Below are 1,140,572 nucleotides of genomic sequence, written 5' to 3' on the forward strand. Positions count from 1 at the left end.
TTAATTCAGTAGGCAAATTGTACAGATCATTTTGTCTCTTTTGTTTAAACTGGAGATTTTTTTAACTCTTTATGTACAGTGTGCTGATTTGCGTATCATTCTATGTGCTGTATTCCAGAAATTGTATTTGTACTAACTTTTTTGAAAAATTATTTTATTTGCATTTCAACATAGCACCATTCTTCACATTCCCCGTTTCTGCCTCCAACGCATCTCCGCTGGCCCTATAGGATTTAGTTGCTTAAATGGTTTGTCCTACCTTTTGTAAAATACTGGTTTATATTTTGGCCACAAAAATGTATATCTCTAAGTCCCGGGATTAAGACATTGAATGCGTAAATAATGCTTGTAAAATACCCGTGTCTCTCTCTCTCTCTCTGTATATATATATATATATATATATATATATATATATATATATATATATATATATATATATATATATATATACTAGTAAAACAGGCCCGTTTCTGACACAAATGAAATGGGCGCTAGCAAGGTTTTCCTCAGAGTGTGTATGTTTGAGAGAGTATGTGTGAGATTGACTGTGTGTGAGAGAGAGAGAGTATGTGTGAGATTGTGTGTGTGTGACAGAGAGAGAGTGAATGTGCGAGTGTGTGTGTGACAGAGAGAGAGTGAGACTGCTGGGTGTGAGTGTGTCTCCTCTATCCCCCCTCCAGCCACCCAGCGATTCTCCTCTCTCCCCTGCTCCCCCTCCAGCCACCCAGCGATTCTACTTTTTCCCTTGCCCCCCTCCAGCCACCCACCGATGCTCTTCTCTCCCCTGCCCCCCCCCCGCAGCCACCCACCGAGTCTCCTCTGTCCCCTGCCCCCCTCCAGCCACCCAGCGATTCTCCTTTTTCCCTTGCCCCCCCCCAGCCATCCAACGAATCTTCTCTCTCCCCTGCCCCCCCTCCAGCCACCCAGCAATTCTCCTATCTCCATGGTCCCCCCTCCAGCCACCCAGCGATTCTCCTGTGTCCCCTGCCCTCCTTCCAGCCACTCAGCGATTCTCCTCTCCCCTGCACCCCCTCCAGCCACTCCTCCACTTTAATCAGCATATATTAAATTCCCCCCATGTGCTACAGAAAAGCACCGAGCACATGCTATATAATAAAACGCACCTCCAACGTTCTGAAGCCGAGAAAGTGAAGCCTTCAAGCCTTGAAGCATTTGTGCGCTCTGTAATGCTCCATCTCCTCAATTGACGACACGTAGTTCCGAAACATTGCAGGAATGCTTCAAGGCTTCACTTTCTCGGCTTCAGAACGTTGGAGGTGCATTTTATTATATAGGATGTGTGTGTGTGTGTGTGTGTGTATATATATATATATATATATATATATATATATATATATATATATATATATCATGTAAAATCTTAAATAACTGGGGTTAACAGTAAAATAACATAGCTGTTAAACCGATAAGTTCCATTTAGACCTGCTGAGTAGTAACTCTACACCCATATGGACAGAGCCAGTGCAATCTGCAGCCAATCTATATATTCAGCACAGCTACCTGTGTAGATAATGGCACTGAATAGACTTCCTTTCTCCTCAGTTCTTCTTTCTTCTTTCTTCTCTCTATTCTTTCCCTGTCCTATGAACCATTGTAGTTCTTCTCCTTGCTATGAAATTTTCATATATTTTATTGTAAACTGCCCTGAAAGGCCCGTCTTGGGCAATAAAGCCTGAATAGACTTGAAACTTGAATTGTTTGCACCTCCTCACTACTCCAGGGTGGTATAATCCTGTTCTCTGGAGCATACTGGGATAATGAGGATCCCAAAGAGCTCCTTACAGCTGCTTTCAAACCTGTCCTACTGTGGCCACCATAGATATTCCTACTTTCCATTGTTCGTCTGTCTTCCACTGAAATTATATTCAACTGTTTAAATTAACATATTTGAATTCAGCACATCAAAACCCTTAATAAATACCACATGTGGAGGGGCATTTTCAATATGACGTCTAAGTCCAACTTTGCACGTTTTGCACAAAACATTCAAAATCCGAATAGGAAAGAAGGTCATTTTAGATAAAAGGAAAATGTCTTTTTTTCCATTACAAACAAGATTTTGTGCTTTGTACATTTTTTTTTGGACCATTTTTGAAGAAAAAGTATCCTAATGAAAAATGTAGAAAATCAAGCCATTAGGATGTAGGAGAGGCCAGCATATTTACTAGACTGGTCCCCCAAACGTCCTAGGACAGCAGTGAGGAAACCTAGGGGGCACTGCAGTGGGCTTCAAATAAATGCTCCCAGGTACACATCTCACCATTGTTCCCTTATTTTGGGCCCTGTTTACTAAGCTGCGCTAAAGACACATTATTATTTTTAGCACACGCTAACTTTTAGCATGTGCTAACTGTGTAGGCGCCCGTAGGAATATTGTGGGTGCCTACACAGTACGCGCTAATGGTTAGCGCGTGCTAATTTTGTGCACACGCTAAAAACACTAGCACACCTTAGTAAACAGGACCCTTTCCAACTTATTTTCGAAAGAGAAAGACGCCCATATTTCAACCCAAATCAGGAGATGGGCGCCTTTCTCTCATGGGCACCCAAATCAGTATAATCGAAAGCCGATTTTGGGCGCCTCCAACTGCAATCTGTCGCGGGAACGGACAAAGTTGATGGGGGCGTGTCGGAGGCGTGGTGAAGGCTGGACTGGGGCATCTTTATTGCCCGAGGAGAGATGGGCGCGCTCGACCAATAATGGAAAAAAGAAGGGCACCAGAAGTGAGTTTCACGAACAAGTCCCCAAAAAGTGCCCCAACTGCCCAGATGTCCACCGGAGGGAATCGGGGATGACCTCCCCTGATTCCCCCCAGTGGTCACTAACCCCCTCCTACCAAAAAAAAGAACTTTAAAAACTTTTTTCCAGCCTGTATGCCAGCCTCAAATGTCATACCCAGCTCCATCACAGCAGTATGCAGGTCCCTGGAGTAGTTGTTAGTGGGTGCAGTGGACTTCAGGCAGGTGGACCCAGACCCATCCCCCCCTACCTGTTCCACTTGTGCTGGCAAATGGGAGCCCTCCAAACTGCCCCCAAAACCCACTGTACCCACATCTAGGTGCCCCCCCTTCAGCCATAAGTGCTATGGTAATGGTGTAGAGTTCTGGGGCGTGGGTTTTGGGGGGGATTTGGGGGGCTCAGCACCCAAGGTAAGGGAGCTATGGACTTGGGAGGTAATTTAATTTTTTTTTAATTGTTACAAGTGCCCCCTAGGGTGCCCGGTTGGTGTCCTGGCATGTGAGGGGGACCAGTGCACTACGAATCTTGGCCCCTCCCATGACCAAATGCCTTGGATTTGTTCATTTTTGAGTTGGGCGCCTTCAGTTTCCATTATCGCTGAAAACCGATACTGCCCAGCTCAAATCCACCCAAATCCGATGCATTTGCCTGGCACCAACCGTATTATCGAAACAAAAGATGAACGCCCATCTTTTTCGAAAATACGGTTTGGCCCGCCCCTTCGCGGACCCATCCTCGGAGATAGACGCCCATGGAGATGGGCACTCGTGTCCGATTATGCCCCTCTTTGTCTGCTAAGTCCCCCTCTTTGTCTGCTAAGTCCCCTAAAACCCACTACACCCAACTATATTTGGGTACAGTGGGTTTCTGGTTAGTTTTGGAAGGCTCATTGTTTCCACCATAAATGTAATAGGTAGGAGGAGGTATGGGCCTGGGTCCACCTGTCTGCACCCACCACTAGACTACTCCAGGGTCCTGAGTATAACACTGAGGCTGGCATAGAAGCTGATAAGTAATGTTTTTAATCACATTTTGAGGGGGTGGATGGAGTCAGTGACCATTGGGGAGTAGGGGGAGGTTATCTCTAATTCCCTCCAGTGATCATCTGGTCATTTAGGACACCTTTTTGTGCCTTCTTCATTATAAAAACAGGTTTAGCTGAAAACATCTTAGTTTTAGACCTGGACAGTTTTGTTTTGTTCCATTATGGATGAAAAACGTCCAAGTCTTAGGAATGCCCAAATCCCGCCCTTAACATGCCCCTTTGAGATTTGGATGCACTGCAGATGAACAGCATAGAGAAATATCTGAAAAATAGGTTTTGAAAATACTGATTTGCATGTTTCTGTGAAAAAAAACATCCAAATACTGCTCTGAATAATTGCATAAGTATATAAGTATTGCCATACTGGGATAGACTGGCGGTCCATCAAGCCCAACATCCTGTTTCCAAGTGGCCAATCCAGGTCACAAGTACCTGGCAAGATCCCAAAACAGTACAATACCTTTTATGCTGCTTATCCTAGAAATAACCAGTGGATTTTCCCCAAGTCCATTTTAACAATGGCTTATGGACTTTTCTTTTAGGAAGCTATCCAAACCTTTTTAAACCCTGCTAAGCTAACTACTTTTACTACATTCTCTGGCAACAAATTCCAGAGTTTAATTACACATTGAGTGAAGAAATATTTTCCCTGATTCATTTTAAATTTACTACTTTGTAGCTTCATTGCATGCCCCTTAGTCCTAGTATTTTTGGAAAAAGTAAACAGGCAATGCCCAGTCTCCCAGTCTCATAAGATCCTCTTGTAATTTTTCACAATCTTCTTGCAATTTAACAACTTTGAATAACTTTCCAGCTTATTTTCAAAGGAGATCGCTGGCCATCTTCCGACACAAATCGGAAGATGGCCGGCGATCTCCTGAACCCGGTCAAATCAGTATAATCGAAAGCCGATTTTGGCTGGCGCCAACTGCTTTCTGTCGCGGAGCTGGCCAAACTTTAAGGGGGCGTGTTGGTAAAGTAGCGAAGGCGGGACGGGGCCGGACAGGGGCATGCTCACGAGATGGCCGGCTTCACCCGATAATGGAAAAAAGAAAGGCAGCCTTGACGAGTATTTCACCGGCTTCACTTGGTCCCTTTTTTTTCAGGACCAAGCTTCAAAAAGGTGCCCCAACTGACCAAATGACCACCTGAGGGAATGGGGGATGACCTCCCCTTACTCCCCCAGTGGTCACCAACCCCCTCTCACCCAAAAAAATATATTTTTTCTTTTGCCAGCCTCAAATGTCATACCCAGCTCCCTGACAGCAGTATGCAGGTCCCTGGAGCAGTATTTAGTGGGTGCAGTGCATTTCAGGTAGGTGGACCCAGGCCCATCCCCCCTACCTGTTACACTTGTGGTGGTAAATGGGAGCCCTCCAAAAAAAACCAAAACCCACTGTACCCACATGTAGGTGCCCCTTTTCATCCCTAAGGGCTGTGGTAGTGGTGTACAGTTGTGGGGAGTGGGTTTTGGGGGGCTCAGCACCCAAGGTAAGGGAGCTATGCACCTGGGAGTTATTTTTGAAGTCCACTGTAGTGCCCCCTAGGGTGCCCGTTTGGTGTCCTGACATGTCAGGAGGACCAGTGCACTACAAATGCTGGCTCCTCCCACGACCAAATGCCTTGGATTTGGCCGGGTTTGAGATCGCCGGCATTAGTTTCCATTATCGGTGAAAACCGATGCCGGCCATCTGAAACCTTGCCATGTCTGACATTTGGCTGGCCCCAACCTTATTATCGAAACGAAAGATGGCCAGCCATCATTTTCGATAATACGATTCGGGACTGCTCTTTGCGGCACCAGCCAAATAGATGGCCGGCCATCTATTTGGCTGGCGCCGTTCGATTATGCCCCTCTTTGTGTCATCAGCAAGTTTAATTGCCTCACTAATTACTCCCATTTCTAGATCATTTACAAATATGTTAAAAAGCAGCGGTCCCAGCACAGACCCCCTGGGGAACCCCATTATCTACCTTTCTCCATCAAGAATATTGACCATTTAACCCTACTTTCTATTTTCTATCTTTTAACCAGTTTTTAATCCACAATTGAACACTACCTCCTATCCCATGACTCTCCAATTTCCTCTGGAGTCTTTCATGAGGTACTTTGTCAAACGCCTTTTGAAAATCTAGATACACAATATTGACCGGCTCACCTATCCACATGTTTGTTCACTCCTTCAAAAAAATGTAATAGATTGGTGAAGCAAGATTTCCCTTCACTAAATCCATGTTAGCTTTGTCTCATTAATCCATGTTTTTGAATATACTCTGTAATTTTGTTCTTTATAATAGTCTCTACCATTTTGCCCAGCACTGAGATCAGGTTCTCTGGTCTATAATTTCCCCGATCACCTTTGGAACATTTTTAAAAAATTGGCATTACATTGACCACCCTCCAATCTTCCAGTACCATGCTTGATTTTAAAGATAAATTGCATATTACTAACAATAGTTCTTCAGGTTCATTTTTCAATTCTATCAGTACTCTGGGATGAATACCATCCTGTCCAGGCGATTTGGTACTCTTCAAATTGCACCATTACATCTTACAGGTTTATAGAGATTTCATTTAGTTTCTCTGACTCGTCAGCTTTGAATACCATTTCTGGCATGGGTATTTCTCCCAAATCTTCCACAGTGATGATCGAAGCAAAGAATTCATTTAAACTATCCGCTATGGCTTTGTCTTCCCTGAGTGCACCTTTTACCCCTCGGTCATCAAGCAGTCCAACTGATTCTTTTGCCGGCTTCTTGCTTTTATTATACCTAAAAAAAAATTTTACTATCTGTTTTTGCCTCCAACTTAATCTTTTTTTCAAAGTCCCTCTTTGCCTTCCTTATCAGTGCTTTGCATTTGACTTGTCATTCCTTATGCTGTTTCTTATTATTTTCAGTGTGTTCCTTCTTCCATTTTCTGAAGGATTTTCTTTTAGCTCTAATAGCTTCCATTACCTCACTTTTTAACCATGCCAACTCTCATTTGGTCTTCTTTCCTCCTATTTTAATACACAGAATATATTTGGCCTAGGCTTCCAGGATGATATTTTTGAACAGCATTCACGCCTGGTGTAAAGTTTTGACCTTCGCAGCTGCTCCTAAATTTTTTTCACATTTTTCTTCTCATTTTATAATAGTCTCCTTTTTTAATATTAAGTGCTAAAGTATTGGATTTCTTGTGTGTACTTACTCCAAAGCCAATATGAAATCTGATCATATTATGATCACTTTTATCAAGCGGCCCCAGCATCATTACCTCCTGCACCAGATCATGCGCTCCACTAAGGACTAGGTCTAGAATTTTTCATCCTCTTGTTGGCTCCTGTACCAGCTGCTCCATAAATCAGTCCTTGATTTCATCAAGGAATTTTACCTCCCTAACATGCCCTGATGATACATTTACCCAGTCAATATCAAGGTAATTGAAATCATCAATTATTATTGTGTTCACCAGTTTGTTAGCCTACTTAATTTCTGATAACATTTCTACATCTGTCTGTTCATCCTGGTCAGGTGGATGGTATTACACTCCTATCACTATCCTTTCCCCCTTTACACATGGAATTTCAATCCATAGGGATTCCAAGATGTGTTTTGTTTCCTGCAAAAATTTCAATCTATTTGATTCAAGGCCCTCCTTAACATACAATGCTACCCCTCCACCAATTCAATCCACTGTATCATTACGATATAATTTGTACCCTGGTATGACAGTGTCCCACTTTTTATGCCACTTTTTGCCACTTTTTAAACGTTCTTCTCTTTCAAAAATGAGCCCCGTTATCTCTGAAGCAGAAAACTTGTAAAAAAAACTGTAGACTCTCCAGCAGTACATGTGGTTTGGATCCATGCTCCATCTGCGCCATCTTAACACTTAGGGGGCTATATCTAGGCACCATGATGTAAGCACCACAATGGGATGTACTGAGTGCCAGTTGTATAATGGCACTTATGCACACCTTAGCCATTATAGAATATTCACGCAAAGCCACATTGACACATTTGAAATGTAGACAAGCCAACTTATGATAGGTCAATGGCTTGGATAAGTTGGCATCTCTAAGTGTGCCATGTAATGTCCGCAACTGATACATGCCGCATCCACAGTTATGCGCTAAGCAACTTTGATGTGTATGTATAAGCCTATCACTTACAAACATATCCTCTAATTCTATAAAAGTTGCTACAAATTGTGCACACAATTTAATTGAATAACAAGCTAATTAGTGCCAATAATTGGCTTTTTAAAAAGCAATTATTGGTGCTAATTAGATTCATGCGCAAGCATAAATTTAGTTGCGGAATCCACGAGTCAAAAAAGGAGGTGTGGAAATTGGAGGGTCATGGGTGAATCAGAGGCATTCCTTTAAGTTACAGGCATAGTTAGAGAATAAGGACATCAGTGCCTAAATTTACATGTGGGTATTTACACCACTCTTTAATTGCTGCAAATGGCACAATTCCCGGGCATAAGCACTATTCAACAAACTGTGCCTAACTTTAAGTGTGTTTTGTAGAATAGCGTTTTTTTCTACACTGATTTTTTTGGTGCCTTTGACAAAACAGTAGGTTTTAAGCCTGTAAATGTATTGATTATTTCTTCAAGTGTATTTCTCTAGTTTGGCCAGCAGGTGTTGCATGTTTATGTTTAAAGCAGTTACAGAGAAATGACTGTTTTTTTTCTTTAGTCTAACACAGGAAATAAGATGCAGTATACTTTTGAAAACTTGTTGTTCTGGGCTCTGATTGGCCCAGGAGCTCAATTCATCTAGGATATGCTGGCTTTTTTTCTCCAGTCTTAGCCAGGCAGAAGAGAGAGAAAGATCTCTTTGCTGAGGCCCTGTGAACAGTTATATTTGATAACCTGTGAGCAGCTATATGTCCTGAACTCCCCAGGTATTATTTAGATAGTAAAGAAATGGGAGTGTGGCCCCAGTAACCTAGAAATCACTGGGGATAATTTGAGAGCAAGAGACTCGCCCACAGGCAGTTGGGACCCCGACAGTGGGAGGAGGGTGCTAGTGTAGAGCACGAGCGGCAGGTGCAGGCGGACCTGAGCTATGCTGGGGATAGACCCTCTAAGTGGCCGCAGGGTAACCCAGGCAGGTGGCTAGGTATTTCATGACAATGCCAAACATAGAATTTACTCCACAACTGCCAATTATTGGCACCTCTGGCACATGTAAGTACTTTTATCCTATAACACACTTAGCATCTAACATTATGCATCAAGTTATAGAATGAGGATGTTAGTCTTTAGATGACAGATAGACTCAGTTCAATAATCAATGCATCATTAGCAAAAGGATAGTTATATTCCAATCTTAAGCAAGCATCTTTCCACCCAGTTCTGAAAAACCAACCCCATGACCCACTGAATTCTAGTGACTGTCGCAAAGGAAGTCAAGCAGGCCGTATATATCAGCAACTTCAGGAACAGAGAGGAAAATGAGATATTAGATTAATACCAATTTGACTATAGAGCTAGCCTTAGTGTTGAGATATTATCAGGCTCCGTAGATGATGTTGCCTGATGCAATTAGAATCTGAGTGGCTATAGTAATGTTCTTATTAGATATCTTTGGATTCCTAGTTTAATGCTGCCGAGAATATCAAGTTATGGAATTGGTTCAACTGTTTCAGAATGGTTTTGATCCTGACATATGCCTTAAAATAAAAAACAGTTTGGAGAGATATGAAGACATATGGGAACATTGTTGGACTTGGCATCGTTCATGTAGTGCATAATGTACTATGTTTGCTACTGAAAGAGCTGTGTATGTTGAACTTTTGTATATAAAGGCTGAGGAGTGAGGAGATGTTATTTTCAAGATAAGCAGAACTCTTATTGATTGTAGAATATCATTGGATTTACAGATTGTATATGAGAGTGCAAGGAATTATGAATTGTGCATGGACATTTTTAGACCTGTAATATGAAGATTCTGGTCTTTCTGAAAACATTTTTGTATACATGTGGTGAGTGGAGTTTTTTTCTGACCAATGCCTAGACTGAGTCAGTAAAAGTCTGCTGTAACTGTGTGAAATTGCTCTGGTGGACTGAGGCCTTTTTCTGCACATTCTGTTTTTTTGATAGGTTACTATTATTATTACTATTAAAAGAGTCCCGTTTCAGAGCAAATGAAACGGGCGCTAGCAAGGTTTTCATCGCCAACACCCCCCCTTCCCTCCCTCCCTCCCGGCCAACCCCTTCGTTGTTCAGCCATAGCTCCGCCCCCAACGTCATGACGTTCGACGCGAGGGCGAGGCCCAGAGCGATTTCCCACCCCCCCCCCCCGCCTCCCTGCCTCCCTCCCTGCCAACCCCTTCGTTGTTTTGCCATAGCTCCGCCCTTGAGGGCGGGGCCCAGAGCGATTTTGGTGGCTTCACCACCACGCACCTTCGAACCTTTTTGAAGGAAGTCAGAGCTTGGCTTCACTGACGTCAGTGTCCTCAGAACGTTGAGGGTGAGTTTTATTATAGTAGATTATTATTATTATTTTTAATTTTAATTTTAAAAACTTCTACCCCACTTAAACGTAAGTGGCTAACAAAAAAGAACATACACAATAATAATAATCATCACAAACATACAAACAACAAATGCAGTATTATCTCCCCCAACAAGTCTCTCAAAAACAATAGCTGCTATTACCTGCCATCATCAAAGAGCAAAAAGGGCTTGGACAAAAAAGTTAGTTTTTAATAATTTCCGAAATTGTCCCACATTAGCACAAAGGCGCAAATGACAAGGCAGAGCATTCCACATTACTGGACCTGCAATTGAGAATGCTGTAGCCCTCGTCAGAGCATAACATGCGGTTGCTAACAAATCAGTTGCTAACCTCTTCACAGAATCAAACCCCTAGAAGATACAAACAACAACAGAATGCAAATACCCAGAACCTTCCCATAAATAGTCTGATGGAGAAGACACAAAACTAAACTGGATTCTAAAACTCACAGGCAACCAATGTAGCTGTTTCAAAGTGGAAGTAATAAGATCCCACTTTGAAACACCTACAACCACCCTTGTGGCAGCATTCTACACCACCTACAATGCTTTGACCCTAGCAGTAAATAAAAAGAATTACAATAGTCCATCTTTGATAGGACCATACTTTGTACAATAGAACAGAAGTCAGATAAAGTCAACATCGGCTTTAATCAATACAGCAAACGTAACTGATTAAATGACGCTCATATCACATTTCCAATCTGAGCTTGCATTGTAAGCTGAGCATCTAACACCACCCCCAACAACGTCATTTCACTTCTAACAGGCGCTGCTAATCCACACACTTGTACTGTCTGCGGCCATCTATCATCCAACACTTTTCCCACAACCATGATTTTAGTTTTCTCCAAATTCAAGGCAAGCTTGTTCACAGCCATCCACTCACCTACAGCCTTCATATAGATGATATCTGATTTGACAGATCAGACTCCCACGAAACTATCAGAAAAAAAAATTGAACATCATCAGCATACAAGCAATACTCAACCCCCAACCGCTCAAACACTAGACACAATGGGAATATGTAGATATTAAACAAAAGAGCAGAAAGAGCTGATCCTTTTAGGACACCTTTCTGAACCCCCAATAGGTTCAGAGATCTTTCTCCCACTACGAAGCAGTGGTGTAGCCATAGGTGGGCCTGGGCCCCCCCCCCCCCCACACTTTGGACTCGGGCCCACCCAAAATTGTGACACTCTTGTTATTGCTGGTAGGGATCCCCAAACCTTGCCAGCTGAAGATTTTCTCTCCTTGGGCGGCCCTCGCTCTTCCAAATGTCAGCCAGCAGCACTTGCCTTGAGCTCATGCTGAGACCAGCCCTTCTGCACATGCCCAGTTTTCGCACATGCAAAAGCACTTTCAAGCATGCACGGCCTGCCACCAGCAGCATCAGTTTGAGGCAAGTGCTGATGGTTGCCATTTGGAAGAGTGCTGTCTGCTTGAGGAGGAGGAGGAGGAAATCTTCAGCTGGCATGGTTTGGGGATCCCCGCCAGCTCAAGTATTTAATATTTGGGGTTTGTCAGCAGGGAGGGGTGGAGAGAGGAGCAAACCAGAGGGGAACAGGGGGTGAATTCCATGCCCACCCACCTTGGGCTCAGGCCCACCCAAAATTGGCCATATGGCTACGCCCCTGCTATGAACCTGCATGACACATCCAGACAAATAGGAGGCAAACCACTCATATACTTTACCACCTATTCCTGTTTCAATCTAAACAATAACATAGTAGCATCAACTGAATCAAAAGTGGAGGAAACATCCAGGGATTCAGACAGAAACACTGATTCCTGTCCAATCCCCATCTCAGCACATCCACTGTAGATAGCAACAACGTCTCCACTCCATGAGCTCTCCTAAAGCCAAACTGGAAATGACCTAAACAATCATGCTGCTCCACAAAATCTCCAACTGTTGTAACACTAATTTTTCCACAACCTTCCCCACAAAGAGAATCACTGAAAAAAGGTCTATAATTGGACAAAATTGTAGAATCCAAGTTTTCTTGCTTCAATAAAGGTCTAACAGCAGCCTGTTTACATATATCATGTAAACAACCTTCTTCCAAAGTCTTATTCACAATAGATGACAATGCTGGAGCAACCATACCCACCATCAAACACGTTACAGCAGATGAACAGGGATCCAATAAGGACCTTATTGGTGTAATTGAAGATTACTTCCCACAATAGTAGAACTTTACCACTTCTCTACTGAATGTACATCCTAATTCGGGGTAGTAAATTAAGTTTTTTTCAAGTTTTTCTTGAGATGGACTTCTCTAGAAAATGGAATTTCCTCTCAGGAAAATGCCTGAATATCAGCGATCTGTATATTTACTCTTCACAGATACGCTGAGTCACTGCTCTTCATTGGCAAAAAACCTGGTGTAGATTTATCATTCCCGTTCACTAATCATTTGAATTCTCAACAATTTAGTGAAGCAAACACTTTTCCACTTCTCTGTATATAAAACGCACCTCCAACGTTCTAATGAAGCCTCAAGTCTCCAAACATTCTAAATTTGTAGTTGTATAGATCGCTGTTCCTCCATGAGTGTCTGCCCCACCCTCGCATCACAACGTGATGATGTCGAGGGCGGAGCACTGACACTCAACGAATCGCATCGCCCACCTGTTGCTACGCGACGAAACGTGACATCAGACGCATCGCAAACCTATGCGAATGACCTGCAAGAAAGGAGGACTACCATCGCCCCGCCCTCGCGTCACAACGCGATGACGTCAATGGCGGAGCACTGACACTCAACGATTCGCATCGCTCATCCAAAACACGCTTCCTGGTTACTGTAAAAGCAAGAAGGACTCCTTCTCCCTCCCCGCCTGAGTCTTTATCTTCTCACCCTCATGGACAGACCAGCGTGAGCTTTTGCAAAAAGCAGCAGACCACAAACAAAGGCAGGCAGGCAGCCTGAACGTCGGAGGGTGGGAGGGAGGGAGCCAGCCAGCCAGCCAGCCTGAATGTGGGAGTGGGACTGAGGGACCCTGAACATGGGAAGGAGGGCCATGACCCTGAAAGGTGGAGGGAGGGGGGGCCACGACTCTGAAGCTGGGAGGGGGGAGGGGAGGAAAAAACTTGAAAAAAACTTAAGTTACCACCCCAAATTAAGGTGTAATCGAAGACACAATCTTTTCCACTACCTATTCACTAACCAACTCAAACTCTTTCTATTTCACATCCAAAATCTCCAACACCCTCCCTCACTTCCTTTACCACACTTCCCACTCTCCCATCCAACTGAACCATCTTATTTTCCAAAAACACTGCATATTCTCTTGCATCAGGGCCCAAATTCTCCTCCCCAACTCTAGAACCATCAATCAAAAATTTCACTGTTTGATATAATTTGTGAGGCCTGTTCAATGTGTCATACACCCTCTGCCTGGAATATTCATTCTGTAATCTCTCACAAAAACCAAGATACTCAGTAAGTCGTGACTTAAAACTGTCTAAATTATCCACATCACAAGACTTTTGTCATTTTCTTTCAGTTTGTCTCAACTCCTTATGCACCTGCTTCACAGCTTCAGTTCTCCAAGGACGAGGCTTACTCCCTATATTCTTTACCACTGTTCTCATAGGTGCAACTTCATCCAAAGCAGAAGATAAATTTCTATTTCAAATCTCAAACGCTTCATCCACAGAATACTCTCATCAATATTCAGCATGGGTACCCAACAATCTCCTAACTTTTTAACATCCAATTGGGTCCAAACCTGTATCTCTCTCTTCCTTCTTCAACTGAGTAGCCACCTTATTAGATTGTAAGCTCTTTGAGCAGGGACTGTCTTTCTTCTATGTTTGTGCAGTGCTGCGTACGCCTTGTAGCGCTATAGAAATGCTAAATAGTAGTAGCAGTAACAAACCACAAGGCAAAGGAAATCAAATAGTGATCTAACCACAAAATCACATGTATAATCAGAGACTGACATAAAACTGCCATCAACCCCAATGATAAGAATGCCAAATCCAACATATGTCCTACACAATGGGTCACCTCCAAAAACAACTGATTCAAATGCAAGGCAGACAGAGAATTAAAAAATCACATGATCCCACTGCACAAGCACCTCCCCTTAGCAGCCGATCCTTTTAGTTTCTTTTTAACCATTTTCCTCATTTTATTATAGTTGCCCTTTCAAAAATGAAATACAGCTACAGTAGGGTCTTCTTTTACAAAGCTGCGCTACTGATTCTCGGTGCAACAAATGAGAGAAAGCCCATTCAATTCTTATGGGCTTCCTCTCATTTGCCACGCGGGAATTGCTAGCATGGCTTTGTAAACAAAGCCCTAGATTTCCTTTGTGGGTTCATCCCAGATAGTAGCTCAAACTTGATCATGTTATGATCACTGTTTCCCAGGGGACCCAATATCGCCACCACTCACACTATGCCATGCACACCATCAAGGACCAGATCCAAAATGGCTCCTTGGTGGCAGACCAAGGAGGCTCTTGCTGCTCCCGCACTAACCTGGCCTTCTTCATCCTACTCCCTAGAATGATATCAATCAAGGTGCAGGGTTAGCACTAGTCCTGACCAGGTTTGGCTGCTGACTCACATGAAGGGAATCCCAAACTAGGTGTTCCGGGGACCTCAGCAGCTTCAGGCAGCACTTCGGGCTCCACAGATGACAAGCAGGCAAATAACAGCAGCAGACTTAATACTGTAGGCAGGTAGACTTTGTGGATGTTCTGTTTTTGGGTCTACTATTACTTTCTTTATTTTTGCAGATGTTGTAAACACACAACACCACCACCACCACCACCACCATCACATTCCTGCAAAGTATTTTTGTGCCTTGGAGTAAAATAGTTTTTTAAAAAATAGACAGCAGCAAGTAAGAATAGAATCAGAGATGTCAGCTTGGTTTAGTATGCACAAAAGAGTCTCTCCAGGCTCTGCACATTCAACAACATTGTTTGATTTATGCCTGCACCTTCATTGTGGTGTGCTGGTCACTGGATTCTCCCTTTCATAAGTATACATATGATATGAAGCAGACACATCATATCATATTTATCTGGTTCGTACTACAAATGTGAATATCACTCTTCTAGAAAGCATCTCTTCCTTTTTTTAGACACATGACCAAGAAGCAGGAAGACAAGCAAATGCAGATAGAATGTGCTGGCTCTCTTTCTCCTGCACTAGCCTTTTAGTTTCCTATGCTAAAACCAAGCTGCCCAGGGTTTCAACTTTTGCCCCCGTGGGGTAAAATGTGCCTGCCTGATGAATGCATTTTGAAGCACTGTCTCACTCTCCTCCCCAACCAATCTCTCTCTCTTTCTCTCCATCTCTCTCTCATCTTTAGAGTTGAATTGTGACCTGAACTTATCAGTAAATGTCAGGAATTTGCATTTCTTATCCATATGCAGATCTTAGTCTGAAACTTCCTAGGCATTCCTTCCCAGGATTCACAGCTGGTGTCTGATTCCCTGCACTATCAACCCCATTTTAGACAACCCATAAAAGTAGAAATTAAGATGTGTAAGTCAGTGTGTCTGAAGTTTCATCAGTATGTTAGAACACAATCTACCAACATAATACCTGTTCTGAAATACAGGAAAAAAATTGATATTTATGCACTGGGTGTATGCAACACAAATATCCATTTTAGAAAAATAGTTACGTGCCACCACATAACCGGTTGTCCTTGCGACCTTAGAAACATAACCAGGTATTATCCTGACGCTGTCACAATGATCAGTTTCCCTTGCCAGTTTGGCATTTAGGGGGGACAAAACCACAGAGGGATTAAGGGGGCAACCCCCCCCCCCCCATCCCTCCAGCAGAGTATAGCTCAATAGCAGCTATTTAGCAAATCCTAAACATGCTTGGTAGCAAGTGTTAACTCCCAACACTAATCTTATAGGACATAGACATTTAATCCCCTTCTGAAATGGGGAATAAACATCTATGAACTTGTCATATCTTTGTCCTACTGAAAACGCACCAAGACCATGCCTCCTTGCCATTTGCATGCACATAGGTTTCATAGGGCCCGATGCACAAAGGCAGCCATAAAAGATGGCTGCCTCAGTAAAATGTAGTGCGAACAGTGAAAGATGCACAAAGGGAATTGCATGCAAATGAGCTGCATGGATCCCCCTTTGTGCATCGCTCGCTGTTTGCAAGTCCAAGCTGTGAAATGCATTTGACAGCTCTGATGCACCGTACCACCCCGAACCCCACGCTTTTTTAAATTTTTCCCTGGTGGTCCAGTAGACCCTGACCCCTCCCCCAGATCTTTTTTAAAAATTTTCCATGATGGTCCAGTGAACCCTGATACCCCTCCCCGCAACCCTCCCCAAATCTCTTTTTTTTTTAATTTTCCTTGGTGGTCCAGTGAACCGGACCCCTTCCCCCATGCATGCACACACACCCCTCCTGGTCCCACCCCTGACCCCACCCGCACCCCTCCCTGTACCTTTACAAGGTGGAGGTAGGAAGGCAGGTGCAACATCTCCTCCCTCCTGCCTTGGGCCCGCCCAGAACAAAATGGCGGCACCCAGGCCCTGCCCAGTGCATTTTTGGACAACCAGAGGCACCTTCTTTCCAACTGGAAGGAATAGGCTCACTCTATTCCCTCTTCCAAAAGAGGTACAGCCTCCTTGGCTACACCTTTCTGCTCCTTTTGGTTGGCAACACACTGTGACTCATGGAATCCTCTCTGACCTCCACCCTTAGGAGAAAAGATAGCACCTCTCTCTCTCTCTCAACCTCTCAAGCATAGCAAATTCCTGCACACTATTGATAGGACAGCACAAATATCATCTTAGGGCTCTAAGGGTCCCCACACAATTTTTAGCAGGAACTTACAAAATTGATAATGTTCCCAATATTTCAGTATGGCCAAGGCGGTAACAATTACAAAATGCTTACACCACTGCCGTTGCATACACCACATTTCTGATTTGAGGCTATTACCCAGTTTTAAAAGCACAGTGAAATGCTTCTGCTCTGGCCAGCTGTACCTTTTTCAAATAATTAGATGGAATAGATTCATTACTGCAACACACTGGAAAACCTCACATATTGCTTTGCCCTTTTCTGAATGCTATTAAGATCCCATTATGCTCCCACAACATGAAGCTTGGGAACACTTACCTCTTCTGAACATTTCTACCCTGATGTGCATGACACTGAACTAAATAAGTACAGTGCTTCAGACTGCCAATGGCTTTGCTCGACCTGCTGAAGTTCAAGCTGCTTATCAAGAGATGGTAGATGAGGTTTTCCCTTCCTCCACCCCCCCCCCCCCAACCTTACTGAGAGGCCACACATGCATCTTATTTTTACTGGATCCAAAGAAAACAAGACAATGTTAGCTTGCACAGAGTTCCACAGATGCTACCTTCTTCAGAACAGGCTATGGATAAATTCCTATATCTACAGAGCAAAAATTTCAATGCGAACTGGCCAGCCTGAAAACTGCCCTTCTCTGTCTGGCTAAAAGTACTCACCAGCTTCTATGCAGTGTTGTTCAGAGTACTAGATAAAAGTGCTTAAGTAAAAGTAAAAATACAGTGAAGAACACATTAAAAATGTACTTACGTGAGTTAAAAAAAAGTTATTGCCTAATATACTTTTTGAGTAAAATGTAAAAGCATCACAACCACAATCAATGCAACTATTATTAATGTTTTTATCCTAACAACTTTATTGCCCTACAATTCAATCCTCTTTGCTTTTAGTAAAACTAAATTTTTGAAAATAACTGTCACTCATGCGAGTGTGCTTGTGAGTCATTAATCCAGCACAACTGAAAATGTTACTGCACTAGCAGAAAGTGGATTGTTCAATCTGATAAAAAGTGCCTTCAAATCAAGCCAGGTTGCAATATTGCTGATGTCTTCTTACTGGGTTGCAGGCGAGGGAATCTGTGAAACACTTGACTTCCGTATAGCAAAGAATACTTTATCATCATTATTGTCATTTATCACCTGCATTAGAAGTAGTGCTGTCTAATTCATCACTTACATCCTCACCTTCATCTTCGTTATCATTGCCATGCTGTCCAATTACAACAAAGGCTTTCACTAAGTTGGAATCATTGTCTGTTGTTCTAATCATTTTTCACCTGTTGGCAAACTCTGTTTGAATATCTTCGAGAACTGATGCAAGAATGTCAAATGTTTGGAAATCCTTTAGTCTTAAGGCCAGACAAACAGACTTCCTTTCTAATGACTCTATAAATCTAATGGACAGTCACTCCAATGTAAAATTTACCATGGAATGGCTAGCAATCTGTTGCTGTAGCGACATAGGTTTGTTTACCAAGAATTGCTAAAAGATTCAGCTTCATCTCCACTTTAAAGTGATCCAAGTCATCACTGTTCTGTTTGGCTAGAAACCAGTAACCAATTCAACAAACACAGGCAACTCCACTGTTCTTAAAGGCTATATTCACTGAACAGCAACATTTAAGATGAGATGATTCACTGTTTACATGACAAGATTTGCATTAGCAAAATCCTGTTCCCAGTTTTGCTGTTTCATTTGTTTTACTGTGAAATTGTCATTTACATAGTAATGTGGAGGAGCATAATCGAACGGGGGCGCCCATCTCTAAGGGCACCCATCTCTAAGGATGGCGCCACGAAGGGGCGGGGAAACCCGTATTATCGAAACAAGATGGGCGTCCATCTTTCATTTTGATAATACAGTCGGCGACGCCCAAATCTCAACATTTGGATCGACCTTAGAGATGGCCACCCTTAGAGATGGCCAGCCTTGGTTTTCGCCGATAATGGAATCCAAAGACACCCATCTCAAAAACAGCCAAATCCAAGCCATTTGGTCGTGGGAGCCAGCCAGCATTTGTAGTGCACTGGTCCCCCTCACATGCCAGGACACCAACTGGGCACCCTAGGGGGAAATTGCTCCTAGGTGCATAGCTCCCTTACCTTGGGTGCTGAGCCCCCCAAACCCCCCCTCCCAGGTCCACCTGCCTGAAGTACACTGCACCCACTACAACTGCTCCAGGGACCTGTATACTGCTGCAATGGACCTGAGTATGGCATAGAGGCTGGCAAAAAAGTATTTTAACCTGTTTTTTATGGTGGGAGGAGGTTAGTGACCACTGGGGGAGTAAGGGGAGGTCATCCCCAATTCCTTCCGGTGGTCATCTGCTCAGTTCGAGCATCTTTTCATGGCTTGGTCATGAAAAAAAATGGACCAAGTAAAGTCGGCCAAGTGCTCGTCAGGGCCGCCCTTCTTTTTTCCATTATCGGCTGAGGACGCCCATCTCCTAATCAAGCCCCAGTCCCGCCCTTGCTACCCTGCCGACACACCCCCATGAACTTTGGTCGTCCCCGCGACGGAAAGCCGTCGAGGGTGTCAAAAAATTGGCTTTCAATTATGCCGATTTGGGCGGCCTTGCGAGAAGGGCGCCCATCTCCTGATTTGTTCTACCACCTTCCCATCTCCGGAAAAGGTTCGTTTTGCGGATTAATACCTTTCAAATATTTGAACGTCTGTATCATATCACCCCTGTTTCTCCTTTCCTCCAGGGTATACATGTTCAGGTCAGCAAGTCTCTCCTCATACGTCTCGCTTCCGCTTTTAATTTTTACTTTTAACTGCAAAAAACAGATATAACTGAGTAAAAGTAGTAAACATTGGTGAAATTATTACTTCAGTAAAAGTGACAAATGTCATCCTGTACTTCCTTACAAGTAAAAAAGTAACAAAACTTTTACTTAAGTACAGTAACTATGCAACACTGCTTCTATGGCATACCTACTTTTAGTAGGGTTAAAAAGAATAGTATGTTTAGGTGTGTTTCAAGTAATGCTGTTTAGACATCTACAAAGTCTTTTTAACTTTACTCCAACCTTGTAAGCAGTCTTGGTAACTGATCTCTCTCTGCCACTATTGGAGACTCTATGATCCTCTCGTCTCTCTGGGTCTCCTCACTTGCCATTTCTTCTTTCAGTCCCTACTTCTATTGCAGGTACATATATATTGCTACAAGGTAGAAGGAAAAAAGCAGCTCATATATAGGTTTATTTTTTTAAACTATGTATGCTGATTTAACAATCAAACCCCACTCCCCCCTAGTATTCACCTAAATAGCAGGTACAAATACACAGACATTTTACATACTACCTGACTAGCTCTTCCTGGAAAATTTGAAGCATGTACACGTGTTAAAAGTGCCAGTGTTCCTGGACGCTACACAGGCTATTTGAAAATTGACTCTACTACATCTCTAACATCTTGCAATATGTTAATGAACAAATCATGATGTTTATTTTTCGAAATCAGCTGTCTTCTGACTGAAGTTGCATATAGCTTCATAGCAAGGTTGGGAGAAAGGTGTGAATATTCTGCAGGGAACTTAGTAATTATGGCTCTTGCAGTAATATTAGTGCAAAGCATTAGGGGTCCTTTTACCAAATGGTGGTAAAAGGTGGCTCAGGGTGGCACCGGCATGCGGGTTTGCCATGCACCAAGGCCAACTTTTACCGCCATCGGTAAAAGGGCATTTTTTTCATGATGACCGGTAAATGGCTGTGCGGTTAGCAAAATATTGCCATGTGAACATTTACAGCTGGACCCCTGGTAAGGGTTCCGGTGCTAACCTGGCAGTAGCCAGGCAGTGCACAGCGCTTCCTGATTACCGCTAGGCACACAACCCCCCCTCCCCCCCCCCCCCCCCCCCCCCCCAGTGCTAGAAAATAAAAACGTATTTTCTAGCATCTGAAGTGGCACACGGCAAAGATGGGACTACTGCCGGGCTCCTGGGCAAGCCCAGGTGTAGACCCGATTTGCCGCATGCCAAGCCCATGCTACCTCTTCCACCCTTTAGAAAAAGGGCCCCTAGATGTTAATGCCATTTGCTGAGATGTATTATGCTAGCTGTTGAAAAGCAGCTCACGTTTGTATAAATAACATCAGCTATTCATATTATACTATTTATAGAGCAAATCATTAGGGATTACTCTTATAGCAGGTATTATCTTGCAATAGAAAAAGCAGTTTAATGCCAAAAGACAGCACACCTAAGTACAATAAAACACTAGGAAGCATGGTCAAAATTAAAATGCTTTCATGCTGAGGATATAGAACGAGTCCATTGAAAAGAAGTGTTGCTGTTTCCACTCCAGCCAGGAGCTGCTGTAGAAGCTATAATGGACCTCATACAAGTCCTTAGAGTGGTCTCCTGGCAGGATATCCAGAATAATTGGGCTTTTTAGATATTTAGTAAGAGCTGAATAAAATGCAGTGCTGTGTTACCACAGAGAAGAGCAAGCTCTATCCATCAAAAGACAAATGAGTATTTTTTTTCATTATATCTAGTCTTCTATCACCAGGGAAATCTTCTTTGTCTGATGGCCATGGACACTTTCTTGCACAGGTTTATTGATCTTGTTGTCAATTCTGTACAGGCAGTTCTTTCTGGACAGATCTCCCGGGCTGAATCTATAGAAGACCTAGAAAATGAGACCTTTACTTTAAGGAGCCAAACACTGGCTCACTTTCCTAGGTCGGCAGACTTCAATGACATTCAATTCATCATCAAAAGGAGTATACTGTCATGTCATCATGTTGGTCTGGAAACATAAAACCCATCTTTGTGCTTTATTAGCTGCTGGCTATGGGTAGGTGTTCGATGAACAGGTCTACTGCAATCTGCTGATTACAGATAACAATCTTATTATGGGCTTAAGAGAATGACACAAAACTACAGGGAGGCATAAATGATGCGTAGCCTGGCTTTCTAAGAATACATAAATGTTGTTTCTCAGACATTACTGTTTTGATAGAGCTATATCAAAAATATAATGACTGGCTTTTGAAAGCAAAGGCTTTATCAAACATGAATAACTGACTCTGCTGTATGGCAAGAAGAGTGCCTGTAAGACAGGCAGAGGAAAAACTGTCTATTGTTTAGGGGTCACAGGATTGCTTCCATTTTGCACTTCTTTAAATTTTATTTCTTTAGGACCATCTCATCTTTTAGGGGAACAGCGGTAACTGAGCTGAGTTCCATGCTTTGGGCGGAGTAGGGAATGACACAATGACTTCCAGTAGGCAGTTCAGTGTCAGACTCAGGGGTCAACAACACTGTAAAGTACAAATGCTATGTCCATGGTGTAAGACACTAAAATGACAGTGGCTTATCCAACTGTGTGGTGCAGAGATTGATGTAAATGGTGCTAGTCATTAAAAGGCAATATTCTATCAGCATGCAGCTGAGACCAAACAAACACTGAGCCACAGGGCGCAGAAAGGAAAAAGTTGGATGAGCCGCTGTCATTTCAGTGTCGTAGCATTGACATAGCATTTGTACTTTACAGGTTTGTTGACTCCTGAGGCAGGTGGTCTTATCCGCTGAAACACGGTCCCATGTCAGGTCCTGAATTGCTGCTTGGCACTGAACCGCCCACTGGAAGTCATTGTGTCATTCCCTAGGCCTTCTTTTGTATCTTGGACACGGCGTAGGGATCCTTTTCCTGTTTTCAATGTTGTGTTTCCATGCTTTGGGGCACATATGTCAGCAAATTTGGGTGCTGAAATTTGCACACAGATCAAAGATGCACATGCAAATTTGTTAGCTAACAAGATGTTAACTAGCAATAAATTGATGTCAACGATCAATTATTGCAGTTAATTGGCATTAATTAGATTTTGTGCACTCATTTTCCTGTATTCTATTCTATAAACCCACACGCCTAAGTCCCTCACCCTGCAACTCAAAAGGGGGCATGGCCAGGGGCGTGGTAAATTTGCACACGGAGTTATAGAATACCACCATTCCTGTGCCAGCATTTACACCAGGTTTCAGCTGGCATAAATACCGATGCCCACATTTGGATGCTGGAATGTGCTCTATGTGTTCTATGTGCTAGAGAACGTTCAACTCGGAGTACTTATTATAGAATAGTGCTCTGCGCTGACTATTCCTGGCACCCAAATTTGGGCATCATTTGAGGGAATCCAGTCCATACTGTGCCTGTTGAGCAGCTTGGAAATATTTGCATCTGTAAATAAAAATCTGACCTGTTTTGGAACTAGAACTGTAGGTGGTATCTGCAGTCATTTCAGGTCCTAACAGAAATCAGAAGTGGCATGCAGCAAATTGGGTCTACCGCTGGGCTTGCCCAGGAACCCGGCAGTAGTCCCACCTTTGCCGCATGCCAACTCCAATGCTATAAAATACATTTTTATTTTCTAGCACTGGGGAGTGGGCGGTTATATACCCAGCGGTGCACTAGAGCTCTTACTGCATGGCCATTTACCGGTCCTCCTGAAAAAAATGCCCTTTTACTGATGGTGGTAAAAGGTGGCCTTGCTTCTGAATGGCGTCACACACACACCCATGATCTACTACACAAAAGAACTCTTAGGCCATTCTGCACATTCCCCTAGGTACCAGTTATATGTATGCAAAAATACCCAGGGGTAAGAAAACAAGAAGGCAATTGGTCCACGGTATTCACCGTGGAACAAAAGTCAAAGAGCAGACCTTGATGAAGAAAATTCAGTCCTTAATAAGTTATATTAAAGCTCCCAAGGTTTATACTCTCAAATGCCCGACATGGCCATGTTTCACCTAGAACACAGGCTGCGTCAGGGCCATAAAATACCAGTTGGTGCAAATCTAAACACTCCACTAACATAGATCAGCATGTATCCTCCTGGGTCCACTGAAAATTGCTGAATACTATAAGCCAAAGTTGCCCATGTGTGTAATAGCCTGTGATAGAGTAGATTTATGAGAGGAAGGATAGGAGCCATCACTGTTCCCTCTAAACTGAGCAGGAGTCCTCCACCTACAGTCCGGCCAGTGGAGGGTGCTATTTCACTATCCCATGTTCAATAGTGAGACATAGGCAAGTGCTGGGATGAAAGTGAGAAGGGAACGGCTTGAGAATAAGAAAGTATTTTATACAAACAGGAGAATGCATGGAACAGCCTTCTGATAAAGGTGGTGAAAACTGTATCTGAAATCAAGAGAATATGAGATATGCTAGAGCTGAGGTCCTAGGAGAATCCTCTCTGCTTTAGCCAAATGGCTCACACTGTTCCCTCTAAGCTGAGCAGGAGTCCTCCAACTGCACTGCTGCCAGTGGGGGGTGGTGTTTCAATATTGTGTTTGTTCAGAGAGGGGTGGTTGCAGGCTCCTGAATTGCTTTGCTTCCATGCACCTGTTTCTGCTCTCTCTCTCTCTCTCTCTCTCTCTCTCTCTCTCTCTCTCTCTCTCTGGCTTCCAAGCTCCTTGATTGCTTTGCTTCCACCCACCTGGGTCTGCTCTTCCTCTGCCTGGCTTCCCTTGCTTCTCTCCTATTGGTCTTCCGGTTCCTCCTTCTCCTGCTCTTGTCCTATGGCTGTGCCCCTTCTCCCTGCTGATGTCAGACACCAGGAGAGGAGGGGGGCAGGGGAGAGAGGAGAATTGCTGGACATGGATGGATGGAGGGGAGGGCAGGGGAGGGCAGGGGAGAATGGAGAGTTGCTGGACATGGATGGATGAAGGGGAGGGCAGGGGAGAGGAGAATTGCTGGACATGGATGGATGAATGGGGGCAGGGGAGAGAGGAAATTTGCTGGATATGGGTGGATGGAGGAGAGGGCAGGGGAGAATGGAGAGTTCCTGGACATGGATGGAGGGGAGGGCAGGGGAGAGAGGAGAATTGCTGAACATGGATGGATGAATGGAGGGGGCAGGGGAGAGAGGAAATTTACTGGATATGGGTGGATGGAGGAGAGGGCAGGGGAGAATGGAGAGTTGCTGGACATGGATGGAAGGAAGGGAGGGAAGTCAGGAAGGAGATGCACATGGATGGAGGGTAGGGAAGAGAGGAGAAATGCTGGACAAGGATGAAGGGAAGGAAAGACAAAGGAAGGAGATGCACACGGATGGAGGGGAAGGGAGAGAGGAGAAATGCTAGATATGGATGGAGGGGAAATTGCTGAAATTAAGGGCTAGATCGTAACACTTTGAGGGCAGATGCTGAAACTGGAAGAAGGATAGGGACAGGGCTGGTAGACAGGACACTTTAGGACACAGGAGGATGGTGGACTTGGTGAGAGAAAAAAATATCAGATGGAAAGAAACACTGCATAAAACAGAAGTCACTGGGACCAAAGTGAATAGAAAAACTAAATGCTCAGACAACAAAGGTAGAAAAAAAGTATTTTATTCAGAATTTATTAATTAGAATATGTCAGCTTTTGGAAATGTGCATCTGTGATATTTTTCATGTAAGTTTCAATTTTTCTAGTATTGCTGCATGCTGAGTCTGACTTCTTGAGGTCATTTTCCAATTCAGTATTTTGCCTTCATATTTTTTATATCTAGTTCCTTGTGTCATATCTGTTGTGTCATGTGTTTTTCATGTGTGATCAAGGTGCAGTATTCTGCTAGTATTAGCTAGTGTAGTATTTGCAGCCCTTTTTGTTTTGTTTTTGTCACTAGGTAGTGTACTGGTGTTTTAGAGCCCGGTGTAATTATAGTGCTGCCTTTCCACACATAAGGTTGTAGCTCGTCCTGTCCTTGGAATTAGTGCTGTTATAGTTTGGTAAGGTTATGAGTGGGGTTTTGCACAAGTTTGTGTATAGTGTTTTGCAGTGGAGAGATTGTGTGTTGGCCTTACTGAGGTAGCACCAAAACATCAGAAAGGGTGTAGAGCCTAAATCATGACACACTACCTCTTGAAGGATCTTCATATAACGCTTATGCATTTCTAAGGTCTACACTGGCATGGTATGGGAGAGGGGGTGGGGAAATACTACTGGAGAGGAAGAGGGAGTTCTGGATAAGGAGGAAAGAAGGAAGGAAGAGAGAAAGAGCTGGCTTTTTTGGGAATAACCATAATGAATATGTATGAAATATCTCATACATATTCATTATGGTTATTTGCAAAAAAGCCAGCTCTTTCTTTCTTTCTTTCTTTCTTTCTTTCTTTCTTTCTTTCTTTCTTTCTACCTTCCTTCCTTCCTTCCTCCATATTAGCATATTCATTTGTGTGTGTGTGTGTGTGTGTGTGTGTATATATACATATATATATACACACACACACACACAAATGAATATGCTAATATGCCCCGTCCCATCATTTCTCCCCCCCCCCCCCCAAAAAAAAGGAAACAGTCAAACTACGCCCATTCTTACTGCATGTAGTAAGGTGAAGCAATACAGGATGAGTCTTTGGTAACTGGATGCTGATCAATTGGCTGACAGACTGCCAGACTGAAGGGGTGGGTGCTGAGTGACTGGAGAGATAGATTCTGAATTATTGCTGAGGTAGATACTGAATTGATTGGAAAGATAGATGTTTGTATGACTGGATGAATGCTGAGCCTCACTGAAAGAGAGTTGCTGGGCTTCAGGTAAAAGAAGGGTGCCTTTTCAGACAGTAGAGAGGAATAGAGAGGATGTAGACTGCTTTCTCTTTGAGCCCAAGATGGAGATTTCTGCACTGCAGCCAGGTAGGGAGGGCAAATAATACCCATAAGGCTAGGGGGCTGAGGAAATGATCACTAGGGTCAGAAGTTGTACCCTGAACTGGGGCTTTAAGCCAGGCAGGCCTCAAAGAGACTGGAGGAATGGATCACATGCAAGATTTAACCTATAAGAACAGAGATTATAAACTCTAACAAGAAGTTGCTGCTATCTTGACTTATATACTGTAAATACAATACAAAATAAAATGTAAACATGAACATACAACTCTGGAGGCAGAGCAGGGGGCACCAACCACAAATGACAGCAGTGAAACGAATCACCACTATCCTGCTTATTTTCGAAGGAGAAGAGCGCCAATCTTCCGACACAAATCGGGAGATGGGCGTCCTTCTCCTAAGGTCGCCCAAATTGGCATAGTCGAAAGCTGATTTTGGGCATCCTCAACAGCTTTCCATCGCGGGGACGACCAAAGTTCAAGGGGGCGTGTTGGCAGTGTACTGAAGGTGGGATGGGGGCGTGGTTAATAGATGGGCGTCCTCGGCCGATAATGGAAAAAAGAAGGGCATCCCTCATGAGCATTTGGACAACTTTACTTGGTCCATTTTTTTTCATGACGAAGCATCAAAAAGGTGCCCAAACTGACCAGATGACCACCGGAGGGAATCGGGGATGACCTCCCCTGACTTCCCCAGTGCTCACTAACCACCTCCCACCCTGAAAAAAACAACTTCAAAAACTTTTGTCTTTATTTTAGAGTATGTGCTTTGCTATGCCTGTCCAAAATGTGGATGTTTCTGTGAGAAGGAGATCCATGCCTTTACTATGCCTCTGTCACCCTCTTTATGTAGATTTTGGATCACACGTAGCAGTAGTGGGATTTGAACCAGTCATCTCTGGATTGCAAGACCAGTACTCTAACCACTAGGCCACTCCACGCCCTTGAAATTTGGCCATCCCTGTTGGGGGGGGGGGCAGTATGCAGGTTCCTGGGGGGAGGTATGTGTGTGTGTCAGCGGAGGCATAATGGAGGCGTGAACATCCTTCTTTCAAACATTTTGGACGTCCTCAACTCCCCCCCCCCCCTCACAGGGACAGCCAAATTTCAAGGCAGTGGAACAGAGTGGTAGAGTGGCCTAGTGGTTAAAGCACTTGTCTTGCAATCTCAAGGTGGCTGGTTCAAATCCCACTACTGCTACTTGTGATCCAAAACGGAAAGGCTAAAGAGGTTAGGGCTCTTTAGCTTGGAAAAGAGATGGCTGAGGGAGGATATGATTGAGGTCTATAAAATCCCAAGTGGTGTAGAACAGGTAAAAGTGAAAAAAAATTTCATTCTTTCAAAAAGTACAAGGCTAGGGAATAAAATTGCATGGAAATACTTTTAAAACAAATAGAAGAAAATATTTTTTCACTCAAAAATTAGTTAAGCTCTGGAACTCGTTGTCGGAAGATGTGGTAACGACGGTTAATGTATCTGGGTTTTAAAAAGATATGGACAAGTTCCTGGAGGAAACATCCATAGTCTGCCATTGAGACACACATGGTAAAGCCACTGCTTGCCCTGGGATTGGTAGCATGGAATGTTGCTGCTATTTGGGTTTCTGTCAGGTACTTGTGACCTGGATTGGCCACTGTTGGAACCAGGATACTGGGCTAGCTGGACCATTGGTCTGACCCAGTATAGTTATTCTTATGTTCTTAAGCATGCATTTGTGTGCTTTGCATCTCATTCCTTAAGCTGCACTGCATTAAAATAAATTGTGTGCTAAGGGCAAATAATGCATGATTTTGCCATTTAACAGCAGTTATTTGACAAAGAATATGCTTTACTCCCTTAACATATGTTAGTAACAGCCTCTAAATTAAACATAATTAGAGCCTGAATCACAGTTCACATAGGGGTCATTTTACTAAGTTGCACTGGGGCAAAAGAAGCTTAACGCAGGACAAGATAATGCAATTCCTCGTTAGTTTTGGGATGTGCATGTGCAAAACCATCTGCTAAATTTTTTTTTGAGAGGACGGAGAGTGGGCATTCTTACGCTAACCAGTTAGCATATCTACATTACCACGTGCTTACTGGTTAGTGCATGAATAATACAGGTGGCAACATTAGCATACGATAATGAAATAATGAAGAGTCCGGTAATAGTACAAAGATATATGATATTATTTTTTTAAAAAACAAGGAAAAGACCTCAAAACACCCAAACGCCTACTACAATTTCAGCGTCTTTCACTGGGGTTGTAGTATTCATCACAGGTCTAAAAAAAAACCCGTAACACTCGATTTTTTTTGTTTTTTATTTCGATAATTACTTTGTTTAGTTTATTATTTATTTGTCCTTTGTTAAAATAACTTTTACTTCTTTCTTACTTTTTTTAATTTTAGCACAAGAATCACTCTCTTCTGACAATGCAATAGCAACTATGACCTTGTCTATCAAAATAACAAGAAGAGTCGAGCACTTAACTGACACCCAACAGCAGCCAGACCCATTTCACTCCAATGGCTTCAGGGGTTGTGCCTCAACATTTGAAATAACAAAGGATGGTATCATTCATTAAATGATCACATTTCGTTTTGCTGACTGCTTGTTATATGGGATGTCAGGAACTCTTCATTATTTTGTTCATTTGATTTTTAGAGCCTCAGTTGTTTCCGCTAATTTTTTACTGAATTATTAGCACACGGCCATTAATGAAATAACTACAAAATTCGGGGGTTTATGGCCATGGTAAAAATATTCTTTGGGCATAGAAAAGACCACATAAGGACATGCTAAGGCCAATTTTACCACACCTTGTAAAAGATCAATAAAAGGACCCCAAAATAAGGAATAGAGCGTTCTGGAAAATTAGAACGTCATAGGGCTGGGACTTTCATTGTCATCAAGCAGAACAAGAGTATGGTAAGTCCAGGCACTTTCCAGAGAAGTGACGTTTGGATTTGGATTTTAGATTTTTACGTTTTAACGTTTTTATTGATGACTCAACAGCAATACAATAAACAGCACTCAAGGCTATAACAATAATGCAACCATTAAATGAACAACATGCAAGATTACATGAACAATAATCATCACATTTTACTTATTCCTATCTCTCCCCTCCCAACCCACCTACTCTTCTCCCCCCCCCCCTTTTTTAGGAAACCCCCTTTCCCCACCCCCCATGTTCCAGGCAGCCGCCAGCCCTACAGTAGTGAAATTGGAATCATCTTTCATTAACCAAGTCCCTTAGCTAGCTTTACTAGGTCTAGGCTCAAGCGATTCAGGATGGAGCTGCGGGTTCTAGGAGCTAGGGTATTAATGTATGACTCCCATATTAGGTAAAATCTGCGTTGTAATTTAGGCTTATAGTAAGAAGCTCTCAGCTCCATTAATAATAGCGCATGCCAGCGAATGCGCCATTGCCAGTATGACGGTGCTTCCGATTGTTCCCAGTTTACTAGGATGCATTTCTTCCCCACTACACATGCTTTGTAAATTAATAAGTTATGACGGACAGTACCAACCCCCCTTAGCAAATCAACCCCTAAAATGGCTGTCTCCGGTGTGAATGTCACATTTCGACCCAAAAGGCCTCCTAAATAGGTCCCTATCTGTGACCAACAGTCACGGATCCCTTCACTTGGATTTTAGATTTAATGACTAACCTTTTCAAATCTGAGCTCATGGAGAGTTATAATTCAACTACTGTGGTTATTTTTCTGCCCTAGAGAGCTTGCAATCGAAGAGGCCCTTATACCAGACTGCAATAAAAAGCGGTCTTATTGCATCCTTACACAGGTCATTCCTGTGCACTAAGGGGGTCTTTTACTAAAGCTTAGCTCAAGTTATCTGCAGCAGAGCCCATTTTATTCCTGTGAGACGTGCTGCAGATAACTCGAGCTAAGCTTTAGTAAAAGGCCCCCTAAGACCATTTGTACCACAGGGGATAAAATGGCTGATTTTTCTATTTTCTGTATGATGGCCATGAGCTAATTTTCCCATTAGTGCATGAGTCCCTACCAGCACCTATTTTGTAGGTGGTAAAGGTTTAGATGCTAACCAAGCGCTAATTTGGTTATCGTGTAGCAATGTAGCTGCACTATGCACAGAGCACACACACTCTCTGCCCCAGACCCGCCCAAGTACTAAAAAAAAAATTGTAGCATGTGGATAGCGCACGCTGATACCAAAATTACTGCTGGATGCCTGGGCACAACCCACAGTAAGGCAATTTTAGCTGCAGTAAGTGCGAGTTAGTTTGTACCTTAGACAAAGGAGGGTGAAATGACTTGACTAAGGTGAAGGGATGTGTATGTATAATCATTTTTATTTGTGATGTATGGCATTTTTAATTATGTGTGTATATTTGTTCACCACATAGAATGGTCTTAACCAGTAATGTGGGTTATAAATATGTTAAATAAATAAGAAGTTGTATTTGAACTCTGACTTCCCTGATTCTCTATGCCTAAATCTATAAGAGTGTAAGCATTGCCACACTGGGACAGACCAAAAGTCTATCAAGTCTAGTATCCTGTTTCCAACAGTGGCCAATCCAGGTCACAAGTATCTGGCAAGATCCCAAGGAGTAAAATAGATCTTATGCTGCTTATCCTTGAAATAAGCAGTGGATTTTCACAAGTCCAATTTAATAATGGCTTATGGACTTTTCTTGTAGGAAATTAGCCAAACCTTTTTTAAACCCTGCTAATCTAACTGCTTTTACCACATTCTCAGGCATTGACATCTAGAGTTTAATTATACATTGAGTGAATAAATATTTTCTTGGTTTTAAATGTACTACTTAATAGCTTCATTGCATGTCCCCTAGTCCTTGTATGTTTGGAGAACATAAACAAGCGATTCATGTCTATCCATTCCACTCCACTCAGTATTTTATAGACCTCTATCATATTCCCCTTCAGCCATCTCTTCTCCAAGCTGAAGAGTCCTAGCCTCTTTAGCCTTTTCTCATAGGAAAGTTGTTCCATACATTTTATCATTTTCATAGACCTTCTCTATTCCTTTTCTAATTCTACTATATCTTTTTTGAGATGTGGAGACCAGAATTGCACACAATATTTGAGGTGTGGTTGAACCATGCAGCAATACAAAATAATTATAATATCCTCAGTTTTCTTCTCCCTTCCTTTCCTAATAATTCCTAATATTGTATTTGCTTTCTTAGCTAGGGCTTCGACAAATCATCAATGACGACACCTAATTCCTTTTCCTGGGTGGTAACTCCTAATGTGGATCCTTGCATCACATAGCTGTAGTTTGCGTTCCTCTTTCTTGCATGCATCACTTTCAACTTGTCCACATTGACCTTCTAATTCTATAAGTCATCAAAAATTGCATGCACAAATTTAGGATAGTGCCACTCCTAATGTGGATCCTTGCATCACATAGCTGTAGTTTGCGTTCCTCTTTCTTGCATGCATCACTTTCAACTTGTCCACATTGACCTTCTAAACTTGCATGCACAAATTTAGGATAGTGCCCAGTTTGCACTCAATTTAATGGAATAATGAGCTAATTAGCACCAATATTTGGCTTTTTAACAAGAAATTATTGGCACTAATTAGATTTGATTGGCATTTACGCATAATCTGAAAAAGGGGGCACAGAAATGGGAGAGTCATGGGCATAATGGGGAATTCCTAAAATTAATGCAAGTTGTATAGAATAATGGGGACAATCATTATAGAATAACGAGGATACTCATCTAATGCAGGTGTGCACATTTGCATCATTTTTCAGTTGGTGCAAATGGCCGCCCCTAAAGCCAGACACAGTTCACGGATGTAAGCAGTATTCTATAAACTGCGCCTAACTTTAAGCATGGTCAATAGAATGGTGCTTTTTTTGGCGCCATATATAGAATCTAACCCTAAATGTCATCTGCCATTTTGATGCCCAGTCTCTCAGTCTCATTTACAGGGGCGTAGCCAGACTTCGGTGGGAGGGGGGTCCAGAGCCCGAGGTGAGGGGGCACATTTTAGCGCCGCCGACCCCCCCTGCCATTTTTGACCCCCTCTACCGCCGCCACCACCCTCCCCCACCACCGCCGTCACCATCACTGGCGGGTACCTTTGCTGGCGGGGAACCCCAACCTCCGCCAGCCGAAGTCCTCTTCTCTGGTGCAGCCGCATTGCTGGCTGATCTGCAAGGCTTCGTTCTGTTTCTGTGAGTCTTGCAGATCAGCAACGCGGCCACGCCAGAGAAGAGGACCTCGGCTGGCGGGGTATGGGGTCCCCCGCCAGCAAAGGTACCTGACAGTGACAGCGGCAGGTTAGCGGTGGGAGGGGGTCGAGAGGGTCATCTGCGGGGGGGCAGGGCCAAATCTACAGGGGCCTATCCCCCGTGGCCCCACGTAGCTACGTCCCTGGTTTCATAAGGTCATCTTGCAATTTTCTACAACCCTCTTGTGATTTAACAATTTTGAATAACTTTGTGTAAATCCACTATTTATTACAGCGGTGGTTCTCAAACCTGGGGGTCCTTTTACTAAGCCGCATAGGCGCGTATGCGCATCCTACATACGTCGATTTAGAACTACCGCCCAGCTACATGCGCGGGAAGTTGTTTTTTATTTTCCGGCACACGGTGCTAACAGGGTGGTAATCAGCATTGTACATGCGCTGACGATTACCACCGGTTAAGACATGAGACTTTACCGCTAGGTCAATGGGTGACAGTAAGGTCTCAAGCCCAAAATGGACATGCACCCATTTTCATTTTGCCGCAAGTCCATTTTCAGCCAAAAAAAAGGCCTTTTTTGCAGGCACGCTGAAAAATGGACTTGTGTATGCCCAATACACGCATCTACACCAGCGCAGACCATTTTTTTGCGCACCATAGTAAAAGGACCCCCTGGTCCTGGAGGCACCCCAGCCAGTCAGGTTTTCAGGATACCGACAATGAATATTCATGAGAGAGATTTTCATGCACTGCCTTCACTTCATGCAAATCTCTCTCCTGAATATTCATTGTGGGTACCCTGAAAACCTGACTGGCTGGGATTCCTTCAGGACCAGGTTTGGGAAACAGTGTATTAGACCATGAAAAAATCTATTTTTTAACTAATACCTTCAACTTAGTAAAAGTAATTCCAAATACAAAGCAAGATAAAAACAAGTAGAAAATTGTGATTTTACAAAAAGAATACTAAGTATTCACAACCTTCTGATCTCCATAAATGTTGCCTTAGTAGTGGAAATCTTCTATCAAAATTAAATTACCAACACCTTACCATACCTCAACATATAAATTAAATTTGCCATTTCAAACTGCTTTAAAATTAAGTGATTATCAATTTAAATGTCAGACAAAGTAATTACAGAGGTATAACTAAATAGGTATATTTTAAGAAACCCACTATCATCTATTTAAAAAAAATTATAGCTGGAATGTAACGTTGCCGTCTTTAATTTATTATAACAAAGAAGCACAGTACAAAACATGCTTCCTTGTAATGCAATTAGATTATGGGTAAGATGCATTACCTTGACCTCATTTAACTATTTTACCCACTCCAACAATAAAGCACACATAAGTCTTTTAGTCACCTGAGCATTTCAAAATAAAAAACAGTGAAGTAACTATTCTTCTCATGGCAATTTTAGTATCCACTAAGCAGCTGGCTCTGACCCTCATCTTTTGTTCCAACATAGCATTCTTGCCTTCTTGACAGATGAACAGGGCTTGGCATCCTTTCAAACATTATGAAGAGCAGTTAAACAAGGCATAGCATCCATCCTGCCTCCTACAACATGCTCTGCTCTCCTGCTGCTTGGCTGTTTTAATAAGATGGCTAAATACACCTTAAACATTTCATCATTTCCACCAAAAAGTTTAATGCAGGTGAATTGACCCTTTTACCTAGCTGTGCTTAGGAGTTATAGCATTGATTGATCACATACAAAATGATATGGCCTGTATGTTCAGATGGAGATCACAGACCATACAAGATTCTCACCCACTCTTCCATTCAGGTTCATAAGTGTTTTCCAGGTCATAAGAACATAAACATCACTATACTGGAACGACCAAAGGTCCATCAAGCCTCGTATCCTGTTTCCAATAGTGGCCAACCCAGGTCACAAGTACCTGGCAAGATTCCAGAATAATAAAATATATTTTATGCTGCTTATCCCAGGAATAAGCAGTGAATTTATCCAAGTCCACCTTAATAATATTTTTTTTTCTTTATAACAAATACATTAACCTGGAAATGCACTTAGGAAAAAGGTAGACACAAGACAACCAAAAATAGTAATTTTTTGACCCTACTTTCCAAAGTGAAAAAAGTCTCAGGGATTACCACATATGTGCATAAGTGGTTTAGGGGTGACTCAGCTTGTTCATCTACTTCTATCCCCTTCCTGTCCCCCCTAGTAACTTTTCGGGTCAGTATTCAAAACCTTTATCCAGGTAACAGCATCCACTCTCTGGAAAAGGGCTACTAACTAGGATATTCAGAGGTACTCTCCAGATAGTGCCTCTGAATATTCTTACAGACCACCTCCTGCACTATGAGGCAATTGTACAGGTGGAGACTTCAATTTAGGCACTCCAAGGACATGCGGTAGGAGTCTATCCTATAACAACACCTGGGCACCGAGGTTCCATTATAGAATATTAGCATAGAGACCATAGAGTCCTGCTATATTGGGATCCCACAGTGACCTCTAGTGGCTCTGCTGAAGGTTTGATTTTACTTATACCTTGCAGTTTCCAAAAAGAAGGAATCAGGGGAGGGGTCTAGTTTTGGAGGGCACTTGGCAGGAGTATTAAACCCTGTGCTTAATTCAAATTCTTGTCTTTGGCTTCTGCCTCCCTATGTGAGGGAGAACCCTTCCAGCCCAAAGAACCTAGCTATCTACACCAAGCAGACATAGGAGACATGGGACAATCTATAATGGAAAAACCTAGGATCCTTCAGCAGCAACAGCAGCCACTTAATTCTTTACCATCCCTGGGATACTGTGAAAGGGAAACCATTGTACCCACTCCTGGAGTAAAGGAGAAGCTAGGCATAGTTGTGTATTTCTAGCAGGGCGCCCAGGACCACCTATCACCTAAAAGGATCCTGGGACAGCTACAGAGGTTGAGGAAATAAAAAATATTTACAATCTGTCTCCTGGAGACTATTTCACATCCTAACAGGACCAAATTACAGTGCTGCTTTGGAGCCTCAATATCCCTGATCATTCCAGCACATATAACAAAAAACTAAGTAATAATCTTCTTTAACACTACTTATACTACCTGCTGTACCCTTAGGGGGGAAAAGTTAAGGAGTAGAGAAAAGTTGAAAAGGAGATTGAGACTTTTGAAATAGCGGAATTAGAAAAGGAACAGAGAAGGGTGACAAAAATGATGGGATGACTTCCCTATGAGGAAAGGTTAAAGTGGCTAGGGTTCTAAAGCTTGGAGAAGAGACGACTGAGGAGAGATATGATAGAGGTCAATAAAATACTGAGTGGAGTGGAACGGATAGACGTGAATTCCTTGTTTACTCTTTCCAAAACTACAAGGACTATGGGGCATGCAATGAAGCTACTAAGTAATAAATTTAAAGCAAACCGGACAAAATATTTCTTCACTGAATGTGTAATTAAACTCTGGAATTCGTTACCAGAGAATGTGGTAAAAGTAGTTAGCTTAGCAGGGTTTAACAAAGGTTTGGATAATTTCCTAAAAGAAACATCCATAAACCACTATTAAGATGGACTTGGGAAACCCCACTGCTTATTTCTAGGAGAAGCAACATAAAGTCTGCTTTACTGTTTTGGGATCTTGCCAGGTACTTGTGACCTGGATTGGCCACTGCTGGAAACAGGATACTGAGCTTGATGGACCTTTCCTCAGTCCCAGTATGGCTATGCTTATGTTCTTAAATACTCTTTAAGTACTGCCTCTGCAATTGTATATGTCCCAGTTATTTGTCTAAAGTGACTTGTTAGTTCAGAACTCCAGACATGGAGTGGTCTGTCTCACTGATTGAAAGGAGTATGCAGCATGTGTAGTAAAACTGCCCAAATCCTCCCAATTTGTGCTCATTCTGACTCTGATCTCAAAGCAGTAAATGTTGTTAAGGGAGCAGTCCCTATTATTTTATGTAGGCTTACCTTACTCTATCATAACCCAGTATCTGTACACCTACCAATGGTGTAAGTGCAGGTGTCTAAATATGACAGGGACACTCTCTACGTTATGCAGGTACATAAGTACATAAGTAATGCCACACTGGGAAAAGACCAAGGGTCCATCGAGCCCAGCATCCTGTCCACGACAGCGGCCAATCCAGGCCAAGGGCACCTGGCAAGCTTCCCAAACGTACAAACATTCTATACATGTTATTCCTGGAATTTTGGAGTTTTCCAAGTCCGTTTAGTAGCGGTTTATGGACTTGTCCTTTAGGAAACCTTTTGGAGTTTTCCAAGTCCGTTTAGTAGCGGTTTATGGACTTGTCCTTTAGGAAACCGTCCAACCCCTTTTTAAACTCTGCTAAGCTAACCGCCTTCACCACTTTCTCCGGCAACGAATTCCAGAGTTTAATTACACGTTGGGTGAAGAAAAACTTTCTCCGATTTGTTTTAAATTTACTACACTGTAGTTTCATCGCATGCCCCCTAGTCCTAGTATTTTTGGAAAGCGTGAACAGACGCTTCACATCCACCTGTTCCACTCCACTCATTATTTTATATACCTCTATCATGTCTCCCCTCAGCCGTCTCTTCTCCAAGCTGTATAGCCCTAGCCTCCTTAGTCTTTCTTCATAGGGAAGTCGTCCCATCCCCGCTATCATTTTAGTTGCCCTTCGCTGCACCTTTTCCAATTCTACTATATCTTTCTTGAGATGCGGAGACCAGAATTGAACACAATACTCAAGGTGCGGTCGCACCATGGAGCGATACAACGGCATTATAACATCCTCACACCTGTTTTCCATACCTTTCCTGATAATACCCAACATTCTATTTGCTTTCTTAGCCGCAGCAGCACACTGAGCAGAAGGTTTCAGTGTGTTATCGACGACGACACCCAGATCCCTTTCTTGGTCCGTAACTCCTAACGTGGAACCTTGCATGACGTAGCTATAATTCGGGTTCTTTTTTCCCACATGCATCACCTTGCACTTGCTCACATTAAACATCATCTGCCATTTAGCCGCCCAGTCTCCCAGTCTCGTAAGGTCCTCTTGTAATTTTTCACAATCCTGTCGCGATTTAACGACTTTGAATAACTTTGTGTCATCAGCAAATTTAATTACCTCGCTAGTTACTCCCATCTCTAAATCATTTATAAATATATTAAAAAGCAGCGGTCCTAGCACGGACCCCTGAGGAACCCCACTAACTACCCTTCTCCATTGTGAATACTGCCCATTTAACCCCACTCTCTGTTTCCTATCCTTCAACCAGTTTTTAATCCACAATAGGACATTTCCTCCTATCCCATGACCCTCCAATTTCCTCTGTAGCCTTTCATGAGGTACCTTGTCAAACGCCTTTTGAAAATCCAGATACACAATATCAACCGACTCCCCTTTGTCCACATGTTTGTTCACTCCTTCAAAGAATTGAAGTAAATTGGTCAGGCAAGATCCACTCCCAGGCTCCACCCATGTGTATGCCCCTCCCCCTGATTTTATGCACTAAGTTAGGAACACAGTTAGAGTAGCATTTAGGCGCTCTGCCAGCATCTTCATATGTAAGCACACGCTTACATGCATAAGTGCTAGTATTCTATACATTTATAAGCACAATCCAGGCGCCTAGGTCATAGAGATGCCCTCCATGTGGGTAGTGCTGGGATGGAATGAAGGCAGTCTCTGAATTCATCTACATATTGGCAATATTCCATCCACTATCTGGATAACTTAGGACACATAGGAAGAGTAGTGGAGGGTTAGAGCCAGGGCGGACTGACCATTCGGGCAACTGGGCAGTGCCCAAGGGCCCAGAGGCTCTAGGGGTCCCAGATACCCGGCGCACCACTGGTGATCTAGTGGTCTCAGCAGGGGGAAACATGTTCCTTCCTGCCCAGCCCGCTAGGCTGCTACTATCCCCCCCTTCCCAGCACCAACGTATTTTAAAAATGGCGGCCGAAACTCTGTGGAAGTCTCACGAGACTGTCAAGACCCACGAGACTACCGCGGGAAGTGTCGGCTGCCATTTTGAAAACACAGCGGCATTGGCAGGCGGAGGAATAGTGACAGCAGAGCGGGCAGGAAAGAACATGTGCACACACACACACCCCCGCAGAGGCCACCAGACTACCAGGACCCCTCAGGTAGGACCAGGGCAGCGAGGGTGGTGACAAAGCCGGAAGGGGGTGTCTGGCAGCAGCCAGGCAGGGGGCCCAGACCACCCTCAGTCCGCCCCGGTTAGAGCAGTGGGCTGGGAGCCAGATTTGATTCTCCTTGCAGCTCCATGTGACCCTGGAAATCCTCCATTGCCCCAGGTACAAAAAAAAAAACCTAGATTTGAGCCCATGTAAAGCACTTTGGGTGTATCACATAGAGGTGGTATATCAAATGCCTTACCCTTACCCAGTGTGTTTTTACTAGCAAAAAAGGTGCCGGTACTCAAATGCTAGACCACCCTTCAGGGGTGAGGTGGTCACTGAGGGACCCACCCCACAATAGCCAGGCCCCCTGCAACCAGTCACAGAATCTATGACAAGGCAGAATTGGTGTGTAGAGCCTGAGATCTTTCATTAAAACTTGGGATCCATGGGTCAATTTTAGCAGACAATGGAAAAGGTGCCAGTACCCCCATGTACCCCCTCAAAAAAGGTCCTGCCCTTACCCTTACTACCTATCCCAGGGACCACATCCTGTACTGCATAAAGATGAAAAGCTTGGTGTGGTCAAGAGCCATTTTAAAGTTAAGAATAATCTTGCCAACAAGGCATTGCAAAATGCGAACACTTCAATCTCTTTCTTCAGCTCCTGGGGGCAGCTGATTAACACACTGGCAGCCCTGCATAATTACAGATCCCACTCCTCTCTTATGCCCCAATGCTCAAAAGTAAACGTGGGCACTAGAAGCCAGTAGTGCCAGACTAATGCCCACATTGACCTGCACAGGATGATCAGAGGCCCAGAGTGCAGGAACAAACGAGCACACAGACAAACAGCGCAAGTAGCATAATATCTGATTTCTGGAGCAGGGGCCACATTCTGTCTGCATTTGGCAGCCTGTTACATGTGTTTGCAGTAAAATATGTATGAAAAAACATGAACTTGAGAGGATGTGTAGGGTTTGAGATGGACCGTGATTGCCTGAGAACAGCAACAACTCATCGCATACCCTCAAAGTGTGAGGGGACAGAATAGCACTATGTTATAGTGCAGTAAGATACAAGACACCTGAGGTATGAGGAAAAGTCATCTTTTAAACAGGCAAAATGCAATGAAGAGCTTTGTTTGTGTGTTTGTTTTTGAGAAAAGATAACTGCGGTTTATTTTCAATCTCATTCTGTCTATATGATGACAAGTCCATTGACCATATGAAAAAGATCTTACACTGTAATTGTTTGCTGATTTCTGTTTGCACCTTATTTTTTAAATTCTATCTTTTTCATAAAAAGCGTCAGCATGCACAGGAAGAGCAAGAAGAAAGAAAAGCAGGGGACAGGCAGCGAACGCGGCTACACTGGAGACCAGCACTGAAGAAGGCTTCGGCTGGCGGGGGTTGGGGACCCCCGCCAACAAAGGTATTTGTTTGTGAGGGGAAGCGGCAAGGAGGCGAGGCGGTGGGGGGAGGTGAGGCGAAGCGTGGTGGTGGGGGTGGGCGGCAGGGCGGCACTCAAAATGTGCCCCCAATCTCAGGCTCTGGCCCCCTCCCGCTGTGAGGTCTGGCTACGCCCCTGTAATGAACACCTGTCTTATAACCCTAAATTTCTACAAAACAGAGACCAATGGACACCGAGGTTTACCTTCATCCTTCACCTTGACTTAATCTCTAGTTCATGGTGAATTGGACTATGTTGTTTTACTAGGCAATGCAAAACAAAACCACTGATACTCTGATCTGATGCTGTACCTCTTCTGGAAAACTGTGAATCAAATAGGCATTCTGGAGTCCTTTTACAAAGGTGTGCTGAAAAATGGCCTGCGGTAGTGTAGACATGGGTTTTAGCCGTGCGCAGTATCATTTTTCAGAGCACCTACAAAAAATGCCTTTTTTTATTTTTGCCGAAAATGAACATGCAGCAAAATGAAAATTGCCACTTGTCCATTTTGGGTCTGAGACCTTACCGCCAGCCATTGACCTAGCAGTAAAGTCTCACGCATTAACCAAGAGGTAATGATCTATGCACGCCAAATGCCACTTGGCGCAGATCCAATACGTGCGGCAGAAAATAAAAATTATTTTTGTCCGCGCATATCAGACGCGCACCAATAATGAAATTACCACAAGAGCCACATAGTAGCCGTGTGGTAACTGCATTCTGTTGTGCGTTGGGCGTGCATAGATGCTTACGCAGCTTAGTAAAAGGACCCCTTAAAATCTTTTTGGGGAAAAATGCTGTTCCAGCAAATAGAGGAGCCCTTTTACTAAGCTGCATAAGTGTCTACACGCACCCAACACACGGCAAAATAGAGTTACCGCATGGCTCTTGCAGTAATTTAATTTTTGGCACGTGTCCGATACGTGCGGATGAAAATACTTTTCGGACGCGCCTTATCGGACGCGAACCAAGTGGCATTTGGCACACGTAGGTCATTACTGCCCGGTTACCGCATGAGACTTTACCGCTAGGTCAGTGGCTGGCGGTAAGGTCTCAGACTCAAAATGGACATGCGGCAATTTTCATTTTGCAGCACGTCCATTTTCGGCAAAAACTTTTTTTAAAGGCATTTTTTGTAGGTGTGCTGAAAAATGATTCTGCACGAACCCAAAACCCATGTCTACACTACCGAAGGCCATTTTTCAGCACGCCTTTGTAAAAGGACCCCAGAATAATCTAATGTGTTGCTGTCTGTAGTACCTTGAGGCATTGTCACTGAATTTCCCCTTTAATCCTTTATGACTACAGATTTACAATTGGCTGCAGAAAGGTCTTCTAATATCCACAGAGAATAAAATGGATTGATTTATGATTTTAACAAGCATGGCTGAGTACAGTATCATGCCTAGATGGCTGGGAAGTCACGAAAAAATATTAATCTTAATTAAAGCTCCTACGAGAAGACATCTGAACCACTGGACTGATTCCGAGCTAATTGATTATATAACTAAAAGATAGTTGTTCCTACAGAGACAGTCAAAGGACAGTTTAGATGCTGTATCTAAATGTTTAATACCAGATGGGAACCAGAGAAATGGAAGAAAGGGCATAATAGGGAATAAGAAAAATCAGTTAGGAAAACTGTAGACTTGTCTGCATTGATTATGTAGCATGTAAAGAGAGTGAGTTATTAATAGAACAAATAAATGAGAAACAGTGGTGACATTTTTAGTGCTGTCAGCTTAAAGTCATTCACTCGCAAAGGTCATATCTTTCATCTGGAAATGAAATACAGGCCTAACAGGAAACTAATTTCGCCTTAAAAATGAAGACTGGGCAGTGATTCTTGTTCTTTTAAGGCTTTCTTAATTTCTTTGTCTTGATGCGTTAGACCTTTGTAACTTCAATCTTTTCATATGAAATGCTAACCTACAGGTCCATATTCAGAAGCCACCATGCAGGAAAGTCAACTGGAGAACTTCGTCTGGCCTACAAATTTGTCCAGTTAACCCAAGGACAAGTAATTTTTATTTTCTAGTGCGGGGGATGGGATGTAGGTATTCCCAGCAGTAATTGGACAGTGCACGGCCATTGCTGTACGCTGCCCGATTACCACAGGAATAGCACGTGAGCCCTTACCACCACCTATTTAGCAGTAAATTGCCACACAACAATTGGAAAATTAGTGCACGGCCATTAAGGACCTCGATTTTTAAAATAGAGTTTTTCCCACTGTAGTAAAGAGTGGCCTTGGCACACAGTAATCCCATGTGGCCACATGATTGCAGACCATTTTTACTGCAGCTTGGTAAAAGTGGCCTTTAATGCACTCTAATGTCTGTTAGCACGCGCTAAATTTTAGTAAAAGCTCCAAAATGTTTGTACAAGGTAATGAGCTTGTTAAGGTACCTAGTATTGTCTGTGTGAATACTGTAGGCCACAGACCTTACAAGTTGATTGTGTACCCACCTCCAGAGTGACCCTTAGCCCCGACTCCCAAGGAAGCTGCTTATTAAAAGACCCCTATATATATTAGTATTTTTCCAGACTTGGCTAAAGAGACCCAATTGAGAAGGAAGGAGCTCTTGACATTTCGGTCAAGGGTAATAGCCCTAGGGGCTACCTTCTTCATAAAGTTTCCTAGCAGATGTTGTATTTCCTTTGAATCTAATAATTACATTTTCTCTGACCCCAAGAAATTGCAAGAATTTGTGGAGCAGTTTTAGTGGGTGCAGTGGACTTCAGGCAGGCAGGCCCATTTCCCCCCCCCCCCCCCCCACCTGTTACACTTGTGGTGGAAAATGGGACCCCTTCAAAACCCACCCAAAACCCACTGTACCCACATGTAGGTGCCCTTCTTCACCCCTTAGGGCTATGGTAGTGGTGTATAGTTGTGGGGAATGGGTTTTGGGGGGGGGGGGGTTGGGGGACTCAGCACCCAAAATAAGGGAGCTATGCACCTGGGAGCTTTTTTTTTTTTTTAATTTTTAGAAGTGCCCCTTAGGGTGCCCAGTTGGTGTTCTGGCATGTGAGGGGGACCAGTGCACTATGAATCCTGGCCCCTCCCACGACCAAATGCCTTGGATTTGTCCAGGTTTGAGATCGCTGGCCTCGGTTTCCATTATGGGCGAAAACCGAGGCCGGCCATCTCAAACCCGGCCATCTCTGACATTTGGGCGGCTCCAACCGTATTATCAAAACAAAAGATGGCCAGCTATCTCGTTTAGAAAATACGGTCGGCCCCACCCCTTCGCGCCGCCGTCCTGGGAGATGGGCGCCCTTAGAGATGAGCGTCCCCGATCGAAAATGCCCCTCCACGTGTTTTAAAAGTCAATAACATTTCATGGAAAAATATAATAGATATATTATACACACATGGACTTGTGCATTTTAAAAGTACTTACAAGTACAGGTTATACAAAACCCACACTGTTTCAACCATTTCTCCTTAGTTAATACTTCCTCTCTGGAAAAGAATGTTCTGTACAGAGACGTACTATGAAACAATCTAATAAAAAACATGGTACCATTGATCAGCACTTTCTAAATAGGTTTGTGTATTTGGATGAGTGGCTGTAAGAAAAAGGGAGCTGCAGTTCAAATGAATTTCAAATCACTCAGCCTTTAATGTACAAATAATTCAGGAGCGCTGGGTTTTGCTGGTTAGAGGAGGCTGATTTCATACCTCACTTGTTTCTAAGAAATGTGACAAAACACCGTTAAGGGTTTTGTTTTCCTAATCAGTGAATATTTGATAGAAACGTTCCCTGCTTTGAATGTTTTACATGATCCATGTTAAAGCAGTTGTCAGCATGAAAGAGGAGGGAGCCTTTGTTTCTCGACTGAACATCTATACTCAACCAAGCGTGCCCCGATTTTTTTTATTTTCTACAGAATATCAGATTTTTATAGCAAAGCTGCCTCTGTGGGGGACAACGAGACCATTAACGGCAACATTGAAAGAGAAACAGCAGTTGTACAGCATTCCCTTCAATGAAAAGCAGTGCATTCTCAAATAGAGAGAAACCTGTCTTCCTGATTTCGAGGTGAATCGTGGTAAAGCAGTCAGCTAGTACGTTGGTTATTCTATATTATTTACTATATAATGAAGTACTAGCCCCAGATTGTCTAATAACAACCAGTTGTACCTCAAAACTTGAAATACTGACTCACAACAGAGTTCAATCATTTTGAGGGTAATTTTATAACCTCAGCTACACTGACGGAGAAAGAAGATGCCTAATTTGGGCCTATTTTACATGGCTCCTAATTGTGCCACCTATGTGGCTTTGTAAAATTAAATGACAAATCCTGTATAAATCACAGCTAAAGTGAAGCTGCAGACATTTATGCTTTTTAAGGAGCAGGTATAAACGTTTGCGCATCTCGGCCAGGATCAGCATAAGGTGTCCTCTGCTTCTCCAAAGCTCTCTTTCCTTCCCTGCAATCCAATTCCTCCTCCCTCCCACCAGGCGCCTAGCAAATACCACGAAGCTTCCACTAGAGGTTGCAGCAGCCATTTTATTTATTTATTTATTTGTAGCATTTGTATCCCACATTTTCCCACCGATTTGCAGGCTCAATGTGGCTTACATTTGCCGTAATGGTGGTTGCCATTTTCGGGTAACAGAATTACAAAAGGCATTGCATTAAGGTGCATACATACATGGAAAAGAAGAATACGTTATAGTATTGTATATTGGTTCATGAGTGATAGATTGGAATTGTAACATACATTAGGTCATCGACTATAGAGATACCATAATCGACATAAGGATTAAAGTGGTAGTGCTTGATCATGATTAACAAAGAGGTTATTCATTTAAGTGGTAAAGAGTTCGGTTTTTCTAGTTCATGTGCAGTCTTATTATTTAGCATTGAGGATGGATGTTATTGGTATGCCTTCTTGAACAGTTCAGTTTTCAGTAGCCTTCGGAAGATAGTTAGGTCTTGCATTGTTTTATACTGCGTTGTTTTATACTGACTACCATGAAGGGCAGGAGCGAGTGGTCATCACTCCTGCCTACACGACCTCACTGGACCACCAGATATATACAAGAAGGCCAAAGCGGCCTACAGGGGTGGGGGTGCCTCATTTGGCTCTTAAAGACGTGCCTGGTGGGAAGGAGGAGGGATTGGGCTGCAGGGGCAGAGGGGCAATTGTTCAATAGTTAGACCAATGCCTGGTTAGCTTTGCAGCTAAAGTTAGGACAGCCTTTTCGCTGTCCTAACTTTAGTCGCGTACCTAAGAAGTTAGCAGACTGAATATGGCCACTAACTGGTTAAGTCCTGGCTCCTCCCATGCTCCACCCAAGGACCCCCCAGTACTAATCAAACAGTGAAGGGGTGGTCTGTGGTGATATTCAGCAGCACTGTCTGATGAATTGCAGCTGAATATCACCACTTAGGCAATCAGAAGCGATTTAACCAGGCAGGAGAAAAATCGCTTTGAATATGAGCCCTGTGATATATATATATATATATATATATATATATATATATATATATATATATATATATATATATATATATATATATGGGGGTTGAGTAAGCATGTCATGAGCAGAGAGTGGGTTTTCTTAACACACACTAACTGAATAATGCAGAGTTAACATGGTTTTGTGCTAGTATTCTATATGGATTAGGCATACCTTAATAACATAAGATTAGCCATAATGGGTCAGACCAATAGTCCATCTAGCCCAGTATCCTGTTTCCAACAGTGGCCAATCCAAGTCACAAGTACCTGGCAGAAATCCAATTAGTAGCAACATTCCATGCTACCAATCTCAGGGCAAGCAGTGGCTTCCTCCATGTCCATCTCAATAACAGACTATGGACTTTTCCTCTAGGAACTTGTCCAAACCTTTTTTTAAACCCAGATACGCTAACTGCTGTTAACACATCCTCCGGCAATGAGTTCTACATCTTAACTATTCTTTGAATGAAAAAATATTTCCTCCCATTTGTTTTAAAAGAATTTCCACATAATTTCATTGAATGTCCCCTGGCCTTTGTACTATTTGGAAGAGTTAAAAATCGATTCACTGTTACCTGCTCTACACCACTCAAGATTTTGTAGATCTCAATCATATCCCCCCTCAGCATTCTCTTTTCCAAGCTGAAGATCCCTAACCTCTTTAGCCTTTCCTCATATGGGAGGAGTTCCATCCCCCATTATCATTTCGGTCACTCTTCTTTGAACCTTTTCTAGTTCTGCAATATCTTTTTTGAGATACGGCAACCAAAATTGAATGCAATACTCACGGTGAGTTTGCACCATGGAGTGTTACAGAGGCATTATCTGTAACTGAAACTGAACATGTCCAAGACTGAGCTTATCGTCTTTCCACCAAAACCCACTTCTCCTCTTCCTCCACTTTCTATCTCAGTTGATAACACCCTCATCCTCGGAGTCATCTTTGACTCCTCTCTCTCCTTCTCTGCGCATATCCAGCAGATAGCCAAGACCTGTCGCTTCTTCCTCTTTAACATCAGCAAAATTTGCCCTTTCCTCTCTGAACACACCACCCGAACTCTCCACGCTCTCATTACCTCTCGCCTGGACTACTGCAACTTACTCCTCACCGGCCTCCCACTTAGCCATCTATGCCCCCCTTCAGTCTGTTCAGAACTCTGCTGCACGTCTCATATTACGCCAGAACCGATATACTCATATCACCCCTCTCCTCAGGTCACTTCACTGGCTTCCGATCAGATACCGCATTCAATTCAAGCTTCTCCTTCTTACCTACAAATGCACTCAGTCTGCTGCCCCTCACTATCTTTCTACCCTCATCTCCCCTTACGTTCCCGCCCGTAACCTCCGTTCACAGGATAAATCCCTCCTCTCAGTACCCTTCTCCACCACCGCCAACTCCAGGCTCTGCTCATTCTGCCTCGCCTCACCCTATGCTTGGAACAACCTTCCTGAACCCTTACGCCAAGCCCCCTCCCTGCCCGTCTTCAAGTCTTTGCTTAAAGCCCACCTCTTCAATGCTGCGTTCGGCACCTAACCCTTACTGTTCAGTGAATCCAGACTGCCCCAATTTGACTGCCCCTATCGGACCGACTGTTCACTTGTCTATTAGATTGTAAGCTCTTTGAGCAGGGACTGTCTCTCTTTGTTAAATTGTACAGCGCTGCGTAACCCTAGTAGCGCTCTAGAAATGTTAAGTAGTAGTAGTATTATAACATATTGGTCTTATTTTGCATCTCCTAATAATTCCTAGGATTCTGTTTGCTTTTTTGGCTGCCACCATACACTGGGCAGAAGATTTCAGTGTATTGTCTACAATGACACCTAGATCTTTTTCTTGAGTGCTGATTCTTAAGGTGGACTCTAGCATCAGGTAACTATGATTCGCATTATTCTTCTCAATGTGCATCAACTTGCATTTGTCCACATTAAATTTTGTCTGCTATTTGGATGCCCAGTCTTACAGTTTCATAAGGTCTTCCTACAATTTTCATAATCAGCGTTTGTTTTGACAACTTTGAATAGTTTTGTGTCATCTGGAAATGTAACTACCTCACTTGTAGCTCCAATTTCCAGATCATTTATAAGAATGGTAAATAGCACCAGTCCCAGTACAGATCCCTGTGGCACTCTACTATTCACCCTCCTCCATTGAGAAAAATGGCCATTTAACCCTACACCTTGCAGTTCAAAGCTGGTAACAGCAACATCAAGAGCCAGAATAATCCTCTGGAAAGACAGCTAAAAAAAAGAGCAACAATTAAAATTAAAATTATGGTTAAAAATGTTTTTGTAGTACAAATTTCTGAAAACAGCAGAGTCTTAATATTCTTCCTAATGTCAGATAAGAATGAATTAACCAAAATGTCCCGGCATACTGTTTTCAAAGACTGGTGGCTTGAAATGCCAGTGTCATTTCAAACATTTTTAGTCTTTTCCTTCCTCTTGGCGAAGAAAAGGAAAACACAGATGGACAATTTAGCCTTCTGTTTCTTAAGGAGACAGCAATTTGGAAATGTGAGTATAAATACTTTGGTGCCAGTCCATGTAATATCTTATATAAAAATTAAAATAAAAAAAACAGGCTAGTTTAAAAAGAACTCTAGCCACAATGGAGCCTCAATGAAGTTTAACATAAAATAAAGAAATTCTGTCATATTTAGTTAAACCCAAAATCGGATATACTGCTATGTTCTGTATAGTCTGTAGTCATTTCAGTAGACCCTTAGTACAGTCCAAGTAACCAAGATTATAGTAATCTAATTGCAAGAGTAAGAATGCCTGTATCAGGAGTTTGAATTGCTCTTTCTCAAAGTAGTAATAATTTCCTCATCAGAAAAAAATGATTTCTTTACTATTGTATAATTGGCACTGAGGACTAGATTCAGTAAATGATGCTCAAAATTCAGCGCTGAAAGAAAAACGTGCGGAGCACTATTCTGTAAATGGCACTCTTAGGGGCCCTTTTACTAAGGCGCGTAGGCGCCTACGCACGTCAAATGCATGTCAATTTGGAACTGCTGTCCGGCTACCACATGCCCCAGGCAGTAATTCCATTTTTTACGCGCATCCAATATGCACGTCAGAAAATATTTTTTAATTTTCTACCACGTGGATCTAACTGGGCGGTAATCGGCAGTGTAGGCACACTGACAATTATCTCCTGGCTAATGCGTGAGACCTTACCGCTAAGTCAATGGGTGGCGGTCAGGTCTCAGGCCCAAAATGGATGCACTCCAATTTTTATTTTGCCGCACGTCCATTTTCGCCCCCCCCCCCCCCCCCCCAGAAAAGCCTGTTTTGCAGGCGCACTGAAAAATGGACCTGTGCATGTCCAATACATGCGCCTAAAACAGCGCAGGCCATTTTGGTGCACCTTAGTAAAAGGACCACTAAGTTGGGCACCGCTTATAGAACAGTGCTTAGAGCCAAGTTCCATGACAAACTTTGGGTGCGAGGATTTACACCAACTGAAACCTGGAATAAATCCTGGGGTGTAACTTAGGCACATATCCATGGTATTCAGCAATACTGCATGCATCTTTACTGCAGGCCCTTAACCTCCCCCTTTTGAGTTGTTCACTTTCAGGGGCATTTTCAAAAGAAAAGGGCGCCCATCTTCCGACATAAATCGGGAGATGGGCGTCCTTCTCTCAGGGTCACCCAAATCGGCATAATCGAAAGCCAATTTTGGGCATCCTCAACTGCAGTCCATCGCGGGGATGACCAAAGTTCACGGGGGCGTGCGGGAGGCATAGCGAAGGCGGGACTGGGGCATGCATAAGTGATGGGCATCCTCCTCGGCTGATAATTGGAAAAAGAAGGGCGTCCCTGACAAGAATTTGGTCGACTTTACTTGGTCCATTTTTTTTCACAACCAAGCCTCAAAAAGGTGCCCAAACTGACCAGATGACCACCGGAGGGAATCGGGGATGACCTCCCCTTACTCCCCCAGTGGTCATCAACCCCCTCCCACCCTAAAAAACAAAATATGCAGGTCCCTGGAGCAGTTTAAGTGGGTGCAGTACACTTCAGACAGGCGGACCCAGGCCCATCCCCCACCCACCTGTTACACTTGTGGTGGTAAATGGGAGCCCTCCAAAACCCACCTAAAACCCACTGTACCCACATGTAGGTGCCCCCCCTTCATCCCTAAGGGCTATGGCAGTGGTGTACAGTTGTGGGGAGTGGGTTTTGGGGGGCTCAGCACACAAGGTAAGGGAGCTATGCAGCTGGGAGCAATTTGTGATGTCCACTGCAGTGCCCCCTAGGGTGCCTGGTTGGTGTCCTGGCATGTGAGGGGGGCCAGTGCACTACGAATGCTGGTTCCTCCCATGACCAAATGCCTTGGATTTGGTCGTTTTTGAGATGGGCATCCTTGGTTTCCATTATCGCCGAAAACCGGGGACGACCATCTCTAAGGACGACCTAAGGACGACCATCTCTAAGGACAACCTAAGGACGACCATCTCTAAGGTCGACCTAAATGTTGAGATTTGGGCTTCCCTGACCGTATTATCGAAATGAAATATGGACGCCCATCTTGTTTTGACATTAGCAGTTTCCCCGCCCCTTCGCCGGGACGTCCTTAGAGATGGGCACCCTTAGACATGGTCGTCCCTGTTCAATTATGCCCCTCTTTATAGAATATTGCATAGCAAGATGCACACACAAACCCAAATTGTTTCCAATTAATACCAATAATTGATTGTTAGCACCCAATTATTGGCACTGATTGGTTCATTAGCCAATTTAGTTAGCGCACATCTCAGAACAGCAATTTCGTACATAGATATTTGCACGCCATTTATAGAATCTGAGGGTAAGCCTGCTTCTTTGACATACCTACATTTAGACGCCACTTTATGGAATTGTCCCAAGTCATTTTAAAAACCTTTTCTCACGTACACAAAAGAATTCTTTAAAAATATATTTAAAATTTATCATACAATAATTAGGCTTAAAATGTAAGCTAACATTAATTGCATAACATGCTTAAAATGTAATTTATATAAAGGTCACAATAGATATCATTAAACCAAAATGAAGACTATCCCCCCCCGGTTACTGAGCCACGCTAGCAGCTGCTGCGTGGCAATGCCAATACAGCCCATTCAAAGTGAATGGGCTGTGTCGGTATTGGGGAGGTTTGTTATAACCTAAAATCCAAAATATCTGGTAAAAAAAATCTATTTAAAATACATTTTATATACACATACATCTTCTCAGCCTAAGAAAATTCCAAGAAAAAAAAATAAGCAGCTAAAATGCCATTTGTGTGACAAATGAAAAATATATACATAGATCTTCTAAAAAGCTAATACATACATGACAGCTCTACAACCAATAAATAATACTCTCCTAATGAAATCTAGATATCTGTCTACTTAGTCTTGGTGTTCCAAGAAAATAGTTGCTTAATCCTTTGCTATAAATATTGTTAATCTAAATGTGAAGGGCAACTGTATAACCTAAGAACTAACATTTACATGCCCAATGCATTCATGAAGAAGTATTCCCTCAGGTTACTTCTAAGTCTATCCCCTTTCACTTTCATCTTATGCCCCCTCATTCCAAAGCTTCCTGTCAATTGAAAGAGACTCAGGTACTACTACTACTTCTACTATTTAACATTTCTAAAGCACTACCAGGGTTGCACAGTGCTGTACAATTAACAAAGAAGGACAGTCCCTGCTCAAAGGAGCTTACAATCTAAAGGACAAAAAGTGCAGTAATCAAGATTGAGGCAGTCTAGATTTCCTGGATAGAGGTACAATGATTAGGTGCCGAAAGCGACATTGAAGAGGTGGGCTTTGAGCAAGGATTTGAAGATGGGTAGGGAGGGGGCTTGGCGTATGGGCTCAGGGAGTTTATGCAAGGTAGTGATATGCTTGTCGTTGAACTTATTCTCGCAGTAGCGCAGCACCAGTGACGTTTTGCCCACGCAGCCTTCCCCCAGCAGCACCACCTTGAACGAATAGGTCGTGTTAGGCTCGGTTCCGCCGCCACCGGCCGCCATAGTAACCCACTTCCAGGCACCAGCAAACAAGGAACAGCCGAGACTCACATGAGACGCCTACCGGTGGGAAGTGGGGGGAGAGAAGAGACGGAGGCTCCGGGACAAGGCGTCAACCCTTCCCCGCCTACCAGACTCGGAGAACGAACTAGGAAGGCGGCAGCAGCACGTCCTGTGCATTTATGCAACGTAGGTGTTTAAGCATCTCTATCATATCCTCCCTCTCCTGCCTTTCTTCCAAAGTATACATATTGAGCTTTTTAAGTCTGCCCCATACTTTTTATGACAAAGACCACTGACCATTTTAGTAGCCATTCTCTGCACCAACACCATCCTGTTTATATTTTTTTGACGGTGCGGTCTCCAGAACTGCATACAGTATTCTAAATGAGGTCTCACCAGAGTCTTATGCAGGGGCATCATCACCTCCTGTTTCCTACTGGCCATTCCTCTCTTTATGCACCCAAGAATCCTTCTAGCTTTTGTCATTCCATATGTCTGTCTATCCATCCATTTGCACAGATTTGTTTGGGCATGTGCAAACTTAGGAGAGTAGAGAAAGAATGAGCCAACATCAGGGGCTGCACTGTTGCAGAGAAATCAAAAACTGAAGAAAGGAGCTGGGATATGAGTAACCTACCCCTGCTAGCAAAGAACATGAAGAGAACTATCAGCACAATAAGAGACCTGCTGATGAGGTTCCCAACCTAGCCAACAGGAGACTGAAGTGGGCCATAGCTACAACAGAAAGAAATGCAACCAACCATCTTCTTTCCCCTGTCTCCATCAACAATAATAAACTTGTCACTGTCAATTGCCCTTTAAAAAAAAAGGTAGTACTAATAAAATAAAACATTCCGATCCACCAGCCTGAATTCTTAGTCTTTGAGATATAATAGAACTTAAAGCCATTGAAGGGTTTCGTCAATGTTAGAAAAGCCTAGATCACTGGAATTTAAGATCAGCTGTCAAAGACCTAAGGCTTTTTGCAGTAAGCAGATCTGTCAGACCAGAAAACAAATTACCAGGGGTGTAGCCAGACCTCACGGTGGGAGGGGGCCAGAGCCCGAGGTTGGGGGCACATTTTGAGTGCCGCCCCCACCACCATTGCCACACCTCGCTTCCTCTCCCCCCCCCCCACCACCGCCTTACCTTGTTTTGCCCCCTCACAAACAAATAGCTTTGCTAGCGGGGGTCCCCAACCCCCGCCAGCTGAAGCCTTCTTCAGCGCAGTGTCCAGCACAGTCATGTTCACTGCCTGCTCCCTGCTCTTCTTTCTTCTTGCTCCTTCTGTGCACGCTGACGCTGAGCGTCAGCGTGCACAGGAGGAGCAAGAAGAGCAGGGGGCAGGCAGCAAACGCGGTTGCGCCAGAGACCGCTGAACATCAGCGTGCACAGGAGGAGCAAAAAGAAAGACGAGCAGGGGTAGGCAGCGAACGCGGCTGCGCCGGAGACCGCGCTGAAGAAGGCTTCGGCTGGCGGGGGTTGGGGACCCCCTCCAGCCAAACCAGGGGCCCCGATGAAATTTGCGGGGGCCCAGGCCCCCAAGGCCCCCCATAGCTATGCCCCTGCCATATACTGAGCACCAATTCTAAAAAAGCATCTTGTTACGGAGCACTAGTGTATGCTGGCACTGGTACACTCATGTTTAGACGCACCTTCTTATGCCATGCCACAAGTGATGTGTATAATTTATAGTATTCTATAAACTATCTGGCCTATATTCAGTGCTATTTAACCAGCCAGGAATAGCTCCTAGTAGGTTAAATAGCACTTAACCTGCTATCTGCGAATAATCAGCAGGGGATAGCTGGCTAGCGCATAGGAGGAGATTCTATATATGGCGCCTAAAAAAATCGGTGCTGAAATCAGTGCCAACTAAGAGTATTCTATAATTGGCACCTTAGTTGATATTTCAGCGCCGATATCTGTGCGCATCCATTTACGCCAATGAAAACAGTGTAAATCTCAGCGCATAGATTTAGGTGCACCGGGCCATATTCTATAACAAAGTGTCTAAATTTTGGAATGCCCATGAAGCGTCCATTTCCCCACCCATAACCATGCCCCATTTTGCCTACGCATGTTAGAAGTTCGGCGCACATTGTTACAGAATATGCCTAGCGAGTTGTGCACCTAAATTTCAATCAGTGCCAATTAGTGCTCATAATTGCTTGTTAAGTGCTGTTATCAGCACTCATTATTTATTTATTTATTTATTTTAGTGCATTTCTACCCCACATTTACCCACATGAGCAGGCGCAGTGTGGCTTACAATAAATCAAGTGGATACAATACAAGACAGGAGGAGAAGGAACAGGGGATAACACAGGGTAAATGACCTGGGTGAAGCGACAGCAAGAGGGAGAGGTTAAACATTGGAGTTGTCAGTGGAGTAGGCCTTGTCGAATAAGAACGTCTTTAAGGACTTCTTGAACAGTTGGTGGTCGCAGGGGCGTAGCTACGGGTGGGCCTGGGTGGGCCCAGGCCCACCCAATTTCAGTCCAGGCCCGCCCAGCGCCAGCTCCCATTGCCGGCCACTGCTGCTTTTCCTGATGAGCAGCAGGGCCGGCGCTACAAAAAGAAGAAGCGCTCAGCTGACTGAGCTGAGCACCAACGCGTCGCTAAGGACGAGAAAAAATGTTTTTAAAAAAATGCGGCACCGCAGGCAGCCTCGAAGCATTGGCTGCTGGCTCTGCAGGCTCCTCCCGTCTCTTACATCACTGCCCCTGTAGCGAAGCAGAGAAAGAGGGAAAATGGAAGGATGGGGAGAGAAAGAGGGAATACAGATGGGAGGATGGCAGAGAAAGAGGGAAACGGAAGGATGGGGAGAGAAAGAGGGAAAACAGATGGCAGGATGGCAGAGAAAGAGGGAAAACGGATGATGGGGAGAGAAAGAGGGAAAACAGATGGGAGGATGGCAGAGAAAGAGGGAAAACGGATGATGGGGAGAGAAAGAGGGAAAACAGATGGGAGGATGGCAGAGAAAGAGGGGAGATGGATGAAAGGATGCAGAGAAAAAGGGGAGAGATTGGAAGGATGTGGAGAGAGAAGGGACACTAAACAGAAAAGGGTAGAAAGATAGACACTGGTTAGAAGGAGGGAGAGAGACATTAGATGGAAGGATCAGGAGAGAGGGTAGATGGGTGGAAGGATGGGGAGAGAAAGAGGGAAGACGCTGGATGGAAGGGTAGGGAGAAAGAGGTGACACTGGATGGAAGGATGCAGAAAGAAAGAGGGGAGACTACTGGAAGGATGGGGAGAGAGAGGGGAGACACTGGAAGGATGGGGAGAGAAAGAAGAGAGCTGCTGGATGGAAAAGGAGAGTAGTGAAAGACTGAGAATAAGAGGAAGGGGCATGGAGAGAACAAAGGTGAGAAAAAGATGAAAAGCCATAAGTAGATGAAGGAAATTAAAGAATGGATAGTAAGAATGAATTAAATCTAGACACAGAGAGAGGCAGAAAAATATTGAAGAAAGCAAAGAAAAAGGAGAGAAAAATGACAAATGGCCAGGAAACCCTGGCAGAAGAGTTAAGCGAAAACGAAGGAAAGCAGAATCTAGAGACTGGGAGCAACACAATGAGAAAAAGTAAATGGCCATACAACAAAGGTAAAGAAAATAATTTTATTTTTAATTTAGGATAAAGTAATATGGTGTTAATAAAGTTTCAGAGACCAATACTTCCTTCCTTAGGTCAGGAGAGGATACCGTAACAGCATTATACTGACCTGAGGCAGGAGGTTTTGGCCTCTGAAAGCTCACTGAAAAGGATTAGGCTATTAAATAAATTGTCTGAAATCTGATGCACTGAAAAGCAGCACTTTACCCTGTGTGACAAATGCATCTGAGTGTGACTACATTTTGCTGGGGGGGGGGGGGGGGGTGGGTAGAGAGAAAATTTTGTGCCCACCCACTTTGGGTTCAGGCCCACCCAAAATTGGCAGTCTGGCTACGCTGCTGGGTGGTCGGCGAGCTCCTTAAGTTGTTTTGGTAGGACATTCCAATATTTCAGACTGATGTAAGGGAAGGATGATGCAAAAAGAGTCTTGTATTTAACATTCCTACAGGTTGGAAAATGGAGAATGAGGTAGGTCCTTGCAGTTATTAAGGCATTTCTAGATGGTAGATCAATGAGATTGAGCATGTATTCTGGAGCTTCACCATATATGATCTTGTGTGCAAGTGAGCAGATTTTGAATGTGCTACAGTCTGCTACGGGGAGCCAGTGTAGTTGAAACCGAAGAGGCTGAGCAGGTTCAAAGCGCGATTTCCCCAGTATGAGCCTTGCAGCTGTGTATTGGACTGTCTGAAGCCTTTTCAGTATGTAATCCTGGCATCCAGCAGAGATCCCACTGCAGTAATCTTAAGCCAATTAAGTTATGCACAGTGTTATAGAATCGGTGCCAATTTTGGTGCACTATATAGAATCCAGGGGATAGCGGCTAACCGGCTACTTTGCATGATATAGCCTGCTATCCACGAATATTCAGCACATCGCTGGCTAAGTTTGGCGGGCAAATCAGGCCACCCAAGTAGCAGGCCTATCTTTGGTCACTATAAACTTAACTAGCCAGCGCTAAATATTACATAGCTGGTTAAGTTTAAGCCAGTCAATAAAAACCCCAGATATTCAATGGCAGTCACTCTGCATTGAATGTCTGGGTTTAGTGCTGGCAGTCGGCGGCTCTTTCTATGGGCCACCACTGCACTGCCCCACCCCCACTTCATGCATGCTCAGTGTTAAAACTGGTTTAGTGATATATAAAATTTAGCACTGGGGAATACTTATCTGACCAGGTCCAATGAAGTAACCAGGGTATTCTTGGAGAAGCTAAACAGTTTTTTAAAAACATACTAATGTGCAAAATTTAAATTGTTACATATTGAAGCCCTTTTTCTAAAGTGTGTTAAACACTTAATGCACGGCTTACCACACGGTAACTGCTAGTGCACAACTGCATTGATGCTTTGCGGTATTTTAGCAGTTAATGTGCAGTAACCTGTAAGGGGGTGTGGCATGGGTGGAAAATGGGCATGGAAGCGTTAACCAGGTAGTGCGCTGTAATTACGACACACTAACTGGTTAACATGCAGTTAATTCGGGACCACTTACTTTCTCCTAAATAGGAGGTGCTAAGTGCTCTCATGTTAACTGTGGCCAGGTACCATGTACTAATTGGCACTTTAACATGGAACCTACGTAAGAATATGCAGGCTCTGCCCCCACTGGTTGCTGTGTAAAATTTACAGCTTCCACGCAGTAAGGTCCCATGATAAGCTGCAGTAATTGCAAATTTTATCATACTTTAGTAAAAGGGCCTCGTTGTGCTATGTAAGAGTTCTACTGTGTTGAGTAACAAGTTTTATTGAGCAGTGGCGTAGCTATGGGTGGGCCTGTGTGGGCAGAGGCCCACCCATTCTTGCCTCAGGCCCACCCAGTCTAGTGGCTAATGAGGCCCCTAAAACACCTCAGTGGTGGCACCTCACTCCCCTCTCTCCCTCTTCTCTGCTTACGGTTCAGCATCTGTCCCACCCTTGATGATATCACTTCCTGTTTCATCACTGACAGGGAAATGGTAGAGGGAAGCCTGCAGGGCCAGCACAGGTTGCCTATAGGAATCACCTCCGGCAATGGCTCTGAGGTAGACCAGGGGGATAAGGGGGAAGGGTTGAGAGACAGACAGGGAATTGCTGGGCTGTGGGTGGGGGGAAGAAGAAACGTGAAGACATGTGACTAGGGGGCAGTGGGGATGGAAGGGAAGAGAGAGGAAGAGAGATGCTGGGGTGGAGAGGAAGCATAAAAAACTGTATTGTATATATGTATGAGGGTGGGGGTGGGGTGGGGTGGGATGGGAAGGGCAGGATAATATTACATCAATTGCCTCATAAAACCTTCATTAATAAAACGTTTTTTGTAAATACAATTCTTTATTTCTCAGTATTCTACCACTCTTTAAAAACCTGGTAGTAGAGAAATTTGTTTTTCTTTTTTGTTAAGATCACTTCTCTGAGTACAACATCTGGGGAATGACTTTCATAATCCATCTTGCCCTTGACCACAACTTATTCTATAGCAGGGAAAGTCCCAGCACAGGGTGATCTACAGATGTTTTTTATCTTAAGAAATTAAGCATCACTTGGATGAGGTTTTTTTCATAATTTCTGATTCAAGTGCTGTCTCTGTAATGAGGATCATTTTTATTTTAGTAGAAAACTTCCCGTTCTCATTGAAACCCTTACCGTGCAACACAATTTAAAGTGTGTGATTACCCTGCCACCTAGCTTCCAAATAGTGCATGGCATTGATAAAGCTATCAGCAGACCTAATATTGTTGTGATGGTATTAACACAATGCTATAAAACTGAGAAAGTGTATTGGTTCAAATACATTGTTTAACAAACATAAATACAACATGACCAATATAAAACACCACAATATCTGAAAAATTAGGAGGAAAAGACCTCAGAGGTCAACAGACATAATGGGCTAAATTGGAAAAATCAGCATGGAAAAAAATGTACTTAGCACGGTTCTATAAATCATACCTAACATTAGGTATGGTTTATAGAATACACGTAGCACCCGGACCCAAGACTAAATTTAGGTGTGACAAACTAAAACCTAGTGTAAATGCCCATGCCTAACTTAGGTGCAGATCAGGAATATTCTATAATGGTGCACATGCCCCTCCCATGAAAACAACCCTTTTGAGATCCACACATTAGAATTTACGCGCACCACATTACAGAATATACTTGGAGAGTTGCGCATGAAATTCTAATTAGTGCCAATTAGTGCTAATAGCTCATTATTGGCCAATTATCAGCACTGATTAGCTTGTTAAACAATTAAATTACATGCACAATTTTGCCGCACTGCCAAATTTGCACATGCAACTTTTTGTCGCCATATATAGAATCTGGGGGTATATTTTCTTATGTCTGATTCTAGGCTCCCAATTTCCACTCATTGGTGATAAATCTACACAACCACTTTATTAAACTGTATATATGTATATAATGCTACACTATGGCTTCAAAATCACATTAATTAAAAAATAGCCAGAAAGACTTATCTGGGCTTGTTATGCTGTGGGTGCCTAGAATCAGACATAAGAAAATATAATGTCTGTTGGCCTCTGAAGTCTTTTCCTCCTAATTTTTGAAATATTATTGTGATCTTTCCAGTGCATTTTTTTTTTAGCAAAAAGGTGCTGGTACTTAAATGCTAGGCCACCCTTCAGGGGTGGGGAGATCACTGAGGGACCCACCCCACAATAGCCAGGCCCCCTGCAACCAGTCACAGAATCAATGACAAGGCAGAATTGGTGTGTAGAGCCTGAGCTCTTTCATTAAAACTTGGGGACCATGGGCCAATTTTAGCAGACAATGGAAAAGGTGCTGGTATTCAGTACCCCCAAGTACCCCCTCAAAAAAAGCCCTGGGTCTTTCATACTTTGGCCATTAACACAATGCTGACATTCTTTGGAACTCTGAAATATAAAGTTCTATTTTAGGTTCAACTAGAAAGTAACCTAATGAACAGTACAAGATATGTTTTTTGCTAAATTGTCTGGAAATAAAAACCTGGGGCCCTGTTTACTAAGGTGCGGTAGCGTTTTTAGTGAGCACGAAAAATTAGCACACGCTAACGCTAGGAATATATGGGTGCCTCTAGCATTAGTGCATGCTAATTTTTAGCACACGCTAAAAATGTTAGCGCATCTACAGCGCAGCTTAATAAACAGGGCCCCTAATTTATTTATCTATAAAATATATAACCCGCACCATCAGTTTATAAAATGACATTCATAATAATACCAGACACTTCAATAGTAACATTTACAAATAAAAACATCATAAAAACTGAATAATTCATACAAATCAGCAAAACAGAATTATATAGCATCAAAAAGCCTGTTGAAAAAAAAAACCCTTCAACTGTTTCCCAAAAGGAAGAACTAACTGAGCGTCACACAATTGCTACAGCAGGTTATTTGATTATTTAGGTGCTGTAATCATAAATATCTTCTCCCTAAATATGGACACCAAATGGAATTCTTCCGAACTTAGATGGAGATGATAGTAGAGGTGCGGAAGACACCATTTCATGAGTTGTCACAGGAGGTTAAAAATTGGTTCGGATAACTCTCTAGGACATCAAGATTGGTTACATATAACAGTTACATCATGAAGCCCCCTGTGTATATGCACTGAAATTTTGAGCCTGAGTAAAACATCTCTCTTCTATCTAGCCCCGATTCACATAAGCCATCAAAATAGATAACGAATTAAAATAAATGGCTCTCCCTAGGAGTCAGCACCCAAGAAAATATCTAGGTGTCATCGTAGACACTATGTTGAAATTTTCTGCCCCGTGTGTTACGGTGGCCAAAAGTGCAAACAGAATGCTAGAAATAATTAGGAAAGGGATAAAAAATAAGATAAAAAATATTATAATGCCTCTATATCGCCCCATGGTACCACCACACCTTGAGTATTGTCTGCAATTCTGATTGCCATATCTTAAAAAAAGATGTAGCAGAATTACAGAATTTCGAAGAAGGGTGACCAAAATGATTAAGGAGATGGAACTCCTCTCATATGAGGAAAGGATAAAGAGGTTAGATCTATTCAGCTTGGAAAAGAGACAGCTGAGGGAGATATGATAGATGTCTACAAAATACTGACTGATATTGAACAGGTAAATGTAAATCGATTTTAAACTCTCTCAAAATGTACAAAGACTAGGGGGACACTCAAGGAAGTTACATGGTACTACTTTTCAAACGAACAGGAGGAAATAGTTTTTTCACTCAACAAACAGTTAAGCTCTGGAACTCGTTGCCAGAGGATGTGGTATCAGTGGTTAGTGTATCTAGGTTTAAAAAAGGTTTTGACAAGTTCCTGGAGATAAAGTCCATAGACTGCTGTTGTGATATGGGGAAGCCACTGCTTGTCCCTGGGATCAGTAGCATGAATCTTGCTACTATTCGGGATTCTGTCAGATACTTGTGACCTGAATTGGTTACTGTTGAAAGCAGGATACTGGACTAGATGGACCATTGGTCAAACCCAGTATGGCTATTCTTATGTTCCCACTGCTATCTCCCATATATGAAAGTCGTTGATAAATGGTAAGTTTTTACTTTCTTTTGATATGTCAGTTATTTGGAAGAGCACTTCACAGCTGAACACTAACCACTGAAAAAATCTTGGACCTTTTTCAATGTAGGACATACCAACAGGTCCTTTTGGCTTGAGCATAACTAATAGCATAACAATAACAATAACAATGCTGCGTTCGGCACCTAACCCTTACCGTTCAGTGAATCCAGACTGCCCCAATTTGACTGCCCCTATCGGACCGACCGTTCACTTGTCTATTAGATTGTAAGCTCTTTGAGCAGGGACTGTCTCTCTTTGTTAAATTGTACAGCGCTGCGTAACCCTAGTAGCGCTCTAGAAATGTTAAGTAGTAGTAGTAGTAGTAGTAATGCTTTATTAACTGCAGGAACTCTAAAGGTCTACCCTCACAAATTGCCCTAAAAACCATAACTAGCATTTTAAAGTGAATGCAATACTTTGGGGCTCTTTTACTAAACTGCTGTAAAATTTGTGTGACCCTCCCCCCCTCCCCTCCCCCCCCCCCCCCCCCCCCCCCCCCACCACCAGAAGAAATTCTCTGGCATGGGGCTGGAGGCGGGAGGATCTTCTGGAGGTCAGTAAAACAACAAGGGCTGGGATTGCCAGCCTGGTGGGCAGACATGGGAGGGGCCAACCCTAGTGGGCAGGGCCAGGAGTTGATAAGAGTTTGGTTTTGTGAAAGCGTGGTCTTTGGTTGTCCACTTCCGCCGAGACCCAAGTGCCAAAAGGGAAATCCCGGGATAAAGAAGGAGGAATTTGTAGCGCTTGGAGGATGAGACCCCTACCACAGGGCAGTGGGTGCCTGCAGTTGTTTCCCCAGAGGGGGGGATCTTAAAGGCAAGGAATGCCTGTGAGAAAAGACACCCCAGGTAGGAGAGAAGTGTGAGCAGAGGAGCCTCACTTCTGGCAGGACATTTGTTGGTGCTCAGACAAATCCTGACCCCAGAGGAGACAGAGAGGATAGGAGATAAAGATTGAAACTGATTCTTGTATCCAAGGAATTGATGTTTCAAGATGACCTGTGATTGTGATAAGCCTTCCTCCAGCATAGTTCTCCGCCACATAGCCTGGCCTGTGGCTGCTTTTCACAAGTCGTGCATGCTGAATTTCATCAAAACTGAACACGCGCAATGTGAGGGGAAAAGCAGCCACAGGACAGGCAACGTGGTGGAGAACTATGCTGGAGGAAGGCTTCTGCTGGTGGAGTTGGGGGACCCCCACCAGCCAAGGTATGTGGAGTTGTGGCAGGGGGCAGGGAGGTGGAGCAAAATGTGCTCCAAGCCTCTGAGCATTGTGCGCTAGTAAATGCGGATGATCAAGCTTCCCCCTCTGCAGAGCCCACTCCCAGACCCCCCTCCCCCAGCTTCAGGCTCCCTCATCCCCAAAAGGCCCCAGATCCCTGAAAGGGCCTGCCATGTTATTATTAGTGGTCCAGGGGTTCTTCAGGCAGGAGTGATGATGCCCAGTAACTTCTGCCCAATCTTGCGCCATCATCACAATGGCACCCCTAACAGTAGGGTTGTGCAACTACCACTAGGAGTCATGTTTCTGTGTAACAGGTATAAGGAGCTTACCAAGGTGTGTGTCTTTCTGCCACATTTTCTTGGTCTCCCACTGCATTGCTTGCTACTTAAAGATCTCTTCATTCTCCACTTGTTGCATAGAATAATTACTTGCCACTACCACCTCAGTTATCAATACTGTTCTCATGTTTTTCTCATTTACCACAATGTCTGGCTTTCTTATGGTTTATTTGATAGAACTTTCTTGTATCAAGCTTTTTATTAATTGGAATTTAAATGTCCCAGGTGATCATAACCTCTTCCCAATGCTTTTCTGGTACAGCAGTGTTTTAATATTAGTGGTTTACTGTTGTAGGAAGGTCAAGCAACCACCAGAAAATACATTGAGGACACTGAAGATGTTTTTGTATCCTTATCCAGATTAGAATCCAAGCCTGTTGTCTAATAACTCTCTTCTTTTAATTTTCTTTCTTGTATCAACTTAACCAAATGTATTTCAGCATCTGCACTTCTGTACAAATGTTTTTATAATGTATTCACTCACACTACATGCGTCAGATCATTTATATTTATAGTACAGAGGCTAATCCTAAAGGATATGTAAATATATCACCTACAACTTTGAAAATTCCTTTTGAAACATCTGGCTGTCAAATTCTTATCTGATTTATAATGCCATATTATCTGTGGGCTTTTCACACATTCAAAATTACGCATATGAAAAGCACTTAAACAATCATAGGTTTATATAAAGAAAAAAATATGAATGCATCAATGTCTTTTATTTATCCTCTGATACAAAAATGTATTTCCCTTCAGGCTGACCTACAAGAATTTGGAGCTGATTGGTATTAATGTATGAGTTGTTGAAGAATACTTATGCTGTACCTGTGCTGGAGGAAAAAATAGTGACTCAGTTATAACTCCTTTTGCCTCTAAATAAGTTCTGATGCCTTTCTATTAGGAAGAAGAGTGATTTGTTTCAATCCATTTTTAGAAGAAACAATGGAATTTGTATAGTGAGTTGAGGAAACTTGTAGTTTTGGCACCTGTCTAAAAAATAATCAAGACACTAATAAAATAAGTACAAAAGTATTGCCACACTGGGACAGACCAAAGATCCATCAAGCCCAGCATCCTGCTTCCAACAGTGGCCAATCCAGGTCACAAATACCTGGCAAGATCCCAAAAAAGATCAATACATTTTATGCTGCTTATCCCAGAAATAAGCAGTGGATTTTCCCCAAGTCTATTTTAATAATGGTCTATGGATTTATCCTTTAGGAAGCCGCCCAAACCTTTTTTTAAACCCCACTAATCTAACCACCTTTACCACATTCTCTGGCAATGAATTCCAGAGTTCAATTACACGTTGAGTGAAGAAATGTTTTCTCTCATTCGTTTTAAATTTACTACTTTGTAGCTTCATTGCATGCCCCCTAGTCCTAGTATTTTTGGAAAGAGTAAACAAACGATTCACGTCTACCTGTTCCACTCCACTCATTATTTTATAGACCTCTATCATATCTCCCCTCAGTCGTCTTTTCTCCAAGCTGAAAAGCCCTAGCCACTTCAGCCTTTCCTCATAGGCAAGTTGTCCCATCCCCTTTATTATTTTTGTTGCCCTTCTCTGTACCTTTTCTAATTCCACTATATCTTTTTTGAGATGCAGCGACCAGAATTGAACACAATATTCAAGGTGTGGTCGCACCATGGAGCATTATAACATCCTCATTTTTGTTTTCCATTCCTTTCCTAATAATGCCTAACATTCTATTTGCTTTCTTAGCCACCGGAGAAGACTGAGGAGAGGGTTTCAACGTATCATCAAGAACGATGCCTAGATCCCTTTCTTGGTCGGTGACTCCTAACGTGGAACCTTGCATTACATAGCTATACTTTGGGTTCCTCTTTCCCACATGCATCACTTTGCACTTGCTCACATTAAACATCATCTGCCATTTAGACGCCCAGTCTCCCAGTCTCGTAAAGTCCTCTTGTAATTTCTCACAATCTGCTTGCAATTTAACAACTGGGAAAAAAAGAAAAGAAATGCAGCCAGGAGTTTCTCTAGTGGCTAGTGGGCAGTCAGGAGCAATCACAGTTGCTTCTGTTCCATTGAGCAGCTGAGTTCCAAATGATGCTGGTTGACCCCTAGCAGTAAGCTTGCAATACTATTGTCAGGGGTCAAGTTGCCAATAAGGTTATATTTAAAAGGTGTCCTAAATTAATCGGCTTAGCTACATGCATTGCAGCTGAATATCAGCACAATATATATATAGCCAGTGGTGGTGACTACCTTACAAGTATATTCTGTACTACTGCCTATCCACATAGTGGTGCTCAATATAAATAAAATACATGGTCATTTTATAACATATTAGGCATAAATACTAATTTAAAACCCTCCTTATATAATCATCCAAACTAAATATTATATTAAATACCTGTTTAAGTTCAACACTAGCTTAACTGGTCAGCCGATCTATGGATTGAGATGCCGTTTTCCAGTAGCGGATAATTTGGGAGTTTTCTCAAGTGATACATGTGCAGTTTGTTTGGTAGAGTGCATGTTTTTGTGTACTTCATGATAGGACCCCTGAAGAAGGCTATAACTTTTACTAAAACACTGCAGTGTTGAGTCATTTTTATCATTCGAAGTACCTTCTGTACACTACCTTCATTGTGATGAAGATTGACAATTTGTGAATAAAGTAAGCCTGTTTTTTTCATGTCTTGTGGATATTGGCTCCTTCCGTCCCCTTTTTTCTTGATTGACTTTACCAAGGGAAGAGTTTTCCTTTTGGTTGTTTGATTAGATCTGACCTGGAAATTGTTGCTTGCCAAATGTCTGATTTTCTTTCTTTACATGTTTTCTGCTCTAGTGCCCTCCTGGAAGTTGATCCTTAGCAATGGAAGAATTTTATGGCTTTATTGCTCAGAATTCTTTACAATTAACATGTAACTTGATTTTAGGAGATATAAATATTAATCTGAAGAATTACACTGATTCTAAAGTTAAAGATCTTGTTTTACCTTTGGATGCATTTAATTATTATTCACCTCCATCACAAACTACTCATGAGGAGGATCACTATTTAGACCTATTTACTTATACACACTCATCTGGCCTTAAACTAGGCAACACTATCTTCTCATAGACAGTTTGGTCAAAGGTGATTTGATCTAACCATTTTATGCTTCAGTTTAAAACCTGTTGGGCTTGCCCTAAGGGGGAAATAGTTAAGCCTAAAGTACAATTCTCCTTTAGAGGGAAAATAAACAAGACTGTTTTGGAATAAGTTCAATCTTGGGTTGTTGTGGATCCTCTCAGTTTTGAAGATAACTGGAGACAATGTAATCAGATGATAGTATATACATTGCTCCAATTCATAATAAAACTAAAAATAGTAGACAGAGTAATGATTGGTTTGACAAAGAACTCTCTAGTTTTAAAAGAAGATGTAGACAGAGTGTAAATGGATTAAAAGTAGGATTTAAGAAGATGAATCCAATTGGAGATCAGCTGTTTGCACCTATAAAACTATGCTTATATTCAAAAGAAATGCCTCTTTATTCAAAGAAAATTGGACTGGATGTAATTGATACTAAATATCTTTTTCAATTAGTGTGAAGAGGAGGACGAAGGGGTGGATAAAATGGAAGTGGAAGGGGATGAAGTGAGGAGGGTCAAGAGAAAAGGGAGACGGAACACAGCCTTGCCTTTACTACTTCCCAGAGAGAGAAAAGAAAAGGGTTTCTCCCCACAGGAAAATGGAGGATGGAGAAAAGCCACAATACCCAGCAGCCCCGGGGAAAACCCTGGTACAGGAACTATCCTCCCCAGCAACCTCCAGGGGAGAACCTTGACAAGGCCAAGGAGTTGTCCCCAGGGGGCAATCAGGAGAAGGAGGAACAGCTGAAAAGTGGGTGGGACGAGGAACCCATGGAGTGGCAAGAGGCCGAGGAGAGAGGGAGAGAGGAGAGCCTGGAGGAACCAATGGACATAGCAGCATGGGCTCAATCATTGGGGAAAAAGCTGAGAAAGCAGGTGGCCTCTTGGTATGGCAGCTGGGCTGAAAGGGGAAAGAAGAAGGGTCATGCGGGAGAAGAGTCAGTGATATTGAAGGTGTGACCTAGAAAGGGTGGACCCTTGCATCTCCCCAGAGAGAGTTCAGGCTGTTTTTTGAACTGTGGAATACGTCTGATCCACACATAATTTAGACACAGGGATTTACACCTGGTTTGTTGGTATAAACTCTTTTGCTGTTCCTGGCCCTGGATGCTATTCTATAAATGGGAAATAGGACTTGATATACTGCCTTTCTGAGGTTTTTTGCAACTACATTCAAAGCGGTTTACGTATATTCAGGTACTTATTTTGTACCAGGGGCAACGGAGGGTTAAGTGACTTGCCCACAGTCACAAGGAGCTGCAGTGGGAATTGAACTCAGTTCCCCAGGATCAAAGTCCACTGCACTAACCACTAGGCTACTCCTCCACTAGCAACATTCCATCTATGTCACGTTCACTAAACAGGAACTGGGTTTGTGAGCCCTTGGGCCACTGCCGAGGAGCAGCAGTGGCAGGCAAAACCACCCCACACCAGAAGCAAGGCAGAACAGACGTACCGGCAAATCTAGGCAAGGTCTCTGGCGGTCAGCCAGCAAGCAGAAGACATGTCCAGGCAAAGGTTCAAAAGGCAGGTGGCAAGCAAAACAAAGTCCAGGTCCAGGCAAAGGTTCAAAAGGCAGGCTACAAGCAAAAACAAAGTCCAGGTCCAGGCAAAGGTTCAAAAGGCAGGAAACCAGCAAACACAGAAACAGGTCCAGACAAAGTCTCTCAGGCAGAAGTGCACAAGCACCCACGACCAGGGCCTAAGACACAATGCAAAGGCAAAGCAGCCAGGTTTCAGAATGGCTAATAAGCCCAGCAGCACCTGGAGCTCAGCTGCAACCATCACCAGGAAACTACGGGTGCTGTGTAGGTTCAATCTGAGCAAGCAAGTCTGGCAGCCCGGAAGATCCGGACCAGACTGGGCTGAAATCTGGAACGGGTGACGGTCCACAGCAGCCACCGGTTCTAGCCACCAGAGGGTGAGGTGAGCACAGACGTAACAGTACCCCCTCCTCAAGGTCCCCCCTACCTCCACGGGGAATTCAGGTTTCCACAGGTAGCAATGATGGAATCTACGGAGGAGCCTCACAACATGACCAGGGGTAGCTTGGCTGGAGCTTGAACCAGAGTCAAGACTGGCATCCGGACAGGCATCAGCGCCGGCCCTCAGACCACTCTCAGGACTAGACCTCGAAGCAGACTCAGGCACAGCTTGGCTGGAACTCGAACTCAGAGCGGACTCAGCATCCTCTTGACTGGAACTCAAAGCAGACTCCGGCGCTTGGCTGGAACTCAGAGCAAGCTCAGGCACTTGGCTGGAACTCAGTGCAGACTCAGGAATATCTTGGCTGAAACTCAGGGCAGGCTCAGAAGCTTGGCTGGAACTCAGGACAGGCTCAGAAGCTCGACCGGAACTTGGAGCAGACTCCGGCGCTTGGCTGGAACTCAGAGCAGGCTCAGGCACTTGGCTGGAACTCAGTGCAGACTCAGTAATATCTTGGCTGGAACTCAGGGCAGGCTCAGAAGCTTGGCTGGAACTCAGGACAGGCTCAGAAGCTTGGCTGGAACTCAGGACAGACTCCGGCGCATGACTGAAACTCAGAGCAGGCTCAGGCACTTGGCTGGAACTCAGTGCAGACTCAGAAATATCTTGGCTGGAACTCAGGGCAGGCTCAGAAGCTTGGCTGGAACTCAGGACAGGCTCAGACTCCGCATCTCGGCTGGAGCTGGAACTCAGCGGGGACTCAGCAGCTTGGCTGGAACTGTGAAAAAGAGCTGAACCGAGACCCAGACTGGAATCAGGAACTGAACTGAGACTGGCCTTCAGAAGGCTCCACAGAAACTGCGTATAAGCCTTGTACTCGGGACTTCCACAGCGCCTTCTTTCGGTGTCAGCTTCTGGAGTATCCCGCAGGGCTGGATCTGAGAGAAGTTGGTAGCGGTAGTACGCCAACATGATAGAAGAATCAATCGCCGAAACTGGGTTTGCAGAAAACCCAAACCCCCAGGCCCGCTTTCTCTCAGCTGCAGCTTCAGGAGTATTCCTCAAGGCTGGATCAAGAAAAAGTTTATCAAGGTAATCTTGGAGCGTCATCAGTTCATCAAGAGCAGAAACTGGGTCCAGACCGAAATCTAACCTGGGACTAGAGACTGGACCTTGGCTTAAACCCGGATTACCAACAAAAGAAAAAGTCTTAGGCTGGAAACCCAGCTGGAAGGGTGATCTTGCCGAGCTCATGGCCTTTGCATTCTGTCACGTTCACTAAACAGGAACTGGGTTTGTGAGCCCTTGGGCCACTGCCGAGGACCAGCAGTGGCAGGCAAAACCACCCCACACCAGAAGCAAGGCAGAACAGACGTACTGGCAAATCCAGGCAAGGTCTCTGGCGGTCAACCAGCAAGCAGAAGACAGGTCCAGGCAAAGGTTCAAAAGGCAGGCGGCAAGCAAAACAAAGTCCAGGTCCAGGCAAAGGTTCAAAAGGCAGGCGGCAAGCAAAACAAAGTCCAGGTCCAGGCAAAGGTTCAAAAGGCAGGCTGCAAGCAAAAACAAAGTCCAGGTCCAGGCAAAAGTTCAAAAGGCAGGCGGCAAGCAAAGCAAAGTCCAGGATCAGGCAAGGTTCAAAAGGCAGGAAACCAACAAACACAGAAACAGGTCCAGACAAAGTCTCTCAGGCAGAAGTGCACAAGCACCCACGACCAGGGTCTAAGACGCAATGCAAAGGCAAAGCAGCCAGGTTTCAGAATGGCTAATAAGCCCAGCAGCACCTGGAGCTCAGCTGCAACTATCACCAGGAAACTACGGGTGCTGTGTAGGTTCAATCCGAGCAAGCAAGCATGTCTGGCAGCCCGGAAGATCCGGACCGGACTCGGCTGAAATCTGGAACGGGTGACGGTCCACAGCAGCCACCGGTTCTGGCCACCAGAGGGCGAGGTGAGCACAGACATAACAATGTAGAAGCCTGCCCTTGCAGATCAGCAATGCGGCCACGCAGGCTTCTGTTTCTGTGAGTCCGACGTCCTGCACGTATGTGCAGGATGTTAGACTCACAGAAACAGAAGCCTGTGCGGCCGCATTGCTGATCTGCAAGGGCAGGCTTCTACATGGAATGTTGCTAGTGGAATAGCAACATTCCATGTAGAATCTCAAATAGTAGCAACATTCCATCTAGAATCTCCAATAGTAGCAACAGAACTCTCAATATTCCATTTAGAATCTCAAATAGGGAAAGGGAAATGGGACTTGATATACTGTCTTTCTGAGGTTTTTGCAACTACATTCAAAGCAGTTTATATATATTCAGGTACATATTTTGTACCAGGGGCAATGGAGAATTAAGTGACTTGCCCAGAGTCACAAGGAGCTGCAGTGGGAATCAAATTCAGTTCCGCAGCATCAAAGTCCACTGCACTAACCACTAGGCTACTCCTCCACTCAACCAGTGCCCAACTCAAAGCGCCATTTATAAAATAGCCTTTAGCACTTATTTTTTTTCAGCACCACATACAGAATCTACTTCTAAGTTCTATGTGGCCCATAAGTATAAAATAGGACATGCAGCATTTAGCATGTGCTAAACTTTAGTAAAAGGGCCCTTTAATCCTGCATTGCCTCAGGTACAGCCCTAGGCTGTGAACCTTCCCAGTGACAGAATAAAACCTACTGTGCCCACATTTACATCACTTTCATACTTTCAGGCTTGCACACAGTAAGCACGCAGTATATAAGAAATTAAAATAAATACTAGAAATCCTATCTGAAAACTTGAGTCTTCCCTTTTGTGTGATCCTGAATTTAAAATAAAGACACAGAATGCAACTGACAAGTATTTCTTTTTTTCCTAATAAGGCTTGAGGGGTATCTACTCCTATTTTATGTACAGCTCTTAATGTTACTTTGCGAAGAGAAATCATTAGTTTTAATGCACATATAAATAAGTAAAGATCTAGGGAGTTGCTCAATTAAGAAAAAGAGATTGGCCATCTGGTGGAAACCCACATTAGGTTGTAAAATAATTGCTTATGATCACAACTATATACTCTAATGTATAAATACAACAAATTATCTGTTAACAAATGGGCAATAACAATAATTTTACAGAAACCCACTATTACTCAATGAGTAACAAGGGTAGCTATTTGTTAGTACAATATCTCAAGATTAGAAAGAACAGAAGTAGAATGCAGAGCCAGCAAATAAGCTGACGTAAACATGGAACACCATCATGTTGAATCATTCCAATACAGTCTCATTTCAAGCAAAATGTCTGCCTGAAACCTTTAAAAAAAAAGAGAGGGAGGGGAAGAATAATTGTCATGTTTTGTTTATATTGTGAATTAAAGGGCCCTTTTACAGTGGAGTGGAGGAGTGGAGCAGCCCAGCAGCCAGCACAGCAGACCCTGATCCTGGGGAACTGGGCTCAACCCCCACCACAGCCCCCCATGACCATGGGCAAGTCACCCAACCCTCCATTGCCCCAGGCACAAAATAAGCACCTTTATATATGTAAACCACCTTGAATGTAGTTGCAAAATACCACAGAAAGGCAGTATATCAAGTCCCATTTCCCCTTTACCAAATGGCATTAGAATCTGGGCTTAGCACCTCTTAACACAGGATTTTTCTAAGTGATAAACCCAGATTCAACGCAGCAGTGTTTGGAGGTGTTTTTTTGTTGTTTTTTTTTTACTTTATTTACCTGGCAGGTCCATGCTAAAAAATGCAGGGTCCTTGCATTTGGGCTGCAAAAACCCAAGGGAATGGTACAGTCTAAGGGTAAAGAACTTTTGTGCATGAAGGTGGCCAAACAGAAAAGGCGACAGCAAACGCTAGAAGGATGCTTGGAAAACACAAAGGAATCCTGTTTAGAAGGAATGGATCCAATGAATCTTAGCAGAGATTGGGTGGCGACACCAGTAATTGGGAAGCAAAACTGGTGTTGGACAGACCTCTAAGGTCTACACCCTGATAGTGACTGAATAGATATGTGTGGGCTTGAGTGCAAATTTCAAGGGGCTTTGACATTAGCTTCAGAACTTTTAGTACAAGAAGTCTGCTTGGCAGACTTCTACTGTCTGTGCCCTGAGAATGGCAAGGACAAATCAAACTTGGGAATAAAGTATCACATATCATGCAAAAGGAAAGGGGATGAGATTTAATATGCCATCTTTCTGTGGTTACAATCAAAGCCATTTACATATTATATACAGGTATTTATTTTGTACCTGGGGCAATGATGGAGGATTAAGGGACTTGCCCAGAGTCACAAGGCGCTACGGTGGGAATCAAACCCAGTTCCCCTGGTTGTTAGGCTACTGCATTAACCTGGGTGCATAGGGAGAGGAATTGGTGCATAGGGAGAGGAATTGGCAGTAGAAAAAAGGAGGAGATGCCACCTATGTATAAGACTCCGACTCTGGTGAGATCTCATATAGAATATTGTGTACAATTCTGGAGATTGCACCTCCAAAAACATATAAGCAGGATGGAGTCAGTCCAGAGGGCGGCTACTAAAATGGTCAGTGGTTTTTGTCATAAAGCATATGGGGACAGACTTAAAGATCTCAGTACGCATTTCATTGGAAGAAAGGCAGGAGAGTGGACATATGATAGAGACATTTAAATACTTGCTTGGCATAAATGCACAGGAGTTGAATCTCTTTCCATTGAAAGGAAGCTCTGGAAGCATGGGATGAAGATGAAAGAGGATAGACTCGGAAGTAACCTGAGACAATACTTCTTCACAGAAAGGGTGGTGAATTCCTGGAACAGCCTCCCAGTAGAAGTACTGGAGACAAAAATAGTATCTGAATTCAAGACAGCAACCACTGTGTGAAATTCTGCCTGGAGTTCAAAACTAACCTCTTTGCTCCTAGTGGGCGTTTCAACATGTTGTTATACAATACCTTTTAAAACAGTCACATGACAAAAAGACTTTTGCCAAAACATCTGTCCAACACAGGGCAGGATAAGATGCATGACACTAGACCAGTGGCTTCAATACCAGTTTGTTTGTTTTTTTTCTTTCAGCCTGGCTGCAGAAACGGGGAGTGATAACTTTCACACTTAAACACCCTCCTCCCCAGTCCCGTCCAATCTTAACCAATACATTTAAGAATCTTCAGGCTATTGACCCGTCTACTCTCTGTCCTCCAGTGTTTCAAATCTCTTCTCTACCACTATGTTATCCAAGTCTGTCAAGGAGGCTGTCTCTTCCTATAATACTATTCTCTCCTCTGCCCTGGATACTCTCACTCCTCCCATTCCCCGTTCTGTATAACGTACCAAACCCCAGCCTTGGCTGACCTCTAGAATCTGCTACCTACCGTATTTTTCGGACTATAAGACGCACTTTTTTCCCCAAAAATTTGGGAGGAAAATGGGGGGTGCGTCTTATAGTCCAAAGGTAGAGATTTGGCCGGCTGGCTGACTAGCCGGCTGGCAGGCCGCCCGCCCTCCCTCCCTCCGAGTTCGGGATCGCCCTCCCCCAGGCCCTGTCACCACTTCTCCCCTCACTCACGCGATCTTCCCTGGTGGTCTAGTGACGTCGGGGCAAGAAAGAGCCCCCTCTTTCCTGCCCAGCGCGCTGCTCTCCATCCTCCTGTATGCAGCCTGACGGTCTCGGCGAGATTCAAAATGGCCGCCGTGACTTCAATTCTCGGCGGCCATTTTGAATCTCGCCGAGACCGTCAGGCAGCAATGCATACAGGAGGACGGAGAGCAGCGCGCTGGGCAGGAAAGAGGGGGCTCTTTCCTGCCCCGACGTCACTAGACCACCAGGGAAGATCGCGTGAGTAAGGGGAGAGGTGGTGACAGGGCCGGGGAGGGGGGAGGAGGTAACCCTGAGGGCGATCCCGAACTTGGAGGGAGGGATTCGGACAAGACGCACTGGAGCACCTAGGTTTTAGAGGAGGGAAAAAGCAAATTTTTTTTTTCCTATTTCCCTCCTCTAAAACCTAGGTGCGTCTTATGGTCTGGTGCATCTTATAGTCCGAAAAATACGGTATGTTCCTGTGCCCGCTCTGCCGAACGCCTTTGGCTGAAATCCCGTGCCCATGCTGACTTCATACATTTCTTGCTGACCTCCTTCCAGTCTGCTCTTTCACTTGCCAAACAGGACTATTACATCCAGTTGACAAATTCTCTTGGCTCAAACTCTCGACGTCTCTTTGCCACACTGAACTCTCTCCTCAAAGTGCCTTCACCTCCAACCCCCCCCCCCCCCCCCCTTCACTTTCCTCCCAGACTTTGGTTAAGTTCTTTCATGATAAGGTTCACAAAATTAAACTTGAATTCTCAACCAGGTCACCTCCACCTCTCCTTCCCTTAATCCATTCTCTCAACCCTCCAACCCCTGCCTCCTTTTCTGAAATCACTGAAGAGGAACCTAAACATCTTATTTCCTCCTCAAAACTAACTACCTATTCCTCTGATCCTATTCCCACCCATCTACTTAACACTATCTCTCCTACTGTCATCCCTTTTATCTGTCATATCCTCAATCTTTCATTTTCCACTGTGACTGTTCCTGATGCCTTCAAACATGCCATAGTCACACCATAGAAAACCTTCATTGGACCCTACCTGTCCTTCCAACTATCGCCCCATCTCCCTCCTCCCTCTCCTATCCAAGATACTTGAACGTGCTGCTCACCGCCGTTGCCTTGACTTTCTTTTATCTCAAGCTATTCTTGATCCACTTCAATCTGGCTATCGCCCCCTTCATTCAACTGAAACAACGCTTGCTAAAGTCTCCACTGATCTGTTCCTGGCCAGATCCAAAGGTCTCTATTCGATCCGCATCCTTCTCGATCTATCTGCTGCTTTTGACACTGTTGATCACAGCCTACCCCTTGAGTGAGAGGAGCAGCCTAGTGGTTAATGCAGTGGACTTTGATCCTGGGGAACTGAGTTCAATTCCCACTGCAACTCCTTGTGACTCTGGGCAAGCCACTTAACCCTCCATTGCCCCTGGTACAAAATAAGTACCTGAATATATGTAAACCACTTTGAATGTAATCACAAAAAACCTCAGAAAGGCAGTATATCAAGTGCCATTCCCCTGTCTTACAATTCCCCAATGTGTCTGTCACACATGAACTTTACTTTACCACAACCTCACTTTGTATTTGTTATAACCGGTATTGGCGATCGCCTCTATGGTACTATGTAAGCCACATTGAGCCTGCAAATAGGTGGGAAAATGTGGGATACAAATGTAACAAATAAATAAATATGCTGTCTTCACTTGGAATTCAGGGCTCTGTTCTTTCCTGGTTTTCTTCTTATCTCTCCCAGCGTACCTTTAGTGTATACTCTAGTGGATCCTCCTCTATTTCTATCCCACTGTCAGTTGGTGTACCTCAGGGATCTGTCCTGGGACCTCTTCTTTTCTCCATCTATACTTCTTCCCTTGGTACTCTGATCTCGTCCCATGGTTTTCCGTATCATCTTTACGCTGATGACTCCCAGATCTACCTCTCCACACCAGAAATCTCAGCTGAAATCCAGGCCAAAGTATCAGCCTGCCTTTCTGACATTGCTGCCTGGATGTCTCAGTGCCATCTGAAACTAAACATGACCAAGACTGAGCTTCTTATCTTTCCTCCTAAACCAACCTCTCCTCCTCCCCCATTCTCTAGTTCTGTGGATAACACTCTCATCCTTCCTGTCTCATCAGCTCGTAACCTTGGGGTCATCTTCGACTCCTCCCTCTCCTTCTCTGCACATATTCAGCAGACTGCTAAAACCTGTTGTTTCTCACCAAAATTCACCCTTTCCTTTCTGAGCACACAACCAGAACCCTCATCCACACTCTTGGTGGTGGATGCTTGGAATGCCCTCCCGCGGGAGGTGGTGGAGATGAAAACGGTAACGGAATTCAAACATGCATGGGATAAACATAAAGGCATCCTGTGCAGAAGAAAGGGATCCTCAGGAGCTTAGCCTAGAATGGGTGGCAGAGCTGGTGGTTGGGAGGCGGGGCTAGTGTGGGCAGACTTATACGGTCTGTGCCAGAGCCGGTGTTGGGTGGCAGGGATAGTGCTGGGCAGACTTTTATACGGTCTGTTCCAGAGCTGGTGGTTGGGAGGCGGGGATAGGGCTGGCCAGACTTATACGGTCTGTGCACTGAAGAGGACAGTACAAATAAAAAAAGTAGCACATATGAATTTATCTTCTTGGGCAGACTGGATGGACCGTGCAGGTCTTTTTCTGCCGTCATCTACTATGTTACTATGTTACTATGACCTCTCGCTTAGACTATTGCAACTTGCTTCTCACAGGTCTCCCACTTAGCCATCTCTCTCTTCAATCTGTTCAAAATTCTGCTGCACAACTAATATTCCTCCAGTGTCGTTCTGCTCATATTAGCCCTCTCCTCAAGTCACTTCACTGGCTTCCTATCCATTTCCGCATACAATTCAAACTCTTCTTATTGACCTATAAGTGCATTCATTATGCAGCTCCTCAGTACCTCTCCACTCTCATCTCTCCCTACACCCCCCCCCCCCCCCCCGGGAACTCCGTTCACTGGGTAAATCTCTCTTATCTGCACCCTTCTCCTCCACTGCTAACTCCAAACTCCGTTCCTTTTTTTCTTGCTGCACCATATGCCTGGAATAGACTTCCTGAGCCAGTACATCAAGTTCCATTTCTGGCCATCTTCAAATCTAAGCTAAAAGCCCACCTTTTTGATGCTGCTTTTAACTCCTAACCCTTATTCACTTGTTCAAACCCTTATTTTATCCTCACTTTAATATTCCCTTATCTCTTATTTGTCCTGTTTGTCTGTCCTAATTAGATTATAAGCTCTGTCGAGCAGGGACTGTCTCTTCATGTTCAAGTGTACAGCGCTGCGTATGTCTAGTAGCGCTTTAGAAATTATAAGTAGTAGTAATAGGGAGGGGGCCACCTGTCAGTCTCCTTGATATCACAGACAAGAACAGACACAGAACCAACATGTTTGCTGGTCTCTGTGTGACAGCTGCATGGGGAAAGGAGAGGGGCAACAACTGTAAAGCTCAGGCAGCAGGCCCTGCGCTGGGAGGAGGGGGAGGGAGGTCTGGGGTTATCATCATGCACTTAAACATACTTTAGAACTTGGTGTCATAAGTCCAAACAGATTTTCAGGCACAGTTGTTCAATGTTTGTTAAAACAAGCCTACAACAAGCTTGATTCCCTCCTAATTAAGTTTTTATGGAGGCAGAAGCCTCCCCGCATTGCGCTCAAGAAGCTTAAATTACCGAAAGACTTGGGAGGTCTTAATGTTCCTGATTTTAAACACTATCACAAGACTTTTCGGCTTGCCCAGTCTTTACGGTGGTTCCAAAGGGAATTATCTCATCTCACGCCTCGATGGCAGATTTTTGAGGCAGCGTTGGTGCACCCTTGCCCTTTATCTCTTCTCCCATATTCAGATTTGTACCCCTATACCAGACGCATTCGGCTGTTAAAAGCCTCTGCCTCTAATATCCGTACGTTTAGGGCTGGCCTTGGAATCCGTGCTATCTCTTTGGAAGATATATCTCTCTGGTATAACTCTGGTTTTCCAGCTGGTCTCCTGCAGTCTCAAACAGCGGAATGGCAAGAGAGGGGTGTATGGCAGCTGTCGCAACTGTATATTGCTGGTACTCTGTTATCGCCTGCTGCTCTGTCTGCATTGTATAATGTTTCTTTGCTAGATTCTGGCACATGGAAGGACATCTCCACATATATTGCAACCTTTCAGGTCTCCAATTCACTTATCTCGAATCCTTCAGAGTTTATCTTTTGTCACACCATTACATCAGGTCGTAAGAAGGCTTCTCTGCTATATAAAAAACTTCAGGATCTATATGCCGATGCAGTTGTTCCATTGAGGATGACTTGGGAAGCGGAATTTGGTTTGGATGCGTCTGAATTTGATTGGTCTACTTTCTGGGTTAACTCCATACGTCCCACAAAGTCAGCAGCAATATCTCAATCCTCATATTTCATCTTCCACAAAGCCTATTGGACTCCTGCTCGAGTGGCCAGAATCACTAAGAGTGTCAACTTCAACTGCTGGTCTTGTCAGGAAAGAGATGGTTCACTGGCACATATGGTTTTCTACTGTAAAAACGTCAGAGCTTACTGGCAACTAATTTGGTCAAAAATGTTCTTCTTTCACTTGCCTGAGTCCACTGCGCTCTCTTATGAGGTTGTCCACTGCACTCTCTTACGAGCTTCTTGTCCTACTATCCCTCTTTTGGAGTCTGATAAGAAATTGTATAACATACTGTTAGCTGTTGCCTTGCATTTAATTGTCTACAATTGGAAAAATAATGTGTACCTGAATTATGAATGGTGGAGTTATGTATGCATGATCAGAAAATATGAAACAATTTTGGCCCATAGACGTCGAAACATTAGGTCTGTTTTGAGGACCTGGGCTCGTTTAGACCTTTTTTGTCAGGAGCCACATAGCACTCCTTGAACTTGTGTAACCCTGCAATTTGTCTCCGGGTATTGCCATGGAACTTTGACTTTGATTATGCTTATTTTTTTTTTTTTTGGGGGGGGGGGGGGGTTTGTTTGATTTTGTGTTTACTTTTGTATTCTCTGTATGACAAAACCTTTAATAAAAATATAATTTAATAGGAGAGAAAAAAAAAAAAACAAGCCTTTTTGCTGCTAACTGGACTATTCAAAAAAGGAGTTTAAAAAGCCAGCATGACAGTCTTTGCTTAAAGCCCACCTCTTCAATGCTGCTTTCAGCACCTAACTCTTACCTTCAGGATATCCAGACTGCCCCAATTTGACTGCCCCTATCGAACTGACTATTCACTTGTCCTTTAGATTGTAAGCTCTTTGAGCAGGGAATGTCCTTTTAAGTTAAATTGTACAGCGCTGCATAACCCTAGTAGCACTTTAGAAATGTTAAGTAGTAGTAGTATCAGCAAAAGCCTGACAAGCCAGACCCCAGGGCCAGTCTTAGCAATTGCAGAGCCCTGTGCAGACCAGTTCAGTGGGCCCCGTCCCCCCTAGCCCCAACCCTTGTTGACAAGATGTGTTTTAAACATTTTTTTTTTATTTCAAATAAAAACAAATCAAGCAAAACTTGTACAGAAAAACTAATTCAAATATGTACAATGCTATCATAGGAAACATTTGAGTTTAAAAAGCAAGACCATGTGAATGTAAGGACTGGGTAAGTGAATTAAAACAAATCCCCTTAATATGCAAAACTTGGTAGCAATAATTAAACAGTGATTGAATTTTCACATAGCAAGCAGCCTGAACCAACAGATTTATTTTCCACTGAACATAATTAACTTTGTATGAACTTGGCTGCTAATAGTGAGCTGAACTGGACAATGTTGGCACACTTAGACTGATTCTGGACAATCCTGCACGAAGGAAACCCTTCCCTCATTACTACTACTACTACTACTTAACATTTCTATAGCGCTGCTAGGGTTACGCAGCGCTGTACAATTTAACATAAAAGGACAGGCCCTGCTCAAAGAGCTTACAATCTAAAGGACAAGTGAGTAGACGATACGATGGGGGCAGTCAATTTGGGGCACTCCAGATATGCTGAAGGTAAGAGTTAGGTGCCGAAGGCAGCATTGAAGAGGTGGGTTTTAAGCAGAGACTTGAAGATGGGCAGGGAGGGGGCTTGACGTAGGGGCTCAGGAAGGTTGTTCCAGGCATAGGGTGAGGCAAGGCAGAATGGGCGGAGCCTGGAGTTGGCAGTGGTGGAGAAGGGTACTGAGAGGAGGGATTTGTCCTGTGAACGGAGGTTTCGGGTGGGAACATAAGGGGAGATGAGGGTAGAGAGGTAGTGAGGGGCAGCAGATTGAGTAATCAATACCTTCTCTGTGAAATAGTAATAATAAAAAAAAAGGCAAGTGAATTTTTATAATATACCACTGCATTCCACAGAGCAAAAGGAGCAAGTTCCCACATGCCATTTTTTTTTTTTTATGTAGGCACAGAAAATAAAAAAAAAAGATTTTAAATGCTACCAGGTTTCAATCTAATTCATGTTTAATGCGGAATAAAATGCCATAAATAAGGGGGTCTTTTACTTAGGCATGCTGGCGTTTTTAGCATGCATTAAAAATTGGCATGCGCTAAACACTAGACACCCATAGGTGACATTGGTGTCTTTAGTGTTTAGCGCACACTTATTTTTAACATGCACTAAAAACCCCAGCTCACTTAAGTAAAAGACCCCCCAAGTAAATAAATGTTGAGCACCTAATTCTCATAACATGATGTCTGTTCAGTGGCCCTTTAACAGGAGAAAAAAAAATCTCTGCATGAATATAATAGTACTAGGGTGTCCCCAAATGACAGATATTACCTTGATTTTTTTTTTTCAGTATCCTCCCCTCCAAATGAGATATTACCTTGATTTTTTTTTTTTTTTTTTTACAGTATCCTCCCCTCCCAGTCCCTCCAGATTTTACTTTTTTTTTTTTTTTTTACAGTATGCACCCCTCCCCATATGTCTGAAGCCACCCTGGCAATCTAGTGGATTCTTCAAGGCAGGAAAGATCCTCAGTCTTTCCTGCCTGCTGCTGACCCTCTAGCTGCTGGATCTTCTTTAAAATGGCTGCTAAGACTTCAGCAGGGTCAGCTAGAAATAAGCAGTGGATTTTCCCCAAGTCAATTTAATAATGGTCTATGGACTTTTCCTTTAGGAAGCCATCCAGGCCTTTTTTTAAACCCAGAGCCATCCAGGATCTGCATATCTATGCAGCAGCCACTAGTGAATAACCAGAACCCCAGACCAGCCCACCTCCACTTTACCTCCAGCCAGCCAGGTGGCCTGATTTTCAGGGAGCAGCTGAAGCAACAAGCACCTCAAGCCCCACAGGGGAGGACAGAGGCAGCAGCTGCTGGTGAGGGTTTTGGTAGATGAGCTGCCTCAGAGGATGGGGAAGGAGAATGTAGGCATAGTGCCCTTTGTGGTAGGCTGTGGTGGGGATGGGATGTAAGTGAAGAGGGGGAGGTGTGACAGAGTGGCGGGGGGAGTGTGGGGTTGGTGTGCTGTACAAAATAAACATTATATACCTTCTCTAAAAATTGGTCTGTACGAGTCTTTCCCCAACTCAAACCCCCAGCTGCTGTGCACTCTGCTCTGTGGGCATGAAGACCTTGGTGACCTTTTCAGGGCTATAAAGGATCTCCCACCTGCACTGATCAAGACATCGGAACCTGCTCTCAGCTGGCAAAATTCACACTCTATGATGCCATGTGTGTGGTCCAATGGCTGTTGTTATAGTCTTCCTCCACCATAGTTTGGGGGTGCATTAATGAGGTCATGAGCCTGGTCCACTGTATCCTCTGTCACTTGTGAGGGGGAAGCAGAATGAGACATGGATGGGTGTGTCTTGGCTGGTCTGGGTACCTTGTGGAGGTGGGGTAGGAATTATGAGTTGTGGAGACACCTGGAGGGAGGCAGTGCTGAAGGTTTGTGGGTAGAGGGGGTATGGGGCTACAGATCCCCGTTGTGCTTATCTAGGAGTCAGCCACCAGTGATCTCCCTTCAAACCTACTGACAACACGCAGCACTCACTCTCCCACCACCAGCAAACAATCCTCACACACAGACACAGCAGCAATCACTCCCCAATACCAGCACACAATCCTTCCAAATAGCTGCAACACAAATCACTCACTCTTCTCCCACCAACAAACAGTTCTTACAAACACAGCAACACAAGAGCAGTGACAAACTGGGACTGGACAAACAGAGGACAAGAAGGTAAGGGGTATAATGGAGAGTATGGAAGAAGGGGAGAGATGCAGAGGAAGGGATGGGAGTGGCGGAGAAGGAAAGGAAGGAAATGTAAAGGGTACAAGGTTGAGACTGGGGCAGACAAACAGTAAGACAGCACTCAGCAACTTTCTCAATAACCAAATGCCCTAGCTCTCCACTCCAACTTCACAAAAATCACAAATGAGTCAAAAGACAAGTTGGCTCTTACCCTCTAATTGTGAATGTTTTTCTTCCCACCAGAAGCAAAATCATTTGCTGTTATGGGCTGGAGACCTCCATTTTGTAAGACCATCCACGTCACGCCTACGAAACATCACCTCTAGGAATGTTCAGTTTTAGATGTACTGGCGTTTTGGAACATTTTGGTCTTTTTTCTTTTTTTATACACACTTTGGATGTTTTTCTGTGAGAAAAACATTTAACTGGCCACTACTACTTTCAGTTCGGTTTTATTCGCATTTATTAAACTCAATATGCTACTCAGGTATGTTGACAATCAACTTTATTTTATGTACAAAAACAGTGATGGTTCAACAAATTTTGGTTCAACCAAGTCCAACTGATTGGGGCATGATCATCATTCTTGGATACTGCCAGACATCTTTAATCCAACTGAAAAAAAAGATACAAAATGGGAGATTTTAGAGAATTGTTCAACATTCACAAAATATCCTACAGTATAACTAAATTTCATAAACATTCATATATAGTTATTTAAGAGAACAAGGCATTTACTGTAAACAGACCAGCCAGTATGCACCACCAACATATATCCACTTTTTAAACTACTCCAAGTGTTCCACTGTGGGACTATTAGAATTGGGTACTCTTAAATGTTTGTCTCACAGACAACCTCCCACCTTTCCATTCCCAGGTGAGTCGCCCCCTCCCCCCCCCAATAGGAAGTTGCAATAAACACATAATAGTAATGCTTTAGTATTAAAAAGGTAATAGAAAAAATTTTTGAACTGTCACAACTTTTGAGATACAGTACATACTAGACTAGTAAAACATACAACCCAAGAGTCCTATTCCTTTAAGCCAAACTGCTGAGCATTAAAATGAAGTGTTAACAGAATTGCCATCCTGCAGCTTATGTGGCATTCCAAACAAAGACCTTATGAGATACCTTATTTCTTTTATGCGAGACACAGAATATACCTACTACTACAGCTGTTGAGAAACACGACATTGTACTAAAGTCATTTTTAAGCAAAACAATCATCTCCTATAGGTAGTCATTCAGTGAGAAGGGACCCCTTGTGCCAGTATTCATGTGCTCTCTCAGCTTTTTGTCTGAATGACAAAAACAAGCCTTCTTGAAGAAGACAGTGTTAGAAGCAATAGAACTGAATTATAGAATAAAAAAATAGTCTCAAAATCAAGAAGTTATGTAGAAAAGAAATTTTATAATCACAGGCAGGTTTCAGAGAAGTCATAGTAGAAAAGCCATATTGACAGTTGAGTGGAGGAGTGGCCTTGTGGTTAGGGTGGTGGACTTTGGTCCTGGGGAACTGAGGAACAGAGTTCGATTCCCACTTCAGGCACAGGCAGCTCCTTGCGACTCTGGGCAAGTCACTTAACCCTCCATTGCCCCATGTAAGCCGCATTGAGCCTGCCATGAGTGGGAAAGCGCTGGGTACAAATGTAACAAAAATAACATAGATACTATTGGAGATTCTACATGGAATGTTGCTATTCCACTATCAACATTCCATGTAGAAGGCTGCGCAGGCTTCTGTGAGTCTGACGTCCTGCAGGACATCAGACTCACAGAAGCAGAAGCCTGCGCGGCCACAATGGTGATCTGCAAGGGCCGACTTCTACGTGGAATGTTGCTAGTGGTTAGGGTGGTGGACTTTGGTCCTGAGGAACTGAGTTCGATTCCCACTTCAGGCACAGGCAGCTCCTTGTGACTCTGGGCAAGTCACTTAACCCTCCATTGCCCCATGTAAGCCGCATTGAGCCTGCCATGAGTGGGAAAGCGCGAGGTACAAATGTAACAAAAAATTAAATTAAAAATTGAGAGAACATGTAGTTTGGTGGTTCAGAAGCAGCAGATTTTACTGATGTCAGCTCTGTGGTTGCTAATATCCATCATACCACACAGTTATTTACATTTAGGTTAAAAGACGATGGTATTAAGGTAAAATTATGTATCATACCTGATAATTTTCTTTCCATTAATCATAGCTGATCAATCCATAGACTGGTGGGTTGTGTCCATCTACCAGCAGGTGGAGATAGAGAGCAAAGCTTTTGCCTCCCTATATGTGGTCATGTGCTGCCGGAAACTCCTCAGTATGTCGATATCAAAGCTCCATCCGCAGGACTCAGCACTTAGAGAATTACACCCACAAAGGGACACTCTGCCCAGCTCACCACAGCCGAAACGGGGGAGGGGAATTAACCCAGCTCATCCCCACATAAGTGGGGGAGGGGAATCTGTCCAGCTCATCCCCGCGGAGCGGGGGAGGGACACCACCCCGCCGATGCGGGGGGATATGGCTTATCCTGCAACCGCAACCGCGGGAGGAGCTGACTGACCCTAACACCGCCGAAGCGGGAGGGGTACAAAGCTGCCCTACAGCCGCACGAAGCGGGAGGGAGCGCCGGCAGAATTTAGGTCTCAATCCAGCCCCGTAAAACGGAGGGGAGAGGAATGCAGCAGCTCACTGTAACACAAAATCGTCTCAACTCTTGAAGAATCCAATTGAAAAAACTTGAACACGAAGTCCTCCTGAACAGGAACTGAAGACTAAACTTGAACCTGAAATGCAACCAGAATATAACCAGTACAGATATCTGGGAGGGGCTATGGATTGATCAGCTATGATTAATGGAAAGAAAATTATCAGGTATGATTATACATAATTTTACCTTCCATATCATCATGCTGATCAATCCATAGACTGGTGGGATGTACCGAAGCAGTACTCACCCAGGGTGGGACATTGAAATCCCTGACCGCAACACTGAAGCTCCAAACCGGGCCTCCGCCCGAGCAGCCACAGTCAAGCGGTAATGCCTGGAGAAGGTATGGGCCGATGCCCAAGTTGCCGCCTTGCAAATCTCTTCCAAGGAGACGGACCCGGCCTCTGCCATCGAGGCCGCCTGAGCTCTAGTGGAGTGAGCCTTCAGCCGGATAGCCGGCACCTTCCCCGCGGCCACATAAGCCGCTGCAATGGCTTCCTTGACCCATCTTGCCACTGTAGGCTTAGCAGCCTGCAGACCCTTACGAGGACCTGCAAACAGGACAAACAGATGATCCGACTTCCGGAAATCATTGGTCACTTCCAAGTATCTGATGATGACTCGTCTCACATCTAGATATTTGAGAGCAGAGTATTCCTCTAGGTAGTCCTCCCTACGAAAGGATGGGAGACAGAGCTGCTGATTCACATGGAAGCGAGAAACAATCTTGGGCAGGAAGGAAGGCACTGTGCGAATAGACACTCCTGCCTCAGTGAACTGCAGAAAAGGCTCTCGACATGATAGGGCCTGGAGCTCGGAAACTCTTCTGGCTGAAGTGATAGCCACCAAAAAGACTGCTTTCAACGTCAGGTCTTTCAGAGATGCCCTCGACAAGGGTTCAAAAGGCGGCTTCTGCAAGGCTCTTAGCACCAGGTTGAGATTCCACGCAGGCACCACTGAGTGCAGAGGAGGGCGCAGGTGATTAACTCCCTTGAGAAAACGTACCACATCTGGCTGCGAAGCCAGGGAAGCACCCTTCAAGCGGCCCCTGAAGCAAGCCAGAGCCGCTACCTGGACTTTAAGGGAACTGAGCGACAGGCCTTTCTCCAGACCTTCTTGCAGGAACGCCAACAGTGACGAGATTGGAGCAGTGAAGGGAGAAAGTGAGCCTGCTTCACACCACGCTGCAAAGGTACGCCAAACCCTGGCGTAAGCAGTAGAAGTAGAGCGCTTCCTCGCTCTCAGCATAGTGGCGATGACCTTGTCTGAGAAGCCCTTCTTCCTCAGACGCTGCCGCTCAATAGCCAGGCCGTAAGACCAAAGGGGGAGGGATCCTCCATCACCACGGGACCCTGATGCAACAGGCCCTGCTCCATTGGCAGTCGCAGAGGGTCGTCCACAGAGAGCCTGATCAAGTCCGCATACCAGGGACGTCTGGGCCAGTCCGGACCCACCAGGATTATCCGGCCCGGATGCTTTGCCACCCGGTCTAGCACCCTGCCCAACATGGGCCAGGGCAGAAACACATAGAGAAGCTCCTGTGTCGGCCACTGTTGGAGAAGAGCATCTACTCCCAGAGATCGAGGGTCCCGTCCTCTGCTGAAAAAGCGCGGCACTTGGCAATTGGCCGATGACGCCATCAAATCTAGGCTCGGCTGGCCCCAGCGCTTCGTGATGTCCAAGAACGCCTGAGCCGATAACTGCCACTCTCCGGGATCCAAGGTATGGCGACTGAGAAAGTCCGCCTTGACATTCATGACTCCGGCAATGTGGGCCGCTGACAGCTGTTCCAGGTTCGCTTCCGCCCACTGGCATAGATTCATGGCCTCCTTGGCTAGAGGGGCGCTCTTGGTACCTCCCTGGCGGTTGACATAGGCCACTGTCGTGGCATTGACCGACAGGACCCGTACTGGCTTCAACGCCAGTACCGGGAGGAACTCCAAAAGCGCCAACCGAATGGCTCTGAGTTCCAGGAGGTTGATAGACCACTTTGCCTCTGCAGGAGACCAGAGCCCCTGCGCTGTCCTTCCCAAGCAGTGGGCTCCCCAGCCCGTCAAAGAGGCGTCCGTCGTGACGACAATCCACTCCGGGGTCACAAGAGGCATTCCTGCAGACAACTTGTCTGTCTTCAGCCACCAGCTCAGCGCCTTGCGCACCGCTGGGTCCAAGGGAAGGCGCACAGCATAATCCTCCGACACTGGAGTCCAGCGCTGCAGCAGAGAGTGTTGTAGTGGTCTCATATGAGCCCTGGCCCAGGGCACTACTTCCATCGTGGCCGTCATAGAGCCCAACAGCTGCACATAGTCCCAAGCCCGAAAAGGAGAGGCTACTAGGAACTGGTCCACCTGAGCCTGAAGCTTGACAATCCGATTGTCTGGCAGGAACACTCTGCCCACTTGGGTGTCGAATCGAACTCCCAGATACTCCAGGGACTGAGTCGGGCGCAGCTGGCTTTTCTCCCAGTTGATGATCCACCCCAGGGAGCTCAAAAGAGCAATCACCCGATCCACAGGTTTGCTGCACTCTGCATAAGAGGGGGCTCGGATCAACCAGTCGTCCAGATAAGGATGGACTTGTACTCCTTCCTTTCGCAGGAAGGTTGCGATGACCACCATTACTTTGGAGAAGGTCCGCGGAGCAGTAGCCAACCCGAACGGGAGGGCTCTGAACTGGAAGTGTCGGCCCAGGACTGCAAAACGCAGAAAGCGTTGATGAGGAGGCCAGATGGGAATATGCAAATACGCTTCCTTGATGTCCAAGGATGCCAGGAACTCCCCTGCCTTCACTGCCGCTATAACAGAGCGGAGTCTCTCCATGCGAAAGTGCCGAACTTTCAAGGCCCGATTGACCCCTTTGAGGTCGAGGATAGGCCGTACAGAACCTCCTTTCTTTGGTACCACAAAGTAAATGGAGTAACGTCCCTTGCCAAGCTGATTTTCTGGCACCAGAACGACCGCACCCAGGCGGATCAGATTGTCCAAAGTCTGCTGCACTGCCACAGCTTTGACCGGAGACTTGCAGGGAGAGAGTACAAACCCGTCTCTTAAGGATCGGCAGAACTCTAGCTTGTAGCCGTCTCTGATGACTTCCAGCACCCAAGCGTCTGAAGTTACTCTGGTCCACTCGCCCAGAAACGAGGACAGGCGTCCTGCAATCTGCACTGGGCCATGGACCAGGGCGCACCTCCGGGACGGCGGTCTCTGCGAAAGGAATGCTGCTTGGAGGAGAAGTTCCTTTTGAAGGAAGAGGGGGCAGAGGAGCCCGACTTGCCCGGGCGGTACCGACGGGCTTCCTGAAACCGTCCTCTGGAGTTACCGGGGCGAGCACTGGCCCGAGCCCTGACCTCTGGTAACCTCTTGCCCTCAGACGTGCCGAGATCGGTCACAATTTTGTCCAGCTCGACCCCAAAGAGCAGCTTGCCTTTAAAAGGCAACTTAGCCAGGCGGGACTTAGAGGCGTGGTCAATGCTTCAGCCAAAGCCACCGCCGCACAGAGACTGTCTGAGCCATAGCTTTAGCCGAGGCTCTCAAGACATCATACAGCAAGTCTGCCAAATAAGCCAAGCCCGATTCCAGGGCCGGCCAATCAGCCCTCAAGGAAGGATCCGAGGGGGAAGCCCGCTGCACAATCGTCAGGCACGCCCTGGCCACATAGGAGCCGCAAACTGAGGCCTGCAAACTTAAAGCAGCCGCCTCGGACGACCTTAAGGCTGCCTCCAATCTTCTGTCTTGGGCGTCCTTTAGGGCCGTGCCACCTTCCACCAGCAACGCCGTTTTCTTAGTCACCGCAGTGATTAAAGAATCCACGGTAGGCCAAAGAAAAGCCTCCCGTTCACTTTCAGGCAGAGGATAGAGGCGGGACATAGCCCTAGCCACTTTGAGGCTCGCTTCCGGGACATCCCATTGAGCCGAAATCAAGGTGTGCATGGCATCATGCACGTGGAAGGTTCTAGGCGGGCGCTACGTCCCCAGCATAATGGCGGAGCCAACAGGGGCTGAGGGAGAGACGTCCTCCGGAGAGGAAATCTTCAAAATGCTCATGGCCTGCACTAACAGGTTGGGCAAGTCCTCTGAGCGAAAAATCCGCGCTGCAGAGGGATCATCCGCTCCATCCAAGCGGGAATCCGTCTCCTCCAAGGAATCCCCAAAGGACCGTTGGGAGAACCCAGAACGCTGCCCTCATCTACATCAGAGGAGACAGAGTCCTCTAAGGCCTGGAAATCAACCCCAGGGCGTTTACTTCCGGGGGTCTCAACCCCTTTACCGGACAAGGGAGCCGGGGCAGCGTTTTGCATAAGGAAGGCCTGATGCAGCAGCAAAATGAACTCGGGGGAGAAATCCCCCAGACTGTGCACTTCAGCAGCCTGGGCCACAGCCCTAGACGCACCCTCAACCGGCGCTCGCAAGAGCGGGGGAGAAACATGGTGCGCATCCAAAATGGCGTCCGGCGCAACACTCCGCGAAGGAGCCGCGCGGGAAGAACAGCACTTAACTTTGGCCGCTTTTTTGCCGTCGCCCAAATCAAGGGCGGCCATAGAATTAACGTCTCCCACCTCAAGGGCGGCCCAAGAAGAAGCCGTCCGAGCAGAGTAGCCGGCCAAGATGGCGGAGGCGAGCAGCGGGGGATGGGCGTTTATGGCGGGAAAAACCGCCGCACCGGAGGAAGAACCGGGACACTGACCGGCCTCCAAACTGACACCCAACAAGGGCGAATCAGACTTTAAGACCCCCGCATCCCCGCTAGAAGCGCACACGCGGTCCGGGGAGCGATTCTTTGCGCCCTCGCCCTCCGACGCCATAGGCCACGGGGAGACCGATCGGGGAACCCCCTGCCCGCTACAAAAAGGTAAAAATTACCTGCTTCTCGCTCCGAGCTGTAATGAACTGGTGTCCCAGTGAGTAGCTGCAATAAACGTTGAAATAAACGTTGAAATAAACGCCCTTAAGGACGTCCAAAATTTTTTTTTTTTCCAACGGAGCCAGCGGGAGGGGGGAGAAAAGGAGGGGCCTGGCACCACCAGGTTTGCACTTGCTCAAGAAGAGCCCTCAACCCCAGGTACTCAACAAAACCTAAAAATTAGGCTTGGAGACCTAGCCAGAGCTGCTGCTGTGTGTGACCACCACCTGCTGAGATAGAGAACATACTGAGGAGTTTCCGGCAGCACATGACCACATATAGGGAGGCAAAAGCTTTGCTCTCTATCTCCACCTGCTGGTAGATGGACACAACCCACCAGTCTATGGATTGATCAGCATGATGATATGGAAGGGAGAGGTTGAGTTTTCTTCATTTCTGATGGACAGAATCACAAGTTGTGGCAATAACGTGGCCCATTCCCCAGGGTTACTTCCTCTACTTACTGCATACAAGACCTTTAGCAAAAGATTTTGAAAATTTAAGGTCAGCTTTTTTTGCAGATGGCATACAACTTTATATTTAATTGGGAGATAGACAGAAGCAGCTACAATGGATGTTTCTGGTTGAAAGGCTGATGTTAAGAAGATGGTATAGAATGAGAGCACTCAAATCTGACAAATTTGGAAGTCCAATGTGAAATTCACCAAATCTTTAACCAAGACTCAGGAGTAAAACAATGTGTCTTAAAACCACTTCCTATAACTTAAAAACTTCCCACAGGACAGGGAAGTTATAATTTAGTATTTTCTACTGATTCTTTACAGAACTTTTTACGTATTTGCAGTGAAGTCTACAAAGGCATTCTCAATTGCCAAAGTGCAAAACGACATCCATGCTGAAACTTCCTAAGATTCAGTATATGATTTTGCTAAATGCTTTCTAAATCCTACTAGAGATCCAGCCAACAGAAAAAGAGGTAAGTTTTATTCTAGCATCATAGAAGCAGAGGATTGTTTATGCATTGCCAGCAAAGACTTAGTGAAACTGTATATTGGCACACGCATCTTTACACGCTTGCAGTGAAAGCTACCTACTGGACTGATAGTTTTTGTTTTTAGGTGTATGGCATCACATATACCTTTTCTTCACCCCCAAAATGTATAAGAAAATCATGTAGTGAACTTCATATGGGACTTAGATTTCTCAGATGTTTTTCAGTTCTCTGTCAGGCTTATTTTCGAAAGAGAAGGACGCCCATATTTCAACAAATTAGAAGATGGGCGTCCTTCTCACAGGGTCGCCCAAATCGGCATAATCGAAAGCCGATTTTGGGCGTCCCCAACTGCTTTCCGTCGTGGGAACAACCAAAGTTCTCGGGGGCGTGTCAGAGGCGTAACGAAGGCAGGACTTGGGCGTGCCTAACACATGGGCGCTCTCGACCCATAATGGAAAAAAAAAGGGCGTCCCTGACGAGCACTTGGACGACTTTACCTGGTCTTCTTACGACCAAGACACAAAAAGGTGCACGAACTGACTACATGACCACCGGAGGGAATCTGGGATGACCTTCCCTTACTCCCCCAGTGGTCACTAACCCCCTCCCACCCTCAAAAAATATCTTTTAAAATATGTCGTGCCAGCCTCAAATGTCATACTCAGGTCCACTGCAGCAGTGTGCAGGTCCCTGGAGCAGTTTTAGTGGGTGCAGTGCACTTCAGGCAAGCAGACCAAGGCCCACCCCCCCCCTACCTGTTACGTTTGTGATGGTAAATGGGAGCCCTCCAAAACCCACTGCATCCATATCTAGGTGCCCCCCTTCACCCATAAGGGCTATGGTAGTGGTGTACAGTTGTGGGTAGTGGGTTTTGGAGGGCTCAGCACACAAGGTAAGGAAGCTATGTACCTGGGAGCAATTTATGAAGTCCACTGCAGTGCCCCCTAGGGTGCACGGTTGGTGTCCTGGCATGTCAGGGGGACCAGTGCACTACAAATGCTGGCTCCTCCCTTGACCAAATGGCTTGCATTTGGTCATGTCTGAGATGGACGTCCTTGGTTTCGAAAATCAGAAACAACCATGTCTAGGGACATCCATCTCTAAGGAGGACCAAATTTAAGTATTTGTACGTCCCTGACGGTATTTTCGAAACGAAAATACGGCTTTCCCCGTCCCTGGATTGGGACGTTTTGCAAGGACGTCCTCAGGAAAACTTGGGCGTCCCTTTCGATTATGCCCCTCTTTGTTTACTAAACTAGCCCATATGACACTAATACAACCGCTTTCTTTTTCTCTTCACGAAATGTAAGACCAGTGAAAATCATGTTAGGACAAAAATCAGGAAGTTAGGCTGGGAATAAAGACGGTGGATTGACAATGGCTCAACAGGCACCAAATGTACTGTGTAAAATAAGAGTTAGTTTGAGAACCTTTACTTGTATTACAGTGGTGTAGGTAGAAATGAATAGGACCCAGGCAGAAAAACTGAGGTGTGCCTACTATACCACCATCGCTCTCTGTGGGGACAGGGGCGGGAAAAGATGCAGAGTGGAGGAGTGGCCTAGTGGTTAGGGTGGTGGACTTTGGTCCTGGGGAACTGAGTTCGATTCCCACTTCAGGCACAGGCAGCTCCCTGTGACTCTGGGCAAGTCACTTAACCCTCCATTGCCCCATGTAAGCCGCATTGAGCCTGCCACGAGTGGGAAAGTGCGGGGTACAAATGTAACAAAAAAATAAATAAATAAAAAATAAATTAAGAAAATACTTTTGTTCTACTATTGTTGTCTTAGCAACGCTTTGGTCCTAGTGTCTCTTCTGCTCCAGGGCCTCTATATTCCTAACCATAAGAACATGAGTAGCCACACTGGGTCAGCCAATGGTACCATCTAGCCCAGTATTCCCGTTTACAAAAGTGGCCAAGCCACATTACAAGTACCTGGCAGAAACCCATCTTTCCAGCGTCCCTATCCAGCTGTCTCTCCTCTGTATCCCTGTTCCTATCCTCCCCTTCCCACATGTTCAGCATATCACATCTGAATCCTCTCTCCCCTAATGTCCAGTATTGACCCCTCTCTCTTGTCCCTATGCTTCCTCCACAGCCAGCATTTCTTCTGTGCCCCTGCTTCTCTCCTCTCTTCCCTTCTTCCTGCATCCTCCATGGTGTAGCATCTCTCTCTACCTCCCTCCATTGGTCCAGCATCAGTACCCATCTCTTATCCCCCCCGCCCCAGTCCAGCACTTTGCTCTCTCTTCTCCATCCCATTTGGTCCAAATCTCTATGATCTCTTCTCTACCCCCTGTCCAGCATCTGACCCCTTCTCCATTTCCTTTGGTCCAGGTCTCTCTTACTCTTCTATCTGCCCCTTCCCCCAATGTCCAGCCTTCCTCCCTCTCTCTTCCCATTACTCTACAATCACTCCCTCTCTCACTCCCCATGGTGTCCCTGGCTTCTCCCCGGTGCTGCAACGGGTCGCCTACACAGGCAATACTGAAAACCAGCTATAGCTGGCCGATAGGGCCCTTCCTCTGCCATGTCCCACCTCTCTGATGCTAGTTCCTGTGGGTGGGATGTGGCAGAGGAAAGGCCCCGCTGGCCAGAGAGCCAGTTTTCAGTGCTGCCTCTGCTGGCCAACCACCACAGCACTGGGGTGGAGCAATGCTGGGCAGATCATTTTGGGGGGGGGGGGGGGGGGGGGGGGGAGAGGAGGAAGAGAAGACGGTAGGGATGCCAGACCTGCAGGCAGGAGCAGCTTCAGGTAGCCCCTACCACAGGGCAGCCCTCAGCATTTTGCCAGGCCTGCTCAATGGTACCTATGCCCCTGATGTATTGCACATAGAACTATAAACTTCCAGCTTGTATTAGACTCCCCAATAAGGTGGCGAGGAAAGACTGGCGAGTTAATTTCTCTCCAGCCTTGGCTGACCGTAACTAACTTCAACTTGAAGTTCAAGGCATTAGAGCATTGACATTAACCTATACATTAACCAAGGAAAGGGAAGACCACATTTGGAAACTATATTGATATCTTAAATGCCCACTCAGCCACAGCATTCTCAGGTAAAGAATTTGTTTGGATAAATCTGTTCAGAAGAGAAAATAAAACAAAAAGAGAATTTAGCTATGCTGTTCTATTCCAGTGGAATAAGTTACCTATAGAGAAGTAAAACAAGCCCATAAAACATGGCTTTTGAATTACTGTACATGAGTTTTGAAGGAAATGTGTAAAAATATGTTTTATCATCTAAATTATTTTTATTTTGAAGGAAACAATGGCAACCGGGTAATTTTGTACTACTGATTCAACAGATTAAACACCCATGTGTAAAACTAGACCCCATTCCAGTTTCATGGGTTCAGATGACTAGATGTTGTTTAATCCCACTACTACTACTACTGATGATAAATAATAGTTTACAGGGAGGCTTAGAACCATCCATTTGTAAGTGTGCTAGTGTCTGCCCAGTATTAAAGGCTTCTTCCAGAGACCCACTATAATGGGAGATTTAAAGGATTGCTTTTCAACCCTGCTTTGATCGATAATGAACTCCAAAATCTTCTGTCTTTGACCGAAAGTAACTTTTCTTGTAAATACAAAAACAAGTTGGGATGCAGAAGATAAGACACAGCTCTAATGAATTTGTTATGTGAAGGGAAAGATGGAGCTTGTTTTCGGGTTCAGACTGGCTACCTGCTACGAAACATGTGACCATGTTCCCACAGTATGGCTTGTTTACCTAAACAGAGAAGCATTCTGTAATTTTCCGTAGCTCTGAACATGAGCTCTAAGCCTAATAAAAAGGGGGACTTGTTACAGCAGAGTGGGGGCTCATCTGTGAGTGGACGTACTGCGCAGAGGATCTGTTCCTCGTCTAAAAAGCTCCTGGCTTTCGCTGTAACAGGCCCCCCCAGCTGATGTTAAGAGCCTGGGTGATATAAAGACCAGTGATGATGTATGTATGTATTATTGCTTCTTTGTTCTGGTCTAAGAACTCTTAGCATTGCTTAGATGTAGAGACCAGTGATGTAATGATTGTTTAGCTAATCATTATATATGTCTTAACCATTGTATATATATCTTAATCAATGTAGAATTTAGCTCCTCTAATAAAGGTTTCATTTATCTAATACAAATCCAAAAGAATCCACAGTAATTATTGAGTAGTCTGTGTCAGTGAAGCAGGCTGTAAATTCATAGCAGTACACCCACATAATTTTCAGAACTACAGACTTATTTCAAATTTGTGCCAGCCAAGTTGATTGAGCACGTAATCCTGAAACAAGCGATTGATTTTGTGGAAAATATATTGCATCCAAGATACTCAGGTTTCAGAAAAGGACATAGTACACAGACTATTCTACCAGCAGTAGTTAGTGAAATGTGGGAGTCACTAGATAACAGTCATCCTGTCTTAGCAGTATCCCTAGACTTGTCAGCAGCCTTTGATCTACTGGACCGCTCTTTGCAACACATAGGTATCATGGGCACAGCTTTAACATGGTTTCAATCTTTCCCCTGGGAGAGATCTTATATAGTGAATGCAGGCGATAAGAATTCAGCCTTAATACCACTGGACTGTGGAGTACCACAGGGCTCGGCATGGTCACCATTATTGTTCAACTAGCAAAAAAAAAAAGGCCTGTTTCTCAAACAAATGAAATGGGCGCTAGCAAGGTTTTCCTCTGAGTGTGTATGTTTGAGATAGTGTGTGCGCGAATGACTCTGTGAGACAGAGTGAATGTGCAAGTGTGTGTGTGACAGAGAGAGAGGGTTCAAAGGTAGGGAAGGATGCTGGATGCTGTGGGAGTGGGATGACTATAGGATGGTATGTAAGGGGATCGGGGTGGAGCTTGGCCCTGTAGGGGTATTTTACTGCTCTCTCATCTTTGCTGGTCTGGGGCCTAATATGGATTCTACAGCCTGTGGTCTGAATACATCTGAAACCATCAGAAACCAGCTTTTCTACAAAGGAAAATCAGTGCTTGGCATACCCATGATGACTTCATCCAAGGACATGTTTATTGCAAACTAGCCTCCAGTTATCTCCTGGGAAGAGTGGAGGAGCTTACCCCAGAGACGAGTCTCCAGGAGTATGAGAATCGAGAGGGAGGTTTGCTATCGTCTGATAAGAGTTTCTTTGCTAATAACAAGGCCTGTCTTCATGATCAAGAATTCTGTCCATTGATAACTTTACTAGAGGAACATGGACTAATTGTTTATTGCTATGCAGATGGCATCCTTATTGCAAAGATTTCAAATACTATGAACTTATCCCATCTTCAAGCAACATCAGCTTTTTTTTTTTTTTTTTTTAATTAAAACAAGACTATAACCTGTTGGGTATCAGGAAATAATGCTTGCCCTAATAAGAGTTTTGTTCAATAAACCAATTTCACCAGTTACTAGTTTCAAATATTTGGTGGTGATTGACTCTATCCTATTTTTTGCGGGTCAAATATCCTCAGTCACCAAAAAGGCTTTATACTTCCTGAGACAGTTATGATCAATTAAGGGATACTTTAATGAACCAGGAATGCAGACATTATTGCATGCTTTACCTCTAGATTGGACTATGGTAACATAGTATGTTCAGGTTTATCAAGTTCTCAGATTAGATGACTGCAGACATACAAAACACAGCAAATAGGCTCCTTGGAAAGGATCAGGCATTTGATCATGTTTAATTAAATAAATATCACTGGCTACCCATAACTTTTAGAAACATATTTAAGATTCTCTGTATAGCACATGGGAACAGAAGCCACTGTACTTAAGTAGGTGGACAATTTTGTATACACCAGTGAGATGCATTAGATCCCTGCAGGACAGGCATCTCAGAGACCTAGTGGAAGGAGAACAAATCAATGGGATACTGTATTATCAGGGCAAATTATATCACAATGATAGAATGGATCAAACTGGGGGGGGTTACGCTACATGTTAAAGAGGGTATTGAGTCAAATACAGAAATTAGGAATGCTGGCAAATCGGGCAACTTCATAATAATAGGCAATTTCAATTACCCCAATACTGGCTAAATAAAAGCTGTATCACAGCACGCTAGGGAGGTAAAATTCTTAGATGTAATAAATGGCTGCTTCTTGGAGCAACTGGTCCAAGAACCGACAATAGAGGGCGCTACTTTAGATCTAGTCTTTAGTGAAATGCAGGGCATGGTACAAGAGGTAATGTGTTGGATCCACTGGGAAAGAGTGATCATAACATGATCAAACATGAGCTATCTGGAGTGAAGTCACTGAAGAAATCTACAGCTGCAGCATTTAATTTTCAAAAGAACAACTATGGCAAAATGAGAAAAATGTTTAAAAAGAAGTTGAACGGGTTGGAAGCAAAGGTTACAACTTTAAAAATCAGGCATGGACATTGTTTAAAAATACCATCGTGGAAGCCCAGATCAGATGTATTCCACGTATTAACAAAGATAAAAAGAACAGCAAACGACTGCCAGGGTAGTTAAAGGTGAAGCAGAAAAGGCTAGTAGAGCCAAAAGAGCATTCTTCAAAAATTGGAAAAAAGGATCCAAATGAAGAAAATAAGAAGCAATACAAGCAGTGTCAAGCTAGATGCAAAGCACTGATAAGGCTAAAAGAGAATATGAAGAAAAACTTGCGGTGGAGACAAAAAACATTCATTTTAACACCTTTCTCAAGTACATCAGAAGCAGAAAGCCTGCGAGGGAATCCGTAAGATAATGAAGGAGCAAAAGGGGCACTCAGGGAAGACAAGGTAAAAGTGGAGAGATTGAATGAATTCTTTTACATCTTTACTTCGGTCAGAGCTCATTTTCCTATCACGGTAGCAGCTAATGAAAACAGAATGTAAAGCTATGAGCTAATTACTATACAAATGTGCATGCAAGGTGATGCACAGCCATTTTCCGACCCCAGCTCCAGACCTCCCATTAAACTATCAGCGTGCATCAAATTGCCGCCTCTGCTGCCTTCAATTCGAATTCCAACATCGTAACTATTGGGAGCCATGTACAGTATCATTTCCGTATAAATAAGGAACAGATGCAGTGACACAAATATGGCAACGTCAAATTCCCTCCCTGATAAGTTCCATTCAGCTTCTTGTTTTATCTAGTGCTTTCTGCTTACGACCAAAGCAACATGCACAAATTGATCATATAGTCATCTGCAGGGGTTCAGTTTAGAGAAAGTTGCTCTCACTGGAGTTTGAATATTGTCACGATAATTAAGAATCCACAGAACAAGCCAATGACAAGCTCCTTTTCATTAAAGGCAAGGATCTGGGAAGTAGAATGTTAGGCAGGAACCAACTCCAGGCTCCTGGCATCAGCAGATTCCCCCCCCCCCCCCCCCCCCAGAAAAAGAATGCAGGCTCCTGGCTTATTTTGAAGGGGGGGAAGCTGTGCAGGCTCTCATACACACAACTTTGAAAATATGAATAGATTCTTAACAGGAATCTTTGGGTATCTGGGCCTAAGTTCTCTCCCTTAAAAGATCGCTGTTTTTCCTTACCTCAATGTTAAAAATAAGCTGACTTATTGGATTACCTTAAATATGTAAATGTTGACAAACATAAAAGCATTCCAATGAGTTTCACAGGAAGAGGGTGGAATGGGTGAGATGAGCAACAGGGAGAATTCAGTGGGTATTATAATGGGTTAGAAAACCTAAATCTTTGGATAATTTTAAAGTTTCCTTACCTTGATAAAGCCGATGTCTTTGGCATATTGCCTGAAGCACTGCCGACACATATTCAGTCCATATTTACGAATTAGCCCGTGTCTATTTGAGCACACACGGCTGTAAAATAATGAAAATAAAATATAACCAAGGTATTTCAACAAGTTGTATAATAAAGACAAACAGCATAGTCACCCCTCCTCACAAATTAAAAATCTGAATCGACTCTTTCAGCATATTAAAATGTTAAACTATTTATTATCTTTGCTATCCCCACGTTCGTCTTTCCTCCCAGATATTCTCTAGTATCCTTATTCGCCTTCCAAGCCTGTTTGTGGTTTACTATTTCTCCTAGCGAAGCTCCAAAACACATTTTTGATTTTAGAGTATGCATTAAAGTCCAGAAAGGGGGTCCAAATCCTGGGCGGAAATCACTACTACACCGACAACCTGGAGAGGCCCAGTCCGCCGCCATTACCAGCCACACGCGTGCGGCAAACACCGCGCTCCATCCCACCCTTCACTCTCATTCTCCTCGTCCCAGATCCCCTCCTCTCCCACCACGCCGCTCGGGAACGGGCTGGAGTCTACATAGCCCCCCACACATGTTCAGCACTAACCAAGAACGGGAACCCTGTCCGAATTTCCGGGGATGGCTCCAGTACAGCTGCTGATGGCCCATTTTGTCTTTCTCGGAGCTCACCAAAAGGAAGAAAGAGTGCTGCGCATGCGCTAATCAATCCACGACTCCAGGACCCTGTCCCAGACGCCACCGCGACTTCGTGTGTCGAGGCTGAACATTAGACCTCCTATTTCTTTTACTATGCTAAATCAATGAGGTTTAATGACAGGAGCCGGCATAATCCTATCTGACCCATTATCTGGGCTGAAGGCAGTGGGCGGAGCTTGCCGCCATATTGGCTAAAACAATTGTTATCGCGACGCTATTGAACACAAACAATACCTTCCATCTTGAGTAGAGTGATCAGTAATGTGGTAGCCGTGTTCGTCCACTTTTTGAGGTAATCATCAATAGAAATAAAACATGGAAAAGAAAATAAGATGATACTTTTTTAATTGGATATAACAATAATGTATTATGTCCAGTAAAAAGGTATCATCTTATTTTCTTTTCCATGTTTTATTTTGTTTTATTTCTATTGATTACCTCGAAAACAATACCGAAATGGATCCGCGGGGTCCACGGTTCCACGTTTTACCCAAACCCGTTTTTGCATTCTCTCTGTTTGGAGAGGATCGGGGCGGGGAATGTCAAGGGAGTTTCTTTGGTGGGGGGTTGGGAACTTTTCGAGGGGTTTGTGAAAGGGGGAGGGTTATATTAAAAAATCGTACAGCATTGCAAATAAGAAACGAAGCTCTGGAGCAGTGAACTGACCAAATATTTGAATAACCCTCCCCTCCTCGGAAACTCCTTCCCCCTTTATCCCCTCCCAAGGAGGTTTACTTCTTGTCCCTCTTCCTATCCTAACAGAGAGAATGCAAAACCCAATCGTTTTGTTCAAGCTACCAATATGGCGGCGACGTGGTGGGAATGGCTTCAATTTTTGACATCATGCGGACTCCTGTCATTTTAAATTACTTTGCAGTGGTTGATAATTACCAAGGAAGTTTAACCTCCACCTTGGTAATCATTTTGGTAACCACGTCTAAGGGGGGGAGGAGCTTAATATTTCCTAGTCGCCATATTTCTTTGGGGAAAAATATCGTCATAGTCTGTAAATGGGTATCATCGTTTGTTGTAGGGGTGCAAGTGATAAAATCAACCTTTAGCGGAAAATTGGTTTCGATTTTCATAAATGGAAAAGCTAACTGGCCTTCAAATACATAAGTATTGATGTTATAAAATTTAAAAAAAACTGTACTGGGAGGCAAGTAATGGAATGTGGAGGAGGTAGTCATTCAATGAGTCCCCCTTTAATGGTGCAGTCTGTAAGACTTCTTGGGGAAGGCGGGGCCGGGGATATGAATGGAAGATTGCGCGCTGAAAACTGTTCGAATAGTGGGGGGTGACTGGGGCTCTGCGGTACGATGGATTAGCGGCAAAGGAGTGGTTGCATATTGTACAGATATGATCTGGTAGTAAATGAACGTCAGTATATTGTCAATTTAAGTGGTTGTTTTTCATACTTTTGCAGAGCTGGATTTGAGCATCGATTGTGTTTGTTTATTAGGTTATGGAGTTTGTTGCCGGCGGATTTGGTCAGTGTATTTAACTAGGTTTAAAATGTGTTTGGACAAATTTATAAGGCAGTTTGTATCGAAAAGCTACTGCAGGTCCCTGAGAGAGGACCTCATGAAAGGTCTATGCTTTGAAATCTGCCGGGAGCTGCCTAGTGATCTAAATTAACTACTGCTTGAGATAAGACAATGGGCTTGATGGACCAGCAGTAGCTTTCCAATGTCTACTTGGCAGTGCAATTTTTTCCCTACTCTGCTTTTTCGCTGAAGGATGCATTCACACTCTACAAGCATCCCATATTGGTGGCTACAACAAAACAATTGGGTTTTGCATTCTCTCTGTTAGGAGGAGGCTGGACAAGAAGTAAACCTCCTTGGGAGGGGATAAAGGGGGAGGAGGGGGTAGTGGAACCATTCTCCCTGGAAATTCGGACAGGGTTCCATTTCTTGACCTTGTTGACTTTGTGTGTGGGGGGGGTCCATGTAGCCTCCAGCCCGTTCCCGAGCAGCGTGGTGGGAGAGGAGGGGATCTGGGACGAGGAGAATGAGAGTGAAGGGTGGGATGGAGCGCGGTGTTTGCCGCATAAGTGTGGCTGGTAATGGCGGCGGCGGCGGCCTGGGCCTCTCCTGGTTGTCAGGGTAATAGTGATTTTCGCCCAGGATTTGGACCCCCTTTCTGGACTTTAATGCATACTCTAAAATCAAAAATGTGTTTTGGATCTTCGCTAGGAGAAATAGTAAACCACAAACAGGCTTGGGAGGCGAATAAGGATACTAGAGAATATCTGGGAGGAAAGACGAACGTGGGGATACCAAAGATAATAGTTTAACATTTTAAAATGCTGAAAGAGTCGATTTGGAATTTTAATTTGGGAGGAGGGGTGACTATGCAGTTTGTCTTTATTATACAACTTGTTAAAATATCTTGGTTATATTTTATTTTCATTATTTTACAGCCGTGTGTGCTCAAATAGACATGGGCTAATTCGTAAATATGGACTGAATATGTGCCGGCAGTGCTTCAGGCAATATGCCAAAGACATCGGCTTTATCAAGGTAAAGAAACTTTAAGATAATCCAGGAACCTAAGATCTTTGAAGTCAAAAAGATGAGATAGCCACCAGATAGGATTTAACAAAGGTCTAGGGGCAAGATGCACAAAAGTCCTCGTTAGAGCCGTTCCGTACCGAATTCCATAACGAATCGGTACGGAACGGCTATGCACGAAGGAAAGGGAACGCAAATGAGTTGCTCGTTGCAGCTCACTTGCATTCTCTAACCCTTCATTAAAACCGTCGATAATCGGCCCATAAAGCATGCGCAGAGCAGCCAAGCGTTATGCTGGCTGCTCTGCGCATGCCAAAAACGTTTTTTTAAAAACCCCAAAACACGTCCTTTATGGACAGCCTTGCCCCGCCCAAGGTCGCCGTTGCTCCCGCTCCCCCCTGCATTAAAATCGTGACTTTTTTTAGGCAGCCCCGGCCCCCCTCCTGCCCTCCCTTCCTCTCTTCCTCTCTTTTTCCTTTTTTAGAAAAAACAGCTCCCGCCATCCTCCGCCCCCGCCGTGAAAACTGTAAGTATAATGTGAACCAGTTTGCAGAACTTGCCCGGCAGTCCTAAAGGCTTACTATTCAACAGTCCACATCCCATCACAGGTGGAAATAAGCTAATAATCTCCAAAACCAATCCAAACACCATAGTCCCCCGGGCAGGACCACCATATATGAATAAAAGTACCCCGTGACCTACATCCCTGCCAACAGGTCTGAAGAGGAAGGGTAGATGGTATGTAGACAATCTGGGGTATAAGAACATAAGCGTAGCCATACTGGGTCAGACCAATGGTCCATCTAGCCCAGTATCCTGTTTCCAAACAGTGGCCAAGCCAGGTCACAAGTACCTAGCAGAAACCCAGTTAGTAGCAACATTCCATGCTACCAATCCTGGGGCAAGCAGTTTCTTCCCTCTGTCTGTCTCAATAAACTATGGACTTTTCCTCCAGGAACTTGTCCAAACCTTTTTAAACCCAGATACGCTAACCGCTGTTACCACATCCTCTGGCAAAGAGTTCCGGAGCTTAACTATCCATTGAATGAAAAAATATTTCCTCCTATTTGTTTTTAAAGTATTTCCATGTAACTTGAACGTCCCCTAGTCTTTGTACTTTGGGAATGAGTAAAAAATCGATTCACTTGTACTCGTTCTACACCACTCAGGATTTTGTAGACATCAATCATAGCTCTCCTCATCCAAGCTGAAGAGCCCTAACCTCTTTATCCTTTCTTCATATGAGAGGAGTTCCACCCCCTTTATCATTTTGGTCGCTCTTCTTTGAAACTTTTCTAATTCCACTATATCTTTTTTGAGATATGGCGACCAGAACTGAACACAATACTCAAGGTGTGGTCGCACCATAGAGCAATACAGAGGCATTACAGTATTTGTGGTCTTATTCACCATCCATTTCCTAATAATTCCTAGCATCCTGTTTGCTTTTTTGGCTGCCGCCACACACTGAACAAAAGATTTCAGCATATTATCTACAATGACACTTAGATCTTTTTCTTGAGTGCTGACCCCCAAGGTGGACCCTATGCATTGGGTAACTATGATTCAGATTATTTCAAATGTGCATCACCTTGCATTTGTCCACATTAAATTTCATCTGCTATTTAGATGCCCAGTCTTCCAATTTCCTAAGGTCTTCCTGCAATATTTCACAGTCCACACGTGTTTTAACAACCTTGAATAGTTTTGTATTAGAGAGTTGCATGGGGACAGAAATCTAACCCATCCCCATGGGAAATCTAATCTGTCCCTGCCCATCCCCACCGCAAGTAATCTCCATCCCAGCTCACCTGCCAGCCTTTGCCGTGCCGCAGTCACTTTGACCCCCCCCCCCCCTTAAGAAAACCAGATTCTACAAGCAGTAAAAATTCTAGTAAAAGTAACATAAATCATTTTCTTCTGTACTCTACTAAGACAGCAGATGTACAGATTAGCAAGACCCAAAGCGGTCCAAAACAAGTAAAGTCAGAAACAACACAGTTTATACTTAATTGTTCAACCACCCTTAGGAATCACCTTTGGGTTTAAAAAGCAAAACCATGTGCATGTAAGGACTTGATAAACGAATTAAAGCAAAGTTTAAAGCAAATGCCCTTAATATATAATACTTGGCAGCAATGCTAGAATATTTACATAGTAGGCAGCCTGAGGCAACAAATTTATTTTCCACTAAACATAATTAACTTTGTATAAACTTGGCAGCTAATATTATACTGAACTGGACAATGTTGGCACATTTAGACTGACGTTGGACAGAACTTCTGCATGAAGGAAACCCTTCCCTCATTATTCAATACCTTTCTGTGAAATAGTAGTAATAAAAAAGGCAAGTGCATTTTTATAATATACCACTGCAATCTACAAAATGTAAAGAGCAAATTCCCATATGCTATCTTTTTCTTTTAATATAGGCACAGGGAAAAAAAAAGATTTTAAATGCTCCCGGGTTTCAACCCAATTCATGTTTAATGTGGGATATAAATGTAATAAATAAGTAAATACATAGTCTGAATGTTGAGCACCTGATTCTCATAACATGATATCTGTTTTAGTGGCCCATTACCAGGAGAAAAAAAATCTCTGCACAAATGTAACAGTGTTAGGGTGTCCCTTTAAACAACTCCTCCAAATAACACACTGATTACAATTAAAAAAATAAATAAATTACTACTCTACCTGTGAAAAATTATTCCATTATTATACTTCCTCTATGTACATCCGTATGTTGCACAAGTCGATATGTTTGAAAATATAAGTGAGATTAAGTTAAAAAAAAATGCTATGAACAATAAAGAACAACATGAACGCAACCGCTCATAGGTTTGTTTGCTTTATTTTGCAGTGCGGGGTATAAATGTTACAAATAAATAAATGTATGGCGATGACAGCTGTGCAAGGAAAGGGAAACGGAGACTACCCTGTCTTCAACTCCCTCCCGTTCACCTCTCCTCCATTCCTGGATGTCCTCCGCGCACATACCTCGCATCACACTGGCGGTCTAGTGGCTTGCTTCGGGGCAGGAAAGATCCCCACGCTTTCCTGCCCGCTGCCGCTGATCCCCTCGCTTCTTCCGCTTGTTTAAAACAGCTGCTGAGAGTTCAAGTGGCAGCCTCACGTGCAGCTCTCTATTAATATCTGCAAATTTAATCACCTCATTCGTTCCCATTTCCATATCATTTATAAATGTTAAATAGCACTGATCCCTGTGGCACTCTACTGTTCACCCTCCTCAATTTGAGAGAAATGACCATTTAACCATACTCTCTGTTTTCTGTCTAATAACCAAATTCCTAATCCACACCAGAACCTTGCCTCCTATCCCATGACTCTTTAATTTTCTCAAGAGTCTCTCATGAGGATCTTGATCAAAAGCTTTCTGAAAATCTAGATACACTATCAGGCATATTTTCAAAGCACTTAGCCTTCCAAAGTTCCATAGAAACCTATGGAACTTTGGAAGGCTAAGTGCTTTGAAAATATGCCTATATCAACCGGCTTACCTTTTATCCACGTTTATTCACGCCTTCAAAGAAATGAAGCAGATTGGTGAAGCAAGATTTTCCTTGGATGAATCCATGCCAACTCTGTCCTATTAAACCATGTTTGTCTATATGTTCTATAATTTTATTCTTTATAATGGTTTCCACTATTTTGCCCAGCACTGACATCAGGCTTACCAGTCTGTAATTTGCCGGATCACCCTAGAATCCCTTTTAAAAATTGGCATCATATTGGCCACCCTTCAATCTACAGGTACTATGGATGATTTTAGCAACAGGTTACATATTGCTAATAGAAATCAGCAATTTCATGCTTGAGTTCTTTGAGTACCCTTGGATCTATGCCATCCGGTCCAGGCGATTTACTACTCTTTAATTTGTCAGTTTGGCTCAGTACATTTTCCAGGTTCCCCATTTTCCACCCTATGACTGTCCACTGACACTTTAAGCAATTTCAAGAGTTCTCTCCCTTTCCTGTAAAATATATCCTTCCCCCACTACTTGTATCCCATTGGTGAATATATTTGATTGGGGATGCTTGCTGCTAAGTGAGTGCTCGGTAGAATACAGTCAGGAAAGATGTTTGGACAAATTCCTGGAGGAAAAGTCCATAATTTATCAGCCAAGTAGAATTTGAGAGAGCCTTGGAAATGACCTATAAAACTTCTGTTTTTTGGGGCTCTACTAGATACTTGTGACCTGGACTTTTGTTATATTGCTTAATTGTAAAGTTTTATTTTGAATGTGCAAAATTATACAAGTTGATGCATATATGCTTCATAATTGCAGCTAAATTTGCTTCTTGCAGCAGAATCCTGAACAAAACTGTTTTAGGAAGACATATGCTGTGCCTCTACTAAGTGTACATGGGAGCTGTTTGGCACATGCACAGAGAGGGTGGTTTCTGGAGCAGGGCCATGTAGGTTAATTAGTAAAGTGCATGCGCTACTCTGTTTTAATTTTTGTGGGCTGTGTGAAACAGAAAATGGGATTTCAGCAATTGTACAGGTGTCATCCTTGCAAATTGTGGACGGGGTTCCCAGTCATGGTTAGTGTTAACCCCATGTGGGGAATATTTGTGGCCCCCTCCCTGTGCCCGTGCAGTATGGCTGGAGTGGAGGCAATTTGGGTCGAGTAGAACAAGCGTGAAAGATGGAATGGAGTGTAGTGTCTGTTGCCCCTGTGTGGCCTTTAAAGGCGGTGGCCTGGGCCTCACCTGGCTTAGAGTTTCGGTAGTCAGGGATAATTGTGGCTCTCATGGAACTTGGATCTGGTCCCTGGACCTGAGCACCTGACCTAAAATGGAAACAGCAGGAGAAGTAATGAACTAGGAACTGCCTTCATGAGAGACGCGTAGCTACACTAGAACCAGCTATGGGAGAGGAGACTAACATGAGGGTATTAGAGGGCAAGTGCAGAGGGGTAATGTATTTTTGTCTTTAGCTGTAATAAATCATGTTGAATATTGTAGTTATTCTTGTATTTTTCCTGTTGTAGATGTGTGTGTGCTGAAGCAGGCTGTAAACACGGTCTGAACGTGTACCGTCAATTTATACTCGGCTCTGAAGTGGATTTCAGTTGCAAATAGAAATGAAGTTGCAGTGTGAAGTAGAAGTGATCAATCGGATGCTGCCAACCTATGGCATGAAGAATCGAGGCAGAGGCACTCAAGCAGTCCTGTCCATCGGGCGACAACAGGAGAAGGTTCCTGGCAGGGCCAGTACTGTCTGCCTGATGATCTGCACCCAGAAAGATAGGGTGGGCTCAAAATACAAGGTCAGATATTGCAATATACAACAGGCATTGCCCCAGGTTTATATTTATTTCATAAGTAGCCTTGGGATAACAGGGTTGTCTTCAGCAGTTAAATCAGGGGTCTCGATCTACAATCCTGGGGGCTGGCACAGAAGGGCTTGCAGTCGAGCCACATGAGAGTCTGAGGGCCTGGCTTCTACCGTGAGTGTAATACCATGTCATGCAGAAAGTTTTAAGTGTATTCTAATTTTATGCATGGGGGAACGTGCTGGACGCGTGTGAAGAACATTCTTGCGCGCATGCCTAAAACAGAAGTGCCAGTACACATCTGCTCCTGTTCTGCATCTAAATATGAACCTCGTAAAAATTTATGTGCAAGCAGTTTTTGTGTGCCTCATATTTTAAGCGCAGAACAGAGCTGGTTTTAGGAATTGTGGGACCCTGTGCAGACCAGTTCAGTGAGGACTCCCGGCCTTCGCCCGCCACCATAAGCCATAATTTATCAGAGTTTAAAAGGAGGTTTAGAGCTCTCGGAGCCCCACCTCACCCCGTACCTTGATGTGCATCCACCACATTTCAGTAGAGAGTGGCAGTGATTTTCATATCCTGTCAGTTGCCGAGCCCAGAGCCTCCTCACTGCTGCATCCTGCCCTCTTTTGATGTCTCTTCCTGTTTCCACAAGGGCAGGATGCAGCAGCGAGGAGGCTGTGGGCTCGGCAGCTGACAGGATATGAAAATTGCTGCCTGATGCTACTGAAATGTGGATGCACATTAAGGTGTGGAGCAGGGAGGTGTTCTGAGATAGGAGGATGGTCGTGCTAGAGATGTGGAGTCCCTAGGAGCGCGGGGCCCTGTGCGACCACCCCTGCAGAAGAACAGCTGCCGTTGTGTTCGTTCACTTTTTCAGTTTTGTTCGGATATGCACACATACCTTCTGTCTTCCTTTGAACCTTACAGGAACTTTTTTCAGGTTGCAAAATGAGACAAAAACTGTCATGAAATCCTCTTTGCAAACCCTTGTAGGCAGCCCTGGACCTGGCGAAAAAATTTTCACAGTAACCGTGCATCAATAGCCCCTGTTTACCTCTCTGCAATGCTGTGGAATACTTAATTGCCTCATTAGCATTCATTTTAATGCAATGTGCAACCATGTATTCCATGTGGATTAACACCTGTACTCAATCCCTCTCTGTGCTGCTTGGCATGGACAAGCCACGTTCAGCCCTCAGTAGCTCTCTTCGTCGGCCCCCCTGGAGAGCTACAACCTATCATTTTTTGAGACTACCCAAAGAATATTCACAAGATATTTGCCTCCATTTTATGCAAATACATATTAATACATTATTAAAACTTGATATACCATTTAGGTTTAATAGAACACAGTGGTTTACAGTAGGTATTTTTCTGTCCCTGGAGGGCTCACAATCTAAAGAAGACTGGTTTGTGGGATTCCCATGGAATCTGCAGGAATCCTGTAGGATTCACCTCCAGGTCTGAGGGGTTCCTGTGGGGATGGAAGCAGTTCCCTGTAGGGTTCCTATAGAAGTATAAGTGGCACTTGTGCCAGCCTCTCACCTACCAAGTTCTTTGAGTGCCACCTCCTCCTCCTTTTTGCTTTAACAGCGCAGATGTAGAAAGTCTTCCATTAACCTTCTCTGCTCTCAGGCTGATGCACGGACCTCAGCTCTGACACAGACATCAGCATCGGAAGTCACCTGACCTATTGATGCGTGCATGTGGCGCCCTCTTAGCACAAAGAGCCAGCGAATCACAGTTATGGAACAAGCAACCTCCACACTTATGGACTGAGCTGTCTTTTAAGCAATTTAAAATGTTATGGAAGATGCACCATTTTAATTTGGCATTTGGTATGGGAATTTTGGAGAATTGGGTGGCCCTCTGTCTACATGATATCTTTTTCCTTCCCCTACTTGAGTCCTGATTTGTTTCTTTGGAATGAATGTTGCTGTCATATCTGAAATTAGAATTCATTTTTGTGCTTTTTATGTATTTAGTGTGTAAACCTCCTAGACCTGTCCCCCAGATGAGGTGGGATGGTAAATATGGAATAAACATGAGGAAAATCCACTGCTTGTTGAACTTTTTTGGGATCTTCCAGGTATTTGTGACCTGGAATGGCCACTGTTGGAAACAGGATGCTGGGCTTGATGGACCTTTGGTCTGTCCCAGTGTGGCAATACTTATGTACTTAAGACTTAGTGAAGCTGGGCAAATGATCCAGAATTTGTCAGCTAAGATTTAATGATAAAAAATGCAGGGTCATGCTTTTGGACTGCAAAAACCTGAGGGAACGTTACAATTTAGGGGTAAAGAACCTCTGCGTGCAAAAGAGGAGCAGGACTTTGATGTGATCATATGTCATGATCTTAAGGTGGCCAAACGGGTAAAAAAAAAAAAAAAAGGCAATGGTGAAAGCTACAAGGATGCTTGGGTGCATAGTGAGAAACAGAAATTAAAGAAGAGGAAACTGTAGTCTGCAAATGATGCCAAGCAGTCCACAAAAAAGCAGAATAAACATCTTATAGTGTTGGAGAACTTTATTCCAGTCAATTTCAAAGACCAAAGAGCCCTTTATTGCAGTTAGTTTTAAAATACCACAGAGCCCTGTGATGTTTAAAAATTGACTGCAATAAAGGGCTCTAAATTGCCCGGAATAAAGCTCTCCAACACTGTAAGACATGTATTCTGCTTTTGGCCTGTAGGAAAAAGGAGGTGATGATGCCCCTGCAAAAGACTCTGGTGAGACCTCATTTAGAATATTGTGCACAATTCTGGAGACCGCACCTTCAAAAAGATACAAACAGGATGGAGTCAGTCCAGAGGGCAGCTACTAAAACGGTTAGTGGCCTTCGTCATAAAGCGTATGGGGACAGACTTAAAGATTTCAATATGTATACTTTGGACCCAACCTAACCCCTCTACTAATTAGTAACCCCAATCCCAATGGCTGTAAGCCACATTGAAACGATAACTGGTTCACTGTGGGATATAAGACTGTATAAATAAAAAATAAAATAAATAAATATGATTAGACATGTGTAAATACTTATGCAACATAAATGCACAGGAGGCGAGTCAATTGAAAGGAAGCTCTGGAACGAGGGGGTATAGGATGAAGGTGAAAGGGGACAGCCTCAGAAGTAATCCAAGGGAATACTTGTTCATGGAAAGGGTGGTGAATTTGTGGAACGGTCTCCTGGTGGAGGTGGTAGAAACAAACTGTGAGAAGAAAACTTCCTCAAAAGCAGCCACAGGTCCAAAAGAAACAGTGCTGTTCTTTTTGGACCTTGGAGATGAAAACTGTACCTGAATTTAAGAAAGCTTGGGACAAGTATATAGGATATCTAAGGGAGTGAAAGGGAGAATAGATGACATGGATGTGCAGACTGGATAGGCCATATGGTCTTTATCTGCCTTAATTTTTCTCTGTTTTTCTGTTTCTAGTGCCAATTTTACTCCAATTAATTGATAGCACCTATTTGACTAATTAGTTTGTGTGCACATCTGTGATCCACGTCCAACTCTGAGCGACCTATTTAGAACCCGGGGAACTGTGTCCACAGCATTCTCAGCTCTGATTGACTCAAAAAATGAAATATTTCAGCCAGGAACTGAACCCAGGTCACTTTGCATGATAGTTCAATGCGCTACCATCAGGCCTGCTTCTAATTATAAATGAATGTGCTTCCAAATGAATCTGGCTGTTCCTTACCTGCACTGCCACCAGGACTGTTAACTGTCAGTTTCCAAGACAGATATAGAGGTTTATTGGTTGTTTTGCCTTAATATTTGCTCTCAGTACTGGCCAAGTTGAATAGGCTACTTTTTCTCTTGTCTGTATCGTTGCATCTTCCCTTAGTGGCCATCCCAAGGTTGCATGGAGGGAAATTTTCGGTTTGATGTCTAAGTCCGACTTTGGACGTTTTGCTCAAAACATCCGGAATCCAAATAGCAAGCATAGCCATTTTCGAAACAGCAAAACATCCATCTTTTTATTTTGAAAATGGTCAATTGCTAGGTGTTTTTGTGCTCTGTGTGTTTGTTTTGATCCATTTTTGAATAAAAAAAAATGTCCAAGTGAAAAATGCACAAAATCAAGCTGTTGGGATGTAGGAGGAGCTGGCATTCTTAGTAGACTGGCCACCCAGACATCCCAGCAGAGCAGTGGGGCACTCTAGGGGGCGCTGCAGTGGACTTCACATAAATGCTCCCAGGTACACATCTCACTGTTGCTCACTTATAGTGTATAGTGAGCCCACCAAAAACCTATTGTACCCAACTGTACCAGTGGCGTAGCTACGTGGGGCCTGAGGGGCCCTGGCCCCCTCCCGACAATCCCCTTGAACCCCTCCTCCTGCCACCAACTCTCCCCCGCCGCCCGCCCCGCCACCGCATCAGATACCTTTTTTGCAGCAGAGAGTCGTCTTCAGCGCCCGAGTAGCGCCTTCATTCAACGAAGTTCCTGCGATCAGCTGTTTTGACGCCTTACGTCCTGCACCGTGCATGTAGCCCCGTGTAGGACGTAAGGCGTCGAAACAGCTGATGGCAGGAACTTCATTGAACGAAGGCGCTACTCGGGCGCTGAAGAAGACTCTCGGTTGCAAAAAAGGTATCTGATGCGGGGCGGGCGGCGACGGCGGGGGAGAGTTGGTGGCGGGAGGGGGGTTCAAGTCTTGCATGGCATGCTGTTAATAAGCAGGGGGGTCCAAAGCGGCAGTAGTGGCGGGCGCGCGCGGGGGGGGGCGGCCAAACAGTGCCCCCCCCCCCTCGGGCGAGGTCTGGCTATGCCCCTAACTGTACACCACTACAATGATTCTTATGGCTGCTGGTGTCACCTATATATGGGTACAGTAGGTTTGTGATGGGTTTTGGAGAGCAACAGGTAGAGCAGATTATGGGCCTGGATTCCCTTCTCCATGGTGCATTGCACTGACCACTAGGCTACTCCAGGGATCTGCTTGCTTCTTTAATAGGACTGGCTATAACACCTGAGGCTGGTATGTTCCCTTTTCTTTCAAATGTTTGGGCGGTGGGAGGGGTCAGTGACCACAGGGGTAAGGAGGGGGTCATTTAGGGCACTATTTTGTGGCTTAGTCATTATTAGAACCGGTCTGTCTCAAAACCTCTTAGTTTTAGTCCTGAACATTTTCGTTTTGTTCCATTATGACTGGAAAAACGTCCGGGTTTTAGGAACGCCCAAATCCTGCCCTTGACGTGCACCCTTGAGATTTGGATACTGGGTTTGAAAATACTGATTTGGACATTTTGCTGAGAAAAAGTCCTAATGCTGCTTTATGCCACTTTTTAGATGTTTTTTTCCTTTCAAAAATGAGCCCATAAATCTATTCTTCCCAGCTGCAGGGACCTGACTGACTAAACTCCACAATAAAGGAGTTAGTAGGGTGGAAGTTCAGCTTTTCACAAGAATTGATAAGTACATAAGTATTGCCACACTGAGACAGATCAAAGGTCCATCAAGCCCAGCATCCTGGTTCCAACAGTGGCCAATCCAGGTCACAAATACCTGGCAAGACCCCAAAAAAGATCAATACATTTTATGCTGCGTATCCCAGAAATAAGCAGTGGATTTTTCCCAAGTCATTTTAATAATGGTCTATGGACCTTTCCTTTAGCAATCCATCCAAACCTTTTTTAAACCCCGCTAAGCTGGCCACCTTTACCACATTCTCTGGCAATGAATTCCAGAGTTTAATTACACATTGAGTGAAGAAATATTTTCTCCGATTCATTTAAAATTTACTACTTTGTAGCTTCATCGCATGCCCCCTAGTCCTAGCATTTTTGGAAAGAGTAAACAAACGATTCACGTCTACCCATTCCACTCCACTCATAATTTTATAGACCTTTATCATATCTCTCCTCAGCAGTCCTTTCTCCAAGCTTAAGAGCCCTAGCTGCTTCAGCCTTTCTTCATAGGGAAGTGGTCCCATCCGCTTTATCATTTTCGTTGCCCTTCTCTGTACCTTTTTTAATTCCACTATATCTTTTTTGAGATGTGGCAACCAGAATTGAACACAATATTCGAGCTGCGGTCGCACCGTGGACCAATACAAAGGCATTATAACATCCTCATTTGTGTTTTCCATTCCTTTCCTAATAATACCTAACATTCTATTTGCTTCCTTAGCCGCCGCAGTAGCACACTGAGCAGAGGGTTTCAACATATCGACGATGATGCCTAGATCCTTTCCTTGGTCAATGACTAGTAACGTGGAACCTTGCATTACGTAGCTATAATTTGGGCTCCTCTTTCCCATATGTATCACTTTGCACTTGCTCACATTAAACGTCATCTGCCATTTAGACGCACAGTCTCGTAAGGTCCTCTTGTAATTTTTCACAGGGAGATTTAACAACTTTGAATAACTTTGCATTGTCAGCAAATTTTATTACCTCACTAGAGGAGGAGATGTAGCAAACTCGTTGCTTTTAAGCCCTGGCTAACCTGGCAATATTTTAGAACATAAGAATAGCCATATTGGGTCAGATCAAAGGTCTGTGTAGCTCAGCATCCTGCTTCCAACAGTGGCCAATCAAGGTCACAGGTACCTGGCAGAAACCCAATTAGTAGCAACATTCCATGCTACCAATCCCAGGGCAAGCAATGGCTTCCCTATGTCTGTCTCAATAGCAGACTATGGACTTTTCCTCCAGGAACTTGTCCAAACCTTTCTATAAATCCAGATACGCTAACCGCTGTTACCACATCCTCCGGCAGCGAGTTCCAGAGCTTAACTATTCATTGAGTGAAACAAATATTTCCTCTTCTTTGTTTTAAAAGTGTTTCCGTGTAACTTCATTGAGTGTCCCCTTGTCTTTGTACTTAAGTGTAAAAAATCTATCACTTCTACAGCGCTCAGGATTTTGTAGACCTCAATTATATCTTCCCTCAGTTGTCTCTTTTCCAGGCTAAAGAGCCCTAACCTCTTTAGCCTTTCCTCATATGAGAGGACTTCTATCATTTTGGTTGCTCTTCTTCTTTTTTTTTATTTTATTTTATTTTATTTATAACCATTTAACTTTTTACAAGTGATAAAACAACTTGCCATAAATACAGAGAAGGTAATATATAGGAATTATTTCAATCAGGTAATTCTATTCTCTTCCTTAGACCACTAAATAGGGAGAGTGAAACAAGATAAGGAGATCAATTAAACAGTAAACAGAAAAAAAACCCCGTGGTATTAACCTGATTATCCCCAGATATTACTCATCTAATTCATTATTCCACATTGATCATCTGGTTGGCTTCTTCAAGCCCAATACGGTGTATAGTCAATTCATTTCATTGAAAACATCCTTATTATCCAATATTAGTTAGAAATAATACATCTGATTACATTCTTTCTCTTTTAAAAACCAGAAGTTATTTAACAATACATATACTTAAGTCTCTAACTCAGATCCCACTGATTAAAGTAATCCCAGTTTTCACAGGCTTCACTCCTTTTAAAGTAATAATTGAGGAAATATTTCTGAGGAAAACTTTAGGAGTCATACCCGGAACTCTGGGAAAAACAATCTCGATATTAATCATCTATAATAATATTCATTTTATTATTCAAAGTTTCTGGTCTATTATCATTTTCAAGATCATAACCACTTCTTGCTCGTGTAGAACTTCATTTGTTATATCAATTTTTCACTCTCAAGGGTTCAGTTAAATTGTTGCTCTTCTTTTTAATTCCGCTATATGTTTTTTGAGATACGGCAATCAGAATTGAACACAATACTCAAGGTGAGGTCAGAGGCATTATAATTCGTATTTTCTATCCTTTTCCTAATAATTCCTAGCATCCTATTTGCTTGCTTTTTTTTTTTTTTTTAACACAGCTGCACACTGGGCAGAAGATTTCAGCATATTATCTATGCTGAAGCCTAGATCTTTTTCTTGGTTGCTGACTCCTAATGTGGACCCTAGCATCAGATAACTAGATTTGGATTATTCTTCCTAATGTGCATCACTTTGCATCATTTTGTCCAAGTTACATTTCATGGCCATGCCCCATCTGTTCACCCATTATTCCTCTTCTTCCATAGGGCTAAGCTGACCACATGGCCTGGTTACAGACAGAAGCAACTATTTTCCTATCATAGCAGGCCAGCAGCAATTTCCTTTGGCTAAACAAACCCCCATTATTCTCTCTCTTTCTTTCATCACCTTTTCTGTGCTTAATTCTAAAATAGTTCTTAAGGTTTGGGGGAAAAAAGTGCCACATGTTGAGAAAACTATAGCACCATTTCAAAGAGGACAGGCTGATCTGCTCAATTTTACCCCATCACATACATTTTTCATAATGAAACCCAAACGGTATCACCAAGAGCAAAGATCGTTTCAACACGTTCCATTGGACAAGAAGCCTTTGCAGTCAACCTGGCATTCTGCATGGATTCTGAAGATACTGCTTTGGGATGTGTTCTTAGTAAATGCATTTCCAAGTATTGCCAGGAGATGACATGATATAATTATTGCCACTGTGGAGACAATAAGACAAAGTGCTCTACCTTCCTGACATAGAAAATTAATTTATTGCTTATTTGTAGAATGAAAACCAGAGTACAAATGTGAAATTTCCCAGGCTGGTCAGTCAGGCATAAACAGGATGTGTGTCATGTTCTTCAGCTTAGGAAAATGTCATTTCCTATTGACCCTCTGCTTCCCTGTTTTGCTGCAAATGTAAGCTCAGTTCAAATGAATGATGTCTGTTGCCTACACCGTGCTCAAATTTTAATAATGCTAATGCTGAAAATCTGGCACTTCATTGAAAAAATCACCAAATTTGTTGAATAGCTGTAGAGAGTTACTTAAAGCTGATTTTTTTTCAGGCTTTTTAGATGGTCAGCTTAGGTTATTTGCCTTATTAGCATGTACTAACTGTGTAGACACCCATAGGAATATTATGGGGCATCTACACAGCACATGCTAATAACGCTAACGCGCCTCTAGCACAGCTTAGTAAACAGGGCCCGTAATAAACTATAACTGTCACATATTCCAACAAACCTATGATTTCAAGGACTAAAATGCACATACACCGCAGTGTCTCTGAATATTCACTATTTCTGGAAGCGTAGAATTAAACGAAATATTTGCATTGCATTGCAATATGGACTCAAGCTGTTGTATAACCTATAAGAAAATGTGATAACATGTTTAGCACCAAGTAATAGCATGTGTACACTGGTGAAATTTTGGATTCTCCGAGGACAAGCAAGGCTGCTTGTTCTCGCATGTGGGTCGACGTCCGCGTTGGCCCAGGAAACGCTATAGGCATGCTAACATTTTAGCGTGCGCCAATTCTAGACACACCCATATATTCCTATTTGGTATCTCTAGCATTGGCGTGCTCTAATTTTTAGCACACGCCAAAAGGTTAGCGCGCCTATAGCACGGCTTAGTAAACAGGGCCCTTAGCCTTGAATTCAGATTATCCTCATCAGGATATTCAGAAGGGTTTAACTGGGCAGGAAAGGCTCCTGTTGAGTGACTTGGCACACAATATTCAGCAGCACTTAACTGATTAGGGCCACTAAATATCGCCGCTGTCATCTTCTAACCGGTTAGGTTAGGGGCAGAGTGCAAACTTAGCTGGCTAGTGGTGATTTTCAGTCTGCTAACCGGCTAAGTAACTGCATAAAGTTAGAACAACCTTTTTGCTGTTTCAACTTATGCGGTGAAGATATCCAAGCGCCGGTCTGAATGGCGGCTGGTGCCCGGTTAACTTCCAGTTGACCGTTGAGACTAGATCTTCAATGCCGGGAGTCGCACATGTCCCAGCATTGAATAACCAGGGTCAGTTCAGCCTGCGACTCACTTACCATCGTGGGCTGTGTTATACAGAACAGACCAGTGGTACAGAATTAACCAGATCTGAGTTTGTGAAGAACTTGATTATAAGGAAGAAGATCCCATGGTTTTTGCTTTTGTCTTGTCTAGGTATCTTCTGGTTTTCTAAGGAAGATACAGTAATTAACATCAGCACATAATGAAAATATTAAACAAAAATCTTACAAGCATTACAATTTACAGTCATCCCAACCTTGGATCTGCTTGAGGTGGATGCTCAAAGGAGTAGTAGGAAAACTGTGGATCAATAAAATCAGCTTAAGAAAATTCACTTTTTTGTGTTCTGATAAGTTCCTGCTGCTTTGTGTGGTTTTTTTTTTTTTTTTTTTACTCGTGTTTCAAGGTGCTTTGAAGGGGGAGAATTGGATGTTTTGATATATTTATACATTATATGATCTAAACTCGTGTACTAAATGACCTTTGGGTCATTCTCTGATGTGTATGGAGTGGTGGGGGGGATAGGGTATATGCCTACGTATATTGTATAGTACTTAACTCATTTAGTATTACATTATTCAGCCCTCGAGAGTCAGCAATACATCTCACCTGTTGGGTTGTTTCCTTCCAGTTAAAGGAGAATATAGAACAATTTTTCACAAAATTTGTGGAAGAAGGAAAAGCCACAGTTCGACTGAAGGAGCCTACGGTGGACGTGTGCCTTAGCAAGGTATTGATCCTGGAATATGGGGTCTCAGCGTGCTCTTCATATCTTGCCTATTATTGCTTTTTCCCACCCGGAACAGGACTTGGTGGTGGGTAATAGTTTGATAGGTCCCCTCAGCAGGGAATTTGAGGTTGCTATTAATGCATCTGTGTACTGTTTCTTAAGTCTATTTCCTATTGAGCTTTGTGGAAAATGAATACTGAAGGTTGAGCCTCCAACTTTGTACATAAGGGCTTTCGTCCAAAGTATTCGAGCATCCTCCATGGGTAGGAATTCCTTTATTTTTCGGATCACTGGAAAAGTATCTGAAGTTTCCCACCCTTAGATGAAAAGGCAAGTGCTACCCTAGGATAAGTTGTGAGGGCTGGAAACACATGCCCCTGGATTCTCTATAGGTTGCCCAAATTTAAGCACAGATCCCAGATGCTTGCAGAAACTAATTGTTTGTTAGTGCCTAACTGGCTAATCAGTTAGTGGAGTTAATTGGCACTAATTAGGGGTTACGCATGCTTGGGCCCCTAAATTTCATAGCGTGCAACTCAACAGAGGAGCATGGCCATGGGAGGGGCATAGGTGGATCAGGGGCGTTCCTAGGAATGAGGTGTGGTGATTTAGACTACGTGGTATGTGCGCATCCAACTGCCGTTAGTTGTGCGTCAGGATTTACACTGGCTTTTGGCATGCATAAGTCCTCGCAGCACACTAATATTATGTAAAGGGTGCTCTGCGCAAAGCACTGTTTACAGAATACTAGCTTAATGCAGATCTTAACGGCGTCTTGACTTTGGGCCCCATTTACTGAATCCGGCCCTTGCTGTGCACTATTGAGTCACTTGCAGGGTCTGCACAAAGAGTATGAAAACAAATGATCCACTTTTGCTAATGTGTAATCAATGTCAAAGCCAACAATGAGGTGACAGCATATGAAGTGTGAAGCTAGAAATGTGTGTTTTTTTCAGTGATTGTCAGAGGACACAGACAGATACGTTGTATGAATTACTTCTTGGCTATTTTTCATTGTCGGCAAGCACAGGAGACAAACTGCTAGGAAAATATTTCTGAATGCTAATGTGAGAAATTATGTATATGCATATTGGACGCTTGATAACAAACAACCAATTTTTGAAACATGAGAAGTAGCACAAATAAGGCTTCAGCCCTGGGTGTTGTCCATTCGTGCATTTTTCTTATGCATTCATAATTTGGTCACCTGTAGACAATGTCTCCTAAATGATGAGTATTAGAGAATGACACGGAGACAGGGACAAACTTTGTCCCCATGTCACACACTAGTACAAAATACAACCTGCTTTGTATGCCCTAGCAGGGGAGAAATATGCCCTAGGAAGCACTGTTATGGTTTTTATTATCTGTAGATTAATAATAAGTCATCAACATTCTCAGGATTCAGTCTAGCTCTCCTGTCTTCCGTAGAAAATGTGCTGGTAGCAGGAATGCACAGGATTCCCCATGCAAATTTTGACAGTTGTGGCCAGCATTTTTGCTTGTTTTTCCAGAAAAAGAAAACATTGTGATCTGAATCACTCAAACATAAATAACTGTCCAATTCATTAGCAGCCTGTATATCAATAGAAATTTGAATATATAGAAAAGATGTGCAGCCTAGTAAAGGGTAGATAAACTATTGCTCCTAAGTTCCAAACTTGTGCAAATTCAGCCCCCTGTTCCCCCAAGTTCCATAAAAGGCCTAAAAAATTGGGTGCACAGGGGTCATTTACATATATAACTAAATTAGTAAATTAGTATTAAGTACCAATTTTTGTCGACAAGCACTAATCAGGCACCAATTTGTACTTAACGTGCATAATTGACTTAGGCCCCTATTCTATGGCGTGCTACTCCATGGGGGTGGGGCATGGATGTGGGAGGGGACATAGACGATCAGGTGCATGCCAAGCATTTAGGTGTTAAGTTACAGAATACTGTCAGTTGCTTGCTTAATTACCAGTATTTGGGCACATTTACACCAGCCTTTCACATTGCATAAGAGCTCGTGTTTAGAGTTGCCGAAATGCGCACTTGCGGCCTAATTCTATATATGGCGCATGGAAATTTCTGCACACTTTAATTGAATAAGAAACCAATTAGTGTCAATAATTGGGCACTAATAATTATCAGCATTAATTGAAATTTGTGCGCACATTTTTAGGCACCAGGATCTGTGTGTCCAAAAAAGGGGAGTGGCCATGGGAGGGGCATGGGTGGATCAGGAGCACTCCTGAAATTTATGTGCAGTCATATAAAACAAGGGAGATGTGCGTGTAATTTAGGGGTGAGAATTTGCACTAGGTTTTACTTGGTGTAAATCCTTGTGCCTAAAATTGGACGTGGATCCCTGCGCCAAATGCTATTCTATAAATTACACCAAACTCTGCATACTGTTCGTAGAATAGCGCTTAACGCAAAATTTTATCGGACCAAATTTTTCGGCCCCGTATATAGAATTTTGGCCTTAATGCTAATATTCTATAACAGAAGTGACACACAGGCATATTTTCAAAGCACTTAGCCTTCCAAAGTACCATAGGTTTCTATGGAACTTTGGAAGGCTAAGTGCTTTGAAAATATGAGTATCACCATTCTAGAACTTGCGCTTGACACATTTATTGGAGCCTAAGGGGTTTTTTGGGTTTTTTTAGTGCCCGTTACTGAATTCTGGCATAGAAATCAGAAAATGGTTTGTCTTATGCTTGGATTATTTTGTTTTTAGGCCAATGTTAGCACTTTGAAAACCTTCCTTTCTGCAGTGAAACTGGCTCACCAGGGTAATGTTGCTGAAAAGTTACCCCTCTCCATCTTGACCCCTGCAAAGACCTCAGAAGTTACAAAACCAAAGACCAAGCTGTCCATTGTGTCCAAACAAGACTATCCTCTGACCCAAAGCTTTCCCTATTCCCTAGAGCAGCTCCAGGTCTCCTACTGCAAACTCGCTAGAGTTGATATGAGAATGCTTTGTCTTAAAAAGCTCCGGAAACTGGACTTGAGTCACAACTCTATCAAAAAGCTACCTGTAACTGTTGGGGACCTGGTCCATCTTCAGGAGTTCATCCTGCATGATAACCGCTTGGAAGTATTTCCAGAAGTGCTGTGCAGCTCCACACTGCAGAGATCTCTTCAATCACTGGATCTCAGTCAGAATAGACTGAAAGCTCTTCCCCTTCACTTCTGCCGGTTTCAAGAACTTGTACAATTAAAGGTCGATGACAATGAGCTGATAAGACTGCCATTTAATATCGGGCAGCTGATAAAACTGCGTGTGTTTTCTGCAGCCCGCAACAAGCTTCTGTTTCTGCCCCATAGTTTTCAAGGTTTGGCACTGGAAAATTTAGACCTCTTTGGGAATCCGTTTGAAGAAGCAAATCCACTTGTTCCTAACATAGAACTGAAAATCCCACTATCTTTATTCGAATGTGCAGCAAGAGCGGTAGTAAATTACAGGTACGTGTCTTCTAGCTGGTGTTTCTTTGGTTTCAGAAGGGTTTAAGGTAAAGGTTCAGAGCTTAGCAAGGGCTGTTAAGTGGCCTGACATAAAAGACCTTTTTATATTTCAACTGTTTTTATTGATGATTCAACATTGTAAACATTTTAAACATTGCCAGTATATCTAACATTTGACATTGTAAATAATACAGCATATTAACTTGCATACATCGATAAATTCCATCATCAATGTTTTTGTCATTCCCCCCCCCCCCCCCTTCCCCTACCTACCCTCCCAAACATTCTCACTAACATCCAAACATTTATGGGGTGTTTGTTAAATAAACATCACAGTCATCTTATGCATTTTTTACCCACCTTTCCCCCCTTCAGTTCCTCCCCCCACCCTTCCCCTTCCTGATGTTACAAAAGACCTTTTTAAATAAGGCAACATTCTTCTTTCTCAATCAGCAGTAGCACTTGTGAGATTTAGTGAAAAACAGTCTTTTTCTCAGACAGGAAAATGAGCTTGAGTCATGAGAAGCCTGTGGCTGGAAGAGTCATGGTTGCATAGTTTCATATCCTGTAGTATGTTGTTTTTGCCATTGCCTGTTGGAGGACCAGCCCAAAATGCAAATATTCTGTAAGTCTGTCCTGGGAGAGTATTGCACAAAAACATTTTAAAATACAGTAAAGTTTTTGAAAATTATTTACACAGGGTTTTAATTCTGCAGAATTTTGCATTTTAGCCCTCTGTTTTTGTTTTAGGTATAGAATACCCCCATCATAAAGGCCTGGCTCCTCCCTCACCCGATAACCCCCAGCTTTCTTCTCACCTAACTTAGCTGGAACCCCACCCTAGGCTAGAATTCTCAGATTCCCCTCCTACCCCGTTCCCCAACAGGTTCAGGCAGTTTTCCCATGGCACTTTTCTGAAGCTTTCCCCACCCCACGCAGCCCTCACGCCATCATAGCGCTCTCTGAAACCTATATGCCATAGCTCTTTCTCCTGAATCCCCCCCCCCCCCCAATACCCATGAAAGTTCATACTACAAGACAATCAGGTTATAACTTCTCCTATTCCTTCCTGCCCCCCCCCCCCCCCCAGCCAAAGCAGACCAGCCGGTTAATACATTTGAACTGTGCGGGAAAATATATCGAGTTCTGCTGCTGAAATGCTGCAGTCAGTCCAAGGACTTGTGCTGATTGGGCTCCAGTGTGAGAGGGGGAGAGTAGGGGAAGATTACAAGTTGTCTGTCTTGCATGGAGGGTGAGGAGAATGCTAACAGTGTGATTGTCTGCTGCCTTCTGGTCCCTGTTCAGAGTTTTGCAATGCCCAGTGGCACAGAATTCCTCAGAAGTAATAAATGTCATGCACAGTATTGTACTGTCTCTGAAAGCAGTGATTTATAAAGTGGGACCCATTTTAAGGATTACCTATGCTCTTAAAATATTGTTCAAAGGGCAAATAGAGCAGTGTTGAACATTTTATTATGGGGTCCAGCCCATTTACCCAGACTGAGAGACAGTGTAACTGTGCAGATGTTTTTATCTGCTATCTAAAGAAGCCAGCAGTGCCTGGGTGAGTCCCTTGAGCCCTGGGTGGGGGAGAATCAACTGCTGCTACTTTGTCAGCCACAAAACAGCACTGAATGATAGGCTCACAAGAGACCAGGCTCTAACCTTTCTGAAATTTCAGCCTGTCGTCTGGAATGAAGGATGAAGAAATTAAAATGGGTCTCAATTCCTGAACCAGGTTTCCGCTGTGACGAGACTGCTTCCATGCTAGTTGTGCTGAATTAGGAGAAGGTGATAACTATTGTATTTGTGAAAATGTTGGTTCTGCTCTTGTGTGCTTTCAGCTCAGTCAGAAGGAAACTGCCAAGACAGGGGGTTCTCAACTCAGTCCTCAGAACACACCTAGCCAGTCAGGTTTTCATATAAACATACATGAAAGGTTTATTTAAAAGGTTTTTCATTTGTTGGTTACATTGACACCTGCATCTTTATTTTTTGTTTAATAAATATACGAGATAAATTTGCATGTATTACCACCATTTTATGCAAATTTATCTCATGTATATTTATTAAACAAAAAATAAAGATGTAGGTGTCAATGTAACCAACAAACGAAAAGCCTTTTAAATATATATTTGTGTGCTCAGAACACAGTCTTACCCAAACTGGGCAGCGCCCACCACTCCCATCATTGCACACTGAAAGGTAATAAAGTCTATATCGGTCTTCTCTATGGATACTGATGTCACCAGAGATATGAAAACAGTCTTTCCAATCAAAATCTTGAAATCAGGTTGATCACCAAATATTATAACCTCTGGGCCCAATCATAAACTTACTGTAATAAGCACTTATCTGTAAATCCAATTATTTTCAATGGGAGAAATCAGACCGGTGTGTTCCACTGTATTCTTAAATGCCATCTATGCGTGAACGAAAATCCCCAACACTAGTTGTGTTTCACTTTGTTTCTTCAGGGGCATGTAAAACCGTACAAAAATAATAACTAAATGTGAGAAGAAATACATGATGAACTGTGAAAAAATCTTAATAATGTAAAGAAAAATGTTTTTTACCATTTTATTTATCATGTCATAATCAGGTGCTCCTTGGACTGAGCACCCTCCAGGTCTGACAAGTCAACGGCCTGAAAACACCAACTATTTAAACAAAACCGCCCCCTAAAAAAGGGCTGTTCTAATTGGATGAAGAACCTGATTGCTGGAGTGTTTGGGCCAATCACCCCCTACAGAGTTAGCCATTCAACCTCTTTTTCCATATCATCAAGCTGATCAATCCATAGACTGGTGGGTTGTGTCCATCTACCAGCAGGTGGAGATAGAGAGCAAACTTTTGCCTCCCTATATGTGGTCATGTGCTGCCGGAAACTCCCCAGTATGTTCTCTATCTCAGCAGGTGGTGGTCACACACAGCAGCAGCTCTGGCTAGGCCTCCAAGCCTAATCCTTAGGTTTTGTTGAGGCCTGGGGTTGAGGGCTCTTTTGAGCAAGTGCAAACCTGGTGGTGCCAGGTCCCTCCTTTTCTCCCCCCTCCCGCTGGCTCCGTTTAAAAAAAAAAAAAAAAAAAAAAAAAAAAAAAAATTTTTAAACGTCTTTAAAGGCGTTTAATTCGACGTTTCTTTAAACGTTCATTGCAGCTACTCACTGGGACACCAGTTCGTTACAGCTCGGAGCGGCAAGCAGGTAATTTTACCTTTTATAGCGGGCAGGGGGTTCCCCGATTCTTCTCCTCGTGGCATATGGCGTCGGAGGGCGAGGGCGCAAAGGGTCGCTCCCCGGATCACTGGAGCGCTTCTAGAGGGGATGCGGGGGTTTTACAACCTGATTCGCCCTTGATGGGTGACAGTTTAGTGACCGATGAATGTCCCGGTCGTTCCTCCGGCGTGGCGGTTTTTTCCCGCCATAAACGCCCATCCCCCGCTCCTCGCCTCCGCCATCTTGGCCGGCCACGCGGCTCGGACGGCTTCTTCGTGGGCCGCCCTTGAGGTTGGAGACATTAATGCCATGAACGCCCTTAATTTGGGCGACGGCACAAGCGGCTAAAGTTAAGCGCCGTTCTTCCCGCGCGGCTCCTTCGCGGAGTTTCGCGCCGGACGCCATTTTGGATGCGCAGCATGTCTCTCCCCCGCTATTGCGAGCGCCGGTTGAGAGTGCGTCTAGGGCTGTTGCCCAGGCTGCGGAAGTGCACAGTCTGGGGGGTTTCTCCCCCGAGTTTGTTTTGCTGCTGCATCAGGCTTTCCTCATGCAAAACGCTGCCCCTGCTCCCTCTTCTGATAAAGAGGTTGAGGTTCCCAGAGGTAAACGCCCTCGGGTTGATTTCCAGGCCTTGGAGGACTTTGTCTCCTCCGATGTAGATGAGGGCAGCGTGTCTGAGGTCTCCCAACGGTCCTTTGCGGATTCCTTGGAGGAGATAGATCCCCGCTCGGATGGAGCGGATGACCCATCTGCAGCGCGGCTTTTTAGCCCAGAGGATTTGCCCAACCTGTTTTTACAGGCCATGGACACTTTGAAGATTTCCTCTCCGGAGGACGTCTCTCCCTCAGCCCCTGTTGGCTCTGCCATTATGCTGGGGACGAAGCGCCCGCCTAGATCCTTCCACGTGCATGATGCCATGCACACCTTAATTGCGGCTCAATGGGATGTCCCGGAAACGAGCCTTAAAGTGGCTAGGGCTATGTCCCGCCTCTATCCTTTGGCTGTGAGTGAACGTGAGGCCTATCTGTGGCCTACCGTGGATTCTTTAATCACTGCGGTGACTAAGAAAACGGCGTTGCCGGTGGAAGGTGGCACGGCCCTAAAGGACGCCCAAGACAGAAGATTGGAGGCGGCCTTAAGGTCGTCCTTTGAGGCAGCTGCTTTAAGTTTGCAGGCCTCAGTTTGCGGCTCCTATGTGGCCAGGGCGTGCCTGACTATGGTGCAGCGGGCTTCCCCCTCGGATCTTTCCTTGAGGGCTGATTGGCCGGCCCTGGAATCGGGCTTAGCCTATTTGGCAGACTTGCTGTATGATGTCTTGAGAGCCTCAGCTAAAGGCATGGCTCAGACAGTCTCTGCGCGGCGGTGGCTTTGGCTGAAACATTGGTCTGCTGACCACGCCTCTAAATCCCGCCTGGCTAGATTGCCTTTTAAAGGCAAGCTGCTCTTTGGGGTCGAGCTGGACAAAATCGTGACCGATCTCGGCACGTCTAAGGGCAAGAAATTACCAGAGGTCAGGGCTCGGGCTAGTACTCGTCCCGGTACTTCCAGAGGACGGTTGCTGGAAGCCCGTCGGTACCGCCCGGGCAAGTCGGGTTCCTCTGCCCCCTCTTCCTTCAAGAGGAATTTCTCCCCCAAGCAGCATTCCTTTCGCAGAGACCGCCGTCCCGGAGGTGCTCCCTCCGGTCCTCCCCCAGGGTCTCGTACCCAATGACGGGGCCTTGGTCCACGCCCCAGTGCAGATTGGAGGACGGCTGTCCTCGTTTCTGGGCGAGTGGACCACTATAACTTCAGACGCGTGGGTGCTGGAAGTCATCAGACGGCTACAAGCTAGAGTTCTGCCAACCCTTAAGAGACGGGTTTGTACTCTCTCCCTGCAAGTCTCCGGTCAAGCTGTGGCAGTGCAGCAGACCTTGGACAACCTGATCCGCCTGGGTGCGGTCGTTCCGGTGCCAAAAAAATCAGATTGGCAAGGGACGTTACTCCATTTACTTTGTGGTTCCAAAGAAAGGAGGTTCTGTCCGGCCTATCCTCGACCTCAAAGGGGTCAATCGGGCCTGGAAAGTGAGGCACTTTCGCATGGAGACTCTCCGCTCTGTTATAGCGGCAGTGAAGGCAGGAGAGTTCTTGGCTTCCTTGGACATCAAGGAAGCGTACCTGCATATTCCCATCTGGCCTCCTCTCCAACGCTTTCTGCGTTTTACAGTCCTGAGACGACACTTCCAGTTCAGAGCCCTCCCTTTCGGGTTGGCTACTGCTCCGCGGACCTTTTCCAAAGTAATGGGGGTCATAGCGGCCTTCCTGCTAAAGGAAGGAGTACAAGTCCATCCTTATCTGGACGACTGGTTGATCCGAGCCCCCTCTTATGCAGAGTGCGGCAAAGCTATGGACCGGGTAGTTGCTCTTGTGAGCTCCCTGGGATGGATCATCAACTGGAAGAAGAGCCAGCTGCGCCCGACTCAGTCCCTGGAGTATCTGGGAGTTCGATTCGACACCCAAGTGGGCAGAGTGTTCCTGCCAGACAATCGGATTGTCAAGCTTCAGGCTCAGGTGGACTAGTTCCTAGTAGCCTCTCCTATTCGGGCTTGGGACTACGTGCAGCTGTTGGGCTCTATGACGGCCACGATGGAAGTAGTGCCCTGGGCCAGGGCTCATATGAGACCACTACAGCTATCTCTGCTGCTGCGCTGGACTCCGATGTCGGAGGATTATGCTGTGCGCCTTCCCGTGGACCCAGCAGTGCGCAGGGCGCTGAGCTGGTGGACGCAGACAGACAAGTTGTCTGCAGGATTGCCTCTGGTGACCCCGGAGTGGATTGTCGTCACGACAGACGCCTCTTTGATGGGCTGGGGAGCCCACTGCTTGGGAAGGACAGCGCAGGGGCTCTAGTCTCCTGCAGAGGCAAGTGGTCTATCAACCTCCTGGAACTCAGAGCCATTCGGTTGGTGTTATTGGAGTTCATCCCGGTACTGGTGTTGTAGCCTGTACGGGTCCTGTCGGACAATGCCACGGCTGTGGCCTATATCAACCGCCAGGGAGGTACCAAGAGCGCCCCTCTAGCCAAGGAGGCTATGAGTCTTTGCCAGTGGGCGGAAGCGAACCTGGAGCAGCTTTCAGCGGCCCACATTGCCGGAGTCATGAATGTCAAGGCGGACTTTCTCAGTCGCCATACCTTGGAGCCCGGAGAGTGGCAACTATCTGCTCAGGCGTTCTTGGACATCACGAAGCGCTGGGGCCAGCCGAGCCTAGATCTGATGGCGTCATCGGCCAATTGCCAAGTGCCGCGCTTTTTCAGCAGAGGACGGGACCCTCGATCCCTGGGAGTAGATGCTCTTCTCCAACAGTGGCCGACACAAGAGCTCCTCTATGTGTTCCCGCCCTGGCCCATGTTGGGCAGGGTGCTAGACCGGGTGGCAAAGCATCCCGGCAGGGTAATCCTGGTGGGTCCGGATTGGCCCAGACGTCCCTGGTATGCGGACTTGATCAGGCTCTCAGTCGACGATCCTCTGCGGCTGTCAGTGGAGCAGGGCCGGTTACATCAGGGTCCCGTGGTGATGGAGGATCCCTCTCCCTTTGGTCTTACGGCCTGGCTATTGAGCGGCAGCGTCTGAGGAAGAAGGGCTTCTCAGACAAGGTCATCGCCACTATGCTGAGAGCGAGGAAACGCTCTACTTCTACTGCTTACGCCAGGGTTTGGCGTATCTTTGCAGCATGGTGTGAAGCAGGCTCACTTTCTCCCTTCACTGCTCCAATTTCTTCAGTGTTGGCGTTCCTGCAAGAAGGTCTGGAGAAAGGCCTGTCGCTCAGTTCCCTTAAAGTCCAGGTAGCGGCTCTGGCTTGCTTCAGGGGCCGCCTGAAGGGTGCTTCCCTGGCTTCGCAGCCAGATGTGGTGCGCTTTCTCAAGGGAGTTAATCACCTGCGCCCTCCTCTGCACTCAGTGGTGCCTGCGTGGAATCTCAACCTGGTGCTAAGAGCATTGCAGAAGCCGCCTTTTGAACCCTTGTCGAGGGCATCTCTGAAAGACCTGACGTTGAAAGCAGTCTTTTTGGTGGCTATCACTTCAGCCAGAAGAGTTTCCGAGCTCCAGGCGCTCTCATGTCGAGAGCCTTTTCTGCGGTTCACTGAGGCAGGAGTGACTATTCGCACAGTGCCTTCCTTCCTGCCCAAGATTGTTTCTCGCTTCCATGTGAATCAGCAGCTCTGTCTCCCTTCCTTTCGTAGGGAGGACTACCCAGAGGAGTACTCTGCTCTTAAATATCTGGATGTGAGACGAGTCATCTTCAGATACTTGGAAGTGACCAATGATTTCCGGAAATCGGATCATCTGTTTGTCCTGTTTGCAGGTCCTCGTAAGGGTCTGCAGGCTGCTAAGCCTACAGTGGCAAGATGGGTCAAGGAAGCCATTGCAGCGGCTTATGTGGCCGCGGGGAAGGTGCCGCCTATCCAGCTGAAGGCTCACTCCACGAGAGCTCGGGCGGCCTCGATGGCAGAGGCCGGATCCGTCTCCTTGGAAGAGATATGCAAGGCGGCAACTTGGGCTTCGGCTCATACATTCTCCAAGCATTACCGTTTGACTGTGGCTGCACGGGCGGAGGCCCGGTTTGGAGCTTCAGTGTTGAGGTCAGGGATTTCAATGTCCCGCCCTGGGTGAGTACTGCTTCGGTACATCCCACCAGTCTATGGATTGATCAGCTTGATGATATGGAAGGTAAAATTATGTATAATCATACCTGATAATTTTCTTTCCATTAATCATAGCTGATCAATCCATAGCCCCTCCCAGATATCTGTTCTGTTTTTATTCTGGTTGCATTTCAGGTTCAAGTTTAGTCTTCAGTTATTTCAGAAAGACTTCGTGTTCAAGTTCTTTCACTTGGATTCTTCAAGAGTTGAGACGAGTTTGTGTTACAGTGAGCTGCTGCATTCCTCTCCCCTCCGTTTTACGGGGCTGGATTGAGACATAAATTCTGCCGGCACTCCCTCCCGCTTCGTGCGGCTGTAGGGCAGCTTTGTACCCCTCCCGCTTCGGCGGTGTTAGGGTCAGTCAGCTCCTCCCGCGGTTGCGGTTGCAGGATAAGCCAGATCCCCCCGCATCGGCGGGTGTGGTGTCCCTCCCCCGCTCCGCGGGGATGAGCTGGACGGATTCCCCTCCCCCACTTGTGTGGGGATGAGCTGGGTTAATTCCCCTCCCCCGTTTCGGCGGTGGTGAGCTGGGCAGAGTGTCCCTTCGTGGGTGTAATTCTCTAAGTGCTGAGTCCTGCGGATGGAGCTTTGATATCGACATACTGAGGAGTTTCCGGCAGCACATGACCACATATAGGGAGGCAAAAGTTTGCTCTCTATCTCCACCTGCTGGTAGATGGACACAACCCACCAGTCTATGGATTGATCAGCTATGATTAATGGAAAGAAAATTATCAGGTATGATTATACATAATTTTACCATTCAACTCGTGCGGCTGCATAGTATCCTGCTCAAACATAAAGATTTTTCATTTGTTGGTTACATTACCACCTAGATCTTTTTTGTTTTGTTTACTTATAAAATATTTTTAAGCCCCGGTTATATATTTTTTCATTATATATATTTATTAGATACCCTGAAAAGGCTTGATGTGTCCTGAGGACTGGGTTGTGAACCCGTCCTAAGAAGAGGTATAAACATTTCATGGAATAGAGCAGTACTTCTCTACCCAGTCAGTGCACACCCAGACAGTCAGGTTTTCAGGATACCCTATAATGAATATACATATGAGATATTTGCATTCCAAGGAGGAAGTGCATGCAAATATCTCTCATGAGGAGGGGGATCCAAGATGGCGTGTCAGAGTAGGATGCATTTGGAAGAAGCTCCTGCCCTCTTCAGCTTTTATCTTGTCTTTGCTGTTTTCTTATCAGACTCGATGTTGAAGCGTTGAGGGAAACAGCGGGCTTTTCCTCCTGCAGCCCCATTGATTCTTCCCTGTGTCAGGCACTTATTACCTCCTTTGTGGTCCCCACATTGGGCAAATCTGCTGTTGGGTTCACAAAGGAGCCTGACTTAGATAGTGAAGTTTCGCTGAGCCCTACTTGAGCCTTCCATTCCCCCCCCCCCCCCCCCCCCCCCCCCCCCCGGGAGTATTGCAGGAGTTTTAGGAGCGGTGGCAAGAGGAGCTCGGGGGGGGGGCGGGGGGGTCCAGACTTGTCGCTTTAGTCTTCCAGTCGTCCCCAGAAGAAATGCAGCCAGTGGAGGTATTATCCCTCCGCTATTTCGGGTGGAGTGTCTTCCCCGGCGGTCAGTAATGGTGAGTTGCAAGTTTTGGATGGGTCAACTGCACCAGCTGGCAGTGTTGCTGCTCCCAGCATGGTTATTTCTATTTCTCTCAAGCTACTGGTTAAACCCGCCATGGTGGATATGAAAACCATATTGGGAGCCCTAGAAGGCCTTCATCAGGTGTTCACTGTAGAAATGAAAGTAGAGCACAAGTCTTCTTCTCGGCTGTAATCCTTGGAAGATAACCTAATAACATTCTGCTAGGCTGGGAACACTTGAGACATTGTAATCTGAAACTAAAACAGCAGTAGATCAGCATTCTGGAGATAAGACTGTATTTCTATAGAAAATGCAAGCAGGAATTATTGCATCTACTTAACTTTCCAATTTCAAGATTACTGTCACCAAAGGAACTGTTTAATAACTTTTTAATATCAGAGGGCATTTGCTCCTGCCTCCCAATGTTGGTGTTGAGGGGGGGGGGTCCCAGAGGCGGTTATCAGGTCCCCCATTATCTTCTGTTGGGAGTAGATGCAAGGGTCCACCAGGAAAATCTTGGGGATAGGAGGTGAGGGCAGCAGAAGCCAGCAGGGATAATGAGGGGGGGAGGGGGTGTTGGGGAGTACTGGGGAGTCAGGATTGGTACAATGGAGAGTCATCGAATCACACCATTTCAGCTACCCCTTTTGTTCCCAGGTGCATCTTTACACCAGCCCTAAGCTGCCATATATATTTAGTGATAAATGGAAAAGTAAAAATACTGTGCTGAGTTTCAGTCCACATCATTACATCAGGGTTAATTTTCCATTTGGTCTTTTGCATACACATTGCACTGTCCTTTGGTGCAGTGGTTTTCCTTGAAACCTTTCCTAGCTAGAAGTCTTTTGCATCAGGAGTAAGACTCATAGGAAAATATCTAGCGAACCACTACACTAAACCACAGCAGTTTATTGCATTGCCTCCTTAGACATTCAAGGTGCACTAGGTAACATGTTTTGAGCTACTGCTGAAACAGTGTGAACTAAAAATCCAAAAATAAAAAAAATATATATTTATTTATTTTGAGTGTAGTAGCTGTCATTTGGTCAAAGGATACTGCAAACTGTCTTCTGCAGTAAACAGAGTGGCCAGAGGTGTCACTATATAAGTCGGCAGTGAGCTCCAAGCCCCAGGAGGCAGTTGATATCTAAGCACTTTGGGGGTCATTTTCAAAAGAGAAAAACGTCCAAGAAGCCTCATAAAGCAACTTCTGGCCAGATTTCTGCTTTGCAGACGTTTATGCATATTTCTGCAATGCATCTAAATCACAAGTTCCAGTGGCATTTTGAAGGCAGAATTAGCGTGGGCTTAGGGTGTGCCTAACACTTGGATGTTTTACAGCCATAATGGACAAAACAAAAACGTCTAGGGTGAAAACTTCAACATTTTGGTCTAGACCTGTTTTCAGAACGAATAAGAAACAAAAAGGTGCCCTAAATAACCAGATGAGAGAATCAGGGATGACTCCCCCAGTGCTTACTGATCCCCCTCCCACACCCAAAAAATGTTAATAAAAATAGTACTCACCAGCCTCTATGACAGCCTCAGACGTACATTAGAGTAGCATTCAGGCCCCGTGGTAGTGTAGTGGTGGGTGCTGTGCATTGTAGATAGGTGGATCCAGGCCCATACCTTCCCCTACCTGTTACAGTTGTGATGAAAACTGTGAGCCCTCCAAAACCCACTAGAAACCCACTGTACTCGCATATAGGTCCTCCTTCACCCATAAAGGCTATTGTAGTGGTGTGCAGTTCGGGGTAGTAAGTTTTGGAGGGCTCAGATAAGGGAGCAATGGTGAGATGTGTACCTGGGAGCATTTATATGAAGTCCACAGCAGTGCCCCCTAGGGTGCCTCAGCATCCTAGGATGTCTGGGGAAACAGTCTACTAAAAATGCTGGCCTCCTCCTACACCTCAATTGCTTGATTTTCCATGTTTTCCACTTGTATTTTGAAAAAGGCCTGAAAAGATAAATGCACAGAGCACAAAGCCTTGTTACAAATCGTATTTTTTTTTAAAAAGGATAGACATTTTGCAGTTTTGAAAATGGTATCTTTTTTGTTAGATTTAGGACGTTTAGCACAAAACGTCCAACGTAGATGTCATATTAAAAATGCCCCTTTTTGTGCAGCAAGTATGGTTCTGTACTACTGCATTTCTGTGAATATTGCCAGTGTTCAGTGCACTATTCCAGCCATGTGTATTGTTAATTTATGCTGTAACTCTTCTTTGACAGGATCCCATATGCCTCTCATATTCTTCCTGCTCACCTGTGTCAAGAGTTGAATGTGTCAAAAACATGCAAATGTGGCCGATCCTGCCTCAGCTCTTTCATTTGTGTCACCGTTACCATGAATCTCCATAAAGTGTCGCATACTGTAGTCCTGGTGGATAACATGGGAGGTACCGAAGCTCCTGTAATCTGCTACTTTTGTTCTCTTGACTGTTACTCCCAGTTTCTGGACAGATATCTGCAAAGCAACAGATGATTCGCAGACAGTGGTAACATGAAAATAGCAGCTTAGTGGGATACTGAGAATAAAGGAAAAGGGGAGTTCTTCAGTTGCCCTCTCTGGCTTTTATCCAAAACACTGATGATGAGACATCTGACATAAAATAACAGCAAAGCCCTTCCTGCCAGTTTGGTGACTTTTATGTTGCTTTTCCTAATAATTATTCACTCAAATTATTTTTCTTTTCCTGTTTTATTTTGAGACTCTGCCACTAGAGACTGTGTGTTTCAGAATGAAGCAGGGCGTTCAAATTCCCCGGTGCCAGGCCTTTGGAAGGCACCAACAATCACCGCAGATATAGGAACAAAACATTTTACCGCCCTGCAGGAATGGTAAAAAGTTTTGTTCCCACAGGTCTCACCTACAGCATCCTGCAGCTGGCAGCAATTCAGTCAGAGGCTGTCTCCGTGTCACATGCGTGTGGGACACGGCAGAAGGAAGGTCACGGAGACGGCCTCTGATTATAAATCGTTTGTAGGTAAAACCTGCGGGGAGGAGGAAGGGAGGGGAGAAAAGCGGCAGAGGCTGGCGAAGAGCAGTGGGGGGGGGGGGGGGGGGTAACAGTGAGGAGTGGCCTGAAGATTTTTTGTCCCAGGTCCAGCTTTGCCTCTCAGCAGCCCTGGAATCAGGGATTAGATGAAGAAACTCTCATTTGTTCTGTTCTAACTTCCTCTTGAGTTTGGCTGTTCATTGTAACTTCGGCACCATTTGGCACAGTAATTCAGTTCCAGGTCCAAGTATGATAGACATTTCTGTCAGTATAATCTTTGTTTCATGTGAATGTGCAACTCCAAGAAGGGCTCAGTACTATTTGTAGAAACCCAACTTTCAAAGGCATTGGTTGCTTGGTGCAGTGTTACACGAGACATGGTTATATGCTTAAAGATCCTGCTCCATCGTAGCAGAGCTTAGGCCCTGCAAACTTTTCTGCTGTTGTTCCTTTACTACCTTCACCCTTTTCCCAGACCATTTGGCCACTGGTGGATTAAGGAGATGCATCGGTGCTCAGGTAGAGGAGTGAGGGACTGCTGGTTAGCAGTGCAGTGATGGTCTGATCAAACTATGTTTAGGTGTGAGAATATCAATTTCTTCTGCAGCGCATACCTCACCGAAGTCAACCACAGACTATAGACTGGTTGGTTTCTTTGTATTGAACATACTTCTCTCTTTTAGAATTTTCAGAGCTTATAACTGTCTGTATACATGTATAAAATATCTAGAAAAATAGGGAAATCTATTTGCAAAAGTATATTTCTGTCAAGCTGTAGCAATCTTAGCTTGAACGCTAGACATATTTAAGAGGAAAAGGCCTCGAGAAGCCCCCAGCTCTATTATAGCTTCAGGGGCTGGACTGCTTCATCATCGGCCAAAAATCCTCTACCTTAATAGCTTTGCATTAGTTGTTATTTTGAGCATGCAATCTTAATGAATCTTATAGATTACTTAGCTTGTATTGTTGCTTGCTTATTCTTTGCTCGTTTCACTTCTTATGCGAGTCTTGCGGCCTTTCCACCACCTGGAGTTCTGACTACTAAAGGCAGAGATATTAACGGAGACCACAGACCCTGGTCGTGGTCAGAACTCCAGGTGGTGGAAAGATGATGAAGCAGTCCAGCCCCTGAAGCTATAATAGAACTGGGGGCTTCTTGAGGCCTTTTCCTCTTAAATACGTCTAGCGTTCAAGCTAAGATTGCTGCAGCTTGACAGAAATATACTTTTGCAAATAGATTTCCCTATTTTTCTAGATATTGTTTACTTATAAGAAGGGATATCACCTCTAAGTGTGTTTATAGTTACATGTATCTTGTCATTTGTAAGTATTTTGCCAGGGAGTCAAGTAAAAGACTTTTGAAAATACAAAAGAGAATAAACTCTTCAAATCTATTTACATATTTGAGTTTCTGTTCTTACCAGGTGTGTCAGGGCTGTAGTGGGTTGTTTTAATAAGGTGATTAATTGCTGATTCCCAGCCTTGAGTGTCTACATTTCTTGTCCCGTTTGCCTAAGCCTGTTTATCTACTACTCTGCCACTGTAAATACTGGCTTCAGGAATATTAAGTCAAAAAATGTAGGAATGGCCTAGTGGTTAAGAGCAGAGTTTGAGAAGCAGGGAAGCTAGGATTCAAATTCCCCTCATGCTAGGTTTTCATCCTGTTGCATTTTTGGAGAGTTATTTTGTCCCCAAACAGACATTCTCACTTTCCTTTTGTACAATTCTTTCCGATGTCCATGGGGTTGGAAACAATTTTTTAAAACAATAAAAAGGTTGTCACGGTGCCAGCGAGGCCGAGGCCAATAGGTATCAAAGGCTTGGCTGAAAAAAAAAGTGTTTTAATCCTCCTCTTAAATTTCAAAAGAGACAGTTCAAAAGATGGAAGGGCAAGGTATATTACAGAATAACATTCAGAACCGTGAAGATACTATGATGAGTACCTTCAAAATGGATCCTGGCTGCAGGAGGGGCACAGAGCAAATTAGCCAAAGAATACGGCCAGGCTTGAGAGGGCCCATAAGGAAAAAAATTATCTGAAAGATAATGCAATTGATCAGGAGAAAAAAAAAAAAGCTCGAGGAGCCAAAACTAACAATGCAAATCAAATGATAAAGACAACAGAAAGCCAATGCAGGCTGACTCATATCTATGAGCCGTAAGAATTTTGGCTGTTAAATTTTGAATTTAGTTGTTTATAATGGATTACCTGGAATGTTATTTAAAGAGCATTACGAGAATCAATCCTACTAAGCCGAAGATCCCCAATCAATCATCTATACACACATGCATAGATATATATTTGTGGGTATATAAAGATATTTAGAGCTGTACCAAATAGTATATTTTACTATGTGGATGAATACAAATAATGGGCATTGAGCTTTAACAACAAATAATAAAAGAAGCAAAGTGCAATCCGAGATCAAGTGTTTATTTCAGTAGAATTTAGCACAGTACAGCCCTGCATTATTTGTATTTAAATCACTATTCAGCCAAATATGAATAATGTATTTGGACACTATTCTGGGCAAAATCAAAATCTTGGTATAGCCCTAGATAATAGATATATATAGGGAGAGAGATCCTTGATAATCCTGTTGCCATGAAGACTTGCCAGTGGGCCCAGGAGAGCTTTGGGGTGTTAATGCATACCCTGCTGCATACACAACCAGTCACATGGCCTGCTTGTGCACAGTATTACACACTCCAACAACGAAAAAGACTGCCAACTGCTGAACACAGCAAAAATGAGCCTGTACACCAATAGGCCGATGATCAATTTCCCCGCGCTGTTCTGAACAGCGCTTTAAAATTAGTGCTGGAAAAGCACGGGGAAATAAAGCCCCGATGATCTATGCGTGCTATTAGCTTCGATCATCGGAGCACTTCTGAAGAAGGACTGTGCCTGGACATGCACCCAAGGCACAATCCCTTCCGCACAAGTTGTTCAACAGGTCCAGGCTGTCAAAAAAAAAAAAAAAAGCCCAGACCTGTCAAACAGACCAATGCCGGATTGAACCTCCATCTCCCCCACCCCTCAATCTGAACACAAGGGGGTTGGATGTGTCTTAACACTGCCCTTAAGCTTCCCATTGTCTCCTCCCAAAGACTCAATGTTGATGTCCCATTGTGATATTCCTAATTATAATTTGATTATCTCGCATAACTTGTACAATGTAACCCATAACCAATTTGTAACAACTGTATTCTCATTATTCATATCTTATTGTAAGCCACACTGAGCCCACAAATAGGTGGGAAAATGTGGGATACAAATGCAAACAATAAAATAAATAAATGTCCATCTCTCCCCACAAAAAAGGTTTCCCTGGTGACCCAGTGGGCACCCCCTGCCATCCGGCCTAGTGCCCCCCAACTCCCCTCTCCCTGTACCTTAAAGCAGGAGGAGGGAGTTGCACTGCCTTCAAAATGGTGGGGTGATGCACTGGGCAGCGCTTCAGTACCATATAAGGGAGTTTCTTCCTCATGTGGTATTGAAGCACTGTCAGCGCATCTCAGGATACACAAGGCAGAACACCACCATTTTAAATGCAGCACTCACAGGAGAAGAGAGTGCAACTCCCTCCTCCTGCTTCAAGGTATGGGGGGGACACTAGGCCACCAGGGCGGGTGGCAGGGGATGTCCACTGGGCCACCAGGGAAACCTTTTTGAGTGGAGGTCCACTGGACCTTCAGCCCCTTGTGTCCAGGGGCGTGGGGGACCTGTAAGCACAGGGTTCCCCATTCTTCCCTGGTGCTCTGCAACCCCTAACTCCAGCTCTGAGCTGGAATAGGGTTTGCTGCAGGAGCAGCGTCAATATTTGGCACACTGCCTGCTGAGCATTGAGGAGGAATACCTAATGCCCTGTTTAGCAAGCTACTTGCGCTCAGAGCCGGCGGCTCATTGTTACACTCACCATCTCTGATCATAGGGTGCAGGCAAACACGGGTGCTAGTCCAGCGCTAGTGGCCTGTAGCACCCGCATGCCTTTGTTCACCTTGCCCATGAGATAAAAAGGGAGTGTGAGACAAAGGCAGGGTTGTGTGATGAGTAGGAGTGTGTATGGGAATGTTTGTATTTATATATATAATTGGCTCTGGACAAAAGAGAGTACCTAATACAGAAAAAAAAGAACAATGAAGGGTGTGCAGAGAAAGGGTGTAGAAAAGAAGACCTGTGTGGGCATTTGAAGGAAAATTTGGACAACAGATACGAGAAAGGGGAGGAGTTGGATTAATTTTTGTTTTTAAGGCAAGTTATATTCAGGAACATTCGATATTTTGATGCCCGAATGTGCTCACAATCTAATCGAATCTGGCAGCAGGGAGGCTCTCCTTCATGTCAGTCAGTACTAATGTGGTTAAACTTGTGTCATTCACAATAGTGGCATTGCCTGTCTCTCCTCCAGGAAGTTGTAATATAATACACTGTGAGCGTTTGAAGTTAAACAATGTTATTGGTTAGGAAACCTGTGTCTTAGGTCATAATTGCTTCTTCAATCCCAGCTCTAGAATGAACTAGCAAGAAATCTCAGCCTCATCTCTGAGATTCTGCCCCAGAGACTGTTACTGGAATTCCCCTAGACCCTGGCTAATTGAAGTAAATCTTAGTGTTTACTGTATAATTTCTGTTCTTTTTCCATGTTCTTTGGTGGTTATATTTAGAATTCACTGTATTTCCTTTTTTATTTTCTAGTAAAACATTTTAGTTTGTTAGCCCTGTATTTGATTGATCATGAATTCTACTGCTGCTCCTTGTCATCTTGAGCAAGTCACTTAACCCTCCAACCCTAAGGTACAGCATTAGATTGTGAGCCTTCCAGGGATGGGAAAAGTGTAGCTGAATGTAACTCACCTTGAGCTATTATTGAAAAACGTGTGAGCAAATAAAATCCCACATTTAAAAAAAAGCTTTCCTAGAAGGGACAGAAATCCCAGTTGGCAGGTGAGAAGTTTTACTATATAAGTTGTAGTACAGCACAGTTCACCTGCTTATAGGGAAGGGAATGGAACTTGATATACCGCCTTTCTCTGGTTTTTGCAACTACACTCACCTGGGGCAATGGAGGGTGACTTGCCCAGAGTCACAAGGAGCTGCAGTGGGAATTAAACCCACTTCCCCAGGATCAAAGGTTTTGTCCCTTTAATTTTCATTAAAACATGTCTAACTCCCCCCCCCCCCCCTCCTTTTATCAAGCTGCACGGTAATGCCAACACAGCCCAATTGGGTTTGTAAAAAGGGGGAAGGGGGTAAAGTTTTTGTTCCTCTGAACTGCTCATATTCAAATCCACCAGCTGGATACAGTTCCAAACGACTGCTTGATCTAGCCTTGACAAAATTACATTTTTGTAAAATGTAATTTCTTATATACTGTCTGCAAGTCAAAAACAATTAAAACAGTATAGGTTCAGCTACAATGGGCTCAGTCTGAATTTCTACCTGCGGCAGAGGTGTAGATAGGTGGGGCACCAGAAGAGTGACTGCTCCCCCAAACGGACTTCCGATGGTGCCAGCACCTAGTTTTCAGGTGCTCTGATGTGCCTATTTCATGCGTGTGTATGCCTACATAGTCTGCTCTCTGCTTCCCCTGGTGTCACAACGTGCCTACGCTTCTGATCCGAGGCAATGACGGGCTAAGTGACTTGCCTAAGATCACAAGGAGGCTCAGTGGGATACTGCAGGGTCATTTCATGGATGAAAAATAATAATAATTGCTAGGTTAGGTGTGTTTTAACAATGCTAACAAATTTTGGTTAATTGATTATTTGACCCTCCTCGTTACTAAAATTTATAGGCAAATCACTACCACATATGGAAAATCGAGTAAATTTGTAGTGGCCTATCTAGGGCCAAAACAAATGTTTAGGTACCCTGTGCAGGAGGCTGATTTGTCTTCTTTTCTATATGGAAGCTCTTATTAACTGTAATCTGCCCAGAAGCTTTATGTTAACGAGCATATAAATCTTTGTTAGACCCAGTCCATATTGTATTGTATTATCATCTACACACCTACTCCAGCACCAGTGGAGTAGCTATGGGGGGCCACGGGGGCCTGGGTGTGCACAGCGCTGAAAGCAGGACAGGGTACCAGCAATGTAAGACCAGTGCGGGACAAACGATTTAGCTGGTGGGGGTTGGGGACCCCTGCCAGCCAAGGTACTCTCCAGGGGGGGGGCATTGGTGGCAGCAGGGAGGCAGAAGTGGTGGCGGGGCGGGGGGGGGGGGCAGCAGCAGACAGGCTGATCAGAATGTGTCCCCCCCACCTTGGTATATGGCCCCCCTCCCCTCAAAGTCTGGTTACCCCCTGTCCAGCACTATGAAAGTTGAGGTAGTCAATAAGGTGGCCGTTCAGAGTATGAGTACTACAGAAAAAGAACAGGAGTTGTATTTTGTTTTCTCTCTACTAACATTTATAGAAAACTATGTTAATCAAAATACAGGAAGTTGCTGACTGGCACACTAACATATTTGTTTTCAAATAATACCATTTAACGGCCAGTCGGCACATTAACAAAATACTGTACCTTAAAAACAGCAGAGCAAAGGTACAGTGACAAAAACGAACGAGAAGGATTTGCATATCTTCGATAATATGCTGATCGTGTTGAATTCTCATTGGATCAGCTCTGCATTCTCGTTTTTAGATGGTCCTGGGTAAAAAAAAAAAAGGATTTGCCAGGTAAATCCGAGTAATCCGGTTTTTAGTTTGTTCCTTTGCTAAGGGTTTTCTGACTAAGACAAACAAAAGAAACTAGCGCTATAGAAATGCTAAGTAGTCGTAGTAGAAGTAACCAATTAGCGACGTTGCATTTTGAGGAGTTACAGACTGCAGCAGTAAGTTGTTTTTTTTTTAACTCTGTACCCATGGAATCAAGTCGCTTGTGACTTCAAATCATTTTGTTTAGGTTCTTGGATACGCTTATCTAAAATTAGTATTTATACAAAAATTGTGCTGAGCGCATTCGACATCCAACATTGTACAGCCACGAGAAGTTTTCTGCTTACTCCCTTTTTTGAGTATATAACAGTATTAAAATAGTTTGAAAAATCATGCTGGTGATGACGCCACTAGTTGACCTTTCATATTTGTCTTTTTTTCCCCCCCGACAGTCATCCCAAAACCCCTCTTGACTTTGAAGCATTTTTGCCTACATCAAAAATGGCTGTTCAAGCTTCACGCCCCGCCCATCTTCTCTGTAAAACATCATTGACCACGCCCTTTCCGTACCACAACCCAGCCAGATTGTGATGGTCAACCTATGGTCCAATCGCTACTTACTTGTGGGTCTAAATAGTTGGATTTCCATTTGGGAGGAGGGAATATTGGGCTGAGTTCGATAGGCGACGACGATGGGCAGGGCAGGAGCAGGACTTTGGAGTGAACGTGGTATAAAAAAAAATGTGTGTAGACTGTGTAGAGCGCGAGCAGGCAGATAGCAGACCAGTAGCCTAAGCCTGGCTTCAACTAAGTCACGGTGCGCGAGAGCCGCGCATGCGCAGAAGAAAGGAAGCGCGCTAGGTATCCGGTGGAAGGAGCACACCGTGTGCTTCCGCGGCTTCCGCCGTTAAGCCGCTCAAGGCAGGTGAGGAGAAGGGAGTTGCGGTTGGACGGCTCTTCCTGCAACACGAGCTTGCTCGGTGCTTTTCGGCTCCTGTTGGAATGGAGGTGGAAATTAGCCGGGCTTCTTATTAACCGGAGGAGGCAGAGGCCGCGCTTACACAATGCAAGGGTGGCAGCGCCGAGAGCCCGGGTGGCGGTTGATATGAGGTGGCCGTTTCTCTCCTTCCTCGACGGGCGTGTGTGAGCCGGAAGCGGCGGCCACACGTCCCTGTCCCTTGGGAGCCGCAGGTCTGCTCCGTTCTGTGATTTCTTGTCCCTCTGGAGGCTGCCTCTGCTGCTGATATACCATGAGGTTTCGCATCTATAAGAGGAAGGTGTTTATACTGACCCTGGTGGTGGCTGCTTGTGGTTTAGCCTTCTGGAACAGTGGCCGGCAGAAGAAAAATGAGCTGTTCGTGCAGGACTCGGACCCGAACAGGAACGGCAAAGGCTTCGTATCCGTCGGCAGTCGCAGGATATCCAACGAGACTGCGGGAGACAAAGTGCCAAAGCCTGACGTGGACAATGCAACTCTAGTTCATCGGTCGATTGTGTATCAATTAAACTTTGACCAAACTATTAAAAACTTGGACAAGATACAAAATCGCCCCCGGGATGATCTTGTGGTCGTTGTGCAAGTGCACGATAGGCCAGAATATCTGAAACTGCTTATTGAATCTCTCAGGAAAGCCAAGAACATTGAAAACGTTTTACTCATTTTTAGCCATGATTTCTGGTCTCTAGAGATTAACCAGCTCATTTCAAGCGTGAATTTCTGTCAAGTTCTTCAGATATTTTTCCCCTTTAATATTCAGCTGTATCCGAACGAATTTCCAGGGAATGACCCCAAAGATTGTCCGAGGGATATAGAGAAATCAGCTGCGGTGAAGTTGGGTTGCATTAATGCTGAGTACCCCGATTCTTTCGGACATTATCGAGAGGCCAAATTCTCACAAACGAAACATCATTGGTGGTGGAAGCTTCATTTTGTATGGGAAAGAGTGAAAGTCTTGAAAGACTATAGTGGTCTGGTTTTGTTTATAGAAGAGGATCACTACTTGTCTCCAGATTTCTATCATGTCCTTAAAAATATGTGGAGCGAAAGAAACAAAGAATGTACAGACTGTGATGTATTGACCCTAGGGAATTATGCTCGGGTCCATACCTTTTCTGGTAAAGCTGACAAACTGGAGGTGAAAACCTGGAAGTCCACAGAACATAACATGGGAATGGCACTAAACAGAGAGACATACCAAAAACTAATCCAGTGCACTGATGCATTCTGCACTTACGATGATTACAATTGGGATTGGACTCTTCAGTATTTGACTGTGACTTGTCTTCCTAAATTTTGGAAAGTCATGATTCCTGAAGTTCCCAGGATATATCATACTGGAGATTGTGGCATGCACCACAAGCAATCTTGTAGCCCATCCACAGAAAGTGCCAAAATAAAATCACTGTTAAACAACAATCAACAGTATATGTTTCCAGAAAGTATGAGTATTAGTAATCGCTACTCAATGACGGCACACTCCCCTCATGTGAAAAATGGAGGCTGGGGAGATATAAGAGACCATGAACTCTGTAAGAGCTACCGCAGACTACAGTGAAAAATCTAAATGTCATGAAAGTTCATTTTGAATGGCTGCATACTGGCTATTTTTTCCTGAATATACAACTGTATGATAAGGTGGATTGGTTTCTGCTTTAATATGAATAAACATTCTTGTAAAAATTGTTCAAAATAGTGCATTCTCATGTGTGGAAGTTTTTGAATTTTTAAAACAAAGTATTAAATTGTAATTATTTTTAATCAAGTATTTTGAGAAAGAAACCATCACCAAAATGCTCATAAATTGAAAACTTGCCATTTAATAACTCTTAAAATGCACACATTTTAAGTTTTATTGGGATATTTTTGCACATAACTGATAGATTTGGACTGGTAAACGGGGATTATTTTAACATGATTATCAGTTATCATTAGTTCCATTTTATGCAGTGGCAGATTTGAATCATTTGATTTACCTTGAAATTGAGACAGCCAGTTAACACCCACACACACACAGCAGAGGAGGAGGGCTCCCTCCAAAGTTATGAATTGTGGATGCCCATTGGGGTTCCCTTTTGTCATATTCTTTTTTTTTTTTTTTAATTTATTAGGATTTATTAACTGCCTTTATGAAGAGATTCACCCAAGATGATGAACAGTAGGTACAGTTTAATATTAAACTTACAATTCTGTTAACAGCATAACAATAGTAAATATGTACAAATATAAACATAAATACAATGAAAGAGGAAACTTGAAAACAGCAAATTGAAACCTAATAATAAGACTATCATGAAACAGGATCAAAAATATACACATTAACTGGCCTGCCTAAAATAATAACAGGCCATTCCAACGATAGGGCCAGACTTTTAGTAATAAGGCACCTGTTCTGGTTATTGAGAAGTTACCCCTGTTCCTATATTTATCTAATAATTTATCAAAACTGAATCACGTCAGCTTCCATACACCCTTTATTTTCCCAGATGCAGTACTGTAGAAAGATATTACCAAATAGAATAATTATAATAAAGGTAACAATTCATAATTGTAGTTTCAGGACAGTAGAAGTGATAGGTGATTCTTCATACTGCAGAACCTATATTCTGCTCTGCTGAACCTTCTTAATATTCTGTGCCTTCTGGTATCTAGCTAAAGGCATGGAAAATGTGCTAAAAAATCATACAATCATACATTATCTTTTATGTACATATGTTTTAATTTTTTTTATTTAGTTGCTCCAATATAAAGTTCTCACTTTAATTCCAAAGATGTTTTTAATATCACAATTTTTATGGTTTTATCACTATTGTACATTAAAATGTATCATTTATAGAATCAGGTATTTGTACATAGAAAAACATGTTTAGTGTAATTAAAAAATAATAATAATCACACACAGGGCTGTGTAACTTTGTAAGTACTGAAATACCACATCACCAGAATGAATTTAGACGTTGCCTCTGAAGTACATTGACAGAAAACTTTGCAACATTTTACATGACTAGCAGATAGCAAAATGTAAGGTATCCTGGTCTCTAATTTGGAGCTTAGCCGTGTGTAACTATAATGTAATGAGCACTCTACAAGTAGCTACCTGATTACTCAAAGGCCAGCAGGAGAGTGCACTACCTGATACTAACTCCTGTACAATGAAAGGAATAAACTATTTAACATAGTAATTCCCCCCCCCCCCCCCCCACCAACCATACTGAGTGCTGTATAACACAATTCATGCTGAAGTAGCTGACACTGAGGCATATTTTCAAAGCACTTTGGGAGGCTAAGTTCCATAGGTTTCTATGGAACTTTGGGAGGCTAAGTGCTTTGAAAATATGCCTCTTTGTCTCCTTCCGTGGGGATGTGGTTTTAATCTATTGTGCTGGATATATAGCACCATTAGATAGTGCCATGAGTCCCTTCAACAAGGAAATAACTTCTTATGAAGGTTGTGCCATTTTGTGTTTCTCTACCTCAAAGCTGCTCTTTGACTTAGATCCACTCAAAGATTAGGCAAATGAAAAGCCAAATTACTTGTAGTAATTGATCTATCTGGAATTTTTAATTTTGTAAAATCCATCATTAATTGCCCTGTCTGCAGTGTTTGAGTTTATAAATGCATACCTATTGTATTTACTTTAGTTACTGTGAAATTTAGTAGCAAAATCTTAGGTTGTGCTTGATGGTCAGAGAGTTCATGGAAAGGAGCAATTCTCTACACTGTTTTTAAGGTTAATGATGCAACAGATGGGCCTACACAGAATTGCTACTTTTGTTACTAGGTTGGAATCATGGACAGCTCTGTTAGTCTTTAGTACTGCAAAAAGAAAAGATATAGTGTTTTTATTTATAATGGTTTCGACTTTTTAAATGCTCTCTTTGTAGTAGTATGCAGCAGGACTCTGTCTACTTTTTACTCTTTTTTTTAAACATTGTATCAGTTCCTCTGCATTCTTGTCAAAGATAATGCAGTACTACAAGCCCGATTCTCCAGATTATCATTGCCTCCTTTTTTTCTTATTCCTAGTTCTTTTTCTTGTATGTACCATTCTGTTCCTTAAATAGTCATTGTTATAGACTCTAATAGTGCACATTATTAGTCTAATGTGAGACCTTCACCAGGTGTTGTATTAGGACTAAAATGTTGGACTGTGGATTAATTACAACTTTTTATTATTATTATTTGGTATACTGTTTTTATAGACTCTTTCCCCATCTCCATTTTAACAAAAAAAAAAAAAGAGAGATAAAACAAAAATAATTAAACTATCTTATCAGACAATTGGATTTTCTAAAGCTTGATTTCTTAGCTGCAGTTCAGCAAGCTGTCTTATTCTGGTTGTGTAAAACCTTTGCTGTATGGCCCTGAAACTACATAACAGGGAAGAATACAAGTAAACAACAATAAAAGATATTTTGCTTCATAGCACGCTTGCATTTCTCTTCTTTCTTGTGCTTTAATGACCTTTGTTTCCACACATGACTAAGGGCACAAAGCTTATGTGTTTGCAATGTTTCCTTTAGACTGGTTATTAGATTGTAAGCTCTTTGAGCAGGGACTGTCTTTCTTCTTGTAGAAATGCTAAATAGTAGTAGTGGTTGTAGCCAGTCTGAAGCAACCTTTATAATGCACAAGGGTTCTGCGTCCATTTTACCATTTGCCATAGAGCAGCTACCGCTAATCCTTTGCAAATGTATTACAAGTTCAGCAGTATTAAAATGAGCATTCTGAGCAATGCACAAACATTTCCATGCACCGAGCACCTACCTTTAATGTGCAAAACTTTACGGCAGGGCTGGAGCTGTTGTTATGGGGAAGCAGTCTGCTTGCACTGGATGGTGTTGAGGAAGGAACTTTAATTGACTTTACATTAGTCACTTGGCTTTGTTTTGCCCATTGTAAACCGTTCAGTTGCCTGCTTGGAATCAATTGTGCTGTATATCAAATGTCTGGAAATAATAATCATAATAATAAGGCTATCTGTACTTCAGGAAGCAGGTGAAAGCCTGGCTGATATGAAAAAAGCAACTAACTATAGATAAGGGCTCATTTTCAAAACACTTAGACTTATACACAGGGACTAATATCGGTTGCACTTACTGCTGTAGGACCTGCATAACCTTTTATGACTCCATGTGCAATTTTCCCTTACGTTAGTCATGTTTATCTTCTATCGAAACTCCTGCTACTCTATCTTATCTGTCTGTGTGTTTCATTTCTGCTTTCTCCAAGGGCAGTTTATTAAGATGTTGTAATGTGTGTTTTGTTGACATAAGTAGCTTTGTTTTTGGTTCTTAACATAGAAGGGTGGTATATCAAATACATTTGAGTGCTAATTGACTATACCCAGGTTATTCTTGCTGGACACCATACTACTAACAAATAATAATAGTAGTAATAAAATACTTCATGTAAAGTCATTTCTTTATCCAGAACCTTTGGGTTTGGGCTTGTGTGATGGAGGAGATATCTGTATCTTTCAATAACTATAACTGAGTGCTTTATTTTAAAATCTTGTGTATAAAGTTCTCTGAGACAGGATCCAAATCTCTGTGGTAGCTGGGGTATTTTGTTAAGCATAAACCATTCTTTTATCCTACATTTATTCCATTCTACTTGCATTTTCCTTAAACAGAATGCCAAGATTTTGTCTGCTTCATTACTGTCTCAGTAATATCACTTAAGTCTAAACAGGTTAAATGCCAAATTCTCTTTGGCAAGGAAATCCAAATTATGCCAGGCCTCTTCATCGTTCTCTGAGGGCCTTCTTGAATCCTGACTCTTTATGATGTTTATCATAGCTATAGACTTGCTCTCTCCAATATTTACTTTGCTCTAACTTAGTCCTCTTATAATGTGATGCTTTGCCAATAAAGAAGGCCTATATTAACACTTTTAAGGTGCCACAGAGATTATTGGGGAGAAGGGCACAAGAGAGAGACATAGGAGGTTAAGACAATGTACTGGGAATCAGGGAGGGGAAAGGGTTGGGAGAAGATAGAAGGAAAACATGAAGGTGAGGTAAAGGAGACATGGCCAAATGGGGAGAATTAATTTTTTGTGTGTGTGTGGGGGGGGGGGTGCCTAGGAATTAAAGATTAGACCTGGTATTGGGGGGGGGGGCTAAAATGGTAAGTGATAGGGAGAGAGAGGATCCAAGGTGCAGATATAGAGACTAGAATGGAAAGGATTAGGGATGAGTGGGTAGGGTGTGAAGGGAAGGAGAGATAGATGAAGAAGGAGCTGGAAGACACAGGAAAGGATGGAAGAGGAGAAGAAATAAGGGAGAAGGGGGTGAAGAAGAAATTTCACTTGAAGGGGAAGAAAAGGAAAGCATGAGGAAGGAGTTGGGAAGGTAGAGGGGAAAGATAGGAGTGATGAAGGGGAGGGACAGAGAAGAGATGAAGAAGGAAGGTAGAGATAATTGTAGGAAAAGAGATTAGATGTTTGATAGAAGCAGGAGGACAGCAGTATGTGTGAGGTGGGTATGAGAGACAGTGGAGAGAGAAGAATGGAGGAATATAGGTCAGATAAAAAAAATAAAGGGGCCTCACAATGACATAAGCAAAAGAAAGATGATAGCATGATGGAAATTCTAATGGAAAGGCTGAAAGAATTGAACAAGTTGCAAAAAAACCCACAACAAAGTGGAGAAGGAATAAGGAAAGGCTAGAAAATATTTAATTGAACTTCTCTGCTGCAGCTGAACAGGTGGGAGGTTTGAAACTAGTGAGAATGAAGAAAGAGTGAGTTGGAGGCTGGAGCATAGCCACACATGGGCCCAGGAGGGCCTCGGTCTGTCTACTTTCAGTTGAGGCCCACCAGAAGCAGCACATTCTTGGTGTAGATGGCAGAGATCCCCAAGCCCTGACAATTGAAGACAGCCACAGTCTGCCATAACTCCCCTCAGACAATCTTGGCAGTTAGTGGGAGTGTTCCTGAGCTACTAATACCAGCACCCCATGCATGCTTATTTCACGTGCATGCTCAAATGCTGTGTAAGAACAGAGCATGCGTAGGGTGCTGGAATTGGTGGCTGGGAGCTCTGCCACTGAATTCCATGATTGTCTAAGGCAGAGTTTCAACCTTTTTGACCTCACAGCACACTTACAAGGTGCAAAAATTGTGAAGGCACACCACTGGAATCTAACCCATCTCTGCCTGTCCCTATAAAGATCCATTCCATTCCCACCTATCCCCACAAATAATCTCCTCTATCCCTACCTGTAACCTTCAGAAGTAGTTATTTAATTTAATTATGCTGCTGCAATACATTAGAGCCCCAATTACCTGCTACTGGGAAACCAGAACAAGATGGATTGTTAAAGATTCCTACACAGACACCATATGCCAGCAGAATCCTTTACCTCAGTTTCAGATGTAGAACATGACTCTTACCTGACAAAATAGGGAACCACAAAAAAAAAAAAAAACATGCAGACAAAAACTAAAACCCAGAGGCACAAAGGTCCTGGTAAAGAATCGCTCTGTATTTCCACTTCGATAAAAGTTACCAATTTGGAAATACAGAGAGATTCACAAAGCAAATCACATGCAAATGAGCTGGTCACTGCTTTTGCAATCAGCTCATTTGCATGCAATGGGGGGGGGGGGGTGAACCCAGTCGGTGAGCTGAGCATCCGCAGATCAGTCAATTGCTAAGCGTGGCTGCTCTGCACAGGAGGCTGGAGCTGATTTGGGACTTGTAAAGTTTGGTTTTGGGAGGGGTGGGGGGTTATGAGGGCCTTGGTTTTCTATATGTTTTTTATTCTGTTGTTAAACACAAAGGAATCCTGTTTAGAAGGAATGGTTCTGTGGAATCTTAGTGGAGATTGGGTGGCGACGCCGGTAATTGGAAACAAAACGGGAGCTGGGCAGACTTCTACGGTCTACGCCCTGATCGTGACTGAATAGATAGGGATGGGCTGGAGTGTATATTTTAAGGGGCTTCGATGTTAGCTTCAGAACTTAGTACAAGAACAGTACTGGGCAGACTTCTACGGTCTGTGCCCTGAGAAAGGCAAGGACAAATCAAACTCGGGTATACATATAAAGTATCACATACCATGTAAAATGACTTTATCTTGTTGGGCAGACTGGATGGACCGTAAGGTCTTTATCTGCCATCATTTACTATGTTACAGATGACTTTCATACACCCATACAGGCTACGTGTAAGAAAGCAGTTTTTAATAGCCTTTTGTTGTTTTCCCTTTGAAAGAACAAAGGGCACACTTGTGACATCAACGTCTCCCTTTCTCGCCCTGTGCTAATAATGAATCATAAATAATACCATAGAGTGACAGCAGTTACCGTGCATGGCAGGAGAAGGAAAAGGCGGCGGCTGAAAGTGGCACAGGGCACAGTTCCGCAGGCTGCTCAGGAAGAAATATAAGATGTATTCTGTGGTGGTAGCTTTGAAGAGATTGGGGCGAGCCTCTGCCCAGGGATCATGTTAGGAGAGCAGTAAGTGCGTCTGTCGAGAATGCTGCCTGGGGATGTTGTGTTTGGACACAAGCTCTCTGCTATTCCTTTTTAGTGAAGCAATCACAACACCAATGTTTATTCTGCCCCAGAGCAATTCTGATTGTGTTTGTTGGTCCAAGTTTTCCCTGAGTGGGGATCGCAAACTTTGTGGCTCTTCTCCACATCAGAGGTGTGTAAATGTGTATTTGGAAAGCTTGGCTCAGTGCAAAGTTTTCCCTCTTTTCTTTTTCCTGTTTCTCGTGTCAGCTCCATGTGCCTCCCTTCCCTATAGTAAAGCAGCTGAGCTCACTAGTATACGGAACTGCCAGGGGGGAAAAAATAACTGGACTTTTTGTAAGGCTCAGAAGCAATCTCCGCCCAAGCTTCTTATCACAGTTTACCAGCCTGCATGCTGTTAGCCTTGAAACTTGTGAAAGCCTTCTAAAAAGAGTGCCCAACTCTGTAAAGATCGCATCAAGGTGCCCTTTATATATTTCTCCTCCTCTGTTGCAGTCCGCAGCTCAGTACTGACAGCTCCTGAGCACCCGTTAAAAATTCCTCGTTTGGGTAGGCAGTCCTTTCTGTGCATTTGAATGGTAAGTAGCTCATTTTAATATCTTAACATGCAATTATCGTTAGCTGTTACCGTGGCAGGAAAACTGCCCTTTAAAATCAAGTGTGGTACCGGAAGATTGGAGGGTGGCCAATATAATGACGATTTTTTTTTTTTAAGTTGCAGAGGAGATCCAGGAAATTATAGACCGGTGAGTCTGACAGTGCCAGGCAAAATGGTAGAGACTATTATAAAGAACAAAATTACAGAGCATATTCAAAAGCATGGCTTAATAAGACAAAGTCAACATGGATTTAGTGAAGGGAAATCTTGCCTCACTAATCCAGTACATTTCTTTGAAGGGGTGAACAAACTTGTGGATAAAGATGAGCTCTTTGATATTGTGTATCTGGATTTTCAAAAGGCGTTTGACAAAGTACCTTATGAAAAACTCCAGAGGAAATTAGAGAGTCATGGGATAGGAGGCAGTGTCCTTTTGTGGATTAAAAACTGGTTAAAAGAGAGAAAACAGAGAGTAGGGTTAAATGGTCAGTATTCTCAATGGAGAAGGGTAGATGGTGGGGTTCCCCAGGGGTCTGTGCTGGGACCGCTGCTTTTTAAAATATTTATAAATGATCTAGAGCTGGGAGTAACTACAGATGTAATTAAATTTGCTGATGACACAAAGTAATTCAAAGTTGTCAAATCGCAAGAGGATTGTGAAAAATTACAAGAGGACCTTACGAGACGGCATCTAAATGGCAGATGACGTTTAATGTGAGGAAGTGCAAAGTGATGCATGTGGGAAAGAGGCACCCGAACTATTCCATTGTCCACCTCTACAATTCCCAAGCCCTTGGGTAAAGCTCAGATTGCCAGTGCATAAAACCAGCCAAGACTGAGAAAAGCAACTCAAACTCTGATAAATATTGCCTATACATATACGTGTGTATATGCAAGGTTTCACATTAGGAGTCACCAATCAGGAAAGGAATCTAGGCGTCATCGTTGATGATACGTTGAAACCCTCTGCTCAGTGTACAGCAGTGGCTAAGAAAGCAAATAGAATGTTAGGAATTATTAGGAAAGGAATGGAAAACAAAAATTAGAATGCTATAATGCCTTTGCATTGCGCCACAGTGCAACCACACCTCGAATATTATGTTCAATTCTGGTCACTGCATCTCCAAAAAGATATAGTGGAATTAGAAAAGGTACAGAGAAGAGCAATGAAAATTATAAAGAGGCTGGAACGACTTCCCTATGAGGAAAGGCTAAAGCGGCTAGGGCTCTTCAGCTTGGAGAAAAAACAGCTGAGGGGAGATATGATAGAGGTCTATAATATAATGAGTGGAGTGGAACCGGGTAGATGTGAATTGATTGTTTTCTCTTTCCAAAAATACTAGGACTAAGGGGCATGCAATGAAGCTACAAACTAGTAAATTTAAAACAAATTGGAGAAAAGTTTTCTTATTTTTCTTCACTAAATGTGTAATTAAACTCTGGAATTCGTTGCCAAAGAATGTAGTAAAAGCAATTAGCTGGGTTTCAAAAGGTTTGGATGGCTTCCTAAAGAAAAAGTCCGTAGACCATTATTAAAATAGATGGGGAAAATCCACTGCTTATTTCTAGGATAAGCATCATAAAATGTATTGTACTTTTTTGGAATCTTGCCAGGTACTTGTGAGCTGGATTGGCCAGTGCTGGGAATAGGATGCTGACCTTGATGGGCCTTTGGCAATACTTATGTGCAAAATTTGCCATCTGGCTACACCACTGGTTGGAGGGAATGGGGCTCCATAAAGTTTGCCTCTTGTTTCGTTGCCTTCCTTCAGTCTGAGAGGGGAGGAGACATAGTTAACACTCCCTTCCATTCTGACCTCCCTAGTTCTTGCCCCCCACCTTAACTAACCCGCTAAGCCTACTATGCTGAAGGGATATAAGGAAATTAAGAACTTCACTGCATGCAAAAGACACATCTCAATGCCTTTGATGTACAATTTTTCAAAGACTCCCTAGGAGACAAAATAAAGATCAGAACTCAAATGAGAGAATTTTAGCTGGCAACTAAATTATATTCCTACTGCTGCTTAAGGCAGCATTTTTGTGCTATCTGTTCATCTATTGGGTAGATAAAGCAATTCACAGAGTAATTATTTCAAGCAAAGGACATAAACCTATTGACTCATGACCCTGTCTTATGATCGTCTTAATTTAAAACAATTATTTAGTTTTCCGTTCTCCTCATGACTCTTTAGGGTAGGAACCTTTGTCAGTTCATTGGTGTAAAGTGCTACATACATTCTGAAGGTTTCACAGTGTTTCCTGTATATTAATGTTTGTGTGAAGAGTCACAGGGATACAAATAATCCTATTTACTAACCAGTAGAACCCCCCCCCACCACCAAGTCTGCATTTTAAATTGCACACTTTCTCCAGTCCCCTAGGGACTACCACATCCGGAACTTTGCTTTTAGGCATTAAGTTTGGACACTCAAGGGAGGGAAGGGGGGGGGGGAGAATACTAAAAATTGATGATGTTGTTTAGTGAAAGCATAACCGTGAAGTAACTATGTTATTGTTAGAATGCTACTTACCTGTTGGTGTGGACTACTTTTGTGTGTCATCAATAAAAAAATGATTGAATTTAAATTGCACACTTTCAGATCTGACTTTTTGAAAATGATATTTTATAGCTTTGGACAGCAACAGAGAATTTGATTTTCCTGTGGGTTTCCTGCTTATTGTCATGCTTTAAGTATTTCAAATCAATTTTGGAGTTATTTCATGTACATCTCTCGTCCCTAGTCCCCTCTTTTAGGCACTCACTAATCTCCAGTGTTCAAGCCGTATCTTTATCAGATTACATTTTATTAGTGATTTTTATATTATGTAAGTGATAGGAGTGAAATGGCCAAATTGCTACTGTACAGTTCATAAGATCTTCACAGCAGCTAAAATAAATTACCAAAATAGCCTTTGGACAACTTTATTCACCACTGCAGACATTTTATTGACATACTGTTTTCTTCTTATGGTTTATTGTTGATCCCAATTGCTCATACCATGAAAATGTTTCTTATATTTTTGTAAACAGCATAAATATCTGTATAGCAATATGTCCACTTTAAAACAGTATTGCTTTGGGGTTTTTTTTTTCTCATTTAGGGGTCCTTTTACTAAGGTGCGCTAATGATTAGTGTGCGTTAAATGATAAGAAGCCCATTATATTCCCATGGGCATCTTATCATTTAGCTCATACTAATCATTAGCGCACCTTTCTTTCTTTCTTTCTTCCTTCCTTTATATCTTCCTCCTTTGGTTGGTTGCCATGTGGTTGGTTAGAACAGTTTGAGATTTCATCTATAAAACAGGAAGTCAGCAACAGGCAGGTGCAGTAGCTGCTGAAGGAGGTGGGGAGGAACAAATATCACTCCCACAGTTGGAAACTGCTACTGCTGAAAGGAGACAGATGTAGGAAGAGAATAAATGAGTTTGTTTTTTTAAACAGTAAAGATTTGCCAAGCCTCAGTAAGGCCTACCTCTTGCAGCACAAGTTACTGGGGTCTAGGATGGGGTGGCCAGCCAGTTTTTATTTACTTACCTGAATGGCAGCAGGTCTGGGGGTTTGTGCGGATTGACAGCAGAAAACAAAAGTAGATTGTCAGGGTAGTTTACTTTGGTAAACAAGAACAACCATTCCTAAAATTTTTGAAGTGTAATTGAAGTTGTTTGGAGACTGCGGCAGTCAGGTGCAGTTATCTGAGGCACCACTGGCCTCGTGTGTGTTGCAATTGGGAGAAAAATCTCTTCCATGAGCAGTAGATTGTTTCAGTTGATGTTTGCTGCATCTTAACACCTGTTGAGGCAGCAGGGGAGCAGTAACAGTGACTCCTCTTTTCTGGAAAAAATTAAGTTAGCAGCAGTGCATCTACCTCAACTGCCCCATGAAAAAGTATCAGGAGGGCAACCAGACTGGTAGTGCTACAAGAATTTGTCTCCTAACAGTGCTAGATCACACGGTGCATACTGTATTTGTAAGCCCCTCTTATGTAGGAATTACTCAGAAGAGTGAGTCCTTGTGAAGAGTCATTGAGGGGAGTGACTGGGAGGTCCCTGGGTGGAAGGAAGCCCAGCCCATTGGAGTAGTTTGAAAATAAAATGCAAAGAGAAAGTGCACTGAGGGCAGGGTTGCCAGGTCTGCGGGGTTCCCACCCAATTGGGTGGCTTTCCGTGACCCGTTGTGGGCAATTTTTGCCGGCTGCGGGAAATTGGGCGGCTTTTAAAAAGCCACGTTGCGCATTTGGGGGGTTTTGTGGGGCTTCTATTGGTCCAATTTGGTCCAATAGAAGCCCCGTAGAGGCTGGGTTAACGACGTCGGGGGCAGGGATAGTGACGTCGGCGGCTATGTCAGAGGTAGGATTAGTGACGTCGGCGGCTACATCGGGGGCGGGGTTAGTGGCATTGGCGGCTACGTCGGAGGCAGAGTTAGTGACGTCGGCGGCAACGTCGGGGCGGGGTTAGTGACATCGGTGGCAACGTCGGGGCGGGGTTAGTGACGTCGGCAGCTACATCGGGGGCGGGGTTAAAGACGTTGGAGGTGGGGTTGATGACGTCGAGGGTACATCGGGGGCGGGGTTTAACTTTGGGCGGGGAAAATTTTTTCAACCTGGCAACCCTGACTTGAGGGTGAAGAGTGACAAGGGGGGAGAAGACTAGCAGGAGATAAAGTGTTTACCTTTTAGGAGAGTCTTTGGTTGCTTGCAGTTTGAAGCTGCCTGATGTTCCTCTGCCACTGAACAGGAAGAGTAAAGTGGAGTCTCAGATTAGAAGAAGCGAGCCCACTGGCTAAGGATAAAGAGAGTTGCTACTAGGAAAAACAGCAACTGTGAGGAGAGCTCTGGGTGGGTAGTGGAGAGACTCAGCCCAAGAGCATGGGATCAGAGCCAGGGAGTCCCCAGCCCATAGCAAGGGTGAGCCAACACAAAGGTCATCCTCTCTGGAGGTCAGACCATGAGGGTCTGGACCAGAGAGGAGCCAAGCCTTTGGAACATTATCTTTGAGGATGGGAAGTTCAACTTATTTAAAGACTACATCAAGTGTTGGAGAGGTTATGCAGTTGGAATGCATGAACTGAGCATGCTCGGGGAGTACCGTAATCGGCGGCTGGAGGTATCCTGCTGACTTCCTCTCTCCCGAGGCAGCACAAGGAGGAAGGGGGCTGGTTTGGCAGTGGATTTCTTTGGTGGGGCTTTAGTATACCCACTAGCAAAGGAATGATATCTAATGTGGGGTAGGGAGGGAGAGGAAATGCGTGCCCCTCACCCCAGTAGACTACTGGTTACGTCCTGCAATTAATCACGATTAAAAATTGTAATCGAAATGCAGCCCTAAAGAACATTAACCTTATCCATTTCAAATCAAAGGAAACAAGTAGAGTTGCTCAATCTTCCACATTAGTTAAATACATGTCTAAGATGTCAGTGATGTTTAAACTACCTGGTGAGACTCCCAATAGTCTTCTTCCAACCTCATCTTGTTTTCCAGCCAAGGTACCTTCACAGTGGTGGGGGGGGGGGGCGGAAGCGGTAGCAGGAGGCCAGTGGCGGGGGGGGGGCTGGCGGTGGTAGGGAGGCAATAGTGGCCGTGGCGGCGGAAGTGGCGGTGGGAGGGCGGCAGTAGGGAGGCGGGCCAAAATGTGCCCCCCTTACCTTGGGCTCTGGACCTTCCCCCTCCCATCAAGGTCTGGCTACATCCATTACTACTCCTCCCCCTGTTTACTAAGCTGTGTGTATTGGGTCACAATTAAAAATGGGTCAAAACCACCCCAGTTCTCCCCAGCACACTTACCCCAACTGTATATTGGGATGAACACCAATAACCTAGTCAGTCTGGGTCACAAAAGTAAACTACAAACAGGAAGAAAGAAGGGGATGGAGGGGGGTGCCTTCTGCTGAAAATCCCTTCTGTTTGAATCTTACTGTACAATTAAGCCAATCACAGGATATTATACCCTAAGAAGTACAAAATCAGAAAAATAGTACTGAGAAAGAAGAAAAAGTACAACGATAATTTGGATACGTCCATTAATTCCACAAGGAGCAAATAACATCTTGAAACATTAATGTGATAGTGTGTGGTATAAATGTCCTGAATTTAAGAGGAATCGTGAGGTGCTGACTTCGCTGTAGAAATATGATGTCACATATCTGAGTCCTGGATCTGGTGTGGAGGCTGCAATCTGGAAAGGTCCTTTATATCTGGGTTTTGTCCACAACTCAGGGGGGTGATTTTTCAGGTAGACAAAGTCACCAAATGAATGCTGGAAATCTGGGCGGGCCTCTCCCTGCTCTGCTGTGAAAGATACCGTGGAAGCGTGATCTTCTATCCACAGATGGATGAGATCTCTTGCCACCTGTAAAGCAGAAAGAGAGATCAGCAGCAGAGGAGACAGGAAAAGGTGTGCAGTGACCCTGCATGTCACATCCTGTGATTATCTGGTGAGGTATCAAGCTTGACTTCCTCAGACATCTGTTTCTGAAGGAAAAACTGCCAGTGGCAGAGCCTGCAACCAAATCAGGTGTGGAGTTTCCAGTAGGATTTTCCTTCAAGTCATTTTCAGAATGCCATTGGTGCACTCCACTAGCCCATTAACTTGGTGTCGGTAAATTCACAGGCAGTGATGTGGGACATGCAGACCATCAGTTATCTCCTGTAAAAGAGAGTTACGGAAGTGTGTCCCATTGTCCATGTGTATCCTGGAAGGAAAACCAAATCTGGGGAAGAAAAAGTCAGTAAACATGTTGCCACTGCTGATTTATTGGAACATAGAAATGATTTCACCACTGCAAGAATGGACATACGTGTACCAGTAAATACGTTTTACCTTGGTATCGGGTCTGCATATCTGTGAAATCAATGTGTAAGTCTAGAAAGGGCCCTGCTGCTTTTTGTAGAACTGCAGGGAGCAAAGGTATCTGTTTCCTGTGGTGGGGGGTAGCTTGCTGGCACACTGAACAGGAAAACAAAAAATTCTGTGCAATCTGCTTCAAATTAGGAGCCCACCCTTTCTGTCATATGCCATTTACCAAGGTAGAAGCTGGGGTATGTAGTGGCAAATGCCTCTGGCCTAACATCATTGTCAGAGCCTGAAAAGAAATGCAAGGGTTACCTGAGGGATGAAACCATATCCCCTCCTGAGACTGACATCCTGCACTTTCCCATTGTTTCAGCTCAGTCTGGAGTCTTTCATGATATCTATAGGTTGTGATGGCTGAAACTGTTTCCCTGAACGTAATGTGATCAGCTGTAAAGGCCTAGCTTCCTCCTCCCAGGGTTCTGGCCAACAATGCTTTTACATCTCCCACAGCCAAAGTCTGCCCTGATGTAATCTGTTCAACTTTGGCAATAAAAGCTGATGCTTCCTTCTCTAGAGGAAGTAATGATCTATAGACATTTTCAAGATCCATAAAGGACCAGGGAACATATCTCATAACCGGGTTACCTTACCTGTCCTAGTTAGGTGTGCTTAATAATTGGTTCATTTTCACAGCCGGACATGCAGACTGTCCAGCGAACTTATTGCAGAAGGGATCGGTGTAATAGTTGCTATTATCCATAGCCACAATTTGTCTTGGAGAGTCTGTGCCCTTTGAGGATCGCTCCATTCTACGCTGAACACCCTGTAAATTTGTTTCTCCATCAAAAGGTTTATTTTGACTGCATGTGATGGGCCCTTTCCTCCCATCTGTGCCTCCATCCGCTACCTGCAGTTCTGTTTCCTCCTTCTGCTCATCTTTCTCACCTTGCTCCTCCTGTTATCCTAAGGTAATGTTCCTAACGTCCTCCTTAAACCCTATATCTTCTACCCATCCTCTTATCCACTCATCTGCAACCAAGGTGTGATTTAAACCTTTAAGATGTAAAAAAAAAAACACGAGCCGTAGTCCACATGCTATTCTTTTCTCCCTTGGTATCTGGATACTGGATTGGTCCACTGTCTCTCTGCAGGTTAGGGACATCCCTAAGTTCAGGGCCCAGGGGATTAGGATCAAAGGCAGGTGTAGACAGTCCCAGAGGTTTGGGGACCTTAAATCCTACCGCCACAGGCCATACAGGTGACTCTTTCATCGGAGGCGCTTTAGGGCATGCCGTTGATGATGAGTGTGTATTATTCTCTAACATACACTGTTTTGTGGGTGCTGCATAAGGCGAAAGGGGCTACACACCCTGACCACGAACAGATTTTGCTATTGTGTCCCATAGTTTCCACATGTGTAAGTGTTTCTCTCTGCTACGCTTCATCTGCAGTTTTAATGCTATGAGAGCCTCTTTGTCAAAACGTCCTGACTCTGGCCATATAATGCTCAAATCGTTTGTACCTTTGACCCATTTGGTTTGGCACACTAAAATTAACTTGTTACATGAAGGGGCTGCCTCTAAAACCTGCTCAAAAGGGGTGGGCATGGCTACAAATAAGCAAATTCTAACTTAAGACTTAAATCAAAAGAAAGCAGAAAAGAGAAGACAGGATAAAAATAAACCCCAACTACTCACCAATGTCGTTGTCTTCTCACCGTCTGTTCCAAGGAAAACACTTCAATTATAACAGCAAAACGGGTCAGAGAACCTGGCACCCCAGACACTGGCTGTGTGCACTCAACTCAGAATCAGCGTAACCCAGTCTTCTGGCTGGCTCACCAATTGTACCACGCAATGATTAGGACTGGGTCAGAACCACCCCAGTTCTCCCCAGCACACTTACCCCAATAACCTGGTCAGCCTGGGTCACAAAAGAAAAGTACAAACAAGAGAATCTTCTCACATTAGTAAAGCTTTATTCTTACAACATTAGTAAAGAAAAAAAAATAACTAGTTGTGGAGCAAAACTAAAGCAGGGTGATAGGGTTACATAACAAAAGGGTAAAGCTGCTGATTCCCCAACAGCAATGAGAGTCAATGCTCTCCCAACCAAGTCTTTTTTTTTTTTTTTTGTTATATTTGTACCCTGTGCTTTCCCACTCATGGCAGGCTCAATGTGGCTTACATGGGGCAATGGAGGGTTAAGTGACTTGCCCAGAGTCACAAGGCGCTGCCTGTGCCTGAAGTGGGAATTGAACTCAGGACCAAAGTCCACCACTCTAACCATTAGGCCACTCCTCCATGCCCTGAGCTTATACACATTTTTCTCTCATCTCAGAATGGATACAAGAACACCAGTTCTAATTAGCTCTGCAATTAGTCATTTCTTTGTTGTGTAATTGGAAAAAAAATACAAGAAAAGTTTCTCTTTTCCTGTTTTCCTAATTTCACACATTCTTGTTACCTTCTTATCTCACTTCACACCAAGAAAGAAGTTTAGGGTCCGGTTATATTCTCACAAGTAATAAATGACCTTTCTTTCTCCAGTGCTTCAGGTTGCTCCCATGTTTACTCTGATCTCTGTCTCAACTTCCTCTCATCCCCTTTCAAAGCTAATAAGCACTTAGCTGATGGCCAAATGCTTGCATCCCCTTGCCTCACATATGACCTCTCCAATGTGTTTTTTTCTAGCAAAAAAAGGTGCCAGTACTCAAATGCCAGGCCACCCTTCAGGGGTGGGGTGATCACTGAGGGACTCATCCTACAATAGCCCCATGCAACTAGTCACAGAATTGGTGTGTAGAGTCTGAGCTCTTTCATTATAACTTGGGGACCATGGGTCAATTTTAGCAGACAATGGAAAAGGTGCTGGTACTCAGTACCCCCAAGTACCCCCTCAAAAAAAGCCCCAGACCTCTCAGATCACAGGTGTCATAGACAGTAGTGCTCTGAGTCATTGCCTCTCACAGGAAGAAAAGAGGGGGTGGAGGGGGATGTCTTTTGGTGCCTTCTGCTGAAAATCCCTTCTGTTTGGCTTAATTGTACAGTAAGGTTCAATCACAAAGAGGAATAGCCATTTCTCTGCCTGTAGATAATTAACCCTATGATCTACTCATTACCAGCACATACCATCGGTTACTGACCCTGCAGCACTGACTTGGCTCCCACGTGCACTAGCAGCTGCTGACGTGCTGATGCTGACACAGCTTATTGACTTTGAATGGGCTGAGTTGGCATTGCCGGATGGCTTAGTAAACAGGGGGGTAAATGTTTCGAGTGGGACTTTTGCAGTTAACATTAAAATTTGAAGTCAGGTCCCTTGAAACAACAGTTTAACAGGGACCTAGGACCATACAAGCTCAGTGGCATTTTATGACATTTTATTCATTATCATCGCCGGCCCCCTGAGCACCGTTGCATAAAATCAGCCGCCGGTGTCAAGGTTCCGTCCTCATAAGGTTGCACGTTATGGTATGTATAAAGAAAAACATGTGGACAATATAAGACCAAGTCGGTCTGCACTGGTCCTTAAGAAAATCTATGCGCATTTACAAAAATATTTTATTATTTATCAATTGAAGGTGTTTATACAATTCTTGTCAAAACAAGAATATATGGGAATTGTATTAGGTGATTTAATTGTTTTCCCATATACGTTATCTATTTCCCATTGGTTTGTAATTGATTGCTAGCACTCAATTATTGCTGTTAATTGGCTTGTTAAGCAATTAAGTTGTGCATGCATCTCAGGATCATGCCCAAATTTTGGCATGTAACTTTGGGTAACTTTTATAGAATCCAGGGGTTACAGGCATCAGTTATTTTGGTCAAAAATGCTTGAGGAGAAGAAATGAACATCCGGAGCAAACATTTACACTGTTGCTCCTATAAGAGAGCAGAGTGTGTTAACGTTTTAATATCATTCATCAGAATACCTAAGCCAACCCCCATTGTAGTTGAATATTTTAATCTTCCATTTTTATTTTTTGGATTTGTAAGCCACTTTATGTCTCATGACACTTTGTGGTATACCAAATGTACACATAAAAAAGTATATAGAGACTTTTTCATTTGAACATTTGGTATACCACCAAAGTGTCATATACTTTATTAAACTTTATATAAAGTTTAATTTCAACACTGTACAAATATTGGACCACCAGGGATATGAGGCTAATGAAGATGGAGGGGAAGCAGGGTGCAAATAAATATATTGGCCTCCGGGTGCTGGAAACCCATGGTACGTCCCCGACTGCAGGAAAGAAGGGTGGGGGGGACGACAGAGAAATACAACTGAGCAGATGAGCGAAAAAAAAAAGGCAAAGATAAAACTTTCTCTAGGGAGCAGATCTGATATGGGAATGGAAAAAGCACGAAGGGCAAGACAAACTTCCACATTTACTTTGGAAACTAAGCAACAAGGGATTAGGGAAAAGGGTGAAGGGGGGGGGGGGGTAAATGAACTTTTTGTGACAGAGAGAGAGGATGGAAGAACTCAGGATAGGAAGGAGAGTGGACTGTATGTACTGTAAAATATGTAACCCATCTGGAAATGTGCCTAAAATGTACTTTCACAATGCAAAAACATCAATAGGTGAAGATTTGTAGTAACTGCCTAAGCGCTTAAGGGTCCTTTTACTAAGCTGCAGTAAAAAGTGGCCTTAGCAAGCCCTTACATAGGTTTTTCCCCACAGCTGGAAAATTGCCAAGTTCCTTTTTCTTTTCTATTAATGGCATTGCACTGTTACCATTAGCACTTGGTCATTAAACTGCAGTAATCCTGACTAACCAGTTAGTGTGCGGAAATGCAGACACACTGATTAGTGCAGGACTGTGTACTCTCCACCCACAAACATGCCTCCTCCAACAAAAATTTAAAAATATTTTTTTAGCAGGTGGGTAGCATTTGGAACTTACTGCAGGACGCCTAAGCACATGTCAAGGAAAGAAATTTTAAGCTGCAGTGTTAGCGCTTACTGCAGCTTAGTAAAAGGACCCTTTAATTAGACTGTATTTACGAATCAGGAGCCCTTCCTTACTCACAACCCATCATTCTGCCATTTGTACCAGTACACATCTCATCCATGAAGTACACATGAAGTCAACTAAGTGCAATGATTATTAAATATTTACAGGACAAACACCATTAAACATTTAAACAGCTGATTCACCACAGGTTCCATCAATGGATCGTATAGCAGGCTGTGTTTGGGATACTAGAGGGCTTCTCTCTCCCTCCTCTGCATCCTGCTCCTTCTCCACCAACCTCACCAAAAGGATTTTATAGTGTGGCTGAAAAAAATATATCACAATCACAAGCTATCAAGTGCTTATCCATAATCATGCAATATAGCTAATGACTTTCAGTTTCAGATTTTATTTTCTACTGGATTATGTTTATTTGGATGTAATGTTGTTATTACAAGAAAACAAATGGGAGAAAATCAGTGTGAAAACTGATATTTACTTGGAAAACCAGGTGGAGTTTATGTTCAACAGAAGTCAGGAGAAGAAAGAAAAATATTTTGTTCCCTGAAAGCAAAAGTGTTGAGGGTGAACTTGATGTGAAATAAAGAAAGTGAGAATGAATTTTAATGTACTTATTATAAATCACATTTTAATTTGTTAACAATAATGTAGTAAAGTAGCAGAACAATAGTTTGGCATTCAAAAAGATCATACAGCAGTGAACTGAAATATATGTCTATTTAATTTCATGCAAAAATTACATATATGACACTTTTGCTTTCAGGCAGTGATTTAGCAAAAGAGAAGTGAGGTCTGCCAGGGAGAGGTCAAGACCCTAGGGCAATGTTTATGAGAAGGGTCACACAACATATCAACATCATTGACAGGACCAGATGAAAATCTTGATGATCTCTTCTTCCAGTAGCTACAGTCTTCTTTCCCTCCCCCTTCCCCAGTGCCTTCCCTTTTCATTCCCTCTTTCTCAGCTATTCACTCCTCTCACTCCTTCTTCTCATCCAACATCTCTCCCTTCATTCCATTTTTATTCTGGCATCTTCCTTTCCTTCCAGTGTTTCCACTCCCTCTCCAGCATCACCTCATCTTCTCCCATTGTCTCCCCCATTCTCTCTCATCCATTTTCTTCATCTTTTGTCCCCACTTCCCTCAGCATCTCCATTTCATTCATAAGTGAGTTCAGTAATCATAACCATAACCCTAGTCCTGCTTTTTAAAACTAGTTAGATGAGTATTATGCAGTAGGTAAATGTATGTGCCAAAGGAGGGCAGCCCTGCATGTTGTAGACAGAGAGCATGAAACAAGAGGCAGTGGCAACAAGGAAAATATGGAGTGTGGAAATGGCAGAGTACTGATAGAACTGAAAAATGAACTTGCAGAGCTATTCTTAGTAATATGTAATTTATCCTTAAAATCGAGCATGGTACCGGAAGATTGGAGGGTGGCCAATGTAACACCGATTTTTTAAAAAGGTTCCAGAGGAGATCTGTGAAATTATAGATCGGTGAGTCTGACGTCGGTGCCGGGCAAAATGGTAGAGACTATTATAAAGAACAAATGAGAAAAAGTCAACATGGATTTAGTGAAGGGAAATCTTACCTCACCACTCTAGTACATTTCTTTGAAGGGGTGAACAAACATGTGGATAAAGGTGAGCCAGTTGATACTGTATATCTGGATTTTCAGAAGGCGTTTGACAAAGTACCTCATGAAAGACTCCAGAGGAAATTGGAAAGTCATGGGATAGGAGGTAGTGTCCTATTGTGGATTAAAAACTGGTTAAAAGATAGAAAACAGAGAGTAGGGTTAAATGGTCAGTATTCTCAATGGAAAAGGGTAGTTAGTGGGGTTCCCCAAGGGTGTGTGCTGGGACCGCTGCTTTTTACATATTTATAAATGACCTAGAGATGGGAGTAACTAGTGAGGTAATTAAATTTGCTGATGACACAAAGTTATTCAAAGTCGTTAAATCCCAGGAGGATTGTGAAAAATTGCAAGAGTACCTTACGAGACTGGGCGTCTAAATGGAGGATGACGTTTAATGTGAGCAAGTGCAAAGTGATGCATGTGGTAAAGAGGTACCCAAATTATAGCTATGTCATGCAAGGTTCCAAAGACCAAGAAAGGGATCTAGGTGTCGTCATTGATGATACGTTGAAACCTTCTGCTCAGTGTGCTGCTTCGGCTAAGAAAACAAATAGAATGTTAGGTATTATTAGGAAAGGAATGGAAAACAAAAATGAGGAATGTATAATGCCTTTGCTCCATGGTGCAACCACACCTCAAATATTGTGTTCAATTCTGGTCGCCGCATCTCAAAAAAGATATGGTGGAATTAGAAAATGTAACCCTATGGGTTAAATTTTAAAAGATTACCTGGCTCCTTCTAGATCTGGTGTAGAGACAGTGAGCAGCAGTGCAGTGAAACTGAGTAGTCTGTGTGCATGCACTGAGTGTTCCGCATGCTGATGGAACTTTCAGGAGAGTGACAAACAGCTCAGGCTGGCAGTTGGGCAGTAAGAGTGATACTGAGTGGACCTGTGTTAGGGTCTGTGATCAGCTGTGGCAGAAAATCCGCTTTAAAAGCGGATTTAAAGTGCTTTAAGAGTGACTGTGAGAGGAAAGTGTGATTAAGGTTAATTGCTTATTCTTAAAAAGCCTGCCGCAATTTTAAAGGCTTTAAGAAGGTTGTCTGACTGCTGCTTGGTAACTAAAAAAAACAGTAGCCCAATACTTTAGACTAAAAGAGTTAATGATATATTAAACTGACAGTGGGCTCAGCTGTGTGATAGTCTCCTCTGGTGTTGTGGTGAAAGTGCTGACTGGGAGGCACATTAAAACTTATTAAACCACAAAAGTTTTCTGGAAAATATTAAAAGGGAAAAAATCTCTTTCCTTAGCGTCCCTCTGGACTGGACCAGGATTGGACTGATGGGTTGTGCTCGCCTACCAGCAGGTGGAGACTGAGAAAAAACTCTGACTCTAGAGAGCCAATAGGAGCCCTGGTCATGTGACCTTAGCCTCAGTATTTTCTCAGTCTCCCAGCAGGTAGGAAGCGAGCCCATAGGCGGTCGGTGGCCCAACTGTTTGGGGAGGCTAAAGGGGGCGGGGTTAGGGGTGGGGCCAGGGGTGGAGCTTAAATCCATAATTGTCTGATCACACACAGAAAAAAAATAAATAAATATCACAATTAATACCTTTTATTAAATTTAGATATTAGTTATGTATCATATGTCAAAGAATAAAGTGGTTGCTCAAAGCATATACTAACCACAATTGCTCAACTGCAAAACACTATGCACAACTTTGTGCAAAAACACACTCTGAACCTTACTGTACCATAAATATTACACTGGGCAGAACCTAATACACCAATATACCACCCATACGGAAAATGCAGACCGTCAACAATATTGAAACAAGGGATCATAATATCACAATTCTCATGTAGAGCCACAAAACATCCTAATTCATGTTTAATGTGGGATAAAATGTCATAAATAAGTAAATAAACTTTTAATGTTGAACACCTAATTCTCAAAGTGGACATATTCCAAACACTATAATGAAAATAAATTGATCTTTTCTACCTTTGTTGTCCAGTGACTTTGTTTTTCTGATTGTGCTGGCCCAGTATCCGATTCTGCTGCTATCTGTCCTCTTAACTCCGTTTCCAGGGCTTCCTTTCCATTTATTTGTTTACTTTCCGCCTTTCTTCTTCATTTCTTGTCCTACATCCCTAAGTAAAAGCTGGGTCCTCCGCAAACTTGACTGTCCAGTGGATCCAGCTTTTGCCTATTTTCTTCATCCATGTGCAGTTTTTCTACTCTCTTCCTTTTCCGTCATCTCATCTCCTTCCTCACTCCACCCTCCCCTCCATCCACCCATGTCCAGCAACTCTCCTCTCCCCTGCCCTCTCCTCTCCTCTTCATCCACCATGTGCAGCAACCCTCCTCTCCCCTCCCCTCCATCCACCCATGTCCAGCAACCCTCCTCTCCCCATGTGCAGCAACCCTCCTCTCCCCTGCCCTCTCCTCTCCCCTGCCCTCTCCTCTCCCCTTCTTCCACCATGTGCAGCAACCCTCCTCTCCCCTTCCCTCCATCCACCCATGTCCAGCAACCCTCCTCTCCCCTGCCCTCTCCTCTCCCCTTCTTCCACCATGTGCAGCAACCCTCCTCTCCCCTTCCCTCCATCCACCCATGTCCAGCAACCCTCCTCTCCCCTGCCCTCTCCTCTCCTCTCCCCTTCTTCCAACATGTGCAGCAACCCTCCTCTCCCCTTCCCTCCATCCACCCATGTCCAGCAACCCTCCTCTCCCCTGCCCTCTCCTCTCCCCTTCATCCACCATGTGCAGCAACCCTCCTCTCCTCTCCCGTCTGCCCTCGTTTCCTTCCTGGCCCCCACCCCCCGCCGTACCTTTAAATATTATATTTTTGCTGGAGTCGTGGGCAGCGTTGGCATTGAAGACATCAGCAGGCTCATCGCGCTTCCAGCAGCCTTCCCTCGCAAGTCGGATGATGGCTCCGGCTCCGCCCTCATAGAAACAGGAAATACGTCAGAAGAGGGCGGAGCCATCATCCGACTTGAGAGGGAAGGCTGCTGGAAGCGCTATGAGCCTGCTGATGTCTTCAATGCCGGTGCTGCCCGCGACTCCAGCAAAAATATAATATTTAAAGGTACGGCGGGCAGACGGCCGGCGGGGGCGGCGGCGGCGGGGGGGGGGCGGGGCAGTGGCAGTGGCGGGCTGGGGAGGCTTAGCCTCCCCAAGCCTCTTATACGGGGCGCCTATGAGCGAGCCCATTAGTCTCTCTCTTTATCTTTCTCTTTTAGAGGTTAATAATAAGAACTACAATGCTACCTCTTCTTCTGTGCCTAGGAATTCTCTGTTAGACGCTGGTCAGGTAGGGATTTCTTTTCCTTTCTTTCTTTTACAGCCTCTGGGGGTGTTAAACTCGGGTGTCCCCGGGTCCCTCCCCCCTTCCTCCCCATCTCCCATACGTAGCTGGGAAGGGCTACCCTTTGTTTAGAAAGGTTTATGTCTTTGGGAGAGGCAGCCACTATGGAAAGTTAAAAGTATAAGTTTTTTTTTTTCCTTCCCCAGCATTTTAAACGAGCAAGTTGTTTAAAAAAAAAAAAAGGACAAGAATTTAATGGTGTCTGGGTTTTTTTGACGCGACGTTTTCTTCCTCAGCAGTTGTTTCTCCGTTTCTGTACCCTTGGGCAGCGGGAGCCAGCTTGTTTAAAAAAAAAAAAAAAGAGAAAACGGCGCGAAGCATTGTTGCTCAGTCAGACACAGCTCCGCCATGCAGATGAGGCTACAGCATCTGCTGGGTCAGCGCCGGAGTTTTGTGTTTTCTTTAGGGCCTCTTCAGGTACAGTCAGCGATGTCCAGCTCGTTTAAAAAAAAAAAGTGGCGCGAAGTGTTGGGGCTAGGCCAGACAGAGCCCTGCCAGGTTGAGGAGCCGTGTTTTTATTTGTCAGCGCCGGAGCTTTGCGAAAAAGGTTTAAAAAAAAATACTGTCTGTCAGCAGCGCGCAGTTGCCGTAGTCGGTGCTTATAAATTTTGCTTTTCTTTCGGAGTTTCGTCGGGGCTGGTGTTGTATACGGATCTTGGAGCCGATTTCGCAGGCTTTTATTTCTCGGCCTTCCTGCTCTACTCCGCTTGTTGCGGAGGTGTTAGGCGCGCTGTCGGGGATTGCCTCGGGGCAAGTGGCGTGAACAGCGACCATTTTCAGTCACCCTCCGTCGTCTCGGTCGGGGTTTTTTGTTTCTCCTGTAGGCAATGCGTCAGTTTTAAAGGGCACTTCAGCTCCAAAGTGTACTTTTTTCCATCTCTGCGCACTCTTTATCTGTGATAAAAATCCACATCGTATATGCAGGCAATACTTAGAGGAAATTCTTTTTGGGTTAAGTTCCTATATACATCTTCACTATTAACTCTGGTCTTCTTTTGTCATTGCCATTGATTGGGGGACAATCTGGGTCAATCTGCATTGTCTGTTCTGGTCAATTGATTGAAACTTTCCACATAGTAACATAGTAGATGACGGCAGTAAAAGACCTGCACGGTCCATCCAGTCTGCCCAACAAGATAAGCATCTTTCTATAATAGCTTAGTTCTTTTCAAGAATTTCCCTCGTTGTTTTAGGAACGTAAGAATTTTCTCTATTGGAATAGAGTGGGTTGTTCTCATGCCATGGGCATATATAAGCTTTTCTTATTTTGTGAGGGACAGTCCTGTCTATTAAGCACCCAATCTCTCAGCTGCCTTAGAGGGCATGCCCTATTATACTTACTCGTGACTCCTGTCTTATTGGTTCATTTAAGAATTTCTCTTAATAGCTGTAGTATTATTATACAGTGTTCTTTTAACAATTTAATAAGTTTTCTCTATAGGCATAGAGTATATTGTTTTAGTTACTATAAGAATATATAAGCTCTCTCATATTCTCTGAGGGACTGCCCTGTCTATTAAGCTCCCAAATCACTCAACTGCAGGCATGCTTTATTCATGTTTTTCCCTTATTTTCCAACAGTCTTGAAGCCTCTCACTATCAGTTCACCATTGGCAAATTGTAATTTTTCTGAGTTGGTTCAGTATGCCTATACATATCATCTCCTAGCCCTTCCTCTTCCTTAGAGGTCAGTCTTGTCTCCACCGCCTTCTCCAAGTGGCTGTGGCACTAATTCACCTTTTCAGTTAAAGTATTTTACAAGTCTGTCTTTTTCTTTTTCCATTTTCGTTCTATGCGCCCTCACTCCAGAGCTTCCTTTCAATTGGAAGGGAACTCGCTTACTTCTTGTGCATTTAGGTCTTCAGTACATAAGTATTGCTGTAATGTGAAAGACCAAAAGTCCAGCATTCCTTTCTAAGGAGTGTGGGTTTGGTACATGTCCGTGAGGGAGGAGACATGGCCATGGTACGAGGATTGGGGAGATCCAGGGAATTAAAGGCCAGTGAATCATATGTCCATACTGAGCAAATGGTTGAACCTACTAAAAAAATAAATAAATAAATAAAAACAATAAATAAAAATATAAAAATAAATAAATTTTCCTGCCCAGAGCTTGCTACCAGAACTGGTGGACACCTATAGACAGAGTTTAACCAGCTATGAGACGCCACAGGGATAGGGCTGGGGTTTGCAGCCCTATTTAGGTAGGGTCCTTGGTCACCCTTCCTCTTCTCCCCAGACCCCAGAAAATGGCTAGTTTTTTGCTTAAGCATTAACCGGTCATTGTCGGCAGTACTCTTCCTTCCATTCTATTTTAGATCTAATAGGATGTTCATCGCGCTCTTAGGGTCACAATTTTTTGTATGGGGAATCCTCGGTCAGTCATGGTGACAGTTCAGTGAGGGGAGTATTTAACGGCCTTGCATATGTCAGAGGCTTAGTTTCATGTTCCTATTTGGCAGGTTCATTGCAGATTCTGGCGCTTTACGATTCTAGGTTGACATTCCTAGTTTCATGCCCTGCTCTTCGGTCTCGCGGCAGCTATGCGCACTTTCTCCTAAGTTACGGTCGTAGTAGCAGCACCGCTCATGAAACAAGGGATCCTCGTTTTCATCCTTACCTAGACGATGGGCTAATTGGAGAGAGTCTTATCAGCAGAGTTCTCAAGTCATGCACCGGGTGGTGCATTTCTTACAGTCTCTAGGTTGGGTGGTGCATGTAGCCAGGCCTCTTATTGGATCTCTCTTCAGATATCTCTAATGTTCTCCCTTTAGTCAGGTTGGCGCAGAGTCTTTCGTCTCCTCTGCAGCTTTATATTTTTCTTGGGGACCTTGAGTCTTTGGCCATTTCCTCGCTCTATTCTACAGAGTACAATTTTCCGGTCTAGTTCCCAAGAAGGACTTTTTCCTTCATCCTATTTGGAATCTCAGGGTCATCAATCGTGATATTTAAGTATCATCTACTTATCACAAGAACTTTAGTTCAGTCATAGGGGTGCTTCGTGCAGTATACCTTTTGGCAGAAGCTTGTTTGTATATGGTATTTTCTGGGGGACCACAGCATTTCGGTTACCTGCGGGTGAAGTTTGTTCCCTTACGGACAAACAAGGCGGGGAGAGTTATGTTGGTCTTTGCCATGGCAACCGGTTCTGCCATCCACCGCGGAAGAACTAACAGTATATTCTTGAGTTTGTAATCAGTGAGGCTGTTGTCATGGGTGGATATTCGTTTAACTGCCTTTTCAGCTGACCATGTGGCGGCAGTCGAATCATTACAAGTCATTTTTTCTTAGTTGTCTCACCCTGCATTTAAGTGAATGGATGCTCATCCTTTCAGCGTTGCTACCTCACTGCGACTCTTCAGGGCTATCTCTTTTTTGCCTTCAGCTTCACAAATATTTATTGCTTCTTCCGTCCAGCAACACTCTTGGCGGAGACAGGGATAGACACCATCGTTTAGCAGGGGCCTTTCTTCCGTCAACTCACTAGGCGTTGTCTTATATTTTAGAAATATATATATATATATATATATATATATATATATATATATATATATATATATTCCATCTTTCATCCATACCACACTTTATTTGGTCTTATGGTTTGACTCTTTTGTGAGTTTTCTTACTTAAGAACGCATTTTTACGCTTCAGTAGTTCTTTCTATGCAGCGGTTGCGTTGTTGAGCCTCGTCTCTCTTATTTGTTCTTGATTCATTTTTTGTTGGTTTTCATAAAGGATTATTCTCTTTTCTTCTGCAGTTTTTTTTTTCCTGTTTCTGAGGCCCGATATGGCTTCGTCCTTTTGGAAGTTCTTGTTTACTTTAAGGATCTTAGTCTCACAATCTTAATCTTTCAGCTCTCGTAGGTCCTCTGTTTGGCTTGTTTTCTTCTGGGGTCCTTTACAGTTTTTTCTCTTACAGCACTGTTTTTCGGGTAGCCCTTGTTTTTTCTTTCAGGGCCTTCACCTAAACCACGGTTTTCTTTCAGGTTTTCCTCTTAAACTACTGTTTCCTGGTAGCCATAGCCTTTTTCTATAATGTTTTTCCTCTTCAAGCAGTGTTTCCTAGTAGCCATTGCAGTAAGTAGATCTATGTGTGGAGTACTCCTACAGTTGGTTACTTCTTTTCGGCCTGCTGTAGTTTCGCGTTTTCACCTTTCCCAATTGGTGTTTTTCTTATTTGTTTCGTCCTTCTAGCCAGTACACGTATGGGTTTGGTTGTTTCTAAACCGCTATATCTCGACGGATTGAGGAAATGAGAACTTCTATTTGTCTTCTCACTGAGAGGGCAGTTCCACAGAGTATTACAACATATCCCACAATTTCAGAAACAGGCCCTATTCTTACTACAGCGATTTTTGGTGCTCTCGGTGAGCATTGGTAAGATGGCCACCTACTCTTAGCTTCATTCTTTTGCTCATTGAGCCACACTACATGTTAGTTGTTGCCAGGAGGCAGCCTATGCAGTATGAATATTTCTATGCGGTTTTTGTAGGGTCCCTCCCTTCAGATTACTGCTTTGGTACTTCCCATCAGTCCAATCCTGGTCCGGTCCAGAGGGACGCTAAGGATGGAGAAATTAGATCTTACCTGTTAATTTGCTTTCCTTTAGTCCCTCTGGACCGGACCAGGCCCCGCCCAGGTTCTGTCCACTCTTTCGATTCTTTTATTCAGTAGCAAGTGTATCCATTCCCTTACAGTTCGTGGAACGATTAGAAAAAAAACAAAAACAAAAAACAGATGTTTAGATACTGCTATGTATATAAAACTTTATGAGATCCATACCACTTCTCTGGTGGTTGCTGGTGAGCTCAGTTGCTGGAATATAGATATACATCCTTAAATATGCCATACCACTTTTCTGGTGAGAGTTGCTGGTGAGCTCTAATATGAATGGGCCATGCCACTTCTCTGGTGAGAGTTGCTGGCGAGCTCTAATACAAATGACCCATACCACTTCTCTGGTGAGAGTTGCCGGTGAGCTCTAATATGAATGGGCCATGCCACTTCTCTGGTGAGAGTTGTTGGCGAGCTCTAATACAAATGAGCCATACCACTTCTCTGGTGAGAGCTGCTGGTGAGCTCTAGTACTCGGTTTTGCCGAGGAATTTTGTGGCTGCTAGGATTCCATACGGCACAGAAGGTCTATCTTTCTTTCCTGCTTTGTTATTCAAATACTGAGGCTAAGGTCACATGGCCAGGGCTCCTATTGGCTCTCTAGAGTCAGAGTTTTTTCTCAGTCTCCATCTGCTGGTAGGCGAGCACAACCCATCAGTCCAATCCTGGTCCAGTCCAGAGGAACTAAAGGAAAGCAAATTAGCAGGTAAGATCTAATTTCTCCTTAGGTGGGCTAATTTAAGAATTGAAGGCTCAGATATTTGAAAGATCCTATATGTATATGTATATGAATTTATAAAATGCACTGAACTTAGAGCTGCAGTGTATGTAAACAGCTGAGAGCCATATAGATCTCAAAGATTCTCATTCTCGCAGTAACTGGGAGTATGAGAAAATTAACTCACACTATTCCTTTGATTTATTAAATGGGGAGGGATAGTGCAGGGTCTAATAATTATTCGTTCTTTTACTGGGACAGCTAGATAGAAACGTATGGTTTTAGTTGTCAGTGATGATTGCTTAACTCACTGTGATAGTTAGAATTTAGGATTTTTTGAGTTGCTTAAAGTTTAGAGTAGTAGGTACTCTGGAGTGGTCCTGGTTCCTGTTTTCATCAGATCTGTTATCAATAAACATCAAATGATACCCAACGATCAAAGAAAGGAGAAGAAAAGAAGAAAATACAAGAAAGCTGGAAAAGTATCCTTTTAACCATCTTTGCAAGCACATTAAAAAGGGATTCATCAGTGACTTCTTATAGAGAAATAAAAATAAAACATAGACTTATACTTACCTGATTGGTTGACCTGAAAGTACCTGAAAAGAAGAACCAAACAAAGAATTAGTTCTTACAATTTAAAAGAGTACAAAAATGCATTTCTGGTGTGTTATACTTGTTAAATAATAGGGTTTTGCTATGTTCATGCAAAATACTTATCTGATATTTGTCTTTGAAAGTTGGTGATATTAATTAAACTCTGGAATTCGCTGCCAGAGAATATGGTAAAGGTGGTTAGCTTAGCGGAGTTTTATAAAGGCTTCCTAAAGGAAAAGTCCATAGACCATTATTAAATGGACTTGGGAAAAATCCACTATTTCTGGGATAAGCAGTATAAAATGTTTTGTACATTTTTGGGATCTTGCCAGGTATTTGTGACCTGGATTGGCCACTGTTGGAAACAGGATGCTGGGCTTGATGGACCTTTGGTCAAAAGACATGTTTCAATAATGACACAAAACCTTCCTTAACAGTTTGTTATGACTATCACATTTGATGTCTTAGTCAGCATTATCTTTGTTTACCTTTCATGTCTTCTGTTTCCTGTTTTATATCTGTCTGTAAGTACACAAAACATTTTAGATGATATTTAAATGAGGTTGAACAAGTATGGGCCATTATTTCTTTTTGTTCTTTTTAGGTCATACTAACAGCACACTGTAGGTATGACCTGTATCTTTTTTTTCACCAGATATTGCCGAGCTCCTGAGAATTACTTTATATGACAGGAATCTCTTGCATATTGTAATGTAGACAATTTTATATCACACACTTTATAGAGAAGAGATACAAAACTCCTCAATGAATTTAGTTGGGTTTTCTAAGGCATCCTGAGCCTCTCACTGGCTTTTGTCCTAACCTAGGTAAATAAATGGATTCTTAGCCTAAGGTAGCAAATAAATTTTTGGTCAAAACTATTCAAATCCTCAGATATATTACATTACATAGTAACATAGTAGATGACGGCAGAAAAAGACCTGCATGGTCCATCCAGTCTGCCCAAGATAAACTCATGTGTATACCTTACCTTGATTTGTACCTGTCTTTCTCAGGGCACAGACCGTATAAGTCTGCCCAGCAGTTTTTCCTGCTTCCCAACCACCTGTCCCGCCTTCCATCACCGGCTCTGGCACAGATCGTATAAAAGTCTGCCCTCCCCTATCCTCGCCTCCCAACCACCAACCCCTCTTCCCCCCACCTGCTCTGCCACCCAATTGTAGCTAAGCTTCTGAGGATCCATTCCTTCTGCACAGGATTCCTTTATGCACATCCCATGCATGTTTGAATTCCGTTACTGTTTTCATCGCCACCACCTCCCGCGGGAGGGCATTCCAAGCATCCACCACCCTCTCCGTGATGACTACTGATTAACAGATATCTCTCTACAAAATGTCATACAGACCGTCCCTATATGATGAGTACAATCTAGTTACTAATATCAATAACGCCCTTCAAAATTAACTAAACATTTTATTTTCTACACAATTTTATTAATTTTTCAAACAACTTTTTATCAGATCCAATATATATTAAGTACAGTTTCCCTTGCCAATAATACCTCAATGATACACAATCATGCACTCTCATACTCACTAACACACATCCTTTCTCCTAATTAAAATACAATTTAACTCTTTCCCTTGAAGTGATGAACTCAATATGTATGCCTATTACATTTACTAAATCCCAGATAGCTTTAACATAACTTCTATACTCTCATGTCATCTTCAGTTCTTATATATGTCTTATATTAGTGTTATTTTTATCAAAAGCAAGAGCATGTTTTGCTGGCGATACTCATAAATCCAATGAGATCCAAAATTAGGAAACTGATTCAAATACCAGATGGTTTATACCACATAATCCTTATCACAATCCACAGTTCTTTCACTTCTTCAGTAATCGAGTGGCATATACAAAATCCAGTTCTATGGTTGTTTCGCTTTGCAACGCTCCTCTCATATACTCTGTTGAATTTATCCAGTAATGGAAGCTGGCGTCAAACCCAACGTAGTCGCTGCGTTTCACTCAAGCTGGATGCCATTGCTCCAGACATCTGTGGGAGGCAGTGGCGTACCGAGGGCGGGGCGGTGGGGCCCCGGGTGCACGCTTCTGGAGGGGTGCAGAGAGCAGTCGCGTGGGCAGAGGGAGCAGGGAACCAGCAGAGCCGACAGCCGCGTGGCTGCTACCAGAATGCACCCGGGGGGGGGTGCACCGCGGCGATCTGCCCCAGGTGGCAGCCAACCTAGGATCGTCACAAAATTTCATAGAGAAAAAACGGAACTTGAGCTTAACATGTTGCTTTTCAGCTGACAGAAGGTGTTAGGAAGTGAAAGCAATTATCAGTTACCTACTTTCAAATACTTTTAAGTCCACAAAAACAAAAGGCTATTAATTATTAACATGATGCAAATGCATTGTTCTCTGTGAGGGAAAGGAATCACAAGGCAATATAAAGACTTCCAGGAAAAGTCACTGTAGATAAGAGAGGTCATGCTGCACAGAGCAGAGAACACCCTGAAAAACACAGTTAAGAAAAAACAAACCATGCTGCCACGAAGCTCTCCTCCAGAGCTGCTACTTGACTGCTGCTTTCTGGGTTTATTATTATTATTATTCTCACAGAGGAAACAAAACAAGGAGATAGCAGGCACAGAGAAACAATAGTGGGAAGAAGATGGGCATAAGTCCTGGAACCCTCAACCAGCTATCCAACTAATCACACATATCAGGGGTCCCAGGAATGGCAACTGCCAGTATCCACTCCACCAGGGTACAGACCTACAGGCTGAGGCCTGGGAGCTCCCAAAGGAGACACATGCTCAGTCAGCATACAGGTCTGTAAAGCAATCCTTACAAGCACCCCTACCACAAAATCCACTCAACCACAGAGCACAATTCATTCATCCTGCTGCACCATGTGCTGGCAAGAGAACATTGGGAAGTTCCAGGGCTGCACCACTTCTTATCCTAGCAATGATGGCATGGGAAAAGACACTCCAGCTGGTATTCAGCACTATTTAACCAGCCAAGAACGACATCTGGCCAGTTAAACAGCCCTTAACTGGCTAAGTACCAATTTTCAGCACAAGATAGCTGATTATCTCCGCTAAATATTAGTGCTTATCAGCTAACAGTAAATATTCACTGCTTCGCCAGCTAAGTTTAGTGGCCAAATCGTACTACTGAAATAGCAGTCCTATCTTTGGCCACTATGAGCTTCTTTTACAAAGCTGTGCTAGCGATTCCTACATGGCAAATGAGAGGAAGCCCATAGGAATTGAATGGGCTTCCTCTCATTTGAAGCACCGAGAATTGGTAGCATGGCTTAAAAAAAAAAGCCCTATAAGTGTAACTGGCCCACGCTGAATATTAACTTGGCTGGTTAAATTTAAGCCACCAAAAAAAAAACAAACAACCAGATATTTTTTTTTTTTTTTACATTTGTACCCCGCACTTTCCCACTCACGGCAGGCTCAATGCAGCTTACATGGGGCAATGGAGGGTTAAGTGACTTGCCCAGAGTCACAAGGAGCTGCCTGTGCTGGGAATTTAACTCACTTTCTCAGTTCCCCAGGACCAAAGTCCACCACCCTAACCACTAGGCCACTCCTCCAGAACAGCCAGAACCAGCCCAGCATTGAATATCTAGGCTGTGTCGATCATGGGACTTAGCCGGCCTGCCTCCCATGAGCTGAATAATGGCGGGACTGTCTGCTGGCAAGATGGCACCTGGATCTATCTAGCAGCATAATAAGGAAAAGCATATTGTGAGAGCCAGGTGCTCCCAGAATTGTTTTTAATTTTAATTACCTTATCATAGCTCCTTTAAGGACTGGGCTGCAGAGGCCCCTGTCTCAGCTACACCAAAGGCAGGAAGATCTATTGTCAGTGGCGTACCAAGGGGGGGGGCGGTCCGCCCCGGGTGCACGCCGCTGGGGGGGTGCCGCGCGCCTGTCTGCTCTGCTCATTCCGTGCTCCCTCTGCCCCGGAACAGGTTACTTACTGTTCCAGTGCAGAGGGAGCATGGAACGAGCGAAGCCAACAGGCGTGCTGCACCCCCCCCCCCCCAGCAGGTAAAAATGCACCCGGGGGGGCAGTGTCCTTTCGCCGGGGGAGGCGTGTCCTTTCGCCGGGGGGGGGGGGGGCGCATCGGTGATCTGCCCTGGGTGTCAGCCACCCTAGGAACGCCACTGTCTGTTGTAGTAGCAGCAGCAGCAGGACAACACAACTGAGCTGAACTGCTTTAGTGTCACGAGAGGCATTGGGTGGCATCAGCAGTAGAGCTAGAAGGGCTGCATTGGTTCAGACCACAGGAGAGTGGGATAGCATATCAGACAGACCAGTCTAGCACCTGCCACTGCAAAGACAGTGTAGGATTCAGGTCAGTGTTGGTGAAAGTACTTAAGTCAAAATAAATGTATATTTTAATATTTAAGTAAAAGTACAGTGAAGAACACATTAAAAAAAATCTACATTAAAAAGTTATTGCCTAATATAATACTTTTTGAGTAAAAAGTAAAAGTACTGCAACTGTTAACATTCTTATCCCAATAACTTTATTGCTCTACAATTCAATCCACTTTGCTTTTAATAAAACTACATTGTTCAAACTGTCACTCCTGTGAGTGCGCTTCTAAGTTATTAATCCAGCACAGCTGAAAAGGCTTTCAACAACTGCATTAGCAGAAAGTGGATTGTTCAGTCTGATAAAAAGTTCCCTCAAATCAGGCCAGGTTGCAGTATTACTGGTCTTCTGACTGGGTCTGCAGGTTATGAGCAAGGGAATCTCTGAACCACTTGACTCTCATAGAGCAAAGACTAATTTATCATCATTATTGTCACTATCTTCTGCATTAGAAGTAGTGCTAATTCATCACTTGCATCTTCATCTTTATCTTCATTATCATCATCACGCTGTCCAATTACAAAGAAGGCTTTCACAAAGCTGGATCATTGCCTGTTGTTGTTCTGATAATTTTTCATCTGCTGATAAACTCTGTTTGAATATCTTTGAGAACTGATGCAAAAATGTCAAATGTGTGGGAACCCTTTAGTCTTAAGGCCAGACAAACAGACATCCTCTCTAATGACTCTATAAATCTAATGGACAGTCACCCCAATGTAAAATTTTCCATGGGATTGCTAGCAGTCTATTGTTGCAAAGACATATGTCTGTTCACCAAGAATTGCTAAAAGCTTCAGCTTCATCTCTGCTTTAAAGTGACCCAACTCACCGCTGTTCTGTTTGGCTGGAAACCAGTAACTAACAAACACAGGCAACTCCACTGTTCTTTATAGGCTATATTCACTAAACAGCCAAATGTATGATGAGATAATCCACTGTTTACATAACAAGATTTGCAATAGCAAAATCCTGTTCCCAGTTTTGCTGTTTGATTTGGTTTACTGTGGAATTGTCATTTACGTCTTGCTTCTGCTTTTACTTTTAACTGCAAGCATCATATGTAACTAAGTAACATAGTAACAATTGGTGAAATTATTACTTCAGTAAAAGTAGAAAATGTTATCCTGTATTTCTTTACAAGTAAAAGTAACAAAACTTTTACTTAAAATACAGTAGCTAGTTACATTTACTTAGGACCTCTCTTACAAAGCTGCACTACCGATTCCCGGTGCAGCAAATGAGAGGAACCCATTCAATTCCTATGGGCTCTCTCTCATTTGCTGCATGGGAATCAGTAGCATGGCTTTAAATAAAGCCTTTAATTATTATACAACACTGATCATAGGAGCCAACTTTTCAAAATTATTGGGGGTGCTAAGCCCAGTGGCAATAACCCCTTCCTGGACACATCCAAGGAATTTTCTCAATATTGGGGGGGTGCTCAAGCACCCACAGAGTCGGCTCCTATGACACTGATTAAAGTTGAAGAAAGTGGTGAGGAACCATGCTATGATTGTACTTTTAGGACCACAGACAGAGGTTCCATTAGTAGGCACAGCAGGTTGTCACAGGCGTGGGCAGATAAAGGTTTGATGTTCTGACTGGCCTAGAAATGGAAGCTTCTTGTGATGAGTGGCTGGCGCTATCCCTTTGAGTCAGTCTGGCTCTCACGCACCTAAGCTGAGCAACTCAGGTCTGATGACAAGATCTGCAACCCACTCTTTGGAGATCCATATTGGTTCTCAGGGTTTCCAAAGAGGTTTGGGTCCACAGCAAAGGTATTCCCAAAAATTAGATGGCTGTGAGGGCCATGCTGAGGCATCATAGAAAAGACCTGTGAGTTCTCATATCTGTAAGTGTCTGAAGTATTGATGTACTGGTGACCAAATCCTGAATAGGATTAGGAGCTTGGAAAAGTGAAGCTGTTTACCTGTAACAGAGGTTCTCCATAGAAGCAGGGGAAAGCAGCCACATTATCACTCCCTCCAGCCCCATTTAATTCTTATACCGCCTTCTCCTCCTCGCATTGCTACAGTACAAACTGACCTCACTCTGCACTGGCGGGCTGTTTTCAAGCAGAAATTCCTGCACATTCCTACACCTGCAAAAGTCTGAATTTGCTAGCTGAGAGCTTTGGCATGTTTGAGTTACCTAATATGTGTGCAGTGCTGCAAGCTAGGTCTTATGCTAAATAAACTATTTAGACACATTTATATCCCACCAAATGCTATTGGTTTTAGGTGGTGGTACAACAGAACACAAATAATACTAAAACAAATTTAAAACAATGGACAATATAAACAAGTAACCCCCCACCCCATCCCATTAGATTTAACATGTAACAAGAAGCTTGGCCAGATATCAAGGAACATAACTTGAAAATAACCAAAGCTTCTATTGGAAGCCAAGGTAATTTAATAAAGAAATATCTGAAGTACACAATCCAGAGACTTTGAGATAGTCCAAACGCATACATGGCAGAATATGAACTCTGCTGATGACGGGCTGAACAGATCTCCTCTGTTTTTAGGGTTCTGGGACATAACTGTCTCTGGAATAAGATTCATACCCAGAATCACTATCCATCCAACCAGTTGGCAAGGACAAATCAAGTATGCACTCTGTTATACCTGTGGTGGAAAGTGTCAGCCCCAAAAACCTACTGTACCCACATATAGGTGACTCCTGCAGCCATAAGGGCTATTGTAGCGTTGTATAGTTGGGTACAATAGGTTTTTGAGGGCTCCCCTTACAATATAAGAGGGTAACAGTGAGATGTGTACCTGGGACCTTTTAAGTGAAGTCCACTGCAGTGTCTTCTATGGTGCCCCACTGCTCTGCTGGGATGTCTGTGTGGCCAGTCTTAATGCTGGGTTCTCCTCCATGCCAATGGCTTGATTTTATGCGTTTTTCACATGGACGTTTTTTTTTTAATGTAAAAAATGAAACAAAAAGATAGACAGAGCACAAAAACATCTAGCAAGTGGGCATTTTCAGGGGGGGGGGGGGGAGGAGTGGCCTAGTGATTAGAGCACCGGTCTTGCAATCTAGAGGTGGCCCGTTCAAATCCTGCTGCTGCTCCTTGTTATCTTGGGCAAGCCACTTAACCCTCCACTGCCTCAGGTACAAACTTAGATTGTGAGCCCTCCTGGGACAGAGAAACATCCAGTGTACCTGAATGTAACTCACCTTGAGCTACTACTGAAAAAAGGTGTGAGCAAAATCCAAATAAATTTTGCTGTTTTGAAAATCGCTATAATTCAGATTCTGGATGTTTAGAGGAAAATGTCCAAAGTTGGACTTAGACATCATATTGAAAATGCCCCTCATAGTGAACTACATAACCCAGTACTGGCGCAATCAATGCCTGCAGCACAGAACAAAAGCCTTGCACATCAAATAACAGTATTAATATATGCAGTAGTTGCGGTTGATAGAAACATACTTGGTTAACACTCCTCAATTGGGACCTAAGAGAAACTCATCATGGATAACACGTAAGTAATGTACACCAAGGATCTTCATTTTTTTAATATAATGAACAGTTATTTAAAAAATGAAATAAAACAAACCAGAGCTGCTTTTAACAAAATTTAATAGCAGTTTTTTTGACAAGCAGCCACTTCGACATTCTGTCAACAGCAGAAATGGATAAAAACAGGATGCCTTTAGCAGGAATAACAACTGAGTAGTCAAATGAAAGACTAATGCTGGACAGCTGTTTCCTATTGTAGTTTTGTTTTTAAATGCAGGTGCTGAATAAAAGATTTAGGGCCCCTTTTACCAAGCTGTGGCAAAAGGGAGCTGGCGATGGTGCGTGTTTTACACGTGCGCCGAAGCCCCCTTTTACCGTAGCTGGTAAAAGGTAAGTCTTGCTTTCCTACAGGAAATGGCCGGGCAGCAAGTAAAGCACTTGCTGCGTGGCCATTTTTTTTGGTGGGGGGGGGGGGGAGCCCTTACTGCCACCCATCCCCGTGTTAACCTGGTGGTAACCAGACAGTGCGCAGCACCGCCCGATTACAAAAATACATTTTTGTAGAACTGGAAATGACGGTGTGCTAGGGATGGGAAGTACCTCCAGGCTGCTGTGGTAGCTCGACCGTACTTCCTGTATAGCAAGCCCATGTTGGGCTTACCGCCACTTAGTAAAAGGAGCCCTAAATTGTTATGAGACCTGTGAAGTGTAAAAGGCATTAAACAACTGATGCTTCATTTTGCTGAATGACATGTATTTTAATTTTATTTTTGTTACATTTCTACCCCGCGCTTTCCCATTCATGGCAGGCTCAATGCGGCTTATATGGGGCAATGGAGAGTTAAGTGACTTGCCCAGAGTCACAAGGAGCTGCCTGTGCCTGAAGTAGGAATCGAACTCAGTATGAAGTTCCAGTGGACCTAACTAATCAGAAAGTTCATTCAATCTGGGTTTTGTTTGATGTTTCTTTAATATTTCCTCATATACACATATGAAATCTAAAACAACCCCAGGAACTATTCTTTGGGGTAATATAAAAACTGCATTTAAAAAAATAACATTTTAGGTATAAAAGATTAGATTTCTATATTTGGGTTTCACTAAAACACGTCAATATTTGCCATTAGCAAAGCTTAATACAGGATTTTCCCTCATGTTAACTGCAAATTTAGCATGTTTGTTTCATAGGGCTTTTTCTTTTTAGATTTTATTTTTCTGGTGGTACATGAACCTGAAAAAATGAATTGCAGGAGCGCTGCATTCACCAGTTAGCACATATTCCCCCAGATCCTATATAGTGCAACCAGAGCTGCATGCGCAAATCAGGTCGTATTCCGATTAGCGCATGCAACTTAATTATCCTAACAAGCCAATCAGCGCCAATAATTGCCACTTCACAGGCAATTGACACAAATTGGCATTAATTAGAATTTACAGAACTTTCTAAGTGTATTCTGTAAAGTTCTGCGAGTAAATTCTAAGACACAGAACTGGAAAGGGGGTGTGGTCATGGGCGTTTCTAAAATCTATACGCGCCAATACAGAATATACCCACTCCATGCCTAACTTAGTTGCCAGCAGTTACACCAAGTTTTACTTGGCGCAAATACTTGCGACTAAATTTAGTTTTGTGAACAGGTGCTAGGCGTATTCTATAAACCGTGCCTAACTTTAGGCATAGTTTACAGAGTACACCTTGGTGTATTTTTTTTTTGTCGCCAATTTTTATGGCACCATATATATAATTTATTCCATGTCTACAACTTGTTCAGTCCACTGCAGTTAAGCTCCTCCACAATGCTCACTGATTTGACCAAGTCACTCCCCTCCTTCGTACTGAACACTGGCTTCCCATCTCTGCTCAGATCAAAATTCTCCTACTGGTTTTTTAATCTAGGTTTCCTTCTCCCTCTTCGTATCTCATTAGGCTCCTCATTCTTTATGCTCCCCTTTGTTGTCAGCAGAGCGAAGACAGCGATCTCCTAGCTCTCGCTTCACTTACACTGCTGCACCTCACCATTTCCAGTGGCACTGCGTTTAGGTATCTTGGCCTTAAACTCTGGAGTGATTTACTGCTTCACATCAGGAATCAGCCATCACTCCTGGCCTTTAGACAAGCTCTAAAGACTCCATCTTTTCTCTACCTCCTTACCTTATTTCCCTGTTGTTTGCTTTTCTTTGTAAACCACTTAGTTGCCTATGTGTAGGCCTTTGGCTCTGTATCAAGTGCATTGAAATAAATACATAAAATAAAACATGCTATCTGGTTAATGCAGACAGGCCCATTCCCTACCCATACCACCCCCCTCCCCTCCCAAAAATATTTTTTAACAATTCATAGCAAATGGTTTAGCATGCAAAAACAGGGAAGCAGTATAACTTACATACTATTTGTCAAACTAATTGATTTTGACAATGCCGTGTCCACTTCTAGGTTGTTAGCCAGAATAGAAGATAAGCCCAAGCCCACCCGCCCCTTTTGATGATGTTACTAGATGTCACACAATAGCCCTGCCCCTTTTGCATGGCCCAACCCAAGCCCCATCTTTCTTGCACAACCCCACCCCTTTCAGTGACATCACAGGGCATAGGATGAAGGTGAACTTCACAGCTCATTATCTCTCAGGAGCAAAAGGACATGCCTGTCTTAAAAAGACTCATATCTGACTGTTTCTCAGCAATTGCATCCCCATCAGAAGCATAGCAAGAAAACGCAGAATTCACTACATTGAAAAGAGAAAAAAAGGAGCGAGTTTAAAAAAGTGTGGGCATATAAAAAGTTATTTTCTTTCAGAGTTCTACAAAACATGATTTTTATTTTGCTGTTTATTCCACGATGCCTGCTTTTTTTCACAAGGAAAGAGGAAAGTGGGGGTGTATGGGGAGAGGGTAGAGGGATTTCAGCTGTAATGGACATCTCCCTGCTGAAAAGTGTTGTAAAAACCAGAGGGCTGAAAAAAAACAACAACAGGGAGTGAAAGGATAAAAAAAAGAAACGGTTTAAGGGGCAGGGGAAAAATAAACTGCACATGTGCCTCCCATCAAGTGATTAATCTAAGATAGCAGCGAGTAGTGTGAAATGAGAAGTGCCCATAGGAGCATCCACTACACACCACCATCTTGAAAAAGGGCATGGTATGGGCAGCGTTATCATGTCACTTCCCATGACATAAACAAAAGGGGTAGGGTTTGGGGTAGGGCTATGCAAAAAAGGTATGGCTATAGAGTCACACCCAGCCGTGTCATCAAAAGGGCAGGATGGGACAGGGAGTGGGCATGGCATAGGGCAGATCCTCAATTTTGATTGGCTGCCAAACTGGACATGGGTGTGGCACCTATCAAAATCAATTTGTTTGACAAATGGTAAGTTATACCACTCAGGGAAAATACTGCAAAACGCTTTCATGTTTTTATGAAGTAGCCTGTTCTCATGCGCTAGCCATGCGTTAAAGGCTTAACATCCTTTACTAAAAGGGCCCCTAAATGAGTAAAAGTTATAGAACATTGGCATCTAAAACTACATTTACGTAGTTTAAATTTTCAATATTTATATATACCATCTTTTTATACAAATAACAGAGAGGTTTACATAAATTCATAAATTATAAGAAAACAAGACAAGAGAAGACTTCTGCAACCCAATGGCAGCAATCATGACTCCTGATACACCTGCACATATAGGAAAGCTATTAAACCAGCTATAAAGTGAGTTCTAGGTGGATTCCCACTCTATGAGATAGGCAGTACGTTCCAGTAAACTGGGGCAAAATAACTAAAGGCTGATCCTGGGTAGATTCCTATCATATAACAGGTGAAGATAGAGAAAGCTGGTTCATGTACTTAGAACAGAGAGAGAGATCTAGTAGGCTGACAGAGAATCAAAAGGCATGCCAAAGAAGCTAGGCAGCATGAAAAAATTGCTCTGCATACAAGAAGAATCTTAAACCATATCTGAAACATTATTAGAAGCCAGAATTGGGCAGATAAAAGAGATGTTAAAATTGTCATATCTTTTGGTTCATTTTAACAGCCTTGCAGCAGAATTCTGAAGACACTGAATATAACAGAATTGAACATATTTTAGGCCTGCATACAATGAATTACAGTAACCCAACTGATTAAGCAAAAGAACAAAATATGAGGGTGTAAAGATCTTGTACAGAAAGAAACGGTCTTATTGCGCAAATCTACCTGAGTAATTTTATTTATTTTTGTTACATTTGTACCCCGCGCTTTCCCACTCATGGCAGGCTCAATGCGGCTTACATTGCTTAAAGTTGTAATCTGAAAGTTTAAACATAAGAAGAGAATCTAGATAGAAACCCAAAGGCCAAAGGCACACCCTTAATAAAGGGGGATTGTGGGGGCAGAGGGAAGTGTCTTACTACCCACACTGCCTCTGACTTTGCAGCATCTCAATTACACTGCAGTTCATCCATCAATGTTTTAACAATACTGTAATAAAAACAAATATTTTGTATGTAGAAAACTCTGAAAGGAAGAAAACAAAATTTTATTTATTTTATTGCAGTTTCAGGATAGGTATTCAGCATCCTATGAAAGTCAAGAAGGCTATACAATCCTACTGCAAAGAACCAAATGCTGACGGAGCTGCATCAAAGTTTGCCCTCAGCTACTACAAAGAATAACTTGAGCTGACCAACAGATGAACAGTTCTAATCAGAATTAAATGAAATCAAAATTAAATAATACTAAATTTAATATACAGAACCTTAGAAAGTACAAAGGGATCACTCATGCTTTTATCCTCCCCAGGAATCTGCTCCCTATCCTGTAATGATTCTACGAGGCTGAGTGTGGGAAGCAGAAAAGTTAAAATGATTACTTACTAGTGACAGCAGATAAAGGCCATATGACCCATCCAGTCTGCCCATCCTCTGTAACCCCTAATTCTTCCTGTTCCTAAGCGATCCCACATGCTTATCCCATGCCTTTTTTAAATTCTGAAACAGTCCTCAACTCCACCTCCTTCACTGGGAGGCCATTCCACGCCTCCACCACCCTTTCTGTGAAATAATACTTCCTTAGGTTACTCCTAAGCCTATTCCCTCTTAACTTTGTCGTATGCCCCCTCATTCCAGAGCTCTCCTTCATTTGTATTCTGAGCAAGTCCTGGGTTGTCCTTAAAGACCTAGTAAAACAATCACAGAAACACAGCATTTCCAATATCATTAGACAATATGTAGGTGGTTGTAAATAACAACTAATTTGTCCAGTTGTTTCACACTGACATCCAAGTGAAATGCTCCTATTGTCTCATCTTGTTGTTTCTGGTCTTTGCTGTATAAAGTTAAAACTATATGGCATGTAATAGATACAAACTATTGAAATCATACCATCTTTCTGCCTCATTATTCTCTCCCAACCTTAGAAGAACCACAGATTGAATGGGTTATCCACCACTTTACTCCTCAATAGGAAAGCAAATAGTGGTTGAATATCACCCCTTTCCACTGTATCCCTTGGGGTTCCTATTGGTTTCTTACATCTATAACTTGAAGCCATGCAGACTGTGGAAATAATCTGTTAGGCTTAAGAGTTGGCAATATTATACATGAACTCTGAATCTCATAAATCAGAATTTCAAGCCTATGGATACTGTTTTTTATGTTCCTGTTAAAGCACAGTGGTATTAAAGCTGTCATTCAGTGCCACTAAATATGAGGTAACTTTTCAACAATCCAGATTGAGTTTACCTTTTCTTCATAGGATTCAAGTTCCATTCTGTATGTTGTTAAAAATCTAGGGTAAAACTACTGCAGTAAGGGCCATAAAAAACCTATATGTGCCCCTCCAAACTCTGGGATGGAGTACTGGTAAAAATCAGCAGGCCAGAAGTACCTATAAATAATAACTTTAAAAAGAATACAGTTTTATCAAGGCACAGCAGTACCACACAGAGCTTTGTATGAACTATTAGATAATGTAAGCAATTTATTAGAAAAAATAATCTACAATTCCCCTTTAATAATAAATAACAGCATAAAACCTACTAGTCTAAGTCATATAAAAGTGAATTCTGAAATGTGAAGGCACAGTGGGTGGTGTGATCTGTAATAACTTGCACACTACCATCTTGCGTGTTTATTTCTTTTATGGATGGAGCGACAGTGCCACTGGTTAACACTCTGTTGCTGTCACCATCTTGCTGCTTGATGAGTGCATCATCCTCATACAGTTCATTCTTGTCTGCGGCTTCTCCAAACTGGGGAAACGTTTCTTTCCCGCAGCTTACTGATGCAGCACTTATGTCTCCAGCTGCGGCAGGATCACATTTGGGTTCAGATACCTGACATTCCTCAGCAAAGGATAAACTGCCATTACTGGATTTAGGATGCAAAAGAGATTCAGAACCAAGAACTGCTGGAAGTGTCAAAGCCTCATTATCTTCTACAGAATGTTCCCCTGTAGCACTATCAGTTGCAACGACTGCAGACTCTGTTCCAGGATTATCGCCATTGAGTACCTCGCTGGTAGCCGTAACAGTAGCCCCTTCTTCCTTTTGGCCACGCTGATTAGGTTCATGTTCCTGCAGGGAAGGACCAAACGAGTGAGAAGCATGTGCATGACTGAGGGAGCAGAAGTAGCTTGGAAACAGAAGATATGAACGCAGGGTATTTTAATTAAGTATAAGTTAAGTACTATAGGATCTATTCAGCCCATTCCTCCCTCACAAGGCTTTCAGCCTCACTTGAGCAAATAGCAGCAGATACTCTGGTCTTTTACAAGAGTGACTGTCATTAAAAAAAAAAAAAAAAAAAAGAGTCCCCCGATTTTCAGCCGGTGGCAGGCAACACTGAAAATGTCCGCCAGTGGCATTGAACCCAGATATTCAATGATGAGCCATAACCAGTCATCAGCACCAAATATCTAGTTTTTTAAAGCTGGCTAGCACATGCCCAGTTAGCGCGATATTCACAGCTAACCGACCATTCGTTAGCGTATAAAGATAGGACTGCTATTTATGCGCTAATGCTGGCCAGTTGGCTCTGAATATCGGGAGCTAACTGGATTCCAGGCCCAAAACGCCCCCAACATAGCCAGCTTTCACTTCGGCGCTAGCTGGTCATTTTCAAAGAAGAAAAAAGGTTAAACACCACTGAAAATGACCAGATAGCTGCCAATAAGCAAGTTAACTGGTCGGTAGCCATTCCCGACCGGTTAACTCACTTTGAATATCGGCCAGAGTACGTTTAGGATGGACCCCCAGAAAGATATTCACTACAGCTTGACAAACAATGGAGCTCCCAACAGATATTTCCTTACTGCCTTCCAGTTTTCTCCTGACCTGGCTCACAATTTACTCATTCACACTCTTATGCAGGTTTTTAGTCATCTCGAGAAAGTGGTGAACTTAAACATGTTTAGGCAGAAGAAAGTCTCACTGACACAACTTCAAGATAAAATGTATACAAGGGTTATGAGAATTATTTGGTGTTTCACTGATTCAAACACTATTGGGATGCAAAATGAAAATTACTAAAAAGCATAATTACAAAAATAATGAACAATTCAAACCATGTTTCATCCAAATAAAAACAAACTAACAATCTAATGCTGAGAGGTTCTGAGAGAAGAGGACATTTTGTTTAATCCAAATGAAAACAAACTAACAATCTAATACTGGGAAGTTCTGAGAGAAGAGGACATTTCTCTGGGTAAGTGGACATTATTTTGCTCTGAGATTTGGTGATTTAAACATTGGGATAAAAGAGAAACTGTAGGTTAATTGATAAAGAAAGTTTGAATTAAAATAGAGCAAACTTTATTAATTAGCTAGTTTCCATAGTATAAAACCCTTTTCCCTACAGTTTTAAATGAACTTTTTACCAGAGTTAGAAACTTAACTGTCACAGCCAACAGCATTAACAGATAGCCTCTAGAAGGCACAGCAGGACCTAGAGTTCAATCTTCATTCCTGTCAACCCCTAGCACATCTCTTTATATATAGTCTTAATTTATAGTCAATTATTCTAATTAGGATAACAAGAGGGGAGTTTTCATTACAGAGTTTTTATTACATTTCACTACTTGTCGAGAAGCAAATAATAAAGCACAAATATACCATGCGATTTATTTATTTTGACATTCATACCCCCCACATTATCCCAAACATACTCGAGTTCAATGTGACTAACAGTAAATAAACAGACAAAGAGGGGCATTTTCGATATAATGTCTAAATCTTAATTTGGAAGTTTTACACAAAACATCCAAATTCTGAACAGGAAAGAAGGTCATTTTCAACAAAAAAAAAAGTCTATCTTTTCCTTTCGAAAATACTGTTTTGAAAAATGGTTTGTGATTTGGACGTTTTGTTTTTCAGTCCATTTTCGAACAAAAAACTTCCAAATGCAAAATGCACAAAATCAAGCCATTAGGATCCAGACCATAAGAAAAGCTTCAGTCACAGGAAAGCATTCATATAGAATAACAAAGTTCAAACTGCTGTAGAATCAGTCCTCTTACACTTGTGGAGGAAACTGTGAGCCCTCCAAAACTCACCAGAAACCCACTGTACCCACATATAGGCACCCCCTTCACCCGTAAGGGATATGGTAGTGGTGTACAGTTGGGGGTAGTGGGTTTTGGGTGGGTTAGCAGACAAGGTAAGGGAGCAATGGTCAGATGTGTACCTGGGAGCATTTTACGAAGTCCACTGCAGTGCCCCCTAGGATGCCCTATTGCTTTCCTGGGATGTCACTTTTCCATTATTCTACCTGATGCCAAGCTTTCTATTTTTTATAACATTGCAACTGAAGCTTTTACCTCCTCAGTGCATGTACATAGTTTCATCCCTGTGTGGATTCTCTGATGGCATGCGAGGCTTTCTTTCCAACCAAAGCTTTTACCACACTCAGAACATGTACATGGTTTCACTCTATTGTGGATTTTCTTGTGTATTGTGAGGTCTGCCTTCTGCCTAAAGCCTTTACCACACTCAGGGCATATATATTGTTTCACTGCAACATGGATTCTCTGGTGGACTGTGAGGCTGTCCTCAATGATGGATTTAGGGTGGAATTTTATAAAGAAGCTTTAGCGAAACCCTTACTGCCATGTTCAATCACATTTTGGAATTAAAAGTTGCCTGAGAGTTTAAATTCTGAAACTAAGTTACTGGTTAAAATCATGGCCAACTGATTGGCTTGTATCCCAGCCATAATTCATGAATCTCACATAGGGCTTGAAGAAATCAAGCGCATAAGAAAGCCTTCTCCACTGATTAGTTTTGATGCAGAGAAGGTTTCTGACTACGTTCAGTGGGACTTCATGAATGGACTCTCGGAGAAATATAGGCCAGTTTGTGGATACTATATGTGCACTGTATCATAAGCTGAAGGCAAAGATCTAGGTGAATGGGATGCTTTCAGATACATTTTCAATTTACCGAGGCACAAGCAGAATTTCCACTTATGCCACCTTTTTTTTCTACCCTAGACCTGCTTATTTGGGAAATTCAGGCTAACCCAGAAATTCATGGAGTGTATGTGGAAAGCCAAGTATTTAAAATTTCAGCCTTCACAGATGATTTGTTGGTACATATATCAGACCCACAGAGATAACCCTTTGAGTACTAAAGGAAAGTCTTACTAAAAATGGAGACTTTGCTGGATTTAAATTAAATTTCTCAAAGTCGGAAGCCTTATCTAAAATGATAATTTATGGACAGATAAGGGGAGGCTTTGCGGTGGGCAGAGGGTTATTTTCATTATCTGGGAATACAGCTCTCACTTAAAGCTAATCTATATATATAAAAGGCACCACTGAAGCCTCCAGCCGGAAGTGTGAAGCGCCAGAGATATCCGGTTTCCCCATGAGTGAAGGAAAATCAGAGGGGGGAGGGGTGGAGAGAGATGCCCTCACTCTCTCTGTAACACAAACACAGAACAGCAGGAAACTTAACACTGAAGGATTGAACTCAGAGGGGGAGGGGGAGGGGCAGGGACACACACACTCCCACATGCTTGCTAGCCCCCGTTTCATTTGCATCAGAAACGGGGCTTTTTTACTAGTATATTATACTTTCTCAATGTGAATAGGCTATTAGAAATAACAATTAAATAGTTGGAAATCTCTCTCCCCTTGTCACTAACTGGCAGAATTAGTTTATTTCACGCAATGATATTTCCAATGTGGCTATACATTATGCAAGTACTCACAATTTATTTGCTGAACAAAGATTTCGTAATATTCAACAGATGCGTCTCCAAATTTTGCTTGAGCGGGGGGATGAAGGTGGAAACTAAAATGAAATTACATCTTCTATATGGAAATTAGCAAAATGGTGATTTGGGACTTCCAGTTTTAAAAAGTATAATCATGCATGCTTACTAAGACAGCTAAGAGATTGGATGATGGATTTTCACAATTATACCTCTTTATTGTATGAAAAAGCTTTTCTAGCACCTTGCCATTTTAATTACTTTTTACATGCATCATATAATTCATTGCCCCTTTATTTCAAAAACAGTATAATAACCCGACCATTACAGGAATCTGACAAAGAAAGCTACAAAAACATTTTCAAATGAGTCATAAAAAAATAAGACTTAAGATAGCAAACCACTGTAAAAAGCCCCTTTAAGTTTAACCACATGCCCTCTTTCCCTCCTTTGTTTCCCTTCACAACCATGCCCTCGCCTCCCCTCTATACAGTAACACAGTAAATGACAGCAGATAAAGACCTGCACGGCCCACCCAATCAGCCCAGCAAGGTGACCCTACGCCAACACACAATCCTCCAAAACACTATGCACAAACTTACGCAAAAAATGAGTTGGAACTTTACCATACCATAACAGCACTAACTCCCAGGACTCAAAAAGCAAAACCTTATGTGTGAAAAAAAAGATATTACACCAGGTCCTAAAACACTAAAACATCACCTAGTGAGTAAACAGAACAAATGGAACTCCTACAAGATCTCTACACAGAAACTACATGCTAGCAGAAGACCACACCCTGGTCACACACGAAAGACACAGACTGTCAACGTAGTATATGAAGCAAGGGACCACAGATCAGTAATAGAGATATGAAGGCAAAAAACTGAACTGAAAACCTCAAGGAGTCAGCCTCTGCATATACAGCAATACTAGAGAAACAGAAATGAAAGATATCGGAGATGCATATTTCCCAAAGCTTACACGGTCCCAACTGATAAATTCAAAACAAAATGTTTTTTTTTTCTACCTTTGTAGTCTGGGCATTTTATTTTTCCATTTGATTTGGTCCATGTCTCTTCTGCTCTTCTCCATTTTTCCTAGCTTTTTTAGGGTCTACTGTCCATTTGACATATCTTCTCTTTCCATGTCTACCATCCATCTTCCCTCTGTGTCCCTATCTGTCCTGTCCAACATCTACTCTCTATGTCCTAGTCCCTTTGTTCCCCCTATGTTCAGCATCTTCCCCCTGCGATCAGTGTTGCCCCTCTATGTCTCTGTGCCTATGCTCTCTGCATGCCCTACTCTCTTCTCTGTGCCTCTTTTCCTTGCATCTCTCTTCTTTTCCCACCCACACCCCCTCCCCCCTGCCTGTGGCTATTATCTCTCCCTTTCTCGTCCTTGCCCTCTCCCTGCAGTCCGCATCTCTCCTACCCCTGAGTCCAGTGTCTCTTCCCCTCTCCCACAGTCCAGGACATCCATTTTGGTCTTTTGAGATGTCCATATGCTTCAAAAATAAGTGCTATAGAGACTAAACCATGTGGTTTGCAGCTACTTGCTGTGTATAGCCTCCTAGTGGTGAGGCACAGTACTTATGGTTTCAATATAAAATCCATCCTATGAAATCTGCCGACAGTGACACATGGTACATATATTATCACACTTGGTTTCTTTTATTATTTTTTTCCAAACCAATACAATGTTTGTGAATCACTCCATTTAAACTGTCCCTATCCCCTCCCCTCCAGGCACACAGAAATGTGGTGCACACACACATACATACATACAGAGAAGCTGGAAAGAAATCCATGGGCCGTGCTCTGCACGCCTTTCTCACTTAATTTTTAGTTTAGTATGCATTTGGGTTCCATGAGACCAAAGTAATGAGCATTTCTTCTTGCTAAACGGATTTCTAAATCAGTATATGGGGAGTATAGCTCTTTTTAAAGATAATACTATGCAATCTGCATCCTAGGAGTTACATATGCCTCTTCTATACCATAGAATCAATTAATATTAATACTTAAATGCTAAGGTTACAAAAGAAGAAAATTTGTAAACATGGCAATCCATTTCACTGCTAGATGTGGTTTACTGTGTCACAAGCATATTAGGTTCAGCCATCCAAATCAAAGCTATTCTTCATCTCAAACATCTGCGAACTATTTTTGACAAGTGAAACTACACATGCATGCACATTAGCAAGGGATTCTCAAATCACTTCAGCGCCATAATGAAGAGGTTAGAAGTATAGTCACACATTTACAGGCTTATATTTCATTTCATTTAAATGGTAGTTTCTGATATTAAGTTAATGAAAGCATTCTAGCGCTTTCTAAACACAAGGAATCCTTAACGTTTTTCAAACAAAAGCCAGGTTTTCAGCAGAGAATTAGCCCTCTAGTAAATTCTGGTATTCATCAAAACTAGCCCCTTCTCTACTTCAGACCCTTAACAGCACGCACTGTTTTTTTTTTTCCAACAGAAGTCTTTATTAAACTTAGTAAACAGTGCACAACTCATAAGAAAACATAATGATGGTACATATCAACGAAGAAAAACATCATCCTAAAAAAACCTTCCTGTTTTTAAACATTTCCTCCCATAAAGATAGAATAAGAATGAGGAAAAAAAAAAAAAAAAGGAGGTGTGTGTAGGGGGCAGTATCTAGACAGAGGCTGCAAGTACTATTTAACAGTGTTCAGAAAATTCACAAGAAATTTTGAGCACATTGTCAAGTTTCCTACAAAACAATTTATTTTTGACTATAATTCATGAGATCTGTGGGGAAAACAAACTTCACCCTGGCCCTGTGTGAATTAGGGGTTGGGGAACTTCTGAATAGACCATTATGACTAATGATATTTCAAGAGAAATGGAGCCTATGGGAGGAGAAGGAAGGTAAAGTTGCTGCAAGGACTGTGGTAAAAGGCAGCTCATGGTACTGTACCAAGGACAATATTACTGTCAGCAACACTAAAGAGAAAACAGCCCTGCACACCTCAGCCAGCTGATGACCAGCTGACAAAAGCACACAGGAAGTGGAGCTGCTGCAGTCACAAAAAAAGAAAAACATCTGTATTATGCAAGCTTGCAGGTAGCATTTTTGGGAACTGTCTGAATACACGTTCAAGTATTTCACTTCTGTGCTAAATCAACCCTCTTACCTTCAGTCTGATATGACTGTGGCTATCAGTAACTTTCAGAACCTCAATTAATGGCTGTGTCCATGAAGCAGACTGTTTCATATCTACAGCGTGCAAAACGTCTTCCAGGAATTCATCAACATTTCCTTCACTGACAAACAGCTTTTCCTGAAGAAGAGAAAGAATGATAAATTACTACACATTATTATTTGTAACTCTAGCCAAGAAAACCCAGAATGAATAGAACTGCAATTCTTGGACATCCATAGCTAGCATTATAAGAGTTCTATATGAAGTCCATGAGTTATTTACAAGGAATTTCTAATAAACATGCTAAATTGTTGTTAAATAGGGGAGTTTAGTGGTGGACTGATAGGATTATTCTTAGAATAATGTCTTATTGTCATTTAGTGCAACTGTGTTTTCAGTTATGTATTGGGTAGTTTTCATTTATTTGATTTTGAGTGGATCTTCCCTTGGTGTTTTAAGGGAAAGGTGAATATAAAAATCTGGGGAAAATAAATAATAGCACTAGTAAAATATAAAACGGGATCCTACATATAACAATGTGCATCTACTAAATAAAGTAATCCAGTGATTAAAGCCATCTATGTAATATCGATAATTTCAGGCATTACATTGTAACTGAAGCACAAAGATGTTAATCCAAATTGTTTGGATGTGCCTTTTACTAATGCTAAAAAGCAAAGGGGTCCTTTTACCAAGCTGCAAGAAAAGTTGGTCTTAGTGCATCCTTATGCGAGATTTTCCCCGAGTACTAAGGCCATTTTTCTGCAGTTAGAAAATGGCTGATTTTCTATTTTTTTAAATTAATGGCCATGTGCTAATGTTGCCATTAGCACGTGGCCATTAACAAAAATGAATGTATGAGCACTTATTGCCGAAACACCCCCTCTCTGTTCTCCATATAAAAATTGTAAAACTTTATTTGCGCGTGCTAATACCAAATTAACTGTAGGATACCTGACAGCATCCTGTGGTAAGCCCTTTTAAGCTGCGTTAGGCACTCATTAGGGGCCTAACAGTTTGTAAAAAGGCCCCAAATTGTTATATAATAAAGAAGTCAAATACTTGACTGTCTGGAAAAACACAACTAAAGTAGTGGATCCAAAAGGCTGAGAATGGACAATTATTCCTGTCATGGGTCCATAAACAGTCTCAAAAAATTATATGTTTCAACTTCTGTAACTTTGAAAAAAATGTTTCACAAAGGATGGGGTTTGGATGGTTGTATTACAAATTGTTTGCTCTCACAGAATTAAAACCTCTTTTTTTGTTTGTTGATTTTAGTCACCTTTTCCCCCCAGAGATGGTCATATATTTGCAATTAGCTGCAATTCTGATGTAAGAAGTTGAATAAATGTCCATATACTGCTATCTCAGTCATTGCTGTCTGGTTGACACTCACTGGGCAGCACACAGGCACACTTTTATTTAAACCTGGTGGATGGGTGGCAAAGGAGTCCATCTCCAAGCAAGTGTCTTTTTAGTATTATATCTACAAGCGTTATCGTATGTGCTCTGCACAGGACATGTTTATGTTCTGTTGAATTTTCTTCATCCTAGGTTACCACTTTGTTCATTCCCACCCCTTTTTGTGCATTCCTTCTGGAACCCAATACATAAGCCCCTGAACTCCGACAGAACGGTCTTTTTCAAATGTTTCACAGTACAGCAGAGCAGTGCCAACATTCTGAGCATTTATAAGGCTCAACTTCTAGAAATAACAAATTTCAATGTACGATAAATCCTTAAAAGCAAAAGATGAAAATCAAAAAAGGAGTATCAACAATGTGAAGAAAACAAATGAACTACGATTATGGTATGTGGAAATAGTGAACCATACTTCAATGAGAGAGGTGTACAAAATCTCCAGAATATAGAAGGTAAAATTATGTATAATCATACCTGATAATTTTCTTTCCATTAATCATAGCTGATCAATCCATAGACTGGTGGGTTGTGTCCATCTACCAGCAGGTGGAGATAGAGAGCAAACTTTTGCCTCCCTATATGTGGTCATGTGCTGCCGGAAACTCCTCAGTATGTCGATATCAAAGCTCCATCCGCAGGACTCAGCACTTAGAGAATTACACCCACGAAGGGACACTCTGCCCAGCTCACCACCGCCGAAACGGGGGAGGGGAATTAACCCAGCTCATCCCCACACAAGTGGGGGAGGGGAATCCGTCCAGCTCATCCCCGCGGAGCGGGGGAGGGACACCACACCCGCCGATGCGGGGGGATCTGGCTTATCCTGCAACCGCAACTGCGGGAGGAGCTGACTGACCCTAACACCGCCGAAGCGGGAGGGGTACAAAGCTGCCCTACAGCCGCACGAAGCGGGAGGGAGTGCCGGCAGAATTTATGTCTCAATCCAGCCCCGTAAAACGGAGGGGAGAGGAATGCAGCAGCTCACTGTAACACAAACTCGTCTCAACTCTTGAAGAATCCAAGTGAAAGAAGAACTTGAACACGAAGTCCTCCTGAAGTAACTGAAGGCTAAACTTGAACCTAAAATTCAACCAGAATATAAACAGTACAGATATCTGGGAGGGGCTATGGATTGATCAGCTATGATTAATGGAAAGAAAATTATCAGGTATGATTATACATAATTTTACCTTCCATATCATCAAGCTGATCAATCCATAGACTGGTGGGATGTACCGAAGCAGTACTCACCCAGGGCGGGACATAGAAATCCCTGACCTCAACACTGAAGCTCCAAACCGGGCCTCCGCCCGTGCAGCCACAGTCCAACGGTAATGCTTGGAGAATGTATGAGCCGAAGCCCCGTTGCCGCCTTGCATATCTCTTCCAAGGAGACGGATCCGGCCTCTGCCATCGAGGCCGCCTGAGCTCTCGTGGAGTGAGCCTTCAGCTGGATAGGCGGCACCTTCCCCGCGGCCACATAAGCCGCTGCAATGGCTTCCTTGACCCATCTTGCCACTGTAGGCTTAGCAGCCTGCAGACCCTTACGAGGACCTGCAAACAGGACAAACAGATGATCCGATTTCCGGAAATCATTGGTCACTTCCAAGTATCTGATGATGACTCGTCTCACATCCAGATATTCAAGAGCGGAGTACTCCTCTGGGTAGTCCTCCCTACGAAAGGAAGGGAGACAGAGCTGCTGATTCACATGGAAGCGAGAAACAATCTTGGGCAGGAAGGAAGGCACTGTGCGAATAGTCACTCCTGCCTCAGTGAACTGCAGAAAAGGCTCTCGACATGAGAGCACCTGGAGCTCGGAAACTCTTCTGGCTGAAGTGATAGCCACCAAAAAGACTGCTTTCAACGTCAGGTCTTTCAGAGATGCCCTCGACAAGGGTTCAAAAGGCGGCTTCTGCAATGCTCTTAGCACCAGGTTGAGATTCCACGCAGGCACCACTGAGTGCAGAGGAGGGCGCAGGTGATTAACTCCCTTGAGAAAGCGCACCACATCTGGCTGCGAAGCCAGGGAAGCACCCTTCAGGCGGCCCCTGAAGCAAGCCAGAGCCGCTACCTGGACTTTAAGGGAACTGAGCGACAGGCCTTTCTCCAGACCTTCTTGCAGGAACGCCAACACTGAAGAAATTGGAGCAGTGAAGGGAGAAAGTGAGCCTGCTTCACACCATGCTGCAAAGATACGCCAAACCCTGGCATAAGCAGTAGAAGTAGAGCGCTTCCTCGCTCTCAGCATAGTGGCGATGACCTTGTCTGAGAAGCCCTTCTTCCTCAGACGCTGCCGCTCAATAGCCAGGCCGTAAGACCAAAGGGAGAGGGATCCTCCATCACCACGGGACCCTGATGTAACAGGCCCTGCTCCACTGACAGCCGCAGAGGATCGTCGACTGAGAGCCTGATCAAGTCCGCATACCAGGGACGTCTGGGCCAATCCGGACCCACCAGGATTACCCTGCCGGGATGCTTTGCCACCCGGTCTAGCACCCTGCCCAACATGGGCCAGGGCGGGAACACATAGAGGAGCTCTTGTGTCGGCCACTGTTGGAGAAGAGCATCTACTCCCAGGGATCGAGGGTCCCGTCCTCTGCTGAAGAAGCGCGGCACTTGGCAATTGGCCGATGACGCCATCAGATCTAGGCTCGGCTGGCCCCAGCGCTTCGTGATGTCCAAGAACGCCTGAGCAGATAGTTGCCACTCTCCGGGCTCCAAGGTATGGCGACTGAGAAAGTCCGCCTTGACATTCATGACTCCGGCAATGTGGGCCGCTGAAAGCTGCTCCAGGTTCGCTTCCGCCCACTGGCAAAGACTCATAGCCTCCTTGGCTAGAGGGGCGCTCTTGGTACCTCCCTGGCGGTTGATATAGGCCACAGCCGTGGCATTGTCCGACAGGACCCGTACAGGCTACAACACCAGTACCGGGATGAACTCCAATAACACCAACCGAATGGCTCTGAGTTCCAGGAGGTTGATAGACCACTTGCCTCTGCAGGAGACTAGAGCCCCTGCGCTGTCCTTCCCAAGCAGTGGGCTCCCCAGCCCATCAAAGAGGCGTCTGTCGTGACGACAATCCACTCCGGGGTCACCAGAGGCAATCCTGCAGACAACTTGTCTGTCTGCGTCCACCAGCTCAGCGCCTTGCGCACTGCTGGGTCCACGGGAAGGCGCACAGCATAATCCTCCGACATCGGAGTCCAGCGCAGCAGCAGAGATAGCTGTAGTGGTCTCATATGAGCCCTGGCCCAGGGCACTACTTCCATCGTGGCCGTCATAGAGCCCAACAGCTGCACGTAGTCCCAAGCCCGAATAGGAGAGGCTACTAGGAACTAGTCCACCTGAGCCTGAAGCTTGACAATCCGATTGTCTGGCAGGAACACTCTGCCCACTTGGGTGTCGAATCGAACTCCCAGATACTCCAGGGACTGAGTCGGGCGCAGCTGGCTCTTCTTCCAGTTGATGATCCATCCCAGGGAGCTCACCAGAGCAACTACCCGGTCCATAGCTTTGCCGCACTCTACATAAGAGGGGGCTCGGATCAACCAGTCGTCCAGATAAGGATGGACTTGTACTCCTTCCTTTAGCAGGAAGGCCGCTATGACCCCCATTACTTTGGAAAAGGTCCGCAGAGCAGTAGCCAACCCGAAAGGGAGGGCTCTGAACTGGAAGTGTCGTCTCAGGACTGCAAAACGCAGAAAGCGTTGGAGAGGAGGCCAGATGGGAATATGCAGGTACGCTTCCTTGATGTCCAAGGAAGCCAAGAACTCTCCTGCCTTCACTGCCGCTATAACAGAGCGGAGAGTCTCCATGCGAAAGTGCCTCACTTTCCAGGCCCGATTGACCCCTTTGAGGTCGAGGATAGGCCGGACAGAACCTCCTTTCTTTGGAACCACAAAGTAAATGGAGTAACGTCCCTTGCCAATCTGATTTTTTGGCACCGGAACGACCGCACCCAGGCGGATCAGGTTGTCCAAGGTCTGCTGCACTGCCACAGCTTGACCGGAGACTTGCAGGGAGAGAGTACAAACCCGTCTCTTAAGGGTTGGCAGAACTCTAGCTTGTAGCCGTCTCTGATGACTTCCAGCACCCACGCGTCTGAAGTTAAAGTGGTCCACTCGCCCAGAAACGAGGACAGCCGTCCTCCAATCTGCACTGGGGCGTGGACCAAGGCCCCGTCATTGGGTACGAGACCCTGGGGGAGGACCGGAGGGAGCACCTCCGGGACGGCGGTCTCTGCGAAAGGAATGCTGCTTGGGGGAGAAATTCCTCTTGAAGGAAGAGGGGGCAGAGGAACCCGACTTGCCCGGGCGGTACCGACGGGCTTCCAGCAACCGTCCTCTGGAGGTACCGGGACGAGTACTAGCCCGAGCCCTGACCTCTGGTAATTTCTTGCCCTTAGACGTGCCGAGATCGGTCACGATTTTGTCCAGCTCGACCCCAAAGAGCAGCTTGCCTTTAAAAGGCAATCTAGCCAGGCGGGATTTAGAGGCGTGGTCAGCCGACCAATGTTTCAGCCAAAGCCACCGCCGCGCAGAGACTGTCTGAGCCATGCCCTTAGCTGAGGCTCTCAAGACATCATACAGCAAGTCTGCCAAATAGGCTAAGCCCGATTCCAGGGCCGGCCAATCAGCCCTCAAGGAAAGATCCGAGGGGGAAGCCCGCTGCACCATAGTCAGGCACGCCCTGGCCACATAGGAGCCGCAAACTGAGGCCTGCAAATTTAACGCAGCTGCCTCAAAGGACGACCTTAAGGCCGCCTCCAATCTTCTGTCTTGGGCGTCCTTTAGGGCCGTGCCACCTTCCACCGGCAACGCCGTTTTCTTAGTCACCGCAGTGATTAAAGAATCCACGGTAGGCCACAGATAGGCCTCACGTTCACTCACAGCCAAAGGATAGAGGCGGGACATAGCCCTAGCCACTTTAAGGCTCGTTTCCGGGACATCCCATTGAGCCGCAATTAAGGTGTGCATGGCATCATGCACGTGGAAGGATCTAGGCGGGCGCTTCGTCCCCAGCATAATGGTAGAGCCAACAGGGGCTGAGGGAGAGACGTCCTCCGGAGAGGAAATCTTCAAAGTGTCCATGGCCTGTAACAACAGGTTGGGCAAATCCTCTGGGCTAAAAAGCCGCGCTGCAGAGGGGTCATCCGCTCCATCCGAGCGGGGATCTATCTCCTCCAAGGAATCCGCAAAGGACCGTTGGGAGACCTCAGACACGCTGCCCTCATCTACATCGGAGGAGACAAAGTCCTCCAAGGCCTGGAAATCAACCCGAGGGCGTTTACCTCTGGGAACCTCAACCTCTTTATCAGAAGAGGGAGCAGGGGCAGCGTTTTGCATGAGGAAAGCCTGATGCAGCAGCAAAACAAACTCGGGGGAGAAACCCCCCAGACTGTGCACTTCCGCAGCCTGGGCAACAGCCCTAGACGCACTCTCAACCGGCGCTCGCAATAGCGGGGGAGAGACATGCTGCGCATCCAAAATGGCGTCCGGCGCGAAACTCCACGAAGGAGCCGCGCGGGAAGAACGGCGCTTAACTTTAGCCGCTTTGTGCCGTCGCCCAAATTAAGGGCGTTCATGGCATTAATGTCTCCAACCTCAAGGGCGGCCCACGAAGAAGCCGTCCGAGCCGCGTGGCCGGCCAAGATGGCGGAGGCGAGGAGCGGGGGATGGGCGTTTATGGCGGGAAAAAACCGCCACGCCGGAGGAACGACCGGGACATTCATCGGTCACTAAACTGTCACCCATCAAGGGCGAATCAGGTTGTAAAACCCCCGCATCCCCTCTAGAAGCGCTCCAGCGATCCGGGGAGCGACCCTTTGCGCCCTCGCCCTCCGACGCCATATGCCACGAGGAGAAGAATCGGGGAACCCCCTGCCCGCTATAAAAAGGTAAAATTACCTGCTTGCCGCTCCGAGCTGTAACGAACTGGTGTCCCAGTGAGTAGCTGCAATGAACGTTTAAAGAAACGTCGAATTAAACGCCTGTAAAGACGTTTAAAAATTTTTTTTTTTTTTTTTTTTTAAACGGAGCCAGCGGGAGGGGGGAGAAAAGGAGGGACCTGGCACCACCAGGTTTGCACTTGCTCAAAAGAGCCCTCAACCCCAGGCCTCAACAAAACCTAAGGATTAGGCTTGGAGGCCTAGCCAGAGCTGCTGCTGTGTGTGACCACCACCTGCTGAGATAGAGAACATACTGGGGAGTTTCCGGCAGCACATGACCACATATAGGGAGGCAAAAGTTTGCTCTCTATCTCCACCTGCTGGTAGATGGACACAACCCACCAGTCTATGGATTGATCAGCTTGATGATATGGAAACTGGAAATTTACAGTTGACTTTAAATTCCAAAGTAAGACATACCCCTATGTTCTTTATAACCAGTAATAGTGTCACTGACAGCACATGGACTATTGTGCTGCCAAATCAGGGTAAACTGATTACCATAACACCTAATCCCTATCAAAATCTCTCACTTTCTGGGACCACGTGGAGTAAAAATGAACAGGTCAAATTTCAGTGTCCTAAACAGCTCTGTTGGCTGTTATTGGGTATAATCCTACAGATTTCACTCATTCTAGGCACTATTAATGGAATAGAATTATGTATTTAGCACGAGAGTCATCTTGAGAAACTAAAAGATCACCCAGAATGATTTAAGGAATGGGTTGGTATGATCTTATGGCATCATATGAAGAGATTATTGCTAAACTTCAGGGCAAATTTTTAAAGTTTAAGAAAGGTTATGTTTAGTGTTATGGAGGTATGAATGAAGATACCTATTTCAGTAGAAATTGATCAATGTTATAATGAGTTTCTTCCTGAAGGCTTGATGGGTAAGTGGAAGATGGAGGTTTGTAGAAGGTTAAAAATAAAAATAACTGTTTATTTGTGTTGTTTTACCAATAAAAATCTTTGGTAACAAAGACAGATCAGATGCTACCAAAGGCTGGGAGTAACTAGTGAGGTAATTAAATTTGCTGATGACACAAAGTTATTCAAAGTCGTTAAATCACGGGAGGATTGTGAAAAATTACAAGCGGACCTTAGAAGACTGGGAAACTGGGCGTCTAAATGGCAGATGACGTTTAATGTGAGCAAGTGCAAAGTGATGCATGTGGGAAAGAGGAACCCGAATTATAGCTATGTCATGCAAGGTTCCACGTTAGGAGTCACGGACCAAGAAAGGGATCTAGGTGTCATTGTTGATGATACGTTGAAACCTTCTGCTTAGTGTGCTGCTGCGGCTAAGAAAGCAAATAGAATGTTAAGTATTATTAGGAAAGGAATGGAAAACAAAAATGAGGACTGTATAATGCCTTTGTATCGCTCCATGGTGCAACCGCACCTCGAATATTGTGTTCAATTCTGGTCGCCGCATCTCAACAAAGATATAGTGGAATTAGAAAAGGTGCAGAGAAGGGCGACGAAAATGATAAAGGGGCTGGGACAACTTCCCTATGCGGAAAGGTTAAAGCGGCTAGGGCTCTTCAGCTTGGAGAAAAGGCAGCTGAGGGGAGATATGATAGAGGTCTATAAAATAATGAGTGGAGTTGAACGGGTGGATGTGAAGCGTCTGTTCATGCTTTCCAAAAATACTAGGACTAGGGGGCATACGATGAAGCTACAATGTAGTAAATTTAAAACGAATCGGAGAAAACTTTTCTTCACTCAACGTGTAATTAAACTCTAGAATTTGTTGCCAGAGAATGTGGTAAAGGCGGTTAGCTTAGCAGAGTTTAAAAAAGGTTTGGATGGCTTCCTAAAGGAAAAGTCCTTAGACTGTTATTAAATGTACTTGGGGAAAATCCACTATTTCTGGGATAAGCAGTATAAAATGTTTTGTACATTTTTGGGATCTTGCTGGGTATTTGTGACCTGGATTGGCCACTGTTGGAAACAGGATGCTGGGCTCGATGGACCTTTGGTCTTTCCCAGTATGGCAATACTTACTACTACTACTACTAATCATTTCTATAGCGCTACCAGTCGTACGCAGCGCTTCACAAGTGATCATGAAGAAAAGACAGTCCCTGCTCAAAAGAGCTTACTACTACTACTACTACTATTTAGCATTTCTATAGCGCTACAAAGCATATGCAGCGCTGCACAAACATAGAAAAATCAGGACAGACTGGACAAATAAGAGATAAGGGTAGGACAGACAGAGAGGACACATAGGGAAAAGGGACTATTGAAGAGAAGGTTAAGAGCAGGTGACAAGTTAGAATTAAAAGCAGCATCAAACATGAAGAATGACCCACAAGAAAAAGGAGGTGATTTAAGCCTTTATATAAGTCTCTGGTGAGATCTCATTAAGAGTACTGTGTACTCTGTATTGCACCTTCAAAAAGATGTAAACCGGTTGGAGTTGGTCCAGAAGGCAGCTACTAAAATGGTAATTGATTTCATCATAAAGCATAAAGAGACAAACTTAAAGATCTCAATTTAAGAATGTAAGAGTTACCAAAGGTCCATCTGTCCGTTAATCTGTTTCCAACAGTGGCCAATTCAAATCACAATAACCTGGTGGGGCCCTAAAAATTAGTAAGATTTCATGTTATTTAACCCAAGGGATTAGCAGTGTGTTCCCCAGGTCTTCCATAATAAAGGTTTTTGGACTCTTCCTCCAGGAATTCGTGCAAACCATACTTATGTACTTATGTTTTGTTTCATTATTGCAGTACTCTGAGATGTATGCAATATGCTTTTTACTGGAAGTATGATAATTTTCAGATAAGTCTGTGCAATAATGTGATTGTTATGTTAGATCTGGAGGGTTAGTAAAAGGCTCCTTATTCTGAAAATTGGTTGAAAGACCTTTAAAATCTGGTGATCATTTAAAACAGGGCATTACCTGCAAACTATCACTGTTTAAACCAAAATATAACTTTCTCCAATGTCCAGTGCTTTCAGAAGATTTGGACAATTGTATCACAGCATTATTCTTGGAGATGCTAACAGTGGTTCCTTTGGTGTTCAACTTGTGAGGAGGAAATTGTATAATTAAGTAATACAAAATATTGTCTCTAGAACAAAACCTAATGCTATATTGATTAGCATCGACATCTTCTTTCAAGCTTTCTTTCTCTATGTTAAGCACATGCAACACCAAACTAATGGACAAATTATCTTGGATACATTGAAATTTTGGGCATTTGGGACAATTATTCTTCCCATCAGTGGGAATCAACTCATTAGTTTGCAAATTAGATTGTTCTGAAAAGTCCTCTTGGCTAGAAACTGTGGTTGTTTCTTTTGACTTCTCTAACTCGTCAGAAAAATTATTGCTTAAATGGGTGGAATCTCTTTCTGTTCCTTCTTCAATTTTCTCAGTGGTCTCTTTCTTTCCTACTGTCTTCTCAGGCTGGTCTTTTACTAGTTCTCTTTCAGAAGACATGGCTCTGTTTTGCAGCTTCTCTTTGACACACATCTGGGGCTCTGCAGCTGGAGGGCATCCAGACTGAGTCTCCTCTTCAGAGTTTTGGGTCACAGACTCTGCTTGCCACTTGACCTCAGATCCAGCTCCATCTGCTGGTTCATTTGCTATAAGGTCATGATTGACGCCATCATTGTCATTCTTTGGGGCATCTGAAACCAATTTCTGGTCTTGTGTCATGTAGCATTGACTATAAGACATCTGGGGCACCACTGGCAGAGTAATAACTAGCTGTTTTTTGGCTTTATTAAATTTAGCTGTACCCTGGTTTTCATCCACACGATAGGGGAGAGAAATTTGGAGACAGTAATCAGGTTTCCGAGACTCCAGACTCAGATGCTTTTCAGTGACATCTAGAGTGGCCTGTTCTGCTGACTTCAGCAAGGGCAGGTCGATGGTGACTATAAGCTCCTTGGGTATAGGGCCAGGGGTGGCGTCTCTCGCATACCTGTAATCTTGTAAATCGAAATGAGACCTGTGCACAACGGTGTAACGCGGTGTGGTGGGTTTAGCAAGTTTTAGTTCTCTGTCCTCATCTGTTTGATGTGCAACCGTTGCGTGTTTTTTCGCCTCGGTTTGCCCACGCTCTTTTCTATTGGTGTTTACCCTAGGAAAACCACATTTGTCTGTCTCGTAAGGGTTGGGGAACCGTAAAGGATCATCGGCATCATCCACAGCTTGTTGCGGCTTGCTAGGCAACGGCGTGCGGAGCACTGCGGCCTGCGGCACACCTTTGTACTTAAGCTTCAGCACTTTCGCATTTTTCTCATCCAGTTTGACACCGAATTGTTTCTCTATGGCCTCCACAGCAGTAGAATCCACCATCTGCTTGAATCTTTGGCTCTGTCCAGCGATGTACAGCGTTTCTGGATGGAAAACCACATCGTAAATCATGTGCTTCCTGCCCTCCTTACATAGGTCTTCCCGGCCGGGGGCCAGGCTGTACGGTAAACTCCAGTGTTGCCCCTTTCGGTTGCCCTTCCCCTCGCCAGCTTTACAGCCAGGCTTCTGTATCAGCTCGTTGCTGCAGACGTTGATGTAGCACTGCTGAACGCCGTTGAGGCTGGTCTTCAGAACGTGCCCCGGCTGCGGATGAACAAACTTGACATCCATGCCTCGTTCTTTCTCCATGAGGGTGATCTCCTCTTCGTACTTCTTCTTGTTCTCAGGATCAGAGATTTCGTCCGCGTAGGCCTGGAACAGTTCCCTGAACTTTTCGTCTTTGAAAGCTTTGCTGAGCCGCTCCACTTCCTCGGTGGTTAGATCTAAATCCTCTAATTTACTTCTCGTAGCCATTTTACTTTGGGGAAATTCGGTGCGCCGCCCGACGCGAAGTTTTGACCAAAGAAGCGGCGGCTGCAGCGGCGGCGCATGAAGATGAAGTCACACCGAGCTGAGCTGCGGAAGAAGTTGCGACACCGGTCTGTGTAGCTTGACCGCTGGTTTAGGAGCTGAAACGCCGGCGGGCTTGCAGCTCTTCGGTTGCTGTGGCGACCTGACACCTGACCAAGCCAAGCAGCCAAACATTCGCACTAGCGAAACCGAGGTTGTTGCAAGTCCTCATTTATTTCAACCCTAGTATCCTCTAGCGTCGATCTGCCAAGTTCCTTATTTTACCAGTTTGCGGGGATCCGTCCCTTGACCCTTACTTTCTTCCGGTTTAAGAGTTTCCCTGGAACTTCGTCTAAAAAGATATCGAGCTTGCCCAGGGCCACCCTTCACTCCATTGGAGCGGCCTCTGTGGGTGCCATCTGAGAGCTCCTCTCCCCTCTAACCAACCAACCATTGAGCACGCTTTTTTCAGTGTTTCCCAGCGAATGGGTAATTTACTGTGTTTGACACACCCCCTTGTTTGGAAATGGTACCTATTCTTCACTCATACCTGCTCTTGGGGGGGGGGGGGGGGGGTTATATGCCAAGCTAGAGCAATTTTTCAGAGGGAGATTTTTAGCATAGGGCCCCCAACTCGCCTCACTCTACCTTCTATCCCACCCTAACCCCCACGCATTTCTAGAAAATGCCATATTTATAGCGGTGAGAATAGGGGGGGCAGGGGTGGATAATAACTAGAGATAACCATTGCGCCAGTTTTTCTTGGCCTCTCTTTTCACAACTCTTCTTTTAACTTTGCTTACCTGTCAGTCACGTTCGATGTTGTAGGATTATTCCCGGGTGGGGGGGTTGGCTGGGGATTCTGTTACGGCATGACACGGGGATAAAGTTTGTTTGTCCCTATCTACACAAGCCTCAAATACTTAGTACACTACTACTCCTGCTGGAATTCTTGCACCAAAAAAAAACAATTCTGCACACAAAATTTACAAATGCTGTAGGTTTATTGGTCATAATTTCACCCCCTGTACACAGATAACAGCCATATTTTTCCCTCCCTGCACCCACCCACACATACCATTCACCTTTTTTTTAACAGCTCCCCCCCCCCCCCCCAACACACAGCATTCACCTTTTATTTTCCACCCACACATAACATTCACCTTTTTTAACAGCTCCCTCCCCCCCCCCCAAACACACAGCATTAACCTTTTTTTTTTCAGTCCCCTCCCTCCACACACCTACAACTCACCCACAACTAGCATCCAGCTTTTTTTTTTAACAGCCCCATCTACCCACAGCATCCACTTTTTTTTTAAACAGCCCCCCACTTCTCCTTCCTACCTACCCACATAGATATCTTTTGTGGTGTTGTTTTTTCAGCTTCCTCTTTGCCTGCCTGCACACTATCAATATTTTTTTTTTCAGTGTGGCCCAGTGGCGTAGCCAGACTGCCAATTTTGGGTGGGCCTGAACCCAAAGTGGGTGGGCACAAAATTTTCTCTAGACCCCCCCCCCCCCCAGCAAAATTTAGTCACACTCAGATGCATTTGTCACACAGGGTAAAGTGCTGCTTTTCAGTGCATCCGATTTCAGACAATTTATTTAATAGCCTAATCCTTTTCAGTGAGCTTTCAGAGGCCAAAACCTCCTGCCTCAGGTCAGTATAATGCTGTTATGGTATCCTCTCCTGACCTAAGGAAGGAAGTATTGGTCTCTGAAACTTTATTAACACCATATTACTTTATCCTAAATTAAAAATAAAATTATTTTCTTTACCTTTGTTTTATGGCCATTTACTTTTTCACATTGTGTTGCTCCCAGTCTCTAGATTCTGCTTTCCTTCGTTTTCGCTTAACTCTTCTGCCAGGGTTTCCTGGCCATTTGTCATTTTTCTCTCCTTTTTCTTTGCTTTCTTCAATATTTTTCTGCCTCTCTCTGTGCCCAGATTTAATTCATTCTTACTATCCATTCTTTAATTTCCTTCATCTACTTACGGCTTTTCATCTTTTTCTCACCCTTGTTCTCCCCATGCCCCTTCCTCTTATTCTCCAATCTTTCAATACTCCCCCTTTCCATGCAGCAGCTCTCCTCTTTCTCTCCCCATCCTTCCAGTGTCTCTCCTCTCCCTATCCTTCCAATAGTCTCCCCTCTTTCTTTCTGCATCCTTCCATCCAGTGTCACCTCTTTCTCCCTACCCTTCCATCCAGCGTCTTCCCTCTCTCTCCCCATCCTTCTACCCATCTACCATCTCTCCTGATCCTTCCATCTGTCTCTCTCCCTCCTTCTAACCAGTGTCTATCTCTCTACCCTTTTCTGTTCAGTGTCCCTTCTCTCTCCACATCCTTCCAGTCTCTCCCCTTTTCTCTGCATCCTTTCATCCATCTCCCCTCTTTCTCTGCCATCCTTCCATCTGTTTCCCTCTTTCTCTGCCATCCTCCCATCTGTTTTCCCTCGTTCTCTCCCCATCCTCCATTTCCCCTCTTTCTCTGCCATCCTACCATCTGTTTTCCCTCTTTCTCTTCCCATCCTTCCGTTTTCCCTCTTTCTCTGCCATCCTCCCATCTGTTTTCCCTCTTTCTCTCCCCATCCTGCCATCTGTTTTCCCTCTCTCTCCCCATCCTCCATTTTCCCTCTTTCTCTGCCATCCTCCCATCTGTTTTCCCTCTTTCTCTCCCCATCCTTCCATTTTCCCTCTTTCTCTGCCATCCTCCCATCTGTTTTCCCTCTTTCTCTCCCCATCCTTCCATTTTCCCCTCTTTCTCCCCATCCTGCCATCTGTTTTCCCTCTTTCTCTCCCCATCCTTCCATTTTCCCTCTTTCTCCCCATCCTGCCATCCATTTTCTCTCTCCCGATTCAGGCCCACCAGCCCCAGCTCCCATTGCCGGCCACTGCTGCTTTTCCTGATGAGCAGCAGGGCCGGCGCTACAAAAAGAAGAAGCGCTTAGCTGACTGAGCTGAATGCCAACGACTCACTCGACGAGAAAAAATGTTTAAAAAAAAAACGCGGCACCGCAGGCAGCCTCGAAGCATTGGCTGCTGGCTCTGCAGGCTCCGCCCATCTCTTATGTCACTGCCCCTGGAGCGCAGGGGCAGTGACGTAAGAGACGGGAGGAGCCTGCAGAGCCAGCAGCCAATGCTTCAAGGCTGCCTTCGGTGCCGCGTTTTTTAAAAACATTTTTTCTCGTCGCGTTAGCGTTGGCGCTCAGCTCAGTCAGCTGAGCGCTTCTTCTTTTTGTAGCGCTGGCCCTGCTGCTCATCAGGAAAAGCAGCAGTGGCCGGCAATGGGAGCTGGGGCTGGCGCCGGCGCGGGCCTGAAGGAAAAGTGGGTGGGTGGGCCAGAGCTGAAAATGGGTGGGCCCCGTAGCTACGCCCCTGGTCTGGCCCTGCACCCAACCATAGGAGCAGGAGGAGCTGCATAGGAGTACCTCTTTAAGGCAGGAAAGAAGTCTACTCTCATGCCCCTGCTGCTGCTGTGGGCCTGGGCCATTGCTTTTTCCCAAATAACTGCCACAACTTCCTGCAGCAGTCTCTGCAGCAGTGAGCAGGAAAGAGTGAGGTTCTTTCCTGCCCCTGAAGAGGACACTAGATCATCAGGGTGTAAGCAGGTAGGGCCAGGAGGGCAGTGGAAACCACCCCTGTCAGCCTTAGCCATGGACTGGCTTAAAGTGCAGATTCTGTGCAAAAATGCAGAATTCTACTCAAAGTCTGCACTCCACAGTCACACAGAATTCCAGCAGGAGTAAACACCAGAGATATAGAAATATATGCATTTATTCCTGTACTGTGCAAAATATAAAGATAACGGCACCCAGACATAATAGCCCTTGACCAAATGGCTCCTCCCACAACATAGCCTCCTAGAAAAAAATAACATCACAAAAAAAGATGATCACTGATAAAGGCTCCTACCACTATTGCATTGTATAAAGCATATATAAATAATATTCTATAGCTACCAACTGGTATTCATGATCTGTTCTGCTGTTTAAGGAAACTATTCTTCCATTAACATGCTAATTAAAACCCCAAACAATATTGTCATCAATTTCATAGTCTTACCAACCTTATCCTGTTTGGCAAGGTAAGATTATTAGGAAAAAAAATGCAGGGCCATATTCTGGCCAGTCTGATTGGGTCCTTCTGTCAGGGGGCTAATTTGTCAAGGGCTATATTGTGGGCAGGCTGTTTTGACAGTGGCTGTTAGGTTAGGGGCTAGTAAGTTGGGAGCTTTTTTGTCAGCTAATTTGACCGGGTACCAAAGATAACATATGCAAGGGCTGGTGTTAAGAGAGTATGACTAGGGCAACTGCCCTTGGCCCCTGACCAGAGAGAGCCCCAAGCCTGATGAAAGCTGAAGAAAGTGCAACCTGGTAGTGGGCTTTGGGGTCCCCTCCCAAATTCCTGCCCTGGGTCCCAACAAAGTCTAACACCAGCTCTGACAAGATATACATTTCAAATCTGACATACACTAATCACAAAATGGAAAATATCATTATTTTTTTCTACCTTTTGGCTGGTTATTGTATTTTTAAAATCAAGTCAGGCTCATGATGTGGTTTCTGCTTCTGTCTTCTCTTAACTCACCAGGTGCTCCTGCCCATTTGACTTCTCTTCTCGCTCCATGTGCACCATCCATCTTCTATTTCTGTGTCCCTATCGTCCCCCACATTCAGCAAGCATCTCCCTTCAGTGTCCCTATACGGGCCCCAGTGCACGTAGCCCCACATCCATCATCACCTATTTCCCTATTTTCTCCCCCCCGTGTAGAACATCTCCCTTCTGTGTCTGGCATTGCCCCTCTGTGTCCACATACCATCCCAATGCTGCATCACCCCTTTGTGTCCCTGTTCCTGTGCTTCCCCACCCCCATGCATATCATTTCTCCTCTGTTTCTGTTACCGCTCTTTGTTCAGCTTCTCCCCTCTCTTCCTCACCAATGTGTCTCTCCAACCCAACTTCTCTCTTTCTGTTCCCCCACCCATTGCAGCATCTGGTTCACCTGCCTGCTCTCTTTCCTTTTCTCTTTCCCGCCTTGGGTTCAGTATTCAACTCCTCCTTCCTTGGTCTGTCATCTCTTTCCCTTGTCTGTAGCCCCCCTCCTCCCAGGGTCCAGCCAGCACCTCTCTCCTTTCCCACCAGCCCCCTCCTCTTCCCTCAGGTCCAGCCAGCCTCCACTTCCTTTCCCTCCAGCCCCCCCCCTTCTCCTCCCCTGGGTCCAGCCAGCACTTTTCTCCTACCCTCCGCACTACACGGCTGTCACTCAAGGCAGTATTGGAGTCACACTTTCCTACAGCCAGCTGGCAGCGATTCACAGGCTGGCTCCATGGCCTTCCTCCTGCCAAGTCCCACCCTCGCTATTGCAACTTCCTGTTTGACACTAAGGGGCAAGTATGATCCACTACCTTCTTCTTAACAAAGCGCTAAACGATCGAAGCACGATCCACCTACTCCTGAGAAAATGGTGCCGGGTAAGTCAGCTTCTCTGGCAGTGGATGTTGTGCTTGATGAGCTTAAATCCTTAAGGGATCTTTCTTCTCGGCACTATGAAACGACGTGCAATTTACAAACTGAACTTTCAGCTATCTCGACTTCTCTAGCAGTACTTCAATTGTGCTTAACTGATTTGGAACATAAAACAGACCAAACCGCACTGCAAATAGCACAACATCAGGGAATTATAGAAAAGTGTTTCAAAAAGCTCAAGCTAGAATTGGAAGACCTTGCCAACTGGTGTCGCCGAAATAATATAAGAATTTTGGGTCTCAAAGGAGTTGAAGGCTCTAATAAGATTACTTTTCTCACCAAATGGATTCCGGCTCTCTTGAATATCTCCTTCGACCCTCCATTAGAATTTGAACGAGCCCATCGAGCACCATCTGACATGAAACAGGCCCTAACCACTTCAAGGCCTGTAGTTGCCAAACTCTTCCGTTTCCAGCATGCGCTCCAAATTTTGTCAGTGGCTTGCAATACTCCAGCTCTCCAACTTGAAGGAAAAAAGATCCTCATAGTTCCAGATTTAGCGAGAACCACAGAAAAGGAAAGTCTTTTTGGAAATGACAGCGTGTTTGAAATTGATGGGGGCAAAGTATGGGCTTCAATACCCTGCCCGTATGGCTGTTACTATTAATATACAACTCAATTCTTTGATTCACCCCATCAGCATTTGGATGACTTTCAACCAGGTGAAATGACATGATGTTATTTGCTACATTGAAATCGCAATTTTTTTTTTACAAGACTCTTGGATTCTCTACTCATATCTTTCATTTGGATTTGAATTTTTCAGTTTCTCCACTTGGACGCGAATGTTCGTTCCTCCTTTGTCATTTTGCTTCATTGTTAGAATGATTGATCTAATAATCCCTATTTTCCAAGAATAAAGGGGTAGACTATTTATTTGGATTTATTTACCGCCTTTTTGAAGGAACTCAAGGCAGTGTACAGTAAGAATAGATCAAACATGAGCAATAGGCAATTACAGCAATAAAAATATTTAAAAACAATATTTATTTTATTTTGCTGCATTTGTATCCCACATTTTCCCACCTATTTGCAGGCTCAATGTGGCTTACATTATGTTGCAATGGCATCATCATTAACAAAGTAAGTGGTTCAGCATACTGTTACAATTAATGTTCAATATTAGGTAAATAAAATGATTATACATAACATGTAAGTACGAGCAGGTTAAGGTACAATATTCGATAATGATACTATGATAAAATAATCAAATTTAAGCATCAATAATAGTTGGTTCTGGTACAGATTAGGAATCAAATCATTAAGGATAATTTTTGTAAGTCTCTTTGAACAGGTGTGTCTCAGCAGCCATGACTCCAGACGTCGATGCATCCCTTGGATATCGATGCCGCCAGAGGACTGGACCAAGTCCCAAAATGTTTTGGTTTTTTTTTTTATTTTTAAACAAAGGGAGGAAAAAAAAAAGAGACTTTGAGCCAAGATAGGAACCACAGAAACAGACTGTTGCTCCTCGCATGGAAGAAAAAGAACTGAGGAGCATGACTGCACAGCCGGTGGGAAGACGATCGGCGCATGCGCAGTCCGATGCGCAGCACACTCAGAAGTCTCTACCAAACTTTTTGCTGTGTTGCGGATCGCAAACCCACTTGTATGATACAACCTGCTTGTTCTCAGAGAAATCTTAGTTTTCTCCGCATTTGAGTCGCATAAAAATAGACCAATCTACTATTTCTTAATACATGTATGAATAGTAGAAGAGATAGTATCAGCGCTCTGTCTAACCAGAATTAAAATATAATCAGCATAGGACTAACAAACCAGTAGGGGGCGCATCACAGATCTTTTTAGTGTTGTTGGCAGTTGCCCTTCCATAAGAGAGGAGTCAACAATTTTAGTGGCCCCTTCAATGACGCCTGTGCTCGCTCCTTGTACAATCTTTGTTGGGCAGGGATCAAGAGGGCAAGTTATAGACCATGGACCTTTCAGAATATATTTACAAGAGCTTTCTCTGTGACCTGGTTGAATGAGTCCTAGATGGCTGTGCATAGTGGGAAGAGGGAGTGTTCTCTTCATAAGCTGGTAGGAGCTTTGATGGGACTGTCTGTAGGTCCTGATGGAGACCTTTATTTTGCTGGCAAAGTGACAAAATCATTGCTGGTTAGTTGTGACTGGGAAGGCTGGTTCTGTTGTGGGGTTTGCAGTAGGCTGTTTACTATTTTAAATAGCTACTGGGTTGAATTTACAGCTTGGTCTGTCTGTTGAGAAAAATATTGTTTTTTGGCAATTACAGCCTGGCGGTACATTACCATGTGTTTCTTACAGCTGAGTCTTCATCTAGGCGAGATTTTCTCCATTTACTGACCTGTAAGGTGCCACAGGAATCCATACTGTCTCCCATTTTATTTAATATCTACCTCAAGCCTCTGGCTGAGCTGCTTCGGTTAATGGACACAAAATTCTACATCTACGCTGATGATGTGCAACTACTCATACCCATGGAACCAGATCTACCCATAGCTCCGAGTAAACTGACTGCCTAACAGCAACTCAGAAATGGGCAAACAACAACAAACTTTGCCTGAACCCAAATAAAACAGATTCTTTGGGTTTCAAACACAAGTGGCCAAATACCCAACTTCAAAATACCTTTTGGGAATTATGAACTCTCCCTAAAATCACACATCAGGAATTTTGGGATACTGCCAGACTCATCACTCACTCTGATCCCATAGATTGAAACAACCTTCAAAAATGGTCTCTATCACCTACGTCAGCTACGAAATCTCTCTCCATATATTGAAAAGACAAGTCTGACCACAGTGGTCTATGCCTTGATTATCATCATGACTAGACTACTGAAATGCCCTGTACACTGTCCAAACCAAAAAGATTTTGTATCAGGTCCAACTAATTCAGAATGCTGCAGCACGACAGAGAGAAGGCTGCAAGTGGTGTGACCACATCACTCCCTTCCTGCAAAGGCTACCAGTACATTACAGGGCTAAATTTAAAACTCTGTTTGATTTTCAAGGTCCTCAAACAAAATGGGCCAGAGTACTTAAAGAATAAATTAGCCCTTTACACACCTTTAGGACTTCTAAGGTCCTGTCAAGGATCATCACTATCTGCACGCTCATCAAAAGAAATCGTACGATGTGATACCCACCAGCTAGCCTTCTCAGGAGTAGCCCCCAAGCTCTGGAATTTACTCCCAGAGGGGCTACATGTAACTCGAGACTACCTCTACTTCAGGAAGCAGGTGAAAGCCTGGCTCTTCTCCCAAGCCTTTAATACATAGGGTGACTGACTATACACTCATTCTGCACCTGGACCAGTTTGCTACACCATACTGTAACTTAGATCATCATATTTTATCCTCTTATTCATTGCTCTTTTTGCTATATCACTGATGAATTATGTTAAACAACACAGATCCCTGTACAGACCATTGAGGCACTCCACTATTGACCTTTTCCAATTGGGAAAACTGCCTTTAGTCGTGAAGTTATCACTGTAGGCTACTGTTAAGTTGGGTTATTTTAGTACAGGGTCCCATTTTATGCAATGAGACCCTGTGCTAAAATAACCCTTGTGGTAAAATATCCCAGCTTAACAGTAGCCCACATAGATAACTTTCCCCTTAGTCCTACTCTGCTGTATTTTAGCTAATTTCCAATCAACAATAGGGCATTGCCTACTATCACATGATTTTTTAAAGTTTCCAAGAAGCATCTCCTGCAGAACTTAGTCAAATGCCTTTTGCAATGTTCACCTTTATCCACATCCTCAAAAAAGTCTATTATGGTATCATTTGCATTGTTCTGACATTTATCATATTTCTGTTATATGATTGTTCTACAGTGCTGTTAAATGTTTATGTTTCTGATACAGTTTCATGTTAATTCTATTGTTATATTTCAATTTGCCATTTCCAAGTATATCACTTATTGTATTTATGTTTATATTTGGTTATTTCACAATTGTTATGCTGTTAAAATTGTAAATCTTATGTTAAACTGAATCTGCTGTACACTGCCTTGGGTGAATCTCTTCATAAGGGCAGTTACTAAATCCCAAATAAATAACTAATAAATAAGCAGGGCAAGACTTGCCTTTGCTAAACCCATGCTGCTGACTCTCTCTCATGGTTATCTATATCAAACAAGGGCTGGCCCAAGGGCTTAAGGTTGCCCCAACCCCATGTCCAGCATCTTCCTTTCCTACCTACCAAGCCACAAGGTGTTCAACAGCTTCATTTCCTTTCCCTACCCCTTCCGGGGAGGCACCGCATGGCAGCTAGCTTGTTTAAAGAAGACTCATTGTGGCGTGTCCAGGACTTTGTGCACCCATGCGTACTAAAGTCCTCCTGGTCCTGCTCTATCTAAAATAGGTAGTTTGAAGGGGGAAGACCTGGCAGGCCTTGAGTATGCAGAGGCCCTGCCCTGGTCACAATGGGTCTTCTGTAAAACCAAGAGCTTACTCAGTACTGCCCTAGGTGGATACCTAGACCAGTTAGTGGTTGGACCAGCCCTGATGTAAAATATTTAGTTCAAAGAGCTCTTTGATCTGGCACACTAGTAATAATAATAAAAGAAATTTCTTATATACCATCAAATACCAAAAAGCTCTGGATGGTTTACAATAGCAAATTCTATTTAATAATATTGCATTAAATATTTTTGAAATAACCAGCTCCCCTGTTTACTATACCATGCTAGTGGCTGCCATGCGCTAATGCCTACACAGTCCATGCACTTTGGGCTCTGTCGGCATTGCTGTGCAGCTTAGTAGATGAGGGGGGGGGGGCACATTTTTAGCAATTTACAAAATTTAAGATAAACTTGTTCAGTTCTCAGGGGAGAGAATTCCACAGACCAGGAACTACCACCTTGAATAATTAGTTACGAGTCAATGACAGACATATAGCAGTAACTGTTGGAAAATTCAGCTTATTTAGCTGAGACAGTTGGTAAGAACTTCATCTAGTTCCCATAAAAATGACGATAAATAAACAGGACTCAACCCATACAATATCTTTAAAGGATAAAGAAAATACTTTAAATTTTATATGGGTAGAAATCAGCAACCAATTTGACAAATCGACCATAATCTAACAAAAATTACAGAAATAATACAACAAATTTGTGCTTCATCAGTCAACATAGAGTCTAGTATCACTCCCAGACTACGAGCACTTGACTGTAGTAGAGGTCGAATGAGTTTTGGTTTTGGTGCTCAATAAAAATAAAACATGGAAAAGAAAATAAGATGATACCTTTTTTATTGGACATAACTTAATACATTTCTTGATTAGCTTTCGAAGGTTGCCCTTCTTCGTCAGATTGGAAATAAGCAAATGTTGGTAGATGACAGTATATATAAGTGAAACATCAAAGAATTTCAGTGACAGTCTAACAGGGTGAGAGTAGATAGGTGAGAGACAGGAAGAGTCGGGGTGGATGAGGGACAGGAAGATATGCATGGAGATAGGAGGGTGACAAAGCAGTACAATTTTATGGTTTATAATGGGCTAGAAAACCCAGATCTTTGTTAAGTCCTGTTTGGTGGGTGTCAAAATATGTAATCATTCTGACTTCAAAGGTCTTGTGTTCCTGTATTGTTTTAAAGTTCCCTTTCAGGATTCTTACCATTAAATCACTGGTACAGTGTTCTGGTTTTGTAAAGTGCTGCCCCACAGAGGTGACATCCTGATTGGTACTAGCATTTTTCATATGGTGTCTATGTAAATTAAATCTCCTCTTTAGCATCTGAGTTGTTTCTCCAATGTAGCAGCCTTCGTTGCATTTTTTACACTGAATGATATATACCACATTGGAAGATAAGCACGTGAAAGATTCCTTAATGTTGAATATTTTTCCTTTGTGAATGACAGTGGGGTCCTGTGAAATGTTTTGGCATAGTTTGCAGCTGGATATATTGCAAGTATGTGTGCCATTCTCTTCTTTTTGAGTCTGTGTTGGGAGCTTACTTCTAAATTAGCTTGTGTTTTAAGTTGGGTGGCTTTCGGAAGGCCAGCACTGGTGGGGATGGGAATATCTCTTTCAGTAATTCATCCTCCTGGAGTAGAGGCTGTAGATCTTTTATGATTTTTCTTAATTTTCCAGCTCTGGGTTGTATGTCACTATAAGGGGGTTTCTGTCTGTGGCTTTTTTTTCTTTGTACTGTAGCAGATTTTCCCTGGGTATTTTGAGGGAGGAGGCAATACTCTTGGAGATTATTTTGGGGTTGTAGCCTTTCTGTTCGAAGGATGCAGTCAGGATTTCAAGGTGACTGTCTTTGTCCCCTGTGTCAGAGCAGATACGGTGGTACCTTGTGGCTTGGCTGTAAATAATGGATCTTTTTGTATGTGAAGGGTGGAAGCTGGAGTTGTGGAGGTAGCTGCATTTGTCTGTGGGTTTCTTGCATATGGATGTTTGTATATATGTATGTATGTATGTTTCAGTGCTGAAACCTGCTTGAAATCTGGATTCGGCCATGCTTCGGTTTTGGCTGAAAACGTCAGTGCATTATTGTCTGAAACCAAAAGCCCCCCCCTCCACCCAACTACAAGCATGACTATTCTCTGCCCTCCCCTACCACAAGCTCAACCTTACTATCACCCGCAGACCCTCCCCAGGCCTACCTTAGAAGTCCTGGTAGGCCCCAGGGAGGGCTTACAGGTGGTGGGATGGCAACGTTTGTAGACAGGGGAGGCTGTCTGCTGGGGTAGAGGGTTGATGGTCGCCTTCTAACTGCTAACCATAAGGGTATGGTTTTTACTATCCAACATCAGCTTTATTTTTCCTTCAACCCATAATAATGTAGTTTTCTCTGTATTTAATTTTAATAAATGGCTAGACATCCTCTGAAGACATTCTTCTTCAACAAGGCCTACAATGAGAACCTATAGCCTCACTAAGTCATCTCACCAACCCACTCAATTATGAACGCCTACCCTCTATAACTACCCTAACCACTCTCTCCCTTCTTCTTTCTTCCCTTCCGAATCGCCACACATTACTAACTGTATCTGATATCCTGCAATGACAATGTTAACAAATCAATGTAAGCCACATTGAGCCTGCAAATAGGTGGGGGAATGTGGGATACAAATGCAATAAATAAAATAAATAAATAAATACATGTGAAATTATAAAAAAAACAAACAACTCACTCAGTTGCAAAATGAAATGTGTCCACTATCAAAAACTTTTCTCAGAAAAATAATCTGCACAGCACCAGCATTTATATAAAATAAGCGCAAAGATGAAACAATGTCCCCAAGAAAACAAAAAACACCACAACATAAAGAATAGGATACGGTGAGGAATCCTGTGGTACCCTGCATCCTGGTTGCCAAGTTGCAGAGACTTCACTACATCTCCTAACCCTATAACAGCAGTTTCTTACAATAAAAAAAAGAAGCAGAAAACCATGGCCACATCGTTCCTAAGATCCCAATGTCATCCAGTTTAGATAGTAATAACTCATAATCTACAACATCAAAGGCTGAAGACATAAAAAGTACTGAAGAAATACATGCTTTAAAGAGGACCTCCCTGGTTGTCCCCCCTTTCTTTTTGACTAGATGCAGAGAAGACAGTGCTATCTGCTATAATTTTTTTCCACATAAGTTTACTTACCTCAGTACAGTGGTTCCTCCTTTCATTCGTACTAGGGTTGTAGACATGGTGTCTGGAGCAATTCTGTTACTTTTTGCTCCCCTTACCCTAATACTACAGCTCCATTTCCTTTTCAAAAAAGAAAAAGAGGGGCTCTGGCTGAGTCACCGCCAAGCCCACCTTCTGAGTGTGAACAAGGAGGCAGCAACCCAGACTGCAAGATCTGTCAGCCCCAACAGCTGCAGGAAACAATCCCATAGGATCCATAAGTGAAGCCTGTTCTAACTGGCAATCACAGAAGCAGCAGTTTTACAATTCAAGGCTGCAATTCTAATCTCATACATCTTTTCATTGGATTTTTAGGCGATTCTTGTATAAACAGAGCAGATTCATGTTGCAAGTTACATTTATTTACAAAATTTCCAGCATATAAAATACAGACTAACAAGCAAAAGCCAGTGATATCTTATGAACAAAAACTGGTACATGGATGTAGAAGGTTCATTTTTTACTCTGTTTTCTGGAATTCAAAGACCTTGAAGTTTACTGTAAACAAAGCAGAAAGAAATGTGTGATAGTAAACAATTCACAACACACATAATTATGCAATAAAATTTTTGATCAAATAAATCTAGTCTCTTATGTTCCCTCTCTACTCTCCCATACCAAGGGCAGACCGACAGTGGTCTAGGCCCCAGGCAATAAGGGTCAAGGGCCCTTTAATCATCCATCCAATATATATATTACAGATTAAAGGAGAGTAGGCCCCCTACTACTGCGGGCCCTTGGACACTGCCCTATCGACTGACTGGCCAGTCCACCCCTGCCCCATACTATAACCAATGTTTATCAATCTGAATCCCAGAGGGCTCATAAGATACCATTATAGCATCTGAGTGCACAGCTCTTTACAAGGAAAACCCAAGATTTTGGCAGATCTATGATGAAGATGTCATGCAGTCACTCTGGGCAATCATTTTCTCTGAAATTACGCATTTTTCACATATTTAAAGTGTATCTACATTTTGTTACATGACCTCCACTATAGATAGATGTGAGCATATCCAAATGGATTATTTTCACTAATGTTTAAGGCATGTCAGTTCTGAGTGAAAATAATTCAGCTGGCTGGAGCTCCACTTACTAGTAAAAATGATATTGTTCCACTTCCTGCCTCTTTAATGTGATTTGCATACAACATGAATAGACACTTAAATTTTTCCATCTGCTGCTGATGCTAGGGAACTTTCATTTTCTATATCTGAATAGGACTTTTCTTTTTATGCTACTATTTTCTTCTGTACCATGTCATTTCATATTTTGCCTTTGTAAATAAAACCTTTATTTTTCTATATTGTATTGTAAGTTCTTGCTGCTTATCAGTGAAAAGGGAGATTGAGCTCTGATCAGCTAAATAAAGGAGTGGGGTTTCCAGATTGCTAAACAGTTATTTTATACACGCCTTTATCCTACCACCAACACCTAGTAGTGATTATTGGTACCCTCACAGGGAGACAAAATTCATCAGTATGGGCAGGTTTAGCAGGATAAGGAAAATATTTTTAAAATAAATAAATAAAAAGAAATATAGCTATTTAGATCAGGCCATGATTACAGAATCAAACTAGCAGTTGGATATATCAGGCAGGCTGAAGATTTTGTAATAAGTAGAAGTCCTAGCAAAAATGAGGCTCTAGAATATATTTGGGAAACAACCATGCTATTACTGGAGATTACAGAACTTTATGGTTAAGCCTGTGAAAGATCCATAGTGGAGAGACTGTCCTGGATAAGGAAAAATCTTGCAGGTGATCAAAGCATGGCTGGCAGCTGCTGGAATGTATCCTCAGCAGTATACCCAGAATACTATCATGATGTATGCACCAAAATTATGTTTTTTGTTAAAACTCTTGAACTATTTGAGGCCATATTGTGGTTGTTTCTTTCAGTCTTCTCAGTTGCTTACATCTTTGCAGATAAAATTATTCTAGTTTGCTTTGATATTTTTTAGTGAAACAAACTGGCAAGGCTAACGATTGCTGCCAAACAGATTTTTTTTTAATGTACACCGCTAAAAACCCATAAAGTAAAAAAAACATGGCTGTACTTATATTAACAAAAAAAACGCTATATAAAAAGACTAGTAAAAGAGGCCCGTTTCTGCCTGTCATGAAACGGGTGCTAGCGGGCACGGGACTCCCTTCCCCTCCCCTTATGCTAGTATCCCTGGTGGTGTTGAGGTACCTGTTCGCTTGGGGCAGGAAAGAAAGAGCCCCCTCTTTCCTGCCCGTAGCGCTGCTGCTAGCTGCCCTGCTGCATCCTGTGCGAGTCCGGCTCTCGGCGTTTCAAAATGGCCGCCGAGAGTTGAAGTCTCGCGAGGCTGCTTCAACTCTCGGTGGCCATTTTGAAATGCCGAGAGCTGGACTCACACAAGATGTAGCAGGGCAGCTAGCAGCAGCGCTCCGGGCAGGAAAGAGGGGGCTCTTTCTTTCCTGCCCCGAGTGAACAGGTACCTCTAGATCACCAGGGATAGTAGCTTAAGGGGAGGGCAGGTGACAGGGGGGAGGGAAGGTGATGGGGGGCGGGGCGATGGCGCGAAAGGGGGCGGGGCGATGGGCACGTCCTCGGCGGCAGCGATTCGTTGGAAGGGGAGGAGTACTCCTCCCCGTTCGTTCATTTGCGTGTTTGTATACCTGTCCCGCCCTCGACGTCATCACGTGTGATGCGAGGGCGGGGCATGGAGACATGGTGAGTGTTGTGGCTTCACCACCATGAACTTACAAACCACTGTCTGAGTGCCTGCAGTGACGTCAGTGTCCTCAGAACGTTGAGGGTGCGTTTTATTATAGTAGATTACATCCTGATTTTTTTCTCCCACTGGACAACGAGAGCATACTACATTCAGAATATATTCACCTCTGTGCATTAGCAGGCTCACAGCTCATTATGATGACTCCAAAACTGTAAACGTATGCTAATTCAATCCTTTAAATTAAGAAATATGGATCCATCTGAAATCGAATCTAATCTAAATACAGTCAGAGGTGAGCACAGGAAAAGTTTACTAGAATAATGCTTACTAATATTGGCCACTACATTATGACTAAATAACTCTACCACAGGGTATTTAATTTCATATTTCGCTGTGAAAGTTAGGAAGCCAAAGGACCTTCTAAGCTATGTCATACTTTTGTTTACAAAACAAATGTTAGACTCCAGACATAGTTACCTGTCCTCAACTGTTTTATTGGAAGGATAATACACCTTGAATGAAAATCCACTTCTTGGAAATGAGCCCTGCAATAAAAATACAGAAATGTTTTGTCAACTGATTTGCCTGTAATGCTTCATGGTATTTCCAATTATACAGAGAATTATGACATCCAAAATAATTGTAATTTTAGCAGGCATTCCTTATAGATTTACTCTTTTTTTCAGTCACTCCAGACCAGTCCTGACATGTACTCCTACCAACAGATGAAGGCTGAAAACTACTAGCTTCGAACCCTATAAGTATCCTGATTCCTGTGTAGTCTCCAGCCAGCCAGTAGTTTCGTACCAAAGCAAGACTGTCCAATAACCCACATAGTAATCCTATATAATAAAACTCACCCTCAACGTTCTGAGGACACTGACGTCACTGTCAGGTCCTCCGGGCACTTCCTTCCGCTTCGAAGCCTTCGTGGTGGTGAAGCCACCAAAACCACTGTGTTGGGGCCCCGCCCTCGCGTCAAACGTTATGACGTCGAGGGCGGAGCAATGGCGTCAGTGGCTTCACAACCAACGAAACAGCAGATTGAAGGTGGCGTGCCGAGGTCCGCAACAATGGCAGTCAGTGCCTTCAGAACGCCGAAGGGGTGAGTAGGGAGGGGGGAGGTTCGGAAGGAAACCGTGCTAGCGCCCGTTTCATTTGCGCAAGAAACGGGCATGTTTTACTAGTATATTAATAAACCACAATTCAACTAGGGATGGACCTGCAACTGTCAAACTAGTAATAACTCTCCAAGTTACAGTATGCTGTCAAGTGATGAAGATGGAGCCAAGTGAGACCAAGTCCACCAAACCATGTAGGCTTTTTTTTTTGTTAAATACTTATCAAAAGCCAATTCATACAGAACAGTAAATAGAAATGTATAACTAATCCACATAGTTAAACTAACAGCCTGAAGATTCACTAATTATTTGTATGGGTGGGTTCTGGACTAATGGAAAGAAAATTAGCAGGAAAGATTTGATTTCTCCCTCCTTTGCATTCCTCCAGACCAGTCCAGATGTGTGGGAAGTACCAAAAGCAGTTCCTAAGAGCAGGAACCAGACATCCAAAATCTGCATTCTATTGCATAAAGGAATGTAACAACAACTAAGTAGCTGCCCTACAAATTTCCAGTAGAGGAATAAGACCATACTCTGCCTACAATGCAGTCTGTCCCCTTGTGGAATGCACCTTCAACAAGAAAGGAACCTCCCAACCACGTACAACACATGCTGCCGCAATAGCCTCTTTAAACCATCAAGCCATGGTCACCTTTGAAGCTATTTCTCTTTTCCTTGGGCCCTCAAATAGGAAACAAAGGATCAAACTGATGGATTTCTTCAGTCCTCTTGAAATAACACACTGCTCACCACATATCCAAATGATATGTGTCTGGCATTCTCATGTTCCACCCCCCTCCCCACCCCAGAAGCTCTGATTAACATGGAATGAAGACACCACCTTCGGAAGGCAGGAAGGAACAAGCCAAAATTGCCAATTTCTCCTTCAAAATCACCAGCACAAGGTATGCAACTCTGAAATCCTCCTAGGCAACAGAACGGCCACTACAATGTTCTTCAACTGGTGTGCCCGTGGCACAGTTGGGCCAGCTTAATTTGTAATGGAATAGAATAAGTTTCTTGTCTCTGGTGGTCAGCAGCAGCAAGCAGCTATTCATACAGCCTGCTTGCGCCAACCCTGGAGCCTTCTCTCTGATGTAGCTTCCTAATTCCACATAGGTGGGAAGTGTCAGAGAAAAGGCTCCAGGGTTGGTGCAAGCAGGCTGTATGAATTGCTGCTCATTGCCGCCAACCACTAGAGACAAGAAAACTTTTAAAAGGTACATGGGGGGGGGGGGGGGGAAGTCAAGAGAGAAGGTAAATGCTGGACTACTAATGGGGATGGGGGAAGAGAAGGTAAATGCTGGACTATTTGTGGGGAGGGGGAGGAGAACAGTGGCGTACCAAGGGGGGGGGGGCGGTGGGGGCAGTCCGCCCCGGGTGCACGCCACTGGGGGGTGCCGCGGCGCGCGCCTGTCAGCTGAGTTTGCTAACTTCGCTGCAGCTCCCTCTGCCCCAGAACAGGTTACTTCCTGTTCCAGCCGGGGCAGAGGGAGCTGCAGCGAAGTTAGCGAACTCAGCTGACAGGCGTGCGCCACGGCACCCACCCCCCCAGCGGCGTGCACCCGGGGAGGGGGTGTCATTTCTCTGGGGGGGGGGGGGGGGGGCGCATCGGCGATCCGTCCCGGGTGTCATGCAGGCTAGGATCGCCACTGGAGGAGAAGGTAAAATGCTGGACGCTGTGTGTATGTGTGTGGGTGGGGGGTGGGGCTTGACAATTTAACACCATGTAAGTATACCATGAGATGAAAAAGGTTGAAAATCTATGGGCCACTAAAAGCATGTTTTCAAGGTGAAATCCTTCAATGTAGAATTCTTAAGGTGCTCAAAGGGTGCCTGCACTAACACTAACAACACTAAATTTAAGCTCCATGGTGGTGCCTGCACTAACACTGACAACACTAAATTTAAGCTCCATGGTGGCACCACCAGCCACCTCTGAGGTCTCTCAAGCTTCACTCTTCTCAGATGTCTCCCAATATCCAGATAGGAAGCTAGCACTCTGCCTTGCACTAAACCGCTGTAGTATGCCAGAGTGAAAATCTGCCACTTAAGGGAGGCTAAGGTTCCAGGAACCACCTTTGAAAAGGTTTCCACACCCTGACATATGCCAAGGAAGTAGAAGCCTTCCTGGAACACAACAGAGGAGTTATAACTTGACCAGAGTAACTATGCTTCCTCTGCTCTTTCAAGAACCAAGTTATAAGACAAAAAACAGATGGACTCTGTATCCTGACTGAACCCTGAACCAAGAGACCTTCCTTATGGGCAGCCAAAACAGGTCTTCAATTGACAATTTCATCAGATCTCCATACTATGGCTCCTAGGACAATCCAGTGCCACCAGAAGAAACCAGGCCTGCAAGATTCCCTATCTTCTGAATGACTGCCCACCAAGACCCCAACGGGGCCACTCCTACACCAAAGTGTATATTTCTGCTGACCTTTGCTCTCTCCAGCAACTGAAAAACCTGGAAATGTTTACACTGGCAGTAAGGAGTTCATGACTGGACACCTCCATCACTGCTTGATGATGGCAAAGGCCTTATCCATCAGACTTCATCCTCCTGGATCCAGCATATATTTATGCTTAGGAAGTCTGCTTGGATTTTTTCCACCCAGCCATGTATGAAGCTGACAGCTCTAATAGGTGCCATTCCACTCAATGCATTAGCACCATTATCTCTTCTGCTACAGGTTGGCTCTTTGTGCTGCCCAGGCGATTCACATAGGATATTTCCATTCATAACCACCTTGTTCTGGATCAGAGGCAGAAAGATCCATACGGCTAACCTGAGGTTCTTGCCTCCAGTTGATTGGCGAAGCTGCTTCCTCAGCTGACCAGCGACCCTGGGCTATCTCACCCAATGCACTCTCCAGATTTTGAGACTGGTGTTTATCATTCACTATTCTCCACTCTTTTCTTTCTCCAGATTGGAACATCGAAGCTACCATGCCAGGCTTTTCCTTGTCTCTGACAGCAGGGCTAGATATATTTCCAGAGTCTGAATCTATGGTGACCTACAAGACAGCAGGGCCTTCTGCAAGGGGTACATGTAGGTCCTGTATGTACCCTGGCCAATTGCACCACTCTAGAGTGACTGCCATAAATCCCAGCACCTGCAGATAAAGCGAAGTTTCTTACCTTAAACAGGTATTCTCCGAGGACAGCAGGCTGGATATTCTCATGTGTGGGTGACGTCACGTCGGCCCCCGGAGGATTTTAGCAAAAAATCGTAGAAGTCTCTTCTGGAGCATTCTACCGCGCGAGGTGCCCGCACTGCGCATGCTCGCACACGATTTCCTGTCCGTTGCACAGTCACGCTCCTCAGTTGAATCCAATAGATGAAAAGAAATCAACTCCAAAGGGGAGGAGGGAAGGTTTGTGAGAATATCCAGCCTGCTGTCCTCGGAGAATACCTGCTTCAGGTAAGAAACTTCGCTTTCTCCGAGGACAAGCAGGCTGATATTCTCACGTGTGGGGTATCCCTAGCCCCCAGGCTCACTCAAAACAACAAACATTGGTCAATTGGACCTCGCAACGGCGAGGGCATAACAAAGATTGACCTTAAACAAGAAACATCTAACTGAGAGTGCAGCCTGGAACAGAATAAAAATGGGCCTAGGAGGGTTGGAGTTGGATTCTAAACCCCAAACAGATTCTGCAGCACCGACTGCCCAAACCAACTGTCGCGTTGTCTATCCTGCTGAAGGCAGTAGTGAGATGTGAATGTATGGACTGACGACCACGTCGCAGCCTTGCAGATCTCTTCAATAGTGGCTGACCTCAGATGAGCCACTGACGCAGCCATGGCTCTAACATTATGAGCCGTGACATGGCCCTTTAAAGTCAGCCCAGCTTGGGCGTAAGTGAAGGAAATGCAATCTGCTAGCCAATTAGATATGGTGCGTTTCCCGACAGCAACTCCCCTCTTGTTGGGATTAAAAGAAATAAACAACTGGGCGGACTGTCTGTGGGGGCTTGTCCGCTCCACGTAAAAGGCCAATGCTCTTTTGCAGTCCAAAGGGTGCAGCTTGCTTTCGCCAGGAAGATAGGCACAAGCTGTCTTCGTGCACAACAGAGCCCCTATGAATTCCAATTTTTGAACCGGGTGGAGATGGGACTTTGGGTAATTGATGACAAACCCTAGTAGCTCCAGCACTTGAATAGTCATCCGCATGGACTGTAAAGCTCCTTCCTGGGAGGTGCTCTTCACCAGCCAATCGTCGAGATAAAGGAACACATGCACTCCCAGTCTGCTTAGAGACGCTGCAACAACTGCCAAGCACTTGGTGAATACCCTGGGTGCAGACGCCAAGCCAAAAGGCAGCACACAGTACTGAAAATGCTGCATTCCCAGCCAAAACCGTAGATACTTCCTGTGAGCTGGAAGTATTGAGATGTGAGTATAAGCATCCTTTAAGTCCAGAGAGCATAGCCAATCATTTTCCTGAAGCATGGGAAGAAGGGTGCCCAGGGAAAGCATCCTGAACTTTTCTCGAACTAGATATTTGTTCAGGCCCCTTAGGTCTAAGATGGGACGCATCCCCCCCTGTTTTCTTTTCCACAAGAAAGTACCTGGAATAGAATCCCAGCCCTTCCTGCCCTGGTGGAACGGGCCCGACCGCATTGGCGCTGAGAAGGGTGGAGAGTTCCTCTGCAAGTACTTGCCTGTCTTGAGAGCTGAAGGACTGAGCTCTCGGTGGGCAATTTGGAGGTTTGGATTCCAGATTGAGGGTGAATCCTAACTGGACTATTTGAAGAACCCACCGGTCGGAGGTTATGAGAGGCCACCTTTGGTGAAAAAATTTTAACCTCCCCCCGACAGGCAGATCGCCCGGCATGGACACGTTTACAGTGGCTATGCTCGACTGGAGCCAGTCAAAAACCTGTCCCTGGTTTTTGCTTGGGAGCTGCAGGGGCCTGTTTCGGCGCACGCTGTTGACGAGAATGAGCGTGCTGTGGCAGAGCCTGAACCGGCTGTCGAGAAGCAGGAGTGTACTTACAGCCTCTAGAGGCATAGGGTGCACTTCTCTTCCCTTTAAAAAACTTCCTAGATGAGGAAGCGGATGCAGAAGGCGCTCGGCGGGAGAGAGAGTCCATAGCGTTGTCACACTAATAGAGATGATCAATCAACTCCTCGACCTTCTCACCAAAAAGATGATCCTCCCGGCAAGGGACATCTGCAATCTTCTGCAGAGTTCGTTCCTCCAGGTTAGAGGCAAGCAGCCATGAGAGTCTGCGCATCACTAAACCCATAGCAGAAAATCTGGATGTCACGTCACAAGTATCGTAAATGCCCCTGGACAGGAATTTGCGACACGTCTTCTGCTGCCTGACCACTTGACAAAAAGGCTCGGCCTGCTCCGGTGGGAGCGCATCAACCAAGCTCTCAAGCTGCCTGAGTTCCGCAAATGAATGCTCGTGAAGAGCTGGTACGATTCAATTTTGGATGCGAACATGCCAGCCTGATACGCCTTCCTCCCAAAAGAATCCAAGGTTCTATGTTCTCGCCCCGGGGCCCCGAGGCCCCGAGGCAAAGTTCCTAGAACTCTTGGCTCTTCTGAGAGCGGAATCCACCACCGGAGAATCATGAGGCAACTGAGGCCGGACGAAACTGGGTTCCCCGTGGATCCGATACTGGGATTCAACCTTTTTGGGAAAAGTTGGACATGAAAGAGGCTTCTCCCAGTTCCTCATCAGCACTTCCCTGAGTGTATCATGAAAAGGAGCTGTGGTAGAAGACTTAGGTGGAGATGGATAATCCAGGACCTCGAGTATCTTGGCCCTGGGCTCATCCACAGTCTCCACAGGGAAGGGAATGGCCTCAGACATTTCCTGCATAAAAGATGAAAAAGACAAGCTCTCCGGAGGGGAGAGCTGCCTCTGAGGTGAGGGGGTTGAATCAGATGGAAGACCTAGAGAATCCTCGGCAGAGAAAACTCCATGACCCCCATCTTCATCAGATAAGCCATCATCGTATGGGGCTATAACAACCCAGAAAGAGCAGCCTGGATCCGAGCCCGTCTCGACATGGAGGTGCGGTGACCTCGATGACGGTGTCGAGAAGTCAACTCCCTAGGAGACTCCAGTGAAGCTTCCTCCAGCGAAGGCAATGGAGAGTCGACCTGGGAAGCTACTGACCCCGATACCGGAAGCGGTACTGGAGAAGGGGACCTCAACACCGGCAAAAGGCTAGGTGCCACAGGAGCCTCGGGCACCGTCGGTACCGGTACCTCCGGTGCCTGATGCAAATGGTGTAGCACCGCTTCCATAAAATCAGGAAAAATAGCCTTGATACGCTCATCTACAGAATCTGTCGGGGAAGGCTGCGGTGTTGGTGCGGGCTTCAGAGGCAGAATCTGCAGAGGCTGGGGAGCCGGTACCGGGCTGCCAGATGACCTGCGTGTCGATACCTCCATGACAGAGGGAGAGCGATCCTCTCAGCATCGACGCTTCTCGGGTGCTGAATGCCTCGACGACCCGGAGCTCGTGGTACCATGTCGAGAAGGAGAACGATGACGGTGCTTCTTGGCCTTCACCCGACGCCCATCATCGAGACTCCTCGGTACCGGTGAGGAAGACGTGGAATCCACACGCTTCCTCGGGGCCGGGTCCGATAGAGGTCGGTCCTGGGGGGCCTGCAAAGCAGGAGGCGCCGAGGCAGGTGAAGACCCGCTCAATGCATCACTGCTCCCAGCGTGCATTGGTCTTTTGGCAGCCTGTACCCGGTCTCCCGATGCAACGCTACCCTCGACGTCGACGGTACCGATGTCGACGCCGAGGTACCGGATCCAAAAAGCTTTTCTCTTTGGGCCTCTCTAGAAAGCTGAGTGCGCTTTTTGATTTTTAGGCACAACTTACAGCTTTCCTGAAGATGGTCGGGCCCAAGGCACTGAAGGCACCAGGAGTGCGAATCAGTGCCAGAGATGGTCCGGTTGCAGCGGGCGCATGGCTTGAAGCCGCTGGGTGTCTTTGATGACATCGCGGGGAAAATTGCCTCCGCAAAATCAAAGGACGCGACTGTGTCAGAAAAAAAAAAAAGACACAAAAAAAAAAAGGGAAAAATACCCGATCGAGTGACCTAAGAACGGTCGCAACTAAAAGAGAAAGGAAACTTAGAAAATGAAAAAAACTAAGAAATAAAGGAACTAAATGTTTTTGTTTTTTTAACACGAACCCTCGAAAAGGGTAAAAACGAACTTCGTAAAGAAGAGAAAAAGAACTTCCACTCCGAAGGCCTAGAGAACGCGAAGCGCTGATCACAGAACTCCATGTCTCCTCAGATGCGGAAAAGAACTGAGTGTGACCATGCGACGGGCGGGAAATCGTGTACGCGCATGCGCAGTGCGGGCGCCTCGTGTGGTAGAACGCTCCAGAAGAGACTTCTACGATTTTTTGCTAAAATCCTCCGGGGGCCAACGTGACGTCACCCACACGTGAGAATATCAGCCTGCTTGTCCTCAGAGAATCCCTACTAGGAAGGACCATGATCTGAGACCTCTCTCTTCAGTAAGGAACATTTGCCCTTGCAGGGGGTCAAAGTGCACCTCCAAATACCCTATGGTCTAAGATGGTTGCAGCTTGCTCTTAGATGAGTTGATCATCCATCCCAACTCCTGTAGGACACAATCCTTGGTCATCTTCTTCTCCTAGAACAAATTTGTCCAAATGAACCAGTCATTTTAATAGGGGTGCATCAGAAATCCCTTTAGAAGAGGGTATGCTGCAGATATGCTGTCTGCTAAGCACTTGGAAATCTTTAGGGCCCAAAGGACTTGGTAGACCAGTGTGGGTAGCATATCACCATGGGATCCTTCCCTGCGGACGCCTCCTCTTTTTTCCTGAGAGTCCACCCTGAGGTCCTCCCCTAGGCTCTGGGAACTGGCTGAAAAACAACTCTGCATCCTCTAGGCCATCTTCCTGAACACCACATGGGTGCTTTACCACCAAAGGACCTTCTTCCAATAGAAAAACAAGCTCTAGAATGGAACATCCACCTGCTTCCCTCATCAGAACGCCTTGTGCATTAAAAGAATAAGTTCAGAGACAACCCCCTGTACTGTCCCAGGGCCCAGCATCGAGGGCTCTTGTAGTGCCATGCGCAACAAGCTCTAAGGTCCTGCCTGCCTCTGCTCTGATGTCCCTGATTCCAAGATGGCAGCAGTTCCTGCCAGCAACCACCTCAGAGCTCAGATAAGTTCCTGGGCTGTGGCTAGCACCATCATGTGACAATGCTTCTAATGTGTCCCCTACAAGAAGTCTGCCAGTATGATCATCTTCATACTCATGGAACCACCCACTATCTGCCAAACTGCTCTCTGCGCTGCCACAACCAAGACAGTGCCAACTTTTCTCTCCCTGTGCTGCCATTCTCAGAAGCGCCTCACAACACACATGGCTCTCAAGCAGTCCTCTCCAAGGAAGTTTAAACTTTGCCTCTAACTGCCCCTAAGCACATCACAATCAGCACAAATGGACTTCCATCACTCTCTGGTCCTTTCTTCTTCTGTTGTTACTGGTGTGCCTGTCTGCAGCAAGATTCCACAGGAGGGTACTCATAGGACTCCCTCCAGGGAACAGGGGAGGGGGCCAAGGGGCAGGCAGCTCAAGTCCCAGATGTATCTGCTCCATGTTTCCCAGTCTCCTCCCCTGCTAATTTTTCTAATAGAACTTTTAAAATATTGTTCTATTTTTGTTTGTTTTATAATTATCCTAGCTAGCCCTAACGAGACTCACCTGACTAGCCCAAGACTGCACAGAATAGCTCACCTGCCATCTGTGGAGACTGAGAAATACTGGCTGGCTGGGGGCTGCACAGGATACTTTTAGGGATCAAAGTCAGTAGTTCTTGGTTGCCATCTGCAGGTAGAAATTCATATTCCCACGTCTGGCCTGGTCTGGAGGGATGTTAAGGAAAATCCACTTCAATATAATTGGCTCAAAATTTGTTATCTGTTTTTCCTTTAGATGCAATCCAGTCAAGACCTTTCTATTGGCTACAATGAATGATTTAATTATTTGAGGGTTTGTGTAGATTTTTTGAGACAAAATATACAGACTGAATCTTCAGATGCTTTGATGTACTTTTATACGAGAGACTGGATATACTCTTTTTAGTATGTTTGATATCATGTATTTCACTTCATTTACATTTGGGTGATGTAAAGGATTAATACCATTGTAATTTGTGATGTGTTTCTACAGGAATATGATTGATGGAAGGATTAACTTCAGACCCCTGAAGCAGACAGAAACGCACCAAAACACTTTTTAAGATGATAAGGGTATTGGATTGAGTGCAGTGCACCAGTTATTTTACTATAGGGATCATTACTAAAGGTTAGCATAAGCTAACGCATTATCATACATTATCTGTTGTAGGATCTATTTTAGGCACTAGGTCCTGTAGCAGATACTGTGTGCTAATAATTAGTAAATGACTCCCTATATTGGGAATCTGAGGATTAATAGTGGCACAACAGATAATTCACTACATCAAGAGCTGATAGTTTTCTCCCCTGATTGGGACCACAAGATGCCTAAGCCACTATTTATAGAAACAGAAAGCTTATCAATGTTTTGTTCATGTGGAGGAAGTTTCTATGAATTAGGCAGAATATTCTTTTTGACACAAATCTAAAAGCTCAAACGTTTGGACTTTTTGAGGTATATGATTATTCTTGAGTGGTAGTTGTCGGACAACAAAATTCAAACTATCATGTTGCTCTGCTCACTGATATCAATCAAAGAATACATACATGATACTTCAAATAATGTTTTGATGTGGAAATATTTATAGTTCTTATTTGGTTACAGAACAATTGAAATAGGTGTCCATTTTTTGCTCCTTATATTTGATGAAACTTAGAAGTTGTGTTTTGCCATGATTTGGGATATGTTTCAAAAAGAATGTGGATCCTACCCATCAGGTTTTCAAATTCCCCAAAAAGTTTACTAGGAATCTGTGCACTCGCATAGACATCTGTATGACACCGCACCAGATCTCTATGGTGATATCTGTTTTCAGAATTTGCTCTTTACTTTGATGGGCATACTATAGAAATGGACAAAAAATTGGAAACTATAAAAAAAGAATAACTTCTACCTAATCACTTTTTTGCTAGGTTAACAATACTCATCAAATCCTCATAATAACAGACATGCTTACAGGATTGATGATAAGGCAGTCAGTGTTGTTGGCAGTGAACGGGTCATACTTGTCTGCGATTACAATAAGGTCTGGCACAGGGTACACTCTCAAAGCATAATCATATGCCCAGTATACAGGGCTGACAAAAAGTGGAAGAGGAGTCAGATGTCCTTGGGATAATAAGGTCTTTACAAACTACAAAGAAAAAAAACAGTAAAAGACTGAACATTTTATATTTAAATCACTGTCAAATTACCTCTATAAGTTCACACCATTTAAAAAAATACATTAAATTACAACAGATGGAAACACTGGAATAGAAGACCCCAAACCTATATTATAAACCATTCTTTTCTACTTAACTAAGATATTCTCCAAACATTACATCAGCAATTTTTACAATGCAGGGGCTGTCTTACACAAGGTTTGATCCTAGCCCAGAGGGTTAGAAATTGCCTTATAATTCAGCCTCAATAAAGTAGAAATCAAATAAAGAATGGATTTTGAATTTTCTTTCTAAAGGTTTTCTGAAGACATTCATACTTTCCCTTATGTATAAAAGGATGCTCCAAACGTTGTTTTTGGAAGATGTAAAGCAAAATATTATAAAATCATATCTTACAAACAATTTAAGCTTTACATCACAGACATGCACTTAACATTCTTCATTAAGGACCAAATTTTATAACAAAGTAATGGCATTCTAAAAAGTCCTATAATACATTAACATGAAAGCAGGTTATTTACAAAGACACAAAAAATCAAAAGGAAAAGCAACACAGAGGGGCATAATCGAGCGTCGCCGGCCAAATAGATCGCCGGCGATCTATGTTGGCGGCGGCGCTACAGCTGGCCGGAACCATATTATCGAAAAAAAGATGGCCGGCCATCTTTTTTTCCGATAATACGGTTTAGCCCAGCCAAATGCCTTGGAGTTCGCCGGGTTTGTTTTTCAGTGATAATGGAAAGTTATGTCGGCCATCTCAAACCCTGGCCAAATTCAAGGCATTTGGCCGTGGGAGGAGCCAGCATTTTTAGTGCACTGACCCCCTGACATGCCAGGACACTAACCAGCCACCCTAGGGGTCACTGCGGTGGACTTCAGAAAAGCTCCCACGTGCATAGCTCCCTTACTTTGGGAGCTGAGCCCCACAACCGCCCCCCCCCCCCGAAACCCACTACCCACAAATGTACTGTACCCACTAAAATTGCTCCAGGGACCTGCATACAGCCTCTAAGACTTATTGCTGCTGTATAACTTTGGCACACCAGTTCACACCTGAAGACTAATCTCTCTGAAAAAGTCCTTTCTTGAAATAACCACGTTTACTCACAGTTAACTGCAGATCAGAGGTTGTGCCCCACTGGCAAAGAGTCCCCTGGTACTAAGATTAGCAGTAGGTCAGAGCTGGCACAATGGTGTACAATGCCCTCTTTCAGCACCATTCAAGGTAAGAACTACGTTCTCTAACGTGGGTAACACAGGAAAGGGAACTCAAACTGGCTTACAAAAATGGCCACTACTGCATGGACTACAACAGGAAACAAAACAGGGCACACTCTGACCCAGTTAGCAGGGGGGAAAAGCACCATGGGAGTAGAGCCCAGTACCCTACACCCACCACAATGCATTGCTAATGTGACTCTGCAGGGCACCTAACAGAAAAGGTGTCACACTCACCTGAGAGCCACATCGCAACCAGGGAAAGGCTGTCGGAGGATACAACACATTCTGCTGTCATGGAGGTGGGTACGGCATTTGAGGCTGGCATACAGGCTGGCAAAAAAGGTTTTTAGTTTTATCTTTTTAGTATGGAAGGGGGTTGGTGACCACTGGGGGAGTATGGGGAGGTCATCCCCCATTCCCTCCAGTGGTCATCTGGTCATTTGGGGCACCTTTTTGAGGCTTGGTCATGAAAATAAAAGGACCAAGTAAACCCGGCGAAATACTGCTTAACGCCGCTTTTTTTTTTCATTATCGGCGAAAGCCGGCCATCTGGTAGCCACGCCCATGCCCGCCCATGCCCCGCCTTCGCTAATCTACCGACACGCCCCCTTGAACTTTCGCCGGCGAAGCGACGGGAAAGCGGCAATGCTGTCTAAAATGCTGCTTTCGATTATACCGATTTCGCCGCTTTTAAGAAATCGCCGGCCATCTCCCGATTTGTGTTGGAAGATAGCCGGCGATCACTTTCGATTATAAGCTGGACAGTCACATAAACAAGTGTAGAAACAATACATGGTTTGATTTAATTATTCTACAAATATATGAAATATAGAAGAAAAACTTTAGCAAATCAGGCGCTTACCAACTGAAATCTAGATATGCATCATTTTGACCCAATACTATTTTCAAAGTGTGAGAACTGCCTTATGACACCTGGTAACTTCTTAGAAGACTACACTTCCAACTTCAGAATGGCTTTAAAGAAAACTGTACCCGTGAGAGTGGGATACCTGAGAAGGATTTGTTATGATAAAAAGAATATTGAAAAATACCAAAGGAATAGACAACCCAAGTGGCTGAAGTAGTATGCTCAAGCCCTAAAAATATGCATACAGCCATGTGTACCACAAGCAAGCCAGCCATCTATTCCTTACTTACGTGGTTAGGGATATCCAAATTACTACCAGGAAACCGAACACAATTTCTACACATTTTATTTACTAAATCTTCACGAAACACAACAATTTCCTGTGAGCAGTACTGAATTCTGAAATGAAAACATTAGAAACAATTAAAAACTGCATACCCAGTTTGTTCTTTTGTAAACTAAAAAACAAGAAAAATAAAGTACATCAGTTATTGTACCAGGGCAAATCAGTATTGTTTAAGTGATTGCATTTCCTTCTAACACATTGTAAAATGCTGATATTTCCTTCCATGTGGGTAATTTTATAAAAGTATTGTTCAAATAAGGTGAAATTAGATCTTACCTGCTAATTTTCTTTCCTCTAGACCCTCCAGACCGGTCAAGACGCGTGGGTTATGTCCTCCTACCAGCAGAGGGAGACTGAGAAAACACTAAGCTTTTGAAGCCTGTATATATAACCTATGCAGAACCTCCACTAGCCAGTATACCCCTGACAAAGCAGAGAAACAAAAAACACTAACAACAACTAGCAACCCTGTACGTGGTCACAGTAAACTGCAAAAACAAGAAACATCTTCCGCTTGCTCTTACGGAAACATGTTCCTTTGCCTTTGATAAAACAGTTGGGCTTCTACAGGTGGACTATCAAAGAAGAGCCCCACCTGTCCCGGACTATCACAAAACAGAAATAAACAGTCTGCAATTAGAGAAACAACAATCTACAGCAGCCAAGAATTATCCAACAAACACACCTCCTGGCCTCCAATACAGACAGGGCGGGCTCTTGACCGGTCTGGAGGGTCTAGAGGAAAGAAAATTAGCAGGTAAGATCTAATTTCACCTTCCTCAGCGACCCTCCAGACCGGTCAAGACGCGTGGGACGTACCAGAGCAGTAACTAACTTACGGGAGGGACCTACTAAGGCCAGAGGTCAAAACTGCTGCCCCAAAGCGCACCTCGTCCTTTGCATGCACAGGAATCCTATAATGCTTCACAAAGGAATGCAACGAAAACCAAACCGCAGCCCAACAAATATCTAACAGAGAAATCATACTATTCTCCGCCCACGAGGCTGCCATTCCCCTAGTGGAATGAGCAGACCAGCCCCTAGGCACCACAGGACCCTTCACCAAGTAAGCAGATGCAACCGCCTCCTTCAACCACCGTGCTATGGTCACCTTAGGAGCCGCTGCACCCTTCTTTGGGCCACCATGAAGAACGAACAAACGGTCAGAGGCTCTGATGTCCTGAGTTCCAGAGAGATAACTCAAAACTCTCCTGACATCCAGCTTGGCAATACCACGCTGCTCTGAATCTCCAGCCATATCACCCAACACTGGCAGAGAGATGACCTGATTAACATGGAACTCGGAAACCACCTTGGGCAAAAAAGGAAAGCACCGTCCGCAACGAAACCTTTCCCTCAGAAAGGACAAAAATGGTTCCCTACAAGACAAAGCCTGAAGCTCTGAAACACTCCGTGCTGAAGTAATCGCCACCAACAAGACCGTCTTTAAAGATAAATCCTTACAAGATGCCGATACCAGCGGCACAAACGGAGGCCTGATCAAAGCATCCAAAACTAGCTTCAAATCCCACGGAGGCACCATCCGTCACTGAGGTGGACGCAGCAACCTAACACCCTTCAAAAAACGCACTACCTCAGGCACAGACGCGAAGGACTTTCACTGAAGCTTCCCACGAAAACATGACAAAGCTGCCACCTGAACCTTCAGTGTAGACAAGGCCAGACCCCTATCAACACCATCGTGCAAAAATTCCAAAACTTCCGCCACCGAAGAGTGAAACGGCCGAACTCGATGGTCTTCACACCAGTGCTCAAAGATTCTCCAAACCCGGACATACGCCAAGGAAGTGGATCGTCTACGGCAACTCAACATCGTAGCAAAGCCACTGGACGAAAGCCCCTTCTTCTTCAACTTGTGCCGCTCAAGAGCCAAGCCATAAGCGAAAACCGAGCCGGATCCGGCATGATTATCGGGCTTTGACACAGAACTGATCCCAACAAAGGCAGGGCCGCCGCCCCTGCCAACCGCACCAGGTCTCCGTACCATGGTCGATGCTGCCAATCCGGAGCTACCAGAATCACCCGACCGAAGTGATGTTCGATGCGCTATATTACTCGACCGACTAACAGCCACGGAGGAAACACATACAGTCACTCCCGAGGCCAAGGCAACAGAAGAGCGTCGATTCCCTCCGCTCAAGGGTCTCTTCAGCGACTGAAAAAAAAAAAAAAATCTCTGAACTTGCGCATAGCGAGCCGTTGCCCTAAGATCACCGAAAGTCCCCAGACCGACACAACTCACTGGAACACTGACCGAAGAAAAGACCACTCTCTGGGATCTAGAGTGTGCCTGCTGAGATAATCTGCATCTATGTGACCTACCCCGGCCACATGCGCTGCCAAGAGAGCCTGAAGATGAGTTCAACTGCGCCGCCAAGGCTCTTCGTCCCCCCTTGACGGTTGACATATGCTACTGCCATGGCATTGTCACAGAGCACTCGGACTGCCTTGTGGCGAACCACCGACGTGAAGGCCTGGAGCACCACCCGAATGGCCCGAGTTTCCAGCCGGTTGATGGACCACTCTGCTTCTGCCCGAGACCACCGGCCTTGAGCTACCTGACCGAGACAATGTGCCCCCCAACCTTGCAGACTGGCATCCGTGACCATTACCAGCCCCTGTGGGGACTCCAACGGCCTTCCTGTTCCCAAATTGCGCGGGTTGAGCCACCAGCGGAGACTGAGACGAGGGGCCACCGACAGCGGACAACACATTTCCAAGTCCTGCGACAGAGGGGACCAACGACTGAACAGAGCTGACTGTACCTGACGCATGTGCGCCCTGGCTCACGGAACTACCTCTATGGTCGCCGCCATCAGGCCCAGGACCTGACGATAAGTACGGGCCGTCGGCGCCTTCTCTGCAAGGAACCGACAAATCGGACCCTGTAACTTGGAACCAAAAGGCTGCACGAAGGAAAGTGAAGATAAGCTTCCGTCAAATCCAGGGAAGTGAGAAACTCTCCTTTCCGGACCGCACCAGTGACCGACCGCAACGTCTCCATCCGGAAAGAGGGCACCTTGAGTGCCGCATTGACCCTTTTGAGATCTAAAATGGGACGAAAAGTGTCCTCTTTCTTGTGGACCACAAAATAGATCAAATAGCACCCTGAGCGTTGCTGATCTGAAGGAACAGGAACCACGGCTCCCAATGCGAGCAGCCACCGCAGAGTGTCCCTCACTGCTGCCCTCTTGCTCCAAGACCGACAGAGGGATTCCAGAAACACTTCGGGAGAACAGCGTATATCCGCCTCGAAACACCTTGAGAACCCACTGATCTGACCTGATTTGGGCCCAGCTCTGGTAAAACAGACTCAGCCGAGCCCCAACATGCACCAGAGCCTGAGCCCGCACACCTTCATTGGGAATTGCGGCGTGAATACTAACCTCCTACGGAAAAGCCACGCCCTCCACGACGATTCTCACGAAAGAACTGTGCGCGCTGGAAAAACCGACCCCTAGAGGTCCTACTACTATTAAACATTTCTATAGCACTACTAGACTTATACAGCGCTGTCCAAATTAACATGAAAAGACAGTCCCTGCTCAACAGAGCTCACAATCTAAATTGGACAGACAAACAGACAGCTAGGGGTAGGTCCCACTCGATCTGCCCGGCCTATACCGCTGAGCCTCCCTAAACCGTCCCCGAGAGGAACTAGTTCTGGCCCCTGCCTTGAACCGAAAATCTGGAAGCCATAGAACCTTGGTATCACTAAGACCTCACACTAACTTGTCCAAATCTTCTCCAAAGAGCATAGCTCCCTTAAGTGGCAGAGACCCACAACCATAGCCATATTTTTTGTCTGAAGTAGGCAACAAATCATAAAAGCCTCAGACAAAAAGGATGAACCCATGTCCAAGTCGGCTAACTCCTGACCCCCAGAAGAACCAACATCTACCGAATCATCCAGGAGCTTCTCAGCCCAACGAAAACATGCCCGAGCTACCAGACCCCCACAAACCGAGGCCTGCAGGGCTAGAGCCGACAAAACAAAACTACGCTTGAGAAAAGATCCCAACTTCCTATCCTGAGGATCACGGAGGGCCGTTCCTCCATCAACCGGGATAGCCGTAGCTATAATTACTGCCGTCACTACTGCATCTACTGTGGGAGCCTTAAAGGAATCCCTATCGTCCTGAGGGAGGGGATAAAGCCTCGCCATTGCCTTTGCCACCTTACACGGCAAATCCCATTCCTGACAAATCATCTCCCGGAGATCCTTGTTCATAGGGAAGGATCACGCCTGACGCTGAATGCCCTTCACCAACGGATCCTGGACAGTTTCCCCGAAAGCCACCTCAGGACCAAACTGAAGGGTGGACGACACCTGATCTATGAGTTCTGACAGCTCATCTCTATGGAAAATCCGCACTATTGAAGGATCCTCTCCAGGAATCCACCAATCCTGCTCCTGAGAGCCGTCAATTCCATCTGACTCCCCCAGATCACTAAGCACAGCTTCTGCAGTTACAGGAGAAAAACATTGCCTGTCCTCTGACCACTCTAACAGTGGTCTCTCAGCCAAGACGGAAATAGCCCCCTCTTCCAATTAGGGGGGGGGGGGGGTCCCGATCTCCAGGCCTGATACCGCGTCCAGACAAAATCTGGAGGAAAGCCCACCATTCCTGGACCGTCATTAGGCCCTTTTGTGCCAAAAACGGAGGCCGCAGGCCCAAAAACAGCTGGCTCCACGGGCCGCGTCAGACTCAAGATGGCGGCTGTTCCCGCCGAAACTGTTCCCGCTGACAGCGGCCCTGCCTACGCTCCCGCTGACCCGGAGACTCCCGACACCATCGATCCCTCCGCGGTCAAGTCGGGGGGTGCCGCAGCCACCTTTATAGGTGCACCGCAAAGCTACACTGAGCACCCGGCGCCTCTACCCCTCGCCACGAGCACGCGCGACATCGGAGGAGCTGGGCCGCCATAAACCACGAGGGAAGGGAAAAGCTGTTCCGCAAACGCGCCAAACCAAAAACTCCCTCACACTGCAAAAGCACTGAAGAAAGCGCTGCTCTCTCGTTCCAGCAAGGAATCGAAACCCCTGTTCGGTCCGCTGAAAATAAAGAAATAAATGCCCTTAAAGGCACAGTACTCCAACTCTGGCAGCTGGAAATTGTAAGGCACTCAAGGCTACAATACTGAGAAAGCAGCCGAGGCACAAAGCTGCCAAGCAAAACGAAATAGAATAACTGACCTTAAAGGCACAGTACTCTAATTCTGGCATCTGGAAATTGTAAGGCACTCAAGGCTACAATACTGAGAAAGCAGCCGAGGCACAAAGCTGGCAAGCAAAATGAAATAGAATAACTGACCTTAAAGGCACAGTACTCTAATTCTGGCATCTGGAAATTGTAAGGCACTCAAGGCTACAATACTGAGAAAGCAGCCGAGGCACAAAGCTGCCAAGCAAACAGAAATAGAGAGCAGCACAGGGGGAGGGACCCAAACATAGGTGTAACACCCCAGGGGGAAAAACTGGGCCCCACCAGACCCAGGGCCCCAAAGCACTTTTTTTTTTTACACACACGTACAGGGTACTGCAACAGAATAAAGTTTGGAAGGAAAAAATCCTACGACCCAATGACAAACTACCTCACCAGATTATTGGAGACTGCACAGGCTGTCAACTGCTACCTCTGCTGAGACTGAGAAAATACAGGCTAGTGGAGGTTCTGCACAGGTTATATATACAGGCTTCAAAAGCTTAGTGTTTTCTCAGTCTCCCTCTGCTGGTAGGAGGACATAACCCACACGTCTTGACCGGTCTGGAGGGTCGCTGAGGAATTTCCAATTGAGAGTCTGAATTAACAGTCAAAGCACAATAACTCTCACAAAAACCAGGACTTTGAAAATAGTTGTTAGCCTTAACAAACTCACTCTCTTCAAATCAAACATATAAATGAGACGTGACCGACTCACCTGCAAATGCGCAGTAGAGTCCGAACGTTGAAAGAGCAACAGTCTAGAGGCGGGGCGACTCCGCCCCGACCACCCGTCGAGTTCCACTCTCCCTCCCTCAGAATTGTAACGTCATCAAAATTACGTCGTCGGGGTTAAGGCGGCAGGCAGTGGCAGTGAAAAGCGTGCGAGCTGTTGGATGCGTGTTTTAGGCGGGACTAGGGTGGGCTTACGATTTGGACGTTTTTCTGCGATAATGGAACACTAAAAAAATACCCAGGACAAAAAAATAGAACACTTTTGGTCAGACCTGTTTCAATAATGACTATATGCCAAAAAGGTGCCAAAATTGACTAAAGGACCAATGGAGAGATAAAGGCATGACCCCCTTTTAATCCCCCAGTGGTCACTGACCCCCTCCCACCCCTAAGAGATGAAAATGGCAGTATATACCAGGCTCTAGACAGCTGCAGATAAAACAGCCATTCCTCTTAGAGCAGCACCACAGTCCACATAAGTATATCTTATTAGTTCACCTTCAGGCTTATTTTCGAAAGAGAAAGACGCCCATATTTCGACCCAAATTGGGAGATGGTCGCCCTTCTCTCATGGGTGCCCAAATCGGTATAATCGAAAGCCAAGTTTTGGGCGCCTCCAACTGAAGTCTGTCGTGGGAACGACCAAAGTTGATGGGGGCGTGTCGGAGGTGTGGTGAAGGCGGGACTGGGGCGTGTTTATCGGCCAAGGAGAGATGGGCGCCCTCGGCCGATAATGGAAAAAAGGACGGCAGTAGCGAAAATTTGGGCCCCTTTTTTTCACGAACAAGTCCCCCAAAAGTGCCCCAACTGCCCAGGTGACCACCGGAGGGAATCGGGTATGACCTCCCCTGACTCCCCCAGTGGTCACTAACCCCTTCCCACCACACAAAAAAAAAGAACTTTAAAAACTTTTTTTTGCCAGCCTGTATGCCAGCCTGAAATTTCATACCCAGCTCCATGACAGCAGTATGCAGGTCCCTGGAGCAGTTGTTAGTGGGTGCAGTGGACTTCAGGCAGGTGGACCCAGGCCCATCCCCCCACTTGTTACACTTGTGGTGGTAAATGGGAGCCCTCCAACCCCCCCCCACAAACCCACTGTACCCACATGTAGGTGCCCCCCTTTACCCCTTAGGGCTATGGTAGTGTTGTACAGTTGTGGGTAGTGGGTTTGGGGGGGATTTGGGGGGCTCAGCACCCAAGGTAAGGGAGGTATGCACCTGGAAGCAATTTTTGAAGTCCACTGCAGTGCCCCCTAAGGTGCCCGGTTGGTGTCCTGGCATGTGAGGGGGACCAGTGCACTACGAATCCTGGCCCCTCTCACGACCAAATGCCTTGGAGTTGTTCGTTTTTGAGCTGGGCGGCTTCGGTTTCCATTATCGCTGAAAACTGTTACCGCCCATCTCAAATCCGCCCAAATCCGATGCATTTGCCCGGCACCAACCGTATTATCGAAACAAAAGATGGACGCCCATCTTTTTCGAAAATATGGTCTGTCCCGCCCCTTCGTGGACCCGTCCTCGGAGATAGTTGCCCATGGAGATGGGCGTCCGATCATACCCCTCCTTGTGTATTCTTATTTCATTTTCTTTAAGTTGGTTCTATTATCACTCCTTGTCCACTAAGGTCTATCCACACTATATGTAATTGAATACATCATTTTTATCATTTTTTTTAAACCCTTTATGTTTTTCATATGTTCATGTGACTGTAGTTATTAGTTTTTATTGTAATTTTTTGACTCCTGAGTCAGGCACTTTTGCCAAAACATGGTGCCGTGTCAAGTTCAACACGAATATAGAATAAAGAGCACATTTCCTCAATACGTCTCCTTGGCTTTTTGGAAGAAGTCTTATTGATCACGCTACTCTCCCCTGTTTTAGTGATATTATTAAGTTGGACATTATGGGGCTCATGTTCAAAAGAGAAAAATGTCCGAAAAGTGTCAAAGCAGCATTTGGATGTTTTTCTTCTCAAAATATCCAAATTGGTATTTTCAAAACCAGTTTTGCAGATGTTTACCTACCTACATTGTATGCAAATTTTTCTCATCCATATTCATTGTGGATATCCTAAAAATTGACTGGCTAGATGTGTCCCGAGGACTGGGTTGAGAACCCCTGCACTAGAGCATCGGAATGGATCAATGATGGCTTAGAATTCTTATCTTGCTACTTGGCTAGCAGTGAGAATAAGCTGCAGCCTGTATGGCAAAAAAAGTTTATCAATTATGACTTTTGCTCTGAGATCCGCCCCTTTTATTAATAATTTGAGGACAGTGAGTTTTGGTTAAAGCTAATAACTATTTTAATGTTTAATAAGTATTTATTGAGGCAAAGGCTATATCATATTTCTCTACATGGAATTATTTTTTCTTGTTGATTTCTAAATTTCATTTAAAAAAAAAAGAATGAAAAGGTAGGAAACACATTCATTAAAAAGACTCAAGGAACGTATCTGGACCCCATCATTGAGAGGAACAAGAGGCATTTACCATATGTGTACTTTGGACAGTTCTCTTTTTATCTTTATGAAAGGAGACATGCTTACACTAAAATTTGGATTGCTGTACATAACTGAGTATCCAGGTCTATGGATAAAGCGCTGGTGGTCCAGTGGGGGAAGGCTAGAACCACCCCCCCATGAAGTTTACCCTAGTGGCCTATCTGTGGCCCCCCAACCCCATCATATCTGTGAGAAGGGAAGGAATCCTACTCCCTCCTGCTGGGCACATCATCAAAATGGCGGCATCCTGCCCTGCCTGGTACATCTTGGGATGCACTAGGCGGGGCCTAACTCCCTATGGTAGTTAGGCCCTACCCAGTGCATCCTAGAATGCATTGGCCAAGGGTGCTGCCATTTTGATGACACGCCCAGCAGGAAGGAGTAGGACTCCTTCCTTCTTCCATCTTGCAGGTATGATGGGGTTGGGGGGGGGGCACTGCTAGGCCACAAGGGTAGACTTTGTGGGGGGGGGGAGGGGGCTTGGCCCGGCCCTCACTGGACCACCAGTGCTTTATCCATTTGGGGGAGGGCTGGGCCAGGCCAGGTTTTTTTTTTGTTTAATAGGGAAGGTGTTGGGGTAAGCACTGCAACAATCCTCCCCCTTAACTCCCTAATGCTCAACACTATGAGTGCACCTATATTTGCATCTCATTAGCGTTGAGCATTAAGGAGTTGTTCCGACGCGCTCTTCTGGTTGTATTTCTCCGGCATTGTTCAGTACAGCGCTGGAGTTTTGAGCATCGGGCCCTCAGTCCGTAGGCATTCCTGTCTCCTATTGTTACAGCCAAGAAAAATAAGGATTCTTATTGCCATCTGCTCTGCATAGCTCAAACTCACTGAGAACTGTGCAGTACAGGTAATCCCAAGCTGGTCCCACAGTATCATCTCAAGCTCTCCAGTAAAAGGGTAAATACTGGAGAGCATAAGATCACAGGCACCATAGTGCAAATCCTAACAGTGACATCATGCTCATGATTTGTCGGGCCCTGCTTTAAGGAGGGAAAATTAAGTTACATAGGAAAGGAGACCAAGGGATAGAACACAAGAAGAAACTAAACAAAAAAACAGACAAGTTCTCTCCAATAATATAGCTGATTTTGCCATTTTAATAGAATCCTACACCATACCTGCAAGGATTCGTTGTGAACATGGAGAAAGGAACACGCTGCCGGAATTCCTCAGTGATGTTCTCAGCTAGAGGTGGCCTACAAAATAGATTAGAAATCCATGAACTGATTAGAAATCCATGAACTGTTCCCAACTCAAGCAGTGCATGTGCACTAAAGTAAGGCAGACTTTCAAAACCATGGCTGGCCAAAACTTACTTCCTGAAGCTGTATGGTACTTACATGGGCGTAGTTTGACAGTTTCATTTTTTTTTTGGGGGGGGGGGGGGCGCATCTCTCTCCCGCTGCCGTCCCCCTCTGGAGTCTTCCAGTGGCACACGGTATCACCCTCCCCCGCCTTTCAATCCCCCAAGCCGAATGAATCATGCACGCTGCTTTAGACCTGCCCCTGAGGTCCTTCTCTCTCCTACAGCTTCTCGCCTGCACTGGAACAGACAGTTGAAGGAGAAAGAAAGGCTTCTAGGGGCAGGTCTAAAGCAGTGTGTGTGCTGCTTTCTCGCAGAGGCTGCTGGCGGCTCGTAGATTGGAGGATGGCGTGGCAGCTCATCTGGGGGGCACTGCCCCCCTCGCCCCCCAAAAAACTACACCCATGGGTACTTATAGCTCCTGAATCTACCCACTGAAATCAGAGTTGCAGGTCCCATGACGAATCAGGATGGGGCTGTCATAAATCCAAGACTGGCTCAAAATTTCTCTCCTAAAACCGGGCAATTTGTCAGCTCTGATAAGGGAATATGGCAGACAAAGTCTAATCAGACATACCTTACAATCACATCTACCCTGTGGCTCAATACCACTTCTATGGATTTAAATGACTAGAAACTGAAAACAAAAATAAATCAAACAAAATTTTTATTCTAGTGATATCAAGGAATATAGACCATAATTTTATACTATTTAAAACAAGGAATATAAACGACAATTTTATACTATTTAAAAACACTAAAAGCAAGTAGCCCTAATGAAAAGAAATTAAGGCATCACAAACCACCCCCTGATTCTCACATGAGATATTGTGAGCACAGCAGCTCTTTCACCAGAGAGACAATGAAAGAAGACTGCTTTCTCAAAAGACAAGGCAAAAATTAGATTGCTATTGGATAATTATCAGCCTCTAGTTGTTGGAAAAGCTAAGGTTATTTTGCGGGTAAGATTTCATGATCCTTAAATCACCCTAGAAAGTTATTTCATACTATAAAAGCTTGACATGTTCCAAAAAGATAGAAATGGCTATTGCCTCAGTGTAGAAACATAGAAACATGACGGCAGATATAGGCCAAATGGCCCATCCAGTCTGCCCATCCTCTGTAACCTCTAACTCTTCCTTTTCCTAAGGGATCCCATGTGCTTACGCCTTCTTAATTTCTGACACAGTCCTCGACTCCACGACCTCCACTGGGAGGCCATTCCATGCTTCCACCACCCTTTCCATGAAATAATACTTTCTTAGATTCCTCCTAAGAACTATTCCCTCTTAACTTCATTGTATGCCCCCTTGTTCCAGAGTTTTCCTTCAGTTGAAAAAGGTTCACTTCCTGTACATTAATGCCCTTGAGATATTTAAACATATCTCATCTCTCCCTCCTCTCTTCCAGCGTATACATGTTGGGTTCATAAGCCTGTCCCTATATTTTTTGTGTTCAAAAACACTTACTAATTTTATAGCTGCCCTCTGGACTGACTCCATCCTGTTCATATCTTTCAGTAGGTGCAGTCTCCAGAACTATACACAGTACTCTAAATGGGGCCTTCACCAGAGACTTATATAAGGGAACTATCGCCTCCTTTTTCCTGCTGGTCATCACTTTCTTTATGCTTTTTCTACCTGTTTGGAAGCTTTAAGGTCATCAGACACAATTACTCCCAAGTCCAGCTCTTCCATTGTACACAGAAGCATTTCATCCCCATATATTGTACCGGTTCCCTCGGATTCTTGTGACCCAAGTGCATGACCCTGCATTTTTTTAGCATTAAATCTTAGTTGCCAAATATTAGACCATTCCTCCAGCTTTGCTAGGTCCTTCATGTCATTCACACCCTCCAGGGTGTCCACCCTGTTTCAGAGTTTGGTATCATCCACAAAGAGACACACCTTTCCAGACAGCCCTTCCGCAATATTGCTCACAAAGACGTTAACATGAGCCGGCCCAAGGACCGATCCCTGCAGTATTCCCACATCCCTTTCTTCAGAGCAAGCTCCATTTACCACTACCCTCTGTTCCATTCAACCAATTTTTAACCCAATCAGTTACTCTAGGTCCCATACCGAGGGCAATTTATTTATCAGTTGCCTGTGTGGAACCTATACTGTGAGGATCTAGCTAGAGACTCTCTCTCAAAGATGGACATTAATTGTGAGGTATCTCAATGAGCACAAATGCTGATGATGGACAATGACAAGCTGCCGGTGTTGTGGTATACTTTAACTGTTGATCGTAATTAGGCAGTTGAGATTTTGGCATGGATGGTAAATAGCACCTGTATTTAATCAATGTCCAGGAGTTTTTTTTTAACAAATTATTGAGTTTTTAATAAAGGTAGTAAATGCCTCAACTTTCACAAGGGATTTGTCATGTAACGCCTAGCAACCACCTGGGACTAACCCTGCGGCCCACCTAGAGGGTCTGTCCCAACACTACTCGGGCCTACTACCACCTGTGCACATGCTGTACTCTGGCATACCCTTCCTCCCACCTGCTGGGTTATGCATGCTTCTGGGTGAGTCTCCCACCCGCAACTTAACTCTCCATTGGTTTCTAAGGACACTGGGGCCACACTTCCAGGGGTCCCACAGTTCCTAGAAAGCACCCACAGACCCCAAACACACATCACCAGGATCCTTAATCAGTCCAGAACAAACCAATTAATTGATTTATTATCATAACAATTTAGAACAGTGAACGGATGAACAGGGTGTAATTAGCAGACAATAACAGGTAAATTAACCATGAATCAATATTAAACTAACTAAACACTCATTCACTACCGAAGAAGTACCTGGGGAGATCAGGAAAATTAACTGAGTGGCCTAGTGGTTAGAGCACCGGCCTTGCAATCCAGAGGTGGCCAGTTCAAATCCCGCTGCTGCTCCTTGTGATCTTGGGCAAGTCACTTAACTCTCCATTGCCTCAGGTACAAACTTAGATTGTGAGCCCTCCTGAGACAGAGAAATATCAAGAGTACCTGAATGTAACTCACCTTGAGCTACTACTGAAAAAGGTGTGAGCAAAATCCAAATAAATAAACTGCTCACAGTCTTTGAACAGAGTCTCAGTATAGAGGTCTGCACCTTCCACATTCCCACTCCATGACACAAGATTTCCAGCAGATTCAAATCTGGGCCCAGAGCATAAACACTAAGGGGCTTCTTACCAACAGCAGTGCAGATGACTTTTCCTCATCTTAGGAAGGAAGAAGAAACTGTTACTTCTGTAACAACTTTACAAAGGACAGACACCATCTGCTGGCCAAACAAGGGAAATGCACATCATAAAAAATAGCTATACAATTTACAAGCAGGAAAACCCCCTGTTTTGCCACAGGATTCTACCCTTCTCACTCAAGCTGGTGTTTTTGCCGTTCTAAAGAAAGCAAACTTGGATCCCAACTTACCAGGGAACTATCGCTCTAAATCCACTTACCGCTGCCTGCACTATTAATTAAATAAACAGTGCTAAGTTAGCCGTATTGATGATAAGTACATAAGTATTGCCATACTGGGAAAGACCAAAGGTCCATCGAGCCCAGCATCCTGTTTCCAACAGTGGCCAATCCAGGTCACAAATACCTGGCAAGATCCCAAAAATGTACAAAACATTTTATACTGCTTATCCCAGAAATAGTGGATTTTCCCCAGTCCATTTAATAAGTCTATGGACTTTTCCTTTAGGAAGCCATCCAAACCTTTTTAAAACTCTGTTAAGCTAACCGCCTTTACCACATTCTCTGGCAACGAATTCCAGAGTCCAACTACACATTGAGTGAAGAAATATTTTCCCGATTTGTTTTAAATGTACTACATTGTAGCTTCATCGCATGCCCCCTAGTACTAGTATTTTTGGAAAGCGTGAACAGACGCTTCACATCCACCCGTTCAACTCCACTCATTATTTTATAGACCTCTATCATATCTCCCCCTCAGCCACCTTTTCTCCAAGCTGAAGAGCCCTAGCCACTTTAGCCTTTCCTCATAGGAAAGTCGTCTCATCCCCTTTATCATTTTTGTCGCCCTTCTCTGCACCTTTTCTAATTCCACTATATCTTCTTTGAGACGCGGCAACCAGAATTGAACACAATATTCGAGGTGCGGTCGCACCATGGAACGATACAAAGGCATTATAACATCCTCATTTTTGTTTTCCATTCTTTTCCTAATAATACCTACCTAACATTCTATTTGCTTTCTTAGCCGCAGCAGCACACTGAGCAGAAGGTTTCAACGTATCATCGACGACACCTAGATCCCTTTCTTGGTCCGTGACTCCTAACGTGGAACCTTGCATGACGTAGCTATAATTTGGTTCCTCTTTCCCACATGCATCACTTTGCACTTGCTCACATTAAATTTCATCTGTCATTTAGACGCCCAGTCTCCCAGTCTCGTAAGGTCCTCTTGTAATTTTTCACAATCCTCCCTCTTAAGTAGAGGAGTGTGGTAGCCGTGTTAGTCCACTCTTAAGGTTATCAATAGAAATCAAACAAAATAAAACATGGAAAAGAAAATAAGATGATACCTTTTTTATTGGACATAACTTAATACATTTCTTGATTAGCTTTCGAAGGTTGCCCTTCTTCGTCAGATCGGAAATAAGCAAATGTGCTAGCTGACAGTGTATATAAGTGAAAACATTCAAGCATTACTATGACAGTCTGACAGGGTGGGAGGATGGGGGTGGGTTGGAGGTATGCATGGGGACATCAAAGCATATCATTGATATTCTAACAGGATGGGTGTGGATAGGTGAGGGGTGGGGTGATCAACAGAGACATACAGCTTTATGGCTTATAATGGGCTAGGAACCCCAGGTCCTTGTTAAGTCCTTTCTGTTGGGTGTTAAAATATTCAATCATTCTGACTTCAAAGGTCTTACGTTCTTGTATGGTTAAAGCCAGATGCTTAAGACAAGATTCAATTTACATAGACATCACATGAACAATAAAGCCAATAGGGGCCCCACCCCGGTGGCTGTAGCACTTCACAGAACCAGGACACTGTACCAGTGATTTCACAGTGAGAATACTGAAAGGTAACTTTAAAACCATACAAGAACGTAAGACCTTTGAAGTCAGAATGATTGAATATTTAACACCCAACAGAAAGGACTTAACAAGGACCTGGGGTTCCTAGCCCATTATAAACCATAAAGCTGTATGTCTCTGTTGATCACCCCACCCCTCACCTATCCACACCCATCCTGTTAGAATATCAATGATATGCTTTGATGTCCCCATGCATACCTCTGACCCACCCCCATCCTCCCACCCTGTCAGACTGTCATAGTAATGCTTGAATGTTTTCACTTATATACACTGTCAGCTAGCACATTTGCTTATTTCCGATCTGACAAAGAAGGGCAACCTTCGAAAGCTAATCAAGAAATGTATTAAGTTATGTCCAATAAAAAAGGTATCATCTTATTTTCTTTTCCATGTTTTATTTTGTTTGATTTCTATTGATCACAATCCTCCCGCAATTTAACGACTTTGAATAACTTTGTGTCATCAGCAAATTTAATTACCTCACTAGTTACTCCCATCGCTAAGTCATTTATAAATATGTTAAAAAGCAGCGGTCCGAGCACAGACCCCTGGGGAACCCCACTAACTACCCTTCTCCATTGAGAATACTGTCCATTTAACCCTACTCTCTGTTTTCTATCTTTTAACCAGTTTTTAATCCACAATAGAACACTACCTCCTATCCCGACTCTCCAATTTCCTCTGGAGTCTTTCATGAGGTACTTTGTCAAACGCCTTCTGAAAATCCAGATACACAATATCAACCGGCTCACCTTTGTCCACATGTTTGTTCACCCCTTCAAAGAAATGTAATAGATTTGGGTTTGGGGCCAGATTCGGTACTCAAGGAAAACTATTGTGATAGCATTTCTAGATGTACCCACAGCCTTTAACACTACAGATTATACCATCCTGATTGGTACTGGGTACAATCAAGTGGTTCCAGTCATATCTATTTTTTCATTAGATGTAGCAAGTGTATCTAGGAGATGATGCATCCTGATGACATACAATGCTGTTTTTGCTGGGAGTGATAGGACTAGATATTGCTCTAAAGTCCCTGACTGAATGTAATAAAGTTGTCTCAGTATGGCTTAACACTAACAACTTGCATCTAATTTTTTTTTAATTTCTCTTAATTGAACAAATAAACTACAGTACAACAAACAAACGATAGCAACCTGAAAAACAGTCCATCAATACTTTTCGCTCTAATTAGGACATGTGCAAATTTTATACCCTCCCCCCCACTTCTAAGGACAATGTCAAACATGGAACCAACGGGGCAGACTACAGTTAATAGGTCTATACAGCCAAGAAGATATAATTTATTTCTCAAATGCCAATAGGATAGCGGGTCTGCTCCCACCCAGTACTGCATAATAGATTTTTTTGCTACTGTGTAAACTTTCACCAAAAGTAATCTTTCTCCTTTATTCAATGAATCACATTCTACAGTTTTCCCAAATAACAAACCAAGCTGTGACAATTTAAGACTTTTCTCCATCAAGAAAGACAAGTATCAGATAATCTGGACCAGAAACTTTGTAGCTTAATGCAACTCTATAATGCATGGGCTACTGTGCAATCCATGGATCCACATTTGGGGCAATTAGGTGATACAGCTGCCCCTACTCTATAAGCTTGTCAGAATGTGAAAATGACACACTCACATGCTGGCGCAACAAGAGACAGGGTGTCTGACCAAGCAGCTGTATAAACTCTTTGGGGTTCTTTATCAAGCTGTGGGAACAAAGGCCCTGCACTAGCGACAGGGGCTGTTTTTCCCGCACCCCAGGGTCCTTTTTATCACAGCAGGTAAAAAGACCCCAGGCACACATGGCCATGCGGTAAGAGAACTCTTACCGCATGGCCATGCGACGGGGAGCCTTTACAAGGGCTCCTGTGTTAACCGGGCAGCGCGTAGTAATACCTAATTACTGCCGGGTTATCGCCGCGCAAGCCATTTCCTCTGGAAACGGCGCGCACTCGGGGTGGGACTACCACTAGTGGCCACATTGGGCTGGTGGTAGTCCCAAAAGAGCAAGCTGTAAGCCCGTGTTGGATTTACTGCCACTGTAAAAGGGCCCCTCAATTTGTTATCCTAATACCCATTTCTACGGTCCAGAATCTAAGTGTCTCTATGTAGTTTTTCATTAAGACTACGTTACATAGCTGCTTATGTAGTATCGAAATGGATTGAGCTTGTGGTGCCGCAACTTGGAAGAATTCAGTGAGATGCATGTATACAGCTTTAGTGAGGTATCTTCCTGCAGTGATGTCATATAGTGTGCTGTGTGGAAAAATGGCATTCCAGTCCCGTCCCGTCCCCCCCCAAGGAAAGTTGGTAACAGCAATGAGCCAATTTACTTAAATAATAGGCCACCCAGAGGTTAGGGTGACACTTCTTCCTGTAGTAATGCAATAGTTGTCCAGCATCGAGCTATTTCCCTTCATAGGACAGCAAAAGCATCTAAAAATGCTGAGTAGGTAGGTCTACCAGTTTCCATTGTAATAACCACAGCTTAGGATCAGAAGCCACTGTAACGTGCAACATTGAAGAACAGATGTGTACAATAAATCAAGAAACTCTGGACTCTAGGACAGGTCTACCATGAGATAATAAGTGCCAAAGCCTCCACACCCTCTCCAACAATTTGCAGACTGTTTAATTGAGACAAGAGAGGCACAAACAGGATACACAACAGTGATATACTGCCTTGACTCCCTGCTCCACAAGGTTAGATGATATAGATACTCAGTTTATATTTTCATGAATATTCTGCCATTCCTTTTCCCCAGTTGAGAATCCTAAAACCCGCTCCCAACATATACTTAAGATGATTTATGCTCCCTAGTCAGCAATATATCATACAATTTAGAGATTAGCTTTTTCTGAGTGGAACCTATAAGTAATACCTCCTCAAAAGGGAGCATCTTGTGAGTCAAATACTCCTGAATGGAGGAAAAGATGCTGGACCTGAAGATATACAAAAAGGTCTGTGGCTAGGAGTGCATATTCCTCTCTCAATTGCTAGGAGGGTAGCATTACCCCTTCAGAGTATAAGTCTCCAACTCGCAATATGCCCTTCCGCCACCCCTCTAACAATCAGGGCCGCCGAGAGGGGGGGACAGGGGGGTCAAAAGTCCTGAGGCCCTGGCCTCCAGCAGGGCCCGGCGCCGCCACCGCCTGGCCCGCCCTCCGTCACTCCCGGAACTAACCTTAAGCCTCCTTTCACTTCGCAGCAAGCAGCAGCAGGTCAGGCCACTCCTTCCTTCCATGTTCCGCCCTTGCCTGACGTAACGTCCGCGAGGGCGGGGCACGGAAGGAAGGAGGAGAGGTCTGCCCTGCCGCTGCTTGCTGCGAAGTGAAAGGAGGCTTAAGGTTAGTTCCAAGGGCTCGGCCCGATAGCGGGTGGAGGGGGGCCCGGCGACCTCGGGTGGGTGGGCGGCAGGGGGTCCGGCGATCTCGGGTGGGCGGTAACTTCGGGTGGGGGGGGCCTGGGGGCGGCCTTGTCCCGGGCCCGGCTCCGGCTCTCGGCGGCCCTGCTAACAATCTAGCATCTCATTCAGGTGCAAAAGACAAAAGGATAATCAGTGAGGAGATTATAGAGAGATGCTTATTCCCCAGCATTAGTTTCCTAACTCTTGCGCACAAGGAAATTAAGTGTTGCAAAAATAGGGAAAAGTTCAAAAAGTGAGTTTGTATTCCCCTGGGGCCCCAAATCAAGTTAGTTCATTGATAAGAGGATTACATGTTACTTTCTATCCTTACCCACACTTTTGGGTGGGGGTCATACCCGTCCAAGATCGCTCAAAGTCGTGATGCCCTGCAATAACTCTCAAAATCAAGAACCTCTAACCCACCCTTAATGTGACAGCGTTGTAATACATATCTAGTGACCCAAGGTGGTCTCCATTTCCAAATGTGTGAGAACATTTTCCTCAAACTAAGAAAGGGTTGCCCTTGGAACTGCGACAGGTAGTGTCTGGCAAAGGTAGATAAAGTGGGGCAGCATCATTTTACATGTAGACATACAGCCTAACCAAGTGTGCTGTCATCTGGACCAGTAATCTAAGATCCTGGATAGCTCTGGTAATAATCTCCCAAAGTTCAGCCTGTATAAAGCAGTAAGATCTGCCAATATCCTCACTCCCAGATTTGAAATATGCCCTTTAGCCCACCCAAAAGGTAACTGAGTTTTTAGTTCTTCAACAACTGGTAAGGGAAGTGTGATATTTAACAATTCAGATTTCAAAGCATTAATTTTAAAGCCTGAAAGACTACCATATACCTGTAGCTCTGTCAATATACAGGGTAATGATTTCCAGGGTTCCCTGACAGTAAGAAGTATATCATCAGCAAATTCCTCACCTCCCACGCATACTCCTTTAATTTGCTGATGACGACTAATTGTTGCCACAAGGGGTTCAATCACTAAAGCAAAAATAAGAGAAAGGAGGGGGGGGGGTACATTGCCCCAACTGGGGCCCAAGAGTACCAGGAAGAGAGACTACATCTAGACATCCATTGGTGGCCTAAAGGTACCAGAAAGGCCCACAGCGACCGTGATATAATGCAGCAGATGGAAACTCCCATGATGATTTTCCTCCCAAAGAATAGAGAAAACAATGGCTGATTAATGGAAATGTGTATACCACCACAGGCAACAATGGCGGGACCGTGCTCAGAGTCACCCTTGACTCTGAGACATGAATAAGAGATCTGCACAGATCAAATTAGCAATAGAACCAAGCAAAAAAACCAGCTGGAGTCATGATGGCCATGCAGAAATGGAACCAATTCAAGCATGAAGGCACATAGGAGAACTCCGATGCAAGATGAGAAGGATGGGCTGAGGCCCAGGATAAGGTGAGGTTGCGCCTCAGGCTCGGAGCAAAGCAGAACCCTATAAACATAGGATGAGCTGAAATATGATGCCAGCTAGCGACATTCTGAAAAGAAAAGGCTGAGCTGTGCGGTACAGAACACCAGAGGCGCGCTCCCCAGTTAGAACAAATTCACCAACAAAGTGGGAAAGTCAAAGATGACAAGAACGAGACCAGGCCGAGAGTCAGATATGAAATAGCATCAAAGCTGTTGTGCATATTCAGAGATGGGTGCACTTCGACCTTCATGAATGACGCAATGCTCCTCATCCAGAGATGCAGCTGTGCCCAGATCCAGAGAAAGAGCTGCACCCCAGAGCCAGACAAGGAGCAATGCTCCAAAACGAGAGACAGAACTGAACTAGGCACCCAGAGACAGAGCTTTGGACAACTCCAAGGATGAAGCTATGAGGCATAACCAGAGGAAGAAGGTGATCAACTTCCTGCAATGAAACCTTCCCTCATGCTCAGAGGTGGAGTTGAAACCAGAAGGTAACTGAACAAAAAAGGTCCCATGGGACAGCAATAATATACAAAGGAGTGGGAACAGAGGAAGGCTTGATAAACTTCAGGAACAATACAATCAAAATTTATTACTTAAAATACATATATGATATATATATAAAATAACACACAATAACATAAGTATAATAAAAATCCAATAATGTGCATTAAAATTAATGTCAAAGCTCAAGACTCGACATGGCACCGTGCCTGCCTCAGGAGTCTTACAGTAAAATATCAAAAAAGCTGTTAGGTGGAAAAAGCAAGGAGGTCTTTAAAAAAAACCATGCATGCATGAAGTTAATGCACAAAAAGGTAAAAAAGCCTGACATGATGCTACATTGTACTTTTGGTATGATTGCCTTTGTTTTTTGACACTATTGTTTCCTTTTTGTGCATTAACTTCATACATACATGTTTTTTTTTTTTAAAAGACCTCCTTGCTTTTTCCGCCTAACAGCTTTTTTGATATTTTACTGTAAGACTCCGGAACGTTACATGCCGAAACACTGTGCCATGTAGAGTCTTGAGCTTTGACATTAATTTTAATGCACATTATTGGATTTTTTGTATACTTATGTTATTGTGTATCATTTTATATACATCATATATGTATTTCAAGTAATAAATTTTGATTGTATTGTTCCTGAGGTTTGTCTAGCCTTCCTCTGTTCCTACTCCTTTGTATATCAGAGGTGGAGTTGGGCATACATGCAGAGAAGGAGCCATGCCCTTAAATCGAGGAGGAAGCTGTGTCCCATAGACAGAGACACAGCCAATTATATCGGACAGATACGTAAGAAGCAGAGTTGAAGCCGTGCTCTGCACCCCAAGATAGCACTATGATCCATTTTCAGAGATGAAGCCATGCCCCACAGACCATGCCCGAGTCGGAGCCCAAGCTGGAGCCCAATCCGTGCCCCAGAGACAGCACCATGCTCTACATGCAGAGAAAGTGAGCTTCGCTAGACATACAGAGATGATACAGATATATTCAGAGATGGAGATGTACTCTACATGCAGAGATGGAGCGGTGGTCTCCATTCAGTGATGGAGTTGCATTCAACATGCAGAGACAGAATCTTGCCCACCAGGCAAAACTGGATCCGCACCCAACCGACATATATGGAGTTGAGTTCAATAGTCATAGATGAAGCTGTGCTCACCAGGCATAGAAGACTCAGCATATAAAGATGAAGCAACGCTCAACAGGCAGCGATGGAGCTGAGCCCATTAAGCAGAGATAGAACTGCACCCAGTCATCAGAAATGGAACCATGCTCCACAAAGGAGCTGCACCCACACAGGAAAAAGAAGGGGTTTGCTCCCTATTCAGATATGAAGCTGTTCCAATCTACAGAGAGGAAACAGGGAATGGCATCCTAACATGGAACCGAACTAGGACTGGGACCAGCGATGCATGAGTGGACCATGCTAGATATGGTGATGTGGCTACCAGGTGTAGCCAGAACCATGCTCCACAGCCAAATACCAAGCAGCTCAGCATGTGGAAAGGGGAGATCATGCTGTACAGACAATGATGGAGCTGCACTTCACATGTACCAACATAAGAAGCTCAACAGAAATGAAAGAGACGAATTCTGCCGATTCCATAGAGCCATGAGCTAGCCAACCAGTCGTAGCCGTGCATTGAACTGAAGCTGTCACTGTGAGGCTAAGGCCGACAATGGCCACAGGAACTGCCAGAGGCCGACACAGCTGAAGCTGCCAATAGCAAAGGAGTGCCTGTAGAAGCAAAAAGACACAACCATGCATGCTGCCTGCCCAGTGGTGATAGGGCACTTAAGACAGCAAGAACCTGACAGTGGGCAGTGAGGCCAGGCAGCCTGTGTAGCCCCAAACAAGAGGGTGGCCACGAAGAGGTCGGTGGAGTCACCACAAACTGTCTTCCATGATCATCAGCAAAAAACAGAAAGCTGCAACCTGCCAGGTGACCAGGGGGCATCCCACCTGGCACCTAACAAGCCACAAGGCTACAGTGGCCCGAAGGCCAACAGTGTAAGCACTAAATAATCTGAAGGGCAATCAACCATGCCAGAACAGCTCCAAGACGGCTAAAGGATGTGCACAAAGATTTTGAATTCTGCACACATAGGGCTGAATTCTATAGATGGCGCCCAAAGAAATCTGTGCGGAAGATATTTCTGCCTAGACGTATTCTGTGGTTGGCACTTGGATTTGGGCACGGTGTGTGGAGTGCGATTGGTTGATATCCTAATACCTAGGACTGCACGCCTCCATTTGCACTGGCGCAGGCGTGGTGTAGGTCCGGGCTCATGGATTTGGACACAGAGGGCCATGTTATATAACAACTTGCTTAAATTTTGGGATGCCCACGGTGTGCCCATTTCCCCGCCCATGGCTATGGTCCTTTTTGCCCTCACGCATTGAAATTTGGGCGTAGTGTATTGCAGAGTACACTTGGGGATTTGTGTTTGTGGAGTCTGATTATTGCCAATTAGTGCTCATTGTTGCTTGTTGAGTGCTGTTAACACTGATTGGCTTGTTAAGCCAAAAGCCTTGAAAACGACATTACGACCACCTAAACTTCCGGAAATCACTAAAAACCAACCTGTTTAAAAAGGCATACCCTACCAATCCAACTTAAATGCCTGATCTTTGCAACACAACCAAACTAAAGTACGTGATGGACACAACACAACTCTTCCATTCTCCGATTCCCTAATGTGGATGTGCCACATGAACTTGATCTTACTACAACACCACTTTGTATTTGTTCATACTGGAGCCTGCAAAGGCCTCTCCGGTACTATGTAAGCCACATTGAGCCTACAAATAGGTGGGAAAATGTGGGATACAAATGTAACAAATAAATAAACAAAGGTGCAGAGAGCCATGAGGTGGAAATGCCGCCATATGCTGAAGTCAAAGTCCACGAATGCAGTTGGGAGCTGAAAGCTGACAATGCTGCAAGGGACTGAAAAACAGGCCGGACAACCATGAGTCTAAGGCTCCCGACACCTCATGGAATTGCCACCTTAGGGAGGCCACGCCAGTATGACCAACGTGTCCCGAAGGCAGCTGCTACAGCAGTGCACCACTAGGTGCTCATGCGGACATGGGCCGCCATCTGCACCCACATCAGAGAGGAGAAAAATGGCAATACCTCAGGAAGGAGAAAAAACAGTCCAAGTGGCACAACCACCAAAACAATGAATCCCGCAATCTAGTATCTGGAACAAACACAGCAGATGGCAGCAAAACGCCCCTGCAAGCACGGGCACAAGCCGAAGGCTGCCTATACATTCAGGAAAAGGCAAGCCAGGCAACTGTGAGGAGAGGCGAGAAGGAAATACACTCCTCCCAACAAAAAAAGGACAGCCCACACCAGCATTGCCAAGGCCTCAGAAAGAGAAGTGAGCTGCAGACTGAAAACACAGCTAGGAGGAGTAGCCTGGAGAAGGCTGCTGAAGAAAAGGCTAAAAGCGTAGCCAAGAAGCCAAGAGTGACCTGGGAGTATCAAGGTCCAGGCTTCTTCTGTGCGGGAATTCACCATGTGAGAAGAAGCCGAGAACCGAAACCACAACGGCTGACAAAAAAAACCTCTGCCAATCATGGGAACTGGCGCTGTCCGCACCACAATGGCCCGAAAGCTGTGAAGACAGAAAAGGAGAAAGAGCAATCTATTATTGTAGTCTGTGATCAAAATGGCTGCCACCGACTGAAGAAAGGTACTGTAAAAAAGCGCACCAAAATCGCTCCCCAAAACATAGGCAAACCCCCATACAGGCTGCTCAAAAAGAAGTAGTGTACCGCCGCAGGAAGTGGCGGGGGGGGGGGGGGGGGGGGGGGGGGGAGAGGGATAAGGTACCACTAGGTGCACCCCAATTCAGACACCTCTAATGGCCTAAACACCTCCAAACTCAACAATCAGGGAACCTAGAACAGGAGCCACAGAAGCAGGAGAAACCAGGAGCTTGTGAGAGACCATCCACTGCCTGCTGGAAATAGAGAATACTGACTGACCAATGAGAATACCGTTCTATGTGGCAGAGTTCAGTTTGGTACTCTCTATCTCCACCTGCTAGTAGATGGTCACAACCCACAAGTCTCTGGATTAGTCTGCTGCTGATGACAAAAAAAGACAATTATTAAAAGAGAGCACACTCACCGTGGTAAAATGAACCCAGGACCTGGGTCTTCAGGACCAGGAACAAACACAAAACGACTTCTGCAGATAAAGTCACATTTGTCAATTTTATACTGTACTGGGGGGAATGAGATTAGTAACTATAATGAATCTTTAACATCATTGTAGAATATAAACTGGGATCCTAAGAGAAATTACTGCTGCTCTCACTTAAGTCAATGATTACTGCTGTATGCTAACTGCCAGTCTCAGGAGAGGACTCTGTTTAGATACAGACATTAGTTACAAGTGTGAAAAGGTACTATATGTGGCCAAGAATCTAAGCAAGGAAGGTAAAAATCAGGTTGAGGTTTCTGATGAAGTCATGCACTTAGGCTCAAGGACTACAAGACAAAATTATTCAGATTTTCAAGGTAAAAGGAAATACTGATTACTTAGTACATAAATTTGCACAGTAATATATTTGTAACATATTTAGTCATATTTTATATATTAAATCTGACAGGAGGGAAAGAAAAAAAGGAGGGGGTTCAGTGGCAAACATGCATTTCTATTTTTAACTCAGTATGAGATCAAAACATGTTTAAAAAATTGTACCTCAAAAATCCATAGATATGAGACACATATTAAATTGTATTCTCTGAAACTGTACAGTCAATGTTGAAGCATTTTAAAGATTTCAATAAAGATGTTCATCATACTTTCAAATAAAAAACTTGCTCTTTTCTTTCATGAAGCGAAACAACCACAGAAGGTGATCTCGCCACAGGAGAAATGAAGAACACCAGGTACACACAGTGGATCCAAAAAAGAATCCTCTCTCATGTAATGTCTTCCAAAACAATGTCTTTATTAAAATCAATAAAAGCCCGACACGAATCGTGTTTCGGCCACACCGGCCTGCATCAGGGTTTTATCAGCTTTGGTTGGAACAGATGAAACAGCTGAATTACAATGAAATTGTAAAGAACAAGGATGTCTGCTAAAATATCAAATCATTAGATGTCATTGGCAAGAGATTTCAAAGGATGGATATTATAAACCAAGCAGAGTGCTTCTGTTTTGTCCCATATTGCTCTGCTTGGTTTATAACATCCATCCTTTGAAATCTCTTGCCAATGACATCTAATGATTTGATATTTTAGCAGACATCCTTGTTCTTTACAATTTCATTGTAATTCAGCTGTTTCATCTGTTCCAACCAAAGCTGATAAAACCCTGATGCAGGCCGGTGTGGCCGAAACACGATTCGTGTCGGGCTTTTATTGATTTTAATAAAGACATTGTTTGGGAAGACATTACATGAGAGAGGACTCTTTTTTGGATCCACTGTGTGTAACTGGTGTTCTTCTTTTCTTTCATGAAACACTATCTATGAACCAAACATGTATTAGGAAGAAATGTGTTCCCCTGTGCTATAAGCTGGAACACATATTAGGTTTCAATGCAATTAGAGTTCTTTTTTTTTGTCAGTATATATTTTTGAGATTTGTACATATTTTGTTGTAAGGAGCAATTAGATCTTACTTACTAATTTTCTGTCCTTTGGTCCCATCAGACCAGTCCAGAATTTGCAAGTGTTGTGTCCATTATGCCATCAGGTGGAAACAGAGAACACTGACTTATGGACCATGCTAATGGGGCATTGTGCAGCTCCATCTGTCAGTATTTCAGTAAAGTAGTGGACAACCCTCTAAACTATAGTATATAGAACATCTTTACTCCTTCTTACGCATCCTCTAAATAATAAAATTCATTAAAGATGTCAAGATTCAATTTCAGATGAGGAATTGGCGAGTAAGGTGGGAGACTCCTGGGGTAATAGATTTGCTATAAGACAGGTGAGGCACTATGTTGCTTCCCTGATGGGAGATCCTTTGAGAACTCAGCTGGGGTGCAAGCTCCGAGATTTTTTTCAGTCAATGGGTGAGGGAGAGTTCACTATTTCGTTGCTTTTTAAGACGCTATCCAGATGGCAGCCCCCCAGGGACTATGAGCCTTTGAAGAGCGCTTGGGAAAAGTAACTGGGCTTGTCAGTAGTGTCATGGGATATAACAAAATCAGTAGCAAGCATACCCTTGTTAGTGTCAGATACCAGATTGAGAGAATGCACAAATCAATGTATTTACAGAGGGTATGTAGCTACTTCTCAATTGGCACACATGGGAGGGAACCAAAGTCCAGACTGTCTTAAGTGTGGGAGGAGCCCCGGCACTCTGCTACATATGTTTTGGAGTTGCCCAACCTTGAGAAGGTTTTGGACTCAAGTCCGATGTTTCTGGGAGGGGCGGTTGGGGATTCTGGTTTTGGGGACAGCTGAACAATTACTTTTGGATATTTCGAGGTCCTTTAGAGGCAAGAATCGGTTTGAAACATTGATGTTCCGCAAGATGTGCTTTTTAGCTAGGAAATGTATCTTACAGTATTGGACGGTTAAAGACCCTCCAGCGTATTGGCACTGGAGGAACCAGTTGCACTTGTTGGTATCTTGGGAGGCTGGAGAGTCTAGGCTCTCAAAGAGGAAGAGAACCACCTTTCTGGCAATTTGGGGTCCCTATCTGCGAATCTTAAGCCCTAGAGGTTGCAGTCTACTCCTTAATGAAGGGTGAGCTTCACATTCTGTTAGTGAATGGTTCCTTCAGGTTCCTGGGGGGGTAGAGGGGTGGGTGGGGGGGGGGAGGGGGGTGGAGAGGGACAAAGTACAGATAAGCTTTTATGTTAATGCAGAGCCCATGTCCAAGATGGGTGTGGGGGTTAAACGATGAGTTAAGGCATTGTACCATCAGTTTGAGAAAAAGGAAAAATTGAAGAATGGCTGTACATTTGTATGGTGTACCGATTGACATATATGGGTTATTAACACTGTGATGCATGAGTCTGTACACCTGTGGAGTTCTTAATAAAAATATGTTTGAAATAAAGATGTTAGATTCAAAAAAATACTAACTAGAAGAACATGAACTCTAAATTGAGAACATGTTTGATAAAACATAGATCATCAAGTTACTTATTCTGAATTAGGGTGGGAATCTAGATATGGTCTGTTGGGATTAAAGGATAGAAAATTAGCCAGTAAGATCTAATTTCTCCTTCCTTAGCATCTTCACCAGATCACTCCATAACTAAGTGATTTGTTTTATCTTGTCATCAACTGGATTAAATGAAGAATTAGATTAAGGACTGGAGTCTTGTCTTGGCAATAGCAGCCCCAAGTTTAACTCTCCGGTAGTCGTCTTAGTGACAGCTGTTATCAGTACATTCACCTTGGGTTGCCCAAACTAATCATTTTCCTCAGGTCTAATGGATAAATCTTAGCCATGGCATGGTCAAACTAAGCCCTGCCTCAGGGAAATCCCATTCAGCTGAAATTAGACCTGAATGGATGGATATATGGGGAAAGCCTGATGAGGCTTTCTAATTCCATCTAAAATTGAATCCCCTGGAACAGAAGATTCACCAGCTAGTAAGGCAAAATACTCAAAGGATTTAGAATCAGAGCAGAGTTCATCCCTATGGAATAATCTAACTACTGTAAGATCATCCTTCGTATCCACAGGAATCTCCCCCAGCTCTCATGAGGTCTTTTAAGAAAGAGTATCTCAAAGCTACTGAAGGCAAATGGCCAGAGGGAGAAACTGAAATGAGATATTCAGATTCTCAGCCTTCAAGCTGATCCAGTCTCAGAAGCAGTAGCCTCCTGAGAAGTTTGCTGAACTTTCTCTTCAGGAGTTTGAGCTCCTTTAAATATAGAAGCACGATTCAGAATGTTGTTTCCTTTAGGTATCCTTGGCTGTTCCACGACGCTTCAATACAGTGGGATTTCCTACAGCACTGCCTACTTCATCTTCTCTATTCAGTCTCCTGCCACTTGTTGTTCCAGTTCTGTATGACTCCTGTTACTTGGGATCAAGGAGTTCTTTCCCCGGATTCAGGGGTAGATCTCTATGTGCTTGGGCAAGCTCAGTATGGATCATTCCATCCCGCTTACTTGATGTGAGGGGAGGTTGCAGTTGCCTTTGGCCAAGCAGGAACAGTGAGGTTCTGCATATTGGCTCCAAGAGTTTGCCTGTTTGGAATTAACTGTGTTTTCTTCTAGACTTCAGAGAACCATTGCTTGGCTATTCGAAATACTGAACATTCCAGGCTGTACGATACCCTTAAGGGGCGGTTTACTTGGAACTATTTTCTCTGTCTCCTTCCGCTGGAAGATGGACACAACCCATTAGTCTGGACTGGTCTGGTATGATTAAAGGAAAGAAAACTATCAGGTAAGAACATAATTTTTCCATTGAAGACGTGTGTCCACACAGCATAATTATTACATGAACTCGGAGAGTTGTGTGGGGCTCATTGATAGCACTTCTTTTGGGAGGCATACCGCAAGTTACAGTAGTTAAAATACAACCACAAAAGAAAGAACTAAATACATAAAAATGAAAAGGGGGTGACTTATGATGTAAGGAGAGTGACACTTTAGGGCTTATTTGAGCTTTGTATTTTGTCTTATCATGGTGTATGCTGTCCTGTGAAAATGTTCACACTTATATTCTCTCCCTTTATATAAAAATTTAAGTCTTCCAACATTCAAGCTCAAGTTAAACATTTTATTTTGTCAGTAGTTTGGATCCCTTTGGTATATTTTGAGCTTTTTGTTATAGTGCTATCATACTTGTTGAATAGGAAATGTCTCAGCACATTTAAGAGAATATAGCTTATTTTTAATGTATTAGTCCTCTCTTTACAAAACTACTTATTGTTGAGATTGTTCTTCAATATCATAAGCATTAAGCAAAACGTAATCACTCTTTAAAATAAGCTTTTTATATAAATGTTCTCTTTCAACTCTTTATATCTAAAGTTATTTTTATAGCTGCATTTTATTTCTGTACCTTTCCCGGATATCTGGATATTCACATATTATGTCTGCAAGATTCTTCAGCGACTCTAAAATTAAAAAGCATGCATTTGCATATTCATTAAGATTTGGTATTTCTACAATGGAATCACTAATCAAGCACATAAAATGCCCCACTCATCATGGACTTTTCTCCAAGATCTAAAGAGGAATAAAAATGTTTGTGAATTAGTTTCCAAAATCATAACAATCAAGACCAAATGCACAAAATGAAATGCTCTATTTCATATGGAAATGAGAGCAAATTTATACTATTATACTACCGGTAAATTTGTTGAAGTGCTCTTCTTCTAAAACTATATAGCAATTGGCAGGCTTTCTCTAAGTGATTAGTGTGGCATAGGATAATATACAATACATTCTAAACATAGCTGAAAACTGCAGTAGAGCTGCCACCTCATTCAGATCAATCCAGAATAGTTGAATCAGTCTTGATTCAGCCCTCCTAGCATACATGGAGATGCCCTAGGGTAAACACAAGACTGGATCAACCTTTCTACATTGACCTGAAAGAGAAGGCAAACCTAGACAATTGTGAAGCCCAACTATGGCTGGTCCCAGATTCACTGTGATGCAGGTAATGCTGACATGACAGCGCCCAAGAGAAACAGAAACAGACTGAAGACATCAGAAACCAAAGCAGCCACAGTAACAGCTGACAGTTATTCAGCTTCACACTGGCCTATTATCTGTTGCATAAGACCATTTTTAAAACAGTGACATTTAACTATTTTGAATGATTAATCTGCAGCACCCAGGTCCACAGTTGTCATTTACCCAGAAACTGTAAATTGCTATTGTTTGGGGGGGGGGGGGGGGGGGACCAGCACTACATAAAGTTTCCTTAAACATTTTAATATCCAATACATTATCAAGCTAGGTATCTCAATACCTTTAAGTGACTTAACATGATTTTTCCCATATGGTGCCGATGAAAAATTTCCACACAAGATGAAGCAAGTTGGAGGCACTGCAGAATAACCTACAGAGCACAGACAAAACATAAATGGTATTATTGCGCATCATAGATAAATCTTTGGATAGTATTTTACTGGAGTTGGTAGAGGCAAAAGTTTGAGCTACAGTGCTGAAATTATTAGCTGCAGAATGTTAAAATCTGCAACAAAAATGACGTACCAGGCTACTATGACAACACAAATTCATTAACATTGGGGATGTATGCAAAGTTCAGCAAGGATCCTGTGATTGAAGATAAAAAGGAAGTTACACCAATACACTCACACAAAACATGGACCCACATTGTGTTTATTGTTTCAGTGTATGAAATGGACTGATACAGTGATAAGAAACATATAAGAAATAGATAAGTAGACTTGAGAGAGAAAGCAGCCCAGTTGTTAACAGCATTGGATTGAGATCTAGGGAAGAGTGGATTCAAATCCCCTTTCTGCTATTAACACTCCCCTGGGCAAGACACCATTTGCCATTGCCTCAGGTACCTACTTAGACTGTAAGCTCTTTGTGGCAGTGACAAATAGAGAAATATGGTCTTACCTGTTAATTTTCTTCCCTCATGTCCTAACAGACCACTGCAGATGGATGGGTTTGCCCCTCTATTACAAGATGGAGACACAACAAATACTTGTGGAGGAGTAACCTACTGGTTAGTGCACTGGGCTGAGAACCTGGGGAAACTGGTTCAATTCCCATTGCAGCTCCTTGTGACCCTGGGTCATTCTGGAGCCACAAGATCATGATGCTACTCTCTTCAATATTCTTCCCAGCAGAGGCCACAGGGGAAGCAAATACAGTAAGTCCTTCTATGGCCAACATTGTAGCAGAGCATTTATCTCAAGTGATCCCCACTCCTTTCAAAGACTGAAGAACCAGGAGAACCTTTGCCAGTCTTCCTCAGCCATTAAGTCCATCAGTTCAAAATAAGGGCAAGAGCCTCCTTTTACATTTCCAACTCCCCTGGGTCTAGGAAATGCCTGCTCAAGAAGTCCACCTGGATATTGTTGCCCTTCCCCCCCTCCCAAGATATGAGCTACTGACAGTGCCTTCAGCTGAATTTTGGCCATCTGAACAGAGAGATTTCTCGAGCCACCAATATGCATCTTGTGCCTCCCTGTCCATTGAAATATGACAATCCCATGGCATTGATGGAGACAATCCTGACAGCTTTATCCTGAACTAACTGCTCAAATGCTTATACACCCTTCGTACAGCTCTTGCATCCAGTCTGTTTATAGACAAGTTGGCCTAAGAAGCTGTTGGCTGCATTTGAGACACTTGGCCATTACAATGGGCTATTTCATCTTGACAGCCTGGTTTCCATTACCAACAACAGTCATTCTGGCATCTTAAGGTCCACACCCTTGGCCAGATTCCACATGCATTACCACCAAGCTAGCATGGCCCTGGCCTCTTAAGTCCATGGAATACTGATCTCATAGCTGTGCATCTATGCAGACCATCAGCCTCTGAAGCTGTCTCTTATGAGCCTGAGCCCATGGTACCAACTACTGTTGCTGTCATAGATCCTAGTTCCATGCAGGGGTGTAGCTAGGTGGGGCCATGGGGGCATGGGCCCCACAGATTTAGCCCTGGCCCCCTCTACTTTTGACCCCCCCCCCCCGTCACCGACCCTCCCCCGCCCCGCTGCCAGGTACCTTTGCTGGTGGGGGTCCCCAACCCCCACTAGCCGAAGTCTTCTTCAGCGCCAGTCTCTGGCGCGTTAGCTGATCTGTTTTTGTGAGTCCTGTCTTCTGATGTCCTGCATGCCCCTTTACGAAGGTTTCAAATTAGCCCCTGACGCAGCCCTAGGTGGGCGAAACACGGCCTGTATCTTCAATAAAATCTTTTTGTTGTGATATTGATCTGCTGGCTTTCTTTCCCATATTGGATTTTGCAGATCGTTTGCCTTGTTGTTTTTTGGGACCCAAAGCATCTACCCAGCCAAACCCCATTCCTTGCAACGACTGAAAAAAATGAGAGGAACTTGCATGCCACCATGTCACTATCACGTCCAGAGTGAGAACACACCATCAGGCCCTCATGAGGAAGAAGACTTACCTGGACGACTGCCATTCCCTCCAAGCCTAGAGCGCTCCTGCTGAGAAAATCTGTCTACATTTTGATGCCTACAATGTTGGGTCATGGAGGGGTAAGCCCCGTTTCCCATAAGAAAGGTCTCCTTCTTCCAGCAGCTCCCAGGAAAACTCAGATTGACCATCATTAGGATACCACCATCAACCATGCCTCATAATCCTCCGATGGGTCCAAGCTGAATCTTCTGAAAGGCCCCAGCCCTCTGCTCTTACCCAAAGCTGTGGGATAAGTCTCTGCCACTGAAATAACAGATTTGCCTCCCAAGCGGCTGAAGAACTCATACCTCCCACCATGGTATTGTCAAACAGCACCCTGGACAAGCTTGCCCCAGATTAGTGGCTCAATGGCTCATAATTCCATGAGAATGGTTCTCGCTTCCAAATGGTCTTTTGATCAGCCAGTCTCTAATGCTAACTACCGGCTCTGAGACACTTGGCCCTGGATAAAGCGCCCCCCAACCATCAAGCTGGCTTCTGTTATCTCCACTATCCACTTAGAGCTTCCCAAGTGCATTCCATTCCTCAAATTCCTTTTCTTCAATCAGGATCTCTTGAAAGGCCCCAGACCACTGCTCTTACCACCCCAGGCTACAAAGGACCCCTGGATTGGTGCAAGATATACGCTCGATGAAGTGAGAAGATCTGGGGGAAAACACAGTTTTGCCATCTGGGACATCACCTGTCCCCAAAATACTCCCTCACCCCCCCCCCCCCCCCAGGTGATCACTGGGAAGTTATAACCCATGTCTCTCCTTCTTCCTCTGAAGTCAGTGCTGGGGGATCAAAAGAGTGCAGCCCTGTAGAAACGGCTGCCTCCCAAATGGCCACTTTTGCTATGTTTCCATATGTCTCAGCATTGTGCTGAAGTAAAATGGAAACAAATCTCAAAACTACCTCACCTCCTCTATTGGGTTGTGCAATAGCCCAACAATGTCACATTATAGTCTTGGCTAGTGTGGCATGAACTGCAAACATCTGAGCTGTTGTGTTCGCCCTGCAGGGAGAGCAGTCCTTAAGCACTTCACATGTGCCTCCACTTATCTGGTATGGCCGTGCACTCTGTGGTACATTCTCTCCTGTTCGTCACTCAATGGTATTTCAAAGAATTGCTCTGCCTGTGCGCCTACTGATCATACCACTCCTGATATCTGGGCCACTTCCCATTCTTGCTCCCCCAACTGAACCTTCAGTATAGGAACTCCTTCCGACCTCAGCCACAGAATAGGGCTGTATGGCTCTTGCGCTCCCCACCAAAGATCAGTTCTCTTTTGAATAAGCCTTGCTTCCCCATCTGACTCCCTGCTGTTTGGTTATCCTCTTGTTCATTACTATATTAAAATTTAAAAAAAAAAAAAACCCACAGTGCTGGGGGGAAAGGATGAGGGAAGAAAGAGAGGATAGAGCAGCAACAATAGAGAAGGAACTTGAATTTCTTCAGCTAATCCCCCTGCAGCTCAGGCAGAAGTTGTTCCAACAGCCTCCACCTGACTGGTCTCAGTTGGATACCCAGCTCTCCAACTGGGCCCAAGAATCCTGCCCATAATCAGTAGACCACCAGTGAATGGTGTGCCAGTCTATCATCCATTTGAGACAGAGAAATACTGAGGAGCACATGGTGGCACACTGCCCTATTTAAGGAAGGTTCACAAGCCTTTGTTCTCTATCTCCATTTGCTGGGAAAACCCATCCATGTTTGGACTGGTCTTGTAGATAATAAGGAAAGAGCAAGTGTTCACATTTCTGCAACTTGCAACCAGGATATATTCTTAACAGTGTAGACTAGAAAAACTAGACAGACCAGATGGGCCAATAGGTCTTTATCTGACATTGCCTACTAATATTACATTGTCAATCTCTCTTTGGCAGCTTCATTTCAGCAACTTTTAATTCCTCTGTGTGGGCTGGTAATGTTCAAAAAAGAAATATCTATGCACCCCATGTACAATATGCTCTATTATATATGGCTAAAAACAATTTAGATGGGATATGAGCAGAAAAAGCAGTCATACTATTCCACATATAAAAGCTGAATGTTATGAAGCTTAAATAGTTCAACAGTTTTAATATCTATTTAGCAAGAATCATTCTGTGTTTTGCATACTTATAATATGCATTGGCACCACTGTTCCAGCACTCCTCAGCGAACAGTTGAAAAAGAATTCAAATTATATGCGCCTGAAATCTCCAGCTAAGTAATCTGTCAGGTGACAACTAAAGAACTATTTAATGAGTAGAGCTGCAGACAGGCATGAATTAGTCCGGCACTTACAAAACATCCTCCCATTTCACTCTCTATGGAGCACATTCCCACCTTGTGCATATGTCCCAGCTAAGGCAGCCATACAAGCAGAGGAGGTGTTTTTGTTTTTTTTTTAATCAATAACCAAATGTAGTATGGGTGTCTGGGTTATTTCACAGATAAACTGAGTCCTATATTTTTATTAAGGCTCAGTCTGACCTGACTTGTAAGCAGATTTTCCATGACACAACAGAGCTAAACAGGGGCACTGATAGAGATAACATGTCCTTCATGTACCTGCAAACATAATACGAAGCTTTTCTAGCACATCCACTTGATCTAGCCAGATGTCAGAGACAAACACAAACATGGCATCTTCATTCTCCTCCTCCAGCTGTTTTAGTTTCACAGAAGCTTTGACTGATGTTGAAGAAGGACCTCCAAAAAAATTTACATTCCCATAATAAGCCCTAAAACAACAAACAAAAAAAATATTTTGTTATTTCAAATTCAAAATTTGCAACACTCATTTTTGTGTTCTTTTTTCTATTGTGGAAATTGTTGGATTTGGAGTTGACATTTCTGGAACGTGGTCCTGATTGAACAAACCCTTTCTTGAAATACATGCTCAGCTCTACATTACTGTTTTTTGGTTGATGGCTTATTTTTCAGTTGTTGACCTATTTGTATCAGCACTCAATTTTCAGTTTTACTATTTCTGTATCAGGGTGTGACAGTGCACTACTTTCATTTGGGGGAGGCTTTCCATGCAGCTTCAACTTACTGTAAAACACACAGCAGTCTGTACTACTAGTCCCTTGTTCCCGCCTCATTTTTCCAACTCAGTTGCCACAGCTCTGTACTTTCCTCCTGTTGAGAGGGGACCACCAGCAATGCTACTCCACAGAGCATTCATAATACAGTTATATGGTCATTTCCAGAGCCTGACAGTCATTACATATTTTAATGACTACCAGGCTTAATATTTCAAAAGATATTAAATGAAGCAGCATCTCACACTGGAGAAGAGGAAATGCCTGCCTACTACAGCAGAGACACAATAAACCATCTTTTTGGTCTAAGATGACAGAGCTAATATTCAGAGTATTGGGGGCTCATAGTATACCATTCTTTACACTAATCTCCTTTGCAAAACAGAAGTTAACTGTATCAACTGAACCAGTCTGAAAAGTTCATCATCCATCTCATAGTTCTGCCCACCACTAAAAAAGGGAATCTGCTGAAGAAAGTTAAATTATACAAACAGTGTTACCCTCCGAGGTGGAGCAAACTTAATTTCTAGAAGTTAGCATAGTAAATATTTCAAGTAAGACAGACCATAAATTGGCAGGTACCTTAAGACTAAGGTTCCCCCATACTTTTAAGGTCATGCTGCTTTTATCCCTGTGCCCCTATAAAAAAAAAGGGTATCATTAGGTTTTTAAAAAAAAATATGTTTCAATACTGGCTGAATAAGCACTACAGCAGTGATTTAATCCATCCATCCAGAGGTTAAAAAATAGCTTCTATTAAAAACTGTACCATCAGCTCAAAACTACTCTGATGATCCACCATACTTGTACAAATTAGGCTATTGAAAAGGACCATAACCTGGTGAGGTTCAGGTTATTTTCAATACGATAATGTTGAAAAGTACTAGAACATTAATTCAAATGCATAGTTTTCATGTTTGCTCTTGTTTAATTTGCAACACAATGGACTACAGTTAAAATTATGTCAATCCGTGAGTATCCAAGGCCCTCAATCTGAGAACCTTTGAATTGAACCATAGGCCATGACGGTATACACACCTAGTGGTACTAGACGGTTCAGTGGGTGGAAATCCAAAGGCATTGACATGAAATATTTGGTCTTCATACCATCCTATCAAAATAAAATACAAATCTCATTGAAAATGAAATCAAACCACTTGTCTAATCTGCTAGGATACTACATGCTGCTTTTAACTATGTTAACACATTATCTGACCATTTTACTCCCTGATTAGACTCCTTCACAGGCTTTCTGCTTATGTATCTGATAAAGATTTTACTATATATTTTTGTCTATATGCAAGCTTCTTTTCAAATTCTCTTTTTGTCTCTCTTACCAATGTTTTGCTATCTTGCCAGTGCTTATACTGCTTCTTGTTTTCTTCATTCAGATCATTTTTCCATACTCCTTTAAAGCAGCCCTGGAGGAAGCTACTACACAGCTGACTATAATGAGGGCCATATTCTGCAAGCTGGCAAATTGCAAAGTTATCTGGATAAAGTTGCTTGGACAAATTTATTCAGATATTCTGCGGAACTTAGCTGGATAAGTTTTACACTGAATATATCCAAATATAAATAGTTATCTGGATAACGTCAGGTCTGCTGTTTGTGCAGCCTGACTTAGCTGAGTAACTGCCCAGACAGCACTGAATATAAAGCACTGCTCATACAAAATAAAACTGCACCCCAAAAGTGCCCCCCAGCACCATCTTACCCTGCTAAATTTAGTAGGAAAGCAGGGGGAGGGGGATACATTGAACATATTGGAGTTTATTCAGCTAATTCCAATGTCAGCTGACCCCCCCCCCCCCCCCCCCACCCAGTATAACTACTATAATAAGTAAAAGATAATGGATAATGTTTAAGAAAATGAACTTCACCTTCAGCCAATACAAAACATGACTCTGTATATAAACCACTGTGAAACTGGTGAGTGGCAGTTAAGGAAAATTAGAATTCTTTCCTTGGACCTTAAGACAAACATAGCATTCATTTTCAAAAGGAGAAAAATAACTTCACAGTTAAAGTCTGCGAGCTTTTTTCCAGGTGCTATGTACCCAACAGATGTCTAAGCTCTTCTAGGCATAAGAAAAGTACTACAAGAGTGTGGGGTCCTTTCATTGGCTCCAGCAAAGACTGGAGCATCATCAGAAGAGAAAAATAATATCTCCTGGTACACATCAAGCCCTAAATTCTTTAGAAATTAGCTTTTACATAAACGGCACACAGGTGTTCTCATGGCATAATCTGGGTGGAGCTGAGGTGTATACACATTTTATTCACAAACTGCCTCAGAGCAGGCGTAAACATGTGTTCTTCTGGGCATTATTGTACAAGCCTATTTTATAAAGACACATATTTTTGAGAACTGTTAAAAAGTAACTATTTATAAAATTATTCTCATTTGGTCTGGATGCTTCAACGTTTGGAGATCCCATGTGGTAGCAATGGCAGATATTCAAATGAGGAACCTCCATGGAAAGCGGGAATCTACCCTAAAAGAGCAGCTATTTCGGTGAGGAGGGGTGGGGGTCATTCTTTGGGCCCTACTACAGTACAGAGGCTGCTGGGGTAGAATTTATCCCACTGTCTGGAGGTAAAACTATGTGATTTTAAGCCTCTGAATAGTTCATGAGATCCCTTTTTGTGTTTAGAGAGCCTACAGGTCTCATAAAAGAACTGTAGTGAATTCTGCAGAAGGCAGCTAAGAATCTCTCTCTTCTGGTTAACACCTGCCTGAGCCATAATGGGCTTAAATAATGCCCTCAAGAAGAAGATTCAGTACATCCTACATATTTATTTATTGGGATTTAACTGTCTTTATGAAGAAAGTCCTTTCCAGGAGTCTCTTGTACAGTCAGTATCTCACAACGTAATTATTGTTACAGTCAGAACCCTTAAGCAGGAACACCCTGGCCTTTTCTGGACTTTCTAAATTTTTACGTAGGATCAAACAGTAACTTGTCTACATCTAAGTTTTTGACTTGTGGAGATGCTGTTAAGGCCCAACTTGATCAATATTTGTTTCTGTCACTGGTTTTGTTGGTGTGTACTTTTGATTTTCCTTTTTTTACATACGCTGATGATATACAGATACCCACAGGATTTTCCCATGGTGATTTTAAAACTAAATCATTGCTCGACTAAGGTTGTGTCATGGGTGAAAGATAGCTGATTAGAGCTCATTACAGGGAAAGAGACTTCAAATCTGGATGAAGTACATAAGTAATGCCATACTGGGAAAAGACCAAGGGTCCATCGAGCCCAGCATCTTGTCCACGACAGCGGCCAATCCAGGCCAAGGGCACCTGGCAAGCTTCCCAAACGTACAAACATTCTATACATGTTATTCCTGGGATTTTGGATTTTTCCAAGTCCGTTTAGTAGCGGTTTATGGACTTGTCCTTTAGGAAACCGTCCAATCCCTTTTTAAACTCTGCTAAGCTAACCGCCTTCACCACATTTTCCGGCAATGAATTCCAGAGTTAATTAAATGTTGGGTGAAGAAAAATTTTCTCCGATTTGTTTTAAATTTACTACACTGTAGTTTAATCGCATGCCTCCTAGTCCTAGTATTTTTGGAAAGCGTGAACAGACGCTTCACATCCACCTGTTCCACTCCACTCATTATTTTATATACCTCTATCATGTCTGCCCTCAGCCGTCTCTTCTCCAAGCTGAATAGCCCTAGCCTCCTTAGTCTTTCTTCATAGGGAAGTCGTCCCATCCCCGCTATCATTTTAGTCGCCCTTCGCTGCACCTTTTCCAATTCTACTATATCTTTCTTGAGATGCGGCAACCAGAATTGAACACAATACTCAAGGTGCGGTCGCACCATGGAGTGATACAATGGCATTATAACATCCTCACACCAGTTTTCCATACCTTTCCTAATAATACCCAACATTCTATTCGCTTTCCTAGCAGCAGCAGCACACTGAGCAGAAGGTTTCAGTGTGTTATCGATGACGACACCCAGATCCCTTTCTTGGTCCGTAACTCCTAACGTGGAACCTTGCTTCCCTTGCTGAATTATCAATAGTGGAAATTGATGAAGTTTTAATTAAGGTACTATAGAACACATGCTTGGAAGTGGAAACCATTGCTGCCATGGCACTATGAGAATCAGGATGCTTAGCATTTGTTGGAACTTGAGAAGGGACTTTTCAATGAGAGGACGTTGGGGTAAGCACACAGGAAGGGCCAGGTCCATGGAATCAATAAATCTGGTATTCCCACTGGTGGCCAAATTGTCAATCTGAGGTGTCTCCCATTCTTGGAAAATAGAATTGAGAAAAGGTATGTCCAAAAGGTCACTCATGGGGTTGAAGGAGTCTGCCAAGCTTGTCTGCAACTTGCTTTTGCACTCCTAGGATGTAAGTCATTTGAATCTGAATGCCATTCACTATGGCATAGTCCCAATCTTCTTTCAACAAAGGAGCAGAGAGCTTGTCCTCCTTGCCTACCAAGACAGCAATTTTAGATTTGGATTTAGCTCACAACTTAACACCAATAAACCTTGAGAATATGAATTAATACCCTGAGAGCATAACAGACTGCCCTGAGCTCCAAGAAGTTGATGTGAATGACCTCTCGTAATTTGACTAACTTCTTTGGGAATGATTAATTTGGTGTGAGCTTCCTAGCCCACGGTCAATGCATCTGTAGTCAGAACTGATACTGGTTCTGTTGAAAAGGAACTCCTGCAAAGATGTTGGTTGGGGGGATCTACTGGCGTAGCATTAGTTGGAGTTGAGGTGGTGGATAAAGAATTGATACGAGAGGCTGAGATAATCAATTCAATGGAATTTTAAGCCTGTATATGCCTCATTTTTAGACAGGCAAGAGACACCATGTGGACAGTAGCAGCCATGTGACCAACAATCTGCTCTATTTGTAACTTTGGGTGCTGTTTGCATAGCATGCATATGAGAAATAAGGGCTTGTATTCTGTCTTGCAGTAGGAAAATCCTTGCTCAACTCGTGTCCAAGGTAGCACCTATAAAGGAAATTAGTGTTTGTGGGACATAAATTCAACTTCTGAAAACTGATCTGAAACCTTTGAGACTAGAGGTGGTGTATATTATCACTTAAAGCTTGAGCTTCTGAAAGAGACCACTAGGAGCCAGTTGTTGAGATATGAGATTACCAGTTGATGGAGCAGGCCACTACTACCACCACCAGGCATTTTCTGAAGACTCTGGCTGAAGTCAGGCCAAAAGGACATTGTACTAGTGGTGACTGGTCTGGAGGCAGAATCTGAGATATTTCCTCTAGCCAAGATGAACTGGGATCTTTGAGATACAGTATGCAGAGGCCAAGCTCCTTTTTTCAGAATTTGTAGAACAGAAGAAAACATTTATTTTGGATTTCTCTTTCCACAAGAAAAAAATTGGTCTCTAAGTTCTGTATTCTGGAAGGGTTTTGACTGCTGGAGACAGATGATAGCCAAAAGAAGGCTGCTGTTTTGGTGGAGCAAGTGTTGATTGCTTAGGCTTCTCTCTGACAATGTCTCTGAGAAACAGGATGTTAATACTGTGGCAGCTATTTTGATAGAAGAACCCAATGCAGTACCAGTGAAAAGATGGATGTCAGCTTGATGAACCAGAAGAGGATGGAATGGCCGAGAGATGCTGCAGAGTGAAAAACAGATTCTTTATAGTATCAAAAGTCTGACTGTCTCCAAAGATGGAGTCTCCCATGCAGAACAGTGTGAGAAGCATGTATTCTATAATGGTATCTGTGCACACAGATTCTGTTATAGAGTACTACTACTACTACTACTAATCATTTCTATAGCACTACTAGACGTACACATCGATGTACTCTTGAACATGAAGAGACAGTCCCTGCTCGACAGAGCTTACATCTAATCAGGACATACAAACATGACAAATAAGGGATAAGAATACTTTTACACCTATTTGGCTGACTCATTGTATGAAACGTACTATCCTGCAATGAGAAATATTTGTCAAACCTCTCTTGGAGCTTACTTTTGGCTATCAGGGCACATCAATTTGGAATCTGCTACTTCTTCAAATAAGGCAAACTGATTTATATTCTCTGTTCAGGAAGGCTTTGAAAACTCATCTACTTGAAGTTGAAACCTGTTGATTTTGTATGAATTTTTTGATTTTGAATGAATTTAGTATGAATTCTTAATTGTTATACACCTTGACTAGAGAACTTCTTTATTATGTCATCCATGTTGAACTTTTGGGATAATTGTGGAATAGAAGAATAGAAAAAGAACAGAACTGCATAAGTTAGCAGAAACATGCTTACATTTAGGCATGCCCACTTACATGCATAATTTACAGTATTCTGTATATTGTGAGTGTAAATGGGAGACACATTTATATTCTGCCATGCTTTACCATGTGTAGGCACCCTTTGCATTTATGCACTAAGGCAGTTGTATGTGTATGAATAACGCTGTGTGCGCAGCTTGAATTTTGTGCGTATGTGTACAATATACGTATATGTTTATGCTTATTTAAAATTTTACATACTGCCTTTTCTAAAAACAAGGAAGTTCACAAATACAAATAATATTCTAGTGGGAAAAGAACTCTATTTCATATAGAACATGGAAACAGAAGAAAGAAGATGGAGATCAGGGCAGAGGAGAGGAGGCCAGTGTGCTTTATTGAACCACTATCAAATAACACTCCCATATGCTAAGGTAAAAAACAGAGAAGGATGATTCAATGTGCTAATATTCTTAGGTACCCTGTTATAAAATGAGGGGGCAAGTCTGCAACTGTGGACGCAGAAACCCTGGACAAGATCTTGAATACATCATAGATAGTACATATGAGGTGTGTACCATACTCATCTATCTTTGCTAGCGTGGCAGCTATGTTTGAGATTGTGAAAAAGGACTCAGAAAACTTGGATTTTCTAAGACCGTGCATGAATTGAACTGTATAGAGCTGATGAATTGCTATACAGGCTGACAATATTGCCCCTTGGGGGAGGGAGAGGAACCTTCCTGCCAAAGTGATCTAGCATTCATGGATCTCTCCTGGGTAGAAAGTTGGACAAATCACTGCATTTCTTGGCTTTTCTCATAGCCACTTTAACCGCCACAGAGGCTGTACTTTATATTTCAAATCCAATTTTTTTTTAGAGACTTACTGAACAGTGAGTGGATTTTACCATATATGGAACTGCTAGTAGGCCATGAATAGGAACAGCAACAGTTGCTTTTGGTGCCCAAATATATTTGACGAGGCCAGAAATGTCTGCTGTTGGCTCAGCACCCTATTGCAGAGGAAAAGTCACCTCCTTAGCCATTTTCTGAATGAACCTCAGATAAGAATGCCCTCATATATGGATTTATTCCTGGTCAAAAGAGAAGATGGGTCAGATGAAATTACTGTATAATCCTTCAGTATCATCATTTGGTGGCGGGTGAGTATCAGAAAGGTCTAACAGTCCATCTGTGTGATAAGCACCAGAGTCTGGAGAGGATGGTGGTAGCAATGTGCTGGCTCCTGCTCAGAATCAGATGTAGCTAGTGAAGACACTATAGGGACTGGAGAAAACCTTTACTCTCTCTATGAAGGGTTAATTCCTGTAAAATTGGAAAGGTATGTCCGAAAGCTCCGGATATGTGATGTTAGGCAAACACTTTGAAAAACTTGAACATATTTTGTAAAATTAGTGCAGTTGATCCTGAAGGGGCATTGAGACAAATGAGGAAGATTCATCAGCAACTGTATGTGGCACCAGAGTAGAAAGGAGCTGTTGCAGAGGCATAACAGAGATAGCACTGAATAGATCTGCAATGTGTCCATTGGTTCTGCATAGGCGGAAAGTGAACTGAGCTGAGGAAACAACTCTATAGAAGAATCACAGTGCCATTTTTTGGCTCAGAGGCGAGAATGTATTGATGCGCTTACGCTTTTCTAAGTGCAATGGAGGAGCAGAAACATCTGCCTTCCCTTCAGACTTTCCCGATAAATCAATTTAAGCAGTCTTCAATCTCAGTAGTGGAGGCAAGCAACTAAATCAAATGAAATAACCCTGCACAATCAAACCTTAGGCAAAAATTGTCATACAAACAGACCTTGGCAGCGACTTCTTTTGCACAAGGCACTCACCTTGTGACTTACTAAAATCGTCATCGGGCTGCCTTATCTTTATTACTTATAAACTCTTAGCTTGTGTAGATTATTTAGCTGAATGCTCTATGGACCCATGCCAACATGGCCCATGTTTCATCATGCCGCATCAGGGCTGGTCCAATGTTGTGCCTCAGCGTCTCTGTTCAGAGACAGTTTTCCAATCCCCTTAGGAAGTGGGAGTGTGGAGAACACCATGCCACTCCACTGAAGATTCTTGACTTGTATGTGAATTGGTTCCTGAAGATGGCACAGAGCTAATGCTCTTCTGATTTTTCTCTTACAGGAGATGCTGCTCTGCCTCCAAATGGTCACCAAGTTGACTCATATGATCTCTTCTCACTCTAGGAAGTATTTGAGTGCAATCCTTGCTGTATTGATACGGTCAAGGCACAGACAAAGATGACATCTGGAATGAATGTCAAAATCCTGGATTTTTCTGCTGCCCTTGGGAAAAAGCCAAAAATGACTAAAAACATTTTTAAGAACATAAAATAAATAAAACAAATGTATCTTCTGCCAGTCTCTGTTCTATAGCCAACTCTGAAGCCAGAAGGAGGATTTGAAATGAAAGAACAGAAAAACCTTTTCTTGTGTTTTAAATCTTTGCTAGTGATGATGGCTCCTTGTCATCTTGGGCAAGTCGTTTAACCTTACCTTTGTATAAACTTAGATTGTAAGCCTTCTGGGGACAGGGAAATAAATACCTACTGTACCTCAATGTAGTTCATCTTGAGCTAAAACTGAAAAGAGCATGAGCTACATTCAAAGAAGCATAGAGCAGCAAGCAAAAATATAAGCTTATGCCACACAGTGGCCCACTCCAATTGCATTAATCAAATGCTAAGGCAGTGGGCAACATCACTGGAGCACCAGAAAAAAAGCGATTTTCAGGGGAGGGGGTTGTTAAAACTGAATACTCCAAATTCCCCATAGGTTGTTTTATTATAATTGAAAATCTGACGCTCTATCTATAAATAAAGAACTGCTTTTTAAGCCACAGCTGAAGTTGTGGCATGGGCTTATTTTACAGGCCAACATCCATCAGTGGGATTAAAACTAGTAGTTTTCAGCTTTCATCAGTAGTCTGCTGTCTTCCTCAAAGTGTTAGCACCTTTCCCCCAGTCAGAGAGAATGGATTAACCTTGCAGTGGTAAAGTTTCGCCCTCTCCCCCTTACCAGGTCCAGTATAGCATCTGATCAACCCCCTGAGCTCATGTCTGACTTTACCCACATACAGATTTATAGGATATGGCTTTACTCAGATCCAATTGAACAGTTCCTGTAGGATCTTCCAGGAAGAATTTTCCCTAGAAAAGAAAAAAGGAAGTTAACTTTTTATTATATAAATCCAATAAGTCAAAACAATTCAAAACTATGAGTTAATTATAGTAATGAGTTGGTATAAGGAGGAAAGAAGCTTGGAAACAACTCTCCTTTAATACTCAAGTGAATGGAGGCAACCTTACCTTGGTGGGAAGGACTGAGGAAAAGAAGCAACAAAGATGGTGCTGTCCACACCACTTTCTCATGCCTTTAAGAGAGCACTGGCCTCTCCGCATACTCAGCACTAGTACCCTCCAAGCTAATGCTTTCACACATGCTTGGATGCTAAACTGGAAATTAGGGCTGTGCAGCCAAAATAGGTTTGCTTTATTTAGTTTCCTGAAATTTTAATTTTGTTATTTTTTTTTTTTCTTTTCAGGGCAATAATTGTAAACAATGTGCACTCTTTCGAAGAGTGCACACTATGACAGCAAAAAAACATCCACAAATTTCAGGGGGTTTTCCCTGCCCTTTTGAGCAAAAATTGACATGAAATGACATGGGAAATGTTATTTTCCATGTCATTTCAATTGAATGCATATCCCTAGTACAAACACTTTTTCTAGATTTACTTTTGATTGTGTTCATGTTAGAAGACTGGAAAGCAAGTTCTACATATCTTTAGCAGTCAGGGAAAGGAACAGTATGTACTGTACAATGTAGGGGAAATAGGGATGGATAAGGTCCAAAATCTACAAAAACACTAAAAATTGGCCTTTATGTGCTGTTTCAGTCTTAAGGACATCAAGACTGTAAAAACCATGGAAAAGGCAGCAACGGAAAGGCTTAAGAGTGATGTTCATTACTGGTTATAATGGGCTAAATTTTATATATGGCACCTGAAAAACCCATGCAGAATAAATTTCCGCCTAAGTGTATTCTATAAGTGGCACCTAGATTTAGGCACAGTATATAGAATATACTTAGTCAATATCCCAGTGCTTAGAACTACATGCATCCATTTACACCAAGGAAAACGTAGCATAAATACCGGCACGCAAATTTAGGCTTAGAGGGACATATTCTAGAACAGTGCACATAAATTTTGGAACACCCATGAAACGCCCGTCCTGGCCCATAACTACACCCCTTTTTGCCTCCACGCATTAGAATTTAGGCACTGTACGGTACAGAATACGCTTAGCAAGTTATGTGTGCAAATTCTAATTATTGCCAATTAGTGCTCATTGATTGTTAAGTATTGTTAAAAACACCGATTGGCTTGTTAAGCCAATGAAGTTATGCGCGTTGTTATAGAATACACTTGGATTTTGGCATGGAATGCTAGTCGGGATATATATAATCCAGCAGAATATGTGTAAAATTAGCCCATTTGAAGACACTGCACCTGACAGAATATTCATATTTCCTATCTATGGCCACAGTTATAACAATGCTGCAGCATTTCTCTCCCACAAAAGGAAACCAAGGTGGTACTAAAAAGTCTACTTTGGGGAAGCTTTGAACTTCCTTGCTGCGATGTAAAACAGAACAACACTTGGCTAGAACAACACTATCAGATTAGCAAACATAATGAAAACAACTAATTTTCACCCTCATCTTGAGAGTCACAAAGTTTAGAGAATGATTGAGGTATGCAGATATTTCTCTAAATTAAGAAAGGGTAAGGGGATGAGATTTGATATACCACCTTCTTGTGGATAAAATCAAAGCAGTTTACATATTATATACAGGTATTTATTTGTACTTGGAGCAATGGAGGGTTAAATGACTTGCCCAGCGTCACAAGGAGCAGAAGAAACATGTGAACTGTTTTTATGTATAAACCAAAACAGATATTTGTGAAAGTTAGAATACTTTACAACACAAGCCATTCCATGAATAATTATAAATTAGGGGATTTCATGGAAAAAAATGTTTTAAAATTTTTTTTTTTTGGGTGGGAGGGGGTTGGTGACTGGGGGAGTAAGGGGAGGTCATCCCTGATTCCCTCCGGTGGTCATCTGGTCAATTCAGGCATCTTTTCAAGGCTTGGTCATGAAAAAAAAAAAAAAAAAGAGACCAAGTAAAGCTGGCCAAATGCTCGTCAGGGAGGCCCTTCTTTTTTCCATTATTGGCCGAGGACGCCCATCTCTTAAGCATGCCCCCGTCCCACCTTCGGTACACTGCTGACACGCCCCCGGGAACTTTGGTTGTCCCCGCGAGGGAAAGCAGTTGAGGACGCCCAAAATTGGCTTTCGATTATACCGATTTGGGCGACCCGATTTGTGTCGAAAGATGGGTGCCCTTCTCTTTCGAAAATGCCCCCGTTAGTGTATGTATTCTAATCATTATGTGATTTTAAAAACTGTTTTTATATTTTTGTCTTTGCTTCATGCTGTTGTATGTTATAGTTGGGTTAACTATTATGTATATATTTTTTGTAACCTGCCTAGAAATTTGGATGGAACAGGATATAAATTTGTTAAGTAAATAAATTGACTAGGTCCTGCTCAAATCTCCAAAGCTGTGGGCAACAGAGTCAGTAAAGCAAGTTCTCCTAGCATGTAGAAAACCAGTTACATGGAAATCATATCAGTTTAAGTGGCATCATTTCTCTATTTGGGCTCAGTACTAAAACAAAGATCCCATTTCTTGTCCTCCAACAACAATTCTTTTCTTGCCTTCATCTCTCAGAGTTGGGCCTTAAAACATCAAGTTTGACTTCATCTAGCAGCATCTCTGCTTACTAATGTTTTCATCAAGGGAAACCTCTAGCCACCCACCCTCTTGTTTTCCGTTCATGAGATGCCTCATGAATATAAAACCACCCATGACAGCTCCTTCTCCAACATGGGACCTGAATGTTGTCCTTGCCAAACTCATGGACCAACTGTTTGAACCTTTGGGATCAGTCAGGCCCCAGTTCACTACCCTCCTTATACTCAATTCTTTCAAAATAGATTGCTCCTCTGTACTCATCCAAGATTGCTGCCTAAAGTGGTTTCAGATTTCAACTTAAACCAGTCCATGGTCCTGCCCACCTTTTTCCTCCGCCTCATGCAACATAGATTGAATCTTGCTTGCACACCTTGGACTGTAGACAGGCATTGCTCTATTATCTTTATCACACAAAGTCTTTGCAACTTTTTGTCTTTCTTAATCTTAAAACTCCTGGAGCACCTGTTTCTAAACAAACTCTATTCAATTAGAAGACTGTATTTCTTTTTGTTATATGCTTGCAGAACTTCCGCCACCTGAGCATACAAGACCTCATCAGCTCCAAGTAAAAGCCAACACTGTGGCAACTCTCAGATCAGCAAGTCCACAATATGGGCTTCAGCTTATACTTTTGTCAAGCATTACTGCCTGAATCATTCATCAATGCAAAATGCACCATTTGGCCAACCAGTTTTTCATAACCTGTTTGCATGCCGACTGCAATTTCCTACTTTCCATTTTCCTTCACCCTCTATGCATTTCTGAGCCACTAAGTTACACAGTAAATGATGGCAGATAAAGACCCACACAGTCCATCCAGTCTGCCGAATAAGGTGGCTAGAGTCATGCCCACCACTCTGTCCAGACCCCAGCCATCTGTGCTTAAACACTGGCTGTCAAGTTTCCACCATGCCAACCACGTGGAGGGGCATAATCGAACGTCGCCGGCAAAATAGTTTGCCAGCAATCTATTTTGGTGGCGGCGTAACAGGTGGCCGGAACCGTATTATCGAAAAAGATGGCCGGCCATCTTTTTTTCCCATAATACGGTTTAGCCCGGCCAAATGCCAGAGTTCGCCGGGTTTGAGATCGTCAGTTTTGTTTTTCAGCGATAATGGAAAAAAATGCAGGCCATCTCAAACCCGGCGAAGTCCAAGGCATTTGGTCATGGGAGGAGCCAGCATTTGTAGTGCACTGGTCCCCCAGACATGCCAGGACACCAACCGGGCAACCCTAGGGGGCACTTCTAAAAATGTTTAAAAAATACACAAATAGCTCCCAGGTGCATAGTTCCCTTACCTTGGGTGCTGAGCCCCCCCAATCCCCCTCCCCAAAACTCTACACCATTACCATAGCCCTTATGGGTGAAGGGGGGCACCTACATGTGGGTACAGTAGGTTTTGGGGGGGGTTTGGAGGGCTTAACATTTACCACCACAAGTGTAACAGGTAGGGGTGGGGGATGGACCTGGGTCTGCCTGCCTGAAGTACACTGCACCCATTAAAAACTGCTCCAGGGACTTGCATACTGCTGTCAGGGAGCTGGGTATGACATTTGAGGCTGGCATACAGGCTGGTAAAAAAAGGTTTTTATTTTTTTAGTGTGGGAGGGGGTTGGTGACCACTGGGGGACTACGGGGAGGTCATCCCCCATTCCCTCCAGTGGTCATCTGGCCAGTTGGGGCACCTTTTTGAGGCCTGGTCGTGAAAATAAAAGGACCAAGTAAACCCGGCGAAATACTGCTTAACGCGGCTTTTTTTTTCCATTATCCGTGAAAGCCGGCCATCTGGTAGCCACGCCCATGCCCGCCCATGTCCCGCCTTCGCTACGCCACTGACACGCCCCCTTGAACTTTCACCAGCGAGGCGACGGGAAAGCGGCGATGCTGTCAAAAAAGCCGCTTTCAATTATACCAATTTCGCCGCTTTTGAGAGATCGCCGGCCATCTCCCGATTTATGTCGGGAAATGGCCGGCGATCACTTTTGAAAATAAGCGTGATAGGCAGCCAAACATGATGGAGTCTTGGTTAAAATCATATATCATCCCCAAGTATTGCTAACAGTGTTCAAATTTACCAGTCAAGATGTCTTCCCTTCCCCCTGAGCTGCACAACACCCTCACTCGCAGCACGACAATAAAGTAATCTATAACATTGAAGTTGCCAAAGTTTCACCTGTCTTTTGCCATTTGCGGGACACAGACAGTAGAAGTCTGTCTGGTATTGGCCTCGGTTATCCCAGTGCTGGAGTTCCCAAATCTTCTTCAGTCCTTTCCTTGCGGGACACAGATCATAGAAGTATGTCCGGCTACAGCCTTAGATCCCACCACAACACCTGGAGCTGCCGGAATCCTCTTAAGTCATTTGCTGTTTGTGGAACACAGACTACTCTTGCCCAATAAAATACCTCAACAGACCATAGAAGTCTGTCCGGCATCAGCCTCGGTTCCTCCAATGCTGGAGTTCCCAAATCTTCTTCAGTCCTTTCCTTGCGGGACACAGATCATAGAAGTATGTCCGGCTACAGCCTTAGATCCCACCACAACACCTTAACAGCCATGTTGTGCATCAATCCTCTTTCTATTTAGGTATCCCCTGTGTCTATCCCACTAATTTTGAATTTGCTCACCATTTTTTACTCTACCACTTCTCCTGGAAGGGTGTTTTAGGCATCCACTACCCTCTCTGTGAAAATGTATTTCCTGACATTACTCCTAAGTCTATCTCCCTGCAACCTCAATTCATGTCCTCTAGTTCTACCAACTCTACATTTCTGGAAGAAATTCTGGTGGCCCTTAGCTAGAAACTCATTTCAGAGTGTGCCTGCATTTCCCTGCTTGGTCTACAGAGAAAGTAGATGTCCGAGGGACTATTAGTATTTCTCCTCTTTCCTTTTGACTAGAAGCAGAATGTTTAGTGGTGTTCTGTTTATCAGGATGAGAGCCAGACTTGTTGGAAGTGGTTTTTTTTCACTAGTTGCTTACTGGATTCCCAGGGCACAACTCATAAGAAGACCAATGTCAGTTACAGAAAGGGGTGGGGGTGGGGTGCTTGGAATGATTCAGCAGGACTTTTGCTGCAGAGCACCTGGCCACAATATGCACGATGGGAGCTTGTTGTGGTGGCAAGTTTTCAAATGGTGCCACTGTTTTCTGTCAGTGCAGGCCATAGAGGCAGAGAGGGAGGACAAGGCACAACCAGGGATGACACTGGTAGGAGCACAGGCATGATGCAAACAACAACAAAAAAACAAAAGCTGAAATGAAACTAAAGTTGCAGCTGCTGATGTCGATATCAGTGAGAAAAACACTGAGCGATTCTAGTGCCTGAATTAAAATTAAAGGACCCCTTTTACTAAACCTTGCTAGTGATTTCCGGTGAGGCAAATATGACACAGCCCATTCAAATAGAATGGGCGTCATTGTATTTGCCATAAGGGAATTGATAGTGCGGTTTAGTAAAATGACCCAAAGAGACTAACTGAGGAGAAATGGAGGCACAAAGATGACCTACTGGCATGTCCCACGGATGTTAAAGATAAAGGGGGAGAAGGAAGATTAAGGCAACATGGGAAAGGTCTCTGGCATGTGAGGCTCTGCTGGATGATATCACCTCAGACTGTGCCTGCATTTCCCGCTTGATCTATGGAGCAAGAGTTGTTCCTGCTGTATGTCGCCAAATACAGGCATTCCTCCACAGCTTTATATGTATTTTACAAATGGCTTCAGGGAAAAATAGCATAGGAGGGAAAGACCTCTAGGCCCAGATGCACAAAACCTAATGAGTCAGCAATGTGGTTTTTTAACTAGTTTTAGCAGGTTTAGCGAGCAAGGAGTACAGCGAGACATGCAGAAAAGGGTTCACCGAGCTCTCTTTCTATCATGGTAGAAGCTAATGAAAATGGAATGCAAGGTCATTATAATGAGCTAATTACTATACAAATGTGCATGCAAAGCAATGCACAACCATTTTCCAACCTGATGCGCAGAAGCAATACCTACCTCTACCATTGAAAATTTAATGGTTGCTCTGGAACTGTCGGACCTGACAGTTCTTGCAAGTACTGCCACAGCAATCCATACTGCCCCCGGAAAACACCAACACACAAGAGAAAGGAAAGAAGTGGTTCAGAAAAAAAGCTGCCACTTTGCTTCTCTCTCTCCCAAATCGGCAGTGTGGAGAAAATAAAACAAACACCTTTGCTGCAATTTAAATATGCCGAGTCCCCAGCTTTTTGGCTGCAGTGACTGTCCTTTCATACAGCCACTATGAGAGAAAATCTTCTTCTTCTCTGTTTTCTCTCCCTGTGGATTGCATTGGTTTGGGCTCTTAAAAGAGGCAGAGTGTGAAGAAACAGTGTGTTTTAAGCCTGTAAAAATGTATTGGATATTTTCCTACATTGATTATGTTCTGAAGTGTATTTCTCCTATTTGGCCAGCAGGTGGTGTTTTCTTTGCTGTAAAGCTGTTACAGAGAACTGGGTGTTTTTTCTTTAGTTTGACACAAGCAGGAAGCAAGATGCAGTATATATTTGAAATCTTGTTGACTGAGCTCTGATTAGTCCAGGAGCTCATCTCATTTGAACTTTAGTGGTTCTGAGTTCAGTCTCAGCTCGGGAGGAAAGAGAGACAGGCCTCTTTAGAGGCTCAGTGAATTATATGTCCTGACCTTGCCAGGTACTCTTTAGACAGTATACAGATGTTTAGCTAGTGTTATAATTGATCCATATTTCAGTCACCTGTTATTGTTTGCTATTTGCACTATTTTGTTCCACTGTTCAATATTTTTAAAAAGAATAAACATAATTGTTCATTCGCCCTGTTTGTCTGGACTGAAAGAATCCTGGTGGTTTGTATGTTGGGTCCGAGTACTTTCTGAGAACTGTGGGACCACTGGGAGTGTGGCTCCAGTAACCTAGAAATCACTGGGGATAATTGGAGAGTGGGAGACTCGCTCAGAGGCGGTTGTAACCCAGTGGGAGAAGGGTGCAAGTGTAGAGCACAAGTGGCAGGTGCAAGTGGACCTGAGCTGTGCTGGTGATAGATCCTCTAAGTGGCCGCGGGGTAACCCCAGGCAGGTGACTAGGTGTTTCATGACACAGAACAATTAGGAACAGCATGGGAAGAGCTCCAGTCATGTGAACAAAGATGGGAGAAAGCCACATGAAGGATATGATGAGAAAATATATTTGCATGAAAATTCAAACAAAACAGAAACCTCCAAAGCACATACTGCCACTGACACATGCAAAGGGGAGGGATCCAGCATGGGTGTTACTCAGCTCCAGCCAAAGTTACAAACAGAGAAAAAGGAGCTAAAACCTGGCTGAGGGCTCCGAATGGGTTTGTGCCATCTTGCACCTCTATCAGGAATCTCTCTTGCAAACACATTCATTAACATTAGCGTCTATACTGGCCAGAAGATGTGCGATCTCTCCCTCTTCCCCCCCCCCCCCCAAAAAAAAAGAGGCCCGACTGGGGAGCAAAAGATCCAAGCAGCAAATCTTCATACTACTGGACACTGAAAAGCAGAAAGAAGGATCCCCTTGTCCCATGCAGTCAGCAAAAAAAAGGGCTACCTCTACTGTTTTCATATACGCAGTTTGTCTGCGTGTATGACAGCCATCTGTAGTATGCACAGACGAGCCACGCTTTGCAATGGGCTGCTCTGCGCATGCTCAGCTGGCCGACTGGCTTCTCCCATATCGCATGCAAATGAGCCTGTTCACAAAAGCAACAAGCAGCTCATTTGCATGCGATTCTCTTTGGGAATCCCTCTATTTCCAAAACGGTAATTTTTATCGATTTGGAAATACAAAGGGATTCTTAATGGGGACCTTTGCGCATCTGGGCCCTAGTCTGTATTTGTCAGACAAAGATCAAAATGCCCTATGTGAATCACACACCTAACGTTAGTGCAGTGGGTTAAGAATCTGGGGATCTGGGTTCAGTTCCCACTGCAACTCCTTGGGACCTTGGATAAGTCACTTCACCCTTCATTGTCCTAGGTAGAAAACTTAGATTGCAAGCCCACTAGGGACAGTGACAATACTTGCATATAATATATAAACCACTTTGGTTGTACCACAGAATGGTGGTACATCAAATCCATGACCCTTCACACTTATGAAGGTTTTGTTTTCACAGCACTACATGGAACCTCAGCAGCAACATATTGGTTTACACTATGTGATGCAAGTTGTCTTGTGCCCATGGGACTCTTTGGAACTCTCTTTTACGACAGTATACTGCTGAAAGTACAGAAAAAAAAATAAAAGGATTACCTCTTTGAGTTGGGTTATCATACCAAGAACTATCACTTCTCCAACTTTTGCTGTATTGCCCAACAGAGTATCAATAGTTTTCAGCTGAAATAAAAACACATAAAAATTCTACTTAAATCTTTTTTAAAAAGTGTCAGATATTGTACAGTAACTAGGATTACTAAATGTTAAAATTAAGGGAAGAAACACTGTATAATGAAATTCAGTATTAAAACCTTTAGTATAGATTTCAGATAAAGCGAATGCTACATACCTGTAGAAGGTATTCTCCGAGGACAGCAGGCTGATTGTTCTCACTGATGGGTGACGTCCACGGCAGCCCCTCCAATCGGAATCTTCACTAGCAAAAGCCTTTGCTAGCCCTCGCGCGCCGTTGCGCACCGCGCATGCGCGGCCGTCTTCCCGCCCGAAACCGGCTCGTGCCGGCCAGTCTCATATGTAGCAAGACAAAGACTAGGGAAGACACAACTCCAAAGGGGAGGCGGGCGGGTTTGTGAGAACAATCAGCCTGCTGTCCTCGGAGAATACCTTCTACAGGTATGTAGCATTCGCTTTCTCCGAGGACAAGCAGGCTGCTTGTTCTCACTGATGGGGTATCCCTAGCCCCCAGGCTCACTCAAAACAACAACCATGGTCAATTGGGCCTCGCAACGGCGAGGACATAACTGAGATTGACCTAAAAAATTTACCAACTAACTGAGAGTGCAGCCTGGAACAGAACAAACATGGGCCTAGGGGGGTGGAGTTGGATTCTAAACCCCGAACAGATTCTGAAGCACTGACTGCCCGAACCGACTGTCGCGTCGGGTATCCTGCTGCAGGCAGTAATGAGATGTGAATGTGTGGACAGATGACCACGTCGCAGCTTTGCAAATCTCTTCAATAGTGGCTGACTTCAAGTGGGCTACCGACGCTGCCATGGCTCTAACATTATGAGCCGTGACATGACCCTCAAGAGCCAGCCCAGCCTGGGCGTAAGTGAAGGAAATGCAATCTGCTAGCCAATTGGATATGGTGCGTTTTCCCACAGCCACTCCCCTCCTGTTGGGATCAAAAGAAACAAACAATTGGGCGGACTGTCTGTTGGGCTGTGTCCGCCCCAGATAGAAGGCCAATGCTCTCTTGCAGTCTAATGTGTGCAGCTGACGTTCAGCAGGGCAGGAATGAGGACGGGGAAAGAATGTTGGCAAGACAATTGACTGGTTCAGATGGAACTCCGACAAAACCTTCGGCAAGAACTTAGGGTGAGTGCGGAGGACTACTCTGTTATGATGAAATTTGGTGTAAGGGGCCTGGGCTACCAGGGCCTGAAGCTCACTGACTCTACGAGCTGAAGTAACTGCCACCAAGAAAATGACCTTCCAGGTCAAGTACTTCAGATGGCAGGAATTCAGTGGCTCAAAAGGAGGTTTCATCAGCTGGGTGAGAACGACATTGAGATCCCATGACACTGTAGGAGGCTTGACAGGGGGCTTTGACAAAAGCAAACCTCTCATGAAGCGAACAACTAAAGGCTGTCCCGAGATCGGCTTACCTTCCACACGGTAATGGTATGCACTGATTGCACTAAGGTGAACTCTTACAGAGTTGGTCTTGAGACCAGACTCAGACAAGTGCAGAAGGTATTCAAGCAGGGTCTGTGTAGGACAAGAGCGAGGATCTAGGGCCTTGCTGTCACACCAGACGGCAAACCTCCTCCAAAGAAAGAAGTAACTCCTCTTAGTGGAATCTTTCCTGGAAGCAAGCAAGATGCGGGAGACACCCTCTGACAGACCCAAAGAGGCAAAGTCTACACTCTCAACATCCAGGCCGTGAGAGCCAGGGACCGGAGGTTGGGATGCAGAAGCGCCCCTTCGTCCTGCGTGATGAGGGTCGGAAAACACTCCAATCTCCACGGTTCTTCGGAGGACAACTCCAGAAGAAGAGGGAACCAGATCTGACGCGGCCAAAAAGGAGCAATCAGAATCATGGTGCCTCGGTCTTGCTTGAGTTTCAACAAAGTCTTCCCCACCAGAGGTATGGGAGGATAAGCATACAGCAGACCCTCCCCCCAATCCAGGAGGAAGGCATCCGATGCCAGTCTGCCGTGGGCCTGAAGCCTGGAACAGAACTGAGGGACTTTGTGGTTGGCTCGAGATGCGAAGAGGTCTACCAAGGGGGTGCCCCACACCTGGAAGATCTGTCGCACTACACGGGAATTGAGCGACCACTCGTGAGGTTGCATAATCCTGCTCAACCTGTCGGCCAGACTGTTGTTTACGCCTGCCAGATATGTGGCTTGGAGCACCATGCCGTGACGGCGAGCCCAGAGCCACATGCTGACGGCTTCCTGACACAGGGGGCGAGATCCGGTGCCCCCCTGCTTGTTGACGTAGTACATGGCAACCTGGTTGTCTGTCTGAATTTGGATAATTTGGTGGGACAGCCGATCTCTGAAAGCCTTCAGAGCGTTCCAGATCGCTCGCAACTCCAGAAGATTGATCTGTAGATCGCGTTCCTGGAGGGACCAGCTTCCTTGGGTATGAAGCCCATCGACATGAGCTCCCCATCCCAGGAGAGACGCATCCGTGGTCAGCACTTTTTGTGGCTGAGGAATTTGGAAAGGACGTCCCAGAGTCAAATTGGACCAAATCGTCCACCAATACAGGGATTTGAGAAAACTCGTGGACAGGTGGATCACGTCTTCTAGATCCCCAGCAGCCTGAAACCACTGGGAAGCTAGGGTCCATTGGGCAGATCTCATGTGAAGGCGGGCCATGGGAGTCACATGAACTGTGGAGGCCATGTGGCCCAGCAATCTCAACATCTGCTGAGCTGTGATCTGCTGTGACGCTCGCACCCGTGAGACGAGGGACAACAAGTTGTTGGCTCTCGCCTCTGGGAGATAGGCGCGAGCCGTCCGAGAATCCAGCAGAGCTCCTATGAATTCGAGTTTCTGCACTGGGAGAAGATGGGACTTTGGATAATTTATCACAAACCCCAGTAGCTCCAGGAGGCGAATAGTCATCTGCATGGACTGCAGGGCTCCTGCCTCGGATGTGTTCTTCACCAGCCAATCGTCGAGATATGGGAACATGTGCACCCCCAGCCTGCGAAGTGCCGCTGCTACTACAGCCAAGCACTTTGTGAACACCCTGGGCGCAGAGGCGAGCCCAAAGGGTAGCACACAGTACTGGAAGTGACGTGTGCCCAGCTGAAATCGCAGATACTGTCTGTGAGCTGGCAGTATCGGGATGTATGTGTAGGCATCCTTCAAGTCCAGAGAGCATAGCCAATCGTTTTCCTGAATCATGGGAAGAAGGGTGCCCAGGGAAAGCATCCTGAACTTTTCTTTGACCAGATATTTGTTCAGGGCCCTTAGGTCTAGGATGGGACGCATCCCCCCTGTTTTCTTTTCCACAAGGAAGTACCTGGAATAGAATCCCAGCCCTTCCTGCCCGGATGGCACGGGCTCGACCGCATTGGCGCTGAGAAGGGCGGAGAGTTCCTCTGCAAGTACCTGCTTGTGTTGGAAGCTGTAAGACTGAGCTCCCAATGGACAATTTAGAGGTTTTGAGGCCAAATTGAGGGTGTATCCTTGCCGGACTATTTGAAGAACCCACTGGTCGGAGGTTATGAGAGGCCACCTTTGGTGAAAAGCTTTCAACCTCCCTCCGACTGGCAGGTCGCCCGGCACTGACACTTGGATGTCGGCTATGCTCTGCTGGAGCCAGTCAAAAGCTCGTCCCTTGCTTTTGCTGGGGAGCCGAGGGGCCTTGCTGAGGTGCATGCTGCTGACGAGAGCGAGCGCGCTGGGGCTTAGCCTGGGCCGCAGGCTGTCGAGAAGGAGGATTGTACCTACGCTTACCAGAAGAGTAGGGAACAGTCTTCCTTCCCCCAAAAAATCTTCTACCTTTAGAGGTAGAGGCTGAAGGCTACCGGCGGGAGAACTTGTCGAATGCGGTGTCCCGCTGGTGGAGCTGCTTTACCACCTGTTCGACTTTCTCTCCAAAAATATTATCCGCACGGCAAGGCGAGTCCGCAATCCGCTGCTGGATTCTATTCTCCAGGTCGGAGGCACGCAGCCATGAGAGTCTGCGCATCACCACACCTTGAGCAGCGGCCCTGGACGCAACAGCAAAGGTGTCATACACCCCTCTGGCCAGGAATTTTCTGCACGCCTTCAGCTGCCTGACCACCTCCTGAAACGGCTTGGCTTGCTCAGGTGGGAGCGCATCCACCAAGCCCGCCAACTGCCGCACATTGTTCCGCATGTGTATGCTCGTGTAGAGCTGGTAGGACTGAATTTTGGCCACGAGCATAGAAGAATGGTAGGCCTTCCTCCCAAAGGAGTCCAAGGTTCTAGAGTCCTTGCCCGGGGGCACCGAAGCATGCTCCCTAGAACTCTTGGCCTTCTTTAGGGCCAAATCCACAACTCCAGAGTCGTGAGGCAACTGAGTGCGCATCAGCTCTGGGTCCCCATGGATCCGGTACTGGGACTCGATCTTCTTGGGAATGTGGGGATTAGTTAATGGTTTGGTCCAGTTCGCCAGCAATGTCTTTTTGAGGACATGATGCATGGGTACTGTGGACGCTTCCTTAGGTGGAGAAGGATAGTCCAGGAGCTCAAACATTTCAGCCCTGGGCTCGTCCTCCACAACCACCGGGAAGGGGATGGCCGTAGACATCTCCCGGACAAAAAGGAAGCGAAAGACAGACTCTCGGGAGGAGAAAGCTGTCTTTCAGGAGAGGGAGTGGGATCAGAAGGAAGACCCTCACACTCCTCATCAGAGAAATATCTGATGTCTCCCTCTTCTTCCCACGAGGCCTCACCCTCGGTGTCAGACACAAGTTCACGAACCTGTGTCTGCAACCGTGCCCGGCTCGACTCCGTGGAACCACGGCCACGGTGGGAGCGTCGAGAGGTAGACTCCCTCGCCCGCACCGGCGAAGCTCCCTCCGCCGACGTAATCGGGGAGCCTTCCTGGGAGGCGACCTCAGTCGGTACCGCACGCGGCACCGACGCCGGAGACCTCACTCCGGGCGATGGACCAGCCGGCGCCACACTCGACGGTACCGGTGGCGCAAGCACCCCCCGGTACCGGAGGGGTAGGGCGCAACAGTTCTCCAAGGATCTCTGGGAGAACGGCCCGGAGGCTCTCGTTCAGAGCGGCTGCAGAAAAAGGCATGGAGGTCGATGCAGGCGTCGATGTCAGAGTCTGTTCCGGGCGTGGAGGCTGTTCCGGGCTGTCCAGAGTGGAGCTCATCGACACCTCTTGGACAGAGGGTGAGCGGTCCTCTCGGTGCCGATGCCTGCTGGGTGCCGACTCCCTCGGCGACCCAGAGCTCTCGGTGCCGACACGGGAAGGGGACCGGTGACGATGCTTCTTCGATTTTTTGGAGCGAAGCACGTCACCGGAGCTTCCCGGCACCGACGAGGAGGACGTAGAATCCAGCCGTCTCTTCCTCAGGGCCGAGGCCGAAGAAGGTCGGTCTCGGGGGGGCTGTACCGCAGGAGCCCTCAGGGTAGGGGGAGACCCACCCGAAGGCTCACCGCCACCAGCAGGGGAATGGACAGCCCTCACCTGCACTCCAGACGAAGCACCACCGTCCGACGACATCAGCAGACGAGGTCCCGGTACCACCGACGTCGATACAGTCGTCCGATGTCTCAGCGCCGATGCAGAGGGTCGATGCCTCGATACACTCGATGCACTGGCGGCCGAGGATGAAGGTCTGGACGCTGAAGACGTCGATGCACTCGATACCCCCGGTGCCAATGCCGACGAAGAGCCCAAGAACAAAATGTTCCATTGGGCTAACCTCGCTACCTGAGTCCGCTTTTGCAAAAGGGAACACAGACTACAGGCTTGAGGGCGGTGCCCAGCCCCCAGACACTGAAGACACGACGCGTGCCTGTCAGTGAGCGAGATTACCCGGGCGCACTGGGTGCACTTCTTGAAGCCGCTGGAAGGCTTCGATGTCATGGGAGGAAAAATCACGCCGGCGAGATCAAAACTCGAAATGGCGAAAATTGGCACCTCAAAAATAGGGAGAAGAAAATTTCGACCGAGGCCTAACTAAGGCCTACCCCGACGACGAAAGAAAACTTACCGGGGCGAAAAGCTCGAAATACGGGAAGGGAAAAACCGAAAAGGGTCTTCCCGAAACACTTTCTCACTTCTCAGAAGAAACGAGTCGAAAACGACGCGCGAGGTCAACTTTCCGGTGCACGAACGGCGAAACACGACCGTACCGAGCGTGGACAAAAGAAGACTGGCCGGCACGAGCCGGTTTCGGGCGGGAAGACGGCCGCGCATGCGCGGTGCGCATCGGCGCGCGAGGGCTAGCAAAGGCTTTTGCTAGTGAAGATTCCGATTGGAGGGGCTGCCGTGGACGTCACCCATCAGTGAGAACAAGCAGCCTGCTTGTCCTCGGAGAATTCAACTAATGATGTTTAAAAGGAAATGATTAGCTGAGAGGTGCTTATGAACCTTAAAAAGGCAGATACTCAGAATCAGTTCCAGTAGTACACAAGTCTCATGCACAAATGTATACCTGATTGAAGGTACAAGCATGGGCATATTCCATAAAATACACACATACATTACAATTTCAAGCCTGGGAAAGACTATGCACAATCTTGTCAGCACTTGTACATGTGTATTCAATGGTGCAATTTTATCAGAATCCATGCGTGTAGCAGGACACTCAAATCTTCCCTTATTTGCCACAGAGAGGACAATTCTGGAGTTTTTGTTTCTATTCTGACCCTAGTCAGACAGTGCAAGGTGGTTAAGACCTGCTGTCCTTCACTGGTCAGGGGTATCTCCTCCTATGTTTCACAGTGATGTATTTAAGTCTATTTTTAGAGTCCAAGGGTTTTCCTCCACAGGAATTCTGGGAGAAGGGCTACAGGAGCACAGGGGGGCTAAGGAGACAGTATTCAAGGAGCAGCCTCACTGATAGCTGGCTAGATCATCCAACCAGAAGCACAAGAGAAGGAGAAAAGAGGAGATAGCTGGTCATATCACAGGAAGTCTAAAAGTCTAAGCCCAGGAGAAAGCATTTTTTTTTTAAGAGCAGCCAAAGCATCGGTCATTGGAGTCTGTGCATCACTATACTCTGGGCAGGATCCTGGACGCCACATCAATGGTCTTATAGGTGCTCCTGGCCAAGAACTTTCTACATGCCTTCTGCTGCTTGACCAACTGGTGAAGAGATTCTGCCTCCTCCTGTGGGAGAGAATCTGCAAAATCAGACATACTGCACACCAAGTTCCACAAGTATAGGCTTATTTAGAGCTGGTAAGATTGAATATAGGAGATGAGCAAAGAGGCCTGATACATCTTCATCTAAAAGAATCCAGGGATCTAGCTCCTCTACCAGGTGGCACCGAAGCATAGTCTCTAGAACTCCTGGCTCTCTTGAGCGCAGATTCCACCACCAGGGAATGATGAGGCAACTGAGGCTTGTCAAACCCTGGGAAACTATGGATCTGATACAATTTGTCTATCTTCTTGGGCAGAGCAGAGACTGACAGAAGGGACTCCCAGTTCTTCACTTGCATATCCTCCAGGATCCAGTGAAGGAGGACCATCACAGCCTATCTAGGAGGAGATCGAACATCTCAGCCCTGGGCTAGTCCTCTGTCTCCAAATGAATGGGAATAGCAGCCACCATTTCCATAACAAAACTAGGGTAGGAAAGGCACTCAGGTGGAGACTTAATAATGCCATGTATTAAACGTGATATAAAACTGAGCAACAAGCATGCATTGAAATATCTATATGCAAATGTAAGGAGCCTGAGACATAAGATGGGAGAGCTGGAATACATTGCACACAATGAAAAATTGGATATTATAGGCATCTCTGAGACCTGATGGAAGGAAGATAGCCAGTGGGACACAGTCATACCGGGCTGCAAATTATATCGTACTGATAAGGTAGATAGGATTGGAGGAGGGGTAGCACTGTATATTAATGAGAACCTTGACTCGGATAGGCTGCAAATATTGCAGGATACAAAACTCCTATTGGAATCTTTGCGGATTGAAATTCCACGTGAAAAGGGGAAAAAAATGGTGATAGGACTGTACTACCGTCCACCTGGCCAGGACGAACAGACGGACGCAGCAATGTCAAGGGAAATTAGGGAAGCAAATAAAATGGGCAATGTAATAATAATGGGTGATTTCAATTATCCGGATATAGACTGGGTTAATGTAACATCAGTACACGCCAGGGAGATAAAATTTCTTGTTGAAATCAAGGACAGTTTCATGGAACAGCTGGTTCAGGAGCCGACGAGAGAAGGAAAAATACTAGACTTAGTCATTACTGGAGCACATAATCTAGTGTGGGGGGTAACGGTGCGAGGGCCGCTTGATAACAGTGATCATAATATGATCAGTTTTGATATTGGCTTTGAAGTAAGTGATCTTAGGAAATCAAATACACTAGCGTTTAACTTTAGAAAAGGAGATTACGATAAAATGAGGAGAACGGTAAAAAAAAAAAAAAAAAAAAAAAAAGACTGAAAGGAGCAGCTCACAGGGTAAAAAACTTGAATCAGGCGTGGAAGCTGTTCAAAAACACCATCCTAGAGGTACAGGACAAATATATTCCGTGCATTAGAAAAAGAGGAAAAAAGACCAGACGTCAGCCGGCGTGGCTAAACAGTAAGGTAAAGGAAGCCATTAGAGCCAAAAAACAATCCTTCAGAAAATGGAGAAGAGAATCAACTGAAAATAATAAGATAAAACATAAGGAATGCCGAGCCAAATGCAAAGCGGAAATAAGGAGGGTGAAAAAGGACTTTGAAAAAAATTAGCGTTAGAAGCGAAAACACATAGTAAAAATTTTTTTAGATACATCAAAAACAGGAAGCCGGCTAAAGAATCGGTTGGGCCGCTGGATGACAGTGGTGTTAAAGGGGCAATCAGGGAAGACAAAGCCGTAGCGGAGAAGTTAAATGAATTCTTTGCTTCGGTCTTCACCGAGGAGGATTTGGGAGGGACCGGTGCCGGAAAGAGAATTTGAAGTGGGCAAGTCGGAGAAACTAAACAAATTCTCTGTAAACTTGGAGGATGTAATGGGTCAGTTCTGCAAACTGAAGAGTAGTAAATCACCAGGACCGGATGGTATTCATCCAAGAGTATTAATAGAACTGAAAAATGAACTTGTAGAGCTACTGCTAGTAATATGCAATCTATCCCTAAAATCAGGTGAGGTACCGGAAGACTGGAGGGTGGCCAATGTAACGCCGATATTTAAAAAAAGGTTCCAGAGGAGATCCGGGAAATTATAGATTGGTGAATCCGACGTCGGTGCCGGGCAAAATGGTAGAGGCTATTATTAAGAATAAAATTACAGAGCACATACAAAAACATGGGCTTATGAGACAAAGTCAGCACGGATTTAGTGAAGGGAGGTCTTGCCTCACCAATCTATTGCATTTTTTTGAGGGGGTGAACAAACATGTGGACAATGGGGAGCCAGTGGATATTATGTATCTGGATTTTCAGAAAGCATTTGACAAAGTGCCTCATGAAAGACTCCAGAGGAAACTGGAGAGTCATGGGATCGGAGGTAGAGTATTATTGTGGATTAAGAGCTGGTTGAAAGACAGGAAGCAGAGAGTAGGGTTGAATGGTCAGTATTCTCAATGGAGAAGGCTAGTTAGTGGGGTCCCTCAGGGGTCTGTGCTGGGACCGCTGCTTTTTAATATATTTATAAACAACCTTGAGAAGGGAGTAACTGGTGAGGTAATTAAATTCGCAGATGACACAATGTTATTCAGGGTCGTCAAGTCGCAGGAGGAGTGTGAAAGATTACAGGAGGACCTCGTGAGAGTAGGAGATTGGGCGTCCAAATGGCAGATGAAGTTCAATGTTGACAAGTGCAAAGTGATGCATGTGGGAAAGAGGAACCCGAATTACAGCTATGTCATGCAAGGTTCCGTGTTAGGAGTTACAGACCTAGAAAGGGATCTGGGAATCATCGTGGATAAGACATTGAAAACTTCTGCTCAATGTGCTGCGGCGGCTAAGAAGGTGCACAGATTGTTGAGTATTATTAGGAAAGGGATGGAAAACAAACATGCGGATGTTATAATGCCTTTGTATCGCTCCATGGTGAGACCGCACCTCGAGTATTGTGTTCAGTTCTGGTCACCGCACCTCAAAAAAAGATATAAAGGAATTGGAGAAGGTGCAGAGAAGGGCGACGAAAATGGTAAAAGGGATGGGAGGACTTCCCTATGAGGAAAGGCTAAGACAGTTAGGGCTCTTCAGCTTGGAGAAGAAGTGGCTGAGGGGTGATATGATAGAAGTCTACAAGATAATGAGTGGAATGGAGCGGACATATGTGAAACGTTTGTTTACACTTTCTAACAATAATAGAACCAGGGGACATAAGATGAAGCTAGAATGTGGTAGATTTAAAACAAATAGGAGAATGTTTTTCTTTACTCAGAGCGAAGACTCTGGAAATGTAGTGACAGCAGTTGGCATTGCTGAGTTTAAAGGGGGTTTGGACAGATTCCTGAAGGAAAAGTCCATTGAACATTATTAATTTAAATTTTTGTTTTGTTTTTGGGTTTTTGCCGGGTTCTTGAGGCCTGGATTGGCCACTGTTGGAAACAGGATGCTGGGCTTGATGGACCCTTGGTCTTTTCCCAGTATGGCGGTGCTTATGTTCTTACTCCTTTCCTCTGAGGGGAGGGGTCCTCTGAGAACTATCATGGATCCTCATCAGACTCCCATAAGCGCTCCTCATTGGTGTCAGCAAACAATTCCTCATGGGAGGGCCAAGATCGAGCATGCCTCGATACAGAGGAACTTTGTCCCCTAGATGGGCTTTGAGGTGTTGGCCCCATCCTTGGCTCCTGCAAAGCTTCCTCCACCAATGTCGAGGGGGTTCCAGTATGGACGGCTGTCAACACTGGTGTCACACATAAAACCTGTGTCAGAGACCTCACTGTAGACTGAGGGCCCTGTGGGGCAGAAGCAAGAGGCATGGTTGGTGCAAGCACCCTGGACACTGATGCACACTGTTGTAAAATCCCTGCCAAGTGATCATGGAGCATGGCCAGGATGCACTTATCAAGAGAGAACATCGGGAAAGGCTGGGGTGTCAGTTCAGAGACAGACTACTGAACTGCAGGGTTCAAGACAGGTGCCTGATCCTGGCTGCAAGGGAACTCGCACATCAGTATCTCTTGTGTGGAGGGGGAGTGGTCCTTCTGGCACCGACGCTTCTTGGGGACCGAATCCTTCAGTACCCTGGAGCTCCCAGCACCATGCGTCAAGGGGGATCGATGCCAATGCTTCTTGGCCTTCTTCCCAATGCTGGTCATCGATGCCCCTCAGTTCCGATGAGGACGATGTCGCCTCTCCACATCGCCTCGGGTTGGGTCCAATGCTGACCGGTCCTGGGGGCCCTGCACAAAGGTCAGCATCAAAGCAGGTGGAGACCCACTTGATGCACGTCCATGACAGGCCTCTCAGTCATATGGACCGATGCACCTCCAGATGTCAATGCAGACACCGATGCCGAGGTTTCGGACTGGGCTCCCAAAATTTTTCTCTCTTCAAGCTTCTCTTGCCAGCTGGGTTCTTTTTTTCATACGAAGGCAAATAACATAGCTGGAACATAGTTCAGGCCCCAAACACTGAAGACGCCAAGAATAGGTGTCTTTACCACAGATGATCCTATTACACTGGCTACAGGACTTAAGCCACTAAGCTCTTTGAACAGGGACCGTCCCTTGTTAAATTGTACAGCGCTGTGTAACCCTAGTAGCGCTTTAGAAAATGTTAAGTAGTAAAACAGCCATGGCCAAATTAAATGGCTCGATGGAGACTGAAAAAAAGAACAGGCACTAGAAAAAGAGAGGGACAAACACCCAACCGGAGCTTAGGCCTAAGAGGGACTACCGAGCGTGGCAAAAAGAAAATAAAACAAAGTGGGGGAAACCCAACTAAAGACATTATAGAAAGGGAGAGGAAATTTTCCTAAGGGGAAAAAAAAATCAGGGAAAAACCCCAAAGGGAAGACACAAAATAAAAAAAGCTCAAGAAACAATCTCACACAGCAGGCGATTTGGGAAGTGCAGGAAGGCACTTGCATATACACGATGGGGACACTGCGCATACTCTTAAAAGCTTTATTTAAGCTCCGCACTGGGCGTTGTGGATGGCATCACCCACATGTGAGAATCCTTGGAGAATTTTGGATTATCTCCTATATCTCTCAGATTCAGGGTTATTATCTTCCTCTCTAAAAGTTCATTTAGCAGCTATGTCAGTATTCAATGACTACATTAACAATTTATGTATCATGCACCACTCCATTGTAAAACATTTCTTAAAAGGCCTTCTCAATTTATGACCACCAGTCAACCAGTTACTGCATGAGACCTTAATATATTATTGCGTCAATTGCTCCTTTTACCATTTGAGTCTCTGCACTTAAAGCAGAAGACTTTGTTCCTTATTGCAATTATATCAGCAAGACGCATTCAAGCTTTATGTTTAGTGTACTATCAGCCCTATATGCAAATTTTGCATAAGGCATTATTACAAATGCATCCTAAGTTCTTTCCTAAAGTGATATCCAATTTTCTTATCAACCAAACAGTAGTATTACCACTATACTACCCGCCACCATATAAGGATTCTCTCTATAAAGTTGGATTGTAAGAGCGCTTTATCTCTGTAACGTAAGCAAAATTCAATAGAAAACAGACTGTCTCAACTGTTTTTGCCTATTCAGTGTAGGTCTAAGTACATAAGCATTGCCACACTGGGACAGACCAAAGGTCCATCAAGCCCAGCATCCTGTTTCCAACAGTGGCCAATCCAAGTCACAAATACCTGGCAAGATCCCAAAAAAGTACAAAACATTTTGTGCTACTTATCCCAGAAATAAGCAGTGGATTTTCCCCAAGTCCATTTTAATAATGGTCTATGGACTTTTCCTTTAGGAAGCCATCCAAACCTTTTTGAAACCCCACTAAGTTAACTGCCTTTACCACATTCTCTGGCAACAAATTCCCGAGTTTAATTACTCCACATGCGGTTTCCAAACAAACATTAACTAATTGGATAGCTAGCTGTATATCTTTCTGTTACTCTAAGGATTCATAGTCTATTTCTGCCCCTTCTTTAAGGATTATAGCACATTCTCTCTGTTCAGTGGCAGCTACTAAAGCACATTTACAGAGAGCTTCCTTACAAGGTATGTCAAGTGGCAACTTGGTCTAACCCTCATACTTTTGGTAGACATCACTGCATTGACAGGTTGTTGCAGATGGTCTTTTGGACAGGCAATATTGAACTCTTTCCCTTGAGGCTTCAACTCACCTCCACAGGATTGTACTTTGAACTGTTTTTCTCCTGTTAACCTGCAATCCTAAGTGACTGCAAGATCCTCTGTCCATGGAGAAAGAATGTTGTTTACCTGTAACGGTGGTTCTCTGTGGACAGATTGTCCCGTTCCGGGCCCTTACCGGTGCTCCCGCGGCGGGGAGCGATGATCGCCGGGGGCCGCGGGCTCCAGGGCGGCAGGGACCAGCCGCCGACGGGGCCAGCGCTACCGCGGGTCGCTCCGAGGCTGGCGACCGGCGGGAGCGGACGCCGGCCTCGGGGAAGGGGAGACGCCGGCCAAGATGGCGTCGTCGTCGTCTCCCCGGCCAGAGCGGCAGCAAGTCCCGCCCACTCACGCCGGATTGGTGCGTGGTAGGGGAGTCTCCGCCTGGTAGGCAGGACCGCCAATCCGGGCGCTCCTTGCCTATCAGGGCCGGCGGGATTGGCTCCCTTCCAGGAAGAGACGAGATGGGCGGGGGATTTAAACCCCGTAGCAAGAAGGGCCCAGCGCTTCCGTTTTCGAGTGTCAGAAGCCGACGCCGTGGAGTGCCGAGACTGTGTCCTTTCAGCTAGCCGTCCTTGCTAGCCATCTCCAGTGACTGTCTTCAGCTAGCCGTCCTTGCTAGCCACCTCCAGTGACGGTGCTCCCTTCAGCTAGCCGTCCTTGCTAGCCATCTCCAGTGACTGTCTTCAGCTAGCCGTCCTTGCTAGCCACCTCCAGAGACTGTGTTCCCTTCAGCTAGCCGTCCTTGCTAGCCACCTCCAGAGACGGTGTTCCCTTCAGCTAGCCGTCCTTGCTAGCCACCTCCAGAGACTGTGTTCCCTTCGGCTAGCCGTCCTTGCTAGCCACCTCCAGAGACTGTGTTCCCTTCCGCTAGCCGTCCTTGCTAGCCACCTCCAGAGACTGTGTTCCCTTCAGCTAGCCGTCCTTGCTAGCCACCTCCAGAGACTGTGTTCCCTTCAGCTAGCCGTCCTTGCTAGCCACCTCCAGAGACTGTGTTCCCTTCAGCTAGCCGTCCTTGCTAGCCACCTCCAGAGACTGTGTTTCCTTCAGCTAGCTGTCCTTGCTAGCCACCTCCAGAGACTGTGTTTCCTTCAGCTAGCCGTCCTTGCTAGCCACCTCCAGAGTCTGTGTTCCTGCAGCTAGCCGTCCTTGCTAGCCACCCTCAGAGACTGTGCTCTTGCAGCGCTAGCCGTCCCTGCTAGCTGCTCTTCCGAGACTGTGTTGCTGGCGTCCAGCCAGGCCGGCCGTCACCCCGCGGTTCCAGCAGTCCCGCTGGCCGCCTGCAGCTGGGGGCTCAACCCTCGGTGAACGGCGGTCGCCGCGGGTGAAGATCCGGGGTGCGCGGCAGTCCTCTGAGGTCCTCCGGGCCTCAGGGAACCTAAGGGCTCACCACTACCCAGACCGGACAGGAAACGGAAGCCATGAGCTCGCCGACGCAGCCTGATCTACGGGACCTGGCCAAGGTACTTCAGCAGCAGCAGGAGCAGTTGAACGCCCTGTCAGGGGCGCTTCAGAACGTCTGCTCTCAACTTTCAACGCTTCAGGTAGAGAACCAGGCCGCTGCGGTCCCGGGGGCCGCAGCAGCTCCCCGTTCGGGAGGGTTCCGCACGGGTCCTCGGTTCCCTGAGCCGGCACGATATGATGGGGCCCCCGGAGGTTGCCGGGGGTTCCTCAATCAGTGCAACCTGGCCTTCTGGATGCAACCGGAGACATTTGCTTCAGACCAAAGTAAAGTGGGATATATCATGGGCCTATGTGAAGGGAAGGCCCTGGCCTGGGTGGCCCCACTGAATGAACAACAGGACCCCATCCTGGATGACTATAGTGAATTTCAGCGCCGGTTCCGTATGGTGTTCGACCTTCCTGGGAGACCATCTTCCGTGGCATCGGAACTGCTGCGAATTCATCAGGGGGAGGGGACGGTGGCCGATTATGCCATTCGTTTCTGGACTTTAGCCACGGAGCTCCGTTGGAACCCGGAGTCCTTGATGGCAATTTTTATGGAAGGGTTACAAGAACGAATCAAGGACGAATTGGCAGGACGAGAGGTCCCAGGCCAGTTGGATGCCCTGATTTCGCTCTGTATCCGAGTAGATACCCGGTTCCAGGAGCGAGCCAGAGCCCGGGCAGAACGGCAGAAATGGACGCGGGGAACGTCCCGGACTGCTAAGGGGCTGTCTCCTCGCCGTGGGAACCGGGACTCCAAGGAGAGTGGGGAGGAGCCGATGGTGATGGGCCGGCAACGGCTGGCTCCCTCCGCTAGGAAGAAACACCTGTGGGACGGACTGTGCCTCTATTGTGGTGAGGCTGGACATTTTATCCGAGCCTGTCCCTCGCGGGCGGGAAACGTCTCCCCCAAGGCACCTTGAGGGGAGGGGTCTTGGGGCATTCCGCTCCCCTACCGGATGCCTTGATCACTCTGCCAGTAACCCTACGATGGCACGAGACCATGATCCAGACCCGGGCCCTGGTGGACTCGGGGTCGGGGGGCAACTTCATCGGGCGCGAGCTGCTGCAACAGATGGGCTGGCCCACGCTTCCGCGGCGGCCGGCATTGCAAATAACCTCCATCCAGGGAACGACGTTACCGCAGCCGGTCACAGAGATCACCCCCTATTTGGGACTACAGGTGGGGGAGGACCACCGGGAGGAGGTCCAATTCCTGATTCTATCCCGGACCATTCATCCAGTGGTCCTAGGACTGCCATGGTTACGGAGTCATTGCCCTGTTATTGACTGGACCCGGGGAAGCATCCAGGCTTGGGGAAGTGCCTGTCGGGTGAACTGTTGTAAGGGCCGGACCAGCAGCTGCCCTGCCCTGGCGGTGGTGCCCGGGGGGGCATGGGTAGAGCTGGGCTCCCTGCCTATGGACTATAGAGACTTTGCAGATGTGTTTAGTCCCATGGAGGCGGAGGTTCTACCGCCCCATCGGTCGTTTGACTGTGCCATTAACTTGATGGCAGACACCGTGCCGCCGCGGGGTCGCCTATATACCCTGTCCCGAGGAGAGTCCAAGGTCATGCAGGAATACATCCGGGAGAATCTGCGGAAAGGCTTCATCCGGCCCTCTACGTCCCCGGCCGGGGCCGGATTCTTTTTCGTCACTAAGAAAGATGGCTCCTTAAGGCCCTGTATCGACTATCGGGGGTTAAATGCCATCACGGTAAAGGATCGTTTTCCTCTACCGCTCATCCCCGAACTCTTCGGCAGGTTGCAAGGAGCCCAAATGTTTACCAAGTTGGATTTGCGGGGGGCCTACAACTTAGTTCGAATTCGGCGAGGGGACGAATGGAAGACGGCCTTTAACACCCACGAGGGACATTTCGAGTATCGGGTGATGCCCTTTGGCCTGTGTAATGCCCCTGCGGTGTTTCAGTGACTTATCAACTTTGTGCTTGAGGATTTTTTGAACTCCACAGTGATCGTGTACCTGGACGATATCTTGGTGTTTTCCCAAAATCCCACGGACCATGTGAGCCATGTTCGCGCAGTGCTGCAACGGTTACGGCAATACCGCCTGTTCGCTAAGCTCAGTAAGTGCGCGTTTCATCAGAGGTCGCTACCATTTTTGGGACACATTCTGTTACCCGGGGGGCTACAGATGGAGCCGGACAAACTCCGGGCAATTCGAGAGTGGCCACAGCCGCTGGGATTGAAGGCACTGCAACGTTTTTTGGGATTCGCGAACTACTATCGCCAGTTTATTCCTCAATATTCACAACTGACGGCGCCGCTGACAGCCCTTACAAGAAAAAACGCAAATGTCCGGGACTGGCCGCCCGAGGCGCAAGTGGCCTTTCGCCAGGTGAAAGAGGCCTTCAAATCAGCGTCCATTTTGCTAGCCCCGGATCCAGAGAAACCCTTTATTGTGGAGGTGGACGCGTCCGCGTTGGGAGCCGGGGCGGTCCTCTCTCAGGTGAACCTCCAGGGCCAGCGCCAGCCTTGTTCGTTCTTCTCTCGTAGATTCTCCCCGGCGGAGTGTAATTATACCGTGGGGGATAGAGAGCTCTTAGCATTGAAATTAGCCCTGCAGGAATGGAGACATCTGCTGGAGGGAGCGGAACATCGGTTCACGGTGATCACTGACCACAAGAATCTACTGTATCTGCAGGAGGCCCAGCGGCTCAATCCCCGACAAGCCCGGTGGTCATTGTTTTTCGCCAGATTTCATTTTCAACTGGTCTTTCGGGCTGCCGCTCAGAATACCCCTGCGGACTCTCTCTCCAGAGCGTTTGAGGTTCCTGAGGAGACAAGGGAGATCCAGTCCATGTTGGACCCGGCATGCCTCAGCGCGGCTGTAGGGGAGGTCGCGGCTGTGAAAACACTAGTGCCGGCCGCTGATCGAGCGAAGGTAATGCAATGGGGGCATTCGTCCAGGTGGGCGGGTCATTTTGGGTATCACAAAACCCTGCGTCTCATTGCCAGACAGTATCGATGGCCTCAGATGAGGCGGGACATTCTTCACTTCGTCACCACCTGTCCTGTGTGTGCCCGAATTAAACCGACGATCGGGACCCCCATGGGCGAGTTGCAACCACTGTCCGTTCCGACAGGCCCCTGGACGGAGCTTTCCATGGATTTTATCACCGACCTCCCCAGCTCCCGCGGATACACGGTGATCTGGGTGGTGATTGACCGTTTTTCCCGGATGGCCCATTTCGTTCCCCTGCCGGGCCTTCCGTCGGCGGCCGCGTTGGCCCGACTCTTCATCCAACACATTTTTCGACTTCATGGGCTGCCTCTTCGGATTATTAGTGACCGAGGTCCCCAATTTACCTCGCGTTTCTGGAGGGCCTTGTGCTCCGCTTTGGGGGTGAAGACCCATTTTTCCTCAGCATACCATCCCCAGACCAATGGCATGGTCGAGAGGGCGAACCAAACCTTAAAAGGGTTCCTACGAGCGTTTGTCAACAAGCGCCAAGATAACTGGGTCTCCCTACTTCCGTGGGCCGAGTTTGCATATAACCACAGTGTCCATTCGGCCTCGGGAGAATCCCCATTTTTCTTGGTATATGGACGACATCCTCGACTGCCAGCACCTTTCCCGTCTGGATCTACGACCCCCATGGTGAATGTAATGTTTGCGGACCTGCAAAGAGTCTGGGAGATGGCCCGAGAGCAACTGCAGAGGGCAGCTGCCAGATACAAGGTCTTCGCAGACCATCACCGGAGAGCTGCTCCCGTCTTGCAACCAGGGCAGAAGGTATGGTTAAGCACAAAGTACCTCCGACTCCGGGTGCCCTCTCGTAGATTGGGACCTCGGTATATTGGACCATTTGCGATCCAATCACGACTTGGAGCTGTGACCTATCGATTGCGACTACCTAAGACCCTGCGGGTGCACAACGCCTTCCATATTTCCTTATTGAAGAATTTCCGGGGGTCTCGATGGCATCCCCAACAGCAGGAGACCGAAGATCTAGAAGCTGACCCCGATCCGGAGTATGAAGTGGACGAGGTTCTGGACTCCAAGAAACGGCGGGGAAAGCTATATTATTTATTGTCCTGGAAGAATTTTGGTCCCGAGGACAACTCCTGGGAACCCGCGGCGAATGTACATGCTCCGGAGCTGATCAAAGCCTTCCACACCCGGCATCCGTCCAAACCCGGGCCCGGGGAAAAGGGGGCATCCGGGGAGGATACTGTCCCGTTCCGGGCCCTTACCGGTGCTCCCGCGGCGGGGAGCGATGATCGCCGGGGGCCGCGGGCTCCAGGACGGCAGGGACCAGCCGCCGACGGGGCCAGCGCTACCGCGGGTCGCTCCGAGGCTGGCGACCGGCGGGAGCGGACGCCGGCCTCGGGGAAGGGGAGACGCCGGCCAAGATGGCGGCGCCGGCGTCGTCGTCTCCCCGGCCAGAGCGGCAAGCAAGTCCCGCCCACTCACGCCGGATTGGTGCGTGGTAGGGGAGTCTCCGCCTGGTAGGCAGGACCGCCAATCCGGGCGCTCCTTGCCTATCAGGGCCGGCGGGATTGGCTCCCTTCCAGGAAGAGACGAGATGGGCGGGGGATTTAAACCCCGTAGCAAGAAGGGCCCAGCGCTTCCGTTTTCGAGTGTCAGAAGCCGACGCCGTGGAGTGCCGAGACTGTGTCCTTTCAGCTAGCCGTCCTTGCTAGCCATCTCCAGTGACTGTCTTCAGCTAGCCGTCCTTGCTAGCCACCTCCAGTGACGGTGCTCCCTTCAGCTAGCCGTCCTTGCTAGCCATCTCCAGTGACTGTCTTCAGCTAGCCGTCCTTGCTAGCCACCTCCAGAGACTGTGTTCCCTTCAGCTAGCCGTCCTTGCTAGCCACCTCCAGAGACGGTGTTCCCTTCAGCTAGCCGTCCTTGCTAGCCACCTCCAGAGACTGTGTTCCCTTCGGCTAGCCGTCCTTGCTAGCCACCTCCAGAGACTGTGTTCCCTTCAGCTAGCCGTCCTTGCTAGCCACCTCCAGAGACTGTGTTCCCTTCAGCTAGCCGTCCTTGCTAGCCACCTCCAGAGACTGTGTTCCCTTCGGCTAGCCGTCCTTGCTAGCCACCTCCAGAGACCGTGTTCCCTTCAGCTAGCCGTCCTTGCTAGCCACCTCCAGAGACTGTGTTTCCTTCAGCTAGCTGTCCTTGCTAGCCACCTCCAGAGACTGTGTTTCCTTCAGCTAGCCGTCCTTGCTAGCCACCTCCAGAGTCTGTGTTCCTGCAGCTAGCCGTCCTTGCTAGCCACCCTCAGAGACTGTGCTCTTGCAGAGCTAGCCGTCCCTGCTAGCTGCTCTTCCGAGACTGTGTTGCTGGCGTCCAGCCAGGCCGGCCGTCACCCCGCGGTTCCAGCAGTCCCGCTGGCCGCCTGCAGCTGGGGGCTCAACCCTCGGTGAACGACGGTCGCCGCGGGTGAAGATCCGGGGTGCGCGGCAGTCCTCTGAGGTCCTCCGGGCCTCAGGGAACCTAAGGGCTCACCACTACCCAGACCGGACACAGATTACCTTCCAGCCACACAATCCCTCCCAGAGTTGAAGACAGGTGAAAGATAGTAATGGATGGGAAATGGAATGTACAGTACATACAATACAGCAGGAATACCCGCCCATGCGCAGAACTTTCTTCTAGAGACCTTTGTGCTTGGAATCTGCCATGTCAGCAATGTCACCACTTTTGTGGCTAGAAGATAATCTGTCCATGGAGATCTGTTACAGGTAAGCAACTATTCTTTCCTGCCCCGCTGACAAAGAGCTCCAAAATGGCGCTGGCTATCCTCTTTCAATCCTTTGTCCTTTGATATCTGCAGGTTAAGGACTACACTTGATATCTGCAGGTTAAGGACTATAAGAGGTCAATTAGTACCACTTGAAGATGGCATCAGCAGAGCAGGAGGAAGTCATGATCTCTACTTCCCCCACATTCTCTTCCAGGACTTGAAACGTGTGTATATGGGAGGAAGGGAGATGGTTTGTTGATTTTTCAGTCTAGGTATTTATGGGGACAATGGGGCTACTGAGAGTTTTAAAATTAGCATGGATGGATAAAATCCTCTCACTTTGGGTTGGTTAGCAAAGGAGATTTCAAACTGCTCTATAAACTTTTGGGAACAGACTGCATGCTACCTTTATGCATCTGCTAAAGTAGTGGTATTTTCACAGGCCTGCAGGTATTATGGCATAGGCGCCCTGTGACAGAACAGTGTGTTTTTGTAAGTCTGTAAAACTGCCTTAATTATTTCCTGAAGTGTATTTCTCTAGTTTGGCCAGCAGGTGGTGCATGTTTATGTTTTGAAGCTGCTGAAGAACTAAGGCTGTTTTCTTGGTTTAAGCCTATTGGAAAGGCAGTCTGCAGTATACTTTCAAAGATTGTTGTTCTGGGCTCTGATTGGCCCAGGAGCTCATTTCATTTGGATTTTACTGACCTTTTCCCCCAGTCTTAGCCAGGAAGAAAAGAGACAAGGATCTCTTTGCTGAGGCTCAGTGAACAGTTATATGTCCTGATCTTCCCAGGTACTACTTAGTAAACAAATGTTTAGATAGTTTTATAATTTATCTATATTTCAGTTACCTGCTACTGTTTGCTGATTGCATTTTTTTTTTATTGTTCAATATTTTTAAGACCATAAACACTATTCAGTTTATTGTTTCAGCTGTCTGGACTGATAAAGAGTCCTGGCGGTTTGTGTGTTGGGTCTGTGAGTGCTTTCTGGGAACTGTGGGACCACAGGGAGTGTGGCCTCCAGTAACCTAGAAATCACTAGGGATAATTTGAGAGTGGGAGACTTGCCCAGAGGCACTTGGGACCCAGTCAGTGGGAGGAGGGTGCTAGTGTAGTGCACAAGCGGCAGGTGCAGGCGGACTTGAGCTGTGCTGGGGACAGACCCTCTAAGTGGCCACGGGGTAACCCCAGGTGGGTGGCTAGGCATTTCGTGACACCCCCAAAATATACTAATGGTTTAAGAAAAAGCATGGGGGGTTACTTAATTTGATAAAAGGTCATATAGTATGTGATACAGAGGAGAATTAACCAAAAGCCTCTAGCTTCATAGCTCTGTCCTTAAACCCCTACCAGTATATGCACTATTTTGGAAAATTTTGCTACCAAAATACTTTGCCTACAGCTGCAATAATATACCCAATCTAGACTGCATCTTACTTACAATGAAAAGATGCATACAAATATTATCAGCCTTACCTGGAACTTGCTTCTACTGTCATCAGGATGAGCCCCAATCACAGGAGGAGTAAATAATTCATGCCTGTGAGTTCGCTAAGTGAAGGAATGTTTACAGTATTACATAAATCATGCTTTGCAGAAGAAAACAGAGCAATATATAACTTTATTTTTATTTATTTTTTGAAGCAAAGAGTTTCTTCTTGCTCTTTCTGAACTTTCATCTCAGCTGGAACTAACCTTTTCAGGGTAATTTTGTAACAGATTGTCTAAGTCTGAAGTCCAAGTAGGTACCTATTTTGGGGTCATTTTATAAAGACACATGTGTATGTGTCTTTACAAACTTGTCTCTCAAAATCTGCCACAAAACCTGCTAAATGTACCTGCAGACATTTAAATATGCTTGGGAGCGGGAGGAATTATGCATGTATTTTACAAGCAACCTATGTACTTTGCAACTCTGCAAACATGTCCACACTAAGGTCATGTAAAAGTAGGCACAATCACCATGCCCTTTTTATGCAAGTAACCCATGGATAATTTTATAAGAGTGAAATACCCTTAGCAAGCTGAAGTTTCAAAAAATTCCAAACAAAATAATATGATAATGATAACTAGTCACCATGAGCTATTACCATGTGATGTGATTCAAATTTATATTGTGGAGAAAAAGACCTCAGTATACGCTTGGCAGCAGAAGAGATACTTTTCTAAATGCCAGGTTTTGGACACTATGAAGCTACTTGTTTGCAAAATAATGTGTTTAATATTTGAAAATGTAAGCAATGTGGTGTTCAAATCTAGATTCCATGATTGGGTGCTATTTCCATCAAACCTGGGAGCCCTTTTGGGCCACTTTGACACCAATGGCACGTAGTCTCATACTTTGTACTTTTTGATTCCTTTTCTCTAACTGTTCCTCGCAGTTGTTAGAAGAAGCTGAGCGACAGTTAATTATTTGATATTACTTGTGGCGAAACAGTGGGTTTCTGAGCCTATGAACTGTATTGTTTTGCCGATGACATGTTTTTCTCCTGGTTGTTTTACTGATGATATGTGTTTCTCCTGGTTGGCCAGCAGATGGCGATTGTTTTCTTTAAAGCTGTACCAGAAGTGAAGGTTTGTTTTTTCTTTTTTTACGCCTTACTAATTAGTCTCAGTTTGGAAGTAGAGGGGGAAAGACATCTCTGCTACGATCCTGTGATCAGTTATATTCTGTAACTGGTAAGCAGCTGTATTTCCTGTACTTTCTAGGCACTAGTCAGGTAGTGATAAAATGTTTGGATAGTTTATAATTAATCCTATTTCAGTTACCTGTTATTGTGTGCTGTTTTTCTCATGTTTTTATAGTTCACTGTTCAATATTTTATGAAAATAAGCGTAATTGTTTGTTCGCTCTGCTTGTCTGATTTGTGATTTGGGTTAGTGAGTGCTTTCTGAGAACTGTAGGAACTCTGGGAGTATGGCCTCCAGTAACCTAAAAATCACTAGGGATAATCTGAAAGTGGGGGACTCGCCCAGAGGCAGTTGTGACCCAGTTAGCGGGAAGAGGGTGCTAGTATAGAACACAAGTGACAGGTGGACCTGAGCTGTGCTGGGGACAGAGACTCCAGGTGGCTGCAGGGTTAGCCCCAGGCAGGTGACTAGGCATTTTGTCACATTATAGGTTACACATATTGATTTTTTTTTTCTTGGGGAGGGGGGTGGTATGGATCTGTTAGCTGAAGGGGAGGGTAACGGGAGAACCAGAATTTGGTGGACAAAGTTTACTGTCTAAATGATGTTGTTTGTAACCCACTTTAATTCAGTGTTCCTATGTTTTTGCTTCACGTGGAATAGAATTAAATAATATATATATTTGAAAATATAGTCAATGGCAAGATTAGATGGTCTAACAATGTTTAAGAGGTTTGGGTATTAATTTGTTTTCCTTTTTTTGGAACTAGCAAGTTCCCCTTGTAAAACCTAGCAGCTGTGAGCCTACTCCCAGGAAGAACTCATTCTCCCCAAACCAGGAGAAGAGGGAGCTTGCTACCTTCAGAGATGGAGATAATCAGGCTGGGAACAAAGTACATACAGGACTGAGCAAAATTTTTAAAAAAGGGACTATTTGCAAATCACAACCCATTAAACTGCTCAGTCTTACAAAGCAGAAATTGGAAGACAACTCCTCCTATCCACAAGATAAATGAAGAGAAATCAATACAATAATCCTTTCACATTACTAAATCTGCGAAGGCATCCATTAATTACAAAAGTAAGGCATAACCACTAAGGTAAAATTTGGTCTTACCAGGAAAATTTCTTTCCTCTACTCCTAACAGATCAGTCCAGACAAATAGGTTCTGCCCCCCTACCAGCAGATGGAGACAGAAAATAAATGCTTGTGCTCCCTGTCCTATAGGGTGGCATGAGGTACTTTGTCAAATGCCTTTTGAAAATCCAGATATCGACTGGCTCATCTTTATCCACGTTTCTTCATCCCTTCAAAGAAATGTGATAGATTGTTGAGGCAAGATTTCCCGTCACTAAATCCAAGTTGGCTTTGTCTCATTAATCCATGATTATGTGTATGCCTGTAATTTTTTTTTCTTTATAATAGTCTCTACCATTTTGCCTGGCACCGATGTCAGGTTCTCCAGTCTGTAATTTCCTGGATCACCTCTGGAACCCTTTTTAAAAATCGGAGTTACATTGGTCACCCTCTAATCTTCCGGCAGCATGCTTGATCTTAAGGATAAATTACATATTACTAACAATAGCTCTGCAAGTTCATTTTTCAATTCTATCAATACTCTGGGATGTATACCATCCAGTCCTGGTGATTTACTACTCTTCAATTTGTCAAACTGCCCCATTACATCTTCCAGGTTTACAGAAATTTGATTCAGTTTCTCTAACTCGTCAGCATTGAATATCATTTCTGGCACCGGTATCTCTCCCACAACTTCCTCAATAAAGACCGAAGCAAAGAATTCATTTAATCTTGCAGCACTGCAGGAGAGACCAGCATTTTAGTTCCAGCGAAGGTTTCAGTGTTGGAAACTTGTCAGTAAGTTACTCTCTTATGAGACACAGAGGGAAAGTCTCGCAACTTTTACGTTTCTTCCCCATACCAACAAAGAGGGGAAGCACAGAGCTGCTCCTTTGCATGACGTCCCTCAAGCAGCCATCTTGGATTCTCCCCACCACCATTATTATTGTTTTCTTTTTGTGATTTATAAACTGTTGTTCAGAATATTGTTCCTAATAAAAAGATTTAAATATAAAATCATAAGTGTTTGAGGCTTGTGTAGATGGGGATAGAGCCCTAGGGGATGGGGACAAACTTTGTCCTCATGTCATGCTCTAATGGATGCACTGTATTCTATATAGGGGAGGACGCACAAGCCTTTTTTCCTTTGTCTCTATCTGCTGGTAGAGGCCTGAGGAAGAACCCGCTCATCTGGACTGATCTATTTTTACTTTAGAAATACAATGAAAATTTGTTTTGTAATTCGAAGACTGTCCACTCTGCATCTCACCTGTTGTAAGATGGTGTATCGCTCCCGGAACAGCTCTGCCTTATCCCGGGCAGCTCCAAATAGATTTGGTTCAGGGTGGCTACTCATTGCTAAGCTGTACAAAAAGTAAAAGCATTCAAGTTTTGTAAGCAAGTTTGTAAAAATGTTGTCGTCCTTACAGGGGTTTCAGAAAGAATAATGAAATTCATGAAAACTCAATTATGAAAAACACAAGTGAAAATGTAAGACATTTGGTTAGCCTGCTGCCAAATCAATAAAAATCTCTGCTATAAATTCAGGAAATAAGAGATTTAGGGTATGATATACTAAACTCACCCCCCCCCCCCCCCACACACACACACACACCTAAATGTTGAGAGGACAACTTTAGGGGCATAGCACATTACAGTTATCAACATTAGATATGAGCTGAAGAATGGAAACGTTTGACTTACGGAAGAAACTTCTTTCTTTCTGAATTATACACATAGCGTGGAATGTCAAAAGCCCCAATTATGTTGAAAACATGTTCTCTGAAATTCAGCAAAATAAAATTTTAATTTTTTGAAATGCCGTTTGCTGTTTACAAACAATTTTGGTAATATATTAAGTTTCTCAACCATAAAAGAGCTTTGCTAATGTCTTTATGCTTTGTACTGTTCATCCATCCATCCATTTCTTCTTCTGTCTATGCTTCCCCCTACTCTACTATATGGCTCCAAATTTGCACACTACCCAACAGAAAAATGGCTGAATTATTACAAGTCAGAGGCTTTAGAAAAAACTGCCAATTGTCATTAGCTGAGGCTAAAACCTTAACTGGTGCAATTTCTCACAATTTTCAGACTTGCAATAATTCAGCCCCTTTGTATGTATGCTACCATGCATCAGACATGTGTGTCAGCTTCTGAGGCAATGTGGAAAGGTAAAAGCAATCTGTATAATGAAATCCATTCAGCCAAAACTTCTCATCAGGAGATTTATCAGTCCTAAGTTCAGCAGCTTTTGTTTACTTCCTTTTCTGGATCACCTGCATGCAATCATTACCCAAACTTAACTAATTCAAAGTAGGCTGAACTGGAGGGACTAACACTGGGTCACTATTTACCAAGTACAAATAAAAATGCTGATGCAATCGAGTCAGTACTTTTAGGACATCAGCCTGAGGCCAGTGAACGTGCAGTGCCAGTGGAGCATCAATACGGAAACGTATGGTGCTCTACAATGGCTGAAAGCTTCAGTAGGGAAAAGAGTAGCTCGGTGTCTGAAGATGAGAAGTAATCAGAAAAAACCTATACACACACCAGTGGAGTGCAGTCAGGGGATTCAGTGAATCTCCAGCCCTTCCATCACATATTTTTTGTTTTGCATAAATTTTTGCAGTGGCATCTCTTTCTCCCCTTTCTGTCCCTCCACCCATGGAACCAGCATCACTCCTATCCCCCCTCTCCCCCACAGTTTTTCAAACCATGGCTGCAGCATCAATAAACACATGCTGCCTGATGCCTGACAGGAATCCTTCTCTGTGGTGCATCCCGCCCCCGTGTAAACAGGAAGTTGATGGGTGGGACGGCTCCAGAGAAGGATTCTGGGCAGGCCACAGGCAGAGTATATTTATCGCTGCTCTTGCTGCTGCCACCTCCAAAAGAGATAGGTTTTCGGGAATGGATGGAAGGAGAGGCAGAGGCGTTGGATCCATGGAGGAGAAGGGGACAGGAGAGATGCTTGACCCACTGGAAAAGGGGACAGAAGTGGTACCAACTATATTGGGGGGGGGGGGGGGGGGAAGACAGATGAGATGTGAGTCCTGTGTAGGGGAGAGGGACAGGAAAAATACAAGACAAGGGGAGAGAGAGGTAAAGATGACAGACCTAGAGAGAGCACAAAATAAAGGGCTGTGGGGGCATGGAAGGAAGAGAGGGCAAGAGATGCTGGACCCACAGAGGGAAAGATGCTGAATAAGCCACAGAGGAAAGACAGATGCTGCATCATGTGGGAGGTGGGGGAAGGATTGGAAACATGCTGGACAATGTTGGGCAGGGGAAGCATAGAGAGACCATATTGGGCAATGAAAGCAGAAAGAGAGGGGAGTAGCTGGCATGTGGAGGGATAGGGACACAGAAAGGAGAAGCTGGGCATGGGGAGAATATAGCAATAGGACACAAGGAGAAAATACTGGAAATACTGGATAGGATGGGGCTAGAGCAATTCTGGACACAGTGGAGGATATGGACATGAGGGACAATGCTAGCCCTGGGGAAGGGGGAGCGAGGGGGTTATGGACACACAAGGGGTAATAGCAATACAGAAAAGAAAAGCTAGATATGGGGCAGTGGGAGGGAAACAGGCATGATGCGGGACATAGGAGACTGATATGGACAGAGAAGGGAGATGCTGAACTTGGGGGGGGGGGGTGATAGGGAAGCAGATGGGAGATGGATGATGGACGTGGAGAAATAAGTGTCAAATGGACAAAAGACCCTAGCAAGAGAATGAAAAGAAAACCGAGGAAAGAAGAAATCAGAGACTGGGACCAGTACAATAAAAAATATATATATATATCTGACCAGATAATAAAGGTATTTACTAAATAGAATATGTTAGTTGGAATGTACATTTGTCAGAGCTGGTGTTAGACATGGCTGAATCCAAGGCAGAAATTTGTGAGGGGGATCCCAAGGCTCATTACCAGGCTGTGCCTTCTGATTCAGGAAGGCTCACTCAAAACAATGAACATTGGTCAACTGGGCCTCACAACAGCGAGGACATAACATAGATTGACCTGAAATCATAAACAACTAACAGAGTGCAGCCTGGAAAAGAACAAAAATGGGTCTAGGGGGGTGGATTTGGATTCTAAACCCCAAACAGATTCTGCAGCACCGACTGCCCAAACCGACTGTCGCAAAGGGTATCCTGCTGAAGGCAGTAGTGAGATGTGAATGTGTGGACTGATGACCACGTTGCAGCCTTGCAAATCTCTTCAATGGAGGCTGACTTTAAGTGAGCCACTGACGCAGCCATGGCTCTTTCATTAAGAACCGTGACATGGCCCTCTAGAGTCAACCCAGCCAGAGCATAAGTGAAAGAAATGCAATCTGCTAGCCAATTGGAGATTGTGCATTTTCCAATGGTGACTCACCTCCTGTTGGGGTCGAAAGAAACAAACAACTGGGCGGACTGTCTGAAGGGCTTTGTCCGCTCCACGTAAAAGGCCAATGCTCTCTTGCAGTCCAAGGTATGCAAACTGCTTTCACCAGGGCGGGTATGAGGATGGGGAAAAAAATGTTGGCAAGACAATTGACTGGTTCAGATGGAACTCCGACACCACCTTTGGTAGAAACTTAGGGTGAGTGTGAAGGACTACTCTGTTGTGATGAAACTTAATATAGGGTGCATGCACTACTAAGGCCTGAAGCTCACTGACCCTATGAGTTGAAGTAACAGCCACCAAGAAAATGACCTTCCAGGTCAAGTACTTCGGATGGCAGGAATTCAGTGGCTCAAAATGAGCTTTCATTAGCTGGGTGAGAACGACGTTAAGATCCCATGACAGTGGTGGCTGACTGGGAGCTTTGACAAAAGCAAACCTCTCATGAAGCGAACTACTAAAAGCTGTCCAGAGATAGGCTTACCCTCTACACAGTGATGATAAGCACTAATCGCACTAAGGTGAACTCTTACAGAGTTGATGTTGAGACCAGACTCTGATAAGTTAGAAGATATTCAAGCAGGGTCCGTGTAGGACAAGAAAAAGGATCTAGGGCCTTGCTGTCACACCAGACGGCAAACCTCCTCCATTTGAAAGAGTAACACTTTTTGTGGAATCTTTCCTGGAAGCAAGACTCGGGAGACACCCTCTGAAAGACCTAAAGAGCCAATTTCTAAGCTCTCAACATCCAGGCCGTGAGAGCCAGAGACTGGAGGTTGGGATGTAGAAGCGACCCCTCGTTCTGGTTGATGAGGGTTGGAAAACAGTCCAATCTTCACGGTTTTTCAGAGGACAACTCCAGAAGAAGAAGGAACCAAATCTGACGGGGCCAAGAGGGCACAATCAGAATCATGGTTCCGCGGTCTTGCTTGAGTTTCAGCAAAGTCTTCTCTACTAGAGGTATGGGAGGATACGCATACAGATGGCCTGTCCCCCAATGTAGGAGAAAGGTATCTGACGCTAGTCTGTCGTGGGCCTGAAGCCTGGACCAGAACTGAGGGACCTTGTGATTGATCTGAGTGGCAAAAAGATCCACCGAGGGGGTGCCCCACGCTCGGAAGATCTTGCGGGCTACTCTCATGTTCAGTGATCACTCATGAGGTTGCATTACCCTGCTCAGTCTGTCGGCCAGACTGTTGTTTACGCCTGCCAGATGAGTGGCTTGCAGAAACATGTCGTGATGCTACGCCCAAAGCCAAATCTGGACGGCTTCCCGACACAGAGGGCGAGATCCGGTGCCCCCCTGCTTGTTGGTGTAATACATAGCAACCTGATTGTCTGTCTGAATTAAAATGATTTGGTTGGACAGCCGATCTCTGAAAGCCTTTAGAGCATTCCAGATTGCTCGCAGTTCCAGGAGGTTGATCTGAAGATCTTTTTCCTGAAAGGACCAAGCTCCTTCAGTGTGAAGCCCATCTACATGAGCTCCCCACCCCAGGAGGGATGCATCCATCTTCAGCACTTTTTGTGGCTGAGGAATTTGGAATGGACGTCCCAAGGTCAAATTGGATGGAATCATCTACCACTGAAGAGAATTCTGAAAGTCAGTGGGCAGTTGGATTACATCCTCTAGATTCCCTGCAGCTTGATACCACTGGGAAGCTATGGTCCATTGAGCTGATCTCATATGTAGATGTGCCATGGGAGTTACATGAACTGTGGAGGCCATGTGCCGAGCCGTGATATGTTCAGACGCTCGAACCATGGACACCAGGGACAGGAGGATGTCTGTCCTTGCATCGGGAAGATAAGCTCGAGCTGTCTTTGTGTTCAACAGAGCCCCAATGAATTCCAACTTCTGTACTGGGGTGAGATGGGACTTGGAGTAATTGATCACGAAACCCAGTAGCTCTAGCACCTGAATAGTCATTCGCATGGACTGTAGAGCGCCTGCCTCTGAGGTGCTCTTCACCATCCAATCATCGAGATAAGGGAACACATGCACTCCCAGTCTGCGTAGCGACGCTGCTACTACCGCCAGACACTTTGCAAACACTCTGGGCGCAGACGCCAGACCAAAAGGCAATACACGGTACTGAAAGTGCTGAGTTCCCAGCTGAAATCGAAGCTACTTCCTGTGAGCAGGAAGTATCTTAACCATCCTTTAAGTCCAGAGAGCATAGCCAATCGTTCTCCTGAATCACGGGAAGAAGTGTGCCCAGGGAAACCATCCTGAACTTTTCTCGAACCAGAAATTTGTTCAGGCCCCTTAGGTCTAGGAATGGACGCATCCCCTGTCTTTTTCTGCACAAGGAAGTACATGGAATAGAATCCCAGCCCTTCTTCCCCCGGTGGAACGGGTTCAACCGCTTGAGCCTTTAGAAGGGCAGAGAGTTCCTCTGCAAGTACCTGTTTGTGCTGGGAACTGTATGAATGAGCTCCTGGTGGGCAATTTGGAGGTTTGGATTCCAGAGTGAGGGTGTATCTTAACCGGACTATTTTAAGAACCCACTGGTCGGAGGTTATAAGAGGCCACCTTTGGTGAAAAAATATCAACCTCCCTCCAACCGGCAAGTCATCCGGTACGGCACTTTTATTGAAACTATGCTTAACTGGAGCCAGTTAAAAGCCCATCCCTTGCTTTTGCTGGGGAGCAGAATGGGCCTTAGATGCACGCTGTTGACGAGAACGAGTGCGCTGGGGATGAGCCTGGGCAGGCTGCCGAGAAGCAGGAATGTACTTACGCCTAGGATAGGAATAGGGAGCACTCCTCTTCCCCCCAAAATACCTCCTAGATGAGGAGGCAGTAGCAGAAGGCGCCCGGTGGGAGAGAGAATCCATAACATCATTATGCTTCTTGATCTGATCAACAAGATCCTCTACTCTTTCACCAAAAAGGTTGTCCCCCCAGCAAGGAACATCTGCAATTCGCTGCTGGACAGAATGATCCAGGGTCAGAGACACGCAGCCATGAGAGTCTGCGCATCACTATACCCTGAGCAGCAATCCTGGATGGTACATCAAAAGTGTCAAATGTACCCCTGGCCAGGAACTTCAACACGCCTTCTGCTGCCTGACCACCTGGTGAAAAGGCTCGGCCAGCTCCGTAGGGAGTGCATCAACCAAGCTCGACAGTTGCCGTATCGAGTCCTGCAAGTGCACACTCGTGAAGAGCTGGTATGACTGAATCTTGGCGGCGAGCATAGCAGCCTGATACGTCTTCCTCCCCCAAAAAATCAAGAGTTCTAGCTTCTCTGCCTGGGGGCGCCGAAGCATAGTCTTTAGTACTCCTGGCTCTCTTGAGGGCAGAGACCACCACCATGGAATTGTGGGGTAACTGGGACCTCATCAATCCAGGTTCACCGTGGATCCAATACTGGGATTCAGCTTTCTTTGGGACCACAGGGCCAGAGGGGCCAACCAGTTTCACATAAGGACTTCCTTCAGTACCTTATGCAGAGGAACGGTTACAACCTCTTTAGGTGGAGAAGAATAATCCAGGACCTTGAGCATCTCAGTCCTGGGCTCATCCTCAACCTCCACAGGGAAGGGAATAGTCGTAGCCATTTCCCGGACAAAAGAGGAAAAGGACAGACTCTCCGGTGGAGATAGTCTCCTCTCTGGCGGAGGGGAAGGGTCAGAGGGAATCCCAAAGGACTCATCAGAAGAAAAGTACCTGGAATCTTCCTCTGACTCCCACGAACGCTCCTGCTCAGTGTTGGATAAAGCCTGTGTCAAGGTACTTTGACACTGAACCTGCCTTGACGCCGAGAAACGATGTCCTCTATGTCGATGTGGAGAGGCCGACACCCGATCCAACTGTGGCGAAGCTCTCTCCACCGATGTCGAAGGGGAGTCGACCTGGGTGGTAGCCGACGTCGAGGCGGCACCGCAGTCGGAGACCTCACCGCAGAAGGGCCAGACACCACTGCAGCAGATGGTACAGAAGGCACAAGCACCCCCGACACCGAAGCTGACTGACATAGCAGTCCCTCCAGAAGTTCTGGAAACAAGGCTTGGATACGCTCATCGAGAGCCGCCATCAGAGAAGGCTGCAGGGTCGGTGGAACAGGCAGTGTCAGAATCTGTAGAGTCTCGAGAGCAGGTATCAAGCTGCTAGGAGACCGACGCATCGGCACCTCCTGTATCGAGGGGGAGCGATCCTCTCGGCGCCGACGCTTCTCGGGTGCCAACTCTCTCAATGCCCCGGAGCTCCCGGTAGCGTGCCTCAAAAGGAGAACGATGACGGTGCTTCTTCACCTTTGCTCGACGCCCGTCATCGAGACTCCTCGGTACCGATGAGGAAGACGTGGAATCCTCACGTCTCCTCGGAGCCGGGACCGACCTGCATAACAGGAGGCCTTGAGGTAGGTGGAGACCCACTCGATGCCTCACTGCTCCCAGCGCGAGTTGGTCTCTCAGCAGCCATTACCCTCTGCTCCCGACGTCGATGCTCCTCTTGATGTCGACGTCAAAGGACCGGACCAAGCCCCAAAAAGCTTTTCTCGTTTGGCTTCTCGAGACGCTTGGGTCCGTTTCTTCGGCTGGGCTATGGTCGGGCCCAAGGCACTGGATACAGCAGGCGTGGGTATCGGTACCGGAGATGGTCCGGTTGCACCAAGTACAATGTTTGAAGCCGCTGGGTGTCTTCGATGACATGGAAGGAAAAACGGCTTCAGCGAAATCAAAAGACGCGATTGTGCCTGTTAAGAGAAAAAAGGGCACAGAAAAGAAGGGAATAACCCGGCTGCATTGAAAACAAAGGAAACTTTAAAAGGGGACAAAAGTAAAAGAAACTACGGGAACTCTTTTGTTTTTTTAACTGTAGAATTGAAATAAAATAAATGGAAAAGCCAAAAAACTCGCGAAGACTCTTTCCTGGGCCTGAGTGGAGCACAGAAAAACTCTACCGCACCTCAATGCGGAGAAAAGAAAACTGAGGAGGCATGCTCATGCGCCGGGCGGGAAGTTGTCCGCGCATGTGCAGTGCGCGCAGTTCGCACACCAGAAGGCTCTGGCAAAACTTTTTAATTTTGCTGGTGAAAAATTTGCCATTTCCTGGGCCGACACGGAAGTCGACCCACATGTGAGAACAAGCAGCCTGCTTGTCCTCGGAGAATACCAGATTACATAGATAACAATAAACAATATGGCAGTTGCACAAATATAAGCAGATATTTAGAGAGTAAATGTACAAAAAATATTATTTCTAAAACTAAGTTCAGTCAGTTGTCAGCCAAAAAGGTCTGACAGAAACAAGAACCAGGGTAAATCTCTGCTTGGTGTACACACAGATTTTTTTTCTCTGGGGTCCAAGTAAACCTTGGAACTTTTAAATGTATGTAGGTAGCCTCCAAAAGAGCAGACGTCATAAAATATTTAATGGAATTAAAGCAACCTCCCCTCTGTGTGTGTTGGAAGTTAAATGCTAAGACAATTTGAGGTGTGTTTTCAACGTACGTAGACTTACAAAAATTAAGTGGAGGAGCATTTTCAATATGACGTCTAAGTCAGACTTTGGATGTTTTGCAAACGTCCCAAATCCGAACAAAAAAGCAAAAAAAGAAAAAATGTCTATTTTTTTAATTTTTAATACCATTTCAAACAAGGTTTTGTGCTTTGTGTGTTTATACTTTTAGGCCATTTGAAAAAAAAAAAAAAAAAAACCTTCACAAGTTAAAAACCCACTAAATCAAGCCTTTGGGATGTAGGAAGGGCCAGAATTTTTAGCAGACTGGTCCCCCAGACTTCCCAGGAGAGCAATGGGGCACCCTAGGGGGCACTGCTGTAGACTTCATATAAATGCTCCCAAGTACACATCTCACGGTTACCCCCTTATGTTGTCTGCCAAGCCCTCCAAATTCTACCCAAAACCCACTACCCTCAACTGTACACCACTACAATAGCCTTATGGGTGAAGGGCGCATCTATATATGGCTTGGAGGAGAATGGGGTGGGGACAAGATGGTAGAGGCTGACAGGTACAAAAGGGGATACAGGGTGAACATAGTAACATAGTAGATGATGGCAGAAAAAGACCTGCACGGTCCATCTAGTCTGCCCAACAAGATAAACTCATATGTGCTACTTCTTGTGTATACCTTACCTTGATTTGTATCTGTCATTTTCAGGACACAGACCGTAGAAGTCTTGCCCAGAACTAGCCCCATTTTAAGGACACAGACCGTAGAAGTCTTGCCCAGAACTAGCCCCACCACCCAAACACCAGCCCCGCCTCCCAATCTCGGCTAAGCTTCTGAGGATCCCATTTCTTCTGCACAGGATTCCTTTATGTTTATGTTATGCTATGTTTATGATACAGGGTGAAGAGCAGACATTTTTAGTTAGATGACTTAGAGTGCACCTAAGCTACCAGGCTAGCAGCATTATCAGTGATGATCATGGCTCTAATACTTACTCAAGTTAACTGTTTTCCAAAGTGGCCCCACTAGTGATGATCACTGCACTAGAATGGGGCTCAAAAGCTGCAAATTATAAGCTCAGTACTACTGCCACTAGCTCACCATGATCCTAGACAGGTCACTTTGGGGCTCATTTTCAAATCACTTAGACTTACAAAGTTCCATAGGTTACTATAGAACTTTGTAAGTCTAAGTGCTTTGAAAATACACCTCCATGTCTCCTTGTGCCAGTAAGACATTTATCTAATATTTCATTTGTTGATTGGAAAAATCAGATGAATTTAATTTTCCAAATTAAATCTATTAGTTTATACATAATTTCTTTGTAAAAATATAGCCATTTGAGCAAACGTTTGCCTCTCTTCTTAAATAGTATGCAGACTAGTGATGTCCGATTCAGCTAAAAAATTTGATTCAGTACGATTCGATTCTTTAAAAAAAAATTGGTTTTTCGATTCGATTTAACTAGATTGAAATAGTGAGGCCCACATGCAAATTTATCACAAAGGGTAAAAAAAAAACAAAAACAGGCAGCAATTAAAGAACAGTGAAGAAAAATGGGCACGAACTACAGAGTTTATAATTACTGTTTCTATTAGCTACAATAATTTGTGAAGCTGTTTTAGTGATATTCAGTTATTTCATTTCTCCTCCACATTTTAAGGCATTGCCTATCCATCTGAAACAGCATTAAACTTGTTACATTCATGTTCATCTCACTTCCTCTGTCTTCTCTCCCCTCCATCCCTGTCCAACATTTCTCCTCTCTTCTCTGTCCTCCCCTCCCATCCATGTCCAGCGATTCTCCTTTGCCCCTATCATCCATGTCCAGCGATTCTCCTTTGCCCTCCCCTCCATGTCCAGCGATTTCTCCTCTCTCCCCTGCTCTCTCCTCCATGTCCAGCGATTTCTCCTTTCTCCCTGGGCCCTGCCCTTCCCTCCATGTCTAGTGATTTCTCCTCTCTCCCCTGCCCTCTCCTCCATGTCCAGCGATTCTCCTTTGCCCCCTATCCTCCCCTCCCATCCATGTCCAGTGACTTGCCCCAGCCCCTACCTGTCCCCCTTTTCAGCCCTCAAGTTCCGGTTCCAACCCCAGCCCCACCTGCCCACCCTCTTCTCCCCCAATATTCCCCTTTTTGTTCCTGCCGCCCTGCAGGGTTTAAATCTTTTATTTTGCCTCAAGTTGCAGCGGCAGTGAAACCAGCAGGCTCGTCTCTAGCCTTTTCTTCCCTCTCAGTGTTCCGCCCTCGTGGAAAGAGGAAATTACATCAGAGGAAGGCTGGACACTGAGAGGAAAGGGAAGGCTAGAGACGAGCCTGCTGGTTTCACTACCGCCGCCACAACTTGAGGTAAAATAAAAGATTTAAACCCCCCCCCCAGGACGGCAGGAATGAAAGGAGGGTTGTCAGGGAGCTGAGGGCGGGCAGGTGAGATCCAAGAGCTGCCTGCAGGTGAGACGCCCAGGCGGCGGTAAGCATGGCCTGATGCGCTCTTCAGAGGTCAGCGCCCCCCTGCCATGCTTACCACGCTTACCAGGTTCCACCGGCCCTCGAGGGAAGCAGCGGCTTGTGTGACAGTGGGTGAGAGGGAGGGAGGTGAGGAAATCCCTACTCGGGACTCCCAATTTTTTTTCCAAAACGAATCTATTCGAATCGTGAATTGGACAGCACTAATGCAGACTTGTAGAAATTAAAATTATAGAAATTTTAAAAAGCTCAGATGTTTCTTAATGTAACTTTTGCTTACAGACTCGAAATAAATACTATATGCAGTTTTTCTATTCTTTTTACCTAGGTCTTTCGTAATTCCAGCTCAAATAGACATGAAGATTGGCATGTGGCACCATAATCTTCATTCATAGCTTCCCACAAATTTGCCCCCCATTTTAAATCTTTCCCAACTTATTTATCCCAGTTGTCACAGAGCCAATCCGTGGCTAAAGCTATACATTGGAACTTTTTTCCAGAGCCTTGAAATTATGGGCCCTGAACCCGACCAGCAGGTTTCCCTCTAAAACAATAATCATGACTCCACCTGCAGCATACCAAGCCAGACCACGGAGTGGAAGAACTGACTCAAAACCAAGCACTGTCTGAATGGAAGTCTAAAGTGCTTGCCACCAAGCCAACTTTGCAAATAGTTTTAAAAAATGTAAAGAATAAACGGTTAACATACATGGTTTCATCACATGATCGACTGCATTCCTGAACTGCTCCTTCAACTGTGGACAGTTCAATCATATTAGATGATACTAAAGAAAAAAAGAAAAGGTACTTCATTAAAAAAAAAATATTATGACCATTTATTTGTAATAACTATTGGTAACATATCTTTCATAATGGGTCATCTTCTGAATTATATTAACCATAATTAAAAGAGAACTTTATTAAAATATTGCATACTGTTGGTAAAAGTTTAATAAATAGTATTTTTATGGTTTTCAGAGATGTTTTCAAAGGCCCATTTCTAGTTTTCCTAGAGAAAGAGTGAGCATTTCCCAGAGCCCACACACAGCTAACAATAACATTTTCCAAAAATTAAACCCTCTGAGGAGCCTTTAAAAGCACTCCTCAGAGCCTTTTTGTTAGAAAGAGAGAGTCCACCACCCTACCATTGTGTGCTTATTAGATATTCCATCGCCATTATGCTTACATCATATTATATCTGTTATTTGAATTTCAGTGCTGTTAAATGTGTTTATTTTTGATCCTGTTTCATGGTAGTCCTATTATTAGGTCTCAATTTGCTGCTTTCAAGTTTTCCTCTTTCATTCTGTCTAAGTCTTCACTTGTTCATTTTACTATTGTTATACTGTTAACAAAATTGTAAGTTTGATGTTAAACTGTACCTACTGTACACTGCCTTGGTGAATCTCTTCATAAAGGTGGTTAATAAATCCCAATAAATAAATGTTCTAACTACTTGAAGGAAACATTTAACCTACTTAACTTTTGAGTGTGCTGGGCTGAAATGTTACTTTTAAAATGTTCTTGTTCAAGAGAGTATTAACTTTTATGCAAGAAGTGATTTTTACCTACATTTTAATTGACCATTAGGATATCAGTTAAAGAATTTATTGGCCCACAGAAAAAAAAAAAAAAAAAAAGATAACTGCTGATCTTCTGCTTTCAGTCTGATGGATCATTCTTTTCTTCTTCACTCTATCGGCATCTCCAGAACCATCCTTGCTTGGTTTTCCAGCTACCTCTCCAATCGCACCTATCAATTTACCTTTTCTTATGCTGTCATTCCAGTCTATGATCTTCCCATAGGTGTCCCACATAGCTCCATCCTTGCTCCTATCCTCTTCAACACTTTCATTGCTCCCCTTCTCACTATCATCCAGGGTCATGGCTGCACCCCTTTCTGTTATGCTGACAAATTCTTTGCCGTATTTCTGACCCCCTCCTCCTCTGTTTTAGCACCAAACACCCATTTACAACAAATCACTATTTGGCTTAAAGATAATCTTCTCTTCCTTAACTCCTCCAATTGCAAGTCCATTCTCTTCCCAACCCTTACCACTATATCCCCTCATGCCTCATCCTGGATAATAAACCACTCAATTTTGAGTTAAAATTATAGGTGTTTTCTTTGATTGAAAACTTACTTTTAAACCCCCAAGTCGGACGCTGCTGTTTGCTCTTTTTTCGCACTGCACCATATCCAAGCTGTTTGTCCATTCTTGAACACTTCCCTAATTCGCACTCTTGTTCTTACCTCACATTGATTACTGTAGCTCTCTTTATGCCAGCCTCCCTATATGCTCTCAAATGCCTCCAACTTACTCAATCAACTGCCATAAAGCTCATCCATAACTTCTGTCATTTTGATCACAGGGCACTAGCTCCCTGTCTCCTCTCATGTTAAATTTAAGATTCTGCTTCGTTACAGTGGCTGTCTCCCCTCCCCCCAGCTTATATCAACAATCTCTTTATCACTTACACCCCAAGCCATTTCCTTCATTCTGTCAAAAACAACCTCCTCACTCTTACCTCAACTTTATTTTTTTATTTATTTATAGCATTTGTATCCCACATTATCCCACCTTTTTGCAGGCTCAATGTGGCTTACAATTCATCGTGGATGCTGAGCATAGAAAAGAATTTACATTTGGTTTTACAACAGGTATTGGTGCATGGTGGAGAGATACATGGTAATGGAAGTAGAAAAGAATAGACATTTGTGTTAGCAGAGGTTTTGTGTGTATGATGGTGAGATACTTCTGCATTTCACCTAACCATCTCACGTGAAACTGCCTTCAGTTACCTAGATCCCAAACTCTGGAATTCATTACTCCCGCCATTAAAAATCAGCAGAGTCTATCAGTTCAAAAAAGAACTCCGACCCATCTCTTCTCTGAAGCCTTTAATTCTCCCTCTTCTTAATCCTCCCTCTATCCTTCTCTGCCTCTCTGCTGTTTATCTCCCCCTCTGTGATTTTTAAGTCTTTGTACACTGCACCAATACCTTCCCAGGTATTTTGTGATATATCAAACACAATAAATAAACAAGTTTGTCCAGTCTCTCTGAAATTCCCTTACTAACCCCACCTTCCTTATTTGAAAATGCTGCTGGAGATTAAAGACAGAACCATGGAAACACCAGCATACATCTAAAGCCCTACTTCTACAACCAAAAAAAGTGGTCCTGGCCTCTAGCACCCTAGAGCTTATCGTCCAAACAGGAAAAAAATTTCTAGCCCACACAGCACAGTAATTTGAATCAGATTTTTAACAAATCCGAAAACAAATTACTTCCCATTCTATTCTGCAATTTCTATTCCGCTTTTAACTTGCAATTCAAAGTGGATCACAGAGCAAAGAGATTTCCCAACCAGATAATCTAATCTTAACAACAAAAAACAGATCACTTCCCATTCTATTTTATTTTGCAATTTCTATTCCACTTTTAAACTTGTGATTCATAGCGGATCACAGAGCAAAAAGAAATCCCAACCAGATAGAATTACATTAAAATCAATAATCTAATCTTAATAACAAAAATCCATCTAAGTCATTTTTATAACACATAAAATTAAGAAGTGAACAAATACGTTTTTAAGAACTTATTAAGTGAACTGTTGTAGGTAGACTATTCTATATTTTCTACATTCTCTTTTTAGCTAAAAAAAAAAAAAAATGCCATGAGCATTGCCACAGCAGAAGAATTAAAGCTCTTCTTTTGGGTGAAAAAAAAAAGATCAGCCTTTAAATCAAGTGTAAGGACTATGTTGCAGCCCAAGGATAGCCTCTTGTTTACCTTTTGGCTGAGAACCTTTGTAAGATGAAGGGAGGAAGATTCCGTATCCTGCCACGGAGCTCTTTTAGGGATTCTTTTACAATGATTTTCGGTGCAGCAAATGAGAGACAGTCCATTCAATTATTATGGGCTTCCTCTCATTTGCCGTGTGGGAATCGCTAGCACGGCTTTGTAAAAGAAGCTCTTAGGGAACAAAAAACTGTTTGGATTAAATCTGGATTAATCCTTCTATTTAAAAAAAAAATCCTATTTCATAAATGAGATCATTTACTGGAAAGCAATGACTGTGTTCACTAACAGTGTGCCAATACCGTTATTAATTATGTCTCAAAGTTCTTAAACAGAAACAGGAGTGACTTACAGAGCTGTTTTTCAACTGCATTGATGATTCTTTCTATTGCATCTTCAAGCTCCAACTCGGTGACAGACTGTAGAACTTCAGTGAGATATCTACTGGCTTCACTAAAGCAATTGGAAACAAAAATTTAAAAAAAAAGAGAGATGGACTAAGGAGTCAGCAGTGTCTGGTAACTAACATGCAAGAAACAGGAAAATGTATTTTGCTGCATTTATATCCCACATTTTCCCACCTATTTGCAGGCTCAATGTTGCTTACAATATAATACAACTACAATCACATTGATGGAATAGAGAATCAGAGTATATATAACAGATAAGGTGCATAGGAATATTATGGCAATCATATTAACGGAGAAGAATTTCAGAATTATTGCTATTAAGGTTCATACGAAAATTATGTTAAGAAGTGGGTAAGTGGATAACAACATAATATAATGATATCAGGACAAGGTATAATTGTCAGTAATTAGAATAAATAGATAACAATATAACATAATGATATCAGGACAGGGTATGATTATCAGTAATTAGGGTGTAAATAAAATAGGCAAAATAAAAGAGTTCCAATATAAAATTGTGTCTGGTGTAGTTTAGGAGTCAGATCGTTATGAGGGATCCATTTTGGACGCTTTTTTGAACAAGTAAGTCTTCAGTTGTTTCCGGAAGGTCATCAAGTCGCGTGTTTTTCTTATAGTGGTTGGTAATTCATTCCATCGTTGTGTACAGATGTATGAAAAGCTAGATGTATGTATTGATTTGTATTTAAGTCCTCTGCAATTGGGATAATGGAGGCTTAAGAAAGTACGTGATGAACTTTTGTTGTTTCTCTCTGGTAGATCTATAAGGTCTGACATGTAAGATGGGGCATCTCCATAAATAATTTTATGAACTAAGGTGCATATTTTGAATGTAACATGATCCTTTAGTGGAAGCCAGTGTAATTTTTCTCTATGGGGTTTAGCACTATAGTATTTCGCCTTTCCGAATATCAGTCTGGCTGCGGTGTTCTGGGCAGTCTGGAGTTTCTTAATGGTTTGAGCTTTGCATCCCGCATATAAGGAATTGCAGTAATCCAAATGGCTCAATACCAGTGATTGCACTAGCTTACAGAATGTCTGTCTTGGGAAGAAAGGTTTTATTCTTCTAAGCCTAAGCATGTTTCTCTCCTAGTTTTTAGTGAAAGACCTGAAAGATTTCTATAAAAGGCTACTGCTGATTTAGGAATGACAATATCATAACTAAACTATGTAAGCCACATTGAGCCTGCAAATAGGTGGGAAAATGTGGGATACAAATGCAATAAATAAATAAGCAAGCTGCAGCAAAATGTGGCCTTAGCTCGCCCTTAAGCGGATTTTTCCCGTGCACTAAGGCCATTTTTACTGTAGCCATAAAAACAGCCTTTTTGTATTAATGGCCATGCGCTATTGTCATTAGCGAGCAGCCATTACACAATTTTACCACATGAGCACTTACTGCCACTCATTTAATGATGGCTAAGGGCTCATGTGGTATTCCTTCACTAAATCAGCGAGCAGTAATGTAGCTCCACTAACTGATTGGTGTAGGAATGCCCACTCTCCGCCCCATGACACACACTCTCCCCAAAGAATTAAAAGTATTTAGCAGTTAGTACACAATTTGTAAGTTACTGTAGGATGCCTGAATGCATCCCACGCTATGCCATTTTAAGCTGTGTTAGGTGCTCAGAAGCACCTAACACAGCTTAATAAAAGGGCTCCTTAATGAACAGACTATTTTCACTAGCAGACATCTGGGTTAATGATGTGCTGTATATTTTAAATCTCTTTACTGCTGACTGTACAAATAATGTATTTCAGTTCTATGATTTAACTGCCAAATAGTAACAAATCTTCAGTTGAAAGGCTTCTTGAACCACCATCAACCCAAGTCCAAAGCACTCCCTACTCTCACCTGGCAAACAGCCTAGGAAAATGCAGGAGCTGATGAGACGTCATCCACCACCTGCTAGAGATAGAGATATACTAGCTACTGAAGGGGCTGGTCGTCCAGTATCACTCACTTCAGTTTAAGTTCTCTCTAGCTCCACCTGCTGGTAGATGGACACAACCCACCAGTTACTGGATTCATCTGCTGCATGCGCTAAGGAAGGTAGGCTGCATAGAGAAAGGTATAACCAACAGAAGAAAGGAGGTCTTGATGCCCCTGTACAAGTTGTTGGTGAGACCCCACTTGGAATATTGTGTTCCGTTTTGGAGGCCATATCTTGCTAAGAGCAAAAAAGAAGAAGCAGTTCTGAGAAAAGCAACAAAAATGGTATGGGATTTGCAACACAAGACATATGAGAGACTTGAACATAAGAGTAGCCATACTGGGTCAGAACAATGGTTTATCTAGCCCACCATCCTGTTTCCAAACAGTGGCCAAGCCAGGTCACAATTACCTGACAGAAGCCCAAATCGTGGCAACACTCCATACTACAAATTCCAAGGCAAGCAGTTGCTTCCCATGTCTGTCTCAATAGCAGACTATGGACTTTTCCTCCAGGAATATGGCCAAACCTTTTTTTAAACCCAGGTACGCTAACCGCTGTTACCACCTCCTCCGGCAAAGAGTCCACAGCTTAATTATTCGTTGATGAAAAAATATTTCCTCCTATTTGTTTTAAAAGTATTTCCATGTAACTTCCTCGAGTGTCCCCTAGTCTTTGTAATTTTGGAATGAGTAAAAAAAATCAGTTTACTTTTACTCATTCTACAATATTCAGGATTTTGTAGATCTCAATCATATCTCCCCTCATCCGTCTCTTTTTCAAGCTGAAGAGCCCTAACCTCTTTAACCTTTCCTCATATGAGAGGAGTTCCATCACCTTTATCATTTTAGTCACTCTTCTTTGAATCTTTTCTAATTCCACTATGTCTTTTTTGAGATACTGAACGCAATACTCAAGGTGTGGACGCACCATGGAGCGATACAAAGGCATTATAGTATTTTCGGTCTTATTCAGCATCTCTTTCCTAATAATTCCTAGCATCCTGTTTGCTTTATTGGCTGCCACTGCTCACTGAGCAGAAGCGTATTATCTACAACGACACCCAGATTTTTTTCTTGAGTGCTGACCCCCAAGGTGGACCCTTGCATTTGTCCACATTAAATTTCATCTGCCATTTGGATGCCCAATCTTCCAATTTCCTAAGGTCTTCCTGCAATTTTTCACAGTCCACACGTATTTTAACAACCTTGAATAGTTTTGTCATCTGCAAATTTAATCACCTCTTTCTGATTTCCATAATCATTTATAAATATGTTAAATAGTACCGGTCCCAGTACAGATTCCTTGTGCACTCCACTGTTCACTCTCCTCCATTGAGAGAAATGACCATTTAACCCTACCCTCTGTTTTCAGGGCTTCATGACCTGTAGACCTATACTCTGGAGGAAAGGAAAGACAGGAGTGATACGATACAGACATTTAAATATTTTAAAGGTATTCATATACAAACAAACCTTTTCCAGACACGGGAAGGCAGTAGAACTAGAGGACATGAATTTAGGTTGCAGGGCCCCCCCCCCCCCAACTCAAAATAATGTCAGGAAGTACTTTTTCTCAGAGGGTGGTAGATTGGTAGATACCTGGAATGCCATCTTGCAGGAGGTGGTGGAGATGAAAACAGTAAGGGAATTCAAAAATGCATGGGATAAACACAAAGGAATCCTGCATGGAAAAAATGGAACCAAACAAACCTAGTGGTGATTGGATAGCAACTCCAGTAATTGTAAAGCAAAGCCTGTTCCAGATAGACTTCTATGATCTGTGTCCTGATCATGGCTGGACAGATTTGGATGGGCCAGAGTGGGGCTTTGATGACAGCTTCAGTAGCTGGAGAACAAGGCCAGTGGCAGGCAGACTTCTATGGTATGTGTTCTGAAAATGGCAAGGACAATTACATCATACCTTAAGTTATGAGTTTATTTTGTTAGGCAGACAATGGACTGTACAGGTCTTTATCTGCCATCATCTACTATGTTGCCATGTTAACAGTGGTTATTAATCTTTCTGTAGCCGCGACTTCATTCATATGGCCATAAAACTCCACAACCTCCTTTGTGTGTGGGCTGATGACGTCTTATGATTATTATTATTATACAAAACTTATAAATCACAAATATCACATATAGTTCAATGCGGGTAACAATAAATAAAAAAAAAAAGAACAAGGAAAATACCTAATTACAATAATGACACAAATCACATAAAATTAGGCATCAGATATTTCTTAATTAAGATGGTCTTAAGCAACTTCCTAAAGATTATCTCCCTTAATCTTATACCAACCGGCAAAGAGTTCTACAACATCGGAATTTGATAAGAAAGAGAAGCAGTTAAAAATTTGGAAGATTTTGGTACGGAATATTAAAAGAGATTTTTCACACAGCTGACCTGTGGTTTCTGATACAGTTTCAGGTCGACTGCATCCAAATACAATGGAGAACTTCGAAGTCAGATTTGAAAATCTGTAGTGCCCAATTTGAAAAGAACCCCAGCTTCAATAGGAAGCCAGTGTAAATTTACTATATAGGGAGGTAAAGAATCGTATCTACCCAATGAGAATATCAATCGAATTGCCATGTTCTGTACTAACTGCAGACAATGCACAGAAGTCTTGGTACAACCTGAAAAAAAAACCTATATTGTAGTAATCGAGTTGGGATAAAATCAAAGTCTGAACAACAAGCCTAAATGTGAAAGTCTCAAAATGATTTCTTACATGGAAATACTTTTAAAACAAATAGGAGGAAATATTTTTTCACTCAATGAATTGTTAAGCTCTGCAATGCTTTACCGGAGGATGTGGTAATGGCGGTTAGCATATCTGGGTTTAAAAGAGGTTTGGACAAGTTCCTGGAGGAAAAATCCATAGTCTTGCTGTTGAGACAGACATGGGAAGCAACTGCTTGCCCTGGGTTTTGTAGTATGGAGTGTTGCCACGATTTGGGTTTCTGTCAGGTACCTTGTGGCCTTGGAAACAGGATACTGGGCTAGATGGACCATTGGTCTGACCCAGTATGGCTACTCTTATATTCTTAACCACCTAGGTTATCTGTGATGATATACTGAACATACCATCAACCATGACTCCTAAAATCCTAGCAGAATCTTCAAACAAAAAATTGTCTGCTCTTATTGTAAACTGATGAAGCCTAAGAGGATGGGCAGCTGATCCTAACCACATAAATTTTGTTTTTTCTTTGATCTTAAGCTTATAATCCTGCTTATAATCGAATGAGAAAAACGCCCAAGTTCCGACCTAAATCGGGAGATGGACGTTTATCTCACAAAAACGAATAAAGCGGTATAATCGAAAGCCGATTTTTGGACGTTTTCAACTGCACTCCGTCGCGGATGCGGACAAAGTTGATGGGGCGTGTCAGAGGTGTGGCGAAGGCGGAACTGGGGCATGGTTATCTGCCGAACAAAGATGGGCGCATTTCACCGATAATGGGAAAAAAGTATGCGTTTTTAGCTAGAATTTAGGACACTTTTCCTGGACCCTGTTTTTTCACGAATAAAGCCCCAAAAAGTGCCCTAAATGACCAGATGACCACTGGAGGGAATCGGGGATGACCTCCCCTGACTCCCCCAGTGGTCACTAACCCCCTCCCACCACAAAAAAATGATGTTTCACAACTTTTTATTTTCACCCTCAAATGTCATACCCAGCTCCCTGGCAGCAGTATGCAGGTCACTGGAGGAGTTGTTAGGGGGTGCAGTGGACTTCAGGCAGATGGACCCAGGCCCATCCCCCCTACCTGTTACAATTGTGCTGCTTAATGCTTATTAGTCGTCCAACCCCCCCAAACCCACTGTACCCACATGTAGGTGCCCCCCTTCACCCCTTAGGGCTATAGTAATGGTGTAGACTTGTGGGCAGTGGGTTTTGAGGGGGATTTGGGGGGGCTCAACACACAAGGGAAGGGTGCTATGCACCTGGGAGCTCTTTTACCTGTTTTTTTGGTTTTGTAAAAGTGCCCCCTAGGGTGCCCGGTTGATGTCCTGGCATGTGAGGGGGACCAGTGCACTACGAATCCTGGCCCCTCCCACGAATAAATGTCTTGGATTTATTCGTTTTTGAGCTGGGTGCTTTCATTTTCCATTATCGCTGAAAAACAAAAACGCCCAGCTCACACATTGTTGAATAAAACATGGGCATCTATTTTTTCCCAAAATACGGTTCAGTCCACCCCTTCACGGACCCATTCTCGGAGATAAACGCCCATGGAGATAGGCGTTTTCGTTCAATTATGCCCCTCAATGTCTCTCATATGCCTCATCAACGATTTGCACAGGGGAATCAAGACCAATTTTCAATTAAGTAAAAGCAGTTTAAAATTCTTACATAAGTTTTAGACCAGTGATCTAGAACAGGGCAGAGAACAGTAACATTGTCAGTATATATAAAAAAAATTTGCAACTTAGCCTGTTCTGACATTACTCCCAATGACTGCAACATGATATTAAATAGAGTGGGTGAAAGAAGGGAGCCCCGAGATACTCCACAAGAAACTTTCCAAGGCTCTGACATGACTATTACCCTGCACCTGATAATACTGATCACCAAGAAAGCCACCAAATCACTGCCGTACAGTGCCATAGGTGTCCAAATTATGCAACAAAAACAACAATCTCATGGTCAACTAAATCAAAAGTGCACAAAAGATCAAACAATCAAAATAGCACACTTGCCTTCACTTAGTAATGTCCTCCCCAACGCTACAAAAGCGCCCACTACTGTCTCAGTGCTGAAATGCTTTCAAAATCCAGATTGAGACCTATGCAATGTATCAAAGTTTTCTAAATAGTTATCATGCTGGTAAGCAACTAAGCCTTCCATTCTTTGGTAATAAATGGGATAGAGGCTATAGGCCTATAATTACTAACTTCTTACAATGGGCCATTCATTCTTAGGAACTGGAGTCAGGATAATATCTACCCTAATGGGTAAAAAAACACCATCTCAAACTGTGCATTTAACTAAACAGTTAGCAATAAAAGAATGGCACTGAAGAATGTCACATCAAATGTGGAAGACAGGCATCCAAAGAACAAGATGATTTAGCATATTTCAAGAAAACTTTCCTAGTGACATCTATAGTATCCTCCTCAAATTGAAATTGTCCTGTAGCCCGCCCTACCCCTCCCTACCTCCCATCACCAGAGCCACCGAGAAGGGGGAGCGGGGGGGGGGGGGCAAATTTCCCCAGGCCTGGGCCTCCAAGGGGGACCTGGCACCAGGGTCTCTCTCTCTCTCTCCTGCTCCTAATGGGACCAAGGAGACCGCATCCTGACAGGAGCAAGAGAGAGAAAACTCCAGTGCTGGCCTCCCCCTTGCATTGCCTGCCTAGCAGCTGCTGGGCCCTCAGGCCGTGCATGCTCAGTTTTGAGACCAAGCATGTGTGACCTAAGGAAAGCAGCCACAGGAGCAGGCAATGCTGAGCAGAGAAAGGAGCCGCGGGGCCAGCCAAGGTACTTCGGGTGAGCGGGCAGTGGTGATGACGATTCGGGGGGGGGGGGGGCAGCCTTGTCCCAGCTCACTCTCAGCAGCCCTGCCCATCCCTGTAGCCCACCATTGGCCCTACCCCCCCATCCATCCCTGTAGCCCAGCAATCAGGAATTTGCCCTACCCTTCCCTACCCACCCCCCCAACTCCTTCCAGTAGCCTAACGTCAGCCCAGCCCTGCCCCCTATCCGTCCCCTGTAGTCTGGTATCTCCCCTGCCCTTCCCAATCTCTCTCCCCTCTCCCCATCCTGATGCACACCAACATTAAATATAATTTAATTTTTTTAAATATGTCCTGGGGAGTACAGAACCCACCCCCATCCAGGAAGAAACCCACCAGCATTTATATTTAATGTTGGTGGATTTCTGGGTGGGAGTGAGCTCTGCAATGCCCAGGTTAACCCAGGTTAAAAAAAACCGTTAAATATGTAAACACTTTTTTTTAAACCTGGGTAGTGCAGAGCCGACCCCCACCCAACAGCCCAGGTCAATTTCTTTGACTGGGCGACCAGATAATTGGACAGAGAGATGGCACTAAATGTGGTGTACTTAAGTTTTAACAAAACCTTTGACTGCACAGGTGACTGATAAATAAACTGAGAGCCCTTGATATGGGCCCTGAAGTGACTGAGTGGATTAGAAAATGTGGTTGAATGGAAGGTGACAGAGAGTAGTGTTAAATGGAGTTCATTCTGAGGAAAGGGATGTTGCCAGTATTGTGCCACAGGAATCAGTCCCTGGTCCAGCTCTTTTAAAAATTTTTGGGGGTCTTTTACTAAAATGGGCCCTGCTGCAGATAACTCGAGCTAAGCTTTAGTAAAAGACCCTCCTTTGTGAGAAATGTTGTGGAAGGCTGTCTGGTAAGGTTGCCTCTTTGTTGTTGTTGTCGTCCCCCCCCCCCAATGGTGTGGATCAAATCAAATTCGGTCTTATATACTGCTAATATCCCCATTCCAGGGTTCAGTGCATGATTTACAACAGAACCAAACAGAATAGAAGGGTTGGGCTTATGAATAGTGGGGACAGAGGGAAAATGTAGGCAGCAGCTTATTAATTGATTGTGGGAACCTGTAGAGTTTGATGATCTACATATGGCTGCTTTGGGAACAGAAAGGCCTTTAACTTCTTCCTAAAGGAGAGGTAGTTGCTGTTCGTCTGCATGTCAATGGGAAGGGAGCTCCAAAGTGAAGCCCCCTTTTACAGGGAAAAAGAGAGCTAACGATCTTCAGAAATCTAATTCCCTTATGCAACAGAGGGGACAAGAATAGTTGCCCCTTCAATCTTGTGGATCTGGCCAGACATAGTGTTGACATATTAATTAAAAGGCTGGATGTGAGACCATAAAGAATGCAATAAACTACGCAAGAAGCTTTGAACTTGATTCTTTCTGCCATGGGGAGCCAGTGCAGTTTAACCAAGTATGATGATACACTGTTGTGTCTGCTGAGTTTGAAGATCATTCTTGCTGTAGTATTTTGTATTATCTGGGGGTTTTTTTGGTATCGGGACTTGATTCTGAGAACTAGGATATTACAGTAGTCAAGATGTGGCAAGATTAACATTTGGACCAACAACGTGAATGCTTTCTAGTCAAAAAGGAACTGCACCAGTCGTAGCTGTCTCATTTTAAAGTGTTTTCTTCCACAGATGATTGACGTGCGAGAACGATAAGGAGAAATCCAGAATTACTCTTAGCACTCTTGCTTATGATTCAACTACAAATGTTTTGTCGTTGTAGATCAATATTGAGGACTGGTCGTCTACCCCTGGGGTTGTGGAACCACAGGATCTTAGTTTTCAATGGGTTCAGTTTTAATTTGTTAGGGTCCAGTTCTGGATGACATCCATCCCAGATGTTACTATCCAGGGAAGGTCATGGTTGGAGGGGGGGAGGGGAGAGATTGGTAATATCAGGAGAATATCATCAAAAAAGGAGACTAATAGCTCACCTGGACAGCATGAGGAAGGATCTTGCAAAGCTTGTAGAATGGTCTAAAATTTAGCAGCTAAAGATTTAATTCTGAAAAATGCAGGGTCATGCATTTAAGCTGCAAAAACCTGAGGGGGCAGTATAGTATAGGAGCCCCCCATACTATGCATGAAAGAATGGAGGCGATTGTATCCAATGATTTTAAGGTGGTAAAATAGGAATGGCCATTAGGAAAAAGGAGATGATAATGCTCTGTATAAGTCTCTGGTGAGCCCCCATTTAGAGTACTATGCACAGTCCTGGAGACTACACCTTTAAAAAGATATAAACAGGATGGAATTGGTTCAGAGGGTGGCTACTAAAAATGGTCAGCAGTCACCATCAGAATGCATATGGAATGGAAGAGCACCAGTCTTGACATCCAGAGGTGGCTGGTTCAAATCCCACTGCTGCTCCTTGTGATCTTGTCAAGCACTTAACCCTCCATTGTCTCAGGTACAAAATTAGATTGTGAGACCTCCAGGGAACAGAGAAATACCCAGTGTACCTGAATGTAACTCACCTTGAGCTACTACTGAAAAAGGTGTGAACAAAATTCAAATAAGAAACATGAGGGCAGATGTAAAGACTTCATTAAGTATACTTTGTAAACAGGCAGAAGAGGGAAAATATTAGATACTTAAATACCTCAATGGCACCTATGCACAGGATCAAAGTCTCTTTCAACTGAAAGAAACTCTGGAATGAGGGGGCATAGGTAAAAGAGTAATCTATTACTACTACTTGACATTTCTAAAGCGCTACTAGGGTTACGCAGCGCTGTACAATTTAACATAGAAGGACAGTCCCTGCTCAAAGGAGCTTACAATCTAAAGGACAAATGTACAGTCAGTCAAATAGGGGCAGTCTAGATTTCCTGAAAGGTATAAAGGTTAGGTGCTGAAAGCAACATTGAAGAGGTGGGCTTTGAGCAAGGATTTGAAGATGGGTAGGGAGGGGGCTTGTCATAAGGGCTCAGGAAGTTGATTCCAAGCATAGGGTGAGGCGAGGCAGAATGAGCGGAGCCTGGAGTTGGCGGTGGTGGAGAAGGGTACTGAGAGGAGGGATTTGTCCTGTGAGCGGAGGTTACGGGCGGGAACATAAGGGGAAATGAGGGTAGAGAGGTAATGAGGGGCTGCAGACTGAGTGCATTTGTAGGTAAGAAGGAGAAGCTTGAACTGTATGCGGTATCTGATTGGAAGCCAGTGAAGTGACCTGAGAAGAGGGGTGATATGAGTATATCGGTTCAGGCGGAATATAAGACGTGCAGCAGAGTTCTGAACAGATTGAAGGGGGGATAGATGGCTAAGTGGGAGGCCAGTAAGGAGTAGGTTGCAGTAGTCAAGGCGAGAGGTAATGAGAGCGTGGACGAGAGTACAGGTGGTGTGCTCAGAGAGGAAAGGGCGAATTTTGCTGATGTTGAAGAGAAAGAAGCGACAGGACTTGACTATCTGCTGGATATGCGCAGAGAAGGAGAGGGAGGAGTCGAAGATGACTCCGAGGTTGCGGGCAGATGAAACGGGGAGGATGAGGGTGCCATCAACTGAGATAGAGAGTGGAGGAAGAGGAGAAGTGGGTTTTGGTGGAAAGACGATAAGCTCGGTCTTGGACATGTTCAGTTTCAGGTGGCGGTTGGACATCCATGCAGCAATGTCGGATAAGCAGGCCGATACCTTGGCCTGGGTCTCCGCGGTGATGTCTGGTGTGGAGAGATATAGCTGGGTGTCATCTGCATAAAGATGATACTGGAAACCATGAGATGAGATCAGTGAGCCCAGGGAAGAGGTGTAGATTGAAAAAAGACGGGGTGCAAGGACAGATCCCTGGGGAACTCCAACAGAGAGCGGGATGGGGGTGGAGGAAGATCCATGAGAGTGTACTCTGAAGGTGCGGTGGGAGAGATAGGAGGAGAACCAGGAGAGGACAGAACCCTGGAACCCAAATGAGGACAATGTGGCAAGAAGTAAATCATGATTGACAGTATCAAAAGCAGCGGATAGATCAAGGAGGATGAGGATGGAGTAGTGGCCTCTGGATTTGGCAAGGAACAGGTCACTACAGACTTTAGAGAGTGCCGTTTCTGTCGAGTGTAGAGGGCGAAAACCGGATTGAATCGGATCGAGGATGGCATGAGAGGAGAGAAAATCAAGGCAGCGGCTGTGAACAGCACGCTCAAGTATTTTGGAGAGGAAGGGTAGGAGGGAGATGGGGCGGTAGTTGGAGGGACTGGTAGGGTCAAGTGATGGTTTTTTGAGGAGAGGTGTGACTATGGCGTGCTTGAAGGTGTCAGGGACAGTTGCAGTGGAGAGAGAGAGGTTGAGGATATGACAGATGGAGGGGGTGACAGTATGAGAGATAGTGTTAAGTAAGTTGGTGAGGATGGGATCAGAGGAACAAGTGGTGCATTTCGAGGAGGAAAGAAGGCGGGCGGTTTCCTCCTCGGTGATATCAGGAAAGGAGGAGAAAGAGGCCTGGGTTGGTTGGTTGAGGGAGAGGGTTGAAGGGTGAAGAGGAGGAGGTGCCTTGGTAGTGAACTCAAGGTTGATCTTTTGCACCTTGTCACGGAAGTAGTCAGCCAGTGATTGAGGTGAGAGTGAGGGGGTGGTGGGAGCAGAGGGCACTTTGAGGAGGGAGTTAAGGGTGGTGAAGAGACGACGAGGGTTGGCGCTGAGAGAATTGGTCAATTGGGTGTAATAGTCCTGTTTGGCAAGGAATAGGGAGGACTGGAAGGAGGATAGCATGAATTTGTAATGAAGGAAATCTGAATGGGTAACAGATTTCCTCCACAGGCATTCAGCAGATCGGGCGCAGGAGCAAAGGTAATGGATGCAAGGGGTCAGCCAGGGCTGAGGATTAGTACGTCTTGTGGGGCGGGAGATGGATGGTGCAAGGGTGTCCAGAGCAGAGGAGAGAGTGGCATTGTAAGCGGAGACAGCCTTGTCGACAGACTCGAAGGACATGATGGAAGGGAGGAGATTAGAGATAATGGAGGATAAGGTGGGAGGGTTGACAGCCTGGAGATTCCTGGAAGTAGTGGTTAGTGTTGGGGGGGACTGCGAGGGAGGGTGATGCAGTGTGAAGGTGATCAGGTGATGGTCAGAGAGAGGAAGAGCTGAGGCGCAGAAATTGGAGGGTGAGCAGGTAGAGGAGAGGACGAGGTCAAGACAATGGCCGTCTCGGTGAGTAGGGGTGGTGGAGCATAGCTGGAGGTTGAAGGAGGATGCTAGAGTGAGGAACTGAGAAGCGTGAGGGTCGGATTGGTCATCAACGTGTATGTTAAAGTCTCTGAGAATGAGGGATGGGGATGAGGGCTAATGTAACTCACCTTGAGCTACTACTGAAAAAGGTGTGAACAAAATTCAAATAAGAAACATGAGGGCAGACGTAAAGACTTCATTAAGTATACTTTGGAAACAGGCAGAAGAGGGAAAATATTAGATACTTAAATACCTCGATGGCACCTATGCACAGGATCAAAGTCTCTTTCAACTGAAAGGAAGCTCTGGAATGAGGGGGCATAGGTAAAAGAGTAATCTAAAATATGTTTTCATAGAAAGGGTGGTGAATGAGTGGTATGGCCTCCTGGAGGTGAACATTGTATTTGAATTCAATAAAGCATGGGACAAGCACATAGGATCTCTGAGGGAGAGGATGAGATGGTAGATGGTATGGCTGGGTAGACTGGATAGGCCATATGGTCTTCAGCTGCAATCATTTTCTCTGCTTCTATGTCTGTATCTGAATACCACCCCCCCCCCCCCCCACACACACACACACACCCACCCACCCTACTACCCTAGCTAAAGGTACACATGGCTTTCACAGTGCACATATGTTCCCAAAAACTAGAAAAGGACGTTAGGCAAATAGCACACACATTCTATTTTCAAATATATGTCATGATATTTCACATGAAAATTTTGCCCAAACAAAAAGCAGTTGAGAAGTCCAAAAATAGTTCTGACCCTCAGAACTCAGGCAATTTTCAAAAGGAAAAACTACATAGTACATAGTTTATCTTACAAAAATAAGCTACAAGGTCCACAAGTTAAAAACACCCATTTATTAAGAAAAAAAAAAAGTTTGAAAACTCAGTGTACAGAGTCCAAATCACAAAAGACCAAACTGAGCGGTCTATGCTCAAAGCAGGGCACAAAATTCCATAATGCAATAGTAATGAAAAAAAAAATGAATAAATAAAAAAATAAAGAGCAAAGCTATACTCACAAAAAAAAATCATATGCAAATGATATGCACAGCTAATTTGCAAAAGCAAGAGGAGGGGGTACTGGTACATGCACACAAAGGCTGTGCCGTAAGTGTGACTCTTGTGCACATGACTAGACAAAACCAGAAGTGCAAGCACACACTGGTGCTGTTCTTCTGCTCTTTCAAATATGAACTTTTCAAAAATTGCACTTTAATTTTGAAAGGCTCACATTTAGGCACCAATGTGTGTTTTCACTTACTGACAAGAAATCTTATCAAAGCCATCTACGCTGCCCCTGACCAGGGCCACCAAGAGACAGAGCAGGACCTTCACAGCCCCCTACCCCCTATTACCTTCCTGCGTCTGCTCCTCCCTCAATCTGTCATTCTCCTGCCCCTGTGTGCCGGGACCCTTGATTACATTAACACGACAATCTGGGTCCCGGCACACAGGAGCAGGAGAGACTGACCGAGGAAGCAGAACCTTCTGGCACCTGGTCCCTTTTGGAGGCCAGGCTTGGGGAATCTTGCCCCCTCTACCCCCCCCTCCCCGACCTAGCTTTACATTTGCAGTGTTTCTGAAGGAGTATTGCGAAGTAATATTTACTAACCTTATTAACATCCTCTTAAATATATTTTAATACAATTTATGGCCATCTCTAACACACATATTAACACCCAGGCTACCCTTTGCGCATTCAGCGCACAATAATCTACACACAAATCCAGAACTAACTACTTTTTAACGCTGGCCTTGGTTTTGAGCATTAGCCCCTGCACCGGTCCTAGTTTCATCCCAATGCTTACATGGATTTGAGGTTCTGATTTTTCGTTGGTTCCCTTCAGAACGGCAAAACCAGAAATCCATTAAAGCATCTGTCAAACCCAAGAGTGGCTCAGGACTACATCGTTATCAAAAATCTTTAATAACAATCCATTCCTTGCCATGGTCATGGGAGGGCATCTGACGGGCGCTCAGCTAAATCCACTCACTCTACCATGTTGCTGTCACTTTCCGATTTGGCCACGCAATAAAAAGACCATATGACAAAGGAACGAAAGCCAAAACATTACGGCAACGACAGAAAACCGCTAATAATCTTCACTGAGTATTGAGACCGAAAATGAAATAAAGACTACTTACGCTCGCAAGAGCAATCCGTGCATCTTAAAAGCAGAAGTCACTTTCCTCTTCAGCTTGTCTGTGGCCATGTTGAAATTTTCGCGCCAAAGTTTCAGATGCCTGCGCAGCACAGCTGACACTGACGTCACCACACACCTCCTCGCGGCCCTTATTTCCTGGATTCCAAATAAAGGAGCAAAAGTTCTACTCTTAAAGTAATCAATGAAAATTATGTAACTGCCATATGTATGTTGTATTGTATTGATATGTATATTAACACCCTGCTTTACGTGCACTCCTGTGGGTGGGCGCATTTCAAGAACACTTCTGTGCCTTATCAGGAAAGGATATTTCTTCCTAGTATGGAAAAATCATTATTTTTGAATAAAGCTACTTTAACACTAACATCAGTAATTTTGTGAAAAAAAAATGAAATAGAAGATTCAATGAATAACTGCCAAAGACCCCTAGAAAGAGATCGTACATGTTGTGGAGATATTTCTCCACGTGACTTCCCGACACCTCACGCTGGTGTTTTGGCCGGTTTGGCTGCCCGTAGTGTTTTGGTCGTCTCTCAGACAGTCCCCGATTTTGACAGCGATACAGTCTCTAAGAGCAAGGAGCAGTGTTGACGCTGACTGGATCTGTTCCTTCACTCAGACATTGTTTTAGCCATATCTCTTCAAAATCAAAGGGAAGCTATGGCTGCAGCTCAGCGGTTCTGCGTAGCGGAGGAGCGAAGTGGCCATTGCGCAGCTGTGGACGGGAACTTTCTTTATGTGTGGGGGGGTTATGTGGTAAGGTTAATTATTCTCAAGAGTACACCCATCCGTGACGCCCGACTACAGTTATTCAATAACGATTCTGCTTAGAGGTCAGGATAGATACGTAAAGAAAGCTACCCGTTAAAGATCGAGTATAACGGTTACCAGGCTGGTTTGGGAAGTGCATTTCCATTATGAATGTGGGGGTGGCTGACACTCTGGGCTGGGTATTTCCTCGTCTGCATCTAGGCAACATCCCCCGCCTCCTCCTATGTTTTTTTTTTTTGCGTGTGGTAGGCGAGGGTTTATCGGATCGGTGGATGCCATTCAACGCGCTTGGGGACGGTTGTGGAAGCGGCGCGAGGTGTGAGAGCACGTGAAGGCCCGCGCAAACTGACTAGCAGGCCGGCAACAGCAAGCGCGCGAACTATTATTGATGTGTGTCTGAGGAAAAACCAAGGAGTGAGGGTAGACGTCAGGTCGCCTGTTGAAAAAGAGTGTAGACTAGTGGCGTAGCCACAGGTGGGCCAGGGCCCACCCATTTATGGCTCAGGCCCACCCAACAGTAGCACATGTTTAGTGGTAACTGGTGGGAATCCCAAGCTCCGCCAGCTGAAGATTTCCCTCTGATCAGGGTTGCCAGGTGGAAAATTTTTTTCCCACCCAATCCCGCACAAGAAACAGACCAAAACCCGCCCAAACACAAACCCCGCCCCTGACACCCCCACCCCCGCGTCATCACCCCCGCCCCTGCCGTCATCAACCCCGCCGTCACCGGCCCCGCCCCTGCCGTCACCGGCCCCGCCTCCCACGTCATCGGCCCCGCCCAAAACGTCACTAACCCCGCCCCCCGCGGCCGAAAAAAAACCCGCCCTGAAGCCCAAAAACCAGCCCAAAAAACCGCAACCCGCCGCGGGCAAAAATTTCCCGCGGCGGGTCGCGGAAAACCGCCCAATTGGGCGGTAAAACCGCCCACCTGGCAACACTGCCTCTGATGGTAACAAAAACACTACTCTCCACGACACTGGCACCTGCGCATGCTCAGTTTTCAGTGCATTCCTGCTGCCAAGGTGGAAAGAAGTGTTTTCCCACCAGCTGAGATTTTTTTTTTAGGGGGGGGGGGGGGGGAGAACACTTGGTGCTCACCCAGTTCTTGCCTAGGCCCACCCAAAATCTGTTGTCTGGCTACGCCCTGTAGACGGAAGTTTTTTTTCCGAGAGACTCCCAGTTAGATGGTTAAGTTATTGTATTAAAAGTAGTATTCCACTGAGTGTACTAGAGATGCTGTGAGCTTACCGAATGTCATAAGAGAATAGGCAGCAGATTAGGCTAGGGCAAAACTAGCGAATTTTCATTTTTGTTGCCCATTTTGAGAGTTTATTCAACATAATGATATTTTTTGTAGTATTTCTGTTTTTTATGTATATTAACCTTTTTTCTGGTTATTCAAAGGAATTAGCATGACAGCCATACTCCTTTATTGTAAGGGATCACACATTTGCTTGATTTTGTATCTGTTCAATGACAGATATGCTGGCTATGGCAATCTTTTGCTTACATAACAAGGTAGAAAACAGTGGGCATAAATTACTTGCCTATTGTGAACTGAAGGTAAGGGTATCTGTTGATAGTAAGTGACATTGCCCATTACTTAAGTACTGCCGTACTGGGACAGACCGAAGGGCTATCAAGCCCAGCATCCTGTTTCCAACAGTGGCCAGTCCAGGTTACAAGTACATGGCAAGATCCCAAAACAGTACAATACATTTTATGCTGCTTATCTTAGAAATAAGCAGTGGATTTTCCCCAAATCCATTTTAATAATGGCTTATAGATTTTTCTTTTAGGAAGGTATCCAAACCTTTTTTAAAATCCCGCTAAGCTAACTGCTTTTACTACATTTTCTGGCAATGAATTTGAGAATTTACTTACACGTTGAGTGAAGAAATATTTCCTCCAATTTGTTTTAAATTTACTACTTTGTAGCTTCATTGCATGCCCCTTATGAAAACACTATTATTACGTATGGAATTTGTAAAAATAAACATTTTTGATGTATAAGAATAGCATAGATGTGAAAACTCTAACCTCTTTAGCCTTTCCTCATATGGGAGTAGTTCCATCCCCGCTATCATTTTGGTTGCTATTCTTTTAATCTTTTCTAATTCCACTATATCTTTTTTAGAGGTACAGTGACCAGCATTGAACATAATACTCAAGGTGAGGTCATACCTTGTAGCGATACAGAGGCTTTATAACATTTTTGGTCTTATTTTGCATCCCTCTCCTAATAATGCCTAGCATCCTGTTTGCATTTTTGGCTGCCGCCGCACACTGAACAGAACATTTCAGTATATTGTCTACAATGACACCTAGGTCTTTTTCTTGAGTGCTGACTCCTAAAGTGGACCCTAGCATCAGATAACTATGATCCAGATGATTCTTCCCAATGTGCATCACTTTGCATTTGTCAGCATTAAATTTCATCTGCTATTTGGATGCCCAGTCTTCCAGTTTCCTAAGATCTTCCTGTAATTTTGCACAATCCGCAAATAGTTTCGTGTCATCTCCAAATTTAATCACCTCACTCGTTTTCTGTTTTCTGTCCAATAACCAATTCTTAACCCACAGAAGGACATTGAGGCATATTTTCAAAGCACTTAGCCTTCCAAAGTTCCATAGAAACCTATGGAACTTTGGAAGGCTAAGTGCTTTGAAAATATGCCTCATTGCCTCCTATCCCATGACTCCTTAATTTTCTCATGAGGTACTTTGTCAAAAGCCTTCTGAAAATCTAGATACATTACATCAACCGGCTCACCTTTATTCGCATGTTTACTTATGCCTTCAAAGAAATAAAGCAAATTGGTGAGGCAAGACTTCCCTTGGCTGAATCCATGCTCTGTCCCTGTCACGTCTGTGGCCATGACCACCCTCAGCGTTACCTTCTTTCTGGGGGTCAGCAGCTCTGCTGGCTTCTGTCTGTCTTTGTGTTAGTGTTGGCTCTGGCTTTGTGTGCTGATTACTCCATTAGACCTCACCTGTGTGGGCTCTGCCTCTCTAGGGAGCCAGCATCTAAGATGGCTGCTACCGGCTCTATGCCAGCTTCCAAGATGGCTCCTGCTTGTCTTTCCTGTGGGCTTACTTCCTATGTGGGTCAAGCCTCTCTTTGGGGTCAGTGTACTTCCTGCTTCTGTCCTGCTGCTGGTGACTTATCAGTGAGAGCCTTCATAAGGAAGTGCTGTGCTTGCAGTCAGGGCCTTTGCATGGTGTCATGCCTAAAGGTCAGCAGGTTAGTAAGAGTTATGTTGCGCTGCTACTAAGCCTGACTCTGGGTTCCTACCCATCTGCTTTCTGTACCTGTGGACTGCTAGTCCTTCCGGGTGGGCTCTGCCTCTCTGTGTGGCTGGGGACTGCCAGTCTTTCTAGTGCTTTCCTCAGTGTTTGTAGCCTCAGTCTTTGTTCGTTCTCAGCCTGGGTTCAGAGCTACTCAGCTACAGCCGGGGTTTATTTCTCTGGCTGTGTGTGGAGCTGTTGTAGCTTCAGCCCAAGACCCTTGACCTGTTATTCCTGGTTTGCTGTCTTGACCCTGAGCCCTGCTTTGCCCAGTTTCTATGTTTACCCTGAGCCCTGCTTTGCCCAGCTTGTGTGTCAACCCTTAAGCCTGTTTCTGCCTAGCTAGTGTTATCCAGTTTCCCGCTCTGCCTAGCTAACGTATATCCTGAATCCTGTTTCTGCCTAGCTAGTGTTATCCAGTTTCCCGCTCTGCCTAGCTAACGTATATCCTGAATCCTGTTTCTGCTTAGCTAGTGTTATCCAGTTTCCCGCTCTGCCTAGCTAACGTATATCCTGAATCCTGTTTCTGCTTAGCTAGTGTTATCCAGTTTCCCGCTCTGCCTAGCTAGCATATATCCTGAGTGTCTATCCTGAAGCCTGTTTCTGCTTAGCTAGTGTTATCCGGTTTCCCGCTCTGGCTAGCTAGTGTATATCCTGAGTGTATATCTTGAATCCTGTTTCTGCCTAGCTAGTGTTATCCAGTTTCCTGCTCAGCCTAGCTAGCATATATCCTGAGTGTCTATCCTGAAGCCTGTTTCTGCTTAGCTAGTGTTATCCGGTTTCCCGCTCTGCCTAGCTAGCGTATATCCTGAGTGTCTATCCTGAGTCCTGTTTCTACTTAGCTAGTATTTACCCGGTTTCCCGCTCTGCCTAGCTAGCGTATATCCTGAGTGTCTATCCTGAGTCCTGTTTCTACTTAGCTAGTATTTACCCAGTTTCCCGCTCTGCCTAGCTAACATATATCCTGAGTGTATATCCTGAACCCTGCTGGTATATCCTGAGTGTATATCCTGAATCCTGTCTCTGTCTAGCTAGTGTGTATTTCCTGGGTGTTTATCCTGATTCCTGCCTCTACCTAGCTAGTGGGTTTACCCTGTGGGTATTCCCTGAACCCCCTTCTGCCTAGCTTGCATGTTGCCCTAGTCCTTGCTCCTGCTAAGCTCTTGTACGTCTTGTCTTCAGAGTCTGTCTTGTGTTTCTGGCTTAACGGCTGCGTGCAGTGCTCAGTGCAGTCTAGTATTTAGTATTGCTTCCTCGTGTTTCCTAGACCCAGGGTGGGTCCTCTGGATCTCCAGTTCCGGCCTTGTCCTGCAAGCCCTGCCGGCCACCCACACGCTGGAGCTCAACTCTAGCGGAACGGTGGCTAAGTGCAGGTTAAGCGGTTCCTGTTCTGCCGGTTCCAGTTGCCTACTTCCAATCCAGAGTTCCAGTCCTGTCCTTCCATATGTCCAGTTCCAGGGTGGTCTTGCCTGCCTCTGCCGCTCCTTGGCAGGGGTCCAAGGGTTCACGATTCCCAGTTCTGCCTCGAGGACCTGACAGAATGCAAAGGCCCTCGAGAACGCGACAGTCCCTTTAAACCATGTTTGTCAATGTATTCCGTAATTTTATTCTTTTTAATAGTTTCCATTATTTTGCCCGATACTGAAATCAGGCTTACTAGTCTGTAATTTCCCGGATCACTCCTGGAACCCTTTCTAAAAATCGGCATTACATGGCCACCCTCCAGGTACTACAGATTATTTTAACTACAGGTTACATCAGCAATTTCATGTTTGAGTTCTTTCTGTACCCTGTGCTGTATGCCATCCTGTCCAGGTGATTTATCACTCTTTAACGTGTCAGTTTGGATCAGTACATCTTCCATGTTCACCAAGATTTCTTTCAGTTCCTTCGCATCATCAACCTTGAAAACTGTTTCCAGTATAGAAGGAATGGATCTACGGAATCTTAGTAGAGATTGGGTGGCAACGCCGCTAATTGGGAAGCAAAACCAGTGCTGGGCAGACTTCTACGGTCTATGCCCCAGTCGTAACTGAATAGATATGGATGGGCTGGAGTGTAAATTTTAAGGGGCTTCAGTGTTTGCTTCAGTACTTTTAGTACAAGAACAGTGCTGGGCAGACTTCTACGGTCTGTACCCTGAAAATGGCAAGGACAAATCAAACTCGGGTATACATATAAAGTATCACATACCATGTAAAATGAGTTTATCTTGTTGGGCAGAGTGGATGGACTGTTCAGGTCTTTATCTGCCGTCATTTACTATGTTACAGGTAGAAATCTTACATCTTCTTCCATAAAGATTGAAACAAAGAATTCAAGCTCTCCACAGTGGCCTTGTCCTCTCTGAGAGGCCCTTTTGCTCTTTCATGATCTAACAGTCCCACAGATTCCCTCACAGGCTTACTGCTTCTAGTGTACCTGAAAAAGTTGTTACTATGCGTTTTTGTCTCCACAGAAAGATTTTCTTCATATTTCTTTTAGTCTTCTTTATCAATGCTTTGCATCTAGCTTGACAATTCTTATGTTGCTTCTTATTTTCTTCTTTCGGATCCTTTTTCCATTCTTTGAAGGATTCTCTTTTGGCTGTAATATCCTCTTTCATTTCACCTATTGACCATGCTGGCTGTCATTTGCTCTTTCCACTTTTGTTAATACATGGAATACAACTGGTCTTGGCTTCCACAATGGTATTTTTAAACAATGTCCACGCCTGATTTAAAGCCCTAACCTTTGCGGCCGACCCTTCCAGCTTCTTTTTAACCAGTTTCCTCATTTTGTTATAGTCACCCTTTTGAAAATTAAATGCTGCTACTCCAGATATCAACTCAAATTTGATCATGATATGATCACTGTTTCCCAGTGGATCCAACACTGTTACCTCTCATACCATGCCCTGCATTCCACTAAGAACTAGATCTAAAATAGCTCCCCCTTTTGTCGGTTCTTGGACCAGTTGCTCTAAGATGCAATCATTTATTACATCTATGAATTTTACCTCCCTAAGTCTCCTGATGTAGCATTTATCCAGTCAATATTGGGGTAATTTAAATCACTCATTGTTATAATGTTGCCCAGTTTGTCAGCTTTCTTAATGTCTGTAAACATTTGTTCATCTGTCTGTTCATTCTGTCCTGGTGGACAGTAGTACAGCCCTACCACTATACTCTTTCCCTTCACACATGGAATTTCTATCCACAAGGATTCCACACTGCTATCTGTTTCATATAGAATATTTGTTTTGTTTGACTCAATTCCCTCTTTAACATATAGCACAATCCCCCCTCCAATTTGATCCACTTACTACTACTACTTATCATTTCTATAGCGCTACTAGACGTACGCAGCGCTGTACTTATCATTGCGATATAATGCTAACAAGATGTCCCATTGATTGTCTTTTTTCCACCAGGTCTCTGAGGTGCCTATTATATCTACCTCTTCATTTAGTTCTAAAAATTGCACTTTCAAATTTGGGTTCATGCTCAATTTAATTGATTAATGAGCTAATTATCACCGATAAATAAGTTAAACAATTATTTGCACTAAGTAGCTTTAATTGAAATGTATGCTCATAACTTAGGCACGAGTCCTAAAAGGGGGTATGGAAATGGGAGGGTCATGAGTGGTGCGGGAGCATTCCTAGAATTTACGCATGTAATTATAGAATAAAGAGGATCCGCGCCTAAATTATGCACGACATTTCAGTTGGTGCACATGGCTGTGCCTAAAATTAGGTGCGATTCCCAGACAAACACTATTCTATCAACTGTGCCTAACTTTAAACATGGCTTATAGAATAGAGTTTTTTAGGCGCCATATATGGAATCTAGCCCCAAATGTCAAGCTCCTGTGTTAATTAGGTCTGTGGAGTCAGTACAAGAAACCTTTGACTCCGATGCCTGTATTTTTCTACTGTCTGACTCCAACTCCGACTCCTACTTATATTACGGTTTAAATTTTTTGTTCTGGAACTAAAGTACTGGTAAATATAACCTATATAGATATATATTTATATAGATCCATCATGTACATGTGTATATATATATATATTGTATATGTATATGTATGTATAAAATGATGATGCATTTACCATATATTATAATACAAGTTTTTATTTTGAATCTGGAGTCAGTCGGTACATTTTTATCGACTTCGATTCCACCCAAAATTGCTTCCAACTTCACAGCCCTGGTGTTAACTCTTAAGTTAGTCGTGTGGCAGTGTTCAGTTCATTCACACATTTAACTGCTTAACACACTTTAGTAAAGGCCCCCTTTGTCTTTAGTATGAAATACAGTTGTAGAGGTGATATAGCCACATAGAAAACTGGATTCTTTGAAGATTATAAAATCTTTTATTGGTAGGACAGGGCTGGCCCTATCATTGAGTGACTGTGTTTTTTGCGCCTGGTCCTGCTATTCTGCCCAGTTGTTCAGCCTCTTTTGAATTTTGCAAATGAGAGTCAGCAATGAGTATCTGCACATGGCCCTGCATTCCTCTGCTTCCCCCTGTGGCCATCCCTGTTCATTCAGAAATGTCATTACCTGAGCTTATTTTAAGATCATATAGGTCCCTTCTGAAGCTATCTGAACAAGAGTCCTGTGCACCTATGAATAAAACCTTGAAGGTATATGAAATGAATGCTACAAGGAGAAGTATCCTTCCAACATTACTTAAAGTTGACAAGCCTGAATCTTGACTAGGTTGAAATGCCTTTGGTAGATGTATAGCATAAAATATATCATTTTACAACCTTTGCAGAAGTAAGTACATTTGAATAAAGACATATTTTCTCTGATATTTGGGTTTAGCTCTGTGTTCCATGCTGTTTATTTCCCTCAATCCATTGCATTATGAAGCAGTTTCTGGACCATAAGATTTCACTCACCACCTAACAACAGATTTAAATATAGTAGCACTGCTGCAACTGCTCCTTTTTGGTAGCACTTTTCCCACATTTGAAGGAAGAGACCTACAGTTTTGTATAAAAAAAAAAAAGTATTTTCATTCTTCCTGAAAAACATTGTACTCCAATAATATTTCAGGATGACCACTTTCTCTGGCTTATCATATATTCCAAAATCCACTACTACATAATATTTTGAAAGTTGGTTCCCCTAGTAGCTATATGAGCAACTGTCACTAGCAAAGGAAACTGCTTGATTGGGAGGTAGATGGAGTTTGGGAAAGGATTTTTTCACCCAGGTTCAAGGCTTGACAATATTCTGCTCTCACTTCTGATTCTGATTGTCATACTAATTGGCAATTGTGTAATTATGATAACTAATCAGTAAAGCTTGTGATGAGTAAGGTACTCAAAAAGTGAAGATGTACTTTGCTCATATCTAATTAATCCAATTAAAAGATCGCCTGGTGTTGAATGGTTCACTGATTCATACGAGGGTCATGTGACTTTGATCAGTATGAAACAGCAAATCTTCCATAACTTTAATTTCTTTTTTGTTTAGCCTGTAAGTGGTTTTTTTTTATTTCACTGCAGACACACAGCCTGATTTGTCTAAGCTGTCTGCTGTCACCTATAAAGGACATTTGTGTCATGTCATGTCTGAGAAGAAAGACACAAGCTTCAAATTCCTGTTCCAAGTTCAAACAAAAGTTTGCTACAGTTGTTATCCACAACAACTCTAATTGTGATATTTGCATAAAAATGTTTGCCTAAAAATAGGCTTTGAGCCTTCCTTGCTAAGGAAGCTAACTTGAGAGGCTCAAAGATGACTTCAAAGGTTCCAAAGAGGGACCATGGAGCCACAGAACAAAAAAAAAAAAAAAACTACTGGTGGCCAAACCACACAAAAAAGGGCCCTCAGTCTCTTTGGCTGCTCAGTATGAGGCTAGTCGTAGAAGATGAGAGAAGTCTCATTCCCCTTCCACCACTAACCCGAGTTGAGGGCTCCTAACCCTATAGACTTGCTTCCCACTCTGGCTCCTTTAAGTGGAAGCTGCAATGCATCAGTGTGAGTTTTTGATTCATGACTCTGAAAATTGGAGGCTTAGGAGGTTCTGCACTTTCTAATGCAGTCTCAACTGAAGGCAAGCTTTGCTTCTGCCATTTATGGAAAGTACCTGCAATGCGTTAGTTTGAGTCTTTGATGCATGGCTCTGAAAATTGGAGGCACACGAAGTTCTGCATTGTCCAATGGTGTTTCATCTGAAGGTGAGCTCTGCTTTTTCTGTCTAAGGGCAGTACCGTGCCAGCCTGCAGAGGTCCAGTCTGAGACCTTCAGTAGTGACCACCAGGGTCACTTTCTGAGGTGGAGTTGTATAGGCGAATCACCTACCTATTTACTCAACATGTTAGTCATGTCAAGGTGATCAAGCACTTCAGCTCCTCTCCGTTTATAAAACTATCTGTGTTTCCCTTTCCAATTATTATCTAGACTCCATTTACAGCCAGGATAGTAATTTTGGGCTGCCCCCGTAGTCTCTTTAAGGGATAGAAACCCATTCTATCCTACTTGGACCTATTTAATAATGCTTGGTTGTCTTTTTAGAAGAATAAAATAGAAATAGGTGGTTCCTTTTTTCTCCCTTTTCTGTTGAAGATGATCCTTAACTTGAGAGTCCCACTTGTGTGACATGGTATGCTTGTCTCATCCAAGAAAGTGAAAGTTGTAACAGTCGTTCTAAAGATAGTTCATCAGTTGTCACAGAAAACCACCCGTCTCCCCTTCAGATTTCTCCCCCCTCCCGGGTCAAAGCTAAATGAATGAAATCAAGGAAAACTGCAGATTCTCTCCATTTGTTACTGAATGTAGTCATGCAACCCACTTGGGTGACTGGTGAAGTGTCTTCAGGGAACACTTGTTATAGGTAAATGAAGTTCAGTAAAACAAATTATTTTCTGTTACTTTGAAGGATGTGTACATTAGGGATGATGTGTACCATCCCCAGTAGCTTCTAAGTCCTAACTAGGCTCTCTCCAGGGACTTACAGTTCTAGATGAGCACAGTGGGGGTAGAATGCAGCACCAAAACAAAAGCTCTGTCCAGGATCAATTAACTTGTGTATACAGTGTTATATACTGCTATAGGGAAGCATATTAACCTATTCAAATTTGATTGTGTAGATTTAAATGAAGTTTAAATTTAAAAACTCATTTATCCAGTTTTAGCTACTGGTATGTTTTGAATACATCGTCCCTTTTTGCACATGAGCACTGCCAGTTTTTCAAGGTTAAAACTTAATTACAAATATGATTCATTCCTTGGCAAGCAGTATTTAAATTACATTTCGCAAAAATCATTCACTTGAATCTGACTTTTAGAGAGGTCATTAAAATTGCTTTATAAAGCTACTTTAAAAAAGTCAGCATGATAATTCATTTGCACAGTAGAGACAGCAAGTTGTTTTAAAGAAAAACAAATTTTACATGCTTAATAGAAGGTTGTCTCAATCAAACATTTCTATTTATTACATTTTAAATGGTATATTCTTACCTCTACCCAATTTCTGTTCATATTACGTTCATTGTACTACAGCTGTGTTTAATTTTCGAGCGTCGTTTACTGAAATCATGTTGAGCACTTGTTATATCCTGTGTTACTACAGTGTTCTTTGTGACAGTGAGGAACCCTGCATATTACAATACATATGTCAGATATGCTTAATGTATATAAGATTCCAGGTTGCCCAGGTGCTTATAATTTGGTAGCTGGTACTTAATGGAAAAGATGCTAGTGGGGCCTGAGCTGGGGAGCTTAAGATATGGCATCTAGGTAAGTGAACTGGAGTTGTAGCAGCTGTTACTGGCAGGGCTCAAATCAGAAAGAGGAAGTTGCAGAGTTCTGTAGCTAGCAGAACCCTTGAGCTAGGCTACAGAGGAGCACAATTGGGGAGAGAGGAAGAAATTAGGAGGGAAGAGAGGGCGCTGAAAAGGATGAGAAGGGACTCCTTCAGGAAAGGAGAAGAAAAGGTAAAGCAAAGAAATATTTAAAGGAAAAGAGGCAAAATAATTAACAAAAAAATAAAACAGTGAAAAAAAACAAAAGAATAACATTATCAAGAAACAAGGAGCAAAAAAGCAAAACAAAACCATTGATTTGGCACCTGTGTTTTCTAAATAACTTTTTACCCCACTTTATATATTTTACTTTATATATTTAATAACAGGTAGCCAGTGAAATGAATGTCATTTACCTGTTCTGTGCATGTATTCTCAGTAATTATTATTCTGTGATGTATTGTGTGATAAAGACAGAAAGAACACAAATAAAAAGTGAGGTTAATTTGCAATGGTTAGCTTAGCTTAGTCTAGAACTGGTGTCTTCTGATGTAAGGTAGCAAGTCCTTACTGATTATAGGAAGACTTGTCTATGAGCAAATAATATTCTTTCCTCAGTTTACGAGTAGGGGGATCCATTACCTGCTCTCTATTCCTTTAGCCTGTTGCTTGGTATCTCATCCTACTCCTTGTATAGCCGGCCTTTTACCACGTATGTCATATACCTATTACAATTTTTTTTTTAAAGATTCTGTCTAGCTGTGATTAAAACACCACTTTGATAAATGGTACTGTGCATTTAAATTTTATTGCACAGTGTTATGCAGAATATGATTCAACCACCAGGATTCACAAGGTCACAATGAACATTAATGTGAATGAACATTAATGTGTAGGACTTGGCATTGGAACTTGTATTATGGGGCAGCATTCTAAATCATATTTAAAAAGAAAATGGCTTAGAATAGCCGAATTACCTTCCGGAGTGGACATTTCATCAAGCCAGTGGAGAAATAGGGCCTTCAGTTTCATTCTATGCCTTCTGACCCTCCTCTACCAAAATACGTGTGTGTGCACACATTTTTGTTCCAAAATATTAGCATTTTTTTTTAGATTTTGCATTATATAGAATATGTAGCTTGATTCTAAGTAACATTATTGGTTAGACACAGTTGTTAATTCAATGAAACAAAAATTAATTGCTTAGAATTCCTATCTTCTAATCTGAGATATTTCTGTATTATTTTTAAGATTGTAGGTACCCTAAACCAGAAAAGTTTAGAATAAAATAGTATTATCAGGTTAAAGACTCAAACTGAAGTTATTATGGGAGTATTTCTATAAGAAGCCACCTAGATTTAGGTGGCAAGTACGTACGTAATTGCTTTTTTTCCAGCTACACGCTATGCTGTGAGTATCCACCAATATTTGATGGCGTGCATTTTCTCCAAAGTCAAGCAGGCTTATTTATTCTCACAAGTGGATGATGCCAACCAACGTCGTCCGGTCTGGGACTTATAACAAGTAGTAGAGCTTTGTGAAGTGCGAGACACACTCCACTGCACATGCGCGAGTGCCTTCCCACCCACTATGAGAACACAGTCTCCTCAGTTCTTTTTCTACCGCAGTGAGGAGAGGGCATGTTTTATACTGTCTCCACACATTGCTCGGTCCTAAAGACCTTTTTTGTGCCATTTGGCAATTTTTTTCGTCTTTAAATTGTGTTCCCAGGTGTGGAACCTCCTTTTTTGTCTTTCCCTTAACATTTTTTAGTTTATTTTGCCCAGTTTTAAGTTTCCTTTTTCGTCATCATTTGGCCGCTTTTAGGCTTTGACTTGGTGCTGTTTACCAGCCAAATGTCGAGATACGGGAACACATGGATTCCCAGTCTGCATAGCGATTTTTCCCTTCATTTTTTTCCATGCCTTACCCCTTTTTAAGGCACCATCGCTTTGTTTAATTTAGCTGAGAAATTTTTTCTTCCATGTCCACGAAGGTTCCCAGTGGCTTTAAGCACTGTACCTGGTGCAATCGGACGATCTCTGTGATGGACACCCATTCTTGGTGTCTTGGGCCAGACCATAACCCCACTAACTGTGTTTTCTGTTTTCACATGAAGAGGAGGACCCAGGTTTCCTGAGAGGCTCAACGAGAGAGCATTTTTGGAGCCAAGTCCGGAGGCATTGGCATCGATGAGCATCGCACTGGCTTTGGGAGCATTGGTAAGCATAGCTGCTGCTAGACCCTTAGCCACTGGGAGCAGTGAAGCATTGAGTGGGTCTCCACCTGCCTTGAGGCCTGCAGGGCCCCCGGGATTGTCCATCGTTGGACCCAACCCCGAGGTGGCATGTGGATGCGATGTTCTTGTCAGCACCTAGGAGTCTCAGTGACATGCTTCGGGCGAAGGTCAAGAAGCATTGTCATTGATCACCCTCGACACATGGTGCTGGGAGCTCCAGGGCGTCGAAGGATTCAGCACCCAAGAAGCCTCGATGCTGGGAGGACCACTCCCACTCCATACAGGCGGTGCTGATGCACCACTCCCAGCAGCCAAGACCCAGCCCTGCATCGACCCCGTCAGTTCCTCAACCTGCGTCTGAACTGGCACCCCAGCTTTTCCTGGTGTTGGTCCTCGATGAGCGCATCCGGGCCTTGTTCCCTGAGCTGCTGGATGGACTAATGCAATGATGTGATTGGCATCAGGGCTGCTTGCGCCTACCCTGCCTATCATTGTGGCCCTGCTTGGCTCTCAGCCTGAGGCGTGGCCTCCGACACAGCTTGTGGCTCTGGTGTCGACTGCACCCAAGCCAGCACTCCCTCAACGTTGATGGAAGAAGCTCTGCCAGAGTCAAGGTGGGAACCGACTTCTCGATGCCGTTCTCAATGACATGGTTCCTCTACATCGAGGCAGGTTCGGTCTCGACACTCCCATCAGAAGGTATTGTCTGACACCGAAGAGGAGCGCTCATAGGATTCAGAGGAGGATCCAAGGTACTTTTCCTTGGATGAGTCATGGAATTCCCTCTGAACCCTCCCTTCCACCTGAAAGGAGAAAGTCTCCCCTGGAGAGCCTTTCATTCCCATCTTTTGTTAAAGAAATGACTGATGCCATTCCATTTCCTTTGGAAGTGGAGGACGAGCCCAGGGCCAAGATGTTCGAGGTCCTGGACTACACATCTCCTAGGGAGACTGGGACTGTCCCTCTCCATGAGGTACTTCAGAGAGTCTCCTCTGTCGGTCCCGGTCATGCCCAAGAAGATCGACACCCAGTATCGGATCCACAGTGCACCTGATTTTGATAAGCTTCAGTTGCCTCACAATTCCATGGTGGTGGAATCCGCTCTCAAAAGAGCCAGGAGTTCCAGGCACTATACCTTGGCACACCCAAGTAGAGAAGCTAGAACTCTGGATTCTTTTGGGAGGAAAATGTACTAGGCTTCAATGCTCATCTCCCAAATACAAGCATACCAGCTGTTCACGAGCATCTACTTGTGAAACTCGGTGCGCAAGTTGTCAGTCCTGGCCGAGACACTCCCTCCAGAGCAAGCCGAGTCACTTCACCAGCTGGTCAAGCAGCAGAAGGCGTGTTGAAAGTTCATGGCCAGGGATACTTTTGATGTGGCATCCAGGATCTCTGCTCATAGCAATGCGCAGACTTTCATGGCTGCGTGTTTCTGACTTGGAGCATTCTGTCAGCAGAGGTTGGCAGATGTACCATGCCAGGGGGGACAACCTTTTTGGAGAGAAGGTTAAGGAGGTTGCTAACCAAATCAAAAAACATACTGATACCATCTCTTTTTGCTCCCACCGAGCGCCTTCTACATCTACCTCCTCAGCTAGGAGACCTTTGGCAAGCCAAGGAGGAGTACCTATTACTGTCAGAGGCGTAGGTACAACCCTTTGGCTCACCAGCGTATTCAGGTTCAATCCCAGCGTGCTTATTCACATCAACAGTGTTAACCAAAGGCCCTATTGCTCCCCAGTCAAAGCAAGGGACAAGCTTTTGACTGGCTCCAGAAGAGCATAGCCACAGTAAAAGTGTCTGTCCCAGATGACCTGCTGGTCAGGGGGAGGCTGAAATTTTTCCATGAAAGGTGGCCCATTATAACCTCCAACTGGTGGGTTCTTCAAATAGTCTGCCTCGGATATGCACTCAGTTGGTATCTAAAACCTCCAAATTGCCCACCAAGCTCATTCATTCAGCTCTCTGTACAGGCAGATACTTGCAGAGGAACTCTTAGCCCTTCTGAAGGCCTTAGGGTTGAGCCTGTTCCACCAGAGGAGGAAGGGCGGGAATTCTATTACAGGTACTTCCTTGTGCAAAAGAAAACAGGGGGAATGTGTCCCATTCTAGACCTAAGGGCCCTGAACAAATTCCTAGTGCGTGAAAAATTCAGGGTGGTTTTCCTGGTCACCATTTCTCCCAATGATTCAGAAAACAACTTGCTATTCTCGCTGGACTTAAGGATGCATATACTCAACATCCTGATACTTCCAAACCACTAGATGTTATCTTTGAGTTTGGCTGGGAACTCATCACTGCCAGTACCACGTGTTGCCGTTTGGTCTCGGTCAGCTCACAGGGTCTTCAACAAATGTCTAGCTGTAGGTGCAGCATTGCTACACTGACTGAGAGTCCATGTGTTCCCGTATCTCAACAATTGGCTGGTAAAAGCAGCACCTCTTCGAATGGTGCTCAGGAGTCCATGCGCATGACTATTTGGGTGCTCGAGCTACTAGAGTTCATTTTAAAATACCCAAGTCCCATCTCCAACCCTGTCCAGCGATTAGAGTTCATAGGAGCTCTGCTTGATTCACAGAAAGTTCATGCATACCTTCTGGAGATGAGAGCAGATAGTCTTGTTGCACTCACTTCCAAGGTTTCGAGCCTCTCAGCAGGTCACAGCTTGGCAGATGTTGAGATGTTGGGCCACATGGCTTCCACAGTGTACATTACACCCATGACATGTCTTCACATGAGATCAGCTCAATGGACTCTGTCTTCTCAATGGTATCAAGCCACAGAGAGCCTGGAAGATGTCATCTAAGTGTCCCCAGAACTTGTATGCTCTCTTCAGTGGTGGACCATTCGTTCCAATTTGGTTCTGGGACTTCCATTCCAAATTTCTGAGACACAAAAGGTGCTGGCAATGGATGCATTTCTCCTGGGATGGGGGGGGGGGGGGGGGGGGGCTCATGTAGATGGGCTTCACACTCAAGGTGTTTGGTCCACCCAGGAAACAAATCTTCAGATCAGTCTCCTGTGATTTGGAATGCTGTAAAGGCTTCAGAGATTGGCTGTCTCATCAAATTGTGCTCACCAAACAGACAATCAGGTTGCAGTGTATTACACCAACAAGCAGGGAGGCACTGTATCACACCCTCAGTGTCAGGAGGCCATCCAGATGTGGCATTGGGCTTGCCAACATGGCATGTTCCTTCGAGCCACTTAACTGGTGGGAAAAAAACAATACCCTGGCCGACAGACTGATCAAGGTAATGCAGCCACACAAGTGTTCTCTCAGTATGGGCATAACCTGCAAGATCTTCCAAGCGTGGGGCACCCCCTTGGTGGATCTTTGTGCCACTCAGATCAACCACAAGGTCCCTCTGTTCTGTTCCAGGCTTTAGGCCCAAGACAGACTAGTGTCAGATGTCTTCCTCTTCATTTGGGGGACAGGCCTTCTGGATGCGTATCCTCCCATATCTCTAGTTGGGAAGATTTTGTTGAAATTCAAGCAAGGCCGTGGGAACCATGATTCTGATTGCGCCATACTGGCCGTGGCAGATATTGTTCCCTCTACTTCTGGAGTTATCCTCTGAAGAACCGTGGAGATTGGAGTGTTTTCTGACCCTCATCACACAGAACATGGGTTCTCTTTCTGCATCCCAACCTCCAGTCTCTGGCTCTCACAGCTTGGATGTTGAGAGCCTAGAATTCACTTCCTTGGGTCTTTTGATGGTGTCTCCCGGTTCTTACTGAATTCCAGAAAAGACTCCACTAAGAGGTGCTATTCTTTCAAATGGGGGAGGTTTGTCTTCTGGTGTGAGAGCAAGGCCCTAGATCCTCTTGCTTGCCCTACACAGACCTTGCTTGAATACCTTCTATACCTATCAGTCTGGTCTCAAGACTAACTCTGTAAGGGTTCACCATAGTGTAATTAATGCTTATCATCCACTTGTAGAAGGTTAACCCATCTCAGGACAGCCTCTAGTTGTTCGCTTCATGGGAGGTTTGCTTTTGTCAAAGCCCCCTGTGAAACCTCCACCAGTGTCATGGGATCTCAGCGTTGTCTCAGCCAGCTGCCATCTGAAGTATTTGACCTGGATGGTCATTTTCTTGATGGCTATTGCTTCAGGTCTTAGTAGGTCATGCACCTTATACTAATTTTCATCACCACAGAGTAGTCCTCCACACTCACCCTAAGTTCTTCTGCCAAAAGTGGTGTCCGGAATTCCATCTGGACCAGTCGATTGTCTTGCCAATATTCTTTCCCTGACATCATGCCCATCCACAGTTCTACACTTTGGATTGCAAGAGAGCATTGGCCTACTACATGGAGCGGACCAGGCCCCACAGACAGTCCTCCTCGCTTTTTATTTCTTTTGATCCCAATAGGATGGGGTCACCATTGGGAAACGCATCACTTCTAACTGGCTGGCCCTAGAGGGTCATGTCACGGCTCATAATGTCAGAGCCATGGCTACGTCAGTAGCCCACAAGGTCAGCCTCCATTGAAGAAATTTGCAAGGCTGTGACATGGTCTTCAGTCCACACATTCACATCACACTACTACCTTAAGCAGGATACCTGACACGACAGTCGGTTCTGGCAAACAGTGTTGCAGAATCTGTTTGGGGTGTAGAATCCAACTGCACCCTCTTAGGCCCAGGCTGCACTCTCATTCAGATTGTATGTAGTTTCAGGTTAATTGGTGTTATGTCCTCACCATTGTGAGGCTCAATTGACCAATGTTTGTTGTTTTTGGTGAGCCTGGATGCTAGGGATTCCCCACTTGTAAGAATAAATAAGTCTGCTTGTCCTGGGAGAAAGCAAAGGTACTTACCTGTAAGCAGGTGTTCTCCGAGGACAGCAGGCATTATGTTCTCACAATTCCTCCCACCTCCCCTTGGCGTTGTCTCCTTTATTATTTTTATTTATTTTTGCTGTAGTATTAAACTGAGGAGACTGCTTTCTCACAGCGGGTGGGAAGGCACTTGCGCAATGAGCAGTGAGCGGGTGGAGAGAGTCTTATGCTTCACAAAGCTCTACTTATACTTGTTATAAGTCACAGACCGGGAGCGACGCAGGTCGGCATCACCCACTTGTGAGAATATAAAGCTTGCTGTCCTCGGAGAAGACCTGCTACAAGTAAGTACCTTCTCTTTGCTGGTGAGCATTCATATAGTGGAGTATGGATGGGGTACACAGCTATGTATGTAGATTGTACAATACTGTAATTTATGCACATACTTTCTAGGGATGGGCTGTCATTGCAAGCCACTGCTTGCCCTAGGATTGGTAGCATGGAATGTTGCTACTAATTGGTTTCTGATAGGTACTTGTGACCTGGATTGGCCACTGTTGGAAGCAGGATTCTGGGCTACATGGACCATTGATCTGACCCAGTATAGCTATTTTTATGTAAGTGTCAATGACATATTGTTTACAAGCAAAAGCATGTAGAAAAATAAAGCTTTACCATTTTGTATTGTTTTCTATGCTAATTATAGTTATATTCACTTACATTCTGCATATAACTATGTGGATAACAAGAAAACATACACAATCTTGAACAAAAAATATCAAAAACATAGATATATTAAAAATAATAAAAAGAACATTCCACATGAAAATTAGCCTTCAGAACTGCTGAAAAATGTACACATAATTCTCAGGTCTAAAATGCCAGACCAAACAAATGTGTTTTTAACAATGTTTTAAATTTGAATAGTATCTGACGTCAACCTAATCTGTGCCGGCAAAGAGTGCCACAATTGTGGACCTGCAATTGAAAAAGGTTTTTTCCTTGTTTCTTCAAAATGAATTTTTGTAATGCTGAAATAACCAATAGATCTGTGCATAAACTAATCTCAAAGGTCTAAATGGTTGGTAAATCTTAAGAATTGTTCTCAAAATAATGTTCAGATTCCAACTTCAAAGCCTTATGAATTAGCAATAATATTTTGAACTGAATTCTCATTTCCACTGACAGTGGAAATCCTTCAAGATTGATGAAATATGTAGAAAACGTGACTGCCCAGATACTAACCATGCTACAGAGTTTTGGATAACCTGCAATGCACCCTCTTTGCAAATACTATACAGTTTGCAGAGAGAACACGCACTCTTTCACGATAATGTGCGCACAAGCAAAATAGTGCACACGTGTGCACTCTTTTGGCAGAAGGTGTGTACTCTTGCAAAGAGGGTGCATTCCTACTGACATTGCCCCTGAATCGAAAATTAAGACTATCCAAACAAAACGAACAATGTTGCAAATGACATGGGGAAACAAAACAAAAATTGTTACCAATGCATTTACAATGTAGGTGCAATACATGTACACCAGCTGTATGGCAGATGCAAGTGCTCATGCTTAAAAGAGTGGAGGAGTAGCCTAGTGGTTAGTGCAGTGGACTTTGATCCTGAGGAACTGAGTTCAATCCCACTGCAGCTCCTTCTGTCTGGGCAAGTCACTTAACCCTCCATTGCCCCTGGTACAAATAAGTACCTGAATATATGTAAACCGCTTTTGAATGTAGTTGCAAAAAACCTCAGAAAGGTGGTATATCAAGTACCGTTTTCCCCTTTCCCTAAAACATAGGTGCATATTTGACTTGTTACACTAGTATTCTATAAAGGACAGTAGGCACATACTTTTGTTTATGGACTACACTCCAAATAGGCCCTATTATTGGTGCCTAAAAATAGACAAACTGTTATAGAATTACCCTTCACATGCCAAAAAAATACTTCCCAGTTTCAAAGGGCATTGTTGCTGAGTCCAAAAAGTTATGATTGTCATTTGAACTGAATTCCTGTGATGTAGCCAGTTGACACCCAACATTCTCTTTGTTTCAAAAGTCTATTACCCCCCCCCCCCCCCACACACACACACACACACCAGTGGCGTAGCCAAGGGTGGGCTGGGGTGGGCCCAGGCCCACCAACTTTAGGTTCAGGCCCACCAAGTAGCAGCACACCTATAATGTGGCTGGCAGGGACCCCAAGCCCTACCAGCCAAAAACTCCCAACAACTGTTTGCTGCCGGTGAAAATCTGCTATTTAAAAGGTATACAGGGGAGAGGGGATGTTTGAAAGACCATATGGCATGCAGGCGAGAGGAAGAAACCAAATCACTTGTAGGACAAGGTAGAGTTCTGGCCCACCCACCTTGGGTCCAGGCCCACCCAAACTTGGGTGTCTGGCTACGCCTCTGCCACCCCCCCCCCCCCCCCAGTAAGAAAACAAATCTCAGAAATAAACAGCATGATCACTGTGTCAGCTGAGAAAACAATTTCCAAAATAAGTAATAGGATTTTGTTTAGTTATTTTTAATTTGTTTAGTGTGAGAGATGTAATAGCCAGGTAAGAGATTTCCTGCTATTCCTTCCTTAGGCTCTTGGCTTCTGAACTCTGGGGTTAAAGCTATCTGAGTGAAAGAATAAATAATATTATGAAGTATATCAAAGTTTGCATTGTCATGAGACAGTATCTTTTCAAGTCTTAAAATGTATTACAGCAGACACAGGAATGCTGAGACCAATATTAAAGTAATGTAAAGTGCTCTATTATTGCCTATTCTTTGCTGACGTCATCCAAGAGATGGGGTGTAAAAGATTTCCTGTTCATTCTGTTGTCAAATATTTGGTTAATTAGGCTTTAGGTTTTATAAATTATGAAAATACAAAAGTGTGTTTTTGTGTGTGGGGGGAAATTCTTGTTTATTGCTGGCTGTATTTATTTCAAGCCTTTCCAGAGCATAGAACAGTTACTCTGCATTTCTTTCAAAGTTCAAAAAAAACATGGTGGCATTCATTGAAGTGCTCAGACCCACCTTCCCCAATCATATGGAAAAGTACTAACTGAAATCTATAGTTGTCCATTTCACCTATTAGTGAACAAAATGTGACTGTGAAAGAATTAAAAAAATGTAAAGATTAGATAGGAAAGTCTGAAAATAAATATCTGACTTGATGCTCTTTCTGCTAAAATAATTGACAGTATGCAGGGTAATCACTGTCATTTGCTGTATTGAATGATTTTAAAGGACAGATGGATTGTCTAGCATGTCTTTTTATTTTAGACAATTGAAGACAACGAGGTGTACTTGCCCAATGACGAAGTATGGGTCTATGAAATTGATAGTGGATTATGGTAAGACAAACCACATACTGTGTGCAAATCAAACCTTTATTGTTTGTCTAGTTATAATCATATTTGTTGTTATAGAATAATGTTTGGTGCTGGATTACAGTTAGAGAGTAGTACGTATGACAGAAATTTCCTGTGTAGACAGTATGGATGCCCATAAACAGGTGTACATTTCAGTTCCCTTTACATTTACTTGCAATGTTTTGCATGTCTTTTATGTCTGACTTTCAATTTTATTCCTTGCCTATCTTCCAAATACTCACCTTTTCCATGCAATTATTGCTATAGCAGCACTAGTAATATCCTAAAGAAGAAAGTAATATTCTGCAGATTTATCTGTTTGTACATGTTTGGAAACCAAGTCTTGAAATGGAACTTCTACATATAGCTTAGTGTGGTTGAAACCAAGAAGGTATTTGTATATCAGTGATGGCCAAACTTTCCATCCTAGAAACACTTACAAGCTATAATCCACATGAGCCATCAGTTAATAAAATAATTTTAAAATCTAAGTCCTTATCTGCTGCCTTGCACTCCTTAAGTGCACTGAAGGGCTGGTGGAGGCTTAAATTTGCATACATATTACTGGTTGTCCTGCTTTGTACTTTGGATATTTCTGATTAAATGGCTATAAGAATTTACACTGTGACCCAGCTCTGGGCTGTGCCCTGTGTACTACATGATGAGATGATCACCATGATACTACGGCAATGAACAAGAAATGAAGTACAGTACAGCCGATGTAAATGGGATCGGCCCATTATCGGATATATAAAAAGTCGGATAACAAGAAAAACATTGAAAATACATAGAAAATGTGTATTTCAGGTGCTTGCATTGAAAGCAGGATCTCAGTACCAGCAAAGCCAATCAGTAATTTACATTTAAACAGCACAACATAAAAAAAAAAAAAAACAGAGTGAAAACATGCAGTAGATTGAAAACATTCAATATTATTTGGAAAAACAAATTGCAAGTATGCTAAAAATGGGATTTTTCATTTTTAAATTTAAAAATACTCAAAGAAATACATTTGGGTTGGAAGTACAGGAAATTATTTCAAAAGAAATCTTGTGGTATCCTGATGCTATACATTCTTTTTTTTACCCTTTTGCTATTCTTTTGTGACATGAATTTGAAAGTTAGAGCCTTGGAGGGCACCTCTGCAAAATGGCTGATGTTGGTTTGTTGTTGTAGATTGTTAGTGCAACTTAACCAGTCTTCCTATTTCATTGTCCAAGCCTATGGCTGTACACTAGTGGTAAACAAAATATTAGCCATTCCCCTATGCCACTTTAAATGAAGGCTGTACTATTACAGTGCAGTAATCTGTTGGCACACTATACAGTAATTCTTAATTATCCGACCTTCACTAATCCGACCAACCGGCATATCCAACAGACCCCCCCCCCCCCCCCCCCCGATGTCATTGCGACTTTTTTTTTACACTTTCCTGACACCTGGCTCACTGGAAGGGTAGACCTGCCTCTGTTTGGATTAGCTACTGAGTCCCTGTTTTCACTTCAACACTTATAAATGATTCCCAGCCAACTTTGAAAAAAGCCTGAGCTATTCTGCCACCATCTTGCTGTGCAAAGTTGGTGGACTCTTATTCTAAAAGTGTTATTGCTGGAAAAGAAACTTCTATAAGGTATTGAGTTAGAGGGTATATTGATTTGTCCAATAGAGACTTTTTGTTTCCTAATTTCTGACTAGAGATCTATAATTATTCTTTCATATTTAAAGTGTAGAGTATGTTGTGTAGATCAGAGAAACAAACTTCTGCTTTAATGCATTTTGGAATTAAATTTTCTAGGCAGCAGAATGGGGAAAATGTGTAAAAGATGTGAAGGTTTTTACAAGGGTGGGGGGTGTGTGTGTATATCTATATATATATATATATACATACATGTGTTTTTTTTTTATATTTCTGCCCTCACTGGTCTTCCTTGTATTCTGAAGTATCCAGACAGCATAGTTATAAGTTTACAGGTGACAGTAGTTTATTCTGTGACTGAAAATTTGTTTATGTATTCAGTGCGATTTATTAATCACATCTACATAATGCTTGAAGCGATTCACAAAAATAAAATAAATTCCTTGACATCACCGACAGATCAGTCCAAAAGTTGTGGGTTATGCCCGTTTGCCAGCAGGTGGAGATAGAAAACAAAGAATTGAACTTTGCCATATAGGTGGAAGACAGCAGCTCCTGGACTGCTCTGCAGATGCTTGCTCCTGGTCCAGTAGACCTGGTTCCAGTTGAGTTGAGAGTTTTAAGTATTTATCTTCTGTCTAGTGGGCATACCTAGTGGTACTAGGTCTCTCCCTCCCCTCTATATTCCTCCTCCTTTCTCCTCTGACAGCTCCTTTCCTCCTTTGTAAAAAAAAAAATGGGAGAAGTGATTACAGGCTTTCTGCCTGCCTTACTCTATGCTTATAGAGAAGGCTTGCATATACCTGAAGGGGAAAATTGCTTCAGATGGGTAAGTCTGTTGGCTTCGTGTATTTTCTTCAGCTCCAGGCTGATTGTTATGGCTGTGCCACTGAGTCTGTTAAGAGGTGTTTCTGATGCAGTGCTTGGAAGAGCAATATCAGGACACTGTTCTTCTTGTACAAGTTTTCCCTGCCAATGCCAGGAATCTGTTTCTGAGGCTGAGGATGTACCTGACTCAGTCCATAGAAACAGAGAAAAATGAAGGCAGATAAAGATTCAGTGGCCTATCCAATCTGACCATCCATACCATCTACTATCCCTTCCTCTCCCTTAGAGATCCTATGTACTTGTCCCAAGCTTTCCTGAATTCAGATACAGTTTTCATTGCCACCACCTCCACCAGGAGGCTGTTCCACAAGTTTACCATCCTTTCCATGAAGAAGTATTTCCTCAGGTCACTTCTCAGTCTATCCCCTTTCACTTTCATCTTGTGCCTCCTCATTCCAGAGCTTACGGGGTGGGGTGGGGGGGCCTACAACCTGGTTCGTACTAGAGAAGACGATGAATGGAAGATCTCCTTTAACACACGTGATGGACACTATGAATACTTAGTGATGCCCTTTGGCCTTTGCAACGTACCTGCGGTATTTCAACATTTTGTAATTGATATTTTCAGGAACCTACTCTATTCCTAAGTCATCGTATACCTGGATGATATCCTTGTATTCTCTTCTACTGTTTCTGACCACCCTACTCATGTATGCAATGTCCTCCAATGACTTCAGGACAACTACGTATACGCAAAATTAGAAAAATGTGCTTTCCATCAAATTACTATACCTTTCTTAGGCTACCTTATTTCGGCCTCTGGGTTACAAATGGATCCAAACAAATTCCTAGCCATTCAAAATTGGCAACGCCCTACTGGACTTCAGGCTCTCCAGCGTTTCCTTGGATTTGCCAATTACTCTATCATCGCCGCCCCTTGTACAGCTCTAACGAAGAAGGGGGCCGATCCTTCTCATTGGCCACCAGTGGCTGATCAGGCTTTTGAATGACTGAAGAAAGCCTTTCTTACAGCTCCAATACTTCAGTGACCAGACCCACTATTACCATTCACCCTTGAAGTGGATGCTTCTGCTGTCGGGGCAGGTGCCATCCTCTCTCAAGCAGTGCCAGGAGAATGATTACATCCCTGTTTTTTTTTCTTCCCTAACAAGTTTTCGTCCACAGAATGAAATTACACTGTCGGAGACCATCAACTTTTAGCTCTAAAATTGGCTCTAGAAGATTGGAATCATCTTATGGAAGAAGCAGCCCACCCTTTTACTAGAAATGGGGGGAAGGCCGACAGTCGCTCAAAAGAGCATGGTTCGGGATAAGGTATCTTTCAAAGATATCACCATAACAGGGAAGATAGAGTATCCTGATAGTGAGGTTGCAAAAGAGATTGTAGTAGATCGGGTATCTTTAAATAACAATAAAAATCAGACAAAAGATTGCCAATTAATACTGTCAAGTACTAAGCATGATGTACTTAGGAACAACAAACATAGTTTGAAATGTCTATATGCGAATGCCAGGAGCCTAAGAAATAAGATGGGGGAGTTGGAATATATTGCACTAAATGAAAAATTAGATATAATAGGCATCTCTGAGACCTGGTGGAAGGAGGATAACCAGTGGGACACTGTCATACCGGGGTACAAATTATATCGTAGTGATAGGGTGAATCGGATTGGTGGAGGGGTAGCATTGTATATTAACGAGAGCCTTGAATCAAATAGATTGAAAATTCTGCAGGAAACAAAACACTCCTTGGAATCACTGTGGATTGAAATTCCATGTGCAAAGGGGAAAAGGATAGTGATAGGAGTGTACTACCGTCCGCCTGGCCAGGACGAACAGACGGATGCGGAAATGTTAAAGGAAATCAGGGACGCAAACAAACTGGGCAACACAATAATAATGGGGGATTTCAATTACCCGCATATAGACTGGGTTAATGTAACATCTGTACACGCAAGGGACATAAGATTTCTTGATGAAATCAAGGACAGCTTCATGGAACAGCTAGTTCAGGAGCCGACAAGAGAAGGAAAAATACTAGACTTAGTCCTTAGTGGTGCTCATGATCTAGTGCAGGGGGTAACGATACGAGGGCCGCTTGATAACAGTGATCATAATATGATCGGTTTTGATATTGGCATTGAAGGAAGTGAAACTAGGAAATCAAGTACGCTAGCGTTTAACTATAGAAAAGGTGATTACGACAAAATGAGAAAAATGGTGAAAAAAAGACTGAAAGGAGCAGCTCGCAGAGTAAAAAACTTGCATCAGGCGTGGATGCTGTTTAAAAACACCATCCTGGAGGTTCAGGACAAATATATTCCACGTATTAGAAAAAAGGGAAAAAAGACTAAACGTCAGCCGGCGTGGCTAAACAGTAAGATAAAGGAAATCATTAGAGCCAAAAAACAATCCTTCAGAAAGTGGAGAAGAGAACCAACTGAAAGTAACAGGATAGATCATAAGGAATGCCAAGCCAAATGCAAAGCGGAGATAAGGAGGGCAAAAAAGGACTTTGAGAAGAAATTAGCGTTGGAAGCAAAAATACATAGTAAAATTTTTTTTAGATACATTAAAAGCAGGAAACCGGCCAAAGAGTCGGTTGGGCCGCTGGACGAAAATGGTGTTAAAGGGGCGATCAAGGAGGACAAAGCCGTAGCGGAGAAATTAAATGAATTCTTTGCTTCGGTCTTCACCGAGGAGGATTTGGGGGGGACACCGGTGCCGGAAAGAATATTTGAAGCGGGGGAGTCGGAGAAACTAAACAAATTCTCTGTAACCTTGGAGGATGTAATGGGTCAGTTCAGCAAGCTGAAGAGTAGTAAATCACCGGGACCTGATGGTATTCATCCCAGAGTATTAATAGAACTAAAAAATGAACTTGCGGAGCTACTGTTAGAAATATGCAATCTGTCCCTAAAATCGAGTGTAGTACCGGAAGACTGGAGGGTAGCCAATGTTACTCCGATTTTTAAGAAGGGTTCCAGAGGAGATCCGGGAAATTATAGACCGGTGAGTCTGACGTCGGTGCCGGGCAAGATGGTGGAGGCTATTATTAAGAATAAAATTGCAGAGCATATACAAAAACATGGACTGATGAGACAAAGTCAGCACGGATTTAGTGAAGGGAAGTCTTGCCTCACCAATCTAATGCATTTTTTTGAGGGGGTAAGCAAACATGTGGACAATGGGGAGCCGGTTGATATTGTATATCTGGATTTTCAGAAGGCGTTTGACAAAGTGCCGCACGAAAGACTCCTGAAGAAATTGCAGAGCCATGGAATCGGAGGTAGGGTATTATTATGGATTAAGAACTGGTTGAAAGATAGGAAGCAGAGAGTAGGATTGCGTGGCCAGTATTCTCAATGGAGGAGGGTAGTTAGTGGGGTCCCGCAGGGGTCTGTGCTGGGTCCGTTGCTTTTTAATGTATTTATAAATGACCTAGAGATGGGAATAACTAGTGAGGTAATTAAATTCGCCGATGACACAAAATTATTCAGGGTCGTCAAGTCGCAGGAGGAATGTGAACGATTACAGGAGGACCTTGCGAGACTGGGAGAATGGGCGTGCAAGTGGCAGATGAAGTTCAATGTTGACAAGTGCAAAGTGATGCATGTGGGTAAGAGGAACCCGAATTATAGCTACGTCTTGCAAGGTTCCGCGTTAGGAGTTACGGATCAAGAAAGGGATCTGGGTGTCGTCGTCGATGATACGCTGAAACCTTCTGCTCAGTGTGCTGCTGCGGCTAGGAAAGCGAATAGAATGTTGGGTGTTATTAGGAAGGGTATGGAGTCCAGGTGTGCGGATGTTATAATGCCGTTGTATCGCTCCATGGTGCGACCGCACCTGGAGTATTGTGTTCAGTACTGGTCTCCGTATCTCAAAAAAGATATAGTAGAATTGGAAAAGGTACAGCGAAGGGCGACGAAAATGATAGTGGGGATGGGACGACTTTCCTATGAAGAGAGGCTGAGAAGGCTAGGGCTTTTCAGCTTGGAGAAGAGACGGCTGAGGGGAGATATGATAGAAGTGTATAAAATAATGAGTGGAATGGATCGGGTGGATGTGAAGCCACTGTTCACGCTATCCAAAAATACTAGGACTAGAGGGCATGAGTTGAAGCCACAGTGTGGTAAATTTAAAACGAATCGGAGAAAATTTTTCTTCACCCAACGTGTAATTAGACTCTGGAATTCGTTGCCGGAGAACGTGGTACGGGTGGTTAGCTTGACGGAGTTTAAAAAGGGGTTAGATAGATTCCTAAAGGACAAGTCCATAGACTGCTATTAAATGGACTTGGAAAAATTCCGCATTTTTAGGTATAACTTGTCTGGAATGTTTTTACGTTTGGGGAGCGTGCCAGGTGCCCTTGACCTGGATTGGCCACTGTCGGTGACAGGATGCTGGGCTAGATGGACCTTTGGTCTTTCCCAGTATGGCACTACTTATGTACTTATGTACTTAGAAAAAAACATATCTACTCCCTGAATGATTAAGTACTTCTGTTGTCTGAGCTACCACGCCCTTACGAAATAAGATGGCCACCCCTCCTGTCCTTCTCACTGTAGGTGCCACCACACAATCCCCCATCCACCAATGGACCAGTTTAGCGTGATCCAAATTGGACAAATGGGTTTCTTGTAAAAAGGCTATGTCAGCTTTGTGATGCTGAAGGTGCTGCAACGTCTTAGAATGTTTGATTGGGGATACCACCCACATTCCATGTAGTAATCCTCACGACCAGTGCAGGTACCGAAACAAATACTTCACAAGGTAGGGACTATCACTCTGCAAGGTAGACCATCCCAGCCTGCGGCCTCCTTCCTCTGCCTCAGGAAAGGAGATAAACCCAACTGCGTTAACGTACCCATACTGTGAATTACTAGTCAATTTCGTGTCCCAACTAAATTGTCCCATTACCCATCCCCGTATCCCCACCTCCCACACTCTCCCATCCTCCCTCCACCTAAACCAGTCTGAATCCCACCCCAACAACAACATTCCCACAGGAAACAAGTCAGTAACCAACGCCACCTCCTCCCGAACCCCAAAGAACAATGCTTAAAAAATACCCCGGCACCAAAACAGTTGTAACCCAAAACACCCCAGCAAAAAACTCCCTTCCCGGAAACCAGGAAACTCCCTCTCCCCCTACAAACAACCCTCCCCCCTCAAGATGGGAGAGGAAAGAAAATATCATTGAGATTCCCAACTCCAGGGATGCAGACACAGCCTCCACAGCGAGGGGTTGGTGGTTGGGAGGCGAGGATAGTGGAGGGCAGACTTATACGGTCTTTGCCAGAGCCGGTGATGGGAGGCGGGACTGGTGGTTGGGAGGCGGGAAGTACTGCTGCGCAGACTTGTATGGTCTGTGCCCTGAATAAGGCAGGTACAAATCAAGGTAAGGTTTACACATATGTTTGTCTTGTTGGGCAGACTGGATGGACTATGCAGGTCTTTTTCTGCCGTCATCTACTATGTTACTATGAGGCATATTTTCAAAGCACTTTGGGAGGCTAAGTTCCATTGGTTTCTATGGAACTTTGGGAGGCTAAGTGCTTTGAAAATGAGCCTGTATGTATATCAGTTTCTCCACATTGCTTTCCCATGTGATCTAGAAAATATCAATTGTCTCTCCCCCAACAGGCCACATACCAGATCACATGTTCAGCCCCACAGGCCAACTATAAATAGAAGCAGCTTGACATCAAACCCATCCCAATTCACAGCTCAAATGAATAATAATTAAAAAAAAAATCATAAACATAAACCCCAACTTACACACAATCAAACCAAACACTCACATACTCACTCAGATATAGTGGAATTGGAAAAGGTGCAGCGAAGTGCGACTAAAATGATAGCAGGGATGGGACGACTTCCCTATGAAGAAAGACTAAGGAGGCTAGGGCTTTTTAGCTTGGAGAAGAGACGGCTGAGGGGAGACATGATAGAGGTATATAAAATAATGAGTGGAGTAGAACAGGTGGATGTAAAGCGTCTGTTCACGCTTTCCAAAAATACTAGGACTAGGGGGCATGCGATGAAACTACAGTGTAGTAAATTTAAAACAAATAGGAGAAAATATTTCTTCACCCAACGTGTAATTAAACTCTGGAATTTGTTGCCGGAGAACGTGGTGAAGGCGGTTAGGTTGGCAGAGTTTAAAAAGGGGTTAGACGGTTTCCTAAAGGACAAGTCCATAAACCGCTACTAAATGGACTTGGGAAAAATCCACAATTCCAGGAATAACATGTATAGAATGTTTGTACGTTTGGGAAGCTTGCCAGGTGCCCTTGGCCTGGATTGGCCGCTGTCGTGGACAGGATGCTGGGCTCGATGGACCCTTGGTCTTTTCCCAGTGTGGCATTACTTATGTACTTATGTAATGCAATATGTCCAAAAAGGGGAAAGTGTTCTCAAATCTCAGGCAGACAGAGAGGTATGGCACATAGAAAAGTTCCTCCCGTGCTGCTCGAATCACTGAGGACACTCCGGATGCTGCAGAAAGAACAAGTGGACTAAACAAGGGACGAAGCTGCAGCAACATGTCTGATGGAGAAAAAGGAGGGCAAGGAGCACACCCCAGGGAGCAAATGAGCAAAACTTTAGTGCAGGAACCAAACCTCTTGGCCCCTCAGAATTTTCAGTGCTTCACACTTTCCCCATGCAACTCCACAGTACCAAGCCATTCCAGGAAGATTCTGGCCTCCGCCACTGTAGTATAGTTCTTTGTAACTCCCTGGTAAGTAACCCTCAGCTTTATAGGGTTTAATAGCACAAATCTGATCTTTCTCATAACTAACTGGGAACAAATGGGCACAAAGTCCCGTCTCTGTACTGCCACCTCTGTGGAATAGTCCTGGAAACACAGCACTCTGTGGTTCTCATAGGAAAGCTCCTTACCTCCTCTAAGAGCTTGCAGCATAGCTGCTTTGTGAGTGAAGTTAAGGAGGCAGCAAATCACCACTCGGGGCCTGGAGAAAGATTGTTGAGGAAGCCCAACTAGATGCATCCACTCAGTCCGCAGGGGGCCCAGAGAAGCCAGAAGCTGCAACTGCTAAGGAAGCCAATTATCCAAAAATCCACATATATCCCGATCTCCCATCACCTCTGGCAAACCCACCAAGCGCAAGTTGTATCTTCTGGACCTATTTTCTAGGTCCTCTAATTTGTCTTCATAAGCAGTAAGCACCTATCATAGGCGCGTCTGTACCTCTTCCACCGAGAGCATGTGATCTTCCAGGGCACTAGTCCTCTGCTGGAAAGCTGTCAGTTCCTGACAGATCTGGCCCATATTGTCTTGTCGCCACTACAATTTTGTGTCTATGGGGCTTAGACGTTTATCCAAGAGCATCTCCATTGCCCCCATTACCTCCTCTGCTACTGCCGAGCTTAAAGACAGCCCCGTGGGTCTCGACAGCATGCGGGCTCAACGACACAGCCATCTTGTCATCGTGGAGCTTGCCTTTATCCTTCTCCTTTCAGAGAGCCTTTGCAGCCATAATTCACAGCAAACCAGCACCACAGGACTCCCAAAAGTGTTTCACTCTATGATGCTTTCCTGGGGCGAAAATCACCACAATGAAACGAGGTTCAGCTAACAACCGTTCCTGAGCATGGCATCACGTGACCTCACTGAAATTCTTTTTAAAAATTGTAGTTACATTGGCCACCTTGCAATTTTCAGATACTATGAACAGTTTTAATGATAAGTTACAGATTACCAATAATAGATCTGCAATTTCATTTTTGACTTCTTCCAATACCCTGGGCTGTAAGGGGAACAGCTCATACTGTTTTCTTGCATTTATCACTGTATTCCATCGAGCCCAGGTGGTTTGCTGCTCTTTAACTTGTCAGTTTGGCTTATTACATCTTCCAGAAACTTCCTTTACCTTCTAGCTGTGCCCTAATAAACTTTAACAGAGTCTTTAATTACTAAGGGTTTTTTTTGTGCCTGTACTCACCAGTACGGCTTACCAGCCCCTTTTTTTCCTGGCGAGTCGCTGACCTGCACCCTTCCTCTCGCTCCCCTCATCCCTGCAACCCTCCTTACCCTCGGTAGCTTGGTGCAGTGATTAAGAGAGGCCGCCGGTGTCAGGGCCTTCCCTCTGCAAGTCCTGCCTATGCGGAAACAGGAAGTTGAAACAACATAGGCGGGACTCACAAAGAGAAGGCCTCAATGCCGGCAGCCTCTCTTAATTGTTGCACTGGCTGATGCTGGGGGCCCAGACTCTCAAGCAGGCAGTGGGAGAAGGAGGATGGGCAGGGGGAGGAAGAATCTCTGGACATGGATAGATTGTAAGCTCTTTGAGCAGGGACCGTCTTTCTTCTATGTTTGTGCAGCGCTGCGTACGCCTTCAAGCGCTATAGAAATGCTAAATAGTAGTAGTAGTAGTAGTAGTAGTAGCGTAGCCAGACCTCATTTTTTGGGTGGGCCTGGGGGTGGACTGGGTGGGCATGACCCACATATTTCCTCTCTGTCCATCCCCTTCCCGTAAAGATAAATTACCTGGGCTGGCGGGGATCTTCGGGCCCTGCCAGCTGAAAAATCTTCTGGAGGCCCCCAAGGCTTGAGAAGTCTCATCCCTGCGCCAGTCACCAGCGTGGCGGGAAGCAGCGTTCAGCAGCATTGCCTGTGTGCCTTCCTGCCTTTTAAAACAATTCGTCTCCCCAGGCTCTGCTGCATTTATTTCTTCGCCCATCGCAAAGCGCTGCTGTTCGCACAGGCAGCTCCGCTCCCCTTTGCCGCGTCCATCTGGCCCTACGTATCCACTACAGGAAGTGGATCAGAGAGGGCCGGATGGACACGGCAAAGGGGAGCGGAGCTGCCTGTGCGAACTGCAGGGCTTTGCGACGGGCGAAGAAGTAAATGCAGTGGAGCCTGGGGAGACGAATTATTTTAAAAGGCAGGCAGGCAGGCAACGCTGCTGAACGCTGCTTCCCGGACCCGGCAGAGCCGCGGGAGAAAAGGCAGCGACAGCAGCAGGATGTTAGATGGGTGGGCCTGGAGGGAAAGTGGCTGGGCCTGGGCCTGTCCAGGCCCGCTCGTGGCTATGCCCCTGCATGGATAGCAGGGGAGGACAGGGGGGGAGAGAAAAAGCACTGAACATGGATGGCAGGGGTGGACGGGAAGGAGAATCATTGGACATGAATGAAAGGGGAGGGCAGGGAAAAGAGGGGAAATGCTGGAAATGGATGGAGGGGTGGACAGGGGAGAGAGGAGAAATGCTGGACTTGGATGGAGGAGAGGGAAGAGGGAATTATTGCTGGATTTGGATACAGGGGAAGGAAGAGAAAGGAGAAATGTTGGACATGAATGGAGGGGAGGAGAGAGGAGAAATGCTGGACATGGATGGAGGGGAGGAAAGAAAAAAGAAGAAGATGCACATGGATGGAGATGAGGGAAAGGGAAGAGAGGAGAAAAACTGCACATGGATGGAGAAAATAGGCAAAAGCTGGATCCATGTTATACCTCCTCCAGACAATTCCACGGAGGACCCAGCTTTTACTTATGGATGTAGGGCAAGAAATGAAGAAGAAAGGAGGAAAGTAAAGAAATAAATGGAAAGGAAGCCCTGGAAACAGAGGTAAGAGAACAGATAAAGAGCAGCAGAATCAGAGACTGGGACCAACATGATCAGAAAAAAAAAGTAACCAGACAACAAAGGTAGAAATAATCATTTTATTTTCATTTTAGTGTTTGGAATATGTCCAATTTGAGAATTTACATCTGCTGTCTTATTTTACACTGGGTATACTGGAGCTGTAACAGCTTACAGAAATTATTTATAATGGGGAAAAAATCACAAGTTATTTTTTTCTCCTATACTGGTATAATATTTTCAATGATGCTGTTTATATGTGCCATGGCTGGTATAATGGGTGTGGCTATCATAGGGCAGAATATATATTACTGGGGATAAATATTTAAACTCACCATGGCAGGAACATATCCTGCTATGGAAGAGATACATAGACGATGTGATCTTATTCTGGCAGGGCACTAGGGAAGAGGCCCTTAAATTTGTTGAGTATTTGAACACATTGGACACTCATGTGCACTTCACCTTTCGTATGGATAGTGAGAAAATTGAGTTTTTGGATATATTGGTCAAGAGAATGGATAATAATGAGTTCAGTACCACTATATATAGAAAACAGACAGACTGTAATTACATACTCCATTACACTAGCTTTCACCATCCTGCTCTCAAGAGAGGGGTTCCCATTAGCCAGTTTTTGAGACTTAGACGTATATGTTCAACCACAAGTGAATTTAGAAAACAAGCTAAGCCTATGACTCAAAGATTTCTGCAAAGAGGGTACCCTATGGGGGTGATTAAAAAAGCATACAAGAGAGCGTTGTATGCTCAATGTCCCTGGTTACTTATCCCCACCCCAAGATCCATAGATCGCACTTTATCTTGTGTTCTGCCTTTTTCTGTTAAAGCCTCTAAAATAGGACATATTATACATAAGAACTGGCACATCCTAAGAACTCATCCGATGTTTGCTGAGCATCCAAAAATAGCCTATTCCCGCATGTCTAATCTAGGGGAGTTGTTACATAAACCTAGAGACAATGGTAACAACCAGGGGCAACATTCACCGTGTGGGAAGTGCACATTTTGTACATTTTCCATGTCCACTCAATGGGTTTGGATCCCTGGTACCACCAAGAAATATTATTTGCGCAGCATTACTGATTGCACCAGTGTAGGAGTAGTTTATTGTATAGTGTGCCCTTGTCAAATGTACTATATAGGGCACACGAAACGCCAGTTAAAAAAACGTCTGGCTGAGCATGCTAGTAACATTAGAATTGGTAAACAAGAGGCTCCTTTGGTCAGCCACTGGATAGCACATGCTCATGAAGTAGCTGATTTAAAATGCACGGTGCTTAGACAGATCACTCCATGCAGAGGAGGGGGTGACGTCACAGCACAGCCGCTGTATATTGAACAGAGATTTATCTTCGAGTGGGATACGGTGGCTCCCAAGGGTCTGAACCTGGAGGTAGAATGGACATAGTAGGTTTTGCCCCCCAGGTGAAAATGATTCAGTGTTGATATAAGGAAGCAGTGTGATTTCCTGCTTTAGTCATTTAAGTTGCTGAGACGCTCACAGAGGGTCCTGTGCTGGACTCATGATTCCTAAGGTAGGCTGCCTTAAAATTTAAAGGTTAAAGATTTCATTATTGAATTTGATTTAGATTGAATAAGTTTGTATAGGGGTTAAAAGAGATAGATAGGAATGAAAGTAGGGAAATGTTATAGCTAAACTATGTACTGTTTTTGGTATAGGGAAATGTTCCTCCTGAAGAAGGAGTGTTCGAAATGCGGTCTCGCATCGAGGAACAAAAGAGAGAAGGTGTGAAGAGTTAGAAGGTGCTTAAAGTCTGGAAACAGTATGTAAATTCCAGGAAGCCCTTGACACACTGCACTGATTCACTCTGCTGAACTAACACTACTCCAAGAAGAGTGCTGGAGAGACTTTGTTGTGAACACTGTGCTCCTGCTTGATGTGATTTAGAAGATTTTTATGATTTATAAGGACTATAATTTGAACCTTTAAGGACGATATCTAAGACACAAGTGGAAGATTTGAAATTGAGGAAACAACAATTGGGGAGCATGTACACAGATTATGGATATATAGAAATGTGCCCACACAAGGTTTATGTGAATGGGTGTTGAAGTGAAGGGTGTGACTGGGCAAGTTCCGGAACTTACCTAGCATAAGTGGTTTTATGTGATATATGTATTGTAATAAAAGAAATTAAATATTTTAAAGGAAGAACGTTTTTTGTGATATATCATAGGGCAGAGCCATAGGTGGTGACCCTGCCCATATTGAGTACCAGTACCTTTTTTCCTACAAAAAAAAGCACTGGCTAAGCTATACTTTAAGCTGCATTTGTTAAATAAGCAGAGTAACTTTAAAAAAAAAGGCACTAAAATTACTTATTTAACTCCATGTCTACCTTTTTCCAAGTCTGAATGCAATTTCCCAGCAGATAAATTTTCAACCAGTAAAGATTTCCTCCCCTTAATAGGGTACTGTCTCAGCACCTCTTCAGGAGTGAGAACAACTGGGCTCATCCAGTTTCCTTGGTGGAATTTCCTTGGTGGTCTTCTTTACGTTCATTTGCAGTTTTATAGGTTGAATGTTCAGGCTAGAGAAAATGCTACATTTGGAGCAGTAGTTCTGGCAGCGGGGTGTCATAATCCTGCCCAATGTGAAGATTGATTTGATACATCCCATAAATTCTGGACTAGTCTAGTGGGACAAAAAGAAAGGAAAATTTTGGTCTTTACTGCTAATTTTCTTTTCATGAGTCTCAACAGATCAGTCCAGAAACCACCCTGAATATGTTCTGTTTTTTGTTCTGTCATTCTTCTCTGAAGGGTTCATGGCGACGGCTTGTCAGTGAAACACAGCCCTTAATCCCCTCTAGGAGTATTTTCAGTTTTGTTAACTAGGTTAGCTGTTTTAGCTTTTGTTTTTTTACAGGAATACAGGAAACATTTTACTCACCCCCATACCCAAAGACACAAAGAAAAGTGCCAGTGAACTAACCAACTACAGGCCAGTAGCATCCATACCCTTAATAACCAAGCTAACAGAAGGGTTGGTGACCAAACAACTCACAAACTATTTAAATAAATTCTCAATACTCCACGACTTCCAGTCAGGATTTCGGTCTAACCACAGTACTGAAATAGTACTAGTCACTCTCATGACCAAATTCAAACAAATGATTGCAACTGGAAAGAACATACTACTCCTACAATTTGACATGTCAAGCGCTTTCGATATGGTTGATCACGGAATACTACTACATATCCTTGAGTACTTCGGAATTGGAGGCAACGTTCTCAATTGGTTCAAGGGATTCCTAACCACACGATCATACCAAAGTGACATCTAACTCGACCACCTCAGCAACATGGACACCTGAATGCGGAGTCCCACAGGGATCCCCTCTTTCACTGACTCTTCAACTTAATGATGACACCCTTGGCCAAACTATTATCAAACCAAAACCTCAACCCATATATATACGCAGTCGACGTAACGATTTACATCCCATTCAACAAGATCTAAAGGAGATTTCCAACTACATCAACCAAAGTCTTCATATCATGCATTCATGGGCGGATGCATTTCGGCTGAAACTTAATGCTGAAAAAACCCAATGCCTAATACTCACCTCTCAACATAATAAGAACAAATTTACCGCCATTAACACACCAAATCTGAACCTTCCAATTTCGGATACCCTAAAAATTCTTGGAGTTACCATCGATCAACACCTAACACTCAAGAACCACGCGAAAAACACAACCAAGAAGATGTTCCACTCAATGTGGAAATTAAAAAGAGTAAGACCTTTCTTCCCAAGGACTGTTTTCCGTAACCTGGTACAATCAATGGTGCTCAGTAATCTAGACTACTGCAACGCACTCTACGCCGGCTGTAAAGAGCAAATAATCAAGAAACTTCAAACAGCCCAGAATACTGCAGCTAGACTCATATTCGGTAAGACAAAATATGAAAGTGCTAAGCCCCTACGAGAGAAACTACACTGGCTCCCACTTAAAGAACGCATCACGTTCAAAATATGCTCCCTAGTTCACAAAATCATACACGGAGATGCACCAGCCTATAAGTCAGACCTGATAGACCTACCACCCAGGAATGTCAAAAGATCATCCCGCACATTCCTGAATCTACACTTCCCTAACTGCAAAGGTCTAAAATACAAACTAATGCACGCGTCAAACTTTACTTACTTGAGCACACAGTTATGGAATGCATTGCCGCGCAACATAAAAATGATTTACGAACTAATGAACTTCCGCAAACTACTGAAGACCCATCTCTTTAACAAGGCATACCGCAAAGATCAACCAATGTGATTATACACAACTCCTCCACATATATTCAGAACTGTCTTACAATAGTTGCTTGTTATACTACTATCATGTTTTATCATTATCATGTTACCCAAGATCCTTCTGTATCACTAAATGTCTATTTTCTAATATATGTCCACCATTCATGATGTATTGTAAGCCACATTGAGCCTGCAAAGAGGTGGGATAAAAATGCAATAAATAAATAAATAAATACTGTGAGCTGTGCCTCTACAATACCTATCGTAGAGTAGAACTCACAGCTCTTAAGTCTCTGTCTCTATCTGCTTGCCAATGACCACAATCCATACATATTGGACTAGTCTGGTTGGACTCAAGGAAATAAATTTAGCAGGTAAGACCATATTTTTCCTTTATTACACTGCCCCACTGGCTAGCTGCCACATCCATATCTTAGCTCCTTTATGGAAATGTAATTAACTTACTTCACACCGCAATTCCTCAGGGAATTTTTTTCCACTAAAATGGTCCCCACCACTGAGAATATCTACACCTATTCCTGTTTCTTGAAGTATTTATTGATGTTTAGACATTTTGTTAAATGGAATGTGAAAGCTTCTTATTTTCTGACCTATAGGACAATGCATCTTATGGAAGGAGAATTACCACCCTCAATGTCAGGAAGCTGTGGCACTTGCATAAATGGCATGTTGTATATTTTTGGAGGATATGATGATAAAGGATATAGCAATCAGGTGAGGAATATTTTTAATTTGATAGTGTTCTGTAAGTAGTATTAGATTCTTGTCCCTTGATTGGTCTCATAATAATATCTTAATTGCTGCTATACTCTTTATAAGAGTTGGTGACAATGTGTGAATGATGACTAATTTTCTAAGACTGCTTGCAGATCACACAGTTGAATGTTTAAGGAAAGATAGTATAGCACTAGTTTGATGCAATATCTTCACTTCTGGAGACCCAGGAGAGCAGCGGTTTTAGATAGCAATGAACAGGTGTACTGAGGAAGCACATCAGTTGCTATATGCACGATCCAAAGAGCTGTGAGTATCTCTTTAAGCAGGATCATGAAATTAATCCAGTTTATTCATAAAATATAAAGGCCCCTGTTTACTACAACCTGGTAATAGCTCTGGTAATAGCAAGGTAATTGCAGAATCTGAGTTAGCTATTGGGACCATTACTAATACTTTTGGGAGGGCTGCTGTACAGTTAATGTGGAGAAAAAGCTGCTATGGTGTATTAACAGCACAGCTGATATTATGTGATACAGTTAACTTCACCTCTTGAAGTAGCATTACCTGTTCTGCATTACCTGCTGTGTTAACATTATCTGTTCTGCAGTCTGGATCCATTTCCTGCCCCAAAATGAAAGTTTGCATGTTATCTATTTAACACTTCAATTAGCATGTGCTAACAGTTAAGTACTGCACTATTAGTATATAGGCCTAAAAGGTGTGGTCAATATTTAAAGTGATTTAACCAACCTGTTCGGGGCTAACCAGTCATTTTCAGTGGTACTTAACTGGGTAGCGTTGCTGAAAATGTCCAGTTAGCACCTATTTCAAAAACTGGTGTTCTGAGGGCATTCCAGGGCAGTCTCAGCACTTGGCCAGTTAAGTGCCAGTATTCAGCACTTAATTGGCCAAGGTAACCGCATAAATAAAACCACATAAAAGTCAGTCCTATCTTTATGCAGTGCCCCATAACCAGTTAAGTGCTGAATATCACACTTAACCAGCTATGCCAGTGGTTCCCAAACCTGGTCCTGGAGGCACCCCAGCCAGTCAGGTTTTCAGGATTTCTACAATGAATATTCATGAGAGAAATTTGCATGCACTGCCTCCACTGCATGCAAATCTCTCGCATGAATATTTATTTTGGATATCCTGAAAACTTGACTGGCTGGGTGCCTCCAGGACCAGGTTTGGAAACTACTGGGCTATGCATTAGCTGGCTCTGCAAACCTGGAAATTCAGTGCTGAAGTCTGGACATGGCCTAGCATTGAATTTCCAGGCATAATGCCAGCAGTGGTCAGCAAATCACCGAACGCTTCCGGCTGAATATTGGGCCGCTCTCTTTATTAGATTAATTAAAAAATTTTCAAATGGAAGCTTTCAGAACTACTAAGGTTCCTTGCTCATGCAAGAAATTAAAAGGACTCTTCACTTATTCTGTTATTTATATTACTGGTGCTAACTTGGTTATAGTTAATTTCCCTAAATATTTATTATGACAAACATTTCTGAGATTTAATTTTTTAGCTCTATTATGTTAACCTGCGAACAAGAGATGGTACATATTTGTGGAAAAAAATTCAGAACTTTAAAGGCCAGCCTCCTACACCACGTGACAAGCTTTCCTGCTGGGTTTATAAGGACAGGTTAGTAGTACCTAAGAACTATTTTGACAATAAAACATATAATTATTAATCATAACAATTTATATGATGCTTCTTTAAAAAATATTAAGGTAGTCATTTTAGAAGGGTTAGTTGCCATTTGTACATATAAAAAAGCAGATTTACATGTGCAAATGGCCATACATATCTAATTTTAGAAAAGTCGCTAATTACACACTTCCATAGGGTCCCACAAATCAATCCAGAGACATGTGGGATGTGTCCCTGTACCAGCAGGTGGAGATAGAGAGAACCTCTGAGGTTTGCTATACGTGGACCTGTGCAGCCAAGTAAACCTCAGTATTCTCTCTATCTAGCAGGTGGAGTGACATCTCTGTGCAGATGTGGTTTGATCTGGCTATTGGTGTCCTTTGGGCCTAGTTTAGCACAGTCAGGGGTTGAGTGGCTGTTTGTAGCTTCTGGTGTACACCTTGTGGTGCCAGGTCCCTCACGGTCTCCCCCTACCTTTCCTCCATTGCCCAGAGCTGTGGGCCTGATCGGGTGTTGCCTTTCTCTCCTGAGTAAAAAAAAAGAAAAAGGTAGGTATCTGTTTAAGAGACTTTGTTTTTGTTTAATCATACGGAGGAGCTCAGGGCCGTGCCTAGGGTCTCTGGCGCCCCCCTGCAGACTATCAGTTGAGGCCCCCCCCCCCCCCCGTGAAAATGATCGCTCACCACATGCCACACTGACAGGAATTGTCAGCAATATTCTTAGAAACAAATTGCTATACATTGCAAAATAAGATAGCAGATGTAAATTCTCAAATTGGACATATTCCAAACACTAAAATGAAAATAAAATGATTTTTTTCTACCTTTGTTGTCTGGTGACTTTCTTTTTCTGATCATGCTGGCCCAGTATCTGATTCTGCTGCTATCTGTCCTCTTAACTCCGTTTCCAGAGCTTCCTTTCCATTTATTTCTTTACTTTCCTCCTTTCTTCTTCATTTCTTGCTCTATATCCCCTGCCCCCTCCATTCATCCCTATCCAGCAATTCCCCTCTCTCCCTGAGCCCTGCAATCCATATCCATCCATGTCCATCTGTCCCCTCCATTCATCTCTATCCAGCAATTCCCCTCTCTCCCTGAGCCCTGCAATCCATATCCATCCATGCCCATCTGTCCCCTCCATTCATCTCTATCCAGCAATTTCCTCTCTCCCTGAGTCCTGCAATCCATATCCATCCATGCCCATCTGTCCCCTGCCCCCTCCATTCATCCCTATCCAGCAATTCCCCTCTCTCCCTGAGCCCTGCAATCCATATCCATCCATGCCCATCTGTCCCCTACCCCCTCCATTCATCCCTATCCAGCAATTTCCTCTCTCCCTGAGCCCTGCAATCCATATCCATCCATGCCCATCTGTCCCCTGCCCCCTCCATTCATCCCTATCCAGCAATTCCCCTCTCTCCCTGAGCTCTGCAATCAATTACCATCCATGCCCATCTGTCCCCTGCCCCCTCCATTCATCTCTATCCAGCAATTCCCCTCTCTCCCATCCATGCTCCTCTCTCCCCTCTCATCCATGCTCCTCTCTCTCCCCTGCCCTCCCGCTCCCATGTCCCAACTGCCCGCCCTCTTCTCCTCCCCCCCAAGATCCCTTTCCTTTTTTTTTTCTTTTAAATTTACCTCCGTCCGGCAGCGCAGCATCTGAAGGAAGCGGCGCTCCCGACGTCTCTAGCCAGCCTTCCCTTCGCTCAGTGTCCCGCCTTCTTCTGACGTCATTTCCTTGACGTCAGAAGAAGGCAGAACACTGAGCGAAGGGAAGGCTGGCTAGAGACGTCGGGAGCGCCGCCTCCTTCACTGACGCTGCGTTGCCGGACGGAGGTAAATTTAAAAGGAAAAAAAAGGAAAGGAATCTTTGGGGGGGGGGGGAGAAGAGGGCGGGCAGTTGGGACATGGGAGCGGGAGGGCGAGGTAAGCATGGTGCGGCGGTGGCAGCGCCCCCCAGAGGACGGTGCCCCCCTGCCGTGCTTACCTCGCTTACCGTGTCGGCACGGCCCTGGAGGAGCTAGACGGGCTACCGAGTCTGTTTGAGGGGCAGGCGTTTGTGGAGCATGTCAGTGCCCTCTGAGGCGGCTACTACTACTACTACTACTTAGCATTTCTATAGCGCTGCCAGGGTTACGCAGCGCTGTACAAGTTTAAACATGGGGAGGGACAGTCCCTGCTCAAGAGAGCTTACAATCTAACGGTAACAGACTACGTAGTCAGTGTAGGTAACAGGAATGGGGAAGGTGTTAGGCGCCAAAAGCAAGGGAGAAGAGATGGGCCTTGAGTAAGGACTTGAAGATGGGCAGGGAGGGCGCATGGCGTATGGGCTCGGGAAGTCTGTTCCAGGCATAAGGTGATGCGAGGCAGAAGGGGCGGAGTCTGGAGTTAGCGGTGGTGGAGAAGGGTACAGATAGGAGTGATTTGTCCTGACAGCGGAGGTTACGGGTGGGAACATACGGGGAGAGGAGGGTAGAGAGGTAATGGGGGGCAGCAGATTGAGTGCACTTGAAGGTCAATAGGAGAAGCTTGAACTGTATACGGTAGTGGATTGGGAGCCAGTGAAGCGACTTGAGGAGGGGGGTGATATGAGAGTATCGGTTCACGCGGTAGATAAGACGTGCGGCGGAATTTTGGACAGATTGAAGGGGGGATAGGTGGCTAAGCGGGAGGCCAGCGAGGAGAAGGTTGCAATAGTCAAGACGAGAGGTAACGAGCGAGTGGACGAGGGTTCGGGTGGTCTGTTCAGAGAGGAATGGGCGAATTTTGCTAATATTATAGAGGAAGAAGCGACAGGTCTTAGCTGTCTGTTGGATATGGGCAGAGAAGGAGAGGGAGGAATCGAAGATGACTCCGAGATTGCGTGCTGAAGAGACGGGGAGGATGAGGGTGTTGTCAACAGAGACGGAAAGTGGGGGAAGAGGAGAAGAGGGTTTGGGTGGAAAGATAAGGAGCTCAGTCTTTGTCATGTTCAGTTTCAGATGCCGGTTGGACATCCAGGCAGCGATGTCGGAAAGGCAGGCTGAAACTTTGGCCTGGGTTTCAACTGTGATGTCGGGAGTGGAGAGGTAAAGCTGGGTGTCATCGGCATAGAGATGATACTGGAAACCATGAGATGAGATCAACGAGCCTAGGGAAGAGGTGTATATCGAGAAGAGAAGTGGTCCAAGGACAGATCCTTGGGGAACCCCAACAGAGAGCGGGACGGGGGTGGAAGAGGAGCCATTAGAAGATACTCTGAAGGTGCATTGGGAAAGATACGAGGAGAACCAGGAGAGGACGGAGCCCTGGAACCCAAATGAGGACAGTGTGTCAAGAAGTAAATTATGATTGACGGTGTCAAAGGCGGCGGATAGGTCGAGGAGGATGAGGATGGAGTAATGGCCTTTGGATTTGGCGAGGAACAGGTCATTGCAGACTTTAGAGAGTGCTGTTTCTGTCGAGTGTAGTGGGCGAAAGCCAGATTGAAGCGGGTCGAGGACAGCCTGAGAGGAGAGGAAGTCAAAGCAACGGCTGTGGACAGCACGTTCAAGTAATTTGGAGAGGAAGGGTAGAAGAGAGATGGGGCAGTAGTTGGAGGGACAGGTGGGGTCAAGTGATGGTTTTTTGAGAAGTGGTGTGACTACTGCGTGCTTGAAGGTGTCAGGGACAGTAGCAGTGGAGAGAGAGAGGTTGAGGATGTGACAGATTGAGGGGTTAACTGTAGGAGAGATGTTGGTAAGCAGATTGGTGGGAATGGGATCCGAGGAAGAAAGAAGGCGAGCAGTTTCCTCTTCGGTGATCTCAGGGAAGGAGGAAAAGGAGGCCGGGTTAGGTTGGTTGAGGGAGTGGGTTAAGAAGTCACAGGGAGGAGAAGGCTTGGAAGTGAATTCAAGGTTGATCTTCTGCACTTTATCGCGGAAGTGGTCAGCTAGTGATTGAGGAGAGAGTGAGGGAGGGGTGGGAGCGGAGGGTACTTTAAGTAGGGAGTTGAGGGTGGCAAAGAGGCGACGAGGGTTGGAGCCAAGAGAATTGGTTAATTGAGAATAATATTCCTGTTTGGCAAGGAATAGGGAGGACTGGAAGGAGGATAGCATGAATTTGTAATGGGTGAAGTCTGATAGGGTGCGAGATTTCCTCCAGAGTCGTTCAGCAGATCGGGTGCAGGAGCGAAGGTAACGGATGCAGGGGGTTAACCAGGGCTGAGGATTAGTGCGCTTAGTGGGGCGAGAGACAGATGGTGCTAGGGTATCCAGAGCGGTGGAGAGAGTTTCATTGTAGGTAGAGACAGCCGTGTCGACAGATTCAGAAGACGAGATGGAAGGGAAGAGATTGGAGATGTGGGAGGATAGGGTAGGGGGGTCGACAGCTTGGAGATTCCTGAAGGCCGTGGTTATAGTTGGGCGAGGTTGAGGAGGAGGGTGATGAAGTGTGAGGGTAATTAGGTGATGATCTGAGATAGGAAGGACTGAGGTGCAGAAATTGGAAGGTGAGCAGGAAGAGACGAGAACGAGGTCGAGACAATGGCCATCACGGTGAGTAGGGGTGGTAGAGCATAGTCGGAGGTTAAAGGAGGATATCAGAGTAAGGAATTTAGAAGCGTAGGCATTGGATGGGTTGTCAACGTGAATGTTAAAATCACCAAGAATGAGGGAAGGAGATGCGGGATCAAGAAAGACGGTGAGCCAAGCGTCGAAGTCAGTAAGGAATGAAGAGAGGGGCTTGTCAGGGGGGCGGTAGATGACTGCAACTCTGAGTGGTAATGGATAGAATAGCCGGATGGAGTGAGCTTCGAAGGACGAGAAGCAGTGAGACTGCGGTAGGAGGAGGGGTTGGAAACTACAGGAGGGTGAGAGAAGTAGCCCGACGCCTCCACCGCGGCCATCTGGGCGGGGAGTGTGGGAGAAGAGATAGCCTCCATGACAGAGGGCCGCGACTGAGGCAGAGTCGTCAGGGGAGAGCCAGGTTTCAGTTAGGGCGAGCAGTTGGAGGGAACGAGAGATGAAGAGATCGTGAGTGAAGGGCAGTTTGTTGCCGATCGAGTGGGCATTCCACAAGGCACATGAGAAGGGGAGGGAAGAGGGGGGGAGGAGGGGAATAGGGACGAGGTTGGAGACATCACGGAAGCGTTTGCATGGAAAGGAGGAGGACAGGTGGGGGGGGCCTGGATTAGGGTTAATGTCTCCCGCGGATAGCAGGAGGAGGAGCAAGAGAGTGCGGAGGAGGGTGGGGGAGGTCGGGCGACGAAGGCGACGAAGACGGGGTGCACTTAGGAGGAATGGTGAAGGGTTAATGGTAGGAAGGAGGTGTTGGAGATTAAGGGCTAGGAAGGAGGAGGGGGACAGGAGAGATGGTGAGGTGGTGAGGGATGCCGTAGCGGGCAGGATGGGAGGGAACACAGGTGGGCAATGGGTTCCAGCGGTAGACAGCGGTAAGGGGAGGGGAAAAAGATTAGGAAGGGACAGGGCAAGGAAGAAGATGTGGACAGGGGCCATAAGTAGTGGTTACAGTGTGACAGGTGTAAGTGTAGTGACAGAGCGAAGAGCCGGAGGCTTGGAATTGGAGGGATTGATGTGCTGGAGAGTGGGTAAGTGAGTGGCTGGCAAGTTAGGAGGCAGGCAAGTGCAGCAGTGGCTGCAAGCTTGTAGGCGGGGTGAAGCAAGCTGGTGCGGATGGACAGGAACGAGCAGGGAGAGGCAGGTGGGCTGGAACAAGCAGTGAGGCAGGTAGGTTGACAAGTTAGCAGATCGGCAGGTAAATCAGTGGGAGACAGGCTAGCAGGCGGGTTGGGGCATGCTGGTGCCGATGGACAGGAATGAGCAGGGAGACGCTGGAGAGCAGGTAAGTTAAGGGCTGACAAGTTAGCAGGCGGGCTGGAGCATACTGATGCAGGAGGACAGGAGTGAGCAGGGAGAAACTGGAGAGCAGGTATGTCAATGGCTGGTGAGTTAGCGGGCTAGTAAGCTAGTAGGCAAGTAAGTCAATGGCTGACAAGCTAGCAGGTGGGCTGGAGCAAGCTGGTGCAGATGAATAGGAACGAGCAGGGAGAAGCTGGAGCAGGCAGTCTGGAGCAGATGGACTGAGACAGGCAGGGAGAAGCTGGTTCAGGTGGATTGGAACACGCTGGAGCAGATGAGCTGGAGCAGGCAGGCTGGAGCAGGTACTGGAATAAGCAGGGAGAAGCTGGTTCAGGTAGACTGGAGCAGGTGTACTGGAATAAGCAGGGAGAAGCTGGTTCAGGCGGACTGGAACACGCTGGAGCAGATGTACTGGAGTAGGTAGGCTGGAGCAGGTGTACCGGAGCAAGTAGGCTGAAGCAAGCAAGGAGAAGCTGGAACAGTCGGACTGGAACGCTGGAGCAGGTATACCTACCGGAGCAAGTAGGCTAAAGCAAGCAAAGAGAAGCTGGAACAGTCGGACTGGAACGCTGGAGCAAACAGGGAAGCTGGAACAGTCGGACTGGAATGCTGGAGCAAACAGGGAAGCTGGATCGGTGGACTGGAACAAGCTGGGATCGGAGCAGGTGTACCGGAGCAAGTAGGCTGAAGCAGATGGGCTGGAACAAGAAGGGAGAAGCTGGAACGCTGGAGCAAACAGGGAAGCTGGATTGGTGGACTGGAGCAAGCTGGGATCGGGCGGACTGGAACAAGATGGGATCATGCAGACTGGAACGAGCTTGGAGCAGGCGGACTGGAACACACTAGAGCGTTTGGACTGGAACAAGCAGGCTGGAGTAGATGGACTGGAACAAACAAGGGGGACGCTGGATCGGCGAACTGGAACAGGATGGGCTCAGGCGGACTGGAACAAGCTGGGATCGGCGGACTTGAACAAGCTGGGATCAGGCGGACTGGAACAAGCTGGGAAACTGGTGGGCCGGAACAATCTGGGGTCAGGCGGACCGGATCGGAACAAGCCAAGCTGAGAACAGGCGGACTGGAACACGGTAGACCGGCTGGATTGGAGCAAGCAGGGGGAAGCTGGATCAGCGGACTGGAACAAGCTGGAACCGTCAGACTGTAGCAGGCAAGCGGAGAGAGGCAGGCTCGGGTGGACCAGGGAAAGCTGGAGTAGCTGGGGTGCTCTCAGAGCAACCGAGCAACTGAGCTGGGCTGCCCTCAATCAGCAAACGAGTTTTGCTGGAGCGTCAATACTTCCTCCTGATGCAGGGAGATTTGCTGATCCGTGGTGCCTGTGGAAGACTGCTTCGTTGTGCACCGACAGCCCAGTGTGGAAGATTCGCGGTGGAGGCTGGCCGCGCCACGCGGCGGGAAGGGCAACGTGGGCGTCGGGCTGCTGGGCCCGGGATCGCTGCGGTGGTGCAGTGGGTCCCCAGATCGCTGGGCTGGCAGATCCGCGAACACCCACTGAAGAGGCCCACACGCCGCCCGGACCGGGCTCGTGCCACGAGGCCGGGCCCGCACTACAGGCCACAGGCGATCTCCCTCCGACTCCTAGCCGACACGGTCCCGGGCAGTTCCTGCCGGGGAGCACGACGGCCGAGGTGAGCACACGGAGCTCACGGATCGGCGAACTCGGCGTCAACCCGCGATTCGGGCTCTCCCGGGGGGTCGCACTGCAGCGGGAGCGCCGGGGAAGCGAACCTCAGACCGGGGAAACTCGCCTTGATCTGCACGGACCCCAGGTTCGCTCGCCTTCGCTGGCGCTCACCAGGGCAGTCGCAGTCAACTCGTGGCCCCCTAGTCGGTTCCCACGAAGCCTCGGTCCGGTCGAGCCTAGGATGGCCCAGAACAGCGCAGGTAGGTCCGTTTCCCAAGACCTTTGGAGCTCCCACCACAGAGCTTCCTACCTGGCGGCCATCTTACCTAAGCGCTGCTCCTGGTGTGGGGGCCAGAGAGCAGTGTCGGGGGAGTGTGAGTCGTGCCGCTGTCAGCCCACAGCGGGTGTTCAGCGCGACGGGGGTTCCCCTCAGGTGTCCAGTGAGTTCGAAGCGCAGGGGATAGTTTCAGCGGTTTCCTCAGGGCAGTTAGTGCAGTGCACATCGGTGGGCGCCATTTTTTCCTCTCAGGTGTGACCAGCTCTGCATGTGGCGGTTGACAGACAGGAGGCACAGCGCGCTTCTGTGGCACAGGCGCCGATGGAGAAAAGCAATTTAGAGGGAGCAGGGGAGTGGAGGAGTAGCCTAGTGGTTAGTGCAGTGGACTCTGATCCTGGGGAACTGAGTTCGATTCCCACTGCAGCTCCTTGTGACTCTGGGCAAGTCACTTAACCCTCCATTGCCCCTGGTACAAAATAAGTACCTGAATATATGTAGACCTCTTTGAATGTATTTGCAAAAACCTCAGAAAGGCGGTATATCAAGTCCCATTTCCCTTCCCCTTTCAGTTCCTTTTCCCCCCCGGATTTTATTTTATTAATGCACAATGCCTTTCTTCTGAAGAAGTCAGGAGCTTCTCTTCAGGCAGCTCTGTCTCTTCCTCAGCAAACTTCAGTTGCTGCAGCCTCTCAGTTTTTCCTGCCAAAATGTCCCCGGGTGGAGATTTTGGATCCCGAGGAGCTATCTGACACAGATGGCCTGGTTTTGTCTCCAGGCTTTCCCTAAGAATCATTGGATTTGGCAGATGAGGTCACCCTGCCTTCTGAGGAGGGGGATGACCCGACGGCTGCCCGCTTTTTTTGCAGGGAAGAACTTCCCTCCCTGATTATTAGGGCTTTTGAGGTTTTTGCCATTTCACCCCCTGAATAGTCAGGGAGAACAGGTCTGGTGCCCTCTATTATGTCTGGCACCAAATGCCCACCTGCTCCGGAGTGGAGGAGTGGCCTAGTGGTTAGTGCAGTGGACTTTGATCCGGGGGAACTGAGTTCAATTCCCACCGCAGTTCCTTGTGATTCTGGGCAAGCCACTTAACCCTCCATTGCCCCTGGTACAAAATAAGTACCTGAATATATGTAAACCGCTTTGAATGTAGTTGCAAAAACCTCAGAAAGGCGGTATATCAAGTCCCATTTCCCTTTCATGTGCATGAGGCCATGAAAATCCTTATTTCGGAGCAATGGGATATGCCGGACAGTGGGCTTAAGGTTGCTAGAGCTATGTCGTGTCTTTACGCACTGCCTGCTGCTGACCTAGACTTGCTGAAGGTTCTTACGGTGGATTCATTAATCACAGCGGTCACTAAGAAAATCACTCTCCCAGTGGAGGGTGGCACGGCGCTCAAGGACCCTCAGGATTTTAAGTTGGAGACTTGCGTGAAGCTGTCCTTTGAAGTAGCGGCCCTTTCCCTGCAAGCTTCAGTTTGTGGCTCCTATGCGGCACGGGCATGCTTATCGTGGGTACAGAAAGCCTCCTCTCCGGAGGACCTCGTGGCTGTTTTGCCGGCCTTAGAGTCCAGTTTAGCCTTCCTTGCGGATCTTCTTTATAATCTTTTGAGGGTTTCAGCGAAGGAGGTTTACCTAGCGGTCACCGCACGTCACTGGCTGTGGTTGCGACATTGGGCTGCAGACGTGGCCTCTAAGTCACGGCTGGCAAGGCTTCCTTTTAGGGGAAAGCTTTTGTTTGGGACAGAGCTAGAACAGATTGTGAAGGACCTCGGTGACACTAAGGGCCAGCACCTCCCAGAGGACAGGTCCAAATTTGTGCGACCGGCGGGACCTAGACCTAAGTTTAGGGATACACGTTGTTACCGTCCAGGTTGCGGGGCCTCTTTTCAGAGAACAAAGTCTTCTCAGAGACCTCAGCCCTTTCGAGGTGACAGGCAGGCCTTCTTTTCCGGTAACAGAAACCAGCCTGCAGCCAGGTCTGCCCAATGATGGGGCCCTGGTCCATCTCCAGCCAGTTATTGGGGGTAGGCTGTCCCTATTCCTGGTGGAGTGGACCAGGGTAACATGCGACGGGTGGGTCTTGGAGGTTATCAGAGACGACTACAAGTTGGAATTGGCTCGTCCGATAGTAGACTCGTTTCTGGAATCTCCTTGCAAATCTCCCACCAAGGTGTGGGCAGTTCATCACACCCTCCTCAACTTACAGCGACTGGGAGTCGTCCAGCCTGTACTCCCAGCAGAAAGAGGGTGCGGTCGATACTCCATTTATTTTGTGGTGTGAAAAAAGGGCGGTTCTTGGCAACCCATCCTAGATCTCAAGTGTGTCAACAGGTCCTTACGGGTTCGGCATTTCCACATGGAAACCCTCTGCTCGGTGATCACAGCGGTACAGCCAGGGGAGTTTTTGACGTCTCTCGATCTCAAAGAGGCCTATTTACACATTCCAATTTGGCCTCCCCACAGGCATTTTCTTTGCTTTGCAGTGCTCGGTCATCATTTTCAATTCAAAGCGATGCCCTTCGGCCTAGACACAGCACCTCGGACTTTTTCCAAGGTCCTTGTCATAGTGGCAGCCTATCTCAGAAAGGAAGGGATTCAAGTCCATCCTTATCTAGACGTCTGGCTTGTGCGGGTGTCTTCTTTCGAGGAGAGTCGACGGGCAACCGACAGAGTGGTTGGGTTGCTTCAATCGCTTGGTTGGGTGATCAACTTCCTAAAGTGCAGCCTTACGCCCTCCCCAGACGCTGGAATACTTGGGAGTGTGCTTCGATACCTGAACGGATATTTTCTCTTCAGCTCGAGCATAGCGGTTGCAGGGTCAGTTGCAAGCTTTATTCCAAACTCTGAACCCGCGGGCTTGGGACTACTGGGTTCCATGGTCTCCACCTTGGACATCGTAAAGTGGGCCAGAGCTCACATGCACCCCCTCCAGTGGCACCTTCTGAGCCGTTGGTCTCCTCTCTCAGAGGATTACGAGGTTCGGATGCCATGTTCGACCCGTCTGCACACAATCATGCACTGGTGGTTCATTCAAAAGAATCTGGTGTCAGGCATTCCTCTGCAAACCCCGGAATGGAAGATCGTGACCACGGATGTGTCGCTGTCTGGTTGGGGGGCTCATTGCCTCCAACAGATGGCTCAGTGCATTTGGACCTCAATGGAGGCGTCTTGGTCCATCAACCGCTTGGAGTTGCGGGCAATTCATCTGGCCCTTCGGGAGTTTCTGTCTCTTCTCCGTGGTTGCCCAGTTCGAGTTCTCTCGGACATTGCGACGGTGGTTGCCTACGTGAACCATCAGGGGGGCACCAGGAGTGCACCCCTAGCGTGCAAGGCGGCCCTGATCTGCCGTTGGGCAGAGACTCATCGCTCTCTCTTGACAGCGGCTCATATAGCGGGGGTCACAGAATGTGCAAGCGGACTTTCTCAGTCGCCACTAGTTGGAGCGGGGGGAGTGGACGCTCTCCCCTCTGGCCTTCGATCAGATAGCTGCCCGTTGGGGGATGCCGGTGATGGACTTAATGGCCACTGCATTCAATGCGAAGGTTCCCTGTTTCTTCAGCATGGGAAGAGAGCTGGGCTCAGAAGGCATCGGTGCTCTTCTACAACCTTGGCCCAGGGGCCTGCTCTATGCTTTTCCCCATGGCCTATGGTAGGCAGGTTACTGACTCGCATTGCCAGTCATCCCGGTCGAGTGATCCTGGTGGCCCCGGATTGGCCCAGACATCCCTGGTACGCGGATATGGTCAGGCTCCTGTTTGATCGTCCTCTCAGGCTCCAGGCGCAGGACGGTCTCTTGCTGCAGGGACCAGTCATGATGGAGGATCCCTCCCCCTTTGGTCTTACGGCCTGGCCCTTGAAAGGGTGGTTGAAAAGGAAAGGGTATCCGGATACGGTTATCGCTACAACGCTTCAGGCTCGGAAAACATCCACCTCGATAGCTTATGGTAGGGTGTGTCATACCTTCGATTCATGGTGTGCAAGTTCGGAATTGTCAGCATCTTCGGTATCGGTTATCCTCGTGTTTCTTCAGGAGGGTGTACAAAAATCACTCATTGAGTTCTCTTAAGGTGCAGGCGACAGCTCTGGCATGCTTTAGAGGCCGGTTTCAGGGGGCGTCGATTGCCTCCAACCCGAATGTGGTTCGTTTTTTGAGGGACGTAAATCGGTTGCATCCTCCGCATGTGCCAGTTCTGCCATCCTGGAACCTTAATCTAGTTCTCTTAACGCTTCAGCGTCCTCCTTTTGAACCCTTATTGGGGATTACGGTTAAGGATCTTACCTTGAAGGCGATTTTCCTAGTAGCCATTACTTCGGCTCGGAGAATTTCAGTGTTGCAGGCTCTTTCTTGCAGAGACCCCTTCCTGCGGTTTACGGAGGCAGGGGTATCGAATAGGACAGTTCCTTCGTTTTTGCCCAAGGTGGTTTCTCGTTTCCATTTGGGGCAGTCTCTGCATTTGCTGACTTTTCGCCGGGAAGATTATCCCGAGCAATTCCGGGCTCTTCAGTGCCTCGACGTGAGATGGGCTCTTCTCAGGTATTTGGAGGTGACTAATGAATTTTGTCTTTCTGACCATCTCTTCGTCCTTTTTGGAGGCAGTAAGAAGGGTCATATGGCTTCCAAGACCACCATAGCCCGTTGGGTGCGGGAGGCCGGCCTACGTGTCATTGGGCAAGCAAGCCCCTGCGCAAATTTGTGCTCATTCTATGTGAGCTCAGGCTTCCTTCTATGCAGAGTCCCATTTGGTTTCTCTGGAAGATATCTGCAGAACCGCTACATAGGCTTCGGTCCATACGTTCAGTCATCATTATTGGGTGGATGTGGCAGCTCGGCAGGATGTGGTGTTTGGCTCGTCGGTGATTTCTGCCGGGTTGGGGGTGTCCTGCCCGACTTGAGGACTGCTTGGGTATATCCCACAAGTCTCTGGATTGTTCTGTGGGACGCTATGGAAGGAAAAATTAATTCTTACCTTATAATTTTCTTTCCATTAGTTCCAACAGATCAATCCAGAGCCCCCCCCCCCCGGATTTATTGTCTGCGGTTTTGTTTCAGTTGGTTAGTTTTTTCGGGTTTCATTGTTCTGAATGTTCCTTCATTTGATTAAAATAATAAAAACAAATACATTTGGAAGTGGTGGAAGTATGTTGGGAATTTGTTCCGACAGTGTCAGGAGAGTTTTCTATTGTTTCCATTCCACTGCTTTGGTATCGTTCATACCGAGGTTTACTTGGCTGTACAGGTGCACGTATAGCAAACCTCGGAGGTTCTCTCTATCTCCACCTGCTGGTAGAGGGACACAACCCACAAGTCTCTGGATTGATCTGTTGGGACTAAATGGAAAGAAAATTATCAGGTAAGAATTAATTTTTCCATATACCTGAGGCGTGCAGTTTTGAAGAGGGTATGTTCTGGGCCTGGTTTGGGTGAATCTGAAAAGTATATATGTATTTCCTGTTTTGCAATGGAAATAGTCATATTCCTTTAGCAGTTTTCCCATTGAGTTTATAACTGCTCTCAGTCATGGATAATTGTCGACCAGCTGCTCATTTGGAACTGAGGCTTGGAGGAGTGATTGAGGTGGCAATTGTGATTATGTTTCTTTTTTATTATTATTATTATTTATTTATTGATTTATATAATGAAAAACAAGCAAACAATACTTGTCAAGAAATTAAACATTGGCTTCCATTCAAAATACAGGAAATCAGAAAAAAAACCCAAATTTAAGAAAATACTTACAGCCAGTTTAGATATGGATATTTAAAGTCATCATCAAGTGATTGTGTTTCTAATATTTAAAACCATCTCAAAATTCCAAAAGTTTGAGCTTTGGACCTTGGTTCTTAATTGACTCCACTTGGACAGGCATGTTTGCAAAATCCACCACTCACGCATGTATATGCTGGTATTTACATGTGCCAAACCCTGAGTAATGCCTTTCTTTTTTGGAATGTGTTGCTTTGTAAAATGGCAGTTACTGCTGTAGGTGCCACACGTTCAAAGAGTCTTTTGTTAAATGGGAATAAGATTTGATATACCGCCTTTCTGTGGTTACAATCAAAGTGGTTTACATATTATATACAGGTACTTATTTTGTACCTGGAGCAATGGAGGATTAAGTGACTCGCCCAGAGTGACAAACATGCGTCACTTGTGAATGTTCCAACCTGGGTGTCCTTTGTCTTACCTAGATGTCCTATGCAGAATTGGGCTTTAAGAGGGTACTATTATAACAGGTTACCTAAGTGGAGAGGCCAAGTAGGTGTCTATTTAGGAGAAATTATATACAGTGGGGGAAATAAGTATTTGATCCCTTGCTGATTTTGTAAGTTTGCCCACTGACAAAGACATGAGCAGCCCATAATTGAAGGGTAGGTTATTGGTAACAGTGAGAGATAGCACATCACAAATTAAATCCGGAAAATCACATTGTGGAAAGTATATGAATTTATTTGCATTCTGCAGAGGGAAATAAGTATTTGATCCCCCACCAACCAGTAAGAGATCTGGCCCCTACAGACCAGGTAGATGCTCCAAATCAACTCGTTACCTGCATGACAGACAGCTGTCGGCAATGGTCACCTGTATGAAAGACACCTGTCCACAGACTCAGTGAATCAGTCAGACTCTAACCTCTACAAAATGGCCAAGAGCAAGGAGCTGTCTAAGGATGTCAGGGACAAGATCATACACCTGCACAAGGCTGGAATGGGCTACAAAACCATCAGTAAGACGTTGGGCGAGAAGGAGACAACTGTTGGTGCCATAGTAAGAAAATGGAAGAAGTACAAAATGACTGTCAATCGACAAAGATCTGGGGCTCCACGCAAAATCTCACCTCGTGGGGTATCCTTGATCATGAGGAAGGTTAGAAATCAGCCTACAACTACAAGGGGGGAACTTGTCAATGATCTCAAGGCAGCTGGGACCACTGTCACCACGAAAACCATTGGTAACACATTACGACATAACGGATTGCAATCCTGCAGTGCCCGCAAGGTCCCCCTGCTCCGGAAGGCACATGTGACGGCCCGTCTGAAGTTTGCCAGTGAACACCTGGATGATGCCGAGAGTGATTGGGAGAAGGTGCTGTGGTCAGATGAGACAAAAATTGAGCTCTTTGGCATGAACTCAACTCGCCGTGTTTGGAGGAAGAGAAATGCTGCCTATGACCCAAAGAACACCGTCCCCACTGTCAAGCATGGAGGTGGAAATGTTATGTTTTGGGGGTGTTTCTCTGCTAAGGGCACAGGACTACTTCACCGCATCAATGGGAGAATGGATGGGGCCATGTACCGTACAATTCTGAGTGACAACCTCCTTCCCTCCGCCAGGGCCTTAAAAATGGGTCGTGGCTGGGTCTTCCAGCACGACAATGACCCAAAACATACAGCCAAGGCAACAAAGGAGTGGCTCAGGAAGAAGCACATTAGGGTCATGGAGTGGCCTAGCCAGTCACCAGACCTTAATCCCATTGAAAACTTATGGAGGGAGCTGAAGCTGCGAGTTGCCAAGCGACAGCCCAGAACTCTTAATGATTTAGAGATGATCTGCAAAGAGGAGTGGACCAAAATTCCTCCTGACATGTGTGCAAACCTCATCATCAACTACAGAAGACGTCTGACCGCTGTGCTTGCCAACAAGGGTTTTGCCACCAAGTATTAGGTCTTGTTTGCCAGAGGGATCAAATACTTATTTCCCTCTGCAGAATGCAAATAAATTCATATACTTTCCACAATGTGATTTTCCGGATTTAATTTGTGATGTGCTATCTCTCACTGTTACCAATAACCTACCCTTCAATTATGGGCTGCTCATGTCTTTGTCAGTGGGCAAACTTACAAAATCAGCAAGGGATCAAATACTTATTTCCCCCACTGTAGACACATGGAGGCTTATTTTCGAAGCACTTAGTCTTACAAAGTTACATGGAGGTCTACTTTCAAAACACTTAGACTTACAAATTTACATAGTAAGCTATGAAACTTTGTAAGTTTAAGTGCTTTGAAAATGAGCGCCATAGATGCCGAGCCAGCTTATTTTCAAAAGAGATCACCGGGCATCTTCTGACACAAATCGGGAGATGGCCGGCGATCTCCTGAATCCGGCCAAATTGGTATAATCGAAAGCCAATTTTGGCCGGTGCCAACTGCTTTCTGTCGCGGAGCCGGACAAACTTCAAGGGGGCGTGTCGGCAGGCTACAGAAGGCAGGACAGGGGTGTGGTTACAAGATGGCCGGCTTCGCCCGATAATGGAAAAAAGATGGCTGGTTCTGACGAGCATTTCGCCGGCTTCACTTGGTCCATTTATTTTTACGACCAAGCCTCAGAAAAGTGCCCCAATGGACCAGATGACCACTGGAGGGAATCGGGGATGACCTCCAATTACTCCCCTAGGGGTCACCAACCCCCTCCGACCCCCCAAAAAATATTTAAACATTTTTTTGCCAGCCTCTATGCCAGCCTCAAATGTCATACCCAGCTCCCTGACAGCAGTATGCAGGTACCTGGAGCAGTTTTATGGGGGTGCAGTGCACTTCAGGCAGGTGGACCCAGGCCCATCCCCTCCTACCTGTTACACTTGTGGTGGTAAATGGGAGCCCTCCAAACCCCCCCCCCAAACAAAAAGCCCCTGTACCCACATGTAGGTGCCCCCTAGGGTGCCCGGTTGGTGCCCTGGCATGTCAGCGTGACCAGTGCACTACAAATGCTGGCTCCTCCCATGACCAAATACCTTGCATTTCGCCGGATTTGAGATGGCCGGGCCCGTTTTCGATTATGGCTGAAAAACGAAGCCGGCCATCTCTAAACCCGGCGATCTCAAGATTTGACCTAAATATTGAGATTTAGCCAGCCCCAACCATATTAGTGAAAGAAAAGATGGCTGGCCATCTTTTTGGAAAATACGGTTGGCTCCGCCCACTTGCATAGCCGGCCCCGGAGATGGCCGGCGCCATTCGATTATGCCCCTCCATGAGTCTTTATCATATACCAGCACAAATGCTGCAGAAATAATGGGTAAAAGGATCCTGCATAAATTTATACCGGCTTGGGAGCAGGGGTAAATATACACACTTATTTTTTATTTTATTTATGCAGATTTTACATATACAAAGAAAACATTCATTGTCCAGCAATACCTGAAAATATCATGAGATTAATCAAACATAAGAGGAAATCAAATACAGGCAAAATAAATATTCATGACTTTTTAACCAAGCTCTCAATATAGATGGGGGGGATTCAACCACTCATGAAGAAACAAAACAACATAAAATAAAAGGTACAAGCTACTATTAACTCAAAGTCATGCATAATAATAATAATAATATGGCTCTTATATCCCACTAGCTCCTGCTGTAATAGCAGTTCAAAGCAGGTAACAAAAGATAAATATAAACAAGGATAACAGCTACAGTAGATTAATCCAGATTCAAAAATTTTTTTAAAGATAGTTTTTGTAAAAACTTGAAAACCTATTATATGAAGGGGAAACACATAGATATAATGGTAAAGAGAGCCAAATATGGACTGCCTGATAACATCGGAAGGTTCTTTTTGTTTTCTTAAATCTCACACAAGAAAAAGATGGATAAAACAAGAGATAAGGATCTCTATGTTTAGAAATTTGGTTTCTAGAAGGAAATGAGAGCAGGCCGATAAGGTACTCTGGACTGGTTCCGTCAAACACCTTGAAGACTAGGCAAGCAATTTAAAGTGGATGTGAGCTTGGATTGATAGCCAGTGAAGCATAATCAATAAAGGAGTAACACTATCAAATTTTTTCATGTGAAAAATGACAATGAGAAAGCAAGAACCTGGACATGTAGAATAAAATGTCGTTTGTTAAAATAATGTCTGATATTCCGTAGTTGCTGAAGGTTAAAAAATACAGTCTGAATAATATGATTAACATGTGGTTCTAAAGAATAAAGTCCAGAATGACCCCTAGTACTTTGGACGTACAATCAACTTTAAGGTAAAAGGATGGAGTAATTTGCAAATCAGAGGGAAATGAACTAACATTATGATCCAACCAGAGTAGCTTAGTTTTCTCTTTATTTAGTTTAAAGCTGTGGTTTGAGCTATAATGTTCAATTCTAGTAATACAAATGGCCACAGTGGATATTTTAATGGATGGATTTGCATTCACAGGAACCAACAATAGCATATCAACTATGTATGAGTAAAAATTTACATTCAGGGCAGAAAAAGCATGATCAAAAAAGGACATGTAGATGTTAAACAAAATGGGGGATAACGGGGAACCCTGCGGGACACCACAAGAGGGGTGTCCAGAGACCTGAAAGAATATTGTTCATCTTAGCAACATAATGTCTGTGATGTAAGAATTCCCTGAACCATGATAGGACATTACATAAGTACATAAGTAATGCCACACTGGGAAAAGACCAAGGGTCCATCGAGCCCAGCATACCTGATATGCCAATGGAGCGAAGTTTAAATAACAAAGCGTCAAAATCCACAGTGTCAGATGCAGCCGTTACATCCAATTGTAACAAGATAAGGGCCTTTCCTTTGGCTAAGCTAATCTTAGCATCTGAGATTAGCATTAGTAGTGCGGACTCGGTACTATGGTAAGACCTAAAGACAAATTGCAAAGGGATTAAGCAGCAATGATGATCCAAATAGGCTGTCAACTGAGAGCCACAACCGCTTCAGAAATCTTTGATAGAATTGGGATGCTAACCACCAATCTAAAACTAGACGACAGGCTAGAATCTAGATTCGCTTTCTTAATAATAGGAGTTAAAATAATTCTCCACAGATAGAAACATTTTCCTTTTTTCTTGGGTTAATTTGGTTACATCAGGGTAAAGCCAGATCTTTTGACCTGCAAAAATATGATTAGTTGATTTAAAGTATAATCTCATAATAGCATTCAGGTCTTGCTGAAAAACAAAGGACACCAACAGTGTCCCTCTTTCATTTGCGTCATCTATAGATTTCTCCAACATAGCTGTAACATTTTGTAAATTGTTTGAAATCTCTTCTTCAACCTTTTTCATTGTGCTAGGTATATAATAAATCTTATTTAATGGAGGAACTACTTCCTGAGAATAATTCAAGTTTTCTTTCAGGAATCTAACAAACATATCAATTGGAGATACACCCAACAGTCTAGGAAAATTTAAAACGCGTAAATTCAGTCTCCTGTTGTAGTTCTCCATTTGTTCCATCTTTCTTCTGATATCCAAATTATCCTTAATCACAGCCACCTTGAAATCTGCATTCTGCTTAGTCTCTATCTGTAAGGCCTCAATTTTTGTGGAAAAATCTTGCTTAGCCATATCCAGGGAGTCTTTCACTTCTTTCACATGTAAATTTAAAGATTTTACCTCTTCTGAAGAGCGTCCCAAGGCTTTCTCTATATCGAGAAGCTTCAACCAAATCCTGTCCAGATTTACCTCTGTGTCTCTTCCTGCAATTGCTGTTATCTCAGCCCTGCCGCGTTCCCCTATGGGCCTGTCTGATTCGCCCCTTCCGGGCTCCAGAGTAGACCCCGTACGGCTGGCAATCGTTGCAGGACACGGAGGAGGTGTCGAGCATGGCGGGGAAAAAGATATTTCAGCTTCCAGCGGGGGGCTCGCTTCACCGATTCCCTCCGACAAGGATTCCGCTCCGCCTCGACGAGAAAGAGCGGGGAAAAAGCGCTCGAGTCCTTGTCCTGCCGGTGTGGACGTTCCCGAAGGTAGGGGAATCCCTCGGAGCGTTGCCTTACGTTTGGTATGCGGCATATCACCAGGAATTTGTTTAATCAGAAGGAAAGGGTCAGAGCTCACTTCTTACACACCCGCTCACGACGCCATCTTGTCTATTCACTTTGGTCCCAGTGACTTCTGTTTTATGCAGTGTTTCTTTCCATCTGATATTTTTTTCTCTCACCAAGTCCACCATCCTCCTGTGTCCTAAAGTGTCCTGTCTACCAGCCCTGTCCCTATCCTTCTTCCAGTTTCAGCATCTGCCCTCAAAGTGTTACGATCCAGCCCTTAATTTCAGCAATTTTCCCTCCATCCATATCTAGCATTTCTCCTCTCTCCCTTCCCCTCCATCCGTGTGCATCTCCTTCCTTTGTCTTTCCTTCCCTTCATCCTTGTCCAGCATTTCTTCTCTCTTCCCTACCCTCCATCCATGTGCATCTCCTTCCTGACTTCCCTCCCTTCCTTCTATCTATGAGGTCCAAAGTTGTTGATAAAGGGGGGAACTTCCTCTTGGCTTACCCGTGTAAATGTCTTATAAGGCTTAATCAGACTAAATATGTTTTTTATGTTCCTGATCAGCTTAAATCCTTTCTGGAAGTAGAACAGAGTCAGAGTTAAAAGAAATGTAGAGAAAAACGACTCCAATTTGGATAATTATTTGATAATTTGTTTATGGTTAAACTTCACTAATTCCTACCACCTGTTTTTGAGGTCTAAGTAAGCCAGATTGTATTGGATTGTAAGGTTGAAATGACTTATGCTTGTTTGATTATTATGGCTGTGTTTAACTTGACAGTATTATACCTGTTAAAGTTTTGCAAATAATAATAAAAATTATTAATAATAAAATAAATAAATAAAAATAAATAAAAAAAAATAATTCCCCACAATTAAAGGGATATTGACACAATTGCAGTGAACTATTTAGGTAATGAACAATCCAGTCTAAAACCTGAGGGGGAGGGTCCTTCATAAGATACACAGGACAGCCATTTAATAGACAAGAAGAAAATCTAGTAGCTGTTTAATCTTGGCCTTATCAATAAAAGAAAAGGAACACCAGATCCTGTCAGTGGGAGAAGCAGATAGATCAGTGTCCAACATATCAATGACAGCCAGTAAGTTAGGAGGTACAGAATCCCTGATCTTAATTATTTTCTCCAAAAAATAGTGTGCTAGATCAGAAGATGAACGAAAATTGTCCTGATCATCTTGGCCAGAATTGAAGGAGGATAGCCCTTTAAAAATATTTTAAAAACTGTCTAGACATAGAATGTGAGGAGTCAATTTGAGTCACAAAGAAGGTCTTTCTAGCCTTGCATATTGTAGCTTAATATCATTTAAATGACGTTCTCCATTCAGCTTTGAAAGAGGAATTGCCTGACTGACGCCATCGACTCCAGGCAACAACATAAAGTTTTCAAGTTAGATAAATCTTTTGTGATCCACTTGACATTATGAGATACAGGAGTTGATTTCCTAATCAGTGGGTCAAGGTTATCAGTAGTAGTGATACGAGTGTTATGTCAGAACAATGAACATATCTAACAAAGTAGTATAGTATCTATGTAGCATTTTTTTTAATCTAGAAAAATTCTCAGTTCCTTTGGGTCCTAAAAAACATATGTATGACAATCATGCTTAATCAAACGCTTAGCTGGAAATCTTAAAAAGAACTACTACTACTACTACTACTATTTAGCATTTCTATAGCGCTACAAGGCATACGCAGCGCTGCACAAACATAGAAGAAAGACAGTCCCTGCTCAAAGAGCTTACAATCTAATAACTGCCTACTCTAATGGACAGAACATCAGATCTTAGTGCAAGAAATAATTTATGTTTGGCCAGAGTGTTTAGAGACAGGGAAAATCCAAACTCTTGTGTCCCAAAAAGCAGATGATGTTGCCAAAAGAAAAGTCTTAGAACAGAGAGTCCTTATTGATTTAAAAAACAAATGACACCAGCAAAGTTGCTCGATCTTGAATATCTTCCACAGTTGTTTTCAAAAAGATGATCAAATTTAAACTACCAGGAGAGATCCCTTCATGGGGCTCTCCTACTCCCAGATTTTCCATTGCCTGTTTAAAAGGGAGATAAAACACCTTTTGAAATGGAGAAATAGCCCCCTCTGCCAAACCAAGAGATTTGCAAAGGGACCTCTTGAAGAGTTCTTTGGAGGATATGGAAGGAGAGCGAGGGAAGTTCAGGACTCTCAGATTTAAATTCCTGGTCCTATTTTCAAGTATCTTCAGCCTATTGCTCAGCACCATTGTATCTTTAATTATTCCTGCTTTCACCTTTTGAACAGATGTTACTTGCTGTCCCAACTCTTTAATTTGATTATCATGTCCCAGTACTTTTCCTTCCAGAGTGTTAACATAGTCATATAACTTCTCCACAATTCCCACCATATTATTTACATTGCCACTCACAGTTTTCTCCAAAGATACTAGTGCTGCCCATATAGCATCCAACATTATCACCGCAGGTTTCAGCAGCTCATACAAATGCTGACAAGCAGGGGGGGGGGGGGTCTAATAGGGCTAAAATGAAAAAAGCCTGAATTGCTTCTCCCTGCCTCAGGCAGTGTGCATGCTCCCTCCTCCTGTTGCCTCTGAGCAGTCTGTGAGCAGTTCCGGGATCAAAGAACACTGCCTTGGTTCTGGTTTCTGTTGGGATTCCACTCGCAGTTCCAGCTAATGATTCCATGTCCAAGAAATGTTGAATCCCTGGTTGAAGAGGGGGCTCTCATCTTTTGGGGCTCAAAGTCACCTGAAGCTGAGTATCCTCTCCTTCATGGGACTTGGCAGCAAGGACTGCTTGACGTAAACACTGTCAACTTCAGCTGCCTCACCAGCTGCGGGATCATTGGCTGCGACACTTGACGGGGGGGCATAGGTAACACCTTTGTCTTCCCTCTTCTTTTCACCATAATAAGCAGATAAATGTAACTTAGTAGAAAGTCCAGAGCCAGCAGCAGCAGTGTTAAGCAGCTTGTACCATCTTAGATCCCTACACATTTATTTTATAACAATAGAGTTGAAATTCAAAGCAATATAAATGGACGGGAGAGCCTCCTGCCCATTTAAAATTGCTTGTGCCTACCTAGCTGCCAATATTCAGCACCACTTAACTGGACAGTGCCACTGAATATCAGCACTCACTGGTCATATTGGAAGTGGGCAGGTGAGGGAGGAGGAGAGGAGCCGTGAGTTTTGCAGGTACCAACAATATTCAGTTCCAGTGCCACATAACTAACTGGGCATTTAGAATCATGTAGAAAGCAATCCTATCTTTGCCTGGTTAGCTGTGCAGGTGCCAGCACCTACATAACTTCTGGGTCCTAGCCTATAGAGTACAATGTCGGCCCTTCCCTCTCACCCACCCCAGCAAGCTTCAATTGCTCCTTTTACCCCCAAACACAATCTCAGATCTCCCCACCCCCCAACAAAATTACTAACCTCCCTCCCCACCCTTGTTATAAGAGTTCTCCCTAGGCCTACCTTTGTCCTCGGCATAGTAATCAGCACTGTGGGTGCTTGAGTACCCCCAATATTTAGCAAACTCCTTGACTATATCCAGAGATGGGGTAATGTCACAACTGTCACTAGTTCCTTGATCGTGAGCCCTTGAGCCCAGGCCACAAACAGGAAGGGAATCTAGGGGAGGCCTGGGGTGGACCGAACCACAACTAATACAATTAACAGACCACTGGGTACTCACCCAGGACTCCAGGCTCCCGAGAAGAGGTGCAGAACCCCTCAAAGGATAGGGAACTACAGGACACGATCGGCCTACACCAACAGGCTAGGCAGCACCCAGCTACCAGATACGGAGCCACAGGAACCAGCTGGCAACCACAGGTACTATATGGTTGTCGCAGGGACACAGATACCGGAACAGCTTCGCCAGTCTTCTCCTGCACTTTGCTACCTGCCCCCAGGAGTTGAGCCCCTGGGGTTCAGGCGGCCGGCAGGACTTAGGGTTAACAGAAGCAGCAGTAGTATCAGGCAAGCTGAACCAAACTGACAGGTAAGGCAGACCAGCCAGAACCCAGCCCTGCCGGGAAAAGAGTCCTGAGCAACAGGAGTACTAGCCAGAACACAGACTTCTAAGCACAGATAACCCACACACAGCAGACACAGAGACCGAGGGTTTAACACAGCACACAACCCCAGGACAAGAGGTGAAACCACATCAAACAGAACTAAAACAAATAAGTTAACTAAAGCAAACAAGTTAACACATCACAGAAGACACACACTAACCTCAACCAGAGAACACCGCCCAGCTGCAGGGGGAAGCCAATTAACCCCATGCTGAGACAAACACATAAATACACAGAATAAATGCTGACAAGCCAGCACTTAAGAGCATGGGCAGATGTATTTCGGCTGAAACTTAATGCAGAAAAAAAAACCCCAATGCCTAATACTCTCCTCTCATCATAACAAGAACAAATTCACCGCCATCAACACACCAAATTTGAACCTTCCAATTTCAGACACCCTTAAAATTCTTGGAGTTACCATCGATTGACACCTAACACTCGAGAGCGACGCGAAAAACACAACCAAGAAGATGTTCCACTCAATGTGGAAATTAAAAAGAATAAGACCTTTTTTCCCAAGGACTGTTTTCCGTAACCTGGTACAATCAATGGTGCTCAGTCATCTAGACTACTGTAACGTGCTGTATGCTGGCTGTAAAGAGCAAATAATCAAAACATTTCAGACAGCCCAGAACACTGCAGCTAGACTTATATTCGGTAAAACAAAATATGAAAGTGCTAAACCTCTATGAGAGAAACTACACTGGCTCCCACTTAAAGAACGCATCACGTTCAAAATATGCTCCCTAGTCCACAAAATCATTCACGGAGATGGCACTTGCCTACATGTCAGACCTGATAGACTTACCACCCAGGATTGCCAAGAGATCATACCACACATTCCTGAATCTGCACTTCCCTAACTGCAAAGATCTAAAATACAAACTAATGCATGCGTCAAACTTTACCTATTTGAGCACACAGTTATGGAACGCATTGCCGCGAAACCTAAAAACGATCTACGAACTAACGAACTTTCGCAAACTGCTGAAGACCCATCTCTTCAACAAGGCATACCACAAAAATCAACCAATGTGAACATAGATAACTCCTACACACAGTGGCGTACCTAGGGTAGTTGACACCCGGGGCCGGTCATTTTTTAACACCCCCCCCCCCCCCAAAATCCAGTACTAGGCATGCCAAGAATACAAAACACTCAGGACCTATAGAGCAATTCTACCATACCATAAGCAGTCATTTCTACGAGTCACACAAGGAAAAGGAAAGCATCTTAAACACTACAGTGAGCACTAGAACATCAATTCACCTATTGTAAAACGAAACCAGACAGAATAGTACAGATCGTAGATCCTGCACAGTCCATGCCAACTGAAAGCCATGTCTTTTTCACAAACACAGATACACCCTAATCCACTATAGAATAAGTAATCATAAACTTTCTATTAGACAAAAATTAAACTGAACCCCCAATGCCAGACTCTGCATACAATGCAACACCACAGAAACTGTCCCCTAGTACTGTGCAAAATATAAAGACAGCAGATGTAAATTTGAAAAAAAACTAACAAGTACCAATCACCACTTTACAAATTAACAAATAGAAATAAAACAAATATAGAAAGTAAAATAATACCATTTTATTGGACTAATACATTTAGCTTTCAGAGGCCAAAACCTCCGTCCTCGGGTCAGTACAGTATAGTGCTTACAGTATCCTATCCTGACCTGAGGAAGGGGGTTTTGTTCTCCGAAAGTTAGTCAAAATGTATTAAAATTAGTCCAATAAAAAGATTACCTTATTTACATGTTCTATTATAAACATTTAACACATCTACAATACTTTATCCTAAAGCAAAAAAAATAAAAAAATATATTTATTTACAGTTTGTTGTCTCTGGTTTCTGCTTTCCTCATCTTCTTTTCACCGTCTTCCTTCCATCCAGCATCTGTCTTCACTCTCTCTCTCTCTCTCTGCCATCCAGTGTCTGCCCTTTCTGCTGTCCCTTCCATCCACTGCCTGCCCTTTCTCTCTGCCCCTTCAATCCACCATTTGCCCTCCCTCTCCCATCCATCCAGGGTCTGCCCTCCCTCTCGCTCCCCCTTCCATCTAGGATCTGTCCCCTCTCTCTCTCTCTGCCCCTTTTTTCAGCCCCCAGTTCCAGCCCCCTTCTCCCCTCTGAACACCCCCACCCCAGTCCCCTTCTCCCCTCCCCTTCTCCTGTCTGAGACCCCCACCCCAGTCCCCTTCTCACCTCCCCTTCTCCCCTCCCCTTTCTGAGATCCCCACCCCCCTCCCCTTTTCCCCTCTGAACACCCCCACCCCAGTCCCCTTCTCCCCTGTCTGAGATCCCCACCCCAGTCCCCTTCTCCCCTCTGAACACCCCCACCCCAGTCCCCTTCTCCCCACCCCAGTCCCCTTCTCCCCTCCCCTTTTCCCTCTGAACACCCCCACCCCAGTCCCCTTCTCCCCTCTGAGATCCCCACCCCAGTCCCCTTCTCCCCTCCCCTGTCTGAGACACCCACCCCAGTCCCCTTTTCCCTCTGAACACCCCACCCCAGTCCCCTTCTCCCCTCCCCCGTCTGAGACCCCCACCCCAGTCCCCTTCTCCCCCCCCCTTTTCCCCTCTGAACACCCCCACCCCAGTCCCCTTCTCCCCTCCCTTCCCTTCTCCCCTCTGAGATCCCCACCCCAGTCCCCTTCTCCCCTCCCCTGTCTGAGACCCCCCCCCCAGTCCCCTTCTCCCCTCTGAACACCCCCACCCGAGTCCCTTTCGCTCCTCTCCTTCCCCACCTCAGTCCCGTTAAAACCGGCGAAGCAGCGTCGCAGGTAGCGCCTCGTGCCCTGCTTGTAAAAAAAAAAAAAATCAAATCTCCTTCCTTCTCCTCCTCGTCTTGACGTCTTGACGTCGACTCGGGCCTTCCAATCAAGACGTCAAGACGAGGAGGAGAAGGAAGGAGATTTGATTTTTTTTTTTTACAAGCAGGGCACGAGGCGCTACCTGCGACGCAGCTTCGCTGGTTTTTTTAATGTGCGGCGCCGCGGGAAAGGCCACGGGAGGCGACGGGAGCGGAGCACCCCCCACCCACTGGCACCCGGGGCGGATCGCCCCCACTGCCCCCCCCCTTGGTACGCCACTGCCTACACATATATTCAGAACTGTATTACAAAATCTGCTTGTTATACTACTATGATGTTTCTTTATCATGTTGCCCAAGATACTACTGTAACACTAAATGTATATTTTCTATTACATCTCCACTATTCATGATGTATTGTAAGCCACATTGAGCCTGCAAAGAGGTGGGAAAATGTGGGATACAAATGCAATAAATAAATAAATCCCTCCTGCACACAGAGCAAGCTCTCAGGGAAAAAGATAGATAAGAAACTACAGCAGGAAAGTTCTCTAGGGGAAGATGCACTAAAAAATTGTTAATGCCTTTCCCTTACCGATTCCCTTAGCGAATCGGTAAGGAACGGGCATGCATCAAGGAATAGGAATGCAAATGAGCTGCTCGTTGTAGCTCACTTGCATTCTCTATTCCATTGATAAACAGTTGGCTGGTGGATCGCTAAAAAAAAATAAACCTCAAGAATGACGTCCTAGACTAGTTGCACCACCAAGCACGAAGCAAAGCAGCCAAAAGCTGAGCCAAGCGGTAAAACGGAGGAGGAATTTCCCGCCCTGACCTCCACGGCGCTCCAGTCCCGTGGGCAGAGGTGGGGGGTACGAAGCGACGCGGCCAGCCAAAAGCTGAGCCAAGCGGTAAAATGGAGGAGGAATTTCCCGCCCTGACCTCCACGGCGCCCCAATCCCATGGGCAGAGGTGAGCCGAGAGCACCGGGGCCAATCAGAACGTGGGAGCATTGGGCCGGAAGGGCGCTGATTGGCCACGAGAAAGAGAGCCGGCTGAACTCTGGGCTAGAGGCGGAGCAAGTGCCAGAGCCGGATGATGGTTCCTAGGTCTACTATAAACAGCAGCAGGAGCAGGATTAGAACCCAGAATAGCAACATCGGCCATTGAGATTACATTTTTTTGTTAACACTGTCGTCCTTGGTGCTTTTTCCGCTGTCTGTACCCTGCACAGTAGCGTATCTTGATTGTTAATTTGTGCCCTCGATTCTGCTGCTGAAAAGACCTCCGCCGTACCCGTTACCTCCTTACCCTTACTACTGCTGTAGTGATGCTGAGGGGAAGTGATACAGCCATGCCACTCGCAGACAGCGAGCCTCCTGTCTGCCTGCCCCCGGCCAACCTGCGTCTTGGCGCTCACATCCCGAACCTGCCACTTACCGGGACATCTATCTGTCGCGAGTCCATCGCACATCCTGAAGGTCTGCCCAAAAAAAGACATCCATTTTGGGTGACCTGCCCCCCCCCCCCCCCCCCCGCAATAATAAAAACGGCCTTTTTGGCCGTGCTTCACTCAGCTGAGAGACCCGGAAGTCTGTGAGCCAATCACAGCGCGTTTAACTCAGCTAAACGCACTGTGATTGGCTCAGAGACTTCTGGGTCTCTCAGCTGAGTGAAGCACGGGCAAAAAGGACGTTTTTATTATTCTGGGGTCCAAAAAAGAGCCTGCACCATCGGAGCTTTAGCCTGTTTTGATTTATATATATATATATATATATATATATATATATAGTGAAGGACGTCCATAAAGGATGCTTCTGACAAGCACCTGGCCGTTTTTGCCCCCCCCCCCCCCCCCCCCCCCCCGATTGTATTTTTTTTACATTTTATTAAGTTTTCCAATCCTGCACAGCCCCAACCAGGGCGTAGCCAGACTTCAACAGTAGGCGGGTCCAGAGCCGAGGTGAGGGGCACATTTTAGCCCCCTCCCCGGCGCCGCTAACCCCCCCGCCATTGCTGACACCAACAACTTTGACCCCCCCCCTCCCGCCGGCGATCCTCTCAACCCCCCCTTCCCGCCGTCAACCCACCGCCTGCTACCCTTGCTGGTGGGGGACCCCAACCCCCGCCAGCCGAAGTCTTCCTTCGTTTTTCGTTTGGTTTCAGACTGAGTCTGACGTCCTGCATGTACAACGTGCAGGACGTCAGACTCACAGAAACAGAACGAAGCCTTGCGATCTGCAGAGCTTCGTTTTGTTTCTGTGAGTCTGATGTCGTGCAGGACGTCAGACTCAGAAACCAAACGAGGAACGAAGGAAGAAGACTTCGGCTGGTGGGGGTTGGGGTCCCCCGCCAGCAAAGGTAGCAGATGACGGGTTGGCGGTGGGAGGGGGGTTGTTGAGATGGTCGCCGGCGGGGGGTCCAGGGCCAAATCTATGGGGGACCAGGCCCCCATGGCCCCATAGAAGCTACGCCCCTGGCCCCAACGAGAGGTACAGACCTCTCGTTAGATTTTCCACCGTTTTCCAGCGTTAAGGCAATCAGAAAAAGTTAGTGCATCTCATAGGGTTTCTAGAGGGTCACCGGCGGGGGGTCCAGGGCCAAATCTATGGGGGCCCAGGCCTCCGTGGCCCCATAGCAGCTATGCCCCTGGCCCCAAAGAGAGGTACAGACCTCTCGTTAGATTTTCCACCGTTTTTCAGCGTTAAGGTAATCGGAAAAAGTTAGTGCATCTCATTACAATAGGATTTCTACACAATTTGCTCATCTGCATTCTGTTTTCGTTAGCTGCTACCGTCTTTGGAAAAAAGTAGTTAGTGCATGCCAGGGTTTACTACTTGCTCGTTAAGGGCTCGTTAAGTTTAGTGCATCTGGCCCCTAAACGCTAAAGCAGCGCTTACCTGAAACTGCAGGTAAAAATAGCTCCTGGCTACTGACGTCAGTAACTGCAGACTTCAGCTACCACCCAGCTGACCAATAGCAAGCAAGTCCCACCCAGCTACCCTAGCAGAGAGATCCCTAGCCCCTCCCTAGCCCTAGCAGAGTGGGTACCAGTCTCTCCTCAGCCTGCTTAGCAAAAACATAGCAGAAACATAACAGGTAATTTCCATTGGATTTAGCATCCCCAATCAATTAAAAAAGTTGGCTCCTATGGTCTGTGGTGATCCAGTAGGGCAATGACAGCAGGAGCGAACCTCATTTGTTCCTGCCCCTAGTGCTACGAGACTTCTGCTAGAGATCACGGCAGCTATTTGTACAATGGAGGCCCTAGGGGCAGGAGTGAGTAGGGTTCGTTCGTGGCCCCATCACCCCCCTGGACCACCAGGGACTAGTGTAGGCCCAGAAGGGACTGTTCTTAACTAGAGGGAGAGGGGGATCTGCTATTGTGTCATGGGGGTGGGAGGTGGTGTCTGAGATCGTCAGGAGGTAGGGAGGGGGATCTATAATTGTGTTGGGAGGTGGGAGGAGGGACATGCACACCACTTACATGAGTCATGGCTGATATTCAGCTGGGACCCATATAAATGTCTTAAAGACATTGAATATTGGAGCCTAATTCTTTCTGCAGCGGTTAGCATTTAAAAACTGCTGACCTCTGCCAGCTGAATATTGACCGGAGCATGCGTAAATCACAACTCTGCTCGTGCTCTGCCCAGAGTATGCCTCCAAACACTCCTGCACTTGAGCCATGTAAAAATATGTGCATTCTTGTGATGGAGAAAATTTTCTCCGAGGACAGGCAGGACAGCACGTTCACACTAATGGGTGATGTCATCTGATAGAGCCCAGTGTGAAAAAATCCTCAGCTTCTTTTCCATAAGCTTTTGGGAGTCCCACAGTGCATGTATTCATGCCCTCCCGCCCACCATTGCTGCGCATGACCAGCCAGTCATGTTCTTTTCACAGAGCAGTGAAGATATCTTTTTCAGTCTCTCCTCTGTCGCAGTTTGCACCTATGAAATTTTCAGCCTTGTCGCCTGTTTTTCCTTTTTGTAAGCGTTGCATGGGACCAGAGTTCCTGTTTCTCCTTTCCTTTTTAGTTTCTTAATGTTTTTCGACATTTATAACTTTCTTTTCATTTTCTGTGGCTTGTTGGCCCACTTTGGCCTGAGTGTCCTGGTCAGGATACTAATTTTTTCTCTTTTCCTTTCATCACTGAGCCACTTGATTTCACTGTGGCTATCTTCCCCGACATGTCCCAGAAAACTCCCAGTGGTTTCGAACAGTTCACCCAGTGTGGGCAAGATCATATTGAAAACCGATACACATAATTGGTGCGTGACATGCTTGGGGCCCAACCATGATGCTTTCTCTTACAATTTCTCTCACCAGATGTCCAAGAGAACCACAAAGAGTCGCGAACAGTGCAAACATATTTTTGGCACTGAGAAGTCCGGTCCATCAACAACTTCAGAAGCTTCATCGGACGCTGGGGATGCTTTGACATCAAGGAGGTCTCTACTTGCCTCTGCATCAAGTATCAGCAGCTCCCTCTGAATCATCTGGGTATTCTTGGATCCGATACCAAGGATTCGTAAGGATTCACATCATCCTCATCGGCGTTAAGGGAACTCGATGTGGTGTGCCGGGCAGAGGCCAAGAAGTATTGACATCGGTCTCTTTTGAAGCAGGGCACCAGGAGCATTGGGGTATCACGGTCACTGATACCCAGGAAGTGCTTGTTAGGTGCAAAGGCTACACGCCAATTGTTGGGGTCATACCCAGCATGTTTTCTGCAGTTAATGCATGGACATGTGCTTTAGCCTGTGCAAAACCTGGTCACAGTTAGCATGTCTGCACTTAGCACCTCCTATTGGGAAGCACTAAATTAAGCCATCCTAACTGCACAACTGGCAGTGCACAGTTTGTACTCTACACTGTATGTTTTCCACACTCATTCTCTTCCCATGCCTCACCTAGTTTCTGCCCTCTAACATAAAAACATAAGAATAACCATACTGGGTCAAACCAGTGGTCCATCTAGCCCAGTATCCTGCTTCCAGCAGTGGACAATCCAGGTCACAGGTACCTGGCAGAAACCCAAATAGTAGCAACATTCCATGCTACCAATCCCAGGGCAATCAGTGGCATCCTCCATGTCTGTCTCAATAGCAGACTATGGAGTTTTCCTCCAGGAAATTGTCCAAACCTTTTTTAAACCCTACGCTAACCTCTGTTACCACGAGTTCCAGAGCTTAACTAGAGTGAAAAAATTTCTTCCTATTTGTTTTAAAAGTATTTCCATATAATTTCTTGAGTGTCCTGTTGGGGTCTGCACCCACCTTAGCCAAACCCCAACTGATTACTGCTAGAAACCCACGTTCTTGGATTTGTTTCTTACACTAATAAAAAACATAATACTTACTCAGAAGTGAAATAAAAAAGAAAAGTTTATTCTGGAAACAAGTAAAAGTTGCTCAAGCAGTGGCTATAGCGATACAGAAAAGAAATTAGCCTTCCTTGGCAAGTGTCACAAATTCTAATCCCACCTCCTCATGCTACTTCAGCAATTTTTTTATATCACATGTCCAAACTATATACCAACTGACCTTGTGGTTAAGCTAGCAAACTGTTCCCAACTTCCCCTTTTCACAATCCAGGTACAATGTGGTTTCAAACTGTATGAAACAGAGAAAATCTTGACCCAAGAATTAATATAAGTCTAAATATCAATTAAAGTTATCTTAATTACATTGGACCATTCTATATGCATGTATTTATCTTCTAAAAGCTTGTAACAAAGCTCACAATAAAATTCTTAATTGTCTTGTACAGTATCTTGTCCTAGACATGACCGTAACACTGGTCAGCAAAATTACAGAAAAAGGTTTTTTTTCCATTCTGTGACGCACTCTCTCCCCAAGATTTTGTATAACTGTCTTTTGCCCACACACATATCTGTCTTAGTAAAAAGGTCCATTGACTTGCCCAACAAATTACACTAAATTGTAAACATGTTTTTGGGTCCGGAGGAGTGTGGGGGGTCATATGGCTGTCCTTGCACAATTTCCAAAGGCCACCTTGCAGCCTGATCTAGTTAGCAAGGCTTGAAAACAGCACACAGAATACTTAGGGGGGGATGAAATCTTACAGGTAAACCCTTACATTAGGGGTCCCTAGCCCCCCAAGCTCCCCGTAGTCCCCTGGTCTTTGTACTTTTTGGAAGAGTGAAAAATCTATTAACTTTTACCCATTCTACATCACTCACGATTTTGTAGACCTCAATCATATACCCCCTCAACCATCTCTTTTCCAAGCTGAAAAGCCCTAACCTCTTTAACCTTTACTTATATGAGAGGAGTTCCATCCCCTTTATCATTTTGGTCGCTCTTCTTTGAGCCTTTGCTAATTCTGCTATATCTTTTTTAAGATACAGCAACCAGAACTGAATGCAGTACTCAAGGTGGGATCACACCATGGAGTGATAAAAAGGCATTTTAATATTCTTGGTCTTATTTACCATCCCTTTCCTAATAATTCCTAGAAATAAAACAAAACATGGAAAAGAAAATAAGATGATACCTTTTTTTATTGGACATAACTTAATACATTTCTTGATTAGCTTTCAAAGGTTTCCCTTCTTCGTCAGATCGGAAATAAGCAAATGTTGGTAGATTATAGTATATATAATAATCCCTAGCATCCTGTTTGCTTTTTTGGCCATGATGTACAAAGTAACATGTGCAAACTGCAAACCCACTGCTGTAATATTTACAGTGCTTGCACGATAGCAGTTAATGTGGACTAATTCACACTTAATTACTAAAAAAAACTTACCCTCAAAAACCTTCTGAAAAAGTGAAGTCTTTCATTTACATTTAAACTGTTTTAGGGATAATTCATGTCTGATTCTCAAAGGAACAAGAGAGTTCCATGTAGCAGGTGCCAAGAAAAAGAATGCATGACATGTACATTCTAACTGCGCCATATAGGGACTGGGCAAAACTAGACGATCGTTCAGGGATTTAAGAACCCACCCAGGAGATTAAGGGATAGTAAATAGTGATAAACAGTCCGGAGTACCACCACAAAAAAGCTTTATATGTTAAAAGGAGGAGTTGTTTTTTGTTTGTTTTTTTGACTGACGCAAAAAATTGTCACAATGTACAAGATACATCATTGTAAGCAACAACAGCAAACATTGGTCTCAAAAGTAACTAAGCAAATAGAACCTTTATCCCTTTAAAGTGTTTAACATTACAAACAAACAACCCAGGAAGGGGAAGAAAGGGGGAAAGAATTGAGAGAAAAAAAAGGGAAAGGGGAAAATGGAGAAATAAAGAATAAAAGGTACTCCATCAGTCAAAAGAAGTGTTTAAAAGTAATATGAAATGCTACTGGTATTCAATGATACTGTTTCAGAGATTGAGTCACATGAGCTGATTTTTGAAGGTTACACAAAAGATGCACAGCCAAATTTTGCAATGTCTGTAACTTCCTAATGGCATACTTTGGCAGCCCTAAATAAACAATATTACAATAGTCTAATCTAGACATAAAGAAATGATAAATGAGTGAAACACTGTGTGATAAAAAAAAAGACCTAATTGAATGAAGTTGTCACAGTGTAAAGAAACATGTTAGAGAAAGTTTTTGTTGTATTTATAAAAAAGAATAGTCTTTCCTCCTCATTAAAGATATGCTCAAGCAATTTGATGCCCATATTAGACCATTTCTTGAAAAGTTCAGAATCCGTGAAGGCAGTGTTTCTTAAAATAATGATATTGGTGCAACCCCCATTGACTTCATCTCAGTATAGCCTAAAGTGTAGGGTTTTCATGTCCATGTCATACACCATCATATAGCCTCCCAATGTGTATATAAGTGAAATAAGTCTATTTATGTTCAATAATGCAACGTGGAGGGGCATAATCAAATGTCACCGGCCAAATAGATCGTAGGCGATCTATGTTGGCGGCGGCACTACAACTGGCCGGAACCGTATTATCGAAAAAAATGACCGGCCATCTATTTGTTCGATAATACGGTTTAGCCCGGCTAAATGCCTTGGATGTCGCAGGGTTTGAGATGGCCGGTTTTGTTTTTCAGCGATAATGGAAAAAAATGCCGGCCATCTCCAACCTGGCGACATCCAAGGCATTTGGTCATGGGAGGAGCCAGCATTTGTAGTGCACTGGTCCCCCTCACATGCCAGGACACCAACTGAGCACTCTAGGGGTCAGTGCGGTGGACTTCAGAAACAGCTCCCACATGCATAGCTCCCTTACTTTGGGTGCTGAGCCCCCCCAACCCCCCCCCCCCAAAACCCACTACCCACAAATGTACAACACTACCGTAGCTCTTAGGGGTGAAGGGGGCAACTACATGTGGGTACAGTGGGTTTTGGAGGGCTCCCATTACCAGCACAAGTGTGACAGGTGGGGGGGGGGGAGTGGGCCTGGGTCCGCCTGCCTTAAGTGCACTGCGGTACCCACTAAAAGTGCTCCAGGGACCTGCATACACGCAGGCCTCTAGGACTTGTTGCTGCTGTATAACCTTGGCACCCTAGTTGACACCTGAAGACTAATCTCTTTGAAAAAGTCTTTTATTTAAATAAGCACGTTTACTCACAGTTAACTGCAGATCAGAGGTTGTGCCCCACTGGCAAAGAGTCCCCTGGTACTAAGATGAGCAGTAGGTCAGAGCTGGCACAATGGTGTACAATGCCCTCTTTCAGCACCATTCAAGGTAAGAACTACGTTCTCTAACGTGGGTAACACAGGAAAGGAAACTAAAACTGGCTTACAAAAATGGCCACTACCGCATGGACTACAACAGGAAACAAAACAGGGCACACTCTGACCCAGTAAGCAGGGGAAAGCACCAGGGGAGTAGAGCCTACCAACTACCAATACCTACACCCACCACAATGCATTGCTGATGTGACTCTGCAGTACAAATAATAGAAAAGGTGTCACACTCACCCCAGAGCCACATCACAAGCAGGAAAAGGCTGTCGGAGGACAGAACACATTCTGCTGTCATGAAGGTGGGTACGGCATTTGAGGCTGGCATAGAGGCTGGAAAACAAATTGTTTAAGTGGGGTTTTTTTGGTGGGAGGGGGTTAGTGACTACTGGGGGAGTACGGGGAGGTCATCTCCGCTTCCTTCCCGTGGTCATGTGGTCAGTTGGGCACCTTTTTGAGGCTTGGTCGTGAAAATAAAAGGACCAAGTAAACCCGGCGAAATACGGCTTAACGCCGTATTTTTTTTCCATTATCGGCGAAAGCCGGCTATCTGGTAGCCACGCCCATACCTGCCCATATCCCGCCTTCGCTTCGCCGCCGACGCGCCCCTTTGAACTTTCACCGGCGAGGCGACGGGAAAGCGGCAATGCTGTCAAAAAAAGCAGCTTTCGATTATACCGATTTCACCGCTTTTCCCAGATCGCTGGCCATCTCCCGATTTGTATCGGGGAAATGGCCGGCGATCACTTTTGATTATGAGCTGGATAGTAACATAGTAGATGACGGCAGAAAAAGACCTGCATGATCCATCCAGTCTGCCCAACAAGATAACTCATATGTGCTACTTTTTGTGTATACCTTACCTTGATTTGTATCTCTTTTTCAGGGCACAGACCGTATAAGTCTGCCCAGCACTAGCCCCGCCTCCCAACCACCAGCCCCTTGATTTGTATCTGTCTTTTTCAGGGCACAGACCGTATAAGTCTGCCCAGCACTAACTCCGCCTCCCAACCGTCAGCCCCACCTCTGCCATCCAAGTCTCCGCTAAGCTCCTGAGGATCCCTTCCGAGCAGGATTCCTTTATGTTTATCCCACGCATGTTTGAATTCAGTTACCGTTTTCATCTCCACCACCTCCCGCGGGAGGGCATTCCAAGGCAGTTGCTGTTGAGGCTTGGAAGGAGGAGGAAGTGTTGCCAGAGGCTCTGCAGGCTTCCAGGGGGAAGGGAGTGAGGCCTAGCCCCTTCCCCAGAAATGAGGAAGGTCCTGGGGAGCAGTCCTCAGGCAAGGCCCAGGATATGGGGCCTCCTGGGGCCCAGGACCAGAAGGCCTGGAAGAACGGTTCCCTCTCTGTTAAAGCCGCAGAGAGGAGGGAGAGGAGCCTGGTAGACCGGAGAGAACAGCAGCCGAGGGCGGAAGCCAGTCCGGTACCCCCCTCACTGGCCTACAACATCCAGAAGGTTGAGAGGGGGGGAGAGCTGGTGAAGGCCCAAGAAGGGAGTTTGCCGGGCAGAGGAAGGTGAGGAGATGGATACCTGTCAGGAGGAGTCAGCCTGAATCTGAGGAGACAGGCAGTGAGGATAAGCGAGTCCTCGGAAGAGGAAGATTTTTGGGAGAGAATCAGGACCCAGAGGACCGGCTAAAGTCATCTTGGTGACTTTAATATTCCTGCTAATGATCCTTCCAACTCTTATATTTCCAAGTTACTCGCTTTAACGTCGTCCTTTAATCTCCAACTATGCTCCACCTCCCGCACTCATCAAAATGGTCACTGTCTTGATCTCATCTTCTCCTCCAACTGTTCACCTTCTAGTTTCCTTGCCTCTGATCATCCCTCCTCCGATCACCATCTTATAACTTTCACACTTAAATCTCCTCCCTCCCAGTCCCGTCCTATCCTATCTAATTTATGTAGGAATCTTCACGATATTGACCCTTCATCTCTATTCTCCCATGTTTCAAACCTCCTCTCTACTGTGGCACCATCCACGTCTGTCAACGAGGCTGTTTCTTCTTACAACATACTCTATCCTCTGCCTTAGACACTCTTGCACCTTTGATGACCCGCCCTGTAAGGCGTACAAAACCCCAACTTGGCTGACTTCTAATATCCGCTACTACGTTCCTGTACCCGCTCCGCCGAACGCCTCTGGCGGAAATCTCGGGCCCTTGCTGATTTCTTACACTTTAAGTTCATGCTGACCTCCTTCCAATCTGCTCTTTTACGTGCCAAACAGGATTATTATATCCAACTGATCAACTCTCTTGGCTCTAATCCTCGACTTCTCTCACCACATTGAACTCTCTCCTCAAGGTGCCCCCTCCCCCAACTCCCCCTTCATTATCTCCTCAGACCCTTGCTGAATTCTTTCACAACAAGGTTCAAAAGATAAACCTTGCTTTCTCTACCTCACTAGCTCTCCCTCCACTAGTCCGTTCCCCTCTCTCTCCTTCCCCTCATTCCCTTCCTCCTTTCCTGAAGTTACTATTGAGGAAAACTACACTTCTCCTTTCTTCCTCAAAATGTACCACCTGTTCCTCTGATCCCATTCCCACCCACCTTCTTAATGCCATCTCTCCTACTCTTATTCCTTTTATCTGTCACATTCTCAACCTCTCACTTTCCACTGCGACTGTCCCTGCTGCCTTTAAACATGCTGTGGTCACACCTCTCCTTAAGAAGCCTTCACTCGACCCTACTTGTCCCTCTAATTACCGACCCATCTCCTCCTTCCTTTTCTCTCCAAATTACTTGAGCGTGCTGTTCACCGCCGCTGCCTTGATTTTCTCTCCTCACATGCTATCTTGACCCACTACAATCTGGTTTTCGCCCTCTCCACTCAACCGAAACTGCGCTTACTAAAGTCTCCAATGACCTATTACTGGCTAAATCCAGAGGTCAATATTCCATCCTCATCTTCTTGATCTTCCACTGCGTTTGACACTGTCGATCACAGCATACTTCTCGATACCCTGTCCTCACTTGGATTCCAGGGCTCTGTCCTTCATGGGTCTCTTCCTACCTCTCCCTCCGCACCTTTAGTGTTCACTCTGGTGGATCCTCTTCTACTTCTATCCCTCTGCCTGTCGGCGTACCTCAGGGTTCTGTTCTTGGTCCCCTCCTCTTTTCTATCTACACTTCTTCCCTTGGCTCATTAATCTCATCCCATGGCTTTTCCTACCATCTCTATGCTGATGACTCCCAAATCTTCCTTTCTACCCTGATATCTCACCTTGCATCCAAACCAAAGTTTCAGCGTGCTTGTCTGACATCGCTGTCTGGATGTCTCAACGCCACCTGAAATTAAATATGACCAAAACCGAGCTTCTCATTTCCCCCCCCCAAACCCACCTCCCCGCTCCCCCCGTTTTCTATTTCTGTTGATGGCTCTCTCATTCTCCCTGTCTCCTCAGCTCGAAACCTTGGGGTCATCTTTGACTTTTCTCTTTCCTTCTCTGCTCATATCCAGCAGATTGCCAAGACCTGTCGTTTCTTTCTTTACAACATCCGTAAAATCCGCCCCTTTCTTTCCGAGCACTCTACCAAAACCCTCATCCACACCCTTGTCACCTCTCGTTTAGTCTACTGCAGTCTGCTTCTTGCTGGCCTCCCACTTAGTCACCTCTCCAGTCGGTTCAAAACTCTGCTGCCCGTCTCATCTTCCGCCAGGGTCGCTTTACTCATACTACCCCTCTCCTCAAGACCCTTCACTGGCTCCCTATCCGTTTTCGCATCCTGTTCAAACTTCTTCTACTAACCTATAAATGTATTCACTCTGCTGCTCCCCAGTATCTCTCACACTCGTCCTTCCCTACACCCCTTCCCGTGCACTCCGCTCCATGGATAAATCCTTCTTATCTGTTCCCTTCCTCCACTACTGCCAACTCCAGACTTCGCGCCTTCTGTCTCGCTGCACCCTACGCCTGGAATAAACTTCCTGAGCCCCTACGTCTTGCCCCATCCTTGGCCACCTTTAAATCTAGACTGAAAGCCCACCTCTTTAACATTGCTTTTGAGGAGGTCACGTGGTGCCATGATCGGAGCTAGACGCGGGTAAGAGCTGCTCCGTTCCTCGAGGTTCCCCGCTCCCTGCATATCGCACCTCCGCGGATATTTTTCAAACTCAGAAGCAGCGCTGAAGCAGGAGAGTGTTAAAAAGTTGTTAATATTTCCCGGAGGGGGAAGATGGCAACGAAATCCGCCCAAAAAGAAAAGACACGAGGGAAAGACAAAATGGCGGCGCCGTCCAGCCCGGCGGAATCCTCGATATCATCTGCTTGGGTAGCAGAAATAACAGCTGAAATGTCGGCGGTATTTGAAACATCGTTGGAACGACGATTAGCGCCTATAGACATGAAACTGGAGACCCTAAGTGGCCAATTTGGTGAGTTTACCAAGGACTTAGTGAGCTGTCAGGAACGAGTGAATGCGGTGGAAGATCGCGCTACAAAATTGGAAGGCGGCCACGAACAGCTGAGGAAAACAGTAGCAGCCTTGGAAGCGAAGGTGGACGACCTCGAGAATCGCTCGAGGAGGAACAACTTGCGGTTGATTGGGCTGCCTGAAGAGCTGGAAGATAAAGATTTAATATCATTTCTAGAAAGGTGGATTCCTAAAGAACTGGCCCTGGATGGGAACTTCAAGTCTCTGCAGATTGAGAGGGCTCATAGAGTGGGTCCACGTGGTACGAGGATAGAGGCACGGCCCAGAGTGGTTATTCTCCGGCTGTTGAATTTTCGCCAGAAACAGGAGATTTTACAAGCGCTGAGGTCGGGGAAAACACTGATGTATCAGTCAAAAAAAATCCTTTGTTTTCAAGATTACTCGGCCGGGGTGGCGGCACAACGTAAGATGTTTGCACCGATATGTTCACAACTATTCCAGCGGAAAGTGAGATTTGCTTTAGTATACCCGGCTGTGCTGAGAGTGACCTGGAATGGGACAACACGTATTATGCATTCGGTGGAAGAAGCAAAACTTTTTTTGGAGCAACTGAACAGCAGTGGACAAGCTACATGAATAGAGCATGAGGATTGGTATGACCGGGGACTATCGGGTGCAAAGTCAAAAGTCAGCGGTAGAGGCCGGGGAGAACATGTTTGTGATGGGGATATTGAGGGTGGTGTGGGAGAGTTTGATGACACCCTGTAGTGGTTAATAATGGGTGCGGGGAATTGGTTTATTGTTTGGGGTTCATTTGAGGGGAGAGGGAACCTGGAGAGGCACTAGATGTGACGTTCCAGATGTGTGTTCTGGAACAAGGGAAAGGGAGGATTAAGAGGGGGGGGAGGGAGATGGGGGGGAGGGACGGGGGGGATTATTTGATATGTTTGCAAATGGAGTGTGTCGAGTGGAGAATCCGGAGGGGAGTTGGAAAGAGTTGGAGTCTGTATGGGGGGGGTGGAGGCTGGGCTATCTCCTCCCAAATTCACAGAAAAGATTTTTTGATATGTTACTTTGGGGTTGTAGGCTCATAAAGTGAAGGTGGTAACATGGAATGTGGGTGGCATAAATTCACCCATTAAGCGGACAAAAATATTACAACACTTACACAGGAACCACATAGATATTGCATTTTTACAGGAGACCCATTTGGACGCTGGAGAACATGGTAAGCTTAAAACCTGGTGGATAGGCGATTGCTGGGCCGCAGATGCCATCCATAAAAAAGGAGGAGTAGCCATTTTATGTAAGAAGGGTACTATTGATAGTCATCGGGTGTTATATGTAGACTCAGGGGGGAGATATATAATGGTAAAAGTAACAATAAAAGGTCGCCCCTATCTGTTATGCAACATTTATGCCCCGAATCAGTATGACAAGCAGTTCTACAATCGTATAATACAGTTATTATTACAACAAAGGAATTTGGATAAGGTGGTGGGGGGAGATTTCAATGCAGTGTGGGACCCAGAGATGGATAGTACGGGGCGGAGGGCTTCAGAGGCATATAGAGGGAATAGAGGTCTTAGGCAGCTGGTTCATTTGTTTGATTTGGTGGATAGCTGGAGAGCGTTGCACCCCACTGAGAGAGACTATACTCACCTTTCGAGAGCACACTCCTCTCAGGCAAGGATAGATTATCTTCTAATTTGTAGGGGGGTATTTGGGAAGGTGGAGAAAGGGGAGTTGGGACCATATGTGATATCAGATCACGCTTGGGTGCTAATGGAGTGGTCGGTGGGATTGGCAGATAGTAGACCCAAGAGCTGGCAATTCCCAATTGAATTATGCAAAGATGAAAAATTTAGAGCACATATCATTGACTGCTGGCATCGGTATGCAAGGCATAATGAGGAACATACAAATGACCCGATTCTGTATTGGGAGGCCGCAAAGGCAGTTCTTAGGGGGGAAATAATTAGCTACACGTGTAGGAGTAGGAAGATTCGAGATAGGGAGATACTGAGATTGGGGGAGCAGTTGCGTAGGGCTAGGAAGAGATTTGGGAAGGAACAATCGGGGAAGACCAGGCAATTAGTACTAGAGACACAGGTGGCGTTGAACTCATTGCTCCATCAACGAGCAGTAAAGTCACAAACATATTATAAATACCAGCTATATAAGCATGGTAATAAAACGGGGAGAATGTTGGCCAACTTGTTGAGACCTAGAGTCCGCCTTCAGGGGATACTGCAAATCCAGGAGTCAAGGGGCCATTTAGTCCGTACCGATCGGGAGATTTCCCAGGTATTTCACCGGTATTATACAGAACTATATAAAAGCCCACCGGACTTAGGTTTGAGGGGGGACGTATATTTGGAGTCCAAGCTACTGCCCTTGATAGATGAGGGAACTAGAGGACAGTTGAATGAACAAATAAGTGTGGAAGAAGTAGAGGGGGCGATAGGGAAAAGTGCGTTGAACAAGACACCTGGAGCTGACGGGTATAGAGCCGAGTTTTACAAACTAATGGGTACGGAGATCACAACCCCGTTGGCTGCTATGTTTAATAAAATTATAGAATTAGAATCTATGCCGCAGTCCTTAACGGTAGCACAAATAATTGTACTGCCAAAACCTGGTAGGGACCCGTTGTTGCCAGAATCTTATAGGCCGATCTCTTTGCTTAATTTTGAAGCGAAGTTGATGGCAAAAGTTTTAGCTAATAGAATGGCTAAGGTACTTCCAGAAATTATACATGAAGCACAGGTAGGATTCGTGAAGGGAAGATCAATCACCAAGAATGTAAGGAGAATTTTGACTTCTTTGGAGCAGAGATCAAAGAGAGGGATACCATCTATTCTAGTAAGTTTTGATGCGGAGAAAGCATTTGATAAAGTGAGATGGGACTTTATGTTTGAAGTATTGAGGGCATATGGCTTTGAGGGTCTCTTTGTTTCAGGAATAAGAGCATTGTATGCGGAACCACAGGCCACAGTGTTGGTGAATGGAATGTCGTCAGCGATGTTTCCAGTCCTACGGGGTACCCGGCAGGGATGCCCTCTATCGCCGCTTCTTTTTGTGTTGACTTTAGATCCCTTAATTAGAGAGATACTGACAACAGATGATATTCAGGGGGTTCGAGTTGGGGAGGGATGTTTCAAAGTAGCGGCATTTGCTGATGACATACTGGTACATCTGGAGAGTCCTCGAAGTTCCTTGGTGGCTCTTTTGGAAATTTTTGGTGAGTATGGAGACTTTGCAGGTCTCCAATTGAATTTGGGGAAATCGGAGGCTTTACCTTCCTCAGTCCAAGTGAAGGATGAATGGAGAGAGGGTTTCCCTTTGAGGTGGGCATCAGATTCATTTCGTTATTTGGGGATTAATTTAAGCATGGATGTGACAAACTTATATCAGCTTAATGTGGGGAAACTGATTGAAGATACTAAGGAAAAGTTGGAGCGGTGGCGTTTATTGCCAATTTCTTTAATGGGTAGAATTAATCTGATAAAGATGGTTCAGTTTCCAAAGTGGTTATATGTTCTTCAAATATTGCCTATACGCCTTCTTCAGAAAGATTTGAGATTATTTTATAAATGAGTGAGTGCTTTTTGTTGGGGAGGGAAAAAGCCGAGGCTGAGAATGGCACTATTGACAGGTCATTGGAGGCAGGGGGGTCTGGGACTGCCAGACTTGAAGTTATATAACCAAGCTTGTATGCTTCGGCATGTGGGAGATTGGATTGAGGGGACAACTGTTTACACACCATTATATCTAGAACAGGAACATTTTGCGCCTTATCATCTTTATTTTCTGTTGCACTGCAAAAAAAGTCAGTTGCCTGAGGGTATAAAGGGGAGTGTGCTCTTGGATTCACTGAGGGAGGGGTGGAAGGTTTTAGTGAGGCGGTTAGGTGGGGACCCTGAGGTGTCGGATCAGTTGCCTATTAGAGGAAATGGAAGGTTTAGATCAGGATGGGACAATGTTTGGTTTAAGAAATGGGAGCAAAAAGGGATATATCTTCTGGAGCACGTAATGGGAGCCACAGGGGAGGTGGAACCGTTAGGAACTTGGGAGGAAGAGTCTTCTGAGGGGTGGGGTGCACAGTTCGCCTACGCACAGCTAATACATTACGTAAGGACCTTGGACAGGAATAAGTTGCAATTCAAGCTAGGAGTGGAGCTCAGGTCATTTTTTTCAAAGATTTCTGGTAGGGGGTTGATCTCTGGGTTAGTGTAGGCCCTTGTTCAGCTATGCCCAGCTAGAAGGTTTGAGGGGATCAAGGCAAAATGGGAGGAGGAATCGGGGGTGGGGCTAGGTACTTGGGAAGTTTTGCAATCCTTAAAAGGAGTTTATACTTTAACATCTGATATGCGGTTGAGGGAATGTGGGGCTCGGGTGATCCTACGGGCATATATGACTAAGGCGATGTTAGCACATGTGGAAGGGGGCCAAGATTCGCAGTGTTCCAAATGTGGTCATCCTAGACATACATACTATCATGCATTTTGGGCTTGCCAGAAAGTGAGAGGATTTTGGAACCAGGTGGTGCGATTTTTGGAACGCCTGGTGGATAGATCTCTTCACGGTTCAATGGAACAATTACTTTTGGATGTGCCTGGAGCATTTCGAAGTTTAAAGGGGCCTGGGCGACTGCTTTGTAGGAAATTATGCTTGGTGGCTCGGAAAACAATTTTACAATACTGGGTGGGGTCGGAGACTCCAGCTTTGGGGCATTGGAGGAATCAGATACACCAATTGATGGCATGGGAAGCTCGAGATGCGAAAGGCACTTTAAGACGCAAGAAACAGTTTTTGACAATTTGGGACCCTTATTTACAAATAATGAGCCCAAGAGGTAGGAGTTTCATTATTAACAATTTGTAAAACTCCTGGGGTAAAGTCCATAAGAGGTGAAGGAGGTTAAGATGCTCACACTCGAGACAATTGTAAGATGGCTGGGGAAGGGAGGGTGGGGAGGGGGCGTGGGGAATTGCTGTTCAGTATCTCAAGATAAGGGTTGGTTAAGGAGTGGGGGGAACAGGGGGAGGGAGCAAAAGTTTTGTGGAAACACTGTATTCTGATTCACTGATGGAGTTCTATGTCCTTTCTGGGGTAGATGGAGGGTATGTAGCATGTTCAATAACAGTGGAAGATACTGGAGTTTTCAGAGGGAAGGGGCAGTTACGTGTGTATTGGAACGGATTGATAGATATAATGTTAAAAGTGAGTTTTGGGGATTCCGATAACAAAAGGTTTACAAGTAAAAGGAGGAGAGGGTGGGGGGAGGGGGGGTTGTTTGGGGAGAAAAAGAAGAAAATGTTTTGATATATGTGGACGGATGGATAGTTGTCTGTTGTATTAGGAAGGTTAATCGTTGAACATTGTGTATCGATGTTTTATATAATACTTCAATAAAAAGATTTAAACATAACATTGCTTTTGACTCGTAACCACTTGTAACCACTCACCTCCACCTACCCTCCTCTCTTCCTTCCCGTCCACATTAATTGATTTGATTTGCTTACTTTATTTATTTTTTGTCTATTAGATTGTAAGCTCTTTGAGCAGGGACTGTCTTTCTTCTATGTTTGTGCAGCGCTGCGTATGCCTTGTAGCGCTATAGAAATGCTAAATAGTAGTAGTAGTAGTAGTAGTAGTAGTGGTTAGGAGAATCAAGGCCGTGGAGAAAGAGGTGGTGGAACTGGGTAAACGTATCAAGATGGCTAAAACCATGATTAAAGTAGCTCCAGCAACACACAAGAAACTATATGAAAAGGAAGAAACACGTCTAAAAAAAATGCTTGGGAAGAAAGAACAGCTGCTTGGGGTTTTAAAAAAAGGCCCTGGGAACCCTTTGCGCGAGATTTATGTGAACAAGGAAAGAATGGCTTCTGGTTCTCTCGCTGGAGGCCAGGGAAGTAAACGATCAGACCCCACAGCAGAACAGAGAGGGAAGAAGACAGAGGGTTCAGTTCCTGGGTCCCTGCATTCTTCGGTGCCAGAACTGACCGGGAGCAGTACACAAGCCACATTAAAGTATATGCAGTACCTGGCAAGCCAGCCCGGTCCTCTTCCAGAGACAGCAGAGCTCAGGGACGTCAGGGCTGGTCTGGATCAGACTTCTCAGACACAGAGACCTGTGGAGGAAAATACAGAAGCGAGAGAGTTTCAGAGACAATCATTCCAGATACTAGACACAGGGTCAGGCGCTACAGGGGAGAGCCTGTTGTCTAATGCAGTTCTGGTTGAGCCGATGCAGAAGAAAGAGGGCGGTGTACCCGGAATGGAGCAGTGGGCTGCAAGCAAGGACAAGCGGTTGCAGCCACAGGTGGTTCTTTTTCCACTGGAGGCATCGGTTTCGGGAGGTCAGCAACTTACGAGCGCAGTGCCATTACTAGCGCAGCAGGTTCGCCCACGAGGATCGAAGGGGCAGGACGTCATACCTGATCGAGAGACGGCTGATTTGCAGTGTGCAGAGGGCAGTTCGCAGCTGCAAGGGACATCACAGACAGCCGGTGGAACATCGGAGGCGAGCCAGAAGGCTGTAGCGCTAAGGGGGACAGAGGCTAATTTTCAGCAAGGAGCGGAGAGACGATACGCGGAGCTTCCGGGTTCGAGGAAGCTCTGCCCACTCACAGCAGATGAGAGGGCAGGTTTGCCCAATCGGGGCGCAGGAGGAGGGAGTTTGCACGGGTTCGACAACGGGACCGGAGCAGAGCCATCAGAGAGAAAGGAGTCAAGGCACCCAGAAGGCTGTGAGAAAGAAGGGGCAGACAAGGAGATTCTTGCAGTGCCAGCCCCGCAGCAAGTAATGGCCGCAAGGACTGCCGGTAATGCAGTACCAGACTTGGTTCAGACGGAGGGAGGGCGGGCTGAAGGGGGTTTGTTGCGGGATTCTGGGGCAGCTGAAGGTTTGCAGTGGGAAGGTTCTTTTGGTGTAGATTTGCCTGATGCAGGGGACTCAGGTGTCTGGGCAGCAGGGGATGGAGGTATGTCGGTGGGCCAGCAGCATCAGGGAAGAGGGGGTATGGTTCCTGAGGGGCAGGGAGGCCCCAGAGTAAAAGGAAGGGGGGGAGGCAGGGGGGAGGGGCAGCGGGAGGGGGGAGATGACATCATTACGGGTACGGGGGGGCAGGAGGTGGGGGGGAGTAGGGAAGACAGTAAGGCTGAGGGGCAGCAAGGGAGGGGGCGGAGTTGGAGGGTAGGGCTGGCACCAGCTCAGGGGTAGGGGGCGATGGGGGCAAGGGTCTGTGTCCTTTGCTGCAGTGGTCCAGGGAGGGGGGAGGACCTGCGGGGTATGAAGGGACAGGCAGGGGTTTTGGGGGAATGGGGAAAGGGGGGTGGGCAGTTACCAAAAAGACGCAATGTGGTTCAGCTTAAATGGATAGGGGACGGAGCAATGCCGTCCCGGGAAAAGGTCTTGAAACAGGTGATGGGGATGGGGTTCATACCTGAGGACTTTTACGCTTGTATACACCCCGTCAACATCCCCGAATATGATGTAAGCTTTATGACCCAGAGGGGGATGGAAATCTTTTGGGAACGGTATGAGGGAGTAAGGGGGAGTGGTGGGACTTCAGGGTGATTCCGATCAGCAAGCCGGACCTGGTGCAGGTTACCCTACTTGTGTGGAATGAGTCTATCTCAGGGGCAGATCTGGCTTACTGGCTCCAGCGGTATGCGGAGCTGAAGTCACCACTTACTAAGCTACCGGATCCGAGTAGGGTTTGGGCAGGAGTTTGGGGAGCCCAGGTAAAATTAAAACAGGACGGCTATGTCGTTCAGCACATCCCCTCGGCAGCTTTCATTGGCCGTGACAGGATACTGTGTTTTTACAAAGGACAGCCATGACAGTGCTTTAGGTGTGGTTCATTTCGACATTTTAGCATGTCCTGCCCTGTGGTAAAGTGTGGGAGATGTGGGGACACCCAGCACTCCACGGAGGATTGTACCTCGATTCGGTGCAATCTCTGTGGAGGGCTGGGGCATGCATTCCGGAATTGCCCTCGGGCGTCCCATAATGAGTGGGACATGTGGAGGAAGGGGTATGGCGGGGTGGTAGGGGAAGAGGAGGGGGCAGGGCAGGGGGTGCTGGGCAGGGAGGAGCTGGTAAGAGAAGGGGAGGGGAGGCAGGAAGGAGGGTCGGGGGAGGAGCAGGAGGGGGATTGGGTGCGAGTTCCACAGAGGAGGGGGAAGTCTAGAAAGGGGGGACACGGGCGGTAGGCAGGGAAGTGCCGCAGCAGGGGGCGAGGGGGGGAATAGATATCAGGTGTTAGGAGAGGAGGATGGGGGGGCTGAGGGTGAGGTGGGCGAACAGATGGAGGGGACGAGGGTGGAGTTGATGGAGGAGGGAGCAGAGGCAGGGGGGACAGCAGAAGGCAAAAGGAAATATGAAGAGGTTCAGGTGGGAAGTACAGGGAGTCAGAAGAAGGGAGGGGAGGTTCAGGGCAGTAGGGAAGAGGGAGGGGGGAGAGAGAAGGGGAGGGGAGGGTGGAAGGGATGGGAGAGGGAAGGGGAGTAAGAGGAAGGCCAAGGGGGTTGTGCAGGGGGCGTGGGCCCAAGTGTATGAGAGGGGGGACAGAGTGGAATTGGAGGAGGTTTTGGAGGACAGGGAGGACCTAGAGGAGGAGTTAGGGGGTGAGGTTGGGGGAAGGGGGAAAGGGAGGGTGAGGGGTAAGGGAGTGGGATTGGATAGCACAAAGAAGAAGAAAGGAAGGAAGAAAGGGGGAGGGGAGGGGGAGGCACAGGTGGGACTGGTGGGGGGGGGGAAGGGGATTGGGTGGGGGAGGACGATGGCCGCACAGAAGAGGACCTGTCTCAAGGTGCGAAGGGGGAACATCAGGAGGTTCGGGTACAGAGTATAGGAGGTGTTGAGCAGCTCGGTTACTCTCCATGAGAATGGCGGGACTTGTATTAACATTTGCTACCCTTAATGTGGCCAGTATCTCCTCTCCAAAGGCGCAATGCTTGGCGTATGACAGGTTTGCACGGGTCCGGGCGGATTGTTTCCTGATACAGGAAACCTGGCTGACGTCTCTGGAAAAGATCAGGCGGGCGAGACGGGCCTGGAGGTGGGGACCCTCGGTGTGGGGGTTGGCGGGGGACAGGTATGGGAGAGTGGGAATTTTATTTAAGACGCACCGGGTGAATATCCAGAGGGTGGTGGAGTTGGGGGTGGGGAGATGTCTAGTGGTAGATGTGATTTGGGAGGGAAGAGCGTTGAGGGTGGTCAACGTGTACGGGCCCCAGAGTAAGAGGGAAAGGGTACTCCTTTTTGGGAAAATTCGGCCCTACCTGTACACCTCACGCCAGGTAGTCTGGGGTGGGGATTTCAACACTATATTGAGGAAAATGGATAGTGGGGGACGGTCAATGCAGGTGAGCTATGATGGGGTGAGACTGGCGAGGATTATGCGGGAGGCGGGGTTGGTTGACGCACATGTGGAGTTTTGTGAGGGGCAGGAGGGGTTCACATTCTTCAGAGGACAGTGCAAGAGCAGAATAGATCGCTTCTTGGTGAGGAAAGGGGTTGGTCTGGGGGGCCCAAAGATTGTGGATGTGGACTTTTCGGACCACCATATGGTTCTCCTTCAGGTGGGGGGAGCGGGAGCACAGAGGCCAGGGAGAGGGTTGTGAAGGCTGAACTTAAAGTGGTTAAGTAACAGGCAGGTGCGGGAGGAATTTCTTGGGTTTTTGGACGACCAGGAGCATTTTCATCGATTGGTGGGTGGTGGGACACGGTGAAAAGACGCACACGGGGGTTTTTTTTGAGGCAGGCGAGAAGGGAGGGTAGGGAAAGGACGAAGCTGGGTCTGGCGGTGAAACAGAAGAGGGATAGATTAATTTCTCAGGGGGGGAGTGAGGTGGAAATAAGGGAACTCCAAGAGCTCCTGGAAAAGGTGCAGTACAATCGTTACACCTCATTGGTGTATGAACGAGATTTCGGGAAGATGGTTAGCCTGGATCCCTTCGCCTGTTGTAGGGAGAGGAGGGACCATAGGGTGGTTGAAGGAGTGCGCGACACACGAGGGATCCTTCAGGATTCCAAGGAGGGGATTTTAGGTGTAGTAGGGGATTACTTTGAAGCATTCCTCTCGGCCCAGCAGATAGATAAAGAGCAGATGGAGAGCTATGTGGAAGGGACCCCAGGGATAGGGGATTGGGGACCCCAGCTCCAGGGCCTTTTGCAACCATGGACTGTGCAGGAGGTGGAAGAAGCCATTGAGGCACTCCACAAGAAGACCTCGCCGGGGCCGGACGGGCTGCAGACCGAGTTTTATCAGGCCTTTAAGGCGCAACAGGGGCCGATCTTGTTGAAGGTATGGGAGGCAGCTCGTTCGGAGGGTTCCCTCCCCAGGTCCCTGACAGAAGCAGCTCTGATTTTGCTGAGCAAAGGGAAGGACTCGTCGCTGCTGGCCAATTGGCGGCCGATAGCGCTGCTCAACACCGATCGGAAGATTTTCGCAAGAATGCTTTTTCAAAGGATGAGGCAGGTGTCTGCGGGATTGTTAGCGGCCTCCCAAGCATGCGGGGTTAAGGGCAGAGGGGTCCTGGAAGCAGCAGTATGGGTAAGGGGGGGAGTTGAACACAGTAGGGAGGGTGTGAATGGTCGGTTGGTGGTGACGCTTGACCAGGATAAAGCATTTGACAGAGTGCAATGGGATGTCCTGTGGAGAATTCTAGAACACTATGGGTTCCCGAAGGGGTGGGTAGAGCAGCTGCAGCTGCTGTATAGGCAGGCTGGGTGTTTTCCCTTGGTAAATGGGTGGAGGGGGAAGGAGTTTACGGTGGGGGCAGGGGTGCCCGCTGAGCCCGCTGTTGTATGCATATGCCATCGACCCTTTTATAAGACGGGTGGAGAAGGGAGGGGCGCAGGGACTGCAAGGTGTGGAGGTAGGGGAAGGTAGTCAGCTGAGGGTTGTGGCATATGCAGACGACGTCACAGTGTGGGTGGCGGACCAAAGGGAGGGAGGAAGACTGCAGGAGCTGATCCAGGATTACTCGCAGGTCACAGCATCGAGGGTCAATTTTCAAAAATCGAATAGCCTGTGGGTTGGGGAAGATCAAGGGCACCAATTTGAGTTGGGTGGTCAGTTTCCAGCGCCAGGGGAGCGGCTCAGGATTTTGGGGATTTATTTTGACCAGGGGGATTATAGGTTATACAACTGGGATAAGTGTCTCCAAGAAGCCAGGGCACGGGTAGACAGATGGAAGGGGTGGAGAATGTCGATGGGGGAGCGGGTCCAGTTGATAAAGACTCATCTAATTCCCTTGTTTTTATTTGTTAGCTACATCTGCTTGTTGCCGGAAAGCCGCTATACAGCCCTATATAGCGTGTTTTTCCAGTTGCTCTGGGGAAACAGGATGAACCCAGTGAAGCGTAATGTTACATATCTGCCCAGGAAGGAGGGGGGGTGGGGGTGGGAATGGTAAACCCGGTCCTGTTCTTCAGTGCGCTGTTCCTGCAGTTTAATTTGGGCAGGGCGGTTGGGCAGGAGCCCCCGGGGTGGGCACGGAGTGTTCTGCAATGGTGGAGCAGGTACTGGGACCTGTGGCAGCAAGGGGGAAGGGTAGTAGCTCTGCGGAAGGGGGCCCCGGGGAGGGTAGGCTACTGCAAGACTCTGGTGAAGCTGGTGAGGGTGTGGGGGGTGTCAGTAGCAGAGGTGAAAGAAGGACAGCGGGGGGTTTGGATGGAGAGGGTTCGATCACAGATGTTTTCAGCGCTGCGGGATGCGCCAGACCCAGTGTTAAAGCAGGGGTTGCGGTTGATTACATCTGACCGGATCCCTGTGAAATACACAGATATTGCGTGGCTGTCCTTTCACGGTAAACTGTATGTGAGAGCCAACTTGAAAGATTGGAAAGTGCAGGACAGGGGATGTCCAAGGGGGGAATGTGCTGGGGTCGAGGAAACAATGGAGCATTTCCTGCAGAAATGCCCATTTTCGGTCCAAGTTTCTGACCGGGTTTCCTCTCTGTTGCAGATCCCCAGTTTCCGTCGGTACACCTATGCGGACTGGGTGTACGGTCCATCTGTAAAAGTAGGGCGCTTGGATCCGGAGACACGCTTTCTGATATCAGTGATACTCCGATACTGCCTCTGGATAGCGCGGTGTGGGGTCTCCCTGCACCAGGACGTCCGGTCGGCGGAAAACGTCAGCTGGGCTGTGGTGAGGGCGGTGCAGGAAGCGGCAAAGTGGGAAAGGGTGGAGAAGGGGGTGGAGAAATCCGCAAGGTGGTGGAAGCATGTCAGGCTAAAACCACCATGAGGGGCTTTCAGTTGGCTGTTTGCAGGGGTTTTGGGGACTCTGGGTATTTGGTAGATAAATTTAATGTATTATCATGTGGGGGGAGGGGGGTTTGTATATAGGTAGGTTGCTTGTGTATAGGTAGGATGTTGATGGGGGATGTGAGGGGAGGGTTGGTTGTTTTTTCATGTGTGTAATTTGTTTTTAGTTTTTTTTCAATAAAAAGAGTTCTCCAAGCATCCACCACTCTCTCCGTGAAAAAATACTTCCTGACATTTTTCTTGAGTCTGCCCCCCTTAAATCTCATTTTATGTCCTGTAGTTCTACTGCCTTCCCATCTCCGGAAAAGGTTCGTTTGCGGATTAATACCTTTCAAATATTTGAACGTCTGTATCATATCACCCCTGTTTCTCCTTTCCTCCAGGGTATACATGTTCAGGTCAGCAAGTCTCTCCTCATACATCTTGTAACGCAAATCCCATAACATTCTTGTAGCTTTTCTTTGCACCGCTTCAATTCTTTTTACATCCTTAGCAAGATACGGCCTCCAAAACTTAACACAATACTCCAGGTGGGGCCTCACCAACGACTTATACAGGGCATTAAAACCTCTTTTCTTCTGCTGGTCACACCTCTCTCTATACAGCCTACCAACCTTCTAGTTACAGCCTCCGCCTTGTCACACTGTTTCGTCGCCTTCAGATCCTCAGATACTATCACCCCAAGATCTCTCTCCCCGTCCGTACCTATCAGACTCTCACCGCCTAACACATACGTCTCCCGTGGATTTCTACTCCCTAAGTGCATCACTTTGCATTTCTTCGCATTGAATTTTAATTGCCAAATGTTGAAAGATTCTAAGGTGATTATTTTAGAACCTCTTCTCACATTTTAGACATCCCTAAATCAGCATTTATAGTCCATGGTTTTCTAAATGCCGATTTTGCAATTCCAGGTTTTGGCCGTCCAAACCTGCAGAACTTCCATATAGCTAGGGGGCATGTCTTGGGTGGGACTAGAGAGTGGCTGACAGGTAGATGTCCATGTCACAGCTATTCCCTAATTCAGAAGGGGAAGGAACATCCATGTTCACAAACATGGATGTTGGCATTTAGACCTGCTCCTTGGAATGTCCAGGTCACAGCAAGGTGCTCAGATTGAGCAGCGCTTCACTACAGGGAATCAGGGGTACCCTCATAATTCCTACATGGTTGCCATCCTTCCCGAAAATAAAACTAGTTTAAAAGAATGAGGCAATGTCTCAGCTCCAGGAGCGATGGACATTTATTGTATTAAAATGACTGATACGAATGTTCATGTCCCGGCACATGGATGTTTTTATCACTATTTTAGAACATGGTCATTTATGTTGTCATTGAAATCTTGGTTTAGCTGCATCCATAGTTTGGACATTCCAGTTTGTAAAATGGCTGTGTGTAATGTATGAACTCAGCGCTGCCAGTGCTCACTAACTTAAACATTCCAATTCGGACTTAGACAACCTTTCTAAAACGCCTTTCTAAGTCACTTTTCACTATTAATATGATGTGTGCATTATTTACTATGATAGCAGATTTATAGATTTTTTTAAATATTATAAGGTTTTATAAAATAAGTGGACTTTTGGGGTATGTTTACTAAGGTGGGTTAGCATTTTTAAGGCGCCTGTAAATTTAAGGCGTGTTAAACGCTAACACGCCTATACATTTCTATGGGAGCGTTAGCATTTAACGTGTGTAAACCATTTATGCGCATTAAAAACGCTAACACGTCCGTAGCACCGCATAGTAAACATAAGCTTTTGTTTGTTTGGGTTTTTTTGTTTTTGTTTACTTGTGATTGAAATATAGCCAGTGTGTACTGAAATTTTACTGAGGTTTTTCTCCACTTGTATAAAATGGAATTGAATATACATAGGTTCAGTGACAGTGCTTTCACATAATTAAATTTTGAGCTATAGTTTGTTTTGATATTCTGTGTGTTTTTACTCGCTCTCTTTTTTTGGTTGATTGTATTGAACATTCCATAATTTGGCTTTTTTCTTTCAGTCATTCTATAAGCTTGCCAGTCCCCATCAACGTGAATCCTAGGAGAGTGCTTGCCTTTGGAGTATGAATAATTACTTACCTGTAATTGTTATTTATACATAAATACATTTTCTTTGAGTCATAACACTTCAGCCATCTGATTTTTGGGCAAGGTGCACTCAGTTCTCTCTAGAACTCATCTAGCTCTGAGTGGAAGTGATGGTTGAAAGAATGATGAACAGTTGCTTGCTAGACTGACTTTTAAGTTGTATCACTGTACGCTTAGGAAATTTCATTGTTGTAGCACAGGAGAATGAGTTTAAAAGTGTAAATCTCTGAAAAACTACCCATGAAGAGCAATAACTAAAAGTATGTAATTATCCTTTACTGAGAGTTTTTCTTAATTTTAAGTTAATTTGCTGTTAACAGTAAATCAGAATTAGAAATGTGATATTTTATCTAAAGAAATCATAGTGAACACATGTAAGTATTCATTTCAATGAACATTTTCATTATTTTTTTCAGGCTAATTTATTTTGGTGGTTATGGATGTAGGAAACATAATGAACTGAATGATTGTTTTGATGTTCATGATGCATCTTGGGTAAGACTAAATTTCAACAACTGGTTCCTTTTTTTAATTTCTGTGATGATAGCATTAAATAGCAACTGCAGGGTACAAGTACAGTAATTCAGAAACATGTGTTCACATAGACAGATCTGTCTAGTAGGTTATGCAGGCCTCATGTTTATTGGGATAGTACAGCAGGTTGATAATGGTTGGATAGCATCCATAAAATTACATGAACATAGGCATGAGAAAATGTGTGATGTTAAGGGTGATTTAAATAAGGGATCTTCCATGTCCATCCACTCTAGATGGTAGAGTACAGAGGAGGAAGATGTTCAAAATTGTAGCAGTATCTTACAGGTAGTTATGCTTTATGATTGACAGCTGGGATATATCCTTAGAAATGGTTCAAAATACAGGATACAGTCAGCCATATGAGTGACATCATCCGTGACAGGCAGGGCTGTACCAAGGGGTGTGTGAGCGGTGTGGGCACAAGAGAAGTGAGGGCTTCAAAATTGCTCTCCATCCATTGTGTCATCTGCTAGGCCATGGCACAGTTGAAATGAAGCCGGCTGTATCATAAGTGTAAACATTTGTAATAATGATGGACTGATATAATCCTGTAAAATTTTATAGAACTCCACCAGGAGGCCATCCAGTCCCGGAGTCTTATGAAGGGCACAACTTCCCAAGGCCTAAGCCAATTCATCCCCTGAAAAGGGAGCATTGAGAAACTCTTTCTGAGATGATTTGACTTTAGGTAGAGAAACATTATCTAGGTGTAGTAACCCATCTAATGTGTAAGCGTCCGGGGCTTGGTATAACATTTCATAAAAATCTTTAAAGATAGTATTAATGGTTTCATCAGAAGCAGTTTGATGACCCCTAGCGTCTCTCATCTGAAGCACCCTAGTGGGACCCTTACATGTGGCTATCAAGTGGTAAAGCATTTTACCACATTTGCTACCATGCAGATACAGTGGGGGAAATAAGTATTTGATCCCTTGCTGATTTTGTAAGTTTGCCCACTGACAAAGACATGAGCAGCCCATAATTGAAGGGTAGGTTATTGGTAACAGTGAGAGATAGCACATCACAAATTAAATCCGGAAAATCACATTGTGGAAAGTATATGAATTTATTTGCATTCTGCAGAGGGAAATAAGTATTTAATCCCTCTGGCAAACAAGACCTAATACTTGGTGGCAAAACCCTTGTTGGCAAGCACAGCGGTCAGACGTCTTCTGTAGTTGATGATGAGGTTTGCACACATGTCAGGAGGAATTTTGGTCCACTCCTCTTTGCAGATCATCTCTAAATCATTAAGAGTTCTGGGCTGTCGCTTGGCAACTCGCAGCTTCAGCTCCCTCCATAAGTTTTCAATGGGATTAAGGTCTGGTGACTGGCTAGGCCACTCCATGACCCTAATGTGCTTCTTCCTGAGCCACTCCTTTGTTGCCTTGGCTGTATGTTTTGGGTCATTGTCGTGCTGGAAGACCCAGCCACGACCCATTTTTAAGGCCCTGGCGGAGGGAAGGAGGTTGTCACTCAGAATTGTACGGTACATGGCCCCATCCATTCTCCCATTGGTGCGGTGAAGTAGTCCTGTGCCCTTAGCAGAGAAACACCCCCAAAACATAACATTTCCACCTCCATGCTTGACAGTGGGGACGGTGTTCTTTGGGTCATAGGCAGCATTTCTCTTCCTCCAAACACGGCGAGTTGAGTTCATGCCAAAGAGCTCAATTTTTGTCTCATCTGACCACAGCACCTTCTCCCAATCACTCTCGGCATCATCCAGGTGTTCACTGGCAAACTTCAGACGGGCCGTCACATGTGCCTTCCGGAGCAGGGGGACCTTGCGGGCACTGCAGGATTGCAATCCGTTATGTCGTAATGTGTTACCAATGGTTTTCGTGGTGACAGTGGTCCCAGCTGCCTTGAGATCATTGACAAGTTCCCCCCTTGTAGTTGTAGGCTGATTTCTAACCTTCCTCATGATCAAGGATACCCCACGAGGTGAGATTTTGCGTGGAGCCCCAGATCTTTGTCGATTGACAGTCATTTTGTACTTCTTCCATTTTCTTACTATGGCACCAACAGTTGTCTCCTTCTCGCCCAGCGTCTTACTGATGGTTTTGTAGCCCATTCCAGCCTTGTGCAGGTGTATGATCTTGTCCCTGACATCCTTAGACAGCTCCTTGCTCTTGGCCATTTTGTAGAGGTTAGAGTCTGACTGATTCACTGAGTCTGTGGACAGGTGTCTTTCATACAGGTGACCATTGCCGACAGCTGTCTGTCATGCAGGTAACGAGTTGATTTGGAGCATCTACCTGGTCTGTAGGGGCCAGATCTCTTACTGGTTGGTGGGGGATCAAATACTTATTTCCCTCTGCAGAATGCAAATAAATTCATATACTTTCCACAATGATTTTCCGGATTTAATTTGTGATGTGCTATCTCTCACTGTTACCAATAACCTACCCTTCAATTATGGGCTGCTCATGTCTTTGTCAGTGGGCAAACTTACAAAATCAGCAAGGGATCAAATACTTATTTCCCCCACTGTATAACTGTTACATATAATAGGCTATTGATTTTACTGCCTTCTGATGTAAAAGTGTGTTTAAAGTGGCCTGTGAGGCCAGTAGAGCCTGCCTAACTGCTGGGGTATTCCATACTCCCAAAGCTATCCTCTCCCGAATCACCTGTCTTTCCAGACGCAATATTTTGAATGGCTTTCCGACATGCTGTATAAGCAATGATTTCCCTCTTAATACCGCTTTAGCTGTTTCCCAGTATAGAAGAGGTTGAGTCTCATTGGCAGCATTATTCTGAACATAATCCTTCCACTTGTCTATAACAAAAGAGTGAAATGCTGGGTCCCAATAAAGTTCCAGCTTGTAAGTTAAACATTAACCGTATCATAGCATGGTCCGAAATACCATAAGGGCCTATCTCTGAGGTAGTTAGATGTTTTAAAAAAGAACGAAACACTAGTAGATAGTTCTCAATTGTGTGGTGTGAGCTCTGGAGAGGTGAATATAATTCCGCTCCCCTTTATGAAATAATTTCCATGAGTCTACCAGATCCAGAGTATCACACAACAAAGGTAGTTCCTGAGTTGGATGAATTCTCTGAACCCCAGTAGGATGAGAGCGATTCTGAGCAGGATAAAAAATTAAATTAAAATCCCCACCCACAACAATATTTTGGTGAACATAGGGTAGCAGGACATTAATCAGGCTAGTAAAAAAACTTTTTGTCAATAAGAGCTGGGTGCATATCCATTATAGAGAATCATAGGATGTTTATTAAGGGCCCTGAATAACAGATTGTACTTGGAGATCCAACAACTTTCTAAATAAAATAAGCACTCCAGCTTGTTGTCTTATATGCCAGAGATTCAACCAGGGATCCCACCCACCTTGACTGAAATTTGTTGTGTTCTAAAGATGATAGGTGGATTTCCTGTAAAAATGCTATGTCAATTTTGTGGTGCTGGAGAAAGTGTGAAATTTTTTGTCGCTTAATTGGAGAGGTTACTCCCCCCCATCTCATACACACATTCCAAGAGGATATTTGTAAGGGGTTCATTTACCCATGCTCATAGGCCTGCTCCCCGAAAGATAAACCTATTCTACAAATGGAGCAACCCCAGCCCTAAGTCGCCCCATCCACCATAAACAACATCGGGTCTGCAACTGAGAGAAGAAAGAATGGAAGGGAAACAAATCTTGCACTGTACTAACCAACCCTCCTACCCCCTTCCAGCCATCCACCCTCCGCTTCCCTACACAGCCCCTAAACACCCCCATAGGACTACCCAAGTGGAGTCCAGAACAAGGGAGCTACAGCCCTCCTGCAAACCAGATGTACCAAATGTTCTCCGAGGACAAGCAGGCTGCTTGTTCTCACGACTGGGTTGACGTCCACGGCAGCCCCCACCAACCGGAACAAAACAAATCTTGCACTGTACTAACCAACCCTCCTACCCCCTTCCAGCCATCCACCCTCCGCTTCCCTATACAGCCCCTAAACACCCCCATAGGACTACCCAAGTGGAGTCCAGAACAAGGGAGCTACAGCCCTCCTGCAAACCAGATGTACCAAATGTTCTCCGAGGACAAGCAGGCTGCTTGTTCTCACAACTGGGTTGACGTCCACGGCAGCCCCCACCAACCGGAACAAAAACTTTGCGGGCGGTCCCGCACGCAGGGCACGCCCACCGCACATGCGCGGCCGTCTTCCCGCCCGTGCGCGACCGTTCCCGCTCAGTCTTTTCTTTTCCGCGCTGGAGAGAGCCGTGTTCGTCTCTCTCTCTGTCAGCCCCGGAAACCGGACCGCGCTTTAGACGCGAGTTTTTCTTCGTTTGTTTTTCTTTGATTGTTTTCTTTTGTTCTGTTTAAAAAAAAAAAAAAGAAACTTTGTTTTCCCTCGTACTTTTAGCGGAGGCGCCTCGCTGCGGCCTTGTGGCCGCGCGGTCGATTTATTTTTCGAGGTGTGATTTTTACCGCCACCATTGACGACTTTGACTTCGCCAACGCGATTTTTCCGTCGATGTCCTCGAAGGTCCCGAGTGGATTTAAGAAGTGTGGTCGGTGCGGCCGGCATATCTCGCAGACCGACACTCACGCTTGGTGCCTCCAGTGCCTCGGGCCGGAGCACGATACCAAGACGTGCACCTTGTGTCTCGGTTTACGGAAACGGACACAGGTGGCGAGGCAAGTTCTTCGGGACCGTCTTTTCGGAACTTGTGCCGGCCCCTCGACGTCGACTTCGACGGCATCGGTGTCGACGGCCGGATCTTCGGTACCGGTACCGATGTCCACGAAATCGGCACCGACCCCAGGAGCACAGGTCCCGTTGGCCTGCTGGTCTTCCGGAGATGGCAGGGGTGAGCGGCCGCGCGGGCAATCGGCCCCGGTCACTCCCTCTACTCAGGGCCCTCGGGACCGAACCCTGTCGGACTCGAGGCCGAGGGGGATCTACCTCCTCCTCTTCGGTACCGCCGAGCGCCGATGACGGGCACCGGAAGAAGGCTAAAAAGCACCGTCATCGGTCGCCCACGGCGCATGTGGCTACCGGCTCCAGAGATGACTCGACGCCGAGAAAGCGGCAGCGCGCCGGGAGGAGCGTTCCCCCTCGGTGGTAGAGGTATCGCTATGTCAGGGCACCGGCACTTCGGTGCCGTCTTCTGGACCCGAGCAGATTCCGGCACCAGCACGTCCACCGGCCCCCTCGCCTTTCCCGACAGCGGGCCTTGACGAGTGCCTCCGAGCCATCCTTCCGGGGATCCTGGAAGGGCTGATGCGCCAGACTGTGCCGGCGCCGGGGATGCTGCCGGCGTGCTGTAGCCCGGTGCCGAGGCCTTCGACGCCGACGCCGCTTGCGGTGCTGGTCTCGACCTCCACACAGGTGGAGTCGACGTCGATGGAGCGAGCTTCATCCCCGCCGGCGCGGGAGTCCACCACTCGACGACGCCACCGAGGACTCGGTGCCTCAAAGTTGAGCCGGGCCCGGTTGAGGTCTGAGCTACAGGAGCTCATGTCCGACACCGAGGAAGAGGCCTCGTGGGGGGAGGAGGAGGACCCCAGATATTTCTCCTCAGAGGAGTCTGTGGGCCTTCCCTCCGACCCCACTCCTTCACCGGAGAGGAAGCTCTCGCCACCTGAGAGCCTCTCCTTTGCCTCCTTCGTCAGGGATATGTCTATCTGCATTCCCTTCCCCGTGGTCTCTGTGGATGAGCCGAGGGCCGAGATGCTCGAGGTCCTCGACTATCCATCACCACCTAGAGAGCCCTCCACGGTACCGTTGCACAATGTCCTCAAAGAGACACTGCTTCGGAACTGGTTGAGACCTTTATCTAACCCCACCATCCCCAAGAAAGCGGAGTCCCAATACAGGATCCACTCAGACCCAGAGTTAATGCGGCCTCAATTGCCTCATGACTCGGCGGTCGTGGACTCTGCTCTCAAGAGGGCACGGAGTTCGAGGGATACCGCCTCGGCGCCCCCGGGGCGGGAGTCTTGCACTCTGGACTCATTTGGGAGGAAGGCCTACCAATCTTCAATGCTCGTGACCCGCATCCAATCCTACCAGCTCTACACGAGCATACACATGCGGAATAATGTGAAGCAACTGGCGGACCTGGTCGACTAGCTCCCCCCGGAGCAGTCCAGGCCTTTTCAGGAGGTGGTCAGGCAGCTGAAGGCGTGCAGAAAGTTCCTATCCAGGGGTATTTATGACACCTGTGATGTGGCATCTCGAGCTGCGGCCCAAGGTATAGTGATGCGCAGACTCTCGTGGCTGCGGGCCTCTGACCTGGACAACCGCACCCAGCAGCGGCTGGCCGATGTCCCTTGGCGGGGGGATAATATTTTTGGTGAGAAGGTCGAGCAGTTGGTGAACCAACCACACCAGCGGGAAACCGCCTTCGACAAGCTCTCCCACCGGGCGCCTTCAGCATCCACTTCAGCAGGTGGACGTTTTTCCTGGGCCAGGCAGGCTGCGCCCTACGCCTACAACAAGCATAGGTACACCCAACCGGCCCGAAGGCCTCATCAGGCACAGGGACAGTCCCAGCGTCCCGTCAACAGCGTGCGCCTAAGCAGCCCCCTGCGCCTCCACAGCAAAAACCGGGGACGGGTTTTTGACTGGATCCATGGGAACATAGCTGCCATCAAAGTGTCCGTACCGGACGATCTGCCAGTCGGGGGGAGGTTAAAATTTTTTCACCAAAGGTGACCTCTAATAACCTCCGACCAGTGGGTTCTCCAAATAGTGCGGTGCGGATACACCCTGAATTTGGCCTCCCCTCCACCAAATTGTCCTCCGGGAGCCCAATCCTTCAGCTCCCATCACAAGCAGGTACTTGCAGAGGAACTCTCCGCCCTTCTCAGCGCCAATGCGGTCGAGCCCATGCCACCCGGGCAGGAAGGGCAGGGATTCTATTCCAGGTACTTCCTTGTGGAAAAGAAAACAGGGGGGATGCGCCCCATCCTAGACCTGAGAGGCCTGAACAAATACCTGGTCAAAGAGAAGTTCAGGATACTTTCCTTGGGCACCCTTCTACCAATGATTCAGAAAAACGATTGGCTATGTTCCCTGGATTTAAAGGACGCATACACTCACATCCCGATACTGCCAGCTCACAGACAGTATCTCAGATTCCGCCTGGGGACACGGCACTTTCAGTATTGTGTGCTGCCCTTTGGGCTCGCCTCTGCCCCACGGGTGTTCACGAAGTGCCTCGTGGTGGTCGCGGCGTATCTACGAAAGCTGGGAGTGCATGTGTTCCCGTATCTCGACGATTGGCTGGTCAAGAACACCTCGGAGGCAGGGGCTCTCCAGTCCATGCAGTGCACTATTCACCTCCTGGAGCTGCTGGGGTTTGTGATAAATTACCCAAAGTCCCATCTCCAACCAGTCCAATCTCTGGAATTCATAGGAGCTCTGCTGAATTCACAGATGGCTCAGGCCTTTCTTCCCGAGGCGAGGGCCCAGAACCTCCTGTCCCTCGCTTCCCAGACCAGAGCGTCTCAGCAGGTCACAGCTCGGCAGATGTTGAGACTCCTGGGTCATATGGCCTCTACAGTTCATGTGACTCCCATGGCTCGTCTTCACATGAGATCTGCTCAATGGACCCTAGCTTCCCAGTGGTGTCAAGCCACCGCGAATCTAGAAGATGTTATCCGCCTGTCCCTCAGTTGCCGCAATTCGCTGCACTGGTGGACACTTCGGACCAATTTGACCCTGGGACGTCCATTCCAAATTCCGCTGCCCACGAAGGTGCTGACGACGGATGCATCTCGCCTAGGATGGGGAGCTCATGTCGATGGGCTCCACACCCAGGGACTGTGGCCCCTCCAGGAACAAGATCTTCAGATCAACCTCCTAGAGCTCCGAGCGGTCTGGAACGCACTGAAGGCCTTCAGAGATCGGCTGTCCTATCAAATTATCCAAATTTGGACAGACAATCAGGTTGCAATGTATTACATCAACAAGCAGGGGGGCACCGGATCTCGCCCCCTGCGTCAGGAAGCCGTCGGGATGTGGGGTTGGGCCTGCCAGTTCGGCATGCTTCTTCAAGCCAAATACCTGGCAGGTGTAAACAACAGTCTAGCCGACAGACTGAGCAGAGTCATGCAACCGCACGAGTGGTCGCTCCATTCCAGAGTGGTACGCAAGATCTTCCGAGAGTGGGACACTCCCTCGGTGGACCTTTTCGCCTCTCAGACCAATCACAAGCTGCCTCTGTTCTGTTCCAGACTACAGGCACACGGCAGACTAGCGTCGGATGCCTTTCTCCTCCATTGGGGGACCGGCCTCCTGTATGCTTATCCTTTGGTGGGGAAGACCTTACTGAAGCTCAAGCAAGACCACGGCACCATGATTCTGATAGCGCCTTTTTGGCCCCGTCAGATCTGGTTCCCTCTACTTCTGAAGTTGTCCTCCGAAGAACCGTGGAGATTGGAGTGTTTTCCGACCCTCATTTCGCAGAACGACGGAGCGCTTCTGCACCCCAACCTTCAGTCTCTGGCTCTCACGGCCTGGATGTTGAGGGCGTAGACTGCTTCGTTGGGTCTGTCTGAGGGTGTCTCCCGCGTCCTGCTTGCCTCTAGAAAGGATTCCACTAAAAAGAGTTACTTTTTTAAGTGGAGGAGGTTTGTCGTTTGGTGTGAGAACAAGGCCCTAGAACCTCGTTCTTGTCCTGCGCAGAACCTGCTTGAATACCTTCTGCACTTATCAGAGTCTGGCCTCAAGACCAACTCAGTAAGGAATCACCTTAGTGCGATTAGTGCTTACCATTATCGTGTAGACGGTAAAGCCATCTCTGGAGAGCCTTTAGTCGTTCGATTCATGAGAGGCTTGCTTTTGTCAAGGCCCCCTGACAAGCCTCCTGCAGTATCATGGGATCTCAACGTCGTCCTCACCCAGCTGATGAAACCTCCTTTTGAGCCACTGAATTCCTGCCATCTGAAGTACTTGACCTGGAAGGTCATTTTCTTGGTGGCCGTTACTTCAGCTCGTAGAGTCAGTGAGCTGCAAGCCCTGGTAGCTCATGCTCCTTATACCAAATTTCATCATAACAGAGTAGTACTCCGCACTCACCCTAAGTTCCTGCCAAAGGTGGTGTCGGAGTTCCATCTTAACCAGTCATTTGTCTTGCCAACATTCTTTCCCAGACCACATACCCGCCCTGCTGAATGTCAGTTGCACACATTGGACTGCAAGCGAGCGTTGGCCTTCTATCTGGAGCTGACACAGCCCCACAGACAGTCCGCCCAATTGTTTATTTCTTTCGACCCTAATAGGAAAGGGGTCGCTGTCGGGAAACGCACCATCTCCAATTGGCTAGCAGATTGCATTTCCTTCACTTACGCCCAGGCTGGGCTGGCTCTTGAGGGTCATGTCACGGCTCATAATGTTAGAGCCATGGCAGCGTCAGTGGCCCACTTGAAGTCAGCCACTATTGAAGAGATTTGCAAGGCTGCGACATGGTCATCTGTCCACACATTCACATCACATTACTGCCTCCAGCAGGATACCCGACGCGACAGTCGGTTCGGGCAGTCAGTGCTTCAGAATCTGTTTGGGGTTTGAATCCAACTCCACCCTCCAGGACCCGATTTTGTTCTGTTCAGGCTGCACTCTCAGTTAGTTGTTCTTCATAGGTCAATTTCTGTTATGCCCTCGCCGTTGCGAGGTTCAATTGACCTGGGTTCTTGTTTTGAGTGAGCCTGAGAGCTAGGGATACCCCAGTCGTGAGAACAAGCAGCCTGCTTGTCCTCAGAGAAAGCGAATGATACATACCTGTAGCAGGTGTTCTCCGAGGACAGCAGGCTGATTGTTCTCACCTACCCTCCCTCCTCCCCTTTGGAGTTGCGTTTTTTCCTCATTCCTTTGCTTGTCATTCAACTGAGCGGGAACGGTTGCGCACGGGCGGGAGGACGGCCGCGCATGCGCGGTGGGCGTGCCCTGCGTGCGGGACTGCCCGCAAAGCTTTGTTCCGGTTGGTGGGGGCTGCCGTGGACGTCAACCCAGTCGTGAGAACAATCAGCCTGCTGTCCTCGGAGAACACCTGCTACAGGTATGTATCATTCGCTATAAACTCCCCTCCAGAACCCACCCACAAACCAGGGGTGTAGCCAGACAGCAGATTTTGGGTGGGCCTAGTCAAGAAGTGGGTGGGCACCAAGTGTTCTCCTCTCCCCCCCCCCCCCCCCCCAATGTGATGAGGCCGGCATCAGCAGCTTAGGAAGCTTAGACTGTTGAAGTGGAGAGCAGTGTTTTCAGCACCATCAGGGGGAGGTCTTCAGCTGGCGGAGCTTGGGATCCCAACTAGCTAGCATTAAATGTGTGCTGCTGTTGGGTGGGCCTGAGCCCTAAGTGGATGGGCCCCAGCCCACCCAGGCCCACCTATGGCTACGCCACTGCCACAAACCCTAATTCCAGAGAACCCGCAACCTCATTTGAATCGTGCAGTTGTTAAGTCCATCTGTGCCCACTATATAGCATGTACATCAAACTGGAAAGACCGCAGCATAATAACCTGAATAAGTCCCCAACAAACACTTTAACAGAGACTTAATCGTAAGGAACTGTCTTCCTCTCCTAATAAGACAAACCCTCCATCATGAGTGGCTTTCTCTCTATATCCAAGGCAAGGGAGCAAACTCCATCAGCGAGGTGAGGGATGCGGTAGGCTAGCCACAAATTTGGAGGCCTCGTCCACCAAGTTAAATCCATGATCTACTCCATTATGAAAGATCCTCAATTTGACTGGATAAGCCAGAGCAAAATGAATATGCCTCTTGACCAGATCTGTGCACAGAGGAGTAAAGAGTTTCCTCGCTGCCGAAACCTCTGCTGAGTAGTCCAGAAAACAAAGAATGGGTTCTCCTTCATAACTGAGCTGCTTACCACCATGCATCGCCCGAAGAAAATCCATCTTATGGACATAATTAAGCAGTTTGAAAATACTACTACTACTACTACTACTTAACACTTGTATAGCGCTACAAGGCATACGCAGCGCTGTACACCATACACTTAAAAGACAGTCTCTGCTCAAAGAGCTTACAATCTAAATAGGACAGACAGACAGAAAAATTAAGAGGTAACGGGATTAAAGAGGTGGGGATAAAAGGTACAGCCAAGTGAGCAATGATTAGGAGTCAAAAGCAGCGTTAAAGAGGTGGGCTTTTAGCCGGTATTTGAAAATGGGCATAGACGGGGCTAGACGTACATGTTCGGGAAGTCTATTCCAGGCATGAGGTGCAGTGAGGTAAAAGGAATGAAGTCTGGAATTAGCAGTAGTGGAGAAGGGGACAGACAAGAGAGATGTATCTACAGAACGGAGTGCCCGAGGGGGGGCGTAGGGAGAGACAAGAGTGGAGAGGTACTGGGGAGTAGAAGAGTGAATGCATTTATAGGTCAGAGAAATTTGAATTGAATGCGGAAACGGATAGGGAGCCAGTGAAGTGACTTGAGGAGAGGGCTAATGTGAGCATAGCGACTCTGGTGGAAAATGAGTCGCACAGCAGAGTTTTGGATTGATTGAAGGGGAGAGAGATGGCTAAGTGGGAGGCCGGTGAGAAGCAGTTTGCAATAATCTAGGCGAGAGGTGATAAGAGTGTGGATCAGGGTTCTGGTAGAATGCTCAGAGAGGAAGGGACAGATTTTGCTGATGTTATAGAGAAAGAAACGACAGGTTTTGGCAATCTGCTGAATGTGAGCAGAGAAGGAGAGAGAGAAGTCGAAGATGACCCCAAGGTTACGAGCTGATGAGACGGGGAGAATGAGAGTGCTAGCCACAGAAATAGACCACATTCGGCCTTGCTGAAGAGTCGCACTGCTGCCCCAGCCGGTGCGCACTCTTGATCAACAGCGGGCCACTGGCCTGTGGCAAATTAAGAGTTTCCATCAGCCACTTTCCCAAGAAAATATGGAAATCTGTCGCTGGGAGCACCTCCGGCAGTTCCACCAAGTGGAGGTTATTCCTTTGTGAATGATTTTCCAGCTCATTCAGCTTATTTTCAAGATCCCGTCCTTGGAAAGGTTAGTAAAATTAGTTTCCATACTGTCCAGTTTATCCATGGAAGATTCCATAGCAGCATTCACCTCCGATATCTCAGCAGCCCATACGGAACTCGAGGAGGGAAATAAAAGCATGTTCTCATCCGCCATTTTCGTGCCCTGCACTGAGGTTTTCTCCCAGTTCTTTTTTCTTGATATAGCAGCCATTCTGTTTTAAGAAGTGTCTCCAAACAGATTTTACGGCACACCAAGGCAAAGGCAAAATAATTGCTGTGTGAAAGGGCACTGGAGCAGAGAAATAAAAACAGATTAGGGCAGGTAAGGCTGGAGCTTCCAGACCTCCATCCTCACTCCTCCATATGCAAACCAGGAGTCTTCACGCTATGTTTTTGTACTGATGGTTCCACACTCTCGCAGCAGGTGAGAAGGCACTCACGCTTTAACTGTGGGGACACTGCACGTATTCTTAAACCTATACTAGTTTGTTTAAGCTCCACACCGGGTGACGTGGATGACGTTACCCACATGTGAGAATGAATGGTTTGCTGTCTTTGGAGAATACCTGCTACAGACACATATCTTCGCTTTCCCATTTATCTTTTTGTCTATATGATTTTGTGTAGGCTGAACCCATTTTACATAAATGTAGAGATCAAAATTGAGACATTCAAGTTAGGATAAGCTCAATTCTGGTGGTATTTTAAGAAAGGATCTGTCAACAGAGAACTTTTACTAAACTACCCACAGGAGTGCACGTGTATGTCCCAGTCCATGCAGCGGGACCATCCTTTTTACAGATATATACTTTGGAAAAATTGACAGAGAAAACTCAGCAACTTACACGTGTAATTGGTCTTCACTTAAATGTGTAGTATGTGAGGCATTTTGCAAACCTATACGTACAAATACTACAAATTAACTATAGAGGTTGCAATCTTTATTTTCAACTTGGAGGTGGAAATAAAGGATGATTAAAGAGGGTAACTCCCTTAATCCATCCTGTAAATGACTGGCTGAAAGGTGCATGCTTTATGAGTGCCAGGAAGCAGCTATAAATTCCAACATGGAAATATTAGGTTATACACATGCATTCCACTTATGAAATGGGGCAAACACCTATAGATTTTCGACCCACCCAAGCCATGCTCAAACCATGTTCCAGATATGTCCCTTGCAATTTCTACATATTATGGATTTCCCTGTGTAAACTGATCCTTTCTAAAATCGTAGTTTACATGTTGATATTTCCACATGTAAATTCCAGAATTTCAACATGGAAATTTTTTTTTGGTGGAGAGATTTTGCTCACACCTTTTTCAGTAGTAGCTCAAGGTGAATAAGGCTTCTAAAACCCCCTTGTTTAATTAAAATGAATACAATTAATTAATTTGTTATAAATTAAAATTTTATTAAAATGTATGGGAGAATGAATTTGTGAGAGAGAAGGAGGAATGTGAGAGTGGGGCACAGAGTGTGAGGAGGTTGAGCAGTGAGTGCTTAGCCCAAACTCATTTATCATCATTTTTGACCAAACCTTTCAGTTAATAAACATAAAATACTACCTCTAAGAAGGCCAGCCTTGTAGCTTAGTCTTCAGTGCTTTTCATTATGGTGAAGTAGATGGAATGAAGTGCGCCACCTGGAGATGCAAAGAAGATGGCTGCCATTACTGTGGTCACCCCTGCCAACCAATCAGGGCATTGAGGGTAAATAACAAAGATGTGCCTCTTCATCTCTTTGGCTAGTGAAAGTTCTCTGATCTATCAAGATGCGCTATTTTGGGAGCAGAAGGCCTGGCAGATACTGCTGAAGGTTTGAAGGATAAAAATGATAAATCCAAACTAGTCTGTGAAACTTTATTCTGATTACTTATTTTGAAAGCACTGTAAAGTGAACCATATATGTAGGGCCTTCTCTTCTGTATTTTAATTATAGGCCAAGATGTTTCATAAGTGGCCAGGAAATTTCATTATGCAGAAACAAGAGAAAAATGTAGGCAGATAAAGACCATATGGCCTATCCAGTCTGCCCATCTATGCCATCTACTCTTCCTATCACCCCCTTAGAGATCGTATGTACTTGTTCCAAGCTCTCTTGAATTTAGATATTGTTTTCGTCTCCACCACTTCCATTGGGAGGCCATTCCACAAATTTGCCGCACTTTCCATGAAGAAGAATTGCCTCAGGTTACTTCTTATTTTTTTAAAATTTTTATTTATTAATTTTGTTTTTTTAACAAGAGTACACTTGTCAATTGAAATAAAGCCATACGTTTTAAATTTCAACAAGAAAATATGAAAGAAAAAACAAAGGAAATTATAACCATTTTTTCATTCCTTTACATAATAATATTCTTTTTTAGACCACAAAAGTATGGGGGAGCGATATGAATTAGTGAAGATTACAAACATAATTATTAAAATTAACTAGGCTGCGTATACCTCCTATATATATTTAAAGATGTCATTTCAGTTGTTTCAAATCTAGAAATGATTTTAGCTGATCAGGAGAATAAAAGGTATATTTTGTCTGTCCCAATTTTACAACACATTTACAGGGATAGGCTAGAAAAAATGACCCCCCCCCCCCCCCCCCCCCTACTTCACATGTCCTGATTTTCAATGCCAAAAAGGCTTTCCTCTTTTGTTGGGTCTGCTTAGTTACAACAGGATAAATCCACACTTTAGCTCCACCAAAACAAATATTTGAATTTTTGAAGTAAAGTCTCATGATATTATTAAGATCTTGTTCAAATATGAAAGAAACAATAAGAGTAGACCTTTCTGTTATATCATCTAAAGATTGTTCCAATATAGCTGATATATTATTCAAGCCCAAATTTGTATTTCCTGCACCTTCTGTTTTTCCTTCTTTCCCCTTGGGATTAGGAATATAATATATTTTATTTATTGGAGGAATAGCTTCATGAGGTATTTTCAAAACTTCATTTAAACATCTTCTAAATAATTCCATCGGATTATTCCCAGAGAGTTTGGGGAAAGTCAAAAGGCGTACGTTCAAACGTCTATTGAAGTTCTGTATCTGTTCAATTTTCCTACGAATGTTGGTATTATCTTTAACCACTGTTTCTTTAAATTCTTGTAGTTGTTCTACGTCCTTCTGCAAATTTGTAACTTTTACAGCTAGTTCTTGCTTGACTGAGTCTACCATTGATTTTAACTCTTGAAATTTAACGTTAAGTGCGTAACTTCACCTGATGTTTGCTGAAGAATTGAATCCATTTTATTCAGCATCAGCCAAATCTTCTCCAAATTTATCTCTGGAACTTTCTCTGAGGTTCCTGCCTCAGGTCTCAGCGTTCTCTTCAGCGGCGCTAGTCCCTCGCAGGGAGACACACCCGCAACACTTCCGGTAGGGCGTTGGCTTCCCTCTAGGGCCGCTGTCAACGCTGTGCACGGAGGGAACAACAATGGTGGTGGAGAAAGGGAGGTTTCATCTCCCAGCAGGGTTTCCACTTCCCCGGATAGCCCTGCTATGGGATCCGTTCCCTTCAAAATTTGAGAGGTAGTGGTAAAGAAACGTTCCAAGCTCGGTTGAATTGGAGAGGAGGTCGAGGTAGGCGGGGGCACTAATCTCACCGACCCTCTACGTATAGAATGTGGCATAGTTAAGGAATAATCTTATTTTATGCCGAGTTTTACAGGAGCGTTTCTCATGCCGTCTGGTTACACCGCCATCTTGACACGCCCCCGCCCTTTTCCGCCTCAGGTTACTTCTTATCTATCCCCTTTCACCTTTATCCTATGCCCTCTTGTTCCAGAGCTTCCTTTCAATTGAAAGAGACTCGTCTCCTGTGCATTTATGCTGCATAGATATTTAAATGTCTCTATCATCCCTCCTCTCCTGCCTTTCTTCCTTTTAATGGGTCGATATTCAAAGTGATTTAACCAGCCAGAAGCAGTTTCTAGCTGGTTAAATCACCAGGATCCACATGAAAAATTCTGGCCAGGTACCTACCTTCTCCCCCCTCCCCATTTAAGATTCCCTTCTCACCCAACCTCAAAGAAGCCCCCTCACCCCTGTAGACCCCCCCTCCCGTCTTGGGCCTACCTCTGCATGTCCCTGGTGATCTAGGGGACTCAATGCCCACTTGCTCTTGCTCAGAGCGTGGTCTGCTCTTCGAAATGGCTGCTGTAACCTCTAACAGCAGCCTCATGGTATTTCAAGTACCTGAAGTACTCATGGTACTTGAAGTACTGTGAGGCTGCTGCTAGAGGTTTCGACAGCCATTTTGAAGAGCAGGTTGTACCGAGTAGGATTGAGTGGGCATCACTCCTGCCCATTTCCTTGTAGATCACCAGGGACTAACAAAGGTAGGCCCGGGGGGGGGGGGGGGGGACACCTTAAGAGGGAGGCTGGGCATAGATTTTCTTTGGGGTGGGTGGGTGGGAGGAGAATTCTGAAGTTCTTGGAGGGGGGGAGGTGCCACCATACCACTGGCCACTACCTGGAGGTTAACCAGGCATCAACTGATACTCAGACTAGTGCCTGGTTAACCTCACCGCATAAAGATAATTTAGCCTTTTTCTGTCTTTATGCAGTTACTTAGCCAGTTAGTGGACTGAATATCACCAATAACCAGCTAGGTTACTGCTCTGCCCAAACTTCGTCCCTGGCCTGTCTCTAATCTTGCCAGTTAGGCAATAGCTGGTTAGCAAGAACATTCAGCAGCACTGTCCGGTTAAATGCCACTGAATATCCCGGCTTTGCCTTGACTGAGCTATTTAAATGGCCAGTAGTCTCTTCTGGTTATTTAAATCACTTTGAATATCTACCCTCAGTTCCTTATCTTCCTGCTAGACCAGTCCAGATTAGAGGGTTATCCTTCCTTTCCAGCAGATGGAGGTAGAGAACAGTGATTTTCAGTGATATCTTTGCCACTATAAGGATTGGTGCAGTCCTGTAACTCTCCAATATTCTCTGCCTCCATCATAAGATTGCAGTCTAGATTGGTACAGCGAATATTTCTCAAGGTCTAGCTCCCTAGGACTAGTGTCAAGGCCCATGTTCCTGGTTAGTCAGTCCCATAGGAGCAGCTCTCAGGGTTTGTCCTCAGACTATCACATGATTGAGTGCAGGGATGATATTGCCCTGGTGACAGGGCTGGCTTATGGGTCTCCCCTGATGGACTGCTGGGTCAGGCAGGATAATCCCATAACGAGATCCCTGCCAAGAAAGGGAGCCAGTAGGTGGAGGGAGGGGGTGGGGGTCTCCATCCAGGCTGTTTTTGTGTCTGGAGTGTCTTGCCGTCTCTCTGCTGTCCAGCTTGTAGTCCTCTATCCCTCCACCACCCCCCCACCCCACCCCCCACACACTCAGTAGGAGCTCTTTTTAAAAAAGAATACAGAAACACCAGGAGCCTGTAATTGATCCTACTGGCCAGAACTCCCGGCCTGCAGTTCAGGGGTAGTTTGGGCCTCAGGACATGTGGGGGCAGCTTCTGTCAGGTCTAGGCAGGGAAGCATCTTGCACACTTGTGGTGCAGCAGCCATTTGGTACAGATATGCCGAAGAGAGGCAGCCATTGCAGCTTCTGTGAGCAATGAAGGATTTTTTTGGTACCTTGCTCTTACTTCCCCACCTGTGATGAAGAGATGTTAGGGCAGTCTGAGGTAGTAGAAACTGCATATTTTGTTGACGGTTGAGATCTGAGACAGGAAGCCAGGTCGAAGCAGTTTTCCCACCGGTGGGAAACATGGTCATTATGAGATCCGCATGTGTCTCATGCAATGAGCCTTGGTGGGAGGTTGGGGGATATGGGGGGTTAGCGTGATCAGAGGGTGTGCTCCCAGGAGCTTGGTGGCCTCTGGAAGCAGCTGGAGGAGACTAGTTTTGAGCAACTCCAGTCAGGTTTTTGGCCCTGGGGCAGCACCTTTTGCTGGTGATTGCCTCCAGCCTACAGAAAGCTATGGCCTCCCTACAGGTGCCTTTGAGGGAGGCTGGGAAGATGTTCCTAGTGGGTCAAGGGTCGCCCTATACACACACACACAAGATGGAGTGCAGTTTGGGTCCAGAACTGTGGGATGACTGACTTCCATGGAAGGACAAGGGAGACAATGTCCTCTTAGGTAGTCTGTCACCAGAAGATTAGACAATGTCCCCTTAGGTAGTGCAGCTTCTCCTGCCTTGCTTGTTACCCAGTCCTGGTTGGGGTCTTGCCTACTTCTGCCGCTTGTCGGCAGTGGTCCAAGGGCTCACGTTGCTCCAGTGTCCGAGAGCCTGAGACCGTGACAGGCACCTTTGATGTTGCGTCCAGGCTTTCTGCTTTGGGTGTGGGGATGCATAGACTCTCATGGCTGCTTGTCTCTGACCTCAAACCGGCAGTTCAGGAGAGACTGGCGGATGTTCCGTGCGGAGGAGATAACCTTTTTTGGGACAAAGTGGGGACCTCATTAAGAAAACATTCTGACACCATAAAGTCCCTCTCCTGGCAGCCTCCTCCTGCATCCACCTCTTCTAGGAGATTTTTGACTGGGCCTTGAAAGCGTACCTACTACTCTCAAAGGCATAGGTTTACTCCTCCTTCTCATCCTTCCCAGCAGGCCCAGCCCCAGCACTCTCGTCCTTGTCAGCAATGTGCCCAAAAGTCCCAGCCGGCTCCCCAGTCAAAGCAAGGGACAACCTTGTGATTGACTCCAGGAGTGCATAGCTGCCATCCCAGTAGCTGTTCTGGACAACCTGCTGGTGGAGAGGAGGCTGAAGTTTTTCTAAGCAAGATGGCCCCTTGTAGCCTCTGACTGGTGAGTCCTGCAAACTGCCCGCCATGGTTAGCCAGAGTGGTCGAACCCATCCTACCATGGGCCAGGGGAAGAAGGGAAGGGATTCTCTTACAGGTACTTCCTTGTGCCCAAGAAAATGGGGGGGGGGGGGGGGAGGATTACATCCCACCCTAGACCTCAGGGGTGTGAACAAGTATCTGGTCCAAGAAAAGTTCAGGATGCTTTCCTTGGGCACCCTTCTCCCCATGAGTCAGGCAAATAATTGGCTATGCTCTCTGAACTTAAAGGATGCCTATTCACACATTGAGGTTCTTCCCAGCTACAGGATGTATCTCAGATTTCATATGGGGAAGCACCTCATTCAGTACCACATTCTGCCATTTGACCTCATGTCAGCTCCCAGGAGTCTTCACCAAATGTTTAGTAGTAGTTGCACTGTTGCTATGCAGACTTGGAAGTTCATGTGTTCCCATACCTGAATGACTGGCTGATCAAGAGCACATCGAAGGAGCTACTAGCGTTCGTGATCAACTACCCCAAGTCCCACCTCCCACCAGTACAACAATTGGAAGTCATAGGAGCCCTGCTAGACACAATGCAAGCAAAGACAGATTCCCTTATCACCATAGCCACTCAAGTCCACAGCAGGTCACAGTGCAGCAGATGTTGAGGCCATTAGGCCTTCCCCTGTTCATGTGATACCTATGGCACTCTTCCATTGGCAGGGTGCCAAGTGGACCCTAGCTTCTCAGTGGTCCAGGCCAAGGGGAACCTAGCGGATGTCATCCAGATTACTCCCCAGTTGGTCCACTCCCTCCTTTGGTGGATAATTTGATCCAGTTTAACCCTGGGACAACCATTTCAAATTCATCTGCCCCAGATAATAGTTGACCACAGATGCATCCACTCTGGGGTGAGTCCATGTAGATGGTCTTCACACCCAGGACCTTTGGTCCACCCAAGAGATCTCTTTGTACATCAGTCTCCTGGAGCTCCAGGTAATTTGGAATGCTCTAAAGGCTTTCAGAGATCGGCTGATGAACCAAATTATCCTCATTCAGAGGATAACAGGATGTAGTACATGGCAATCTGATTGTCTATCAGGCTGCCATGTATTACATGAACAAGCAAGGGGGTATGGGTTCCTACCCTTTATGTAAAGAAGCAGTTGGAATGTAGACCTGGTCTGTCCAATAACCAATTCCTAATCCACAACAGAACATTGCCTCCTATTCCATGGCTCTTTAATTTTCTCTGGAGTCTCTCATGAGGAACTTTGTCAAAAGCTTTATGAAAATCTAGATACACTACATCAACCAGCTCACCCTTATCCACATGTTTATTTACACCTTCAAAGAAATTAAGGAAATTGGTGAGGCAAGAATTCCCTTGGTTGAAACCGTGCTGACTCTGTCCCATTAAACCATGTTTATCTATGTGAACCATAATTTTATTCTTTATAATAGTTTCCACCATTTTACCCAGCTCTGACATCAGGCTTAGAAGTCTGTAATTTCCTGAATCACCCCTGGAACCCTTTTTGAAAATCGGTGTTACATTGACCATCATCCAATCTTCAGATACTACGGACGATTTTAGCGACAGGTTACATATTACTAACAGCAGATCTGCAATTTCATGTTTGAGTTCTTTAAGTACCCTTGGATGCATGCCATCCGGTACAGGTGATTTACTACTATTTAATTTGTCGATTTGGCTCAGTACATCTTCCAGGTTCACCAAGATTTCTTTCAGTTCCTCCACATCATCACCCTTGAAAACCATTTCTGGTACAGGTTGATTTTGCATCTTCTTCTGTAAAGACCTAAGCAAAGAATTAATTCAGTCTTTACACTATGGCCTTGTCCTCCCTGAGTGTCCCTTTTGCTCCTTCATGATCTAATGGTCCCATATGTGGTGTAGGTTTGCCATCTGGTGTGAAAGCAAGGCCCTACTTCCTCTCTCTTGCCCTACACAACAACTGCTTGAATACCTCCTGCACCTCTCTGAGTCAGGTTTTAAAAACCAACTCTGTAAGGGTTCACCTCACAGAGTTGATTATTGTCACCATGTAGGAGGTAAGCCCCTCAACGTCGTCCTCACCCAGCCAATGAAAGCTCCTTTTGAGCTACTTGACTCGTCTTCTGAAGTACCAGACCTGGAAGGTCTTCTTTTTAGTGGCAGTCACTTCAGCTCACATAGTCAGTGAGCTTCAAGGCCTTGCAGCGGATCTATCTTACATGAACTTTTATCATAACAGAGTAGTTCTCCACACGCATCCTATGTTCCTTCCTAAGGTGGTATCAGAGTTCCATCTTAACCAGTCAATCGTTCTACCAACATTCTTCCCAAAATCTCATGCTCACCCTGACAAAAGTGCACTGCACACCTTGGATTACAAGGAAGACTTAGCCTTCTGTCTTGAGTGGACTAATGCCCATAGACAGTCCACCCAAAGTTTTGTTTCTTTCGATCCAAATGGGTGGGGGGTAGCTATCGGCAAATGCACGTTATCCAGTTGGCTAGAAGATTGCATCTCTTTCGCTTATGCCCAGGCTGGGCTGACTCTGGAGGGGTATGTCACAGTTCACAATGTCAGAGCCATGCCTGCGTCAATAGCCCACTTGAGGTCTGCCCTATCAAGGAGATTTGCAAGGCTTCAGTGCAGTCTTCCGTCCACACATTCACATCTCACTACTACCTTGAGTAGAATACCCGATGCGACAGTCATCGGACAGTCCTGCTGAATCTGTTTGGTATCTAGAAACCAAATTCACCCTCCTAGGCCCATTATGTCGGTTCCAGGTTGCACCTTCACAACCAGTTGTATATAGTTTCAGGATAATTGGTTTTCTTAGGCTTTGCCATTGCAAGTCCCTTTGTCCTAGCATTGTTGTTTTCGGTGAGCCTGGTAGCTGAGGATTCCCAGTTGTGAGAAAGAAATGCCCAGCTTGTCCTCGGAGAAAGCAAAGTTACTTACCTTATAGCAAGTGTTTTCCGAGGACAGCAGGCCAATTATTCTCACAAACCCTCCTTTCTCCCTTTGGAGTTGTCTTTTTCAGCTATGTTACTAGACTGCTGGACCTGCGCTTTCATGTCAAGTGGGAAGGCATCCACGCATGAGCGGTGGGATGGTGCCAAAGGCCTCATAGATAGTACACTGGGCAGCATCCACACTGGACTCTGTCGGATGACGTCACCTAACTGTGAGAATAATTGGCCTGCTGTCCTCAGAGAACACCTGCTACAGGTAAATAACTTTGCTTTCCATAAGAAGCTCAGTTTCGTGGCCTCCAGACAACAACTGTCACTGCAGTGACAAGCTCAGATTTGTTAGGGACAGGTTATAGGCAGAGGGAAAAAAGTATCCAGTTATTCATAGTGCTAGATCTTAGCCCTAGTTCCAGTTGTAGACAGCAGAATGGAATGGACTACAATATTTTGTCCTATACAACATCAGCAACTAGGGATATGGGGTTAGAGACAGAGTTTGATTTGTTTGGCTCTCCTAAGCAAAGATGTTTCTCCTAGTTCCAGTAAAAGGAGCAGAATGAAATCACCAGGTCAGAAAAGAAGACTGTTTATTATGTTAGTTCATGAAAAAATTAAGTTTCATTATGCTTTTGTTTTCAGGAGGGGCAAGTGTTTTGGGGGTGGAATAATGATGTCCATGTGTTTGACACAAACACACAAACATGGTTTCAGCCAGTAGTAAAAGTGAGTATTAAGTGTTTCATCAACATAATACTGTTTGTAAATCTTCAGTCTACATATAAAACTCTTGACTGTGACAATTTTTAAGGCATTGTGTATTTGTACTTGCAGAATGTTGCACCTCAGCCTCGAGCAGCGCATACATGTGCTGTGCTGGGGAACAAAGGTTATGTCTTTGGAGGACGAGTGCTGGTCAGTACTGAAATATTTCTTTTCATTCTTGTAAAGTTATCTATTATGAATAAGGTGTAAGGGAACAATACTACTGCTAAATAGTAAATTTGTTGCATTCATTATTTATGCTCAAGTTATACAGTAGTTTATTGGGTTGAGGTATTTAATCAGTTTACTTGAATGCAGTGATCTGTTTGCTAATGTAGTGTTATGAACTGAATTTTTAATAACTTTGAAACAGTTTCTGTTTGAGATATATATAGATACAAATGTATATATAAATTCCAATGTAATGTAATTTATCCTTTATAAAATTCTCTTTACCTCAGTTCCATTATATATGTATGAACATTTTCTGTTTAATGGTTTTTATCAGATTGTATAGAGAAAGCGCGTACAAACTGTTCAATTTTCCTTCTATTAAGGGCAAAAGGAGAACAAAAATTTTTGAATCTCTATTTGCCTTTCAGGCTGCAAGAGTGGGAAAGTTGATGGGTGAAGTTCTTATCTAGATTTTAAAAGGAGAAGTAAAACTATACTGTTTTGCAAATTTGTGTTAACTTACTAGATCATAGTTATAATAGTGGATTTATGGTAGATCATTGTCTCTTTTTGTAACTTTATTATTGTGTATATCCCAGTTAACTGATCTGGCTCTTTTGCTGTGATCTGCTTAGAACTGAGAAGATGCAAGTGGAATATGAATTCCAATGTAATATGATATTAATGAACAATATATTTACTTTTCTCCACGGACAAGCAAGATCACAACACTCACATATTTGGATGATGTTACAACCTGTCACTGTCAGAGCCTAGCCAGTCCCTTGTCCTAAAGCTCAGAAAACTCTGGAAAAGGTTTCTGAGCAGGTGTAAGAGTTCCCACCCAGGATCTTCCCTCAGAACCCCTCAATTTCTTTTCAACCACCATTGCAGTCTGCCATGTTTCAGTCCAATTGTCAGTGTTTTTTCTTAACAGTCAAAAACTTAGGGCTCCTTTTACAAAGCCACAGTAGTAATTCCCAGTGCAGCAAATGCGACGAAGCCTATTCAATTTCTGTGGGCTTCATCACATTTACCACACAGGAATCACTACTGCTGCTTTGCAGAAGGAGCCCTGAGTTTGATCTGGCAGCTTTCATCTTTGATACGGGAAAAAAAATCAGGATTAAGTGTTGCCTTTATTGTAAAAACAAAATGTCCTTCTCTGAAATGGATAATTTTTATGTGTCTGTTGTTTGGGACGATAAAGAATTGTATGCAGTGTGCCTGGATGTTACTGAGGACCAGAAAATCTAGGAGACAAAAGCTCCATGAATTTCTAGAGTGGAAGGAATTTGATCAACAGCTGACAAACAGAAAAGTAGACCAATAGTTGCCCAGGTCAGAAAACATGATAAATACCATGTAGACCCAATAAGAAAGGGATCAAAACAGTGCTCTTGCTGACCAAATAAACAGTCTGCACAGTCTAAAATGACAAACAGTAAGGAAAACTGAAGCAAGAACCTTCTCCAGAGGCTGTATCTGTAAAAACGCACCATAGTTTAGCCCACAACACCAAAGCTTGCACTCTACATCACAGGCTTATGGAACCAACTTCTCTTCCTGCCCTCCGAAGCTGAGCAGTGGAAAGACTGCCCTAAGAGAGGCTCTGCCTTTGGCACTGAAAGCTCCACCCCCTTCTAGGTTGTGTACTGATGGGGCTTCTCCAAAACATGCTCCACCTATAGAACTGAAGTCTCCACCCCTGACAAGACATCATGGAGATTCCTTGGAGTTTCTGCACCATATAAGGGCTTGTCTTGCACACTTTCTCATAAATTGGACTGAAAATACTTTCCTTTTCCTTAAAGATACAGGAGTCACAAAGAGTTCACTATTGGCACCAAAGTATCCTTCTCACATTGAATTAGCATAGAGGTCCTGTGGTCTCATCAGAACAAACAGATCCCAGAACAAGATGTACTGTTAATTCTGCTACATGAAATACTACTAGATCAGCAGCAAAAGATCTGGCACATCTCACTGTCAACCTGTCCTATATCCACGAGATTGGAGATAAAATATAGATTTCAAACGTCTATGGGTCATAAGAAACTACAAACTACCACGTCAGCTCTTAAAGATGTAAGCATTCTAGAGTACATAGTAATACACCTCCAGGGAAAGAACCCAAGATGGTAGATACTGTAGACTGGAAAATGTTCCAAAATACAAGAATTGCACCACACCAATTTAATTAACTTAATACTTCTATGCCATTATTGAGAAGATTCAAAACCAGACTGACTTGGTATCTTCAAATGTTCAGGAAGATGAATGTGCTAGATACATGATTCGAGCAACCTACAATGCTTACAATACAGGTTCAAGAAGGGCCGCGACAACCATAGCAGCTAGTAGGATGGCATGGTAATGGGCCTCTGGGCTTAGAGATGATGTTCATGATCATCTGGCAGATGCTCCATGTTCAGAAGAAAATCTCTTTGGAGATCATATGACTGAAGCTTTCACCAAACTCACTACATATATGCATTGTCCATACAAGATGGTCAGGGCTCCTCCTACTGGCCATGGGGTCAAGCGCATCTCATGTCTCCTTACATTGCTTTCTCTGTAGGACACTTGTTCAGAATGGCACAGGCAATTTAGGATGCCACTTTTTATTTAAACATAAGTATTTCTCCTTTCATTACTTTGGGATTTCCTTTGGTAGGATCCTTAGGCCTAGCCAGGAACTCTAACACAGTTTATTTTATAACATATTTTATATTCAGTCCCACTCAGACCTTTAGCCCTTCTTATACTACATAAGAACATAAGAGTAACCATACTGGGTCAGACCAGTGGTCCATCTAGCCCAGTATCCAGTTTTCCAAACAGTGGCCAAGCCAGGTCACTAGTACCTGGCAGAAACCCAAATCCAGTCCAACTTTCCTTATTCACCCCTTTCAACATAAGTTTTGGGCTTTATGTGCAATTATTCTAGAGTTTGGTTCTGAGTTCATCAGCACTTTATTTTCAAGTATACCTTGTCCCTGGCTTCATAAGGCTTCTTTTCTTAAACCTCTCTTCTGCTGAGGCTGGATCCCCTCATAACATCTGAAGGTGTTTCGTTCAAGACAGCTTTTACCTACATACAATGTCAGTTTCACAGTCCTCCCCCACTTAAACCAGTGGAATATGGAATTGGCGGTGGTGGAGAAGGGTACTGAAAGGAGGGATTTGCCTCCGCTCTCAAGACAAATCCCTCCTTTCAGTACCCTTCTCCACCACCGCCAACTCCAGGCTCCGCCCTTTCTGCCTTGCCTCACCCCACGCGTGGAACAAACTCCCCGAGCCCATACGCCAGGCCCCCTCCCTGCCCATCTTCAAATCCCTGCTTAAAGCCCACCTCTTCAATGTCGCCTTCGGCACCTAACCTCTACACCTCTACCCAGGAAATCTTGACTGCCCCAACTTGACATTTCGTCCAACTTGACATTTCGTTCTTTAGATTGTAAGCTCCTTTGAGCAGGGACCATCCTTCTTTGTGTATTTTGTACAGCGCTGCGTAACCCTAGTAGTGCTCTAGAAATGTTAAGTAGTAGTAGTAAAATATGCCTTTAAGAGTATTTTAAGTGAGACTCATCTCTTTAAAAGACTCTTGGCCTTACTGCTTGCACATAGATATCTACAATGTTATAATGCTTTGGTGGGGAAATTTTTATGGGGTTCGTAAAAGCCTCATTTAGCAATGAAATATTTGCTCTTTCTGAGAGTGGACGGTGGATTGGGCCTCCCGTATCTCCAGGATTATAATTTGGCTTGTCAACTGTGCTTTGTATGTGATTGGATATTTGAATCATCTGATTATTGTGACTTTGCATTTGAGCGAAGTCTGGGGGGGGCGCACTGTCACTGGCCTATCTGCTTCATGCCAGGAGTCAGCTGCTTTTGCCATGATTGCATACCCATCTGCTACTCCGCCCCATGTATGTTGGGCATGGGCGTCCATTCAACGTAAATTTGGATTGCACGCTACTACATCTCGCTTTCAACCTATTGTTGAAAATTTGGACTTTATGCCCCGGGGTATCTGATTCCAGATTCCAGTCCTGGGAGAGGCCTAGCACTTGTGCAACATGCCTTGGATAAGGACGAACCCAACATGTTATGAAACAGTACAAACCACATATCTCCTTACTCCAGCTGACTGGTTTGCTTATCTTCAAATAAGTCATTATATTGATGCCCAGTTATGCTGTCACCCAGAAGACTTTTCAGAATCATCCTTTGATGAAAAGTGGCCTCTTCCAGCTGTTTGTAAAGGCCTGGTGGGTGAATATCTTCATAAAGGTAGTTAGTAAACCCCAATAACTCAGTTGTATATTGTAAGGAATATGAGGAGGAGAGGGAGAATGAAAGCGCAAGGGGGAAGGAGGGGGCTGGAGAGAGAAAGAGAGAGGGTTATTTTTCCCCTGAAGAACGGAGGAAAGGGAAAAACTACAACTCCCAACAGCCCCTGAATAGGACATACCATAGAAACAGGGACTGCCATTCCCAACAGCCCCCAGAAGTTGCTAGCAGAAGGACAAGAGGGGGGAATTGGGAAAACCTGTCACAGAGAACTAGGCTAAGGGAAGAGGTTCTGAGCCTAGCCAATCAGGGAGATGAGAAGCAGCTGAGCAGTGGGTGTGGTGAAGAACCCATGGACTGGCAAGGGGAAGAAAAGGGAGAGGAGGGAAGACAAGAGGAGCTGATGGATACTTCTGCTCTGGCTAAACTGGGAGGTACCCAGGTGAAACAGCAGCTGGATGCATGTACATAAGTACATAAGTAATGCCATACTGGGAAAAGACCAAGGGTCCATCGAGCCCAGCATCTTGTCCACGACAGCGGCCAATCCAGGCCAAGGGCACCTGGCAAGCTTCCCAAACGTACAAACATTCTATACATGTTATTCCTGGAATTTTGGATTTTTCCAAGTCCGTTTAGTAGCGGTTTATGGACTTGTCCTTTAGGAAACCGTCCAACCCCTTTTTAAACACTGCTAAGCTAACCGCCTTCACCACATTTTCCGGCAATGAATTCCAGAGTTTAATTACACGTTGGGTGAAGAAAACTGTTCTCCGATTTGTTTTAAATTTACTACACTGTAGTTTAATCGCATGCCCCCTAGTCCTAGTATTTTTGGAAAGCGTGAACAGACGCTTCACATCCACCTGTTCCACTCCACTCATTATTTTATATACCTCTATCATGTCTCCCCTCAGCCGTCTCTTCTCCAAGCTGAATAGCCCTAGCCTCCTTAGTCTTTCTTCATAGGGAAGTCGTCCCATCCCCGCTATCATTTTAGTCGCCCTTCGCTGCACCTTTTCCAATTCTACTATATCTTTCTTGAGATGCGGCGACCAGAATTGAACAGAATACTCAAGGTGCGGTCGCACCATGGAGCGATACAAAGGCATTATAACATCCTCACACCTGTTTTCCATACCTTTCCTAATAATACCCAACATTCTATTCGCTTTCCTAGCCGCAGCAGCACACTGAGCAGAAGGTTTCAGTGTGTTATCGATGACGACACCCAGATCCCTTTCTTGGTCCGTAACTCCTAACGTGGAACCTTGCATGACGTAGCTATAATTCGGGTTCTTTTTTCCCACATGCATCACCTTGCACTTGCTCACATTAAACGTCATCTGCCATTTAGCCGCCCAGTCTCCCAGTCTCGTAAGGTCCTCTTGTAATTTTTCACAATCCTGTCGCGCGTTAACGACTTTGAATAACTTTGTGTCATCAGCAAATTTAATTACCTCGCTAGTTACTCCCATCTCTAAATCATTTATAAATATATTAAAAAGCAGCGGTCCTAGCACAGACCCCTGAGGAACCCTACTAACTACCCTTCTCCATTGTGAATACTGCCCATTTAACCATACTCTCTGTTTCCTATCCTTCAACCAGTTTTTAATCCACAGTAGGACATTTCCTCCTATCCCATGACCCTCCAATTTCCTCTGTAGCCTTTCATGAGGTACCTTGTCAAACACCTTTTGAAAATCCATATACACAATATCAACCGGCTCCCCTTTGTCCACATGTCTGTTTACTCCTTCAAAGAATTGAAGTACATGGGTCAGGCAAGATTTCCCCACACAAAAGCCGTGCTGACTTGGTCTCAGTAATCCATGTCCTCGGATGTGCTCTGTAATTTTGTTTTTAATAATAGCCTCTACCATATTCCCCGGCACCGACGTCAGACTCACCGGTCTATAATTTCCCGGATCTCCCTGGAGCCTTTTTTAAAAATGGGTGTTACATTGGCCACCCTCCAATCTTCCGGTACCACGCTTGATTTTAAGGATAAGTTGCATATCACTAGCAGTAGCTCCGCAAGCTCACTGTTTGAAGTGTCAGCAGCCATTTTGAAGTGGCATCAGCAGTGAAAAGGGCAGCAGCATTACCGGACAGGAAAGAGTGAGGTTCCTTCCTGCCCCAAAGAGGGCACTAGACCACCAGGGCACAATAAGGTAAAGTAGGGGAGGGGAGGGGATGTAGAATGTGGGTAGAGGGTAGGGGGGTGAGGTAGCTGTAAAAAAAGGTAGGGGGAGGGAAATATATAGAAGGGGATGGCTTTTTTATGGGGTGAGGTCAAGTCAAGGTAACTGTGTGGCATGGGGGGTGGGGAGGGGTGTGTGACTATTGGTGTCCTCTTTTTTGTCAGGGCAAATATGGGAACCCTAGACAAATAGCAATGCAGGTCGTCCACCTGAGCAGACCAAGTCAACAACAATGCATTCTGAAGGAGGTGCATGTGAGCTACCACCCAAGGAACCACTTCGATAGAGGACATCATCAAGCCTAGGACTTGCAACATTAACCAGAATGAGGGCCTACGGGAGCTGCAGATAGCCTAGGTCTGTAACTTCTGAATCCTGCCCTCTGGAAGGAACACCTTTCCCTGGAGAGTATCATAAGTACATAAGTAATGCCATACTGGGAAAAGACCAAGGGTCCATCGAGCCCAGCATCTTGTCCACGACAGCGGCCAATCCAGGCCAAGGGCACCTGGCAAGCTTCCCAAACGTACAAACATTCTATACATGTTATTCCTGGAATTTTGGATTTTTCCAAGTCCGTTTAGTAGCGGTTTATGGACTTGTCCTTTAGGAAACCGTCCAACCCCTTTTTAAACTCTGCTAAGCTAACCGCCTTCACCACAAGTTTGTTTACTCCTTCAAAGAATTGAAGTAAATTGGTCAGGCAAGATTTCCCCACACAAAAGCCGTGCTGACTCGGTCTCAGTAATCCATGTCCTCGGATGTGCTCTGTAATTTTGTTTTTAATAATAGCCTCTACCATTTTCCCCGGCACCGACGTCAGACTCACCGGTCTACAATTTCCCGGATCTCCCCTGGAGCCTTTTTTAAAAATGGGCGTTACATTGGCCACCCTCCAATCTTCCGGTACCACGCTCAATTTTAAGGATAAGTTGCATATCACTAGCAGTAGCTCCGCAAGCTCATTTTTCAGTTCTATCAGTACTCTAGGGTGAATACCATCCGGTCCAGGAGATTTGCTACTCTTCAGTTTGCCGAACTGCCCCATTACGTCCTCCAGGTTTACCGTGAAGTCAGTAAGTTTCTCCGACTCGTCCGCTTGAAATACCATTTCCGACACCGGTATCCTACCTAAATCTTCCTCAGTGAAGACCAAAGCAAAGAATTCATTCAGTTTCTCCGCTACGTCTTTGTCTTCCTTGATCGCCCCTTTTACCCCTCGGTCATCCAGCGGCCCAACCGATTCTTTTGCTGGCTTCCTGCTTTTAATATACCGAAAACATTTTTTACTATGTTTTTTTGCCTCTAATGCTATCTTTTTTTCGTAATCCCTCTTGACCTTCTTTATCTGCGCCTTGCATTTGCTTTGACACTCCTTATGCTGCTTCTTGTTATTTTCAGATGGTTCCTTCTTCCATTTTCTGAAGGCGTTTCTTTTAGCCCTAATAGCTTCCTTCACCTCACTTTTCAACCAGGCCAGCTGTCTTTTGGAGTTCCGTCTTTCTTTTCTAATTTGCGGAATGTGTATGGCCTGGGCCTCCAGGATGGTATTTTTGAACAGCGTCCATGCCTGTTGTACAGTTTTTACTCTCTCAGTTGCCCCCCTAAGTTTTTTTTTTACCGTTCTTCTCATTTTATCATAGTCTCCTTTTTTAAAGTTAAACGCTAACGTATTTGACTTTCTGTGTACAGTTACTTCAAGGTCGATATCAAAACTGATCATATTATGGTCACTGTTATCAAGCGGTCCCAGTACCATAACGTCCCTCACCAGATCATGCGCTCCACTAAGGACCAAGTCTAGAATTTTTCCTTCTCTTCGGCTCCTGCACCAGTTGCTCCATAAAGCTGTCCTTGATTTCATCAAGGAATTGTATCTCTGTAGCGTGTCCCGATGTTACATTTACCCAGTCTATATTTGGATAATTGAAGTCACCCATTATTATCACATTGCCCATTTTTTCGCGTCTCTGATTTCTTTTATCATTTCTGTGTCTACCTGCTCATCCTGGCGAGGCGGACGGTAGTACACTCCTATCACCGTTTTTTTCCCTTTTATACATAGAATTTCAACCCATAATGATTCAAAGGTGTGATTTGTGTCCTGCTGAATTTGTAATCTATCTGAGTCAAGGCTCTCGTTAATATACAATGCTACCCCTCCACCAGTCCGGTCCACCCTATCACTACGATATACTTTGTACCCCGGTATGACAGTGTCCCACTGGTTATCCTCCTTCCACCAGGTCTCAGTAATGCCTATTATATCCAATTTTTCATTTAGTGCAATATATTCCAACTCTCTCATCTTATTTCTTAGACTCCTAGCATTTGCATATAGACATTTCAGAGTATGTTTGTTGTTCTTATTTGCATGATGCTTAGTACCTGACACTATTGATTTGACATCTTTTGTCTGATCTTTAGTTGTATTTAAGGGCACCTGGTCTACCACGGTCTGTTGTGCAACCTCACTATCCAGAAACCCTATCTTCCCTGTTTGTGAGGTATCTTTGCAAGATACCTTTTCCCGAACCATGCGCTTTTGAGCGACTGTCGGCCTTCCCCCCATTTCTAGTTTAAAAGCTGCTCTATCTCCTTTTTAAATGCCGACGCCAGCAGCCTGGTCCCACCCTGGTTAAGGTGGAGCCCATTCTTTCGGAATAGGCTCCCCCTTCCCCAGAATGTTGCCCAGTTCCTAACAAATCTAAAACCCTCCTCCCTGCACCATCGTCTCATCCACGCATTGAGACTCTGGAGCTCTGCTTGTCTCTTGGGCCCTGCACGTGGAACAGGTAGCATTTCAGAAAATGCTACCCTAGAGGATCTGGATTTGAGCTTTCTACCTAAGAGCCTAAATTTGGCTTCCAGAACCTCTCTCCCACATTTTCCTATGGCATTGGTACCCACATGTACCAAGACAGCGGACTCCTCCCCAGCACTATTTAAAATCCTATCTAGGTGACGCGTGAGGTCCGCCACCTTTGCACCAGGCAAGCAAGTCACCAGGCGATCCTCACGTCCACCAGCCACCCAGCTATCTATGTGCCTAATGATCGAATCACCAACTACAACAGCTGTCCTAACCTTTCCCTCCCGGGCAGCATTTGGAGACATATCCTCGGATATAAAAAGGGAAAAGGTGGGTAGCCCAGAAGGGGAGTTAAGAGAGCATGTTTACAACCGTTGGGTATTGGGGTGGTGGTCAGGAGGTAGTGCTGGCCAAGTTGGGTGGGACCCTTTTACTCTCCCTGTGGTGATTAAGAGAGGAGGGAGAGGGGAAAGGTCATGCTCTGCTTAAACTGTTTTATATGAACTGCTGTTTTTTTTCCTTTGAACCCTTTGAACTGTTGTGTTTTGGGAATTGCTTGGCATGAACTGCTTTATATGAACTGCTGGGGTGCTTGAACTATTTTCTTTGGGTTAACCAGTGGTGTACCAAGGGGGGCGGGGGCGGTCCTGTGGGGTTCCCGTGGGGATGGAAGCAGTTCCTGTAGGGTTCCCCTGGAGATTGAAACAATTCCTCTGGGGTTCCCATGGAAGTGTAAGCTGCACCTGCACCTGCACCAGCCTTTCACCTACTGAGTACCAAGTTATTTGAGTTCTGTCTCCTCCTCCTTGCTTTAACAGCACAGATGTGGAAAGTCTTCCATTAAGGAGGTGGTAGAGACATAAATGGTGATGGAATTCAAAAAGGCGTGGGATGAACATAGAGGATCTCTAATTAAAAAATGTAAGTTACAAAAAAACCTAAACTTAAATGGCTGCATGTGTGTGGGTGTGTCAAGTGACGCTTAGATGATGACTCCGGCTGTGATGAATTAGGGCTGATATCAGGCAGACTTGTACGGTGTGTAGCTCATATGTGGCAGTCTGGTTTAGGATGGGCTGGAAAGGGCTTAGACAGCAACTTCAGTGGCTGGAACATGAGGGCAGTGCTGGACAGACTTTTACGGACTCCTGCAAATGAGAAGACGACTAGGCTGGAATGGGCTTTGACAACTCCAGCAGTTGGAACATAAGAATATGGCCAGATGGACTTCTATGGTCTATATCCCAGAAACGCCAAAAAAAGACCATAATCAAGTATATAATATCACATTCATTGATAATGAATTGATAATGAGTGTGACTATTGGTCAGACTGGATGCCTTCACTTACTGTGTTCCTATTAATCTTCTCTGCTCCCGGGCTGATGCACAGACATAGGCACAAGCATCAGATGTTACCTGACCTACTGGCATGTGCATGTGGTGACCTCTCGGCACACAGTGCCAGTGAATCAGAGACAAGTCTTACATGTGCACACCAGACTGTTCTAAGTTCCAACTTTCATTCTTTCTTCCCTGCAGTGCTGTGGCGCGAACCCAGAGAGACTGAGAGAGCTGGCCGGAATTTTTTTTAATGTACCATTAAATTCTTGCTGGACTGGGTGGGGACAGTTTAAATTCTTGTGGGGAGGTGAAGGGGGGCGTGTCAAGATGGCGCCGAGAGCGGAGGTTTGGTAAGCAGCTCCAGCCTAGCCTCGGAAATTTTTCCTTTTTCTCTTATTGAAAATGCCTCACTCGAAACGGCAAGGGGTCGTCCGGATAGTTCCCACACCTACCGGGTATGTCCACGCCGACGAGGCCAGGTTTGGAGCGCTTTTCCCCTGCTCTCCCTCGTGGAATTAGCGGGTTGGAGTCCATAGCGGGAGGAGCCGGTGAAGCAGCTACCTCGCTGGAAACGGAAACATCTCTAAGTACTAGTAGTATCCCCCCCGCCGGACTCTATGATTCCTCCATGCCCTGCGCACACAGCGAGTCGAGAGGGAAACCCATCGCAAGCCGGAAAGGCTGACACTGGAGGACCTTGTGGGGTATCCGACCCTGTGGAAGTAACAGCGCAGCGGGGAAAGAACCGGAGGTCAGCCTCAGATATGGCTGAAATTGCTGGATATAGACAAAACCTTGCAGCAGTCTTCAATGGAGGTAAAAACTTTGAATACCACTGTACAAGAATTGAAGGACTCCATAGAAGTTGTAAAACAAGATTCTTCCTCTAAGATAGAGACTTTACAGAAAGAGATGATTCAAATTACTGAATTTAAAATGGCTGCAATAAAAGATAATATGGAATTAAGAAGAAAATTAGAGCAAATGGAGAACTTTAACAGAAGACTAAATCTTCGTCTACTTAATTTTCCTAAATTAGTAGGGATTCCCCCATTAGAAATTTTTACAAGATTCTTGAGAGAAAATTTAAATTTTCCACATGAGGCAATCCCGCCATTAAATAAAATATATTATATACCTAATACAATTAAAAAAGTAGAAGGAGAGAAATCAATGGACTTAAATAACATTACAGCCATTTTGGAACAATCTTTAGAAGAGGCAACCGAAAGAGCAACCTTGATTGTTTCTTTTGTCTTCCAGCAACATTTGAACTCAGTAATGAGACTTTATTTCAAAACTACAAATCGTATATTTGGAGGACAAAAAATCTGGATTTATCCAGATGTAACAAAGATTCTCCGAGGACAAGCAGGCTGCTTGTTCTCACTGATGGGTGACATCCACGGCAGCCCCTCCAATCGGAAACTTCACTAGCAAAGGCCTTTGCTAGCTCTCGCGTGCCCATGCGCGGCCGTCTTCCCGCCCGAACTGGCTCGTGTTCGTCAGTCTTCTTTTGTCCGCGCTCGGGACGGTCGTGTTTTGCCGCCGTTTTGTGCCCCTCAAGTTGACCCTCGCGCGTCTTCGCGATTTTCGCTAAAAAAAAAAAAAAAGAGAGAGACCTTTCGGTCTTTGTCCCTTCCCGTATGCCCAGCTTTTCCCCCAGCGTAAGCTTCCTTTCGCTTTTCGGGATCGGCCTTTTTGGCCTTGGTACGGGTTTTCTCTCCCTTATTTTTGGTGCCTTTCGTCATCATCGCGAATTTTGATTTCGCCGGCGTGATTTTTCCACCCATGTCATCGAAGTCTCCCAGCGGCTTCAAAAAGTGCACCAGTGCGCCCGGGTAATCTTCCTCACTGAATAGGCACGCTTCGTGTCTTCAGTGTCTGGGGGCTGGGCACCGCCTGCAGGCCTGCAGTCTTTGTGCTCTTTTACAAAAGAGGACTCAGGTAGCGAGATTGGCCCAGTGGAACGTGTTGTTCTCGGGCTCTTCGACGACAACAGCACAGGACGCATTGAGTGCATCGACGTCGACAGCATCGAAGTCTTCGACCTCAGCATCAACGGCATCGAGGCTTCGACCCTCTACATTGTCTGTACCGAGACATCGGAAGGCTGCGTCGACGTCGGTGGTACCAGGACCTCCGCTGTTGCTGATGTCGTCGAACGGTGGTGCTTCGACTGGAGTGCAGGTGAGGGCTGTCCATTCCCCTGCTGGTGGCGGTGAGCCTTCGGGTGGGTCTCCTCCTGCCCTGAGGGCTCTTGCGATACAGCCCCCCCGAGACCGACCTTCTTCGGCCTCGGCCCCGAGGAAGAGACAGTTGGATTCTATGTACTCCTCGTCGGTACCGGGAAGCTCCGGTGACATGCTTCGTTTGAAGAAATCAAAGAAGCATCGACACCGGTCTCCTTCCCGCCTCGGTACCGAGAGCTCTGGGTCGCCGAGGGAGTCGGCACCCAGTAGGCATCGGCACCGGGAGGACCGCTCACCCTCTGTTCAGGAGGTGTCAATGCGCTCCACCTTGGACAGCCCGGAACCGCGTCCACGCCCGGAACAGACTCTGACCTTGACGCCTGCATCGGCTTCCCAGTCTTTCTCCACAGCCGCTCTGCACGAGAGTCTCCGGGCCGTTCTTCCAGAGATTCTGGGAGAGCTGTTGCGCCCTTCTCCTCCGGTACCGGGGGTGCTTGCACCCCCAGTACCGTTGAGCGAGGCGACGGATGGCCCTTTGCCCGGGGTGAGCGGTACCGGCTGTGGCCGCCTCCCAGGAAGACTCCCCGACGACGTCGGTGGAGGCAGCTTCGCCGGTGCTGGCGAGGGAGTCTACCTCTCGGCGCTCCCACCGTGGCCGTGTTTCCATGGAGTCGAGTCGGGCACGGCTTCAGACACAGGTTCATGAACTTGTGTCTGATACCAATGGTGAGGCCTGGTGGGAGGAGGAGGAGGACATCAGATATTTCTCTGACGAGGAGTCTGATGGCCTTCCTTCTGATCCCACTCCCTCCCCTGAAAGGCAGCTTTCTCCTCCCGAGAGTCTGTCTTTCGCGGCTTTTGTCCGGGAGATGTCTATGGCCATCCCCTTCCCGGTGGTCGTGGAGGATGAGCCCAGGGCTGAGATGTTTGAGCTCTTGGACTATCCTTCTCCACCTAAGGAAGCGTCCACAGTACCCATGCATCATCTCCTAAAAAAGACATTGCTGGCGAACTGGACCAAGCCTCTAACTAATCCCCACATTCCCAAGAAGATCGAATCCCAGTACCGGATCCATGGTGATCCAGAGCTGATGCGCACTCAGTTGCCTCACGACTCTGGTGTGGTGGATCTGGCCCTAAAGAAGGCTAAGAGTTCTAGGGAGCATGCTTCGGTGCCCCCGGGCAAGGACTCTAGAACCTTAGACTCCTTTGGGAGGAAGGCCTACCATTCTTCTATGCTCGTGGCCAAGATTCAGTCCTACCAGCTCTACACGAGCATCCACATGCGGAACAATGTGCGGCAGTTGGCGGGCTTGGTGGACAAGCTCCCTTCTGAGCAAGCCAAGCCGTTTCAGGAGGTGGTCAGGCAGCTGAAGGCGTGCAGAAAATTCCTGGCCAGAGGGGTATATGATACCTTTGATGTTGCGTCCAGGGCCGTTGCTCAAGGTGTGGTGATGCGCAGACTCTCATGGCTGCGTGCCTCCGACCTGGAGAATAGGATCCAGCAGCGGATTGCGGACTCCCCTTGCCGAGCGGACAACATTTTTGGAGAAAAAGTCGAACAGGTGGTAGAACAGCTCCACCAGTGGGATAACGCTTTCGACAAATTCTCCCGCCGGCAGCCTTTAGCATCTACCTCTTCAGGTAGACGTTTTTATGGGGGAAGGAGGGCTGTTCCCTACTCTTCTGGTAAGCGTAGGTACAATCCTCCCTCTCGACAGCCTGCGGCCCAGGCTAAGCCCCAGCGTGCTCGCTCGCTCTCGTCAGCAGCGTGTGCCTCAGCAAGGTCCCACAGCTCCCCAACAAAAGCAGGGGGCGTGCTTTCGACTGGCTCCAGCAGAGCATAGCCAAGTGTCCGTGCCGGACGATCTGCCGGTTGGGGGGAGGTTGAAAGTTTTTCACCAAAGGTGGCCTCTCATAACCTCCGACCAGTGGGTTCTCCAAATAGTCCGGCAAGGATACACCCTCAATTTGGCTGCCATGCCTCCAAATTGTCCACCGGGAGCTCAGTCCTTCAGCTTCCAGCACAAGCAGGTACTTGCAGAGGAACTCTCCGCCCTTCTCAGCGCCAATACGGTCGTGCCCGTGCCACCGGGGCAAGAAGGGCTGGGATTCTATTCCAGGTACTTCCTTGTGGAAAAGTAAACAGGGGGGATGCGTCCCATCCTAGACCTAAGGACCCTGAACAAATATCTGGTCAAGGAAAAGTTCAGGATGCTTTCCCTGGGCACCCTTCTTCCCATGATTCAGCAAAACGATTGGCTATGCTCTCTGGACTTAAAGGATGCTTATACACACATCCCGATACTGCCAGCTCACAGACAGTATCTTCGATTACGTCTGGGATCACGTCACTTCCAGTACTGTGTGCTACCCTTTGGGCTCGCCTCTGCGCCCAGAGTGTTCACGAAGTGCCTACCTGTGGTAGCAGCAGCGCTTCGCAGGCTCGGAGTGCACGTGTTCCCTTATCTCGACGATTGGCTGGTGAAGAACACTTCTGAGGCAGGAGCTCTACAGTCCATGCAGATGACTATTCGACTCCTGGAGCTACTAGGGTTTGTGATAAATTACCCAAAGTCCCATCTTCTCCCAGTACAGAGACTCGAATTCATAGGAGCTCTGCTGGATTCTCGGACGGCTCGTGCCTATCTCCTGGAGACAAGGGCCAACAATCTGCTGTCCCTCGTCTCCCGGGTATGAGCGTCCCAGCAGATCACAGCTCGGCAGATGTTGAGATTGCTTGGCCACATGGCCTCCACAGTCCATGTGACTCCCATGGCTCGTCTTCACATGCGATCTGCTCAATGGACCCTACCTTCCCAGTGGTTTCAGGCTGCTGGGGGTCTAGAGGACGTGATCCACCTGTCCACGAGTTTTCTCAAATCCCTTTGCTGGTGGACGATTTGGGCCAATTTGACTCTGGGACGCCCCTTCCAAATTCCTCAGCCACAAAAGGTGCTGACTACGGATGCGTCTCTCCTGGGTGGGGAGCTCATGTCGATGGACTTCACACCCAAGGAAGCTGGTCCCTCCAGGAACGCGATCTGCAGATCAATCTCCTGGAGTTACGAGCGGTCTGGAACGCTCTGAAGGCTTTCAGAGATCGGCTGTCCCATCAAATTATCCAAATTCAGACAGACAACCAGGTTGCCATGTATTACATCAACAAGCAGGGGGGCACCGGATCTCGCCCCCTGTGTCAGGAAGCCGTCAGCATGTGGCTCTGGGCTCGCCGTTACGGCATGTGGCTCCAAGCCAAATATCTGGCAGGCATAAACAACAGTCTGGCCGACAGGTTGAGCAGGATTTTGCAACCTCACGAGTGGTCGCTCAATTCCGGAGTAGTGCGCCAGATCTTCCAAGTGTGGGGCACCCCCTTGGTAGATCTCTTCGCATCTCGAGCCAACCACAAGGTCCCTCAGTTCTGTTCCAGACTTCAGGCCCACGGTCGACTGGCATCGGATGCCTTCCTCCTGGATTGGGGGGAAGGTCTGCTGTATGCTTATCCTCCCATACCTCTGGTGGGGAAGACTTTGTTGAAACTCAAACAAGACCGGGGCACCATGATTCTGATTGCTCCCTTTTGGCCGCGTCAGATCTGGTTCCCTCTTCTTCTGGAGTTGTCCTCTGAAGAACCGTGGAGATTGGAGTGTTTTCCGACCCTCATCACGCAGAACGAAGGGGCGCTTCTGCATCCCAACCTCCAGTCTCTGGCTCTCACGGCCTGGATGTTGAGAGCGTAGACTTTGCCTCTTTGGGTCTGTCCGAGGGTGTCTCCCTTGTCTTGCTTGCTTCCAGAAAAGATTCCACTAAGAGGAGTTACTTCTTTTTATGGAGGAGGTTTGCCGTCTGGTGTGACAGCAAGGCCTTAGATCCTCGCTCTTGTCCTACACAGACCCTGCTTGACTACCTTCTGCACTTGTCTGAGTCTGGTCTCAAGACCAACTCTGTAAGGGTTCACCTTAGCGCAATCAGTGCATACCATTACCGTGTGGAAGGTAAGCCGATCTCAGGACAGCCTTTAGTTGTTCGCTTCATGAGAGGTTTGCTTTTATCAAAGCCCCCCATCAAACCTCCTACAGTGTCATGGGATCTCAATGTCGTTCTCACCCAGCTGATGAAACCTCCTTTTGAACCACTGAACTCCTGCCATCTGAAGTACTTGACCTGGAAGGTCTTTTTCTTGGTGGCAGTTACTTCAGCTCGTAGAGTCAGTGAGCTTCAGGCCCTGGTAGCCCAGGCCCCTTACACCAGATTTCATCATAATAGAGTAGTCCTCCGCACTCACCCTAAGTTCTTGCCGAAGGTAGTGTCGGAGTTCCATCTGAACCAGTCAATTGTCTTGCCAACATTTTTTCCCCGTCCTCATTCCTGCCCTGCTGAATGTCAGCTGCACACATTGGACTGCAAAAGAGTATTGGCCTTCTATCTGGAGCGGACACAGGACAACAGACAGTCCGCCCAATTGTTTGTTTCTTTTGATCCCAACAGGAGGGGAGTGGCTGTGGGGAAAAGCACCATATCCAATTGGCTAGCAGATTGCATTTCCTTCACTTACGCCCAGGCTGGGCTGGCTCTTGAGGGTCATGTCATGGCTCACTATGTTAGAGCCATGGCTGCGTCAGTGGCCCACTTGAAGTCAGCCACTATTGAAGAGATCTGCAAAGCTGTAACGTGGTCATCTGTCCACACATTAACATCTCATTACTGCCTGCAGCAGGATACCCGACGCGACAGTCGGTCAGTGCTTCAGAATCTGTTTGGGGTTTAGAATCCAACTCCACCCCCTTAGGCCCATGTTTTATTCTGTTCCAGGCTACACTCTCTGTTAGTTGGATAAGTTATTAGATCAATCTCAGTTATGTCCTCGCCGTTGCGAGGCCCAATTGACCATGTTTGTTGTTTTGAGTGAGCCTGGGGGCTAGGGATACCCCATCAGTGAGAACAAGCAGCCTGCTTGTCCTCGGAGAAAGCGAATGCTACATACCTGTAGAAGGTATTCTCCGAGGACAGCAGGCTGATTGTTCTCACAAATCCGCCCGCCTCCCCTTTGGAGTTGTGTCTTCCCTTGTCTTTGTCTTGCTACTTACGGGACTGACGAACACGAGCCGGTTCGGGCGGGAAGACGGCCGCGCATGCGCGGTGCACATGGGCGCTCGAGAGCTAGCAAAGGCCTTTGCTAGTGAAGTTTCCGATTGGAGGGGCTGCCGTGGACGTCACCCATCAGTGAGAACAATCAGCCTGCTGTCCTTGGAGAATACCTTCTACAGGTATGTAGCATTCGCTTTACCCAACAAAAAAGAAAATTGTTTCTTTCTATGAGGTCTAAAACAATAGAAATAGGAGGATCCTTCCTTCTTGCATACCCATGTAAATGTGTTGTAAGGTTAAGTCAAATAAAATATGTGTTTTTTAATCCTGATCAGCTTAAATCTTTCCTAGACTCAAAACAACGATAGAGACTTTGAAGGAGTAAAACGAGAATGCAGGCGGCATCAATTTCTTTCTTTATTATTTTTGAGATAAATACAATGTAATCTTCACAAATTCCTACCCCCTTCCTTTATTGAGGTCTAATGAAGCTAAATGATATGTTACTATCGAGGAAAGTAAATTCCTGTATGCTTAGTTTGTTTCTAAAGCTGTATTTCACTTAGCAGTTTTTGTATGTCTGTTTAAGTTGTAAAAATTCAATAAATAAATAAATAAATTCTTGTGGGGATGGGTAAAATTCCAGCGGGGACGGGTGGGGATGGATAAGATTCCAGCAGGCACGGGTAGGGATGGGTAAGATTTCCCCGTGCAACTCTCTAATATACACTTTTCTAGAGCTCAAAAAATGGGTCTTCCCTCTGATGGAACTTGTCTCAAATGTCATGCAGCTAATATTTCCTATTGACACTGTATTTGGGACTGCTTGGGAATTCATCTATTTTTGACTGATCTCTGGCAACACTTGAGCATTCTTTATAATAGAAATTGGGGTGCCACTTCCGATATGTGCTTACTGGGTAATTTGTCAGTGGTTATAGAATGCACTCAGGTTTCTGCACTGTTTCTCTGCAAGGCAACTCTAGTAGCGAAGAGATATATTTTGTTGCAGTGAATTCGGCCAGATCCACCCATTTTGATGTTAATGCAGAATCAGATGTACGAATTACATAACATGGACTGTTTATCTGTGGACACCAGATCAGGCACCTGGTCTGCCTATTTGACTACCCTATCCTCACAGATAGGCCCTGCCCACCTTAGTTCATTAGAGGTTTAATTGTGATTGCTCATTATTATTTGGGTATAGGTGATTTTGGAATATGATAGGGATTGTTTATGATGGTTGTGGGGTGGGGGGAGATTGAAGAGGGGAGGGTTGAGGAGTGGGCTGGGACATAGGATAGCGGTTTTGGAGGGGTCTCTTGGTGTTTGTTGTGCCTTCTGTCTTTGTATTTCTTTATTTGAAATCAATAAAGATATTCACACATAAAAGACTCTTGGGGCTATGCACTGCTTTTATCCTTCCCCCCTATGTAAGAACTGTCCCACTCACTGTATTGGTTGAAGAAGAAATGGCTATTTAAAATCCTGGCATAGATTTCAGGCACAGTGAAACTCTGCCCACCTTTCCAACTTGCCAGTGTCCTTTCACAACGGAGAACTTCCTAACTGCCCCACTCCACTGCTTGTCTCCCTTTGAGACTCCCTGATTGTGACAATGCCTCTCCCTTTCCCCCAGGTTTCAGTTACTTACTGTGAAACCTTCTGCAATCACCAGCAACTTTGCTTCTCTCTGGGGTCTGAGGCTTCCTAGCTTTATGAACTCCTCTTCTCTCTCCAGGTTCCAGTTCTTCCATCTGGAAACCTGCTTCACCCCTCCGTACAACTGTCTGTCTTAGGGGTAGAAATTTTTTGGCTCTGGATACACTTCTCCCATCCACCAGTTTCCTACTTATTCCTTCTGGAAACATGTTTCAGTACCCGGCACAAACTGGCGGTCTCAGGGGTGGAGGCTACTTGGCCCTTGGAAACTCCTCCTCTCCCTTTTCTCAGGTTCCATCAGCTCTTCTGGAAACCTGTTTCAAGTCCCCAGCATAAACTGCCTGCAAGCCTGTGCAGCATCCCCACCCCACCCCACCCACTACAGAGGAGACTGTGGATGGGGAGTGATTTCTGCACCCCTGTCTCCCTTGTCCTGACTGCCTGTCTCAGGGTTGGAGACTTCCCCTTCTCTTGGACCTAAGGAATATCAGCCATCCCTTCCTCTCTCTCTCTCTTTCTAAGAAAACAAAATAAAAACTTCCTTTAAACTCTGTTTTCAGCAAGCAGAAAGAGCCAGCTAATTAGGGCTGTTGATCTTGCTGACAGCCAGCAATGAACTAATAATTAGAGCAGCTGGCAGTCTGTTGAGTCACAAGTTTTCTCCTGGCTTCTCTTAAGTCTGGTGCCGCTGACTTCACACCCCATGCCTCATGGGACTTGCGGTCCATACTTCCTAAAGGAAACATTTCCATTCTAGTTTCCCTTTTTTTTAAAGTGGGGACAAATGCACTATTATTCAAATCATCTCTATTTTCATGACAAGAACCCGAGTTCCTTTTCACAGCATACAGTTCCAGTTGTGTGTGTTTTCTGGTGCCCTGTGGGGCGCTCTACACTCACTACATGTAAATAGTTTCAACCTTGTGTGAATTATCTGGTGAATTATGAGATTTATTTTTAGACAGAAGCTGTTACCACAAACAGCACATGTAAATAGTTTGGGGTTTTTTTTAGACCATGCAGCTTTTTCATATTATCCAGTAGGGGGTAGAGTATGGCATTTTCTAAGCAATTAGAAGTCCATAACTACAGATGAATGGATTATCGCTATAATAACAGAGGGCTACAGACTACATTGAAGCTTGTGCTCAAAGGACAAAGGCCATCAAATTTCCTCCCACCCTTATACCAGCAAAAAATCTTTGCTCAACAGCTAGAATCTTTCATGAAAATCTAATGCCATAGAATCAGTTCTCAATCTGAACTGGGGCTAGGGTTTTATTCCAATTATTTCCTTATTCAGAAGAAGATGGGGGAATGTGATCCATACTGGACCTCAGAAATGTTAGCAGTTCATATTGGAGAACGGCAAACACAGAAGAAAGCAGACCTCCGCAATGGAAAAAAAACAAGAAAAGTTCATATTAACAGAAAAATTCAGGATGAATACATTAGCCTCTATTATCCCTGAACTGAAAAGAACAGTTGGTTAGTGTCTTTAGATCTCAAAGATGTGCAGATCATCACCATACATCCAGATCATTGCCAACGTTTATGCTTCAAATCCCTCAAGCAACACTACCAATACAAAGTCCTACCTTTCGGACTTTCATAAGCCCTATGCATGTTCACTAAGTGTGTTGCATCTCATCTGCGTCTCAAAGGGGTGTAAGTATTTCTATACCTGGAAGATTGGCTTATAGCAGGAGGTACACTGGAGGATGACTCTAATGCTATTTGATTATCCACGTGGACCCTGATCAATTTGGAATTCATAGTTAACATGAAGAAGTCAACACTGCCTCCCACTCAATCCTTTGAATTTATAGGAGTGAAAATCCATAGTCCAGCAATTTTTTACTGTACAACAGAGCAGAGCTTATTGTCAAACTAGTGGCCATCAGCATGGTCATGTCCATCTATGAGTAGGGTTACCATATGACTCCAGAAAAAGGAGGACACATTGATTCGGTCCAGGTTTTGCTTCCATTGAAAGCAATGGAAGTAAAACCCAGACTGGTTCAATCTGTCCTTTTTCTGGAGCCATATGGTAACCCTATCTATGAGACCACTGCAAAACAAATACAGAGAATATTAGGTCACATGGCAATATGGTCCCTTTTGTCCCCCCAGCATATGAGGATAGCGAAATGGGAGTTGAAATTTCTCTCAGCCTCTCATATAGAAGATTTGGATAACAGAGAAGCCTCAGAGAGCCCTTGAACTCCTGACAGTCTCCTCAGAAGGAGATTCTTTCATCCACTGCAACCCCAATTTACATTGACAACAGACACTTCCAATCTAGGCTGGGTAGTCCATCTAGGAACTTGCCAAACACACAGAACATGGTCACATGTAAAGACAAAACTCCACATCAACTAACTGGAGCTCTGATCAATTTTTTGTGCAAGTCAGGCTTTCACAGACAAAGTCACAGACCATGTAATTCAAGTACAGATGGACAATCAAATAATGATGTGCTATATAAACAGGCAAGGGAGAACAGGTTCATGGTATCTCTGCCAGGAATGAGTAAAGATTTGGAAACTGGTGCTACAACTGCACATATTCCTAGTTGCCTCATACTTAACAAGGGAGCAGAACAATCTGGATGACAGATTAAGTCACTTGGATCTGGATAAGTGATCTTTGGACAAGAAGATAGTCCAAAGCTTATTTTAACATTAGAGACATCCTCAAGTAGACCTCTTCATGACAAAGGATAACAAGAAATGTCCAGCCTACTGTTCTCAGTATCCCAGCAGAGATTGCTTAGAAAGAGATGCATTTACAATATAATGGAAGCAGGGCTTTTTTTTATTCCTACCCCCACAATACCTGTGATGTTCAAAACACTTCAAAAAGTGCACAGAGACTTAGCATATGTAATTTTAATCGCACCTCACTGGCCCAGACTAATTTGGTTTCCTTATCTTCTTCAACTGTGTCAAGAATCCCTTCTTATACTTCCCATCTATACACAGCTAATAACACGGAGACAAAGTAAGTTCATCTATCCCAACCTTTGATCTCTAGCATTGCCAGAGTGAATGTTGAAAGGGGGACATTTCTGAACGTCAACTTCTTGAACGAAGTCACAGATATCTTATTAGTGTCTAGAAAAGAAAGCATTAGAAGATCTTATTCTTATGAATGGGAAAAGGATTACAGCCTGGTACGTAAGGCAGAGTGAGGATCCTTTTAAGTGTGCAATAGCCAACCTCCTGATGTCCTAGCCCTCTCAAATTTGGGTCTTAGTACCAATTTAGTAAGAGTGCACAATAGTGCAATAGCTTCATACCACAAACATATGGATAAACAACCTATCTCTAAACACCCTTTGGTGACTAGATTTATGGAAGTCTCATGACCTGGCCTCCAGTTAAAATACCAGTTGATCAGTGGGATCTCCATCTGGTCATCTCATATCTCGTAGACCTGCCATTTGAGCCACTAGAGATATCAGATTTAAGATATCTCTGTTGGAAAGCTTTGTTTCTTCTTGCCATCACTTTGGCACATATTATCAGCCAGTTACAAGCCGTAGATCACTATCAGCCTTACACTGAAGTTTGCAGTGATTAGGTAATTCTAAGGATACATCCAGAATTCCAGTGTAAAACAATATCTGACTTCCATATCAATCAGATTATTGTTGAACCAGTTTTCTCTCTGCCACTGCATGTAGATCTCCATCAGCAGAGATTATGTACGCTGGACAGTAAGCAGTGTGTTTTTACAAGCAAAAAAGGTGCCAGTACTCAAATGCTAGGCCACCCTTCAGGAGTGGGGTGATCACTGAGGGACCCACCCCATAATAGCCAGGCCCTCTGCAACCAGTCAGAGAATCTATGACAAGACAGAATTGGTGTGTAGAGCCTGAGCTCTTTCATTAAAACTTGGGGTCCATGGGTCAATTTTAGCAGACAATGGAAAAGATGCCGGTACTCAGTACCCCCAAATACCCCCTCAAGAAAAGCCTTGACTGTAAGTGAGTACGTAGATATATCTGAAAATGACCTCATCAAATAATAGGCCCTTGCAGCTCTATCTGTCATATATGAAAATAATAAGGGTATACAAGTTAAAAACCTCAGTATGGATAACCCTTTCAGTATGGATAGTGTATTGTATTTACCTTTATTTTCTTATTTATTTCCACTATTCATGATGTAATGTAAGCCACATTGAGCCTGCAAAGAGGTGGGAAAATGTGGGATACAAATGCAATACATAAATAAATAAATATATTAAAACAAAAACTATTCCCTTGCCTAAAGAAACAGCATACCAGTTGGAGCTGCTGCAGGTCAACAGAGAGGACATGTTCAAGACAGCAACTTGCTCCTCCATATATACTTTCACAAACCACTATTGCCTAAACATATCATCTCAATGAACACTGCTTTGGAGGGGGGGTGGTGACAATACTGCATACAGTACAGAGTTAATACTTCAACTGTTCTCCACCTCCACAGTTATTCAGGCTGCAAAAAAAAGTTAACCTTTTTCCCCCCTTTTTTTTCACTACTCTCCCTTTTTTTAATCTCTTCCATGACCTCTTACACTTGTACCTGATTGCTGTATTTTGCTGTACTGTGTATTTCTGCAGTTGTGTTCCTTGTTGTTGCTTTCTGTTTTATAACAAAATCAATAAAGTATTTACAACAGAAAAAAAAACAATGGAAAGATTAAATAATTAAATAAAAATTAACAGAGGTTCAAAGAACATTCAGAGGTTTTTTTTCGCTATTTATAACTTGTAAATTGGGAGTCTGCACATGCATGACTGTTGTGATCCTGCTTATCTATGGTGAAGGCAGTTGCAGACCTGTAACAGATGTTCTCTGTGGACAGCAGGATCCAACAGCCACACTCTCCTGCTCACCCAAACCAGGGTTGAAGCTTATGATTGGATGAACTGAGGTGTTCTTGAGCGGGAACTCTCCCACATGCAGCAAAACATTTTCCAGAGTTTTCTGAGCTTTAAGAGAAGGGTAAACTATAATTAACAAAACTAGAGCCAGCAGACTGTGAATAACGAAAGTCCTTTTCAAAACAAAACACTCCTCTGTGTTCTACTGTTAAGGTATTATGATATTAAATTGGAGGAAAACCTCAAATACGGGTAGAAAACTCCTTTGTTGGACTTCAACTTCAGGGAGCTTCTACCTAATCATCATGGGCTAAAAAACCTCCTAACATTTATTATGTGTCTCCTGGCACTCAAATATGTAAACGTGCAGGGATCTCTTAACTTAGAGCTGTATCGTCACTGTATCTCAGCCATGGCCTGATTCTGGCCGAGTTTCAACTCCTGCTTCAGGGTACTGTGGTTTCTGCAGTTCGATATCTATAAAAATAGCATAAGTATTACCTTCTAGTAGTGATGTTATGACCCAACATTCAATATCAGTGCTCTCCTTACTTAACGTGCTCTGTCTATCCGCTTTCAATGACCATCAACATGGCGGAAGCTTTATAACAACTGATGTCAGACGCTAACTAATAAAGCTCCTCCCTTTAAAGGGAGATATACCAATATGACATCCTCGGGATCCTTTATTTAAAAGAACTGATTCTATTCACTCCTCAAATTCAAACCTCCTGGATGTAATGTTTTCAATCGATATATCCATCGCTGTTCTTGTTGTAATAGTATCAATTTCTTGTCACCTCAATTTCTTGTCACCTCCTTGAACCCTCCACTTTAATTGTTGCAACACAACACATCTTAAAGATGTGAAGAGGTGATTGGTTTCTATGCAGTGTGCTGCTAGAGGTGCTGTTGTCTTATTCGTATTAATGTTGCTTTTATGCTCCGTTAATCTAGTTACTAATTTCCTTGATGTTTGTCCAACATAGATCTTGTTACAAGGGCATATCAGCCAATACACTACTCATTCTGACTGACATGTGCTAGTGTGATTCAGAGTATATTCTTTGCCTGTTTGAGGATCTTTAAATTTCTTTGTCTGCATCATAGTGGCACATATCATGCAGTTCCCACAACTCTTATGCCCTTCTGTAATGCTATCTTCTGGCGCCGTCTCCCTCAACGCCGCTGGGGCTAGAATTTCTTTCAAATTTCTTCCCCTACTGTAAGCCATTCTCAGTCGTATTTCTTGAAACCCTGGGAGCGTTTGTATAATGTGCCAATTATTTCGTAATATCTTCGCTAAACATGGGGCTGTATTAGAGTATTGTAAAATGCATGTAATAACATTATCATCTTCATCCTCCCCTTGCCTTGGAGATAGTAGATAGTCACGATTATTGAACTTTAAGAGAAGGGGCCAGCTTGGCTCCATCAGGTGGTGATGACACCCACATGTGTGGTTGTTGGATCCTACTGTCAATGGAGAACACCTATTATAGGTATGCTTCTTTCTTTATCACCATTTCGAAGGTTTATGTTAAAACTGTATCATCCAGGGCCAGTTTTATTCATTTTTATAGCATATCAGTTTAGCTGAATTATTATTATGTGTTTGTGTTAGCCTTCAGTGAAAAGGTTAGATCCTATTCAGTCAGCTGAAAGGGATCAAAACATGACAAAAGGCAATGGTGGTCTGATTTTGGAAGAAATGGTCACTGGAAGTTCAAATCAAGGCTTAAGTCCCAGCTGATAATGATAGCCTCTGACTAGCTTGCAGGTACTGGCTATTTAGTTATATCATGAAATCACCTTACAGATTTGGAGTCAAAGATCTGGTTTAGGCTCATCTAGAAGTTACTGCAGATTAGGAGGGAGATGCAAGAATTGACAAGATTAGAATAATACAAATCTGCATTCAGCATACTAGTGTTAAAAGCACTAGAAATGCAGTTAATTAATTGAGTTGATAATAAGTAGACATGCACTGGAGTCAGACACCCCCCCCCCCCCCCCGTGATATTCAGCGCTATTTAACCAGCCAGTAATGGCTGTCCTTGAATATTAAGTGTGAGGTAGCCAGTTATCTCCTGCTGAATATTCCCGGTCAGCACTTAGGAAGTAACTGGCTATATTGCGCGATATAACTGGCCATTTGCTAATATACAGCGTATCGCCGTGTAAATTTGAATCGGGCCACAGAAATAGCAGGCGTATCTTTGGCCGGTTTAAACTTCCCAGTGCTGAATATTGGCTTGGCCGATTTAAGTTTAAACCAATCAAAAATAAACCAAATATTCAAGACCAGTCACAAAAAACAGCCCGGCATCGAATATCTGATCTCACCACTGATCATGAGAGTTAGCCAGACTGCCTCCCACAGTCTGAATATCGGCCCCAGAATGTTTTTAGGAAGCTAGGATGCAACAGAAACCACAGTGGTCCCTCTTTTTGATGTTATAACAAGCTGCTAATTTTTCTTTTCTTTAATTTATTAATAAAGATATTTTGTTCTGATTACTTTATATCTGTGAATTTGTCCCCCATCCCCACCGATATTCAAAGCTATTTAACTGGCCAGACAATGGCCAATGACCAGTTAAATAGCAAATCGACGCCTAACCGCTAACATGTTTATGTTTATTTAAACTTGATGAATCGCCTTTTTTAACAAATAAATTGAAGTGATTTACAAAAATTAAAAACATAATATTCAGTGGAAGATAACTGGTTAGCATTACCGGCTGTATTGCATGACTTATCTGGTTAGGATCTGATATTATAACCAGATAAGTTTAGTGGTCAAATAGGAACACATAAATAGCTGTCCTATCTTTAATCACTAAAAAGTTAACCAGTTACCGCGGAATATCGGCATAACTGGTTAACTTTTTAGGGGCTTAAAAAACCCCAGATATTCAATGCCAGTCACCAGAAATGGTCTAGCATTGAATATCTGAGTTTAATGCCGGTTGTGGACAGGAAAACGCTGTCTGCTGAATATCGGGAGGGTGTTTTTTGCAATTGTAATATATGTTACAGAGAGAGATTGATGTTTATTTATATTTATTTTATTTTGAATTTTAGCAAACTAGAATGAATGATTTGCATTTCCTAAACTTAGATACTTGGACGTGGTCTGGAGGGTAAGTTCAAATATGCAGGCAAAATCCCACAGTATGCTAGAACTGACACAATAGATAAAGGATAAAAATACTAAATTTAAAGTACCATAATTAAATAATAGAGTTTTTGAAAGAATAAATATGCATATGTAACATTACAAATTATTGTAGATCAGGGGTTCTCAACCTAGTCCTCATCTGGGCCCCTCCAATTTGGGTTCAGGCCCCCAAACTCTGCTAGTTTGGCTGGCGGAGGTCCCCAATCTCCGCCAGCAGGAGCTTTCATGTGGCGATGCCACCGCACTGCCTGCCCTGCTTCCCCCTCCCTCATGTGCATACTTGGTTAAAAATGAAATTGATCATGCGTGAGCCTTGTACATGCTCACTTTCACTAACACTGAGCATGCACACCGGGGCAGGAAAGCAGGGCAGGCAGCACAGCAACGAGTATCACCACAGGAAGGCTTCTGCTGTTGGGACTTGGGGACCCCCGCCAGCCCAGGTATGTGGAGTTGCAGCAGGGGCAGAAAGCAGTGGGCAGAGAGCAGTGGGGAGGTGGGGCCCTCCTCACACTCTACTTGGAACATACCTAGCCAGTCAGGTTTTTCAGGTTACCCACAATGAATATTCATGAGATAAATTTGCATGTCCTGCCTTCATTATATGCAGATTTATTCCATGAATATTCATTGTGGGTATCCTGAAACCTGACTGGCTGGGTTAAGAACCCCTGCTTTATATTATATACCGGTATAATATTATCATCCATGCCAGACCAGTCCAGATGAGTGGGTTATGTCCCCCTACCAACAGATGGCGCTAGAGAAAAAAAAGATCAGAGCTGACTTCATTCCCATTATGGGGGAGTTGTTGCTACCTTCATCTCCTCAGTATTTCTCTGATTCTAGCAGATGGTGCAGACATGGAGCCTGATACAGCAGCTACAGACAGACTGCTCCAGGAAGGCTGTAGGCTCAGATTTCTGGTGGAGCATAGATTGAGTCTGGGGAATGTTGTGGACAACTGTCCTTTGGGGTTGATTTTACTCATCCCTTGGGAACAGACCCAGTTGGAGCTGTGACCCATGCAGTATGCATGGAATAAAGCTTGGTCAGTGCTCCTGGTTTAGTGGGATCAGCAGAATACCTCTATAAAACATGGTATGGTACCCTCCCCCCCAATTTTTATTTATTTTTTATTTATTTAAATGAAGTGTCTTTCTTTTCCCAACGTTTTAATGGTTAAAAATTAAGAATCAGGAGGATAATACTTCATTTAGACCTTAAACCACACTCTTGGAACTTGTTGTTTCCTGTATATGTAGTTGGTCAAATAAGCCATCATTGGTCTAAAATACCTTCTGTTGACCGTTGTTGAACAGACAAAAAGTATATCTGCTTTAATTCACAATAACTTTCATTCAACAACTGTATATGTAAAAATTGTTACTTAGCTTGAGCAGCCTTGCTCTTGAACAGCTCCAAATGATCGTCTAATTTCTGTGAGATGCTGTCAACTGCTCGGTAGGGGTCCCAACGGAACATTAAACGTCATCTGCCATTTAGATGCCCAGTCTCCCAGTCTTGTAATGTCCTCCATTAATTTTTCACAATCCTTTTGCAATTTAACAACTTTGAATAACTTTTGGGCTCATTTTCGAAGGAGAAGGGCGCCCATCTTTCGACACAAATTGCAAGATGGGTATCCTTCTCACAGGGTCGCCCAAATCGGCATAATCGAAAGCCGATTTTGGGCGTCCTCAACTGCTTTCCGTCGTGGGGATGACCAAAGGTCGTGGGGGCGTGTCGGAGGCATAGCGAAGGCGGGACTGGGGCGAGCCTAACACATGGGCGTCCTCGACCGATAATGGAAAAAAGAAGGGCGTCCCTGACGAACACTTGGACGACTTTACCTGGTCCTTTTTTTCTTACGACCAAGCCACAAAAATGTGCCCTAAATGACCAGATGACCACCGGAGGGAATCGAGGATGACCTCCCCTTACTCCCCCAGTGGTCACTAACCCCCTCTCACCCTCAAAAAAAATTTTTTAAAATATTTTTCCAGCCTCTATGCCAGCCTCAAATATCATACCCAGCTCCCAGTAGTATTCAGATCCCTGGAGCAGTTTTAGTGGGTACTGCAGTGCACTTCAGGCAGGTGGGCCAAGGCCCACCCCCCCCCCCCCCTACCTGTTAGTGGTGTTAAATGTGAACCCTCCAAAGCCCACCAGAAACCCACTGTACCCATATGTAGGTGCCCCCCTTCACCCATAAGGGCTATGGTAGTGGTGTACAGTTTTGGGGAGTGGGTTTTGGGGGGCTCAGCACACAAGGTAAGGGAGCTATGCACCTGGGAGCAATTTATGAAGTCCACTGCAGTCCCCCTAGGGTGCCCGGTTGGTGTCCTGGCATGTCAGTGGGAGCAGTGCCCTACGAATGCTGGCTCCTCCCATGACCAAAGGGCTTGGATTTGGTCGTTTCTGAGATTGGCGTCCTCGGTTTCCATTACTGGCGAAAATTGGGGATGACCATCTCTAAGGTTGACCTAAATTTCGCGATTTGGGCGTCCCTGACCATATTATCGAAATGAAAGATGGACGCCCATCTTGTTTCGATAATACGGGTTTCCCTGCCCCTTCGCCAGGACGTCCTGCGAGGACGTCCTCAGGAAAACTTGGGCGCCCCTTTCAATTATGCCCCTCCACATGTCGTCAGCAAACTTAATTACCTCACTAGTTACTCCCATCTCTAGATCATTTATAAATATGTTAAAAAGCAGCGGTCCCAGCACAGATCCCTGGGGAACCCCACTATCTACCCTTCTCCAATCCACAACAGGACACTACCTCCTATCCCATGACTCTCCAATTTCTTCTGGGTTTAAAAAAGGTTTGGACAGGTTCCTGGAGGAAAAGTTCATAGTCTGTTATTGAGATAGACATGGGGGAAGCCACTGCTTGCGCTGGGATTGGTAGCATGAAATGCTGCTACTAATTGGGTTTCTGCCAGGTGCTTGTGACCTGAATTGGCCACTGTTGGAAGCAGGATACTGGGCTAGATGTGAGAGTTCTAGCATTAGTCTGACCCAGTATGGCTATTCTTATGTTCTTAATGCTGTTTGCAGGAAACAGCCTGGCATTGAGTATCTGGGTTTCATGCCAGCGGCAGACAGCAAATGTGCTGCCTGCCGGCGGATGAAAATATATTTATCCTCCAGCTCCAGTTCTCTATTGAACTAGTATTTTAGCAAACAATCTTGCAGGCATGTCAGAGCTCCTCTCTCTTCTCTCCCAGCTAAGGGAGCAATGGCAGGAACAGCCTTCAGAATCTGCTCTTTGCCTCTACACAGGTGAAGCTTTCCAGAGTGCCTTTAAGAACAGGTTAGGCCAGTGAAACATGAAAAAAAAATTGCTGCAGATAGAAAAGTAAAAAAAAAAAAAATCCTGAGTGCTTCTGCTTCAGTAGCAACTTGGTTCTGCTTTGAGCCCTTTCTACTATACCTCTAATCTCTGTGAAGTTTCAAGTATCAAGCTTTTGATATATCACCCATTAGTAGCCATCATTGTCAAATTAATCAGAATTGTAGAAAAGGAAAGGAAGTTGCAATCCAATAGGACAGAAGGAGATGAAAGCCACATACAACCAATCTGGCAACTGTATTCCCTGGGATGGCCCCCAGAGGCAGTAAAATAGTGATTGAGCTGGAGAGAGAATTATGGACCAAATGCACCCCCTCAAAAACCATTTTTAGTGCAACTTTAAATTTCTCAAAGAATAACCTACTATATAAATAAAGAGTGACCGACGTGCCGTGCATGCGCAGAACAGCACGTCACAGGTCTCTCTGTACGTGCCGTTGAAATCAACCAGGAGCAGCTGTCGCTCGCCAACACGGGCCAACCCGCCTCCTTCCAGAGGCAGCGGAGGAGCCCATAGTACCGGGGGGAGCACAGACCCTACGACCGCCCCTCCCTCTCCGAATACAAGGCCGCCCCATCAGCCCTCCAAAGCCGAAGGCTCAGGCACAAGACTGCTCCAGCCAACCACCGTACGCTTCAGAGCAGAGGAAGAGATGTTAAATAGAGGAGGTGCAGAGCCGACTCTGAAAGGTGGCAGCCATTGGAAAATACCGCCGTGGTGGAGAGGGTGCTCCTTCAGCTGTCTGCGTTTGCTCCTGTCAGCCCTCCGATTTTTGCCTTTAGCTCTGCAGCTATGAAGGCATGCTGTTCCTTTCAGCTGCTCAAAGCCTTTCTAGCGTCCTGCCTCTTCTGACAGAACTTCCTGTTTCCGGCCAGGACGCTACACTGGTTTTGGGCGACTGAAAGGAGAAGCATGCCTGCAGCACTAAAGACGAAGTCGGAAGGTTGAGAGGAGCAGGTATAAGAAGAGAGAGAACGTGGACTGGGGGGGGGGGAGTGAGGGTTCAGGAGTGAACAGAGAGAGAAAGGGGACCACGGGGAGGGGTAGGGATTCAGGAGAGCATGAAAAATTGCTGGTAGACAGAGGGCAGAGAGAGATACTGAGTGGGACAGATGCTGGAAATAGGGGATGAAAACAACAAGGGAGACTGTGGTCATGGAGTGAAAGGGAGAAATGGTGATCATGGAGGGCAGGGGAGAGCTGATGCCCATGGAGGGGAAGTAAAGGGAAAAGAGAAAACAGGAGGAGATTGTGATCGGGAAGGGGAGAAATGGTGCCATGGAGGGGAAGGGACCTGGAGAGAAGAGAGCCAGGAGGAGATGGTCATACACACTCACACACACACTCTCTCTCTCTGAACTCGCTCTTACACTGTCATTCAGACAGGTGCGCACACACACACACTTTTTCTCTCTCTCTCACACACACAAAATATTACCTCCTGTACTTTTACAAGACAAACAGAAGCAGGGAGAAATTTATCTCCTCCCTCCTTGACTCTCTCTCTCTTTCAGACAGACGCACACACACACACTTTCTCTGTCTCTCTCTCACACACTCTCTCTCTCTCACTCACACACACACACTTTCACTGTCTCTCTCTCTCTCACACACACATTCTCTCTCTCACTCTCACACTCTCTCTTTCAGACAGGTGCACACACACACACTTTCTCTCGCTCTCACACACACACACACAAAATATTACCTCCTTTACTTTTACAAGACAAACAGAAGCAGGGAGAAATGTATCTTCTCCTTCCTTGACTCTCTCTCTCTTTCAGACAGACGCACACACACACACACTTTCTCTGTCTCTCTCACTCACACACACACACTCTCTCTCTCTCTGAATTCACTCTCACATTCTCTCTTTCAGACAGGCACACACACACACACTTTTCTCTCTCTCTCTCTCTCTCTCACACACTCACTGTCTCTCTCTCTTTCTCACACACACACAAAATATTAGAACAATAAGGGAATTACATTTCACAAATAAAAAATGTTGCCCGTTTTAATGGGCTTAATGGCTTGCATTAACATATAAGAATCGATGGTAACTCATCTTGAACATTAGCAAAAAATCTTGCCCGTTTTAATGGGTTTAACGGCTTGTTCTAAATATAGTATGGGGCCTGTGACACTAAGGGGAGAAGTTATCAATACGGTCTACCATTAAAATGTATTATTTTACTGTTAATGCTAGTATTAGTAACTAGATTTCATTGCATAAAGTAGGATCTGTTCTAAAGTAGCACAAGTTAGTGGTAAATAACACGTTTTAACAGTAGATAAAACACAAAGCTTAAATACAAGCTATCACACGCGGCCAGCTTCTCCTACATGAGTACACAGCTATGGAACACACTACCAACTGACTTGAAAACGATTAACGACATAACTACCTTTTGTAAATCTTTGAAAACCTATTTCTTCAACAAGGCCTACAATGAAAACCCATAGCTAATTACAACACCTCACCACATCACCCTAATCTGATATTTATCTTTCTATAACTCTGATTAGACCTTTTCTCTCTTCATCCAAAATCTTTTTGTAACACCAATTGTATCAGTCTCCTGGAATGGCGATGTCATAACAGGCGCTTGTAAGCCACATTGAGCCTGCAAATAGGTGGGAAAATGTGGGATACAAATGCAATAAATAAATAAATAAGTACACCCCTAAATATCTTGGTCCTAACAAGGAAAGACCGAAGATTTCTAGATGGGTTATAAGATATTAACAAGCAAGAGATATATAGAGGTGAGCCACAGTAATGACTCTTGTGTACAAGTGTTATTATTATGAAAGTAATCCTATGTGTTACTGATAGCCAATATTCTTTCTGAAGAAGCAACATTACATGGTCCAATTTTTTTGATCCATTAACTAATTTCACAGCCATACTGTATTTTGAACCATTTGTAGCCAGTCCAGGACCCACTCAGGGCAGCAGGGCTCTGAGCTGCTATGTTGCTGTCTAAGAACACGTTAATATCCAGAGTTTTGTGTTTGTGTTACTCACATGTTGTTCTCTGTTTACTTTTCCTCTCCATTGGTGGAACAGTGAGTTGACCATCTGGTCCTTCACCTTGAGCTTCCCTGGCAGTCCCATGTTAGGGGAGATGCGTTCAGTTACAATTGCTACTTGGTTTTTTGGTTGCTGGCAAGTCTTCTAGTAACACAGCCTCTTGTAAGCAGTGGTAATGTCACTGCAAAGCTTCTCCGTCTCCACCATCTGGGAGCATAACCCATTCATCTGAACTGATCTAGCAGGATTCAAGGAAAGGAGTTTAAGAATAAGTCTAAATTTTACCTTCATTGCATCCTTTCTTTTTGTCAGATTTTATTTCTGTTGCAATATTTATATTTAAACTTTCCCATAGTCTGGAGCCAAAATGCCCCCCAGGGAGATTTTATCACCTGCAGAGACATTTTCCTCCTTTTTCTATATGATTTGGAAGACTAGTGTGACAACACCGCACCAGGAGCAGCATTTCATTCTCTCCTCTAGGACCATATGAAGTGCTGCCCCGCCAGAAAAATGTCCTTCCAGTGACCTTGAAAAATTGTATGTCACTACCTCTCTTTCCTTTTTTTTGTTACAGTGGGAAAGGGGGGAGGGGAGGAAAGTAGAAATACAGATAAATATATTTTAGCAAAAGAAAGGCAATAGCAGGAAAAAATATAGGAGTAAGTGATTCAGACTCCTCTGAGTTTTCCTCAGAAACTGGACAGCCAAGGAATTCAGAAGTCCTCTTTTTGCTCAAATATCTACCATCTACCAGCTGGTGCACAACCTTTCTCATCAAGCCAGTCAGGAACTGCATGGTATAATCATTACCATTTGCGGAGAAATTACTGAAGGACTTGGTCTGCACGGTATTCTAATGGGGTAGAGCTCACAACAGTTGTTCTCTCTCTCCATCTGCTAGTTGATGGGCATAACCTGTATGTATTGGACTGGTCTGGCAAGGACGCTGTCCATCCTAGCCTGGGGAACTGCAGGGCTGCAGATCTGACTTTCCCGTTTTGTGTACCCATAGTTGGAAAAAGGGATAAACAAAAGATGAAGGGAAAGAAAGACTCACTGAGAGAGCTTCTGCAGCACACTACCATTTTCCTGCTCTCCATCTTGGGCACTATCTTGGCTGCTCTCCAGGTGCCCGCTCTGACCTTTTTTTCAAAGGAAAAACTGCCCCCCCCCCAAAAAAAAAGCCTGTGGCTCACCACACCAGCTTGACATTGTTCCCGAAGCTTACAATGAGGGTGAAGGGAAATTCCCTTGAATAGTAAGAAGACTCTGAAGGTTGCTGTAAAGGAGCACAGCCAGAACATAACAGCTTGCAATAAGATGGAGCTTGATCCAGTCAAAATAACTGTCCTAGACTACCTTCCTGAGGAAGGGAGGGCAGTGCCTCAGCAGTATTGCTTATACACTCTGAAATTGGACCGACCAGGGCCAGTACTGGGGGGGGGGGGGGGGGGGAGAGATTTCCTATAAGTACTTCTGCCAGCCTCTGAATTTTGGTTCCTAAAGTTCCAAGTCTTATAGCTACCTGCTGGAGATGACAAGTTCAAGACTGATTTGTCTGCCAGTATGTACAGGAGCTCCCAAGAAGTAATGCCATAAACCCTGAGGCCCTGTCTTGAACTAGCCCCAACCAGGCAATACGAAGGATCTGGCCAAAGAAGCTCTTAGCATTACTTTCCTCTGTTGTGCAAGATTCATCAGCTATTAACCTGTCCAGGATCTATTAAGATCCCTACTGCCCTCTCATTCTGGTCCTAACATAGAATGATTGAATTATGGAGCCGTTGCTTGTAGCTGTCTGAAGAGAGAAGGAGACTACACACACACAAAAAAGAAAATACTCTTATTACTTTTCATCTCTCCTGACCATTCCTGATGAGTGGGTATGTGCCCTCCTACCAACAGATAAGAGACTGAGAACTGCCAAGTGATGTTATAGTATAAACACCAGTATTTCTCAGTCTCAGTAGATGGTAGATGAGTACCTGTGCAGCCCTCGTCAAGTCTGGTCGTGCCCTTTTGGCCGCATAAGTTAAAAAAAAATAAAGAAGCAGAGAGCGTAATTTAGTTAAAAGAAAAAAAAAAAAGAAACAACATGAGAAAGTTATTGTTGTGAGGGACCTAACTGTGCCTGGTTTTCCTGCTCCTTCTGGGAGTTGTCCTGTGCCTCAGCCCCTCCCCCTGCTAATAGGAAGGGTTCTTTGAGTGCCTCCTGAGAGAAGGAAGCAGTCACCAAAACAAAAACAAAAAAAAAGAGAGATGCATGTGCATTGTACTCTTACTGAAAAGGTGCTCAGGCAGAGCCCCCTTGCAGCTAAGCTCTCATTTCAGGGGTGGATATATCCTTTGTTCAGCAGTAGGAAGCTTTGTGATGGGCACCGTGGGGACTGTTGAGCCAAGATGTTGGCTTCTTCAGAGAAACTGCACTATTGTGCTTCTTGCTCAGTGCAGTGCGTGTTGTCTACACTTAGCAGGTTTTGCCACATTTGCATTAAATCATCACTGCCAGCTTTGGGGTTGCAGAGGACTCCTGGCGGTGCTCCGAAGTCTGCAAAATTGCAGGCCATTCTGGCAGAGTTGCCCCTGCAGGATTTAAAGGGGAACATGCTGGCAGAAAGCACTGCAGTTTTGAGTGACTTAACGTCTACATATCCACTTTAAGATGAACCTCCAGTGCTGCATAGGCAAGATTTTGGTGGGGTTTCTTCTGTTTTATCCCTGGAGTTTATATTATTGCTACACCAAGCTTTCTGTATTAAACAAGCTTTCTGGTCCCCTCTTCTCTGGAGCCCACGGCTGCCAAAGACAAGGAGGGGCTCTTAGGGGCTAAGAGGCAGTACTTGTGAGAAAAACAGGATCTAGATGATTTGGTTTCAGAGGATTCTTTGACACCTCTGGATGAAGTTTTAGACAAGGAAGCCATTTAGGCAGATGACCTAGAGTCTGGGAGCTCAGATGTTCCTCTGGGAGAAGATCGTACAGTAGTTTGCATTTTCCATAGCAGAGCTTTCCTCCTTGATTTCTGAAGTTCTACAGGTGCTTCATTTGTCAGATGAGGAGCCTCCAGTAACTACAAAAGGAGATCCACTTTTGAAAGGGATCAGGGAGCCTGTGAGAATCTTCCCATGTAATGAAGATTTGAAAGAGATGGTGGAGGCCAAATGGCACAACCCTGATGTGGCCCTAAGAATTTGCAAAGCCATGGCTCGCTTTTATCAGCTTCTCTTGACAGAATTGGATAGTTTCAAGTTACCAAATATGGATGTGCTGGTCACAGCTGTTACCAAGATGGCAATTCCCATTGAAGGGGGAGTGGCATTAAAGGATCCTCAGGATCGAAGAATGGAAGCCTTCCTGAAAAGATCCTTTAAGATCTCTGCTCTGGTATTGCAAGCGACCATATGTGGAGGTTACGTGGCTGGAGCTTGTTTTCACAGGGCAAAAAGACTTCTGGATTCCTCAGGGGAAAATATGGCACAAGTTTCTGAGGATGTCATAGTAACATAGTAGATGACGACAGAAAAAAGACCTGTATGGTCAATCCAGTCTGCCCAACAAGATAAACTCATATGTGCTACTTTTTGTGTATACCTTACCTTGATTTGTATCTGTCATTTTCAGGGCACAGACTGTGTAAGTCTGCCCAGCACTATCCCTGCTTCCCAACCACCAGCCCCACTTCCCACCATCGGCTCTGGCACAGACCGTATAAGTCTGCCCAGCACTGTCCCCGCCTCCCAACCACCAACCCTGCCTCCCACCACCAGCTATGCCACCCAATCTCAGCTAAGCTTCTGAGAATCCATTCCCTCGGAACAGGATTCCTTTATGTTTATCCCACGCATGTTTGAATTCTGTTACTATTTCCCTCTCCACCACCTCCCGCGGGAGGGCATTCCAAGCATCCACCACTCTCTCCGTGAAAAAATCCTTCCTGGAATTTTTCTTGAGTCTGCCCCCCTTAAATCTCATTTCATGCCCTCTAGTTCTACCTCCTTCCCATCTCCGGAAAAGGTTCGTTTGCGGATTAATACCTTTCAAATATTTGAACGTCTGTATCATATCACCCCTGTTTCTCCTTTCCTCCAGGGTATACATGCTCAGGTCAGCAAGTCTCTCCTCATATGTCTTGTAATGCAAATCCCATACCATTCTCGTAGCTTTTCTTTGCACCGCTTCAATTCTTTTTACATCCTTAGCAAGATACGGCCTCCAAAACTGAACACAATACTCCAGGTGGGGCCTCACCAACGAGTTATACAGGGGCATTAAAACCTCTTTTCTTCTGCTGGTCACTCCCCTCTCTATACAGCCTAGCAACCTTTTACTTACGGCCACCGCCTTGTCACTGTTTCATTGCCTTCAGATCCTCAGATACTATCACCCCAAGATCCCTCTCACCTTTGGTACCTATCAGACTCTCACCACCTAACACATACGTCTCCCATGGATTTCTACTCCCTAAGTGCATCACTTTGCATTTCTTCGCATTGAATGTTAATTGCCAAACCTGAGACCATTCTTCTAGCTTCCAGCAGATCCTTTTTCATGTTTTCCACTCCCTCCCGGGTGTCCACTCTGTTACAAATCTTTGTATTATCCTCAAAAAGGCAAACTTTACCTTCTAACCCTTCAGCAATGTCACTCACAAATATATTGAACAGAATCGGTCCCAGCACCGATCCCTGAGGCACTCTAATACTCACCTTTCCCTCCTCCGAGCAAATTCCATTCACCACCACCTGCTGGCGTCTGTCCATCAACCATGAAGTTGGAGCCTTTTTGATGAACAACATGTATGATTTGGTTAGGGCTTCAGCAAAGAATTTGGCCTTGGTAGTGGTGGAGAGGCATTTCCTGTGGCTAAGGAATTGGTCTGTGGATGTAGCTTCAAAAGTACATCTGAGTCTGTTTCCTTTGAGGTCTGAGTTACTTTTGGTGAAGATTTGGAGAAACTGAGGATAGTTCTCGCTCAGGGACTTACTGTACAACCAGGGGGCCTTTTTAGAGATGCAAGGAAATACCATCTTGGCAGGTTGAGTGGAGCCAGCGAGGTAGATTTAGGAGTAGAAGCTAATCCTTTCTGAAGCTTGTCCTTTCGAGGGAGTCACCATGGGGGCCAAGGGGCATCTCGCCTCCCAGGCCTCCCAATATTTATTTATTCATTTATTTATTGCATTTGTACCCCACATTATCCCACCTTTTTGCAGGCTCAATGTGGCTTACAGAGTAAGGTTATGATAAAGTCAATACATGATTTAAATATAGTTGATCATAAGCTGAGGTAAAAGAGGTAGTAGATGGGCGGATGTTGGGTAGGTTGTGTGCGAAGTGTTTTAGGTTGGGCCCATCCTTCAATAATTCCTAGCTGTTTCATCAGAGATGGAACCAAATTATCTCAGATCAATGGGTCCTGGATAATCTCGGGGTAAGCTACACTCTGGAATTCTCTCGCCACTTTTCTTATGTCGCCCTGCAAATCCCCCCTCTAAGCTTTAGCTGTGTGTCAGACTTTAGGTAGGCTTTTAGTATTGAAAGCAGTGGTTCCAGTTCCTCAAGTAGAGAGAGATTCTGGCAGGTATTCAATATACTTTATTGTGCCCAAGGAAGAGGGATCTTATCGGCTGATTCTGGATTTCAAGAAGGTCAACAAGGCTCTGAACCTTTCATCCTTTCTTATGGATATGTTGCGCTCAGTCACAGTGGCAGTCCATCAGGGGAAGTTCTTGATGTCTCTGGACTTGTCAGAAGTGTATTTTCACATTTCTATTTGTTCACACCACCAGAGGTTCTTACATTTTTTTATTCTCGGCGGTCATTGCCAATTCAAGTCTCAAGAAGGAAGGAATCGTGGTTCACCCCTACTTGGACGATTGGTTGATTCAAGCAAAGACCTTCAAAGAGAGAGTGCAGGCCACAGGTCAAGTGGTTCAGCTTCTGCAACAGCTTGGATGGATGATGAATTTTGCCAAAAGCTCTCTCAGTCCCTAGAATATCTGGGAGTCTGACTTCACGGTAAACCTGGAGGACGTAATGGTGGAGTTCGGCAAACTGAAGAGTAACAAATCTCCTGGACCGGATGGTATTCATCCTAGAGTACTGATAGAACTGAAAAATGAGCTTGCGGAGCTACTGCTAGTGATATGCAACTTATCCTTAAAATCGAGCGTGGTACCGGAAGATTGGAGGGTGGCCAATGTAACACCCATTTTTAAAAAAGGCTCCAGGGGAGATCCGGGAAATTATAGACCGGTGAGTCTGACGTCGGTGCCGGGGAATATGGTAGAGGCTATTATTAAAAACAAAATTACAGAGCACATCCGAGGACATGGATTACTGAGACCAAGTCAGCACGGCTTTTGTGTGGGGAAATCTTGCCTGACCCATGTACTTCAATTCTTTGAAGGAGTAAACAGACATGTGGACAAAGGGGAGCCGGTTGATATTGTGTATATGGATTTTCAAAAGGTGTTTGACAAGGTACCTCATGAAAGGCTACAGAGGAAATTGGAGGGTCATGGGATAGGAGGAAATGTCCTACTGTGGATTAAAAACTGGTTGAAGGATAGGAAACAGAGAGTATGGTTAAATGGGCAGTATTCACAATGGAGAAGGGTAGTTAGTAGGGTTCCTCAGGGGTCTGTGCTAGGACCGCTGCTTTTTAATATATTTATAAATGATTTAGAGATGGGAGTAACTAGCGAGGTAATTAAATTTGCTGATGACACAAAGTTATTCAAAGTCGTTAACGCGCGACAGGATTGTGAAAAATTACAAGAGGACCTTACGAGACTGGGAGACTGGGCGGCTAAATGGCAGATGACGTTTAATGTGAGCAAGTGCAAGGTGATGCATGTGGGAAAAAAGAACCCGAATTATAGCTACGTCATGCAAGGTTCCACGTTAGGAGTTACGGACCAAGAAAGGGATCTGGGTGTCGTCGTCGATAACACACTGAAACCTTCTGCTCAGTGTGCTGCTGCGGCTAGGAAAGCGAATAGAATGTTGGGTATTATTAGGAAAGGTATGGAAAACAGGTGTGAGGATGTTATAATGCCTTTGTATCGCTCCATGGTGCGACCGCACCTTGAGTATTCTGTTGAATTCTGGTCGCCGCATCTCAAGAAAGATATAGTAGAATTGGAAAAGGTGCAGCGAAGGGCGACTAAAATGATAGCAGGGATGGGACGACTTCCCTATGAAGAAAGACTAAGGAGGCTAGGGCTATTCAGCTTGGAGAAGAGACTGCTGAGGGGAGACATGATAGAGGTATATAAAATAATGAGTGGAGTGGAACAGGTGGATGTGAAGCGTCTGTTCACGCTTTCCAAAAATACTAGGACTAGGGGGCATGCGATTAAACTACAGTGTAGTAAATTTAAAACAAATCGGAGAAACTTTTTCTTCACCCAACGTGTAATTAAACTCTGGAATTCATTGCCGGAAAATGTGGTGAAGGCGGTTAGCTTAGCAGAGTTTAAAAAGGGGTTGGACGGTTTCCTAAAGGACAAGTCCATAAACCGCTACTAAACGGACTTGGAAAAATCCAAAATTCCAGGAATAACATGTATAGAATGTTTGTACGTTTGGGAAGCTTGCCAGGTGCCCTTGGCCTGGATTGGCCGCTGTCGTGGACAAGATGCTGGGCTCGATGGACCCTTGGTCTTTTCCCAGTATGGCATTACTTATGTACTTATGATACTCTCCAGGGAAAGGTGTTCCTTCCAGAGGGCAGGATTCAGAAGTTACAGACCTAGGCTATCTGCAGCTCCCGTAGGCCCTCATTCTGGTTAATGTTGCAAGTCCTAGGCTTGATGATGTCCTCTATCGAAGTGGTTCCTTGGGTGGTAGCTCACATGCACCTCCTTCAGAATGCATTGTTGTTGACTTGGTCTGCTCAGGTGGACGACCTGCATTGCTATTTGTCTAGGGTTCCCATATTTGCCCTGACAAAAAAGAGGACACCAATAGTCACACACCCCTCCCCACCCCCCATGCCACACAGTTACCTTGACTTGACCTCACCCATAAAAAAGCCATCCCCTTCTATATATTTCCCTCCCCCTACCTTTTTTTACAGCTACCTCACCCCCCTACCCTCTACCCACATTCTACATCCCCTCCCCTCCCCTACTTTACCTTATTGTGCCCTGGTGGTCTAGTGCCCTCTTTGGGGCAGGAAGGAACCTCACTCTTTCCTGTCCGGTAATGCTGCTGCCCTTTCACTGCTGATGCCACTTCAAAATGGCTGCTGACACTTCAAACAGTGAGCTTGCGGAGCTACTGCTAGTGATATGCAACTTATCCTTAAAATCAAGCGTGGTACCGGAAGATTGGAGGGTGGCCAATGTAACACCCATTTTTAAAAAAGGCTCCAGGGGAGATCCGGGAAATTATAGACCGGTGAGTCTGACGTCGGTGCCGGGGAATATGGTAGAGGCTATTATTAAAAACAAAATTACAGAGCACATCCGAGGACATGGATTACTGAGACCAAGTCAGCACGGCTTTTGTGTGGGGAAATCTTGCCTGACCCATGTACTTCAATTCTTTGAAGGAGTAAACAGACATGTGGACAAAGGGGAGCCGGTTGATATTGTGTATATGGATTTTCAAAAGGTGTTTGACAAGGTACCTCATGAAAGGCTACAGAGGAAATTGGAGGGTCATGGGATAGGAGGAAATGTCCTACTGTGGATTAAAAACTGGTTGAAGGATAGGAAACAGAGAGTATGGTTAAATGGGCAGTATTCACAATGGAGAAGGGTAGTTAGTAGGGTTCCTCAGGGGTCTGTGCTAGGACCGCTGCTTTTTAATATATTTATAAATGATTTAGAGATGGGAGTAACTAGCGAGGTAATTAAATTTGCTGATGACACAAAGTTATTCAAAGTCGTTAACGCGCGACAGGATTGTGAAAAATTACAAGAGGACCTTACGAGACTGGGAGACTGGGCGGCTAAATGGCAGATGACGTTTAATGTGAGCAAGTGCAAGGTGATGCATGTGGGAAAAAAGAACCCGAATTATAGCTACGTCATGCAAGGTTCCACGTTAGGAGTTACGGACCAAGAAAGGGATCTGGGTGTCGTCATCGATAACACACTGAAACCTTCTGCTCAGTGTGCTGCTGCGGCTAGGAAAGCGAATAGAATGTTGGGTATTATTAGGAAAGGTATGGAAAACAGGTGTGAGGATGTTATAATGCCTTTGTATCGCTCCATGGTGCGACCGCACCTTGAGTATTCTGTTCAATTCTGGTCGCCGCATCTCAAGAAAGATATAGTAGAATTGGAAAAGGTGCAGCGAAGGGCGACTAAAATGATAGCAGGGATGGGACGACTTCCCTATGAAGAAAGACTAAGGAGGCTAGGGCTATTCAGCTTGGAGAAGAGACGGCTGAGGGGAGACATGATAGAGGTATATAAAATAATGAGTGGAGTGGAACAGGTGGATGTGAAGCGTCTGTTCACGCTTTCCAAAAATACTAGGACTAGGGGGCATGCGATTAAACTACAGTGTAGTAAATTTAAAACAAATCGGAGAAACTTTTTCTTCACCCAACGTGTAATTAAACTCTGGAATTCATTGCCGGAAAATGTGGTGAAGGCGGTTAGCTTAGCAGAGTTTAAAAAGGGGTTGGACGGTTTCCTAAAGGACAAGTCCATAAACCGCTACTAAACGGACTTGGAAAAATCCAAAATTCCAGGAATAACATGTATAGAATGTTTGTACGTTGGGAAGCTTGCCAGGTGCCCTTGGCCTGGATTGGCCGCTGTCGTGGACAAGATGCTGGGCTCGATGGACCCTTGGTCTTTTCCCAGTATGGCATTACTTATGTACTTATGATACTCTCCAGGGAAAGGTGTTCCTTCCAGAGGGCAGGATTCAGAAGTTACAGACCTAGGCTATCTGCAGCTCCCGTAGGCCCTCATTCTGGTTAATGTTGCAAGTCCTAGGCTTGATGATGTCCTCTATCGAAGTGGTTCCTTGGGTGGTAGCTCACATGCACCTCCTTCAGAATGCATTGTTGTTGACTTGGTCTGCTCAGGTGGACGACCTGCATTGCTATTTGTCTAGGGTTCCCATATTTGCCCTGACAAAAAAGAGGACACCAATAGTCACACACCCCTCCCCACCCCCCATGCCACACAGTTACCTTGACTTGACCTCACCCATAAAAAAGCCATCCCCTTCTATATATTTCCCTCCCCTACCTTTTTTTACAGCTACCTCACCCCCCTACCCTCTACCCACATTCTACATCCCCTCCCCTCCCCTACTTTACCTTATTGTGCCCTGGTGGTCTAGTGCCCTCTTTGGGGCAGGAAGGAACCTCACTCTTTCCTGTCCGGTAATGCTGCTGCCCTTTCACTGCTGATGCCACTTCAAAATGGCTGCTGACACTTCAAACAGTGAGCTCACAAGACTTCTGGAAGTCTTGCGAGGCTGCCACTTGAAGTCTCAGCAGCCATTTTGAAGTGGTGCCGGTAGCAAGCGGGAGACTTGTCCTCTTCTTGAGGACTCTGTGAGACATCTGGGCGGAAGATTACAGCCTGCCCGTTTGTCTGTAAACCCGGACAAAGGGGCATACAGAGAAACGGGCAGGCTGGAAAAACCCGTGCAGACGTCCCACAGTGTCCTCAAAAAGAGGACATGTCTGAGTAAAATCGGACATATGGTAACCCTACATTTGTCCCTCAGTTCTGCAGTGCAAAGAGTCTGGATTGGTGGCTAGTTAGGAGTCATCTGGAGCAGGGTATATTTCTTGAGACTACAGAGTGGATAATAATTACCACAGATGCCAGTCTTTCAGGCTGGGGGGCCCATGGGTCTGGGTCATATAGCACAAAGCCACTGGTCAAAGGAAGAAACCTAGTGGTTGGTCAGTTGATTGGAAATTAGAACCATCTGACTGTCTCTCTTAGCTGAATCTTTACTTTTTGCTTTAGTATCTGATGCCAAGAATTCTTTATTGAGGGGCAATGAAATGGTGCTATTTACAGTTTGACTTAACTGCAGCATTTGATGCTTTTAATCATGAAAGTCTACTGTTTAAACTTAGTTGTTTGGGTATTACTGGCTGTGATGTGAATTGGTTTAGGGAATTTCTTTTGTAACAGATCCTATAGGGTGAAGATGAATGATATTTTGTCATCAAGCTGGAAATCGCAATGTGACGTCCTACTTAGGTTCTTCACACTTTTTTTTGGAGAAGATCTCTTAAAATTAAATGTTCAATATTATTCTTATACAGATGACATGTTATTACTAATCTCTGCAGCAGATGATTTTCATGAAACTATTTTGAGGATCAGTGCTGGTTTAGAGACTGAGAATTGTAGAAGAATGCTTAGCCTGTGTCAAGTTTTCAAGGCAGAAACTAGATTCGTGAGCCCTTGGGCCACTGTCGTGGCGCAGCAGTGGCAGACAAAACCACCCCACATCAGAGACAAGGCAGAACTCTGACAGGAACAGCTAGACTTCACCTGCACTTGACCGCAGTTCCTCAGGAGTTGAGCCGTGGGTGCAGGCGGCCGGCAGGACTTACCGGACAGGGCAGGAACTGGATACCAACTAGGCTGAACAGGGGCTGAGGGTCAGAGGGGAAAGGAATATACATGGGCAGCAAAGCAGGAAGTGGGCTGGGACTCACAGACAGACAATACTACACAAGGCAGGAAAATGGACAAGCTAAAGGACAGGAACTGAAAGCTGCCAAGCAGCCACTGAAACAAGGTACAAATACTGACAGACAAGAGACAGGACTGAAAGCTGCAGAGCAGCCACTAAGCAAGAACACAGACAAACAGAAACTAGACAAGGAATACAGACCCAGAAACAAGACTAGGGAAATAAGCAATAAACCTAAGCTAACCTACACACAGACTAACTAGAACCGGACAAGAAACTCAAACAAGAAACCAGACTAGGCAGAAGTGCAACAAAGCACTAACAAACCAGGGGCCTTAGACAATGCAAAGACAAACACAGAAGTTTCCAGGTGATTAATAAAGCCCATCAGCTGCTGAAGTTTTCAGCTGCAGGAATCACAAGGCAGCTATGTCACGTCTGTGGTCGTGACCCCTCACAGCCTCTACCTGATTTCTGGGGGTCAGCTTCTGCGCTGGATTCTGCCTATCCTTTCTAGAGTAGTTCTGTCTTTGGGAAGATCTCTTTCGGTTTCCTATCTCTGGCCGCCGTCATCTGGGTTGGATCAGTGGCGGCAGCCATCTTGGATAGCTCAAGGGGTACAGCCATCTTGGATAGATCATATCATAGGAAGCCATCTTGGAGTAACAAGGACAGGAAGGAAGCCCTTATTTGGTCCTTAGAGATCTCCTGTGGGAACAGCCTCCATAGTTACTCAGAGTTGCTGCAGCTGCACCTCAGGTGTGGATGGGCTTTATTAATCACCTAGAGACTGCAGTCGGTTGCCTTTGCATTGCGTCTTAGGCCCTGGTATGTGGGTGCTGGTGCACTTCTGCCTGAGAGACTTTGTCTGGACCTGATTCTGCTTTTGCTGGTTTCCTGCCTTTTGAACCTTTGCCTGGACCTGGATTTTGCTTTGTTTGCCACCTGCCTATTGAATCTTTGCCTGGACCTGGACTTTGCTTTGCTTGCCGCCTGCCTTTTGAACCGTTGCCTGGACCTGTCTTCTGTTTGCTGGCTGACTGCCAAGAGACCTTGCCTGGATTTGCCCGGTACGTCTGTTCTGCCTTGCTTCTGGTGTGGGGTGGTTTTGCCTGCCATTGCTGCTCCTCGGCAGTGGTCCAAGGGCTCACAACCCAGTTTCCAGCTTTGAGTACGTGACAAGCTACGGGTGCTGTTCAGGCACAAACAACAGAAGCAAGTCTGGCAGTCCGGAAGATCCGGACTGAGCTGAAGTCTGGAACGGGTGACAGTTCATAGCAGCCGCCGGTTCTGGCCACCAGGGGGTGAGGTGAGCACAGACAAGGAAACGGTCACGAACGTGACAGCCTGAAATTGAATAAGGATAAAATTGTTATGGTTGAGTAAGTCATATAAGTCTCTCCCAGAGACTGTAAAATTGCCTACTGGGATGTTGTTGTAGGTTGAAAGAACTATTACAGTTCTGGGATTTATTTTAGATATTCCCCCAGATTCTGTATAGCGTGCGTAGAGATTCTATAATAACTTGCATAACTTAATTGGCTTAACAAGTTAATCAGCACTGATAAGCAATAATGAGCACTAATTGGCACTGATTAGAATTTACACACAACTTGCTAAGCGTATTCTGTAACGAAGTGCGCTGAACTTCTAACATGTGCAGGAAAAAAGGGGCGTGGTTATGGGTGGGGAAATGGGCATTTCGTGAGCGTTCTGAAATTTACACGCATATTTATAGAATATGGCCCAGTGTGCATAAATTTACACGCTGGGATTTATGCTACATTTTCGTTGGTGTAAATGGATTCGAGTAGTTTCAGGTGCTCAGATATCAACTAAGAGTATTCTATAATTAGCGCCTAAATTTAGGCACCGATTATAGAATACGCTTAGTCGGCACTGATTTCAGCTCTGATATTTTAGGCGCAATATATAGAATCTCCTCCATTATGCTTACTTTAGAACCATTGATAAATTGTGTTGTGAAAATTATCTTCTTTACATTACACCAGGTTCATACTATGCAATCAATATTTTTTGAAGAGCATTTTTTAATATTGGTTGAAGCTTTGATTCTTTATCATCTTGATTATTGTAACAGCCTATATTCCAGCATTTCTATAATGTTAAGGTCCAAATTTCAGACATCACAGAATACAGCAACTAGACTGATCATCCGCTTACACAAACATGATAGAGCTTCTCCATTGTCAGTTGCCTGTGCAGGCACAAGTTTCTTTTAAATTAGTCTCATAGCATGTACAATTTATAAGATGTATGAAGGCAGTGGCCCAGAATATTTAACTCGATTATTCTCATTCTCAAATAATAATAGATTTTCAAAAGCAAATGACACTCTTACAATATATATTCCCTCAGTGAAAGGAGTATGCTACAAAAACTTACTGGAGTGTTCTATTTGTTATCAAACTGTTCAATTTTGTAATTCTTTACCTAAGGATTTCAAAACTTTAAGTTCCTAGTCTCTGTTCCTTCACTGTCTTAAGGTGCTAAGCTTCAAAATGACTTTGGAACAAATAGATGCCTGATCAAATTGAGTGAGTCCCGCTGGTGCAGCAGTTTAGCGAAACAGGGGGCTCCTGTGGGGAAGGTAAATAAAGATTCCAAATCATAAACTCAAGAAATTCTTTGTGCAAGTTAAGTATTGGTTGGATAATTTGGAATTATTATGATGCAGACTGTATGATTCAGGCTGTCATGGTGATGAATTGCACAGTATGGAATCAATTAGAAGACCTCAGTCTCGGAGATATATGGATCTTTCTAATATTAATACATAATTTATATATTTTTTGAATGTTTTAATGTTTTGATTAAGTTGAAAAAATATTTTCTGACCTATGGTTGACAAATGCTGGTCCAACTTTTTGTTTATTGAAAGGCAGTTTTGTAATGAGGTCTTTTTTTTCTCCTCCACATTTTTCCCTTGTTGCTTCCCCCTGTTTAGAGTGTTTATAATTGCCTTGAGTGAATTAATATTCTTGAATATGTAGAATAATAGAGTCCAACACATAATAATTAGAGTAGTTATTATTGGGGTTTTTTGTGCTTTGTTACATCGCATCATTCTGGGCTGAGCTGGTGGATGAAAAGGAAGCAAAATTTTGATCTCACCTACTAATTTTCTTTCCTTAAATCCAACTGACCAGTACAGAATCCTGCTCTTGTTTAATTGTGCTTTAATTGTAATTTCTTCACAATTCAAGATAAGCTGGGGTACCAGAATGCCCTCTGGGTTGTTTTAGGTGCGTGATTCATTATTGTTGAGAACCCTGGATCTCCTCCTCCTCTCTTGAAGGTTTTATAGGAGGGAATTGTGGTCAATTTATTTTTATTTTATTTTTATTACATTTGTACCCCGTGCTTTCCCACTCATGGCAGGCTCAATGTGGCTTACATATTATATACAGGTACTTATTTGTACCTGGGGCAATGGAGGGTTAAGTGAGGGTTAAGTAATATGGAAGAGCAAGAGGCTACATAGTAATTTTTAAAGCGCAGGACTCACAGCTCTTTGTTTCTGTATCCATCTGCTGGCTGAGGGGCATAGCCCATTCATTCTGGTTTAATCTGGTTCTAGTTAAGGAAAGAAAATTAGCAGGTAAGACAAACATTTTCCTTCTTTCCCACATGTATTGTAACTATTGTCATCCTCACCAATTGCAGTAAACTATTAAAATTTGTAACAAAGTGGCCAATGCTAAATATAGTGGGAACACCAGGGGGTGTTTCTGCCCTGCTAGAGTTAACTGATGTAATGGTAATCCATAACCTTATGTGCTCTGTCACTGGAGGTGGGGAGGGCACTGTATATGTTCTTTAATACACTGAGGCCCCGATATTCAGACTGCAGTAGATAGCTGGGCTGTCTTCCACAGTCAGAGCTAAACCCAGATATTCAATGCTGGTCCGTTTCCGGTGACCAGTATTGAATAACTGGTTTAACTTTGGCTGGTCCACTTTTAACTGGCCACACTGATATTGAGTTCTGGCCCCTTAAAGTGAGACTGGCCAAAGTTATTCAACTTGGCCGCTCTCACTTTAAAAATCAGCAGATAGTCAGTTATATTGCCCTATATAACTGGTTATCTTTAAGCCACTAAGCAGTGATATTCAGTGCCGGATAGCTGGCTATCTGGCACTGAATATCGCCAGATAGCCACTTAAGTGCCGCTTTAGTGACCATTTTCGTTTGAATATTGAGTGGTGAATAGTTAACATGCCATTTTTTTTGTTTCATAACCCCTGCTGTAAAATCGTTTGTTAACTGACAGTTTTACTCCAGCTTATTATAATGGTCCCAAAATTCTTGTGCAAAGGCTTCCAGTGTAATAGTATCAGTGAAAAACAGTGTAGCAATGAGACAGTAGTTTAGTGATGGAAGATGTGTCTATTTCATCTTCAAGTCTTGCTTGGGTGATTCTTCCCTGAATAAAATCTTCCTGCTGTCCCCTTCCTTTTCTCACTTGATGAAATTATCCTCAGGAGCAGTCAGTTCTCGCACCAACTATTTTCCTTATTTTTCATGCACTGTTTAGGATCAATGTTAATGGTCAGAAACCCAAAGGTCGGTCGTGGCATACTTTGACTGCCATAGGAGATGATCAGCTTTTTCTTTTTGGTGGACTAAGCGCAGAGAGTGTACCTCTAAGTAAGTATCCCACTGTTACAGGGCAACTGAAAAAAAATGTAAGATTCAGTTAACCATTCTGCATGAAAAGATTTCTAAGATTTCTTGTCCAGATAGCCCAGAGCCTCAGTGGTGTCGTGATAGTGTTGTGATTTCAGCATGTGAAAATACAGAGGTCTATATTGGGGGAATACATATTTTAATCAGATTTAATGCTATATTTAGTTCCCTTATATATACCCCAGGTTTTACTATCCTTGCAACGGCTCTCCGTCATGTTCAGTCATTATTTCAGGCTGGCTCCATTGCGGTAATAAATCCTTTAGCTGTCTGTGGGGTTTTAAAGAAGTGCCATTTCTCTTGATGAAAAATTTTAAGAGTCGCAGGGTATACCAGCGCAAATTTCTTTTTTGCTTCTGCTAAGGTTTTACAGAGAGGATGAAATTCCCGTCTCTTTTCCTGGAGGTTATAAGAATAATCTTGGAAAATCTTCACCGGGTTTCCATTATAACACAACGTGTCTCTCTTCATTCGTGCCCCTCTCATTATTTCCATCTTATGTATAAAATTATGTATCTTTATAATTACCACTCTGGGCCTCTGGTTTTGTTTGGGCCTCCATCCTATTCGATGTGCTCGCTCTAGGCATAAAGTTTCTGTGCTATCAGAGAGCGCCATTTCTGTCGTCAGCCATTTTTCCAACACTGTTTGCAGCATGTGCTCTGGTACCGATTCTGGAATACCTACTATTCGAAGATTATCTCTTCTGGAGCGGTTTTCTAGTTCATCAAGTTGTTGTGCCTGTATTTGCACCAGCTTTCGCAGTTCTTCTAGCTGCGTAGATCTTCCGGCCCCCTCGTCTTCAATCGCCGAGACTCTATGTTCTAGCTCTCCAGTGCGTCTCGTAGTATCCTCCAGCCATGTTTTTACTGCGGTAAGTTGTTCCGAGAGGTGCTTTAGTTGGGGTTCTAAAGCTTCTTTAACTGCTGCTGTTAATTGAAGCAGTTGTTGTGCGGTAAAGGCAGGAGGTTCTGGTGCCGGTGTGGGGCTCGCCGCCATTTTCTGCTCTCCAGTTTTTGTTTTTTTCTCCCTCTTTCCTCGCGGTTTTCACCGGCATCGCCTCTTCTAATTTTATTACAAAGGGGTCCATACAACTGCGCCTCCACTCTTCTGCAATTTCTCCCAATTTCGCTCCTTATTTGCAAGTTTTCTGTGTCTGAGGGGTAGGGAAGGCTCAAGAGAGGAGCTACGAAGCGACTGCTCCCTTGAGCTCATCACGTGATCTCCCCTACATATTTTAATTAAATAAAATCTACAGTAGAGTTACTGTTGAACAAGATGATACGCTGCAACTGTGTAAAGGGGGTAAAGAGTCATGGATTTGATATACCACCTTTCTGGTCATTTAGGGCTCCTTTTTTGTGACTTAGTTGTGTTTGAAGCAGATCTAGACCCTGGACATTTTTTCTTTGTTCCATTATGGCAGAAAAAAGTCCAAATTTTGGGAATTCCCATATCCCACCCCCTACACATCCCCTTGTGATTTGGACGCACTGCATATGAACTGTGTAGAAAAACATCTTAAAAATGGGTTTTGAAAATAGCGATTTGGACATTCTGGCAAAAGAAAATGGCCATCTGCTGCTATTTGAAAATAATGGTGCCCCCACACCCCCCATTCACAGAGGAATATTAGATGTTAAATGTCAGTATGGAAAATAAGATGACAATGAATACATGCTTGGCTGACCTATCTGTTGAAATGCTGAATTGACAGCTTCAGCCCTTCTTAGTAAGTAATGTTCTTACCGAATGCAGGAAATTCTTATTAGACATAAACGTGTTTGGAAGAGAACAGGGAAATTAAAGCAATGTATGCCCTTATCCTGCATGACTGAGCATGCAGATGATGTATGAAATAATGTATGCTAGTTCTGTATTCTTATAAATTTTAGATATTTTACTGGAGCTACTAGCAGTGTTGGAATGTACTATAAATCCCCTGAACTTGCAGATGTAAGCGGAATATAATATAATGTAAGCAGAATATAACTTAGCCAATGATTTTTCAAAGTTTATGTCCCATGATTTGTGACGTAAACCTGTTGCCCAGTTAATTCATGACTTAATGCATTCTTGATAAAAGAACAGAAAACCTGAGGGATTTTGAGACATGTGGAGGGGCATAATCGAACGGAGCGTCCAAGTTTTCATGAGGGTGTCCTCGCAGGACGTCCCTGCAAAGGGGCGGGCAAACCCGTATTATCGAAACAAGATGGTCAGCCATCTTATGTTTCGATAATACAGTCGGGGACGCCCAATCTCCACTTTTAGGTCAACCTCAGAGATGGTCGTCCCTAGAGATGGTCGTTCCTGATTTTCGGCGATAATGGAAACCGAGGACACTCATCTCAGAAACAACCAAATTCAAGCCCTTTGGCCGTGGGAGGAGCCAGCATTCATAGTGCTGCACTGGTCCCCCTGACATGCCAGGACACCAACCGGGCACCCTAGGGGGCACTGCAATGGACTTCAGAAAAAGCTTCAGAAAATAGCTCCCTTATCTTGTGTGCTGAGTCCCCCAAAACCCACTCCCCACAACTGTACACCACTACCATAGCCCTTAGGGATGAAGGGGGGCACCTACATGTGGGTACAGTGGGTTTCTGGTGGGTTTTGGAGGGCTCACATTTACCACCACAAGTTTAACAGGTAGGGGGGGATGGGCCTGGGTCCACCTGCCTGAAGTGCACTGCAGTACCCACTAAAACTGCTCCAGGGATCTACATAGTGCTGTTATGGAGCTGGATATGGTATTTGAGGCTGGCATAGAGGATGGAAAAAATATTTTAACATTTTTTTTAGGGTGGGAGGGGGTTAGTGACCACTAGGGGAGTAGGGGGAAGTCATCCCCGATTTCCTCCGGTGGTCATCTGGTCATTTAGGGCACATTTTTGTGGCTTGGTCGTAAAAAAAAAAGGATCAAGTAAAGTCGGCCAAGTGTTCGTCAGGGACGCACTTCTTTTTTCCATTATTGGCTGAGGACGCCCATGTGTTAGGCACGCCCCAGTCCCGCCTTCGCTATGCCTCCGACGCCCCCGTGAACTTTGGTCGTCCCCGCGACGGAAAGCAGTTGAGGGCACCCAAAATTGGCTTTTGATTATGCTGATTTGGGCAACCTTGGGAGAAAGTCGCCCATCTCCCGATTTGTGTTGAAAGATGGGTGCCCTTCTCTTTCAAAAATGAGCCCATTAGTGAGCTCAATGTGTGAGACCTAAACTCTCTCCCAAAGATCTTTGAGATATATATATATATATATATATATATATATATATATATATATATATATCAAACATATAAACGGTGAGTGACCAAACTCACTCGCAAATGCGCAGTAGAGACCCTCTCTGTCCCGCCCCCGCGTCAATACATGATTACGGGGGCGGGACAGAGAGGTTCTCTACTGCGCAAGGGGAGGGACGAAACCGCCGTTGCTACCGCTTCCCCCCCCCCAATAGCGAAGCGAGGGCCCGGCCCGGGTAAAGGGGTGGCGGCGACTCCGGGGGGGCGTAGCGGTGACCTCTTAGGGGCAGCGGCGAGCTCAGTGGCGAGGAGAAGGGGCCTTTCAACCCCCCCCCCCCCGTCCTATACTAGCCCGTTTTTACGGGCTCAATGGCTAGTATATATATATATTTTTTTTTTTTTATTAGTAGTGTGTATGTGGATTTCTTTCCTTTGTCCTCCTAGAGATGGGAGTGCCAGGTATGTGACCTGACCAAATGGGGGTCACAAGCAATCACTTTGTGCCACTTTTTGGACGTTTTTCTATCTTGAAAATGAGCTCCTCTATGTCCTGCTGTCCTTGGAGAACGTCTGCACAGGTGAGTAACTTTGCTGTACAGTACAGGGCTCTTCTGTTCTTAGTTGCCCTGACTGAGAAATCATTGAAAATAAACCATTTAGCGTTGTTGAACTCCAAGTGGCACTTTCATTTGTATAGCCCCATCATTTTTTTCCATTATAGTTCAGTATCCTCATCAGTACCAGTCTAGGTCTCTTGTCATTTTCTCTGTGTGCTTCCATTTGCTGAACATGTTTCATTTTCAGCAGGATACATGCAGTATCTAGGCCCAGAGTCTCTGGGAGCTATTTTTCCACTATCTCCCAAAGCTCAGCTGTTTCTCTGATGGACAATTCAGAGCAATTTAACTCTGGGACTTTCATTCCAGATTCCTCCTCCCCAGAAATTTCTGACCACAGCTGCATGTAACCTGCAATGGGGTGTTCATGTAGATGGGCTTCACACACACAGGGTCACTGGTCTGCTGAGGAGACCCAGCTTCACATCAGTCTCCTGGAGCTGTAAGCAATTTGGAATGCTCAAAGGCTTTCAGAGATCAGCTTTTGAGCCAAATCATTCTAATCCAAACATACAATCAGGTTGCCATGTACTTTGCCAACAAGGGGGGGGGGGGGGGGGGGGAGACAGGATCCTACCCTTGTGTCAGAAGCAGTTGGGATGTGACAGTGGGCATCCAGTCATGGCATGGTGCTCAGAGCCACATACCTGGCAAGGAAAGACAGCAGTCTGGCAAACAGGCTGATGCAACCACATGAGCGATCTCTTTACATGGGTGTCATCAGAACAGGGCCACCGAGAGACAAAGCTGGACCCGGGGCAACCCCCCCCCCCCCCAGGCCCACCCCCGCCCACTTACTTGTCCTGCTCCTGTCACTGTGCGCGGCAAAATTCCCCAGGGCCACAGAGCATCCTTCCTTCCTTCCTGCCACGTCCAAAGAGGATGTTTCGATGTGGCAAGAAGGAAGGACTCTGCTTTGTGGTGCTGCCATGCACAGGAACAAGAAAGCAGTGCTAGCGCCGGGCAGGCCCCCCCTTGGATGCCGGGCACTAGGGAATTTTGCCCCCTCCCCTATCTACCTCCCTTCTCTGTGGCTCTGCGTCCGAAAGGTCTTCCGATAGTGGAGCACCCCTTCAGTAGACCTTTTTGCCATTCGTCTCAAGAACAAAGTCCCTCAGTACTGATTCAGACACAATAAGACTAGCATAGGATGCTTTTCTTCTGAATTGGAGGAAGGGAATTCTGTATGTGTATCCTCCCATTCCTTTAGTGGGGAAGACTCTGCTGAAACTCAAGCAGAACTGGAGCACCATGATTGTCATCGCACCCTACTAGCTTAGACAGATAATGGTTTCCTCTTCTTCTGGAGTTATTCTCCAATGAACTTTGGAGATTGGAGTGTTTTCCAACCCTCATCATCCAGATGCTGGTCACATATGGAGAGATGGGGCGGGGAAATGAGTATACTGGATTATGAGGAGGACTAGGGAGGGGAAGGGGAGATGCTGGATTATGGGGGGCTAAAGACTTGAGCCACCCCTTGGGTGGGGTGGTGGTGCACACGGCTAAAGGTTCACCTAGGGCATCAGATACCCTTGGGCTGGTCTTTAGACAGGAAATTGCTTGCTGAATAATGTTTTTTCAAGAGCAACTCTTAATATTTAGGTGTAATTTTCTTTAAGTCCATAGGAGAGAAAGATGGAAAGAAAATGTGAGTAAATCACTAATATTTTTTCCATTTTCACAGGTGATGGCTGGATTTATAGCATCACAACAAATGAGTGGAAGCAACTCCCACATCTTCCAAAGGATAGGCCCAGGTACAAATAAGTCATTACGTAATGAAAAGGAAAATAAAAAAAGTACAAGCCTTAGAAAAATCTGCTCTGTACTATTCAATTATAAGAAAAATTAAAATATGTATGATCTGACCAGTATTATGGTAGTTGTGGGAAAATTTTAAATTTAAGATATCTTCCTTAGAAAAAACTAATCTGCCATTAAATGAGCAGCAAACATAATGTATCTTAACAATATATTTGTACAAACGTACAAGATCTGAGAAATGCTAAGAAGAATGGAAAGGTGTACTCCATGAAGTACTCAAAATTTCCAAAGGTGTGCTTTAAGTTCAAATTTCTAGAATGTCTATACGTATGAGATGTGGGGAGGATGTGTTTATGCATGTGAGTCTCAGAGAGGCAAGAGTTCTCCAAGGACAAGCAGGCCAATAGTATTCTCACAGTTGGGCAACATCATCCGATGGCGCTTGGTGTAGACGCTGACTAGCGAGAAGTTTGTAGAAGTTTCTAGCAGTATGCACTGGTGCCTTCCTGCCCAACGAATGAGCGTGGGTCCCTCAGTCTTCATTTTTCCACGGAGCAGGGAGGGCATGTCTTTGCAGTCTCCCCTCAGTGCTTTTTTCTCTGCTTTTGCAGTTCCTTCACATTTGGGTATTTTTCCTCATTTTTGTTTTTAATTTCACTTTTTGTTCTTTTCACTCTCAGTTCTTAGTGTTTTCGGCATTTTAGATTTTCTTTCTTTTTCGCAGCTCAATAGGCCCACTTTGGCCTGAGCACCAACTTCAATTTGGGCTCTGCCCCTTTTCGTAGTCCAGAATTGAGGAATTTAATTTGGCTGCAATTCTTTTCTGGATGTCCAAGAAGACCCCCACTGGCTTCAAACAGTGCACCCAATGTAATCAAGTGATCTTGGTGCACCAGGTGCCTTGGACCTAACCATAACCCTAACTCTTATTCTCTCTGTTTAAAAATGCAGCTGAGGACACAGAGGGCGCATCAGGTCCAAAAGGAGAGACATTTTGGCTCCTCAAAGACCAGTCTAATGACATTGGCACCAGAACCATTGACTTTGATGGCTACTAAGACTTCAACAACCACTGGGAAGGAACCAGCATCAAGGAGATGTCCACATCTCTCAACATCGGGTGCTGAAGGTAGGCCCCGGGACCGGTCAGCATTGGACTTGACACCGAGAGCATGTACTGGTTCAACATCATCCTCGTCAGCACTAAAGGATCTCAATGCTGAGCGTTGGTGGAAACCCAAGGAGCATAAGAATCAGTTCTCTAGACTTAAGGGCCCTGAGCAAATTCCTGGTCATAGAAAGTTCAGGATGATTTCCCTGGGCATCCTTCTCCCTATGATTCAGGAACAAGATTGACTATGCTCTCTGGACTTAAAGGATGCCTGTACCCACACTTCAATACTTCCAAGTCACAGGAAGTATCCCAGATTTCAAATAGGGAAACACCACTACCAGTACTGCATTCTGCCATTTGGCCTCATGTCAGCTCCCAGGATGTTCACCAAATGTCTAGCGGTAGTAGCAGCATATTTATGCATACTGGGAGTATATGTGTTTCCCTATCTGGATGATTGGCTGGTCAAGAGCACATTGCAGGAAGGAGTGGCAAAGTCAGTGCACCCAATTATTCGGCCGTTAGAGCTGCTAGGATTTGTGATAAACTACCCCAAGTCCCACCTACTCCCGGTTCAGTGATTGGAGTACATAGGAGCCCTGCTAGATACATTGCATGCTTGGGCTTTCCATCCTCAGACGAGAGCAGAGACTTTGATAACTCTCATCTCGCAGGTCTGAAGCAGTAAGCAAGGCACGGCTCGGCAAATGTTGAGATTAATGGGCTACATGGCTTTGACAGAGCATGTCACTCCCATGGCACATCTCCATTTGAGAGAAGCCCAGTGGACTCTAGCTTCCTAATGGTCTCAGGTGGCTGGGAACCTAGTGGATGTCATCCATATTCCTCCAGAGTTGACTCCTGCTCTTCTCCGGTGAACAACTGGGACAAATTTGACTTTTGGACTACCATTCCAAATTCCACCACCTCAGAAGATGTTAACAACGGATGCATCCAACTTGGGATGGGGAGCTCATGTAAATGAGCTTCACATCCAGGGATCTTGGTCTGCTCAGGAAAGAACTTACCATATCAACTTATTCAAGCTCAGGGCCATGGCTTTCAAGGCTTTCAGAGATTGGCAACAAAACCAAGTTATTCTCATTCAAATGGACAACCAGGTTGCAGTGTTCTGTGTGAACAAGCAAGGGAATATGAGATCCTACCTCTTATTTCAGGAGGCAGTGGGGATGTGGCAGTGGGCTCGTACTTCATGGAATGGTCCTTTGAGCCATGTACATGGCAGGCAAGGAGAACAGTGTAGCGGCTAGACTGAGCAGGGTTTTGCAACCACATGAGTGGTCTCTCAACAAAGGCATAGCCTGCAAGATCATTCGAGATTGGGACACTCCCTCAGTGGATCTTTATGCCACTCATCTCAACACCAAAGGCCCCAGTTCTGTTCCAGGATCAGATCACATGGCAGGCCAGCATCAGATGCCTTTCTCCTACATTGGGGGGAGGGTCTTCTGTATGCATATCCTCCAATATATCTCATAGAGAAGACTCTGCATCTTGCTGGCTTCCAGAAAAGACTCCTCTAAGAGGTGTTACTCTTTTAAGTGGAGAAGGTTTGCTGTCTGGTTTGAGGGCAAGCCCTTAGATCCCCTCACTTGCCCTACACAAAAACTGCTTGAATACCACCGGCACCTCTCTGAGTCTGGTTTAAAAAATCAACTCCGTAAGGGTTTATCTCGGTGCAATAAGTGTTTATCATTAGTGTGTATGAGGTAAGCCCATCTCTGTACAACCTCTAGTTGTTCGCTTCATGAGAGGTTTCCTGTTGACAAAGCCCCCCATCTAACTTCCCACCATGTCATGGGATCTCCATGTTGTCCTCTCCCAGCTGATGAAAAAAACTCCTTTTGATTCACTTGATTCCTGTCATCTGAAGTGTTTGACTTGGAAAGTTGTGTTTTTGGTGGTGGTCACTTCAGCTTGCAGAGTCGGTGAACTTCAGATCCTAGTAGCAGACCCACCTTACACCAAGTTTCATCACAATAGAGTAGTTCTTCGCATGCACCCTAAGTTCCTTTTTAAGGTAGTGTCGGAGTTCCATCTTAATCAGTCAATCATTCTACCAGCATTTTTCCCGAAACCACATGCCCATCCTGGCAAAAGTGTACTGCATATCTTAGATTGCAAGCAAGCCTTAGCCGTCTATCTGAAGCGGACTAAAGCCCATAGACAGTCCACCCAGCTTTTTGTTTCTTCTGACCCAAACTGGATTGGGGTAGCCATCAGCAAATGCACAATTTCTAATTGGCTAGCAGATTTCATCTTCTTTACTTATGCCCAGGCTGGACTGAGTCTAGAGGCCATGTCAAGGCTCATAGTGTTAGAGCCATGGCTACGTCAGTAGCCCACAAGGTCAGTCTTCATAGAGGAGATCTGCAAAGCTATGATGTGGTCTTCTGTCCATACATTCACATTTCATTACTGCCTTGAGGAGGATAGCTGACATGATGACCAGTTTGGTCAGACAATTCTGTAGAATTTGTTCAGTGTCTAGAATCCAACTCCAACCCCCAGACCCAGTTTTGTTCTATTCCGGGCTTCACCTCCACAACTAGAATGTTTATAGTTTTCAGGTTGATTGACTTCAAGGCCTCAATGTTTTGAGTCCCTATTGTCCTAAAGTTGTTTTCGGTGAGCCTGGTAGCTAGGGATTTCCAACTGTGAGAATACTATTAGCCTGCTTGTCCTTGGAGAAAGTGAAGTTACTTATTTGTAGCAGGTGTTTTCTGAGGATAGGAAGCCAGGAATTCTCACAAACCCTCCCACCTCCCCTTGGAGTTGAATTCTTTAGCTATATAACATGACTGAGGGACCTACGTTCGTGTGTCAGGCGGGAATGCACCAGTGCACACACGGTGGGATGCTGCCAGAAACTTCTACAGAATTCTCGCTAGTCAGCATCCATACCAGTCTCCATTGGATGATGTCACCCAACTGTGAGAATACTTGGCCTGCAGTCCTCGGAGAACATCTGATACAGATGAGGAATTTTACTTTTTGGGTGTTTCTTTGTATAAGTGGGAGCCTTGTTTGATCATGTAACACAGAGGCAAGAGTTGGCGGTGGTTGTGCATCAGGGTGAAAGAGAGAAAAGATATTTATGTTTGAGTGAGTGAGTGTGTGAGTGCATACTAAAATTGAGACTTAGTTTATGTGCATGTAAATATTTTAGAGACTGAATTTGTGTGGGTGTATTGGTATTCTTTGGTGTGTTTGTGTGTGTGTGTGTGTGTGTGTGTGTGTGTGTGTGTGTGTGTGTGTGTGTGTGTGTGTGTGTGTGTGTGTGTGTGTGTGTGTGTGTGTGAAATAGGAGATGTCTATGTGTGTGTATGTAAGAAAGAGAGAAGGGACAGTAAGTATTTGAGAAATGGAGAATGGATGTGTATATCCTTTTTCAATATACATGCGTAAATTTTGCAACATAAGACCAATATCCTTTTAAGCCAGCTAGCTGCATCTGATATAGTCAATATACACACATATTGTTCCTATTCCATAGACATCAATGTCGAAAGTTATGCAGATAATTTGAAAAAAGGATATGGATGGAAATCAATGTTTACATAACAATGCCTAAAAAGTAGAAGTTGTGTTTGGCATTATTGGCAATCACAAGTAATGTGATTCCATGATAGCGCATTTTAAATGGAGATAAGAGAGAAATAGCTTTCCAGCATGTACATTGAAGTTTAAATATAATGCAGTGCTTTGTGATCTTTTCCTGCAGAGAAGTAGTTAATCAGGCTGATTTTAATACAGAGATGCAGAGAGGTCCACATCTTTAACCTAGGACGCCCTTCAGTTACAGAACAAGTGATTGCTTTGATCCCTGCAATTGTTATTTTTGATATATTTTACTTTCATTTCATGAAAATGCTGAGGCTATGTAATCAGAATAATGTGTGTCAGAAGCTCCATGCTTTAAAACATTGTTTAAATAAGATAATTTCTGTAAAGGTAAATTTGAATTTTCACATTAAGATGATGTCATAATCATTGTTCTGATCATAGAATTTCTTTCAAGCACATAAATGGGTGAGTTGTACTTTAAGGTCCTGTTCTCAGAAATCTTTTATTAATCCTTTAAAAAATATGTAAGTTAAAAATATGTTTCCTAATTTTATCCTTGTTTTCTACTGTCACAAAAAGTTACTGGCAGCTTTTGTGTTCTGCCTGAACTTTTATGCTTTGGTTATGATTTTCTGATTTTAAACTTTATAAAGGATGTATCTACTGTTACCCAAAAGCCTGGGAATGTCATAACTAAAACTATTAGTCTACAAAATTCAGAGATATATCAAAAAATTACATACAGCTTGAAATCTCCACAGGAGGGAGCTGAATATCGCCTGAAAATAACTGCAAGACAATGTATATGAACACTTTTTTTTTGTACAAAATTATGATTAATGAAAAGGGGTTTGAATCCAGTCTAACCATTGCCCCTCAACAGGGTAGCTGTTGGGGGACACCAGTTGGAGCTTTGGTAGCCCTAGTCCCAGATCCTAGCATCACTTCAGGTTTCTCAGGAGCATTAGATGCACATGAGCAGCAGTGGCCCTTGCCTAGAGCTAGAAGATTCAGTGCCCACCAAATCTTGCTTTTCCATATTTTGGAGGCAAGGGGCTGCTAGGACTGAATCACATTAGACCCACTCATGGTCAGCCTTATCCCTATAACATAGTTCTCGTTCCTTGTCGTCAGCACCAGCCCAGTTCAGGACTTATGGGTTTGCACCCATCTACCAGTAGGTGGAGATAGAGAGTATAGAATTGTGCTGTGCCTTAATAGGAGCCTATGCAGCTCAAACAATTCAGTATTCTCCAATAGAAGCTTCTTGGTTGATCATTTGGTTGGAGTTGAGAGCAATAAGCAAGGCCCTCCTAGTGTTTGCAGAGTTTCCTCCCTGGCCAGTGATAAGCAGGGTTCTACATTGAACCACAATACATCAGTTCTGGTACTATTTATTGCTCCACATTGGCCCAGAAGACCATAGTTTCCAGACGATGTCCAACTTCAAATGGATCAACCTACTTCCTCACAGCAAGGAGTATTGCATCAGGGTTCAATTCTTATGAAAGATTCCACCTGCGGCTTGGCTATTGAGAGATCAAGATTGAGTAAAAGCTGTTTTCAGGAAGTTATTTCTACTCTTCTTCAGGCAAGAAATAGTTCTTTTATCAGCAGTCTATGCAAAAGCATGGCAAACATTTGAAGGATGGTGTATGCAGAGATCTTTATTCCCCTTTATTCATCAATAGCTAATATCTTAGCAAATTTACAAGGTCTTAAAAAGAGTCTAGCCCTGGATTCCTTAAGCATCCAGGTAGTTGCCTTATCCTGTTTTGGAGATAAGCATGAGAATAGTTCCTTTGTAGGTCACAATTTTAGGTGTGTGTTTCTCAAGCATGTTAGTTGTCTTTGTCCTTCTTATTGTTCAATTTATCCAGACTGGAATTTGAATCTAGTTTAAAATCCCTTCAGCAGGAACCGTTTGAGCCCTTAAAAAGAGCCATTCTTAAGGACTTTACATTGAAAACCCGTCTTTCTTTGGCTAGATGAATGTTGGAGCTTTAGGCTTTTTCCTGTACAGATCCATTTCTTCAGTTTACTGAGGAGGGAGTTTCTATTTGTCCAGTTCCATCCTTCCTTCCAAAGGTTGTTTCATGTTAGTCAGTCTCTCCATCTTCCATCTTTTCGTAGAGAGAATTATTCCTCAGAATTTTTCTCCTTGCGTCTCTTAGATGTTAAGAGAGTTCTGTTTTGCTACTAAGAATTAACTAATGAGTTCCGTAAATCGAACTTATTTTGTTTGTCTTGTTTGCTAAGTCCAAAATAGGTGAAGCAGCTTTTAAAAGCTACTATTTCTCGCTGGTTGAAAGATATTTCTTCAGCCTATGTTTTGGCAGGTAAACAATCCTCTGCAGTCGTGAAAGTACACTTGATTAGGGGTGAAGCTTCTTTGTGTAATACAGTATCTCCTCTGAATAGTTGTAAAGCAGCAACTTGGTCTTCCCTTCATATCTTTGCAAAACATTATCACTTGGATGTTGCAGCATAGGAAGAATTTGTTTTTGGATCTTAATTCCGTATGAGGTGACTGATTCCCTCCCAACTTGAGGACTGCTTTTTTGCATCCCACAAGTCCTAGACTCATCTAGTGTTGACAAGGAAGGAGAAATTAGATCTTACTTGCTAATTTTAATTCCTTTAGTCACACCAGATGAGTCCAGCTACCTGGCTTTTTTTTGTCTGTGTGTATATTTAATGCAGAGTTTTGGTACCATTTTCTCTTGGTACCATTGTTTCTCTTGTTCAGCAACTGGATTTTATTGAAAGTAGTCTATAAGCGCTGATATTAGATTAGATTAAATGAAACAGAAGAATGTTGTATTGAATTTTTTAAAGGTTTTTTTGCTTTCTATTCTTTCACATCTTTTTTTTTTTTTTTTACTGCTTTGATGTCTAATACTGAATTGTTTGAGGTTCACGGGTTCCTGTTAAAGCGCATCACAATTCTGTAGTCTGTATCTCCATCTGCTGGTAGATTTGTACCCACAAGTCTTGGACTTGGCTGGCGCAATTTAAAAAAAAGGAAAATTAGTAGTTAAGATCTAATTTCTCCTTTGGAACTAAATTGACATGGACTATGTAAAAACATTTGTGAATAAGATGATCTTGGTCTCAATGTATTGAAATTCTAGTTTTACAAGCTGATTTATGAGGAAGAAGGCCACTGACATTGGGTGTGTTGAGAAACTATTGGATGCAATGGTATTTTTTTTATTATTATTTTATTTTTGAGTTTCAGTCTTCATAAATAAGTATAATGGGAAATAGTAATTTAAAAAAAACTATGGGTTCTACTGTTTTTTTTTTTCTTTTTCTATTTATTTTGAAATTTATAGTTTGATATATACATTTAATGAGAAAACATTTTTTCAGTTTTGGGCTAAATCATTCAGAGGCAGGTGAGGTTCTGTCATCTATTTCTTATCCTATTGTTTCTTTTTCAGAATTTTTGTGAAGATGGATTGTAACCCTAAATCCTCCCTTCCTCTTCGTCTGTCCAGTCCAAATATGTGGGTGCAATACACACTCATGCCAACAGATGGAGACTGAGAATCACTGGTTTAATGGTGTCACACTATAAAGGGGCATGTGTAGTCCACAGCTAGCCAGTATTTCTCCTTCTTCAGCAGATGGTAGTTGATTTAACTTGTGCAGTCTGGATCTGGTCTGGTAGGTCTTCCATATGGGGACAGAATTAAAGATCTCAATATGTATGCTTTGGAAGAAAGGCGGGAGATGTGATAGAGACATTCATATACCTACGTAAATGCACAGGAGGCGAGTCTCTTTCAATTAAAAGGGAGCTCTGGATGAGGTGAAAGTAACTTAAGGAAATACTTCTTCATAGAAAGGTGGTGAATTTGTGGAATGGCCTCCTGGTGGGGGTGGTGGAGACGAGAACTGTATCTGAATAGAGTAGATGGTATAGATGGGCAGACTGGATAGACCATATGGTCTTTATCTGCCTTCATTTTTCAATGTTTCTATGAGTTGATCTAATGAATGTACCTTTTAATTTGGGATGGTTTCTTTACTGGGGCCATTGTACACTATTTAAAAAAAAAACCTGCTCCTCAGCTTGATGGTACTAAACATGGTGGTTACGCCCCCCCCCCCCCCCCCCCACACACACACACAAATACGCACAATTACCTTTCTCTACCATTGAAAGTTTGCTGGGAGATAGCACTACTTGTGCCTCAGCCCTCCTACCCTATGTTTGGGATGGGGACCCTGAATGCCTGACCATGGAAAGGAAACTATAAAGCAACAGTGTAAAAAAAAAAAAAAAGAAGGAGAGGTTCTGGGGGCAACTGAAGATAATATAGTCAGTCTCTGAGTGAGGGGGGTGAAGAGGTCATTCTCCGAGGACAAGCAGGCTGCTTGTTCTCACATGTGGGTCGACGTTTGCGTCAGCCCAGGAATCGGCATTTTGCAAGCAAAATATAAAAAAAGTTTTGCCAGAGTCTTCTGGTGCGCGTGCGCGGACTGATTTCCCGCCCGTCACGTGAGCACATTCCCTCAGTTTTCTTTTCTCTGCGTTGAGATGTGGTAGTTTTTTTCTGCGCTCCTCTCAAGCCCAGGAAAGAGTCTTTGAGTTTTCGGGGGGGGGGGGGGGGGGGGGTTCTCCTCATTTTTTTCTTTATTTTATTGTCATTTAAAAAAAAACACAAGTAAGTTCCCATAGTGTACTTTTAGTTTTGTCCCCTTTCAAGTTTTCTTTTATTTTCATCGCGGCTGGTTTTTAGGCCGCGCGGTCGGGTTATTCCCTTATTTTTGTGCCCTTTTTTCTTTAATCTGGCACAATCGCGTCTTTTGATTTTGCCAAAGCCGTTTTTCCTTCTATGTCATCGAAGACACCCAGTGGCTTCAAATGTACTCAGTGCAACCGGACCATCTCATGTACCGATACCCACGCCTGGTGTATCCAGTGCCTTGGGCTCGACCATAGCCCAGCCGCTTGCAGTCTGTGTCTTTGTATGAAGAAACGGACCCAAGCGTCATGAGAAGCCCAACGAGAAAAGCTTTTTGGGGCTCGGTCCGGTCCTTCGACATCGGTACCAAGGTCGGCGGTATCAACATTGAGGGAAGCATTGACATCAGGAGTTGCGGTAATGGCTGCTGATAGACCAATTCGCACTGGGAGCAGTGAGGCATCGAGTGGGTCTCCACCTGCCTCGAGGCCTCCTGTTTTGCAGGCCTCCCGGGACCGACCTTCATCGGACCTGGGCCCAAGGAGGCGTGAGGATTCCGCGTCCTCATCGGTACCGAGGAGTCTCGATGACGGGCGAAGATGAAGAAGCACCGTCATCATTCTCCTTCGACACACGGTGCCGAGGTCTCCGGGGCGTCGAGGGAATCGACACCTGAGAAGCATTGGTGCCGAGAGGATCGCTCTCCCTCTATTCAGGAGGTGCCAATGCGTCAGTCTTCTGGCAGCCCAGTACCTGCTCCCGAGCCTCGACAGATTCTGCCACCGGCTCCTTTACCGACCCCTCAGCCTTGTCTGATGGCGGCTCTTGACGAGCGCATCAGGGTCCTGCTTCCAGAGCTTCTGGAAGGATTGCTGCGCCAGTCTGCGTCGGTGTTGAGGGTGCTTACGCCTTCCGTACCGTCTGCTACAGCAGCATCTGGCCCTTTGCCTGTGGTGAGATCCCCGACCTTGGTGCTGTCTGCCACCCAGGTCGACTCCCCTTTGATGTCGGTGGAGGAAGCTTCACCGCAGTCCAGGTGGGCGTTGACTTCTCGGCACCGCCATCGAGGATGTCGCTCCTCGGCGTCGAGACAGGCTCAGTTTCGGACTGCTCTGAGGGATGTCTTGTCTGATATTGAATATGAGCGTTCATGGGAGGAAGATCCCGGGTACTTTTCTTCTGACAAGTCCTATGGGATTCCCTCTGAACCTTCCCCTCCACCAGAAAGGAGACTTTTTCCTCCAGAGAGTCTATCCTTTACTTCCTTTGTCCGGGAAATGGCTGCGGCTATTCCCTTCCCTGTGGAGGTTGAGGATGAACCCAGAGCTGAGCTGCTCGAGGTCCTGGATTATCCTTCTCCGCCTAGAGAGGCTGCAACGGTGTCTCGTCTTCCGCCGGGACCAACACTCACCTGCTCGCCGCCAGAACCAGTGGGGCCCGGGGCCGCCACGGATGGCCAGCCATCGTCGCAGGTCCTCCAGTGGCCGGCTATCGCCGGCCAGTGGGGGGGGGGGGACGGTTATTGCCTTCAGTCCGGCCACAGAGGATCGCCGGTTGTTCCCGCCGATGGCCGGCTTTCCACTTCCGGTATGGAACCCCTGCAACATGGCGCCGGCGGAGGATAGCCGGCGTCTCTTCCGGTTGCGGGACCAAGCAGGGGAAGTGGTGACTAGCGTCACCTCGGATTGGTTACGTGAAGGCTCAACCGCAGGAAGCACCAGCTGGAGTTCCGCGCTAATGAGAAGGCCTACTTAAGGAGCACCACTCCTCCTAGCCAGTGCTTCGGCTTCTCGTTCCTGAGAGCTCTGCATCGTTGGATGGAACTCTGTACCCTGCTATCTGCTATTGCCTGCCTTGACCATTGCCTGCTACTGACTCGTCTTGATCGCTGCCTGCCTTGACCATTGCCTGCTACTGACTCGTCTTGATCGCTGCCTGCCTTGACCATTGCCTGCTACTGACTCGTCTTGACCGCTGCCTGCCTTGACCTTTGCTTGCTACTGACTCGTCTGACTGCTGCCTGCCTCTACCTCTGCTGCGGCTGTCCACCACGCCGGCTGCCCAGTCCACCCGGGACCTCGGACCAGTTGGCTCCCGGGGATCCGGAGCCTGCGCTGTCTGCTTGGCCTGTCCGCCCCCTGTTCCAGAAGCCCTGTAGGCTGCCCACACCTGGAGGCTCAACTTCCAGGGAACGGCGGCCTTCCCAGGTGAAGAGTGGGGGTGGGTCGGCTGTCCTCTGGAGAAGGAGGGGTTCACTCCACCATCTCCGACCGGATCCAAGGGCTCACACCAGCGAAGCTGCTCATCCTTTGGCGGAGCAAGACAGTAAGCCGAAGCCATGAGCTCGCCCACTCCACCCGACTTGAGGGACCTGGCGAGGATCCTGCAGCAGCAGCAGGAGCAACTGAATGCCCTCTCCGGGGCTCTCCAGAACGTGTGTTCACAGCTCAACTCCAGGCAAGCCCAGGCGCAGGCCCCACCAGCGGGTCCCCGCTTGAGTGCCACATTTGCGGGTCCCCGCTTTCCTGAGCCTAGTTGGTTCGACGGGACCCCAGAGAACTGCCGGGGATTCCTGAACCAATGCAATCTCTACTTCGGGATGCAACCAGAGGCCTTCGCCTCGGACCGAACGAAGGTCTCCTATGTGATCTCCCTCCTCACAGGGTCGGCCTTAGCCTGGGTCTCACCCCTCTGTGAACAGCAGGACCCTATGCTCACGGACTTTGAGGAGTTCCAACGCCGATTCTGGCTCATCTTTGATGTTCCTGGAAGACCGTCCTCCACGTCCTCAGAGCTCCTGCGGATTCAGCAGGGGTCCGGGACTGTGGGCGAATATGCTGTGCAGTTCCGCACCTTAGCCTCAGAGCTGCGTTGGAACTCTGAGGCCCTGTCTGCGATCTGGCAGGGACTGCAGGGCCGCATCAAAGACGAACTGGCCAGCTGGGACCTTCCCCCAACCTTGGATGCCTTGATCACGCTCTGTACCCGGATCAATACGCGCTTCCGGGAGAGGGCCCGGGAATGGGCCGAACAGCACCGGACCGCGGGACCTGGGCCGCAGCCACGGAGGGTTCCTTCACCTCGAGAAACTCCTGCTGGGCAGGGCAGTATCCCGGAGGAGCCCATGATCGTGGGTCGGCAGCGATTGGCTGCCTCAGAGCGAACCCGTCGATGCCGGAATAACCTGTGTTTCTACTGTGGGGAAGCGGGACACTTGATTCAGGTGTGTCCTACTCGACCGGCAGGAAACTCCGAACCCAAGGCCCTGTGAGGGGGCTGGTCTTGGGACACTCGGGGCCCCCTCCCGACAATTTGCTCACTATACCCGTGACCCTACAGTGGCAAGACCATTCGATCCAAACCCAGGCCCTGTTGGACTCAGGGGCTGGGGGAAACTTTATTAGTTTGGAATTGTCTGAGTAATGGCGACTACCGGCGCAGAATTGCCACCCGGCTGTGCAGGTGACGTCCATTCAGGGAACAGTACTACCCAATCCCATATCTTGACTCACTCCGCCGGTAGAGTTAAGAGTGGCCCAGCAGCACCGGGAGAAGATCCAATTCCTGATAATGCCAGAATCCATTCATCCCCTGGTGTTGGGTCTGCCATGGCTACGCCGCCATTCACCCCTGATTGATTGGACGTCGGGGCACATACAGTGCTGGGGGAAGTATTGCTCGGAGCATTGTCTGAGGCCGGTAGGGAACCCCTGCTCGGTGCTGGCAACCACCCCGGGAAGACTGCAGGCCTGCAAGGCGGCCTTACCTAAGGAATACCAGGCCTACGCCGATGTCTTTAACCCGGTAGAGGCGGACAGGGTGCCCCCGCATAGGCATTTTGATTGTGCCATTAATCTACTGCCGGACCGGATGCCACCTCCCGGGAGGCTGTATACCCTCTCCCGGGTTGAATCAGCGGCCATGCGGGCCTATGTACAGGAAAACCTGGAGAAGGGATTCATCCGAGCATTGTCCTCCCCGGCGGTAGCAGGCTTCTTCTTTGTCAGCAAGAAGGACGGAACCCTCAGGCCCTGTATCGATTACCGGGCCCTGAACGCCATTACGGTTAAGGACCGTTACCCGTTGCCCTTAATTCCAGAGCTATTTGACAGACTCCAGGGGGCCCGGGTATTCACTAAGCTGGACCTGAGAGGAGCGTACAATCTCATCCGGATTCGGCAGGGCGATGAGTGGAAAACCGCATTCAGTACTCACGAGGGGCATTTCAAGTACTTGGTCATGCCCTTCGGATTATGCAATGTCCCGGCGGTTTTCCAAAAGTTTATCAACCACGTGTTTCAAGATCTCCTCTACTCATTTGTCATTGTCTACCTAGACGACATCCTAGTATTTTCCCGGTCCCCACAGGAACATGTGGACCATGTAACCGAGGTCCTCAGGCGCCTAAGGCAACACCGACTATATGCCAAGCTAAGCAAGTGTGTATTTCACCAGTTGGTGGTGCCCTTCCTGGGCTATATCATTTCCGGGCATGGGCTTCAAATGGACCCGGACAAAGTGAGAGCAATTTGGGACTGGCCGCAGCCTCGGAATTTAAAGGCTCTACAGAGATTTCTAGGCTTTGCAAACTATTACCGCCAATTCATCCAGCACTACTCCCTAGTCACGGCTCCCTTGACAGCTCTCACCCGGAAGGGAGTGGATGTGCAGCACTGGTCAAGCCCGGCGCTGGAGGTGTTTGTTGCCCTAAAGAAGGCTTTCTTGTCAGCTCCCATCCTCCGAAATCCAGACCCTAGTAAACCTTTCGTGGTGGAGGTGGACGCCTCGGCCGTGGGGGCCGGGGCCATTCTCTCTCAGGTCACCTCCTCTGGGAAACGATTGCCGTGCTTTTTTTTCTCACGGAAGTTCTCCCCCGCCGAGAGGAACTACACGGTGGGGGATCGGGAGCTCCTGGCCCTCAAGCTGGCCCTGCAAGAATGGAGGTACCTGCTGGAAGGCGCCGAACACGTTTTCACAGTAATAACCGACCACAAGAACCTGCTGTATCTCCAAGGAGCCAAGAGTCTCAATCCACGACAGGCTCGGTGGTCCTTATTTTTTGCCAGATTCCAGTTTCGTCTGGTGTTCCGGTCCGCAGAAAAAAACATTCTTGCCGACGCTCTCTCCCGGGCGTTTGAGGCCCCCGAGGAGCCTGAGGACTCGCAGCCTATGTTGAACCCGGAGTGCCTGCCAGCAATGCCTACGTCACTGGTACCTACCAGAACGCTGGTACCTCGCCAGGACCGGAGGAGAGCGATGCACTGGGCCCACTCGTTAGCATTTGCGGGGCATTTTGGGTTCCATAAGACGTTGCACCTGCTCGCGCAACAGTACCACTGGCCACGGATGGCACAGGACGTGCTTCACTTTGTGTCTTCCTGCCCCGTTTGCGCCAGGACCAAGTCCACAGTAGGGCAGCCGTGGGGGGAACTCCAGCCCATGCCGGTGCCACAAGGCCCCTGGGAGGAACTCTCCATGGACTTCATCACCGATTTACCTCGCTCCCAGGGGCATACTGTAATCTGGGTGGTAATGGACCGGTTTTCCAGGATGGCCCACTTTATTCCCCTGAAGGGACTCCCCTCAGCAGCCACTCTGGCCACCTGCTTCGTCCAGCACATCTTCCGCCTGCACGGGCTCCCCGTACGGATCATCAGTGACCGGGGAACCCAATTCACCTCACGGTTCTGGAAGGCGTTATGTGTCGCCTTAGGAGTCAAGGCCCACTTCTCGTCCGCCTACCATCCTCAGACAAACGGGATGGTGGAACGTATTAACCAGACCCTGAAGGGGTTCCTCCGAGCCTTCATGAACAACCGCCAGGACAACTGGGTGTCACTCCTTCCATGGGCAGAGTTCGCCTACAACAATAGCCTACACTCGGCCTCTCAGCAGTCCCCGTTCTCTGTGGTGTTCGGCCAGCATCCCTGGCTTCCTTCGGCTATCTCCTCGGAACCAGATATTCCTCAGGTACAGCGGGTCTTGAATAGTATGCAGGACACCTGGAAAACGGTCCGCGAACAGCTGCGGAGGGCAGCTGCCAAGTACAAACTATACGCGGACCGCCGACGACGCCCCGCGCCTGTGTTCCAACCTGAGCAAAAGGTCTGGCTAAGCACCAAACACCTACGGCTCCGGCTGCCGTCTCGACGGCTAGCGCCACGCTTCATCGGACCCTTTTCCATTCAGGAACGGATTGGGACCGTCACCTACCGGCTTCGTCTGCCCAGATCCCTGCGGGTGCACAACGCATTCCATGTATCCCTCCTGAAACCGTTTCAGAGGTCCCGCTGGCATCCACGAGGGGAGGCATCGGTGATTCCGGATTCCGAACCAGATCCAGAGTTCGAGGTTCAGGAGATTGTAGACACCAAGTGGAAAAGAGGGAGGCTGTATTACCTCATCTCTTGGAAACACTTTGGTCGAGAGATAACTCATGGGAGACGGACTCCAATGTACACGCTCCGGACCTAGTACATGAATTTCATCTACGCTATCCACAGAAACCCGGACCCCGGGAAGGAGGGGGGTCTTCCGGGGGGGATACTGTCCCGTCTTCCGCCGGGACCAACACTCACCTGCTCGCCACCAGAACCAGTGGGCCGTGGGGCCCGGGACCGCCACGGATGGCCAGCCATCGCCGCAGGTCCTCCGGTGGCCGGCTATCGCCGGCCAGTGGGGGGGACGGCTATTGCCTTCAGTCCGGCCACAGAGGATCGCCGGTTGTTACCGCCGATGGCCGGCTTTCCACTTCCGGTATGGAACCCCTGCTACATGGCGCCGGCGGAGGATAGCCGGCGTCTCTTCTGGTTGCGGGACCAAGCAGGGGAAGTGGTGACTAGCGTCACTTCGGATTGGTTACGTGACGGCTCAACCGCAGGAAGCACCAGCTGGGGTTCTGTGCTAATGAGAAGGCCTACTTAAGGAGCACCACTCCTCCTAGCCAGTGCTTCGGCTTCTCGTTCCTGAGAGCTCTGCATCGTTGGATGGAACTCTGTACCCTGCTATCTGCTATTGCCTGCCTTGACCATTGCCTGCTACTGCCTCGTCTTGACCGCTGCCTGCCTTGACCTTTGCCTGCTACTGACTCGTCTTGACCGCTGCCTGCCTTGACCTTTGCCTGCTACTGACTCGTCTGACTGCTGCCTGCCTCTACCTCTGCTGCAGCTGTCCACCACGCCGGCTGCCCAGTCCACCTGGGACCTCGGACCAGTTGGCTCCCGGGGATCCGGAGCCTGCACTGTCCACTTGGCCTGACCACCCACTGTTCCAGAAGCCCTGTAGGCGGCCTTCCCAGGCGAAGAGTGGGGGTGGGTCGGCTGTCCTCTAGAGAAGGAGGGGTTCACTCCACCGGATCCAAGGGCTCACACCAGCGAAGCTGCTCATCCTTTGGCGGAGCAAGACAAATGGCTCCTTTGCATAATGTACTGAAGAAAGTCCTTATGCGAAACTGGTCGTTCCCTCTGTCTAATCCTGTAATCCCGAAAAAAGCTGAATCCCAATATCGGATCCACGGTGAACCTGGATTGATGAGGTCTCAGCTACCTCACAATTCCATGGTGGTGGACTCCGCCCTCACAAGAGCCAAGAGCTCTACGGACTATGCCTCGGCGTCCCCAGGCAGAGAATCTAGAACCTTGGACTCTTTTGTGAGGAAGACGTATCAGGCTGCTATGCTTGCTGCCAAGATCCAGACATACCAGCTCTTCACGAGCATCCACTTGCTGAACTTGGTGAGGCAACTGTCCAGCTTGGTTGATGCACTCCCTCCGGAACAGGCCGAGCCTTTTCGCCAGGTGGTCAGGCAGCAGAAGGTGTGTCAAAAATTCCTGGCCAGGGGTACGTTCAACACTTTTGATATAGCATCCAGAATCGCTGCCCAAGGTATAGTGATGCGCAGACTCTCATGGCTGTGTGTCTCTGACCTGGATCATTCGGTCCAGCAGCGGATGCAGATGTTCCTTGCCGGGGGGATAGCCTTTTTGGTGAGAAAATAGAGGATCTAGTTGACCAGATCAAGAAGCACAATGATGCTATGGATTCTCTCTCCCACCGGGCATCTTCTGCTACTACCTCCTCATCTAGGAGTTTCTTTGCAGGGAAGAGGAGTGCTCCGTATTCCTATGCTTGGCGTAGGTACACTCCTGCTTCTCGGCAGCCTGCCCAGGCTCAGTCCCAGCGCACTCGTTCTCATCAACAGCGTGCGCCTAAGGCCACTGCGGCTCCTCAGCAAAAGCAAGGGACGGGCTTTTGACTGGCTCCAGTTCAGCATAGCCTCAATAAACGTGTCCGTACCAGACGACTTGCCGGTTGGGGGGAAGTTAATGTTTTTTCACCAAAGGTGGCCTCTTATAACCTCCAACCGGTGGGTTCTTCAAATTGTCCGGTTAGGATACACCCTCAATCTGGAATCCAAGCCTACAAATTGCCCACCGGGAGCTCAGTCCTACAGCTCCCAGCACAAGCAGGTACTTGCAGAGGAACTCTCCGCCCTTCTACAGGCCCAAGCGGCCAAACCCATTCCACTAGGGAAAGAAAGGCTGGGATTCTATTCCAGGTACTTCCTTGTGCAAAAGAAAACAGGGGGGATGCGTCCCATCCTAGACCTAAGGGCCCTGAACAAATGTCTTATCCGAGAAAAGTTCAGGATGGTTTCCCTAGGCACCCTTCTTCTCATGATTCAGGAAAACGATTGACTATGCTCTCTGGACTTAAAGGATGCTTACACACACATCTCGATACTTCCAGCTCACAGGAAGTATCTTCGATTTCGGCTGGGAACTCAGCACTTTCAGTACCGTATACTGCCTTTTGGCCTGGCGTCTGCGCCCAGCGTGTTTACAAAATGCCTCGCTGTAGTTGCAGCGTCGCAGACTGGGAGTGCATTTGTTTCCTTATCTCGACAATTGGCTGGTGAAGAGCACCTCGAAGGAAGGTGCTCTGGAGTCCATACGAATGACTATTCAGGTGCTGGAGCTACTGGGGTTCGTCATAAATTATCCTAAGTCCTATCTCACCCCAGTCCAAAAATTGGAATTAATTGGAGCTCTGCTCAACACTCAGACAGCTCAAGCTTATTTCCCTAAGGCAAGGGCGGACAACCTTCTGTCCCTGGTGTCCATGGTTCGAGTGTCTCAGCAGGTCACGGCTTGGCAGATGTTGAGACTTCTGCGGCACATGGCCTCCACAGTTCATGTAACGCCCATGGCACGTCTACATATGAGATAAGCTCAATGGACCCTAGCTTCCTAGTGGTTTCAAGCTGCGGGGGATCTAGAGGATGTAATCCAACTCTCCACCGACTTTCAGAATTCTCTTCAGTGGTGGACGATTCGATCCAATTTGACCATGGGACGACCATTCCAGGTTCCTCAGCCATGAAATGTGCTGATGACGGATGCATCTTTCCTGGGGTGGGGAGCTCATGTAGATGGGCTCCACACTCAGGGAGCCTGTTCCTTTCAGGAAAAAGGTCTGCAGATCAACCTCCTAAAGGCTTTCAGAGATCGGCTGTCCAACCGAGTAATCTTAATTCAGATGGACAATCAGGTTGCCATGTATTACACCAACAAGCAAGAGGGCACCGGATCTCGCCCTCTGTGTCAGGAAGCCATCCAGATGTGGCTTTGGGCACGCTGTCACGGCATGTTTCTTCAAGCCACTTATCTGGCAGGCATAAACAACAGTCTGGCCGACAAGTTGAGCAGGATAATGCAACCTCACGAGTGGACACTGAACATGGGCGTATTCCGCAAGATCTTCTGAACGTGGGGCACCCCCTCGGTGGATCTCTTTGCCACTCAGATCAATCACAAGGTCTCTCAGTTCTGTTCCAGGCTTCAGGTCCACGACAGACTAGCGTCAGATGCCTTTCTCCTGCATTGAGGGACAGGCCTTCTGTATGCGTATCCTCCCATACCTCTGGTGGGGAAGACTTTGCTGAAACTCAAGCAAGACTGCGGAACCATGATCCTGATTGCACCCTTCTGGCCGCGTCAGATTTGGTTCCCTCTTCTTCTGGAGTTGTCCTCCGAGGAACCGTGGAGATTGGAATGTTTTCCAAACGTCGTCATCCAGAACGAGGGGTAGCTTCTACATCCCAACCAGTGGTGTGCTGGAGCCGGTTGTTAATTTTTGAGCCGTTTTGTGAGCCAGTTGTTGTCAGCAGGGATGGGAAAGTTTTTTTTTTCCCTATGTGGGAGGCCTCCTCGTGCTGCATTGGGCTGGTTCCAGTGGGGGTGGACCGCCCCGGGTGAAAGCGCAAACCAATATGGGGGGTGTCCTAACTTCTGCTCCGTCCGTGCTGCACCGGCGCGCGCCTTAAGTTGACCTACCTCCGCTCACTTGTCTCCTCCCAGCGGCTCACTTTGTCTCCTCCCAGCGGTTCCGACTCGCACTCTCTCCGCCTCTGCTAGTGCCGCTTCCTCCCTCTGCAGCTCCTTTCACTCCCTCCCCGCCTCTCCAGTCTTCGAGTCCCGCCCATGATGATGATGACCCATAACGTCACGACGCCGGCTTCCTCCCCCTGTGGCACCCTGCGCGCCAGTGAGTGCGCCCTTCTCTTGCTTGGGTAACGGCTCCGTCCTGAGTCCTGCAGGTGTTTGGCGCCTTCTGCTTCCTGCACTGCACTGCTAGTGCACTCCGTCTCCATGTCTCCGTCTCCTCACACCCCTGCTGCTGCTGCTGGCCACCAGTCTTCTATCGTCGCAGAAGAATCTTGGATCTTCACTGTGAATCACTTCCATTCCAGCCAGGTAGGCCCCGCAGCGATCTAATATTTATTTATTTAAATTAACTTTTAAAAACATTTTCATTCTATTTTCTGCTGCTAGTGCTACTTTGACAAGAGCAGCAAGCTGCAGCTAGGGGGCCGGGGCCCAGGGGGGATCATAAAGTGTGAAAAGGAAGGGGGGCCCGGGGGGGGGCAAGATAGAGCACTACTCTAGATGGGAGAAAGAGGACAATGGCAATGGGCATGAATGGCCAAATTTCAGTGAGGATATCCTGTTTCCTGCTGGGTTCGTCTTAACTGTTGTTGTAATCTATAAAGTTGATGGAATATTGAAATTAAATGGAAGTAGAATTAAATTCTCCTTTCATTTGGGACACACATGGAATCAGATCTTCATCTGTTTTGTAGAAGTTTACCTTTTAGATACACAAATGGATTATTCTGTTTTGAACCTGTTTCAGGGGGAAGTGGTTTTATTACCAACCAGACAGAGATAAGAGTTTTCGGTTTTGGTACAGTATAAGTTATCACAAGAACAAAATATAAGAAAACCAATATGGGCTGCAGAAGGGGCTTATATAGCCCATTTATGTATAAACAAAAGAAATCAAAAGAAAACAAAAGAAACAAAATATTTTGTTTCATATCTCTGTCTGGTCGGTAATAAAATTTATTGGGAAAAGAGTTAGCAGATTGGGATGCAACTCCATTTGTTAAATCTTGGATGAATAGCAAACATAGGTTGGCTATAGATACAAGAGTGCGGCAAAAATCAACCGAAGCATTGTGTGAAAATCAATTGGCCATTTGGAATTTACACTAAAGAATATTGTATTTTTTTGATATTGTTTGTAAATTGGTTCCTACAGAGGTCCTTTGTACCAATAATGTATAATAAAATTACATGTTGTTAATACTTTACCAGCTAACTCTCTCCCTGGGAATAGCCAGCTCTGCAATTTGTGTGTGTGTGTGTGTGTGGGGGGGGGGGGGTGCAAAGGTGGATGGGGGGCGCAGAGGTGGATGGGGAAGAGAGCCTGTTGTTAAAAATTTACCAGCACACCACTGATCCCAACCTCCAGTCTCTGGCTCTCACGGCCTGAATGTTGAGAGCTTAGAATTCACCTCCTTGTGTCTTTCCGAGGGTGTCTCCCGAGTCTTGCTTGCTTCCAGAAAAGATTCCACGAAGAGGTATTACTTTTTCAGATGGAGGAGGTTTGCCGTCTGGTGTGACAGCAAGGCCCTAGATCCTCTTTCTTGTCCTACACAGACCTTCTACACTTATCAGAGTCTGGCCTCAAAACCAACTCAGTAAGGGTTCATCTTAGTGCGATTAGTGCCTATCATCACCGTGTAGAGGGTAAGCCTATCTCTAGACAGCCTTTAGTTGTTCGCTTCATGAGAGGTTTGCTTTTGTCAAAGCCCCCTGTCAGACCCCCACCAGTGTCAAGGGATCTCAATGTCGTTCTCACCCAGCTGATGAAAGCTCTTTTTGAGCCACTGAATTCCTGCCATCTGAAGTACTTGACCTGGAAGGTCACTTTCTTGGTGGCTGTTACTTCAGCTTGTAGAGTCAGTGAGCTCCAGGCCCTGGTTGTGCTTGCACCTTATATCAAGTTTCATCACAACAGAGTAGTCCTCCGCACGCACCCTAAGTTTCTGCCGAAGGTGGTGTCGGAATTCCATCTGAATCAGTCTGTTGTCTTGCCAACATTCTTTCCCCGTCCTCATACCCACCCTGGTGAAAGCAGTTTGCATACCTTGGACTGTAAGAGAGCATTGGCCTTTACCATGGAGCGTACAAAGCCCTTCAGACAGTCTGCCCAGTTGTTTGTTTCCTTTGATCCCAACAGGAGGGGAGTTGCCGTCGGAAAACGCATAATCTCCAGTTGGCTAGCAGATTGCATTTCCTTTACTTATGTCCAAGCTGGGCTGACTCTAGAGGGCCATGTCACGGCTCATAATGTTAGAGCCATGGCGGCGTCAGTGGCTCGTTGAAAGTCAGCTTCCATTGAAGAGATTTGCAAGGCTGCAAAGTGGTCATCAGTCCACACATTCACATCTCACTACTGCCTTCAGCAGGATACCCGACGCGACAGTCGGTTTGGGCAGTCAGTGCTGCAGAATCTGTTCGGGGTTTAGAATCCAACTCCACCCCCCCCTTGACCCATTTTTCTTCTGTTCCAGGCTACACTCTCAGTTAGTTGTTTATGGTTTTAGGTCAATCTATGTTATCTCCTCGCCTTTGCGAGGCCCAATTGACCAATGTTCATTGTTTTGAGTGAGCTTGGTTGCTAGGGATACCCCACATGTGAGAACAAGCAGCCTGCTTGTCCTCGGAGAAAGCGAAGATACTTACCTGTAGCAGGTATTCTCCGAGGACAGCAGGCTGATTGTTCTCACAAACCCGCCCCCTCCCCTTTGGAGTTATTATTTATTTCTTTATATGCTTTTTGATTTAACTGATGAGACGGGTGGGAAATCAGTCCGCGCATGCGCAGTGCGCGCTGCAGGCACGCCAGAAGACTCTGGCAAAACTTTTTTTTTTTCTTCAAAATGCCAATTCCTGGGCTGACGCGGACGTCAACCCACATGTGAGAACAATCAGCCTGCTGTCCTCGGAGAATACCTGCTACAGGTAAGTATCTTTGCTTTTCTCAGATTTGTTTTAAATTTACTACTTTGTAGCTTCATCATGTGCCCCCTAGTCTTAGTATTTTTGGAAAGAGTAAACAAGCGATTCACATCTACCCATTCCACTCCACTCATTATTTTATAGACCTCTATCATATCTCCCCTCATCGGTCTTTTCTCCAAGCTGAAGAGCCCTAACCGCTTCAGCCTTTCCTCATAAGGAAGTCATCCCATCCCCTTTATCATTTTTGTTGCCCTTCTCTCTACCTTTTCTAATTCCATTATATCTTTTTTGAGATGCGGTGACCAGAACTGAACACAATATTCGAGGTGCGGTCGCACCATGGAATGAGACAAAGGCATTATAACATCCTCATTTTTGTTTTCCATTCCTTTCCTAATAATACCTTACATTCTATTTGCTTTCTTAGCCACTGCCGCACACTGAGCAGAGGGTTTCATCGTATCATCAATGGTGATGCCTAGATCCTTTTCCTGGTCGGTGACTCCTAATTTGGAACCTTGCATTACATAGCTATAATTCGGGTTCCTCTTTCCCTAATGCATCACTTTTCACTTGCTCACATTTAATGTCATCTGCCTTTTAGATTCCCAGTCTTGTAAGGTCCTCTTGCGATTTAACAACTTTGAATAACTATTGGGCTCATTTTCGAAAGAGAAGGACACCCATCTTTCGACATAAATGGGAAGATAGGCATCCTTCTCACAGGGTCAGGGCCGGTCTTAGCAAGTGCGGGGCCCTATGCAGACCAATTTGATGGGGCCCCACCCTAGCCCCGCCCCACCCTAACTCCGCCCCACCCTAGCTCCACCCCCACCCTAGCTCCAGGGCCGGCCACCCCTCCCTCCGAGCACCAAGGCCCCCAGCTTCAGGGCTTGTCGATCCTGCACAGTCAATGCCAACTGAAAACCATGTCTTTTTCACAAACATAGATACACCCTAATCCACTATAGAATAAGTAGTAATATTTAAACTTTCTATTTAGACAAAAATTAAACTGAACCCCCAAGATGCCAGACTCTGCATACAATTCAACACCACAGAAACAGAAAATGTCCCGTAGTACTGTGCAAAATATAAAGACAGCAGATGTAAATTTGAAAAAAAACTAACAAATATCAATCACCACTTTAAAAATTAGCAAATACAAATAAAATAAATATAGAAAATAAAATATCATTTTATTGGACTACTACATTTAGCTTTCAGAGGCCAAAACATCCTTCCTCAGGTCAATACAGTATAGTACTGTTACAGTATCCTATGGGTTTTGTTCTCCAAAAGTTAGCCAAAATGTATTAAAATTAGTCCAATAAAAAGATTACCTTGTTTACATGTTCTGTTATAAACATTTATTGACACAGCTACAATACTACTTTATCCTAAAGCAAAAAAATAAAAATATATATTTTATTTACAGTTTGTTGTCTCAGGTTTCTGCTTTCCTCATCTTCTTTTCACTGTCTTCCTTCCATCCAGCATCTGTCTTCGTTCTCTCTCTACCATCCAGTGTCTGCCCTCTCTGCTGTCCCCTCCATCCAATGTCTGCCCTCTCTCCCTGCTCCTTCCATCCACATCTGCCCTGTATCTCTGCCCCTTCTATCCACCATCTGCCCCTGCCTGCCCTCTCCCCCTTCCATTCACTGTCTGCCCTTTCTATCCCTTCCATCCACTGTCTGTCCTTTCTCTCTGCCCCTTCAATCCACCATTTGTCCTCCCTCTCCCATCCATCCGGGTCTGCCCTCCCTCTCGCTCCCCCTTCCATCCAGGATCTGCCCCTCTGCCCCTTTTTTTCAGCCCCCAGTTCCAGCCCCACTATCCCACCAGTCCCCTGTTTCAGCCCCAGCCCTTTTCTCCCACGTCCCGAGCTTCAGCCCCCAGCCACTTCTCCCTATCGCCTTTTCAGCCCCCAGTACCCACAGTTTCAGCCCCTGCCCCTTTTCAGCCCCCAGTTCCAGCCCCCTTCATCCACATGCCTTGTATTAAGGCCCCCCTTTTCAGCCCCAGAACCATTCTCCCACCTGACCCACACATGCCTCATTTTCCCACCAGCCCCATGTATGGCCCCCATTTCCCATATGGCCCCTTCTCAAACCCCAGTTCCAGCCCCTTCTCCCATCTGAGAACCCCCATCCCACACCCTTCTCCCATCTGAGTCCCCCTTACCCCCTCTCCCATCTGAGAACCCCCATCCCACACCCTTCTCCCATCTGAGTCACCCTTACCCCCTCCCCACATCTGAGAACCCCCATCCCACACCCTTCTCCCATCTGAGTCCCCCTTAACCCCTCCCCCCAACTGAGAACCCCCATCCCACACCCTTCTCCCATCTGAGTCCCCCTTACCCCCTCCCCACATCTGAGAACCCTCATCCCACACCCTTCTCCCATCTGAGTCCCCCTTAACCCCTCCCCCCAACTGAGAACCCCCATCCCACACCCTTCTCCCATCTGAGTCCCCCTTAACCCCTCCCCCCAACTGAGAACCCCCATCCCACACCCTTCTCCCATCTGAGTCCCCCTTACCCCTCCCCCATCTGAGAACCCCACCCCGCATCCTTCTCCCATCTGAGTTCCCCTTACCCCCTCCCCCATCTGAGAACCCCCATCCCACACCCTTCTCACATCTGAGTCCCCCCCCGACCCACCTACCAACTCTGTTCTCCTGCTGCTACCCACTAACTTTAAAAAAAAATTTGAGAAGCGCCAAGTAGCAGGCAGCGCCTCGCGTCTGCCCTGCTAGTAAAAATCTCCTGCACATCGTCGGGCCTTCCCGCATTGAGTCCCGCCCTCCTCTGATATAATAGGGTATTACCTCAGAGGAGGGCGGGACTCAATGTGGGAAGGCCCGACGACGTGCAGGAGATTTTTACTAGCAGGGCAGACGCGAGGCGCTGCCTGCTAGTCGGCGCTTCTCAAATTTTTTTTAAAGGTAGGAAGAGAGCAGCGATCGATCGTGGGGGGGGGGGGGTGTGGGAGCGGCGTGCGGGGCGACCTCAGGCGCGCCGCGCAGTGCCCCCTTGAGCGCGGGGCCCTATGCGGTCGCCTCGCCCTAAGACCGGCCCTGCACAGGGTCATCCAAATCGGTATAATCGAAAGCCGATTTTGGACGTCCTCAACTGCTTTCCGTCGCAGGGACAGCCAAAGTTCAAGGGGGCGTGTCAGGGGCGTAGTGAAGGCAGGACTTGGGCGTGCCTAACACTAGGATGTCCTCGACCTATAATCGAAAGAAACAAGGACGTCCCTGATGAACACTTGGACGACTTTACCTGGTCGTGTTTTTCTTATGACCAAGGCACAAAAAGGTGTCCAAAATGACTAGATGACCACCGGAGAGAATCAGGGATGACCTCCCCTTACTCCCCTAGTGGTCACTAACCCCCTCCCACCCTCAAAAAACATCTTTAAAAATATTGATTGCCAGCCTCAGATGTCATACTCAGGTCCATCACAGCAGTATACAGGTACCTGGAGCAGTTTTACTGGGTGCAGTGCACTTCAGGCAGGCGGACCCAGGCCCATCCCCCTACCTGTTACATAGTAACATAGTAGATGACGGCAGAAAAAGACCTGCACGGTCCATCCAGTCTGCCCAACAAGATAACTCATATTTGCTGCTTTTTGTGTATACCCTACTTTGATTTGTACCTGTGCTCTTCAGGGCACAGACCGTATAAGTCTGCCCAGCACTATCCCTGCCTCCCAACCACCAGCCCCACCTCCCAACCACCGGCTCTGGCACAGACCGTATAAGTCTGCCCAGCACTATCCTCACCTCCCAACCACCAGCCCTGCCTCCCAACCACCGGCTCTGGCACAGACCGTACAAGTCTGTCCAGCACTATCCCCGCCTCCCAACCACCAGTCCCGCTTCCCACCACCGGCTCTGGCACAGACCGTATAAGTCTGCCCAGCCCTATCCCCGCCTCCCAACCACCAGCCCCGCCTCCCAATCTTGACTAAGCTCCTGAGGATCCATTCCTTCGGCACAGGATTCCTTTCTGCTTATCCCACGCATGTTTGAATTCCGTTACCGTTTTCATTTCCACCACCTCCCGCGGGAGGGCATTCCAAGCATCCACTACTCTCTCCGTGAAAAAATACTTCCTGACATTTTTCTTGAGTCTGCCCCCCTTCAATCTCATTTCATGTCCTCTCGTTCTACCACCTTCCCATCTCCAGAAAAGGTTCGTTTGCGGATTAATACCTTTCAAATATTTGAACGTCTGTATCATATCACCCCTGTTTCTCCTTTCCTCCAGAGTATAAATGTTTAGTTCAGCAAGTCTCTCCTCATACGTCTTGTAACGCAAATCCCATACCATTCTCGTAGCTTTTCTTTGCACCGCTTCAATTCTTTTTACATCCTTAACAAGATACGGCCTCCAAAACTGAACACAATACTCCAGGTGGGGCCTCACCAATGACGTATACAGGGGCATCAACACCCCCTTTCTTCTGCTGGTCACACCTCTCTTTATACAGCCTAACAACCTTCTAGCTACGGCCACCGCCTTGTCACACTGTTTCGTCGCCTTCAAATCCTCAGATACTATCACCCCACGTTTGTGGAGGAAACAGTGAGACCTCCAAAACCCACCAGAAACCCATTGTACCCACATCTAGGTGCCCCCCTTCACCCATAAGGGCTATGGTAGTGGTGCACATTTGAGGGTAGTGGGTTTGGGGGGGCTCAGCACACAAGGTGAGGGAGCTATTTACCTGGGAGCAATTTATGAAGTTCACTGCAGTGCCTCCTAGGGTGCCCGGTTGGTGTCCTGGCATGTCAGGGGGACCAGTGCACTTCAAATGCTGGCTCCTCCCATGACCAAATGGCTTGCATTTGGTCATTTCTGAGATGGGATGTCCTTGGTTTCCATTATCGCCGAAAATCAGAAACGACCAAGTTTAGGGACGACCTAAATTTCAAGGTTTGGATGACCCTGACCGTATTATTGAAATGAAAGATGGACGTCCATCTTGTTTCGATAATACGGGTTTCCCCTCCCCTCCATTGGGACGTTTTGCGAGGACATCCTCAACAAAACTTTCGATTATGCCCCTCTTTGTGTCATCAACAAATTTAATTACCTTACTAGTTACTCCCATCTCTAGATCATTTATAAATAAGTTAAAAAGCAGCGATCCCAGCACGGACCCCTGGGGAACCCCACTATCGTTGAGAATACTGACCATTTAACCCTACTCTCTGGTTTCTATCTTTTAACCAATTTTTAATCCACAATAGGACACTGCCTCCTATCCCATGACTCTCCAATTTCCTCTGGAGTCTTTCATGAGGTACTTTGTCAAATGCCTTTAGAAAATCCAGATGTTTGTTCACCCCTTCAAAGAAACGTAATAGATTTATTTATTGCATTTGTACCCCACATTATCCCACCTTTTTGCAGGCTCAATGTGGCTTACAGAGTGAGGTTATGTTAAAATCAATACATGTTTTAAATACAGTTGATCATAGGCTAATGTAAAAGGTTATGATAAAATCAGTACATGATTTAAATACAGTTGATCCTAAGCTGATGTAAAAGAGGTAGTAGATGGGCGGATGTTGGGTAGGTTGTGTGCGAGTATTTTAGGTGTGTTCGGATGATTTGGGGAATGAATTGTGTGCAAAGTGTTTTAGGTGTGTTCAGGTGATTTGGGGAATGAATTGTATCATTGAGGGTGACTTTTGTAGGCTCTTTTAAAGAGATGTGTTTTCAGAGCTTTGCGGAAGCTGGTTAGATTGTTCATGGTTTTCAGGGTTTTGGGTAGCGCATTCCAGAACTGTGTGCTTTTGTATGCAAAGGTCGTAGCATAAGCCTGTTTGTATTTCACTCCTCTGCAGCTGGCGAAATTCAGATTAAGGAATTTTCGGGCTGATCTTTTGGCGTTTCTGGGCGGTAGGTCCACTAGATTTAGCATGTAGAGTGGGGCATCTGTGTGAATGATTTTGTGCACGGTTGTGCAGATCTTGAACTCAATTCATTCCTTGAGCGGAAGCCAATGTAGTTTCTCTCTTAGGGGCTTCGCGCTTTCATATTTAGGTTTTCCAAAGATGAGTCTGGCTGCCGTGTTTTGGGTTGTTTGGAGTTTTTTAATGGTCTTTTCTTTACATCCTGCGTACAGGGCATTGCAGTAGTCCAGGTGGCTTATAACTAGTGACTGTACTAGGGTGTGAAAGACGTTTCTTGGGAAAAAAGGTTTAATTCTTTTGAGTTTCCACATCGATTGAAACATTCTTTTTGTTGTGTTCTTCACATGGGTATCGAGTGTGAGGTTTCGATCAATGGTGACTCCGAGAATTTTCAGGTTTTCTGATATAGGAAGTGTGCAGTAAGGTGTGGTTATAGTGGAGTAATTGTTTGCATTGAATTGAAAGGTGAGAACTAGGCATTGGGTTTTTTCGGCATTGAGCTTTAGCCGGAATGAGTCCGCCCATGAGTGCATGATCTGGAAGCTCTGGTTGATCTCGTTGGTTATTTTGTTTAATTCCTTCTTAAACGGGATGTGGATTGTGACATCAATGGCATATATGTAGAGGTTAAGGTTCTGATTGGCCAAGAGTTTGGCTAGTGGTATCATCATAAGGTTGAAGATTGTAGGTGAAAGGGGGGATCCTTGAGGGACTCCACATTCCGGTGTCCAAGGCGGTGATCTGGCATTGTTCGTTATAACTTGGTAGGATCTAGTGGTGAGGAATCCTTTAAACCATTTGAGAACTGGGCCTCCAATTCCGAAGTATTCTAGTATGTGTAATAGTATTTCATGATCCACCATGTCGAAGGCACATGGACTAATATAAGTATGTTCTTGCCGGTTGCAATTGTTTTTTGAAGGAGTTCATTGCGGATACTAGTACGGTTTCAGTGCTGTGATTTGATCGGAATCCTGACTGTGATTCGTGCAGAATTGAGTGTTTGGTCAAGTAATTCGTGAGCTGCTTCGTCACTATGCCTTCCATCAACTTTGTAGTGAGTGGGATAGAGGCGACTGGTCGGTAGTTGGTTAAGTCCATTGTGCTTTTCTTGGCATCCTTTGGCAGTGGCGTAAGTAGTATGTTTCCATTTTCCGTGGGGAAGAGACCGTGTAAGAGTCTATAGTTTACTTGATCCGTGAGATCTTTTTTAAATTGTTTGGGTGCAGCTCTTATTAGGCTGGTGGGGCACATATCAAGTTTGCACTGAGATTTGGCATATTTTTTGAGCCAGTGTGTGAGTTCATCTACTGAAATTAAGTCAAAGTTAGTCCATGATCGGTCAACTGGGTATTCCCCGGGTATTGGGTCTAGGCATTCAAGGATGGTTGAATATTCAATGGTATTACTTGGTATCATGCATCGGAGCTTTGTAATTTTTTCATTGAAATATTTCGCTAGGTTGGTTGCCGATGGGGTGTCTGTGCTATTCGAGGTGACCCGTGTGGTGTTTAGGAGATTGTTTACGAGTGAAAAGAGCTTGTGTGTGTCCTTGTAATCTTGTCCTATTATGGTTTTGTAATACGTTCTTTTGGTATGTCTGATGCTGTATTTGTATTTTCTTTGTAACTGTTTCCACTCTTTAAGTGTGTGTTTGTCTTTTTTTTTTTTGCTCCATGCTCTTTCTAGCCTTCTGATCTTTGTTTTTAGTTCTTTCAGTTCTTCGTTGAACCATGGGATTGAGTTAGTCCTGTGCGAAGTTCTGGTTTGGAGCGGAGCTATATTGTCTAGGACTGTTCTGCATCTATTGTCCCATTCTTGTAAGAATTGGGGTGATTCTGTGGTTGTTGTCCATTCGGCGGTGTATATTTGTTGCCAAAATGTTAAAGGGTCAATTTTGCCTCTCGTAGTATAGGTTCGTTTCTCCTGTTTTTGTTGTGTCTCTTTTTTGTTTTCCAGAGGAGGGAAGCATTTGCTTTGTAGTGATCTGACCATGGTGTGATTATCCATTTTATGTCCTTGAATGTGAGGTACGCGTCTGATGAGAATTTGTGAGTTATGATGTCCAGTGTGTGTCCTTGTTTGTGGGTGGGTTGTATGTTAGGCCAGTGGAACTCCCAAAGTTGGAGGAATTCCTTGCATTTGTGTACATTGTTTGAGTTTGTGTCTTCAAGATGGAGGTTAATGTCACCTGCTATGATGATATTTTGGGATGATAGACAAGTGTTTGATATGAAGTCCGTGAAGTGTAACTGTGCTTCTTGCCACTTAGCCGGAGGTCTGTAAAATAGGATTATATTTAGTTGATCCTGCAGGTTAGGGTGTATAACTCTGACTGAGGCTATTTCGAGTTGAGGGAGGATCGATTCGGCTGTAGTTGTAATTGTAAATTGGGATTTATAGATTATAGCTATACCTCCGCCTCTTTTTCCTTCTCTCATCCAATGAGTGATTTTGTATCCTGGTGGACAAAGCTCTAGGATTATTGGGTCTTTAGAGTCATGTATCCAAGTTTCATTGATGAGAAGGAGCTCAAGGTGATCTTCCGTTATCCAGTCGGTTATCGAAGTGGTTTTTCTGATTATAGATCTGGCGTTAGTGTATCCTATTTGTATTAACTGTTGTTTCTTTCTTGGGTTCGGGTTTGTGGTGATTTTTATCAATTGTCTGTTGTCTTGGTGTGCTGGTTTGGAGTCTTCTTTTGGTATTCTGTGTTGGTGTCCGTGGGCTATACGCTTGTCATGGCTTTTGTTGCTTGTTTGGGCGGGCATTCTGCATATGTGAGTGATGTGTGATTTGTAAGTTGTGTGGTTGTTGTTATCCGTATCGAAGGTTGTATATGCGTGTAGGGTTAGGGTGAGATAGTAGATGATTAAGAGAGGTTTGCTGGGGTTCATCTCCTTATGTAAGGCACTGTAGCAATTTCTAAAACAGGAGTGTATAGGATAAGCAAAACAGAGCATTAGAAGCGTTTACACTAACTCAATTGGAGTGATCGCTTAGTTGCTTTAAGTTTACGGAAGTTCAGGAAGCAGGACCGAACAATCACAAATGGGTCATTATTGTGAGCTATTCATGCAATTATTTTCCTTTACCTTGTAACAAGGATGGAGTAGCTCGTTTGCCTTGTATTAAAGCAAATCAAAGCAAAGCCAGCATTTACATTTAAATCGTTGCTATGAGCGACAGAGAAAGGCATTTACATATAGATCATTGCTGTGAGCATTATTTTAAGCAGTTATTCCCAATACCTTAAATTGGGGTTTAGTAGTTCATTTGTCATAGATTAAAACAGTGCAAAGCACAGCTAGTATTTACATTTAAATCATTGCTGTGAGCGGCAAAGCAAAGCATAGCAGCTGCATATGAATCATTGCTGTAAGCAGTACATATAGCTTTTTTTTTTTTTGTGAGATTGGTGAGGCAAGATTTCCCTTCACTAAATCCATATTGGCTTTGTCTCATTTATCCATGCTTTTGAATATGCTGTGTAATTTTGTTCTTTATAATAGTCTGTACCATTTTGCCTTGCACAGGAGTCAGGCTCAACGGTTTATAGTTTCCCCGATCTCCTCTGGAACCTTTTTAAAAAATCATCGTTACATTGGCCACACTCCAATCTTCCGGTACCATGCTCAATTTTAAAAATAAATTACATATTACTAACAATAGTTCCACAAGTTCATTTTTGAATTCTGTCAGTACTCTGGGATGAATACCATCCAGCCCAGGAGATTTGCTACTTTTCAATCTGTCAAATTGAGCCATTATATCCTCCAGGTTTATAGAGATTTAATTCAGTTTCTCTGACTCATCAGCTTTGAATACCATTTCTTGCACCGGAATCTCTCCCAAATCTTCCTTGGTGAAGCCCAAAGCAAAGAATTCATTTAATCTCTCTGCTATGGCTTTGTCTTCCTTGAGCGCCCCTTTTACCCCTCGGCCATCTAGCAGTCCAACCGATTCTTTTGCCAGCTTCTTGCTTTTAATATACCTTAAAATACATTTTTACTATGTGTTTTTGCCTCCAACGCATTCTTTTTTTCAAAGTCCCTCTTTGCCTTCCTTTATCAGCGCTTTGCATTTGACTTGCCATTCCTTATGCTATTTCGTATTATTTTCAGTCGGTTCCTTCTTCCATTTTCTGAAGGATTTTTGTTTAGCTCTAATAGCTTCCTTCACCTCACTTGTTTACCATGCCGGCTGTCGTTTGGTCTTCCTTCCTGCTTTTTTTAATACACAGAATATATTTGGCCTGAGCTTCCAGGATGGTATTTTTGAATAGCTGCTCCTCTAAGTTTTTTTCACCATTCTTTTCATTTTATCATAGTTTTCTTTTTGAAAGTTAATTGCTAACATATTGAATTTTCTGTGTGTACTTACTCCAAAGCCGATATCACATGTGATCATATTATCATCACTGTTATCAAGTGGCCCCAGTACCATTACCTCTTTCACCAGACCATGTGCTCCACTAAGGACTAGGTCTAGAATTTTTCCTTCTCTTGTCGGCTCCTGTGCCAGCTGCTTTATAAAGCAGTCCTTGACTTTGTCAAGGAATTTTACTTCCGTTTCATGCCCTGATGTTACATTTTCTCAGTCAATATCGGGGTAATTTAAATCACCCATTATTATCGTGTTGCCCAGTTTGTTAGCCTCCCTAATTTCTGATAATATTTCTACATCCGTCTGTTCATCCTGGCCAGGTGGACAGTAGTACACTCCTATAACTATCCTTTTCCCCTTTACACGTAGAATTTCAATCCATAGGGATTCCAAGATGTGTTTTGTTTCCTGCAGAATTTTCAATCTATTTGATTCAAGTCCCTCCTTAAAATACAAAGCTACCACTCTACCTATTCGATCCACCCTATCACTACAATATAATTTGTACCCCGGTATGACAGTGTCCCACTGGTTATCCTCCTTCTACCAGGTCTCAGAGATGCTTATTAATCTAATTTTTCATTTAGTGCAATATATTCTAACTCTCCCATCTTATTTCTTAGGCTTCTGGTATTCGCATATAAACATTTCAAACTATGTTTGTTGTTCCTATTTACATCTTGCTCAGTAGTTGACAGTCCTGCTTATTTTCGAAGGAGAAGGCCGGCCATCTTCCGACACAAATCGGGAGAGGCCGGCCATATCCTAAACCCGGCCAAATCGGTATAATCGAAAGCCAATTTTGGCCGCTTCAGCTGCTTTCCGTCGCAGGGCTGGCCAAATTTCAAGGGGGCGTGTTGGCAGGGTACCGAAGGCGGGACGGTGCGTGGTTAAGAGATGGCTGGCTTCGGACGATAATGGAAAAAAGAAGGCCGGCTCTGACGAGCACTTGGCCGGCTTTACATGATCCATTTATTTTTAGGACCAAGGCTCAAAAAAGTGCCCCAACTGACCAGATGACCACCAGAGGGAATTGGGGGTCACCAACCCCCTCCCACCCAAAAAAAAATTATAAACATTTTTGTGCCAGTCTTTATGCCAGCCTCAAATGTCATGCCCAGCTCCATCACAGCACTATGCAGTTTTTAGTGGGTACTGCAGTGCACTTCAGGCAGGCGGACTGAGGCCCATCCCCCCTACCTGTTACACTTGTGGTGGTCAATGGGAGCCCTCCGAAACCCACTGTACCCACATGTAGGTGCCCCCCTTTACCCATAAGGGCTATGGTAGTGTTGTACAGTTGTGGGTTTGGGGTTTTTGGGGGGCTCAGCACACAAGGTAAGGGAGCTATGCACCTGTGAGCAATTTGTGAAGTTCACTGCAGTGCCCCCTAGGGTGCCCGGTTGGTGTCCTGGCATGTGAGGGGGACCACTGCACTAAATAAATGCTGGCTCCTCCCACGACCAAATGGCTTGGATTTGGCCGGGTTTGAGATGGCCGCCATTAGTTTCCATTATCGGTGGAAACCAATGGCGGTGATCTCTAACGCCGGCCATCTCTAACGCCGGCCCAAGTGTTGAGATTTGGCTGGCCCCAACCGTATTATCGAAACGAAAGATGGCCGGCCATCTTGTTTCGACAATACGGTCAGGTATGCTGCTTTACGGGGCCGGCCTTAGAGATGGTCGCTCATATAGATGGCCGGTCCCGTTCGATTATGCCCCTCAGTGTTAATTTGCTCTTTTGTCTGATTTTTATTTAAGGACACCTGATCTACTATGGTCTCTTTTCCAACCTCGCTATCGGGATATCCTATCTTCCGTTTTTTGGTAATGTTATGATGTTATTCTGATGCAGTGATTGTGACCCTGTTGCACTCTAAGAAGAAGTCCCCCCCCTCTCTGGTTTACATTCATGTATGAAGGATATTTGAGATATGGTGTCAGGATTGTGGTCTTCACCCCTTTGGCACTTCCTTGCTGGACATTTTAGCCTTTTTGCAGTAATGATGCAACAAGGAAATAGTATTGAACTCTTTATGAGTTCAGGTGGCGGCTATTTCATGTTATAGAGGTTGTACTTTGGGTCATCCATTGTCTTCTCATTTTTGAGGCATGAAACATTTGTGGCCACCTTGGTATCCAGCTCTGGCTCCCTGGGATCTTAATCTCCTCCTCTCAGTCTTGTTAAGGGCACCTTTTGAATCACTTCAAGAAGCTTTTCTTAAGAACTGGATACTAAAAGTATTTTTTCTGGTGGCATTAAGTTCTGCCGGGAGAATCTTGGAGTTAAAAGCCCTTTCTTCCATGGTAATGTCAGAGGACAGGGTGGTGATTTGCCTTTTTATCTAAGGTTGGTATCTCCCTATCATGTTAATCAGTTGGTCTCACTGCAGATTTTTCAGGGAGCAAAAGGTCATGATGGTTCAGAGAGGCTGCATCAGTGGGGCATGTGTATGGTCCTGTGAAGATACTTAACGGTAACTAGACTTTCTACAAAACCAATCACTTTTTAGTTTTCTTTGAGGGATCCAGAAAGTGTAAGGTGGTCTCAAAGGCAACAGTACTCAGTGGGTTAAGGAAGCAGTTGCATCAATGTGCATTACCTAGGGTCATGTGATGCCCCTAGATCTTTGGGCTCTTTCCACTAGGACTCAGGCAGCTTCTCTGCAGGAAATTTGTAAAACTGCCATGTTTATATAGAGTGGTGATATTAAACCAGTGGTTTTCAGTCTCCATCTGCTTGTAGGAAAGCATAAACATATACATCTGACCTAGACTGGAAGGTCTCAAGGAAAGAAAAATAGTAGATAAATCCTAATTTCTCCATATGTACTGTAGTCATTTATGAGATGAAGAATTGTTCAGAATTGAAATATCAGCTCCTAATAAATTACAAAAACTTAGTTCATGCCATTGTAATAATTGATCACTTATTCACTGTTAAATTTTTGAAAGTATGGTGAGCAACCTTGTACTTTCGAAAAACATTTGGGACCTGATATTCAAAAGGGTATAACCGGATAGAAGAGGCTCCTGATTGGTTAAACAACACTGAACTGGCCATTCCCAGATATTCAGCGGCTCGTAACTAAACAGTGTTGCTGAATATCCCCTCTGACCAACAAAGCACTAAGCAATTAGTGTTGGGGCAGTCTGGGGTTGGAGCCAGCACTTAATTGGTTAGCAGTGATATTCAGTCCACTAACCAGTTAAGTGGATAACTTTTTGCTGTCCTGCTGGTCTAACTTTATCTGCCATGCTAACCATGCATCGGTCTGAGTATTGTCTGGTACGTGGTTAACTTCCAGGATGCTGCAGTAACTCAGATGTTCAATGATAGAGGCCATACATGACTCAGAATAGAATATCCAGTCTTAACCTAGCCTGCAGCTCTGAGCAGCTTACAAGCTGCTTACCACCGCAGGCTGAATATAAGATCCTTGAGTTTCAGAAACATTTACAGCCAATATTCAACCAGCGGCAGTCAGCATTTTTTTTACAAAATGCTTACTGTTACGGCTAGATTAGCCCTGATATTCAGTGCCGGGCCATGTCTGGGCACTTTCACTGTATATCAGGTGCTAAATTGGTGGGGATGGCCGCCGGAGCCTATGTTATGCAGTTATGCAGGCCCAGGCTGAAAATCAGTTAGGACCCAAATAACTATATTTTAACTTTAAAGTCCCTGATCCCCCTCCCTGCCTCCAAACCCCCCTCCTTCCTACCCTCTCCCCTCCCAGCCCACGAGAATCAAAGGCCTCTGAATGAGCCCTCCCACCTCCAACCTCCTCTGAGGTCAAGGTAGGCCCCCCCCCCCAGGCCTCCCTGTATCCTTGGTGGTCCTAGTGGGGGTATTGGGGGTAGGAGCAAAGCACCTGCATAGCTAAGTAGGCATAATTAGGACAACTGTTGAGCTGTCCTAAATTAGCCTGCTTGGCTTTGCGGGTGCCAGCACTGAATATCACTGGCACCCATATAACTGCTGGATTCTCCAAAAAGCCACCCCCTGTACTGCCCCTAACCTGCCCATTTTTTATGGGCAGTCAGGCGATATTCAGTGGCACTGCCCAGTTTAGTGTTGCTGAATATCAGGGGGTGGGCAGCCAAAGGTGATATAAGCGTGCAGGAGCCTCTCCTGCCTACTCAAATCACTTTGAATATTGGCCGGATTTGTGTATATATTTTTCTCCGAGGACAAGCAGGCTGCTTGTTCTCACTGATGGGTGACGTCCACGGCAGCCCCTCCAATCGGAATCCTTACTAGCAAAGTCCTTTGCTAGTCCTCGCGCGCCCGCGCGCACCGCGCATGCGCGGCCGTCTTCCCGCCCGAAACCGGCTCGAGCCGGCCAGTCTTCTTTCGTCCGCACTCGGTACGGCTGTGTTTTTTGCCGTGTCGAGCCCCGGAGAGTCGACCTCGCGCGTCCGTTGTTCAAATCGACGTGTTTTTTCTTCGGAAAAGAGTTAATTTCGTTCGGAAAGTGCTCCGCAAACCCCCTTGGGTTTCGTTTGCCCCTTCCCGTACTTCCAGTCTTTGCCCCGGTAAGTTTTCTTTCGTCGTCGGGGTAGGCCTCTTTTCGGCCTCGGTCGAGATTTTTCTCCCTCAAAGTTTTTGGTGCTCAAATTCGTCATTTCGGATTTTGATTTCGCCGGCGTGATTTTTCCGCCCATGACATCGAAGCCTTCCAGCGGCTTCAAGAAGTGCACCCAGTGCGCCCGGGTAATCTCGCTCACTGATAGACACTCTTCGTGTCTTCAGTGTCTGGGGGCCGAGCACCGTCCTCAGAATTGTAGCCTGTGTTCCCTGTTACAAAGGCGGACTCAGGTAGCGAGATTGGCCCAGTGGAACGTTTTGTTCTCGGGCTCTTCGTCGGCATCGGTACCGGGGTCATCGACTGCATCGACGTCGTCAGCGTCCAGACCTTCATCCTCGGCCGCCAGTGCATCGAGTGCATCGAGGCATCGGCCCTCTGCATCGGCGCCGAGACATCGGATAGCTGCATCGGCGTCGGTGGTACCGGGACCTCGTCTGCTGATGTCGTCGGACGGTGGTGCATCGTCAGGAGTGCAGGTGAGGGCTGTCCATTCCCCTGCTGGTGGCGGTGAGCCTTCGGGTGGATCTCCCCCTACCCTGAGGGCTCCTGCGGTACAGCCCCCCCCGAGATCGACCTCCTTCGACCTCGGCCCCGAGGAAGCGACGGCTGGATTCTACGTCCTCCTCGTCGGTGCCGGGGAGCTCCGGTGACATGCTTCGGAAGAAGTCGAAGAAGCATCGACACCGGTCTCCTCCCCGCGTCGGCACCGAGAGCTCTGGGCCGCCGAGGGAGCCGGCACCCAGCAGGCATCGGCACCGAGAGGACCGCTCACCCTCTGTTCAGGAGGTGTCGATGCGCTCCACTCTGGACAGCCCGGAACAGCCTCCACGCCCGGAACAGGTTCTGACGTCGACGCCTGCATCGGCCTCCATGCCTTTCTCTGCAGCCGCTCTGAACGAGAGCCTCCGGGCCGTTCTCCCAGAGATTCTGGGAGAGCTGTTGCGCCCTACCCCTCCGGTACCGGCGGTGCTTGCGCCTCCGGTACCGTCGAGCGTGGCGCTGGCTGGCCCATCGCCCGGGGTGAGGTCCCCGACGTCGGTACCGCGTGCGGTAACGACTGCGGCCACCTCCCAGGAGGGCTCCCCGACTACGTCGGCGGAGGGAGCTTCGCCGATGCGGGCGAGGGAGTCAACCTCTCGACGCCCCCATCATGGACGTGGCTCCACGGAGTCGAGCCGGGCGAGATTGCAGACACAGGTCCGTGAACTTGTGTCTGACACCGAGGGTGAGGCCTCGTGGGAAGAGGAAGAAGACCCCAGATATTTCTCTGACGAGGAGTCTGAGGGTCTTCCTTCCGACCCCACTCCCTCTCCTGAGAGACAGCTTTCTCCTCCAGAGAGTCTATCTTTTGCTTCCTTTGTCCGGGAGATGTCTACGGCCATCCCCTTCCCGGTGGTTGTGGAGGACGAGCCCAGGGCTGAAATGTTTGAGCTCCTGGACTATCCTTCTCCACCTAAGGAAGCGTCCACTGTTCCCTTGCACCATGTCCTGAAAAAGACATTGCTTGCGAACTGGACCAAGCCACTAAGTAATCCCCACATCCCCAAGAAGATCGAGTCCCAGTACCGGATCCATGGGGACCCAGAGCTGATGCGCACTCAGTTGCCTCACGACTCTGGAGTTGTGGATCTGGCCCTAAAGAAGGCTAAGAGTTCTAGGGAGCATGCTTCGGCGCCCCCGGGCAAAGACTCTAGAACCTTAGACTCCTTTGGGAGGAAGGCCTACCATTCCTCTATGCTCGTGGCCAAAATCCAGTCTTACCAGCTCTACACGAGCATACACATGCGGAACAATGTGCGGCAGTTGGCGGGCTTGGTTGATGCTCTCCCCCCTGAGCAAGCCAAGCCTTTTCAGGAGGTGGTCAGGCAGCTGAAGGCGTGCAGAAAATTCCTGGCCAGAGGGGTGTATGACACCTTTGATGTTGCGTCCAGGGCCGCTGCTCAAGGTGTGGTGATGCGCAGGCTCTCATGGCTGCGTGCCTCCGACCTGGAGAATAGACTCCAGCAGCGGATTGCGGACTCGCCTTGCCGTGCGGATAATATTTTTGGAGAGAAGGTCGAGCAGGTGGTAGAGCATCTCCACCAGCGGGATACCGCATTCGACAAGTTCTCCCACCGGCAGCCTTCAGCATCTACCTCTACAGGTAGAAGATTTTTTGGGGGAAGGAGGACTGTTCCCTACTCTTCTGGCAAGCGTAGGTACAATCCTCCTTCTCGACAGCCTGCGGCCCAGGCTAAGCCCCAGCGCGCTCGCTCTCGTCAGCAGCGTGCGACTCAGCAAGGCCCCGCGGCTCCCCAGCAAAAGCAAGGGGCGAGCTTTTGACTGGCTCCAGCAGAGCATAGCCGACATCCAAGTGTCAGTGCCGGGCGACCTGCCAGTCGGAGGGAGGTTGAAAGCTTTTCACCAAAGGTGGCCTCTCATAACCTCCGATCAGTGGGTTCTGCAAATAGTCCGGCAAGGATACACCCTCAATTTGGCCTCAAATCCTCCAAATTGTCCACCGGGAGCTCAGTCTTACAGCTTCCAACACAAGCAGGTACTTGCAGAGGAACTCTCCGCCCTTCTCAGCGCCAATGCGGTCGAGCCCGTGCCATCCGGGCAAGAAGGGCTGGGATTCTATTCCAGGTACTTCCTTGTGGAAAAGAAAACAGGGGGGATGCGTCCCATCCTAGACCTAAGGGCCCTGAACAAATATCTCATAAAAGAAAAGTTCAGGATGCTTTCCCTGGGCACCCTACTTCCCATGATTCAGGAAAACGATTGGCTATGCTCTCTGGACTTGAAGGATGCCTACACACACATCCCGATACTGCCAGCTCACAGACAGTATCTGCGATTTCAGCTGGGCACACGTCACTTCCAGTACTGTGTGCTACCCTTTGGGCTCGCCTCTGCGCCCAGGGTGTTCACAAAGTGCCTGGCTGTAGTAGCAGCGGCACTTCGCAGGCTGGGGGTGCACGTGTTCCCATATCTCGACGATTGGCTGGTGAAGAACACGTCCGAGGCAGGAGCCCTGCAGTCCATGCAGATGACTATTCGCCTCCTGGAGCTACTGGGGTTTGTAATAAATTACCCAAAGTCCCATCTTCTCCCATCACAGAGACTCGAATTCATAGGAGCTCTGCTGGATTCTCGGACGGCTCGCACCTATCTCCCAGAGGCGAGAGCCAACAACTTGTCCCTCGTCTCGCGGGTGCGAGCGTCCCAGCAGATCACAGCTCGGCAGATGTTGAGATTGCTGGGCCACATGGCCTCCACAGTTCATGTGACTCCCATGGCCCGCCTTCACATGAGATCTGCTCAATGGACCCTAGCTTCTTAGTGGTTTCAGGCTGCCGGGGATCTAGAAGACGTGATCCACCTGTCCACGAGTTTTCTCGAATCCCTGTGTTGGTGGACGATTTGGTCCAATTTGACTCTGGGACGTCCTTTCCAAATTCCTCAGCCACAAAAAGTGCTGACCACGGATGCGTCTCTCCTGGGATGGGGAGCCCATGTCGATGGGCTTCACACTCAAGGAAGCTGGTCCCTCCAGGAACGCGGTCTACAGATCAATCTCCTGGAGTTGCGAGCGATCTGGAACGCTTTGAAGGCTTTCAGAGATCGGCTGTCCCACCAAATTATCCAAATTCAGACAGACAACCAGGTTGCCATGTACTATGTCAACAAGCAGGGGGGCACCGGATCTCGCCCCCTGTGTCAGGAAGCCGTCAGCATGTGGCTCTGGGCTCGCCGTCTCGGCATGGTGCTCCAAGCCACATATCTGGCAGGCGTAAACAACAGTCTGGCCGACAGACTGAGCAGGATTATGCAACCTCACGAGTGGTCGCTCAACTCCAGAGTGGTGAGCCAGATCTTCCAAGCGTGGGGCACCCCCTTGGTGGATCTCTTCGCATCTCGAGCGAACCACAAAGTCCCTCAGTTCTGTTCCAGGCTTCAGGCCCCCGGCAGACTGGCATCGGATGCCTTCCTCCTGGATTGGGGGGAGGGCCTGCTGTATGCTTATCCTCCCATTCCTCTGGTGGGGAAGACTTTGTTGAAACTCAAGCAAGACCGAGGCACCATGATTCTGATTGCTCCTTTTTGGCCGCGTCAGATCTGGTTCCCTCTTCTTCTGGAGTTATCCTCCGAAGAACCGTGGAGATTGGAGTGTTTTCCGACCCTCATCTCGCAGGACGAAGGGGCTCTTCTGCATCCCAGCCTCCGGTCCCTGGCTCTCACGGCCTGGATGTTGAGAGCGTAGACTTTGCCTCTTTGGGTCTGTCAGAGGGTGTCTCCCGCGTCTTGCTTGCTTCCAGGAAAGATTCCACTAAGAGGAGTTACTTCTTTCTGTGGAGGAGGTTTGCCGTCTGGTGTGACAGCAAGGCCCTAGCTCCTCGCTCTTGTCCTACACAGACCCTGCTTGAATACCTTCTACACTTGTCTGAGTCTGGTCTCAAGACCAACTCTGTAAGAGTTCACCTTAGCGCAATCAGTGCATACCATTACCATGTGGAAGGTAAGCCGATCTCAGGACAGCCTTTAGTTGTTCGCTTCATGAGAGGTTTGCTTTTGTCAAGCCCCCTGTCAAGCCTCCTACAGTGTCATGGGATCTCAATGTCGTTCTCACCCAGCTGATGAAACCTCCTTTTGAGCCACTGAATTCCTGCCATCTGAAGTACTTGACCTGGAAGGTCATTTTCTTGGTGGCAGTTACTTCAGCTCGTAGAGTCAGTGAGCTTCAGGCCCTGGTAGCCCAGGCCCCTTACACCAAATTTCATCATAACAGAGTAGTCCTCCGCACTCACCCTAAGTTCTTGCCAAAGGTCGTGTCGGAGTTCCATCTGAACCAGTCAATTGTCTTGCCAACATTTTTTCCCCGTCCTCATTCCTGCCCTGCTGAACGTCAGCTGCACACATTGGACTGCAAGAGAGCATTGGCCTTCTACCTGGAGCGGACACAGCCCAACAGACAGTCCGCCCAATTGTTTGTTTCTTTTGATCCCAATAGGAGGGGAGTGGCTGTGGCGAAACGCACCATATCCAATTGGCTAGCAGATTGCATTTCCTTCACTTACGCCCAGGCTGGGCTGGCTCTTGAGGGTCATGTCACGGCTCATAATGTTAGAGCCATGGCTGCGTCGGTAGCCCACTTGAAGTCAGCCACCATTGAATAAATTTGCAAAGCTGCGACGTGGTCATCTGTCCACACATTCACATCTCATTACTGCCTGCAGCAGGATACCCGACGCGACAGTCGGTTCGGGCAGTCAGTTCTTCAGAACCTGTTTGGGCTTTAGGATCCAACTCCACCCCCCGAGGGCCCTGTTTGTTCTGTTCCAGGCTGCACTCTCAGTTAGTTGGTAAATTTTTTAGGTCAATCTCAGTTATGTCCTCGCCGTTGCGAGGGCCCAATTGACCATGGTTGTTGTTTTGAGTGAGCCTGGGGGCTAGGGATACCCCATCAGTGAGAATAAGCAGCCTGCTTGTCCTCGGAGAAAGCGAATGCTACATACCTGTAGAAGGTATTCTCCGAGGACAGCAGGCTGATTGTTCTCACAAACCCGCCCGCCTCCCCTTTGGAGTTGTGTCTTCCCTTGTATTGTCTTGCTACATACTGGACTGGCCGGCTCGAGCCGGTTTCGGGAGGGAAGACGGCCGCGCATGCGCGGTGCGCGCGGGCGCGCGAGGACTAGCAAAGGACTTTGCTAGTAAGGATTCCGATTGGAGGGGCTGCCGTGGACGTCACCCATCAGTGAGAACAATCAGCCTGCTGTCCTCGGAGAATACCTTCTACAGGTATGTAGCATTCGCTTTCTTATCCTACATTTACAATACTCGGTCCTTTGAAGCAATGTGAATTTAATTTTCCATCATAAATATTTTTGTTCTTTGTATATTTTTAAGGTGGAAAAATATGAGTTGAAGATTTTATATGTAAAAAGAATATTTCTAGGGTCAGTTTTTTTTTCCCCACAGAATTGGTAGCACACATTCCTTTTCATCAGCTACTTTTTATTGAAAATTTTCCATTTCACTGGCTCACAGAAAAACACTGAACTTTTACATAAATATTTGAGAACAGGACCTTAAGTATGTTTAATATGTATTATAGTTAGGATCTATCAAATGTAGTAAGTACAACATGATTTTCATTAATAGAAATAGCATAGAATGTAATGCAGAATTTGCTGTGTTTTAAACAGTAAGGGGTCCTTTTATCAAACTGCGGAAAAAAGGGCTTTGTGCTAGCGGCGGGGGCCATTTTTCCCACGTGCCAGGGCCCTTTTTACCGCAGTGGGTAAAAAGGCCCTAGCACACATGGCCATGTGGTAAGAGAACTCTTACCACAGGGCCATGTGAGAGGGAGCCCATACTGTCACCCATTGAGGTGGCGATAAGGGCTCCCGCGCTAACCCGGCGGTAACCGGGCAGCGCACAACGATGCCCGATTACTGCCGGATTACCACTGCACATGCCATTTCCGAGGTTTTCTTTTTTGCCCGGAAATGGCGCAGGCTTGGGGCAGGACTACCGCTGGTGGCTGCGTTGGGCCGGCGGTAGTCCGAGAAGAGCAAGCGGTAAGCCCACATTGGGCTTTCTGCCGCTCTATAAAAGGGCCCCTAAATAAGAATCTGAATCCTAAATGTGCTAGAAGAGAAAGAATATTAATCTTCTGTTTAAGGTCTGAAAATAGATGACTTTCATAGAGCTGATGTGCTATGTAAATAACTTGCTTTATTAGAATGTTTAGGTTTAGACGATAAGTTAGAGCAGCAGTGAGGGGACATAAGCTGAGTCTATAGAAAACATCAGGTTGCAAGCTAGAATATCAACAAGGTCAAGGCAGGAAAGGCATTCCAGTGTTCTTCGGGGACGAAGTCCAGGCCAGACAGAGACAGAGGCAGATCTATCTCCAGGTACAGGTGAGGAAGAGAAAAGGTGTTATATTCTAGAATATAAGAGGAATAGTAATTATTTACTGAACAGAATGGAGGTTTGCAATGCTTTTCATTGAATCAAACTTTATTTTAAATGGCTATAAACGTACTGAATATAAAAAAACAAACAAACATAATTTAAGCAAAGAAAAAAAAGTCAGTTATGTGGCAGTTTAATTATTTGCAAACTCAGAGAAGAAAGTTGCAGACAACCTGTACAAATATCATACATCAAAGGCACTATGCAGAAGCACACAAAGGTGGTAATACTTAAAAGGTCATCTAAAGTTGGGCGCTGGGATGCTGTGCACTGAGTATGGATTCTATAACAGTAGTTGGGTGTGCAATTGCTGATACAGAACACTCTGCACATCCTCATTTATGCGCCTAACTTTAAGTACAAGCACTTATGCTAGCCAAATGGCTGGTGTAAGCACATGTTCCTAACTGTAGATATCTTCCACCCATGTGCACAACTGCAGACATGTCCTTGATCTTCCTATGCCCCTCCTTTGTCCACACCTTCATTGCAGTAACACATTGTAGAATTTGCGCACACAATTTATAGAAATCCAACTAGGGGCAATTATATGTGTCACTGCTAATTAGTGACAATTAGTGCAAATAAACACCAATTATAGTAGGTTAACAGCTTGTTAGCTAAGTTACACATGCCACTGACACTATTCTATAAATTGTGCCTGCAACTTTGTGTGCTAGTTACAAAGTTGGGCGTGCAACTTTATAGTATTGGGGGGAAATGTGTAATATAATATGAACAAAAATATAGATAGGTCAGACACTTTGAGGGTTAAGCTGAGAAGGCACCTGAGTGCATATGTTCTGTCTCTTCTATAAAGGATAATCATCAAATACCACTTGGATTACCAGTGTTACAACTTTTCAAACCAGACTGTCATGTCAAAATAATCCTTATTGTTTATTCAAACTGAAGATAAGGTATAATCATAGGTCTAAGTTAAACATCTGGATATTTCAAGTGCAAAAATCTTTTTCTTAATCTTTATTGTGTTACCATCAATAGTGAATCATATCGCCAAAACTCTCTGAAAGGTTTCAGCCAAAACTGAAACCGCAATCAAAACTCATCACCTGGTTTTGGCTTAAAACCAAAAACTCAAGTTTTGTTGTGTGAATGTGAACAGTGAAGGCCACTAGGAATTGTCAGGGCTTGCAGTCTGCACCCCTCTGCTAAACCCACCGTATCCAAGTCAGATTATAATCGTCATGTCTGTGGCCGTGACCACCCTCAGACTTACCTTATTTCTGGGGGTCAGCATCTGTGCTGGCTTCTGTCTGTTTCTGTGTTAGTTTTGTCTCTGTCTCTGTGTGCTGATTACCTCACTAGACCTCACCTGTGTGGGCTATGCCTCTCTGGGGAGCCAGCATCTAAGATGGCTTCCGCCTGCTCTGTTCCAGCTTCCAAGATGGCTCCTGTCTGTCCTTCCTATGTGTGTCAAGCCTCTCTCTGGTGTCAGTGTGTTCCCTGCTTCTGTCCTGCTGTAGGTGACATCATCAGTGAGAGCCTTTATAAGGAAGTGCTGTACTGGCATTCAGGGCCTTTGCATTGTGTTATGCCAAAAGGTCATCAGGTTAGTGAGTGTACTGTTGCGCTGCCTCATAGCCTTTCTCTGGGGCTCTTGCCCATCTGCTTTTGTGTCTGTGGACTGCTAGTCCTTCTGTGTGGGCTCCTGCCCCTCTGCTTTTGTGTCTGTGGACTGCTAGTCCTTCTGGTGCTCCACTCTGTGTTTGGAGCCACTGAAGCTTCAGCCTTTGTGTGTTCCCTGTCTGTGGTGGGGAGCTGCTGAAGCTTCAGCCTGTGTTTGATCCCTGTCTGTCTTGGAGCTATTTAGCTGCCAGCCGTTGTTTGTTCCCTGTCAGTGGTTGTTAGCTCCTGAGATTCAGCCATTGCCCTGACCTCTGCTAGTGCCTGATTTATTCTCTGCCTGCTGCCTGTCTCTGACTATTGCCTGAACCCGGACATTCTCTGCTTGCTGCCTGTCTCTGACTATTGCCTGAACGCTGGTATTCTCTGACTACAGCCTGAACCCGGATATTCTCTGCCTGCTGCCTGTCTCTGACTATAGTCTGAACCCTGATACCCTCTGTGTTCTGCCTAGCTTGTACGTATATCCTGAACCCTGCTTCTGCCTAGCTAGTGCATATCCTGAATCCTGCTTCTGCCTAGCTAGTGTCTATCCTGAGTGTATATCCTGAATCCTGCTTCTGCCTAGCTAGGGTATATCCTGAACCCCGTTTCTGCCAAGCTTGTATGTATACCCTAGCCCCTGCTCCTGCCAAGTCTTTATGCACATCCTGCCTGCTCAGTCTGTCTTGTGTTTCTTGCTTAGTGGCTGCGTAGCAGCTTTCAGTTCTAGTCTAGTATCTAGCCTAGCTTCCCTCATGTTTCCCAGAACCAGGGTGGATCCTCTGGATCTTCAGTTCCTGCTTTGTCCTGCAAGTCCTGCCGGCCACCCGCACTTGGGAGCTCAACTCCTGAGGAACGGTGGTCAAGCGCAGGTGAAGCTGTTCCTGTTCTGCCTGTTCTAGTTGCCTGCCTCAGTTACTACTCCAGTCCAGAGTTCCAGTCCTTCTCTTCTGGTATCCAGTTCCAGGGTGGTCTTGCCTGCCTCTGCTGCTCCTCGGCAGTGGTCCAAGGGCTCACGAATTCCGGTTCTGCCTCGAGAACTCGACAATAATTTAAAGAAAGACCATATTTTACCCCAAAACAAAATAGCCTGCACACACATGGACTGCAGCTAATGAAAACTGAAAGTAAAGCCACAGTACTTTTACAGTCGTTGACTTTATACCTCACTCGAAGTGACAGTTGGCTTCGTAACTCCTTAAGAGAGGCTAATCCCTAAGGAGTTTATCATCCCAAATTTACTGACTTAAATTCTTGACAAAATTTTGTATCAAAAGCCTTATAAACTATTTTGCAAAATCATAACGCCATTACTTGCAATTATTGTAGTACAAAAAGAATACAAAGAGTATCCCCCCCCCCCCCCCCGCTATCTTTACAACCCCTGGAGGTCTAGTGGTCTAGTCAGGACAGGAGCTATGCCCCAGTCAAGACACCCATTTTGAGATCAAAGCCAGAACGGGCAGGAGTAACTGGGTATTGCTGTTGTCCCAGCTACACCCTTAGATCACCAGGGATTTTAAAAAAGGACCAGGGGACCTACAGGTGGGGGAGGGGTGAGGTGGCAGTCAGGGGGGTCGAGGAAGGGAGACAAATGAGACAAAGCACAAATTTTTGCTTCCACCAAAAACACATGGTCATTTTTGGATGAAACAGAAAATATGGCCGAAAATTAAAATAACCTTTCAACCAAAACCAGGCAAAAAAAAGGATTTTGGTCTAGTTTTGGTGTCCTAACCAAAATCAAAATTTTATCAGCTTCCACAGATAAATAATCCTGAAATAGTGTGTACCAATGCTCAAAACATGATCGTGTTGGTGCTACTGTGAGAATAACCAATCTTCTGTAAGGGCCTCTTTTACCAACCCACGCTAGTAATTCCTGCACAGCAATGCTGACGAAGCACATTCAAAGTGAATGGGCTTTGTTGGCATTGCCGCGCTGGGATCGCTACCGCAGCTTGGTAAAAGAGGCCCTAAGTAAATTGAAAAGCTATAATATAAATCTGTGAAGAAGGTAAGTAGATTTTTTCACTAATTTTTATATGATTCACTATTGATGATAACACAATAAAGATTAAGAAAAAGCTTTTTGCACTTGAAATATCCAGATGTTGTTTAACTTGGACCTATGATTATACCTTATCTCAGTTCGAATAAACAATGAGGATAATTTTGATATGGCGGTCCCGTTTTAAAAGTTATAACACTGATAAGCCAAGTGGTGTGCAATGATTATGTTTGATAGTACACCTGGGATTTTGACCAATTTTTATTTGGCGTCTTCTATAAAGGAAACTTATGTGCCTACTTATGTGCCTACTCACCTGGAAACTAGGTGTATACATTTACTCCTGCCCTGAGGTAGACACAAATGGCCCAGCTGTTTGCATAGATCTGTGTGTATTTTATAACTGGGACTTCTGTTCTTAGGTATTTATAAATTATAATTTAGGTGTTTATTTTCCAGCTAATTAGGGTTTTTTTGGTGTTTATCATATTTTAATTTTTGTGTATCAGGGGTATGTAATCAGTAAACCAAAAGTCAGAAGCCCTATTAAAAACATATGTACATATCTCGCAGCTCCACCCAATTTCCACTCCCAAGAATATCTATGCATATAGGTGTAATATTATAAAATATGCATTTATAGATATGCTTTTGTATATATGCATGCCAACAAGATAGCACATGCTTATGTACTGCATTCCTTGGAGTGTAGTTGGGTGGATTAGGGTACATTCACGCATTTGCACCGTCTTCAGAGCAGGTGTACATTTTTGTGAGAGCATTTGTGTACTACTGGAGGTCATTGTATAAGCTTATTTAATAAAAGCATACAGGTGCTTATGTTGACTTTATAAAATAGATCACCAACAAAGTCCAAAACAGAGATGAGCACACAAAACCAAAATCACTTCAATGTAACTCATAAATAAGCTAAAAAATTATGAAAAATTTTTTTTTAATGTAAATGGATTAAAGGCCTTATTCTTTAAAGGTTATATTGTCCAAAATTACAAGCATACTCTATGCTCCAAAATAGATTATGCTCCTAATTTAGGAGCATAAATCATGCTCTTAAATTAGCATAAATTTTAGGAGCATAAAATTAGGAGCATAACCTTTATAGAATAAGGCCCTAAACTTCCAAGTTGATATTCAAACTGATTGAACCAACCAGAAATGGCTCCTGGCCAGTTAAATCATGTGTTCAGGGCTAACCAATCATTTTCAGTGGCCCTTTAACCAGTTAATGCTGCTGAAAATGTCTGGTTAGCGCTTGTCTCAAAACCGGCTAACTGCATAAATAGGACCACATAAAAATCAGTCCAATCTTAACCCAAACGGTTAAATGCTGAACATCACATTTAACCTGCTATGCTTTAGCTGGCTCCGCAAACCCAGAAATTCAGTGCCGAAGCCTGGACTTGGTTTGGTGTTGAATTTCCAGTCATAATGCCAGTGGCGGTCACAAAACACTGAGTGCCGCCAGTTGAATATCGACCACTTTGTAATCAAATTGAAAAATAAATTTAGAAAAGTATTGCACTCTGACGCAGACTGGAGCTCGAAACACAATCTTGTTGATGTTGTCAGTCTTTAGCTTGGAATTAGCTTGGAGATATAAATTCAGCATTATCTCAGTCTTTAAGCTAAATATTTTTAAGAAATTGATTAACAAGATTTGGATATAAATTTCTTTTTGGACATTATTTTTGAATTGACAAACATAAATTTAAACTAAGTAAAAATTAGTAACGGAATATATTTACATGAGGCTGTAAGATGATTTTGCAGTTTCAATCCGTTGCCTGTTATGTTGGTCCATTTCCATTTAAAAAAATGCACAATTTTTAAACTTATTTATGAGTTTCATTAGAGGAGATTTTTAGAAGATTGCCTTTATAAGTGCAGTTTTGACATTTCAGAAGGACGCCCTGTTATGAAATCACTTCCTACACTGCATAAAATTATAGGAGGTCTTTTACAAAGCAGCAGTAAGCCCAACGTGGGCTTACCACATGTTAAATCGGAACTAATGCGGCTGATGGTGGTAGTTCTGGGTCGAGCACATGCCATTTCCGGCACTCCGGAAATTTTTTTCTAGTGCAGCAATAACCTAGCAGTTATCGGGCATTGCTGTGCACTGCCTGGTCCTCTGGGTTACTGTGTGAGCACTTACCGCCACCTCAATGGGTGGTGGTAAGTGCTCCCTGCCACTTGGCCACGCAGTAAGAGTTATCTTACCGCGTGGCCATTTTGGAAGGGGGGTACTTTTTACCTGCTGCAGTAAACGGGAAACACAGCTATGTGCTGTACTTTGGTAGTGCATATTTTTATGCAAGCATACCCCTCGTGCAGTGTTATATGGTGCGTGTTTTCTGCATTTCATGCACTAAAAAGTTGTATAAGATTACTGCTTTTTGTTCTTTGTAGTTGTGGTCTGAATTTCACATGAAGGAAGTGCTCTTTTGTAAAGTGGCATCTTGATTTGCACTTCCGCTGAACACAACTTCTTTGTGTGAAATTCAAGGCATAATGAAGATTTCTTTGCCCTCCACATGACTTTCAGAGGTGGATGAGAGAACAGCAACTAACCTACATTTGGGGATCATTTTGAAACATCCTGCATAGATATAAATTACCTGGATAGTTTTAACTTGAAATATTTTCTGTACTTTTCAAATGGAAACTATAGTTTCCCTTTAATAATCAGCATAAAAGGACTGATTTTATGAAAAGATACCTTCAATGCCTACCTAAAGTCTATTTATAAAGGCATCTATGTGCCTTTAAAATAACCACCCAAGAGCAGCCCTGGTTGCACACAAATGTGACACACACATTACACTTGTTCTGAAGTTGATGTGTATGTGCACACTATACATTACAACTCTGCCTGTGTTCCACCCAAACATTGCCCTCTCTCCCGAATGCTTACACAAGGCAGGCATATAAGCACATGCCATCTTATCACCCCACATAGTAACAGCACACATACCATTATCCAATTAATAAAAACCTTTTCCATGTGTAAAACAAGCTTTACACATTGAACAATCTTTATAAAATATCCCTGTAGTGTGCACATTGAACTCACCTATGTATTTTGCACTTGATCTTTAGTGCAGGTAGCTGAAGGGAGAATAGCACCTCTAACTGCCTGAAAGTACATGCAGATTTCACAGCATGTGTACTTTTAGGCAGATTAAATAAAGGTGTCCCTGAGGGTGTTTTTAGGTACATGGGATTTTCAAAAGTGTGTACATTCTTTCATATCCTTGGCTGCCCATACGAATAACAGGTGCAAAGAATATCAGCACTTTGAGCATGTGCACTCTACAGCCACCTACATTGCTCGTCTTTGATAATTATCTACCAAATATGCACAAAGTTTCTGTGTACTTTACAACTACATAGGCTGCTTGAACACTGTCCCCATATAACACATAAAAATATGACATTTGCTGCTGTGGTATATCTGTTTAACTGTCAGTTTATTTCATGGCCAAATCTGCACAGCTACACCTTTTAACTTAAGAGTTAAATAGTCAGCTGTTCTTGAAAAATAAAACTGCCCTATTACCTCAGTGTTCTGATGGCAGACAAACCGTGAATGCTGATACTATGAACATTTTGCTTATGAATGTTACATACTGTAGATAATTATATAATAGTATAGCAAGATGTAATATTGTTTTTTTTTAATGGGGAAGATAAAAACTAAGTAACTCACAAAGCAAATACATTTTCTTTGAAATTCATAACTATACATTGCATTTAAATTAATAGTTATGTGTCATTTAAGAACATAGGGCTAGGTTTACTAAGCGGTGTTATGGGCGCATTAGCATTTTTAACGCGTGTAAATGGTTTACACACCTTAAATTTACAGGCTTGTTAAAAACGCTAAAGCACCTTAGTAAACATACCCCATAGTTATCAATGTAGAATGCTGTTAAGAGGTGTTACTGTCAATCACAGTTATTAGTAACTAGGTCTCATTGCATAAAATGAGATCCCTAGTAAAATACCACAAGTTATCAGTAAAATAACACCTCTTAACAGTAGCCCACATTGATAACTACGCCCCTAAGGCCTTTAATTTAGAAACATATCCAGTAGTGACATTTACATATATACCCCCATGTTTACTACGCCGTGTGGCAATGCCGACACAGCCCATTCAAAGTGAATGGGCTGTGTCAGCATTAGTGCAGGGCAGCTGCTAGCTTGACTTAGTAAACAGGGTGGGTTAGATTGCTTACACATATGAACTGCAATTTTAGAAAGCCACTATTTACACATGGAGATCCACACCATGCAGAGATTTCAAGGGGGTGTGGTTTGGGCGTGAAAAATATCTATATATGTATTTCACATTTTACAAAGAGCGTACATGTTTATAGGAAAAACTTTTCCTGTTAGGTGGTACACCAGCTCACAGGTATACACAGATTTTAAAAAAGTGCTCATTTCAGCCAGGGATAATCCCCTGTTGCTTATTTCTCCCTCTAAAAGTAATAAAAATAAAAATTGAAGGCTCACTACTTAAGTAGTAGCATTTACGTGTCTAGGGGCCCGGTTTACTAGGTCGTGCTGTAGCTGTGCTAGCAGTTTTAGCACACACTAATGCCAGAGACACCCATAGGAATATATGGGTGACTCTAGCATTAGTGCATCTTAGTAAACAGGACCCTAGATTTGTAAAATATGACAGCTACATGTGGAAGTTGTGAAATTGTAGCTTCCATGTAGAAGTGCTCACATTTCCATGCGGAAGCTGCCAAGTTCATATCATTCATTTTTTTTCAACATATCTATTTGTAAAATAGCTGCTCTTGCTGCATTTGCAGCTAGATGAGCACTCCTGTAGGATTTTAGAATGGGCTCTGTATAAGCAGAGCCTTTTCTAAAATACTGCTGGAATTGAGCACATCCTGACTGGAACATCTCAATTCTGATCTCTACATTCTATGTAAAATGGAGCTTCACATTTCCTAAGTAGAATTATTCCTATATATACCTATGTGTATTTGTTGTGTGGATTTTGGGATGACTGGGGCAGGTGAATGGGTGTCAATAAGAACTTAATAAGATTGTAAACTGAAGGAATTTTGAATATTCCCAGAACCTCACTGCAATTTCAGTAGATGAATTGCTCTGCTTTTGTGTATATGACATATAGTTCTTTTTTACATAACTCATTCTCTTTAACATATGTTCACAGGTTGTGGCACACAGCCTGTCTTGGAAAAGAAAGTGAAGTGATGGTCTTTGGTGGAAGCAAAGATGACTTGCTTTCTTTGGATACAGTTAGTAATCGATTCATTTTAATATTATAACAAAAGCAGCAGTTTAGCTTAGTGGCCAGGAAGATGGCTAAGTTGAAAAGATAAGGCATTTGCATTTAATGGGTAATTCTATAACTGTGCGCCACAATTTAGGTGCCCACTTTATGCAGGCAGTGAGCCTGTTCTGTAAGAACACTTATTCACATAAATGTTCTTATAGAATACTAGCATAAGTCAGCACTAATGCACCCACATTTAGATGCACCCACTTAATGTCAGGTCCATGGCACTTAAGCACATAACTTACAGCATTTTATAAATCATGCTTAGAAATGTTAGAGCTGCCCATGCCCCTGTGAGTACCTCCCCTTGCATTTATGCACTAACAGGGCAATTATGTAAATTGACACCAAGAAGTAGGCACCACAATAGGGCATGCCTAGTGCTGATTCTCTAATGACTTCTGGATGCACCTAAGCCATTAAATAATACTAGCACAAAGCTGTGTTAGTGTACCAAAATATAGGCGTGCCCACTTAAAACAGGTCAATGGCTGGTGTAAGTTGACTTACCTAAGTGTGCCATGGCGCGACCATGCTCCACCCATATATACACCCCCTTGCAGTTATTCCCTAAGGGGTCAATATTTAAAGTGATTTAAACGGCCAGGTTGTTTAAATCGTTTGTGCAGGGCTATCCAGGGATATTCAATGGTACTTAATTGGATACTGCCATTGAATATCTCCTCTAGCCGCCTATGTTGAAACTGGCTAGTTTATGGGCGGTCTGGGGCAGAGCAGAAATTTAGTCTGGTAGCGCTATATAAATGCTAATAGTAGTAGTAGTAGCAGCCAGTTAGCAGCAATTTTCAGTCTGTTAACTAAGTAACCACGTAAAGTTAGGACAGCAATGCAGCAAGTTAACTGGGCACCAGTCTGCATATTGGCCAGTGCCTGGTTTAACTTCTGGATCGACACTCAGATATTCAATGCCAGGAGCATTGAATATCTGGGGTTAGTTCAACCTGAGGCTGGAAGCAGCCTGCTAGTTGCTTACCGCCAGGCTAACTATTAGGCCTTAAGTGAAAAGAGAAAAGCTACACTGGCTCCCACTCAAAGAGCGCATCACGTTCAAAATATGCACCCTAGTTCACAAAATCATTCACGGAGATGCCCCAGCCTATATGTCAGACCTGATAGACTTACCACCCAGGAATGCGAAAAAATCATCCCGCACATTCCTTAATCTTCACTTCCCCAACTGTAAAGGTCTAAAATATAAACTAACGCATGCGTCAACCTTTTCCTACCTAAGCACACAATTCTGGAATGCGCTGCCGCGCAACTTAAAAACGATCTATAAATTAATCAACTTTCGCAAACTACTGAAGACCCATCTCTTTAACAAGGCATACCACAAAGATCAACAAATATGAACTCCTATACATATATCCAGAATTGCCTTACAGTATTTACTCGTCAAACTTCTATCATGTTTTATCGTTATCATGTTACTCAAGATCCTTCTGTTATATTAAATGTATATTTTCTTATATATTTCCACTTTACATGATGTATTGTAAGCCACATTGAGCCTGCAAAGAGATGGGAAAATGTGGGATACAAATGCAATAAATAATAATAATAATTTTGGCGTATACTTTACAGAATAGCACCTTATACTTACACACATAAATTCCAATTATTGCCACCAGTAATGTTTGTAAGTGTTAGACTTCTGTAACCATTTGCATATTTGGCACATAACATTGGGCATATTACCTTTTAAGCACTTTGCAAGCTTAAATTATAAAATGACTCTGAGTGCTCTGGTAGCACTTATGCATGTAAGTATACATTCATGTGCCTAAGTGCTAATATTCTATAAATGTAAGCATACAAATGATGTTTAAATTTAAAACCCCAGTTATAGAATAAGGAGGATAGTGCTATCCACCACCCCTACTCACCAAACCGGCCATTGTCTTGACCTCGTCCTCTCCTCTACCTGCTCACCCTCCAATTTCTGTGTCTCTGCTCTTCCTCTCTCAGATCATCACCTGATCACCTTCACACTTCATCACCCTCCCCCTCAGTCCCGCCCAACACTAACCACTACTTTCAGGAATCTCCAGGCAGTCGACCCTCCCACTTTATCCTCTTGTATCTCTAATCTCCTCCCTTCCATCATGTCCTTCGAGTCTGTCGACAAGGCTTTCTCTGCTTACGATGCCACTCTCTCCACTGCTTTGGACACACTTGCACCATCCATCTCCCGTCCCACTTGGCATACTAATCCCCAGCCCTGGTTGACCCCTTGCATCCAATACTTTCGCTCCTGCACCCGATCTGCCGAACGCCTCTGGAGGAAATCTCGCACTCATACCGACTTTATTCATTACAAATTCATGCTATCCTCCTTCCAGTCCTCCCTATTCCTTGCCAAACAGGACTGTTACACCCAATTGACTAATTCGGCTCCAACCCTCATCGTCTCTTCGCCACCCTTAACTCCCTCCTCAAAGGGCCCTCTGCTCCTACCCCCCCCCCCCCCCCCCCCCACCACTCTCTCCTCAATCACTAGCTGACTACTTCCGTGACAAGGTGCAGAAGATCAACCTCAAATTCACTACCAAGCCACCTCCTCCTCTTCACCCTTTAACCCACTCCCTCAACCAACCAACCCAGGCCTCCTTCTCCTCTTTTCCTGATATCACCGAGGAGGAAACCGCCCACCTTCTTTCCTCCTCGAAATGCACCACCTGTTCCCCTGATCCCATCCCCACCAACTTACTTAACACTATCTCTCCTACTGTCACCCCCCCCCCCATCTGTCATGTCCTCAACCTCTCTCTCTCCACTGCAATTGTCCCTGACACCTTCAAGCATGCTGTAGTCACACTACTTCTCAAAAAAACATCACTAGACCCTACCTGTCCTTCCAACTACTGCCCCATCTCCCTCCTACCCTTCCTCTCCAAGATACTTGAACGTGCCATTCACAGCCGCTGCCTTGATTTTCTCTCCTCTCATGCCATCCTCGATCCGCTTCAATCCGGTTTTCGCCCTCTACACTCGACAGAAACGGCACTCACTAAAGTCTGTAATGACCTGTTCCTTGCTAAATCCAAAGGTCACTACTCCATCCTCATCCTCCTCGACCTATCCACCGCTTTTGACACTGTCAATCATAATTTACTTCTTGCTGCACTATCCTCATTTGGGTTCTTGGGCTCTGTCCTCTCCTGGTTCTCCTCTTATCTCTCCCACCGTACCTTCAGAGTACATTCTCATGGATCTTCCTCCACCCCCATCCCACTCTCTGTTGGAGTTCCTCAGGGATCTCTCCTTGGACCCCTTCTTTTTTCAATCTACACCTCTTCCCTGGGCTCGCTGATTTCATCTCATGGTTTCCAATACCATCTTTATGCTGACGACACCCAGCTTTACCTCTCCACACCAGACATCACTGCGGAAACCCAGGCCAAAGTATCAGCCTGCTTATCCGACATTGCTGCCTGGATGTCCAACCGCCACCTGAAACTGAACATGGCCAAGACCGAGCTCATTGTCTTTCCACCCAAACCCACTTCTCCTCTCCCTCCACTCTCTATTTCAGTCGACAACACCCTCATCCTCCCCGTCTCATCTGCCCACAACCTCGGAGTCATCTTCGACTCCTCCCTCTCCTTCTCTGCCCATATCCAGAAGACAGCCAAGACCTGTCGCTTCTTTCTCTATAACATCAGCAAAATTCGCCCCTTCCTCTCCGAGCACACCACCCGAACTCTCATCCACTCTCTCATCACCTCTCGCCTTGACTACTGCAGCCTACTCCTCACTGGCCTCCCACTTAACCATCTATCCCCCCTTCAATCCGTTCAGAACTCTGCTGCCTGTCTTATCTTCCGCCTAGACCGATATGCTCATATCACCCCTCTCCTCAAGTCACTTCACTGGCTTCCGATCAGGTACCGCATACAGTTCAAGCTTCTGCTACTAACCTACAAATGCACTCAATCTGCAGCCCCTTATTACCTCTCTACCCTCATCTCCCCTTACGTTCCTACCCGTAACCTCCGCTCACAGGACAAATCCCTCTTCTCCACCACCGCCAACTCCAGGCTCCGCCCTTTCTGCCTCGCCTCACCCTATGCTTGGAATAAACTCCCTGAGCCCATACGCCAAGCCCCCTCCCTGCCCATCTTCAAATCCTTGCTCAAAGCCCACCTCTTCAATGTCGCTTTCGGCACCTAACCATTGTACCTCTATCCAGGAAATCTAGACTGCCCCCAATTTGATTGACTGCACTTTTTTGTCCCTTAGATTGTAAGCTCCTTTGAGCAGGGACTGTCCTTCTTTGTTAGATTGTACAGCACTGCGTAACCCTGGTAGCGCTTTAGAAATGTTAAATAGTAGTAGTAGTAGTAGTATTCTGTAATGCTGTACAATATTTAGAGGTAAAACTAACATTTGAATTAAAAACTTAGCAAAAACTGACTAATGGATTGTAGTGGTCACTGTAACAGTAGGATGCAGGCAAGCTCATTAGGTGTGCTTATGGCTGGTATAGCTGGCATTGCCTGCCATCTAAGTAGCAGGAATGAATGCTCTTCACATCTCTGAAACAGATTCTAACTCTTGCTTTCATAATTGGCCTCTGACCACCACCACAGGACCATGGTATACAAAAACAGAGGCTCATTCTTTGGAAGACACACTTTTTTTTAGGTTTTTATTGTTTGCCCAGTAGATGTATGGCTGAAGCTTTCAATACAACCAGCTCTAATAATATGAGAGAACACAGATAAGCAGTAGTTAGAAATCTGAACATTTTTATCTTCACTTTTTCTCATTCATCGGTGGGAAGGTCTGAGTATATATGTAAATGTACACTTGTACTTCTTGCAGGAATCACAAAAAACTGTAAGCACTTCATAACATCTGTTCATTTTATGGATGTGTTTGTTCTTGAATAGGGTCACTGTAATGATTTGCTGATTTTCCAGATTCAACCGTACTCACTTCTCAAGTAAGTTGATCTGTAATCATTACACACTGACTTTACCATGCTGCTTCTGTTCATTTGTGCTACCACGTAATTCTTTTGTGGCTATGGAGAATTATCCTGTTTAGGACCTCATGTACTAAGGAGCAAAATGGTTTCATAGAAGTGTATTTTGTATGAAAAATAGTGCAAAGTGCCAAATTTCAGACAGTTTTGAAAACTCACTTCACAGAAATTCACTTTAGCACAGTGTCCTTCACATGAAAGTTTATTTAAATTTGTCATCAATGAACTGCTGCAATGCAGATTCATGCAAAGCAACTTATTAATGCATAAATCATGAAAACAAGCATATAACAAAAGCTTTTGGGCTTAATTAAAAAAAAATGTAACCACCTCTAGAGGTGTAATTATTTTTCTTCAGGTCACCTAAAAGGTTTTCTCCTGCTGCTTGGAAGTAGCATGAATTATAGAGTCTGAACCAAAGACCCACTGCCCTCCCAACAGGGGGCCTCTAATCCCTGATGGTGCACTCCTTCTCTAACTCTCCTAACCTCCATCTCATATAATGTAGTAGGCTCACTAATCCCTGCTAAGCCCCAACATGGGTCATAAATCTTAAAAGCAACATCCCAATTAAAACTATGCTCCCTTTAGGCCCTACTCCTTAAAACAATAATGGCAGCTTTGGAGGAGCATGTGGAAGCCATAAAAAATCTGATCAGGTCAAAGTCTCAGCCTTTGCATAACATCACAACCTGTTGACTAGACTCAAATTGCATGCATATCAGGCTCCAGGAGATGTCATGGTTTTGACCACTAGCCAAGGATCATCACTGTGATAACTGGAGTAGATAGAAAGAATGGGGATATAAAATGAATAAAAACTCTGGATAGTTTTAAATGAAGATTCATAACATTATAACTCTATAGAGACCAGTTCCAATTGAACTGTAAGCGTAAAGGAATAAAGAAACACTGCCATATCAAAAAATGGTTAAATTGATGAACTGAATCAAGATATTGGATTAATGTTAATCTTTAATACCATCTGCTCAAATAAGAACAATAGAAGGCATTAAAGGAATTTCACATCTGCTCAAATTCTGATGTGAAATTCCTTTAATGCCTTCTATTGTTCTTAATACTTCTGACACATCTACTGTAGCAATTAAATTGCTAATTAATGTTAATCCAGTCATTACCTGACTCATCATAAGGAAACTCTATAGGGTTAATTTCTGCTCTAGGATACCCGTTCTAGGTATATTGCAGATGCAAGCCAGTCATGTTTTCAAAATATCCACAATGAATATGCATGAAATGGATTTGTATGCATTGTCTGAGTTGCTTGCAAATGAGTCTCATGATATTCATTGTAGGTATTTTGACAACACAGCTGGCTTGCAGTATTTCAGGACTGGAGTTGCTTATCACTGGTATATTTTACCTACTTCTTTCCAATTTGCTGTCACACGTGAAGAGATCTATGTGGTTTTCAAAACTTTACACAATGTTATTTAAATAATTCTTATTTAAAAATTGAAATGTATTTTCTGTATCAACAAGCAGGATAAATGAGCCACACAAGTGGTGATGTCTTCTGGTGACACTGAGGCAGTCTGTTCTCTAAGAGCCCAGAAAAAATAGAACTCTTTGGAGGCAATTCTGAAAAGCTTGCTGAAATTTAGGTGCTAGGATGCTGCACGCTAAACGCAAATTCTATATCAGAATTCAGCTACCTGTTGTAGCTGAATGTAACTCACCTTCAGTTACTACTATAAGAGGTCCAGGGCAGTGCTCTCTGCCGGGGGGGGGGGGGGGGGGGCACTTCTTGCTCTGTCTCTCGGCAGCAGAGCACAGGCCTTTGTTTCTTCTTTTTCTTTCTCTGCACACCTCCATCTTTAGCCACCAGAGTACAGGGCTCTAGTGGCTGGCAGTTTTTCTCTCTTTCCCTCTCTCTCTGCACATGGCTGTGCTGGCTTAGCTGTTCTTTCTTTCTCTAAACACACACCCAAGAGACAGCATTGTACCATGTACCTGTACTAAGTGCTGTGAGCTTAATATACTTTATATATCCAAACCCGTGTGGAGTGTGTATTCTTTGGGAACCCACTGCCTCTGTGAACTGGACTCGGGAACAATCCTAGACAACCCTAGACAACTTCGCTCCTTCTGTGTCGCTGCACCCTAAGCCTGGAATAAACTTCCTGAGCCCCTACGTCTTGCCCCATCCTTGACCACCTTTAAATCTAGATTGAAAGCCCACCTCTTTAACATTGCTTTTGACTCATAACCACCTGTAACCTCTCACTTCTACCTACCCTCCTCTCCTCTTTCCTCTACACATTAATTGATTTGTTTGCTTTATTTTTGTCTATTAGATTGTAAGCTCTTTGAGCAGGGACTGTCTTTCTTCTATGTTTGTGCAGCACTGCGTACGCTTTGTAGCGCTATATAAGTGCTATATAGTAGTAGTAGTAGTAGGTATGAGCTAAATACTGTTTTGCTCTACCAGTACAGCCTGCTCAATCACTAACACAGACTGCTTCAGAAATTACTGCAGATTCTTTTGGATTCTTATTAGGTAAATGAGACTTTTATTAAATGTTCACTTCAAAGGAGAGTGTATAAGTCATTATTGTCTAAGATACACAATGATTAAGAAATATACACAATGATTAAGCTATATAGTTGAAGAGAAGCAATTATATATATATATATATATATATATATATACACACCCACACATCACACCACTGGTCATGCATCACTACATCCAAGCTTTTTCATCAGCTGAGGAAGCCCCTTTTTCAACGAAGCCAGGCGTCTCTTGACCAGGCAGGTCCCTGCGTAGTACATCTACTCACAGGTGAGCTTCAAAGCTTGCTGTAAGAGGCCTCCTCTTTTTATTAGGCTTAGAACTCATTTTCAGAGCTAAGGAAAATTACAGAATGTGCTTAAGAATGGGTTCACATGCTCTCTGTTCAGGTATACAAAACATTGGCCAGATGTCTTATGCCCCAAGTCAGAGAGACCTTGTTTTGTGGATTGCTTGAGACAGAATAAAGAAGAAGAAGCGATTTATGTAGCCTTAACCCTTTGTCCCTGAGGAAATTGTTTTGAAACCCCGCGGAGTCGGGCGGATCCAGGGGAAGGCAATTGCTAATTGTTTCAGCAAGGCAACACAGTTCTGCCAGAGAGGCAAGAACTCACGAGATAAGTGTACAGTTTTTTTCACCTAGTACATGTAATTTTTTAAACAAATGTATAAGTGATTTTATAGCACTGTGGTGATTGGGATGCAAAAAAATATGAGCAGAGGTTGCTCTTTACCCAAAAAAATATAGTAAGAGTTACCCAATGAAAGAAGTGCTATGCCACGTTGTAGCAGCATTATTGACTGCAGTCACGGTGGTTTATATCTGAGGGTACTCTACACATAAAAATTATTGATCACATACGGGTGAAATAACTGTTTATTACTACACTTACTCGCAGTAGGTGGCTTTTGAGTCCTGGTTTGTGGTTATTAGCAGTTGAATGTTACCAGAGACATTGATATTGTGAACTCGTTTTCCGTTCCAAGTCAGAGAGAGACATGCCTCACCTCCTCCCTGCACATACCAGATTAATTAGAGCCGTGTCTTATCTCCCTACACATTCCAAATTGTTTTCACATGAACAAGAAAAAGTTATCTTTGATCAAAAACATAGACTTAGAGTGAGTGCACTGTCGGTCAAGACAGAGCTGAAAACCAATCTTCAAAATCTTTCCATTTCAAATTCAAATCCAAAATTCAGTACCAAGTAATACAAAACCCCACAAAAGTCACTCAGGACCTATAAAGCAACTCTAGCATACCATAATAGCACTAAATTTCCAGGAATCACACCACAAGGGTCTATCTAGGAAAAGACAGCACTGTAAATATTGCAGTGGACACTAGAGCATCAATACACCTATTGGGAAAACTAAGCAAGCCAGATTAGTACAAATTGATCCTACATAGAAATTCAGTGCTTAACAGAATTCCTAGCCTCTTTCTCACACAGACCCTCACCAAATACAGAATAAGTAATGATAACCTACATAAGTACATAAATAATGCCATACTGGGAAAAGACCAAGGGTCCATCGAGCCCAGCATCCTGTCCACGACAGCGGCCAATCCAGGCCAAGGGCACCTGGCAAGCTTCCCAAACGTACAAACATTCTATACATAGAAATATGTAGACAAATTAATCTGAAGCTCCAAGAAGCCAGTCTGCAACACCAGAGACATAGAAACAATGGCACGTGTCCTCCTGTACTGTGCAAAACAAAGTTAGTAGCTGCAAATTTCAAAAACTGAAATATTTCAATCACTTCATTAGACATTAACAAATACAAATAAAACAAAAAACCCACAGAAAATATGATATCTTTTTATTGGACTAAATACGTTTTTTCCTCTTCTCCCCATCCACTCTGTTACTCTCACTCTTCTCCCCCATCCAGCATTACCTCCATCTGTCTCTCTCTTCACCCATCACTCTCTATCTCTGTTTTCACCCATCGCCCTGTCTCTCTTTCCCCGACATACTTGATGGACGGTGCTACATACATGACCCTCACAAACCTTTGATCTGATACAATATGTCAGTTCTTATATTTTAAATGTAAACATGTTCTGCATCCACAAAAACCCTATCTCCCCTCTCCCAACAACAGGTACAGATTGTAATTAGCACATTTTCTCCATGGAAGTTACCATACAAAAAAAAAATTCAGATTCTCACATTCTCCGAGGACAAGCAGGCTGCTTGTTCTCACTGATGGGTTGATGTCCGACAGCAGCCCCAGGTCCGGAAATCTTCCTAGCAACAAAGCTTCTTAGAGCCCTCGTGCACACGAGTGCACGCACTGCGCATGCACGACCGTCTTCCCGCCCTTCGCGCGAACGTGCCCCTCAGTCTCTTTTTTTTCCGCGGTCAGGACAGCTGTTTTACGGTCGCTCTGCGCCTCAGGAGAGATCCCTTGCGATTTACCGTTTTTTTTCTTGTTCCCTCGTTTTTTCGCGAGTCCGCTCGCTTGTTCATCTAAAAAAAAAAAAAAGTTAGATGACTTCACCTTCCTCTTCCAGTTTGTCAGAAGTTTTTTTGTTTTCGTTTCGTGTGCGGCCCTGTTGGCCGCCCGTACAGGGTTTTGTTTTTCCCCTTTTTTGGCGCCATCGCGTCTTTTGATTTCGACGCCACGATTTTTCCATCGATGTCATCGAAGATTGCCAGCGGCTTCAACAAGTGCACTCGGTGCAGCCGGGCAATCTCAGTCACTGATCCACACGCTTCGTGTATTCAGTGTCTTGGGGCAAGTCATCGCCCCGACCCTTGTACTTTGTGTCATGGCCTTAAAAAGCGGACATAAGCGTCAAGGTTAGCTCAGTGGGAGCACCTGTTCCACGCTTCGCCCAGTTCTTCGACGTCGGCAGCAGTACCGAGATCGGCGGTGTCGATGTCGGCACCGAGAGTGCATCGACATCTGGAGTGCAGGTAATGGCTGTCCAGAGACCATCTCACGCTGGCAGCAGTGGGCCATCGAGTGGGTCTCCACCTGCCTCGAGGGCTCCTGCGGTGCAGGCCCATCTATTACTACTACTACTACTTAACATTTCTAAAGCGCTACTAGGGTTACGCAGCGCTGTACAATTTAACATAGAAGGAACAGTCCCTGCTCAACGAGCTTACAATCTAAAAGACAAGTGTACAGACAAAGTGGAGCAGTCTAGATTTCCAAAAGGGTAGGTGCCGAAGGCAGCCGTGAAGAGGTGAGCTTTGAGCAAAGATTTGAAGATGGGTAGGGGAGGAGGCTTGGCGTAGGGGTTCAGGAAGTTTGTTCCAGGGCATAGGGTGAGGCGAGGGCAGAAAGAGCGGAGCCTGGAGTTGGCGGTGGTGGAGAAGGGTATTGAGAGGAGGGATTTGTCCTATGAGTGGAGGTTACGGGCGGGAACGTAGGGGGAGATGAGGGTAGAGAGGTAGTGAGGAGCAGCAGACTGAATGCATTTGTAGGTAAGGAGGAGAAGCTTGAACTGTATACGGTATCTGATTGGAAGCCAGTGAAGTGACCTGAGGAGAGGGGTGATATGAGTATATCGGTTCTGGCGGAATATAAGGACGTGCAGCAGAGTCTGAACGGATTGGAGGGGGGATAGATGGCTAAGTGGGAGGCCAGTGAGGAGTTGGTTGCAATAGTCAAGGCGAGAGGTAATGAGAGCGTGGACGAGAGTTCGGGTGGTGTGTTCAGAAAGGAAAGGGGCGAATTTTGCTGATGTTAAAGAGGAAGAAGCGACAGGTCTTGGCAGTTTTGCTGGATATGCGCTGAGAAGGAGAGGGAGGAGTCGAAGATGACCCCGAGGTTGCGGGCAGATGAGACGGGGAGGATGAAGGTGTTATCAACTGAGATAGAGAGTGAGGGAAGAGGAGAGGCGGGTTTAGGTGTAAAGAACGATGACCTCGGTTTTGGACATGTTCAGCTTCAGGTGGTGGTTGGGACATCCAGGCAGGCAATGTCGGATAAGCAGGCCGATACCTTGGTCTGGGTCTCTGCGGTGATGTCAGGTTGTGGATAGGATAAAGCTGGGTGGTCGTCAGCATAAAGATGATACTGAAAACCATGAGATGAGATCAGGGAGCCTAGGGAAGAGGTGTAGATTGAAAAGAGAAGGGGACCAAGGACAGATCCCTGGTGAACTCCGACAGATAGCGGGATGGGGGGTGAATGAAGATCCATGAGAGTGCACTCTGAAGGTGCGGTGGGAGAGATAGGAGGAGAACCAGGAGAGGACAGATCCCCCGGAACCCAAACGAGGACAGTGTGGCAAGAAGATAAATCATGATTGACAGTGTCAAAAGGCGGCAGATAGATCGAGGCGGATGAGGATGCAGTAGTGGCCTCTGGATTTGGCCAGGAGCAGGTCATTACAGACTCTAGAGAGTGCTGTTTCTGTCGAGTGTAGAGGGCGAAAGCCGGATTGAAGTGGATCGAGGATGGCATGAGAGGAGAAAATCAAGACAGCGGCTGTGAACGGCACGCTCAAGTATTTGGAGAGGAAGGGTAGGAGGGAGATGGGGCGGTAGGTTGGAGGGACAGGTAGGGTCAAGTGATGGTTTTTTGAGGAGAGGTGTGACTACGGCGTGCTTGAAGGTGTCAGGGGATGGTTGCAGTGGAGAGAGAGAGGTTAAGGATGTGACAGTTGGAGGGGGGTGACGGTATGAGAGATGGTGTTGAGTAAGTTGGTGGGGATGGGATCAGAGGAACAGGTGGTGCATTTCGAGGAGGAAAGAAGGCGGGCGGTTTCCTCCTCGGTGATGTCAGGAAAGGAGGAGAAAGAGGCCTGGGTTGGTTGGTTGACGGAGAGGGTTAAAGGGTGAAGAGGAGGAGGTGGCTTGGTAGTGAACTCAAGGTTGATTTTTTGCACCTTGTCGCGGAAGTATCAGCCAGTGATTGAGGAGAGAGTGAGGGGGGAGTGGGAGCAGGGGGCACTTTGAGGAGGGAGTTAAGGGTGGCGAAGAGACGACGAGGGTTGGAGCTGAGAGAATTGGTCCAATTGGTGTAATAGTCCTGTTTTGCAAGGAATAGGGAGGAATGGAAGGAGGATAGCATGATTGTGTAGTGAAGGAAGTCCGAGTGGGTACGAGATTTCCTCCAGAGGCGTTCAGCAGATCGGGCGCTAGGAGTGAAGGTAACGGATGCAAGGGGTCAAACCAAGGCTGGGGATTAGTACGCCTTATAGGACGGGAGGTGGATGGTGCGAGGGTGTCGGAGGAGCAGAGGAGAGTAGTGGTATTATAAGCGGGAGACAGCCTTGTCGACAGTCCTCGGAGGACATGGATTGGAAGGGAGGAGATTAGAGATACAGGGGATAACGTGGGGGGGGGGGGGGGGGGTCAATAGCCTGGAGATTCCTGGAGGTAGTGGTTAAAGTGGGTGGGGGGTGAGGGGGGTGAAGAAGTGTGAAGGTGATCAGGTGATGATCGGAGAGAGGAAGAGCCGAGGCGTGGAAATTGGAGGTGTGAGCCGGAGGAGGAGAGGACGAGGTCAAGACAATGGCCGTCACGGTGAGTAGGGGTGTTGGAGCACAGCTGGAGGTTGAAGGAGGATGTTAGGGTGAGGAACTGAGAGGTGTGAGGGTTGGATGGGTCATCAGCGTGTATGTTAAAGTCTCCGAGAATGAGGGACGGAGATGAGGGTTTCCAAGAAAACGGAGAGCCAAGCATCAAAGTCGGTGAGGAAGGAAGAGGAGGGATTTATAGGGGGTGCGGTAAATGACTGCCACTCTGAGTGGCAGTCACTCCTTCTTCGGACCCGACCCCGAGAAGAGTTTGGATTCAATGTCCTTCCTCGTCGGTACCAGGGGGGGTACCGAGACCGTGCAAGGGACGGGCTTTTGACTGGCTCCAGGCAAGCATAGCTGAATAAAAGTGTCTGTGCGGACGATCTACTGGTCAGAGGGAGGTTAAAATTTTTTCACAAGCGGTGGCCTCTTTAACCTCCGATCAGTGGGTTCTCCAAATAGTCCGACTAGGATACTCCCTCAATTTGATGTCCAAATCTCTGTTACGATTTTGCCCATGTTTCAGGCTCTCATTCATCTCGGCCCCTGCTGGCAAGACCTGGTGGCTGCTGTGGACTAACTACTTGCCATTTCCCACGTTCCAGAAGTCATGCCGGTCCGGGTTTTCCAGCCTTCCAGACTGGCTTGGGATTTTTGGAACCAAGCAGCATCCTTACCTGGTGAACTCCCTTGTTGTTTGCCTTTATTAGCCACCTGGAAACTTTCTAGTTTGTCTTGCAACAGAGGTCCTCAGTGTAGTCTTAGACTGTGAGAGTTTTTGTTGCAGTGCTACTTTGCTACTTTTCGTGTCAGCTAGACCTTGTCTGTTTACTGGCTTATTCTTCTGCTGCTGCCTGCCCAAGACCTTGTTTGATTCGTGGACTTTCCTCATGCTCTCTGCCGGTGCTTCTGTTCCAGTCCAGCCCCTGCCCTGTCCTGGTAAGCCCTGCCAGCCGCCTGCACCCAGGGGCTCAACTTCTGGGGAAAAGTGGCTAAGCGCAGGTGAAGACTGGGGTCCCTGCTCTGCCTGTTCCTGCTTGGTTGCCTCTGCTGTTACTCCTGTCCAGCTGCTCCAGTCCAGTCTGTGCCTTGCTGCCTGTTTGGGGGGTTCTCCTGCCACTGACAGCTATCGGTAGTGGGTCCAAGGGCTCACTGTTCGTTACAGGCGAGAAGCGTGACACCTCCAAATTGTCCCCGGGAGCTCAGTCCTTCAGCTTCCATCACAGGCAGGTACTTGCAGAGGAACTCTCCGCCCTTCTCAGCGCCAATGTGCTCGAGCCCGTTCCACCGGGGCAAGAAGGGCTGGGATTCTATTCCAGGTACTTCTTTGTGCAAAAGAAAACAGGGGAATACGTCCCATCCTAGACCTAAGGGCCCTGAACAAATATCTGATTCGAGAAAAGTTCCCTGGGCACCCTTCTTCCCATGATTCAGGAAAACGATTGGCTATGCTCTCTGGACTTGAAAGATGCTTATAAGCACATCCTGATATTGCCAGCTCACAGGCAGTATCTTCGATTCCGTCTGGGGACACAGCACTTTCAGTATTGTGTACTGCCCTTTGGGCTCGCCTCCACGCCCCGGGTGTTCACCAAATGCCTGGCGGTAGTGGCAGCGTCTCTACGCAAGCTGGGAGTGCATGTCTTCCCTTATCTCGATGATTGGCTGGTGAAGAGCACTTCCGAGGCAGGAGCTCAGCAGTCAATGCAGATGACCATCAACTCCTGGAGCTACTCAGGTTTGTTATCAATTATCCAAAGTCCCATATTCTTCCAGTTCAACAACTAGAATTTATAGGAGCTCTGCTGGACTCAAAGATGGCTCAGGCCTACCTCTCCGAAGCAAGGGCAGACAATCTTCTGTCACTCGTTTCTTGGGTCAGAGCATCTCAGCAGATCACAGCTCAGCAGATGTTGATTGCTGGGCCATATGGCCTCCACAGTTCATGTGACTCCCATGGCCCGCCTTCACATGAGATCAACTCAATGGACCCTAGCTTCCCAGTGGTATCAAGCTGCGGGGGACCTAGAGGATGTTATCCAGCTGTCCACAGTGTTTATCAATTCCCTCTATGGTGGACAATTCGATCAATTTGACCGTGGGACATCCCTTTCAAATTCCTAAGCCACAAAAGGTGCTGACGACGGATGCGTCTCTTCTGGGGTGGGGAGCTCATGTCGATGGGCTCCACACTCAAGGAGTTTGGTCCCTCCAGGAAACCGGTCTTCAGATCAACCTCCTGGAGTTGAGAGCGGTCTGGAACACGCTAAAGACTTTCAGAGATCGGCTGTCCAATCAAATTGTTCAAATGCAGACAGACAATCAGGTTTCCATGTACTACATCAACAAGCAGGGGGACACCGGATCTCGCTCCCTGTGTCAGGAAGCCGTTCAGATGTGGCTTTGGGCTCGCCAACACGGCATGTTTCTCCAAGCCACCTATCTGGCAGGCGTAAACAACAGTCTGGCCGACAGGTTGAGCAGGATAATTCAACCTCACGAGTGGTCGCTCATCTCGGGCATGGTACGCAAGATCTTCCGAGCATGGGGCACCCCCTCGGTGGATCTTTTTGCCACTCAGACCAATCACAAGGTCCCTCAGTTCTGTTCCAGACTTCAGGCCCACGGCAGGCTAGCGTCGGATGCCTTTCTCCTACATTGAGGCAAGGGCCTCCTGTATGCATATCCTCCCATACCTTTGGTGAGGAAGACTTTGCTGAAACTCAAGCAGGATCATGGAGCCATGATTCTGATCGCTCCCCTTCTGGCTGTGTCAGATTTGGTTCCCACTTCTTCTGGAGTTGTCCTCCAAAGAACCGTGGAGATTGGAGTGTTTTCCAACCCTCATCACTCAGAACGAGGGGGCGCTTCTGCATCCCAGCCTCCGGTCCCTGGCTGTCACGGCCTGGATGTTGAGAGCATAGACTTGGCCTCCTTGGGTCTGTCGGAGGGTGTCTCCTGAGTCTTGCTTGCTTCCAGGAAAGATTCCACTAAAAAGAGTTACTCTTTTAAATGGAGGAGGTTTGCTGTCTGGTGTGACATCAAGGCCTAGACCCTCACTCTTGTCCTACACAGACTCTGCTTGATACCTTCTGCACTTGTCTGAGTCTGGTCTTAAGACTAAACTCCGTAAGAGTTCATCTTAGTGCAATTAGTGCTTATCATTATCGTGTAGAAGGTAAGCCTATCTCTGGACAGCCTTTAGTTGTTCGCTTCATGAGAGGGTTGCTTTTGTCAAAGCCCTCTGTCAAACCTCCAACAGTGTCATGGAATGTCAATGTCGTTCTCACCCAGCTGATGAAACCTCCTTTTGAGCCACTGGTTTCCTGCCATCTGATGTACTTGACCTGGAAGGTCATTTTCTTGGTGGCTGTTACTTCAGCTCGTACAGTCAGTGAGCTCCAAGCCTTGGTAGCCCATGCTCCATATACTAAATTTCATCATACCGTGTTTCCCCGAAAATAAGACAGTGTCTTATATTAATTTTTGCTCCCAAAGATGCACTAGGTCTTATTTTCAGGGGATGTCTTATTTTCGGCGAAACACGGTATAAGCCATACCCAAATGCACCACACTAGAGAACCAAACGATTACACATACAAAAAAAAATCCCAACGATGGCCCCTGATAGAGGAAGAACGAGGAAAAGAATGCGTTGCTTTGTGTTACAGACGTCCGGCTCTCACAAGGACACAAAAAAACAAACAACCTCCCCTAATAAACCACAGCACAGTACCATATCGCCATCACTACCTCCATACTAATGGGAACTGGGCTGGGTGGCTAGTTGCCAAATAGTGAGCTTCTGGTGGGAGAGAGTGGGCACCCATCGGGGCCAAACAAAAACTTTGCTAGGTCTTACTTTCAGGGGAGGCCTTATATTTAGCAATTCAGCAAAACCTCTACTAGGTCTTATTTTCAGGGGATGTCTTATTTTCGGGGAAACAGGGTAACAGAGTAGTCCTCTGTACTCACCCTACGTTTTTGCCGAAGGTGGTGTCGGAGTTCCATCTGAACCAGTCAATTGTCTTGCCAACATTTTTTCCCCGTCCTCATGCCCACCCTGCTGAACGTCAGTTGCACACATTGGACTGCAAAAGAGCATTGGCCTTCTATCTGGAGCGGACAAGCCCATTCAGACAGTCCGCCCAAATGTTTCTTTTGATCCCAACGGAAGGGGAGTGGCTGTCGGGAAACGCACCATTTCAAATTGGCTAGCAGATTGCATATCCTTCACTTATGCCCAAGCTGGGCTGACTCTTGAGGGTCATGTCACGGCTCATAGTGTTAGAGCCATGGCAGCGTCAGTGGCCCACTTGAAGTCAGCCACTATTGAAGAGATTTGCAAGGCTGCAACGTGGTCATCAGTCCACACATTCACATCTCATTACTGCCTTTAGCAGGATACCCGACACGATAGTCAGTTTGGGTAGTCGGTGCTGCAGAATCTGTTTGGGTTCTAGAATCCAACTCCACCCCCCTAGGCCCATTTTTGTTCTGTCCCAGGCTGCACTCTCAGTTAGTTCTTTATTTTTCAGGTCAATCTATGTTATGTCCTCGCCGTTGCGGGGCCCAATTGACCCTGTTTGTTGTTTTGAGTGAGCCTGGGGGCTAGGGATACCCCATCAGTGAGAACAAGCAGCCTGCTTGTCCTCGGAGAAAGCAAAAGATACATACATGCATTTGGCAACCTATTTTACAGAACAAATAGCTTTTATTGAAACTCCCCCAACCTATACTTCAAGGAGCTTAAAATAAAAAAGAGGAACAGCACAGAAAACTTTCAACAGAAACATGCAGCACTGGTAGTCCCAACCTATGTAGCGGAATTATCTTGCTTGTCAACAGAGAAAACAAAGTTGCTTACCTGTAATTAGGATATGGATAAGCAACTTCACTTTTTCCTGTAACATTTTACTCTGATTTCTGAATTCTTCTTTTTCTCGTGTGCCTGATTATAAAACATTAATCAACTTTGATCTTTTTATAGGTTGTGCCTTGACAATATTGGCAAAAATGCTACATTATTAAGGAGTCAGATTTCCTGGTTGCCCAGAAAATTGATGCAGCAAGTTCTGAAGAAGATCACATTTTGGACTGCAGTTAAACATAGACATGAAAAAAGAACTCAGACAGAGGAGAGGGACACTGACAATGCTGATTAAAGGACAGCAGTCAAGTTCTTGTACACTTGTGTATGTCAAATGCTCAGCAATACTAATTTTTTTTTGTTAGAAAAGGGTTCTACATTAGGTTGAATTTGTAAGGGACTTTAGTTTGCAAGAGAAAAGTGTGGGGGGGGGGTGAATTGTGTACAAGCATTAGCCCTCACTTAATAAGAGTGAACGCATGATGTCATGTTTTAATTTAACTCATTCATGGAACTGTTGGAAAGATTATTAATTTCTTTAATGTGTTACAGAATACTTCCAACTCTTATTTTTGGTGTTACCACAATAGTACTTGCTAGGAAATGGTTCATTTACTTGATACAGCTTTCAGTTTGTGTTACTAGAATAGTGATAACATCTGTGTGGACTCATTTTTCTACAGGGCAGCCTTTATATCACCAAGCCAGTGAGCTTCTGCTCATGAGATTTCATTCTCCAAAATATCCTGTGATCTGACCACTGAGAAGGATAATGAAAACTGAGCGAGATAACTCTGAAACTGTCTAGCTGTACTTTTAAAATATTGGTGTTAAAGCAGTTTCTTTACAGTAACAGGAATTGCAAATGTGAATTGTAAGATTATTTCACTGTATTCTCATCATTGAATTTTTTAAAGAATTTTTTTAAATATATTTTGACTGTATGGTTTGTTTTACATTATATATATATATATATATATATATATATATATATATATATATATTTACCAAACTATTCCATGTAAATTCTTTTTATTTTTTAAAAGAAAAATACTAAAAATGTATTGCTTTCTTTCATAGTAGGGATCTTAAGTTCTAGCAGTACAGGCCCTACATCATGGGGAATGGACTTGATATACCGCCTTTCTGTGGTTTTTGCAACTACATTCAAAGCAGTTTACATAGTATATACAGGTAATTTGTACCTGGGGCAATGGAGGATTAAGTGACTTACCCAGAGTCATAAGGAGCTGCAGTGGGAATTGAACCCTGTTCCCTGGTATCAAAGTCTGCTGCACTAACCACTAGGTTACTCCTCCATCCACTCACTCATATGATTGGATGGTTGTTCTATAATAATAATAGTAACTTGGATTTGTATAGTGCTTCTTACCAAAATAAGATTCAGATACACTGCACAATTTAGTACAGCAGAAACAAATATGAAGCAACCACTAGGATGAATAACCTGATTCCAGATGGGTTGAATTCCAGAAGGAGTGAGGGGAGGAAGACTGTAATTGCTATACTTTTTATTGATATTCCCCAAGGACAAACAATATTAATCAGCCACTCCAATGGATGATGTCTTCTGACAGTACACTGTGGAGCACTTACTAGAGAGCACTGGAAAAGCCTAGCAGGCTTCTCCTAGCATGAGCAAATTAAATATGACCAAAACCGAGCTTCTCATTTTCCCCCCCAAACCCACCTCCCCGCTCCCCCCGTTTTCTATTTCTGTTGATGGCTCTCTCATTCTCCCTGTCTCCTCAGCTCAAAACCTTGGGGTCATCTTTGACTCTTCTCTCTCCTTCTCTGCTCATATCCAGCAGACCGCCAAGACCTGTCGTTTCTTTCTTTACAACATCCGTAAAATCCGCCCCTTTCTTTCCGAGCACTCTACCAAAACCCTCATCCACACCCTTGTCACCTCTCGTTTAGACTACTGCAATCTACTTCTTGCTGGCCTCCCACTTAGTCACCTCTCCCCTCTCCAGTCGGTTCAAAACTCTGCTGCCTGTCTCATCTTCCGCCAGGGTCGCTTTACTCATACTACCCCTCTCCTCAAGACCCTTCACTGGCTCCCTATCCATTTTCGCATCCTGTTCAAACTTCTTCTACTAACCTATAAATGTATTCACTCTGCTGCTCCCCAGTATCTCTCCACACTCGTCCTTCCCTACACCCCTTCCCGTGCACTCCGCTCCATGGATAATCCTTCTTATCTGTTCCCTTCTCCACTACTGCCAACTCCAGACTTCGCGCCTTCTGTCTCGCTGCACCCTACGCCTGGAAATAAACTTCCTGAGCCCCTACGTCTTGCCCCATCCTTGGCCACCTTTAAATCTAGACTGAAAGCCCACCTCTTTAACATTGCTTTTGACTCGTAACCACTCGCCTCCACCTACCCTCCTCTCTTCCTTCCCGTTCACATTAATTGATTTGATTTGCTTACTTTATTTATTTTTTGTCTATTAGATTGTAAGCTCTTTGAGCAGGGACTGTCTTTCTTCTATGTTTGTGCAGCGCTGCGTATGCCTTGTAGTGCTATAGAAATGCTAAATAGTAGTAGTAGTAGTAGTAGACTTCCTAATCAGGCACTGTTGTGTGAGGCCTACTCAGTCTTTTTTTTATCTGTGGATGACATAGGGCACATTTTTTTTTCTTGAGGAACAAAAGATTGTTCTTCACAATAGGGCCTTCTAAGTTGGGTCTTGATGCGCTTTTGGTCTTCTTAATATTTTCATAAGCGTTTTGGCACTTTGTTCATTTTTTAAAACTTTTGGACCACTTTTCCAATTTAGGGGTCCTTTTACCAAACTGCGGTAAAAAAGTGGCCTTAGTGCGTCATTATGAGGGTCATTCTCGTGCGCTAAGGCCAATTTTTCTATTTTCTGTATTAATGGCCATGTGCTAATTTTCCCATTAGCATGTGAGCCCCCCCCCACCCCCCACCACCTATTTTGTAGGCAGTAAGGGCTCATGCTCTAACCACATGTTAATCGGTGGATTAGTGCAGAACACACCTACTCTTCACGCCAGATGCGCTCCCAGTGTTAAAAAATAAATTTTATTTTTTAGTGCATGGGTAGCACAAGCCAATGCCAAAATTAACACGGGATGCCTGAGCACACTTCACAATAAGGCATTTTTAGCTGCAGTAAGCACGCATTAGTGTTACTGCAGTTTAGTAAAAGGACCCCTTAGTTCAGGTACAATAAGTCCCTGCCCAGTGGAGCTTACAAGGCAAGTGGATACCTGAGGAAATGAGAGATAAAGTGAGCTGCCCGAGGTCACAAAGAATGTCAGTGGGAGAAGCAGGATTTGAACCCTCGTTTCCTTGGTTTATAGCACAGTGCTGTAATCACTAGGCCAATCTTTATTTTCCTTTTTCAACGCATATGCTTGGTCCTGAGATTTTTTTTTCTTTTCTAAGTGAGGCCAGTACAGTAACCTCAGACAGTCTGTGATGTCATGTCAATAGAACTCATGTGGGAATTCTCACCAGCTTGTTCTCAACAGCTTTTTAGAGGTGTCTTGTCTACAGTCAACAGTCTGTACAATCCACTGGGGTTTGTGGCTCCAGTCATCATTCAAGGAATAAGAATGGGAGACATTGAAAGATTCTCTAAAGACTCTTGAACAACTGCACACAAGTCACTGAACTAGTACTTCTGTTACCTTGTGAAAAGATGTGAACTCTATGGACCACTATCCACTCCAGAGACTCAAAGACTTTTTCTCTTTTTTTTGTGTTGTGGTATTTCTGTTGTCTGTCTCTAGTTTCAGCCCTTGCAAGACTGGAAGAGAGTCTAATAACGTCACCTAAATGACAGAGAACTTGAGACAAGCAAGTGTTGTCAACCTTCAAGCGTCCTTGAACCACGGATTCTAACACATAGGCCTTGAGTTATTCTCTTTCCCTCGGCTCCTAGCTAGGGTTTGGTGGGGGAACTTGGCACAATCTGTTTACTGTTGGATGCATGGCATGCATAGAGAGAAGAGTAGACAATCCCGATTTTGCTCACTGATGCACGGGGTTCACTTTTATACAGATGAACTCAGGCACTTCCCGGAAGGACATTTTAAGTAGATTCTGTGAGCGAAACTGAAGCGTGAATGAGCAAATAATTTTTATTGTTCAAACTAGTTTTATTGAATTTTTCTCTCTTACCGGAGTAAGGAACTGGGATTATTTAGGGTCCTTATTACATAGTAGTAGTAAATCTTAATAAACGGTTTGTTTTCCCTATGGAACTTGCTACCCCAAGGACCGCTTGTGGGATGCAAATTGTTTTGCAATGTTTATTTGAAATATAGGGTTGGTGTGTGTAGTTTTCTCAGTGAGTAAATAGTGATGCATACTCAATCACAGTATTTCGAAGAGCTAATAATTTAGTCTTTCTAGTGCAGTTATCCGGCAGGTTATGCATGTGAAAAATAGTCTCTCCGACCCTCAAATCCTATTGAAAACCAAGACAGGGAATACTGTTTAACATATTATGTTTAGCATTTACTGCTCTTAAGCTGGATGCACCGGCCTATTTGAAGAACATCTTAAGGCGTATGTTCCAGCAAGACAACTGCATTCAGCATAATTACAGTTATTGGAAAATTAATGGGGGTATAGATTAAAGCGAACTGAGGGGACCCACGTGACTAAATACTACTACTACTACTTAACATTTCTAGAGCGCTACTAGGGTTACGCAGCGCTGTACAAAATAAACAAAAAGGACGGTCCCTGCTCAAAGGAGCTTACAATCTAAAGAAGGAAATGTCAAGTTGGGGCAGTCTAGATTTCTTGGGTAGAGGTGTAGAGGTTAGGTGCCGAAGGCGACCTTGAAGAGGTGGGCTTTAAGCAGAGATTTGAAGATGGGCAGGGAGGGGGCCTGGCGTATGGGCTCGGGGAGTTTGTTCCATGCATGGGGTGAGGCGAGGCAGAAAGGGCGGAGCCTGGAGTTGGCGGTGGTGGAGAAGGGTACTGAAAGGAGGGATTTGTCTTGAGAGCGGAGGTTACGGGTAGGAACGTAAGGGGAGATGAGGGTTGAGAGGTAAGGAGGGGCTGCAGATCAAGTACATTTGTAGGTTAGTAGCAGAAGCTTGAATGCGGTAACTGATCGGAAGCCAATGAAGTGACTTGAGGAGAGGGATGATATGAGTGTATCGGTTCAGGCGGAAGATAAGACGTGCAGCAGAGTTCTGAACGGACTGAAGGGGGGATAGGTGGCTAAGTGGGAGACCAGTGAGGAGTAGGTTGCAGTAGTCAAGGCGAGAGGTAACGAGAGAGTGGATGAGAGTTCGGGTGGTGTGCTCAGAGAGGAAAGGGCGGATTTTGCTAATGTTATAGAAGAAGAAGCGACAGGTCTTGGCTATATGCTGGATATGCGCAGAGAAGGAGAGGGAGGAGTCGAAGATGACACCGAGGTTGCGGGCAGAAGAGACGGGGACGATGAGGGTGTTATCAACCGAAATAGAGAGTGGAGGTAGAGGAGAAGTGGGTTTGGGTGGGAAGACAAGAAGTTCGGTCTTGGCCATGTTCAGTTTCAGGTGGCGGTTGGACATCCAGGCAGCAATGTCGGATAAGCAGGCCGATACTTTGGCCTGGGTGTCTGCAGTGATGTTAGGTGTGGAGAGATAAAGCTGGGTGTCGTCAGCATAGAGATGATACTGGAAGCCATGAGACGAGATCAGGGAGCCCAGGGAAGAGGTGTAGATAGAGAAAAGAAGGGGTCCAAGGACAGAAACCTGAGGGACTCCAACAGAGAGCGGGATAGGGGTGGAGGAAGAACCATGAGAGTGTACTCTGAAGGTACGATGGGAGAGATAAGAGGAGAACCAGGAGAGGACAGAGCCCTGGAACCCAAAAGAGGACAGTGTGTCAAGAAGTAAGTTGTGATTGACAGTGTCAAAAGCAGCGGATAGGTCGAGGAGAATGAGGATGGAGTAATGACCTTTGGATTTAGCAAGGAACAGGTCATTACAGACCTTGGATAGTGCCGTTTCTGTCGAGTGAAGTGGGCGAAAGCCAGATTGAAGTGGATCGAGGATGGTATGAGAAGCGAGAAAATCAATGCAACGGCTGTGAATGGCGCGTTCAAGTATTTTGGAGAGGAAGGGCAGGAGGGAGATGGGGCGGTAGTTGAAGGGACAGGTAGGGTCAAGTGAAGGCTTTTTGAGGAGAGGTGTGACAACAGCATGCTTGAAGGTGTCAGGGACAGTTGCGGTGGAGAGAGAGAGGTTGAGGATATGACAGATGGGGGGGGGGTGATAGTAGGAGAGATGGTGATAAATAAGTTGGTGGGGATGGGGGCTGAGGAACAGGTGGTGCATTTCAAGGAGGAGAGAAGATGGGCGGTTTCCTCTTCGGTGATATCAGGAAAAGAGGAGAAGGAGGCCTGGGTTGATTGGATGAGGGAGTGGGTGATAGGATGAAGAGGAGAAGGTTTAGTGGTGAATTCGAGGTTGATCTTCTGGACCTTGTCGCGGAAGTAGTCAGCCAGTGATTGAGGAGAGAGTGAGGGGGGGTGGGAGCGGAAGGCACTTTGAGGAGGGAGTTGAGGGTGGCGAAGAGACGACAAGGGTTAGAGCTTTGCCTTGCCTTGTTCTCTAAGCATGCTGGGCAAGTTGCCCCCTCCCCCCTTCTCTCTCTATTGGGTCTGTAAAAGTTATCTGCAGCACATTTCCTCTGTGAACTGAAACTGCCTATGCTGTATTTATGTTGCATGATCCCTTCAAGCAACTGTCTCTATCAAGATTTCATCCCTGTAAAAGTATAAACAGCATTACTACTCAGTGTGTTGCTGAAATCTCCCAGCCTCTTTTGCATGGAGAGAGAGCTGGTTGAGAACAGACTCCTAGTTTGCAAGGCAAAACCTCTTGTCCAGCACCTAAGTTATTTTCCTTGTTTAATTACTGCAATAAAGAAAATCATCAGGAATAAAATAAAACATAGAAAAGAAAATAAGATGATACATTTTTTTACTGAACTAACTTGATACATCTTTTGATTAGCTTTTGAAGGTAACTCTTCTTCAGATCAGAAATTTCTGATTTCTGAAGAAGGGTTACCTTCAAAAGCTAATCAAGAAATGTATTAAGTTTGTCCAATACAAAAGAATCATCTTATTTTTATTTCTATATATTTTTTTCTATTGATTACCTTGAAAAGTAGACTAACATGGCTACCGCATCACTTAAAGAAGATTTTGGTTCAAGAGTGCTGAGTCTTTTCATAATGATGTTCTGTACTGTGGTTTAAACAGCATGTTAATCACCTGAGAGAGAGAGAGAGAGAGAGAGAGAGAGAGAAAAGCGAAAGCGCCAACGAATATTGCTCAAAGATAGGGAGCCAAGTTATTTTTGTGTTTGTAGGTTTCCATTGCTTTGTTAATCAAACCCGAACGTGCCTGGAGCTGCAAAGAACCCTTATAGCAAAAACGCATTGCCTACCCAACTCCACTTGCTGGCAGATGGTGCACAACACCCGCAAATTCTGGAGTGCTCTGATGGGGTTAAAGCAGAGGTTCTCAACACACAGTATGCATACCCCAAGAAACCTAGAACAGTCCCGGGGTCACAGCTATTGCACATGCTGTGATGAGCATTGTGATCCCCTAACCCAGAACACAAAGTTAATGTCAGAGGGGACAGATTAAGATTATATTTAACTATATCGATTAACGCTCGTGGTTATATCATCTGAAATATCCAAATGCAACAAAAAAATTAGGTACAAGTTTTTAAAAAATGGTTTTATTATTAATGTAGGATTCTCGCAGCTAAGAAGCTGTGAACAGTAACATTATACGTTTCTCTAAATAACCCCTGACAAAAAAGGGGTCATTTCGTTACGTACACCTCCTAGTGGCCTAGTATCCAGGTACAATATAAACTACTTTGAGTCTCATAGTTGGGAGAACATAGGAGTACAGATTACAGATATACGCTCTCACTCTGCTAACACAAAATTCCCGCACCTACGTCGGAATGAAATAATGCAGTTTATGCAAAAGAGCTGCATTGTGTCAGAATGACGCAATACGCTAGGCACGCAAACCGCAAACACAAAGCGCCCTATGGCGTCGAAGTGACGCAATGAGATGCGCACGCACAAATGGTGCGCTGCTGAAGATACTGCTTCTGAGCACCAGCAGCGACGGTGTCTTCTGTGTTTTACCGGAGCCTGTGAGTGAGACTGGAGTCGGGACGCCAGCGGGATCTTGTTGCTGTTACCCCACTTGTCTTATTTATCTTGCTGCGCACTTTTTGTTGGTGTAGTTTGTAAATAGTGTGTGGTGTAAGATGGCGGATGGGAATCGAGAACTACAGGCCGAGGAGGAAGAAGAAGAGGAGGAGGAGGAGGAAGAAGAAGAAGAAGAAGTTGCAGAGAGTCCAGGGAAAGCTGGTCCTGCTGAGCGCAGTGGGCATGTTGCTGTCACCGATGGCCAAAGCATGTTTGTGTGGGGCGGATACAAGGTACTGACTGGAAAACGAATGAAAGTCCTTTCCCTACCCTGGTGAGCTTTGTAAGGCCTTTCGTGGCCCCCGAGCAGTAAGTGGCTCGTAGTGTACAGCCGTATATCAAATAGTGTGCCAGGGCTTTGTGGCTTGCTTTCGGGGGGAGGGGGAGGGAAGGAGGAGGATGTGTAAACCGCTGATGAGGATGTGTAAACAGTTTACTGTGATGGACTCTTATTCCGTGTTTGCTAGAACCCCTGAAATGTGGAAGTGGATGCCTGTATTTGTTAAAAAATCCTTCGGGCTCCCACTGGACGTTATTGGCAGTCATGTACTTTTGCATATTAGTTGCCATGTTGCCGCCTTGCTATATACGATTTCATCTTAAACATTTTGGGGGTTGGTTTTACAGGAGATGATTGGAATCCACTTAAGGTGACTGTTTTTTCCCATGTCAGTGACACGTTTCACAGGATCCCACAGTTACTGACATGGGAAAAAGCAGCATATCTTCAAATGTGGTATATATCATTCAGTGCAAAAACTGTGAAGAAAGGTGCTATATTGGAGAGAAACAAGCCAGATTCTAAAGAGAAGATTCAATCTACATAGACATCATATTTGAGCATGAAAATGCCAACCAAGATGTCATCTTTGTAGGACAGCACTTTACAAAACCAGAACACCACATGAACGACTTTATGGTGAGAATACTAAAAGGAAACTTTAAGACAATCTGGGAGACTTTTGAAGTCAAAGTGATTAAATATTTTAACCCACCAGACAGGAAGATCTATCTGGGTTTTCTATCCTATTATTAACCATAAAATTCTACTGCTTTGTCACCCTTTTATCCATCCAGCTTTCCCTGTGTCTTACTTGCCCAACTCTCCTTGTTTGTTACCTAACTATACCACCCTCTTCCTGTGAGACTGTCTTTAGAATCTTTTGTGTTTCACTTATATATTCTGGTATTTGTCAACATTTTGCTTATATCTGACCAGAAGAAGGGTTATCTTCGAAAGCTAGTCAGAAATGCCTATGTATTTATAAACGATCTAGATATAGGAATAACTAGTGAGGTAATAAAATCTGATGATAGTTATTCAAATTTGTTAAATTGCATGGAATCACCGCACAGGAAAAGGATCTAAGTGTCATCATTGATGATACATTAAAACCCTCTGCTTGGTGTGCAGTGGAAGCTAAGAAAGCAAATAGAATGTTAGTAATTATTAAGAAAGTAATGAAAACAAAAAATGAGAATCTTATAGTGCCTTTGCACCTTCCATGGTGTGACCACACCACACCGTGAATACTGTGTGCAATTCTGATTACCGCATCTCAAGTTATAGCGGAATTAGAAAAGGTACAGAGAAGGGCAATGAAAATGATAAAAGGGATGGGACATCTTTGCTATGAGGAAAGGCTAAAGCAGCTAGGGCTCTTTGGCTTGGAGAAGAGACTGCTGAGGGGAGAAATATTAGAGGCTTGAATAAACTTGTGGATAAAGTTGAGTTGGTTGATGCAGCATATCTAGATTTTCAGAAAGCTTTTGACAGAGTACCTCATAAGAGACTCCTGAGAAAATTAAGGAGTTGTGGGATAGGGGACTGTTGTTCTGTGGATTTAGAATTGGTTATTGAACAGAAAACAGAGGGTAGGGTTAAATAGCCATTTTTCTCAATGGAGGAGGGTAAATAGTGGAGTGCTGCAGGGATTTGTACTGGGACCGGTGCTATTGAACATATTTATAAATGATCTGGAAATCGGAACGATGAGTGAGGTGATTAAATTTGCAGATGACACAAATAAAACTCGGTTGTCAAAACGCATGCAGTTTGTGAAAAATTGCAGGAAGACATTAGGAAACTGGAAGACTGGGCATCCAAATGGCAGATGAAATTTAATGTAGACAAATGCAAAGCAATGCACATTGGGAAGAATAATACGAATGATAGTTATCTGATGTTAGATCTATTTCAGGAGTCAGCACTCAAGAAAAAGACATTGGTGTCATTGTAGACAATACGCTGAAATCTTCTGCCCAGTGTGTGGTGGTGGTGGCCAAAAAAGCAAACAGGATACTAGGAATAATTAGGAGAGGAATGCAAAATAGACCAGAAATATTATAATGCCTCTGTATTTCTGCATGTTGCGACCTCATCAGTTCTGGTCACCATGTCTCAAAAAAGATATAGCGGAATTAGAAAAGGTTCAAAGAAGAGCAACCAAAATGATAAAGGGGATGGAACTATACCCATATGAGGAAAGACTAAAGAGGTTAGGGCTCTTCAACTTGGGAAAGAGACAGCTGGTGGGGGGGGGGGAGATATGATTGTCTACAAACTCCTGAATGGTGTGTAGCGGGTGGAGGTGAATCGATTTTTATTTATTTTTTGTTTTTCATTCATTCAAAAAGTACAAAGACCAGGGGACATTCATTGAAATTGCCCTGGGATTGATAGCATGGAATGGTACTACAAATTAGGTTTCTGCTGCGCACTTCTGACCTGGATTGGCCACTGCTGGAAGCAAGATACTGGGCTAGATGGACCATTGGTCTGACCCAGTATGGCTATTCTTATGTTCTTATGAGTAGAATGGGTAGATGTGAATTGCTTGTTTACTCTTTCCAAAAATACTAGGACCAGGGGGCACACAATGAAGCTACTAAGTAATATATTTAAAACAAACCAAGGAAATATTTCTTCACTTAACGTTTAACTAAACTCTGGATTTCCTTGCAGGGAATGTTAGCAGGGTTTAAAAAAGGTTTGGATAATTTTCTAAAGTCCATAGTCCATTATTAAGATGGACTTGGAAAATCCACTTCTTATTTCTAGGATAAACAGCATAAAATCTGTTTTACTGTTCTGGGATCTTGCCAGGTACTTGTGGCCTGGATTAGCCACTGTTGGAAACAGGATACTAGGCTTGATGGACCTTCGATCTGTCCTAATATGGCAACACTTAAGTTCTCCAGCTGCTGAGGTAGGTCTTTAAGAATGAGCATGGAGTGACCAAAATGATTGAGAGAGAACTCCTCTCATATGAGGAAAGGCTTTAAAGGTTAGGGCTCTTCAGCTTGAAGATGGCTGAGCGGTGATATGATGAACGGGGCTGGTGGTTGGGAGGCGGGGATAGTGCTGGGCAGACTTATACGGTCTGTGCCAGAGCTGGTGGTGGGAAGCGGGACTGGTGGTTGGGAGGCGGGGATAGTGCTGGGCAGACTTGTACGGTCTGTGCCAGAGCCGGTGGTTGGGAAGCAGGGCTGGTGGTTGGGAGGCGAGGATAGTGCTGGGCAGACTTATATGGTCTGTGCCAGAGCCGGTGGTTGGGAGGCGGGGATAGTGCTGGGCAGACTTATGCGGTCTGTGCCCTGAAGAGCACAGGTACAAATCAAAGTAGGGTATACACAAAAAGTAGCAAATATGAGTTATCTTGTTGGGCAGACTGGATGGACCGTGAAGGTCTTTTTCTGCCGTCATCTACTATGTTACTATGTGTACAGATGTTTATGGCTGTTCTTATGTGCCTATAAAATGTTTGATTATACCATAGTGGACTTGCATTAATTTCAAGGAAAGGCTTTCTTAAATGCATCATTTAGGAAACTGCTAAAGGCATAACATGGCTTTACAGAGAGAGAGGACCACCGGAGTGGTAGGACAAAAGTAACCTTGTAGATTCTGTACACGATAGGCAGACAGCAACAGGGCCGGTCTTAGCAAGTGCGGGGCCCTATGCAGACCAATTTGGTGGGGCCCCATCCTAGCCCCGCCCCACCGTAGTCCCGCCCCCACCGTAGCCCCGCCCCTACATCCACCCCATTGATAAGATTATTCCATTTTTAGAACATTTTTTATTTATGAAATTTCAAATAAAGACAAATGAAGCTAAACTTGTACAAAAAAACTGATTGAAATAATAAGCACAATGCTATCATGAAACCTCCCCTCCCCAGAAATTATTCAGTTCAAGTCCACTACAATTAGTAGTTCCAATTCTCATAACAAAGGAGAATAAAGGAAAAATATTAAGAAAAGATTCAGTACTTTCAAATTCCCCTATTACTCTGTAACCCATATATGCAATAAAATAAAAATGAAATGAAAAGATAATGTACAATATAAAAACATATAGACCACCAAGGTATTAAAATTGTTTTAAAATATATACCACAGCTCTCTGACTCAAGAAGACTACGACTCTGTCTGTCATCCATAACTGTCTGACAACACACAGAAAAAAAATAAGTAAAAACAAATTGTCACAATTAATACCTTATACACCAATGTACCAGCCATACGGAAAATGCAGACCGTCAACAATATGAAGCTAGCAAGGGATCATAATACCACAATTCTCATGCAGAGCCACAAAACACCCTTTTAGAGGTAGTGTGTCATGATTTAGGCTCTACACCCTTTCTGATGTTTGGTGCCACCTTAGTAAGGCCAACACACAATCTCTCCACTGCAAAACACTATACACAAACTTGTGCAAAAACACACTCATAACCTTAACCAAACCATAAACAGCATTAATTCCAAGGACAGAACGAGCTACAACCTTATGCGTGGCGTGGAAAGGCAACTGTAATTACACCTGGCTCTAAAACACCAGTGCACAACCTAGTGAAAAACAAACAAAAAGGGATTCAAACTATACGCTAGCAGAATACTGCACCTTCCTTGATCACACCTGAAAAATACATGAAGGCAAAATACTGAAACGGAAAGTTACCTCAAGAAGTCAGACTCAGCATGCAGCAATACTACAAAAATTGAAACGTACATGAAAAATATCACAGATGCACACTTCCAAAAACTGACATATTCCAATTAATAAATCCTGAATAAAATAGTTTTTTCTACCTTTGTTGTCTGGTGACTTTGTTTTTCTGATCATGCTGGCTCAGTATCCGATAGTGCTGCTATCTGTCCTCTTAACTCCGTTTCCAGGGCTTCCTTTCCATTTATTTCTTTACTTTCTGCCTTTCTTCTTCATTTCTTGCCCTACATCCGTAAGTAAAAGCTGGGTCCTCCTCCGTGGAATTGACTGGAGAAGGCATAACGTGGATCCAGCTTTTGCCTATTTTCTATATCCATGTGCACTTTTTCTCCTCTCTTCCTTTTCCCTCAACTCATCTCCTTCCTCACTCTTCCTTCGTCTCCATCCATGTCCAGCATTTCTTCTCTCTTCTCCATCCACCCATGTCCAGCGACCCTCCTGTCCCCCCTGCCATCCATCTATGTCCAGCAACCCCCTGTCCCCTCTGCCCACCCCTGCCCTCAACCTATGTCCAGAAACCCCCTCCCCTGCTATCCCCCCATGTCCAGCGACCCTCCTGTGCCCCCTGCCCTCCACCCATGTCCAGCGACGCGACTCTCCTCGTTCCCCTGCTCCCCCTCCCTCCAGCCACCCGACCCGCCCGCACCTCACCTGACCCAGCATTTTTAAAAAAGCTACAAGCGGCAGTGCCTCCTCGCGTCTGTGAAAGAAGAAAAGTCGCTTCGTCCATTGGCCGGCCTTCCCTCATGTCCTGCCCTCTGATGTAACTTCCGCAAGGGCGGGACATGAGGGAAGGCCGGCCAATGGACGAAGCGACTTTTCTTCTTTCACAGACGCGAGGAGGCACTGCCGCTTGTAGCTTTTTTTAAAAATGCTGGGTCAAGTGAGGTGCCGGCGGGTCGGGTGGTAGACGAGGGTCGTTTGGCGGGTCGAGCAAGGGGGGCTCAGACGGGGGAGGGGCTCAGACGGCTGGAGGGAGGTGGAGCAGGGGAACAAGGACTGGAGAGTCGCGTCGCTGGACATGGAGGGCAGGCGAGCATTGGCGGTGGTAGGAGAGGCGAGGCAGACTTGAGGCGGGCCGCGCAGGGCCCCCTTAGGCGCGGGGCCCTATGCGGCCGCCTCGGTCGCCTCTGCCTAAGACCGGCCCTGGACAGCAAGGTTGATGGATGAATCTTCCAACACAAGCACACTAATGAAAGGAGATCTTGAAAAATATGGTTTTATTGTAGGACAAAAGGACCCGACACGGGACCAAGTTTCATCTTTGGAAAGCCTGCCTCATGGGTCTGCAAATAACATATAAAATGTTAGATATATAGATCTCAAACATAAGGCATTATATATGTGTATGTATGAGAAATATACATGCATATAGTTGCATAGCATTCACAAATGTGGGGAGTAAACCTATAAATGCTCTTAAGTTGCAACACCAAATATATAAAATATGTATATGTGATACCACAAAAAGGAGTGCTAGACCAGATAATCTGTATGAATAACAAGACACAAAAAGTTTAAAAAAAAACCCCATTTGCAGGAAGTCACATAGACTTTATTCTTTCAAAATTGAAAAAACACAAATGGATTCTTTATGTACTATAATAAAACTCACCCTCAACGTTCTGAGGACACTGACGTCAGTGAAGCCAAGCCCTGACTTCCTTCAAAAAGGTTCGAAGTTCGTGGTGGTGAAGCCACCAAAATCGCTCCACATTGTACGCGCATACAACGTGCTGCGACGTCAGACTCCGAACTGGATTCAACGAATCGGCAGCGTTACTTACAGCAAGGCCACGGAAGAGTCGGAGGAAGACGAAATATGAAGACTTCGGGTCGGACCTCGGGTCGGACCTCGGCTGGCGGGGGTTGGGGCCCCCCGCCAGCAAAGGTAAGCAGCGGGGGAGGGTTGACGGCGGGGAGGGGGCCAGGGCGAAATCTGCGGGGGCCCAGGCCCCTGTGGCCCCACGCAGATACACCCCTGGTTTCTGCCAAAGGTATAGTATTGAAACAGGTCATGGCAGTGTTGAGCGAATGCCATATGACTCTGGACAATGGAAGCCACACTGAGCCCGCAAATAGTTGAGAAAATGTGGGATACAAATGCAATAAATAAATAAAATAAAGACATCATCCTCTTAGTTTTTCTGTGTATGCTGGTCTCCCTCAGTCGCAAGTTAAACATCTCCAAGCTCTTCAGAACTGTGCAGCATTGCAGGTAAATTTGATCATGTCGCTCTTCTTTTTATGCAGTTACACTGTTTTCCGGTTCAGTTTTGCATTCTGTTCAAACTCTTGCTCACAACTTTTCACTCTGGTGTCCCTCTATACCTTTCTGCATTAATGATCCCATCCATACACCCACTCTCTCTCATGCTCTTTGCTCAATAATTGATATAATCACATGATTCTTTCTGGTCCTAGATTGGCCAGATTAGTCTACCAGATACACATGCTTTTATTTCTTAGCCTCTCCTCTGTGGAATCCCCTGCCTGCACACATTCAGTCTGAACAGTCCTCCCCCCCCCCCCACCAAAAAAAAAAAAAACCTTCTTAAAACCTGTTATTTCTTGCAAGCCTTCTATATTAGTGTCAAGTGAGTTTGCTGTTTGGGGTCTCGACCTGGGAAGTTCTTTATGACTACTGTTTGAGAGTTCTTTGCTCTGGATTGGATGTTCTGTGTGATTGAGTTTGGGAGATTGGTTTGACTGTCTTCTCTCCTATACATTATGGCGTTCCTTTCTCTCTTTGATTTTAACATATAAATACTGAGCCATTAGGTTTAAAACAGTGTTAGTACTGTAAACATTTTGTAACTGTATTAAGGGTAACAGGCATACACAATTGTAGCGAACATCTTGTAACAACTGACTTATATTGTTTGACAGGAAACAAAGCTGTCTGTTTATAAAAACTACTTAGAAATTAGAGGGAGTACAGTTGAGGATTGCTCTTGTTGAATTTCATGGTTCGAGCTTTCTGTTAGAGGTGCAGGGCTAGATTGGCTAAAGGTGGGTAATCTCCTCTTAAGTTTAGGAGAAATATGGAAAGATGATTTTTGCAGATACAGTTTACTTTTACTGAAATTGTATATAACTTTTCTGGACCATGGTGGCAGTCATATGATTGAATGTGCTACCATGTTACTGTATGCTAATACCTTTAGCATGTATCATAGTAAATGGGTCACATTGCATAAAAAGGTAAAATAACAATACTAGCACACTTTTTTTTTAGTAAATTAGTTTAAATTTCTCAACATTTACCAGATGTCTGCTTTCAGCCTGTCAGCTGCATGCACTGATAATCTTCATGTTATGTGGGAAATGGGACTTGATATACCGCCTTTCTGAGGTTTTTGCAACTACATTCAAAGCGGTTTACATATATTCAGCTACTTATTTTGTACCAGGGGCAATGGAGGGTTAAGTGACTTGCCCAGAGTCACAAGGAGCTGCAGTGGGAATCAAACTCAGTTCCCCAGGATCAAAGTCCACTGCACTAACCACTAGGCTACTCCTCCATATAGCTCTTCACATTGGATTGCAGGCGGGAAGAAGGCAGGCTGTATTACCAGTTGTGGTTATTAAGATTATTCTATGTAAAAAAATTTTCATCTGATGATAATGTGTATCTATCTGTTTCAGCAGAATGCACCAATTAGAGGATATTATGACTGTTACCTTCCGAGAGATGAACTTTGGATCTACAACATGGAAACTGGAAGATGGTACATAAAACTATATCTGAATGAGATTTGTAAGCAGTAGATCTGGTTTTCCTATTTCCTTTCCTTCATTGTTTTCCTTATTTATATTTGGGTTTTTGTTTCTACCAGCTATAAAATCTGCCACAACAAGTTGCTATATTTATATGAGCAATTGTTATCAACATATAATCAGTGTAAACTGTTTTCATCCCTGTAAGCTTTTCTATAAAAGAAAATCCTTTATAGTTTCAGTGCACCATAACTGATAATGCTCCTTCCTTTTTTTTTCCAAATTAATATCAACCTCCACTAGTATAATCATAAAATTGCTACATAGTTAGTTGCTGGAACAGCAAACTGCCACTCATCAGTGCTGTAATTAGCTGCTGTTATATCTCTTCTGGAAGATGGATTCACCACACAGGTGCTGCAAACTGAGAGTGTGTGTCCTCATTTTTGTAAGTTAACATGTTTAAACAATGGAATACACTCTAGCCTACCCTTTGAAGATCATTGGTTACATGTAGGAGTGTATAATCTGTTCCAACAAATATTAAGGGCAGGGCCCATTTTTGGTTTAAAGGTGCCTTTTGTAATGGTGCAAGTTTTCCTCTGGAATTTCCTTAAGGGATAAATGTGATCTCTTCTTTTGAAGACCTGTGATAATCAGTGCTGCAGTGTTTACAATGTGCTTATAGCAGATAATACCGAATAAAGAATAGCAGTACTTCATTCTGGCACTTATCAAATCGTGTCTAAGTGTACATAACTTGTTGGGGGTCAGCAGAGCTCCAGTCTAACAAATCCTGGGTAAATTTAAAATGTTTCACCAGGTAGTAATTTTATGGATCAGATATATGTAAGGAAAATCTTTAACAGCTTTGGGAATCCTAGATGTCTTCTTATATAATATACAAAGATTTTCCTGAAAAGCTTACAACTTGAGTTACCTGACACACTCATGACAACCTTTCCCTTTATCAGATAGGTGCAAGTTTAGGTAAGGATATTGCTTGAATAAAGAGATTGAATAGATTGCACCTTGAATGTTTTGTTCAAAATATTTAAAGGATAGATTGAACTATGGGGTGTGGTAGAGGCTGAATACACTTGATTGTCTTCCAGCTGTGGCATTGATCAATAATATTTGTTAGCATTAACTAACTGCTGCTGTGTACCCCCACTTTTTTTTTTCTGCCCAGTAGTGAGATTTACAGAATTGTATGAGAAATCGGTTAAAAGAAAAAAAAAATGGCTTGATGGAGTGTTTATCGGGCAAAGAATATGGTGCACTTGAGTTTTTATTCCAGGAGATATGCCGCTAAAGTGACCTAATGTTGTGTGGTTACTTGCTATAGCAGGAATCAGTTGATACTGCAGTCAATGTATTTTAAAGAGCATAGGGCTAGATTCTGTATATGGCGCCTGAAATATCCACGTGGAAAAAAATTACACCTAGGTATATCCTCTAAAGTATACCTAAATGTTATAGAATAGACTTAATTTTCTGCGCACTATATAGAATACACCGAGTGGCTTGCCGCATGACCAAATTTGGTCGTGTCCATTTAGGCCATGTTTTACTTGGTGTAAATCCTGACACCTAAATTAGGTGCAGATGAGAGGTTTATTCTATAATAATGTGCATAGATTTTAGAAACGCCCTGCCGCTGGCCATTCCCCCTTTTCAACTATGCTCCTTAGAATTTAGACACATTACGTTATAGAATACACTTAGCAATTTGTGCTTGTAAATCTCAATTCCAGTGCTGATAATTGCTTGTTACCATCCAGTTAACAGCGCTGATTAGCTAGTTAACCATATGTGCATTGTCATAGAATATGCTTTGGTTTCCCCTTGGATTTTTAGGCGCCATATGTAGAATCCGGTGGTTAATGGACATGATTAGGTTTCTAGTAGAATCTAAGCTTCAGAGATGGGTATAAATACCACAATGAACACCAGCAAATTGCTCCTAATAATCTACTCCTTATCCTTGATCCACCTAACATTAACCACCCCACTCACTGAAAGCAACATCATACTCATAATACACAACTATCAAAGTCTGACAAGACACTCCACAACACACCAAACTGACAAACACCATAACAAAAGAACACCAACAAATAGACAATCTCAACATAAGGGAAAGCATGGCCATAACAAACCCACACCAACTGAAGAACGAAAACTGACAAAAATCCACATAACACCGACCATAGATGACCTGTACCTAAAAATTCAAGTGGGTTACATCAATGCCAGATCCCTAGTAAACAAAACAGCAATAATAACAGACTGGATCACGACTGAAAACCTTAACCAGTTCTTCATCAAAGAAAACCTGGATTCATGATCAAAAGGACGCTATAATCCTAGACCTATGCCCCCCCCCCCCCCCCCCCCCCCGGGATACAAAATCACTCACTGGATTAGAAAGGAAAAGATAGGTGGAGGCTTAGCACTAATCCATCGATCACACTTCACCACAGTAACCACCGCCGAATCCATAACATCCTAACTTGAAATCGCCTCTATTAGAATCCACCACAACACCCTGCTTGACAACCTAAACTGTATCTTGTTCTACAGACCACCAGGCAACTGGAACGAATGCAAATCACACTTCATGGACTTCATATCAAACACCTGTCTAACCAACCCCAATATAATAATATTGGGAGACATCAACCTTCACCTAGAAGACCCAAACTCCACCAACGCACTCGAATGCAAGGAATTCCTCCATTCATGTGACCTTAAATGGCCACACACTCAAGCAACCAATGCCAAGGGGCACACACTCTACTTCATCTCACACAAACTGTCCACAGACCAGAACCTAATAATATCAGACATCAAATGGGCAAACGTACCATGGTCAGACCACTACAAACTAAACCTATCCCTACTCTGGCGGGAAAAGGGTTCACACAGTATACAAAAAAACACAACTTACAGCACAAGAGGCCAAATCTCTCCGGAAACATTCTGGTAACGGATGTACAATAATGATTGGACAGCACAAACGGTCTCCACACACTACCTCTCGGACTGGGATAAAAGATGCAAAAACATATTAGACGAAATTGCACCCTTACAAACAAGAACCTCACGTAGGCATATCTTGATACCATGGTTCAACGACGAACTGAAAAAATTAAAAACATTATTCAGGAAACATGAATGAGCATGGAAAAAGGTAAAAGACGCACATCCACCCAACATATGGAAACAAACTCAAAGAATAGAGTGCTATGTAAGAAATGTTTGGGCCGTGTGGTCATTGTTCACAATATATCAAAAATTTAATAAAGAAAAAAAAAAAAAAAAAAAGAAACAAACTCAAAGAAAATACAACTCCTATATAATTAAACGCACCTCCAACATTCTGAAGCTGACTGCATGGCTGAGGCATTCCTGCTCTCTGTATCCATCTCCTGAATTAACGTCACGTACTTCCGGGTTCGTCACAAGCAGAAGTGACCAACCACACGAGGTTTCATGGCTTCATAATGTTGGAGGTGCATTCTATTAAATAAGATTGGTCAGTTCCTTGAAGCACAGCCAGAGCTCAGCATCCTGCACAGTAACGCTCAGCTGCCTCTCTGTGGTGTCTCCTTTTTCGCTCCCACCTGCAACTCGCTCTCCACGGTGCTGATCAGCTGATCGACGCAGCACTGAGGCAGACTTCCCGCCGCCAGCGCCACTATCCACGGATCCAGCGCTCATTCTCTCGCCACGCCCATGTGAGACACCAGAACTAAGCACATGTGCGGAGCCAAGTACACCCTCGCAACTTGCTCTCCATGGTGCTGATCAGCTGATTGACGCAGCACTGAGGCAGACTCTTCCCGCCACCAGCGCCACTATCCATGGATCCATCGCTCATTCTCTTGCCACGCGAGACACCACAACAGCTCGCGCGGAGCCAAGTACACCCTCACACCAAATTAGCTTCACACGGTTCCCTTTCCCCGTCCCCTTTCAGGTGTGCCCACGTCTCGCAAACACAGCACCACGTGGGCCACATCAAAGAATCGACCGCAAATCAGGTAAGATTTCAGCCTCAGTCTCCTCCCAGTTCAACAGTACCCCCCCCCCCCCCCGTGGGGGGAGGGCGTCCTGACACCAGAAGGGGGTGAGAGGGGGTCCAGAGACCTGAGGGGGGAGGGGGTCATGACACCAGGGAGAGAGGGAAGGGGGGGCCTGACACCAGAGAGAGAGGGGGGAGGGGGGCCTGACACCAGAGAGAGAAGAAGGGGAGGCCTGATACCAGAGAGGAGGTGGGAAGCCTGACACCAGAGAGGAGGGGGGAGGTATCTCTGTCACACACACAAACTCTCTCTATCACACACTCTCTCTCACAGTCAGTGTCTTTCTCACTCTCGCACACACTCTCTCACACACTGTATCACATTCACTCTCTATGTGTCACACAATCACTCACACACTCTCTTGGTCTCATACATTCGGTCTCACAGAGAGTCTGTGTCTCACACACACACTCTCTCGCACACACTGTATCTGTGTGGAACACACTCACTGTGTCTCACGTACGCACTTGCACACACACTCATTCTCACACACACACACTCTCTCTCACAGACACACTCACACACACGCTCGCACATTCACTCTCTGTCTCACACACAGTCACTCTCACATACACTCTCTCAAACATACACACTCCGAGGAAAACCTTGCTAGCGCCCATTTCATTTGTGTCAGAAACGGGCCTTTTTTACTAGTACACAATAAGACAAGCCAAAAGGTCATACTACAAAACCAAAATAGGACCTGACTACAAAGACACAAAAAAATTGTACCAACTCGTCAACAATCTACTAGACACCACTGTGGTGACCACAACCAACACAGATATCCCATCTGCAGACAAACTTGCCAAATACTTCAATGAAAAAATTGTAAACCTGCGCAACACGCTAACTCAGAACATCGATGACACCAGAAATTTCATCAATTGTATGGACCCAGTCCCCAATGAATACCCACGGACAGATCCTGGACAAACTTCTCCCAACTCTCCGTTGATGCAGTCAATAGGTTCTCGAGGACCCACTGCAAATGGGATACTTGCCCCAGTTATCTACTAAAATCTGCTCCCCACCGCTTCATAACAGACCTCACATCCCACCTAAACTACATGCTTCAACATGGACTCTTCCCTAAGGAAAACGGCAACATCCTACTCGCCCCAATACCAAAAGATTCCAAGAAAAAAAACAAATGATACCACCAACTACCGCCCAGTAGCATCAGTCCCACTGGTAGTCAAACTGATGGAAAGTATGGTAACCAAACAACTAACTGATTACATAAACAAATTCACAATACTGCACGAATCACAATCAGGATTTCTTTCCAACCACAGCACCGAAACAGTACTAATTACCCTCCTGGCCAAATTCAAACAAGAAATTGCAACAGGCAAAAGCGTACTCCTCCTACAATTCGACATGTCTAGTGCGTTCGACATGGTAAACCACAATATACTACTAAACATCCTAGAATACTTCGGGATTGGTAGAAGTGTACTCAACTGGATCAAGGGCTTCCTCACTACTAGAACATACCAAGTGAAGTCAAATTTGAACATATCATCACCATGGAAAGCAGACTGGAGTACCCCAAGGATCACCACTATCACCGCTCCTCTTCAACCTAATGATGACCCCACTAGCCAAGTCCTTACCAATCAAGGCCTTAACCCTTTTATATACGCAGACAATGTCACAATCTACATCCCTTACAAGCATCTATCAGAAATCACCAAAGAAATCAATCTCAGCCTGTACACCATGACCTCATGGGCGAATGCATTTCAGCTAAAACTTAACACAGAAAAAACACACAGCCTCATCCTCTCATCCCAATATAGCACAAACAAACCCACCAACATAACCTCTTCAGACTTACACCTTCCCTATCTCAGACATCCTGAAAATTCTTGGAGTTACAATCGACCGAAATCTCTCACACTAGAGAGCCAAGTGAAAGCAACAACAACAACAAAAAATGTTCCACTCAGTGTGGAAGCTCAAACAAGTGAAACCTTTCTTCCCGAGGGAAATATTCCATAACTTGGTACAATCCATGGTACTAAGCCATTTGCACTACTGCAATGGAATCTATGCGGGATGTAAAGAACAAATCATAAAGAAACTCCAGACAGCACAAAACACAGCAGCCAGGCTTATATTTGGAAAAACAAGATTTGAATGCGCCAAACCACTACAAGAAAAACTACACTGGCTCCCAATCAAAGAACGTATTGCATTCAAAATCTGCACCCCGGTTCATAAAATGATCTACAGAGAAGCCCCGGGATACATGACTGACCTCATAGACCTACCAACCAGAAACACACTTAGATCGACAAGAACATAGCTAAATCTCCATCACCCAAGCTGCAAAGGACTCAAATACAAATCCACCTATGCGTCCAGCTTCTCCTACATAAGTACACAACTATGGAATGCACTACCAAACGCCTTGAAAACAACATATGACCACCTAAACTTCCGGAAACTACTAAAAACTAACTTGTTCAAAAAGGCATACCCTAGCGATCCAACCTAGATGCCTTAACCCAGCGGCATAACGAACTGGACATAATTTAACTCTTCCTCCTTACGATTCCCAATGTGCCTATCACACATTGACCTTTGCTCTATCACTACCTCACTCTGTATTTGTTCAAATTGGTATTGGCGATTGCCTCTACGGTACTATGTAAGCCACATTGAGCCTACAAATAGGTGGGAAAATGTGGGATACAAATGTAACAAAAATAAATAAATTGTAAAATGCAGTAGTTCTGCCCTGCAGTATGAAACATTTCATAGGTCACATTATTATAACCTGTGTTTTTGTTTTGAGGTAAGTTCAGTAATACGTTGGCGTGGAGAAACAGCTTAATGGTTAAAGCAGTGACCTATTACTGGTGCTCCTTGTGTTCTTGGATAAGTCACAGAAAAGTGAAGGTAGATGTTTCCTATCCATTCGGTTCATCCATACCATCCAGGGCCGGTCTTAGGCAGAGGCGACCGAGGCGGCCGCATAGGGCCCCGCGCCTAAGGGGGCCCCGCGCGGCATGCCTCGTCTCTGCCTCGCCGACCACGCTCGCCTGCTCTCCACCCATGTCCCGCGACGCGAGTCTCCTTGTTCCCCTGCTGCTCCCCCTCCCTCTAGCCACCTGAGACCTCTCCCGTCTGACCCGCCCCGCCCCGCCAAACGACCCTCTTCTGCCGCCCGCACCTCACCTGACCCGACCCAGCATTTTAAAAAACCCTCCAAGCGGCGGTGCCGATGCCTCGCGTCTCGGAGAAGAAAACTCGCTTCGTCGTTGGCCGGCCTTCCCTCGAGTCCCGCCCTCTGATGTAACTTCCGCAAGGGCGGGACTCGAGGGAAGGCCGGCCAACGACGAAGCGAGTTTTCTTCTCTGAGACGTGAGACACCGGCACCGCCGCTTGGAGGGTTTTTTAAATGCTGGGTCGGGTCAGGTGAGGTGCGGGCGACAGAAGAGGGTCGTTTGGCGGGGAGGGGGGGGGTTAGACAGGAGGGGTCTCAGGTGGCTGGAGGGAGGGGGAGCAGCAGAGGAAGGAGGAGACTCGCGTCGCGGGACATGGGTGGAAGGCGGGGGGGGGGTTACTGGACATAGGTGGATGGCAGTTGGCAAGGGGGGCAGGAGGATCGCTGGACATGGGGTGGATAGAGGGGAGGGGGGCTTCTGGACATAGGTGGATGGCGGGGAGGGCATAGGGGACAGGGGGGGTTGCTGGACATGGATGGCAGGGGGGACAGGAGGGTCGCTGGACATGGGTGGATGGCAGGGGAGGGCATAGGGGACAGGGGGGTTGCTGGACATGGATGGCAGGGGGGACAGGAGGGTCGCTGGACATGGGTGGATGGCAGGGGAGGGGTACTGGACATAGGTGGAGGGCAGGGGGCACAGGAGGGTCGCTGGACATGGGTGGATGGCAGGGGGGGGGGTTTCTGGACATAGGTGGATGGCAGGGGAGGACAGAGGGGACAGGGGGTTGCTGGACATAGATGGATGGCAGGGGGGACAGGAGGGTCGCTGGACATGGGTGGATGGAGGAGAGAGAAGAAATGCTGGACATGGATGGAGGCGAGGGAAGAGTGAGGAAGGAGATGAGGTGAGGGAAAAGGAAGAGAGGAGAAAAAGTGCACATGGATATAGAAAATAGGCAGAAGCTGGATCCACTGGACAGTCAAGTCTGCGGAGGACCCAGCTTTTACTTACGGATGTAGGGCAAGAAATGAAGAAGAAAGGCGGAAAGTAAAGAAATAAATAGAAAGGAAGCCCTGGAAATGGAGTTAAGAGGACAGATAGCAGCACAATCGGATACTGAGCCAGCATGATCAGAAAAACAAAGTCACCAGACAACAAAGGTAGAAAAAACTATTTTATTCAGGATTTATTAATTGGAATATGTTAGTTTTTGGAAATGTGCATCTGTGATATTTTTCATGTAAGTTTTAATTTTTGTAGTATTGCTACATACTGAGTCTGACTTCTTGAGGTAACTCTCCAGTTCGGTATTTTGCATTCATGTGTTTTTCAGGTGTGATCAAGGAAGGTGCAGTATTCTGCTAGCGTATAGTTTGCAGCCCTTTTTGTTTGTTTTTTTTCACTAGGTTGTGCACTGGTGTTTTAGAGCCCGGTGTAATTACACTTGCCTTTCCACGCCACGCATAAGGTTGTAGCTCGTCCTGTCCTTGGAATTAGTGCTGTTTATGGTTTGTTAAGGTTATGAGTGTGTGTTTGCACATGTTTGTGTATAGTGTTTTGCAGTGGAGAGATTGTGTGTTGGCCTTACTAAGGTGGCACCAAACATCGGAAAGGGTGTAGAGCCTAAATCATGACACACTATCTCTAAAAGGGTGTTTTGTGGCTCTACATGAGAATTGTGATATTATGATCCCTTGCTAGCTTCCTATTGTTGATAATCTGCATTTTCCGTGTGGCTGGTATATTGGTATATAAGGTATTAATTGTGACTTTTTTTTCCTACTTATTTTTTTTCTGTGTGTTGTCAGACAATTATGGATGACAGAGTCGGAGTCTTCTTGAGTCAGAGTGTTGTGGTATATATTTTAAAGCTATTTTAATACCTTGGTGGTCTATATGTTTTTATATTGTACATTATATTTTACATATCACTTTATTTTATTGTATATCTTTTCATTTCATTTTTATTTTATTGCATATATGGGTTACAGAGTAATAGGGGAATTTGAAAGTACTGAATCTTTTCTTAATATTTTTCCTTTATTCTCCTTTGTTATGAGAATTGGAACTACTAATTGTAGTGGACTTGAACTGAATAATTTCTGGGGAGGGGAGGTTTCATGATAGCATTGTGCTTATTATTTCAATCAGTTTTTTGTGCAAGTTTAGCTTCATTTGTCTTTATTTGAAATTTCATAAATAAAAAATGTTCTAAAAATGGAATAATTTTATCAATGGGGTGGAGCTAGGGTGGGGCGGGGCAATGGTGGGGGTGGGGCTAGGATGGGGCCCCACCAAATTGGTCTGCATAGGGCCCCGCACTTGCTAAGACCGGCCCTGATACCATCTACTGTACATATCCATTCTTTTTAGAAATCCTATGTATTTGTCCCAAGCTTTCTTGAATTCAGGTGCAGTCTTACTCCCCCTCATTCCAGATCTTTCTTTCAGTTGAAAGAGGCTTGCCTCCTGTGTGTTTATGCTACAGATGTATTTAAACATCTCTATTGTATCTTCCCCCCTTCCTCCCACACCTTTCTTCCAAAGTTTACATATTGAGATTTTTAAGTCTGACCCCGTTTGCTTTATGATTAAGACCACTGACCATTTTAGTAGTCACCCTCTGGACCAAGTTCATCCCATTTATATCTTTTTGCAGTTGCGGTCTCTAGAATTGTACGCAGAACTCTAAATGAGTTCTCACCAGAGACTTATTGTCAGGTTTTCAAGGATAGTCTGGAATCGTGAGCCCTTGAGCTGCTGACAAGGAGCGGCAGCAGCAGGCAAAACCCTCCAACCAGGACTGGACCAACATGACTGGAGTAGGCAGGCGATGCAGAAACCAGAATCAGGGAACACAAGCAGGATTCAGGAATTAGCGTGACTGGAACAGGACTTCACCTGCGCTTGACCGTCGTTCCCTAGGGGTTGAGCCCCTAGGTGTGGGCAGCCGGCAGGACTTACTGGACCGAGAGGAGACACAAGCTTGACTAGAACAGAATTCAAGGTACAGGGTCTCAAACAGACAGGGATACAAACACAAGCTTGGCTAGAACAGAATTCAAGGTACAGGGTCTCAAACAGACAGGGATACAAACACAAGCTTGGCTAGAACAGGATAGAAGATACAGGGTCTCAAACAGGCAGGATATAAGGTACACAAACAAAAGGGAAAGGAAGCCAAAAGCAGACAGGGAAGGAGCAATCAGGGCTGGATTCAAGACAGGATTCAGGAGACTCAAACAGGCAAGAAACACAGACTAGGAACACTAAGAAACAAGGCAAGACAAGGCAGAAGTGCTAACTGCACAAACACCAGCCTGGACCTTTGGCATTGCAAAGGCAAAGCAGAAAGTTTCCAGGTGGCTGATAAAGCCCATCAGCAGCTGAGGCTCAGATGCAGCAATCTCAAGGCAGCTACAGGTGAGGCTAGCTGCCAAACTTTAAACCAAGTTTGGAGGGCTAGAATATCCGGACCGGACCAGAAAGAAAGTCTGGAATGTATAGGGAGACAGCAAGACAGTCCACGGCAGCAACCGGCTCCGGCCACCAGAGGGCGAGGCGAGCACAGCCAAGGAAAACAGTTACAATTGTGACACTTATACAGAGGCATTAGCCCCTTCCTTTTCCTGCTGTGAACGGTCCTCTCCCTATCCACCCTAGTGGCCTTTCTGGCTTTCGCCTTTCCTACCTGTTCAGCCACCTTAAGGTCATCGTATATCACGCTCGAGTCCTACTCTTCTAATGCATGAAAGTTCTTCACTCCCTAAATTATATTGTTCCCTTAGGTTTTTGTAGCCTAAATGCATGACTCTGCATTTTATAGCGTTAAATCTTAGCTACCAAATTTTGGTCAATTTTCAAGCTTCGCTGGGTCCCTCATGTTAATCCACATCATCAGCTATCTACTGTTGAAGATTTTGGTTTTGTACATAAAGAGACAACCTTATCAAATAGCCCTTCAGCAATATTGCTTACAAAACATTTTTAAAAACTGGTCTGAGAGCCAAACCTTGCAGCACATCATTGGTAACATCCCTTTCCTCAGATTGAACTCCATTTACCATTACTCTCTCGCCTTCCACTCAACCAGTTCCTAACCCAGTCATTTGCTTTAGCTCCCATATCGAGGGCACTCAGTTCATTTAAAAGTTGTCTATGTGAAACTGTCAAAGGCTTTGCTAAAATTTAAAATCCATAACATTTAGTTCTCTCCCTTCTGGTCTTCCAAAGAAATTAATGAGATTTGTCTGACAAGTTGCTAAACTTGTCTTGAACCACTACTGAAAAGTCTAAAAGCCTTTTTCCCTTTAGATGCAGCTGTATTAATATTATGGTATCTAGTAGTGTGTTGAGAAGGGTTTATAATGCAGACGTTTTTAACTTATGCTTGCGTGTACTAAGTCAGAATGCTAGTTTGGGATTGTTCTTGCTATGTTAATTTATGCTCTTTTAAATTGTAAACGGGTTTGTTTGTTTACACATCTGTTTTAAATTTCTCTCTTGCAGGAAGAAGAGCAGTGCCACAGGTGATATTCCGCCTTCCATGTCGGGTAGTTGTGCAGTGTCTCTAGATGGGATGCTGTATTTATTTGGTGGACATCATGCTCAAGGCAACGCTAATCTGGTTAGTCTTTGTCTATAACCCACAATTTCCACAGGGAGAGGTGGGAGATGTTTAGCTTGAGGCTTTCAAGGGTTGTGAAGTTTCTGTATGTGTTTCTAAAAAGGGACAGTGAATGTTCTGTTATTATTTCTTTGTAATATTTGAGGCTTCTCCAGGGAGTCAGCAGTGATTGGAAATTGGTGTGCTTTATATGTTTTGAGTTTGGGGTGTATGGTCTTGAGAGGGTGTGCTTTACTGTTTGATTTTTGGAGTTCCTTATTGGTATAGCAGTATATAGCAAATATAATTAACTAACGGCTGAAGAGCCTGTGGCTTCCAGTGTTTGTGTTGGAAGTATTGCACTGGTCTTGGATGGAAATGAAGGATTACAAGTTCTGTAGAGGTAAACCAAAGGGGTCAGCTTTGGGATGGCTTCACTTCAAGCTCTGTTGGCGAGGTCTTAATCATCCAACAGGATGGTCTTGAGAATGAGGGTGGGAAGTGGAGAACATTGTTCAGATAAGACCAAAATAACATAGTTTTTAACTTCTTTTGTACAGTTCTATATGTTGAACTTAAAACCTGGATCCACAATGTTGCAGTGGGATAGAATAGAGTGCAAAGGAACTCTTCCCTCAGCAAAAGACAAACTTGGTGCCTGGGTGTATAAAAATAAGTGAGTATTTATGAACTATAAGCTGGCCAACTTCATACTGTTTTTTTGCATGGAGAGACAGAAAAATTTACTTACTGTATTTTTTCCTGGTCCTGTCACTGATTGATTGTATTCTAAATCTTAGGCATACTGAGCCACTAACTCCAGCTGACTAATGTGTCCAGTCAAAAATATTTTTGTAATCTGTGCTATTTTACCATGTCCAAGTCTATCTCTAATTTCTTATTTTAACTGATGTATTAGTAACCTTCAGTTCTGTGTTACTGTGTTCTAATCATAATGTAACTTATGGAGTGGAGGAGTGGCCTAGTGGTTAGGGTGGTGGACTTTGGTCCTGGGGAACTGAGGAACTGAGTTCGATTCCCAGCACAGGCAGCTCCTTGTGACTCTGGGCAAGTCACTTAACCCTCCATTGCCTGCCGCATTAAGCCTGCCATGAGTGGGAAAGCGCGGGGTACAAATGTAATAAAAATAAAAAAAATCTTGGCTCCAGGGTATCAAATTGGTTTTAATTAGAGCGAGGAGTTCCTCAGGGCTCGGCCCGTTCTTCCAATTACGATATTTATATAGTCACATGTGTGAAATAAGTTCATTGGGTATGCAGTTTAGGTTATATACTGAGGATATCTTATTGTCCACACCTTTTAGAATGGATGAGGATTTGAACTGCTAATCTGCTTGTCAGTTCTCATCAAGTTGCAGCATGGTTTTGAAAGATAGAAGCTTTAGTGATTTACAGAGGCATCTGAAACATTTGTTTTGATGAGACATGCCATCCCATTTCACTTAGTTGTTTCTCAGTTTGATACTCAAATCTTACTTGTCCAGGTAACTGAATATTGTTAAGGTCATGCGTAATTCATTTTTTTAAACTTCAGTCTGTAGACTTTTCACATGGATTAGTGAATAACAAGTTGACATTTGTTTAGTTCCTTATAGTCCTACTCTTAACATTGCTATTGAGTAATTGTCAAAGGTTCAAATGTATATGTATTTGATTGCTTAAGGACATTTCAAAGCGGTGTACGTATAAAATCAATATAAATAAAACATATAAAATCAATATAAGAAAACACAATTATAAAAGTAAGGTAATACGAGTGTACATAAACATAACAAATACAGTTAACAAAAATACTTGACAGCTTGTGACTTGTTAATGAGAAACAGCTCCACTCATTCTAGGGGGTTTTTTTTTTCCTGTGGCTGGTTGACAATTCAGGAACTCGCTACAATTGAAATTGCATCAGTCATTTATTTTGAGAGAAATTTAAACTTTTTTTTTCAAAGATAATTAAGGAGTTTGTGATTTTTGTATTTTTAGTTTTTATTAGGGCTGCAGCCCAATAAAATTTTGTAATTGAGATTAATCGCACAATTTAGATGCAGGTCATAGCCAGCAGTCCCATTGGTGTGGGGGGGGGGGGGGTACACGTTTACTTCCCCCTCTACTGGGTATCATACTGTTGCTGGTGGGAATGCAGAAGCCCCACCAGATGAAGAAATCCACTGTCAAAGTGGCCCCCTTCCTCGTACTGCCTCAGGAGCGAGGAGGTCAGCGGGGGTGCCTTCATCCGCCACTCCCCGATCATGCTCAATTCATGCATGAACTTGGGGAGTGCAAGTGTTGGTGGCTGGAAGCATGCCACTGACTTCCTAGTTCTTGAGGTAGCAGATTTCTTCTGGTGGTGGAGGGTAGAGATGTGTATGTGTGTGTGTGTATATATATATATATATATATATATATGTGTGTGTGTGTGTGTGTGTATATATATACTTCAGTCCCGTTTTTGGCACCATCAATTTCTATGGGGATAAACTTTGGTTTAGCGCACCACTGATAAGTGCAAGATTCGCTTATATGCATGGTTTAAGCCTGCTCCTCTGCAGGAAAGACTCCGCATAAGCGTGCGCGCGGAATATGGAAGCCGATTGGCGCGTGACAACCAACAAGATTTCAAATTTACCGCCCCTTTAACTGCTACAGGCAGAATAAGCGAAAGAATGTTGTTAGAGTGTACACTGGGGTCGTCGCCATTGCGCAACTGTAAGACTATTTAACACTGGCTGAACGAATAGAAGTTCTTAAATTAGAAAACAAACTCAAGCATCTATTGCTAAAGAATAAGGTGTCAATCCCAGTCAAATTTCACGTATCTTGAAGCAGAAAGACCAGCTTCTGGAAGACTGGCAAAACAATACAAATCCACAACGGAAACGAAAACGGGTGGGAAAAGCTGAGGAGGTAGAAGATTCTTTTCTTCGGTGGTTTTCTCAAGTCAGGAGCAGACCGTTTCCTGTCAGTGGTCCACTGCTTATGGAGAAAGCTAATCAGCTAGCTGAAAGTCTTGGACTAACTGAATTCAAAGCCACTGTTGGATGGTTGGAAAGATGGAAGGAGAGGAACAACATAAAATTCAAGAAACAGCATGGTGAAAAACAAGACGCTGATGACTTTGGTGCTGAAAATTGGGTTGTTTCAGTTCCTACCATCTTGAACAAGCTTGCACCTCATGACATTTTCAATGCTGACGAAAATGTTCTCTACTGGCAAGCGATTCCTGATGGAACACTTGCATTCAAACAAGCCGAAACTACAGGAGGTAAAACGTCGAAGGACCGACTGACGATCTTCCTTTGCTGCAATATGGATGGGAGTGAGAAGTTGGAACCATTCGTCATTGGAAAGAGCAAACAGCCCCGTTACTTCAAGAATGTTAAGTGACTTCCTGTGACATACGAGGCTAACACAAATTCATGGATGACTGGTCCATTCTGTCTCTTTTTCCACAGTTCTGTCTCAGTTCTGCGGGTCACCCTCTCCCTTCTCCACCACCCAGTGTCTTTGGCCTGCAGGCCAGCGGCAGCCATATGGAAAGGGTACCTGCAGCGTTAGCCTCGATTAACATGCAGCTCTAGTTTTTATGTAATTTTTTTTGCCTTGTATTATATTTTGTATGTAATTTTTGTGTTGTTGCCATCAGAACAGAAAACAGTTACCTTAGCTTCAGGAAGAGGCTAAACATTTTTTTCTCTTTCCAGAGATTGCTTCGTAACAATCCATTGACTTCTACCTCCTAGTATTATCCTTTCCTATAATGTTTTTGGTCTCGTTCATTACAGCAGTGGTCTCTAATTGTTCTCATGCCTCACATTAACATTATTGGCTTTTGTCTCGCCTAGAATATAAACTTCACTGAGCCCTGGAAAGAGGGGGTATTAGTAGTATGCAGGATTTGATTTGATGATTGTAAGTAAAGGTGTGCACTTGAATGGGGACAGTGGAAAATCCACAGGAATCCATGGGTTTGGGGACAAAAAAAGTCATTACCACGGGAATGGAAGGGGGACAGCTGAAAAGCAAATGAGGCTGGGAGGGGATGGATTGGAAGCCAATGGGTTTGGTTGGGGATGAGGATCAGATTGTCCACATGCATACCTCGACTTGGAAACTTGACACCAACACCTTGGCTAAAAAAAAATAAAATAATAGAGAGGAGCTTACCTTGGAAAACATGTTTGGCAATTTTGGCAACAAAGGAGATCACTGATAAACTGTTGAGAATATGCGTTGATTTTGTTTTGAGCATTTTGGCAGAGTATAATTTCCAAACTCAAAACCCAGCTTCACACCGGCTGCGTATATTGACCATAAACATCACAGCTGCCACTACTGGCTTAACACTACCATACACTTAGTGGTGGAGAAAAAAAGCCTTAGTAACGCCACCCAGCCACCCCAAAATCAGACTATAAGGCGTGGGCCCAGCGCACCATCTTCTGGCTCAAAACCCCCCCCACAAATACTCAGTGTTTCCAGGCATATCTTATAAACTGTTTTGCCTACAAATTTCTTTCACAGTGACCTGTACATATATTCCTTAGAGCACAGAATCTCAATCAGTACAATTCATGCAGTTTATAATAGTTCAATATCCAATCAATCCTGCATTTATACACTTCCAGTGATTCCAATCATAAACCACTTAGCTTCAATCCATTCGTTATTGTGTTTACGCTGTCCAAGAAATCACCGGCTTTAACCCAACAGGGAGTCTCCGTTTCGCTTTCGCTGCATCAGGGGTTCAATGCTCCATCTCAGATGCCAGTCCTATGACTCTGCTGTATTCGAAAAACAACCATGTAACTGACACAGAAATGCCTCCATCCTTCTATAAATAGATCAAGCTCCTCCTTTTCCAATTCAAAACAACCAATCCAAAGTGGTGCTGGCCTCCGACATCACTACTCCACTGCTGCTCATCCTGAACCACAAGGAAAACCCCATGGTCCCATAACAAGCTCTTTACTTTGTAAAGACAGCCTCTCTCAAAAAAAATGCTGACCACTCTACCTTGATGTTAAGTCCATCGGGTTCTGTCGAATTAAAGAAAAATATCCACTTCTTTTCAGCATGACGCAATACTGTATACGACTCATATCTCCTCTTCTTTGTGAGGGCTTTAAATGCTCTAATACTGTGCATCGTAGATTGTCAAACTGATGGTGCTCCATCTCACAGTGGGTTACTAAAGGAGCCTCCTGCTTCAAGGGTTTCAAACAGGAGCGGTGCTCCATCAGTCTTGTTTTTAGACTCCTCATAGTTTGCTCAATATATATTAGGTCGCAGGGGCACTTAATGACATATACCACCCCCATTGTTTTACAAGATTTTAGATTTCAAAACACCTCTCTTTCCCGTTTTAGAATGAGTAAAGACACTTCCTTCTTCCATAATCTGACACACTGAGCAGTGGCCACATTTCTTATGGGACTCCACTGCTGTGCGCCCCATCATTCGGGCTTAAAAGATCACTCAGATTACAACCTCTCTGATGATAAAACAGAATGTTTGATTTCGCAGACACAGGATGTGTTTTCAATAGATCAAAGTGTCTCCTCACTACTTTACTCAACCTCGTGGTAAAATGTCTTCTTGTTGCTGAACTGCTTTATATTGTAGTAGTGACTCCCTCAGATTATGCCAAGCTCTTTTAGCTGCCTTCTTGACTAATGATGGGGATATCCCTGCTCTATTTATTTATTTATTTGTAACACTTATACTCCGCACTTTCCCACTGATTAGCAGGTTCAATGCGGCTTACATAATATAACAGGTTTACAAGATAACACAAAAAAGGATAACAGCTGTAATATAGTGAATAAAGAGGTGGACAATTTATGACTCAATATACCGGTGCAGCTTTTAAATTCCTGATCCGTTGAGCAAATTCTGCGATAACGTAAAAACTGAGCAAATGAGATGTTCTTTTTCATATGCGGAGGATGCATTCTTGAAAAATGTAGTAGAGAATTTATTTTATTTTTATTTTATTTATTGCATTTGTATCCCACGTTATCCCACCTATTTGCAGGCTCAATGTGACTTACATAGTTTTGTTAACATTGTCATTGCAGGGTGACAGTTACATTTAATATTGTGCAGAGGTTAAATAAGGGTAGAAAGAGGAAGGAAAGGATTGATTAAGGTAGTTGTATTAGGTGAGCTATCTTGACTGAGTGGGTTGTCGGGTGACTTGGTGTGGCTATTTAGTTCTCATTGTATGCCTTGCTGAAGAGATATGTCTTCAGAGATTTGCGAAAGATCTTTGTTTCGTCGATAGTTCTCAGGTCTGTAGTCAGTGCATTCCACAATTGTGTGCCCAGGTACGAGAATGTGGTAGCATGCATCTGCTTGTACTTTAGACCTTTACAGCTGGGGAGAAGTGCAGGTCGAGAAATTTGCGGGATGATCTTGTGGCGTTTCTTGGAGGTAAGTCTACGAGGTTTAGCATGTAGGTTGGGGCATCTGCGTGAATGATTTTGTGTACCATCGTGCAGATCTTGAACGTAATGCGTTCCCTAAGTGGGAGCCAGTGGAGCCTCTCTCTTAAGGGTTTTGCACTTTCATATTTAGTTTTTCCAAATATGAGTCTGGCGGCAGTATTCTGGGCAGTTTGTAGTTTTTTGATGGTCTGTTCTTTGCAGCCCATTGACCAGGGTACGGAAGATGTATCTCGGGAAGAAAGGTTTTACTCTTTTAAGTTTCCACATGGAGTAGAACATCTATTTTGTCGTGTTTTTCACATGGTCATCGAGCGTGAGATTTCGATCTATGGTGACTCCAAGAATTTTCAAGTTTTTTGAGACAGGGAGAGAACAGTATGGTGTGGTTATGGTAGAGAAGTGTTTTGTGTTGTGTTGTGAGGTGAGTACAAGACATTGTGTTTTTTCTGCATTAAGTTTTAGTTGGAATGCATCTGCCCAGGTGTGCATTATTTGGAGGCTTTGGTTGATCTCGTTGGCGATTTCATTTAGATCATGTTTGAACGGGATGTGGGTTTAGAAAACACCGTAGTTGCAAAGCCATCCACCTTCTTCTCCACCCATACATTCAGAAATGAAATACACTGCTCATTCTTCTCAGTTTCAAATTTAATCTGTGGGTGACATTGATTTAAGAAAACCAAAAAAACTGTTGCAACATATCTATCGTGCCTGTCCAAATACAGAAAATATCACCTATAAAGCATTTCCAACGCTGAACATGCTGGAAGTAAACCGACGGGTAAATCCATTTCTCTTCAAACATTGCCATGAATAGATTTGCCACTGTGGGGGCAAAAGTGGCCCCCATCACTATCCCTGATTTTTGCTGAAAAAACTTGGTGTCAAAAATGAAGACGTTCTTACTCATGGCTATATTGCTTTATTTAACCAGAAATTCTGTGGGCACCAAATGTAGATGAGGACGTTGTTCCAATGAATTCCATAACACATCTAGAGCTTCATCCTGTGGTTTGCTAGTATACAACGAATACACATCCATAGAGTATAATCTCCACCGAGCTAGTCTCATCTGTGTGAATGGTAATGCAGCTAATATGAAAGCAGCATTTTGAGAAGAGGTCTGGACGGATTGCACAGGTAATAATCTCTCATACTTTCTCATGGACTCTAGCCATCAAAAAACTGAAGTTGATCTGAATGATCTCTGCAGTGAAGTAAACGAGCTTATAACATTGTCCAAGGAGGTGGTTACACTCGCTGAGCAAATAAGTCAACCATTCACTGAAGAAAATGCTGAAGCAATGCACATCAACTCAATGGAACAGTATTTTTTTACTGACATTGAAATCTGTAGCAGAGAATATGGAGGACTTGAGTGCAGTTGCCACTGACCGAGGTGCAAACAAGCAACTCCTTACCTATTTGTGTACAATTGATGCTTTCCTGGCAGAATGGTGTTGGAACCATTTGACAAGGCTACAAAAAAGCTGTGGATGGGTATTAAACCTTCACTACATCAGTTGTGTCCCAACAAAGATATCGGTTGAAATGACATTTGACAGTTGCAAAATCAGACAGCCATGCAATAGCATCCTTAAAGAATCATCTTGCAGATCCCGTGGATCGATACAGCGTCAGATACACTCAACAGTAACTTTGCTGGATCCAAGGCTGTAGGATTGTTTAGATCTGATGAGTCGAAGGATATAATGGTGCCATAAATAGACTGTGAGCACTGACAGTAGATCAAGCTGTATTTGGTGCAGCAAATTGCTGAATTCCCAACAAAATGTCCAAAACAAGAAGAATCAGAGACAGGTGTTTTTTGGAGACTTATTCAAGAGCCATGAAATGGCTTCAGTGGTTGACTGTGTGTGTGTTTGTGTATATATGAGTTTGGACGAGGAATTCTGCTTGTCTCTTGCTACCTACAAGCAACAGAGGTCCTATATGGGGCTGAAACTGACACGTTGCTTGCTCCCTGCTTGGAACTCTGCCACAAGTACATCATCAGCATGTTCTTTCAGTAGCAGGGCAAACAATAAAAGCATAAAACAGAACTGAGCTCTGGCTTTGTAGATGATTTGCATATTTGATATAAAAATAAATCTGTTAACACGGCCTGCAAGAAAATGGAAAGGGAATGGGACTTGATATACTGCCTTTCTGTGGTTTTTGCAACTACATTCAAATCGGTTTACATAGTATATACAGGGTATATACAGGTACTTATTTGTACCTGGGGCAATGGATGGTTGTGACGTGCCCAGAGTCACAAGGAGTTACAGTAGGAATCTAACCCAGCTCACAGGATCAAAGTCCGCAGCACTAACCACTAGGCTACTCCACTCAAGTATGCCAATTGTTTTGTGTTAAATTTTAATAAGGTGTAGGGTGCAATTAAAGTTTTAATTTACAAGATCTTTCAAACGTGGGTTGGGTACAGAGATGGGAAGGAAAACCATGAGCATGGTGTAGGGACTGAAAAGAATTGACTCGGGACAGGTGGGGATGGGGACCAGACTATGTCCCTGTGCATACTTCTATTGTACAACAACTAAATATGTAACAAGCAGTTTATAAATCTCTAATGAAAATTTTGATGTTCAAATATGCAGATTATTAGAATTCAAGCAAAGTTGAAATCTTTTTTTTCCTCTGAGAAACTGTGCATATTGTTTGTAATGGGGCTAAACCTGAGGGCCTGCCTCTGAACGTGATAGCTTTTTTATTTATTTTATTTTTTAGCAAAATTAGTTATAAGAAAAGGATTTTCCTTTTGAAAGATACTTTGGCAGGAGACTGATTTTAATATAGATTAGGATGTATTTTTTTATTTATTTATTGCATTTGTATCCCACATTTTCCCACCTTTTTGCGGGCTCAGTGTGGCTTACAATACATTATGAATGATGGAAATACATTTTGTTACAATTCGGTTATGGATTACATTGTGAAGAGTTATACGAGACAAAATCAAAGTATCGTTAAGGAATATATCAATGGAAAAGAACGTTTTTAAAGGGCTTGTTAAGCATTATTGTCACTTTTTTTTTTAACAGATTAATTTTTTTTGGTGGTTATGGTTACTATCGAGAAGATGACAATATTGGAACTTTTGAATTCGATGAGACATCTTTTGGCGTAAGAAGCACAGAATTTTGTTTGGAGCATGTTCGTCGTTTGATGACCCTGATGTACACATCAGCATAATGTCTTTCTTTGTTTTTGGTAGAATTCCATTTATCCACGAGGATGGAATAATCATGTTCATGTTCTCGACACTAAAACCTTCACTTGGAGTCAGCCCGTTACTACGGTATTCATTTGTTTTGTGTGTAATTAAGACAAGTCTGTTTTTTCATCTTGTCTGACTGCTTATTGGTCCTGTTGTATAGTGTGTGCTCGTTTTGTGTATATTGCACAGATGTCAGCTAAGTGAAAACTGTACTGGTGTCAACACAAGGAGACCTCACAAAAATGGTGTGTTCTGCTTTTAATCAGTGGGTCTGTTTTTATAATAGCCTGTGACTGTATAGGGAAACTTTTTTGAACCACCTTTGTTTTTATACATGATATTTATTGAACTAAACAATTGACAGTATACGACTGACAAAAATATTCTCACAATTCTCACAATTGTCTCAAAATTCTAACATAAAATGTACAGCGTCTTATGTTTTATTTTGGATAAGAAAAGTATCCCCCCCCCCCCCCCCCCACTCCTCCTATCCCAGTCCCAGAAAACATCTTTAAAAACCCGAGATCCAGCTCAGAATTCCTAGCTTTCCTGCAATCTAAATCCCCACTCCTAGTGCCCAGTATTACAAGCTCTGAGATACTTTTCGCAAACAGGGAATGAGCCACCTTTATCTTCCTGTATTCCTTTTGTCATACACAAGTCTATGGCATGGGCCTCTGGAGGTACTGCTGATAATCTGAATAAATAAATAGGTTAAATAAACTTTCCACATACAATTTTTCCTTAACATGGTATGTTAAACATGATCTGTCTTTAATTTTGTTTCTAGTATTTTAATATTTGCATTGTGCAAAGAGAACTTCCTTCACATCTCTGTGTGAGGTGATTTGGCTTTTAAATGTATGCAGAAACATTTTCAAACAAATATATTATTCTTAGGTCTGTGCACAATGAAACTATGGTTTTTCCTGCTAGAGAATGTGGTCAAATCTATTAGTATAGCTGAACTTAAAAACATTTCAGTAAGATCCTGAGGTTAGGTCTATGAGTAATTTATTTGACATGATGGACTTGGGAGTCTCTAGTGCTTACTTCTGGAAGAGAGCAGTTATCAAAAGGATTTTTCCTTATTGTCCTACCAGAGCAGTACAGGCCTTTAGAACCAAGTGCAGCAGCTTGCCCACACAATATTTCACAGTCTCCAGCAGGCGGTAGGTCTGGCAATTCTGTGTGGTCTGGTAGGAATATTTGTTGTCTTTCTTGGAGGCAAGGTTTTGGTCTCAAGCAGTGATTTATATATTTTAAACAGGGACTTAAGCTGAGAGACATTAAGAAGTACTGAATTTTTCTTAGTCTCATGTTTGGGGAATCGCATCTGGAGGTTCCAGGTCCCTCTTCCCCATCCCAGCCACCTCTTTCTTTTGAGGGGTAGGTAATTTGTACCTTAGAGTTCCTTGAACAAGTATTTCCTTGAGAGCCCAAACTAATTATACAGTTGAACAGACAACTTGTTTCTTTCTCTGTCAAGCAGGGTGCTTTTTTAGCATTGACCACAGCTGGAGAAAAGAAAGTTAGCCTTGTGTGGAAATGCTGTTACTGTGGACCCTGTCTCAAATTAAGTCTTGCTTAAAACACCATTTGTTTATTCCTATTTTAAAATTCCTACGAGAGGAATCTATCCAGAGCTCTAATGGCAGCAAGTTCCATAACTTAGGGGCAAGGCATCCAAAAGCCGTCCAGCGAGAAGAATTGAGCTAGAGCGTACTATGATATGGAATCTGCAAAAGAATTTGCTGCAATGACCTAAAACTTCTAGAAGACCAAGAGCAGCATGTAAAAACACTGATATACCTGGATAAAATGCTTTTTTAGCCAACATTAACATTTTTTCATTTTAACCTTTATTATTTTTTTTTTTTACATTGTATTCTGAATTAGCTGCAAACGTTTTATTTGATAATTAGGACAGCTCCTTGGATGTTTACCAAAATTATGGTAGTTGTGGCCACTACCCAATGCAGAAAGGATTTTAGTTCTTTATTTGGACAAATGTTTAAGCCACGCTCAGTCCTAAGAAGAGAGTGCAGCAGTAACTGCTCGAGTAGTTCAATTTTTGCAGGACTTAGGCTAGTTAGTGAACTTCTTCCATTGTTTCTTCCTGGAATATTTGGGAGTCAGGTTCTACTCGGTTAAGCAGTGTTTTTCCCTCTTGAAAGAATGAGGAAGTTGAGCCAGATTTCTGATGTGTGACCAACTCCACAGACCGACCATGTGGTACTTCTACAAATGTTGGGATTGATGGCTGGGGACCCTGGATTTAGTGCTGTGGGCCAGAATGCACACATGCCCCTTGCAAAGATCTATTCTGTCTTGGTGGTATCCTCGTTTGCAGGATTATTGCCAGGTGTTATCATGTATTGTCCAATGCAGTCTTTAAGATCTGAGACTACAAAGCATTTATGGCTTCCAACTGCAACAGCATTGTTCATTATGCTGAGACCCGCACATGTGCATTTTCTGTGGCATTACCTTTGATGTGGGATAGGTTTCCAGGACATTTGAGACTTTGTGTAAATACTCAGCCATTTAAAAAAATATCTGAAAGCCCAGTTTTATGAAGGCTTTTCTGGAGGATTGAACTTTTTAATGATGTCTGAATCTGTTGGTTTAAATGAAGTTTGCTTTGAACTTTTGGTGGAACATTGTTGGTGATAATTTGTTGGAACGGTGGTTTTGGTGGGAGATGGGGTTACATTTAAAATGATGATGACAGTCACCTATGGTTGATTGTATATTTTTGCTTTGTTTTTGGTCACCAATAAACATGATTTAAAAACTAAATGTTTGCTTTGTCTGTATGTAGTTTTAATTATATATGTTTTATTGTTGCCCGCTTTGGTTAAAGCAGGATATACATATTGAAAATAAATAAAAATGACTCATGAAACCAAGAAAAGTCTCCATTGTCACTCTAACCACCAATCTCCTGGAAGAAAAGTCTGGTGATGTGGTTATTGGAGTGGGGGGGGGGGGGGGGGGGGTGCTGGAATCTTTGTTGCTTTTTATATACTTGTCTACTGCTGCTTTGTTGAAATACTGGCTGGCCAAGCAGCTGCACAGGGTTATATAGCTATGACATCACAACTGATTAGTGTCTCAATCTCCACCTGCTGGTAGGATGGCTGAAACCCAAGTGTCTGTACTGGTCTGAAGGGACTCGAGGAAAGAAAATTAGCAAGTAAGACTTAACTTAATTTTTCCTGAGGCTGGACTCTGTGGACCATTAGTCAGTCCCAGCATTGCATTTGATGATTTGATTTACTGTGTTGCTGAAGGATTTCCTATTTCCAGAATTAGCCACATAGTCAGGCAGGTCATCAGATTATTTATTTAAGCATTGTTCTGATTGTCTTGGATGTGGATTTTAAAATTGCTAGTCTGCCAGTGTGCGTAGTGGGAGTTGAACTGTTTGCTGCTCTTCACTTCTTACCCATTGGATGCTTTTACTAATGAAATCTTTCTTCAACAGGGCAAATCCCCCTCCCCTCGAGCAGCACATGCCTGTGCAACTGTGGGAAACAGAGGCTACGTGTTTGGTGGAAGATATCGAGTAAGTGCTAAGCAGAGGAATGTTATCTAGTATGTGTGGGTTATTTTTTTGTTTTTGTGTGTTTTGATTTTTTTTTTGTTGTCTTAATACCTATTACATGTTTTGTCTGTTTATTTTAGGATGCTAGAATGAATGATCTGTATTTCCTTAATTTGGATACATGGGAATGGAATGAAGTGTGAGTAACTATTTTAGATTTGATTGAGAAAAGTAGTTCATTTTATATGGCATATAAATAAGTTTTGGGGCCAGCCATAGGCCATAGCACTGTGTCATGGGAGACTCAAGCTGGGATTCCAAATCCACTGGAGCAAGTTTGGGTATGCATTATGGATGGTGCACTCAGATCTGAGGAGGCGTGTTGCTAACATGGGCTGTGCTGGTAAACAAGTGGCATGAAACTTTACCTTGATGAATACAGCACTTCAACACTCAAGCCAGCTAGATTTTATGCTGTCCCTGGAAAGGAGGGGGGAAGAAGGATGGAGGAAAAACAAGAGAGCTTGAGGATCACGGCTTGCTGAAATCTCCCCCCTCCCTCTGTGCATGCATGCATGTGTATGTATGTTGACTGACCTGAGAGGAGAGGGGTGGGTTACAGATTTCAATATGAGGGATTTTACAGTTTAACCATATGGTGCTACTGTCCCAAGGCAGCAGATACTGCCATGCTTCACCACTAGTAATCCATAAGAGCAGCCAGTAGCAGACTACACAGTCACTAAGTATCATCTTATATAGCAGCTATTAACAAAGCTAAAATGCACATCTGAAACACTAAGACCAAGTCCAGCAGACAGAGAGAGAGAGGTTTGGTAGCAGTGGAGAAACCATACAGAGAATGTCTCTGTGGGTGTATATTTGTTTGCATCTTTAGGTCATGAAGAGAGGAGGGGGGAGGGACAATTTGAAAGGAGAAGTATATAAATGTTATATGCAACTGGAACTGCCTCTGGTAGAAATGCATTTAGGGGTTTTTTTTTTTTTTGGGGGGGGGGGGTGTCTTTCTGCCCCTTTTTTTTTTTGTTACATTTGTACCCCGTGCTTTCCCACTCATGGCAGGCTCAATGCGGCTTACATGGGGCAATGGAGGGTTAAGTAACTTGCCCAGAGTCACAGGGAGCTGCTGCCTGTGCTTGAAGTGGGAATCGAACTCAGTTCCTCAGTTCCCCAGGACCAAAGTCCACCACCCTAACCACTAGGCCACTCCTCCACTCCACTCCAAACTCAAATGAGACTTCTCCAGTCAGTTTTGGTCCCATTCCATTTTATAAAGTTATTTTGATGAAAGGTGAGGCATTGAGAAAAACAGAAAGGAGGTGGTGGTGGGGGGGGGGGGGGGGGGAGCAGAAGAGATCAGCAAGTTAAAGTGCACACTTAGTGCAACATATTGGCACGTTTCCCATTTTTCCATTTGCATGCACAAGCATTTCTGTGTGGGAGCCCAGTGGGGAGAGACATGGTAAATGTCTCGGTTGACAAGGACTGTGTGAGTGGAAAATGATAGTATAGTTTTCAAGTGTGCTTCAGGGGTACAGTGGGGGTGAAAGGGGCAGGAACAAAGCCCACATTCTCCTGCTCATTGTTGCTGCCTGTAGAAAATGGCTGCCGTGACCTCTTGTGCCACCTTGTCATACTGAATTAACCTTGCATAAATATTTATTTTATTTATTAGGATTGTTTATTTAGAAGTGGAGGAGTAGCATGGTGGTTAGTGCAGCAGACTTTGATCCTGGGGAACTGGGTTAGATTCCCACTGCAGCTCCTTGTGACTTAGGGCAAGTTACTTTTACCCTCTGTTTCTGCAGGTACAAATAAGTACCTGTATATACTATATAAACTGCTTTGAATGTAGTTGCAAAAAAGAAAAACAGGCGGTATATCAAGTCCCACTCCCTTTCCCTATATGGAGACATGGGAGAAAGATGCAAGAGGTCTGGGTAAAGTGGAAGATATGGGGATGTATTGTGGGGATTGAGTGTTAATATAGTGGTGTGTCCAAGTAGGTGCTGAGGTGCCCCCTCCCATGCTATCTACTTCAGTAGCTAACTAGCAGGTTCCTTCCACCACCAACAGAAGGTTGGCCCCTACTCCTTTTCTGGTCCTTGATATGGCTGTGGCACGATTCTTCTTGTGCTATGCCTTAGTACTAGCCCACTACATATTCGGGGTTAACCCTGTGGATACTTAACAGTTCTGTCAAACACTTCTCTGCCCTGCCTATACCTGTGCAGGTGCTCCCTACACTGGCAATAGCCTATGAGCTGGTTTCCTGATTACCTCTGGGCAAGTTCTTCCCAATAGTTTCTAGGGAAATGGAGACCCTCGTAAAACTCTGTTCTTAGCAAAATAAATGCTGAGATCAGTGCAAGCTGAAAAGCTCATAAACAGGCAGTTAACAAATGGTAGTGTTTTAATTCAGCAGACAATTAACAGGTAGATAGGATTCATGCAGAACACTATTTAGGCAAGTTTCAATGTGCTCCCATGTGAGGTCCATGTGAGATTATACTTTCATTAGGGGTATGTAGCGTGAGGACAGGGCCTACCTAGCACAGACATACTCCCTCTATACTCTCAAGCCAGGACTGGAGTTCCAGCAGATTCAGGGCTGGTCCTCTACTGCAGGGTCAGAAGGACTAATTGGGGCACAAAGCAATAGCCCTCTGACCAATGACAGTGCATAATGTTGCTGCCTTACAGGTCCCAGAAGATACTAGCAAACATGCTGTCCTGTCAGCTCAAGGATTCAAGACAAATTAAGTCTTTACCAATGAAATATAAATGGCTGTTTGGCAGTGCTGCACAGCCCAGTGTCCTGGGTCTTCAGCCTATTTGAGGAGCAGATTTATCATGAGGTCTGCTGCATACTGTTGCAGTTAGTTTCACTACAGAGTCACTTAATGACAATATGATCATCTGCCCCATCTCCTCAACTTTATTTTGTTGCCTGACTAGTAGAAGGTGAACTGTAGATCTTTGTGTACTGTAAATGTCTCTTTGCAGCAGTATCTCTAGGTGCCCAAGATCTGTGAGCATGGCTCAAGGTGAGCACTCAGGTTTTCGTTGGCGCATAGTTGACAGTAGGCCATTGGGCTAGCTTTGTCTCCAGAATGTTTCTAACCTGCATGAAACTAGCTTGTTTTTTTTTTTATAGTACTTGGTGTGTAATTTATTTCCTTCTCCAGAATAACACGAGGCATTTGTCCAGTAGGACGTTCCTGGCACTCCTTGACTAGAGTTTCATCAGAGAGCCTCTTTCTTTTTGGGGGATTTACTACAGATAAGCAGCCATTAAGTAAGTCATTGTGAAATTTTTAGAACCTACAAGGCTGCCATTCATTAATTGTAACAGTATATGTTTTTTTTTTCTTTTTTTGGGGGGGGGGGGGGGGGGGTGGAATTTAAAAACAAATCAAGCCTTTTCCACTGTATACTTTCCCTGTTTGACTTGAGCACTACTTCAGCCTATCATTGTGGTTTCTCTTTGAAAATTAGCATGTAATATACATGCTAAAATGCCCACATCTTGCACTGCTATTTGGGCAGGAGTAAACTAGCACATGTGTGTTTGACAACTTTTTATAGATATATATATATTTATCGCCTTTTTGAAGGAATTCACTCAAGGTGGTGTACAGTAAGAATAGATCAAACATGAGCAATAGGCAATTACAGCAGTAACAATATTCAAATACAAAGTATTGCATGGTATGCATTGATAGGCTTTGCTGGCTAGAAACATACAAGTTGCTGCCTTTTTGATATTTTTATCTGACTGTTGTAGCTTAATATTTTGCTTGCACTGTATTTTAAGACAAGTAACTAGAAATACTGATATAAAATGTACAATTAAAATACAGGTGTTTGACTTTTTTTTTTTTTTTTTTCACTGTTTTTAGGTGATGCTTGGATTTATTGTATTGACAAAAATGAGTGGATACAGTTTGAGCACAATTACTCCAGTAAACCGAGGTGTGTACCCCTTAACTTTGAAATTGAAAATGAAGGCTGGCTTGATGGCTAAGTGGTAGTGCAGCGTGCTGTTTTGGGAGATCCAGGTTTTCTGGTGGTACCAATCTTGTTTCCTGTGAATGGGCAAACAGTGGAGGCAGTATTCTTTGCCCTATAGGGAGTGAGGAGATTTTCCAGCTATCTCAGGAGTAGCATCTGCTTTGCTAGACTTGGAGTACACATTAGAGAATGACATGGGGATGGGGACAGGGACAGAGCCTGAGGAAACGGGGTGGGGATGGGAGTCAGAGCCTGTAGGGATGGGGACAAACTTTGTCCCTGTGTCATTCTCTACTTTTGAAGGCTGTTAATTGGACAGTAATTTATGATCAAGTGACCCAGGCAATGATTTCATTTTTTGGAAAAACAAGTAAAAGTGCTGGCCACAACTGGCAAAATTTGCATGGGGGATTCTGTACATTCCTGCTACCAGCACATCTTCAGACATTTTGTATTGCAGGAAGGACTGTGGAAGACAGGAGAGCTAGTCTGAATCCTGAGGTTGTTGATGACTTCTTATTCATCCACAGATTAAAAAATCATCACAGTGCTTCATAGGACATATTTCTCCCCCATAGGGCATACAGAATGGGTTCTGTTTTGTACCCCTGGACATTTTAACAGGGTGGATTAGGGTTCAGTGAGGTAGTAGAAGTCAGCTATTGACGGGGTTGGAAGGGGGGGGGGTTATTATAGTTGCTGATTTGTTATTCTTTCTAATTTGTGATTTATAAACAATTACACAGTGTATTCCTTTTTATACTTTAATAAAAAGATTTAAATATAAAATCATGTGTTTGAGGCTTCTTCAGATGGGGACAGATTCTGCAGGGATGGGGTGGGGACAGAGAAGAACCCACAGGGACGTGTCATTTTCCAGTACACGTACTGGGTGCTGGAAAGAGCTGCAGTCTGTGACCTACAGATAGCTGGGTTAGATGGTAGGGAGTGAAAGAATCCTCTATAGTTGCAGATGAAGCCCTTGCAGAGGCCAGTTTTAAAGAGAATTTTCAAGCTAAAAATATGCATTGAAGTGTGCATGTCAATTTCCTTATTGTCTATACCAGACCAGCCAAACAAGTAGATACTATCCATCAACCAGCAGATGGAAACAGAGAGATGTTTTATGTGCTTTGTCTCTGAAGGGGATTGTGCAGCCATAGAATGCTTAGTATTTTTCTGTCTCCAAGCAGGCGATGAGCAAACCTTGCAGATCCTGGTCGGTTCTTCTCAGCCAGCTCTGGACCCAGATTTTTTCTGTTTGGTTGGTAGAGCAGGGAGTTCCTTTTGAAAAGGTTATATTCCATTTTCTTCATAACAGAGATTTCCATGTTTTATTGAAGCTGTGACCCTACCTGTCCTTCCAACTACCGCCCCATCTCCCTCCTACCCTTCCTCTCCAAGATACTTGAACGCGCCGTTCACAGCCGCTGCCTTGATTTTCTCTCCTCTCATGCCATCCTCGATCCGCTTCAATCCGGTTTTCGCCCTCTACGCTCGACAGAAACGGTACTCACTAAAGTCTGTAATGACCTGTTCCTTGCCAAATCCAAAGGTCACTACTCCATCCTCATCCTCCTCGACCTATCTGCCGCTTTTGACACTGTCAATCATAATTTACTTCTTGCTGCACTATCTTCATTTGGGTTCCAGGGCTCTGTCCTCTCCACCTTCAGAGTTCTCATGGATCTTACTCCACCCCCATCCCACTCTCTGTTGGAGTTCCTCAGGGATCTGTCCTTGGACCCCTTCTTTTTTCAATCTACACCTCTTCCCTGGGCTCGCTGATCTCATCTCATGGTTTCCAATACCATCTTTATGCTGACGACACCCAGCTTTACCTCTCCACACCAGACATCACTTGCGGAAACCCAGGCCAAAGTATCAGCCTGCTTATCCGACATTGCTGCCTGGGTGTCCAACCGTCACCTGAAACTGAACATGGCCAAGACCGAGCTCATTGTCTTTCCACTCAAACCCACTTCTCCTCTCCCTCCACTCTCTCTATTTCAGTCGACAACACCCTCATCCTCCCAGTCTCATCTGCCCGCAACCTTGGAGTCATCTTCGACTCCTCCCTCTCCTTCTCTGCCCATATCCAGCAGACAGCCAAGACCTGTCGCTTCTTTCTCTATAACATCAGCAAAATTCGCCCGTTCCTCTCCGAGCACACCACCCGAACTCTCATCCACTCTCTCATCACCTCTCGCCTTGACTACTGCAACCTACTCCTCACTGGCCTCTCACTTAACCGTCTATCCCCCCTTCAATCCGTTCAGAATTCTGCTGCGCGTCTTATCTTCTCCCTAGACCGATATGCTCATATCACCCCTCTCCTCAAGTCACTTCACCGGCTTCCGATCAGGTACCGCATACAGTTCAAGCTTCTCCTACTAACCTAAAAATGCACTCAATCTGCAGCCCCTCATTACCTCTCTACCCTCATCTCCCCTTACGCTCCTACCCGTAACCTCTGCTCACAGTACAAATTCCTCCTCTCAGTACCCTTCTCCACCACCGCCAACTCCAGGCTCCGCCCTTTCTGCCTCGCCTCACCCTATGCTTGGAATAAACTCCCTGAGCCCATACGCCAAGCCCCCTCCCTGCCCATCTTCAAATCCTTGCTCAAAGCCCACCTCTTCAATGTCACTTTCGGCACCTAACCATTGCACCTCTATCCAGGAAATCTAGACTGCCCCCAATTTGATTGACTGCACTTTTTTGTCCTTTAGATTGTAAGCTCCTTTGAGCAGGGACTGTCCTTCTTAGTTAGATTGTACAGCGCTGCGTAACCCTGGTAGCGCTATAATGAAAAATCTTTTGATGAGTTTGTATTGTGTTATCTTGCTGTATATCTGACCTTTATATATCTAATGTTACTATGGTGTGTATTTTGTTTTGTGGTTGACTGTATGTTGTGTCATTAAACATATTAAAATATGGGAGGGGATGATGGGGATAACACTGTAAAAAAAAATTGATGACTGACTATATTATGATGTGGTTATGTTGGGTACTCTTTGATACTTGAGGTCTTTTTACCCAGTGTGGGTACTTTGTCATCAATAAAAATTGTTGAAACATAAACATCCAGATTTAGGTACTCTCCACTGGATTCCTTGAATCGTAGATTCACACCACTGGCAGTGACCACTTGATTTGTGACCATGACATTCTCGGGTAGAGATGGTATAGTTTAATCTTTTGTATGTAAGAATTTCCACCAATGTCTTGCCACAGTGGGTTGCTCAGAAAAGCATTGATACACTGAGAGAACATTCAATATTTGTGAATTAAAGCTGTAAGAGCAGAATTGCCACCAATCTGTCTTCCTCTAATTTGGTTTTCTGCAGAAGTAGATGATCTCGATTTGCATATTTAGCTCTTGGGTAGACTTTTTTTAAAATCATCATCTTCGAATGTCCTCTTTGTGACAAATGCTCCCAAAGAAGTTATGCATGGAATTCAAATTCAGTATTGAGAGAACAGTTAGTTTTATCCTCAGAAACTGACTGATTGGTAGTCCTGTCTTCAAGCTACGCAGATGAAAACTACTAAAAGTGAAGTAAAATATTCATGCATCTTCTGACTCAGTGGAAGTACTGTATGTCAGTAGCCTATGCCTACCTGGTTGGTAGATGTATTTGTTGAGTGTGGTGTTTTTGCCTCAACTATTAATTATTGACCAACACTATGGACTTGACACCATAGTTTGGTTATTCATAATACTTTGCATTCTATGTTTGCACAATCCCCTTTAGGAGCGAAGCACATGGAACAACTTTTTTTTTTCCCTTATATTTGTACCCCGCGCTTTCCCACTCATAGCAGGTTCAATGCGGCTTACATATTATATACAGGTACTTATTTGTACCTGGGGCAATGGAGGGTTAAGTGACTTGCCCAGAGTCACAAGGAGCTGCCTGTGCCTGCAGTGGGAATAGAACCCAGTTCCCCAGGACCAAAGTCCACAACTCTAACCACTAGGCCACTCTACTCAGAAACATTTTTTTCCCCCTCTGTCTGCATTTGCTGATCGGACAAAACACCCATTTGACTGGACTGGTAGGACTAAAGAACACAAGAATAGTCATACTGGGTCAGGACAATGATCCATCTAGCACAGTATCCTGCTTCCAACAGTGGCCAATCTAGGTCACAAATACCTGGCAGAAACCCAACTGGTAACAACATTCCATTCTACCAATCGGGCAAGCAGTGGCTTCCCCCATATCCATCTCAATAGCAAGCTATGGACCTTTCTTCCAGGAACTTGTCCAAACCCTTTTTTAAACCCAGATAAGCTAATTGCTGTTACCACATCCTCTGGCAACAACTTCCAGAGGAATTGTTCTTTGAGTGAAAAAATATTTCCTCCTATTTGGTTTCTTTTTTTGGCAATAATTTGAAGAACACACAGCTGAGTGAAAAAATATTTCCTCCTATTTGGTTTCTTTTTTTGGCAATAATTTGAAGAACACACAGCTATGAACACGGGTGGAATGCCAACCAATATCATCTTCATAATACAATGAACAAAGAAGCACATACCCAAGTTCTCCTCCCCCCCCCCCCCCCCCCCCCAAGGCATAGAGTGTAGTAATCCCAATTTAAATAAACAAAGCAAGGACATATTAGGATAAACCCCGTCGTCGCTGATAGGATCTCCAGATCATATAAAAATGGCCCTTAGAGTCCCGGCAAAGTGCTGTTAGCTTTGACATCAAATACAAATAGTCCAACTTAGTTAACAGGTGTGCCCAGGTGGGTAGCTCCGACTGCCTCCAAAACATCGCCAAGTAGAGGCGAGCTTCTATGACCACAAAAGCCATCAATGAGTAAGCAGTACAAGTAAATCCAATGGAGTGGCCATTTAATAAATACATAGAAACAGTTGGAGGATGAGGCACAGATAAAATATCGTGAAGAAGGCAAGAAACCATAGTTAATACCTTTTCACTTTGTGACAGGGCCACCAAATATGTTCAGATGTGCCTTCCTCAGTACAACACTGACCAGAACTAGTGCCAAAATATTGCGAGCTGGATATAATACCACTGGAACAGCATGTTATATCCCTGCTCTACGTAATTGGATGCGATGGAGACCATTAACAATTGTCTATAAATCTCCTGCCATTGCCCCTGATCCAGAGAAGCACCCAACATTTCCTCCCATCAGTGTTCATAGATAAGATCAGGAGAGCTACTACATAGTAAGGCTTTGTATAGACGTGAAATCAAACCTTCTCCCTGCCCCATCCGAAAATTCTTCAAGAGAGCTTGGTCACCCCGAGCCCAATCAGGAAGAACTGACTTCCGCATAAAAGCTTTCACTTGGCAGTATGCAAGATAATCACTCTTCTGTAAAGCAAAGAATGATATAAATGACCCTTGAAGCCATAGCGGACCCAAAACTAGAAGGCCCTTCCCAGCCCACCCCTGAGACACTTTAGTATGTAGTGGCGGTGCAAACCCTCGGAGCATGTTGTATCAAAGTATCATAAAAATAGCACTGCTGTGGAAACAAGGCCGTATGGACCGCAACCCATAAGGCAAGAGCACAGGAGGCCCCATAAGGTACACTCTGAATGTTAGACCACAGGAACACCAAAGGCATCCACGGCAAAAAATGCAATGGCATATCTTGTTCAACTGTACCCAAGGTTTATGGAGGAAAGCGACCTACTCAAAAGTAGTGAGCTGTGCCGCCCAATAGTAAGATTAAAAGGTCAGGTACTCCTATACACCCCCCCTCCTGATCAAGATACATCCAATTTCTGCGAACCTTTGGGGTCTGTGCCACCAGATTTAAGTGAATACTTCTGTAGTTGCACCAGGAATCCTTTAGAAAGGGGTAGAGGCAAACAAGCAGATAAGTACAAAAATCGGGCAACACATTCATTTTAACAGCACTAACTCTACCATCCCAAGAAACCCACAAACCTTCCCATCGATCCAGATCTGCCATGACCCAGGACAACAAAGGAGGAATATTCAAAGCAAGAGAAAAAATATTCCGTCCTATTTGTTTTAAAAGTATTTCCATGTAATTTCATTGAGTGTCGCCTGGTCTTTGTACTTTTTGTAAGAGTGAAAAATCGATTCACCGTTCTACATAGTTCTTTTTACTTCTGCAGTGACTTACTTTATTAAAACTGATACACAAATGTATATAAAAATATAATAAAAATGTCATTACCATGAACATTTAGAAGTCCTTTTACTAAAGTGCACTAATGGATTTATCGTGCACTAAATAAAATACCCATTATATTCCGATAGGCGCCTTATTTTACACATGCAAATAATTAACACGTGCTAAATCTGTTAGCACACCTTAGTAAAAGGACCCCTTAATGTGCTCTCAGTGGACTGGTAACTAATATATATATATATTTTTTTTTTTTTACTTTTGACCGCGTGTCTGTGTTGGTTCCTTTGCAGATTGTGGCATACAGCTTGTGTAAGCAAAGAAGGGGAAGTAATCGTTTTTGGTGGATGTGCCAACAACTTACTTGCCCATCAAAAAGCGGTACATTTTCTGCTATATATAAATGGTGGACAATAACTTTTTAAAAAATTAGATTAATTTTTGAAAGTGGCATAACTGAAAATTAACTGCTTATTTTCAGATTAAATTGACAGGATTGTAAACCTCTCTACCTGCTCTATAGTATAGAAGTATATTTTTCAAAGTCCTTAGTAGGAAAACAATTTTCCCTTTAACTGTACGTTGATGGCATATTGTTCATCTTTTGTATTTTCTTAGCATGAAAAGTTAGTAATACATTGGACTGCAATAATGAGGTTTCTGGGTGTTTCCTCCATTTTTACAGGCCCATAGTAATGAAGTTCTTGTGTTTTCTGTTCAACCCAAGTCTCTCGGCAGGTAAACATTTTTTTTATTTAGACTGTTTTTTCATCTGTATTTGCATTCTTGCAGCATGATTGTAAAGTATATTTGATATTAGCAAACTCTGGGGTTTAAACAGTAAAGTGTGCACAATTTTGTGGGTGCAAAGATGCAGAAAAGGGTTTTGCAGAGAAGCAAGCCTTGCATTAAGACACCAGTGTAGAGGCCAACAAACTGGGTTTTAAAAAATTTTCCTTTCGGTTTCAGCTGAAACTTATCATCTAGTTTCGCCAGAAACTGAAAACTAAAGTTTGATTTTGTGAATGTGAACCTGTGAGGCCCACTGGGGATTGTCAGAGCTTGCAGTCAGCAACCGTCTGCTAACCCCACAGGAGATTACCCTCCAATCCCAGGAACTGCAAGCACAGGCTGACAACTGGGAGAGCCATTTTAACACGGATTTATCAAGAAGTCTGGCATGTTTAGGTTCCCAGGTGCAGGTGTAGTTAAAAATCTCTGAGGAAGTAAATAATAATTTTTAAAAAATCATGATTACCAGCTTTTTATGCTTACCCAAACTATGCACAAGTAACAAGAGAAAGTAGCACTGAGATGTTTCCCATTTTGTATTAGTTATAAAACTGATTAAGGACGAATATAATATAGATTCTTACTAAAACAGGGTAAAGGAGTCCAGACATTGATCTATATTGTGGACATTCTACCAACCTAATGCACAGTCCAGAATAAAAAGCACACTGTTACTGAATGCAAAGACTATATGCTCTGAAAAATTACAATCGAGTAATATGTGTCTGAAATTATTTTTTAATAAACTTCATTTCATTATAATATTTCCCTACCAACACTAAGCTGACCAGTACTTGTGTTTGAAAGCAGTCACTGCATGTTCTTGTCTCATAGAATCAAACTTCTGCATGCCAAAAGTTTAATTAAAATGCTACATCTTCTTCATACCCAATGGCCTGGAAATTCTTTAGAATTACCCAAATAGTGTCCAAGACAGAATATATGTAATAATTAAAATAATGAGACCATATTTTACCTCCAAGCAAAATAGCCTCTGCGAAAATGGACCTCCAGTTAATGAAAAGTGAAACTAAAAGCCACCATGGTTGACTGCACCACATTTGGAGTGACCGCTGTTGTCATATCATCCCAAATTTACAGACTTAATTCCTGCTAACCCTTTGTATCTTTAAGCATTTATTTTGGAGCATATTATTTACCATATAAGCTACTGTGCACGATCATAACTGCACTACTTGAAATCTCATTATTTCAAAAAAAGTATGCTGAGTAGCTGCCCCCCTCCCCCCCACCAAGACTTCCTTACAATTCTTTGTGCTGTGGTCAGGGCAGGAGTGATCCCCAGTTGCTCCTGCCCGTGCTGGCTCGGCTCACAAAATGGCTGCTGTGACCTTCTTGTGGCAGTCTCGCAAGATTGTCACTATTCAATGCAGCCATTTTGAGAGCAGAGCCAGCATGGGCAGGAACAACGCGGGATCACTCCTGTCCTGACTACACCCCTAGACTGCCAGGGATTGTAAAATAGGTCTGATGGAGGCATCTACAACTGGGCAGGGGAGAAAGCCAGAAAGCTGTCTCTTGTTCAGAGGGGAGGAGGAGAGAGGAAGACATAGTCCAAAGCACAAATTTTCAGCCTCGACAAAAAACACATGGTCAGTTTTGACTGAAGATCAAGAAAGAGTAGAGGGAGACATGGCTCATAAGCAGGGAGAATTTCAACCAGGCAGAAAAAGGATTTTGGGCCAGTTTCAGCACTAACTGAAACCAAACTTTGGTTGGCCTCTACACCAATGCACTGAATATTAAAATTGATGGTAATGAGGGTATTGGGCTGTTCTGCCCAGATGCACTGAAATGTGTAGAAGACAATAATATCAGGGCTTTATTGCCAAGTGTGGGGAGGCTTAATAGGCTTAGCTTGCTGTTCTGCAGCCAATTTAGTGAGGGTTTCATGCCTGTTTGTTCTCTTTACTGCCAGTAAATTTTGGCTTCACTAAGAGCATAGTGGTAAAGTGAAGAGGTGTGCTCATTTTTCTGCAGTCACACAGTTCTGCTCAGCTTGAGGAACCTGGAGTTGTGCATACGTTTGAGCATGTGCTGGAATGCATAAATATTGATATTGCAAAGATTTTATGCACAGAATAGCATTCCAGCACATGCTCAAATGTTAGGTTTACAATTTCATGTTCCCCTGGGAATGAAGTGTGAAATGGCTTTAAGGAAATTGGGAGTAGTATAGTGTCAGTAAATTACCGTAGTGGTTTTCAGAAAACAGGTTAACAATGAAATATGTGACAGTCTCTGGGAAAAGGTGACTAAAATCCTGATTTCCAAAATGAGTGGCAGATTTTCATGTCAAAGGCCCAAACAGTCTGCAAAAGTTATGTTTACTTTTGTAACTTTTTTTTTCACATAAAAGAATGGTACAAGAGGCATGGTTGAAGCATGCTGGGATTGTGGGCCGGTGTGTTGGATCACAATTGTGGAATAATCTTCCAACTTATCAGGGAGGTTTCAGATTGTGTTTATTATAAAATATTGAAAACTATAGCTTATGAGGAAAGTTGTTTTTTTTTGGTAATGAGCTGCAGGGCCGCCGAGAGACTGGGCCGGGCCCGGGACAAGGCTGCCCCTGGGCCCCCGGGCCCCCCCCCCCCCGAGGTCACGGCTGCTCCACCCGCCACCGGGCCGGGCCCCTGCACTATATGTATATCCTTCAAGAGGTAGTGTGTCATGATTTAGGCTCCACTTTTTCTGATGTTTTGGTGCTACCTCAGTAAGGTCAAAACACAATCTCTCCACTGCAAAACACTATACACAAACTTGTGCAAAAACCCACTCATAACCTTACCAAACCATAACAGCACTAATTCCAAGGACAGGACGAGCTACAACCTTATGCATGGAAAGGCAGCACTATAATTATACCGGGCTCTAAAACACCAGTACACAACCTAATGAAAAACAAAACAAAAAGGGCTGCAAGTACTACACACTAGCAGAATACTGTACCTTATCACACATGAAAAACACATGGCAACAGATATGACACAAAGAACTAGAAATAAAAAAAAATATGAAGGCAAAATACTGAACTAGAAAGTTACCTGAAGAAGTCAGACTCAGCATGCAGCAATACTAGAAAAATTGAAACTTACATGAAAAACATCACAGATACACATTTCCAAAAGCTGACACAAAAAATTCTGAATAAAATACTTTTTTCTACCTTTGTTGTCTGATCATAGTTTTTCTATTCGCTTTGGTCCCAGTGTCTTCTGTTTTATGCAGTGTCTTCTTTCCATTTGATATTTTTTTCTCTCACCATGTCCACCATCCTCCTGTGTCCTTATGCGTCCTGTCTACCATCTGTAGCCCTGTCCCTATCATTCCTCCAGTTTCAGCATCTGCCCTGAAAGTGTTCCGATCCAGCCCTTAAATTCAGCAATTTCCCCTACATCCATGAGCATTTCTCCTCACTTCCCTCCATCCATGTGCATGTACTTCCTGTCTTCCCTCCCCTCCATCTATGTCCAGCATTTCTCCTCTCTCCTTTTCCCTCCATCTGTGTGCATCTCCTTCCTTTGTCTTTCCTTCCCTTCATCCTTGTGCAACATTTCTTCTCTCTTCCCTGCCCTCCACTCCATCCATGTCCAGCATTTCTCATCTCTTCCCTCACCTCCATCCATGTGCATCTCCTTCCTGACTTCCCTCTCCTCCCATATCCAGTAAATTTCCTCTCTCCCCTGCCCCTCCAATCATCCATCCATGTTCAGCAATTCTTCTCTCTCCCCTGCCAGGCATCCCCTCCTGTCCAGCAATTCTCCTCTCCCCCTGCCCTCCTATTCAGCAATCTCTTCTCTCTCCCCCATGCCTCTACCCTCTTATCCAGCGATCTCTTCTCTCCCCCCTGCCCTCCCCTCTTGTCCAGCAATCTCTTCTCTCTCCCCCATGCCTCTACCCTCTTATCCAGCGATCTCTTCTCTCCCCCCTGCCCTCCCCTCTTGTCCAGCAATCTCTTCTCTCTCCCCCTGCCCTGCCTTCCCCTCTTGTCCAGCAATCTCTTCTCTCCCCTCCTGTCCAGTGATATGTTATTTCTCCCCCCTGCCCTCCCCTCCCTCCGAGATCCAAGGCCCCCCTCCCTCTCTCTGAGATCCAAGCCCTCCCTCCCTCCAAGATCCAAGGCCCCCCTCCCTCCCTCTGAGATCCAAGCCCTCCCTCCCTCAGAGATCCAAGACCCCCCTCCCTCCCTCCGAGATCCAAGCCCTCCCTTAGAGATCCAAGGCCCCCCTCCCTCCCTCAGAGATCCAAGCCCTCCCTCCCTCCCTCGGAGATCCAAGACCCCCTCCCTCCCTCCCTCCCTCCCTCTGAGATCCAAGCCCTCCCTCCCTCAGAGATCCAAGCCCTCCCTCCCTCGGAGATCCAAGCCCTCCCTCCCTCCCTCCCTCCCTCAGAGATCCAAGGCCCCCCTCCCTCTCTCTGAGATCCAAGCCCTCCCTCCCTCCAAGATCCAAGGCCCCCCTCCCTCCCTCCGAGATCCAAGGCCCCCCTCCCTCCCTCTGAGATCCAAGCCCTCCCTCCCTCAGAGATCCAAGACCCCCCTCCCTCCCTCTGAGATCCAAGCCCTCCCTTAGAGATCCAAGGCCCCCCTCCCTCCCTCAGAGATCCAAGCCCTCCCTCCCTCCCTCCCTCGGAGATCCAAGACCCCCTCCCTCCCTCCCTCCCTCTGAGATCCAAGCCCTCCCTCCCTCAGAGATCCAAGGCCCCCCTCCTTCCGAGAACAAAGCCCCCACCCCTCCCTCCCTCCGTCCGAATGTCAAAAGCGATCTTCTTACCTCGTGGTTACAGCGCGAGCAGCACACAGTGAAAATCGTGCAGGCTCGCGCTTCAGCCTTCCTTTGTCTATCAGCTGAGGTCCCGCCCTTGCAGAAACAGGAAATGAGGGCGGGACCTCAGCTGATAGACAGACAAAGGAAGGCTGAAGCGCGAGCCTGCACGATTTTCACCGCGTGCTGCTCGCGCCGTAACCACGAGGTCAGATAAGAACAAGACGATCGCTTTTGACATGATTCGGAATCGGATGGAGGGAGGGACAGAAGGTGGGCCCTGGAACTCGGGTGAAAGGGACGGACGACGGGTGGGCCCTGGAACTCGACGGATGATGGGCGGGCCCTGGAACTCGGAGGGGAGGGGCGGAGCTACGGGCATGCGGCGTCGGGCCCCCCTGGAGGCCCGGGCCCGGGGACTTTTGTCCCCCCTGTCCCCCCCTCTCGGCGGCCCTGATGAGCTGATGCAAGTAATTTAGGTAGCACTTAAGGAATGATGACCCTATTAAAACTTTTTTTTTTTTTAGATTTTTAAATTGTTAATGTTTAATGTTGGTATATGTATCCATGATTTTAATCTGATTACTTGTGTTATGGTTTGTAAATTCTTTTGGTTGTTTCCTCCTTAGGGTACCTTATAGTTAAGTGGGTTATTTAACAAATTAAACATGAACCTTTTGATAGTAGATAAACTGCTCATTTTTCTTTCAGCTGCTGGACTATGGCCCTTATTTTAGAAGCCCTGCTCACAATTTACACTTGTATCAAATGCTGAGTTTTTGGTGGGGGGGGGGGGGAGTGATTCATTACAGGGAGGTATTCACTGAAGAAACATTGAGCACCATCATGTTATGGTGAAGGTTTATCTTTTGTGAGAGGGACAGGGACTTTAGTAGGAGGGGACTTCTTAGGATAGAGAGATGATGCTATGCTGGTTTCACTGTTTGTTATTCTTGATAATAAGTATTAAACCTATGACTTTGTATTTTGAATTTCTACAAGAGGGAACTCCAATCTTGTTTGAATAAAAATTGAAAGAAAAAAAACGTTTCAAGTGTAAAATGTACATATGGCAAGGGAGGGCAGGGTTTGGTAAGGACCAAAAAGTACACCTGTATTCTCCCATTTCAGAAGGGAGCATGTATGTTCAAGATCACCATGTTGGGATTTACTGCTGCTCCCAAGTATTAATGTGTTTTTGAAAAGGTGCTTGTTTTGGGCAGTGCAGTACTGGAGGGATTGCAGTATGACACCCCTAAATCTCCTAGTCTATTTCCTACCCTCCCCCCCCCCCAAAAAAAAAAAATGGTAATGCCAGATGTTTGCAGTCTGTTTGCTTAGGAGCACATCTGTGTCAGCACTAACATCTAGGTTCTCAAATGTCATTTAGACCTGAGTGTATTGCTGAGTTGCCTCTGATATTAGGGGGTCTTTTACTAAGCCACAGTAGCGTTTTTAGCGTTTGGTAGAAATCAGGTGTCTTAGCATTTACCGCCAGCTAATTTCTACTGCAAGCTAAAAATGCTACTGTGGCTTGGTAAAAGACCCCTTAGACATTGATGATTATAAAATGATTACACTGCTTATATACAGCAAGAGTATACACAGGCATTCCTGTATCTGTTTTAGAAGAGGCTCTACCTTGGCAGATCCTTCTCTAAAATACTACTGGAACTTGACATGTCCTGACCTGGATGTCTAGGTCTTTGCAGCCCCATTTTAGATAGAACATAGAAATCAGATTCAACTTTGTCTTCTCCACATCATAAAATCACCCTTTTAAATCTTTGGTCACGTCCAATCTATCTTGAGAGGTGGATTGCTTATTTTTAAACCAGATAAAAAGTAGGTCTTTTTGCTCTTGGTCTTTGCTTTTAATGTAGCCAGAAATGATGTCCAGTTATGTCGTCGTCCATTGCAGTACTGTACAAAATCTCACTGGGGAGAGGCAGTTACTTTTGCATTAACACACGCAGATCCTTAATAGCTACATCAATTCTTTATTTTTTTCCTTTTTTAAGACTGTGCCTTGAGGCCGTGATCAGTTTCAGAGAGATGCTGTCCAGCTCATTCGAATACCTTCCAACACATTTGCTTCATACTGTCAGTCAGTGTGTAGGAAGCAACAATTTATCTGGATCCTGAGATTGCTGCTGTGATGATTTTGATAAGAATACAGAATTCCATGGATCAGCAAACACAGAAGATATGTTCAACGTTGCCTGAAAGGGTGGCAGATCTGCATAAACATCCTTTGTATAGCTTTAAATTTGCATTATTGTAGGTAGTAGCTTCCTATTTTTTCATTTGCATGTGAATGGCACATAGAGAACCTATTTTTGTGGAAATATGTTTGTAATAAATCTGTGTAAAAGAGGAAGGTAGACTTAACATTAAACTGTCACTAAAATGGTCTTGCTTAATAATAAACTGTCGTTATCCAGGAGTTGTCCTAATCTGTCACATCATTGATAACATAGAACCCCTTTTTACTAAAGCATAGCATGTGTATAAAATATAATTCACAGTAGTTGGTGTGTGCTAAACTTAAGTAAAAGGACCCTGTATTAAATGATGGTTGCTAGAGCTCCTCTGCATTTTTCTGCTTTGGTAGATAGACCTGTAACATCAGCTCTCCCCTTTCCCATGTGTCTTACCTGAAAGCTTTTCTTACCGCTGCTTTCCATGTCAGTCCTAAGCATGCACAGAACCTTGTTGGTGGTTTTTCTTCAGCTTTTGTGTCTTAAAAAAACAACAACAGTGCTTTACCCATATTATTATTCTTTCCAAACCAACAATAATATGCTGTTAAGAAATTATGTAGAAGATGTTGAGAAGGGCTGGAGAAAAAGGATAAAATAATTCTGAAAACTCAACAGGGGCGGGTGAGGAAGGGAAGCAGCCTGAGTCAAAAACACATGGGACAAATTGGATTGGGGGAGAGACAGTGATTAGTCTTGCCCCCCCCCCCCCCCCCCCCCTTTGGAGAAGTGGCCTAGTGCATTTTTATGAGGGGCTGTTGACCAGCTGCAACATAGAAACATTAATATGATGAACCATAGTAGTAAGTGAATTGTTCTTTTCAACTTCCCCTCTCCTGCTCAGGACAGACAGGAGCCATGGTTGACATGTGTATGAATGTTTCAAGCTTTCCTGTACTATAATCTCCCCTCTGATGGGCTGGCTTGTGATTCAGATGTGTATGTCACTTTCTTTGTACATTCTACTGTGAAATCTAGTGATTAAAGTCTGCAGCATTTTTAGTGATTGCTATATATGGTAATACCCAAGTAGTTTACTACTGCTTGCTATTGTGTATAGCCTACTGGTGCTGAAGCACAGCAATACCTGTTGCCTTGGGATAGTGGCACCCAGGGTTACAGTTTAAAAGCCATCATTTGAACTCTGTCACATCTACTAGTTATTTTTTACTTTGGGCTGGAAGAACTAATACAATGAACCTAATGGAGAACTGCTCCTCCCCTCTGCGTCAGAGAGTGACATCAATAAGCTTTACTTAGGTATGACAATCCTCATAGCATGTTCATTTATCTAAAAGCAGTAATGGCAGACAATCCTGATTTGATCACAGTGCAGCAGGCTTTAGCAAAGTGCTGTGGTTTATTTACTGATGCCATGGAGGCCAACCAGGCAGTCTAATGTGCTGTGTGGTCCATCTGAGAGTCCATGTGAATGGGCCTATCGCCTGAAGCAAGCATTTTACCTGGTTGGGGGAGGGGGTGCTCCGGGAGCTGTAGGGTTCTTTTCTTGCTGTCTCACCTTTGTTGTTCTGAGGCCTTAACCAATATAGATTCTGCAGACTGAGGCCTGAACAAGGAGTGGCCTAGTGGTTAGGGTGGTGGACTTTGGTCCTGAGGAGCTGAGTTCGATTCCCACTTCAGGCACAGGCAGTTCCTTGTGACTCTGGGCAAGTCACAACCCTCCATTGCCCCATGTAAGCCGCATTGAGCCTGCCATGAGTGGTCAAGCGCGGGGTACAAATGTAACAAAAAAAAACAAAAAACATATTCACGGTTTCTTCAAGGAAAACTACTTCTTGCCATAGCTGTGCTACTGACTTCATCAAGGATATGTTGAATAATGCAACTTGCCTCCAGTTTATCTCCTGGGAAGATATCACCAGAGTCATTGTCCCTGAGACAATCACTCCTCCACATCTTCCCAGGAGATAAACTGGAGGCAAGCTTTTTTGATACAATATATCCTTGATGAAGAAAACTGGTTTGTGTTGTTCTGGCCTCACTTTACAGACTCCTTATTGGTTCAGGCTTAACTAGGCTTCAGACCAGCAAAGGTGAAACAGCAGGAAAAGACCCCTGCAGGATACATTGGAAAAAAAACACCACGAGCCATCTTCTGCATGTTTCCCCCAACTTGTCTAATGCTTCCCATAGCAAACAAGGTAAGGGAGGTTGTAATTAAAAAAAAAAAATCTGTCCAGTTTGGTTTTTAACCCTAGATCATCCAAGCAGGTCATCCTAGATGCCAGTGGAAGGTTATGCTATAGGGTTATAACTGCTGTTCCAAACACAGGATATGCTAGTTCCTTCTGAAACCTCATCTATTCAAGGCAGTGCTGTTTTAGACTCTAGTAATGCTGATCCAGTTTTGAAGGGGAAGTACTGAGGGAGAGAAGGGGAGAACTTGTTGCGTAAGGGGGTTCTTCATTGTATGTTATGGGGAATGAACAATTCTGGGAATGGCTAAGGCAACTGGGATGGAGGCTGGGCCCCCTGGTTGAACCATTTGTTTTCAAGAATCAAATATAAAGGGACTTGGGTGGCTCAAATACTTTCTTTTTGAGAAAAAGATCTACTGACTAATAACATTACTAGTATCATTTTGGTAACAAGTCAAGTAAAATGTTGGCTAAGACCTTAGCTAGGCCTGTACTATGTTGCAGCTGTGCAGGGACAGAATAAGACCCTGACTACCAAGTTTGAAGACCAAGCTAACTCATTTGCCAGTTGCTATGTTCAACAACTATCTCATGCATATTCATTCTGGGTATGCAGAAAACCTGATTGGCCAGGTGCTCCCTAAGGACCAGGTTGAAAACCACTACAAACCTCCAATTGGGTGGGGTGGGGTGGGGTGGGGTGGGGGGGGGGGGCGAGAAAGAGGACCAAACTCTAAAAATGAACTTGAGTGGAAGTGTATGCAACTCTCATAAATATCCAGTGTGGCCATCCTGAAAACTAACCTGTTGCATTCTTATTTTTCTGTTTATCTCTGGATGTTATTTCAATTAAAAACAACTGGCCCTAAAGAACTGTAAATGCAGGGCTAAGTATTGAATTGTAAGGAAGGAAGGAACTTAAAGATGTTTCTGGTGATTTTATTCGTTGTCCAAGAAGAAGTAGAGATGGCTAAACATTACCAGGAATAGAGGCTGACTGAATTATGGTTTTGAGACCAGCCTGAACTCTGCGTTCAGGTTTTGGCTGAAAACAAAACTCCCTGTCTTTGCTCCCGCCCCAAACCTGTTCCTGCCTTCCCCAGGCCTACCTTCTAAAAGTCCTGGTGTCCATTGGCCTCTTCAGAACACAAGCAATTGAGTCACTCCTGCTCCTGCATTGCAAAAACGGTGCACCCAACTTTCCAGAGCAGCCTCCTGAGCCTGCCACAGGAGGTTACAGCTGCAATTTTGGGACTGGAGACTGAGGATTGCTCTTGCTTCTGCCCATGGCAGTTCCAGTCCCAAAATAGCAGCCGTGACCACCTGGCAGCAGTCTGAGGCTGCTGTTCACTATAGAGTGGGTAAGAAGTAGTGACTCCCAATAGCTCTGAACATAGGGGGATGGCTGGGGGGGGGGTGTCAGGGGGGGAGAAGGGAAGGGCACTACTGTTTCAGCTTTTAGTTCTGGCCAAAATGGCAAATTTTGGCTTGTTTCGGCCAGAACTGAAAGCCCCTGGTTTCATTTGCCCTCTAACCTTCAACTGTTGTTCATTGACCCATGGCCCTGTTTTGGTGTATGCCTGGAGCAGGGTTCCTTAAAACTCTTTGCACAAATACCTGTTTATTATCACTGCAGAGACAGATGCTACCCTTCCACCAAAACTCAGTTTTGGAGGAAGGTAGCAGCTCTCAATACAGTGGTATGCAGAGGTGTGAGGACCACCTCTGCCTTCTGCAGTGGGTAATCTGTTTAGCTTTTTGGGATGTAGGAACTAGCATTCTTAGTAGACTGGCCCACCAGAGCAGTGGGGCACTGCAGTAGATTTCAAATAAAAGCTCTCAGGTACACATCTCATAATTACCCCCTTGAGAAACCTACTGTACATTACTATATTAGCCTTTATGGCTGCAGGTGTCACCTATGTGGGTACAGTTGGCTTGGGGGGAGGGGGCTGACACTTTCCACCACAAGTGTAATAGTGTGGATTTTGGGCCTGGCTCTCCTGTACAGTACTACACCAACCACTAGGGCACACCAGGGCCCTGCTTGTTGCTCTAATAGGACTGACCATCTGAAGCTGTCATAGCAGCTGGAATGTACTGTTCACATATTATTTTGTTGGGGGGGGGGGTGACCAGGGTGACCACTGACAGAGTCATTCCTTAATTTCTCCAATGGTCATCTGGTCAGGGCACTTTCTGTGGCTTAGTCATTAAAAAAGGTCTAGCTCAAAATGGCTTAGTTTTAGTCCTGGACTTCCAAGTGTTATGAACACCCTAATCCCACGGTATTCCCACCCCCTTGTGATCTGGATGCAATGCAGATTCAACATCTGCAAAATAAGTTTTGAAAATAGCAAAATGTTCAAATGCTGCTTTATGCCACTTTTTAGATGTTTTTCTCGTTTGCAAAATGAGCCCCATATCCACTGAGCATGACTGAATCCTGTTTGCATCTGCTTGGGAGAAGATTTATTTTATTACATTTGTACCCCGCGCTTTTCCACTCATGGCAGGCTCAATGCATTTTACATATTGTATACAGGTACTTATTTGTACCTGGGGCAATGGAGGGTTAAGTGACTTGCCCAGAGTCACAAGGAGCTGCCTGTGCCTGAAGTGGGAATTGAACTCAGTTCCTCAGGACCAAAGTCCACCACCCTAACCACTAGGCCACTCCTCCTGTTAGTGCATAAAGTAATGCATGTTATTCAGAGGGCAGATGTTTGGTTTAACCATTCAAACACATTTAATAAGTCTATTTTGCCCTGAGCATTACAAAAATATGTTCAGCTGAGAAAAATCTTTCATCCTTCTATAAATCAGCAGTACTCTATATTCCTTGTTACTGAGCTTCTGATAAGTCAATGCCATGCTCGGTTTACAAAGCAAGTTCCTTTAGCTTTCAGAAATGCTGTATGGGAGAGATACACATCACCTGCCAGACTAATCATTTGAAGCAGCACTGTTCAGACTATTGCTTCCTGCTTATTCCAAGGTCTCCTGAGTCATGAGGCAACAAGAACGGTATTAAACCATAGGCTCCCTGTACATCAAAGCCTGTCCTCCATAGCACTATCAGCTGCCCACCTGGAGCACTATAGTTTCCAGAGGAGCCAGAGTAGGACCTTTTGCACTGCTGTCACCCTCCAGCTCTTACATTCGTAACCACTGTTGTATTTTATGCACTTTGTTCAGAAAAATCACCACAGAATGCAGTTCGTGTTGTCACCGATGTTCTTCATGGTGGGAGGAGCTTTTAAATAACACTATTGTCCCCGGAATGAGGTCTTTAGCAAAATAACTTGAATCCCTATAAGTCCTCTTCACTTAGAAAAGCAAGCCCAGGGATGGAAGGGGCATTACTACACTGTTGCTCCATTCTGCAGCAGGTGGATAACAGACCTGGAATCTTCATTTCAAATTCATGGCACCAGAGAAGGTGAAAAATGGTTGAGCTGCCACAATTACCTCTTGTCCTGCATATACAGGTTAACAAAAAGTGGCTAAAATGCATATGAATAGATGCTCATTTAGTAGCAAAGTCAATCCTGCCTCTATATTTTATTTACACCATCTTGGTTCTCCTTAAGGTGACAGCTAAGTCTGGTCATTTCTTTTTTGTGGCCTGCAGATTAGGTGCAGAAACTTTCACTTTGCCAGGCATATTTCTTGATAAGTCTGTATCCTACACAACAAAACAAATACATTAGGGAAAGCAACATTAACATGAAATATATATTGATTTTACTTAAAGCAGCCACTGTTTTCATGCATGTTATATATCAAACTACTAGCAGAAAGACGGTTTATAAGGTATAAAAGTTATTAAAACAGTCCAAAGACAATGAGTTGAACCTAACAGCTCTCTAGCAAAACGGTAAAACCACTGACCAAGGAAATTTGGCCATAGCCAGCAGCTTAACTTAGTTAGAAAAAAAAAAACCTGTCTTGATACGGGGAGTGCAATTATCACAGTCAATAATTCAGAAAAACGGCAAGATAATCTCTGGAGTAAGTACACATAGGAAATCCCAATATGTTAGCATTTAAAACTTTCAAAATGGAGACTATTATAAAATGAGGGAAATGGTAAAAAATAAAAAATCTTAGAGGAGCAGCTACAAAGGTCAAAAATTTACATCAGGCATGGATGCTATTCAAAAATACCATCCTGGAAGCCCAGACCAGATACAGTCCATGTATTAAAAAAGGGAGGAAGGAACGCCAAATGACAGTATGGTTAAAACGTAGGGGTGGGGTATTAACGCATTAATATTTTACTGTGTTAATGCCAGCTGATTTTTTTTTATAATGCAGACCCACCCCCTTCCCCCTGTGTTTACCTCAACAGCGGGGCTTGGCCATTTCTTCCTTGCTGCCTCAAAGTCCTTTTTCTTTCCCTTCACCGGGCTCTGCAGATACTTGAATCGCAGTGCAGGAAGTTAGGGAAGTCTCTTGGTTTCAAGTCCAGCAAGACTTCCACAACTTCCTGCACGATGTGGCTAAAGAATCTGTAGAGCCCAGTGCAAGGTAAATGCGAGAAGGGGGCAGGTCTGCATTTAAAAAGTCAGGGGGCATGAGAGAATCTAGGTGAAGGCTGGTGAGGGGGGCATGATAGAAAGAAACAGAGGGTATGAGAGAGTGAATGATACATACCTGTAGCAGGTGTTCTCCGAGGACAGCAGGCTGATTGTTCTCACGACTGGGGTGATGTCCGCGGCAGCCCCCACCAACCGGAAAAAAGCTTCGCGGGACGGTCGGCACGCAGGGCACGCCCACCGCGCATGCGCGGCCGTCTTCCCGCCCGTGCGCGACCGCTCCCGCCAGTTGAATGACTAGCAAAAGATGAAACACACAACTCCAAAGGGGAGGAGGGAGGGTAGGTGAGAACAATCAGCCTGCTGTCCTCGGAGAACACCTGCTACAGGTATGTATCATTCACTTTCTCCGAGGACAAGCAGGCTGCTTGTTCTCACGACTGGGGTATCCCTAGCTTTCAGGCTCACTCAAAACAAGAACCCAGGTCAATTGAACCTCGCAACGGCGAGGGTACAACAGAAATTGACCTACGAAGAACAACTAACTGAGAGTGCAGCCTGACCAGAATAAATTCGGGTCCTGGAGGGTGGAGTTGGATTTACACCCCAAACAGATTCTGCAGCACCGACTGCCCGAACCGACTGTCGCGTCGGGTATCCTGCTGGAGGCAGTAATGTGATGTGAATGTGTGGACAGATGACCACGTCGCAGCCTTGCAAATCTCTTCAATAGTGGCTGACTTCAAGTGGGCCACTGACGCTGCCATGGCTCTAACACTATGAGCCGTGACATGACCCTCAAGAGTCAGCCCAGCCTGGGCGTAAGTGAAGGAAATGCAATCTGCTAGCCAATTGGAGATGGTGCGTTTCCCGACAGCTACCCCTAGCCTGTTAGGGTCGAAAGAAACAAACAATTGGGCGGACTGTCTATGGGGCTGTGTCCGCTCCAAGTAGAAGGCCAATGCTCTCTTGCAGTCCAATGTGTGCAACTGACGTTCAGCAGGGCGGGTATGCGGCCTGGGGAAGAATGTTGGCAAGACAATTGACTGGTTAAGATGGAACTCCGACACCACCTTCGGCAGGAACTTTGGGTGGGTGCGGAGCACTACTCTGTTGTGATGAAATTTGGTATATGGAGCATGAGCTACTAGGGCTTGAAGCTCACTGACCCTACGAGCTGAAGTAACTGCCACCAAGAAAATGACCTTCCAGGTCAAGTACTTCAGATGGCAGGTATTCAGTGGCTCAAAAGGAGGTTTCATCAGCTGGGTGAGGACGACGTTGAGATCCCATGACACTGTAGGAGGCTTGATAGGGGGCTTTGACAAAAGCAAGCCTCTCATGAATCGAACGACTAAAGGCTCTCCAGAGATGACTTTACCTTTTACACGATAATGGTAAGCACTAATCGCACTAAGGTGATTCCTTACTGAGTTGGTCTTGAGGCCAGACTCTGATAAGTGTAGAAGGTATTCAAGCAGGTTCTGTGCAGGGCAAGAACGAGGTTCTAGGGCCTTGCTCTCACACCAAACGACAAACCTCCTCCACTTGAAAAAGTAACTCTTTTTAGTGGAATCCTTCCTGGAGGCAAGCAGGACCCGGGAGACACCCTCCGAAAGACCCAACGCAGCGAAGTCTACGCCCTCAACATCCAGGCCGTGAGAGCCAGAGACTGAAGGTTGGGGTGCAGTAACGCTCCGTCGTTCTGCGAAATGAGAGTCGGAAAACACTCCAATCTCCACGGTTCTTCTGAGGACAACTCCAGAAGAAGAGGGAACCAGATCTGACGGGGCCAAAAGGGCGCTATCAGAATCATGGTGCCGCGGTCGTGCTTCAGCTTCAGTAAGGTCTTCCCCACCAAAGGTATGGGAGGATAAGCATACAGGAGGCCGGTCCCCCAATGGAGGAGAAAGGCGTCCGACGCTAGCCTGCCGTGTGTCTGAAGTCTGGAACAGAACAGAGGCAGCTTGTGGTTGGTCTGAGAGGCGAAAAGGTCCACCGAGGGGGTGCCCCACTCTCGGAAGATCTTGCGAACCACTCTGGAATGGAGCGACCACTCGTGCGGTTGCATGACTCTGCTCAGTCTGTCGGCCAGACTGTTGTTTACGCCTGCCAGGTATGTGGCTTGGAGGAGCATGCCAAACTGGCACGCCCAACGCCACAGCCCGACGGCTTCCTGACACAGGGGGCGAGATCCGGTGCCCCCCTGCTTGTTGACGTAATACATTGCAACCTGATTGTCTGTCCGAATTTGGATAATTTGGCAGGACAGCCGATCTCTGAAAGCCTTCAGCGCGTTCCAGATCGCTCGGAGCTCCAGGAGGTTGATCTGCAGATCCTTTTCCTGGAGGGACCACAGACCCTGGGTGTGAAGCCCATCGACATGAGCTCCCCAACCCAGGCGAGATGCATCCGTCGTCAGCACCTTCGTGGGCTGCGGAATTTGGAATGGACGTCCCAGGGTCAAATTGGTCCGGATGGTCCACCAGAGCAGTGAAGTGCGGCAACTGGTGGAGAGGCGGATGACATCTTCTAGATTCCCGGTGGCTTGGAACCACTGGGAAGCTAGGGTCCATTGAGCAGATCTCATGTGAAGACGAGCCATGGGAGTCACATGAACTGTGGAGGCCATATGACCCAGAAGTCTCAACATCTGCCGAGCTGTGACCTGCTGAGACGCTCTGGTCTGCGAAGCGAGGGACAGGAGGTTGTTGGCCCTCGCTTCGGGAAGGAAGGCCTGAGCCGTCTGGGTATTCAGCAGAGCTCCTATGAATTCCAGAGACTGGGTTGGCTGGAGATGGGACTTTGGGTAATTTATCACAAACCCCAGCAGCTCCAGGAGTTGAATAGTGCACTGCATGGACCGGAGGGCTCCTGCCTCCGAGGTGTTCTTGACCAGCCAATCGTCGAGATATGGGAACACGTGCACTCCCAGCCTGCGTAGGTACGCCGCCACCACCACGAGGCACTTTGTAAACACTCGTGGGGCGGAGGCGAGCCCAAAGGGCAGCACACAGTACTGAAAGTGTCGTGCGCCCAGGCGGAATCTGAGATACTGTCTGTGAGCTGGCAGTATCGGGATGTGAGTATATGCATCCTTTAAATCCAGGGAACATAGCCAATCGTTTTTCTGAATCATTGGCAGAAGGGTGCCCAAGGAAAGCATCCTGAACTTTTCTTTGACCAGGAATTTGTTCAGGCCTCTCAGGTCTAGGATGGGACGCATCCCCCCTGTTTTCTTTTCCACAAGGAAGTACCTGGAATAGAATCCCTGCCCTTCCTGCCCGGGTGGTACGGGCTCGACCGCATTGGCGCTGAGAAGGGCGGAGAGTTCCTCTGCAAGTACCTGCTTGTGATGGGAGCTGAAGGATTGAGCTCCCGGAGGACAATTTGGAGGCAGGGAGACCAAATTCAGGGCGTATCCGCACCGCACTATTTGGAGAACCCACTGGTCGGAGGTTATGAGAGGCCACCTTTGGTGAAAAAATTTTAACCTCCCCCGACCGGCAGATCGTCCGGTACGGACACTTTGAGGGCGGCTATGTTCCCGTGGATCCAGTCAAAAGCCCGTCCCTGGCTTTTGCTGTGGAGGCGCAGGGGGCTGCTTAGGCGCACGCTGTTGACGGGAACGAGCGCGCTGGGGCTGTCCCTGTGCCTGACGAGGCCTTCGGGCCGGCTGGCTGTACCTACGCTTTGCAAAAGAATAGGGTGCAGCCTGCCGGGCCCGGGAAAAACGTCCACCTGCTGAGGTGGATGCTGAAGGCGCCCGGTGGGAGAGCTTGTCGAGAGCGGTTTCCCGCTGATGCAGTTGGTCCACCATCTGCTCGACCTTCTCACCAAAAATGTTATCCCCCCGGCAAGGGACGTCGGCCAGTCTCTGCTGGGTGCGGTTGTCCAGGTCAGAGGCACGCAGCCATGAGAGCCTGCGCATCACTATACCTTGGGCCGCAGCACGAGATGCCACGTCACAGGTGTCATAGGTACCCCTGGACAGGAACTTTCTGCACGCCTTCAGCTGCCTGACCACCTCCTGATAAGGCCTGGACTGCTCCGGCGGGAGCTTCTCGACCAGGTCCGCCAGTTGTTGCACATAGGTCCGCATGTGAATGCTCATATAGAGCAGGTATGACTGGATGCGGGTCACGAGCATGGAGGATTGGTAGGCCTTCCTCCCAAACGAGTCCAGAGTGCGAGACTCCCGCCCCGGGGGCGCCGAGGCGGTATCCCTCGAACTCCATGCCCTCTTGAGAGCAGAATCCACGACCGCCGAGTCATGGGGCAATTGGGGCCGCATTAACTCTGGGTCGGAGTGGATCCTGTATTGGGGCTCTGCTTTCTTGGGAATGGTGGGGTTAGTTAACGGTCGCACCCAGTTCCGAAGCAGTGTCTCCTTGAGGACATTGTGCAGCGGCACCGTGGAGGACTCTCTAGGTGGCGATGGATAGTCGAGGACCTCGAGCATCTCGGCCCTCGGCTCTTCCACAGAGACCACGGGGAAGGGAATGCTGATAGACATATCCCGCACAAAGGAGGCAAAGGAGAGGCTCTCGGGGGGTGAGAGCTTCCTCTCCGGTGAAGGCGTGGGGTCCGAGGGAAGGCCCGTAGACTCCTCTGAGGAGAAATATCTAGGGTCCTCCTCTTCCCCCCACGAGTCCTCATCCTCGGTATCGGACATAAGCTCATGTAGCTGAGTCCTGAACCGGGCCCGGCTCGACGTCGAGGCACCGAGGTCTCGGTGTCGTCGAGCGGTGGACTCCCGCGCCGGCGGGGACGGAGCTCCCTCCATCGACGTCGACGGGGACTCCACCTGCGTGGCGGTCGAGACCGGCGCCGCAAGCGGCGGCGGTGTCGACGGCCCCGGCGCCGGGCTAGAGCTCACCGGCGCCACAGACATCGGCGCCGAGGGCGCAAGCACCCCCGGCGCCGGCACAGCCTGGCGCATCAGCCCTTCCAGGATCCCCGGAAGGATGGCTCTGAGGCACTCGTCCAGGCCCGCTGCCGGGAAAGGCGGTGGGGCCGGTAGGGGTGTCGGTGCCAGAAGCTGATGGGGGCCAGGAGACGGCACCGAGGTGCCGGAACCCTGACGCGTCGGTACCTCCACGACCGACGGGGACCTCTCCTCTCGACGATGACGCTTCGGCGCCGCCTCCTCTCCGATGTCCGGATGCACCGAGGGCGACCGGTGACGACGCTTCTTGTCTTTCTTCCGATGCGCGTCACCGGTGCCGGGAGGTATGGAGGAGGAGGAGGACGATCCTCCTCGGTCCCGAGGAGCCGGGTCAGACAGGGTTCGGTCCCGAGGGCCACGGGCTGAGGGAGTGACCGGGGCCGACTGCCCACGCGGCCGCTCACCTCTACCCTCGCCAGCGGACCGGCGGGCCGACGGGACCTGTTCTCCTGGGGTCGATGCCATCGGTGCCGATGTCTCGGGCATCGATACCGGTACCGAAGGACCGGGCGTCGATACCGACGCCGTCGAGGTCGAGGGGCCGGCGCAAGTTCCAAAAAGACGGTCCCGCAGAACTTGCCTCGCAACCTGAGTCCGTTTCCGGAGACCGAGACACAGGGAACACGACTTGATATTGTGCTCCGGCCCGAGGCACTGGAGGCACCAAGCGTGGGTGTCGGTCTGCGAGATCGGCCGGCCGCAGCGACCACACTTTTTAAATCCACTCGGGACCTTTGAGGACATCGACGGAAAAATCGCGTCGGCGAAGTCAAAATCGTCAATGGTGGCTAAAATCACACCACGAAAAAAGAAACGACCGTGCGGCCACTAGGCCGCAATGTGGCGTCCCCGCTGGAAGCGAGGGAAAAAGGGAGCGCGTGCTCCACACGCGCAGGGTTTCTTTTTTTTTTTTTTAAAAAGAAACCGGACGGTAACTAAACAAAGTTAAACAAAGAAAAAGCACGATCCGCGTAAACGCGATCGAAATCCGGCGGCTGAATCAGAGAGAGCGGCGAGGCACGACTCTCTCCAGACGCGGAAAAAAAGGAACTGGCGGGAGCGGTCGCGCACGGGCGGGAAGACGGCCGCGCATGCGCGGTGGGCGTGCCCTGCGTGCCGACCGTCCCGCGAAGCTTTTTTCAGGTTGGTGGGGGCTGCCGCGGACGTCACCCCAGTCGTGAGAACAAGCAGCCTGCTTGTCCTCGGAGAAAGAGAGATATGACTGTGTTCAATAGGAAAGAGTGAAATGCCCAAAATGCATGCCATGATTAAATTTTTAATCATTGCCCACCTCTACTAAAAAGTGAGGTGAAGGAAGCTATAGGAGCTAAAAGAAAATCCTTCAGAAAATGGAAGGAGGATCCAACTGAAAATAATAGAAACGTCAGGGGCGGCCCTATAATGAGGCCGCCTCAGACGGCACTCTACAGCAAGTGGCATCTTGCCAATAGCCAGTCCAGTCTACCTGCTAGTTAAGCTATCTCTGCTGCACTTCTCCCCCAGCATCCTTCCTTCCATTCTGCGCCCCCTGGGTTGACATCTTCCCAATTCGTTCCTCCACCCCTTTCCCTACCTTTAATTTGTTCCATAAGATGCTGGGCAGTGGCAGCAATTCACACATGCTGCCCAGCCGCCAGCCTGACAACATCTCTATACTACAGCCTACCCCAGCGGAACAGGAAGTTATGTCAGAGAGGGTGGGCTGCGGTAGAGAGAAGATGGCCCAGTGGCAGGGCAGCATGTGTGAATTGCTGCCTGGCAACTTTTGGAACAAATTAAAGGTAAGGAAAAAGAGGTTGAGGAACAAAGGGGGGGGGGAGATGGCCTGCTGGGTGAGAAGAGAGACTGAGTGATGCTGGGGTGGAAAGAAGAGAGGTTGGACTCAGGGGAGGGAATGAGGGAAGGGACAGATGTTGGACGAAGGGAGGGGAAAAAAGAGAGATGGAGTTGGGGATGGGATAATGGGAGGGAGGAGAGATGGATGGGGAGGGTGAGACAGGAGAGGGACTTGGGGGAGGACTGGGGGTCTGGTCAGGGACAAGGAAAGATGGGGAGGATGGAGGAAGAGGGATAGAAAAAGCAATAGACTCAGAAGAGGGTGCCAAAGGGAGATTGATTTGGGGGAGGGTGGAGGAGCAAAATGGGGAAGGGAAAGATAGATTTGCGGGAGAGGGCAGAGGAAGAGGTGGACTCCAAGAGAGCAAAGGAGGGGAAGAAGAGATGATGGGGGGGGGGGGGGGGGAAGGGGGGAAGAGAGAGAGATAGGGGCAGAAGGGAGGAAAAGAGATGTCAGGCGATGGATGGGAGAAGAAGAGATGCCAGACTCAGGGGGCAGAAGGGAGGAAAAAAGTGAGAGATGATAGACTCGGAAGGAAGGGTGTAGAAGGGCAATAAGGAGAAATGCTGGACTTGGGGGGGGGGGGGGGGGGGATAAAGGTGGGAGGGAGCAAGGAGGTTTGATGAACAGGAGACAGCAGGAGCGTGCTTGGCCCATTATCTGGCCTGAAACCGATAGACAGAGCTTGTCACCCTATCAATTACATTATTTTGGGTTTACCAAGATGGCAGCAGCTGCGTTGGTGAGAATGAAAACCTTGGGTGGACTGGATTCAGCTTTGTGACATCACGCTATCTCTTGTTCATCAAATCTCCTTGGAGAGAGGAGATGCTAGGAATGGTGGATCCATGTGGGAGAGGCCATGGGAGAGTTCTCAAGGAGATGAGTGAAAGGAGGATAGCGAGTACAGAGGGTAGAAATATGGTAATGGAGAACAGATGAAAGATAAAAGGGAATAGGAGGATGGGAAATGTGAGCACTAGGGGATAGAAAGTTGATACAAGTAAATGAAAAGTGAAAAGGAATAGAGTAAGAGGATGAAATTTGAGTAGACAGAGGCAATGGAGGAGAGAACTTAGAGAAAGATAGATAAGTCAGAGACAGGTGTAATGAGGGAATGTAGCAAGATAGGAGAGAGAAAAAATAACAAATGGCTAGCGGCCACTGAAAACAGATTTAGCAGAAGACAGGAAAGCATAAAATAGAAACTGGGACCAACATGATGGGAAAAATAAAAGGCCCAGAAACAGAAAGGTAGAAGAAAGTGTTTTATTTTGAATTTATTAACTGGAATTTGTTAGCTTAGGCCAGGGAAATGTGCATCACAGATGTTTATATATATTGTGTTCAGTACAAAAGAAAATGTGTTTTGTTTTTGTTTCTCCAGTGTTGCAGTATATGCTGAGCTTAACTTCTTGAGGTTCTCAGTTCAATTTTTGTCTTCATATTTCTATCTCTAATTTGGAATCCCTTGTTCTAGATTTGACGAGGGTCTGTGTCTTATGTGTGACTGAGGTGTGATATTTGTTTGTGTTGAGATCTGTAGCAGTCCCACTTGTTCTGTTTTACTTGTATAGACGGTTTGGTGTTTTAGGGTCTAGTGTAATATCTGTAGTGCTGCCTATTCATAGGTTACTCCTGGGGGCATTCTGCGCAATGCAGAATTCTGTGATTGCCTTGCAGAATTCTGCACAGGGAACAGAAGGGAACAAACCATTTGTCAGGTTTCTGATCCCTCTCCTCTTGAGGCACACTCCCACAGACTGCTCATACAAATCCCACCTCCCCCTCCCAGATCATGTGGCGTAAGGAAGAAACAAGCGGCTGTGCATAGGACCACTTCCTCCTCCTCCTCTGCTGGCCTGGGGCCAACTGCTGTATAGAATCCCACGTGGTTCAAATAAGCAGTGGGCCCAGTCCAACAGAAGAGGAGGAAGTGGTCTGATGTCCAGTTGCTTATTTCTTCCTTATGCCACATTATCTGGAAGGAAAACACAGTAATGTAGAGGCAAGGACAGAAAGAATACAAAGAGGTAGGAGTTGGGGGCTGAGGGGAGAGAAAGAACTAGGAGGAAGAGAAAGCTGGGGGAAGGGGTTCAGACTAAATCAGAGTGGGGAGGGTGGAAGCTGAAGCTAAGTTGGCATGAGAGAGAACTGGGCAAGATGGAACCTAGAGAATGATATCACTTGTGAGGAACAAGCTGGGGGAGTGGTTAGGTCTTATGATTGGAGAAATTCTGCACAAAAAAAATTACAAATAAAGATGCAGAATTTTAAAATATTGTGCACAGAATTCCCAACATTTGTGTGTGGAATTTTTCATTTTGCGCCAAATTTCCCCAGGAGTAATAGGTAGAGTTCTCGCTGTTCGAATCATACTATTAGTGCTACTGTTGAATGCTAAATATAGTTGAGTAGATTTTCTTTAGGTTTTGGAGGTTAAATAAAGCATATTCCTGCAATAGTCTCCAGCCAAGGACTAAAGGAGAGATATAAAATATTAAACGGGAAGTAAAGTCTTACGATTTCCTCACCATTTAAGATAAACTCTGCTGCTGTAGGGAGAGACGGGAGTGAGTTGGGCTTTGGCACTGCTTGCTGTGCATGCCGAGTCTCAGTCCGGAGACCTCTACTATCCTGTGTGAGGCTTCCTGGGGGAAATACAAGTGCCACTGCCCCTCACCACCTTCTTGTAAATAGTTACATTTTTAATGACTATTTGGAAGATGGATATAAGACAGGGAAAAAATAAATCTGCAGGTAGTTGTGAATGAAGGCTCATGGATGGAGCTGCAAGCCCAAAGAAACTGCCTGCACCCCTTTCCTCCCTCCTCCCCCAAACGATATGGAAGAAATCAAGCTGAAAATGCCAGTTTTGGGTATCTAGGTTGAAACCAGTGGTGCTGCTTAGAAGGTAGGTGACTGCTTACTTTAACACTTCGAAATAAATCTTTCTCCCTTGTAAAAGCTTCTTTGGAATGCATGAAACTATTCAAGGCTGTTTTAGCAGCTGCAAAATAAATAAGACCATATTAGTAAGTCATTAACTGAAAACAGCTAACAATTTTATTGAAAAGCATCATAACATACCTTTTCCTTTCTTCTGAGTTCCTGGAGTGAGTTTCACTTTGTATCTATAAAATAAATCAATCAAATACTCTGTTTAAAACACACTGAAAACAGAAAAAGTGATACTTCACCCAACAACTGGAGATTTCAGCCAGGACAGAATGGAAATGGGGACATTCCTACCATCTGAAAAATGGAAAGGGGTATATCTTGGAAAGCTTTCAGCATCTGTTTTGTATTGCATTTGCTCATGCCTAAAGGAGCTCTCAGGGATGGCAGGTTCATTTACAATTTGTTGCTGGGAAGTAGGTGTTGAGAGCAAGGAATACTGCAGTATACAGAATAGAAACAGCAGCTGATCCCCTTCTCCTGCACTCAAGCAGATTTTGTTTTGCAATGCATTAAACTTCCAGCTACTGCTGCAAAACAGTTATTGGAAATTCTGAAAATACCTGAGAATCAGCAACATACTTATAATTTGTCATGGCAGTATACGGTGCACAGACTGGTACCGAGAAGAGAAGTACATCGTCCACGTGTGGCTGGCCTGTCAAAGAGTCCAGGAGGCTCTGCTCATCCTAGGATTGCACACCAAAGCAAGACAAGAGGTGAAAGCCATGTTGAAATCTGGACTTCCTAGCGGTTTTCAACTCTGACTTTATTGAACCTTATCAGACTCAATGCTATAGTACTTTTGTTAACAAGTTAGATCCACACAATAACAATGAAAAGATCGGTCCAATTCCATCATAACATTTCAGCTAAGCACACTGGTCTTCTTTAAACAAACATAACAATGACTAGCCCAATCTGACACACTGACTTCACAAACTCGAATTATTGTATGTTGGCGTTTGCTTCACATTCATTTACTGCTGTTTGTAATGGCTTAATTCTCATGGTGCTGAACGCTGTAATTTTCAGACACATTCATTGACCTTTAACTTTTATTTTATTTTTTATTACATTTGTACCCGCGCTTTCCCACTCATGGCAGGCTCAATGCGGCTTACATATTATATACAGGTACTTATTTGTACCTGGGGCAATGGAAGGTTAAGTGACTTGCCCAGAGTCACAAGGAGCTGCCTGTGCCTGCAGTGGGAATCGAACCCAGTTCCCCAGGACCAAAATCCACTACTCTAACCACTAGGCCACTCCTCCAGGCACCCCCTGTACACCAGGTAAGAGAGACACTCGTGTCCAACAAGTGACATCTCTGCATGGTGGCCCCTCCTGCATGCAGCAGTCCTCTCAAAGCTTTCCCTATTAATCTTTCCTGGAGTCCCTCCAGACCAGTCCAGACACATGGGTACACATTCTCCTGCCAGTAGATGGAGACTGAGAACTACTAGCTTATGACACCATCTTATAAGTATCTTGTCCAGCACTCTGCCAGCCAATACTTACTTTAAACAGGAACAAGGACCTCCCCCCTCCCTGAACCAAAGAATATCAGCAAAGAGTAATAATTAACTCAAACAACGTGGAAAAGTGGAGATAATGGCAAAGAATGAGCCTAGGGTCTGCCACGAGAAAAGGAGAAATGACCTGCTTTTCAAGACCAACCACCAACCGGGTGGGTTTGGACTGGTCTGGAGGGATTCACGACAAGAAATTAGCAAGTAAAATCTAATTTCCCTTTCCTCATCGTCCCTCCAGAACAGACTAAAAGCATGGGACTTACCAAAAGCAATCCAGCTGACAACACATTTGCTCCAAAGCACACATCCTGCTTAGCCTTAACATCTAATCTACAGTGTCATACAAAGGAAAGCAAAGAGGCCCAGGTAGCCAATCTACTAATTTCCTGTAGCAGAATCAATCTTTTACACCCAAGACAAAGCCTCACTCTAAGTTGAAGAGGCCATCAGGAATGGAGGCACCAGATGACCATGAATGATACTGTATTTGCTGATACTATGGTCTCCTAAATCCTTTGCGTGACCTTTGCCTTAGAGGCTGTTCCCCCCTTCCTGGCCCATCCAAACAATACAATCAATTGGCCCAAACTCCAGAACTCTTCAGTTCTCTTAAAATAACAGAGTAGCATTCATCCCACATTTGCAAATGTTTCATATCCTCATCCCCTGCCATTTTTTTTAAACGGCACAGAAATTGACTGATTGATGTGGAACAAAGACCCAACCTAGGGCAGGAAGGAAGGAACCATTCAGATGACTACCTTCTCCTAAGAAGGAACCAAGAAAAGCTCCCAACAAGACAATGCCAACAACTCTGAAATTCTCCTAGCCGAACAAATGGCTACCGAAATATATCTTCAACATGACATCCTTCAGAGAGATCTCCTTAACAGCTCAAATGGTGTTCACATTAGAGCCGATAGGACCTGGTTCAAGTTCCACAAGGGTACCCACTGGATGCCTTGGGGGCCTCAGCAGCTTCATCCTTCCTTAGAAAACATGCTGGATGTGTCCCCAAAGCTCTACCTGTGCCTTCAGGGAAGCATGAGCCAACTCTTTATCCAAACCTATAAAAAATCCAAAATCTCCCAGGTGCACGCCTGCAAAAGTATCATCTGCCAGTCAAGACACCACATCTTGAAGATCTACCATACCTGGATGTATGCTAACGATGCTGAAGTCTTTATGGAAGGCAAAAGGATAGCTATGACCCAAGAGGAGTATCCTCTTTTGCAAAACCTCACCTCTCAAGAGCTATGCAGTAAAACAGAACAGAAATGTGTCTTGCAACTGGTTCGGTCTAAACCAAACAGAGTTTTCTCACTGGACAGAGCTAGCAGTCCTCCATTTTCAACTTCATTAGATCCACATACCTTGGTCTCCGAGGCCAATCTGAAGTCACCAGAATAACTCAACTCAGATGGCTCTCAATCTTCTGAATTACTTTGTCCAGCAATGGCCAAGACAGAAACATGTAAAACAGACTAGCCTTTGGCTAAACCGCATCTATTACTACCAATTGACGCTCAATTGGCAGGAATGAAGAACATATGAACTTTCACAATCATTGTCTTTCTCAACCTATCAGTGGACTTTGATTTAGTTGATTACCAGTTTCTAAGGATAAATGATACTGGATTAATCGGAAAATGTTACATTGGTTCCAATCATTTTTGAAGGAAAAACCATTTTATGTTTACATTCTTCACACTCATCTCCAGCATGTGATTTAACTTGAGGAGTTCCCCAAGATTCCATGTTGTCTCCATTACTATTGTATTCCTCAGTCCCTTTGCATTGTTAATCCAAGAATCAGGGGTGCATGCTCATCTGTATGCATATGGAATTCAATTAGCTTCATTGTAAACCCCATTATATCAGATCTTCATATATTAAACACCTGTCTGGAGAAAGTGGCCAACTAGTTAAATGATCACTAATTAAATCCTTCAAAATCTAAGGCCTTGTGGATAAGTAACTGCGGTATAATTCCATCTATTTTGCCCTAAATTCTTGGACAGAATTTGATGCTTGTTTCCACCTTAAAGATATTCTACCTTAGAAACCCAAGTATCTTTTGAATCACATATCTTTTCAGTATCCTGAAATTGCTTTGGGGCTGATCAGATCTCTTAGATCTATCTTAGATAGACCTTCCATGCATAAACGTGTGCATACCCTGATGATAAGTAGACTAGACTACAATACGTGATTACAAGACTTCAATCCATCCAAAACGTAGATATTAGGGTTGTCACTGGTGTTAAGCATTTCCACAGGATCACTCCACTTTTAAAAGAAAGTACATTAATTACCATGTAAATTTCGAATGCAATTTAAGTTACTAACTTTAACCCACAAAGTTCCTTATACAGGATAGCTACAATATCTAGCAAACTTTCTCATTCCTTACTGCCTCTTAAGGTCATTAAGATCTCAAAATCAAAACCACTTGGTTATTCCTTTATTATCTACAGCAAGACTGGACTTCACACAGGGGACTGCATTTTTTTAAAACTAGCTCCAGCTCTATGGAATTCCCTTCCAGCTCATTTCTGTCTAGAGACTAATTTAAGAGGGATCTGAAGACATATTACTTTACATTAGCATTTTATGCCATCAGATCAATAGATTGTACCTCCACACTCCCTCACTTCATGGAAGAATATTTTTCTTGTAGTTTTAAATTATTTTATTTTGAGTAGGTTACATTTTAATCCTGCCACAGTTACACCACTCCTCAAAAAACCTTCATTGGACCCTACCTATCACCCCATCTCCCTCCTCCCTTTCCTATCCAAGATCTAGTAGCGCTATAGAAATGATAAGTAGTAGTAGTAGTACTTGAATGTGCTGTTCACCGCTGTTGTCTTGGCTTGATTTCATCTTAAGCTATTCTTGATCCACTTCAATCTGGCTTTCGTCCTCTCATTGAACTGAAACAGCCCTTGCTAAAGTCTCCAGTGACCTGTTCCTGGCCAGATCCAAACGTCTCTATTCTATCCTCATCCTACTCAATCTATCTGCTGCTTTTGACACTGTTGATCACTGCCTACTCCTAGATACGCTGTCCTCTCTTGGATTTCAGGGCTCTGTTTTTTCCTGGTTTTCTTCTTATCTCGCCCATTGCACTTTTAGTGTGTACTTTGGTGGATCCTCCTCCACTTCTATTCCACTATCAGTCAACCTAGTGCAGCCATCTTTGCATCTGCAGTACCAACAGACCGTGGATATGCTTGAACAGCGGCGTCCACACTGACTACAATGCAAACTTTGCTTTCCTGGGGGAACCATGCACAGTTGCAGCCTGACTTCCTGCCTGCTGTATGCACATGGTTTTCACACCTTGCAGTACATGTGGGCCCAAACAACTGTGTACCCTCCCCTTAGGGACTTCTTCTCCTCTGGCTACCAATCAAGCTTGCACACCAGGCCCTGCACGACTCAGGATCCTCAGTGCACATCCTTTCTCTATTTTCTTTTGGCTTGTGGCCTGCCCAACAAGTAGGAGAGGGGGGACAAGGCACAGGGAGCCATTCCCTTGCAGACACTGTACCAAATAGAGGATCCTCATCTGGGGAGACCCAGGCCAGCCAAGTGTAGCACCCTCAGACTACTGATGTAGCACTGCTAGTCTTAGTCTCTTTCCTCTCAGGGTTCCACATTGAATCCAGTGGTTTCCTCTTTTTCCTTCTTGCCCCCTCCCTCCACTCAAAAACAAAATGGCCTACCTGACCAGATCAGGACTGCAGAGAATAGCTCACCTACCACCTGCTGGAGACAGAGAAAATGCTGGCTGGGAGAGGGCTGCACAGGATACTTATAAGGTCATGTCATAAGACAGTAGTTCTCAGTCTCCACCTGCTAGTAGCAGAGAATAAACCCACACATCTGGACAGGTCTGGAGTGACAATAGAGAATCATGATGATTCAGAAGACTCCTCTGCAATGGAACTTTAATAACATTCTTCCATCTCTTGTGAAACTTCCAATCAAGCCCATGGTCATGTTCCTAAACCACACAAATAGCCATAAGAGAAATCCTTACAAAAACTTGACTAAAATGGTATGGTAGCCATGTTAGTCCACTTGATTGTAAATGAGTTCTTTCTCACTATCTGAAGAAAATCCATCAGAAAGCTACAAAGATGTTTGTTTCCTTCAATCCCAACCGACTGGGTATTCCAGTGGCAAAATAGCTTTTATATGATTTTATCTAGCAATTTCATAAAGTAAAATTATGTGCTAGTTTATTTTTATCTAATGTTTATTTGTAACTGTTTTACATTTAATCTAGATGTTTATTATAAACTGCAATGAACGGTTCTTAAACCAGTTTTGCAGTAAATATGAGCTTTCAAATAAATAGATAGACAACCAGCTAATTGGCTAGCAACCTGTATCCATTTCTGTTATGAACAGACTGCAGCTCCTCTAACCAAGTCAATCAAACCCCATCAAATCAGAACCAGTTTGACTACTGTAGCTCCTGAAATACCTCCACTTCGCATTACTGCCTGGACCAGTGCTTTCGCTCAAACAGTACTAACAACCAGTCTTTGTGAACTGTGCTCCTCTCGCTTCATCATCATCTCAGGCTGCTCCTCACAAGGAAAATTAACTCATTCAAGACAGTACCCTAAAAGAGCCTCTATACAGCAGAGTGGCCTGAGCTTGGGATTCACCTGTGTCCCAGATTACATTCTGCTTGTTGATGGTAGCAGGATTAATCAACCACATGATCTCTCCTGCCTCCCAGAGAGCTACAATCCTCTTGAACTATGGAACAGAGAGACTGAAGGGATTGCTGAATGTGGGAAAGGCAATGCAAGCTCAGAAGTTTATCAGCTCTAAGCTCTGGGAGATCTGTCCTCTCCCAGTGTCATGCAATGATGTCACCCACATGTGCCCGATTAATCCTGCTGTATACACAGTATACACTTGCTACAGGTATGCAATTTAGCTTTACCATAAGTGGATAAGATCAATAAACACACTGCAATGGTACCATTTGGCCACACCACCAGAATGATGGACCTAAGGCTTCATAGCTTGGCAATTGTTAGCAGAGAGGGGCACAGAACAGCTCTTTCTTGGATGAGGCTTCCCTTCTAGCCCTGGGCAAACCTGGTTTAGGCAACTGCAGGAAGTGAGGAGGGACTCAACCTCACCACCCCCACCCCCTAATATTGAGCCATGACGGTCAGCATATTTGCTAGATGCTGTGGTTAAAGAGAAAATGGATATTCAGAGCTGATATCCGGATACTGGCCAGCGCTAAATATTGGGAACAGTGCTAACTGGGGATGCTTTCTGGTTGGCAGTGATATTCAGACTACTAACCAAATAAAGATAGGATAGCCTTTTTGCTGTTCAATCTTTATCCAGTTAGGATCTGGTTAGCAGTCTGAATATCACAGAATGTATAACTCATGCACCATCCAAGCTTTTCTCATGGACCGCTCAGGCATGGTCCAAATAGTATAGGGTGGTCTAAGGAAATATCCAGTGACTCTGTTCAGTTAGTGGTACTGAATATTCCTCTTAGTGGCACTTACTCAATTAGCTGTGCCTGTTGGCCAGATAAAGTGCCTTTGAACATTGGCTCCGATAAGTAAATATGGCCATAATATTTTCTAGAATAACGGCATTTCTAGAATGTCTCAGCATTCTACTTTTTATTACAAACCAGGAGAGAAATCTCACCTCTGTTGCCTGCTGATCTTGATCCTGTTCATCCTGCTCGAAATATGTAAAATAAAATTGATAATAAAATATATTTCACTATAAAATAAAATTGATAATAGTATTATCCAGGCTAGCAAGTGTGAAATAAATGGAGCAGAAATGATTGGACTATATTCCACTGCAAATCACCCCATATTGCCCTGCACCTCTACCTCCCACTCCCCACTTCCAGAAGCCAAAGGTAGAAAGAAAAAAAAACCCCTTGCAGTCCTCCCACCTGCCCAGGGCAGGATTAATGCTTAGGTAACAAAGGCATGTACCTAGGGCTCCAAATTCTGAAGGTGCCCAAATACTGGGTCTTGGGACTTCCCCCAACTCCCCAACCTCTGAGAGACTTCCCTCCCCACAGACCCTCTTCCTGTGGGTGCTACAATCTTAAATCCAGACCTGCACCCCACCTGAGCCCAGCTCCCTTCCTAGATATGAAGAAGGAACTCTTAAGAGGAAGACATATTTTTATTGAATTTTGGTAATTCAGCACACACTAAAGGGCCTGCTATCATCTAGCTCTCAGCGCTGAGCTTGCACTAACCAGATGAATTTACCAAGAAAATCCTGAACACCCTAAGATCTAAAGTAGAGTTGCAGCAGCAGGAAACCCAGCTATGGTCTGCCTACAGCGCTCACCTTCTCATCCTGCTGATCTTCCAGTGCTATTTCCTGTACATCGCGGCTTAATACATCTACTGAGGAGCCAACTTCCTTCTTGGCACTTTCACTGGCATTTGCATTGCTTCGGAATTTGGGAGGCTGTTTCTTCGGCGCTTCTTCTTTTAGCTTTCCCTTTTTCCCTTTCTTCCCCTTGTCTTCCTTGTTTGAGCCTGCAGACTAAAATACACGTCAAAAATCCAATGTTCTTATAAACAGAGCACAAAAAAGGTCTTGGTATTCCCCAGTATTTCATACTTACGCCCAGCAGCTTCATGATAAGCTCTCGATCTTCTTTGTCCTGATCTTTGTACTTTTCTTTCACTTTTTTCAGTTTACTCTGTCAACAAGAAAAATCTCTGTGAATCAATTGAAGCCCAAAAGTATGAAGGTATCTAGACGTTAAACCATTTATATTGAACCTATGTCCGATATGCCATTCAGATACATTTAGGGCTAGATTTACTAAAGTGTGTTGGCATGCACTCACAAGCATTATGTGATGAAATGGGACCTCGTTACTAACAATGAATGTTTACATCATTAGCATGCGTTAATGCAGTAACGCACTTCAGAAAATCTAGCCCTCAATTATTTTAGCCATTGTCATTCTTCAGTGTGGCATGTGTGGTCTCAAACATTCATGTGCATCATCCTCCTTGGAAGAGTCTTACACTGAGTCAGTAAAGATAAGAACCTCGTTTTCTCCATGACCAGCATTGACTGCAAAACTCTGTCTTCTCCTTAGGTATCTGTAAACTGTTTGCTGGGTAAGCTTTAGACATATTTTGGTGTGTCTTCTTAGAGAACCAGCAAACTAACCAGCACTTCATCAACATTAAATCTTTTTATGGTTATTGGCAGCAATTAGTGGAAACATCCAAATATGCAAAACCAAAAAGCATGAGAGCCTTTTTCAAAATGATTCATGTGCATAAAATGCATTTTATCATTTTAATCAGCTGTTTTTATAAATACGGCTAAAAGTGAATGGGATGTTCTACAGCATGTGTACTTTTAGCTGCACTGAGAGAAGGTCTTTCTAGGGTGTGTTAGGATGGGAAGCTGTAGTGTGTGCATAATAGAAAGCGACACAGTAACGGTGAAAGCGAAGTTGCTTATCTGTAACGTAAGTTCTCCATGGACAGCAGGATAAGTCAGCCACACATATGGGTTAACATCATCTGAACGCTGCAGACTGGACCCTCTCTCCCAAAGCCCAAAAGCTCTCTATGCATGTGCGAATGCTCCCTCCCTAGCAATAGGTGGGAAAATGTGGGATACAAATGTGACAAATAATAATAATAACTAATGCCCCTCCCTCCTCAGTCTGTTCTATAGCTAAGGGTAACTTCAATGTGAGGGGAGATGAAGGGGTTGTGTGGCTGATTTATCCTGCTGTCCATGGAGAACCAATGTTACAGGTAAGCAACTTCACTTTCTCCATGGACAAGCAGGAAATAATAGCTTTACCAGACAGCCCTTCAGCAATATCGCAATAACCTCTTTGTGGATGATACCAAATCTGCAATAGGGCAGACACCCCTGATGGTGTGGATAACGTAAGGAAGGTCTTAGTGGAGGAATGGTCAGGAATTTGGCAGCTTAGATTTAATGCTAAAAAAACGCAGGGTCATGCATTTGGGCTGCAAAAACCTGAGGGAACGGTACACTTTAGGAGATGAAGAACTTTTGTGCATGGAAGAGGAGTGGGATTTGAGTGTGATCGTATGCGATGATCTTAAGGTGGCCAAACAGGTAGAAAAGGCAATGGCGAAAGCTAGAAGGATGCTTTGGTGCATAGAGAGAGGAATGGCCAGTACGAAAAAGGAGGTGATGATGTCTCTATATAAGACTCTGGTGAGACCTCATATAGAATATTGTGTAGAATTCTGGAGACTGCACCTTCAAAAAGATACAAACAGGATGGAGTCGGTCCAGAGGGTGGCTACTAAAATGGTCATGGTCTTTGTCATAAAGTGTATGGGGACAGACTTAAAGATCTCAGTATTATTATTTATTATTATTTATTGCATTTGTATCCCACATTTTCCCACCTATTTACGGGTTCAGTGTGGCTTACAATACATTGTGAGTCATGGAATTACATTGGTTACAATATGGTTATGGGTTATATTGAGAAGAGTTATGGGAAGACAGTCGAAGTCATACATGTTTTGGGAAAACAAGTCAAAGTCAAACATAGTTTGGGAATGGAACAGTAGAATGTAACAATGGGGAAGAGATCGGCGATAGAACAATGGCGAGAGAACATTAGGGTATAACAGTTCCATCTGTGGGTAGGGTTTTAAGTGTGGTGAGATTAAGAGGAAGAGAGATCAGAAGAGAGTGTATTGCCCTATATCTGTTAATGCGTAAGGACTTCATATGTTTTGATTCTTGCCATAGCTTTTCTCGAAGAGGTGAGTTTTCAATAGTTTGCGGAAGTGGGTTATTTCATAGATCATTTTCAGGTTGCGTGGTAGTGTATTCCAGAATTTCGTGCTTGTGTAAGAGAAGGTTGAGGCATGCATTGCTTTGTATTTTATGCCTTTGCACTTAGGGAAGTGGAGATTGAGGAAAGTTCGGGATGATCTTTTGGCATTTCTGGGTGGCAGGTCTATTAAGTCAGACATGTATGCAGGGGCCTCACCATGAATGATCTTGTGGACCAAGGTACATACTTTAAAGGTGATTCGTTCCCTGAGTGGGAGCCAGTGCAGTTTCTCACGTAAGGGTTTTGCACTTTCGTATTTTGGTTTTCCGAAGATGAGTCTGGCTGCTGTATTCTGGGCTGTTTGAAGTTTCCTCAGTATTTGTTCTTTGCAGCCTGCGTATAGTGAGTTGCAGTAGTCCAGATGACTGAGTACGAGTGATTGCACTAGGCTGCGGAAGACAGATCTTGGAAAGAATGGTTTTATTCTTTTCAGTTTCCACATGGAGTAGAACATCTTTTTGGTTGTGTTGTTCGCGTGAGTTTCGAGTGTTAGGTGGCGGTCGATAGTGACTCCAAGGAGTTTTAGAGTTTCTGAGATTGGCAGATTTAGTTTAGGTGTGGTAATAGCGGTGAATGTATACTTTGGAAGAAAGGCAGGAGAGTGGAGATACGATAGACATTTAAATACTTATGTAGCATAAATGCACAGGAGGCAAGTCTCTTTCAAGGAAGCTCTGGAATGAGGGGGCACAGGATGAAGATGAAAGGGGGTAGACTCAGAAGTAACCTGAGGAAATACTTCTTCACAGAAAGGGTGGTGAATTTGTGGAACGGCCTCCCAGTGGAAGTGGTGGAGATAAAAACAGTATCTGAATTCAAGAGAGCTTGGGACAAGTACATAGGATTTCTAAGGGAGTGGTAGGGTGAACAGATGGTATGGATAGGCAGACTGGATAAATCATATGGTCTTTATCTGCCTACATTTTTTCTCTGTTTACTGTACCCAACTGTACACACCACTACAATAGCTCTTACGTCTGTAGGTGTCACCTATAATTATTTATTTATTTAGATTTTGCTCCCACCTTTTTCAATAGTAGCTCAAGGTGTGTTACATTCAGGTACACTGAGTATGTGTGAGTACAATAGGTTTTGGAGGGCTCACACTTTACACCACAAGTGTAACAGTTAGAGTGGGATATGGGCCTAGGTCCCCTTCTCTACAGCGCACTGCATCGACGACTAGGCTACTCCAGGGACTTGCTTGCTGCTCTAATAGGACTGGTTGTAACATCTGAGGCTGTCATAGAGCATGGTATGTACTGTTTCTTTCATATCTTTGGAGGGTGGGGCGGGAGGGGGTCAGTGACCACTGGAGGAGTAAGGGGGGGTCATGCCTTATTCCCTCCAGTGGTCACTTGGTCATCTAGGACACCTTTTTGTGACTTAGTCATGATTGAAACAGGTCTACACCAAACCATCTAACTTTTAGCTCTGGACATTTTAGTTTTGTTCCATTATGGTAGAAAAACATTCAAGCTTTGGGAATGCCCAAATCCCACCCTCAACACCACCCCCCCTTGTGATCTGGATGCACTGCATACAAACTGCATAAAAAATATCTTAAACATCTGCCTCTTTGTGCTGCTTTTTGGATGTTTTCCCTGTTTTGCAAATGAGCTCTTAATTATTCCAAAATGATGGTCTCTCTCTAGTATCTGAAGAGGAGAAGGGACTTGGCTAACAGACTCTGGGATTTCTCTTTTTACATTGAAATATGATGAAAGACTGCTCAATGCCACAGATGATGGCAATGTTTTATTATATTATGTTATATTATGGTGTATTTGTACACTGCCTTTCTTAGACATAGTCCAATCCACAGTGATTTACAAAACATAACAAAATACAATATCAAAGCTCAATTCATATACACAAATACCCAGTATTTCTAAGGATGACATTATTACTGCTGTCCTGGGACATAGCAGTAACATTTCTGTGAAAGCTTTATTTTAAAGTTCTGCTAAATATATTTCACTTAAAACTATATTTCAAGTATTGGGGGGAGGGCTGGGATTAGGGGGTATTTTGGTATCTCTGGTAGATGATATGCATTTACCATATTATTTCTTCCTGTTTGATACTAATACACATACTTAAATATTAAGTTAAAAAACAAACAAACTATATTTCAATGTGAGTTTTAAACTCAGTGTGACGTAATAGGGGAGTTATGTCTGTGACTTCTTATGAGAATGTATGACATATTTGTTCTCCAGTGCATTTCCTTTGTTTGGCTAGCAGATGGTGACTTTATTTTGTAAAGCTGCTGGAAGTGACAGTTTTTTCCCGCTTCAGCTGTGAGAAAATCTTTAATCTCAGTATGGGAGCACAGAGGTAAACATCTCTGTCCTAAGGCCCCAGGCACTGACAAAGGAGTCGACATTCGGATGCCCGTTTAAATCACCTGTCGCTAACCAAACTGCAGATATTCAGCACCATCAAAGTGGGGAGTGCCACTATCGCCTCTGACCGGCCCCCAAAAAAGAGGGCTGGTTGGTGCAAGAGGTAGCGGCAGCCATTTTCAGGAAGATGCCTCTAGGGGCAGGAGCGAGGGGGATACACTCCTGCCCCCGACGCCCCGTTGGATCACCAGGGAGGTCAGGTAGGACCTGGGGGAGGGTCCTATCCTGACTGGGAGGTGGGCGGACCAGAGCTACCTGGGATGGGGGCAGTATGCAGTGGAGCTGCCTGGGGGGGGGGGAGGGCAATGTTGTTAGGGGATGTGCTGCCACGGGAGAGAGAAAATACATTTTTATTAATGCGGGTCCCTGCCCGATATTCAGTTGGGGCCCACATAACTTTCTTACGCAGGCTTGGCTGAATATCGGCCAGGCCTGCATAAGCTCCAGCAGCCTGCCCACCCAAAATTATACCCCGAAATTCAGTGCCAGTGCCCAGACATGGCCTGGCACTGAATATTGGAGCATAATTTAGCCGGTGATGAATGTTTTAAAAAACGCTGACTGCTCCTGGCTGAATATTGGGGGGATAGTGTTTAGACGCTTAACCCTCCATTGCCCCAGGTACAAATAAGTACCTGTATATAATATGTAAGCCGCATTGAACCTGCTATGAGTGGGAAAGTGCGAAGTACAAATGTAACAAAAAAAATATATATTGATCCTTATCAGTTACCTGTTATTGCCTGTTACTTTTCCATCTATTTTATATGGTTCACTGTTCTGATTCTGTGACAACAAACCTTGTTAGTTTTTTGGCTCTGTTGTCCTGGACTAAGAATCCTGGTGGTTTGTGTGTTGGGTTTGTGGGTGCTTTCCAGGAACTGTGGGACCCCTGAGAGTGTGGAAATAACTTGAGAGTGGGAGACTCGCCCAGAGGCAAATGGTAAGCAGTGCTGAGGGCAGATCCTCCAGGTGGCCGCATGGTTAACCTCAAGCGGGTGCCAGGCATTTCGTGACAGTATCTATGAATGTATAGAAAATCTCTGTATGTCCCAATAAATGGTATAGAAGTACAAGTATAACACTACCCCAGAGGTGCTGGGTTGATTAGGTGAAATGAACTGTACCTTCTGCCCTCGTTTCAGGGGCTGCTGAGCGGAGGCACTCTTGGTCCTATCCTGAAGTGCTGTTGGTAGCCCTTCACATCTTTCTTCCTTATCCTCTATGGTGTCACGATCTTCCAGGTCATTCTGCTGCTTCTTTTTCTTCATTTCTCTAACAAAACACACAAAGAAATAAACACGGTTTCTCATAAGCTTTATTCATACATATTTATTAATATAAAGAAGTCAAAATACAAAATGGCTGATTTAGCAATGGTTTGCTCCAGTGTGAAAAACTGCCCCAGCTTTATTAATAAAAGTATTTCACGAGAGTAATCGAAGATCATAACTTAGGAAGAGATGCTGCGTTGAGATCTCCTAGATTTTTCCTCTTACCATTTCAATCATGTGCTTCCTGTGCTGAAAAGGGGACGCACAAGGGCATCATCTGAGAAAGACCCTCCACAACCTAAGGGGTACCACTTTTGCATCAGACATCCATACTGAAGCTACTACTTGCTGTGGCAGCTTGGAATGCATCAGTTGTGATCCCCCTGCTGGCCTGGAATGAATGACCAGCTGAAGCATTAAACTTCTGAGTCTTGACGTTCTAGTTCCCCCCTATACCTCCAGACCACGTAATACCTCAAGAATAGCAGGCACTGTCAGAGGAGGGAATGAACCTTCAAGAGGGAGATGTTCTGAAAGACATCAGGGAGATTAGCATCGTGGGAGCCATGGCTTCAAGGAGATCTCAAAGTTTAAGTGGAAATGTTGGGAAGGCTTTCTGATGAAATGGAAGTAGCTGCTCCTGTGATATTTTTAGAGCCAGCAATGTGGAGAAGGTACTTCTGCTTCGCAAGCAGTAATCAGGGCTATAATTTCATTGAACAATCCTCTTTCCTTGGTTAGATCTTCAGTTATTAAGATGGATTCCATATGGAACAGCATGGCTGGGATGCATAAAATGTTTTCTTCATTTGCAACTTTTAACTTTGGATTGTAGGAGCAAAACAGGCACTACACTAAAGCACTATTCTACAATATGAGCCTGATTTTCTACAGACTTTGGCCATTTCAGTTTCCATGCTGAGGTTTGTTCCTACAAAAGGCCTCAAGTACACTGCTGACACATCAAGGTTAACCGAGGCAAAACAACTGTTCACAACAACTTTACGGTGCTGGGGACCTTCATGGACAAGAAGAAAACATCCAAGGCAGCAGGAGCCGGGTCCTTGGGCCCCCAAAGACACAACATTGGAAAACCCCAGCCTTTGTTATTCTAATCAGTATGGCACCAAACCCAGAGGAAATGGTATAAGACCCCCTTCCAAGAAGCTGTTATCAGCTGGCTGTTATCTTGGGCAATTCACACAAGAGCTGCTTATCAGCTGGCTCCGAGCTAGCTACATGATGAAGGCTTGTTAATCTGTGGCATCAACTGTCTGCATGCTCTTGCCCAGCTGGGAAGAGCTTACCTGCTGACCATCCTGAGTTCTTGCTGCTGCCTTGCCTGCAACAGCTCCCTGACTACTTCTGTATCCTGTGTTCGTGATTGGGTGAGAGTGTACCATCTGTCAGGTTGAACTGCTTCCTTCTTAGTGCTTAGGGTGTCAGGTGTCCTCTAAGTTTTGGACTAGGAGTAGTGTGCGTTATCTTTGCCTTAATAGGTAACTCTGCATAAGATCTGATTACATTATATTTGCTGCCATTATCTTTAATAAAACAGCAGTCCTATTTTTCTAATACCTAAGCCTTGTGTCCTTTCCTCTCAGTGTTTATAATTTGGACTGTTCTGAATTTGGATTACATGAGTGGGAAGTTTGTGATCTAATCTCAGAGTGCTACATTACCATTATTTGTTATGGGGCCCTTTTACTAAGGTGCACTGAAAAATGGGCTGCTCTAGTGTAGGCACATGTTTTGGGCATGCGCAGATCCATTTTTCAGCGCGCCTTTAAGAAAAGGCCTTTTTAAAAAATTTTGCTGAAAACAGACGTGCAGCAAAATAAAAATTGGCGCACGTTCATTTTCGGTCAGCCATTAACTTAGCGGTAAGGTCTCACGCGTTAACTGTGCAGTAATCGTCTACGCGCGTAGAATGACAATTACCACCCAGTTTCTGGTGCGAGTAGTGGACGCGCGTCAAAAATGAAATTACCGCAAGGGCCAGGCGGTAGCTCCAAATTGATGAGCGTTGGGCACGTGTAGGCAGCCTATGCGGCTTAGTAAAAGGGCCTCTTTATTTGTACTTCCCTCTCTTTGCCAGTCCTCTAATGAAGTACGGTATTGTGTTTAGTCCCCACAGGATATTTATTCTAAAGTTTACAGTCTCAAGATTTAAAATCTATGACTGTCCATTAGGTGTCAAAAACTGGAACAGGCCTTCTTGCAAATAAAAGCAGTGCAAACAGGATTGATCCAAGATGAAATAGTAATCTATTGACAGAAAATGTGAAAAATTATCTTAAGTCTTTGAATTTCTGAACTTTCTAAAGTGGCCCTCTTATCCCTCTTGGAACTCTTTCATAAGTCCCTTAAAGGGAAATTGAAAATACCAGAAGACACAATATTTTCCCAATGGGGGGGGGGGGGGGGGGAAACCATCTGTGCTCTTGAGTGGAGGTGTAAGTATGGGTGAATAGGATCATTCTCCTGACAGTCTAGATGCTTGTGATTTTGAAAAGCTTCAGAAGAAGTGGATGGGAGAGCGATGTTGCTGGTCACCTTTGTTTTTCCACAAGATGGAGAAGCTGTTTTCAGACTGTACTTTAGGAATTGTTTGGAATTACTTATGGATTCACACTTTTCCTGATTTATCTCAAGAGATGCAGGCTGAAGAAAGAAGTTCCTTGAGATGGTATTCTCTTTCAATTTCCTTGTCAATGTATAAAGAGTTGTCAAGGTGTTAAATATGTCTTCTTTTCAACCCACTTAATTATGGGTTTTCTTGGATAGTAAGCATTCTAAGAGGACCGGTTAAGTTCCAGAGTTGGGATTTTTGAACTAATTGTGATGTGTATGATAATTGGTGCTAATTATATATATATATATATATATATATATATATATATATATATATATATATATTACATTTTATATATTTAATTTCTTATATACTACCTACCATCCTGAAAGCTATGAAAGGGGAGCACATTCAGGTACAGTGAGTTTTTTTTCTGTCCTTACAGGGCTCAAAATCTAAGGGGTCCTTTTACTAAAGCTTAGTGCACACTAATGGACAACCTGCATTTAGCGTGCGCTAAGGTTTAGTAAAATGAAGCAAATTGGTGAAGCAACACTACCCCTTGGCTGAATCCATGCTGACTCTGTCACATTAAACCATGTTTGTTCTAAACATCTCATTCTGCACACAGGACTTCTGAGAAACAAAGAAACAATATGAAATCAACATTCCCAAAGTTTGAACAGTTGTCTTTGGGGAGCCACCACATCGCCGACCATCAGCTTCACAGACACCCAACCTTAATGTCCCCTCCAAATACCAAGACCTTAATTTTTGTTGTGCATTAAGAACCAAAAAACTATTGTGGCACCAAATCACCATTCCAGACACTGACTGACTACCAGCAAAATATCATCTGGCCGTGACTCCAATAGGAACACAATCTGCATGCATCTACATAAGAAAAAAATGTACAAAAAAAAAGTCAAACCAAACACCTAAGGGGTGAAGCCCCTGGGGCGAAAAGCATCTTGGTCATTGTGCAATGGTGATTCCTACTGGCAGGACACATTACAAAGCCAAGTTCCAGAAGAAGCTGAGCTAGATGGACAGAAGGATGCTTTCAAATAAGGGGGGGGGGGGGACCCAGGGTAGATATGAATGGAGGCTGAAACCAAAATAGCCCAATACAGGCTGCTACTGACTGAGTTGAAAGCACAGACAACCAGGAGGAAATTGCGAGACCAAAGCACAATTTAACAAAACTGCTCTGTGTAACAGGTTTCTTTGAAACAGAATTACCAGGATGGAATTCTTTTAATTCTTAAATTAGTCTCACATTTGCTTATAAATATTTTACATAAATGCACTATTAACACAGAGAAGAGTCAATCCATTTACAAGAAAGTCAGAGGAAGACTTTAATATTTCATCTGGAGGAACAGGGCTAAGAATATGTCTCACCTTCTCTCCTTGGCTGATAAATACTTTCGGCCACCTGCTTTGTTTTCACTCTAATGGAAACACAAGTTAATAGTCTTAACAACATCCAGTTAATATCTTCAGGACATAGTAGCTTTGCATAACAAATGAAAAGAAACAAGTAGAGAAAGAATGCTGAACATAGCTCATGGAATTCTTTCCAACCCCTCAGTGCCCACATGTATGTGTGTGTGTGTGAGTGTGTGTGTGTGTGCAGTAGGAGTAATAGTTGGGGAGGGAGCAACTTCTGAAAAAAACTGAAAATTTTGTCTAAAGTTATCATCATCTACCTTAACAGTTCATGACTCTTGTTTGTCTCTTGTCAAGGTATCTTAATGAAAACATTACTTCATTTGCTAAAGCAAGTAACATAACTTCATTTGCTAAAGCAAGTAACATAACTGTCCAGGTTCCCTGTTTCACTTCAACTGTTGCTACAAAATAATATTAAACCATTTAACTGGAGGTTTGCCAGCTCTTGGATATGACACATGAACTCACTCAGTATAAATTAATTTACCATACTTACAAATCCAAATGTTTTTCCACTGTCTCTATCAGGTAGTGGTGCAGTTGTGGGGAAGATTGTTTTTTGGGAGTAAGAACAATTTACAGGGTGGTGGGCCAGTCACAGGGGGTATTTTTGTGGAGTGGTGGGTTAGTTATAGGGATAGTTTCTGGGGTGAGGCTGTTGCAGGAGGTAGTTTTTGGGGGGAAGGCAGTTTGTGGGGTGATGGGGCAGTTACAGAGGTAGTTTTTGGGGAGGGGCAGTTTGTGGGGTGGTGCAGCAGTTGGGGGTAGTTCTGGACGGTTAGGTTACTTTGCCAGATGGCTGAGCAGTTGCAAGGTGCTAGGGCAATTGCAGGGCATAGATTTTTGAAGTGGGGAAGACTGAAGGGAGATGGTGCAGTTGTGGGGTTTGTGGGGGTGGTGAAAGACTTGCGGAATAATTTTTGGGGTGGAGGGCAGTTGCAGAGGGTACCTTGGGGGGAGGCAATTTGTGGGGTAGAGATCAGGGCTAAAGCAGGTTGAGAGGTATTCCCTAACTACTACGTTTCACTGTCTATATGTGTGTACGTTACACAAGCTGGGACTCTTTCTGACATAGATATGCACTGGGCTAACTTTTGGAGAGCTCATTTCTCTGGCTCCTTTGGTCTGATTTAGTCCATTTTTTAACTTGTTATATCTTTTTACCAGTTTTTGCCACATGTCACGTTTCATCCCATGAAGATGAAACAAAAAAGTGAGGAGAATGGATGAGGATACCAACTGTTTTATATTTATTCACTTAAAAAATTACATGTGCATAACAGCGAATAAATAAATATAAAACAGTTGGTATCCTCATCCATTCTCCTCACTTTTTTGTTTCATCTTCACGGTGTCGTGAGGATTTTTTACCTCCTTTTTTGCCTTCGTTACGTTTCATCCCATTCCATTTTCAGAGAATTAATTTGCCCCAGACAGGCATATATTCTTGATTTTTTGTAAAATTCTTTCCAACTTTGAGTGGGTTGGAAAGAATAAAAAGGCGTAAAACTGGTTTGGTTTAAATTTATTCTACCTATAAAATCAGACTCCATGCACCTCACCTGCTTAGATGTTGGCTCCTTCAGAACGGTTGTCTGGAAAGATCTGTGAAGAGATGAAAGAAACAAATAGAAGCAAACCTTCTCTAAGTCATAAGTAACACACTAATCTCTGCAGGTTGGGATCTGGATCGTGACCATGAGAGCCACAATCACAGGCTCCTTTTCAGTGCTTATTCTCTCAGACTCAATGGAACCTTGCCAAAAAGCTAAATACCTGTGAAGGAGACTTCTGTAGTAGCAACCCCGTCTGAAATGAATTTGTCTCTGTAGAGTCGGGCTGCAGAAAAACTACTAACTATGCTACCACAAAATAAACAATGGATTAGAGACCAAATGAATTTCAGTTTCGGCACCAAATTTCTACTTTGGTTTCTGTGCTGAATCTGACCTGAAATCTGTATTCAGTCCTCTTTCAGTTTTGGCTGAAATGGCTAGTATGTTTTTGGCTGAAATTGAAACAGTGCTTTGTCCCTAAAACAGAAGCTGCCCCACTCCCTCTCCCCCAACGAACAAATGTAGACCCCCTCCTGGATCCCCACCCAAGCCTACCTTGTAATCATTGGTGGTCTACTGGTGTTGTCTGGGCAGGAGCGATCCCTAGTCACTCCTCACCGTGCCTTTGTCAAAAAGCAGCAGTTTTGCAGTGGAGCCGGCATGGGCAGGAGCAACTGGGGATGGGGGTGGGGGGAGAAACGAAGGGGAGTGTAGAGCTGATTGTGGCGGCTGGTTTCAGGTGAAGCCGAGCGACATTTGTTTGCATATTCGCTTTAGGCTGAAATTGAAAAAAAACTAGGGGTGGGCATTTAGAGGGGCATAATCGAACGAAAACGTCTATCTCCATGGGCGTTTATCTCCAAGAACGGGTCCGTGAAGGGGCGGACCGAACCGTATTTTGGGAAAAAATAGACGTCCATGTTTTATTCGACAATTTGTGAGCTAGGCATTTTTGTTTTTCAGCGATAATGGAAAATGAAAGCGCCCAGCTCAAAAACGAATAAATCCAAGGCATTTGTTCGTGGGAGGGGCCAGAAGTCGTAGTGCACTGGTCCCCCTCACATGCCAGGACACCAACCGGGCACCCTAGGGGGCACTGTTACAAAAAAAAAAAAAAAAAAAAAAAAGGTAAAAGAGCTCCCAGGTGCATAGCACCCTTCCCTTGTGTGTTGAGCCCCCCAAATCCCCCTCAAAACCCACCACCCACAAGTCTACACCATTACTATAGCCCTAAGGGGTGAAGGGGGGCACCTACATGTGGGTACAGTGGGTTTGGGGGGCGGTGTGGAGGGCTCCCATTTACCAGCACAAGTGTAACAGGTGGGGGATGGGCCTGGGTCTACCTGCCTGACGTCCACTGCACCCCCTAATAACTGCCGGGCAAGATGGTGGAGGCTATTATTAAGAATAAAATTGCAGAGCATATACAAAAACATGGACTGATGAGACAAAGTCAGCACGGATTTAGTGAAGGGAAGTCTTGCCTCACCAATCTAATGCATTTTTTTGAGGGGGTAAGCAAACATGTGGACAATGGGGAGCCGGTTGATATTGTATATCTGGATTTTCAGAAGGCGTTTGACAAAGTGCCGCACGAAAGACTCCTGAAGAAATTGCAGAGTCATGGAATCGGAGGTAGGGTATTATTATGGATTAAGAACTGGTTGAAAGATAGGAAGCAGAGAGTAGGATTGCGTGGCCAGTATTCTCAGTGGAGGAGGGTAGTTAGTGGGGTCCCGCAGGGGTCTGTGCTGGGTCCGTTGCTTTTTAATGTATTTATAAATGACCTAGAGATGGGAATAACTAGTGAGGTAATTAAATTCGCCGATGACACAAAATTATTCAGGGTCGTCAAGTCGCAGGAGGAATGTGAACGATTACAGGAGGACCTTGCGAGACTGGGAGAATGGGCGTGCAAGTGGCAGATGAAGTTCAATGTTGACAAGTGCAAAGTGATGCATGTGGGTAAGAGGAACCCGAATTATAGCTACGTCTTGCAAGGTTCCGCGTTAGGAGTTACGGATCAAGAAAGGGATCTGGGTGTCGTCGTCGATGATACGCTGAAACCTTCTGCTCAGTGTGCTGCTGCGGCTAGGAAAGCGAATAGAATGTTGGGTGTTATTAGGAAGGGTATGGAGTCCAGGTGTGCGGATGTTATAATGCCGTTGTATCGCTCCATGGTGCGACCGCACCTGGAGTATTGTGTTCAGTACTGGTCTCCGTATCTCAAAAAAGATATAGTAGAATTGGAAAAGGTACAGCGAAGGGCGACGAAAATGATAGTGGGGATGGGACGACTTTCCTATGAAGAGAGGCTGAGAAGGCTAGGGCTTTTCAGCTTGGAGAAGAGACGGCTGAGGGGAGATATGATAGAAGTGTATAAAATAATGAGTGGAATGGATCGGGTGGATGTGAAGCGACTGTTCACGCTATCCAAAAATACTAGGACTAGAGGGCATGAGTTGAAGCTACAGTGTGGTAAATTTAAAACGAATCGGAGAAAATTTTTCTTCACCCAACGTGTAATTAGACTCTGGAATTCGTTGCCGGAGAACGTGGTACGGGCGGTTAGCTTGACGGAGTTTAAAAAGGGGTTAGATAGATTCCTAAAGGACAAGTCCATAGACCGCTATTAAATGGACTTGGAAAAATTCCGCATTTTTAGGTATAACTTGTCTGGAATGTTTTTACGTTTGGGGAGCGTGCCAGGTGCCCTTGACCTGGATTGGCCACTGTCGGTGACAGGATGCTGGGCTAGATGGACCTTTGGTCTTTCCCAGTATGGCACTACTTATGTACTTATGTACTAATAACTGCTCCAGTGACCTGCATACTGCTGCCAGGGAGGTGGGTATGACATTTGACGGTGAACATAAAAAGTTGTGAAACAGCATATTTTTGTGGTGGGAGGGGGTTTGTGACCACTGGGGGAGTCAGGGGAGGTCATCCCCGACTCCCTCCAGTGGTCATCTGGTCGTTTAGGGCACTTTTTGGGGCCCTATTCGTGGAAAAACAGGGTACAGGAAAAGTGCCCTAAATTCTCACTAAAAACGCATATTTTTTTTCCATTATCGGCGAAAGGCGCCTATCTCTGATCGGCCGATAACCACGCCCCAGTTCCGCCTTCACCACGCCTTTGACACGCCCCCATCAACTTTGTCCGCATCCGCGACGGAGTGCAGTTGAAAACGTCCAAATTCGGCTTTCGATTATACCGCTTTATTCGTTTTTGTGAGATAAACGTCTATCTCCCGATTTGGGTCGCAATATAGGCGTTTTACTTTTTCAATTATAAGCTGGTTAGTGAACTATTAATGTGATTAATTTTTTAATCATGATTAAAATTTTTAACTCTTGTCTGTAGCCCAGCATTGCTTTCTCTCTCCTGCCTATCCTATTTCACGTTGGCATAACATAACAGAGGGAAGACATTGGCATCAGTTGCAAGTAGCATGTGGGAACTGCTGCCAAAGACCCTATGAAGAGCCAGATAAATGTTAAGATAAATGCAGTGGTGGGGGGGGGATGCTGGACTTGGACTTGTATACTGGGGGGGGGGGGGGGGGAGTCAGCAGTAGCAGAGGAGAGAAATGGGTGTCTGTGTGACAGGTTTAGAAGCAGGAGGAGAGCTGAAGGGGAAGGATGCAGCAGGAAAGGATAAAGGTAGGTACCTGTATGGAGGAAAGGGGGAGCAATGTACTGTGGGAAGGAAGTGAGTGTATGCAACTTTTCATTATATTCAGCAGATCTAAAAAATGTCTATGCAGTGAGAATTTACCAGTACCAAGCCATCCAGGTCTGACTAATCATGTGATTAAAAATTTTAATACCACGATTAATTTTGATTATTTTTCAAATTGTTGCCCGCCTCTATAATTGTGTCAAAAATTTTAGAATGCCGCTATGAGAAAACAGGAGACTACCTTGACACAGCGCACAGTGAAACATCGACCTATGTCGGTGGAATCGGGTCTCCAGTATGAACTGTATTAAAGCTGAGAAAGCTAAGTACTTTATTGAAGATTAAATTAACTAAGAAAAATAAGTGAGAATTCACTATATAACTGAAAAATAGAAAAATATGAACTCTGAAAAGATCAGTATGAGGATCGCGGTGGTGCCCCTTGAAAACTGTTTGGCTCTGTTTAGCCAATACGGAAGCACACTCGCTGATCTGATGATCCCATTGAAAGAAAATTTGCCTGATTAGATCTTTATATATTAACTAAGAATCTAATTAATGTGAAGCTGAGTATAATGAAGTAGTTGACTGATGCACTCCCTTCACCAGTTATGTTAGTATATGCCTTGTGAATACGTTGATAGTTTTCTGAGTTTAGCATTTTCTAATCTAATCTAATCTGAGGCTTCTATACCACCAAATTCCCAACAGGGTTTGTGGCAGTTAATAATCAGAAACATTCAAAATAGAATCAGCAAGCTAATTAAAAACAATTACAGTCACAGGCAGATTAAGACAATTAAAATCTAGCATCAAGTGTCATCTAACCAGTTTATATAATCAATCGTCACTCAAGTTTAGCAGAAATATATTTAGCAAATAGAAAGGTCTTAAGGCTTCTCCAAAAAGAGTATTCCGATCTTAGCTCAACAAGAGATTTCCAATGATTAGCTGCATGGAAGGGGTAAAGACTTTGGTCAATAGCAAATAGCTTTCATTGACTAAAGTAGAATGTGCAGTAAATAATAATGGTTTCCTATGTTAAAATACAGCTTAACAAATCAGCCTCTTGATGTGTACTTTGGTGGGGGGAAGAGGACATCACAGAGTTCAAGAACAAGAAGTAAAGGGAGGCTCAGAGATGGGGGTCTCACCCCATAAACCACAAAAAAATATATAGGACTTGCTCTCCACTGTGCTGGAGGTGATGTAGGGAAAGGGGAATTCTGTTTTACATATTCTGGACTTGTGGGAAAATAAAAGCATTTTGGGAGCAATGTATCCTCGCTATGGAAGAGATCCTAGACCATAAGATGAGTAGGGACCTAAAGCTTTTCCTGTTACTGGAGGGGGCCACATGATTTGTGTTAGGGCCACATGATTTGTGACTCTTGAAGTACCTGGTAGTGGCAGCACATTGTAAGACAGCTGCCTGCTGGAAGGGAGATAGAGAGCCTTTCCTTCCAGAACTTCGGCAACAGAATGAGCAATTACTGTTTGTTGAACAGACAACCATGTGGCAGGGAAAGCTTAGAGACACAGAATGCTGATAGCAAAAATACTGCACTTGGCAACAAAATCTTGGGGCTCCAAGAAGCTGGTTCTCACTCTCAAGTTACACCTAGTTTGGAAGTTTGGAGACTGAAATGTTTCAGGGGAAAAGAAGGAGGGGGAAAATAGGGGTTTTGGAGGGAGGAGGGGGTTTACGTTGTATAAACCGATATTTGAGCATTGTGTGATTTATCATTAGCATGGTCAAATCTATGATGTTTTGATTTTGTACAGTTCTGAAAAAATTAATAAAGAGCAATTTTTAAAAAAGAAGAGAGATGGGATCTCAACGATGGCGAGTAGAAAGTCAATGGTGGAGGTTGAAGGAAATGCAGTGAAGAATATGGGAAGGAAGACGGAACGATGAGTCTATTATTTCAGAATCAAGAATTGCAGGTGCACTGCCGTCAATGAAATTTGTTTATATACTACCGTGTTTCCCCGAAAATAAGACACTGTCTTATATTAATTTTTGCTCCCCAAGACGCGCTAGGTCTTATTTTCAGGGGATGTCTTATTTTTCAGGGAAACATCGGGGTCGCCCCCCCCACCCGAGGTCACCGGGCCCCCTCCTCCACCCGCCCTCCGTCGCTCCCGGCCGCAACTAACCTTAAACGCCTCCTTTCACCTTCGCACTTGCAGCAAGCAGCAGCAGGGCAGGCCACTCCTTCCTTCCGTGTCCCGCCCTCGCCTGACATAACGTCTGCGAGGGCAGGGCATGGAAGGAAGAAGAGGTCTGCCCTGCTGCTGCTTGCTGCGAAGGTGAAAGGAGGCGCTTCAGGTTAGTTCCGGGAGCAATGGAGGGCGGGTGGAGGGGAGGGGCCCGGCGATCTCAGGTGGGGGGGCGACCTCGGGTGGGGGCGGCAGTCTTGTCCGGCTCTCGGCGGCCCTGCTTCAAAAGAAAAACTTTGCTAGGTCTTACTTTCGGGGGAGGCCTTAATTTACCAATTGCAGCAAAACCTCTACTAGGTCTTATTTTCGGGGGATGTCCTATTTTCGGGGAAACACGGTAGTACCTGCATGCCTTCCTTATTTTGCATCATAACAGTGGAGTGTTGGGTTCATGTAGCTACTCTGTGAAGCATAATGCATCTGAGGAACACAGATGCCTTGCAGTATACAACCTACTGCATACTTTTATAATTAGAAAAGGAGTTATTGATCACAGGTATATAGAAGCCAGTTCTGTAGGTGCCAAGCTCCTTCACTGTGTCCTGGGATGGGCAATTTGTATGGCATTAGGCCCCCTCCATTTTGAAATGTTGGTGCCTATGAACAGGTATACAGAGTAGTATGGGGTATAACCTCCAGCAGTCAATCTCAGAGCACGGTACCTTTGTGACTGAAGGTGAGACAGATCAATGACTGTGTCTGGATAGCTCAGCTCAGCCTCCTCCTCTTCCTCCTTCAGCGCCCCTTCATTTTCTGGCTCAGCTGTCTCCTGACAGGCTTGAATATCTTCCTCCTCCTCTTCTGCCGATGAGGACTCCTCATGAATCTGCAGTTCTGCTTCTTCAGCAATCGTTTCGTCTGTTTCCTCTTGAAGGTTCACATTGGACTCTGTCTCTCTTCCATTTGGTGTTTCTTCCTCACTGCTGCTGTCTTCTCCTTCCAGTCCTGCTGGAAAAAAGGTTATGGCAAGTTTGTTACCGACACCTACATTTGATCCCTTTCAGCAGCGAGACACATAAATTCTATAAATGGCACCTAAAGGTAGGCACGCAATTGCATGCCCAGTTATAGAATGTGTAACATAATTAGCTAATTGGTGCTAAATTGGAACTTAGTTGAAGTACTAATAATTGGTGTTAACAAGAACCAATTGGCACTAATTACAATTGTGCACGTAACTGACTTACAGCCCTATTCTATACTGAGCGCCTAAGTTCTATAGCGAGCAACTGAAAAGGGACGTTAATATGGGAAGGGGTGGGGCATGTCAGGGGTGTTCCAATTATTCCTGAACGCACTTAATAGAATATATGCATTTACACGCCCAGCTGCTGCTTTTAGGCACCAGTATTTATGCCTGTCATAGACATAGCATAAGGAGTCATCCCTAAAGTTTGGTGCATAACCAAATTTCGGTTTCAGTTATTGTGCTGAAACTGGCCACAAATCCTTTTTCTGCCAGGTTTCGGATTCGGTCAGGAGGCTTTGGTCACGATTTCAGTTTCAAACTGATCATGTGTTTTCAGTAGAAACCAGAAATTTGCGCTTGGTCCTGTTTTGTCTCCTTTCCCCCACCTCCCCTCTGAACAGGAGTTGCCTTTCCCCCTGCCCACCTCAGGCCTATTTTACAATCCTTGGCAGTCTAGAGGTGTAGTCAGGGCAGGAGTGATCCCCAGTTGCTCTTGCCCATGCAGGCTCTGCTCTCAAAATGGCTTCCATGACCGCTAGTGGCAATCTCACAAGACTATAGCGTCCCCACTGTGCATGCACAAGTGCCTTCTCGCCTGCTGTGAGAACGTGGGAACATCAGTACAACAGTATAGCTATCAGGACAGGAGACAACTCCAAGGGGGAGGTGGGAGGGTATGTGAGAATGAATGCCCTGCTGTCCTCAGAGAACACCTGCTACAGGTAAGCACCCTTGCTTTCTCCAAGGACAAGCAGGCCATATCTTTCTCACATGTGGCAATCACTAGCTACCAGGCTCACTGAAAACAACAATAGGACAACAGGACCTTGCAATGGAGAGGTAAAAAAAAAACAAAAAACAAAGAACAAATTAACCTGAAACTATGCTGCCTGGAACAGAACAAAATAGGCCTGGGGGGTGGAGTTGGATTTTGGAGGACCCCAAACAAATTCTGCAAAACTGCCTGTCCAAACCAACCGTTGCGTCAGGTATCTTGCTCTAGGCAATAGTGGGATGTGAATGTGTAGACCAAAGACCACGTTGCAGCTTTGCAAATTTCTTCTATAGAGGCTGACCTCAAGTGGGCTACTGATGCAGCCATGGCTCTGACATTATGAGCCTTGACATGACCCTCAAGAGTCAGTCCAGCCTGGGCGTAAGTGAAAGAAATGCAATCTGCCAACCAATTGGAGATTGTGCGTTTCCCAATGGCAATCCCCATCCTGAACAGAAACAAAGCTTGGTGGACTGTCTGTAGGGCCTAGTCTACTCCAAGTAAAAGGCCAATGCTCACTTGCAGTCCAAGGTGTGCAGTGCGCTTTTGCCAGGATGGACATGAGGTTTGGGAAAGAATGTTGGCAGAATGACTGACTGGCTTAGATGGACCTCCGACACAACCTTAGGCAGGAACTAAGGGTGTGTGCGGAAAACTATTCAGAGTGGAGGAGTAGCCTACTGGTTAGTGCAGCGGGCTTTGATCCTAGTGAACTGGATTTGATTCCCACTGCAGCTTCTTGTGACTCTGGGCAAGTCACTTAACCCTCCATTGCCCCAGGTACAAAAGAAATACCTGTATATATAATATATAAACTGCTTTGATTGTAACCACAGAAAGGTGGTATATTAAATCCTATCCCCTTACTCTGTTATAATGAAATTTAGTGTAAGGTGGATCCGATGCTGACTGGTCCCAGGGTCCTGCACAGTGGCCGGCGCCGAGGCAGGTGGAGACCTGCTCGATGCACGCCCGCTCCCAGTGTCTGACGTGGGCCTAGCACCTATAGGTACCAATGTATCCAATGCCGGTGCCAATGTCGAGGATTCAGACCAGGTTCCCAAAAGTCTCTCTCTCTGAGCCTCTCTGGCCAGCTAAGTCCTTTTCTTCATACAAAGGCAAAGAATACAGCTGGAAGGGGTATGTTCAGGCCCCAAAGGAGACACCAAGAATGGGTCTCCTTTCCAGAGATGGTCTGATTGTACCAGGCACAACGCTTGAAGCCACTGGGTACCTTCGATAACATGGAAGGGAAAACAACTATAGCCAAATCAAACGACTTGATGGTCACCTTAAAAAGGGGCAAATCATCAAGAAAAATAAGGAAGAAAGCCTGGCCAGAGTTCAAGCCTAAGAGGGCCTACTGAGCATGAAAAAATGAAGAAAACTTAAAAGTGGTGATAAAATGAAACTAAAAACATAAGGGGGGAGAGAAAAAAAAAAAACTCTTGATAGGGGAAAACCAGAGGATATACGGGAAAAATCCCACAGGGAAGGCACAAAATAGCTGTTTGAAAAAGAAGCACACCAGACACAGTAAGGGAGCTGTGAAGTAGCGTGTCTTCTCCTCACAGTGAATGAAAGAAGACTGATGGTTCTGTGCTCTCATGGCAGGCGGAAAGGCACTCACACATGCGTGGTAGGGATGCCGTCACGTCTTTAAAGCTGTACTATGGTTTTTTTTTAAGTGTTCCGCGCCAGGCAATGTGGATGTCAGCCACATGTGAGAAAGATATGGTCTGCTTGTCCTCAGAGAAATTATATTATAATGAAATGACATTTATATATTAGAAAATAATTTGAGAAATGTAAGACTGGAGGCAGCAGGGTTCTGCACTTTCATTTATGTGGTCTTCCAGAAATTGTCGCTAAGATTAGGCTTGGTCTTGATTTGATGGAATCCTGGCCTTCCAAATTTAAATTAAATAGAGATAAGACTAAATTTCTTGTGGTAACCAATCGCTTTGACCATACCATATATAATAATTTTACCATTGACATTGCGTCCTACTTGCTAGACACTATGCTTAGGGCACTGGGTGTATTAACTGACAGTCACCTCATGTTTGAACCTTAGGTTTCCCCTCAGTAGTGAAAAATCCTTCAGGTTGTTTGGAAGCTGAGGAGAATCAAATCATATTTTTTGCCTGACGACTTTAGGACTGCCGATTCAATCCTTGGTTTTTAACTCAATTTGATTACAGTAATTCCATCTATGCTGGATGTAAGGAGGGTGTCCTAAAATGGCTGCAAATGGCCCAAAATACAACAGCTAGGCTTGTCCTCAAGGTATCGCATTTTGATAGAGCCACTCCGTTATTATGTAAACTGCACTGACTGCCCATTAAAGCCAGAATTATTTTTAAATTATGTGTTTTTGTCTTCCAAATATTATATGGGATGACACCAGATTACATGCAAATCTTAATAACTATTCCCCTACACAAAACAATCTCTGGTTCTAGGGACTACCTTAGACTTCATCTTTCAGACTGCAAGAGAGTGTGCAATTAGCTGATTCACTCCACAGACCAAGGTGCTAAGTGGTAGAACTGCCAATGGCAATCAAGGGTCAGAATGATTACTTGGTATTTCGCAAAAGACTGAAAAAAAACTTTCCTCTTTGAGAGGTTTCTACCAACTGATGGAGTGTGTTAGATTATAACTGCAAGTAGGCAGCAAAAGAAGCGATGATCCGTAAACCAGCGCAGCAGTAGACAAAGAAGCAGACCAGAAATAATGAAGTGCTGAGTAACTAAAATCACTCAGCACTTCAGTATTTCTTGTCTGCTTCTTTGTCTACTGTTAGATTATAACTGGCCATCAGTGGTTTATTATTTAGTTCTTATTTGTGCTACTCTGCTCTTACTTGATATTTTGTTTATGGTATCGTAAACCTTGCCTATATTATTTATTGTAAACCACACTGAACTCAAGTAAGTTCAGGATAATGTGGACTATAAATATTAAGATAGATAAATAAATAAATATTGCTCTTGATTGCAATTTTTCAGCACATATAGTCCTCACATTCAGTGACATCAATGTGCTTTTTATTCTGGATTGTGCATCAGCCTGGTATAATGTCTGCAGTGTAGACCAGTGTCTGGACTCCTTTACCCTATTTCAAGAAGAATCTATATCATGCTTGTCCTTAATCAGTTTTATAACTAAATACAAAACAGGAAACATCTCAATGCTATTTTCTCTTGTAACTTGTACACAGTTTGGGTGAGCATAAAAAGCTGGTAATCATGATTTTTTTTAATACATTCTCACAAAGGTCCTGTCTCAGAGGATATTTAACTACATGTGCATTGAATTGAGAATCTAAACATGTCAGATTTGTTGTGAAGTCCTTTTTAAAATGGCTCTCCCAATTGACAGCCTGTGCTTGCAATTCCTGGAACTGGAGGGTAAAAATCTCCTGTGGGTTTAGCAGAGGGCTGCCGACTGCAAGCTCTGACCCAGTGGGCCTCATTGGTTCACATTCACACAATCAAACTTTAGTTTTCGGTTCTGGCCAAAACCAGGCAATAAGATTCAGATGCAGTTTCAGTTTTGGCTGAAAGTGTTCAGCCAGTTTCAGCAGCAGTTTCAGCTGAAACTAAAAAAAAGACAGTTTTGGTCAGGCTCTACTTACGCTAGTATTCCGTAACAGTTTTGGCATTTAACTTTGCTAAACTAAGACTACTACTTAGTGCCCAGTTTTTTGGCTCATAACTTTTAGCACCATTTATAGAATTCCCCTCCCAGCCATAATGTGTCCTTTCTGCAGGACCCCAGGCAGACAGTACCTAAAAGTTCCAGGTCCTCAGAAAGCAGCTCCGTGGCACTGCTGGTCACGCTCTCCATGTCCTCATCCTGTATTTTCATTCTTCTTTCCCCTCTGTGTCTCTCAACACAAAGTTCATCCACCTACAAAAAGAACAGGGGCTTGGTTAGTCCACGCACATTTAAAACTAGGGAGAGACAACAGCATGTGACGCCTAGAGTAGGAGCAGAGGCTGTTTGCTCAGCTCCTCTGTCTCCCCACCGAATAAAAGCTATATATCCCAACTATTTGAGCAAGAAACGGGTCACACTTTTGCTTGTTTTAAGCTGTGGCAGGCTGAGAGTTCTGTCTATCAACTTTGAAATGGCATCAAGACTGACCCGCAAAGGTAAGGAGAAGCAGTGGGGAGTGGGTGCTAAGACAGCAGATCTATCGGCCCCGCCGAGCCCCTCAGCTCTGTTTGGACCCTGAAGATGATGACAGAAGTAAAGGCTGCTGTGGAGGCTGCATTGGACACAAAGTTGCAGCAATTACATGACAGAACAGGGGCATTTCGACAGCATAGATGGAGATGGATGCGCAGCAGCTTTGCATAGGAGCATTGGAGGAAAAAGCTCAGCATGCAGCGTGCGACTTGGAACAGCTTCAGCTTTGTGTACAACAGATGGAATGCAAACTGGATACTGTGGAGGGCAGATCTAGATGCAAAAATCTATGACTGATGGGGCTCTCTGAATCTTTGAAGGAGCAGAGCTTGGAAGTAGCCTGGAGAATTGGCTCACACAATCTCTGAGCTTGGAATCTTTGGGGGATCCTCTTAAAACCGAGTAGGATGGGTTCCAGCGATGGTGATCATGTACGTCCTTGTGTGGTTCTATTTTGCGTCTTCCATTTTGTGCACAAGCAAGCTATTTGCAGGCTTTATGACGTGGGAAGTCTTTGGAATATGATACTCAGAAAGTACTATGTTTTCAGGACTTTACTGCTACAATGCGCTCTCAACGTAAAGCTTTTGCTTCCTTATGCATTGAGCTCTATGTTCATCCACTTGCACATACGTGCATATTTACAGAATAGATTGGCATGTACACACATTTATTTATGACATTTTTACCCCACATCAGCCCGAGAATGACTCAGGTTCAAAGTGGTTTACATAATAATGAAATGGTACATGTTTAGACACGTAACAGTTTGTATAACACTTTATATAATGCCATTATGATGACTTAAAATGAATAGATACAATGTAGGTAGTAATTAACCTGAGATGCAACAATTCTTTTGGGGGAAGTGGATACAAGTAGGAGACTGACTGGACAGAAGGTTATCATGTGTGCACACAATCCTGGGGATTCTATATAGCACGCTAGAGATCCGCACCAAAATCCAGGCGCATTCTATAACTAAGCAATCTTAACAAGCCAATCAGCGTTTTTAACAGCACTTAACAAGCAATAAAAAGCACTAATTGGCAATAATTACAATTTACGCACACAACTCGCAAAGTGCATTCTGTAATGAACTGCACCTAAATTCTAAAGCGTGCAATTCAAAATGAATGCATGCAGTTCAAAAGGGGTGTGTTTATGGGCAGGGAAATGGGTGTTTCGTGGGCGTTCCAAAATTTACACACGTAGTTATAGAACAGTGCGCATAAATCTATGTGCCAGGATTTACGACAGGTTTTCACTGGTGTAAATGGGTGCAGGTAGATTTAGGCGCTATGATATCAACTAAGCATATTCTATATACAATACCTTTAGTTGAAAATATGTTCCGTGTGGATTTTTTTAGGCACCATTTATTGAATCTGGCCCAGTGTGCATAAATGCTCGTATTTTAACATCTAGTTTATAGACTTGCCCTTTAACCCATGGTTTCTATTCGTGCCCAAATTGACTAGGAGCTCGGAAACATCAATAATTGGGTGCCAACAACCAATTATTGATGTTAATTGGCAGTCTTAACAATTTGAACGCGCATCTCACTGCATGCTATTCTATAAAGCATGGCACTTAAGTTCAACAGTGCATATCTGAAAATGAGGTGTATCAGAGGCGTTCCAAAAAGCTGCATACGGATTTACAGAATTTACGCAAAGTGCACCTAAGTTGAGTGGCAACATTTGCACCAACTTTTAGAAAGTGTAAATACAGCACCCAAAAGTTAGGCATGGGATCCACACCAAATGCTATTCTACAAAGAGTGTGCTCCCTTTAGAGAACAGTGCTCAAGTTTTTCAGCACCAAATGTTTGGCACCATTTTTTTGAATTCCCTCACCTAAAGTTAGGTGCAAGGATACTGCATGCTAAGCACAAAGTCTAGATTGATTATTGCACGTGTAATTGCTGTTATACATTACTAGTATAAATTGGCATTTACACGCCAATATTTAGGGAGTGGAGGAGTGGCCTAGTGGTTAGAGCACCAGTCTTGAAATCCAGAGGTGGCCGGTTCAAATCCCACTGCTGCTCCTTGTGATCTTGGGCAAGACACTTAACCCTCCATTGCCTCAGGTACAAACTTAGATTGTGAGCCCTCCTGGGACAGAGAAATATCCAGTGTATCTGAATGTAACTCACCTTGAGCTACTACTGAAAAAGGTGTGAGCAAAATCCAAATAACTACTACTACTACTTAACATTTCTAGAGCGCTACTAGGGTCACGCAGCGCTGTACAATTTAACAAAGAGAGACAGTCAGGTGCGGCCACTTACATCATGCCAATGGATGTTATAAATGTCCACAACTAAATGTTCCAGTTGCATGTATAACTGTCAGAATTCTATAACCTTAACATGGAAGAGCTGGGCACATTCCTGACCTGCCTATGCTCTTCCCATGTCCACATCTCTCTAGCAGTTACGCACTTAAGAAAGTGCATGCTAAACTTACAGAACACTAAGTACAGTTACACACATAACTGAAAATTAGTGTCAATTAACACCAATTGTTAGAAACCCCTCCACGTGTTTTTCCCCACCTGCTATCCTATCAAAATTGTAGTTCCATCCCTCCTTCCCTAATCTTTTATCCAATTGGGTTTTTTTTCTTTTTTCCTAATATGCTCCTACTTCCTTTATATACACTTCATAGATTCTAAGCCACCCTGAAGACTCCAAGAGGGCAGGGTAGGAAATTCTGAATAAACTTGGATAAACTTGGTATTAAGTTACACACACAACTGTATTCTACACAGTGTTCAGAAAAATTGGGATCCTTTACATAGTTTCAAAATACTTTGCAATTGTTTAAACATTTAGGGCCCCTTTTACAAAGGCACACTAAAATAAGCCTAAGCTAAACGCTAGAGATGCCCATATATTCCTACATTACTAAGAAAACATAAATCAGCAGAAGATACCTTAAACAGGAAGCCAAACCCCATCATGAGATAGGAAGGAGGAAGAAAATTCTTTTTCCCTGAAAAAGAAAAAAAAAAAAAAAAGGAAGACTGAAAATAGAAAATTTTTAAATATACATAAATCAAACATCCAACACACTCCCCACTGCACACCTAAGAATAGCAAGACTGAGTCAGTTCAATGGTCCATCAAGTCCAGTATCCTACTTCCAACAGTGGCCAATTCAGGTCACAAGTACCTGGCAGAAACCCAAATAGCAGCAACATTCCAGAACAAGCAGTGGCTTCCCCATGTCTATCTCAATAGCAGACTATGGATTTTTCTTCCAGGAACTTGTCCAAACCTTTTCTCCAAAAATGTTATCCCCCCAGCATGGGGCATCCGCCAACCTCTGCTGAACCGACTGTTCCAAGTCAGAAACACGCAGCCATTAGAGTCTACACATTGCTATACTTTGAGCAGAGATCCTGGAAGCCACGTCGAAGGTGTCACAGGTGCCCCTGGCCAAGAACTTTTGACACGCCTTCTGCTGCTTGGCCAGCTGGCGCACTGACTTGGCCTGCTCCAGTGGGAGAGTCTGCCAAGTCTATCAGCTTGCAGACTGAGTCCCTCAAGTACACGCTCAAAAAAAGCTAATAAGACTGTATATGGGACACGAGCGTTGAGGCCTGGAACATCTTCCTGCCAAAAGAGTCCAAGGTCCTAGCTTCTCTGTCTGGAGGCACTGAGGCATAGTCTCCAGAATGCATGGCTCTCTTGAGAGCGGATTCCATCACCATGGAATTGTGAGGCAACCAAGGCCTATCAAAACCAGGTGTGCTGTGGATCCAATACTGGGTGTCGATCTTCTTGGATATGACAGGGATCAACAGAGGGGACTCACAGTTCCCATTGAGGACTTCCTTGAGTAACTCGTGGAGACGGAGTAGGAGGAGATGTGTAATCCAGGACCTTGAGCATCTTAGCCCTGGGCTCAACCTCCACATCCAAACAAAATGGAATAGCATCAGCCATTTCAGTCACAAAAGAGGGAAATGAAAGGCTCTCTGGAGGAGACTTTCTCCTTTCAAGAAGAGGGGAGGGTTTAGAGGGGATACCATAGAACTCAACCTCTGAAAATTACCTTGGATCCTCCTCTGACTCCCATTAGCATTCCTCATCAGTGTCAGTCAGAAACTCCTCGTGGGAGGGCCGAAACTGAGCCTGCCTCAACCTTGAGGAATCATGTCCTTGAGAGGTGTCGAAGAGTTGGCTCCCGCCTCGACTCCTGCGAAGCTTCCTCCACCGTCGAAGGGGTACTGGCTTGGGTGGCAGTCAACACCAGGGCCAGTGCCAGCATCAGAGACTGCACCACAGGCTGAGGGCCAAGAAGGGCCGCAACGGGCTGTATGGCGGGCACAAACACCCCCGATACAGATGCACACCATTGCAGAATGCCATCCAGCAGCTCAGGGAGCAAGCTTTGGATACACTCATTAAGGGCCGACACCAGGAAAGACTAAGGCACTGGCTCCGAGACAGGCTGCAGAACTGATGGGGCCGAGACAGGAGACGGGGTCTGCCTGTCTGGAGAAAGGCGCATTGGCACCTCCTGAATAAAGGGGGAGCGATCCTCCCAGCGCCGATGCTTCTTGGGTGCCAAATCCCTTGACACTCCAGAGCTCCCAGCACCATGTGTCGAGGATGACCGATACCAATGATTCTTAGCCTTCACCCATCGAGACTCCTCGGTGCCAATGAGGATGATGTTGAATCCTTACACTGCCTCGGGGTCAGGTCTGACGCTGCCCAGTCCCAGGGCCCTGTCCAGCAGTTGGCGTTGAGACAGGTGGAGACCCACTCGACATACCATTGCTCCCAGTGTCAATAGGTCTCAAAGCAGCCATATGGACCGACGCTTCTGATGCCAAAGCAGTCTTCAACGCCGATGCCGCCAACCTTGATGCCGACATCAAGGACTCAGATCTGGCTGTTTCTTCATCCAAAAACAAAGGACACAGTTGGCAGGGCTATGGTTAGGCCCTAAGCACTGAAGACACAAAGAATGGGTGTCCTTGCCAGAGATCTTCCGATTGCACCAGGAAAAGCGTTTAAAGCCTCTAGGAACTTTAGTGGACATGGAAGGAAAAACTTCAGAAGTGAAATCAAAAGACACGATGGTGCCTGAAAAAAAAAGGCAGGGCACCACAGAAAAATTCATGAGAAAGACCTGACCAGAGAGTAGGCCTAAACATGGACTAAGGCACGGAAAATAAAGGAAACTTAAAAATCAGTAAAAAATAACTAAAAATGTACGGGAAGAAAAGCCTGACAAGGCATAGCAAAAAATCACACAAAAAGAAATCAAAAAGGCACCAAAAAGAAGCTCTTCTGAACTAGATGTGAAGAGAAACTACAGACACAGTCCTCTCTTCACCGCGGTAGAAAAACAACTGCAGTAACCGTGCCCTTGCGGAGAGTGGGAAGGCACCCATGCATGCACGGTGGAGCATGTCTCATGCTCCACAAAGCTCTTAAAGCTTGTTACAAAGCCCGGACCGGGCAACATGGCACTGCATTACCCATTTGTGAGAATTAATGACCTGCTTGTCCTCGGAGAATATGATAACTATGAGCAAATATAAATGATACACAATAATAGACAGCATGATAGAACATTCATATAACAGACATGATACTCACAAAGTGAACATAATACAATGCTAACATCTTAACAGACAGAGAAGATGAGTAAGACAAAGGGATTTGGATAAATAAGTGGTTAACTGAGCCAATGTTATCTGAAGCTTGCCTCCCGGGATAAAGCCCTAATATGAGAGCACCAGTTGAAATGATCCTTTGGTCAAGATGCCACAACATTGGTCTAAATGAGCCACACACAGTCCTATCCTTCTCTTTCTTGGGTAATACATGCCTGGCATCATAGAATCAGGGAGAACTGCTTCGTCAAGCAAGGAATTATAAATAATAAAACTTTATTTATATCCCACTATAACTCAACAATGTATAATTATAAAGCTTGCTTAAGGGCCAGAACAGGTCCCCCCCTCACAACATATTTGACAGATGTGCAAGAAAATGATCAAGATAAACATCCCCCTCCAACCCTCAACTCAAATGCCTTTAGGGCTGAATAATGGCTCCCTGTTCTGCGGAGGTCCTTCATCACATGAAAGCAAACAGTGAAGGTCAATTTCATAATTCATATACTTCCTCTGGAACTGTTACATATTTCTACTTGTGATGAGACTCCTAACAGCAGCAAGTAACACTGCACAGTATTAACACAATAAGGATGCTGAGGGACACCAAAATAACCCTATCTAATACATACACTATCACTAATAGGGGAAGTCCAAGTGCTTGTGGAGTCTGGGTGGATGCACAAGATTGTGATCTCATGATCTGGCATTTTACAGGTTCTTAACACTCATAACTGAGAATCATCTGAATATTTTTTAAATTACAGTACCTAACTCTTAGCAACATCATCTCACCTCGAATCATAAAACTTCCTGTTGTCAGATATTCTCCGGTTGGAGCCGTTTTTGACACCTGAGAATGAGAGGAAAGAGGAACAGTAACACAGGCTGACTGGATTTCAGCTGCAATGCTATTAGTGACAGGAAAATGAACTGGTGGGGAGATGGGTGGAGACACTTGCTACATAATTAGACAAGACACTGAAATGAGCCCTTTTGTTATTACAGAAATGCAGGCTGGAATCAAATCACCCTATCAGGATAGGGTATAATCCAGGTTTCTAATAAACCGGATCTCCGCTTTAGGAGCATTCAACCTGCTTATCTTATCATGTTCTTATGATTTATTTCAATTCACATATAGTAAACCTTTCTTTCACTTGCTGAATAGGCTTCTTGAGTCTGATGCCCCATTTCAGATAGAATATTGAAACTGGAACTGATATGTTCAGATCAAGACATATACAGTTCTGGAAGTATTTTAGAAAAGGGATCTTCCGACGTTAGGCTTTTCTAAAATACTTGCAGGAGTGCACAGTTATTTGGCTGCATGTGCAGCAGGAACAGCCATTTCATAAACATAAGCTTGTTTGGTTCCATGCCTTCTATACACGATTCCTTTGTGTTGATCCCATGCATTTTTGAATTCCGTTACTCTTTTCATCTCCACCACCTCCCGTAGGAGGGCATTCCAGATATCTACCACCCTCACACTGAACAGAACTTCAGGCTGCTGCTTCCAGAAAAGAAACGGTGACTTCACTTTTGAAAGATGACCCTCACCCGAGTCCCTGAGGAAAGCTCCAGTCTGAAACCCACGGTGTCGGGAGTTCTAAATTAGGGGAGTTCATGTGTCATCTCTTGTCGCAGAGCCTTATTTTCAATAGAGCCTTTGGCATTCTTGTTACACTCGGACATCGGGCTCACACAATAAGTACTTCTCTATATTATTTGATAAGATGAAATCGCCAAGTTGTGAAGTTTCATGTGTTATGTTCATGTGACTATGGCATAGAAGGTTGAATGTTAGTCTTATATTTGCACATTAAGTTCACTGGAGGGAGGGGCCCAATGAAAGAAATGCAATATTTCACCTTTTAGCAGTCATTATACTTGACAGCCACATTGGTGATCAAATAATCTGAGGGCACCCCTCCACCAATTTATATTAGAATGCTTAGTGCTTTCTCCTGGCCGATTTGAGTATTTATAGTTTGATACCAGTGAGTTTTGGATTATTTTTTGTAATGTCTAGAAGAGAAACGACACTCTGCTGTTCTATTGAACATTTAACCCCAGTATAACCCCACGCCAACCAAGATAAAACACCTGGGGTCCAGAAAACATCCCAAGAACAGATAAGCCCAAGTAGGAAAAGTTAATGTGATATGAGATGAAACAAAACCTGTTTAAAAAAACACCACATTCACGTGAGTATGCTCCTACTATGGAGGGTATGATACATACCTGTAGCAGTTGTTCTCCGAGGACAGCAGGCTGATTGTTCTCACGACTGGGTGACGTCCGCGGCAGCCCCCACCAACCGGAAAAAAGGCTTCGCGGGACGGTCGGGACGCAGGGCACGCCCACCGCGCATGCGCGGCCGTCTTCCCGCCCGTGCGCGACCGCTCCCGCCAGTTGAATAACTAGCAAAAGATGAAACACACAACTCCAAAGGGGAGGAGAGAGGGTAGGTGAGAACAATCAGCCTGCTGTCCTCGGAGAACAACTGCTACAGGTATGTATCATACCCTTTCTCCGAGGACAAGCAGGCTGCTTGTTCTCACGACTGGGGTATCCCTAGCTCTCAGGCTCACTCAAAACAAGAACCCAGGTCAATTGAACCTCGCAACGGCGAGGGTACAACAGAAATTGACCTACGAAGAACAACTAACTGAGAGTGTAGCCTGACCAGAATAAATTCGGGTCCTGGAGGGTGGAGTTGGATTTACACCCCAAACAGATTCTGCAGCACCGACTGCCCGAACCGACTGTCGCGTCGGGTATCCTGCTGGAGGCAGTAATGAGATGTGAATGTGTGGACAGATGACCACGTCGCAGCCTTGCAGATCTCTTCAATAGTGGCTGACTTCAAGTGGGCCACCGACGCTGCCATGGCTCTGACACTATGAGCCGTGACATGACCCTCAAGAGTCAGCCCAGCCTGGGCGTAAGTGAAGGAAATGCAATCTGCTAGCCAATTGGAGATGGTGCGTTTCCCGACAGCGACCCCTAGCCTGTTAGGGTCGAAAGAAATAAACAATTGGGCGGACTGTCTGTGGGGCTGGGTCCGCTCCAAGTAGAAGGCCAATGCTCTCTTGCAGTCCAATGTGTGCAACTGACGTTCAGCAGGGCGGGTATACGGCCTTGGGAAGAATGTTGGCAAGACAATTGACTGGTTAAGATGGAACTCCGACACCACCTTCGGCAGGAACTTTGGGTGGGTGCGGAGCACTACTCTGTTGTGATGAAATTTGGTATACGGAGCATGAGCTACCAGGGCCTGAAGCTCACTGACCCTACGAGCTGAAGTAACTGCCACCAAGAAAATGACCTTCCAGGTCAAGTACTTCAGATGGCAGGTATTCAGTGGCTCAAAAGGAGGTTTCATCAGCTGGGTGAGGACGATGTTGAGATCCCATGACACTGTAGGAGGCTTGACAGGGGGCTTTGACAAAAGCAAGCCTCTCATGAATCGAACGACTAAAGGCTCTCCAGAGATGGCTTTACCTTCCACACGATAATGGTAAGCACTAATCGCACTAAGGTGATTCCTTACTGAGTTGGTCTTGAGGCCAGACTCTGATAAGTGCAGAAGGTATTCAAGCAGGTTCTGTGCAGGGCAAGAACGAGGTTCTAGGGCCTTGCTCTCACACCAAACGACAAACCTCCTCCACTTGAAAAAGTAACTCTTTTTAGTGGAATCCTTCCTAGAAGCAAGCAAGACCCGGGAGACACCCTCAGACAGACCCAACGCAGCGAAGTCTACGCCCTCAACATCCAGGCCGTGAGAGCCAGGGATTGAAGGTTGGGGTGCAGCAACGCTCCGTCGTTCTGCGAAATGAGAGTCGGAAAACACTCCAATCTCCACGGTTCTTCTGAGGACAACTCCAGAAGAAGAGGGAACCAGATCTGACGGGGCCAAAAGGGCGCTATCAGAATCATGGTGCCGCGGTCTTGCTTGAGCTTCAGTAAGGTCTTCCCCACCAAAGGTATGGGAGGATAAGCATACAGGAGGCCGGTCCCCCAATGAAGGAGAAAGGCATCTGACGCTAGTCTGCCGTGTGTCTGAAGTCTGGAACAGAACAGAGGCAGCTTGTGGTTGGTCTGAGAGGCGAAAAGGTCCACCGAGGGGGTGCCCCACTCTCGGAAGATCTTGCGTACCACTCTGGAATGGAGCGACCACTCGTGCGGTTGCATGACTCTGCTCAGTCTGTCGGCCAGACTGTTGTTTACGCCTGCCAGGTATGTGGCTTGGAGGAGCATGCCGAACCGGCACGCCCAACGCCACATCCCGACGGCTTCCTGACACAGGGGGCGAGATCCGGTGCCCCCCTGCTTGTTGACGTAATACATTGCAACCTGATTGTCTGTCCGAATTTGGATAATTTGGTAGGACAGCCGATCCCTGAAAGCCTTCAGTGCGTTCTAGATCGCTCGGAGCTCCAGGAGGTTGATCTGTAGATCCTTTTCCTGGAGGGACCACAGACCCTGGGTGTGAAGCCCATCGACGTGAGCTCCCCACCCCAGGCGAGATGCATCCGTCGTCAGCACTTTCGAGGGCTGCGGAATTTGGAATGGACGTCCCAGGGTCAAATTGGTCCGGATGGTCCACCAGAGCAGTGAAGTGCGGCAACTGGTGGAGAGGCGGATGACATCCTCTAGATTCCCGGTGGCTTGGAACCACTGGGAAGCTAGGGTCCATTGAGCAGATCTCATGTGAAGACGAGCCATGGGAGTCACATGAACTGTGGAGGCCATATGACCCAGAAGTCTCAACATCTGCCGAGCTGTGACCTGCTGAGACGCTCTGGTCCGCGAAGCCAGGGCCAGGAGAGTGGCGGCCCGCGCTTCGGGAAGGTAGGCCTGAGCCGTCTGGGTATTCAGCAGCGCTCCTATGAATTCCAGAGACTGGGATGGCTGGAGATGGGACTTTGGGTAATTTATCACAAACCCCAGCAGCTCCAGAAGTTGAATAGTGCACTGCATGGACCGGAGGGCTCCTGCCTCTGAGGTGTTCTTGACCAGCCAATCGTCGAGATATGGGAACACGTGCACTCCCAGCTTGCGTAGGTAGGCCGCTACCACCACGAGGCACTTGGTAAACACTCGTGGGGCAGAGGCGAGCCCAAAGGGCAGCACACAATACTGAAAGTGCCGTGTGCCCAGGCGGAATCTGAGATACTGTCTGTGAGCTGGCAGTATCGGTATGTGAGTATATGCGTCCTTTAAATCCAGGGAACATAGCCAATCGTTTTTCTGAATCATTGGCAGAAGGGTGCCCAAGGAAAGCATCCTGAACTTTTCTTTGACCAGGAATTTGTTCAGGCCTCTCAGGTCTAGGATGGGGCGCATCCCCCCTGTTTTCTTTTCCACAAGGAAGTACCTGGAATAGAATCCCTGCCCTTCCTGCCCGGGTGGTACGGGCTCGACCGCATTGGCGCTGAGAAGGGCGGAGAGTTCCTCTGCAAGTACCTGCTTGTGATGGGAGCTGAAAGACTGAGCTCCCGGGGGACAATTTGGAGGCAGGGAGGCCAAATTCAGGGCGTATCCGCACCGCACTATTTGGAGAACCCACTGGTCGGAGGTTATGAGAGGCCACCTTTGGTGAAAGAATTTTAACCTCCCTCCGACCGGCAGATCGTCCGGTACGGACACTTGTAGGGCGGCTATGTTCCCGTGGATCCAGTCAAAAGCCCGTCCCCGGCTTTTGCTGTGGAGGCGCAGGGGGCTGCTTAGGCGCACGCTGTTGACGAGAACGAGCGCGCTGGGGCTGTCCCTGTGCCTGACGAGGCCTTCGGGCCGGCTGGTTGTACCTACGCTTCGCAAAAGAATAGGGTGCAGCCTGCCGGGCCCGGGAAAAACGTCCACCTGTGGAGGTGGATGCTGAAGGCGCCCGGTGGGAGAGCTTGTCGAGAGCGGTTTCCCGCTGATGCAGTTGGTCCACCATCTGCTCGACCTTCTCACCGAAAATGTTATCCCCCCGGCAAGGGACGTCAGCCAGTCTCTGCTGGGTGCGGTTGTCCAGGTCAGAGGCACGCAGCCATGAGAGCCTGCGCATCACTATACCTTGGGCCGCAGCACGAGATGCCACGTCACAGGTGTCAAAAATACCCCTGGACAGGAACTTTCTGCACGCCTTCAGCTGCCTGACCACCTCCTGATAAGGCCTGGACTGCTCCGGCGGGAGCTTCTCGACCAGGTCCGCCAGTTGTTGCACATAGGTCCGCATGTGAATGCTCATATAGAGCAGGTATGACTGGATGCGGGTCACGAGCATGGAGGATTGGTAGGCCTTCCTCCCAAACGAGTCCAGAGTGCGAGACTCCCGCCCCGGGGGCGCCGAGGCGGTATCCCTCGAACTCCGTGCCCTCTTGAGAGCAGAATCCACGACCGCCGAGTCATGGGGCAATTGGGGCCGCATGAGCTCTGGGTCAGAGTGGATCCTGTACTGGGACTCTGCTTTCTTGGGAATAGTGGGGTTAGTTAATGGTCGCACCCAGTTCCGAAGCAGTGTCTCCTTCAGGACATTGTGCAGCGGCACCGTGGAGGACTCTCTAGGTGGTGATGGATAGTCGAGGACCTCGAGCATCTCGGCCCTCGGCTCTTCCACAGAGACCACGGGGAAGGGAATGCTGATAGACATATCCCGCACAAAAGAGGCAAAGGAGAGACTCTCAAGAGGTGAGAGCTTCCTCTCCGGTGAAGGCGTGGGGTCCGAGGGAAGGCCCGTAGACTCCTCTGAGGAGAAATATCTAGGGTCCTCCTCTTCCCCCCACGAGTCCTCATCCTCGGTATCGGACATTAGCTCATGTAGCTGAGTCCTGTACCGGGCCCGGCTCGACGTCGAGGCACCGAGGTCTCGGTGTCGTCGAGCGGTGGACTCCCGCGCCGGCGGGGACGGAGCTCCCTCCATCGACGTCGACGGGGACTCCACCTGCGTGGCAGTCGAGACCGGCACCGCAAGCGGCGGCGGTGTCGACAGCCCCGGCGCCGGGCTAGAGCTCGCCGGCGCCACAGTCATCGGCGCCGAGGGCGCAAGCACCCCCGGCGCCGGCACAGCCTGGCGCATCAGCCCTTCCAGGATCCCCGGAAGGATGGCTCTGAGGCACTCGTCCAGGCCCGCCGCCGGGAAAGGCGGTGGGGCCGGTAAGGGTGTCGGTGCCGGAAGCTGCTGGGAGCCAGGAGACGGCACCGAGGTGCCGGAACCCCGATGCGTCGGTACCTCCACAACCGACGGAGACCTCTCCTCTCTACGATGACGCTTCGGCGTCGACTCCTCTTCGGGATGCACCGAGGGCGTCCGGTGACGACGCTTCTTATCCTTTTTTCGATGCACGTCACCGGCGCCGGAGGGCATGGAGGAGGAGGAGGTCGATCCCCCTCGGTCTCGAGGCACCGGGTCAGACAGGGTTCGGTCCCGTGGGCCACGAGCTGAGGGCGTGACCGGGGCCGACTGCCCACGCGGCCTCTCACCCCCACTCTCACCGGAGGACCGGCGGGCCGACGGGACATGTTCTCCTGGGGTCGCTGCCATCGGTGCCGATGTCTCGGGCATTGATACCGGTACCGAAGGCCCGGGCGTCGATACCGATGCCGTCGAGGTCGACGTCGAGGGGCCGGCGCAAGTTCCAAAAAGACGGTCCCGCAGAACTTGCCTCGCAACCTGAGTCCGTTTCCGGAGACCGAGACACAAAGAACACGACTTGAGATTGTGCTCCGGCCCGAGGCACTGGAGGCACCAAGCGTGGGTGTCGGTCTGCGAGATCGGCCGGCCGCAGCGACCACACTTTTTAAATCCACTCGGGACCTTTGAGGACATCGACGGAAAAATCGCGTCGGCGAAGTCAAAATCGTCAATGGTGGCTAAAATCACACCACGAAAAAAGAAACGACCGTGCGGCCACTAGGCCGCCACGCAGCGTCCCCGCTGGAAGCGAGGGAAAAGAAGGGGAGCGCGTGCTCCACACGCGCAGGGTCTCTCTTTTTTTTTTTTTTTTTGAGGAAATAAATTTAAATTAACGAAGCGCGATCCGCGTATACGCGATCGCAAGAATCCGGCGGCTGAAGTAGAGAGAGCGGCAAAGCACGACTCTCTCCAGGCGCGGAAAAAAAAGGAACTGGCGGGAGCGGTCGCGCACGGGCGGGAAGACGGCCGCGCATGCGCGGTGGGCGTGCCCTGCGTCCCGACCGTCCCGCGAAGCCTTTTTTCCGGTTGGTGGGGGCTGCCGCGGACGTCACCCAGTCGTGAGAACAAGCAGCCTGCTTGTCCTCGGAGAATCCCTGTTACTTCAGAATGATTTGCAGTGACATAAAATATAGTGTAAGACCAACAGCAGTGAACACTACGTCTCAATATACGTGTGAAATTGCCACTATTCATTTCACAGTCAGTAGAAGCAATGACAAGGTCTAATCCAGAGAAAACCCAGCCGTTACCTGGTGATGGTAGACCCACCAAGCACTAGTAATGACCCGTGCATCCCAGGCGGCGCTGTAGCACACTGCCATTGTGCCAGCCTCGGTCAGTGTACGTGGAGGTACTGGTTGTCCTGTAGATCAGAGAAGTGATACAGAATGTCAGGAACATACATAACACTGTATCATGTAAGGTCCCTTCACCTAAATAGTTTACAATATGCTGCAGCCACACAGCAAGTGAAGGAAAAGGGCTCTATCAGATGATACTGCTACAGTAACACATAAAAGTTTATTAGTACATATCAGATTATTACATTATTTTTATGGTAAAGGAAATAAAATCGTTTTCTCTGTGTACAAGACAGACACACGTCTAAGAAATGTTCTCTCTAAGCGGAGCACATGAGCGACTGGTGTCGTTCAGATTTTACATGGTTGCTCAGAAAATTATTTTTTTTTGTGCTATATACAGAAATGCATTGCTAATACTGGCACTCAAAAATTGTTGGTTTTTAAAATTTGTTGCTCACATGAAAAAGAATTGCACACACCATGCCACTCCTTACAGGAAACATTGCCTCTAAGCTGAATATCTTCACTCAGTCAGGCTGGGAATTTGAACCTCATAAAGAATTGTTATCCATAGGAATAGAACAGGCCCTTCTGCAGATAACGCAAGCTAATCTTTAGTGAAAGATCCCCTGTGTGCTTAGCCTCCCTTTGAATATTTCCCAAGAAAAATTTACCTTCAGAAATTTGCACCTGCTGTGTAGTTTTAAAAATGTAGAATTACATGCACTGTTGCTTCCCTGGCCTAACCCCTCCCTGGGAGCTCCTCTGTGAGGTGTAGATAAAAGTATTTGCGCCACAGAACAATGCATGCAATCTTATTCATGTAAGGATCAAAAAGCCCTTTTACGCAGTTAAATAGTTTATTTATATTTTGCTCACACCTTTTTCAGTAGTAGCTCAAGGTGAGTTACATTCAAGTACTCTGAATATTTCTGTCCCAGGAGGGCTCACAATCTAAGTTTGTGCCTGAGGCAATGGAGGGTTTATTTATTTATTTGTTACATTTGTATTCCACATTTTTCCACCTATTTGCAGGCTCAATGTGGCTTACATAGTACCGTAAAGGCGTTCGCCGTCTCCAGTAGTGAAACAAATACAAAGTGATGTTATGGTCAAATAAGGTTCATATGCTATAGCCACATTGGGGAATTATATAGAGGAAGAGTTATACAGTGTCTATTACACGCTTTGGTTTTGTTGTGTTGCAGGGTTTAGGCACTTAAGTTGGGTCAGTATGGTATGCCTTTTTGAACAGGTTGTTTTAAGTGACTTGCCCAAGATCACAAGGAAAAGCAGTGGGATTTGAACCGGCCACCTCTGGATTGCAAGAGCTACATCTAAGGCTAGAATCAGGGCCCACTACTGAGGAATTCTGGAAGGCCCACAGTCCAAGACCACTGCTGCAATGACCACAATAAGGGCCATGTTTACTAAGGTGTGCTAGCGTTTTTAGCGCACGCTAAACGCTACACACACCCATATATTCCTATGGGTGTCTCTAGCATTAGCATGTGCTAATTTTTAGCGCGCGCTAAAACGCTAGCATGCCTATAGCGCAGCTTAGTAAACAGGGCCCTAAGTAAGCTGGAGGGCAGGAGGAAAAAAAGATGTACAATATGAAATAAGGGTAAAATCTCCTACAGTTACGAATGAAAACTCAAGGCACTAGATGGCGGGCCCTGGTTCTGACTGAGCTGGAATTACCAAGGACCAGAAAGAAACTGTTGGGTTAACAGAAAAAGAGTGGAAGAAGGAGGAGATAATTACCTGTAGCATTCTTGATGACGCAGCTGGTTGCTCCGTGAAGGTCGGCATGAACATATACATCTCCTGAGAGAAGTGAAGGTGATGCTTCATTAATAAAACTGCTACAGCTTATGGATCCCCAGCCAGTCTCCTGCTCAACCTCTTCTGGCCTAGAAGAAAACCAATTCCATGTCTCCCTCCTACAAGTACCTATAGTTTAGTGCCTTACAACTTACTGATCACCTTAACTGACCCAAAAGGTGAGTGTGACCAAAGAGGCAGTCTCTGTACCAAGGCCTACCAAAGGGCAAACCAACAGACCACAAGGTTTCAAATTTAGGGGGTTCATTCTGGGTGTCAAGCACCAGCTGCAGGCAACTCTCCTTTTGAGTCTCAGGAATATTCTGACTGGGACAACAAAGAAAATGCACACAAAAAAATAATTTGGTCATTCAATAAACTTTTTTTATTGGGGTTACACTGCATTTGAAATATACTGACCTGCCTTCAAATATCGCTTCACAATCATCTCGTTCTGCTGTTGATCTCTTCCCGCTATGACGAGATAATTTTCTGAGCTGATGAACCACAGAAACTTCTCAAACCTGCCCAAACACAGCAAATCATTTCAAGACAAAGAGCAGAAACCCAGAGACCAAGGCATTAGACATAAACTCTCCACTGATTGTTCTCTCACAGACTTTCAAAGAACAGACTTTCAGAAAACATAACTACTGGCCTTAATCCTCTCTGGCCTGGCAGTGTTTTCACATTTTGCTATCTAAGAAATACAGTTCAAAATACCTTAAAAGTAGGAGCTTGTATCACTGATCGATCTACACAACATTCTCTATTCTTAATATAAAAGAACAATTACAGAAATATTCAGAAAGAAATTAAGAATAACAAACCAAATATTTTGAATGTATAAGTCATCACATCCCTTGATTCAATAACCAGCAGAAGCCCCTTCTGCAACAATAAGTCATAAGCCATTTAGGATAAGGGCCCATCAACTTAGAACAGTGCTCTTGGTGCAGTTTTTTGCCCATTTTTCTTAGTGGAATAGCTCATGCTCTTTCAAAGTTTGTGGGAATCATCTGTGGAGTTCAGTAGTAACATAGTAGAAGCGTGCTTGGACTGAGCCAGTCGAGGACATTCAAATACTTCCTGCCCAGTCACTCCATTGTTGCTTTTACTCTGTGCTTAGAATTATTTCTCCTGTTGAAAGATGAATCTTCTTCCCAGTCCCAGGTCTGTAGCACACTAGAACAGGCATTGTTCCACGATCTGCATATACGTTGCATTAAACCAAAAAGAAATACAAATCCCTTGCTTCCACTATTTCCGTTTCTTTCATATTTATTTATGTTTATTTTTTTGTCATTACTTTTTGTACACATAGTGTTATCGGTTGCCATAAAGTTTAATTGTTAAATTCCTGATGATATAATTTTCAGCAAGTGATTTAACTTGTCAGGAGCCAGAATGCTGTCTCGCCATAGTGGAGTCTTCTGAACTTTTATGCAGCAGAGACACAGAGTTTAGGAAGGATTCTGCTCACCCAAGTCCCTAGCTGCCGAGATGAAACCCGTGGCGTTGGGTACTAAAGGGAGTTACTTTAAGGCTTTGATTATAGATGCCACTGCACACAGACTACTGGCAGATAGTGGTTAACTGCTGGCACTGCCGGCCTTGGATATTCAATGCCAGGCCCTATCCAGCGACCAGCATCGAATATCCAGTTTCAGTTTTGGCCGCGGCAACTTAATCAGCTAAGTGAATATTCAGCGCTAGCTGGTTAATAGTGGTTAAAGATAGGCCTGCTATTTAAGCGGCCTACTTAACCACTCAGCTTAGTCGGTTTAGTGCTGAATATTTGAGCTTAGCCAGCTAAGTTGTGTGGCTAGCCACTAAGTACTAATATTCAGTAGAAATAACCTGCTATCTTGCACTGAATATTTTAACCGGCCAGGAGCCATTCCTGGCTGGTTAAACAGCATTGAATATCAGGCCCTTGTTCTTATAGAATGTAATGAACATTTTGGGCTCTTTATTTTGCAAAGTTTTTTGAATTCTAAATACATTTTAACACCATTGAACACTATAGCATGGGTGAGTTATTCATTTGAGGGCTTCCCCATTTTTTAAATCAATTATTTATATATTATTGATTTATTTTCTATACTTTGCGTTATTCATCTTTCCCCTCGATCTTCACAAGCCTCCACATCTCCAAAACATAATGCTGCAGGCTTTACTGTAGGGAAGTCATTAAAAGGATGATGTGCTGTGTTTGTTTTACGCAACAAGTATCACTTAGTGTTGAAACCAAAAAGTTCCACTTTGATCTCAACAAGCTATAAAACCTTCTTCCACACGAGCGCATCTTTTGCAAGTACGATTCAGCCCATTATATGGCTTTTCTTTAGCAGTGGGCTTTTTCTTGCTAGCCTCCCACATAGGCCACATTTATAGAGTCACCTTAAACCTCCATTACCCAGTACATAATGGACAAATACAAAAGCACCTACGCATCAACTTTCTCCTACACTAGTGCTCAACTCTGGAATGATCTACCTAAACTGGTGAAACTTACTCCTGATCACCCTACCTTCAAACAGCGCCTCAAGACCTTTCTATTTGGCAAAGCTTACGCACCACTCCCGCCTGGCATCTCTGACTTCTGAACTGTCTTTATCCCGGTGTCATATTAATCACCACTGCTCTTTCTCTTTTTCTCTACCTCGTTTTTGCCCTTTCTCCATTATTCTTCTAGGACATTAATTGTTTGATCCCTGACTTGTTGTGTGTTTATGTAGATTGTTGTAAGCCACATTGGGCCTACCCATGGGTGGGAAATTGTGGGATATAAATGCTGTAAATAAATAAATAAATGCATCTTAAAATGGTTGAACAGTAAACATTTTCCCTGGCCTCAGCCAGAAACCTCTGTAGTTCCTAAAGTTAACTTAGGCTTCACAGAGACCCTCTTCTAAAGTTTTCTTAACTCACAACTACCGACTTTGGAGGGACAGTCTAATTGAGGCAGTATCTTGGTGGTGCCAACTGTTTCCACTTTACAATGATGGATCCAACAGTGTCCCATGGGATATTCAAATACACTGAAAATTTCTGATGGCCTTCCACCACTCAGTAACTTTATCCCTAGTTCTTTTGTAAACACTTTGTCTGACATGTTTACATATTTGCTTCAAATTCACTTCATACAACAGAAACAATTGGATTCTTTATACAGGAGTATTCAAATCAACTTAACTATTGTGACGGGAAAAAGATGGGCTCTGTTTAACTTGTAACTGGCCTTAAGGATATTTGGAATCAGAGTTCATTTGGCTTGCATGCTAAAAGCTGTGAAGACTTATACTATTAAGACTTTTTGGTTCCTTGATCTTATTTGCTTTTTGAATATTTCAATAATTGTTTTCATATTGAACATGGAGAGTATGTTATGCACGTTAATGCATTCTGAACTGTATTTCAAAAACAGCAGAATGTGAAAAATATACAAGGATATGAAGACCTTCACAGCACTGTTACTGTCTAGGAGAAAGCAAAGACCGTTGGTCTCCTGCAACTCTGGGATGCATCACATGTGGCTATGCATTATTTATAAACAAATACTTGTTGAAAAATCTTTCAAGTTATAAATATTTTCCTTTCTTGTGTGTATGATTATTTTTCTCTCTGTTTCAGCACCCTTTCTCCATTTCCTTCCTTCTCTAACTCTCCTTTCTCTCCTCCACACTCCTCTCCCAAAGGAGGCTCCATGCTTCTCACGTGAACTCTGTTCCCTAGACGCCTCCCTGTCCCTTCTCTGCAGCTTCACTTTCTCTCCTGTCTCCTTTCCACCCTCAGCTTGGTCCCTTTCCTCCTCCTCATTCTCTGATTACCGTTTTTTTTTTCTAGTGTCTCCTGATAATCACATGACTTAGTATTATCTAAACACAGAGCAGCAATAATGAGCCGGTAGTTGTTAGTTCAAATCCTTTAATAGTCCAAACACAACCTTATAATAAGTGGAGCTATTACATCCAAAACACTTGCAGTACAAGTCCATCAGCCCAACATGTTTCAGCACATAATGTCTGTCACAAAATGCCTAGCACCCACCTGGGGTTACCCTGTGGCCACCTGAAGGGTCTGCCCAGCAATGCGCCGTCATGCCTGCACTTGGGCTTGTGGTCTATACTAGCATCCTACTGGGTTTCGTTTGCCTCTGGGCTAGTTTCCTATACTCAGGGTTTTCCTTGGTGATTTGTAGGACACTGGGGCCACACTCCAGGGGTCCCACAGTTTCTAGAAAGCACCCACAGACCCAAAAACACAAACCAGGATTCTTAGTCAGTCCAGGCCATCAGTCAATAAACTAAATAAGGTTTATTGTCACAGAATTTGAACAGCGAACAGAAAAAGGTGAACTCAGCAAGCAATAACAGGCAACTGAATATGGATCAATTATAAAACTATCTAAACATTTGTTTACTACCTGGGTAGTACCTAGGGAGGTCAGGAAATGTAGATGCTCACAAGTTATAAAATATAACTGCTCTTTAGGCCTTAGTAAAGAGATCTTTCTCTCTCTGCTCCCTGGCTGAGACTGGGGAAAAATCCAGTACCTTCAGGCTAGATATAAAATCCAGGGCCAATCAGAGCACAGGGCATCAATTTAGAAAGTAGCTGCCCAATGGTACTGCAAATTGTCTTTCCATAAGCTGAAACTGGAAGAGAGAAACTATTTTTCTGCAACAGCTTTAAAACTCAAAACAAGTGACATCTGCTAGCCAATTAGGAGAAATACACTTCATGAAATAATACAGTTTTCAGGCTCAGAAATCCACTGTTTCATCACAATGCCTGCTTCAGAGGCAGAATTCTAAAGTGTAAATTGGACAGACAATCCACCTAGGCAGCTGCCTATAATGCTTATAAGGTTGCATTCGTGGGGGTCTTCAGCCCCTGGAAGACTCGCCTAGGGCTTTACGCTAGGGGTTGAAGACCCTCATGTGTGCAACCTTATAAGCATTATAGGCAGCTGCCTAGGTGGACTGTCTGTCCAATTTACACTTTAGAATTCTGCTCCTGAAGTAGGCACTATGTGCTGAAACATGTTGGGATGATGGACTAATACCAAGCTGACACAGGTAAGAAGTGATGCTCTTTTCCTGGTAATGGGAGAGGATTGTTCCTGCAGGGTCCCCCTAGTACAGGCCCCTAGATGTCATTCCAAGTTTGCCCTGCTTGATGGCACCACAGTTTCCACAATTCATACCTAAGCATAGAAAAAATCTAAACCATTCAAGGGCTGAAGCCAATACGTTGAGGAAGGGGTGTCGAGGTATGAATTGTGGAAACAGTGGTGCAACAAGCAGGGCAAACTTGGGATAACATCTAGGGTCTGTACTATGGGGACCCTGCAGTAACAATCCTCTCCCATTAACAAGAAAAGATCAACACTTCTTACCTATCTCAGCTTGAATCAGAAGGCTGAATGCATGGTGCCAGGCAATCCCAAGGGTCTATGGCACCCACACACTCAGACTTCAGATTCAAGCCACCAGATGTGACAGATGCAATTAAGAAGCACAGATCTCCTCCTGCACAGAGTTGTAAAATGTAAAAACGTATAAGTATGTACATGGTGAGCAAGGGATCCTGCAATCCTCAAGAGTTGATCCTACCAACTTGATACAAAGTGGGTGAACATTAGGAGAGAAGAGACCTGAAGGAGAGTGGGAGGACACAGCAATGAGGAGAGGTCTAGGCACTCTGACATGAGAAGATTCTGCTGTTCCTGCCACAGCCAGGAGCCCTGGTTAAAGTTAAATGAGACTCACCAGAACACCTTGCGTGCTTTCTGGATAGTAGTGGCTGTCTGAACTTCTTTCAGTGTCTGTTTTGTCTTCTTCTCTGCTGATTTAAATGCCTAGCAGGAGGAAAACAGACTAATTTGATGGACAGACATAAATGAGCATACATTTGTGCAATGTTGACCCAAGATGGCATAAGTACGGTGACTGTATCATTACCAGTTAGAGGATCAACTTCTTTACTCCTTCATATAGGGAAGAGTCTTTAAGTCTTCCCTGCAATATCTACTCCTCCTGCTATATTCGACAGTGGTGAATCCAGCAATGACCTCTCACCCAGGCATAGAGGATCCTGTCACACCATTCAACATTGGCATCAACAAAGAGGAGCATCGACATCTACCAACCAATCTCCCCAGCCCTAAATGCAGCTCCGTAGTGAATGCTGGTGGCAGCATCTGACCTGGAAGTGACAGCTACATTGGTTGTGTGGGATGTAGCCGATCCACGCAGAGGTGGTCTGGTCATCAGGGAGGAGCCGTAGGTCCAGGAATGGCAATTATGACTGGGAAAAGGATGTGTCCTTATTTTCAGGAAATGGAGTTAGAAAGATGCCATAAGCATAAGCTCAGAAAGAGTGATACAGTAAGTCTCTAAATAAATAACATAAGCATTGCTGGATGCTGAAACTGGTGAGCAGGTAAGTGGACCACTGACTGCCAACTACTGCTCTAATTTGCCATTAGCTTTTAGGAACCTACTAAGGAAACGTTGGGCCCGGTGATTTAGTCAGCTGCTGACTGGCTAAATCGCTTGGTCTGGGCTAGCCGCTAATATTCAATGGCACTTAACCGGCTAACTGTTGCTGAATACTGCGGTTAGCGCCAAACTCAAAGCCTGCTATGTTGGGGGCATTCTGGGGGCGGAGTCAGTAGTACTTGGCCGCTTAAGTGCTGATATTCAGCCCTTAAGCGTCCAGGTTTACCGCATAAAAGTCTGACCAATTTTTAAGCAGTAACCTATGGCTGCTTAAGTGCTGAATATAGGCTTAAGCAGTTACATTTTAACTGACTTAAAAATAACCGGATATGTAAAGCTGGAGCCCACACAGGTCCTGGCTTTGAATATCTGGGCATAATAGCATCGGCAATGAGCAAAAACGACTGAATATTGACAACATTATGATTATAATTTCACTAGAAAAAGCTTTTGCTGGAGGGCCTTAAAGTCTAAGGGATAAATATTCAGTGTTTGAATTCTCATTCAGAGAAACAAGAGACAAAGGACAGAATTACAGAAGATAAGCATCTTCTGGGGTCCAATCATTGTTGGATATATTGTGCAAAGAGAATCTGTCTCTCAGCCGAAGTTGCAAAATAGGCTTAAAAATAGGAACTTTAGGCTAATAAACTTTTTGAAACTGAGCTTTGTTTATGCTCGACACCTTTTAAAGAGATTACATTACATTTTTGTGAATGCTGTCTCCCTTTGCCTCTTTCCTCTGCTCCCCCTTCATCGGAGCCAAAGCTGCCTGCCACCATTTTCTTTTTTTTTCACTACTCTGCCTACCATACTGGAAGGCCTCTAGTTTCTTTCTGATAGACATCTATCTTACACAATTATAGTGCCAGTGAGTTTGTGGAATTTTGGGGCAGTGATTGCTCACAACAATGCTTTTATACAGCACCCAACCTGGAGCTCCATTTTTGGGCAGCCATCTCTCACCGTGATGTCATTCCCCCCCCCCCCCCAATATTTGTGTAAGTTTAAATAGGCAGGCTTTCGTATTCTCCATAGGGCCTATTTAACAAAGGCTCAGATATTCAAGATGGGGGGAATTTCTACACCCTTATGTGGGAAATGTGGGAGGGCTCCGGGATCTCTTTTTCATTGTTTGTGGAGCTGCTATAAAGTGAGACATTTTTGGGACTCCATTGCTCAATATCTGGCGGATCTTTTGGACTCGAGAATCATGTGCTCTCCGATGGGAATTTTGTTAGACAAATATGAAGCTTTCCTTTTACAGGGGGGCTCGGCCCGTCAATTGGTTCGGAAGGCCTTTTTGATTGGTAAGAGGCTAATACTGAGCCAGTGGGTGGCGGAGACCCCTCCGGATTTCTGGCATTGGCGAAACAAACTACATGAGTTTATGTTGTTTGAGAGGAGAGGTGTGGGCAGCTCCCCTGGGCGGCGGAGGCGGTTTCTAGATATTTGGGGGCCATATATTCACAGCCTGTCTCCTAAAGGGCGGAGTTTAGTGGTGAACTCGCTTTAGATATATATTGAGGTGGGGCCATCCTTTGTGGTAAGAAGTTGGAAGTCTGGATATCTCTCAGCAAGGGGAGGGGGGTAGGTGGGGGGGGGGGGGGGGGGAAGGATTTTACTGTTTGTTTTACTGTTCTAATTTTTGATAACATTTTGTTCCTTACTAAATTTGGCGAGCGGTGGAAGTTTGATATGGGTTGGGGGAACATATGAGTTCAAAGTAGACTGTTTTAGAGTGCTGGCAGGGGGGGAGGGGGGTTCTATACCAAAACATTGATGATAATGCTCTATGTGAGGGGGGTTTTTTTGAGCTGTGAATGTGTTCATTATCAGAGTTTACATTATGTTTTTCTGGGTACTGTTATCCGTATAATATCATCAATAAAAATTGTTGAAACACAAATAGGCAGGCTTAGACATCTGTTTTCCAGTGAGATTACCTATACAAAGTTATCTACCATTATTTACACTGGATCTCCAAATATTCTTAAACACATTTTTAATGAAGTTGAAGAAATAAGAGAAATTATATAACTGGGATGATTACTGTCAGAGGCAGAAGATCACAGGATTCTTCTCTGAAACTAGATTAAATACTGATATCTGTGGCCCTGATGTCTCATCAAATCTGAGCATATGGCATGGAAAACCACAGACTGATAATACTCACCTTCTCAGCAGCTTCTACCGTTTTCTGAGTTTTCTTCGCTGCATATCTCTTATGGTCATAGTACCTGAAAAATTAACATCCTATTATCTTGAAATCTGCCAGAAAATTAAATTGCACATTTCTAGTATTAATTCATTCCTTTTAGATTGTACACCAAATAAGGGGGAAATAATCAAACATGGCCATACTGGTTCATGCTCCACTGATACTTTTACCTGTGGGGTTTGCATTAATAAACAAAACAAATGCCTGAAAAATCCTTTGTTTTGCTACTGCCCCTGAGAAAAGGGCAGGCAGAGGTTGAACTTGCTATCCACCTGAAACAACACAAAACTACACATGTTCATTGCACTTCTCTCTCCCTGGCCCCAGCATGGCCTCTCCAGGCCATGTACATTCACTCACAGAATGAGTGAACAATTTAAGGCCTCAAAAATAGCCATAGGAAGCCATGACAATAAAAAAAACCCAATCCTTGTTGGCTTTTCCACCTCCCATGAGGCATGCACAAGTTCCAGATCCCAGGATATACCTCGGGTCCAAATAAGGGAGTGATTGCAATAGCAGAGAGAAATACCTCCCTCCCCAACCCCCAGACCTTTCTGCATCACCATCCAACCCCAATCTTTGGCAGCTTAACCTCTAGTGGTAGTATCACAAGACTACTACTAAGGGCATAAGAGCATCACAGGCGCCATTTTAAACCTGGGCGCTTACAGGTCAGGCCTAAACTTAACAGATAGTGCTGGCACAGTGACCACACTATAAGGGTAATTCTAGAATGGGGCACTTACATTTATGGATGCATTACCCATGTAAATGCAGACCAAAAGAGAGGCACTAGGTGTCTTGCAGCAATAGAACAAAGCAACACCAAAGCAGACACTATGAAGTCCAAAAGAGTCTTATTCAAACAAATCCCGACATGGCCACGTTTCACCAAACAGGCTGCATCAGGGGTAAACATAAACAACTAGTAAAAAATACAAACAAATAAAACATTATATATTTTACAGAATAAATCATTTTAATAAAAAGTGAAAACATCTATATAAAAACAACTTTTAATAATAGAAAAATGAATAAAACATAATTAAAATCAACATATATATATATATATGACACACAAAAAGGATAAAAAGTATCAAAGCTAGCAAGAATAATAAGTCACATAATCAGATAAAACAAAAGCAACATACCTAACCAGGGACACACAAGAGTTACCCTGGCAGTGAAACTGAGCATCCAAGATGACCTAAAGGAAATGCATAAAACTCGGAGCTCTTTGTGCTTTTAAAAGCTAAAGCAACAGGTTGTACAGCTCCAAAAGAGTGCTACAGTGGCAGGATGAAATAAAGGAAGATAAAAATACAGTTTTAACTTACTTCAGCAGCTTATAATCCATAGAGGGCAGAGAAACAGCTTCTCATGTCTGTGCAGTAGTCCTCCATCTTGAATTCTGCCCACTATTTACAATACTAAATGATGCCTTCCTTAATGAAGGACAAAAACTAAAAACAAACAAAAAAACCAGTCCTTGTGGGTAAAAAATTGAAAAAACTGGTTACAGACATGATCTATATCTTTCAATTTACAGCAGGGCTCTTAAAAAAGGATTAAAAATCGCTAAAAACTGGTGTTTTTGGTCAAAATTAAAATCAAAACTAACAACAGATTCTTATTCTCTGAGTGATGCCCTTCTAGAAAATATAATTTATATCGAAAATCACCGTTAAAAAATGTTTAAAAATGCTATGCATTCCAGTGGCCATCTTGGATGCGTTCCAATGACGTCATCAGGTGTCACTGGAGCTAGAAAGACTTAAAGGCACACATCACATTAAAACCATGTATGTATAAGATAAAACCAACTATAAAACAAATTGTAAAACAAAAATTGTATAAGAAACCTTTAAATATCTATGAACACACATCTTAAAATATAGATAGAAGAATTCAAAATGGAAATAAATATAATTCTAAAAGAACATACTCTATATGCTTTCTTTAAAACCATCTATTATAATAATTTGCACCTCCAACGTTCTGAAGCTGACTGCCAGGAAGTTGAAGCCCGGTTCGTAATGTCTGAAGCCTTCCAGTGACGTCACCGTGTTGCCTGGGAAACCGCGATGTGTCTCAAGCACGGGCGGACCCCTGAATAGAGAGCAGGGCACTTTCAACACCTTATCCAGCGAGGGAGCGAGCGATGACCTCCCACCCGAGCGCGCTGGGACCAGCCTGTGTGGGTTCAACAGAGAGGGATCGGGACAGGACGAAGGGATCTGTCAGCCCGGGGAGGCGAATGAGAGAAGGGTAGTAGTGTGCTGCAGAGGCAGTCATTTGACCTCCCCCCAGTCCTCTCATCTCCCGAGGGAAAGTTGAGCAGGAGAATCTCTGGAGAGGCAGTGGGGGAGGAATCACCCGAAACCAGCAGCCGAGGCGGAGCCCGATGAACTGACAGGATCCAGCACTGTTCCCAGAGGCCCCGGCCCAGCGAGAGCCCGCCACCGAGCGCGCACGCACCTGCAACTCTGCAGGCACGCGTTGGCTCTGTCCCTGGTATCGCTCATCAGACTGAGCACCTGGCGCCAGCGATACAAAGAACAGAGCCGACGCATGCCCGCGGAGTTGCAGGCGCATGCGCGCTCGGTGGTGGGAACAGCGCTGGATCCTGTCAGTTCATCGGGCTCCGCCTCGGCTGCTGGTTTCGGGTGATTCCTCCCCCACTGCCTCTCCAGAGATTCTCCTGCTCAACTTTCCCTCGGGAGATGAGGACTGAAGTCGCTGGGGGGGAGGGGGGGTCAAATGACTGCGTCTGCAGCACACTACCGCCCTTCTCTCGTTCGCACTCCCGGGGCTGACAGATCCCTTCGTCCTGTCCCAATCCTCTCTGTGAGGGAGAGAAAGACTTAAACTGCCCTGACCACTCTTCAACTCGGGTACTGACAGCCTCTGAGGAGGGGGGTGGGAGGCGGAGGGAGGGGAGGGGAGGAGGAGGGGCAGGTCTTGGAATTCGAAGGGGAGGGGTGCCTGGAACTCGGAGGAGAGGGAGGGAGGCAGGTAGGGGGGCGTGGAACTCGGAGGGAGGGAGGCAGGTAGGGGGGCGAGGAACTCGGAGGGAGGGAGGCAGGTAGGGGGCATGGAACTCGGAGGGGAGGGGGCCTGAAACTCGGAGGACGGAGGGAGGGAGGTAGGGAGGGGGCCCTGGAACCTTGCTAGCGCCTGTTTCCTTTCTGTTGGAAATAGGCCTCTTTTACTAGTATATATATATAAATAAATAAAAGGAACAGTGGGGAATCTCCAGTAGTGGTGACAAGGGTTAAAAAGATATATAAAAGACCTCTAAAACACATATATGCATGGGCATCTAAAAAGAAGCTGAAACTATAATAAAATAAATTCATTAAACACAAGCTAACAAATCTATCTCATTGTTTAAACCATGTGGATACACTGTATTAAAACTAAAAATAAACCTCTGTTCTGTTCTCACAAGAATCTTATCAACATCCCCGCCTCGCCTGGGTAGTTTTGGTTTATGAATCACACAGAACTTATAGTCCTTAAATTTGTGACCCAACATTATGGAGTATTCCACCAAAGGTTTCTCCAAAATTCTTCTCTTAATAGCACTCTTGTGCTCTATAATTCTCTTATTTAATGTTCTCTTTGTCTTACCTATATACATGAGGTTACGTGGACAAGTACATGCATATATCACACAACTGGACTGACAATTGAATAAGTGTCTTAAAACGTATGGTCTTTTGCTAGCTGGATGTATGATAGATATTGTTTTATGGTTAGCTGAACAAACTGAGCACTTCCCACATGGATAGTGGCCAAGGGGAGTCATTCTCTTTCTTGTATATCCTGCCTATTAAAATCAGATGATACCAAAAGGTCCTTCAAGTTTTACCCCTCTTATAGGCAATTAAAATATCTTTACTCATAAAAGCATCATTTGTCTGTTCTAGATACCAATGTTTTTCAAAATTTTCATAATATCATTAGAAAGGTGATTGACCTCTAAAGCACAATCTACCCCGTCTCCATCATTTGTTTCTTTTTTTTTTTTTTTTAGAAGTTCCTCTCTAGTATACTGTTCTGCTCATTGAAAAACCCTCATCTTTAAAACGATTGGGATAATCTCTTGATTTAAATCAATTTTTAAGATCCAAAGATCACTCTCTATATTGATGCTTATCTAAACAGACTCTCTTAATCCTTAAAAACTGGCTGAATGGGGGGGTCACGTGATGCTTTAAGGCAAGGCAGACGGTGGTTTTCGCGATCTCCAGGCCCCGACTCGATCTTTCAGAAATAAACCCTGCAAACTACAGGCAAACCTGCCACAACTGTGGAATTGCGAGGGGAGATTATATGGAAAAATTTTTTGAACTCCCCGAACCAACCAATGGCGCCCAAAAGCTCTAAGAAAGAAAGAGAGAAGCCGAAACCGGCGGGCGGCGCGGAGGCGAGTCCGAGTACGCCGCCAAAGGACTCTACGGCTTTTTCGGCGGAACAGCTGCGGCAACTGGCGGAGGTAGTTGGAGTGGTGGTCGAACCTAAATGGGACAAAGTATTAGAACGCCTCGTGACGATGGAGGCGCTAATTACGGATACAACAAGGAGGACGGGCGAGCTCGAGCAGCGGGTATCAGCAGTGGAGGAGTCTCTAATCCCTAATATGCAACAGCTTAAAGAGATCGGGAAAAAAATGGAGTCTGTAACTGAAAAATTGGATGAATTAGAGAACAGGTCTCGTCGAGCCAATTTAAGAATTGTGGGCCTACCGGAATCGGTGGGTGCGTCGGTGCTATCTTCAGTGCTGGAAAAATGGCTGGCTAAAGAATTTGCTTTTATCTGACCACGCGGGGCCCTTATGCTTGGAGAGGGCCCACCGCGTGGGCAGACAGCAAGATGGCCGACGCAACCCAAGGACAGTAATCCTGAAAGTACATAATTATGTACATAAAGAGGAAATTCTAAGGGGATTTCGGATTGAAACGGAATGAAACTAAATTTGATGGCAACCAATACTCATTTTCCAAGACTACTCTGCAGCTTTGCAGGAGAAGAGGAAGCTGTTTACACCATACTGCAAAAAGCTGCACGAAATGAGCACCCAGTTTATGCTGGCTTACCCTGCAGTGCTAAAAGTCAAGGACAATGGTCAGTGGAGAACCCTTGGAACTCCTGAGGAGGCACAGAAGTATGTGCAACAACTGGAGCTGAAGGACCGGGACGCTGCAGGCAGTGGCTGAACTGCATATAGTCCAATGCACTGGGCCACTCTGATAAGGACTAGAACACTAAGTTGCAGGGTTGGTATATTGTTTAAACTGCATTAGGAGTCGGGTGCAGGGAGACAAGGAAAACCCCTGGGACCCATTCCAATGGGCAATACATGTGTGGGTTTAAAGGGAAGGGAGGAAGGGGTGGAGGGTAGGGGGTGGGAGAGGGATGGAAGGGACAAGGGTGGGGGGGAGGGGGGAGGGGAGAGAGGGAAGGGGACTAGGTTAGTGGGGAGGGAGGGGAGGGAGGGGGAGAGGGTTACATGGATGTGCACCAGTGCTGTGGGAGTGAGTAAAGGTAGGAGAAGGGGGATATTAGTAATGAATCATATGGTTGTACTGAAAACCCCTGCTCTGTATGGAAGTTGGATCCCCTTGGGGGGAGGGGCTGGCCCCCGGGGATGTTTGAGAATAGTAAAATCTGTCATCCTAACTATTGAAATTTTGGCGACTGGCTGATTGTTCTCAGGTAAAAATAATCTCCTGGAATGTCTCTGGAATTACATCCCGGTGAAACGGTACAAAATATTGACACAGTTGAGGCGCAGGGTGCCACCATTGCTTGTCTCCAAGAGACCTAAGCTTACGGACATGGAACACAAAAAACTAAAGCAGCAGTGGGTAGGGGAGTGTTTTTATTCCTCTTCAGGGGTAAGAAAAGTGGGGGTGGCCATTTTAATTAAAAAGGGGCTCCCATGCCAGTTTAAATTAATTCACAAGGACGCTGAGGGCCGCATAGTGTTAGTGCAGATGAACTACCAGGGCCAACAGTATTATCTGTGCACGATTTATGGCCCAATGAATATAGTCCAAGTTTCTTTCAAACACTCACTGCCCTGGGCCTTCAATATGCGGAGCTCCATGGATCTGGGCGGGGGATTTCAACCAAGTACTGAAACCCTGCCTGGATAGATCTTCCCCTAGGGCTTCCGGGGACCGGGGGGAGGGAAGGACATGGGAACGCTTTTGCCATCAACTTCATTTGGTGGACCCTTGGCGGGTGCATAACCCCACACTAGAGATTATACACATCAATCTAAAGTCCACCAAACCTGGTCGAGAATTGATTACATACTGATCTCCCAGTCTTGGTTCTTTAGGGTTCAGAGGGCTGAGATAGGCCCATTAGCTGTCTCTGACCATGCAATGATTCTGGCTGGTTTTGGATCTGGCTGTGGGTGTAACAGGGGCACGACCATGGAGATTTCCGTCCTTTTTACACCAAGACAACAGTTCATTGAAACACTTACAGACAAAATGGCAATTTATGTTGACACTACGCTGACTCATGTGATTCTTCAATTACTTTTTGGGAGGCCTCTAAAGCTGTAATAAGAGGAGAGGTGATTGCTTTTCAAAGTGCTAGGGCCAAGAGAATGGCGGCAGGGGTGTTGCGCCTGGAAGGGGAGTACAAATTAGCAAAAAAAAAATTTATTGCTGATCCTTCTAGGATTCATAAAGACAAGATGGATGCCTCCCTGGTGTGCGCTTAACTCCCTTCTTCATGAACAAGCGCAGAGACATCTATCAGCGGGTCGCCTTAGGTTCCAATGCTTTGGAAACAAACCGGGTAGACTCTTGGCGAGGGTGGCACGGTCTCGAACATTCCACGCCAGTTATCCCCAAGATTATCAATCAGCGGGGGTCACAAGTTTCTACGCCACAAACTATTTTGGATGGGTTCCGAGATTTTTTTGAGGATATGTATGCCACAGGGAATTGTGAACGTGGGCCTTTGTTGAGGGATTATTTAGACGATGCAGGGATGCCCAAGTTGAGGGTAGAGGCCCAACAGGCTCAGTCTAAACCACTCCAGGGGATAGAAGTGCAAAAAGTCATCAAGAAACTAAAGCTGGGGTCTGCCCCAGGGGTAGATGGTTTCTCAAATGAATACTATAAAATCATGGCACCCCAAATATATGGTCCTTTAATAGATTACTATGATGAAGTGATAGACCGGGGCTCATTTTCTAAGGGAGCAAATGAAGCACTTATTACCCTGATTCCTAAACCTGGCAACCACTGGACCAGATGGAGTCCTATAGACCTATATCCCTCCTCAATGTGAATATAAAATTTTGGCTAGGATACTGGCAGACAGGTTGGCAGCCATATTCCATCTCTGGTGGGGGAACACCAAGTGGGCTTTGTACAAGGCCGTCACGCAGTTACCCCATGTGCGGAAGTATTGTTGGCAACGGCCTATGGGCAGGCTACAGGTGACCCACTACTTTTAGTGAGCCTTGACGCAGCCAAGGCCTCGATAAAGTCAATTGGGACTATTTGTTCCAAACCCCTCGAATATATTGGGGTGGGAGGGAGGCTTTGGCTGCAATAAATACGCTTTATCGGGACACCACGGCACGGGTTTCTGGTTAATGGACTTCGTTCGGACGCTTTTAAAGTGGCAAGGGGTACCAGACAGGGGTGTCCCCTGTCCCCATTATTGTTCTTATTGTACTTAGAACCCCTCTTGCGCACCATACTAAAAGATCCTAATATAAAAGGAGTAACATGTCGCGGGAAAGAAACAAGGGTACTTGCATTCGTGGATGATCTTTTTTTGACCCTCACTCATCCTACCATCTCGGTCCCCCACCTAATAGAGGTTATAGAGGAGTTTGGTTTTTTTTCTGGTCTTTCTCTAAATTTACATAAGTCAGTAGCTCTCCCAGTTCAATCTGCGGTGAGGGAGGAGTGGGTGGGAGACTTCCCGTTCCAATGGGCAGAGGGGGTGGTCAGATACTTAGGTGTGCTAATCCCATCGGATCTTTCCCGGTTAGCTGAGATAAACCTCGGTCCACTGAAAGATAAGCTAGTAACAACACTGCGGGGGTGGAGGGGGTTACCCCTATCACTACAAGGACGAATAGCTCTATATAAAACATGATCCTGTTCCCCAAGTGGACATATATTTTACAAATGCTCCCGTTCATTCTGAGTTGTAAAGATGACACATGGCTTCAGGGACAGCTTAATGGGTTCTTATGGCAAGGAAAGAGAGCACGTATTGGGATCAAGACATTGATGCGGCCGAAAGGGAAAGGGGGACTAGGACTTTTGGACCTGAAATTATTCTCGATAGCCAGTTGTTTGCGCCATCTGTCGGACTGGTTCCGATCCACTGAACACTTTTCATGTACTGGGATTGAGACTGCTCTGACAGAACCACTACATTTTGCATATTGGTTACAGGCGCCAACAAACCAGTTACCCCCTCTGGGTCCTTATAAATACATTTTGAATCCTTTAAGGAAAACATGGCACTGGATAAGCAAAACCTATAAATGGGATAGATCGGTGTCGCCCCTGTTGCCAATCCGGGGTAACCTGGCATTCCCAGAGGGAGGGTCGTCGACCCTATTTAAAAAATGGGCAGCGAGAGGGATCCGGTTTCTATTTCAGGTAGTAACAGAGCAGGGGTTAATGAAACCGTTTCAGACCTTATGTGAGGAATTTGGTCTGGAGGGGGGCGATACATTTGCATATCTACAGCTAAGTCATTATGTCCGTTCGTTGCCGGCCGGTTCCCTGGCCAGGGGTGTGTGGGAATTGCAGGACGATTTGTTGGGGTTGGAGGCGCAGCAGAGAACCCCACTGAAATACTACCATAGCTGCTTGCGAGACTCTCTAACACCATTGGACACTACTCTCATATGCGATAGATGGTCCAAAGAGCTTCGTTGGTGTTTGACATCACAACAGCTGGAGATTTGTTTGAAATCGTCTCAGGGAGTGACTGAGAATGCAGCATGGACAGAGATGAACTACAAATTCTTGCTGCGCCTCCATATTTCGCCCCACAGAGCTTTCAGAGCAACTTTGCGAGAGTCAGATGATTGCCCTAAATGTGGGGGCCCGGGAGCATCCCTGGGACACATGTTTTGGTCATGTCCATTGGTGCGTTCATTTTGGCTGGCAATGAGCGGGCAGGTGTCGGGCATGTGGAAGGTACGGTGGAGGCCTACTCCAGGCCAACTATTCGATGCCTTTCTGGTGCAAGGGCTGCTACCAGAGGGCCTGAGGGCTTTTTTAAGGAGAGCTGTGTTGATGGGGAAAAGAACAATTTTGCAGCAATGGATCACACGAGAGGCCCCCTGCACATCACACTGGCGTAGCGCCATGATGCAGTGCTGTTCAGTGGAGAAACAGAGGATCCGGGACCTAGCCTCTGCAAGGGGAGACCATTTTTGTAAGGTTTGGTCACCGTTCTGGGACTCACTTACTTCCACAGCAAAAAGCAGGATTTTGAATTGTTAGGGGAGGGTGGGGGGAGGGGTATCAGTTGAAGAGTTTGTTTGGAAGCAAAGGAAGAGGGAGGGGAGGGGGGGAGGAAAAATGAAAACCATAGGTTCAGCATATGTTTGAGCAGATTTGATACTTATTTCTTTGTTAGATAACAATCTCTCTGTGAAAGGGTTTTTGTTTTCTCAATGTTGTGGTTACAATATCTTGCATTGTATGAAGTTGTGCAAATAAACAATATTCAAAAAAAAAAAAAGAACTGGCTGAATGAAAGGTTCTTTTTGAGTGGTCTACTATGATAGCTGGTAAAATGAAGTAGCTTATTAACATCTGTTGGCTTCCTATATATGTCTGTGTGAAATGTCCCATGGGGTATGAAATATCCAAAAATGCAAGTTTAGAATTATTGTATTTTATCTTAAACAATATTCTCATTTTGCAAATTGATCCATTGAAACCTTCTGCTCAGTGTGCTGCTGCGGCTAAGAAAGCAAATAGAATATTAGGAAAGGAATGGAAAACAAAAATGAGGATGTTATAATGCCTTTGTATCGCTCCATGGTGCGACCGCACCTCGAATATTGTGTTCAATTCTGGTTGCCGCATCTCAAAAAAGATATAGTGGAATTAGAAAAGGTGCAGAGAAGGGCGACTTCCCTATGAGGAAAGGCTAAAGCGGCTAGGGCTCTTCAGCTTGGAGAAAAGGCGGCTGAGGGGAGATATGATAGAGGTCTATAAAATAATGAGTGGAGTTGAACAGGTAGATGTGAAGTGTCTGCTTACGCTTTCCAAAAATACTAGGACTAGGGAGCATGCGATGAAGCTACAATGTAGTAAATTTAAAACAAATCGGAGAAAAGTTTTCTTCACTCAACGTGTAATTAAACTCTGGAATTCGTTGCCAGAGAATGTTGTAAAGGCGGTTAGCTTAGCGGAGTTTTAAAAAAGGTTTGGACGGCTTCCTAAAGGAAAAGTCCACAGACCATTATTAAATGGACTTGGGGAAAATCCACTATTTCTGGGATAAGCAGTATAAAATGTTTTGTACTTTTTTGGGATCTTGCCAGGTATTTGTGACCTGGATTGGCCACTGTTGGAAACAGGATGCTGGGCTTGATGGACCTTTGGTCTTTCCCAGTATGGCAATACTTATGTACTTATGAAAGAAACAGAATGGAATCTCTTGAGCAAGTACTACTCAAGCAGTGCACACACACTGCACTAAACAGAGCCACAAACAAGGGGTCAGAAGACCCTACACACAGGCACCAAGAAACTGAAGGGGAAAAGACAACCCCACTTAGACTCACATGGTAGAAACCACAAGGAAAAGACAAGAAAACCACACAGGAAGGCAGCACCAGACTGGGCTTAGAACCCCAGCTATCAATAAATAGTCCTAACCAAGTCAAACAGACATCACACAGAGAGGTTTCTCAGGGCTGAGCTAGTAGTCACAGCAAACAGAAAAACCACCCACTCAAACAGAATCAAATAGAAAGGATGCACAGGACTGTGCTAGTAGACACAGCTAAACAGAAGAAGCAATCCACTCAAATACAACCAGAAACCTCACAGAGAGAGAGAACTCAAACAGAAAGCACACAGGGAACTCTCAAGACAAGGCCACACAAAGGAACACTCATGGCTATGCCATACAGAACTCAAGGATAAGGGAAGCCACTCATAAGAATACACAAGGCTGGCCACGCAGCACTCAAGGGTAAAGGGGAGCCAACTATAGGAATACACTCTAGGCTGTACCATACAGCACTCGGGAAAAGGGTAAAGGGAATCCACTCATAAGAATACATGGGCTGACCACAAAGGACTCAAAAGTAAAGGGCAACCACTCATAAGAATACACAAGGCTGGCCACACAAGGGTAAAGGGAAGCTGCTTATAGGAATACACAAAACTGTGCCACACAGCACTCAAGGATAAGGGAAGCACTCATGAAGGAACACTAGCTGTACCATACAGCACTCAAGGGAAAAGGGAAGCCACTCATAAGAATACACAAGACTGTGCCACAGAGTCAAATAACAGACACTAGAGACAAAGGGAAGAGCAAGCAAACAGGGAAAGATGCCTTTACATACACAAATCAGATAAGGAGCAATGCTCACAAGAGTCAGAAGTCAGACCCAGCAGACCAAGAGTTAAAGCAGGCTAAAGGGAAGAGCTGCTTCTAAAATACATCAGAAAGAAGCAGGGCTTACACTGCAGTCAAAGGTTTAAAGCAAACAAAGGAAACAAACAACAATGTTCTTACCAGAACTCAGCCAGGAAAGGAAGGGAAAAGCAGGCAGAGACAGAGTACACCCAGTGCACGGGAGCAAGGTAATCAGGGAAGCAGCTAGGCTATGGAAGCAAAGTAATAAAGAAAAGCAGCTAGGCTAGCAACAACTGGCTCTCTGAACAGTGAAAGGTAACAAGGGAAACCACACAAGGAAACAAAACAGGTTTAAGCTAGAGAGCCTAGAAACAAGAATGGAATCTATACAGGTTCAAACTAGAACCACAAACAGAACAGGACTTTGCAAGAAGAGCAAAGTTAACAGACAAGTAATCCATACAGGTTTAAACCAGAACAACACACACACAAAAACAGAAGAGGGCTTTGCTTGAAAGCAAACAGGAAGGTAATCCATACAGTTTCAAACCAAAACCACTCACACAGGGCTCAGGGCTGTGCCCAAAGACACAGATTAACAAGACCAGTTCCCTCAGAAACACACAACAGTACAACAAGAAAAAGGAAAATAGACCTGTTGCAAAGGCAACGCAGGAAAGCTCCCTGGATCCTTATAAAGGAGTAGGCTGATGATGCCACAAGTAGGAAATGAAGCAGAAGCAGGGAGACCAAAGCGAGGCTTGGCTTCAGGGACACCAAAGCGAGGCTTGGCTAACAGGAAGAACAACAGGAAAAAGGCAGACTGGAGAGGGCACAGAGCTAGATACAGAGAAACAGTAGGTCTGAACATAAGGGCATGGCCACAACCATGACAAGTGCCAAGATGTAGGCGCCATAATGGGGTGCTTTTAGCACCAATTCTATAATAGGCTTCAGGGTGCACCAAAGCCATTACAGAATGCTAGTACAAAGCCACACCAGCACATCGAAATAGAGGCACCTACTTAGAATAGGTCAATGGTTGGTGTAAGTTGGTGCACCTAAGTAGGCCACAAGCAACTGACAGTAGTCTACAAGTTGGGTCTGTGGCCTAGTGACATGCCCATGGCCCACCCATACTCCACTCATGCATACACCCAGAGTTACATGCTAAGCAATTTTGACATGCACATGTGTAATTGTCAATTATTGTGTATAAGAGCTATTATTTTATAACATTAGGCATGCCGTGCATGCCTGCAGTTATTTTATTTTCGTTACATTTGTACCCCGTGCTTTCCCACTCATGGCAGGCTCAATGTGGCTTACATGGGGCAATGGAGGGTTAAGTGACTTGCCCAGAGTCACAAGGAGCTGCCTGTGCCTGAAGTGAGAATCGAACTCAGTTCCTCAGTTCCCCAGGACCAAAGTCCACCACCCTAACCACTAGGCCACTCTCTTTTTCCCTCACTGTGGGCCAGTATTTCCCAAGTGTAGTCCTGGAGTACCCCTTGCCAGTCAGGTTTTCAAGATATCCACAATAAATATGCATGAAAGAGATTTGCATATACTGCCTCCATTATATGCAAATCTCTTTCATGGATATTCATTGTGGATATCCTGAAAATCTGACTGGCAAGGGGTGCTCCAGGACTGGACTTGGGAAGCACTGCTGTAGGGCACTGGATGAACCTGGGCTCTCTCTAGGGCCAGTCATCATACTAAGCAGTGATGAAACAATTAAAGATGCCCAACCTGGCCAAATGCTGTCAAGCTCCCCTTCTCTTCAGGTACTCTAAGCACCACCTTCATGGGGTAATACTGCAACATCTCAGAAGTGACAAGAGAAAGAAAGAGCAGACAACATCTACAAGAGCCTGGCAAGAAAATGAGCTACAGAAAGGACCTTATCTGTAAGTTTAACACTTGAAAGCAAATTACAAGACAAGGCCAAAAACAAAATCCCTGTTGGACTGGTACAATTGCTGGTGAGAGATGAGCCTACTTTTTGGCGTTGGCATATGCAGACAGATTGAGGTCAATATCGATCAGTAGGGGCTGGTTCTTCTCAGGCTTCTTTTGCTGCTGCCTATTTTTAAGCTTCTTCTTTTTCCCTTTTGGCTCTTCTGCCACTGCTTCTTTTTCACCATTTACTTCGCCCTCATCTGCTTCCTCTTCAGATAACACATATGGGTTTCTAGGAAAATACCAGAAGACACTCAGCTTTTCTTTACCAACAACATGGTAACAAGTCTGGGCTCTTACCATTATGCTTTTATGGACAATTTTATAAGAGATCACCTATGTGTGAAGGCCAAGTAGTGCCTGCTTTGAGCACATTTTATAGACACACAGGCTCCTATAGCAAAACCACAGAACTCACGCCTAGATTGAAGCCACAGACATTTACACCTGCTCAGGAGCAGGCATAAATGTCTGCATGTAAAGTATGTGTATACATTATTTCTAAATCTAATCTAAAAAATACTTTTATACTGCAAATATCTTATCAGTTCTATGTGGTTTACATGTAAAAGGAAACCAGGCATGCCTGGAAAAATACATTAAAAGCAACCAAGCAAAGATTAAAATGAATAAAAGATAATTATACTATCTCCATTCCTAATACAGAACTTTTTCAAATAATTACTACTAATAATAATTTATATAGTGCTACTAGACGTACACAGCGCTGTAGACATTGTATGCAAGTACTTTCTCTGTCCCTAGAGGGCTCACAGTCTAAGTTTCTGTACCTAGGGTAATAAAGGAATAAGTGACTTGCCCAAGGTCACAAGGAGCTGCAGTGAGAACTGAACCCAGGTTGCCAGGATCAAAGCCCACTGCACTAACCATTAGGCTACTCATCCACTTACATTTTTAAAAATTTCTGAAACAACAGAAGGTTATTAAGATGTCTAAGAGTTGAAGAAAGGTCATTCCACAATTTAACTCAAAGGAGTTATTGCAAAAGAGAAAGAAGACTGGAACATTTTCTTATATCTAATAGACTTAAAAAGGTAAATGCAACATCAAAATATCCTTCAACTGTATAATGTTATCAGAGTTAGAAAACAATGCACATAAATCGCAGTTCAACCTGTACTCCACCCTGAACACGCCTAAATACAGGTTACATAAAAATACAGGCATTTTTGGCACTGCACATAACCACTGGGATAATTTTATAACAGGTCTTTACATGCAAAAAATCCTTTATAAATGACCTCATGCATACATGCTCACACTCTCCCTCATTCTATAACATTAGCACCTAAATGTAAGTACTAGTACTTATATGCATAAGTGCATGTTGGGTGCTAAGCTGTATTTTATAAGTGATGTGCGCAACTCACTTGGTGTGTAAATGCGAGGAAGTGTATGTGTGGGCGGAGCAACAAGGTTTTATGACAGGAGATGGCATGATGTCAAAAAGTTGAAGCCACAGCTTTTTTATTTGAAAGCTTCCCATAATAAACCCAAGTTTTTTTTTTGTTTTAAATCTGGAGGGGGGGGGGGGGGTCCTGGAGTGTGAGCTGTGTTCCTGCTGTGGGTGCTGGCATTCTGAAACGGCAGACTTGTTTTTGGAGCCATGGAAGCCTTGATTTTTGTAGGGGCCAGCTTTAAGAGAGACCTCGGCTCTACCTGAGACTTGGGGCCAAGTTGTGGGGACTCCCGTGGCTCCAAAAACAAGTCTGCAACTCCGGAGGGCCCACACCCATGGCAGGACCGCAGCTCACCCCCCAGGACCCCCCCCCCCCCCCCTTCAAGGTAAAAATAAAAACCCTTGGGTTACATATGGGAAGCTTTCAAATAAATAAAAAAAAGCTGTGAAATTAAAAAAAACCCACACCTGGGATACCTCTCTCCTGCAAAAAAATACAATCAAAATGAGCTATTGATAGCTGAAAGACTAAAGGTAGAACAACAGTAAAGATTGTTTCATGGAATGTGGGGGGTATAAACTCTCCAATTAAGCACTCTAAGATTCTGCAAACATTGAATAGACATAAAGCGCAAATAGCCTTACTTCAGGAAACACATCTAAATACACTGGAGCATAGTAAATTACGTCGGTGGTGGGTTGGTGAGATGGTAGATAGTCCAGCACTGAATAAAAAAGCAGGCGTGGTCATACTGATCCATAAAGGACTACAATGTGTATTGAATAATAGGATTGTTGACTCACAAGGCCGATATATAATACAACACATCACACTACACAATAGACCACTTTTGTTGGTAAATGTGTATGCCCCAAATCAATGATACAAAATTTATCCGGACCTTGATTAAACAAGTGAAGAGTTTTGGCCAGCTCCCAATAATTATGGGAGGAGATTTCAATATGGTTTTCGACCCATTGTTGGACAGCACAGGCCCCTCACGAGTCAGACCAATGAATTATAACAGAGGCATACCATGGATATGCTCGAACTTAGATTTGGTGGACTCTTGGAGGTTGTTACATCCGGGAGAGAGGGATTATACCCATCTCTCTAGAGCCCATGGAACGCAATCCCGGATAGATTACTTATTAACATCACAGAATAGTACAACGTTTCTTACTCAGGCAGAGATAGGCCCAACACAAGTATCAGATCATGCATTGATCTGGATTACATTAGAATGGAGCAGTGAGTCAGAACGACCATTTTATTGGAGATTTCCGAGAGCACTGTACATTCCACTCCTTCATAAAAGATAAATGGAAGGATTATGCTGAATTAAATAAAGACAGCTTTCACTCAGACCCAATACTCTTTTGGGAAGCCGCCAAAGCTGTGTTGAGAGGACACATTATCTCCTATTCTGCCCATAAAAAGAAAGTAAAGGAAGCTGAAATGTTAAGACTGGAAACAAAAGTGCGGAACCTCAGACAAATATATGGACAAACACACTCCATTGTCCATAAGAATCTATACATAAAGGCACAAATAGAGTTAAACCATTTGATTCAAACCCGAACACAACAATCTCAGGTATACTACAAATACCAAATGTACAAACATGCTAACAAGCAAGGAAAATTATTAGCGAGATTAGTACACCAAGAGGGAGGCAAAAGATGGGTAACATGGATTCAAGACACACAGGGCACAAATTATCATACGAACAAAGAGATTAGTAAAGTCTTTGAAACCTTTTATGCCCAGTTATATGCCCCACCGGGGGACGAAGGACTAGAGGCAATAACATACTTAGCGGGGCAAAAACTTCCACAACTTACGAGAAGGCAACAAGATGTCCTGGAAGCGGAAATTACGGAAGACGAAATTAGTTGGAATATAAGAGCCAGTCCCCTATATAAAACACCAGGGGTGGATGGGTTTACAGCGGAGTGGTATAAAATTTTAGTGGAAGACATTGCGCCTTGTATAGCTAAGGTATTTAACTCACATGTTTTGAGAGGAGAGTTACCAAACTCGTTGAAAACAGCGCAGATAATTATATTATTAAAACCAGGGAAGGATCCAAATCGGGCAGAATCTTATAGGCCCATCTCCCTGATATCTTTCGAAGCTAAATTGCTTGCAAAGATTTTGGCCAATAGGTTAGCTAGGTATCTACCACAATTGATATTAGATCCGCAGGTGGGATTTGTCCGGGAGCGCTCCGTGGCAAAGAATCTAAGGAAGATACTACTGGCATTGGAACAAGTCAAACATGTGAAAGCCCCCTCACTCCTTATTAGTTTTGATGCACACAAGGCATTTGATAGAGTGAGGTGGGACTTCATGTTTGGAGTTCTGGAGGCATATGGAGTTGGAGGTTTCTTTACAAAGGCCATACAAACTTTATATAAGAATCCGGTGGCAGAGGTATCGGTGAATGGAGTGATCTCTCAGCAATTTCCGATAGCCCGGGGGAAAAGACAGGGGTGCCCACTCTCGCCTCTTTTGTTTGTAATGGTGTTAGACCCCTTAATTAGAGATATTATGGGCCTAGCGACAGTACAAGGAGTATGTTTAGGAACTGAACAATTCAAGGTCTCTGCCTTTGCGGATGACCGACTGGTTGTACTTCAGAATCCGAGAGAATCTCTACCAGCTCTTTTGGAGATATTTAAGGAATATGGTGAGTTTTCTGGATTCTGCTTGAATTTAGATAAATCTGAGGTCCAGCCCTTGTGGATGTCTGAAGAGGAATGGGCGCAGCTCAGTTGTACCTTTAAGAGAACAGATGGCTCTTTTAAGTACCTTGGTATACAGCTGCCAGGAGACCCAGCACAATTATACCAATTAAATATAGCCCAGCTATTTGAACAAACAAGACAGATGTTAGGGAGATGGGCTAACCTACCAATATCACTGTCAGGGAGAATTTCTCTGTTCAATATGATATTATTTCCAAGGTGGCTTTATTGCTTTCAGATATTGCCAATTTATATGATTAAAAGAGATTGGAAAAAGTTGATGGGCCTGCTTTCCAAATTTTTTTGGAATAAAAGACGTCCACAAATCAAATGGCAAAACCTGCTAGACCCATGGAATAGAGGGGGCTTTGGGGTTCTAGACTTACAACGCTATAACAAGGCATGTTTGCTTAGACATATAGGGGACTGGCTTTTGGGAACCGCACACTATACACCGAGGATGATGGAGGAAGAGTGGGTACACCCCTTGAAACTCCATTACATGCTGCAGGCAAAGTTAACTGAACTACCAACACACCTACGGAGGAACATAGTGATTCGTCCCCTTCGACTGGTTTGGAGGGACTTGGGCCAGATTTTGAAGTTTGATGAGCACCACAGCACACTCTTGCCAATAGTAGGGAATGGAGGATTTCTCCCGGGTATAGAGGGTCAGAGATTTAAAAGATGGCAGCAAAAAGGGCTTATTCTCCTACAGGATATTACTGAATCTGATGGTAGCATCAAAAAATTGGAGTCTTTGGGAATTGGAAATATGATGTGGATGGATAAATTTGCATACCAGCAGATATCCCATTATGTTGCCAGCCTCCCATGCCAATCTCTTGCTATTGATGTACCTAGCATGATAGAAACACTGTTTGATATGCCTACTGAGAAACCCATATCTATCTCCTTAATACATAAACGGCTTATGCACAGCACTATACATAGAACACTACCACACCTGCTGGAAAAATGGACAGCGGATTTACAAAAAAACATCACTGCACAAAGGTTGTTATGCAGCATGCGACAAATCCCGCAGAAAATAAGTAATGCAGATTTGAGAGAGTGTCAGGGCAGAGTGTTGTTTCGAGCATATACCTCCAAATTTAGATTGTATAAAATGGGAGGAGTTGATTCACCACAATGTGGAAAGTGCGGAGGGCCGCAATGTACATACTTTCATGCCATATGGGATTGTCCGGTGATAAAACAATTTTGGGAAAGGATATGTAATTTCATGGCACGTATAATGAATCAACATATATCAGTGGGCCCAGAACAGGTATTGTTGGGAGGGGAGACGGTGGGGGGGGTACTGGTGCTGCCCATCATAATCTCTTGCTATATAGAGCATTTTTAATAGGGAAAAAATACATCTTAGCCAATTGGATCCACCAAGAGGCTGCTACTTATTGGCAATGGCGTAATAGACTGCATGCGTTACTATTAATGGAACTCTGAGAAGTGCAATGGAAATTAAAAAGACAAAAAGAGTTTTACTTATTTTGGAAACCGTACATACAAGCATTGGCTCCACGAGCACGCAGTTTTGTTCTCAACCGATTAGGAGGCCTTTAATGAAAGGGGGAGTGATATCCGCTACAAGCTGGTGACAGTCAATCTCAGTATAAAGAACTCTTGACCTTTTTTTTGGGGGGGGGGGGGAGGGAAGGGAGAGGAAGTACGGGTAGGAAAAGGGGGAGGGAAGGAAACAGGGGAGGGGGAAGGGAAGAATAGTTAATAAAAAAAAATGACATACGTGTACTTATTTAACATAAAGAGGGATTAGTTCTGTATGTAAGACCTTCTTTAATCATAAAGTTATTATGTAAATACTATAGCGAAGGGAGTTACATTGAAATTGTTAATATACAAGAAGAAATGATGCTGTAACAAAGAAGGATAAGACAAGAGATATTGGGGGAGGGAGGGGCTATAGAGGGGAAGAAAAATGAATAATTCATACAGACTTATGGTTGTAATGATTTATTGATTGTTCAATAAAAATTGTTTTAAACTAAAAAAAAAACTCACAAGTTTGATATTGTTTTCATTAGCGTCTTCAAATATTTGGGGTCACATTGCCTGGTGACCCTAAATGGTCACCCACAGAATGGAAACGGAGACGTGTTTCGGCGAAAAACGCCTAGTCTGTTTGTTGTGTAAACCAAAGAATGGAACACCATAAATGAGGTAGTCAAATCAAGCCTTTAAAAAGGCTAATAAAAGATGAATGTGCTTAAAAAAACAAATCATTCAAAACTGGAGCTGAAAACAGCCACAGTGTCACTAAACTAACAGCATGGAGGCAGCAAACACTGCAGCTGTTTTTAAAGGCTTGATCTGACTACCTCATTTATGGTGTTCCATACTTTGGTTTACACAACAAACAGACTCCTGAAGCAGGCGTTTTTTGCCGAAACACAGCTCCGTGTCGAGTCTTTTTTAATTTTCATTGAATTAAACATTTTATTACTCGTACCCACGGTGTCTTGGGAGTGTCGTGTTGATCTCGCTACTTTTTTGCTGTTCTTTTATTTTTATCCACGTAGCCGATCCTGTTTCTCCACTCTTTGTTGGTTTTTGTTTTCACCCACAGAATGGGCCAGATAGGTTCATGCCGTCTCCTGTCATAAAACCTCCTTGGAGCGGAGCATGGTTGAGGCACCCACTTATACAGCGCTGTTACATGCTAAATTGCTGCATTTAGATGTGAGCCTTTTTGCCTGCTATTGGTAAGTGGGCACACCTCAGTGTAGGCATGCAGATGTTGACCTACACTAATATTCTACAACAGAATCTAAGATAAGCACCCAGATGCCGTTACAGAATTAGCGCTCAGCAGGCTACTACTACTACTTAGCATTTCTATAGCGCTGCCAGGGTTACGCAGCACTGTACAAGTTTAACATGGGGAAGGACAGTCCCTGCTCAAGAGAGCTTACAATCTAAAGGTTACAAACTATGTAGTCAGTGTAGGTATCATGAATTGGGAAGGTGGTTAGGCGCCAAAAGCAAGGGAGAAGAGATGGGCTTTAAGTAAGGACTTGAAAATGGGCAGGGAGGGCGCATGGCGTATGGGCTCGGGAAGTCTGTTCCAGGCATATGGTGATGCGAGGCAGAAGGGGCGGAGTCTGGAGTTAGCGGTGGTGGAGAAGGGTACAGATAGGAGTGATTTGTCCTGAGAGCAGAGGTTACGGGTGGGAACATATGGGGAGAGGAGGGTAGAGAGGTAATGGGGGGCTGCAGATTGAGTGCATTTGAAGGTTAATAGGAGAAGCTTGAACTGTATACGGTAGCGGATCAGGAGCCAGTGAAGTGACTTGAGGAGAGGGGTGATATGAGAGTATCGGTTCACGCGGTAGATAAGACGTGCGGCGGAATTTTGGACAGATTGAAGGGGGGATAGATGGTTAAGCGGGAGGCCAGTGAGAAGAAGGTTGCAATAATCAAGACGAGAGGTAACGAGCGAGTGGACGAGGGTTCGGGTGGTCTGTTCAGAGAGGAATGGGCGAATTTTGCTAATATTATAGAGGAAGAAGCGACAGGTCTTAGCTGTCTGCTGGATATGGGTAGAGAAGGAGAGGGAGGAGTCGAAGATGACTCCGAGATTGCGGGCTGAAGAGACGGGGAGGATGAGGGCGTTGTCAACAGAAACGGAAAGTGGGGGAAGAGGAGAAGAGGGTTTGGGTGGAAAGACAAGGAGCTCAGTCTTTGCCATGTTCAGTTTCAGATGCCGGTTGAACATCCAGGCAGCGATGTCTGAAAGGCAGGCTGAAACTTTGGCCTGGGTTTCGACCATGATGTCGGGAGTGGAGAGATAAAGCTGGGTGTCATCCGCATAAAGATGGTACTGGAAACCATGTGATGAGATCAGCGAGCCCAGGGAAGAGGTGTAGATCGAGAAAAGAAGCGGTCCAAGGACAGATCCTTGGGGAACTCCAACAGAGAGCGGGATGGAGGTGGAAGAAGAGCCATTAGAATATACTCTGAAGGTGCGTTGGGAAAGATACGAAGAGAACCAGGAGAGGACGGAGCCCTGGAACCCGAATGAGGACAGTGTGTCAAGAAGTAAATTATGATTGACGGTGTCAAAGGCGGCAGATAGGTCGAGGAGGATGAGGATGGAATAGTGACCTTTGGATTTGGCAAGGAACAAGTCGTTACAGACTTTAGAGAGTGCTGTTTCTGTCGAGTGTAGTGGGCGAAAGCCGGATTGAAGCGGATCAAGGACGGCCCGAGAGGAGAGAAAATCAAGGCAGCGGCTGTGGACAGCGCGTTCAAGTAATTTGGAGAGGAAGGGTAGAAGAGAGATAGGGCGGTAGTTGGAGGAACAGGTGGGGTCTAGGGTTGGTTTTTTGAGAAGTGGTGTGACTACAGCGTGCTTGAAGGTGTCAGGGACAGTAGCAGTGGAGAGAGAGAGGTTGAGGATGGGACAGATTGAGGGGTTAACTGTAGGAGAGATGTTGGTAAGCAGATTGGTGGGAATGGGATCAGAGGAACAGGTGGTGCACTTAGAGGAAGAAAGAAGGCGAGAAGTTTCCTCTTCGGTTATCTCAGGGAAGGAGGAGAAGGAGGCCAGGCTAGGTTGGTTGAGGGAGTGGGTTAAGAAGTCACAGGGAGGAGAAGGCTTGGAAGTGAATTCAAGGTTTATCTTCTGCACCTTATCGTGGAAGTAATTAGCTAGTGTTTGAGGAGACAGTGAGGGGGTGGGTGGGAGCGGAGGGCACTTTAAGTAGGGAGTTGAGGGTGGCGAAGAGGCGACGAGGGTTGGAGCCAAGAGAATTAGTTAATTGAGAATAATATTCCTGTTTGGCAAGGAATAGGGAGGACTGGAAGGAGGATAGCATGAATTTGTAATGGGTGAAGTCTGACAGGGTGCGAGATTTCCTCCAGAGTCTTTCAGCAGATCGGGTGCAGGAGCGAAGGTAACGGATGCAAGGGGTTAACCAGGGCTGAGGATTAATGCGCTTAGTGGGGCGAGAGACAGATGGTGCTAGGGTATCCAGAGCAGTGGAGAGAATTTCATTGTAGGCAGAGACAGCCATGTCGACAGATTCGGAAGACGAGATGGAAGGGAAGAGATTGGAGATGTGAGAGGATAGGGTACGGGGGTCAACGGCCTGGAGATTCCTGAAGGCAGTGGTTATAGTTGGGCGAGGGGGAGGGTGATGAAGTGTGAGGGTGATTAGGTGATGATCTGAGATAGGAAGGACTGAGGTGCAGAAATTGGAAGGTGAGCAGGAAGAGAAGAGAACGAGGTCGAGACAATGGCCATTACGGTGAGTAGGGGTGGTAGAGCATAGTCGGCATCTAGGACCCAATTTGTCAAATTGGTGCGCACCCATTCACTGCCTGGCTGTAGGGGTGTTCAGGAGAGGATCTGGAAGGAGTGTAGCCAGAGTAATGAAGTCCATGCATAGGTTATACATTTTGCATACTTTGGCCTGAGCAACTTGTACTGTAGTCACAATTTTGTCAGATTTTGTGCTGGCATTTGATAAAGATACATAAGAACCTACAGGGCCCTTTATGTTTCGAGGTTTTTAAGGACGACATAAGAAAAAAATACACAGCCAACATGATAATTGTACATTGAATAAAATATCACATCTTCCACAAGAAAAGACAGTAGTAATACACCCATAATCCCCCCACCGTCCATAATACAAAGAAAATACTGTGATAACATTCCAGAAACTATCCCATAATACAAGTCATAACTGATAGCACACAACCGCATTACGAGGCTTTGTGATATTTTTGCAATTATTTTGTGGTACTCTGTGTGTTAAGTGTTTTTGGGTTATGTCATGTGCAGGGAATTGGCATGGAAAGCATTTTGTTGTTAGCACGCTGCAAATACCATGTGCCAATCGTCACTTTTGCAGCTGGTGCAGCACCATTTACTACCTCCTACATAGGAGGCCCCAAGTCCTTCCGTGCTAACTCCAAGCAAAGTACCACGCGGCAGCTGCAAATTTATCATGGCACCTGTAGCAGTAAATGCTGGGAATGCTTCCCAAACTTTCCATGTTAATTTTGCAGCTACTACATGGCAAAGTCCCATGGTAATATATTGGTACCAGCGCTGTAGTTGTAAACATCTATAAGTGGTCGTTGTATTTTATGTTATCAAAGCTAGTCCATTAAAGTAGTGAAGTTTGTGAGATATACATTTTTATTTTTTGTATTTAATAAAGTCAGAGCTATTTTGGCTCATTTATCCTAGTGGCAGTTTTTAAAAGATACAGTGTGGCAGACTGTGGCAAGTGATTGATATCATTGTATTGCTGGGGTTTTGAATAGCCAATGGTCAATCACAATAGATTATCTAATGACACTTTGCTACATTGCTGTAATCAATAGCTGGGGATATTTTTATTTTCTAGGTTGTCACTATTTAGTGTTCCCCTTTTATTTGTTGAGTATATATGTGGGGTGTCACGAAATGCCTAGCCACCTGCCTGGGTTACCCCACGGCCACTTAGAGGGTCTATACCTAGCACAGCTCAGGTAAGGTCTGCCTGCATCTGCCGCTCATGCTCTACACTAGCACCCTCCTCCCACCGACTGGGTCACAACCGCCTCTGGGCAAGTCTCCCACTCTCAAATTATCCCCAGTGATTTCTAGGTTACTGGGGCCCAACACACAAACCACCAGAATTCTTTATCAGTCCAGACAAGCAGAGCAAACAAACAATTTTGTTTATTCTCATAAAAATATTTTGTTCACTGAACAAAAAATGTGCAATTAGCAAACAATAAAAGTAACTGAAATATGGATCAATTATAAAACTAACTAAACATTTGCATACTTCCTAGAAAAGTACCTGGGAAGATCAGGATATATAACTGTTTGTTTTCAGAACCTCAGCAAAGAGATTCTGCTCTCTTTCCTTCCTGGCTAGGACTGAAGGCAAAATCAGTACACTCTAAAGGAAATGAGCTCCTGGGTCAATCAGAGCCCAGTCAACAAGATTTGAAAGTATACTACAGCTTGCTTCCTGCATATGTCAAAGAAAAAGAAAATTCAGGGGGTCTTTTACTAAAGGCTAGCTCAAGTTATCTGCAGCAGGTCCCATTTTATTCCTATGGACCCTGCTGCAGATAACTCAATCTAATCTTTAGTAAAAAAAAAAAAAAAAAACCTTACTTCCCTATAACAGCTTTACAGCAAAGAAACACCACCTGCTCACCAAACAGGAGAAATACACTTCAGGACATAATTAAAATAGAAAAATACCTAATACATTTTACAGGCTTAAAACACACTGTTTATTCACATGGGGGCACATTGTTTCCCTGGTTTTTTATTCACTATTTGGGTTTCTGCCAGGTACTTGTGACCTGGATTGGCCACTGCTGGAAGCAGGATACTGGGCTAGATGGACCATTGGTCTGACCCAGTATGGCTATTCTTATGTTCTTAATAGAAGGATCACAGCAAGCAGAGTGACAACATGAGAAATGAGAGAACATGTAATACGTTGCAGTGAACTGACAATTTCTCTCCATATTCCTGGTTGTACACTTACTTCAGCAACATTGTGATGTGGTTCTCTTGCAGCTTTAACTCTTTCACTGCATTGGCCACAGGGTCCCCCTGAACCTGGGCTTCCTTCACAATCATTCCAATTTCTGTCCAGTCTATCTGGTTGGCTAAGGCACTCCGTACCACTTGGACTGCTCTGTCCACAATCTCAAGATTCATTTCAATCAGCTCGCCTTTCACCTTATCAATTTCCTAGAAATACAACTATTATTAGAAATTCAGAAGAATGCCCAATATTCTATGCAAAGCAGTATATGCAAATCTATCTCATGCGTATTCACTGCACATATCCTGTGGGTCCCCCAAGACAGGTCTGGGAAATCTTCTCTACACAGTCTTATTTAAAAATACCTCTTAATCAAATTAAATCTCTTTCAATGTACTAGAATTGAAATATTTCACTGGGAACCAAAAGCAATGTCTTGGTCTAAAGCAGAGGCGGGCAACCTTGGTCCTCGAGGGCCACAACTCAGTCAGGTTTTAAGGATTTCCCCAAAGAATATGCTTAAGATCTATTTGCATACAATGGAAGGAGTGCATGCAAAAAGATCTTATGCATATTCACTGGGGAAATCCTGAAAACCCGACTGGATTGTGGCCCTTAAGGACTGAGGTTGCACAGCCCTGGTCTAAATGGTAGAAAGTGCCCACAGAGAAAGCAGGTGCAAATGTCTGCAGCTACCTCAATATCCTTAAGAAAAGGATGTGCGTAGAGAACCTGTGGGAACTGGTGCAAAGGACTTGCTGACATTGTGCCTACCCATGAATATTTGAAAACAGCCCCCAAAGTCTCTCTAGTATTGGTTTATTTTATTTTGGTTTCTAAAGTTTGTATGTATGTGATCTGCATTTGAATTTGACCTTTTTCTACAAAAAATGAGAATATATTTAAAAATTCAATTCAATTACAAATTATGGGGTCTTGCTACTTTTGGGATTCTGCCAGATACATGTAACCTGGACTGAGCACTTTTAGAAACAAGATACTGAGTTAGATGGTCCTTTGGTCTGACCCAGTCCGGCAACACTTATGTTAATACATGAATTACATACATTTACATGTGGTTTTATGTTATTTAAATATCACTGATTGTGTCATAGTTTTAGAATTTCACCTTAGACAGGCTCATTCTTGGAAAGGCGAGAAATAAATTTCACAAATATACAAAAAGCATTTGTAGACTCTACCTGAGACTGATGAAGAGATTCCAGTCTTTGCACATGATCTTTACGCACATTTTCCAGTTTCTTCAGGGCTTGTTTCTCCTGGAAAGAACCAACGAAAGAAAGGGTTAAGTGCAGAAAACCCTCACACCAGAATGACTAACACACCTTTCTTCTTGCTTATTGATAGAAAAAAATACAAAACCAGGACAGAGAGCAGTTGGGGGTGGGGGGGGGGTGGGGAGGCAGTATTCCTTTCCCACATGACCGACATCCCTCTCCCTTCCGTCCCCAGGTCTTGCACTCCCCCTCCCCGACTCTGGCATCTCCCCCGTCTCTGTCACCCCCCATGTTTCCCTCAAAGTTCCTTTCTCCATACAGGGTCCTGGAATAGGCTGTCTGCCACTGACCGGACCCTTCTCTATGCCGCAGCCCGCCCCTTTCTGATGTAACTTCCTGCTTCCGCCAGGACTGGCCGCGGCAGACAGAAGGTTCCGGTAGGCAGCAGACAGCCTATGCCGGAACCCTGTATGGAAAAAGGAACTTTTGAGGTAAGTGGGGGGGGGGGGGGGGGGGTGAGAGCTGAACCCGGGGAGAGGAGAGAGAGGGAGATGTTGGACCTGAGGAAGGGAAGGAGACAGAGATGTTGGACCTGGTTGTGGGGGAGGGGGCAGAGATGGTGGAGCTGTCAAGGGAGGAAACAGAGATGTGCTCCCAGGGGAGGGAGAAATGTTGCATTGGGGTGGGGGAAGAAAGATGTTGGATCTGGAGAGGAGAAAGATGTTGGATCTGGAGAGGGGGGGGGGGGAGAAATGTTGGATCCAGGGAGATGGAGAGATGTGGGATCTGGGGAAAGAGGCATGACCCTTATTGCCCAGGGGCCCAGATCCCTGTCAGTCCACCCTTGACAGAGATGCAAAGAGACAGATCTGCTTCAGCATGACAAACATTCACACACTGTTTCCTATTTAGGGTGTGATTTATGAAGGGTTTCCTTCAATATATATTCAAGGGAACAACCTTCTATGAATCAGGCCATTGTGGTTTACATGTATCAAAACAGACTGGGGAAGCTCTGGCACATGAATTGTTCTCAGGGAATTTAAAGGATATAACAACCACAAAAAAAAAAAAAGTGTAAGAAAAAATTAAAAAGAAAATTACACATTGGTAAGTCTACCGATGTCTCCTGAGTTTGTGCTTCCCTTGATCCTATGCACAGTCAAGTGACACGGCCCTTTCATGGCATTCAAGATCCAGGCCACTCAATGTTCTGCTATTGATGCCTGTTCTGCTCTCTGTAGTGCTCATGGACTTACAATGATCACTCTTTATTACATTTTATTTTATTACCATATTTCTACACTTCTCTGACCAAACAATAAAATTTATCAAGGCAACACTAAAATGTGCCAAAACCTGAGAACGGAGCAGAAGGAAAATACATAAAACTGCCATCACCCCACTCATGAGATCATACCTGCTGCAACGCCTTCAAGTCGATCTTCTGACCTTCTAGCTTCGAGAAAAATTCATCCACTGCCTGAAGGGAAACACACATCAGAAACAAAGCTAATCCAGCCCTCAAGAGCAAATCAGGAACCTGCACTGGGAAACACCTGGGCAGGTTTCAGCTGGAGGCAGATATATATGCTGGGATTTCAGCAGATCATTGCTCCCGGAGTGAGTGAAATACATAGCAAGAGTGAGAGACTGCAACTTCTGTAGCCCAGCAGATAAGGGAGCTGCATTCATAATTCTATAATGGAATCTGGACAAGGGCCCAATTTTCAGACCATGACAGTTAGCTGAGCTGCCTCCCGTGGTCGGTGCTCAGCTTGGATATTCAATGCCGTGTCGCTTCTGGTGACCGGCATTGAATACCTGGTTTATTTTTGGCCAGGTTAAACATAACTGGCCAAGCCAATATTCAGTGCTGGACAACCGTTTAAACCTGCCAAAGATACACCTGCTATTTTAGCAGCCTAATTTGGCCACCAAACGTAGCTGGTGATGCGCTGAATATTAGCGGATAGCTGTTTATATCACACGATATCACCAGTTATCTGCTAAGCACTAACCGGCAATATTCAGTGGAAGATAACCGTCAATCTCCCACTGAATATTGCCAGTTAAGTGCCATTTAACCGGCCAGGAGCCCTTGCTTGCCAGTTAAATGGTTTTAAATAAATATTGGGCGGCAAGATTCTATTAAATCAGCATCAACATGCCTACATTTAGGAACATCCACTTATGTCATGACAACAGCAGACTAAGTGGGCATGCCTAAATGCGGCATTTTAGCATTTCACTTACAGTATGTGCTAAGCAGTGCTTTTTTTGTGCCGGTACATGCCGGTATGGCGTACCGGCACCTTTTTCCTCAGGTCCCGCTCCCGCGACTCTCTCTCCCCTCCCCTGCCCTCCCAGTCCAGTGATTCTCTCTCCCCTCCCTGTCCAGCATGTCCCCTCTCTCCCCTGCCCTCCCCAAGTCGCGGCAAACTGGTCCGGAAGTGAAGGCAGCAGTGAGGCAGGCACACAGCAGGCAGGTTCGTCTTCATCTCCTCTCGTGTTGCTTCCCTCTCAACGCGTCCCGCCCTCGAGGGCGGGATGCGCTGAGAGGGAAGCAACGCGAGAGGAGACGAAGACGAACCTGCCTGCTGAGTGTGTGCCTGCCTCACTGCTGCCTTCACTTCCGGACCGGTTCGCCACGACTTGGAGAGGGGAGGGCAGGGGAGAGAGGAGACTCCCTGGATATGAAATGGAAGGGAGGGCAGGGGGGAGTGGAGACATGCTGGACATGGAGGAGAGGGCAGGGGGACAGGAGACTCGCTGGACATGGAGAAGAGGGCAGGGGGGAGAGGAGACATGCTGGACATAGGCAGGGGAGGGCAGGGGAGGGCAGGGGAGGGAGGAGAATCACTGGGCATGGGTGGCTGGGGGGGGCAGGGGGAGAGGAGGGTTGCTGGACATGGGTGGATGGAGGAAAGGGCAGGGAGAGAGAAGAAATGCTGGACACGGATGAAGGGGAGGGAAGAGTGAGGAAGGAGATGAGGGAAAAGGAAGAGAGGAGAAAAACTGCACATGGATGAAGAAAATAGGTAGAAGCTGGATCCACTGGACAGTCAAGTCTGCGGAGTAGGACCCAGCTTTTACTTACGGATGTAGGGCAAGAAATGAAGAAGAAAGGCGGAAAGTAAAGAAATAAATGGAAAGGAAGCCCTGGAAACGGATTTAAGAGGACAGATAGCAGCAGAATCGGATACTGGGCCAGCATGATCAGAAAAACAGTCACCACACAACAAAGGTAGAAAAAATCATTTTATTTTCATTTTAGTGTCTGGAATATGTCCAATTTGAGAATTTACATCTGCTGTTACAGGTCCAGTATCCCACTGGAGATACTGGACCTGTAACAGCTTACAGAAATTATTTATCAATAGAAATCAAACAAAATAAAATATGGAAAAGAAAATAAGATGATACCTTTTTTATTGGACATAAAAAATAAAATAAAATAAAAATAACAAAGGTATCATCTTATTTTCTTTTCCATGTTTTATTTTGTTTGATTTCTATTGATAACCTTAAGAGTGGACTAACACGGCTACCACACTCCTCTACTTAAGATAGAAATTATTTATAATGAATAAAAATCACATTCTTTTTTTCTCCTATACTAGTATAATATTTTCAATGATGTCTGTTTATATGCGCCATGGTTGGTATAAGGGGTGTGGCTATAATAGGGGTGGAGCCATATGTGGTGACCCCGCCCACAATGAGTACCAGCACCTTTTTTTCTACAAAAAAAGCACTGGTGCTAAGTGAGTTGTGTGTCATTTATATAATAGTGCTGAATGACTAACACATAAATTTAGGTGCCACATTATAGAATGAGGGGGATAGTGCTTAACTAGAGGTAGTTCTTAAGACTAAGTACATATCAAAATGTTTCAGGCACAATGCTATAACTTTTTATTTTAAGCTCTAAGTAAGCTCTGCCTCCTTCTCCTCTAATTCAATTTGATAACAGTGTACACAGCTCTGTATATAATAGCTAAAGGTTTCTTCCCAAACAGCTTACATTCTAGCTTTAAGAACAGAGCAGGCAAGCCATTGCTCAAGATCCATGCTGAGTGGCAGCAAGGGAACTTCAGAGCTTCAGGTTCACCCCTTTGTGTGTAAACACTGCACCATACTGTTGGCACCAGCTACCCCTTAGTGGTCAATGAACAAACAGTTGGGTTTCTGGGGGAAATCCATAGGGCATAGGTCTCTGAATTACTTACATACTGTTTTATAGGGTCTGCAAAGTACCTTATCAAATGACTCAAATTCCAGGTAAGGACAACTTGAATGCTGGGCGAACAAAAAAGGATGAAATTCCTCATATCTGTAAAGCAAAAGGAGAAATTAGACCTTGCTTTCCTTTAGTCCCTCCGGACCGGCCCAGGATTGGACTGATGGGTTGTGCTCGCCTACCAGCAGGTGGAGACTGAGAAAAAAACTCTGACTCTAGAGAGCCAATAAGAGCCCTGGTCATGTGACCCTAGCCTCAGTATTTGAATAACAAAGCAGAAAGGAAAAGAAGAACCTATATTCTGTGCCATGAGGAATCCAAGCAGCCAGGAAGCACCAGATAAACGTGCTTACAACTACGGCTTAGCCGTGACAGAGGGCTCACCAACAACTCGTTTCAGAGCTGAGATATGGCCAATTATGTACAGATTTTTGTACTTGTTTAAATTGTTCAACTTGCATAACATAAAACTATGAAATTCTTGAAACTGTTCAACTTGCATAACATAATGAAGTATATAACCATTTAACTTGGAGAACAGTATGCAAATCCTTTAACTGTCTAACTTGCCGAACAGCTCTGAAGACGACAGTTGAATATCTGTACACAGCAATGTAGAATGAAAAATAGCACACGGGAGGGGCCTGGGCCGGTCCGGAGGGACTAAAGGAAAGCAAATTAGCAGGTAAGGTCTAATTTCTCCTTCCTTAGCATCCCTCCGGACCGGCCCAGGATTGGACTGATGGGACGTAACAAAGCAGTAGTCCTACGGGAGGGACCCCAGCAAACCCGCTGTGAGCACTCGGGATGCAAAGACCGCCTCTTGACGACACTGAACATCAAGTCTGTAATGCTTAGAGAAGGAATGAAGAGAAGACCAAGTCGCCGCCTTACAGATCTCCTCTGGAGGCACCAAGGAGCACTCCGCCCATGAGGCTGCCTGCCCTCGTGTTGAATGAGCCTTAAGCGCCTCAGGAACCGTTTTGCCTGCTAAAAGATAAGCAGACGCTATCATCTCCTTAATCCACCGAGATAAAGTGGGCTTAGAAGCTGACAAGCCCTTGCGGTGCCCAGCGAAAAGGAGAAAAAGATGGTCCGAGCGACGGAAATCGTCCGTAACTGCGATATATCGTTTAAGAAATCTCTTAACATCCAGAGTACGCAAGTTCTGCTGCTCCCTCGTGCCTGAGGCCGATCCTAGCACAGGAAGGAAAACCGACTGGGACATATGAAACCGAGACACGACCTTGGGTAAAAAAGAAGGAACAGGTCGAAGTACCACTCGCTCTTTAGAAAATTCCAGAAACGGAGATCTACAGGAAAAGGCTTGCAACTCTGAGACTCTCCTGGCTGATGCAATAGCCACCAAAAACACTGTCTTAAGTGTCAAATCCTTCAGAGAACACGCTAGTAACGGCTCAAAAGGCGGCTTCGTTAGAGCCGAAAGGACCAGATTAAGGTCCCAAGATGGAAAGATTGGCCTGACCGAAGGACGAAGAAGACTAACTCCCTTCAAAAACCGGGCCACCTCGGGAATACTGGCCAAAGACTTACCACGAATCCTTCCTCTGAAACAGGACAGAGCTGCCGTCTGCACTCTTAGAGAAGAAAGCGAAAGTCCTTTATCAAAGCCTCGCTGCAGAAAATCTAACATCTGAGGTACCGACGCACGAAAAGGAACAATGCCAGCATCTGAACACCAAGCCTCAAAAATTCTCCAGGTGCGAACATAGCTCAGAGAGGTGGAACGCCGACGAGAGCGAAGCATAGTGGAAATTACTGGAGCTGAGAAACCCTTCTTAGCTAAGCGGGCCCGTTCAAGAGCCAGGCCGTAAGACAAAATCGAGCCGGGTCTGGATGAGGAACGGGCCCTTGTACCAGCAAGGTCTTGTGCACTGGAAGTCGGAGAGGAGACGCCCCCAACAGACGTTGCAGATCCGCATACCAAGGACGCCGAGGCCAGTCCGGTGCTACCAACACTACCGGCTCCCCGTGTTCCTCGATCCTCTGCAGGAGACGACCTATTAGTGGCCATGGAGGAAACGCGTAAAGAAGACCGGAGGGCCACCTCTGCAAGAGGGCGTCGACCCCTTCCGCTTTTGCATCTCTTCGGCGACTGAAGAAGCGAGGAGCTTTGGAATTGAGACTTGAGGCGAAAAGATCTAAAACTGGAAGACCCCAGTGGAGTACTATCAACTGAAACGCCTGATCGCTGAGAGCCCATTCCCCTGGATCGAGAGTGTGACGACTGAGAAAGTCTGCCTGGACGTTGTTCACTCCTGCTACATGGGAAGCTGAGAGGTTTGTGAGGTGCAACTCTGCCCAGGCGAGAAGACTTTCCGCTTCTCGACACAGCAGACGGCACCTCGTTCCTCCCTGGCGGTTGATGTAAGCCACCGCTGAGGCGTTGTCCGAGAGCACTCGTACTGCTTTGCCCACCAGGAGAAACTTGAAGTGCTGAAGAGCCAACCGAATCGCCCTGGTCTCCAAAAAATTGATGGACTGAGCTGCTTCCAGCGGAGACCAGAGACCCTGGGTCCACTGACCTAGGCAATGAGCCCCCCAGCCTCGGAGACTGGCATCTGTCGTCAACGGAATCCACCGAGGAGACTCCAATGGCATCCCTACCGTGAGATTCTGCATCTTTAACCACCAAAATAGCGAGACGCGTTCCCGGTTGCGCAGAGGCAACTTTTCAGAAGCTAATCCATTTGCGCCGACCACCGAGACAGAAGAGACCACTGAAGAGACCTCATGTGAGCTTTGGCCCAAGGCACCACCTCTATCGTGGCTGCCATGGATCCGAGAACCTGAAGATAATCCCGAGCACAAGGGACCTTGTGATGTATCAAATTCAGAATCTGCGACCGGAGCTTCAGAATCCTGCCCTGCGGAAGCAAAACTTGACCCCTCGCCGTATCGAAGATAACTCCCAGATACTCGAGAGACTGCGAGGGAGCCAAACTGCTCTTGGATAGATTCACCACCCAACCTAGGGACTGTAAGAACGCTACCACTCGTTCCGTGACCTGGCAACTTTCTTGATAAGATTTCGCCCTTATCAACCAGTCGTCCAAGTAAGGATGGACGAGAATGCCCTCTTTCCGGAGGGCCGCTGCCACCACCACCATAATCTTGGTAAATGTGCGCGGTGCTGTCGCAAGACCGAAAGGCAGCGCTCGAAACTGGAAATGATGACCTAGAACCGCAAATCGCAAGAACTTGTGGTGAGCCGGGCAAATGGGAACATGCAAATACGCCTCTGTAAGATCTAATGCAGTGAGATATTCCCCTTTGCGCACCGCTACTATTACTGACCGAAGAGTCTCCATACGAAAACCTGTAACCTTGAGCGCCCGGTTGACAGCTTTGAGGTCTAGAATAGGACGAAAGGAATCTTCTTTCTTTGGGACTACGAAATAAATGGAATAACGACCCCGCTTGCGCTCCGCCGGCGGGACAGGGCAAATGGCCTGAAGGTCCAAGAGCCTCTGTAGAGTCTCCCGAATCGCCCCCGCCTTGAGACGAGAGCGACAGGGAGACTCCAGAAAGGCGTCTGAAATGGGCCTTGCGAATTCTAAGGCATAACCGTCTCGAATAACTTCCAAGACCCATTGATCCGAAGTAATTTGGGCCCACCTCTGATAGAACTGAGCCAGCCGAGCTCCAACGGGAATCAGAGGAGAGCCCTTCGCACCTTCATTGGGAAGCCCGCAAAGGGGAGCGAAAACTCGCAGCTGAGAATCTACCTCCTCTGCGGAAACCGCGAAAGGACTGAGTCCTGTTGAAAAAACGAGGCTTCTGAGTCTGAGGACCCCTATCAGATTGAAATCTACGGAAAGAACGCATGCGACCACGACCAAAGAAAGCCCCGCGACTAGACTGCCGAGGTCTATCCTCCAGAAGACGCGGGACCTTAGAATCCCCCAGGGACTGAACCAACTTATCCAACTCTTCACCAAATAAAAAGGAGCCTCTAAAAGGGAATTTACTTAATTTAGACTTGGACGCCCCATCCGCCGACCAACCTTTCAACCAAAGAGAGCGACGGGCAGCGACCCCCAAGGCCAAGGACTTAGAAGAAGCCCTCAACAGATCATACAGAGCATCAGCTAAAAATGCAGAGCCCATCTCAATCTTAGCCACTTCCACATCAATGGCTCCTAAATCATCGGAAGAGCGGTCCAAAACTCTTTCCGCCCAACGAAAACAAGCTCTGGCCACCAGAGAACCACAAATAGCCGCTTGAACCGCCAGAGAAGAAACATGAAAACTATTCTTAAGAAGAGTGTCAAGTCTCCTGTCCTGAGCATCGCGCAACGCGGTTCCGCCATCCACTGGAACCGTGTTGCGCTTGGTAACAGCCGAGACCACAGCATCTACCACCGGAAGCTTAAGAAAGGTTCTATCAGCCTCTGGCAGAGGATAAAGAAACTGCATCGATTTAGAGGGGCGAAAGGCCGCATCCGGGACTTCCCATTGAGGTTTAATAACCTCCCAAATATCTTGATGCATAGGGAAAGGTTTTGTGGAGGCTCTGGAACCCTTAACCAAAATATCCACCTTTCGGACCCCTGAGTCAGGAAGGGGATCCTCAAAATGTAAAGTAGAGGATACCATAGAAATGAGATCCTGCAAATCCTCTCTATGAAACACTCTAGCCACCGCAGGATCCTCCCCCTGAGCCAAAGGTACAGCGTCTGGATCTAAAGAAGAATCTTCCCAAGAATTGTCCACTAATTCCTCTTCCTCCTCTAAAAGGGGCATATCATGATCCTGATTTGAAAGAGACTCCAATTGCATGTCCCAAACCCTAGGTCTCTTGGGAGGGAGGGTAGTAGTGACAGGCTCTTGTGACACTGCTGTACCAGAATTGCCCCTCTGCATTAAAAATGCCTGATACATCTGTAGAACAAACTCAGGAGGAAACCCCCCTGCCTGAGAGCTGGCAGCCTGTAAAATAACTCCCGATTCCGTATCAGCTAAGGTCGCAGAGCTGCGCAAAGCAGACGGACCCCCTGCAGTAAGAACCGGAGCTGGGCTCAAAATGGCCGCCGTTCGCGCCAAAACTCCAGCGCTACCCCCCGAATCTGAGGCCTCCACTGTCGACGCTAACACCGTCGCGGGAGAAGAAGGGCCAACCGCCAAAACGGACCCCGTAGTCGACGGAGGGAGAGGGGCAGAAGAAACATCAATCGCCGTGCAGTATTTACAAGCGCCTGAGGCATTAACGCCTCGCCGCAGACATACAGCGCACCTCTTCAACTTCTCCGACATTTCGGAGGGAAAACCCGTGCACGCGCCGACGCGGTTCGCGCAAGTTCACAGAGAGGAATTGCTAAATAAATAAATAACGAGAATTCCCCGATATAAAACTACAAACGGCACTGCTAAAGCAATAAAAAAACAGCACTACTCTGAAAGAGGGCTGAAACACAATGCTGCAGCTTTACTTTTCAGGCTTCCTTTTTTTTTTTTTTTTTTTTACACAGCTGAATCACAGCCAACAAGGCATTCCCCTGCAATCAAACGGAGCTGTCTGCTCATTCAGTCAGTGGGGCAAGTTCTCTCGATTTTTTTTTTTTTTTTTTTTTACAACCTGGCTGCCTCTCCCAAGGCAAAACACCTTCCTCAGAAAGGGTGGCCCTTCCCTTAATAATTTTGAGAGAACATTAGGGAGATGGGGAGGATTGGGGGAGGGACCCGGAAACATCCGAGTGTGACACCCCAGAGGCTGACAACAGCAGATAAAAGCACCAAAAAGCCTCTAAAACTTCCCCAGGCACAGAAATAAATGAGAGAGAAAAAACCAGAATACCAATCTACATAGATATAAATCCTATAAAGAGAGACTAAAGGGCTCGCTTCCTACCTGCTGGGAGACTGAGAAAATACTGGGGCTAGGGTCACATGACCAGGGCTCTTATTGGCTCTCTAGAGTCAGAGTTTTTTTCTCAGTCTCCACCTGCTGGTAGGCGAGCACAACCCATCAGTCCAATCCTGGGCCGGTCCGGAGGGATGCTAAGGAAACATGTTTGCTAATGCCACTTAAAAATTAATTATATTACACCATCTGTGATGGAAGTGAATAAATATCAAGCTCTTTACGTCAGTATGTCTTCAGCAGGTTTATCTGGCTCCAGGCTTGGTTTCATCTCTCGTTTCTGGATAATATAGCCCTAGGAGAGTAAATATAAGAAATCTGCTCAAAGACAATGTGCATCTGGTATTCATTACAATGCTAGACTAGAACAATGTTACCCACTTATTTCATTTGCTTTTAATTTAGTCTTTAAAAATATACTGCTGCCAAAACAAATGTCATTACATAGAAATCAAAACAATGAGAATTAATCTAATTCCATGGTACCTGAACATAACTCATCATGAGAGTCCAATGAAAAGGCTAAATCTAAATAAATAAATATGAGTAACTTCAAGCACAAATCAATATCAGGGCCACCGAAGGGGGGAGGGGGAGCAAGATTGCTTCCATTGCATGCAGACCTCTCTCATGAATATTTATTGTAGATATCCTGAAAACCTCCAGGACCAAGTTTGGGAACCACTGGGAAAAATATTATCTCAGAATACTCGGATGGGCTTATATTCGAGTATATATAGTAATAAACAGCATAAAATGTAAATAAGATGGAAATGATAAAAGCAGATCAGTAATAGATACACTTAGACTTTTACTCATACAAATAGCAATCTCCTTGCATCGCCCGACACTGGCCATATTTCGCCCAAAAAGGGCTGCCTCCGGGGCTATACTGTGGATTTTACTGGCAAACAAGTATATAGAACATCAGCAAGCAGTTGCCAACGTCCACGTTGGGAAAAAAAACAGCAAAAACACTATTTGAGAAGTGCAATCCTTGTAACTGGTAGAATGGCATATACAAGCTCCCCTCACGATTGCTTTTTCCAGCACAGTCATAAAGTGGTTAACAAGGCTTTAAAAAAAAGAAGTAGAGCAGAGTAAAAGCTGAAAAAATCAGAAGGAGGAAGGGAAGGAGACAGAGAACACAGGTGGGTTTTCAAGGCTTGTTTAAAAGCGGAAAGAGAAGGCTGATTCTGGACATGGAGGGGGGGGGGCTATTCCACCATTTGGGGCCTAAATAGCTGAAAGCTGAGTCACACATGTGGTGGTCAGATGAATTTGTGAGGGAGAGGGAAGGGTAGGGAGGTTGTGGTCGGCAGGGCAAAACAGAGAAAACGTAGGGAAGTGTAGGGGATGAGTAGGTTCTGAAGGTAGGAAGGAGCAGATGGGGATCTTATTTTGTATCTGAGGCAATGGAGGGTTAAGTGACATGCCCAGAGTCACAGGGAGCTGCAGTGGGAATTGAACCCAACCCCCTGGTTCTCAGGTCACTGCCCCACTCCAATATTATAACCATATATCTTGGGGAGGATCATTTTATAATAGAGTGCACAGGCTAGGAAAGCACAAAAGCCCACATAGGGCCTTATTCTATAAGGGTTATGGCTCCTAAAATTTATGCTCCTAATTTATGAGCATAATTTATGCTCCTAAATTACGAGCATAATCTATTTTGGAGCATAGCGTATGCTTGTAATTTATGAGCATAAATTTAGAAGCATAAAATTTAGGAGTGTATATTTAGGTGCATAAACTTTATAGAATAAGGAACATAGAGAGCAATTTTATAAAGTCATTTATTGCTTATGCGGCAATCTACAAGCATAAAATGGCTTTTATAAAATTAAGGCAAGCATAAAAGTTTGCACATTGGCATACATGCATATACTTTTACTACAGGCACTGCTGGGGGAGCTGTCTAGGAGAGCTTGGATGGAATTGCAAAGTATGCATGTTGATTATAAAATGCACTAATCTACAGACGCACTTGTGTACTTAGGATCCGACTCTTCAATATGATTGACAGCGCTCAACTTGGCACACGTTCTGTAAGGACCCATCTTTTTTTAGGCGGCAGGAACACCAACCAGCAGAAAAGTATGCACTTTCCCAGTAGGGATTCACATTGGTGGAGACTGGGCAGAGCACGGATGGAGCGTGCAAATACACAGATAAATAAGAGTATTCTCTAATTTACGCATGTAGGTGTGAGCATTTATATCAGCCATAGGGCGGTGCCAGTGATTGCACCTTCTATGTAGGTGTATTTTCTGCCACTTGTGCTAGTATTCTGTAAAGAAAAGAAGGTGCCTACTTTCCTTTATAGAATAGCTGCCTGCTTTGACCCCATCTGAAACGTGGGCTTTCTTGGGACGTGGTTTTGGGTTAACAACCACATGTACTCATGAGTACGCACAGAGTACATGCGCACATTTACGATTTCTTTGGAGCAGCTGTAAAGTGTGTGAGAGAACTTTCATGTGCCGTTTTGGATAGCTCTGAAACCTTATTTCATAACAGGTACATATGTTGCTTTTATAAAATAACTAGTAAAAAAGGTCAGTTTCTCTGAGCAATGAAACGGGCGCTAGCAAGGTTTACCTGCGGCAGCATCGAGAGGGCGCAGGACGGCAGCATGGGGAGGGTGCAGGTGGGTATTTTATTTTGGAGGGCAGCAGCTTCGGGGTCCCGGCGGATCAGGTGTTCAGACGGCACTCCTCCCCCTGCGTAGCTCGGTGTTTGTCGCTGTGCGTCGGGGGGGGGGGGGTGGAGGCTCTGCGTAGGCCACTGTTTCTTCAGGCAGGGAAGGAAGGCCGACGGCAGCTCAGCTGAGCTGTGTGCTGCGTTGACTGTTTCTATAGCGGAGCGAGAGCCCAGCCCGGGTGGAGGGTGGGTGGCAGCGGCGACTCCGGGTGGGGGGAGTGGTGGCGGCGACCTTGGGGGGGGAGCGGTAGCAACGGCGGTTTCGTCCCTCCCCTTGCGCAGTAGAGACCCTCTCTGTCCCGCCCCCGTCATAACGTATTGACGCGGGGGCGGGACAGAGAGGGTCTTTACTGCACATTTGCGAGTGAGTTCGGTCACTCGCCGTTTATATGTTTGATTGTCTGGTACTTCCTAGCCCCAAATCTGCTCAGCTGGAATCTACCAAAAGTCACGTTTTTTTCTTCATGGCCCCCTTCATTTGGAAATCCCTCCCCCTGAACATCTGTGCAGGATGATCTTTTAAGAATTATGAGGTAGATGCACTAAACGTTTTTCATCGTTAAATGAGCCCTCAGGGAAGAATTTCCTATCCTTTCCATGCACTTAAGCCTATTTTAACACGACAGTAGCAGCTAACGAAAACGGAATGGAGATGAGCAATTAGTGTGAAAACCCCATTGAAACGACATGCACTAACCTTTTCCGATTGCCTTTACGCAGGAAAAAGGCAGGAAAACTAACGAGAGGTCTGGACCTCTCGTTAGGACAGCTCTGTGCCAGGAAAAAGTGTTAAGTGAAAAAATAAACAAACTTTGAGCCAATCCCAGCGCATTAGCAGAGCTAAAAGCGCTGTGATTGGTCCAAAGGACCTCAGAAAACACATAAAAAAATAAAAATAAAAAAAGGATCGTGAGGGGGCAAGGGCGCTCATCAGGAGCGTCCTGTACGGACGGCCTTGCCCCCCCCCCCCGCTGCTCCCCACTTTCCGCCGCTCCCCCCACCCCGAAAAAGCAAACTTCTAGAAGCCCCTGCCCCCCTCCCTTCCTCACTACTCTCTCACCTCAGCTCCGCCTCCCGACATCCTCCGTCCATGCCCCGCCCCCTTTTGGGGTCGTCGCCGCCATTCCCCTCCTCCATCGGGCCCCCCTTCCTCTTACCGGGCCCGTGCAGCGCCTCTCTCCTCTGTCCGAAGGCGCTGCACGGGCAAGAAGAAAGCTGAATCAGCTGATGCCTGCCTTCGCGATGGCGCGTCTTTCTCCTGCTGCGACCGCCCCTGTCTGACGTCAGTAACCTACGTAGGTTACCGACGTCAGAAAGGGGTGGGCCCAGCAGGAGAAAGACGCGCCATCGAAGCTGGGCAAAGGCAGGCATCAGGCTTTCTTCTTGCCGTGCAGCGCCTTCGGACAGAGGAGAGAGGCGCTGCACGGGCCCGGTAAGAGGGAGGGGGGCCCGATGGAGGAGGGGAATGGCGGCGACGACCCCAAAAGGGGGCGGGGCACAGGACGGAGGATGTCGGGAGGCGGAGCTGAGGTGAGAGTAGTGAGGAAGGGAGGGGGGCAGGGGCTGCTTGAATTTTGCTTTTTCGGGGTGGGGGGAGCGGCGGAAAGTGGGGAGCAGCGGGGGGGGGGGGGGGCAAGGCCGTCCGTACAGGACGCTCCTGATGAGCGCCCTTGCCCCCTCCCGATCCTTTTTTTATTTTTATTTTGATTTGGGAGCCATGTGCTTGTGATTTGACTGTGTTTTGACTGTTTGTGGCATGCGCAGAGCAGCTAACATAACGCTTGGCTGCTCTGCGCATGATTTGGGGGCCGATTAACGATGTGTATTGTGATTCTTTGATACATTGTACATTTCAATACCGATCTCAGCATGTGTGACTTTTTTTTTTGGTGCATTTTTCGTTATTTTAAAATCGTTAGGGACTTTAACGATTTAGATTTTTTTACGTTTGGTTGCTGCATCTGCCTCTTTAAGTCTGCCATAAAAACATGACTTTCCTATCAAGCTTTTAACTCTATGTAAGAATTCAGAGAACTATGACAGATGGATCCACTGCTTTTCCTTGCCTCCCTCATTTCCCCTCTGGTCTTTCTGACTCTCATTTTCTTCTTTTTTTTTTTTTTTTTGTTTGGGTAAGCTTGATTTTTTCCTTGGATGAATGTGATGTTCTTTCCTATCTGCTATTGTAGTCTCTTTCCTTCTGTGGAAGTTTTACTTTTAGATTGTAAACTGCTTAGATCTGCAAGTTAGTTTAGGCAGTATAGCAAGTTTCAATAAATCATAAACCAATATCTGGGTCTAACTTAGCCTGTGCCAGTCCATGGCTTTAAAACCACTAACCACTATGAGCTGAATACCGCTCCCAGTGAGTTTGTACTTCCTAACTTCAAATCACTGAAGAACCCAACAAGTCTTTGTGTTTTGAAACCGTCAAGGGTTATCTAACTCTCCTTGTAGCTGCATTATATGGAGGCATTTCTGGAAAGCATTTTCAAATCAACCCATGTTCATATCCATGTAGATTTACTATTTTACATACAGCAGATGCAAACATCCATGGGTACTTTGCATCTGTGGCAACTTTCAAGGAGAAAGTAAGTATTCTTTGAAAACCAGTGCAGTCTCCCTAGGTGAAAAATACCTGTGAATTTTGTCCCAATGTGAAAAGTGTGAAAATTGTCACCTTTATCTCTTGTGTTTTTCTTAGTAAGATAGGGCTTAATTTTTAACTAGATAAAAAACATGAGTGAATAATGTAAGAACATAGTAGCCATAACTGGTCAGATTGATGTCTATCTAGCCCAGTATTCTACTTCCAAGTGGCCAATCCAGGTCACAAGTACCTGGCAGAATATTGCTCAACTCCCTGTACATTTTTCATCCTACACTGCTGACAATTTAACATGACCTTCCAGAACTAAAATGACAGGAAGCTGAGCAATTTCTTAACTAAAACACAGACACTTTGGGCAGCTTTTGGTGCTGCTATAAACTCCTGCTTTACTTAGAGTAATCAGTACCAGTGATCCAGGGATAACTTGAGATCGTCTATGTAGCAGCACCCTTATTCTCTCAATTAACCACACATGATATGCTGTCAATCAGCATGATATGAAGTCCATCTGCCCACTTTTAATATGCAAAGCCTGTGCAGGGTTGCTGTTCTCTGTATTTATCCATGTGCCCAGAAAATCAGCAGCACACATTCTGATGCTCATTTCAAACAGAGCTAGTCACAGACCTTCCCAATGTACACAGGCACAGGTAACAATTCAAACCTCAGTGTTCAATGATTGTGATATGAAACAATGCTCTTTTTAACAGCATGGTCTACTATTTTCTTTGAGCAAGCAATGCCCTCCACAGTCAAAGAATATCACGTTTTGTGGTATCATACATCCTTCCAGAACTTTTCTCAGAGATTTTCTGACATGGTCATGGCCAAGCCACAGAATTCTGGAAATTTCAGAAAGTTACAGAAGACTTGGCACAGGTCACAACTGAGAGGGCATGCTCTGGAATGGCCATGGAAGTCCTTCTGGATGGATGGCTGAGATTCTGTCTGGATTTGAGGGTATAACAGCGGTAACTTTCATATACAAAGTATCCTCCCAGACAGTATCAAAAGTGCTCTACTTCCTGCCTTTGGCCATGGGACAGGCTCCTATGAGCAGTTTCTACATTGGAACCACTTCCAGGTCAAACGGGACTTGTCAAATACAGTACTAAAAAAATGGTTGGTCCTTATGTTTTCTGTATATAATTAATGCTGCTTTATTTTGCCCAGGAATATACAATATAAATTGTATAATGCTAATCCTCAGTTTAAAACAGCTCAGCTAAATGGCTTTCAAAACATTATTTTTCACTTCTTCGAAATCCAGATTTACAAATGGTTAGAAGTAAGCAAGAAGCTCACTATCCATTATTCTATTTTAAGATAAATCATAACTACACAAGAATTAGTCCACTGAAGAAACACATACCTTTCCTTTAAAGTCTTTTGTTATATCCATATACTCTTCTGCCTTCTTTACAGCATCTAGCACCCTTTCGATATCTTAAGGGAAAAAAAGTTTACTCTGTAAGCAAAAGCAGGTAAAAATCCTGAAATATGCTTAACAGAATAAAATGTTATAAAATGGTTCAACATAATTGGTTATATTCTGTCATATGGCCTCAAAACCACATTTCATAAACCTGCATTAACTGGCCATAAAAAAATAAGTGGGGGAGTGGCCTAGTGGTTAGGGGGGTGGACTTTGGTTCTGAGGAACTGAGTTCGATTCCCACTTCAGGCACAGGCAGCTCCTTGTGACTCTGGGCAAGTCACTTAACCCTCCACTGCCCCATGTAAGCCGCATTGAGCCTGCCATGAGTGGGAAAGTGTGGGGTACAAATGTAATAACAACAAAAAAAAGTATGCAGAGCATGGCTGATATAATATGGCTCATGTAATTCCATTGTTTTGGAAAAAATAATAAGAAACAAAGAATTATAATATATAGAACTATTCAATGTCACCTCCAACAGATTTAAAAGGATGGATTTTACAGTTTAACCACAAGATACCACCTATTCCAAGGCAACAGCTATTACCATGCTTTTACATTTCAGTCACTAGCTGTCACCATAAATAGCAACCACCAAGAAAGCTATATGGTTCAGTCGTTAAGATTTTATATTAAAATTTACAACAAAAAATGAAATACACATATGAATCATTAACAGCCTCATGTGGCAACAGTGGGAGGGAGCCTGGTAGGAAAACATACCTCATGGAATTATTTCAATCCATGTGTATATGTGTGTACGTGTATGTCTTTATTTTGTCTATGTGTGTGTGTGTGCTTGTGCATGTATGTCTTTATTTTGTCTGTGTGTGTCTTTATTTTGTGTGTGTGGGTATAAAAGCTCATATATGTGTATATGAGCTTCTATATGAGCTCATATATGTGTATATCTCCTATAGTGCACAAGGCCTCGTTGTTCACAACCAGGAAGAACGAAGTACTTAAACCCATCTACCCTACTTTAATATAAAACATCTTTAAAATAGAAGTGAGCATTTAATGATGGGGAACAAGGCAGATGGGAGGGATGGGTGAAATCTCTGTCCCCATGCAATTCTCAAGGCAGAGATGGTAGCACCCCCCCCCCCCCAACAAAAACAAAACAAAACACAAAACAGTCCAGAGAAATGCAGAAAAAGGGGTGATTACCACCCTACTCTACCAGTGTCCGAGTCTCCCATGTCCCACTTTATTGCTCATATGGGTGTCAGTGGGGAAAGTATGGTCCCTTTAACAGGGCTGACTTCTTCAGTAGCCTCCTTGGCTGCTGCTAGTAACCTAGTTCAGTTCATCTGCTGCCAGACCATGTGTTTAAAAATACAGCATATGTGAATTGTTGCTGCTGCCAGCGAAAGACTGAGAGAAGGGGGTTGTGAGAGACAGAGAGATGCTAGACCATGGGTAGGCAGAGGACAGTGCAGGGAGAGTGAAAGAGAGAGGGAGAGCTGTTGAATCTAGGGTCAGAAAGGAGGGAGAGGGTGAGAAAAAGGGGACAGGGACCCAGGGGCAGAAAGGAGAAAGGGAGAGATGCTGGACCTGGGGCAGAGGGGAGGAAGGGAAGTAAGGGAGAGATGTTAGACCCAGAAGTGGAGGTAAGGAAAGGAGAGAGAGGGAGAGATATTGGATTGGGAATGAAGAAAAGGGAGGGAGTGGAGGAGTGGCCTAGTGGTTAGGGTGGTGGACTTTGGTCCTGAGGAACTGAGTTTGATTCCCACTTCAGGCACAGGCAGCTCCTTGTGACTCTGGGCAAGTCACTTAACCCTCCATTGCCCCATGTAAGCCGCATTGAGCCTGCCACGAGTGGGAAAGCGCGGGGTACAAATATAACAAAAATAAATAAAAAATAGACAAAGGGAGGGAGGAAAGAAAGAGGAAGAAATATTGGCCCACAGGGGCAGGGAGGGAGGGAAGAGAGATGGGACAGGAAGATGTCAGGCTATAAGAGTGGGGGTAGAGAGAAGGAGAAAGAGGGTGGAGATGCTGGGCTACAAGGGTAGAAGGGGAATGTTGGATCCATGTGGTAGAGTCCATAGGGGGCTGTCGAGATGAGTGACAGTAGGATAGTAAGTATAGAGGGTAGAAATGCAGTAATGGGGAACAGATGAAAGAAATGGGTACTGTATTACTTGATTTAGTCCTCACATACTTATAGTGCTGCCTATTCGTAGGCAGGGTTCCTGCTGTTTGAATCATAGGATTACTGCTACTGTTGCATGACTTGGTTAATTTATTGAGTTAGGATTTTTATCAGGTTTTGTATTATTTCACAATGAGCCTGATAGTGGAAAGATTTATGATGCTATTGCTCAGTGAAATGAGAATCAGAATTTTTTATATGGTGACTTCCATGGAGAAATGTCATAGTGCTAGTCTGCATCTATTGTTGGGGGAGGTTCAATTTTTTTGTGGACGCAGAGCATGTTTGTTTGTTTTGACATTTACACCCCATATTATCCCGAACAAACTCGAGTTCAATGTGGCTAACAGTAAATAAACAACAAAGTTTACAAAGCCAAAAACAAAATATCAAATATAGACCATTAATGGCCAGTTGCAATCTAAGATACTCAATCACAGAAGAGTTTTCAGTCTTCAGCGAAATACCAAGTGTCACAAAACGCCTAGCCACCCTCCTCAGGTTTCCCCGCGGCCACTTAGAGAGTATATCCCTAGCACAGGTCAGGTCTGCCTACACCTGCCACTTGTGCTCTACAGTAGCACCCTCCTCTCACCAACTGGGTCACAACTGCCTCTGGGCAAGTCTCCCACTCTTAAATTATTCCCAGTGATTTCTAGGTTACTGGGGCCACACTCCCAGTGGTCCCACAATTCCCAGAAAGCACTCACAAACCCAACACAAACCACTAGGATTCTTTATCAGTCCAGAGAGGCAATAAACTAAATATTGTTTATTGTCTTTTAAAAATCAAACAGTGGAACAAAATAGTGAAATCAGCAAACAATAACAGGTAACTGAAATATGGATCAATTATAACACTAACTAAACATTTGTATACTGTCTAAACAGTACCTGGGAAGATCAGGACATATAATTCACTGAGCCTCAGCAAAGAGATCTGTCTCTCTTTTCTCCCAAGCTAAGACTGAAACAACAGCCAGTACTGTTCAAAAGAAAAATTATCAACTGGGCCAATCAGAGCCTAGTCAACAAGTTTTAAAAGTATACTGCTCACAATAATGTAGATTCACTTATTCACTGAGTGAAACTAAAAGAGGCATTCACTTTTCTACAACAGCTTTTTTTTAAATATTATTTTTATTGAAATTTTTATAGAAAACAAAACCAACAAGATAGTCTAGACAGCTGTAAATAAAGCATAATATAAAACAACCCATCCAAACCCCTCCCCCTATTCTCCCCGTGCCATGCCTTGCATGATGATATTCATATGTCCTCTGATGATCCATTTTATGTTCCTGAACAGATGGGATTCAGTTGCAAGAGCAGTCAAACAACTGAAACTATTAACCGGGGGGCATCCAGATCAATCCCCGAGAGAGAGCTCCAAGCTGTGTGTTTGTCCCAAAGTTTGTGAAATTGTATTACTTGTCCAGATCTAACAGCAATAAGTTTCGACATCTGGTATAAATAATCCATCTTGTGGACCACCTTTATTACTGGTAGCGGATGAATGCTTCTCCATGACAAAGCTAGAGTTATCTTGCCCGCCACCAGGAATGTCAAGGCCAGGTGATGTAAAGCTGGTGGGATCCCCCAGGGGCAAAAGTGTAGAAGACAACGTTCTGCAGTGGCTGAATAATCTCTTCCTAGAACTTGGCTAAGTTGTGTAGCAATTCAGTCCAATAACTCTTTACTTTTGGACAAGACTACCATATATGAAACATGTCTTCCACTGCCAAACAGCCTCTAACATGAAACATGCACCACCTGCTTGCCAAATGTACTTCAAGAACTAATAAAGGCCGTTTTACAGGCTTAAAACACATTGTTCTGTCACACCAAGTAATCAGGCTGACCCTTGATTGCCACTGGCATTGAATTCCACCACCTAGCACCCTGGTATCTAAAGTCAACATAATGAACCGACTTATAACGCACTGTCTTGCAATATCCATGAGGGTCACGTACAGCATGCCAGTGTACCACATAGTAGCATAGTAGATGACGGCAGAAAAAGACCTGCACGGTCCATCCAGTCTGCCCAAGATAACTCATATGTGCTACTTTTTGTGTATACCTTACCTTGATTTGTATCTGTCTTTTTCAGAGCACAGATCGTATAAGTCTGCCCAGCATTAGCCCCGCCTCCCAACCACCAACCCCTTGATTTGTATCTGTCTTTTTTCAGGGCACAGACCGAATAAGTCTGCCCAGCACTAACCCCGCCTCCCAACCACCAGCCCTGCCTCTGCCATCCAACCTCCGCTAAGCACCTCAGGATCCCTTCCTTACGAACAGGATTCCTTTATGTTTATCCCACGCAAGTTTGAATTCCGTTACAGTTTTCATCTCCACCACCTCCTGCGGGAGGGCACTCCAAGCATCCACCACTCTCTCCGTGAACAATACTTCCTGACATTTTTCTTGAGTCTGCCCCCCTTCAATCTCATTTCATGTCCTCTCATTCTACCGTCTTCCCATCTCCAGAAAAGGTTCGTTTGCGGATTAATACCTTTCAAATATTTGAATGTCTGTATCATATCACCCCTGTTTCTCCTTTCCTCCAGGGTATACATGTTCAGGTCAGCAAGTCTCTCCTCATTCGTCTTGTAACGCAAATCCCATACCATTCTCGTAGCTTTTCTTTGCACCACTTCAAATGCAATGCAAGCATTGTCTGTTTGGTGTGTCGCAACTGAAAAAAGGTTGAGAATCACTGCCCTAGAGCCTCAGTAACATTTAAAAAGCAAAACAAAATACAAGCCTTCAATCTTACTCATTGTGATGGTGAATCTAACTCTTTGGGATAAGTCACTCTTGCAGGCCAAAAATGGACCTAAGCTAGTATCTCTAATATATGTGCAACTGCTCAACTCATGTATATCCCAAACCAAAGCAGAGAGAGAAACAGCCAACATAACTACAGTGCATATGTTCAGACTATCGGACAGCATTGGGAACGCCCAAAATGATGAACTGATTCTGAAAGAACTAACATACATTTCACGCCCCAACTGAAACAAAACCTGCACCTGTCTGCAGCATGATCAAATCCAACAAAACAGCTATGGGTTCCACAAAGGCTGTGTTATCCAACAGTCAAACTCACATCACCCAACAAGACCTGCTAGAAGGGAACCCTCCAGGATAGTACCAACTGGTACCTAGACCAAATGTGTGCAGGTGAGGCTTAATACCTAGTGGTGCGTGAGGAGTGACACAGTCTTGGTATCTTGTGGGTCACTGGGCTTGCAGGAGGTATATCCTGCACTCTGAAATGGCTGTGACAAACAAAAACACAGGCAAACATACAAAAGGAATCTTACACATTGTGCAGTGAGAGAACTGTTGTCCCACATACCTTTGCTGTCAAGTAACTGGTCTGCTCTGACAGTGCCCCAGAAGCCGGTCTCTATAAGGCAGTGCTCGATTAGAGAGGCTCCATATGCTGTAATTCACCAAACATAGCACCACCAAAACCAATTAATGAAATAATAATTTTTTAACATTCATCATATCAAAGAACAGACCAAAAAAAATAGGAGCTTTCTGAAGGGCTACATGAAGACCACCTACTTTTAATGCACAATTTAAACTATTGCTTCAGCAAAAGCAGTGAAAACATCAGTTCCAGAACAACATGGGAAATCACTTATCTCCATTCTCCCAAGACGATGAAGTCCTGGAACTCAATCCCCCTCCCCTCTGCATGCGAGTGTGGTGTGTGCGGGCGTGTGTGTGTGCCCACCCTCTGTGACTCCATTTCACAGGCACCATATTTAACTTCTGGGTCCTGTACTGAGCTCCAATCACAGGGCTTTCAGGAGCTCCTCTGGATGATCAGTAACTAAGCAGCTAAAGTTCTATGGGCTCCCTTAAAGAGTGCATGTCTGAATAAGAGCAGTGTATTACCACTAATGGTCTCCTTCTGCTGTCCCCTACCACTCTCCTCCCCAGCATCCCTGTCACTTGGTCACAAAGCGAATTCTGCTACATCTACTTAGGTCACCCCTCTGCATCTCTAAGCATTCTGGGGTCTCAAATGCTGGAGGGTGCACAGTTCACAGATGTGAATGCCATCTGAGAAAGGTTAAGCAACAGAGTGTCACTCCTACTTCTGCAACATCGATGCTAAAGAGCTCTTTTTAGACACTGTGTACACCCTTAGAATGAACAGGCAAGCAGATAGACCCATCATCGCTGTGGGGACAGGAAACACCTGTATCCCAGCTAACGTCTCTACTCCTAGGTCTTACAGAGTTACAAAATTCAGCTGTTTCAAAACAGTTTTCAAATGACTTCTCTATGTTTATTACAAGAATTTACTACACTGCCTTTTCTGACATGCAGGTCAAGGTGATATACAGACTAAAAAGTAACAAAAGAAGTGTGGAAAAGAACAGCAAAATGAAGACAGGAAAGAAAGTTACTTACAGGCAGGGACTATCTACCATGCACAGCCAGTGCATTTACACTCCAGTACCAGTACCAAAAAGAAGACACCCAAAAGTGAATTCTAAGAAATGTGTTTTTAGGGCAATCTTAAATCACCTAAAAACAGTTCTGAACAGAGCTAGAGTGGTAGACAGTTCCATAATATAGGGCCAAAAAGAAACAAAGAGTGTCTAGTAGTCTCATGGTGCTCTTATTAAGATGTGCTGCTCAGGTCATCTGTTTCCATGTGTAATAGATAAGATAGTGGTACTTACGCAGGTGTGGATTAAGGATCCTCTTTAACTGCTCTCCCTTTGCTGCATTTGCAATTATTTCATTCAACCTATTAGACAAAGAGTGCAATACTGTTCCTGTACGCTGAGGACTATTTATTTATAATGATCCATCAATGAGAAAAAAAATTAGAAATACAGACAATGGGAGACAATGAACACAAGGTTCATCTAATCTGAACCACTGCAGCCCTTCTCTCTGATCTTCAGCTTTCCTCGTCATTACAGACCCTCCGTGTTTAGCGCGGGCATTCTTGATTTCTGTCCCTGTTCTTGCCCTTACCACCTCCACCAGAAAACTGCTCCGTGCATCTAGTATCCTTGAAACGTTTATTCTATCTCAGAAATCTCTCAGGAAAGTGTACTTATGCATGTAAGTGCTAGCAGGGTGACTAAGTGTTGTTCTGTAAGTGCATAGTACGCAAATGCAAGGGGTGCATTCACATCGATGGAACATGGGCAGGGCTCCCACAAGCAGAATACTGCAACTAACGCACACACATCCCTGCCGCATTTATGCAACTGAAACTATCCCAGCTTTATGGCTTGTATAACTGCAATGCATTGAATATCAGGTTATGTACCCAGATGCCATTATAGAATAGGCTTTCGCCACGGCACCTACTTGAAAGCACCCAGCTGTAGAACTGTTCCCTTAGAGGGTGATTTTGTAACAGGCCACTGAACTTGAACAGAAAGCATGAGCAGACATTATGCCAATTTTCAAAGGGAAACGTGCATCCATTCTTTCCATTTGAAAATTACTCTACAGAAACTACATAGGTTTATTCTTGTTATTTGGTGTGCACAAAGCTTGAGAAAATTTAGGCATAGATTTCTGAAAATCCGAAAGCATGCAGCTACGTGAAAACTCTGGCCATGGGGACTCTTCTGCTCATTGCGGGTTAAAGTATAAATGAAGTGACATTACATATATATAAGCTACAGTGATATGAAAAAAAGGTTTTGCCTCTCTCTTGATTTTCCCATTATTGAATGTATGTCACAATGAAAGGTTTCTGATCTTTAAACAAAATGTAATATTAGACAAAGGGAACCTGAGTAAACACATGACAGTTTTCACACTATTACATCATTTATTTAAGGAGTGGTGGCTCAGCAGTTATTTTTTTATTTTTGTTACATTTGTACCCCGCGCTTTCCCACTCATGGCAGGCTCAATGCAGCTTACATATTGTATACAGGTACTTATTTGTACCTGGGGCAATGGAGAGTTAAGTGACTTGCCCAGAGTCACAAGGAGCTGCCTGGCCCTGAAGTGGGAATTGAACTCAGTTCCTCAGTTTCAATGTCCACCACCCTAACCACTAGGACAGTCCTCCACACCAAGATTAATAAACTATATCTGTGTCAAACAGGATTCAGACAATATTTTTGCAGAGAATACTCTTCTCAAGATTACAGACTTCATATGCACATCCTCAAGCAGAGGGGCTGAGGTGCTTCTTGATCTGATGGCAGCCTTTGACCTTGTCCATCATTCCATGCTAGGTATTACAGATACAGCTCTGTCTTGGTTTCAATCCTATTTGCATGATAGAGTGTTTCAGGTTCAATGGTTAGATTCCCTCTCTTCTGTTCATATTCTCTCTTGTGGTGTACCACAAAGTTCAATTCTGGGTCCCTATTTTATTTAATATATCAATTGTACCTCTGTCTCTTCTCATCCAGTCTTTAGATATTACCTTTTACTTTCACGTCAATCTTATTAAATTACTATTTCCATTAGAATCACACACAGAGCATATCATTATTATGATTTCTGGAAAAATTTGACTAGATTACCCACTGGTTATTTGATAACAGCTTAAAGCTGAATACTTAAGAAACCACTGCAATACTTTTTTCTCATTGTCTCATCGAATCTTCCTGTACTGCCCTCTATACATGGGGCCCATATCCCATTGAGTGATTCTGTCAAAATCCTTGGAGTTACTTTAATCACATTTCTCAGTTAGGACAGAAACCCTTTTATACATTAAGACAAATTTGCTCAGCTAACTCCCACTTTGATGCTAAGGCCCTTCAGTTACCAGTAATGTCACAAATAGATTACTGTAATTCGCTTCTTCTGGGCTTTCCTCGATACCAGCTAAGGTGGCTACAAATTATACAGAACACAGCTGTAAAGTTGATTCATGGGGCAAAGAAGTTTCTCATCTTTGAATATTGGCTTCCAATTTTCTTCTGTATAGCTTTTACATTTTTGACATTGGTAAGTCAGATTAAACGTACTGGTCTCCCTTCTTTTTTGTTCAGTTTTCTTACTCCATATATACCATCCTGTGCTCTCCACTCATCAACAACTGCTTCTCACCCCTAGTCATTTATGGGTATGTTCACATTTTGTTAGATCTTCCAGTTTTAGTGTTGTTGCTCCAACACTCTGGAATTCTATTCTGTTCTACTGGAGTCTTATAATACTGAATTCACATATAAGAATTCACCGCAGTTTACAATAAGGAAAGTGAAACTCTTCATATACAGCAAAGTGACATCTCAAGGAATGATAACAGGAAGAAGAAATCAGTTACACAGGTGGTCTGAAACTGTTGACATAATACCTATCTGTCAAACAGATAAGTCTTCAAGGCTTCAAGTCATATGCATGTATCCTTCAAGCAAGCTCCTCTAACTTCTTGTTTTTTTTACTTAAGCCAAGTTTTTCCAAGATTTGCTACTGCCACCTTGTGTTTTTCTTCTTCTGATAGTTTAAATAAAAAAATTTAACTTGGAAAAAGTTACTGCTGTAGTTTACCAAAGAGCTGTGCAATGCACAACACTTAGAAATACTACCAATGACAAGAGATGCATGTATCCATATAATCCAAATGACAGTAAAAGTTACCCAGTACTAAAATTTAGAAAACCAATAAATCTTTTGTTACAAATATGAAACGTGAAGACTTTAATAACCACTTTGGAGCAGAGGTGCACAATCCTGGTCTTCAAGGGTTGCACAAACCCAAACCCAAAGGTAAAGGTAAAAACCCCCTACGTAAAATCCAATTAGAAATCCAAGAAGTATGGGTGGACCAAAAAATCTTCACAGTCAGAGGTTGATAAAAGCAACTTTATTCAGTACCACATAAGTGTATGACCAGACATGGGGCCGTGTTTCGACAGAACAACCGTCTGTTTCAGGGGTCTGACACTTAACTGTTGAAAATCACAAAATACGGGTGCAGAATAGTACAACTGATGATCAATAAACCGCAAAAGTGCAGTGGAAACAAGTCGGACGCTGATAAGCCTGCCAAAAAAATCATCCTTGGATTCCTTCAAGGGTTGTAAAAAGATTTGGATCCACACTGAATTATTCATTAGATATGTCTGAATACACTTGATATAAGAGCTAGCTTAAATTCGCTCCCATTGGAGCATCGGTTCATTCATTTGGTTTACTTTTTCATAAATATTTTATTACACATAATTGTAACCTAGGTTACCTTCTGTCCCCTCCCCCCTCTACCTCTATGCTCCTCTAATAATCTCTGTAAACTGCTTAGATTTATTTTTATTGTTTGCGGTACATCAAATACAGGTGAAAGGTGAAACACAGTTATTCAACACCCATATCACCCATGTGAAAATGTAACTGCTCCCTAAACTTCATTACTGGTTGCAGAAACTTTAGCAACAATGATTGCAACCAAATGCTTCCTATAATTTTGATATCAGTCTTTCACATCACTGTTGAAGAATCTTAGCCCACTTTGCTCTAATTCAGACACATTCGTAGATTTGTGTACATGAACTGCTTTGGTTCAATAGATGCCACATCATCTCTATTGGGTTCAAGTTAGGACTTTGACTAGGTCAAAACTGTAATTTTGTTTCTCCTCAGTCATTCAGATGTAGACTTGCTTTTGTGTTTTGGATTACTGTCTTGCTGTGTAAACCAATTATGCTTCAGCTTCTGCTCACAGTCATGACTGAACATTCTCCTTAAGAATTTTCTAGAATACTGCAGAATTTATGTTTCCTTCAATAATGGCAAGTTTTCCAGAACCTGAGACAGCAAAGTATTCCCACACCATCATACTCTAACCACCATGTTTGACTACTGATATAATGTTCTTACTGTGGAATGCTGCATTTGCTTAACACCAGACAAAAAGAGCCTTTTGTTGCCCAAAAGTTTCACTTTTAATTTATCTATTCATAAAACATTATCCCAAAATGTTTGGGGATCATCAAGCTGTGTTTTTGCAAATGTGAGACAAGCCCTGATCACGGACAACAGTGGTTTCCACCTTACTCCTCTCCCATGAATCCTATTTTTGCACACTCTTTCTTATTGTGGAGCCATGAACACCAACCATAACGTTAGAGAGGCCTGCAGTTCTCTGGATGTTCTGTAACTTCCCGTATGAGTGGTCACTGTGCCCTTGGAGTAATTTTGAAGACAACAAGAGGCAACGATCTGCAACTAAGCGTAGCAGTAGACAAACAAGCAGACCATCAGTCTGAACAGATGTGCAGTTTTTTTAAACAATCACACGACGTGGCCACATTTCACCCAAAGGCTGTGATAGGGATAAAAACTATTGGGGATTAAAATTAGACCTTCCCCTAATTTTAAAGCTAATCCAAAAGCAATACAGCACTTCTCCTCTCAGAGTAGCAGCATTCCCACCACACTAAAGAAACAGTCCTTATTTAGGAGGCGGTAAGGGATACTGTGCTACTCTGACACTAATTAGGTAGCAAGTGATAATGTGCCTAAGCTACCCAATCAGCACAGGCATGCTTACTCTCACCCATGGGCATGCCTCCTGCGCAGGAAAATATTTTCCAGTGCGGTATTAGCACGCACTGAGGGGGAAACTACCACAGGACACCTCGGCGTGTCCCGTGGTAGGCCTGTGTTAGGCCTACTGCACCTTAGTAAAAGGGACCCCAAGTGCTCCCACATTAACCCTGTTTTATATTACATTTTGTTTAAAGTTCAAAAACCATTCAGTGTGACATATGCAATAACAGGGGAAATCAGAAGGGGAGCAAAAACTTTTTCACATCACTGCACGTCCACACATAAAACTCTACTTCATGTACATAAAAGTGGCTTTTAACGTTACCCACTTCATGCCCACAACAGATCTTTCTATGACAAGCAGGAGGAAAAGAATGGAACAATCCTAAAGCAAGAAATACCAGGAAAAGTTGTGTGTGAACCAATAAAAAGTTCTGTTTCTGTCTAAGGACCTATAGCACTGCATTCTAATGCATCACTTTGAGATCACATGTTTCAGCTGAAGCAATTTGGCCAAGCACCTGCTTGAAGTGAAAGGAAAGAGGTGACTGCTCTTTACCTTTCTACATGGAGAACAGGCTCTGGCATCTTCGCATTGTCAACTGGGTACTGTTCACGAACAGCAAACTTCACATCATCTGCTTCACCTGTGCGAAACCTCAGGATGTTCAATATCACATACTCATAGTCAGTCAGGACAATATTACCCTGTCATGTAAGCCAAACAGAAAGCAAAAAAAGTGAGAAGAAACATTCACTTATTTGATTGGGATTTATTAACCATCTTTATAAAGAAACTCATCAAGGCTGTGTACAGCTTGATATAAACAACTTATTTTGTGTTAACAGTGTAACAATAATAAAATGACCAAATGTAAGCATAAAATACAATCAATAAGGTAAACTTGGAAAAAGGCATTTGCACAATGGCATTGCATAAACAGGAATAGCTTCAAAAACCTTGGCTATACACAGTTCATATTAATAATTTTCTTTGATTATTTTCTTGAGAAGAAAAGGAACTTGAAAAATTTCTCCTACTGAATAACAAGCACACTTAAGGGTATATATAAGTCAATCATGGATCCAAGAAAACTCCTCAATTAATATTTAAATTTAATTTTTTTTAAATTAACTATATTATTATTCTGAAACTTTTCAGTACTAATCCAAAGGGCATATCAATGTCTCGTAAATAACAAAATCATACATATGAACAAATGAGACTCAAAAAATCTTATCTGTTGTAAAAGTCATCTTTTCCCACAGCCCAATGAAGGTCTTTGTTTCACAATAAAAATTGCTACTTCAGGGGCAAACATTTCTCAAACGTTTCTTCCTCGAAAAATGTTGCTGCTATGTTTTTAACAACAAAACAGCCAATCAACAAAGAATCAAGCAAGTCACATGAACACATTTCAATCATGTTCAAACCACTGGGTCCACAGTATTCAATCTGAATATCACTTTTGCTCTCATTTCAGTGAGGCCTTTCAACTGTTCTAGACAGCGAGCTACATAATCTTACATTCAGCTGCTGTGCTAAACTTTTCCTGGTACTTTTGTTATGATGTAGCTTACACTGAGCCATTCAAATAACTGAATCATTTTCAGGTTCAGTTATTTCGATTGTTTTTATTTCCAATAATTATTTTAGTGGTAAGCGTATCATTTGATTAATTTGTCTTGAATTACACAAGGAGTTTACAAGTATCTTAACACTATTACATACATCACTGTGACTACAGGTTTTCTGTGTTTTAATGTCTCATCTGTTTTAGTTTTTAATATTTAATAAACACTAATGTTTGTCACTCAAATATTGTTACGTTATCCTCAAAGCATTTGTAGCTTGACTGGTACTAGTAGGGATTCACACCTGAACAACACCACCATAAAAGAGGATTCAACATAGACAACAGTCCTGCAAGGTTTATAGGAAAGAAGAGTCTCTTTTAAGAATGTACACTCTTATCGACATATTTAGCCTACCTGGAAATAGGTTCTATATGAGAACTCAGATTTGTTACACCCCAATGAAGAATTTTTGAAACATGGCCATGTTGGGCACTTTGCATCTGTAAGATAATAAAGTCTTTTATACATCCTGTTGTCTATGTTGAATCCTCTTTTTCGGTGGTGTTTTGCTAGCCTGGTACTATGCATACCTACTGTAAGATAAACCAGAGCATCCTACAAGGACAGCAAGAGCAAAACAGCAGGTATCCAGCTTACCCTGTCATACAGCTCTACGATTAGGTGATAGGCAGCTTCATCTGAGCCAAACTGGAAGTCCACAATCCGGTCAATCCCGAGCTGCGTCACACTGACCAGCCTGCGCGTCTTCAAATGCTTCCGGCACTGTACAAACCCAGAATTCAAGACATTGAATATATCTCTCTCGCTGAGAGGTAACAATCATATGGCAGAACTCTAACTCGTTAAGCTTCACTTTTCAAATAGCCATAACCTATGAGTTTATATATATATATATATATACACACATATATATATATATACACACACACATATACACACACACACATACACACACACACACACATATATACACACACATATATATATACATATATATACACACACCATCATAGAGCCTCTATATAGAGTTAGTATCCAAGTACATCAAAGTGGTTAAATAAATGTGTACAAAAAAACAAAACATGATCACTCCCACTTTTTCTGGGTCTGTTCTTACTGCTATAGTCCCAAACTGTAGTAATTCTAATAGAGCCAATCAAAACGTGGCACTTATCTCAATAGGCCACTGATGTTCCACATGAGCTTTGAGCTTAGGTCATCAAATCATGGGGTCTGACAGAACCTCGTTTCAGAAACCCGATCTTTCGTCAGGAACCCCAATGACAACTTGTGCAGCATGCGGACTCAACTTTGCAAAATGGCAAAGTCAAAATGCCCCCTAGTGGCCAGATGTAGAGTCCATGATTGCCAGGGTTCCAGAACAGAATAAAGTGCATAGCCCCTGACTGAAGACTGTCGCTGCAATGTTTGGACTTGCCTAAGTTGGGAGGGAATGTAAAACAGGGAAAAATCCTTGGGTATTAGCTAGTGAAGGCTCATTGTAGCACCAGGATCGCTGCCCTGGTTCTGATTGTGCTAAAAGCCAAAGGAGCAAAATCAAACTGCTGGATCAAAACTAAAATGGCCAGCTCTGAATCTGCATTTGCAGGATATCAGCACTGAGTATTCAGTAGATATCTGCACAATTTCATTCGCTTTGGTTACTCTGAATTTCAAAACTGCATTGGCTCTTAAATTTGGTCCTCTAGGGTCCGTTATCTTGGGACCTAGATTACAGAGATCACCTCTGGTCCCGAGAGCCAGGTCTAATTTAATTTTCAAGATGTCTACCATGAAGATCTATATATTTGCAAACCTCAACCAGGACCAGAGGTGGGGGAGGAGTGCGGGTTGGGTGTCTGGGAAAAGAATATACTCTGATGAAAAATTAAAATCTCTTTACTGTTTGGGTTGAATGGTCATTGCTGACTAAGAGTTGGATGTATGTGTTTTTCTTGGCTCTGAACTTTGTGTTGCAATGCCTGTTGTCTAATTAAATTAAAAAAAAGGAGCACAGCTGGCCAATCCTGGTCTAAATGAGGAAGTACTTATCAGATTCCCAAGTACAGGGTCAGCATTGTGCTTCTTTCCGTTGTCTCTCCAAAAAAGGACTATTAGGAAGTCAACACTAAATATCTATCTTCTAATATATTTCCACCATTCATGATGTACTGTAAGCCACATTGAGCCTGCAAAGAGGTGGGATACAAATGCAATAAATAAATAAATACCCACCCTGCCTTTCTTCCTCACCATCATTGCTGAGGTGCAGCCATGGAGAGGCCTGGGTGAGCCATAAACCCTCCCCCTCCCAATATGGAGTCAGGTCCACACAGTCTGTGGCAACATAACAGGCCAATAAGAGGAAAACTAGGTGTGTCAACATCCATATTATCCTGTGCCACCCATGCTAAACTCGAGCCCCATCAAAAATCAGTCCTGGATACACCACAGCTTCAATGGTGTAGTTAACAGTACTTCAGGTTTAGGACTGTGTGAAACTGCACCTTGCTAGCAGAGCAATGTATTTACCTTCATTGAAAAACTGGAGGGCATCATATTTTTGGGCCATTCGAAATCTGTAGTGTGAATTCTTATGCCTGATTCAACCAATAGTACAGCTTTGGAGTCTGGCCTGTTGGGAAAAAAAGAAGCAGCAAGATGAGTTAGTAGAGAGACTTATATGAGACCAGCCCCCTAACTAAAGCCTCAACTCAGCAAACTAATGGACAAGTCTCCTGTCTGATAGAGCTGGAAGGGAACAGAAATGCTACAGAAGGGACCCACACAAGCATGGGGTGACCCCCACTGCTGTTGTGGTAAATCCTGCTGGCACAGAGCAGTGCTGAAGGCAACGTCCTTCCAGGCCACAGGGTCATGAGCGTTCTAGGCCCACCTTGGAGTGCAAGGGGTGAAGGGATATAAGAAGGTGAAAAGAGGGAAAAAACACAAACCCTTGCATGAGTTACAGAATTATTACAACTGTGAGGAGAACTGTGCTGATGTGCGGTGCAAGATAACCAAGGCAGTAGCCCCATACCACTTCAGCACATATGCATTCTCTAGACAATATTACTGATGGACGCTAAGATTGGGATTTCAATAAAAGACATTTCTTACTTCTGAAGACGAATAAGATAAGTCTTATTATCCACATCATACACGTTATACACTCTCATTCCCAGCAGGCTGCCAAGAAAACAGAATAAGTATTAATCAAAAGACAGGAAGCAATGGTACCATGACCAGGTTGAAACAGGGCTTGACTAAAAACTGAAGAACCAATCTTTGTGTTAACTAGAACAAGACTCATTCTTCATGGCCTCCACTATTTTGCCTCTTGACCTGATAGGTGAATAGACACACCATTCCCTTCTCCTTGCTGGTAATTTTTATTTTTTCCATCCAACAGAAATTAGAAAGAATTATACAAAAAGGTTTGCTTATGTTGTCTGGGGACAAAGTAACTCTGTGAAAATTTAATGGAATGAAACTTGAAATGAAGGAAAACTTGGTCAGATTGAACAGGGAGTTCCAGAGAAATTACACCCACTCCACAAAATAATGGCCCAGTATATGTCTATGGGAGAAGCACTAGAGAATGACACAGGGACAGAGCCTGCAGGGATGGCGACAAACTTTGTACTCGTGTCATTCTCTACTTTGAAGGTTGTTAACAAATTGGACAGTTATTTATGTTCAAGTGATGCAGATGACAATGTTTTCATTTTTTGGAAAAACAAGCAAAAGTACTGGCCACAACTGGCAAAATTTGCACGGGGGATCCTGTGCATTCCTGCTAACAGCACATCTTCTGAGAAAACATTTTCTGTTGCAGGAAGAACTGTAGAAGACAGGAGAACTACACTGAATCCTGAGATTGTTGATGATTTATTATTCATCCACAGATTTAAAAATCATAACAGTGCTTGTAGGGCATATTTCTCCCCCACTAGGGCATACAGTGAATTTTATTTTGTACCCCTGGACACTTTAACAGAGTGGATTAGGGTTCCTTGGGGTAGTGGGTGGAAGTTCAGATACTGATGGGATTGGAAGGGTCGACAGTGGTGGTGGAGGGGACTATTATAGCTGCCCGTTGTTATTCTTGTTTTCTATTTGTGATTTATAAATAACAGTTGCACAGAATATGGTTCCTTTAATAAAAAGATTTAATATAAAATTATAAATGTTCAAGGCTTCTGCAGATGAGGACAGAGCCCACGGGGATGGAAACAGGGCCCACAGGGATGGTGACAAACTTTGTTCCCCATGTCATTCTCTAAGAAGCATCTTCACCTTTTGCAGCATACAAACTGTACATTCAGTGAAACATATCAGTTAAGAACTTCCTCTGTTCAAATTAACCTGATGCAACTGTCCTCTACCCCCGTGCCCCATCCCACTGCTCCCTCAATTGCCCCACCCCAAAAGCCACCCTCTGCTCCCCAGACTGACAACTACCCCTATACAACACATGCACATCACAAACACACACACCACAGGTACATTTAATTCTTTATCTATGATGGAATTACAGGTCACTCTGTTCCTGAAGAAAGAGACTCTGTGCACAGTCCTGGTTTTAAATGTACAACCGCAAAGAAATTCTATCCATTGAAATCAATGCTGTAGATCCCATAATGCCTCAGGGTAGGATTGTCTGAAATCAAGGGCTGGCTTAAAACCTCCCTCTCGGAACTGGTAAGTTGGCAACTCTGTCATGATGTGAGGTGCTTCCAAGTTACCAAATTCCAGGAGGGAGATTTCAGGCCAGTCCTGGATTTCTGCCATCCTCATTCTGAAGCATTATGGGACCTGCAGCACTAATTTCAACGGGTAGAAGAAAAAAGGAAAAGTCATTACTAAGCTGCCTTTGGCTGCAAGATCTCAATCTGGGGCATTTTGTTTTTTCTCATTTGATTCTCACAGTAACTTGCTGATTTAATGTGCTCACTGTATTTTTTATGCTTTGTATGACGTTTGGAAAATAAATAATAATAATTAAAAAAAAAAAGAATCAGGGACTACAAATAGTTTAAAAGAAGGATTGGCCAAAAGGTTCCCTCCTCAAACTTGATAAGGTTTATGTAACTGTGTTGACCCGTTGATATTTTAGATGCTTATGTTTCCAAAATGGATGCTGCTGCCACATGTAACCAGAGCTGTGGATGTGAAGCAATTTTGGGTGGTCAGAGTCTATACCAACTCTGACTCCAGCTTCAAAATAAAAACCTACATTTTATTTATTTAATGCATTTATAATCCACCTATCCAAACATCTGAGCGGAGTACAAAAAAATGCCACTCATAAAATTAACACACAAAACATACAACACTCTCAACCAAAAAGAATCAAAAACCGTCCTCCATCAGTCAAAAGCTTTACAGAACAACAAAGTCTTCAACTGTTCTTTAAACTGAGAGACAGAAGAGATACCACACAAAGTGAGAGGAAGAAACTTCCACAAGCAGGGGCCCACAACAGCAAAAGCACACGCACGAATTTCCTCCAGACATAGTTGGTGAAACGAAGGAATGACCAACAGGTCCAAATCCTGAGACCTCAAAGCCCTTGAAAGACAATACATCTGCAAGCTATTGACCAAGACCAATGGTGCATTGTCACAAAGTGCCCGAAACACCAAAAGCTTGAATTCAATATGCCACATAATGGGCAACCAATGCAACTGAGTATGCACTTCCCAGCCAACACCTGTAAGAAGCCGTACTGCAGAGTTCCGTGCTACTTGCAAAGCTCTCAGCGCTGAACATGGAAGACCAAACAAAAGAACATTACAATACTAAAAATGAGGCAGCAAAGAACTCTACAGAACAGTACAAAAGTTCTCCAGGAAAAAAAGGTTCCTAAGCCGAGACACCAAAAGCAATTTTTAATAGACTGTTTTAGCAATCGCAACTACCTGCAGCATAAAAGACAACGTAGTATCCAAGATCATTCCCAAACTACGAATCAAGGTCACCACCAGAACAAAAACAGAATCTAAATAAAACCCAGATACTGGACATGGCTCTGGGTGAGCCATAAAATTTGTGTTTTAAGCACACTCAAAGAGAACCCATTTTTCCGCATCCACAACTGCTCTGAACGAAATTATATATGGTAAACTTATCACTTTATCCTTAAATTTTCTGTCCTGGATCTAAAGCACTGATAAATACAAGTCATACCCTGAAACTGTTAAGAGATACTGTCCTGGTAGATACTGCTTTGCCACAGACCCAAGTCAGTGTTGAGGTTACTCTCTGCTCTGAATAATTCTATCAGATTTGAGGGCATCCATGGAGGAGGATCTGACCTAGTCGTTTCTTATTCAGAGGACAAATTCTTCAAAGATTTATTAAAAACCTTGACAAACACAGAGTTTTAAATTTAGCCCTGTAAGGTACTGGTAGCCAGCGTAGTTTTTGCAGGAAGGGTGATGTGGTCAAGCCATTTGCAGCCTGCTACCAGTTGGGCTGCAGCATTCTGAATTAGTTGAAGCTGATGCAGGCTCTTTTTGGTTTGACCAGTGTACAGGGCATTACAGTCATCATGGCAAGGACCACTGTGGTCAGATTTGTATTTTATTTATTCTGATTTTATTTGTAAGTCACTAGGCATCTTTTTTGACATGATGACTTATCAAATTGGAATAATAAGCGTGCATGATATTGATATATAGAAACTTGGCTAATGTCAAACATGAGAAAGTTAGTACAGGACACAACTTGTATTATTGTCTGGATGATTAATGAAAAATCAAGAAAATTGTTAAGAAAAAAAACTCAATGTGCATATGCTGATTTCCTCCAGTACCCCTAAAGACACACATTTTTACCTGCCTAAAAGTATTTGTGCCATGAAAACACTCATGTCCCTTTAGTCCACTTGCTGGAATAGCCACCTAAAGCAATGTCACACATCAATGATATGACCCCAAGAAGACTATTCTTTTACAGCTCTAGATGCAACCATGTCTACAAGATCTCTGCAAACATTATTGCCTCTCACTAGCTATAATGTCACAAATGACATCACATAAAGCATGAACTCATCAGATTCAATTTCATTTCAAGAAAAACTGCTTTCAGAGGGCTCATGAGAATTATAGCAATCATTCTAAAGAATTTTAAACTGTGAATTCATAACAGCTAAAATTTTAATATCTGTTTTGTGGACGTCTGAAATGGCTCACAATGGGAAAAAAATCTGTCTTTTAACAAATAGTTATTTACTGCACTTGAACTCTGATGGCAAGATCTAGATTTGGAATCACACAGTTTGAAACCCAGTAGAGGTGACATCAGTTCAACCTGTAAAGCTCACTGCCAAACTTTTAAAAACTAGACTCGGGTTATTAAACCTATAATTTGTTGAATACAAACCATTTCATTAGTGCTAAGACATGAAGACTATTCTGGTGTGGGTCCTATGGTCTACCACCACCTCCCTCCCCATAAAGTTTTCACTGTGACACATCAGAACACGTACAACGACAACCAACATCCAAGCGACAGTGGTACCTGGCATTCAGCTCTGCAATAACAGCTCGGATATCGACGGTGCTGAACCTGCCCTTCATAGCGCCAAAACCATAGACGGACACAGTCCGGCCGGCAGCAGAAACCCGGGCCGGCGGCCACGCAGAACCCACAACGTAAGGACTGGCCTGTTACGGTAACCCTACTGGTTCAAACTTGTGAGCAGTGAGCACCAAAGCGAACTTGTTCAGCCTCTGAAAGCTGATCCCTGCTGGTGGATAGACAAATTGCAGTGGTTATCGGAAAATTATTTGAAGCTTCGCAGGCAGGGGGCAGAGACATTACCTACGGAAAACAGGATAGAGTCAATTGAAAGGGGAAGATATTTATTTTTCAAGATAAAAGAAAATGTGAATTGAATTGGGAAGATATTTACTTTTCAAGATAAAAGAAAATTTTACATGAAGTCAACAAAAATCTTAAATTTATAACATCTAGGCATTTTGTCTTGTATGGGGAAAAATGATGTGACTTGTAAGCAACATTACTGATTTATAAATATAAATTATGTGTGGAGCAATATTAGTGATTTATAAATATATTAAATAGAGGAGTGTGATAGACGTGTTAGTCCACTCTTAAGGTTATAGAAGTCAAACAAAATAAACATGGAAAAGAAAATAAGATGATATCTTTTTTTATTGGACATAACTTACGGTAATACATTTCTTGATTAGCAACCTTCGAAAGGTAATCAAGAAAAGGTTGCTAATCAAGAAATGTATTACCGTAAGTTATGTCCAATAAAAAAAGATATCATCTTATTTTCTTTTCCATGTTTTATTTTGTTTGATTTCTATTGATAAATATATTAACAAATGCACTGATGAAAATAGGAAATTCAATTTTATACACAAATAAAACGCAAGAAAAGAAACTGTGTCTCACTGTCTTGCCCAGGCTGTCCTACAGTGGCTATTCACAGGCGCGATCCTACTACTGATCGGCATGGGGGTTTTGACCTGCTCCGTTTCCGACCTGGGCCGGTTCACCCCTCCTTAGACAACCTGGTGATCCTGAGCTCCCTCGGGATCACCATATTGATGCCCACCTTAGTACGGACACCCGATCGGCATAGCACACTGCAGTCCAGAACTCCTGGACTCAAGCGATCCGCCAGTCTCAGCCTCCCCAGTAGCTGGGATTACAGGCACGCGCCACCGCGCCCGGCGAAAACACATCCTCCGCCTGCAATATTAGAAGCAAACCCCATTCTGACGTCACACATTCTCAGTACCTCCCTCTACTGTTTCACTGGTATCAATACAAGTGGGGGAAGGTCATTTTGGCTAATAAAAAAAGTGTGCGCAGACTCAGACAAGGACTAGGAGTCAAACATCATTCATCCCGGAAATTGCGCTAATAGTATATGTACTGAGACGCAAGCAAGGAGGTTAGAATTTAAGCTGCAGAGTAGTAGGAATTACACCGTTTAATGGGTACAATGCTGCCCTAAGCTTTTACTACTTATTACCAGCTACACAGAATTACTGCAAACCGATTTGCTTCTTGTGTTTTTCTTTGCATTGGCTATTACTAATTTTATGTTAAAATTGCTGTGTTTACTAAGCACTTAGAGATCCTATTCCTACCAGAATGTTAATAGCAAGAATTGCTGCCCCCAGATAAATGCTATAGCGGTATTCAGCAGGTATGGAATTTGGAAATCTGATCTAAGCAAGTGATAACCAAGGACAAGGAGATTGAAGAAAACAGGAGGGATGACGTCAAAAAGTTGAAGCCACTTAGAATAATCTCTTCCCCCCTCCTCCCCCCCCCCAGCCTTAATTTAAATACACTCAAAACAAAGCAAAAAGGTATGAGCTGCTACATGCAGGTTGTCGTTCTTTATTACTGGTAGCATTTTGATCCCACTTACATTTTCAAACACGCCAGCTTGTGCAGCATACTACTACTACTTAGCATTTCTATAGCGCTACAAGAGTTACACAGCGCTGTACAAGTTAAAACATGGGGAAGGACAGTCCCTGCTCAAGAGAGCTTACAATCTAAAGGTAACAAGCTATGTAGTCAGTGTAGGTATCATGAATGGGGAAGGTGGTTAGGCGCCAAAAGCAAGGGAGAAGAGATGGGCTTTGAGTAAGGACTTGAAGATGAGCAGGGAGGGCGCATGGCGTATGGGCTCAGGGAGTCTGTTCCAGGCATAAGTGATGCGAGGCAGAAGGGGCGGAGTCTGGAGTTAGCGGTGGTGGAGAAGGGTACAGATAGGAGTGATTTGTCCTGGGAGCGGAGGTTACGGGTGGGGACATAGGGGGAGAGGAGGGAAGAGAGGTAATGGGGGGCTGCAGATTGAGTGCATTTGAAGGTCATTAGGAGAAGCTTGAACTGTATACGGTAGCGGATCGGGAGCCAGTGAAGCGACTTGAGGAGAGGGGTGATATGAGAGTATCGGTTCACGCGGTAGATAAGACGTGCGGCGGAATTTTGGACAGATGTAAACTGAGGAAGTATAATAACAATAAGTTTTCATAAGTAGATGTAGACGTAATTTGTTTTATAAATCATAATCAGTGTATTTATTTATTTGTAGCATTTGTATCCCACATTTTCCCACCAGTTTGCAGGCTCAATGTGGCTTACATTTGCCGTAATGGCGGTTGCCATTTCCGGGTAGAGTTACAAGTGGTATTGCGTTAAGGTGCATACATACATGATAACATTGTGCATACATACATACATAACAGATGAAGTTTAATAAGAGTAAGTGTCAAGGTGATACATGTGGGAAAAAAGAACCCGAATTATAGCTACGTCATGCAAGGTTCCACGTTAGGAGTTTTGCTTTTGGCACATAAGTACATAAGTAACATAACATAGTAACATAGTAGATGACGGCAGAAAAAGACCTTCACGGTCCATCCAGTATGCCCAACAAGATAACTCATATTTGCTACTTTTTGTGTATACCCTACTTTGATTTGTACCTGTGCTCTTCAGGGCACAGACAGTATAAGTCTGCCCAGCACTATCCCCGCCTCCCAACCACCGGCTCTGGCACAGACCGTATAAGTCTGCCCAGCACTATCCTCGCCTCCCAACCACCAGCCCTGCCTCCCAACCACCGGCTCTGGCACAGACCGTACAAGTCTGCCCAGCACTATTCCCGCCTCCCAACCACCAGTCCCGCTTCCCACCACCGGCTCTGGCACAGACCGTATAAGTCTGCCCAGCACTATCCCCGCCTCCCAACCACCAGCCCCGTTCATCATATCACCGCTCAGCCATCTTCAAGCTGAAGAGCCCTAACCTTTAAAGCCTTTCCTCATATGAGAGGAGTTCTCTCTCAATCATTTTGGTCACTCCATGCTCATTCTTAAGGACCTACCTCAGCAGCTGGAGAACTTAAGTGTTGCCATATTAGGACAGATCGAAGGTCCATCAAGCCTAGTATCCTGTTTCCAACAGTGGCTAATCCAGGCCACAAGTACCTGGCAAGATCCCAGAACAGCAAAACAGATTTTATGCTGTTTATCCTAGAAATAAGAAGTGGATTTTCCAAGTCCATCTTAATAATGGCTTATGGACTTTAGAAAATTATCCAAACCTTTTTTAAACCCTGCTAACATTCCCTGGCAAGGAAATCCAGAGTTTAGTTAAACGTTAAGTGAAGAAATATTCCTTGGTTTGTTTTAAATATATTACTTAGTAGCTTCATTGCGTGCCCCCTAGTCCTAGTATTTTTGGAAAGAGTAAACAAGCAATTCACATCTACCCATTCTACTCATAAGAACATAAGAATAGCCATACTGGGTCAGACCAATGGTCCATCTAGGCCAGTATCTTGCTTCCAGCAGTGGCCAATCCAGGTCAGAAGTATGCAGCAGAAACCTAATTTGTAGCACCATTCCATGCTATCAATCCCAGGGCAATTTCAGTGAATGTCCCCTGGTCTTTGTACTTTTTGAATGAATGAAAAACAAAAAATAAATAAAAATCGATTCACCTCCACCCGCTACACACCATTCAGGAGTTTGTAGACCTCAATCATATCTCTCCCCCCCCCCCCCAGCTGTCTCTTTCCCAAGTTGAAGAGCCCTAACCTCTTTAGTCTTTCCTCATATGGGAATAGTTCCATCCCCTTTATCATTTTGGTTGCTCTTCTTTGAACCTTTTCTAATTCCGCTATATCTTTTTTGAGACATGGTGACCAGAACTGATGAGGTTGCAACATGCAGAAATACAGAGGCATTATAATATTTCTGGTCTATTTTGCATTCCTCTCCTAATTATTCCTAGCATCCTGTTTGCTTTTTTGGCCACCACTACCACACACTGGGCAGAAGATTTCAGCGTATTGTCTACAATGACACCAATGTCTTTTTCTTGAGTGCTGACTCCTGAAATAGATCTAACATCAGATAACTATCATTCGTATTATTCTTCCCAATGTGCATTGCTTTGCATTTGTCTACATTAAATTTCATCTGCCATTTGGATGCCCAATCTTCCAGTTTCCTAATGTCTTCCTGCAATTTTTCACAAACTGTGTGCGTTGGGTGAAGAAAATACTAGGACTAGGGGGCATGCGATGAAACTACAGTGTAGTAAATTTAAAACAAATTGGAGAAAAGTTTTCTTCACCCAACGCATAATTAAACTCTGGAATTCGTTGCCGGAGAACGTGATGGAGGCGGTTAGCTTGGCAGAGTTTAAAAAGGGGTTAGACGGTTTCCTAAAGGACAAGTCCATAAACCGCTACTAAATGGACTTGGGAAAATTCCATAATTCTAGGAATAACATGTATAGAATGTTTGTACGTTTGGGAAGCTTGACAGGTGCCCTTGGCCTGGGTTGTCCGCTGTCGTAAACGGGATGCTGGGCTCGATGGACCCTTGGTCTTTTCCCAGTGTGGCATTACTTATGTACTTATGTAACATACATGGAACATAACATATATGGAACAGATCATGGTATATATATATACCATGTGCATACATACATAGTAAAGAAGAATACATTGTGGTGTTGCATCATTGAGTAATTAATTGGATTTTAATCTTCATTAGGTCATTGACTATAGAGAGACCCTGTTTGACATAAGGTTTAAGGTGGTAGTGCTTGTTAAGTGATAAGATTTTGGTTTTGTATAGATTGTGTGTAGTGTTATTATTTAGTATTTAAGATGGATGTTTATGGTATGCCTTCTTGAAGAGATCTGTTTTCATTAGCCTTTGGAGGGGCTGGTTATAGGGACACACTAGCATATGTTACATTCGTACAGAGATTTCTTTTTCTCCTAGTAAAGAGCCACTAAAACAGACATTATGTTATGAAAATCAGGTGCTCAACATTCAGAGTTTCTAGCTATTGATTTATTTATTTACTTTTTTATTTACTTATTTATGAAATCTGTATACCACAATAAACATAAATTAGGTTGAAACCTGGGAGCATTTAAAATGTTTTTTTTTTTGTTTCCTGTGCTTAGATCAAAAGAAAAAGATGTTTTGTGGATTTAAGTGGTATATTATAAAAATGCACTTGATATTTTTATTACTACTGTTTAAAAGACAGATATTGAATAATACGGACAGAGCTACCTTCATGCAGAAGTCCAAAGTCAGTCTAAATGTGCCAACATTGTCCAGTTCAGCGACTTGTTTCACAAGGGTCACTCTACCCTTAATACACCTGCCTCTTCACAGGTCAAGAATGATTTAAACTTTCTTACATTTTAATAATTTCTATCCAAATGTATCTTATTTTTTCAAAAGATTTTATCATTTCGATTAAAAAAGTAAATCAGTGCTACTTAGCTTCAGCATGAACATTCACTTTGTGGGACCGCTAGCCGACATGCGGCATGTTTTGCAATAGCTGCTTCAGGGTTTGGTCCATTTTCTAACATACGCTCAATGGATATATATGAAAGTTTAAATCATTCTTGAACACTGTCCAGTCCAGCACACTATTAGCAGCCAAGGCCATACAAATTTTGTTCAATGGAAAACAAATCTCTTGGCTCAGTCTGCTTGCTATGAAACATGGTGTAATAAGAGTCTGCTGATGTCACTGCCTCAAGTCTGGCAAGATCATCCAGTCTGTTCCTGCATTACATAGCTGAGTTCACACTTATTGAGAACCAAGCCATAATGTGTGGGTAGCTTGAAAGGTAGACAGGATGAGGACAGAGTATGGGGCATTAGAAAGAGAGACAGATTTGGTGAGGACAGAAGGGCTGATGCAGAAAGCTACCATGGGCTACAGCGTGCCCTTAACGAGCAGATTAGTTGCTCGTTAATGGTTGCTGTAGGCTGAAAGGGTCTTCTGCGCTGCCATGGTAGACATTAGCTCACAGCAAATTAAAATGCATGCTAAATAGCTGATTAAGCTACCCCACAACATGCAGAGCTGTGCGCTGTCTACCACGGGAACTCAAGCCCAGAAACCTACTGCCAGAGCATCAGCCCCATCTCCTTTCTTTGCTCCACTCCAGCACTGTCCCATCCCCCCCCCCCCCCCCCCAAATCACCCAACCCTGTTCTCTCCCACCCCTGGAATATATAATACAATTTTTTTAAGTTTGTGGCACACCCCCTCCTTTGGGAAGAAACTCTTTCCCTGGTATCTGACTGGTGCTAGTCAGCCTTTCTCCCTCCCTGCCCCCACCTCTGCCCAACCAGAATCTAAAAAAAGTCCCTGGTATCTAATGGCACCCATCCGACCCTCACCCACGCCACATATCTCTTAATGTCAGAAGCCATGCCCACTGGCTCCTGCCTCCAGCACAGTCATTCTGAAAATGGTGGCTCCTGCCCCATCCGGTATATTCTGGGGTGCATAAACTGGGGACAGTCTGCCATATAAGGGGCAAATATCTCAAGTACAGCTATTGGGAGGAGGGGATCAGTGATCCTAACTGTTGAAAGCATGCTGGGGGAGGGGCTGTTGGTTTTGAGTCAGTGCTGTGCAGTAGCATTTATTCATTCCATTTATTATATATATATATATATATATATATATATATATATATATATATATATATATATATATATATATATATATACACACACACTAGTAAAAAAGCCCCGTTTCTGATGCAAATGAAACGGGGGCAAGGTTTTCTTCTGTGTGCATGTGGGAGTGTGTGTGTCCCTGCCCTCTGCCCTCTCTCCCTTCCCCTGTGCTGTCTGTCCTCTCTGTCCCCTCCCCCCTCGGAGTCGAGTCCTTCAGTGTTAAGTTTCCTGCTATGCTGTGTTTGTGTTACAGAGATAGTGAGGGCTTCTGCCCTCTCCCCTCCCCCCTCTGAGTCCTTCACTGTTACAGAGAGAGCGATGTGATTTCGTGCTTTGCTGTGTTTTCCTTCACTGGTTGTGTTACAGAGAGAGCGAGGGCGGGGCAGACACTCATGGGGAAACCGGATATCTCTCCCCCTTCACACTTCCGGCTGGAGGCTTCATTTAGAACGTTGGTGGTGCCTTTTATATATATATTGTAACCAGGCGCCTCTCTTGTGCAGCCAAGGATAGAACAATCTCCTCCAGCCACAGGCTCCCGGCACAATGAAGAAATAGATGTCCATCAGTAACTTCAATCTTAAGGACTTTTATTCCATGCAGGTTGCTAGTACACAGTTCCAACAACAACAACAACAATCATTTCTAAAGCGCTACTAGGGTTACGCAGCGCTGTACAATTCAAACATAGAAGGACAGTCCTTGCTCAAAGAGCTTACAATCTAAAAGACAAGAGAACAAACTAAAGACAAGTGAACAATCTAGAGGACGAGTGAACAGTTAATCTGATAGGGTGGATAGATTGGGGTATTTTATATTTCTCGAGCGGTTAGGCGCCGAAGGCAGCATTGAAGAGGTGAGTTTTAAGCAGAGATTTGAAGATGGGTAGGGAGGGGGCATGGCGTATGGGTAAAGGAAGATTATTCCAGGCATAGGGTGAGGCAAGGCAGAATGAGCGGAGCCTGGAGTTGGCAGTAGTGGAGAAGGGTACTGAGAGAAGGGCTTTGTCCTGTGAGCGGAGGTTGCGGGCGGGAACATAGGGGGAAATGAGGGTGGAGAGGTAGTGAGGAGCCGCAGACTGAGTGCATTTGTAGGTAAGGAGGAGGAGCTTGAATTGTATGCGATATCTGATCGGAAGCCAATGAAGTGATTTAAGGAGAGGGGTGGTATGAGTATATCGGTTTTGGCGGAATATAAGACGTGCAGCAGTGTTCTGAACGGATTGAAGGGGGGATAGATGGCCGAGTGGGAGGCCGGTGAGGAGTAAGTTGCAGTAATCGAGGCGAGAGGTAATGAGAGCATGGATGAGAGTTCTGGTGGTATGCTCAGAGAGGAAAGGGCGAATTTTGCTGATATTGAGGAGGAAGAAGCGACAGGTCTTGGCAGTCTGTTGGATATGCGCAGAGGAGAGGGAGGAGTCAAAGGTGACTCCGAGGTTGCGGGCAGATGGGACGGGGAGGATGAGGGTGTTATCAACAGAGATAGAGAGTGGAGGAAGAGGAGAAGTGGGTTTAGGAGGAAAGACAAGGAGCTCGGTCTTGGACATGTTCAGCTTCAGGTGGCGGTTGGACATCCATGCCACAATGTCGGATAAACAGGCCGATACCTTGGCCTGAGTCTCCGCAGTGATGTCAGGTGTGGAGAGGTATAGCTGGGTGTCATCAGCATAAAGATGATACTGAAAACCATGAGACGAGATCAGCGAGCCCAGGGAAGAGGTGTAGATTGAGAAGAGAAGGGGTCCAAGGACAGAACCCTGGGGAACTCCAACAGATAGTGGGATAGGAGTGGAGGAAGATCCATGGGAGTGTACCCTGAAGGTGCGGTGGGAGAGATAAGAGGAGAACCAGGAGAGGACAGGGCCTTGGAACCCAAAGGAGGACAGCGTGGCAAGAAGTAAGTCATGATTGACAGTGTCAAACGCGGCGGAAAGATCGAGGAGGATGAGGATGGAGTAGTGACCTCTGGATTTGGCCAGGAGCAGGTCATTGCAAACTTTAGAGAGTGCCGTTTCAGTCGAGTGCAGAGAGCGAAAACCGGATTGAAGTGGATCGAGGATGGCGTGAGAGGAGAGAAAATCAAGGCAGCGGCTATGAACGGCGCGCTCAAGTATTTTGGAAAGGAAGGGTAAAAGAGAAATGAGGCGGTAGTTGGAGGGGCAGGTAGGGTCAAGTGAAGGTTTTTTGAGGAGAGGTGTGACAACGGCGTGCTTGAAGGTGTCGGGGACAGTTGCAGTGGAGAGAGAGAGGTTGAGAATGCGACAGATGGCGGGGGTGACAGTATGGGAGATGGTGTTGAGTAGGTTGGTGGGGATGGGATCTGAGGAACAGGTGGTGCATTTCGAGGAGGAAAGAAGGCGAGAAGTTTCATCCTCGGTGATCTCAGGGAAGGAGGAGAAAGAGACCTGGGTAGGTTGGATGGGGGAGAGGGTTAGAGGGTGAAGAGGAGGTGGTGGCTTTGTCGTGAACTCAAGGTTGATCTTTTGCAGTTTGTCGCGGAAATAGTCGGCCAGTGATTGAGGAGAGAGAGAAGGGGGAGTAGGAGCGTGGGGCACTTTTAGGAGGGAGTTAAGGGTGGTGAAGAGACAACGAGGGTTGGAGCTGAGAGAATTGGTCAATTGGGTGTAATAGTCCTGTTTTGCACGGAATAGGGAGGAGTGGAGGAAGGATAGCATGAATTTGTAGTGGAGGAAGTCTGAAAGGGTACGAGATTTCCTCCAGAGGCGCTCAGCAGATCGGGTGCAGGAGCGAAGGTAACGGATGCAAGGAGTCAGCCAGGGCTGGGGATTGGTGCGTTTTGTGAGATGGGAGATTGATGGTGCGAGGGTATCCAATGCAGAGGAGAGAGCGGTATTGTAAGTGGAGACCGCTTTGTCGACAGTTGCGGAGGACGTGATGGAGGGGAGGAGATTAGAGATAGTAGATGATAAGGTGGAGGGGTCAATAGCCTGGAAGTTCCTGGAGGTGGTGGTTAAAGTTGGACGGGGTGAAGGGGGGGGGGTGAAGAAGTGTGAATGAGATCAGGTGATCAGCATAGCACATACCAGGATTCAATACAGGTTTACAGACTCCAGTCTGGGCTCTTTATCCAGTGCACAATAAACAGTAATTCAATTCCCAAGACAAACAGCTCTTTCAGTTCATCATCACAGTTCAGTCACCAAGCAGCAGTTTCTACCTTCTATCCTCTTTACCTTCAGGAGAGTTCAATATTTTAGGGACTCCTTCTACCCAAGGGTTTTCCCCTGCATCAGCTTCACAGTGAATTCAATACTTTTGGGACTTCCTCTCACCCAAGGAATTTCAGCCTGCTTCAGTACTTTAGGGACCTCTCTGCCCAAGGGTTTTCAGCCTGCAACTGCTTCTCTCTCCTGCTGCTCTCCTTCCCACCTGCCTAATCAATTCCTGGCTTCTGCCTTCCCAACCAATCATTCTCCTTTCATTAGCTTCTCTACACATCCATACCAGCTGAGTTAAGCATTAGACTAATGAGGAGCTCCTGCACACAGGGTTTCCTATCTCTCTTTCCCCCTAGTGGCAGCCAATCTACACCTCCTGTTAGCTTACACCCATGTCCTCCCTTATTACAGCTAGGAGTCCACTCCGGGTTTTCCATCTCACCCCCTGGCTCCTTGCCTGCAATGCCTTCTGGGACTTGTAGTTCAGACTGAAGCTGCCTTAACCCAACTATCCTAGAGGTGACTTTATCACAATATATATATATATATATATATATATATACAGTGGTGGAAATAAGTATTTGATCCCTTGCTGATTTTGTAAGTTTGCCCACTGACAAAGACATGAGCAGCCCATAATTGAAGGGTAGGTTATTGGTAACAGTGAGAGATAGCACATCACAAATTAAATCCGGAAAATCACATTGTGGAAAGTATATGAATTTATTTGCATTCTGCAGAGGGAAATAAGTATTTGATCCCCCACCAACCAGTAAGAGATCTGGCCCCTACAGACCAGGTAGATGCTCCAAATCAACTCGTTACCTGCATGACAGACAGCTGTCGGCAATGGTCACCTGTATGAAAGACACCTGTCCACAGACTCAGTGAATCAGTCAGACTCTAACCTCTACAAAATGGCCAAGAGCAAGGAGCTGTCTAAGGATGTCAGGGACAAGATCATACACCTGCACAAGGCTGGAATGGGCTACAAAACCATCAGTAAGACGCTGGGCGAGAAGGAGACAACTGTTGGTGCCATAGTAAGAAAATGGAAGAAGTACAAAATGACTGTCAATCGACAAAGATCTGGGGCTCCACGCAAAATCTCACCTCGTGGGGTATCCTTGATCATGAGGAAGGTTAGAAATCAGCCTACAACTACAAGGGGGGAACTTGTCAATGATCTCAAGGCAGCTGGGACCACTGTCACCACGAAAACCATTGGTAACACATTACGACATAACGGATTGCAATCCTGCAGTGCCCGCAAGGTCCCCCTGCTCCGGAAGGCACATGTGACGGCCCGTCTGAAGTTTGCCAGTGAACACCTGGATGATGCCGAGAGTGATTGGGAGAAGGTGCTGTGGTCAGATGAGACAAAAATTGAGCTCTTTGGCATGAACTCAACTCGCCGTGTTTGGAGGAAGAGAAATGCTGCCTATGACCCAAAGAACACCGTCCCCACTGTCAAGCATGGAGGTGGAAATGTTATGTTTTGGGGGTGTTTCTCTGCTAAGGGCACAGGACTACTTCACCGCATCAATGGGAGAATGGATGGGGCCATGTACCGTACAATTCTGAGTGACAACCTCCTTCCCTCCGCCAGGGCCTTAAAAATGGGTCGTGGCTGGGTCTTCCAGCACGACAATGACCCAAAACATACAGCCAAGGCAACAAAGGAGTGGCTCAGGAAGAAGCACATTAGGGTCATGGAGTGGCCTAGCCAGTCACCAGACCTTAATCCCATTGAAAACTTATGGAGGGAGCTGAAGCTGCGAGTTGCCAAGCGACAGCCCAGAACTCTTAATGATTTAGAGATGATCTGCAAAGAGGAGTGGACCAAAATTCCTCCTGACATGTGTGCAAACCTCATCATCAACTACAGAAGACGTCTGACCGCTGTGCTTGCCAACAAGGGTTTTGCCACCAAGTATTAGGTCTTGTTTGCCAGAGGGATTAAATACTTATTTCCCTCTGCAGAATGCAAATAAATTCATATACTTTCCACAATGTGATTTTCCGGATTTAATTTGTGATGTGCTATCTCTCACTGTTACCAATAACCTACCCTTCAATTATGGGCTGCTCATGTCTTTGTCAGTGGGCAAACTTACAAAATCAGCAAGGGATCAAATACTTATTTCCCCCACTGTATATATATATATATATATTTTTTTTTTTTTTTCTAACCTGGGGAAGCCTGTTTTTGGTTTAAGGGCCAAACAAACTGATCTCCAGCACCACCCCCAAGGTGCTGATGCACCCCATTCTGGTGCCTATGTCATTTATTAAGCTTTCTAGTAAATGAGGCCCCAGTGAGCAGCAGACACATTTTTGGACAAAAAAAAAAACCCAAAAAACAACAACTCTGTATCCTTTGCTACTTTCTAGTTATCCTCTTTGAAATCATTCATTTGTTTATAAAGTGGTGAAGGTTATTTTATTTTCAGTTAGTGGAGAAAGTGCTGACACTTCACCCATGTCAGTTTGAGGTTTATTTTTATTTGTTAGTTTAGAGCTGAACATAGTACAAAGACAATTTTAACATTTTTGCTCAGCGAGATTCATTCAATGTTAGACAGTAATCACGTGGCCATAGCTGTTTCTTTAGATTTAACATCAGCTTTTGGTCTCGTCCATCATAAAATGTTGTTGTATAGAGACAAAAAAAACTGACTCACGTTGTTCCGTGACAGCGGACGAAAGAAACTGATAAGGGGGTGTGGTGATCTCCTATTTCTACTGAGTATTCTAAGGTGGGAAGTTAGGGACATGTGCAGCAGAGTTTTCTGGAAATGTTCTAAGCTTGCAGAAGGACCAGGTTGCTCACATCACCATGATGTCACTTCACATGTGTGGCTACAAGATCTTCTAGTCCATGGAGAAGTAAAATTTCTGCATGTGGTGGGAGGTGAAAGATAAATGAATCCCCTTGAAAAAAATGCCACAATACATTTCTTTGTAAGAAGCAGTTCAAAAAGCTGCAGTATACATACACTGATTTACTGTAACACTGGCATTATTTATTTCATTTATCTATTTATTTGTTACATTTGTATCCCACATTTTCCCACCTATTTGTAGGTTCAATGTGGCTTACATAGTACTGTAATGGTAATCGCCAACTCCGGTAAGGAACAAATACAAAGTGATGTTGTGGTAGAATAAGGTTCATGTGTTATAGGCACATTTGGGAATCATAGAGAGGAAGAGTTATGTTATGTCCATTACGAGCTTTGGTTTTGGTGTGTAGCAGGGTTCAGCAGGGAATTAAGTTGGGTCAGTAGGGTATGCCTTTTTGAATAGGTTGGTTTTTAATGATTTCTGGAAGTTTAGGTGGTCATACGTTGTTTTCACGGTTTTTGGTAGTGCGTTCCAGAGTTGTGTGCTTATGTAGGAAAAGCTGGATGCATAGGTTGATTTGTATTTGAGTCCTTTGCAGCTTGGGTAGTGGAGATTTAAGTATGTTCTTGTTGATCCGATTGTGTTCCTGGTTGGTAGGTCTACGAGGTCTGTCATGTATACCAGGGCTTCACCGTAGATAATTTTATGAACCATGGTGCAGATTTTGAAGACAATACGTTCTTTGATTGGGAGCCAGCTCAGTTTTTCTCGGAGGGGTTTGGCGCTTTCAGATCGCGTTTTTCCAAATATAAGCCTTTCAAGCTGCCTTCCCCTCTCATCAACTCTCCTAATCACGGACACACAGAAAGCACACATGTATAGACACACACAAACATGTACATCCACACCATACACACATGCAGAGGGCTTGGAAAGTATTCCATCATCATACTTTCCCAACTTGTTTCCCTTCATATTTAAATTGTTCTCAGTTTCCTTTATTAATTACTTAATTTTGATGCATCTGAAATGTTATTATTATTTTTATTAGGACCGCTTGAACCACTTATATGCTCCTTTTTTTTCCCTCACATTGAACCTCCCCCCCCCCCCCCCCCCGAAAATGCTTTCCCTTCCCATGCAGCAGCTTAATTTTCTTCCTGGTCCAGCAGCTTCATTTCCTCCCACTCCTCTCCTGGCCTAGCAGCTTCATTTCCTCCCACTCCTCTCCTAGTCCAGTAGCTTCCTTAGCCCCCACCAGCCAAACTGCTTCCTGGCAAAAAAAAAACTAACAAAAAAACTGGCATAATGATGTGGATCTGCTGTCTAGTCCATGTCATTGATGGCTCTGTCGATCTGATGTGACTTTCTGCTTCTGATGGACAGGACCACTGCAGCCATAGTTGGCACAGACTAGACAGGGGCTTTTTTTCACCAGAAAGTCGTGGAACTGGCAGAGGAGTAAGTAGGCTATTGGACCTGGGGGAGGGAGGGAGGGAGGGAAGAGTGGGTTGGGACACCCAGCCTGACTACAGGTCAAAATGGCAGGCAAGGCAAATAGTAGTGCTGCTTGTCAGTTTGATTCAGTCAGGAAGGAAGACTGTGATAGTGGCTCCTCAAGTTTCTTATATTACATTACATTAAAGGCGTCTATTCCGCAATGACCTACACAGGTCATGCGGATCATATAATCACATAAAAGATACCAGAACAAACATCTGGGAATATACACAATAGACCTTGATCTAAATGCAAATCATTTCACATAGTTCTCAAACAAGAACTGCCTTAAGCTGTTTACGAGAAGACTGGAAGTGAGTTAAGTGTCACGTCTGGGGTCGTGACCCCTCTCAGACTTATCTTATTTCTGGGGGTCAGCTTCTGAGCTGGCTTCTGTCTGTCCTTTCTGAGTTAGTTCTGTCTCTGTGTGCTGGCTGCTTCCAGCATGGCTCTAATTACTCCACTATACTGCACCTGTGTGTGTTGAGCCTCTCTATGCTTCAGTATGCTTTCTGCCTGCTTCTTGGTTTGTGCTCCCCTCGACCTCTGGTGACCAGAACCGGTGGCTGCCATAGACTGTCTTGCAGTCCCTACCCGTTCCAGGCTTCCGCCCAGTCTGGTCCGGATCTTCCAGGCTGCCAGATTTGTCTTTCTTGTTTGTGCCTGAACAGCACCCGTAGTTGCCTTGAGATTGCTACAGCTGAGCCTCAGGTGCTGATGGGCTTTATTAATCACCTAGAAACTTCTGTGTTTGCCTTTGCATCGCCTAAGGTCCCTGGTATGCTGGTGTGCTCTGTGCACTTCTGCCTAGCCCAGTTTATTGTCTGAGATTCTTGCCTGATTCTAGTCTAGTCTTTGTGTAGTTTATCTTGTATTGATTGCTTGTTTCCCAGTCTTGTTTCTTGTTTGTATGTCTCTGCCTAGTTCTTGGTTGTCTGTTTCTTGTTTAGTGGCTGCCTGGCAGCTTTCAGTTCTGTGTCTTTCCTGTATGTGTTTACTTTCTTAGTGGCTGCTTTGCAGCTTTCAGTCCTGACCTTTAAGCCTGTCCATTTCCTGCCTCGTGTAGTATTGTCTGATGGTGAATCCTAGCCCAGTTTCCTGCCTTGCTGCCCATATATATTCCTTTCCCCTCTGACCCTTAGTCCTACCCTGTTCAGCCTAGTTTGTTTCCAGTTCCTGCCCTGTCCGGTAAGTCCTGCCAGCCACCTGCACCTGGGGGCTCAACCCCTGGGAATGGTGGTCAAGTGCAGGTGAAGTCTAGCTGTACCTGCCAGAGTTCTGCCTTGTCTCTGGTGTGGGGTGGTTTTGCCTGCCGCTGCCGCTCCTCGGCAGTGGCCCAAGGGCTCACAAACCCAGGTTCTGCTTTGAACACGTGACATTAAGGAATACACATATAATGGTAAAAGCATTCCAAACTGTTGCAGCTTAATAGGGATCAGAGACCGATAACTGTTTTAGATATTTAACTGATGTCATGGGGGGGAAATAAGAGAGTTATTTGCCCCCATGCTAGCTGTTGTTTTAATACAGAAAAAAAATCCCATCCAATAGGAAGGCATATTTCCTTCTAAAGTTTGATAAACTATTGTACACAGCTTAAAATAACATCTCACAGAAACTGGAAGCCAGTGTAATTCCCACCTATAACACATTGCAGTAATCCATTTCTGCCAGTGGTGGTAAGGGGTGTATTAAGGATATGATCTACTAAATATCCTTTTGTCTTGGACAAAGAATGGGAAAACACTAAATCAGGCCCTACAGGAGATATAGTAGACCCCGACCCCTGTTCCTCACTTTGGTGGAAACAAAATTAAGCACGTATTTTCTAGATTGAAGTTAATCAGACGTTTGCGGGAGCATCATACTTTCCCAGCTGATAGGGGAAGGGGAGAGACCTGCACAAATGAAGACGGAATTCAAAAAGGCATGGGATGAACACAGAGGATCTCTAGTTAGAAAATGGAAGTTATAAAAAACCTAAATGGCTGCATGTGTGTGGATGTGTCTAGTGACGCTTAGATGACGACTCTGGCTGTGATGAACTAGGGCTGATACCAGGCAGACTTGTACTGTCTGTGTCTCATATAATCTGGTTTAGGATGGGCTGAAGAGGGATTAGACAGCAACTTGTCACGTTTTCAAAGCTGGAAACTGGGTTTGTGAGCCCTTGGGCCACTGCCGAGGAGCGACAGCGGCAGGCAAAACCACCCCATGCTAGAGACAGGGCAGATCTCTGACAAACAGTTAGGCTTCACCTGCACCTGGCCACTTTCCACCAAGAGTTGAGCTCAAGACTTCAGGTGGCCGGCAGGACTTACTGGACAGGGCAGGACTGGCTAACAGCTAGGCAGCACAGGGACAGCAAGGCAGGGAAAGGATAGGCTAAAGGACAGGACTGAAAGCTGCGAGCAGCCACTGAAACAGGGAACAAACACAGCTAGACAGGAGACTGAACTGAAAGCTGCAAGCAGCCACTGAAGCAGGGAACAAACACAGATAAACCCAGAACTAGACAAAGACCTACAAACAAGACACAAGACTGGGAAACAAGCAATACCCTAAACTAAACATAGACTAACTAGAACAGGAAGACTTCAGGCAAGAACAAAGAGCAAGGAAACAAACTCAGGCTGAAGTGCAACAAGCACCAACATACTAGGGCCTTAGACGCAATGCAAAGACCAAGCAGCAAGGTTTCAGAATGGCTAATAAGCCCAGCAGCACCTGGAGCTCAGCTGCAACCATCACCAGGAAACTACCGGGTACTGTGTAGGTTCAATCCAAGCAAGCAAGTCTGGCAGTCCGGAAGATCCGGACCGGACTCGGCTGAAATCTGGAACGGGTGATAGTCCATAGCAGCCACTGGTTCTGGCCACCAGAGGGCGAGGTGAGCACAGACGTAACACAACTTCAGTGGCTGGAACACGAGAACAGTGCTGGACAGACTTTTACGCTCTGTGTCCCAGAAATGAGAAGACAAATAGACTGGCGTGGGCTTCAATAACTCCAGCAATTGGAACATAAGGATAGGGCCAGATAGACTTCTATGTTTATGTTCCAGAAACACCAAAGAAAGACAATAATCAAGTGTATAATTTCACACTCGCTGATTTAATCATGAATTGATAATGAATTTGACTATTGGGCAGACTGGATGGACCATTCAGGCCTTTATTTTCCGTCACTTACTATGTTACTATTAATGCTGTTTGCTCCGGGGCTGATGCACAGACCTCAGCTCTGACACAGGCATAAGCATCAGATGTCACATGACCTACTGGCGCATGCATCTGGTGACCTCTCAGCATAGAGTGCCAGTGAATCAGACACAAGTCTTACATGTGCGCCAGTGATTTCATAGTTACAATCCTGAAAGGTAACTTTAAAACAATACAGGAACATAAGACCTTTGAAGTCAGAATGATTGAATATTTTGACACCCAACAGACAGGACTTAACAAGGATCTGGGTTTTCTAGCCCATTATAAACCATAAAATTGTATTTCTCTGTTTATCACTCCCCTCACCTACCCACATCCATCCTGTTAGAATATGTATAATTATAGTACAGCAAGAGACCCTCACTGGATGCCCACCGGAAGGGTGGGAAGGCCAGATTTTAGGACTCAGGCTGTAAAAATACCAGCCAGGTTTAAAAATCTATGACTGGCTGCGCAAGGACTTGCTTTTCCTGTAAGTTAATATGTGTCCCCGCTTGGGATCCATCCACTGGAATAGTGATGGGTCAATTTACATACCTTTAACAGCTAAAATAACTAAAGTACTGACTAGGCCAAATATCTGTAAAAAGCAGGTCTGAACCATGAGTTCTGACACAAACAGGTACAACTGTCACTTTAAATCAGATGAACAAAATGGAGTCTATTAGTTTTGTATAGAAGGCTACAGAGGTTATACAGGGTTCTTAAGATGGCGTGAAAAGTATTGCGACACAGACAGATGTGGAACTGTTATCTCAAAGCTTCTCAAAACATGCTGATAAGACTGTGTGGGAAAGTATCATCTCAGAAATTGAGAGCTAGGTATCTCACCATTGACTTCTATAGAGAGTTTGTGTATAAAAGAGGGGACAATTTGCCATAGCTTTGGTATCCGCCCCAACGCTTATCTCAGACGGCGAAGCTCTGTCCGGTTGTACCCAGAATCTATCTGCTGAATGTACCTGATTAAAGTCTGATGCCTGTACTTGTACCAACTTGAAGACTTGTCTTTGGGTAAGAAATAAAATGTATCTATCTATTTAAACCTATCTCTGTCTTTATTCTATCTTCTCTTTACCTTACATTTAGCTTACAAGGCAGATCACATACACTAAGTTTCTGGAGAAACTTAGACAGAATTTTAATAGGCATTATCTGGGAACATAAATGGCCCAGAGTATACCTAGATCCAGGAAGACAGAAAGCAGTAGTTATGGGAATTAGAATTCGATTACAGCCCCTAATGCAAACCCAGAGCAGACCTCCTTGTGATTGGGTGACAATGGAGGTTGGAGAAACCATACAGAACCTGTTATGTGAAATAGGTATCTTTAGTCCCCCGTGTGATCTGGAGTCAGAAAGAGGTCCAAGAGGGGGAAATTAAAACAAATATCAATGAAATGCTTTGATGTCCCCATGCATACCTCCTACCCACCCCCACCCTCCCACCCTGTCAGACTGTCAAAGTAATGCTTGGATGTCTCACTTATATATTATCTGCTACCACATTTGCTTATTTCCGATCTGTCGAAGGGCAACCTTCGAAAGCTAATCAAGAAATGTATTATGTCCAATAAAAAATGTATCATCTTATTTTCTTTTCCATGTTTTATTTTGTTTGATTTCTATTGACTTCCAGTTTAAAATCTTCCGGTTTTGATTTGTTTTGGAAATGGAAGAAAGTCTGTGCAAAGCCTGTAAGCGCCAGTACCAAGAAAGAAATGTGTGCGAGCCTAGGAAAATCAGGTGCCAATGTGTGCTTTCACTTTCGGTTTTCTGTGCTTAAATATAAGCCTTCCAAGTAAAAAATAAATTTTTAAAAAGCTTGTATTTAAGGGTGCAGAAGAGCAGTGTCAATGAGTGCTGCACACGGTTGGGTTTGCCTGGTGCATGCTTACAAGAGCTGCACTTACTGCAAAACACCCCTGCTCATGTGCTATGCACGTTCCTCCCCCTTGCTTTCATTTTTACAGCATGCATATAATTTGAATATAATTTTCTTTGAGCATTGTAGAGCTATTTTTCTGCGCTGTTGGTTCTATCCTGGGAGTTCTGAGAATCGGCGTGCTACTCCTTTAAAACAAGAAGGCAACAGCTGTGTTGACAAGGACTGCAAGTCTATGAGTGATCTGAGACCCTAGTAGTCTACATAGCTTTCCAATCTAATGGGAAACTTACCCTGGAGGGACCAGGGCTTGTGAATGCTCTCATGGTGAGTTCTACTAGGGGTCACAGGTTATAGTGGAAGTCCAAAGAGGAGGAGTGGCCCAGTTTGGGATGCTGATCCAGTTTGGGAACAGCTGCATTTAAACCATCTGTTATATGCTGGGCCAGATTTCTAGCTCAGAAAGGACATCTAGACAACAAACTAACTCTTCAGCTATAGCTATTGGAACACACTGTATTTGAGCCTGCAGTAGCTATACGGTGTGCTGATGCAGTAGCTTTTACATGATCGAGCCTCACTCTTTAGGAGTATGTGTGCCACATACATTTGAAGAGTCTCAGGGTTTTTTTTTTTTTTTTGGGGGGGGGGGGGGGGGTAGACCTTTCTCACATGCTTTAAGAACCTCAGCAGTACTAGTGCACTGGTCCTGACTACAGCTTCCATGAGAAAGAAAGCCTAAGAGAAGAAAAAGCAAGTAGTGAAACCTGGGCCTAGGAGTGCACGCTTTCCTTGCTATGTGCTGCTTCTCTAATTCTCTCTACTAACCCCTCATTTTTCTCTGCACCTACATTTCCAGGGCAACCCACCTACCTACAACTGTACCTACTAGTCACACTGAGTGCAGGGTAATTATCTGCCTTTTGTACTTCCACTGCTGTATTCTTTCAAGATGCTACAAAGAAAAACAATTATAATTTTATGCATCTTTTCTTAATTTTTTGCCAAGCAATACTAGATTTATACCCTGGATATGCTGTCTGAAAAGTCTCATTCTTTGAACGTCAATGCTACACAATATGCACTTGGACTGCGCAAAGCAGCTGTTTGGGAAGTATGTACAGCAGTAAAAGAAGAGCGAAAGTAAGAAAAATCTGAATCAAAAACCTTAAAAATAAACACTTTTTAAACAACGCTGGTGACTGCACAGTGCACACGTGAGCAGATTAGCATAAAACGGTTGGTAAAAATAAGAAAGAGCTACAGAGAGAATCCTGCTCTCTTATAGGCCAAAGGAACAAGGACACGCCATCCCAGCACTAGCCCTCTCCTCGTATCGCGAGCTTTGTGACGTCTGCCTGCATCAAGGAGGTTTGGCTTGCACACGAAAGTTAGATTGAGAACCTCCTTGGGCCTGCATAACCCCGATTCTTTTGCGGGTGACGTGCGACAGTGAGCTCGTGCTACTCATGACGTTGACAAGCGCGTGCTTCCAATCCCAGCCCCAGCCAGTCTGATCAGAGCTGTTCGTTCCCCACCCTCTCGCGCGCCACACCTGCTGGCTATGCAAGCGCGCCGAAGGCGGTGCTAGGAATTCCGCTTCAGCGCCTTTTCCGGCTGTCTGAAGGAAGGGGAGAGTGCGTCGTGAGAGCTGAGCCTGAGAGGCCATAAGGGAAGGACAGCGAAGTGAAAAAGAAATAAAAAGCTGTTGAGAAGAGAGAGAGTGACGGTTAGTAGTACAGGTAGGGGACTTTTTTTTTCCCTTCCCTGCGTTAACGAACGGCCCCGTGTGTGAGGTAGTCGCGTGATCTGGGTGGAAGAGCTGCGCGCGCGTGCGCTCTTCCTCCAGCGGCCGTTTCTTAAAGTTGCAGCGTACTAATCTTGACCCGCCCCATTTGCAGGCACAGGAAGGAGCCCGAAGGGAATCAATGACTTGACGAGGCTTCGCTGCCGGCCCTGAACCTGTTATAGTCTGTACTGTCGTCCTGTGGAGTCCGAAGCGGCGACGAGGAAGACGGAGAAAAGCGGGAGGAGGGCGAGGCCGATGCCTCTAGTCCGGGGTTTTCCGGTGAACTAAGGCGCGCTTTGTCCGAGGCTGGGAGGCCTACTAAGAGCCCAGTAGGCGGAAGGGAGGTGCCGCAGCCTTCGCTTTTCTTTCATTGTAAGGACAAGGAGACGCGCCTACCGGGCCCCTCTTTGACCTGAGCTGTAACGGTCTGCTGCAAGGAACTTGGCCTGAAAGCCGTCACCAACAGTGCTCGGACAGACAGCTACTTTTCCAGGATAGCTTGCTTCAAGGAAGCTCCTCCTCTCTGCACCCCGACCTCAATTGTCTGGAGACCCAATTTCAGGCGAATATTCAGGCTAAATTTAAACGTTGGAAACAAAGTGAAATAACCGTCGGATCTCTCATGCGGATGTATTCTGTCAGAATTTGGGAGGATCTGCGAGGAGAAATAACACATTTCTCGTTTTCTTTGGCGGGAGTCCAGCTCAAAACAAATTGTGGGAATCTGACCGAGTAAATTTTTTTTCTCTGTTCCTGAGCTGCGGATTTTTGTCTTACATCTTTTGGACTGAATAAAAATCCCGTTTTTCTTAAGGTTCTGTTTTGATTCAGAATTCCATACAATATTTATGCGCTTGTTGTGTGAAAATGGGGAAGGTGCTGTCCAAAATCTTTGGCAACAAGGAGATGAGAATATTGATGCTTGGACTTGATGCTGCTGGAAAGACGACGATTCTGTACAAGTTGAAGTTGGGTCAGTCGGTTACCACAATTCCTACAGTGGGGTTCAACGTGGAGACTGTCACTTACAAAAATGTCAAATTTAACGTATGGGACGTCGGAGGACAGGACAAGATCAGGCCCCTGTGGCGGCATTACTATACTGGAACACAAGGATTAATCTTTGTGGTGGACTGTGCCGACCGAGATCGGATCGACGAAGCACGGCAGGAGCTTCATCGCATTATCAACGACAGGGAAATGAGGGACGCCATCATCCTAATATTTGCCAATAAGCAAGACCTTCCAGATGCCATGAAACCCCATGAGATTCAAGAAAAATTAGGCCTGACCAGGATTAGGGATAGAAATTGGTACGTGCAACCCTCTTGTGCTACTACAGGGGATGGACTTTATGAAGGACTCACCTGGTTAACGTCTAATTACAAATCTTAGTAATAACTATTAGGAAAGCAAATTTAAAGATACCGAATATGGTTTCCCGAAAAAAAAAAATATATAAAGAACAGTAAGCAGCTCATAGGATTATGATGACCTCTTAATTACAACTTGTTTCAAAATGGACTGGATTTCTTTTCTTTTCTTTTGTTTGCTTTGCATTAGGATGCTCTGTTTTCAAAATTTAACATGAACACGATTACTGTAAGGCATAGTAAACTACAAAAAGTCTAGATACCAAGTAGTTTCCTTGTTAGGCCCTGATTATAATGGTTTAATTTGAGGGACCCATTTTCATTGTATACATTATATTTCTGGTTCTCCTTTAATTTCTTTAATTTGCTGTAGATTGCTTCTTTCGCATTCATGAAAATATGTTCAAGATCTGTTTCATCTAGTAAACTTGAAACTATATTGCTTAAAACCAAACTGCAGTCTGTCTTTTATATTGAGAAGTTTAAGAGCCCTGCTAACTGGTCTGTAACAGTAGTGACTGGAAATGTCCCTTTTACTTAATGCTAATATTGTTATAAGTATTACTTTTAGCCATGATCAAAACAGTGTGATATGAGGTGTCCTGTTAGGTTAGACATAATGACTATGTTTCAAAACTCTGTAGCTAATATTTCAAACAGTTTTCATTGTATTTACACATGACATATTCTTCCCCACTCCCCCCCCCCCCCAAAGAAAAAAGAAAACACTGGTTTAATAAAAGTTTTCGGGTATAACGTGGGCAGACTATTTTAAGCTTTCCTATCATAACATATAATTGGGAGCTGCTTCAAACTTTTATGAAATTGCCCCTAAAATGCAACAATAATTTTTCTAAAGGTATTATGTCATTAAAGCGTATGTATATGGATTGTCTTCTTACTTTTTATACTTATTGCAAAAATAGAATAGATAATCTGCCTGGTTTGCTTCATTGAAGAGAGATGCTATCTTAATCTCAATGTCATTTCTGAGATGTAAAACAATTTTCTATAAAACTCATCTGTTTCACACAGACCATAGGAACACAAAATGACTGTTTTGTGTATACCGTGGTATATCTCAAATTTCTCACCAGTATCTGTGATTGGAAAATCAGGAAAGTAAATTTTTTTAAATATAATTTAAATTTTCATGTTTTGAATGCCATTGAAATGCTTTATTAAAGGCTTATTTCTGTAGCATGTTACTGCTTTTGAAAGTAATTAGGTTGGATGCTTGAATATAAACAGATTATCAATCAAAAGTGCATTAATGGAAGAAAGGACAATATGTTTAACAAATTATTGAGGGACCTATAGTGACCACAACTTAAACATTGAGATTGCTGTTTCATATTAAAAGTTGAATTCATTTGTGAAATAACAAATTGAGTTTCATCAAGTATTATGGAAAACTGGATGGGAATCTTAATTTCTTGTACCTCATTTAGAAATTTCAGAAGCAGTTGTTAAACCTGTCTGAAAATTTGGGAAATTTAGGAATGTATATTACTGTGTAACAAATAAATAGCTACATTTTTTGGTATGTGAATCTTGCATTCTTACTGCCAAATTAGTAAACCACAGTCATTAGTCATGTTATTCTACAGAAGGTTGAAAATTACCTTGTATAACTAACTGATCTAAACCATGAAAGGCCAAAGGTGTTTGCTGTTACAGAACTCCCATTTTGAAAATCACCAAAAATGTTTGATATTCATAACTTTATAAACGATCCTTGCCTTAAAATTTAAATTGGCTTTGCAAGTGTTTGGAACTAAAAAGTGGTAGCAGTTGCACAAATACTTTTTGTTATTAAACTGAAAAACTACTTATGTCTTTGTATGCTGCTTCACACTTTTGGTCATATGCCAAGTTACAAAAGGTGTTGGGATAAAGTTTAAAGAATCCCATTTAATTTTTAGCTATTTTGTACTAGTTTTTTTCATTGAGATGTTATGGATTGAACTGTGAAGCAAGTAGACATTTCAATAACAGGTGGGATGGACTGAGATTTACCTTCAGCAAGTTAAGAAAAGCTGCCAGTGCACTGAATTTTTTGCTTCCTCTTTATCATAATATCTTTTTTCACAGAGGACTCAGTATTGAGCATTATATATAGTTACTGATTACAGAGTTTCTCTTCTGTTACTAATATTTGATAGCTGCTGTCTGCTTTTTTTTTTTTTCAATAGTGGCTTTTTTCTTCCAAATTCTTTTGGGAGTTGTTTTCCCACTTGTTTTTGCAGGCACATTGAAGCCAGCGAGAGTAACCCCATTAAGGTTTTTGTAATTAGCCATTGCTGGCTTTCCTCGGGGTAGCTGAGGCTTCTATTTTTTTTTTTTTTTTTTTTTGACATTTTAGTATTTTTTTTATTTTTTTGCTATAATAATGGTTAGTGAATGTTCTGTACTGTATCAGTCCATTATGAGCAAAATTACAATTTGGATACGGTTAAAAAAATGTTTTCCTTTTTTACAGGTGTACAGGCCCAAGTAAGATTTTGCTCACCGAGTTTAATGCACTTCAGTCTGACCTAAATATCCATTTTGGTAGCGTGAGAGGAAATATAGCATTCTGTTGTAGTTTAGGAACTTTTACAGCATTTGAGGGCTGTAAGGCTTTCACTAGAAGAAGAATGGCAGTTTTTACTTGGAAAAATGTAAAAACTCTTATATCCCATAGAGTAGTGTGAGAGTTGTGGGAAATGATTTGCAGAGTTCTTGCTGGACTCCCTTTTCATGAAGGAAATTCCTCATAAATTTGCAAGCCAGGTTATATCTTATTGTTACCCTTCCTTATGTTTATATTACTACTACTAGTTTTTAGCATTTCTATAGTGCTACAAGGCTTACGCAGCGCTGCACAAACATAGAAGAAAGACAGTCTCTGCTCAAAGAGTTTACAATCTAATAGACAAAAAATAAAGTAATCAAATCAATGTGGAAATATGAGGAAATATTTTGAATTTACTGCCCCCCCCCCTCTTTGGTAACTTGATTACTTGTTTTTGGCTGGGGGGGGAGGGGTCCTGACAACATATTTTGCTACTAGACTTACAATTATAGCTATTTTTAATCTGTTTAGAATCACTGAACACATAGACAAGCATGGTTTTAATAGGACAATGTCAACATGGATTCAGCTTAGGGAAGTTGTGCCTCACATTTGCTTCATTTCCTTGAATGCGTGAATAAACATGTGGATAAAGCTGAGCCAGTTGATGTAGTGTATCTAGATTTTCAGAAACTGGCAAAGTTCCTCATGAGAGACTCGTCATAGGATAGAAGGCGGTGTTCTCTTCTGGATTAGGAATTGGTTGATGGATAGAGAACCTGAGGGTGGGGTAAAATGGACAGCTTTCTTCCTGGAGGAGATTGGAGTGCCCCAGGGGGGATCTGTACTGGGATTGGTGCTATTTATTAATGATCTGGAAATGGGAACAGTGAGTGAGGTGATCAAATTTGTTAAAACACATGCAGATGGTGAAAAATTGTAGGAAGACCTTAGGAGTCGGCACCCAAGAAAAGAACTAGGTGTCATCGTGGTCATTATGCTAAAATTTCTGCCCAGTATGTGCTGGTGATCAAAAAATCACATAGAATGTTAGTAATTATTAGGAAAGGGCTAGAAAATAAGACAAAGAATATTATAATGCCTCTGTATCTGTGACCGCACCTTGTTTATTATGTACAATTGTAGTTGCTGTAGGAAGATACCGCAGAATTAGAAATGGTTCAAAGGGTGACCAACATGATTTAAGGGGATAGAACTCCTTTCATATGAGGAAAGTCTTAAGAGGTAGGACTCATAGCTTGGAAAAGACAGCTGAGGGGGGTATGATAGAAGTTTACAAAATACTGAGTGGTGTAGAACAGGTACAAATAAATAGATCTTTTTATTTTTTGAAAGTACACAGACTAGGGGACACTCAGGAAGTTACATAGTATTACTTTAAAAGCCACGAGGAACAGGAGGAAATATATTTTCAATGAATAGTTAAGCTCGAACTCATTGCCAGAGGATGAGGTATCAGTGGTTAGAATATCTGGGTTTAAAAAGAGGACAAGTTCCTGGAGGAACAGTCCATAGTACATTGAGATAGAGATGGGGAAAGCAACTGCTTGTCCAGGGATCAATAGCGTGAATCTTACTACTATCTGGGATTCTGTCAGGCACTTGTGACCTGAATTGGCAGCTGTTGGAAGCATGGTAGTGGACTAGATGGATTATTGATCTGACCCAGTATAGCTGTTCTTCATAAGAAATATAAATGTGTGTTTGCATAAGTGGCAGCACATCTTAATTTACTTTGCTAAATATGTGAATGGCTAAATCCTTTTTATCAAATTTTTAATGAGTTTAATTGCAAAAAATGTTTTTTAATTTAATGGTTCAGTCCTCTTTTGGTATGAGGTAGCTTTTCAATGTATTTCAGATACCGGGGCTATGTAATAAGTTGTGCTTTAGAACTGTGTACTGAGCTTTTATGCCCAGTGCAGTAAACTAATGGCATGTGAGTTACTGCAATGTTGGGGGGGGGGGGGGGGGGGGGGGGGGGGGGGGTTAAACAAAAAAAACAAACACATGCTGAAAAACAAACAGCATACACCACCACAGTAACATGCTGCCATCGTTACTGTATCATGCTCTTGCACTGAGCCCCCCCCCCCCCCCCCCCCCCAGGTACCCATGTCTCTGGTCCAGGGAACTTGGCCTCATAAGTGATGGCATCCCCAGTGGTTCACCAGTAACACCTTGTCCTTCAGAGCTATCCAGTGGCATCCCTTATCATGTTACCTTCAAATAGGCTGTGCATGAATCCTAGTGGAACCTACCACTAAGGATCAGGTGCCACCATTTTTCAAGATAATGGAGCCAGGAGTATGGGTAGCAGTCCTGACCCAAGGTGGTTTGGCTTCCATGGACCTTTTCTTGATTGGGTCATCAGAGGTGAAATTCTGTACTTACCTCAGGTAACACTTTTGTGCCTGTGTGCCTTTCTGCGCTGCCCTTTTAAAGCAGTGGTTTTACTACAGACTTTTCAGTACAAAAAACTTTCCTTAGTATTGTAATTATTTATCATGCTAAAGGATAGTTCAGCTTATTATATTGGCCCCACTCTGGTAGGGGTAGCTTAAAGGGAAATCTTTTTATTATTATATTTGGAAGATGACTATAACTACCACTTGGATGTTGGTTAAAAAAAATTACAGAAAGAAAAACTTGGCCCATGAAGTACTTTTTTGACTGAAAAAAAATGGGTTCTTAAAATAAAATCTTAAAGATTAGTATTATGAACATTGAGGGTAGTGATGGATTAGTGGTCAGTATTGGGTAAAGGTTTTATTACAGTTCGGGAAACATTTGCTTAGAAGTTCCAAGTTCATTTAAACAATGGGTAGTTTTTTTTGCCTGCTGTGCTGCATCATTTTGTTACTTTTTATAAGCAGGCTGAAACTGATAACTTATTGGGTACATGATTAGTCACAAATATAGTGCTAGTCCAAGAATACTAGCTGCAGCCTTGCTTGAAGGCCTATATTTCATTGTATTTTAAGTTAACTAATATAACACTACATTACTTTTTAAGGAACATAGCAGTAGTCTTACTTTTGAAACTAGCAATATATTAAAAAAATATCCCTAGGATACCAGTGTTGGTGAGTGGCAGTGGTGTGCTGGAGCAGGCTCTCACAGGCTCGCAAGAGCCGGTTGTTAAGTTTTTAAGAATTTTGGGAGCCGGTTGTTAAAGTAGGGCCCTCCATAGCTACTTTAAGAACTGGCTCCCAAAATGTGGGCTTGGGCCCCCTGCTGAATTCTCTTTTACTTTGCTGGTGGAGATGCTGAGCCCTGCCAGCCAAATAAATAGACTGCTGCTGCTCCCCGCTCCTTGTTTCCAGCTCTGAGCAGCAGGCTGGGACTTCTCGAGCATGTGAGAGAAGTTCCAGCATGCTGCTCAGAGCAAGATGTTGGGAGTGCTGGCAGTCCATTTATTGGCTGCCAGCAAAGGTATGCCTAGCGTGCCCACACGAAGGGAGGGAGGAGAGAGAGAGGCAAGTGTTGCTCCCCCACCCCACCCCGGCCACCCGTGGCTCTTCCAAATGCAGAGCTGGCTACCTCCAGAGAAAGAGCCTGTTGTTAAAAATTTACCAGCACACCCCTGGTGAGTGGTCTCAATTTTTGGCATATTTTTTAACGTAGTGGTCTGCAAACTGCTTGAATGCGAGTATTCATGGTTATGAAGACCTTGCATTAGTATATGTCTCATAACCATAGCCTATATTTGTGAAGGATGGAAGATCAATCCCAGATTTAAGATTATACCATGAAAAGTGCAAGATGAGCTTAAAACATTCTTGAGTTCAGAAAAAGCATCTGGTTTATGTATTTATGGGCTGTACTGTGCTTTAGTTCTTGTAACTTGAAGTACTAGTGTTAATTTCAGACCTGTAAAGTCACAGGTCTAACAAAAGTTTGCATATATTTTAAAAGTTTTGTATTTAAAATTCATTAGTAGAATTTCCAAAGCAAACATGACTACTATCCATTTTCATAAAATTATCAGTAAGTCAGAGCAAATGTAGTTTCCTTACCCTGCTAGACCAGTCCAGCCTGATAGGTTACAATTACAATAAAATTTTCCGATACAAACCATCCTTGGATCAGTGTGGATTACAATATAAGAATACTAGGCCATCACTAGGAAATTATCAGCAGATGGAGGCATAGACTTATGTCATTGGAATCTTTCATTAGTACAACAGGTGGTACAACCAGGAATATTCTCTGGCTTTCTCTGCCTCCTGCAGAGGGTAGCAGGATTTCTTCTGAACAAGCCTTCTTCTCAGGGTGCAGGCATGCTTGAGCCTTGGCCTAAGTATTGCTCCAAGGGCCTGGTCCATAGACCTTCTTGTGGTCAAGGATGGAGGTGTCTTTGCTTCTGGGGCCCCAAGCTCTAGCCCATGAGCTTCAATAGGCCAATTGACAGGAGACCTCGTCTGGCAGGAGTGCGCAGGATTCCTCTCCTCTGTCCCACTTTATCCCCTAGGACACCCCTCCCCAAACAGACTTAAAAAAATAGCAGGGTGTGCCTTTTTAATTAAACTATAGCTTGAAAACAAGCAGGGAAAGGAAAAAAAAAAGCAGAGTGTTGGTAACTAGCTAACTGCTTTTTAACTGAACAGACAGGTTTGTGCTAGTCTCTTGGTGTGCTTTTACTTATTTTCTCCTCAGTGGGTATTCTGTGTTAGCTGAGGCAATGTTCATCCCAGTAGACAGACACGGGAAGGCACGTGGCAGCCAGAATGTTCCTAGTGAGTCTGGCTCCTACTGCTGCTCATGTGATGAGGAAGAGCAAATTTCTTCAGTGGGTGTCCCTGTGATCCTCGTGGATGCAGCAGGACCATTGGTGAAGGTTGAGAATCGGGCTCCCATGTTTCTTGAGATAATTTTGGTGGGAACAGTGGCTGTTTTTGTCACTGGATTACCAAAACAGGGCCAATGAGGATTCCTTAAGAATTTTTTGGAGCTGCAGGGTTCTCTCCTCCCCCAGCGGGGGTGATGCAGACACCCAGGAGCACTATATGTTACAGGCCCTAACTAGGTCCCTAGATTTTTCAGGTTTTTGCTCTAGTTCCTTTGGACGTGTCGGGGGGGAGGAGGGATTCTCCTGATTGGCACAGTTTTATTTTGGGGGGGGGGGGGGGGGAGGAGGACAGCCTTATGTAGGGGTTTGGCCCATGCTCACTTAGGGCACTGATCATTTGTAGGGACTAATCCCACCTCTCTCCTCCAGAGAACAGTGGTTCTCCCCAGGTGGAATGAAGTTCCCTCAGAGGAGGGTGAGGCTGTTTCATAGGGAAGATGTAACTTCCTTCTCCGAGGACAAGCAGGCTGCTTGTTCTCACATGTGGGTCGACTTCTGCGTCGGCCCAGGAATCGGCATTTTGCAAGTAAAATATAAACAAAGTTTTGCCAGAGTCTTCTGGCGCACGTGCGCGGACTGATTTCCCACCCGCCGTACGAGTGTGCCTCAGTTTTCTGTGCGGTAGTTTTTTTTTCTATGCTCCTCTCAGGCCCAGGAAAGAGTCTTCTAATTTTTTCTTGATTTTATTATTGTCATTAAAAAAAAAAAAAAAAGTTCCCATAGTGTACTTTTAGTTTTGTCCCCTTTCAAGTTTCCTTTGTTTTTCGTTGCGGCCTGGTTATTCCCTTATTTTTGTGCCCTTTTTCTTTTATCAGGCATAATCGCGTCTTTTTGATTTCGCCAAGCTATTTTTCCTTCCATGTCATTGAAGACACCCAGCGGCTTCAAACGTTGTACTCAGTGCAACCAGACCATCTCAGATACCGATACCCACGCCCGATGTATCCAGTGCCTTGGGCCAGACCATAGCTCAGCTGCTTGCAGTCTGTGTCTTCGTCTCAAGAAGCCCAAGGGGAAAAGCTTTTTGGGGCTCAGTCCGACATTGACATTGGTACCGAGGTTGCCGGCGTCGACACCGAGGGAAGCATTGACAGCGGGAGCGGAGGTAATGGCTGCTGAAAGACCAGTTCGTGCTGGGAGCAGTGAGGCATCGAGTGGGTCTCCACCTGCCTCAAGGCCTCCTGTTATGCAGGACCCCGGGACCCACTTTCGTCTGACCCGGCCCCGAGGAGGCGTGAGGATTCCACGTCATCGGTACCGAGGAGTCTCAACGGACGTTGAGCGAAGGCGAAGAATCACCGTCGTCATTCTCCTTCGACGCACGGTGCCGGGAGCTTCGGGGCGTCGAGGGAATCGGCACCCGAGAAGCGTCTGCGCTGAGAGGATCGCTCCCCCTCTATTCAGGAGGTGCCGATGCATCGGTCTTCTGGCAGCCCGGTACCTGCTCCTGAGCCTCGACAGATTCTGCCACCGGCTCCTTTACTGACCCCGCAGCCTTGTCTGACGGCGGTTCTCGATGAGTGCATCAAGGCCCTGCTTCCAGAGCTTCTGGAAGGATTGCTGCTCCAGCCTGCTTCAGTGTCGGGGGTGCTTGCGCCTTCCATACCATCTGCTGCAGCGGCATCTGGCCCTTCGCCTGTGGTGAGGTCCCCGAGAGTCTGTCTTGCTCGTCATTTGTCCGGGAAATGTCTAAGGCCATTCCCTTCCCAGTGGTTACTGAGGATGAGCCCAGGGCTGAGATGTTCGAGGTCCTGGACTATCCTTCGCTACCTAAGGAGTCGTCCAATGTTCCTCTTCATAATGTCCTGAAGCAGACATTGATGGCGAACTGGACGAAGCCCTTAAGTAATCCCACTATTCCCAAAAAGATTGAGTCCCAGTATCGGATCCACGGGGACCCAGAGTTGATGAAGACCCAGTTGCCTCATGACTCTGAAGTTGTGGATCTGGCTCTCAAGAAAGTCAAGAGTACTAGGGATTACGCCTCAGCTCCCCCGGGGCGGGAGTCTAGGACTGGACTCTTTTTGGGAGGAAGGCCTACCATTCTGCTATGCTCGTGTCCAAGATTCAGTCCTACCAGCTCTACACGAGCATCCACTTGTGGAACAATGTGAGGCAGCTGAAGGCGTGTCACAAATTCCTGTCCAGGGGTGTTTACAACACTTTTGATGTTGCGTCCGGGGCCGCTGCTCAAGGTATATTGATGCGCAGACTCTCATGGCTGCGTGCCTCTGACCCTTGCCGGGGGAATAACATTTTTGGTGAGCGGGTCGAACAGGTGGCAGAACAGCTCCACCAGTGGGACACAGCATTCGACAAACTCTCCCACCGGACGCCTTCAGCATCTACCTCATCAGGTAGACGTTTTTATGGGGGGAGGAGGAATGCTTCCTACGCTTATAATAAGCATAGGTACAATCCATCTGCCCGCCAGCCTGCTCAGGCTAAGCCCCAGCGCGCTCGTTCACGTCAACAGCGTGCGCCTCAACAGGCCCCTGCAGCTCCCCAGCAAAAGCAAGAGACGAGCTTTTGACTGGCTCCAGTCGAGGATAGCCGAGATAAAAGTGTCCGTGCCGGACGATCTTCCGGTAGGAGGGAGGTTAAAGATTTTTCACCAAAGGTGGCCTCTTGTAACCTCCGATCGGTGGGTCCTCCAAATAGTCCAGCTAGGATACTCCCTCAATTTGATCTCCAAACCTCCAAATTGCCCACCGGGAGCTTCCAGCACAGGCAGGTACTTGCAGAGGAACTCTCCACCCTTCTTAGCGCCAAAGCGGTTGAGCCCGTGCCACCGGAGCAGGAAGGGCTGGGATTCTATTCCAGGTACTTCCTTGTGGAAAAGAAAACGGGGGATGCGTCCCATCCTAGACCTAAGAGCCCTGAACAAATATCTGGTCCGAGAAAAGTTCAGGATGCTTTCCCTGGGCACCCTTCTTCCCATGATTCAGAAAAACGATTGGCTATGCTCTCTGGACTTAAAGGAAGCTTATACTCTCATCCCGATACTGCCAGCTCACAGACAGTATCTTCGATTCCATCTGGGAACACAGCATTTTCAGTACTGTGTGCTACCCTTTGGTCTTGCCTCTGCGCCCAGGGTGTTCACAAAATGCCTGGCAGTTGTGGCGGCGTCTCTATGCAGGCTGGGAGTGCATGTGTTCCCTTATCTCGACGATTGGCTGGTGAAGAACAACTCGGAGGCAGGAGCTCTACAGTCCATGCAGATGACTATTCAACTCTTGCAGCTACTAGGGTTTGTGATAAATTATCCAAAGTCCCATCTTCTTCCAGTACAAAGACTCGAATTTATAGGAGCTCTGCTAGACTCCCAGACTGCTCATGCCTACCTTCCCGAGGCGAGGACAGACAATCTTCTGTCCCTTGTTTCATGGGTACGAGCATCTCAGCAGATCACAGCTCGACAGATGTTGAGATTGCTTGGCCACATGGCCTCCACAGTTCGTGACTCCCATGGCCCGTCTTCACATGCGATCAGCTCAATGGACCCTAGCTTTCCAGTGGTTTCAAGCTGCGGGGAATCTAGAGGACGTGATCCAACTGTCCACAAGTTTTCTCAACTCCCTACTTTGGTGGACAATTCGCTCCAATTTGACCCTGGGACGTCCCTTTTAAATTCCTCAGCCGCGAAAAGTGCTGACTACGGATGCGTCTCTCCTGGAGTGGGGAGCTCATGTCAATGGGCTTCACACTCAAGGAACTTGGTCCCTCCAGGAAACAGGTTTTCAGATCAATCTCCTGGAGTTACGAGCGGTCTGGAACGCGCTAAAGGCTTTCAGAGATCGGCTGTCTCATCAAATTATTCAAATTCAGACAGACAATCAGGTTGTTATGTACTACATCAACAAGCAGGGGGGCACCGCATCTCGCCCCCTGTGTCAGGAAACCGTCAGGATGTGGCTCACCAGTACGGCATGTTTCTCCAAGCCACCTATCTGGCAGGCATAAACAACAGTGGCTGACAAGTTGAGCAGGATAATGCAATCTCACGAGTGGTCTCAACTTGAGAGTTGTACGCAAGATCTTTCAAGCGTGGGGCACCCCCTTGGTAGATCTTTTTGCCACTCAGGTCAACCACAAGGTCTCTCAGTTCTATTCCAGACTTCAGGCCCACGGCAGACTAGCGTCAGATGCCTTTCTCCATTGGGGGAAGGGCCTCCTCTATGCGTATCCTTCCATACCCTTGATAGGGAAGACTTTACTGAAACTCAAGCAGGATCGTGGAACCATGATTCTGATCGGTCCTTCTGGCCGCGTCAGATCTGGTTCCCTCTTGTTCTGGAGTTGTCCTCCGAAGAACCATGGAGATTGGAGTGTTTTCCAACCCTCAGAACGAGGGGGCGCTTCTGTATCTCAACCTCCAGTCCCTGGCTCTCATGGCCTGGATGTTGAGAATGTAGACTTGGCCTCCTTGGGTCTTTCTGAGGGTGTCTCCCGAGTCTTGCTTCCAGAAAAGATTCCACGAAGAGGTGTTATTCATTCAAATGGAAGAGGTTTGCCGTCTGGTGTGACAGCAAGGCCCTAGATCCTCGTTCTTGTCCTACACAGACACTACTTGAATACCTTCTGCACTTGTCCGAGTCTGGTCTCAAGACCAACTCTGTAAGGGTTCATCTTAGCGCAATTAGTGCTTTTCATTATTGTGTAGAGGGTAAGCCTATCTCAGGACAGCCTTTAGTTCACTTCATGAGAGGTTTGCATTTGTCAAAGTCCCCTATCAAGCCTCCTGCAGTGTCATGGGATCTCAGTGTCGTTCTCACCCAGTTGATGAAACCTTCTTTTGAGCCACTGAATTCCTGCCATCTGAAGTACTTGACCTGGAAGGTCATTTTCTTGGTGACAGTCACTTCAGCTCGTAGAGTCAGTGAGCTTCAAGCCTTGGTAGCTCATGCTCCTTATACTAAATTTCATCATAACAGAGTAGTCCTTCGCACTCACCCTAAGTTCTTGCCAAAGGTGGTGTTGAAGTTCCATGTGAACCAGTCAATTGTCTTGCCAACATTCTTTCCCCGTCCTCATACCCGCCCTGCTGAACGTCAGTTTCACACATTGGACTGCAAGCGAGCATTGGCCTTCTACCTGGAGCGGACAAGCCTATTCAGACAGTCCACCCAAATGTTTGTTTCTTTTGATCCCAACAGAAGGGGAGTGTCTGTTGGGAAACACACCATCTCCAATTGTCTAGCAGATTGCATTTCCTTCACTTACGCCCAAGCTGGCCTGACTCTTGAGGGTCATGTCACGGCTCATAGTGTTAGAGCCATGGCAGCGTCAGTGGCCCACTTGAAGTCAGCCACTGTCGAGGAGATTTGCAAAGCTGCGATGTGTTCATCTGTCCACACATTCACATCTCACAACTGCCTTCAGTAGGATACCCGACGCGACAGTCGGTTCGGGCAGTCGGAGCTGCAGAATCTGTTTGGGGTTTAGAATCCAACTCCACCCCCCCTAGGCCCATTTTTATTCTGTTACAGGCTGTACCCTCAGTTAGTTGGTTCTATTTAGGTCAATCTCAGTTATGTCATCGCCGTTGTGAGGCCCAATTGACCACTGTTTGTTGTTTTGAGTGAGCCTAGGTGCTAGGGATTCCCCAATCATGAGAACAAGCAGCCTGCTTGTCCTCGGAGAAAGTGTAGTTACTTACCTGTACTTTAGCAGGTATTCTCTGAGGACAGCAGGCTGATTGTTCTCACAAACCCGCCCACCTCCCCTTTGGAGTTGTCTTCCCTTGTCTTTTGCTTTCTTACTGGACTGAGGAGCACGCTTGCGCTACGGGTGGGAAGACGGTCGCGTATGCGAGGGCTAGCAAACTTTGTTGCTAGGAAGATCTTCTGATCTGGGGCTGCCGTCGGACGTCACCCAATCGTAAGAACAATCAGCCTGCTGTCTTCAGAGAATACCTTCTACAGGTAAGTAACTTCGCTTTATTTGAAAATAGGGTCTCATGCTCCCACATGTGAAAATGGTGACTGGTTTGTTGTTACACATTATTGCAACCTTTTTTTTTAAGTGCTACTTGTTTTATCAAGAAATCTTTAAACAGGAAAAGTAGATGGAATATATTGTGTAAAAGTGATGCTGGTAAGTGGTTGAGAGATCTTTACATTTGTAGCCCTGGGACTGTTGTTGGATCAGCTCCACTCTACAGTATTACATCCTTGTATACAGAAGTCATGTGAGTTGCATATGTCACACTTGAATAGATTCATATTGGAAAAAGCTGTAAATACACAGTCACTGTAAACATTTTGATTTTGTGCCTTAAACCAAATGTGACTGGAAGGATACATATAAAATATCATGTAACAGTATGTGCTGAAATTTACACTAGTTTTTATAGGGTAGAAAAGTTTATTTTTCTATATGAAGTTGATAAGTACAAGGTATGTATGTGACTGATATATATTGCATTCTTAAGTTAATCAGTATATATATTAAAATCACTTCTGCAAAGTCTGAAGTTCTTATTAAAACAAACTGTTTTGATAGTAAACTTGCCTGTCCATAGACCTTCACCATATCAATGATTACCGATTTATCACAGGATTTACATCGTGCTGAGAACAGTTTTCTTTTTGTGCTGGCTGTTTTCCAGTTTCCCTTGAACCAAAATGGCATTTATGCAGAATCAGCATTCCATTGTACACGGGAGCTGGTGCTGTGTATATTTAATAAGTGAAAATGTCAATTTGGCAGAAACAAGGCACAGAACAGAGTCTTGCTTGAGGCCTGCAACTTCTCAATATTCTGTCCTGGAGAAAAGCAAAGTCTGGAAGGGCAAACTCCAGGTTTCACTCGCAGTTTTCAAAATGGCTGTGACAAATGAGAGAAATGTGTCTTCATGTTTCTCGTAATGTGCTCTAAAGTATTTCTCAGGTGAGGAGTTGAATGTTGGAAAGTACTGTACAGTGAAAATTAATAGAAAGGCTTGTTCCCAGAAATCACATGTAATCTTGACCTGCTGCTTCAAAACACAGGTTTTTAGTAAGATACATTTTTCTTTGGATAAAACCACTATATTTTTATTCATCTAATTTACCCATGTGTATAATATGTACACACATATAACGTGTACAGATTGCATGTCTATATGAAAACTTGTACAACACACACTCCCCCGGATTCTATATACTGTGACTTAAATTGCACTGGATTTGTGCGTGCAACTTAATTAGTTAAGCCAATCAGTGCTGATAATTGCCAATTAAGCAATTATTACCACTAATTGACATTAATTAGAATTTACATGCACTGCTGTAAAGTGATGTGCATAAATTCTAGTGTGCAATGGGCAGGTCATGGTGTTTATAAACTCTATGTACATTGTTATAGGATACACCTGGTCTGTATCTAATTTAGGCATCATATTGTACACCAAGTTTTACATGGCGTAATTGCTCTTGACTAAATTTATTTGCATGCATGGCCGCTCAGCAATTTCTATAAACTGTGCAGAAATTTAGACATATGCCTAGGTGCATTTTTTTCAGCGTGGATTCTTTAATGTGTAAAAACACAGTAATTCTTCCAAAATTACAATACTAAAGGCCTGATTTACAAAGGGATTTTTTTTTTTAACCAGAGACACAGCATTGGGGAAAAAGCTGTGAGTTATTCAGGCCTCAAGCAACAATACAATTATTTTTCACTCCCCTGCTTTGTAACTATCTGCCCTTCTACCTTATCATCCCCAACCAGCCATATTGCAGTGATTTGCCCATTCATATACCTACTGTATAACAACACCAGGAACAGGTTTTTGCTCCAGAGCATTCCCAATCATGACTGACTCAGGGTGGAATCCCATTCTATGAATTGAACCAGGGACCCTCCACTGAGATAGCAGACTGGTCCATCATTTCTGTTACCTGCTTTAAAATGTTTTCTAATGCTTAGATTTTATTCTTCAAAGACACATAGCACATTCTACTGATATTGATAAGCAATTATTTGGCTGGTCAACTCCTTCCATCAATATTTAAAATCTGGAAGGTACTGAGACTCCAAATCAGCTTCAATATGGCATACAAGAAATTTAAAAAGAAAGTAGTCGTACCAGAAAAAAAGTACAGATGTTTCTTAATGTAGGAATGAAAGAGTTAAAGAAGGAAGGGAGAAATTCTGAGCCCAGTTATCTTATTGGCTGATGCAGAAAGCTTGTGTTAAAGCCATGTGCTGATGGCTTAGCACATGACTTCCAAAAATAAGGGTAATGCCACTTTTTTGTGCAACAATGTAGTAAATCCAAATAGGATGTACACAGAACTTGCGCACTAACCCAGGAGCATATATCATCTGCATGCACACACAGTTCTGTGCTAAGGGCAGCTAGTGCTGTATGCATGTTGGAGCAGAAAAACATGTATTGGGACACATCTGTACAATGCTAGAATGCTATTCTGTAAAACAAATCCCCCAAATAATATAAACAATAAATAATTATCAAAACCACTAAAAATATTTTCTGTGTACTCAGAATTCAGAGATGGCCTCGACACTAAAAATGTTACAAATTAGCCATCTCACAAGAATTCCATCCTTGCACATGTCCTTTTTTTAAAAATACGTTTTGCAATGACTGAAAAAATAATTTGAAATTGAAAATGTAAGTGTTCAGACAAATTGTATTTACCATGCATGCAACCCATTCTACCACAATTTCACCTTGTATTGTTCAAACCTGATTTGTTCATATCAGAATCGGCTAACACCGTTTACGGTACTATGTAAGCCACATTGAAGGTGGGAAAATGTAGGATACAAATGTAATAAATAATAATAATCATCCATATCCAAGCCACCATTTTCAAGTGATGATAATAATAAACAGGTGAATCTCAAATTATTCCAAATCTCAACCAAAGCGCTATTTTTCAGAAAGTGGTTTCTGGTCCCTTTTTGACATGGAAAAAGAAGCCAGCAGATCAATATAACATCAGATTTTATTGAAGATACCGCATGTAAACAAATTTGTTTACATGCGGTATCTTCAATAAAATCTTTCTGATGTTATATTGATCTGCTGGCTTCTTTTTCCATATTGGATTTTGCAGATCGCTTGCCTTGTTGTTTTTGGGACCCTTTTTGACATGGGCCATGTTTCACATTAGCTGCTTCAAATTGTTCATAACATTTTTGCAATGTTTATATTTATACACAGAATAATATTCTAGTATGTGTGCCAATACAATTTTTCTTTCTACTCAGACCTGTGCACATCTCTAGCTGCCTTTAGCACAAAACCTTGTATGCTTACAACAGCCCTGCTCTTCCAGCACACTTTCCTTGTCATTTTTTTTTAATCCATGCTCTTTGTGGAAACAATGAAGAGTTGTGGGTGCTGTTATGCTAACAGCAAAAAAGAAGGAAAGTGCATTAAATTACACAGATACTACTGCAGCAGAACCAACTAACCCTTCTGTGCCTCCTCAGATTTGGCATTAAAGCCCAATCGTGCTCAGCCGAGTGCACTTCCCTGCAGCCTAAGAACATAAGAATAGCCATACGGGGTTAGATCAATGGTTCATCTAGCCCAGTTTCCTGCTTCCAGTAGTGGCCAATCCAGGTCACAAGTACCTAGCAGCAACCCAATTAGTAGCAACATTCCATACTACCAATCCTGGGGCAAGCAGTGGCTTCCCCCATCTGTACAGAATAGCTAGTAGCCTTAATTTCCATTGATTTTAATGTGCTGTACGCTAGTGTCCAATGCAAGATTGTATCTCTGCGTCTACAAAATTGGACGTTAAGCCACATCCCTCTGCATAAATCCTTGCACACTTTACTGCATTGGCACCTTTATCACTAATGCAGTATTTCCCAACTCTGTTGTGGAGGCATGTTTAGCTGGTCAAGTTTTCAAGATGTGTGTAATGAATATATGTGAAATAGATTTACATATGAAGTAGAAAAGAGGAAACACACACACACGTGATGACCCACGAGAGGCAATGAAGACTTAGGGGGTCCACTGTAGTCATAAAGGTTTATTGTAGTATCTAAGATAAGAGGCATTTCAAATTGACAGGATACGGTCATGTTTCCAGTGGCGACAGCAGTCAAGCTGTTGGAATATCCCTAGTATTTCAAAGCAGAAATCATATGTAATCTGGCATATACACACTTACACAGACCCCTGATGCAGGTGGGATATGCCGAAACATGCCATGTCAGGTCCATGTGAATTGCCTCTTTTGTATACTACAATAAACCTTTGACTACAATTATCTGATTTGAGAAAAGTTCAGGATGCTTTCCCTGGGCACCCTTCTTCCCATCATTCAGAAAAATGACTTGCTATGCTCCCTGGACTTAACAGATGCTTATACACACATCCCGATACTGCCAGCTCACAGGCAGTATCTTCGATGTCATCTGGGAACACAGCACTTTTCAATATTGTGTGCTGCTCTTTGGGCTCGCCTCTGCGCCCCAGGTGTTTACCAAATGCCTGGCGGTCATTGCAGCGTTGCTACGCAGGCTGGGAGTGCATGTGTTCCCTTATCTCGACGATTGGCTGGTGAAGAACACCTTGGAGCCAGAAGCTAGACAGTCCATGCAGATGACTATTCAACTCTTGCAGCTACTAGGGTTTGTGATAAATTACCCAAAGTCCCACCTTCTTCCAGTTCAGAGACTAGAATTCATAGGAGCCCTGCTGGACTCGCAGATGGCTCATGCCTACCTCCCTGAAACGAGGGCAGATAATCTTCTGTCACTGGTTTCCTTGGCCAGAGCATCTCAGCAGATAACAGCTTGGCAGATGTTGTCTTCTGGGCCATATGGCCTCCACAGTTCATCTGACTCCCATGGCCCGTCTTCACATGAGATCAGCTCAATGGGCCCTAGCTGCCCAGTGGTATCAAGCTGCTGGGGATCTAGAGGATGCAGTCCAGTTGTCCACCGCTTTTCACAATTCCCTGGTATGGTGAACAATTCGCTCCAATTTGATCTTGGGACGTCCCTTCCAAATTCCTCAGCCTCAAAAAGTGCTGACTACGGATGCATCTCTCCTGGGGTGGGGAGCTCATGTGGATGGGCTTCACACTCAGGGAGCTTTGTCTCTTCAGGAATCAAGTCTTCAGATCAATCTCCTGGAGTTGTGAGCGATCTGGAACGCTCTAAAGGATTTCAGAGATCAGCTGTCCAATCAAATTATCCAAATTCAGACAGACAACCAGGTTGCCATGTACTACGTCAACAAACGGGGGGCTCAGATCTCGCCCCCTGTGTCAGAAAGCCATCCAGATGTGGCTTTGGGCTCGCCGTCATGACATGTTTCTCCAGGCCACGTATCTGGCAGGCGTAAACAACAGACTAGTATTAATTACACCAGAATATCCTATATTCACTCAAACCATACAGTCTGGCCGACAGGTTGAGCAGAATAATGCAACCACACGAGTGGTCTCTCAACAGGACAGTTGTCCGCAAGATCTTCCGAGCATAGGGCACCCCCTCGGTGGATCTTTTTGCCACTCAGATCAATCACAAGGTCCCTCAGTTCTGTTCCAGACTTCAGGTCTACAGGCTAGCCTCAGATGCCTTTCTCCTACATTGGGGGTCAGGCCTTCTGTATGCGTATCCTCCCATACCTCTAGTAGGGAAGACTTTCTGAAACTCAGGCAAGACCGCGGAACCATGATTCTGATTGCTGCCTTCTGGCCGTGTCAGATTTGGTTCCCTCTTCTGGAGTTGTCCTCTGAAGAACCGTGGAAATTGGAGTGTTTTCCAACCCTCAGAACGAGGGGTCGTTTCTGCATCCCAACCTCCAGTCTCTGACTCTCACGGCCTGGATGTTGAGGGTGTAGATTTCGCCTCCTTGGGTCTTTCTGAGGGTGTCTCCCGAGTCTTGCTTGCTTCCAGGAAAGATTCCACGAAGAGGTGTTACTCTTTTAAATGGAGGAAGTTTGCTGTCTGGTGTGATAGCAAGGCCCTAGATCCTCGCTCTTGTCATACACAGAACCTGCTTGAATACCTTCTGCACTTGTCAGAGTCTGGTCTTAAGACCAACTCTGTAAGAGTTCATCTTAGTGCTATTAGTGCTTATCATTATCGTGTGGAGGGTAAGCCTATCTCTGGACAGCCTTTAGTTCGATTCATGAGAGGTTTGCTTTTGTCAAAGCCCCTGTCAAACCTCCTACGGTGTCATGGGATCTCAACATTGTCCTCACCCAGCTGATGAAAGCTCCTTTTGAGCCACTGGATTCCTGCCATCTGAAGTATTTGACCTGGAAGGTCATTTTCTTGGTGGTTGTTACTTCAGCTCGTAGGGTCAGTGAGCTTCAAGCCTTGGTAGCCCATGCTCCCTATACTAAATTTCATCATAAGAGAGTAGTCCTCCGCACTCACCCTAAGTTCTTGCCAAAGGTGGTGTCAGAGTTCCATCTGAACCCGCCTGCCTCCCCTTTGGAGTTGTTCCTTTCCTTTCTTTGGTTTTGCTTCATAAGTTGACTGAAGTGGGACTCTCGTGCGACAGGCAGGAAGATGGCCGCGCTCGAAAGCTCTAACAAGCTTTGTTGCTAGGAAGATTTTCTGGACCTGGGGCTGCTGTGGACGTCACCCATATGTGAGAACAATCAGCCGGCTGTCCTCGGAGAATACCTGCTACAGGTAAGTAACTTCGCTTTATTGGAACAGAGAAAAGAAGTACAGCAGCATACAATAAAAGCACTCTAGCCAAAAAAAAAAAAAAAAAAAACAGTACAAATAACAGTAACGTGTGCAAATACATGAATCAATTTCACTAACTATACATCACTCTATTAACTTATCAAACAAAAACCATCTCCCCTCTGATCCAAATCTTTTTTATATATATCTTCATTGTGGCAATCCTGAATACCTTACTGGCTAGCTGTTTCTCCACAAGAGGAATGAGAAACATTGCAAAATTTACATTAAACAGCAGTAGAACGTGGGTTCTGAAAGGCCACCTCTTTAACATTGCTTTTGACTCGTAACCACTCGCCTCCACCTACCCTCCTCTCCTCCTTCCTGTACACATTAATTTATTTTTGTTACATTTGTACCCCGCGCTTTCCCACTCATGGCAGGCTCAATGAGGCTTACATGGGGCAATGGAGGGTTAAGTGACTTGACCAGAGTCACAAGGAGCTGCCTGTGCCTGAAGTGGGAATCAAACTCAGTTCCCCAGGACCAAAGTCCACCACCCTAACCACTAGGCCACTCCTCCAAATCAATTGATTTGATTTGCTTACGTTATTTTTTGTCTATTAGATTGTAAGCTCTTTGAGCAGGGACTGTCTTTCTTCTATGTTTGTGCAGCGCTGCGTACGCCTTGTAGCGCTATAGAAATGCTAAATAATAGTAGTAGTAGTGGTTCAAGCCCCACATTGAGCACCAGGCTGTGATTGTGTAGTGTTTACTACTGTGTGGCATTTTAATATGGAGTCATTTCCCATCTTTGTAGCTCACCACTCTTTTCTTCTCTAACTCCTTAGGTTGAGTGAGGTTTTGAAAACCTCTTGAAACGATGAAGGCTTCTCTGTATTGTATATTCCTATGTAACATCATTTGGTTGCTAGAATCTTTTCTCAAATAATTCCCAGTAGGTAATAAATCTACAAGTTAACATGCCTATTTAGAATATTTTTATTTCATACTTTGCTGGCCTGGCTAGGGACCAGCATCCTTGTGGTGAATAAGATGCAGTACAGACAATCTCTCTAATTACTTCATGCAAAATAAGTGTCTCTTTGCTACCAATTTCTCTCACCAGGGAATATGTGCAGTTTGCACCTGAGAAAATCAATAAGAGGAGAACTGCCAGCTGTTTTCAAGCCATCAAATATATTTATGCTTATTAAACAGATGCTCAGTAAAATGTCACTGCTGAAATGATGGTTATCCCCATGGAGGGTGATTATGCAAACCATCTGAAGGACTCCCTTCTTTTTCACGCTGTCTCTTTTCCCCCTCTAGTTACTGTACATTGTTTTTGTGAGTAAATATAGTGGAGGGTTGGTTCACTGATATAAGAAATGGACAGTCTTGTGCATTGATTAGGTTCTCATCATGAGTATGAAATCAATCTCAAGGTTTTATCAGTGTTGAGAAATGCCACAAGCTTTGATAAATCTCACTCAACACATCTAGAGCAAAGAAGTTTAGGTGAGATGAGAAAGTGAGACATTGTTTTCAAGTTTCTCAAACATTACTAGAGCACTTATTTAAAGTGACAATTTTGGACAAAGGCATGAATTGAGAAATCATAGTTTCCTTAGTATCTAACAATATTACCTGGCACCTACTGTGTCAGGTCAAGGGGGGAAGTCATGGATTTGATATACTGCCTTTTTGTGGTACAACCGAAGTGGTTTACGTTTATTTTATGCAGGTATTTTCAGTGGGCTTTTTTTTTTTTGTACCTGGGGCAATGGAGGGTTAATTGACTGCTCAGGATCACAAGGAACCACAGTGGGACTAAAACCCAGTTCCCCAGGTTCTCAGCCCACTACACTAACCATTAGGCTACTCCTCCACTGTAGGAGGACTTCCCTCTTCATTTCAGCATGTCCTCCATGATTGTGATTCAGCTCCTCTTATCTGATAGCTAAGAAGGAGATTTAGAGGTCCTTTTACTAAGGTGGGCTAACAGATTTAGCGCACAGTAATGAATTACTGTATGTTAAGGGCCGTTAGCATGTGAGCAGTTACCAATACCTATTGTCTAGGCTGTAAAGGCTCACACACTAATCTTGCACTCAGGGCTGGTCTTAGGCAGAGGCGGCCGCATAGGGCCTCGTGCTTAAGGGGGCCCCCTTGCGCGCGCCTCAAGTCTGCCTCTGCCTCTGCCTCCTCCCCACGACAACGATGACGATGTCTTCTTAGGGCCCTCCCCTCCAGCGCGAGTCTTGCACCTTCCCCTGTGGTCACTCGTTTTTAAATCCCTGAGGCATTCTCCCTCGCTCAGACACCAGCGATTCACAGCCTTCTGCTGGTGTCGGAGCCTTTCCCTCAGACGCGTCCCACCTCTGCGCAAGACAGGAAGTTGCATTGAGGCAGGACGCGTCTGAGGGAGAGGATCCGACACCGGCAGAAGGCTGGATATGTGAATCGCCGGTGTCGGAGCGAGGGAGAAGTGATGGGCTGATAGGTCAGGAGGTAGCCTGCTTGAGAAGCCAGTCTTGAGGATGAATATGATGGCATCTCTTGGACTTGAAACCAAGCTGAGCCCTGACTGAAGGGCCCCTCCACCACAGCCATGAGGATCTAACTCCCTGCTCCTGGAGTCAGTGGCACCCATGACCCATGCCTGGAAATGCAAGGGATGCTAGCCTGAGTGGGGCTCAACAACAGCAAACAGACATTGAAGGGGCTATTTCAATAGTTTCCCCTGGGGTGAGCATTACCATGGCAAGTTCTAGTGAGGGGAAAGGAGGAGTTTCCAAAGAAGTTTTGAAAAGTGTTTCCCTTCAACATGTCTCAGTGGTGGCAATACCAGAATGTTTGCAGAGGAAACCCGAAGCAGTGACTGGATTCCTTTTGGTCTTTAATTTTGGATTTGGGTAAGATTCTTTTCCTTCAAATTCATGCTCTTTTGCAAAACATTAATCAGTTTGAAACAAAAGTGGATAAGACTGATATTGAGTCGAAGGTGTTAACCACTAATATAGATCAAATAAATATTTTATTGACTCTAAAAGTTTGCAATCTCATATTGTGAAGAATATGACTAGTCTGAGAAATAAATGTGAAGGTTTTGGAAAATTATGCCAGGAATAACAGTCTTTGTTTTCTGAATTATCCTTGGTTGTTTACAGTAGCACCCAGGGATATGGTGAAACATTATATGAATGGAGGAGTCCCGGAGGACAAGTTCCCCCATTATCACAAGTGTCTTGTTTGCCTGAAAAATCTGTGGGACAACAGTAGTCTGCTTTGGATTGCTCAGTGGTGTTGGAATCTTTAGATTCAGAGGTGCCCATAGCAGCTGTTTGATAGCCTCTGTGGGTTTAGCTCCTTATAAAACATGGCTAATGAAAATGTACTTTAAAAATAGAGAAAAGATGTTCATGGGCTTTAAGATTCAATTATTTCTTGATGTTTCTAGGGATACCCAATGCAGATATATGCAGATGGGCGAGAGCGGGCGGAAGAGACAGGACCCGGAGGGGGAGAAAGCTGCCCAACTTGGTATGGATGGCTGGAGGGGGTGGGCAGAGGAGAAGAGAGTCGCTGCTGGGTATGGATGGATGGTGGGGCGGGCAGGGGGGAAAGGAGGGTTGCTGGATATGGGCGGATGGAGGGGAGGGAAGACTGGAAGGAGATGCACATGGATGGAGGGGAGGGAACAGAGGAGAAATCTGGACATAGATGGAGTGGAGGGCAGGGAAGAGAGGAGAAATGTTAGGCAGGAATGGAGGGAAGGAAAGATGAAGGAGATGCACAAGGATGGAGGGGAAGGGAGAGAGGAGAAATGCTGGACATGGATGGAGGGGAGAAAAGTAGATGGAGGGGAGAAAAGTAGATGGAGGGGATGAGGAGAAATGCTGGATATGGATGGAGGGAAAGTTGCTGAATTTAAGGGCTGGATCGGAACTGGAGAAAGGATAGGGACAGGGCTACAGATGGTAGGCAGGACACATAAGGACACAGGAGGATGGGGACGTGTTGAGAAAAAAAATATCAAATGGAAAGAAGACACTGCATAAAACAGAAGACACTGGGACCAAAGCGAATAGAAAAACTAAATGATCAGACAACAAAGGTAGAAAAAATTATTTTATTCAGAATGTATTAATTGGAATATGTCTGCTTTTGGAAATGTGCATCTGTGATATTTTGCACGTAAGTTTCAATTTTTCTAGTATTGCTGCAGCTGAGGTAACTTTCCACAGTTCAGTATTTTGCCTTCGTATCTGTTGTGTCATGTGTTTTTCATGTGTGATCAAGGTGCAGTATTCTGCTAGTGTGTAGTATTTGCAGCCCTTTTTGTTTTTTCTCACTAGGTTGTGTACTAGTGTTTTAGAGCTTGGTGTAATTACAGTGCTGCCTTTCCACGCATAAGGTTGTAGCTCATCCTGTCCTTGAAATTAGTTCTGTTATGGTTTGGTAAGGTTATGAGTGTGTTTTTGCACAAATTTGTGCATAGTGTTTTCTCCGAGGACAAGCCAGGCTGCTTGTTCTCACTGATGGGTGACGTCCACGGCAGCCCTTCCAATCGGAAACTTAACTAGCAAAGGCCTTTGCTAGTCCTCGCGCGCCCATGCGCACCACGCATGCGCGGCCGTCTTCCCGCCCGAACCGGCTTGTGTTCGTCAGTCTTCTTTTGTCCGCGCTCGGGACGGTCGTGTTTTGCGCCGTTTCGCGCCCACGAAAAGTTGACCCTCGCGCGTCCGCTTTTTTCGCTAAAAAAAAAAAAAAGACGGACCTTTACGGTCTTTACCCCTTTCCCGTGCTTCCAGCTTTTGCCCCGCGTAAGTTTCCTTTCGCTTTCGGGGTAGGCCTTTTTTGAGGCCTCGGTACGGGTTTTTTCTCTCCCTATTTTTGGTGCCTATATTGCCATTACGAGTTTTGATTTCACCGGCATGATTTTTCCGCCCATGTCATCGAAGTCTCCCAGCGGCTTCAAGAAGTGCACCCAGTGCGCCCGGGTAATCTCGCTCACTGATAGGCACGCGTCGTGTCTTCAGTGTCTGGGGGCTGGGCACCGCCCGCAGGCCTGTAGTCTTTGCGCCCTTTTACAGAAGAGGACTCAGGTAGCGAGATTGGCCCAGTGGAACGTGTTGTTCTCGGGCTCTTCGTCGGCAACAGCACCGGGGGCATTGAGTGCATCGACGTCGACAGCCTCAAGACCTTCGACCTCGGCATCGACTGCATCGAGGCATCGACCCTCTGCATCGTCGGTACCGAGACATCGAAAGGCCGCGTCGGTGGTACCGGGACCTCCACTAGTGCTGATGTCGTCGGACGGTGGTGCTTCGACTGGAGTGCAGGTGAGGGCTGTCCATTCCCCTGCTGGTGGCGGTGAGCCTTCGGGTGGGTCTCCCCCTACCCTGAGGACTCCCGCAGTACAGCCCCCCCGAGACCGACCTTCTTCGGCCTCGGCCCCGAGGAAGCAACGGCTGGATTCTACGTCCTCCTCGTCTGTACCGGGAAGTTCCGGTGACACGCTTCGTTTGAAAAAGTCAAAGAAGCATCGACACCGGTCTCCTTCCCGCATCGGTACCGAGAGCTCTGGGTCGCCGAGGGAGTCGGCACCCAGTAGGCATCGGCACCGGGAGGACCGCTCACCCTCTGTTCAGGAGGTGTCGATGCGCTCCACCTTGGACAGCCCGGAACAGACTCTGACCTCGACGCCTGCATCGGCTTCCATGTCTTTCTCCACAGCCACTCTGCACGAGAGTCTCCGGGCCGTTCTCCCAGAGATCCTGGGAGAGCTGTTGCTCCCTTTCCCTCCGGTACCGGGGGTGCTTGCGCCACCGGTACCGTCGAGTGAGGCGCCGGCTGGCCCCTTGCCCGGGGTGAGGTCTCCGACATCTGTGCCGCTTGCGGTACCGACTGCGGTCGCCTCCCAGGCAGGCTCCCCGACGACGTCGGCGGAGGGAGCTTCGCCGGTGCTGGCGAGGGAGTCTACCTCTCGACGCTCCCACCGTGGCTGTGTTTCCACGGAGTCGAGCCGGGCACGGCTTCAGACACAGGTTCATGAACTTGTGTGTGATACCGATGGTGAGGCCTCGTGGGAGGAGGAGGAGGACATCAGATATTTCTCTGACGAGGAGTCTGATGGCCTTCCTTCTGATCCCACTCCCTCCCCTGAAAGGCAGCTTTCTCCTCCCGAGAGTCTGTCTTTTGCGGCCTTTGTCCGGGAGATGTCTACGGCCATCCCCTTCCCGGTGGTTGTGGAGGATGAGCCCAGGGCTGAAATGTTTGAGCTCTTGGACTATCCTTCTCCACCTAAGGAAGCGTCCACAGTACCCATGCATCATGTCCTAAAAAAGACATTGCTGGCGAACTGGACCAAGCCTCTAAGTAATCCCCACATTCCCAAGAAGATAGAGTCCCAGTACCGGATCCATGGGGACCCAGAGCTGATGCGCACTCAGTTGCCTCACGACTCTGGTGTGGTGGATCTGGCCCTGAAGAAGGCTAAGAGTTCTAGGGAGCATGCTTCGGCGCCCCCGGGCAAGGACTCTAGAACCTTAGACTCCTTTGGGAGGAAGGCCTACCATTCTTCTATGCTCGTGGCCAAAATCCAGTCTTACCAGCTCTACACGAGCATACATATGTGGAACAATGTGCGGCAGTTGGCGGGCTTGGTGGACAAGCTCCCTCCGGAGCAAGCCAAGCCATTTCAGGAGGTGGTCAGGCAGCTGAAGGCGTGCAGAAAATTCCTGGCCAGAGGGGTATATGATACCTTTGATGTTGCGTCCAGGGCCGCTGCTCAAGGTGTGGTGATGCGCAGACTCTCATGGCTGCGTGCCTCCGACCTGGAGAATAGGATCCAGCAGCGGATTGCGGACTCCCCTTGCCGAGCGGACAATATTTTTGGAGAAAAAGTCGAACAGGTGGTAGAGCAGCTCCACCAGTGGGATACCGCTTTCGACAAGTTCTCCCGCCGGCAGCCTTCAGCATTTACCTCCTCAGGTAGACGTTTTTATGGGGGAAGGAAGACTGTTTCCTACTCTTCTGGTAAGCGTAGGTACAATCCTCCTTCTCGACAGCCTGCGGCACAGGCTAAGCCCCAGCGCGCTCGCTCTCGTCAGCAGCGTGCGCCTCAGCAAGGCCCCACGGCTCCCCAGCAAAAGCAGGGGGCGAGCTTTTGACTGGCTCCAGCAGAGCATAGCCGACATCAACGTGTCAGTGCCGGGGGCGATCTGCCGGTTGGGGGGAGGTTGAAAGTTTTTCACCAAAGGTGGCCTCTTATAACCTCCGACCGTTGGGTTCTTCAAATAGTCCGGCAAGGATACACCCTCAAATTGGCCTCCAAACCTCCAAATTACCCACCAGGAGCTCAATCTTACAGCTTCCAACACAAGCAGGTACTTGCAGAGGAACTCTCCGCCCTTCTCAGCGCCAATGCGGTCGAGCCCGTGCCATCCGGGCAAGAAGGGCTGGGATTCTATTCCAGGTACTTCCTTGTGGAAAAGAAAATAGGGGGGATGCGTCCCATTCTAGACCTAAGGGCCCTGAACAAATATCTGGTCAAGGAAAAGTTCAGGATGCTTTCCCTGGGCACCCTTCTCCCCATGATTCTGGAAAACGATTGGCTATGCTCTCTGGACTTGAAGGACGCCTACACGCACATCCCGTTCTCCGAGGACAAGCAGGCTGCTTGTTCTCACGACTGGGTGACGTCCGCGGCAGCCCCCACCAACCGGAAAAGGCTTCGCGGGACGGTCGGCACGCCCACCGCGCATGCGCGGCCGTCTTCCCGCCCGTGCGCGACTGCTCCCGCCAGTTCCTTTTTTTCCGCGTCTGGAGAGAGTCGTGCCTCGCCGCTCTCTCTGATTCAGCCGCCGGATTTTCGATCGCGTTTACGCCGATCGTGCTTTTCTTTGTTTATTTAGAATTTAGTTACCGTCCGGTTTCTTTTTGAAAAAAAAAAAAAAAAAGAAACCCTGCGCGTGTGGAGCACGCGCTCCCTTTTTCCCTCGCTTCCAGCGGGGACGCTGCGTTGCGGCCTAGTGGCCGCACGGTCGTTTTCCTTTTCGTGGTGTGATTTCAGCCACCATTGACGGCTTTGACTTCGCCGACGCGATTTTTCCGTCGATGTCCTCGAAGGTCCCGAGTGGATTTAAAAAGTGTGGTCGCGGGGGGGGGGCGTGTCAAGATGGCGCCGTAGCGGGAACGTTTGAAGCGAGCTCCTACCTTCAACCACCGATTCCAGCTAGTTTTCAAAGTTATATTTCCTAAATGCCACATACGAAACGGAAAGGGACGACCCGGAGGGATCCCTTACCTCCAGTGACGTCCACCCCGGTTGGAGAAGGTATCGAGCGCTTCTTCCCCGCGCTATCCCAAAGAAGCGGTGCGGAGTCCTTAGCGGGTCGAGCCGGTGGAGCGGTTTCCCCGCTGGAAGCAGAAATATCTCTCTCCCCGCCATGCTCTGCGACGCCACCTTGCCCTGCTTCCGTGATGAGTCGAGCGGGGTTTCACTCGGAGCCCGGAAGGGGTGAAACCGAGGAGCCCAGAGGGAAGCCCGATTCTCTAAAAACAACTGGGGCAGCAGGAGAGACGGAGGTGAGCTTGGAAAGGATCTGGATGAAGTTATTAGAAATAGAAAAGACTCTGAAACAATCAACAGAGGAGGTAAAACTTTTGGGTTTGAACGTTAAGGAGGTAGGGAACTCCCTTGAGTTGGTAAAGCAAGATTTTTCCCTAAAAATTGAAACTCTACAAAGAGAAGCTAAACAAAATGATGAATTTAAAGTGGCTGTGATAAAGGATACAACAGACTTAAGAAGAAAATTAGAACAAATGGAGAACTATAATAGGAGATTGAATCTTCGTGTATTGAATTTTCCAAGACTGTTAGCTGTATCCCCAAATGATATGTTTAACAGATATTTGAAAGAAAATCTAAAATTTCCTCAAGAAGTGTTTCCCCCGTTAAACAAGATTTATTATATACCTACTACAATGAAAAAAACAGATACAGAGAATTTAACAGACTTGCAAAATACCACGGCCATTTTGGAACAGACTATCGAAGAAGCATCTGAAAGAGGGACATTGTTAGTTTCGTTTGTTTTTCAACAGGACTTAAATGCTATAATGCGTCTTTATTTCAAGTCAACAAATAAGATATTTGCTGGTCAAAAAATTTGGCTTTATCCTGATGTGACTAAACTCACTCAGGAAAAGCGAAAAAAATTTCTTTCTATGAGGTCTAAAGTTCTGGAACTAGGGGGTTCTTTCCTCCTGGCATATCCAAGCAAATGTGTTATTAGATTGAATCAGATAAAATATATATTCTATATACCCGATCAACTCCAGACCTTTCTAGATAGTAGAGAGCTGCAGAGATAAAGTTTGTAATGGGATATACGGATCCATATAATTTGTTTAAATCATGTATGTAAAATGATGTTAATTTAACTTCACAGATTCCTACCCCCCTTTCTTTTTCTTAATGTAGAGGTCTAAAGAAGCCAAGTGATATATAGTTTATTTGAAGAATATTCTTCTTCTTTTCCTTTTTTCATTGTTTACTTTTTAACTATTGGCTATATTATACTAAGCTGTGTTGATATCTCTGTAAGTATATGAAATTAATAAAAAATTATTTAACATAAAAAAAAAGTGTGGTCGCTGCGGCCGGCCGATCTCGCAGACCGACACCCACGCTTGGTGCCTCCAGTGCCTCGGGCCGGAGCACAATATCAAGTCGTGTTCTCTGTGTCTCGGTCTCCGGAAACGGACTCAGGTTGCGAGGCAAGTTCTGCGGGACCGTCTTTTTGGAACTTGCGCCGGCCCCTCGACGTCGACCTCGAAGGCATCGGTATCGACGCCCGGCCCTTCGGTACCGGTATCGATGCCCGAGACATCGGCACCGATGGCAGCGACCCCAGGAGAACAGGTCCCGTCGGCCCGCCGGTCCTCCGGTGAGAGTGGGGGTGAGAGGCCGCGTGGGCAGTCGGCCCCGGTCACTCCCTCAGCTCATGGGCCACGGGACCGAACCCTGTCTGACCCGGTACCTCGAGACCGAGGGGGATCGACCTCCTCCTCCTCCATGCCTTCCGGCGCCGGTGACGGGCATCGTAAGAAAGATAAGAAGCGTCGTCACCGGTCGCCCTCGGTGCATCCGGATGTCGGAGAGGAGGCGACGCCGAAGCGTCATCGTCGAGAGGAGAGGTCTCCGTCGGTTGTGGAGGTACCGACGCGTCGGGGTTCCGGCACCTCGGTGCCGTCTCCTGGCCCCCAGCAGCTTCTGGCGCCGACACCCCTACCGGCCCCACCGCCTTTCCCGGCAGCGGGCCTGGACGAGTGCCTCAGAGCCATCCTTCCGGGGATCCTGGAAGGGCTGATGCGCCAGGCTGTGCCGGCGCCGGGGGTGCTTGCGCCCTCGGCGCCGATGACTGTGGCGCCGGCGAGCTCTAGCCCGGTGCCGAGGTCGTCGACGACGCCGCCGCTTGCGGTGCCGGTCTCGACCGCCACGCAGGTGGAGTCGACGTCGATGGAGGGAGCTCCGTCCCCGCCGGCGCGGGAGTCCACCGCTCGACGACACCGAGACCTTGGTGCCTCGACGTCGAGCCGGACCCGGTTCAGGACTCAGCTACATGAGCTTATGTCCGACACCGAGGATGAGGACTCGTGGGGGGAAGAGGAGGACCCTAGATATTTCTCCTCAGAGGAGTCTACGGGCCTTCCCTCAGACCCCACGCCTTCACCGGAGAGGAAACTCTCACCTCCCGAGAGTCTCTCCTTTGCCTCCTTTCTGCGGGATATGTCTATTAGCATTCCCTTCCCCGTGGTCTCTGTGGAAGAGCCGAGGGCCGAGATGCTCGAGGTCCTCGACTATCCATCACCACCTAGAGAGTCCTCCACGGTGCCGCTGCACAATGTCCTTAAGGAGACGCTGCTTCGGAACTGGGTGCGACCATTAACTAACCCCACCATTCCCAAGAAAGCAGAGTCCCAGTACAGGATCCACTCCGACCCAGAGCTAATGCGGCCACAATTGCCCCATGACTCAGCGGTCGTGGATTCTGCTCTCAAGAGGGCACGGAGTTCGAGGGATACCGCCTCGGCGCCCCCGGGGCGGGAGTCTCGCACTCTGGACTCGTTTGGGAGGAAGGCCTACCAATCCTCCATGCTCGTGACCCGCATCCAATCATACCTGCTCTATATGAGCATTCACATGCGGACCTATGTGCAACAACTGGCGGACCTGGTCGAGAAGCTCCCGCCGGAGCAGTCCAGGCCTTATCAGGAGGTGGTCAGGCAGCTGAAGGCGTGCAGAAAGTTCCTGTCCAGGGGTATCTATGACACCTGTGACGTGGCATCTCGTGCTGCGGCCCAAGGTATAGTGATGCGCAGGCTCTCATGGCTGCGTGCCTCTGACCTGGACAACCGCACCCAGCAGAGACTGGCCGATGTCCCTTGCCGGGGGGATAACATTTTTGGTGAGAAGGTCGAGCAGATGGTGGACCAACTGCATCAGCGGGAAACCGCTCTCGACAAGCTCTCCCACCGGGCGCCTTCAGCATCCACCTCAGCAGGTGGACGTTTTTCCCGGGCCCGGCAGGCTGCACCCTATTCTTTTGCAAAGCGTAGGTACAACCAGCCGGCCCGAAGGCCTCGTCAGGCACAGGGACAGCCCCAGCGCGCTCGTTCCCGTCAACAGCGTGCGCCTAAGCAGCCCCCTGCGCCTCCACAGCAAAAGCCAGGGACGGGCTTTTGACTGGATCCACGGGAACATAGCCGCCCTCAAAGTGTCCGTACCGGACGATCTGCCGGTTGGGGGGAGGTTAAAATTTTTTCACCAAAGGTGGCCTCTCATAACCTCCGACCAGTGGGTTCTCCAAATAGTGCGGTGCGGATATGCCCTGAATTTGGCCTCCCTGCCTCCAAATTGTCCTCCGGGAGCTCAATCCTTCAGCTCCCATCACAAGCAGGTACTTGCAGAGGAACTCTCCGCCCTTCTCAGCGCCAATGCGGTCGAGCCCATACCACCCGGGCAGGAAGGGCAGGGATTCTATTCCAGGTACTTCCTTGTGGAAAAGAAAACAGGGGGGATGCGTCCCATCCTAGACCTGAGAGGCCTGAACAAATTCCTGGTCAAAGAAAAGTTCAGGATGCTTTCCTTGGGCACCCTTCTGCCAATGATTCAGAAAAACGATTGGCTATGTTCCCTGGATTTAAAGGACGCATATACTCGCATACCGATACTGCCAGCTCACAGACAGTATCTCAGATTCCGCCTGGGCGCACGGCACTTTCAGTATTGTGTGCTGCCCTTTGGGCTCGCCTCTGCCCCACGAGTGTTTACCAAGTGCCTCGTGGTGGTAGCGGCCTACCTATGCAAGCTGGGAGTGCACGTGTTCCCATATCTCGACGATTGGCTGGTCAAGAACACCTCGGAGGCAGGAGCCCTCCGGTCCATGCAGTGCACTATTCAGCTTCTGGAGCTGCTGGGGTTTGTGATAAATTACCCAAAGTCCCATCTCCAGCCAACCCAGTCTCTGGAATTCATAGGAGCTCTGCTGAATACCCAGACGGCTCAGGCCTACCTTCCCGAAGCGAGGGCCACCAATCTCCTGGCCCTGGCTTCGCAGACCAGAGCGTCTCAGCAGATCACAGCTCGGCAGATGTTGAGACTTCTGGGTCATATGGCCTCCACAGTTCATGTGACTCCCATGGCTCGTCTTCACATGAGATCTGCTCAATGGACCCTAGCTTCCCAGTGGTTCCAAGCCACCGGGAATCTAGAAGATGTCATCCGCCTCTCCACCAGTTGCCGCACTTCACTGCTCTGGTGGACCATCCGGACCAATTTGACACTGGGACGTCCATTTCAAATTCCACAGCCCACGAAAGTGTTGACGACGGATGCATCTCGCCTGGGGTGGGGAGCTCATGTCGATGGGCTTCACACCCAGGGTCTGTGGTCCCTCCAGGAAAAGGATCTGCAGATCAACCTCCTGGAGCTCCGAGCGATCTGGAACGCACTGAAGGCTTTCAGAGATTGGCTGTCCTGCCAAATTATCCAAATTCAGACAGACAATCAGGTTGCAATGTATTACGTCAACAAGCAGGGGGGCACTGGATCTCGCCCCCTGTGTCAGGAAGCCGTCGGGCTGTGGCGCTGGGCGTGCCAGTTTGGCATGCTCCTCCAAGCCACATACCTGGCAGGCGTAAACAACAGTCTGGCCGACAGACTGAGCAGAGTCATGCAACCGCACGAGTGGTCGCTCCATTCCAGAGTGGTACGCAAGATCTTCCGAGAGTGGGGCACCCCCTCGGTGGACCTTTTCGCCTCTCAGACCAACCACAAGCTGCCTCTGTTCTGTTCCAGACTTCAGACACACGGCAGGCTAGCGTCGGACGCCTTTCTCCTCCATTGGGGGACCGGCCTCCTGTATGCTTATCCTCCCATACCTTTGGTGGGGAAGACCTTACTGAAGCTCAAGCACGACCGCGGCACCATGATTCTGATAGCGCCCTTTTGGCCCCGTCAGATCTGGTTCCCTCTTCTTCTGGAGTTGTCCTCAGAAGAACCGTGGAGATTGGAGTGTTTTCCGACTCTCATTTCGCAGAACGACGGAGCGTTACTGCACCCAACCTTCAGTCTCTGGCTCTCACGGCCTGGATGTTGAGGGCGTAGACTTCGCTGCGTTGGGTCTGTCGGAGGGTGTCTCCCGGGTCCTGCTTGCCTCTAGGAAGGATTCCACTAAAAAGAGTTACTTTTTCAAGTGGAGGAGGTTTGTCGTTTGGTGTGAGAGCAAGGCCCTAGAACCTCGTTCTTGCCCTGCACAGAACCTGCTTGAATACCTTCTACACTTATCAGAGTCTGGCCTCAAGACCAACTCAGTAAGGAATCACCTTAGTGCGATTAGTGCTTACCATTATCGTGTGGAAGGTAAAGCCATCTCTGGAGAGCCTTTAGTCGTTCGATTCATGAGAGGCTTGCTTTTGTCAAAGCCCCCTATCAAGCCTCCTACAGTGTCATGGGATCTCAACGTCGTCCTCACCCAGCTGATGAAACCTCCTTTTGAGCCACTGAATACCTGCCATCTGAAGTACTTGACCTGGAAGGTCATTTTCTTGGTGGCAGTTACTTCAGCTCGTAGGGTCAGTGAGCTTCAAGCCCTAGTAGCTCATGCTCCATATACCAAATTTCATCACAACAGAGTAGTGCTCCGCACCCACCCAAAGTTCCTGCCGAAGGTGGTGTCGGAGTTCCATCTTAACCAGTCAATTGTCTTGCCAACATTCTTCCCCAGGCCGCATACCCGCCCTGCTGAACGTCAGTTGCACACATTGGACTGCAAGAGAGCATTGGCCTTCTACTTGGAGCGGACACAGCCCCACAGACAGTCCGCCCAATTGTTTGTTTCTTTCGACCCTAACAGGCTAGGGGTCGCTGTCGGGAAACGCACCATCTCCAATTGGCTAGCAGATTGCATTTCCTTCACTTACGCCCAGGCTGGGCTGACTCTTGAGGGTCATGTCACGGCTCATAGTGTTAGAGCCATGGCAGCGTCAGTGGCCCACTTGAAGTCAGCCACTATTGAAGAGATTTGCAAGGCTGCGACGTGGTCATCTGTCCACACATTCACATCACATTACTGCCTCCAGCAGGATACCCGACGCGACAGTCGGTTCGGGCAGTCGGTGCTGCAGAATCTGTTTGGGGTGTAAATCCAACTCCACCCTCCAGGACCCGAATTTATTCTGGTCAGGCTGCACTCTCAGTTAGTTGTTCTTCGTAGGTCAATTTCTGTTGTACCCTCGCCGTTGCGAGGTTCAATTGACCTGGGTTCTTGTTTTGAGTGAGCCTGAAAGCTAGGGATACCCCAGTCGTGAGAACAAGCAGCCTGCTTGTCCTCGGAGAAAGTGAATGATACATACCTGTAGCAGGTGTTCTCCGAGGACAGCAGGCTGATTGTTCTCACCTACCCTCCCTCCTCCCCTTTGGAGTTGTGTTTCATATTTTATTGCTTGTCATTCAACTGGCGGGAGCGGTCGCGCACGGGCGGGAAGACGGCCGCGCATGCGCGGTGGGCGTGCCCTGCGTGCCGACCGTCCCGCGAAGCCTGTTCCGGTTGGTGGGGGCTGCCGCGGACGTCACCCAGTCGTGAGAACAATCAGCCTGCTGTCCTCGGAGAACACCTGCTACAGGTATGTATCATTCACTATACTGCCAGCTCACAGACAGTATCTGCGATTTCAGCTGGGCACACGTCACTTCCAGTACTGTGTGCTACCCTTTGGGCTCGCCTCTGCGCCCAGAGTGTTCACGAAGTGCTTGGCTGTAGTAGCAGCTGCGCTTCGCAGGCTTGGGAGTACACGTGTTCCCCTATCTCGACGATTGGCTGGTGAAGAACACATCCGAGGCAGGAGCTCTACAGTCCATGCAGATGACTATTCGCCTCCTAGAGCTACTGGGGTTTGTGATAAATTATCCAAAGTCCCATCTTCTCCCAGTACAGAGACTCGAATTCATAGGAGCTCTGCTGGATTCTCGGACGGCTCGTGCCTATCTCCCAGAGACGAGAGCCAACAGCTTGTTGTCCCTCGTCTCGCGGGTGCGAGCGTCCCAGCAGATCACAGCTCGGCAGATGTTGAGATTGCTAGGCCACATGGCCACCACAGTTCATGTGACTCCCATGGCCCGCCTTCACATGCGATCTGCTCAATGGATCCTAGCTTCCCAGTGGTTTCAGGCTGCTGGGGATCTAGAAGACGTGATCCACCTGTCTATGAGTTTTCTCAACTCCCTGTATTGGTGGACGATTTGGTCCAATTTGACTCTGGGACGTCCTTTCCAAATTCCTCAGCCACAAAAAGTGCTGACTATGGATGCGTCTCTCCTGGGGTGGGGAGCTCATGTCGATGGGCTTCACACCCAAGGAAGCTGGTCCCTCCAGGAACGCGATCTACAGATCAATCTCCTGGAGTTACAAGCGGTCTGGAACGCTCTGAAGGCTTTCAGAGATCGGCTGTCCCACCAAATTATCCAAATTCAGACAGACAACCAGGTTGCCATGTATTACATCAACAAGCAAGGGGGCACCGGATCTCGCCCCCCTGTGTCAGGAAGCCGTCAGCATGTGGCTCTGGGCTCGCCGTCACGGCATGGTGCTCCAAGCCACATATCTGGCAGGCGTAAACAACAGTCTGGCCGACAGGTTGAGCAGGATTATGCAACCTCACGAGTGGTCGCTCAACTCCTGAGTATTGCGCCAGATCTTCCAGGTGTGGGGCACCCCCTTGGTAGATCTCTTTGCATCTCGAGCCAACCACAAAGTCCCTCAGTTCTGTTCCAGGCTTCAGGCCAACAGCAGACTGGCATCGGATGCCTTCCTCCTGGACTGGGGGGAAGGTCTACTGTATGCTTATCCTCCCATACCTCTGGTGGGGAAGACTTTGTTGAAACTCAAGCAAGACCGAGGCATCATGATTCTGATTGCTCCGTTTTGGCCGCGTCAGATCTGGTTCCCTCTTCTTCTGGAGTTGTCCTCCGAAGAACCGTGGAGATTGGAGTGTTTTCCGACCCTCATCACTCAGGACGAAGGGGCGCTTCTGCATCCCAACCTCCGGTCTCTGGCTCTCACGGCCTGGATGTTGAGAGCGTAGACTTTGCCTCTTTGGGTCTGTCAGAGGGTGTCTCCCATGTCTTGCTTGCTTCCAGGAAAGATTCCACTAAGAGGAGTTACTTCTTTCTATGGAGGAGGTTTGCTGTCTGGTGTGACAGCAAGGCCCTAGATCCTCGCTCGTGTCCTACACAGACCCTGCTTAAATACCTTCTGCACTTGTCTGAGTCTGGTCTCAAGACCAACTCTGTAAGGGTTCACCTTAGTGCAATCAGTGCATACCATTACCGTGTGGAAGGTAAGCCGATCTCGGGACAGCCTTTAGTTGTAAGCTTCATGAGAGGTTTGCTTTTGTCAAAGCTCCCCCGTCAAACCTCCTACAGTGTCATGGGATCTCAATGTCGTTCTCACCCAGCTGATGAAACCTCCTTTTGAACCACTGAACTCCTGCCATCTGAAGTACTTGACCTGGAAGGTCATTTTCTTGGTGGCAGTTACTTCAGCTCGTAGAGTCAGTGAGCTTCAGGCCCTGGTAGCCCAGGCCCCTTACACGAAATTTCATCATAACAGAGTAGTTCTCCGCACTCACCCTAAGTTCTTGCCAAAGGTAGTGTCAGAGTTTCATCTGAACCAGTCAATTGTCCTGCCAACATTCTTTCCCCGTCCTCATTCCTGCCCTGCTGAACGTCAGCTGCACACATTGGACTGCAAAAGAGCATTGGCCTTCTATCTGGAGCGGACACAGCCCAACAGACAGTCCGTCCAATTGTTTTTTTTTTTTTATCCCAACAGGAGGGGAGTGGCTGTGGGGAAACGCACCATATCCAGTTGGCTAGCAGATTGCATTTCCTTCACTTACGCCCAGGCTGGGCTGGCTCTTGAGGGTCATGTCACGGCTCACAATGTTAGAGCCATGGCTGCGTCAGTGGCCCACTTGAAGTCAGCCACTATTGAAGAGATTTGCAAAGCTGCGACGTGGTCATCTGTCCACACATTCACATCTCATTACTGCCTGCAGCAGGATACCCGACGCGACAGTCGGTTCGGGCAGTCAGTGCTTCAGAATCTGTTCGGGGTTTAGAATCCAACTCTACCCCCCTAGGCCCATTTTTTATTCTGTTCCAGGCTACACTCTCAGTTAGTTGGATAAATTGTTAGGTCAATCTCAGTTATGTCCTCGCCATTGCGAGGTCCAATTGACCATGTTGTTTTGAGTGAGCCTGGGGGCTAGGGATACCCCATCAGTGAGAACAAGCAGCCTGCTTGTCCTCGGAGAAAGCGAATGCTACATACCTGTAGAAGGTATTCTCCGAGGACAGCAGGCTGATTGTTCTCACAAACCCGCCCGCCTCCCCTTTGGAGTTGTGTCTTCCCTTGTCTTTGTCTTGCTACATATGGGACTGACGAACACAAGCCGGTTCGGGCGGGAAGACGGCCGCGCATGCGCGGTGCGCATGGGCGCGCAAGGACTAGCAAAGGCCTTTGCTAGTTAAGTTTCCGATTGGAGGGGCTGCCGTGGACGTCACCCATCAGTGAGAACAATCAGCCTGCTGTCCTCGGAGAATACCTTCTACAGGTATGTAGCATTCGCTTTGCAGTTGAGCGATTGTGGTTAGTATATGCTTTGAGCAATCACTTTATTCTTTGTCATATGATACATATCTAATATCTAAATTTAATTAAAAGTCTATCTCTAATATAGCTGATTTATGGAAACATTTGGTACTGTAAATGTGTTGTGGTTTTGTCTTTAATGGGAACCTATGCACTTACAGCTTTTTTGGCTACTTGGGGTTGGGGAGCTCTGTGTTGCCTCTCTGGTTTGATGGGTTACAGAGTAATAGGGGAATTTGAAAGTACTGAATCTTTTCTTAATATTTTTCCTTTATTCTCCTTTGTTATGAGAATTGGAACTTCTAATTGTAGTGGACTTGAACTGAATAATTTCTGTGGAGAGGGGGTTTCATGATAGCATTGTGCTCATTATTTCAATCAGTTTTTCTGTACAAGTTTAGCTTCATTTGTGTTTGAAATTTCATAAATAACAATTTTCTAAAAATTGAATAATCGTATCAATGGGTGGAGCTAGGGTGGAGGCGGGGCTAGGGGCGGGACTAGGATGGGGCCCCACCAACTTGGTCTGCACAGGGCCCCGCACTTGCTAAGACCGGCCCTGCTTGCACTAATCGGTTAGTATGCAGCGATGGACCTAGTTAGTGCAGAACACGCCTACTCTACCCCCAGACAGACACCCAGTGCTAAAAGATAAATTCTGTTTTTTAGCACATGGGTTGCATGCGCCAATCCCCAAACTACCGCATCCTGCGGTAATTCTTTTTACCCTGCGGTAAACATGTGTTAGTGCTTACTGAAGCTTAGTAATAGGGCCTCTGAGTTAATAAATGTTCACTTAATCTCCATTCTCTGAAGGCAAGCAGTTCATTTAATCACATAAGTGACTTGCAGCAGCTGTGCAGTTTTCTTCATTATGTCCATTGCTATTGTTTGATACATCTTCTGAGAACTGTGGCCTTGAACTTCCTCAAGCTTTTGTTCTACACTAATTAATTTTTTTTAATGATTCCATTGAGCTGGCCCATGTTTCTCTTTCAGTATAACTGTTGCCAGTAGACTGACTGCCTCTTGTGAAGAATAAAGATAAATAAGAATAAATTATATATTTTATATATATATATATATTTTTTTTTTTTTAATGTATTTTTTTATTCTCAAGGCCACACTGCCTGTTGGTGATACCTGCCACTGTCTGTCACAAGTCCCAGAGTGATATGACTGAGGTGGACCTGAAGCCTAGAGGGCTAAGAACAAAAAGAAAGCACATAGACTGGCTGGTAGCTGGGGAAGCAGAAAGAGAAAGACTGAGACTGATTGGTCCCAGAGTAATGTGATTGAGGCCACTGTTGTCACCACAGGACATTTTGGGAAGTGGTGTAAAAGGTGCTTGAACTGTGTATTATTTAAAAATAAGCCATATATATATAATACACAGTTCAGCACCTTTTACACCACTTCCCAAAATGTCCTGTGGTGACCACAGTGGCCTCAATCACATTACTCTGGGACCAATCAGTCCCTCAGTACTCTCGCTCTCTGCTTCCCCTTCCCCAGCTACCATTTAGTCCATGTGCTTTCTTTTTGTTCTTAGACCTCTAGGCTCCAAGTCCACCTCAGCCGTATCACTCTGGGACTTGTTACAACCAGTGGAAAGTATCACCAAGAGGCATTGTGGGGCCTTCAGTTAGCAGTTGCGCTGAAACCTCAACCTCACCCACACAGGAAGTCTGCATCAGAGGGGGTGATGTGACTGATCTGGACCTGGAGCCCTGAGAGTTAGGGCCAGGTAGCGAATAAGTGCAGGGACTGGCTGCACTTAGCTGGGCAGAGTGAGAGAATGCTGTGGAAGCTGAAAGAACGCTGAGGGACTGAATGGAGAAAACGAGAGTGCTGGGAACTGGCTGAGAACTGGGAAGCTGAGAGAGAGTGCGGGAGGGGACTAGGAAGAAGGTAAGAGTGCGTACATTTTTGAAAAAGTTGACCACAAGGACTGGGGAACTGAAAAAAAAAAACAGATGAAGGGTGTACAGTACATTGATATACAAAAATACCTAAAGCTTTATTTTATATACGAATCTAGGTAAAAAAGTGGGAGACTATGGATTGAAGGGTGAAAATAAAGGGCTAAAATAATAGTGGATAGTGAGACATAAAAGAAAGAAATAGAGCTTAAAGAGTAAGCTCAGAGACAGATGTAGAGGAGATATGGAATAAGACAGGAAGAGAGGAGAAATGGCAAAAGGACAGCAAACTCTAGAAAGAGCAAAAACAGAAGAAAACAAAAGAGAGACTGGAACAATCATAACTGGAAATAAAAGGCCAATGAAATTTACATTTTTAATATAAATATGTCAGTTTTGGAAAATGTACATCTCTGATGTCTTTGTATTTTGCAAAGAAATGCATTTCTAAATTTGTGGTATATGATTCTGCTACAGTGTATTTTCTACATAGGAGCATGTGACAGTCCTGCTTGTTCTGGGTTTTTTTTTTCTTCCCAGTAGGACTCTATTAGTGTTCTAAATCCTGATGTAATATTTGCAGTGCTGCCTTTTCACAGATAGGGTTGGTGGTGTTTGAGTCCTGGCAGCGCTGTTGTGGTATGGCAGGTTTTTTTTTTTTTTTTAACAGGTTCTGAATGTGCTTTTTGTAGGCTTTTGTGTTATTTCATAATATACTTGGCAATTGGGAAGTTTGAGTAAAAGGGCCCTATTTACTAAAGCGCGTTAGCATTTTTAACACACTTAGAATTAGCGCATGCGCTAACCGTGTAGGTGCTAACCTTGTAGGCGCCTATTGGGATATTGTAGCTACGTACATGGTTACTGTGCATTAAAGATGCTAACGCACCTATAATGCGGCTTAGTAAATAGGGTCCTTATTGAGGTGACATTAAAAAAAATATTCATTTAAAGTAAATTCAGTGTATGATGTCCAATTATGGTTGCAGGGTTGGGGGGGGGGGGGGGGTGACTACTAGGGAGGTGGAGCTATGGAAACCACCTGACCCCTAAATTTGGCCCTGTATTGTATTTGACACCTTTTTGTCCTAGAAAAAAAAAAAAGCACTGTGTGTGTATATATATAGAGATTGAGAGAGAGAGAGAGATTGAGATTCTCAGAGGAAAGGGCATCTCTTGGTTTGGATTTGCTCCTTTTCTGCTGCATTCCTCTTCAGTAGTCACATTCTAGAAGAGCAGAGCTTGTGACCCAGCCTCTTTTCAACAATAATGCAATGCTTTATTATGGTTTCCAACAGTAAACCCAGTCTTAGCTTAGGTAGACAGTTTTCTCATGCAGTACTCTGACTAGACACAGTCTCTTTCATTAAAATCATTCATAGTACCTGAAGATTGGAGGGTGGCCAGTGTAACGCTGATTTTTTAAAAGGGTTCCAGGAGTGATCCAGGAAATTACAGACTGGTAAGCCTGACTTCAGTGCTAGGGAAAATAGTGGAAACTATTATAAAGAATAAAATTACAGAACACATAAATAAACATGGTGTAATGGGACAGAGCATGGATTTAGCCAAGGTAAGTCTTGCCTCACCAATTTGCTTCATTTCTTTGAAGCTGTAAATAAACATGTGGATTAAGGTGAGCTGGTTGATATCATGCATCTAGATTTTCAGAAAGCTTTTGACAAGGTTCCTCATAAGAGACGCCTGAGAAAATTAAAAAGTCATGGGATAGAAGGCAATATCCTGTGGATTAGGAATTGGTTATTGGACAGAAAATAGAGGGTAGGATTAAATGGCCATTTTTCTCAATAGAAGAGGGTGTACTGAGACCGGTGATATTTAACATATTTATAAATGATCTGGAAAACGGAACGATGAGTGTGGTGATTAAATTTGTAGATGAGACAAAAACAAAACTATTCAGAGTTGTCAAATCACATGTGAATGGAGAAAAATTGCAGGAATACCTTAAGAAACTGGAAGACTGGACATCTAAATGGCAGATTTATTGTAGACAAATGCAAAGTGATGCACATTGGGAAGGATAATCTGAATCATAGTTACCTAATGCTAGGATCCACCTTAGGAGTCAGCACTCAAGAAAAAGATCTAGGTGTCATTGAAAACAATCTGCTGAAATCTTCTGCCCAGTGTGTGGCAGCGGGAAAAAAAGCAAACAGGATGCTAGGAATCTTTAGGAAAGGGATGCAAAATAAGACCATGAATATTATAATACCTCTGTATCACTCCATGTTGTGACCTCACCTTGAGTATTGCATTCAATTCTGGTCACCGTATCTCAAAAAACAGCAGAATAAGAAAAGGTTCAAAGAAGAGCGACCAAAATGATATAGGGGATGGAACTTCTCCTATAGGAGGAAAGGCTAAAGAGGTTAGGGCTCTTCAGCTTGGAAAAGAGATGGCTGAGGGAAGATGTGATTGAGGTTTATAAAATCCTGAGTAGTGTAGAACGAGTAGAAATTAATCGATTTTCACTCTTTCAAAAAGTACAAGGACCGGGGGACACTCAATGAAATTACATGAAAATACTGTTAAAACAAATAAGAGGAAATATTTTATCAAGAATAGTTAAGCTCTGGAACTCGCTGTCAGAAGATGTGGTAACAGTGGTTAGTTTATCTGGGTTTAAAAAAAAGGTTTGGATAATTTCCTGGAGAAAACGTCCATAGTTTGATATTGAAACAGACACGGGAAAGCCACAGCTTGCCCAGGGATTGGTAGCATGGAATGTTGCTACTAACTGAGGGCTAGATGCACTAAAATAAATGAGCCGGTAACGTGGGTTTTAAACTGGTTCTAGCTAGTTTAACGTGCAAGTAGTAAACCAGAACATGCACAAAAGGGCATTGTCCTGTCATGGTAGCAGCTAACGAAAACGGAATGCAGATGAGCAAATTAGTATTATAATGTATATAATTCGTATTACAATGAAATGCAGTACCATTTTGCGATCCCCTCACCGTGGAAAACCTAATGGGAGGTCTGCACCTCTCGGGGCTGCTGTGAGGGCATCGGAAGGAAAAAAAAAAGAAATCGGGCTGCTATCTCTGCTCTCTACTCTTTTTCTCTCATTTCTTGCAAATATCCCATACCTGGTGTTTCAATTGCGTTCTTAATTTAAAAGAGGGGGAAAGTAACAAAAATACCCATCGGAAAGGATGCTGCCGTTGCTGGTGTGTTTGTCCTGGTACTTTCCTGCTTTTCTGTACTACACAATGTGCGTGTTGCCTGCCCACTCGCTCTGCATGTTTGTATTACACAGAATGAAAATTAGTTGCCTGTCCTAGGAGTAATATAATGGAGTCTGCGAAGACTCCCCTCCTTTACCAGTCTGGCTTAACACAGTAACTATTAAATGCATGCAAATGGAAGCACATATGTTTCCGGGTCTCAGAAGTTTCTTTTCTGCTCTACGTTTCTTTTTATTACTGGAGAAGGAAAATTTTTTGTACTGCAGTATTACCATACAGCCATATTAAAAAGGTCCTTGTAACAAATAACCCCCTTACACTGCCGATTCATCTTCCATACACTTTATTCCATTAGTGATGCCAAATGGACTGATAGGAAAGGGATTTAAATATACTCTTTCCCCGGTGATTTTTAAAAGCTGATTGTAGTTTTGTACAGAAGGGGAGGCGGAAGTAAATCTAGAATTCAGATGTGAGCATTTATCCTGGTCCCTGCTGTATGTTTAATGTCTTTTTTTTCCAACAGGCTTTCTGTTATAACTTTTTTTTTTTTTTTTTAAACAGTCCTTTAACAGTCCTGCTGACTCGCAGCCTGTGAAAGCCATCCCATTCCCAGCTTGCCTGCTTCGGGGGGTGGGGGGAGGCTTGGGAGTCCCAGCAGCATGTGAACGCAGCTCTGCTTGATGCCCCCCACGGCATCTCAGCCAATCACAGTGCGTTTAGCTGACACCAGTGACAGCTAAACGGACTGTGATTGGCTGAGAGAGACCTGGAGGAGGTTTTTTATGTCTCTCATTGACTTTTTTTATTTGCGTTTCCCTTTTCTTTGTATTGTGCATGAAACCGGGTTTGAGCTGCTTCCAATCTGGATCGAAAGTGGTGCTGAACAGCCCCTTATCCACCGCTGGGTAAGAAAGGTAAAGAAAGACGCCTTCCCTAGACTTGACTGAAGGACGTCCTTGGCATGCGCAGAGCAGCTAGCATAACACTTGGCTGCTCTGCGCATGCTCAGCTGGCCGACTGGCTTGGAAGGAAATCCCATGCAAATGAGCTAGCAGCGACCAGCTCATTTGCATGCGATTTCCTTGATGCATGCCTGTTTCTTACTGATTCCGTAAGGGAAGGGCTTTAACGATTTTTTTAATGCATCTACCCCTGAGTTTCTGCCAGGTACTTGTGGCCTGGCTTGGCAATGGTTGGAAGCTGGATACTGGGCTAGATAGACCATTGGTCTGACCCAGTATGGCTATTCTTATGTTCTTATGTTTATTAGAGCTTCCTTCTCAGAGAATCCTTGCATCACTGGGCCTGGCTTAACAGGGGTTCAGGGTCTCTGTTGACTCCAATAGGGCTTGTGCTCCTCTCCTTCTTTTCTCACTCTCTTTTCTCTTAGCCCTGGTTAACAGCTTCCATAGCACCTTTGTACTGCCTAAAAAGTTTCTTTTCCATCTTGTTGGAAGTTAAAAGCAAACAAAAGAAAAATACAGCCTTGGCTTGTAGTCATAAGGCTGAGGCAGCCACCTCCCTTGCAGTATTCTTTGACACACTGGCCCACCCACTGCTTCCTTGAGCAAATAAAACTACAATGTTTTTTAAGTTCTGGGCAAGAGAGTAATCAAAACGAAACAATTGAGAACTTATCTCTGTGGCCAGGCCCTCCATTGTAACTTTAGGGCTATTGCCTCCAACCTTTTGCTCGCAGGCCTCTTCTAAGTCTATATCTTCTGGCTTTGCTTCTGGGGATTTGAGCCAACCCCCCTCCCCCTCCGGGCTGGAGCTCTTCCTTTAACTCTGCTTGTCCCCGTCCTTCTATCCTTTGGCTTCCTTCTCTGTAATTGCATGAGTTTTCAAGTCCCTCCCTTGAAACCAGTCCTTCCTTTGATTGGCAGCTAGAGGGTTAGGGTCTTTAGGTATCTTCCCTGTTTTCTAGGAGCTTATCCTTAACCTCCTCACTATATATACATTAGCTTTCAGGAGCTAATACTTTCTCACAGTCGAATATAATGAGCAAAAGATGACAATGCAGAAAATATAAGTAAATCATAAAAAGCATTCCAACGATCATCCTGAATGGGAGGAGGTTTGTGGGGGCAAGGGTGAGGTTGATGGGTGATTAGAAGGTGACAGACAGTAGAATTTTATAGCTCATGATGCATTAGAATGAAATAAAACTACTTTGATTTAACCTGTCAGATTTTCCTTACCATGTTTGAAAAATAGTCCATTGAACAATGTTGTTTCCCAAATGCAAACAGATTTCCATTACTGACCATCACCAGGTTTGCTACGTTTCACATAAGGCCATGATGATGGCCATAATTTTATTTATATATTAAAAAAATTTATATCCCACCTGTCATAAAACATAAGTGGGGAACAACAAACATCAGAAACAAGTTGATCAAATTAAATATATATAGGCAACTAAATAAATAATAAATGTAAAAGTGACAGAACATCTGTGACCTGGACGTTTAAAGATATGAGACATCCTTGTAAGTGCACTGAAGTCCAGATCTTTGAAGCTGGTGTCAGAGGCTCAAGATGACGACCATAGACATGCTCCGACTGCTGGAAGACAGGCCTTGGAACTGAGAGAAGGCTTACTTCCCTCCACTCAAGCAAGGAGCCAAAAGGCAGGACCCTCCTTTGTTGGCAGAGGAAGACAGGGCAACTGTCTCATATCTTATGCTTCTGAGGACTCCATGCTGTCATGGGAATCCTGCTCATGGTATCTGACATCACTTTGGAGCACCAACAGACCAAAAGCTGTAATGGCCTACACGGCAGAAGTTTCAGCACTGATCTAGGAGGTAATGTACTCCCCTTACTAGAAGGGAGATTGGGGGGGGGGGGGGGGGGGTCCAATCTAGCAGCACTATCTCAACCCTGTCAAAAGGAATTAGTACCAACAAGCAGAGACTTCAAAGCATCAAACTTTTATAGCTCAGAGAGCTAGGAGGTTCCACATTATATATATAGTGGAGGAGTGGCCTAGTGGTTAGGGTGGTGGACTTTGGTCCTGAGGAACTGAGTTCGATTCCCAGCACAGGCAGCTCCTTGTGACTCTGGGCAAGTCACTTAACCCTCCATTGCCTGCCGCATTGAGCCTGCCATGAGTGGGAAAGCACAGGGTACAAATGTAACAAAAATAAAATATGAAGGTGCTGCAACTAGAGGTGACCTTCAGAGAGCCATGGCCGATGTTCAATCCTCTGTTAGGCTGACCCTAGTGCTATCATTGGCACTTTTTGAAATGGAGTTTGAAGGATGGCTGAAGTGTTCATGTTAACTAAATATCCAAACCAGGACACAAAGTTACCAGACTCAAAAATTATGAAGTGTTCATGTGACATTCTAGGTATATTGGCATCTGGTGCTGAGCACTTAAACTTCCCTTGCTTCATTATCCTCATGTTTGGTGCCAAGCACATCAATGCAAACACAGGTCCAGTGCTCCAAGCCTGTCTTGATACCATTAGTACTGAGTCACAGTAGAACAGGCTTGAAGCAGGAAGCCTTTTCTTGGTCCCAGAGCTCAAAAAGTCAAGCTTTTGGTCACAGATGTCCTTGACTCCAGGATGGACAAATTTCAGGCTACCATGGAATCTGTGTTATTTCAGTTGAAGTCTGAGGAGTCCTGGGGTCTACACCCACATAGAGATACTTTCTGTGACTGGAATGTATCTCATATGGGCAATAGAGACATGGCACTTGCACAACTATATTGGGCTTTTTGCTCTAGCTTCAACTGTGCAGATATTTGCAAAATGTATTGGAATCATTGCAGCATGTGTATGCAAACTGGGGGATTGTGTGTTTTCCTCATGCATGATTGATTAGTCAAGAGCACATTTTGGGTAGGAACAGAATACTTTATGCAGAGTACCAACTAGATACTACAGTTCATCATCAACTATCTCAAATCCAATTTGAGTCTGAAGTTTATATGGGTTTTGCTAAACATTAATCAGGCCATGGCATCTCTGTTCCTGTCTTGAAGGCATTCCAGTTCATCTGTGGGTTTACTCCTATGAATTCCTCCTCACCAAAGTATTATTTTTTTTTTTTTATATTTGTACCCTGCGCTTTCCCACTCATGGCAGGCTCAATGCAGCTTACATGGGGCAATGGAGGGTTAAGTGACTTGCCCAGAGTCACAAGGAGCTGCCTGTGCCTCAAGTGGGAATCGAACTCAGTTCCCCAGGACCAAAGTCCACCACCCTAACCACTAGGCCACTCCTCCACTATTCGAACCATTGGTGCTTCCAACCTGCACTGGGGGGGGGGGGGGGGGAGGAGGGGTTATCTTCTACATACCCAGATCTCCTAGCCTCTCTGAGAGAAAAGTTTGTACATCCTGCTGGTGGAGCTGCAATTTATGAATTCACTAAAATAGATGTATTATATGATATTTTGATCTTACATTTTTGTATGGGACTGCAATTAGTATGGTTTTATTGTCACAACTTGCTTTGATGTGCTTATGAAAGAAATCACATGAGTTTAAATAGAAATCTGAACGTTTGTGTGCAGGGAAAAGTAGTTTGTGAGGCAGAGAGAAATCAAAACTGTTTCCGGAATCATCTCTGCTTTTGAAATGTAAGAATGATTCCTACAGGACCTCTGCCTCCCCCCTCCCTTCTTTCTGAAGTACACCAAATAAAAACAGATTTTGCCTCTTTCTCCTTCATTATCCCTACTCTCCTTATATCCTTCCTGTTCTGGAAAATATGCAAGTTGACAAATCCATTGTTTTGTACTCCAGTTCACATTACAAACTTGCCACATACAGCAATGATTCAAAACAGTTTGCAAAACTTAGATAGATCAAGAAAAATGTGCTGGTACAGAATTGTTCCTGGAAGATGATCCTGGGCAGAGGTTTCTTTGGAATGTCATATCAAAGCTGTTTCATGCACACCAATGTATTTTCCAAAACCTTGTTTCCTGAAAGGAATAGAATTCCTATTAATTTATTAAAGTTTATCCCTTGATTTAATATTTCAAAAGAGCACCAGTAAAACATAGAATGTGATGTGGTGTTATTTTTGCAACTGAGCTCTGCCCTCTTCCCCCACCACATTAGTTGATTTGGACATTTCTGAGTGTTCAGATGAAGCACAAATCACGGGAAAATCATTGATGCATAACAGAAAAAAAGAAAATCCTGAGTTTCCATTTTTACATAATGGGCCTTTCATTTTTTTTTCAAATGCTTTTGGATACAAGGAACTAAGCCAAAGACATTTTGCACCTGAGCTGGCTACACTATTTGAAGTATACTGATTCTTCAAGATAGGTGTGTATTGAAAACTAACTCGGATAATGTAGTAAAGGAGAGGTTTAATTATGCCATTCCACACCCTTTTCAGTGACAGTCACTCCCTAAAATAGCAATCCACCTCTCTTTGGGCTAGGCCAGTCAGCCATAGGAGAGAAGGTGCCTGAAACAAAGATGAAGGGAGGGATTCACAAATGATTGAATGTGTTGTATCCAGGTTAGTGTGGCTGTAATGTTTATAAAATCAGAGTGCCTTTGTTAACTATACTAAGGGTGTGGTTAGCAGTGTTGCAAGAGTAGCAATTTTACTATTCAATAAATAACGTGACAGTTCTTCAGTTACATATTAACTAAAAAGTTAATAGTGCTTTGCTTTGCTTCAGCAGTTATGACCAGTTGGATTGTAGGTATCAGCAATCACCATTACACATGTGTTTTAAAGAGAAATAATGCTAAAACAGATAAGGTGGATATTAAAAATGTCTTACAAAAAATTTAAGTGGTGCTCATAATTTCCAATCTGTTATACTGTAATACTCTCACAATTGGCAAAACCTTTCTTGCAAGGAATCTTCCCAGTAAATTGAAGTTGCTCCCAAAGTGCGTAAAATCCTCCTCCCCCACCCAAAGCAAAAAATAATAAACAAACAAACCCAAAGCAGTTATTAGATCAGGGGATTCAAACTTGATTTTTCTGGTCTCCTTTGAAGTTTTCAGATTTGCTTTGAATTTTCCCCAGATCTGTTAAAGAAAATCTGAAATTTCCATTGAACTTGAATAAAATAGTGCATTTGCTGTGTTAGTCCACTTAAATGCACATAAATGTTAAATGATACTTTTTTAAGGGGGGGGGGGGGGGGGGGGGGGAATGGACTAACAATACATTTCTTGCTTAACTTTTGAGAGCTCGTGAGTGGCCCCTCAGATCTGCAGATTCTCACTTGGGTGCTTTCTACAATTGCATAGGGATATGCACTCATAATGCACACAGGCATGCAGGGGGAAATTCCATAAATAGCACTGGCATTTAGTTGCTGAAAAGATCAGTGCTCAGCCAGTATTCTATAAAGGGCACCTACACTTTATAGAATACCAGCATAGTGTGCAGATCATACCTAACTCTGGGTGCTGGACTTATGCCTTAGAGAAATAAAATAGGTGTAAGTCCAGCACCCAAAGTTAGGTGTGGATCAGCCAAATTCTATAACTCAGTGCCTAACTTTTGGGAACTCTCATGACCTGCCCATGGCCATGCCCCCTTTTTGACTGCATGAGAAAAGCTATTATAGTTATAGTACACAGAGTAGATCTGCATGCAACTTCTATTAGGCACCAATTAAGTGGCCATTGATGCCTATTACCTTGTAAGTTATGCACAGATTTTGGATCCATGCACAAATTCTGACACTTGGCGCTATATATAGAATCTGGTGGGTAGCATGTATTTTTTTTTAGAAATATAGGCATAGGCGTTTCCAGGAGTGGCAAATAGGTGGAGTAGGGCTGGGTCTACCACTTATGTGCTTGCTTTATAAAGTGCATGTATATGTACCTGTTCTTTCCAGCATATACATGAGCATAATTACACCTGCCTTAGAGATGCACCTACTTTCCCTGGAGTAATTTTATAAAATAGGCATAGCATATGCATTTATGATACCATAGGTACTCTTTTATAAAATTACTCTGGAAGGAGTTTATTTACTGAATCATGTTAAGCATTTGTACTTAATGTGCAGTAGCTGTAAAAGCTGCTGCAGTAACCATAGGGGCACTTAGGGAAAATCAGCCATGCTGCTATTGTTTGTCTAAGGTCTATCTTGTGCATTAATGGCATGGCTGAAAAATTGCAAAATGCAGTTAGTCGCAACTCTGGAAGTGTAGCTAAATACATCATATTCTCTGCTATGATAGCAGTTAAAGGGTAGTAATAATCTCTGTGTTAACTGAAAAACTCTATTCCCACCAATTCCCTACTCATTCCAAGCTCCCCTTTATTTTTTTTTTTTTTTTTTTTTTTTTATTTCTTTATTTATAATTTTAAATTTTTATACATTCAAGGATAAACCTTGTACAGAAATTCAGGTAGAAATCAATATCATATTATCCCAGAAAATTTCACATTATCCTAATTTTCATTAAGAATATTTAACAGAAATGGAATAATTAAGAAAATTATAAAATGTAGAATTATGAAAATTATAACCTTTCTTAGACCTCAATTAAGGCAAAAGGGGGAGAAAAAAAAAGAATTAGAGAAGATTATATAAGCAATTTACGAAATAAAAATATAGGAATTCAGGCTACATATCCTCCAGTTATTTTCATTTCACTTGTTTCGTCTCTACAAACAATTTCAGTTGTTCCGGTGTAAAAAAGATGTATTTAGTTTGTCCCAATTTCACCACACATTTGCATGGGTAAGCAAGGAAAAAGGAAGCTCCTATATCTATAGTCTTTTGTTTTAACGTCAGAAATAATTTCCTTTTTTGTTGTGTAGCTTTGGTGATATCTGGGTAAATCCATATGTTGGTTATAATTTCTGTAGATTGTTCCAATATATCAGAAATATTTTGTAAGTTCAAGTTACCTTCTTCAGGACCTTGCATTCCTTCTCTATTCTTAGGAATATAATATATTTTGTTTAGCGGGGGTATACCCTCAGGAGAGAAATGAAGAATTTCTATTAGGTATTTCTTAAAGGTATCAAGTAGGGTTATCCCCGCTAACAGTGGGAAATTTAAGAGTCGGAGATTAAGGCGCCGATTAAAATTTTCAATTTGCTCAATTTTTTGCCTCATATTTGTTGAATCTTTCACCGTTGTATTTTTAAAGGCATTCAATACTTCAACCTCTTTCTGTAATGATTTTACTTGTATAGTTATGTCTTCTTTAACAGAGTCTACAGTCTGTTTTAGTTCCACAAACTTAGTATTTAAAGTTATTACATCACCTGCAGTCTGCTGAGTTGTTGTGGTGATTTGGTCCAAAATCACCTTCAATGTTTGTAGAGTCACCTCCGAAGTTTGTGCCATAGGGTTTGAATTCCCCATGGCTCCTCGAGTCGACAATTGTGCTCCTGGGTCCCCACTGGAGACTCCTTTCGGCCCGACTTCCGAGTCGTCGGGGTTTCCCGCCAGGGGCACCTTCGACATCGGACTAGGTGGGATCTGTGAGGGCGATGGCGGTGATAGGGAGATTTCCTCTCCCAGTGGGGCTACCGCTTCTCCGGATTTCCCCACAACGGGATCCTCTCCCCGTGTTCTGGAGGTACCGGGGAAAAAACGCTCCAATGAAGTTTGACCCGATACGGGAGTTGAGGTAGGTGGAGGCACTACCCGCAAAACACCCTTGCGCTTATGGGGCATTGTAAAGCAGGAAAAATAGAAGTTGTTCGGCACAGCTTTCATGGAGCGTTTTCATGTCCACCCGGTGTAGCAGCCATCTTCCCAAGCTCCCCTTTAAGATTTTTGCCATTAATTTATTTGCATGATTTCCTGGTAAGCCTGTAACATGTCCATGCCTGTATTGATGGAGACATTGCCTCTAACATTGTAACAGCTGATAAGTCTTAGAGTGTGATTGCTCAATGTTTTTTGTTGTAAACCATACAGAACTGTAGATGGATATTTAAAACATAAATATGTCTTATGGCAACTGTCTGAATAGTTTCCTGAACTGTGTTCAGTCTTCAGTCAGGAGGCTAATCATTGGTAGAGTGGTATCCATAGCTGTTATTATTGTATTGATTCATTGCATTGTTGGTCTTCCTCTTTTGCATTGGATTTTCAACCTTGCCAAGTATGATGTCTTTAATTCTCTTTCTTTTCGCATGATATGTCCGAAGTATGAAAGTTGAAGTCTTCTCATCTGTGCTTCCAAGGAAAGCTTAGGTTGGATTGTCTCCAATACTGATTTATATGTTCTTTGGCCAGCAGAATAATTTGTAGACATCAGTTTTTTCCCTCACCATCCAATTTTTGCATTCATATGACATTGAAAATACCATGGCCTAGACAAGTCAAATCTTTTTATGCAGAGGTACATCTCTGTACTTGAATTTTGTCTAGGTCTTGTTTTTATTGTCTGTGTTTCTGTACATTGAACTTGAAACAGAATTAAATCTGCCTGATTTGTGTTAATATCAAAATTTTTCACATATGCCTATTGAACAGTTGGATGCTTTTATAAATTAATAAATGTTTTGGCCACTGGCATCTGAATTGAGGTCTACATTATGTTTTGGTTTTTTTGTTTTTTTTTTTGCTGTTCTAAAGCTTGTCTCAAACTTGGCTGTCCTGTATCAGAATCTAATATTGATCACTGTCTTTTAGTTCAGCTTTCACTGAAGAGGTGCTGTTTCATGTAAGCAGAAATGTGGATTTTCAAGAATATGTAACTATGTATAAGATACATACACAGTGAAGCAAATGAGAAAATAATTCAAAAAGCGGTAAATAAATACACCTAATAAATAAATGTACGTCTTTCTGTGCAATTTCAAATTCTTGTTTTCCACTGCAGTTTGAAAAAATAATAGCTCTATTTATATTGCATGTTGAAAGTCCTAGTACAATTGCTGAAAACAAACCTGCAGTCCTGCTGATCTGTAGGATTATATATTCTTGCTTGTGTAAGTATTCTATATCTATAACATGCTGCTAAAGTCATTGTGATAGACAAATAGTACCATGTTTCCCAACTAAGAATTACTCTTTCTAATTACAATATTGCTTTTATAATTTGAGGAAGAAATGTCACAGTTTTTTTTACACCAGTTAACTTGATTTTCCAGTGGGAAGTAAGAGTTTTAGTGCAAAAGTCTGAAATGTTTTGTCTGCTCTTGTGATTTGGGAATATTTTTACGTTATGTTATAGTGGTGCAGTGAATTTAAGGCTCATTTTAGACAGAATGTAGTAGTTGCAATTGATACATCCAGGTTAGTATCTGTACAGTTCCAGTAGTATTTTAAAAAAGGTTCTGATGATGTAGAGCCTTTTCTAAAATAAATGCAGGCATTCATATGTATTTTGAAGCATGTGCGATAGGAACATCTATTTCACAAGTGTAAACATGGAAAACATCAATGGAGGGAACTGCAAGTTACATAGGTAATAAAACATTTTGTATAGGGTACCTAAAATTAGGTGCCAGGATGATGCATGCTAAGTGCAAATTCAGGCAGTTCCATGCAGAACTGTCTTTATAGAATACTAGCCTAAGTCATTTTTGATGCCTAAGTTTAGGCTTGAATGGGTTAAAAAAAACCAGGGTCTACTACGGAAGGAGGAAACTCGCTATGGTTTACTCTGGAAAAGAACAGCGTATGAGTGCTTTAGCTTTGGACATTTAATAAGCCCATACGCTTTGCTTTTTGAGAAGGTGTTGAGGCGACGAATCACTTCATGGGACTGGACGTGGTTATCATGGATTGAAGTCAACCCAGGAGTGGATCACCGGCCTATACGCTAAGTGACAAAATTGATTACATTGTTATATATTTAATATTAGAGTGCTACGCAATTGAGCACATCAGTATTTAAAAAAAAATAAAAGAAAAAACTACAGGAGAGATATTCTCTCTATATAAATATTTGTTGTTGATTAAGGTGCATTGACTTTGGATGGAGGCAATGAGGGAATTGATCCAGATAATTTAAAATATTGAACAAGTCTATGTTATAATATGAGCACATGAGGGTGTTTTTGCTCACAAGAAAATAAAAATTAGTGGAGAAGTTCTCTGATCGAGAAACGTGTTCACCCTTAGAGGCATAAATCACCTTGGTGTAGCCTCGCTTGGGTGAGTTCACACTCTCAGATCTCTCCACCATTACAAAAAATATTTTGTCATTTCATTACAATAATATCTTGTGTACATAGTAAATTTGATTCATCTGGATCATATTTTTCCTCGTTTCCTCCTTCCATAGTAGACCTTGGTTTTTTACCCATTTTAGTTTTGATCTACCAGAGGTTATTTGAGGGTTTTACATTTGAAGAGTTGGTTTACCACACATAACTTTAGGCTTGAGCATTTATGCCTGCCAAAATCTGGTGTAAATGCTCACGCCTAACTACTATCAGTCATGAAAATGGCAGCATTAACTCCACACCTAAATCCTGAGAATGCCCATGGCCCTCCCTTAGCCATGCCCCCTTTGGAGTTTCACATGAGATGAATAAGGTGCGTACGTTATAGAATAGGGACACATAGCAGGTATGCGCATAACCGCTAATTAGTGCTAATCAGCACTTGTTAAGGCTAATTATTGATTATCACCAATCACCAAAGCATTCTTTTTTGACAGTTGGGTGAGCAGGCACCTTCTCAAACGAAAGAGCTTTTTTCCTTGGTTCAGTCATTAGTAGTTCCATGTGTCAATGAGGACTGTTTTCCTTCAAGTCAGGTTTTAGCTGACTTTTTCCAGTCAAGACTGTGTGCAATGGTTCCATCTAATGTAACAGATTCTAGTTCTAACATAGAGGGAGTTGAACTTTGGACTGAGTTCCAATCTGTGGAATTGCAGCAAGTAATCAGGGTAATACAGGCACTTAATAATTCTTGTGTGCTGGATTCATGTTCTACTGTGATATTTAAAGCTTTGAGATCAGATATTGCAGACTCTATGGTTTTGCTTATTAATCAGATGTTGGCTGAAGTTATTGTCCCTGAGACTTTGAAGAAAGCAGTTGTACGTCCTTTGTTGAAGAAGCCATTGTTGTGTGTGGATCGGATTGATAGCTTTCACCCTATTTCTAATTTGAGTTTTTTTGCGAAGGTGCTTGAGAAGGTTGTGTAATTTCAGCTCAATGATTTTTTTTTTAGAGCAACGGTCTTTGTTGGATTCATGCCAGTTTGGCTTTTGATCTGACCATAATATGGAAACTTTACTTCTTGGTTTTGAGCAGGGGCAGCAGTATTTGTTGATATCATTGGATGTTGCAGTTGCTTTCGATACAGTCAATCATGCTATGCTATTAGAATGTCTCGTTCTTTTGGAATGGCAGGTAAGGTTCTGGACTGGTTTAGGTCCTTTTTGACAGGACTTGTGTTTCAGGTGGCTCAGCATACTTTTGTTTTGCGTTGGGTACCTGTGGCTTCTGGAGTACCACAAAACTCCTTTTTATCAGCAATTTTATTTTATTTGTTTATGTGTCCTGTGTATCAGGTGCTGGTTGATCTGGGGGTTAGTTATCATCTTTGTGTGGACGATCTTCAATTTTCTTTTCCTGTTCCCTCTAAGAAAGATGATGTTGTTGCATTAATGAGGATTTCCTGTCAGACAACTTTGGATGCATGTGAATGGTCTTTCATTGAATGTAGTGACGATGCAAATGTTGTGGTTGTCCTGTTTAGGGGAACAATGTCCTGTTCCTGGATTTGAGTTAGATTCTGTTTTTGTGCCAGTGGTTTCTTTGCTTTAGGAGTGATTTTGGGTACAAGGCAGCCTTTTAGGCTACAGGTAGCTACTATGGTTAAGGTTATTTTCTTTAAACTGCGGATGATATCTAGACTTTGGAATTATTTTTCCGTAGAGAATTTTCGTGCTGTGCTTCAGAGTTATGTGTCACCTTCTTTTGATTATTGTAATGCTTTGTTGTATAGTTTTCCACTTACGACTTTGCGGGCCTTGCAAGTTGTACAGAACTCTGCTGCACTGGTTCTTTTGGGTTTCAGTCGGAAGGTACATATCACGCCACAGTTGAGGTTGTTACATTGGTTGCCTGTGGTACAGTGCATTGACTTCAAACATTTGTTATTGGTGTTTCAGATGTGGCAGGGTGTTGCTCCTGAGGCTTTAGTGCACAGTTTGCAGTCTTATTGTCCTTCTCAGGCGCTATGGTCTCAAAACCAGAATGTATTGGTTTTTCTGTCTTTTCATCTGGTACACTTAGAGGAAATTCGTAGTTGAGGTTTTTTTATTGCTGGCCCTTGTTTGTGGAATTCGTTACCATTAGCTATGCATCAGTCAGCATCTGCTCCCCAGTTCATGAAATTGCTAAAAACCTGGCTATTTTCTAGGGCATTTGGCTGGTAGGTGATTTCTGAGTTTTTAGAGTTTGTGATTTATAAGATTGTGTATTGTTTGTGGTTTTTTTTAATGAATGTTTTATTGTACCTCTCCTTCATGTTTGGATAGATGGGTTATATATGTATTAAATAAATAGATGTAGCCAATTACTTTACACATGTATCTGCGATCCATGCCCAAAACTGCTCACCAACTTTGGGCAACGTATACAAAATTTGGGGGTATGTAAGTGTCGGCACTTATATGTTTATAACAAAAGAGAGGGAACGAAGTACAAACTGTGTTCCATTTTTAAAGGCCCGTGGTGCTGTTTTTTCTGTTTGGCACTTATATGTTTGGCATTTCAGATACCCACACACATAAATGCACCTAATTAACTGCAGAGGTCACAATCTTTTTAAAATTTCAGTATGGAGAGGAAAAACAGGGGATTAAGATGAATACATCCTTTAATCCCTCCTGTTAAGGGCTGGCTCAAACAAGCACTTTTGTATGTGCCAGGGAGCAGCTGTAAATCTCCACATTGATATTTTGGGCATTTACATCTCTCAAAACTATTAGTATTCATAATATAATATGCAGGTTATACATACAAAATGTCTATTTAGCACAAGTAAGATTTGGGGTAACCGGATAAGGGAGAAGGAGGGTAGATTAAGGAATGATCAAAGAATATATTTCTTTAGAGAAGAGCTTCCCAAACTATGTGTGGCACTTCATCAACTGTGTGAATTAGGGTCTGGCCACTGAAAGATTGGTGAGCACTGTATTAAAGAAAGGATGGTGGATGCATGGAACAGCCTCCAAAAGGTAATGGAAATGAAGATTGTCTGAATTCAAGAAAGCACAAGAGAAACAAACAATCTCTGAGGTTAAGCAACAGGTTGTAGCGCTGAGTAGTTGGTATGGATGGGCAGATTATATAGGTCATATTGGGGGAAATTCTATAAATGGCACTCAAAATTGGGTACTGGGAAAAATCAGCACTGTGTGATTCTATAAAGGGTGCATGTCCTTTATAGACTCACACTTAGCACCAATTCCCATGCCTAACTTTGGGCGCCAGACTTATGCCTACTGAAACCAGGTATAAATGTTGGTGTACAAGTTAGGCACACTGAGGCTCTATTCTATACCTATAAGCACACAGAATGCCCCTGACACAACCATGGCCACACCCCCCTTTGAGTTATTTGCTAGTAAAGTTAGGCACCATGCCTTGTAGAAAAGTGCATAGCCAGATGCACGCACAAATTTTAATGAGTGCCAATTAACGTCAATAATTGGTTATTAGTACCCAATAGTTAAGGGCTTGTTACTCCAGTAAACTCTATGTGCATCTTGGGCGCATGCACAAATTTGGGCATGCAAATCTGGGTCCCATATAAAGAATCTGGGGGATTGTCTTTTTCTGCCGTCATGTTCTACGTTTCTATTTTAATATGATGTCAACCCCTGAAGCTATCTTGCCATAATGGCAGATGCACCCTTCATTAGCGTTTCATCTAGGTTTTTAATGATTCCTCTATGTGGCAATACTTTCCATTCTCAGGTTGAACCTGTTATTCTTGTTCATCCACTATTGTGCTCACTGTATTTAAAGAAAATGTATTTCTGACAGATTTTGACTTAAGCAGAAGCAATTTCAAACACAGAAAATATAAAATGTATTTAAATACTCTACAAGTAAACTATAAACTTTCAAAGAATTAGTCTCACCATACTAATCTCTCTGAATATATAGTTACTGATGTCCCTACTGTTCTGGTAAGTATATCTGTTAATAGAAACTGTACATAATGATCAATAAACCAAAGCGTAACAAAAATGAAAATAAATAGGGAAAAAAGCAATGATAAAAAAACATAGTAATGAATGAATATCAGTTGATTCCTCCATTGACTGAATTTACATTTTCTTTTGTAAAGATAAGTATTTTCCTAGAATTCCAGATAATGAATAACCTGCCCTGTCATATAACATGTGGGAAATTAACGAAGCAGATTGTTTAAAGCAACAGAACGTAATTTATTAGTAAAAACAATTGAAATATATGTATACACAAACAGCCCAACACAGGCCATGTTTCGCCCAACAGGGGTGCTTCAGGGGCTACACAACAATCCTTTACTGTCAAAGTATAATGGATATATATTGGATATGTTCTGAAATGAAATGTATAGAAGATCACTTTGATTATGTTGAAACAACAGCTCAGTCAGAGATGCCAAAAACAATATATTCTGACATGAAGTCAGTCAGACAGTTACATATCTCTGAAAGTATCTGCTTCATTAATTTTCCGTCTTGGAGTTTGCAGACCGTCTGCCTTTGTGCTTGCATAGAACATGTGGGAGACATTCCCCAAGATGATAGCAATAGAATTTATACTTTGTCTAAAGTATAGCACCTACTGCCAACCATTTGTCCTATATCATTCCCATACTTCCGTGGATCTAGCCATTGCCATGTCCCACCATAGGTGTTTCATTTTTTGCACACACATGTATTGACATTCTCTGAGGACAAGCAGAATGTAGATATTTTTACTCTTCGGTGATGTCATCTGATGGAGTCGATATTGAAAGTGCTCCCTAGCATACTTTCTTGAAACTTTGGGAAGCGTAGCATCACACATGTATGCTTCTTGTCTCTGTCACACTAGACCAACTCAGTCTTCTTTTTTTCCCTGGACCAATACAGACATGTGTTTCACCAGACCTCGCAGCTTGCACCTCTTCACTTCAAAACTGTGTTTGCGTAGTTTTTCCTTCAGCTATCATGAAGTGACAAAGTTTAGAAGTCCTAACATGTTAGGCCTTTACCTAATAGTCTTCCTTAGTTGGGCTATGGCACTTTTTAAGTTTTGTTCTCTTTTTGTGACCCACTAGGATCTCTTAAGCCTTGGTCACCTGGCCAGGTCCATTTTTTCAACATCAAGTTGTTGATTTCACTGCAGCTGTTTTCCCACATATATCCCATGCATTCTTGAATTCTGTTACCGTTTTCATCTCCACCGTCTCACCTTAGCAAAATACAAGCTCCAAAACTAATCACAGTACTCCAAGTGGGACCTCACTAATAACTTGTACAGGGGACTCAACAGTTCCTTTCTTCTGCTGGTAATACCTCTATGTAGCCCAGAAGTATTTTCAAGAGTGGGGCACCCCCTTGGTAGATCTTTTTACCACTCACCTCCAAAAGAAAGTCCCTCATTTCTACTCTAGGCTGGGATTATATGGCAGACTAGCCTTGGATGTCTTTCTCCTCTGCTAGTATTGATAATATAATATCTATTGTATGTATATCTTCTTACATTTCTCATAGTGAAAACTCTCATAAAACTCATGAAAACTCTCATGATCCTAATCACGACTTACTGGCTTAGGCAGGTCTAGTTCCCACTTCTTCTGGAACTTGCTTCAGGAGGTCCATGGAGGCTGGAATGCTTCCCAGCACTCATCATACAGAAAAGGGGATTCCTTCTATATCCTAACCTCTAGTCCCTAACTCTCATGACTTGAATGTTGATAGTGGTGAATTTCCTGAACGTTCTACAAAGTGTCTCCCAAGTTTTGCTGGCTTCCAGGAGAGATTTCTCGAGGTCCTATCATTTTAAATGGGAGAGGTGTGCCATCTGGTGTGAGGGCAAAGCCCTAGATCCTTTCTCCTGTCCCACACAAAAATTGCTTGAATACTGTCTGCATTTGTCATAATCAAGTCTCAAAAATAACTCTGTTAGGGTTCACCTCAATGCAATTGGCACTTACCATCATTGTCTAGAAGGTAGACCCATCTCTCTCAGTCTCTAATTGTTTGCTTCATATAGAGCTTGCTTATGTTGAAGCCTCCCATTAAATCCCCTACAGTGTCATGGGATCTCAACATCATTTTAACCCACAATACAATACAAAATTTATATTTTGCTGTATACCAGTTAGGATCAATGTGGATTACAATATAAAACTAGGCCATCACTAATAAATATACAAAGAATATAATAATCATATTTCAGAATATCAATCACCAAATACTTCACATATTTCACAGAAGGAAACTGTAACTGACATCCATCTTTAGATCTAAGAGAACAAATTGTTGTTTTTACTGCAAATAACTCCACAAAATAATCTGGAACAAATCCATAAAATAATCTATGGACAAAAATACAAAGCTTATGTATGAACTGATGAAAGCTTCTTTTGAGCCACTTGAAACCTACTGTCTGAAGTATATGACCTGGAAAGTCTTGTTGGTGGCGATCACTTTAGGCCACAGGATCAGTAAGCTACAGATCCTAGTAGCTGATCTACCTTATACCAAGTTGTTCAGCAACAGAGTGGTCTTGCGAATGGATCCTAATTTCCTTCCTAAGGTGGTGTTGGATTTCTGCCAACATTTTTCCCAAAGCCACATGCCCATCCAGGTGAAAGCATACTGTACACTTTGGACTGGAAGAGAGCCTTGGCCTCTATCTGTAACAGATTAAAGTCTATCAAAAGCCCACTCAGCTTCTTGTTTCTTTTGACTCTAACAGGATGGGGGCAGCCATCGGTAAATACATACTCTTGAATTGGCTAGCAAACCACATTTCTTGTACTTGTGCCCAGACTGGGTTGAATCTGGAGGATCATGTCATGGCTTATAAACTACTATCAAAAAAGGGAACACCTTCGGGTTTTGCTGGATGTTTCGAACGGAGCTTCTTGGGCAGTTTTATCTACATCCGTTCAAATATCATTGTGACCCCTGAGGCAGGTGTTTTATTATGCCAAAACAAGGACCGTGTCGGGTCCTGCTGTATTAGCATTTAATAAAGCATCTTTTAAACACCAGTTCCTGTGCTGGCGTGTCCATTATCCACCCTCTACTCTTATTTGATTGGACTTTCTACGTAGAGGTTCTTCCTGTTCACTTATAAAGTCAAAGCCATGGCTATGTTGATGGCCCACTTGAGGTCAACCTCCATAGAGGAAATTTTCAGAGCTGCAATGTGGACTTCAGTTCACACATTTACATCTCACTACTGTTTGGAACAGGACTCCCAATGCCAGAGTTAGTTCACTCAGACAGACTTTCCGAATCTATCTGGGGTCTGGAATCCAATTCCATCTCCTTAGAACCATTTCTGTTCCAGGCTGCCTAGAAAAGATTTTAAAAAATATTTAAAAATTGTTGATGTGTTCACTGCACTTTCCTTAGGCCATGCCTGTTATCCCTATTTTTATTAAAGGCAGCCTGGTAGCTAGGGATTCCTCAGAGTAAGAATATCTGCATCCTGCATTGTCCTCAGAGAAAATTAAGGGCCCTGTTTACTAAGCCGCGCTGTAGGCATGCTAACTTTTTCAGCGCATGCTAACGCTAAGGACACCCATATATTCCTATGGATGTCTCTAGCATTAGCGTGTGCTAAAAATGCTAGCACACCTTAGTACATAGGGCCCTAAGTTACTTTCCTGTAACAGGTGTCATTTGAGGACAGCAGGAAGGATATTCTTAATCACCCACCCACCTCCTCTTGGAGTTGAATTCTAAAAGTTGTCCATAATAGACTGAGCTGGTTCATTGTGACAGCAGCAGGTGGGAAGATGTGCACGTGCACTGTGTGGTGCTTCCAAAATCTTTGAGAATGTATGCTGTGGAACACTTCCCAGATGGACTCCATCGGATGTTGTCACCAAACAGTAAGAGTAGCCACCCTGCTTTCCGTGGAGTACACTTGCTAGGAGTAAGTAAATTAATTTTTCTGTCCATACCTAATCTATATTTGCTGATGTCTGATCTAAACTTTCACACCAGATTGCTAAACATTAGCAATTTGGTGCTTTAACAGGTTCTTCAACATCTACAGCTCACTTGTGCATTTCTGAAGTAATTATGGCAAGAAAACTTGACACTTTCATCTCTGTTCTGTTCTTTTCAGTCATTCTTGGCTGGCTTTGGTTGGCCTAATATTGTGAACTGCAATGCAGGATACATGAGTCTGATTCCCAGACCTGGCTTTTTGCTCATCGGGGTGGCTGGAGTTATTGCAGAAGAAGTGTTCATAGTCCTCTGGTAGGGGGTGGAGGAGAGAAAGCCATAGCCATTACTTAATGATGACATCTTGAGGCCAGAGTTAGGGTTCACATTAGCAGAATTCTGACAGAGAGGGCTGACCTTAAGCAGGGGCAACAGGAGCAGCCTCACAGGGTCCCGCACTCCTAGGGCCCAGGGCTTAACTGAGTCAGCTTTGCAACTGGCAACGGACCAAAAGTTGAAGCTTCTTTTCTCTTTCTATCTCCCGCTCTCTATCTCCTTCTTTCTCCCTCCCCACCCCCTTGGTAATTGCACTCCTCAGCACTGATGCTATATACTCCTTCCATTGCCCCACCAGCCAGCCCTTACATTTCCTCTGTCTGACTCCCCCTTGCCCTTTGGTTTCATGCTTCTCAGATGGGATAGCATCATTTTATTGCCTTTTCAGCTTCACCTCCTCACACACCTTGTGTGTGTGGGTCCTACAGTAGCGCCAATTTTTCCAAGCATGATCCAGCCAGAACCCCAGGAAATAATCACTCTCACCTTTCCAGCCAGGATCCAGTTAGCCTCAGTCACAGTCATATCAGCAGAGCAGAGGTGACTGGAAGGATCATTCATTGATTCAAGTCATTCCAGCTCTGGGAACTAACCTGCTACCCCACACAGACTGCCTTTCAGTTACAGGAAGACTGGGGTTAGGGGGAGGGAGGGAGTGTTTTTTGTTTTATTTTGGACACATTTCTACCAGAGCATAATGCAAATGTATTTAACTTATTTATTTTAATACATTTAGTTTAAAAATAAATATAAGGTAGTGTTTTATTTCTAATATTGTATAATAAGTAGGGGATACAATGTAACAATGTAAACTAGATGACAAATGTCTGTTCAGTGGTTCTCTGTTTTTGCTATTGTACTACCTCTTGGGTCCAGGGTATCACAAGCTTGTAAATCACTAAGGGGCCTTTTTACTAAGCTGCGTAAGCATTTACGTGCGCCCAATGTGCGCCAAAATGGAGTTACCGCATGGCTACCATGCGGTAATTTCATTTTTGCCGCATGTCCAATTTGCGTGGCCAAAAAATAATTTTTATTTTCTGCCACACATATTGGACACACGCCAAGTGGCATTTGGCGTGTAGGTCCTTACCCCCAGTTACCGTGTGAGACTTTACCGCTAGGTCAATAGCTGGTGGTAAGGTCTCACACCCAAAATGGACACATAGCAATTTTCATTTTGCCGCATGTCCATTTTCAGGAAAAATTTTTAAAAGGCCTTTTTTACAGGTACGCTGAAAAATGATTCTGCGCGTGCCCAAAACCCACACCTACACTACCACAGGCCATTTTTCAGCGCACCTTAGTAAAAGAACCCCTAAGATTGCAATAGTAGTCAGTGAATAAATAAATAAATCCCTGACTTGCTAGGTGTGCCCTGAGGATTGGGTTGAGAACCACTGTTGTATCTGAATGTAACTCACTTTGAGCTATTACTAAAAATGGCATAAGCCAAATCTAAAACTCCCTTCCCTTCTTTTGCTGCAACAATCTTACAATAGTAGATTTAGTTAACTTTGAATCTGTTTCTTCCATTTGCTCATTCACAAGCCAAACAAATGGAAGTCTCTCTTTGCTTCTGTAATGCAGGCTCTCCTAATGCAGTGCTTCTCAACCCAGACCTTGGGGCACACCCAGCCAGTTAGGTTTTCAGGATGTTGACAATAAATATGCATTAGATAGATTTGCACGGCAATGCCTGCTTGGTATGCAAATCTATCTCATGCATATTCATTGTGGATATCCTGAAAACCTGACTGGCTGGGTGTGTCCTGATAACTGGGTTGAAAAGCACTTATGACACCACCTGGGTGCCTGAATGACAATGTTTCTGCACTGCTCCTGCAGGGCAATCTTTCTTCTCTTTGGCTTACTGTACCTGGTTGACCCCAATGTCTCTTCTCTCCAGGTGTGAAGTACCTTGTGTTAGCACTTTGTACACTGACTGGATTGTTCAGCAGAGAAATGTCCCCTCTCTTTAAAATATATCATACCAGATTGTTGCTGTGAAGAGTCCAGACCCCTTTCTAAACAACAAAAATAACACTCTATAGCCTGGACACTTTCCTTTCCAGTGAGAAATTCCATGCACTCCTTGGTAATCAATAGAAATAGAATAAAATAATACCGTTTTTATTGGACTAATTTAATACATTTTTTCATTAGCTTTCGAAAGTAGCCCTTCTTCGTCAGATCAGAAATAAGCAAATTTTGGTAAGTAACAGCATATATAAGTGAAACATCAAAGTATTTCAGTGACAGTCTGAAAGGATGAGTGTTTCACTTATATATGCTGTTACTTATCAAAATGTGCTTATTTCTGATCTGATGATGAAGGGCTACCTTCAAAAGCTAATCAAAAATGTATTAAGTTAGTCCAATAAAAAAGGTATCATCTTATTTTCTTTTCTATGTTTTATTTTATTCTATTTCTATTGATTACCTTTAAAAGTGGACTAACACAGCTACCACATCTCTCTATGCACTCCTTGGAAAATCTCACTTCTCAGCCATAAGAGTTTGAAGAAGATAAGACTGGAAAGCTTTAGACTTCTTTTCTCCTCTTGACTTCTGGTCAGAAGGAGATAGCTTACTGCTGCCCTGCTCACAACATTGCCCTGCTGTCTGTGTGCTCCCCTGCAGAACTACATCACTGAGTTTCCTAGAAACTCTGGAGGGGTGTGGGGGGGGGGGGGGCAGGGGTCTTTTCTATATATCCTCAAAGCTCAATCCATGCTGATAACATCCAAAGGGGATACTCGTACAAATGTCTGACTTTCAGTGTCATGTCTTTCCGAACTTCAATTATGAGCCTATATGAAGAATGAATGTGCATGCAGGCAGGGGTGGAAAATTCACATGTGCCAGGTTGCCAGTATGCCTAGAGATTGATGCCTGGCACCTGCTGCTGCTCTGGGTGGAGCTATTTCTGTTGCGGTTTGGCCTGGGCTGGAAGAAGTGTCGCAGCATTTTTACACGTCATTCCAATCAGGGAAAAATTAAATGTGCAGCTAATTTTAGAGTTAAATGGAATAATTCTCAAGTCCTTACGCATGTACACAGTTCACAAGGATTTTATCTACAAGCTTTTCACTGATTTCCATAGGGAAAGTGCAAGCATACTTTGTCCTTCAAAATTGCCTAGGGAAAGCATACCCACAAAGACTTGTGGGTACTGTTTCTGTGGAAAAAGTAGAATTACATATTTATTGTTTCTTTCAACTTAACTCTGAGACTTCCTACTTTTTCACTAGATAAAAATGTACACCATGCACATTGCTAATCCTTCCAGATATTTTTACCCAGGTAAGCAATTTCAGAGATCCAATTTACCCAGGTAAATGGCTTTGGCAAATCACCCTGATAATGTAGACAGTTTTGAGCACATTAGGACAATGTATGGCAAGGCAATTTTCTGGCCTTTATATGAAATGCTCTTCCTGATATTTTTGGAAAATAGTTTTTTTTTTTTTTTTTTTTACATTGCTTGCCAGTTTGCTGGGTTATTTTACTAGCTTTATTGAAGTACTTTTTTAAGAAACTCTTTTTTGATGTTTTTTCTAACGCTAATAATAGAATATCAAAGTGGAGAAGGCAAACAATATTGTCTGAAGTGATAGCATTTCTGAGCTATTAGTTCCTTCTGCCTCCTACACATGGACCATCTCCTTCTGATCTTACTATACAGAAAAATTCACCAATTAGGGGGTTGGATTAGCATTGGTTAGAAGGGACAAGTAAGGAAATAATTAGGTCCTTCTTTACTATCTGTAAAAAGAGAACACAAGTAATTTTTAGGGGAATTTTATTAGTAGAGAGTTTTTGTTAACACAATAAATGAATCAGGAGTGAAGGACAATAACATTCAAAAAAACAACAAAAAACACTTTTATATCCAAAAAGGAAATTTGAGGTATGGAGGGGCATAACTGAACGGTGCTGGCCAAATAGCTGGCCAGCCATCTTTGGGGCTGGCGCCATAAGTAGGTGGAGCCAACCGTATTTTCGAAAAAGATGGCCGGTCATCTTTTTTTTTGCTAATACGGTTGGTCCCGGCCAAATATCAGAGTTCGCTGGTTTTGAGATGGCTGGCATCGGTTTTCAGCCATAATGGAAAATAATGCCGGTGATCTCAAACCCGGCCAAATCCAAGGCATTTGGCCTTGGGAGGAGCCAGCATTTGTAGTGCACTGGTTCCCCTGATGTGCCAGGACACCAACTGGGCACCCTAGGGGGCACTTCTAAAATTTAAAAAAAAATAGCTCCCAGGTGCATAGCTCCCTTACCTTGGGTGCTGAGCCCCCCCAAATCCCCCCCCAAAACCCACTCCCCACAACTCTACACCATTGTCATGGCCCTTATGGGTGAAGGAGGGCACCTACATGTGGGTACAGTGGGTTTTGGGGGTTTTTGGAGGGCTCCCATTTACCACCACAAGTGTAAAAGGTAGGTGGGATGGGCCTGGGTCCACCTGTCTGAAGTGCACTGCACCCAGTAAAAACTGCTCCAGGGACCTGCATACTGCTGTCATGGAGCTGGGTATGACATTTCAGGCTGGTATAGAGGCTGGTGAAAAAATGTTTTTTAATTTGTTTTTTTTTGGGTGGGAGGGGGTTGGTGACCACTAGGGGAGTAAGGGGAGGTCATCCCCGATTCCCTGCGGTGGTCATTTGGTGAGTTGGGGCTCTTTTTTGAAGCTTGGTTGTGAAAAAAAAGGGACCAAGTACAGCCGGCGAAATGCTCTACAAGCCTGGCTTTTTTTTCATTATTGGGCGAAGCCGGCCATCTCGTAAGCAAGCCTCCATCCCTCCCCATCCCGCCTTCACTACCCTACCAACACGCCCCCTTGATATTTCGCTGGCTCCGCCACGGAAAGCAGTTGAACCCGGCCAAAATCGGCTTTTGATTATACCGATTTGGCCAGGTTCAGGAGATCGCCGGCCATCTCCCAATTTATGTCGGAAGATGGCCAGCGATCACTTTCGAAAATGAGCTGGATGGTGAAATTGAATGTGAATTTAATTGCAGAATGTCTTACATTGAGCCAACTGTCAAAAAATCATGTAGTTGTTCTTTTGAACCATGCCAAAAAAAATTGTCATCAATAAATCTAGACTGAAAAATTACTCGTGAATTAAATGTGAGTGATTCACAAAGACTAACTTGAAAGTGTGACAAAAAAAGAGCCATTGTAGTCCCTGTAGCCATGCCAGATGTCTATTGATAATAGGAGTTATTAAACTAAAAATAATTCCTCTTCATAGTTAGTTCAACGATTTTGATCAAAAAGTCAGTAGGAACTCAAATAGGTTCATCTCTAGTGTCTAAAAATTCTTTAATAATTAACAACACCTCATCATAAGGAATAACCATATAGAGTGATTGGACATCAAGATTAACTAACCAAATCTCATAGTCCATATCCAGTTGAATGTTCTTGATTTTAATTAAAAAAAAAATGAGTAGAATCTCTAATATAAGAGAATGATGTTTTCACAAATGGCTGTAAAAATGATCTGCAAAAATAGATAAAGTTTCCAAGAAAGAGTGATTACTAGATATAATTGGTTAAGGAGGATATAGAAAATAGGACAAACAGGTGAAGTGTTATTAGGAAACTAAACTCCCGCTTGGCTAGATAGCCAACTTCTAATCCATTTAATAATAAAGATTTTACTTCTTTCTGAAGAACAGGTGTAGGATCTTCCACTAGCCTCAAATAATAATTTTCATTTGAAAACTGATGCTCCACTTCCTTGATGTAATCACTCCTATTTAATATCCCAATCATTCCTCCCTTATCAGCCCTCCAAATAACAATTTCAGAATTTTGTTTAAGTTTATTAATTGCATAGTAATCTTCCTTAGAACAATTCACAAACCCTTTCTCTGGATATTCTTCCAACTTTGATATATCATTCAGCACTGATTGCTTAAAAGTTTTGAGAATAGGGGCACAGGGGGAATCCACACAGATTCAGGTTTCACTATTGAAGTATCTTCATCACTGTTAACAGCATTATCATGAAAAAATTGTTAAAGAAGTAATGCTCTCATAAAATACTCTAACAGAGTTGGTTTTGAGACTTGATTATGATAAATGCAGATATATTCTAATTAGGGTAACAAGAGGGGAGTTTTCAATAGAGTTTTAATTACATTTAATTACTTTCTGAGAAGAATCTTGAGCTTCTTTAAATTAATCTATTATCCCTTGTACCTTAAGAAGTTTAAACCATACAATAATACTAAGATGGAGACAGCAGTCCTAGTAGCAAGAGGGGTGCTATCCAGTGTTTTGCATTGAGTGTCACATGTATGATTATCTCCCAATTTGTGAGATGTTATATGTGTGTGCTCAATGCAAAGAGCTCCTAAGCTGTCATAGAGCAGGTCCATTCTCTTAAGGCTAGAGTTGCAGACTTGGAGGAACTTAGGGAGACAGAGAGGTACATAGAGGAGGCCTACAGGAACATTGTAGAGAAGTCCTATTTCCAGTCTCGCAGCCCCAGTGCTGCCTTAGAAGAGGGAGGTCTCTTAGAAAGTATCACCCTGGTGAAGTAAGAGGTAATCCTGTAGCCAGGACCTGCCCATCAGGGGATGCAATATCCTCTCACACCGAGGATATATCTCCAAGAGCTTTTGCCCATGAGGGAAGGGTTAGGACAGCTGTTGTAATTGGTTATTCAATGATTAGGCATGTAGATAGCTGGGTTGCTGGTGGGTGTAAGGATAGCCTGGTCACTTGCTTGCCTGTTGCAAAGGAGGCAGACCTCACATATCACCTAGATAAGATTTTAGATACAGCTGGGGAGGAGCCTGCTATCTTGATACATGTGGGTACCAATGACTTAGGGAAATGTGGGAGAGAGGTTCTGGAAGCCAAATGTAGGCTGTTAGGTAGAAAGCTGAAATCTAGATCCTCCAGGGTAGCTGATATCTGGAGTGAAGTCACTAAAGAATTGAGGAAAATGGTTAAAAAGAAACTGAAAGGGTCAGCCACAAAGGTTAAGACTTTAAATCAGGCATAACCATTGTTTAGTATTTTTAATACTATCGTGGAAGCCCAGACCTGATGTATTCCATGTATTAACAAAGTTGGAAAGAAGAGCAAACGACAGCCAGCATGGTTAAAAGGTGAAGTGAAAAAGTCTATTAGAGCCAAAAGAGCATCCTTCAAAGAATGGAAAAAGGATCCCAATGAAGAAAATAACAAGCAACATAAGCAGTGTCAAGCTAGAAGCAAAGCATTGATAAAGAAGGCTAAAAAAGAATATGAAGAAAAACACCTGTGGAGACAAAATCTCCTTTTTCAGGTACATCAGAAGCAGTAAGCTTGTGAAGGAATCTGTGGGACTATTAGATCATGAAGGAGCAAAAGAGGCACTCGGGAAGGACAAGACCATAGCGGAGAGATTGAATGAATTCTTTGCTTTGATATTTATAGAAGAAGATGTAAGAGATTTTGCCTTCACTGGAAATGTTTTTTTAAGGATGATGATGCGAAGGAGCTGAAATAAATTTCAGTGAACCTGCAAGGTGTACTGAGCCAAATTGACAAGTTAAGAGTGATAAATCATCTGGACCAGATGGCATACACTCCAGGGTACTGAAAGAATTCAAACATAAAATTACTGATCTGTTAGTGATCTGTAATCTCTCGTTAAAATCATCTGTAGTACCTGAAGATTGGAGGATTGACAATGTAAATCCGATTTTTAAAAAGGGTTCCAGGGGTGATCCAGGAAATTACACACCGGATTGAATGACTTCAGTGCTGGGGGATATAGTGGAAACTATTATAAAGAATAAAATTACAGAACACAGACAACATGGTTTAATGGGACAGAGTCAGCATGAAAGTCTTGTCTCACCAATTTACTTCATTTCTTTGAAGGTGTAAAAAAAATCTGGATAAAGATGAACTGGTTGATGTAGTGTATCTAGATTTTCAGAAAGCTTTTGACAAAGTTCCTCATGAAAGACTCCTGAAAAAATTAAAAAGTCATGGGATAGAAGGTAATGTCTTTCTGTGGATTAGGAATTGGTTATTGGACAGAAACCTCACGCTAGAAAGCCAAGTGAAAACTACAACAAAGAAAATGTTCCAATCAATGTGGAAACTCAAACGAGTAAAACCTTTCTTCCCGAGGGAAATATTCCGCAGCCTGGTGCAATCAATGGTACTCACGTCACCTAGATTACTGCAATGCAATCTATGCTGGATGCAAGGAACAAATCATTAAGAAACTCCAAACTACCCAAAACACCACAGCCAGACTCATATTTGGAAAAACGAGATTCGAAAGCACCACACCCCTACAAGAAAAATTGCACTGACTCCCAATCAAAGAACGAATAGCGTTCAAAATTTGCACCCTGGTCCATAAAATTATTCATGGCAAGACCCCGATATACATGGCAGACCTCATAGACTTACTAACCAGAAACACAAAAAGGACAACACACACATACCTAAATCTTCACTATCCAAGCTGCAAAGGACTAAAATATAAATCAACCTACGCATCCAGCTTCTCCTACATAAGCACGCAACTATGGAATGCACTACCAAACATCATGAAAACAATGCATGACCTAACAAACTTCCGGAAATCATTAAAGAACAACTTGTTCAAAAAGGCATACCAAAACGATCCAACTTAAACACCAGAAACATGCAACACAACAAAACCTTTAATGGAACTGGACAAAACTCAACTCCTCTACTTAATTCATACCACTCTTGAACTCTAACGCAATACCACTCTTGAATTCTATACCACTCTTGAACTCACTAATTGTATCTACTATCCTGGAATGACAATGTCATAACAGGACTCTGTAAGCCACATTGAGCCTGCAAATAGGTGGGAAAATATGAGATACAAATACAATAAATAAATAAACTCTAATGCAATACCACTCTGTATTTCTCATACTGGAATTGGCGATTGCCATCACGGTACTGTGTAAGCCATATTGAGCCTGCAAATAGGTGGGAAAATGTGGGATACAAATGCAACAAATAAAATAAAACAGAGGGTAGGATTAAATAGCCATTTTTCTCAGTGGAGGAGTGTGAATAGCGGAGTGCCACAGGGATCTGTACTGTGACCGTGCTATTTAGCATATTTATAAATTATCTGGAAAATGGCATGATGAGTGAGGTGATTAAGGGCCCTGTTCACTAAGCTGCATAGGAATATATGGGTGTCTCTAGTGTTTAGCACATGCTACGCACCTTAGTAAGCAGGGCCATAAGTTTGCAGATGACACAAAACTATTCAAAATTGATAAAACACATGTGGATTGTGAAAAGTTGCAGGAAGACCTTAGGAAAATGGAAGACTGGGCATCTAAATGGCAGATGAAATTTAATGTGGCACATGCAAAGTGATGCACATTGGAATGAATAATCCGAATCATAGTTGCCTGATGATAAGTTCCACCTTAGGAGTCAGCACGCAAGAAAAAGACCTAGGTATCACTGTAGACAATACACTGAAATCTGCCCAGTGTGCGGTGGTGGTCAAAAAAGCAAACAGGATACTAGGAATTATTAGGAAAGGGATGACCAAGAATATTATAATACCTCTGTACTGCTTCATGGTATGACCTCACCTTGAGTATTGCATTCAGTTCTGGTCACTGTATCTCAAAATGATATAGTGGAATTAGAAAAGGTTCAAAGAACAGTGACCAAAATGATAAAGAGGATGGAATTCCTCCCATATTAGGAAAGGCTTTAAAATCCTGAGTGGTGTAGAACCGGTAGAAGTGAATTGATTTTTCACTCTTTCAAAAAGTACAAATACCAGGGGACACTTAATGAAATCACATGGAAATACTTTTAAAACAAATAGGAGGAAATACTTTTTCACTTAAAGAATAGTTAAACTCTGGAACTCGCTGCTGGAGGATGGAGGATGTGGTAACAGCAGTTAGCGTATATGGGTTTAAAATGGTTTGGACAAGTTTTTGGAGGAAAAGTCCATAGTCTGTTATTGAAATGGACATGGGGGAAGCCACTGCTTACTCTATGCTGATGACTCCCAAATCTACACCCCCGAAATCTCAACCAGCATCCAGACCAAAGTTTCAGCCTGCCTGGATGTCTCAACATCATCTAAAACTTAACATGGCCAAAACCAAGCTTCTCATCTTTCCCCCTAAGCCTACCTCTCCTCTCCCCCTTTTCTCTATTTCTGTGGATGGCACTCTCAATCTCCCTGTCTTATCTGCTTGTAACCTTGGGGTCATCTTTGACTCCTCTCTCTCCTTCTCTGCTCACATTCAGCAGATTGCCAAAACCTGTCGTTTCTTTCTCTATAACATCAACAAAATCCGTCCCTTCATCTCTGAGCACTCTACCAGAACCCTTATCCACACTCTTATCAATCACTTCCTTTACTCATCTACCTGGTGACCAGTCCGCCTCCATCTCCCCATCTCTTGGGTTTACATGGAACAACTCTCATTGAATATTGCAAAAATGAGTACATCCCTCGGGGTATACGCATGATTAAAGAACCTGCTCTTTTCTCTGATGATACTGCTTTTACTGCTAAATGGCACCTCATCTTAAATAAATATTCATTGGATTTAATGATGCTTATTATTGAACAAACGAGAGATGAAGTGGCTATTATTAAAACTCAAATTGATTATTTGGAACAACAAATAAAGATTCAGGTGTAGAAGAATTTAATAAAATGCTAGCTGATTTTAAGAAGAAAATGGATCAATTTGTGCAGATTTAGAAATTCTGAAGTAGAAAAAAATTCAAAAAGGATGAAGAGGATTATGCTTTAAAGAGAGTTTAAACCTGGATAAGGAAATCTCTTGATAGGAATGATAGACTGGGACAAAAGAAAAAGGTTGTGTTTGAGATATCCACTGTCTCCCCTGATGAGGGGATATTGGATCCTAGGGGTCAGATGAAGACAGGATGGTAGGAAGAGGTAGATCTTGAGGTTTCAATCGCAAACCTAAGAAACAGGGAGATGAAGGCAGACCAGTCACTAGGCAGATGAGCAAAAGGAAATGATTGTTAATCTGTCTAATTATTCATTATCTGAGACTGAATTGAAACTTGTGTCTAAAGGTCTCTTATATGTACCCACACAAAAATATGATCCTTTCCTTTTTAGAGCAAATTTACAGGATAAATGCAAGGCCTTCCACCCGGTCTATGCCAACTTGGCAGAATGTGTTACACGTTTCATGTTCATTTATCCAGCAATATTAAAAGTCTTTAATAATGACACTTGGAACACTATAGAAATTTTTCTTGACTCTTGGAGAGTTCTCACAAGAGGCAACATGAGTCCATTTATTTGTGGAGGAGCTTTCATCGCTAATCGAAGGCATATGTCAGAATATCTGTGCCAGTTTTGCACTGTGTGAGGACATACGTTGTTTCTTTATTAAGATCAAAGAGTAAACTAACAGAGCCATGGCAAGCCTCATATTGGGATGTGCAGACAGGCCAGCCAATCTGTAAAACGTGGCTGGCCTCCTTGAGATGGGAGATGGCTGTGACTATTCACCTCTGTTACTACTCCGATTAAGTTAACAGTATATTGTACATTTGCAGAGAATTATTGTAATGGTACAATTGGTTCATTTTATTCTGTTGCAATGGGAGTTTGGTACTAGACCTAACTGAACTCAATTGGATGGGGAAGCCCAGAAGGCATCATATGCGTGACCTGCTACTTTGCGTCACGTGGTTGGGTGCAACGTACGCAAGGAGAAATGGCGTGCAACGTACGCAAGGAGAAATGGCGTTTGGAATTGGGAAGCAAGGTACAAGAGAGTAGGTGGGGTCAGAGGGGAAGGTTAGGTGTTATTTTTTCTCGTATTGGTGCTCAGTGGTCGTGCATATTTCATTGATGTTTTTGGCTTTGATCTTGGAGGTGAGGCTGGATGCCCTGGGGATTTCCACACGTAACCGTTTGCAAGCTACCAAGTCCCATCTTATGCCTCATGACCAGTAGACAGAACACCTCTGTGCGGGTGGTGTCCTGGAACATATCTGTTGTCACCTCCCCGATCAAACAGAGTAAGATCCTAACACATTTGAATCGATATCACGCTGACATAGCATGTTTCCAAGAGGCAAAATTAAGTGCAGCTAACAAGAAGCTGGAAGGGGTTGGGTGGGGGCGGTATACCACTCCTCTTCCCCTAATCAAAGAGCGGGAGTGGTGGTGCTCATCCAGAAAACATTGATGTCTACAATTGATCGAGTATTACAGGATGTGTATGAAAGATATTTATTGCTGAAGGTCACCTTGCCCAACACCAAGTTTCACTTGTGGTATATGCTCTAAATCAATATGAAATGCTTTTTTTAAACCAATTAATTCAAATAAAGATTAAGGGTATCACAGGCTTACAGACCCTGTGATACCCTTAATTTTGTTAAGCCATTTCAATCAGATGATGGACCCGGTAGTAGACCGCTCAACGAGTGTGACGTTCCATGTTTAACTAGTGCTCTGAGCTTGGTTCATGCCTTGCATTTATTGCATCCCACCGGGCGAGATTATTCACATGTCTCTAAAGCCCATGAAATGTTGTCACGTATTGATTATATTCTACTCTCCACTGCCCTTTTCTCATTAGTAAACAAGGCAGAACTTGGGCCTATAATGGTGACATACCATGCATTACTTTGGGTTGATCTAGACATGAGGATGAACAGCAAAAGTGGAGCGAACTGGCGTTTTCCAGCCTGAGTACGGATCAACACTTCCTTAAATAAGTACAGCAAAAATGGGAAGATTTTGTTCACTTTAATGCGGCCCATGTGGAAATGCCAATTCTTTTTTGGGAGACAGCTAAAGTAGTTCTGAGGGGTGATATTACATCTTATGTTATCTCTCTCTCCTGCTGCATCAACCAAGGTATGTTACACTTGGAAAAACATTTTGCAGCCTCAAAACTTACTCATGTATATTCCCCTACCTCTAGTTCAAAAGAGTTACTGGTAACTATTCAAGTAGCCCTTAATGCCTTAATTCACGAGCGCACAAAAAAAAAATACTCCTTTACCAGTTATTACCGGTATGGGAATAAAATGAGGAAGTTGTTAGCCCAGGTTACTAAAACTTGGTCTGGCTCATGATTTATACCTTGTCTTTGAGATTCACATGGTATCCTGCACAATAATTCTGCTAAGGTAACAGAGATCTTTTTGCAGTACTTTTAAAGATTTTTGAGTGGGCCTGACATTGCAGATTACTTATGTAGATGCAGGACTTCCCAAGTTATCCCTAGAACACAGAGCAGCTCTGAACGCACCTATACAAGGTAAAGAATTCCAAATAGCACTCAGAGCCACCAAGAATAACACTGCTCCTGGTCTGGATGGATATAGCTCAGAATTTTTTAAACTTCTGAAAGTACAGCTAGCTGGACCCCTGAGGGGAACTTTTACAAAGGTACACAACAAAACCAAAATACGATATGGACACAACACAACTCTTCCATGTATGAAGCCCCTATGTGGCTATACCACATGAACCGTACCTTATCTCATGTGGCAATACCACATGAACTTTATCTTATCTCTACATCACTCTGTATTTGTCTACACCGGAGTCTGCAATCGCATCTCCGGCACTATGTAAGCCACATTGAGCCTGCAAATAGGTGGGAAAATGTGGGATACAAATGTAACAAAAAATAAATAAATATGTGTTTCTTGTACCTATGGAACAGTCATGATGACATAAATCATTACAAAATGAGACAGTGGCCTCTCAGAGTCGAGCACACAGTTGGTCGGTACAATGTACAACACAAATCACTGGTCGATCCACTTCAAGTTTATCTTCCACCACTTCACATTAAACTTGGTTTAATAAAAAATTTTGTAATTGCACTTGATCGTGATGGAAATGATTTCCAGTATTTGAAGGAGATGTTTTGCTCACTGAAAACTGAGGCTAGAATAAAAGCCGGAATTTTTTTTGGCCCCGAAATCAACAAACTAATGCATGATGACACATTCAGAACAAAACTCAACCCTCTGGAACTTGCAGCTTGGGATGCATTTGTGCTAGTAATGCAGAACTTCCTTGGGAACAGACAAGCTGAAAACTATGCTGAACTAGTAGACAACATGCTTAAAGCATATGAACAACTTGGTTGCTGAATGTCATTGAAAATGCATTTCTTACATTCCCATCTTGACTTTTTCTCACCCAATTTGGGACACGTAAGTGATGAACATGGAGAGAGGTTCCATAAAGACATTTCTATAATAGAGAACAGATATCAAGGCTGCTGGAATCCCAACATGATGGGGGACTACTGCTGGTTTTTGCAACGGGAAAATATGACCGGTCACAAACACAAAAGCAGACGCCTGAAGCACTTTTAACAGTACTGGGCCTTGCTGAAGTAAGACTTTTAAACTGGAATATGAGACTTTTTTGAAATTTTGTTATTCAATTACATTTTCATATACTGTTTACTACTAAACTTTGATGTAGATCAGGTAATTGTTGGAGTAAAACTCGTTCTGTAAAAAATTATTCAATGCTTTCCAAGTGCTTAATTCATTTGGGCAAACTTATGCATAACAAAATTTCCTGATGTGTTACAACAATTCTGACTTCGGATTTGGAATACGCACCTGAATTTAGTATAGGACAATTGGTTTTTGCCCATTAGCACACGAAAAAGTTGTTTTGTTGTGCTGTGAATTGAGCTTCTGTATATATTTGAATGTATTTAAACACTCATAGACAGAAGACTTTCACAGCACACAAAAAAATAATTTAATAAAATATTTTAATATTAGATATAGATTGGATTATGCAATTGCTTGTGAGTTCCTAGGCTTAAATGTAACACTTTACTGTATCTAGTAGGTGGGGTTTGTTTTTTTAAAATTTCCATTTCCAACTGAAACTGAGAAGTGAAAGCAAGCTGAGTGCTTTTGAAGTAGGGTGGGTTTTTTGTGTGCTCCTAGCTGAGGGGGAGGGCATAATAGAGGTCAAGCCTTCTTTGTTATGAATGATTGTGTGAGGAAGCTGCTAGCTCTGTTTGAGCCATAGTAGGCTTGTAAAAGGCCAAACAGAATGTTCTGAACTGACAGTTTCTTTGTTGAATATTTTTGCACCAATATATCCTAGGATTACTAATTGCTGTGAAAGTTAATTTTTTGGAACTTTCCTTCTTATATTAAGACTAAGCTATGAACTGTTCTTCAGATAAACTGTTTTTTGTTGTTTTTTGGGTTTTTTTTTGTTGTTTTTTTTTTTTTAGGAAGAAGAGTCATCATTAAAAGGGGAACTTCATATGAACTGAAGGTGGAGAAAACTGCTCCTCAAATTTTTTTTTTTATTTGGCATGAAAGCTGCAGTTATTATGAGCTGAGAGGTTAATTTGCATAGAACTTCAGTATGACTTCATCTGATTCTTTTTCTGTGTTCTAAATCTGAAAAAAAGAAACCTATGACCTTGATAGTTTGAGAGTGTTGAATTTTTGTGTTTATTTCATACTTTGTGGATTGAGCTAATTTAGTATCTCACCGTAAGTTAACCAGGGACATAAAATAAAGACCCCTGGAGAGCGGACTAGTCTATATTGTAGATTCCTTTCCGGATGCTGAGAGTTATTTTCCTATCTCCTGTAATCTTTCTTATAAAATGTGAATGTATATACACATATATATCTACATAGTATAATGAGGGATAATTTTATAAAGGTTTTTCATACATAAAATGCCTCTTGTAAAATTACACATCATTATAAGAATGCCTGTGTTTGGGGCATAGTTGGGTAGAGTCACAATGTTGTTTATGTATTAGACTCACACATTTTCACCTGACCCTGAGCGGTGTAAATGCATGCAGGTTTATTTTTATTGTACTTTCTGTAGAATATATGTATTTTATAAAAACACAGAGGTGTCCATGAGTCTTTAAAAACTAGGCCCAAAACAGGCACCTAATTGATTTCCCCACTTAGGTGACCTACTATCCTCAATGAGGACAATTTTCAAAAAACATTTGCCCAGCTAACGTGGCGCGACATTTTCGATATGATATCTAAGTTGGACTTTGGACGTTTTGTACTAACATCCCAAATACGAATAGGAAATGAGGAGGCATATTTTCAAAGCACTTAGCCTTCCAAAGTTCCATAGGTTTCTATGGAACTTTGGAAGGCTAAGTGCTTTGAAAATATGCCTCATAGTCATTTTTGAAACAGCAAAATGTCTATCTTTTTTTTTTTAATAGCCATATGCACGATGTTTTTGTGCTCTATGCATTTATCTTTTTGGTCCGTTAAAAAAAATACGTCCAAGTGAAAAATGCACAAAAGCAATCCATTGGGATGTAAGAGGAGTCAGCATTCTTAGAAGACTGGCCACACAGACATCCCAGGACAGCAGTGGGGCACCCTAGGGGCACTGCTGTGGACTTCATATAAAAACTCCTAGGTACACATCTCAAGGTTACCCCCTTATACTGTATGGTGAGCCCTCGAAAGCCCGCAAAAAACCTACTGTACCCAACTGTACACCACTACAATAGTCCTTAGGGGTGAAGGGGGTCACCTATATGTGGGTACAGTAGGTTTCTGGTGAGTGTGGGAATGCTCTCACTTTCCACCACAAGTGTAGCAGGTAGAGTGGGATATAGGCCTGAGTCCTCCTCTCTACACTGCACTGCATCAACCACTATACTACTCCAGGGACCTGCTTGCTGCTCTAATAGAACTGGCTTATAACATCTGAAGCTGTCAAGTGGTATTTACTGTTTTTATTCACATCTTTAGGGGGTGGGAGGGTGTCAGTGACCACTGGGGGAGTAAGACGGGTTTATCCCTGATTCCCTCCATTGGTCACCTGGTTATTTAGGGTACCTTTTTGTGCCTTATTCATTCTAAAAACAGGTCTAGACCAAAATGTTGAAGTTGTAGCCCTAGATGTTTTCATTGTGGCTATAAAACATTCAATTGTTAGGAATGCCCTAAGCCTGCCCCTGACATGTCACTGACATGCCCCCCTTGTGATTTGGATGCACTGCAGGTGAATTGCATAGACAGGGCCGGTGCTAGGGTTTCTGGTGCCTCCTGCAGCCTATTAGTCGATGCCCCCTACCTATCTAGCATTTCCTCTCTCTCCTATCTCCTCTCAACCCCTCTCATCCCCCATCTAGCACCTTCTCTTTCCCCTCCCCTCATTGAGAATAACACAAACTCCTCCACTTCCAGACACCTGCCTCCCCTTTTCAGCCCCAGCTCTCTCTCACCTGCCCACATTTTCAGCCCCAGCCCCTTTCTTCAAGGAGGTTAGATAAAACAGGAGATGAAGTGACGGCAAAATGTTGAAGTTACTTAAGTTAGTCTGAGTTTCCCCTTTCCCGGCAGTCATCATTCTTCATACACACAAAACAAAGCAAGCAAGCAAGCAAACCCATGAGCTGCTGCATCCACGTTATCATTCTTTATTGTTGGTAGCATTTTTATTGAATTTCACTTATATTTTCAAGCACGCCGGTTTGTACAGTATACGGATGTACACAGATGAAGTATAATAATGGAATAACATTTTATAGGTAGAGTAGCTAAATACGGATGTACACAGATGAAGTATAATAATGGAATAACATTTTATAGGTAGAGTAGTAATTTGTTATAAATTGTACTTAGTGTGTCATTTGGAGGGGCTGGTTCTATTCATGCAGAGATTTTTTTTCTCCTGGTAAAGGGCCACTAAAACAGACATCATGTTATAAGAATCAGGTGCTGAACATTTGAGTTTCTATTTATTTATTTACTTGCTTATTTATGACATTTATATCCCACATTAAACATGAATTAGGTTGAAACCTGTTTTTTTTTCCTGTGCCTACATCAAAAGAAAAATATGACATATGGGAACTTGCTCCTTTTGTTTTGTGGATTGCAGTGGTATATTATAAAAATGCACTTGTCTTTTTTAATTACTAATATTTCACAGAGAGGTATTGAATAATGAGGGAAGGGCTTTCTTCATGCAGAAGTTCTATCCAGTGTCAGTCTAAATGTGCCAACATTGTCCAGCTCAGCACACTATTAGCCGCCAAGTTCATTCAAAGTTAATTATGTTCAGTGAAAAATAAATCTGTTGGCTCAGGCTGCCTGCTATGTGAATATTTTATCATTGTTTAATTTTTGCTACCATGTATTACATATTATGGACATTTGTTTTAAAATTTGATTGTTTTGTTTATCCAGACCTTACATGCACATGGTATTGCTTTTTAAACCCAAAGGTGAATCCTAAAGGTGGTTGAACAATTAGGTATAAACTGTGTTCTTTCTGACTTTACTTGTTTTTGAGTCCTTTGGGTCCTGTTGATCTGTACATCTACAGTCTAGAGTTTTGGAAGATGGAAATGAGAAAATAAAAGCTAAATTTTGGATGTACTCTGTAGAAGTTGTTTACTTTTGCAATGTGATGGATGCCTGTTCTGGTGTGTACTTGTGATAATCTTTGAATAACTGTCTATACTTATGGCTATGATTTCTGAACATGCAGCATCATTTAAATGCCCAGTTGGGTATATATGCTAATCTCAACTTTGTTAACTGTTTCAGACATATCTACCGAGATTGGATAGCAGAGCCGGTAGTGGGAGGCGGGGCTGGAGGTTGGGAGGCGGGGATAGTGCGGGCAGACTTATACGGTCTGTGCCAGAGCCAGTGGTGGGAGGCGGGACTGGAGGTTGGGAGGCAGGGATAGCGCTGGGCAGACTTATACGGTCTGTGCCAGAGCCGGTGGTGGGAGGCGGGGATAGTGCTGGGCAGACTTATACGGTCTATGCCAGAGCCGGTGGTTGGGAGGCGGGGCTAGTGCTGGGCAGACTTATACGGTCTGTGCCCTGAAGAGCACAGGTACAAATCAAAGTAGGGTATACACAAAAGTAGCACACATGAGTTGTCTTGTTGGGCAGACTGGATGGACCGTGCAGGTCTTTTTCTGCCGTCATCTACTATGTTACTATGCTACTATCTACATGCGCCCATAAATAACTGAATTCTATTATTCCGTCTCACTGTATTTTCAAATGTAAGCCACATTTGAACCTGACCCGACTTTGCTTGGGATAATGTGTGATATAAATGTTTTGTTGTTTTTTAAAAATCCTTTATCCTCCACCTTTTAAGACACTGCCTATCCATCTGGATGGTGATGGCACAAGGAAAGCAAGTTTGGTCCAGTGAAGACTAACTCAAAATAACCTGTTCCTTAGCTGGCCCTAGTATTACCATAATGAAAATGTGACCATACCATGCCTCTGGGCGCTTTAGGCCTTCCTTGGAGTTGTAACTTTGCAGCCCTAAATATACTGCGGTAGTGCTCCCTTGTACATCCCAGTCTATCTTATATAGCACCTTTTACTAAAGTGCATTTATACTAAAGTGCTCTGGGTTCAGAGTTCTAAGTCACAAGAACCATGAGGCATGGGGCTAATCTGCAGCTCCACTGTGACTCTTGCCAATTCATTGTTTGACCCAGCCTTTCAAAGACTACTAAAAATGCCTCTGGGTCATCTGACTCAGTCACTTTTGTCAAAAACACAGCTCTTCAGCATGCCACTCCTCTTAAGCTTCCCTCAGAAGCATTACATTGCTCTCTTTGGACCATAAATTGTGCATATCTTTCTGAGCTTCGGTGGCAACAGGCTCCAGCCCACAATTTTTAGGCACCTGGGTGAGGTAGCACCTAGGATTTCTCCACTCTTCAACAGTTGAGTAAAGTTGCTGATTTAACTCCACATGCCAGACATTAATTCTTATACTCAATTTGTTTTGCCAGAGTTAATAACATGTTCATAGTACAGGTGTGCTATTTTATGACTTATCTGTGACTCTCATGAACAGGCAGTGATTTGGTAATATACAATGAATTCCACAATGGTGAATAACCTCTTCGATCTTTGGAAAAGGCTTTAGCAATGGCCATGCTTCTTTCCTGGTGTTGCTACTGGTAATTTGTCAACTGGACTTGTTGTGTTTCCATGCTCCATTAATAATAAAGAGACATCCACAGGAAGTTGCATCATTGAAGTAAAATGCTGGCTAGAGAGAGGCCACTTTCACTGCAGCCTCTGCCAGTGACACACTTCAGTGTTTGGAGGCAGGGGGCAGGAAGGAGGACTAGACAGATGTTGGACCTGGGAGCTGACCTGTAGCAAGAAGAAGAGAAGAGGAGAGGAGAGATAAAAGCCCTTGGGGAGAGGGGGAAGCAAAGGGAAGATACCCACATGAAGAACACAACGAAAAAGATGTGGAAACTCAAAAGAGTAAAACCTTTCTTCCCGAGATACATCTTCCGTACCTTGGTACAGTCAATGGTAATAAGTCATCTGGACTACTGTAATGCACTATACGCTGGCTGCAAAGAACAGACTATCAAAAAACTCCAAGCAGCCTAGAATACCGCCGCAAGACTCATATTTGGAAAAACCAAATATGAAAGTGCAAAACCCCTAAGAGAGAAACTTCACTGGCTCCTACTCAAGGAACGAGTTGCATTCAAGATCTGCACGATTGTACACAAAATCATTCACGCAGATGCCCCAATCTACATGCTAAACCTTGTGGACTTGCCTCCCAGAAATGCCATAAGATCATCCCGCAAATTTCTCAACCTGCACTTCCCCATCTGTAAAGGATTAAAATATAAACTGATACACGACGCCACCTTCTCTTACATGAGCACACAGCTGTGGAATGCATTACCTACAGCCCTGAAAGCTATTGATGAAATAACTAACTTTCGCAAATCTCTGAAGACACATCTATTCAACAAGGCCTACAAAGAGAACCCATAGCCTTACAAAACTACCTCACCAACTCACCCAATTATTACAGTCCACCTTATATCCTACCAATACCTTCCTTTTCCCTCACCTAATCTTTGTACATCACTAATTGTGTCTGAGATCATGGAATGATTATGTCATAACCAAACTCTGTAAGTCACATTGAGCCTGCAAATAGGTTGGAAAATGTGGGATACAAATGCAATAAAATAAAATAAATAAATAAGAGAGAGAGATCTGGACCAAAGGGGATAGAGGAAATATTTATTTATTTATTTTATTTTGTAGCATTTGTATCCCACATTTTCGCACCGATTTGCAGGCTCAATGTGGCTTACGGTTGCCGTATGGGCAGATACTGGATTGAGTAGGGGGCAGAGGGAAGAGAGAAAGAGTGAGACACCAGACCAACAGAGAGAGGGAGAGAGAGAGATGTTAGACCAGGGAGGGTAGGGAGGTAAGAGGTAGGGGTGCAAGAGGAAAGGAAGAGAGAGGAGAGAATCTGAACATGTGGAGAGATAGCGACACAGAAGAGATGCTGGCAGTGGATGGAGCATAGAGACATAGACTTAGAGAGCTAATACTGGACACGAGGAGGGATAGGGACACAGGGGGTATGCTAGATAGAGTAAGATAGGGATCCAGAGAAGAGATACTCAAAATGGGTGGAGGATAGGGACAGGAACACAGAAAGATATGCTGAACAGGACAGATAGAGACACTCAGGAAAGATGGATGGTGGTTAATAGAAAAGAAATGCCAAAAGCACAGGAGAACCTGGAGAGAGTTGAGAAAAGCAGAAGAGAGACACTAGGACCAAAGCAATGTTCAGACAATAAAGATAGGAAAAATGTGTGTGTGTGTGTGTGGGGGGGGGGGGGGGGGGGGGGGGGTTCTAATTGTAATATGTCAGCTTTGGAAAATATGCCTCCCCTGCCCCCCTTCTGGTCCCCACTACTCTGGGAATGATGGTGTTAAAGGGGGCCCAGCTCAATTTTTTTGCCTGGAGTCCATTCAGTCCTACGTACACCTCTGCTCTTCTCATACATCTACTGGCATAAACCTGATACCATTTTGGTTACCTTCCTCTGAGCTACTTTGTCTTGTTATATTCGTAGCAAAATATGGTCTCTAACCCTAAACACTGTACTCCAAGTGGGGCCTCACCAGTGACTTGTATAAGAACATTATTATCACTCTGTTGCAAATCTTTGTGTCACCTTCTAACCTTTCAGCAATATCGTTCACAAAGATGTTGAACAGGCTCGGTCCCAGGAATGATCCCTGAGGAATCCCACTATTCGTCTTTTTTTTCCAAGTAATTTCATTTACCACTAATCCCTGTTGTCTGCCAGTCTACCAATTTCTGATCCAGTTCCCATCTTGAGACTAATCTCCAGGTTGGTCAGTTTAACCATAAGCCTCTTATGATGAAACAGTATCAAAGGCTTTGCTGAAATCTAAGTAGACCACATCCAGTGCAGTCTAGTTCTCTGATCACCCAGTTGGAGAAATCAAGTGGATTTGATGACCTTCCTTTGGTAAACTCAAAAATGTTTTGTTTCTGGTAATACATTTATAGACCATGTAAAACTTTTATTCATACTGCTAAAAACAATTGCATTTAAAATCCATTATCAAACTAAGGAGATGAAATGAGGTAATCTGATGCACTAAAGATAATCTTATAAATCGATCTCTTAAGCTCTAGCCACAGTCTATAATATCAATGTCACAGTCCACATAAATGTTCCCAAATCAGAGGAGATCTAGCTGTTAGTGCTTCCAAATTCATTATCTTGAAATAGCATGAAACAAGGCAAAATAATGTCATTTGTTCGGGGATATCCAAAAGCAAACTTCCTTTGGTAACGCCATGGGCTATTTGAAAACTGCCACCCTCCCTGCAGGTAAAACTACTACAGTATATGCTGATGGTTTTTTGAATTTGTGTGGCTGTCAATATTCATTGCTTTTGTTGCAGCTGCTCTAGACTATGCCACACCCTAAAAGCTGCCACCCTAGGCAACTGCCGAGTCCACAAAATGGTAGTTAGGCAAAACTTGCAACTAATGCTTCAAAAATAAAATTAAAAACAGCCTGCAAATAGGTGGGAAAATGTGGGATACAAATGTAGCAAATAAATAAATAAAAGGATCTAATTAAAGGGGACTCTCAATGATTCTGTGTATATCAGGGTGTCAAACCTTGGTCCTCGAGAGCCACAATCCAGTTGGGTTTTCTGGATTTTCCCAATGAATATGCATAAGATCTATTTACATGGACTGCCCCCATTGTATGCAAATAGATCTCATTTATATTCATTGTGGAAATCCAGAAAGCCCAACCTGGCGAGGGCTGAAGTTAGACACCCTCAGTGTATATTGACTGTCAATTGAATTAGCTAGAAATGTTTCTAGTGCTGTTGCTTTAAACCAGTACCCAACTAATATGCAGTCTGACCTTGTCTCCAGATCTGCTAGAGTTTGTATAGGTTAGTTCAGCTGTTTGCTGATAAGCTATTGCCTGGTATGCAGCTTTGAAGTTTGATTATGGAACTATGGATAAACTGGCCTGTTTGAGTTGTCTTTTTCCATTTGTGCTGATATGGCTTCCCCACTACTGAGAGGTAAAGCAAAGACAGCAAATCACTCCATCTAGGCCTCAGTGATAGGAATGATCTGTTTTATGTTTAAAAACATATTTCATGTTAGATTTGTACAACTTTGTGCCAGAGGTTAGTCCCACTGCTACTAATGTTCTCTCATGTGTAAACCAGCAACTCTAGCAAATGCTCTTTTTTCAGTAATATTGTTCCCAGAATTAATTAGTTAGGAAACTTTGACATATGTTTGTAGAGTTCAACTGCGTGAATATTTATAGAACCCAGTGAAAGGGAAAAAGCAGGGAATCTGTTAACAAAGAATATATTCTCTTGGTTGGTTTTATAATAGCTGCTTTATAAAGCTTTGTTTGGAGCTGCTGACCCAGATTTAGCAAAGAAATAGCCCTCTAGAAGTGGTTTAATTTACAGTATAAGCACTATCTCCATGGCAGGATACTGCACTGTGACAAGGAGAGTCAGATGCTAAGCATAAAACTGAAAGGTCCAAGTACCAAAAATGAACCTGTGTCAGGCATAGTCAGGGAATGACTTATAAATGGGAAGAAAGAAAAAAAAAATACAGGCAACACAGAGCCTCACTGTATGTTTTGTACAACACAGTCCAAAATCTTTCTACTTTTGGCTTCTTGGATGTACTGTGCCATTTGCAATACTCAGATATGTGCCTTTAATTAACATTGTCAATAGGGTCCAGATTTTCCCCACAGGGTTGATCCAGTCCTGGGTTTATCCCATTGCCTCTAGGGAGTTGCAGTTCTGATTTTATAATAGCATTCCTTAAGATAGAGATGCTCAACTTAGTCCTTGGGACACACCCAGCTAGTAAGGTTTTCAGATACCTACAATGAATATGCACAAGAGGAGGAGTGACCTAGTGGTTAGAGTGGTGGACTTTGGTCCTGGGGAACTGGGTTCAAGTCCCACTGCAGGCACAGGCAGCTCCTTGTGACTCTGGGCAAGTCACTTAACCCTCCATTGCCCCAGGTACAAATAAGTACCTAAGCCACATTGAGCCTGCCATGAGTGGGAAAGCACAGGGTACAAAAAAAAAAAAAGATAGATTTACCAACAACAGAAGCAGTACATGCAAATTTATCACATGCATATTCATTACTGATATCTTGAAAACCAGACTGGGCTGAGAACTCCTGATTTAAGCTATCAGTGAATATTTGCTGTGCCTTTCAGTGTTTTCCTGGGTTCTATTAACAAATTATATTCCAGTGGTCCAAAGGCCTCTTTGCTGGAAACTTTGGATGTATGTCAAAATTTATGCAGGGGAGTAAGTCTTCAGGCAGCCTAGGAAAATATTGGCTGAACTGGCCTAAATTATTTTCTTCCAACATGAATAAAAAAAGAAGTGGATTGCATTTCTCCAAATACTCAGCTATTTATGTCATACAGGAATGTTTTGAAATGAGGCCATTATAAGAACAAAAAATGGAGTTTCTTCAAGCTACTGAACTGTTAGACTTATTCTTACATATGTATCTTTATGGCCCAGATATACAAAATATACAAGGTGCTTTCTGTCTATATCCTTTATCTATGCTATTTCTTTCTCTTTTAAATGGCCTTTTTTGCCACAGTGTGCCTCAGGAGTCATCTCATTAAAGAGTAATAAGGTATAAAGAGCTCAAGCTAAGTGGAATAAAATTGTGATGAGGCATGTTAAAAAGTGTGGAAAAGACATCTGGCACTTAATAGCAGCAGCATCAGGAGCTCCTTTCTAATGGTGTTGCAAACATTTTTGTTGTTTTGAATATATCTTTCATGTCCTCAAAGAACCAAAAATGTTTTTTAAAGGTGAGGCAGCCACTCATAGGAATTGTTTCCATTTACAGTAAAATGTGTGGGAATTGTGACAAAGTGTAATGGAGAATATGAGGTTTCTTTTTCCAGTTTAGCTAAGGCCTCTACAGGGATGCCTGTGATTTTTTTACATGACTCCTGATAGAAATCCCCTGATAGGGGATGCCTAAATAGAATGAGAATGGAAACAAAACGTGGCAGTTGCTGTATTATCTTGGGTAAGAGAAGTGGGAACTGAGGCCGATGCTGGACAGACTTATATCGCCTGTGTTCCACAAATAATAAAAGACTGAATGCCAAATCCAGCATGGGGAAATTGAGGCCAGTGCCAGACAGACTTCTATGGCCTGTGTCCTGCAAATGGAAAAAGACTGAAAGAAGATTATCCAAATCCATCATGGGGGAACTGAGGTGATGCCGAGCAGACTCCTACGGTCTATGTCCCACAAATGGCAAAAGACAGGTAAAGCTTTGGCAACTCCAGTGTTGTGGATCACTTTATTGTCACATGCTGTGCAGCTTTGGGAAGAGGGAGGTATCTTGACTGGTAAGTTAAATACTGTCAGTGATACATGGAGATGATATATAGTTATAAGCAAGATTCCATCATATTTGGCTGCCTATATGGTTGGCATGATGGAGACTTGACAACCGGCATTTAAGCATGGCTGACTGGGGCCGCTCAGAGTGGTGGGCGTGGCTCTGGCCAACTTGTTGAGCAGACTGGACCATTCGGGTCTATCTGTCATCATTTACTGTGTTACTGTGTGTTACTAGCTGATTGGTACAAATCGGTACGATAGTTGCAGTCAGGTCCTATCATGACTTAACACAAGAGCATAAGATGTGCCATGTTAGATCAGATCAAAGGGTTGGTAAGCTTAGTTTCCTGTTTCGGCTAATGGCCAATCTAGGTCACAAATACCCAGAAGGATGCAAAAAATAGATTCAGTCCTTGTTTGTATCCAGAGATAAGCAGTGATTTTTCCTAGGTCTAAATCATTTTTAAACCAAGGTAGGCTAACTGCCTTGATCTGGCAATAAATTCCACAGTGTAATTGGGAATTGAGTTAGAAAATACTTTCTTCAATTTGTTTTTAAAGTAGCTGCATAGTTTTAGTAGTTGAAAGGGTAAACTCTTCTCCAGTGTTTACCCATTCCACCCCACTTGTGATTTCATAGACCTTCTCTTCTCAATGCTGAAGAACCCTAATCTCTTTACTCTTTCCTCATAGGAGAGCTGGTCCATCTCGTTTATCATTTTGCCTCTCTACATTTTCCAGTTTCATTGATTGAAAAGGACTTACGAGTATTGCTGGTTAAGTTTACTTAGAGGGACATAATCGAATGGTGCCGGCTCCGCAAAGGGGCGGTGCCAACCATATTATTGAAAAAGATGGCCGGCCATCTTTTCTTTTGATAATACGGTTGGGGCCGGCTAAATCTCAACATTTAGGTCATATGTTGAGATCTCTGGGTTTACAGATGGCCGGCTTGCAGGGATGGAATGGATCTTAGCTGATATGGATGGGTATGGATTAGATTCCAGTAGGGATGTACGGGGATGGGTGAAATTTCTGTCCTTGTGCAACTTTCTAGTTCAGAAATTATCTTTCTATAAGTGTGTTACCTGCAGTTTTTCCTCTTGTTGAATATTAGCACTAGAAAAGGTTGGTATCCTAGTGAGATAGAAGACAACATTAGTACTCGTCACAACGAGAAGCTGGTATCAAAGGCGTATGACTATTTCATTTACAGAAGCCAATTAAGCCTGTTTGAACACAGAGGTGTCTGATGGCACTATTTGTTGTCTGCGGCATAAAACTGGAAAAGGCAAACTATTACTAAGGCAGAAAGATGTAAACCTCTCTCTTAAAAAGAAATATAGGAAACCTTCATTCTTGGCATTTTGGCTAAGATCAAGAGTGCAGTCTGGGCCATGAACCAATGGTAGAATTGACTAGCTGTCAGGTCTGGATGGCTGGCTGCAAGCAAGCTCTATAATAACTAAAAGTCAGTGGATACAGAGGCAGTAGTGTAGCCAGGTCTGACCAGTAGGCTGCATAGAAGAACTGAGAGGCCATGTTCAAGCAATAGCCACACCAGTATTGCTGGCTATTTAGATTATTACAGAATTTTGAGTGGGGCATGGAAAAGATAGGAGCTGGAAGGGATTTTGGATTTAGCTCGTGCCTTTTTGGAAGTAACTCAAGGTAAGTTATATCAGTGTCCCTGAAGGGCTTCTTATAAATCAATATATTATCTTTAACCAAAGAGGCATGTAGCCCAGGTCTCACTCCCAGGCTAGACTCAATTCCAACCCGGGCTAACAGGGACAATTCCATAACCATTTACACTCGGTCACACCACTCTTCCCTTAGTTCTAGTCCACACTCATAACGAGCTGGGAGTGGATTAAAGTTTTGGAATTGTGATCCGGGGGTTTGGGAGACACTCACTCTCTTGGGAATCAGTTCACTCTCGAGTCTACCCTCTGTCTCCAAAAAGCACACTGTAGTTGGCAATCTATGCAAGAACTCATATCTTTATTCTCCAACTCTGTAATGGCAGTAAAGTCAAACAGTTTCAGCACTCCCACTCCAGATAAACTCAAATTTGGGTTTCAATTCTTCTGCTGTTCCACAGGGGAACTCCCGTACCACTTCTTCATTCAGGTTCATTTACAAAGACAGGTTTCAATCATGGAATATATACATATATACAGTTCTCCTGTTCCTTGTCTATCCTGTGGGCATTGTTATTTCCACTGGCTGTTTCTCCTTCTCCCAGCGCAGGCTTAGACCCTTCTCTGGTCTGACCCTCTTCCAGTGGTGACCCCAACTGGATCCATCCTGGTCTTGGGACCAAGCTCTCCCTGGCCCCAATCCCCTGCTTCCGGGCTGGGTCTCTCCTCTGCCCACCCATAGCTCACACATTCTATCGGTTGCTGCTTCAGGAGTGACAACCCCTCTTTTCCTGCCAGAGGTCACAATCCTCGCTCAGGATTCCCTTTCCCTCCTCCTAGTCTCTTGGCAGGGGATTGTCAGGCAACCAAAGACCCCCCTCTTGGGTATAATTCCAACCTCTTACCCCTTGGTAACTCCTCTCTCCTTGTCACTCACTCCCAGGGAATCTGTATGACTTTGGGGTCCTGTGAAATATTTTGGCATAGTTTGCAACAGGAGGATGAATTACTGAAAGAGATATTCCCATCCCCACCAGTACTGGCCTTCCGACAGCCACCCAACTTAAAACACAAGCTAATCAGAAGTAAACTTCCATCACAGACTGAAAAGGAACAGAAGGACACACTTCCCTGTAATTTATCCAGTTGCAAACTATGCCAAAATATTTCACAGGACCCCAAAGTCATCCACAAAGGAAAGATATTCAACATAAAGGGATCTTTCACTTGCTCATCTTCCAATGTGGTATATATCATTCAGTGTAAAAAATGTAACGAAGGATGCTATATTGGAGAAACAGGCCAGATGCTTAAGACAAGATTCAATTTACATAGACATCACATGAACAATGCTGGTGCCAGTAGGGTTCCCACACCTGTTGGTCAACATTTTACAGGACCAGGACACTGTACCAGTGACTTCACAGTGAGAATCCTGAAAGGTAACTTTAAAACCATACAAGAACGTAAGACCTTTGAAGTCAGAATGATTGAATATTTTAACACCCAACAGAAAGGACTTAACAAGGATCTGGGGTTCTTAGCCCATTATAAACCATAAAGCTGTATGTCTCTGTTGATCACCCCACCCCTCACCTATCCACACCCATCCTGTTAGAATATCAATGATATGCTTTGATGTCCCCATGCATACCTCCTACCCACCCCCATCCTCTCACCCTGTCAGACTGTCATAGTAATGCTTGAATGTTTTCACTTATATACACTGTCAGCACATTTGCTTATTTCCGATCTGAGGAAGAAGGGCAACCTTCGAAAGCTAATCAAGAAATGTATTAAGTTATGTCCAATAAAAAAGGTATCATCTTATTTTCTTTTCCATGTTTTATTTTGTTTGATTTCTATTGATAACCTCACGGACTTCAGAAACCTGACTTGAACTCTCTTGCTGAATGCCAGAAACAAATTTATTTAACAAGTCCATTCTACTCACAAATGATGAAACTTCTACTGAGGACTTAGCCACCATGCCTTCCAGCTTGCAAAGTACTTCCCAGAGGGTCACCGCCCCTGGAGCTTTCCCAGCTCCTAAGCTGATCTGTTCCATAGCAGGCCTTGACTTTACACCGGGCCCCTCACCAGGCCCTTCTTCGGTTGTCATATCGGACACAGGGAGTTCCTGCTCTTGGGCAGAGAGTTCTGCTGACAGGGCGGTGTAACAGGTTCTGAGGGAGATAAAGATGTTTCTGCCCCCAGGACTACAGCTACTCCTCCAGTCACACAGTCAGCGGGAGAACGCACACCAGCATTCATGGGATTTGTGTGGTAAAGCGTTCAATGCTGTGTTGAGCCAGCGAAGAAGTTCAGGCTGGTGGGGGAACCACCCAAACAACTCCTTTACCTTTTTATGTGGCATCAAGGTAAAAAAAACAGAGGTAATAAACCAGCAAACACAGAGAAACGCTCTCACACACTACTCATGCCACCATCTTGGCAGGCTCCCTTTTGCAACAGATCAATTTTTGGTTCAATTGTGTTCATGTTCTACTGACCCCCGCTATAACACAACCCCACATTTAATGCAATGATGTTTTATGGATTTCATCATTGCATTATATCGGGATTCCACTGTATTCTACAACATGTGCGTGCATTTTGACGCCTAGCATTGGGTGCTAGTTTATAGATTTGTCCTTCATACTTATACCTGAGCCAGTGGAGGATTTTTTGACTTGCCCAAGATCACAGAGTGCCAGTGGGATTTGAGCATTGGCTTCCCAAGTTCTTAGCCCACTACTCTAACCATTAGTCTACTCCTTCACATGAAGCAAGCTGATCTGAGATTTTGTATGTTCTTCTAGCCGATATAGCAGAGTACAAAGAAGGAAGACAAAGATTAATATAGATAAGGAGAAATCTAGCAGATAGTCATACTGTGGTTGGCAGCTGAGATGTATTCTTAGCAGCATGGAGAGAATAATTCAGCAGAGCGGGCGATGATCTTTTCCTGCCATTATTTATTATGTTACTATGAACAGAGTACGGTCACTTCTTGGACTTCTGGCTGAGAATGAAACTTGTATAATATGGATAATACCCTGCCATCGAACCTCATCCAAAACCCCAAACTGCTATGACTATAGGCAAAACAGAAGGATTAAATCTCCTATTTATATCAGGGTGACTAGCCCCAGCATTTGAAGACATTACAAATCAGAACCTTTATAGTGAACTTTGAAATTACGTGCTACACTTAAGATTTTAATTAGAGAGTTGCTTTGCAGATTCATTGAAAAGATGCTTACAATTTCTTTTTTTTTCAATAAGGGACTTAGGTTTTGTTGTAGCAGCAAAACTGTCAGATAAAAGTAATCTACTTAAAAATTACTGCTATTATGCCACTGTTGAGAAATGCACTCTGTAGTCCTCCATATTATGAAAACAATCAAGTCTCCAGTTTATATCTCCAATAATCCAAGTAGCAGTGAGGGAGAGGACAGCAATCTGTGCCAGAGGAGATATGGGAGAGGTAAGTGCTTGGAACAGGGAGTGTGGGAAGACTAGGATAAAGCTGGGAAGTTCTGTAAAACTGGAGAGATGACAGAGAATGGATGGGATGATGGGGAGGAGCTGCAGAAAACAACAATATGCATTAACTAAGGCTGGTGAGTTCATTGATGAAAGAAAACTGTATCAGCTCTGTAACACAGAGTTAGATTTATTAAAAAGCACTACTGTGTTAGAGCATGCTAACATGCATTAACTTGTGGTATTGACCACAGGTCCCATAGTACACAATCCAGCTTATAATTGAAAAAGAAAAACGCCTATATTGCGACCCAAATCGGGAGATAGACATTTATCTCACAAAAACGAATAAAGCGGTATAATCGAAAGCCGAATTTGGACGTTTTCAACTGCACTCCGTCGCGGATGCGGACAAAGTTGATGGGGGTGTGTCGAAGGCGTGTCGAAGGCGGAACTGGGGCGTGGTTATTGGGCGATCAGAGATGGGCGCCTTTCGCCGATAATGGAAGAAAAATATGCATTTTTAGCGAGAATTTAGGTCACTTTTCCTGGACCCTGTTTTTTCACGAATAAGGCCCCAAAAAGTGCCCTAAATGACCAGATTACCACCAGAGGGAATCGGGGATGACCTCCCCTGACTCCCCCAGTGGTCACTAACCCCCTCCCACCACAAAACATGATGTTTCACAACTTTTTATTTTCACCCTCAAATGTCATACCCACCTCCCTGGCAGCAGTATGCAGGTCCCTGGAGCAGTTGTTAGGGGGTGCAGTGGACTTCAGGCAGGTGGACCCAGGCCCATCCCCCCCTACCTGTTACAATTGTGCTGCTTAATGCTTAGTCGCCCAACCCCCCCAAACCCACTGTACCCACATGTAGGTGCCCCCCTTCACCCCTTAGGGCTATAGTACTGGTGTAGACTTGTGGGCAGTGGGTTTTGAGGGGGATTTGGGGGGCTCAACACACAAGGGAAGGGTGCTATGCACCTGGGAGCTCTTTTACCTTTTTTTTTGTTTTTGTAAAAGTGCCCCCTAGGGTGCCCGGTTGGTGTCCTGGCATGTGAGGGGGACCAGTGCACTACGAACCCTGGCCCCTCCCACGAACAAATGCCTTGGATTTATTCGTTTTTGAGCTGGGCGCTTTCATTTTCCATTATCACTGAAAAACAAAAACGCCCAGCTCACAAATTGTCGAATAAAACATGGACGTCTATTTTTTTCGAAAATACGGTTCGGTCCGCCCCTTCACAGACCCATTCTCGGAGATAAACGCCCATGGAGATAGACGTTTTTGTTCGATTATGCCCCTCCACGGGATCTATTTACTAATAACCCACATTAATGGCATTAGTGCAAGCTAGTGCAATTGTTTGTTTTAATAAATCTAGCCCAAAGTGTTTTAAAAGAGAGGATACCCTACCATCTAACCTCATGTGGGAAACAATTTATTTATAATGTTTCTGCTCTGCTAAGGATCATACCGCCTGCTTAAATAAATATTCATGACTAATATTTGTAAGGATGGTATTTCCAGCAGACTTCAGAAACTCTCTTTGCAAAGGCATTTTTCCATGTGAGGAAATATATTCATCATGTTTTCTGGGGGGGGGGGGGGGGAGTCCTGCCATTTTATACTGTCTATAACTTTCACTTGGACCTTTGCCCTGCCAAGACACATGGTTGGACAGAATTACATCATTCTGGCTAACCTTTATGAGATTAAGGCACCATAATTTTATTCATAGGCCATTATAATTAATTGCCATTCAGATCAAAACAGTTGAGCAGCCTGATTTGTGCCAATGAAAAAAGACATGATAATCAGAAAGCAATTCATTGGACATATTTTCTTGCTTCATGATTATGTTTGTTTTCACAGTGGCTAAAAAACATTTCCTTTCTAGACATCTGGGTATAGTATTCTACAATCTGCAATAATAATCATCTTGTTTCCTTTCATAGTTATTAGCGCTATAATCCACACGAAATTTCCTGATATGACACAGATGCAGAATTAGCCTGTTATTTCCAATTTATATCTTTGAAACAAACTGCTTTTTATCAACTGTATATGAATGTTTGCACTAATTTTCTCTCTCCCCCTTTTACTCTCATTCGGGTCTGGTGATATTTTGGAAAAGGCTCAGGCGGAATGCCTGGACAGCAGAGAGACCTTTCAATGGTGCTGGGGGCCTGCAGTGACATTTTCTTCTATCCCTCATGACCATTCTGAGGCTTACAGGAACAGCAACAGAAACAGCAGCTGCTTTCTTTTCCCTCTCCAGATTTGACAGAGCTTCTCAGCCTGCCTTAGTCCAGAACCAGGACTGAATACAAGTTCACTGCACCAATGCACCCAACACTACAGCATGAGTCATGGGCACCCATGAAGTTTGTTGCTACCAGAATTAAGAGTATTTATATTATTAAATCACCTTTCCAGAAAAGGCACAAGACAACACACAACATAGACTAGTTACAATGCAATACATAAACAAAAGAAAAGCCACACAGGAGCAGAATGTGACAAACTGACTTCCAGCCTGGGAGAGAATGTTTAAAGGTTCTCTATTTAAAGGCACCAAAGAACCTTTGAACATTCTCTCCCAAGCTGGAATTCAGTTTGTCTTCTTCAGCTCCTGTTTGGCTTTTGTCCTGCTTCTCCTTTTTGGCACTTTGGATACATAAACAAAAGACAAAATTAACAAGTAATCAAAATATATACAAAATAATAAAATGCAGAGATAATACAACTGCAAGCCGCAAGATAATATCATTCAGAAAAATAGTTGTAAATCCAGAGAACCAAAATATAGCTATTCAAAGGTAGTAAAAAAACACATCTAAATTCATTTCTGTATACCAAATATTCCTTCTCTTTTCATTCTTCCTTCCACGTTGCATTTCAAAACTGCTGTAAGACAAGAAAAGGCACCCCTATGAGCTGTAAGCAGCCTCCCCATTTTTAAAGAAGGGACAGATCAAACCGTTTCATTTGTGAATCTTAAGGGTCTGAATCAGCTGCCCTTTCAAGAATGTTTCATGCTTTTGAGGATAAACAAAGGACCTTGAATTAGACCCTACTATTACTGGTAGCCAGTGCAAACCTGCTAACTATAGGGCTAACTCAGCCCTTATAGTTACAGCCTGAAATGAGCCGGGCAGCTGAATCGTGAACCAGCTGAAATCTGCCAGCATTCTTTGCTGGTATTCTCTGCACACACAAAAATTGCAGTAATCCAACCTACTCATCACAAGTGCATGCAATACTGTTTTAAAATCAGATTCACACAAGCATGGCTTTAACTGGTATGCCAGATGAAGCTTTAATAAAGCACATTTTGTAACAGCTGAAATTGCTCCATCAACTGTCAGTTTAGAATCTATGATCATTCACAACTTTAGAATCTATAATCATTCACAAGCTTTTCACTTAGAATTTGAAGGAATCCTATTTATTTATTTTGACATTTATACCCCCACATTATCCTGAACATACTTGAGTTCAATGTGGCTTACAATAAATAAAACGACACAAGGTTTACAGTACCATAAACAAAATGTATATTTTTGGATTTTGCTCACACCTTTTTCAGTAGTAGCTTCAAGCTGAGTTGCATTCAAGTACACTGGGTATTTCTCTGTCCCCGGAGGGCTCCCAATCTAATCTTTTACCTGATGCAATGGAGTAAGGGCAGAGTAGCACAAATAAGATACAAATAAGAACTAAATAATAAACTAATTGATGGCCAGTTACAATCTAACACACTGCATCAATGGGTAAAAACCTCCCAAAGAGGAAAGTTTTCAGTATTTGTGAAATACCAAGTAATCAGGCTGACCCATGATTGCCATTGGCAGTGAGTTCCACCACTAAACACCTTCATATCTAAAGTCTGCAGAGTGAACCAACTTATAGTGCACTCCCTTGCAATCTGAAAAATGAAATCTAAGGTAGTCCCTAGAACCAGAGGTTATATTGCACAGGGGAATAGTTATTAAGGGCTGCATGTAATCCGGTGTAATGCCATTATTTGAAAGAAAAAAACACATAATTTAAAAATAATCCTGGCTTTTATTTGCATAATAATGGAGTGGCTCTGTGAAAACATGTTACCTTGAGGACAAGCCTAACTGCTGTATTTTGGGCCATTTGTAGCCATTTTAAGATGCCCTCCTTACATCCAGCATAGATGGAATTGCAGTAATCGAACTGAGTTAAAACCAAGGATTGAACTAGCAGTCTAAAGATGTCAGGTGAGAAATATGATCTGTTTCACCTCAGCTTCCAAAGAGACCTGAAAGATTTTTTCACTACTGAGGAAACCTGAGGCTCAAATGTGAGGTGACTGTCAATTAATACACCCAGTACTCTAAGCGTAATGTCTAGGGGGTATGACAAGTTGTCAATGGTAAAATTATTATATATGGTACAGTCGAAGGGATTGGTTACTACAAGAAATTGTCTTATCTCTATTTAACTTAAATTTAGATTTGGAAGCCCAGGATTCCAACAAATCAAGACCAAGCCTAATCTTAGGGACAATTTCTGGAAGACCAATCTTGAAAGGGATATAGATTGTGACATCATCTGCATAAATGAAAGTGCAGAACCCTGCTGCCTCCAGTCTTTCACTTAATGGAGCCATCGTAACATTGGATTGGAGATAGCGGTGAGCCCTGTGGCACCCCACAGTCAGAGACCAGGATGGTGAGAGAGAACCTGACAACTTCACCTGATATGATCTAGATTTTAGAAAGCTGAGGAACCATTGGTGAACCTTCCCACACAGTCCGAATTGGTCCAACAGGCCTAAAAGCAACTCATAATCAACAAGGTCAAATGCACTTGGCATATCGAATTGCATCACTAAAAACTTAAAGCCTAGACTGACTACTTTCCTAAAATCAGATATTAAGGTGGTCAAGACCACCTTGGTACTATAGGAAGGCCTAAAGCCTGACTGGGATTTATGCAAGAGGGAGAAAGAAGAAAGGTGATTCATAAGCTGAGTACCAACTATTCCCTCCATTACCTTAGTCTACAATGGGATAGAAGTGACAGGCCTGTTATTAGTAATGTCTTTCTTTGAAGCCAAGGTGCTCGTAGGGATCATGGTAAGTATTATAGAACCTTTTCGCTGAGGAAAATCACCCTGAGTCAGCATAAACGAGATATGAGCTTGAAGAAGGTCAATGAATCCTTGGTGCAATTTTTAATAAATAACTCGGACAAGCATCCAGAAGATAATGTGAGGAAGAATATTTTTTGAGAAAGGATTTGACAGTCTCATGAGTGGGTAGCAAGAAAGCAGGATCGCAGTCAGCTGCAATACCAGTATCCAGACTAGGTTGCTTGATGCAAGATTGAATGCTAGTGGCCTGTAAATCAGTGGCGTAGCCAGACTGCCAATTTTGGATGGGCCTGAACCCAAAGTGGGTGGGCACAAAATTTTCTCTCTACCCCCCTCCCCCAGCAAAATTTAGTCACGCTAATCAGATGCATTTTTCACACAGGGTAAAGTGCTGCTTTTCAGTGCATCAGATTTCAGAAAATTTATTTAATAGCCTAACACCCTTTTCAGTGAGCTTTCAGAGGCCAAAACCTCCTGCCTCAGGTCAGTATAATGCTGTTACGGTATCCTCGCCTGACCTAAGGAAGGAAGTATTGGTCTCTGAAACTTCATTAACACAGGTACCATATTACTTTATCCTAAATTAAAAATACAATTATTTTCTTTACCTTTCTTGTATGGCCATTTACTTTTTCTCATTGTGTCGCTCCCAGTCTCTAGATTCTGCTTTCCTTCGTTTTCGCTTAACTCTTCTGTCAGGTTTTCCTGGCCATTTGTCATTTTTCTCTCCTTTTTCTTTGCTTTCTTCAATATTTTTCTGCCTCTCTCTCTCTCTGTCCTGATTTAATTCATTCTTACTATCCATTCTTTAATTTCCTTCATGTACTTATGGCTTTTCATCTTTTTCTCACCCTTGTTCTCCCCATGCCCCTTCCTCTTATTCTCCAGTCTTTCACTACTCCCCTTTTCCATCCAGCAGCTCTCCTCTTTCTCTCCCCATCCTTCCAGTCTCCCCTCTCTCTCCCCATCCTTCCAGTAGTCTCCCCTCTTTCTTTCTGCATCCTTCCGTCCAGTGTCACCTCTTTCTCCCTACCCTTCCATCCAGCGTCTTCCCTCTTTCTCTCCCCATCCTTCCATCCATCTACCCTCTCTCCTGATCCTTCCATCTAATGTCTCTCTCTCCCTCTTTCTAACCAGTGTCTCTGTATCTCTCTACCCTTTTCTGTTCAGTGTCCCTTCTCTCTCCACATCCTTCCAGTCTCTCCCCTTTCTCTCTGCATCCTTTCATCCATCTCCCCTCTTTCTCTCCCCATCCTTCCATCCAGAGTCTCTCTCCCCATCCATCCGTTTTCCCTCTTTCTCTCCCCATCCTTCCATCTGTTTTCCCTCTTTCTCTGCTATCTTTCCATCTGTTTTCCCTCTTTTCTCCCCATCCTTCCATCTGTTTTCCCTCTTTCTCCCCATCCTTCCATGTTTTCCCTCTTTCTCCCCATCCTTCCATGTTTTCCCTCATTCTCTGCCATCCTTCCATCTGTTTTCCCTTTCTCTGCCATCTTTCCATCTGTTTTCCCTCTTTTTCTCCCCATCCTTCCATGTTTTCCCTCTTTCTCTGCCATCCTTCCATCTGTTTTCCCTCTTTTCTCTTTTCCTCGAGGCCCGCCCTGCATGCCAGCGCCAGCCCCAACTCCCATTGCCGGCCACTGTTGCTTTTCCTGTTGAGCAGCAGGGCCGGCGCTACAAAAAGAAGCAGCGCTCAGCTGACTGAGCAGAGTGCTAACGCTAAGGACGAAAAATGTTTTTAAAAAAAAGTGCGCCACCGGCAGGCACTGTCTAGGCAGCCTTGAGGCATTGGCTGCTAGCTCTGCAGGCTCCTCCCGTCTCTTATGTTACTGCCCCTGCGTTGCTCCAGGGGCAGTGATGTAGGAGATGGGAGGAGCCAGCAGCCAATGCCTCAAGGCTGCCTAGACAGTGCCTACCGGTGCCGCGCTTTTTTTTAAAAACATTTTTCGTCCTTAGCGTTAGCGCTTCTTCTTTTTGTAGCGCCGGCCCTGTTGCTCAACAGGAAAAGCAGCAGTGGCCGGCAATGGGAGCTGGGGCTGGTGCTGGCACTGGGCGGGCCTGGGCTGAAATTGGGTGGGCCTGGGCCCAGCCAGGCCCACCCATAGCTACGCCCCTGCTGTAAATTATCTGTATATGCGGACAATGTCTACTGTATCTTATAAACCCCCTTACTTTACTTCCAGCTTTATTATCCTTAATAGATACATATGGAGCTTTTTCTGGGTATAAAATGAATTGGTCAAATACTGAACTTATGCCTATAAATGTATTTGAGACCTGTTTATACAATTTCTATTTTTAGGGTCAACTAAAATGGTTAAATATCTAGGCATTTTATTATTTCCTGATGCCAGCGCAGGCCCCCTTTAGCCGCAGCTTCATAAAAGGACCCCTTAGGGAGTTATCAGAAATTTAAAGACACATGAAGGGATATTTTTGATATGGCTTCTAAGTCTGATTTTGCATAAAACATCCAAAATCTGAATAGGAAAGAAGGTCATTTTCGAAAAGAAAAAACATCTATCTTTTTTTCAAAAATATTGTTTTGAGCAAGCTTTTGTGCTTTGAGTGTTTCATTTTTTGGTCAATTTTGAAAAAACAAACAAACGAATAAGTACAACATGTAGAGATTCATGCCATTGGGATGTAGGAGGAACCAGCATTTTTAGTAGACTGGTCCCCCAGACATCCCAGGAGAGCTATGGGGCACCCTAGAGGGCACTACTGTGCACTTCATAATGCTCTCAGGTATACATCTCACCTTTGCTTTCTTATCTTGTTCCCTGAGCCCTCCAAAACCCATCCAAAACCCACTACTCCCACTGTACACCACTACAATAGCCCTTATGGGTGAAGGGGCACCTATATGTGGGTACAGTAGGGTTTTGGTGACTTTGAGAGGGGTCACAGTTTCCACCACAAGTGTGACTGTTAGATGGAGTGGACTTGAGTCCCCCACTCTATAGTGCACTACACCGGCCACTACACTACTCCAGGGATCTGCAGGCTGTTCTAATAGACCTAACGTCTGAGGCTGTCATAGAGGCTGGTAAGTCATATTTTTATTCACATTTTTGGGGGTTGGGAGGGGTCAGTGACCACTGGAGGGTCACCCTTGATTCTCTTACCGCATGGCTATGTGAATCTGGGGGCTTTTTTACCTGCTGCAATAAAAAGGGCCCTGGTATGCGGGAAAAATGGCCCCACCGCTAGCACAGGGCCCTTTCTCCCACAGCTTGGTAAAACGGCCCCTAAATTATTTGAGTTATAATACTTTTTCCTGTTCTGATTGAGGTTATTACTTTCTTGTATTATTGTACCATCTGGCTATATTTATGGATTCTTTGATCAGTTTGCCTTTTTGGTTTTACTGATCATATATATTTAGCTTTTCTTTCTATATTTTGTATTCTTTTATAAATATTACTAAAAATTACTGATCTTAAAAAAGTGGCTAAAGCCTTTTTTACCATAGCCATAAAATTGCCAAATTTATATTTTTTTGTAATAATGGCTATATGATAATGTTTACATTAGCACACAGCCATAAAAAAATTATCACATGAACACTTAATTACCACCCTTTTTGTAAGCAGTAAGAGCTCATACAGTAATCATATGCTAATCAGTTAGCGCACGTTAATGTGGATGCACTGTTTAGCACAGGAGTACCCACTCTCTGCCTCCTTAACACATCCCCTCCCCCCAAAATATATAAATATTTATGTAGTGTGCACCAAATGCCTGAGTGTGTCCCACAGTACGCCATTTTAAGCTGCATTAAGTGCACGTTAGCACCTAATGCAGCTTAGTAAAAGGGCCCCTTAATATGTTCTACTCTCTAAAACACACTGATATTCAGATACCGCATACAGCCGCAATCAAGATGTTAGATATTTTTTTGTTTTTTTTATTTTTATTTTAGTGTTACTAATGTGAATGTTTTATTGTATTATTCATTTGTTGTTCTCTTCTAGGACTGACATTTGTTTTTCAGTTTGTGCACAATATAATCTGGATGAAATAAATAAATAGAGTCAAGAGGTATAAACAGAAGTTGCGATGATGTATTTTTTGTTCAAATGTCATATTCTCAAATTTCTGTCATGGGCCCCAGCACGTCTAACACCTGCCCTATGTAGAATGATAGGTGCCTCAATGTACCACTGATCTAAAGCTATTTTGATCTTGACTTAAATTTAAGAACTAGTACAATTAATTAATTTGTTAACTAGGAAGGTCAAATTAGAATGCTAGGGCTTGCCCTATCATTGAGTGACAATGTTTACCACACACAGTTCTGATTTGTAGCCTCTACTGGCATGCAAATGTGGCCCTGCCTTTATCCAAATCCTTCTAAGGCTGCCCCTGTACGAAACATGCCTTCTTTTCAGCATAATTCTGGAAGCTCAGGGAGGTAACAGACTCTCTCAAGATCGCACAGTGTCAGAAAAGAGTCTTAAACTTATGATACAGAAGTTTTGCTGAATCACAATTCCTGGGAGCTAATGTGTAAATTAGTACAGAAATGCAGTTGTGGAAGAAATTGTGCTAAATTGTTGTTGATAAAATGTTTTTGCAGGAAATATAGTTTATATGTAAAATATTCTTTGATCAAATAATCTGCCAGATGTCATTTAAAATTAGAATGGGAAGGGCTGGTCCCATGACTCAGGCCAGAGGACTGCATATTTCTGTTCAAGCATGCCCTTGGATTGGGACCAACAGGGCTGGGATATTCTATGGTGGTGATGCACTTGACCTCAGAGAGGAAAGAAAGGCAGCTGCCAGTCACCAAGGAAATCCCCTCCAACCAGCACTGTCAAGGGTATTTGAGCCACGCAGGCATGCAATCTGAGGTGGTAACTTTAAATGAGAAAAAAAAAACCTCATGTAGTACCATTTGAATTTTTAATTACTGGCCTTCTCCAAACCTAAATGGAAGGTGAATTACAATTAGGGATGCAAGCTATGTCCCTGCTGACTGGATTTACAGACTATGCTGTATCTGAGGTAATGGAGGGACAGTGACTTGCCCAGGGTCACAGTGGGACGTGAACCTTTACTTCCCTGGCTCTTAACCTGCTGCTGTAACCAACAGATCACTCCCCCACTCCGATCAACACATACTTGACATTTAAAGAAATTGCAACTATGTGACTGACTTCCACACAGTTCTGCACTAGGAGTGTACAGGCAGAACATTTTTACTTCATTTAAGTTTATTCAAATTTTTTTTTTTGCTTTATGTTTTATCTGCATCATTCTCTTTCACTGTGTAATAGAAGCCACTAAGTAGTTATAATGCACAACATGCTATTAAGAGCAAACTAATGAAACCAGGCAATCTATCACAAAACAAATTCAAAAATGCACATCCCTACACTGCTGACTCATGGCAAGCTCTAAGGAATGGTTCTTATTTTAATACTGTTATTATTTAGCTCTATGTAGGGATGTTGGCTGTTCCTGAAACTAATAACTCGACTTGTGGTAAAATGACCTTGTTTAATAGTAGCTCACGCCAATTATGTCCTCCTTTAATGCTGATTATTATTTGGTTTTCAAAAGGGCTTCTTACTGAACCACTGTACTTTGGTTTCTTGGGCAGTTATTTTTCATTTGTTGTCTTTTATCCAGTGTGAAATGGCCAGCAAACATTCACTGATAGCTTAGATCAGAGGTTCTCAACCCAGTCCTCAGGACACACCCAGTCAGTCAGATTTTCTGGATATCCACAATGAATATACATGAAAGAGTGAAGGAGTAGCCTAATGGTTAGTGCAGTGGCCTGAGGAATTGGGTTTGATTCCTGCTTTGTCAGCTGTTCTGGTCTTTTAAAACTTTAAAGCTTCAACTTTCTGCCACAGCCTACAACATTAACTGATAGCCTCTAGAAGGCACAGAAGGGCCTAGTTTAGTCTTCAATCCCATCCTAACTCCCGCCTAACCCTAGCACAACTCTTCATTTATAGTCAGTTATTCTAATTAGGATAGCAAGGCAGGAGTCCTCTTACAGAGTTTTGATTACATTTCATCACTTTCTAAGAAGAAAACACTAAATAAATCACACAATATACCATATAAGGTAAAGACTTTTTAATATTAGACTAATATCCTTAGTACCTTAGCAAGTTTTAAATGATTGAAAAACTCAAAAATACTAAGATGGAGACAGCAGTCCAGCAGCGAGAGGGGTGCTATCCAGGTTTTTGCATTGAGTGTCACATGTATGATTATCTCCCAGTTGGTGAGAGGTTATATGTGTGTGCCCGATGCAAAGGGCTCCTAGCTCTCAGAGAATGGGTCTGTTCTCTTGAGGCTAGAGTAGCAGATTTGGAGGAGCTGAGAGAGACAGAGAGGTACATAGAGGAGACCTACAGGGACATTGTAGAGAAGTTCCACCTCCAGTCTGACAGCCCCTATGCTGCCTTGGAAGAAAGAGGTCTTCTAGAATGAGAGCATCACCCTGGTGAAGTGGGAAGCACTATCCTCTCACACCGAGGATATGTCTCCAAAAACTGCCCAAGCAGGAAGGGTTAGGACAGCTGTTGTAGTTCGTGATTAGATCAATAGGCATGTAGATAGCTGGGTGGCTGGTGGACATGAGGATCGCCTGGTCACTGGCCTGCCTGGTGCAAAGGTGACGGACCTCACTTGTCACCTAGACAGGATCTTAGATAGTGCTGGGGAGGAGTGGGTACCAATGACATAGGAAAACGTGGGAGGGAGGTTCTGGAAGCTAAATTTAGGCTCTTGGGTAGAAAGCTGAAGTCCAGATCTTTCAGGGTAACATTTTCAGAAATGCTCCCCTTTCCATGCACTGGACCCAAAAGGCAGGCAGAGCTCCGAAGTCTCAATGCATGGTTGAGACGATGGTACAGAGATGAAGGATTTGGATTTGTTAAGAACTGGCAACATTCTGGGAAAGGGGGAGACTGTTCCGAAAGGATGGGCTTCAGCTTAACCGGGATGGAACCAGGCTGCTGGCACTAACTTTTAAAATGGAGATAGAGCAGCATTTAAACTAGAATGGGAGGGGGGGCGAGGGGGGGAGCCGACAGATGCCCAGGAGTACATGATTCAGTGTGGAGTATCCTTGAAGGATGCTATTGAAACAGGACATTTAGAGAATCCCTGTAGAGAGGTTTCAACAATGCTGAAATCCAACCTAAGACTCCTGATGTTGATGTTCAATATCTTGCTGCTTTCTTCAATAAACACTTGGTAGGACGCTTTACTCTCAGGAGTGGAGGAGTCTCAGGAGTGCAAACTTGAAAAAAGATCACCAGCATCATATTAGGCGTAGGGTGATATCAGTTCATATCCAACCTAAGACTCCTGATGAAGGCCTTTTTAGGCTGAAACACGACTCGTGTCGAGTCTTGGATATTTCAATAAAGGTGTTATCTTGGACATCGTCTGCTGCCCTTTCCTTTGTCACCCTTGTTGTGACTCCGAGTATCTATAAAATAGATATAATTTTTAATGGACCTCAAAATACTGTCCAGCATCTCTAACACAGGAAAAAGAAGAAAAAATATCATCTGCATATGATAACACCGTTATTTCCTGCCTCGAAAAATTGATTGTTTTTTTTTTTTGTTACATTTGTACCCTGCGCTTTCCCACTCATGGCAGGCTCAATGCGGTAGGCAATGGAGGGTTAAGTGACTTGCCCAGAGTCACAAAGAGCTACCTGTGCTGGGAATTGAACTCAGTTCCTCAGGACCAAGTCCACCACCCTAACCACTAAGCCACTCCTCCAAGGGTACTCAAATAAATTTACTAAAGCTTAGCTCAAATTATCTGCAGCAGGGCCCAAAGGAATAAAATGGGCACTGCTGCAGATAACTCGAGCTAAGCTTTAGTAAAAGACTCCCTAAACAAAGATGGAGAACATGGAGAGCCTAGATGCACTCCACAACCTGGATTCCAACTGTACAATCTCCCATTATGTCCATTCATTAATATAGTGTCAGTATTAGTCAAATTTTCAAATACTTTAAAAAGAGCTTTTGAAGAATTATCTGAATTTATGATTTCTCATCTAAAAAAAGCTTCTTTTGCTTGAACAACTTGAAACTTATAAACCTTTACCTCTCTCCTCCAATTGATATAATCTAAACTATCTCTAGATTTCCTCTATATACACTCAAACAGTAATAGTATAACCACATAAATATAGCATCTTGAAGGAAATTATAGACAAAAATACTTAGCTGCCCTCTAGTCTACCATTTAGGGGGGAAAGTGGGCTCAAATTATTAGGAAAGAAATTGAAAACAGGAGGACCTTATAATGCCTTTGTATCGCACCATGGTGCGACCACATCTCGAATACTGTGTGCAATTCTGGTCACCTCATCTCAAGAAAGATATAGTAGAATTAGAAAAGGTGTAGAGAAGGACAACCATAATAATAAAGGGGATGGGACGACTTCCCTATGAGGAATGGCTAAAGCAGCTATGGCTCTTCAGCTTGGAGAAAAGATGGCTGAGGGGAGATACGATAGAGGTCTATAAAATAATGAGAGGAATGGGTAGATGTGAATCACTTATTTACTCTTTCCAAAAATACTAGGACTAGGGGGGGACACAATGAAGTTATTAAATAATAAATTTAAAACAAATCGGATAAAATATTTCTTCATTCAATGTGTAATTAAACTCTGGAATCTGTTGCCAGAGAATGTGGTAAAAGCAGTTAGCTTAGTGGGGTTTAAAAAAGGTTTGGATAACTTCCTAAAAGAAAAGTCCATAAGCCATTATTATGATGAACAATCCATGCTTATTTCTAGGATAAGCAGCATAAAATGCATTATATTGTTTTGGGATCTTGCCAGGTACTTGTAACCTGAATTGGCCACTGTTGGAAACAGGATGCTGGGCTTGATGGACCTTTAGTCTGTCCCAGTATGGCAATGCTTATGTGCTTAAATTCAAGAAAAAGTCATCAGATCGCTGACCGAGGCCTGGATTTAGGGATAGGCAATACAGGCAACTGCCTCTGGGGTCTTCAAGATTTTCCAATTTCTTTTTTTTTTTTAATTTGAACTCATAGTGTTACCACAAGTATAAAACCTGAAAACAAAAAATAAATTCAATCAGTAGAAATATATAAATATAAGAAATAAAAAATATCACATATTCAAATGCAATAGTTACGAAAGTTTAAGTATGATAGAATATATTATAAACTTAATTTAAAAAAAGGGGGGGAGGCAAGATAAGGAAACTCAGAAAGTTGGAAGTCACTATCCAAATAAAATCCAAATAATAAATTCTAAGTAATTTCTTAATAGAGCAGAAAAATTAAAGCTTCTAAAGAGACTTTTCACTTCAATTACTACTGCTACTACCACTTATCCCTTCTATAGTGCTACAAGGCATACGCAGCGCTGTACACCATACATGAAAAGACAGTCCCTGCTCAAAGAGCTCACAATCTAAATAGGACAGACAAACAGACAGAACAACTAAAAGGTAAGGGAATTAAAGAGGTGGGGATAAAAGGGGTACAGGGCAAGTGAGTAGTGGTTAGGAGTCAAAAGCAGCGTTAAAGAGGTAGGCTTTTAACCTGGATTTGAAAACGGCCAAAGACGGGGCTAGACATACAAGCTCGGGAAGTCTATTCCAGGTGTACGGTAATTAGCAGGTGTATTATCTAAGTTTACACCTGCGACAACAGGAGATCATAAAGGGTTTGTAAACTGACCAGTTTTGAGCTGGCCTAGCTAGTTTTTCAATGGCCAGGTCAGCTGCTGGCAGGTCCCCTAAAACTGGCACTTCTTAAGCCATTCTTTTGCCCCTGACCTGTCTCCCCTTCCCAGGTCAAGCCAGTATCTCTTTCTCTCCACACCTCACACTCCCAAGTCCAGCATTTGTCTCCCTCACCTCCCTGCCCTTGGATCCTTCAAACTTGTCTGGATCCTTGGCACTGGCAGCGATTGAAGCAAACTGCCTCTGGCTGGAGTCAGGGGCTTCTCCTGTATGATGTCCCGCCTCATCTGATGGAACTTCTTATTTTCACACAAGCAGGACACTGTATAGGAAAATCCCCAACACAGGCCAGAGGCAGTTTGCTTCAATCGTTGCTGAGGGGACATGCTGAATATAAGGGAAGGATAGGGACTAGGGGCATAGCTACTTGGGGCCACGGGGGCATGGGCCCCCCATAGATTTGGCCCTGGTCCCCCCGCCACCAATGCTCCCCTGCCGCTGCCGCTGCTGTCGGGTACCTTTGCTGGCGGGGGTCCCCAACCCCCACCAGCCGAAGTCCTCTTCTCTGGCGCAGCCGCGTTGCTGATCTGAAAGAGCAGGCTTCTGTTTCTGTGAATCTGATGTCCTGCACATTGTATGTGCAGGACGTCAGACTCACAGAAACAGAAGCCTGCCCTTGCAGATCAGCAATGCGGCCGCGCTGGAGAAGAGGACTTCGGATGGCGGGGTTGGGGACCGGGCACCGGGGGGGGGGGGGGGGGACTAAAATGTGCCCCCTCACCTCAGGCTCTGGACCCCCCTCCCGCCAAAGTCTGGCTAAGCCCCTAATAGGGACACTAAGAAGACAGATGCTGAACACATGGGAAGGATTGAAACAGAGACACAGAGGAGAGATACTGGATGGGACAGATGGGGACACAGAGAGGAGATGGATGATGGATATAAGAACATAAGAATAGCCATACTAGGTCAGACCAGTGCTCCATCTAACCTAATATCCTGTTTTCAACAGTAGCCAATCCAGGTCACAATTACCTGGCAGAAACCCAAATTGTTCCATCAGAAATCCGCAGATGTGGAGAACTTTATGATCCCACGGGAATACACAAAAAGAAGAGGGAGATAGTGGGAAAAGGACCATGGACTCCAGAGATGAGAAGGACAATCTTATGCTTAAACAGATTTATTGATCAAAGATATGACACAACACTGTGTTTTGGCCCAAAGGCCTGCTTCAGGAGTCTTTTAAATGGATCTCAAAAATCTTCAGAAGTGAAGCATATCAAAATGAAACCCAAATTGTAGCAACATTCCAGGGCAAATAGTGGCTTTCCCATATCTAGCTCAATAGCAGACTATTGACTTTTCCTCCAGGAACAAGGAACTTGTCCAAACCTTTTTTAAATACAGATATGCTAACTGTTGTTACCACATCCTCTGGCAATGAGTTCCAGAACTTAATTATTTGTTGAGTGACAAAATATTCCCCCTATTTGTTTTAAAAGTATTTCCATGTAACTTCATTGAAAGAGTAAAAAATCAATTCACTTTTACCCATTCTGCACCACTCAGGACTTTGTAGACCTCAATCATATCTCCCCTCAGCTATCTCTTTTCCAAGCTGAAGAGCCCTAACCTCTTTAACCTTTCCTCATAAGAGGGGAGTTCCATCCCCTTTATCATTTTGATCACTCTTCTTTGAAACTTTTCTAACTCCGCTATATCTTTTTTGAGATACGGTAACCAGAATTGGATGTAATACTCAAGGAAGCTTGACAAAGGGGCAGTCAAAGAATAAAAAAATGGAATAAAGTTCCTTCAATGGGTTAGTTGCTTTTCTTAAGTGATTAGTTTAATATTGTGTGAGGTCGCACCACGGAGCAATACAGAGGCATTATAGTATTCTTGGTCTGATTTACCATCCCTCTCCTAATAAATTCCTAGTATCCTGTTTGTTTTTTTTGGCCACCGCTACATGTTGGGCAGAAGATTTCAGTGTATTGTCTATAATGACACCTAGATCTTTTTCTTGGGTGCTGATTCCCAATATGGACCCTAGCATCAGGTACTTATGATTTGGAATGTTCTTCCAAATGTACATTAATTTGCATTTGTCCACATTAAATTTCATCTGCCATTTAGATGCCCAGTCTTCCTATTTTCTACTGTCTTCCTGCAATTTTTCACAGTCCACATGTGTTTTAACAACTTTGAATAGTTTTGTGTCGTCTGCAAATTTAATCACCTCACTTGTCATTCCAATTTCCAGATCATTTAAAAATATGCTCAATAGCACCGGTGCCAGTACAGATTCCTGCAGCACTCCATTATTCACCCTCCTCCGTTGAGAAAAATGACCATTTAACCCTACCCTCTGTTTTCTGTCCAATAATCAATTTCTAATTCACAACAGAACATTGCTTCCTATCCTCTGACTCTTTACTTTTCTCAGGAGTCTTTCATGAGGAACTTTGTCAAAAGCTGTCTGAAAATCTAAATACACAACATCAACCAGCTCACCTTTATTGACATGTTTATTCAAGCCTTCAAAGAAATGAAGCAAATTGGTGAGGAAAGAATTCCCTTGGTTGACTCTATGCTGACTCAATCCCATTAAACCATGTTTGTCAAATAGACAGGAGACCCTGGAAAGACAGGAAGAACTGAGAAAAGCAGAAGAGAGACTTGAACCAAATAGAACGGAAAAATAAAATCCTCAAACTACAAAAGTAGGAAAAAGTATTTTATTCTGAATTTATTAATTTGAATGTCAGCTTTCAGAAATGTGCATCTCTGGTATCTTGCATTTCACTTTTTATTTCTCTATCATTTATGTACAGTATATGCAGTGTCTGACATCTTGTGGTTTCCAGTTCAGTTTATTGCCTTCATACTGTTGTTACTGATCAGTGGTCCCTTGTTTCATCTTTGTTGAGGGTCTGTGTTTTGCATGTGTAACCAAGGTGTGGTATTGAGGTCTACAAAATCCTGAGTGGTGTAGAACAAGTAGAAGTGAATCGATTTTTTACTACTTCCAAAAGTACAAAGACTAGGGGACACTCAATGAAGTTACATTGAAATACTCTTAAAGCAAATAAGAGGAACTATTTTTTCACTCAATGAATAGTTAAGCTCTGGAACTCTTTACTACTACTACTACTTATCATTGCTATAGCGCTACTAGACGTACGCAGTGCTGTATACTTGAACATGAATCCTCTTTGCTGGAGGATGTGGTAACAGCGTTTAGCATATCTGGGTTTAAAAATAGTTTGGTCAAGTTCCTGGAGGAAAAGTCCATAGTCTGCTATTGAGACAGACATGAAGAAGCTACTGCTTGCCCTGGTATTGGTAGCATGGAATTTTGCCACTGTTTTGGTTTCTGCCAGGTACTTGTGACCTAGCTCGGTAACTGTTGGAAACAGGATACTGGGCTAGATGGACTATTGGTCTGACCCAGTATGACTTTTCTTATGTTCTTATTCGGCTATCATGTAGTTTCTGTGTAGAGATCTGTAACAGTCCCATTTGTTCTGTTTTTTTACTAGGTCGTGTATTGATGTTTTAGAATTAATCATAATATTTACAGTGCTGCCTTTTCACAGCTTCTTTAGTGCTGGGAGTTAGTGCTGTTACAGTATGATATGGTTCTGAGTATGTTTTTGCATGAATTTGTGCATAATGTTTTGCAGTGGAGAGATTGTGTGTTGGCCTTACTGAGGGGACATCAATACTTTAAATATCATTGTAGTTGGTCATAGCATCAAACAGGGTTTGTGAAATAATCATTCATATGTACATGCAATTTTTTTATGTGACTTGCCCAAGGTCACAAGGAGTGACAGTGGTAGAAATAGGATTTGAATCCTGGCTTCCCTGGTTCTTAGCCCATTCCTTTAACCACTAGGCCACTTCTACCTCCCAATAAGTTGGTCTAATTCTCTGTAAGAAAATAATTTCCTGTAATTCACATGTGTACTATGCATAATATGAAGACCTTTTTATTCGGAAAGTTTGTAACTTAATTTGTTATCTGTAACTAATTTGATATCCCAGGAGTACATTCTGGTTCTCTTGACATTTGTAACCCGCTTAGAACTTGTAGGTATTAGCGGGATATAAGCAGAGTAATGTAATATACTATGCATAATATTCCACAACTTTTGTGTCACTACTGTAAATTACAGCACTTACATAGAGGGGGAAAGAAAGGGGAAGTCCCTTTGTTCCCCCTCTATGTAAGTGCTGTAATTTACAGTAGTGACACAAAAGTTGTGGAATATTATGCATAGTATATTACATTACTCTGCTTATATCCCGCTAATACCTACAAGTTCTAAGCGGGTTACAAATGTCAAGAGAACCAGAATGTACTCCTGGGATGTCAAATTAGTCACAGATAACAAATTAAGTTACAAACTTTCTGAATAAAAAGGTCTTCATATTATGCATAGTACACATGTGAATTACAGGAAATTTTTTTCTTACAGAGAAAGAAGGAAGAGGGGGCAGAAGTGCGACTTCCTTCAGCAGAGAAACAATTCAAAATGGGGAAGAGACAGAAGGCATTTTAATTCACAGGAGGAAGATGTGAAATCAAGAGCGGAAGCTGAAAAGAAAAGAGATGGGGCCCTGCTGAACTGAACTACTACATCATAAATGAACATACTACCCATATAAATGAATAATAAAAACTGATGTAGACATATAGGACTAGATTCTACATATGGCACCTGAAAAATTGGCACGGAAAATATTTCCGCTTAGGTTTATTCTGTAAACCACACCTAGATTCAGGTGCAGTTCCTTACAAATCTAAACTGACAGAAATCACCAACGAAATCAAGATCAGCTTGAACATCATGGACTCCTGGGCAAATGCATTTCAACTAAAACTCAACAAAGAAAAAACACACTGTCTCATCCTCTCATCCCTAAACAGCGCGGATAACCCCACAATTATCAACACCCCAGATTACACCCTCCCTATCTCAGACAGCCTGAAAATCCTCAGCGTTACAATAGACCGCAACTTAACACTAGAGAGCCAAGTGACATCCATAACAAAGAAAATGTTCCACTCAACGTGGGAACTCAAACGTGTGCAATTCTTCCTGAGGGGAACATTTCGCAACCTGATACATAAGCACATAAGCACTGCCACGCTGGGAAAAGACCAAAGGTCCATCAAGCCCAGCACTCTGTCTCCGACAGCGGCCAATCCAGGCCCCAAGAACCTGGCAAAAACCCCAAAATGTAATAACGATCAATGGACTTTTCCTTCAGAAATCTGTCCAGACCCCCTTTAAACTCAGCAAGGCCAGCTGCCATCACTACCTTCTCCGGCAATGAGTTCCAGAGTCTAACTACGCGCTCAGTAAAGAAAAACTTTCTCCGATTTGTTTTAAACCTACCACATTCTAATTTCATCTTGTGTCCCCTGGTTCTATTATTGTTAGAAAACGTAAACAAACGCTTCACATCTGTCTGCTCTATCCCGCTCATTATTTGTAAACCTCTATCATATCACCTCTCAGCCGCCTTCTCTCCAGGCTAAAGAGTCCTAGCCGTCTTAACCTCTCCTCATAGGGTAGTCGTCCCATCTCTTTTATCATTTTTGTCACCCTTCTCTGCACCTTCTCCAATTCCTTTATATCTTTTTTGAGATGAGGCGACCAGAACTGAACACAATACTCCAGGTGCGGTCGCACCATGGAGCGATATAACGGCATTATAACATCCTCATGCTTGGTTTCCATCCCTTTTGTAATAATACTCAACATTCTGTTCGCCTTCTTAGCCGCCGCAGCACATTGAGCTGAAGATTTCAAAATCCTATCCACGATGACTCCCAGATCCCTTTCTCGGTCCGTAACTCCTAACGCGGAACCTTGCATAACATAGCTGTAATTCGGGTTCCTCCTTCCCACATGCATCACTTTGCACTTGCCAACGTTGAACTTCATCTGCCATTTGGATGCCCAATCCCCCAGTCTCACAAGGTCTTCTTGTAATTTTTCACACTCCTCCCGCGACGAGACGACCCTGGATAATTTTGTGTCATCTGCGAATTTAATTACCTCACTAGTTACTCCCATCTTGAGGTCATTTATAAATATGTTAAAAAGCAGCGGTCCCAGCACAGACCCCTGAAGGACCCCACTAACCACCCTTCTCCATCGAGAATAATGGCCATTTAACCCTACTCTCTGCTTCCTATCCTTTAACCAGCTCTTAATCCATAATAATACACTGCCTCCGATCCCATGACTCTCCAGTTTCCTTTGGAGTCTTTCATGCGGCACTTTGTCAAACGCCTTCTGAAAATCTAGATATACAATATCCACCGGCTCCCCTTTGTCCACATGTTTGTTCACCCCCTCGAAAAAATGCAGTAAATTTGTGAGTCAAGACTTTCCTTCACTAAAACCATGCCGACTTTGTCTCAGTAGCCCATGCTTTTGTATGTGCTCTGTAATTTTATTCTTAATAATAGCCTCCACCATTTTTCCCGGCACCGACGTCAGACTCACCAGTCTATAATTTCCCAGATCGCCTCTGGAACCCTTTTTAAAAATTGGCTTTACATTGGCCACCCTCCAATCTTCCGGTACCACACCTGTTTTTAGGGATCAATGGTACTAAGCCATGTAGACTACTGCAATGGAATTTATGCGGGATGCAAAGAACAAACCTTAAAGAAACTTCAGACCGCTCAAAACACGGCAGCTAGGCTTATCTTCGGAAAAACGCGATTTGAAAGTGCAAAACCCCTTTGCGAAAAACTACACTGGCTCCCAATCAAAGAACGCATTGCTTTCAAAATTTGCACTCTGGTTCACAAAATTATCTATGGTGAAGCTCTGGGATACATGACAGACTTGATCGACCTACCAATTAGAAACACATCTGAATCAACACGAACGTACCTAAATCTGCACTATCCAAGCTGCAAAGGACTCAAATACAAATCAACTTACGCGTCCAGTTTTTCCTACATAAGCACACAACTGTGGAACGCATTACCAAAAGCCTTAAAAACTACAAACGACCACCTAAACTTCCGGAAAACACTAAAAACTAACCTGTTTAAAAAGGCATACCCTACCGATCCAACATAAATGCCTGATCTCTGCAACACAACAAAACTAAAGAACGTAATGGACATAACACAACTCTCCGTTGTACGATTCCTAGTGTGGCTGTGCCACATGAACTTTATCTGATGCGTTTGCAACAGCTGCATCTGTTTCGTCCCTCTCCACATCCTTAACAAAGCTTGCCTGCTTGTAGCAGTTCACAATAGTTGCCTGTGTAACATGATTCCAGGCTTCTTTCTGCATATGTAGGGAATCCAACAGTGATAGATTACGAGCCAGTTCAACAGCACGTTTATCCTTGCCAGTCTGGTCATCCATAATGCTCATCAGATGACATAGCACAAGAGCCCGATAATGTTGTTTGAATTTGGCTATTATGCCCTGATCCATAGGTTGGATCAGAGAGGTAGTGTTTGGTGGGAGAAAGACCACCTTGACGTTAGACAGTCTGACATCATCACTGTGTGCAGCACAATTATCACAAAGCAACAAAATCTGATGCTTTTGTGCCCGCATTCTAGTGTCTAACTTTTTAACCACTGCTTCCAAATTTCACGTCATCCATGAATTTGCGTTAGCCTCATATGTCACAGGAAGTCGCTTAACATTCTTGAAGTAATGGGGCTGTTTGCTCTTTCCAATGACGAGTGGTTCCAACTTCTCACTCCCATCCATATTGCAGCAAAGGAGGATCGTCAGTCAGTCCTTCGATGTTTACTTCCTGTAGTTTCGGCTTGTTTGAATGCAAGTGTTCCATCAGGAATCGCTCGCCAGTAGAGACCGTTTTCGTAAGCATTGAAAATGTCACAAGGTGCAAACTCATTCAAGATGGTAGGAAGAACTGAAACAACCCAATTTTCAGCACCAAAGTCATCAGCGTCTTGTTTTTCACCATGCTGTTTCTTGAATTTTATGTTGTTCCTCTCCTTCCATCTTTCCAACCATCCAATAGTGGCTTTGTATTCAGTTAGTCCAAGACTTTCAGCTAGCTGATTAGCTTTCTCCATAAGCAGTGGACCACTGACAGGAAACTGTCTGCTCCTGACTTGAGAAAATCACCGAAGAAGAGCATCTTCTACATCTTCAGCTTTTCCCGCCCGTTTTTGTTTCCTGTGTAGATTTGTATTGTTTTGCCAGTCTTCCAGAAGCTGATCTTTCTGCTTCAAGATACATGAAATTTGACTGGGATTGATACCATATTCTTAGCAATAGATACTTGACTTTGTTGTTTTCTAATTTTTAAGAACTTCCATTCATTCAGCCAGTGTTAAAGTCTTACAGTTGCGCGACGACGACTTCAGTGTACACTCTAACAACATTTTTTCACTTATTCTGCCTGTGGCAGTTAACCAACGAGATTTCAAATTTACCGCCCCTTTGTCACGTGCCAATCGGCTTCCATATTCCGTGCTGTGCGCTTATGCGGAGTCTTTCCTGCAGAGGAGCGGTTCTTAAACCATGCATATAAGCGAATCTTGCACTTATCAGTGGTGTGCTAAAACCGAAGTTTTGTCCCCATAGAAATTGATGGCACCAAAAACGGGACCGAAGTACGGCATGCAGTTAAACAGAGCATGCGCTTATCCGACGTGCACTTAAATGGAGTGCACTGTATATGGAATTTTGTAGAGAGTCAATTTAGGGATTGACTTACTAGTATTAGGTTTAAATCTTGTCTCTCACTTAGGGATTCTTTTGATAGAATTATTGATTGATTTCAAGGAATATTATGGGCATCTATATGGTTAGCGCGTGCTAAAGCTTACCGAGCACTAAAAACGCTAATGTACCTCTAGCGCTGCTAAGTAAACAGGGCCCCAAATGTCTTGAACTTCTGTATATTCAAGGGTTGAGTCCCCAAGATTTATTACAATTGCAAAAGTTAAAATTGAATTCCCTTCTCAGTTTTTGTGCAGGCATTGAATTATTGGCTGAGCAAACTACTACTTATTGCCCTGGCATGAATAAGGCTGGACATGTTCTGGCCACTTATCTTAAAGCAAGAAAGAGAGCAACACCAATCTGTGCAATTCATAAGGATGACAGGTTGTTAATTAAAACTAAAGATATCGCTGATTACTTTTTGGAATATTACACTGGGATTTACAGATCTCAGAAATGTCCTACAGTAAACCAATTTGAGGCTTTTTTGAATTCTCTTACTAAGACTAAATTACCGGATGATGATATTGATCAGCTAAATCAACCTATTAGGGTGGCGGTAAGGGCTCCTGCACTAGCCTGGCGGTAACCGGTAATCACCTCTGGGTAACTGCTGCGATAAAAAAGAGGGACCTATTTTCCCTAGCACTGGAAATGGCGCCCACTGGTGGTGGAGAGTACTACAGTGCCCATATTAAGCAGGTGGTAGTTCCAGATTGCCACATGGCTTACTGCTGCTTAGTAAAAGGGCCCCTAAGCATGCCTAGCTTGGGTGCCAGCATTTACACCAAATTTTAGCAGGCGTAAGTCTAGCGCCCAAAACTCATGCACAGGATCCACACTAAGTGTTATTCTATCTTAAGGGCACATCTTTTATAGAATAGCACTTAATGCTGAAATTTTATCAGCCCCCAGGTTTGGTTGCCACTTATACAACTCCCTCATTATAGTGTAGCCATGCTAGGGCTGATATGCAGACCACGGGAGGGAGCCAGGCTAACTCCTGCAGTCAGCGGTCAGCTCGGATATTCAATGCGGCCCATTTCCAGTGACCGCCATTAAATATCCGCTTTATTTTAAGCTCTGCAGGACTCCTGGGAACCTAGCAATTGAAAACACAATATTGACGCATCACCCACCCCTACTGGTAGCAATGCATTTGGAGGACACCCGCTTAACTTAGAGGGTATGGTGCCTGTCTGTAAAGCAGGAAGGTAATCCTACTATATAAATGAGCTGTGACCGACTCACCCGCAAATGTGCAGTAGAGAGCAGCTGTCATCAACGTTTCGCGCAAGTGCAGCAAGTCACAGTGATCCATGGCCGGCGTCACTGTCCCGCCCCTTCCACCGATGGCACACCTGACGTCGCCGCCGCTGCTCCCGCCCCCCTCTGTGCCAGGCCTCCTAACTACGCCGCCGCTCCCACCTCTCCACCCCACGAGGTCACCGCCGCTACCCCCTCCATCACCCTCCCTGAGGTCGTCGAAGCACCAACCTCCACCCCCCTCCCTGATGTTGCCGCCGCCGCTCCCGTCCCCCCTCTGTGCCGGGCCCCCTGCATTGGCATGATGGTACCTCTCACCTCCTCCGTGTGAAAGCGCTGCAGGCAGCAGATCGATCTTCTGCTGCCTGCAGCGCTTTCACACAGAGGTGAGAGACGCTGTCATGTCAGTGCAGGGGGCCGGCACGGAAGGGAGAGGGAGCGGAGGCGAGGAGGGTAGCTGGACATGGGGGGAGGGCAGGGGAGAGAGCAGGGGTTGTGGACGGGGGGGAGGCCAAGGGAAGCAGGAGGGTTGCTGGACATGGGGGGAAGGCAGGGGAGAGAGCAAGGTTGCTGGACATGGATGGATGGAGGTGAGAATTATTAAATTTACAACAACAAACAACTCGCCCCTCAACTTTCATTTCTTCCTGTCACTCTTTCATTACATTTTTAAAAACAAAAAGTTCACCCATTTTAACGGGCTTAATGGCTAGTTAATAAGAAAGCATGCACATAAAGGTAAACACCAGAGTTCCTACAAGACATAATGCAATTGTGCAGCCTAACACTGAGCTAATACTTCTATGGATTTCTTCCCACAGGAACAGAATAGAAGAAATATTTTATCATAATAGGACCTATTAGTGAAATTTCCTTTGGGGTCCTTTTACTAAGCTGCAGTAAGCACTAGCAAATCCTTACCATAGCTTAAAAGGGCTTAGTGCAGGGCAGGGGCGTATCTGGACTCTGGCGGTAGGGGGGCCAGAGCCAGAGGGAGGGGGCACATTTTACCCCCCCCCCCCCCCGGCGCCACTGATTCCCCCCGCCATTTCCGGACCCCCTGCCACTGCCAGACCCCCCCCCTCGCCACCAATGACACTCTCCACCCCCTCCCGCCGCCGCCAACCCTCCCCCGTTGCTGTCACTTACCTTTGCTGGCGGGGGACCCCAACCCCCCGCCAGCCGAGGTCCTCTCTTCCATGCAGGCTGCAAGTTGCAATGCTTCCTGTTCTTCTGAGTCTGATGTCCTGCACGTACAACGCGCAGGACGTCAGACTGAGTTCCAAATTCTGAGTCTGACGTCCTGCACGTTGTACGTGCAGGACGTCAGACTCAGAAGAACAGGAAGCGTTGCAACTTGCATCCTGCACGGAAGAGAGGACTTCGGCTGGCGGGGGCTTGGGGTCCCCCGCCAGCAAAGATCGGCGACGGGTTGGTGGCGGGCGTGCGGGAGGGAGGGGGAGGTGGAGAGGGTCGATGGTAGGGGGGGTCCAGGGCGAAATCTGCAGGGGCCCAGGCCCCTGTGGCCCCACGCAGATACGCCCCTGGTGCAGGGTACACTCAAGCATCCTGCAGTAAGTTCAAGGTTGGCGTGTGCACACCACACGGTAAAAAATAATTTGTACTTTTACCATGGAGGGAGCGGAGAGTGGGCATGTTTGTGGTAATCACTTAGTGCAGCAACATTGCCTCACGCTAACTGATTAGTATGTGAGCTGTTACCCCCTCATGTGCTAATCCATTGTAATGGCCACACTCTAACAGTAAAAGGGCCCCTTAGATATTAAGCACATATTTAACATAATGCAAAAATGTACATTTTAGCAAAATCAGTAATCTACATGCACATTTTATCTATAGTTTGTATGTGTTATGTGTTAGTCAAGAGCAGAGGTCTGTGATGTCAAGGAGACACATATAGTACACTGAATTCTTTGGTCTAAAGGTCTAAACCAGAGTTCAGTCATTTAGCTCCATATATCATTAAAGAATGTCAACTCTCTCTTGGAAGATATATAATCTTCTCCAAACACGTCATAATGTATATTTATGGCATCTGTAGATCCTAGGGGATATGAGGCATTCAGTAATGGATACCACATTTTGGGCATACAGTGGAAGCCGTATGTAGAAACAACTTTCTGTCTATCTCAAGATTTCAGAAAGGATGATGAGAGTAATGTTATAAAGTCACGCCTATTTTATGCCTACTTAATAAAGTCAAGTATGCGCCTAGATGACATTGTAATGTACTAATGTAGGAGCAAAAGAACATGTGTACATGTAGGCATTAGAACACAGAACAGCTACAGGGCTGGTGTAAATCTTAGCATGTACTTTTCAGATACGCATGCCTAAATTTAGGAATTTTATAATTTACGAATGTAAGTGGGGACTTCACCCATGCTCTGCACAAACTCTGCCTTTGTGCATGCCGACAGGGAAAGTATGTACAAGAGGCCATTCATATGCGTAAGCGGGCACTTACACATGTATCCCAGATTCTATATATCACACTGAGATTTCCGCATGGAAATCAAAGCATATTCCTTAACAATGGCATATTCCTTAACAATGGTTAACAGGCCAATCAGCGCCGATAATTGCCAATTATCAAGCAATTATTTAAGCTAATTGGCATTAATTAGAATTTACACACAGAACTGTCTAGGCATAAAATGCTGCACATAAATTCTAAGTTGCATAGTTGAAAAAGGGGCATGGCCAAGGGTGTGGAATGGACAGGTCATGGGAGTTTCTAAAATCTATGCATTTTCTTATACACCCGGTCTGCGCCTAATTTATGTGTAGGTATTTACATCACATTTTACTTGGCGTAACTGCCCATGACTAAATGTAGTCATGCATATGGGCACTCATCGTGTTCTATAAACCGCATGGAGATTTAGGCTTATTCTATTAAGTACGTCTAAATTGAGGCGTACTTTATAGAATGGACTTAGGTGAATTTCATTTCAGCACCAAATTTCTAGGCATCATATATAAAATCTAGTCCACAATGACTAAAATACTGGTATTTATGCTCACTCTTAGCACCTAAAACTTGGCAGTATCTTATGAAATTAGCCCCAAAATGCTCAGAACTGACAAATAAAAACGTAACCACCGTAAAATGGGGCATCAGTTTCTGACAAACCACAGAAACTCAAGACAGCTGGTTTCAGTGGACTGAAACCTACCGAAAATAGCTGTTCAGGTCGGTTTTGGCACCAAAAACGAAACCGAATTTCGGTCAGGCTTTAACTCAAACATTACTGGTACTTCTCTCCAGACTCTGTTCTGCACTTCTTCCACTCTCCTCCTTTAGTTAGGCCACGCTGGCCTAGAGCAGTACCTCCCCCTTTACAAGGCCTAGCTATAGACATCCTGGAAGAGAGGCAGTTTCCTGTTGCTCCTAGCAACTTGAGCCCATGGGCCCCAAAGCAACCCTTATCCTACTTTGGCAAAGGACTCCCACATACACACCTCAATTCCCCAAGTCACACTGGTTCTTAAATATGTCCTTAAATAGTTCCCTTCAGTTCTAAGATACACCCATTGCCCAGGGACAGATATGCAGGCCCATACTCTCTTACATCACATTAACAACATCATGTCAGATGAGGAACAAAGATTCCAGAATTTTCCACATTTTAAATATAAAAGGTTAATCCCTGGGAACCTCCTAAAGACATAAGTGGCAACATTGCTCAGATGTATTGGATCCCTTGTGACTTCTAATGAAATTCAGTGTACTAATTCACAAGAAGATGTTTACCTCATTAGAATTTTACTGTTATATTCCTTCCTTCATTTGTAGAGTTTAGCACCTGACCTCTGTAAGCCAAGTGCTCTGAGCTTGTCCTCCACCGAATGAGAAGTCTGGTCTCCGTTGGCTAGATAAATGTGAACATCAAATATGCAGGAAGCAGATGATACTACAGCGTTGTGCACCAAATTTCTACTCCCTAAAACACTGTAACATTACTATCTTCTACAGGGGGCGTGACTTTTGGGTATTGCCATTTGGGTGCCAGTGACTTTTAGGCCAAAAGGCCACAATACCACTTCCCCCTATACCCCGGCCTCTCCTCCTTCTCATCATAGAAGCTCATGGTAGCAGCAGTGGCAGAGCGGTGTCCATCTAGGACTCATACAACACTGGTGGCGGTGGAACTCATGTGCCCAGCCTAACTTCACTGTAATGGTCTGCCAGCTCCCGGCGGTGTGATACATGGACCTGCACTTTTTTTCCCATCTGCCTTAAAAGAACAGGGAACAGGGATTCCATTTTGCCACTGTTGCAGTGAGCTACAGGACTTTTAGTCATCACCATTTGGCACCAAAAAGTCTGGCACCAAAACGGCAGTGTCCAAAAGTCCTGCTTTGCTTCCATAGGTTGTACCCTCTGCTCCCTAAGATAATGTAATATTCTTACCTTCTGTAGGCTACATATGCAGTGACTGGCTACTATTAAACAATAGGGGGTGATGCTAAGGCTGATTGAGGGATAGGGAATGAGAGGGGGTGATGCTCAGGGATCAGGTTTTCTTTAAACACATGGGCTATGTTAACTGCATTGGCAGGTAGTGCAGGTGTATTTATCATATGGAAAAGATGCTGGCCATGCCCTCAACAATTACCTCACAGGCTTTGCTATTATCATGCGTTAATATTTTCAACTGAAAAACTTTATTGCACTTTAGTAAACAGGCCTGTTTGTGCATTCCATTCTAAAGTGATGTTTTAAGATGTATATGAAATGTTATCATGCACACATTAAAAATATTTAGCACAAGTTATAGCACATCATCCCGCAGAGTAAAATATAGCATTCTTAGAAACAAGAAGAGTATTCTTTCTGCTCCTCCTTTTCCTCTGTACCCCTTAATTTGCTCTAGATCAGAGGTTCTCAACCCTGTCCTAGTCAGTCAGGTTTTCAGGATACCCACAATGAATATGCATGAGATAAATTTGCATGCCTTAGGTTCGCTGTATGCAAATGTATCTCATCCATATTCATTGTAGATAACCCAGGACTGGGTTGAGAACCCCTGCTCTAGATGATAGTGTGTGTGTTCATAGGAATCAGCAAGATCTGTTAAAGAGCTTTTACCATTGGATGAATAGGAAACATAGGGCCCCTTTTACTTAGCCGCGTAAGCGTCTATGCACGCCCAACGTGCGCCAAAATGGAGTTACCACCTGATTACCGTGTGGCTCTTGCAGTAATTTCATTTTTGGCGTGCGTCCGATATGGGCGTCTGAAAAATATTTTTTCTTTTCGGATGCACATAACGGATGCATGCCAAGTGGCATTTGATGCGCGTAGGTCATTATCACCCAGATTCTTTACCGCTAGGTCAATGGCTGGTGGTAAGGTCTCAGACCCAAAATGGACACACAGCAATTTTGATTTTGCCGCAGGTCCATTTTTGGCAAAAAAAAGAGGCCTTTTTTAGAGGTGTGCTGAAAAATGGATGGGTGCGTACCCAAAACCTGCGCCTACACTACCGCAAGCCATTTTTCAGCGCGCCTTTGTAAAAGGACCCCATACTTAGCACATAGGTTCTATGTGTTTGGCAAGTGCTGTGGTTAAAAAAGCATAAAGAAAGGGAACAGAGAGAAGGAAGCCATAGAAAATGAGAAAAAGTGAAAGTGGCTCTGAAATCACTGAATTTCTAGTTCAGGGTCCACTCAGAAGTTGGCCAGTTCTACTCAAGACGGAACTGTGTTTAGGAGTTGACAAAGCTACAATGTGTCTGCAGAACCTTGACAGACATAAGGAGTGTCTCAACTGCAGCAGAGTCATCTTGGGACAAGACTGGACCAGTGCCCGACTCCAACCTCACAGGCCAGCGACACTACACTTTTTAAACCATTAGTTTTATTTATATTGTGTTAGGTGACGACAGAGATATATATATATAACATCCTCACACATATTTAGACAACATAAGTGAAGCTTGTATGAAGCCAAGAACAAAAATTATAACCTTGACAATGTGTCTGTTATTTTATCTGGATGGCTGAGCCTGAATGAATTTCTCATGCCACACATCTGTACTAGACTAGATCTATTATTGGAAAGAAATGTTAGGAGTACTGAGCCTTAGAACAAAAGCAAAGAGACCTGAGTTTCATTAGTGAAGAGAATCTGTTAATTGCTCAACACCAACTAAGCCGAAGCAGTAATATTTCTTAAAGTCATGATCGGAAAATAGTGTGCTGTCACTGATGTGTTGCATCAGCGGTGGGACTCTGGTGTAGCTTGTGCATTTTGCAGTTAAGTCCTCAAAAACCCTCAGTACTGCTGGGCTTGGTACGGCAGTGTTTCTTCATTTGATACAGAATCATGATTTACAAGAGATCTGAAACAGCTCAGTGTAGACAGGAAGTACCAGCCACTATGTAAGGGAGAACTGCTTCTGTAGCCCTCCTTCAAATGATCAGGTTTCCTGCCAGAGGCTTTAGTTCTGAATTCAGTTCTCCCTGATCGTTCAGTGACCTGTGACACACAGCTATTGTTTGTCAGCCAATCTATTCATACCAGCAGAGATTAGAAGTCCATGAATCACACAAGGTGACTGTAGCAATAGCAACCACTCCTCTGCATGTCTGAAGGCCAAGGGAAACAGGACGTGGAGAAAGGCAGGCTCAGTATGGGAGCAAAGTGTTAAATGTGTGAAGAAGGTGGGAAAAAAATAATAAGTTGGTGTTTATGACTCTGCTACATTTTATTAGTGGCTCTCAAGCAGCCCTGGCCTATTCATGATACCCATAATGAATGCGTGTGAGATAGATTTGCAGGCAATGGAGACAAATGCATGCAAATCTATATCATGCATATTCATTGAGGCTATCCTGAAAACTGGATTGGCTAGTGGGACCAGCTTGAGAAACACGCATTCTAGCAATACACACTGTAGAGCTCAATTCTATGAACTATGCCAACACATTTCACAGGATCCTACAATCACTCACTGGGAAAAACATTCAGCATAAGGGGATCCATTACATACTAACCCTCAAATGTGGTATATATCATTCAATGCAAAAGTGTGAAGAAGGATGCTATATTGGAGAAACAAGCCAGATGCTAAAGACGAGGCTCAATTTATATAGACACAATATTAAACATTGCAATGCCAACCAGGATGCCACCTCTGTAGAACAGCACTTCACAAAACCAGAACACTACATCAATGATCTTGTGGTAAGAACAGTAAAAGGAAATTTTAAGACAATCCAGGAAAGTAAGACCTTTGAAGTCAAAATGATGAAATATTTTGACACCCACCAGACAAGACTTAAAGATCTGGGCTTTCTATCCCACTGTAAACCATAAAATTCTACTGCTTTGTCACTCTCTTAGCCATCCATCTCTCCCTGTCTCACTCACCCAGCTCTCCGTTTCTCACCTAACCCATCCCACCCTCTTCCTGTGAGACTGTCATTGGAATGCTTCTGTGCTTTCACTTGTATCTTCTGATATTTGTCAACATTTGCTTATTTCCAATCTGAAGAAGGGTTACCTTAGAAAGCTAATCAAAAGATATATTTAGTCCAATATTTTTGTATTTTTGTATAATATTCAATACAACTTTTCATGGAAAAAGAAAGAAAGAAAGAAAGAAAGAAAGAAAGAAAGAAAGAAAGAAAGAAAGAAAGAAAGAAAGAAAGAAAGAAAGAAAGACAAGAAAAGGTTCAAAGAACAGTGACCAACATGATAAAGGGGATGGAGCTCCTCTCATATGAGGAAAGGCTTCAGTTTGGAAAAGAGATGGCTGAGGAGAGATATGATTGAGGTCTACAAAATCCTGAGTGGTGTAGAATGAGTAGAAGTAATTAGATTTTTTACTGTATCAAAAAGTACAAAGACTAGGGGACACTCAATGAAGTTACACAGAAATACTTTCAAAGCAAATAGGAGGAAATATTTTTTCACTCAACGAATAGTTAAGCTCTGGAACTCTTTGGCAGAGGATATAGTACCAGTGGTTAGCATATCTGGGTTCAAGTTCCTGGAGGAAAAGTCCATAGTCTGATATTGAGACAGACATAGGGAAGCCACTGCTTGCCCTGGGATTGGTATCATGGAATGTTGCAACTATTTGGGTTTCTGCTAGGTACTTGTGACCTGGATTGGCCACTGTTGGAAATAGGATACTGGGCTGGATGAACCATTGGTCTGACCCAGTATGGCTATTCTTATGTTCTTACTTATGCTTACTTGTATTAATCCATTTTTCTAACCCAGTTTTGCACATAAAATATTTGTAGTACACAAAAGTTAAACAATGTAATGACTTTCTTTCCCTGTGATAAAAACAAATGTATTGGTTCTCCCTTATATTCTATCACCTGATTCTTATCTTAGCAAGGTTCAGTGGATTAGTTAAATTAGCTAATTAGATTGATTAGTTCAGTTATTACTGGAAAGACGACCTAGACATACAGCCACCACTCAGCAGCTGGCATAAATCAGTCTTTTATGATCTGGCGCTCTCTCTGCATTCCCAGCAGCCACACTCATCACAACCAGGCCTCCTACAAGCAAGTAACACTTCCTGCTATTTGAAGATTGTTTAGGAGATTAATATAGAATGTTCACACTTTTGGCAAGACATGAGAACTCTCAGCATTTATGCTTTTTATCTGTAACAGTGTCTCATGTGTTGAACGATGTCCGGAGGACTTTAAGATCAGAAACTGGGCTATAAATATTTTAAATCAATCATTTACAGTATTAAATAAATGCACAAGTAAATAAAGTGTATTGTTGAAGCCTTGACAAGTTACATGAACTTGAGACATATTGAATAAATCTACATCATTGCACTCAGTTACCTTCAGAATCCATAAAGCCGGGGAGGGAGAGATACAATGAACAGTTATTATTAATTTTATTATTCATTTCATTTTATTATTCATTTTTATTATTTAATTATGCAAAATAAAATGTTCCTATATTGTGCCAGCACCACATTCCTTGCCAGAAGTAAACTGATGACTTCCAGTGCTCCTGGACATTGAATTGTTAGAACCAAACCAATAATTTCAGTGTGATTCCACTGAAATTACAATGTTTTAGTTTCTATCACAGTCCTTTCATTGGTCATATATCATAGTTTATATGATATAACCTTTCCTCCCCTTGATCCCCATCATTCCTGAAACACATGTACCTTTAATCTACCACAATATCACCTTGTATTTGTTCCTCTACCGGACTTGGTAAATGCCTTTACGGTACTATGTAAGCCATATTGAGCCTGCAAATAAGTGGGAAAATGTGGCATACAAATGTAACAAATAATAGTTTAAGTGGAGAAAGCATAGGGAAAAATGAAATGACTGGGTTGATCTGGGAGCATGGTGAAGAAAGCCTGGTTTCAATACCTGGGTCAGGGCTTCTGTTTCCTGGGTTATCTGGGACTGGGGATGTTATAGCATAGAATTCACAGTCCTGAAGGGACTCCTGAAGGAGTTCCTTTCCTGCCTTTGATATTTCTGATTGTTCATTGCTCTGATTTGCTTGGTAAAAAGGAAAATGTTATCACATCTGAATAAACATAAACGAGGTGACAGGATTTAGATTCAATGATTGTAGGACTCCAGAAGGAGAGGTCGTAAACACTGTTCCTGCTAAGCTTAGAGGGAGTCCTCTACCTACAGTCCAGTGATGGCTGGTTGTATGAAAAGAAAGTGGAATTAAAAAAGGAGAAACCAGCCCCCCTGTAGCCATGAATGTAGACTGCTGTCATATTAACCTTGCATACCTTGTTTAAAAGGTAACAAGTTTCTTTGGCAGGGATGCTGAATATGCAGATATCCTACAGAGAGGATGTGTCATAGTAGTTAGGGCAGTGAGCTGACAGCCAGGGAAGCCAGAGTTCAAATCCTGCTTCTGCCACTGACAGCCTTTGTGACCCTGGGTAAGTCAATGTAAGTCAGATACCCATTTAGTGTAGGAGGCCTGATTGTACATCATAAAGCCCTGCACATATCCAGTGGTATTATTAAGGGCACCACCTGGCAAAACAATCATAACAATATCTTTAAAAGACAGAGGTTCTTCCTGAAAAAAGTATTGATCATGTGTTTTTTTTCTTTTTTCGCGGGTTACATCATAATGGCTACGGTGATGTCAGCCTGTGCTACGGAGCCTAGCACACCAACTCCGAAGAATTCATGAACACAGGCAGCAAGACCCATAGAACGTTGGAGGTGAGAATTATTATATAGGATTATTATTATTATTATTATTGTCTTCTAGAGCCAGTTGGCACATAAGACAGACAGATGCATCTTCCACATTTGTTAGACTTGTATTTCCTCAACTGCTTATGACCAATTAATATCCAGCTCAGTGAGGTGCTTTCCAACTTATTTTTTTTTATTTTAAATTTTGAAGAAATCAACAAATAATAGTACTGGAATGACATGCAAACATATTTAAAAAGCTGTAGAAATTCCATGTCCCACTGGTAAACATTCCAGTTCTCTTATACAACATCTTAGCTGCATGTGTCTTCGCCTTCCTGGACCTCTTTTCCTTTCCGGTTTCCAGTTCATGCTTTGACTTGGTACGCACTGTACATCCATTCTATGTAGGCGCCAAAATCATCTAAGTTGCTGTTGCTGTAGTATCTGTTTAGATGTCTCTCATATCACTTCAGTTTTAACCTTACCTTGCCACATGACATTTAGAATTCTTCTTAAGCTGTGTGAATCAAAACCATCTATTCTGTTTTGGAAATTTTCTGTTACTGGTCAGCAGGGCTGTCCTGAGGGTTGTGCATGTGCTCCAGACACACAGTGTGCAAGGGAGACGGGGGGGGGGGGGGGCATAAAGATTGTTCCCCATCCATTGTCTCCCCTGTGGCTGTGGCACAGCATGTGGGGCGGGCACAGGTGCTCTCTGGGGCACACAGAATATGAGTCATGATTCCAGTTTAGGATGCTCCTGCTGGCCAGGTATCTGAACCGTATAATGGAATCACTAATTCTAATTTTAATTTCTTTTTCAGTGTTGTTGTCTTCTGTTATCAGACTTCCTAAACAGGTGAATTCTGGCACTTTTTCTTTTTCAACTTCTTTTAATTTTATTGCTGTGTTATCTGATATGTTTATAGTCATGAACTTTGCCTTTTTGCTAGATGTGGAATGGCATTTTCGATATGACATCTAAGTTAGACTTTCAACGTTTTGCTCAAAACGTTCAGAATCCGAATAGCAAATGTAGGGCCCTGTTTACTAAGCTGTGCTACAGGCGCGTTAGTGCTCTTATAGCACGCTAACTGTGTAGGCACCCACAATATTCCTGTGGGCGCCTACACAGTTAGTGCACGCTAATTTTGTGCACGCGCTAATTTTGTGCACGCGCTAAAACCACTAGCGCACCTTAGTAAACAGGGCCCATAGTGATTTTCAAAACAGCAAAATGTCTATCTTTTTTTTTTTTTTTCAAAAATGGCCACTTGTTAGATGTTTTTGTGCTCTGTGTGTATATCATTTTGGTAAATTTTCAGAAAAAAAAACCGTCCAAGTGAAAAATGCACAAAATCAAGCCATTGAGATGTAGGAGGTGCCAGCACTCTTAGTAGACTGGCCACACAGACATCCCAGCGGAGCAGTGAGGCACCCTAGAGGCACTGCAGTGGACTTCACCTAAAAGCTCCCAGGTACACATCTCACCATTGCTCCCTTTATTGTATAACCCTCCAAAACCTGTACTCAACTTGAGTAGACTGATTCTTTTTCTGACTCATTTCCTGTTCGATCTGGTGTCCTGCAGGGGTCCATACTTTCGCCCACTCTTTTTCAATGTTTCCTTAGCCCCACTTTTGACTGCTATTCAAGACCATGGCTGCCTTCCTTTCTGCTATGCGGATGATATCCAAATTCTCTATTGCATTACTGACTACTCCTCCAATCTCGCCATCTCAAATTCTTGTCTTCAGGCTGTGACAATAGGCGTTTTCTGAACACCACGAAATGTGAGTCCATTCTTTTCCCTCCTCCTCTTGCCCCTCTACCTCCCACCCCAATTCTTGGCAACTCACTGCTTAATTCCTGTGACTTGGTGAAAATCCTAGGTGTGCACTTTGACTCCCAACTCTCTTTTAAACACTTTTATTTTCAAGCATGCCAGCTTGTGCAGCATATGGATGTACTCTTTTACCTATCTATATATTCCATTGTTGCTTATACCCTTCACTATCAATTAAAATGTTCTATTAGGTATTGTGTTTCATTGTAGGTAGTATACTATGCCATACTTTGTATTGTTATTTGAATATTTTTACTGCTGTAATTGCCTATTGCTCATATTTAATCTATTCTTACTGTACACTGCCTTGAATGAATTCCTTCAAAAAGGCGGTAAATAAATCATAATAAATAAATAAATAAAATAAACTCTGGAAAGACAATAGCAGCTGGGAACAGACAATGGGAAACACTGACATTGGAATTCAAAATAAATAATGGTAACAATATGTTTAGTTGTGTCAACTGAATACCTTTGTCACTGGTGGCACAAAGTTCCCACATAAAGACATTCATAAAGGCACATGGTGTTCACCCAACAGGTGAAAACCAGATAAACCACAAAGCAACTGGAGGAAGGTGGATCAGATCACTGCATGATGTCAGATCCTACAGAGAAGCTGATTTACACAGCAACCAGTGTCCAAATCAATCTAATAAGAATGCAGATCAAAGCACATTATCAAATGCAAAATTAGTAAGCTGAAGGACCAGCAGAATACAGAGGCGTTCTGAATGCTCATGGCAAAACCAATTTGAAACTTTAGCAGACAAATATTCAGACAGCGGACCAGTTGTTGAAAATATGTGGAAATTCTTCAAAAAGGAGCTACATGCCATCTGCCTGAATACACTTAAGTCTTTACCCAGAGTTATGCCAATCAAGAATTTTGCCAATGAGGAAGCTTTCAGGAGATTTACAATACACTGAGGTATCAAGGTCATTTAAGTTCTACAGCAGTGGTGTGGGCCCCCATAGATTTGGCCCTGGACTCCCCTACCAATGACCCTCTCGAACCCCCCTCCCGCCACCAACCCTCCCCCGTTGTCACCTACCTTTGCTGGCGGGGGACCCCAACCCCCACCAGCCGAGGTCCTCTTCTTCCGGCACAAGGCTTCGTTCTGTTTCTGTGAGTCTGACGTCCTGCATATACAATGTGCAGGACGTCAGACTCACAGAAACAGAACGAAACCTTGTGCTGGAAGAAGAGGACCTCGGCTGGCGGGGGTTGGGGGTCCCCCGCCAGCAAAGGTAGGCAACGGCGGGGAAGGGTTGGCAGCGGGAGGGGGGTCGAGAGGGTCGGCGGCAGGGGGGGGCAAAGTTGTTGTTGTTGGTGGTGGTGGTGGCAGCAGTGGCGGTGGCGGGGGGGGCATCAATGGTGGGGGGGTTGGCGGTGCCGGGGGGCTAAAATGTGCCCCCTCACCTCGGGCTCTGGACCCCCCTCCCGCCAAAGTCTGGCTACGCCCCTGTGTAACATCCTAAAAAGATTACAGAAATCCTCAATCTATGTTTATCAGTCCAGGAAATCTGTACATACTCTGGGGGGGGGGGGGGGGGGGGGGAGATTCAGTACGTGGCACCAACAGTTAGGTGCTGAGATGATCTGTGCTAAGTTAGAATTCTGCAAAGGGTGCTCTGTACGGACTGACTTTTACAGAATACTAGACGCTGACGCCCAACTAATGACAGTTGGGTGTGTAAATGACATTATTCTTCAACATTGAGCCTAAATCCTGGGAATGCCCCTGACCTGCCCATGCCCTTCCCATGGCCACGCCCCTTTGGAAATGCACACCTGATTAACGAATTAGTTTATGCACAGATCTGCCATCCTCATCCAAACTTGCAACATTGGGCAACCTAGGAAGAATCCTGAGGTGTGTGCTTCAAAATATACATGGAATGGCCGTCAGGGTGAAAGGAGCTGTATTGCTACTGAAGAAAATCAAATTTTCTGCAAGTTATCATACCTGGTCCTTGTTTATCACATCAGCATTATAATCTGATGCAGAGAAAACACATTGCATGTGATCATGCTCAACAATTAGCAACTTCAGGTGTCCTTTACCAAGCTGTGGGGAAAAGGGCCCTGCGCTAGCAGTGGGGGGAGTTTTTCCCACATGCCAGGGCCAATTTTACCACAGCAGGTAAAAAAAACCCAAGCACACATGGCCTTGCGGTAAGAGAACTCTTGCCACATGGCCTTGTGATGAGGAGCTCTTACCGCCACCCATGGAGGTGGTGATAAGGGCTCCTACGCTAACCTGTTAACTGTGCAGTACACAGCGACGTCCGATTACTGCTGGGTTACCGCCGCATAAGCCATTTCTGAGGGCTTTCTTTTCCCTCCGGAAATGATGCGTGCTTGGAGTGGGACTACTGCTGGTGGTAGTCCCAAAAGAGCGAGCGGTATGCCTGTGTTGGGCTTACTGCCACTCTGTAAAAGGGTCCTTCAATTTGTACTTTTAAATCTTTTATTTTCCCCTTTAAGCTGCTCCCTTACAAAACCCCTCACATAGGAGTCAGTTCCGTGGGTTCCAGTGTTGAGCACCCCCAGTATTGAGCAAGCTCATTCATTGTGCCAGAGAGGTGTAACTTGTATTGAGTTTGGCACCTCTGATCATTCTTTAAATTAACATTTTTATTTGGTTTTCCAGAATCAGCTCTGGTACCCCCAATCATTTTGAATGTTGGTGTCCATGATTCCTTCTACCCCTATGAGCAACAGGAGAGCCTCAAGTGACGTCACATATGCTGGTTCAGATTGATGCGTAATTTGCTATGATGTCACACATGGCATCACAAGTCTACACAATCAGTTGTTTACCCTCTGTGCATAATGATAGGGCTGGTGGTTGGGAGGTGGGGATAGTGCTGGGCAGACTTATACGGTCTGTGCCAGAGCCGGTGGTGGGAGGTGGGGCTGGTGGTTGGGAGGCGGGGATAGTGCTGGGCAGACTTATATGGTCTGTGCCCTGAAATAAAGAGGTACAAATCAAAGTAAGGTATACACAAAAAATGGCACATGTGAGTTTATCTTGTTGGGCAGACTGTGTGGACCGTGCAGGTCTTTTTCTGCCGTCATCTACTATGTTACTATGACATCTCAATAGCTTTGAGACCAATATAATCCTTGGAGCATTTTAAAGAAATACATAAAGGATAACAGAGAAGTAAAATTTCCTATTACTTTTGAAATACTGCAAAATATAGAGAAGCATGGTTTTAACACTATAGAAGTGAATGTTCTATTTAGAAATATAAGAGAGTGAGACCATGCACTTTCCATTCTTACTTCTGTACTGAGGCAGTTACAAAGGGATAATGCAGCAGTCTGAAGGCTACAGTGAAGTCCATTGGATGGGATTTGATATACCATCTTCCTATGGTTACAATCAAAGCGCCTTACATATTACTTATTTTCTACTTGGGGAAATGGATGGTTAAGTAACTTGCACAGGGTCACAAGTAGCTACAGTGGGAATCAGACCTGGTTCCCCTGATTTTCAGGTTACTGCGCTAACCATTAGGCAATTTCTGTTCCAACTTCCCCTGAAAATCTGATTTTCAGGTTACTGCGCTAACCATTAGGCAATTTCTGTTTCCTGTGTACCAAAGCAGCCATTCAGCATATCAATATGTAACCAGGCTGCATAAGTGGAATTAAAGTCCAGGAGTACTTTGTATCCACGGACCTTGTATCTAATTTTCCCTTTGATAACTGTTCATGGGTATAAAGCACCCATGGACTTTGCAACTGCTTTTTCTGTAGGCAGAGCTCTGCTGGAAATCAGTGCACGTAGATCTGATAATCCCATGTACACATGCTGTTTTCTATCTCGCTGCTTCCCCTTGATCCAGGTACTAATACATGCCTTTATCTTCACTGAGTGTACTTTAGCTGAATTGATTGGGATTAATGGTCAGACACCTAATTTACCTAAGTAGATGCTAATTTTATAACAGGTCACCTAGGTCAGAAAGCAAAATGTGCATCTATCTGTCTATAAAATACCAGCACAAAAGCAACCAAAATTGTAACTAAAATCAATCCTCCTGCTCTTACACAAACTCTGCCAAAGACACCCATAACTATACCTTGAGTATTGCATTCAATTCTGGTCGCCGGGTCTCAAAAAAGATCTAGCGGAATTAGAAAAAGTTCAAAGATGAGCAACCGAAATGGTAAAGGGGATGGAACTCCTCTCACATGAAGAAAGAAAGGCTAAAGAGGTTAGGGCTCTTCAGCTTGGAAAAGAGATGGCTGAGGGGAGATAAGACTAAGGTCTATAAAATCCTGAGTGGTGTAGAACGTGTAAAAGTGAATCATTTTTTTACCCTTTCAAGAAGTATAAAGACTAAGAGACACTCAAGGAAGTTACATGGAAATACATTTAAAACAAATAGGAAGAAATATTTTTTCACTCCACAAATAGTTAAGCTCTGGTGCTCATTTCCAGAGGATGTGGTAACAGCGGTTAGCAAATCTAGGTTTAAAAAAGGTTTTGAGAAGTTCCTGGAGGAAAAGCCCATAGTCTGCTATTGAGATAGACATGGGAAAGCCACTGCTTGTCACTCGGATCTGTAGCATGGAATGTTGCTACGATTGAGTTTTTACCAGGTACTTGTGACCTGGATTGGCCACTGTTGGAAACAGGAATGGATACTGGGCTACATGGACCATTGGTCTGACCCAGTATGTTCTTATGTACCCAGATCACGTATAGCATGCGGGGTTTAATTTTAAGAGGCATTTTATTAAATTACCCCATAAAGGCCTTGCAAATCAAATCAATCTGTACTGTCTTGCCAGCATTTGTATGCTGACAACATTCAAATATTAACTCTTTGAGAATTTATCACCTATCCAGGGCTCTTAGGTCTGAGAATCACTGTAGATTAGATGTGTAACTCGTTGGCAGGTGCATTTGAGTGATACTAGAGCTTGGGGTTTCATAAGGCTCCCTCCTAGCCCCTACACTCTTTAATACCTATATGGTTCCCCTCTTGCCCATTATTCACTCATTAGATCTTTCTGCTTATGTATACATGGATGACATTCAGATTGTGGCAACTCTCGACAATACAAATTCTTCTTCCATCGTGGATTTGAACACAAAGCTTCTGATGATTGCCTACTGTGAAGCTGAAACTCAATCCCAACAAGACCCTGGGCCTGCTCATTTCCCAGATGGACAGTCTGCCACTGGACCTCCCAATTTCCCTGAGAGACTGTCCAATCCTATTCCAACTTCCCCTGAAAATCCTTGGTGTAATGTTTGATTCGGCCTTCTCCTACCACTCTCATATTTCTACTCTTGTCCAGCGGTGCTTCTATAACCTGAAACTGATTTCATCCATTCATCATCTATTTACCAAATCGACCCTCCATGTGTTCCTTCTCTCTCTTGCTATTCCACGGCTAGACTACTGTAATAGCCTCTTTCATGGGCTCTCTCAGAGCACTGTCGCCTTCAGCTAGAGCAAAACAAGACGTAAAGCTCCTGACCAACTCAAGAAAGTATGATTATGTCACCCCGCTTCTCATAGAAGAACACTGACTTCCAGTCTCCACCATATTACCTTCAAGATTCTCAGTCTGCTCTTCAAAATTCACCAGTCAGGATCTCCACAGTACCTTTCTTGGTACTTAACTCCCTATGCTCCCTGTAGGGCACTTCGATTGTCTCAGGCTAACCTCTTACAGGTCCTCTCCTTCTGACAAATATGCTATGACTTTGTCCGCACAAAAACCTTCAGTGTCGTGGGTACTGCTCTTTGGAATGCTTTCCTGCCCCAGCTGAGATAGATAAGCATATATTCAGAGTTTTGCTCTGCTTTGAAGACTCTTCTATTTAAGTAAGCTTTTAGCCTTTGATCCGTATTCTGCCCCATCCACCCTTCGGCCCTCTTTGGCAGCCTGTCTCAGCCAGCATATACTTAATAGCTTGCCTATTCACTTTTGGGGTCTTTTTACAAAGTTGAGGCAAAAGGGGCCTGTGCTGGCATTGGCGCATGTTTTTGACATGCACCGAGGCCCCCTTTTACTGCAGTGGGTAAAAGTAAGGTCTTTCTTTATTTAAAGAAATGGCTGTGTGCAAGTGAAGCACTTCCTGCACACTCATTTTAGGGAGGAGCACTTACCTCCACCCATTGAGGTGGTGGTAAGGGCTCCTGTGCTAACCCGGCGGTAACCTTGTAGTGCCGGAAGTGGCGTGCGCTGGGGTGGGAACTACCATCGGGCTGCTGCTTTGAAGACTTTCACCCTAAGCGATATTTCAAATACCTAATAAACTTGAAACTGGAAACATTGCAGTTAGCGCCAAACACAAAGCCAGCTATCTTGGGAGCATTCTGGGCCGCAGTCAGCACTTGGCTGCTTAAGTGCTGATATTCAGCACTTAAGTGGCCAGGGTTAGCACATAAATGGGACCTCATAAATGTCTGTCCTATTTTTATGTGGTATTCCATGGCCACTAAGTGATGAATCAGAGAAAAATTTTCTTCTTTCAACATGTAATTAAACTCTGGAATTTGTTGCCAGAGAATGTAGTAAAAGCAGTTAGCTTAGCAAGGTTGTTAAAAAGATTTGGCTAGTTTCCTAAAGGAAAAATCCGTAGACCATTAATAAAATGGACTTGGGGAAAATCCACTACTTATTTCTAGAATAAACAGCATAAAATGTATTGTACTTTTTTGGGATCCTGCCAGGGACTTGTGACCTGGATTGGCCACTGTTGGAAACAGGATGCTGGGCTTGATGGACTTTCAGTCTGTCACAGGATGGCAATACTTATATACTTACATACTTATGACTTAAGCGACTATGTGCTAGCTAGCTAGCTTGAAAATAACTGGATATTCAAAGCCAAAGTCCACACAGGTCCTGGCTTTGAATATCCAGTAATAACGCTGTCGGCGGTGAGCAAAATACTCACCACCACCAGCTGAATATTGGCCCCTATATTTTGTATGTAAAAACCCCAAGAACCTCTACATAAAGATCTATAATGGCAATGAGAGGTAGCTGTGTACATGGGACTCAAATATTATAATTATATATCAACTTTCAATCTTGTTGGATTGTCAGCACCATATTAATCAAATTATTGTTATTTGGCTTCAAAATGTTGTGATGTCCCTCAAGTATTCTGTTTTTGTTGCAACTTGAGAATGATATCACAAAGATGGTAATGTACTAACCTGTGTGGTTTTTTCTGCAAGCAGCGCATGACACAAAAAAATCTGCTGGAAATGGCCCAAACTATGGGCTCCTTTTACAAAGGGACACTAATGATTAGCAGCGAGCTGAATGCGAAGAAGCCCATTCAATTCCCATGCGCTTATTCACATTCAGCGTATTCTAATCAGTAGCACCACTTTGTAAAAGGAGCCCTATGCAAAAATATCAAGATGTAGTTACTTCATTTGTCAGCTTCTCCATGGCAAAACTTCTATCAAACCATAACCTTAACCCATACATATATGCCGATGATGTAACGATATATATTCCTTTCAAACAAGACATTAATGAAATCTCCAACGAAATCAACCAAAGTCTACACATCATGAACACCTGGGCAGATGCATTCCGATTGAAACTAAACGCAGAAAAAACTCAATGCCTCATACTTACCTCCCAATACAACACGAATAAATTTACCGCTATCAACACGCCTAAACTAAATCTGCCAATCTCAGAAACTTTGAAAATCCTTGGCGTCACTATTGACCGCCACCTAACACTTGAGACTCACGCGAACAACATAACCAAAGAGATGTTCTACTCTATGTGGAAACTGAAAAGAATAAGACCATTCTTCCCAAGATCTGTCTTCCGCAGCCTAGTGCAATCACTCGTACTCAGTCATCTGGACTACTGCAACTCACTATACGCAGGCTGCAAAGAGCAAATACTGAGGAAACTTCAAACAGCCCAGAATACAGCAGCCAGACTCATCATCGGAAAACCAAAATACGAAAGTGCAAAACCCTTACGTGAGAAACTACACTGGCTCCCACTCAAGGAACGTATCACCTTTAAAGTATGCACATTAGTTCACAAAATCATTCACGGTGAAGCCCCTACATACATGTCAGATTTAATAGACCTGCCACCCAGAAACGCTAAAAGATCATGCCGAACTTTCCTCAATCTCCACTTCCCTAAGTGCAAAGGCATAAAATACAAAGTACTGCATGCATCAACCTTCTCTTATATGAGCACGCAATTCTGGAATACACTACCACGCAACCTGAAAATGATCTACGAATTAACCGACTTCCGCAAACTATTGAAGACTCATCTCTTCGAGAAAATTTACTGCAAGGATCAAAACACATGAAACACATACACACTAATAGAATTGCATCAATACACTCTCTTCTGAATTTCTCTTCCCCATACTTTCACCACACTTAAAACTCTACCCACAGATAAAATTGTTATACCCTAATGCTCTCTTGCTATTGTTCTATCGCCCTATCATTTCCCCATTGTTACTTTCCATTGTTCTGTTCCCAAATGAAATCTTGACTTTGACTTTGTCTTCCCATAACTCTTCACAATGTAACCCATAACCGTAATGCGACAAATTGTATTTCCATCATTCACAATGTATTGTAAGCCACACTGAGCCCACAAATAGGTGGGAAAATGTGGGATACAAATGCAATAAAATAAATAAATACTTGAAAATGTACTTTTGAGCTCACTTGTATCTGCAGCAAACCTTTGCACTCCCCTAGCCATAACACACAGGAAATCCTGCAGGGTAGTACATCAACCTCTTTGTAGACATTAGCAAATTGCATTACAGCTTTCATCTTTCTGCACTTCTAGCTAATGATTAGGAAAAGAGCTGTTACACAGTTATGTGATATATAGATATTAGGTCTAGGTCAATCATATGGTAGAGTTGACCCCAGGTGGCTCTGTTATCTCATGGACATTTTTCCAGGGACAAAGTACATGAAAAAGCCATTGGCTTATTTTCAAGGATGGTGCAGTGTTCCGAACTTGGCTGCCTTTTATTTACAAAGTTCACGAAAAGGTTTGCAGTACATAGTACTGTACGTATTAGACTTCCTGTAATGACAGAACTTTCACCAAGTGGCCAGATTCATACAGGTGAATATCAGAAGTCCAGTGTCCCTTGGAATCACTTGATAAACCCAGATAATATTTAGGTTTTGTTTTTTTCCTAGCTCAAACCCCTGCAATGAATAACTTGCCACTGAAGTCCTGGCTGTGACACACAGACAGGCAACAATACTTCAATAGGCAGTAGATTCTTCTTGTATATATGTAAACCGCTTTGAATGTAGTTGCAAAAACCTCAGAAAGGCGGTATATCAAGTCCCATTTCCCTTCCCTTCCCTTTCTTTACCACTGTAGACTGTGACAACTACTGAACCTTTGGAAAAAATGTTCTTCCCTCTAGACCAGAGGTTCCCAAACTGTGTGTCTTGACGCCCTAGGGTGGTGCAGCAAACTTACAGGGGAGATGTAGGATATATTAAGACCCCCTCCAGAATGGCTGGTTGGGATGCCCAAGCTCTGCCAGCTGAAGAAATCAACTGTTCGAGCTCCACCTCCATGCTGCCTGAGCAGACAAAGTCGGTGGCATGTTTCAGCCATCAATATCACTCCAGCACATGTGCAGGCAACATGGAGGAGGAGCTTGAGCAATGGATCTCTTCAGCTGGCGGGGCTTGGACATCCCTGCTTGCAAAGGTAGGATTCAACACTGTGGTGGTGACGGCAGGTGGTGGGTGGTGAACGAGAAGAGCTGAGAGGAAATGTGTGACCTAGGGGAGCAGTGAAATAATTGCTACACACTAAGGGCGCTGTGAAATGAAAGTGTTTGGGAACCTCCGCTCTAGGCAATTATTTTCATAAGCACTTCTGCCATCTCTATATTCTGCAGCACTGCTATTTGCAGAGGACCACATTCTATAAGTAGCACCCAAAAATCAGCACTGAAAATTTAATGTGCTTAGTGCGATTTTATAAGGGGTATACGTCCTTTATAGGATCGTGGTTAGCACATAACTACTGTAGGCGCCAGCTATGAGCAGGTCTATTTGTAGGAGCCCACAGTTAGCATGATTCTATATGTACATACATTCAATTTAAGAATGCCCCTAGAATGCCCTCAAAATACCCCTAGCCATGCCCTCAAATAGTTACACATGTTAGGATTTATGTACAGATTGTTGTAGAATACAACATGTGTAAAAATTCTAATTAGGGCTAATTAGTGCTGATAATTGGTTGTTATCACCAATTACCAGTGCTGATTGGCTTGTTATTCAATTAATTTTTCTGTATTAAATTGGGCGCATGCCCAATTTAACGCGCATAACTCTAGGCACATATAAAGATCTGAGATGAGAGGAGATCAGGATGAAGACGATGTACTAAGCTAAATTGACAAATTAAAGAGTAGTAAACCATCTGGACCAGATGGCATACATCCAAGGGTACTCAAAGAACTCAAGAATAACATTGCTGATCTGCTGTTAGTAATATGTAATCTGTCGTTAAAATTGTCCATAGTACCTGAAGATTAGAGGATGGCCAATGTGATGCCGATTTTTTAAAAGGGTTCCAGGGGTGATCCAGGAAATTACAGACTAGTAAGCCTGATGTCAGTGCCAGGCAAAATAGTGGAAACTATTATAAAGGATAAAATTACATAACACATAGACAAACATGATTTAATGGGGCAGAGTCAGCATGGAAGGGAAGTCTTACCTCACCAATTTGCTTCATTTCTTTGAAGACATGAATAAACAGCCCAGAATACCGCAGCCAGACTCATATTTGGCAAAGCAAAATATGAAAGTGCAAAACCCCTAAGAGAAAGACTTCACTGGCTCCCACTCAAAGAGCGTATCGCGTTCAAGATCTGCACGATTGTTCACAAAATCATCCACGGAGATGCCCCGAGCTACATGCTAGACCTCGTGGACCTCCCTCCTAGAAATGCCAAAAGATCAGCCTGCAAATTCCTTGATTTGCACTTCCCCAACTGCAAAGGATTAAAGTACAAGCTAACACATGCGACTAGCTTCTCCTACATGAGCACGCAGCTATGGAATGCATTACCAACTGACTTGAGAACGATTAACATAATAACAAACTTTCGTAAATCATTGAAAATCTCTCTCTTCAACAAGGCCTACAATGAGAATTCATAGCCTATTATAACACCTAACCACTTCACCCTATTCTGATAGCCACTTTTCTATAACTTTGCTCAGCCCCTTTTTTCCTCTTCCATGATCTTGTTATAACTACTACTACTACTACTACTACTTAACATTTCTAGAGCGCTACTAGGGTTACGCAGCGCTGTACAATTTAACAAAGAGAGACAGTCCCTGCTCAAAGAGCTTACAATCTAATAGACAAGTGAATGGTCGGTCCGATAGGGGCAGTCAAATTGGGGCAGTCTGGATTCACTGAACGGTAAGGGTTAGGTGCCGAACGCAGCATTGAAGAGGTGGGCTTTAAGCAAAGACTTGAAGACGGGCAGGGAGGGGGCTTGGCGTAAGGGTACAGGAAGGTTGTTCCAAGCATAGGGTGAGGCGAGGCAGAATGAGCGGAGCCTGGAGTTGGCGGTGGTGGAGAAGGGTACTGAGAGGAGGGATTTATCCTGTGAACGGAGGTTACGGGTGGGAACGTAAGGGGAGATGAGGGTAGAAAGATAGTGAGGAGCAGCAGACTGAGTGCATTTGTAGGTAAGAAGGAGAAGCTTGAATTGAATGCGGTATCTGATCGGAAGCCAGTGAAGTGACCTGAGGAGAGGGGTGATATGAGTATATCGGTTCTGGCGGAATATGAGACGTGCAGCAGAGTTCTGAACAGACTGAAGGGGGGATAGATGGCTAAGTGGGAGGCTGGTGAGGAGTAAGTTGCAGTAGTCCAGGCGAGAGGTAATGAGAACGTGGACGAGAGTTTGGGTGGTGTGTTCAGAGAGGAAATGGCGAATTTTGCTGATGTTAAAGAGGAAGAAGCGACAGGTCTTGGCTATCTGCTGGATATGCGCAGAGAAGGAGAGAGAGGAGTCAAAGATGACTCCGAGGTTGCGGGCGGATGAGACGGGGAGGATGAGGGTGTTATCAACTGAGATAGAAAGTGGAGGAAGAGGAGAAGTGGGTTTTGGTGGAAAGACGATAAGCTCGGTCTTGGTCATGTTCAGTTTCAGGTGGCGGTTGGACATCCAGGCAGCAATGTCGGATAAGCAGGCCGATACCTTTGCCTGGATCTCCGCGGTGATGTCTGGTGTGGAGAGATACAGTTGGGTGTCATCAGCATAGAGATGATACTGGAAACCATGAGATGAGATCAGGGAGCCCAGGGAAGAGGTGTAGATTGAGAAGAGAAGGGGTCCAAGGACCGATCCCTGGGGAACACCAACAGATAAGGGGATGGGGGTGGAGGAAGATCCATGAGAGTAAACTTTGAAGGTGCGGTGGGAGAGATAGGAGGAGAACCAGGAGAGGACAGAGCCCTGGAACCCAAATGAGGACAGTGTGGCAAGAAGTAAGTCATGATTGACAGTGTCAAAAGCGGCGGATAGATCCAGGAGGATGAGGATGGAGTAGTGGCCTCTGGATTTGGCAAGGAACAGGTCATTACAGACTTTAGAGACTGCTGTTTCTGTTGAGTGAAGAGGGCGAAAACCGGATTGAAGCGGATCGAGGATGGCATGAGAGGAGAGAAAATCAAGGCAGCAGCTGTGGACTGCGCGCTCAAGTGTCTTGGAGAGGAAGGGTAGGAGGGAGATGGGGCGGTAGTTGGAGGGACAGGTAGGGTCTAGTGATGGTTTTTTGAGGAGTGGCGTGACTACAGCATGCTTGAAGGTGTCGGGGACAGTTGCAGTGGAGAGAGAGAGGTTGAGGATATGACAGATGGAGGGGGTGATAGTAGGAGAGATGGTGTTAAGTAAGTTGGTGGGGATGGGATCAGAGGAACAAGTGGTGCATTTTGACACCAATTGTACCTGTCTCCTGGAATGGCGATGCCATAACAGGTTTTGTAAGCCACATTGAGCTGCAAATAGGTGGAAAAATGTGGGATACAAATGCAATAAATAAAATAAAATATAGATAAAGGTGAGCCAGTTGATGTAGTGTATCTAGATTTTCAGAAAGCTTTTGATAAAGTTCCTCACGAGAGACTCCTGAGAAAATTAAAGAGTCATGGGATAGGAGGCAAGGTTCTGGTGTGGATTAGGAATTGGTTATTGGACAGAAAACAAAGAGTAGGGTTAAATGGTCATTTCTCTCAATGGAGGAGGGTGAACAGTGGAGTGCCGCAAGGATCTGTACTGGGACCGGTGCTATTTAACATATTTATAAATGATATGGAAATCAGAACGATGAGTGAGGTGATCAAATTTGCAGATGATACAAAACTATTCAAGGTTGTTAAAACATGTGTGAACTGTGAAATATTGCAGGAAGACCTTAAGAAATTGGAAGACTGGGCATCCAAATGGCAGATGAAATATAATGTGCTCAAATGCAAAGTGATGCACATTGGAAAGAATAATCTGAATCATAGTTACCTGGTGCTAGTGTTACCTTTCTCTTATTCAGTGCCTAAATATATCCTCCATTGTCTCAATTCACATAACCCCCCCAGCCTCTCTTTCAAGTCTGCATCTCCTTTCCTCAGCCAGATGTTTGAGGCTACTGTTCACCCTTAAACCATTTTTATAAGCCTCATTCCCTGTACTCTTCGCTAACCCTCCCTTGTTCCATGCTGATTGGGCAGCCTTCTCTACCACCCAGGGCCTAACTGTTGCATCGAATGCATGGTTCAAAGCAATAGTCACCATTGATGGCAAAGAAAGGGAGCATGGCCTAATATGCTGCTGCTTTTTTCTTTCTCCCCCTCCTTCTGCCCAATCAGCAAGCAGATGGAGGGGAATTGTTCACAGGATGACTCCAGATAAACTCTCTCTCTCACCTCTCTTACACACACTCACCACAAAGTAGAGTTAACCACATGGGGTCTTTCTTCAGGGGTATTCTTGGGTTATAACACTACCTCACCACAGGGTTACTCATAGCTCCTTAACCTCTTTGCTGCATTTTTTTTCAATACAATTTGCAGTATATCAAACTTTTGTAAATAAATAGCTCACTAAGAGGCCCTTTTACTAAAGCTATGTGCTAACAGACATTAGCGTGCAGTAAATGCTAAGTTGCCCATTAATTTTACTGGTCTGGATTCAGCCTATTGCGCCTTCATTGCAAACATGGCGGGCACATATGCTTAATCAAATGCACCTGGAGCGATTGGACATTTGAGATATGCAGTCACGTTCAGGTGTGCTGTTTCAAAAGACTTGGAATCGGTTTTGGACCACATTTACACCACGAGCACGCAGTCGTTTGTTAAATCTGTAACTGTTACTTTAGGTCATTCATGATCCCAGTGGGGGGCAGGGGGGTTCTGGGAGCTATTTAAGGGAGAAAACTCAAGGCACTTTGTTTATTACTGTTTGATGTGACATTGCAGGGCTTCATTGTTCATTTTTCTCTGTAGTATTTTGGATTGATATTGGTCTTTGGATTGTGCTTTGAATAAAGAGATTTAAATATACCTATGAGCTTCTTAGCATTTAGCACGTACTAAGCTTTAGTAAAAAGGCCTCTAACTAAGCATCTGTTAATAGAATAGCTGCAACAGTTATTAGAGAGTAGGGGCTTCAGTTTTAAACATTGAGGCCTACATACAGCCTCCGAGGGGCCTAGGGGTCACAATCGGTGCTGACCCCGGATATTTAATGCTGGGCTGTTTCTGTTGACTGGCTTAAATATCTGGGGAGGGGGGAGGGTATTTGGGGCTGCTCAAACTTAATTGACTATGTCAATATTCAGCATTGGCTAGTTAAGTTTATAAGCGGGCAAAGATAGGACTGCTACTTTGACGGTCCGATTTGGCTGCTAAACTTAGCCGGCCAGTGCTTGAATATTCACGAGTAGCCAGTTATATCACGCGATATAACCAGTTTGCTGCTATGCACTAACCACGAATATTCAGAGGAGATAACCAGCTATTTCCTGCTGACTATTAGCAGTTAGCCAGCTGAATGCTACTTAACTTGGCTGGTTAAATAGCGCTGAATATCGGCCGGATTGTTTTTATTTCTATCACTGAATTTCATGAAAAAGGAGAGCTAGTGGTTGAATTTATTTCACAAGACCGGTGTAGTAAGAACTCGTTGACACTGGGCTACAAGGGGAGTTCCTGGGACCAGCATGCACCTGGGAGATTATTTCTTGACTGGAGGGGGACTATCTTCCAGGACCCTATGTTTTGTGGAGGCCTTCCAATAACCCCAAACCAGGAAAGATCTAAATAAAGGTAGTCACACAGGTTTGGTTGTCCAAACCATCTAGATTTTACTGATTGAACTGATAGTTTGGAACAAGATACAGCCCGACACACATTTTGTCCATGAGAAGAAAAATCAAACTCCTATTGGATAAAATTTAGTACACTCACCATCTTCTCTTTGAGGAGAATAAATAGTTTTCTCTACTTAAGGCTAGGAAGAACACTTAAGGGTTAGTTCTTGAATTGGGTTGAGAATGAAACCTGTTTAATATGGATAATGCCTTGCCATCCAATCCCATCCAAAACACAAAACCACTAGGACTATAGACAAACCATAAGGATTACATCTCCTATTTATATCAGGGTGACTAGTCCTAGCATTTGAAGACATAACAAATCAGAACCTTAGTTTATTGTGCATGTGAACTTTGAAATTATGTGTTACACTTAAGATTTTAGTTAGAGAATTGCTTTGCAGATTCATTGAAAATATGCTTACAGCCTCTTTTTTCAATAAGGGTCAGGTTTTGCTGTAGCAGCAAAACTGTCAGATAAAAGTAATCTGCATACAAATTACTACTACTGTGCTTCTGTTGAGAAATGCACTCTGTAGTCCTCCAGGTTATGAAAACAGTCAAGTCTCCAATCTATATCCCCAGTAATCCAAGCACCAGTGAGGGAAAGGACAGTAATCTGTGCCAGAGGGGATGTGGGAGAGGTAAGTGCATGGAACAAGGCAGTGTGGAAGGACAGAGGACTGGGATAAAGCTGGGAAGTGCTGTAAAGCTGGAGAGAAGGCAGAGAGTGAATGAGGTGATGGAGTGATGAGGGGCAATGAGAAGGAACCAGAATGGTAATGAGTACAAGAAAGCATCACTAATGAGGGAACTGAGAAGGGGAAAATTGGGAGGTACTGCAGAAAATCAAAATATGCACTAATTAAGGCTGGTGAGTTCATTTATGAAAAAAAAATTGTACTTCCTCTATAACACAAAATGTAAAAAAAAATACAAATGACAAGTAATAGCAATTACTTTGTGTATTTTCCACATTTTATAACCCCTTTCACATGCACCCTGGAAAGAGTCACAGACTGTCTTACAATAGAACGACCAACGACCACAAGGATCCTGCTGGTCAGAAGTGACACTCTGAGCCAGCAACTGCAAATAAAAGCGCCTAGATCAGAAAGTTTTAGCCTGGGGTAAGATCAGCTCGACCGCCAGGCAAACTAGGCAATTGTCTATGGCAGCAGCTTCTGAGGGAAAACAATAGGTCCCTAACAGCCATACAGACATGAAGAATCATCAGCATGTGTTTTTACCTGCAGGGAGGATGGGCAATTTTCAAATAGCTCATTTACCTGTATACAGGAGTTCTGGCTATTGTCCTCATTATGTAAATATATGTGATGGGCATTTTGCACAGATTGGTTCTGGAAAGGGTAATGTTAGGCTGATCATGATTGTGGAGTTTAATTATCAAACTCTCTGGGGGAGTGGGGCTGCTAGGGACTGGACAGTTAATTGGGGAGGGGGCAAAGCTGATTGCCTAGGGTGCCTGATGCCCTTGCACTGGCCCTGGTTGGAGGACATCCAGAGGTAGTGCAGAGCTCTTAGGGAGGGATATGTATAAAAAAGAAATGCGACTTTGGGAATGTATGCAGATTCCAAAATCCAGGCCTGCTCTCAACTTGTTCTATTTCACAGCAGACTGGCATTCAGTGGGGTCAAAAAACACAATGTTCTTTTGGAAGGTTGGGTGCTTGCTCACGATTTTGTTCCTGCAGCCTGGCACATCTTAAGCAGAGGAGATTTAACAATACTAAAGCTCACTGCTGATCACTGGTTTCGTAAAGTCCTCAAGATTCCCTTGCTCCTGCTGGAGGCTGGAGAGAGATTTGATGGGACCTACTTCTGAGGGTGATGGCAGCAGCTGCAGCAGCAGCACCAGAATCTTATCTCCAGTGCAGTCTTTCCTCCTTTTTAAATCACATGTTCAAAAACAGGGATGATGGGTTTAAGGAAGGGGTGGTGGTGGCAGGAAAAGGATGAGATCCAGGCCAGGAACAGTACCTAAAAGTTCTGTCATGGTGGGATAGCAGCAGTGGCGTAGCCACAGGTGGGCCGGGGTGGGCCGGGGCCCACCCACTTAGGGTTCAGGCCCACCCAACAGTAGCACACGTTTAGCGGTAGCTGGTGGGGATTCTAAGCTCCAGCTGACTTCCCCCTGATGGTAACAAAAACGCTACTCTCCACGATACCAGCATCTGTGTATGCTCAGTTTTCAGTGCATGCCTGCTATAGACTGCCAAGGTGGAAAGAAGGACTTTCCCGCCATTTGAGATATTCTTTGGTAGGGGGGGGGGGAGGGAGAGAACACTTGGTGCCCACCCACTTCTTGCCCTTGCCCACCCAAAATCTGTTGTTTGGCTACGCCCCTGGATAGCAGCAGATAAAAGATCAGAGATCTGGGGCAGGGGAAGTGGTGGTGTGAATAGGACTGGAGCTCTAGGCCAGGAGAGCATGTATTTGTTGGAATTTGTAAAAGATTGAAGTTAAGTGGGGGGGGGGGGAGCAGGTAAAAGGTCAGAGGTCTGGAGCAGGATCACTATGAAAGGATCAGAGGCCCATGGCAGGGGCAGTATCAAAGAAAGGAACAGAGGACAGGAAGGAGGTTGCAGCAGAGATGTTGGTATTTGTGTTGTTAATGAGAGAATCTAAAAATGGATCCTTTTCAGCATATTGGAATACAGGATGTGGTGGGTAAGCTCCTCTGAGAAAACAGCAAGAACAGCAAAGTTGAAAGTTCCCTCATCCATGACTGAGAAACCATTTGATTATTAAACATTAATGTGAGCACAGCCAGCTTCATGATCTGGTGTACTCACTACAGTTGCTTTGCTATGATAATAACCAATGTCTTGCTTTATCAGTTCTCAGCCACATTCAACACAGGGCCATAGAGATGTATGTTCAGTACTGGGACTGGTATATTTATAAATGATATTTGCAGATGACACAAAACTATTCAAGGTTGTTAAAACATGTGTGGACTGTGAAATATTGCAGGAAGACCTTAGGAAATTGGAAGACTGGGTATCCAAATGGCAGATGAAATTTAATGTGGACAAATGGGGGAATCACGTGACCAGTTCCAAGATGGCTGCTTAGGGCTTTATCTCCTGTTGGAGAATTTGCTTTTTCTTCTCATATGCAGCCTGAGCAAGGTATTTCTGCTTAAATTTGTTCCTGCAGTATTTTTACTACCATGACACACAGGGCATCTAAAAGTGAAGATCATTTCTTATCTCAATCATTATCTAAGTGCTCTAAATGTGAGCCGTGTTCTCCAACTAAGGCCCTTCAGACACCATTACTGTCTGACAACGCAGATTCTATTACTACAGATATTAAATTCCTTAACGATTTCATGCAGCAAAACCTCATTACTACATCAGAAATAAAATCAGAGATTACCTCTCTGTCAACACAATTTGGTCAATTTAACGCTAGACTGGAACTTGTCAAAGAACAGATGTCAGCATATGATGAACAACACGCAGCTGCTCAGCGACATCTTGCGAAGATAGATTCGCTGCAACACGAGTTGGAAGATCTAAATAATCGTATGCGCAGAAATAATATCAGGCTGCTTGGTCTCCCTGAAATTACACAAGGTAATAACATTATTTCCTTCTTGCAATCTTTCATACCAACACTACTGGATATTTCTCAAGATGTAAATGCAGATATCTAACATGCTCACAGGATCCCTGGGAAATCTGCAGTGAACAAGGCCTACCCGAGGCCAATCATCATTAATTCCCTCCATTACAATCAAGTTATCCAATTCATTCAGCAGTAGCCCGGCAGTAGTTCTGGAATGGAGAGCGGTAAGCCCGCGTTGGGCTTACCGCCACTTAGTAAAAAGGCCCCACAGAGATTGACAGCTGCTTAGGTCTCCGTATGCTCAAAATGGAATGTCATTGGTTTCTTCTAGTTATCATGTGGCCTGTTTACTAAGTAGTAGTAAGCACATATGTGTGCTTACCACACGCAAAAAAGGCACTACTATGGGACGCGATCAGGCGTCCTGCGGTAGTTCTGGGTTTGGCGCATGCAGGGCAGCCAAGAGGCTGGGCTGGGCCTGGGGCAAGGCTGCCCCCAGGGCCCCGCCCCCCGCTGCTCCCCCCTCCACCCCCCCGAGGTCGCCGTCACCGCTCCATCCCTCCATCCGCCCCCCTCCGTCCGCCACCGGGCCGGGCCCCCTGCATTGAAATCACAGCGCCTCTCACCTCCCTGTGAAAGTGCTGCAGGCAGCAGGGCAGCAGATTGCCTCCCTTCGGCTCTCCTTCCCTCCTTGTGTCCCGCCCTCGCGGAAGTTACGTCAGACGAGGACGGAACACAGGGAGGGAAGGAGGCCTGAAGGGAGGCGATCTGCTGCCCTGCTGCCTGCAGCGCTTTCACACGGAGGTGAGAGGCGCTGTGATTTCAATGCAGGGCACCCGGCCCAGTGGCAGACGGTCGATGATGGAGGGCGGATGGGACTGCAGTGCCGGGTCCCCCTTGGAGGCTTGGGCCTGGGGAATTTTGTCCCCCCTGCCCCCTCCCTCTTGGCGGCCCTGGGCGAATGCCAATCCTGTGCTGACAAATATGAAATATTTTTTAGCGTCGGGGGTCTGCTTGGAGGTGGAGAGTAGGCATGCCCTGCACGAATTAGGTAGTGTGAGTAAATTGCCACACACTGCCCGATTAGCGCAGGATTAGCATGGAAGTCCCTACACAATAGGTGGTGGAAAGGGCTCCCATACTAATGGCCACACGCTAATTGGGAAATTAGAGCGTGGCCATTAATGAGGAAAAAAAGAAATTGCAGCCATTTTACAGCTGTGCTATAAGTGGTCTCAGCGTGTGGGAAACCCACGAGCTAAAAATAGCGCAGGCCACTTTTTAGTGCGGCTTAGGAAAAGGGTTTCCTGTGCTAGAGCCCTCTGAACATGCTGTGCAGATTAACTCTGGCACTAGCCCATTGCCAATCAGCTCAAGCGCTAGTGTTAGGTTCTGATCATCAGCCCACAGGAGAGGTATTTGAAGTTTCAGATTTTCACCAAGGACACCATTGTAAAGAAAGCCATGGGTTGAACAATGAGTGGTGTTCTTAGACTTACATGAAGTGCGACGGTGTTTTGTGTTAAGCAAATCTGTTGCCTAATGTCTCTTTGCAGCTGAACAAGTTGATATATCTTGCATGTTTTGAAAATAGTGTACCGTGCTTAGTTTGGCTTGCCTTGAGCTGTGTCCTCCTTTCAGGATGTGGGCTAATTTTTTTTTTTTTAATTTCTTTATTGATTTCATATTAAACAAAGATAAACCTCTTTGAATAGATACATCCATTTCAAACGACACATTCAAAAAGAAATAATCTATACAGAAATTATATACTGAAAATGGATTTATAGTCCACAAATAATTGTAGTGGATTCAAGGTGGATTGTAATCCAAAGGAATTTGGCATAGCAAATTAAAGTGGAATAAAGAAACAAGCAGTGGTTCCTATATTTTTTAGGGACTCAATGTTTGAATTGGAACCTGGTTCCTCTTCATATCAAGGAAAGACCGCAATTGTTCAGATTCAAAGAATATATATTTTTTCTCCTTGAATATCAACATGCATTTACATGGGAATCGTAGCTGGAAGACCGCCCCTGTGATGTGGGCTAATTTAAAGTTATTTAGTATATGATGTTTGTATTTTTCTTTTTTTGTATGATGTTACTTATTTTTTCCTTTGAGAAATGTATTTTTTCTAAAAGCTAATAGTATTTAAATGTAGTCAAATGGATGTTAATGAGGTCATTTCCCATTCCCTCCCCAATGTTCAGAGATCAACGTACAAAACAAAGCTGCCCTTACCGCTGAAAACCTAATGGCAGCTCGGAACTGGCATTGGGGTGTTTGAAGAGAGGATTTCCCATGATTTTCTCCTTAAAATCTGCTGGGTTTGATTGAACTTGGAAGCGGAAAGAAACCCCTGCAAGCCTCTAAGCGCTGGGAGTGAGAAACACGTGTGTGCAAGTCTGAGCAAAGCCGAAAGTGAAAGAGCACGTTGGCAATGGTTTGCTGCGCTTAAATATAAGCTTTCCAGTGGAAAAAAAATGTGAAAGGCTTATTATTTAAAGGTGCAGAGGAACGGCACCAATCTATGCTTCACTTCCGGGTTTGCCTAGGCATGCATATAAGAACCGCGCTTACCGTGAATCAGTACATTCCTCCCCCTTACTTTTGGTCTCACTACGTGCATATTATTTGCATGTAATTAGTGTTGAGCATTGGGGAGCTATTTTTCTTTGCTGTTCCTGGGTGCTGTTTGCTATAGCGCTAGAGTTCTGAGCATTGGACTGCTGCTCTAATTCAAGGCCATGAAGGTATGTGCCAGACAGGATAAAAAGAAGGGCGGAGGAATGACAGGGTTCCGGGCAGGACATGGGCAACATTTTTAGAACAAGGCTAGGCTGAGGTGTGTCTTTCTCAGGCCACTTGGGAAGCAGCTCTTTTCACCTGGTCTTTGTTCAAATTTCAGATCCTCTTTTGCATGTTCTGTTTTCTATTATTCAGTGTAACGTGGGCGGTGTTTTTTTAGGTCAGAACTTCTGCTTATAAACTGCTGCTCGTAACTCACAGTGATAAGGATGTGTCCTAGTCACATTTGTCCCCAAATGGTTACTGCACCACCAGCCCTGTAGCCAGAAAAGACAGAATGAGGCTACAGCTCATGTCCCAAAAGTTTTCTCCTCTGACAGGGAAAGGAGGAAGGAAAGGGAAATTTGTTTCAGTTAAACAAAAAAAAAGGTAATGAGAATCCTGCACAATAGCTCATAATAATAGGGCTATAAAAAAAAATCCTGTGTGAACCGAAGAATGCTAGTCAGACTGATGAACAAGATAGGACATGTGTTCACTAGTGGGATTGCCCATGAGTAACTTTCAGGTGTCTTCTGTCTGTGTTTGCTTTCAATCAGACATGGTAGAATTGCATCTTTTCTTGGATCGACTCAATCACGCTAGAAGAAACTGGATTTGAACTTTTTCTTTTCTCAGTAGGCTGCAAGATGTTTAAAATGATGAGCAGACTGATACGAACAGGCAGATGACAGATAACTCTGATGAAGTGAGAATGTACTTGTCCATCCTGATGATCGATTGCCTCTTACTATTAAAAATTGTCCAATCACTCACCTATGCAGAATTTTTCTGTTCCAGCTCTGTCCCCTCCCCTCCCATCCTCTCCTGGGACTTCTACATAAGTACGTAAGTACATAAGTAGTGCCATACTGGGAAAGACCAAAGGTCCATCTAGCCCAGCATCCTGTCACCGACAGTGGCCAATCCAGGTCAAGGGCACCTGGCACGCTCCCCAAACGTAAAAACATTCCAGACAAATTATACCTAAAAATGCGGAATTTTTCCAAGTCCATTTAATAGCGGTCTATGGACTTGTCCTTTAGGAATCTATCTAACCCCTTTTTAAACTCCGTCAAGCTAACCGCCCGTACCACGTTCTCTGGCAACGAATTCCAGAGTCTAATTACACGTTGGGTGAAGAAAAATTTTCTCCGATTCGTTTTAAATTTACCACACTGTAGCTTCAACTCATGCCCTCTAGTCCTAGTATTTTTGGATAGCGTGAACAGTCGCTTCACATCCACCCGATCCATTCCACTCATTATTTTATACACTTCTATCATATCTCCCCTCAGCCGTCTCTTCTCCAAGCTGAAAAGCCCTAGCCTTCTCAGCCTCTCTTCGTAGGAAAGTCATCCCATCCCCACTATCATTTTCGTCGCCCTTCGCTGTACCTTTTCCAATTCTACTATATCTTTTTTGAGATACGGAGACCAGTACTGAACACAATACTCCAGGTGCGGTCGCACCATGGAGCGATACAACGGCATTATAACATCCGCACACCTGGACTCCATACCCTTCCTAATAACACCCAATATTCTATTCGCTTTCCTAGCCGCAGCAGCACACTGAGCAGAAGGTTTCAGCGTATCATCGACGACGACACCCAGATCCCTTTCTTGATCCGTAACTCCTAACGCGGAACCTTGCAAGACGTAGCTATAATTCGGGTTCCTCTTACCCACATGCATCACTTTGCACTTGTCAACATTGAACTTCATCTGCCACTTGCACGCCCATTCTCCCAGTCTCGCAAGGTCCTCCTGTAATCGTTCACATTCCTCCTGCGACTTGACGACCCTGAATAATTTTGTGTCATCGGCGAATTTAATTACCTCACTAGTTATTCCCATCTCTAGGTCATTTATAAATACATTAAAAAGCAACGGACCCAGCACAGACCCCTGCGGGACCCCACTAACTACCCTCCTCCACTGAGAATACTGGCCACGCAATCCTACTCTCTGCTTCCTATCTTTCAACCAGTTCTTAATCCATAATAATACCCTACCTCCGATTCCATGACTCTGCAATTTCTTCAGGAGTCTTTCGTGCGGCACTTTGTCAAACGCCTTCTGAAAATCCAGATATACAATATCAACCGGCTCCCCATTGTCCACATGTTTGCTTACCCCCTCAAAAAAATGCATTAGATTGGTGAGGCAAGACTTCCCTTCACTAAATCCGTGCTGACTTTGTCTCATCAGTCCATGTTTTTGTATATGCTCTGCAATTTTATTCTTAATAATAGCCTCCACCATCTTGCCCGGCACCGACGTCAGACTCACTGGTCTATAATTTCCCGGATCTCCTCTGGAACCCTTCTTAAAAATCGGAGTAACATTGGCTACCCTCCAGTCTTCCGGTACTACACTCGATTTTAGGGACAGATTGCATATTTCTAACAGTAGCTCCGCAAGTTCATTTTTTAGTTCTATTAATACTCTGGGATGAATACCATCAGGTCCCGGTGATTTACTACTCTTCAGCTTGCTGAACTGACCCATTACATCCTCCAAGGTTACAGAGAATTTGTTTAGTTTCTCCGACTCCCCCGCTTCAAATATTCTTTCCGGCACTGGTGTCCCCTCCAAATCCTCCTCGGTGAAGACCGAAGCAAAGAATTCATTTAATTTCTCCGCTACGGCTTTGTCCTCCTTGATCGCCCCTTTAACACCATTTTCGTCCAGCGGCCCAACCGACTCTTTGGCCGGTTTCCTGCTTTTAATGTATCTAAAAAAATTTTTACTATGTATTTTTGCTTCCAACGCTAATTTCTTCTCAAAGTCCTTTTTTGCCCTCCTTATCTCCGCTTTGCATTTGGCTTGGCATTCCTTATGATCTATCCTGTTACTTTCAGTTGGTTCTCTTCTCCACTTTCTGAAGGATTGTTTTTTGGCTCTAATGATTTCCTTTATCTTACTGTTTAGCCACGCCGGCTGACGTTTAGTCTTTTTTCCCTTTTTTCTAATACGTGGAATATATTTGTCCTGAACCTCCAGGATGGTGTTTTTAAACAGCATCCACGCCTGATGCAAGTTTTTTACTCTGCGAGCTGCTCCTTTCAGTCTTTTTTTCACCATTTTTCTCATTTTGTCGTAATCACCTTTTCTATAGTTAAACGCTAGCGTACTTGATTTCCTAGTTTCACTTCCTTCAATGCCAATATCAAAACCGATCATATTATGATCACTGTTATCAAGCGGCCCTCGTATCGTTACCCCCTGCACTAGATCATGAGCACCACTAAGGACTAAGTCTAGTATTTTTCCTTCTCTTGTCGGCTCCTGAACTAGCTGTTCCATGAAGCTGTCCTTGATTTCATCAAGAAATCTTATGTCCCTTGCGTGTACAGATGTTACATTAACCCAGTCTATATGCGGGTAATTGAAATCCCCCATTATTATTGTGTTGCCCAGTTTGTTTGCGTCCCTGATTTCCTTTAACATTTCCGCATCCGTCTGTTCGTCCTGGCCAGGCGGACGGTAGTACACTCCTATCACTATCCTTTTCCCCTTTGCACATGGAATTTCAATCCACAGTGATTCCAAGGAGTGTTTTGTTTCCTGCAGAATTTTCAATCTATTTGATTCAAGGCTCTCGTTAATATACAATGCTACCTCTCCACCAATCCGATTCACCCTATCACTACGATATAATTTGTACCCCGGTATGACAGTGTCCCACTGGTTATCCTCCTTCCACCAGGTCTCAGAGATGCCTATTATATCTAATTTTTCATTTAGTGCAATATATTCCAACTCCCCCATCTTATTTCTTAGGCTCCTGGCATTCGCATATAGACATTTCAAACTATGTTTGTTGTTCCTAAGTACATCATGCTTAGTACTTGACAGTATTAATTGGCAATCTTTTGTCTGATTTTTATTGTTATTTAAAGATACCCGATCTACTACAATCTCTTTTGCAACCTCACTGTCAGGATACTCTATCTTCCCTGTTATGGTGATATCTTTGAAAGATACCTTATCCCGAACCATGCTCTTTTGAGCGACTGTCGGCCTTCCCCCCAACAGAAATGACAGATTCAGATAACTTTATTGGCATGACAATTTCTGCTTTCAGTAGAGGGATTGCTAGACCAGGGAGTATAAAGGGTGCTATCAGGGTCCCCAATCTATTCCAATTCTGTGTCTATGGGGAGAAATGCATATTTCTGCCCTTGCTGCAGAATTGGCTCTTTCCCCGCTACAGTGGTAACAATGGGTGGCTCCAGCAAAGGCAGTCCTTCTCTGTTCCTAGTCACAGTCCTCTCATCCCGTCCAGTGCTGGTGTAAGAGAATTAGGTGCCCAATGGAATTCTTCCACTTTGCCCCCAAATTAACTGTTATACTCTGTTCAGCCAATATTTAGCCAGTGGCAGTCAGCATGATTTTGGCCACTGGTGGCTTTATTCTCAGATATTCATCCAGGTATATTTATTTAGATTGTTCTCCCACCTTCTCAGTCAGTAGTAGCTCAAGGTGAGTTACATTTAGGTACACTGGGTATTTCTCTGTCAATCTAAGGGGTTCTTTTACTAAGCCGCGTAAGCATCTATGCACGCCCAACGTGCACTAAAATGGACTTACTGCCCGACTACCGCATGGCTCTTATGGTAATTTCATTTTTGGTGCACGTCCGATACGCGTGTCTGAAAAATATTTTTTATTTTTGGGCACGTGTAACAGACACTTGCCAAAAAGTGGCATTTGGCGCGCGTAGGTCATTACCGCCCGGTTACCGTGTGAGTCTTTACCGCTAGGTCAATGGCTGGCGTAAGGTCTCAGACCCAAAATGGACGCGCAGCAATTTTCATTTTGCCACACGTCCATTTTTGGCAAAAATTTAAAAAAGGCCTTTTGTATAGGTGTGCTAAAAAATGGATCAGCCCACGCCTACACTACCGCAAGCCATTTTTTAGCGTGCCTTTGTAAAAGGACCCCTAAGTCTGTACCTGAGGCAATGGAGGGTTAAGTGACTTACACAAGATCACAAGGACCAGCAGTGGTATTTGAACCAGCCCCTCAGGATGTCCTTAACTGAAATTTGACCATGTACTGCATTGTAGAAAAAGGAACACAAACTATAGCCTTTATTAGTGCTATTTCCAGCTACAATAATTTTTTATGCAGTTTTGGTGATATTCAATTTTATTTCATTATATTTATATCTACATATGGGAAGCTTTCAAATAAATTAAAAAGCTATTGAGTAAACAAAAAAAAGATTTTTGCTCTTCACCTTTTAAAGCACTGGACTGAAAAAGGGCGGAGGGAGAAGAGAGAAAGGAGATGCTAGACGGGGGGGGGGGGGGGGCACTGATAGTTTGCAGGGGAGCGCCAGAGACCCTAGCACCAGCCCTGATACAAGGGTAACCATGGATATTCTGTAGCACAATCTGGTTAGGTGTGTTGAGTATTCATGATTAGCCCCAGACAAGGCCATTGAAATCGCTTTGAATATTGAGCAGTGTGTGTTTTTAACTGTTGTATACCACTTTGACAAGTATACTTGAAAGGTATTTAAGCAAATACTGTACAAATAAACTAAACTGTTAAGTGCCTTGCCCCTCTTCCGCTGGGGTTTTGATAATTAAACTCAAACAATCACGATTAGTGCAGCATCACTTTTCCCAGAACAATTCTGCACAAAATGGGGACGGAGGTTTTGCCAGCAGGATATCGGGAAATCTTGTCTTCTGGTGCACGAGCATAGATCGTTTCCCCCCCCCCCCCCTGCCGCATGAGTAAGTCTCTCAGTGCTTTTTTCGCCGTGTCTGAAGAGACACGGTTTTCTACTGGCTGTGTTTTCTCTCGCCCCAGCAAAAGAGTCTGCGCGTTACTGCTTCTTTTTCTTTTTCTCTTCTTTTATTTTACTTCAAAATTAAAAAAAAAAAAAAGTTTGTCCCTTATTTTCCTAGTTTTTGTCCATGCAGAAACTCAAAAGAGTAAAACCTTTCTTCCCGAGATCCATCTTTCGTATCCTGGTACAGTCAATGGTACTAAGTCATCTGGATTACAGCAACGCACTGTACTCTGGCTGCAAAGAACAGACTATCAAGAAACTCCAAACAGCCCAAAATACCGCCGCCAGACTCATATTTGGAAAACCAAAATATGAAAGTGCAAAACCCTTAAGAGAGAAACTTCACTGGCTCCCACTTAAGGAACGGACCACGTTCAAGATCTGCACGATTGTACACAAAATCATCCACAGAGACGCACCAGCCTACATGCTAAACCTCGTGGACCTGCCTCCCAGAAACGCCAAAAGATCATCCCGAAAATTTCTTAATCTACATTTCCCCAGCGGTAAAGGACTAAAATACAAGCTTATACATGAGACCTCCTTCTCCTATGTGAGTACGCAGCTGTGGAACGCACTACCAGCCGACCTGAAAACAATCGACGAAATATCTAACTTTCGTAAATCCCTGAAGACGTATCTCTTCAATAAAGCCTACAAAGAAGACCCATAGCTTAACTATACTACTTCACCAATTCACCCCAGTCTGAAAGACATTTTTCCATATCTATTTTCTTAGAACTTCTTCCTTATCCTTAATTTCTTTGCATCACCAATTGTATCTGAAATGTTAAGTAGTAGTAGTAGTAGTAGTATCTGAAACCCTGGAATGGCATTGCCATGACAGATTTCTGTAAGCCACATTGAGCCTGCAAATAGGTGGGAAAATGTGGGATACAAATGCAATAAATAAATAAATAAATAAATAATCCAATGAGGACAATTTTCAAAAGCCATGTATGCTGATGAATTGCCCAATGTCCACCCTCCCTGCATGTAAAAGTACTTGCTAATGGTTCTTTGATTTTGTATGGTTGTCAGGACCTGTTATTTTGCCTTGAATGCAGCTGCTCCTTGGTGCCCCCAGAATTTGCTGCTCTTGGTGACCGCATAGCCCACCTAATGGCTAAGCCTTCCCTGACACCACCCAAAGTCCAAGCGCAATCCTCCCGCGCCAAGACACAATCCTCCCACCGAACTCCCTAATGCTCAATGCTATGAGCGCGCCTATATTTGCATGTCATTAGCGTTGAGCATTAGGGCGTAGTTCTGTGCTGTTCCAGCAGTATTTTCATGGCACTATTCAGAATAGCGTTGGAGTTTTGAGCATCGAGGCTTAAGGTTGCTGCATTTGGAGATATTCATTACAGGGTTGGATTTGGAAGCATCAGTCCATGCTTTTGTGAGTATAAGATTGGACTGCTGTAATACCGTCTGTAGGGGTGATGTCTAAAAAAGTGCTCCATCAACTGCAAACAGTACAAAATACAACAGCCCATTCAATGTTTTTGTTTTAAAAAAAAGTCATACTCATGCAACTCTATTATTAAAAGATCTGCTTTGGCTTCCTGTTACATTTCAGATAGAATTTAAAATTCTGTGTTTAACTCATCTCATAAAGCATTGTATAGTTGGCTATCACATCTATTTGAAGGATTTAACTGGTTCATTATGTGCAATCTCAATCATTAAGATCCTGTAACAGGATTTATTAGCTCTTTCATCTAAAATAAAGTTACACTATAATAAAGGGTGAGAACTTGCATATGCTGGCCCTTATTTATGGAATAGGTTGCCTGTAGAAATTCAAAGAAAGCGGGATTGTTTGCAAATCTTCAGACAGCTGAAGACGGTATTTTCTTAAATCATGCAGGTGAAATTTCAGACTTTGAAGGGTAATGGAAATTGACTATTCTCTATGTAACCTTTGCTTTGATTAATTATTGTAAATTTACTTTTTGATATGTTATTATTGTATTGTAACTCACACTGAACATTTTTGAGGGTGCAGGAATCAAGTGTAGTTGATAAATAAATAAATTCATTCATTCATCCACTGTCAAAGGAGTAACACCAGAAAGAATCCATCTACATGGGAGGCCACTGACATTCAGTGTGTTCTCTCAGGGGCCTTTTCACAAAAGTGTGCTAAAAAGTGGCCTGCGCTACTTTTAGTGGGTGATTTTCCTGCATGCTCAGGCCACCGCTTAGCACGTCTGCCAAAAAGCCGAATGTCTTTGTTTGAAACTCACGATGTATGAGTGACAAAGTTCAGATAAGTCTGCTCCTGTTTGTTTCTTCACTCCTAGTGTTGTTTAGAGTTAATGAGGTTTAAAACTTCAACTTCACTCACTATATAAGTATATGAAGAGGTTCATCTTTTTTCTCCATCTAGTGGACTTTGGGTTTGTAAGAAGTTGTCAGAGAACTCCATTATTTTTCATGTGTTTAGTTTAGATTGCACCAATTTTGGTTTTTGCACTTATGTAATCATAGCGAGTTCTGTTAGGCAAGTATGCTAGGATTAATAGAGATTTCAAGTGAGCCACTTTCTGGCGGCCTGACTCACTGAAGTTGTGCTCGGCTGCAGGTGCAGGCCTATACTGAACTCTCATTTGAACTCTCACAAAAATGATAAATTAGATTTTCATTCTTTATCCCATTTGTGATGATCATGTGTGGAATTCTCTGCTTACATTACCAAACTTCCACAATTGTTTGGGATTGACTTTTTTCAGTAGTCGATTAGTTTTGTCTGTCCCTTGGGATTTTTTCTAGTTAGAATTTCTATTTTTGGCAATAATGGTCAGGCTCTAAGTCCAAAATTTGTGCCTGGCCATTAACTGCGTGAGCCCTTACCACCTCCTATTTACTTGTCAGTAAAGGCTCACGTGCTAACCCTGCGGTGATCAGGCAGCGCACGGCAATGTGGCCGTGCTACCTATTACCGCCTGGAACACCCCCCGCAGCAGATAATTATTTTCTATCGCAGGGAAACTGCATACACCAACTTCGGAACTAGCACTGGGCTCCCGTGCTACCCCCGGTGGTAGGGCCGATTTGACGCATGCTACCCATACAGTAGCCCTACCGTGTCTTTGTAAAAAGAGTCCCTCGGTGTTAGCTGTCTTCAGTAACAAATTGCAGCTCCTGTATTATTCACATATGAACACTTGGAACAGACCTAAATCTCCCCAGGAGAGCCATCTAAATTGCTTGAGGTGCCAAGGGAATTTCCCACTCACATTTAAGATCTTTGTTTTGAGAACAGAGCAGATATAAAATCCACCTGGGGTCGGAAGAGATGCTTACAAGGTGTGTGCTGCTCATTTCTCTGCTCAGGGGAGAATTTGGAGCTGAGAATTCGCCTATCTAATATATATATTTTTTTGTCCAGACAAATCTACATTGCTGGAAATTCTGCACTTTTCCGGAGCCAGCTGGCTTGCGAGGGATCAGGTGATAGCAGACACTCACTGACCAGCACCAGTTCCAACCTTTTTGCATTTGTCTCTGCTAATTTATGCTGTAGTAATGGCATGCTCTGTTACAAGGCATCGGATCAATGCAGGAAATTGATCTGTACTGAGAGGCATTTAATTACATTGATGATAGGTGTCAATCACTCTTAGGTGGTTAGGGTTTCTTTATTGCTAGCAAAGGTTTTTTTTTTTTTCTACAATAAGAAAAGGATTGGAGGGCAGATATGTTACTGCCCTGAAATGATGGATATAGGAGATCTAGCCAACATCTCAGTGGGGTGTCCATGCACTAGGGAATTAAAAATATTCTCCAAAGAACATTATGTGTTTCTGATTGTTCACATGATTGCCTTTACTGACCAAATGGTTGTCTTCCCATAGGTCTGTGACTAGTTCTTTCAATTTACCCAGGCTTGTAGAACTGACTTTGTCATAGAAATTTTCCTATCACTGGGTATTATCTGAGTGTTTTGGTTTCAGCTGAAAATGTACAAGCAAGAACGATGAATCCTTTGAAACGTTTTGATTCTTTTTGTAGCTGTTTCACTGTGTTCTTATGGACTATTTGCCTCGTTATTTTTCTAACTCTTCTTTTGCATATATTTGTACAGTATTGAAGAGCCTAATAAATGAAAATGTTATTATAATTAAGAACAGTCTCCCAACCTTGTTTTTTCTTTCAAGTTACAGTGCCCATCACTAACACCTACCCTAGCTGACATAATAATCAAGCACCTTTCTGGCCTCTTGTACAACTTTCTTTAAATTAGTCTCCTTATTTTCTAACTCCTGTTACTTTATCTTATCTATTATATGTTCAATCTTTGCTTACATCCTATGATGTCTATTAAAATGTTTTTTTTTGCGTATTGTATTGACATAGTAATGTAGCACACTATGCCATACCTTATATTGTTATTTGAATATTTTTACTGCTGTAATTGTTTATTGCCTGTGTTTGACTTATTCTTGTTGTAAGCTTCCTCGAACAAATTTCTTCAAAATGGCAGTAAATAAATAAAATATTAATGTTTAAGCCTGCCATTAGGGTGCCCTCTGCGAGTCTGTGTGCATTGAGAGAGAGGGTTTAGGAGATATGAGGTGTTTTAGCCACAGACCTTAACTTATTGGTTTGTGCATTGGCTTCTGGGGTATCCCTCAGCCCCATTGATCTGAGAGGTCTGCTACATCCTTTCTAAAAATTATTATAATAAAAGGGGGACGGGCTGTCCCTCAACAGTGACTCACATCGGGTTGTGAAAATCAGATCTGGAGCAGAAAATACTGCTGTCCACTAGCTAATTAATAAGTGTCAGGATGATAGAACTCGGGTAAATGAAAATGTATTTTTCATCCTGTTCACAACACCTTTTCTGGTCTGGTCTGGTCTGATTCCTGCCTACTTGCTCTTCCCAGAGAAATCCACAGCTGTCCCTTAAACAGCAGGAATCCTGAATGCTTTACATTTATTTATATGGTATTTGGCTTGTAGGTCTCCCATTTCCTTCCAGGCCCAATTCATGCCCTGAGCATTGCTTTCAGATTCTTAAAAGACCAGGGCTCTTATTACTTAAAAGATAGTCTTAGATAATATCAAGTAACTCATTGGTTGAAACACTTCTTCAAATCCCAGTGCTTAATCAGTCCAGATTGATCAAGAACTGCAAACAAGCCTTTTTCTGATGTTTGCAAGATCTGGAGCTCTCTTCTAAAGGAAACAAGGTTTTCAGATGACCTTTGGGCTTTTCTTCACTTGGTGTGTCATGGCCTTCTGAAGCTCACAGTATAGGGTTTTACCGGTGACACCCAAGGGCTCTACAGGAATCTGGTTACCTCCTGTGACTCAGCCTGTTTGCTAGGCTTTGGTTTCTGTTATGCTTGTTCATTTCTTAGCCAAAAATCTAACCTGTGTCATGTGGCATTGAAAATGAGATGGGTTTTTATAACCTCATTGGCTCACTCAATTTTTGTTTTGCATGTTTCAACTAATTGACATTTCCAGTTTGCTAGGCTCTTCCTTTGCCCATATACTTCTCTGTGACTCATCAGGTTCCCTTTTTTTTCTGGCCTCTGTCTTACGCTGTGCAGTTATAATTTATATATTGGGAATTATTAACAGTTTAATGTCACTAATTGATATATTTTTCTGTCCACCCTCCATTTATGGGGCTTATTAAGGCTTCCTAGGAGAGACAGGGGTGAAGACTTACCTCTTCACCCCTGAAGACTTACCTCTTCGACAAAATATGTCATAAAGAACAACATGCATAACTCCACCTTCTTCTAGATATCCAGGAATGTTCTTTATGTCTTTTGCTCCCATACCTTCTTGTACCTAATGCCTTTGACTCTAACACTATCATGTATTTTACCATCATGTAACCAAAACTTCTGCTAAAACAATGTATACTCTTTTCTATTCCCAATATTATGTATTTCACCATCTTGTACCCAAAACTTGCTGTAAATCCAAATGTACATTCTTTTCTATTTCCAATATCCATGATGAAATGTAAGCCACATTGAGCCTGCAAAAAGGTGGGATAATGTGGGATACAAATGTAATAATAATAATAATAATGATACAGACTTTCAAATATTTGAAAGCTATTAATCTAGAAACAAACCTTTTCCAGAGACGGAAAGGTGGTAGAACTAGAGGACATGAATTGAGGCTGCGGGGGTGGGTGACTCAGGAATAATGTCAGGAAGTACTTTTTCATGGAGAGGGTAGTAGATACCTGGAATGCTCTCCCGCAGGATATGGTAAACATGAAAATGGTAACAGAATTAAAAAATGCATGGGATAAACACAAAGGAATCCTGTTTAGAAGGCATAGTTCCAAAGAAGCTTAGCAGTGATTAGAGGGCAAGACCAGTAATTGAGATGCAATGCCAGTGCTGGGCAGGCTTCTACAGTCTGTACCCTGATCGTGGCTGGACAGATTCAGCTTCAGAAGCTGGAGAAAAAGGCCAGTGCCGGGCAGACTTCTATGGTCTGTGCCCTGATCATGGCTGGACAGATTTGGATGGGCTGGAGTGGGGCTTTGATGACAACTTCAGAAGTTAGAGAACAAGGATAGTTCTGGGCAGACTTCTACGGTCTATGCCCTGAAAATGGCAAGGACAAATCCAAGATCAGGTATAGATACGTAGTATCAAATTATACCTTATGTTATGAATTTATCATGTTGGGCAAACTGGATGGACTGTCACTTACTATGTTACTATTGTAACCCAGGTCTCACGCTCCAACCAGCTGAACTCAGTCCGACCCGGGTCACAGGGAAAACTTATTTCTCTCAAGTACTCTATTCTCTTCTCCATTCATCTCACCATTCATTCAGTCACAGGTTCCATTATTCAAGCTTCAGAGTGGGTCTAGGTTCTGGAATAGAGATCCGTGGATTTGGGAGTACCAAAGAGAATTTTAGGGTACTTCTTCTCTCAATGTGGGAGCACCTGCTCTCCTCTCTTACCAAATAAACATGCTGTACTCTGGCAGTTTTATAAAAAATCAACACCAACTTTACTGGAACCTCTGCAGCCAGCATTCAACACTCCAACTCTTTATATACACAGTTTTATTCAAGATCAGTTGTGACAATCTTGACCTCGCTTCCTCTCTCTCCAAGTAATTCACAGCTGTACATATTTACATTCCTCCTGTCCTTTACCCATCCTTTCATGACAGGAATAAATTCAAGGCTATTTCCACTCCAATTCCTTGCAGGCACAGACCCTTTAGGGTGACCTTCTTCCAGCAGTCCACTTCTCAGGGCTATACTCCAGCCTTGGGCAGGCTTCTCCCTGTCCCAATCCTGCTTCCAGGCTGGACTCCCCTTGTCCACCTGAGGCTCATCTTCCTTCTCCGTTGCCACTTATTGGGGCAGCAAGACTCTTACATCCAGTCTGTATTTATTTCTTGCACTCCAGGATCCCCCAATATTTCCAAGGGTCCTGGCAGGGGTACAGGCAACCAAAGACCTCATGTACTTCAAGACAACTCCTTTCTTAAACTCCAAACTCCACTCCTGCAGTCACTGTCTACAGGGAAACACTTTCTCTCTGCAATTTATTTCAACACCACTCCCAGCCCACTGGCAGGGACCTTCCTCCCCCTAGGGCTTCTGGAAACAACTAGCACTATTGATACAGTAATACCCATATCATGGAGTATTATACTATGTCGCTAGGTCCTGTCAAGATATGCAAAGGCAATCTGTTTTGAGGCTTGTTTGCTCAATTTAGGATCACCTTTTTATAAATTGTGGCTTCTTGATAACTTGAGGCAATATGTACCAGCTGATGACTTTCAGTAGGTTTTGCACCATCTAGTACTTTCACCACTCGACTTTTGGTTTTGATCCTTTTTAACTCTGCTGTACTTTGGGTGATCGGCCAAGCTTCTGCTCCCTTCCTTACTCCCTCCTTGTACAGTGCTCGGTTCAGCTGGTTCAGACCCACCTGGGAGTGACTCTCAGTTATCCTTTGGTTCCCACTTCTCTTCTACTGTTAAGACCTCTTTCAACTTGCTTTGTTTTATCTGCTCTCTTTGCCCTTACTTGGATGATGCCCCTTGTGCCACTTTAAATGACTCCAAAGTATGCAGAACACCTCAATTCATCTTCTTTCCCATGCTCGTAAATTTGACCATGTCTCACCGTTGCTTGTTCACCATCAGTGGTTGCTCATTCCATTCCGCATACAGTTTAAGATTATTGTGCTGGTTCATCAGTCGCTCTACACTGGTATTCCCTCCTACCTGTCTACCCTGTTTTCCCCTTATACACTATCCAGGTCACTACACTTGGCCCTCACGTTTCACCTTCCCCTTCCCCCCACTTGATCTTCGTGTCTGAAAGCCACCCGCCATTAGACCTTTTTCTGTATGGGTCCTTTTCTTTGGAATGCTCTCCCCCCTGACCTTCGTACAGAGCAGGCTCACCATGGTTTCGTGCCCTTCTGAAGATGCACCTTTTTATGTTGGCCTTCCCCTCTCCAGTAGCAGAGTGGTGATGCCTAGCCCCCTGTCCTGAAACCCTTTTTCTCCTCTTGTCTCCCTTTTCTTCATTGTGATGGAGTTCCTTTCTGCTTGAATTTTACTGTACACCACTCTGATATACTTTGAAGGGCTGTGTATCAAGTTCATAATAATAATAATAATAATAATAAACATTTATTGTTTATTTACTTTACTCTACTGTCACTTATTTCAAAGCAGATCAGAACGGTCCACAAAACGAGTGTTACAATAACTTTTAAATAATACTACTTTAGGAACTCCATTAAAAGATAGGAAAGAAGACAAATCTGTCACACAGAAGAACAAAGCAAACAATTGTAGCATTTATACATCAAACACAAAGACAAACATCGCAGCTCAGGAACCTGTGTAGTCAATCTATTGAGATTCTGCATCATTCGATAGCAAAAACTACTTGGAAGTAATACGTTTTCAATGCTATATGTAACTGAATGTAAGCCTTTTCTAATCTAATTTGCAGTGGCAATGAATTCCATAACACTGGGGAAAGAAAGTAGAAAGCTGATGAACGAGTGGATTCCCATCTTGCCCTGGATGGTGAGGGTAAAATCAATCTGTTAAAGAGCAAAACTTACGGCCGGGAGTGTATAGAATGGTCAATGCTGAAAGACAAGATGGTGCTGCTGGAGGGTCTTTTAGAATCTACACTCAGGCCTCTGCAGATGATTCAGAACATAGCTGCAGTATGTGTATCATCATGTGAGCATTTATGGACCGATTATGCATGGAAACGTTTAGAATATTGGCTTATTTGCTCATATGTGTGTACATATGCATGTAAATGCTGAAATCTGACTAAGATTATTCTATAAATACAAACATATCTTACATTGTGTGTATTTGACAAGTAGGCATACACAGGAGCGGAGTCTGGGCAGCTCTATAGCTGGGGTAAGTGTTTTGCCTAATTGTACATATATGTACATATATATTCACCAACTGAGGTGAAGAAGAGATTTCAAAGAACAAGTGAAAACGTGTAGCATTTCAATACTGCCATCTGTTGATGAATTATGGAGGTGGAGGCATTACTTTTCATTTAATCCTCATACAATTCAGAAACAAGCTATTATGATAAGAAAAAAAAAACTCAATTGTATATGCCATTTTTTATCAGAACTTAAGACCAAAGTTGCAATCAAGTAGCCAGAACAACTAACTGAATATCATATTGCTCTAATATGGCTGAAACATCTAGAACATCTTGAGATGATCCCTTTTGTTGAGGAGTCTTTCTTTTTTTGCTAGAGGTAAAAACTAACAGGTGGCAAGTTCTTAGACTCAGCCTCAACAAGAAAATACTGGAACATATGTATAGGTAATATGCCAACCAGACATGGGAAATTCAAAAAGCACATGTTACCCTGTTTAGTACAATTTCCCAAATTTTCAGCCTTAAATCTCATTAATAAGATCTTTAATTATAGAAGTTTAAACTATTTAGTAAGATTCAAACTTCTTTTTTCCAGTACTCCCACTGCCTCAGAAACGTGATTCAAATTGGTAGCTCCTTTCGCTAATTCCACTTCAAGCAACATCACCACACTAGATAAAACTTGCACTTGCTGATCCTTCCTGTACGAAATTATTCCATTCTTTTCATTACATTATTTTGATTCTGGGTTCCTGTCTTATCCCAGCACTCTGTTCCATGTCTCGCATCTTACTCGATAGCTTGCTTTCTTTGCTTCATTTCCTGAAGGCATGCCGTTGTTTCAAAAGCAAAGAGTTAATAACTTGGGCTTGTAGGGGCAACAGAAGTTGTATTACCAGAAGGAGCAGTTTGTACTCAGTACTTTGTCAATCTTTACAAGGACGTAACAAGTTACAGTCTGTTGACTTCATGTTTATAGAACCTGCCTTCGTAGTAATGAATACATCATAAATTTGGATCTACCTTTTGAAACATAACAATGCACCATGGTCTTGAGGTGTTTTCTTCACAGTGACATAGCCAGGAGTGATTTTTTGGCAGGATCTCAAGTAACATGAGTAGGTACTAGGCAGTGTGTATGTTGACACTGCCTACACCTCAGGGTATGAGAGTGGCTGGGGTTGAGAAAGTGCCTGGCTTACCCCAGGCAGAGGGCCCTCACTGGCAGCCCTAAAAAAAACAGCTGCAGGAGAGCACATCAAAGGCCAATGTTGAGGAGCAGTGAGGGGAGAAGAGGGGGGGATGGAAGGAAACAGGGAAGAGGAGCCAACTGAGGACATCAAGGAAGCCTGAACCAGGGAGATCACATGGTGAAGGTTTCTGGCAGAGCAGTTAGACCTACCTGAGTCCATAATGGTGTGCAGCAGGAAACAGGAAAGAGGCTGAGCCAGCTTGTTCACCCTTTTTATCCCTCACCCACAGCCCATCTCCAGGCTGGTCAAATCCCACCCTTGACCTTCCCCTTGTTCCCAGGCACCCAATGCCAAGTGGCTGCCACTCAACCCCAAGGAAGAGGGAAAGGGGAAAATGCCACTCCTTCACCCAGGGACTTCATTATGTTGGCAACACCTCTCATTGGCCTGTGCTTCTGACTAGCCAAACTTAATGACAAAGTGAGAAGGGGGAACGTGACCCACCCATACGACACTCTGCCTTCACCCTTACAAGCGCTGGAAGATATATAGTGTGTAACCCCTCCTAATGAAGGGGTGAGAGTTGCCCCAGAGAGGGTACACAAAAATAGTGGGAAAAACACTGAAAATAAAGGCAGAGATGCCAAGTCTCACTCATAAGGAGTGTGTCGCACTCATTTGAAAGCTTTTTCACTCTCACACTCTTTGAGGCCTATTTCTTATTTATTAGAGCTTCAGTACTTGATCACTGCTTTCATGAAAGGGAAGCCTTGGAGAAGTAAACCAAGTGATCCAATCAGTAGGAAGAGATCTGTGCACATCTTCCTTCCTACTGCTTCCCCTTGCCCTGTTCCTTTTCCCTTTACTGCAAGTAATGTGCTCTGAAACCAGTGCACATACTTTTAACTATTGGGTGGAAAACAATTTTCAGCTCAAAAAAGTTACGCAAATTGCTCCCCACTTTTTCTATATTCTTTCAGAGGCTCCAAAGAAAAGTCAATATCATTTAATGCTGCTCTGATTCATTTGCAAAGCAATACTAAGCTTACATTATTCTAAGTTTACATTCTGGATGTACCGTCTGAAAAATTTCACTCTTTGGCCTTCAGTCTCACTCATTGGTGTGGTAAATCTGAATCTTTGGGATGGTTCACCCTTGGCATCTCTGTAAAAGGCTTCTGGTGGATGAGGGAGGCAGAGGCCCCAAGAGCCAGCCTGACTCAAGTAACCTAGACAGCTGTTTACACACTCCCCACCCCGGTACCCTTAGTAACCATACAACATCGTTCTAACATACAAGGTCATAGCTTTATTGGCACAGTTTGCAGTGTCCATTCATGTTTTCAGCCTCTGCCCAGCTTCCAGGGCCAACCAGGCCATTACCACAGTTGGCATGGCTGTCCAGTGTCAGCCTGATCCCCTTCAATTTATGCCTCGACCTGCACCCTTCCAGGGAGTGCTGACCTCCAGTCCCTGCCTTTATTGTGCTCCCACAGTACAACTCCGCTGGGATCCAAGTTACTGACTCAGGAACATGTCTTTTCTGAGCTGCAATGCCAATTTCCTTTCAGTTTGTCTATATCTTCACCTAGACTGAACTGAGGGTGGATCAGCAGGAGCAGGAATCAAAAAGAGGCTGAGCCATCTGGCTCACCCCCTTTTATTCCTCATCTGCAGCCCACCTCCTGGCTGATCAGATTCACTCGATCTTCTTCTTGGTTTAAGTGTCCAGAGGTAAGTGACCATCACTCATCCTCCAGGGGCAGGTGCTCCTCCCTCAGTCTGTTTAAAGAAGGATAAGGAAAACTGCCAGGTGCCTCTCCCCCAGCCTGAGGGGCTGATGATCAAATTCAAAATTAGGGAATGAAAGCTCTGATGATCAAAACTAATAGCATGCAAATTTATGTACGCTGTTAGTTTTGATCATAGGTGTACTTCTGTGAGAGGACTGTGTTGGCATCAAATAGAAGGACTGAGGTATTTTATTCTACTTTTCTGAGGTTTCATTTGCCAAACATTTCTCTCTAAAACAAAAAAAAGCAATAAAATGGTGACAAGAGGGCAGAGATTCCAAGTTACCCAGGTCCAGGCTAGAGATTCTGTCACTGTCCTGGATTTCTGACTACCCCATCTTGCTGCATTATGGAACTTGCAACACTGATTTCAATGGGTAGGATCAGGCACTACAAACTCGTACTGCTTTGGGATGTAAGTTGAAAACCAGGACTGGCCAAAAAGTCTTCGGCCTGGAACTGGTTAACTTGGCATGTTTGAGAGGATGGTACCAGAGTATGAACTTCCACAGGCCATCACAAGGCCTAATATCACTGTGCTTAGGGCTGGAGGCGGCCCATGAAAGAGCACTGGTCATACTGTTTGAGTTCTCTGATTGATATTGTGAAGGCTGAAATGATGAAGATGGTTTATAACAGCAACCTGCTGAAGAAAGAAATTGTCTGCACAGTTGGGATGTACTGTAATAATGCACAAGATTCCTGTTAATTTCCATTTAATCGAGAAACAAGAAGAATGGTTTCAACTAGGGCAGGATTAAGACATAGCCAAACTAGGCACATGCCTATAGCCCAAGCAGTGATATTCAGTCAGCGATTTTAAAGCCATTAATAGTCGCAGGCTGAATTAGATTTGGATATCAATGTCGGGCCATGTCCAGGCATCGGCATTGAATGGCCGGGTCCTTGGCAGATCCAGAAACTATGTGAGTGCTGGTGGCCATCATTCAGTTCTGGTGCCCACATACCTAACCAGACAAAGATAGGATTGCTTTTTGTGCAGTCCTAAGTGCCCAGTTAGGCATGTGGGCATCAGCACTGAATATTGCCCATGCCCACATATCTTAAGGGTCTACTCTGACGCCATCTATGGACTGTCCCAGTTCCACAGAGGGGATATTCAGCTCAGTGGTGTAGTCAGACCTACTATTTTGGGTGCCCTCCACACCCCCAAAGACCAACCCCCTCTCTGAATTCCCCTGTCCCTCCCCAGTGTACCTCAGAGGCATCCTGGCAGCTACAGCAATTTATCTTCACTGCCTGCGCCAATCCCCCACAGGCTTTTCTCTGCCTCATCCCGCCCTTGCTGACATCACTTCCTGTTTCCTCACTGGCAGGACACCGCAGAGGGAACCCTGCGGGGGCCAATGCAGGCAGTGAAGATGAATTGCTGTAGCTGCTGGGACACCTCTGAGGTACACCAGGGGACTCAGTGAGGGAGGAGATGCTGGGCCGCCGGAGGAGAGAAAGAGAGGGGAGTGAGGTGCTGATGATGAGTGGGCCTGAGCCAAGAATGGGCAGGCCTGTGCCCACCCATAGCTACACCACTGATTCAGCTAAGTGTGCCAAATATCCCTTCTCTGCCTACTGATTGGGATTCAAGTGAGCAAAAACTTCTTCTACCCACTTAAACCCCTTTTGAATATCTAACCCAAATGTTGAGGAGGGACCTTAAACATCCAACATCTCCCAACATAGACTTTTGCCCTAGTAAGTCAGCTGCTGGCAGAAAGAAGGTTAGAGGGGGCTGCAGTTGGGGTGTGGGTGGGAGAAACAAAGCAACTGCTGCCCACAGATGTCTGTCTCTTCTCTCCACTGCCCATGTATTTTCCTCTGGTTGATGAGCATCTCATCTTACCTGCTGTTTCCTTCCCTACTGGTTTTCCTTTATGGTCAGAACTACACAGAACCCTGTTTGTGGGAGATTAAAATATATTACTTATGATTTATTTATTTTATTTTTATTTATTTGTTACATTTGTATCCCACATTTTCCCACATATTTGCAGGCTCAATGTGGCTTACATAATACCGTAAAGGCATTTGCCAATCCCAGTATAAACAGTTACACAGTGATGTTGTGGTAGAATGAGGTTCGTGTGGAACAAACACATTAGGGAATCGTATAGAGGAAGAGTTACGTTATGTCCTTTATGTGCTTTGCTTTCGTAGTGTTGCAGGGTTCAGGCATTTAAGTAGGGTCGGTAGGGTATGCCTTTTTGAACAGGTAAGTTTTTAGTGATTTCCGGAAGTTTAGGTGGTTATACGTTGTTTTCACGGCTTTTGGTAATGCAGTGGCGATCCTAGGTCGGCTGCCACCCAGGGCGGATCGCCACTGCGCACCCCCCCCCCCCGGGTGCAGCGGCGTTCATCCCCCCAGGGTGCAGCACGACACCCCCCCCCCCCCAGTGCATCAACACCCCCTTGGCGCATCAAACACCCCCCTCCGGCGCATCAGCACCCCCCCCTCCGGTGCATCAACCCCTCCCCCCCGGGTGCCTTCTTGGCTGCTGGGAGCAGCCGCGTGCCTGACGGCTCCGCTGGCTCCCTGCTCCCTCTGCCCCGGAACAGGAAGTAACCTGTTCTGGGGCAGAGAGAGCAGGGAACCAGCAGAGCCAACAGGGATATATATATATCCCAATGTAAATTGTGTATATATATATATATATGCAGGAGTGGCCTAGTGGTTAGGGTGGTGGACTTTGGTCCTGGGGAACTGAGGAGCTGAGTTCAATTTCCACTCCAGGCACAGGCACTTAACCCTCCATTGCTCCATGTAAGCCGCATTGAGCCTGCCATGAGTGGGAAAGCGCGGGGTACAAATGTAACAAAAATAAAATATATATATATAATAAGATACAACAGCTCTCCTCCCTCCCCAAATGACATGCTCCACTGAAGCCTATGGGAAGCTGCAAATTTTGAAATTCCAAGGTGAATAGGGAAATGTTGCAATGCTTAGGAGTCAAAAAAGCAGCTAGTTTTCACAGTGATGAACTGGGATGTTTTATGTGCAGAGGAAGGGCTGGCATCCATGTAGTGTCCAAGCCTGCTTAACAAGATTTCTAGAAATGCTAACACAGAATTATTCTACATACAGTTTTCATACTTTATAGAAACAGTCTGTGTGCCATCAAGTTGCAATTTCTTTTGCAGTTTCCTTGTTTTTCGTTTTTTCTTTTCTCCCAGCTCACAGAGTCTCATGGCAAAGGGTTTTTACATTCTTGGCCGCAGTTAGTATGAGATTAAGAGGTGCCACACAGCTAGTGCCAGCCTGGCTTCCCTCCAGAACAGGGCACCAAGCAGAATCAGAGGTCAACTAGTTTAATAAGTGGACCTCAGATTTGTTCAGGTGTCTGAGGCATATGCCTGCTGGGATTTACCATTCTTGTCCAGTACCACATACTTTAATCATGTAGTAACTTACTATAATTTTATTGAGCTCTCACTAGTACTATAATATTCAAAACTTATAATTATCTGTACTGTGAAGTAATATGACCTACTTTTTCTTAAGAGAAAGGGCTTATTATTCATTCAGTTCTCCTATAGGCCTTGTTCTGTCTTATAGGTGTAAACACAGTCTTAAGATTTCATTCTCTTTTTCTCAGATTGGCAGTTGGCATACAAATCCCTTTAATGTGTGAATGTGCTGTTTCACCTGTGCACCACAGTAACCTGGCTGGAGTTCTGAATACAGAGTTCTGATGCCCCCTTGGTCTTCACTTCCTGTCTTCAAGGGCTGCCAGTCAATGGCGTAGATGCTCTTTTGGGTAGGCCTGAGCACCCATCCCTCCCCACCCACTGGTGCCATGCCCTAAATGCAAAATATATATCAGTGAGCAGGTAGGGCTGGGAGGACTGGTGGTGTTGGTGGCTCCAGGTCACTGCCAAGCACAGAAAGAGTTCTGGCTGCCAGAGGAGGAGGTCTTCACCTGACAGGGCTTGAGGATCCCCACCAATCACAGCAGGGTGCACCGCTTTTAGGTGAGCCCTGGCCCACCAAGCCCACCAGTGACTAGGTTGCTTAAATTCACATGCCTATTGCATGTGTAAATTTATAGGATATCACCATCCATGGAGGTAAGTATATATTTAACCGCTTAAATGGCAGCAACATGCCTAATTACTATTCTATAAATATGCGCTGAACTGGCATAGCATATAACAGAGGGACATTCACAGGGGAGGACCATGGGCAGATCATAGGTAGGGCCGACATTTATAAGGGCAACTTCGGAGTAGTGCAAGTTATGTGCATTCCTGTCTCATTTAGGCGTGAGCCATAGACCTGTAATAAATGTTTGCACCTTCATTTTGGCATGCTGATCCTGGGTTTACTCTGCTATTCTATAAGGACACTTGGGTGGTCACGCACCCTCATTACTACCCAAGTTATTAGGCTGCCTAAATAGAGAATCACCTCCTTTATGTCTTCCCCCCTCTTCCCCCCCCCCCCCCCCCAATTCACACTTCCATTTAGATCTGTCTAGTGACTCTTTTCTCACTAACCTCCATGCTATGATTATTACCAGCCTCTCCACTGGCCTTTTTCCCCTGTGTTAAAAGTTGCCACCGTTTTTCGTGCCGACATCTCTGATCTTTTAAATTATAGGCCTTTCTCTCAGCTTTTGTTCTATTCAAAGCTTATTAAAAAAAAAAATACAGCTGAGCAATTGACGTTTTGCTTAACAAGTTGTGCATCCCTCTCAGACAGAATTTAGGGAACACTTCTATACTGAACACACATTGCTGCCCTCAGTGATTTTGTATATATTAAACTTGACAGAGGAAGAAAAGTTTAGCCCCTCTCTTTGGATTTGACTGTAGCTTTCAACCTTGTTAATCCCACTATACTCGGTTGTTTGGAACAACTAAGAGTCTCTGGCACATTGCAAGCTTGGTTTACCAGTTCTTACTTAAATGGAAGTCCTTTCAAGTTCATTGGGCCAATCCCTTTTCAGACACTTATGATCCTACTTGTGGTGTTCCCCAAGAGGTTCAGTATTGGGGCCCAGTCTCTTTAACATCATCATATCACCACTTGCTCCTCTTCTGCAAACATTTGAAATAACGTTTTACATTTATGCTGATGATATTCTGCTATTGTTCACCTCACATACTGTTACTGCTGTAACCCACCCGGGCAGTTCAAAACACAGACCTCTTGCTCAGCTCCCGCTTCCCACCCAGGCAGGCACATAAATGAAATTGTCCAAAATTCTCTCTCTGTGAACACTGGCAGATCTCACAAGCTGGGCGTGGGCAGGGTCTGGAATTACTCTCTTCTCTGGGCACACTCTCTTCAAGAATTAGTCAGCAGTCTTGCTTGCAAAACTTGAACTTACTTTACTAACAACTTGGAAAACAGTTCATAAATGTCAACTTGGGTAACGTTAGCCTGTCTGAGAGGGTGGTACCAGAGCCTTGAAATGCTCAGCACAGAGCAAAACATAGTCAATGGCATCAGGGCATTTAGGGTTCTCCACGTCAATTTTATCTCCTCTATTTACACAAATCAGAACAGTTCTTAGTGATTTTCCTCTCTTGATTTAAACTCAGTCTCTACACACACAACTGTTGCACTTTCCTTTTCCCCTGGACCTTTCCCTCTAGCCTACCATGCCCACTTACCATTCATAGAGCCCCAATTCAATTAAAAGATCAGGTTAGAATTTTGAGAGTAATTTTGGATAATCGCCTCACATTGTCAAAGCATATTTCATCACTAGTCAGGAGATTCCTTTTTATGCTCTGACAAATTTGTGCTCCACTCCCATTCTCTGAAGTTAAATCTCTTTGTTTACTCATTTGCATTTCTGTTAATTTCATGACTTGATTACTGTAATTCTCTCCTCTGTGGTGTACCTAAATATCAACTTAGGAGACTGCAGATTATTCAAACTGCTACAGTTAAGCTAATTTATGAGGCCAAGAAGTATAACACCATTTCTCATCTACCAGTAGCTGAACATTGACTTCCTATTCATTACAGGATGGTCTTTAAGATTCTAGCTATGACCTTTCAGATACTGAGTACAGAGCTGCCCCTATTTCTCTATAGGTTCCTTATCCCATATTCCCCAGTTTGTAGCCTTTAATCTTCTGACCAACATGTGCTAGCTGATCTCACATACCTCCAAATTTGTTCGCATCACAGTAGAATATCATGCTTTTCTGCTATAGTCCCAATCCATCAAGAATTGCATTCAGAATTATTGTTCAAGAAATACAAGGCTTTTCTTAAAGCCTCTTTTTGTACCAAAGCCTTACCTGTCAAGAATGGTTAACATGGACCATAACCAGCACCTTCACTTTTCTCCATGTCTCTTTCTGACACTACCACCTTCCACTTTGTGTTTTAGAATAATTTTATTTCCCATATCTCTCTTTTCAATTTATAATTTATAATATTGCTTTTACCTTAACCTAGGTCTCCTTATGTAGTTTACCTTCCCCTTTTTTTCTCTATTAATTTTATTTGATGATGCAAACCGCCTAGATATTTTATTTGCAGATAGTAAATAAACTTGAACTATGAACTGTGAACGCATCTCCATAGCCTTCTGCCTCTTTCTCCTCCTTCTCCAGCATCTATTGTATTTACCCATGCCTCTCTCTCATTCCCAGCATCCATTCCCTCACCGGTTCTCCCACCTATCTTCTTCTCTAGTATTTTTCATCCTGCTTTCCCTCTTCCTTACCCCAACATCTATCCTTCTGCCTCTGCCATTTCCAGCTTCCCCTCCATATGACCATGCTTTTTCCCCACCTTCAAATTATCTGTCTTTTCCTTCTCAGTCCCCTAGCATCATCCACCTTCTTCCACCCCACCCCAAACATCTGAGCATCAACCCCTTTCTTCTACTATCTCCCAACATCCTTCTCCCAGCCACAGCATCAGACCTCTTCTCCCACCCCACTCTGCATCTACTCCCATCCTCAGCCCCTATGTCAGCCACAGTTCCTTCTTCCAGGCTCTAGTCTCTGCTCTACCTCTAGTCACTTGATGCACCAAAGTGGCTTTGTGCTATTATCCTATAATGGTTCATATGCCCCCAAAAGCCATTACAGAATTGGGGATAAGTGTGCCCCATTGTGGCGACTACCATCTTGATGCCAATTTACAGAATTGCTCTCATAGAAAACACTGTCACCAAAGGAGCTCAGCACTCGATAGCACTCCACCCTGGACAATGAAAAATGTTGCAAGAGAGGACCCCTTTAGGACCCAGCTCCTTTCTTCCCAGCCCCATCATCAGATCCTTCTCCCAACTCTATCTCCAGCATCAGCCCCCACTTTCCCAGCATCTGCCCCTTTCTTTTACCTGCCCTCAGCTGATGCATGACTTCTTTCAGTGGTGGGAGCTTGCGCCTTTGTTCCCTGACAATCTCTGTCTGTCAACTGCACCTGCTGTGCTGCCTCCAGGCCAGTGCAAGCACATTTCAAACATGAGTGTAGGCAGTAGCCTGGAGGTAGTGTGACAGCCATAGCTAACACAGATAGAGGAGTAGAGAGTGAAGGAGCAAGTTTCCACCAATCTAAGGGTCAGAAATGTAGTCAGGCCCGTGTGGCCTGTTCAGACACTCTTGCTCAACCCATTTTGGGGGCAAAGCAAGCCAGTCAGGTTTTCCAGACACCCACAATGACTATACATGAGATAGATTTCAATGCACTGCCTTCATTACATGTAAATATATCCATTTTAAATATCCATAAAGCTTGACTGGCTAGGTGTGTCCTGGGGACCAGTTTGAGAACCACTGTATTAGCCACATTAGACTTATTGCAAAACAATAGCAGTGTATTACTGTAGCTGTTTGCTGTCTTCTTTAGGACAGGATTAACTAATGCTTCTCTTTTTTTATTTAACATTGTCTTTAACAATGGCTGCATTGAATGGTTAGTTAACATTACCTGCTAAGATATTGTGCATTCTTTATTCTGTGAATTGGACAGAATAGTATGATATCCAGTAACAAGGCGGTTTCTGTTCTTTCTCTCTCCCCTGCATTCATATTCCTTTTCTCTCCCATCTTCCACATTCTACACATGTGTATGTACATGCATGCGTACATCCAGGCAAATGAGTAGGTACCAGCATTCCCAAATGCAATAACCATGTGACATTTTTTCTAGAAGTGAATGCAACAAGATAGAGAAGATCAGTGTTAAACATGGTGGGGCTCAGGGCTGAAATTAAGCATTTGGACCCAAAGCCCAACATCAGGCTGTATCCTTTTGAGCTTCAGGAAGCTTGGGTGCAATTGTCCTGTTTACAGCCCCTCCCCCCCTTGATGACCCTGAAACTAAAGAGACATATTCTCACTGGCCTGAAATCACAGGAGAATCTTGGGCATATTCCAAACGAAGTAATTCTCCAACTGTTCAGCTCAGAAAAAATGCCAGTGAGGGCCTTCAATGTTTTTCTTTCATTAGAAGCAGTTAAGGTCAAGAGGGAGCAAGTGTTTTGTCACTTAATTTAAATAAAGTCTAGATGATCGGCTGCCCCGTCCTGAGTCCTTGCCCCTCTCTGTTTATTAAGATTTATTGTATGTTGTAGGTTGAAGTAGGTTTCTCTTCAACCTCTTTGTTCATTTTTATTTAAGTACCTATTTCTTGGATCGAAAAAAAAAAGTCTAGATGAAGCTTCATTGTTCAACTGTCTGAAATCCCTGGTTCAGGAAGAACAGCTCCTTCTATTCAACAGCATGACGCACATAACACAGCGAAGGTGACATAGAACTGGAAACTAGACGATGTTCACTGAAGTAAAACTTTATTAAAACACATCCAAGACGCAACATGAGTCATGTTTTGGCCTATATGGTCAGGAGTCTAAAAATACATTGTGTCCCCCTATGGAAACGGTAAAATACATTAAGAAATCTATGGACACAAAATAAGTGTATATTAAAACCAAAATAGACTAAGAAAAGCATTTATCGGTAAAAAAGTACGAAGCGATGTAATCAGAAAATATCATTAACATCAAACAAAAACCCTTAGGTAAAATACATATGATCTAGCTTTTTAAGTAAAACATTTGTTCCCTTGTACAAACATTAGTCATTTCACAATTGGATTACTGCAACACAGTGTATTTAGGGAATAAGGAATCCCTCATCAAAAACTTCAAACTACCCTAAATACTGCTGCTAGACTCATATGCAAAGCTTCAAAATTCGAAAGGGTATCCCACTATTATCTAAATTACATTGGCTACCAATCAAAGCCATAATCATCTTTAAAACATGTGCATTCATCTACAAAATTATCTATGGCATGAGTCCAGATTACATGATGAAGCTGATAGATTTACCTACCTTCAATACATCTACTAGATCAAGAAACTATCTCACACTACATTTTCCTAGCTAGAAAAACATCAGATATAAGTCCATATTGAACAGAAATTTCTCACATACAGGTTCAAAATGGTGGAACACCATCCCTATTGAGATAGAAAGACAGATTTTTGTACTGTTAGACAATGAACTAAACAGCAAATGTTATGATATTTGTATTTGTTTGCTCTTTTCAAAATCTCACTGTTTTCTTCATACTTGAAAAAATATATTGTATGCATTTCTAGTCTTAATTATTGTAAGCCAAATAGAACTGAATAATTAACATTCAGATTATGTAGAATATAAGCACCAATAAATAAATAAAGAGTAATAAAAAGATCACAAATCATAAAAAGGGGAGGGGAAAACTAGGAAAAAGTAAATATGGGATGAAACAATAAGTAAATCAAGAGATAACTCATATTTGACATCTTCCTAATGGCAGGAAATATTAATTACTAAATAAACTCATAAAGGATACAGAAGGCATTAAATTAAATACAAATACATGAAAGATAAAAACACCTTTACCATTATGTTAAAAATGGATATGAGTCTCATCTTATACAAATAAGAGAGTACACAGTGATATATAAACAAAAGAGAACACCAAGATTATAAGACAGATATATAAATAAAAATGAACAAAAGATAACACATAATATCTGTTTCTGCAAATTCATATACTAATATACCAACTGCCATAAGATCTGTGCATAAACAGAAAGTTAAGTGCTTGTCTGAATAGCCTCTCATTTTTATGTATAAGCTTCTAAATCACCCTAATATAATAGAATTAGAGAAAAGGTGTCAGATCTAATTCTACATTTAGGTCATAGGGTATAACTGTATTAAAGTTATAAATAAAACATTGCTCTTCTTGTAACAGAATCTCCTCCTCTTCATCTCATCTCAACCTTTTTTATTACAAAGAACTTCAAGTCAGCTAATGTGTGGTTGGCCTCATATTTCTAACAATGCAGCTTCTATGTTCAATCAGTCTAGTTTTCACCATATGTTTGGTTTTGCCAATGCAAAGGAGTGAACATCCTTTAGTTTCCAATTCTATGTCACCTTCGCTGTGTGGTGTGTGTCTTCGAGACTGCGAGGGTCTCTTTGGTTCTTCTGTTGTACCATCAGATTCAACAGTATGAACCATATCCAATGGCTATATGGAAAACTCTTCCACTGTGCCAAACAGCGGTGGGAAATACGTTGAAATTTAACATCTGTAACGAGCCCCAGTACTCCTAGAGGCATCTGAAGTTCCAGAACAGAAGAAACTATATACGCATAGACCAGATGTCACCAAGGCCAGCCCTACCACTAGCTGGACTAGACATACAGCTAAGTTGGCACAAATCTAGGCACAGCTGGTACAGCAGTCATCATAAGCACTAAATCACAGTGAGAGCTGCATGCCTGGGCCTTGAGCAGATGCACATTCTCAAAGCCAGCCAGGTCCCACCCCTCTGAATTTCCTGTGGCAACAGCTGAACAACAAAAGGGTAGGAATGGAAGAAAAGAGATGCTGGATACCTGGGGAGAGTGGGGAGGTAGGAAAGGAAAAGGGCAAAGCTGGACACTTTGAGGGGGATGAGAAGGGACAATGCTGGATACTTGGAGGGGAGGAAGAGCATGGACAATGCTAGGCACTTGGAAGGAAGAAGAGAAGGAGCAATGGATGACTATGGGATTATAGAAAGGAGGGTGATGCTGGACTAGGGGAGTAGGGAAGAGGTAATGTTGGACTAGGGAGTTGGAGAGTGGGGGGACACATAGATGAAGGTTTGCATAGGATGTTAGATACGCTTGGGCTGCCCCTGGACATCAGTAAAGAAAATTTCATAGACTCTCTCCAGGCGTTCTGTGATTCTCATTGCTGCCAAAATGTTCAGCAGCTCCTGGAGCCATTACATAAGATAGTACATAAGAAATGCCACACTGGGAAAAGACCAAGGGTCCATCGAGCCCAGCATCCTGTCCACGACAGCGGCCAATCCAGGCCAAGGGCACCTGGCAAGCTTCCCAAACGTACAAAACAGATTTTGAAAATATCGATTTGGACGTTTTGAGAAGAAATCCGTCCAAATGGTGCTTTTTGACACTTTTTGGATGTTTTTCTCTTTCGAAAATGAACCCCAATATATACACTGAAAAACCTTCAACACACAATAACTGGCAGTTAAGTCCAGCAGGAACAACTGAGAGGTGTTACATTGGAAGTTAACACTGTTACAATTATCAGCAATCAGGAGTTTGCCTTCCTACGGATCATTATACAAATTAGCTGTAACATTTTCAGATGGACTTATTTCTGATCACTATTCAAGCCAACCAATTATGTAACTCATTTTGGGGATATGCACACAATGTAACGTTTTTCCTGCAAAGCCATTTTTCAGCAAAGATAGAAGGGTCTCCTTTTCTGAGCAGTAAAGTTTCTGATGGCCAATCAGAGAGATGTGTGATTCCAGCACTTGCTGTTACCTTATTGTGTAGCTCTCTCTCCTCTGAATCTGACCGAGTCCACCTCTCCCATTAACTGTTACATCTGCATGCTTGTAGGTAAAGGCACTTTAATGAAATATAATAGGGAGAAAGGAAAATGGGACTTGATATACCGGCTTTCTGAGGTTTTTGCAACTACATTCAAAGCTGTTTACATATATTCAGGTACTTATTTTGTACCAGGGGCAATGGAGGGTTAAGTGACTTGCCCAGAGTCACAAGGAGCTGCGGTGGGAATTGAACTCAGTTCCCCAGGATCGAAGTCCACTGCACTAACCACTAGGCTACTCCTCCACTAGCAACCGTCCATGTAGAATCTCAAATAGTAGCAACCACTAGGCTACTCTTCCACTCCTTGGGATTCCGGAATCTTGCTATGTTTTGGGGTTCTACAGATAATATTTAATACGCCTAGGCTGGTGTAACCCCATGAAGGAGTGTCCTGTGAACCAGGGAAACCCAGCTCAAATCCCATTGCATCTTCTTCTGATCTTGGGCAAGCCACTTAACCTCTATTGCCTCAGGTACCATCTTAGACTGTAAGCCCTCTGGGAAAGGAAAATACCTACCGCACCTGAATGTAACTTATCTTGAACTACAACTGACTAAAGCGTGTGCTAATTTCAAATTCCCTTCCCTCCCCTACTTAGCAGGACATAAGATCACAATCAATGGGAGGCAGTAGCATTTATTAATATACTCTGTATGAATGCACCAGAACGCCCGGACATCTGCCTTCAGCCTTTCTGAATCTGTTATCGCCTGTTCTGAAATATGAAGTTGTGCTTATAAAATATGAGAATAATTTATCGGTTCTACATCAAAAGCATAATGTCAATCCGATCTGTTCTGTGATGCAGTAAGCTGCTAAATTATATAGGTAAGGCCAATGAAAACCCTATTTAGGTATGAAATCAGTTTGATACTGTCAGTATGGGATTTCAGATAGTGGTAATCATCTAAGAAGCCATATTTAAGAAGCTTTAGAGTTAGTGCTAATGAGCACTCTTCCTATAGACACAGACAGAGAAACTGCTTTGTACTTTAGACCTGGTTGGTATTTCTAGCCCTAGAGAATGTGGTCAGAATGCACAGGCCTTTCGCTGTCAGCAGTTTAGCTGTTTGTTTCACTCAAGGCCATTACTTTCAAAAGCTATTCTCACATTCTGTCACGAGACCAGAGGGCATGGGAATAAGGTCTTTTAGAGCTTTTGGCCTATTAGCTGAAACATGAAAAGCAGGTATATCAGATCATTGCATGTCGAGGATCCAAAGCTATTTTTGTTTGGGTCTGTATTCCAGAAAGAAGGCTCCATTAGTTCCCGAGTGAAACTTCTTGTTCTAGATATGATTCTGGAAAATCAGAATCAGTGAACTGGGCCTATTCAAGGGAGAACCAACCTTATATCAGTCAATAACCAGTATTTTACTAACTGCTCTGTGACTCTAGCCCTATTTTGATATTCTCTGATAAGTGATTAAACAAAGAGGTGAGGTGGGGGACAGAGAAGCCAGCTAATAGAGGAAGGAGACGTTTAAGATGAAGCTCAAGTCCAGAAACAGAGCTTCCTAAGACTTCCCCTTCCACTCATCCCTGTCCATATGTTAAAGGTACTTCTATAAGCTGGCAGCTAAATTTATGCACCAATAGCATATGTGTGTTACAGAACACTATGTACATGATTGGCATCAATAACTGAAGTTACACATGTAAGTTCTAGGTGCTATTTTTAACCAGTGTGCATAAGTCATTTATACTCAGATGCTCAAAACTCCGGTACTGATCCGAACAGTGCTGGAGAAATACCACCCGGTCAGCACGTCTAAGCAACTCCCTCAAGCTCAACGCTAATGGCATGCAAATTTGACCATGGTCTTAGTGTTGATCATGAGGGACAACTGCGGGCAGACTGTGCCTGGGCACGCATTCAAGAGCTGTATGCTAAGCATTGCTCTTGAGCACATGACCAGACAAGGCTCTGACCTGTCAAAAAGCCCTCATGGACTGGTGGACCCCAGACCCCCCCCCCTCCAAAGATGTGAGGGCCCAATGGTCCAGTGGACCTCAGGCCCCCACCCCCCCAAAGATATAACCCCCCCCAAAATAAATCACACCCTGATAGTCTAATGGGACCCTGACCCCTCCCCTCCTCCCCCCCCCCCCCCCCAGGGACTGAGCATGTTTCTGCTGGGAGAAAGTCATTAACAGAGCGGCCCTTGGAGTAGGAAAGATTATATATTAGTCTGTACTTCCCTGCCTCTTTCTTGGGGATAACTGCTAACAGTGATAGGATCATAGAGTTAAAAGGAGGGTTGGAGAAAGGGCCCTCAATCCTACCCAACTGAATTTCAATAACTTCTTGCGGACCTTATGGCAGAAGGAGAATTCCAAGCTCTCCAACTTAGTATCGGGCCCATGTAGGGGATCCTAAAGCCTAGGATGAAGCCCTCTCAGATGAGATTGGCTTCCCTACACTAGCTGGACTAAACATATACCCATTGGATATGGTTCATGCTGTTGAATCCGATGGTACAACAGGAGAACCAAAGAGACCCTAAAGCCAAAGTCCTCTGACGCATAGCCAAAAAGGCCGTGCGCCTCTTCTGCATTTCTCTAGATAAATCTGGATAGAAGAATGTCTGAAGAAAAGTCTCAGAACAGCATCTTGATCCATTTCCAGAGCAAAAGACACCACGGCAGTAGTTCTTTGGGTAACAACTTCCAATGATGATTCCAAAAAGGATGTTAAGTTCATACCATCTCCCATGTGTGGTTGAAAAGTTCCATTACCAGATTTTATAAAATTCTGAGATATTGCACATGGACTATAGGAGGCAGTGAGTCACTCGACATCCCCAGAACCTCAACCAAATATCCACAGGTATTATCAATGGAGACCTTGGCAAATTGGTGCACACCACTGGGGGGGGTGCTGGCTCCGCTGGTTCCCTGCTCTCTCTGCCCCGGAACAGGTTACTTCCTGTTCCGGGGCAGAGAGAGCAGGGAACCAGCGGAGCCGACACAGCTCTCAGCGACGTGCACTCGGGGTGGACCGGCCCTCCCGCCCGCCCCCTTTCCTACTCGAGTGGTAAGAATGCACTCCGGGGGGGAAGTGCGTGCGCCGAGGGGGGGGGGAGTGCCGTGCTGCACCCGGAGGGGGGGGGTGCGCAGTGGCAAACGGCCCCGGGTGTCAGCCGCCCTCGCTACGGCACTGAGTAAAACTAAATTTTGAAAATGACTGTCACTCCTACGAGTATGCTTGTGAGTCATGAATCCAGCACAGCAAAAAAGGTGTTTAACAACTGGTCTAGCAGGAAATGGGTTGTTCAGTCTGATAAAAAGTTCCTTCAGTTCAGGCCAGGCTGCAGTATTACTGATGTCTTCTGTCTGGGTCTGCAGCTTTTAATGAAGGGAATCTCTCTCTGAAACACTTGACCTTCTTATAGCAAAGAATGCTTTGTCATCATTATTGTCATTATCATCTGCATTAGAAGTAGTGCTGTTTAATTCATCCCTTGCGTCTTCATCTTCATTATCCTTGTCATGCTGTCCAATTACAGAGAAGGCTTTCACAAAGTTGGATTCATTGTCTGTCCTTATTCTAACTGTTTTTCATCTGAGGCAAACGTCTGTTTGAATATCTTCAAGAACAGATGCAAATCGTTCAAATGTGTGCAAACCCTTCAATCTTCTTAAGGCCAGACAAGAGACTTTCTCTCTCAATCTAGTGGACAGTCACCCTAATGTAACAGATAGAGACATCTGTGCAGTGCGTTTTTTATCTAGCGAAAAAGGTGCCGGTACTCAAATGCCAGGCCACCCTGCTGGGGTGGGGTGATCACTAAGGGACCCACCCCACAAGAGCCAGCCCCCCCCCTGCAACCAGTCACAGAATTTATGACAAGGCAGAACTGGTGTGTAGAGCCTGAGCTCTTTCATTGAAACGTGGGGTCCTTGGGTCAATTTTAGCTGACAATGGAAAAGGTGCCAGTACTCAGAACCCCCAAGTACCCCCTCAAAAAAAGCCCTGCATTTATGTCTGTTCACCAAGAACTGCAGCCAGCTTCAGCTTCACCTCTACTTCAAAGTGACCCAATTCCTCATTGATGTTTGGCTGGAGACCAGTAATCAGTTCAACAAACACAGGCAACTGTACTGTTCTCGTAGACTGTGTTCCCTGAATAGTAAAAGTTATTTATTTATTTATTTATTTATTTATTTATTTATTTATTTATTTTATTTGTTACATTTGTATCCCACATTTTCCCACCTCTTTGTAGGCTCTATGTGGCTTTGATCCACTGTTTGCATGTTGAGGTTTGCAATTGCAAAATCCAGTTCCAGGTTTTGCTGTTTCATTTGGTTTGCTGAGGAATCGTCATTTATATCTTACTTCCACTTTTACCTTTTACTTTTAACTGCAAGTATCAGATGTAATTGAATAAAAGTAGTAAAAATTGGGGAAATTATTACTTCAGTAAAAATAACAAATATTTCCTGTACTTCTTTACAAGTGAAAGTAACAGAACATTAACTTAAATACTGTAACTAGTTACATTTACTTAGTAACTATACAACCCTGCTTTTCTGTCCTCTCTGATAACAGCTGTTTGATGTCTGTGTGAGAGGAAAGCCAGCTGCTGCCTGCTCTCTGTACTCCCAAGCATCCATACTCCTGAGTGCTCATTCTCAGTTCCCCTCAAAACCTTAATTCACAAGTTTGCTTCCAGTTAAGGAATGATTCTGGAGCTTTGTAGCTCACATATACACTGTGTATGCAAAATACAAACAAACCTCTTCCAGAGAAAGAGAGGGGGTAGGACTAGTCATGATTTGAGGTTGAGGGGAGGTAGACTCAGGAGTAATGTCAAGAAATATTTTGTCACAGAAAGGGAGTGGATGCCTGGTACGCCCTTCCAGGAGAGGCAGTAGAGTCAAAATGGTGAGTGAATTCACAACAGTGTGGGACAGACACAGGAAATGCCTAAAGTTGCATTGGCTCCCAATCAAAGAATAGATCATCTTCAAAATCTGCACCTTAGTCCACAAACTCATATACGGCGTAGTCCCAGAATACATGACACAACTCATAGACTTACCAATAAGAAACAAAGTCAGATCATCAAGATCCTACCTAAACCTACACTACCCAAATTGCAAAGGACTGAAATGCAAAACAACTTACGCAGCCGGCTTCTCTTACATAAGTGCACAACTATGGAATGGGCTCCCAAAAGCTGTGAAAACAATCCACGACCACTTGAACTTCAGGAAATCACTAAAAACCAACCTCTTCAAAAAGGCCTACCCCAACGACCCCACGTAACCCTCTTCACCTACCAACACAGCATGACTATGATCACACTGGACAACACGCAATCGTCATCCATTTCGACACTCCACTTATACATCATTCGATCATATACAACTTTGTATTTGTTATCCACCGACTGGGCAAACGCCTTTGACGGTACTATGTAAGCCACATTGAGCCTGCAAATAGGTGGGAAAATGTGGGGTACAAATGCAATAAATAAATAAAATAATAAATACAAAAAGGATGGAAATACTACATGGCAGTTGAGGTGTTATGTTGGACAAAAGTAGTGGGAATTAAGGCTGAAGCTGAACAGACTTGACTGGAGGAGTAGCCTAGTGGTTAGTGCAGTGGAATTTGATTCTGGGGAACTGGGTTTGATTCCCACTGCAGCTCCTTGTGACTCTTGACAAGTCACTTAATCCTCCATTTCCCCAGGTACAAATAAGTACCTGTATATACTACACGTATACCGCTTTGAATGTAGTTGCAGAACAAACACAGAAAGGTGGTATATCAAGTCCCATTCCCTTTCTACAGTCTGTGTCCCACCAAAGACTGAAAGAAGATTCTGTAACTCCAGCATTGGGGGAACCATGGCTGATGCTGGACAGACTTCTACACAGGGGCGTAGCCACAGGTGGGCCTGGATGGGCCTAGGCCCACCCAGTTTGGGTTCAGGCCCACCCAGCAGCAGAGCGGAGGGAGCAGGCAGCGCTGATCCTGCATCTGCCTCCTTCTCTCTGACGGCAGCGCTTCCCAGACGCTGCCTACCACCGCCACGATCTACCTCCTCCCTCTGTCTCACTCTCAATAGCAGCGGTAGCATCGCAATTCAAACACGCTGCCTCCTGCTTCTAACCTGGAAGCATCTCCTCTGCAGAGGAGGGAAGAGGAGAGAGGAGGGTTGCTGGACATGGATGGATGGAGGGAAGGGCAGGAGAGAGGAGGCTGCTGGATATGGATGGAGGAGAGGGAAGGGAGAGAGAAGAAATGCTGGACATGGATGGAGGGGTGGGAAGAGTGAGGAAGGAGATGAGATGAGGGAAAAGGAAGAGAGGAGAAAATTGCACATGGATGAAGAAAATAGGCAGAAGCTGAATCCACTGGACAGTCAAGTCTACGGAGGACCCAGAGCAAGAAATGAAGAAGAAAGGCAGAAAGTAAAGAAATAAATGGAAAGGAAGCCCTGGAAACGGAGTAAAGAGGACAGATAGCAGCAGAATCAGATACTGGGCCAGTATGATCAGAAAAACAAAGTCACCAGACAGCAAAGGTAGAAAAAAATCATTTTATTTTCATTATAATGATTGGAACATGTCCACTTTGAGAATCAGGTACTCAACATTAAAAGTTTATATTTATTTACTTATTTATGGCATTTTATCCGACATTAAACATGAATTAGATTGGAACCTGGGATCATTTAATGTTTTTTTTCCTGGAGAGAGTAATGCATTGCCTCCCCCACCCCCCAGGCTCTCTCCCCGGCTATAGCCAGCGCTGCAATTTTGAGGGGAGGTGCACAGGTGGACGGAGGGGGGGCGCAGAGGTGGACCGGGGAGAGAGCCTGTTGTTAAACATTTACCAGCACACCACTGTCTAGTGCCCACCCATCCAACCTGTTGGCCCACCCAAAAATTGAGTTCTGGCTACGCCACTGCTTCTACAGTCTGTGTCCTGCAGTTTTGGCAACTCCGGTGTTATAGATCACTTTATTGTAACGTGCTGTGCAGCTCAGGGGGAAGGGGAAGACATCTTGACTGGTAAGTTGACTACTGTCAGCAATACAGTACTTGGGGATGATATGTGATTATAACCAAGACTACATCATGTTTGGCATGATGGAAACTTGACAACCAGTGTTTAAGCATTGATGGCTAGGGGCCTGCACAAATTGATGAGCATGACTCCAGTCACCTTGCTGGCCAGACTGGATAGGCCGTGCAGGTCCTTATCTGCTTTCATTTACTATGTTACTGTGTTAGTTTGGCAGAACAAACAAAACTGTCTTATATTAAGACAAGGCAAACATATTAAAGTGATCTGTGCATAATACTTAGAATATTAGCTAAAAAGATTATGCTGCTTCCTCCAGGGTAATTATTTCCTGCAGTGCATGCACAGTTCTTGTGTTTACTGTTCCCTTTGCTCAATTCCACTGTCACTTCTATACAGATAAACCTCTTTGTTTCACTAGCAGAGGCAAATTCAGAATTTCCATCAAAGCATCATCTCCTCACTTCTGCACAGCTCCACAGAGTCATGTTGATGGAATAAACCTCTGAAGAAGTGATCCTCCTGCAGCATTTTATTTTTAGGATACTGGAGCCAGCTGAGGAGATATATGTCTGTGACCTACAGAGGTCTGCTTCAGCACATAATTCTCAGCAGTGTTCATATCGGAATTCTGCAGAATCGAGGCCTATCTATAAGAGAATTAAAGGTGCTCTAGGTGAAATGTTCAGCTCTGCAAACCTCTCCATTAATTTTGTGCCCCTAGAACCCACCACTTCCAAGAATTTAATAAACTGAACAATTGTTATCATCCCAACATCGCCCCTCCCAGGATGGTCTTATCAAAAAGCACAATTTGACATCAACATTTAGTTATTAAAAGATGTGTTACTCTGTAAGGGCATTGTATACTGGCATACCCCTGAATTATATAAATGGTGTGTGAAGTTATGAATGCAAAATTGTGCACTATCCTGAGATGCACACGCAACTCAATTGGTTAACAAGCCCATTAGCACCAATAATTAGGTGCTCACAGTCAATTAATAGCGTTAATTGGCAACAATTTGGATTTGCATGCGCATTGTGCAACTCAAAAGGGAGGAGCATGGATGGGCACTGTTCCCTCTAAGCTGAGCGGGAGTCCTCCAACTGCATTGCTACCAGTAGGGGGTGGTGCTTCAATATTGTATTTTTAATTGCTTGGGACAGGCAGGTTCCTGGAGTTTGCCTGTCCTTCATTATTGAAAATGTGATAGCGAAACAGCACCCTCCACTGGCAGAATTGTGGGTGGAGGACTCTTGCTCAGCTTAGAGGGAACAGTGTGGTCGGGTCAGGGGCATTCATTGAAAATGCACACAGTATTACTGAATACCGGGGATCTACACCTAACTTATGTGCCAGAATTTACACCAGATTTCAGTTGGTGTAAATTCTTGTACCCAAAGTTCAGCGCAGAAATCAACTCTAAGAGCTATTCTTAAATGGCGTACAAATCAGAGCAGTTTATAGAATAGCAGTCCACACAGATTTTTTCGGCACGGTTTACTGAATCCAGTCCATAGCTTTTAAGTACAAGAGGGGGGAGAATGGGCAGGACACAGGCATGTCTCTCACATACATACACAGCTTACAGAATACTGTAAGTAGCACACACCCTTGCCACATTTACATGACTGTAGTTATGTCAGGTCTATGGTTGGAATAACTGCAGCTGTGTAAATGTTCTGATGTCAGGTTATGCGTATTTTCAAAGCACTTACTGTAGACTTACAAAGTTACATACTAACCTGTGGAACTTTGTAAAGTCTAACTGTTTTGAAAATGAGCCCCTGTGTTCTATAAAGGAATTTGGGTATCCAGATGCTCTTATAAACTAGGATCTCATTGTATGGCATTAGGGTGCATAAAAGGGTGTGCCTGATTGTATATATGAAACATAGTTTGATAGCTAAAAGTTGATGTCCAATTATGCACCATGAAATTCAGTCAACAAATTGGGGAAATCCCACTAGGCGTCCACTGGACTGCCCTGAAGTCCTTGTTGCCCAGCCTGAAGCGTCTACATAAATTCCATGCTTAAAAGTTTAAAAAGATTTTCCCAGAAAAAAGTTTTTTGAAAAAAAAACCCTACAAGGTCTGTGGGTCTGTGGAGACACCTCAGTAGTGTGTCTCACCGGCATTTGTCAAATTGATTTTGACAGGTGACATGCCCACTTCCGGGTTCTCAGCCAATCAAAAGCAAGAACACACCCAAATCATGCCCACACTCTGCCCAAGCCACACCCATTCCACACCCACACCCCTTCGATAACATCATCGGATGACGTCAGCCCCGCTCTAGCCCCACTCCTTTTGCATAACCACATCCCTTGCCCCACCCTATTTGCATAGCCCTGCCCCAAACCTGCCCTTTTTTGCATAACCTCACCCCAAACCACCCCTTTTGGTGATGTCACAGGAAGTGACATCATAGCCACGACCCTTTTCCAAAGATGGCGGTTACCACTGGACACATCATGTCACTTCCTGTTTCCACTACTAGCCACCATTGATTACTGGTGGGTAGCCCTCAGCCTCAGTGTCGAGACCTTTAAGGTAAAGACTGAGCCATCACCCTCTCTTTAACAACAAGGGCTGTTTATCCCTTCTGGACCTCTGTATATTAGGGGCTTCGTAGGACTCCGTGATTAGATTTTGTGTCTTTCTGATCCCCCCTGATAGATGAAGAGTAACTGTGATGGTGTATTTAGAATGGCGGTAACGCTTTTTTATATCTCTTGGTCTTTTGTTGTTCTTTTTCGGATCCTTATTTTCTGCCTGTAGACTTGTCCAGACAATTCAAGTCAATTCATTCACGTGATCTTCCCTAGCTTTGTCATGTGTCCTGGTGGGGAGGGGGCAGGGTATAAGTATGGTGAGGAGGGACAGGGTACAACGTGATATTATTCACCACCTTACCTTTTTTAAAGCAGCCAAACTTGCGAACAGCGTAAAATGTGTGGATCTGGAGTTTTTCCTCTGATTGTTGTGCCAGACTATCTGCTTCTGATCCACATTGCCAGGCCCCTATCCTAGCTACAGAAAAGAGAGGGGAAGGGGGTTGCAGAGTGATTGATCTCAAAAAGCAAACAGCTCTTTGGGCACTTTTTTTTTCTTTTGCTTTTAGACTGTCTGCAGAAAGCAGCTCTGCTGAATGTGGATTCTCACACAGGAAGCAGCACATTGCTCCATCTCTGTTTTAAAATTCAACACTAGTTCTTTTGTCTATATGACCTTTAAAGCCTAAAAAAATTTATTTTGCTTTTTCTCTGTATCAGTTAAAAAATGTCTATTTCTTTGAAATGTCTTAAAAGCAAACAGCTCTTCAGGCACAAAAAGCAGGAGGGTTGTGAGTGAAGGGGCACAGCGCATCACATTCATACTAGTTCTTTTGTTTATGTTCCCTTTAAAGCAAAGAGGAGGAGTAGGAGGGAATGGGGTTGAGCCTTTTGTTTCAAAACCTAAAATGACAATCATTCAGCAATCTGCCCGTTGTTCTTAAAAACAGATGAACCTAACTCAATCCAGCTTAAATTAAGAACAAGGTGTCCTTCTGAAAGAAAAAGAAATAAGAAAACAAATGCCCATTTTCTTTCCTGTGAGAAGAAAGGTTAAGCTACACACATTCCTCCACGCTGTAGGGGGGTGGAGTCAGGAGTGTCTGACATCACTTCCTATCACATTACCCCAGCCAAGATGGTGGCTAGTAGTGGAAACAGGAAGTGATGTGATGTGTCCAGTAGTAGCTGCCATCTTGGAAAAAGGGGCATGGCTATGATGTCACTTCCCATGACACCACCAAAAGGGGCAAGGTTTGGGGCAGATTATGCAAAAGAAGGCAGGATTTGGGGTGGGGGCTATGGAAATAAAGTGGGGCAAAGGGTGTGGTGATGTCATCAAAGGGGTTGGGGAGTGGGCATGGCTAAGTTGGGCATGCCCTCACTTCTAATTGACTGAGAAACCAGGTATTTCACCTGTCAAAATCAATTAGTTTGACAAATGCCAGTGACATACACTACTCACCTCCTTAATTTTAAATGTAAAGCAACACCTGTAGATTTGAAAAAATAATCTATGTACACAGCTTTCAAATGCTGCTTAAACAACACATTTGGGAATTGCCCCCTCAATCTGGTTTAAAGAGAGCACATACCTTTAGCCAAGCAGAGGAGAATAGTTTCGTACAGGTCAGTCTACCCACCAAATGGCTTTGAGAATTGCTCTCCCTATGTTTAATAAAGGTTGCTATCTACAGCATAGCATCTAGTATCTGGAATCTTTAGAAACAGACCTGTTCCAGATAAAGGGTAAAATAATTCACATAATGGGGGGGGGGGGGGGGGGGGGGGGGGGGGTCCAGAAAACAGAACATATGTACCTAACCAGTTTGGGGACAATTACATGGAATGCAGACTGAAGCCCATGATTATTATTTCTTTTTATTTTATTTTTTTAGTAAGATCATGGGAGTCTTGTGTTGAAGGAACCTTGGATATATAATGTAATATTTCTCTGATTTCCCTTTCCATTATTTTTCCTCTGTTTCTGATGTTTCATTGTAGCTGAAGATATTGGTTTAATAATTTTGCTTTTCTTCAGCAGGAGGTATATTGATTTTATTTTGTACGTTTTATTTTTGAAGGAGTTTGCTTCTCGTTGCTACTTGCTTTCTCAGTTCAGTCCGTGTGACAACCGGAAATCAGAGCAGCTAAAGCTGCAGCCCATGGTGACTAAGTAAGAACTATACCCAACCAGCTGAAACGTTGCCAGACTTTTAAGAAAACAATGGTGCTTTCTTCTCTTAACACACAACCTGCCCAGGCTAGTCACAGGTGCTGCCCTGAGCCTGTCCCGTCAGAGAAACACAGTGTTCCTTCTACACAAGTGCAAAATAGGGCGCTCTGCTCTGCCTTCCGCTTCAGTCCCAGCCCAAGATGCTCTGACACATGCACGCTGCCATATTTAATAGAGACAGGAGTTTCAGAAAGCTGTGATTATTTCAGCTCGCCCGTCAAGAACTAATAGGCTTAACCCTAACCCTCCCACAGATCAGTACAGAGTGTAACAAGAAAAGGAAGATAATCAAGACACGTCCCACTGTGTTTTCATGGAAAGATAAATACGCAGTGCGCTTATATTATTAGTCTTGTTTCCAGAAGTGAAGAGGTCTGCTTGGTAGCATTACATAGGGCTGTTGTTGGCAGAGTTTTATTTAACAACAGACTTCTGGCCGGTGGAAGCTGCTGGATTATTTGAATAAATGCTGTTTTAGGCTGCTTGATGTGTTGCAGGCGAGAAGATGGGACGAAAATAGAAAGCGCGTCATACAGAGGTTCCACGTATGAGCCAGGGCTTCCTGTACAGATTGGAGTAGTTACAACAGCATCTGACCCAAAGCCGGGGCACTGCTTCAGGCTGCAGTGCAGAAACTGCTCTCAGAGCTACCTCACATCCTGGTTAGCAAACTCTAGTCTGAACCCAGTACTTTTGACATACCCAGCCATTCTGGTTTTCAGGATAGCTACAGTGAATTTGCATGAGATAGATTTGCAGGCAAAAAAATGTGTTTTCAATATTTCTGTTAAGTTCAGTTACAGCACAGTTCACAAACGTACCAACATTCCACACCACCACAGTGCTGGTCTGACTAATCTGAGTATAAAATGATCCTTCCCAACATTATACAGGTACAATGAAAATCATACAAACTCACAAGACTAGCATAATCCCATGAATCAAGACAAAAAAAAAAAGCAGAAACCCTCTCCCACCCCTCCCCCACTCTCTCCTGGTAGCTGTTTGTTGCAGCATACAAAGTCTCACAAACCTGACTCCCAAATATTGAATTCTATGGTACAAAGTGATTTGCAAAAGTTAGGGTTACATTCAATGCAACTTTGAAGCTCTTCCATCCATTCTTACTGTACACGGTCTTGAGTGAATTCCTTCAAAACGAGGTAAATAAATCCAAACAAACAAACTTCAGTTACTTTTGCATGGACTGTGAAAAGGGAAACAATACTTTACCATTCAAAATCCATGTTAATTTTTCCATAAGAATAATAGTCCAAATCAGGGGCGTAGCCAGATAGCAGATTTTGGGTGGGCCTAGACAAGAAGTGGGTGGGCACTAAGTGTTCTCTCCCTCCCACCAAAAAAAGATCTCAGCTGGCGGGAAAATGCTTCTCTCCACCTTGGCAGTCCGCAGCAGGCATGTGCTGAAAACTGAGCATGCGCAGTTGCCAGTATCATGGAGAGTAGCATTTTCGTTACCATCAGGGGGAACTCTTCAGCTGGTGGAGCTTGGGATCCCCACCAGCTACCGCTAAACATGTGCTACTGTTGGGTGGGCCTGAGCCCTAAGTGGGTGGGTCCTAGCCTGCCCAGGCCCACCTGTGGCTATGCCACTGGTCCAAATCTTCTCTAACCATTTGCTATGTGACAGGAGAGAGCTCTTTTTTTTAATTAGGTTTTTATTGCAAACAGGTAACAAGAAACATAACGGCTGTCACATATCTTCAACCTAATGATGACCCCCCTAGCCAAGACCTTATCCAACCAAGGACTTAACCCTTTCATCTATGCAGACGATGTCACAATATACATTCCTTACAAATTTAAACTGACAGAAATCATCAAAGAAATCAAGATCAGCTTAAACATCATGGACTCTTGGGCAAATGCATTTCAACTAAAACTCAACAATGAAAAAACACACTGCCTCGTCATCTCATCCCAACATAACGTGGACAACCCCATAATCATCAACAACCCAGATTACACCCTCCCTATCTCAGGCAGCCTGAAAATCCTCGGCGTCACATTGGACCGCAATTTAACACTAGAGAGCCAAGTGAAAACCACAACAAAGAAAATGTTCCACTCAATGTGGAAACTCAACGCGTGAAACAATTCTTCCCGAGGGAAACATTTCACAACCTAATACAATCAATGGTACTAAGCCATTTAGACTTAGACAAGTCTTTTCTTTTAGGAAATTATCTAAACCTTTTTTGAACCCTGCTAAGCGAACTGCTTTTACCACAATCGCTGGCAAATTCCAGAGTTTAATTACATGTTGAGTAGGTATGGTTAAATGGCCATGTTTCTCAATTGAGGAGGGAGAATCGTGGAGTGTCGCAGGCAGGGGCGTATCTGAACTGCGGCGGTAGGGGGGGCCAGGGCCAGAGAGGGGGGGCACATTATAGCCCCCCCCCCCCGCCGCCGCCGCCGCCGCCGCCGCCATTGCCGATCCCCCTCCCCCCAGCCGCTGCCATTGCTAACCCTCCCCCTCCGTTGCTCGCCTACCTTCGCTGGCGGGGGACCCCAACCCCCGCCAGCCGAGGTCCGCGTCCTCCTGCCGCTGCCGGCTGCCTTTGGTCCTTTCATTCTTCCATTGAAGCTGGCGCCGACGAAAAAGTTTCTTTTGAATCTGACGTCGCTGCACGTTGCACGTTGTACGTGCAGGACGTCAGACTCAGAAACAATTTCTGAGTCTGACGTCGCTGCACGTACAACGTGCAGCGACGTCAGACTCAAAAGAAACTTTCGTCGGCGCCAGCTTCAATGGAAGAATTAAAGGACCAAAGGCAGCCGGCAGCGGCAGGAGGACGCGGACCTCGGCTGGCGGGGGTTGGGGTCCCCCGCCAGCGAAGGTAGGCGAGCAACGGAGGGGGAGGGTTGGCAGCGGTAGGGGGGTCCAGGGCGAAATCTGCGGGGGCCCAGGCCCCTGAGGCCCCACGCAGATACGCCCCTGGTCGCAGGGATCTGTATTGGGACTGGTGATATTTAACATTATTATAAATGATCTGGAAAATGGAACGACGAGTGAGGTGATTAAATTTGCAGATAACACAAAACTATTCAATGTTGTCAAAACTAGGCTACTTCAGGGGCCTGCTTGTTGCTCTTATAAGACTTCCCATAACATCTGAAGCTGTCATAGAAGCTGGTATGTACTGTTTCTTTCACATCTTTGGGGAGTAAGGGAGTGGGGTTATGCCTTATTCCCTCCAGTGGTAATCTGGTCATTTAGGGCACCTTTTTGTAACTTATTTGTGACTGAAACAGGTTTAGTCCAAAACATCTAACTTTTAGCCCTGGACATTTATGGGCAGCACTTCCTCATGAGCACATATTTCACGTGCTCCTTACCTCATTAGCTCATTTATGATCCAAAGAAGAAGCTGTTGCCTTTAAGAGCTAATCAAAAAATGTATTAAGTTAGTCTAAAAATAAAGCATCATTTTATTTTCTTTGTTTTATTTCTATTTATAACTTTTATGTATAATAATTTTTTATTATTATTTGCACAAACTTTAACAGATATAACAGACTGTCAAGTTAAACACAGCCATAACAGTCATACAAGTATAATCATTTCAAACTTACAATCCATTGCAATTTGGCTTCCTTAGACCTCAAAGCCTAGTGAGGCGAAGAAAAGAGGGGAGCAGGAATTAGTGAAGTTTAACAAAATTCAAATTATCAATTCATTTCTCCAAAATTATGGTGTCGTAATTCTCTACATTTCTTTTAACTCTGACTTTGTTCTACTTCCAGAAAGGATTTAAGCTGATCAGGAACATAAAAAACATATTTTGTCTGATTTAACCTTATGAGACATTTACACGGCTAAGCCAAGAGGAAGGTTCCCCCTTTATCTACAACTTTTGACCTCATAGAAAGAAACATTTTTCTTTTTTCTTGAGTTGATTTTGTCACGTCGGGGTAAAGCCAAATCTTTTGACCTGCAAAAATACGGTTAGTTGATTTAAAATATAATCTCATAATTGCATTCAAGTCCTGCTGAAAAACAAAAGACACCAACAACGTCCCTCTTTCACTTTCATCATCTATAGATTGCTCCAAAATAACTGACATTTTGTAAATCATTTGATATCTCTCCTTCAACCTTTTTCATTGTGCTAGGTATATAGTAAATCTTATTTAATGGAGGAACTACTTCCTGTGGATAATTCAAATTTTCTTTCAAAAATCTTTCAAACATATCAATTGGGGATACACCCAACAATCTAGGAAAGTTCAAAACATGCAAATTCAATCTCCTGTTATAGTTCTCCATTTGTTCAATCTTCCTTCTGATGTCCAAATTATCCTTAATCACAGCCACCTTGAAATCTACAGTCTGCTTAGTCTCTTTCTGTAAGGCCTCAATTCTTGTGGAAAAATCTTGTTTAGCCATATCCAGGGAGTCCTTCACTTCTTTCACATGTAAATTTAAAGATTTTACCTCTTCTGAGGAACGTCCCAAGGCTTTCTCAATGTCTAGAAGCTTCCGCCAAATCCTGTCCAGATTTACCTCTGTATCTCGTCCTGCAATCACTGTTGTCTCAGCTCTGCCGAGTTCCCCTATGGGCCTCTCCGAATCGCCCCTTCCGGACTCCAGAGTAGACCCCACGCGGCTGGCGTTCGTTGCAGGGCACAGAGGAGGCGTCGAGCATGGCGGGGAAAGAGATATTTCAGCTTCCAGCGGGGGGACCGCTTCACCAGTTCCCCCCATCAAGGAATCCACACCGCCTCCATGAGAAAGAGCGGGGAAGAAGCGCTCGAGTCCTTGTCCTGCCGGGGTGGACATTCCCGAAGGTAAGAAAATCCTTTGGAGCATCCCCTTACGCTTAGTATGCGGCATTAGCACCAAAAATTTGTTTAGTTGGAAGGAAAGGGTCAGAGCTCACTTCCAGCACGACCACTCACGATGCCATCTTGACCCCCCCCCCTTCTATTTATAACTTTTAAAAGTGGACTAACATGGTTACCACATCATTTACCTCTTGAGAAATTCTTATTTGCCAACGTGCAGTTAGGAGCTCGCTATCATGCCTAATTCAAGCCTTAATGGATATAGGAGGTGATTGTATAACTGGTGGCCTCCATAGAGGTACCCTGAGGCCACATGGTAGGAGCATATTCTGTAAATGAACCTGGATGTCCAGGTTTCACATTTCACCTTTATTTGATATACTGCAAAGACACTGCACATATCTAAGCAGTTTACATCACGGAATATAAAAAGGAGGGGGGAGGCTACAGGAGGAGGAGCAGGAAGCAGATCTAGGATAAAATATCAATCCTAGTTGTATATAAACAATAGTTATACATCAAGTAATCCACTAAGAGACAAAAGGTAGGAAAGGATAATGATTTCTGATATACAAAACATTGTGGGACACACAAGGAGTATTATTACATTAGGCAAGTTACCAGTGCTGGACAAGGCTCCTGTGTTAGTGAGATTGGAATGCTTGGGCAAAGTATAAAGGGATAGATTTTTTTTTTCTGTGTTGCCATACTGGGACAGACTGAAGGTCCATTAAGCCCAGTATCCTGTTTCCAACAGTGGCTAACCCAGGTCACAAGATCCCAGAGCAGTAAAACAGATTTTATACTGCTTATCCTAGAAATAAGCAGTACTACTACTACTACTTAACATTTCTAAAGCGCTACTAAGGTTACGCAGCGCTGTACAGTTTTACAAATAATGGTAGTCCCTGCTCAAAGGAGCTTATAATCTAAAGGACGAAATGTAGGTTTTTGGTGGGTTTTGGAGGGCTCCTCATACAATATAAGGAGGTAATGGTGAGATGTGTACCTGGGATCTTTTATGTGAAGCCAAGTGCAGCATCCTCTAAGGTGCCCCAATGCTCTGTTGGGATGTCAGTGGTTCCAGTCTACTATAAATGCTGACTCCTCATTGGGCTCATTTTCAAAAGAGAAGGACGCCCATCTTTCGACACAAATCGGAAGATAGACGTCCTTCTCACAGAAACGTCCAAATCGGTATAATCAAAAGCTGATTTTGGACGTCCCCAACTGCCCTCTGTCGCAGGGATGGCCAAAGTTCACGGGGGCGTGTTGGATGCGTAGCAAAGGCGGAACTTGGGCGTGCCTAACACTTGGATGTCCTTGATCCATAATGGAAAAAAAGAAGGACGTCCCTGACGAACACTTGGACGACTTTACCTAACTCTTACCTTCAGGATATCCAGACTGCCCCAATTTGACTGCCCCTATCGAATTGACTACTCACTTGTCCTTTAGATTGTAAGCTCTCTGAGCAGGGCCTGTCCTTTTATGTTAAATTGTACAGCGCTGCGTAACCCTAGTAGCGCTTTAGAAATGTTAAGTAGTAGTAGTAGTACTTTACCTGGTCGTGTTTTTCTTACGACCAAGGTACAAAAAGGTGCCCAAAATGGCCACCGGAGAGAATCGGGGATGACCTCCCCTTACCCCCCGAGTGGTCACTAACCCCTTCCCACCCTCAAAAAATATCCTTAACAATATTGATTGCCAGCCTCTATGCCAGCCTCAGATGTCATACTCAGGTCCATGACAGCAGTATGCAGGTCCCGGGAGCAGTTTTAGTGGGTGCAGTGCACTGCAGGCAGGCAGACCCAGGCCCATATCCCCCCTACCTGTTACATTTGTGGAGGAAATAGCGAGCCCTCCAAAACCCACCAGAAACCCACTGTACCCACATCTAGGTGCCCCCCTTCACCCGTAAGGGCTATGGTAGTGGTGTACAGTTGTGGGTAGTGGGTTTTGGGTGGGGTTGGGGGCTCATCACACAAGATAAGGGAGCTATGTACCTGGGAGCAATTTATGAAGTCCACTGCAGTGCCCCCTAGGGTGCCTGGTTGGTGTCCTGGCATGTCAGGGGGACCAATGCACTACAAATGCTGGCTCCTCCCACGACCAAATGGCTTGCATTTGGTCATTTATGAGATGGACATCCTTGGTTTCGATTATCGCCAAAAATCAGAAACAACCAAGTCTAGGGACAACCAAATTTAAGGATTTGGATGTCCCTGACAGTATTTTCAAAACGAAAGATGGACATCCATCATGTTTCGAAAATATGGGTTTCCCCGCCCCTGGATCGGGACATTTTGCGAGGACGTCCATATCAAAACATGGACGGCCCTTTCGAAAATGCCCCTCCATATGTCCCAATGGCTTTTTGTACATTTTTTTCTTGGACTTTCTTTTTTCGAAAATGGTTACAAAAGTAAAATGCACTGAGCACAAAACATCTAGGAAATAACCATTTTTGAAACAAAAATGTGTTTTTCTGATTCAAAAATGGCATTGTTTGCCACTTGATTTTTGGACGTTTTCAGCAAAACATCCAAAATTGGATTTAGACATCATATCGAAATTGCCCCTTTATAGCAGATAAGTGCTGACTCCACCCCAGACCACCCATAAAAGGGTATATTCAGTGGCACTATCCAGTTAAGTGCCACTGAATATACCCGGTTAGCCCCGGACAAGCCATCAAAAAAAATTTGATTGGAATATCAACCCCATGGTGTTCAAATCTACATACAAGGGCCTTCCCAAAATGTTATAATTGTGTTTAATAGTGAAACAGACCTATAACTGGAGCATAAATTAATATTTCCCCTCCTTTGATGTTACTGAAATGGCTGTACTGTAAAAGGACTCAGGAAACCTACCTTTCGCTGCAGCTTCACTGAACACTCGCAGCAAGGTGGGAGTGAAATAAGGACTCATATGTTTATAGAGCTCCATGGGGCAAAGCTAGGATTACCATATGGATCCAGAAAAGGAGGACAGATTGAGCCAGCCCGGGTTTTTCTTCCATTGAAAGAAATGAAAATAAATCCCGGACTGGCTCCATATGTCCTCCTTTTTCTGGAGCCAGACAAAGCAAGTGCATGTAAATTGATCTCATTCATATCCATTTGGCTATCCTGAAAGCCAGGCTGACTGGGTGTGTGCCAAGAAGGAGAACTGAGTTACATTTTTTGTTATGTGTGTTTGCATTTTGTTTTTCTTCAGTCACTCGTACACTCGTATGAGACATATTTTAGAGCATGGTTGTTTTATTGTGAGCTGTCTCATACGTTGGATGATATGGCATATAAATAATAAAATGCAGTGCAATGATCGTCACCAGCCTTCAAACTTGAGCCAAGTCTGCATGAAGAAACCTTTCCTCCTCTCACTTCCTTTGGTGCAATGAGGCTTAAGTTAACCAAGGCATACAGGACTTTGGCAAATGTGAAAAGAGGCAGTTCTGTGCTCAGAAGAGAACGGGGCTGACAAAAGCTCACTTTACAAAGGCTGTCTTTATAAGGACTGCCCCAGGCACCCAGAGAAAATGTCTCAACATGATATCTCATCTCTAAACTTACACTGTTTACAGCAACACAGTCAGCGAAGGTCTCCAGCAAAGAACTTTGGCACACTGCATGGAGCGATCCACATATGGACAAAACAAGACTCAGTTCTGAAAAGCTACCCGATCCACGCGCAGGACCCAAGAGACAGGCAGAGCTCTGGATGAGACCTTGGTACAGGGAGGAGGGTTTTAGATATGTTAGGAACTGGGCAACATTCTGGGGAGGGGGGAGCCTATTCCGAAAGGATGGGCTCCATCTTAACCAGGGTAGGACCAGGCTGCTGGCATCGGCATTTAAAAAGGAGACAGAGCAGCTTTTAAACTAGAAAGGGGGGGGAGGCCGACAGTTGCTCAAATGCGCATGGTTCGGGATAAGGTATCTTTCAAAGATATCACCAAAACAGGGAAGATGGGCTATCCTGACAGTGAGGTTGCAAAAGAGACCGTAGTAGATCAGGTGTCCTTAAATAAAAATAAAAATCAGACAAAAGATTGCAAATTAATACTGTTAAGTACTAAGCATGATGTAAATAGGAACAACAAACATAGTTTGAAATGCCTATATGCGAATGCCAGGAGCCTAAGAAATAAGATGGGAGAGTTAGAATATATTGCACTAAATTAAAAATTAGGTATAATAGGCATCTCTGAGACCTGGTGGAAGGAGGATAACCAGTGGGACACTGTCATACCTGGGTACAAATTATATCGTAGTGATAGGGTGGATCGAATTGGTGGAGGGGTAGCATTGTATATTAACGAGAGCCTTGAATCAAATAGATTGAAAATTCTGCAGGAAACAAAACACTTCTTGGAATCACTGTGGATTGAAATTCCATGTGTAAAGGGGAAAAGGATAGTGATAGGAGTGTACTATCGTCCGCCTAGCCAGGATGAACAGACGGATGCAGAAATGTTAAAGGAAATTAGGGACGCAATCAAACTGGGCAACACAGTAATAATGGGTGATTTCAATTACCATGATATTGACTGGGTAAACATAACATCGGGACATGCTAGGGAGGTAAAATTCCTTGATGAAATCAAGGACAGCTTTATGGAGCAGCTGGTACAGGAGCCGATGAGAGAAAGAAAGATTCTAGACCTAGTCCTTAGTGGAGCGCATGATCTGGTGCAGGAGGTAATGGTGCTGGGGCCGCTTGATAACAGTGATCATAAAATGATCGGATTTGATATTAGCTTTGAAGTAAGTATACATAGGAAATCAAATACGTTAGCGTTTAACTTTAAAAAAGGAGACTATAATAAAATGAGAAGAATGGTGAAAAAAAAACTTAGAGGAGCGGCTGTGAGGGTCACAAATTTACATCAGGCGTGGATGATGTTCAAAAACACCATCCTGGAAGCCCAGGCCAAATATATTCTGCATATTAAAAAAGGAGGACGAAAGACCAAACGTCAGCTGGTGTGGTTAAAAAGTGAGGTGAAGGAAGCTATTAGAGCTAAAAGAAAATCCTTCAGAAAATGGAAGAAGGAACTGACAATAATAAGAAACAGCATAAGGAATGTCACGTCAAATGCAAAGCGCTGATAAGGAAGGCTAAGAAGGACTTCGAAAAAAGGATTGCGTTGGAAGGAAAAACACGTAGTAATATTTTTTTTTAGGTATATTAAAAGCAGGAAGCCGGCAAAAGAATCGGTTGGACCGCTAGATGACCGAGGGGTAAAAGGGGCGATCAGGGAAGACAAAGCCGTAGCAGAGAGATTAAATTAATTCTTTGCTTTGGTCTTCACCGAGGAAGATTTGGGTGGGATACCGGTGCCAGAAATGGTATTTGAAGCTGACAAGTCGGAGAAACTTAATGAATTCTCTGTAAACCTGGAGGATGTAATGGGGCAGTTCTACAAACTGAAGAGTAGCAAATCTCCTGGACCGGATGGTATTCATCCCAGAGTACTGATAGAACTGAAAAATGAGCTTGCGGAGCTATTGTTAGTAATATGTAATTTATCCTTAAAATCGAGAATGGTACCGGAAGATTGGAGGGTGGCCAATGTAACGCCGATTTTTTAAAAAGGTTCCAGAGGAGATCTGGGAAATTATAGACCAGTGAGTCTGATGTTGGTGCCGGGCAAAATGGTAGAGTATTATTAAGAACAAAATTACAGAGCATATTCAAAAGCATGGATTAATGAGACAAAGTCAACATGGATTTAGTGAAGGGAAATCTTGCCTCACCAATCTACTACATTTCTTTGAAGGGGTGAACAAACATGTGGATAAAGGTGAGCCGGTTGATATTGTGTATCTGGATTTTCAGAAGGCATTTGACAAAGTACCTCATGAAAGACTCCAGAGGAAATTGGAGAGTCATGGGATAGGAGGTAGTGTTCTATTGTGGATTAAAAACTGGTTAAAAGAAAACAGAGAGTAGGGTTAAATAGTCAGTATTCTCAATGTTGAAGGGTAGTTAGTGGGGTTCCCCAGGGGTCTGTGCTGGGACCGCTGCTTTTTAACATATTTATAAATGACCTAGAGATGGGAGTAACTAGTGAAGAATTTAAATTTGCTGATGACACAAAGTTATTCAAAGTCGTTAAATCGCGGGGAGGAGTGTGAAAAATTACAAGAGGACCTTACGAGACTGGGAGACTGGGCCTCTAAATGGCAGATGATGTTTAATGTGAGCAAGTGCAAAGTGATGCATGTGGGAAAGAGGAACCCGAATTATAGCTATGTTATGTAAGGTTCCACGTTAGGAGTCACGGTCCAAGAAAGGGATCTAGGTGTCGTCGCTGATGATACTTTGAAACCTTCTGCTCAGTGTGCTGCTGCGGCTAAGAAAGCAAATAGAATGTTGGGTATTATTAGGAAAGGAATGGAAAACAAAAAGGAGGATGTTATAATGCCTTTGTATCGTTCCATGGTGTGACCGCACCTTGAATATTGTGTTCAATTCTGGTCGCCGCATCTCAAAAAAGATATAGTGGAATTAGAAAAGGTGCAGAGAAGGGTGACGAAATTGATAAAGGGGATGGGACGACTTCCCTATGAGGGAAGGCTAAAGTGGCTAGGGCTCTTCAGCTTGGAGAAAAGGCGGCTGAGGGGAGATATGATAGAGGTCTATAAAATAGTGAGTGGCGTGGAACGGGTAGATGTGAAGCGTCTGTTTACGCTTTCCAAAAATACTAGGACTAGGGGGCATGTGATGAAGCTACAATGTAGTAAATTTAAAATGAATCGGATAAATTTTTCTTCACTCAATGTGTAATTAAACTCTGCAAATCGTTGTCAGAGAATGTGGTAAAAGTGCTTAGCTTAGCAGAGTTTTAAAAAGGTTTGGACGGCTTCCTAAAGGAAAAGTCCATAGACCATTATTAAATGGACGTGGGGAAAATCCACTATTTCTGGGATAAGCAGAATAAAATGTTTTGTACTTTTTTTGGGATCCTGCCAGGTATTTGTGACCTGGATTGGCCACTGTTGGAAACAAGATGCTGGGCTTGATGGACCTTTGGTATTTCCCAGTATGGCAATACTTATATACTTCACTGTAAAACAGGGGTCCCTATACTCAGTCCTCAAGGTCCACAGCTTGTTTTCAATGGGTCCAGTATTCAAAGGATTTATGCTCCAAACCTGGGGCCTTTTTGCTAAACTCCATTAGGCACTAACGCGTGCCTAATTCAGCTTAAAATGGCATACCATGGGATGCGCTCAGGTATCCTGCAGTAAGTGCTATTTTAGCATGCACTAATCCATGCGCTCAAAATTTTTTCTTTCTTTTTTTTTTAGAGAGGGCAGAGAGTAAGCATTCCTGCGCTAATCAATTAACACAGCCCCATTACCGCACACTAACTGATTAGCGCAGGATTACACCGTGAGCCCTACCGTTTACGAAATGGGTGACAGTAAGGGTTCATATAGTAATTATTTTTGATGACTGCTGTAGAAATGACTTTAGCACACAGAAAAAAAAACCCCACGCAAGGCACTGTTCCTCTAAGCTGAGCAGGTGTCCTCCAACTGCATTGCTACCAGTAGGGGGTGGTGCTTCAATATCGTGTTTTCAATACAGGCAGGTTCTCTGGCGTCCAGTAGAGCTTGCCTGTCCCTCACTATTGAAAATGTGATAATGAAACAGCACCACCCACTGGCAGGACAGTAGGTGGAGGACTGCTGCTCACTCAGCTTACAGGGAACAGTGATGCAAGGGTGCACTCATAGGAGCCAACTTTTCAAGATGATTGGGGGTCCTGAACACAACCCAAATTAGTCAAATGTACCCAGATCTACTTAAAATTTAGAAAATTATTGAAGACTGTAATGTTCAAAAAGGCTTATTCTCCAGGCTCGACATAATTCAAATTAACTTCTAGTATAGCAAAGATTCAAAAACACTAAATATCTTTTTATCTTTACATATTGTTGTTTCAAATGTTGTTTACTATCTTACTTTTAAACGGTATAATTGTACTTCATGCACTGTAGCCTTTTCTACAGATTGTGTAAGCCACATTGAGCCTGCAATTGGTGGGAAAATGTGGGATACAAATGTATTAAATAAATAAATAAACCCAGTATTCTCCCTCCGCCTGCCACCACCAAAAAAAAAATAGTCCTAGATTGCGTTCACAGATAACACGAGGCTCCATTTCCCGAACTTTAGCTTGCACACCATTCCTTATTCCTGAGACATTACTACACCATCAAAACACTGTCCCCTGCACGTTTAAAATCCAAACCACACCTTGTTAAGACATTTTTAACAATATACACCGACCTGGGCAAAGACATGCTCAGAACATTACCATACCATAATAGCACTAACTGCCAGAACACGAAGAGCTACAACCTCATGCATGAAAAAGCAGCAGTGCAAATATTACACTGGGCCCTAAAACACCAATACACTACCTAATGAAAAAAAAACCCAAAACAAAAAAAAAAACAAGATCTCTATTCAGAATACCACACCATGGTCATACATGAAAAACACTTGACACAACAAATATATCACAAAGGACCAGAGATAAATATGGGCAAAAGAACTGAACTAGAAAACCTCACAAAGTCAACTAGAATCAAAACATCAGAGATGTGCATTTCCAAAAACTGACATATTTGTATGAACTTGTGGCTAACAGTGTGCTGCACTGGACAATGTTGGCACATTTAGACTGACTCTGGACAGAACTTCTGCATGAAGGAAGCCCCTATCTCATTATTCAATACCACTCTGTGAAATAGCAGTAATAAAAAAGGCAAGTAGGTGCATTTTTATAATAACCACTGCATTCCACAAAAGGAAAAGGAGCAAATTCCCACATGCCATCTTTTTCTTTTGATGTAGGCACAGGAAAAAAAGATGTTAAATGCTCCCAGGTCTCAACCTAATTAATGTGTTGTGTTTTTTTAAATTGTAGTTATAAATAGTAAGTCTGATTTTTAAGCACCTGATTCTCATAACATGATATCTGTTTTGGTGGCCCTGTACTAGGTGAAAACATCTCTGCATGAATACAGAGAGTCCCTATAACCAGCCCCTCCAAATGACACAATGATTTACAATTTAGAATTAATTTCTCAATACTTCCCCTGTGTACATCCATATGCTGCAAAGTCGGCATATTTGAAAAAATGAGCAAGATCAAATAAAAATGTTATCAACAATAAAGGGAAGGGAAATGGGACTTGATATACTGCCTTTCCGAGGTCTTTTACAACTACATTCAAAGTGGTTTACATATATTCATTTAAGTGACTTGCCCAGATCACAAGGAGCTGTAGTGGGAATTGAACTCAGTTCCCCAGGATCAAAGTCCACTGTACTAGTCACTAGGCTACTCCTCCACAGCAAGGTAGATAGAGTGGCTCATAGGTTTGCTTGTTTTGTTTTGTTTGAACGGAGATGACTGACAGCTGTGTGGAGGAGAGGAAAAAGTAAACTTACCTAATTGGCTTCAGCTTTTTAACATCACCTGTTCTGGCTCCCTGTACTGCTGCCCTTCTTCAATTTTCCGGGCCACCGGCAGTGTCAGTGAGGTAAACATACTGCCTTTGGAGGCCCCGGAAGCTCTCCCTCTGTTGCAGTATCCCACCTATGCGGAACAGGAAATTGCATTAGAGGGAAAGCTTCCGGGCTGTCGAAGGCAATATGTTTACCTCACTGACGCTGCCGGTGGCCTGGAAAATTGAAGGACAGCAACGCAGGACAGGGAGTGGGACAACAGTGCAGGGTGCGGGAGGGCAGCCAGTAGTGCCTAAACACAGGCACTTTACACCACTGCCCCATATTATTGAGAGTGCTTGAACACCCACAGGGTTGGCACCTATGGGAGCACTAAGGCCACTTTTGACCACAGCTTTGTAAAAGGGCCCCTTTGAGAGTTATGCTCTTTATGGTCTGTTTTATTTACTTATTTATTTATTTATGTATTTATTTATTTATTGTAATTGTATCCCACGTTTTCCCACCTCTTTGCAGGCTCAATGTGGCTTACAATATATCATGGATAATGGAAATAGCAAGAGATATACAATTGGTTTTACAGAAGGATTTTGGGTTAAATGGTCATGAAGTACAAGATAGTGGCATTACAGAAGACATTGACAGACATTAGGAATACGAGATAATAGTATTACAGAAGACATTATCAGACATTAGGAATAGAATATACTGGTGTAAGAGAGACATTGTGAACAATGGACGTGTTACAACGTTTGTAGGTGTATTTGGAGATATTACATATTTTATTCTTTGTGGTATATCTTTTCAAAGAGATGAGTCTTTAGTAGTTTATGGAAGTTAGTCAGTTCATAGGTTGCCTTCAAATAGCGTGGTAGCGCGTTCCAGAGTTGCGTGCTCATATATGAGAAGGTGGAGGCGTGTGTTAATTTGTATTTCAGACCTTTGCAGTTGGGGAAATGAAGATTAAGGAATGTTCGAGAGGATTTTTTTGCATTCCTGGGTGGCAGGTCTATTAGGTCTGACATGTAGGCTGGGGCATCTCCATGGATAATTTTATGAACGAGGGTGCATAATTTGAACGTGATTTGTTCTTTCAGTGGGAGCCAGTGCAGTTTCTCTCGTAGGGGCTTTGCACTTTCATATTTTGGTTTTCCAAATATTAGTCTGGCTGCTGTGTTCTAGGCTGTTTGGAGTTTTTTCAGTATATGTTCTTTACAGCCGGCATAGAGTGAGTTACAATAATCCAGATGACTGAGTACCAATAATTGTACCAGATTGCGGAAGACGATCCTTGGAAAAAATGGTCTTATTCTTTTTAGTTTCCACATTGAGTGAAACATCTTTTTGGTTGTGTTTTTCGCATGATTCTCAAGTGTTAGATGCCGATCAATGGTGACTCCAAGAATCTTTAGGGTATCCGAGATTGGTAGATTTAGTTTTGGTGTGTTGACGGTGGTAAATTTGTCTTTGTTATGTTGCAAGGTGAGTACTAGGCATTGGGTTTTTTCCGCATTCAGTTTCAGCTGAAATGCATCTGCCCAAGAATGCATAATATGTAAACTTTGGTTGATTTTGTTGGAAATTTCATTTAGGTCTTGTTTGAATGGGATGAAGATCGTTACGTCGTCAGCGTATATATATGGGTTGAGGTTTTGCATCGATAGTAGTTTGGCTAAGGGTGTCATCATTAGGTTGAATATGGTTGGTGAGAGGGGGGATTCCTGTGGAACTCCGCATTCAGGTGTCCAAGAGGCTGATGTAATCGAATTTGCTGTGTCTTGATATGAGCGTGTAGTTAGGAACCCCTTAAACCAATTGAGAACTTTACCTCCGATACCGAAGTATTCGAGGATGTGTAATAAAATTCCATGATCAACCATGTCGAAGGCGCTTGACATGTCAAATTGTAGAAGTAGTTTGAAAGTTAAATAACTATAACATAAAGCTGTAACACCATCAACGTGTAGCAATGTGATCGTTTATGTGTCAAAAAGACACTATAAGAGCTCTTATGTTATCATGTGACTTATTGGCTGATAGCTCTGTACTGCCATTTACTGGCTAACAATTTTGCATTGTCAACTAGACCAGGGGCGTAGCTACGGGTGGGCCTGGGTGGGCCCAGGCCCCCCAATCTTGGCTCAGGCCCGCCCAAGCGACGACGACTGGAACGGCGACTTTTACCCAAGTCGCAACAATGAACGGGCAGGCGGCGCTGCGGTAGTAAAAGCAACAAGGAGACTGGTTCGACTCTCCGTCCTTCACTTCCCTCCCTCTGCGTCCCGCCCAAAAGGAAATGACGTCAGAGGAAGGTGGGACGCAGAGGGAGGGAAGTGAAAGATGGAGAGTCGAACCAGTCTCCTTGTTGCTTTTAATACCGCAGCGCTGCCTGCCCGTTCGTCACTGCGACTTCGGGAGTAGACTGGAACGGAAGTTGGCTTGGAGATGCTGTGAAGGGGGAGGGGGGACACGCTGGATAGAAGGGGGAGGGGGATGGACAGAAACAGGATGGGCAGGGGAGAGAGGAGAATTGCTGGACAACAGGGATGGATGGAGGGGAAAGGGGAGAGGAAATTTGCTGGAGATGGATGGCTAGAGGAGAGGGCAGGGGAGAATGGAGAGTTGCTGGACATGGAGCGGAGAGCAGGGGAAAGAAGAAAATTGCTGGACATGAATGGATGGAGCGGAAAGGGGAGAGTGGAAATTTGCTGGAGATGGATGGCTGGAGGAGAGGGCAGGGGAGAATGGAGAGTTGCTGGACATGGAGCGGAGGGCAGGGGAAAGAAGAAAATTGCTGGACATGATTGGATGGAGCGGAAAGGGGAGAGTGGAAATTTGCTGGAGATGGATGGCTGGAGGAGAGGGCAGGGGAGAATGGAGAGTTGCTGGACGAATGGATGGAGGGAGGGAGGGGAGAGAAGTCAGGAAGGAGGTGCACATGGATAGAGGGGATGGAAGAGAGGAGAAATGCTGAACATGGATGGAGCGGAGGGCAGGGAAGAGAGGAGAAATGTTGGACAAGGATGGAGGTAAGGAAAGACAAAGGAAGGAGATGCACATGGATGGAGGGGAAGGGAGAGAGGAGAAATGCTGGACATGGATGGAGGGAAGGGAAGACAGTGGAAGTAGATGCACATGGATGGAGGGGAGTGAGGAGAAATGCTGGATATGGATGGAGGGAAAACTGCTGAGTTTAAGGGCTGGTTTGGAACACGTTGAGGGCAGATACTGAAACTCAAGGAAGGATAGGGGCAGGGCTACAGATGGTAGACAGGACGCATAAGGACACAGGAGTATGGTGGACATGGTGAGTGAAAAAATATCAAATGGAAAGAAGACACTGCGTAAAACAGAAGACACTGGGACCAAAGCGAATAGATCAGACAACAAAGGTAGAAAAAAATATTTTATTCAGAATTTATTAATTTGAATATGTCATCTTTTGGAAATGTGCATCTGTGATATTTTGCATGTAAGTTTAAATTTTTCTGGTATTGCTGCATGCTGAGTCTGACTTCTTGAGTTAACTTTCCAGTTCAGTATTTTGCCTTCATATTTTTTGATTTCTAGTTCCTTGTGTCATGTCTGTTGTGTCATGTGTTTTTCAAGTGTGATCAAGGTGCAATATTCTGCTAGCATGTAGTATTCGCAGCCCTTTTTGTTTTGCTTTTTTTCACGAGGTAGTGTATTGGTGTTTTAGAGCCTAGTGTAATTACAGTTCTGCCTTTTCAAGCATAAGGTTGTAGCTCATCCTGTCCTTGGAATTAGTGCTGTTATGGTTTTAAAGATATGAGTGTGTTTTTGCACAAGTTTGTGTATAGCATTTTGCAGTGGAGAGATTGTGGGATAATATAATTATATTTAAAAATATCAATTTTTCCATTAAGTATGTATGTGGTTATACTGATGCAGGGCAGCTGTTGGGCAGACTACTTAGAAATCCATCATCAAGTGAATTCTTAGGCATTATTTTGTAGGATCCCAAGAGACACTACTCATACTTATATAGACAGTGCGTGCCCACCCATATTAGCTCTGGGCCCACCCAAAATCTCAGGTCTGGCTATGCCACTGAACTAGACTAGAATATCTCTGAATCCTGAGGCAGGCGCTTGCCATGCCAAAACGCAGGACTTATTTTGGACTTAGCCTTTGTGTCTTACCTATCTTAGTATTTTGGAGTATTGTGTTCAGTTCTGGAGGCCATATCTTGCGAAGGATGTAAAAAGAATTGAAGCGGTGCAAAGAAAAGCTACAAGAATGGTATGGGATTTGCGTTACAAGACGTATGAGGAGAGACTTGCTGACCTGAACATATATACCCTGGAGGAAAGGAGAAACAGGGGTGATATGATACAGGTATTAATCCGCAAACGAACCTTTTCCGGAGATGGAAAGGCGGTAGAACTAGAGGGCACGATATAAGATTGAAGGGGGGCAGACTCAAAAAAAATGTCAGGAAGTATTTTTTCACGGAGAGAGTGGTGGATGCTTGGAATGCTCTCCCGCGGGAGGTGGTGGAGAGGAAAAGAGTAACGGAATTCAAATATGCGTGGGATAAATATAAAGGAATCCTGTTCCGAGGGAATGGATCCTCAGAAGCTTAGCTGAGATTAGGTGGCAGAGCTGGTGGTGGGAAGCGGGGCTGGTGGTTGGGAGGCGAGGATATTGCTGGGCAGACTTATATAGCCGCATTGAGCCTGCCATGAGTGGGAAAGCGCGGGGTACAAATGTAACAAAAATAAAATACATAAAATACGGTCTGTGCCCTGAAAATGACAGATACAAATCAAGGTAAGGTATACACAAAAAGTAGCACATATGAGTTTATCTTGATGGGCAGACTGGATGGACCGTGTAGGTCTTTTTCTGCTGTCATCTACTATGTTACTATGTTATTATCAATAAATTGTTTCCCCTGGTTGCACATGACATTGGGCTTCCCCAATTGTTTTTCACACCCAGCCATTCTCATTTTTAGGATATCCAAATGAATTAAATTTGCATGTACTGCCTCCATTGTGTGTAATGTCTCTCCTGCATATTCGTTGGATATTCTAAAAACCTGACTGGCTGGGTGTGCCTGGGGCACTGGTTGAGAACCTTGCACTACTATAATAGCCATCTTTCCAAGGAAGTTATTAGCCTGGTGAGGTGCCCTTGAACAGTGTTTGATTTCTTCATTACTCTTTTTAAATTGCTTAGCAGGCAAAGGCATGTCTTTTCTGACTGCACCCAGCAAGAACAATGGAGATTGTGGCTGAAGACAGAGACTTGAAAGAAGTGAGAGCTTAAAAGATTTAAGTTTGATGTGAAGCTTGTAGCAGAGATAATTCTAGCAAAGCAAAACAAGAGGTGACTTGGAGCCATAAACTCTGCCCTTACCCAGCTGGTTTCTAAGTCATTTTGCATACAGATTTTCATACCTCTCACTTCAACTAACCAACACAAACCTGTGGCTCAGGCTCTCCCAATCAACTTCACCACGCCATCTGGTGGCAGCTCAGGAATTACAGCTATGGTAGGGTAGTATTTTAATACCACGGAACATCTGAGGCTGCCCTTATTATAGGATCTAATAAATCTCCTGGTTGTTGCTGTGTTCTGTAACCTGAGATGATGCACTAGATTGCTATGGTGCTCCTACAGATGCTACAACAAAGTAAAAAGTGGAACCAGCTGAGAAGAGCAGTGTGGGATCACAACCGTTTAATTAAAATGATCCCACACTGGTCTTCTGGACCAGTTCTGCTTCTTGCTTTGTTGCTCCTTTTCTGCAGAATTTGTTTCTTCCATTTTTTTTTGCTCCTACAGGTGCTACTAACAATGCTCCACAAGAGAAAGCTCTTCAGGGAGTGGAAGCAGGGCTTAATACTGATGCCCGTCTGCTAGTTTTCACATAATAGTGCATGGGGATGGTGTAAGCTATGCATAATTGTGTCTATGTGCTAGACTTAGGGGGTCTTTTGCTAAAGCTTAGCTTGAGTTATCTGCAGCAGGGCCCATAGGAATAAAATGGACCCTGCTGCAGATAACTCGAGCTAAGCTTTAGTAAAAGACCCCCTTAGTAAATAAAGGAAGAAGTAGGAGGGCTATGCTGGTAGCTCAGATGCTATGATCAAAAATAAACGCGGGGGCTAGAGGCCATTAGCACTGCATTAACGCCCGCATTTGCCAGCGTAGAATGATCAGAGGGGTCTAGCATGGCAAACGAGTGCACCAGGCCTTAGCGCAGATAGTATGCAAATGTAGTCAAGTTCATTTAAATGAGGTCATTTTGTATTCCTCCCCAATGATCAGAAAAGAGCATCCGAAACAAAGGTGCCTTACCGCTGAATAAAATAACGCCAGGTCTGAGCAGGCATTAGGGTGATTCAAATCCGGTAGAAAAGGAAACTCAGCATCAACATGACGACATCACTCTCCACAACATCGTCATGTTGACGCTGAGTTTCCTTTCTACCAGATTTGAACTGGCAGCGTCTTCTTACAGTTGCCTGCCATGATGGCTGATTGACTGCTTGTGAGTGTGCACACATAGTTTATGACTACATTTTGATCCCCCGAGGCAGGTCATATAGGCCGAAACACCTTTTTCACATGGTGGGAGTTAGGAACTGTTTGAGAATTATACAGCATTATATCCAGAGGAGTGGCTTAAGATAAGTGGTCGTTGTTTTCCATTTTGATTATATATCTATAGGCATTTTGCTTTTTACATGTAGTCTAGTCATCATACTGTATCTTATATAAAGCAAAGTATAGTAAAGACTTTTTAAACTTTGGAGTCCAGTGATTGATGAAACTGTAAAGAGCTTGGTTTTGAAATAGCTTGGGCTATAAGAGATCTAATAGCTCATTCATATGTTTTTCTGATGCCTCCAGGATTTTTTGCCTCTTTAGAAGTTCTGTCAGAAAAAGTTGTTGAATGTGTGCTACCACTTTAATTTTACTCCTCTTTGATCATTGTATGTTATGTTTTCTGGGGAGTATGATTGTTGATTTCCCCCCCCCCCTTTTCCTTCTCACAAGCTATTCAGAATAGCACCAGAGTTTTGATCATCAGCCCCTCAGTGTCATGACCGTGCACTACCATGTGGATGAGGTCAGGTTTTCATTTCACTAGGATTGGGGATACTGCTGAGAGAGAGTCAGGGTTATCACTCAAGGGCAGAGCAGGTGTTAAACATTAAGGAGCCCAGGGCAGCAGCTGAAAAGGGAGCCCCAAAGTCTACCTGTAGGCTATTCCTCCTTGAGCTTGCCCTGTTTGACAGCCCCTAACGCCCACCCTGTTCAACACCTAGTAGCCAAATGTAAGGCCCACGAGTGCAGGAGTCCAGAAAGATTCCCAGTACATGGTCCCTCATCCCAGATCATGACTACAGAATACACAGCAAAACAGGGAAACACCTCTACTTGAAGTCCAATAAAGAAATTGTGACAGACACTCCCTGTGTTGAAGCTTGTGTCACACTCACCACTTCTTTCTCCCTGCATCATGATTGCAATGACTGGGTTAGATACACTGGGAGAGAGATATAAAATCAGGGAAAACAGTTCTCAGGCACTTGCAAATGCAGATTCATAGCACCAGGTCTCAGCCCTGGTTCCAGTGGAGGAGGAGGCCCAAATCAACAGGAGGAAAGTTCTGGATCAAAAACAACAAACTGCCAAAATGCCAAGAAGCACCCAACATGTTACACAAACATCTTAACACCAAATCTTGCAGACCACTGAGTTAGCCACATCATGTTTTTTTAATAGATTTTTATTATTAAATCATAAGCCTCATTTTTAATTTAAAAATCCACCAAAACTGTACTTTGAGGGGTTTTTTTTCTTCTTTCACTGACTGTCTCTTTAGCATGAGATCTAAAATAAATTTCTTCCTGTGGTGATGAAGGAAAAAGCAAATCTTAATATTTTGTCATAGCACAACCCACAAGAGTCTTCAGCTGTGAGAAACATCTTGCAAAGCAGCTGCAGGGAATCTCAACAATGTGAGCCATGGAACTTTATGAATTAGTCAGGGAGACTTTGGAAGGAATACAGCTGCTGACTCAACAAGCTAATCATTCTCCCCCCCCCCACCCCCCACCCCCCCACACACACAAAAAAAAGAAAGAAAACCCAGCTTTTAGCACCCTGCATCTATGGGCTCAATTTACTAAGGGCCCCCCCCCCCCCCCATTTCTGTGTTTCTGTGTCTATGTGGAAAAAACTTGGTAAGTCAGGGTCATAAATATGTATTTAGTAATCAGGTTTCCAGTGCACTTCCTGTACCTCTTTCACAGGTCTTGAATTGTGTGATGTGGCTTAGAGGCAGTAACAACGATGATTAGTGTGTTATTATTCACTATCTGGTAAACTCTCAAAAACAATGGATGTTATATTTTTGATTTTACTTTGTTATCTGTTTAGTACTTGAAATGATGGATTTGGTGGAGGGTAAGTTTTGGAAACCTATTATTCACTAGTGTCTACAAATACAAAAGCAAAGGGAACCTAATTAACAAGAAGTGAAAGGAAGCCCTTTTTCACACAAACACATAATTCATTTGTGGAGTTTTCTGCATAAGTCATATGAAAATCAATAGTAGAAACAGGTTCAGATAGCGGTTGGAAAAGGGTAGATCAATTGAATGCTATTAAACACAATGATCAGAGGTATGGCCCTAGATTCAGCACCTCCCTAAACCATGCTTGCTGGACAGGGTAGGAACCACTTTGGGGTGAATTCTATATATGGCACTGAAAAAATCAGCACCAAAAAAGCACTATTCTATAAGCTGTGCTTAAAGTTAGGCCCGGTCTATAGAATAGCGCTTATGCCTGGGACTCTTGTCTAACTTTAGGTGCGTCAACAAGTGAAGAGTCCAGTGTAAATGTTTAAATAATCAACACCATGTATTAAAATTCCAGATATTCCTTTATTCTCAAATATTATCTTCTTTTATATATAAGAAGTAGTTGAGCATTTAGCTATGGCTCGACGGTGGCCAAACCCGTTTCACTTTACATGCTTCATCAGGAGCCATGCATCAACTTTCTTATAATATCAAACAAGATGGTATCACATATTTTTGTGATCACATTGCATCTTATCAAACCCTAAGAACGCTGCATGAAAGAATTGGGGGTTGATAAGATGGCGACTGGGAGGGAGCGTGTAGAAGACGCTCTTGTCCACGTACCTTAATTTCCTCATTAACTTTTCCCCAAGATGCCTAAGAGAAGAGGCACAGCTGCTGCTCTGTCGTCATTTGGCACTTTGGGGCGCTTTCTTTGTTTCGGGAATTATACCAGGTGCTGGAGCTCCACTGACGGAGAGAGCGGGGGAAGGAGAGCCGCCCCTCTGCCTGGAGACAGAAACAACGTTGAGCCCCGAACAATGGTCAGCCCCTCCCATGCCGGCAGACACGCCGAGAAGGGACTGGGAAACCCCTAGTACCCAAGAGGCGATGGGGTTTACCGGCATGGGACCCAACTCGGATGGAGTTCTGCCGAGAGGAAATGCACAGGCAGCGCTGGAAACAATGGAAGGGAAAGTCCTGACTGGAGACCAGCTGATGAAGGAAGTGGGCCCCTTAGAGGGAACTATACACGTAGATACATCAAGTAAGTCTTTATTGGGGGAGAAACCAGACAATATAACTTTGGATGCCATTTGGGAAGCTTTAAAGAAACTGGAAACTTTGTTTTCACAACAATTTTCCTCATTTATTGATCAATCTCAGACCTCATTAAATAAAATACCTGTATTAGAAGGAAAGATACAAACTTTGGATAAATCAATGGAGAATAATATTCAAGGCTTTTTATGTCCTTAGTGAGATACAGCCTCCAAAACTGAACACAATACTCCAAGTGGGGCCTCGCCAATGACTTGTACAGGGCAATGACAGCAAAAAAAGCACCAAGAGTTCCAGGACAGGGATAGCAGAATTGTATTATGAGACCTGACACGGGCTATGTTTTGGCATATGCACATACATGAGGGGGTCAATGTAGTACAATCCACTCAATACAAAAAAGCTATCCAAAAACAAAATTGCAGAAAACCAATATACAATGTTAATTCAAATTGCGCCAAATAGTCACTGCTCAAAGCACTTCTGGGCGGTGAGTTCAATCCAAACTGTGACGTTAATACCTTCTTCTCCTAGTTATACCTCTCTCAATGCAGCATAGCATTCTTCTGGCTGAGGCCACTGTCTTGTCACATAGTTTTTCTGCCTTTAGATCCTCAGAGACCAAGTACAGCAGTTCAAATCTGTTTAGGTATTACCTAATAATATGTTTTTGCAGGTGATGCCCATCCATATAACAGCAGAATGGCTGGCTGAACTGATAATAAAACTAAGGCAGCTCTGGAATAATTCCACAATGCTGTTGGACTGTATAAATAATCCCAGTCTCACATGCTCTGAATAAGCTGTTTAAATAAGAAAAAATACAAAATGATCCACACAAAATAAACTTATGGAACACAAATATATATCCTTTTTTTAATGAAGCTTTTTAAAAAATAAAAAAAAACTTACCAAGTTCCATAGTTACTATGTAATTTTGTAAGTCTATCTCTTTTGAAAATGAGCACCAAAGTTACTCAAAGTTGTTAAATCACAAGAGGATTGTGAAAACTTTCAAGAGGACCTTACACAACTGGGAGACTGGGCATCCAAATGTAAGCAAGTACAAAGTGATGCATGTGGGAAAGAGGAACCCAAACTATAGCTACGTGATGCAAAGTTCCACATTAGGAGTCACCACCCAGGAAAAGGATCTAGGTGTCATTGTTGAGGATACATTGAAACTCTCTGCTCAGTGTGCAGTGGTGGCTAAGAAACCAAATAGAATGTTAGAAATTATTAGGAAAGGAATGGAAAATAAAAATAAGAATGTTATAATGCCTTTGTATCGCTCCATGGTGTGACCACACCTCAAACATGATGTGCAATTTTGGTCAATGCATCTCAAAAAAGAGCGGAATTAGAAAAGGTACAGAGAAGGGTGACGAAAATGATAAAAGGAATGAGATGACTTCCCTATGAGTAGGGTTACCATATTTTGTCCCCCCAAAAGGAGGACACATGCCCCGCCCCTTCCATGCCCCACCCATTCACGCCCTCACTCCGCCCCCTGTCATATTTTCCCCTCCCCCCTGTCACACACCCCATCACTCCCTCTCCCTGTCACCCCCTTCCCTTCCCTTACCTTACTACTGCCCTGGTGGTCTAGTGACCTCTTCGGGGCAGGAAAGAGCCCCCTCTTTCCTGCCCGGAGTGCTGCCCTGCGTGCATCCTTTCTGTTCGTGATCTCGGCGCCGATTCAAAATGGCCACCGAGAGTTGAAGTCTTGTGAGATCACGTCACCTCTCGGCGGAAGAGGTCACTAGACCACCAGAGCAGTAGTAAGTAAGGGGAGGGGAGGCTAGCAATCTGCCCATTTGTCTGGATTTCTGATATCCGGACAAGCGGGCAGATTGGCAAAATCCCACCCGGTTACCTGGACATGTCTACCCATTCCTCTCCACTCAGTATTTTATAGATCTCTATCATACCTCCCTTCAGCCATCTCTTCTCCAACCTGAAGAGCTCTAGCTGCTTTAGCTTTTCCTCATAGGGAAGTCATCTCATCCCCTTTATCATTTTCGTCACCCTTCTCTGTACCTTTTCTAATTCTGCTATCTTTTTTGAGATGCATTGACCAGAATTGAACACAATACTCAAGGTGCAGTCACACCATGGAGCAATACAAAGGCATTATAACATTCTTATTTTTACTTTCTACTTCTTTTCTAATAATTTTCAACATTTTATTTGGTTTCTTAGCTACCACTGAACACTGAGCAGTGGGTTTCAACGTATCATCAACAATGATACCTAGATCCTTTTCCTGGGTGATGACTTCTATTGCAGAACCTTGCATTACATAGCCATAGTTTGGGTTCCTCTTTCCCACATGCATCACTTGCACTTGCTTACATTTGAATGCCCAGTCTCCCAATCTCAATGACACCTAGATTCTTTTCCTGGGCGGTGACTCCTAATGTGGAACCTTACATTACATATCTATAGCTTGAGTTCCTCTTTCCTACATGCATCACTTGCACTTGCTTACATTTGGATGCTCAGTCTCGCAGTCTCGTAAGATCCTCTTGAAATTTTTCACAATCCTCTTGCAACTTAACAACTTTGAGTAACTTTGTGTCATCTCTCAGGCTCCTCCTGCAATTGCTCACAATCTTCCTTTGATTTAACAACTCTGAATAATTCTGTGTCATCTGTAAATCTGATCACATAATTTCCAGATCACTTAGAAATAATATTAAAAAGCACTTGTCCAAGTACAGATCCATAGGGCATTCCATTATTCATCTTTCTCCATTAAGAGAGTTGGCCATTTAGCCCTACTTTCTGGGTTAAAAAAAATCTTTTAACCAGATCCTGCTCTATAATAGGACATTGCAAACTATACCATGACTTTTTAATTTTCTTAGGAGTCTCTTACGAGGGTCCATAGTTATGTATGCTAACTGGTTAGCACATCCATAACATGGGAACCCTTACTGCCTCCTAAATAGGAGGCAGATATGTTCTCCTAGATATGCAAGCCCAGAATAGTAGATAGTAAGGGATATAAATGTTGTAAATAAATAAATAATGTGAACATTAGCACATGGCTCAATCATTTAACAGTTGCTATTCATCATATGTGAATAGCAATGATATGTTGGATAGCAACTGTTAAATGATTGAGCCACTTTGGTTGGTAAAATTGTATTTGTTTCAAATATAGTGGCATTGTCCTATTTTTGATTTAACATTAGCACATGACCTGAAAGAGAAATACCAGAAAATGCCCTATTTCCCAGGCATGCTAGAAATGAGCTTAGGGGGAAATTCTATATATGATGCCTAAAACATCGGCACCATAAAACCATACGGTTAGCGTGAATCTATAAACTACACCTAAAGGGGCCCTTTTACTAAGCTGGGGTAGAGCCTACGCACGTGCAGCGCATGCTAAAACAAGACTGCCGCCAGGCTAGCATGCCCCCTGGATTTGGCATGTGCTCATTCTGGTGGTAGAAATTATTTTTTAAATTTTCTACCACACGTGCCGTTGGCACACGCTGAATGGTTACCACACATGTTGCGTGTAAGCCCTTACCGCTAGATCAATGGGTGGTGGTAAGGGCATGAGCCATAAATAGGCACGTACTAGTTTTCATTTTAGCCCATGCCCATTTCCCGGCCCATTCACAAAATGCTTTTTTTTCCCAGACGCGTAAAAAAAATGGCCCCGCACATGCCCAAAACACAAGCCCACACTACTGCTGGCCACTTTTTACTGCAGCTTAGTAAAAAGACCTCAAAGTTAGGTGTAGTTTATAGAATATGCTCACGCGCCATTCTTGTGACTAAAATTTAGGCCACCTAAAACCAGGCCTAAATACCTGCACCCAGGGACGTATCTGGACTCCGGCGGTAGGGGGGGCCAGAGCCAGAGGGAGGGGGCACATTTTAGCCCCCCCCGCCACCCCCCCTCCCCGCCATTGCCGGACACCCCCTCCCTTCCCGCTGCCAACCCTCCCTCCCCGCCGTCGCTTACTTTTGCTGGCGGAGGACCCCAACCCCCGCCAGCCAAGATCCGCTTCCTCCTCCGAGTCCTACCTTTAAAAATATTTCTTCAGCTGCGGGGGACTCCAACCCCCGCCAGCCAACCCGAGATCTTCTTTAACTTTCTTCTATCTTCGTCCTCCGCGTGGCCGGCGATGTGTTGCTGCTGTTGTGCAAAGCTGAAATCCAGTTTCGGAGTCTGACGTCGCAGCACGTTACGACGTCAGTCAGACTCCGAAACTGGATTTCAGCTTTGCACAACAGCAGCAACACGTCGGCCATGCGGAGGACGAAGATAGAAGAAAGTTAAAGAAGATCTCGGGTTGGCTGGCGGGGGTTGGAGTCCCCCGCAGCTGAAGAAATATTTTTAAAGGTAGGACTCGGAGGAGGAAGCGGATCTCGGCTGGCGGGGGTTTGGGTCCCCCGCCAGCAAAAGTAAGCGACGGAGGGGAGGGTTGATGGCGGTAGGAGGGCCAGGGCGAAATCTGCGGGGGCCCAGGCCCCTGTGGCCCCACGCAGATACGCCCCTGCCTGCACCTAAGTTAAGTGCAGATCAGGTGTATTCTATAATAGTGCGCATAGTTTTTTTTGAAACGCCCACAACCCACCCATTCCACAGCCATGGCTGTGCCCCCTTTTCAACTGGGCAGATTAGAATTTACGAGCACCGTGTTCTGAATAGGCCTAGAAAGTTGTGTGTGTAGATACTAATTAAAGCCAGTTAGTGCTGCTAATTGGTTTTTAAGTACCAATTATCAGTGCTGATTGGCTTGTTAATCAATTAAGTTGGTCACACACTTTGGAGGTTAACACCCGTAGGAAAGTCCTGCATTAGCATGTGCAAAACCCATTTACTAATACAGTTCAGTAAGGGGCAGGGATGTCGCTAGGTGGGGCCATGGGCCCCCACAGATTTAGCCTTGGCCCCCTCTATTTTCGACCCCCCCCCCACTGCCACTGACCCTCCCCCACCAGGTACCTTTGCTGGCGGGAGTCCCCAACCCCCACCAGCCGAAGTCTTCTTCAGCGCTGATCTCCGGCACGTTCGCTGATCTGTTTCTGTGAGTCCTGACATCCTGCACAGGGCTACATACAGGACGTGCAAACAGGACGTCAGGACTCACAGAAACAGATCAATGAACGCGCCGGAGACCGGCGCTGAAGAAGACTTCAGTTGGCAGGGGTTGGGGACCCCCGCCAGCAAAGGTACCTGGCGGTGGCGGGGGAGGGTCGGGACAGGAGGGGAGGGGCGGCAGGCTAAACTGTGCCCCCCCACCTCGGGCTCTGGACCCCCCTCCCGCTGAGGTCTGGCTACGCCCCTGGTAAGGGGAAATGCAAGTCTGCCTTTCTGTGGTTTTTGCAACTGCATTCAAAGCGGATTATATAGTATATGCAAGTACTTATTTGTACCTGGGCAATGGAGGGTTAAGTGACTTGCCCACAGTCACAAGGAGCTGCAGTGGGAATCAAACCCAGTTCCACAGGATCAAAGTCAGCTGCACTAACCACTAGGCTACTCCTCCACTCCACTAGTAGATGTACCCTTACCTGTTTTTATAAAATGGGACCAAAATAAGCACCTTCTCACCCTCTAAATCTTGGTGTCCTGTTATAAAATTACCTAAAGTCTAAGAAAAAAGTTTTACACCCAAGTATTGAACAACCTTCTACTATCATGTGTCTGTGACTTTCCTATGGCCTTCTTAGTTTTGATTAAAATAAAAACATGATCTCCAGTGAGGTGAGGACTATGCCATCGAAAAGACAGCACTGAAAGACCCTTTCTTTCTCCAAGGAAGGAATGAGCGCTGTGCTTGCAGGTCTAAAGTCTGATGTGTTATGGGTGGGGACAAGTTAACAGCATGCTACAAATTTACCACATCCGCTGTGGCTAAGAGTTTCTGTTCAAAGAGCAAGCAACTTTTCCTGTCTAGAGGTAAATATGTCACACATTAAAGACTTGCTTCGTTTCTTTTCTGTGCTATTTTATGTCTAATCAGTTATGAGTAGATTAGTAATATTAAACTTTGATACTTACATAGATTTCCCCAAGTTAATTACATGGTAGCACCTTACTTTTCCTCCCCCCACAAAGCCCCCAATCTGAGCACAGCACTAATCCTTTACATAAGTACATAAGTATTGCTATACTGGGACAGACCAAAGGTCCATCAAGCCCAGCATCCTGTTTCCAACAGTGGCCAATCCAGGTCACAAATACCTGGCAAGATCCCAAAAAAGTACAAAACATTTTATTCTGCTTATCCAAGAAATAAGCAGTGGATTTTCCCCAAGTCCATTTAATAATGGTCTATGGACTTTTCCTTTAGGAAGTTGTCCAAACCTTTTTTTAAACCCCACTAAGCTAACCACCTTTACCACATTCTCTAGCAACAAATTCCAGAGTTTAATTACACGCTGAGTGAAGAAACATTTTCTCAGATTTGTTTTAAATTTACTACTTTGCAGCTTCATTCAATGCCCCCTAGTCCTAGTATTTTTGGAAAGAGTAAACAGACGCTTCACTTCTACCCATTCCACTCTACTCATTATTTTATAGATCTCTATCATATCTCCCCTCAGCCATCTTTTCTCCAAGCTCAAGAGCCCTAGCCGCTTTAACCTTTCCTCATAGGGAAGTTGTCCCATCCCCTTTATCATTTTCGTCACCCTTCTCTGCACCTTTTCTAATTCCACTATATCTTTTTTGAGATGTGGTGACCAGAATTAAACACAATATTCGAGGTGCGGTCACACCATGGAGCGATACAAAGGCATTATAACATCCTCATTTTTGTTTTCCATTCCTTTCCTAATAATACATAACGTTCTATTTGCTTTCTTAGCCACTGCAGCACCCAGAGCAGAGGGTTTCAACGTATCATCAATGACAACACATAGATCCCTTTCTTGGTCAGTGACTCCTAACGTGGAACCTTGCATTACGTGATCAGATGAAATATCAGCGACAGTCAACAAACCAGGATTAAACCCGTGGAGTTTCTGCGTTATTTTTTTATAAGAATTCTTTTTATTAAATGAATCAGAACAACACCACAAAACTGACAATAGAGAATCACAAAAGATTCGTATTACAGCATAAAATCCCCCCCCTACCCCCCCCCCCCCCACATCCTTCAACTCATCCCTAATGTTCCTTTTCAAAACTACCATCAAATATGAGAAGTTTTTGGTCTTATAACTTCCCATTACACTTGAACCACCTCAGTAACAAGAAACCCATCTCACCCACCCCCTCCCAGCATTACACCTTAACTCTCTCAAGACAATCAGACTAGGAACTGACAAAGCATAATTTATAAATCTAAATCATTGAGCAATTTACTATGTGCTCTAGATGACAAGCCCTGAACAAAGGGTTTCCATATTAACCAAAACCGCTTCTTCTGTTGCAGTGTCAGATGGGCATCTTGAGCTTCCAACATTTTCAAATTATGAAAAACATTTCTTCAGGGCCAAAAGGAAGGGGACGTATTTTGCACCCATAGTAACATAGTAGATGACGGCAGAAAAAGACCTGCACGGTCCATCCAGTCTGCCCAACAAGATAACTCATATTTGCTGCTTTTTGTGTATACCCTACTTTGATTTGTACCTGTGCTCTTCAGGGCACAGACCGTATAAGTCTGCCCAGCACTATCCTCACCTCCTAACCACCAGCCCTGCCTCCCAACCACCGCCTCTGGCACAGACTGTACAAGTCTGTCCAGCACTATCCCCGCCTCCCAACCACCAGTCCCGCTTCCCACCACTGGCTCTGGCACAGACCGTATAAGTCTGCCCAGCACTATCCCCGCCTCCCAACCACCAGCCCCGCCTCCCGATCTCGACTAAGCTCCTGAGGATCCAATACTGCAATAAGCATTTCCTACCTACTATTACAGCCTTACTCAGCAGTAATCTCCCACCTGTACCCACTGAACCAAAGGCCATTGCCCTCCCAAACAAAACTCCCAGAGGGGACAATAATACTGCTCTTTGTTATAAAGCTGCCAAATACTATTGTATGTGCTTCCAGAAATATTGCATTTTCCCACAATTTGTTTATTTATAGCAGTATTTATATCCCACATTTTCCAAACATGTTTGGTTCAATGTGGCTTACAAATTTAGTTGGAAAGGTGGAAAATTACAATTGTAATAGGAAGGAGGGATGTTTGAGAAGAATGACAAGATAGAAACATTTTAGAAGAATTTTTAGAGAATTGTATATTAGGAGATTAGATAGGTAAGTAGATGCTTGAGAGAGATCTTGGTTAGGGAGGTGGGGGTAGTTGGTTGACATAGGGAGTGTTTGGGTTAGTTGGTTGGATTAGGGAGAGGTTGGAAGAATCAGCTAGCATGTTCGTTTTTATTGTATGTAGGTAGGAACTTTTTGAATAGGTAGATCTTGAGGTGTTTCCAAAAGATGGTATACAGTGTTAAGGACCTTAGGGATTTGGGAAGGGCATTTCACAGCTTGGAGCTTTGGTAGGGGAAGTTCGCTGAGTGAACAGATTGTAGATTATCATGTGACATGGAGGAGACTGAAGAGTCAGGTAGTTCTTTGCCTCTTACAGGGTGTTCTTGAGAGGTAGGATGATCATGTCTGAGAGGAATGCAGGTGCCAGACCATGGTACAGAGTTTGAAGGTTATGCGGGTCTTGATTGGGAGCCAGTGGAGAGCTTGTAGTAGAGGGGTGAGGACATGTCGAATTGTAGTAGCAGTATGTGTCTGCCTTGGCTGATTTCTCTTCTGAAGTTGGCGATCAAGGCGGTTAGTGTAGTTTCTGTGCTGTAGCGTGATCTGAAGCCTGATTGAGAATCATGTAGTATTAAGTAGTTGTCCAGATATTCAGTGAGTTGTTTATTGAGTATGCATTCCAATATCTTGGCAATGAGGGGTATGGAGGCCACTGGTCTGTAATTTTTGACGTCGCTGTTGCTTGATTTAGGGTTTTTGAAGATTGGTGTTAGAATGATGTTTCCCCTTTTCCCTAGGGAAGATGCCAGTGGCTAACAGGTTGGTTAGGTAGGCTGTGATGCTTTCTAGGAAATGGGTGGGAGGTTCTTTTAGTTGGTAGCTGGGGCATATGTCCAGTGAGCAGTGGGATTTGGTAGTTTTGAGTAGCAGTTGGTGGATTAAGGCTATTTTGGGGGTGAGAATGATGATCATGATTGGTTGGCATCAAGTGGTTCACCTTTCCTGGTGAGTTCATCCAAATACAGATCAAGGTCTGGGTTATCTTTTTGGAAGAAGGCTCTCACTGATGTTATTTTACCTTTGAAATAGTTGGCTAGTTCTTGTACTCCTGGTCAGTTGGTCTATGGAAATGAGTGAATTGATTACTTTGTAGAGTGTTTTTGTAGTCAGATCCAATTAATTGTTTGTGTAATTATTATTATTATTAATTAATTTATTTATTTATTTAGATTTTGCTCACACCTTTTTCAGTAGTAGCTCAAGGGGAGTTACATTCAGGTACACTGGATATTTCTCTGTCCCAGGAGGGCTCACAATCTAAGTTTGTACCTGATGCAATGGAGTTGAATTTGATTTTCTTGAGTTTTGCTTTGTATTGTCTGATTTCTGATTTCTATTTCATTTTGTTGTCGTCTATTTTGTATTTCTGCCACAGTCTTTCTAATTTTCTGCATTTTCTTTTGTGTTCCTTTAGTTCATTGTTGTGCCATGGATTCACCTTTTTCCTGGTGGTTTTCTTTGTTTTCAGAGGTGCTATGATGTTGAGGACGGTCTGGCATCTGTCCTCCCAGGATGATAGGAATTGTGAGGTATTATGGGTGGGGGTTGGGGGGGAACCAAGAGTTTGAATAGATGTTGGTCCAGAAGTTTTCATTGTCAATTCTGCCTCAGGATTCATAGGTTGTAGGCGTGTTTGTGGTTTGGGGGGAATCCTCTTTCCAGTTGAGGGTGGCAAGTAGTTTGAAGTGATCAGACCATGGTGTTTCTTTCCATTTTAGAATGTTGTGCGCTAGGTGGTGTGTTTCTGTGAATTTATATGCTATTAGGTCGAGTGTGGGGCCTTTGTTGTGGGCTGGTTGAGGGGAAGGGTATTGGAAGTTTCATTGTTGAAGGAAGTTGTAACATTCTTTGGTGTTTACGACATTTGTGTTTTTTAGATGTATGTTTAGATCTATGAGAAGCAATATGTTTGAGTGGGATATGCATGTGTTGGAGATGAAGTCAGTGAATTCCTGAGAGGATTCTGACCATTTTCCTGGTGGTCTGTAGAAGAGGATGCAGAATTGTTGATCTTGAAGGGTGTCGTATTGTGAATGATAGTATTTCGAGTTGAGGAAAGCTAAATTTGGAGATAAGTTCTGTTTTGAGGAAGGATTTGAAAATCAACTACTATTCCACTTCCTTTTCTTCTTTCTCTTGTAGTGCATTTGATTTTGTAACCTGGGGGAGGGGCATATTTTATTTAAGATGTTGCCGTTATCGAGTTGAATCCATGTTTCTGTAATAAATAGAGCTCCTAGGTTTTCCTCCTGTATTCAGTCTCTAGTGGTTTCTTGTTTGTTAACCACTGATCTGACATTTACAGTGGGGGAAATAAGTATTTGATCCCTTGCTGATTTTGTAAGTTTGCCCACTGACAAAGACATGAGCAGCCCATAATTGAAGGGTAGGTTATTGGTAACAGTGAGAGATAGCACATCACAAATTAAATCCGGAAAATCACATTGTGGAAAGTATATGAATTTATTTGCATTCTGCAGAGGGAAATAAGTATTTGATCCCTCTGGCAAACAAGACCTAATACTTGGTGGCAAAACCCTTGTTGGCAAGCACAGCGGTCAGACGTCTTCTGTAGTTGATGATGAGGTTTGCACACATGTCAGGAGGAATTTTGGTCCACTCCTCTTTGCAGATCATCTCTAAATCATTAAGAGTTCTGGGCTGTCGCTTGGCAACTCGCAGCTTCAGCTCCCTCCATAAGTTTTCAATGGGATTAAGGTCTGGTGACTGGCTAGGCCACTCCATGACCCTAATGTGCTTCTTCCTGAGCCACTCCTTTGTTGCCTTGGCTGTATGTTTTGGGTCATTGTCGTGCTGGAAGACCCAGCCACGACCCATTTTTAAGGCCCTGGCAGAGGGAAGGAGGTTGTCACTCAGAATTGTAAGGTACATGGCCCCATCCATTCTCCCATTGATGCGGTGAAGTAGTCCTGTGCCCTTAGCAGAGAAACACCCCCAAAACATAACATTTCCACCTCCATGCTTGACAGTGGGGACGGTGTTCTTTGGGTCATAGGCAGCATTTCTCTTCCTCCAAACACGGCGAGTTGAGTTCATGCCAAAGAGCTCAATTTTTGTCTCATCTGACCACAGCACCTTCTCCCAATCACTCTCGGCATCATCCAGGTGTTCACTGGCAAACTTCAGACGGGCCGTCACATGTGCCTTCCGGAGCAGGGGGACCTTGCGGGCACTGCAGGATTGCAATCCGTTATGTCGTAATGTGTTACCAATGGTTTTCGTGGTGACAGTGGTCCCAGCTGCCTTGAGATCATTGACAAGTTCCCCCCTTGTAGTTGTAGGCTGATTTCTAACCTTCCTCATGATCAAGGATACCCCACGAGGTGAGATTTTGCGTGGAGCCCCAGATCTTTGTCGATTGACAGTCATTTTGTACTTCTTCCATTTTCTTACTATGGCACCAACAGTTGTCTCCTTCTCGCCCAGCGTCTTACTGATGGTTTTGTAGCCCATTCCAGCCTTGTGCAGGTGTATGATCTTGTCCCTGACATCCTTAGACAGCTCCTTGCTCTTGGCCATTTTGTAGAGGTTAGAGTCTGACTGATTCACTGAGTCTGTGGACAGGTGTCTTTCATACAGGTGACCATTGCCGACAGCTGTCTGTCATGCAGGTAACGAGTTGATTTGGAGCATCTACCTGGTCTGTAGGGGCCAGATCTCTTACTGGTTGGTGGGGGATCAAATACTTATTTCCCTCTGCAGAATGCAAATAAATTCATATACTTTCCACAATGTGATTTTCCGGATTTAATTTGTGATGTGCTATCTCTCACTGTTACCAATAACCTACCCTTCAATTATGGGCTGCTCATGTCTTTGTCAGTGGGCAAACTTACAAAATCAGCAAGGGATCAAATACTTATTTCCCCCACTGTATGTACACGATTGGTATTGGTAGGTAGCCGGGGGTTGGGTCATTTTTGCTGTGAATTTTGATGAGGTTATGTTTGCCAGTTTTGTTTTGTTTTTCTATTTTGTTTGACTTCTTGTTTCTGTGGGTTTGGTCTTTAAATGCTGTTGTATGGTGATGTGAAATCGGTGATGTGGGTGTGTGTTGATATATCGTTAAGGTATGCATGGGATATGATTGGGATGGTGTATAGATTGTGTAGAGGTTGGGTGTGGTGGAGGTGAAGAAAATGAAGAGTATAGTGAGTAGGATAGATTTGAGTTACATGTGTTTGTTAGTTCTGGTGTTGGACATTTTTGTTGATGGATTTTGTTGGATTTGTGTTGGGGGATCTGATGGTGGGTTAGTATTGTTGGTTAGGGTGAGGGGGGAGAATAGGTAGATGATAGGAGATAGATGGGTTTTGGGTGGAATATTAAGAACCCATTTTTGCAGTGCTTGAGGAGAGGGGGATAGTTAACAATTAAAGATAAGGAATGTTTGGTACACAGTTACATCTTTTCAGGAACCGAACATCCCATTTATAACCCAGTGCCTGTCTGTTTCATTTGTAGCCTAAATGACCAGTTTTTACTTCCGCTGCATGTGGGATTCTTTTTCATAAAAGGAATTTGCTAGCAATATGGGAGGTATTAGGACTAATATTTCATCATATTAATCGGGACAAGTCTTCTCTCCAGCATTGTTTCCAAGGCGGTTGTCATCTCTGCATTTATCTCTGTGACCCAGGCCAAACTAACTGTATGGCCAGCCAGGTTAGCAGGTGCCACCATTTTGTACTTGCCCCATTTTTGTACTTTGGCTGTCATTCCAATGAGTTCTTCTGTTGAATACTGCTCCTTGCACTAGCTACCCCCGGATTCTATATATTGTACCCAAAGTGGGGTGCCAAAATTTAGGCTCATGTCTAAGCTGCTTGCACAAATTAATTGATTAAGGAGCCCTTAACTAGCAATAATTGGGCACTAACAACCAATTATTTCAGTTAGTTGGCTTTGATTAGAAGTTGCGCGCGCATAGGGAGCACACTATTCTATAAGGATCAGCACCTAACTTTTCTAGCGTGTGTCTGAAAAGAGCATGTGGCCGGGAGCATGTTGGGGTGCTCCAAAACGTTGTATGCAGAATTAAAGAATTTGGCCTAAGTGGGCCTAACTTGGGCACTGGCATTTACACCTGGTTTTAGCAGGCGTAAGTCCAGAGCCCAAAAGATAGGCATGGAATCCACACCTAAGCGCTGATCTATATAAGCCCCACATCCTTTATAGAATAGCGCTTAGTGTTGAATGTTTTCAGCACCCAAGTTTCAGTGTCATTTAAAGAATTTCCCCCATAGTGCATAACTACGGGGGGGGGGGGGGGGGTAAGTATGGGTGGAGCATGGGCAGGCTATGAAAATGTCTCCAAGCAAATTGTGCAACCTATAGAACACTATCAGTTAAGTGCGTTGCATGTTCATTTGGATGTGCCAAATTATGTCAGCCATTGACCTGGTATATGCGGATGTGCCTACATTTCAGCTTTACTCTAGTATTCTATAATGGCTTAGGTGTGCCCCCAAACAGTGGGGTAGCTAGGTGGGGCGCCAGGGGAGCGGCCGCTCCCCCAAATGGAGTTCTGCCGGCGTCTATTTTTTTTCATCCTGTTGCAGTGAAAATGTGCGCCAGCGGAAGTCCGCTCTCGCTCCCCCCGCACCGTCAACTTGCCTCGTCCTGGCTCCGCTTTAATATTTAAAAGTATGGCACCAAATCATACATTTTGTCAAAATGGTTCTGGGAGGGCTGGCATTGGTGTGGTTATGACTGTTGAATTAATGATCAAAATCTGAGAAGGTGTGAGCTAAGAACGTTAACTAGGGGGTGGGGGGTGCAAGTCTGAAGGTTTACGTAAGGTGTTTAATGCCCTTCAAACTGCACTTGTTGCAAATGGAGGCGGGTCAAATATTCTTATATGAAGGAGATGAGAGGCATGGAAGGCTAAGAAAGGAAAAAATAGCACCACACACAGAGAAAAACTGCTGACTGCACTATTTCATGAACTCAATTTTTATTAAAAGAAACTCTACCAAACCTTGTGAAACAGGAGTGCCTGATGTTCATTGGTTTAGCAGCAACAGACAGAGACTCAGCTAAAGTTTAAAGGGTACTGGCTCACCAAGATAGGCTCCTTGAGTTTTACCTATTTTTGCTCCTGCATTACATAATAAAATAAAAGTAGTACAGGAGATTCAAGCTCAGGCATCGTTTTATTTCAGAGTACACACAGGGGCCAGCCCAGTGGCTCAGGTGGAGCATACAGAAAGTCTCTGTTTGGATCCTTGTTGGTTGGGGTTGGAGGTGACTCAAAGGGGTCACAGCTTAAGGGTGACACCTAGTGGACTGATTCAGAGCCATATTTGCAGGATTCCAAAAGGATCTCAGGCGCATTGCCCCAGCTGGGGACCTTTATCACTGCACTGAACTGACTAGGTAGATGGATGGGGGAGGGGGGGAGGGAATATATGGAATAAGGGTGAAAAATTCCCCAGGTAGTTACAAATGAAGGTTTATGACACCAGGTTCTATCCCTGGTTGTGACTGAGATGTGGTAAAAGCAGTTAGCATAGCAGTATTTAGAAAAGGTTCGGAAAGTTCCTGGAGGAAAATTCCATAAAATGCTATGTAGATCTGGGGAAAGCCACTGCCTATCCCTGGGGTCAGTAGCTTGGAATCTTGCTACTTTTTGGGGCTTTTCCAGGTACTTGTGACCTGGATTGGACACTGTTGGAAACAGGATATTGGGCTAGATGGACCTTTGGTCTGACCCAGTATGGAAATGCTTATGTACTTATGAGATGGAAGCGTTAAGGAAAAGGACAAAACTGAAACGTCAACCCCCCCCCCCCCCCCCCCCCCCACACACACACACACACACACACACACACACAAAAAACCCATTTAACCAGAGGCGTAACTATGTAGGGTGCAAGAGGAGCAGTCGCTCCCCCAAACAGATTTTGAATGAAATAGTGCCTATGCAAATTGGGCCTGCAATCTTGCACCGGCATCTATTTTACAAAAGGTCTGCTACCCCTGATTTCAGTACCTGGCTACACTTCGTCATTTAACTTGCCCAGTAATTTGTAATTCGGAGCTTTAGCAGTGATCAGATCACTTTCACAAGATTTTCTTTTTACCTTCAGCTTCCTTCGGTTATAGCATAGACCACAGAAAGGTAGTATAACAAAGGAATTTAACAAACAAACATGCAAATTGACGCATCCTGATTGGCCAATCCTGCAAAGCAATATGACTGCTGTAGACAAACATTAGTCAGTACAGCACGGTGCCCACTTATTGATAGTTAAGGGCTCCTGAATCAATTAATTTGCGCATGAATCTTAAACATGTGTCTAAATTTCAGCACGCAACTTTGGGCACAATATACAGAATCTGGGGGCAGCTAGTGTACGGAGCAGTGTCCAGCCAGAGAACTCAGGCTTATAGCCCGCTAATACCTCAACAGTTCTAAGCGGGTTACAATCTAAAGAAGCCAAAACATACTTCTTGGAACCATAGTTAAAAAGTTATTTAGTTAAAACATTTTCTAAAAAGTTAAGTTTTCCAAAGTTTCCTAAATGACATATAGGACTGTGATATTGAAAACAGCCCTGCTACCTCTTTCCATAATCGTACACCCTGAACTGCAAGCAACCCATCAAAAAGGCTTATTCTTTTCCTTCCTTTAGCAATCGGGAATGTGAAAAAATTGTCACCAACTTGCCTCCAACTTCTATTTCGGGGTACAAATCAAAAGTGTGTGATCACATAATTTGGAACCTGACCTTTGTAGAGAACACAAGCCATTTTAAGTAAAATTCTGGCGGCAACTGGCAGCCAATGAAGTTTTAAACAGATCCTCATTATTTTTGAAGTGGGGCTTCAGTGTGAGAACCAGAACCAGTGCGGAATAAAGCAGATGGTGTCCAGAGCCCTGGATGATAAAGATGAGGGGTTCCTCTCAAACGATGTAGCCTGTCTGGCTGCTCAGGCACACTTGGAGCAAAACCTTCATTCTATAAATGATGCCCAAAGATAGACATACAATTGGGCATGTGGTTATAGATTTTATGAAATTATCTGTTACTGTGATAGAGATTTGATATGTTATTGGCGTGCGTGTGAGAAACGGTGGTTGTGTCTGTCAAGGTTTGAAGACGGTATATAGTTAGAGCTTGTGGATTGTATCAATACACAAGGAACTTGTCTGTGCTACAGGTGCTTTAAAAGATTTTTCTTTGTAATCAGTCTCCATGCTTTTTCCAGCTGGTTTTAAGTACTTATGGTTGTCACATTAGCCTACTTCATGGCTAATGTAATAAGCTGTATATTAAGAATGAGAACTGAAAATCAATGCAGTTTGCTAATGCATGCTAAAAATGACTATTTTACTTCCAACGTGGTAAACTAATGCCATGCAAATTACTGCCGTGTTAATAAAAGTGCACAGACAGAAAAATGCATGCACAGCTATTTATACCCATTTTCTGCATTAGATCTTGATGTGCATAAATGTTAATTTATTTAATGCATCTCAACAATGATTGGTTCTTGTCATTGAAGTGATCAACCCACTTTCAGTATTCAACACTGAGCAAGAATTGGCTCCTTACTCGTCAGTATTAAGAGCTGAATGGGGATTGGCTCCTTATCCATTGGTATTCAAAACTGAATGGGGATTGGCTTTCCTTCCTGCTGAATTGATGGAAACTTCTTTTTTAATATTGAAGAGGATCCACTTAGTCTGCTACATTTTTTTTAAAGATATTGGAGGTTCGGGTCCATTGACTTGCTACATAAGTTTGTGGAAGTGCTGGCTTTCTACTTTCTCGTGGGCTACATAAGAATCACCATATTGGATTAGTGTTTTAAATGTACTACTTTATAACTTTATGGTATGTCCCCTAGTCTTTGTACATTTTTAAAGAGTAAATAATTGATTTGTATTCACCCATTCCATTCCACTCAGGATTTTATAGACCTCTATCCTATCCCCCATCAGCCATCTCTTCTGGAAGCCGAAGAGCTCTAACCTCTTAAGCCTTTCCTTACCTGAGAGGATTTCCGATCCCCTTAATCAATTTGTTTACTCTTCATTGTGTCTTTTCCAATTTTGCCACATATCTTTTTTGAGATGTGGTGACTAGAATTGCACAGTACTCAAGATGCAGTCTCGTCACGGAGCAATATAGAGGCATTATAACATTCTCTGTTTTATTATCCATTCCTTTCCTAATAATTTCTTAACACTCTATTTGCTTTTTTAGCCACCGCCTCACACTGTGCAGAGGATTTCAACATCTTGTCCTTGGTGACACCTAAATCCTTTCCCTGGGTGGTGACTCCTAATGTGAAACCTTGCATCATGTAGCTATAGTTTGGGTTCCTCTTCCCTACATGCATCACTTTGCAATTGCTCACATTAAATGTGATCTGCTATTTGGATGCCCAGTCTCATCAAGTCTTTCCGCAATTTCTCACAATTCATATGCAATTTAACAACTGTGTCATCTGCAATTTTGATGACACGTTCACTGCTATATATTATTTTTAACATATCAGAGGTCTGAAGGGGGTCCAAAAATGTTACTCGCATAATCCCAAACATCTTCCCAATAACACAAACAGTACTTAACTTAATGTAGGCCAGCGTTTGCAGTCAGATAGCCCTGACTAAAATATTTGTACAGTGAGGTCTCCAGAAGAGGCCTGAAGCGAAACGGTATCCGTTGGGACCTGCACTGGCCTGTTCCTGTGCTCGAGACTGTGGAAAGCTATAGCACTGCTTGCAATTATTTTGATCCCCATTATGAACTTTGTATTGTTGGGCTACATTGACATAAGTGCTGTTTGTGTTGTTGGAAAGATCTTTGGGATTATTTGAGTAACATTTTTGGAACATATAAAAACATATTATTGGACACTAATTCACTGAAAAGAGGTTTTTTGACCTATAATTACTGTTTTAACTGTGAGCAAAAGTGAACACTGTTTAAATGGTTTACGATACTTATTAGGTTGTTACCACAGTTTCATGAGGTCTTTTCCTCCTTAATATAATTTTTCAAGAATTTTGGGATTCACTGCTGTGAATATTATTTTGAGTGAATAAAATCCTGGTTTGGTACTTTAACCTGTTAAGTCCCTTTTCCTAATCTTTATTTTCCAAAGCAGGCAAATTGGTACAGAATAGTGCATGCTTGTGTTTTTGGCCATAGAATATATCATACTGGTAGGAGGAAGAAGACCCTAGAAGACAGGAGGTGGAAGGCTGATTTGCCTTCTAATGTGGTGAGAACAGCTTGGTCTGTCTAGGTCAGGGTTTCCCAACCCAGTTCTCGGGGAACCCCAGGCCAGTCTGGTTTTCAAGATATCCACAATGAGTATGCATGAGATAAATTTGCATGCACTGCCTCCATTGTATGCAAATCAATCTCATGCATATTCCTTCTGGATAACCTGAAAACCAGACTGTCTTGGGGTTCCCCGAACTCTGGTCTAGGGATCTGTTATTTGAAGCAATATTTTGTAGTTGATCCTGAGTGGACGTAGAACTCATTAGTCAGCATGGAGACACCATCTCTGGGATTTCGAAAAAGCTAACAATTAACAACAATCTGCCTAAAAATGGAAAGGACTTGGGAAAGAGAATTTGGACTTTGAGAACTTACAGATTGTTCTTTGTGATTTTCTGCCTTTCTGCTGTTTTTACTGACTTTTGCTCCAGTAAAGTTAATTTGTCAGGTTTAAAATAACACTAGCATATGGAGGATTTTTTGTTTTTGTGTTATCAATAGAAATCAAACAAAATAAAACATGGAAAAGAAAATAAGATGATACCTTTTTTATTGGACATAAACTGAGTGAGAGATCTTCTTGTGCCTTAACAATGTGACTGTCCCAATCTCAGAATCTATGTTCCAGACATTGCAACAAATGCTGTGCTTTGCAGCTTCTGAAGGTAACCCCCTTGCTTTTCTCTTAGAGTTCCCCGCCAAAAGGAAGTTGCATTGTATTAGAAGTGATGTGACCTACATATTTGCAGCCTGGCTGTTCTTTTGTTCAGTTTGCCTGGGGCAAGTACGTCCCACTAAAACGCTTCTACTACCTGGAAATAAAGCTTAACAAGTAAAACAAAACAAAAATGCTAAGGTGACACCTTGTTATTGAATTTCTTGACTAATTTGAGGGCATTTACTCTCCCTCTTCCTCAGGTCCAAATAGAAACTGAACTTTGTGTTCTTTTATTTATGCTGTTTACCCCAAAATAAAGCAAGTACCTAGGAAATAGCCAACCATTGTCTGGAAATTCACTCAGTTGTTTCCAATAAGGCTGCACTATTCCCCACCAGAGGTCCATATTTGATAGCATCTGGATAGAGGACAAAATGACTGTCAGCATATGAGGCCTTGAACCAGCCTGGGAGAAACATGACAAAACAACATGGACATACAGGTCAGCGAGCACATTGTCGCTGAGGCTTTTTTACTGGACTAGCTTAATACATTTTTGATGAGCTTTGAGAGCTATACTTAATTTAGCAACTCTGCAAAATACACTAAGAATGATGACATCTGGATAAAAAGAGGATACATAATTAACTTGTAGCTTGGATTACAAAAACAGTGTGAAAGCAAAGACTGCTTGTGTAATCCACCCTATGTATTATTCATTTATCATCCACCTCAGCTCATTTTCTATTGCCCTGATCTGAATTTGTCTAACACTCTTCAGATATAATTATGCCTTCAGATTCAGTGAGCATTTTTCAAAATACTCACTGCTGCTGCCCGCTAAATTAGACCCGGATTGATGGAAACCACAGCAAACAAACTATGTGGAAGTTAGGCAATCACCTAAGTAATACCAAGTTACCTGTTTTGTATATATATGTGTAGAAGCCTAGTTTAGTAGTTGCCTAGGCATAGCATTGTATTCCTGTGTATTATATTATTTTAGACAACAATAGTGTTTTTAGACAATAGTGTAATAGTATGAAGTTAATTTCCTTTTAAAACTATATACTTTTGGTAAAACCTGAACAGCATTCTGAGCCAGATCAGAGTAAAACCCAAATTTCTCACATTCCTTCCCAGCCGATAAGGAGGGAGAAGCCCTTGACCAAAGTGTTATGTGCATGAAAGCAGGTTTTCATTCTTTCTCCTACAGGGGCATGGATTTCCCTGTGCCTAAGATGATACCAGCCTGAAAGCAGTTTTCTCTCTCTTTTCTCTATATGGGCATGGATTTCCCTATTGGCTGATAGCCAACCTGGGTAGACAGAGCTGAAGGTATATCCTGCCTTGCCTTTATCTGTATAAAGTTCTTTTTTTTCCCCCCCCAAGCTCCTTTTTTCTAGAATTCTGCTTTTGTACATTATAGCACTTTATGTTTTTTCCTCCTTTTCCATGGCTTTCTGCTTTATTGCACTTTAAATCACTCTGCAGCTAAGCAGAGCTCAGAAGACAAACAGGAAGGATTTTGGAGTTTGCTGGTTATGTATGCTGTACCCCTGATTCTTGACAACTGAGCTTACATCAAACCTGTTTGCAGAGATACGTGGCTCTCCAGTATGCAAATAAAGTTAAGTGGATCTATTTATCTATGCTAAGTGTCTGAGTGTTATCTGCACATATCTTTGGAAAACCAAGAGAAATATAATAGCCATGACTAGTAGTATAGCTAACAGTGAAGAACTTACAGCGGGCTGCCTAATGACCCAGATAGGCAAGCAGGATAGGCTGTGGGCCAGTGGCAAAGACCATTAGTAAAGGCTGTCTAGTGACTTGGCTGACTGCAGGGGCTGTGAGTTTGTTGCGTGCTGAGCTCACAGTGTAAGCATCTGTCTGATGGCTCATATCACGAATATTCAATACCAGGAACTGGAGTTCCTCAGGGATTGGTCCTGGGGCCAATTCTGTTCAGTATTTTTGTGGATGATATTACCTGGTTAAAACACACTGAGCAACACCTTTGCTATGGCGGGCCGAGGTCCTCCTCCAGTGGTCAGAACACTCTCCTATGTTTGTCAGTCAGTGGCACTGTTCATGGGCTGCCACTCTGCCACCCCCCCCCAAACATGCTCAGTTTTTGTGCATGCACAAAAACTAAGCATGCACAGGGACAGCATGGCAGCAGCCCATGGACAGTGCTGCTGACTGCAGAGTATAGGGAGTGTTCTGACCACCAGAGGAGGACCTCTTCAGCTGGTGGGGCTGCCCAAAACGCTGGGCTTACCTCAGAGCTCAGGCCCCTTGCAAGTGGAACGCACGCATCATTTGAGCATGCTCAGGGAGGGCAGAGAGAAGCTGCGGCCCCTGATTGCCCGCTTCTTGAATTACACTCTCAAGGCCCGAATATTGGAGATCTACATGAAACATTGTTCCCTGGAATATAAAGGAACCAAACTGCTATTGTTCCAGGATTTTTCTTCTAGAGTCTCAGAACAGCACAGGGCACTGGCCTCTTACTGCTCCCAACTGTTCGCCTGGGGAGTAAAATTTGCTTTCCAGTACCCAGCTTGGGTTCGGATCACCCATGAAAATCGCACATTGACTCTGACTAAAGCAGAGGAGCTCTGAGCCTTCCTGGAAGCACTGTCAACTCAGATGGGGCTGTATTGTGTTGGCTGTGACAGTTTTCTGGGATTCCCTAATATCTGATCATCTTATTGTTGGGTGGACTGACCTGCTTCTTACTCCAGAGAGATGGATCCGACTGTGTTGGCTTATTGGAAAGCTCACCAGGGTTACTTGCTCGAGGCTCTTTGGGGTTTAGCATTGTTGGTCAGCTTGGTTGGGGTCATCATTCTGGAGCTGCCTTGCATGGAGCCTATTTTGTGATGCAGGACCGTTTTAGGCACATTGGGTACATTTCTGTTAGATGATTTGTAATGTGCGGCCCTGTGCTGCCTGTGGACTGCTGACAACTCCTCATGCTTCAGCACGGCACAGAGTGAACTGCAAGGACTCGGGATTTACCAGCCATTGCCACCAGATGAACTGATGTATCTGGCCTGTTTGTTTGTTTGGTTTGGTCTAGTAACTCACAGGGACTTCAGACTTTTTCCATACGTGTTCATGTTACTGGTGTACAGGGGTGGGGGAGGGGGGATTTAATATTTACTAGGCTTTGATTATGGATTGGGAATGGGGAGGGGGTGGTTGTGTGGGGTGCTGGTGTGTGTGTGGGACTTGGTTGGTATGTTGTTGGCATAGTTGTGTGTAAAAGGGGTGGCTTTGGTTGTGTTTGAGTGTCTGTTGGGGGTGGGGACGGAGTTGGGGGAATAGGTTGTGAGGTGGTCTTTTGCTGCAGCTGGTGATGTCTTGGGGTAGTGGGGGCATGTGTAGGAGGGGTTTGTGTAGGTGGGCACCTGTGTCTGTGTTTCCATAGAAGCTGGGTTCACTGACTTCTTGGATGCGAGGGTTCCAACATTTCCTGGGGTGGCTTGACTGCGAAGGCCATCTTTATTTATTTTTTTATTTATTTGTTATATTTGTATTCGTGAAGGTAAAAGTGGGATGTTTGACCACGGAAATACAAATCCTGGAGACGAATATCTAAAAAAGCTTCTTTATTGATGAAAAGACTCGACACAACTGTTGTGTTTCGGCCTTCAGGCTTGCATCAAGAGTCTGCCTTAAACGTTTAATGCTACGCTTTCAGTGATTTCTTACGAGCAAGTGTGCCACGAAAGGTCTTTTTCAAGACCACTTCTGCATACAGCCAATCACATTACACAGACTAATTGTGTTTTTGGCTCCTAAGATCTACATATGTCAAGCCATTGAGGCAGACTCCTGATGCAAGCCTGAAGGCCGAAACACAACAGTTGTGTCGAGTCTTTTCATCAATAAAGAAGCTTTTTTAGATATTCGTCTCCAGGTTTTGTATTTCCGTGGTCAAACATCCCACTTTTACCTTCACTTGTGCTTTCCCGTGGGGCGTTCGAGTTCTCCGCCTGATCGCGGATTTTTCTGAACTTATATTTGTAGCCCACATTTTCCCACCTATTTGCAGACTCAATGTGGCTTACATAGTACCGTAAAGGCGTTCGCCATTTCCGGTAAAGAAACAAATACAAAGTGATATTGTGGTCGAATAAGGTTAATGTGTGATAGACACATTGGGGAATTGTAGAGAGGAAGAGTTATACAGTGTCCAATTACAAGCTTTGGTTTTGTTGTGTTGCAGGATTTAGGCACTTACGTTGGGTCAATAGGGTATGCCTTTTTGAACAGGTTAGTTTATAGTGATTTCCGGAAGGTTAGGTGGTCGTACATTGTTTTCACAGCTTCAGGCCTTGGGTAACACACTGGATTCTGTTGCTTCATCTCCTCCTTTATGTTGACCCTGGGTAGTGTGCAAGTTGCTACTTTAAATGTAGATGGCATATGCTATCCGGTGAAACGCACAAGAATTTTATCTTACTGCAAGCGCCTGAGAGTGGATGTCTAGTTTGTGCAGGAAACACCATCTTACCAACACTGAACACTCTAAATTAAAAAGGGACTGGGTGGGCGAGCTTGCCTTTATCTACTTTAACGGCCACCAGCAAGGGGTGGCTGTTCTCATCCACAAGCTGGTGGCTTGCCTCAGTGGCGTTCCTAGGGGGGCTGGCACACGGGGCGGATCGCAGATGCGCCCCGCCCCCCGGGTGCAGCACCCCCCCCGATGCAGCGCGGATCCCCCCAGCGAAGGAACCCCCCCGCCGGGTGCACGCCAGGGAGGGTGCCGTGCGCGCCTGTCCTCCATTGTTCCATGCTTTTTCTCTGCCCTGGAACAGGAAGTAACCTGTTCCGGGGCAGAGAAGAAGCATGGAACAACGGAGGACAGGCGCACGCAGCACCCCCCAGCGGCGTGCACCCGGGGCGGACTGCACCCCCCCCCTAGGAACGCCACTGGCTTGCCTTAATCATAGTCATTCAGGACCCTGAGGAGTGGTATGTGCTCTGGTTGGAAGAAATGGTATGGTATGTTATGTTATGGGAAGAAGTTGGCTCTGCTCTCTTTATGCTTTAATGTTTACTCATAGATTGTTCTCTTCTTTGCTGGCATTACTGGTTTCTGTGCTGCTGGAATTCAAATCATATTGGGGGGGGGGGGGTGATTTCAACATCACTGCAGACCCGTCCATAGATTGTAGCCCTCCAAAACTCTGCTTGAAGGGAGTGATAGGCAAGGGTGTTAATTTCCTTCTCAGTGAACTGGGGCTGCTGGATATTTTGCAGGCGCTGCATCTGGAGGATCATGATTTCACTTTTTTTTTCATGTCCAACAGATGCATGCTAGGTTAGACTATTTTCTTGTTTCTCCTGCTTTGCTGTCTGGGACTAGAGAATCCAGGATTGAAGATGGGGTGGTTTCGGACCATAGTATGGTGTGGGCGGATATGGGATTCCTGCATAAGGCTTCCTGCAGTTGGACAATGAATCTGACTCTATACCTTGATTTGGAGTCTAGGCACTTCCTCCAGGAGGCTTGGAATATGTATATTCTTGAGAATGACCCTTGGGATGTGACCCCATAGTGTACTGGGAGGTGAGTAAGGCAGTTTTACAAAAGAGAATAATAGAGTACATCATTATGCTGCGCAAAGTCTGGGATACGGAGCTTATTTTCCTAACCACTCAGCTTAGATTTTTGAGAGGATCTTTATTGTGGAGGCCCGTTTAGAGCATCCGCCAGCAATACTTATTGACTCGGAGGTATATCAATGAGATTTTACACAAGAGCCCTGAAAGACATTCAGTTGTATTAATACAATCTGCACAAGTGGGGTAACAAAGCTGGTAAATTGTTGGCTACCTTGATCAGGCAGCGAGCTGCTAAACAGGTGATAACCCAAATCAAAACATAGGTGGGCACCTCAACTACCAAACATGCAGAGATTCAGGATGCTTTTATGAAATGTTATCAGTCTTTGAATGATAGGGGTCAGTATGATGTCACCACCAGGGACTTCTTTTTTTTGTGATTTGATGCTCCAATCTTTGATGCCTGATCAGCTGGCGGTTCTGGAAATTCAGCAAGCCATCAAACGCCCTAAGTTGGCAAAGGCTTCTGGACCTGATGGTTTGGAGCCTGAATATTACACAAAGTCCTGGGAGATCATTTGATTGACCCCTTTAGAGAGCTGTGTTGGGCCTTGTGCTCACCAGGTGATGGGACGGCTTACACATGCCACTATACATAGTGACATAGTAAATGACGGCAAATAAAGACCTGTACGGTCCATCCAGTCTGCCCAACAAGATAAACTCATTTTACATAGTATGTGATACTTTATATGTAGAGAGAAAGAGGAAGTGGGAATAAAAATCAGGATTCCCAAAGACTGGACCACAGTAATGATGAAAACAAAGCAAAGTTTATTAAACAATAAATGACTCGACACAATGTTGTGTTTCGGCCAGAAGGCCTACATCAGGAGTCTGTATGCTTAAACAAAAATTGATGATGAGAATCCAGAAATGGCGATGCTGGATAATGGTGGACTATATGCTTAATCAAAAAATGATGAGAATCCAGAAATGATGGATTATGGTGGTCTTGAGAAAGACCATTGTTAAAAATCTTTGTTAGATTGCGAAATTGACAGACTTAGTGCTGTGACAGCTAAACACGCTGTGATTGGCTGAGAGAGACCTGGATGGGCATAGTAGAAAGGGATGTCCAAATAGTTTTGATTTGGACGTCCTCGCACATCTCGATCCCTGATTCTCCCAGACGGTGGTCATTTCGGGCATGTAAGAAAAACACATCCAAAAAGGATGCCCATCACAAAATCTTTTTTTTTTTTTTTTATTTGTAGAATTTTCAATTTCTTACAAGTAGAACACTTGTTACAAAAAAACAGCATAATATCAATTTTTTAAAGAAACAAAATATAAAAAGGAAAAAAATAATTTGCCTGCTTTCTTAGACCTCAAATACAGAGGGGGGAGTTACTATTTAGTGGAGTTATTTAAGGTAAAATAACAGAGATATACATAATGTGGTTTATGTGTGTAATTCGTCTCACATCATTTATCCAAATCTACATTAAGTTGTTTCATGTCCAAAAAGGATTTCAGCTGTTCTGAGTCATAAAACACATACTTTATCCCACTAAACCTGACCAGGCATTTGCAAGGGTATGCTAACCGAAATGAACCACCTAACTTAAGGACTTCCTGTTTCATTGCCAAAAATAATTTTCTACGTTCTTGAGTTACTTTAGTAACATCCGGAAATATCCATAATTTAGTTCCATAAAAAGGGAGCTTCGAAAATTTGAAGTATAACTTTAATATTGTATTAAAATCTTGTTTGAATACCAGGGAGACCAAAAGGGTAGCTCATTCTGGGACTATTTCAATAGATTGTTCCAAGATTGCCGACAGATTATTAAAGTTTGTACCATCCACACCAACACCTTCTTTCTTTCCTTCTTTTCCACCTGGGCATGTTGGAAGATAATATATTTTATTTATAGGGGGAATAAGTTCTTGGGGCATTTTCAAATTTTCTTGCAGGTATTTTTTAAACAACTCAATGGGTGTCTTGCCAGAAATTTTAGGAAAATTCAATATGTGGAGGTTTAATCTTCTATTGAAGTTCTCAGTCTGTTCAATTTTTCTATGTATTGCCAGATTATCTTTTATCACCGTCACTTTAAATTCTTGCAATTGGTCCACATCTTTTTAAAAATCTTTAACTTGTATCGTCAAGTCTTCTTTTATCGTTTCTAATTTTTTTGCCATGTCCTCAAATTTCACAGATAAAGTATTTACCTTTTCTGAAGCATTTTGAAGAGTTGAGTCCATTTTACTCAGCATTAGCCAAATCCTCTGTAGATTCACCTCCAGAGTTGTTTCGGGTCCTTTAATCACAAGGACCTCTCTCTCCCGGCTTCCTTCCCGTGGTGGGGGACCTCCGCCTGCTGGCTCCCTATTCGCCATCATGGGTTCTCGGGTGCCTGCTCCCCTCACCATCGTTGATGCTGGACACAGAGGGCAGATTGAGTCAGGAGGCGAGGATAAGGATGTTTCAAGACCCAGCAGGGGCTCCACTCCTCTGGATGCCCCTGCAGCAGGTAACACCGTCTCTCCACTTTGAGACACGCGCGTAAGGAAACGCTCCATGCTGCCCTGAAGTGGGGAAGAAGAAGCTGCGGGTGGCGGGGGAAGCCTCACAGCTCCTTTTTGCTTTGTATGCGGCATCGTGGAACTGAGGAATCTCACTCGAGTGGTAAGGAGCAGTTTCTCAAGACACGCTCACACTTCCGCCATCTTGGTAATGCCCCCTCCCCCCCCATCACAAAATCTGAAGAAAAAAAACATCCAAGTGCTCATCGGGGATGTCCTTTTTTTTTTTTTTTTAGAGTTATGTGTATGAAGCCGTCTTCGGCATGTGCAGAGCAGCCAGCATAATGATTGGCTGCTCTGCGCATGCTCGGCTGGCCGACTGGCTTCCCCTCCTTAGGAAGGAAATCGCATGCAAATGAGCTAACAGCGAGCAGCTCATTTGCATGCGATTTCCTTCATGCATGCCCGTTTTTTACCGATTCGCTAAGGAATCGGTAAGGGAAGGGCTCTTTCTGTGGAGTTAGTGCATCTGGCTGTAAATGTACTGCTATGCAGTGCCTGACTCCTTCCTCCTGATATAGCTTAGGAAATCAGAATATCTTAACTCAGCTTTTACTATGAGACTTCCTTTGCAGCCACTCAGGATTTTTTTTCTCCCTGTATTATATCTCCTACCACTTTAGTCCAGTCATTGTAATGGCATTTCTGCAGTCAGGGCCCTAGATCCTATTGTGCAGTGACCTGGGAGCTGTGAGTGCTGCTTTGTCAGCTCATCCATAGCACTGAAGAGCTGAGCTGTAAAATGGAGCCTAAGATATTCCCCACATAGCAGTTGCCCCATACTCAAACACCTTTTGCCCACCACAGCAACGGTAAATGTGGTCAGAACAGAATGCAGCTGAAAGTATTTCTTTCTTTCTTGTTTCCTAAGAAGCTTCCTGTGTATGTGTGTGAGAAAATGGCCAAGCACATGTGTGTGAACAGTTTCAAGTTTGGTTGGTTAACTTAAAGCAGATGCTGAAAGTCATTAGTTGGCCCTGGGGGAGGAAGGAAGAAAGTGATGCTGTGCAGGCTGGTTTCTGCTTGTGCAAGATTTCGCTAAGCACAAAGATGTGCCCTTTGGAGTACTGTCAGTTGGGCTGGGGGAAAAGTTTCCTGCAATGAGAAGGAAGAAGATGGCAGATCAGAGTATAGCTCCTGGAGAAAACACACACACTTATTTACCGTAGCCATTGAGAAATCAGGCCAGTAAAAGCCGATTGTTTGCAGAGTGAAACTTATAGGGCCAGATTTAATGACAGAGTAAAATGAAACACCGAAAGCCAATGAAATCACACAGTTTTGAAACTGTGCACCCATTGCCCTTCCATTTCACTTCATAAGGAAAAAAATATTTCACAGAAATGCTTGTGCAAAACACAAAGGGCTAATCTTCTTGCCCCCCCCCCCCAAAAAAAAAAAATTTTGCAGGAGCCACACAATGCTTAGACAACGAATTTGGAAAAAGTGAATAAATTAATTTAAAATCAAGAAATGTAAATAAGAGTGCATAATCAGATGGGTGGGAGGACTGCACTGACTCTTCAATGTCTACACCACCTATTCCCAACCTAGTCCTCGGGGCACACCTAGTCCCATTGGGTTTTCAGGATATCCACAATGAATATGCATAAGAAAGATTTGTATGCAGTGCCTCAGTTGCATGCAACCTAACTATGAATATTCATTGTGGATATCCTGAAAACCTGATGGGACTAGGTGTGCCCCGAGGATTGGGTTGGGAATGGCTGGTCTACGCTGTGCTTATTGTCTGGGCTGCTGCAAGAGCATTAGGCACTTACCCGATTCCAAAAGATTCCTATATAGAAAACGGATGGAATCAAAATAAACTTAGCAATGCTCAGATGGCAACTCCAATAATTGGGGAAATAAGGCCAGTGCAGGGCACACTTCCATGGTCTGTACCCCGATTATGTTCAACATAATAACAAGGTGATCAAATAACAACCCAACATGCTTTGCCAACAGGCTGCATCCAGGGTTAATGTAGAATGCGTACAACTAGTAAGTCCATGGACTAATGTTTTCCACCAAATAGCAAACTCTGGATTCTTTCCTTCAGCTGAGAAAATATATTTATTTATTTATCATGATTGGAAGAATCCTTTCCTGTCCAAACTGTAGTTCTTTTCTTAATTTTTTACCTCCTAGTATCATCCGTTATCCTTTAATGTTTTTGGTCTCATGCATTTAATGGTCTCTAATTGTTCTCATACCTCACACTAACATTATCGGCTTTTGTTTCACCTAGAATGTGCATCAAAAACCCACACAGCGAAGAGTGACACGTGACTATTTTTTAAGTGAAAAGGGGAAAATGTCTCATACACCTGTGGCAAAACTGTAACTTTTCATATGCACACAGCTCAAAAAGTAATCATAGACATGAAAAACCCCAAACACTAGAATGTAAACCGCACTGAACCCTGGAAAAGGGGATATTAGCGGTATACAAGAATTGATTTGATTTTGTTTTAGTCTGTAAACCATCCAGATCTGCAAGTTAGCTTGAGTGGTATAGCAAGTTTTAATAAACTATAAACTATTATTTATTTTAAAAATGTCTATTCCACCTAAAATCTAAGTGGAGTCCAACAACAACATACATAATAAAATGTAATAAATAAAACAAGGGCCCCTCTCACGTTCCTGCTCATATAACCAGTAATGTCGCTCCTCAGTAGAACACTTTAACAAAGAAGTGAGTTTTCTACAACTTCTTAAATTGTCCCACACAGTGACACAATCTCAATGTTCCTGGTAATGCATTCCACAAACATGGAGAAAACAGAACAGCGAAGATGACAAACAAAAAACAAAAATCAAAATCAAAAAATTAAAAAATGATAAAAATAAAATATATAAAAAATGTATTTAAAAATATAAATACATAAAAGAGACAAGACTCTGATTATGAAAATTAAAAAAATATATATCTTTTATTAGCCATAAAATGATGGGGAGAAAAGGACTCGGCACAGCTGTGTTTCGGCCACACAGGCCTGCTTCAGGAGTCTTCTCACCGCTGGTAATCGCTAATCCCATCAAAATCTTGACAGAATATATATATCTTCTTACTAATGTTGTATCGCTAATCGACACGCACAACAGAATCTAGCGCAGCAACTCAAAGCAGCGTATCGTATCAGCTGTCTAAGAAATCGATTCCCAGCCAATGCACCAGGATTTCTTAGACAGCTGATGCTGCTCAGAACTTTTCCGCTCCATTCTGGTTTAGTACAATTCAGTATTATACTACCAATACCGAGATACGATACTTAAGCCATAACAATGTTTAGGGTGGGCATGTAATTGTCATTGATCCAGTTATGCAATTTTATACATATATTTTTGTAAACTTTCCCCACTATATGTGCTCAATTCTCTATATGGAGATACAAACGGATACTTTGCTCCATGTAGATTATCAGTTTTCACCCCAGTGATTCATTCGAAAGTCCATAATTCATTAAGACTCATTTCTTTATCCAGTTAGTAAGGAGACTTGTCTTGCCAACACAAATTCATGTTTCGCAGAAAGCTGTATCAAGGTCAGTCTCCTGGAAACATACACAGTGGGTTAGAATATCAAGCAGACATATATCAAAATTTTCACTCCCATAACAATCCTTCCTACCACACAAGTTATCTTCGGCGCAGTTTCAAAATGGCTGCGGCATTTTTTCGTTATACTTCCCTTGTATCAGCTGTTCACAGGTGAACCAATCGAGTTTGAGGGTTGGATAAGCACAGCCAATGCTGCACCAGCTCTAAACCAATGTCATCCAGTCTACCTCGCGGTTTAAACCCCCAGGGGACATCGCTTTCAAAGGAAAAATCCAGTATTGTTCCCTACAGGTAAGTAATTTGTCTGTCTTACCACCCTCCCACCCCACAGTGGAGGAGTGGCCTAGTGGTTAGAGCACCAATCTTGCAATCCAGAGGTGGCCAGTTCAAATCCTGCTGCTGCTCCTTGTGATCTTGGGCAAGTCACTTATCCCTCCATTGCCTCAGGTACAAACTTAGATTGTGAGCCCTCCTGGGACAGAGAAATATCCAGTGTACCTGAATGTAACTCACCTTGAACTACTACTGAAAAAGGTGTGAGCAAAATCTAAATAAATAAATATCAGTTATTTGGTGTCCACATTGAATTCAATGCTGCACTATCGGTGCTTCAATTTTATGATTTAGAATGCGTGATTTATGCTCATTTAAACGTAATTTTATCACCTGTTTACTCCTACCCATGTAGTTTTTACCACATGGGCACTGAATGGCATATACTACCATTGTTGAAAAACAGTCCAACAACCATCTCGATTTTATCCAATGATCTGTTTGTGGATCCAACCAAGTAGGGCCAATTAAAGCCTGAGCACACCATTGACAATTACCACAACAAATTTGCTGAGGAGCTTCCATTTGATCCATATAGCATCTTTTTTTCTTTTTAGATAGCAATTCCCCAATACTCTTGGATCTTGAGAATGCTATAATGGGCTTATCCACGAACGGTTTTTCCACTTGTAGTACATGCCAATGTCGCATAATCGAGCTTACTATCCCCTTTGAAAGAGTAAAATATGGAAGTACGCACACTATCTTTTCATCTGCCTCTGTCATTTGATCTCGATCAGACAGTAATAATTCCCGATGTGCAAAGCGGGCACGTAGGTACGCTCCCCGAATCACTTTAAATGGGTATCCACGTTCCACAAACCTTGATGTCAATAACCCAGCTTGATATTAAACTCCATCAATGATGAGCATAATCTTCTCAACTGGAGAAACTGACTAATAAGCAGATTATTTCACAGATGATATGGATGAAAGCTACTGAAGTACAGATAATTATTCCGATCCGTAACTTTACGGTAAATCGTAGTGGCCATCTGAACTCCATTTTTCTCTATATGAATATCCAAAAAATCCCCCTCGCATCTCTACAGCTTTTCTAATGGAATTGGCCACTCTAGTAATTAAGAACAATTATTTTTGGTACAATGGTACATTCTACCTTCAGCGACATGGAGTAGCGATGAGTGCTACTATAGCCACACTATATATGACACTGTTTGAAGACCAGTATATTTATCCGTCTCCGTGATTTACAGCAGTTAAAATCTGGAAACGATTCCTGGATGATATATTTTTTATCTGGTTACATGATTTTGAGTCTCTGATGGAATTTGTATCCTGGAAAAATACATTGGACCAAAACCTTAAATTTACAGTGGCATGTAAGTTCAAAACCAAGACTGACCAAAACATCTCCAGCCTGGGACAGGGTAATACTTTATCTTTGAACATGGAAGGCTTTGAAAACTGTATGCACTGAATCTTATACCTGTCTGAGCACTAGGAGTGAGACTGGATTGAGACAAGCCAGTCTGAGCAGGACCGCCGAGAGAGGGGGGGCAAAATTCCCCGGACCTGGCTTCCACCAAGAGGGGGCCCGGTACAGGCATGCTTCTTCCTGCCTGCCTGCTTCTGGGATAGGTCTGTCTTCTCTCAAAGAAGTTGGTCTCCTACTCCTGCTGTGTGCAGTCCTGGATTCAGATGATTGCATTAACATGATATCATGTTAATGCAATCATCCAGGTCCTGGGCAGCATGCAGCAGGAACAGGAGAGGACAGCAGCAGTTGGTAAGGGGGCAGGTGGTGCAAGTTGGTGGGGTGGCACCGAGTGGGGGGGGCAGCACAAGTGGGGGTGTGTGGTGGCTGTGGTGGCAGTGGCCCAAGTGGGGTGGGGGACACAGTGGTCCAGTCCTGCCCCAGGCCCCTCTGGGTCTCTCGGTGCCCCTGAGTCTGAGGAGCTTTTACCCTTGATGTTATAAACTCAGACTGTGCTCTTTAAAAATTGGTTTTAAATGCCATGGTTTCTTTCTTTATTCAGTTACCCAATCTTCTAAATGTCTGACTTACCATCATGAGTTAATACAGTCACAGCTGCAACTCTGCAAGCCCACGCCTATCATTACCTAGCAATCACATCCAGTTGATTTCAAAAGTACAAATTAAACTTAGAGTTGAAGTTTAAGTCTCAGCAACTCTGCGTGTGGCCTTTAGCTAAAGGGCAGAATTGTGCAGCTTACACAGTGCAAGACGAAACTGGAATGCATTGATTTGATTATGTCACGATCAGCATTCTGAACATTTATCCAAAGTTGCCCCAGAAGATTTGAACTTGCATTATAGCACAGGAAATTAGCCAAGAACATTGTGAGTTTTGGAATCCCAGGTTTGCTTTTAGTAATTGCCAAAGGCTTTTAAAATTAAGTCACGCTATGTTACCAGTACAGTAAAACCTGAAGTGAAGTGGGATTTGCAGGGCACAGAGGAAACTGGCTGGATGTAGGATAAAAAAAAGTCTGAGCTTTGTAAAAATTAACAGTTATATTACATTTTCTTCTATTTAGAACTAGGCTTCTGCATGAGAGAGCATTTCCTAACCTGTACATAAGTCTCCATTAAGTACAGGACTTCTAACAAATGTGAGCTAAGAGAGCCCCTACTGATATTTGTATTTGAGTTTAGCCCTTATTACAACTGTTAGGGGCCCTTTTACAAAGCTGCAGTAAACACTACTACGTGCTTATCACAGAAAAAAATGACATACAGTAAGTTACACTGAGGCATCCAGTGGTAATTTTGCCATGTGTGTGCACTACCTACATGCTAAAAAAAGTTTTTTAAATTAGCGCAGGGGGCATGACTAGGGGCTGAGAGTAGGAATATTCTACGCTAATTGGTTAGCTTAGCCACACTGCTGTGTGCTGATAAGCATGTACTTAGGGTGCTCCTCACTACCTCTCTACCCTCATCTCCCCCTACGTTCCCGCCCGTAACCTCCGCTCGCAGGACAAATCCCTCCTCTCAATACCCTTCTCCACCACTGCCAACTCCAGGCTCCGCTAATTCTGCCTCGTCTCACCCTATGCCTGAAACAAACTTCCTGAACCCCTACGCCAAGCCCCCTCCCTACCCATCTTCAAATCTTTGCTCAAAGCTCACCTCTTCAATGCTGCCTTCGGCACCTAACCTTTTGGAAATCTAGACTGCCCCACTTTGTCTCTACACTTGTCTTTTAGATTGTAAGCTCGTTGAGCAGGGACTGACCTTCTATGTTAAATTGTACAGCGCTGCGTAACCCTAGTAGCGCTTTAGAAATGTTAAGTAGTAGTAGGGTGGCAGTAAGGGTTCATGTGCTAATCTGTTTTAATAACCATGCGCTAATGGCAAATTTAGCACGTGTGACAAAAAAGGGGAGCAACTAGATGATGTCCAAAATAAAAAGGAGTTTATTAAAGCATCCAAAGACTCCACATGAGTTGTGTTTCAGCCACACTGACCTGCCTCAGGAGTCTTAAAACATAACATGCATATATCAATAATAAAGTCTAACCATGAAATAAAAATGACACATTCCATTGGCACACACACATATAGTGGTGGTCTAGAGGCCTCTTCAGGGCAGGAAAGAGCTCCACTCTTTCCTGCTCGCTGATGCTGACTTTCCTGCTACCGCCGCTTCTTGAAAATGGCTGCCGAGACTTCAAGCAGAGGCCTTGTGAAACTTTTATAGAAGTCTTGCGAGGCCACTGCCTGAAGTCTTGACAGCCATTTTCAAGAAGCGGTGGCAGCGGGGAGGTCAGCGGCAGCAGGCAGCAAAGAATGGGATTCTTTCCAGCCCCAAAGAGTCCACTAGACCACCAGGTAGGCCAGGGAGGAGACAGGAGGGGAGGGAGAGAAGGGGGCAAGGTGCTTGTGGATGGAAGGGAGAGAAGGGGGCAGCTGCTCATGGATGGGAAGGAAGGGAGGGAGAGGAAAGGGGGACATGCTATGCATGCTAGATACAGATTCTTTAAGGGACAGTTTGCATAAATGATTGGACATAAAATGGCAACCCAGGATGCACAAAATGGCAGCTAGTTACAACAAGGCATGACACCAGCTGTACATACTGTAGCAGGACATGTTTATCGACTACTACCCTAGCTGAGATAATATTCAAGCAACTTTCTGACTTCATGTGCAACTTTCTTTAAATGTCCCATTATTTTCTAACTCCTCTTACTCTTACCTAGCTATATGTTCCATTTTGCTTATACCCTATGCTGTCTTTTAAAATGTTTTATTGCATATTGAGTTGACAATGTTGAACATAGAAACACAACGGCAGATAAAGGCCAAATGGCCCATCCAGTCTCCCATCTTCTGTAACCCCTAACTCTTCCTTTTCCTAAGCAATCCCACATGCTTATCCCAGGCCTTTTTAAATTCTGATACAGTCCTCGACTCCACAACCTCCACTGGGAGGCCAATCCATTTCTCCTAGCAACTAATTTCACATTCAAGCAGCCAGCAAAAGCTAAAATAAAAAATTAAAGCCTTCCCACTATTTGAACTCACTAGCTGCTGGATTGTATGTATTCTATCTGCAAAAAATGTCCAAATCCCGATTTTGGAAAGTCAGAATTCAGACACTTCACACTGCAGTTCATCCAAATAGCAAGGGGGTGTGTTGTGGGCATGTTTTGGGTGGGACTAGAGAAGACCCAAAAGCAGGATGTCCAACAACGATTTTCAAATGGGAAAAAACATCCATGTCTAAAAAGCACGTTTTTATCTAGATCTGTTTCAGTCATGTCCAAGTTCCAAAAAGTGCTCTGATCTAGCAGCTGACCACTGGAGGGATTAAGGCATGACCCCTCCTTAAGTATATAAGTATTGCCATACTGGGACAGACCAAAGGTCCATCAAGCCCAGTATCCTGTTTCCAACAGTGGCCAATCCAGGTCACAAATACCTGGCAAGATCCCAAAAAAGTTCATACATTTTATGCTGCTTATCCCAGAAATAAGCAGTGGATTTTCCCCAAGTCCATTTTAATAATGGTCTATGGACTTTTCCTTTAGGAAGCTGTCCAAACCTTTTTTAAACCCCGCTAAGCTAACCACCTTTACCACATTCTCTGGCAACAAATTCCAGAGTTTAATTACACGTTGAGTGAAGAAATGTTTTCTCTGATCCATTTTAAATTTACTACTTTATAGCTTCATTCAATGCCCCCTAGTCCTAGTATTTTTGGAAAAAGTAAATAGAAGTCTACCCATTCCACTCCACTCAATTATTTTATAGACCTCTGTCATATCTCCCCTCAGCTGGTTTTTTTCTCCAAGCTGAAGAGTCCTAGCTGCTTTGGCCTTTTCACATAGGGAAGTCATCCCATCCCCTTTATCATTTTCGTCACCCTTCTCTGTACCTTTTCTAATTCCACTATATCTTTTTTGAGTTGCGGTGACCAGAATTGAACACAATATTCGAGGTGCCCCCCCTCCTCTGAAAGTGAAAGGAAGACCAAGCTCTATGTGAGCTACAAGTATTATGACCATTCTGCAAAAGGTAGCAAGCAGGTTATAGGAGTAGCCTAGTGGTAAGGCAGTGGACTGTAAACCAAGGGACACAGTTTCAAATCCCATTGAAACTCTTTTCATTTTTTCTGCTAGAACTCCCTCCAGAAATAGAAAAATATTGTACCTAAAGATATAAGACACCTGCAAGCCTGTAGCTATTGAAATGGTGTACATTCAGGTACAATTGGCATTTTTGTTCCTAGAGGGATCACATTTACAAAAAAAACAAACAAACTGCAAATTACAGTGGGATTTGAACCTCTGTCCCTTGGTTTAGAGTCTACTACACTAACCACTAGGCTGTTCCTCCATTCTGCAAGGATGTCTGTGTGGCCATTTTCATAAGAATGCTGCTGCCAAACATCCCTTTGCCTTTTTTTCCACCATTTATAATTTAAATGTTTCAGTTTGTAAAATAGTTATTCAGGATGGCCATCTCCAGTGTAAGGACGTCCTTATCAAATATTGCATCCTCCAGCCTTAAATGTCCTCGTAAGCTCTTTATTAAACAGTCAACTTGATTACTACAATGTCCTATACACAGGACTTCGTATTAGAGATCTGCGGCACTTGCAATTAGTTCAAAACTCTGCTATTGAATTAATTACTGGTCATAAAAATTTTGATCATGTCATCTCACTATTGAAAGCAGCACACTGGCTTCTGCTGACTCATCAAATAACCTATGAAAGCCAATGATACATACCTGTAGCAGGTGTTCTCCGAGGACAGCAGGCTGATTGTTCTCACGACTGGGTTGACGTCCACGGCAGCCCCCACCAACTGGAACAAAACATCGCGGGCGGTCCTGCACGCAGGGCACGCCCACCGCGCATGTGCGGCCGTCTTCCCGTCCGTGCGCGACTGTTCCCGCTCAGTTAAATGACAAGCAAAGGAATGAGGAAAAACGCAACTCCAAAGGGGAGGAGGGAGGGTAGGTGAGAACAATCAGCCTGCTGTCCTCGGAGAACACCTGCTACAGGTATGTATCATTCGCTTTCTCCGAGGACAAGCAGGCTGCTTGTTCTCACGACTGGGGTATCCCTAGCTCTCAGGCTCACTCAAGACAAGAACCCAGGTCAATTGAACCTCGCAACGGCGAGGGCATAACAGAAATTGACCTACGAAGAAGAACTAACTGAGAGTGCAGCCTGACCAGAATAAATTCGGGTCCTGGAGGGTGGAGTTGGATTCAAACCCCAAACAGATTCTGCAGCACCGACTGCCCGAACAGACTGTCGCGTCGGGTATCCTGCTGGAAGCAGTAATGTGATGTGAATGTGTGGACAGATGACCACGTCGCAGCCTTGCAAATCTCTTCAATAGTGGCTGACTTCAAGTGGGCCACTGACGCTGCCATGGCTCTAACATTATGAGCCGTGACATGACCCTCAAGAGCCAGCCCAGCCTGGGCATAAGTGAAGGAAATGCAATCTGCTAGCCAATTGGAGATGGTGCGTTTCCCGACAGCGACCCCTTTCCTATTGGGGTCGAAAGAAATAAACAATTGGGCGGACTGTCTGTGGGGCTGTGTCCGCTCCAGATAGAAGGCCAACGCTCGCTTGCAGTCCAATGTGTGCAACTGACGTTCAGCAGGGCGGGTATGTGGTCTGGGAAAGAATGTTGGCAAGACAATTGACTGGTTAAGGTGGAACTCCGACACCACCTTTGGCAGGAACTTAGGGTGAGTGCGGAGTACTACTCTGTTATGATGAAACTTTGTATAAGGAGCATGAGCTACTAGGGCTTGCAGCTCACTGACTCTACGAGCTGAAGTAACTGCCACCAAGAAGATGACCTTCCAGGTCAAGTACTTCAGATGGCAGGAGTTCAGTGGCTCAAAAGGAGGTTTCATCAGCTGGGTGAGGACGACGTTGAGATCCCATGACACTGCAGGAGGCTTGACTGGGGGCCTTGACAAAAGCAAGCCTCTCATGAATCGAACGACTAAAGGCTCTCCAGAGATGGCTTTACACGATGATGGTAAGCACTAATCGCACTAAGGTGATTCCTTACTGAGTTGGTCTTGAGACCAGACTCTGATAAGTGCAGAAGGTATTCAAGCAGGTTCTGTGCAGGACAAGAACAAGGTTCTAGGGCCTTGCTCTCACACCAAACGACAAACCTCCTCCACTTGAAAAAATAACTCTTTTTAGTGGAATCCCTTCTAGAGGCAAGCAAGGCGCAGGAGACACCCTCAGACAGACCCAACGAAGCAAAGTCTACGCCCTCAACATCCAGGCCATGAGAGCCAGAGACGGAAGGTTGGAGTGCAGAAGTGCTCCGTCGTTCTGCAAAATGAGAGTCGGAAAACACTCCAATCTCCACGGTTCTTCGGAGGACAACTCCAGAAGTAGAGGGAACCAGATCTGACGGGGCCAAAAGGGTGCTATCAGAATCATGGTGCCGTGGTCTTGCTTGAGCTTCAGTAAGGTCTTCCCCACCAAAGGTATGGGAGGATAAGCATACAAAAGGCCGGTCCCCCAATGGAGGAGAAAGGCATCCGACGCCAGTCTGCCGTGTGCCTGTAGTCTGGAACAGAACAGAGGCAGCTTGTGGTTGGTCTGAGAGGCGAAAAGGTCCACTGAGGGAGTGCCCCACTCTCGGAAGATCTTGCGTACCACTCTGGAATGGAGCGACCCCTCGTGCGGTTGCATGACTCTGCTCAGTCTGTCGGCCATACTGTTGTTTACGCCTGCCAGGTATGTGGCTTGGAGGAGAATGCCGAACTGGCAAGCCCAACGCCACATCCCGACGGCTTCCTGACACAGGGGGCGAGATCCGGTGCCCCCCTGCTTGTGAATGTAATACATTGCAACCTGATTGTCTGTCCGAATTTGGATAATTTGATAGGACAGCCGATCTCTGAAGGCCTTCAGCGCGTTCCAGACCACTCGGAGCTCCAGGAGGTTGATCTGAAGGTCTTGTTCCTGGAGGGACCACAGACCCTGGGTGTGGAGTCCATCAACATGAGCTCCCCACCCCAGGCGAGATGCATCCGTCGTCAGCACTTTCGTGGGCTGCGGAATTTGGAATGGACGTCCCAGGGTCAAATTGTTCCGAATGGTCCACCATTGCAGTGAATTGCGGCAACTGATGGACAGACGGATGACATCCTCTAGATTCCCGGTAGCTTGACACCACTGGGAAGCTAGGGTCCATTGAGCAGGTCTCATGTGAAGGCGAGCCATGGGAGTCACATGAACCGTGGAGGCCATATGACCCAGGAGTCTCAACATCTGCCGAGCTGTGACCTGCTGAGATGCTCTGGTCTGGGAAGCGAGGGACATAAGTACATAAGTACATAAGTAATGCCATACTGGGAAAAGACCAAGGGTCCATCGAGCCCAGCATCCTGTCCACGACAGCGGCCAATCCAGGCCAAGGGCACCTGGCAAGCTTCCCAAACGTACAAACATTCTATACATGTTATTCCTGGAATTTTGGAGTTTTCCAAGTCCGTTTAGTAGCGGTTTATGGACTTGTCCTTTAGGAAACTGTCCAACCCCTTTTTAAACTCTGCTAAGCTAACCGCCTTCACCACTTTCTCCGGCAACGAATTCCAGAGTTTAATTACACGTTGGGTGAAGAAAAATTTTCTCCGATTTGTTTTAAATTTACTACACTGTAGTTTCATCGCATGCCCCCTAGTCCTAGTATTTTTGGAAAGCGTGAACAGACGCTTCACATCCACCTGTTCCACTCCACTCATTATTTTATATACCTCTATCATGTCTCCCCTCAGCCGTCTCTTCTCCAAGCTGTATAGCCCTAGCCTCCTTAGTCTTTCTTCATAGGGAAGTCGTCCCATCCCCGCCATCATTTTAGTCGCCCTTCGCTGCACCTTTTCCAATTCTACTATATCTTTCTTGAGATGCGGCGACCAGAATTGAACACAATACTCAAGGTGCGGTCGCACCATGGAGCGATACAACGGCATTATAACATCCTCACACCTGTTTTCCATACCTTTCCTGATAATACCCAACATTCTATTCGCTTTCTTAGCCGCAGCAGCACACTGAGCAGAAGGTTTCAGTGTGTTATCGACGACGACACCCAGATCCCTTTCTTGGTCTGTAACTCCTAACGTGGAACCTTGCATGACGTAGCTATAATTCGGTTGTGCGCCCTTGCTTCGGGAAGGAAGGCCTGAGCCATCTGAGAATTCAGCAGCGCTCCTATAAATTCCAGAGATTGGACTGGCTGGAGATGGGACTTCGGGTAATTTATTACAAACCCTAGCAGCTCCAGAAGGTGAATAGTACACTGCATGGACCGAAGAGCTCCTGCCTCTGAGGTGCTCTTGACCAGCCAATCGTCGAGATACGGGAACACATGCACTCCCAGCTTGCGTAGATACGCCGCAACCACCACGAGACACTTCGTGAACACCCGTGGTGCAGAGGCGAGCCCAAAGGGCAGCACACAATACTGAAAGTGCCGTGTCCCCAGACGGAATCGGAGATATTGTCTGTGAGCTGGCAGTATCGGGATGTGAGTGTATGCGTCCTTTAAATCCAGGGAACATAGCCAATCGTCTTTCTGAATCATTGGTAGAAGGGTGCCCAAGGAAAGCATCCTGAACTTCTCTTTGACCAGGTATTTGTTCAGACCTCTCATGTCTAGGATGGGGCGCATCCCCCCTGTTTTCTTTTCCACAAGGAAGTACCTGGAATAGGATCCCTGCCCTTCCTGCCTGGGTGGCACGGGCTCGACCGCATTGGCGCTGAGAAGGGCGGAGAGTTCCTCTGCAAGTACCTGCCTGTGGTGGGAGCTGAAGGATTGGGCTCCCGGTGGGTAATTTGGTGGAGTAGAGGCCAAATTCAGGGTGTATCCGCACCACACTATTTGGAGAACCCACTGGTCGGAGGTTATCAGAGGCCACCTTTGGTGAAAAACTTTCAACCTCCCCCCAACCGGCAGGCCGTCCGGTACGGACACGTTGATGGCAGCTATGCTCCCATGGATCCAGTCAAAAGCCCATCCCCGGCTTTTGCTGTGGAGACGCAGGGGGCTGCTTAGGCGCACGCTGTTGACGGGAACGAGCGCGCTGGGACTGTCCCTGTGCCTGAGGAGGCCTTCGAGCCGGCTGGGTGTACCTACGCTTGTTGTAGGCGTAGGGCACAGCCTGCCTGGCCCGGGAAAAACGTCCACCTGCTGAGGTGGATGCTGAAGGCGCCCGGTGGGAGAGCTTGTCGAGAGCGGTTTCCCGCTGGTGTAGTTGGTCCACCAACTGCTCGACCTTCTCGCCAAAGATGTTATCCCCCCGGCAAGGGACATCCGCCAGTCGCTGCTGGGTGCGGTTGTCCAGGTTAGAGGCATGCAGCCAGGAGAGTCTGCGCATCACTATACCTTGGGCCGCAGCTCGAGATGCCACATCACAGGTGTCATAGATACCCCTGGACAGGAACTTTCTACACGCCTTCAGCTGCCTGACCATCTCCTGAAAGGGCCTGGACTGCTCCAGGGGGAGCTTGTCAACCAGGTCCGCCAGTTGCTTCACATTGTTCCGCATGTGAATGCTCGTGTAGAGCTGGTATGACTGGATGCGGGTCACGAGCATGGAAGATTGGTAGGTCTTCCTCCCAAACGAGTCCAGAGTGCGAGACTCCCGCCCCGGGGGCACCAAGGCAGTATCCCTCGAACTCCGTGCCCTCTTGAGAGCAGAGTCCACGACCGCCGAGTCATGAGGCAATTGAGGCCGCATCAACTCTGGGTCAGAGTGGATCCTGTATTGGGACTCCGCTTTCTTGGGGATGGTGGGGTTAGATAAGGGCTTCAACCAGTTCCGAAGCAGTGTCTCTTTGAGGACATTGTGCAACGGCACCGTGGAAGACTCTCTAGGTGGTGATGGATAGTCGAGGACCTTGAGCATCTCAGCCCTCGGCTCATCCACAGAGACCACGGGAAAGGGAATGCAGATAGACATGTCCCTGACGAAGGAGGCAAAGGACAGGCTCTCAGGGGGCGAGAGCTTCTTCTCCGGTGAAGGAGTGGGGTCGGAGGGAAGGCCCTCAGACTCCTCTGAGGAGAAATATCTGGGGTCCTCCTCCTCCCCCCCACGAGGCCTCTTCCTCGGTGTCGGACATGAGCTCTTGCAGCTCAGACCTGAACCAGGCCCTTATCGACTGCGAGGAACCATGTCCTTGATGACGGCGTCGAGCGGTGGACTCCCACACCGGCGGTGATGAAGCTCCCTCCATCGACATCGACGGGGATTCCACCTGCGTGGCGGTCGCCACCAGTGCCGCAAGCGGCGTCGGTGTCGGAGGCCTCGGCATCGGGCTAGAGCACACCGGCGCCTCCATCAACGGCGCCAGGGGCCTGGTGCATCAGCCCTTCCAGAATCCCTGGAAGGATGGCTCAGAGGCACTTGTCAAGGCCCGCTGTCGGGAAAGGCAGGGGGGCCGGTGCGGGTGTCAGAAGCTGCTCGGGTCCAGGAGACGGTACCGAAGCGCCCATGGACTGACGCATCGACACCTCTTCAACCGAGGGGGAACGCTCCTTTTGGCACTGCCGCTTCCTCGGCGTCAAATCATCTCTGGAGGCGCCGGAGCTGGTAGTCCCGTGCGCCGTGGGTGACCGATGACGGTGCTTTTTGGTTTTCTTTTGGCGCTCGGCGGCAGAGATGAAGAGGAGGTAGAACCCCCCTGGCCTCGAGGGATCAGGTCTGACAGGGTTCGGTCCCGATGGCCCTGGGTAGAGGGAATGGCCGGGGCCGATTGCCCGCGCGGCCACTCGCCGGCGGGCCAACGGTACCTATACTCCTGGGGTCGGTGCCATCGTCGGTGCCGATTTCGTCGACATCGGTACCAGTACCAAAGATCTGGCCGTCGACACCGATGACGTCGACGTTGAGGGGCCGGCGCAAGTTCCAAAAAGACGGTCCCGAAGAACTTGCCTCGCCACCTGTGTCCGCTTCCGCAAGCCGAGACACAAGGTGCACGTCTTGGTATTATGCTCCGGGCCAAGGCACTAAAGGCACCAAGCGTGAGTATCGGTTTGCGAGATCTGCCGGCCGCACCGACCACACTTCTTGAATCTGCTCGGGACCTTCGAGGACATCGACGGAAAAATTGCGTCGGCGAAGTCAAAGTCGTCGATGGCGGCGGTGAAAAGCACACCCGAAAAAAGAAAACGACCGCGCGGCCACAAGGCTGCAACGAGGCGCCCCCGCGGCTAAAGACGAGGGGACAAACTACTTTTTTTTTTTAAACAGAAGAAAAGAGGCGCGAACGCGCACGAAAAGAAAGAAAAACTCGCAGCTAGGCCGCGATCCGGTTACCGGGGCTGACAGAGAGAGAGACGATAACACGTCTCTCTCCAGCATGGAATCGAAAAAAACTGAGCGGGAACGGTCGCGCACAGGCGGGAAGATGCCCACGAAGTTTTGTTCCGGTTGGTGGGGGCTGCTGTGGACGTCAACCCAGTCGTGAGAACAACAAGCAGCCTGCTTGTCCTCGGAGAACTAGTGCTTCTTGTATTCAAAGTCCGTGCCACCAGCGAACCAGCATATCTATCTCATCTTCTGACACCTTAGTGCCCCTCACGCACACATAGGTCCTCCCAACAAAATCAGCTTGTAGTCCCTGAGCTTTGGCATAAACTGCCAACCCACCTTCGTCTCTCATCCTCCTTACAGAAATTTAAAACCAACCTTAAGTCCTTCCTATTTGCAGACATCTATGACTAATGATGTTCATGTTGCTTGTATGAGGGTACTTGATGCTGATCTGAACTACACAATCTCCTCCCCATTTGTGTTTCCAACCCACCTATCCTATCAAACATTGTATTTCGTTCCCCCCTTTCCTCACAATCTGTTGTTTTCTTTCTCATCCCTCTCTGGTTGTTTTTAATTGTAAGCCGCTTAGACATTACTTTGATGGGTAGAATCTAAGCCCTTAATAAACTTGGGAAATTGCTTTGAGATGGATAGGTTTTTTGGGCGTTATGAGCAGGACATCCCAATTCTGACTTGGACGCTCTTTTGAAAATGCTCCTCCAGGGAGATCACGTGATGCCTAGAGCAGGAGCGGAGGCTGCCTGCTCAACTCCTCCATTTCCCCACCAAATCAGCTATATATCTTATATGTTTTCTGCAAGAAACGGGAAATAAAGCTTCTCTGCCTTTAAATTGTGCTAGGTGGAGTGGTGCACAGGTTGAAGAATTTGCCTATGGTGTCGAGATTGACCTGCAGGACCCAGGAGAAAACAAGGGCAGCTGAAGCTAAGATGGCGACTCGATCGACCCCATCGAGTCCTTCAGTTTGTTCCAAATAGACTAAGGAAATTGTAAGAGTGCAAGCTGTAATGGAAGCTGCCTTGGATGCTAAATTACAGCAATTGCATGACCGAAATGAGGACGCTCATGATCATTTGAATAATCTGGATCTGGAGTTTGATACTCATCAACATCATGTGGGGGTACTGGAGGCTGGGGCTCAGAATGCATCATGTGCTATGGATCAACTTCACCTTGACCTCCAACAGATGGAATGCAAAGTGGAAGCTATGGAGGACAGAGCCTGATGCAATAATTTGCGCCTGGTCGGCCTTTCTGAGTCCCTCAAGCATGTAGATCTGGTGAAGACTTTAGAGGCTTGGCTCCCACAATCATTGAACTTTTCACCTTTTGAAGACCCTTCTAAAATCAAATGGGCCCGTTGGATAGGTTTTGGGACTGGTGGTCAGGCACATCCTAGGATGATTGTTCTTTGTGTTCAGAATCTAGCGAACAAGTGAGCTATGCTGCAAGCCTTGAGTGGTGGGCAATGTTTGGAATATAATAATCAGAAAGTTTTGTGTTTTCAGGATTATACTGCTAAAGTGCGCACTCGAAAAGCTTTCGCTCCCTTATGTACTGAGCTTTATGTTCTGAAGATTTTACGTGCCTTACTTTATCCAGCGCGACTTCAGATTGTGTCTGCTGGTCAAACCCATTTTTTCAGTTCAGGGGAGGCAGCAAAAACTTTTGTTTAACTGCTCCGAGCTGATGGAGAAACTTAGGTGGTTGCCACTGTGTATTTTGAATTTTCCAGCAGTTTTCATTGGTGTGGAATTGTTTATCTGCTTTTTAGTTTGGAATATTTAGCGTGAATATGACAGGTTACTTACCGTATATTGGATTGTACATCTGTTTCTTGTATAGGATTGCTTTAGTTTGATATACTACTACTACTACTATTTAGCATTTCTATAGCGCTACAAGGCGTATGCAGCGCTGCACAAACATAGAAGAAAGACAGTCCCTGCTCAAAGAGCTTATGAGGCTCATTTTCAAAGCACTTAGCCTCCCAAAGTTCCATAGAAACCTATGGAACTTAGCCTCCCAAAGTGCTTTGAAAATATGCCTCTATGTAACCTGGGGTTAGGAAATAAAAATATATACTTACCTGGGGCTCCGGAGTCATTTTGGGGGTCGTTTTTGGGTGACAGGAGTGCTGGTGGGGATGTTCGGGGCCGTGCTGGGAGAGTTCATGGAGCTGTGCTGCAAGTAGCAGCGGGAGGTTTTTAAAATAAAATAAAAGCCGGTTCGCGGGGTTTTGGGACCTGGTTTGGGCCGGTGTGGGGCTGAAAGCGCTGCAGGGAGACAGCGCTGAAGTTTTAACTCCCGGGGGCCAATGGAGCGCTTCCCCAGGAGTGAAGAGGAGGTTCGGGGTGAGTTGGGCCGGATTCGGAGGCCAAATGGTGAGTTTCGGGGCCCGGGAGCAATGGAGCATGTTCCCGGGCCCGAAGAGGGAAACCGGAGGCCGGAGGAGCGCTGCAGGAGGCAGCGTGGAAGTTTGCCGGCTGGGGGAGGGCGCCAGGAATTGTTTTTTTAAGAAAAAAAGATGGCCGGCGAGTAAAGAACGTCGGCGAGAGTGTGCATGAGGCGGCGTGCCTCATGCACGAATCGCGAACGCGCGTCTTCGCGGTTAGGCCGAAGCCGGGGCCTAAATTTTGGGCCGGCTTCGGAGCTTTTTTATTTTTGGATCCGTTTTCGCCCCAGGACGTCCTGGACCGGAACCGAGGGTAGGCATCGAGTGTGCTGAAAATCTACATTAAGGTAAGGGGTTTTTTAATCTAAAATTTTCATTTATTTATTTTTAAATTGTGTAAATTCGGTTTTTGATTTTTTAAAAATCAGGGGTTTAAGTTTTTTAAATTTGGTTTTTAGATTCATGATCAGGGGATTTTTCTTGATTTTTCTATCGGATTAGTTTTTTGAATTTAAATATTTTTAGGGGGTTTTTGGAGGGGTGCTAGTTTGAAGGGGTTAATAAAGGGTTAAATTCTTAAATTCGACAGGGTAGATTAAGGAAGGGGTATATTAATTTTTGAGATGGGTTTTACAAATTTGGGTAGTTTTGGAGGGGTGTTAGAGGGGATAGTGTGTGGCGGATAGGAAAATTGGGGTATTTTTAAAATTTAAAAGTATGGTTAGATGGAGGATTCGGGGTTTTAGTGGCAGGGAAAATTTGGGGTATTTTGGGAAAAATTGGAAGGAGTTATAGTTTAGTTTTATAATTTCCCATTAAACTCTATGGGAAATTATAAAATAAAATGGAGATTTTGCTGTGCTTCTCAAGATTCCGCTGGTCAGCTTGAGGGTTTAGAATGTTGGAAAAGGCTTGGGATTGGTCAGCAATGCTCGGAATCCCAAGCCAAAGCTGGGTCTCCTAGGAGATGAGGCTAACTGACAGTGTTGCCAGGTGGGCGGTTTTACCGCCCAATTGGGCGGTTTTCCGCGACCCGCCGCGGGAAATTTTTGCCCGCGGCGGGTTGCGGTTTTTTGGGCTGTTTTTTGGGCTTCAGGGCGGTTTTTTGTGCGGCTTTTTCGGCCGCGGGGGGCGGGGTTAGTGACGTTTTTGGGCGGTGTTAGTGATGTGGGAGGCGGGGCCGATGACGTGGGAGGCGGGGCCGATGACGGGGAGGCGATGACGCGGGGGTGGGGGTGTCAGGGGCGGGGTTTGGGCGGTTTTTGTGCTGGATTGGGTGGGAAAAAAATTTCACACCTGGCAACACTGCTAACTGACAGTGGCAGTGAGAGGCTGGTGACTGAAGAGAGCGGAAGCGCAGCTCAGTGTGGGAGAGTCAGTGTGAGATTATTGGTGACTGGAAGGTAGAAAGTGAGTTTAGTGTGATAGTAAATAGTGTGAGAGTGATAGTGAATAAAAGGGAAAGCCTGTAAAAGGGGTTTTAATTGATTTTTGATCAGTTATAATGAACTTGGGGGTATGAGGTGTGATTGGTTTTGGTAGTGAAGTGTATGAATGATAGGGGAAAGTGTATGATTACAGGTGAGAATAAGAAGGTGATTAAGGAATGTTGGGATGCAAGGGACTGAAAGGGTTATCAGCCTCTTCAGTTTAGGGAATTAAGTGATTAGCATAGGTTTGAAGCAGTACAGGGATTTTTATTTAATTTTATTTAAATAGTTTAATTGGCCCTAAGTATTAAATAATAATTCCCTAGAACTAAAAGGTATCAACAATGTGTGAGAATAGATAGGGTTTTTCTTCCTATTAAGTTTTTAAGAGATAGGTTTAGGGAGAAGACCTGGCAGAAGAACCTGGAAGTTGGAGAAACAACAAGGGCTCCTCCGCAAGACAGACTACACATCCAGTGAACTGATATCAGCTAAGTGACTATTGAGAGAATAGAGAAAAAAGATAGAAAAGAAAAGATAGAGACAGACAAAGACAATTATATATATACTTACCTTGCTTGCTTCTCTAGAGTGAAGACAGGTACCTGTGAAAATAAAAACAAATAGCACACAAAGTATCAATTCTAGTAGTTTACTGTATAGCTTATTTGTTATCTGATTTAATTTAAAAGAAATTGAGAAATGGTTTTTTAAGATACTTATCTGAAAGTTCTTGAGTATAAAAGTGATTCCTGTAAAGAAAAAGATAAGAGAAAACAAGTTAATATATTAAACCTGAGTTGAGAAATTGTTTAGCTAGTATTGTGATAAGAATAGAAGGGAATCTGGTTAGAAATTAAAATGTTATTGTTCCTAGTTTGTATTATTACCAGAATGTGTTAAATAAACTTGTTTTATTTATAGTAAATATAATAGAGTTTCATTGACTCCTTCAACTAAGGGATAATCCTGAATTTAGTTTTTTTTTCCCCTCATGGTCCCAGGGATTATGAGGAGAGGTTAGTTTTTGTAGCTTATCCCTTTCATTCTGGTGTAGAGCCCCAAAGTCACGACTACTGACATCTGAAAATTTGGAGCTCTATTTCTGATGACATCTTGTGCCAGAGCGAGAGGGGTACAGCCAACACTTACAATCTAATAGACAAAAAAAAATAATAAATAAAGTAAGCAAATCAAATCAATTAATGTGAACGGGAAGGAAGAGCGGAGGGTAGGTGGAGGCGAGTGGTTACAAGTGGTTACGAGTCAAAAGCAATGTTAAAGAGGTGGGCTTTCAGTCTAGATTTAAAGGTGGCCAAGGATGGGGCAAGACGTAGGGGCTCAGGAAGTTTATTCCAGGCGTAGGGTGCAGTGAGACAGAAGGCGCGAAGTCTGGAGTTGGCAGTAGTGGAGAAGGGAACAGATAAGAAGGATTTATCCATGCAGCGGAGTGCACGGGAAGGGGTGTAGGGAAGGACGAGTGTGGAGAGATACTGGGGAGCAGCAGAGTGAGAACATTTATAGGTTAGTAGAAGAAGTTTCAACAGGATGCGAAAATGGATAGGGAGCCAGTGAAGGGTCTTGAGGAGAGGGGTAGTATGAGTAAAGCGACCCTGGTGGAAGACGAGACGGGCAGCAGAGTTTTGAACCGACTGGAGGGGGGATATAGATATATGGGGATATAGATATATGGCTTTAAAATATTGTTTTTATGGTTATCTGGGATTGGTTATGGTAGGTGGGATGGGCGAGGGTGTTCACATATCAGACCCCATGGAATTTGAGATGGACATTTGGGTTGGGGTTGGGAAGGGATATAGGGATGGTATGGAAGGATGGGGAGAAAATTGGAAATCTGAGACTAAAATTCTTTGTTTATATTTGATTTTTTTCTCCTGACTGCTGTATGTCATCAATAAAGCAGATTTAACATAGAAAATGCCCCGCCACATATTTTGTATGATGCTTATGCAAAATGTGTGATGCAAACCCACATTTACATTCACTAAAGGAGAGAATGAAAGGATGTACTGCTTCCTTAGCTGGTACATGTGCCATACAAGGAGAATATATTGTGGCTGGATAGAGTAAGCAATGGGATGATACCATTTATAATGCATCATCCATAAGGTGTGCTGCAAAAGTTCATCCCCAGGTTTTTAGATACTGACCCACAGAGAATTCTAGAGGGAACTGTTAATAGAGACAGTGAAGAAAGAATATAGACAGTAAAGTAGTGGTGTTTGTTAGGCAGGAGTCACGGACTGCAGATCCACGAGTCTGTAATCTCTCTCTCCTGGCAGATAAGAATTTGGGAAATGAGTCAGAAGCTTCCAGTTCCTATTTCCTTTTTTACTTTAGCCTTTTGTATTTTTTTTGTCTGGGGTAAGTTTGCAAGAACAAGGTCTAGAAACTGTGCTACATAGTAACATAGTAAGTGACAGCAGAAAAAGACCTGTACGGTCCATCCAGTCTGCCCAACAAGATAAACTCGTATGTGCTACTTTATATGTATACCTGACCTTGGTTTGTATCTGCCATTTTCAGGGCACAGACTGTAGAAGTCTGCCCAGCACTAGCCCCACCTCCCAGCCACTAGCCCCGCCTCCTGACCACCCAATCTATTGGGCCTATTGGTAATTTTTTTTTAAAGTTTGCCAGCATGTTAGTGGTCGCTATATTTCATACAGGGGCCACTTTGGCAAAACAATTTCAGTGTGAAAGTCAGGACCATTACTGGACAAAGTGATTGATGGCAATGAGGAACTTCCATCAACAATGCAGAACTAAAACAAATTCTGATCCCCCAAAAGTTTTTTCTCCCACAGCCCATCTGGTCTCTTCCAACAAGCTTCCCTCAAATTTTCTCTCCATCTCCTCTCTCCCACGTTTTCTCTTCCCCTATACAAACTCTCCCCACCCCCAATCTCAGCCAGTCTCAACCTCCATGAGCTTCTCTCTCTAATCATCCTGTCCCCAACCACTCTAACCCTGATTTCTCCCTAGTTTGTTAATACCCCTTGCTGGAGGACTGCTTCCAGCACCACCTCTGGAACAGCTGGGGGAGGGGGGTTCAAGCATTACACGGCTGTCACTGAGTTTGTGCTATATCATATCCAAACTCCTTCACTCCTACCTACCAGTAGCAGTGGCTTCATCCAGCCCAGCAGCAGCTTCTTCTATTGAGTTGATGGCTGAGCACAGCATCCCCTATTCTCTCTTCCCTCACCTTCTGCCCAGCATCCTCTTCTCGTTACCTTCTGCCTACACTGTCCAACATCCCCAAATCTCTCCCTACCAGAATTGTTTCTTTTTTCTTCTCCCCTCTCTACAGCATCCTCCTCTCTTTCCCCAACACTGCTTACCCAGCATACCACTATCAATCCATTTCCTTTGCCTCATTTTTGCAAATGCCAGCATCCTCTCTCCTCTCCACCCTAACCAGCTTAACATCCTCTTTCTTTGTCTCTCCAACTCACCCTCACCTACACACCACCAACTCTCTCCCTACCTCACCAACAGTTCAATGCCTTCTTTTTCTCTCTGCATTCTATCAACTGCCCAGTATTTCCTCTCTCTACCAAACCTCCCGCTTAGCATTCTCTCCCCATTCACCCACTGCTTTCTCTCTCCCACTCTCTCTGCAGCCTCTTTTTCACCATACTCAATTCACCCCTACCCTCTCCACACCTACTCAACATTATCTCCCTCTTCCTTCCTAATTGTTGCATCTCCAGGCCTCCTCCTGAAGGATGGGGTCCTCCAGGGGCCAGGGCCTTCCCACATTGTCTCTGATCACGGATGGAATGGGCTCCACTAGAAGTCCTCGTCCTCCTCGCACAGGTTTTGGGTACTGATAGGTTCCAACACCAACCTTTTGCCTCCTTTCACAGCCTTTGGACACTGGTGGTATAGGCTTTACCAATACCAGCAGCCCCAGAAGTCCTGTGTTGTCTTCTGCCACTATTGAGATGGTTTCCACCAGCAGCCCCAAGGTAAAGATTTTCCATATGCTTTGGCTGCTGGTACAATGGGCTCCACCAGTAGCCTTGGAGGGGTCAGATCTCCTGCACCTTTCAGCCATTGGTGGTGTGAGCTCCTCCACTTGACCCAGCACTATGACTACAAGTAATTTGGTGGGTTGGCATATCTGATATTCTGACTGATGATCTTGCACTGCATTAGATCAGCTATCAGGAAATGCTGGACACATGTTTTAAAAATGTTAGTGTCCTGGGCTGTGACCTCCTTAAACACAGTAAATTAATTGTGTTTCTACCTGCCCTAGAGTTCTACCTGTTGTATCTTCACTTGAACATGGTTCCAAGATAATTCAGGATGGAATCAAAAATGGAACAGGGTGTTTAAAGATCATTTAATTTTGATACTGCTGACAGTTTTTCCCTAGATGTGGGCTATTTCATCCAGTGAATTTTTGTATGCAAATGACAGGAAGTTTCTTCATTAAAGCTGTTCTACAATGACTACATTATATAATCATTTGTGTTGTACAGAACCATAACTGCTTAGTCAATGGACTGGAAACACAGATGCCACTTTGATAATCAACTGACTTGTTCTACAACAGATATCACTTGCTTTGCCCATGAAAAAATACATGAGCAATCAAAATGCACAGTTTAAATTGGAGAATATCAGAGAAAAGTAGAGTTGAACCTAAAAGGCAGAAATAGCTGGGTTGAGATTATAGCAGACTGTCTACAAACCACTTAAATAAGCACAAAGGACAGCGACCGCAAAAGAAAAGCAAGAATTTCAAATAATATATTTCCACCACTGTTGAACTGTTATCAAGGCTGCACCAAGAAAAAAAAATGTACCTGTTATATAACAAATAATAGTGAAATGCACACATCAAAACAACCAGCCACATAATGATATCCAAAACTGACCTCTCTGCATTATGTGGACACTCAAGTTTCAGTTTTTGCTCCAGCTAGTATCCATTTGTGGAAGGCACTGTACGGACAGCTTCGGCAATGTAGTAGTAAAACACAACTGTTTGTATCTGCCTTAAAAAAAATGTTATGAAGAATTGAACTAATTTGATATTGATTCTGTGGTGTATGTATGTAGTTGTTGCTTTTCTTTTTTGAATAATGTGAATGTTATCGTGTAAACCACCTAGTCACAGGTAGCATAGAAATGTTTAAATAAATAAATACAGCAAAAGCATATATTGCCCAGCATGGTATACTGCCACATACAGCTTCAAAGCATGCAGAATCAAATCTGAAATTATCCATGTTCAAATCATATTAGTTAATACAAATTGTAGCGTGCTCGTAAGAATTAAAGAATGAGACACCAAGCCCTGGATTCTATAAACATCATCCAAATTTGTGTGATTAAATTTAGGCACAATCCTGAGTTGAACGTGCAACTAAATTAAATCAATAATTGGCTGCTAACAATTACTGTTTATTAAGTTTGCTACACTGCTTCTCTTGCATACAAAATGGTTTACAATACATAAGATAAACACAAAAACAAACCTAAGTAATAAGAATGCCATAAAGTAAATAGGAAAGTGCAACTACTCAAGATGAGTCAAACAACATACAAATATCCACCTTAAAGTCTAAAATAATTATATAAAAACAAACACTCATATGCTTGCTTGCTTCCTTCTTTCCTTCCTCCCCCCCCCCCCCCCCATCACAGAAATTCAATAGGTAAGGACCTCATAGTCCAAAAACTAGTCTGAAAAGGATTTTCAGAGAGGCTCAGAAAGAATCATAGGAATGTCTAACCTTCGTTGTTGAGGAAAAGAGTTCCAGAGGGCAGATGCAAGAAAGAAAAAAAAAAAAAGCAGATGATTGAGTAGACTCCCATTGTGCCTTAGTAAGATTGTAGCTAATCAGTTTGTATGCAAGGGTTTTTGCACCCTACACCACTGAGTTTCCAGTTCAATTAGAACTGACCACCAGGTTTCCCCCTATTTTTATATTGCATGGGGTGGGGGGGGGAGAGATAGCGGGAGGGGTACAGTGCAGTATGAGTGTGGGAAGGGTGGAGTAGGGTTGAAGCCAGAACATCTCCTTCCCTCCTCCTTGATCCACCTAGCTTCATCCCTTCCTCTCCTCTTCCCAACCAAGATCACTGTTTCCTCTCCCCCACATGAATACTTGAGGTTCTTCACTTATAAAACTCCCATAAGAACAAAATAAGAGACACAAACTATTTTATTAAGCAAAATTCTTGCCCACCAATCTTAACTCTCTGTAGATGCCATAATAAAATGTGAGATGTTGAACAAAAATACAAGAACCAATATACCAGATGATGAACAAATGGCATCAGAAACTAACACTTCAAATTAGTTTCTTAAGCTATTCTTAGTTAATATGTAGAGTGGATCAAACTTATGCAAATATACCAGAACATTTCACCAATAGTGTCAGATTGTGTGCCAAAAGTTTGAAAACTATCTAGCCTTGGGCTGCCGCAGCCCGCAGGAAATGGAGGGCTGTGGTGATACTTGAGGTTTGATAGCAGACAAGAGCAAAATGCCCTTTCCTTTCAGATATTGATCCTTAACCTGCTACAGTGAGCTCTTGAAGGATAAAATGGTCACTGGGTATTAAGGTATCACACACTTTGAAACACAATGGAGTTGTGCAAGTTTGGGGTGTCCCCTGTTGATTACAGAGCAGCTGGTGAGTCCCCTTTGGGCAGCCTAAGTGCTGGATTCTGTGGTGTTACCCTTACACTGATAGCAGAGTGCATTGCTCAAGCCCAACGCTCTAAAGAGCCTTCCTTCTCATTTACTGATGGCCTGGCTAAGGCGTTAGTTGCAGGGAATAGTGTGTGATTCTAGAAACACACAGTCTACTGGCAAACTAGTTCTTATCTGCCCCATGTTCAGTACTAGTTATCAAACAAACCAAAAGAAACTGAAGGAGCTTCAAGAGAAAGGGTGTCAACTCAGAATTTTATTGATCAGACCCGACACGACCAGTGTTTCAACAACACAGCCTGTGTCCGGGGTCTTTCAATGATCAAAAAATCCAAGGGTGTCAAACAAAATCAGTGGAAAATGCTAAATCTGAATTCAGATAAATGACACCGACAATGACGTGGGTACGAAAGCAAAATGCCAAAAATGCTCCCACGCAGTAAAACACTCTGCTATAGTGTGGCAAAAAGCCTTACTGTGCGGGAGCATTTTTTGGCATTTTACTTTCATGCCCACGACATTGTCAGCATCATTTATCTGAATTCAAATTTAGCACTTCCCACTGATTTGTTTGACACCCTTGGATTTTGTGATTATTGAAAGACCTCTGACGCAGGTGGTGTCACTGAAACACAGTGATCCATGAAATTCTGAGTTGATGTCCACTCTCTTGAAGGCTCCTTGTGCTTCTTTTGGTTTGTTGCTGCTTTGGGTGTGCTTTGGATTCCCTCCCTTACAGCCTTCGCATTATTAGTTATCAAACCGGTGCAGCTAAAAAAGGATAAAGGTTCTAGGGGTTGTTTTACTAAGCCGCATAGGCGGGTACGCATGTCAATTTGGAGTTACATGCGCTGGAAAATAATTATTATTTTCCTGCACATGACGGAAACTGGGCGGTAATCATCATTCTAAGCATATAGACGATTATCACACGGTTACCGAATGAGACCTAAGTCAATGGGTGGCGGTCTCAGACCCAAAATGGACCTGCGCCAATTTTTATTTTGCCGCACATCCATTTTTGCCAAATATTTTTAAAAGGCCTTTTTTTTTTTTTTACATGCGTGCTGAAAAACGGATCTGCGCCTACACTAGCGCTGCCCATTTTTCAGTGCACCTTAGTAAAAGAACCCACTAATCTTTAGCCACAAACTTATTTACACTGAGGATAAACATATGGGAAACTTTGATTTGCAGGTTGGCTGAGGGGTAGACAAGGAATACTCGCTATTCAAACCTATTTCCAAAGCTAAGATTTTCTGATAATTATTTAACTGTGCTTTTGCTGCAGCTTCACGGTATAGCAATGTCACGTAGCTCAGGTAAGCAAGAACTTTAATTCTGAGTATAGCTCAATGCCATAGCTCAGCGGTCACTGTTGCTGCACTACCCTCTGATAACAAAATTCCTATTTTCAATGCAAACACTGTGGTGCTCGGTCCAGAAGGGGCAGTAGCAAAAGGCCTATTTACAAGAAAACAGCTACTTGCCTTCCAAAAGTAATTATTTTTTTATGCGAGTCACATCCTGCTATCCAAGTTGCAGGCATAAATTGTGGTGAAACATTGCTGGTGTTAAGTGAATTGCCCTATTTTTCTACACCAGCAGTGTGAAATTCATTAGTATTATGTTGCTCCAGGGAAAGTTACACCTGTAATATTGTACCCACTTGCTGTCACTTCCACCACCATTAATCCTTACAGACAAATACTTAAATTAATAAACCTTTCCACGTGTAGCAAAAACAAAACACTCAAGTGTTAGCAAATCTCTGAAATGCAACATGTAAGAGGAAAGCACCCCTTCCCCATCCCCCATACTAAATAGCAGTGAAAGCTTCCCCCTGGAACCTAAATAATAAAAACTATTTTCTTTCCCCAGCTGACTGAGAATGTTTTGTAAAGCTGCCCACTGGAAACAAATCCAAAAGTAGGGCAGCTTGATAAATTATGCAGCTAGAGCCCATCTGTAATTCCAGCCAGAAGTTTTAGTTCTCTCTTAAGGCTGGGAGCAGGTCCATTATTTCTACCTTCTCCAATCTGATCCTGAATGTGCCAAAGCTCCCTGGTACTGATACAACGCAGCTCGCCTGCAGCCCATGAAAACCAAGACAATAATTACTTACTTACCACTCAACCCTATGAAACACAAGGACTAAGTATCAAAGGCCAGCTCACAGACCAGAGCTTTAGACTACAGCCTTTCAAGGCTGGCATAAAGTTTTCATACTTTTTTTTTTAGATTACTTTAAAAAACTTTTGTTTTTAAAGCAGTTACCAGTACCAGAGGTGTCCAAACTTGGTCCTTGAGAGCCGCAATCCAGTCGATTTTCAGGATTTCCTATGCAAGAGATCTCTTTGCATGAACTGCCTCCATTGTATGCAAATAGATCTCACACGTATTCATTGTGAAATCCTGAAAACCTGACCCAGCGAGGGTTGAGGTTGGTGACCCCTGAACAATAAGCTTCCAAAGTAGAGGTTACAAATTCTCCAGATCAAGAAGGGAGAGTTTTGGGTAGTACTGGCTTTACACTTACATCCAAAAGCAGTGTGTGATTTGTAGTCCTTGGACTGTACCCCTTGCAACAAGTGCTGCAAGTTCCAGAATGCATTTTGCTGAGGATGGTAGAAATCAAGGACTGCCCCAAAATTTCTCTCCAGGATGTGGGTAACTTGTAGCTCTGCCAAAAGCCATAGACTACACACAGAAAACAGCTGCCTAGAATTAGCTCAGAATTACATCAAAGTCTTTTAGCATAAATTTGTTCAGTTTCTACATAACAATCCTAAACATAGCACAGATCTCTCCAGGTAATTAGTTCTTAGCCCAGAACAGATAAAACAACACTGAATTAAGCAAAGGTGAGGCTTGAATGTTGTCCCCACAAGATAGGAACTGAAAGTGGCTCCCAGCCTCAGGTCAGGACTAATAAATCTTACATGTTGGGACCTATTTATAACATTATACTACTGCATTAAAGTTTCCTCAATGTACTACACCCCCAATGGAACAGTGCACAAACTCTTCTTAAAATTGATATCATTTCTGAAAATGATATATAGTTTAATAATAATTTGGGGGAAACATAGGGAACCATCAGTGACAATGGACTCACTGATAGAACCTCTCAGGTCAGCATCAACAACCAACACCACAGGGTGAATACATAAAATGTCTCCATAGGCATTAATGCCATGCTATCATAGGTCCTCAATATACAAAGCTAAGTTACTTACCTGTAGCAGATGTTCTCCAAGGACAGCAGGAATATATTCTCACATATGGATGATGTGATCCACAGAGCCTGGTGCAGACACTGCCAAGTGAAACGTCACTTTAAATCTCTGCAGCAGTGCCCCCATTCCACATGCACAGAATTAGCAGAACAGCATTAAACTTAAGACTCCTCCTCCAAGGGGAAGTGGGAGGGATATGAAAATATATGCCAGCTGTCCTCAGAGAACACCTGCTACAGGTTAGTAACTTAGCTTCCTCTGAGGGCAAGCAGGCATAATATTCTCACATATGGGACCTCACAAGCTACCAGGCTCACAATAAAGATGAATTTTGTAACTACATAGATAGTGAATCTGGTGGAAATAACAGGCTGGAGTGTGGAGTTGGATATTAAACAGTAAAAAAAAAATTCTGTAGGCCTGTTTCTCCAAACGGGCTATCCCACCTAAAATGCTGCTCCAGACAGTAGTGAGTAATGAAGGTGTGGATAGAAGACCACATAGCTGCATTGCAAATGTCTTGAATAGAGGCAGAGTGGAAATGAGCTAGTGAGGCCGACATGGATCTCACATTATGAGTGATGACTCAGCCACGGATGGTCAGCCTAGCCCGAGTATACATATAAGAGACAGCCAACCAAATAAAGAATGTACGCTTGGTGATGGGAATTCCCAATCCGTTCGGATCAAAGGATACAAAAAGCTGGGAGGATTTCTGATGAGGTTTTGTCCATTCTGGATAGTATGTTAGTCACACTTGCAGTCTAAAGGTATGCAGTGCTGCTTCTCCAGGATGAGAGTATAGTTTAGGAAAGAAGATAGGTAGTATAATGGACTGGTTGAGATGAAACTCCAAAACCATCTTTGGGAGAATTTGGGGTGGGTTTGGAGTACAACCTTGTCATGGTAGAACCTGGTGTTAGGTGGATCTGCCACAAGGGTTTGAAGCTCACTGATTCTTCTGGCAGAAGAGCTATTAAGAACACTACTTTATAAGTGAACTTCAGAGATCAAGAACTAAATGGTTCCAATGGAGGTTTCATAACAGCTGTGAGGATGACACTGAGAGCCCATGCCACATGAGGAGGTTTGATAGGAGGTTTAATATGAAATAAACACTTCATGAATCTAACCATCAAGGGATAAGATGAAATTGGCTTGATATTGATTTTAGTATGAAAGACACTTATAGTGCTCAAATATACTTTGACTGAGTTAGGTTGGAATCCAGAATCCGAACGATGGAGGAGGTACTTCATAAAAGTAGGAACAAAGCACATAGTAGGGTTGAGTAGTCTAGCAGAACACCAGAGGGGGAAATGGGACTTGATATACCGCCTTTCTGGGGTTTTTGCAACTCCATTCAAAGCGGTTTACATATATTCAGGTATTTATTTTGTACCAGGGGCAATGGAGGGTTAAAGTGGCTTGCCCAGAGTCACAAGGAGCTGCAGTGGGAATCAAACTCAGTTCCCTAGGATCAAGTCCACTGCACTAACCACTAGGCTAGTGGAATCTTTTCCACTTTATTTATTTATTTTTTTAAATTCTTTATTTATAAATATTTCATTTACATACAATGACATAAATGAAGAAATATCAGAAAATACTAACAGCTGAAAAAAAAGAAAACTACTTATAGCCATTTCTGGCTTAAAATAGAAGATAGTTTTTAAATTTTGTCCACAATATATTTGAATCAAGATACTAGGCAATAAAAGAAAAAGAAAAAAAATAACATAGCTATAAACTAAGTTATTAACGGTTGGGTTAATGCAGGGATTCTACAGCCAACATAACAGCGTTCTCATTTAGGGAGGCAAATCCTTGGGCTTTACAGCTTCCTTCATTACAATAAATTCTAACAGCTTCGAGGGAGAGAAAAATATATAATTAACTAATTCAAAAGTTACATAGCATTTACAAGGAAACTTTAACAGAAAAGTTGCACCTAAATTAATAACTCTAGATTTATACAATAGGAATTCCTCTCTCCTTTTCTGTGTGCTCCTTGCCATGTCGGGAAAAATTTGAATTTTCTGACCCAAGAAACAATCATTTAAGTGGCGAAAGTATAGCCTGAAAATATTATTTCTATCTAGTTCAAGAGCGAATGTCACTATTAAAGTTGTTCTTTCGGTGATCACTTCCAGGGAGTTCTCAAGATATTCTGTCAAATTAAAATTTGTAACAGCCTGAGGTGGTTGTTCTACAGATCTCACTGTTCCAGAGATATATTGGGCTCTTGTAATAGGTGGAACTCCCTCCACAGGGATTCCCAATATATCTACAAAATATTTTCTAAGCATGTCGATTGATGATACTAGAGGACATTTAGGAAAGTTCAATATCCTCAGGTTATTTTTCCTCCCGTTATTCTCCAAATACTCCATCTTTCTTTCCTGAGTTTCCTTTTCTTTTACCAAAGTCGCTGTTAAATCCTGTAATTGTTTAAGCTCAGTCTCCATCTTAGACATTTTTTCATTCTGTTCTTGAACTTTTATAGATATGCTCTATTTTGCTTCAGTTCCACAATTTCTCCATTTATGGAAGTATTCATATGAAGTAAAGTGTTTTTTACCTCCTGGATTGCGTCCCATAGCATAGGCATCGTCACCTGGGTTGGTCTTTTCATTCCTCCACTGCTCTCTGGAGTGACTCCGTGGGAGGCAGGGAACCCGACCAGCGTTAGTCCCTGAGTTGTTATCTCCTTCCCCGAAGTAGAGGTACTCGAGGGACCCCCTTCCACAAACAGTAATTCCAACTGTTGTGGACCCATCGATTCTGCTACACTTCCAGGCTGTGGGGGAGCGGTGAGAGAACGAGGGCTCAGCGTTGCGCCCTCTACGCTGTGCTCTGCTCCAGACTGGAGCGAGCCCGTCGAAGCAGAAGCCTGCACAGCCAGGGTCCCGATTCCAAAGTTTTCAAGCGTCGTTTGATGAGAAGCCGGGGTTAGCGCCGGTACTAAGGAGGTAGGTGCCGGCGTTTTTCCCTTTCTTTTCCCCATCTAGAAGTCGGGGTAAGAATTTCTCTCTCGCGAACGCCGTCAAATCTTAGGAGCTCCGGGATCGAACAACTGTTACCGGCGCCATCTTGATTGATTTTCCACTTTAGACGGTAACATTTTTGTGTGGAAGGTTTTCTAGAGGCAAGAAGTATTCTAGAGACAGTGTGAGGAAGGTTCAATTAATGCAGATCTATGTAATCAAGTAGCAAGCCCTCAGGGCCAGAGAGAGAGGGTCTGGATGAAGGAGGGACCCCTTGTTCTGTGTTAGTAGGGCTGGAAAAGGATCCAACCTGAATAATTCCCTACATGATAATTCTAGGAGAAAAGGGAACCAGATTTGATGAGGCCAGTAGGGAGAAATTAGAATCATGATTCCTTGGTCTTGGTGCAGCTTGAGAAGAAATTTCTCTATGTCAGATAGTGGGGGGAAGCACGTAGAAGATCTACCCCCCCCCCCCCCCCCAAGCAGGGAAGGAAGGCATCTGGGGCTACTTGATTGGGAGCATACAGTCTGGAACAGAAGCAAAGAAGCTTATTGTTCTGAGGAGAAGCAAGTAGGTCTATTGTTGGGGTTCCCCACTCCTGGAAGAGTCCTTCAAGATCATGAATGGTCTCTTAGCACCTCAGTCGTTCATGAAGACCATTCATGATCTTGAAGGACTCTTCTCAGTTTGTCTGTTAGAGCATTCTGCTTGCCAGATAAACAGCTCTTATGAAGATGTTCCAAGAAGCCACCTAAGTCCAGATTTGGATTGCCTGGCGACAGAGGAGATAAGATCCAGTTTCTGTTTGTTCAGGTAATACATCACTACTTGATTGTATGTGCAAACTCATATAACCTGATTGAGAATATGATTCTGGAAAGTTTTGAGAGCATTCCAAACAGCTCACAATTCCAGGAGAAGGATATGTCATCGTTGCTCTTGTGGGGACCAAGAACCCGGTGTATGGAGACCATTGAGATGAGAACCTTGTGATGTGGAGAGGGTTGGAATGGAAGGCCTCGGGTGAGATTGTGGGATACCATCCACCACTAGAGTGACGTAGCTGTGTGGAGTATTTTGAATTTGAGCAGATAGTAATCCCATGGCTTGGAACCATTGAGAGTGTCCACTGAGAAATCTGGAAGCAAAGGAGAGGCAATGGCATCATGTGAACTGTTGAATCAATGTGACTGATAAGGTAGAGCATCTGACAAGCAGATATACGAGTTGACTGGGATAGCTGAGTGGCGAGATGCAATATATTGTTTGCCCTCGGTTAAGGAAGAAATTATCGATCTTGAGTTGTGTCAAAGAGAGCTCCTATGAACTCTAAGGTCTATTGTGGCTCAAGATATGATTTGGGGTAGTTGATGACAAATCTGAGGAGTTCTAGGAGTCGTATCACAGACTGTATGGCAGCGCTAGTGGACCCCTGAGATTTTGCTTTGGTTAACCAATCACCCAAGTAGGGGAGTGTTGATCAGAACATTGGCTTTGCATTGAGGTGTGTCGAGGAAGATGAGCTTCTGAAGTTAGAGAAAGCTCTTCTGCCAATGACGACGCATCCATCGGTTGGATGCAAGCTACCTCAGACGATTGACGTTGAGCTGGTGTGCAGGACCTTTCCTTGTCTGCTGTATCCAAAGACTAGGCTGAGGCTGGTGCAAGCACCCTGTAAGCTTGTGAATGCAGTAGCCCTGAAAGCTCTTCCTTGATCATAGCCCAGATTTCCTCATGAAGGGTAGGCATCAGTACCAGCTGAGAAAGTGGTATGGACACAGCCCGAGAGATAGCCTGTGTAGACGGAGACCTCAAAGCTCTTGAAGTAATATGAGCTGCAAGGAAGGAGAATGGTTACTGCAGCACAGATGCTTCCCGTGCATCAAGGACATCGATGCAGGTGATGTGTGGGCAGAATGCCTGGAGGGAAAATGATGGCGATGCTTCATAGGCTTTTCACACTGCAGGTTCCTTGATGTACACAGCACTAATGATGTAGAGTCCTAACACTTTTGTGGCATCAAGTCTGATGTAGCACCCTCTTGATGCTGGTTCCGTGTCAAGTGCCGAGTCTCCTGTCAAGTTTGATGCATATATCGAAGCAGAACCAAGTTTTTCAGATTGGAGTCTGCAGGCTTTAAGGGACCTTGCCTGCATGGACTGGTAGAGGTTACAGTGAATGTTTTGGTGATCCAGACCTTGGCACTGAACACACCAATTATGGGGGGTCTCTGCCTGAAATAGTCCTATTGCATCGAGTACACTTCTTAAAACCACTCGACACTCTCCATGACGGAGAGAAAAATGGCCGACACATGGTCAAAAGGCTTTATGGCCTGTGAGCTTGAGTAGTTCCCTACTCAAAATAAGTTCATACTTCCCAGGTAGGAAAAAGGGCTCAGAAGTCCCTCAGGCTGAAGCAGAAAAAAAAAATGAATAAACTATATAAATTATTATTTAAAAAAAAGATAAAATACAAAGAAAAAACAAATCCTGAAAAAGGGAAGGCACCATAAGGCAAAGGTTTTTTCACGCAGAGAGCTCGAAAGCACAACCTCTCTGTTCTGCAGAAAACAAGACTGCTGGTCCCGCACTCACACGTTGGGCAGGAAGGCACCCACACATGCGTGGTGGCGGCACTGCCTCAAAGATTTAAAGTGACAGTGCACTTGGCAGTGTCTGCACCAGGCTCTGTGGATCACGTTACCTATATGTGAGAATATTATGCTTGCTCGTCCTTTGAGAACCATATGTGTACAATGCTCCAAGAAAAAAATCTTGTGCCAAACAGAACAATCCAAAATTTATAATTCAACAATAAATTGCAAACAAAGCACTTCTCTCGTCCACTGCAGTGTGCTATTGATCAGTCTGCACCAATATTAAGCTGGATAAGCCCTGGCCCAATGAGGTTTACCTGTTTTGAATACCTGCTATAGGGACCAGTTCCAAGACTTGTCACAATTCAAAGTTCAAGTGCTACACGGTGTTCATTTAACCTTATAGAAGTAGCCCCTTGTTACTGATGGTCCACTTTATATTTTACACTGTATGTTGGGTGATCGTTATGCTCCCCCAGAATTTGGCAAGTGTGGAAAAGACTCCAGTGCCTTAAAGTTAACATGCACTGGTATTGGTCACTAGGCCTCATCAATATCCATACTAATCAGATAATTTAAATTAGGACGGAAAAAAAGCCTCAGAGGACTTAACAGGCTTAACTCATTCAAAGTCTCAGTTCCAGTTTCACTTATAGGCAAAAAAAACCCCTTCCTTTAAACATCTCACTTATCAAAACAGGATTCTCTTTTGAATTTACTTCTCAGATTTTTCAAAAGAACCCAGAGCACTTATCAGTTATTTGAAGGTCTTGCTTTGTATTCCAACGATGGCAAACGTTAAATAGTTGAGGCATCAGGGACTATAGCTAGACCCTCTTTTCTAGCACACCGACTTCCTTGACTTCTTAGTATAGACACATTGGTCCCACAATATTTTTTTGGTGAGGACTTAATTACTAATAAACCCAGGTCCTATTTGGAAATGGACGTAGAACTAAATGAGACCAGCTGCAATGTAAACATGTGGGCCTTGAAATGAAACATGGTCTTTGAAAGGTCCACACACCACTCCAGCAGGCCTATGCAGGCTAAGTACATAACCTATAATTCAAATATTAGGCAGTTGGAGTCATCAGCTGGGTTCTGAACAAGGAGAGTGTCACAATTTGGTCTGTTCTGTGACCCAAACATTAATAAAGTGATAGTGAAATTCTGTTCAAATCAAAATATACCATGTAAGGAACAGCTACTATAACTGCATCTTTTAAAAGAGGGCCTTCCTACAGCTGTCCCAGCCATTCCTAGCTGTCCTTGGCAAGATAAATTCTCAGATAGTTTCCGTCACGTCTGTGGCCGTGACCACCCTCAGCCTTACCTTCTTTCTGGGGGTCAGCAGCTCTGCTCGGCTTCTGTCTGTCTTTGTGTTAGTCTTGTCTCTGGCTCTGTGTGATGATTGCTTCACTAGACCTCACTTGTGTGTGCTATGCCTCTCTGGGGAGCCAGCATCTAAGATGGCTGCCACCAGCACTATGCCAGCTTCCAAGATGGCTCCTGCTTGTCTTTCCTGTGGGCTCACTTCCTATGTGTGTCAAGCCTCTCTTTGGGGTCAAGGTACTTCCTGCTTCTGTCCTGCTGCTGGTGACCTCATCAGTGAGAGCCTTCATAAGGAAGTGCTGTGCTGGCATTCTGGGCCTTTGCATTGCCAATGCCTCCGCAGTGCCTTAGGTCCCGAGGTTAGTGTGCTGTTTGCATAGTTAGCTTTCCTTGTCTTTTCTTGTGGGCTTCCAGCCCTTCTGCTTTGCGAGTTACTATCATCTGTGGGCCTTGCCTTCTGGCTCAGGGTATTATTGCTCTGTGGGCTTTCAGCCCTTCTGTGTTTATTGCTCTGTGGGCTTCCAGCCCTTCTGTGCCCATTGCTCTGTGGGCCTCCAGTCTATCTGTGTACAGTGGGGGAAATAAGTATTTGATCCCTTGCTGATTTTGTAAGTTTGCCCACTGACAAAGACATGAGCAGCCCATAATTGAAGGGTAGGTTATTGGTAACAGTGAGAGATAGCACATCACAAATTAAATCCGGAAAATCACATTGTGGAAAGTATATGAATTTATTTGCATTCTGCAGAGGGAAATAAGTATTTAATCCCTCTGGCAAACAAGACCTAATACTTGGTGGCAAAACCCTTGTTGGCAAGCACAGCGGTCAGACGTCTTCTGTAGTTGATGATGAGGTTTGCACACATGTCAGGAGGAATTTTGGTCCACTCCTCTTTGCAGATCATCTCTAAATCATTAAGAGTTCTGGGCTGTCGCTTGGCAACTCGCAGCTTCAGCTCCCTCCATAAGTTTTCAATGGGATTAAGGTCTGGTGACTGGCTAGGCCACTCCATGACCCTAATGTGCTTCTTCCTGAGCCACTCCTTTGTTGCCTTGGCTGTATGTTTTGGGTCATTGTCGTGCTGGAAGACCCAGCCACGACCCATTTTTAAGGCCCTGGCGGAGGGAAGGAGGTTGTCACTCAGAATTGTACGGTACATGGCCCCATCCATTCTCCCATTGATGCGGTGAAGTAGTCCTGTGCCCTTAGCAGAGAAACACCCCCAAAACATAACATTTCCACCTCCATGCTTGACAGTGGGGACGGTGTTCTTTGGGTCATAGGCAGCATTTCTCTTCCTCCAAACACGGCGAGTTGAGTTCATGCCAAAGAGCTCAATTTTTGTCTCATCTGACCACAGCACCTTCTCCCAATCACTCTCGGCATCATCCAGGTGTTCACTGGCAAACTTCAGACGGGCCGTCACATGTGCCTTCCGAAGCAGGGGGACCTTGTGGGCACTGCAGGATTGCAATCCGTTATGTCGTAATGTGTTACCAATGGTTTTCGTGGTGACAGTGGTCCCAGCTGCCTTGAGATCATTGACAAGTTCCCCCCTTGTAGTTGTAGGCTGATTTCTAACCTTCCTCATGATCAAGGATACCCCACGAGGTGAGATTTTGCGTGGAGCCCCAGATCTTTGTCGATTGACAGTCATTTTGTACTTCTTCCATTTTCTTACTATGGCACCAACAGTTGTCTCCTTCTCGCCCAGCGTCTTACTGATGGTTTTGTAGCCCATTCCAGCCTTGTGCAGGTGTATGATCTTGTCCCTGACATCCTTAGACAGCTCCTTGCTCTTGGCCATTTTGTAGAGGTTAGAGTCTGACTGATTCACTGAGTCTGTGGACAGGTGTCTTTCATACAGGTGACCATTGCCGACAGCTGTCTGTCATGCAGGTAACGAGTTGATTTGGAGCATCTACCTGGTCTGTAGGGGCCAGATCTCTTACTGGTTGGTGGGGGATCAAATACTTATTTCCCTCTGCAGAATGCAAATAAATTCATATACTTTCCACAATGTGATTTTCCGGATTTAATTTGTGATGTGCTATCTCTCACTGTTACCAATAACCTACCCTTCAATTATGGGCTGCTCATGTCTTTGTCAGTGGGCAAACTTACAAAATCAGCAAGGGATCAAATACTTATTTCCCCCACTGTATATCCCTTTATCTGTGGACTTCCAGGCCTTCTGGGTGTATTACTGCGGCCTGGGGGTTTCCAGCCTTTCTGTGGGCTTCTAGCCTTTCTGGGTGTATCTCTCTGACCTGTAGGCTTTCAGCCTGTGTATATTATTCTCTGTGGGCTTCTAGCCTGTTATCCCTGTGCAGTGGCTCTGCTCCCTGTCTGAGGTTGGTTCGCAGTTGATGCTGCAGCCATTTCTCTCCTTTCTATCTGTTAGCTACTGAAGCTCCAGTCTAACCCTTCCTCTGGCAAGCGTAGCCGTCATTTCCATTCCCTTGAGCTTAGCTTGTATGTAGCTCCTGTGTCCTCTTCCCTGCCTGTCTGCCTTGCTTTAGCCTAGGTACCAGGGAGCACCGCTGGATCCTGACTCTGGTTATTCCTGTTGCTGGTTCCAGTTCTGGGTTTCCTGTAAGCCCTACCGGCTGCTCGAACCTGAGGGCTCAACCCTCGGGGAAAGGCAGCTAAGCGTAGGTGAAGCCTACTCCAGTGTGTTCCGGTCCGGTGCGTTCCAGTCCCGAGTGTTCCAGTGCAGGGTTCCAGTCCAGCCTTGTCTCTTCTCTGCTCCGAAGGTGATCTTGCCTGCCACTGCCGCTCCTCGGCCGTGGTCCAAGGACTCGCGTACCCAGGGTTCCCGGGGAAGAAGCCTGACAGAATGCCAAGGCCCTCGAGAACACGACAGTTTCCCCATCTGCAGAAACGCCAAGTTTCCCAGTTCCATGCTGATGACCTATTGGACAGGTCCTGTTTTTTGAACTTATATCCCAAAGCAGTATGGGATTTGTAGTGCCTGGTCCTATCAAAATCAGTGTTGCAAGTCCCATAATGCACCAGGATGCGGTGATCAGAAATCTAGGACTATCCAACCATCTCCAGCCTGAAACTGGGAAACTTGTGTTTGAACCAGGCTTCCTAGAGTTCCAATGGTTACTATCACACCTCAGTAAATAAGCACTGCCACCTGCAGGCAGAGTTTAATGTCAGATGCTTAAACAGGACGGTAATAAAGGGTAAGTTAAAAAGTGCACAAATTTCAGAACATGGGTCACTTTGCTCACACACACACACACGTCGCTGCTCTTTTGAAACTGAGAAAATTGGAAACTCTGGTCTGACCAAGGAGTCCTGAGCTAGAGGGACTCTGACCCGATATCAGAGGGGGGACACCCCCTCCCCCACCGTTAGACCTCTCATAGCTATTGATGAATGAGAGAATTTTCTTCCTCGTCTTCCTAAACTCATCGCATATGAGGGCCATTTTTAAATATGACATGGATTCAGTTGCAGTGAGTGACCTCAGCTGAACTTGTGCCATTTTAAAAATGTGCACTGCCCAAGAGCAGACACCTGTCAACCTCATTGTTAAATATTGAAGGGCCATCGGGGGTAGGGAGAGGGTAATATATAGGTCAGGGGCACTATGGCCCCAGGCCAAAGACTGTCTGGCTCAAGGGTCCTATGCTTATGTTTTCTGGGATCTCTACTTGGGGAGCCCAGGTCTTGGGTATTTGGCTTTTTTTTTAAATTTTTTTTTAATTACTATTCTTTCCATTTACTTCCACTGAAGTAAACAAGTTAAATCCTTCACTTCACCTCTAGGGCTGCTGTTAAAAATTAGCATTAAGAGATGGAAGTACAAAAGTGCTTTGAGTTCAGTGCACATTCCTGTATTGGAGTAATTCTGTACCAGGCTTTTCCAAACATTTGTATGAAGATGTGCTAAATGTAAAGCACTCTTTGTGTGTGCGCAAAAACCCCATATTATATATGGGAGTAAAATTAATGCTTAAAAATGTGTGCTAAAACGCAGGTAAAAAAAAAAAAAAGTTTAAAATACTTTATTACAATGGGGCCAACGTGTGCACAACCGAGTGGACTATAAGCCTAGAAAGTTTCAATTGCACAGTTCTAGCTTCTGAGCTGATAAGAAGCATATGTTTATGCTCACCATATAATGTGTGCTGTTAGAGCAACACGCAAAGAAAGATGCTAAGGCAAAATGTGAATTCAAATTGCCAGCCATGAGTAGCAGTGGCAGATGCGTCTGGTATCTCATGAACTGTCAACTGCCCAGACACTGTACAGTAAGCACTGAACAAATAGTGCCATCTCCTATAACACAAACAGGGAAGTATGACCTCCCAGAAATCAACTCCAGCATCACAGACAACAGCAAACATTCAAATTAAGATAACTTGTAAGTATATTAAGACACAGTTACATGTACTGAGTTACGACAGATGTGTTATTCATTAGCATACTTATGCACCTCCTTGTCCAATCAAAACCCAGGAATCAGCATCTGGAAAGTGCAATCTGTTCCCCATATCATCATATGCTAATCTTTATGTTCTGATTGGCCATTGTCGGTAATCAATACACCTCTCTTGTTTCATCCACCCGAGGACAGCAGCTACACACCTGCTTGTATGGGCAATTAGCCTTGCCCCACTTCACCCTAACATTCCTATCTGCTTCACAACAGCAGCTGGCTCCAGCATAAAGCCAAACGCAATGTCCCAGACAAACATGTCCTTTGTAGTACGGACACTGACAGGCAAACAACTGGCTGATTCAAGCAAGGATAAGACATTAACATTCAGCATATTTACTGCAATGCATTATTCAGCATGAAGCATTCTGGAAAAAGCTGACTTCTGAAAGACTGAGCAATAAATAAGCCCAGTGGCAAGCACACAGACCTAAGCCCTAGGTTCCTCATGTACTCCAGAAAGAACAATCTGTTGGGAAACGATCTACACCGTTTCACAAAGTGATCAGGTACGCATGGCTAACTGGAAATTACACGCAAAATTGTCAGACAGGTATAAAGCAAACTTTATTGAACAGAAAATCTACCCACATGTGCCAATGTTACAGTTCAGATAATGTGAACTTTGGAAACTGCAAAATCATGACTGGGAGCTCATAGGTTGATATCTGGCCAAATGTTAGGTAGACAGGAGGAGGAAGAGAGCAAAGGCATTCCAGGGTTAGGGTAAAATGTTTATCCATTTAAAGTACAGTAGCACAAATAATATATATGAAGAACCTATTTATTCAAGTTTAAAACTACATATTCAGCTGTCCTACTTGTGATGACAGAGAGGCCAAAAATCTACTTAACGGGTTGAAAGTAGTTCTTTATATTATACTCCGGGAAAAGGCTCAAGTGGCAGGGACCCCCTTGGTCACTGTGTTCAGCCTCTGCCAAGTTGCATTTAAATCTGAGAAAATTTACAAGCTCTCAGCATACACTGGAGCTTCTTTTCCCTTAGCCATGCTCAAAGAAGTTCATTACATGTGCAAGGTACAACTCCAAAGAAGTGAGTTCTTCTATCTTCTCGCTTTACACATATCTCACTTTTAAGATGAGATAATCCAGGGTTCCATTAAGACAAATTCTGTAAGAGAAAAATCTTCAAATTTTATTTTTGCAATTTGAGCATTAAGTAATAATTTATTGAACTGCATCAGGTTTAAGCTTCTCAACAGCAGAATCTGCTTAACTATTGCTTTTGTAATAACCATGAGGAAAGAAGGTAAAAACCAGGCAACTCCAGCCCTTCATGTCCCAGAGGTCTGAGATGATGTTGCAAGTGATCAGTTTCCCATCCTAGATTTAATCTCGAGTCCCAAGCATGCCAGCTCTGCCACTAACTTGACTTCCCCAAACTAAAACACCACCAACTAGAAACTGCACAGAACATCCATTTTGCATTGAATCTTTGTCTGATCTTCAAGGCCCTGAAAGGAAATGGCCCAGAGTATGGCCCTGAGTATCTGAAGAATAGGATGATCCTCCACACACTGCCAAGGACACTAAGGTCCTCCCAAGGACTTTCACTAACTAAACCCTCTCCAAAAGACATTACACGATGTGATACTCGCAAGCGAGCCTTCTCCGGAGTACCCTCACACTGTGGAATGCATTGCCTAAAAGGCTCCACTTAACACAAGACTATCTCTACTTCAGGAAGCAGGTGAAACCTTGGCTCTTCAACCAAGCCTTTAATGGAAGAAGTAACTAACTTGTTAGTCTCACTCACACACACAAGGATTGACTCGGGCTGCACATACTGCAGCAGGACATGTTTATCCACTCCTACCCTAGCTGAGATAATATTTAACCATCTCTCTGACCTCATGTGCAACTTTCTTCAAATCAGTCACCTTACTTTCAAATTCTTCCTACTTTCTTACTCATCTATATGTTACAACTTTGCCTTACCCTTCACTACCAATTATAATGTTCTTTTCCGTATTGTGTTGTCATTGCAAGTAGTATAACATGCCATATTTTGTATTGTTACTTGAATATTTTTACTACTCTAATTGCCTATTGCTCATGTTTGATCTATTCTTACTGTACACTGCCTTGAGTGAATTCCTTCAAAAAGGCGGTAAATAAATCCAAATAAATAAATAAAAGAATGATGAGTTAATATAAGTCACACTAATCCAGACAACTTTCACAAAAAGGCACGAGTGCCAATATCCTCACTGCACACAAAAATGGCAATAATTCCAATCACACCTAAAGCAATTCAAGCAAAGTGCCTCAATGGTTTGTGATACCCAACAAGGTAGAGATCTTCAACAACCAGCATGACTTCTCTCTTCCCTTCGTGGCTATAAATTACTTCTCCACAACAGGGCCCAATTGCTGGGAAATTAACTAACTAGTCTCCCTATACTGTACACAAGAAAGCACACAGATCTCAGTAAAAAGCCAAGAGCTAAGAATTTTGTGAAAGTATGTCCTGTAAACCACAAAATGAAGTGCATAGCCTCATTGATGCAGAACAGAAAGAGGAGATTCGCTTGGAGCACACGATTGCTCAAGTTTATTTTAAAAATACACTAGCATGGGAGGAAGTGACATCAACAAGGGAAAATGGCAGCTTAGTTGGGGAACTCCGATAAGACTGCAGGAAAAAAAGGTATAAAATACAAACACCTACCATGAAGTATGAGGAACTGGGAGTGGAGACTGAACAGAACTCTCCTAAAAGCCAAAAATAGACTCCTGAAAAAGAAATGAGAAAAATATGACAGAACAATGCCATTAGACAAGCAGGCCAGTAAGGAGCAGTTAGGAATGGGCCTCATGCATGAACCACAAGCATGGTCAGAGCAGGATAGCTACGAGAAGGTGACTGATAAAAGATATGGAGAGATGGATGCAGGAGATAAAATAGGGATTTAATTTGATCCAAGGGGAAACTAAAAGTGCTATAGACTATAGAGAAAACTAGAGAGCTGGGCCAGTGAGTTATGGAGGTCAAGACAAGGGTAGCAGTGCGAGAGAAGCTACAGGTAGACATGCAAAAAAAAAAAAAAAAGAAAATTGGTGGATCTGATTAAAACTGTGCAGCAGGAGTTGGCCACAAAACTTTGGGATCTGGAGAATATAGCCAGACAAAACAAAACAAGGATCAGAAAAGGACTACTCCATTATTAAGAAAGTAATGAAAACAAAAAATGAGAATATTATAGTGCCTTCGCACCTTCCATGGTGTGACCACACCACACCGTGAATACTGTGTGCAATTCTGATTACTGCATCTCAAGTTATAGCGGAATTAGAAAAGGTACAGAGAAGGGCAATGAAAATGATAAAAGGGATGGGACATCTTTGCTATGAGGAAAGGCTAAAGCAGCTAGCGCTCTTTGGCTTGGAGAAGAGACTGCTGAGGGGAGAAATATTAGAGGCTTGAATAAACTTGTGGATAAAGTTGAGTTGGTTGATGCAGCATATCTAGATTTTTCAGAAAGCTTTTGACAGAGTACCTCATAAGAGACTCCTGAGAAAATTAAGGAGTTGTGGGATAGGGGACTGTTCTTCTATGGATTAAGAATTGGTTATTGGACAGAAAACAGAGGGTAGGGTTAAATAGCCATTTTTCTCAATGGAGGAGGGTAAATAGTGGAGTGCTGCAGGGATTTGTACTGGGACCGGTGCTACTGAACATATTTATAAATGATCTGGAAATCGGAGCGATGAGTGAGGTGATTAAATTTGCAGATGACACAAATAAAATTCGGTTGTCAAAACGCATGCAGTTTGTGAAAAATTGCAGGAAGACATTAGGAAACTGGAAGACTGGGCATCCAAATGGCAGATGAAATTTAATGTAGACAAATGCAAAGCAATGCACATTGGGAAGAATAATACGAATGATAGTTATCTGATGTTAGATCTATTTCAGGAGTCAGCACTCAAGAAAAAGACATTGGTGTCATTGTAGACAATACGCTGAAATCTTCTGCCCAGTGTGTGCTGGTGGTGGCCAAAAAAGCAAACAGGACGCTAGGAATAATTAGGAGAGGAATGCAAAATAGACCAGAAATATTATAATGCCTCTGTATTTCTGCATGTTGCGACCTCATCAGTTCTGGTCACCATGTCTCAAAAAAGATATAGCAGAATTAGAAAAGGTTCAAAGAGCAGCAACCAAAATGATAAAGGGGATGGAACTATTCCCATATGAGGAAAGACTAAAGAGGTTAGGGCTCTTCAACTTGGGAAAGAGACAGCTGGGGGGGGGGGGGGGGGGGGGGAGATATGATTGAGGTCTACAAACTCCTGAATGGTGTGTAGCGGGTGGAGGTGAATCGATTATTTATTTTTTGTTTTTCATTCATTCAAAAAGTACAAAGACCAGGGGACATTCACTGAAATTGCCCTGGGATTGATAGCATGGAATGGTGCTACAAATTAGGTTTCTGCTGCGTACTGCTGGAAGCAAGATACTGGGCTAGATGGACCATTGGTCTGACCCAGTATGGCTATTCAAATGTTCTTATGAGTAGAATGGGTAGATGTGAATTGCTTGTTTACTCTTTCCAAAAATACTAGGACTAGGGGGCACGCAATGAAGCTACTAAGTAATATATTTAAAACAAACCAAGGAAATATTTCTTCACTTAACGTTTAACTAAACTCTGGATTTCCTTGCCAGGGAATGTTAGCAGGGTTTAAAAAAGGTTTGGATAATTTTCTAAAGTCCATAAGCCATTATTAAGATGGACTTGGAAAATCCACTTCTTATTTCTAGGATAAACAGCATAAAATCTGTTTTACTGTTCTGGGATCTTGCCAGGTACTTGTGGCCTGGATTAGCCACTGTTGGAAACAGGATACTAGGCTTGATGGACCTTCGATCTGTCCTAATATGACAACACTTAAGTTCTCCAGCTGCTGAGGTAGGTCCTTAAGAATGAGCATGGAGTGACCAAAATGATTGAGAGAGAACTCGTCTCATATGAGGAAAGGCTTTAAAGGTTAGGGCTCTTCAGCTTGAAGATGGCTGAGCGGTGATATGATGAACGGGGCTGGTGGTTGGGAGGCGGGGATAGTGCTGGGCAGACTTATACGGTCTGTGCCAGAGCTGGTGGTGAGAAGCGGGACTGGTGGTTGGGAGGCGGGGATAGTGCTGGGCAGACTTGTACGGTCTGTGCCAGAGCCGGTGGTTGGGAAGCAGGGCTGGTGGTTGGGAGGCGGGGATAGTGCTGGGCAGACTTATACGGTCTGTGCCAGAGCCAGTGGTTGGGAGGCGGGGATAGTGCTGGGCAGACTTATACGGTCTGTGCCCTGAAGAGCACAGGTACAAATCAAAGTAGGGTATACACAAAAAGTAGCAAATATGAGTTATCTTGTTGGGCAGACTGGATGGACCGTGAAGGTCTTTTTCTGCCGTCATCTACTATGTTACTATTTGTGTAGAGGTGGTGAAAAATGTATAGCGTAATCCTGGGTCCAGAATCCATAGGAGGGAGTAAGTAAAACCCTATGGATTGAGAGCACTCACAGGAGCCTGGAGCTGCAAAGCAGGAACCTACCCAAAGACCTGCCTGCATTACTTTAGCAATAAAGAAAGCTGATTACCAAAGCCCGACATGTGGGATCATTGCTTTGGAAAACTAACAAAACAGAACTATCTAACAATGTCTCACAGGTGACACTACAGAGGTGGAAAGAGTCTGGGGAGGTAACAGCCCTGATTAGGAAAAAAAATAAGATATACGTAGTTATAACCATTTGGACTCTTCTCTTTGGCATGTAACAACAGTAGTAGAGAAGACCTTGTAGATACTAAAGAATGAAGGCCCGAAGGGACCACTGAAGGAAGGACAGAGCTGGAGACACCATGCAAAGGCTGGCAGCATTCTGGTAAGAGAGGAAGCTGGAGTGATTGCCATCCAAGAAGAGGAGTATAAAAGATCCCCAGCATACTAAGGAAGAGAGGCCTAGGGAGTGAACATGAAGAAAAGAGGATAAGAAGCAGGATAAAGGGAATGACTTTTAGAAGGGAATGTGAAAGAGCTTCTGTTGGCTCAAATGGACCTTCAAAAGTTGGACTAATGAGCTGGATCCCATAGAGGGTGCAGAGCTAAGCATGCTTGAACCGACTTTCAATTAGGAAAAAGAGGAAGGAGGAGTGTCTGAAAATGCAAATATGGAAAGAGAGAGGTCATATTGTGTGAGAATGTGTATATGAAGGAAGCAAAGGGGAAGAGGGATGGATAGGATTCGCTGCTGTCGCACTTTCTCCAAAGCAGAAAGGTGGTCTCTATTGTAGGGAGAGAGGGCCAAAAGGGGAAGGGGTAACCAGCAGGGCCAAGAAAAAAAGGGAGGGGGAAAAAAAAAAGAGCAGAAGAGCTGGAACTCCAAGTGGAAGGGGGACAGATTAGAGATGTGCTTGGATTTGATGCAAAGGGAGGGAGCTTAATTAAAGAGGCAGAACCAATGTGAATGGGTGACTTGCAGACATGTAATCAACAGCAGAGTAAGATTCTATAATGTTAAAAGGTTAAATTGCCCAACAAAAAGTAGAGGAGTGTGGTAGCCATGTTAGTCCACTCTTAAGATTATCAATAGAAATCAAACAAAATAAAACATGGAAAAGAAAATAAGATGATACCTTTTTTATTGGACATAACTTAATACATTTCTTGATTAGATTTCAAAGGTTGCCCTTCTTCATCAGATCGGAAATAAGCAAATGTGCTAGCTGACAGTGTATATAAGTGAAAACATTCAAGCATTACTATGACAGTCTGACAGGGTGGGAGGATGGGGGTGGGTAGGAGGTATGCATGGGGACATCAAAGCATATCATTGATATTCTAACAGGATGGGCGTGGATAGGTGAGGGGTGGGGTGATCAACAGAGACATACAGCTTTGATATGCTTTGATGCATACAGATCCCGATCTCAATCTCCTCAAAATCTCCTTCCCAATCGTTGAGAAATATAAAGTTCAAAACTATTCTGCCCTCAAGATCTCCACAAAATTGTGTAATAACCCCTTTAAGAGTCTTATTTATTAGATTCTTTATATACCACCTTTCTGTGGTACAACCAAAGCAGTTTACATATATTATATGTATGTACTTTCTCTATCCCTAGCGGGCTTACAGTTTAAGTTGCTGTGCCTGGGGAACAAAGGGTTAAGTAACTTGCCAGGGTCACAAGGAGCTACAGGGGAAACAAACCTTGTTCTCTAGGTTTCAGCCCACTACACTAAACATGAGGCTACTTCTCCACTCCTTACCATAATCTCTTCAACTCCTTAAGGCTTTTCCTCTATCCACATACCCCTTCCATACCACCTCATATAATGCTGGTGAATGAGTCCCCCTTTGGTAAATTAAATTCTCCAGTACAGGTTCAGAAGGGAGCACAGTGACCTCATCCATGATCTACGCGAACCTACTAATACCCATGCATTCTCACTTTTCATAAACCCTCTTCTCTTTACCCAGCCCAAAGGAGGGACCCCCCAAACCTAACAATCACCTTCATTCTTTTCACCTTGTTCCACACTTTCAGCAGAGAACCCATTTAGTAGACACCTATCTTCCTCCTTCTCTGTTCTGCACTCCATTAACCAGGGCACACTGAAAGGGAATCTTAAACTGATGGATGATTGGTGCTAGAGCCACCCAATATAGAGCAATTATAATGCTCTACTCCAACATGCATAAACATATTCCACAACAGACTTCTGGTAGATGCTAACACCTGCCAGGAGACAAAGGACGTGGCGATAGGGGCAATAACAGACCATGGCCCCATTTGACTGGAGTTGAAAGTATTTAAGCTTCTAAGCGGAAGACTATTGGAGGTTGAATGGCTCATTATTATAAGACAGAAGTTTATATTTCTATGTGTCAGAAAATAAGCAACTACTTGGAATGGACTGACAATGGGACAGAGGAACCACAAATGTTTTGGAATAGTCTCAAGTCCTTGGTAAGGTAGAAATTTATTATGTAGGATTTACGGAAGAGGAGGGATAGAGCTAAAAAGGCTGAGGATCTTCTAAACAATATAAGGGTCTTCGAGGAGCAGTATGGATAAGGAGATGGAAGAGGGAAAGTGCAAAAGCTGAGGAAAGGAAATAGGATTCCATCCATATACTCCAGTCCCTTCAATACAATGAGAATTTCCCACCAGGGCAGGAACAAAGTTATTTTCAAAAGATGGAACCAAACAGGTATAGTTTCATTCAAACAACTTTAAGGTTTTCAGCATCAGGACATTTTAACAGTGTGTATTGGTTAAAATCTAAAATCAATTTTGGCAAGCTGGAAAAGGAAACAAATCCCTGCTTTACACCAATGGAAAAAAAAGAGTAAACTGAATAGAGATGATGGGAAAATTAACAGCAATTAGACTGGACAAATGGGACGAATATCAGGAGACTTGGAGGCTTTTAATGGAATTCAGAGGATGAACAGATCTAGATGTGGACATCTTTAATCCTTGTTCATACAGCAAATCACCTAAGGTTGGCCCAGAGGTATAAGACCACAAAGGCCTGATGGAACTGGATGACGGGGGGAGGAGGAGAATTACAAAACATGTTTAATTTACTTTATAGAGGGAACTAGTGTGTAAAAAGAACAATTACATACTAGTATGTTATATATCTGAAACATAAATGAACTAAAATCCGAAGCCCTACCTCTCAAAAGTTGGGATGAAAATGTCCTCTACAAAAGACACTCAAAACACTAAGCTCTGTATTACAGGACATCACCTTATCCTTCCTCATACCCCCTAGAACTGTGGTGCTCTTGTACTGTTTGGGAAATTAAGATTAATGCTACAAAGCAAAACTCATTCTACACTGTTCACATGAGTCTCGAATAGAAAACACACTACCTTTAATTTCTTCTTGATGTGTAAAATGTGAATGTCCTCGCTCCGATACTCCTCATTGTGCTTTTCCAAAGGAATCTTTTCTACATCAAAATTCATGTGCAGGAGCTGTAATAGCAATGTAACACCAAGACAGGTTACTTAAGAGATCAGATATTATGAAAAACACACAGACTGGGGTCCAGTGATCAGATATTATGAAAAACACACAGACTGGGGTCCAGCGAAGTCTTTCAGTGGCTGTCATGCAGCAACCTCTACCCACACAGGCCTCTGCACCATCACCACACAGACCTTGGGAGGAGGCCATCCTGCAGCTGCCAACTGCTCTGCCCCATCTGTGCAGGCACAGCCCGCATGGTCAAACACTTGTAGCTTCGTAGTTCCTTCCTGTTGATCTCATGATGCACAATTAACAGGCAGGAAATGCTACTCATAAGTTTTAAGCATACTTGCTGTGCTGGTGTAGAGGGGATTTAGTTAGCAGCCATAAGACAGTCTCTCACCCCTCATGTAAGATGAAACAAACTTATCAGTTAATTTCCTTGAGTCCTGCCAGACCAGTCCAGATGAGTGGGTTATGCTCCCCTGCCAGCAGATGGAGCCAGAGGGAAAAAAACAAAACAAAAAACACAGTTCAGAGTAGACTTCACTCCCCTCACAGGGACCTGGTGTTGCTTTTAGCTCCTCAGTATCCTATGTCAAATCTAAGGCAACCAAAAAACAATTGTTATGTTTTGGGTTTCCAATTCACCACCAAAGCTAAACCTGCTGCAGTCAAAAACTTCACTCCATGGTCACTAACCCAGGAATGAGAGTGAGTGACAACATACTCATTGTTAGGTTTCTGAATTTGTCAGAGTGACAGCCCTTGATTTCCATGGCTTCCGCAGGTGGACTCTAGACTAGTTTGTAAGGACTAAAGGAAAGAAAATATGAAAGGTGAAATTTAAACTTGCCTATCATTATCCATTCCACATCAATCCACATGAGTGGAATGTACCCAAGCTCTACTCGGAACAGGCAAGGAGATGCCACAATAACTCTCGGGACTTTTGCATCTGAGGTGTAGCCCCTCCAGTCTTGCATACCCATGCTGAAGTGCTTACAGCGGAGCAGAGCAGGAGTACAGTGCAAGGAAGCACACTATCCTGCCATTATTTTCTAGAAAGCCAAATTCTAGACACTTTTGTGAGAACTCGAGTAGTCTCACTGGTCCTCTGGAACTTGCCAATTCATACTGGGTGGTCTGAAGTGACCATCTCCTTGACTCCTCCTGAAATTGATGCCTCAGCCTTTCTCCACTGTCTGCGCATCCACTCCAGTATCCCGTTTCAACCCTCTTTATCACTTATGCCCAGACCCCAATAGTTTCAGTCTCACACATACACACACACCAGCAGCCCCTTCTCAAATTCTTTCTTCCTCCTCCCCAGCAGAAGACTGTCATGATCTCCATTATTTTCCCTTCATCCGCTATAAACTACCTCCTTCAATATTGTGCTAGAAATCCTATCTACAGTGCTGGAAATTCAGATGGTCTTTGGATTCTGCATGGGCTGCTGCTGCTTTTCGGGGCATTGCTATCACTGCCTTTTTCTGCGGCAACACTGGCAATATGATACTCCTTTCCTCAGCCGGTGTAAACCAATGACGCAGCTGCTCCTTCAGCCGTTGCCAGCCAATAACAAGCTCCCCTTTCAGGAATGGTGTGAGAAATTTGCTGCACTCACTGACACTACTGCTTTTGCGAGGGCTTGATACTGCTGTTCAGCATGTGAAACCTAGGTGCCATGTCTAATATTCTGGGGTTTAATGAGCTCTGCCTTAGAGACTACAATGCCTTATTGTGACACATCAATAAATCATACCCCCTTCCAAAATTGAGAAGAACCAAGCACCTATAAAAATCTCCGTGGTGACAAACAACCATTTGAAAATAGATGCCCCTGGCCTGACCTGGCTTGCACTGTCCGACTTCCTTAATGTTGGAAGAGAGAAAGCACGACTCCAGCAGTTGTGAAAAGCAACCCTCAGAAGAGGAAAGGTAGGAGGAGGAACCAAGATGGTGTGCTGGTCTATATTTTGGCATTAATTTCCTTTGGTGTCTATAATAACCTAAGGACCAAGTGGAGAGGTAACATGAAACCAGTTAAAGGCTGTCCCTGAAATGTCTACCTCAATTAGCCTATCCAGAAGGATAATGCGGTCAAGAATATCAAAAGCACCACTCAAATCAAGGTGGATCAACAAAACATTTTTTCCTCTAATGAGGTGTGAATCTCATTCATCATTGCCAGACATATGAATAAAGGAGGAACAAGCCTTCCCAGGAGTGGCCTACTCATTTCTGCTGCACCAGGCCACATGTCTGCACTATTTGCTGGAGACAGAGAAATAATGAGTAGCTGAAGGCAGCACCGAGCTTTGTTTCTCTGTCTCTATCTTCTGGTAGGAGAACATAACCCACTTGTCTGGACTGGTCTGGCACCGAGCATAAGGAATATTATCTGAGTAAAGCAAGAGGGAAGATGCAGGATAAGGCAGGGATGATGGAGACTGGTGAAGGAGTGGGGAAATAGAGGCAGATATAAGGGGAAATGGAGCAGAAGCTGAGAAACAGTAACAAAACCTATAGAGCAGCAACAAACAGAAATGAAGGGAACACAAAGATGGAAGCTGAGAAGGGAAAGATGGTAGTGACTCCTATACGAAGTGCTTGGATTAGTGGGGGGGGGGGGGGGGGGGGGGGGGGGGAGTTTGGGCACAGTGAGAAAAATAGCACAAAATATGCGCATAATGTTCTGCAGAGGTCCCCAATAGTATTTCCACACCTATCACACCACAGAAAATATTAGAGGACACAGTCTTGAACCTCCAAGTGCTGCTGTATTCTCCTTAATTTTGGGGCTTTTGGGTCATGCCATGAAATTTCTTTGCATAAAGGGGGTTTTTGACTATTGGTGCAACCAGCCACATGTTCCAGAACTGTGGTACTTGCCTTTAGGAATACATTAAGAACTAAAACATCACTTAAAAAAAAAAAAGGACATTTCAATGGAAAGAAGTATCCCCTTCATCAAACCAGCTGTCACTGGCCACATTTTAGAAGTTATTACTGCACGGCTTCACCCACCACCACTCACTACTTTAAAAGTGAGGCATAAATGGCAGCTGTGAGTTATGCTGGACCCGGCTTCCCACAGTATCCAACAGCTTCCTGTTTCCTTTGATTAAAACCAGTTATTTTGTTTCATTATTAATCTTCAGAGATCTTATACATGTTCCAAAATACCCAACTTGAAGTTGTACATGGGGCATGTAAGGGGTGGGGGAGGGGGGAGCAAAGATTAAAAATGAAACTACAGGGAGCATTTTATGCAGAGCCCTGTGGCCCACTTATAGGCATGAATGGGGCAATGCTGATGTTTTATGTATATATGTGCCTTCCTTACAACTGATTAAAATCAGTTCATTCTACTGGATCCCTACCCTCTCTGCCTTTACTAGAAAGAGTTAAGTAGAAACCAGGAAAAGGCCTGGAAGACATCCTATTTATCTCTTTCTTTATGACTTTCCATCAAAAACATTCTCTTAGAACATCTAAAAAGGTAAAGGTGGGTCTAACAGAGGCTAGTGATGCATTGCAATACTATAATTTCTCAGAGGATTGTAGATCTGAGTAGGTGGTGAAGGCGTCATAATGGTCTTTATCTGTCTCTAACAGTCGCAGACACCTCTAGTCAGTCCTCATGCTCACTGCTGAGCATCAGCCTTCGGCTGGAGGCTTGCAGGGGTATGACTTCCTTCAGATGGAGCTCCATAACATCTCTGGTGTCTGTCAGAGGAATTCTATTTTCTAAAGCATGAGGCATTGCACTATTTCAGTGTTTTTATCTAATATTTATCCTGCTCATCCAATGAAATGAACAGCCAACAGGAGAGGAGTGGGTGCTGCTCTCAGGTTGACCAGAAATTAACTTCAACTGTGTTGCTCTTAAAAGAGGACCAAAATCCTGATGCCACCGCAACCAGCAAATTCTTTCTGGAGATGTTTGCAACCAATGATCTACTATTCATGACTCTTATGGAATTACAGAACATTCACAGTCAACAACACTGTACTCAGACTAGAAATTCACATTGTTCACTTATAACAGCTGACTTGTAATATACCCCCCCCCCCCCCCCCCCCCCCCAATATTCAGCCAGTGGCGATCAGTGTTGTTTTTTTTAAACACTGATCATCAATGGCTAAATTGTCACCCAATATTCAGTGCCGGGCCATGTCTTGGCACCATCAGGAGATAAGCTCTGGGTGGTCAGACCACCCAAAATTATGCAGGTCCAGCAGATATTCAGCCAGGCCCGCATAAGGCAGTTATGCGGCCCCGGTTGAATATCAGGCTGGGGCTGGCATAATTTTTTTTTTTTTTTAATACCCTTGAGCCCTCTCCCGCCCCCCCCCTCCCCCCCAACAACCTCTTGCGGCAGCCATTTTAGATCGGTGCCACAAGGTGCTACATTCTTGCCCCCAACGACCACTGCTGGATCACCAGGCTACAGGTAGGCAGAAGGGTGCTCAGGGGAATTTTATTTTTTCTTTTTTGTAAAAAGAGTTGTGGGTCCTGGCCCAATATTCAAGATATTTACTATTGTATCACAAGGACAATGGGAAGTCACCTTAAAAAATTCTCTTTCTATTTCAGGGTTTTTACCCATAGTCCTTTCCTCATAACAGCACATGATGCATGTTTCTGGGCCTGCAAGCTCTTCTAATGTCTTCACCAATGGTTCTAGAGACTGTGGAAGAAAAACCAAGAACCGATTACTAAGGTTTCATGTACACGATTTACATACACAATATTCATCCAGTTGCACTCACTTATATTTGAATCAATCATTTACCACCATATTATTTTAATGTACATGATAAAGTGAAGCCAGATGAAACACATGGCGAAAAACAGATCAGCTGCATGATTTTAACTTTTTAAAATTATACAAACAATGTTACTGGAAAGCTAGTAGGAGATATTCTGCAAGTGAAAGAGCCAATTTGACCACATACCTCACAGCAATGTCAGAACTCATCTACAGAATTTGCGCTACTGTTTTGTAAAATCCAAAACAAAAAACCCACACACACAATCCTTTTGAAGTTACGCATACATAGTAAATGACAGCAAATAAAGACCTGTACAGTCCATCCAGTCTGCCCAACTGGGCAACCAGAGTTATAACCTGCTGTTCTGTACAGGTTACACCCCTCTATGCCCTGTTCAAAGAGTGAAGATATTAATTTTGCTTTGATTCCATACTCTTACACAATGATCTTCTGTGTTTATCCCATACATGAATTCAGTCACTGGTTTTGTTCCCACCACTTCCCCCAGAAGGGTTTTCCTGGCATCCTCTCTGTGAAAAACTATTTCCTAAGTTTACCACCTTACAACTTCAACTCATGCCCTCTAGTTCCACAAACGTATGAAATAATTTATTGGTGTGATTCACACCAATAAAATATTTCATTTGTTTATGTTTTCTATTAGTCTACCTTTTTTACTATTATTCTATCATAGTAAGGAGACTGTTGCCTTTTTTTTGTTTTTAAAAGTAGGCTCATACATTTTCTGCACCTTCTTTTTATGTTCATGGTCATGCAATATTTTTAAAAAGCACTTTCCCATGTATAAAACAGACCTGCCACCTGAAAAAAGAGAGGAGTCCTTTTACTAAGCCGCATAGGCACATACACGTGTCCTACACATGTCAGTTTGGAGTTACTGCCCAGCAACCCGTGGCCCAGGCAGTAATTTTATTTTTTATGCGCATCCGCTATGCGTGCCAGAAATAATTTTTCTTCGCGCAGCAGAAACCAGGCGGTAATCATCATTCTATGCACATAGACGATTACCGCACAGTCACCATGTGAGACCTTACTGCTAAGTCAATGGGTGGTGGTAAGGTCTCAGACCCAAAATGGACACGCGCAATTTTTATTTTGCCACATGTCCATTTTCGGCAAAAATTAAAAAAAAAACAAGACCTTTTTCAAAGTGCGCTGAAAAATGGATCTGCGCACGCCCAAAATACGTACCTACACTAGCGCAGCCCATTTTTCAGTGCCCCTTAGTAAAAGGGCCCCAAAGTTTTATAAACTGACCCCTTCCAAGCACTAGTCACAGAATTCATGACACCAATATAAAGTTATATAATGCTCCTGAATCTTGCAGGACAATCATTTTAAACATTCCATTCTTATTCTGGTAATACAAATAAACCACTATACAGCTCTTTAGCCTCCTTTAAGGCTTGCATGCTGTCACATCACTCGGGTGGTAGGTGGGAGAGCTTGAAGATAACAAGTTTTCTGACAGCCACAAATACACATCCTGTATGCCCCTCCAAATGTGGTGTTTATAGGAAGTTCACTGTCATCTGGACCTTTGCATAAGACAACCTTCATCTGCATCCAATGTTAGTACATTTGACCTTTAGATGTGTGCTTTTTTTTTCCACTACATTGACCACCTACCTGTTCATAGTAAATACAGTCCGCCATCAGTATATAATCTGGTGGAGGCAAAAATTCCATTATGCTTTCTCCCCTAGGAAAAACAAATATATTACATATTTTAAAAAATCATCTACATTTGTTAGATTAATTGTTCAGTTTATTTTTGACCCAGCAGTTTGCAGCTTCCATCTGCTCCTTTATGCTTCCTGTTCAAGTGGAACCAGGGCTGGGCACTGGGGCCATGATCCTTCATAACTATTCAGGGTTTACCTCCTCCCACTTCCCCCAGCTCAGTTATCAGAGATAATCCTCAAAAGACCAAGGGCTGGGACCATGACTGTTACTTTAAAACTATCCAGGGATTAGCCTCTATTTTATACACCCTTCTACTTACCCCAGCTCGGTTATCAGTGATAGGCCTCAAAAGACCATGTCCTAGGGCTCCTTTTGAAACCCTTCAATAACAGGCCCTAAATCCATCTGCTAAGTGTCACTATAGGGAGGTGATAATGACTCCTTCTTCCCAAGAGCAGTGGATAACTGCCTACAAAACATCTCCAGCTGGGACCTGGGGAGCAGTAGAGCAAAACGAAACAACCACAAAGGAGGAACAAACCTCACGAAACCGTGAGAAGTAGAAAGAAAATCTCGAGGTGGATCCAAGGAGGATAACAATGACGTCTTTATTAGGAATGCCTAAAATACGACCCGACACGGCCGTGTTTTGGCCCGAAGGCCAGTGTTGCAACATTCACATCATTTACATTAGCCAGCAACATGGCTTTTGTTTTTCAGCGTACTCGCAAAACAGGATAACCAAACGATTTTACAGCCAGGTCCTTTGCTTTAGGCTTTCCTGTTGTTAAGTACTACGCTATAACATCAGAGATTCATCAAGACCCCTGAGGCAGGCCTTCGGGCCGAAACACAGCCGTGTCGGGTCGTATTTTAGGCATTCCCAATAAAGACTTCATTGTTATCCTCCTTGGATCTACCTCACTGTTTTCTTGCTATTGAGCAGTAGAGCAAAGCCAGGAATCAAGCCACTGGACTAAACCTAGCATTAGGTTCCCTTTAAGGGTGCAGGAGTCTCTCTCTCTCTATGGGAAGCTGAAGTGTTCCTGGTAAAAGTACTGCCCCATCATTCAGTGTTTCAACGAGATTATGCATAATGTATTAGAAAGTGCAATTTAAACTTTTATTTTTTTTAGAAAACTTTCAAATTAAATATACGCATATATATATATGCTTTATTTTCTGTTAACCTACTGATATAATAGGTTTGCTTTTTTGTTTTGGGTTTATTGTTTTTATTTTAGTTTTTTAAAATGTTTGTTGATTTATTGGTTATACTATATGGTGCTTGTTCATTTCTTATAAACATATATATTACTTTTGTATTATTCTAAAAACTTATAAAGACTTAAAAAATAGGTTTAATTTTAATTAAGAAATTTTAATGATTTTAAGGTTGGTTGTATATATTTATAGAAGGACATGTTTAGCCACTCCTACCCTAGCTATGATGATATTCAAGCACCTTTCTGATCTCATTTGCAAATTTCTTTAAACTAGTCCCTTATTTTCTTATTCCTGTTACTCTATCTGTATGTTCCATATTTGCTTACACCCTATGCTACCTATTAAAATGCTTTATTTTGTATTGTGTTGACATTGTAATGTAGCATACTATGCCATACTTTGTATTATTGTTTGAATATTTTTACTGCTGTAATTGTCTATTGCTTATGTTTAATTTATTCTTGCTGTACACTGCCTTGAGTGAATTCCTTCACAAAAGGCAGTAAATAGACCCTAATAAATAAAATATTTGTGTTAATGTATCTGACTGAATATTACATACACTTCATCGGAACCAGCTGGAGACTTTGGATGAGAGTGTTATAAAGGTTTGAAAATAAACAAAGATAAAGGAAATACAAACCATTTTAGTACCTTGGCTTGGATAGAACCGGTAATAAGTTGCTTGTTATTTTCAATGTTAATCTTCATCAAGTCTTGCAGGTCTTCAAGATCTGTGATTGTGACATCTGCTCTACGATACCAGACCCCAAGAAAACAGTAGGTTATGAAAAGAAACATGAAAATTCATGCCGCAGTAGCTTATCTTTTGCTGAAATACACTGCTCAAATCTGAGCAAGACAACAGAGAACGGCAGCATAATCACATTTATTTATTTATTGCATTTGCATCCCACATTTCCCCACCTATTTGCAGGCTCAATGTGGCTTACAGAGTCCTGTTATGGCTTTGTCATTCCAGGATATCAAATACAATTAGTGATGTAAAAATATTAAATAAGGGAAAGAAGAAAAGATTTAGGCGGATAGGTATAGAAAGTAGACTTTCATAACTGGGAGGGTTGGCGAGGTGATTTAGTAAGGTTATGGGTTCTCTTTGTAGGCCTTGTTGAAGAGATGTGTCTTCAGAGATTTATGAAAGTTGGTTATTTCGTCAATAGTTTTCAAGGTAGTAGGTAATGCATTGCACAACTGCGTGCTCATGTAAGAGAAGGTAGTTGCATGCATCAGCTTGTATTTTAGTCCTTTACAGCTGGGGAAGTGTAGATTCAGAAATTTGCGGGATGATCTTTTGGCGTTTCTGGGAGGCAGGTCCACAAGGTTTAGCACATAATGAGACTATCTACCCATGCTTTTGCTTACAGGTTCTGTAATATTCTAGATTCTTAATCAGAAACAATATTAAATATTTAAAAAAGTAGTACCAATTAAAAAAAAAAAAGTCTTCATTAATACTGATCTGCATTAAACAACAGATCTTTTTGTTTCAAGCTTCCTTACCTTAAACTGTAACTTGGGAAACACGAATTTCAGGCAGAATCAAAAGGACTCCTTATTAAGCGTGCACTTATTAGATTTCTAACTATGGTTAGCAGTACATATCAGTGCTGAAGTAGCACCCAACACAGAGCCTATCTTAAGAAAACAAGGCATTATATTATTTTCTAGGAGTCCATCACTGCTCCTTTCTTGGCATGCCTTAATGCTGAATACAGAGAAAACAGTATTGTTATGGGTGGTCATTAAAAAACAAAACCAAACCACCAGTTCCAGAGAAAAAGTCAGTTACTAACGGGACAACTATTCCTTTGACTACATCAATGTGCAGCCTTAGGGCAACTGATTCATTTTTCTTTTTAATGGAACATTTTTATTATACTATAAAAAGTTAAATTACTAAAATGTTACAATTAATCAATGAGCTGGGTCTGATGTTCTTTTGTATTCAGCTAACATTAAGCAATCTGTATTCATATGTGGACATGAACCTTCAGGTCTCTCAAGCAGTTAAAAATGCTTTTTGCAAACTCTGGATGATTCGCCACATCAGAGATTGACGATTTGCAAAAAATTGTGCAAGCTATAATACTGTCACATCTGGATTACAGTAATGTTTTAAACTTAGGGTTGTCCAAAAACACTTTAATGAGGTTACAATTGCTCCAGAATATCACTGCAAAGTTAATCTTGTTTAAATCAAAGTTTGACAGAGGTACCCCAGTAGCTGCCAGAATCAGATTTAAACTACATTGTTTTTCACATTTTGAATGGTCTGGCTCCGAGTTATATAACTTCTTTTTTTTTTTTTTTTTTATTTATAAATTTTTAATTTCTTACAAGTGCAAAACTTGTTACAGAAAAACAGCCAATTTTAAATTTTTAAAGTAAAAAAAAATTAAACAAGAATAAGTTTAACAGCTTTCTTAGACCTCAATTAAGGGGGGGGGGGGGGGGGTTACATAATCAGTGGAGATTTAAAGGTATTATTGCCAAATTATACATAACGCGGTTTATGTGCACTAATTCGTCTCTCATCATTTTACTATATTTGCATGCAGTTGTTTCATGTCCAGAAAGGATTTCAGCTGTTCTGGGTCATAAAATACATACTTTATCCCACTGAGCTTGACCAAGCATTTGCAAGGATATGCTAACAAAAATGAGCCACCTAACTTAATGACATCCTGTTTCATTAGTAAAAATAATTTTCTCCGTTCCTGAGTTACCTTAGTAACGTCAGGAAATATCCACAATTTGTTTCCAAAGAACAGTTCTTTTGAATATTTAAAATACAATTTAAATATTGTGTTGAAGTCCTGTTCAAATACCAGGGAAACCAAGAGGGTAGCCCTCTCCGGTACAATTTCAATAGATTGTTCTAAAATTGCTGATAAGTTGTTGAAATCTACTCCTTCTACTCCGAGGCCATCTTTGTTTCCTTCTTTTCCAGCAAATCTTGTTGGCAAGTAATATATTTTACTTATAGGGGGAATAAGTTCTTGCAGTATTTTCAAATTTTCCAACAAGTATTTTTTAAATAAGTCAATAGGTGTTTTACCAGGAATTTTAGGAAAATTCAGTACTCGGAGGTTTAGTCTTCTATTGAAGTTCTCAATTTGTTCAATTTTTTTATGCATTGCCAACTGATTTTTCATTACCGTGATTTTAAATTCTTGCAATTGAACAACATCTTTTTTTAAATCTTTAACTTGTGTAGTCAGCTCTTCTTTCACCATTTCTAAATTTTTCACCATGTCTTCAAATTTCAGGGATAAAGTATTTACCTTTTCAGGGGTATTTTGAAGAGTAGAGTCGATTTTTCCCAGCATCAGCCATATCCTCTCCAGATTCACCTCCGGAGTTGTTCCGGGTCCCTCAAACACAGGGACTCCTCTTTCTCGGCTACTTTCTTGTGGTAAAGGGTCTCCGCTTGCAGCCACCTTGATCACCTCCATGGGGTCTCGGGTGCTTGCTCCCTCGACCATCACAGACGCCGGACACGGAGGACAGCTTGATTCTGGAGGCGGAGATAGCGATGTTTCAAGGCCCAGTAGGGGAACCGCTCCACCGGCTGCCCCTAAAGCAGGCGTCTCCGTCTCTAATCTATGAGACGAACGCGAAAGGAAGGGCTCAATGCTGCCTTGAAGTGGAGAGGAAGCAGCTGCGGGTCGCGGAGGAATCCTCACAGCTCCTTTCCGCTTTGTATGCGGCATTTTGCGGTAGGAAAAATCTATTTCACTCGTGCAGCAAGGAGCTCTCTTCCCAGACGCGGTCACAAATCCGCCATCTTAGAAACGCCCCCTCTAGATTGTAAGCTCTTCTGAGGATATAACTTCTTATTTGTTAATTAAAATGTAGTTCTTGCACACTTTGAGATCATTTGATTAGCATTGAGTTTTTCTGCAAGTACAGCTTACATAGGAGGTTGCTACAAGGACCTGCGCCATTACTTTGCAATTAGCTCTTAAGACAATCAAGATTGCCTGACTTTTTGTAAACTTTTTTAAAAATGTAGTTATTTGCTAAAAATGTAGGTGGGTCTTCTTAATTATGTTTTATCTAGTTTTCACATTGCAACTGAACTTATTGTATATTGTCATTGGACTTTTATTCTATCTTATTATTGTAATTTGTTGTAGACTGTCCAGAGCTACTGGTAGGCTCAATAAATATATAAGTATTAATTGTTATGTCATGTTGTTTATAACTGTCACCATATGACAGCTGTCAGTCAATGGGCTCCCTCTTCCATTATCAACATGACTTTTTGGGGCCCTGTTACAATATTTACTGACCATATTTGAAGGGAATTTCCTGAAAAATAGCTTTTCAAAATTACTACAGTGGATTATAATCTAAAATAAAACAAACTTTCACCAAGTATAAACACAACAGAAAATAAATAGTGCTGGTACTTTAGGGCATCATTTACAAAGCGGCGGTAAGCCCAACATGGGTTTACCACTCGCTAAAAGGGAAGTACTGCCGGGGTACCACAGCAGCCTGGCGGTAGTTCCCACCCCTAGCGTGCCGTCATATCCAACATTACAAAAAATAAATTTTTGTACCCTGTGGTAATTGGGCATTGCCGCACACTGTCCGGTTACCACCAGGTTAGCATGGGAGCCCTTACAGTGGCGGTAAGTGCTCTCTCCAACCTCCCCTCCCCAAAATGGCCATTTCCTGAAAAAAAGAAAGACCTGCCTTTTACCCACTGTGGTACAAGGGAGCCTTGGCGTGTGTCAAAAACAAGCACTGATGCAAGCGCAGGCCCCCTTTTGCTGCAGCTTCATAAAAGGGGCCCTTAATTTATATTTTCAGAATTCAATGGTTAGGGAGCACATTAAAAATGGTTAAGTAGGCTGATATGGAAAACAGAATCACCTCCTGCTTTTGGCAAAAAGAGACTTGCCAGAAGCACAACAAGTCTCAACATAGCAAAGAAACAGTGAAACCCAGATACACAGAGGCAGTCTTGCTTTACATACAATTAACATGCTAATTAAAAGGCCCTCAAACTAAAGCTTAGCACATGTTAATTGAATGAGCGAATGTTAAATGCTAAGAAGCCCATTTTATATGTATGTTTTTTTTTGCATTTAGCATGTGCTAAGCTTTAGGGGCCCTCTTACTAAGCCGCGTAGGCGCCAACGCTCGCCAATTTGGAACTGCAGCCCAGCTACCGCATGGTCCAGGTGGTCATTTCATTTTTTTTTTTTTTACACACACCCACTACATGCCCTGGAAAATTTCTGGTGTGTGGCGCTAATCGGCATAATACGTGTGCTGATTATTACCGTCCGCTTAACACGTGAGACCTTGCTGCTAAGTCAGTGGGTGGCGGTAAGGTCTCAGGTCCAAAATGGACGTGCGCCAATTTTCATTTTGTCGCATGTCCATTTTCAGCCAAAAAATAAAAAGACCTTTTTTGCAGGTGCGTTGAAAAATGGACCTGCGTGCATCCAATACATGCATCTACAGCAGCACAGGCCATTTTTCGGCACACCTTAATAAAAGAACCCCCTAGTAAAACAGCCTCAAGCATCTCAGTTGTTAACTATTACACAGCAAAAATAATAGAAAATAAGGACATCAGAATCCTCCACACTGAGCTCGCTAAAAAAAAAAAAAAAAACGAAGAAAAAAAGAAAAGAAAAAGGATCTTTAGGGATCATCTTCTACATTTTAACTAAACATCACCATTTTTAAATTTACTACAATTTATATTCCACTCTTATCCAGAGCGGAGTACAAAACACACAAAGAAAGGAGGGGGCCTAGCAATATTTACAGATTCTTTTCCCAGGTAGAACTTATTTCTGCATTTAGCTTCCCCTATCTGTAAATACTCGCTTGCACTATACAGGACACCTCACTACAGGGTCAACTATGATCCCTTACATTTTATCGACCTCCAGGCATGTGGTCAGAATCACAGCAGCCAGATTTTATGGATATTATCTCAAATACATGCATATACCACTCAAATGTACTATTACTCGGTGACATAAACCTGCATACAGACAAACTCGAGGACAAAAAATGTCAGAAACAGCATTACTTTTTACAACAATGGGATTTTCAACACTCAGAAGTTGCCAAAACACACGTTAAAGGCCAAGTTTTGCATAGGTTTGCATACAGATTCACGAAAGAACACAAATTCTCGTTTTCACAAGGAAGGCAACAATACCCCACCCCAGTTGCCAATATAAAGCTTTGTTAATATATGGCCTGGCTTTAGATCTACCACTGGAATAGTGATGGGTAAAGCTATGCAGCCTAAAACAACTGAAAAAGTACTGACTAGGCCAAACAACAAGTAAATGATTTAATATTTGAGAATCTGCAAAAAGCAGGTCTGAACAATGAGTCCTGCCACAAATTGGTACAATTTTTAAATCAAATACAGCACCTGTAATGAAAGAATGATGGATCAGATGAATAAAATGGAGCTTATAATTTTGGTATACAATGATACAGAGGTAATACAGAGTTCATGAGATGGTATGAAAAGTATGAAAGGTATGAAAAGTATTGCAGCCGGAAGATGTGAAACTGTTATCTCAACGCTTCCCAAAACATGTTGATAATTAGCAGTAGCTGAGAACGGAAGGAGGTGGGCACATCAGACAGCAGACCGCGTGGGAAAGTATGATCTCAGAAAGTGAGAAAGATTAGGAGCAAGGTTTCTCACCATTCACTTCTATGGAGAGGTTTGTGTATAAAAGAGGGGAGATTTTGCCTTAGTTTGGAACTCCTCCCCAACGCTTCTCTCAGACGGCAGGGCGCTGTGCAGATAAACCCAGAATCTGATGTCTGTATTTGTATCAACTTGAAGACTTGTGTTTGGGTAAGAAATAAAATGTACCTATCTATCTAAACCTATCTCTGTCTCTATTTTTATTGATTCTATCTTCTCTTTACCTAACATTTAGCCTACAAGGTAGATCACATACAAGTGACACTCAGTTTTGGACAGAAAGCAGTAGTTATGGGAATTAGTTTTCAATTACGGCTCCTAATGCCACCCCCTTGTGATTGGGTGACAATGGAGGTTAGAGAAACTATACAGAACCTGATATATGAAATAAGTACCTTTAGTCCCCCGTGTGACGGAGTCAGAAAGAGGTCTATAAGAGGAGGAAATTAAAACAGCTTCTATACATCTTTTCTACCACGCTCGAACGCATGGGTCTCAGTAGAAACCTAAAACATGGAAAACCGATACTTTTACATGGAATTCTACCCTCCACGCAACTTTTTGTAGTCAATGCTACAAAACGTAATAACTTAAAATTACAAGAAACCATACATATCTAACAGTAAAATGAGAAGAGTGAGGCTGCGCCTGCATCAATACCAGATTAACCAACTCTCTCAACATGCGAATTAATTCCAGGCTTTCCGGCAAATGCACGGGTGAGCGTACCCGTGAACTGCTGCCATAAGTCCCACCAGTCCAGTACCGGCGCCAAGTTCCAGAACCGAGCGACGCCGCAGCACCAGCCCAGCCTCCAGATACTTGGCGAGAACAATAGCAGCATCCCACACCACGCAACCCACATCCCCCGCGCTCAGCTGTGCTACTGTGAGCAGAGAACCGTCCACCGTCTCCAGCTCTCTCACAAAAGTCTTACTCCCCTCCATACCCCTTCCCCTTTGCCACTTGCTACCGCCAGGCGCCAGCAGCGCTCAGTGATGACGTAACGCTCCGGCGACAGGCGAATAGTTAGGGGCTAAGGCAAAATCCAAAGAAGTTTAATAGACAGGAGATGAAGTGACGTCAAAACGCTGAAACCAATTAGGTCAATCTGAGTTTTCCCTTCCCCGCGCAGCCGTCATCCCCGTATATTCAAAACAAAGCAAGCAAACCTATGAGCGGTTGCATCGCCTGGTAATGGTCCACTAAAACAGACATCATGTAATGAAAATTAGGTGCTTAACATTCAGAGTTTCTATCTATTTATTTGTTTATGACATTCATATCCCACATTTAACATGTATTAGGTTGAAACCTGGGCGCATTTGAAAGCTTTTTTTTTTTCACCTGTGCCTAGAACTTGCTCCTTCTGTTTTGAAGAATGCAGTGGTATATTATAAAAATGCACTTAATATTGTTTATTACTATTATTTACTACTGGTTGATATACAGCAGAAGTTAACCAAGTCAACTGTATGCTTTGTAATATTTTTAATAGCATTTTTCTCAGTCATTACCCAAATACAAATAAAATTATAATGTTAATATAATGTTAATTATACGACCATGTCTGCCTCTTATGGTAGCTTTTGTTCATTAAAGTTGTGTCAGAAAAATATTTGCAAGTGCGATTTTATTATGCAGGCAAACAATACACCAGCAAAATACAAAATAGCAAGTAGCACAGTATTAGTCGTCAAGTTTATACAAAGTTGATTAGTTTCAGTGGAAAATATGTCTGTTGGCTGTCTGCTATGTGAATATTCCATCACTGTTTAATTATTGCTACCAAGTGTTACATATTCAGGGCATTTGCCTTAAACATAGATTGTTTACATTTGTTTATCTAGAACTTACATGCACATTGTATTGCTTATTAAACCCGAAGGCAAAACCAAAGTGTGGTTAAACAATTTGGTATAAACTGTGTTATGACTTTACTTGTTATGAAATGCTTTGAGTCCTACTGATCTGTACATGTGTTGTGTTATTTTGGCAGGTGGAAACAGTCAGGTGGGCTTATAGGGAGGGAGGGGAAGGGTGCCTTTTCGGACTGTTTTGCCCCTGAGCCAACAAAAGTAAGTTTTCATTAAAACTAGAGACACCCATAGGAATATATAGGTGTCTAGCATTAGTGGATGCTAATTTTTACCACATGCTAAAAACGCTAGCTTGCCTACAGCGCGGCTTAGTAAACATGGTCCTAAGTTTGTTGAAAAGTTAAGGAATATCTAAAAAAAAATTAAAACATAGAAAATTCAATATAAAAAGACCAATTAAGATTTGAGTGCTTGATTCATGTGAGGAATGTGAGGAAGAACTCAGGAAAGTGTGAAACTCAATTTGAGAACCAAGACAGGTTGAATTGGAGGTGCTCGAGTTAGGGTTAGGCTTTGTTCCAGACATTTTAAGATCCTTTTCAATTGAGAATAGCGTCTACAAATTTGTAAGGAAATTACAACTTTAGAGTATATTTTCATGATAAACTTCTCACTGTGGATATATTTGTTATGAAGCGTGTCTCTAGATGGCAGCCACCAGGAACTATTGACCCGGCGATTTTGACATTTGGGGATTTTGTTTTGAGAGATCTAGCAGAGTTGGAGAAAATTAGTCCCTTCAGGAGTGGTTCTAATTTAACGAAACTTCAATGTGAAGCATTGAAAACTTTGAAGGACTCATTACATTTAATAATAATGTAAGTGGACACAGGAGGTGCAACTGTAATACAAAATAAGGAACAGTAGGAATTAGAGGCATGCATTCAACTTTCTGATAATAGTACCTATAGTTTGTTGGGGATGATCCTATATTTCAGTTGAAGGAGGAAATCAAACTTTTGATGACTTCAGCATTAAATAGGGGCATGGTGACAGGTAAAGAAGCCCAATTTTTAATGGAGCAATATCCCAAGATGCCCAAAATCTAGTTCATTCTGAAAATAATTAAAAATCTTCAGTCTCCCCCGGGTCATCTATTAAGAATCCCATTCTAGAACCTTTGTCCCAATTTGTGGATACATTTTTGAGGGATGCAGTGGTTAAAATGCCCTCTAAAGGACACAAGTCATTTTTTGAGACTTCTAGAAGGGGTGAGGGTTTTGTTGGAGAATGTCATATTTGCTACTTTAGATGTCACTTCTTTATATACAAAAATTTCACAAGATGGAGCGATAGAGATTACTAGGAAAACGTTTGTTTCAATTTTTTGGGATGAAAATTCAAAAACTGCAAAAAAATTGTTCTCTCAACTGGTTTCCAGTAGAGAGAAAGTCCATTGTGACCTTTATGGACTAAAACATCTAAAAATGAATCTTATCATATTTTAAAGTAAATTGTAAATGACTGTCCAAGGAGTTGTTACAAGTATCTTTCAATTCGTTTTTTATTTAACAAATACAGTAAACATTGTACAAGTTCCAGTTTCTCAACTCAAGTCATTTTCCACCTCCGTCAATTACATGTACATCAAATATAGCATTATGGTTACAACTTTTTAATTATGAGAATCCTACTCTATCTCCCCATTCCCCCCCCCCCCCCTTACCCGCCCTCCCCCTTTTGTCCCATCCCTACCAGGGTCGCTCTCACTCCAAATTTCTTTCCTATGTCCTATGTTCACATATTTAACAAATAACTCCTCGCTGCTGGCGTTAATGTATTCCACAGTGGGCTCCAGCGCTGTGTAAATGCTTTTTTGTACCCTTGTGGTTGCTTGTTCATTTCCAATCTTTCAAATCGCATGAGCTCTATCATACCTCCCCGCCAGTGCTGTATTGAGGGTCTCTTCGGAGCTAACCAATGCTGTAGAATGGCTTTTTTCCCAAAAATTGTGGCTCGTAAAGCAAATTGCTGCATTCCTTTTGGGGTAGGCCGTGGTAGTTTCAGGTTACCAAACAATATTCCAGGTTGTGGTCGCCACGCCACTTTCCAAATTTTTGAAATTTCTTGCAGTAATAATCTCCAAAAGTTCCGGATGTGGGGACATGTCCAAAACATGTGCCCCAGCTCTGCTCCCTCCAATCCACACTTGGGGCAAGCACCATCTGGGGAGAGACCCATGTGGAAAGCACGCCGTGGTGATACATGTGCTCTCAGCACTACTTTGTACTGCAGCTCCCAATGTCCCACAATTGCCGTATAGTGTCTCATCCCCAGAACATGTTCCTTAATCGTTTCCTGCTTTATTATAACTCCCAAGTCCTCACTCCAGGCTATTGCCAATTGTACATAATCCAGCTCTGAGAAATTGTCCTTAATGTATCGATGATGGTATGCTAGTGGGACTTTCTGTTGTGCCCGGAGAGAGTAAACCTCTGCTAGTTCTTCCTGTACGTCCTCTGCCAGGAACTCCCACGGCAGGCTTTTAACATAATGATGCAATTGAGCGTAGTAGAACTGGTCCACTAGTTTCAAATTATATTCGCGCCTCAGCTCCTCAAATGTTTTTATGCGACCTTCCTCCATGATCACATGTAATAAATGTGTAATGCCTTGTGTCTTCCAATCTTGGAAAGTCTTGTGTAGCATTCCGGGAGCAAATTCCGGGTTACCCTGTATTGGTAAGTATGGTGTTACTGTAGGCTTGAAATGATAGATACGACAAATCCATTTCCATACCGCTTGGGCTGAACTATAGATTCCAGTATCTCTCAGTTCCTGTGCAATTTCAGCCCTCGGTGTTTGCACCACATAACCAAGATGTAAGCCCTGCGCCATATGGCTCTCTATTGCTGTGGCTGAAAAGTCTGATGTCCCTCTATACCAATCGTTAATGTGGCGCATGCCACTAGCCACTGTTAGATGTCGAATGTTAAGGAGGCCCATGCCTTCGTACTCTTTCGGTGTCTGTAGTACTGCCAGCGGTATCCTGGCCCGCCTTCCATTCCACAGGAATCTTTGTAAAGCTTTATTTATCTTTTTTTCATCCTTTCGAGTCAAATACAGTGGTAGCACCTGAAATAAATATACCCATTTTGGCACAATCTTCATGTTGATCACAGCTATTCTACCTAGGAGTGAGAGCGGATACCCCTGCCACATCTGCAGCTTTGCCTGTGTAATCCCCAATAAGGTGGCTACATTCCTCGTGTATATTTTTGTAAGGTCATTTGTGATCATTACCCCCAAATATTTAAATTTCTCCTTTTCCCAACTGATGTTTAGGCTACCTTCCCATCTTCCCTTATCTTCCTGTAGTACTGACAATCCTGTGGATTTATGGAAGTTTAGAGTAAATCCCGAGTGGTCCCCATACCGTGTAATAGTTCTCAACAGCACTGGTACTGATTGACCTGGATCCTGAAGTATCACCAGGAGGTCATCGGCAAAAGCCAGTGTCTTTACCGTATAATCTCCCATAACCACTCCCTTTATCTGATCTTCGCACTTCAACTCCCTCAGCAGAGGCTCCAGGGTCAGAATGAACAGCAAGGGTGAGAGAGGGCAGCCCTGCCGTGTGCCTCTGTGGATTCTGAATTCTGTGCTGCGGGTCCCATTAACTATCACTGATGCTCTTACCCCTTTGTACAAAGCCCTGATGGCCTCCTGGAACCAACCATAAATCCCCATATGATCCAACACCCCAAACATGAAGTCCCAATCAACTTTATCAAAAGCCTTTTCGGCATCAAGACTTAAGATCAGTGCTGGGGTGTTGGCCATAGTGCATTGCGCCATTGCCAGTAATAGCCTTCTAGTGTTTACCCCCGCTTGTCTTTGGCGGACAAAGCCTACCTGCTCCTCACCTATGATCCTGGGCAATACTGGGGCCAACCGATTCGCCAGTACTTTAGCAAAGATTTTTTGATCCACATTTATTAGGGATATGGGCCTATAAGAATCTGCACAGTCACCCGGTTTCCCGGGCTTTTGGATCAAAGAGATCAAAGCCAAGTTTTCTCCCTGTGGCAATTCACCCTGGCTGACAGTCTGATTATAGTAGTCCTGCAATGCCCCAACCACCGGTTCCGGAAGGAGCCTGTAAAATTCTCCTGAGAATCCATCCGGTCCCGGGGCCGAATGCAACGGAAGACCCCTAACTACCTCTTGAATTTCTCTCCCTTGGATAGGTCTATTTAATAATTCTAGCTCATCAGGAAGCAGTTTAGGTAACTGCAGGGTGTTCAAGTATTTCTTAAGCTCTTTAGTAGTTGGGGTTGGATGCTTTCTATACAGGGTAGAGAAGTGTTGTACTATGATTTTTTCAATTCCCTCACAACTGGTTTCTATCTTCCCTTGAACTCCCTGCATAGTTGTTATGACTCTGTTAGATTCCCATGTACGCATTAGCCTACCTAACATGGGGCCTGTTCTATTCCCATACTTTTGCAGTTTATACTTCTGGTATAATCTAGACCTAGTTGTTTTTTCATGTATGTGGGAATTTACTGCTATCTGAATGACCCTCAAATGTTCTCTGGTGGCTGCCGTTTGCATACGGATATGAGCCCTTTTAGCCTTTGCAAGTTGTGATTCTAAATTCAAGAGTGCTCTAGCATTCTTCTTATGCTGTTTCTGAACAAAAGCTATGACTTCACCCCTCATCACTGCCTTGGCAGCCATCCAGAACAACTTCGGGTTCTCTTTGTGTTCCACATTAAAGTTGGCGTATTCTTCCCATTTATGAGTTAGATATTCCCTGAACTCCCTGTTTGTGAACATGTACCCCGGGAAACGCCATCCCGTTCCTTTTTGAAAAAACAACGGCGCCTCTACTTCTACCCAGACCATTGAATGGTCAGATACCTCTTCAGGACCAATCTCAGATTGTATGACCCCTGGGAATAGGTTTACCGCCATTAATATATAATCAATTCTCGAATGCGTGCCATGGGCTCTAGATTGATGTGTGAAGTCTTTCTCATTTGGGTGCATTGCTCGCCAAACGTCCACTACTCCCAGGGTCCGCATGAATATACTTAGCGCCCTGGAGTTGTTACAAGTATTGAATTGTTCCAATTCTTTCTCAGTGCCTTGCCATATAAAAAATGTCATGCAAGAATTGTTTCCAAAAAGTGACCAATCTAAACTCAGTGGCTTGATACAGCTTCATGCTTTCAAAGCGGGCGACATATAATGTTGCCACAGATGGAGCTAAAGTAGCTCCCATGATAACTACACCCTGCAGCTGTTTGAAAAATCCGTTACGCCAAAAATAACTATGTGTAATCACTAATTCTGCTAATGTCAAAAAAATCAGTTGATATCCTGGGTGTCCCTTGACTAATTTTTGTTTAAAATTAAGTAGCTGTTGGAAGGCCAGCACTAGTGGAGCTGAGAATCTCTTTAGATCTACAGCCGCTACATCAGGAGGATGACTTACTGAAAGAGATAGAATTAAAAAAGGTTCAAAAGTGATAAAGAGGATGGAACTCCTTTCATATGAGGAAAAGGCTACAGAGGTTAGGTCTCTTCAGCTTGGAAAAGAGATGGCTGAAGGGGGATATGATTGACATCTACAAAATCCTGAGTGGTGTAGAACGGGTAAAAAGTGAATTAATTTTTTTACTCTTTCAAAAAGTACAAAGACCTGGGGGCACTAAATGAAATGACATGAAAATCCTTTTAAAACAAACAGGAAGAAATATTTTTTTCACTCAAAGGATAGTTAAGCTCTGGAACTCGTTGCCGGAGGATGTGGTAACAGCAGTTAGCATATCTGGGTTTAAAAAAGGTTTGGACAAGTTCCTAGAGGAAAGGTCCACAGTCTGTTATTGAGATGGACATGGGGGAAGCCATTGCTTGTTCCGGGATTGGTAGCATGGAATGTTGCTATTAATTGGGTTTCTGCCAGATACTTGTGACCTGAATTGGCCACTCTTGGAAGCAGGATGGACCATTGGTCTGACCCAGTATGGCTATTCTCACGATAAAATCCTTGATGCAGTAAGAATACTAAAAGGACATTTTAAGACAATTCAGGAATGTTTTCTGATCTTTTGAAGCTGAAATTATTAAATACTTTGACACTCACCAGAAAGGACCTAAAGATCTGAATTTTCTATCCCATTAGAAACCATAAAATTATATTGCTTTGCTACTAATCACCTGTCCATCTCTTCCTCTCACCCACCCAGCTCTCTGTGTTTCTCACCTAATCTACCCCACCCCCTTCTTGTGAGACTGTCATTAGAATGCTTTTATGTTTCACTTAAGTAAAGAGGTGTGGTAGCCGTGTTAGTCCACTCTTATATATTCACTTATATATTCTGATATGCCAACATTTGCTCATTTCTGATCTGAAGAAGGTGGTGTTACCTTTGAAAGCTAATCAAAAATGTCTTGTTAGTCCAATAAAAAATGTATCATCTTATTTTCTTTTCTCTGTTTTGTTTTATTTTTACCTACCTTTAAAATGGACTAACATGGCCACCACACCACTTTACTTAAATTGTTTACAAAGACTGCCTTCTCATGGTTGGTACAGAGAAAGCCTTACAGGCAAAATCACAGGGATTTATAATTTGCATAAACACTGTCAATTCCCTCTCAACCACAGCAAGCTGAGCCTCTTGCTTTGTTCTCATCCCTCTACTGATTGCCTCTGATCCTATCTCCTGATGTCGGGTCCCCATGGCTTGTGCAGTTCCTAGAATAAATGCTCGACGCCCCCCCCCCAACTTCTCACTGGCTGAGGTCACACATGGCCAAAGCTATGGTCCTCACCATAGGGCCAACCCTAGGCTATGTGCCACCCTAGGTGACTCATCAACCATTCACCCCCATTCACAGTTCAGCATCTCACTTTCCCTATTCCTCACCTCCTTTCCCTCTGCTGTTCAGCATCTGTCCTTTCCTGTCAGAGGTTTCCAGCATTTCTCTTTCCATCTCCCAGAGGTGCCCAGCATCTCTGTCCTTTCTCCCTCCCTTCGCGATTATCCACCATCTCCCCCTGCCACTGCCCCCACCACCACAGCCAAGTCAAGCCTGCAGCAGAACACCATTCAGCATCTGCCTGCACACACACAGGTGCTGAAAGGCTTGTCACCAATAGTGGCTTTAAAGAGGTGCCCCATCAGCTCCAACGGCACTGCATTACTGCACCTCTCAAATTTATTGCTGCTTATTCTGATACTACCAATGCAGCCCACCTTGACATCACTTCTCCTGTTGTACACTATTTGCATTCCTGCCTCTGATGCAGCCCAAGCTGGTGCCAAGACCCCACAGTAATTAATATCTGCAGCCTGATTCTACAGGTGCACGTGAGCTAACCCAGCCTCCCTTCCAAAAAATGTGCTTTCAGAACAGATAAAAAATTATAGCTATAATAGAAGATACTGACACCTTGTGGCTATTGCTGCTACAGCATCCTCTTCCCTTTTCCATGCAGACAAAAAGAATATACTGTTATTAGCAGAGCTGTCAAGATACCCATGCCAGGAGGGAGACTTTTTGGCCAGTCCTGGTTTTAAACATACGTATCAAAGCAGTGTAGTATTTGTAGTCCATGATTCTAACCGTTGAAATCAGTGCTGCAGATCCCATAATGCACCAGGTTGAGACAGGACCGCCGAGGGGGGGGGGCAGTGGGGACAAAATTCCCCGGGCCTGGGCCTCCAAGGGGGACCTGGCACCGCAGTCTCACCTGCCTGCCTCCTCGGCTCCAGGCCCCCTGCATTCAAAGCGGCACAGATTGCTTCAGGCCTTCCCTCCCTGTGTCTCGCCCTCACGGAAATCGAAAGTTACATCAGACGAGAGCGGGACACAGGGAGGGAAGGACAGAAGAGAGGCGATCTGCGACTGCCGCCTTGAATGCAGGGGGCCCAGAGCCTTGGAGGCAGGCAGGTGAGACTGCGGACTGCAGCGGTGGGGGGGAGCGACGGGGTGGCAGCAGTGGGGGGAGTGACAGGGGGTGGCAGCGGTGGGGGGGACAGAGGCAGGGCGGCCTTGCCCCAGGCCCTGCCTAGTCTCTCGGCAGCCCTGGGTTGAGATTGGCAGAAATCCAGTACCATCCAAAAAGTCTCCCTACTGGAATGGGTAACTTGGCAGCTCTGTATTAGCAAATAAATTAAATCTTTCATTATGGCAGTGTTTTATGCCAGATAAGAAAACTTGATAAAATAAAGACTATCAGACCACTACTACTAATACTTATAATTTCTAAAGCGCTACTAGACATACGCAGCGCTGTACACTTGAACATGAAGAGACAGTTCCTGCTCGACAGAGCTTTCAATCTAATTAGGACAAACAGGACAAACAAGAGCTAAGGGAATATTAAAGTGAGGATGATAAAATAAGGGTTCTGAACAAGTGAATAAGGGTTAGGAGTTAAAAGCAGCATCAAAAAGGTGGGCTTTGAGCTTAGATTTGAAGACGGCCAGAGATGGAGCTTGATGTACCGGCTCAGGAAGTCTATTCCAGGCATATGGTGCAGCAAGATAAAAGGAACGGAGTCTGGAGTTAGCTGTGGAGGAGAAGGGTGCAGATAAGAGAGATTTACCCAGTGAACGGAGTTCCCGGGGAGGAATGTAGGGAGAGATGAGAGTGGAGAAGTACTGAGGAGCTGCAGAGTGAATGCACTTATAGGTCAATAAGAGGAGCACACAGTCCTTACACAAAAGATGTGACACCACCCTCAGCACCAAGGAGCTGCTGAAGTGAAGATGAAGCCCAGAACCAGTCCAAGCCGTATTGGGTTAGCTTAATCCCTTATGCTAATAATAATTTCACTGCTGTCTCTTAACATAGTGAATCTGTCATAAAGCACCAAAAGACATTCAGCAAACAGATTATGTATTATGTGATATTGTAATCTGCTTAGTTGTAGGTGGAATATAAATAAATAAGAAGGCTAGATGGCTAATACGGTTGCCATATGGGCAGACGAGAAAGAAAAACTGCAGAAAATGGGATTATCTACTAGTGGAGGTTTCTTAAAACTTAAGAAGACCTGTGCTGCATGCGGTCACACACAGGGCTGGGGCCCTATGCAGACCAATTTGGTGGGGCCCCAACCTAGCCCCGCCCCATCCTAGCCCTGCCCACCATAACCCCGCCCCCACCCTAGCTCCACCCCATTGATAAGATTATTTCATTTTTAGAAAATTTTTTTCATGAAATTTCAAATAAAGACAAATTAAGCTAAACTTATACAAAAAAACTGATTGAAATAATAAGCACAATGCTATCATGAAACCATAAACAGCACTAATTCCAAGGACAGGACGAGTTACAACCTTATGCGTGGCATGGAAAGGCAACTGTAATTACACCGGGCTCTAAAACACCAGTGCACAACCTAGTGAAAAAAAAAAAAAAAAAACCCCAAAAAGGGCTGCAAACTATACGCTAGCAGAATACTGCACCTTCCTTGATCACACCTGAAAAACACATGAAGGCAAAATACTGAACTGGAAATTTACCTCAAGAAGTCAGACTCAGCATGCAGCAATACTACAAAAATTGAAACTTACATGAAAAATATCACAGATGCACATTTCCAAAAACTGACATATTCCAATTAATAAATCCTGAATAAAATACTTTTTTCTACCTTTGTTGCCTGATCATTTAGTTTTTCTATTCACTTTGGTCTCAGTGTCTTCTGTTTTATGTAGTCTTCTTTCCATCCATGTGCATCTCCTTCCTTTGTGTTTCCTTTCCTCCATTCCTGCCCAACATTTCTCCTCTCTTCCCTGCCCTCCCCCTCCTTATAAGAAAAGCTATCATACCTTGCCTTTGAATGGCACAAACTTGCTCCAGCTCCTCAACTTGACTTTAAGTCGCACTTGCACCGCCACCAGCGATGGCTCACCAGCACAAATGAACCACCAGATCATCACTTTAATGTAAGGTTCCATTTGCAAATATCAACAAGAGTAGTAAGACCACTTTAATTCAAAAAAGGTTCCTAATTCCTTATAAGAAAAAGCTATACCTTGCCTTGAATGGCACAAACTTGCTCCAGCTCGCTTGACTTTATTTTAAGTCGCACTTGCATGCAGCGCGTTGCACCGCCACCACCAGCGATGGCTCACCTCCTGCACAAATCATGAACCCCACCTGATCATCACTTTAATGTAAGAGTAGTAAGACCACTTTAATTTAAAAAGGTTTTATAAGAAGAAAGCCAGCCCTGGCAGCCTCATCATTCATGCCTTGTCCGAATGGCACTGGGCAAACTTGCCATCTAAGTCACGGGGCCAGCCCCCCAAAACACTTTGATACGACCTTTGAGCTTGTTTTCTTTTGAGGTCCTTTAATTTTATTGTACCCCTTGAAGTAGAAAGGTCAAGCAAGAGAATGATCTAATTCTTGCTTCTATAGTATCTCTGAAATGAACTCAGAAGTGGCACACAACAATGATATACTGAGACCACATATTCAGCAAAATTATTGCAAACAATAAAAGATATCCTTTCAGTCAGCCACCCCCACTATACTTCTGGTGTTTTTCTAAATCCATGTGGAGCTATTATGACTCTGCCCTCCTGTGATTCTCTCATCACTTATCCATTTATTCATTTCATAGACTCCATATCAACAGAATAAATAAACTAAGAATCCACCACTGTAACATCTCAGCATGCCACATAGAGGTGATAATATGTGATGGGGCATACAGCCTGTGCAGTGTGTGTGATACAAAAAAAATTTGGCTTTATCTTCTGTAGTCTCCCCAAAATCAGTGTTTAGGAATAAGCAAATTAATATGCCAAATCTGCAGGGCTGGATCAACAATTAGGCAAGAACAGGCTTTTGCCTAGGGTGGCAGCTTCTGAGAGGCAACACAGAGAAGTGGCAGTCTAAGCAAACAGGTCCTAAAAGTGGCAGAAACTCAAAGAACTATCAGCACATTCTTTTAGCTAAGGGAAAGCCCTGAACAGGAGACTGAAAGCAGGCAGAAGCACGGGCAGAGAGAAGACCTGGCTGGGTTTGACTCCAGAGACCAGAGCTAAGCTAACACACCTAAGCACACATGCAAGGTTCCAGAAACTGAACTTGATGTCTCAACCAAAACAGCATCATTCATACCTTCCTTGCCCGAATCACTGGGCAAACTTGCTCCAGGCGGCGGTGGTGGGTCAGTGGGTGTGGGTGCTCCAGTCCATTTGAGACTTTCTTCTTCTTCTAGTCGCACTGCAGCACAGCACTTCGGCACTTCTTGACTCCCCAGGCCCAGCAAATCGACGATGGCTCGCAGCTCGCTCACCGAGACCAAGGCTCCGACCACGCTCCAGCTCCTTTCCCTTCCTGCTCAATGACTCCCGCCCGCCCTCGCGGAAACAGGAAATACCAACAGAAGGAGGCGGGACATTGAGCGGGAAGGCAGAAGGGAAAAGCTGGGGTGAGCCATTCGTCATGCCTGCTGCAACTGTCTGTCTTCTGTGTCGGGGCGGGGCTGGGCCTTTGAGTTCTGCACTATCGTTGTGCTGCTGGGAGTGGGACTGGGAGGCGGGAGCTGGCGGCAGTGGAGCGAATCGGCACGCGCGAGCGGGATCAGATTGATGACGTGATGATTGCAGCAAGCGGGGGGTCAGAGGGAGAGGCAGAGTTGAGGCGCACTGCGCGGGGCCCTATGCGGCCACCTCGATCGCCTCTGCCTAAGACCGGCCCTGGTCACACACATAGGAGTCAACTTTTCAAAATTATTGGGGGTGCTAAGCCCAGTGGAAATAACCCCTCCCTGGACACATACAAGGAATTTTCTCAATATTGGGGGTGCTCAAGCACCCCCAGAGTTGGCTCCTATGGTCACACAGCTTCATAGGCTGGCTAGGTGTGACAGAGGCAGTATTCACAATCCTAGGGAAGCCGCATTGAGCCTGCCATGAGTGGGAAAGCGCGAGGTACAAATGTAACAACAAAAAAAAAGGTATTCCCCAACATTGCATTATGATGGCTCTTATTCATTATGTTCCCGATGCTCAGAAGTAAATGCGGACACTAGAGGCCATTAGCACTGGACTAGCACCTGTGTTTGCTAGCACTGAATGCTCAGAGCTGACAAGAGCATGAAATTAGCTCGCCAGCTCTGAGCACAATGAGCACGCAAATGCATGCTAAAGAGATCATCTTGTATTCCTCCTCAATGCTCAGCGGGCAGCACACCAAACAAAAGTGCTCCTTCCATAGCAAACCCTATGCCAGCTCAGAGAGCCATGGGGAGGAATGGGGAGACCAGTGTTGCAAGATTATTTTTTGTTCTGGGCTGTCTTGAAAAACCCATTTCTCTTTTATTTACCTTATCACATGGTCCACAGCAACATGGTCAAAACGCCAACAGTGACCAGAGTACAGGTAGGCGCATGGAGGAAGAAAGGCAGGCAGGGGGAATGATTAAAGGGAAAGGGAGCAGAGTAGCACAGAAAAAGTAGGTAGCAATGCTGAGACCTGGAAGAAGTCTTTTCTACTTGCACTGTTGGCACCTCTTCTTCTTCCTCCTCCTCTCTCTGGTGTTCTGGGCATGCACTGAAGAGCTGTGCTTAACACACAACTCTTCAGCAAATGCGTCAGACAATGTCCTCTCACTTAACTCTCTAATGCTCAATGCTATGAGCGTGCCTATATTTGCATCTCATTAGCACCGAGCATTAGGGAGTTGTTCTGCGCTGATCCAGCGGTACTTCTCCAGCACTGTTCAGTACAGCACCAGAGTTTTGAGCATCTGGGCCTGTGTTGAAAGACATTGATATACAGGGACCTAATGATCAGTTGAGGGTCTTGGGCAAAGACCTTCCTTCTCTCTTCCATACTATCCTGCCTAACACCTTCCTTCTCTCTTCCCTTACTTAATCTCTATACAATACTAAGTGTATCTGATATCATGGAATGACTATGTCATAACAAACTCTGTAAGCCACATTGAGCCTGCAAATAGGTGGGAAAAATGTGGGATACAAATGCAATAAATAAAAAAATTGTCAACTGCAGTGGTGGCTAAATAGAAGGGAGGGAAACCCAAATAAGGTGTGAAGGGAGATTCAAGGTGCCATAGTCATTGTATGTCAGTATAAGTTGGAAATATAAAGGAGGGAGAGTCTTCTCAGTCAAAATAATAGCACTAAGATGCATTTCTATTTCTGCAGCATTAGACATGACATCGTTCTCCTGGTTTAGCTCCAGTTGCCTATTCCATGGCTGGATTTGAATGAAATAATGTAGAAGAGCTGGAACCTCAATAGGGAATGCTCCTACCAAATTTCAGTCAAATTCAAAGGTACATACATGAAAATGGCATGGTATTCTATTGGCTATGGTATTTGATCCCAGGAGCTTCCTAGCACTCCCTAAGAGATCAATGTATTTTTGGCCCTTTTTTTACCACTCTTTATCCAGTCTCTCAGCTGCAGCCCCTATAGTTATATAGATGAGATCTAGATTTTTTTACCCTGTCCACATTTTCACCTAATATTTCCCCCCTCAACCATCACCTCCAATCAGTTTTCACTTGGCTCTGTGATTATTTCTCAACTTATTTAAATGTAAAGCTATCTTTCCAATCCTCAGATTCTCTGTCCTTCCCCCTTCAATCCAGAACCAGTTGTTTTTGACTTCAAACTTCATCTCAAGAATCAAATTGATTTAGTAATTTGCTCTTCTTTCTTTGCCCTCCATTGTATCCATTCAGTGAAATCTATTGCCCTGTGACAGTTGATCAGAGCTCTCATATTTGCCCTAGTTTTTTCAAGACTCTTATTTCAGCACTTTAAATAATGTGCCGTTTCTTCACCCACCTTAAATAGCTTCAACGCTTTCAGTCTAGGGTTATCAAATTACTCCACAATGCAGCGAAGATGAATGACATCACTCCTCTACTCATTTCAGAGTGGAGGCTTCCACTGACAGCAAGGAACAAATTCAAAATCCTTAATCTTGTATTCAAGTCTACTTGGCTGAGCTCTTCACCATGCTGCATCTTATACATTTTGCTCCTCAAATTCTGCTCACTTTCAGGTTTTCATCTACCCTTGTGTTTGCGTTTAGATGTCACTGGGTCCTTATAGAACTCCCTTCTCCCTGACATTCCTTTTCCAGTTCTGTTTAGTAGCACCAATTAGAGAATGACATGGGGATGGGGACCCGCAGTAACCAAAGGGGCGGGGACAGAGTTTGCGGGGACACATCCCATGGGGATGGGGACAGATCCATGGGGACGGGGCAGGTATGAGGACAGAGCCCACAGGGACAAACTTTGTCCCCGCATCATTTTCTACTTTGAAGCCTGTTAATGACTGTTATTTATGTTTGAGTAATGCAGACAATGATATTTCGAAAAACAAGCAAACATGCTGGCCACAACTAGCAAAATTTCCATGGGGGATCCTGTACATCCTGGTACCAGCACATCTTCTAAGAAGACATATTTTATTGCAGGAAGGACTGTGGATGGCAGCAGAGCTAGTCTGAATCCTGAGATTGTTGATGACTTCTTATTTATCCACAGATTAAAAAATCATAACAGTGCTTCATAGGGCATATTTCTCCCCTCTAGGGCATACAGAACGGGTTGTATTTTGTACCCCTGGACATTTTAACAGGGTGGATTAGGATTCCTTGGGGTAGTAGAAATCAGCAATTGTTAGGGTTGGAAGGGTAGAGGGTGGTGGAGAGGAGGGTTATTATAGCTGCTCGGTGTTATTGTTTTCTATTTGTAATTTATACACAACAGTTGCACAGCATATTGTTCCTTTTTATACTTTAATAAAAAGATTAAAATATAAAATCACTAGTAAGGAAGGCCCGTTTCAAATCACAATGAAACGGGCGCTAGCAAGGCTCCCCTCCGTCCCTTTGTGTCTCCGCGTGTCGCTGGCCCCCCTGCAGCCTCTGTGCGAATGTGTGACCCTGGCCCTTTTGGCACACCCCCCGTGTGCTCCGCCCTCGACGTAATCGCGTTTTGACGCGAGGGCAGAGCAGAGGTACAGTGCAGTACAATGTTGGAGCTGAGAATGTGTTCTGCCCTCAACGTCATAACGTTTGACGCGAGGGCAGGGCCCACAGACTGTGATTTTCTGTGGCTTCAGAGCTTCAAACTTACGAACCTGGCTTCAGTGACGTCAGTGCAAATAGAACGTTGAGGGTGAGTTTTATATATATAGATAATTGTTCAAAGCTTCTGCAGATGAGGACAGCGCCCACAGGGACGAGGTGGGGACAGGGACAGAACCTGCGAGGACGGAGACAGGGCCTGTGGAGACAGAGCGGGGATGGAGACAGAACCTGTGGGGATGGGGTGAGGATGGAGACAGAACCCACAGGACAGGGCGGGGATGAGGACAAACTTTGTGTCTGTGTCATTCTCTACCACCAATGCTTCACTGGCAGAGTAAGACAATCTAAAACATGATGAATAATCAAAATCTTTTAAAAAGGAGGTACATAAGTACATAAGTAATGCCATACTGGGAAAAGACCAAGGGTCCATCGAGCCCAGCATCCTGTCCACGACAGCGGCCAATCCAGGCCAAGGGCACCTGGCAAGCTTCCCAAACGTACAAACATTCTATACATGTTATTCCTGGAATTGTGGATTTTTCCCAAGTCCATTTAGTAGCGGTTTATGGACTTGTCCTTTAGGAAACCGTCCAACCCCTTTTTAAACTCTGCTAAGCTAACCACCTTCACCACTTTCTCTGGCAACGAATTCCAGAGTTTAATTATACGTTGGGTGAAGAAACATTTTCTCTGATTTGTTTTAAATTTACTAAACTGTAGTTTCATCGCATGCCCCCTAGTCCTAGTACATTATTGGAGGAACACTGCTGTCATATTAACTTTGGTGATTTACCTTTTATACATCATCTTTAAAAGAAAGCCTGCAAACAGTGAGAACAAAAGTATTTTTGGTGATCAAGGTGTTAATCTTTGCACCAGACAAAGCACCTAGGCTGACTGGTATCTATCCTTTCACTACTTGCTGAGGAATACATTTAGTTTTGCCACACCAGCATGGCGTCGATGGGCCGATGATCAAAGGCCAACATGGAAACCATTAGTACTGGACTAGCACCGCATTTGCCAGCACTCGATGATCAAAGCGCGTGTAATAATGAGCTCACTGGCTCTGAATGCCAAGTGCACTAAACGGGGGAATATTCCTCCCCAATGCTCAGCGGCCATTGTGCCAAACAAGGGCACTGTTCCCATAGCAAACCCTACGCTAGCTTGGAGCTGGCATTAGGGTTTGCCAGGGCATTGAGTGGGAGACCCTGCCCAGCATGCTTCCAGGCTCCCCCAAACACAAGGGCCTGGAGGTCCGGTGGACCTCCACCCCCTGGCTCTGAATGCTAAGTGCATGCAAAGCTAAACAGGGGAATATTCCTCCCCAATGCTCAGCGGCCTTAGGTTTGACATGTCCAGGCTGCTTTTTTTTGGGGTTTTTTTTTTTTTTGACAGCCCGGACTTGTCAAACCTCTTCTGTGGGAGGATTTGTGCCTAAGCGCATGCCCAGGCACAACCCTCTTGCAGAAGTCCCCCGATGATCAGCACTAATAACATGCATACATTTGCATGTTATTAGTGCTGACCATAGAGAAGTTAATGCTCCATACTATTCTGGACGTATTTTTTTTCCCTGTGCTATTTGGAACAGTGCAGGGAACTAATCATCGGGGCCTCAGATACTGCACACTGATTCCTTAGCATTATGTCTGCTTTTCCTCATGTGCGATACTATTTGAATGCTCCTGTTCTCAGCATGGATCAGTATTTAGCAAGGTCAAATGCATGTGGAAATTAGCTTATTAGGCTTGTACTATGCACCAGCCAATATAGTACTCACAACATATTTAAAAGTCTGCAGCATGATAGGAAAACTGAAGGGTCAATACAGAGGGATGAGACAGAAAGGATTCTAAGCATACACATTCACTGCACAGTTGCAGTTTCTGTAAGGCCATTTTATGATTTTACAACAAAGTATGGGAAAATATGCTATATCATGGTGCAATACTGTTATCAGGCAAATTCAGTGATGTGATAAGTGTCTCCAGTTCATATGAAAACTGGACAAAAGAGACAGGCCTGGCAGTGCTCAGTTTCTATGCTCTTGCCACTGTCAAGTCTCCTAAAGTAGCAGGTACTGTCTTATAGGTAAGAAGACTGACCTGTGCTCTGGACTTGGCA

The 1,140,572-nt window shown here is 44.4% G+C and overlaps 10 protein-coding genes across 17 annotated transcripts; 5 read left to right on the forward strand and 5 right to left on the reverse strand.

Annotated features, from left to right (window-relative positions):
- Nucleotides 1-82,019: 82,019 nt before the first annotated feature.
- Nucleotides 82,020-98,480, reverse strand: RPS29 (ribosomal protein S29). Its single transcript, XM_030215359.1, has 3 exons — nt 98,373-98,480; nt 97,773-97,872; nt 82,020-82,147 (listed from the first exon to the last, which is right to left on the reverse strand). The coding sequence occupies exons 1-3, from the start codon at nt 98,432-98,434 to the stop codon at nt 82,139-82,141; spliced, it is 171 nt and encodes a 56-aa protein (XP_030071219.1). The 5' UTR covers nt 98,435-98,480; the 3' UTR covers nt 82,020-82,138.
- A 2,431-nt stretch (nt 98,481-100,911) lies between these two features.
- Nucleotides 100,912-132,477, forward strand: LRR1 (leucine rich repeat protein 1). The gene is made up of 5 exons (XM_030215326.1): nt 100,912-101,007; nt 106,017-106,295; nt 116,732-116,830; nt 119,559-120,286; nt 132,025-132,477. Exons 2-5 carry the CDS (start codon nt 106,110-106,112, stop codon nt 132,275-132,277), a joined length of 1,266 nt encoding a protein of 421 aa, XP_030071186.1. The 5' UTR covers nt 100,912-101,007; nt 106,017-106,109; the 3' UTR covers nt 132,278-132,477.
- A 7,439-nt stretch (nt 132,478-139,916) lies between these two features.
- MGAT2 (mannosyl (alpha-1,6-)-glycoprotein beta-1,2-N-acetylglucosaminyltransferase) lies at nt 139,917-142,145 on the forward strand. The gene has a single exon (XM_030215325.1). It carries the CDS (start codon nt 140,704-140,706, stop codon nt 142,006-142,008), a length of 1,305 nt encoding a protein of 434 aa, XP_030071185.1. The 5' UTR covers nt 139,917-140,703; the 3' UTR covers nt 142,009-142,145.
- Nucleotides 142,146-185,093: 42,948 nt separating this feature from the next.
- DNAAF2 (dynein axonemal assembly factor 2) lies at nt 185,094-205,956 on the reverse strand. Its single transcript, XM_030215185.1, has 3 exons — nt 203,700-205,956; nt 193,402-193,548; nt 185,094-186,597 (listed from the first exon to the last, which is right to left on the reverse strand). The coding sequence occupies exons 1-3, from the start codon at nt 205,575-205,577 to the stop codon at nt 186,061-186,063; spliced, it is 2,562 nt and encodes an 853-aa protein (XP_030071045.1). The 5' UTR covers nt 205,578-205,956; the 3' UTR covers nt 185,094-186,060.
- A 13,278-nt stretch (nt 205,957-219,234) lies between these two features.
- Nucleotides 219,235-345,242, reverse strand: POLE2 (DNA polymerase epsilon 2, accessory subunit). Its single transcript, XM_030214324.1, has 20 exons — nt 345,160-345,242; nt 344,697-344,851; nt 329,835-329,935; nt 326,388-326,463; nt 315,095-315,172; nt 314,661-314,754; nt 311,158-311,232; nt 289,165-289,248; nt 280,149-280,205; nt 272,644-272,692; nt 271,799-271,871; nt 270,285-270,457; nt 265,570-265,659; nt 264,652-264,706; nt 259,784-259,843; nt 245,000-245,077; nt 235,355-235,463; nt 232,768-232,944; nt 221,953-222,020; nt 219,235-219,269 (listed from the first exon to the last, which is right to left on the reverse strand). Exons 2-20 carry the CDS (start codon nt 344,762-344,764, stop codon nt 219,251-219,253), a joined length of 1,584 nt encoding a protein of 527 aa, XP_030070184.1. The 5' UTR covers nt 344,765-344,851; nt 345,160-345,242; the 3' UTR covers nt 219,235-219,250.
- A 123-nt stretch (nt 345,243-345,365) lies between these two features.
- Nucleotides 345,366-591,274, forward strand: KLHDC1 (kelch domain containing 1). 3 transcript variants are annotated; one of them, XM_030214326.1, is made up of 14 exons: nt 345,366-345,472; nt 366,830-366,900; nt 383,927-384,044; nt 385,576-385,694; nt 439,992-440,070; nt 462,455-462,538; nt 462,647-462,727; nt 490,324-490,382; nt 513,015-513,127; nt 518,714-518,786; nt 572,301-572,385; nt 577,343-577,395; nt 590,455-590,659; nt 591,018-591,274. In XM_030214326.1, exons 1-13 carry the CDS (start codon nt 345,377-345,379, stop codon nt 590,627-590,629), a joined length of 1,206 nt encoding a protein of 401 aa, XP_030070186.1. In that variant the 5' UTR covers nt 345,366-345,376; the 3' UTR covers nt 590,630-590,659; nt 591,018-591,274. The 3 variants fall into 3 exon arrangements, with proteins under 3 accessions (XP_030070186.1, XP_030070185.1, XP_030070187.1); XM_030214325.1 differs by having other exon boundaries at nt 590,455-591,274; XM_030214327.1 differs by lacking the exon at nt 345,366-345,472 and adding an exon at nt 345,525-345,549 and having other exon boundaries at nt 590,455-591,274.
- A 7,144-nt stretch (nt 591,275-598,418) lies between these two features.
- Nucleotides 598,419-650,660, forward strand: KLHDC2 (kelch domain containing 2). 2 transcript variants are annotated; one of them, XM_030213946.1, is made up of 13 exons: nt 598,419-598,812; nt 607,240-607,322; nt 619,094-619,211; nt 619,751-619,866; nt 628,719-628,800; nt 628,892-628,975; nt 632,388-632,468; nt 632,588-632,646; nt 635,657-635,766; nt 636,371-636,443; nt 642,929-643,016; nt 643,321-643,373; nt 650,236-650,660. In XM_030213946.1, the coding sequence occupies exons 1-13, from the start codon at nt 598,639-598,641 to the stop codon at nt 650,357-650,359; spliced, it is 1,245 nt and encodes a 414-aa protein (XP_030069806.1). In that variant the 5' UTR covers nt 598,419-598,638; the 3' UTR covers nt 650,360-650,660. The 2 variants fall into 2 exon arrangements, with proteins under 2 accessions (XP_030069806.1, XP_030069807.1); XM_030213947.1 differs by having other exon boundaries at nt 607,243-607,322.
- Nucleotides 650,661-655,359: 4,699 nt separating this feature from the next.
- Nucleotides 655,360-787,731, reverse strand: NEMF (nuclear export mediator factor). Of its 3 annotated transcripts, none has more exons than XM_030214074.1 (33): nt 787,599-787,731; nt 783,192-783,260; nt 782,604-782,706; nt 780,708-780,833; nt 779,032-779,180; nt 773,678-773,745; nt 772,330-772,416; nt 766,739-766,812; nt 760,271-760,341; nt 754,180-754,255; nt 751,340-751,402; nt 749,884-749,961; nt 748,679-748,887; nt 737,001-737,192; nt 723,335-723,398; nt 720,427-720,515; nt 715,070-715,173; nt 714,590-714,652; nt 712,769-712,881; nt 705,125-705,182; nt 701,627-701,685; nt 698,281-698,401; nt 693,182-693,464; nt 686,621-686,663; nt 685,008-685,057; nt 680,882-681,029; nt 675,112-675,189; nt 674,829-675,029; nt 674,160-674,192; nt 667,501-667,607; nt 667,051-667,094; nt 666,891-666,970; nt 655,360-656,322 (listed from the first exon to the last, which is right to left on the reverse strand). In XM_030214074.1, exons 1-33 carry the CDS (start codon nt 787,655-787,657, stop codon nt 656,245-656,247), a joined length of 3,240 nt encoding a protein of 1,079 aa, XP_030069934.1. In that variant the 5' UTR covers nt 787,658-787,731; the 3' UTR covers nt 655,360-656,244. The 3 variants fall into 3 exon arrangements, with proteins under 3 accessions (XP_030069934.1, XP_030069933.1, XP_030069935.1); XM_030214073.1 differs by having other exon boundaries at nt 693,182-693,467; XM_030214075.1 differs by lacking the exons at nt 782,604-782,706; nt 783,192-783,260; nt 787,599-787,731 and having other exon boundaries at nt 693,182-693,467; nt 779,032-779,828; nt 780,708-780,793.
- A 20,921-nt stretch (nt 787,732-808,652) lies between these two features.
- ARF6 (ADP ribosylation factor 6) lies at nt 808,653-811,941 on the forward strand. Of its 2 annotated transcripts, none has more exons than XM_030214127.1 (2): nt 808,653-808,969; nt 809,129-811,941. In XM_030214127.1, exon 2 carries the CDS (start codon nt 809,884-809,886, stop codon nt 810,409-810,411), a length of 528 nt encoding a protein of 175 aa, XP_030069987.1. In that variant the 5' UTR covers nt 808,653-808,969; nt 809,129-809,883; the 3' UTR covers nt 810,412-811,941. The 2 variants fall into 2 exon arrangements, with proteins under 2 accessions (XP_030069987.1, XP_030069988.1); XM_030214128.1 differs by having other exon boundaries at nt 808,653-808,956.
- A 286,664-nt stretch (nt 811,942-1,098,605) lies between these two features.
- On the reverse strand, nt 1,098,606-1,122,508 carry VCPKMT (valosin containing protein lysine methyltransferase). Of its 2 annotated transcripts, XM_030215300.1 has the most exons (7): nt 1,122,229-1,122,508; nt 1,115,419-1,115,529; nt 1,113,492-1,113,564; nt 1,111,637-1,111,756; nt 1,106,957-1,107,061; nt 1,100,744-1,100,808; nt 1,098,606-1,099,183 (listed from the first exon to the last, which is right to left on the reverse strand). In XM_030215300.1, the coding sequence occupies exons 1-6, from the start codon at nt 1,122,444-1,122,446 to the stop codon at nt 1,100,788-1,100,790; spliced, it is 648 nt and encodes a 215-aa protein (XP_030071160.1). In that variant the 5' UTR covers nt 1,122,447-1,122,508; the 3' UTR covers nt 1,098,606-1,099,183; nt 1,100,744-1,100,787. The 2 variants fall into 2 exon arrangements, with proteins under 2 accessions (XP_030071160.1, XP_030071161.1); XM_030215301.1 differs by lacking the exon at nt 1,100,744-1,100,808.
- Nucleotides 1,122,509-1,140,572: the final 18,064 nt, after the last annotated feature.

Source organism: Microcaecilia unicolor, chromosome 9 (genome assembly GCF_901765095.1).
Source record: "Microcaecilia unicolor chromosome 9, aMicUni1.1, whole genome shotgun sequence".
Classification (NCBI taxonomy): Eukaryota; Metazoa; Chordata; class Amphibia; order Gymnophiona; family Siphonopidae; genus Microcaecilia; species Microcaecilia unicolor.

What these genes read in the sequence shown, in the direction of transcription:
- LRR1 (XM_030215326.1), top strand. Translation starts at nt 106,110, where the DNA reads ATGAAGTTGCAGTGTGAAGTAGAAGTGATCAATCGGATGCTGCCAACC. An exon ending in GGGTGGGCTCAAAATACAAG is followed by an intron (nt 106,296 to 116,731) that starts GTCAGATATTGC and finishes GTTTCCTTCCAG; the next exon opens with TTAAAGGAGAATATAGAACA. An exon ending in AGAGCGGTAGTAAATTACAG is followed by an intron (nt 120,287 to 132,024) that starts GTACGTGTCTTC and finishes CTTCTTTGACAG; the next exon opens with GATCCCATATGCCTCTCATA.
- POLE2 (XM_030214324.1), bottom strand. Translation starts at nt 344,764, where the DNA reads ATGGCCACAGACAAGCTGAAGAGGAAAGTGACTTCTGCTTTTAAGATG. An exon ending in CACGGATTGCTCTTGCGAGC is followed by an intron (nt 329,936 to 344,696) that starts GTAAGTAGTCTT and finishes CAATTGCTTTAG; the next exon opens with TGAAGCCAGTAGATATCTCA. An exon ending in GATACACCATCTTACAACAG is followed by an intron (nt 311,233 to 314,660) that starts GTGAGATGCAGA and finishes TCCTTCACTTAG; the next exon opens with CGAACTCACAGGCATGAATT.
- KLHDC1 (XM_030214325.1), top strand. Translation starts at nt 345,377, where the DNA reads ATGGCTGCAGCTCAGCGGTTCTGCGTAGCGGAGGAGCGAAGTGGCCAT. An exon ending in GAAATTGATAGTGGATTATG is followed by an intron (nt 366,901 to 383,926) that starts GTAAGACAAACC and finishes TCTGACCTATAG; the next exon opens with GACAATGCATCTTATGGAAG. An exon ending in ATGTTCATGATGCATCTTGG is followed by an intron (nt 440,071 to 462,454) that starts GTAAGACTAAAT and finishes TTTTGTTTTCAG; the next exon opens with GAGGGGCAAGTGTTTTGGGG.
- KLHDC2 (XM_030213946.1), top strand. Translation starts at nt 598,639, where the DNA reads ATGGCGGATGGGAATCGAGAACTACAGGCCGAGGAGGAAGAAGAAGAG. An exon ending in CTCAAGGCAACGCTAATCTG is followed by an intron (nt 619,212 to 619,750) that starts GTTAGTCTTTGT and finishes TCTTTTGTACAG; the next exon opens with TTCTATATGTTGAACTTAAA. An exon ending in CAACCCAAGTCTCTCGGCAG is followed by an intron (nt 643,374 to 650,235) that starts GTAAACATTTTT and finishes TCCTTTTTTAAG; the next exon opens with ACTGTGCCTTGAGGCCGTGA.
- DNAAF2 (XM_030215185.1), bottom strand. Translation starts at nt 205,577, where the DNA reads ATGGCTACGAGAAGTAAATTAGAGGATTTAGATCTAACCACCGAGGAA. An exon ending in TAAACAGTGATAGTTTGCAG is followed by an intron (nt 193,549 to 203,699) that starts GTAATGCCCTGT and finishes TCTCTTCTTCAG; the next exon opens with GAAAAGCTGTTTGTCAGTGA. An exon ending in ACAGTCATATCAGACTGAAG is followed by an intron (nt 186,598 to 193,401) that starts GTAAGAGGGTTG and finishes CCTTCCCTGCAG; the next exon opens with GAACATGAACCTAATCAGCG.
- MGAT2 (XM_030215325.1), top strand. Translation starts at nt 140,704, where the DNA reads ATGAGGTTTCGCATCTATAAGAGGAAGGTGTTTATACTGACCCTGGTG.
- RPS29 (XM_030215359.1), bottom strand. Translation starts at nt 98,434, where the DNA reads ATGGGCCATCAGCAGCTGTACTGGAGCCATCCCCGGAAATTCGGACAG. An exon ending in GGACAGGGTTCCCGTTCTTG is followed by an intron (nt 97,873 to 98,372) that starts GTTAGTGCTGAA and finishes ATTATTTTACAG; the next exon opens with CCGTGTGTGCTCAAATAGAC.
- ARF6 (XM_030214127.1), top strand. Translation starts at nt 809,884, where the DNA reads ATGGGGAAGGTGCTGTCCAAAATCTTTGGCAACAAGGAGATGAGAATA.
- NEMF (XM_030214073.1), bottom strand. Translation starts at nt 787,657, where the DNA reads ATGAAGGGCAGGTTCAGCACCGTCGATATCCGAGCTGTTATTGCAGAG. An exon ending in TCTCACCTTCAGTCACAAAG is followed by an intron (nt 686,664 to 693,181) that starts GTACCGTGCTCT and finishes ATCTCTTCACAG; the next exon opens with ATCTTTCCAGACAACCGTTC. An exon ending in CCCTGAAACGAGGGCAGAAG is followed by an intron (nt 675,190 to 680,881) that starts GTACAGTTCATT and finishes TCTTGTTGACAG; the next exon opens with AGTAAACTGAAAAAAGTGAA.
- VCPKMT (XM_030215300.1), bottom strand. Translation starts at nt 1,122,446, where the DNA reads ATGGAGGGGAGTAAGACTTTTGTGAGAGAGCTGGAGACGGTGGACGGT. An exon ending in CTTATGGCAGCAGTTCACGG is followed by an intron (nt 1,115,530 to 1,122,228) that starts GTACGCTCACCC and finishes CTGGTATCGTAG; the next exon opens with AGCAGATGTCACAATCACAG. An exon ending in TAGAAAGAGAATTTTTTAAG is followed by an intron (nt 1,107,062 to 1,111,636) that starts GTGACTTCCCAT and finishes TTGCTATTACAG; the next exon opens with CTCCTGCACATGAATTTTGA.